The 1,153,433-nt window shown below is 36.2% G+C and overlaps 3 protein-coding genes, 5 long non-coding RNA genes and 1 pseudogene across 27 annotated transcripts; 4 read left to right on the forward strand and 5 right to left on the reverse strand.

Annotated features, from left to right (window-relative positions):
• Positions 1 to 424: 424 nt before the first annotated feature.
• On the reverse strand, positions 425 to 128,165 carry LIN7A (lin-7 cell polarity scaffold A). 2 transcript variants are annotated; one of them, XM_077845636.1, is made up of 9 exons: positions 128,045 to 128,165; positions 127,730 to 127,889; positions 126,994 to 127,084; positions 85,259 to 85,377; positions 41,587 to 41,658; positions 39,043 to 39,252; positions 12,314 to 12,532; positions 4,551 to 5,719; positions 425 to 4,501 (listed from the first exon to the last, which is right to left on the reverse strand). In XM_077845636.1, exons 3-7 carry the CDS (start codon positions 127,073 to 127,075, stop codon positions 12,314 to 12,316), a joined length of 702 nt encoding a protein of 233 aa, XP_077701762.1. In that variant the 5' UTR covers positions 127,076 to 127,084; positions 127,730 to 127,889; positions 128,045 to 128,165; the 3' UTR covers positions 425 to 4,501; positions 4,551 to 5,719. The 2 variants fall into 2 exon arrangements, with proteins under 2 accessions (XP_077701762.1, XP_077701761.1); XM_077845635.1 differs by having other exon boundaries at positions 126,994 to 127,087.
• A 109,134-nt stretch (positions 128,166 to 237,299) lies between these two features.
• Positions 237,300 to 380,071, forward strand: ACSS3 (acyl-CoA synthetase short chain family member 3). Its single transcript, XM_077845657.1, has 16 exons — positions 237,300 to 237,641; positions 268,192 to 268,336; positions 282,978 to 283,166; positions 287,879 to 288,013; positions 291,569 to 291,709; positions 301,609 to 301,689; positions 301,770 to 301,865; positions 322,141 to 322,292; positions 334,508 to 334,611; positions 348,835 to 348,930; positions 351,667 to 351,730; positions 361,377 to 361,458; positions 363,634 to 363,756; positions 376,531 to 376,630; positions 376,715 to 376,890; positions 377,882 to 380,071. The coding sequence occupies exons 1-16, from the start codon at positions 237,334 to 237,336 to the stop codon at positions 377,948 to 377,950; spliced, it is 2,061 nt and encodes a 686-aa protein (XP_077701783.1). The 5' UTR covers positions 237,300 to 237,333; the 3' UTR covers positions 377,951 to 380,071.
• LOC144282251 (uncharacterized) lies at positions 286,798 to 305,466 on the reverse strand. Its single transcript, XR_013350590.1, has 3 exons — positions 305,310 to 305,466; positions 297,673 to 297,826; positions 286,798 to 287,119 (listed from the first exon to the last, which is right to left on the reverse strand). It is a non-coding gene; the product is annotated as an uncharacterized LOC144282251 (long non-coding RNA).
• Positions 380,072 to 380,824: 753 nt separating the features above from the next.
• On the reverse strand, positions 380,825 to 856,662 carry PPFIA2 (PPFI scaffold protein A2). Of its 18 annotated transcripts, XM_077845638.1 has the most exons (34): positions 856,621 to 856,662; positions 855,822 to 855,927; positions 851,168 to 851,418; positions 772,734 to 772,787; positions 578,463 to 578,564; positions 567,476 to 567,640; positions 561,528 to 561,602; positions 521,976 to 522,092; positions 498,944 to 499,165; positions 488,387 to 488,533; positions 487,268 to 487,402; positions 481,929 to 482,015; positions 481,418 to 481,501; positions 481,035 to 481,166; positions 479,337 to 479,399; positions 475,183 to 475,274; positions 469,655 to 469,790; positions 467,592 to 467,812; positions 457,274 to 457,511; positions 453,618 to 453,647; positions 450,380 to 450,510; positions 448,303 to 448,457; positions 438,648 to 438,741; positions 413,201 to 413,282; positions 409,261 to 409,461; positions 404,747 to 404,809; positions 403,211 to 403,240; positions 401,454 to 401,647; positions 396,200 to 396,297; positions 390,366 to 390,541; positions 389,061 to 389,129; positions 385,571 to 385,730; positions 384,260 to 384,351; positions 380,825 to 382,215 (listed from the first exon to the last, which is right to left on the reverse strand). In XM_077845638.1, exons 3-33 carry the CDS (start codon positions 851,414 to 851,416, stop codon positions 384,293 to 384,295), a joined length of 3,861 nt encoding a protein of 1,286 aa, XP_077701764.1. In that variant the 5' UTR covers positions 851,417 to 851,418; positions 855,822 to 855,927; positions 856,621 to 856,662; the 3' UTR covers positions 380,825 to 382,215; positions 384,260 to 384,292. The 18 variants fall into 18 exon arrangements, with proteins under 18 accessions (XP_077701764.1, XP_077701765.1, XP_077701763.1 ...); XM_077845639.1 differs by lacking the exon at positions 856,621 to 856,662 and having other exon boundaries at positions 401,454 to 401,629; positions 855,822 to 855,976; XM_077845637.1 differs by lacking the exon at positions 856,621 to 856,662 and having other exon boundaries at positions 855,822 to 855,976.
• Positions 382,378 to 387,013, forward strand: LOC144282250 (uncharacterized). The gene is made up of 2 exons (XR_013350589.1): positions 382,378 to 384,475; positions 385,552 to 387,013. It is a non-coding gene; the product is annotated as an uncharacterized LOC144282250 (long non-coding RNA).
• LOC144282248 (uncharacterized) lies at positions 592,942 to 603,111 on the forward strand. Its single transcript, XR_013350586.1, has 3 exons — positions 592,942 to 593,381; positions 595,566 to 595,745; positions 603,009 to 603,111. It is a non-coding gene; the product is annotated as an uncharacterized LOC144282248 (long non-coding RNA).
• Positions 710,001 to 714,416, reverse strand: LOC144282698 (small ribosomal subunit protein eS10 pseudogene; annotated as a pseudogene).
• LOC144282249 (uncharacterized) lies at positions 855,470 to 868,637 on the forward strand. Of its 2 annotated transcripts, none has more exons than XR_013350587.1 (3): positions 855,470 to 855,595; positions 860,316 to 860,403; positions 867,988 to 868,637. It is a non-coding gene; the product is annotated as an uncharacterized LOC144282249 (long non-coding RNA). The 2 variants fall into 2 exon arrangements; XR_013350588.1 differs by having other exon boundaries at positions 868,091 to 868,637.
• Positions 868,638 to 1,073,309: 204,672 nt separating this feature from the next.
• Positions 1,073,310 to 1,076,177, reverse strand: LOC144281604 (uncharacterized). The gene is made up of 2 exons (XR_013350042.1): positions 1,075,975 to 1,076,177; positions 1,073,310 to 1,073,547 (listed from the first exon to the last, which is right to left on the reverse strand). It is a non-coding gene; the product is annotated as an uncharacterized LOC144281604 (long non-coding RNA).
• Positions 1,076,178 to 1,153,433: the final 77,256 nt, after the last annotated feature.

Here is a 1,153,433-nt window from a genome sequence, read left to right on the forward strand (position 1 = left end):
ATGAGAGACACAGAAAGAGACAGAGGCTGAGATAGGCAGAGGGAGAAGCAGGCTCCCTGTGGGGAGCCTGATGTGGGACTCGATCCGAGACTCTGGGATCACGCCCTGAGCTGAAGGCAGATGCTCAACCACTGAGCCACCCAGGCGTCCCTCCATGTTTTATTTTTTTAAAGACCTATTTATCTATTTGAGAGAGAGAAAAGGAGAGAGAGGGTGGGGGTTGGGGAAGGGCAGGAGGACAGAGGGAGAGGATCTCAAGCAGATGCCACACTGGACGCTGGGCTCCATCTCATGACCCTGAGGTCATGATCTGAGCAGAAACCAAGAGTCGGACACTAACCCCACTGTGCCACCCAGGCGCGCCTATATCCATGTTTTAAATGAATTTAAGAGTCATTTGATAATGAAGACAATACTTCCAGTCTTGTGTCTAATACTTTTACTTCCCAGCAGCATAATACCACTTTGGTCAGGTTGAACCACTGCACAATTTTGCAGCTCTTTCAGAAACGTAAAGAAAACAATTGGAAAGACGCGATCACATGCAATGGTGAGAAAATAGTACTATTGCCTGATCTTTCCCCAGAAACGTGAAGTATCCTTGGTTCAGCTCCACACTGTGTTATTTATTATAAGCCCTTACAGCAAGGGAGTTTGTTTCTTGTAGCACCAAATAGACACAGTGGCTAACAAATAATTCTGAAAAGTCATTGACATATTTATCAGATGTCAAAAATTTTCTGAATCTGTACTTTATCCATGTCCCTGGCTTGAAGTGTTCTTTCCAAGAGTAAGCTGTGACATAAAATTGAGTTTTCAGTCCGCTTCTGCCACTGAGGTGGTCTGTTGACCTTAATACTTCACCGCTAGCTTTTCGTATACTACAAAGGACTTTTATATACAGTGACTCATGTATTTTAATGACTCATTTGAATGTAATGGTGTCCCCCAGACCACAGATAATGGTTAGACATATGAACTCTTGTGTTACACTGCTTGGGTTCAAATCCCCATGTCATCTGCTGTGTGACCCAGACAAGTCACATATCTGTGCTTCAGTTGTCTTGTCTATAAAATGAAACCTACTAGAGTTGTTGAAGGGATTTCATGAATAGTCTATGGAAAGTACCAAGCACAGTAGAACCTAGTAAGAGCTAAATAAGTGTTAGTTATGAATAAATTATTACTCCCCTATCTTGCTGGGGTCTAACTACGGTGTATGGATAACTGAGCAGTATTTTTGAGTGGTGCATTTAGAAAAGCAAGCTCATATAAATAGGTGCAGGGGGTCTTTCATGATTTCCATGGAGTTAGGGATTTCAGTTCTTCTGTCAGCTGTGAAGAGGGACCCGATGGACAGTAAACTCTACCTATTGCCAAAGCAAGTGTTGAGGAGCTCCTCACAGTAAGCCTCAGGAGGGCACTATGTCTGTCTTATTGGCCTCTGTCTTTCTAGAACCTAGCGTATAGTAGATGCACAATATATATTTGCTAAATGAATAAACGCATGGAAAAGGGCCGGTAGCTATGTGATTAATATCTTTAGCTCAGGTACATTCTCGAAATCAAATAGGAAAGAAGTGATCTTTCGAAAGCAGAAGATTTAGAGCTGTGTCCCCAATTACCGTGAACTCCTCAGAGAGAAGATACTAGTAAATATTGAAAGAGATATTCATAATATGCTTGATGACATGACTTTTCTTCTTTTATAAAAATTAACACATAATATTTTATAATACTCATAAATGAAGCTCTATGTTTCATTAGCCCTTGCAAAATAACTCAGGGAGCTTTCACAAAAAACTAGAAAGGCTGAGCTTTCTTCATTGTTAAAAACTCCTAATCTCCAAACACTGTCCCTTATCTACATGTCCTCAAATCCTTGAAGCCTGTAAAGTAATTGATTCCAAATTCATATACCTGAGAATTTATTTACGAAAAAAGAGTCAATTCTGGTTCTATGAAATTCAGAAATTACAGAGCCAATTACCATAAATTGGTGAAATTTTTCAGGTCATCTGAAGGCAAAATTCATTTATTTATCTATCCACCTATCCAATTGTTCATTCACTCAACAAATACCAACTGAGCTCTTATAGTGTGGTCAACACCATACCAGGTGTTGGAGACCTGGCAGTCCACAAAGCAGTCACGGACTTTTTTCTCGTGGAGTTCAAAATCCAGAAAGGGGTGCAGTGGGTAGGACTGCCCCACGTTTTGGGAGACATTGCCTAATGTTGGCTTCCCTTGATCTTCAGAGTATGGATTTCTACTTCACGCTATCGAAAGCTGGTCTTAGTAACAGGCTGTCCGTATAATAAGCACAAACTAGCCAAAAGGTGAGAAATTCAGGCATGATTCACACATTCACAAATATCTATAGATGTTTCAGAAAACGTAGACAAAACATCCCAACGTCTTGGAGTCCTATAGGCACAGCTGAGTAAAATGAACTGAGATCACATCGGTTTGACTTGTCTCGGTTGAGAACCGCATTTGTAAATTGTGTAATCCATCTCTAGTCAAGTTCTTCCGAGACAGCCTTGAATTCTTAAAAAGCCCCTGAAAGCTAGATTTTACATTTAGATTTTTAGCATTGTCTTAAAAGACAGTGGTAGTTCACAGAAGGAGAGAATTCCCTATTGATTATATGATTGAGGAAGCACAAAAGTCTGTTATTCTTTCCAAAGTCAATTGTAATTTAAGCTCCTTATCTCCCTGCGGATGTTCTATTTCAAATGGCCACAAAATGTAAATGCCCCAAATGGAAAGGTTCAGGTATTCTTTTACCAAGCTATGCTCCACGTGCTGGCCTTCAAAATCACAGCAGGAAAGAGTTTAGAAAAATCTGGCCACCAAAGTGACCAAGGGAAAGAACTCACACTCACCAGGATCATGGAGGAATGGTCATTCCAGATTTTCCCCTAACTTTGAATATCTAATTTATTTGTGACATTCAAGATGGACGTTCACATAAGAGCAGCCTGGTATGTTTTTAATATGATTTTGGACAATTCAGTGGCTCTATCGTGATCATTGATAATAAAGAACTTTAGTACCAGTTGTGGTGATTTCTTTTCCCTTTCCTTCTGGCTTCGGTGAAACTCAGAGAAACACAAAAGGGCCTCTCTAAGTCTTAGGGACAGAAACCTTTGATTAAAACTTTAGGGGAAGGCTTATATTTCAATAATGAGATTTCACTGAAAACAAAAAACAAAAAACAAACCAAACTGGCCATTTGGTCATTTGTATGTAGGACCAGTGCGACATGGAATCTGTCTTTAGATGCCTTGGGTGTGATGGATTGCCCCTTTACTTTGACAGAGAGCTTGGCATCCATTTATTAGCATTTAACATTATGCAAATGAAGCATAACAAAGACATCTAGAAAACACAAATGTAAGGTATCTGCTCATTTGCTAGCTGCTTCCGTTAACACCATGACAATATTTATATTGTTGTGAAAAAAATCGATAATTTCATATCAACTGTACACTTATGGCTAAATGAAAACATACCCTAAGCTCCAAATTTATACAAGGCATTGAAATGTGTGGAAATGAGCGTTTTCTCATCACAAGGGTGCAATGATTTCCCTTTATGAGAATCTGTGGCATCGCCTGAATAGCTTTAATATTTCTTTGTTAAATGATAACTAAAATATATGTTTTATTAAATTTTTCTTATAAAAATGAGAACTACCTCTTTCAAACTGAGTAATACTCACATAGTCTCCATTCACTCCCTTTAGTCATGCTTATCTCTTTTGTAAACCTATTTTACATAACATTCGGTCCTCCCCCTTGGCCTCCCCTTTTCCCTCCCCCCCCCCTCAGTTTTCTCCAATAAAAAAATGATATGTTTTCAGGATGGTCATAGAAATCGGCATACCTCCTAGTTTCCTCGCTCTTTGTTCTCTGTTGGGTGATATACTATGAAGAGTAAGCGGAACTTGGTATTGACAATAATACCCCCTTGACAGGGCAAAATGAAATGTGCTGGGCAGGTCTGACTGGTTTTATTTTGTTTTCAAGAAATAGCTCTTGAACCGAGCTTCATCAATTTCTAATTTAGGAGACTATCTGACATGTAAACTTTATTTATGTTGGGGAATCAATTTCTGCATTTGAGAAAAGGGAACATTCAAATATTTGCCTCAGTTTTAATGATCTATGTAGAATGTTTCAACCAGGCATTTATTCTTTTTTGGGGGACATTTTTGTGCCTAAGCCATGTAAGTAAGTGCTCAAATGATTATTGCTTCCTAATTCATTCCCGTGAATAAAATCAGACTGAGGTACTTAGATTTTCGGTGAGTCAAAAGTGATGATCTGCATAGGTGGCTCTTAACAGGTCATTTTCCAGCCACTGATACTTCCTGAAAGATGGTATGTCCCTTGTCTGTTTTCCTGCATGAATATGTGTAATGAATTAGGCAGCTTTCCCTTTTGAAGGAATAGCTTCTTTTCATTCACAATATTATATCCTGGTTTATATCTGCCTGATTTTATTTTATTTTATTTTATTTTATTTTATTTTTTTTTTTCTGCCTGATTTTAAAAGGAAAAATATTTTTGATCTTAAATTTCCAACAATATCCAGTTTATCTTTGGGGAAACTGATCTAGATTTTGTGTGTGACATATATATTTGTGTGTGTGTATGTGTGTATATATATATGAGCACATATCATAATTGAGCTTTGTAAAGCCCTAAGCTTTAAAATATTAAATAAATTCCTGTAACAACATATCCATGTAGGTAGAAAGAGTTTAGATTTCTCCAGAGTTTATCAATTGAAAAATATAAAACTTAACCAGAAATTATTGAGAGCAGGGTTATATATAAACATCATAGGAGGATCAGTTCATGAAGTTGGGTCCTTGGCTAGTGTTCTCTTACCAGATTCATAACCTTTGGTAAGAAAAGACCTCAATGTGTAGCAAATACACTCTGATAATATATAATTCGTGGAATAAATATACGTTATATTCTGTTAGAATTAATAGCCATAGATACAAGCAATACTTAAATTAAAAAAAAAAACAGTACTAGAGTTCTCTATCCTTGCCTCTAGCAAACCAAAAGTTGAACTAAATGTGTCCCACTGCATTAATGCATAATTAAATTCATGGAAACAGAAAATAAAAAAGCCAATTGCTTCTAGAACCTGAACAGAGTATAATATGGTATAGCTTGCCATTTTCAAGAGGGGGATAAAGGTTGCATTTGCAATTAACTGGAATTCTAATTTAGATGATTCAGCAATATGGATGTGGAAGAGGTCAGGGTGCGGGGGCAACGCATAGGTTGGTTTCTTTTAAGTGGTAGCAACCTTGAACTGATGCAGTTTGAACTCTAGCCTAATGAGGGACTGGCTAATCTCTGGAAAAGCTATAGACCAGAGTCATGATTTATCTGAGAGTCATGGACTTGATCCTTCTGGTCCTATTTCAGTCTGCAGACTGGAAAAGCTCTCCCTTCACACACCGAGAATTCCCACTGCAGTGAATGTAAGGTCTGTGTGTGTAAGGAGCACGCGAGCAGCGGGGGTTCAGCCCCAAGAGAAAGAAGGTGTCGAGTCGCCTTGGTAAAGAATTTACACACCACGTGTTCACAGCTCTTGACAGGTATAATTATCAATGTCGTCTCTTCCGTTTACTATGTGCTGGGATTCTGAAGCACGGTTTCAGATTTGTGACTATCTTCTCTTTAAGGACCTGCAAGAGGGGGAAAGAGTGAAGGGGAAACCAGTGATTAGTATTCCTTTTGTCAACTGCAAGATGCTAAAAATATCGAAAGAGCATGTGCTATGTGAGAACAGCAGGGATTATTTTAGGCCCTATCACTCAGGCACCATCTTCCACATATGAACAAAAATTGTTTGATGTTTGCAAAGGAAGTAATTATCAAATGAGGATGGAAAAGACACAGTTATTCCCTAAAATGAAATACAGAGCACCAGTTTGGAAACATTTCAAATGTAAAACCTTCCTTCTTCCCAGTTCCAGATGACTCTGTTTTTCTTCGTGAAGGCAAAGGATGGCTAACCTCTCCAGTGGGATTCTCGGGGCGCTGGGTACTGCTTCTGCTGCGGTACGGCCAGTGGGGCCTCTCTCTGCTGGGGGTGTGGGGAGCCCCAACATCCCTTCTCTGAAGCACATCCTCAGACCCCTTTCTTCTCCTGCAAGGTCAGCCTGACACCGAGCAGACCAGGGTGGGCAGCTGCCCATATGGTCAGATTCGGGGACAGCAACCTCCCCGAACACCCCCCCAAGACCCGTCACTCTTCCTCCCCATTCTGGAATCGTGGCTCTCAGAGAGAACAGTGGTTTCCGATCTTTGTTTTTAAAGCTGCGGATATTTTTATGCCAATGAGTGCGAAGCATCATATACAAAACAGATTTTTAGAAATTGTGGCAGGCCTTGCAATCTGCCTACTTGCATCAACACCCTCCAGCTGGCATGCCTTCTACAGATGTGCCTAAAGGCCCCTGGGGCCCACAGAGTGGCTGGAAAGCCAAGCGCCAGGCCACTGTGCTGCTCCAGGACTCACCCAACAAGCCTGACCTAGTGCTGACACTTGCACCACTACAATCCTAGTAGCTACGCGACTGCTGCTGAGTGCTCACTAACTGCCACATGCTTTGTTAAAAGTTTTACATCTTTTTTTCTTAATCCCCGTAACAGACCATTTTACCGAGTGTCCTATTGAATAACTAACTTCCTACAGGTGCCGGAGTTTAGCAAATGACAGAGAGCTAGAGACTGAGTTTTTGAGTTTTTAACAAATTGATGTATTGTATAGTCCATGGCCCAAGGGACTGGGACTCAGAACAGGTGAATTTTAGTAACAGTCTTGGATCTTTTCACCTACCCAGAAGCTGGGGAGGGAGGAGGCCTGAGGGATATGCCAGCAGCTGAGAGATCCCTGGGTGTCCAAAATATGGGTCACTGAAGCAACCCCTTGGGAAGAGCCATCTGCATCCAACGTTCTCATTGTTTCTCTCATCCCCTTGATTTGTAATTCAACAAATCAGTGATTTTTTTCACTTGTTTAAATAAAAGATTTCTTTCCGTATTAGTGTAAATTTTATCACTCAGGTTGCTTTGCTGACTTTTAAATGAGCCACTGTGGTAGTCAGAACAAGGGACCCTAAATCTCTCCACATCCTAGTCCCCAGAATCAGTGGATTCATGTTAAAGGGGGATTAAAGCCATAGATGGATTTAAGGTTGCTAAAGGGCTGACTGTTAAAATAGGCAGCTGATCCTGGATTGTCCAGGTGGGATATACAATGAATGTGGTTAGAAGTGGGAGATGGAGAGGGGAGGAGCCAGGGAAGGGGGCGTGATGAGGAGGAAGCAGAGGCCAGGACTCGGGCGCCCTTGCCGGTTTGGAAGATGGAAAAGGAACCACGAGGCAATGTGGAGAGCCTCTAGAAGCCAGGAAAGGCAAGGAAATGGCTCTTTCTCCTCGGAGCCTCCTAAAGCCCAGAAAGGCTGTGCCCGACTTCAGTCTGTCGGAACTACAAGAAATTTACATTTTTTTAAGCCACCAAATTCGTGGTGACTTTTTAAAGGCAGCAGTAGGAAATGACTACAGCTGAAGTGATGGAGGACTTAGAGGTAGGGGGTAAATGGTAAGGGTGAGTTGGATACCTCCAACTCTAAGTAGCATGACAATGAATCCCTAGGAAGCTCAGGTGAGCATGTCTGTGAGGAGGGACAGGGGATGTAAGGGCAGGTGCCATCGAAGAAAGAAGTAGAATGGCACAGTGGTGGAGACAAAGAGGCTTTGAAGCCCATGTTTCTGGGTTTGAGTCATGGCTTTATCACTTACGAGCTGTGAACTGTGGCACAGGTTTTATTTTTTAAATCTTTTTAATTAATTTTTTTGCATATATTTTTTTTAATTGGAGTTCAATTTGCCAACATACAGCATAACACCCAGTGCTCATCTCATCAAGTGCCCCCCTCAGTGCCTGTCACCTAGTCACCTCCACCCCCCTGGTACAGGTTTTATTTTTTTATTTTTTAATTTTTAAAGATTTTATTTATTTATTCATGACAGACACAGAGAGAGAGAGGCAGAGACACAGGCAGAGGGAGAAGCAGGCTCCATGCAGGGAACCCGACGTGGGACTCGATCCCGGGCCTCCAGGATCATACCTCGGGTTGAAGGTGGCACTAAACCGCTGGGCCCCCAGGGCTGCCTAGGTACAGGTTTTTTTTAAAAAAAAATCCTACACACTTCAGTTTCTTCCTTTACAATGGGATTAAAAATAGTACCTACTATACCCCTAGGACTGTCATGAAGACTAACTACCTGAACACATATGAAGCACTCGGAAGAGTTCTTGGCACACTCTCACTACTTAATAAATGTTATCCAGCTTTACCATGATTATTTCTATTACGCCGGTTTTCTGCGTGGTGACTCTGGGTTCCTTGGATTCATTTTTATCAGGGTTGTCCTTTGAGGCTGGTTTTCTCAGCTCTGCAGTGGCTCCCTGGATTGGATCATCAGGACAGCGGCTGTGGCAGTGGCGGTGGGAAGTTCGGGCAGTCCACAGTGGACAAAGGAAGGGAAGCGGGGGCCTGATGATTGGTGAGGTCCCTGGGAAACTCCAGCGACCCTGGACATCTGTTAAGATCCAGCCTGGTTTCAAATGCAAGGACTTCTCTCTCCACCGTCAATCCAGCAACAGGAGGTCAGAGAAATCTGACAATCTTTAGTCTTGACTTGCTCAGAATGTTGACAACTCAAGGAGGATTTCTTTTCCTTTCTCCTTTTATTCTTTGAGAATCTGGGCGAAATGTGGATGTATGTAAAATCATGCTTTAAAAAATGAGATGCTTAAAGCTGAATAAATGTAATGCTCTCTGTCAAGAAAGTGAGGATAGCATAAAAATATCTAGATTCCTATTCTCGGCTTAGGTTTCTATAATTCCATTGCGTAGTGATCATCTCTCTTACCTTCTAGAAAATGTAATCTATTCCTGATTATCAAACATGGAAGTTAGGGAAAAATACAAATGAGTTTTATTTCAGGCAAGTTTAAAATTAAAAGTGGGCCTGAGAGATACTCTCCACACATCACTTACATTCAACCTATTTTCCATTTGTAAACATCAGTAGCCATTAGTAGTTACTTAATAACTTACACCATTTTAGGTAAAAAAAAAAAAAATTCCTGATTTTGAGAATGGAGATTGTGTTTCACGTGATAAACGGTGAAGACAGTATCTGACAAGTATGTTGCTTTACCTGGTCTTGGCATAACTTGTTAAACTCCAAAACAAAACAAAAAAAAAAAAAAAAGAAAGAAAAAAAGAAAAAAATCTGAGATCATTTCAAAGTAAATTGGTCAAATGAGCTTCAAATTTCTAACCAAAAGCAACCATAGTATGAGTTAGGAAGTGTAACAAATCCCATTTAATCCTTAAAAATTTAATTAATTAACAGTCGAACAAGAGCTAATGTAGGTCTCTTTGACTGAATTCACCATAAAATCCACGGATGACAGGACTTGGTTGTACTTCACTTGTACTTGAAATGGCCACTGGAGTTTCATCTCAAGGGGCCACGATCATGTGTGGAGCAAGTGCTGTCTTGGCAGGCAGAAATATAAATTTCATGTTCACTTAAATAGAACGTTACTGTATCCATTACAAGAAAATTCAGTTCGTAAATGTCTTTTATTAAAAATGTCAGCCTTTGGGACGCCTACGTGGCTCAGTGGTTGAGGGTCTGCCTTCTGCTTAGGTTGTGATCCTGGAGTCCCGGGATCGAGTCCCACGTCCGGATCCCTGCATGGAGCCTACTTCTCCCTCTGCCTGTCTCTGCCTCTCTCTCTCTCTCTGTCTCTCATGAATAAATAAATAAAATCTTAAAAAAAATAAAAGTCAGCCTTTGGTCATGAGACAATAGGAAATTCTGAAGAGGTTTAACGAAGGCTGCTGGAGCAGACCAGTGACATGGAGTGCGCAGCCCAGAAAATACTCAGGCCAAGTTGTACACTTTCAAAGATGACTGAAAGGATATAACAGTGGAAGCTTTTAGTGAGACCTCAGAAGTCTGAATGGCAACATATTTCTTTCAAAACACTTCAGAATAATTTTACTCCAGGCCAGTGTGGCAAATCAATCAGGAAAACGGTACAAGTCGTCATTCTTGAGGATGGAAGAAACAAATGAGTTAGTGGAAAGAGTGTCCAAGTCTGACGAAAGGATTGTGGCTTGGTGTTAGAAAAAAGACCTAGGAAAGGACTCCGACAATACTGAGGTAAAGCACCTTTATATTTGGAATAGATTAGAGAGGAGAAGGATGTGGGCAAAATGACTTGTCCGGTGATGCGACCCCATCACTACATCTCAACCCTGTCATCCCAGTTGAGTCAGCATCTCTTGCCTAGACTACTATACAACAGCCTTCTAATTAGTCTCTGTTCTCACTCTTATCTTGCAGTAATCTATTTTCCCCAGAACAGCCAGAGTGATCTTTGTTAATACATAAATCAGACCATGTCACTCCCTTGCTTAAAACCCTTAGTGGCTTCCACTGCAATAAAATCTAACGTCCCTCAGTGATTTAAAAAGCTTTCTGTGACCTGGCCCCCATCTACCTCTCTGTCCTTACTCATTATTTCCTAACTAACTACCCCAGCTTTCCTTCTATTCCAAAAACATCAAATAGCTCTCAGAGCTCTGCACCGGCTAGCTCTCCTTCTGCTTATGCTCATCTCTGGCTTCTCCTATGCATTCAATCTCAGCTTAAATGTCATCTCCTTTGAGACGTCTCCCTTGATCATCTAATCGAAGGCTGTCACCTAGCCAGGGTGTATCAAAGCACTCCATTTTAACTCTGCGAAGTATGGGTCCCAATAAGCTAATTTTATTTACCTATTAGTAGTTCTCTCCTCCAACCAGAATGTAAGCACCATGAGGGCAAAGACTTTGCTTTGTTCAAGCTGTTTCTACAGCCCACGGCAGTACCAAATAGATACTCATTGTTGAATAAAGGTAGTTTTTAGAATGAATGGAAGGTGATTTTGGATGAAATCACCAAGCTATGGTATATACTGTATAACTTACAAGCTATAAAAGATAAGACTGTTGAATTCTCAGCACAGGACAAACCCTGGAGTCCTTATACTTCCCCAAGTAGCTTCTCCTTTTTTGTGAGTGTCACAAACCATTGAAAGTCTCATGTCATATCCAGTGTTTCTTTCAGGTTGTGCAAACAGTAATCTGATGTTGAATGACTTAAAACCACTATTACCCATTGTCACCTTCCCAAGAACATTCGAACCTCACTTCAAAATCACATTTGCAGACATCATCGCGTAGAGGTGTGTAATGCTATTAACTGTCTCTCCCAAAGGGGAGCAAGGACAATTTATAGAGCTCCAGAATATCTGATGTTGGCAGGTGAAATGCCCGTGAGAGCAAAAAGGACGATAATTCTATGCTCCTTGAAGGTGTGCTTGTGAGGGCTCCACGAAGCCACTGCAACTTCATATCATTCATCTAAGAAACGGAGGTTTAGTGATACTTACTTGAAGGGTTTTTCTGAGGATAAGAACTAAGATGGGAAAAGAGCCCAGCACACAGGAGGGCACTTCAAAGATGGTGATTCTCACTCTTCACATTTTTTTCTTGGATTTTCTTAAAAACATATAGTAAGACCTGACTTAGCATTTTTGTCACAAGATGGAATTTAGAAAAAGGCAAGAGCGTCACTTTTTAAGTGAGCACCCACAGAGAGTCTGGAATCTTTCAGAATATGCACACTGGCAGGTCTCCACTTCATTCTTCACAGTGGAGTGATTTTCCAATAATTTGTATTGGTATTCTAGAGGGATCCTCCCAGGATCAGCATTATACGGTCGTTTAGTTTGTACACAGTGCAAAGGCAACTGGCCAAGAGGGTGAATGAGGGCTTGTTATCTAGTTCTGTGCCCGGGGAATCTGTGTCGCACAGACGCTGCATTTTCCTAATTTATATAAAGGCATATAAAGGCATCCTATAGTCTGTACCTGGCCCTCTCAAAGATATTATTTTCCAAAATATCTTACATTTGCAGGAAATACAGCTGAATGGCATATAAAGTAAGCAATGGTCTTGTCTTGTTTATATTTTCTGAGTTCCTTTTTTTTTTTTTTTTTTGCTTGCTTGATTTCTGGGGAGGTGGGGTTGTTAAATCTTAAATCTAATGATGATATTCCAGCTGTCTAAGAAACCCTATTAAAAACCGAAACAAACTTGTCTGTGTCAGGGACTTCCGTTGTGCAGAAGAAGACGCTCCTCACCTATGACATGTGGTTCTGCTGTGTTTGTTGCTGCTGCTGCTGTTGCTGCTGCTGAATTAACAACTGCTGCTGCTGTCGACGCCGGGCAGTCCGGAGCTTTTCAAAGCGAGCCTCCATCTCTTCCAGGACTTTGGGGGTGTATCGGACCACCAGCTTGACACTGTCTTTAGCAGCCTTGAGCAGTTCCACAGCTTTCTCATGGTGCTCCCCTTCCACGCTCTGAAAAGACAGGGACATCTCTTAAAGGGGAGAACTGTCATGTTCTTCTCCCTGAGGGACCCATCTGCGATTAGTATCCTACAAAAATCTCGGTTTGAAATTTCAAGAAGGGGATTGCAGATGGGATGCACTGCCATCCTCGTTATTACTTATTGTTCGTAGGTGAAGTAGCGGCTGGTTAGGATGCACTAGGGTACAGAATGGATTGAGTGGGGGTTCAGGTTTGAAGGGTGAGAAGCAACCAAAGCCTAAGATTTACACGCTACTGTTTAGAGTGGGATTTCCAAAATTCATCGGGAAGACTAAATGCACTGGCCAAGAAAATTCTGAAAAAAATGGTAATAAAGGGGGACTTTTCCTATCAGATATTAATGTCATTAAATATCTACCATGATTACAGCAGTGTCTCATCGTAGCAAGAGATAGAACACAGCGTCCAGAAGCGGATCCATCATGTGTAAAGCTTTGTTATATGATAAATGTGGGATTTAGACCAAAGGGGGAAAGAACTGTTAAATGACGCTGAAACAAATAATAATTAAATGAGAGAAGATAATGTAGAGCCCAATCTCCTAGTCTGTGCTAAATATAACTGATTAAAAATTTAAATGTAAAAATAAAACCATTAAACAACTAAAATGAAGCAGGGCTTCTTCATCTTGCAATGGAGAAAGAATTCTTAAGTATACATGCCAAGGGAAAAAATTACAAAATCAGATTCATAAATTGTAAGTTTCTGTATCTCATATACCATAGAAAGGCCAAATAACAAATGGGAAAAATATTCTTGATATATGACATATTGAGACATCTCAATATTTGTTCATATTCTTACCATGAAGAACATTTAAGAGTCTATAAAGTCCTAAGCAAAATGGTCACATGAACTCAGGGACAAAAAGTAATTTAAAAAACCCTATGAATGGACAGCTAAGCTCCCTTGCAATGAAAGAAGTACAGATGAACACAAAATATTTCATTTATAATTCAAAAATGGTAAATATGTGTTTTTAAAAATATGATGTATTTTCAAGGATGTAGGGAAATGGGGACTCTCATACACTGCTAGTAACTTAACACAAACTGACACAGTTTTTCCAGAGAGCATTATTGTTATGCATTGGATAAACCCTTTACAAAGAATAGTTTATTTTCAGAGAAATTTACTAAGGATATCATCAGATGTGCACACATACCTAGAAGGTAGGAATGATAAAGCAGAAAGCAAAAAATACATCACTTCCTGGCTTTTGAGTACCAAATCTTTTAAACATGATGATATAGATAAGAGTTGGGAAACTATGTTTTTACTACAAGTAAATACAAAGAGGTTTCTTTCCCCAAACCTTCTAAAGATTCTCCAGGTTGGGATTAGGGAGAAGCAAAACAGAAGCAATCTGTAATCAGACATCACAGGGCCCTTAAAAAAAAAAAAAAAAAAAAAAAGGAGATGATTTTCCTTGCAGCTGCCCCTCAGGGCAGATGACCTAACTCCTATTTTTTAGGATCAAAGTGCAAAGGCCTTTTTCATCTGCTTCCTGGATAAAGCTCCCAGAAGAAAACATCTGCGTGAGGACACAGGCTGAGAGACTGCCAGGACACCTAAGAGTGGATTGGAGTGGCGGGGAGGGCCACCCCACGTTGGCTGAGATCACATTTTACAACTCAAGCAGAAAGGGGTCTCAAAATGGGTATTACACCGAGTTCCAAAAAAACAAAGTAAGTTGCATTTTGAGTGCAATTCCATTATAGCTAGAGATTCGTAATTGCTCCATCATATGGATTTGGAGACAAGAGAATTTTAGCACTTGCTTCAGTAAGGTGGATGTGGACCAAGAAAAAGAAAATGCTTTGAGTTTAGCAACGAGGCAGTCACCGTGGTGTGTAAGAATGCTGCGTCACATGTTGGGGTACCAAGCAGATACCAAGGGTTTAAGAAACTACCGTGATGAGACCCAGAGGCAACTTTCAGAAGCACTCACTCCCTCACCAAGTCTGGGGCACATGGAGAGCAAGGGGTTATATACAGAGCAGAGTGAATTTTTGCCTGTGGCTAAAGCCTGGGAAAACTGGCTCGTTTATTGATCAACTCATTCTTTTCATCATCATTCATTCAGTCATTGACCTGGACACTCAACAAATGCTTATTTAGCCTTTATCCTATGAATTATATTCTACTAAGTTCTTTGGAAGAGCATAAAGGATAGGGGGAAGCTTTGGCAACTTGGTACAATATCATCCCTGTTTTCAGTGTGCTCAAAATTTCTTTCCAATTTGCCCCGAGATGAATTGTTAATGTGGGAAACTCTGCTTCCAAGAGGAAATCTGGGCGATCTGGTTGTTCATGTCCTTCTCTAACGTCCTTTTTGATATTAAAATGTATGCGTTTATAGGTTTCAGTAACACTGGTTTGTCTGTTTTCTAGGCTCCTAAATTCCTTTTTGGCTTTTGTTCTATCTGCTTTCATTTAATAGGGTTGGAGATTCTAGGCCAGACCTTTAGAGGCCCATTATCCCAGCGTAAGCACTGTGCCTGCAATCCAGAGTTGCCACAAGAGAGTTGTGGTACTAATTTGTGAGGCCATCAAACTCTCACCAGAGGGACAAACAGCTGAGAGAAATATGACTGGTGAGCCATACCCAGCCCCACTGAGCCATCAAAGTCACCCTCTCCCACACCGAGCTCTGTTCTCCCCCATATAGTTAGCAATTTATTAAAAGGCAGGCCCCATGGTCTTTGAATCCAGAATTTTTGCTCAGGCTCCTGCAGGCTCATCAGAGTTAACAGGTCTGCTGGTTGACTCTACCTTTCGCTTTGCTGTTTGCACCAGGGCACAGAAGCTTCTGATGGGATCTGGGCAGAGTGCCACACTTCTGCTTCCAAAACTGCTTTGTTAAAATAATACAAATTATAGGACTGAACGGTACAACAGAAATTAAGAGATAACTCAGAAAGAGTTGAAGAAATATGTTTGTAGAATGTAGTATTTCAAAAACTCTATTTTTTAATTGTTTTCAGAAAAATGTCTCAGTGACTGATCTGGATGGCTTCTTCCACTGGCTGTGCCTACCTTATGAATACTTTTGAGTGTGTATGCTTGCCTCGGTAACCTACAATTTATTTCCTGAGTGCTTTTAGTTCCTCAGCACAACTTTTTGAAAGAATAAGGCTGTTTTCTGACTTTTTTTAAAGATAAGAACGAAAAAGCAGCTCATCTTCCCATAGAGGTTTTATTCTACACATAAAAAGAAGCCAAGCTATCTGCTCAGTTAGGGCACATGTGTTGATGTGCAAACACTTGTTAATAGGTATTCCTTGTGCCCAAAAGTTTTATCACCTACCCCTAATTGTGGCTTGTCCTATTTCTCACTCTTAATGAAAGTATGCCTTATTTCACGCTAACTATGTAAAACATGTTTTAGAAATGTAATAGTGTATTTGTCAACAATTAAACTTTTTTTAACAATTAAACTCTTGCTATGAAAGCTGTGTATATAAAAGCCGCCCTGATTCAGAAATGGTCCTCAGTCACAGCCAGCCCAGCCTGAGCCGTCACTAAAAACCTGTAGCATCAGCTTTTCACGTAGCAGGAGAATGCGGCCCTTCTGTAATTTGAAGAAACCCGGCAAGGCTCCCAATTTTAAAGCAACATCCCCTTTTGCATTTAAAGTTGGAAATTTTTATGGTTAGATTTCATTCTCTTGCTTTAAGAGTATGTGTACGTATTGCAATTTTAGGACCTCATACGCAAGGATCCATCTAATAAAGACATCTGGTAAAAGATAGATTTTTATTAAGAAGGCAAGGGGTGGTAAAGAAGGCATAGGAGTATAGTAGGTACACCTAGGAAACATGTAGACCAAAGAGAAGTATGGTCCTGAAAGAGAAAAGGCCCTAAGAGAAATATTATGTACCCCACAGTTATGCCTACTTTGGCCATGATCATCCACTGAATTGAATTAAAATGTACTAAGGAGAATGGACATCTCCATCCTGAAAATATTTATTTCTCCTGCTAAATCTCTTAAAAATACACATAGAAATCGATATGGGGAGAATTCAAATCATTTTTTGCCATTTCCAAATGCATAAATACAAGCTAGTAAGATACTAAATTGACATAAAACCGTAAGAATTGCATTGCCTGTAACGTTAATACATAAGAGAAGATGTTTTCATTCAGGAAGCCGGGGGAAAAATCGCTCAGGAAAAACCAGATGTGTACTTGCTTCATCAGCAATCTCACGCAGTAGTTAAGTTCTAGGAAGCTTTCAAGTTAGTTAACGTGATGAAAGTTTAATAAATCAGTGGCTGGTAAATGAACCAACTTCACAACATGGCTGCATTCTGATCTTCCAAGAGCTTTTCCATTTCCACAGGTTGTGAGGTAGCAAAATGGTTGCTATTTCATGGTATGCTCAATTTCCTAGCTGATTAAGAATTCTTTCTAATATAAAGGAACTTTGGATCACACTGCAGACACTAATTTGCTCATGACTTGTGTTTTTTTTCCCCACTGCAATAGAGAAACTAGTTGTTAAGTTTTGACCCTGGCTAGCCCTGGGATAGAAGAGATGCTTGTCCTAGGAAGGAAGCTTGTTATCTGTGCATAATTAGCTGTCAAATGGTCCATGCCCAGGTCTTTATGCAGGTCTTACTCTGTGGGGATCACATGAACATAATCCTGACAGAGTTTGCTGATAAGTTGAACATTTTTTCAGATAACCAAGAATTGGCTATATCTCGCAGATATTCTGAGCATATCTAGAGCCCAGCTTATGCATGGGCTCCTAAAATGACATCAGTCATTCCTTCAGATGCAGGGCCAAATCATGTTACCAGGGGTTATAATATCTAGGTAGATCAGAAACTCAGAGTGTTATAGCCGTAGAGACCCTTAGAAATAATCTTAGTTATCTCCTTGTACTTTATTTCTTGTCTAGGTAGGTAACATCCATCACCGTTGATAGTCACAAAAATGTCTTTCTTGAGATGAGAACTTTTAAGATCTACTTTGTTCGCGACTTTCAAATATACAATACAGAATTATTAACTACGGTCTGCATGCTATGTATCACACCTCCGTGACTTATTTATGTTATAGCCGTACCTTTTGTAAAGAGACTGGCTTTTTGGGTGATGTGAAAGGAGAGGAACTAATGAGAAGACTAAGATCTGCCATCTCATGGGTCTAAAGTGTCAGGAGTTGGCTGGTAAAGGAGCAATGTGGGGCTCCATGAAGGGCTCACTATTAGTGGGTTATGATTCTCAAGCTTGAAATGGTCCAAAATATTTTTTAAAGATTTTATTCATTTATTCATGAGAGACACACAGAGAAAGAGAGAGAGAGAAGCAGAGACATAGGCAGAGGGAGAAGCAGGCTCCCTGTGGGAAGCCCGATGTGGGACTCGATCTCAGGACCTCGGGATCACATCCTGAGCCCAAGGCAGATGCTCAAGCACTGAGCCACCAGGCGTCCCTGAAATGGTCCAAAATAGCCAAAGACAAACTATTCCTTTTCCACAAAGGTCATAGTGATTGATCATTTTGTTCTTATGACAGTTTTTCTTTCAGTCTATCAAGGTGTTTTATTATTTTAAGAGTGCACATGTCTGTGTATAAAAACCTGTGTCTGCGTGTGTATATACTCTAACATTTGTTGAGCATTTACTAGGTGCAAAGCACTGCAAGCTACTTTCTCTGCTCTACATCTAATCCTCAGAACTGTAAAAATGTGAATGGAGAGTTTAAGAAATTCATCCTAGGTCCCCAAGTAGTACGTGGAACAGATTAGAACGAACTGAGATGTACCTGTTTCCAGATTAGGCTCTTATACTTACCAAATCCATAGCCCTAACCAAGACAATAAAGAGTAAGTAAATATCCTATGGGTGGCTATTCCCTGCTTGTGCTTTTCAGACCAGTAGTTTTTAAGCCTGGGTGTATACTGGAATCAACTGAGGCATTTTTAAAATATTAGGGGCCTAGGCTAGATCTCAAACTTGCAACATCCTCTGCGATACGACCTAGGAATGTGTGACTTTAGAAAGTTGGGACACAGCCAGCCAACCAGGCACTGGCATGTACATTAGTGTCTGGAGACAGTACTCTAGACTATAATAAACTCAACTAGTAAATGGTCAAAGTTCCTCTACTTTGTTATTCTAGGAAAGACAGCTGGGTAGCCTAGAAAATCTTATAATTTTGCTTTGGTGTAGCTCTAGAATCATCATTTCTGGTCACTGAGAAAACCCTATACATACTGATCGGGTGTTTAATTAAGAATGGAATATCTCTGCACAAGCTTATAGGACATATTCAGAAAAAACTTTTATGACTTTTTGATCCATTCCTTCCCTCAAATATGTTAATTTCCTGTTCTAAATGTATTCTCTTTTGCTGAAGAAAAATGGCAAGTGTATAAAAAGTATCACATTTATCCCTTGGAAAAAAATATGCTAATATTCTCCCATAGTACTCTGTTCCTGCCTGAATGCTAATATCTATTTCAGTGCACTGTAATTTATCAGTTTACAATCATTCTGCTGTCACTAGGCTGTCCAAGGGCAAGATGAGTCTTATTTATCTCTGGGCCCAGCATCTATTGTGTGCTCAATTAATAGTCAATGAATAGACCATCTTTCTCCCTCCCGCCTCCCTCTTTCCTTCCCGACCCTTCTCCTTCATATATATATGAGTATATATGAGTCATATTTATATAAAACCTTTTTTTTTTCTCTCTCTCTTAGGCTAAGGAGCCAGTACTGCTTTGGTTTGAATTTGAGCTTCTTCACTTATCAGCTTTATGAGCTCAAACAAGTTGCTTAGGATCTTCAATTTTTTCACCTGTAAAATTGGTATCACAGAATATCTCCTTCTAAGGATCATTATGGGCACGAAACTGGAACACAAAGCACCTGGAAAAGTGTGAGACATTTAAAGAAGGTCCAAGAAAATGCTAGCTAGCTCTTTGTGATAATCTTACTGTAGGGCTTCAGGTGCTTAAGGACAAAAGAAGAATAAGATCTAATTTGGGGGGACCCCTGGGTGGGCCGGTGGTTGAGCATCTGCCTTTGGCTCAGGGCGTGACCCCCAGGGTCCTGGGATGGAGTCCCACATCGGGCTCCCCACAAGGAGCCTTGCTTCTCCCTCTGCCTGTGTCTATAACCTCTCTGTGTGTCTCATGAATAAATAAATCTTTTAAAAAATCTAATTTTGGAGTACGTAGAAGTTTCCTTTATACCATCTAGGGGCAAAGTTTACTAAATAAATTAACAATGTATGGAGTTTGTTGGAAGAATGTTTCAAACTACTTAGGTAAGTCAACTGCTTCTAATCACTGTCAAGTAATTTAGAAGCATCATTTCCATACATACAATTGATATGTTAATTACAAGCAATCATTATTTATTCATGAAAAACTATTCTTCTCAGTCCCTCCGCTGTGTCACAGTTTGTTAAGGAGAGGAGCAGTGTGCAGGAGATTTGCTCGATAGTGGCATATGCATAATGTGAGCGGACTTGAGGGGAAAATCATCAACTAAGCAAACACTACAAAAGAGTGGAGAGGATGACAAGAAAAAAATGAGTCTATATAATTACACATATTTTCAACCTGTGAGAATAGTTATAAATATAAAAATGTCTGAACCGTGAAAGCAGAGAGTGCAGAGCATTGCCAGCAGGCCCAAGGGGCAGAAACCCTAGAGGGAGCAAAAGCTTTAGAAAATAAAAAAAATCTGCGCCAGAAATCCACAAATCTAGCATCTGGCTGAACTCAGCCCACCTTTCAGATCTGGAAGCTAAAATTGGAAACAAATGCAGCTACTACATTTCAGTTGTAAGGCTTTCTAGTAGCTGCTCGACCCATGATGTTCTGGAACCAAGTGGAGGAAAAAAAATTCCTGATGGTTGTTGGGATCGAGATTAAACACACACACACACACACACACACACACACACACAAATGGACACAAATATGCAACACACACATTCAATAAACATGTACACACATACGCACGGTCAACATCCACACACACACACACACACACACACACACACACACAACCATCCTCGGGAGTACAAACATGAGCACTAGAGATTTGCAAACAGAAGCTCCTAGAAAAACGAGATCTTCCAATCAGTCTGCTAATGTTTGAGCAGTAAGTCTCCCCAAGACGTGCAGGTACAAGGAGCCTTCCCAGTCATGATTCACCTGGTCTGCGCCACTGAATCAATACATGCTCTGTCCAGCCATGGCTTCCCAAGCCGTGACACTCGGTGACCTGGAACCCCTGGGGAGCAGGGACTCTTGCAGATGGTCAGAAACAGGTAGAAACTGCCAGTTCTCAATATTTGCTTCTAGGTGTGGTCTGGCAAATGGGAGGGGGTGTGGAGGTGTGATGACCACCATCCCGCATACCCCCCCCATCCTCACCAATGCACCAATACACTCCACCAAACATGCAAATGTATCTCCGCCTTGACTGGGTCAGCAAATCATCCCAACGACCCTTGGGCCAGCCCTGTGATAGCTCTACAGTAGTGCCTGGGACACCCTCTTTCTTCAGTAAATATGCTGATTATTTTTTTTCAGATCAGCAGCCCTTGTGGAGTTTGAATTTTCAGTGGACAGGAGGGGAAGCAAAATTATCAACGGACAGGTGCACTGAACCCCAAAGGGCAGCACGAGGCAGGGGAAGGGGAGATCCAACTTCAAAGTCTGAAAGAGCAGGTTTCCTGGACCCAGGGTCGGGCTTGCTCTCTCTGCAATTCTGGCAAGACTCTAAATGCAGACCTACATCATCATCTCCTGCGTCATCTCCTGCTCTGCAGAACCCCAAGATGGGTGGAGCCTGGCTTAAAACGTCAGGCTGGTTTAGGAGGAGTACCTAGGGTCACAATGCAAACCTGCACACTGGCTGAGACCTCTGAGGACAAAGACCAAAGCCCACCGTCCAAACAGTCCCCACTGTATTTCAGGACGGGTGGGCTGTTTTGGTGATGGGGACAAAGCTAACACTGGAAGGTTCTAGGAAAGATTTTGCAATTTAGAAAAAAGGCTTAGTCTATAGGAAGTCTAGGGAATTTTATTTTTTTAAGAATTTTATTTATGTATTTGAGGGAGAGAGAGCATGAGCGAGGAGAGGGGCTACATGAGGGGGGTAGGAGCAAAGGAGGGGGTGCAGAAAGAGACAGACTCCCCACTGAGCAGGAAGCCCAATGTGGGACTTGATTCCAGAACCCTGGGATCATGACCCAAGCCAAAGGCAGACGCTTAACCGACTGAGCCACCCAGGCGCCCCGCTTTGGGGGAATCTTACTTAACTAAGCACGGTACACATCATCCTATCTTCTCCCCCTGCAATAACAACTGGGATCTGTCAACCAGAATAGTGTTGGGTTTCTTTTTTTTTTTTTTCCCCTTCAGTATCTTACTCCATTGTTTTCTAAGAGGTGTCAGAGAGGTTCCAGAAATTGTTCAATCAAACCTTTCAAAGGATACACTTTATTATTTAACCTGTTTTAGAATCCGAGATGCCCAGGCAATTCATATAAAACAAAAGGGGAGAAACACAACCAATCTGGTCAGGAGTTGTCCGAGTCCAGAGCTCTCAAATGTGCTTCTTGTGACGTGTAAAAAGCAGCAGGGACATTTATGTTGCTGGGTACCGTGAATAATGAACATTAATAATAGCTGTAACATTTAAGTTAATTGCAGAAACTCAACATTACAGATGCCTTCCTGCAGGAGAAGTGAATATTTAAAGGGTATTTCAGGTTTACTGTCCAACATCTCCCTGGTTCTGCAGATAAATGTCTCTTCCAATTAAAAACACGCCCACAGGATATTCTTGGATTTGTCACCAGTGATTTACACTAAGATTTTTCAGGTAGGTCCACAAAATAAAACTTATTTCAAATGCTCTAACTGGCTCTAACCTCCAAAGATTCTTTTCACCCCTCCTCTCTGGCTCTTGCTGTCACTGGCCATGCACCCCATGCACCCCGAACAAGACACTTTGGGGACATCCTTAATACTCTCTTCGACCCATATCCAATTAACCACCAGACTGATATTCATTCCCCATATACCACCTCATCTTTCCGTCCTCTTATTTCTCATGATTTCTTGCCTGGATTTTAAAATATCCTCTCTCTTATCATCAGAACTCTTCTCCAGATTCTTGTCTGAGTCCCTTGGTCTTTCCATGCTCTTGTTTAGAGCCTGTGAAGAGTCCAACAAGCAGGTAAACACTGTTCTAGAGGGCAGAGACCGTGCCACGTCAACGGTTCCTCCCTAGTACCCAGCACAGGCCCTAGCACTTACCCAGCATTTACCTAACTTATCCGGGGAGGGCTGGCTTCAAAGCTTAGGCCCAAAGATCACCAGCTGTGTGATTTAGGGCAGGTTATTCCATTTCCCTGAGCTTCAGCTCCTACCCATGCAAAATGGGATAACATTTCCTTCTGAGGTATCATTTAAGATTTAATGAACTACCCATGTGAAGTACCACATAGTAAATCTGGCCCACAGAATGCACCCAATAAATGCAGGTTCCTCTGCCCCATGAATATGTCATTTTCTAGAAATAAAAAATAAAAAGTTTGTATAGCATGCAAAATACTTCCCTCAGACACGTGGGCCCAATTTTGTTTCTTTATATTCATTTTCAAAACATGAGCAACATGTATTTTGGTTGTACCACGTATTTTTGTTTCCATCTCTGTTTTCTTCCCTTAGCCTAGAATGCCCTTTCTTCATTCTCCTGTGGTCGTAAACCACCACCCATCATTCAAAGTCCATTCCAGATAGCATTTGTTCTTTATTATGTCATTTTCTTGCTCCAAATAAAGTTCAAACATCTTACAATGACCTTCAAAGGACCTTCCCTCTGTACTCCCAGCAGATCTCCTCAACTTTACCTTCTAAGACTCTCCCCCACCCCATTCATATCCCAAATCATGCTGGAGTTCTGTTCTGTGTTGATTATGCCTTGTTCATTTCTGTCAGAATTTAGTATGACTAGTTCCCTCCCATAAAGTGTCCAAGTAAAAAAGGCTCGGTTTTACTGTTATATAGGGGGATACAGAATAAATCCAGAGTGGGATAAAAATTACCCAGTTGCTTAAAAAAATGGATAATGTATTGGCAAAGATTTGGTGAAATTTATGTTCTCATACAATGTAGAAGTATAAATTGGAGGTCAGTTTGTCAGTGTCCATTACGAATAAGGTACGCCCACATCTCCCTAACTTTAGCCCCATATTAGTAGTCACCCTAGAAAAACAGTCACCGGCATACACAAAGATTTTCATTGAAGCTGCGTTCACAATAACGAATAAAACAAAAAGCCAATTGGGCAATGAGCTAAATGTCCATCAATGGGGGAATGCTTGGATTCACTGTGGTACTCACATATCACAGACTACTGCACAGTAGATTAAACATCTAAGTAGGTACTGACAAGACAAGCTATCCAAGACAAACTTCTTTTTAAAAACCTTACTTATTTGAGGGACAGAGTGAGAGCGAGTGTGGGGGGAGGGCAGGAAGGGACAGAAGGGGAAGGAGAGAGAAACCCAAGCAGACTCCCCACTGAGTGTGGAGCCCGATGTGGGGCTTGATCTCATGACCCTGAGATCATGACCTGAACTAAAACCAAAGTCTGGATGCTCAACTGATCGTGACTCCCAGAGACCACCCCCCCAAGACATACCTCTAACTGAGAAAGCAAGTCACAGAATAATAAGCACATATGAAAATATCAATGCAGTTTTAAAACTTACTTATAAAAATAATAATATCTAACATTCACTGCATGTTTACTATTAGGTATTGTTCTAAGTGCTTTAAATGTATCAAAATAGTTACTCTTCCTAAGAACCTAGAGAGGTATGTAATGTTATCATCCCAATTATGTATGAGGAAACTGAGGCACAGTAAGTTTCCAAGGGCACACCATTAATGGGTAATGACTCTGTCTCCATGCTTGTAATCACTGCTCTGTATTATCGTACTTGTTTAGGTCTAAAAATGAATAAGTAATTAGGGCGCCTGGGTGGTTCAGTGGTTGAGCGTCTGTCTTCCACTGAGGTCGTGATCCCGGAGTCCCGGGATCGAGGTCCGCATCAGCCTCTCTGTGGGGAGCCTGATTCTCCCTCTGCCTGTGTCTCTGCCTCTCTCTGTCTCTCATGAATAAATAAAGTCTTTAAAAAAATAAAAATAAGTAAATAAATGTAAATATATGTATGTAAGTGTAAAGAAAAATGTCAGCACAAATACCCACTATCAAAGTGTTTCTTCATGGGGGCGGGTGAAAGGAGGAACTAGAATCAAGTGAAAAAAGAGAAATGGATAAAGGGACTTTTAAAAAAATTAACTAGAGTCTTTTCACACTGAATCATTTGGAAATTTTATAAGGATGCATTCATGTATTTTTTGTATGATTTGTTTTAATACATTAGCCCGGTATCATCACAAGGAAAATAAAAGGGAAAATCATTCTAGAACAAAGTGAAGGAGGTGGGACAAAAGGTAATTCTGCTTAAAAAGTGCTTTGAGGCAAAGCTTTGAAGTATTTGAGCAAAAATACATTATAACTGTAATTGCCTGGATAATTTAGGTGAAATGAAGGGATTTTAGCTGCATTACTGCAGAAATTACAGAAGTAGAAGTGGGGTCTGTGTGAGCCACCGACATTCCATTTGACCAGCCATGACTGAATGGCTTTTCTGCTGGCACCATTAATTTGCTGAAATCTGCCTGAGTTTTCCTTTCTCCCACATCCTCTCGGTTGTTTACTGGTCTGTGCTGGCACTTCAGTTATATGGCCTGGTAGATTATTCACGCTGAAGTGAGAATGCTATCCGTTCAGGTTTTCAGGGAATGATGTTTGATTGAGAAATGGTGGGGAAGAATTATAAAATACTGCAGGTTTAAATTTTTCCTTTTCACCTAATGGCTCCTGAGATGAAAAATGGCAGTGATTTTAAAGCTTGATGGATGTGAGATCCGGAGAGACAGGGACAAATCAGTCCACCCAGGAAATTTTTTTGAAAATGCAATGAGTCGGCTTTATATGCCTACTTTCAAATGATTATAATTGACTCTCTGCCCCCTGTCCCCCAAATGACAACGTGGTGTGGAAACAAAGCAACAGAGCTATTCCCTACAGAACAGAGTCATAATAAGATCTGTTTCTCCTCTTACTACACATCATGTCCACGCCTGGTTGCCCTGCCTCTCATTGTGGCCCTTTCTAAACCACTTTTCATGCTGCAATCACAGCAGTGATTCTAAAATGCACATCTGATCTTGTCATTCTCTTGCTTAAAATCCTTCCGAGTTCCTGGATTGCTTGGACACGGCCTGCAGTCTTCAGGCCCGTGTACCTCATTACGGCCTGGCCCCTGCTGGTATTTTCAGGCTCCAAAGAGAAGGATGGCAATTCTGTCTCATGTCTGGACTCTGTTATTGTGCCCTGTGAGGTGGCTCTTTCATATTCCTCGCTGCCTCCATTCACCCACGGTGTCTACCTGCCTATGACTCTCGTCTACAGACACCCCATGCCCCCTGTCCCATGCCTGTTCGTGATCTCCTACAGAACCCCACACTTATGCCTATCTCTTCCCTAAGCCTATAAATAAGAAATAAGAGGCATTTACTTTTTGTGTCACCAATGACTAAGACATCAGACCCAATATTTGGCTGAATGAATGAATGAATGAATGAATGAATGAATGAACGAACGAATACCTGAATTTCACAAATTGGTTAGTGTTCATCAACAAAGTTGTAACTAAGCTATGTGGTCACTTCTCTGAGAAAGCAATGGTTTCTTGAATTAACAGCTGCTGCTATAATTCTAAAATGGTAACAAGGGTCACAACTGACATTGATTCGGGTCTTACTTTGTGTCAGGGACCGTGTTATGCTATTTTAACACCAAAACATTTAAAACCACGTAGCTGCTGTTATCAGCTTCTGCAATGAGGAAAGTAGGGGGTCAGAAAAGTTAGCAAATCACTCCTCAAACCTCCACTGAGTTAGTCTGTGAGAGTTCAGCTGCCCAGGTCATCCGGAGTGCTTAGCAAAAGCCTGGGCTGCAAGCTCTCCAAGGAAGCCTTTCCGGGCACTTTTGTTCCTGATGTGGTGACTTATGCTGGTGCCTTTGTCTGTTCTATTTCTAAGCCTAATATCTGGGGATTTTTAAATTGCCATTTTAATGTAGTGGCATATATATTGAGTAGAAGATATATTTTTTTAAAGTTACATTCTTTAAATAGCAAAAACTTTTTAAAAAAGTATAGGAGGGAACTAGTCCTTTGTTGCTACTACCACTGACCTCACCTGTAGCTCCCTCATTGCTTCTCTAAAATGTCAGCTGCTCTTCTGTCTTAGGGACCTTGCATTGACTCTTTCCTCTGGATGGACTGTTCTTGCCTACATACTCATGGGGATGACCCCCAAATCTCCTTCCATCCTCTCCTCAAACATCACCTCACCGAGGCTCTTCTGACCACCTAGCACCACACCACTCCTTCCTGTACCCTGGCACTCCCTAGCCTTCTGATGCTGTACTGATTTCTTTTTTCCCCCCCCTAATACTTGCCATCATCTAACATTATGGATGTTTATTTATTTATTTCATGTATTGTTTATCTGCGCTACTGGAATTTAAATTCCATGAAAGAATTTCTCTCTCTCTCTCTCTCTTTCACCAGAGACCCCCTGATTGCCTCAAATAGTGCCTGGCACATGACAGATGGTTAAAAAATAGTAGAAGATATATTTTTTTTAAAGTTACATTCTTTAAATAGCAAAAACTTTAAAAATAAAAAAAAAAAGTATAGGAAGGAACTACTCCCTTGTTGCTACTACCACTGACCTCACCTGTAGCTCCCTCATTGCTTCTCTAACATGTGATCAATGGCAGGGTTCCTTCTCATGGGTCCCATAATTCTGAATGAATGAATGAATGAATGAATATCAAGACTATTACCAGGCAATGTCATATAACCTTGTTTGGCTACATGTGTGCTCTAGAAACAGGGAATATAACTATCTCTCATCAATTTTTATTTTTATCTCTCAAACTAAAATTTCAGTGGAATAACTGTGCAGCTAATGTATTAGAGAAAGCAGATGACTGTGGATAGATTGAGAGAGAGAGTGACACGGAAAAGATAAAGTTTAAAGTCTGACTCAGGTCTCCCATTTCTAGAAATAATTGAAGGTGCATCAGAGGGAATTTTAATGAGTATATTTGATTTTATTCACAGGATAATCAAATATGCCTAATAATTTGCACATAATTAACTTCTTGATATTTTTCCTAATAAATTTTTTTAGAGGTCAAGAGGGTTAAAAGTGATTGGGCTTCTTTATGGAACACTCCAAATATGTGCAATATACATTCAATACAACTGGAGGAAATATTTTTAATATCTACAAATACTGATGCCACAAAATGATGCGTGATCTGATAACTAGCATCATATGGCTTTGCATTATCCCTCCTGCGAATTTCATTTAATAAAATAAGACCCATGTGAAACGGTGTGTGCAGTGGGTTCCTGTGGTAATTAGCTCTAAGTTGCTGCACCATGGGCAGTGATATTTAAAGTTGCTTCCTACATTGCCTAAGAATGAATAACAACAGAATAATCATTTAAATTTTCTAAAAATTTAAACAGATCACGAACACACACACAAAAAAAGAAGTTTAGGATTAGCAGCCTGGTGGTCAGCCTCATTCTAGACCCACTGTAAAACTCAGGGAGCTCTCAGGGTCTCAGGTTCCCTGCAGACTTCAGTTCCAGACTTTATGGAGTGGTCAAATAGATAACAGTACCATCTCGATTCAGGCAGAAAAGTGGAGAGGCCTTAGCATATTCCAGTTCATGACATACTGGTACACTATTTCTACAAACTACTCAAAGCTAAATCTAAGGCCAATTATGAGTGATGTAGCCATTTTCTATTTATGAAAAAAACTTGACTTGATGTTTCCAGAATTAGATAAAAGTAAGCCCCTTTAGGGTATGATCTATGTATGATCTATGCAGCTTAAACTGCTCCTTTCCCAGTGCCAAGCATAAGGGCACATGGTTAACAATTCTTTTTTGGCAGTCTGATCAAATCCTTCAAAGTGATTTCTTAAAATACTGCTTGCCTGTAGAGACGGATTCACTCATGGTGAGCTGTCAATCTCTTTGCCTTTGTCACCCAGGGTAATTAAGATCAATGGCAGGGTTCCTTCTCACGGGTCCCATAATTCTGAGACAAGCCTTGGATGAAGTCTCCTTTCCAGAACGGTTGTCATTTGTGAAACTCCCTGCATGTTATGATTTGGAAGAAGTCTATGGCTCAATATGACACTCTCTGCAAATTCATTAAAAGTGGTCATACCCGATGGCTAACTTTAGAAAGGTGTGGTTCTGGCACCACAACTGCCAAGATTCCTTCCCTCCATTTCCCACAGCTGAGGCTCAGCAACGAACATCTAAGTTTGGGCATCTGACATGGATCATCATGGACACAGAGCTCCTGATGTGTTAAATGACTGCCATCTGTATCAGTGTCTTCTGTCTTTGTAAATGTAATCAAGGACGAGACAAGATCAAAATCCATTGTGGAAAATTGCACAAACTTGACTTACGTTGGCCTGCATTTCGTTAGGTATACCTGTAGAGCCAAGGTATATTGGCGGATTAACGACATCCTAACTGTGCCTTAGGCTGGTGCGAGCGGCCTGTAGACCAACATTTAATAACCTGAAAGAATGCTCTTTCTCAAGCCAGTTAAACTTAAACTGAATCATCAAACATAGCTCTTAGGCAACAGAAATTGGCTTCTCTGCTAATGGTTAAAACAGTAACCGGTAATCGGGTTTAGTGAATTCCTCAAAGCCAAAACGAGGCCAGAACTTGCTGTAGCACAGAAATCTAAGACAAATGCTGTATACCTTTGAGATAAACCACACAGTTCTCAGCCCCCAGAAGGACGAAGATTACTTCCATTTTCTGCATTTGCAAATTAAGACTTTGTAGCAAGAGGAAATACAGACAGACCCATCTGGGAGTTGAAGGAAAAAGGCAGTTAGATAATAATATACAGCAATAATGGTGGTTTTTTTTTTTTTTTTTTGTGGAAAGATAAAGTCGTATTTTTGCCAGTGCCACCTATATTAATTATCTCTTTTACCATCGTTTCTATTAGGCAAGGCAGATGGGATAGGTGCCATTATATCCATTTTGCAGTTGGAAGAACACGAAAAAAAATCCAATGACTTGTCAATACCAGCCAATGAATAGCATCCAACTGCCTCTGGACTTAGAATGGTCAATGGGGGATTTTACTGTCTCTTGAAGATACACAGAAAATAAAGGAAATAGTCTGAGCTGGAAGTTTAAATGCATATGCAGGCAAAACTGTTAAGGCAGGAAGGAGACTCTTACCAGTCTTAAAGGAAAAGAATTTAAAGTCAGTGTAAGTAATAGTTAATAAGAATTAATAGCTAGTGGCAAGTACCTTCACATACTTTCTCTTAGTGAATCCCATCCGCCCTGCGAGAAAGGTGGTGTTATTTCTGGATTACACATGATGAAATTGAGTTTCAAAGAATAAATGATCATTTTATGGTTAGAATATCCTTACACTCCCCAGAAACTGTAAGAACTTGAATTCTAATATCTTCTTTGAGATGTTGAAAGTATCAATCGGCAATAAAGTATAAGTTTTCTAATCTCCATTAAAAGCAACAATAGAAAGCCAGAGAATGGCTTCTGAAGCTGTCATCGGGTGCCAGATCTCAGTCAAAGTGGTTTAAGGGTATGGAAAGAAAATGTCAATACAGGAAAAAAAAAAAAAAAAAAACAATACTATTCTTAGACGGTGAAAAAATATAATACATTTCATTTCGTAAAGAAGAGCCAGAGAAGGAATCAGAAATCCTTAGGCCATCACCAGATTTCAGAAATGATGGACATCAAGATTCCACTATTGCACTTAGAAGGAAGTAAAACCTCTCTGGTAGCACCTGGGAGAACCTGCCCCAACTGGCTCCCAGTGAACTCTTGGGCTCACCTAATCGGACTCCCCATGACCCAATCACCCTCTTCTTTCAGCCACTCCTCCCATGGTAAGTCACGGACTTCTTAGTTATAAGTATAAATTTGTGTTTTCTGTGTAAATTTCCCCCCACTCCTCTCGGCTTCCTTCAGTCCACACCACGGTGGCAAAAACAAAACAAAACAAAACAAAACAAAACAAACAAACAAACAAAAAACAGACTCAGAAGTAGCTGAAAACCTTTGGCTGAAAAGCAGAGACGGCTGCATTGTTTTCCATCATCCAAAGACAACACAAGATCGGGGGCGGGGGGGAGTATAGGGCAGATAGGATGCAGAAAGGCTTCACTAACCACATAGACCAAAACTACAAGGAGCAAAGTACCTGAGGTGGGAGGGGAAGAACAGGAGGAGAAGGGTGGCCAAGATGCGGCACATGCCATCCTGAGAATGGAAAACCAATTTGCCCACGGCCTGTGGACAGCCGGTCCTGTTCTGTAGTCCTGGACATGAGTAAGCCCTCTGGGTTTAGGATATCAGCACACTCTAGAAGGCTGGATAATGGCCCTCAATGGTCTCATTCCCTGGAACCTGTAAATGGTGCCTTACCTGGAAAAAGGGTCTTTGCTCTTATAATTAAGAATCTTGAGATGAGGAGATTATCCTGCATAATCTTGGTGGGCCCTGAATGCAACCACAAGTGTCCTTATAAGAGAGAAATGGAGGAAGATTTGACAGAGAAGAGAGAAAGGTGATGTTACCATGGAGGCAGAGATTTGAGTAAGGTAGCCCCACAGGTCAAGGAACCCAGGCAGCCACGAGAGCTGGAAGAAACGAAAAAAGGATTGTCCTCTAGAGTCTCAGGAGGTGCAGAGCCCTGCTCACACCCTGGTTCTGGGTCATTTAACGGATTTCAGACTTCTGGCCTCTAGACCTATGAGAGAATACATTTCTGTTGTTTACGCCGTCAAGTTTGTGAGAATTTGTTGGAGCAGCCAAGGGAAACTAATCCAGACCTGGAGTGAAAACCTCATTACTCTGGCCAGTGTAGAACTGAACTGAATCAACAGCATCATTTCCTTTAGGTTGGGATAAGTGATAGAGACAGCACCAGTCACACAGACATTTACCCGTATACTTATTATTATTATCAGCATCGTTTTCTTACTCTCCACCAGGCAGAAAGTTCCATGAGAGTCATAACCCTTTTTTTTATTTTGTTCACCATCTATACCCAGGGCTTACGGGCTCAGCAGCTGTCACATAATAATTGCTCTGCAAATAATTGTTGAATAGATGAAAAAAAAAAAACCCCTGCTGAAATAGCTGCACAAAATGGGGAAGACACAAACAACGAATGGTAAAAATAACTCTGAGAGCGATGCCTACACCAGCAACTACATTGAACAGTCAAGTATCCATCATCAGCAAGCTAAATAGAGATGTAGGGCAGCCTGACCTCCTGCATAGGAACGCTTTCTAGCACCTAGAGATCCGTACTTCATTACCAGCTACATGTGAGTGTGTCCTGGCATGGAGGTGGCTTCGGTGAGTTTTACCAGCACAGTCTCAGTGGATGCTCAGGGCTCCAGTTGCTCTGGTAATGTCTGAGAGCCATTGCTCGCAGTGCCCATTCCTGCCAGCTGAGATCACAGGGCAGGAAGGCAGCAGTTCTAGTGGGGTGACACAGCTTTTTCCTGTTCCACTTTTTTTTTTTTTTAAGATTTAATTTATTTGAGAGAGAAAGAAAGAAAGAGAGAGCAAGCGAACAAACAAGAGATAGCACAAGCAATGGGGAGGGAGAAGCTGACTCACCGCTGAGCAGGGAGCCCAATGCGGGACTCGATCCCAGGACCCTGAGATCGTGACCCAAGCCGAAGGCAGATGCTTAACCGACGGGGCCACGCAGGCACCCTCTGTTCTGCTTTTTAAGTGAAAAGATCTCTGATCAGGAGCCAACTCCGAATGAAGGGGCCAGGCCGCCACCAGCTCGGTGTTGCACGGCATTGGATTATGTGGTTGCCCTGCGCGTGTCATTCCGAAGGGGCTGGGATAAAACAGCACAATTGCGTTTCTCGTGGCTCCTTCACAGTTGTGAGTGGGGTGTCACATGATGTCATCCAGAGAACAAAACATTTTCAGTACGTAACTGAAATTCCACCTTGCACTCCCGTTTAATTCTAGCCCAGACAATCTCCCACTTGGCTGCTGAGAAAGGTAAAGAACCTGGAAGGGATTCCTAGGCAGGGAGGGTGTGAGGAGACTAGCTTGAGGCCCCGTAGCCTTGAACGGAGTTGAGGATCCTCACACTAGCCTCTACAGAAGGGAAGACTAAGGCTCGGCCTCCCTGCCTCCCTCCACCACAGTGCTCAGGTCTACACCTGTTCCCCTCCCGCCACCAAGCGGACCACCACAGGGGCTGTGGATCCATCAGGGCTGTAACTGGCTCTCCAGGCCACACTGTGTGTGGTCTCTCAGATTTCTATCCCTGGCATGGAGCTGAGGAGAGGGTTCATATACGGCACAACTCAGATATATTCAGGCCAAACTCTTCAGGCCCCTTCGGTATTCTGAGCCACCCGAGTTCAAGGAAACACATCCTTTTCCAAAACATTACTATTTTTAGGAATGGTTCTTAACTTTTGAAAGGTCAGAGCCCCTCGTGGGAATCTGAGAAAAAAAGAGACGCTGTCCCCACCAACAATGCACTTAGGTAAACCTGTAACAGTTCAGAAACCTTGATCTTTTCTACAGACAGATAAAAATACTAATTTATTAGTGGCTGAGATAGATATTTAGCATTAAATTACAATGAATAAGGCCAGATGGCCTGAGTTAGAATTCCCAGCTCTTCGGGAGCTGTGTGACCTTGGGCAAGGTTTCTTGATTCCTCTCTTTCTCCCCATTTGTAAAATGAGAGTACTCAAGGTAGCACCCACCGCAGAAGATCATTACAGAGAAATAACAAATTCATTGTGTAAAGTGCTTACAGTGGTGTCTGGAGCTCAACAATTCTATACGGAGCCTCGATCATGCACACAGCTCCGTTTGAAGACTGAAGATGAGGCAATGAGCAAAAATTACTGCTGCCAATGGTCACACGTTCTGATGCAGAGCTTAAATTTTCAGAGAAATCTTGGTGCATTTCATAGCAACTTTAAAAAAAAATCACCTTATTTGTGTTTTCTCTTTGTTCAGATAACAGGTAAATAATATTTTCATACAGATTTCCCTTCTGGGATGCTGTAGCTCCACAGGGCTCAAATCTAAGGAATTCTAATTTTTGTTTCGTCCTCATTCCACACCTGACAGCATTTCTGCATAAATAATTTAGACTGTGAGTACTCACCCTTAACTTGGCATAGGTATTTATAAAATGGGAAAAAGGCCAAATTCCAGGAAAATCATTTATTCTGCTTCATCCCTAAACTTTTACTCATTCATCTGTTATGCTTAAAAATCAATTAGCACTGTGCATACACTGTATCAACAGCTTTATTTAGGATTAACTACAGAGCTGGGCAAATTTAACTGCAATTTTCCTACCAATGATGCTCTAAAAACATGCATGGATTTCAGAGGCTAATGAAGGCCTCTTCTCACTGCCACATATTTTTAAAGTGCTCATGCTTCTATTATCTTTCTGTCTTCTGCCTTCTGCTTCCCACCTGGCCTCTCTCCTATCAGTACCAGGAGGATATCGTATTTCAGGTTGATTCTTGTGGACTTCCTCAGTTTAAAAATGATTATTAGGGAATGATTATAAATTCATAGGAAGCTGAACAGAAACAGAGAAGGAAGTCCCTCGTACCCTTTCCTCAATTTCTCCCAATATTAACAACTTGTAAAACTATTGCTTAATGTTAAAAATAGGAAATTGATGTTGGCTCAATCCATGGAACTTATTCAGATTTCACTGGGATTGATTTTTTACATAACCAATAATCACATTTGGTAAGGATCAGTTATGACCATAATAAAGGCTGAAATTCCGTTCATGTGTGTATTTCAGTATGGGTTTCTGCGTATCCATTTGTGTGTGTGTCCGTGTGTGTGTATTTGTGCACACGAGAGCGAGCGAGCGAGCAAGCGAGAGAGAGCAACAAACTCTATCCCTACCCATTTCATGCGACTGTTCTGAGGAACGAATTGGGAACCTCATATAAATGCTGTTTATAAACTATAAAGCACTAAATAAAGAGGAAGTATTATATTGTAGTAGGTTTCTAATCTTTGTGTTCAGGAAAAAAAATCTCAAAAAAAAAGGAAAAAAAGTCTCTCATTAGCAGTGTACACAGAGAGGAGAAGGTGGAGCCCACTTACCTGTACAAGGAGGGGTGTGTGTGGGGGTGTGTATAGCAGTCTCAGCAAAATCCCATCTAAGGATACAGAATCACAGTTACAGAGTTAGAAGGGACCTTGGGGCCAACTGCCCCAGCTCTCTACACAACACACATCCTCTAAACGGCTCCTTCAAGGTGGTCTTCTAAACTCTGATTAAAAGTTCAAATGATGGACACATACTGTTTTATGATTCGGTCTTTCCCTATTTATAGAGTCTGTATGTTTAAAAGCTCTTTATTATAATAAGCTGAAATAGCCCTCCTGATGCCGTTTACCCCAAGGTGCTGCTGGTTCTCCTCTATCAGGCACCTCACACGATGCAGGACAACTGAAGGCAGCCATCATTCCCCTAAATCTTCTCTCCTCCATCCGAAACAACTCACTTCCTTCTTTAACATGCTCATTGTCTACAAGACTGCTCATCTCTGGAAGAACTGCATTGTTCTCCATAAGGACGGAACCAGGTCTGGAGCACAATGGGGTCCAGCACATTCCAGAGCTGGATCAAGTCTCCTTCCGTGTCTGTACACTAAATTTGTAATAACGCCCCCTATACTCACATTAATATGTTTTTTGTGGGTTTTCTTTTTTTTTTTTGTGGGTTTTCCCCCCAACTTCACTCATATTCCTCTCGAAATCTATCGAAATCCCCAGGCTTTTTTGTTCTTTCAGGTTTTGAGGTTTAGCCATTCCCCCATTGCCGATTTTGCACATGGGTGGTTAGTTTTCTAGGCACAAGAGCAAGACTTCATGTAGATTCTCATTAAATTAGGCCTATTCCACCATTTCTGAGATTTTTTTTTTTTTTTTTTTTTATCTGGACTCTGTCACTAAATTTATTTACTGTCTCTGCTGGTTCCACATTGGCTGCACCCTTTATAAATGGTCCTTTAGTCCTTTCTCAAAATTGCTGATGAAATACTTGGGCAGAGAAGGGTGAAAAGGAGATCATTAGAAAGCTATAAATTTGAACAGTAACATTTTGACCTTCTGTTAATGTTAAATTTTAATTGAGCATTCAGCCCTGTTTTTACTGAAGGTTGACATAAGAAGTAGCCCCACACAAAAGGCCTCTGTATTTTCTATAAAATTGTATTAGGTGATTCAATGTCTCGTTTGTATGAATCCCATGGGAAATTTCTCTGGAGCTCAGGAATAGAAAAAAAATTCCCTCCAATGATAGCTGAGCTGGTATGAGTTTCCTTCTGTTTTTATCTTCTAAGACACTAAGAGAGAAACTGAAAATCACTTGCTCAATTGCTGTACCTTTTATTTCTATTTATTTATTTTTTCCCTCTTTCCATCATCCTACTTTATTTCCTAACATGTCATGTTAATAGTTCTGTATATACATGTTTTATTTTTTACCAGACTCTGTGACCTATCCTTTTTAAAAGGAGGGAAGGAATAAAAACAAACATACATAATCAAGACATCCTATCAAATGTCTTTTCAGATGCTTAAAGATCCATGGAATAATTTCTTCACTTTCCAAGTAGGACTTTAGGAAATTTTCCCCAGAGTACTTGCACTGAAGTAGTTCAGGTTTGCTTCAGCCCTTCACATCATTCTCTTCTAAAATTTGTTCTTGGTTAGTAATGACATGGTCTCAGTATCTTCCATGTTGAGTTCCCCAAATGGTACTTTAAAGTGTAAAGAGAAATCATTTGATTATTTGCTAATCTTTTCTCTCTCTCTCTCTCTCTCTCTCTTTTTTTTTTTTTTTGGCTCTTCCGTTACAGGGTGTTTGTTTGTTTTAAGTATTTCCATCTGACTGAAATTTATACTGAAAAGACTTCTAGATTGGGTGTTAGAAGAACCGGGGTTCTTGCCTGGGATTAACTACTCTGCATGGCTATGAAAAACTCATGAAGTTTCTCAGTTGCAGAATGAAAACTATCTCCTGATGAACATCTGGTCAACATCAGGGACTGTTAGAATATATTTAGAATAGAATATTTAGAAATAGAATATTTACTTTTAAATACTTTAAAATGGGTAGTTGATAATACATAGTTGAATTATATGGATGTGTAATATTTGAAATCCTGACTTTAGGAGCTTAAACCAGTCCAAGGTGGTCAGCAAGCATTATATTAGAAAGGCAATACTCTGGAACTTGGCCACCATAAAAGAATCTGAACAAATGATGCTTTGCTTATTAGCAAAAATATGTCAAAAATGGATTCAAAATTGGCAAATTAGTGACTCGTTAACTTACCATGATAAATGAGACTTAATTGGTAAAATTAAAAGTTTTAAATATGTGGAATATTAAAGAACATTGAATGGTAGAGCCTGATGGGTCTGACTCCATTCTCCTATACCCCCTGCAGCTGCCCAGATAAAGTCACATGGTCACTGCAAGGAATGCATGAGAGATTATAAAATGCCTACAGATGTTGCCTTAGAAATATTTGGGTTTAACAAAGGCTCTTTAGCTCCTTTGACAGATAGAAGTCAACCAACCACCTATTAAATTGATTTCATTGACATTTATTGTTGCCATATATAATCGCAATTTCTATTAGTGTACTTTTGGTTCTTTTTTTTGTTTTTTTTTTTGTATTTTTCATTTTTAAAAAATCTATACTTTCTTTTGACCTTCCCAATATATTCAGATAAACTGTAGTAAATTCATACACTGTGGCATAGATTACTTTGTGACATGATTGCATGGCCTAGTCTACAGCCTCTATTAGAAAGCTGGACTCTGAAACTATCGGTTGAAATGTGCTTTGAAAAAGTCATAGTTAACTAAAAGTCTACAAGAAAGCTCATCTCAAAGCATTGTTACATGCAAAAAAGTGAATGAAATGCCAATTTTAGAATTGGAATGCTGAAGTGATCTAGAATATTCATGGATTGATGATTTTGATGGCCATCAGCAGAGCTGAATGAATAGTGTGGGGTTCTACAAAGCTATTAGGCTAAAAATGAAAAAAGAAATAAACAAAATACAAGATATAAATACACAAGAATCTACCCCCTAGATACCAAAATCACATTCTGGATGTATTTTATTTTGGATATTGTCTTCTAAGCAGAGATCAACATGGCCACAAATAACCCAGACCTAGCTGATGTGTTAAAATCTTAAGATCTCAGGAAAAAGATCTTAGGTTAATATACAGGTAAACGGTGATTTGTTTGTTTTTTTAATATTTTATTTATTTATTCATGAGAGACAGAGAGAGAGAGAGAGAGAGAGGCAGAGACACAGACAGAGGGAGAAGCAGGCTCCGTGCAGGGAGCCCGACGTGGGACTCGATCCTGGGTCTCCAGGATCAGGCTCTGAAATGAAGGCGGCGGCGCTAAACCGCTGAGCTACCCGGGCTGCCCTGATTTGTTTTTATTTAAACTTCTGAAATGTATGCTTTTTAGATTATTTCTGATGTAAGTAGAAGTTTTGGAGAGAAAATGATTCATTTCAGATAAAGTTATTTCTTTAGCAAGTCCTTATTACATATGGAGGTAATGCTATCCAAAGAATATGAAGGTTAAAAAATACTTTAAAATGTTTTATGTTTTAATCTGCCTTAATAACTCTGTGTCAAAATTAAAATATATACGATGAATACATAACATAATCAAACTTATTGGGGGAAGAGGCTAATGTATTTTTATTGTTAAAGCTGTACATTAAGGAATTATCTGTGCGTTATCTTTTTCCATTAAAATTATCCTTCCTCTTTAACTTAAAATAAAAAATACAGGGCGAGAAGTTTTATCTTTACGTTTTAAATGTGTGTACTTTTATAGTAATTTGAATAAAAAAGTACCTCGGAATTATTATGTTCTTCTAAATATTAATTCGATCAGAGCATCATGTTGGGGAAGATTCTACTCATTGGTATAATTTCTTGGGATGGTTTTCTAACCAGCTCATACTTCTCATACCCAAACAGATGAAATGAGACATAAGAACTATAAAATGACTGCTTGTGTAGGTGTAATGTCCATCAATGCGGAGGGAGTCATTTGAACACAAAATGATGATTTGTTCTAGGATTTCAACATTTGACTTTAGTAACAGCAGGGGGTGGAAATATGCTTAGGGGAGAAAACCTCTGGTTATTTTATGAACATACCACTCCGTTCACTGATAGCAGCTGGTCTCCCCTTTTGAGGCCTCCGTGTCTTTCGGCCACGCCTCCAGGAATGATGCGAGAGATGTAAATGGGGGAATTTTGCTCCTTTCCTCCCATCACGTTAAAACCAAGGCCTTCATCAGTCTTTGGCAGTTCGACTACCCGAGGGTGGGAGTGGCCTTCACTAGCTGCAAAAGCTGCAACTGTTGCCTGAAAGAAAAGATGGTCATTTGGTAATAAAACGAGGGGAAATAAGGCTGATCATATGCTTTGCAGTGGGTGGGCTCAGGCAACTCCTCTTATTTTTATAGCATTCTCCTGTGGAAAAAAGAATACAACGGGGAGGGAGCTTGCTTCATTTCAATGTCATCTAGAACTCTCTTCTTTGGGAAAGCCCTGCCTGGTCATTTCCAGCTTTCTAGAACTTATCCATTCTGACACAGATTTCCCTTCTTTATAAAAATCTTCCCCAGTTACCTTAGTGAGATGCAATTCCTCCTTTCCTTGGAGGTTTGCTCCCCATACTATCTCCATATGGTACACATGCTGTAACTATTATGTATACGTGTCGACTGTGAGCACCTGAAGGGCAACAAGCATGTAATCTGCTTCTTCGTATGACACACAGTCTACCCCGGTGCTGGCACATAAATGTTCATGAATATTTACTCAATGTACTTAGAAGCACTTATATGTATATACTTGGATCAATATATATATATAATCTTGCTATTGCCAGACCACTGGCTTGGCAAACTTAGATTTTGGGTGTTTTTTTTTTTTTTTTCTGATTGAGGATACCTAAAAGAAAACAAAAGCTAAAACAAATAATGGGTTCAAACAGACTGTTATTATTTCACATCAATATTTTGCATTACTATGAAAGGTCCTCTTATCTGGTAAGGATGTTTTCTCCTCTATTTTACATTAATATTTTAACAACTACGGCAACATGGGCAAAATGAGCAGCCTATGGTTTTATACCTAGATGTACAAAATATCATTTAACATGGACACCGTTTTATTTTAAAATACATGTATTAATTGTTAAAAATAAGTTGAAAACATAACTTACCATTAGTTCCCACCCCTCACGGAAAGAAAATAACAGCACTGAAGTTGTTTCTGTCAAGAAAAGATTCTCTGCCTGCTTCTTATTTTCCACTTCCATTAACCTGCCTTAACCACAGTTGATTAGATGCCTACTATAAAGTGATTTACTCAACACTATGAAAATATTGATTGCCAACTACTGTACATTCTTTTCCACACACAGCATTATCACATCAATTGAGCATTATGCTACTGTCTGCATTTAGTGAAATTTAGTGAATGATATGGAAATAATGGCTTGTTTTTAGCTACATGCATTCGCTCATGCAAACCTTGTCGTCATGCATAGATTTTAATGGCTGACATGGATGCAATGCAGACAGCCCAGAAACAACCAGAAAATATTGTGCTATTGCAACATTATGCTGCTATCCTGCTGTTCTACATGAATAAGAAATGAGAATGGTAAAACACTACATAATTCACTTTCCCCTTAATTAAACCATGTAGGGATCATTTTTCTGTGTGTGTTCCACTTCAGAACAAGCAAAGCATGATGTAATGATAATAATACCCTCCTTTTGCCTGGGTTAAAAAAACAAAACAAAACAACTTACAAATCTACAGTGTTCAGTTACAGAATGAAAACTAAAAAATCAGGAGAGAAATCAAGCAAGAGGTGATATAACACAAAAGAATTAAATGGAAAATGCTGATTATTTTCGCCAGTTCTTATTTCTTATACATTGTTAGAAAGATAAGAGCTTTTAAAAAGCAAGTCATTGTACATCCATTATAACACTTCTGTGTTTGTAAAATAAGAACTACATTAGTGATCTTGGTTTAAAACTATTGTTTCCTAATGGTCTATTTTCCAGATAATTTCATGATCCTATCGTTATACAATTTCCATTAGTTTAAGATTTCCATTAGCTTTCTCTGCAATCCCTGGCTTTGAGTTTTTAAAGAGCGAATGTGGTCACTACCACAAAAGGTGACAGGCTTTCGCTTTAGGTCAATGTCACATTCTTTCAGCAAGCTACCCACTGCTCCGCTGAATACATGCAGGAACCCTATGTCAGTGGGTCTCAGGTGAATTCTCTTTGTGTCTGACTCAAGTCAAATCTTTCAACTTGTACAAATAAATCTCCATGCACTGAATAGGAAACAGATTTCTTTTGGATCAGAGAAATGTGTCAGAAAACCATGTATTATTTCATACAATGAACCAGTAGATTTGCTTGTGCCAAATGGACATTTAGTGAGTTTAATGAAATCATTCTCCTTTCTTAAGCTACAGAAGCAGCAGAAACGTTCAATTTTCCATTAGGATTTTTACCTGGGAAGTAGTACTGGTTCTAGACTCTGGGCTGCCACTGATGTCTAAATTCTCTTACAGTGTACACACGAGAATACCTGAAACACACACGCGCACAATCAATTACTAGATCACTGGGGTCAAGTATATTTTTAAAGTTACTCAAGCCTTACCTTTGCTGTGGCCCTGGCACGGAATTCAGGACAGCCATTAACAGTTATCGTTTCATGCATATACTGATACACCTAAAACATTCACAAAAAAAAAAAAAAAAGAAGAAGAAGAAGAAAAAGAAGAAGAATGGGTAAGAACAGAAAGAATATCAATTCTTTCATTGCAGATAGGACAATAAATTTTCATTGTAAAACACAAGTTCTCTGTCACAAAATGAAATAGGTCTGAATTCATTATCCTGGTGATTAGGACCAAAATGCCTCCTATATTTTTGGTGGGGGAGGGTTGCAACAGAGAAGGCAAACACTTTTATTATTCGGCTATCTATGTTTTATCAAACATAAAAACTCTAATATTTGGTTTTATAAAAGCCATTTTATCAGTGAGAATTTTTACCATTACCATATCGTTCTGTCTCTCAAATATGTAATAAAAATATATATAAAACAACTTCCTGAATCTAAGGAACTCTCTAAAAATTCGTTTTCAGGGCGCTGGGGTGGCTCAGTTTGGTTGAGAACCCAACTCGTGGTTTGGGCTCAAGTCATGATCTCAGGGTCATGAGACTGAGCCCTGTGTCCTCGGGCTCCATGCTCAGCATAGAATCTGCTTGTCCCTCTCTCTCTGCTCCTCCCTGCTGCTCCCGCTCTCTCTTTCTCTCTCTAAAATAAATAAAATCTTTAAAAAAGTTTCTTAAATTAATATTCCACAAAGCTAGGATAACAATTATCTTTTCCTTGCATGTTGGGATTTATGTTACCATTCATGATATGTATTCCTAATTCACAAATATAGAAGATAAAATGATATTCAGGGGAAGGGACAAGTAAAGTAAGAGATTTTTAGAACTAGTAACACAGAGCAGCAGATCAGCTATGGATTCATGTTAACATTTAAATGAAGTAAGAAGAATAGGGGACGCCTGGGTGGCTCAGTGGTTTAGCATCTGCCTTTGGCTCAGGGCATGATCCCGGGGTCCTGGAATCGAGTCCTGAATCAGGCTCGTCTCTGCCTCTCTCTATGTCTCTCATGAATAAATAAATAAAATCTTTTTTAAAAAAGAAAAAGAATAGAAGTAAAACTGGACTCAGAATGATACTGTACAAAGAACATTTTTTTTTTTTTTTTACTAATGGACCTAAGTTTCAGCTTTACAGTGTTAATTGGGGGACTACAAGGTCCTGGTTGAACCATTTCACCACTTTGATCCTCTGTTTGCCCATCTGAAAACTGGGTAAAAGAATATTTACTTAGTATGGTTTTTACTTGAAATAATACTTTCAAGACACCTGGCACTTAATGAGTACTCCTTAAATAGCAGGTATTATTATTAATTACGATTTTAGGCACAGCTATGAAAATTATCAGTGAGAATTTTTACCTTACCTTTACCTTTCCTACTGCCTTAGAACGTAGTAGGAAAAATGTTTTCTTTCTAAATTGTCAAGGATGGGATTATAAAAATCTGTATATCAAAGGCAAAATAAATTGCTTCAACATAAATAAACTTGAGTATAGAGAATGACTCTTAAAAATACAGTTTGAAGAAGATAGCCCATTAGCTATTTCAGTTAAACATAAAATAGAAAATTATAATCAAAGATTTTTTCCCCTCTCTATTAATCTTATTTTCTACACTTAAGTACAAAGTATTAAAGTGAATTCAGAATGTGATTCATGCATCCATTTAACAGTTCTTTGAGTATCTCAGACTGATCTCTTCCCGACATTTCTTAGCTGGCTCACCATTTCTCAAGTACATTTGGTTGAATCTCCGTTAATGCGGACTTATCTTTCCCAAGTGACATGTTCAGAAGGAAAAAGACAAAGTGGCCTGGATTAGAAAGGTAGGGGCTGAATCTGCCATTCAGCCTTATACTTCACTAAATAACTGGGGTATACAATTTTGGTGAGAAATCTGAATGGGATCGGAATAGTTTTCCAGGAAAAAGGAGTCCAGGAGCCTGGGATTTGTTAACGCAAATCCTCTAAGTCACCAGCATAGCTGCTTAACATGTTTCCACGTTATTTCCTTGAGAGGGCATCACTTTGTTTTGTAGAGATAGATCTTCCACAAATTAATTCTACTTATTTGATCTTGTAGCCCATTTACGAGCAAGATTCTCCATACTCGGTTTTTCTTGTTAATAATCTCTCTCAAATCTGATCCCTTCGCTCGATCTGAGCTCATTATCTCTTGCTCAAGGCTCTGCATGTCTTCACTGGGTCTCCCACCACCAAATACTACTGACTTTGGTTATCATTGTCAAGGACCTACCTGACTACGTCGTCACCGTGCTTTTGGCTGTAAAGATTGCAAAGTCAAACATGCCTACAGGAGTCAAACTTGCAACGATAACGCAGAACCCAGCCTTTCCTCTGATTTCATTGTCCTTTTTGTTTTCCTCCACCCTCACTGTTCCCCAAACACATCATGCCTTCCCAGCTACCCAGGCCTTTGCGTATGCAAATTGCTCTGTTCCGAATGCCCTTTCACCTGGAGACTCTTGTTTTTCCCTGTTTAATGTAATGGTAAAAGACCTCATTTTCATTTTTTCTGTTCCTTGTTCCTGGCCACCTTCCAAGCCGAGAAATTCCTCCCTCTTGGGTTTTGGTCCATTTGAATTTGTCTGGGGTTATTTTGGTGATCTTTCCCAGGGAAAGGATGTTTAGAGGGCAATCATTAGCAAACGATTAGGAGGTTGTCATCAATCGATGAAAGCAAAAATGAATTTAAGTTCCTAAAGTAAATAAAAATTTAAGAATAATTATCTTTAACATTCAATTTTGAATCGTGAATTAAAAAGTGGAGGATGCGAGAGGCCGCACTATGTATAGGTAATGCACAGGTTCTGCAGACGTCACGTATTTATGGAATGTGCTCGGTCAGTTACTTGATTTCACTGGGGTTCAATTTTCTCAAGTGAATAATAAACCTTAAAGCTGTAACTAACTTCTAGGTCTGTTAAGAGGATTAAATAAGACCAGAACAGTTTGCAGCATGTAGTAAGTTTACTAAAAATTAGCTACTATTATTATTATTATTAACATTCAATGTTTCCTAAATTATTTGACTTGGATCTTTTGGGAAGAATCTTCTAGGACTAGTAGTCCATGAATATATTTTACAGAGAGTTGATAGAAGACTGTAGTTCTCAACCAGGGAAGTTTTTGCATCCTAGGAGACGTTTATTTGTCAATGTCTGGAGACTTTTTGGGTTGCTACAAATGGGAAAGTGGATGGTGCTATTGACATCTACTATTAGAAGACTGAGATGCTGCTAAATATCCTACAATGCTCACAGTAGCTCTCCATAACAAAGAATCATCTTCCAAAACGTCAATGGTCTTGAGATTGAAAAACCCGGAACAAAGAAGTTATGCTATATCATTTCTTCTTATACATAGTAATTAGCAGGCCATAAAAAGACACTTGCATAGCACTGGGTAAAGGATCTTGTAAATAAATAAAAGAGTCTTGTTCAACAAATTTTCTTTTGGAGTAAATAATAATTCTGGTGAGCATCTAATGAGAACTTGCTCTAAGCCAAGTGCAATCCTAAGCATTTTATATCAGTGATTTCATTCGGTGCTCACAATTTATGATTCAGGCACTCTACACAGAAGGAAACAGCCCACAGAGATGATAACATGCCTATGACCACACAGGGAATGGCAGATTTGGTACAGGGAGTCATATCTAATTGCCTCCAAAATCTTCCTTTTTTCAACCACATGAGGCTTTTGTACTAAGACAGCATCAGACTGCTATTATTTTGCCAGCACTGGGGAAACAAAAACTTGGAGAGGTCACCAGTATTTATTTATATTTTGAATAAAACTATGTAGGTTTAATATGATGCCCACCATTATACAAGTGCACTTGTACATTTTCTGAATCAATGGACTGCAACCCCCTCACCTTAATTGAATTGATCTGTATTTGTAAATTTTCGATAGCTTGGAATAAGTTCCAAATATTCAAAATGCTGTTGAATCTGTGAGATTTACTCAAGGTAAGTCAATTACTGATACAAAAATGTAAGCTAAAACCCTATACAAGAGTTTCTATAAATTATTTGACTTTCAGTAATAATTAAGCCCATCTTACCCGATGGAATGTGTTGTAGAAATGCTGTAGCTGACGTTGTCCAGAAATTTGGAGACTGAATTGATTCTGGAAACTCTAAGCCCCACAGTTCCCTATTGAAGCTCATGCATGCATTTTCTGTTTTCCCTTTAAGAATTCTCTCAGAGCATCTTGCAAAATATTTTAGCTTTCTATAACAACCTCCTTATAAATTTCTACAAATATCTGTACAATTGTCTTTGAAAAGTAAGATAGGTAGGGATACATTTTGTCCCTAGAAAACGATGAGCTAAGTAACTTTCGTAAGGCAACTTAGCTAATGGAAATAGAATCAATATCTCCCAGTTTTGACTTGCCTCTCTAACTAAACCATGTCAGCTAGTGTTTAAAAACCAACTGATCAGAGTCTGTTGTGCTTTATAGGAGAAAAGACTAACAATAATATTTGACTTATTTTCTTTGAATCTTAGTATATTATAATCATAAAAGACAATTAAAAGTGCTATTTCACTTTCATTTGGAGTGATGAATTTGTTGGTTTCCAAACTGTATTAAACATTTGCAGCTAACAACCATGTAAGAGTTATTCTAGTCAGTGTGTTAGGCACCTGGGCCAAATATGAAGGATGAAAAAAATTAATAGCTCCTTCTAAAACTCTGAATGAATGTAAGCTTTCATTTAGAAGGGCTATTTTTATTTTTTTATTTTATTTTTTTAAAATATTTCATTTATTTAGTTATTCATGAGAGACACACACACACAGAGAGAGAGAGAGAGGCAGAGGAAGCAGGCTCCACGCAGGGAGCTTGATGTGGGACTCGATCCTGGGACCCCAGGATCATGCTCTGAGCTGAAGGTAGATGCTCAACCGCTGAGCCACCCAGGCGTCCCTAGAAGGGCTTTTTAAATTTTTTTTCAAATAAATCATTTACTTTTATTTTTCTTTACACTAACAAGTAAATAGACTACTTTTTCTGGAAATTTTATCACAGAGAGAATAGCAAGCACAAATGAAGTAAAAGTTTTTCTTTTACTACAATTTATTTACCAAGTTTACAACAGAATTCCCATTTAGATATGTTAAGCTGAATAGCTAAAATTCTAACGTGATTAGAATTTTTGCTTTTGAGCTTACATTTATACACAGATTATGTGGACGATACCAAAATATAAGCTTTACATTGAACCATTCTTCTTGGTCTTGAAAACTCTGATTGGTACAGAGAGGTGGGCAAGGGCTGACAAATCTCTATCAAGAGTTTCCTTTCTTGGATCTTGGATCTCTTTTCTATGTGACTTTAAGTGACCTACTATCTATGCGTCTACATAAAACCCTATCTTCAAGAGGCAGTCAAAGAGGGTAAAATATGTGGCTTCATAAACCATAGCCTATTATTCTTATTAAAGTCTTATAGTAATAGCTACTATATTTCTGTTATGACTGTTATGTGCATGCCTAGGATCCAATTGAAACTATGCCTTTAGACATTAGCTGCTTGGCCAGTGTGGAAAACACCCTGAATTCAAAATTAGATTTTGATTGTTCTGTTTTCTGCCCTTATAGTTTTACTGTCTTTTGTATTTTGGTATTATTTTAAAATGGTTGTGTGAGGCAGATACTGGGTAGGCTCACCATACCTAAGCTCCCATTTTCAACCTCCTCCTCCCAACACATATAGACCCAGTTCTGTCCAATAAGATTTTTTTTTAAGATTTATTTATTCATGAGAGACACACACAGAGAGAGGCAGAGACACAGGCAGAGGGAGAAGCAGGCTCCTCGCAGGGAGCCCTATGTGGGACTTGATCCCGGGACTCCAGGATCACGGCCTGAACCAAAGGCAGATGCTCAACTGCTGAGCCATCCAGGCACCCCCGACTAATAAGAATTTAATTTTAAGTAGGTGACAGGCTTCTGGGAAAGTGTTGTTCTCTTGGTACAATGCTTTCCTTTTTTCTTCTCTACTTCTTGTCCTGATTGTGAATATAATCAGGTGTAGTACCAACCTTCAACTGCAAGAGAAAGGCCATTGAAAGGTATAGATACCACCTCTGATTACATGGAGCTCCTAAAACACTGTAAGCAGCTGCCTTTATCTCTCAACTTGTAACAAAGAGAAATAGTCTTATTTAAGCCACTGAAGTTGGATTTTCTGATACTTTCTGCCAGAAGAACTCCTGATTGCTATGTTATTTGAGTAAATATTATACAGAACTGTGCTATGTTTAGAGTCTGTTTCTTTGCGTCCCCACTAATTCCAGAGCTATATAATTTATTCATTAAAAATTAATGCAAATTTGTTAACACCAGGGTTTAGAAACTGAGAGAGCATAGATTAAGATGTGGTTAAGAAAAGCAGACACTAACTCTTAGGAAAATTTAGCTAAGAAAATGAAAAAACAATTGGGAGAAAATGTTTGCAAAACACATATCTGAAAAAGGCTTCATATCCAGAATATATAAAGAACTTTCAAAAGTCAATAGTAAGAAAACCATCCAGTTAAATATTGGATCAATTATTTGAATAGACATGTCACCAAGGTAAAAATGAAAAGATACTCATCATCAAAGATACTCAATATCATTACTCATTAGGAAAATTCAAATTAAAACCATAATTAGATACATCTACACTCTTTTAACATGTCCAGATTTTTAAAAAAATTGACAACACCGAGTGTGGGCAAGAATGTTGAACAATCAGAACTCTTGTACGTTGCTGACAGAAATGCCAAATGGCACAGCCACGTGGGAAAACAGGATAACAGTTTTCTATAAAGTTAAACCTACACTTATCTTAAGATTCTCTTATCTACTTCCAGCTATTTGTCCAAGATAAACAAAAACGTATATCCATACAAAAATGGTATGTAAATACTTATAGCAGCTCTATTCATAATCATCCCAAACCAGAAACAATTCAAACAGCCTTCAGCTGTGAATGAATAACTATTTTTTTAAAAAAAGACTTATTTATTTATTCATGAAAGAGAGAGAGAGAGGCAGAGACATAGGCAAAGGGAGAAGCAGGCTCCCTGCTAGGAGCCTGATGCGGGACTCGATCCCAAGACTCGGGGATCACGACCTGAGCCAAAGGCAAATGCTCAACCACTGAGCCACCCAGGTGCCCCTGAATGAATAATTAAATGGAAGTACATCTATACAATGGAATACTGTTTTGCAATAAAAAGGAACAAATTACGCATACACACACCAATGTGGGTGAATCTCAAATGGGTATTGCTTAAGTGAAAGAAGACAGATTCCATGATTATTTCATTTATATGACACACTGGAAAAGGCAAAAAAAATAGGAACAGAAAATAGATCAAAGGTTGCCAGAAGCTAGGGGTGGGGAGAAATTGACTACTGGGCACAAAGAAAATCTGGGGGTGTGGGAACTCCTATATCTTGAAAATGGTGATGATCACATGATTGCAATGTGCCCATTAAAACGCTTAGAATTGTGCACTGAAAAGAGGAAATATTATTACTCTATATAAATTATACTTCCATAAACCCACATTTAAAAAAAAACAGAAAATATTTTGAGCTGAAAATATTCTGAAACTTCGTAATGATTTTGGAAATTAAAAACAAGGGCTTTGAAATACAAAGACCTACATCTATTTAAACTTTCTGATACAATAAAAAGATAACATTAGTTCCCAGGCCTTAAAGTTTATAAATGTGGAAAACAACATATACTTTAATGGATGGTAACATTTCTTTCAAGCATAAGATGCTCCAGAGATTTTGCAGACCTCATTATGAACAGGCTGGCTCCTAAAATGTCAATAGAATTACAATTAGGATTAAATACACTCCTCTTTATCAGTGACTGGAAGAAAGAAATAAACCTTTCAGCAACATTGTGAAAAATTAAAATTACATTAGACCAAGGTACCTCAAGAGGGAAAAAAAGTGGAAAGACAAATAAATGATCAGAATTATTAGAGGAAATTAATGAGAAACAAAATCCAAATGTGAAAATGATATGGTACAAATCCCACATTATAGTGTTCATTAGGGCTTGTTAAATGCATAGTTTTTATTTAAAAAGCAAGTAGGAATGTGTATTTTGAAAATAAGAAAAAGCCAATAAAAGTGCTAAGACTGACACTTGTATCTGTATTTATATAGTTTTTAGTGGTTTTCTTGATTTTTCAGATTTGGAAACTCCGGTAAGAGTGGAATAAAAGAAAAGTTACTTGATGTGGTATCTGACTTAAAAATATTTAAATATTCTTACAACGTTAAAAGTAAAGATTGATCACTTTCTGTATCCTTTTATAATTATACGCCATTTGGATAGTTGGACATTTATAATATTAAGTCACAATATATTTATCATAATGTACTAAAAACATGGAAAGTTTACTGAAATTTTCTCAGATTTTAGGCAGGGAGGGTATCTAAAGTGAATTTGTGGGGGTACCTGGGTGGCTCAGTTGGTTGAGCATCTGCCTTTGGTTCATATCATGACCCCAGGGTCCTGGGACTGAGCCCTGCAATGGGCTCTCTGATCAGCAGGGAGTAAGCTACTCCCTCTCACTGTTCCTCTGTGTTTTTGTCGTGCACTCTCTCTGTCTCAAACAAATAAAATCTTTAAAAAAAATGAATTTGTAGCTCTAAATTTAACTGCATGTAGTGGAGTGGAGTCCATGCATACAAAATTCAAATGCCCTGATGTGAATGGGTATACTATACTTCATATGGGTAAAATAAAATAGATATAGAGCTTAAGTCACTGAAAACATAATCTGCTTATTTTAAGAGGTTTTGTAGAAATAATCCTAGGTCAACTGAAAATTGGTTCATTTATTAAGGAAGAAAGTTCAAAGATAACTAATTTTTGCCTTGAGTTTTTCTTCCATTTTAGAAAAATGGCAACCATAAATAAATGCTATATATTTAAAACTATAGCTATCTATGTATGTATCATATATAGTTTCCATATGCTTTTGTAGCTGTGAAACATTTTGTTTAAAATTGCCGTGTTAGGATTCCTACAAACTAAGGAATTTAAGATATGAAACTTAATGTCTAAAACCAACAACCTCTTTTTTTTTTTTTTTCAAAAATAAAAGAAAATATTGCATACTGGTTACAAGTCATGTCTGCTACAATTAGACCATCAAAGCTCAAACCCTGTGAAAAGTCCAAGAAGGATAAAATTTCCAGAGTAATGTCTTTTTCTACAGCTTTCTATGGCCATCAACTTTGATGAAAATATGCCACCCACTGGACAAGAAAAATACTGACAGGTATCAGGAAGCAAAGGACAGTACATCTCTATTACATTGAAATGATTTGCAAAAGAGGATTCAGTCATTAAGGCAGACATTTGATGGCATTACTGCTATAATCAATATGGCGACTGATGCAGCTTCCAGAAATGGTCCTTGAAGAAGAAGCATTCCTCCTTATTCGGTGGCAACTGTGCCATTGCAAAATACTCTTTATGTTCTCAAAACAGGAAGGGCACCATAAATGGACTCTGCAGTGTTTAGTCATAAAAGGACACAAAATACCTTTTTGGGGGGCAGTATGCCTCATAACTTCATTACTGTTTTTTTAATCCATGCTGATGCAGTATATAGAAAATACCTTTGACAAGAGAGCGCTTCCTTTTAGCGTTGAAGATAAAACCTCAGTTAACGCTGGCCAGTACAACTATTGTTTTCAAGACATAAACCAGCCTTACTACAGAGCCTCCTATTTCACTTGTAACCTGACAAGATATATCTGACAACTAAGTCCTCAACGGGATGGCATTACCTATAGTTAAAAACAAAAACAAATACTGAATTTGAAGACTGAAAACAAATACATTTGGGACTAAAATCTTCTGCACCCTCCCTCCATTAGCCTCCACATACCTGTTCAACTTTTTGTCCCAATACCCCCAGGGAAGGAGGACCTCTTGCTCATGTGACTGGTCAGCAACCAGGAAGGAACTGGATTAGACTATGGTTTTACTAGTGGTACTGATAGTGTTTCTAAAAGCTTAGCAGTCAGGAGACACACCTTCATCCCTTTCTGTATGCATGTCACAAGAAATCAGGCAGGAGTTGGATCCACTGGCTAGGAAAGCATCTTAACAGCATCGAAACTTAGTTCTATCTCTCACAATCCACCTTTGTATTTCCAAGCTCAACTACATGACTCAGACTTTCTGCTGCAATGTGATACATGCCATTTATGACTTTCTTCAAAGGACACTAAGTAGACTACCGTAGTAGAAGAGCTGAATTGAAAGGGTCCATAATTTGTGACCAATCCTGTGTCTTAGAGAATTTATGTGAAAATAGTATTACTACACTGAAGGAAAATATAGCCTCAAATTGCAGTGATCTCCCATACTTAGAGTTAGATGAAGATGAAAAATATTTTGGACAAAATGATGCCTTTAAATACCTACCCATCTGTCCAGCCAAGTTACAATGGAACTAGGAAGTTTTTCTGAAATGCTGTTTATAGGTTAATTCTAATGAGAAGAACACATTAAGAAAGTTCTCTAGCACTCTACCTCCTAACTGATGTGGGAGGGATGAGAGGACCTTTCAGGAGGGTATTCTGGGATCACTTAACAAGGATTAAACATCCCCTCATGCATAACAGTAAATGGCACATCTTTCACTTTGGTTTTGGTTTTGTAGAGACTCAGTAGGAAAGCATCAAAACTACTGGTATGTTACATAACACAGTCCTCAAATCTCTAACAATTTTGAAATTTCCAGAGGTTATTTACAGCACTTATTTTAAATGAATTAAAATGACTATCCTTCTGCTTAATTTTCCAGAGACAAGCAAATACTTTGTTCACATTTATAGTTTTGCAACTAATTATTCTGTTATATAAAAGTACAATAATTAGTTGTGAAGCTATAAAACTGAAGAATGGCTATAATTTTTTTTAAAAAACTGTGTCATTAACTATTAATTTCTCTACTCATTTTTATGATTGGTTTATATTTCCTAGTAGGTTCTTTACACATATAACTTTCATAAGTAAGACAAATTAAATGCTTTGTACAAATCATTTAATAACTGCAGGGGAAAAGTGAGATCATAAATAACAGCATTTCCACAGGGTCCACATGGCAGGTGGCCAAGCCACCAGGGAGAAATCTCTTTCCTTATGGTTGTCTAAAAAAGAATTCCCTTAAGGCAGCTGTTCCCATCCTGTCCTTGTTACACAGCCAGAGTCCTCTGCGACAGGAAATGCCTGAGCAAAATGTTGGGAAGATGTCATATCCAATTAGTATAACACCATTCAAGGGGACTGGATTATCTCTATTTGCTTATTTGGAGTAAAATTCAAATGAGTTTTGGAGCTTAAACATTTGTCTCCTTTTACTGATTGGATTAAGATGATGTGAAAGCTCAATGAAAGATCCCAAAACACTAGAAAATTGCTCACTGGGAGCAATTTTAAAATTTAAAATTTACCAATGTACTTAAAAATTTGCAAGTGTTGTAAAATTCATTTCTACTTCTTAAAATAGGTCTTTATGTGGTAAATGAACCAATCGCTTTGGGTTAATTTGGTGTATACTGTTACTGTCACAGGAGCCATATGAGCTAATAAGTAAACACTAAAGAAAAAATTTAGCTCAGTTGTTAAAAACCAATCTGATTATTCAGTTGATTGAATTAAAATTATTATAGCTAATAATAGGTTTCCTGAGGTAACAGTAAAAATATAGGACGCCCAATTAAACTGGGATTTCAGACAGTAGAGTTTTAGTTTAAACGTGTCCTACCCAATATTTGGGACATCATAAAAAGACTGGTTGAAAAAGAGACTATTATAGCTTGGCACACAAGAAATATTAGATATAATTCAGAGCCAAATAGTGAATACCATTCAGGGGTAGACTGAATGGAACCTGGTGTTGGTAGGCTCTGGGTGAGAAAAGATGGAAAGAGGTGCAGTTTGGAGGTGTGGGAAGGGATGCAGGATAATGTGTTTGACTTCGGATGATATTGTTTGAGTTGTCTTGTGATCTCTGAGAGATGCTCAGTAGATAGCTGGCTATGTAGATCTGAAGATCAGAGGAGGAATACAGACTGTAAGATCTAATTTGTGAGCTATCTACTTAGTTGGCAGATGAAGCCCTTTGTGTATATGTTATCCTCTCGGAGAAATTTAGAGTGAGGAGATGAGGGGGTCTTGAGGGGCTCTAACATCTACTTAATTTATATGCTAAGTCTTAGTCTTATATTTAACCAATGGAGCCAAGGCATCTTTTTTGAACTTAAATAACTCATTATATGACTTTTCCAATGAAATATATTCCAGAGAAAAAGAATACAAAGAAATACATTTTTTTGAAAGTGAGTGAACAGGAAAAGTAATTTATATACATTATAGAAAATTTCTATAATATAGAATTGTACAAGCAAAAAATTAAAATAATTTATAATTCCATATTAGGATTCAACAACTGCTAACATTTGGGGGGATTTATTTCTAGTCTGTTTTATTTGTTCAATTTTAAAAATCAATCTCAACTCAGTCACTATATACTTTTTATAATCTGATGTTTTACTTAAAATATTGGTCATGTGTTAAATATGTGGAATATAATGTGGAAGAGCCACATTATTTCAATGGTGCCATCATATTAAATATTATAATGTCTATATTTATAAAAAAGATGATAGAAAAAGGCACTTTCTATCCTCTGTATAGATCTTATCATCTGTCCATGTGAAAGAGTTTATCAATTATCATTTTTCCTATAGTTTATATACTTGATACTTATTCATTCCTACCTTTTCTCTCTTATATTCAGACAGACTCAAAAAAATACAGGCTCATTTACTTGTAACTAGAAGTCTGTTAAAAATGGAAGAAATGGGATAGGGTCGATAGAAAAGAAAAATGGACTATAATTATTTCCTGATCAATTACAGTATGTTCACTGCCAAATATACATTAGTCTTGCCCTGATTTTCTTTAAATCTTAAGCATAAAAATATAGCATATAAAATTAAACTCAGCATTTTACCGATTAGATTATAGTCCACTCATTAAAACACAAAAGCAGATTATATACATGCTCATTACTCATCAGAATCCTAGCGACAAAACCATGTTAGGTACTAAGTGTGTCCTGATTTTCGTAAGAAAGTGCGAATTAAAAAAAGTCCTACTGGGGATCCCTGGGTGGCGCAGTGGTTTAGCGCCTGCCTTTGGCCCAGGGCGCGATCCTGGAGACCGGGGATCGAGTCCCACGTCAGGCTCCCGGTGCATGGAGCCTGCTTCTCCCTCTGCCTGTGTCTCTGCCTCTCTCTCTCTCTCTCTCTCTCTCTCTGTGACTATCATAAATAAATAAAATTTTTTAAAAAATAAAAATAAAAAAAAATCCTATTGGAGATCAGAAGAACTGTAGAACAGATCAACAAAACCAGGAGTTGGTTCTTTGAAAGAATTAATAAAATAGATAAACCATTAGCCTTATTAAAAAGAAAAAAGACTCAAATTAATAAAATCATGAGTGAAAAGAGGAGAGATCACATCCAATACCAAGGAAATACAAATGATTTTAAAAACGTATTATGAGCAGCTATATGCCAACAAATTAGGCAATCTAGAAGAAATGGAAGCATTTCTGGAAAACCACAAACTACCAAAACTGGAGCAGGAAGAAATAGAAAACCTGAACAGGCCAATAACCTGCAAGGAAATTGAAGCAGTCACCAAAAACCTCCCAAGTCACAAAAGTTCAGGGCCAGATGGCTTCTGAGGGGAATTCTATCAAATGTTTAAAGAAGAAATAATACCTATTCTACTAAAGCTGTCCCACAGGATAGAAAGGGACGGAATACTTCCAAACTTGTTTTATGAGGCGAGCATCACCTTGATTCTAAAACCACACAAAGACCCCACCAAAAAGGAGAATTATAGACCAATATCCCTGATGAACACAGATACAAAAATTCTCAGTAAGATATTAGCCAATAGGATCCAATAGTACATTAGGAAGATTATTCACCATGACCAAGTGGGATTTATCCCCAGGATGCAATGTTGGTTCGACACTCATAAAACAATCAACATGATAGATCATATCAACAAGAGAAAAAACAAGAACCATATGATCCTCTCAACAGATGCGGAGAAAGCATTTGACAAAATACAGCATCCATTCCTGATCAAAACTCTTGAGGGTGTAGGGATAGGGGGAACATTCCTCAGCATCTTAAAAGCCATCTATGAAAAGCAAGTATCATTTTTAATAGGGAAAAACTGAGAGCCTTTCCCCTAAGATCAGGAACACGACAGGGATGTCCACTCACCACTGCTATTCAACATAGTACTAGAAGTCCTAGCCTCAGCAATCAGGAAACAAAAAGAAATAAAAGGCATTCAAATTGGCACAGAAAAAGTCAAACTCTCCCTTTTTGCAGATGACATGATACTGTACATAGAAAACCCAAAAGACTCCACCCCAAGATTGCTAGAACTCATACAGCAATTCGGCAGTGTGGCAGGATACAAAATCAATGCCCAGAAATCAGTGGCATTTCTATATAGTAACAATGAGACTGAAGAAAGAGAGATTAAGGAATTAATCCCATTTACAACTGCACCCAAAAGCATAAGATACCTAGGAATAAACCTAACCAAAGAGGTAAAGGATCTATACTCTAAAAACTACAGAACACTTCTGAAAGAAATTGAGGGAGACACAAAGAGATGGAAAAATAGTCCATGCTCATGGATTGAAAGAATAAATATTGTGAAAATGCGTATGCTACCCAGGGCAATTTACACATTTAATGCAATACCAAATACCATGGACTTTCTTCAGAGAGTTGGAACAAATAATCTTAAGATTTGTGTGGAATCAGAAAAGACCACAAATAGCCAGGGGAATATTGAAAAAGAAAACCAATGCTGGGGGCATCACAATGCCGCATTTCAAGTAGTACTACAAAGCTGTGGTCATCAAGACAGTGTGGTACTGGCACAGAAACAGACACATAGGTCAATGGAACAGAATAGAGAACCCAGAAATGGGCCCTCAACTCTATGGCCAACTAATATTCGACAAAGGAGAAAAGACTATCCACTGGAGAAAGGACAGTCTCTTCAATAAGAAAATTGGACAGCCACTTGCAGAAGAATGAAACTAGACCACTCTCTTACACCAAACACAAAGATAAACTCAAAATGGATGAAAGATCTAAATGTGAGACAAGAATCAATCAACATCTTAGAGGAGAACACAGGCAACACCTTTTTTGAACTTGGCCACAGTAACTTCTTCCAAGATACATCTATGAAGGCACGGGAAACAAAAGCAAAAATGAATTATTGGGACTTAATCAAGATAAAAAGCTTCTGCACAACAAAAGAAACAGTCAACAAAACTAAAAGACAACCTACAGAATGGGAGAAGATATCTGCAAATGACATATCAGATAAAAGGCTCGTATCCAAGATCTAAAAAGAACTTACTAAACTCAACACCCACGAAACAAACAATCCAATCATAAAATGGGCAAAAGACATGAAGAGAAATTTCACCAAAGAAGACATACACATGGCGAACAAGCACAGGAGAAAATGCTCCGCATCACTTGCTGTCAGGGAAATACAAATCCAAACCACAATGAGATCCCACTTCACACCAGAGAGAATGGGGAAAATTAACAAGACAAGAAAGAACAAATGTTGGAGAGGATGCGGAGAAAGGGGAACCCTCTTGCACTGTTGGTGGGAACGTGAACTGGTGCAGCCACTCTGGAAAACTGTGGAGGCTCCTCAGAGTTAAAAACAGACCGCCCTACGACCCAGCAATTGCACTGCTGGGGATTTACCCCAAAGATACAGATGCAGTGAAACGCCAGGACACCTGCACCCCAATGTTTATATCAGCGTGTTCCACAATAGCCAAACTGTGGTCGGAGCCATGATGTCCTTCGACAGATGATGGATAAAGAAGATGTGGTCTATATATACAATGGAATATTACTCAGCCATTAGGAACAATGAATACCTACCATTTGTTTTGACGTGGATGGAACTGGAGGGTATTATGCTGAGTGAAGTAAGTCAATCGGAGAAGGACAATCATCACATGGTTTCACTCATATGAAGAATATAAGAAATAGTGAAAAGGATTATAAGGGAAAGGAGGGAAAATGAGTGGAAAACATCAGAGAGGGTGACAAAATATTAGAGACTCCTAACTCTGGGAAATGGACAAAGGGCAGTGGAACAGGAGGCGGTTGGGGGGATGGTGTAACTGGTCGATGGGCACGGAGGGGGGCACTTGATGGGACGAGCACTGGGTGTTATACTATATGTTGGCAAACTGAACTTCAATAAAAAAAATCAAAAAAAGAAAAAACCCTTTTGGTGACACACATATGATTTTTAAATCATAAAAGTTTGTCACTAATTCTAAAAAGAAATTGAGATCAGATTGTGTGACTTATTTTTATAATCTACTAATTACTTTTGTTTTGTTTTCCTTTTTTCTATTTGTTTACTTGAAAGTTTTATGATGTTAAAACTAGGTTACACACAGTTCAATAAAAAAGAGAAGATATTAACAAATTATTTCTAGTAATTCCCTATCTGTACCTCCTGCCAAATTTAAATGGTATACAGAAATGTTTTCTTATACTTCCTACAAGAAGCAATTCTTGTTATAGATAAAATTTCCCATAACAAGTAAGAAAATTTCTAAAGCAGGTATTTCTGAAATTAGGTTATTACCAAAAAAGATTGTTTAATGAATGAAGTTTTGGAACAGGAGACATTATAGACACATGTTGAAAAATGAACAAAAAAGAGTTTTTGTGTGTTTTAATATGAAATTATTGCATAATCATTGATTTTCCAAATGTTCCATGGCCCCTCCTAATATTCAGAGAACAGCTTTAAAGTGTGTGTACTAGTTCACCATTTAAAGACTTTTAGATAGGAGTTGTACAGTCCTTGAAATAAATCTTCAAAGTAGAGAAGTAGATTTGATTCTTTTCCAAAAAAGTTATCAGAGGGCAGATGTCATAACTGTCGAAGCTCTGACCAAGTCCTTCAGTTTACACTCACCTTACAGTGAGGCACATTTTGGTGATCTCTGTGAATCTTATAAAAATAGTTTCATCATAATTTCTAAGTATATTGGAAAATGATAAATCATAAATCTTTATATTACAATTATATACTTATATATATTAATCGCATTCCTAGGCCTGATCTCAACTCTTGAATGATTACTTTGAAAACAAGCACTACAAGTGATTTGTCACTTGCAGTAGTTGTGGTCTCTAAAGTCTCTGGCAGGTGTGAATTAGCCAATACTGAGCCATTGTTCCTAGGGAAACATAGGGTTAGGTTCCTACAAGCCTCTGATCACAACAGTCCCATCATCCATCAATTTATTAACCTGTGTTATGTGTGTTTTTGTTGAAAGACACTTTATGCAATAAAACCTTTTGATCATTAACATTGAACTCAAGGCCAATAGCACTAGGACTTATGCCTGAATGAAGTTAATCCAGTAAGAGCTTTCCCCTGTAAGGCACAGCACAGCCTTCTCACACATAGGAACACTGGCCACCATTTGAGCACTATGCTTGGGGGCCAATCCAAGAGCAACATCACCAACAAAAAATACAAAAATGAGATAAACATGACACTAAATAGATTACAAAAATAATACTTGTTTATAGCAAAGGAACTGAAACAAGAAGGTGGAGCACCAAAAAAAAAAAAAAAAAAAAAGAGGGTGGAGCACCGCCTGGTTTATATTCAGCCAGGAACATGCGGGTGCTCACTGCATAACTCACATTTTTCACAACTCTGTGCATATTAGAGGATGACCACAAAATAAGTTTTAGCAAATAAGTGAATTCACAAATACAGCATCTCCAAGTAATGAAGATTAATTCTATGAGGATAATTGATTTAATAAGCTACGAAACGAACAATATCAGAACAGGCTTGCCTTCCCTGACGCTGTCCCAGCTCCCCATTACCAAAACACCAGGCTACACTCTGCATGGACAGGAGTTTTCCATTTCCTCTTCTCTGATGTGCTCTATTAAATTCAACTTCTGTTCAAGGCACCAGGCTTGGCTCTGTTCAATTAATCCCATAAAGTGCATAAAACAATCACTAAGTTCTAATTTGTCATCAAAGACAACCCCTAGCTCCCAAACATGTGCAGGTTTGATAAAAAGAGAGGGAGGAAATGAAGGGGATTTTAAAACTGCTGGCTTAAGGCAGACTTCCGTTAGAGTTCTGTTTGAAGCTCACTCATTCAAGGGCTAAATAGACACAGAAATGATTTTGTTCTCCATTTTCGTGTTAGATTAAAAAGGTAATTGAAGTTGAGCAAGTAGAGAAACATGATTAAACATACTTTGTTTATGAAGGTAGACCCTAAAAATGTTCTAAGGTTGGTCATACAAAAGGACAGTTGATGTGTCTGCTCAAAGATAAGAGAAAGAGAGAACAAAATCACTTATCCATGGCTGCACACAAACTTAACCAAGTTTCTACTAATGACAGCATTTGGCTTGAATTACTCAGACTGTTCAGGTCCCTTCCATTTCTATTCTGATGAGTTGTTTACTTATATGTCTTATGACCATGATGGCTCATTCATGAAAGGAGAGAAAGGAGGCTCAAAATAACCCCTCTGGTGGTAAATAAGTTTTGAATGAGAATGTTTTGATGTAGCCAATCAGATGTGGCATTTTGACATAGTTCTCTTAACACAGACAAGTAAATATAAAATGCTATCTTGTTTAATGACCAAGCAATGGGTACACCAGATATCTCTGGTCTTTACTCCATTCTGTATCCCATCTACTTGTATGAGTCAGCCTTGCAGTGATGCTTAGGAATAAGCTATCGTGACTTTCAGGGCGTGCATACTTTTTCAAGATCTTGATTTCAATTCTTTTGGATAAATACTCAGAAGTGTGATGGCTGGATTATATGGTAGTTCTATTTCTAACTTTTTGAGGAACCTGAATACTCTTTTCCATAACAACTGCACCATCTTGCTTTCCCACCAACCATGCATTAGGGCTCTAATTTCTCCACATCCTAACCAACATGTGTTGTCCTTTGTTTAAGCTAAGTGAAATAAACTAGTCACAGGAAGACAAATACTACATGATTCCACTTATGTAAGGGCTGTAAAACAATCAAATTAACAGCATCAAAGAGTGGCATAATGGTTGCTGGAGGCTGGGGGAATGGAGAAACGGGGATTACCAAACAATGGGCATAAAGTTTCAATTAAGCAAGAGAAGTTCTAGAGTTCCATTGTACAACATTGTACCCATGGTCAACAATACTGCATTGTGCACTTAACAATTTGTTAAGAGGCTATATCTCATGTTAAGTGTTCCTACAACAATAAATAACATTTTAAAAAATGAATAGTGTGAGGACATCTTTTGTGCATATCAACTTGAGATCCTTTTTTAAAAGCTAACTGACTAAAGGCTTGGTTTTTGGAGCATATTAAAATGTTCCTTTGAGGAAAGAGCAGTAGCAAACGTTCACTTAACCCCAAAATACATCTAGAGTTTAGTTTTCTGAAAAATGTCAGCTGCATTTTTGCAAAATTTCACATTTTTTTCAATGTTAAAAGATTTGTTCAATTATATATCAGCTAGACCTACAAAAAGGTTTGCTAAAGATTATTTACACAGATCTTTCATTAGTTTTATCACTATAAATTTCAAAAGGCAAAGTTACATTCCTAAGTTTAAGGACATAACATTGATAGCAACTATATTTCTTCCTTTCTTGAAACCAGATCAGCTCACCTGGACCTAACGTTCAAGACGACATGGAAAATCAATTTTAAGAGTCAATTCACAAGGCTTGAGACCTCTGCTCTAATTACACCTACACTGCTTTAAATGCCTCCACTCCACTTGGAATCTGCACAAGATTTTGTAAAAGTTGGTTCCATCTCAGGGCCAGAAAAAAAAGTGAAAGAGAAGAATTACTTCATTGCTGCAACAGAAAACAGCACAAATGATGTCGAGAAAATAATGGACTGTTTACATTGGCCATCTTAGGATGAAGGCATTTGAATTTTCTTGCTTTCAAAAATGATTGTTTTTATTTGCCAGGAAGTAGGCATGTGTTTTCATTAGGGATATTGTTGGAAGATCCCTACAAAGAAAAACATCTGCATCATTATCACTACTGTCAGAAAAATTCTCTGGCAGGCAAAGCAGCAAATGCCACTTGTCTCAAGCAGCAGAGATGCTAACTCATTACATAGCCCAGACCTGAAAATGAACTAAACTTCATTTAACTTTTGGAAGTGATATGCCAGGTTTAATTATAGAATGTAAAAAGAAAGACACCAAAACATTTTTTATGTGAAAATATTTCATAAGACATTTTCTCTCTTGAAGAAAAAGTAGGTCAGTTTTATCAACATGGAAGATGATGTGAATCTGAATGCATTATTAACCTGTCCTTAGGCATGATAAAAATCTGCCTTTGTATTTCCATATCCTTCAAATTAAAACATATATATATATATATATATATATATATATATATATATATATAACTAAGTTTCAAAAGGGAGGAGAAAAGCTCAGAAAGTTTAATCAGGTTGAAGTGCCTACCCTCAATCAGGTAAATGCTCTCAATTCAGATTGATGCAACCAACTTTCTCTCAGCTACTGATTATTCCTGTCACATTGCTCATTCATTTTTATTGAAGATAATTGTCAGCATAACTCAACATTAAAGGAAAACAACTTTAGGATCTCATGCACTTTTTAAAAAGATTTTATTTATTTATTTGGGGGAGAGAGAGAGAGGGCATTGGCGGGGTGGGGGGAAGGAGGGGTAGAGGCAGAGAAACAAGCAGACTCTCCACTGTGCAGGGAGCCTGACTCAGGGTTCATCCCAGGACCTTGAGATCATGACCTGAGCTGAAGTTGGGTGCTTAACCAACTGAGCCACCCAGGCACCTCTCATCCCTGCTTCTAAATCTATAGTGTCGTCTTCATGTTCTTGCTGCCTATGTAAATGAAGTTTTATTTTTTTTTTTAAACTTTTTTTTTTTTTTTTTATGATAGTCACACAGAGAGAGAGAGAGAGAGAGAGAGGCAGAGACACAGGCAGGCTCCATGCACCGGGAGCCCAACGTGGGATTCAATCCCAGGTCTCCAGGATCACGCCCTGGGCCAAAGGCAGGCACTAAACCGCTGCACCACCCAGGGATCCCGTAAATGAAGTTTTTAAAAGTCTTTTATTTAAAGAAAAAGATAAGGTACTCATTTTTCTTATCTGCTGAGGAAATGACATCTCTGTATTGTGAAGTTAAAGAAATTCAACGCTGATAAGACCAATGAAAGGCACTGCTCATTTACCTGCCAATTTGCTACACTTATTTTTTAAACTGAGTGGCCTGTCCCACTATCTAATGAGACTAGAGATACCTCCTTATATGGTACCTATTCGGTTTGCATGATCTTACTCAAAGACAAGTAGGAAACCAAGGCCCCGGTCCAATAACTGAGCAGTGGAGAAGAATGGGATCGATGATAGCTAGCGGAGATCAAGAACATTTTCACAAAAATGGAAAGTTTTTTTTCTGGAAGCCATCATGTTAGATTATGATGTAGTGTGACTGCAAACAAGGTTAAAATTTAGGGTACCAAAAATATCCTCCCTTGGACGGGGTGGGCAATGGGAAGGCGGTGACCCTGAGATTCTCAGCAAGATCCTGAGTCCCAGCAGAGTGTTTTAAAAGTGCAGGAAGACACAGAGGCTGCTGCCCTTTGGCTCTTAGATAAGGAAACAGCTGATGGGTTATTGCTCTGTAATCTCTACCCTGAAGAAGTAGAAGACAGGAAGTTCCCCTCCTCAAAATAAGAAAAAGTATAGCCTTCTGGGGAGTAGAAAATGTTACTTCCTGTTTGAGTCCTAGAATTATTACCTTGACTTAGGTGAGCTGCTAGATTTGTTGCCTGTATCTCCCCATGTGGTGTGTAAGTCACCATGGACCACTTCTTAGACAGTTTCCTAAATTCCTAAATTCTAACAATTATGGACTACACAACAAGATACAATATTAGAGGGACTTAATCTAGGATTCACCAGGGGTTAAAAAATGATGTGTGTGTGTGTGTGTGTGTGTGTGTGTGAGAGTGTGTGTGGTGTTTATGCATGTGGTTAGGGAAATCTGTAACAGCTGACAAGGATAATGAATCTTCCTTTTTGAAATTATATATAACAGAAGCCAATATTTGTTTCTGTTATGTGGACATTCTTCAAAGGCCAAATCTAATAAAGATGGAAGGATTCTCTCACTTTTAATTATTTTACATAAATTAAACTTCAGGTTATTAAATAGATAAGAAGCTTTATCAAGGGAAATAATCAGTAGGACTACTCTATCAAGAGTAGTAGGTACTTGATTACATTTGAATATGGTTCAATTAAAGTGCTAAGTAACTGACTTAGAGTTCCTTTTGAAAACTATCAAAGCATTTTTGACTCTTGATTATACCCTCCTTAATATTGTTTCTGTTTTCTCAGTGTAGCTACTCATACAAATAATATTTTTAGTTTCTTTTTTCCTTTTTTTTTTTAGTTCGAAATCTGTCATTTCAGTTAGGAAGCACTTGGATGGAAATAACAAAAGATATACTTCAAAATGGCTCAAACCAGATGGTTTCCAAATGTTTCTACATAATGGAATCACCTGGAGATACTTGAAATATATGGGTATCTGGCTCCCACCCAACATTCAGAGGATACTGCAGTAGGGTGGGGGCCGGGCATTGGGATTTTTAAATGTTCTCTGGATGATTCTCATGTACAGCCAGTAGTTGGGGAAATACTGCCTCAAAGGCTGAGAAAAGCTAGCAATAAGAAAGTTCAAGATAAGAGGGAATCTAGAGAATTAGTTCAGGGACTTAACCTTTTCATCAAGGACCCAGGCTCTTACTCCTCTGGAATGCTTCAAATGTCAGTTTTGTCTTTGGAGGCTTATTCTTGCAGCCCTCAAAAGGACATCAGAGTTCCAAAAATCACATCCAGACAGGATAGTATCCAGTAAAAAAGAGGTATTTATCTGTTTCTATGTCTCTTTTTAAGAGCTGTGATATATCCCTCAGAAACTTTGTCATTGGATTTCCACTCATGCCACGTTAGCTGCATCAGGGTCACTTCTCAACCATTGGCTAAACCAACCATTCACAGTGGCACCCACTTTACTTTTAAGCCAATTCGATGGACTCTCCTAACTGAGGGAGTAAAATCACCTTTCCTTGAATTATTCTGGGGGAGGGATGAAGAGGTAGGAGGTGTAAGCACCTAAATAAAATCATATTTCTGGCAGCTGGAGAGAAGCAAGGGAAGCTGTTTAGTAGGAAACACGGTGTGTCTGCTCTATTCCTCTCTTCCATATCCTACCCCATCACCTGGATAGGTTTCCTCTTATGTAAGACTTCTACCCATCTTTCCTTCTACTTTTATTTGATCCATAAAAATGAGAAATCATGAAGATAGCAGGGCTCAGAGGAATATCAACTGAAGACAATTCCATTCTCAAACCATGCTTCCTTACTGGTATGGTCTTATTATAGTAAATTCCCATTCTTTTCGATTTGCATTTTGTTAGCATTTGTAAGCCATCCCCTGCAGACCCAGAAATGTATATATAAAAAAAAAATGTCTGCTGCACGTGTCTTATATCGCCAATTTAACATATTAGTAGAATTCCAATTTTCATTTAAGTATACATCAGATATAGAGACCACACAAAAACACTTATCCCAGATGTGTTACTACACTGAAAGCAGAACAAAGGAAAAGCTGGGAGCAGCTATTCTGGGCCTTCCATAGTGAAAAAAATGGATGGCTGGCCACTTGACTGCACCATGGTAGCATTTCTTCTCTTTGGTAATGCTGAAGTTGCCTTCCACAAGAGTGTAACAGTAACTATGGGAGGCCATCTGCCTTGGAGAAGGCAACCACTCACAGAGCTCTTCCAACATGTCAGAATTTACCCACTCAAGGACCCAAAGATGTCAGCCCTTCTGGTAAGACAGGAAAGAAACTGGCAGGAATTATGCCTTTCTCCACAGCTGGGTGTTGTCTTCTGGGTCAAATTTGCCAGGAATGAATTAATTCTGAAACCAGAATGGCTAGGATCTCATTTGTCTCCTGACAAGACAGATCAGAAATGCTACCTGACAAACTGCTCAGCACACTTATAGCTCAGTTTTAATTAACTAAGTGACCATATACAACCTATTGGATAAGATCACTGGAGACTGGAACTTGCCTCTTGGCTAGTTTCACAAGCGGGTTCCTATCGGATATAATCACTATCAGGTAGCGGGACTGGCTTCCCCTTGAGGAAATCCTAGAGCAGAGACTGTTCTCTGGTGTCCAAAAACAGACGGTGTTGCAACTGCTCTGCATCTGACACTTAAGTAAGGTTGATTAGGATGTGATACTCTATCGAAACAATGACATAGCTGCCATCAAGAAGCTGCAGGGTGAAGCACAAGGTGAAGCAGCTCAGATGAACTGAGTTTTGAATTAGGTGGAGAAAAGTCATTGGCATTTAACAACTTAAAGCATCTTGAACTTTATTTGAACACTCCATGTGGTGTATGAGACAAATGAAGAGAAGCCTATGAAGCTCAACTGAAGGCTTCATGGGAATTCACCTTGGTGTTTAAGATGCATATGGTTTCTGATCCCACATAAATAAAGTGTTTCAGTATGAACTAGAGAATTCCTCAGTGAGGAGATTCTAGGGACATGTCCCTTCTACTCAACTCAAACTGCTTGGGTAGATTGTTGAGTTGGCTGGCTGTGGAGTCACTCAGGCAGAAGGCATCGCACTCCATCACAGCACTGTGGGATGAGCTTGGCAAAGAGCCCCAGGTTTGGGCTGAAAACCATGTCTGTTGGAACCCTGTATTTTTAAAAATCACATCTCATGTGTCCTTAGAATAGACATATTCTTTTTTTTTAAGATTTTATTTATTTATTCATGAGAGACACAGAGATACAGAGAGAGAGAGAGGCAGAGAGAGAAGCAGGCTCCATGTAGGGAGCCTGACGTGGGACTCGATCCCGGGTCTCCAGGATCACACCCTGGGCTGAAGGCGACGCTAAACCACTGGGCCACCAGGGCTGCCCAGAATAGATACATTCTTAATGTTAAAACTTCTGGAGATCGTTTCACTGAATAGCATGCATTTTGAAAGATTCTAAGAAGTAGATGGCCATACAATAGTATATGTATTGCTAGAAATTTAGATACATATGCACACACACACACATACACACCCATATACATACATATATATATATATATATATATATATATATATATATATATATATGTTTTCTTTTCAGTCTAAGAGAAGGCCACCCTTGAATGCTCTCAAATTAAGCCCATGGGGCACTGAATGGGCATGAATAATTTACATAACTGTGTTGCATGTAAACCAATCAAGCAAAACTTAAAGAATCAAATATTTTCAATAAGAATTTCTCATGAACTCTGGAGTTTATTAGAGAGGTAGCTAGATGATTGAAACTATGGGAAATCACACTGTATGAGGAAAGTTAAAGGATATAAGAATGCTTAAATCAAGGAGAGGAAGCTTTCTGGTTGTAGGGCTCTGGGGATTTCTGCTAACTCCTAATAGATTTGGGTTCTCTCTTAGAATCTCAATGTACAAAGTATTGCTTTTCTAATACAAATGTGCAAAATGACAAAGAGTATGTTATGGGAAATCCAGTCTTGTACTTAGCATAATCAGTGCCACTGGGCATGTTAGAAAAAGCTGGCCCTTCTTCAAGGCACAGCCATCTGCCAGGAAATTGTAATAATAAATATTCAAATCCAGGATGACCACAAAAATGAATGATGTCCCTAAAGCGGGCAGTGCCAAATCTTGCTCGTTACCCTTGAGAAGTTCCAGAGGAATAACTAGAGTAAGTATACTCTCCTCTTCAATAGGAAGGAAGGGAAATCCTGCCAGTCCAGGTGATCACCCTGATGCTACATAAAAATACTGGACAAATCCTGGGCACAGAGTGGAGAAGCAGCAGCCGATGTGAGGTGATAAGAAGTTGGGGGTGAGGGGGGGAAACAAGTATGGAGGACTGAAGAAATGTTCCACAGATGCATTAAATTAAAACTAGCATCACAATCACCTCCTACGTGTCTGCTGGCATCATCTCTGGCTTGTGCCATCATCTCTGGCTTCCTGAGAGAGACCACAAAGGAAGAGAAAATCTGTTGTGACTAGAGATTATAAACAGGAGAAAACTTGCTGAGCCAGGACGCTGGCCAGACTATGTATAGCAGAGTCATTCCTTTCACCAGGAGCTCCTCTGGGTGCTAGCTACAAACCAAAAATTAGCATTTCTTTGCAAAGGGAACATTTTTGTTGCACTGTCATAAGTACCTCCGGATTCACTGATCCGGGGCCTAATTTACCATTGTACATGAACACCGTAAATGTAATATGTTTGCATTATTTTTAGCAGCAAACGGGGATTTCTAAGAAATTATTTGTACTTAGGAAAGGTCAATGGAAAATTCGGCTATAAATGGAAAAAGCACTCACATAGAAATGATCTAAGCCCCGAGGTCATAAGACTAATAATTGCTACATTGTTAAAAGAACCAAAATCACAGTCAGAATTTAAAAATCTTCAGCTAAAAACAGCGATGGGGGTGGGGTGGGAGGGGGGAATGAACCCATCTCATTCAGCTTCTTTCCCTTTTCCAGACACATTAGAGGATAAAAGCAGTGGGATGAGAGGAGGTAAAGAGAATGTAGCAGTGGTTACTTGATTTTTAGAGGCTCAGTGAAAGGGAAGGTAATGGAGAAGAGTGGGAAACAGTAAAAGTCCCTGAGAGTTCATGCACAACACATAATGAATTTATTTCCTAAATAACCTGCTACATTAAAATAAAATTATGTATATTGAATTGCAGTGTCTGGAACAAGATCTCTAAAAAATTATTTCTATATTAGCAAAGCAAGTCAACAAGCTTAATTACAATGCATCTGCTTTTATTTTTTTAATTTTTTTAAGATTTTACTTATTTAATCATAAATAAATAGGGAGAGGGAGAAGCAGACTCCCTGTGGGGAGCCCAATGTGGGACTCGATCCCAGGACTCCAGGATCATTCCCTGAGCCAAAGGCAGATGCTCAACCACTGAGCCACCCAGGTGCCCCACAATGCATCTGCTTTTAAAGCCGATTAAATAGTTATATATATTTAAATTAGCCATCGAGGAAAACTCTCCTTTTACCCTTTTTTAACTGCCAATATGTACAACAATACCAAATACACTGAGATACATGGTTCAATAATAAATTAACACAGGTTAAGTCTCTTTATCATTGGGAATTCAATGAAAAAATATTTTATCTCACATAGAATGGAAATATTTTATGGAAATAGAAATATTTTATGAAATATGAAATAGGCAATATTTCTTTTTCTCACTAGATTGTTATAACTGGATTAAAGATAAATAAATGAGATTTTTTTTTTTACTAAGCTATAGCTTAACAGAGTCCAATTTTCATTATATAGAAATTCAAGTTAGGGAAAATTCATTTACATAGTCACACGTTCAAATGTGTGGCTACTTCAATCTGTTTTTATAATTGGCAATGCAAATATTATAAAGCCATAATTATAATAATAAGCAATTTCATTAAAAACAATTTTAATGTTTTAAAACACAATGAGTAAATCAACATTTTATTTTTTTATTATTTTTTTAAATTAACATTTTAAATGGACCCTTTATTACCCAAGTTTATCCTTTCTAAGATGAAAATATGAGTATCGAGTATGATTCAGTGGCTCTATTACTTTCTGTCAGTAAGTCATGGAGATCTTTAAAAATTCCTCCCTCGGCTGTAGTAATGTGCCAAAATTAATTAAGGCAAATGAACATTTTAAATGAATCTCTTCCTCTTAACTATTGTTTGAGTAATTGCCTATGCTTGACAAGGTATTTTGCATGAAATATCAACAATGTGATTGAATCATATAATTACAAACTCTTCAACCATAGTAACTAATAAATTATTGTCCTCTCATGGGAATATCTTCAGACATTTAAAATATTTATTATTGAGAAGTTCTATTGAACAATTATGGTGTCTTTATAATTTCCTAAGACCTCAAATTTCTTCTAACTTTATGATTTGGCTATCTTAATTTTCATTGAAATATAATTGACATAGATCTTTGTTATATCTGGAGAAAGGACATATTTATACCTATATTGCTATATCTATATCTATAACTATATCTATACATGTATTTTTTTTACCTTGTTTAGGAAAGTCTCATTTACTTAGCTATAAAGTCTAGCAATTCCAAACCTTGCTAGTCTCTATCCTGGACATAGAAGCAATTACTCTCCTATCTGTGGGGAAATGGAATGATTTTCAAAGATATTTTAATAGAATCCAGCTGTAATTCACTTTCTGAAATAAAGAGTAAAAAAATATCTGGTAGCCATGCAGGTGGTCATAAAACAAACTTAACAGAATATCCTTTCAATTAGAAACACAAGGTAGCATTCTTTAATTCTGCTACACTGCCAAAAACCTTTCTCACATTCACTCCATATGGGCTCATATTCCATAAGCAGTCTTTAGAAGGATGCATGTGTCACTGTCATCCTTGTTCTGGCCACATGCCTATATTGATATCCCCACGTGTTTAGGACCTGAAATTGTTCTGAAATTACGCCTACAAAATCAATGAGAGAGAAATGATTTTGTCCTATGGATGTTTCAGAAAGACTAAGTTCCCTCTCCTTTCTTCACCTTAAGAGGGACATTATTGCGCTTGACATGGAAAATACACATTGTCCACTGTCATCTAGGTAATTAATGCTTCTGGTTGGCTATTCGAACCTCCATGAATTTCCTGTCACTGGTGTCCCTTGTCACTGGCCTCACCCTTCCAGAAGCAAGACGGGAAAAGATGTATCTCTGTTGGCCTCTTGTTGCTTGGTTTGCTCCTTGTTAATTTTTTAAATTTGCTCATATCTTTGCATGACCCCTGAAAAACCTGAAAAGGTGCCTTTCAAAATTACTACCGTCTCTTATCTATCAACCGTGACAATACCTCCAGGTACTAGCAAAAATGGAGAATGGACAGCAAAGTAACTTTAGGCAGGACTTAAGGCAGTAGGAGAAGTCTGAGATGCACTACTGCTGACAAGAAACAGAGTGGAGAAAATGCAGTGCAAAAGGTTTCCAAGTATTAGGCTTAATAAATATTTAGCATCTCTTATCTAATCAACAGGTAGACACAAGGAAAACAAAGTAGTTTGGAAGACAAGATTATCTGTAATAGATGTCTTTTCTTTAAATAGGAAAGCAGGCATTCTCCCTAATATAGCTATTTGTTGAAAATGGCTTTGCTGCCTCTGGTACTAATTTACTAAAAAAAGGACTAAAGGCATACCTGAATAGACATGCATATTTGTGATAGATCCTGAAACACATTTGCTAAAGTTTGTTCTTAAAAATACTAAATTATTCTAGTAGAGGCCGAAATTTTCTGGAAATATCGTAACACTTTTGGTGATATCATGCCAATTATGAAATGATTAGTAACTAAAATTTTTACATCGCCTCCTGGGAATTTGGATTACAAATATATGAGAGGATATATTACCAAACAATAATGCATTGTCTTGTGTTAAATGAGGCGAAGAAAAAAACTAGAAGGCAAAAATTTTAAATAATGTTGTTGGTATACATGGAACACTGATATGAATAGGAATTATGGAAATGGGAACCATGATGCAATTTTCCAATTATTTTGGCTCATTACTGATAAGTAGTGAAATAATGTTTCATTGTTCCACATTTCAGAATGTTCTGAAATACTGTCCATAGCAAGTGAAATTAGAACTGGACTAGCATTCAGGAAACTTTGCTGTATTACTAATTCAGGCACTAACTAACTTGAAAGACAACTTAAACTTTCCAGATCTTATTTTCTCATCTGTACAATTTAAGTTATAATGATTAAGACTCCAAATGGGTCCGTTTTAGAGAATTTACCAACCCTCTGCATTTAAAAAAGTTTGCAATGCATATTCCTTGAAAAATGATCCATTTTTTTATGAGTTGGAATCACAAGATTGACAAAGAAGTGTAGGACTCCTCTAAGTCTAACAACTACAGGACTAGGAGCTTGCTAAATTTCCTTTTTCATCTTATATACATTACTAAATTTTACATCAAATATAATAGTTATGTATTCACCACATGAAAACCAATGTGTAACATATTTGCACATCCATAGCAATGTATACATTTATATGAAAGCATAAAAAACTTCGAAATTTTAATTTTAATTGCAGGTCAGTTTTCACAGTTGAAATAATTTTTAAATGCAAAAATAATTTTCGTTATAATCACTGATTACCTATCAAGGTTGGAAGCCATTTTAGTGTAAGTAAGATCTTATTCTGAACTAGAGGTGCAATCAATTTTTGTCTGGGATCTGTATGACTCGGAGTCCCATTTGAAAATCAAGACCTATGGAAATCAAATATATGTATGTCTACCAATAAAAAGGTCATCTTAATGAATTTCTCCAACAAATATTAATTAAATGCTCATTATTTGGCAGACACTGTGGTAGGCGCTAATTTTGCTGTGATAACTGAAACATTCTCTGCCTTCAGCTGAGTAAGATAAATGACTTCACTTAAAACCTTAATTAACCTGATGAAAGAAATTGAAAGAGACCCACAAATCATGAATATGAAACTATTCTGTATGAAAATATTAAGCCATGTTATTTACCCCCCCCCCATTGGACCTCCAGTGCAAAAAGTAGAATTGGAGTTATCATAATAATCTTTAAGTTATGGCACATACTCATCATTGTTCATTAATGCATGAATGGCTTGATTTCATTAATTTACTTTCACATATACACACATATAATAAGCACTCATAAATCTCCTATTAAAAAAAAGCTAGGATTGAAACATACCTCCTACTCTGTACTCATTGCCTTGACATGCCCAAATGAAAGAAGTAGACATTAATGAAAAGTTAGATAAACTGACCAGTACTCAGAGACCCAGAAACAGGTCCATGTGTGTAGTCTGGTGTGTATTAATATGGCAAGTCATAGGGAAATTTTTGAATTATTCAATAAATAGAGCAGGGAATAGCTGCCCTTATAGATAAAAAGGAAAATCAGATCCCTACTTCACACTACATACAAAGACAATCAACTCTAGCTGGATTAAGAACATAAATTTCAAAATTAAAATTCTTACTCTTAGTAGAAAATATAGATGAATATCTTTTAGACATCGGAGTAGGAAATACTTCTTAAGTAAGATACCCCCCAAAAGATTTATTTAAAAGATGATTAATGTGAATATTTAAAATTAAGAATTGTACTTATGAAAGACATCTTGAAGACAAGTTATAACATAGGAGATGCAACGTAGGAAAACTATATACACCACCAGCAAAAAATTTAAAAGCAAGAATATATAAAGGGCGCATGGGTGGTTCAGTCGGTTAAGCATCTGACTCTTGATCTCAGCTCAGATCTCAATCATAAGATTGTGAGTTCAAGCCCATGTTGGGCTCCATGCTCAGCAGGAGACTACCTTAAAAAAATATATATATAAAAAATTTTAAATTTAAGCACAAATCAGTAAAACATGCATGAACAGATTTTTTTTTACAGAAAAAAACCCATAATGGCCAATAATTACAAGAAGGAATATTAAACAACTTAGTGATCAATTAAATTCAAATGATGACTACAATGAGATACTATTTTGGCATATTCGATTGGTGTAAGTTTAAATATCTCCTATGTCAAGTTGGAGGTATTAGAAGTTGTAGATACACAACTTCTGTATTGTTTGTTGGGATACAAACTGGAGCAACCAAGTTTTAAAATCATTTGGCATTCTCTCCTAAAGTTGAAAATGTTTTATACTTTATGATCCAGAAATTCCAGATCTAGCTATGAACCCAAAAGAAGTCTTGGTCATGTGACAAGAAATGCAAGTATATTAATAGCACCTGGAAACAATTTAAATGTTCATCAATAAGAGAGTGAATTAATAAATGGTAGTATATTTACATAATGGAATATCATGCAACAGTCAAAATAAATGAACTACAGTAACACAATAAAGTACTATTGAATCTTAGGAGTATCCTAGTAAGAGGGTTCCCCTTTCTCCACATCTTCGCCAACATTTGTTGTTTCCTGACTTGTTAATTTTAGCCATTCTGACATGGATGGAACTGGAGGGTATTATGCTGAGTGAAATAAGTCAATCAGAGAAAGACAATTATTGTATGGTTTCACTCATATGTGGAATATAAGAAACAGTTCAGAGGATCATAGGGGAAGGGAGGGAAAACTTAATGGGAAGAAATCAGAGAGGGAGAAAAACCAGGAGAGATTCTTAGCTATAAGAAAACAAACAAAATTCTTAGCTATAAGGAAACAAACTGAGGATTCCTGGATTGGGAGATGAACATTAAGGAGGGGATATGTGATGTGATGAGCACTGGGTGTTACATGCAACTGATGAATTCTTGAACTCTACATCTGAAACTAACGGTGTACTATATGTTGGATAATTGACTTTAAACTAAATATTTTTTTAATTTTAAAATTTTTTAAAAAGGGATCATCATATTCAGGGAAAAAAGAACATTCCCCAAAGGTTTCAGGTGCACGATATCTTTTTATAACATTTTAAACAAATACAATTAAAATAAATATATTTGAGGGGCACCTAGATGGCTCAGTCGCTTAAGTGTCTGCCTTCAGCTTAGGTCATGATCTCAGGGTCCTGGGATGGAGCCCAGCAGCGTGGGCTCCCTGATCAGTGGGGAGTCTACTTCTGCCTCTCCCTCTGCTTCTCTCCTGCCTCCCGCTTATGCTCTCTCTCTCTCTCTCAAATAAATAAAATCTTAAATAAAAATAAAATAAATATATTTGAGGAAAATACACAGGCACTCAGACTATTTAAAAAGCAAGGAAATGATGAATACAAAATATAGTGGTCAGTAGTCAACCCTAAATCTTGTGTGAAAGAAAAAAGGAAAGAAAGAGAGAAGGAATGGAGGGAGAAAGTTAATCATTACCTTGCATATATTCGAATTATAGGTGATACTAATTTTCATGTTCTTTTCTATGTGCAAATCACACTCTAGGATAATAGCAAACTACTTAAAAATGACAATTTATAACAACATCCACTTTCAATGGCTTGTACAAATTAACTTTTCTACACATATGTTGGCAATACTGAAGCAAGAAAAGGTTCAATGACTTGTTCACTAAAAAAAAGTTGTCATCCATGGTGCCAAAAATAGAAATTCCCATTTCCAGTTCCATGATCTCAACAGAAGACAGGATGTTCACTTTATCTAACTGATCTATAATACAACTTCTCTGAGGACTCTATTATTTTGAACTACTATGTAAGTACATGTAATTACAAGCTTCTGGAAATATGAGCTGTTTATTTTATCATTTGTTACAGCAAATAGAAAGCCTGAGCTGAGTATTTACCCAACAGTGATGCTAACAGCCTTCAGCGTCATTAGGGACTATTTGTGAGGGTCTGTTTAGATATCTTTAAGATCAACGATCCATTAAAGTCTAAGACGGTTCCTGCCACACAGACCCCATTCCTTGCTACCAGAAAGTGACATGTTGATGTTATAGAAACTCCTCACATTGTTAAAAATGTCTTTCCTGAGAAAGCTGCAGAAGTATAACTTAAGTTTAAAAATTCTGTGTCCCGTGAGTTAGTCATTCTGTTTTTGCAATTTCCTATAAAATTATAGATTATATTCTTCAAAAAACTCAATAAAATGAGTCCATTTATTTTTCTCATTATTTTTATCACTTTAAAAATCTTCATAGAATCTGTCTTCCCTACCCCAACAATACAGTCTCGCATAGTCAACATATTCCCAGCATCCACACATGCTCAGCCTTACATAAATTCCTTTTCTTTTATTCGAAGAAAAACATGGGTTACTTGCTATGTAGCTATAGATTCATAGAATTGGAAGGCTCTTAGAGATGGAGACCAACTAGTCAAGTAGTGTATTTCAGCTGATACCAGAATCCTTTACTAGGGAGTAGTCTTCATCTTCTGAGAAGTGGGGTGGGAGCAATATACCATGGGCCCTTTTGGGAGTCTGATTAAGTTATGGTGGTATCCCAAAAAAAATACGGTCATATGTATAAGTGCACATACTACTTTTTGCCTTGTACACTGCATTATTTTATTAAGATTATGTGACTCTTTTTTTTTTGTAAAAATTAAGAAGAAAAGTTTCCTGGAAAAAAAAAATAACTCCAAATTACCCAAATCATATAAAAAGAAGAAAACTCTGTGCCTGCTTAAAATATATTTCAACGAGAAGCCTGTTTGATTTGGAAGAAGTCAAAATTTGGAGTGATCTTACACATGGAAATATTTATGTCATTTTTAGTATTCAATAAATTTTGAGTCTGTTTTAATACCAGCAAGGGCTCAAAGTTGCAGCTCATATCACTTTCAAGAGCAAACAGAATCAAACTCTCTTACAGCAGAATAAACTTGTGTCATGACACCTGAGCTTTCTTTAAGACACTCCAAGTTGAATTTAGGTCCCACCAAATCTTTTGTCCTTAAGGCAAATGAAGTTATTTTTGGAAAGGTTGGCATCAATGATGCTGATGCTGCCTCTGTCAGCAAAGAAAGACATTTGAAATCCTTTTTCAATTTAAATCATCTAAGCAGAAATAACCTTTAAAAGAGTTTTGCAGTCTTTCCAGTTGCTATTGTTCTTTCCCATGGTTAAACTGACAAGGCGTTCTCATTTTCAACTCGCTTTCCCCTCACATATATCCTTCCTTCAGCCCTAGAAAGGTCACAAGTTTTCAGCTCTAATTTCTCCTTCCAAAATGGCAGGCATTTCTAGCAGCGATCATACATACATCTGGAATCTGATGACCAGCCTCCTTCTTACAGACATTTTAGACTTCACTACAAGAAAGTCTAGCCACAAATGAACCTCTCTTGTCAAACTGTTCTAAGATACAACAGAAAATAAATCAGATACTTAAAAATATGAATAGATAAAGTGAAATTTCTGACACAAGTTCAACCAACTGCATTAACAACGTATCCTCTGGAAAGCCAAAAAAACTTTTGACAGGAAAAAGAACACAGTTTGCTCCATTTCTAAATAAAAACTTGAAAACATAGGTTTTAGGCTATGGCTCTGAAATGATTGGGCCACTTTTCACAAAGCAGGGAGAGCATCTTTTAGGATAATTGTTGGAGTCTTTGACACTAATGCATGCTGATGTTAAAAGTAATAAATCTCCCTAAAAAGTCAAAAGCTCTGTCTTCTTCACCAGAGTAATCAGGCTGAATGTTGGACCCAGAAACTCCATATGTATTCCACATGGATACTGAAGAAGAAGAGTTTTCTTCTATTAGGAGTTTTGCAGAACAAAGAAACTTTTTACCTTTGGAACAACTTGGTCTTTAAAATATCCATGGGGTCTCTCTCTCTCTCTCTCTCTCTCTCACACACACACACACACACACAACAATAGGACCATCAGCACTCATATGATATATAAAAATAGAGCTTTCCTGAACAATCATAGTTTTCACCAACTTCATGCCAAGGAGGAATAGCACAACTGCTATATTCACCATAACAGGCTTCAAAATATTAGCAAAATGTCACAGTTCAGGAGTGGGTTATATCAAATGAACAGAGGCACTCTTAAATTTTTGCTGTTCTTGTATTTCTGAGCAACCCACCAGTTCAAAACGTTTCTAGAGTAAATGATTTGATCAAGCTTTTCTCCAATTATTTATGGTTCCTTATGCTTGGAGACGTGTCAAGACACGCTGGGACAAATATAAAGCTCTGGTAAAGAAAATAAAAATTCTATATTGTGCGAATGTATTTTCAGGATGCTCAGAAATAAGCTTTACTGACTTCAGGCTCTTCTTGGCAGGAGACTTATCACACAAGAAACAATCTGGCTTTTGTGTCCTATCACATTTGGCAGTGCAAATAAAATCAAGAGAAATGTAAGAGCCATCAAGCTTGCTTTCTTTTGTCATCTGCCAACTTAAGCTAAATTCAATATGAACAGAAAGAGATACGTGTAAACATATGTCAGATACATTTTTGTTAATTCCCATGAATGTAATACTATTCTAGATGCCATTATGTAACAGATTGATAATTTTACATAATGAATCCATGCAATTCTATCCATGTTTAAAGTAAAACATTAAAAACATAATTTTCCATAAAAATTTTGCACATAAATGGAAGGGAACAAAAATAGACCATATAAATATAAATTTTACCATTTATATATACTTCTATATAAGTATATGCATTATCAAAGCATATAAACATATTTGCCTTTACTTCACCTACAACATGAAGTTCATATATGACATAAAGTTAAAAACTCTTGTGCAAAAATGATCAAGTACGACCACCTAACCTCTGCTATTGTTACAGGAAGCTTCTTATGTTTTAAGTGAGCTCACTCAGTGCTGGTTATTGCTAGTTATTTGTATTCTTCCTACTTTTCACCCAATGGTCTACATTGGTTACCTCCCTTTTGCTTCCTCCTACCAAATAATAAATGACAAATACATTACACACTATTTTTTTCTTTTGTGGTTAACTATCACCAAGTCCTTAACTTCCTGTAGAATGACAAGGTTTCCAGAGTCCTTATTACACTGGTTTATTCTAAATCCACTTGAGAGTGTCAGCATCTTTTTTTTTTTTAATGTGAGCCTCCTATTGAGAAAAAAATTCTACATTTCTCTGGATGATTGATCACTAAAAACTATTATTCCTCGTATTTATAACTAATATTTCTATTAGAACACAGTAACATTTTCTTGTATTGTCGCTAAAACCACTGACATTTTCACCAGAGTAGCCACCATTTCTTACCTACCTACTCTTTTACCTAGGCATTGTGTTAGTCAAGGTATCTTACACTTTTTCATCTCATCTGATTGAATCTTCCCAACAGTCCCATAAAGTTGTTATTGTCGCATTTTATGTTGAAAGAAAGGTATATAAAACCAAGAGCACAGAAGTTAAGTAAAGAGCACAAGATCATATAATTAAATGGCTAAGCAAGGATTCAAGCGCAGGTTGTCAGAATTCATTGTCAGTGTTCTTTATGACTCCACGTTCCTGCCATTTTTCCATTTCACAATGCAAGGCCTGCTGTCCTTCATTCTTTCCTTCCCATCACTTTCTTTCTTCCTTTCTTGTCTGATTCCTTCCCTCTACCTCTCCCCTTTCCACCTCTTTTCTTTCCACACTCCTTTCCTCCCAACTCTCTTTTCACCTTCTATGGATCCTCACACTTCATCTCATCTTGTCAGTATTGATCCACATATATGTGGATCATTGTACCCACCATTAGATTCCTCATAAAGCTGATTACACTTGCTGTCCATACTTTGATCCACACAGTAGAACAGCACTGAAAACAAACACATCTGCCCATAACGGTATGGCCCATATGATTGTGGCATTAGGGTACAATGGCTCCATTTATTTTGTTTTCATGATTAATGTTGGGGAAATGAATATGTCTATTAGTCTTATGGGCATTTTTAGATCTCGTCTATAGAAACTAACATTTCTCTTATCCATTTCCTGACTTACCAACACCTCTACCTAGCGATAATTTGGGAGTCTAGTCTTTAATTACAATAGCATCCGTTCATTGTGTAACCATTGGATGCTGTATACTCACTCTGTGACTTTACATACATGATCTCTATCAGAATCACTTCAACATTGATGGTATCATTCCTTCAGTAAAAACTGACAAACTATTAGAGATGTCTGAAGTAAGTAGAAAAGTTGGGATTTAAACACTGGTGGACTTGACTACAACACTGCTCTAATAATGCTGCTGCTCCCCTTGATCTGAAAAAAAGGCCTCACGGTGACATTTAACATATTACTGGTGGGAGGCATTGTGATGATAATTTCCTAATCTATAGATCCCTCCAGGGAAAGAATATCACCAGTGTCTAAGAGCAGCTGAATAGTAGACTCATACATTCTAAATATTTCTTCTGAGTGGCTTACAGCTTTACATATATAAAACAAAGAAATCCTTTTATAAAGCAACAGTGTAAGACTTAGATGGGGTGGGAGGTGCTGCTGCTGGAGGGTTAATGAGCTCCATCTTCAGGGAGGAAAAATAAATGAGAATAGGAGCAAATGGAAAATAACCTAGAAGCAAAATCTATGACCTGAGTCTCTCAATTTTTAAAATGTATGAGCCACCCAATGGGCATGGGTATGTATATTGGTTATCAATTTCATATAGTTTTAAGAAGATTTACCATAGCTTACTGAAAATAACAACATAGACTTTAAAAATTAATTTTGTTTTACAGGAGTTAAAGGGTTGCTTGCTACTGCTTATGACCTTTCCTCAAGCTAAATTTGGCTTGATGGCTGTGTATTATCAGCCAGGATTGCCTGAATTATGTTTTGGCACTATAACCCCAATATCCTAGAGGCTTAGAGTCACAAAGGTGTATTTCTTGCTCAGGCTACATGTTCCTAAAAGGTTGGCTAAAGCCTGTATTTCTCATTTTCTCACTCTGCAGCCCAGGCTGATTGAGCCTTTATCAGATAAAACATCAGCAGTCACATGGCAAAGGGGAAGGAACACAACGTATAGTGCACTGATTCAAAGGCTTCACCAAGGCAATGGCACACATCACTTCCACTCATATTTTCTTAGCCAAAGCAGTTGTCATAACCACATCATGCTTGAAGGAGGATGGGGAAATCCAACTGTAACATGTGCTAAGGAGGAGAGCAGAACTGGAACGTTTTCCAACAATCCTACTGACTATCACAGAATGATTCCATATGGAGTTGGGTTCTTTTCTTAATCTACAGTTCTACTACGTTAGGGCATACTAACACACACATCTGGTGATTGGCCAAGGAAGGCAGTTTTTGGTGACTATGTCACTCAGTTCTGCATTTTTGGTTCTAACATGGGAGCAAGTCCTCACCACAGACCACTCTCAGCAGCATATCAAACACCAGATCAATGAGCATATCCACCCTGGAAAGCAGGAAGCCTGAATGTTGTAAAACTTAGACGATGATGGTGGTAAATAAATAAACTCTGTTTTTTATTACTTTAGTTTCAGAAAGTTCTTTGAATTTTGTTGCAGAAATTGGATGTCCTCTTAAAATATGACCACTCATACACTATTGATTTCTTTCTCCGAGGCACAAAGGATATGAAGTGTCAGGAAAAAGTTCATCTCTTGGCAACAGAGCTATTTGAATTCAACTGAAGTTCACCAGTCACTTCTCATAGGAAATTCTCTTTTCCAAAGTCAATGTTGTATCCTCTCCATTTCAACCTATAGATTTCCTTATATTTCCATTTATAAACTTTGGTTATTCAACCCAAATAATAGACCGAGGAACTAAAACTTGAAGATGTCACTTAAAATCCCAGAAATGGTCCTTACTGGGAATACTGGGATCATAGTATTTTTTTATTTCATCTCTCATCCAAAAACTTCTGTGAACTTTCTCCTGTCAGCTGGTACCTCTCTGTATGGGAAAGCAGACTCACGTGTCAGTCCATTTATCTGCCACGTACTTCAAACTTACTTGCACAGAATATGTGCAATTTAATTATGGATCAGGTCCTTTTGAGATTCTTCAGCAAGACAACACAACATCAAGGTAAGGGTTGCCAAGTACTATCTGTATTCTGTGGTTAAAGCTGTGTGTGCATTGGCATTCAAGTGAAACTCATTTATGAATAAATCAATGCCTTTTTTCGTTGTATACATAAGTGGTCTTGCTTCAGTACTGAGCTCATCATGATTTTTTGTCTATCTTTATTGCAGATTATGGAAGAATAGTTAAGAAGGGGAAACATCTAATTTCTTTCAGTCATTCATTTTCAATAAAAAACAAAATAAAATTTCATAGACCATTCTTCCCATCTTAGTGCAGCCCATAGGCCAGGAGCTGAGTCAGTAGTTGCATCCAAATGTAAGGCAAAACATGGGATTGTAACAATAACTACCATTACACTTGTGTAAGGCAATTTGGTAACTGTCCTGCTTTTTTTTTTTCTTTTTTTTTTTTTTGAGCGTAACTTGGGTTTTTCAGTCTTGCTGACAATGACCTTTACCTGCTTCTGCTCTGCCAAAATGCAACTAAGAATGACACCCCTGTAGTCCTTCGTCTTTTCTCTACCTGTCATGACAAATTCATAGCTTTCACATATTCCTGAAAACACAAACAATTTAACCAGAGATTCCAAGCATAATTTGAATAAGAAACCACAAGTTCAAAGTTTTATGCCAGCATAATAGCCAGAACCCAAGAGACCAGGAGGGAAAGGATCTTTAACTCAAAAAAAACTTTAATTTTCAGGTATTTGTTGTTGTACATCGTCACACTTCTAGCTGCACCTTTCTTTACTGGCTTGTGAATTCACCTGTCTGGCAACATGGATTCATATTTTATTGAAGAACTTTTCACTAGATGGAGATAGATACTATTCTCTGATTCAGAACTGAATACATACTGCTATTTTTACCATTACTTCCCAGTTAATGAAGAGGGACATAATGAGAATAACGAACATTCCACATGTAAATATGAACAATACCATAAAACTAGTGTGAAATAAGAGTCAAGATGAAGTGGTGAAAACAATCTCTATATAACATGCATTGTCCTTAAGGACAAAATTATTATAAGGACGTTACTATGAACCTAAACTTTATTAAAAGTTTATAAAATCTATAAAAATTTATGAAATGTAAGGTGGATAAATTATATCATCTTTTTCCCTCTGAAATTGTTGGACTGCCATAGTTCAGTTATAGATTTCCATGGATCAAGAATGATACATACAATATACTTTACCACAGACAGGGTTTGGAAAATACATTTATAATGCCAACACAATGTCTTCATATTTATTTTCTTTTTTTACTTTTATTCTCTTTTTGCTTAGCCAACTGCTTAAAGAAAAAGGTCTGTGCATTTATTTGAACAGATATCTACACCACATTTACATCTCCAAACCCAATCTCTCCGCCAAAATCTAGACTCAGGGACCTGCTAGACTCTCTCCTTGGATGTCTGAAAAACACCATCAACTTACTCTTGTGTACAACAGAGCTCTTGGACAGTCTAAATTCGGTCCAACTGCAAAGATTCCTATCTCATTATATGACCATTCATCTAGTTGTTCAAGCCAAAATCTAAAAGGTGATTCAGTTGTCTCTCTCATCCATGTATCCAATGCATCAACAACTCCTGTTTACTTGACCGTTTACTTGACTCTCAAATACACACACTGAATCTGACGACTTCTCACAACTTACACTGTTATCATGCAAGCTGCCACCAGCAAGTCTCTCTCTTGACCTGCTCATTACTTTTTTAAATGAACTCTCTTGTTCCTTCTTTTGCCCATACACTTGTATTCTCATAGCAGTCCGAAGGACCTTCTAAAAATCTAATCAGGTCAGGGCAAAACTCTCCAACAGCTTTCTCCCATGCTTAGAATGAAATTCAATGTCCCAACCATGGCACGTAAGGCCTTACGTGATCTGCTCTCTGGCTGCCTCTGGGAAGTCTACCTTGCTTTACTTCACTGCAGACATTCTGGCTTTTGGGATATTCCTTCCTTGTACTAAGATCCATCTTGGTTTTTGCACTTGTGATTTCTTCTGCCTGGAAAGCTATACCCCCACTTATTATATTTGTGGCATGTTTGATTACTTCAACTAGGTTATTTTCTTATCACTCCAACTTAATAGAGCTTTACTCCTACTTCCCCTAATCCTGCTTTATTTATTTCCACAGTTTTGTCACCCTTTGACATTGTATTGCATATTTATTTAATAACTTTCTCACTGGAATGTAAATTCAATGAAGGTAGAGACTTTGCGTTGATCACATGCACATTCCCAGTGAGCAGCATTATAATGTGGCCTATCTTTCAGTTCTGTGGAAAGTGAAAGAGATGATAGATTATCTAAAAATGAAAAATCGGCCATTGAATCTCGGAGGAGTAGCACTCTGTGAAGGAAGAAAAGAGTGTGGAGGGGATTTAACCTTGATCTACAGAATTACTACAGGAATTTAACTGAGAGTGGCCCGTGGGGGTTCAACATATCTACACTTTTCCCACTGAGCAGCCGGTGGCCAAGAATTCATACACTTTGAGAAATTTCTTTCAGCCTTTGGTTAAATTCAGTTTGGTTTAGAACTTGGAGACACAATTAGGGTTATTTACTTAAGTTGTGTTTATTATAAACAAAAATTAAACAGCAAACTTCATCTGATAAATATTTAGCACAAGCACAAAGTCAAATCTTAGTAAAATTCAAATCATACCCACACTGGATAGGCTACAGTTTAAATCTGCTGTGAAAGACGTTTTGTATGTTCCTATCTTAGTCATTTAGGTCTTTCCCACATGTGACTACTCACATATTAGCATTGTTGAGGTAAAAATTTGTGCACTGGCTACTGGTAGAATTGCAAAGAGGAAGGAAAGTCGGTAACAAGTATTGCTTGTCAAGTGTATGTCCTCTACTACAAAACTTTCCAGGGAGTCACTGGGTTCAACTGGCTTTGGAGAGGAGGACAGTAGATACTTTATTACTGCAGACTTCAAGCAGAGCAAATATGCTGGATTTATGGATTTTAGGTCCTAAATATGAATTCTTACTTAGTAACTGACGGGGAAGAAATGATGGGCTTACTTAGTATTATGTTATTCAAAAGACAATACAGTATATACCTCCCAAATGAACTCTTATGTAACCAGTTAAATTCATTAGTGGACTAGTCAATTCCACCACCAGTCAACACAACATTCAGTCATTTCTACACATTTGCTTTACAGTAGGCTTCTTGCAACCACTAGTGAGGAAAGCATTACAAAGAGTTGTTAGAAGGGCATATCAGTCTGTTCAGAAATTTTCCATTATAGCCCTAGACAGTAATGTTTGGATAACTATGACATTAGTTCATAGGAGGGTTCTCTTCCAGATTGATTTAAGATTCAGTTGAGTGTTCTTTTAGAGAAAGCTCAACCATCACTAATTATGACTATTTTGAATTTCCATATGACTTCATGCAGCCACTAAATAACTCAGACTACAAGTAAGTAAGAGTTACCTGCTGAGGTACTGACCTCACTGGTACCATAAGGTCAACTTTTGGTTTTATACGAATGTATAAATCCTGACTGGATCTAATTTAAGAATTTAGCAGGCTAAATTATATTTTATCGTCTGTCCAAGGAGCTAAAAACAGAAAGCTTAGATATAGCTCCCATCTTAACTATTTCAACTGTTTGTGTGGAAAAGGCATGTTTTCTCTTCAGAAGACGTATGACTAAATATAGTTATTAAAATTTTAGTCTCATACCTCTCGAATAGCAGTACAAAACTCACTCTGAAGCACTTTTTTGAGGGATTGTAGCTTGTGCACTGGTACTTCTCCAGATTCCTGTAGCTTTTCCAGTAATTCAATTGCTCTGGCAACATCTGGGGAAAAAAAAATCCAAATAGAGAGATCTAGAGTCAACCATATCTCATCAGTGGAGTACCATCCTGCCAGGTGAATGGTGCAATGAAAAATAAGTGGAATGAATTGCAATATCACAACTTAAAATTCATAGCTTATTGATCTAATCTTTTGGTAAAAAGTAATTTCAATTTGTCCTACACAATTCACCACTGAATATGCTTTCTTTGATAACATTTCATGTATGTCACACAATCAGTTTGAATGTTCTTTCAGGAAAGAAGAGTAGGAAACCTACCTTTTATTGATACCCCAATAACCAAGTAAGTCTTGTCCATTTTATCTCTGAAATGTATTTTTTAGTCTGTTTCTTTCCCATACTACATTTATCACATCTGCAATTTTATACTAATTAATGTCATGATTTGATCAACATTCATTTCTTCCACTTATTGATAAACTCTCAAAGAGTAGGAACTTATCCAAGTTTGCCCACATTTGCATCCCCAGAGCTCGGTATAATACAGTGAATAATATTCAATGAATGCATGAATGAATGGGCTCTATCCATTTAACTGCTATTCTATTACTCTAAGCCCTCATTATCATCTCTCCTTTGTTCAAATAGAGTCATTTCTTCTCCTCTAGTTTTTTCATATGGTCCATGAGGTTATCTTCCTAAGGAATCTGGTCTTGTACCCAACTACCAGCTTCTAGGACAGTATTAAGCAAAAGAATTTTCAGTAACAATTAAGTTAAATGCTCCTCCTTTACTTGACAACATTTAAGGTTAATGTATCAGGAAACACTGTCTTTTATACCCATAGCTTTAAAATTCCCAGGGTGGTTTTGCAATGCCAAGAAAAAAATGTTATGAGGAAAGGCCATTTTAAAAATACTTATGGTGACCTCTTCTACCTGTTGTTGTAGTCAACAGCTCAGTGAAAAGTTACTTAGGTATTTATATATAAGATAAAGGTTTTCAGTTCCTAAGCGATTAGCTCCAGAAAGTATCCCTATCCTGTCACCAGATTATAAATTCATCTATCCATCCATCCATTCATCCATCTATCCATCCACTAATTTGTGTTCCTCTTAGACCAGGCACTAAGTCTAACAAAAAGAACAAGACACACTTCCTTTCTGAACTCACAATCAAATATATAAAGAATATAACTGCATTATATATTATATAATATATTATATTATATAACTGCATTATATTATATTATAATCACTATCCCCTCAGAATTTAGGTGGGTTTGGCATACATGTATGTATATAATCAAAGAAAGTAACTAGTAAGTGTCTTTAATGGAGAGTCTCCCTTGAAGTATTGCCAACTGATTGCCAATCATGGCCCAACAAAACAAAAATCATGAAATCAACACAACACTGCCAGTTTGAAAAGTTGATCTCTTTGTACATACACTGGAAGTCACAGTAGTCAATTGGACAATACCAGCTATATCCACAATCAATAAGTCACCCATCTGAGAATTGTATGCATTTCCAACTGCACAGAAGACTCTACCTAAGATGCCCACAGGTATATGGAACTCTCAACATGTTAAAAACTGAGCTCATTATTTTTTTCTCTTCCCATATTCCATACTTCCATTAATAGCATCCCACCCAGCCTGTTTTCCAAGATAGACAATGGCATCATCCTTCACATTCACCCCCACATGCAGTTAGTCAGTGAGGGTTACATATTCTATCTCAAAAATGTCTTCTGAATGGAGCCCTTTTGCTTGATTATTTCAAAAAAGCCTTTATTATTTTTCACTCATAGTACTGGAACATCTCCCAACTATTCTTTTTTTAAAATATTTATTTATTCGTGTGGGGGGGGGGGCGGGGGGTGGACAGAGACACAGGCAGAGGGAGAAGCAGGCTCCACGCAGGGAGCCAGATGTGGGACTTGATCTCAGGACCCCGGGACCATGCCCTGAGCCAAAGGCAGATGCTCAACTGCTGAGCCACCCAGCCCCCCCACCCCAACTGTTCTTTAAATTAGCCTTTTCTTGCTCATTCCATCCTCCACCTTGCTTCCAGGGTGACTATCCCGAATGATAAACCTCATTATTATACTGCCCCACATAACCCTTTAACCCTTTCTCTGGCTTCCCACTGCCTACAAGATGAAGTTCAGACCATGTAGGGCTACACACAAGGCCCTTAACAATCGACCTTTTCTAAATAATCTCTAAAAACTCTTTTCTGCCCATTTTTACTTTGGACATTCAAAATTTTATGCGGCACAGAATTCCAACCTCAGTATGGCTTTGCATAGATCATCCCCTGTTCCTGGTACACAATTCAGTCCTTCACCCAGTAATGCCAGGCACTGTGCTATGCACAGGACACAGTGGTAAAGAAGACAGCTAGTTGTTGTCACTTTCATAACATGTATATAGGTTCAAGAAGTCACAGACATGCAATAAAGTGGGCATGTCCTGTAAAGGAATCACTACAGGTTATTGCATGGATGTATGAAAAAGGCATTTATCATCATTCAGGAGGCCAGGAAGGGCCTCTTCATGGAATTAACAGCTAAGCAGAGTCTTAGGTAAGGAGGTGCAGGTGGGGAAAAAGGGGAAGAATGCTCCAGCTAAATAAATTGCAAATTGAAGTCTTGTCAAGACAGTGTTAGGCATTCAGAGACCTGAAAGGAGTTCAGTATGGCTCAAGCTGAAACCAAGGCAAGAGTAGCAAGAAATGAAGTAGAGAGAAATCACATCATGGAAGGTGTTTTAAACCATGTGGGAAGACTTTGCTTAAATAGCATCTCCTTAGACATGTCTTTCTGGATTCTCCAAGGCAGATTAAGTCACTATCTGTGTTCCCACAGTTCTCTTTTCACTCATCTACTGTAATTACTACTCTTTGCTCTGCCTCTGTCTGCAGCTATATCTTTCTCCTTTACCCTTGCAAATCTATAAGCTTCCTGAGGTGTCCAGAATGATACCTCATTTGCCATCGTATCCATTGTTCAATGTGGAGTACATGACAAGTACTAGACGTTTAATACAAACTTACCAAATGAGTATAGATTAATTAATGCAACTAACTCAGAAGGGCAGGAATTAGAGGTTAATATCTAGATGGACATGTAACTGCTGATGAGACTAGGCCTCCTTGGTCAAGACTGGCATGGATCTGGTATGGGGGAAGGAGGCAAGCCTGCATCTGTAGGTTAAAGGCCACTAAATAACCACACTGAGGAAGTTCAGAAAAGCTGAAAATGACCCCAACCTGAATATTCAGGAATTCTCAGCCTTAGCTGCACATTAGAATTACCTGGGGGTATATTTTAAAATTATTAATGCCTGAGACTCCCCTCCCTCACCCCCCAAATTAAACCAGAATATTCAGAACAGTGGTTCTCAACCTTGGCTGTAGATTAGTATCACCTAGGGAGCTGTAAAAACCATACATACTTGGGTCCCACCCCAGAGACTGTGATATGAGTGGCACAGTGTGGGGCCTGAGCATGGGACTCTCAAAAACCCTCCAGGTGATGCTAAAGTGCAGCCAAGGTTAAGAACCACTGGTCTATTTGGCATGGATATTTTTATGGCCCCTATGTGATTCTAATGTGCAGCCAGGGTTGAAACACTCTGATACAGTTAATGGTTCTAAACCGTGAATGTGCTTAAGAATCACCTGGGGGAAGTTATTAAAATGTATATTCTGACCCCCCCACCCCCACTTTAGAGAGGCTGATTCAGAAGGTGTGAATAGAAGGCCGCGGAACTGGCCTTTTAAACCAACATTTCAAGTGATTCCAAAGTTGTTGGTCCACAGACCTCGTTTGTCGAGAAAGTAAAGAAAATGATCTTTCAGGTTCTTTTTCGTCCCAGCATTCCAGGAATCCTCACATTTCCATTATTCTTTAATACCCTGTGGAACACCGAATGGGGTTTTTCCGGGAGTCTCAGAATGATTGGTAAAAGCCCATGGATGAAAGTAATTAGTGTTAAGTACCACCCCATTCTAAAACAGTGTTCCTTAGTAAAGGTCGTCATTAGAACCTGCAGAGTTTTTAAACTGGCCTGCTACCCCACACTAATTAAATCAAAATCTATAAGACTAGAATCCAGTCATCAGGATTTTTGTTTGTTCATTTAAACTTTCAGACGATTCCTATGACCATCCAAGGCTAAGAAATATTATTCCAAAAAAAGCCATCAAGGAAACCAGGCACATCCCATTAAAAGCTGGGCCGGCCCTATTACATTACACCATAGGCCTTCTCCAGTCCTTATTGAGAGGTAACTGTGAGAGGAAAGAAAATTCATGGAGAACACCAAGTTTTATCCACTGAGTAGTATTCCCAGTAGAACCAATGGTAGCCACTGAGGGTACCTGCAAAAGGAGAGACTTGAATCTTTCCTGGTTGCACAGGCGACAGGCTCGGTCTCTACCCTCTATGTCTATCTGGCTGCCCCCTATGTCTATCTGATCAAAGGGAGAGAATGGGGAAGCAGAGCCCACTGGAGCCTGAACCATCTTGCTGGTAGCCACCCAAGAGAATCTAGCAGGATGAACGCATGGGATATACAGCAGTTGGTAAAAGCCAAAAGAAGTCTAAAGGACCAACAGTGGGAGAAATCAGGTCCCGCCAGCCCAGACCTGGCCAGTGCTGCAAAGAGTTGGTGAGTGATAAACTGGATAGGAGACTGGAGTTTTCAATGGAATCCTGGTTCCCTTTAGCTCTGTAAAAGTAGCAGAAACCTGCAAGGCCAGGTTCTGGAAGGGAGCAAAAGAAGACTTTGAGTCAGCAAAATACTTGTTCTTGAAACCACTGCAATAGTGTGCATGCTTTATTTATGAGTCCCCTCAAGGTTCCTATTCAGAATCTCCTTGCACTTATTTTATGAACCATCCTACCAAATTTGGTTACTAATATAGAAGTTCGGATTTAGCTCAGACTAGAAGGAATATTAGATAAGAACTGGGGAGGCTGCCAGACAAACAATGAAAACAAGAAGATCTCAGAATATTTTCTTGAAACCGACTCCTCCTCTGGCCTGCCAACTCTCAGGTTCATCCCTCTACCATGTATCCCGTTACCTGAGCAAACGCTGGGGTATTACCTTGCCCCCTCACTCTTTCTCACATCCTGGATTTCATTAATCCTCCCTTCTTTATTTTTGCCACTAATATAATTTTTCTTGAAATGTAATTAACATACAGTGTGATGTTAGCTTCAGGCATATAAAATCCTGATTGAAGAGTTCTATATGCTACTCAGGGCTCATCACAGTGAGTGTAGTTTACAACTGTCACCAAACAATGCTAACTATCATCTTTTTTTCCAGGTATAGAATTTAGTGATTCATCACCTACATACAACCCCCTTGTGTTCAAGTGCCCTCCTTAATGCCCATCACTTATTTAACCCATCCCCCCTGCCACTTCCCCTCTGGTACCCATTAGTTTGTTCTCTGTTGCGCATGCTGCGGCAACAGGATCAGGGTCCTGAGGATAAGGGGATGAGGAAAATAAAAGAGAAGTAAAGAGATGGGGACAGGAGGGACACAGTGGATGATGTCCAAGCAGTGCCAGCTTTATTCAAGGTTTTACAACATTTTATAGCATGAGTGAAACAAAGCCAAGAAGGTGTTTATTTTTAGCAGGTTTGTGAAACCCTCCAAAGTTCCCCTTTCTCAGCATGTAAGACAGACTCACGGGTGCCAGAAGACCTTGGTAAATAGATAAGCTTGTTCCTCCAGATGTGCATACTTCAAAGGAATATTAGGTATGGTAAACAGACCAGCAAGGACAGAGAGACCCTTATTTACATTTATGACCAGGTCAGAATAAGTTTTATCTATTGTGTTATGTGGGTGATCACGTACAACCGAGCCCCTGAGAACCATTGCTCAAGCCCTTTTTCAAACGTCTACCAACTATTCACCCTTTAGGCTCCTGAGCCTTTTGAGTGAATGAGGGACGCAAGTCCGGGCCTGGTTTGGTTCAGTTACTCCAGCTAGTTCGTGGTCGCCCACAGTTTTCTAAAGATAAGCGTCTGTTTCTTGGTTTGCCTCTCTTCCCTCCACCCCATGTTCATTTGTTTTCTTAAATTCCACACACGAGGGAAATCATATGATATTTGTCTTTCTCTGACTTGTATCACTTAGCATTATACTCTTGAGCTCCATCCCCATTGTTGCAAATGACAAGATTTCATTCCTTTTTATAGCTCAGTAATATTCCAGCATGTGTGTGTGTGTAAGACAGAGAGAGAGAGAGAAAAAGAGAGAAAGAGCACATCTTCTACATCCATTAATTAGCTGATGGCCGTTTGGGCTCTTTCCATAATGTGGCTATTGCAGATAATGCTACTATAAATATAAGGATGCATGTATCTCTTTGAATTTGTAATTTTTGTATCCTTTGGGTAAAAACCTAGCAGTATAGCTCCTGGATTGTAGGATAGCTCTATTTTTAACTTTTTGAAGAACCTCCATACTGTTTTCCACAGTGGCTGCACCATTTTGCATTCCCACCCACAGTGTAAGAGGTTCCCCTTTATCCACATCTTCACCAACATCTACTGTTTCCTGTGTTGTGAATTTTAGCCATTCATTAAGCCTCACTTCTAAAAGCAACAATAACAATAAACATTTAATATCTATAAAGTAGGAGGCACTGTATGCTAAGAACTTTACATCTTTAACCCACTTTAGCCTTACAACAACCTTTATGTGATAGTAAATATCCACACTTCACAATGAGAAAACAGAGGCTTCTGGAGAGTTTTAAGTACCTCATTAACAAACAGATCTGGGTCTGGAGTCCAGATCTAAGTGATTCTAAGCCCCGTGCCTTTTATTTTTATTCCATTCACAGCTTTTCTTTTAGCAGCTTTTGCCTTCAACATTCAGGACTTTTACAATAGCTCTATGCTCTGCAGGCTTTCCTGGTCGGAGGCTGAGCTCTTAATCTTTCCTCCCTCAATAAAGATTAACCTCTATTCCATTTACCAGTATACCTCTCTCAGGTAGTATTCTCTGATCATCAGAATCACCTGGAAAGCCTTTAAATGGCAGGGAGGAGTGGTTCTCAGTCTTGGCTACCCACTATCATCACCTGGGAGCACTGGGGGGAGGGGGGGAAGACCCACACATACCTAGATTCTACCTACATATATTTCTGATTTCATTGCTCTGGGGTGTGGCCTTGACATCAGGATCTTCAGAGCTCCTCGAGGATTATAATGTGTGGCCATATTGAGGATTACTGACATAGAATCTCAACGCAAACCCCAGGGATTTTAAATAGCAATGCTACTTATAATATTAATAGCTATTACATATGGTATTTAGTATGGCACTGATTTAAACATTTTACTCCTCTTAATAGCACTATGAGGTAGGTACTATTATTACTCCCATTTTACAGAAAACGAAATTGTGATCAACAGAGTTAAAATTACTTCCTCAGGGAAACAGTTAAGTTGTAGAGTTAAGATTTGAATTTCAGCCATATGGCTGTAGAATCTGGGCTACATTGAGATGTGACTCAGGAATCCATATTCTTAAAATCATTCCCAGCACTTGTCCAAGCTTGTTAACAAAGATGAAGCTAATCTCATCAACAAATCCTTGCTTGAAGGTTGAAAGCACTGGTTCTCAAATTTTAGTCAACATAAAAATTTAACCCTGGACCATTTATCACTAAAAACTGAGATTTAAAAAAAAATGATGTTGAGGGTTGAACCTTGAAGTCTGTTAAGTAATCTTTTCAAATGAGGCTGATGCAGGAAGCAGACCACAGATACACTCTTCAGGTTATTGCTAACAGATAGTTGAATATGTGATCCAGAATAAAGTGAGGTCATCATTTATTCAGTGCTTTTTTTGCCCTATTTATATCATAAATAAAACACTCACCAATATATAAAAGGATTACTATTGTTTCCACTGTGTAGTTAAAGAAAAATAACAAATAACTAAGGCTCAGAAAGATGAACTATCTGGTTCAAGGCAATACAACTAGTAAATGATAGGGGCCAGGATCCAAAACCACGTGTGTTTGACTCCAGGGGCCATGCTCTCATTTATTTCTCTATCCTTCCAAAGAAAAGGGATTAGAAGTAAAACAATAAAGGTATGGCAAAAAAAAAAAAAATTTAATATAGCATCATGGACCATGGCAAGCCGGGGCAAACAATCATAACACTGCCCAAAGTCCCAGGAGGTAATCCCTCAATACGTTATGGTATAATCAATGTGTTCATATTGATAACATTTTTAAAAGATTTTATTTATTGATTTATTTGAGAGAAAAGGAGAGAGAATCTGAAGCAGACTCCACACTGAGCACAGAGCCCGACACAGGGCTTAATCCCACATGTGAAAACACTACCTGAACTGAAACCAAGAGTTGAACGCTTAAATGACGGAGTCACCTAAGTGCCCCTGATAACATATTTTGACCACTGAAAAGAGATTTCCTTTAAGATAGATTCAACATTATAACCCCAAACAAGAAAATACTGAAACACAAGTGGCATGAGCTTCCAGTGATCGGGAATAATCTAATTATCATTTTATTTTTCCTTAATGATGACTTTTTATTAACTTGACTACATTTAGACTGCACAGTTCGACTTATGACTCATCTCAACCTGGGAGTTGGATGAAGACGGAGCTGGGTCATTTAAAGCATACTGTTCACTAATCTCATCAACATATATTGGTACTGTGGCAAACAATATGAATTATCTACTCTAAAACCATCTAAAACCCTCATATCCCTTGCCTTCTACTATAAAAGCTGGAAAGCAAATATACTTCTCTTTCCAGACTCTTGTCATTTGGCCAATTGTTTTAAGTGTGAAGTCACTGCTTATAGCTTCTAGGAAGGTTTTTTAAATGGACAAACTGCTGGCATATGCCTTCAACAATTAGGTCTTTGCACCCTTCCTCCTTCCCCATTTTGTGATCATGCAAAGAACCCTCGCATGTTAAGGAAGGTGGAGCAGGTAAAAGAAAGGAGCCCTCACTGAGCTGTTGTACTAGCCTTAAACTGTGCAACTTCATGATTCTTGCCTATGAGACAAATACAGGCTTTACTGTTTGGTCTTCTGTGCTTGCAACCAGATTCAAGCTAACTGATACAAGATCACATCACTTTAAAGATACTCTTCTAGGTTGTAGAGCTAAGGCTGATGATATTGAGTCACGTATGGAGGTCCTTTGATTAAGAGAGTCTTAGAAAGCCTCTCTGGAAAGGTGACATTTGGAGTGAAACCTGAATGTAAGAAGGAGCCAGCTTCATGAAAATCCAAAGGAGGGGGATCCAGACAGAGAATAGCAAGGGCAAAGACCCTAAACTGAGAGAAGCAAGTCTACATGTTAGAACAGGCAAAACCAGAGCCAATGGGATATGGTGACTGAGGTGCAGAGCAATAGCAACAGTGGTGACTTGGTAAATAATTAACAACCAGCTCTTCAAAACAAATAGACAAAAAAAAAAAAAAAAAAAAAATCCTGATTGGTAGCATTTGCTGATTTCTGTTGTGTAAATACTCCTACCCTGTCCAGTTTCAAACTACCAATAGGATATCACCGGCTTGCAAAATTCCTCACTACTTAATAATCAGCTCCCATTAAGCAGATAGATGGTCAGTTTAAAAATTTAATGGTGTACAGCAGAGCAGATGTACCAATAAAATAAAAGAGATGGTCAATAATGCTTTGCACTTCCGCTGCTGTTTATGAAATGCTCTCACTTTACAGGTTACTAATGAGACATGATAATCAGTGTGTCCTTCTCATCTGCCAATCATCTCTGCTTTGATCCACCAACACCTGGCCGTGTTCCTCAAAGGCAAACTAACTGGTAAACTCGAAAAAAGGAGCCCAATTAAATTAATTTTTTTTTTAATTAAACCCTTCACTCACTATGCTGTTAAAAATAGCCTACTTTATGATATTTATCAAATACAGAGTGACTTTTCGTCATGGGATTCGGGATGACAAAAATGTTTGACAATACTAAAATTTTTAAATCATGAATTTATCGAATGACAAATTCCTGGCCCAGACTCTCCTTAAAGTGTTTGCCAAACCTACCACAACCAATGGAACAATCTATGCTACAAAACGAAAAGCTGTAGTTGCTAAGAGATTCTCTGAAACGGAAGGTACCTATTTCATTTGAAAGTGATTACTTACCCAATAAACAAATCTTTAGGTATACAAAGCTTAAGATACAGTTTTCTTTGTTAAACAATCCATTATGTGGTCAGAATGAGTAATGCTTCCCAGTTTTTCTAGGAACTATAATCAGCATTTCGTTCTTTTTTTTCTTTTCTGCTTCCTCCACATGAATTTGCTTTTCAAATTCATCTAATTTTCCCAAGCAGGGAAAACTGAATCTTGATTTGTCTACCATTACCTGAGACCTCAGGAAATCAAAAGCCTCACGTTCCTTTTTCTTTGGGGGGGGGGGGCTTTCTTTTATCTCTATTATATTTGATGTCTTCCCTTTCCTTCTATATTTTCACCTCACTTTTCTATTTAATTTTGTATCCATGTCTGTACATCATGACAGCCAACTCTAACCTTATTCCTAGTAACAGTGAAATTAGCTCAGTTTGTTTTTTCTTATTTCCAACCTTCATGGCATCCATGCAAATGAACAGCTGATTTGATTGTCTTTTGGGAACCTATGAGGGATTAGCCCTGAATAAAAAGTAATCTGTCTTTGCATGTGTGAAAGAAGTTGAACAATCTACCATCCTCTTCTATGCTAAATACTAGAACATCTGTGCCCTACTAATTTTTGTAGATGCCATTGTATCCAATACAGAATCATGACAATTGTGGTCATTTAAAAAGTATTTGTTGAATGGAACTGATTGTATGGAATTGAATTTTCTTGTTATATTTACATAGTATTGGTATTCACTAGTCAACAGTGATACTTGTGTCACATCTTACTGACAAGATTTAGATATCTCACAAAATGTGATTTCTGAGAAAATGAGAATTAAAGGGACCGGACTCTATCTTTCCATAATGATCAAATAATAATCATCCTTCTGTGAATGAAAGGAGTAAGAACCATGACTTAAAAGTACATCAAAGTTCATTTTAGCACTTGTGAAAAAAGTTAGAGACATCTTATTTTAAGCTCTCTAGGGAGGTATTTTAAAATATGTTGTCCAAACTACAACATTTTGTATGCAGATACGCTGTTTCTGAAGTTCCTTAGAAAATGAATATAATGAACACTTATTCATTAGTCAATTAAGTGTACTGGATATATGACTATAGGAATACAATCAAACCACCGCATACGGATTAGCAATAGGATACCTCAACACTGCAGCTCAGCTACCCAGCCTGTTGATCCATTCTATTGCCTATTTATGCTTCATTTACGACCTCAACTGACCTTAGATGCAGCTGGATAAAAGAGTATCATTCACAGAACTTTAAGTTTACCTTAAAATTAAAGTATATGTATTGTAGCTTTCTTTCCACAACTCCTTAATCTGATGATTTCTCAATGAAAGTTATTATTTAACATCTCAAAATACTAGACACAAACGATGTGGACACTCAGGCTCTATAATATTTCCCTAGCTTAATATATAAAATAACAACCAAGCTTTTATATTGGTAGTGATTCCACCTGTGCGTATCATAAAATTGGAAGGCTTTTTTTTTGTAATTATCATTAGTAAATCCCAATTCCCTTTTTCATAGTGCTCAGGAAATTGGAAGGGAAAAGACTTTATCAAGAAATGGCTGGAGAGACACCCGACCAAATTGGGTGTTTTCAGAGAGCTTGTTATAAAGAAACCTTACAAATTTAACTTCTCATGTCCTCAAGTATCTCCTATACTAGAAAATGGATGAATGTTTTTATCCAAACTGACACTTTGATATATTATTCTGCTATCAAGCTACTTAACAATATGTTTCCTCTTTTATGTTCTCGCTACTATATCATACTGTCATCCAGTTTCTTAGTTACTTCGGGAATTGTGTGGTGAGGTTGGTGTGGTACTATCTACATCTGTAAAAGATGTTCATGGGACAGGGGAAGCTTTGACTTTGCAGAAATTGTTATGGTGAACAGTTTATGTATTTTCTTGAGAACATGACTGCTATTAAGATGATTTTTTTTTTTTAGATGATTTAAACTTCCAAGTGAAATACATGAAATAATGAATTTCTCCTCATTACGTTCCATTGCCTGGGGCTGCTTTCTCAGACTTTCTATTGATGTTTCTTTTATAAACTAAATCTTGGGAATAGAGACGGAGGAAAAATAATTGTTTAGTAACTTACCGCATTTGCATAACAAACTACCAGTAACTAATGAAGTGCTATTTAGTTGTAAGTACAGCTATATGAAGTAATGAATAAAATTAAATATTATCAAAAATAACTTGAGTACTTTTTTTCCTAATTATAAAATAAAGTCACATCTTGTTGGTTTATAGGGTAAGTCTGAATCACAGTCCTGTGTTTTAGACACTTTTACTTTTGTTTAAAAATCTTTTAAGATTTTCTATCACTAATCATTCTTTCCTGGAATTAAATGAAAAATTTCAAAGATGACTCAAAATAATTTAACTAAGTGAATAACTTTAGATTAAAATTGAAGCAGCTCTTTTATTTAATTTTCTAAGTCCTAAAATTCATTATTTTACCAAGAATTGCAATCATGGGTATATAGTGATTCCATTCTACAAAATTTTGGTTTTTTGATAATCATTTATTCTGTCATCAGATCATTCTTTATATTAGAATTAATAGAATCCTTGGAGTGCCTGGGTGGCTCAGTCCGTTAAGCATCTGACTCTTTGATTTTAACTCAGTTCATGACCTCAGGGTCATGGGATCCAGCCCTGCAAGGGGTTCTGTGCGGAGTGTGGAGTCTGCTTAAGATTCCCTCTCCCCCTTCCCTGCCCTCCCCCCACTCATGCTTGCACGTGCTCTCTCTCTTGCTCCTTCTAAAAAATAAAAATAAAAAATAAAAGAATCCTAATATCTTATTTACTGAGTCACCAAATATTTTCCCATTAATTTTAACATATACTCTGGAATAGTTAAAATACTTTAGAAGTACTTGTTCTTTGACGGACAGATCTTTGTAAATTCATTTGGAACTGGGGCTTCAGGGTAGGTTGTAGCTTTTCAGTTTCTTCTGTTATAGGGCTACTCCAATTTGCTATCACTTCATTGTCAGTTTTAATACTTTCTATGGTCCTAGAATGTACATTTCATCTGATTTTCTCTTTTTAAAATGTGTACCAGTACTCTTTTTCTCGTTCAAACATGAAAACATTTCATTTGTGGTACTGGTCTTTTAAAAAATTCAGCATTTGGTTCTATGAAATATATTTTGTTTCATTATTAGTTACTTCCTAATATCCTTATTACTTCCTTCTTCATAGTTTACTTAGGTTTATGGGTGTGTTCGTGACCCTACATGTTTCCAAGAATCCCACTGTAGTTATATCTTTCTTCTTTTAACACAGTGGGTCATTTCTTTCTTGTCTAATTTTGATTTCTTAAAGTAAATCCTCTTTAAAAAAAAAAAAGATTTTATTTATCTGAGAGAGAGAGACAAGCACATGCACACGAGTCAGTAGGGAGGAAAGGTAGAGGGGGAGGGAAAGAATCTCAAGCAGACTCCCCACTGAGCAGGGAGCCCAATTTCAAAACCCTGAAATTATGACCTGAGCCAAAACCAAAAGTCAGTCACTCAACCAACTGGGTCACCCAGGCACCCCTAAAGTAAATTTTATTTAAAGCAAAAAAAAAAAAAAAAAAAAAAAAAAAAAAAAGTTCTCAAGGGAATGGTTTTAAAAGGAGTATACTTTTATGCTTTTCTTTGTGATTTTGTCATATATTGATCAGAGAAAATTACTTACTACTTATGTCATTGCATTTTGGATTTTAATAACATTTTGGAGTCATACAAGGTAAATATTCCACAGATGCTTGAAAACAATAGATAATACCTATACAAACCTATATAATACGATTAATATTATAGTATTAGTATATACTACACATAGTACACTGTAGTGTATTAGTATAATTAATGTAATTAGTATATTAGTGTATATAGTATAATATAGTGATTTATTGAAATCTCAAATAGTCTTACATTTTTGTCTATTTGAGCTGTTAACCTCTAAGAGAGTTGTGTGAATTGCTCATTTTTCCCACTATCAGTTTTGCCTCACACACATGTACTTCAAAACTCTGATGCAGGTATGTAAGGGTTTAGGATACAAATAGATTCTTAGAAATTTTTCCCTAAATTATCATCTTCATCACATTTAATTTTGGCTTGAATTCTATTTTGACTGTTATTTTACTATAATTTTGCCATATTTTTCTAACATTTCCCTAGTATTTCCTCTTTCTAATGTTTTTGCCATTTTCATTATTATGTTCCATAATTCAACTCTAAGTTCCGTATATCTTTCATCTCTCGTTTTCAAACTTTTTCTCTATGATTGTCTCTTCTTCACCTCAGCCTATTATTTTCTTGATTTTCTCTGATATTTTTTAAAGAATGACAATTTGTTTGCTCTATCAATTCTATTTCATCTAGAATAATTATATATAATTATATACATATACCTTCACAGAGATGGTCATTCTCAAAGTCAGTGATTTTATTTTTGCTTTATTTAATAGGTATACTTAAGGACTTAAACTTTATGCTTCCATAATCAAATAGGCATTCCCATCCATCTGTGAGTGGACACCGTTTCTAATAATAAAAGCCTATTTCCACGAGAAGATATACAAGTGGCTGAGGAGTGGCCACTTCAACAAGAGGAAATAAAGAGATGGTTTGTCACTAGGTATGATGGCTCAGTTGCTCCAGGCCTTTGAATGGCGCCTGGGGATATTGCTATGCCCCTTTTCTCATCTCAGCTCCTACTCCAAAATTCAAATATCTTTCTTTAGAGAGCAATGCTGGAGGTTTTAACCTAAGAACTGCTACTGTTTTGAAGTCTAAAGAAGTAAGAAAAGAGAATGGATTCATCCCATCAATTTAGTTCTTTAATCAGTTACCAAATGTTTGTACCAGGAATCTCTTCTTCCCTCGGTAGGTTGAGTTTATGGTTCTTCTCTGGTCTTTACTGGGAGAATTTGCACATACACATGCACTGCTTTCTTAGGTTCATGCTTTTGAATTTTAGTCTTCTCTTTTCTGCTAGAATATCACAGTGATTAGAAAGGAAACAGAAACCACAGAGTCAGGGAAGCTGAGGGGTTTGGGCACAGGGTATCAGATGGGGGTCTTTGCCTAGCTGAGTTTCCTTTTCAGTAAAACAAAGATCATAATAAAACCTACCTTAGTGCGTGTTTGTGTGTGTGTATGTGTGTATTCTGAAGATTAAATAACATAAGTGAAAATGCTCAGCACTGTGCCTGTACATAGTAAGTGCTTAATAAATGTTAATACTGATTATTATTATCATTTCATTCATTAATCTGATCCCATCTGCTTGCTATCTTCCAGGAATTCTTCAAAACTTTGTCTTTTAGTAACATCTTTTGTCACCTATCACTTTTTAAAATTGTTTAACATCTTTTTGACATCTATGATGTTCGAGGTGGAGGGAAATAAAGGCACTCATGCGTAACCTAACACCTTGATACAAATCCTCTTTTTATCATTCATTATCCACTTGCTCTAGAAATGTGTTGTGATATTATGGAAAACACAAAGGACTAGGAAGTCAAGAGCCCTGGTTTGTAGTCCTGAAATGGTTGCTATAACTTAAATTTGGAAATTTTGCTTCATTTCTGTCAGCTTCAGCATCTTTATGAAACCAATGGTTTGGACTCATGGATCTTTTTTAGCCTTAAAAAATAAGTGTTCTGCCTAACAGAATGGTTCATTTATCAAGAGTGCCATTTAATTAATGAGACATAAAAGAAGAGTGGTGGGAGAGGGCAGTTTGAGTTCCAGGAAGAATGGGCCCAATATAGAATTATACTAAGATGACTTCATACAGAAGAGTTCAAAAGGAAGAATGCTCAAATAGTAGGAAGTAATAAAAAGCCTTACCACCGGGTAAATGAACAGTAAATATAAGACAGTAAAAGAAAATGAGTTATTTAAAAGTGTTCTCGATAGACAGCCTAATTTAAATTTTTGTATGTGCCTGAAATAAATCTGAGTAGAAGCAATAAACTATTCAAACAGAAGGCTCCCTAGTGATAATCAGATAAGATTCCATAAATTTAAAGATGAGGAAATCAAAACCAAGTAAGATAAAATCAATGACTATAATCTAAAGGTTGAGTACTGGGGCACCTGGGTGGCTCAGACAGTTAAATGCCAGGCTTTTAATTTTGGCTCAGATCATGATCTCAGGATGAGCTTGAGCCCTGTGTCAGGCTCCATGCTGGGTGTGGAGCCTGCGTAAAATTCTCTGTCTCCTTTTCCCTCTGCCCTCCTGCCTTTGCGTACACATGCTCTCTCAATAGATGGATGGATAGATAGATAGATAGATAGATAGATAGATAGATAGATAGATAGACAGATAGATATTGAGTACACCTAAGTAGTCTGAAATGTTAGTGATAAAGCCAGAACTAAAACTAAGATACTCTGAATCCTAGGGCAGATTTTTTTCCACTATACTATCCAACAGTTACTGAAATTGTTCAAAATTGCTTTTGTCCTTGAGTCTTAGCCAAAAATAGCTTAATGTATACTTAAATGTATACCAATTATGAGTCCAACATTTCCTAAATCAATACTCACATATCTACCATATCAAGGTTCATTTTTTTTTAGTTAAATTCAAATATATCAGTCATGAGAGTTACAGTAAAAAATTTGACTCAGGGGAAAAGGTTAAAAAAAGAATCAATATAAAGGCTGAAGATTTAACATGCACAACTGTACAAGGAGTATGTCTTACCAAAATTTGGTTTCTACAAGCATCTATTCATAGTATAGATAGGTCAACGATAGGTGAAGGAGGCAATTTTGCTTGATTTTTATTAAAAAGTTATTGCAATTTTAGGACAGTACTATCACAGAGTTGGAAGGGACTTTGTGTTCCAAACTCTACATTTTACATATGAAGAAACTGAGGTCAAAGACACAATATGATTTGTCTGAGGTTTTGGACAGCGATAATTTGGGGAAGATGAGAGTTTATTATCAAATGAAAGCTAATTACTGGGGAAAGAAGACTGACAGCTTGAGCCTAGATAAGAGACCTTGTCTGAGGAAAGAGCCATTTCTATAGTGGTCTGTAATTGAGACAATAATCATACAGAGTAAAGTTTACTTTTTTAGAAATCATACGCAGAAATGAGGCCTCTAAGAAAAAAAAATACCTTAAAGAGTCTTAGTGTAGCTTTGATTTGGTTTTCCCTAAATACTAGTGGTATTGAACGTCTTTTAATATGCTTACTTGCTACTTATGTATCTTCTTTGGTGGACTGTCAATTCAAATATTTTATTTTCTTTTTAATTGGGTCATTTATTTTCTTTTAGTGTTGAGTTTTAAGAGCTTTGTACATATTCTAGATAAAAATCCTTTATCAGATATGTTTTGCAAATATTTTCTTTTTCCTTGGCTTTTTAAAAATTTTCTTAAAGTAAATTGATTTCTCTTGAAAACCAATAATTTTAAATTTGGCACTATTTTCTATAATACCTTATGCTTTTTACCGTTCATATAAGAAATCTTGGATTAATCCAAAGTCTTAAAGACTTTCTTCTATACTTTCTTTTTTTAAATTATTTTTTTAAATGATTGATTCATTGACTGATTTGAGCTGAGGGCTGGGGGAGAGAGAGAATCTCAGGCAGACTCCCCACTGAGTGAGGAGCCCAGCTTGGGGCTCCATCTCAGGACCCTGAGATGCTAACCTGAGCAGAAATCAAGAGTCAGACATTTAACTGACTGAGCCACCCAGGGGCTACTTCTACAGATTCTTTTAAAATAATGTAGTTTCAGATCTTACATTTATATTTATAGCCCATTTTAATTTTTGATTATAGCATATGGGTATCCAATTTTGTAGTACCATTTATTGAAAGGACTAGCCTTTCTTCACCAAGCTTCCCAGCAGAAGTACTGAATATCAATTGGCTATGTAGCTGGGAGCCTATTTCTGAGCTCTATTCCATTTCACTGATCTGTATATACAATACTTACACTAATATCACACTTTATTGATTTCTATATCTTAATAGTAAGTTTTGGAATGAAGTAGTGGTATAAATCCTCCAACTTTGTTCTTGCTTTTCAATTTTGCTACTCTGTATCCTCTGCATTTTCGTATAACTTTTAGAATTACCTTGTCAGTTTTTATTTAAAAGAAAAATAGGGGATCCCTGGGTGGCGCAGCAGTTTGGCGCCTGCCTTTGGCCCAGGGCGCGATCCTGGAGACCCAGGATAGAATCCCACATCAGGCTCCCAGTGCATGGAGCCTGCTTCTCCCTCTGCCTGTGTCTCTGCCTCTCTCTCTCTCTCTCTGTGTGACTATCATAAATAAATAAAAATTAAAAAAAAAAAAAAAAGAAAAGAAAAATAGACTGACTGCTGACATTTTAACTCAAATTGCGTCAAATCTATGCAACATAGAAACTACCATTTCTACAATTTGGGTCTTCCAATACCATAAACATAGTATGCCATTCCATTTACATAAATCTTTAATTTCTTTCAGCAGCAATTTATAGTTTTTTGTATATAATTCTTGCACATATTTTGTTACATTTGATTCTAAGTATTTCATGATTATGATACTATGTTTGATCCTACAAATATTATTTTTAAAATTTTAGTTTCTAATTCCTCATTAGAAATACAATTGATATTTTAACGTTAACTTTATATTTTCTCACCTTAAGAAAGTTAGTTTTAGTAGCTTTTTTGGTAGATTCTGTAGGATTTTCTATATAGACAATTATGTTGTCTGTAAATAAAGACCAACCACTCTAGCTTCTAATAGCACCATGTTCTATTTTGAACTTTCATTACAGGCTCACTCTTCTTTATCTGTCATATTCTCTATCTTGCCACCAAGCTTGTTTTTGTTTTTGTTTTAGATCTTTTTTCCTATACTCTTTACCAAATGAATGCCTATTCATGCTTCAGATCCCCGGTCACACATACCTTCCTCAGGGAAGCTTTCTCTAAGACAAGTCTCCACATTATCCCTTCCATTCAGTTATTCTTTCATTAATCCAGCCAACAAAGATTAAGTGCCTACTCCACATGTACCATCATTCTTTCATAGTATCACCTATCCTTGCTTCCTAGTATTTATCATTATTGTAACTTTACATTTATCTCCATGATTATTTGGCTACTCCTTCTCTCCTGTAGACTGTAAGCATCATAAGAACAAGAACCATGATTGCGTTTTGTTTTCCTTTGATGTCCACGCCTAGCTTAAGGCCTCTAACATGACAAGTACTCATTAAATATTTATGGAATAAATAAATGAGCCAAAAGAAAATACCCGTCCAGAAGGTAGAGGAAATATTTGGGGGGTAGGGTTGAATTGCTCAATGCTATTTAACACACTCTGTCCAAAAGACTGTATAATTATTTTTCAATCTCTGTATACATGAAAATATATCAGAAACTTTTTTTTAAAGAGATTTTGTTTATTTAGTCATGAGAGACAGAAAGGCAGAGAGAGAGAGGCAGAGGGAGAAGCAGGCTCCCTGCGGGGAGCCCGATGCAGAACTCGATCCCAGGACCCTAGAATCATGACCTGAGCCAAAGGCAGATGCTCAACCACTTGCCACCCAGGCGCCCTGGAAACACTTTTTAGTATAATTTTAAGGAAGTTCAGGACGAAGTTGGAGGTTGGGTTGTAGACTCTAAGCATGAGGAGTTAAGTTTTAAATTCACAAGTCAAACATTTAATTGGTTAAAAACAGATGCTACAAACTCATATTAGATTAAATAATAATTTAATATTTTGTCTGATGAAAAAATTTAATCCCATAGACCACTAGATGTCCTTAAAATTATACTCAGACCTTTTCTAGTTCATGAGTCACGAGGATCTAATTAACTCAAAATAAACAAGCAAATGCAATAAACTTGAAATGACTTACTCAACAAGGTCTTGAATACACAGTAAACAATTTGGTTTTGTTCCATTTGAGAGCTTATTATATAAAATAAGCTTAGCTTTGTTTTATCTTTTGAATGAGGTAAGATTCTAATCTTTAAATCTGACCATGAATTCTCATTTTTTTCTTTCACTCACTGCAAGACAAATTACTCATACATAAACAAGTGTAGTTTGAAAGGCATTGTTTAACAAGTGGTATTAATATGAACCACTCCTGCCATGATTTACTGAGCAGTAGTACTTTATCTTTAATTGTACATACACTGAGCACCTTAACTTAGGTACAAATACTTCAACTTATTTTATTAATGCTTTAAACACATTTATTTTTCTGCTATACCTCTCAAGGCTTTCAAAGGTATCTCTAACAGAGAGAGAAAAAATATATATCTCTTAGGAAGCATTTTTCTTTTACATGCATCTCAACATTAACACTTAATGCATAGAAGCAATGCAAAAGAAAGGAAATTATTTTGTTGGTTTATCCAGCACTAATAGTGGTAGCCTTACTATCTTTACCTGATTTTCAAACCTAGAATGCCAGTTCAAATGCCATAGAAGTTTGAAAGCAGAGGGGATCCCTGCTCAGTGGTTTAGCACCTGCCTTCGGCCAAGGCAGGGCATGATCCTGGAGTCCCAGAATCGAGTCCCACATCAGGGTCCCTGCATGGAGCCTGCTTCTCCCTCTGCCTGTGTCTCTGCCTCTCTCTGTGTGTCTCTCATGAATAAACAAGTAAAATCTTTAAAAAAAAAAAAAAAAAAAAAAAGCAGAGAATGAGAAAAGTACATTACTTACTTGAATATCGTTATTTACTTAAAGGCAGGCATACTTCTCGTGTATGGGGGTGGGTGATGTACTTAACATGTGACTATCACATTCATGTGGCTATTCTTATCATGAATCATAGATTTACTTTGAAAATGCATACTAAGAGAAAAAGTAATATATTTTGAAGTTGAACAGATCTTAAAAATTTCTCAAGCCAGTCTCCTGAAAAGTGCAAGAAGAAATCCTTTATGTGTGTCAAACCACTATATTTGCATTTCTATAATCATAACGTATCATACAATTTGAATTGTAAAATTCAAATAAGCATTTTAGGAATCCCCAAATATGAAGTGTTATTTAATTCCAAGAAAAAAAACAAAAGGAAAAAAACACAGGGTTTTTTTTTGGTAGGAAAAAAAATCACGATTTGCTGTTTTTATTTGCAATTAAAATGTCAAATGCAAGAATTCACATGGCAGGGAGTGAGTTGAAGAAAACACAGGTGCCTAATTCATGAGCTACAAAAACAGTATAAAGGTGACCATCTGGGGAGAGCTGGCTGACTTAATTTTCCTATGAGCTTACCGTCTGCTCCATATTTTTCTTCCAAACTCCATATTCTGACCTTGAAAATGTATTCACAGGTTTTGCTACATCCATTTGCCTCTAAACATAAATGCAGGTAGACCTAATTATGTAAAGGATATTAATACAAGAAAGGATATAGTGTGTGGTATTTTATTTAATCCCAGTTTTTGGATTTTTTTAAAAAGGTTTTGTTTCTGGTGATGGCACCTTGTCAGCGTTTAAGCCATTCATTAAATTCCTACACATTCCATGATGCACCTGCAAGTGCTGACAAGCACAGATCTAAGAATAAATACTTCTTTGAGAACTGGTGGTTCTCAAGAAAGCCCAGAAGGTAGACCTCTGAGCATGTTAGGGAGAGGAGATGGGAACCTAACACCATAACCCTGATGTGGATACAATGCCTCACCACGAATACTCACAGGAAGGATGACAAAGCTAAAAGAGTGAGGAATTCCTGACTTGTCACAAAACACTGATTGCCCAAGTATCCTGAGTATGGCAGGATTTCTGAAGGAGGCATCACACTTTTCTGCCATGGTGAATTAATATGCTGAGCAGAAAAACATTTTTTACCCTGGTTTTCTTTTTATATCTCAGTCTGAATACTGGAAATGATGATAGTCACACTGAAAAAAAAAAAAGTACTTACTTTCAAGTACTTGTTGCCATATCCTTTCTAAAAGTAGTCTTTTTCTCTATCCTGTATTTTTCCTCCCCTAAAAATCAGTAGCTACTATTTCTTCAATATCCCTAATTCATGCTCTAATCATTCCCATTATTCTCTGGCACTAGGCTCTACATGGTATCTGTGTTTCTGAAACTTTTTTGCAGTCTTAAACACTTTCCCAGGTCAAGACCCTAACTTACACGTGGTTGTCCCCACAGCATCTCAAAGCTCACTATGTGCTAAGCTAAAATCATCAGCTTTGTGGACCAACATGTTTTTTTCCTTTTGGCTTTTCCCTTTGCCTGTTTTCAGCACCTATTAATCAATAAGGCATGCCCATTATAATCTCTTCCTTTCCTTCTGTTCCCGTAATTCCTCCTCAGGTTAGGGTCTGGTCATCCAGATCACATGGAAAATACAGACCAAAACTGTCAAACTGTTCCAAAGAATAAGAGAGTTCCTGGAACAGATTGTTTCATGATGTGCCTAGTCCACAGGACATGGAGATTCACAACGTGTGTCATGGGCTACGTTAAAGAGACATCTCTAAATTTGTTTAATCCAGTATTTTGGAAAGCTGATATTTCCTCATTCATTTTACCTTGGAACTTTTCTCAAGGAGCATCCAATAAAATCTTGCAGAGTCATGTTTGTCAAACACTGATCTTCTCCATATATTTCAATCTTGCAACCAATTTTCTTATTAGTGAATAAATATACAGCTCAGATCATTTCACTTCCTGGCTTAAAATTTTCAAACACTCTTGATTATCCATCAAGCAAAGCTAAGCACCCCCATCTATCTGCAATCTATGTGTTTCATCGTATCTTTCACGACTTCATTCATCTGTGTAGTAGTTTCCTAGATGTCAGGTAGGACAACTGATCGTCCCCCAATCGAATAAGTGTTTCACCAAATAAATGTGTACCAGCCCTTGGCAACGAATCAACCTTTCACACACAACTATGATACTCCTTAAAGACTTCATGGTTTCCTGATACTCTCCAAACTTAAACCAAATTCTACTTTGTTGAAGAAAAATAGATTTAGTTTCTTTTCTCCATAATTTGAAAAACTCTGCTACAGATAATTAAAGCTACCTGTGCTGAATATTTTTAGCAAATTAATTTGTCACATTGCATGGTTTTTCTGAAATAAAGGTGGTATGTGGTGCTTTGCATAATTGAGTCAGTTGGGGAATTGGGGAGTAGATGTTGAATAATCATATTATCTGTGATCGCTTCATTTTTTCACCAGTGTCAAAATACATTTTTTCTTGTCCAATTTAAAAGAAAAGGCAATGTCAATTGAAAATATTTCTGAATAACAAATTTGGGGTTATAATTTTAACTGAAATGGTACTTGTTCAAGAAATACTTCACCGTGCTTCTGCTTTGGGTCAAGTATTATAGTAGGCAAAGGAAGTCAACAAGACAAACAGAGCTGTTATCACAATGTATAGTTCTTACCATTCTTATAGACACAGGAGTTTTAAGTATGTTGAATATTATATCTTCCTCCAGCTGCTCTATGATTTCTCTGCTACCTTTGAAAGCAAAAGTTCTCCAAAATCTCATACATTCTGTCTCTAAAATATCTGTTCCCACCCCCTGTTGTACCTATTCCAATGAAGCTTTCATCTGCTATTTCAATGAGTTGTCAGAACCACCAATGACCTCCACACTGCTGGACACCATGGTCCAATTCCCAAATGACATCTTAACCTCACCTGTTAGCATTTCACACAGATAATCCTTGCAATCTCCTTAAAAGGCATTTACTTGGCTTCTGATGACCACTGTCTTGGTTTTCCTCACTAGCTGGTGCTTCCTCATCTTCTCAACCTTTAAATGTTGGAATTGCCCAGAGCTGAGTCAACAACCTTCATCTTTTCATCCTCCACGTGCCTTACATGCCATCTTATATGTTCACAATTCCCCTATTTATATCTCCTCTTGGACTCTTCCCTTGACCTCCAGAACTTTATATACAGCTGCCAACTCAAACTCTTCATTTGTGTGGCCAAAAGATACCTCAAGACGTCCAAATTTATATTCCTCTCTCTGCCCCTCTGTACTCTTCCCGGTTGGCAGTAAACTGAAGGCTCACTGTTTCCAGATTCTCAAGCCAGAGGCCTAATCATCATCCCTGCTTGTTTCTCTCATACGCTATAGTCAATTTTTCATCAAATCCTGCTTGTTAAATGTTCCAAATGTACCGGGAAGTTGACCACCTTACACTGCTTTCCCTGTCACTACCCAGATCTCAAACACCATCATGTCTGATCTGGGTTTTTTTAATCACTTTCCAACTAATCTCCCTATCTACTCTTTACGCCCCATGGCCAACATAGCAGAAAGCCTATTCAAACTAAAATCCTTCCTGCAGCTTTAATATCTTAGGAGTAAAAAACTAAAGCCCTCAAAATAGCCAGCCTCGGCCTCAGCCAGTCCGTGGGCTCAGTGGCCTCCCTGCAGCGCTCGGCTCATGTCCACAAGAACTTCCTCGCCCTCTTCCAGCAGGCAGCCAGCGCGGCCCCCAGCAGCCCTCCAGCAGCCCCAGTAGCCACGGTGGTGGGGACTGTGCTGTGCAGGCCCTCCTGGCTGGCCCTGCAGTGCGGAAAGGGGCTGGATGCTGGATGACCTTCCCTTGAGTCATTGGGGCTGGACCCCGTCCCCAGGCTGTGACCACCTCCCAGCAGGTGGGCACTGTCACGGCCACGCCCAGACCCTGGGACTGGGACCTCTACGTGGAACGAGCCCCCTTGGAGTCTTGAGGAAAGGAGTTCCTGGGCCCCTCAACTTTGTGGAGGGCTGGCCCTGGGGTCCCCCAGGATCACTGGCGGACTCCCAGCTCCCAGCCCCCAGCCCCTGGCACATACCCTGAACTGGCCTGTGCAGTCCGGTGCCACCTCGAGGCTGGACCCGGGGCTGCACCTTCATCGCGGGCCTCCTTTCAACCTTCCACAAGGCTGAAGCTGCAGCCTGCCCAGTTCCCCCGTGCCAAGCCCATCCCGGTGGTCACTGAAACATCACTTATTCATAAATAAATAAATAAATAAAGTAATAAAGTAATAAATAAATAAGCGAATAAATAAATAAATGAATAAAGTCCCTCTCTGACCTTATCTCCTACTACCCTTTCCCTTTGTTGACTCTGCTCCAACCATACTGGGATCACTGCCATCCTACAATACTTATAGGGTGTTATCGCCTCAAGGCATTTACCCTGATCCTTCCCCCCCACTGGTCCACTCTTCCCTACTTATCCTCAAGGCCAGTGCCTCATTCACCCACAGATTCTCTTTAAAAACATCCAAGGTACAGGGCACCTGGGTGGCTCGGGGGTGGCGCCTGGCTCAGGACGGCACCCTGGCATCCTGGGATCAAGTCCCACATGGGGCTCCACGCTCTGCCTGTGTCTCTGACTCTCTCTCTCTCTCTCTCTCTCTCATGAATAAAGAAAGAAAATCTTTTTAAAAAACCAACCATCTAAGGTGTGAGGACCTCCCTGCCTCTCCCCATGTAAATGAGCCATGTCCCCTTCCTTGGCTCTCTCGCTCCCCCCCCAACCATGCTTTTTCCCTCACTACTCAAAATTGAGTGAAATACTATGTATGTACGAGTTCAGTTGCTTCTTGCCTGCCCTTTCCACCCCAACCACCCTGGAATATAAACTTCCCAAGGGTTCAGAAGGTCTGTCGTGTTTGCTACTGCATTCCCAGGGCCTAGAACAGAGGCGGGGACTATTACATTCCCAGGGCCTAGAACAGAGGTGGGGACATAGCAGGAATGCAAAAACCACCTGCTGAGTGAATGACTGAGTCCTGTTACCAAAGGGCATCCTAAGGTGCTGTGGAAATATATAATGGGGATCTAAAGTATAAAGGAGGCTGAGAGGACAAGAAAAGACTTCTTGCAGAATCTGACACCTGAACGCTGACAAATAGGAGTTTGCCAGGAAAAGGAAAGAAGACAGGGGGAAGAGCTTTCTCACAAAGAAACAACATGGCCAAGACCTTGAATTTATGTGTTCATTCAACCACTGTTTATTAGACACCTGCAATGTACCAGACTATGCTCCCGGCATTTGGGACATAAGGAGTAAAAGGGCAAAGTCATATACAAGTAAATACTGGGCATATGCTCAATTGAAATTAAGAACATATAAAACAAGAAGTTTGGACAATGGGAAGCTGCTAAAGCGTTCAATGCCAGGGATGACATGACCAGATTAATATCTCAGAAAAATTAAAGCCAAACATATGCCTCACCCCCAGTTCATGGCTCATTTAATATTTAAGCCACAAAAGCTTCCTTTCAGGTTCCCCAGTAATTTCTAAGATAAGCCTGTAACATTAGATAAAGTGAAAATGTTGCTATGTGATTTTTTTTCCCGTATGTGAATACACAAAAATGGTCTCATAAATTGAAGTTTTCAGATTTTTCAGAACTTTAATATAATTTAATGTCATTTTACTAAAAAAAGAAAAAAACAAAAAACTTTCTTTTCTCATGTTTTTCAAATGTACCTATTGCTTTCTCAGTGTCAGGTTATCTCCTTACAGTTTCCATTCTTTCAAAATACATCTTAAAAATAATTATGAATATGCTGATTTTATAGTCTCTCATTTTTTCTGCATCAAAATGTTTTCGTTTTTCAGACGTGCCTTCTCTCGGAATTTGTTCCCTCTTTGGGAAATGCAGGGTTCACTCACTCACTGATTGGTTGTGAATACTGACTGAGTCGGTCCAAGGTCTAGCTCGTTCTCATGTGTTTCTAATGTTCAATTGTGAGCACACCTTTGGGAGCGATGATCTGTTCTATGAGAAACCAGTGTAGCTAGAGCTCTCTTAAGAGTACTGTCTTTCATATACTTCCTCTAGTTTGTTCTAGCCTAGGAATCATTTTTGTAAATTTCTTGGGGGCACATTTCCTGAACCAACTCTTGCGGCATCCATTTAGAATCCAAGCTAAGTAATGAAGTTTAAGGTATGGGTATAGTGCACATCTAACACCTCCCCACCCAGTTCCTGCTTTGCCCCCAGCCATGGGGCTGATTTCTAAGCCTGGAACCACTGGACATGTTTTTCATTTCCCTCCCTCAACTTCTACCAAGATGTCATTCCAGCCTTCACTTCCCTTTTCATTTCTGGCACGTGGAGATTATGCTCTCCCACTTGCGATCTAAGCTATAGATAGTTCTTCTAATTGTTAGATTTTATCTGGCACATCTTGATGTTTGTAATGGGAGAGGTTCTGTGTTAGCTCAGTCTGCCATATTAGAGATTCACTCAAATTAGTCTCTAAATTGGATTTTAATTTGAAATATGAATAACAACATAAAGACAGTCTGCCTAACCAAATAGTTGCTCAGATGTGCAAATCAGTACTGAAAATTAACTAAGCTGCAAAAATGCTTTCAAAGCCTGTCTTCCGAACTGTGAACACAATTCCGTGCTCAGCTAGGTTAGTGTGAATTATGGCTGACACAGAATGAGTTAACCTGACGAAACAGTAGTAGTAGTAAAAGGTATAGAAACTCCTCCAAGCAGAGTAGGGGAATGAGCACAGGCAAATACTCTTGGGCTTTTTTCCACAAACTTTTGCTGGGAGCTCATGGGAAAGAATGGATTAAGAGAGGGACCACAAGTGAAGACCCACCCAATTACAACAGGAAGAAGGTAAAAGAAAAAAAAAACCTCTACCACAAAGAGGAGGGAGAAGGAGGCAGGAAACAGTCCTAGTTCCAGAATCCTATGCCAATACTATTAGAAATCCTCTACCACTAGGGAAGGGGTGGGAAACTCTCCTACTAAGACACTCCAGCGGGGATCCCTGGGTGGCGCAGCGGTTTGGCGCCTGCCTTTGGCCTAGGACGCGATCCTGGAGACTCGGGATCAAATCCCACATCGGGCTCCCGGTATATGGAGCCTGCTTCTCCCTCTGCCTGTGTCTCTGCCTCTCTCTCTCTCTCCCTCTCTCTGTGTGACTGTCAGAAAGAAAGAAAGAAAGAAAGAAAGAAAGAAAGAAAGAAAGAAAGAAAGAAAGAAAGAAAGACACTCCAGCGATGAAGGTGCGTTTTTAGTCTGTAGACCAAAGAGAGGAGGATCACTGAGGAAGGCCCCTCCTGGGGATCAGGCACAGGGCCTTCATCCTTCGTGAGACTGGGGCTGGGCCAGGACAATAGAAAAACCCCTTTGCCTGCCCCACCACCCCCCAACCAGGCTAGGATCAAGTAACAAGCAACAGCAGTCTACCCTGGGGGAAGGCAGAGAGCAAGGAGAGAGCACCATCTGAGACACAGGAACACAAGAAAGATTGAAACCTCAGGGTAAAGACCCTCAGATGGTTAAACTGAAGGCAAATATAAAAAGACATGTTCTCCAGGCACCTGGTGACTCAGTCGGTTAAGCATCTGCCTTCAGCTCAGGTCATGACCCTGGGGTCCTGGAATCGAGTGCAGCATCGGGCTCCCTGCTCAGCATGGAACCCGCTTCTCCTTCTCCCTCTGTCCCTCCCCCTGCTTGTGCTCTCTTGCGTCTGCACGTGCACTCTCTCGCTCTTAAATAAATAAATTAAATATTTTTAAGAAGAAAAGAAGTTTTCTCTATTTTTTTAATGCTCTAAAAGCAGAGGTCAGCAAGCATTTTCTGTAAAGAGTCAGGCAGCAAATAGTGTGAGCTTTCCCGACCAAATGGTCTGTTCCAGCTCCTGGACTCTCAAGGCCTTTGTAGCTGGAGAACAGCCACCGATAATATGTAAATGAATGATCATGGCTGTGTTCCAATAAAACTTTACTTATGGACAGTGAGATTTCAATTTAATAGAATTTTCATCTGTCAAAATACTCTTCTTTTGAGTTTTCTAACCCATTTAAAAACGTAAAAGACACCACCTTAGCACACAGGCTGAATTTGGCTGGGAGGGGGGCCTATAGCTCGTGACCCCTGGTTTAGTAGCAATGAATTACACGTTTCTAGCACAGGTACAACAATAGCATAAAAGATAGGAAAAAGCAATTTGAAGTACGCTGTTTGAAGGACATCTGTGCTAAATTAAAGCTGTATAGTGTCAACCCTAGGGCTACTGCCACAAACAGCAGAAGGAAGACAACAGCAAGCTAAGCCAAGGCCTACATCAATAATATAGATCAGTAAAGTATTATTTGAATATAAGACAATCGATTAGTTAGACCTCCTCTACATTTGGAAAGCATATAATTCACAAACAGAAGAACCTCCTCTTGGAAAATATTGCAGGGAAACTTTTAAGAAAAGAATAATTAAATGTATTTTCTTTAAAAGCTCTGAAAGTAACGGAGAGCAACACAGGAGAAAAGCTTTGAAAACTTGTTAGTACATGTAAAGCAGAGATTTTTAAACCCAGAGAGGGGAGAAAATGAAAGTGAGCAGGAAATTAGGCATACCTTAATGTGTATCTAGGTACAACAAATCTTGCCTGTGGCTAATTTGTTCTACTACTTAGGCCAGAGAATGGCTGAGGCCGAGATCATGTGATGACTGCCACACTGTCTCACTTTATTTTTTTTTAATTTTTTTTAAATTTTTTTATTGTTTTATTTTTTTTGTCTCAGTCACTTTAGATTGCTGTTACAAAATCCCACAGACTGGGTGGCTTAAGAAACAGGCAGTTATGGCTCACAGTTCTAGAGGCTGGGAAGTTCAAGAGTGAGGTGCCAACAGACTTTTCCTTCAACTCACAGCCTGGCTTGGCAGCCTCTGCCTCCCGGATGCAGGGAGGGCTTAGGGCATTAATCTCAACATGGAGTTCCACCCTCATGACCTCACTTGAATCTAATTACCTCCCAAAAGTCCAAATACTACCATTTTGGGGGTTAGGGCTTCAACATACAAGCAGGAAGGGGAGAGACATAGCCCCTGTGCCCGTCTTAATATTTTGCTATTCCACAGTCATCACTTGGATGCCAACCTGGCAATACTTGGAAGGTGTGTGTCATCAGAAATGAGTGTCTACACGATCCAGAATGCTTCATTTATCCAGAGGCATATGTCTGTCAACCTCCACTGACTCAGATGGGTCTGAGAAGCTGACGTGACACAGGATGTCCCTTTGGGCCATCCAAATAAGTCTCTCATCATTCCTTCAGGAATGCACATGACGTTTTTCTGCCTTGTTTTATCTTCCACAATTCCTTTAGAAGAATCCTCTTTGCTAGAGAACATACCCTATATCAGAGAAAGAAAGTGAACGGATCCTGTACCTTTAGGTTAAAATTTAGTTAAGTTGGGGGCCCAAAGGGCTAAACTTCACTTCTCTGTAGGTTTTACTTAGGTGGAACATCTCCTCCACATTTCACGCTAGACAAGCAAGGCGTTACTTGGGGCCACCAAAATCCATCTTAAAACTGCAATGCATGCATTTTAATAATAATGGGTAAGCAGAGTGTGTTTATAATTTTCAAGACATTTGAAGCTAATTTTTTAAAAAAAATATTTATTCATGAGAGGCAGAGGGAGAAGCAGGCTCTCTGCAGGGGAGCCTGATGTGGGACTTGATCCCAGGACCCCAGGATCACGCCCTGAGCTAAAGGCAGATGCTCAACCGCTGAGGCACCCGGGTGCCCCTAAAGCCCCAAATTTTGGAAGAGAAAAAGAAGTCACAATCTTCTCTTTGCACCTCAAATTTGAGTTCTGTCCCATTCCCAAATCCCTCTCATTAATCCCATTGAGAGGCAAAGTCGGTAAGGAAAGGAGCTTTGGGGCACTATTATTGCCCCCTATGAGAGCCTATGAAAATCCTGGGTCTAGAAGGAAGTTTGGGCTGTGCAGTACAGATCCTGGAAGGTAATCTGAATGCCACAGTCCTCATCTTCTGGTTCTTCAGCACAGCACGGGAAGGAATAGGTTATTGCTTGTATTTTCTTGTAATTCTATCTAGGGAGATTCTCTCTTCAGTACTAAGAAATTAATAATAAGCCCAATCATTTATTAAAAACCTGCTGTTTTACAATAATTGTGGTAGACTCTTAAAATACATCACTTAGGTCAATCCTGACCAACACTGGTACACATTCCTTTTATAAGCATCGGACAAAGTCATTTCTTTTTTGCCCAGGACAACATGCATTTCTGCTATGCCTTCTGTCTACCTGTCTGTCTGTCTTTGGAAGACTCTGCACCCACCTCTGCATCTTTTGTCCCCTACAAGTTCAAATTCCTTAAAGCTTGATACCGACCCTGTTATGGACCTATGTACTTGCTCTCTAGCGTCACATGGTGATTAAGCTAAAGGCCTCAGGAATCAACTAGCCTGAGCCTCGATCACTTTATTTAGCCTCTTTACACCTCATTTCCCACATCTTCAAAATACAAATAGCATCTGTCTCCAAGTCTTGTTTTGAGGACTAATCACAATGAAATAAGAAAAGATCTAAGCACAACACCTGTCTGAACAGTAGTACGTGTAATGTAATGCAGTGTGATGTAGTGAGTGCTCAGCGTGTGAGCTACAGCTGTAAGAAATGCTTAAACTATCTTATCACAAGTTATCTGCTCAATGCCTATTTTCCCTAGACTGCAAGCTCTACCTCTAGCTCTTGACTTGACTTGGTACCAGGCACAAAGTAGACTCATTCGCTTTTCCTTGAATGGCTAAGTGAAAGAAGAATAAAAGGAATGTATCACCCTACAGAGTGAGTGTCATTATTCCTGTATTAAGAATGAAAGAAATAAAATGTGGAGAGAATCAGTAATATTTTAAGCTTCCACAGATAGTAAGTGGCGGAACTGCAATTCGAATCCCCATCTATCTAAATCTGAAGCTTGTATACCTTTCATTTATTGCACTGGGAAAAAAATGCGTGCCCTGGGGAGAAGAGGTGGGGAATAATCAATCAGTATTGAGCACTTCTATGGACCTGGCAGTGTTCTGAGCACTTGCATACGTTTTCCCAGTTCATTTTTATAGCAATATCAAGAGGTAGAGACATATTATTTTCAGTTTTACAGGTGGAAACTAAAATACAGAAAAGGTAGCAACAGGCCAAGTTTACAAGGAAGAGGGAGGAAGTGGTAGGATTTGAACCCAGGCATCTGGATCCAGAGCGCTTACCCCTGACTGGCATTTATATGCCTCTCCCCATTATGTGATGCTTAACAATTATGAAACACTGAAAAGGAGTTAAAAAAAAAAAAAAAAAGTCACCCTTGGTTGCATTTTCCCCAGTCAACCGCTTCTGATATCTACATACAAATAGGATAAAACAAAAACAATGAACATCTCCATAAACTCTTATCCCTGTCCTAAACTTTTATTGAATCTTAAAGTCACTCTGTAGCTTTTCCAATCTGTCATTCACCTTTTGCCTATGAATTTCTAGTAATCCAGTAGTAGGATGCTCCTTAATTCCTGGAAGGCACCCATTTGAATTTTGTGCAGAATAAATATAGGCAATTTCTCTCAAATAGATATCTGTCATCTTGTGTCATCTGCTCACTTACCTAGTCTTACCCCCTTCACATGCAACATGTAGAGACCAATCAGTAATTTATTTCAGCACATTTCTGAGCTCTTATTTTTCAGGCACTGTGATAAGGAATGGTTAGACAAAGATGGATGTAAATGACTTCATTTTGGTAGGGTGACAGCAGGGTAAAAGAAAAAAAGTCAATCTTGTGTGCTAAGTATTCCAACAGAATTATGGGGGGAAAAGTGTTATTCAACCATCAAGAAAGAAGTGATTTGGGGATAGTGGGTTGGTTAATGAAGTATGTATACAGGAAACTTTTGGGTTTGACCTCCAGGCATCTCCACATCTCCAAATGCATCTTGCTTCTAGAGAACACCAAAAGAAACAGTCCCTACCTCTTAGTGTAGCCCGAAGACAAGAAGTATTATCTGTCTCTGCCCCTGGGTAGGGTGGGAGTACAAAACCTTCAGGACCCAAGGAGAAAGTAATTATAATTGTTGAGTGGTTACTAGGATGACCTGTTCTAAGTACTTCACACATATTAGCTCATATAAAGCCAACATGTTATAAAGTCAAAGCTATTTTTGTCATTTGCCATTTTACAGATAAGAAGAAATAAGTAACTTTGAAAGTTGCAGAGCTAGTAAATGGAAAAGCTGAGATTCAAAACCAGGCAGGCTGACTCTGGAATGCATCTTTGCCATTTGAAACCACCCCAACTCCAGCCGAGGACTGAATCATGATGACAGGGCCTGTCTGAGGTTTTCGAGGTGGTTACGTGGAGTCTAGTGGGGCAGTACTCATTGAGTGATATGACCAAGAGCAGTAAATAACCAGAGCTGGCTCCTTTTTTCTGGTAAATGAATGATTGAATGAATGAATGACTATATTCATTGCCCCTAAATTTGATCTCTGATATTGTAACCTGCCATCAAAGCCAGGTATAATTTTAGAATATTGATATGGTTTCCTAAATCATTTGCTATTTCTCCTACTTCTGTGTCATCTCTACAAATCTTCTATGACTCTCATCCAAAATATCGGTAATGACGTTGAATAGGACAGAGAACCAAACTGCCTTGGAGTATTGTTTCAACCACTAGAAATCCAAGAGTATAATCATCCACTTCACCTAGTTCTACATTCCCACAAGGCTTCTATAAAAGTTATGAGGTCATGAGTATAGTATGACCATAGCCCATACTTGAAATTTGATGAGATCTATTTTTAGTGATCTCATGTAGGCTCTGGGGGATCACCATTTTCTTTTATAAGTGCCATTATCCCATTCTTCTCTTAATATCCTTAGACTTTTCTGGAACCAAGCAAAAACAAGTAGACTGAACTGCAGTTTCCTCAAATGCTTTTCTCAGCTTTTTGAAATCGAAGACATTTGTCTATCAGCAATTACTGCTCTTCTCCAATTTCCCCACAAAAGATCACGTTCAGGAGTCTCTTAACCATTTTTCCCAGTTCTCTTATTACTATTAAATAGGTTCAGCTGGGATTCGATGGTTTTCTCCCCAGTCTAAACTGGGAGCTTGACATATATTGACATTTTGGGATTCCCTTTATTCTCGCTTTTTTTAGGTTAAAGATAATTCTTTGATAGCAAAAAAAAAAAAAAAAAAAAAAAAAAAAAAACAAAAAACAAAAAACAAAAAACAAAAAAAACAGATTTTATACTGAAATATCATAACTACCACCACCTGGCCAAGTAAACAAAAACAGCAGAACTAGTTGGATTCTAAATAGTTTTTCTAGGGGAAATTGCCATCAGTTCAGAGAAGAAGCTATAGTTTTCTGTTCAAGACAACTGAATATAACTTCAAAATAAGTCTTAATATAATTTTTTCGAGTAGTCTTTGAGCATATTTATTTATTAGACCAATCTTCAAATTCAGCTAGCACATGTTAGTAAAACTCAATCATAAAACAACTTGTCTACCACCTAACCCAGAAGTAAATCACTGATGTAATCAATATGACTTTTAAAATGTGTTCCTATTTGCCAACACAGAGTGATTTCATATTAAATCTATTTTAACTTGCTTATCAGGACTCAGCTTTATCTTTAATCCATCTGTGGTTTAAAAAAATAGAAGGGATGAGGCAGTGTAGCTTATTTGTGTGTGTGTGTGTGTGGGGGTGCGCGCACACGCGCGTAGGAAATCCTGCTAGACCCCTCTACACAAGTGTACATGTAGCTACACGCAACTTTTTTTTTTTTTTTAAACCTCTTCAGTTGTATTTGGGATTAACTTGTTTGGTTCAAATAACAAGTTAAAATAGCAGGTGGGTGTGAACAATGGAAGTAGGCCATGACATCGACACCAGCGCTTCACATCCATTCTTGGCCCTGGAAAACATGCCACTTTTAGGAGTCTGCTATACATACACATACACACAGCAGCAAAGTGATCAAATTAGGTAGCCCCCTGTCTCATATTATTATAGGTTGGAAGGCTCTTTTTTTTTAAGTGCTGAAAATGTGTCCATGATAGGTAGTCCAGCTAAGTCAATTTCATTCATTCAATCAACAAATATTAAGAGTGTGCCAACTGTGTGCCAGACAATGCACTGAGCTCTACACAAACAAGTCCAGCCCTCTGATCTGATGAAGGCTGTAGCCTAATAGACTAAAAAACAAATTCTCTCCAAGAGGAATTAGCTTGGCACCTAATGATAGCATCCTTAATACCTAGTATAAATCTCCCCATCTGATAATACTCAATGTTTCCTTTTCCTTACGAGCCCTGGTTAGGCCCTAGTTGTGATCCCTGAGAAAGCACTCCAATAACAAAAATATTAATTTCATAAATGACAAAGGCACACCAAATACATCTCAGGGCTTGAATGGCTAGCATACCAATCTAGAAAGTATACATCAGATTTATTTTTCTTTTTCTGGAAGCTCTATCATTAATTTCTTGATTTCTTTTCCATTTTAAAACTGTACATAAAACTCCCACTGAAGGCAAAATACTTTTTTGATAATCAAAAGTTTTCTAAAATTTGGGTCTTTGTGCAACTTTTCATGATCAAAGAAGAAGAAACAATGGATATGTCATAATTCTGGCTCCTAGAAAATGTTCTGTAATATATAGTGCAGAATAAAAGACTCAAATATTGATTTGTCAGGAAAAAAGTTCAATAAAAATATATATTTTTTTAAGGTGCAGTGAATTACACAGAAAACATGAGAAATCAAGCAAGCACTTAATGTTTGAGTACGAAAACATATCCGGCTGCCGACGTGAGAACGTTTTAGGACAAAAGCCATAAGACATGGTCAACCCCTCTTCTCTTTCCTCCCCCATCATGACCATCAGAGCATACATGTGTGAAACAACAGAAGAACTAACTTAATTTTTGTTTTCCTTCTTCCTCAATCACTACTCATGTTAAAAAGAATAGCAAGGAGAGAAAGGAGGGGCAAGCCCCTTTGGACTTTGAGCAAAAGCAATTTTCAGGCAAATACAGATTTTATAAAAACTGGTGAATACAGTTGATTAAAAAGCTATAGACTGCCCAAGGCTTGAATTCAGAGATACATAAAGTAATAAGCTCTGCATGCCTTGAAAAGTGAAAAGAGAAGAAAGAAAAAATTTAGTGTATCACAAATTCCATGAAAAGTGTGGCACCCATGGGATTTTCATTTGCATTCAATTTTGTGCTCGTGTGGTTTTTTTTTTTTTTTTCCATAAAGTTGAAATCCACAATTGAAAGCTCTTGGTTCTATGTTAGAATTTTTAAAGGGCTGAAAGTTTTATTTTTTAAAAAAGGGAAAACACAGTAATATTTGTTTAATCAATATCTTGGATTATGACTCTTTTTAGAAATCAAGATTTCCATTTATACTTTTGAGACTTATCCAAGTTGCATTTAACTCACAGAAAAGTTAGATGACTGATGCCAATGTTTTATTTTATATAGGCACCGGATACAGATTGTAAATTATTGATCATGCCATCAATAAAGTCTCAAATGTTTAAAATGATACAATTTCAATTGCTCCTAGAAACTGTTTTATTTACCCATATTTCTCCAACACCTGGTTTTGTATTATTTGTTTATAAGCAAAACAAATTGTTTTTTAAAGGGAATTCTGATGAAAGAGGAGGTAAGTACAGAGAAGTGAAATTTTGGAGCAGCCCCAGTGGCGCAGCAATTTAGCGCCGCCTGCAGCCTAGGGCGTAATCCTGGAGACCCTGGATCAAGTCCCACGTCAGGCTTTCTGCATGGAGCCTGCTTCTCCCTCTGCCTGTGTCTCTGCCCCCCTCTCTCTCTGTCTCTATGAATAAGTAAATAAATAAAAATCTTTTTTAAAAAATGAAGCTTTTTTTAAAAAAAAGAAGTGAAATTTTGAAGAATTCTGTTGTATTATCTTTTCTGACCTTGAGACATGAAGTGAAGGAGAGCTGGAGCTACCGTATTTAAGAAAGTGCCTAAATCCATGAAGCCTTGATTGTAGTGATGTATTCCTATGTCCTTTGTTATGAAAGTGTTAAGTATCATGGATTGCATCTTGCTTTGTTCTTTTGAGTTTGGCTGAAAGTCATTCCTAGTTTTAAAGATTATAATCGGGGCAAACTAACCTCTGGTGTAGGGAAGAATTACTACAAACATTTAAATTCTGGCAGAGAAGACTCCACACTAATCTCTTTATCAGTCTCTTCTCTTTGCCACAAGGGTAAATCACAGGTACTACTTTCTACATCAATGTCTAATATAAAATATTAGACTAAAAATGATTGTATCTCATATTATGACCACTTGGGTTCAACATGTAGATTTATGCATAGTGACATGTAAATTACAGTGCTCAGTACGCCTTTGAAAATCTAATTATATGATATTTTAGCCTAGCAATAATAAGCGAAAAGCTGATCTATAGATTTTCTTGATATACTTAAAACCAAATTTCTACCCTAGGATGCATACTTGGAGTGTTGCTACTTCTTGGTAATTTTTCTTTTCAATCATTTGTTTGGTTATAGATGTACTAGCGGGACGGTAGCCAAAGTGCAGATGTACAGGTTGCTTTTATGTGTATTCTTCCCTTTATCCAGAATGCTGTTGCTAAAAACTGTATTAATACATCAGAAGTCAGTTTAAATTTTGCTTTCCTCACGGAGCTTTCCTTGACCAACACAATCTAAGTAGGTCCTTCCCCATTATTCTCCATCCTTACGTCATTTTTATTGTCTTCATTGTACTTCGTACTTTCCACCAATCTAAAATCCTAACCATAAATTGCATCATCTGGTACCCGGCCACCACCTTCACACATTCACTTTCCACCACACTTCCCTAGGCTCCCATTTTCACGTTGACTTCCTCTATGTTCCCAGGATGCACTACTAGAGTACATCCCCACCACCGCCACCCCGTCATGATATCTGCAAAATTTGCTTCCTCATTTCCTTTGGATCTTTTCTCAAATGTCATCAATTCAGGAGAGAGGACCTTTCTTGACTATCACATCAACAACAGCAGGCCTTGCCACTCTCCTTGATCCAGGCTTACTTTTTCTCACGGGTACTTACAATTGCCTGGGTATGTGATCCGTGTCTCACTCATTAGCATATAAACTCCATTAGACTTTATCTGTTTTGTTCATTAGCTACAAAGCTGAAGATAGTGCTTTCCATAAGGCTGCCACTCGATACTTATTTGTTGAATTAATTAATCAATCTCTTACTTGTTATCTGTTTCCCCTACTACACTGTTAAGGACCAGAAAAGCAGAAACTTTCTTAGGAGATTTTATTCTTTTTAGAGATTTTATCCATTTATTCATGAGAAGCAGAAACATAGGCAGAGGGAGAAGCAGGCTCCCCACGGAGAGCCTGATGCAGGACTTGATCCCAGGACCAGAGGATCATGACCTGAGCCAAAGGCAGATGCTCAGCCACTGAGCCACTCAGGTGACCCTGTTTCTTAAGTTTATATATTAAATATTATAGATACAGCACAGAAACAGTATATACAGTATATAAGATGTGTGTGTGTGTATATATATATATATCTATATGCACATTCAATGAATATTTGTTGAATGAGTGAATTTTTTGTGTATATGTGTGTGTGCATGTGTCTTAATGTCTCTCCCGCCACAGGCTCTAATTGCCACAGAGACTTGAATTATGTCTGTTTAGTTCACCACTGTATTAGCCAATTAACCCTTCCATAGTTGGGTCTGGCTTATACCAGGCACTCAGTAAGTGAAGAATCCAAATGACTGGGGACCAGAGTAAACAGGAGCCCCCTCCAGCCATAGCCATCCTGAGGCCCACACAGGGTCAGTATGAGGTCTTACTGGCAGATGGAAAAGAGCCCGGTGAAAACCTTAAGTCCCTTGGTTCATCCTTTCAGCGCTCAGGCTGATCCTGGTAAAGACTTGCTTCCCAAACAAGATCCAAGAAGCTAGCGCAGACTTCTAGCTGCTTACTCTCCCACAACATCTTCTGAATTCTGAGAGGAGTAAATCTTAATTTCAATCCACATGTTTGATTTCTTTGCTTAAAACCCTCACCCTGAAGATTCCAGATAAATCAGTTTATGGTGCCAAAGGGCCTCAAACAAGAAGATTTAAATTTTAGCATGAAATTTCCCACTAACTAGTAGAGTAACCTTGAAAAGACTTCTTGCTTCTTCAATGTTTTTCACTTGAAAAGAAAGACGCTAGGAAGAAAAAAAAAATCAAATTATGGATTTATGCGTTCAAGTTTGCTGAGGTGCCTTTGGGAGGCTTTGTCCAGCATCATCTTTCCTTCTCCTTTGCCTACCTGCCCCAGCCCCTCTTGGCTATTAATCATCACAGCTTCGGTGAGCTGTGGTTACTGATGGGAATCTGTCAAGTACACGGGGGAAATGAAAGGTTAAGAACCACTGGCCTGTGTTCTTCCTGCCATCTTTCCCAGGGCCAACACATCATGAGTCTATGAACTGTATCTCAGCTTCACTACTAAACCCCTACCTTTTTAATTTTTGCTTAAATTACTGCAGTCCTTAGTTCACGTTAATTTTTTATCTTCTACTGTGAGTCAGGAAGTACAGCAGGCACTGAGACTAGGAAAGTGAATTTAGAAATGGTCCCTTCCGTCCAGGAGCACCATTCAATAAGGAGACAGATGAAACAGCATGCGAGAAATGCTTTGATGGGGCCAAATCAGTGGGTGACCTCTGAGCACATCAAAAGGCACCAAAACAGCCAGGGAGAAGGACTAATCTGGAAAAACTGCCAGCAGATGATCAGAAACTGACTTCTAATTTCACCTAGTTGAATTATAGACTGTTAAAGCTGCCCAGTGTCAAAGGCATCTACTCCAAATTTCTCGCGGAGCACAGAGGAAAGCTGGTGCCCAAGGATGCTAATCCAGCCATCCGGGGTGAGCATCACAGTTCTACCCAGATAGGACCCAGATAAGTGTTGGTGAGCTGCCTTTTTAGACAGATTTTTTTTTTTTTTTTTTTTGGTAGGAACAGTTTTCAGAACCTTTTCTTTCACTGGTTTAAATGATGCCATCAACTCATTAATCACAGTTTAATAATGTAGAGGGGAAAATATGTACATGCATTGACTTCATGTACAGCAATGATGCCAATAACTCATCATCCATCAATCACAGACCTTGCAGCTAGCTGCTGGTTCATTTATTCAGTTGCATCCAGTCTCATTCTGCCTCTTGAGCTACTTATTACGTGAACCCAATCACACTGGGAAAGGACAGGTACAGTCTGGCTGCAAACAAGAACAAAGTTTAAGGGCAGATCTAGGTCTGACTGCGCTTCCTCTGCACCACCCAGTCAGGAAATCTAAGGTCTGAGGCAGAAACCCAAAGAGCAAAACGTTTTTAGTAGTCCTGATACATCAGCTTGCTCAGGGAAGGCAATTTTCTTGGGAGTTTGTTTTTTTCTTTTTTTTTTTTTTCCTTTCTCCCAGTGTAGTCGTTTTACTGGGGATATATATGTACAAGCTGATTCAGTCAATGGGGCAATATAAGAGCTCGTTACGTTAAAACAGAAATTCGTAGGAAATCCATAATTCCTAATGGCTTGCCATCTGTTTGGGTCGTGGCGGCAATGGATTTACGCTGCTGTAGGGTCGGTGACGATCCCGGGCTGGAATCCTGGGTTTCTGAGCTCTGTAACCACCGCTCTTAATTTGCAGGCTTGCACATCAGCATTCGGCAGCAGACAATCAACTATTACCTTTCTTTTTCTTTCTTTTCTTTGTTTCTTTTTTTTTTTTTTTTTTTTAGATTCTGCACTCTCACCCCCCAAGGAAGGCGGCTGCGGGCTCCGTGCGGAACCTGCTCGGGCGCCTTGCAGTCCGGCGGCCCGGCCAGTGCGGGGCCCGCGGAGCGCGCCGGAGGCCGGGCTGCAGCTGCGGGATGCGCTCCCGCCCCGCGCCCCCCGCGCCCCGGAGCCCCCGAGCGCTGCGCTCCCCGCGTCGGGCGGCGGCCTCGGGGGGGGGGGGCGCGGGCGGCGCAGCGCCGGGGGGCACCCGGGCCCCGGGGACCCCAGCCTCCGCCAAGAGTTGCGCCGCAAGCCCGCCTTCCGCGGCCCCGGGGCTGGGGGACGGCGAGGCCGGGGCGCCGGGCAGGGGGCTCCCGGGACAGCCGCTCCCCGCCGCCGCCGCCCGGACCCCCGCGGGCGCACCCCCGCCCCGGCCCCGCCGCCCGGACAAACTTGCTCCCGCCGGCTCCCCCCGCAGCCGCGGTCTCCGCCCCCCCCCCGGAGCCTGCGCCGCCCGGACAAGCCGGCGCCCAGGGGGTACGGGGGGCGCGGGGGGCACGGAGGGCACGGGGGGCACGGGGGGCGCGGGGGGCGCGGGGGGCACGGGGGTCACGGAGGGCGCGGGGGGCGCGGGGGACGCGGAAGGGGGCAAAGTGTCCCGCTCTGCGCGCCCGCCCCCGCCGCCCCTGCCGGAGCGCGCGCGGCCGCCGCGGGATGCGGGATGCGGGGCGCGGGGCGCAGGGCGCGGGGTGCAGGGCGCGGGGCGCGCCGCCGCCGCCTTACCTCTGTCCAGGGTGAGCGGCTGGACCACTGTCAGTGTCGCCATGTCTGCCGCGGGAGCCGAAGCGACGCTCCGCTTCAGCATCAGCCGCCGCTGCTAGTGAGAAAAAGAGGAGGAGACTGGGGCGGGGGCGGGGGCGGGGGCGCCGTGGGGGCGGGGGCGGGGGCGGGGCGGCGCGGGGGGGCCGGCGGGGGGCCCGGGGGGCGGCGGCGCAGGTAGCGGAGCGCGGAGGGCGGCTGGCCGGCAACTTGGCGCGGCCGCCGAGCGCGAACCGGGCAGCCCGCGGGCCGCCCCTGCAACTTCGCACGCAGATGAAATGGGCGGGGAGTGCGTGCGCCTCCCGGGAGGGGCGGGGGAGGGGGCGCGGGGGGGACGGGGGGATGGGGAGGGGGCACGGAGGAGGGGGCGTGGGAGGGGGCGGGGCGATGGGGCGCGGGGGGGGCACAGGAGGGGGCGGGGGATGGGAGCACGGGAGGGGGGCGCACGGGAGGGGGCGTGAGGGGGACGGGGAATGGGGCACAGGAGGGGAGGCACGAGAGGAGGGCGGGGGATGGGGCGCGGGGGGGCACAGGAGGGGTTGCGGGGGGAGGGGCGGGGGGAGGCGTGGGGGGTGAGCGGAGGGACGGGGCACGGGGGAGGTGGGGGGGTGCAGGGGGGAGGCACGGGGTGGGGGGGAGGAGGAGGATGGATTTTTTTTTTTTTCCGGATTAAGAGCAATTGTCCAGCCAGGAAGCCTACCCCTTAGAACATGCTTCTGGTCCAGAAATGCTGGGGTTCCGTGAGCAGCGGCAGCTACTTTGTGTTCGAGTTCCTTTGGAACGCCCGGCCCAACGGGGTGCCCGGTAACTGACTCAGGGCTCCATCACTCCAGGAGGGGGTGGCCGAGGACCTAACGGACCTTAAGCACAAACTTCTTAAAAATGGTTTTAAATTAAACCACAGAGAGAGAGAGAGAGAGATTTGTGTCCCTCGGTGTGAAAAATGCGGAGGCAGCCCTTTTTCGGGTTGATCCGCACCCAGGGTTACCAGAGTGGCCACTGATGATTGACTCACCTGCGTGGCAGGCGGGAAGCCAGGAGCGCTGCTTGCCTCCCTGGTCACAGGCCGCCTGGGAGCTGGGGACAGGCCCTGCCTTCATGCAGCCTGTGGTCGTGTGGGACAGGATGTCGTTAAAAGGGTCGTTTAAGAGTCGATTGGTCAGGCGTCAGTGACTAGAACCTTCAAATGCTGCCTGTGACCCCTTCACTCCATTCGATGGCTTTCACTCTGCTGCCACTGTAGGGACTTTCATTCCCTGATCAAGAAAATAAGCACATAGAAATCTTAGAGAAGCAGAATGGTGATGCCTGTGGGTTCAGGAGTGGAAGTGGCAGAGCTGCCTCCAGCCCCTTCCCCGTGACAAAGCAAAATGGTTTTGGCTAGCAATGCACCCTTGAAGGCAGACACGATTTTACAGCAAAATATTGGCATATCATCCATTTCATTGTCTTCCGGATACAATATGGGTGGTTTCTGGAGATCTTTTCCATCCCATGTTTTACATTTGGGAAAAAAAAAAAAAAAAAAAGATTTCCCCAGTGATTTGAGCAACTCAAAGATGACTGTCCATACACCACATTGATCCTAAAGACCTACTTAAAATAGTAGTTCAACATGCCTGTATTTCATTTGGTTTTTAAGAAAGAACTCTGATCTTGAAATTCAAGTCTTAGCTATGTGCTCTTCAGAAATCACAGGATCTCTCACCGATCCCCTTTACTCATCTGTCAAACAAAGGAATTAATAACCTTCAATTTCACTGAGATTCTGTAAAATGAAGAACTAATTCTACCCTACAATCTGAGTTTTGTGAGGGCCTGATGATATTGTGCATGTGAACTGCTTTGAAAACAGGAAAGTATGTACGCGCTTACTCACACCAGAAACCTACACCCCACCTGAACCAGGTGGCAAGCAGTGTGCTAGGTGCTTGGCCCACAAAGATTAGAGACGTGGCCCTTTCCCTGGACAATGGCCCAGTCCAGGTGGGGAGACACCTGGACAATGGCCCAGTCCAGGTCGGGAGACAAGAAATGAGCAAGCAAGCTGTGAGAATTCCATGCGGTAAGTGCTCTAAGCAGCATGGAAAGGACAGGAGGAAGCAAGCTTCTGGCTGATGATCATCATTCTCATCCCCTAAACCAAACAACAGAAAAAAAGTTACACTGTGCGTAATAAACAGCAGAGTCTGTTCCCTGGATTTGCACGAAATATCAAACCTCATTCAATAATTGAGGATGAAAGGAACACACAAATCCGCTGGTCACTAATGTAGTTCTTTTAACAATCTACTTTATTATGAATATGTATTTGAGCGGCTTGATTCATAAGTCTAAAAGCCATAAGTGTACCTATTTCAGCACAAATCCTAGGTTGTGAGGTCTAGGAAATTGGGCTTTTTGTCGTTTTGTTTTCTGATGTATCCCCAGTACCAAACATTTTATAGCCTGCTTCTAGACTTGTACTTTGAGCTCCCCAATTGAAAATTTGCTCTTTCATAATCTCTCCATGTTGACTCTGTAGAGTTTTGGTAAGGATTAAAAGAAAAAGTAAAAGAAGGCACAAATCACCATATATTCATTAGTTTTTGTTTCTAGTAGGGGCAAGTTCAATGCCTTTAGCTTAGGTCTATACAGGTGTAGAAAATCAATAATGAACACTGTGTATCTGTTAGAATTTGGGGTTTTTTTTGTGGAAGATGAATAACTCTCTCCGATAGTATTTGTGAGTCTCTACTTCAGACATGCAGAGACATAAGAAAGTTCCTTACCCTCTTCTTTTGCTTCAGGAGATGTGATCCTACTTAGGTCTCATGAATAATTGCCTGGACCGCTACTTTACTAACCATAGTATTCCATCGAGGTCAATGTATTTGATCTATTTGTATGTGTTTTGCTCTGTTGACTGTGTATTAATGAAGGAATTGTTAAGAAACACCTGTAATTATACTTGTAGCTGTTTGGATACATGAACACTGCCCTTTTTTCATTAAATGATCTATAGTACTTTAGTTCAGTGGTAACTATATTTTCAATGGATTTCATTCACTCAGTATATACTTATTGAGCACTTGATATATGCTAGGCTTGGTGCTAGGTTGGTCTCTCTCCTCTTTGTAGCCCAGAAGAGCAGATATTGGTATCCCATTTTATAGATAAGAAAACTGAGGCTTATAAAGGTTAAGCAACTTGCTTAAGGGTAGAAGCACTCAGGTTCAAGAGCCCCTGTGTTTTCTGCTAAGAAATACTACACTTCATTTTCTATTACTGAAGATTTAGGGATTCCAGCATTTTATATATCTATTTATCTTCTCTCTCTCTTTCTCTCTCTCTCTCTCTCTCTCTCTCTCGTTATGCTGGACTTATCTTCAAAGAGAGGTATGCATAAAGGGAATTTGGGTCAAAGGAGAAAAGAATTACAATACTGGATCCATCCTGTAGCCATATAGGTTAATATTAAAATGACTACCTACTTTGAAATATAAAATCTGTTCTTGCTAAAAATTTCATTCAAAGCTACGTTAAGGTCTGTTTCACTTAATTGAATCTTTTTGAATTATATGACAAAATCAAGAGAAAGTTTGCATAAAAAAATTAGTATACCAAGAAAATGAGTTAGATTATAAGTGGAGTGTAATAAGCGCAGGGTCATATGAAGAAAATAGCACCTGCACACTGGAATCCTTTCAACCCTAGATGTTAGAAATTATTTTTGACTGATTCAAGATATCACATTATCTTCCTTAGTTCTCACCACTTTGTCAAAATAACATTAGATTAAGATGTATATACCTTGTAATAGAAATGTTTGTTATCTTTGTAAATTATCATAAATAATCTTACTATATTTAATCCTTAGACCTGTTCTGATAAATTACTAATTTGTTCCTTTAACAAATGCTTAATGCACTTACTATATGCTAGGCAGTGTTCTAGGCCCTGGGATTTAGCAGTAAACAAGAAAAAGCCCTGTTCTCACTTGGCTTATATTCTGCATGAGAAAGAAAGACAATAAACAAAGTAATAAACAAAAAACAGATCAATTAGTGACTAAGTATTGCGCCAAGAATGAATGATTTGATGACTGAACTGGGTCTAGAAAAATGTCAGGTATACAAAAATATAGTGACAGGAGAAGGGCATTCTGAGAAGCAAAAGAGCAGAGCCAGAGATGGGAGAGCATGCATAGGTGTGTGTTTGGGTTTAAAAAAAAGAAAAGAAAAAAGGCTGTTTCATTTAGAGGATAAGAAAAACAAGCCAAAGAGGGCCTTTGAGAGTCAGGTTGTGAAAGATAATATAATTAACAGGAATGTAATGAACCTTTTCATGAATTATTTTGTGCCCATCATATATGAAATGTACCAATAAAGTCCAGGCCAGGAAAAAATTTTGTGTTGTAGCATCTACATTAAAAATTATTCACATCAGAATGAAATGAAGAGTTACTAATTCAGAGCTGGATGTTAGAAAATTAAAGATGAAATAAAGATATAAAAAGTCAATTCTAATTATTTTTTATTTCTTTCAAAAGAAATAAAAAAAAAGAACTTTGAGAGACAGAAATCTGAAATGTGAATAATTATCCCTCAGTATAGGGTCTTATTGGCATTATTTTGCATTATCAGTTATCCTATAAATCATAAGTATAATAATTTTACTCTGATTTAGCCACGGGCAATGGCACGTAAAATAAGTAGTAGGATATTTTATTTATGCCTGTTTAACTCGTTGAATATAAAATGATATCTTTGTTTCATTTTGAAATGAACATTTTTCTATTTTCACAGTTGGAAATTATGATTGATCTTTTTTATAATGAAATTTAAATCTTACACTTTTCTTTTTTTTTTTCTTTATGCATCCCAACCTCATAATCCTTGAGAAAGCCTAATTGATTTAAGAGAGGCAAGATAAAATGATGTTTAGAAGTGATATGGGACTCCTCTCTTTCTCACATCTACTCAGGAAATATTTCCAAATGTTTACAACCTATACCTTGTAGTAAAGTTTTAATAACAAGAACGATTGCCGTAACATTTTTAAAAATTTAAGATGTTCAATCTTGAGTGGAAAATTATGTGTTTTTACCAACAAATGTTTTCTTTGTCCTTGCTATATGCTGGGCACTGTTCTTTGGCTGGAGAGATTCAGTGGAAATCATAGAAGTCCCTTTCTTCATGAATCTTAGTTTTTATGAAGGGTAACAGATAAAATACAAAGAAACGACAAACCAGATAACCTTAGGCAGTGGTAATGGTCACAAAGACTTGTATGCTGAAACCTGTTGACACTGTTCACAAGACCCAATTACTTGCATGTTGTCCTGACATCACCTGCAGTGACAACTCGTTAGATCAGCCATGGTGGGAGCATTGACGGCCGGTATATTGGCAAGAACTATATATTGAAGTATTCTTTTTCCTTTTTCTCTGAAAAGTCGGTGTTAAACATTTACCAACACACCACACAGTTCACAAAGAAAATAAAATAGGAAGTTGTGATGAAATATGCAGCAGGGGGAAAGGCTACTTGAGAAGGGTCAGAAAATAGGTCACATTGTACTTGATAGAATTTTTTTCTTTTTTTTTAGTTTTTTTTTAGTTTTTTTTTTTTTTTTTTAAACGACAGATCTACCCTGTAGTTGATGGAGTGCTGGCCTCGGAGGCTGGGCCTCGGATAGAGTTAGAAGGAGAACTTCATGTTATTTTTGAAGAGTTTATAAAATATCCGGACAGGAAAGAGGAGCATCAATGAAACAGCATAGCATTAATTACAAAATGATGCATCAACAAGAATAAATGATATTACAAATTAATATGTGTTAAAAGTATACAGAAAGAAAGGAAAATCTGCATTCTGTGAAGGCTTCCTGGAGGCGGTCTACCTACATTGACTTTCAGAAGAAACTTGGAGATATTTTCTTTTCTTGCATGTAGAAAATAAAACGTTCTATCCTGAAGCGGGATGATACTCATGGCAATTTTGAATCGCAGGATTGCTAACCAAGTGGGCCATGATCGTCTATGAAAAAGCAAAGATAAAGGAAAGATATGATCATTAAAGCTGAGCATCTATGTCCTTAGAGAGTCTTACCATGGTGAAAAGATAACACTGTTACCTTGATCCTTGAAAAGGACATTAACCATGGTCAGGACTTGTTTGTTTCTTTGGAGCTTCAGCTTTATTTAAAATATGGTTTAAAAAATAATAAAAATAATAAAATAAAATATGGTTTAAATAGGTTTTTTTTAAAAGCATTTCAGTCCTGACTTTTAAAAAAAAAATCCAGCTCAACTTAACTTACTTTTCTCTAATTCTGGTGCTATGGAATTAATTAATGAAATTAGGGAGAAACATATGAAAAGGGCATCTTTGAATTATTCCCGGGTTATGAGAAAGTACAGTAATTGAGGCTAGTAGCAGAATTTATCGTAGGTGTGCTGAGGGACATATATGTCAGTAATTAGCGAGCCGAAGAGCAAAATGCAACATTAGCAGGGACGGTGCATTCGGAAGAGAGTTCAATACTCTCATTTTCATCTTCCAATGCTGGCTCTAATTTAAAGCAAAAATTAAAATTTTAATTGGTTTGCATTTAAATTTCTGGGCCCAACCCAAAGCATCAAGTTTTTTGCTTTTGTTTTGTAACTTATCAGTGGGATCAAATTATGCTCTTTTAAAGTTCCTCTCTCTCAGCTTCTCGGTCTTCCCTGCTTTTCTGGTCTTGGATGAACTCTTACCCACTCGTCCATGTTGGTGGACCTTTGTGATACTTATTTTGCCTTTTCTTGAGTCTGAGGTTATAAGTTAGATCTGCCTCCTGAAATAGTGTCTTTGAGAGATTTCCTCTTTCCTCTTAATTTTTGTACTTGCTGAAAGCATTTAGTCACATAATAAATCCAATTATGACTTCTATTTTGGCTTCTTGAGGATATAACTAGAATGAGGGAAAAAATGAGGTAAATAAAGATGGTTTTAACTCTGAATATCTTCAAATTCCTGTCACCTGTACATTTGCATTAATCAGTAGTGGCAAATCAAGCCATATAAATATTTTTGGTAGATAAATGGAGAAAGGAAACAAATCACCACTTTTGTCTAGGACAAATAGGTGAACTAGTCTACTAAGTAATTTATATAGTTTATATATTCTCTTTTTAACAAATATTTTTGTTTTGATATCTTAAGTATAAGACGATGAATATGGAAAACCACTCTTAAAAGGTATTACAAAAGGTCACTCACTCATGGCAAGTAATAAATGTTAACAGAGATTTTTGGTGCATTCTTCCAGAAATTACATTTATATTATATACAATATGTATCTTACATGTATTTTAATTTATATAGATACATACATACATATACATGTGTGCTCACATATCTTTTTTAGAAGCTCGAATAGCTTTATATTATACATAATATTTACACCTTGATTATTTTATATAGTGATATTTTCATATCAATACATAGAGATATATATATAACATTTCTTAAGTACTTCATAAAATCCTATTGAAATAATCTCTTACAGGTGTCCTTTCAGGTCATTTCTAGGTCTTTGCAATGTCAAAGAGTGCTGCAATTGATGATCTTTCTTGTTTATATCTTCATTATGAATGTAAATTCTACTCAGTCATCGCCTTGTACTTTTGTATAATCCAGTACTAATATGGCCATTTTCAATGATATGCTTCCAGAGTATAACACCTGTGGGCATTTTATTCCTGCTCCGTTGTAAACACCCTGTCATACACCAGTTGGTACGTCTTATCTATAGAAATGTGCTATTTAATTCCATTTCTGAAACCTAAAATGCCAAAGTGCTTTTACAAAAATAGTTGCCATAGACTGATGACCATTATGCTATTTAAAATATGTGGTATGAGGGCGCCTGGGTGGCTCAGTGGGCAAAGCCTCTGCCTTCAGCTCAGGCCACAATCCTGGTCCTGAGATTGAATCCCTCTTCGGGCTCCCTACTCAGCCTGCCCCTCCCTCTGCCTCTGCCTGCCGCTCCTCCTGCTTGTGTGCTTTCTCTTTCTGTCAAATAAATAAAATCTTTTTAAAATAAAATAAAATGATATGATGCACCATCCAGCAATTCAGTAACTCAATGATGATTACCAAAATTTTCAACTAAGAAGCTAACAGTACATATGTCTACAGCAAGTTAAAAATTAAAAGCCTATATATATCCACTTTTAGATTCTTTTTAATTGAATTTTGCATTCGCACCAAATGAGGTAGGAACACAATGAAAACACAAGGAGACGTTTAAGTACCTTATTTTTCAAATAAAATAACACATTGATTACAAAATGGAGAAAAATCTAAGTAAGGTTAAAAATGAAAAGTGATATTGTTTCATTAAATGCTGTTACTAGTTGGGATTCGAAGGAGTATTTTAAAAGTTAGTGCATGTAGTGCTCTCTACTGGTCTCATATTTATTGCAACTACAATCAGTGTCAAATGTGCATTTGTACAGGGTTACAAAAATCATCATCTCTATCCCAAAAGACTACTAGTATTTTTATTTTCATCTCTATTTGGTTTCTACTTTAAATGTGTGTGTGCCTGTGTACATGTATGTATGTGTGTACATAAATATTCATTCTTGGATTTCTCTACTGATGTTAGTTTTGAACTTTGCAAATTAATTGCTGACATACATGATCACAAACAATTATATAATAAAAGTCTACTACAAAAAAATGGATGTGGAGCTCTAATGTAAGGCATAATGTTTTTTAGCTCCATTAATAAACAGTGGCAATATCTAAAGCACTTGTTTTTCTCTGATCCCTGAAGAACACAGGGGAAGGCCTCTCAGGAGAAGAGGTGGCTGCATATCTGGGCAATTCATAGTAAACACTGACCACCCCCATGGGCTCAGGGCTCTTTCCTCTTTTCTCTCTCTACCACTCCTTCCTATACCACTTTGCAAATAGAAAAAAAAAAAATCAGCATATTAGAGTTTCTTTTAAAGCTTAGGAAAAAAATTTATTACAAGTACTACTGCAAGCCATTTATTTCAAAAGAGTTTGTATATGTGTGTGTGAGAGAGAGCAAGAGAAGGAAAATACATTCATTCATTCTGTTGTTTCATGGCAAGTGATTACTATGTGCTAAGCACTGATGATAAAGCAGTTTTCTTTTTTCTCTCTTTTTTTTAAAAGATTTTTATTTATTCATGAGAGACACAGAAAGAGAGGCAGAGACACAGGCAGAGGGAGAAGCAGGCTCCATGCAGGGAGCCTGATGAGGGACTGGATCCCAGGACTCCAGGATCATGTCCTGAGCCAAAGGCAATGTGCTTGACCGCTGAGCCACCCAGGCATCCCAATAAAGCAGTTTTCAAGACCACCAATACCCTACTGGAGTTATTTGTATTTGTCAAATTTTTCTCAATTTAAAAAGTTATAGGGGCACCTGGGTGGCTCAGTTGGTTGGGCATCTGCCTTCAGCTCAGGTCATGATCCCAAGATCCTGACACCAGGGTCAAGCTCCCTGCTCAGTGGGGAGCCTGCTTCTCCCTCTTCCTCTGCCACACTCCCCGCTTGTGCTCTCACACATACTCTATCAAATAAATTTTTAAAGTCTTTAAATTTGTTTTTGAAAAGTTATAAATGCTATTAAGGAAAGCACATGGGCAATGGGAATTTATAATCTAAACCAATCTGGGGATTCAGAATTAAACTTCTCCAAAAAAGAGACATTTATAGTGTGCTTAGGGAAAACCTTGAGCATATTTCAATACTTCCAAGGGAGAAGTAGTTCTCAGGGATGGAAGGTTGAAGATAAAGGAGAAATAGTACTAGATGGCATATGGTTACCAAGAAGACGAGAGAGGATAAGAGGGACCCAGAACAAAGGTGGCAACACAGGCCTTGGTAAGAGGAGTAGAATTCCTTCCTCAGAGCCAGACGATAAAAGAATAGACACTGTCTCAGGTAAGTTTGTAGAATCTGTGAAGTGATTGGCAAAGTTCCCCCAGAAAGCTTTTGGCATTTCAGTGATGTTGGTAACAAGCCCATGTACTGAGATAAAAGTGAGTCTGCGAAGAGTAGAGACGATCTGAAACAACTATTGTATAGAGTTGATCAAGGTCCAGATTTATTCAGTCTTGGATTTTTCTACTCCCGAGTTCACTGATAATTCCTGGATCACGTAAGGTCTTCGGATCTCAAATCCCTTAAATGCCAAACTGTGGACTCTGTGAATGGCTTTGAGAATTACTCTCTTTAGTGTTCCTCAAAGTAGATCATAACACTCTATAGTTTAGCCATTGTTTAGTGTCCTTATTTCCTTCCTAAGCACTGAACCGGTCTGGGGAAAGTCATCTTTTCCATCATGGCTGTCTGACTGAAGAAACAGTGCTAGAGGGAACACTCTCAACTCTGGTGAACTTCCTGGCCAAGGTTTTCCCATAGGGCCATCATTTGTCTACAGCAATACATACTAATCCTAAATTTTCTATAGTAACATTTTGTAAATTATATAAGCCTACTAAAATATTTGTTTGAAGCTGATTTATTTTTCTTTATGGTTATTTTATTTTGTTTAGTAAATACATGTGCTGTTACTATATTTGGTCTGTACAGAGATAAAGCTATTTATTTTTTTAAAAGATAGCATTGAACAAGTTGCATCCACTGAAATGTGTTTCTCTAGAGCCAAAACAATATATAATATTTTTGAGCCGTAAAAGATGGTGAAGAACTTCAAATCTAACAAGCAGTGGTAAATGAGCTCCAGAGAAATTACATCAACTGCCCAAACTTTCCTAGCTAGTGGGGAACACAGCTCAGACCCAAATCCAAGTGACAAGAAATCCTGCGCTTTTTATATTGTGCTGTGTTGTAATGCTACATTATAAATTCCATGAGCCAAAGGCCAATATTTGGTTTGCCACTATATACTCATTGCTTGGCATATAAGCAATGCTCAATAAACATTAGCGAATAAAAGAATAAGTAAAAGAACCAAACTTCCTAGCAGATAGACTTCATTTTAAATACAATGGAAATTTAGTTCAACTATATTTATTGATTGCTTACTTTGCACAAGATATTTGCTCTATGTTCTACAGAGATTTACATGAATAGGATAAATATAGTATGGAGCCTGTCCTACCAGACCTTAAAGCCATCATAATTATTTGCAAAACAGTGGAGGGTATGGTAAATGCAATGTACAAGACATATGAACAAGCATTATATGGAAAATGGAAGGCTTTATAAAAGAGTTTGCATGTGTGCTGAGTCTCTAAAAATAGGAAAATTTTTTAGTTGGAGATAGAATTGGAAGACATTTTAGTTGAACTGAATGGAGCATGTAAATGTGTGGAGTCAGGAAACAATGGCATTATGTTATTATTGGAACAGTCCACGTTACTGGAACATGGAAGAAGTGAATGAAGTAACACAATGTTAAGACCAGGAAAAAACATAGGGAAGGGGAATGGCAGGCACCATAAGAGGCTTTGGAAGTCACTCTAAGGACTTTAGATTTTATTCAGAAGGGCTTTAGAGCTTTTTGAGCAGAAAGGTTCTATGTGGTTCTTCTTGAAATAGTATATTAAAAATTATTACAGAAAAATGATTACAAGTCCTAACTGGATATAACAGTCAAAATTATCCATATCAACTAATGAATGTTCTAGTCACATCTGAAGAGAACAGACCCATTCTGAGGCTATAGATCTAGCTATCTATAGCTCCATTCCTCTGTTAGATGGCACTCATCACTATGAATATTGATCATCATGGCAGACAGGAAGAAAAATATTTATTTCTTGAATGTTTTTTACTTCGGCTGCAGAAGAATTGTTAGTTTACGAAATAAAAGTATGCAGTGACCTATGTTTGAAATTCAGAGGAGTCGGGGCACCTGGGTGGCTCAGTGGTTAAGCATCTGCCTTTGGCTCAGGTCGGGGTCCTGAGGTCCTAGGATCAAGGCCCACATCGGGACTTCTGCTTCCCCCTCTGCCTATGTCTTTGTCTCTCTCTCTCTCTATGTCTCTCATGAATAAATAAGTAAAATCTTAAAAAAAAAGAAATTCCAAGGAGTCAAGATTTCTTAATGCCTCACATTAAGATGTCACTGTATATGATCCCTCTAACTCTGCTTCTTTTTAAGTTTCTATTAGTTATAGTAGCTTGGAGTCTAAGCTCCAAGTAGTATGCAAAGAGCAACAATGAAATAGTGGGGGAAAAGATGAAAAATTTTAATGTGAATAGGATATAAACAAAGTAGGGTATAACACCAAGGATAAGTCGTTCATTAGGGAAGGCTTTTGGAAATTATTGAGGAAACCTCTTCATTCCAAGATGAGTTTTGGAATGATGATATGTTCATTCATTCGAAATGTTTTGAGGAAAATGAACTAGGTGAGGAGAGAGAGTAGTTATAGAGATTTAAATAGCAGTGCATAGACGGAGTCATTTATGTCAGTTCTGTTATAATTATTATTAACACCAATTTTTAAATTAAAGTGAAGCCCAGGGAAAAAATGGAACATGTCAGTGTGCCTGTAAAAATTATATTATCAGTTAGGGGAAATCTTCCTCTCCTTACTCCAGGCCTTTATGTGAGCAACATTCCTACCATAGGTTTTCAGCATCATAATGTGTTAGCACATAGTGATTGCCACTTGTGTTGAGACTAGTGGTTGTATAAGACAAAGGTTCATATGTGTGTAAGACATATTTTAGGCAAAGACATGAGATTTATCTTTCATTTCATATAGGAGGTATATAGATGTTATAGCTCTTAAAGATATAAAATATCTGCTTTTCACGTCAGTGGAGTTTTCATATTAATAGATGAGATAAAATATTTAGAGAATAGGAGAGATGGTAAATGAGCAAGTTAACAGCTTTGCATTATACACAGCTCATAATTGTAGCTCTGTGAAGAGCTCCCATTGAGTCAATGGGAAGTGTGGGTGGAGGTTAGTGCCAGGTTAATTGTTGCATTCAACATCATTCAGGAGAAAAAGTGGAGATAAAATTGCAGCATTTATATTTCTGCCCTTCAATTTTCCTCCATCTCGATACTCGTTAGATTTCCTTCAATTGTTATTATTTACATCCCATATCTGATTTTTTTTCCTCCTTTAACTCCTTGGGTTATTGAAGAAATACATTGCATAAAGTTGACTTTCAAGGGATTTGTAAAATAAAGCAAATGCCATTCATCTATTCATTTTCAATACAGACTTGGAAATACAGTTCCATGGAAAATATTATCAAGTAACCTTTCGAAAAATAGATTTTGTGAAGAAAGAGGTATTTTACTAGATGTCTCCATGGCATTCTCAAGATTGTGGTATAGCACCACCGCTAAGCCTGCAGGTAATTTTAATTATCATCTGACAGGTCATTTTTCTTTTTTTAGTAGTTTTCTAGTCCTCTGGGATCCACCTACTCAATGACTATAGAAATTTCTTCCATGTTAGGAAGGAACTTTTGATTTCAAATATGCAGCTTCAATAATTTGGCCTTCATATTCTCTGAGTCCTCATCTTCCCAATGTGATTTAAATCTGGATTATACTATAATAGTGAATAGTGTATTAAGGATACTACTACCTAATTATCATCAATTTCAGGTTGACATTGTCTTTAAATTTGAGACTTCAGATTACTATCAACATTGTTTAATTACTTTGCTAAATCAGAAAGTTAATATTTATGTAAATTAAAGAATGTATTTTTCTTCTCATCTACTAATGCATTCTTTTCTTCATGTTCCCACTATTCAAATTTTCCTCTTCTATGTTCGCTTTTATCTTTATCCTTTTTATTGATATTAATATTTCCTTTCCGAATGTTTATCTTTTGAGACATTTCATTGTTCAGTTCGGAAAGCATTTAACACAAATCTTGAAGAAGTGAAGGTAGCAAAAAAAAAAAAAACAAACAGAAGACAACCTTTTGTGAACTGTAAGTGGCCATGCTCATTAAATGCAAAAATTACTAAAAGAGGAATAAGCGAAACTTTTCCTTTGTGTCTTCACCTTTCAAAGGGAGCTCTGGAAAACAACATTCCATTGGATTCTAAATTTTATGGGTAGTTTAGTGAAACATTCAAGTTAAATTTGTGGACCTTTGTCATCGTGTGTCTGCTTAAAATTGTCAGGGTCACTTTGGCACCTCATTTGGTTAAGTGTCTGCCTTCAGCTCACACCATGATCCCGGGGTCTTGAGATCTAGCCCCACGTTGGGCTCCCTACTTAACAGAGAGTCTATTTCTCCCTCTGCCCCACTCCATAATTCATGCTCTCTCTTTCTCAAATAAATAAAATCTTTATTAAAAATTGTCATTACCTTGTTTATCTCTCAATTTACATTTTATGTCAGAAAATGCCCATTTTGACAAAAAATAACCACTTAAAATTGCCTTTTAATTTTTACAAAACTGAGTGCATTCTATGGTAGAAAAGTTGATATATTTGTTCATAGGCTTATCAGTGATTTTGATTTTTCTTTATCTATGTAGAAACCATGAGTCATACATTTATTTTCCTGGATTTCCAAACCACAAATTCATTAGAAAATGTAAACTAATTAAATACATTAGGATATCTTTGTACAATTTGACAATATCCTTAACCAAGGAGATCTGCTCAGATGGGCATTACTTTATTGCATTGAGGAAATATCAATGTGTTTCCTTCAGAATGAGATGTAGGTTGAGCTTCCTCATCTTTCGGCCTGGGTGCTCCACTTCCTTAGGATTCCTTTCATCATATTCTGATATTATTCATGATTTACAAGTTTTCATTTGGACAGGATAGCATTTGGGCATCAAACTGTCTAATTCTGTTTGTGTTTTTGGAACATTTAGAAATTAAAATCCAGAAATTCTCACTAAGAAAATTTTAAATGTGGAAACATAAAAATAGAATACAGACAACTGATCTTCTAGCTTGATAGCAGATGGACATTTTTAAGAGCTAAACACATTATTTCTATTATCTAGCAATAAAAGAAAGTATCATGATGACAAGCAAATGCACTTATTCAAAAGGGATTCTTTTAATCATCTTCTCTCTCTCTCTCTCTTTTTTAAAATATTTTATTTATTTATTCATGAGACATGGGGAGCGGGTAGAGACACAGGCTGAGGGAGAAGCAGGCTCCACGCAGGGAGCCCGACGTGGGACTCGATCCCGGGTCTCCAGGATCATACCCTGGGCCGAAGGTGGCGCTAAATTGCTGAGCCACCCAGGCTGCCCTAATCCTCTTCTTTTTTTTTTTTTTTTTTTTTTGGAATTATTTTTTTTAATTTTTTTTAATTATTTTATTTTATTTTATTTATTTATGATAGTCACAGAGAGAGAGAGAGAGAGAGAGAGAGGCAGAGACACAGGCAGAGGGAGAAGCAGGCTCCATATACTGGGAGCCCGACGTGGGATTCGATCCCAGGTCTCCAGGATCGCGCCCTGGGCCAAAGGCAGGCGACAAACCGCTGTGCCACCCAGGGTTCCCTAATCCTCTTTTTTTACAAGAATTTTATCCGTTAGAGTTCTAAACTGTAAATATCAGGACATGGTTCTACACATCTTAGATTTTTCTATGGTTTTAGGCAAAAGACCTGATTCCATTGATTAATATTTGACATAGTTCTAAGGATTAAATCACTTTGAGAAATGCAATTGCTCCTTACTTGTTTAAAGGGCATAAACTGAACATGTTTGGGTTATGTTTTATTTCATTTGGCCCACACACCTAATACGTAGCACTGAATGAATTATGAATAGATGGAGAGAAGGGAGAGAGAGAGAGAGAGAGAGGAATGGAACAAATGAATGAATAAATGGAGAATGATTAAGGCTTGCCTGAAAAGGCAATACTAATAACTATACATTCCAGGTACTTCTTTTATATTTTACATTTAATATACTAACTGCAATGCAGCAGGCAAACTAATGGTACCTAAACAACATCTGAGCCAAAATGAATAGATAAGCTATCTGTAGTTGGCATATCCAAGCACCCTATTGCGGAAAGCTGGCTTCTACTTACAACACATTTGCTTCACAGGCTGGCTGAGATTTTTTGTAGAGTACAGTGAGATTGCTTCTTCCAAGGGTTAAGTTTTAAAGTCAGCCAGTAAGGCAAAACTTGTTCATGAATTCCCTTATATTATCTACACAACTTGTTTTGGAATCTCTACCCTTATACAGTAATTCTTAAATGCATTACAATCTGAGGAGCACTATTCTAAACTTAGAACAAAAGTTGAAACCTTCGGTTGTGAGTGACCTGCTTAGTGCACGGTGACGGTGAGTGTGGCCCGGAGTTGGAGTCCCTGCTTTGAAATCAGCTCAGACTCTAAATCCCAGAGCCACTGCTTAGTACCTGTGTGACCTTGGCTAAATGACAGTATCTCTTGCTCTGTTCCCACATCTGTAAAATTTGGATTATAATTGCACTTATAGAATAGGTTGCAAAGGAGATCAAAGGAGATAATCTGCAGAAACTGTTGGCATGCAGTAAGTGTGTTCGCTATTCCTCCTGACTTGATAACTATAAAAATCCTAATAGAGAACAAACGATGGATGAGAATTATAAAATGTTTCTATTTGCCTGAAGGATTTACTCCATTCTGTTTTAATAAATCAGCCTCTGCAAACCTAATGAATATAAATAAATAGTTTCCTGGGAGGAGGTAACAAGATAAAATGTCACCTGGCACACAGTAGGTAATGCATACTGGATTTTAATCTAAATCTTGTGTGAGCAGATGGACATGCATAGTATTCTTGGAAAAAATATGGGCTGACCTTGACTGCCTGCATCTATCTTTCCAGGCTGTCAGTATCCTTTGAGGCCCCACTGAACAGGAATCAGGCTCATGCTCTTGAGAACTACATGCCATTAAATAAGGGTTAGGTTCTAAATCCACCTCAAAAGTACCTATAATATAACTCCATTCCCCCTAGACCTGCCTGTTCACCCTGTCTACATAAAATGTTCTCAGCTTCTTGGCCCCAAAGCCTCCCATATTATTGTATCTCACCAAGTTTCAAATGCATGTCCAACCCCAGCTGGAATCCCCAAAGGAATGGTTTCCCTAGGTACTCTATCCTAAAACCCTGGGCTCCATATCCGTACTGTGTGTGAGCTCCCCCCCTCCCCAACACGCACCTCCTGTAACTCTAGTTACTTAAACTTGTACCCCTTTGTCACCATTACCTTCCTGGAGCTTTCACCTGGGAGAGGAACCGGGAGAGTCCTTGCCTCTGCTGGAGTAAGGGCAACCTGTTATCCTTTCCTACCGAAATGTGGTGGCAGGTGTGTTTCCAGCATACCCAGTCTGAGTATCTCATTCATTGGGCCAGTATTTATTGAGTATTGTAACATGCCAGAGATGCATAGTGCACTTAGGAGACCAACAGGTGGACAAGACACGCGCATCTCATGACACCTATGAGCTGTAATGAAAATTACACTAATGACAATTTGCTGTAATATATGCCACCAATGCAGCTCTGTAGCTAACTTTCCTTGGTAGGATAGCAAGGCCGGGTTACATCCTACATAAATATGAAATACTTGTCAGCATTCAGGTGCTATTCATATTTGAGTGGCAAATATAGTCATTTGAAAAATCATCATTTTCTCCCATTCTACTTTTCATCCATGAAAGAGAGAAGGTTCCAAAGAGTTTGACATTTTCTGTTCATTTTTCTCATTATACCAGTTGTTATATGATTTGATTCCAGGTGAATTTTGTCTTTTTTTTTTTTTTAGTTGCAAAAGGAAGAAAACACTGTTTCCTAAACCCTATACCTCTGTGCCATATTTAAGTAGAAATTATTATTATGTTTTCATCAGCTTTTCTCATGTGAACATGAACCAAGTTCCTAGGATACAGAACTGTGTTGGCCAAAACTTACTAAATTATTTATGAATCTTTGGACACTTTGTAATGTCACAACAGTGTCGCTTTTTTCTGATGCTTTTATTGTTTATAATGTAAAATAAGATACAATAATAACTGATATAATGGTAGCTACAGTGATTGAGAGCTTATTTTGTTCCAGGTACACACAAACTATTTACTAACATCATTTTATTTAATCTTTCCTGTATCTCTATGAAGAAGATATTATTCTCTTTTTAAGATAAGACACTCAGTACATGAGCTGAGGAATTTAACCACTCTCTTTCACAAGCTTGATTTCAAAGGCCACCTCTCTTTCTCTCCACCCTACCTCACCTCTCAAAAAACTTCTTTTAAAGACCTGCCTTGGACCATATCAGCTTTTCATCCATTTTTCAAAAGCCAATTTATCTATCACCTCCCAAGTCTTCCTTACTGATGGTTCTAATATTAATACTCAAAGATGACAGTAGTCTAAATGCCAGCAGGTTAGCTGGCAAGAGGAACTGTATTGATGGGTATACTACTTTGAACAAAACTGTAAGGCGGACAAAGCAAATAGAAACGCTATAATTATATAAGACAGTGATGCTCAATGGTGAGATTGATTGGTAGCTATGATGTGTATCCCTTTTCTTTTAGCTTCTCTTATAGGTTTTGTTTTAGCTTCCCTTATGTATATCTGTAATTGGCCCTCAGCACTGAGTAGTGGTTTGAATGTACCACGTACATGGAAAGGGATGTTGTTTCTTTTTCAATTAAATCTCTTTTCTTTATCCATATACAGCACGCCCATCTCCAGCTTCTCTTGAAAAGCCTTGAAGCGTTCTTAAAGCACAGAATCAGTGCCTTAAAAACAATTTGCATTTTACATTTGGCTATTTCAATTACTGTGGATGGCTCCTTTTAGTTTTTGCTCTGTTTTTATGCTTTGTTCTATCATCCAAACGCCTTTGAAAAGTTTGGAAGTTTAAGAAACAGCAAAGGACCATATGCTTTAATCTCCTTAGTGAGCTCCCTTTATCTTAATACTATTTCTTGCCTGGTTTCAAAGTAACTTTTGACATATTTATGTTCTCTAACATGATAGCATTAAGACAATGTAAGCCAGAGACATATATGTAATGTCTCCAAGATGTTTTCTGCAACTCCTTCCTTGTCAAGTCGCTTGGCCCCTTATCTCCTCTACTTTACTTTTTATATTCTTTAAAAAAAATTAATTCTGTAACTTCATTATTGCTTAGGCTAAACGTATCTCCTCAAAATTCCCATGTTTAAATCCGAACCCCCAGTGTGATGGCATTTGGGAGGTAGGTGATTGTGTCATGAATGTGGAATTCTCATGAATGGGATTAGTGCCCTTATAAAAGAGACCCCAGAGAACTCCTTTGCCCCTTCCACCTTATGAGGACACAGGCAGAAGAACCAGAAGGTAGACCTTCCTACAATCTGCTGGTTTCTTGATCTTGAACTTCCCAGATTCCAGAACAGTGAGAAATATATTTTGTCTATAGGATTTTGTGATAGCAGCTTAAATGGACCAAGATGATTATGAAACTTTTCACTTAACAACATACTAAAATTTTAAAGAAAATTTTATAATTTGCATCCAAAGTTATTCTTTTTTATAAACACCAAACATTGAAATTTATCATTCCATCCTTTTTATTTTTTGTAACAACTTTATGGGGTTATAATGTACATGTCATAAAATTCATCCATTTAAAGTGCGCAATTAAATATATTCACAAATTTGTATAGCCATCTCCTCTATATGATTTTAGAATATTTTCATCACCCTAAAAGAAAACACCACATCCCTATTCCTACCTCCCCCCAGCCCCGAGCAACTACCAATTTTTCCTTTCTCTAGATTTAGCTATTCTGGAAATTTCATATAAATGGAATTATACGGCATATGACCTTTGGTTTCTGGTTTTGTACACTCACCATAATGTCTCAAGTTTTATCTATGTTGTACTGTGTATCAATATTTCATTCCCTTTTATGTACAAATAATTTTCCCTTATTTAGATACACCATATTTTTTATCCATTCTTCAGTTGATGGGTATTTATGTTGTTTCCACTTTTTTGCTATTATAAATAATGTTGCTTTGAACATTATGTATGAACTGTGGCATAAACAGATTTTCAATTCTCTTGGACAGATATCTAGGAGTAGAATTGCTGGATCCTATTCTAACTCTATGTTTAAGAGAATTTTAGGAACTGCCAAGCTCTTTTCCAAAATGGCTGCACCACTTTACAATTCCACCAACGTTTGTTTAGTGACTTACTTGAACTAGTTCAACCTGTGCTCTTTGTTGTATGCAGCCAATGAGGGTTCTTATCAATTAACTTAGTGAGCAGCTAATAATTAGACAGATAGTTCCTTAAAGGTCTTGGACCAATGAGTCATCCAGTCTTTACTGATGGGCTCTGTATATTAAACTATGCCTTCAATGCCCCATCACACAGTTAACCCTCTGCCTTCGTCTTTATTACTTTCTTGGTCAGAGCATCAGTATCAGTCAAAGGTGAGAAATAAGAGCCTTCTTAAGTCATTCCTGGGCAAATGTCAGCCTTGCACATGAGCGAGTCCTTCTGGATTTCCAGGACATGTTGGACCTTTTCAAATCCCTCAATGGACGTCTCATTTTCCATTTCCCCTATTAAGATTTTTGGTCAACCTCTTCTTAGCTACAACTGGTATTAGTGGTTACCACTAACCATTTTTCACGGATACCCTGGGTATAAGACACACGCACAAGGAGTTCTGAGTTAGGTCAATTAAAGGCAAACCCTAAGAAGGAAGCTATACCTAGTTGCTACGGGAAAGGTCAAATAGCAACATGTGTCTGGGGAAGGGGCTTTAGGAAGCTCCAAACCCACTCTGCTCCCTCCAGCGGCTGATAGATACTGGTTGTTAGCCTGTAGGCTTTCAATGCTACTATGGAGCTGGGAACAGGTGATGAGAGTAAGGGAAGTTAACATGCCATAGAGCTCATTGTTCTCGTTGTGATTCATAAAATAAAACCTTCGTAATTGTTGTAAGCCTTTGGTTAATTTCCAGAATTTTTAAAAAGTTGATTCTGAAAATTATTGCCAGTGTTCTCATTGTCTTTATGGGGACTGGATTTTCAGAGATCCTTGTTCTGTCATTCAGGGAGTGCCACTGTGGTCATCCCTTCTCATATCCCCCAGCAGTATCTTAGAGTCAACATCCCAAAATGAACTCACTGTATGCAGCATCATCTTCCCTCTTTAATAATCTTCTCCTATAGTCTATCTCAATGAGCAGCTCCAATGCCCATCAAACTGCACTAGCCAGAAATCTAGAGGCTACTCTTTCCACTTGTTTCTCTTTCCTTCTTTTCTCTCCCAACACATATTCCTCCCATCACCAAGTCCTGTGCGTATTATTTCCTAAGTGGTACTCAAATCTATTCACTTTTTACAATCTCCAGGAAAAACATCATTGGCTCAGTTTCTCAGAAACGGATTCTCAGACTATATACCATACTATAGTACTCTAGTATAGTATAGTATATTTTAAGATCTCTTTAATGAATGTACCTGAATCTGAGTCAACTCCGTCGCATCATCTATCCACATCTATCCACACTGCATGGCATTTTTTTAAGCACAAAAGTAGTTTTGATATTTTGGTTGAAAAGTAATGCTTTCTTACTCTCTTAAGGTAAAGGCAGGGGCACCTGGATGGCTCAGATGGTTTAATGTTTGCCTTCAGCTCTGGTCGTGATCTCTGGGCCCTGGGACCGAGCCCCATGCAGAGCTTTCTGCTTCTCCCTCCCCCCTCCCTCTCTCTCCTGCTGCTTCCCCCACTCATGCTCCCTCTTTCAAATGAATTAAAAAAAAAAAAAAAAAAAGATAAAGGTGAGCATTCTTAAAGTTCCTTCATGGCCACACTAAGTTTCACCAGAATATAGTAGCATATATTCTTCCTCTACCCGGGAAATTTCCCCTCTTCTCTTGTTCTAGTGAACTCTTATTTACTCTTTACATCTGATCTCAAGTGTGACTCTCCAAGAAAATTCTTCCAATTCTCTGACAATATATCGCGCAGCACTGTGTACTTGTCCTTCCTATCAATTATTACAAGAGTAATTTCACATTTGCCTCTGTGATTATTTAATTAATACCTGTCTCTTCTATTGGATTATAGGCTCCACAAAGACAGAGAGTCCTTTTTTAATGTTGCTTACAATCGTATCCCCAGAGTTTTAGCCCAATACCTGATGCAAATTTTGTGATCAGTAAACATTTGTTAAATAACTGAAACTTAATTTATGCTGAGGCTATACTGGAACAAAGAAAATTAATTCTTACTCTTCAGTCAAGAAGTTAAATAACAGTCAGAGGGATCAGTCTGTCTGTTTCACCTTTCTTGTTTTACTCTTCATTGAAATATTAGTTGCTTTAAGACAATAACAACAACAACAACAAACTATGAACATCAGGCTAAAGCAAATATGTATAGAATTTATATGCTCAATTTGGAGTTAATCAGTATAATCAGATTTTGAAAATTATTTTGATAATTAAGTTCCTAACAGCACATTGCATGATTTTCTATATTTAAGTATTAATATAGAATACCAATAGCCAATAAATATATTCAATTTAACAGATATTGTCTGAACTAGTATCATGGAATTGGTAAGTTTGTTTTGTTTTGTTTTAAGATTTTATTTATTTATTCATAAGAGACATTCATGAGAGAGAAGCAGAGACATAGGCAGAGGGAGAAACAGGCGCCCTGAGGGGACCCCCATGTGGAACTCGATCCCAGGACCCCAGGATCACAACCTGAGCCAAAGGCAGATGCTCAGCTGCTGAGCCACCCAAGTACCCCTAGAATTGATAAGTTAAATTGCTTTATTACCTTGACTTGTTTGAGGACTATCTGTTTTTAAAAATTATTTTCTAGATAAAGGTGGTATAATTCTAAATGTTGTTTCTGTGTTATCGGGGAAAGCCACTGAAATCATTGATTTGTGTTTAACTGTATTCACAATAGGATGTCTTTTGAAGGGAATATCATAGTCTTCTAAAAGATTACTTTACTACCCTACATTTGAATAGGTTGAAAAAGATATTGCCTGAGGATTGACTCAGGGTCTGTCCCTTTGCTTCTAGCATTAGAGGCCCAGGATATCCATATCCTTATTCCAAAATGACCTGACAACAGCCCCTGTGAAAGTTTCTCTTTCAGAAAGGTTGCTAGTATGGCTTAATTTGGCTTAGAATCATCATTTTAAAACTAAGCATGTTGTCATCGATTTAAAATGCTTCAGATGACAGTTTTGGATTTTTTTTTTTTTTTTTTTTGCTTACCTTTCTAAGGCATTCAAACCTTAGTAATCTCTAGAATGAACTGTCAATTTTAGATTTATTCCTGGCAAAAAAAAAATGTCTTTACATTATAAGCTGCACATAGTAAACTGCACATTTTTTTACCTGAAGATAGTTATTTCTTTGGGAAATATGTTTATGACTTACAGTATTTTTTCTTTTAAATGTGGCAAAACTTGTTTTATTTCTTACCATGGTGATTTCTTTCCTCCAATGTATGAATGAACTGCCATTCTATTGTACTGCTCTCTCTAATTTTCCAGACATTGTGCTAAGTCTCTTACTGCTTTTGGGTAGTTTCCAAAATACAATGCTTGAATTAAACATGTCCCCAGCAGATTTTACCCTTTAACTGTATCTTTTTCTCATTTTTGTCCTGTGATGACATAGAACCTCTGAATGACTTTATTATATTTCAGAGCATGACTGTTATTTTCGGCTATTTTGGGCTTTTCTGCTTGAAATAGTTTCTTATTTCTCTAATATTTTTGAGATCTGAACCCATTAGTTACAAATGCAAAAGCCACAAACATTTTCAAGTAAACATTTTAGTACAGTAAATTACTATATGAGAATGAAAATATTTGGAATATTTTTGTTCATTTTATTCTGCTTTATTAGATCCCATATGGTGAAATAATTTCTATATCTAAATGTGTAAGATATGGGCATCAAAATACAGTAACTTTTCTAGTGTTTCCTCCCAGATCTTTAAATAAATTTTTTTCTTTAGAATAATTTTAGAAGTACAGAAAAAAATATAAAAATAGAACACAGGGGACGCCTGGGTGGTCAGCAGTTGGGCATCTGCCTTTGGCTCAGGGCATGATCCTGGGACCTGGGATCGAGTCCTGCATCTGGCTCCCTGCATGGAGCCTGCTTCTCCCTCTGCCTGTGTCTCTGTTTCTGTCTCTGTCTCTCTCTCTCTCCCTGTGTGTCTCTCATAAATAAATACATCTTTTTTTTTTAAAAAAAGAACAGCATTCTATTTACCCTAAACCTAGTGTCCTCTATTATCTTATACTAGTATGATGTATTGTTACAATTGATGTGACAATAATATTGATACATTATCATTAACTGAATTCCATAGTTTATTCAAATTTCCTTAGTTTTTACCTATGTTCTTTTTTTGATCCAGAATTCGATCCAAGGAACAACATTACATTTGGTAGTTATGTTTTTTAGCCTCCTCTTGGCTGTGACAATTTTCAAATCTCCCCTTGTTTTTGATGACCTCGAGGATTTTGAGGAGTACTGGTCAGATACTTTTGGAATGCCCTTCACCTGGGATTTTTCTGGTGTTTTTCTCATGATTAGATCTGGGCTATATATTTTGTAGAGGAAGACCACTGAGGCAAGTACCATCTCATCATATCAAGGGTACATACTATCAATCTGACTTATCACTCTTGATGTTGACCTTAATCACCTGGCTGCAGTAGTATTTGTCAGGATTCCCTACTACAAAGTTACTCTTTTTTCCCCCTTTTTCTATATTGTACTCTTGGAAGGTAGTCACTAGCACAGCCACACTTACAGAATGGACAGTTATGTTACACCTTCTTGAGGACAGAGTATCTACATAAAGTAAATCATTTAAAATTCTTCTGTACTGGAGATTTCCCCCCCATTATTTATGTATTCAGTTGGCTATTTATATCAGTATGGACTCATGAAGATTTATTTTAGATCTCGAGTTATAACACAATACCATTTTTATTTATTTATTTATTTATTTATTTATTTATTTACTCAAATGTTTCAGCTTTCATCATTGGGAGTACCTTTACTTGTCTATTGTGCTCCATTGACATACCCCTAGTATTGTTTATTTTTCTTTTTTTTTAAATAACTTCTTTATTTTGGCACTACAAGATGCTCCAGGCTCACCCTGTATATTTCTTGCCCCAGCCCTAGAATCAACCATTTCTCCAAGGAGCCTTGGTTCTTTTTACTGGAGAATGATTTAGTAACCAAGACCTAGCACTAGATGTTCTGTTATATTTTTTCAACCTAAAAGTGACGAGACTAATATTTTTTGGTATTCTGCTATAATCTAAGCCAGAGAAGAGATCAGCAAAATGTTTTCTGTAAAGAATCAGATAATATATTTTAGACTCTGCAAACATATGGTCTCTGTCACAACTACTAAATTGCTTTTGAAGTGAAAAGGCAGCCATAGATAAAATGTAAACAAATGGCTATGGCTGTTTACCAATAAAACTTTATTTACAAAAATAGATGATACGCTGAATTTGGCCTGCAAGTCAGAGCTGACTGGTCCCTGATATAAACCATACGTGTGGCATGTGCATGCGAGTCTATATTTGTGTGTGTGTGTGTCTGTGTGTGTCTGTGTGTGTGTATGTGAGGGAGAGAGAGACAGAAAGACACAGAGAAAGAGAGAGAGAGAGGAATTAAATGAATTAATCCTTAGAATAAAGGAGTCAGGGATTGAGTTCAAGTGGTCTCATTGTAAATCCAGTGTTAATTTTATTTCACCCTACTGTCTTCTAGTCAACAACTCTTCAAATTACATTCCTGTAGTTCTTTGTATTTTTCTATTTTCAGCTTTCAGAAAGTAGTAGACTGTTTCATGTATAGAATTATCAGATGTCACAGTGATATAACTGTAACAATGCTGGTTCTACATGTTGTGCCTGGGTATCAGTCTTATTTATTTTCAGCCACAGGTTTATGGCTATATACTCCAGATTATTAACAAAGGTCTCAACCTAGCCAAAAAAAAAAAAAAAACTGTTTTTTGCTGAAATATGCTGTTGGAAGGAGTCATTCAAAGTAAAGACATTTTTTTTTCTGCTAACATGGTTAGTGTGTAATAAGGAGCTTCTTTCTTGCCAGCAAGAAGAAGCCTATAGAAGTGACAAATTGAATGACAGTCTTTTCCAGACACTAACAGAGGAAGACAGTGAGGAAAGACAGATATGTTCATTTTAAGATAGAATTAAGTCTTTGAAGAAAGAGAATGAGAAGCAAAGAAAAATAAAGAGACCTTAAACTGATCTCTTAGAACATTTTATTTTATTTTATTTTTCTTAGAACATTTTAAGTGCATTGCTGAACCAGATACTTTCCCTCCACATCTGTTTATGTGTTTTACCCTTTCCCGGATAATTAAAAGAAAAAATTATTCCTTAGTTTTAAGCCCTCATGTTCACATATTTTTCAATGAATGTATAATTCTGGATGCTAAATCCATGGATCAAAGTTCCTCTTACCAAGGCAATCCAGCTATTGAAATAAACTCCACTTGTTTCAGCCGTGAAACAAGGTTACCTGTGTGGTGTATATTTTCTCCTTCAAACTGTTGTAAGTCACAGGTAATCGATACAGAGCTGGAGAAAGATAATGTATTAAAGGTAAATCACACAATATTTCTTGACACATTTGCTTTATGTAGAACATAAGAACTCTCCTATTATTGATTACACATATTTATAATTGTTCAAAATCTGTTCTCCAAAATACTAATGATTTTTCTTAGACTGATGTCAAACGAAATAAATCTCTCCACCCATTAGGCCATTGATCAATGATAGATATAAACCCATAGCGGTATATTTAAATGAGACACCAGTTTATATAATTATTGATCATTTGTTATATATGCTTCTGGATCGAGGATGAAGTCTGTGGGGAAAAGGACTAGAGTGGTGGATTGGAAGAGTCAGGTAGGACTGTTACATTGTTAAAACTTGTGGTTCCTAGATACTGTTTCAGAGGACATTAATAACAATACTAATAATATTACTGACATTAATAATAGAAATAATGTAAAATAATGACTATGTCCATCAGTCAAAAACAGAAACCACTTGCTATTTCAAGTGCAAAGGGATTTAATGCAGAGTATTAGTTATGAAGTTTTTGGTGGAGCTGGGTGAACCAGAGTACTATAAGGTTTATTGACTGGTCCTGAGTTGGTTTCATTCCTAGGCTAAAGCCCTGCCATGCCACTACCCTGAGGGAGGCTCTGTCTCTGCTGTTTTTGCAGCAGACTGGGAATTGGGAGCCACATTCTCACTGAAGGGTCTATACGATGCTGCTGCTACTACTTCTACTGAAGGCATCTCCAAGAGCAAGGAGAATGGCATCTCTCTTCCTCTTGCTTTCCAAAATTTGGAGCCAAACTAACAAGGGAAATACAGTTCGCAGGCTCCAGTGACTATAATCCACAAGTGAGTGTAGAAAGGCAAGAACAGAGTTATGGCAAGAGAAAATTATTAAAAGACATGGAATATGGTAGGCACCATTTTGAGTATTTTAAGATGATACATAGATGATAGATAGATAGTAGAAGACAGAAAGATAGGTATACATTTAGTTCTTATAACAACCCTGTGTGGTGGGTATGCTTTATACATATTTTGCTATGAGGAATTAGAAGCATAAAGTAGCTAGGTTGTATCAAATTCATATAGCTATCAAGAGATGGAATTAAAATTTGAACCAGGCAATATGATTCCAGAGTTCTTAGCTACAATTATACAATAATTCAACAGGCATGGGTGCTCACCACCTTCATTCATTTGTTTAAAAGAAAAAGCTAGTCTTTTCCAAGACCCCCTTCCAAGCATTTCTCCTACACACCAATCTAAGTTATTCATATGACCTGATCTTTTCTTGCCACTGATATTGGCCACGTTCAATCTACGTAGCTCTTCCTCTTTGTATAACCAATAATTTCAATCATATGTAATTCATATAGGTTCTCTTGCCTGGGCACCTAACCTTGAACCACTGCTGCTATCACTATACTGGCCTCACTAGGAAAAACATTGCCTCTCTCTTTTTCTTCCATGCTTAATGTAAATAATTTGCCCAGCCATGGAGCAGACCCACTGTTTGATCTACAACACAGCTAAAGATGAGGCTACCACTTGACTGGATTTTACTGAAGGCTGGAGATACAGCCTTAATACATTACAATTAAAATAAATTACAATTAAAATAAAGCTATAATACATTACAATTATAATACATAATACATTACATAATACATTACAATTAAAATAAAGCTATTTTTGTAGTGCACCAGTCTAGGCCCATCCATGAAGAGTTCCAGTCACAGGATACCTCCTGGCCTTGTTTCTGTCCTGCCTCTAAATGGCCAAGGCCAAGGTACTCTTACCACAGGATGTGTTTTTGAGTCTACTTCTATTCATCAGAGTCCTGGCCCACTGCCCAAGCTCCAGTAAAAAAAAGAAGAAGAATAAAAAATAAAAAAAACAAAAAACAAAAAAAATCCCTCTTTCACCCCAATTTAAGACCAAATTTCCCAGATTTTTTTTCCTTTCCCTAAGAAAAATTATCTAAAACTTGGAATACAAAAGATGACTGCATGTCCTGTCCATGGCATACTAGAACATTAATGGGTCTACTCAAAGCTTATCTGATTCTCTAAGAGGATTCAGTTTTGTTTGATTCAGTAGTTCCTATTGATAATGTTCCAGACTCTGTGCAGTTAGATGTAACCTTTAAAAGACTGTTAAATTACAAATGGTTTTTGTTCTGTTGAAATACAAATGATTTCCATCTGATAGAAAAGATAACCCCAAAGGTTATGTTTTATGGTCCTGGAAGATATTAAGCAGTTTTGTATTTAATTTAGCAATGCCATTTCAGCATTTTTTTCTTTCTGTGACTGCACATACTTTGATCTTTACTAGACTTCATTGAACTAGTTTAACCCTTGGCTTAGTCTCTCATGGATGTTTTTGACATGAGCTTACTTTATGTTTTTATGAGTTATATTTTTAGCTTGTAGAACATTATACTTTGATACTCTGACTTCTTTGCAAGATCAGTGGAAATAGAAATATCCACTTTCTTCAGAGCAAGACTCACCATCTCATATTTGTGAGAGCTGGAAAACATTATAAATGTAGATCCATATACAATAAGATTAAATATTTAAAAGTTACAAATTGGAGTTACAGGTATTAAATGAAATGCAATCTTCTTTTTCACCTTGACAAGCATCCTTTCATGATGAATACATTGAAAAATATGCACTAAGCTTTGACAATTTTTATTACTGAAGGTCAGCAATATATCAAAAATGAGAAAATTTAGATATGACACATGCTTGATTATTGTATTGAAAAGAGGAAAGTGTTTGGATGAGTAATAAAGCAAAACAAATCATAAATTATTATATGTTTATTTCATATAACAATTTTCTAGCTTCCATGTCAGCAGAATTATTCATTATATTGTTATAATCAAGGTTTTCAAATAATTGGTATTCTATTGCCAATAATGCCAAATTAGACCTTTGTCTAATCACCACAGTGCTTAAATAGAATTTATTTGCTTTAATAACTTCAATTTGGAAAAAAATTATCTGGAATTGTTTATAAATTTATAATACATTTGTTGGAATTAATCTATGTTCAAACATTGTATTGGGGGTAATATTTGAACAATGAACACTTCACAGAAGCCATTAAAAATATTTAATTTAGTTATATAATCTTATATCAAATTTTTACCATTTCATAACACTACATCTAGCACTATACATTTTTTTTCCTTTCAATGCTAAGGTATTATATAGAAAATTTAAAGTAGTAATATATGCCTCAGTTTGCACAACCTTATTCCATCAAGACCATACTTTGAATTTATAATAGCTAGGCAATAATATCTGTAGACATTAGTTTCAGTATTATTTGTGCATGGATCTTCTCCTTTACAGTTATTCAAATATTTTCATTTTCTTAATTTCCTCATATCTTACTAAGATTCACTTTTGTTACGTATCTTATATACAGTTTTTTCAACTAAAAATTTACTTTCTCTGAATTTTGAAATGGTGTATTTTATTTTGTCTTATTTAAAGATTTTATGTATTTGTTCATGAGAGGCAGAGACATAGGCAGAGGGAGAAACAGGCTCCCTGCGGAGAGCATGATGTGGGACTGGATCCCAGGATCCTCGGATAATGCCTTGAGCCAAAGGCAGATGCTCAACCACTGAGCCACCCAGGTGCCCCAAAATGATACATTTTAAACTGTCTAAAATTTAAGTATTCAACCTTAGGTTTGTTTACCTCTTTAAGTATTTTCTAATATTATCAATGTCAAGCAAAAATTCATACCACACAATTGTAGATAGCACAAAATTAAAACTGTTCTCATTTTGAGTCAAAGATCATAATTCACTCTTTTATTATTGTTAGTATTTAAAAGAGTATTGTAATATTTTAATACCTTATTCAATTACTTACATTAATTCCAGTGGGGATTTTTAAAAAATGATGAACATTTTCTGAAATTTGTGCAACATGTATACAACAATTTTGAACATCACCTGTAAAAAATTGTAGACAGATTCTAAAACTATTGAAATCTCAAATTACCATCACAATCTGAAAACTTGATACTATTTCAAAGATGCAACTCCAAATTTATACACATCCCATGAGATTCTTAGACCTATTAAAGAATTGACCAAAGAAGATAGAAGAGTGCTTTGCTTAAGACAAATTCTTAGTAACTTGGGTTTTCTGGGGGGCAATGTATAAACTAATTCACTTCATTTAACAAGATAATAAATGTAATTTTGGTGTACTATTTGGATAACATATGAAGTAGAAAAGCTTTATTTATATAAATCTTTCCCCAAACAGAGCAAGACCTTCAAGCATCCTCCTTTCTTAGCACCCCTAGAGTTGAGAGTCTGGTTTCAACAATCATTCCTAATTTGAAAACCTTGTTGTTTTCCTTTACTTCCCTAGTGTGTACCACCTTTTGTCTGGTGTTAACACCTTTGCATAGTGAGTCTGAGAATGGTTATTGGGTGGGATTCGGTATTTATTTCACCAAATATATCAAAAAATATTTACATTATTGACCTAGTTGAAGTCACTTTTTTTTTTTGTTGTGTTTGTTTGCTTGTTTTTTTGCCATAATTTCAAGTAGGCTCATACACGGCACAGAAAAGGATTCTGGGTGTTTGACTATACTTCTTGAATTTAGTACGTGAGCTTGCCCTTGACATTTTTAACTTTAATCATGTATTTTATTAGTCTTTTAACTCACTTAAATAAAATAAAATAAAATAAAACATTTTAAGTACTTTTTAGAATTTCAATTAAATCCTACTACACATTTTTACACTATCAATTGCAGCAAATACAAACCTATACTCACATTTAAGAGAACTATGAATTGTTTTATATTGTAAAATGTTTTTCAGCCTCCATTAGCAACTGGCATAAATATTGCGCAATCTGAAACTGCCTCTGAAACTAAGAATTGGATCAGGAAGCAAGAAAATGGACACTCAATACAATACACTCAAGAATGAGATCTTGTTAGGCAACACTGCTGCCTAGCTAAGAGAAGGAATTTGAGAAGTTGGTTAATTTGCCTTTTCTCTCACCTTTCACCATTCTTCACCACTTAAATAATCCCTATCTTTGGAAGTACTATATGGTCTGTCTCCAACTTCAGCAGCAGCACAGCCCTTAAACCTGGACACCTACTAACAGCGGTTGTCTTTGTTTCAAAGACACTAACACGCCCGGCAAGAGATGGGGAGCCTTTCCCAACCAGGGTTTGTGATATGTGAGCTCACTCTGAAGTGCTGGGTGCATCATTTAATTCTTGGTTAAAGATCAGATACTCTTTACCTCAAGTAACTGAGACTCACCTCTTTTCATCTTATGAGTAACTTGCTGAAGAAGAATATATAATCTTTATAAAGGCAACTACTTTGCCATTGCAGGGCATCCTGCTTTAACCATATTCACAACAAAATAAAACGGGGGGTGGGGGTGGTGGAGAGAGATTTTGGGCAAAGGAAAGAACAAGTATTCAGAAATGGAGCTCCGATGAAAAAGGTCCAAATAATTGCCCCAGTTTCCCTTAGGAACAAAGAACAGGAGGCAGAGAACTTGCTTTGTTTATATGTAACTGAAGAGCCTAATAAAGTGTCTCCCTTCTCCCGCAAAGCATCTGTGCCTTAGAGGACTATTTGAATTCCCCTATTTTCGCCCAAGTTTCTTTTCAGGTCTCTTTTTCTAATTTTATTGGACCTCAAAATATAAGAATGATATTTTTCACAATTGAGATCTAAAATTGGTTAACGAGTATTTTCGTCAAGACATCCATTCATTCTCATGAACATATTGTATACTGCATCTATTTCATTCTAGCCACTGTTCTAGTTGCTGGATGCAAAAACGCACAGCCGATGCTTTTGGTCGTTTGAAGGATACATGCCATTGCTTGGCTTATTTATTTATTTATCCGAGTGAAAATATTTCTGTAGGCAAGGTGCCTTAAGAGCACAGGAGGGATCTATTAGCCAAGCAGGCATAGCATCCATTCCCAGTGGTATTTCTCCAGAGTAATGAGAATTAAATTCAATTCCCCATATTAATCTGCATTCATTTTATGATTGTTGATGACCTTGAACCCATGAATAACCACAATTCAACTGAGGGATTGGAGAGCTCAGCTGAGACTCCTCTCCAATAATATATTGAAGCCAAGAAAAAAATAAATCCAACCCAGTTACAGCCACATTTTTACAAATCCCCACAACTGGCCCCATTGCATACAACTGGTTATTCTGCTGGAGGGATCAATAGATTACCTGTTGTTTCTGATAAGCTACATCACTACTCATCTCTATTTATGGGTAAAAGGGTGGATTGAAAATAGCACAATTAAGATTGAAGTTAACAACACGATGGCTTTTAGAAATTAATGAGAAAAATATAATTTGTTACCTCTATATAACCATTGACTTAACTGTTTATGGTTGTAATACAGGCAAAAATGTCTAGGCATATTTCTGAGTTTAGGCTCAACAGCTCAGAAAAGAAGGCTGTGAAAGCTGGCCCATGAGGACCTACTAGAGTGATCAAAAATAATGAACTCAAGAGGAAAAAATCAATAGCATTTATTTTGAAACATCTGAATCAGAGGATGCGGTAAATCACTGATTCCTTTTTCTGAAAATACATTGAATGTATCTCTGAAATTTTATTTACATGAAAGAATAAAAATCTTATTAACTTTCATTCTATAGTTCCTCAGTAGTAATTAATATTAACCACACTTGACCATTTAATCTACACGTTGTTAGTTTTTCTAAATGACTCTTTCAAGTCAGTCCCTCTATATACCTCTTCAAGTAGCCCAAAACATGTTCACGTATATTATGCCATTTATCTTCATAATAGCCCCTGTGAGATACAGGGGGGTTATTATTATCACCTTCTTGGAAATAGGGAGGTGAGGGAACAATAGGTTAAATGAATAGAAGCAAGCATAAATTGATTTATAGCTTCAAAATCCTGCAAAATAAAATCATGCTTAGTTTACAATTTATTTTCAGAAATAATAGTTTCCCAGGTGTTTTAAAGACAGTATTTATCGCCTTAGACTTTATCTGATAATTGTAAAATGTAGTGGTTTTTCAATTACCCTGGAGGCTCATGTTTTATTTCCGGAGGTATACCCCACATAAGAAAAAAAAAATGCCTGAATGATTTGCATCTAAATATTAATAAGATTTTGGTCAATAACTAACATATGAAGAAAATGTAACAATTCCCACTTCTGTGAATACTTGACTCATTAACGTACGGATAAATGTCAAAAATGCAATTCACATATCCCATTATGGCTTTACTATTCTAAACATACCTCGAATAATCATTCACTTTCAAATTTGTCATCTTGGAAGATTTCATGAGGATGTAAATGGCCAATATATAATTCAAATCACTTTTATAACCTTGGTACAAATGAAAATACAGGGAGGAAAAGTCCAATATGCATTAGATACAAAAAGAAACAACAAAAACCCAGACAATAAATAAGGCAATCTCTAAACCTCGCCGTAATAGACTATCTGCTCTTGGGAGGCAACCCTTGGGAATGGTTTAATTTATGTCCTAGCCTAAGGGGGTATGCCACAGAGGCTCTCAACCTGCGTTCCAGTATTTGACTCTTCCCTTCATCTCTTCGCAGTATTGACATTATTTTTTTCTTTGCTGATCTTTCCATATAAAAAGCTTAAAAATAAGTCAGAGGCAAGATGACAAAATTTTTGTTTACTTTCTTTCTTTGTTCTTTCTTTGCTTTCTTTTAAGTGAATGAGGTTATGTACATATATTTTGAATATGGTTACATTATAGGATTATCCATCTCCTAAGTACAGTTTCTAGAAGGGGATTCTGGAAATAGGCACCTTTAACCCCTTATGAGCTTCCATTTACTTTTGTGGGGGTGTGCACACTGCCCTTCTGTGCTGATAAACTGTAAGTACAACCATGGAGCCTCTGTGTCTATATCCCCATAAAAGCTGCGGAAGACTTGAACATAACTGAAGAGTGTTCATCGAAGGCAGGTTGATGCCCTGGTGAAGTAGTCTACCTGGAAATGGAAGCGCATCTGGAATGAGGAAATATGTACAGAGCACCTAGCACACTGCCTGGGCAGCACATTGAAAGCACTAAGCAAACCTTGGTTACCTTTTTCTTCCTTCAGATTGTGGGCATCAGCTAAACCATCATCCTGCCTATGAAATATCATCTGCAATCAGCCTGAGTGAAAAGCTCAGAGGGACACATTTTAACTCTCTGCACATTGAGGCTTAACAACCACCCTCCTAGATGCCAATGACTCAAATTCACTGGGAGCATCAAGTTTTGTTGACCACTTAATTCACATGCCGTTAGTTTTTCTAAATGACTATTTTGTTTGTTGTCAACACAGAACAAAATATCTTTGGTACTATAAGGCACTTGAACTTCTTCTCATTGACTCTTTTTAAAATCTGGTTGTGATAAGAATAATTCTCCTTTTCCTATCTGTCAATAAGAACACTGTGATAAAAATGAGAGTGTTTAGTGAATATATTACTGATGGTATTTTCAAATCTGAATTGCACTGGCTTCACATGTCTCCATGCCTGGAGCATTGCTCAGAGCCAAATGCAGAGAGTCAGATGGCAGCGTGAATCACCACATTCAGAAACGAATCTTGTGATGGAAACTGTTTTGGCTGGATTCGGACCAGGCCTCAACACTGGAAGGGGGGGTGGTGTGGTAAGAAAACAGAGGAAGCTGATCAGGTTCTCTGGGGCCAAATTGGTCAGAGTTCTTCCCAAACTCACTAATATTTTTGAGAGCAATTGCCTTTGGCTACTTTTGTTTTTGTTTTGCACAGCACATGGCGCAGTGTGAGCTCACCCAGAAAAGCACACTAATAGGTGTTAAGTCCCACTAGTAAGGTAAGGCATCTCCCCTGACCACCTGATCTAATGTGCCCCGTTCCCCAGGCACTGCGTAGCCCACCACCCTGTTTACTTTTATATGTAGCTCTTGTCACTATCTGATATCTTCTAGATCATTTGGTTTTCCTGCTTATTATCTGGTGTCCCCGTGAGGGCAGGGCCCCCAGCACATAATAAGCTGTCCAAACTACTATTGCCATAAAGTAAATATTTGTTCCATGAATACATACATGAAGAATGGCAAAGCTTTTAAGGATTTCCTCTTCTGGAAAGGGATTGCCGTCAGGCTTCCTTCCTTCCCACCATTTCTTCATTCTGTGTGTATGTGTCCCTCTTTTTTTTTTTTTTTCTTTCTTTTCTTTCATCTTTACCCAATGTCTAATATGGGACAAGAATATTGCTAAGAATTTGTAGTTTTAAATATAAAATGGTAGAGCATTAACAATGCCTGAGCATGTTACGCAGGTCATAGATCATGGGTTCTTTTATATTTGAAGATGGCCATAACAAGACACAGACCCACTCACTTTTAGTTTAAGAACATGAGGCTACTTTATTGTTAGTTTTCACTGGCTGAGGACACACCGCATGAGCTTTCCTAACAGAAGGAACAGGAATTATTGTGTATCTGGACAGACTGTGAATCACCATTGTACTGTCCCCTGCTTGCTAGCGACATGCCCCAGCAGTCAATAGAGAGGCAAAGATTTTATGTGGCTCCATCAAGCTATCCCCAAAAGATGGCCTGCCCCCTCCACTTTTTAAGTAGTCTAGCAATTGAAATTATGGCTGTTCATCATCACCAGGTATCTTAGCTGGTCCACTTCTGTTCTTCCCAGTCAATGACACTATTGAAATACAAATCAACATGTACATCATCATTACAAATTATTTTCACTTTAGGACCTAAAAACTTCTCAAATTTGGTCTGGTGACCAACTAGAGAGTCTCAGCAACAGGTAGATATTAGCGAACAAGCCATGCCTAGAATATTCTTTTCTAGTCATAAGCATAAACTCTGTGTAAAAGAATTTACAATATCAATGGTAGAACTGTAAAAAATGGGAAGTTATAATAAAAATACATAAGATTACAAAGTGCTGATTTCATATATTTGGATAAAGCTAAATTGTAAAAGCATAGATTTGAGTCTTTTCCAAGGACAATTTTATTTAATCTTCACAACACACTTATGACAGAAGCACACTTAACTAATACAAGCGTGCACGACGCAATGCCAGTAGAGATAACATTCTATCCAAGTCTTCCTGAAAAAATCAAATCAACAGAGAAGGTGATGGTTGGAGGTAAAACCTAAAGGATGATTTGGAGTTTGCTGGTAAATAAGCATCCCAGTCAGATGGAAAAACATGAAGTTAGGAAAAGATATATTTTGGAGGAAATGGACAAAACAAAGACTTAGTAGGTTAAAAGAGTCAACGTACAAAGTACCTTTTGAATCATGCTAAAAAATATGGATTTTATAGTGTAGATGATAGGGAACAATTGAAGAATTATGAGCAAGTCCCCAGGACAACTTGGCACTCAGTGTGGAGTCTGCTTGAGATTTTCTCACCCCCCTACTTCTCCTTCCTGCTCTGCCACTCCTCCAACTCATGTGCATGTGTGCTTTTTGTCTGTCTCTAAAATAGAAAGAGAAAGAAAGAAAGAAAGAAAGAAAGAAAGAAAGAAAGAAAGAAAAGAAAGAAAGATCTTTAAAAAGGAAAAGAAAACAAAACACATTTTTGTAACGGAAGGCAGGCTGGAATAATAAAGAAGAGGACCATAGATTTTCTTATTAGAAATTGGACAACTGGGGATTCCTGGGTGACTCAGTGGTTTAGCATCTGTCTTCGGCCCAGGGCATGATCCTGGAGTCCATGATCAAGTCCCACATCAGGCTCCCTGCATGGAGCCTGCTTCTCCCTCTGCCTGTGTCTCTGCCTCTCTCTCTCTCTGTGTCTCTCATGAATAAATAAATACAATCTTAAAAAAAAAAAAAGTTGTACAACTGGCTGAAAACAAAATGAACAGAAAAATAACACTCCAAGGACTCTTTTTCAAAAGTAAAAGACAAAAATGAAGACTAGCTCTCTCCACATTCCTGTAAAGTCTCATAAATAACCAGAGCCCTTCCATAACAAATCAGAGACAGTCCCACATGTCCATGAAGACACATCTGATGAAAGCAGGAAGAAAAAAAAAAAAAAAGAAAGCAGGAAGGAAATTCTACAGGCTGTAATATTTCAAGAGCCAGGCAGTGGAGCCTAGTATGCCACAGGCAGGCACTGATGTGGTGACCTCAGCATAAGGTACTAGTAGAAAACTCTCTCTTTTGTAGACCATCTGGATGAAGCTAAAGCAACACTAAGTCAAGGAAGATGGCACCATGAGAAAGCTCCTTATAAGAGTTAAGGTTTAACATAAAATGTCTTAGGGGCACCTGGGTGGCTCAGTCAGTTAAGTATTTGACTCTTGACTTTGACTCCGGTCATGATCTCAGGGTCCTGAAATCAAGCCCTGCCTTGGGTTCCACACTTAGCTTAAAGATGCCCTCCTCCTGCCCCTCCTCCTGCTCTCTCTCTTTCTCCTATTATTTCTCTCTATATATAAAATAAATAAATAAACCTTAAAAAATAAAATAAGGTCTCTTAAATGTGTGGATAGAATTTTTATTCTGTAGGACTTAAAAATATGCGTGTGGCAAAGCCTCCAACATAAGTCTATCAGGTTTCAATTAAAAAAAAAAAAATCACTCCAAGTAATCCAAGAAGGAAGAGATTTAATACCAGGAGTTCAGAACTTGGAAAACCAGTGGGTATGTTGGAAAAGTTCAGGAAAAGCCTCGAAGTCTCAGGTTCATTGCTAGCTTTCTGAGGAAACATAGGGATTCACTATGTATGTTTATAGCTGTCTACAGCCTCAAAGCAGATAATTTGCAGGAGAATTCACAGACTGTATTGTCAAACTTCACATCTGCTGAAGCTTACATCTATCCTACGTTGATCAAGGAGCAATGGTTTGTATTTCTCAAAATACAATACGAAAGAAGGGCTTTTCATCGGTAATTCTAGGCCACAATCCAATTGGCCTACTCAGAGAATAAAATGATTCAGTAATGTTGCTAAATTGCCAACAATCAGAGATAATAATGAACAATAACTTTTATACCAATCCAGCTTAGTGTGACAAAGACATTCATAAAGTTTTTAACCTCTGTATGTGTATGTTTTATTTTGTTAAAGAAGGATGGAATTTATTTATACAAGTATGTGTTACCATGTGGCACAGCAACTCCACTGATGGGTATGTAGCCAGGACAATCGAAAACGTGTGTCCACACAAAAATTTGTATATGAGTGTTTATGGCAGCATTATGCATAATAGCCAAACTATGGAAATAATCTAAATTATCAGTCAGCTGATGAATGAATAAACAAATATGGTATATCCAAACAGTCCTATTTGTCCATAAAGAGTAAAATATTGATAAATGATACAATATGGATGAATCTGGAAAATATCATTGTAGGGATCCCTGGGTGGCGCAGCGGTTTGGCGCCTGCCTTTGGCCCAGGGCGCGATCCTGGAGACCCGGGATCGAATCCCACATCAGGCTCCCTGCATGGAGCCTGCTTCTCCCTCTGCCTATGTCTCTGCCTCTCTCTCTCTCTCTGTGTGACTATCATAAATAAATTAAAAAAAAACAAAAAAACAAAGGTTTATGTCTATCATGAATAAATATTTAAAAAAAAAAAAAGAAAATATCATTGTAAGTGAATGAAACTAGGTGAAACTGACATATGCTAAAATGTACAGAACAAGCAAATCCATAGAGATAGAAAATAGATGGTGAGTCCTAAGGACTGAGATAAAGGAGGAATGAGTAATGATTGCAACAGGGTTTCTTAGGCGGTGATGAAATTTTCTAAAATTAGGAGCAAATATACTAAAAACCACTGAATTGTATGCTTTAATTGGTCGAATTTTATGGTATGTGAATTATAACTCAATAAAACTAATTTGTGAAATAACAGAGCTGAAATCTGGAAAACAAAAGCAAAAAACACCTAATAATAAAATGCATGCCCCTCAACTCTTATGTGGACAGATACTTAGAAGTATAATATTTGAAGATGCAAACTATAAAACAATGAAATGAGATTTTTAAAAAAAATCATAGACGTATAAAATGAGGGGGTATTTAGAGTGGTTTAGGAATTAGATCGTAAATTACCAGAAGGCAATGAGCATGCATGCTTTGTACTGTAGTTAATTAACATGGTGCCAATCCTACTACATGGCAAATCCTTATTACATACTTTTAATGGTGCCTCTCTCCATTCCTCTCCAGTATTGCAATATTAAGAAAATGTAATTCTGGGTGCCTGGGTGGCTCAGTCGTTTAAGCATCTAATACTTTAGACTCAATAAAATTAAAGGATCTGAAAATATATTCTGAGTTTTAAAAACCTGTTAGATGTACATTGCCATAAAATAAAAATAATAAAACATGAAATTTAAAATGCCACAAAATATTAAATAATGTAAAATTGGGAGGAAATTTGGGGGAAAATATAAGCTTTTGTATATATATTGTGTTTCAGCTGAAACAAAGAAGACTATTTCTAGAGCCAGTAATATTGTTCTAATCTATAACAGCAGCATGAAGATGACTAATTTTACTAGGAGAGAATGATATTAAATTATTCAAGAAAGTGCTTAAAGTTTTTTTTGACAACAATGGCAACCATGAAAATGAAAATAATTAATCAGCATATGTGAGTTTTAAATAAATACCCAAAGATGAACATTAGGCACATTTAAAATTCAAATAAAATCTATGATATTCCTGGCATTGGACTGTAGCAAAATGTTATTTTTCTTCTATACTAGTCGTAAATGCTTTTTAGCACTGGGGATGTTTTCCCTTTCATGGTTGTTAATTGAAAAAGAAAAGTAATTACAGTAGATAGAATAACTCACGAATGGATTATCCTAGCATTCTATATAATCGTTGCTTCTTTTTAGTTTGCTTTATCTGTACTCATGCCTCATCTTTATTATCTAAAATTCATTTTTAAGTTCTTACTTCTGTCTTATGATCCTATCTTGCTTCCTTTCATTCTTTTACATGATTACCTATTCCTTTTACATAATACTCCTACTCCTAGACACCACTTTTATTCATCTGCTTTGTTTTATAAATCTTATTAGACATGAAAACATATATTTTCCTTTTCTCCCAATTTTCAGTTTTTCTAAAGCACCAATTCACACAAATGGAAAACCCACAGCCAGTCTTTAAAGTCAAAGCCATTAAAGAGATTACTAGTAGCAGTTTTGGTTTGGGTTTTTTTTTTGTTTTTTTTTTCCGCTTTGTTTTCTTACCAGGATTATTTTAATTTTCTACCTCTCCACAGGAATCTTAATTATCTTTACAACCCATAGGTTTTTTCCAATTTACTACACTGATGACATCCTCTTTGCATCTGGTTGATAAGAATCAACAAGTATCCTAGATGCTCTGGGAGGACACATAATGTGCCAGAAGCTGGTAAGTCATCTCCATGAAAATTCTGGGGCCTGTTACCTCAGTGAAGTTTCTAAAGTGCCAGTGGCCTCTGTCACCTTAACATATTCCTTCCAAAGTAAAAGATAAGTTGCTACTCCTTGCGGTACCCATCGAGAAAAAAATCCCCTTTAGATTTTGCAGCTAGCAAGCATTTCCACCTCTCCCTCAGCCTGTACCTGTGACTTCATAGAGGCTTTCCTTTTTTTCCCTTTATTCCTTTCCTTTTCTTTTTTTCTTTTTAGTGAGGGAGAGAGAGCACAAGCAGGGGGTGGGTGGGTGGGGGAAGAGGCAGAGGGAGAGACCATCTCAAGCAGGCTCCATCCTCAGCAGGGAGCCCAATGCAGGGCTCCATTTCATGACCCAGATGCCCCATGGAGAGTTCAGTTCTTATAATTAATTTTATAAGAAAGAAAAATGTCAAGGCTGGTTTACACATAAAACGAAATTTGCAACCTGTCAACCACACGCCTATAGCACAATGACTCCACTCAATAAGGGTCCTAGAAGGCTGGGAAAGAGACCTCTTCCTAGAAGACAGAACTATGAGCAGTGCATTTAGTGTTTCACGTTGCTGGTAATGGATATGATCAGATATATGGATATATATCAAAGAGTAGATTATTTTAATGGGTTTATTAAGCAGTGATGAATATGGAAGGGACATGACCGGAACATTGATGGTAAGGAAGTTGGAGGAGGAGGTAAATGAACAATCAGCAGAAGAGGACCTTTTAGGTCATAACTTAGTGTAAGGATATTTGTATCCTCTATATACACAGCCTTACCGAAGGCCGTACATTGCAGAGGAAACTCCCTAATCCCATAGACAAAATGATTTTCATCTGTGAGTGTTAATCACTATCTTTCAAAAGTCACCTCACTGTGTGCTCAGTGACTTAAAAAACAAAGTATTCAAAGTAGTTCAAATGGAATTCATGCAAAAATTAAGCCATATGAGTGGGCTTTCTCTAAGGCCAACCCAGCCAGTGAGTACTGAGTACCCAGTCTGTCAAGGGCTGAGATGAAAGCTGAGTCCCCAGGACTGTATCTTTCCCTACCATCAGCCAGTCACGTGGGAGCAAATCGATATATTGAATTTTTATATCTCATTAAGGGTAGCAATTTGAGCTCTGTGGAATAGACATTGTGGATATAGATTCTCCTTCCTAGTCCCATAAACTTCGCTAACAGCATCAACCTTGGACTTCCTGTCATAGGTTCCATTGTTTCTGTCATAGGAAATGTTGTTTCTGACCAAGGAGTTGATTTACTGTGCTATAAGTGAGGTAATAAACTAATACCTATAGGATTCACCCGTCTTACCAGGTACCCAATCACCTAGAAGTATAATGAAAGTACAAGGGTCTGGAACTAAGGAACTAAGTGGACTGGCTCATTTCATTCCTAGTGTCCCAATTCCTGTCCTAACATCTTTGGTTCTCAGTCCTAAGGGAGGAATGTTTTTACCATAGGACAAGTGAAATTGCTATAAACTGGAAGATGGGATGCCAGGGAACCAACAGGCTAAGAAGAGGTTCACTAAACAGTTTGGAATGAATGGTCTTGATTATTAAGGAAAAATAAGATCTCTGCTACACAGTGGGGTGGCATGCAAAACAGAAGGGATTTCCTGGGACATTCTTACTGCTTTCAGTAAGAATTGATGGAGGACTGTAGCAACCTTAATGCAGGTGGGACCAGGTTTAAGGTGACTCACCAGGTAAAGAACAATAAGCAGTTGAAGTGTCAACTGAACACAATGGTGGCAAAATAATTATCCAAAAAAAAGTTAAATCAATTATTGGTTCCTATCTAGGTGCAGAAAGTCACTAGAGTGCCCATAGTTTCTTGCCTGATTCACTATGAATATACTTGTGTACATTTACCTACATTAGTTTCTCCTTCCCCTTCCTACTGTTTCATATTAAGTTTGGTGGATAACTTTAAAATTTATTCTTTAGGTTAAGGTTTATCAAAAAATGGTCATGATCAAGCTAGAAGGATAGGAAACATCACTCTTCTTTGGATAAAGTAACTGACGGAATTTGGTATCTTTCCTTTATAAGAAGAGAGGGAGCACACTCACCTATATTTGAATAAGAACTAATTGCAATAGGTTAGATTTAAGAACTTTGTTATTTTTATCGTTGTTCTTAAACTTAAATATAGGTAGAAGGGTCCAAATAGATGCTGACTGGTCAAAGGAATAACTTGCATATTATTTTTTCAAGAACAACCAGCATGTACTTTTTTTCTTGCTGCCCTCACATCACAGTAACTGAGAGTCTAGGAGATGCATTTCCCAGAATCCCTTGCCAGCAGCCTTCTGGTTTAGAGCCCACTAAGCAGAGGCCACAACGTTTGAAAGAAGCAGAAACCATTATTCTTTGTCCAGGAAGGAGATCTCCTGGGCTTCAACACATGTGATTCTTTGCAACTCCTTGGGATCCCTGGAAATTGTTCATCTGGTGCTGTGGTGAGCTGAGATCATTTGAAAGTCTCTTTCAACTCCTGGAACTTTCTAACGCTCTCATGGCTGATGATAAAAGTAACACTGAGTGGTAGTGAGTGCTTTCCACAATCACTCCTTCTCCAGCCCTTCTTACATATTTTTAAGTCACTAGTTCACTGTATTAAATTTCTTCCTGCTTGAAACACCGGAGTAGTTTCTTTATTTCTCTGACTGAACCCTGACTGATATCATAAAGTTGCCCAAATCAATCCTGAAAATTTGAGATTTGGCAACACTGCTTGTTTCTGCTTGTTTCAGCCTAAACTTTTTCAATGAAAATTTTATCAACTCTTAGCACACTGAGTAAAATCCTTAAACCGGCTTTACAGGATAAGAAGTGAGAACACTATTGATTTTGGGAGAAGAACATGACAAATCTAGGAAACTCTATAATTATATTGAACTAACATTTCTTGAGTGTTTAGCTTGTCGTAGGCTCCATTCTGAAAACTTTACATATCTTATTTCATTTAATCCTCACAACAACTCTATGGGGTAGACACTATTGGTACCCCGATTTTAAAGACGTAAAAACAGAAGCTCAGGGAGGCAACTGGCCTGGCAGGGCATAGCTCAAAAATGGTAAAGACTGCATTTGTATCCAGGCATTCTGATGTCAGGGACTTTACTCAAACATTTTAATGTGCTGCTTTGTAATGCAATAAATAAAGGTTAACCCAAAGAGACATAGTCCATAAAAATGGTGAAAATGAGTAATGTAGATGAACATAAGTTGTATCTAAATTAAAATGTTTTTAGAGGCTGCCTATATGACATGAATGTGCTCCTTTCTCTATCTTTCTGTGGCCTAAAACTTCCACTGCTATTTTTGTATTGACTTTTTATTAAAAAATAATGATGATGGCTATGTTGATAGCTAACATCTAGAGTACAGATATTGACCGGGCACCGTACCAGACACTTCACAAATGTATTTCATTCAATCCCCACCAGAATCTTATTATTGCCCACATTTTACAGACTGGAAAATTGAGGCTTAGATGAGCAAAGTATTATCCCACGAAGGTGACAGCCTAAATAACAACCTCATCTACTTCCTGTGGAGCCTGGCTCTTAGCCATCAGGCTATCTTGTTTAGGAAGCTGCCACCATAAAGAAAATACATTCATGTTCCTTGGAGAGAGCCCTGATATCTTAAAGACATTGGAGAAATTCAAATTTAAATTTCTCTCTCTTCTTCTCTCTATAAATACCTCTGTGAAAATAAACTCATGCCCAGGACCTAAATTAAGCAAAAGTGGCAAAGAAAATGAGAACACTAGCCTAAAAGAAAATCTATTTTCTGCTTTGTGGATAGTGGATTTTTATGGGACTCTGCTTCTCAAGGAGAATTCTGAATTTACTTCCTGCAGGTGGAAACTTTTATTCCCTAAGTTTAAAAGAAAGTAGAACGAACCAGGACAAAGAACGGCTGCATCCATGTGAGGCAGAGCTTTGCAGATATCTTGATGTCTGAGGCAACCAGAAGACCTTTATTTGTCTTTTCATTACTCTCTCAAGTGATGTGAACATCTGATTTTGGGTTGGCGAGGGAAGAAAACCTTTGAGTTTTCTCCAGAATCCAAGGCTTTTGAGATCTCCAGAACTCCAAGAGGAAAAGAGGGTTAATAAAGTATGTCATCAGACTGATGCACCATACATTCCCCTGCTTCAGTTTGATCTTCATCAAACACATCAGCTGAACAGCCCTGTACCCATCAGCTGCCAGCCTTAATATGATTCAGATTCCACCTTTATCATAGCTCTGAAAAACACATTGCTTCTCTCAGAGGCAGTTACCTGCCAGGTGCCTTGTTACATGTTCTCACAGCATCCTATTATAAACTTTGTGGCACTAACCACAGTTGTGATATATTTGTAAAATTATTCCTTGTATAATTATCTTCCACTTTGTCCCAGAGATTATGTTATATTGTAATCTAAGGAAGTTGGCTTAGTTGTAATTATTGTAAATTAACAATCGATATCTATAGCCACAAGGTCAAAAAATAATAAGGAGCACTTTTTCAGGAGATAAATTAGTGAATGTAGTTTTATATTTTAGAACTTTGTTGGATATATCATTTGGCAGGAAAATAACCTCAGGTTTAGAGCAGGCTTTGCCAATAATTCTAATTCTGTTGACACATGAATATTTGCGGTAGCAGCTGTCAAATCACTGGGTTAAACATAAATTAGTTTGCAGACATATACTGCATGTAAATTCTGTTACGGTTAAAGTATCAAGAATTTTAGGCTTGCAGGCAACTCAGAATATAGTAAGATACCCTAATTTTACAAGTGAAGGTGGTATGTACTCAAAGTCATAGTTACCCAGTTGCAAAACTAGACTTAAAATGTATAGTCTTATCAATATCTGTACTCTTCCCAATAAATGGAAGACATTCTTAAGTTCCATAAATCTATTGTCAGCCAGTGAGTGTCCTCTGGTGTGAGCTATAGAAATGGACTCTGGTTAACCTTAGTAGAAATAGAATTTACAGAATCATTTCAGGAATTGCTAAATAAAAGCTCTGTGGATTAGGAGTCAGTTGGTTCAACCAAGAGGCCGACTTTGGTCAGAACTCCATCAACTTTCTGACTAGAATGAACTCCTAACTGACTGACTGCAGTGGTGATTTGGGACACTGGGAGCTAACTGGACTCAGTGTACCAATTCCCTGAAATATTTGGGCAAGTTACGTGGATGACTAGTCATGAGTCACTTTAGGGAAGCAAACATTTAGGCCCATGTCTGCTGACTGAGCTAACATACTGAATCAGTAATCTCTGGGAGATGTGCTCATATTGATACCTTCAGCCCAATTTCAAATTATATTACTCCCTTTTGTTGAGCATTGTTAGAATCTATTTTCACTCATGTTTCCACACATTTACAGAAATAAATATCAATGTTCTGAAAATCTTTGAACCTGTAGGAACCATGTTGATATATGATTCTAACTGGAAGCCTAGCTACCATGAAGGGTGGACCATTGGATATGAAGGAAATTGGCTTAATTTTCTGTTGTAATACTCTTATGCAAGGGAATTACAATGTTTTAGGCAAATGAGAAAGGGTATCGTTATCTATCAAGAGGAGTTTAGCAGAATTGGAGAATGAGGATATTTCAAGTTCTCCAGAATCTCACCCATCTAACCATCCCTATTGTGTTCTCACTTTCTCAACCAACGCCAAAACCTATGAGCCAGAAATGTGAGTCTTATGTAATTTTAAATTTCCTGGGATCCCTGGGTGGCGCAGCGGTTTGGCGCCTGCCTTTGGCCCAGGGCGCTATCCTGGAGACCCGGGATCGAATCCCACGTCGGGCTCCCGGTGCATGGAGCCTGCTTCTCCCTTTGCCTGTGTCTCTGCCTCTCATTCTCTCTCTGTGACTATCATAAATAAATAAAAAAAAAAATTAAAAAAAAATAAATTTCCTGATAGCCATATTTTAAAAAGTAAAAATTAAACAGATAAAATTATCTTTATATTGTATTTAACCCAATATACCCCAAATATTATCATTTCAACATAAAAACACTTAAAAATTAATAATAAGGTATTTCACATTCCTTTTTTTTTCTAAGTACTAAGTCTTTACTATCTAGGGTTTAGCCATATGGGGCTAGTGGCTACCATAATGGACAACACAAGCTTTATTCTCTTTCCATATAATTATAAGTAGCCACCCTACCCTATAGTCTTGAATTCTGCATGCCTTGTGTACCTTCATTGCCAGATTTACACCTGTCATAATTACAGGAGATTTTCACTCCCCTTCCACACTCTCTAGTCCATAACCAATTCAAAAAATCTTATTTCTCTAAGCATCTGCTGTCAACAATCCATTCCCAAATAGCAATTTCTTCACCAGAGCTCTTGTCGGAAGCAACACCACTAATTCTGGAGAACTTCAGAAAAAATATTTTTTGAATAAAAAATAATTAGTTCAAGAGTGTATAGGAAAGCTGGAGAATCAGTCCCAGGAAATAAGCATACACTAAAAGGTTAAGAATCAGAGAATACAGTCTAGTCCATGTGAAGGATGCCACTCTTAGCACTTCTGCAAGACTCAATATAACTAAACTAACATCTCTAACAGTATCTGCATCTTTGCAGATTCAAAGTCAAAGCTGAAGAATTTCGTTAGTTCAGTGTCATGGCACTCTAGGGAATCAGGGAGATGTGATGTGACATCTGGGTATTTGGACTTTTGTATTAGAAGATAGAACCTTGATCACTTGAATTAAGGGAATCCTTCCCAAATGAGAAGGGGAGAGGATAATGGATGGTGGGATAATGGGCAGTAGGATAAAGAAGGCAACTGTCTACCACAAAAACACCCAAGAAATAAATATAGTATAATAAGTGTATTTTCTTATTTCTGGCAATGAATATATGGAGTGTCATAAATATGCTCAATAAAAACTATGGACTTACCATCTTCTTTGAAGTGAGCATTTATTATGTTTTGTGATCAAATTTATGTTGTTAAGTATTTTAAATTTCAAAAATAATATTTCTGGTTTTAACCAGTCCAAAAAATCATAATCCTTCCTGCGGTAGCCAGGAGTGTTAACTGTGTTAACAGTTTGGAATGTTTTTTCTGTGCCAAGAGTGGAGTTTTAGAGACTTCTCTGACCAAATTATTTTTAAGTGATAAAGAAAAGCCTACATCAACTCTATAATTTTGATGCTGTCAGAGGCCTTAAAGGCTTAAAGAAAAGGAATCATTTAGTTCTGAGAGCAACTTTTAAAAAGGCATAAAAAAATCTTTGGTACAGAATCCAAGCAGTAGTATTCAGCTTTTATTTTAAATAAAAAAGGAAGACGGTCACAGAACTCACCATTTACATTAATTTCAATGTCATAATACTAGGATTTAAAATGCATTTTTATTTTCATTTGTCATGTCATCAGTTTCAAAAGGTAGAAAAATGATATATACTATCCCCCAATCTTTCCCATGTTTCATTTTCTCTATGTAATGAAATGTGAAAATGGCAAGACAGTGAACTCTGTGGATCAAGGGACTGTGTAAAACCTCATCACAGCCACCCAATAAAGCCTTTTAATCAAGAAGAATTTTTACAGGACACACCACGGCTGAATTGTGATCCAGGAGCTGGCAGACACATAGTAATGAAGAACTAGGAAAATTTTAAAAGGAGTTGCAGTCAAATTTTGATGGACTCTAAATAGAGAATGACACAAGGAAATTCAGGTGCTGAATATTGTAGGGTGCAGTCTATTTTTCCCAATTTTCTCTGCTGATGCTTCAGTACATGTTTCAGGTTAATCGAAAGCATTCATTGATAACTAACAGAGTTTATAATTAAGATAATATTCCAGACTCATAATGTAAAGTCTAACATTACCAAAAAAAAATCAGTTGTAATTTTACTCTATTTTTCCTTCCATACGTAATAATTAGCATTTTTAAGTGCCTACTAACGGCACATACTGAGCATATAATATTAAGCTATATAACTAGGTAATTAATTCAACTTCCTTATAATGATTTGAAATGCCAATTTGGTAAATGTGTCCCGGCTGATTATTTTGGAAGCAATTTGATGTAATCAGCCAGCTAAGTGATTTATCTCCACCTGGCATATTGCTACTTCCTTCATCCTGCATCAGGCACGGGTGCCAAAATGAACTATGATCCAGTATTGGCCGTTTGGTATCGATGCCCCTACCTACTTGGTTATAATAGAACACTTTGCTCGTTAGACATCGAAGAGCAACTTAAGCCATAGAGGAGCCAATTATACTGGGAGTCTTGATTTATCTGGTACTAAGCATACCAGAAGATAGGGGGGAAATCAGTAGAGACAGAGCCGTCTTATATTTTTCAAGCTCTTATGTTGTTCTTGGCAGGAAGAAGCAGTTACAGTGAAGATGACTGAATGAGACACAGCGTCTGGAAATGGAGAAGCAAACTGTCACTAGCATATCTCATTCAGTTTTCTAGCTTCTACTATATCCCTACTCTACCCTTCAAAGCACATACTCAGCTCATCATTTAACATCTATATTGTCAATATGAATCCAGAGTACTGAGAACTTCATTCTTATTTTCTTAAGATTCCATCAAATATTATGTCTCTATACAACTCTACATATCATGTGGGAATACAGAAACTTATATAGACCATCTTTTGTTGGCACACCTTACCAAGACATTAAAATGCTATATTGCGTAATATAATAAAAAATGTTTTACTTAAAAATATTCTCCATTACTTCCTGTAATACCCTTGACATTATATATAGTCTATTTCATCCTGGATTTTTTTTTTGTTTGTTTATTTAACAAATATTTGTTGAGAACTACTACATTCCAGAAACTATTCTAGTAGCAGTGATTAGAGCATGGACAAAGGCTTATAATATCTCTGACAGCCTAAAACTTGAATTCTAGAAAGGGGAGGCAAACCATAAACAAATACATAAGTAAAATAAAAAATATCAGAAGGAGGTAAATGTTATGGAGTGAAATAAATCAGGGTAGGGAATATTGGAGGTATATTTTTTAAATAGGATGGCCAGGGAAAGTCTTACCAAGAAGATAACATTTGAAGTAAGACCTAAAAGAAAAGAAAGATCAAATTTTGTGTATATCAGGATTAAGTTATTAAGGAAATTGGGCTGTGTGGCTGGCGGCGAACTATATAAAAATACATTAATATAGGTATCATAGAAATTATTAACACAATAACCACAATGTTGTTACTTTTGACAGAAGTATTTAGTTTACTCTCAGAAGCAGATTCCACTCAAACCTGTAAACTATGAATCATATAACAATGGAAAGATTGAATTATAACTGTGAAATAAGAGTATAAAGAACACAACATGCTGTGTTCAAAATTGTGTCCAAACTATAGTGTTAGAAATTAACCAAGCAGAATGCAGCAACTTTTAAAGGTAATGATATATGAGAGTTTGAAAACTGCATGCAATGTAATATTATGAGACAGGTTAGTCTTCTTTAATATAAATCTACCACTAGAATTTTTAGAGACAATTTTGTTAGCAGGAGGAGAGACTATACTGTGATGAATAATAAGCTTCTATGTAGAAGGCTTATGTGTAACTTGGATGAGTATATCTTGTGTATTGATTATTATATGGAGCCTATTACTAAAAGTATGAAAATTAGGAACTTGATAATACTTCTTTTAAAGAATATTTTAAAATTTACACTAATAGATAGTAATTTCCTTCCCTAATTTTTAAAAATTTGGATAGCCTTTCATTTTATATGCAAAAGCTAAAGGAGTGCAAAATACCAATTAGTTTGATCATGTCAAAACGACAAAACGACATACAAAAGAACCAGATCAAACTCATAAAAGAAGTCACAGAATAGTTCACTTGGTCATATGAATACTTAGTAAGTCCACCAAAAAAATAAATAAATAAATAAATAAATAAATAAAAGACTATTCTAGTGATTTACTTAGTTTTCTAAATATTGGAGACATTCGAATACAGAATTCACTGTTTTTCTTTGGATTCATTTTATTTTTATTATTATCCTGCGAAATATCTTCTAATCCAGCTACCACTCTTCCTACAATTCCCTAGGTATAAATTCAATTTAGCTTCTAAAATGTTAATCATACATTCTTTGAATAGACACAGGATGCCTGAACATTAATTAACTTAAAGTTAGATTAGTTGCTGAAAAAGTTTAATTTAAAATTAACTTCAGTAGTGATGAGATGCTATAAAAAGTATATTCATATATTCAGTGAGCAGACACTGTGGCAGAGAGATCCTTTCTGCCATAGCAGAGTTATTAAGTCACTATAAATATTTTACAAATTCAATCTAAAAAAAAAAAGTAGAAATGACTTCGTTACTTATCTTTCCATTGCTCTCCTAGAAATCCTGCAAAGCATCAAGGAGAAGAGACAGGGAAAAAAAACAGGAGGAAGTTACAAATTATATTTTCTCCAAAACTATGCAGGATGGAAATTTTACATATGTTTAGCAAAAGCATGTGCAACTTGTAGAATCACCAGGGAAACTGCTGGGCACAGGGTGTCAGGGATGAATGGGGAGCTGATTGGCAAGTACCAGACATTAATGCAATATAATATTTCACAGAGGGAGAGAGCCCTACACAGAGTAAGAATTTAAACCTTAATTCAAAAAGATTCCCAAAGAAATGATTTGTTCAGATAGAAAATACAATCTTCATTAATAAAATTCTTAGATATAAAGAAAAGAAAAATGGGAACTTGTGGGACAGACAGCCAAATGTATGCTCAGAGATAAAGTGATATGCTTTAAAGGAGGCTTTATGGGAGCACCTGGTGGGCTCAGTGGTTGCATGTCTGCCTTTGGCTCAGGTCATGATCCCAGGGTCCTGGGATGGAGAGGCAAGGAGCCTGTTTCTCCTCCTGCCTGTGTCTCTGCTCCTTTCTCGGTGTCTTTCATGAATAAATAAATAAAATCTTTGAAAAAAATCTTATGTGATTAAGAAAGAAGAAGAAATTAATATAGATAATTCAAATAAAGAACACAGAAGGGACAAAAATAGTTAATAGAGAGTACTGGAATGGAAATAAATGGGATCAAGGTAGAAAATGATCATTTATAAATTTTTTGGTCAGAAACAGTTCATAAAATTAAAAACCGTGTTTTCTATTGTACATGTTTTTGCTTTTGCATGTGTATGGAGAGTGGGAATGAGGAGGAGGTGTGGTAAGATACAATATAAACTCTCTGACAAATGCAATAAAGGAAAAATAATTTTAGAGATAAAACAGGAGAAAAAGAAGAAATATGAATTAGTTTTAAGAGACTGCTTGTCATAGACCTACTGATAAACTTGAAAACATTAATGAAATAGATATTTTTCTGAAAAGGTTGGAACCTGACTCCAGAAGAAAAAAAAAATTCTGAGTAAGTAACTATGATAACAATTAAAATGTGTCATTAAATGTATTAAAGAACTTATTAAACTTATTTAAGAATTCTTCCCTTAGCAGTTTACTGCAGATGTAGCTGGTGCTATATACACTAGTGAAGCTTAGAAAAATGGGAAGCGTTTTTCTATCATTTTCAAAGCTAACATATGTACTTCTGAGATCAAAATACATGAAAGAGCTCCCCTTTCCTTCTGCACTTAATGCAAACCTGTTTATGAATATGAAGAATAGAAAAACCTTTGGAAGTGATTAAAAATGGCCATAAGCTAGTAACCCTCAGAGAGCTATTCATAGGAATTCAAGGATATATTAATATTAGGAAATATATTGATTGTCATCAATGTATTGGGAAGAAATTACAACAATTTCAACAAATGACCAAAATAATATACAATAAAATTATATACCTAAGAAGCTTGTGAACTAGAAGGAAAACAAAGCAAAGGTGGTATAGAAATCAGAAGAAAAAGAGTCTCAATGTGAGGGTGGGTGTTATTGGTTCCAAGATTTGGAATATGATGAGGATGGAAAAAAAGCCCCTGCATTCAGGAAAATGAAAATCATTGTGACCCTGACAAAGACAATTTCAGTGGAATGCAGGGAGCCAAAATGAGAATAGAGAATAGAACTCCAAAATGAGGAGTTCTAGATATACTTAGGGTGTTTGCCTAGAAGGTCAACAACATTTAAATAATTAGATTGTGTGGCAAACCATCCAGCTTCTTCAATATCAACCTACGAATAACTAGAACTTAGAAAATTGTGTACCCATATCAGATAAAGGGCTAGTTTCCAAGATCTATAAAGAACTTATTAAACTCAACACCAAAGAAACAAACAATCCAATCATGAAATGGGCAAAAGACATGAAGAGAAATCTCACAGAGGAAGACATAGACATGGCCAACACGCACATGAGAAAATGCTCTGCATCACTTGCCATCAGGGAAATACAAATCCAAACCACAATGAGATACCACCTCACACCAGTGAGAATGGGGAACATTAACAAGGCAGGAAACAACAAATGTTGGAGAGGATGCGGAGAAAAGGGAACCCTCTTACACTGTTGGTGGGAATGTGAACTGGTGCAGCCACTCTGGAAAACTGTGTGGAGGTTCCTCAAAGAGTTAAAAATAGACCTGCCCTACGACCCAGCAATTGCACTGCTGGGGATTTACCCCAAAGATACAAATGCAATGAAACGCCGGGACACCTGCACCCCGATGTTTCTAGCAGCAATGGCCACGATAGCCAAACCGTGGAAGGAGCCTCGGTGTCCAACGAAAGATGAATGGATAAAGAAGATGTGGTCTATGTATACAATGGAATATTCCTCAGCTATTAGAAATGACAAATACCCACCATTTGCTTCAACATGGATGGAACTGGAGGGTATTATGCTGAGGGAAGTAAGTCAGTCGGTGAAGGACAAACATTATATGTTCTCATTCATTTGGGGAATATAAATAATAGTGAAAGGGAATATAAGGGAAGGGAGAAGAAATGTGTGGGAAATATCAGAAAGGGAGACAAAACATAAAGACTCCTAACTCTGGTAATCGAACTAGGGGTGGTAGAAGGGGAGGAGGGCAGGGTGGGAGTGAATGGGTGACAGGCACTGGGGGTTATTCTGTATGTTGGTAAATTGAACACCAATAAAAAATAAATAAATAAATAAATAAATAAATAAATAAATAAATAAATAAATAAGAAAATTGTGTACCCAACCACTCAGTTGATTATTTAGGAAATTCATTTATTTATTTTTTCTTTTATTCACCAGTAGCAGCTACTAAGTAGACAGCACTGCACCAAAGGATTTCAAGACCCAAGTTCTATTCTATTCATGAGGAGTTTTTATTCAAGTTTTGGAAATTAAGAAAATTAAGATACAGAAGGGAAGGTTTGGTGCTGTAATAAATTTTTCTCCTGGAAAGAAAACACACAGCCACAGAATATTTCTCATAATTCTTTTTTTACAGGCCATAGCTTAAAGCCTATCCCAACAAAATGCATGCTAATACTTTTTAAATTGCACTGTGTCTAAAGGTAGATATTTAAATATGCTACACCGTGATAATGTGGAATTCCCCGGAACAAAAGGCAATTACTTGGGTGCTTCAGGCAGTAATAAAATAAAATCATAAATCTTTCAAGGAAAATTGTTGGTTAATCAGAATTTCTGTTTGGATACCACAAATCTCATTCCCTCTCCCTATATTGAGCTGGTTTTAGTAAAATTTTTGGAGAGTACAGGTGAATCAAAATCCTCAAATGCCAGGGAAAACAACTAAGCTAAGAACACAAAAATTGCAGAAGTTGGAAAATGAGCCATTGATCACTCAGATAATTGGTCCAAAACTACTCCTTATTTCTTAATTACTTACAAACATGGATTGCAAGAAATTGTTTACTAAGCACCTACCTTGTATAAGTCCACGACATGCAATGGGACAAATACAAAAAGTAGCAAAAGCCTTCTGCCAGATTACATTTCAGCATCTAAAATCTTCAGCATTTCTAGTAGTGTAGACGTCTAGGATGAATGATCTCAGTTTTGGCTTTATTGAAAAAGATCTTTTTAAATCCTCATCGTTAAAGAATATTTTTGCTGGACATAGAATTTTGATTTCTTTTAGCACGTTGAAGATGTCATTCCATGGTCTTCATCTTTTTTTTTCTTTTTGAAGATTTTATTTATTTATTCATGAGAGACACAGAAAGAGAGACAGAGACACAGGCAGAGGGAGAAGCAGGCTCCATGCAGGGAGCCCAATGTGGGACTCGATCCCGGGACCCCAGGATCATGCCCTGAGCCAAAGGCAGATGCTCAACCACTGAGCCACCCGGGCATCACACTGCAAGTCATTTTTTTTTTCTAATGAACAATCAGATCATTTAATTCATATTGCTATCCCCCTGAATATATCTTTTTTCCCCTCTTGCTGCTTAAGACTCTTACTCTTTGATATTCATTTGTAGTTTAATTATGGTGTTTTTCATCTACTTTCTTTCAACTATAGTTAGCTGAGTTTCTGACTTGTCACCAAATTTGTGAAAAATTTCTCCAAATGTTTTATGCCCTATTCTCTCTTTTCCTTCTAGAACTCCACTTGCAGACCACTTCATGTTTATCACAGGTCAGTGAGACTCTGTGCATTTTTTTTGTTTACATTTTTTCCCTCTACCTCCAGACTGAATAACTTTCATTGTTTATGTTCAAGTTCACTGACACTTTCTTCTGTTGTCTCCAATCTCACATTAAGCCCATTGGACATGGTTCCTTTAAAGCCCTTGTCTGTTATTTCTAATATCTAAACCCTAATATTTCAGGGTTTTTTCTATTGAACATTTTCTAAGAAACTTTTGACAATTACATATTTTCCTGTTTCTTTGAAGTCTAGTAGTTTTTATTCCATGTTAGAGGGGGAGGGAAGTTACAGAAACTGTGTGTTCTGTTATCTTTTTCTGAAATGTTTATTTTTGTTCTAATAGTTAAACTACTACTCATTCTCCTGGACCTTGTGGAGGTTTGGTTTAATACATTGTTTTTTTTTTTATAAAATCTGAAATCTATTGCTTTGATAACTGACATTTCACTAAATTTAGCTGAGATACAGTTGGGAGCAACTCTAACAACAAGAAAACCCACTACTTAACAGGAAAAAAAAGTGTAGACTTATTTATTTATTTGACAGAGAGAGTGAGGAATAGGGGGAGAGAGAGGGAGAATCTTAAGCAGACTCCTTGGTGAGCGTGGAGCCTGACTAGGGGCTTGATCCCACAGTCATGACATCATGACCTGAGCTAAAATCAAGATTCAGACACTTACCTGATTGAGCCACCCAGGTGGCTCTGAACTGAAAAACTTTAAAGTGTAGACTCAAACAGAAAGAGAGTAAAGAAAACAGAAAACAAGCCTGCCATCTTTCCTATTGCTTATAGGATTAAATGCAATCTCCTGAGACTGAGATACTTCATCCTTCCTAGTCCCACCCCAGAGGAACTTCCCAGCTTTCTCATCTCCACTATATTCTAACCCCCAGTAGTAGAATCCACCTCAGTTCAAGAGTCAGAGCTTTGCAAATGCTGTTTTCCTACACTAAAAATACTCTTATGATTGATATCTTCCAAATGCAGCTCAGAAGAGGGGAACACCTTCGATCAGGATGACCAAACAAAACTCCAGGAAAGGAGGCAGTTGCAATAGATGTGAAGAAAAGGTAGAGTAGGGTCAAAAGGTTCAAAGCAGTGATTCTCAAAACGTGGTCCCACAGTTTTAGATGAGCATAGGAAGTAGTGACCAAAATACACCTAACCTGGAAGAACAGTGATTAGGTAATTTTTATTTATTTTTTATTTTATTTTTTTATTTTTATTTTTTAGGTAATTTTTAATAGTTATTTCACTTCATATTTTTTATTTTTTTCCATGGTATTCCACTTTCTGAAGTCAGAAGAAGGGGGAGAGAAAATTGCTCAAGACAGAATATCTCTAACCAGTAAATATTCTTAGTTAGTTGAATTTTACAGATCTGATAATTGTATTGTTTGAATAGCTTCAAACATCTATGTACCATATGGTAACACTTCTCCCAGGTAACTTCTACTTCATACAACTTCTAACATTCCGAGTGACTAAGTAACTGAAAGCTGGCTTTCAGTTCTCTATTGTGTAGCACTAAAATATTCTCTGTTAAGTCAGAAAAAATTTAAATTTAACTTCTTGATCTACTTAGGCATTCATTCAGTGAAATGCCACAGTATGCATTCCAAGAAGTCTGCTCTTTGTTCAAAATAAGTCATTTAACAGAAGGATCCAGAGCTACTGGACACTCAATACTCAAAGCACTGCATAAAATTTAAAACACTGTGAATTTGTTTTTTTAAAAAAAGGATTTCTAGTGAAGTTCCATGCTTTAAAGTGTAAGTAATTTGAACTCTAATTAAAGATGAACTGTTTGTTAGTATTTCTCACTTGAAGGCTTTATGCTTTTTTAAAATGGAAATTTCAAAGGATGTGTGTGCTATTTATGATAAGTCTGCTTAGCTAAGGGAGAGTTTTGACTATATTTCATATTCATTTGTAAGGTTTTCATGCTAATAGTGTTATTTCAATATCTTTACATAACATGAAAATAAGCAAAATGGCTGCTCAGTTTTTGAACAAAATATCATAGTGCTACTAAAACAAGGTGTTTTGTCTAAAGTACTTATTCAAAAATTATTTCAATATGCTGACTAATCTGGAAATTATTCTCTTACAGTTATCAGTTCCATTCCTGAAACAATTATAGATAAAAATGCATATGTAAGGAGACAATGACATTTTGATATTGTGAAATCTATTCTGAACTGGGATTTAGGAGAATTTTGTTCATCACCTGGGAAATGAAGGCTGTAAATTAGATTGTCTTTATCAGCTGTAAAGTTCCATGATACTAATATTAGGCTCACAAAGAATTCCAAAACTACTGTAACAATGGCTTAATGGAAAATGCAGAGTTTGCCATAAGATAAGCTCTGTGTCTTGTCTTTTTTTTCCCATAGTTTAATCTCAGTCTGTACACATCTCCTGTATTTAGAAAAGAAAAATCTTTAATACACATAGATATTTGTTTAACTGAAAGCCCTTCCAAATACAGCAGAAGGGAGATATCATTCTTCTCTACATTAAAATAATTCATATGAATGGATTAAAAATATAGTCACCAACTTCTATTAAATTATATTTTACAATTAATCTCACTTACAAAATAAATATATTTTTATAGAATTAAACATAGGCAAATCTTTGAAGAATCTATAAGAAGACATCTTCTTGCATCTCAAATATTTAACCTTTATACTAGGCTTCACTTTCCATTATCCCAATTATCTTTTCTAACCCGGGCAGTACTTTTTCCCTCCTTACTAGTACTGAGACTAATTTTCAACTGTTTCTTCCCTATAGGGCAAGCAGTCAGTAGTTTAAGGATGACTCTACCCAGTGAAAGATCCATGGACTTTAATACTGAGGATACAAAAGACTGAATAGTTAAGTGATGAAATCTCAATATTATAGTATATTTAAACAGAATTGTCATCCATAAGATCACCAAATAATTACCTACAGAGAAAGCTGGTCATATATTTGTATTTGTGTATTAAATTCTAACAAATCAATTTCCTTGGGCACAAAATCACACTCACATTGGCATAGAGAGTAAGTGGTTTACAAGTTTAAATTATGGATAATGAGGAACTGAGTTCTAGAGAGAGGTCTTAAAAGGGATATTTGGCAGTAGGAACCAAGTGTTTATTTGTCATCCCAATTAAGCATCAATAGGAACCTACCCAGGTAGTGGGAGAAGGAAAGCATCAAAATGCTCAAGAAGGGCAGCCACTGCTGGGTTTCAGAGTACTTTACATCTGGTGTGTGAAACACTGATGATGTTTATCGAGATGTAACAGAATTCTCAGAATATTCAATTTATACTTGTGGAAGACTGTCCTCTGAGCATGCATGCCCTCCATTTTGATCCCTCACTAAACTTGCACCCTTCCAAGAATATCCAGCAAAGCAAGAGAACAAAAACATCAATCAACTCACAAACAAAATCAGGCAGACAGTTCTTATTGCCTGATTTTTTAAATCATTTTATAGAATGGTGTAAAGTGAAAACTCTCTTCCTTTATGGTTGGTAAAAATAAATATCTCTTTGGTTGATTAGACAGGATGAAGCATATTCTTAAGTCTAGTTTGATACAATATTCTTAAGTCTAGTTTCAAATAAGTAAAATTTTGTACTTTGTGTTGGGAATAGCTAAAAGCTTTCTAAGATATAATGAAGAAATAAGCCAAAATTCCCAAATGTCTAGTATTGCCATTTCACAAATTAATGAATTAGTCTTAATATTTTTATTTATTTATTATTAATGAAACTAAATATTTAAATAGCATACATATATTGCATAAGTATAGTTTAGCTATATTATAACAAATTCTATATTTCCCCAAATTCAGGTATATTGGTTAATATCTTAGTTCCCATATATTAAAGTGCCTTCGGAATTACTTAAGATTAAATAAAGGATATAATAGTCAAAAAAATATCTATTTTAGGTGCAAGCTAACAAAATCCTAATGGTTAATTGGCTTTTTCACATTATTAGGATGTTTTAACATTATCAAGACATGCAAAAGTCCTTCTTAGTTTTATTATGAAACATATCCACATTATGCCACATTGATGGCTTATCAGGGGGATGTTTAGATGATCAACTGGTGACTGACTATATGGCAGTGGATGGAGAAACATGCACAAAAGAGTCTTCAATCCTTTCAAACTTTTTACTAGTTTTCTCACTTCAGTTACTAAAAATTCATTTACAAAAGTTATAAAAACAAAAACTTATAGAAAAAATTACTTAAGTGATACAAAATACAAACAAAAAGTTCTTTACTTAATTATTGGTTATGGTTGATTGTTATTAGAAAGATATGGAAAATTACCCAATATATATCCAATATATCATTCATTTATAGCTAGTAAACTTACCTAATAGCTTGAAAATAATTTTTGTCCATAATTAACTTAATCTCTTATTGGTAGTTGAGCAGAGATGGGAATTCTGGAAGCCTGGACTGAGAATACTCTGCAACAACACAGAAAGAAGATGGGTAAATGAGAGGAAAATTTCCTCATGAAAGACAATTTACCAAAAGTGACATAATAAAAAATAGTGTCTGAACAGCCCTATATGTTTCGGGGAAATTGAATCTGTAACTTAAAGTCTTCGCAAAAAAATGAAACTCAAGCCTTACTGGTGAGTTCTTGTAAACACATAAGGAGGAAATAATATCAAACAACAACAACAACAACAACAAAAACCTTGTTTGGCATATGGAAAGAGGGAATACTTCCCAAAGCATTTTATGCAGCCAGAATAAATCTGATACTAAAACCTCACAAGAACAATATAACCAAGAGAAGTTACAGGACAGTATCTTTCATGGCATATAAGTAAAAGTTTTAAATAAGAATTTGCAAGTCAAATAAAGTGATAGACAAAACAGATGATGTGTTACCATAATGAAGAGTGTTTTCTTTCAGGAAATCAGTGTTGGTTTAATATTAGAAAAGTTATCAATATAATTAATCATGTGCAGAGGATAAAGAATAGAAATAATATAGTTCTATCAATACATGCAGAAAAATCATCTGATAATATTCAAGACTCATTAGTGACTAAAAAAAAAATTCACAAACTGTAATGGAAGGAAGCTGAAGCTTCCTCAATTGGGTAAAGGATATTTTTAAAAACCCATAATTAACATCATAATTAATGGTGAAATATTTAACTTTTTTTTTTTTTTTTTTAGGTTGGGAACAAGACAAGAATGTCGCTGTCACCACTCCATTAAATTTTGTACTATAGATTCTGTTGAATGCAAAAAGCATAAAAAAGTATAAAATTGAGGGGGAAAAAGGAAATAGATGACATAATTGTGTGCATATAAAATCTAGTAATATTTACAGATAAACTAGTAGAAATTATTATGTATATTTAGCTACATTGTTAGATTCAAAGCTAATATACAAAAGTAAATTTTATTTCTATATGCTGAAAATAGAAATTAGAAACAACACTAACATATTATTTATAACAGCACAAAGAAATCTAATTTTTAGGAATAAATCTTCCAATAGATGTGATATAATGCAAACTACAAAATATGTTTGAGAGAAGTTTAAAAGTGGCTTAAATAAATAGAATATCATGTCTCTTGATTGGAAGACTTACTGCTTTGTGCTATGCAGAACTGTAAAATGAACTCAAATGATTCACATCCTTGTATAATCTCCTCCTTTTGACTACGGGCAGGGCCCTTAGCTTGCTTCTAACCAAGGAATATGGCAAAAGTGAAGGGATTTTGCAGACATAATTAAAGTCCCTAATTAGTTGACACTAAGGAAAAGTGCCATTATTATGGATGGGCCAGACTGATCACATGAGCCTTTTAGAGAGGGTTTGGACAGCGAACAAGGAAGAAGTAAGAGACTCTCTTGATCTTAAAGGAGTGAACTTCCAAGTTCTACACAGTAAGAAACAAATACTGATTCCTGACCTTTGAGTGCCCCTGAGGCAGTCCTAGGCTTAATGGAGGGAAAACCGTATAACCAATGAGCTGGTGAGGATCACCATGGCACTCATCATATTAAATTCAGAGGCCAATTGCTGGGTCAGCTCTGTTTTTAACTTCTTGAGGAACCGCCATACTGTTTTTCCAAAGTGGCTGCACTAGCTTCCATTCCCACCAAAAGGGTAAGAGGGTTTCCCTTTCTCTGCATCCTTGCCAGCATTTGTTGTTTTCTGTCCTGTTAATTTTAACCATTGTGACTGGTGTGATATGTTATGTCATTGTGATTTTGATTTGTCTTTCCCTGAAACCAAATGATATGAAACATTTTTTCAGTGTTTGTTACCCATTTATATGTCTTTGGAGAAATGTCTGTTCATGTCTTCTGCCCATTTATTGACTGGGCTATTTGTTTTTTGGGTGTTGAGCTTTATAGATCTTGGATATTAGCCCTTTATCTGATATGTCATAATATGTCAGCAATTATACTACTAAGTATTTACCCCAAAGATACAAATGTAGTGATCAGAAGGGGCACCTACACCCCAGGGTTCATAGCAGCAATGTCCACAATAGCCAAGGTGTGGAAAGAGTTGAGATATTCATCAAGAGATGAATGGATAAAGAGGATATGGTATATACATAAAATGGAATATTACTCAGCTATCAGAAAGGATGAATATTTACCATTTACATCAACATGGATGGAACTGGATGGTATTACACTGAGTGAAGTAAGTCAATCAGAGAAAGACAATTATCATATTGTTTCACTCATATGTGGAATATAAGAAATGATACCAAGGCTGATAGGGAAAGGGTGGGAAAATTTAATGGAAAATCATCAGAGAGGGAGAAAAACTATGAAAGACTCTACTATAGGAAACAAACTGAGAGTTGCTGGACGGAAGGTGGGTATGGGGTTGGGATAATTGGGTAATGGGCATTAAGGGAGCATGCAATGTGATGAGCACTGGGTGTTATATGCAACTGATAAATTACTGAACTCTACATCTGAAACTAATGATGTACTATATGTTGGCCAATCAAATTTAAATAAAAGAAAACAAATTCAGAGGTCAAGGTAAATGTCATTCTCCAGTGATCCAGGCCACAATCAACTTCCAGATTCACCCTGCACAGACACACAAGAGCTCATCAAGAACATTATCGGTGATGACTGTCCAGTTGAACCTCTCTGATGACTGAGCCTTGGCTATCAGCTGCCTCACCCAATCATGCAGTTCATCTTCCTGATAGTATTTTCCCCAAATACTTGTATTCATAACATAGACATCTAACACCATATGAATTTTACTACTGGAATCTACTGGTTGAAACTCATTAACCTTTAGCTTCCAGACTTTAGTAGTACCCTATGGGTTCAAAGAGAAAATCTTACACCAAGCTTATGAGACCTAGGTGAAATTACTCTTTGAGTTGATGCAGAATGCTGACATAGACCCTGTCTGTCACCTGTGCGAACTGTGGCATTAAGGAGCTAGCTAGATTAGGGGTGCCTGACCATGCATCAGGACTAACTCAAGGGAGAAAGCCAACTTTTGACCAAACCTACATTGTAGTACATTGCCCACTTACCTTGCTTTTAAACTCACCATCTAAGGGTGGTAAGGGAAGATTAGTAGGAGTCTAGTTCTCCCTTCGTCCTGCCATCACAATCCCTCTGACCAACTGACTTGTGTTTATTATGCCTTTGCCTCTCTTATCTTAGAAGGCATCTGGTTTGTCTGTCTTATGCTGATTATTCAGTAGCTCCACCCTCCAGGCTTGACTTACCAATTGCAGATCTGAAAAATCTAAACCAGATTTTACCAGCTAGAAGTATTTAATTTAGGACACTCTTGCAGGGCTGTCCCCTCTAGGGTTTATATTTTTCTACCTCTGGTAACTTCCTTTCCCTTCCCTCCAATTCCCTCTTGGATTATTTAGCCATCTCTTCGTCTCCTGTCTTGCCCCACATCCTTTTCCCTCCAATTTATTTTGCATAAGGAGGAGGACTTATTCAAACTGTGATGTTTCTATAATTGTCACAACAAGTAATCAAAAAAGTGATCTATATAGCAAATTATTTTAAAAAGTGGCATAGTGATGCCTGGCTGGCTCAGTGGTTGAGCATCTTGCCTCTGGCTCAGGGTGAGATCCTGGGGTCTGGGGATGGAGTCCTGCATCAGGCTCCCAGGAGGGAGGCCTGCTTCTCCCTCTGCCAATCTCTTGCTCTCTCTCCGTGTCTCCCATGAATAAATAAATAAAATCGTTAAAAAATAATAAAAAATTAAATTAAAATTTTAAAATGGATAAATAACTCTGGGAAACCAACTAGGGGTGGGTGGTGGAAGGGGAGGTGGGCGGGGGGGTGACTGGGTGACGAACACTGAGGGGGGCACTTGATGGGATGAGCACTTGGTGTTATTCTATATATTGGGAAATTGAACACCAATAAAAAATAAATTTATATTAAAAAAAAGAAAAAAAAAAGAATAAATAAAATCGTTAAAAAATTAAAAAAATAAATTAAAAATTTAAAAAGTGGCGCAAGTACTTGGAAAAGGACCCTGAGCCTCATTTCAGACCCAAGACCCCACCAACAGTTTGACTGTAGTCCAACAGCTTTGTGAGCATTACCCTGGGCAGAGAACCCAGATAAACCATGCCCAGACCTCGGATTATACAAAATGAGATAATTAATGATTGCTGTTTTAATTCCCCAAATTTGTGGTAATCTGTTATGCAGCAATAGAAAATTCAAACGCTAAAGATTTTAGACCCCATCCAAATTAGTCTATATATTAAATAAAATCCCAATTAAATTCCCAGCAGCTTTTTAAAAATGAAAATTAAGCTAATTCTAAAATTTAGAAGAAAATGAAAAGGATTTATATGATTCAAGGAAATCTTGATGAAGAATGAAGCTATATATTACTATTATTAGAAAATATCAATTAGTAAATATTTACTTATATTAGTAAATATCAATATCAAGTACAAAGCTACAGGAATTGTGAATGTATAGTATAGGCACAAGTACAGGTATAGAGATTTAGGAATCACAATAAGGAGTTTAGAGACAGACTTATACTATATCAGTTTTATGATAAGATCACTCCTGGAATTTCTTAGACAAAGATCATCATTTCAATAAGTGCTGCTGGGTCAGTTGGATATTCATAAATAATAACGTTAAATTTGACCCATAAAAACTAGTTTGAGATAGATCACAGACTTAAATATAAAAGGAAACCTAATGAAGCTTCCAGAATAAAACAGAGGAGAAAGTTTTCATGTGCTCAAAGTATGCGAAGATCTCTGAAACAGTTAACAAAAAGCAAATCACAAAAGATTAATAAATTGTTTTTTATGAAATTAAGACTATTCGCAAAGGATATTGTTATAAGACTGGAAAGATAAGCCTTTGTCTCACACACGTGCTTCAGAGAACTTATCTCCATACTATCCTATTCAAAAAATAATAAAATTAAGATTAAGGAAATCAGTCAATTAGAAGAATGTAAATCTCAGTTTTATAAATGGGAAAAAGACAAAGGCATGCAAAAGACAGAAGAGTCAGGTGGCCAAAAAACACAAAATGTGCAGTATCATTATTCACTGGGGAAGTGCAAATTAAAATTGTTATGAGGGGATCCCTGGATGGCTCAGAGGTTTAGCGCGCCTGCCTTTGGCCCAAGATGTGATCCTGGATCCTGGTCTGGGATCAAGTCCCATATTAGGGTCCCTATGGGGATCCTGCTTCTCTGCCTGTGTCTCTGCCTCTCCTTCTCTCTCTCTCTCTCCCTCTCTCTCTCTCTCTCTGTCTCTAATGAATAAATAAAAATAAATAAATAAAATAAATAAAAAAAATAAAATAAATAAAATAAAATAAAATAAAATAAAATAAAATAAAATAAAATTGTAATGAGGTGTCATTGCATAGCAACTGAAATTGTTAATATTAAAAGACTGGTAATACAAAATGTTGTCTTCTTACATAACTTTCCTTGTTAAAAGATCCTGGATACAAAAAATATCCTGGATTCAAACTCAATTTCAAATCAAGATCTGAATCATACAGATCTTGATTTGAAACTGATTCAGATCTTGATTTGAAATTGAGTTTGAATTGATAATGCAGAGTCCTATTCTTTCTTTTACTTGTTATGTTAATATTCACAATGAACATTACAGGTATTAGTTAGCTTCTTGAAAGAAAATCTGCGGCTCCTCATGGTAACAGACGAAACTATGGTATTCTTCAGTAGAGTGGAGAGAAGAGTCCAACAGGCCAATAAGAAAGGAAGTTCTTGGACAACTTCAGACCAGAGAAGTCAGTAATGGTGTAGGTCGCTCTCTGTGTAAGAGTGTGAAGAGACATCTATAGACATCATGTCCGGGAAGTGATTATTGCACATCTGAGTATGAGTTCTTAGTTGGCTGTGATGTATTTTGTTTTGATATGCTCTTTCACTAATTCATTGCTTCTAGAAAGAACATTTTAAAAAAATGGGTATAATGGCATAATATTTCCAGACTGCAATGTCTTATTACTGCAACATTCTGTAAGGCTTGCTGTTTATGTGGTCTGCCCTCACTGGTATAAGAATCTTAACTACAAATCTGCTGAAACTCCCTATTTGGAAATAACTTTATAAAACCATCAGGAAGGTTTCTTGACTCAAATTATGAGAAGTTGGATAAGAATTATTCAACTCACACTACAGAGAAAACCAGATATGCTCCGAAGTTAAATACAATTAAATAACTATAAATAATTTATAAATTCTCCATGCTCATTACTAAAGCACTTCCTTAGAGCCTTAGACGTAAAGCTAAGGAATTGTGTCTCTGCAAGGTCTCTTTCCTGTCCCTTTGTCCAGCCTCTTCTGACTTCTGTATGTCCCATTTTCCTCCAATCTAACTAAGCACTCGCATAACATAGCATCCTTTTATCAGAGACGTTCGTACAAATAGCAGAAACTAATGGGTCTATTTTCTCCCCCTCCTTCTCCTCCTCCTCTTTTTTTTCCTACAGCTAAAAGATTCTTCCTGGTAGAGATAGCTGAGTGATTCATTCATGGACATTTAATCTTAGCTGGACCAACCAGATTCTTTCTTCCAGGAATTTGAAACAATGATTTAGAAATAGGTAGGCAGTCTGTGTGTGTGCGTGCATATGGAGCTGTAAACTCAGAGACTGGGCATGGATTCTCCTGTTGGTGAAGAGCTCTAGACTTATCACATAGCAGATGTGTGTGTGTGTGTGTGTGTGTGTGTGTGTGTGTGTGTGTGTTAGGAGATAACAATACAAACATCCTTTCTTGTTAGTGACTTATTCACACTGTAAAAATAACCCCTTAAAGCCTAGAGTGCTATAAAAGGTAGACTTCATCCAGAGTTCCCAATTATGTCTGCTAAAAGGACCAAAACATCTCTCACAAGGAATGTCACCATTTAGAGGATTAGAAGAGTTAAGGTGTATAAAAAATGTAACACAGCCTCTGGAAAATGATAGGCACTTGATGAATTTTAGCTGTTATTATCATTATGAAAAGTTGGGTTTGGTGAAGTGATATGGAATTTCTTATGACAAAAAAAAAAGAGGTGCAGAGAAAAGGAAGGTGGAAAAAAAAAGGAGAGATGACATGCTTATCAAAATAGGTGAAAACATCTTGTCAGTTCACAAGAATATGGCCAAAGTAGTAAATAAAACTACTCAGTGGCTCAGTTCTGCAAAGGATAGTTGAGTAACTTCAATGAGAGGATTTCTTCCCTTCCATTTTCTGAAATGTGCTTTTAAAAAAATTACCCATTTTCTATTAATCTTTTTAAATGTTCTGCTTAAATTGGTGCATTTGAAAGTGTATCACGAACACATACAGCCTGAGAACCAATGAGCTAGTTAATAAAATTACTCTACTGTAGTGTTTTATTACCAAATCAACCATTGCTGAATGATTAATTTAATTTATAAATATTTTTATGGAAAAAAAGAAGGAGGATGAGAGCAAAGAATTTTTTGAATCAAGATGTATGATTTGGCTCTCTGTTTAAGCCAAATTCAGCATGTAAAATAACAACAGGTTAATTCAGTTATATAGAGTAACTATCCTGGAAAAATTACAAGATACTTTATATAATCTTGCCTTCTATATTTTAGATCATCTGCTAATAAAATCATCAAATAAAATGAAAATAAAGTAAAAGCATTAGTAGAATAACATCTAGTGTTTATGTTTTTTTTTTGTGTGTGTTTATGTATTTTTTACATAAAAATGTGTCAGAAGCTCTGCTTTGCATAGATTATTTCTTTCACTCTACAACCACCAGATAATGCAGGCTGCAGGGGACAATGATTTTGGTATTTTTTGCTGCCATTTCTGTCTCTTCCTCCCTGTGAGCTTGCTATGTGGTCTGTTTACTACTGAGCCTACCCAGTTCAATACTTTGGCTTAAGCCACTAAGAGTACTCATTCTTGATTCTCTAGAAACAATTTTTAAAGGACTTCTAGATAGATAGGTAAATCCCTCTGAAGTCTGAAGGGCCTGCATTTGATGATTGTGAGTAGGGTATGGCTCCCTTACTCTGGAGGGAACATTGTGAGATTGGAATCTCAGAACTATCGCAGGCATTTGGCTACCCTGAAGTAAGTCAACATTGTCACAAAACTTTAGAAAAAATGAAGCCAGAGCTGTGATCAAAGACTTCTGGAGAATTCTGAGCTCTTAATTTACATAGGTCACTGAATTTTGGTTATTGAAGTTTATTTTGAGTAGTTTTGTGAAACTTATACTTAAGTATCATGAATGATTCATAGGCATGTTATTATGCCCATTTCATGCATGGAAAAGATTAGATTCAGAAATGTTATACCATCATCTAGAAAATAAGTTCTAGAACTAGGATTTGGATTCTGAAAGTCAGAACCCCAGAGCCACAGGGTTTAACCAATAAGATAAATGGCCTTCCTAGATGATGGTTGAAAACATCGTAGCATTTGCTGTCAGCAAATTCAAGAAATTTTAGAGTATTCCTTTAATATTTCTTCATCTAATTCAAAAAATTTTGATAGAGAAGAATTTTTTCACTTAATTTATTTGATAAAGTGAAAAAATATTGAGAGAATTATTTGGATGTTTTAGAATCCAAAAATTTGGGTTACTCTGTATAAAAAAGGTATTTTGGAAGTATGAATAATTGCAATAATTGTCTCATTTTCTCTTTTTCTTTAATATTTTATTTATTTGAGAGAGAGATTGAGAGAGGGAAAGAGAGCATGAGCAGGGGAAGGAGTAGAGGGAGAGGAAGCAGCAGACTCCCTGCTGTGTAGGGAGATGGCTGGGCTTGATCAGCCAGGCCAGGACCCTGAGACCATGACCTGAGCTGAAAGCAGACACTTAACCTATGGAGCCACCCAGGTGCCCCACTGTCTCATTTTCTTAGCTTGAAGTCATTGTTGGGCTCTTGACTGTCCTCCATCTCTGAAGTATTGAACAGTCGCCTTGGGGTAGTGGGAAGAGCAGGAGTTTAGAGGACTAGACATTTGGAGACTTCTGAATTCTGATAAATCTCTTAATAGCTTTGTGATCTTTGAACCTCAATATCTTCATCTATTGAATCTGGTTAATAATACTTTGCTCACCGGCTTGTTGAATAGATAAAATGTAATAGAATCAAATTAGAAAGAAAAATAAGCCCTCAAGAAGTAATTTCTAAATCACACAAAATATTTGTTAATTTTAGGCACTATATGGCCCTGTTAGTAGTAGTATCTCATATCTTTGAATTCTCCAGGAAATTGTATTCCTTAGATAAATATTCTTTTTTTAAAAAGATTTATTTATTCATGAGAGATGCAGAGAGAGAGGCAGAGACACAGGCAGAGGGAGAAGCAGGCTCCAAGCAAGGAGCCTGATGCGAAATTCGATCCCAGGTCTCCAGGATCACACCCTGAGCCAGAGGCAGACGCTCAACCCCTGAGCCAGGCGTCCCCAGACAAATGCTCTTAACAATATATGCATTCCTCCTCTACAACACTGAAGAACATAAAGAACAAATCTGAGGCTTTATCAGACACATCTGCACATCTCATCACCCTTTGCCAAAACTCCCTGTGTACTTGTTGTTGCATGGTTAAATTGGACAGGATACTGATTTTTGTAGCCATAAAGTTGAAATCCTGACTCTGACACTTATTAACCATGCAAACTGATCAAGTTGCTAGCTTCTCTTGGGTCATTTGCCAAAAGGAAAACAAAAAAAGAATATTTTTTAAGAAAGAAAGAAAAGAAGGAAGGAAGGAAAGAACGAAAGAAAGCGGTGGATTACAAGGCATAGCATCAACTACAATAATAATATAAATAATACATAAAGTGCCTTACATGAATTAGTCATTATATTACTGTTTATTCCCATTTGTCTCTCTTGCCTATCTCCTTCCTCATTGTTACCCAAGCACCACATCAGAGTACTCTTTTATGTGTGGAGGAATCAGCATCTTTCTGCTTTAATGAATGAAAATTATTCTCTTTGAAATCTGAGAAAATTGGGAAATTTAGAGAATATCTATCTGAAAGTGCTGAATATACTTCAAAACAAGGTTTAAAACTAAATCAAACCATATTTTTCCCTATGTTTCAGATGAGTTAATGAAATCCTTCTGAATGCCATTTGAAAATGTTGCTCCAAAAACTTCACCTGGCTTAAGAAATGTAGGATACTTTGGAACTCTTTTGTTTGATTTTTGTAAAATATAAGACCAAATTATAATTCCATGTATGTTCCCACATGCACACACATAGACACACACAGAAACCATACACAAAATAATGTATCTAAATTATACAGATCCAAAATCTTTTTCTTTTTTATTTATACATATATTGGAATTTTTAATCTGAAAAACATAAATAATTGCCTTGGTTCTCCATTTTTCATGCACTTCTTAGATCAACTTTGAATTTCACTCTTTTAAATTAACTTTGCATGCTGTCCCAACAGATTAGCACTACATAGCATATATTAAATATGTAAAAAAGGTGCTTTATAATGCATTATCTTCACCAAAGTAAATTAAGGATCTTTTTCAAAGAAAAAGAATATCTGTGTAGAATGCTAATAAGCTAAATGTTTATTCTTATGGCATCCATTTCTATTACAAACAACAATGGTTCTTAAAAAAAAAAAAGTGAAGGAAAGAGCAGTGGAACAAAGCAATAGTCTAAAATAAAACCTGAGCAGGTGCAGGGTGATGCAGTATTCACAGTACAGTAGTGGTAACCTCTCCCTTTGGGTATTTGTCGTTTATATATTTAGCATTAGCACAGTGTCTGTAGGAGATTAACTTATAAAAAGAAAACCAAATAGGAACTAAAGTCGTCTCTAAAGGAGATGTATATTGTGTAGAGACTATCTATCATCTTGTGCTCCTGAGATCAGCTCTAACAATGGGCCATATTAGTATGCAGGCACTTGTGCTTTATTCCTTTTCCAGTTTTTGTTCTTGGAATGAGGTATCCCCATGAAACTCATTAAATCTCCTATTTCTGCAGCTGACACTCCACTCAGGCATGAATAATCTAAGGGGTAAACAGAAAGTTGATATAAATATGCAAGCATTTTTGATTAAACATAACATAATAGAAAACTAAGAAACTGAAAGTGACTCATCCACACAAAAAAGAACACTTCACTACTTTTATTTTGCTTAGTTATGAGAAACTTTAATCTGAGTTTAAATGCTTGTCAAATGCACTTAGAACTCTTTAAAATTGTCAAGTGCTCATAAGATATAAGATATTATTAGTATGAATATTCAAAGCATGAGCATGAGAAAATGCAAGTAAATAACTGTAAATTCCTTTTCCTTGATCACCTTTAAGAGTCTTATGTATGAGGTAACAATGAGGAAGGATACATTATTTAATACATTCTTTGGGGATATTTGCTTATTAGTGAAAGAGATAAACTGGGATTAGCCAGTCAGCAAACTCAGGAAACAGACCATCCACTTTGAATTAGTAATTGTGTAATATATCTCAAGTAAACAAATTGAAAGAAATAAATAACTTTGTAAAAAGATTACTGGTAGAACAATTAAGACTCCTCAGATTGATGCAAACTAATGTTTGATGACATTTGTGAGGAAGTCATACTCCTCTGGGATACTTCATACTTTACTGGTGATAGAACCAATTTAACAATTCCCTTAGGATAATAATTTGGCAGTAGCTAGTGAATATGAAAACAAGCATATGCTTCACCTTGGTACCTCCACTTCTAGGGGCTACCACAGAGAACCATGTGCTCATGTACATAAGGATGCCAGTTGCAGCATAGTGAAATGAATTAGTGAAAAATTGATTTCAATGTGGTTATTGATGCAGCAAAAATAAATAAACTTGTGGAGCCATGTGATAACTAAAATGTATAGATTAAAGATTCACAGGATAAGTCAAATTTTATAAAATTGTTAAATATTAAAGAATGTATAAGGCAATTATTTTTCTTACCGGGTTGGGGTGGGAAAAAGCACAAAAACTTAACACTATAAGCCATACATGAAAGTTTGTTGAGGGCGCCTGGGTGGCTCAGTGGTTGAGCATCTGTCTTTGGCTTACATCATGATTCTAGGGTCCTGGGATCAAGTTCATTAGTAACCACAGAGATAAAGATTTAAATAATTTTTTGATACCATTTCACACCCAAGGGATTGGCAAAATTGGAACAGTTTGACAATCAATATATGTAGAATTGTTGAGTATTCTAAAATATTGATGTAAATATAAACTAACAAAACCATTTTATTAAAAAAAACATTTTCAATAGCAATTTGCCAATATTTAGTGAATTTGAAGATGTACACATACTTTGCTAAAGTAATTCCACATCTAGACATTTGGTTCAGTGAAACTCTAGCATTTGTGTTCCAACTTATAGGCACAAAATATTCATCAAAGCATTTAAAAAATAAAACTGATTATTTTTTGCATTCTATCATCTCTTATTTTCAGATTTGCTAAGTTTAATTTTATGCAATCTTTTTATGCGTTTATTTCCTATTTAATTTTCTTGATACCTTTTCACTCATTTTAAAATAATAGGTATAGTTTTAATATGTGTTTATCCTAAATAAAATGTCTCTAAGGAACTGAATCTTGACAACAGTCATGCGAGTGAGCTTGAAAGCAGATCCTCCCCCAATCAAGCCTTCAGATACAGACACAGACCAATTCGCAATTACAGCCTCACAAGATTTACTGAGGCAGAAGAATCTAGCTAAATAGTGTACCTGGATTGTACCTGAAATCTCTGGCCACAAAAAATGTCAGATAATAAATATTTGTTCATTTAAGCTGCTAGTTGGTTATGCTGGAACAGATAACTAATATAGCTCATATGTGCAAGATTATTACATGTAGTTGCTAAAAAAAAGATAACCTAAATGTACATTAATAGAATAGGAAATATGTGAAGGTCCAATCATGGAATGAAACAGCATGCTACACTAAGAAGGGATAAAGGATGTTCTTTGTGCACCGATATGAAAAGATAATATATTATTAAATAAAAGCAATGTACAGAACAGTGCATAGCATGCTATCATTTATTTCTGCATTTAAAACATTTCTGGATGGCTACACAAGGAACTAGTAACCATGGGTACCTATTTTGGGGAACTAAGGTGGGTGGAAACTGAGTGGCTAAAGTACAGAAGTGGGAGGAAGACTTAACTCTATAGTGATTTATACTTATTGACTTTGGAGCCATATAAATGGATTAGCACTAATAATTGTTTAAATGCTTAAGGGAAAAATAAGTAGAACATTTAACAGGAATGCATTTACTCAAAAAAAACCACAAAAAACAAAAAAAAACCCAAACCCTATAATGTTGAATAAAAGCAAATTACATTCTGTGAGGTGCATATGTAGCTGACCCTTAAACAACATGGGTTTAAACCACACAGGTGGGATCCCTGGGTGGCGCAGCGGTTTGGCGCCTGCCTTTGGCCCAGGGCACGATCCTGGAGACCCGGGATCGAATCCCACGTCGGGCTCCCGGTGCATGGAGCCTGCTTCTCTCTCTGCCTCTCTCTCTCTCTCTCTCTCCCCTCTGTGCATTCTCATGGATGAATAAATAGAATCTTTAAAAAAAAAAAAAAAAAAAAATAAACCACACAGGTCCACTTATACATTGTTTTTTTTTTTTTTTAAATACAGTACGTTACTATAAATTTATTTTCCCTTCCTTATGATTTTCTTAATGACACTTTCTTGTATCTGTCTTATTGTATTATAAGAATATAGTATACCACACATATAACCTATGAAATATGTGTTAATCAATTGCTTATGTCATCACTAAGGCTTCCAATCAACTGCATACTATTAGTTAAATTTTGGGGACCTTAAAAATTATACATGGATTTTTTTTACTGTGTGGGGGTTGATACTCCCATTTTTCAAGAGTCAATTGCATGTGTTTTAATAGCAGGAAAATCAATAATATATAATTTATTAATAATTGCTTATGTAGCATGGCACCTAGGTGATTCAGTTGGTTTAGCATTTAACTCTTGATTTAGACTCAGGTCATGATCTCAGATCATGAGACAGACCCCTGTGTCAGGCTCCAGGCTCAGAGGGAAATCTGCTTGAGATTCTCTCTCTCTCCCTCTGCCCTACCCCCTTCTCTCTCTCTCTCAAATGACAAATAAATTTTAAAAATACTTGCTTATGTAGTAATAATTCAAAAATACGTATGGGAATAATAAATTCCAAATTTAGGCTGATGGCTATTTCTAGAAAGATAAAGAAGTGAATAGGATTGGGGAAGGGAAAGTCAAGTGACTTGGACAGTAACTGTCATATTTTTATTTCAGTTTAGGTCATATAGATTGAAAAAGTCCAGAGAAGGGCAGAAATGTAGAAATATTTTTCTTCAGATAAGGGAATTATTTTAGAAAAGTCCTTTTAATATGTTTTATATTTTATTTTATATCATATTTTAATGATATTAACATTAACTAGGATTCTGCAAAAACTCATGAAATTTCAAGATGGTTATAAATGGAAGAGTCACTAGAACTATTTAAGAGAGTTAATGTAAAAAGACATAAAAGCACATCTATCTTCAATATTAGGAACTATGAAAGTAAAAATGCTAGCACCATTAAGACTTATTGACTACTAATGACTTTACCAAGGCAATTTCTTTTTGTATTCATAATAAATAAATCAATTTGTAACACAATTGAAGCTCACTTTGTAAAAACAGAGCATTACAAGTTCATCATAATAATAAAAACAACCAAACCAAAACAAAACAAAAATTATAATATTCCAAGGAAAGCAGAACTAATGATAAGTATATACACTCACATATAAGATGAATAAATTTTTTATCACCAACTTCATAAAATCTAAGAATTTTTCTGGAATTCAGTGGTCTTATAGTTTAACCTATTAATCCAGTATAAGAATAGTGTCTATTGTGCTGTGTAAGGAGGTATTTTAGTTTTATTTTTATCCATTTGGTTCTAATTATGCCCTCCAGAGATATGAGGAGCAAGCTCAAATCCTCACTGCATAACTTTTTCAAATATTGGGAGATTGTTTAAAATACTTTCTAAATTTGCAAGCTATACATTCATAATTCCTTCAACTGTTCTTTTTATGGCAAGTAATCCGGGCCTTGGTAAACTAATGTTTAAATGCTTCCGTTTGCCAAATTCCTTTTAGACTTTATCCTCAAAATTTACTCTATGACTGCTCTAGGTGCATAATTTAAGTCAAAAATTCAACTCCTTATCAGGGTCAGGAAGGTAAATTGGGATTGGTGTAGATCCTGGTGAACTATAGACAGTCTGCCATTGTCTACAGAGGGTATAATAGGGGCGCCTGATAGGCTCGGTTGGTAGAGAATGTGACTTTTGATCTTGGGGCCATGAATTTGAGCCCCATGTTGGGTGTGAAGATTACTTTTTTTTTTTTTTTTGAAGATTACTTTTTTAAAAAGTGGTTTAGGTTAACTGCTGTAACAATCCTCAAATTCCAATGGATTAATATAATAAAAGTTTATTTATTGCTTATGTTACGGCAAAGATTAACATGGGAACTCTGTTCCACATAATGGTTCAGGGATTCAGACTCCTTCCATGCAGTGCCCCCATTGTCTCTCATGACTTTGAAGTCTTCCAGTTGTATCATCTGCACAAAACTGACATACAGGCTAAGAAAGGGAGCAGTGAGTATCATATGGGCAATTTTTTTTTAGCATCCATTCACTTTTAACTATACTGGGATTGATTGAACTCAAACAGTGACACCTGATTTATTGCAAAATGTAATTAAGTCGGATGCTCAGAAAAAAAAAAAAAAGAAAAAAGAAAGAAGAAAAAGAAATGGGATTTAGTGAACACATGGCATTATATCTTCTGAGTAATAGCTACTCAGCTGAAGCCTGTTAATAGCATGTAGGCATGTTGGCCCAATGTTGCTAGATCTTTGAATTTTTCAAGAGCACCTAGGAATTCTGTTTTTAACAAGACATCTGATTTTTAAATGTTAGCAACTAAATTACTCTTTCAGTGACTTTATATGAGCCAAACAAAATCTGTCTATAAACCAGATCCGGTCTGTAGGTCAATAGGGTGCAAACTTTGACTACATTAAAATATCCTACAAGTGAGCACTGCCTGGGAGTCAAAGTTCAAGATCTCTTCTACTGAGAATTGTGGGAACACAGTGTTATAACACTAACATGTTAGTTGGAACTCACGAGAAGTGTTGGTGGGTGGTGCCACAAGCTAAGGGGCGGGATGAATTTTTATAAACAAGAGAGGTCAACAAGGTTATAGTCAAAAAACTAGGATGAGGACTCAAAGGTCATTGGATCCCCAAAATAAAAAAAAACTAGGGCCAGTCACAATCCTGTAGCAGCATTACACTCTTAGGCCTCTTGAAACTTGAGATGCAGTTAGAAAAAATCTGCATACAAACAGAAGTGTCTAAAATACAATGCCACCCAGACTTGTGGTGTAGACTGAATACATGAAAATTCAGAGTCAAAAATCATCATACTGAGGTTTGGTAGTAAGAAAAAGCTTTAAGAAGGAGGGGGGATTCAAAGTAAGGTTTAAAGAGTTTAATAATGCAGAACCCGTGTATATTTACAAGTGCAATATATGGACAAAGAATAAAGAGGAATTCTAAGAAGCTGAATTAACTTTCAAGCTCTGCTTTAACTAGCTTCCTGAGTGGCAGAGGCTGTTAATTATCCCCTAAACACTATTTTCACTTTATTCTCAATTTTTAGCTGGACACATGGCTTCCTTGCCTTTAGGTTTGACCATATGTCTAAATTCTAATGAGGGATAGAAGGAAAACAGGGTGTGCAGCTTTCAGAGAATGCTCTTAAAGAGAATCCTTTCATCCTCCTCTCCTAGGTTCTTAGAGCAAATGACTAAATGCTGAAATTCCAGCAGCTAACAGGGACCATGAGGTGGTCTTGGGAATGGAAGCCCTTTACAGCATGTCACCAAGAGCGGAGCCAAGGCTGGAAACCTTTGGACTCCTTGAAGAGAAGAAAGGGGGAAAAATAAAAGTTTTTTATTTATGCCACAAGGATCCTGTTTATTACGTTTTCTTCTTAGTTTTTGCCATTTTTTTTTTCTTCCAACACTTAGACTTGAACATTTTACTTTATCTCCTTGAACTTGGAATTTCCTTAAAGCAAGGGGGGTAAATTTATTAAATAGTTCCATTAACATCTTCATACTTTAACATTCTGTATGATTCAGAGAAAATTTTTCAAGAAATCTACTTGAACAATCCATGCCATGTCATAGTTTACATCAACACGTCTCATATAGAAATGTGAAAAATTCAGTGACTTGCTCATGTTTTTCACATAAACAGACATTTTTCTTTGAGAAAATATATGATCATACATATCACTATATCCCAATAGAAATTCAAGTAGAAAAATATTCCAAATCTGCTCATTCAATAATATCACACTTAAAGAAAAAAATAACATTAATGATAGTATTAACACTTTCATAATTAATTGTCTAAAACAAGAGATTAACATTAGCTTCTACAAGACCAACATTCCCCAAAGTACATTCATTTGAAATCAAATCTTCATAAAAAAAATCAACAGAATATGTGCATTGAGGTGAAATGTACCACTTTTCTCCAATATTTCTTTTTGAGAAATTCACCAAACACATTAGAATACAAAAAGCCCTGAGTGATCTCAAAAAAACAGATAAACTAAAACATTTATTTCTGTTGAATCAGTTATTTTTACATCGTATTTGACCACAGCAAAGATCTTGGGAAACACTTCTAGATGGTATACTTTTCCAGAATTCTTTCTTTATATCCTGCTGCTTCTCCATTTAGGAAAGTAAACAAAGCCCCAAGGTAACAGATAAATTAAAATCAGTTTGCTATTTCACAGCACATTCTGCAAGAAAACTGTTTGTAAACCACAGCTTGAGGTTCTCAGAGGAAAACAAGAATGATCAGTGAACGCAGTTTAGACATTGCACATTTAATTTTGCCTTCTGGGTTGCGCCTCCTGTAACAGAAGTCAGCATTGAGTCAGAAGTACCAGTGTCGTATTATGAGCATCCATCAGACACTTGACACACACCCTGGACTTTATATTCTTGGAGAGATTTTTAAGAAAAGAATTTTAGTGGTTTCTTCTAGGCACTTCTTTGGTAATAAAATTTATAGTTTGTTCTTTTTGTTAATATCAGTAACAATGGAAGCAAGAAGCTAACAAGGGAGGAAAGGATGATACAAAAATAAAGTTAGTACTTGGAAACAGCTCCTTTTCCGTACAGAATAATTTATCTTGTTCTTTTAAATGTTTTGTCTACCAAGAGAAGAGAAATCGTCTATAGGGACTGGGAGATGCCATCTGGTGATTTTATACAATATTACTATTTAAAAGCTCTGTTTTTCCCAATTGTAATACATCTAAAGTCACATTCTTTTGAGATTTCAGTGATTATGCCTAAGGAAGAGATTTTTAAAGAATTTCCTTTGAGCATTCAAGAAAATGGGGTAAAAGTTATTTTCATTATTTAAAATACCTCCATAGATTTGTAATATAAAAGTAGGAATGGAAAGAAACATTGATACGTATCAAGAATCATGAAGTTGCTGACAGTCCACAATATTTTGAAACAGGCTATTAAAAAAAAAAAAAGAAACATGCCATGAAAAATGAGCTTAATATATTTCCTCTGGAAATCACAATAACCTCAAAAGACTACCACAGACCATGTTAGAAATACGTGGATTTTGAATACATAGAGCAGATGGCAGGTTTTTGTTTTATTTGATTGCTTTACAAATGGATGAACCAAACATTGGTCAAATTTTTAGTTTCATTTCATTTGCACTTATAACTCTAATTACATGTAATGGAACGCTAAGAACAGTTAACAGAATGCTTTTATAGAAGCATAACAATAATAATGTAGGATTATTGATTCAAAACTGCCATTCCTGAAAAAAGCCTAGAAATCAGTAAGTTGCCAGTAAAATATAAAACATTTGCTCAGAAATAATTGTCAACTTTACAACTCAAAACATGTGGATGGTCATGGATAGCTGTTTTGGTAATGACTAGTATTGAGGTATGTTGTTAGGCTAAAATAATGAATATATGGTACAAAAAAGAAAGAACTCCTTTAGGAGATTAGATATGAAACTGCCAATTTTGGTTTTTAGCCAAACTGAACCTCACTGGGATGTTAATAATTCGATGGGTGGTGACCATTTGTGTTTATTTTTGAAAACTGTGCATTTTTTATGAGCACAAAATGTGATAATGCATATGCAACTTAGACCAGAAAATACATAAGCTATAAGACCTGAGGCTTGTATTTTCAATTTTGATTTAAATATTTACTTGCCTACAGCAGTATTTTTATGAAGCCCTAGACCTTATGAACTCAGGCAATTCTATATGGCTAGTTTAGCATGTGCAATGTTTGGTTACTTTTCTGGATAACCACTAATATTAACTTGTGTACATATTTCAGAATATTCTATTTTGAAATCCAGCATAACATTTCATTTCAATCCACTGATTGAGTCCTCTAGGGAGGACAGAGGCTATTAAATTTTTCAAAGCTTCTTGGTGCTATCCTGTATCTAATAGAAATAGCCAATTGGAAATTACCACTGTGGTTTCTCCAGGGAATCTAGCTGTACCTTATTACACAATGTCCATTTTCTGGGACATAATGTAATCATAATTAATCTCAAGCTTATTAAATTTCTCTACTGGCCTTTGGAAATGATTATTCTTATGAGAATAAATTCTAAAAGTTTCTAAAGAAATAGTGTGGCACAGCCTGTTAATATTGTCATACACCTGCTGGTGTTGTGAAATCCATTGCTTCAATAAATGAATTTTATATAATGAATTAAATATTAAAGATCACATTTTCAACTATATTTAAATTACAATCCTATAAAATGAATATAAAATTTAAAGTATCCTCCTAAAATAAACACACTTTCTACTTGCTTTCACCAAAAAAAAAAAAAAATCATAAGCACAATTTAGCTTTTATTTTAACAATTTAGAGTCATTTTCACAGCCACCAGTCTCATGCTTGGCTTGAGTATGTTTGTTTTTCAATCTCCTCTCTTGCTGTTATTTAACTATTATATAACATTTTAGTTTGTCAGTGCAAGGCTGGGCACAGGGAAAATTCTTTTAAAAAATGTTTATGGAATGAATGTATAAATTCTTAAAGCTTTCAGTTCTTCTACTTTGATGTGGACAGAGAAATAAAATACCCAAGCTTGTTGAAAATGTCCATTCATTATATAAAATATTGAACTGATGGTCTAGCCAGTAGACAAGATGAATGAATCTTAAAATACCAGGTATTTCAGTGGGTTAGAACTTTCCCACTTGCTATCAGTTTCTCAGATCGTTACAGATGTTGAAATTGCCAGAAGATTGACCACTGAGTAAATCAGATATTATTATCCAACAGAAAATGACATGTGGAAAATAACAAACACATTGTACTCCTGGACAACACTATTATGTTAATAAATATATGCATTGCCTTGAATGTTTGTAATATTTAGTCATTGGTTTAGATATTGAGGAAAAGGCGCACATAAACCTTAGAGTCCGTTGACTTTCTACATGTGCGACCAGAATCAATTCTAAATTATAGTACTCTGAGAGGATAATGTGCTATAAGTTGCAAACTGCAAGATTAGTGAACATTCTGATGAGAACTCTCTAGGTTCCTTTACATGTTCCCAAACTGTTCTCTGCGACTTTATTCAGCCCATTGCTTGGGCTGAACGTCTTAACACTTGGCCTCTGTTATCTCTACATTGTAGAAGACTGAGATGTGTTTCTAAGCTCACTGTTTTCATGTGCTTGGAGACTATTCCCAGCCCCCAGTGATGTCTACTTGATTAGGTTAGAGATAAACTGGTGGCCAAAAACGAACAGAAGAAGCAGTGTTGCTAGATAATCATTTTTAGAAAATATTTGGATACTGGAAAATAGTCTTTTCATCCAGATTGCTGGACTTGCTTATAAAAATACACTATCAATGGGATGATTGTGCCTTTTCTTCTCTTCCAGTTTGGTACATTTATTCTGTAACAGTTTTAAAGAATTGATTAATAGTAAAACACTAAAAATTTTTCTTAATTTTACCCTACAAGGCTGATTGTAAAATCAAAATTTTATTTCATACTTTTCCAGAAATTTCGAGATAAAGTAACAGATAACTTACTAATGGGCTTATCTATTTTGATTTTTTTAAATGAATCTCCATGAAATTTGTCTTATAAATAGTAGTATAGACATTTTGTGGTTCTGATGGAATGTCTAGTTCACAGGCTGCCTAGGATTTAAATGACACTTGTCTAAATTCTAGAAAGTGTACTGCTTACAGAACTTCAAGTTGGGGTTTGTGGCTCCTTGGATCTGAGGATGCATTCTAAGGTTTTTACAATAACTTCACTAAATAATTTTTAAAATCTGTGCTTCATTCTGTTTGAGTTGAGTAGGTTATTGATAGAGCCGAATAGCTTGTTGATAGACTTCAGTTCAACAACTAAAAACCCAAGACTGAGAAAAAGGAGGCATCAGTTCTCTGCATTCTAAAGAATTCTAAAAATAATTAAGAGGCCATAATCTCTCTGATGGCTGATTACAAATAAATAGCTCAGCTGTTATCTATCATTGCCCTATTCTCTATCCCCACCCTGTTTATCTAAGCAGAACCTCAGGGAATAAGGAGAGCTGAACTTTATTCACATTGTAAATTATTAACCTAGGGTTTTCATCTCTTTGCTTTAACAGTGGAGAAATGGTGTTTACCAAATCCAAGAAAGAAAGCCTGGAGAAGGGCCACTTCCTTGGGGCGCCTGGGTTGCTCAGTCTGTTTAGTGTCCAACTCTTGATTTTGGCTCAGGTCATGATATCAGGGTCCTGCAAGCCCCAGGTTGGGCTCTGTGTCCAGCGTGGAGTCTTCTTGAGATTATCTCCGCCTCCCTTTGCCCCTCCCCCCACTCATGTGTTCTCTCTCAATGAATAAAATCTTAAAAAAAAAAAAAATGCCACTCCCAGATATTAGCGTCATCACTGATATCTTATTCCCCAGTCGAACATTTTCTCATGCAACATAGTGTTGATTTATGCCTATCTGTTCAGATGGAAGAGAATTATAGATATAAATTAAGCTTAATTTCTTAATTTCTTAAAAATGTCCTATAGGTTTAATATTTATTTTTCTGGATCAAGTTATTTTAATATGATACGCAATTCATAAAAACAATATATTATATAAATGTCATCCAAAATAATAAAAGGTAAAATATTATTACAAATATAAAATAATTAGAAATGAATCGGCTGAGGTTAAATTATTTTTAAATTTAAATTTTAAAATACTAGTTACTATATGCAAAGATTAATATAACTTAATGTTAGAATGCAACAAATTTAGGATCAATTCCATATCTATTGATGTCTATCAATACATTGATGTTCTATCTTATTGTTGTATAGAACAAAAAAATATGCTTTCATAAATTTGTTGATAGGAATGACATTTTTAATAGAAGCATCACTCAATTATTTGAGTTCTTTATGTTATAAGAAAAAATAGCACAGTAATGTATCACCAAAAATAATGTTATTAATCTATTTACCCATAGCTTATTTAGATCCTCCTTCAATTTTGTCAAAAGCAAATAATTTGAAAACCACTGACTTGCAAAAAGATTGGTTACCTAGAGGTGAAAGTCACTTACTTACTCCACTTCTGGGAACCATTCTGAAATGGCTTTTACCAAAACTGACCAAACAATTATTATCTGTAACTGTTACTCTAATGGCATTTAACTTAACTGACTCATTGCTAAGACTCATGCTGTATAGTCTTCACCATGTATCAAGCACTGTTTGCTCCAAGAACTTTTTATATTGGGTTGAACCATATGAAACTGAGATCATAGGTCAAAAACGGTTGAACACAGAAATTTCATACAGCTTAACCTATCAACAATTCAATCCTCATTACAACCTTATGGATAGGCCCTAGGATACCTCATTTTAAAGATGAAAATTGAAGTGGATGGATTGTCACCTGCCTTATGTCTCCTGGCTAGAAAGTGATGAAGTCAGGATTTCAATTCAGGTCATCTTGCTTTGGTTTGTTCTCTTATCCACTAAATTAAAACTTCCCTCAATCTACTCAGAAAGGTTTGGAGAATTAATTAGTTTAAATTTTAATATATATTTGCCAATATAATATATTTATAATATGTTTTTCTCTTGTCATGTGCTTTAAACAAACTGCATAAAAACCATGGTGCTGCAGATTTAGCTAACTTTGGTTACTATGCAATTTAAATGGTAAAACCATTTCTCATTGCCAAACCAAAAAACCACTCTCAAAAATACTTTCTGGAGTGCCTGGCTGGCCAGTCAGGAGAGCATACGACTCTTGATCTCAGGGTTGGAAATCTGAGTCCTGCATAGGGGTAGAGATTACTTAAAAATAAAATCTTAAAAAAAAAAAAAATTCTGAGGAAGGTCTAACATCAGATATTATAATTTCCAGAAAAAGAACAAAGGTGATCAAGGGGGAAATTCTAAAGAAATATCAGAAGAGAATTTCCAGAGCTTTTAATGAGCCAGGAGTTTTAGGATTGAAAGAACCCACCCAATACCTAGTATAAAAAAAAATGGGGGGAAAATACCCCAAACCTTCAGTGAGGCACTTTGAATATTTCAGTATTCCAGGGATAAAGAGAAGATCTTAAAAAGTTTTCAGGCAGAAAAACAGTTCTTACAAAAGAGTAAGAATTATACCAACCTCAACATGCTGCCAGTAACACTGATTGCTAGAATCTAATGAAATAGCAGCTTCAAATTCTGTTGGGATGGATTGCTAGCCAGAATTTAATAAACAACCAAAATATCTAATTAAGCATAAGGGCCAACTAAAGCCATTTTAAAGTGTTCACGGATGCAGAAGTTACCTCTGATGACCTCGTTGTTAGGAAGGGACTTAGGAATGTGATCTTGCAAAAGTGAAAGTAAATCAGGAAAAAGGAAACACAGAGTCTAATAGAATCCAACCCAGAGTGGTGTTCTTCATCAGTAGAAAAGAAAAAAGTGTATTTCTAAGTTGGCTGGCTGTGGCCATTTGAAGTGACAGCGTGTCCTGTTTACTTGTTTCATTAAATTACACCCTCTCTTGACTGTTCATAGAGTTGTTTGGCACATACCAGACTCCTTGGGTGATATAACAGGCATTGAGGTGTAACAGAACAGGCAGGGTTCTCTAAATCTAACTCTGGATAATAAAAATTTTAACTAACTAATTAACTAACTAAATATTTTAGCAAAATACTGTGTAGCTTACAGCATAGTTACTGAACCTGTCTCCTCATCCCCAAACAATACTACGTTATAAAATGGTGATCATTGCATTTATTTAATGAGTCAACAATACTAAAAATTGCAAACATGACATTACTACACGCCAAGCAATCTGGTGCACTTGCACTGATGACATTCACGGTTGGGCAAATCATCATGCTGCTTGTTTAACTGCGATTATGTATCTCGGTAAATGAAGAAGAGACATATCCTAGAAATATCAGTACTTCTTTATAATAAAACTTGGAAAGCAGAAAAAATGCTTTGTGATAAGGAAAGTCTAGCTTCGTTTTTCTATTCAAGTAAGCATGTTAATACTCATTTTCAAAAGTATTATAAAAAACACTGAGAAATGTGGTATAGAACATGTCTTGTAAAATAGAGTCCTCTCAATCAAGGCAAGATTAACTCATACAATTTTGTAATAATTTCTAAAACAAAATTATAAATCAGTATGCTATTTTTATTACTTATTTTTTGAATAATGTATGTAATACATAGCCTGGATCATAAATTATTTACTCAGAAATATTTTCTTGTAAAATACGTGTACATTTATGCATCAGACTCTGTTAGTCGGTCACTGGAAATAATTAAATTATTCTATATGAAATCAGAATGAACTCTTATCAATGTAACTAGCCAACATGATTAAACTTCCCACATATCTACATAAAGAGAAACTTCTCCATTCCCCCAAACCAACCAATCTAGAAGCTAGCATATACCTTTATTTTTTAAATAAAAAGTAGAAAGTACAGTCATTTTATAAGATGAAATAAGAAGAGGATTGAATAATTAGAATAAGTATTTCATGATATGACTTGATAAAACAGGTTTTAACTCCTTTGTTGAATTATACATACCAAATCTGGAAGAAATCATAAAAATTTTATCTGTGGGTTTTATTCAATGCATCTTGAAAATTTTGGTGGTCTCAAAACATATTCCAATTATATTGAAAGGATTTACTTCATTAACCTATACTGCTTCAACACTTCAAAGTTTTTCTTTTCAGCTACTAACAGGTCCCAAGGTTGAGAAGAGCTGAAATGAACTGCTTATCTTTAAATACATGAAAAAACTTGTTTTCAATATTTGATATTTCTTACTCATATGCTATTTGCTTTGCTTTTGTGGAAGTCCCTCAAAATCGATGCATTCTTTGACAATGATGGGAAGATGGAAGAGGTGAGGTCTCTAAACAACAATTAACAATACTAATCTATATTAAGTGCCAGTTTTTCAACTTTAATGGAAATGTCTAGAAGATAGGGAAAGACACAAGTCCTAAGGGGGTTTATATTACTTTGCTTACCCGTTGACAGTGATATACTTTCTTACACCAATATTTTGAAGTCACTTTGTTTGATGTCCAGAGAGATTTTTGAAGTGTGTGCCTTCCTTCTGTGAAGAAATTGAGTATATGGAAATTAATACTCTTTCAACTCTCCTTGCTCCTTTATTGCTTTTAAATTCTGGGTGCTACAGCCATTTGCAGACCTCGATTGAAAGAATGCTTCATGAGCACTGCAAAAGCAGTGATCACAGAAAACTAACCTCTCTATTTGTACACAACCAAGTCCAGACTCTTCAATAACTGGATGAATAAATGGGTGGATAGACAAATATGCATGTATACATACACATGTTTTAGGTCATCCGATAGCTTCTTTTACCATCACGTAACTGCCTTGTAATTGCTACGTAAATTTGTGTTTATGGTTTTATTAGACGAAGATATAACATAAGACTATGTTTAGTAGTTAATTGTTGTATTTTTCAGTCTAGCGTCTATAGAGCTTTAGTGAGCCATAGATAAAATCTCAACAATCTGTAGGCTCTCACATCTGAAGAATTTTGGTTAATGGATTTAGTCATTAAGAGGTCAGGCTATCTGAGCCAATCTCATTAGGGTCAAATGTAGCTCTCCCATTTATTAGCTGGGGTTCCTTCAGCAAGTTACCTTCCTGCCCTGAATCTCCATTTTCTTATCTGTAAAATGTGGAATAAAATGCTTACTTCCTTTCAGGTTTAATTAATTAAGGGGAACATTGCATCTACCCATAAAAATCAGTCAGCCAAAAATACTATTTTGGAGTAATAGAGACTCCTTATTGTTCTGATATGGATTCTGGGTCTAATCAAATAGAACTTCAGAAATAATTGTACTACTTTTGTTAGCCAACATGATCAAAAACTTTTTCTATGCATTTAAAGAATGAGGAAGTTTATATTGCTAGCAACTAATCAGTCTGGTAGCTAGCATACTATTTTGTTTTTTTAAATAGAAAGAAAGTATATTCATTTTGCAAGATGAAATAAAATGAGAATTAACTAATTTGAATGAGTATTTCATGGATATAATTTGATAAGATGAGTTTTAACTGCTAATATGGATTTTCATTAAATCAGACTCCCTGCAAGCCCCCAAATTACTCTTTTTCTACTCATAAGAAATTGTCCAGCAGAAAGATCTTAGCAGAAAATATGGAGCATGTGGAAGAAGAAAATATTACTAAGCACTAACAAGGCATTTTTGTGTTTTGTGGACAAAGGGAGAATATTTTGGTACTATTGTAAGTGCTATATAATTCTAATTTAGACTCACATTTTTAATTGTAAAAATGCAGGAAACAATCGATAAATAGATTTTCTAGCAATATCCAGATCAATGCTATGTTTATTTAGGCCAATTTGCACACAATTAATGATAATTTAATATATAGCGAGGTTGAGCACGTTCAGTGGTATTTAAGAGAGGAAGCCATGAGATGAATTTAGAATATTCCTCATATCCTCTGTAGTATTCAGATTAGACTATCTACTGTAACAAACTACCCCTAAGTTTTTTAAAAAAGCTTTTATTCATTTATTCATGAGATGCACAGAGAGAGAGAGAGAGAGGCAGAGACAAGGGCAGAGGGAGAAGCAGGCTCCATGCAGGGAGCCCGATGTGGGACTTGATCCCAGGACCTGAGGTTACGCCCTGGGCCAAAGTCAGGTACTCAACCACTGAGCCACCCAGGCTTCCCCTATTCCTAAATCTTGATGGCTTACTACAGTAGGGACTTATTTCTCACTCCTACCACTCAAGCCAGGAAGTGGTGGATTCTACTCTTTACTGTTTCTCAGGGACCTAGGCTCCTGTCATGTATCTCCACCATATACTAAGGTCTTAGAGACTTCCATAGGATTTTGTGCAGCTCGTTAGCAGAGAGGTAGGAAAAAGGATCTGGAGTATCTTGTTCAAAGGGACCAGGCTTGGAGAACACACATCGTTGACGCCCACAGTAGGCCCCGAACTTGGGCCTCTTGGCTCCACCTCATAAGGAGCTGGAATGTAGTCTAGTAGTGAGCCAAAGGAGAAGTGAACATAGATATTGATATCAACCAGATGGGCTTTGCCAATCTTCTATAGACATTCAGGAGGCTTGGTTTAAATTCAAAGATTCTTGCCGATATGGTAATGACATTATTTTTAGAAATGTCTCTGTTACATTCACACACTATCTTTTTAAATCATAATTGATATAATTTATTGATTCCCAATTCCATGAAAACCCGACCAATCTTTTATACGTACTGACTTAATTCTATTGTAAAGAAATTGAGTTAATGAAAACAAAAGCAATTAAACAACTGCCAGCAGGTTAAATTTGAATGCTTTTAAATCCAATTTACTAAAACAAACTCTACAGAGATTAAGTACAGTTTTCTGTAACACCCAAGTAAACAAGCAACAAGCATCTTGAGGTTAGTAATAAAAATAATGATTGTGAAACTAAAATCTCACATACAATCTTCTTGCAAACAAACCGCCACATCTACAGGTGATAAGTTATAAGTTTTATGATAACAAGATCTAACAAAAAAGGAACATTACTCAAACTTTGTTCTATATCTTGGTGTCTTCAAAGGTATCTGACTTGTAAATATTCTTCAGCTTTCTAGTCTGTTATTTACCAGATGTTAAAATCTGGTCTATTGTTTTATATTTTCAAAACACTCATATCAAGAACTTTAAGTTTCTTATTCTCTCAAAATTCTAGTTACTCAAGTTTGGGGACAGGTGTCACTTTATTTTAAGTGAGGTGGCATTAAAGACATTTGAGATTTAAATTTAAAAGAGAGAGGGCTCAAATAAACAAAATCTAAATGAAAGAGAAGAGTAACAACTGGCACCATACAAATACAAAGGTTTATAAAAGAATATTATGAAAAATTATATGCCAACAAATTGGACCCCCTACAAGAAATAAATTCCTAGAAACATATAACTTACCGAAACTGAACTTAGAAGAAATAGAAAATTTGAACAGACTAATTCCCAGCAATGAAATTGTATCAGTAATAAATAAAATTCTCAACAAACACAAGTCCCAAGACCAGATGGCTTCACAGGTGAATTCTACCAAACATTTAAAGAATAGTTAAGGGGATCCCTGGGTGGTGCAGCGGTTGGGCTCCTGCCTTTGGCCCAGGGCACGATCCTGGAGACCCAGGATCGAATCCCACGTCAGGCTCCCGTGCATGGAGCCTGCTTCTCTCTTTGCCTCTCTCTCCCTCTCTCTGTGTGACTATCATAAATAAAAAAAAATAAAAAATAAAAAAAAGAATAGTTAATACCTGCTCTTCTCAAACTATTCCAAAAGATAGAAAAGAAAGAAAAACTTCCAAATTCATTCTATAAGGCCTGCATTACCTTGATGCCAAAACTAGATAAAGACACTACAAAAAAAAAAGGGGGGGGGACTATAGGCCAATATATCTGATGAACATAGATGCAAAAATCCTCAATGAGATAAAGACACTACAAAAAAAAAAAAAAAGAGGGGGGGGAACTATAGGCCAATATATCTGATGAACATAGATGCAAAAATCCTCAATGAAATACTAGCAAATTAAATCCAACAATACCTTAAAAAAATCATTCACTGAGATCAAGTGAGATTTACTCATGGGATACAAGAATGGTTCAATAGTCACATTATCAATCAATGTCATATATCATATCAATAAGAGGATAAAAACCAAATGACCATTTTAGTAGATACATTTGACAAGTACAACATCCATTCATGATAAAAATCTTCAACAAAGTAGGTTTAGAAGAAACCTATTTCAACACAATGAAGGCCATGCATGAAAAACCCATAGCCAATATCCTACTCAGTGGTGAAAAACAGAGCTTTTCCTCTCTAGTAGGAACAAGGCAGGGATGCCCACTCTCACCACTTGTATTTAACATAGTACTGGGAGTTCTAGCCATAGCAAACAGACAACAAAACAAATAAAAAGAATCCAAATAGGTAAAGAAATAAAACTTCTCTTTGCAAATGACGTGATACTCTATATGGAAACTCCAAAAGATTCCATCAAAAACTATTAGAGCTGATAAATGAATTCAGTAAGGTGACAGGATACAAAATCAATATACAGAAATCCTTTGCATTTCTATTCACTAATAATCACGCAGCAGAGATATGAGTAGTAAACTCTTTTATTTTAAAGATTTTATTTTTTTATTTGAGAGAAGGAGAGAGAGAGCATGAGCAGAGGGAGCGGCAGAGGGAGAGGGACAAGACAACTCCCCTCTGAGCAGGGATCCTGAAGCAGGGCTCAATCCCAGGACCCTGAGATCATGGCCTGAGTTGAAGTCAGACACTTAACTTAGTTGAAGTCAGACACTTAGCTGAGCCACCCAGGTGCCCCAAGCAGTAAACTCTTTACAAACACTTACTAAACACCCACTAATGTAATCCTGCTATCGTAGATTCATGATTCCTCTGTAAATTAGCTCCTTTCTCTCACAAGTTATAGTTCAGGACATGCTCTGACAGGGGAAGGACAGGACGTGCTCTGACAGGGGAAGAACATAGCCAGAGGTAGCTACTGTATTTAGAAAGACTTTCTGGAAGAAAGGACATATGAGGACAGAGCTGAAGGCTGGGGAGAAATTAAGCAAGTGGTTGTGAAGAGAATGATCTTGTAAAATGAAACCATGTGTATAAGTGGAGGGGGGTGAGAAGCAGGCATAAAGAAACTGAAAATCCAGGGACAAGTTGGGGATGTGGTAAGAGATAAGGAAAGGGAAGTAAGGAATGGATAAATATTGGAGGTCCATCTAAGTTAAATTGAGGAATTTGGAGTTTATTTCGAGTGCAAAAGGCAAATCAAATGCTTTTCCCAATTTCTTTTCTGTTTCTGATCCACATGGTCCATTTCTTGCATCATAATCTGTCGTAAAGGCCTCTTGTGAGTTTTTCCAGCACACAGTCATGCTTCTGTTGTCATCATAGCTGTCACTTTCTTTTGAGCCATACATTCTGAACATTTATGCCTTTATGCTCTGCTGGGTTCAGTTTCTCTTCTTGTTGCACATATCAGTTTAGTATCACAGCACATACTGTTTTCACACTGACTATGGGGCTGTATAAACCTTATGTTAATGCTATAACTTTCAGTTTCTGGACCATTCCATCTGTGGAATTCCATCTTTTTTTTCTCCAGGATCCAGGAAGTTCTATTTTTCCTTTTCTCAAGGTAAGTTGATGCTGTTTAAGTGGAGTACAATGAAGAATATTACCCACCAGGAAACACCGTCATGCATCCTATGCACACACACACACACACACACACACACACACATTTGAAAAACTTTAATGACTTTGCGTGGCCCTAAAGATAAATTTCATATTACCTTATGACTTTAAAGGTACTAATATGACCTTCTATGTCCAGATAAAATCTTTAATCATTAGTAACCACGGTGTATGGGTGAGGTGGAATGGCACAGGGATCTGCAAAAAGGCAGAAAAGCATTCTAGACAGAGGTCACGGTAAGTGAAAATAACTAGGGATGAAGATGAGAAAAGTATATGCTCATCCGAATCTCTGGGGAAAAAAAAAAAACAACTATTTGTATATACTGTTTCTTCTGCTTGAACATTTTTTTCTTTGACCTTGTTTCTTATTCAACCCCTGTCTATTCCTGCTTTTCTAAGCTTAAAAATGATCTCCTCCAAGCAGTCTTCTCTTGCCCTATTGACTTCAAGAATGATCTTGGGCTTCCTACTTCCGCAGTACTTTCGTATAATGGATTTTTTAATCTTCTTTCCTTCTCATCAAGTTCCATAATAAGAATGTTGTTCCTGTTATATCCTATTAACCAGCAGAATGTCTTGCATATACCTGACACCTAATAAATACATGTTGAATGGATGAATAGAAATAACCATTATTTAGTGTCAACAATGAATTAACGTTGTACGAAGCACTTTGTATGCATTATCTCACTTAAGCTTCCCAGTACTATTCTCATTTTATACAGGAGGCAACTCAGTTTTGAAATAAGAGGCTTGCCTCAAATCCTACAGCTACTAAGAGACAGAACAGAGACTGAAGAGCCTGAGCTCTTAACCTCTGTATCATAATAATTTCTCTCTGGTTCTCCCTATGATAATTACTCCTTTGTTTTTGATGGCCTGGAATTTACAGTTTTTTGTCCACATCAAAGGTTATTGTGGTGAGTGGGAAAAAAATCATACAATTTTTAAGTGTTAAGTTCCCTTTCTCCATTTTTCTCTTCTTTGGATAAATGTTTGCTACACATGTTTATTAGCAATGTTTCCACATGTATTTTGAACCAATATATCTTCAAATTGCACACCTCAGATTTCATTAATTTACCTGTACAGAATGAATAAAAGGCCACTCGGTTGCTTTTTTTTTTTTTTTAATAAAGGGGGAGGTTACAGATAAGTTCAAGGTAGAATTTAAATAGCTGTGCTCTCTGGGTGTTATGCTATATGTTGGCAAATTGAACTCCAATAAAAAAATAAAATAAATAAAAATTTAAAAATTTAAAAAACATTTATGCTCTTTAGTTCTTAATAAATCTGTTTTGATTGCATGACAATTGAATCATTGTTACTTTTTAATGTTATTTTTTTAAACCCCTGTTCCATCTCTGAAGAGAAATTTGAAGTGGGTTGAGTCTTTCCTTTGCAAGCTTACTGTCGTTTTTTTCTAACCTAAGCTGATTAAGGTATTATGCTAAGCAAAATAAGTCAGTCAGAGAAAGACAAATACCATAGATTTCACTTATATATGGAATCTAAGAAATGAAACAGATGAACATAGGGAGAGGGAAGAAAAAATAAAAAAAAACAAAGAAGGAGGCAAACCATAAGAGACTCTTAATTACAGGAAACAAACTGAGGGTTGCTGGTGGGGAGGTGGGTGGGGGACGGGGTAACTGGGTGATGGACATTAAGGAGGGCACGTGATGTGAAGCGCACTGGGTAGTCTATGCAACTGGTGAATCACTAAATTCTATCTCGAAACTAATAGTGCACTATATGTTAACTAAATTGAATTTTAAAAAAATTTTAAACTTTATTTTTGGGAGGCAGAGGAAGAGTATTGCCTACAAAACCCAAGTCCCCTGGATTTACATCTTGCACACAATCTTGATCAAATTACCAAAGTGAAATTGCAACAGTGCAGTTTAACATTCACATCAGTCTCTATTTTGAATTAATTTATATTATAGTAAATAGGTTCAGTGTTATTTTCTAATAATATTTGTGGAGAAACAAGTCAATATTAAGGTTATAACAACAAATAAAATTTGATATCATTCAATTACATACAACATAACCAAATCCCTAGGATATATTTACTTTTTGCTGTAGAAGTCTTTGCTTTCTTGTACATAATTGTTTTGACTTTCACCGAAATTTAAGAATTTTGTTACATATCTTAATTAGAACATAATTTTAACAGCTTGGACTTTTTAATTACCACAAATGCATGTACAGTATTGAGGCTCAAATTTATTTTCCTTTTATAGAGTCTTACAGAGCACTGCTACAAGTAGCTGCTTCATGTAGCACTGTCAAAATCAGTGGGCATTACACATACGGTAGTTAATAAAGGATAGAGAAGCACAAGTTAGTCACTTTTCTATTATTGCTTATCTAATCCTGAAAGCACAAGCACTCAGGTTTAATGAAGTTTGTGTTTTTTAATCTAAATTTTCAATTCAACTATTGTTTGTGGTCTAAGAGTTATTTGAAACAGTATTACTCAAAGGCAGAAGTAAAGGTTGAGATTAGTTCCTAAAGCACCTGATCCCAAGAAGACAAAGTATAAAGGGGGCGTCCCTTTACAAGAACTGAACTTCTGCTATACTTGTTTACACAAATAAACACAAGTTTGTTTTTATTGTTTTTCCTTACAGAAAACCTACATGAAAAAAGCATGGTCTTGATAATATTGAGGAGGAGGGTTATTGAGGAAAGGGATAAGAAATATCTTAAGGTAAGTGACCTAGTATCTAAGATTAGTAGGCTAAGAACTTTCTTGGGGCACCTGGGTGGCTCAGTCAGTTAAGCGTTCGACTATTGATTTTTAGCTCAGGTCATGATCCCAGCCCATGATCAGGGCTCCATTCTGGGCACAGAGAATGTTTAAGAGTCTCTCTTTCCCTCTCCTTCTATCCTTCCCACCCCACCCCACCCCCCATGCTCTCTTTCTCTTTCTCTCTCTCTCAAAACAAACAAACAACAACAACAACAAACCACTTTCTTAAGCAGGTTGAATGTCTTGGGTCTAGAAGACCCATTGAATGTACTCCAGTTTGTAAAACAATGATTAGTTATGACACCGAATACCTAAGAAATATTTGGCATTGTTTGGCTGTGTTAAAATCACATTGTTTTTTAAGGGCCTAAGCCACTAAACTATTCTTAGGCCCAGAATGGGGCTTGAAATATTTAAGTTTTTCGGGATTGTTTGTTTTGGTGGGGTTCAGGAGGGCTAAGTTTCCTTATGGTTCTCTAATATGGACCTGACAAGGGAGATAAAAAGGCTGAGAATGACTGAATTAAGTGCCTGTCTAACCCAGAGGTAAACTAGAATATAGCGTCTAGGAGAAAGGACTTTCTGGACTTGAGTCAAGGTGGGACTCGGTACTGAAGATCCATGAAATGTAAACCTGGTAGAAAGAAGAGACAATGCACCATCAGCAAACCCAAGCCACTTCTACTGTTGGATGTTCTGAAGACTTTTTGTCACAGATAGATTCAGGAGCTAATGATTATGTTAACAGACTAGGAGGGTCAAAACATCACTTCTGGTTTTGAAGTTCATCCAATGGCTCTCAACTTTCTAAAATAAAATCTAAGCTCCTCTCCATAGTTTATACGTCTTTCACCTAGTACCTCCTGTCTCTAATACTGCATCTCTCAACCTTTCGACATATTCCAGCATCACTTGTTAACTTTCTGACTCTCATATATGCAGGCCTGTTCCAACCATGGAAATCCTTATACTTCTTGGTCCCTTTGTGTCTCTATCTAAAGTTCTCTATCCCCAGATAGTCACATGTCAATTCTTTCCTGTAATTCAAGACTTAGTTTAAATATCATCTCTTACGGGAAGTCACTTACTCACCTTTTACTTTGCTTTATTTTCACCATGGCCCATATCCTTATCTAAAATATTTATTTATTGTATTATTACATGCTAGATTATTATTTCCTATATCTGTCCACTATCAAGTAAATATCATGAGATCTAGCACAAAGTGTATTTCTTTTTGACCTCTACTATCTGTATGCCTGACATATAGTTGACGTTAAATAGCTCTTTGCTAAAAAGGATATCTGAATGAATGAGTATACATTGAACTAGTCATATTTCCAAGAGCATCAGAGGAGTTTGGAAGCAGGTGAAGGTCTAGGAAGCCATTCAACACCTGGAAGATTTGTGGAAGTCAGTCAAGACATGGTCATAACTGGCAAGCTGAATCTTTCATAAATAGAAATACACAGAAACAGATAATTCTGGTATCAAACACTAGAAGTAAAGATCAAAGCCCTAAAAGGCTACTAAATTATTCCCAAATAGCACAGGTGCTTCAGTTAATAAGTTATTCCTTCGGTTAATGCAATTCAGATATTGCATTAACTTGTATAGAATAGTAAGCTTCAGTTTTCATAGCTTCAGATTACTGCTGTTCATAACTTAGCCCATTTCTTATTCTTTTTAGATAGTAGCTTTTCATCCTATTATTGCAGACCCAGTTTAATGAATTTTAGTTGCTATAACATAGAACTTGTGTTAACTCTTGGAATTCAACAGGTAAACAGCATTAAATGCACTGAGGCAGGATTATTCTTTCTAATTTGTATGGTATTCTAAACTTTAACATGAACGTTTTCTGAAAGATAAGTATATTAATCAAATAGTGTCTCCTAAAATTAATCAACATGATCTACAAAATACAACTTTCAGTTATCCTTTTGTCAAAGATAAACAAAATGTTTATTTAAAAAGTATATTATAAAGTGTGAATGGGGCATTCGTTGAACAAACTTGCATTACGAAGTATTTTGCTCTGTGCAGGGACAATATAAGGTGTGGGGACACTGAGATTAAACTAAGATTATACAACATATTCCTACTGGGGCTCATAGTCTTCTAGGGGAGAAGAGTTGGTAAAAGTAATTACGGCAGTGTAATAAGTACTGTAACAAAGATATAAACAGGGCAGAGAAAAGCAAGGGCTCATCTGCTTAATGTGATCAGGGAATGCATCCAGGAGATGAAGGCATTTGTGCTAAATCCTAAAGACGGAGTTTGAAAGGTTGCCAGAGTGAAGAAGGCACTGCAGCCAGAGGGAATATTTGTGGAGATTGGAAGAAATAGTATTTTATAGAGAATTGCTAGAAGCCAAGAACAGATAAGGCCAGGTGTGCACATATGGGAATAGGTAGTGTACACCAAGTGCAGAAGAGCTATTTGGCAATACTGCTGACAGTCTGGAGAGTGGATACAACTCTTTCTTGAACAAGACTTAAAATCCTTGGTCTTTGCCCATGACAATCGCAGTCTCCAGTCATCGTGACAAACCAAAAGTGTCCTTATTTTTGGTAGCCAGCCTCCAAGATGGTCCCAAGTCATCGACTCTTGCTATTCACACTCTTGTGAAGTCTCCTCTCATTTTGCACCAGAGCTTGTCTGTGTGACCAACAGCATAAAAGCAGAAGTGAGTCTCATTGCCTCATTGTCTCAGAAGAGTCTCATTGCCTCTCTGAGATTAGGTCATAAAGGATTAATGAGTTTGTCTTGGTTTCTCTCTGTTGTCTCGGTCTCTGTCTTCCTTTCTTTGTGTCTGTATCTGTCACACACACACACACACACACACACACACACACACACACACACCTAAACCATTCAGTTGGGGAAAAGCAGCCACGATACCCTCAAAACAGCTCAATGAACTGAGCCTTCTGCCAACAACCACATAAGTGAGCGTGGATCAGATTCTCCTGCCCATTGAAAGATGACCAGAGTTCTGACCAGCAACCTGACCACCACCTCATTAGAACCGGAACTACCTAGCTAAGCCATCCCAATTCCTGATCCATAGAATCTCAAATGAGAATAAACATTTGCTGTTTTAAGTTGCTAAATTAGGGGATAAGGTGCTAGTCAGCAATAGATAGTGTAGTCTTATCTATGATAAGATAGATATATATATATATTTTTTGAGTTTTCAGAACTTTAATTATGAAAAAGGGATGTATAGATGAAGATGGAGGAGTCAGCCTCAAAACAGCTGGGGCAGAGAGAGACTAGACCCCAGCCATAAATAGCAGCAAGAGGAGACTCCCAGGCCCCACTGTACAAGTGCCCCAACTGAAGCCCTTTCCACAGAGACCTCAAAAAATTTAAATAGCAGGGAGGGTGCGGGAAGGTGGGAAGTTGCTCGTGTCTGCAGGGAGCAGGTGAGAGCCAAGGTGGAGTGCAAGGATGAGACGCACAGGCCCAGCCTCCAGGAGGTCAGGCTGGCCTTAGGGGTTGCGGCAGGGGGGTGAGTAAGACTACCCTACTCACTTCCAAATGCCCTCTGGGGTGCAGTACAGATACCAAATGAAAACCACAGGTCTGTGTTAGGGGCTTTGACTTTTCCCCATAGGCAGTGGGGAGATATTCACAGATTTAAGGTAAGAGTGGAACAATTAAATTATGTTCTAGAATGACTGTTTTTACTCTGAAGAGACCTTTCCAGTCCCTTCATGAATCTTCCACTATTGCTTTTTCACCTACCTCCAAAGGGAGAGACAGAGACACAAGGAAGACTCCTCCAGTCTATTCTGCTAAAATGTCTGGCAAAAGCCAAATAAGTGTCTGAAGTTTGTGGCTATAAAACAACAATCTAAAAAGAAGGACAAAAAAATAAAATAAAAAAAATAGCCATTTTCTTGCTGTTTTAAATGTGATGAGTTGGTTTATACTGAGCTGATACAAATTTCAATGGGCATAAATAATAAAATGTTATAAAATATGGACTTTATGTACACATAATTGTAAGTATATAGATACAAAGAAATACATTTTATAGTCACATCAAGGTATAGGAGTATCTGAATTAAAAAATGCAAGTGTAAGCAAATAACAAAGACTTTTTTTCAAGATTTTATCGATTTATTTGAGAAAGAGAGCGAGCAGGGAGGAGAGACAGAGGGAGAGCAAGAAGCAGACTCCCTGCTGAGCAAGGGGCCCCACTCCGTGCTCAATCCTAGGACCCTGGGATCATGACCTGAGCAGAAGGCAGACGCTAAATTGACTGAGCCACCCCTAAGCCACCCCTGAGCCACCCAGGTGCCCCAACAAAGACATGTTAATTGAAATACTTTTTATACACAAAACATCTTCACTGTATGTAAATTCTGAATGTACTCTGGAGCTTTTAAAATTTACAAAAACCTCTTTTTAAACAAATGTCCTAAGCAAGCCATAAATATTTATTGGTTCAACTCTAAAAACAGAAAATTGTATCAACAAATAAAACATAAAGGTACCACAAGAGTCATTGAAGCATCTCATCATTCAGAATAATGGATGAAAAAGGGTGCCCACATACCTCACCCGTATTTCATACTTTTTAGCTTTTCTTACCTATACTGTTTCCAACAGATAAATACTTGATTTCATGATCTCCCTAAAGTAAGTCATTTATTTGACCCTATATTTCCTTTAATATTAAAACAGTACTTCAATTGAGATCCTTGTGTTATTTTGGAAACCAAAAAAAATTATTGCTCACCTTCTGGTTATATAAGAACAGCTCTTGTTGTGGTAAACTGACTTTAAGTTTCACTTCCTAGTTTTTTTGTTTTTTTTTTTAATTTTTATTTATTTATGATAGTCACAGAGAGAGAAGGAGAGAGAGGCAGAGGGAGAAGCAGGCTCCATGCACTGGGAGCCCGATGTGGGATTCGATCCCAGGTCTCCAGGATCACGCCCTGGGCCAAAGGCAGGCGCCAAACCGCTGCACCACCCAGGGATCCCCACTTCCTAGTTTAATTTCATACATTCCCTGCATGAGCATGTTAACAGAAACATTAAAAAAAAAAAAAAAAAAAGGGCAGCCTAAAATACCATTAGGTAATTGGCTACACTTTATGAAAAAATGTTAGTTCAGAAGATATTTATTTTCCTTTGCATCATGTGTTCCTTGATAGTAAGATAATTTCTAATATATTCAAAGTTTTATTACAAATATTTGAGTACAGTAGAGTGGCTTTACTGGTGGAATATGAAACAGACACAGGGTAATTTCTTAGGGATGGTCTGTACAGAAGAATTAAAATGATCTCTCAAGGATTTTGATGATCTGAATTAAGTATTAATGATTCGTATTGGATTTTCCATCACAACTGCATTATCAGAAAGGGCCATTTTTTTATTTTTTATTTTTATTTTTTTTCATTTTTTAAAGTTTTTATTTAAATTCCAGTCAGCTAACATACAGTGTAATAATTAGTTTCAAGTGTACAATATTGTGATTCAGCTCTTGTATGAATCGCCCAGTGCTCATCACAATAGGTGCACTTCCTAACCCCCATCATCCGTTTAGCCCATCCCCCCCCCACCTCTCCCCTCTGGAAACTACCAGTTTGTTCTCCATAGCCAAGAGTCTATTTCTTGGTTTGGCTCTCTCTTTTTCTTTTTTCCCTTTGCTCTTTCATTTTGTTTCTTAAATTCCACATGTAAGCTAAGTCACATGGTACTTGTATTTCTCTGACTGACTTATTTCATTCAGCGTAATGCCATCTAGCTCCATCCATGTAGTTGCAAATGGCAAGCTTTCATTCTTTTTTTTCTGGCTGAGTAATATTCCATTGTAGAAATATACCACATTTTCTTTATTCATTCATCAATCAATGGATGCTTGGGCTATTTTCATAATTTGGCTATTGTAGTTAATGCTGCTATAATATTGGAGTGTATGTGTCCCATTGAATTAGTATTTTTCTGTTCTTTGGGTAAATACCTAGGATTCCAATTCCTGGCTCATAGGGTAGTTCCATTTTTTAACTTTTTGAGGAGCCTCTTTGTTTTCCACAGTCGCTGCACCCCCACCAACACTGAGAGAGGATTCCCGTTTCTCCAGATCCTTTTCAACACCTGTCACTTCTTGTGTTGTTGATTTTAGTCATTCTGACAGGTGTCAGATGATATCTCATTGTAGTTTGATTTGATATTCCCTGATAATCAGTGATGTTGAGCATCTTTCCATGTGTTGATTGGCCGTTTTATGATTTCTTTAGAAAAATGTCTGTTCATATCTTTTGTCCATTTTTAAATTGGATTATTCATTTTCTGTGTTGTTGAGTTGTATAAGTTCCTTATATATTTTGGTCACTAATCCTTTGTCAGATTTGTCATTTGCAAATATCTTTTCCCACTTGGTAGGTCACTTTTTAGTTTTGTTGATTGTTTTCTTTGTTGTGCAGAAACTTTTTATTTTGATGATTTTGATGTAGTCCCAATAGTCCATTTTTGCTTTTGTTTTCCTTGCCTCAGGAGAATCTAGAAAGAAGTTGCTATGGCCAATGTCAAAGACATTACTGCCTGTGGTCTCTTCTAGAATTTTTATGGTTTCAGGTCTTACATTTAGGTCTTTAATCCTTTTTAAATATATATTTCTGATTGGTGTAAAAATGTGTTCCAGTTTCATTCTTTTGCATGTTGCTGTCCAGTTTCCCCAACATCATTGTTAAAGAGACCTTTTCCCATTGGATAGTCTTTGCTGCTTTGTTGAAAATTAATTGACCATATATAATTGCGGTTTTATTTCTGGATTTTTCTATTCTATTCTATTGATCTTTGTATCTATTTTTGTGCCAGTACTATATTGTTTTGTTTACTACAGCTTTGTAGTAATAACTGGAAGTCAAATTGTGATGCTCCCAGCTTTGTTTTTCTTTTTTCAAGGTTGCTTTGGCTATTCGTGGTACAAATTTTAGGATTGTTTGTTCTAGCTCTGTGAAAAATGCTTTTGGCATTTTGATAGGGATTTCAGTAAATGGGTAGATTGCTTTGCGAGGTATAAACATTTTAACAATACTTGTTCTTCCAATCCATGAGCATGGAATGTCTTTCCATTTCTTTGTGTCATCTTCAATTTTCATAAGATATTTTTTCATCAATGGTAAATTGCTATGCAGAGAAAAACAAAACAAGAACTAGAAAAAAATGATTAGAAATATTTGCCTAAGTTATTCCTCTCTAGTTTGTCTCAAATAGAAGCAACTAAATACTTTCCTTAACTTAGAAATAATTTTAAGTGTTTTTTTGTTTATTTATTTACAGAAGTAAAGATAAGGCTATTGGATAAATCCCATGTCTTATTTTACTTGGTTACTAGAAGGACTGGAGTTATAGTCTTCTCATCCATTAGAATATTATTTGAAATATTTGGAATATATATATTGTAACAATTATTTCACCCTTTTCTCTTGCCTTTATTGCAATTGCTATGTGCACAAAAGGAAGAAAGGTTAAAAATAGGAGTTTGGGGTATATCACCTTAGAAGTTTTAAAAGTACTCTTACACCATGAAAATCAGCATGTTTTCCATAAATCTTTACTAAGTCCGAAAGAATCTGGAGTGTTTCTTGAGGCTCCCACTGCAGAGATAAGGCACTTTATGCAAACGCTTCTACATGTATTTGCCAAATTTTCATAATATCCAGGAAATTAGATAAATGGGGACATTTTTTGTTGTTGTTATAAGCAAAAAATCTTAGTACCGCTAATACTTAGCCAAAGTTTAACATTTGACTCTTAACAAATTCAGGTGAAAATACGAATTGTGTGGCCGGCAGAGTACATGACCAGGGTAATCTACTACTACATTTAAACTGTATACTCTTTCATCACTTTTACTCTTTCTGATGAAAAATGTTAGTTTCTGCTTAAGGATGACCACTCCAGGGCAAAAATTATAAGGTGGGATTATGTTGCAGGATTCTTGTATCCTTTTTCTCTTTTAATTCTAATTCCACTCTGCTTTCTTCCTATTTTTCAGCATCTTTTCCTAAGGCATTACATATTCTGGCTTCAGGTTCTTCCCTTCCCTTCATTCTTTCTGGAGAAGTCTTTCACACTTTTTCATTTTCTTTTTTTTTTTTTTTAAGATTTTATTTATTTATTCATGAAAGACAGAGAGAGGCAGAGACACAGGCAGAGGGAGAAACAGGCTCCATGCTGGGAGCCCGATGTGGGACTCCAGGATCATGCCCTGGGCTGAAGGCGGCACTAAACCACTGAGCCACCTAGGGATCCCCACTTTTTTCATTTTCTATACTCTTTCTTTGCACCTCTCTCCATCATTATGCTTTTTCTATTTACTAGAAAGCTTTTCTCAGATAATGTGATCAATTAACTTTTACCTACAGTGTTTAAAATATCATCTGGAATAGCATATGACTATATCCAATTTATTATTGGTTGGCTGGGAAGCTGGCAGGGTGGGAGGACCATAAGCTCACAGTGTTATCTAGTTGTATCCCTAAGATACAACTGTGAGATATAACTAGATAACACTCACATCAGTGTAAATAACCCAGAAAATGACCTGAAGCCTGGGAGAACAAACTCCACAGCTAAAGTTAGGAAAGAGACCACATTGAAAAAGGTAGGAGAGCAAAGATGTGGTCTAGGAGTGTAAAGGACCCGGCTGTCCACAGTAGGAGGGAGCTGGTGATGTGGAGAAGGAAATAAAACAGTCTTTCACATCTGGAGCCCATGGCGAAGATAAATCTCCATAATATTTGCCTTTGAAAGTGAGAGGGGCTACTTATCATGAGTTCTTAAAAGCAGCAAGGACTGGAATTTTAAAAATTGGTAGGCTCAGTTCTTGGAGAGCCTGGAAAGTTTAAGGAAGCATAGGCACCATGCATAAAGAGACAGCATAACAACCTGTGCATAGAGAGCACAGAACCATGAGTTTGAAAATATGCCAAGGGCAGATGAGGGGAGAGTGATTTGCTTATCTCAGAGCACTGCCTGGCCCCAAGAGATAGAGATCACAGAGAGATTCCTCCAAGAACAAAGGAGCTGGCAGGTGCCATTTCCCTCCCCCACCCTCCAGCACAAACAACAGTCATCTGCAGGAATCAGTGCTGTGCCAATGCTCCTTATCTAACTTGCTTGCACCAAGTCCTCTTTCCACTCCTTCCCAGCTACATTTTCCTGATTCCCTGTGCTGTACGTCCCTCCCTGAGAAGGCCTGTGCAAACCCTGCCAATACCTCATCTCCCGAACTGCTTGTTTGGCAAGACCTCACTTCCAGCAGTGTTGGGCACAGATCTTGTTTGCAAGAGTAGACCATCACACACCTCACTACCCTGCTGCCCACAATAGGCAAAAGCCCCAGCAGACACCGGGACTGAAGGAAAAAGAGGCCACGTCTCAACAGTACAGGCAACATGCATAGGAGATACTTCCTGAAGCTCCAAGTCCTGGGGTACAGGACACACTGCATTGCAGGGCACTATAGCACCTTTTCTTCATAACGCTATTACCGTTAAGAGCAAGAGAAGTAGCTGATTTTACTAACATACAAAAATAGACACAGAAAGTCAGACAAGATGAGGAGCCAGAGAAACATCTCCCAAATGAAAGAATGGGAGCAAACCACAGCAAGCGACCAAAGTCAAACAGGTATAAGTAATATGCCTGATAGAGAATTTAAAGTAATGATCATAAAAATACTCAGTGGACTAGAGAAAAGAATGGAGGACATCAGTGAGATCCTTAACACAGAGATTTAAAAAAGAACCAGAGATCAAGAGCACAAGAAATGAAATTAAAAATATACTTAATGAAATGAATAGTGGGCTAGACAAAGCAGAGGGATAAATTAATGACCTGAAAGATAAAGTACAGGAAAGTAATCAAGCTGAGGAAAGGAGAGGAAAGAAAATTATGAAAATTGAAAATAGTCTTAGAGTTTAAACTTAAGTGATCATCAATTTAATATAGACTGCTATATGCAGAAAAGGTTATATACAAACCTAATGGTAACCACAAATCAAAAACCAGTAATAGATACGCAAAGAATAAAGAGAAGAGGATCCAAGTATATCACTAAAGAAAGGCAACAAATCAGGGTGCCTGGCTAGCTCAGTCAGAAGAGCGTGAGATTCTTGATCTTGGGGTCACAAGTTCAAGCCAGGTTGGGTGTAGAGTTTACATAAAGAAAGGAAGAAAGAAAGAAAGAAAGAAAGAAAGAAAGAAAGCCAGCAAGCCAAGAAAGAGCAACAGAAGAAAGCAGAGAAAATCTATAGAAACAACCACAAAACATGTAAAAAAAATGGCAATAAATACATATCTATCAATAATTATTTTAAATATAAATGGGACTACATGCTCCAATCAAAAGACGTAGGGTGCTAGAGTGGATAAAAGAAGGGGTGTCTGGGTGGCTCAGTTGGTTAAACATCAGCCTTTGGCTCAGGTCACGATCCTGTGATCAAGCCCCACATCAGGCTCCCTGCCCAGTGGGTAGGTTGTTTCTTCGTCTCCCTGTGCTCCTCCCCCTTGCTTGTGCACACACTCTCTCTCAAATAAATAAAATCTTAAAAAAAAAAAACCAAAAACAATAAAATTCATCCATATGTTACCTTTAAGAGACTCATTTCAGACCAAAAGTCATCTGCAGATTGAAAGTAAGGGAGTAGAGAAATATTTATCATGTAAATGGATGCCTAAAGGAAGCTGGGGTAGCAATACTTGTATCAGATCAAACAGGCTTTTTTTTTTTTTTCTTCAAACAGGCTTTAAAACACACTGTAACAAGAGACAAGGAAGGACACTATATAATAAAAAAGGGGACATACAACAAGAGGATATATCAATTGTAGAAATTTATGTACCCAACATAGAAGTAAACAAATACATAAAACCGTTACATAAAAGAAATAATCCATGGTAATATGATAATAGTAGGGGACATTTAATACCCCACTTACATCAATGAATGAACAGATCCTCCAAACAGAAAATCAGTAAAGTAAGAGTGGCTTTGAAAGACATACCGAACCAAATTGATTTGACAGATACATTCAGAACATTTCTTCCTAAAATAACAGAATACACATTCTTTTCAAGTGCACATGGAACATTTTCCAGAAGAGATCATATATTAGGCTACAAACAAGTCTTAAAGTCAAGATAATCAAAGTTATACTGTGTATCTTTTCTGACCTCAATGCTATGAAGCAAAAATCAACCACAAGAAAACATCCGGAAAGAGCACAAATACATGGAGGTTAAATAACATGCTATTAGGGACATCTGGGTGCCTCAACAGTTGAGTATCTGCCTTTGGCTCAGGGTATGATCCTGGAGTCCTGGGATCCGGATTGAATCCCACATCGGGCTCCCTGCAGGGAGCCTGCTTCTCCCTCTGCCTGTCTCTCTCTCTCTCTCTCTGTTTCTCATGATTAAATAAAGAAAATCTTTAAAAAAAAAAAAAAAAACTCATGCTATTAAACAATGAATGAGTCAACCAAGAAATCAAAAAAGAAATGAAAAATTAGGTGGAAACAAATGAAAATGAAAACACAATGGTCCAAAATCTTTGGGATGCAGCAAAAGCAATTCTAAGAGGAAAGTTTATAGCAATGCAAGCCTACCTCAAGAAGCAAGAAAAATCTCAAATAAACCAGCTGACCTTACACCTAAAGGAGCTCGAAAAGGAGGAACAAAACCCAAACCTAGTAAGAGGAAAGAAATAATAAGAATTAGAGCAGAAATAAATGACATAGAAACTAAAGAAATCAATAGAAAAGATCAATGAAACCAGGAACTGGTTCTTTGAAAATATCAACAAAATTGATAAACCTCTAGCAAGACCCAAAAAGAAGAGTGAGAGAGAGAAAAATGGAGGAGAAAGGACCCAAATAAGCAAAATTACTAATGAAAGAGGAGAAATAATAACCAGCGCCACAAAAATACAAGTAATTGTAATAGAATATCATGAAAATCTATTTTCCAACAAATTGGACAACTAGAAAGAAATGAATGAATTCCTAGAAACATATAAGTTATGAAAACTAAAGCAGAAGGAAATAGAAACTTTGAACAGACCAATTATCAGCAATGAAAAATGAATCAGTTATAATAATAATAATAAAAAATCCCAGCAAACAAAAGCTCAGGACCAGATGACCTCACAGGTGAATTCCACCAAACATTTGAGGAAGAGTTAATACCCATTTTTTTCTTGAACTATTCCAAAAAAATACAAGAGGAAGGAAAACTGGAAAATTCATCCTATGAAGGCCAGCATCACCCTGATACCAAAACCAGAGAAGACACTCCAAAAAAAAAAAAAAAAAAGAGAGAGAGAGAGAGAACTCTAAGCTAATATCTCTCATACATATAGATGCAAAAATCCTCAAAAAATATTAACAAACCAAATCCAACAATATATTTTTAAAAATCAGATACCACAGTCACGTGAAATTTATTCCCAGGATGCAAGGATGGGTTTAATAATATTTGCAAAGCAATCAACATGATATGTTATATCAGTAAGAGAAAGGATAAAAACCATATGGCCACTTCAGTAGATGCAGAATGAAAGTGATGAGAGTGGATATCTAGTAATCACACTACTAGGTATTTACCCAAAGAACACAAAAACACTAATTCGAAAGGATATATGCTCTTATATCTATTGCAGAATTATTTATAATGTCATAGCTTATAACATTAGAATATTATTTATAATAGCCAAACTATGGAAGCAGCCCAAGAGTCCATCAATAGATAAATGGATAAAGAAGATGTGGTGTATATACACAACAAAATGTTGGTCAGCCATAAAAATGAATGAAATCTTTCCATTTGCAACAGTATGAATAGGGATAGAGAGTATACTGCTGAGCGACATAAGTCAGTCAGAGAAAGACAAATACCACATGATCTTACTCATATATGGAATTTAAGAAACAAAACCAATGGCAAAGAGAAAGAGAGAGAGAGAGAGAGAGACAAATCAAGAAACAGACTTTTAACTATAGAGAACAAAATGATGGTTATCAAAGGGGAGATGAGTGGGTGGATGGGGGAAATGGGAGATAGGGATTAAAGAGTGCACATATTATGATGAAAAATAAAAGAAAAGAAAAGAAAGAAAGAAAAATAGATATATATATATAATTTATTGGCACACAAGAAAAATATTTTGTATGAAAAAGCTGGAGTTTTAGAGGTGCAAACATCTAAAAGTTTGCAATTATCGAGTCAAAGATACATGTGTATTTAAATCATAATGATTTCTTTCAAAATTTTCTGATTGTAAACTTTTAGGTATATTGGTAAAGTTGGAGGTTTTTGAAGTTGACATTTAGGATTGGTTGGATGTTCATAAGCTTTGCTGCTGCCCTAAATGAGCTTAGTCTGCTACTGCCCTGGTGTGAATCAATGTGTACATATTTACACCTTTGAGCGTCTTAATTCAAAGGCCAATGGTGCAGTGTCAGGCTCTGTCCTGCATCTGACATTATTTTGCACTTCTCTACTGAGTGCCAATAAAGACCTCTGGTCTCCTTGGTCACTCATGCTCTATTTGTACTCTCTGCTCCTTGTCTTTGCTGGACTGTGCCTTCACTCGTGCTCTTCCAGTGGCTTAGTTTGGAAATTACATTAACGATCTATTTTGTACAACCACTTAAAATAACATGGTGTCCTTCCAGGTCCAGAGAAAATGGTTTCACCCAGCGAGGTGAGGGTCTAACTTCATCTCACACTATCTTTTTCTTTTTTTTTCTTAAGATTTTATTTATTTATTCATGAGAGACACAGGCAGAGACATAGGCAGAGGTAGAAGCAGGCTCCCTGCTTTGATCTCAGGACCTGGGGATCATGCCCTGAGCCAAAGGCAGATGCTCCATGGCTGAGCTGCCCAGGTGTCCCTGTCTCATACAATCTTTTAATCAATGCTTTGGTTTTTAAGCCCTTAACCTTCATTCTGAGCCTGCAGAGGAAGCCAGGGCCTGGAAATCCGGACACATTCCAGGTTTCTGAAGAGGAAATCCTTTTCCTCCACCAAAAGCAGTTAAATTAAGAACCCTCCCCACCCTAAAGTGACCCTGTAAGTCATAAAACCATGAATCCATCTTCTTTCCATTCTCTCATTTGGTTTCTTTGCTCCTATTCTTTTCATCCTTGTGGGTTTTTACCACCACTGTCACTGTCACTCTGATTCTCTTTCAGTAGGGTTCTAGGAATGGATGTGAGTATTCAATTTGTCATAGTTTATTGGAAGTCTAAAATCTGTCTTCCTTCCTTCCCTTCCTTTTCTTCTGTCTCTGTTTCTCCCTAAATAGGAAGATGATCCACTTGGTGCAAAAACCATGCATTTCAGAGTCAGATTCCCTACTTCATTCAAGTCTTGACACAGAGAGAAAATGATACTATTTGTAGAGTATGCTGGGGTGAGGGACAGGAATGGGGTGAACTGACCCGGAGAGAGCCCTCTGCCTTGAGACCCTGATAATCAGTGTCATTGGCACACAGGTATTTAAAGGTGCCCGGGACTGCCAAGCTCTGAGCATTAACAAGGTCTGAATCCTGTTTTGGGTTGGGCATCATTGCAATACAATAGGGGATACTTTGGAATCAAGGGAGCTTACATACCAGGGAGCGGCATTAAGCAACTGGGCAGAAGAGAGGAGGGAACTGGGGGGTTCAATGGCTTGATTTCTGGGTTCAAGGGGTGATGAATGTCTTTTGCTATTGGAAACCCTTCGACTGGAAGCCATGGGAAGGAATCAAGTCGGCGGCAGGTGTCAGGAGAAAGTGTAGGGCCTTGTTTCTCAGTTGAAAGGAAATAACTGAAGTGATTATTTAAATTTTCTTTGGTTTGCATTAGATTTATCTCTGCTCGGTTTAACCTTTATCTCCACGGTATTCTTTTCCTGCAGAGTAATCTGGTTCCAGCTTCTCAAGTTTACAATCCTTCCTGGGGGTCGGGGCCTTCCACTATTTGTCACCTCAGATTTGAGAATACACGTCTCTCGGCTCTCAACCCCAAGTGCTCGGGCAAACAGGGTCGCGTCCGGATTTCCCTAGGGTGGAGGACGCAGTGAAGGAGCTTTTAGAAGGTTAAGCCCAGGCAGTCATTTACCCTGCCTTTCTCTTCTGCTTTTCCCCACCTTCCTCTTTCTCTTTTGTTTGATTCACTTGATCGCTACTTGGGTCCTCCTTTCCGCTTTGTTTTTTTTAACAGCATCCAGAAAAGGGCCCCCCCAAGCTCCCAAGAGGCACCTTGGGAGATGCACCAAGGCCTGTGGGGGAGTCCGGGCCGCAGGGGAGGGGCCCTGGGGGGAGGGGCCCTGGGGGGAGGGGCCCGGGTGGGAGGGGCTCCCCAGCGCAGAGGCCGCCGCCCCCCGGCGCTGCCCCTGCGAGCAGCCGGCCGCACCCTCGCCTGCAGCCGTCCCGGCTCCTGGAGCCGCTCCAGGTGTTCCGAGCAGGCTGTGGGCTCGGGGAGTAGAGCAGTCGCGGGGCCCCGGGCCGTCCGGTCGCGCCGCAGGCCGGAGAGGCCTCCCCGCCCGCCCCTCTGGGCAGGGGACGCCCGCGAGCCGCGCCCCGACCCGCGCCCCGGGGCCCTGCGAGGTCGGGGACCAGCGCCGCCCGCCCCCGCCCCCGCCCCCGGGCTGCCCCCGCCCCCGCCCCCGCCCCGCCGCTCCGCGCTGCTTCTTCCCGCAACTCCGGCCACACTGCCAGCGCCCCCCTCCCGGCGCCCAGGACCCCGGGAGCCGACCCCCCGCCTCCTCCCTGCCCCCCGGGAGCCGCCCCCCGCCCCCCCGCGGGCGGCCCCCGCCCCCCCTGGAAGCCGCCCCCCGCCCCCTCCCTGCCCCCCGGGAGCCGCCCCCCGCCCCTTCCGGCCCCTCCGCCCACTCCGCCCCCTCCCTGGCCCCCCAGAGACCGCCTCGCCCCCCAGCCCCTCCCTGCCCCCGCGGGAGCCGCCTCCCCAGCCGCCCCGCCCCCCACGGGAGCCTCCCCCGGGAACCGCCCCCCTCCCCGAACCCCGCCCGGGTCCTGGCCCCCCCCCCCCGGCCCCGGGAGCTGCCCCCGCCCGCCCCGCCCAGCCGCCCCGCCCCCCCGGAGGCCGCCCCGCCCCCTGCACCCCGCCCCGGCCCCCCCCCAGCGGTCCCCCCCCCCTCCCCCGCCGCCCGGGAAGCGCGGTCGGGAGCGCGGGCGGCGCACCTGCGGGGCCGGGGCGCGGGCGATGAAGCCGTCCTGGCTGCAGTGCCGCCAAGTCGCGGGCGCCGGCGGCCTCGGGGGGCCCCTGCCCGGGTCCCGCCCGTCCGCGCGGGGAGCCGGCCCGGCCCGCAGGGCTCGCGTGGGGCCCGGCGCGCGGGGCGGCCTCGGGGGCGCGGGCTGCCGGGCGCTGGCGGCGGGCGGCGAGTACCGGAGCCACTTCGCGGCGGCGGCGGCGGACCCCGAGCGGTTCTGGGGCGCGGCGGCCGAGCAGATCAGCTGGTACCGGCCCTGGACCAGGACGCTGGACGACCGACACCCGCCGGCCGCCAGCTGGTGAGTGCCCCGGGCGCCCCCCCGCCGCCCCCCCCCGGGGCCGGGCCTGTGTTGGGGAAACCGAGGCCCGAGGTGCGCGGCCCCTTGCATCTGCGTGTCACTTCAGCTTTATAGGGACGCGGGGGGCTCCGCGGTGGGGCGTCCCCCAGCCCAGGCCGTGACCCGGGGCCGCGGGATCGAGTCCCCGTCGGGCTCCCTCTGCCTGTGGCTCTGCCTCTCTCTCTGTCTCTGTGTCTCATGAATAAATTCTTTTTTTAAAAAAAGTTAAACTTTACAGTCAACTCTCCTGCCTTCTCTTGAGGGACTGGGTTACCCACTGTGAGCCCCATTTCCCTTAGACCAGAGGTCGCGCGGCGTGGCAGGGCTCCCCCGGGCACCCTGGACGTCGCATGGACTCAAACCAGGGCCTGTCCCCAGGGTCGCCACGGGCCGGCATGGGACACAGCCACGGACCCCAAGGCAAGCAGCGTGGGACAAAGGAGGGAAGTGTGACCGGGTGTCCACACTGCAGACGGGGAGAGAATGGAGGAAAGGCTTCGGTGAAACCGCACCGCAGTGGGGCTTGGAAGGGTGCACAGGGAGCCCACTCCCAAAGACTCGGGGTGGAAAACAGGCTGCGGTGTCACTGTCACTCTGGTTGCAAGTAGCTGTGTGGCTGGAAAGGTGGGAGAGGGGGTGGTGTGGACCAGGGGTTGAGCTGGGAAGGGCTTGGAGTTGATCCATCGCCCTGTTGTGGGTATGAAACCGTAATAGGAGGTACTGCAAAAGTATGCACAGATAGGCCAGGAAATCACAGTAAGAATACTTTTTTTTTTTTTGTCTACAGTTGCAATTATAAGTAGCTATAAACAGTATTTTTACATTACAACACAATAGAGATACACTGTGGAGTAAATGCCAGCCTTGTCAGGGTACTGAGGGTGAGGGTTAGTTGTGGGTTCTCCTTAGGCCGTGTGGCTAGTCCTTAAGAATGTGGTTGCCATCTGCCAGCCGTTAGGGAAAGAGGTTTCCTGTAAAAGTTTGAGAAACACAGTGGGGATTCCCAGATTTCCAAATTCCCATCAGGGAGATGGGGCGGGGGGGCGGGGGGCTAGGGGATGACACAGGTTTGCTTTTGACAAATACTTCCTGGTTGAGAGCAGGAGACATGGATGGGAGAAAGGCAAGCCAACCAGGACCCGTCCTGGATGGTCACCGTGACCTCTCTCTGTTGTTTGGGACTATTTACATAGTTTACCTTTTAGAATCTGAGCTCCTTTTCTCTTCTGGTTCCATGTTTTCAGTCGTGTTCGACTGGCAGTGACCCAAGCACTCTGTGGATGTGGAGGTCCCCGTACCCGAATGTGCCTGTGAGCTAAGAGTGTGGTGGACGAAGCCGGAGACTGGGTTTGAGACCTGGCTCTCCCACTTACTGGCTGTGTGTGCACAGCTAAGTCACTTAATCTCTCTGCTCCAGTGTTCTCGTACATAAATGCAGAAGTGGTCCGAGGATCAAATGGGTAAAGAATTAAGACCATGGTTCGGATGAAACCGACTTGCTGTCCTTGCGCTCTGAGAACACAATCATTTCAGGAGCAGGAAACCCTCCTTGTGTTTTTCAGATCAAAGCAGAGATTTGGTCTTTTCTAAGGGTGGGTTCTCAAAGTTCTTTCTGTGTCTGCATATCTGTCATGAAGGGTGGTACTGAAAATTATCTGTGTGACCATGTCCACCTTAAAACCATGTGCAGAGAGAAGTTCATTAAAAAGCCATGGGGAGAGAAAAAAAAAAGCCATGGGGATGTTCCAAGTAAAAACCAGTGAGGACCAGATGTAAGGCAGTGGCAGTGGCAATGGAAGGGAAGCACAGGTTTCTAGAGGGTTGGTTGGGGCTGGGGTTGGTAGGGGCCCCGTGAGTGCAGCGAACATGGAAGTCAAAGGCCCATCAAATAGGTATTTTAGACCTGGAGTTTTTTGTTTGTTTGTTTTTAATATTTTTTGACTTATTTGAGAGAAAGAGACAGCACAAGTGGTGGGGAGGGGCAGAGGGAGAGGAAAAGCAGACTCCCTGGTGAGCAGAGAGCTGAATGTGGGCCTGGGTTCCAGGATCTCCTGACCTGGGCAGAAGGCAGATGCTTGACCGACTTGATCTACCCCTGTGCTCCTAGACCTGGAGATTTTTTTTCTAACTTGTTTTTTTTTCTGGTTTTTTTTTTTTTTGTTTGTTTGTTTGTTTTTTATCTCTAATTGCTTGCGTAAATTTTCTAAAATTGTGTGCATTCAATGCTTTCAATGAGGATTTTTGCCAAAGGGTCTTTGTATTTTCAAAAATCCAGTACGTTGTAGATCACTGACATTTGATAAACACTGTATCTGAACTCTTCATCTTTGTCCTCTTGGAATCACTTGGCCGTACCTGTTTTATAGCGGCCCGAAAGATCAAAGTGAATAAAGGTGAATCTTTGAGTCTGTATTTACTTCAGCAGCTGTGATTCAGTCTTGCTAAGAATTTTGGTTTGCAGAGCAGAGTTGGGCAGGGAACTGGAGGTAGGTCTTAAACTTCATCAATAAGCATTTTCAATTTCAAGTAGAATCCATTAGTGTGTTGGACACCTATTTGCAGATACCCCTCACAGGTCAACAGTATTCTATAAAGTTAAATTCAAGGGCAGGACGAAGGTCTCTCTCTTTTTTTTTTTTTTTGTCTTTATATCCCTAGGGTCTGAGGCAGAGCTGACGTATGAGTTTAAAAAATGATAGCAAAATAACAATATGTAGATTTGATTATTTTTGCTTTTATACATCTTTGGGAGGTGGTAAGGGGATATATAGGCACAATTTACTGTGAGAGACACTTGCTTATTTTCTTCGTAGCTGGGATCTGGGCAGTGGAGATGTGGAGAGCCAAATCTTCAAGTAAACTGAGGAGGAGTTGCTGCAGCTAGCTCTCTTCTCCTAGATGGGGCTGACTTACATGGGATGGAGATCTCTGATGCCCTTTGACTTCTTCTTCATTATAATCCTGCCTGTTTTTCATGAAAGTACACTCACCTCAGGATCTGTAGGCCTATCAAAAGCTCCAGCACATACATGGTAATGCACCTGCGCTTTCACGTGGCATAACTACCCAACTATCCCTGTGTTGTTTACATATGCAGGAGGAGGAACATGGAATAGAAATCTTTAAGGGTGATAAACTGAAGGGACTTGGTCTCGAAAGTGAATAGCCCTGAAAATATATTTCTGGTACCGTAATCTCTGGGATCTTTGAAAAAATAAATCCCAGTTACATGTCGGTGCTTTAGGAAGTTGTGAAGAACCACCTTTTCTCACAGTTTGATGGTTAATTCACATGGTTGACACCTTGTTTTGGGGGTACTAAGGTCTCTATTTTGGAGACTTCGGTGGCAAACTGCAGTCAAAGGTGAAGCAATTAGAATTTCTAGTAATTTCTCCAATCCTGGAACAACAAAATGGATGTTTTCGTTATTCTCATGAATTAGACATCCTGCTGCCTATTCTGAAATTGAAATCCAGCTGCGATTCTCTGAAGTAAAGATTGGGCAATCCACTTTTGCAATAAGCACTGTGGTTGACTCTTTTGTCTAGGTCATCAGTTTGTTCCTTTCTATGGAAGCATTGCAATCCATTTTTGTTTATTTTTATTTGAATAACATTCCATGAGGAGACTGTTATATACTATTTGATTTAGAATTTAACATGTAATAACAGTGACTATAAGCTGAAAAGGAAAGACTCCAACTAAATGTCGGTTCTTAGGAAATGATTTCAGGTTGGTTAATATTTCTTTTTTTTTTTTAATAAGACAAACATTTTTAAAATTTATTTATTTATTTATTTATTTATTTATTTATTTATTTATTTATTTATTTATGATAGACAGAGAGAGAGAGAGAGGCAGAGACACAGGAGGAGGGAGAAGCAGGCTCCATGCCAGGAGCCCGATGCGGGCCTCGATCCCGGGACTCCAGGATCATGCCCTGGCCCAAAGGCAGATGCTAAACCGCTGAGCCACCCAGGGATCCCCTGGTTAATATTTCTATAATGAAAAGTGTATAGGTTTTTCGACATATGAGATCTCAGTTACTTACTAGCTATGAGATAAAGGTTGTTTAATCCCTCCAACTCTTAAAATGGTCCCTAAGAGTTAGACATCAGTCATTCACTTACTGTGTGGATGCTACAGAGAAAATGAGGGAAGAGACAGTGAAGGAAGTCACCACATGGCAGCAGGGAAGACATACATTAAGCAAATGATCACAAAGCTATTTATTTAGAATTGCAATAGATACTCTGAAATACAATGGGTACTGGTGGATGTATCAAAGCCTCCTCTAGAAGGATCATGGGAGGAGTCTTGAGGAAATGATGCTTAAACTGAGATCCCAATGAGTAGAGATTAGACATGAAACATGGGGAGGAAGATCCCAGGCAAAGAGCACAGCATATGCAAAGGCCATGGGGTATGAAGTAGCCAGTAGTCTGTCTCCCTTATGAATGTATGGGGGATACATTCAAACATCCCCAGCAGATGCCTGAAACCGTGGATAGTACTGAATGCTCATGTACGGTTTTTTTCTATATATACATACCTATGATAAAATTTAATTTATAAAAGAGGCACAATAAGAGATTAACAGGAACTAATGAAATAGAACAATCATAACAATATACTGTAATAAACATCATGTGAACGTGGTCTCTTTCTCTCCGAATAGCTTATTGTACTGTACTCACCTCTCTTCTTCTTGTGATGGTGTGAGATGATAAAATGCCTACATGATGAGATCAAGTGAAATGAATGATGTAGGCCCTGTGACAAACTGTTAGGCCTGAGATTGACCTCAGGTTACTGAAACAGTCGTTATGTGAAACCACGGTTAAGGGCGGGGGCGGGGGGACACTACTGTACTCAAATTCAGAAGGTAGTTTCAGGATTGTTTTAGAAATCTGTGACATAGGAATGAAGGGAATTTTGCTTATTTTGATACCTGTTCCTCATTAACAGGTCTTCCTGTTTTTGCAGGTTGAACTTTGGCTTCTTATCTATTTTTTGTTTGTTTGTTTGTTTAGATACTAGAAATTCGTGGAAGAAACTCGGTGGAAAAGTCTGAACGATAAAATAAAGAGCCACTCGGCCAATCTGTATGTTCTTGTTATATACTGTAACGATTCTGTTTCTCTAGGTATCTACACATTTGATTATTAGTTTACAGAGACGATAAGGAGACGGTTGAAAAGGAATGAAGTAATTAATATTTGTTGATTCACTAAATTGAATTATTCTTGGGTTATTAGGCATTGTGTAAGTAAGCGGTTCAGAGGGAGAAAGAGTTCTTTATCTTATATTTGTAAGTTTTCTGGGAGTTTGACTTTGTTTCAAAAGAAAACAAGGAAAATATAATGGGGATTTTATGTAACTGGAAAGTAATTTAATTGCCCTACTGAATTTTGGTACTTTGGCAATCATTTAGTCAGCCACATTAAACTATTTGGGAAGATTAGTCTTTTTTTTTTTTTTAACTTATTAAGATTCTGTGTATTTTCCTTCATATTTATCAGATTTTGTTAAAATGCTATTTAATTCTGGTTTGAAGGTGAAAAGCTTACCTCAAGATGAAAAATTTGTCCCCTTTTGACAAACTCTAAATGAAATGAATTTATTCATAATATTGTGCACAGTGCAGGCATATTTAAAATTTAAATGATCATTTTTTTAGAAATACAAAAAACATTTTAAGAAGGTACGTGGTCAGCATGAAAAATGGCCTGTTAGAAATCGAGTCCCACAGAACAACCTCATTGAGAAAGACCAATTTTAAAAGATGGGCCTTATTTTATATTCTGAAGGTCAGCAGCTTGACCCTGTGCCATATCTAATTTTCTCAGTCCGTCATGCTGCTGAACTTTCAGGACAGAACAGAGTGAACTACAGGAATGCTGCGATTACATAAGCAAGGATGGATTGCCTGACAAATGGCACAATCAATGAACAATGGAAATTCAATCAGCTGTGACCGGATCAACTACCAGGTGCAGGGGAAAATCCAAACTCTTAGCACCTCCTGGAAGGTGGCTTACTTTTCCTTCCTTCATGCCACATGCTATTAGTTGAGGAAAAAAATCCAGTGGTTGAAGTTAATTTGCTTCTGCTACCACTGCTACTGCTGCTGCTTTTTTCTTTCTTTTTCTCTTTTTTTTTTTTTTTTTTTTAGGAATTTTACTTTCATAAGCAACAAGCAGCGACTCATTGCTTTCCATTGTGGTGTGACATTTATAAGAGAAATATGTAGGAGGCTAATGAATCTCTGTGACAATATATGAATCTAATAAGCTCTTTATCTTACAATTTTAGAAGCACATCTGAATGTGGAACTCAAATCTTTTATCTAAACCATGTTGATAGAGAACGTATAATAAGAGAGATTAATTATGTTTGCTTTTGCTGGAATTATGGCCAAATGAGGTAAAAGTGCATAGAAAGGAGGAGTACTATTCTTATGATATCTAGGAAAGCTGAAGTTTAAGAATTTTGAGTTTCGGGGCACCTGGGTGGCCCAGTCTTTTAAGCATCGGCCTTTGGCTCAGGTCATGATCCTGGAGTCCTGGGATCAAGCCCAGAGTCTGCTTCTCCGTCTCCCTCTGCTCCTCCCCCAGCTCGTACTCTCTCTTGCTTATTCTCAAATAAATAAGATCTTTTTTGAAAAAAAAAAAAAAAAGGAATTTTTAGTTTGAAGTTGTCCAGTTGAAAGTCTTGGAATGGCTAAATAACTAAATAAATAAGCCCTTCCATATTCTAAGTTAGAGAGTGGTACAATTTAATTTATGGCTTTTAGGTGACTAGTGAATTTACTGATTTAAAATATAAATGTTTCTAAGTGGGAAAACAGCAATTAAGTTCTGTAGGTCTTTAACTTAAGAGCTAACTCTGAGAAATAGGAATACCTTCTCTTTAGATTTTGATATTAGAATAAAAGTATTTTCTGAGTATAATCGCTTCAAGACATCTCTCCCAAGTAGATATATCAGGTAAGTTAAAGAACTTTGGGAAGATTTTAGAAAGAATGAATTCTTAGTATCTACAGTAGACATGACCAATGTAGATGTTTGTAAAAAAAAAAAAAAAATTAGTAAGGCAGGTAGTAGTCAAAGGGACATATAATCCTCATTATTGACTATTTGCTAAATAACTGTAAGCAAAGCATTGGAGCTTAGAAAGGTCTACTTTTGTACTAATCTAACTTTGCTTCCATGCCACAGTTTTTCTTATTTTCATAGAGTTTTCATTGATTCTCAATTGAGAGTTAAGTGCTTTTCTAAACCACAAATACCCTGACTTTAACTTCCTCCAAACTCCCTTCCTTAATCAAGGCCAAATGAAGTTTGCCGGTTACCAATGGGGGTTTGTTAGATATGTTATTTTGGCGGGTAGGAGAAAAAAAAGTCAAGGATCATCATTATTAGTGGAGAAAACACATTGATTCCTGGGTTAGAATTCTGGCTCTACTCTTTGAACAGTGCTTTCCGCCCAAATAATTGTAAAATGGGGGAATTTATAAAATTGGTCTGGGATGGGTATTATTGTTCAGCGGTATCTGTTCTCTATGTCAGAGATGCAAAAGGATTGGATTTCCCCATATACACAGAGTTATGTGGTCAGCTTTGGCTAATGCAGTGAGAGGAGGGTTTGTTACTTCAGGGTGAAGCTTTTATTTGCAAATGCTTCAATCCTAAGTCCTCTGGGCAGCCACAGCCATTGTGTAGCACATCTGGAATAGTAGTCTGGACTGGTGAGCAAAAATGCATTGATAACAAACTGAAAACTGCATTGGTAACACCTTGAACCCACAGGGAAGTTGCACGAGTAAGAAATTACCATTGATTTTTGCAAGTTACAGAGAGTTTGCGATTGTTACTGTAGTATAATCCATCTCATCCTTATTTATTGAGAGGGAAATAATAATAACTTTATTGAATTGTTGGGATGATTGGGTACTAGAGTACATAGTGTCCAGCATATAGTAAAAGCACCTAAGCTTTGTGTGTGTGTGTGTGTGTGTGTGCGCCCATGCTATGAGAAGCCAGGTACAATACTGAGTGTTTTCATTATTTAATATTTATAACCACCCTGTGAGATAGGGTCATTTTTTGTTCTGATTTAATACGTGTGGAAATGGAGATATGGAGAGTTTAAGAAACTTGCCTGAACTTACAAAACTAGTAGGTAGCAGATCTAGGATTTGAACCCAGGCAGTCTGAATTTAGCTTCTATACTTCCTCTAACTACGACATTACAGGGATGCCTGGGTAGCTCAGTCAGCTCAGCATCAGACTCTTGATTTCAGCTGAAGTCATGATCTCAGGGTTGTGAGACTGAGCTCCAGGTCGGGCTCCACTCTGGGCACAGAGCCTGCTTAAGATTCTCTCTTTGCCTTTTCCTCGGCCCCTCCAACACCCCTCGCCCCTCACACATGCTCTCTCTCTCAAGTAAGTAAGTAAGTAAGTTAGTAAATAAATAAATAAATACTACATTATAGTGTTTCTATAATAAGAGCCTCAGTTAATTTAATTTACTTTAATTTTTTTAAAGATTTCATTTATTTATTTATTCATAGAGACACACACACACACACACACACAGAGAGAGGCAGAGACACAGGCATAGGGAGAAGCAGGCTCTGTGCAGGGAGCCTGACGTGGAACTCGATCCCAGGACTCCAGGATCACACCCCGGGCTGCAGGTGGCGCTAAGCCGCTGCACCACCAGGGCTGCCTGCCTCATTTAATTTTAGCTTTTCTTTCTTTTCTTATCCCTTCTCCACTGAAGGCACTAAAAGTAATTTAAAACATCTAGACCCAATTCTTAGAAATATTTGGAAAATATCCATATTATATATGGAGTACTAGATTGATATTCTTTGAAAAAATGAACTATATATTATATGTAAATATTTAATTTATGGTCCGAAAGTTGGGGAGAGGGAGGCTTTATATTAATTGTTACCTACTTTAAAAATATTTCCTGCACACTAGAAAACAGTATTAACCTTCTCTCTAAAAATGTTCTGTTGGTTTTTGGCTTAAGGAAAATCTACAATGGCCACATTATTCTTTGCTTACAATATGCTTTAATATTACTTTTATTAGGACATGGTGATAAATAGCCTAATTAATTCATCCAAGTATGAATATTTAAAAATTTTCCTGTCTTCCAGACTCGCAGTAAAAGAAAATATTGGACTTCTTGTATGTTTATAATTATGGAGCTTGTTGATTTTATTTACTGCATTTATTACTGATTTACACATTCATATACAGTATTCTTTCCTGTTTTTCTTTCATTGCTTTTCATCTTAATCCTGGGGCTGGGTGGACAAACTTTGATAAATGGCTTATGTTAAGTACAGGGATGAGTTTCTCAGAAATCATATTGCATACATATATATGCAATATATATCTGCAATATATATCTTATTTTTTGAAATTCAGTACAAGGACAATGAGTTGTGGGCTTTCTCGCTTACCTGTGTTATTCCATAGATGTTGCCAGACTTTGGGAATAAAAATGATCTAAAACCGTTAAATGCTTCCTTTGAGTGTTTAGCAGGTGTGTCATAATAAAACTTGGGGTATCTGTAGAGTCTATAATAGAATGAGAAGGGGACTCATGTGTGATTATTCTCTAGCTCATGCCTGAGCTATTCCTTTCTTTTGTGCTGATGTATTATTTCTCAGTAACGGCAATGATAATAGTAACAACTATGGCAATACAAAGGCAGGTAACTAATTACTGAACGCTTACCTGCCTCAGGCCCTGCGCTAAAACTATATTCTTCGAATCTCGCCAACACCTTATGAAATAGGTATAGTCATAATGCACTTCTATAGCTGTATAAACAAAAGAACAGAGTGATTAAGTGACTCGGTATCTAGTGGTGGACTTAATTTTTCAACCAAGTTGGGTCACTCTGTGGAGCATAATTTCTTTTTTTTTTAATTTATTTTATTTCATTTTTTGGAGCACAGTTTCTATAATGAGTTGTAACTACACTCTTTAACTTCTGTCTCGTCATCATGTGACTGTTTAGATGTCCAGACCTAAGAGGTAGAAAAGAATGAGAACTTTGTTAAAATGCTAAAAACTTTTAATGAGAGATGTAGCTTCCTTTGTCTTCATTTGTCATCTGTGTTTCGTCCACTCTCTCATTTTAGAGGAACTGTAAATCTTCTCTGGTTTCCCAGATTCCACTTTTACACATGTTCTTAACTAATTTTTTTTTCCCTAAAAAGCATATCACCTTGAATCGTGTTTCCCTTTAAATTAGTTGGCAAAGAATACTCAGTGCTCATCTCCATCCACCATGCGTCTAACTACATAAGCTCACACTCCATTGATACTTTCACCAATAATTTAACAAATCATGACTAGGTAATGGAAAGGCAGGGATCAGGTCTCAGACATCTTTGTATCCACAGTGGAATGCACATAACCTGGTGTATTATCAGTTGCCCTGATTTTGAAACATCACCATGTGCAGATTTATCTTTTCAATCTACTATCTGGGTTCCTATATAAATTATAGGTAGTTATACCTGAATTATCCATCCTACCAGACCCCAAAATGGCTCATGAATCTTCTTTATATCAAGGCATCAAAGGGTTTGAAATTTTCTTTTTTTTCTGCAAATTTTTATTTAAATTCCAGTTAGTTGGCATGCAGTGCAATATTAGTTTTAGGCATAGAATTTAGCAATTCATCACTTACATTCAACATCCAGTGCTCATCCCCAGTGAAGTGCCCTCCTTAGCACCCATCACCCATTTAACCCATCCTCCCACCACCTCCCCTCCAGTAACCCTAAATTTGATCTCTGTAGTTAAGACTGTTTCTTGGTTTCTTTTCTCCCCCTCGCCCCCTCCCATGTTTGGTTGTTTTGTTTCTTAAATTCCACATATGAGTGAAATCCTGTGGTATTTTGTCTTTCTCTGACTTACTTCACTTAGGGTAATACTGGCTAGATCCATCCACGTTGTTGCAAATGGCAAGATTTCATTTTTTTTTTTATGGCTGAGTAATATTCTCTTGTATATCTATACCACATTATCCATTCATCAGTTGATGGACATTTGGGCTCTTTCCATTATTTGGGTATTGTTGATAATGCTGCTATAAACATGGAGGTGCATATATCCCTTTGAATCAATATTTTTTAATCATTTATGTAAATACATAATAATGCAATTGCTGGGTCATAGGATAGTTCTATTTTTAACTTTTTGAGGAATCTCTGTACAATTTTCCAGAGTGGCTGCACTAGTTTGTGTTCTATATGGGTCTAAGTTTCATAATGAGGCAGTTGGCTCCCTTTGCTTCTCTTTAGCTCACTTATCTTGAAGTTGTAGTAGAGACTAATTTACAGTCAGCATGAGTTTTTAATCATCAAGCCAAAGACACACACATTAATTACGAGGAGGTAAATATCCTACTTACATGGTATAGACCAAGTATCCATGTGAGTATGGACTGAAAAAGTTGTCTCTCTGGCACATATCAGATTCCAAGCATTTCAGATTTAAGAGTTGGACCAATTTAAGAGTTACCAGATTATCATTTATTAGTCATTTCGTAGTCAATAAGTTAACCAAATAAACCGAATTTTATTGACCAAATGAAAATAATTGGTAAAAAGTGATAAAAGATGAATGGTGAACGATCTTACTTATATGTGGAATCTAAAAAATGAAACAAATGAACAAAACAAAACAAAAACCCAAGTTCATAGATGCAGAGAACAGATTTGTGGTTGCCAAAGTGGGGATCAAAAGGGTGTTGATGAAAAAAAAAAAGGGTGTTGATGAAATGGGTACAAACTTCTGGTTATAAAATATGTGCCATGGGGTGTAATGTACAGCATGGTGACTATACTTGATAAATAATACTGTATTGCATATTTGGGAATTGCTGAGAGTAAATCTTAAAAGTCCCCATCACAAGAAAAAAGAAAAAAAATTATAACTCTGTGTGGTGATGGATGATAACTAGACTTACTGTGGTAATTATTTTATAGTGTATACAAATGTCAAATCATTATATTTTATATCTGAAACCTATATAATGTTATATGTCAATTATGCCTTAATTTAAAAAGAATTTTAAAAAGTGATGGCAATGAGATAATACAAAAATATTATTTTTCTAGGACACACTTATGATTTCGCTATGATGATATATATCTTACTATTGTTATTTGAAGTAAAAGTTGATCATATTCTGTTAAGAGATTGAATTTTAGAAAATATGAAATTAGTTTTATTATTGTTTTAAAATGTTGGATCCTGACTGTTCAAGATCTTCTACTATTTACTATAAACATTTCATTATTTCACCTGAATACTTCAAGAGCTGTTTGAAATGGGATTACAGGCGTAGTAGATCTAATTTGATAAAATTTTCTCTGCTTTAGGTTTAATTAACTTATAAAATAATTAATTTTTAAATTTATAGTTGAAAAAAATAAATTTATAATTGATTAAAAAAACCTTTAATTAGAAAGATTTTTTTCTTATTAAAAATCTAGTTATTTCAAAGTCTATATCTGATAGAAATAATAGTGTTCTTTAGTCAAAATCTCTGGTCCTAGAATATAATTTTACTCTATTGTGTGTTTGTATGAGTGAGTGTGCACACATGTGTATGTGTTAGTGTGTGTTAAAGTGTTAGAGAATATAAAATGTATTACCACAGTAATAATGATACTCCTTACCATAGTTTTTTAACTTCTCAAGCACATACATTCTTTTTTTTATAAATTTATTTTTTATTGGTGTTCAATTAAGCACATTCATTCTTCAAGAAGAATTTAGGGAAGATTAAGCAACTTGCTCACGTTTACTTGGCATGCAGGTGGCAGATCTGGGATGAAAAACTAGATCTGTTTAAAGCTTTAAAGTGTATCAGCTTAGCACTGTATCATATTCCTCTCCAATTAGTCCCATCTTATTATTATAAAACCAGTGTTATAGATTTAAAAACAAGCCTGGTGCATATAAACATTTATATACACACATCCATGTTGGTTGGCCTGTTATATTTATAAAAGTGGAGTTTGTTGGCTCTAGAATTTATTCATTCATGAACTTAACTTTTTCCTGCATCCTTTCCTTCTGTCTCTTGTTCACTCATCAAACATTTATCAACTATGCCTTCTACAAGCCAGGAACTATTCCAGGTGCTGAATGAGATTCCAGATAAGAGTGTAACTTTGAAGAACAACTTCATACATCAAAGGAAAAAAAAAAGTGTTTTTGCTTGCAATAAGATCGCTTTCATTTTCCTGTTTAAAAAAGAGTAATTACGAGTGATGTGGACTATCTAGTTACAATTTTCTGAAAATATGGGTGTTAAAATGTGTTTTACTTTAGAGTCAGCTCTACTCTGAATTGCCTTTGATTGCTGAGGTGTTAATAACTAGAGGATACATCCTCACATTTTGATCAACAGTAGCCACTTTCTAACTAATGAATCTTTCTTTCATAGTTAAAAGAATCATCCAGTTTTGATTTTATCCATTTGTACAACATCTCATTTTCTGCTAGAGGTGCTAACACAAAGAAGGTGAAGAAAAGTCAACTAACAGCAAAGAGAATAAAGGGAAATAGTGGGCTTAGCAGGAAATGGAGGCAGCACTGTATTCAAGTTTCAAATTATGGAAATGTTAATGGAAAATGTTTTATTTGTGAATGTAATATGTATGTTAGATATTGGGGGGATCGGCAAGGATAAAGCAAAGATAGAGTTTTTTATACTGTTCTAAGATTATTTTGAGGATAGGGCTAGGGAAAAAGAGAATAATAAAGTTTTTAAGTTATCCTCAATGGTATTGAGACAGTCAAATTAGATTTATCTTTGTAGATATGTCTATAGCATGGTTGTGTCTATAAAGTTGTTTTGGTGAGAGGTGAAGGTGGAAAGCTGGATGAGATATAGTGTGCTTTTTAAATAAACAAGCAGAGATTTTATAATCACAAGGCCTAGATTTGAGACCTAGGTTTGAGTTGATGTTGTCTCTTTATTGACACTGCTTTATTCCAAAATAATTTTGATCAAAATTAAGGTTTGAAGGCCATCAAGGAGGGCACTTGATGTAATGAGCATTGGGTATTATATGCAACTGATGAATCACTAAGTTCTTCCTCTGAATTAATTTAAAAAATTAGATTTATACTTTTTTTTTTCCATAAAGAAGCAGTACTTCTTTAAATTCTACTTGGTAAAGCTGAAATAGGTGGAAATCAACTGTAGTTCAATATCTCAATACATTGTCAGTGCATATCTTGGTATATTTTGCATTCTTCCCTTCATTCTTTTTATCTTATTTAAAAATTTTCATTTTATAATAATTAGAGTTACAAAAATAGTACAAAGAGATTGTTTGTACCCATCAGTAAGCTTTCCCCAATGGTAGCATCTTACACAACTAGTACGTTATCAAAACCAAAGTTGACATTGGTACAGTACAATTAACTAGACTATAAACCTTATTCAGATTTGCAGTTTGGGCACACACATTTTTTTGTGTATGTATTTTGCCTTTTAAAAATCTATAGATCGGTCAGTCTGTTCGATTCTTTAGGTCTCTATTTTTGTTCTTATAGGAAAACAATTATATCATCCATACTTCCACTTGTAATAAGGTGTGATTTTTCCATTCCCTATTCTTCTATTCCATGATTTTTAATGTTTGCAGAATGTTTAAATATATTGGGTGAATGTAAAGTTTTTAATTTCACAATCCTTCATAGTGATTTCTCCTTACTTGCTACTACAAACAGGGCAGATACATCTTTGGACACAGCATTTCAAAGATTTCTCTTTCTGTCTCTTTCTTTCCTTTCTTCCTGCTGAGAATTCTTAGAAGATTTCCAGATCAAAGAAAAATTACATACTTTCTAATGTATATTGTCAATTTTTATCTCCAAAAATTCATATTTTGCATAAAGTCTCACAACCTTCTTCCTTATGAAATATTTAGAGAATAAATAAAGAAGATAATTTATTGGACACTGAACACTGGGCTGTTTAAAACCTTAATGTTGTGGGGCATCTGGGCGGCTCAGTGATGGAGTATCCTCTGCCTTTGGCTCAGGTCGTGATCCAGGGTCCTGGGATCGAGTCCTGCATGAGGCTTCCTGCAGGGAGCCTTCTTCTCCCTCTGCCTATGTCTCTGCCTATCTCTTTTTATCTTTCATGAATAAATGAATAAAATCTTTAAAAGCAGATCTTAGTGTTGCGTCACATTTGCCTCAAATATTTTTCTTTGAAGCAGTAAAACAAAATTGATGCCCTCTTTGTGTCTCTCCCAATTACAGTCTTTGTAGAAACAATCTCAGAATAATTCAGTGGCTCAATGGGAAGAAAAAGTTCTCAGACATTCTAGAGTGACTGATTGTATTCCTCCTCTTTAATAAGAGCTTGTATTAAACGTCTCTCTGTGGACGTGAGCTAAGTATTGTGCAGAATGAGTTAATGAATGTGGTGTCTGCCTTCTGGGAGCCTCAGCTGTAGAGGAGAGTGTCATCAGAACATTGTAGTGTGTCATTCTGTGTGAGTTATAGCCTTAAAGAGAAAGGAATGGATAGCTAAGATGAATATGAAAATAGGAAAAAAATAAGTCTTGAAGTCCTCAGATTTTGAGCACATTAGTTTTAATCCTTACCTGTTTCTCCCCTCTCTTCACATTTCACCCTAACCAGAGTGAAGGACCATCGTGTTAACAAATTGACTTCCTTCTCCTCTGCATGGTGCTTGGGCTGCTCTCTCTTCTCTTTTCTCCCTCTTCTTAATTTTTTTTTCATTTTTTCTTCATCACTGTTATAAGGATTAAATACTGAGAGGCATCTTCTCTTCCCTCCAACAAATACTGGTTGGCATTGGAGTGTGGCGCCACCTCTTAAGCTTCTTGGTTCTCTAGATAGTTTTGAGGTGTCATGATTACCTGCTTGGAGATCCCGTGGGCCCTGGTCTATGGGTCTGGTTTTCTAGGAACCTGCTCTGGTTTGGAGTCTAATTCCTTACATGCTTATCATGACTTATTTCTGAGTTGGTTGATTGAGGACCTCTGCTCCTAAGAGTATCCTAAATGCTCTCTTGGAAAGGGCAAGATGAAATTTGCTTCCCTTTAAAATGTACTTTTAAATTTATATTTATTTATGATTATATGTCAATCTTAACGAACTCATGCTTTGAAATTTAAACATGTTTTGATTGGATCTTTAGCATTTGACCTTTAATATTCAATTAATTGTAATTTTATCTTTTAGTTTTACGAATTCTATTTCTCTTTGCTTAAAATTCTGTTTTTTACTTGCATTTCCTCTAGCATAAAAATGAAACCCACAAGATAAAACGGTGACTTCACTCTCGGCTTTGACTTTAACTGTCAGGCATGACGCACAACCCATGAATCTTTAAGATCATTCATTCATGCCTCTTCTCTTCATTGACAGTGGGTCCAGTTCAGATAACAGGTATTGATTTCTTGAGAGCCATTCTTTCTATTCTTTTTCGTGTTGGCTGTGTTTCTCACCATTGGCAATTCACTCCGTTTTAATCCGAGATGATCTGGCGGTGGTGCAGACGCCTAGGCTGTCCTTTCATGTTGAAATGGGACAGTCAGTGTCTAGGGCTGGTGGCTGGGGCCAGGTTCTGGGTGTATGTACTCATGTATAAAGGATCAGTGGGGCTAAAGAATGTCTCTCTCTTTGTGTTAGGTTTCTCTGTTAAAATAATTGTCCTATAGAGAGATGTGCTTTCCAAGTACTTTTACAGAAACAATATCCCTAGTGGTTAAATTAACATAAGGTTATTATGCTGCCCCAAGTAAGCAATTACCCAATTTGGAGGGTTTCCTGGAACAGTCAGTTGATACCGCTCAAGGCCAAGTATCTGTAATTTAGATGAGATGTCCCTGTGTGAATAAAGCAATATGATGCCCTCTTAAAAATGCTTAAAGCCTTCTCTGTTTGTGTGCAATAGTAGTCTTTTGAGCTAGTCACTGTTTTTACTGAGCTTTTACCTCATGAGACTTTTTCTTATTTGTGTTAATGTGTCAGAAGAGTACTACTTCAGTTCACATTCATTCACACTGGCAGGCATTTATTTAAAAATAATTATTGAGCATTTGCTGTGTGCCATTAATGAGCTAGCTCGTGGTCTCTGCCTACAGGAAATAGCCTTTAGTAAAGGTATAAGAATTACTCCAATAAGCACGCAGACATGTATAATTGGAGATTCATCACATTTGCCTTTGAGTCAGAAAGCCTGGGTTGCAGTCGGCCACATGTTAGTTTTGTAATTCTGGGGAGTCATTTGACTTCTCTGAGGCTCATTTCTCATCTATAACATGAGAATAACAGTGTTATTAAGGGATAGTGTGTGGATTAAATGATTTGATATATATAAATTACCAGACGCAGAACCTGGCATATTGGTGATTAACAAAATATTCTTTTTCCTATTTCACAACCTCTTTTTCTTCTTATTTCAGGTTTTCCTTAAAGACAACATAAACTTGACATCCAGAGATGAAAAAAACCCTGTTTTCTTTGATACCATCCTTCCTCCTACTTCCAGTTCCTTTTTGATTTGTTTCTACAATAGTTCCTCTTCCGCCGTATTTTCATTACTTACTTTGCTCTTCTTGGCTAGTCAGTAGATGCTAACTGATTCCATTTCCTCATTTGCCTCTCAGGTCTGACCTGGAATCCATTTCTAAGCAGGGCATTCTCCAGCTCTAGACCTTGAAATGGCCTGCCCTTCCCTAACAAGGCATTCCAGGATTTTGGATGAGGCTTGCATTGGTCTCTGTTGTCTTGGCTCCTGTTCCGCTCCACCCCAACCTCTCCTGCTTCAGCAGCATGAATGCACTTGTACTTCTAAAACAGAAACTGAGCTTTGCCCAATTTTTGTATTCATCTCACTTGCCATTGCCACTAAAAACTAATATCTCCATTAATTTTCATTGCCTCCCCGCTTAGCTACCTTCACTTTCCATCCTTTTAATAAAAGCCAGTGGAAAGATTGGCACAAGCTAAAGAAAAGCCAGAGCATCCCCGCATCTTTATAACCTCACTTCTCAGCCATGTTGTCTGAACTCCAGGTTCTCTTCTTCCTTATACACCTGCATCCACTGCAGTGGCCCCAGTGCTCCTCTCTGTACCTGAATTGCTCTCCCCAAAGATCACCAATACCTACTTGTTCCTTAATTCAATGGAATGACCTGAAGTCCTTACCCCATTTGATCTCTCTTCGGTATTTGATGCCGGGGACCACCTCTGCCTCCTTGCAGTTCCCTACCGCTGCATTGTCCAATATGGTAGTTTGTAGCCTCGTGTGGCTATTTAAATTTAAGTCTAATTAGAATTAAGTAAAATTTAAAATTTATTTCTGCAGTGACATTTGGCAAATGTGGCTATTGAGCGCCTGAAAGGTGACTAGTATGATTGAAGAATTAAATTTTGAATTATACTTATTTTTAATTAATTAAAATTTAAATTTAGCCTGCTACCTGTGGCTATACTGTTGATCAGTGAAGAGACAGACTATTTCCATCACCACAGAAATTTCTATTGTACAAGGCCTCCCTAGAGACGGGATTGGCACAGTTTTTCTTTAAGAGGCCAACTAGTGAATATTTTTGGTTGTGTGGGCCAGCTGGGCTACATTGCAAGCACCAGTTCTGCTGTTATCAAGCAAAAGCAGCCACAGAGAATACATAAACAATTGAGTGTGGCTGCGTTTCAATAAAACTTTATTTACACAGATTGTGGCCCACATTTGGCATGTGACTATAGTTTGCTGATTCCTCTTGAGCCCTGGTTGCTTTGATATGCATTCTTTTCATCCTCTTCCTCTTTTTTCTCTAAAAGTCTCTTTTTCCAGTCTTTCATATTTCTCAGACCCCTCCCTGCCTTCCCTCTCTATCGCCACGACACTGTTATTACAAGTAACCTTGCTACAGTCACCCTCCCCTTGTGTTCTATTTCACCCCATCATACCCATTGCCACAAAACTGTGCTTTCATAACTTATCTAAGCCAGTTTCCCCATTTGTAAGTGTGTATAATAGTAATTGTGTGAAAGGGTTATTGAAAGGAGTCAATGTGTATAAAATTGTGCTTGTGGAGGATACAGAGTACTTTCATATTAACTCCTCAACACAGAATAAATGGTTGTGACTTGGAGCCTGTTTGACGTCCAGTCCACAAGTGTGGACCTTGAGTAAGCTGCTTAACCTCTCTGTGCCTCAGTTTCCTCATCTGTAAGATGAGGATGATATTAGTGTATATACAGAGTCAATATGACAATTGAATGGATTTGTGTTTACTACTCGCAGTATTGTCATGGAACAGAGTAAATGCTATGTTGTTGGTTTTTGTTTTGTTTTTGTGGTTTTATAGATGGAGGAAGGAAAACCTAGGCATGCTAATTTGCCTGCAGTCCTACAACTAGTACTTGTCATGCCTGAAATTTGAACTCTGGTTTTTTGACCTCAAAGTTCAGACCTTTACAACAACTATACTATAGTCTTTTCAACATCCACCAGTTCCTAACCACATTCCCCTTGCTGGAATTCTCTCTTTAATGTACTTTCATCCTACTTAGTTTCTACATCTGCTAGGAAATTTGCCACATTTTGCTTCCTATTATAGTTATTGCAAATCATTCTGGCTTTTAGAGTGGTGGACATGTTCGCAATTATATTTTTCCCCTTTTCTTTACAGTCTCAGGTCTAGCCAATAACAAATTATTGTTAAATTTGTTGGATAAGGGATGCCTGGGTGGCTCAGCAGTTGAGTGTCTTCCGCTCAGGACTTGATTCCAGAGTCCTGGGATCAAGTCCCGTGTCAGGCTACCCTGTGTGGAGCCTGCTTCTCCCTCTGCCTCTGTCTCTGCCTCTCTCTGTGTGTCTCTCATGAATAAATAAATACAATATTTAAATAAAATAAAATAAATTTGCTGAATAAAAACCTTTTGAAGAGAAAATAATTATTGATAGCTAACATTGGTGGTTATAATCTGCCAAAGTCTGCCTATAAGATAATGAATTATTTCCTATCATGGTTTTACATTCCTCATTATTTTAGTTATACATTTAGTATTTTAGTATGTAGATAGCCAAATATAACCATCATCTTTGAATTTTTTTCAATATGTTATACTTGAGTTTATTTAACTTTTGAAAAAGAGCTTGAACTTTTTTCTGAAATTGTGCCAAAATAAAGACACAAATAGGTGGTCATCAAGGAAGGAAAATGTAGTATGACAAATCCAAGGAAGGGAGCTCCTAGGTAAATTATAAGTTAGGCTTTCCAGTTATTTAATGGCAAATGTCCATCCAGTACAGAAATCAAAAGCTGGGACTACAGAGAGGTTTGCAGCATTGTGACTACCAAATATAGTTGTGCTAGAGGAAGCTTTCACAGTGATTTCTTATAGATTGAAATATGGTAGTTTGTGGAAGAATTTCATAGGTGACACTATTGAAAATACAGTGAATTTTATTCTTGAAATAGGAAGGAGTGGCGAAATTGAAAAGAACATTTTAAACTTTACCAATTCCACTTTCTGTACCTGGGTAATCAAAATCACAGAGTAAATGCTATCAATTTCTTCCTCTGAAAGAAGTCTTTTTTTTTTATTTTTTTTTTAGTGCCTGAGTTTTATTTCCTTTTATTATTTTGAAAACCAACTTAATAAATACGTGCCCAAATAACAAAATTTTAGCTCTCAACAAAGAGAAGGTTGGTAATCCTGAGAATTGATGGGAAAGAAGAATCTTGTGAACGTTTGGCACTAGTTTCTCTTGGTACCTAGAGATCAAGACTGTGGAACTTGTCAACCTTTTAAAAATCCTTCAGATATCTACCTGCGTTCATCCACTCAGCCCAGTGTGTGAGCCAAGCACACACCCCAGTTTAACTCATTTGATAAACAAGGTCAATGTGAAATACAGGGTGGGCCAATGTCAGATATTAGAAAGACAGGATTCAGGGGAGGCTAAGTGGAAGAAGAGAAGTCAGATTCAAAGAAGTTTCTCTCTGAAGAGCTGAGGCCAAGTTTTTATGCTGATGCAAACTAGCAGAGGTTAATGAGGGGAAGAAATGACACATAAGGAAGTCTAGAAAGAATTTCAAGAGCTTTCTTTCTTTTTTTTTTTTTTAAGATTTTATTTATTTATTCATGAGAGACACACAGAGAGAGGCAGAGACACAGGCAGAGGGAGAAGCAGACTCCATGCAGGGAGCCCGATGTGGGACTCGATCCCAGGACCCCGGGATCACTCCTTGACCTGAAGTCAGATGCTCAACAGCTGAGCCACCCAGGCATCCCCAAGAGCTTTCTTCTTAATGGAGCTCCTTCTGAAGACTCTCAGCTCCACCTCTGTGAGCTCAGACACTGATGATGGTACATGGTGACTTCTTTTCAGGGACATCGAACATTCCTATAGTGGCTACATAATTATACCAGCTGACATTACCCTGGTTTTGTTTGCCCTGGAATGTATTCCTCTGCCTCTTAAACTGTGAAATATGGCAATTTTAAATTTTGTTTGAATTTGCTAAAAGTGATGGGTCTGAGAACTTTTCTATCAGTCAGGATAGACCAGGTTGTGCTGCAGGAATAAACAGCCCTCAAATATCCCTAGTTTAAAATAGTCCAAGTGGATCTCATTCATGTAATTTTATCTTTTGTTACCCAGGAGATTTGTTCATGTCATCTGTCCTCACTCAAGAATACAGGTTGATAGTGCAGTCACCATTTGGAATGTCACTGGTCCAAAAATTTGGTGGCCCAAGTTTTAGTTTCTTAAAACCAAGTTTAGATGTTGTCACAAATATACGAAATATTCCTTTTCACCAGAAGAAAATTGAAAAGAGATATTTTTATTTAATTATTTTTTTAAATCAGCGGTAGGTAGGATGATATGGAGTTAATGATTCAGTCAAACCAAGAGCCAAGCAATCTTCTGTTAAAATTATACTTTTATTTAAACATATTTAAATCATCTATTTACTACATAAATGCATGTTAGTAAAAAATCAAACCACACAGTATTTATTATAGAAAAATATAGACTATCCCTTTCATACTGCCCCATTTTACCACTATTAAGATTTTCTAGAATACTGCTCTAGACTCTTTCTTGTGCTTTTGTGCAGCACGGAGATAAACCTACAAGCACCTTGCTCTGACAAAATGAAAAGTACTGTATATCTTTATATCAATCCAGTGGGAGAAAAATGACATCTCATATTTTAATGTTCATTTTCCTCATCATCAGTGAGGCTGAGCATCACATCTTTTTGTTCATTGGCCATTATCATTTTTTTCCCTTTATGGATAGTGTGCTGTGAGTGAGATTCTTTACCTACTAGATTTTACATTTTTTTCATATTGATTTTCAGGTATACTTTATATATTGTTGAAGTTAGAAATATGTTTTCCCGTTGTTATTTATGTTTGAAGTATGCCTTTCCCACTTCTCAGCTTTATACTGTCCTCTATTTTATATATATGTATATATTCATACACACATACATGAACACCTACATGCACACACATACACACATACATTCATCTGAGTGTCCAGGTTCAGGTAGCTAACTGGAGTGCATTTCAGAATCCAGATCTTAGCTTATGTGTCAGTGAATACCAATTTTTAGTACTAGAGTCCTGTGATTGAGAGAAAAGAGAGGATTTCCAGGTGGCAATCGTATGTAGGGTTTCTAGGCCTTCTGGAAGTTATATGGGATGTGGTTCTGTTCTACAAGTCTTAAATATTTTAGAGGTTCATCCATGTAGAAACTCTCCCTATTTCAGAAAGTTAGACTGGGCTGGTGAAAGCTTGTGTGATGTGTATATAAGTGTGAGTATATGTGTCTGGCTTATGTCTTAATTATTCATCCAAACACCAATGGCCCATTTTTTATTCCTACCTGCCTCTGATAGTGAAGCTATTTCAGAGTTGTTGAGAGCCTTTTGGTGAGCTTTTTAATTATCTGATTAGGATGTATAGTTCCCCATAAATGTATTCTATGGTATGGTTGTATGCTTTTTTTCTACACATGGTTTTCTTTCTTTTATTCTAATTTGACAGTATATAAGATGTCATGGAAATCTTTCTGTATCGGTACACTTGGATCTACCATGGTTTTCATGACTTCTGGGTTTAGCAGCCATTCTGTTTCTCTTTGCTTTATATTGTCCAAAATTTGCTACTGCCCTGATCTGGTGCTAGCACCATTTCTAGTGGTTCTGCTATTACTGTCAATTTAATTTCAGGCTTATGTATTTTTCTGTTATTCAAGTGAGGTGTAGGGTACATTCAGATTTTTAAAAAATTTTCTACAGAAAGAATCCCGGGCTGAGATGGGTAGAGTACAGAATATGAAGTTTTCTCCTTTCTTTTTTCAACAGAACTAAAAGCTGACTGAGTTCTTTTTGTTTTCGTTTTTTAAGATTTTATTTGTTTATCCATGAAAGACACAGTGAGGCAAGGACATAGGCAGAGGGAGAAGCAGGCTTCTCACAGGGAGCCTGATATGGGACTTGATCCCAGGACCCCAGGGTCACGACCTGAGGCAAAGGTAGATGCTCAACCACTGAGCCACCCAAGCGCCCCAAAAGTTGACTGACCTTAAAGAGAGAATTATTTGCAAGACTCTACCAACAGAACATTGTAGTAGTTGTATCCAGAAACTACATAGCCCTGGCAAAGATTCTGATATATATGTGGGAATATGTATGCACAATATATATGGGAAGAATGGAGCATCACGAAAGAATGACACTAAGCATTGTCAAAAATCTATAGTTGTACAAAAATTGATGCTTGTAAAATGGACTATGGCTAAATAAACTAATATAATTGTACCATCACATCGTTATGTGTGTGTATCTACCTATATATTTATACACACACACGTATATCATGCAAAATGTATATGTAGTATATACTATATAACATATACGTATTTTATACACATATGAATAAGTTATTGGCATATGTCAAGGATCAGTCTAAAAAATAAAACCAGAAGAGAGTATTACGAATTTTCTTAAGGAAAAAATTGCAAAGGAAAATGATGAGTGAGTTTATTTGACTACATGCAAATTTCAGATATTTCTATGTCAGGAAACACCATGAATTTAAATTAGTGAATAACTTGAGAGAATAATTTGTAAAATGTCAGATTTAAGTTCAACATTCAACATAAAGAACTTTTAAGACTTGCTAAGACATTGTACTTAATACCAGTAGTCAAACCAAAATTAAAACTATTTTTCACTTCTCAAACCGAAGAAGATTGAAAATAATCTGTATTTGGAGGATTCTGATAAAGTGGAATTTCAGGTATTGCTGATTGTAATATAAATTGATTCAATATTTCCAGAAGGAATTTAATTATTTGATGTATGTATTTGATTGTGGGCATCTTGCCTGCAAATGTAATAAAAACAATTTAACCAATATTTCTCTATAAGAAACATCATTCCAGGATCATTTAAAATAATGACAGTATGAAAGGCAATTTGCAACAGTACAGGGTTAACTTTATTATTGAATAGCCATTGAATGGAATATTATGCCATCATTAGATGTGTTTTTTTTTAAATTTTTTGAGCACTTGGATAAAAGCTAATACTGGAATCTTAAACATAGAGGCAAAATATTTACATATATAAAAAATAAAATACTCAGGGTATATTTTCTCAGTTGTCTACAGTGGGCATTAGTTATTTAATAATCTGGGGAGACAACCCATTTAAAACCTGCTCATGAATTTAGAAGGGACAGTGACGAGACAGCACATAGAAGGCATTCAATTGACCTTTACTGAAATGATTTGATTTAGAATGAAATAAGAATCTTGTCATAGTAGAATAATCAAATCTTTGGGCCAGGAGGCTGTTTGTGGGTCACCTGGTCCAGTCAGCCACAGTAAACCCATCTTTAAGTTTAGCCCATTTATATCGGTATATTCATTAACTTACCACCTCTGGAGCCATGCCAATTTGTTATCTCCTGCAACAGTTCTTGTTTGACACTGCTTTCAGGCCTTGCCATTTATTTCCTTTCTGTCTGGCCTAAAGGGTACCCTGAAAATTCTTTAAATATCTTTTAAGGGTATCCTTAAAAAAGAAAACCCTAGGATAACTTAAATATGAAACTACTATATATTTTCAAATGATTGAAAAATAATCTAAAGTTCTTTGAAAAAAAATAAAGTTCTTTGAATATTGACTGTAGAGTTCGTGACGTTTAAGGGTTTGGTTCTCTAATTAGGCTGCCTTGAGCAAGTTACTGTCTGATAAATTTCCTCGCAGGTAAAATGGGGTTTATAATAGTACCTACTTCATGAGGCGGGGTTGTTGTTTGATTAAATGAACTAATACACATGAAATGTTGGCTTAGAATAAGGGATCAATAAATGTTATATATAAAAATTAGTGAAAGGGAATAAAGGGAAAGGAGAGAAAATGAATGAAAATATCAGTGAGGGTGACAAAACATGAGAGACACCTAACTCTGGGAAATGAACAAGGGGTAGTGGAAGGGGAGGTGGGCGGGGGGTTGGGGTGACTGGGTGATGGGCAATGAGGGGGGCACTTGGTGGGATGAGCACTGGGTGTTATGCTATATGTTGGCAAATTGAACTTCAATAAAAAAAATTAAAAAAAATTAAAATGAAAATGTCTGGATTCAGGACAAGATGGAGAAATGTACTTTCCCCTATTCATCCTGTTAAAAACAGAGGAAAACCTAGGTCATTATATATAAAACCCACATAAGAAGACTCTGAAAGGTAGAGAGAACAAACCAAATCATCTAGGAACTTTGAGACATGAGAAATGACGTGGTAATGAGTTCCTTGGGTTTACTTTTTGTCCTATATATCCTAGATTGAGTGCTGGAGAAGCAGGCACCCAGAAATGCCAATAGGTACAGGAAAAAAAAAAAGAACAAGCCCCCCAAAAAGCCTGTCTCTGGATTTTAGATAGTAACCACCCTAACCCAGCTAAACACTAGAGAAAAAGCTATAACCCCGATCGCATCCTTACCCGTGAAAACCTGGTGCAGAGTGTAGACTTGTGCTCTAGCCAGCCACCACAAGCACTGCCACCTGCCCTGGTGACGTCAGAGGTTATATTGAGAGTCAGACCTTTCATTCTGGCTGAGGTAGAGAGGTTAGGAGGCTCTTCCACTGGCAGTGTCAGGGGAGACCACATGGGGACAGTAAAACGATGCCTCCTCTCAGCCAGGATAGTGTCATAGAAGCCTAGGGGGATCCTGAACTTTCACCCTAATCCAGCAGTAATGAGATACCCCTCACCCCCACCTGTGTCAAAGGAGGCCATTAGGGAACCTGGGACTAATGCCTGCACCTGGTTGTAATGAGGCCTCCCTGTCCTCCACTGACACAGTGTTGGGGGAGGTCTGGAATACAAATAGGATCTTTAGATAAGCTCTCAGAGTCTCATAATAAAATACCCACAATGTCCAGGAGACAACCTCAGATTGCTTGCTATTCCGAAAGCCAGGAAAATCTTAACATGAGTGATAAAAACAATCAATAGATGCCAGCACTGGGATGACACAGAGATTGCAGCTTTGTGATGAGGTCTGTAACACAGCCATCATGAAAGTGCTTCAACAGACCCTTATAAGCATTGTTAACACGATGTGATGAGGACTGTGGTGGAGACCTGTGCAGAGGCCTTTGGAACTGCTTAGGGAAGGGTGGGGGTAGAGGTAGAGGACAGCCAGGGAAAGAGCAGCTGACTGGATGCAAGAATTACACATTCTGTGATTCACTAAAGCTGGAACGTAGGAAGCTGGATGGGGAGAAATAAAGCTGAGATGAACGGGCTCTGCAAGCCATTGGAAGATGCACAGTGTTTATTTTTTTATTTTTATTTTTTATTTTTTTATTTTTTATTTTTTTTAGATACACAGTTTTTATTCCGAACTTCATGGAACCGTATTAAATAACTTGGAGCACTATTTGGTATGAGAAGATTTACATGGAGGGAAAACATTCTTTAAAAACTCCTTTTTTAAAAAAAAAATTTGAGTATTGCTGATGCCCAGTATTGCATTCGAATCAGGTGTACAGCCTAGTGATTGAACTTCTCTATACATTATGCTGTGCTCACTGCCAGCGCAGTGCCATCTGTTACTGTAAAATGCCATTATAGCATCATTAACTCTATTCCCTATGCTGTGCCTTTCATCTTCGTGACTTATTCATTACAAAACTGGGAGCCTGTATCTCCTACTCCCCTTCACCCATTCCCCCACCTCCTTCCCTCTGGTAACCATCAGTTTGTTCTCTGTTTTTATGGTCCTGGTTCTCCTTTTTTTGTTCATTTATTAATTTGTTTTCTTTTTTTTTTAGGTTACACATATGAATTGTCTTTCTCAGTCTGACTTATTGAGGAAAAACAATCTAATAGCATGGAGAAATGACTTGAGGGGATGGGCTGAGGCCTGGGGCAGGGAGATTAATTAGGAGGCAGTAATTAAAAAAAAAAAAGGCAGTAATTCTGAACCAGGTTATCAAAGAGACAACTGAACACTTACAGAGCTTAATGTGATGTTACATATGGCCGATTGGATGTGGAAAATGAAGGATCAAATTGAACTCTGGGGTTTCTAATTCAGGTCCCTGTGTGCAAGGTTGTTCCTTGAAATATGGAAAACAGGAGAAGGGGAGGATTTGCATTTGGCATGGGGCAATGGGTTGAGGTGGGGTGAACTGACTATACGTGTTACTCTTTCCAAATAGAGATGTTGTTGGGGAGGAAATTTTTTTTACTCTATCCTTCTAGGTTCCTTTGGCTGATCTGTTAATTAAATTGACATAAAGTGAAATTAACAAGAGGAAAAACTAATTTTGAATGTATGAGAGCCTCACACAGACACGAGAGATTCAAAGATAGATCTATGGAGGCTGAGGTGAAGGGAGTAGGGGCCTAGAGCTTCACAAGGAAGGAAGACAACTCACAGGAAGATGGAAAGGCAAATATTTGTTTGCCACACAGAGACCATGGGACACAGAGAGGAATTTAAACAAATGTGCCCTGCGGAGCCCTCCCCACAGCCTACCATGCCTCGCCCATATTCTTTGTAGTTATCTTTGGTAATAGATCTTTTCCTAGACCAGGCCTTCTAACTAAATTCTTAGAGGCAGTTAAGGAGGGGAGGTTAAAGGTCTTCCTGAGTCTTTTGGGTGTTGATTGTCTTCTGCTCAAAATAAGCCACATGTCAAAGTAGCATGTTTGGGGAGGCTCATTCTGAAACCCTTCAATGTCCGGCAGACTGTTGGCTATAAGGGTATGGAGCTCAGAAAGGAGGTCAGGGCTGGAGCCGAAGATGGAAGTTGAAGCCATATGAGTATAAAGATTACCCAGGGAGTGTACGCTGCGTGAGCCAAGGAATGGATATAGGACCTTAGGAGTCATGGTCAAAGATTTGACAGAGGAAGAAGATCCCAGGAAAGATGTTGAGAAGGAATAAGTAAAGAGGTAGGAGAACAGTCAGCGAATGATAAAGTGAATTCCTCATGTTCTTTAGTATTGAGAGGCTCCTTCTTTTTGCAATGTCATGAGCATAATTAATTATTGGGCACAAAGTGTGGTAGAGTAGAAGTTGTAGATAAAAAGAAAGAGAATAATGACAGCTTCGAGAAGTGTTCCCGCAAGCCAGTATTCCAATATTCTGTTTCAGAAGCAGAAATAAAAGCCAAAAAAATATAAATAAATATTTTTGTGGGAAAATCCTATAAAACATCTTTCCTTATTTCTGCCACAAAATGTTGAGCAAACTATCTTTGTTTCTTGGCATATTAGCTAATTATGACCACAATGCTGCATATTAAGTAATCCTAAAAATGTCCAAATCCTAACATATTCAGCTGTTACTTCCGTGTAGCTCTAGGTTGTCATGGGGTCAGATGACCTAGGATGGGCATGACTGGAAGCATGGCTCCAAGACATATATCTGACTGGGTTAGGTTCCCCTCTTCTTTTGGGCTCTACTGCCACCTGCAAATGTCTGGTTTGGGTACCAGGCTGCGGAGGAGCTGTAGTATCCAGGAAGCTCTTCTGGAGGAAGTAGAGGTGAAGGAGAGCAAGCCCAGTTGTGCAAGTGCTTGAAAAAGCCTCTGCTTGAATCATGTCTGCTGATTTACCAAAGCACAGTCCCATGGATGAGCCCAAATCAAGGGAAGTATTCTCTACTCATGGAGGGGGAGCAAGGGGAAGAGACAATACTTTTGCACAAACATTGAATTTGTCACACTTGGCGATTAAGAATCTTTACATCAGTTACTTTTTGTGCTGTGCTGTCAGGTAGTCATATACAGATTATTGAAGTGTATAGGGTCATGACCCTGATTAAGTGATCCCTCCTCCTGCCGAGTCCTGTGTGTGTAATTTCTTGATGCTGCCACTAAATCTATAGCTGCTTTTAATTCACTGCCTCATTTCCCAACAGGGCTTTTTGAGGGAAGACCTGAAGGTGATACTCAGCTCTCTGACATGACTTTTTCTTCTTGCGTCAATGTTTTTTCCCTGTTACTTTGCATTGTTATAATATTTGCTAGCCTGACACTGGGACAAATAGACCGTTACTGTACTTGAATACTTTATTTTAATCCCTTCCTCCTAAAAATGTGACAAGTGCAAAGCTTTTTCTTTTGGAAAAATAAGATATATTTTCCTTAAAAGGTATCTACATCTATCTACATGATGTCTGCATTTTCAAAGGAAGGCATTGATCAGTTAGAAGATGAAAAGCACTAAATTGGGAAGGTCTTTGAAAAAAATCTATTAAAATTTTATATGCATGCCCATTCTTTACTCAAATTATGAAACATCTTAAAGATGCAGAACAGAGCTTATTCTTTGTACAACTGGAAACATCACACTTACTTAAAACAAAAATTATATATATAATGTCTTTAAAAAAAGAATTAAATTTTCCAATAAGTTTGTCTTTTCATGGCAGATACCCAGACTGAGTCATACATCTACCATTTGTTCTCTCAGCCTAATGCTTGCTTGGCCTGCACTGCTATTATATACAATTCATTTCATCCATGTAACATAGATGATTTTGGTGCTCTATACTTTAGTTTCGTCCTAAGCAATAAAATCCACAAAGTTGTCACCTTGAGCTGTGAGGTCTATTTTCCTAGTGCACACCAAAATAAATACATATTTATTAAGATAAAGATGTCCCTCCTGTACCATCTTAAATATCTACTTTGTAGACATCATTACCTGCCATAGCATGCAAAGGGAAACTCTATTTTAAGGGCCGCGATGCCAAACTAGAAATATAGAAACTAGTTACACTAATTTATAGTTAAATATAGTTAACTAGTATAAGTATAGTTAAATATGGAAACAAATATGGAAACTAGTTAAGAAACTAGTTAATATTTTGGAAAGAATTATTAACCTATACCTTTCAATTTTTCAGGTTTGTGGAAGGAATGCTTAACATTTGTTACAATGCCATCGATCGCCATATTGAAAATGGTCAAGGAGATAAGATTGCTATCATCTATGACAGTCCTGTTACAAATACTAAAGCAACTATTACCTACAAAGACGTTCTGGAGCAGGTAATATCATAAACTTTCTATATGTGGTATTTGGGAATCATTCAGAAGTTACTTAAATAATATGCATTTGCATTGTGTAACCTTTATTTCACTTAATTCATTGACATACATTACTGTGGTTTCCTTTTGATGCACAATGGAAGAACTAGAGGCATGTTAACTCATGTAGATAGTTTTTTTCCCTTATATTTGTATGCTACACTACTGAAAGATACTCATTTTACGGGGAGAGGTTAGCAAGCCTCTAAAAATATGTTTAAATCCTCTCCAGGCCTGTGCTCCCACCCATGCTGCCATCACGTTAGTCCAGCTACTTTTTGGCTCTTGTACTAGCAAAGCAGCCTCCCAGCTTCCCCATTACTGGCCTGCCCTCCCATAGGTCACCACCTAACGTGGCATCAGAGTTTTCTCCTTAAGAAACAACTAGTTAAAAACCTTTTCTTTAAAAATTACTGTTACTTAGAGGGTAAAATCTGGACCCCTGCGGTGTAGAAGCTATTTGGAATGAAGCGTTTTCCCCAACCTCATTTCTAGACATTCTTGGACATGCACACAACTGTTTTTCACCCTGTCATGCCCTCAGGCACATCTGACTCTACGGGTCTTCTTACAGACGGTGCCTTTCTCTTATTTGCTCTTTTTGTTTTGTTTGTTTGTTCTTTCCCATCTGTATAGTTCTCGAGTGAATCACAATATTGGCAGATGATTTATGAGATTTTCTTTTAACATTAGGGTAGAAATGAGGTTTCAGAAGTAATTATAAAAGTATTTGGGTATTGGGGACTGTGGAACACCTATTCTAGCTCCATTGGGGGCATTTATTTACATATGATTTAAAGAGAGATAATAATGTAGGGAAGGGTTTCTACCTTGGTACTATGGACATTTTATTATTTTATTTTATTTATTTTATTTTTTAATATTTATTTTATTTTATTTATTTATTTTAGAGAGAGAGAGTATGAGCAATGGGAGAGGAGAGAGGGAGAGAAGCAGACTCCCCACTGAGCACAGAGTCCAACACGGTGCTTGATCTCAGACCCTGAAATCATTACCTGAGCAAAAATCTAGAGTTGGATGCTTAACTGACTCAGCATGCTGGACACTATTGACATTTTAAGCCAGATAATTCTTGTTATGGCATACCGTTATGTACGTTGTAGGATGTTTAGCAGCATTCCTGGTCTTTACCCATTAGATGCCAGTAGCTCCCCTCCCACAGTTGTGATGACCAAAAATGTCTCCAAACATTGCTGAATATCCCCGGGTGGCAAACTAGTTACTAGTTGAGAACTACTGGTTGAGCAGAGTCAGTCATACTAGGGTTTGCAAGCATTTGCTTTTAAATTAAGGCTTTTGGAAGCACATTCTCTTCTTTCTTTTGGTTAAAATACCTACTTAGGGTTGCTACCTGATTTTTAGAAAATTTGGTCAACTTTCCTTGACTCCCTAAAATTATATCCTTTTGCATCAAAAATGTTCCTGTTCAGACTTCCAAGAGATTTCAAAAAAAGGCAACTGGGACCATCCAGTGTCTCAATCCTGAGTTTTTGGGAACAATCAAGAGAGAAATTTACACCAGTTTCATTCAAGCTGGGTATCAGCAGGTGGTATCAATGAATGCCAGCTTCAGCTGATTTAAACATAAGAGGAATTCATGAAAAGGGAAGACTGAAGAACCAGGTTCAGAATAACAATACACCTCCAGGGAGAAAGGGCAGAGGTAAAAATTTAAGGAGAGCCCACAAATTGTCTGGTAATTAGACTTGCTGACTCACATTAACCTCGTAGGCTGACATAGGAGGAATACCTAGTTGGCCAGTTTTAGGTTACATGCCTGAAGTACCAGGTGGCGGAAGAAGAAATGTCTTCTCTTCTTTTGATTTCATAGTAGGAACTGGAGCCCTGGCTCCCGGTAGGACCCATAGTGGGGGAATTCCAATCTAGTAAGAAGGGAGTTCAAATGCTAGGCAGCCCAAGACAGAACAAAACAAAATAATGCCACAATTACACAGTTGGGTACTTTGTATAGATCTGTAAGTGTGAACTCTATTTTCAGAATGAATTATACAGAAACAGAGCTCACCCTGAGGCTGCGGAGAGAAGGAATTCCATTAGCGAATGACCTTGGTATTCATCTGAGGCCACGTTTTATTATAAGAGATAATGTAAATTTCCTATAACCTGTTGTACCCTGTGTTTTATTTCAGGTTTGCAGTTTTGGCTTTTAGATGAGGTTTTGTTTGATTAAAAGCTTACTCCTATGATTTGGGCGTATTGTCACTGTTTCATTTTATTAATATCAAGGCCTAAGACACTGGTGACTCTTAATTAGCATACAGAGTGGAAAGCTTATTTTATATATTTCCAAATATTCTCTATATACCCATTTTGAATTTGATATACCATCATCAGAGTCAAAGAGAAAGCTTTAGGGAAACGTAAGATAAGGACAGTTAAATAATTTACTCACTTGTTATTTTTTTTTTTTAGAATCAATTGCATAAGTGTATATAATAAACACACACACATTTTGCTTAGAAGCATTTCTGCTAACTCATCTTGATTTTCTAATATTGAGTCTAGACTCTCAGACCCTTTTGAGGTTTGTACTTGTTCATTGGTTTCGGTTTAGCCTGACATCAAAGTACTTTAAAGGCCTGTTTCTCTCACCTGCTGACAGCTTCTGATTCCCTGGGCTTTTCTTCTCTAAAAGTACTAAAGGGAGAAGTGTTAGGAAAGAGGGAGGCATTGTGCTCCACTTTGATTATCTGCTCCTGGTTCCCTGTGGCCTTTATTTTATTAAGTAGAGAAGACAGAGAGAGAAAGATTTAATGGTAATGCCATTGAGAACAAACAAAGAGAAGCGGCTTTGTACTTTACTTGTTTTCATCTCCCTTGTCTCATTTATTGGGAGTTTCTGGCTAAGTAGAACTTGATTAAGGTAGTTAGCATTTCTTGTTTAATTAGGGAGCAGACAAATTTTAGGCTAAATTGTTTCAGTGACATGAAGGATCTGAAGATTTTACAGAATGATTCAGAAATAGAGCTTTTCCCAAACTGTCACCTTTTATGTAGATCTGATCATTTACACAAGCCTTTATTAAGATTTTTTGTAGAGAGATTTGAGCCTGGTTCAAGATCCATTTTTCATTCATTCAACAAATATTTGTTTTGTATGCCAGACCCTGTTGGGAACAAGTGATACAAGGTGAATGCACCTATTCCCTCACTTTAAGGAACTAAGAGCCCCAAGTGAATGTAGTAAAGGTTACGTTAGAGGGAAGTATTGGGTTCTCTAGAAACCCATGGGAAGGCATGCAGCTCAGCCAACTGTTAAGACAGCAGAGAAAGGCTTTCTGGAATAGTCAATGCCTAAAATTAGCCCAAACAAACAAAAGTGGGAAGGGAGATCGTGGGAAGGAGAGTCCTGCAGACAGAAGGAATAGCACATACAGATATTCCGGGAAGGGAGAACCTGGTGCCTCCGCCGTAGCTTTGGCACAAGATACAATCACGAGTGGTTAGGGAGGTAGGGCTCCAGGGAAGCAGGCTCAGGGAACTCCGAGTGCCACACTACAGATTTGTGCTTTCTTCTGAGACCATGGAAAGAAGAAAACAAAAGCCACTCCTCCCTGGGACCTGTGGTTCTACACGATCAACTCCTGTGACCTTCGCCCCAGCCCCACTGCACACCCCAGGCCCACTGTACTGCGCACCCCAGGCCCACTCACTACACAGCCCGACCCCACTATACTGCACACCCCAACCCTACTAAACTGCACACCTCAGGCTCGCTGCACTGCACTGCACACCCCAGGCCTACCTCACTACATACCCCAGGCCCACTGCACTGCACACCCCAGGCCCACTGCAGACCCCAGGCCCACTGCACTGCACACCCCAGGCCTACTTCACTGCACACCCTAGGCCCACTGCACTGCACACCCCAGCCCCACTGCACTGCACACCCCAGGCCTACTTCACTACACACCCCAGCCCCACTGCACTGCACACCCAGGCCCATTGCATACCCCAGACCCACTGCATACCCCAGGCCCACTGCACTGCACACCCCAGGCCTACTTCACTGCACACCCCAGGCCCACTGCACTGCACACCCCAGGCCTACTTCACTGCACACCCCAGGCCCATTGCATACCCCAGCCCCACTGCACTGCACACCCCAAGCCCACTACACTGCATACCCCAGGCCCACTGCACTGCACACCTCAAGCCCACTGCACTGCATACCTCAGGCCTACTTCACTGCACACCCAGGCCCACTGCACTGTACACCCCAACCTCACTGCGTCCTGCAGCTAACTTTCAGCTCGCTCCACTCCCAACTTAGAGCCTTTGTACTTACCCAACTTCTGGTTGAAATAGTTTTTCTTCCAGATATCTTATGGTTCGTGGTTCCTAAATGTTATTTTCCATGATACCTGGATAAAATTTTCCCTGGCCATATTAAATACAAATGTTCCCACATCCACATCACTTTGGACCTCCCTTTTCTGTTTTTTTCTTTAGTTTTGCCACTTGTTAATCAGTCCCATTATTTATATTTTACTTAGCTGTCCTCTTTAGGGTTTCCTCTTCTAGAATGTACTTTCCATGAGGGAAGGTTTTCTTATTCTGCTCGCAGAGCAGCGACTGGTACATGTTGAACATGTGTTGAATGAATGAGTGAATGAATGAATTAAATACTATTTGAAATTTCTAAATGTCTCTAGCTTCCTCTATTGTGAGAATGTCTCACCTGTGAATTGTATCAGTAATATAACTGGAGCTTCCTTCTAAGTAAATTCTGACCTGTGAAGGATTGTAGCTTATTTACATTTGGCTTGAAAGTTCAAGATGAATATTTCCACCATGAATTTTCTACACTTAAAACTGAAATCTGCATTCCAGGAGAAATGTTTATGCTCATCACATCCTTCTCTTGGTAGCTCTTTTCAAGGTAGCGCTTATATCAAACCTCAGTGAAATAAAGGGGCGTGTGTGAGCATTTATGTTTGTATTTGGATGTGTTGATCATATACAGACAGTATTCATCATGTTTAGAAATTCCTACTTTGAATTTCTTTTCTGTATCTCTATTTTCTAATTGTTTTTTTTTTTTTTGGTATTTAAACAATTTTGATTCTTTTAAATTTATTTATTATTTATTTATTTATTTTAAAGATTTTATTTGTTTATTTGAGAGGGAGAGAGAGGTAGCGAGAGAGAGCATGAGCAGCGGAAAGAGGGAGAAGTAAACTCCCCACTGAGCAGGGACCCTGACCTGGTCCTTGATCCCAGGAACCCAAGATCATGACCTGAGCCGAAGGCAGACACTTAACCAACTGAGCCACCGAGGTGCCCTCAACTGTGAATTTTTATTTATTTATTTGCTAAATAAAAACGTGATCACTAAAAGGCATTTGAGAAATTTTCACAAATATATGGTACCAGAAAAACTGATAAAACCCAGTGTGTGCTAAATTTTCTTGATTTAATTCAAACTGAAAGTGTCTATTATCTCCACTGAAGGCAATTCTTTGAAATATAATTATGGTAGCAGTTGTAATTATGAAAGTTGCATAATTTGGAGGAGAGAATTATTCTAAAGTCAAGGGCCATGTCCCATGAGAAGTCCTCCCTCCAACTCTGCCCTTTAGGATGCTCTTTTCAAAGTATGAATTCCATCTTCTCAGAAATACGTCAGGGTAAGATAATCTGATATTTCTTTGTCACATCATCAGCATTTCCTTAAGCAAGAACCTAAAATGCAAAAACCAGAACATGCAGACTCAGCCCTGCCGGTGATTGCCTTGTTGAGGGGAAGGAGTACAACAGTGCATGGCTTAGTTGTCTTTGTTTAATCTTCTTAAATCAGCAGTAAAAACTTCAGCTGTACTACAGTCAGCTCTGCTAAAAGGTGTATCTCTGTAAGGCGAATTCCCTTTTCCATGCTGTGTGAGTAGGTGAATGATGCTGGTATGAGATTGAATTTACAGTGGTTTGTGTAGGTTTTTTCCTAGCATGCCTTTTTTTTTTTTTTTTTAAGCATGCCATTTTTTAAACTTAGAATGAAATGTCATATACATTCAGATTAGCACACAGAACATAAGCATAAAGCTTGTTAGATTCTTCACAAACAGAACATGCCCACGTAACTGGATCAGGAGACAAAATATTCCAGGCCCCAGAAGCACGTATTATGCTTCATTTTAGTCATTTCTTTATGGGGTTATTGTTCAGACATCCCCACACCATCCATGATGACATTTACTTGCTTTTGAACTTTGTATAAATTGAATAATAGAATGTACTCGTTTGAGTCTGACTTTTTTATTCAACTTTTTGTGCATGAGGCTCTTTCATTTAAGTTTTCCAAACTGGTTGTATCTATTCGTATTCCCATTTGCAGTATATGAGAGGGCCAGTTGTCAACAGTTGGTATTGAGAATCCCAAGTCGTCTTTACTTTGGGCCTTTTAGGTGAATGTGTGGGGTTATTGCATTGTGGTTTGAATTTGCTTTTCCCTAATGACTCCTGAAATTGAGCTCCTTTTTCCTGTGCTTATTGGCCATTTGTTTCACTTTTCTAAAGTGTCCACTCAAATCTTTTGCCCATTCATTCTCCTGTTGGATTATTACCTGGTTAGGAAGTCAAGGAGAGACTTTCTCACAACTTAAAGAGACCACCTTATCCGTATCTGAAAACCTTAAGAAAAAAAAAATGATGAAGATCCTTTAGGGCAAGTTTTGATGAGTTAAGTGGTTTTAAGGATCCAAAGCTAAGATACTCTCCATTTTAAAAACAATTAATGATGGGGATCCCTGGGTGGCGCAGCGGTTTGGCGCCTGCCTTTGGTCCAGGGCGCGATCCTGGAGACCCGGGATCGGATCCCATGTCGGGCTCTCGGTGCGTGGAGCCTGCTTCTCCCTCTGCCTGTGTCCCTGCCTCTCTCTCTCTCTCTGTGACTGTCATAAATAAATAAAAATGTTTAAAAAAAAAAAATAAAAATAAAAACAATTAATGATGCTGCTACACAATCTACACTGCTGTTTTAACTAGTCCTTCTTTGCAAGGAAATTTAGAAGCAGATGCCCTCCAGTAGAATATCTTAAAATGGGAAGCATTGAGTCAGTCTCATGTTTAGGGCTGTAAATGATCCATCGAACAGGATGCTGTGATAGTACTAATGTTAAAGAGCTCTAGTTATGTTGATTTTTGAGTCTAGCTCAACCTTCGTTTCCCATAAGCCTTATTATTTTTATGAACTCTTTTGTATAATGCCATGTGGTAAAATATGTTTTAGCAGACATATTTGTACTTCATTTTAAATTGTAGGTAAGTAGGCACCAACTACTGATTTAAATTTTTACCAGAATTGTAGCTAGAACTCTGTTTTGAATAACTTCTCATCTTAGTAAAATGTAAGTTAGATTAGATTCTGAGAATACTGCCTATAAAGAAAACAAGTATCAGACCAATTTAATAGATATTATAGGAAGGAATAAACTAAATGAGAAAAATAACATTTTCGTGTTTCCTTATATCCTTTTCTCAATGTTTAGAGTCATTCAAAATGTCTAAGCATCAACTCTCAATAACAACAATCCTGAGCCTGATTTTTTCAGGTTGTTTGAAGTATAAACTCACTTCTTTTCACTTCCCTCTATGCCAGAAGCTATTTCTCCATGATTTGAAGTCCAGGACACTGTCTCTGTACCCAGGTTTATTTTTGCTTTTTGCATTATTTATTAATATATCTATTTATTAGTGTATTTCTTGACCAGAGTAATATTCCTTGAGGATAAAGGTGATATTTTATTTAAATATTTGGATTTTTTTGCCAACATAGTATCTAATACAGGCCTTATAGCATAAGCTCATATTATATACTGAATGGATTCATGAAAAAGAACAGCTACTCGTCCATTAGAAAGTAAAAGAAAATCTAATCCTTGTCTGAGAGAAATAATTATTTCCAAGAATATCACTGTCCGCTCTATGTTGTGCTTTTCTTTTTACATCGGGAACCTTTTATTATTTATTTATTAAAGATTTATTTATTTATTTTAGAGAAAGAGAGAAAGAGCAGGGGGGAAGGGCAGAAAGAGTCTTAAGCAGACTCCCCTTTGAGCGTGGAGCCTGACACAGGGTTAGGTCTCAGCACCCTGAGATCACTACTAGAGCTGAAACCAAGAGTCAGACACTTAAGCGACTGCACCACTCAGGGAAATTTTATTTTTGAATACAGTGAGAATCTTGTTTTAATGCATTGCCTGACTGTGAAGGTTTATATCCTGCCTCACCTACTTGGCTTTCTTGGAAACCTGAAATTCTGGTCCATGGCTTTGATTCTTAGATTTGCTTAATTAATTTATTTTTATCATTAGTTGATAGGTTCTTAGTGGATAATTCATCTTTTCTTCAAGGTGTAACCCCTGACCTCTTAGAAGGTTAACAGCATCAATAGACCATCTTTTTTTTTTTTTTTTTTAAGATTTTATTTATTTTTTCATGAGAGACACAGAGAGAAAGGCAGAGACACAGGCAGAGGGAGAAGCAGGCTCCATGCAGGGAGCCTGGTGTGGGACTCGATTCCGGGTCTCCACGATCACGCCCTGGGCCGAAGGCGGCGCTAAACTGGTGAGCCACCTGGGCTGCCCCTGGACCATCTGTTTTGAATTCATTTTTCTGGACTAGAATGATGATGGAATCTATTTATTTATTTATAAAACATACTTTGGGATGCCTGATATATATCTGGCACTACTGTGGATATTATAGACTACAGTAGTGATTGATATAATCTTTCCTTACGGGAATATTGCATTCTAGTTAGGGAGATACATTATGAATAAAAAGATAATACAACATAAGTGAAAAATTATACAATACAGGTGAAGAACAATATAACTCTATAGACTGACCTGGGCTGCCATTTTAGATATGTCTGTCAGAGAAAACTACTTGTCACCAAGAAAATGACCCAGTGACACAGACCCAAATACAGATGAAAGAACCATGTGCCCATTTGAGTGAAAATCAAGTCAGGCAGAGGCCCTGGAATAAGAACAAATGTGGGCCATCAGAGGGCGCCAGGAGGCCAGCAATGAGAAGAAAGTGGAAGAAGGTGAGGTTGGGGAATATCCAGGAGACATCCCATAGGACCTTGTACAACATCCTGAGGACTATATATTTTCTAATAGACTTATTTATTTATTAGAGAGAGAGAGAGAGAGAGAGAGAGAGAAAACATAAGCAGGAGGAGGGGCAGAGGGAGAGGGAAAAGCAGGTTCCCCTACATGGGGCTTGATCCCAGGAACCTGAGATCACAACCTGAGCTGAAGGCAGACGTTGAACCAACCTGGGCGCTCCAAGACTATATTTTATTCTAAGTATGATGGGAAGCTCCATCACTTTGGTTTCTCTGAAGAAGAAACTTTTAGTGGGCAAGATTGGAAACCAAGAGATGACAGATGGTCCAGAAAAGAAATAAATAGGCACCATTTAGCTTAAATCTCCTTAATAATAGCAACATGTGCTTGCATGTGCGCAGGTAAAGGATGCCAACACCTTGTACCTTGTGGAAGCTAGTCCACATTTATATCTTTATGTAGGATCTCTGGCTCTACTTACGAGATTTTTAGAAAGTCTGATTCAACCTTTTATAGAGCAGCCACCTGTAAGTTCCCTGGTTACTCCCCATCTTTCAAGATGTTTTTATGTAGCACACCGTGGAAAGGTTTCTGAATATTCTTCAAGTAGAATCCTAGGAAAAAAAGACTGCTTCCTCAGATATTATAATTGATTTTTAAATTAGTTAACTTTTCTGTGATTGATTAGACCAGTGTTTGCAGTGTGACATCATTGCAGCTTAAAAATATACTTCCTCTTGTCTTCTCATTCATATAATTTTCTTTGACATGGCCCTGAAATTGCCCATAATTATTATCTTTTTACTATAATTTGGACACCAATACTATCTTTCTCATACAAAGATGATTTTCTGTAGATGGGCACGCTTGCTGTTTGTAAAGCAAGTGCTAATTTACTCTACAGGACATAGTCTTTGGTCAATTTCGCCCAATGTTTATATTTGTGTCATGGGCATTGGATCATGAAGTTATACTAACCCACAGACTTCTTTTGAATGAAGATTTTGCAGAATGAATACATATGAAATTTGTTAAATTCATTTTTGTTGTTTATACTAATGTTTTCATTTTATAATTTTAAAATTTAAAGTTCTCGCTTGTATCCAAAATAAGCACATGTGTTCTATGTAAACCAGCTATATGTGTATGCCATTTCACGTAACATAAATATCTGTTGTTACATTTTCTTATTTTGTCATTACTATTTATTTATGTTCTTTTTCCCTGGACTCTGCATTTCTTTGCTTTAAGGACTATGTCTTCCTATGTTTGCATCTGCAACCTTGACTTCCGTATAGTTACGTATAGTAGATACTGTATAAGTTGAATCAATGACAGGATACTGATATAGTTGAATGTCTTTAAATTAGTACCAAAATAATGATTAATTCATATAGTCTCTTGTGGGAAGAAACAAATAGTGCTGTGTCTAAATGTATATGTACATTCATTTTGTTTCTTCAGGTTTCCTTCTTAGTTCAGTTACCCTCATGCTAGAGAGGGGTGTGGCCTGACCATGATTGCATAGCATGTGTACCGTCCTTGCCATCAGACTGAAAACTAAATTTGGTGGTATGTGAGTGATATAAAAAGATTAAATTGTTGATAAATTAAAACACAATTTTAAGATGCAAAAATGAATATGGATTGGGTGAAAGACACATGATTCAACTTTTCCTTTATTGAAAAACTATATATACAAGATATATGTTAAATGTTTTCCCTTTGGATAGCAATAGAAATGATAAATTTGCATTCTGATATCTATGGTAGGATGAGAATATTAACATTGGACAAAAATAATATCGAATTTCCTTCTCCTTGATAATTTTCCTTCTGAAAGTCAGTAAAACAAGATGAGCCCTGAAATAGCAATAATCAAATTGCCCTTTGTGTTGAAGTTTCATAGCACTTTCTTTGAGGGATTACAGACTCTCAGGTGACTGGGGTTTTTCCTTGTATTGTTTGCTGTTGCTTACACTTATTTTCAAAATGATTTTATCTGTGTAGGAAACAAGACTTCTGCATTCTGTTCTAAGACTCCCATATTTACTCTCTCTAGGTACAATGTTAGTATGAAATATTTTTTTATTTCACATTTTCATTGTTTTTTTAAGGATTTATTTATTTATTCACGAGAGACACGTAGAGAGAGACGCAGAGACATAGGCAGAGGAAGAAACAGGCTCCCTGCAGGAAACTCCATGTGGGACTCGATTCCGGATCTTGGGATCATGACCTGAGCAAAGGCAGATGCTCAACCGCTGAGCCACCCAGGCGTCCCTCACATTTGCATTTTAAACCAATGTCCATTTATTTTTCTTGCTATGAGCTAGCATTTGCTTTTCATATGCCTATTTTTTAGAAGTCTCACCAGAAATGTTTTCCCATGTGTTTTTATTCATATATATACACGCATACATACATATAATTCCATAAAGGTATACAATCTACATATATACATATATGAAATGTATGCATTTAGCCCTGGACACTACTGAAAAAGAAATTCTAGCTATTGATAATGTATAACTTTTCTCTAGATCAACTCTGATGTGGTTAGCACCGTATCAAAACATTGAGTGGCTGCAGGAAGCAAGGTTAACAAGGCCAGAGGGACGCCATCTAGCGCTGATACAGCTCTGCTGCAGCCTAATTTGCTGAAAGTTGTCTTCAGGGAAGTGTTTCACAATTCAGATGCCTGACCAAGCAGATAATGAGAAGTGGGTGGGGGGAAAAATTCATTATCCGTATATATCACACCTTTATGGTTATAGAACTATGGTGTAAGCATATAACATAAGATTTAAAAGAATATATTTCAAACTCAGGATGGGAAGTAAAATTCATGCTCTGTGATTAATGGCGCCAAGGAATGGTGAGTTCAACGTAGTAGCTTATCATCAGGTTCAGGTGCTTGGTATCATTCAGGAACAGAAGCCCAGTGTTGCTAGACTTTACAAGTTTTCAGGAGAATTTAGAAATCTGGGTTTGTATATGAAACCTCCTCATTTAAATATGTTGGCTCTTTTTAAAAATTTTTATTTGTATTATCTTTTTAAGATTTTATTTATTCATGAGAGACACAGAGAGAGGCAGAGGCACAGGCAGAGGGAGAAGCAGGCTCCCCATGGGGAGCCAGATGTGGGACTCGATCCCCGAACTGGGATCATGCCCTGAGCCAAAGGTAGACTCAATCACTGAGCCACTCAGGTGTCCCCTTTTTTTTTTTTTTTTTTTTTTAAAGATGTGACTTAACTCCAACTTAAATACATTGTGGGGTCACATTTGGTCATTTTGAGTTTTTTTTTTTTTTTTCAAAAAAGTTCTTAAATTCATTGATTTCATTTCTTTCAGAGGACAGAGGTTTGGGGCATCTTACAGCAACATTGTGAAGTGAGGTTGGAATACACAGTTACTGCCAGATTGGGTCTTGGTTGAAGATCATTTTTATTCAACAATAGACGCTATTCAAGATACTGAAGTTATAGTTGTAAATAGGACAAACTCTTCTCAATGGTCTCTCCTAGTGCTGTACCTTAAATGGGATACCCAGTATCCTATTTCTATGGGGATTGCACCCTGAGGGTGTGGATATAATTTTCCAGTGTTTTTCTTGATCTTGAGCTCCATATAGAATTTAAGTTCATGATTTATATCCCTGTGGTATATCTTTCTCATAACTTTTTGCTGGGTAGCTTTGAGTTCTTAAAAAATAGCACTAAATTCTAGCGTGCAAATGGGGAGAACAAAACACTAAGAGAGTTGTTTGTTACTTTCTTTCACCAGAGCCCTTAACTTTGACCACATCTCTCCCCCTCTGCAGAGGGGAAGTGAATAAACAGAAAAAGCAAGAATGATCAGGATTCCAAATCCTTTGAACTTGCTGAACAAGTAGGAGAGGCAGGATGAAATCAAAGGATATAAATAGCACTGTGGCCCAATTCCTTGGCTCAGGCCTCCTCTGTTCAGTATCTTGAGCACTCCCATCCAAAGGCAAGCCATAGTCCTTCCCATTGCCCATTGGACCCCTACAGGCCCTTTCTTTAGCTCTCTGACCTGATCTACGACCATTCCTCACTTGTTCTTTCTGTTCCACCCTGGTCTCCTTGCTGTTACTCCGTCACATCACAAATAATCCCCTTGGACCTTTGTACTAGTCTTCTCTCTGCTTAGGGATATCCAACTTATTCTTAACTTGTTTGTGTCCTTTTTAGGGAGGTCTGCCCTCGCTGTCCCCTTGAGAATTATATCCCCTGCATTCTCAGTCGCTCTATTTTGTTCTACTCCACCTCCCCCACCCATAGTACTGATTACCTTTTAACATGATACGTAACTTACTCATGTTTACTGTAAGGGTTTACTCTGCTAAAACATAAGTTCTCTGAGGATAGGGATCTTTGTCTTGTTTTGTTTACAGATGTATCAGAAAACAGTGTCTTCCATATAACAGGCACCCAATATACATTTGTTAAATGAAAGATTATTGAGGGATACCTGGGTGGCTCAGGGGTTGAGCGTCTGCCTTCAGATCAGGGAGTGATCCTGGGGTCCTGGGATCGAATCCCGCATTGGGATCCCTGCATGGAGCCTGCTTCTCCCTCTGCCTGTGTCTCTGCTTCTCTCTCTCTCTCTCATGAATAAATAAATAAAATCTTCAAAAAAAAAAAAAAAAAAAAGAATGTTGAATCTCTTATTCACTTAGGCCTGAGCATATTTTACACAGTTTTGGTCCCCAAAACATATATTGAAGGTAAAAGAACTTTGTATGTTTGATCTCAATATAGAGGGCAGTCACTTTGTATAGGTAATTAGTAGGAAAAAAAACTGTAAAGAAAAGGTAATTGGTTTCAGGCAGTAGAAAGGACAAAGAATATGAGTTTGAAAGACTTGTGATGGTAATGTGGCTGCATCATATATTACCTCTCTGGTCCAGGTTTAACTATTTGTTATATCTGAATCTCAGTTATGTTTATTTAAATAGTTATAATAATAACAGAATCCATCCTATTTACCTTCTAAATGTATGATATGGTTTCTTTCCTTACACATACTTACCTCTTTTAACAGTTAACCCAATGTATATCAAAATTTCCATTACGTTACTTTTCTGTTCACTCGACAGATTTGCCCTTTAGAATAAAAGCTTGTGTTTGTTTCTCATTGTTTTGTTCTCAACTTGAAACACAATGTCTGGCATATCACAGTTGCTCAGTAAATATGTTGCTGAATGAATAATTAAGCAAATTTAAGCCACAGAGTTTATACGGCATAATAATAGTAAGTTGGTTTATAGCCAAATATTGTAATACAGGTGTCTGTTATTACTGTGACTAAGCTTCCATCATCACCAAATATGTCTATCTCAGCCTTCTTTAAACCGCTACCAAGAGGGTGACCATCTTCCTGTGTTACTGTCTTAATTTACAAGTTGAGTGAAATAACACAGAAAACACTTGGCTGATGTAATGATTTTGTTACAGGTCTCTAAGCTGGCTGGTGTTTTGGTCAAACATGGTGTCAAGAAAGGTGACACTGTGGTTATCTACATGCCCATGATCCCACAGGCGATGTATACCATGCTGGCATGTGCAAGGATAGGAGCCATCCACAGTCTCATATTTGGGGGATTTGCATCCAAAGAACTAAGTAGTCGTATTGATCATGCAAAGGTAAGTGGTTTATTTGGAGAAATCAAGTAGTAGCTACATAGAGGACAGCCACATTTATCTGTGAATGGACCATCTAAGAGTGATTTGTACTTAAGAGATCCTCCTTTCAAATGGAAAACAAAATTTGTGTTTTCTTTGGCATACATATATTAACCAAAATTTTACTTTGGGGTTAGTCTAATATGAAAAACATCTTGCTAGGTGCTGTAAAGCATGTAAAATATAGGAACGCCTGAGTGGCTCAGTGGTTGAGTGTCTGCCTTTGACTCAGGGCGTGATCCCTGGGTCCTGGGATCGAGTCCCACATCAGGCTCCCTGCAGGGAGTCTGCTTCTCCCTCTGCCTGTGTCTCTGCCTCTCTATCTCTGTGTCTCTCATGAGTAAATAAATAAAATCTTTAAGAAAAAGAATATAAAATATAAGATTAGGTGCATACCATTCAAGTTAGCTTGCCATATTTGGGTATATAAGACATACAAGGAAAATAATGAATAACCAATGTATTCATTAACACGTACTTACTAATTTCCTCCTGTATGCCAGGTACTATCCCTTGAACTGGATAGTGAGTGATACTTATTAAATGGATAGGACACATAGTAGTTTTATAATGTACATACTTCCAGGAATGGTGGTATAAGCACAATGGTTAAGAGGGATACCAGGGAAGAGTAGAGTTACATGGTTAAATGGGGGTGCTAGAATAACAAACTTGATAAGGCTGCTGTGAAAACCTCATTGAAATATTGAATTGAAAATATTAAAAAAAAGAAAATATTTAACACAGTGCTCAGGATATAGTACTTACTTATTTTAAAAAGGTTAGCTATCATCTATGAATTTAGAGTAGGAATCAGCCAACTTTTTTCTGGTAAGTTACCAATCTAGTAAATATTTTAGACATTGTGGATTACAGATGGTTATAGCAACTCCTCAGCTGTGCTGTTACAGCACACAAGCAGCCTTACACCCTGCATAAGCGGAAGATATGACAATGTCCCAATAAAACTCGATAGAAAGATGCTGTGGGCAGGGTTTGGCTCTCCGCCATCGTCCACAAACCCCTGAGTTAGAAAAAGGAGTGATTTCTTTTAGTTGGGATGGCCGAAGAAGACTTCCCTGAGTTGAGATTTAAGTTAGATCTTGGCTTAAGATTCAGCTTGTTGAATGATTGATATCGTGAGGATCCAAAAGGAGAGAAAAAGAATAGAAGTCTGGCTGTAGACAATAAGTATTGAATTTATTTTATTTGGAAGACAATGAGGAGACAGAGGTGGCTGAAGAGGGAGGGGTGGGGAGCTTGCAAAGGGAATTTTTGTCTGAACCGTGTCCTGTAGACCTTGACCAGTGCAAGTTTTTGAGCAGGTGGGTGTCTTGTTTTAAGCAATGCTCAGAGGAGGCAAGTCTTGCAATATGATGGGAGCGGGAGAGAGGCAAGGGGTTGGAATCAGACCCTTTGGCAGGTGGTCCCTTTGTGAAGTAATGGACAATGTGCAACAGAGTATTAGCAGCGGGAAGATTGAGGAAGGAGGTCATTATGGGAATAATAGATGGTTGACTTTTACGAGTTTCACAAGCCCGAGATGAGACATTTTTAATGTAGGAACTAATATGTGTTGAGGGTCCCTTGGATGCAAGGCAGAGAATATTTGCATATCTGACTTCATTTGCTAATAGATCAGTTATTAGAACTAGAAAGCTGGTTTGTGGACTAACTGGATAGAATTTTTCCTCTCTTTTTCAAACACATAGAGCTAGTGCTTGTGAAGGTAAATCTAGGGGAAAATAGTAGTCAGCACTAACCTGCAAACCAGTGGGCAGTTGGGGGGCTTCTTTGAGGAAGCTATAGACTCCAGCAGTTTAGCTATAGAAATCCTAAACACCATTTGGGTAACAGTATGAGATGCACTACATGTATTTTTTACATTTTAAGGAAATTATATGATGTGGGGAAATTGAGATACGTAAAAATGAAGATTTATAAAATATAGACAATATCACTGGCTAAGTTTTCATTCATCATACATGATGTAGGAAAGATGGTAGGGTTCAAAGCCAATGGCCAAGAAAGAATTCTTGAGGCATTTTTGGTGCAAAGAGATGGTTTTATTAACACACAGGGACAGGACTCTTGGGCAAAAAGCTGCCCTGGGGTCATGAGGAGTGGCCCAGTATATACTTTCAAGCTGGCAAGGGGTTAGGGATAGCTGAAGCCTCCCAGGTATTTTGGAAACAAAGTTTCCAGGATCTTGAGGGGGCTAACTATTGTTAGGAAAAGATAATTTATTACTGTTTAGTAAAAACTCAGTCATGAGACCCTTTAGATGCATATTGGTGGGTCATATGCTTGGAGGATGATTGCCAACATGTATCTTGGGGTGTAGAGATAAAGAAGGTTTCTAACAGAATTTTTATATGTTAAAGTAGACTCAGGATCCTGGGGGTTGAGCTAAGATGGCCTTTTGGCCTTAGCAAAGTATTAACATCGAGGCAGCAGAGTTTCTAGAGGAAGGTCCCTCAGCCTGTTTCAAGGACTTATTAATATGCCTATGACTAAATGTCAATGGGCTGTAGGTAGTAAAGAAATTTGCTAATTTTTCTTCTGCCTTTGTTTCCCACATGAACACACACACACACACACACACACACACAGTTAAGGAGTTTAGGCAATCGGTGTATATTCTTATGGATATGACCATTGAGCAGGTCAAGTTAAAGGTGAGAAGGTAGAGATATATATAGATATATGTATATCTGAGATACTTGGATAGAATTAATATTTGAAATCAGGAATGATTTTGAGGTCATGATTTTCAAATAAATTGGCTCAAGAAAAAGCTTTATTTTAACAGATGAAGATGGAAAGACTATACAGTATCCTAACAAGTCCGTCTAGACTAAATAAAATCTCCAATAAAAGGCTCTTAATAGAAATGTAGAAGGGATTCTTTTTTGAGAGAAAGAGTCTAATTTTGACTTTATTAAATTATTCAGGTTTTAATATATTCTCTATATATTTTTAATTTGATATGGAACTTACTTTCATTTATTCTGAATTCTAATCTTAGGGAATGTTGTCTAGAGTTATTTTCGTATTATAGATATTAAAATGTGAATTCTATTCAAATGTTGGATCTTTAAAAATATAATAAAAGGAAACAAGGCTTATTTTTCTTTTCTTTCCTTCCCCCACCCTTTTCTTCTGTATATGTGCTGCCGAAGCGAGCACCCCCCCCCCCTTCTTTTGAAAGGCAGCTTGATAATAGCAGGAGGAGAAGGTTCTGTAATCAGTCAGAACTGGCCCTCTTTCTGATTCCACCGCTTGTAACCTGGGGCAAGCTACGTAATAAACTGAGCCTCAGCTCCATGAATATTAAATGATATTCAAAAAGCAGACAGTATGATATATGCATATACTTGGTATAATATAAACCTTTCCTAGATGAAATGCATTATAACTAGAAATCAGAATTCAGGAATAGATGCACTATCTTGGATTGATTACCTGTCTCCCGAATAATTTATTATGGGCCTCTTTTGCTTTGGATTTCTTGGTGAAGAAACATTGTGCTTTGAAGGATAAAGACATTTGTTTCTGCAAATTAATGAGAATTTTGGTTCAGTTCCAAAAACGTTTATTGAGAGCTTATGGTATGGCAAGCACTGTGCCAGGTATAGAAGACACAGAGATAAGTGGGATCCAAATTTGGCCTTGGGGAGCTTGCTGTGCAGTCTGGGGAAGAAGGAACATTTTGACTATTGTTAGGCACCTGAGGCCTGCCACAGTGGAGATTAACCCTGACTTCTTCAGCTCCCTCCGGGGATCCCTTTTGGCTACATCTCTGTATATCTTGAAGAATGACCAACAAGTTGTCAGGTAAAGGGAAGTGCCAGGTGTTACTTAGTGACAGATTCAGGCTTTGTGAGGCTTAAAACTCCAATCATTTGGGGTCCCTGTTAAGAAAAATACAATGAAATTACAAATATAATATTTGGCAAAAATGGATGTATTTAGAATGAGAAAAGAATCAATAAAAAAGTCAGGATTTGGGTCCCTTTTTTGCGGTCACATTTAAGCAGAGATGCTGACATATAAAATGTAGGGCAGCCCGGTGGCTCAGCGGTTTAGCGCTGCCTTCAACCCGGGATGTGATCCTGGAGACCCGGGATCGAGTCCTGCGTCGGGCCCCTTGCTTGGAGCCTGTTTCTCTCTCTGCCTGTGTCTCTGCCTCTCTCTTTCTGTGTCTCTCATGAATGAATAAATAAATGAAATCTTAAAAAAAAAAAATGTAATAAAGCTTCCTGATAGCAACAGGCTGACCCTCCCCACCTATGAAACACTATGACTCCAGCAACAACCAGCTGGTATACCAGCCGCGGAAAGGGCTGGGCCCCTAGGCTTGCATGTCATTGGTTCAAAGCAATTCTATCTGGATTCATGAACTCTTTGGAAAGTTTTTTTTTAAACAGCTCCTACTCATTGGCCTGAAGCATCCTAAACATGAAGTTCGGAACAGGTAAGTGAGATCTATGTGGAAGTGGTTAGGTCTACAATATTTACAAAGGGTTTATTGTCTTCAGGCCATTTATTCAATAGAGAACAGAATCATTAAAACATTTCTTTAAAAATGTTAAATTGTCAACCTGCGCCCAAAATATTGTGCTCAATTAGTATTGTTCAACTTTCTCAATGATGCTATTTTTCCATTGTAGCCCAAGGTGGTTGTTACAGCATCATTTGGTATTGAACCTGGAAGGAGAGTAGAATACATCCCACTTCTAGAAGAAGCACTGAAATTAGGACAGCATAAACCAGATAACGTTCTCATTTATAATCGTCCGAATATGGTAATCTGAATTTTGAATTTGGTTCTTGCTTATGATGATGTGCTAAGGATGATTCTAGTTTTGGCCACGTGAAAGAAACACTTGATTTATATAAACCACTAAAAATACTTCCTGAATGTCACCATTTTTGGAAAAAAAGAAGAGTAAGAATGATGTTTTCTGTCTTTATGAAAAAACTAGTTTAAAACTAAAAGATTGAAACACATATAATATGCAATGATAATGAATTGGATTCTATGCATAGTCTATTGTGGTGGTCTATATTAATTTAAATTATAATAATGATAGTACCAAACACTGTTTACCATATGATTTTTGATACTCTACTAATGAATAGTTTAAAAAATCTTCCTGATAACATTATGAGCCAGAGGATAGCATTATTCCTATGTTACATAAGAGGAATCCAATGAACAGAATTAAAACGACTTGCCCAGCTAGTAAACATCAGGGTCATGATCGGAACACACACACTCTGAGTATATGCTTGATCCCTCAGCTCTCCTGCCTTGTGGAGTGGTATGATTAATTTCATATAAAATTTGTCTTTTAAAAACTTTAGAGAAAGCATTTAGTCTGGAAATAAAACTATATTCATGAAAGCAAAATATAAATATTCTAAACAGAGAAATTATTTTGTGATCCATGAAGGAAGAAAAAGCAATATAAGACAACAATGAATACATTTTACAGTGCTTTTTCTAGTAAATTTGATCTAATGACCACCTTATTTTACATCTATGCAAGTGTCAGCTATTTATAGTGGAACCAGCTTAGGTTCCTAGCAGATTAAAATTTTTTGCAGAAGGAAAATTAAAAGACTGCAAAGAATTGTGTAATTTTATGGGACTCTTGAGAGGTTATCTGCAGAAAATGCTTAAATGACAAGATATAAGAATAGAAAGCATTAAAACTATGTCATTTTGATTACCACCTAGCAATTCCCATTACCACATTAAATTCCTGTGTAAAGTTTTAGTAGTCTGTGGTTCATGAACTGCTGCACTCAATGATTTTAATATTCTTACTGTTTCAAAGAATTTTGAGTTTCTTTCAGATGCCCTCAAGCATATTTTTTAAAAAAGCTTATTGCTTTTAAGTCAAGGAATACAAAGTCAGCAATAAAAGAGATTTTGGGTATGAGGAGGTTGGAGAAAAGGTAGGAACACATACACACACACACATATGAAGTATTTCTGTGAGTATGTGTGTAGCAATTGCACATATATAAACTCATGAATTTGTAAAGAATTTATGCTAGGCCCAAAGCTAAGTACTTTCCTATACTTCTTATTTAATTCTCACAAAGCAATGAAGTAGATGTTATTACTGGTCCCATTTTACAGATGAAGAAACTCAGCTATGGAGAGGTCATAGCCCAAGGTCACAGCTAATAAGTGGTTCCAGGATTTGAATGTTGATTCAGTGACTTTAACCAACAAGATATATGCTCTTTCTTTTACTTTATCAACACATTTGATATAGATATGCAAGTTTCCTCTTCATATTTTTTTTAATGCAAATCTCTTGTCTTTCCTCTTTATAGGCAGAGATCCCCTCCTCTGTCCCTCCTTCTCATAATGGCTCACTTCCTCTCATTTTCCTTTTTTCTTGAGACTCTTCCTTATATTTTGAGTTATCTTTATTTTAGATGAGGGCTTTGGATGCCCTTTATAGTAGGCCTGCTGTTTAGTTAGTAATTAAGCCCAGTGGACTGGCTTTGCTTTCAGTTTAAAGACACAAACTATGAGGCTCGGTGGTGTGTCTCATTAACCAGAATTACATTTTTGCCAAAGGAGGTAAAAACCTGGCTGCTACTCCTAAGCCTCAAGCAAACAACAACAGAATCAAAGGAATATCATATCAGTTAGCTCTGGTGCTCTACCAATATTGCCTTTAGGAATGATAACAGGACATGTCTATAGAAGTGAATGTATATATGTAAAAGCTATTGCTGATTTTTCCCTCTCTTCCTTTTGCCAAGTCTTCTTTACGTATGCCTGTAAAGGGTTTTCTTAGCCTGAAGAATAACCATTCATTCATGTCCTTTATTTCATTTGATCTGTGATATTTTTTTGTGATCATTCAATTGACAATTTTCATTATGCAGTGTGATAATTTTCTTATAAGCCTGTTATTGTAATGTTAAAGACTTGGTAATTTGAAATTAGTTGTGTTTATCTGATCCTTAAAAACAAGTGGAAATGTACAATTTGGTTACACTTAACTATTTTTATTTATCTCAGTGGCACATTCAGTATCTATCAGAGCAAGGGTGGAGAAGTCAATTGGGCCTTACACTTCACCTTCATGAAGTTCAATTTTGATTGTTACCTAAATGTGATTATTCACAGAGGCACTGTATTTATGATATTAGATTGAAGTGTTTTTTTGTAAATGTACTCACTTAAATATATGAACATTTTTACAACCCTGATTAATATGTTAAGGATTCTGAGAAATGGAAATGGCTTGGCTATTCTAAATCCCTCAGAGTCTCTGCACTTCACTCGGGGATCACCTTGATAAAATGAATGGTTACATATGCTCTGTAGGTGGTGGATCTTACTAATTTTCACTGAGGAATGTATAGCCTTGCCTCTGTGCCTGTACTAATAAATTCACCAAATATAAACTTCCTGATGTGTCATCTGGGGCTTAGTTAACATTTCAGAAAATAATCAGACATGTACTGAATCTTAATTCTACTTAAATAGCTGTCTCCTCATTAGAATAATTTTCCCATAAGCCACTTCCCTGCTCTTTATCTGTCTGGCTTGTTTTGTTGGCAGTATTTTAAATAAAGAGGTCTCATCTCTTCTAATTTGTCTCTGACTAACTCATGACTCTATTATCATAAAGTTTACAGCGCAGAGCTTGGTTCTAGGAACAAAAAGAAAATAAACATTTCTACTATATTAATCAGTGACTTTGATGGAGGAAAAATTGGATAGCATTTTAGATATGTCACATATGCTCATTAATTTTCAAAACTAATTTTTGTTTTTGGAAAAGCAAAAATTTATTTCTCCCCCACCCCTGAAAATGATATAATATTTTCTCATTTGGAAAGACAGACACAATATTAGTTCTAAATTGCCCTTGTATGAAGAAACATTTTAATGGGTGAGTTGACGTTTCATTGTGAAGACTTTAGCTCCAAAATAAAAGAAAAAAATTTAAAAAAATAGAAATTGGCTTATAATGTTAGTAGTGTATATATGTTTATGGAAAACATGAACCTCTGTTAGCTAAGTTCTGACTGTTGATGAAAACATGACTGCATCACATTGGATTTCTTAAGGATATCCTTTGATTTGAAAAAACATGTTCTTTTGTCAGTTCGTTTGAAGCCAATATCAAATTGTTGGACTTTTTAGGAATATTTTTAACTCGTGACCCTGAAATACATAGTCATAAATCTGATATTTAGTGCTGTCTAGGCCTAGATTTTCAGGCAGATGCTCAGACGAATATATATAGATTAAGTCAGTTTCCACTGTTCTGATTTAACCTCCTTTGTTCAGTGCATATTTTTGTATACTTCCTGTGTAGGAGACCGTTCCTTTGGTTCCAGGTCGTGACCTTGATTGGGATGAAGAGATGGCCAAAGCACAGTCACATGACTGTGTTCCTGTTCTTTCGGAACACCCGCTGTATATTCTTTACACATCCGGAACAACGGGGCTGCCCAAGGTACTTGCTCTCTGAGGGATAAGTATCTGTACCAGCAGATTTTTTTGTGCCCTGAGAATGTTTAATTATTGAGTAAAAATGCAGATTGTACCTAGAGATTTAGACTTGGGTAGTTTATATCTTAAAGGAATGTTGTGTTTAAATCCTGAAAAATATTAATCATATTTCATGTCAGATGCTTTCCCTCGATTTCTTTCAAAATCTTCACATACATCAGCAAGTTGCAATTGCTCTAGTAAGCCATTAAGATGAATGGATATTGGTTTAATCAAATTTTAATGATTAAAACATCAGTTGGTTTAATAAAATTCTACAAAACTGTTTTAAATGAAATATTTTTATTCTCTAAACCGATATATAACTTTTGTGGAGTATGGAATTGATTTTTGATCTAAGGGAATTTGATTCTTTATTATAAACGCAAGTTTGAGAATTGATGTAGACGGTTTGAACAATGGGCAGTGTATCCAGAGTATTGAACTATGTGATTTGCAGCACTGAAGACACTCAAGGATTTTTAAATCTGCTACCATGAAAGGTGTCTTCACAAAACAAAGTTAGAAGCATCAGTATGTTGAAGGTGTCAGATAACAAATAAATACCACTTTTGTCTGTGTCTTTAAATAATACTGTTTCTTGGGATCCCTGGGTGGCGCAGCGGTTTGGCGCCTGCCTTTGGCCCAGGGCGCGATCCTGGAGACCCGGGATCGAGTCCCACGTCGGGCTCCCGGTGCATGGAGCCTGCTTCTCCCTCTGCCTCTCTCTCTCTCTCTCTCTCTCTGTGTGTGTGACTATCATAAATAAATAAAGAAAAAATATTTAAAAAAAAATAATAATACTGTTTCTTCATACAACTTCACAAAGGCTTATAGTGTCATTTTCCTATTCATTTTTATTAAGGAGTTCAACATTCACTGAATCATAAAATTTTACTAGGGGAAGGGACTTTCACGATCACTTGCATCCCATGAGAGCAGTGGCCTCTTTATTAATATTAGATTTCTGTAGCATCAGAGTTCTGAGATATAATTTGTCATATTTTTAAAATAGTGGTTCCACTTGATTAGTCTTAAAAAAAGAAAAATTAGGATGTCCCATATAAAACGCATTTGCCTGTATAAAATGAAACATTTGATAAGGAATGTATTCTCTCCGAGGACAGAGACCATGCTTTATTACATTTTAGTCTACAATCGTGCTTGGTATGTAGCTTGGTACTTAATAAATTTTTGTTGAGTGAATAAAATAAATAAATAAATGCATATAGATAAATATATTTGTGTCATTGTAGAATCATGTCTTAGGATTTCTTTAACAACTCTGGTCATCTGAAAAATATTCCTTCATTTTGATGACTATGTCTTGTTCAAGCAGTCCAAATGATCTTTTGGACCCAAATCATAACCCCCTACCTTTTGCAGTTTTGCATTATACATCAGTCACATAGAGTCTAACTGAATGTTTGGCTATAAAATAAAAGGGGATTCAGAAAATTATAATCTCATAGAAAAGTATGAACATGAGAGAGGAAACTCCTGACCCTGAAAACAAACCTAACCAAATAAAAAAGAACCCTTCAAAAATCACTTTAGCTCCTATAAGCCTGAAGGATTCTTATAAAAACATTTGTGCCACTTCAGGATTTTAAATTACCCTGAATTTCACTGTGGCCTGGATGGAGATCTTTACAACAGGAACAGAAGAGCTTGTCAGTGACTCAAAACTGACTCAGCCTATGTGGTAGAAATGACAGTAACATATAGGGCATCAAATCTGAAAAGTGGTGGTTCCAAATAAGGAGGCTTGCTTTTTCCAGGTTTTGTCTGGGTCAAGAACTTCTCTTTTGGAGTCCTACATGCCCAAACTGAAGATCATTTGAAGATTCATTCATTCTCATTTTCTTCCTAATGTACCATCTTGAAGATAATCTGTTTCAGTAGATTGGAGAAGGCTTTCATTGTGTGGAGATCTCTGTGTTGAATTCAGCTCCATTCAATATATGTGTATTGACTGTTCATTCTGTGCTAAAAGATATGAGTGAACCACAGTCCCTTCAGTCTAGTGGGTTGAAGTATATATGAATGCAGACTGGATGGAGGTTTTTTGTTCTGTGTGTGTGTGTGTGTGTGTCTCCAGCTGGCCAAAACACTGATCTCAGAAGGACAGAGGGGAATGAGAAGATGAGGCCTCGCCGGAAGACAGGCACTCAACACTTGAGACGTTGTGACCAAGCTCAGTGGACAAAGGCATCTGGATGTTAGCGCCTCCTCTGGCCTGTCAAGATCAAGGTCCGTCTTTGGTGCTCAGAGGCCAGTCCTGAGTCAGTCTTGCTCTCTGAATTGTTCCTTTGGTCTTTATTTTTTGCACAGGAACATCTCCCTGATAGGGAGGCTGTGTTATTGTTCCGTACCCAGGAGACAACACCCTCTCTTTTTCTCTCTCTCTTGGAAAAGATGACATTGGTCTCTTACAGTCATTAAGTTCCACAGATATCACTGAGCACCCATATATGTGTCTGGCTCTCTTTTTAGAAGTTTATATTCTATAGCCAGGACACAGACATTAAACAAAAAGCTATGTAATGTATGAAAAGTGTTATGAGGAGAAATAAAGGGTAATGGGACCAAATAGTGGGAAGAATGGGAGAGCTGTTCCACCAAAGGATGGTCAAAGAAAGCTCTTATAAGATGACATATGAAGGATGAATAAAAGTTCTTCATAGAGTGGCATCACAGAGAGGAGGGCATATAGGCAGAAAGGGTTAGCATAAGCAAGGGAAGGAGTGTGCAAGGAAGTTTCCAGGATGGCTAGTGCATATGGTACAAGTGCAGAGGAGAAATGACTAGATATATAGGCAGGAGCCAGACTCAAAATTTAGCCAAGAAGTTTAGGTTATATTCTGTATATAAGGGATGGGGAACACTAATGCTACTTAAGCGAGAGAGAAGAATATGAAGGAAGGTAAACCCTAGCAACATTTTGGTGTGAAGATAGACAAGTACATACAATGGAGGCAAGGAGATTCATTTTCAGGCTTTTAGGACTTCATTTGGGAGAGCATCTAATTAACAGAAATCAGAATTCGTTCAAAGATAAGAGTGAGGCAGAGGAGGGGTCCAAGATTTGAAACTGAGAGCACAGGAGAATGATGGTTTTGGATATTTACTAAACACAGGGGGTGGGTTGGGGCAGGAGAAACTCGGAATTTTGGAACATATTGAGTGTGACGCATCTCTGGGCCATTAACGTGGAGACGCCTAGCCAGAAGTTGGAGGTGAAGGTCTGGGTCTCAGAAGTGCATGTGGGTTGGGAGATAGACCTTGAGACCCTTTGTGGGTCCTCAGTACAGAGCTCTGGTGTTTAAGCATGGGAGTGAGTAGGTTTTGCAAAGTAGGGCATGTAGAAGGGCAAGAAAAAGTAGTCGTGTCTCAAGGTCCCTCAGGACTACTTCCTTCATCCCGTCACTTTGGAATTTCAGTTGAATCAAAATTATACATTGTCAGCAAACCTTTATGCCATTTATTTTATTCTGTCTTATGCCTACTAGTTTTTGTTTACTTATCTGCATAACATTGCACGTTCTCAGAGGTCCTAGAATATATTTCAGACGTCTTTGGCTGCAGTATGTCACTGTCCTAAAAATTGGGCCATGGTAAATCCTCAGAAGATTCTTTAAATGATCTTTTGCTTCTCCAGTTAGTTCCCGGATTCCTCTTTATTCATAAGATTCTCATTTCACTTTTGGCAGGTACAATCAGGATTAATGGGATCTGAAATTGTAATATTTGGATTCCCAGAATAGAAGTACAGGAAAGATGAGCACACATACATTTATGAAGCATTTAAATATAAATTTCATGTCATCCTATAATTTGTTCTCTCAATCTTTGATCTTCATGAAGAAAAATAATGTTGTGAGCCCATAAAAATAATTCTGCTTAAAAATACTCATTTCTCATAGGCACATATAAGACACACGTAAGGCAATCTGTTCTTTGGTTAGAAGTTGCAGATATATTTAGGGCATATTTGCATCTCTGCGTCTGCCAGCCCTGGATTTGTCAGGTCGCTGTGTGATAGGTTAATCTGTCAGCTGCTGTAAATATTCCTGCAACCACACTGAGCTGCTTTGCATACATTTCTGCAGTGTTGTGGGCTTCTATCCTGGTTAGTTTGGGTGCTTGTATTCAGGATACTTCAAAGAATCCCTCATCTGGATGGGGTGTCGTTTTTGCAAGGGGGAGATTTAGTGATGTATCTTCTTCCACCTTGATATCACGAAGGGACAGTGATAATCACACACACACACACACACACACACACACAAACACACACAAGAAGCTAACAAACAAAAAAAGCCAGCCCAGTGCCAAAGCAGAAAAGGAGGGTAGGATAAAGAGGGAAAGAAAGCAAAGTATTGAAAGGAAACCATGAGAGGATATCATGTTAAGTGAAAGAAGTCAGAGAAAGACAAATACCATATGAACTCACTTATATATGAAATTGAAAAAAATGAAACAAAACAGAAACAGACCTCTGGATACAGAGGACAATCTGATGGTTGCCAGAGGAGAGGGGCTGATGAGATGGCAAAATAGAGGAAGGGGGAAAAGAGGTAACTGTCTTCCAGTTAAGAAATAAATAAGACACGGGGATAATGTGTGCAAACTATAAGGAATAGAGTTAATCATATGTAACATATGGTGATGGACAGTAGCTGGATTGGTCATGGTGATCACTTCCCAATGTACATAAATATTGAATCACTATGTTGTATCTGAAACTGACATAATATTGTATGTCAAGCACACTTGAAGAAAAGAAAGAAAAAAAAGAAGCAAATGAACAAAAAAAAAAAAAGAAAAAGAAAAAGAAAGAAAGGCATGATGAGAAAGTGGTGGGCCTTTGGTCCTGATGCACATTAACACAATTTATGTCACTTCTACTCCTACATATGTTAGGTGACATTCATATTTCTTACCCTAGAGCAAAAAATAGGAGAAAGTCAAATAAAAAAGCAGTGAACTTTTTTTTTTTTTAATCTGTGGTACAATTCTTGCAGTTAAAATGCTGAACTTGCTATACTTTTGCCTCTTATCTCACAGTTGTTCAGATCAATAAAAAATTATATTGCTGCTAAAGTACCATCTGTAGAGGCAGCTTCAGAGTTATCCGAAAGCCTGTAGCAAGAGATTTTATGTTTGATGCTCTATCCCAAATGGAACCATTCCATTTCAACTAATATGATTCACTAGGTTCTATAAGTTTCAAAGCTTTCTCCCAACATAGAAGACTACTCAAAAAAAAAAAAAAAAAAAAGGAATTGTATTTTTCTTACATGTACATTATTCACTCAACTGTTCACAGTATTGAATCAGTCAACAAATGTATTACATGCCTGTTCCATGGCAGTTACCGTGCTGGAGATGAAGAGGCATTCTCAGTGTGTGTGTGTGGGGGGGTGGGCGGGGCGGGGCAGGGACACAGCCCTAGGTCAGGCTGGTTACTCCAAAGACGTTTGCTGGCCCAGGAGCCAAGGAAGAAACAGGAAAGACACTTAACACAAACTGTGGGGTTGGAGATGGCTTTGAGATGACGTGGTATTTTCATGATGTCTTTGAGTACTTGTGTGATGAAGTAGGAGCTAACGGGGATCAGGGAAGAGGTGGGAGCGGTGGTTCATTCTAGAAAGAAGAGATATCATCTGTAAAGCCATTATAAGGACAAGATTATTGTTGATCTGTTGGATTTTTTTTTTTTTTAAGTAATCAGAACTGTATCTTTTATTTCTTGACTCACGGACCCCAGCCATGGGGGTGATGGATTTCTTTTAGTTAGGTAAAATATTTATTTACCCTTTCTTCTTTTGTTCTTCACCTCAACTTTTCAGGCCAAATTATAACACGTGTGCACACACACGTAAGCATCTATATTTACACATGCATGCGTGAATAAATACATACCTCATGGATGGAAATATGCATATTATGTTTTGTACAAGCACGGTGCAGAGTCGGATGACAGAGGAGCTCAACTTAGTATGACGTTCTCTGGAGTACTCCACACTTCCCTTCCCTGAGTATTGTGAGATCTGCTTTCCAGATTTTTATAGATCCACTAAAAAAGAAAAAACTTTTGGGATGAAGAATCCCAAACTCTTAATCTAACCATACTCAGTCTTTCATCTTCTTCTGATAAAACCCATATTGTTCTGTATTTTTCTTACATTGTGGCAACGAACACTGCATACCGCACTCGGTGCTGACATGTCTTATGTTTTCATATTTTATGTCTTAATAGCCCCATTTATGAAATTTTGTGGTTTTCCTTGTTTTCAAAGGCAGCTCATTAAGCTGGAAGTCATAAAGAACCATCTGGGATGATTTTGTGGTCCCGTTCGTGGGTGACTAATAACCAGCCTTTAACTTTACCTGTGTGGATTGAAGTTCTTAAATGCCCATATACATTAAAAATGTGTTGTTGTTTCGTATTAAAGAGCAAAACATTGTCTTCTCTTGCATTTTTGAGCTAGAATTCACTTTCGTGTCTTTATTTGGAGTATAGAGTGTTACTCCCACCCAGAAAATTTTCAAGTTCCCCAGAAGACTTTAAAGTGTTATAGCTAATGCTCCAAAAACCAGAACAGTATATTGGCAGGTTGCAGGGCTTTTCTTTTTTCTTTTCTTTCCTTTCTTTCTTTTTTTTTTTTTTTTTTACAGGGCTTTTCTGACAATGTATTAGTACATCCAGTGTTTTTACTTTTAAGGTAGTTGGAGTATTAAGTACATAAGGAAAGTAATAACAGACATTCAAAAGAGTAAAATGCAGCATGCTTGGACTTTAGGGGTAAGCACTGATATTAAATGTTTTTACCTTATACTTAAGATTTCAAATATGTTTTATTTTTTTTTAATTTTTTTTACATTTTTATTTATTTATGATAGTCACACACAGAGAGAGAGAGAGAGAGAGAGAGGCAGAGGGAGAAGCAGGCTCCATGCACCGGGAGCCCGACGTGGGATTCGATCCCGGGTCTCCAGGATCGCGCCCTGGGCCAAAGGCAGACACCAAACCGCTGCGCCACCCAGGGATCCCTCAAATATGTTTTATTTATTTATTTATTTTTTCTTTTTTTTTTTTTTTTTTAATTTATTTATGATAGTCACAGAGAGAGAGAGAGAGAGGCAGAGACACAGGCAGAGGGAGAAGCAGGCTCCATGCACCGGGAGCCCGACGTGGGATTCGATCCCGGGTCTCCAGGATCGCGCCCTGGGCCAAAGGCAGGCGCCAAAACGCTGCGCCACCCAGGGACCCCCCCCTCAAATATGTTTTAAAAGAGTTTTTAGTTTCAGATTTATTTGGACTATTAGAGTATAATGATTTCGTTTTTGAGAATTGTTTATGTGTTTTCAGAGGCTGAACAAAGTTTCTCTTTCGCTTTTTAATTATCGTTACTTGGAAAATATGATTATGAATAAGAAACCAAAAAAATACTTTATCGTCTTATTTTTTAGTCACATATTAATATTATAACAAAGAAATTATCTTTGTAAACCTAATCTTTCAATTTTTATTTTACTTAAAACTTTTTATGAAAGATCTACATGAAGAACATGAAATTATGCAGTTTTTTTCTCTACACCATATCAAATACACAGAAAATTGAAAACTATTACCCAAATATTTTAGAGAAAAAGACTAAATTTCAGATCTATTATCTAGATTAATGAATGGTAAAATGTTACTTTATAGAAATTTTTATACTCATCGATAAAAAATAAAAATTGTTATCAAAGACCAATGAAAAACAAACATCACAGCTTTTCTCTCTCCAGTAGCTCCATTTCAGTTGTTTTTAATGAGAACTTTTTATGGAAACCTTTAATTGCTTTAACAGTTTCTGTCTTTTGAATGATATCAGCACAAGGGAAAATAAAAAGCAATGATTGCTAGAACTAAGGAAATAATTTTGTTAATAAGATACTAAATTAAATTAAAAATACCGTATAATTTTAAATATTTTTTCATTCATGATCTCATTTTTAAGTCCCACTTTTTTTGCCCAAATGGACTTAAGCCTCCACCATTTTATGGGGAACACAGCATTGGTTAATATCCTTTAAAGAAGGGTAAAGGATAAAGTCCACTTGAGAGGTAAAAAGAAATTTAATCGCTTATTCCTTTCAATAATATTTTTAGTTTTACAAATGAATTACTACTCATTTATGTTTTTTCTAGCCTTTTCTTCCTTTTTATCATTCCTAGTTGACTCATCTTCTCTTCTGTACCATATAATCTAAAAATTTACCCTTCTATCCTAGTTAGTTTGGGTGCTTGTATTCAGGATACTTCAAACAATCCCTCATCTGGATGGGGTGTCTTTTTGCAAGGGGGAGATTTAGTGACGTTGCAAATTGCAATGATTAATATCAAATTCCTCAAAGTATTGAATCATAAGAAAAGATCTCAAAAAAACAAACTAATGAGTGAGTGAAGTTCAAGAAAAATAGTACAGAATATAAGAGGAAAGAGCTGCTCAGTTTACATGGGAGAAATGCACGTGTGAAATCTTCTGGCAGGGGGCTAAGGATTTCTAATACTCCGATGATGATCCAGAGAGCCAGCTGCATGCTAACCATGTCATGCATCGCAGAGAGTAGCTGTCAAATGCCAACGAAGCTGCATGTGACATTTGCCAAGGGGCCAGGTGTTTCTGCTGGGATATAAAGTGTGTTCCACAGCTTGATACCTATGTTTTATTAGTGGTACCTAAGGAGAACAGCTACTTTAGTCACTAATGGAAAGTCGGTATGTTTTTCATTTCTCTGATTCACGCATGTACGTTAAAGCTGGTGAGTTATGCCGAAAGGTTCCAACTAGTAGTACATTTATTAATTAGGGCCCTGTTTACCTTTAGGTAAAATAATTATTTTCTGCATAAAGTAATAATAGTTGCTGTACTAGAAGATGCTTCCAAATGCATGTGAATGAAATATAGCTTGTTTTTAAGCAAGCATTCACTTGATCATTTTGAATATTCACGCAGTTAAGCCTTTTTAAGTCACTGATGATTAATGTTTATAGTGAAGCAATAAATGCAATTATTAAATTTATCATCAGCTTTTATTTATGGTGACTCTTGTGCCAGTTTTCAAATATTAATCTTGTATTAGAGTTGAATATGTTCAATATTGTGGATAGCTGCTAGAAACTGGTTCGTGAAAGCTGTAATACTGTGATGTAGCAATCCCTACTTTTGCCCCAAATGTAATATAAGGCAAATCTGTCAGCCTTAGATCCAACCCAGGAGGATTTCTTTGTCAGAATTCCAGAATTCATCATGAAAGAATCATTTAGCTCTCATACTATGACAGCAGGAACCCCAGTATAGCATTGTAATGAGGCTCCGGTTAGAATATGACTTTGTTTCCTCTAAGCATCCTACTGTTATTTAATAATATCAAGGAATAGCCATCCTTATATTATGCTCTATTTGAAGAACACAATTACGTTTGACTTTGCACTTAATTTTGAGAGTTCCCATTGTGTTCTGGAAAAAGTGTCTGCAAATGTAATGTTGTTAATTTATGCCACCCCTGGAAAAAGAAATGTCATTGCATGTGATTCTATGAGGTCATGAGTTTTCTTTAGAAAGTCAAGAATGGTCTGTGAGAATGGACTCTACAAGTGAGATGATCTAGACAAAATTTTCTCTGTTTATTATTGGGGGAGCCAAATAAATATTGATGTGAATACAATTATATGAAAGCCAAAGTCATATGTAGTTTATAGAATATAAAATACTTAAAACAGGAACTTTTAAAGATGGATAGTATGAAGGCAAAGAATCTCTTCACACATTGGTTATTGATGTTAACTTCATGTTTTCTTTCCTTTAGGGTGTTGTTAGACCCACTGGGGGATACGCTGTAATGCTAAACTGGACAATGTCTTCGATCTATGGACTTAAACCTGGAGAGGTAATCGTGGTTTTAAATTCATGATACTTGACATTTCCCTGATGAACGTTTATGTAGTTTACTATCTTCTTATTTTTTAGGTGTGGTGGGCAGCCTCTGATTTAGGCTGGGTTGTTGGGCATTCCTATATCTGTTATGGACCTCTTCTACATGGGAACACAACAGTTCTATATGAGGTAATTGAATGAAATTAATACCACCTAAAGAGATCTATATCTATTTTTATATATTATGAAATTTTTTTATGTTGTGAAATTAATACCACCACCTAAAGAAATCTATCATCTATATCTCTATCTATCTATCTATCTATCTATCTTTTATTTTATTTTATTTTTTAATGAAAATTTTAAAGGAGTAGTTTCCAAGAGGGAACAGAAAAAATTTGGATTAGAGGCAGAGACATTTTCATATCTTCTTCCAGTTAAAGATATGATTTCAAAGAGAAAGGAAATACAGAAAAATAATAGCCAGCTAATTAAATTGTGCTGAACAAAGCCGGTAAATATTATTTTACGAAAAACATATACTAATGAACTTGTTGTCTATTCCTTTTTTTTTTTTTTAAGATTTTATTTATTTATTCATAGAGACACAGAGAGAGAGGCAGAGGGACAGGCAGAGGGAGAAGCAGGCTCCATGCAGAGACCCTGACGTGGGACTCGATCCATGGTCTCCGGGATCACGCCCTGGGCTGCAGGCGGCGCTAAACCGCTGCACCACCGGGGCTGCCCTTGTTGTCTATTCCTAAAGGATTTCTAGAAAGTATTGTCCCAAAGTTATTGCAATAGAATAAAAAAAAAATTAAATGATCATTCCCAGGGCACCTTGGTGACTCAGTTGGTTAAGTGTCTGCCTTTTGTTCAAGTCATGATCACAGGGTCCTGGGATCCAGTTTTGCATCGGGGGATCCCTAACCAGCAGAGAGCCTGCTTCTACCTCTCCCTTGGCCCCTCCCCTGGCTTGTGCTCTCTCTCTCTCTCTCTCTCTTTCTCTCTCTCGGAAAAATAGAATTCTTAAAAAAAAAAATCATTCCCTTTGAAGTAAAAATAAATCTCCACACTGAATACCTCTAGTGAATGGTAGTATTAGTACATAAATGTAACGGAGCTGCAGCTGCCCTATAAGTATTAAGCTGCCTTTTATTGTTGAACAACATACAGTTCTTGTGCATTTACCATTGGCCTTTTATTATTTCTTGGGTTTATTTGAAGCATGATTTGAACACCATGAAAGGGACTCAAGTGTTTGTCTTTATCCTGGAATGATGTGCTCAAGAAGGGTGTAGATGCTTTACGGGATATTTTTATGTAAAAGATTAAATATAATAGGTACATTCGAAAACCTTTTATCTGCACCCTGGTTTCTTTTGTATGATGGATAAGCATCCTCCATTCCTTCTGATAGCAAAACAAAGCTTTTTAGACCTTTGCCCACTTCTAGCTATCCCATCTTAACTTTCTTCTCCACTAAACTCCTTGAAAAAAGTTCCAAACCTACACTGTGTGGATTTCATATTCTTTTAGAAGCTCTTTATCCCATGATGGTGCAATTTCTGTACACATCACTTCCTAGAATCTACCACAGCAGAGGTCAACAGTGACTTCATACGTGACCAAATCAAAGGATCTTCAATCTGATTTTCTTTTCACTCTCTCTGTGCATCAACCTTGCTGTTTCCTGCAGGTAATTACTTGTTTCCTGCAAGTAATTCTCTCTCCTCCTGAACTCCACACCCTTTTGCTATTGTTCTGGCTGTTTCTTCTGCCTAGCGTGACTTTCCCTTTGTCCTTCCTTACCTGGTTAATTCCTCCTATGCTTGAAGACTCTGCTTAGATGTTCTTATCTTTTCAGTTTCCTCTTAACAGCCTTTGGTTTTGTTTAGTGTCCCTTTCCATGGTTCCATTGCCCCCGCGGATATGTCTATCACTGATCACTGAGCTGAGCACACTGTCTTGATACTATCTGTTTATATCTAGTAGAGTGTGAGATCCTCAAAATCCAGTCTTCCAGCACAATGCATAGCACACACTAAACACTCAGCAAATGCTCAGGGAACTAAATTGACCTCTACTCCTCTGTTCTCCTATCTCTCAGACAGCTTGTCCTCCTTCCCTCTCTTGGTTTCTCTTACTTTGATCCTAAACATTGAGGTTTATAAGAGTCTTATTCTTAGCCTTTTCTTCTGCTTATATTTTGGGGATAAACCTCATGCAGTTGGATTTGGGTTGTGCTAATTAAACTGAGGCTTCTAACTACTCCTATGTATATATCAGATCTTCCTGCTGAGCACCAATTTATGGTTAGACCAACTTTGGATGGTGCATACACATCTTATGCTCAAGATGACATGAACTGATCTCACCTCTCCATTCTTCCTTGCAAAACTCATTTCTCTCCATGTACTCTGTAGTTTTGTTAATTTTACCTGAATCTACCCAGTCATCCAAACTAAGAATCAAGGAGTGATTCTAATGTCATGATCTTTACATATCACACCCCATCAGCCATTACATTTTGCTGAGTCTATATTTTAGTACCTGTCAAAAGTGTCCTTCTCTCCCATACCTCCTGCCATATATTCAAAGCTGATATCCAGCTGGCATGCATAAGTATGTTGTTGGCTGGTGTGTATTCTGTGTTTGACTTCTGATCTGATTTGTGCCTATTCTCTCCAGCTGTATATTTCAGACTATCATCAGATAACCAATCTAGAGCATGTTCTAACAGGTGCTTCTGCTTTAAATGTCCTTCCAGATGACCTCTACCCTACCTCCAATTTCTGAGCTCTCCCCATTTATAGTTATCATTCTAAAATGTAAAAAGCCAACATAGAACTTTGTTGCTTAGAATTCTTCAAAGGGTTGAGTTCTGCTTTTGTGAAGATGAAGATGACATACTTTTCTCTATTCCTCCCTCTAAATACAACTAAAAGTCATAAGGATGTCTACAACAAACATTAAAAGACTGAAAGGTGGGCAGAAGAAGGGAAACTGGCTTTAGGGACCTTGAGACCCAAGGAACAACATGGTGATAAGACCCTGGGTTTTATTTTTCTTACATTCTAGATTTGCTGCTGAAAAAAGCTGGCAACTCAGAAATGCCAATGATAACAACAACAACAACAAAAACTAAATTAAAAAAAAACTAAAACTAAAAAAAGAAAAAGAAGCATGATCTCTTAAGCCAAAGGAGTATGAAAGTGACAGCCTAAATAAAACATAAAACTTTAGATGGCTCTATGCTAGGCAAACACCATAGAAAAATCCACGCTGTCTCTTCCCACCCAACAGCAAAAGCTGAGTTTATACTTCCACATTTATCAGGTGGTAAATAGGAGCTGTAACCCACCATCATCCCATAGGGATGTCAGAGAAATTCAACTAGGGAGCCAAGACTTTTATCCCTGCTCAGTAGTAATGAGGACTCCACAAACTTGCAGTGACAGTGAAAACCAAAGGAGTCTGGACTTATACCTCCTCCCATCAGTAATGAGGTACTCTTCTCACTTTTGATTGGGATGGTGTCAGAGGAAGGCATGCTGGAGGCAGTAACAGGGCACTCTTACCTTCCAGCCAGGGAGTTATCAGTGGAAGCCCACTGTTGGAAGTGGAACTCACCCAGCATCAATGAGAAGCATTCTTCAGTTTGGTTATCAGTGGAAGCCAAATGAAGAATCTGGATTTCTAGCCCCTCCTGTCCCTTTCTTGATGGAGTGAAATTAAAGTTAAGCATCTGTAACAAAAGACATCAATATGAGCCAGTCTCAGAATATAATACACACAATATCCAAGCTTTGATGAAAAAAAAAACAATCACTCCTCATATCAAGAACTAGAATGATATCAAGATACCTGAAAAAAAATTGATGGAGATGTTAGAATTATCTGACAAAGATTTTAAAGGAGTCATGATAAATGTGCTTCCATAAGTGATTATGAACATTCTTGAAAGAAATGGAAAAATAGAAAGTCACAATGAAGGTATAGAAGTTGTAAAGGAAAACCATGTGGAAATCTTAGAACTGAAAATTACAGTAGCCAAAATAAAAACTCAATGGGGATATGGATAAAATAGGTGAAGGAGATTAAGAGGTACAAACTTTCAGTTATCAAATAAGTCACAGTAGATGAAAAGTACAGCATAAGGAATATAATCAATAATTATATAATAATGTATGGTGACAGATGGTAAGGACACTTCTCATGGTGAGGATCATATAATGTGTGAACTCATCAGATCACTGTGTTGTACACCTGAAACTAGTATAATATTGTAGGTCAACCATAATTCAATAATAAATTTTAAAAAGAAAGCTCAATGGATGGGCTCCATAATGGAAAGGGCAGAGGAAAGAATCAGTGAACTAGAAAAAGGAACAATAGAAATTACCCAATCTAAACAAGAGAAATAAAATAGACTGAAAAAAAAAAATGAGCAGAGCCTCAGGGAAATGTGGAATAATAACAAGATCTAGCATTTTTGACATCAGTGTCATGAAAAGAGAGGAGGAAGTTGGGGGGCAGAGAAAGTACTGAAAAAAATAATGAAAATTCTCAACTTCTCAAACTTGCAAAAATTATACATCTATAGATTCATTCAAGAAACTGAGTAGACTTCCAAACGGTTAATCCACAGAAACACACTGTGTTTCACACACATCATAAACTTCTTTTTTTTTTTTTTTAAGATTTTATTTATTTATTCACAAGAGACACAGGCAGAGGGAGGAGCAGGCTCCATGCAGGGAGCCCAACATGGGACTTGATCCCGGGTCTCCAGGATCACACCCTAGGCCAAAGGTGGCGCTAAACCGCTGAGCCACCGGGGCTGCCCCAAATCATAAACTTCTGAAAGCTAAAGACAAAGAGTAATATTGAGACTTGGGAGAAAGCAAGGATACCTTAGCTATGGGGGAAAGCCATTGTTTTTGTTTTTGATTTTTTTACAGTTTACTTACTTCAGAGAGAGAGCGAGAGCATGAGAGTGCTTGAGGAGGCAGGCAGGGACAGAGAGGGATAGAGAGATAGAGATAGAAGGAGAGAGAGAGAGAGAGAATTCTCAAGCAGACTCCCCACAGAGCCTGACTCGGGGCTCCCTCCCAGGACCCTGAGATCATGACCTGAACCAAAATCAAGTCAGTCACTTAACCCACTGAGCCACCCAGGCATCCCAGGAAAGCCATTTGAATGACAGGATTTTCCTTCAGAAGTCAGAGGAAAGTGACACATTTTTCAAGTGTGGAAAGAAAGGAATTGTCAATCTAGGATCTTATATCCATCAAAATATACTTTGGGAATAAAGAAGAAATAAGGATATTCTCAAGATGAAGAAAAACTTCAGAGAAATTGTCACTATTCCCCTAAAGGAATGGCCAATGGTCAGTATTGATGATAAATGGTTTAATGCTCCTTCCTGTGATTTGACCAAAGCAAAGATACTCACTGTCACCCTCTATTCAACGTAGTCTTGGAAACAAAAGCAAAAACATTTAGAAAGGAAGAAATAAAATTGTGTCTCTTTGAGGCTGCATGATTATCTATGTAGGAAATTATAGAACATATAAAAAAACATAAAAAGTGAGTTCAATGAGGTCTCAGGATACAAGATGAACACCCAAATATCAAGTGTATTTCTATATACTAGCAATGGACACCTGTGACTAGGAAGGCAACATGAGGTATCCTTATGGAGGTGGAACTGTTCTGTGCCTTGACTATATCAGTATTACAGTTGTGATATTCAACTGTATTTACCCAGAATACATGGTATATTTGCATGAATCTACAATTATCTTATGTAAAAAGTTTAATTCAAAAATGAAAAAAAATTAAGCCTTCAAAGAACTCTTGTCTATTACAAAAGGAGTTCAGACTCCTTTGCCTCATACAAGTGAGTGATAGTCATCTGCCTTTGGCCTATGTTTAAAGTCTTATCGATGGTTCCTGGCCTCTGACTCAGCTTCCCACTTAAAAACCCTGTCATACTGGCACTTACGTGAACAGAACTGCCAGTGATTGAGTTGTTCCTGCTGGTAAAGTTCCACTTTTGTTCTCATTATGTAGCAGAGTGGTCCTTTCCTTAAGGGATCAAGTTAAATATCATCTCCTCTCTGATATCTCCTTTGCTTTCCTTTGGCTGATTGAGGTGTTCTCTGTACTTCAATAATATTATCTAGATTCCTCTAATCTTGCAGATTCAGTGCTGTGATACTGTAAACCCTGAGGGCAAGGGATATTGTCATTTCTGTACCCCTGCCCTGTGCCTGGCATGGTGCTTTCCATGTGGTAGGTAAAGTTTGTTGTGTAAATGAACCATTTCTTTTTTTTTTAATTTTTATTTTATTTATTTATGATAGGCACACAGTTAGAGAGAGATAGAGGCAGAGACATAGGCAGAGGGAGAAGCAGGCTCCATGCACTGGGAGCCCGACGTGGGACTCGATCCCGGGGCTCCAGGATCGCGCCCTGGGCCAAAGGCAGGCGCTAAACCGCTGCGCCACCCAGGGATCCCCAAATGAACCATTTCTAAGGGGATTAATTAACAACTTGAGTGTGCAGAAAGCAGGGAAAAAAACTTGTTTGCTCGATTAATTAAAATAAAACCAAAATAAACTGATAATGAGTTCTGACTTGTCATCAGGCCAGCAAGTGAAAAAATATTTATTAACCTCCACAAATGATCATCCCATTTGTGCCCCAATTTTAAGTGGATTACCAAGTTAATATTATTTTATTTTAGTCTGACTAGTTTATTTTTATTTAGGAAGCTAATATCTCTCATTAGGAAATTAAAAATATATTCTTTTTACAGTGAATAGAATAATATAACAAGTCCTTCATGTACTTCTCATAGGGTTACCTTTCTAAAGAGAAATATAATCGTACAGCTCAGTATGTTCAAAGCTTTATATTCATTTTTAATGAATTATAGCATTTAAAAGCTATATGGCAGTGGATTGGTGAGTGTGATGATATTTTTACATAATGATGAATTTTGATTTGATAAAAATTGATGTTCTGAAATACTGGTTCATTATGTGACCAAATCATCTAGAGTTCATAAAACATATCTCTTACTGAATGTAAATGGTTCATGATAATTTATGAATGAATAATGTATGAATCCTTTTTCTTAGCAAAGATAATTTTTTTAATATTCAGGAATTGAATACATATCTACATCAGCTGAAAAAACTCAAAAATGGTTATAACTAAGTTGGAAAATCAGTTCAGCTTCTAGATATGTTTAGTCACCCACTTGAAACACTGTTGAATTCGTGTTTCAACATGAATACATAAAGCAGAAAATAGGATTTTCTTTTCTGCCACAGAGGGCATATAGCTCTGCATCTGTAGGATGAAAACATATTGGAAATCCTGGTTGTCTGCTTTGGCTTTAGCTTTCTGATAATTACCAAATTTTTAACACATTTCTATTTCTTTCATTAAAACAAACAACCCCCTCCAAAAAAAAAAAAAATCACGCATAAGTTCTCAGTTCCTTATCCCTTTGCAGTTAGAACACTCTCTTCCTCGTTGAAGGCTTACCTGCGCCTGATAGCTGGACGTCACTCTACAGTCCTCTCCCATTGGCATCTGTCACCATCATTCCATAATAACAGCTTTTGGTAATTTCCCTGGATCTCTCTATTTTTCCAAACGCTAATGGACATTTTCTGTCCTAATCATTCTTGGCTTCTCAACCCTTGAATGTTGCTCACTCTCTTCCCTTCCAAGGCACAGCCTGCTCCTGTTTTCCTCAAGTTGTTCAAATGCTCATTCCTGCTACAGGAATTTGTCCACTTGTTGCCTGAAATATATTTCCTCTCATCCTTTAGATCATAGCTCAAGTATCTCCTCCTCATGAAGCCCTCCTTGACCTTTCTGACTGGGTCAAATCTTGTTCTCTCTCATAAGCACCTAAGGTTTTTCCTTTTTGTGTTCCAAACCCAGTTCCCTTTAGTTTATAGGCCACTTTGGTTTGCTTATTTGGCCCCATCTGCTATAACCTCCGAGAGGCAGGAGATCATCTTAGTGTTCGCTCACCATCAATTCTCAGCTACTAACCATTAAAAATATGCAGTCATTTATAACGTAAGCATTGTTTCTTTTGAATTTTGTTCCCATGCCAATTGAGAAATACACAAAAGCCTGAAATGTGTGTGTGTATGTGCTCTTGACATGTATTTAGTTCCCAATAAATATTTGTTAAATACCTGGATGAAGATATCAAGAGAAACAAACAAACAAACCTTGATTTTGTAAGTAAAGACTTTTTTCCCCTTATGAAGGAATATGTAATTCTAGTATCTTTACCAGAGAATTTTATGAACAACATAAGTAATAGTTTATATTTTTTTAAATAAGCGAAGATTTGGTATTATTCATTGAACTGGACATATTTAAGGTATGCAATTCTAAAAATCAGACTAGCGCAACCAGTTAAAGTATGCAAACCAATTCTGAATAATTCAGTCCTTCTTTTTTGAGAGGAAGAGAATAAACGGTGCCTTTTTGGAAATTTACTTTCTTAATGGAGCACTGATTCTGACGGACCTAACCCCAACGACATATAGACAAAGATATATTGTGATAGTAGTGTTGTCAGAGGAGAAATGAAGCAAACAATACTTTCATACAGGAACTTTCAGGTATAAACAAATTTAGCAGCCTGGTGTGTATGTGCAGACACGTGTATGTGTTGGTAAATGATGGATATACTCAGATAAGCTTTTTGGCTTCTTTCTTCTGTTTTGTCCCCTTTTACAAAAACCCTGTCATCTGCAGAATCAAAACCCGACACTTCTTCTCAAGGTAAAGGAATCTGGCTGAGTACTTATCTTCACTTGGGTACTAATGTACAAATGTGTATCCTGTACACACATCTCAATCATATAATACAGTGGAACCCAGGCTTTTATAATGGCAACGGTGTGGCTAAGCAAGAAATTAACTTACTTGATATTACTTTTTGTTATTGTCCTTCATGATCCTTTTAATTTCTGAAGCATCTGGTACATTCTCTGCTCTTTCTGTTTTTTTTTTTTTTGTTTTGAGTCTTCTCTCTTCCTAGTTAGTCCACCTAAAGGTTTATCGATTTTATCTTCTCAAACAACTCTTAGTTTTCATTTTTTCTATTGTTTTTTTATTCTCTCTATGATTTATTTCTACTCTAGTCTTTATTATTTTCTTGTTTCTGCTAACTTAGGTTCTTAGCTGTTCTTCTTAATATGGTTCCTTGAGATGTAAACTTAGTATGCTTATTTGAGATCTTTCTCTCTCTTTTGGGGATCTCTCTCTTTTTTTAAATGTCAGAATTTATTGCTATAAACTTAACCTCTTAGTATCAGCTTTGTTGCATCTGTAAGTTTTGGTGTGTCATGTTTTCATTTTCGTCTGTCTTGAGATGCTTTTAAAATTCTCTTTTGATTTCCTTATTGACCCAATGGTTGTTCAAGAGTCTGTTGTTTCTACATATCTGTGAATTTCACTGTTTTCTTACTATTATTGATTTCTAGTTTCATTCCATTGTGGTCAGGAAAGATACTTGGAATGATATATCTATTTTCTTAAATTTGCTTGTTTTGTGACCTAACATGTGATCTATGTTGGAGAATGTTTTAAATGCCCTTGAGAAGGATGTGTATTTCTTTGCTGTTGGGTGGAAAGATGTTGGCCAAGGTGTACAAAGTTTCAGTTATTCAAGATGAATTAGTTCTGGAGATCTAATGTACAACAACAGGATTACAGTTTAAAAGACTGTATTATATGTTTCAAATTTGATAAAAGGATAGATTGCCAGTGTTCTCACCAAACACAAACACCAAAAAGAAAAAAAGAAAAGAAAATCCTAACTATGTGAGATAATGAATATATTAACTAGCTTGATTATTGTGATTATTTCAGAATGTATATACATTCATAAACACACCAAGTTGTACATTTTAAATACATACAATTTTTATTTGTCAGTTACACCTCAGTAAATCTGAGGAAAATTATGTAAAACTACTTGTGTAAAAAAATACAAAATATACCAAAATATACTCAAATAGGTTTTACTTTAAATTAAAAAAAAAAAAAGAAGAAGAAGAAAGTAGCTTACTGTTCTTTGGCTAAGTTATTACCTAGAATGGAATGTTGATTACTGGTCACCTTCAATTTAGTTTGGCATTAAGTCGTAAACTAGTTGGTGTACTTGATCTTGATATGGCAGTTGCCATTTTTATGTAGTAACAGTCTCTTTGGAAGTCCTCACGGAATGAAAGCTTGCACTCCTTTTACATTTGTTTGCATTTCACAAATTGTATACCTTATAGCAGCAAGCCATTTCAGTAATGTATGCTCACTAGATTTACCAGGACAGTTGGCTATCTGTTAAAAATTCAACAATTAGCTTTGAAGATATGTACTACATTCCGCCTTCTCAGACAATAAGAGGAAATAGAGGATTTTTTAAAGATTCTGAATTGTGATATATGAACATGGTCACTGGACTGGAAATATGAGTATCTGTGGTATTTATTTTGCTCTGCTTTTATCTGTCTGCTTTTGCCCTCAACCTCAGTTTTGTTATCTATAAATATCAATATTAATAGCATTTTTCTTATATTTTATTAAATTGGTCAATCCATGAAAAGCCTGTAGAATAGTTGCCAAGATATAATAAGCTAGTGCTATTATCCAAACACGGATTTATTCTCTCCCAGAATAAAATTCTACAATATAAAAACCAACTGTTCATTCCCATGAAATCCAGTCATTGAAATGGTTGAATTTGCAGATACTCCACATTTCTTCCTTCAAAGTCTACCTTTGTAACTTGGCAGCAGTCATCAAATCACTAAAATCACTAAAGGCAGCTCCCTTTAGAGCCTGTTAATTCTCTTCTAAGAGCCAGGCAAAGGAATCCGCACCCAAGGATGTTGTTGATCCTCTTAGTATCAACTTTGAAGAATGAGTAGCATAAATGGAAAATAACCCAGTGATCTGTCCCCTCAACGATCTGGCCTTTCAGAGCTGAACTTGTGAGTGAAATGAGAGAGGCCATGAAGCCTTTCATCTGTGAATAAACTGGTACATTTCATGGCTTATATTGTCTAAACATGTATAATCTTTCGCTTCTTTTTTTTGCTGGGCTTCATCGTACTGGTTTATAATCTGTATATATCTTCGAAGAGTTCAGAATATTCAGATTGATATTCTCTTACTGATTGCTCTTTTCTCGAATTCATAGGAGGAAGGAAGAGTTTAGGTACCCCTATCTATTCTTTCTTCTTTAAGATGATTAGTGTGAAAATGAGCTCTATGCTTTCCTTTATTTGCTCAGGAATCAGGTTAAGATAATGTAGTTTGAAAGCCTCAAAGAAATATCACAAGATATATGCATACATAGTAAAATAGCAAAATATGATTACATACACATATTTTAGACATAATTACTATCACTTTCTATACATGGATCAAAACATTTTCCAGTTTGAAAATCTTATGTTTAAGAATATTGATACTACTTTAATTACTTTCAAATTATTTTTGTATTGAACACTCTTCAAATCATCCACAGTATCTCTTCAATGCACGTGTCACCTACTTCTAACTGCTCTGGACTTATAATCTCCATTTGCATTTCACAAATTGTATACCTTATAGCAGCAAGCCATTTCAGTAATGTATGCTCACTAGATTTACCAGGACAGTTGGCTATCTGTTAAAAATTCAACAATTAGCTTTGAAGATATGTACTACATTCCGCCTTCTCAGACAATAAGAGGAAATAGAGGATTTTTGCCTCTATTGCCTATGATGCCTATGATGCATTTTCCACACATGGACCTTCTGAATTTTTATCTCTTCCAGGGCTTCATTTGTAAAATGTAATCATTGCTTGCATGTATAGAGTTATCTTCTTTTTGCAAAAATTTTGCATTTTCCATGTTAACCTGTTTTCTCTAATTTGATGATTTTTTTTTTTTTTTTTTTTTTTTTTTTTTAGGACAGGGATTTGCTTCCTTCAAGCATAGGGATATGCTACTTCCTTTTAAGACTGGTACCCCTGATGTTGCTAACTAGTACACTCAAAGGCACACATCAGAGTCTTCTTCTCCTCTTATCTAATAGGAAATGATTTCCTTCTTTCTTGTTCTTTTTAAATCTAGTATAACAGCAATGTACTTTTATGTATGTACCGAAGGAGAAAAATGATGACAGTTATTACTCTGATTCAGGCTATATAATTTGATCTCCTCAATCGGAAAAGATTGCAAAGCTGATGCCAGCATCTTTTAGATTTCTCACATGACTAGTTGTTCAAAGATATTTATTTCTGAGTTTATTTTTCTCTATGTGTGCCTGTGTTTTATGTTGGAGCAAGCAACTGCAGCTATTGTCATGGGTCCATCAACGATATTTATTGGTGCCTCTTGTGAGCTCAGTATTTTCTAGAGGTTGATAGGGAAACAGAATAAGTATCAGACACACTCCTTGCCCTGAACACACTGACAATATAGTCAAAGAATTAAGATTAATGTAAAGGACAGAAAGGAAGCAGACCCAAACATTGCCTAAGAAATTTCTTACACTGTGTAGAAGATATAATTTTTTTTCAGAGATGACATTAAGCCATTGCCTCTGTAAATACTCTACATTTAATTCTTGCACTTGTTTTGATGCAATTTTCTGATGATGGAACTAAATAAAGATCAAAGGGCTTAAAGAAATTGATTTAGGTTGCATCGCTTGTAAATGGCAGTTTGGAGTTCACCCTGGCTCAAAATCTGTCTACCAGTGTCTTGAGGGAAGTTTAGGATTAGAGTAGACAAGGAAAGCTTTGTGGATGCAGCCATGCCAGTAATAATAATAGCTACTGTTGATTGGGTGTTGAGTGACTGGAACTCTACTAAACATGGTCTTAACTATTTCTATCCATACACCCATGGGATAAATGTTTTGAATCCCTATTTACACCTATAGAAACTGAAGATCAGGGACATTAAGTAACTTTACCAGTGGCCCATGAGTGACAGAGTTGGGATTTGAAACAATGTTCTCTGGCTCCAAAAGCAGTGCTCTCTACCTGTAATGTAGAGATGAATAATTGGGAAATTATTGAGTAGTTTTAGCTAGTGGCCAGAAGCAGGGTATCAGTGATCTTTAAGGAGAGGGCAGGATGTCAGGATATCAGGGTGCATATTGTAAGATAGAGCTCAATAGGAAGTTGAGTTGGTGGTTACCAACTGAACTGCTGTATGAGGAACAACAGAAATTGTGAAGGGGCAAAGATCATTTTTAGTTTTAGTAATGTCAATTTTAAAGCTGCTACTTAAATATTTGTAGGACATTGGGAAGTCAAGGTTTGAAGCCCAGAGAAACTTTCAGAATTAGAGAAGAGTAGAAAAGTTAGTAATTTAAGTCATGTGAGGTGATTAAGACACTCAGAGAAGTAAAGATTAAGAAAGGGAAGCTATAAAAACTGAGAATGAAAAATTGGAGAGGCAGTAGGAGAATCAGAAAAATGGTATCCTGAAGCAGAAGGGGATTTTCTAGAAGATGGGCATCAGCAGTGCCAAGTACTTCAGAAAGAGGTCTGATAGAACAATAACTGAAGAGGGTTTTTGCAATAAGGTGTGGTATTAGCGATTCCATGGGAAGGTTTGTGTGTTTTGTACATGGGGGAACTATGAGCATTTTGAAGCTTATTTTAGATAAATTATTGGACTGAATGGAGTAGCCAGGCTCTGCACAACCCTAGGTCGAATTGCAATGTACATACGGGATAGCCACACTTGACTTCCTGGGCAGAAATCTGTTAGTGTAATAAAAGCAAGAAGCCATTTAATTTCTCTGCTTACAGCAAAGTCTACTCATACTACTCACCATGAGTAAAGAAACCCTTAATTTGTCCCTCTAGTGCAGAGAGCAGTGATTGCTCATCAGCGTGGAGGCATTCAGGGGTGAAAGCCATCCTGCTAGAAGCCATGAGCTACCAGCTATCCTAGTGATAAATGCTCCCTGTGACTGCTGAGAGTGGTAAATATGTCAGAGTCCCTAATTAGCTCAGCACTGGGTCTGCAGAATTACCAATTCCAGGGCTCTGCTTCATTTACTTGGCATTAATACTTTCAGAGGTAAGCATCTTTTTAGTGGGACAGATGGACTCTTATGACCTGGGTGGAAGCAGTGGCTTATTCATTGGAGGGTATCCTCATCACAAGGCCCAATATGGTCAACTCTCTCAGGGATCTGGGTGAAAATAGGGGAAGAACCAACCAGAAGGGATCTCTCTCTCTCTCTCTCTCTTTAAAATTCAGCTTTACTGAGGAATAATGGACACAATTTGTAGGATATTTAAAGTGTCTATCATGTCATCTTCAGTTGCTTTCACCAGTGGTTTGTGGTTTCCGGGGTACAGGTCTTTCACCTCTTTGGTTAAGTTCATCCCTAGGTATTTTATTCTTTGCCGTGCAGTTGTAAAATGGAGTTGTTTTCTTAATTACTTTTTCTGCTACTTTGTTATTAATGTATAGAAATGCCACTGATGGGAATCCTTGGTGGCTCAGTGGTTTAGCACCATCTTCAGCCCAGGGCGGCATGATCCTGGAGTCCTGGGATCGAGTTCCATGTCAGGCTCCCCTGCATGGAGCCTGCTTCTCCCTCTGCCTGTGTCCCTGCCTCTCTCTCTCTGTCTTTCATGAATAAATAAATAAAATCTTTAAAAATAAAAAAAGAATGCCACTGATTTCTGGGTATTAATTTTGTAACCTGCAACTTTACTAAATTCCTTTAATACTTCTAATAGTTTTGGGGTGGAATCTGTGCATGGGTGTATAGTAGCATGTCATCTGCAAATAGTGACCATTTGACTTCTTCCTTACCAATGTGGATGCCGAGCCATTTCCCAGAGCTAGGCAGGAAATCTTTGAAGAGATTCCTATGTTGGGGAGGCTCTCATCTGCCTAGAGACCTTGGTTATGGACTCCTTTTCAGAATCCAATCATATTGACTTATCTCCCTAGGAAAATGAACATTTACACATTAAAAAAATCAGAATACTCCTGAACTTACCTTCAAGTCTGGTCAGAAACCTTTCATCTAAAAGATTAAGATATAATCCTTTCAAGTAGTGATATAACCAAACAAAACCTTTAAACTGAAACTTAGCTTTCAGAAGTCTCTGGCAACACAGAAAAAGCGGCTGACCTGGGGCTGTTCTTCCTGTCTTTGGAGAAAGGATAATTGTATTCAGAATGCTAGGTCCTATAAATCATAGTATGTATGTAGAGTCTCGAGTCTAGACAAGTTATAGAGCAAGATATAAAGAATGAGGCAATTCTCCCCAATTATTTTCCCAATATTTGGCTCCCAATAGTCAGATTTCAATTATCAGTATATTTTTTATTGATACTTGGATTGACTCATTTATTTATAGCAGGTGGAAAAAGGCTAATGTTGAGTTCTAGGCTCATTTCCCAGGGTAATGAGGCAGCTGGTATTGGATAATGGCCTAGCCTCAGGTAATGCCTGATATCTAAGGACTATGCCTTGGTTCTCAACGTTGGCTGCACATTAGAATTACTTATTACATGAAACATAACAATACCAGGCCAAATTTAAGGCCAATCAGATCATAGTCTCTGGGAGTGAGGAACAGATATTGGTATCTTTCAAAAGCATCCCAAGCATGTCTAATCTACATTTAGGGTTGACAGTCACTGGATCGAGCCAAATTAGATGGCGGTATGAATAAGATCAAGGAAGGCAAAGTGGTAGGATATCCCCACCGGTGAGCCCCATGGAATTATGGGAAATCTCTAGCAAATAATCAATGAAGCCAGTTGATTTAAAGTCTTGGTTATCAATTGTTTTTATAAGCAAGTTTTTACTCCTTAAGAGGGAATCTGCTATAGTAACACAAAATCCTAGATCTGAGGGTCTTAAGGCATAGAGTGGTTGTCTCATAGGGCTTTAACGCAGTAGTAATGTTTTCAAGATTGGGATAACTAATAGGAGTTATTGAGAGAGGGACTTTAGGGAAGAAAAAGCCCATTTTTAAAAGCGGTTGTACACTCATTTGGTTCATATCTCAAAACTCACAAAAGGGTAAAGAATGCAAACCTCACTGTCCTCTGTTCCTAGCAGTTCAATTTCTCTGACTTGGAAGTGGTCAGTCTTCTGTGTCTATTAGTTCACTCTTACATAAAGAGTGTCCCCTTCCTCATTTTCATACATACGGCGTCGTCTAAATGATATGCACACCATCCTGCATTTTACTTTTCTCTCACTAAATATTATATCCTGAGGAACTGCTTATGTTTTAACAAGTCTCAAGTTTAGATGTTGCATGCCCAAACTTTCATTCCTTAGTAAAGGAACAAGGCATGTAGTAGGAACTTAACAAATGCTATTGCCAATCTCATCATGCTTCCAGAATAAACCAGCCAGCACTGCTGCACCTGTCTGCTGAAATTAAATTCAGAACTAGTCTGTAAGGGATGTTGCTGTCTTCACCTTAGAACTGCAGTACAAACATGCCTTCGGTGATGTTCTCAGAAGTAGTGTTCAAAAAGAGACCAGATGTATTTCTAATCCTGCCACAAAAAGAGGCAAAAACTTCAGTTGACTCAGAAATTTGTATGTCAATGTCCGAGAAATGACAAGTAGCTTTGACACCAAGCCTTTGGATAAACCAAAATCAGAGGATTAATAAAGCAAATGATTTCTTGCTCAAAGATCTAACTCTAATGCGTAAGCTTGTCTTAGTCTTGGTAAATTGCTGTCTTTCATTATTTTCCATTGAACCTCAGGATGGATTATGTGAGAAGTTGAGACATCACCTGGTTTTCTAACTCACTATCTATTGTCTCTGGTTGCTTCAAACTAACACACTGAATCATAAGTGGTAGAAAATTGTGTATGCAACTTAATCTTCAGGTATTTGTCTGTCTCAGTTTCTATGCTTTGCACCATCGCTAAGTACATTATAAACATTAGCAGTTGCTGTCTTACAAGTCTCTGATATTAAAAATTCACGATCTATAACAGCTGAGCGCTTAGAATCCCTGCTTCACCATTGTAAGGATTGCTTTTTGCTTCTATTTTCTGGGCAGCAGTGGACACTTTAGCCTTAGTTTGGGGAAAGGGAATGAGAACACAGGTCAATTTGGTAATAAATAAATAAACAAACCAATTTAAGTTTTTGTTATTGTTACCTTTTAGCCGCATTACTGCTTTCGGTGTGTATGTTTGTTAAAAATCCCTACAATTTTAGAATCTTCCTACTTTTCAGTTGAATAGTGTTTGGGCTGTTGCTCCTCACTGAATATGCAAGTTCTGGAATCAAAGTCATTTTCTCCAAGCAACTCAGCGTGGTTAGTGTGCTATTGGTAATTTTTAAACAGTATTGTAAAATAATAATGCCTGTGCATGCATGCATGTGTGTGTGTACACAAGCTTGTATATGTATGGGAGAGCAGAGGAGAAGAATGTTTAATAAAATCAATAAGCCTTTGAGTCACTAAATTCTAAAATAGTGAAGCACAGCATCGAATGATCCTGTGGGAATGGACAATAAGATGCAAAAATCTGAACCTTTCTGAGCTCAACGAATTTACAAAGGAATATGGTGCAATTATATACATCACTTCCATTAGTGTCTTAATAGAAATGCTATGTTATCTTGATTTTTATGCTAAAAAATATTGATGAAAATGTATTTGCTGTGGGTCAGAATTGCAACAGTAATAATCATATTATTTATAAAAAGGTTTTTATTATTTCTAATATTTAAGCCGTCATTATCATTAGACATAATTAATTGAAGGCATTATAAGATCCATTAATTTTTTCCTCCATATAGGTAGTCATTATGGTATAGCATTCTGTTATGACACTAATATCACCCTTTATTGAGTGTATTATCTTTGTCCCATGACACCGGAACTGTAGTGAACTCAATTCCAATTGCCTATAAAATATCTTTCTTCAGTAGAGGTCAAACTACTTTAAAATATTATCTCAGTGCTTTTAGCTTATCGAGGAAATATTGGAAAAGTGATTTATTCTTATTTAGCAGGCATGAAAATGGCAGCACAGACAGGGAAAGTCAATTGCATAAGGTCAGTTAATAAATCATCTTTATGTGGGTGAGATCAAGTTTCTGAAGTCACAATCTAGTACACCAGGGACTGAACAGTGCCTAAGACAGATCGAAAAAGTAAAAGTCAAATGTTTACCTCACTTGGTTCAAAAGAACAAAAGTACTCGTTCATTTTAGACTGATGTGCTCAAGGCTTCAAAATTTGTAAGTCAAGGATCCCTGGGTGGCGCAGTGGTTTAGCGCCTGCCTTTGGCCCAGGGCGCGATCCTGGAGACCCAGGATCGAATCCCATGTCGGGCTCCCGGTGCATGGAGCCTGCTTCTCCCTCTGCCTATGTCTCTGCCTCTCTCTCTCCCTCTCTCTGTGTGACTATCATAAAAAAAAAAAAAATTAAAAAAAAATTGTAAGTCAAGTTATGTACATGAGTTGCCAGATTATATCTGGCAGCTTTTTATACTATATCAACATGTTGATTATTCTATTACCATGTGATAATGGAATTAAATTGAAATCAAGTATTTTGGGATACTTGTGATAATAAAAATGAATTTCTAGTTGCAATAAATTCCTTGGTTTTAAAAATAGTAAGAGAAAAAGAAGCAGGATATAAGAAAGAGGTTATATTTTAAAAAAACATAATTACATGAAAGAATATTAAAGGTAGTCATTAAAAGAAAAGAAAGTACAAACTAATAATGACCTATCAAAGATCCAAGTAGAAGTAGATAGTGAATCTAAATTAATGAACAACCTCTTTTTATCCTTTCATTTATTCTTCTCTGTTTGGAGAGACATCTCAGTTTGCCACTAGCAACAACTTTTCTCTTTTTAACTTATTTATCAGTGTTTCCCGGGTGTGTTTTCCAGAATATAAGATCCATGAGATGTTCATATAGGGAATGTGGACAGAGAAGTTTAGGAAACACTACATATATAGTAACTCATCTTTTGGGAATGCCTGATGTTCTTTAACACTTTTAAGTATTCAAGAAATGGTCCAAAATCAGAGATCTGTTTTCCTTTATTATCTCAACCCCTTCCAAAAGGATTTGATTGTTTTTATATAACATATATTAACATTCCAGGCACTTTGCTTTAGAATCAAAGGAAAAAGTAGCGGTAATGAGATTGGATTAAGGAATGAGGGGATATGGCTGGGCGACCATAGATTTTATGGAACACTCAGAATTTTTGCAGAATCACTGATTTATTTATGCTATGCTCATTTTCTACTTCACAGAAACATCAATTGAAAAATGCTTTGGGGGAGCTTGGTGGCTCTGTTGGTTAAGCCACTGCCTCTTGATTTCCGCTCAGGTCATGATCTCTGAGGGTTGTGAGATCCAGCCCTCTGTCCGGAATTAAATTGGGCATGAGCATGGAGGCTGCTTGGGATTCTCTTTCTCCCTCTGCCTCTGCCTCTGCCCCTTCCCACAGTGCGCTCTCTCTCTCTCTCTCTCTCTCAAAAAAAAAAAAAAAAAAAAAAAAAAAAAGTTTGGGTCTTTTTGATTATAAAGTTGCTAGATTTTTATTCATGAATTTTTTATTGAATATGTAAAATGTTGCTTTGAGGTTATAGGAAACATACATTTGGAAATATCTTACTGAATTTTTTTAAGTCATAAGAGTTGTTTTCCTTGGAATGAGGCATTTAATTGAAAAAGTTATTGTTCAGAAATTACTGTGATCCCATATATTTCTGTCTTCTCAAATACTTTGAGAATTGTTACTGTCACTTCTTTTTTTAAAGATTTTATTTATTTATTTTGAGAGAGTGAGTGAGCTGGGGGAGGGGCAAGGAAAGAGGAGGGGAGAGACAATCTCGTGCAGACTATGCACTGAGCAGGGAGCCCAATGCAGGGATCGATTTCAGGACCCTGAGATCATGACTTGGGCCGAAGTCAAGAGTCCACCACCTAACAGACTGAGCCCCATTCTTGTCACTTTTAAAAATAATTAGGAAGAAAAGTGTTAGTTAGAAATGCATAACAATCATACTTCTCACTTATCTATCACCCAAAACAATGTATTTCATTTCTTGGCTAACAGAAGACTGTTTTATGTTATTAATTTGATTGTGATATATAGTTCCTGTCCTTTATCTTTGAGAAAACTTAAGAAGGGAAAAATGGCAAATTGAAAAGCTTTTAGGATGATGTAATGGAGCAAATGGCCTCTCTGGAGCCTGGGCATTTGGTGTGTTTTATTTATGATAGCACATAGGGCTATTTTAAAACTAAGATTTGTTGAGAACCCCACTTTATTAATATTGCTGTGTTAAATGTATAAGTATTGAACTGTCAATGAAATATGAGACATTTTACCCAGTGACATTTTAAATGAATCTCATTGTAGGGGAAGCCTGTGGGAACACCAGATGCTGGCGCTTATTTCCGTGTGCTCGCGGAGCATGGAGTAGCTGCCTTGTTTACAGCGCCGACTGCAATTAGAGCCATCCGTCAACAGGACCCTGGGGCAGCCTTGGGGAGGCAGTACTCTCTGACAAGGTGAACTTGGGATGCACAGGGCAAATTACATTAAAAACTGCAATCAGAATGAACAACTGAACATTGTACTTTTTTTGGCACTGCCATACCCCTATGGAAAGAGCCAAAAGATTCTGAATGTTATTAGGAATGACTGTTCTAAACATAGCTTTGAATTAGTTAGAATTTTAACTCTACTGTGAATATGTTTTAATACCATACTGTGTTTATTTCAGTTCAAATCTTACCAAAATATTTCCCTTTTTTAAACCACCAGGCTTATATTTTCCTTAAAGTAAAATCCTGACTACGACTTCAGATGCATTTGCACACACACACTCATATATATATATACGTATATATATATATATATATATACGTATGTATATATATATATATATGACAACATCTGATGATCTTTTGAAAACAGAATAGTAGTGTAAATAGCAGGAAAATATTATGTGATTTCATGTATACAGATAAAATGTGAAAATTATCGTCCAAACTACTGTTGTTGAAAGAAGAGGGGAGGTTATTTTTCTCTTGTTTTGTAATAATATGCACTGAATAGCTTAAATATTTTTTGCTGCTTTATTGACATCCATTTTAGTTTAATGATAGGTGTATTCAAAGATAATTATAGCAATTTGTATCTTCAAGGCAGTCAATTCATATTGAACCTCTTTGAAATTGGTCACTGCTATCATAAACTAAAAGAAGGAATTTGAAGTGTCTTCAGGTCAAAAAATGGGTTTGTATTATTGTTTTGAATTTTTTAAGTTAAATGCCAAGTATTATGAATTTTATGTTCAAAGAAGGAGTTAAAATAGATTTCATACTTCGATTGCAGGTGTAAAGCAAGAAGCTTTCAGTTTGGATAGTCAGTGGGTTTGTTTTTGGTCCTTGCCCTATATTTTTATTTTATGAAAAATTAGGTCTGGATTTACATAAAATTTTACCTATAATCTAGAGAGTACAGTCATTAAAATAAAAGCGCTCATAAAATGAACCTCCCATTACAATATTTCTACTCACCCCCATTTTGTTCCTTCATTTACTACATTTCAATTTTATTTTCCCCATTTCAGCCAAAAGAATGGAAAAGTAGATTTTGGTACCAGCATCTTAGGCTCCATGTCTTGGACAGTCCCAGGGAATTTGAAGAAGCTGTGATTGTAGTTCCTCGCACTGTCTCTTTACTAACAAATGCTTTCTGATAACACTGTGTGAAGTTGTGTGACTGGCAAGCTAAGGTCTCTCTCTTTGCTACATCTTTTTTCCCCATTTGTGCATGGGTTTTAGATGTTATCCATTACTGTGAAGGCAGGAACCTTTTCTAATTGTCCTAATATATAAAGCGTCTGATAGTACTAAATGCGCATTAAACCATCAATTTTTTTCAAACTAATACTAAATGAGATTTTAGTGTAAGAGAAATTGCAGGGGATTCCCAGGTAGCTCAGCGGTTTAGCACCACCTTCGGCCCCGGGGTGTGATCCTGGAGACCTGGGATCAGGTCCCACATCGGGTTCCCTGCATGGAGCCTGCTTCTCCCTTGGCCTGTGTCTCTGCCTCTCTCTCTCTCTCTCTCTCGTGAATAAATAAATAAAATCTTTAAAAAAAAAAGAGAGAGAAATTGCAGTAAGTTCCCCCTGGTTATGCCCTTCTGTCTTTAGGCACCTAAGTTATTCATGATGGTGGGCACATATGTTTTTAATAGATATTTAATGATGTAGACTCTGCAGATACCCTCAATTATTCAAGTTACTACTGTTAATAGATGCACAATTTTCCTGATAACCTACTATGTGCCAGGTATAAGCAGTTTCTCTTATTCAGTCATCACAATAAGTAGGAACTGTGATTATCCTCATTTTCCAAATGTGTAATATTAGGACCAGAAAGTTTACAAAACTCTTTAGAAAGAAACTAAGGCAATCTGACAAGGGCTCACTTTTTTTTTTTTTTTTTAAAGATTTATTTATTCATGAGAGACAGAGAGAGAGAGAGGCAGAGACACAGGCAGAGGGAGAAGCAGGCTCCCTGTGGGGAGCCTGATGCGGGACTCAATCTCAGAACCCTGGGATCATGCCCTGAGCCAAAGGCTCACTTAGCCACCCAGACGCCCCAGGGCCCACATTCTTAACACAGACATTCTTCTTACAAGAGGTAAATTGAGAAACTAACTTGATCAGGGATTTTTGTTATTCGTGGGATAAAAGTTTTTACTTCTTATATATTTGCTGCCTATTCAAATAATACTTTCACTGAACTTCTGTAACAGATTCTCACCAGTGAACTAAGGGAATATTAGAAAGAGAAGGGATCTCAAAAATCCAACTATCCGATTTTAAATACAAGATAACCAAAGTCCAGAAGAGTTAAGTTTGGGTTAGAAACAGAATAAAGACCAGGAGTCAAGTCGTTTCACACAACTATACCCTTCGTTTCATATCTACATTCAGGACTTTTCATACTTACTTAGTGATAGGACATTGACTAGGTATTATGATAGCGGACTCATGATTTATCCGTAGAGCTTGCTTCTCTCTTCTCTTATAGGATGTTTCAAATCATGAAATGGTGTTTTTCAAATGCGTTACATATCTCATCAAAGATTGTTTTGAAATAAATTCGGAGATTTGCCAAAGATTTTCGCTCCCAAAGCAAATTTCAAAAGGTCTTCTGAAATAAGGAGCGAAGCAGAACTAGAAATTCATTTTATTATAGACGATTAGAAGTCAGGAAAAGAGATGAGAGGTCATCCGGGGTAATCCTCTCATCTCACAATTGAGAAAATGTTGCCACGAAGAGGTGAAGTGCCATTCCCAGGATGACAGAGCTAACCTCTGCAAAGCTGAGACGAGGCCATATGGTGTGGTATAGTTAAGATTCTCGCTTTGGAGTTAGACACACTGGGTTCAAGTCTACCCCTTACCGGTTGTGTGACCTCAAGAAAATTACACAGCCTCTCTGTTCTTTTTGCTGTTTTTCTTCTTTTTGCATTCCTCCCTCTCCACTCTCCCTCCTCCTCCTTCCAGAATAGAAGTACAGCGATAGTACAAGAATATAATGAAACTAAAAGGCATATAATGCAGGTAAAACACTTGGAACAGCTCTTAACATAGACTGTCATGGCTGTTATTATTATTTTTTTGCTTCCTAATGTCCTGCTCTTCTTCATCGCATCATGGTGATTTATTTTCCCGTGATCTTCTAGTTCAATCATAATCAAGTTAGAAAAATTCAGTTCTGCTGCTTCCATTCAATGTATCACAGTACCTAATACTCTGATGCAACCCTTCTTTTTCAGTTGCATCATAATGAGTGATAATACAAAAAAAGAAAAAGCAGAGCGCCAGAGATGAGCTAAAAAATAAACATATCAGGGATTGGAAATAGACTAGATCTGAAAAATAATAAGCTTGGCTGAAGGCTTGCTAGGTGTACAAGCAGGCGTTGGCAGCATAGTGGAGACTCTGTTCCCCTGTTTTGATTGTGGAGTCAGAGCCAGCTCAGTGCTTGAACATGCAGTGAGTTGTTACAACTCACACATGAAAGGAGATTGATGATAATGGTGAGAGGGTGTTTTCTGGGACTTACAGCAAGCTTTGGTCTAGAGATCTGAATGAGACAGAGAACAGCCCAGCGACTGGAGACTAAATTAAAGTGCCCACCTGCTGTTCTAGAATAGGATCTGTGATATCCTGAGTATCACTGTGTGTTAATAATTCTGGACCATCACTGTGGCATTGGATCACTGGGGGATAGCTACATCGCCCACAAACCTATTGGACAGAGAAGGTGAACACAGGACAGGGAGCGAGAGATACAAATAACAATGAAGGACTTCTTTTTCTTCTACTTAAGAGACTAGTATAGGAGCAGGGATCAACAAACACACTAATGAAGATAAATAAAGGACCACATTGCTATGGAAACCTGATTTACAGGGGAGGTGACTTAACAAGTGGAAGAAGGATAGACCCTTAAATAAATTGGTGCTGCAACAACTAGCTATATATATAGAAAAAAAAAAGTTCTCTACCATATACACTACACAGAAATAAATTTCAGCTGGATTCAAGGCCCTATAATTGTAAAACAAAGAATTAATTCCTTCAAAAGAAAATGGATAAGTATTGTAATATATTTTAGTAGGGAATGACCATTTAAAGCATAAATCACAAATCATTAAGGAAAATATTGATGAAATTTCCTACATTAAAAGGAACAATCGCCGACCAAAAGAATAAACAAACTTAAATGATGAATTATTCACCCAGAGAAGATATTTGCAACATGTATAACCATTAAACAATTAGTTTACAGAAGATATAAAAAACTCCTACAAATCAATAAGAAAACACACAATCCAATAGACAAATGGGCAAAGGATATGGACAGTCAGTTCATGGAGAAGACTAGGGTAGTCTAAAACATTAAAAGATCCTCAATCTTATCAATAAACAGAGAAATAACATTTTATTCCCATCATATAGGCAAAAGTTAAAATATCTAATGGTGATACTTGCAGGTTAGAAAACAGCAGAATGGTTTTTACACTACTATGGAGACTGTAAAGTGGAAATATCTAGCAATATTAGATGCTCCACATACTCTATATGCCCCATGACAAACCTGTATTAATATGGAGGGATGAAAATGAGAAACTCACAAATGTGACCAACAAACCATGTACTTTGAAGGTTCTTAACAGGTTTGTTTCAAAATGAAACAAACTATAAGCAATTACTTGTATAGTAAAAATGTATTGGAAAATAAATTGTGTACTACGGTATATTAATTCAACAGGATAGTTAGAAGTGGAAATCAACCAGAACTTCAGTTATTAGCATGGATAAATGCCAAAAGCATAATGCTGAGTTTAAAAAGAAATTGAAAATTGATGGTTTCTCTTACATACAGTAAGAGAACTTTGAAAAATTACAAAAGCCATATTGTCTATACAAATAGTAAAAAAAAAAAAATGAATGGGACTGAAAACCTCTGACTAATTCTGGTTACCTCTGGGGCTGGGATGGTGAAGAGAAATGAGATTTAAGTAGAGGTTGGAGAGAACTCAGTTGAATCAATAATATTTTATTTTCGGGATCCCTGGGTGGCGCAGCGGTTTGGCGCCTGCCTTTGGCCCAGGGCGTGATCCTGGAGACCCGGGATCGAATCCCACGTCGGGCTCCCGGTGCATGGAGCCTGCTTCTCGCTCTGCCTCTCTCTCTCTCTCTCTCTCTCTCTCTGTGACTATCATGAATAAATAAATAAAATCTTTAAAAAAAAAAAAAATAATATTTTATTTTCTAAGTGACATAAATATGACAGAATGATAAAACTAGGAATTATGCATAAAACTGGGCAGTTTGCACGTAATAAGTCCACTGTATTATCATCTACTCCTGTCCTGTTTTTCAGGGAAGTTAGAAATCTCATAATGAAAACTACTTCTCATTTTGTTTATGCTCTCGTTTGACATGAAATCTGTGAACCACTTTGGCAAATCAAGGATGTCATACTATGGGTGTGTATTCGTGAGTGGGAGAGGAGGGCGAGGGTATCAGGTGCACATGGTGTGCTCCTCTCTTCCTTTGGTCCAACAGCTGCACAAACCTAAACAAATAACTTTCCTACTTCAGTGACCACCAATACTAAAATTTAAATGAATAAGAAAACCCACTCACAGAAACAAAATTTCCTCAGAAAATTATCAACCCTTCTTTTTCAAAAGCTTTCAGAGATATCCTACATCTGATTCACTGCTCCAAGTATGTGGTCTTCTGAGTCTCAAGTGACAATGACCATATGTCAACTATCTTTGGGTTTGTGATGGGTTGCAGACGAGCAATTCAAATATCCAGCTTTTGTTATTGTTTTTTTTTAAAGACTTAGTTGCCAGTTATCACCATGGTAGTCAAATCAGAAAAGGAAATAATTTAAAGCCATTATTGAAGTGAAGAAGTAAAATTGTAATAATTTATGCAAGATAGAAAAAATACTACATCTCTCACTTATTGTATTTTAGTTTTTTTTTAAGATTTATTTATTTATTTATTCATGATAAACAGAGAGAGAGAGAGGTAGAAACACAGGCAGAGGGAGAAGCAGGCTCCATGCAGGGAGCCCGATGTGGGACCCCATCCCGGGACTCCAGGATCGCGCCTTGGGCCAAAGGCAGGCGCTAAACCGCGGAGCCACCCAGGGATCCCCTCACTTACTGTATTTTAAAGCTTACTGCTTTTTCTTTTTCTTTTTTTTTTTAAGATTATTTATTTGAGAGTGAGGGGGGGAAAGAGAACATGAGCAGGGAGGAGGGGCAGAGGGAGAGGGAGGAGCAGACTCCCACTGAGCAGGAAGCCCGATGCAGACTCGATTCCAGGACCCCAGGATCATGGCCTGAGACGAAGGCAGATGTTTAACCAACTGAGCCACCCAGTCACCCAGTTTATTTAGTCTTTTCATATTTCATTGGCCATTTGAAGATTCTCTTTTGTGAAATGTTTATCCAAATCTTTGGCACATTTTAATTTTCTTTTTCTTGTTGATTTGTAAGACTTTTCATAGCCTTTTGGTCTAAGTTCTTCATTAACTATATGTATTACAAATAATATTCATCTTATGATTTGATTTTATGTTTCACTTAATATTGACTTTTGCTAAAGAGATACGTCTTTTCATCAATATTTTTTCTGTATGGTTCATGCTTTTTAAAGTCCCACTTAAGACATTTTACCTATTCGAATATCAGAAGTTATTCCTCTGTGTCATTTTCTAGAAGCTTTATTGTTTTACCTTTCATATAATCTACATGATTTGATTTTTGTGCATAGCATGAGGTAAGAGGTCAAGATTCATTTTTTTACTCTGTGTTATCCAACAAGTTTTATTCATTTAAATGTCCATCCTTTCCTACTGTTCTGTATGCCACTTTTGTCATAAAAGTATCCGTAAATCCTTCTTTGTTTCTTGCTTCAATTCTGTTTCATTGATTGGCTAATTGCCTATATTTGTGCAACTCTCACATTGTCACTAACAGGTCTTAATATCCAGTAGTAATAGTAACAGCAATACATCCATCTGTTCTTTGCTCTTTAATCTTGACCCACTGCATTTCCACACATGTCTTAGTGTCAGCCTATCAGTTTATACACACACATGCACACACAGAGACAAAACTAGAATTTTGAGATTACCTTGAATTTATAGATATGATAAAAACAGGTATCTTAATATTGGGACTTCCAAATCATAATCATAGTATATCTCTTAATTTATTAAGGTATTTAATTTATCTAATTAGCTCTTTTGTTTATTGTATAAAAGATATATGTTGGGATCCCTGGGTGGCGCAGCGGTTTGGCGCCTGCCTTTGGCCCAGGGCGCGATCCTGGAGACCCGGGATCGAATCCCACTTCGGGCTCCTGGCATGGAGCCTGCTTCTCCCTCTGCCTGTGTCTCTGCCTCTCTCTCTCTCTGTGTGACTATCGTAAATAAATAAAAATTAAAAAAAAAGATATATGTTTTCTTAAATTTATTTTAAGAAATTTTTTTTAATTTTTACTATCAATTACAATTAATATCCAATGTTATATTAGTTTCAGGTATACAATATAGTGATTTAAGAATTCTGTACATTTCTCAGTGCTTATAAGTGTACTTTTGATCCTCTTTATCTATTTTACCCAGCCCCCCATAAATAATGGATTCAATTTCATTTGATTCAAATTGCTTCTTAAATTTGTGACTTGATGGCTTTCATTATTTTTATAAACTTTTATCCATTATCCTTTCAAATATTGCTTCTATCTAATTTTTCCCTTCTTAAACATTGAAACTGTAAGGACACATGTTAGAACTTCTTAGGATATTACTTATATCTCATAGACTATGTTTTTTCTCTATCTTTTTCAGTTGCAGTTTGGTTATTCTCCTTTAATGTATATTTTGGGTTTTCAATCTTCTCTTCAGTTGTATGTAAGCTTTCAGTTTCTAAGTTTATATTTTTGCATCTTTTAGTTCAAAGATATTTATTTCATTCTTCATTATAATTTCCAGTTCTTGGCTGATATTATACAAATATTTCATTGTCACATTTAGTTACTGTAAAGTCTCTAATAACAAGAATATCTGATTTTCTCTGTGATTTTTTTTTCTGATGTCTATTTTTTCCTTTGCACGTTGGTCATATGGCCTTCTATCTTCATAGACCATTGTGTGTTACTTTGATACTCTAGAGTTGTTAAGGTCCCATGGAGTAATTCCTATTTTGGCAGGCAGTTAGCATGAGGGAAGATCACTTTGACCCAATTAGGGATTTGGCTGACTTGAAGCTAGACTTCAGTATTTAAGAAGGCTAGTTTCATCCCAGTTTCTCCGTATTGTTAGGATATAAATCTTCAGGCATTTCAACTGAGACCTTGAGTGTTTCACACAAACCTCTTTTCCATTGTGGGTCTTGCACTCCAGTTTTCCCTTCCCAAGAAATTGTGATGGCAGGAAATGCTGTTCATTTCCTAAGCCTCTCAGACACAAGTTTTTCTTCCATTTCTCTGCTTTTCAACCACTACTTGCTTTGGCATATATAAAGGGGGCAAGCAGCAAGTCTATGTCAGATATCTCTACATTTTTTTCTTTGGGATCTTAATGCTTCCAGTGCTCATTACCCTTGTAGTTTTCTGATACCTTAAAGAGATGTTTCTTTTCTTTTCTTTTCTTTTCTTTTCTTTTCTTTTCTTTTCTTTTTTCTTTTTTTTTTTTTTTTTTTTTACATTGTCTAGCTTTTCTGGTTGTGTTTGAGAGAGAGATTGCTGGACAAATGCTGGTAGGTCCTTGTCAGAGTGACAAATGCATATGTAATACTACCACTAGTGTCTTTACATTTTAAAAGTGAATTCTAGTGGGGAGCAAGTGGAGGAAAATAGAATGAAGGAAGGATAGAGATAACCTCAGGGACACTGATGGCAAAAAGTAATGATGTTCCGTGAACTAGGAGTTGATGAGGCATTGCTGAAAAATCTATTTTTATTTAACTTCTTTTGGCACAAGTGAAGAGTAATTTTAACTTGTTTGGTAGTTTATGGAGCTTGAAAGAAATATTCATTTTGGTTTTATTCTGTTCCTAATTTATTACCTAAAAATTCTTCATCAGAATTTAGCTTTTTATCCATTTCTATGCAGCTTCCTTTTTATTTGGGACTAAAATTAATTTGACAATATTACCATTTTTCTGTTTCTCTTGGCTTAATTTTCAGCTTCATTTGAGTCTTGAATTCTACTCAATTTTTTATAGAATTGAGGAAAGGAATACAGGCTTCATTCCTATTAATCCCCTCAACTTTTTTTCTACTCTGGATATTGTATATTATAATTTTGTTTAAGTTTTTAGTATTATGGGTTTGGAAGTAAATTCATCTTCCCATGTGTTACTATCATCAGGACATTATCCACATATTTGTCCATTATAATCTAGGACAGCACTATCCAAATAAAACTCAGTTCTGCAATATGGTAGGGACTAGGCATATGTGACTATTGAACTCTTGACAAGAGGATAATCCTACGATGACGTTGATATTTTTACTTCTTAAAATTTTAACTAATTTAAAATTTAAATATCCATATAGAACTAGTAGCTACCATATTATACAGTGCAGATAGAAGACTTATGTAATTAACTTAGGTAAATTTATCTCCAGAATCCAAATTACTGCACAAGAATGGCTAATTTTAACATTTATAATTTTTTTAAGGATTTTATTTATTCATTTAGAGAGAGATAGAGAGTGTGAGTGGGGAGAAGGGCAGTGGGTATAGAGAATCTCAAGCAGACTCAGTGCATTGAGTGCAGAGCTGACATAGGGCTCAATCCCATGTCTCTGAGATCATGATCTGAGCTGAAATCAAGAGTCAGTCACTTAACTGACTGAGCCACCCAGGCATGCCTTTATAAAATGTATTTTTAAAGAAAAATTGTTTAAAAATATTTTAATATGGGGCATTTCTCTCTTCATATTAATAAAATGGCAGTCAATGAGAAATTTGTTAAGTGATTTTACTATTCTTTTTTTGCAAGCTGTAAAATGTCTTTTAAGAAATAAGACCTCTTATGCCCCTATGTATGAGTTTATCTTTAATTTATCTTATAATTTATCTTTAAGTTATAGATTTATACTAATTTTTTTTTCTTTCAGTAATCATCTCAGTTATAAAAATATCACTTCCCACAGAATAGTTTTGCTTACTATAAGGAATTGGGAGTCAAATAATATTTGATTAAGTATTTATTACAACACTTAACTTTTTCATTAGTCATATTCAATTCCTAAATCCTTGTATACAGTGTGTTAATGTCCATTTATGTTATACAATTGAGAATCTGTAACTGATAAAAGTAATAACTTAGGGTTTGAGGAAATTTAATAAAAAATAGATTAGTAGTTTCTAGTGTATTTAGGGAAAGGAATTATCTATACTACTTTGACATTTTTCTAACTTACCAATGATCTCAATTTTTCATTTGCTTTTAGTAAAGAGTAAATGATTTTAATGGAAATGGAAGACATTGACATTCAGAAAAACCAGATATCACTTTTACTATGCATTGTGGAATATCATCTCTTTCTATATTGCTTATTAGTGCCAGTGTGAAGATTGCTACCATAATGATACAAATGCAATTAAAATCTAGGAAAAATAAGTAATAGATTTGTACTGCAAAACCATAATAATAAATACTAAGTTTTAACATATATAACGTGGAAATTTGTCATTAGATTAAAAACTCAGTGCTAATTAATAGTTTATCATTATAACTAATTCGGTTTATTGTAATTTACTTGGCTAGGAATAAAAGCCATTCCTCATTTTTGTACTACACCCAGTTTGCGTTATCTCTGTTTAGCCTCCTAGACTACTAATTGCATCTTTGAAAGCCAAGTGGTTGCTCTTCAGGTCTTTCACTTTTATGTTATTCATTAAAAATTTCCTAAAATATTCAGAACTTTTCTCTCTTCAAGTCACTGTTCCATTGTCTATTTCCACCCTAACAAAACAACATGCTTCCTCTTTTACTTAGAAGAATGAGTCAAGTTAACAGAAGTTTTATCAACTCCCCACCTGTGTACTTCATCTTTCTAAGCTTCTAGAAATGTTTGAATACCTAAAAATCCCAGATATTTTTATTGGTATTGAGGTCATGAAGATGAATGGTCTTAAGGAGCTCATGGTCCTCTGTAGGAAATGAACAAGAGACAAGTATAGAATGAGATGTATGTTATAGCAGAGGATGGAAATGTATATTGTTGGGGTGAGAATAGCTGAATCTCCATGGATTTTCATGCAATGGTAAGAAAATGGTAAGAAATCTTCTGTGGCTATATCACATTGTTTAGGATGAGTAGGCAAGTTTTTATTTGTTTTTTACTTTGAGGACAATGACTTAACTCTTCAAACATGCATTCCTTTTTTGACAGACCATGGAGACCTTGAGACATTGATAATGAAAGAAAACAATCATTCTATCAATGAACCACCAATTCCATTTGTCTATTTCATCCTTTCTATTCTGTGGCATGGTGCTCCATGCCAAATAGTCTTCATCTCTTAGTAACTTTATATTCCTTTTGATATGAGTCTTTTTGAACTGGAAGGCCACATTTATTTACATTTAAATAACCTGGTTTTCCTGTGTATGTCCTTGGGATAGGGTAAATATGTGCTTGAAAGCAGAGTAAACTTTACCAAAGAAACGCACCAAAATGAACAAAAAACATCATATTTATGAGCTTATTTGTTACCTTAGCAACTCAAGAGTATATTTTTGTGTATAGACTTTAGTAGAATATAGCAATCAAATGTGGAACTAAAATTAGCAGAGGTGATGTCAAAAAGGAAAAAGTTTTTTATCTTTGATCATTAGATCAATATGACAGTTGTATTACAAAGATCATCTCAATTGCTCTTTGCAAAACTGAGAAACTCTAGCTGTGAATTCTACTTTTTAAGCACTTTTCTTCAATGCTGTGATGTTACAGCATTGAACTTGGTTACATTTGGGTCAACACAAATAATCCTTCTCACCATTATGTAGCATGATATTGTGATAATATAGCTATTGTCCTTTGACAGAATTAATGTGGTTAGATTCTAGAATGTTTAGAGGGTGAGGATGAAATTATATTTGTTTTCAAGGAATAATTTCAATTTATTCTTCCTCTCATATTCAGGTTCAAAACATTATTTGTGGCTGGAGAACGATGTGATGTGGAGACCCTGGAATGGTCCAAAAAGGCCTTCAGAGTACCTGTCCTAGACCACTGGTGGCAAACTGGTGAGCATTCTCCAAGCATGTACATAAATATTGTGGAAGTGTTCAGCAACACTGCAAGGACTAGAGAAAATTCTGAACTATGACCATCAGGCACAAACTCAGGACTTAGGTAGTTTGGTTTCAGTAGAAATAAGCAATTCTTTGGTTAACCTTTTGTTGAAAATGTCTCTGTACATGACATTGATGACACCATTCTCCTAGTCCCTGGGTATAAAGTACTGAAGACCTTTGTTGGTTCTCCTCCTCTTTGCTTTGCCTCTACCCAGTAAGTCACTAAATCTCAGATTTTGCTTTGAAGTGTCTGTTGAATTCATACCACCCCAGTACTCTCATTGTCTTTGAGCTGTGGCAGCTGTATTATTATGTGCCCTGCTTTAAATTCTACTCATCGGTCACCTCTGTTCTCTCCACTCTCCTGTACACCCTGCACACTGTTCCCAGAGTACTTTCTTGTAAAGCACCATTTCTCTCCTAAGATTTTGTGTGGTTTTATGACTCCCTTGTTGTCTTCCATCAAATCAAATCTCTTCTGCCTAGCATTGAAGACAGAGAAGTGTATCTTCTTTCCAAAACATTTATCATTATATATATATGATTTATTTATTTAATTATTTTGTTTATTCTCTATTTTCTTCCCACTAAGTGATCCTTGGGAAACAAATTGTCCTGTTAAGTGGATGTAACATAAAATCTGTTACAAATTTTTTTAAAAAATGCCTCTGTGCTTCTTTTGAGGCATAATTGTGTATATATGTGAAAGGAAGTAGATTATCTAGATTATCTGTTTTCCCCATCACTAAGTGTAGAGATTTTGTTGGGTTTTCCATTTGACCTACTAAAAGTAACTGTGAGCTATGAGAACCTTGTGGCCTTCCTATGTACATATTTTAGTTCAATTCCACTTGGTTCAAAAAATTCGATCAACCTTTTTAATGTTTTCAGAATTGTCATCTTCTGAGTAACTGGGGTGGAGTATCAAATTTGAATAAAAACATTAATAAAGTTCCTTCTCAAAAAGTCAGCTTGATTTTAAAAATAATTAGAGTGTAAAAGATCAAGTGAGTGACTAAAACTGAAGTTCAGTGTTTGGTATTTTAGAATTTTTTGATGCTAATAAATTCTGCTTTTACATCATCTTCTTGCATATTGCTCCTTGGAGGAACATGGTTTCCATATCCACTATAACACAAAATGTAAAATGAATGAGTGATAGAGTGAAATACAGGTTCCTCTGAATACAATGCAAATCAGAAAGAGTTTCTAGCCTCTCTAGTTTATTTGCCAGGGGAGACATTTCTTATCTAAATTCAGATCTGTAACTATTTAGGAAATAAAAAAGAGAAGACCGAATTCAGAGAAAGAGCAGTGCCATATGTAAAAACACTTAAAAACAAGTGAAGAATCATTGCCTCTGCAAAGAAAAATATTTATAGATTTGGGGCCTATTCACTAGAAAATTCCTAACACTTATTCTCTTAGGCAGGAAGAGAAAGCTATCTTGTCACTTTTTTTTTTTTTTTTTTTTTTTTTTTAATTATCTTGTCACTTTTAAGATGGTTTTCCTTTCCTGGTCAAGGCGAGGGGTTGTTTCCAACACAGTGACCTTGCACAAGTGCTTGCAGAGGGATTTTGTTTTCCCTCCATTAAAGATGACTATGCCACAGCTTACTGAAAGAAACCAGCACATTAATAAATGAGATTATGATTCTCCCCCTTTTTCTTAATATTATTGTACGTAATGGCCTGTGCCGACGGATGTAGTTAGTGCGTCCAGGCTTACAGAAAAGCTTACTGACGCCTGAGAAGCAAGCGTATGAGGTCCCTGGTGGGTATGGAGTTTCATGTGAATTTGCAGTTTTTCTTTAATGTTTCGTTCAGGGAAAATTAATAACCACATCATGTCAGGGTGCTGTCAGTTTAATCAGGTTTGAATGGCTGCTCAATACTGTGGAAAACACTCTGGATTTCTACTAATAGTGACTGACTCTTTCCACCCCCTCCCATCTGACTTTACAGAATTTGATATTGTGTCCAATTAAAGTACACAAATACCTACATGTGGAGAGGTAGGTAGTAGCCCGCTAGGTAGGTGGCTTTATACTTTATAAAAGAAATCCATCCTAGATGATGCAGATTTGTCATCTACTAACAAAATCTCGTTCGAATTTTTATTCAGTTGTCTAGAAGAAACCAATTCATTGTTTTCAAAGTTGTAGGTTGTGATAAGTACTGCAAAGCGATACCAAAGTTTAATATTTTCAGCCAAACACCTTTCTTGAGGGGATATCACATTAATGTTAAATCACCAGGGCGGGGAAAGGCAAGTACTTTGTGGGTTATTATTGACTCTTAGGAAAAAGAAAGGAAAATTTGATATTACTGGTACAGTCATGAACTTCCTAATGTTTTATATATCAAACAGATGAGGGTCATTTCCACATGAGGTATGCCAACCAAAACCTCATAACATTTGAAGGAATGTTAAGCTTTGGCCAAAGGAATGAATACTCTTCATTTCAACAGGTTTTCTACAAGATCTTTTTTCTTTTTACTGACTTAGAAATTGATTTTTTAACATGATCGTACACTTTTATGAGCCTTCCATACAATGTATAATTTATGAATTCGCTCTCTGATTACATTAATATATGTGCACAAATGAGCTGTTTCAAAATGGTGATGTATGATTTGGAATTAATTAGGGATATGTTAAGTAACTAAAATGTATGAATAAAAATTGATTAATTCCTGTGACCTGAGTTATAAGTAGGCACTCTGCAGTCAATCCAGTTCATTACCATGTTGTTTTTGTTACATAAGTGAAATTTGTATTAGTGACAACAGATTTCTAGTGACTGACATCCTCTTTTGGCCTCTTAATATCAAAACTCTTTAATATCTGATTTATATACTATCTAAGATTCTAAATTGAGAACTAATCTGTGGAAAATTTGAGAACTGATCAACTCCTTGTGGGAGCATTTCCATAAAGACTACTGTTCAGCATGACTGGAATATTAAGTGCTTGTTTTGGATTGTCATAATGCAAACATTATGTGCTTTCAGAAAGAAAATTTGTCTTGCTAAATTTAGATAGGAGGGGCTGTATCCACTTAGTTTATCAATCTGGATAAAAGATAAATTGTCACTTATCCAGATGTTTTATCTTCCCAGCAACTTCTCCATAAAATGACTGAAAACATCTGGATTATTGACTGAAGTTTTCATTTCCTTTACTTAGTGAAATACTTTTACTTAGTGAAATAATTTTAAAAGGGGAAATTAAGAGAATAGATAATTGTCCCATTAAGATATGATAATTCATGTGCAAAAAGAAAATAATAAACAGCCAGAACTTCATTATCATCAGGTGTACAATCACCAGATAAAACCCTGTACTGTTATTAATCATTTTTAGCTTTTCCAGAAATCAGACACAAAACAATTTTAGGAAGAAAGAACTGTGCAGTGCATGGAGTCCTTCGCTGTAAGGTTTTTGGGGGGCTTTTTTGGTCTTTTCTGGTTGAAAACTATAAAGGGTTTTCCTTATGAATGAATGACCAAGTTAAAAAAAAAAAAAAAGCTTCCTTAAATTTCAGAGACTAACTTTTAAAACCCAAAACATAGTAGACCTTATTCTTTTCTGAGCTTTTCTACATTTCCTCTTCTCTCCACTCCTTACTGTTTACTGCTAAGCTATGATACTGGTTTAGAAATGATTGTAACCAAGCAGCTTGGCATCCCACTTTTTAATGTTATTTAGGTAGAAACACTAGTTCTTCACATGCCATGAGTCAGTTAATTAAAGACACCGACTGTGAGATTAGAATCCTCCAGTTCAATGAAAGCTTTTATGAAGAACAACTTGATAAAGGGTTGAGATGAAAGGAATCCATGATTCTTCCCACCTGCCACTAGAATATTGTCTGTGTGGTTCCCCTCAGAAGATACAGAGTTGACGTTGAAAGTGTTCCCAGTACCTTCTGCCCAAGTAGAGATGAAGTAACAGAAATGACAGAAGAGCTGCCGACTTGAGCAGCAACAGGGTGATTTTGTTTGCCTGTCTGTTTTGTTCCTGTCACTTTAATGGGGGAGTAAGATCCCTCATAGAATTGCAAAAACCCTAAGGAGGGATTTCAATGAGAAAACAGTATTCACCTAATGGATTGAGACATTGGTGACAACTTAAGTTATTGATCTTATTTTATCTGCCTTGAGCCATCTTTGCTGAGTTCTTATGTCTTAGAGTAATCACAGTATTTCTGTCTCTATTTGATTGAACTACTGCAGTTTTAATTGCAGTTGCCAGTTCTGAAGTCCCTATATTCTATAGATAGCCTAAATCCTCCTTCTCTGGGAAGGAATCTGATAATTCTAGATTTGATTAAAGTGGCCCCAGATCCTCCAGCAAACTTCATTCATGACAGTTCAAAATCATTGATCTTAAGAGTACACACACCCTAATACCATATTATTAAAATGTGTCAAGGCTACTTGACATGATAATCCTTGTTTTTGGACAATTTGGTAGGATGTACTTCCTAAGAACAGACAACTTGTACAATAGTTTTAACCACAAAAATTGGTTAAGCTAACGCAATTGAGTCTGTATCCTCAGGTTTATCCAGATGAGATCCTCTAGCCCAGGATTTTTTAAAGACGGCAATATATTTTCTTTACAAAAACAAAATTGAAAAATTAATTACAGTTTAATAGCAATTATCCTGAGTAGGGATCTCTGTGGGAATGGTAGAGGTTCAAATGGGGTAGCTTCTCATTCCTCCTACGTAGACTGATTGTGAAACACTTAGCCAACATTTGAGGATTTGATAGGTAGGGTATCAAAATTTAAGCCACTTGTTTTTCTGGATCATCCTCTTCCTTTTTCTACCCTTGCTTTCTCAGACATTCCACTTTTGTGCATAAGTTGCTACACCTTTTGCCGAGAGCTTCCAATCTGTCGGTCTAGAGTCTGAAATTTAGCCTATAGGAGGGAATTTTCTTCCTCTTTTGCAATTCGACATTGGGAACTTTATGATTCTTGTTATTTCTCCTTTTAGAAAAACATTTTACAACTATGTGCGAAACGTGTGACTTTCTTCTCATTTAAATGTACGTTGCCCCATGCAAAATCCTGTATATTTTGCTACAAAATGCTTTTCTAGGACTAAAGCCTAGGGGGCTCTCTACAGGTGACCTGACAGTGGGGAAAGCATCTTGTTGGGGACTTACCTTGAAGATTCTATCTTTAATTATTTATAAGCTACTCTCTGTAGCGTGGGTGCCAAGATTTACTAGCAGACACTCCCCTGGCTGCATATCTCAGAGTGAAATATGCCTGTGCACAACCAAACGCTGCCTTCCCATGTTTGCTTTCTAACTCTTTGTCATTCCTTGCTTTGGGGTTTTACTTAATGTCTGAGTCCATCAAATTTTGGGGGCTATGGTGGTATGGCTTCATTGAAGTACAGGCCTGTATTTTCAAAGACAACAGATTGCACTAAACCCTCGAAATGCACACTGTGGAATCCAAAGTGCCAGGCCAAAGTGGCCTGCAGTGGCAGTGCCCTCACCCTGTGACCTGGGCTATGTGACCCTATGCTACTTTCAAACAATAGAATGAGGAGTCTTGAGTGATGCAAGTGAATCACTACTGTCTGCTGCCTTTTTGTTTTTTTTCAATGTAATGGTCAAAAATAAGCTCATCTCTTTTTTTTCATTCATGGGGAGGAGAGTTTATGTAGTTTATCATGAGAAGTTGTGATTGGGGAAAAAACAATTTTATGGACGCAGTGGCATCTCAGCGACGTTGGGCTAGCAATGCCGATAGTATCCATCTGCCAATAGGGAAAAAAAGTCCTGATGTCATCTTTGTTGCCTGGCAACAACATTTTTTTTTCTCATTTAGAGCAATCTTCATTAGTTTAAGGTGGGTAATTTTTACTGATCATTTGAGAAGCAGGGGCTTAGAGGTAAGCTACATGAATTTGATTTGTGGAAGGAATAATCTCGTGTCAAATATAAGGCAGGCTTGATGAGGCTTTCCTCTTGAAAGTGAATAACTGTTTACAAATTGTTAATCCACCTGAAAATGAATCTTCCAAGTCAAATAGGAGCTATCGAATCAGACATTACCTCTTTATAGCATGACAATGTAGAAAGGACATATAGTTGTTTTTTTTTCAAATATGATTACATGAAGTAGTTTGGACATGTGTAACTGCTTTTTAGAATATTTATTTGTTCCCATTATTGTATTAGTGATAATGTTTTCACAGGAGACTAAACACTGGGAAATCGATTAATAATATGAAGTTGGTTTGGTCTTTGAAATGTCATCTATTCTAATCCTCCTACCTTTGGCAAGAATCACATTTAATCCACTCTTGAAAGGTGAAAATATGTTATGTTTTTGTAGATATTTATAAGAAAAAAGGAGTTCCCAAACCGTTCCTTGACAAACGTTACTGTCTGGAAATTTCACTTTCCTGCTGTTGCATGTAAACCCTACACTGTGTGGATCCATCGAGCCCCCAAATAGTTCCCAATTCCTCTTTTGCTGTCAGTTCTAATTTCGAAAACCACAGGTGACCATTGTCCTTAGAAAAGCAATGTAGGTCCTGGAAAGTGTTGCTGAATCGTAACAGATTTGCCTTTAAATCCTGGTCCCCCCCACTTACCCTGTAGCCATGGGCAAGTCCTTGATCTTCTGCTTGCACTTTATCTCATGGGTTTGTAGAAAGCTTGAAATGAAGTGAAATATGAACAAACAGTGCAGCAGAGTTCCTGGCCTGTAGTAACATTCAATAAATATGTTGCTTTTCTCTCTCCTTTCTATGGATCTCCCTTCAAAAAGTAAAGATCATCTTTAGCCTCCTGGCCTGTAGATAGATAATCCAGACTCAAGAAAAGTTGGAACTTAAGAGCTCAATTTATACATGAGAAAAAGGAATCATAGAGAGTTTAGTTTCCCAGAGGCAACTAGCTTAGTCAAGATTAGAATGGGAATGCTCACGTGTTGTCCAGAGTCCTCCCTTCCTATGTCTTATCTTATGACATTAATTCAACATGTCTTACCTAACTCATTAATTCAACATTTCTTACCTAACTCAACTGCAGGTTACTTATGAGTTTCCCCACAGTTAGAGGCAGTAAGGGGCTGGTAAGGGAGAAGGGTAAGACGTCCGCTTCCAGTACAGAAAGTTAGGCTGCTTTGAATTAAGTATTTTAAATGGTAATCGTACCATCTCATGAACACTGAGATTAAATTGATTTTCTTTCACCAGTGTACATCTCACTGTTCTGCTTTCTTTCTGCTACCGCCATTCAAGTTATTTATAGCACACTGTATAGATTCGGAAGTGGGGAGAATGGTTTCTTTACAAATTGCTTCAGGACGCTGTGATTAATATGACTCAGCGGTACCAGGCTGCTAATTGATTGATTTCGAGGACTTGAGCTCTCTGCACGGGCCACCAACTTCTAAATCCATATTGCTTAATGTAGTGTTTCTAGAACCACAGTGTGTACAAAATAGCAGATTTTTCAGATGCGACTCTGTCTCTCTTATTGACAGAGTCAGGCTCTGTGAACCTGCCCCTGTTTTCTTCCTCTCTCACGCTCACTCACTACTCTTCTTTCCACGTTGCCTTTCATTTCTGAGCCAAAACCCTGGGGTGGTCCTGGGCCTCTCCCTCTTGCTCTGTGTCCATAGCCAAACAATCACTAAGACTCTCTGACTCTAACTCAGATACGGTCGCATCTTCCCCTCCTGCTCCCCTCATCAGATCACCAACATCTGACTGACTTCTTGCTCTGGATTGGGATCCAGTTTAAAACTCCAGTTTGCAACTGAAGAGATTTTTCTACAATGAAATTCTGAGCAAATCACTTCTGCAAAAAAACCCATGTCTCTGATTGTTCCCGGAATGATAGGCATATTTCTTACCATGGCACAGAAGACACTTCATGATCTGCCTCTGCTTATCTCCCTCCCTTTGTCTCTTGTTCTCTCTTAGCCTCCCGGTTCCCCTGAGCTTTGCTGTGCTGAATAACTTGCAGTCAGTCCCTTGATGGTCTAACTTCTCAACCTTTGAACATGCTGCTATTTCTGTTTGGCATGTCTTTCCACCCTTAACTCTGTCTTCCCATTAAAAGAAATGCCTTTCAGAGAATTCCATAAATATGTATTGGAGGACTGACCTTTGAATATCATTCTTGGGATAAGAAAGTGTTGGGACAGAATTATAATGGTAACATACAGCTTTTTCTCTTCCGAGTCCTCCATTCTCCCTCTCCCTGATTCATTTTAGGATTCCATTATTCTGTGATTTGCTGTTTATTTTTTAAGAACCCTGACCTTAATAATGGGAACTGGAGCCTAAACCCATGTAAGAAGTATGTATTTACTAGTCAGCAAACATTTCCTGAGCACAAAATGTCAGAGACTAGACTGTGTTTGGGCTTGCTGATTCAAATGATTCTCAAGCAGGAAGAAACTGATTTCAAATACTGGCTAGGAGAGAGTTTTCAGATAATTATATGCACAATGTTTTGGAAGATTGCACTATTTCTTTTTTGAAAGATTTTATAGTATTTTTGGTGGTGAATGTTCCGAGTGTCTATTGCTATGCAAAAAACAAAGAAAGAGAGAGAGAGAGAGAGAGAGAGAAAGAAAGAAAGAAAGAAAGAAAGAAAGAAAGAAAGAAAGAAAGAAAGAAAAAAAGAAAGAAAGAAAAGAAAAGAAAAAGAAAATTATTCCAAAACCTAGCAGCTTAAAACAGCAACCATATATCGTGGTTTCGTGGGTGTGTGTTATGTGCAGCGGATCAGCAAGGCTTTTATGCTCCATCTACTGGTTTATTTGTTTCCAGGTACTGTTGATTGAGGCAACTCGGACAGGATTTAGTGGTGAATGAGCTGGTCTGGTGGGTGCAAGGTGGCTTCACTCTCATGCCTGGGAATGGCTCAGAGACTGGAGTTGGTCAGGACAGTTGATAGGAATGCTTGCAAATGGCATTTTTAGTGTGGAGGATTCAGAATAATGGGCCATCTTACATGGTGGCTCAGAGGTTCCAGAGATCGTGATCTACAACTTTCCAAACATGTGCCTGGAAACTAAGAATCACTTGCACTCTTTTTGCTTAGTCAGAGCCATCAAAAAGTGGCCCAGATTCAAATAGACAGGACATAGTTCCCACCTCTCAATAGAATGAGGCTCAAACCAATTGCAGCCACCCTTTATCTCCATAGTGGGTAAATCGCAAAGTCGTGGTTGTAGCCTTCTGAATTCAACATAATTTCCCTTTTGCTTGCCATTCATAAATAATTTCTGTCAATATTTTCATGTGCATCTTGCCGAGATACGTATTTTTGTTCAACACATTATTTACAAAAAGAGAATCATTTATGCATTCTGTTTTACAGATTTTCTAAATAATATTTTGTAAGAATTATTTCCTATCAGGCATTTTTCTGTGATGTCTGAATAGCTTTACATTAATTCTTGATATGGAATAATCTCTATTTTTGGACAGTCTTCCAAACATTAATGTAAACAATCTTCTATACATTAACATAAATATCCTTGATGCTTACTTAATATTTGTGAATGCCTACAAATATCTCCTTTATATATCCCTTAAAGTGGAATAACTGGATTAAAGAGTATGTGCATTTTTAAGGGCTTTTTATAATTGCCAAATTGCCTTTCAGAAATATGTCGATCTATACACACACTAACACTTATGTAACAAAAAATCTTCACATTAAGATTATGTTTGGTTTATATGGGTCAAGTGTCTCCCTTGCACCACCTGACCAGGCCCTGGTCTTTCTGCTAGCCTAGTGACTTCTCCTGTGAATTGGTTCCTGATGTTTAGGAAGCCACAGAAATCTCTATATTAAACAACTATCTTAATACAGCCTCTGCCGGTCCATGCATTTTCTCACACACATCTCTCTCAAAACCCCAACTAAAATAAACCTGGTCACAGCATTTGAATGCTGTGCACATATTTACGTAAATTTTATTTGCATTGTTGTGATTCATTAAATTCTTGTTCAAAAGCCCTCATCAGCTTGCAGGATCACATGCTGAAGGCTTATGGTCTTAGGAGGTCTTCAAGATAGTTTTAAATGGTCTGTCTCTTCACTACAGATGATAATCTGAGCTTATTTCCTGTTACTACTTTCCTCGTTTATTCTTCTTCAGTAACACCAGCTGCCTAACTATTCCTGAAACACTCTAAGAATAAGCTTGCCTCAGGACCTTTGCACCTGTGGTTCCTTTCTCCTGGATACCTTGTCCTTAGATGTCATGTGACACAGGTCCTCGCTTGTTTCAGGTCTTTGCCTAAATGTCCACTTCTCAGGGATGTTTCTCCCGGCCACCAACCTGGAATTGCAGTTCCTTCCCATCACGTCTCATGCCCTGTCTATGCTTTTTAAAAATGTCTTTAGTGCTTATCACTCTTTAACATGTCATAGGTTTTATTTATGTTTTTTGTTGTTGGTCTCTCCAACCAGGATGTGAGCTCCTTGACGATAGGAACTGTGGTCACTTTAGTTTCTTGTTCTCTCTCTAGTTCTACTAAGAGCACCTAACACGTTATAGGTCTTCAATAAATATTTGCTAGTGGGAGATAGGTCCCACCGTTATGTCCATTTGCAATTAGTAGAGACCAGGCTCATCTCTGATGCAAGGATTTTTTTTTTCCTCTGGGACACAGTCTGAGTGATTTCTCTTCAGCTCTCTGTGACCTACCTAAGAACCTCACAAATGGTGCACTTATCTGTTCAATTCTTCTCCTCGTTGGTAAGAACTATGCAAACCGGGGCAGACGGTTTAAATTTTCTAGGTTAGTCCTCAGTATTTTTCATTTGTAAAAAGAATTCCCTTTTCCCCCGTCTCTTTATGGAGTTTGATTTAATGCAATAACATAAACAAAAAGCACTTAGCATAGTACACAGCGCCATTCATATTTGAAAAATATATATATATGTTTATAATATAGATAAACATATTAGTTCTCATTCCTTTTCTTCTTTTAGAGTTTGATTTTGGGAAAATTCCTGTAGGTAACAGCTCACTAATGCCATAAGGCAGAGAGGCAGTAAAGTGAAGTGTCTGCATTAGCTGTTAACACGGTATGAATATAAATGTACCAAAATAACATCTTCTTCACCACCTTGGGTTCCCTGCCACCTTCTTCCTGGGTGTCTCTTTCTAAGATTGGGTGTCTCTGGAAAGATTTCTCCCAATGTGGCATCCAGTTCTGCTCTCCAAGGAGAAAGTTCTGGTTTGTTTAAATGCAGCTATTTCCCGGTCACAGTGTGACATCTGGATTTCCTGTCTCCTTCCATAACCGGTTAATTACAGCCTGGACAGTGTGAAGTAGCTGTTTTTAGAACATCTTTGCAATGGAGCTTCGGGAGTCCTTAGAAGTTTGGGGAAGGCCAGGTGCATGCTGGAGGGCTTTCCCCAGCCAGGAGCTGATTTTGCACGTGCGCCAGCCTGAGAGTCGGGGGGTTAGGGTCTGTGTGCATCAGTGTGTGAGCACACGGGTATGTGCTTGACATTCAGGTGCATCGGTACGTTCTTTGCACGTCAGGGCATTCAGAGATACAGAGAAGACCAAAGTTTCTCCAACAACCCTTATGGCCTTTCTCATTCCACTTCCGTCCTAACCATAGCTCCCTGGGTGGAACCAGCCAACTGCCATTCCGTCCGCGTGTATCTTTTACGTGTCACTACCCACAGTTCTTTTTCCAAACCCCCAAATGAATATCAGACTAAAGACCATGAGCTACTCAAGTTACTCATGTTCAAAGCACCAACTAATATTGTCCACTGTGAGTGCCTGAATGGACAATCCTTTTCATTGCCCTTAAAATTGAGTCCCAGTAATCTTAGAGAAGAGGGTGCTGTTCATGTCTTCCCATCCTGAATTACAACCAAACAGCTGAAGCTTAAAGGAGGGTAAGTGTGTGATCACTGTACAAAGATGCCAAGAATCCCAGGCAGGATGTGTAGCGTCAGCTTAGTCATTCCTGGGCCTCTGTTGAAGACTAGGTTTTATTTTCACCCCCTCTTCCCATGTCTCCTTTGGCCCCATGGTAGAGGGAGAAGAACAGAGTGCTGCCATCTCTTCTCGGAGTCCACACAGGCGTGAGATGAAGCAGAGTGCCGTCAGGGTTCTGTTGTGGGTTTGTGCTTGTTCCCCCTCCAGACAGCAGGCCCTGCAGCCATTGGAAGGTCCATTGGTAGGCTCTCAAGCCATCTGCTGACAAGGTGCTGAGAGGCTCTTCGGTGTTAAAAAATGTAGAGAGTTTGAACTTGAAATGATTGGAGTGCCTCTGGTGATAAACTCAACTTGATGGGCCACACTTTTAACACAGAAGATGAACTTCGGCGACTGCTTCCTCCGCCACGTGGGTGAGGGGAACAGAAGCGCCATCAAGAGGACATCTCTCTTCCTCCTGTGTCCTGGTAGCTTCTGTTGCTGTTGTCACCTTGCTCTGTCTGGCTCCTCACTTGACAGGTTGCTTCCTGCTGTCACACTGCTCTTGTCTCTCTGTCAGTCTGGAGGACAGCTGAGGTCAGTACTGAGACATTTTTAAAAAGGCAACAGGAAAAATGCGGCCGACCTTTCCCAACACGGGGGTCTCCTTCCCTGCCTGGCTGGTGCTGTGGGGAGTAGAGGCAGAGGTGTCACACGACTGATGGAATGCCATTTTGTAAAATTCTTGCCCATTTTTTGTCACGGGATGAAAACATCTGAGTCGTTTGTCATGGTATGAAACATTGGTGACGGTATGAAACCATTTGAAAATCCTTTGTTAAACATCGGAAATGTCTGCTCTGGTGACTTGCTGCCTCTTCTCAGCAGTGACCATATGGCTTAGCATCTTAAGCACTGGACTGTGACTTAGGAACTGTGTGCCAATGTTCCAGAGTCCATCTTCTGTTATTGATGCCAGCTGAACCACCATCCATAAAATGCAAATAATAAACCTAACTACTCTGGAAAGTAAAGATCAGTAATAAATTCTTTCCACCATTCTAAAGTGATATAAATGTATAATAAATTATGGCAGAAACCATAGTGGAAAGAATACATTCTGAGTCCTTAGGAAGATAGATGTTTTTTAATATTTTGGATTACTTTGGATCCAGTTGGCTTGGCAATTAGTCCCTTGGTATACATACGGTATGTTTGTGTGCATAATACTGAGCCACTAGTTCTGAAACTTCCCACAGTCGATGCCTCTTATCTTTCTCCTCCACTCATGCAAGTCTCATACTTAAAAGATTCTGCTAAGACCAAACTTGTGTTTACCAATAATGACAAAGGCATTTGTCCATGAAATCATCATTTTCAGAACGATGGCTATCGTTTAATAGCTGCTATTATTCTATTAACAACTTGAGACAGAGAAATTGAATTTATCATTTTTGTTCATCAATGTAAGTTAATCGTGGCTAAGTCTCTGGTCTTGATGAAATAATCAGCATAAAAAATAAAAAAAAAGAAATAATCAGCGTAGCATACATGTCCCTTCTTCCTTCCTTCGTGCCTTCCTCCCCACCTGCTTGCCCTTGTTTGCCTGCCTTTTAGAAGCCCAGGAACAGCAGATTGAGAGCAATTTGATTCAGCATTGGTAAGGTCAGCTTTGGATACAAGGTCTCTAGGCAGGTGTAGTTCTTTAAAAATTAGAGTTGATATTGTTCATATATTCTCAAAAATCTCTGGGTCACTTATTTCAGAGATTAAGCCACAAATAAGAGAAATTTCTGGCATGTAGCTATTGTTTTCCATGATAAAATGGAAATGTGTGTGAAGAGAAGGCATCTTTTCTAGAGATCATTGAGTTTTTAGCATGTGTTGTAAAATTCTCATAGCCATGTAATTCTGCATTCTGCTTGCCGGCTGATTCATAACCAAGAACATTAGAGAGAACTCTCTTTTCTTTAGAAGGAGCATCACTATATACATTATTCTGAATTTGTGTCCTTAAGTTTTAAAACTGTTGATCTGATATCAATTACTAGATTTGTTTTCATTTTTAAATAATGCATTTCCACCCTTCATCTATCCCTCGTGCAAGTTAAATTCTATTACAAACTGAGGGGGGAGCGGGCAGGTAAGGGGCAGTGCACACAGTGAAGAAACATCATGATCTCAAGTTTAAATATTAAACGATAAATATTTATTTCTCCAGAGACTGGATCCCCAATTACAGCATCCTGCATTGGATTAGGTAATTCTAAAACACCTCCTCCAGGACAAGCAGGAAAAAGTGTTCCAGGATACAATGGTGAGAAGTGACCCTGATTATTTGGAATGTGTAAGGTTAATAAATTTGGTATTTTTTCCATGTCTAATGTGAATCAAACTGCACAGTCAGTGCTTAAAAGTATTTGATTGAATGAATACATTGTACTAAAAATAAATGCCTTAATTTTGTTATTAGTCAATTGGATCAAAAATAAGATTGTTGACTTCCAAGGACATGTTCTAAATGACTGTAATAACCAAGAAAATAATATTTATAAGGCACGTTAAGAATATGGCTGTAAAATTAATATGTATGAAACACTTGCTAGGTACAGAGTACTTTGCATATATCATTTCACTTAATGATGAATTATATTTAATTCAGAGGTATCGTTATCACTCTAAAGATGAGTTAACTGGTGCCTGAAGAGACTGAATTACTTTTCTTAGATAATATGGCTGGTTAGGTCCTATAGACAGTGCAGACCATCATGTTTTATTTTGTTGGTTTGTTTGCTTTGCATGTTTTTGCTACAAAAGCTGCAGTTTTTTCCCATTAATATGCTACCTTTTAACTTAGGAGTGACGGTAAAGTTTCTGAACCATGTTGGCTAAAAATAAATATAAAAAACTAAGGATTCTAAATAGAAAAATCACTTCATCCATACTGGTAGTATGTGACAATGAGATACAATGTATTTTAAATATTTGCTTTAAATTGTTGGTAAGGCTACAGTGGTTCAATAATTTCCCTTGGGCTCCACTTGCTAGTTATATAAGTTACACAAGTCACCTAACTTTTAAGAAATTCAATTTCCTTATTTCTAAATGGGAATAATAATTCCACATGCTTCATAGGGTCACGATGTAACACAGTGAAGCATTAACACAAGCACTTGCCAGTGAACAGACTGAACTAAGTCTTAGCTAGTAGCGTGCTGATATTTCCTAGAAGCCAGACAGGCTGACCTAATTTAGACTTATACATTCATTTCACAGACAAGGAATATGAAGAACAGAATTTATTTTATTTGCATAAGGTCACAATTTAGCTTAACAGATTTACGAGGAAAATCCATCTTTGGTGGACAGAATATGGATCCTACATATAGTTTCTATTAGCATGTAAATCATAAAATGTAGAGACTTATCCCTTGCCTCTCTGACATAAAAATATATTTTCTTTCTAGGACAATGATTAGTTAAGGAAACGTGGATCATTTGACTTAGCCTAGTAGGTGTATTTATAAAAAGACACTTTGGAATTTTTCTTTTAAGAGCAGAAAGAGATATTCTGTGAAGTCAGTGACTTTTCCAGGCATGGGAAGGTGAACCCAGCTCCAGTGAAACCCACACTTTGAACAGTCCTGTCATCCTTGCTCCTTTTATCAGAAAAAAATTGCTTTGTGTTGAGCCATTTTTAGGGGCTGATGTTTGTGGGAGATGTTAAATACATTTCCCTTTCAGTATTTTTATATCCAGCTATAAGAAAGAGTTAAGCTTTGATGCCTCATGAAATTTCAGTACAGAAGTTTCTCATTGTCTGAAAGCCATTGGCTTACAGACAGCATAGGTTAAACATTAGAGTTTAAGTATCTATAACCAAGGAGGTAGTGACTTTATGACTCATAATTTTCATGTTTTGTGGTTAGGCAGAGATTCAGAAGCATAATGTAGTATTCAGTATGAGGATAAAAAAGTGATATCCACCTGGAAAAGCAAAGAAAACCGTTTTTTTTGTGTGTGAAAACTTTGATGTAGTGTAACAGTCGCACATTCATTGAGTACCTTACACAAGCTTGTCACTTACTCTCTTCAAGTAAGTCTTACAAGAACACTGAGCAAAGAATCACTCCCACTTTTTATATAGAGAAACCAAAGACAGAATATTTATACAGGGGCACAGAGTAAATTGGCCACGGCATTGAGATTTGGGGGACACAAAGGTTAGTTAGGCATGACCTCCACCCTTAATGACCACCCAGTCTTGTGAGAGGAATATGCATACCACTACTAATTGTCAGAATAGAATTCTAAAGTAAAGTGCTCTGAAAACACAAAGAAGGGAATGATTAATTTTTTCTGGGGACAATGTCCTTCTTTTCTCATAGCTTCGCTTAGTAGAATAATCTGGATGGATGACGCCACATAAAGGATCAATTAGAGCTTAGAACATGATGATATATCCTCATTTCCAGTTTGCACTAGGGGTTGTAGGATGTGGATACAGGCTTCGACCTCCTAAAATCTTTCAGGACTGGAATAGTGTGGCCCAGAAAGCACCACTGGGATGATATTTGGGGAGGCTTAAATGGATCTTTAAGGCTTAGAAGTGGATATTAAGCCTTGAATCACAAAAAGGGGTTTCCCACACTTTTAAAAACTTTATTTTTATTGCTTGAAATACTTTTTGGCCTATTTTAGAACTTTATTTGTTTCCTTTTGCGTCTATTTTTAATGTTTTTGATAGAATAGGAGGCTACATTGAAGTGGATATAAACATGGATTATGAAATTAACAGCATGTTTGAAATACAATGTCTTAGGGAGTTTCTGAGGGAAAATTCATGATCTTGTTAAGAATCAAAGCATGTGCCCTTTGAATTTTTTGTGAGACATGTTAGCATAGTTATATGTTCATTGTCTCATAGGAATTAAAAAAAGCCTGTGAAGCTACAGTTTTGGGGGTTGGATATAGGAAACATGGAAAAGTTCAAGCTTTAAGGCTACACATTTTTATTCAAATTTATGTTATTTGTTTCTATTCTACTTTGCAGTTATGATTTTGGATGACAACATGCAAAAACTGAAGGCTCGATGTTTAGGAAATATTGTGGTAAAGTAAGAAAAATTTACAATGCTTCTATTTAAGAGCACAAGAATTGGTATATAATAGTAAGAAAAACGTGCAATGGATAGCACTAAGTAGGAGGTTGCAAAATAAGCTCACGCATGGCTAGACAATACCCAGTGCCAACCTCTTGTCATTTAAACATGGAAGCCCCATAAAGTAGGATAAATTTAAATATGATTTTTTATAAAGATAAATCTAGCATTTTAAATAGTTTTTTGATGATACAAATAATGCATGGGTGATCTATTTAACTGAAATACCAAAAATATAAAGATGTATTTAAAGTTTCTATACTCCCACCCTTTAGCGATACAACATGAATTTTATAGTATGTATGTGCCTTTCCTTTTTTTTTAAATTTTTTTTATTTATTTATGATAGTCACACAGAGAGACAGAGGCAGAGACACAGGCAGAGGGAGAAGCAGGCTCCATGCACCGGGAGCCCGACGTGGGATTTGATCCTAGGTCTCCAGGATCGCGCCCTGGGCCAAAGGCAGGCGCTAAACCGCTGTGCCACCCAGGGATCCCCTGTGCCTTTCCTTTTGATCAGCATTTTAGATGCTTATTCTTGTATTTCCATTTTTCCTTAACCCTGTCTCATGAGCATGTTTCGCTTCAACTCTGCCTCTAAAAGTGTTTATTCCCATTCTAGAAATCTTGGTCTTTTTTCTTTAATATTTATGATTTATTTATGATGGTAAATAATACCATATTGAACATCGTTTTTTTATGTTGTCTTCTCTCCTTTTCTGATAATCGCTATCGTATTGAATGATTTCTAAAAGTGTAAGTATCAGGTCAAATAGTAGCATAATATAAAATCCCCAACTCAGCAAATACCACAATTCCTGGCTAACATTTTCATCCTTGTTCATTTGTAAACAACAGTTGTCAAAAGCGTCAAAATTGGAAGTGCAAATACTGAAATTTGCTTTGAATAAATCCATATTTTAAAATTGTCATGCTAAAGGAAGCTGAAATGCAAGTTGATTAAATCGGGGGACAAACAAGGTGTGACTATTTTAATAATTGATACAGGTTGCTTTAGTGCCTCTGATTGGGAACATTGGCATCTTTACTGATATGGTTTAAGTAGTAGAATTTGGCAGAAGGAGCCACTGTAAATAAAGAACATTGTATGTCAAACTTTGAAAAAAATTTGTTTTCCTACTTATTTAAAAGAATTCTTGGGACGCCTGAGTGACTCAGTCAGTTGAGTGTCCAACTCTTGGTCTCACCTCAGATCTTGATCTCAGGATCATAAGTTCAAGCCCCGCAGTGAGCTACACACTGGGCATGGAGATTTCTTTAAAAAATAAGATAATAAAAGAAAATAATTTTCATGACTCGGCATCCTGTCTCAGGTTAGAGACCTAACCTCAGGTATGAAATTTCTCAGATTAGGTCTCTGAACTGCAGAATATTGGACACATAACCTCACCCTTTCCCTAAACTAAACCTAACCTGAACCCAAACCTGAACCCTAGACCTGAGAGACGAAAAAAAAAAAAAAAGAAAGAAACAAAAAACAAAAAAAGATGTGGTATATTTATATAATGGACTCTTACTCGGCAGTGAAAAAGTACAAGATCTTAGCATTTACATGGATGGAGCTAGAGAAAAAAAATCTCAGGTTAATAAAACATTTAAAATTCTGTGAAAATTAAATGAAAAACAGTAACTTTAAAAAGAATGGATTTCTTCAGATCAGGATACATTAACCTTACAAAAAGCTAGTGGAGCAGATATACTTTATGATACAATTCTCAGATTCTCGTGGTATCCCTAGATAGGTAAGTACTATATTATTTTTTTCAAGTTTAAATTTTAAGACATCTTTTTAAAAAACTGATTATTTATTTATTCATTCATGAGAGACACACAAAGAGAGGCAGAGATATAGGCAGAGGGAGATGGAGGCTCCCTGCAGGGAGCCCCAGGTGGGACTTGATCCCAGGACCCCGGAATCACAACAGGAGCCGAAGGCAGATGCTCAACCACTGAGCCACGCAGGCGTCCCAAATTTTAAGACACTTGTTGTCAAGATGGAAAAGTTAAAAACTGAATATACCATTTATATTCATATTATTGTGAGCTAGAATGCATGTTCACATAGAGCTGGTTGAAATCTGACTTCTTAGGGGGAAATGGAGAATTGGGGGAAAGCGTTCTAAGAAATTAATAATCTGAGCAAAATTATAGGTGGATGTTTAGCTTACTTAGGGAAGCACTTGGTTTTTGAAAGCCCTCTAGCAGCACACATTTTTATATAACCTTCTCAATATAAGTGAGCCTATTTCATAAAGCAACTCTGTAAGATCCTAAAGGTGTATTTGATGCCAACTGTTTTATACCCTCTGTGTGTTTTGCCATTCTAATTATTGGTTGTTTTGCCCTACTTCCATTCAAAAACAATATAGCAGTCGCCCATATAAACTATATTTTTTCTTAAAGCCATTAATGTTACTGGTACTTAAAAAGTAACACAACCATTGCCTTAAAACATTTTATGGTTTAGATTGTCACCAATTCAGAATTATTTTCTACTCTCTGCATTCCTAAACAGGGAATTTTATTGCACTGATCTGAGATTCTGAAATTTCTATGTGAATTCTTGGAAGATACAATATATTATGATATGCAGTGGAGTTTGTATCCTGCCTTAAGAGTGAGACGAGATGTTTGAAAATGTTATATATATATTCAAAAGGTAAAGAAGAAAAAACAGGAAAAAAAAATAGTTCCCATCAAGATCTCACTCTTTTTTTCGTAAGAGTAGTTGAAACCTTATTATAGGAACTCATTTGTAATATCTGGGAGGATATTCCAAAGGATTTCCTTTGTAAACCCACTTCTCTAGTGGCCATTCCACCCTAACCTGTCAACCTCAAAATTACTCGTGCATCTCAGTGGCTGCCTGCAGAATGGGTAGGATGTTTTCATGTTTAACATCTATCGGTAAGGTTTCTTTGTGTTAGTCCATAACTGTTCTCTGTGCCTTGAGGGGATACATCATTCACCCAGAATGGGACTAGCCAATGAATGCTTTATAGAAGCTCATAAAAAATATATGTTTAATTGAATTAAGGGAAAGAAAAAAAAAAAAACAAAGCTTCTTGACTTAATAAAAATTGTTGCGGTTCTAAAAAAAAAAAAAAGTATGTAATTTGAGAGAGAAGGATTTTTTTTTCATATAGACCACATTCTAAAGAAAGTTTGTGATCTGAAAGCAGACTCCTTTTCAGAGATTAGCCACATGAGCCCCAAGAAAACTTAGGTGGATATTGTAAAAGGGAGTATATATGGTGAGTGGGGTCCACCAGGGACTTAAAACTGAGATGGTGTCAAAAGCTACCTCTGGGAGTGATCCCTGGCCAGAAATAGATGTCCATTCATAATTATTCATATCTAAGCTTCTCTTTATTATTTTATTATTTTATATAATAATTATATAGTAGCAGTGTAGGTTCACTAATTATACTTGTAGTATAATTACAAGAATACAGGGAAAATCAGCATGGAATATTTGAAATGTATGGGGCTCCAACTATATTAAAGTTAGCCAATAAAAAAAATGACTCATTGTTTTAATTCCAAATTTGTTTGCTTTTGTAAGTACTGCTGTAGCTGCTTCTTCCACTATAAAATCTGTTATGAACAAGATAAATCACATTGGAAACTATCTTTCTGTGGCAGTTTCTTTAAAATCTGAGGCTATAATCATATTTCCACCCTTTCAAGATATTAAATGTAATGATTCATTTTATCATATTAAGACGATTCACCCTAAAATGAGAAATAGTGGTATGTGGAAATGTTGAACAGAAAACTCTTGTTCCACTTAATTTTTTCCACTTCTCTGTTAACACTTTTTAGAAATCGCACCGTTTTGCTTTCTTGGGAATCCCTTCACTGGAAGATAGACGTTTAAATGATTCCTCAACTACTGTAGACCGTAAGATGTAATAAGCATGAATCCTACAGCTTTTCTAGATTCTCTGCATTCATAGGATTTGCCTTTCTAGTAGAGAAGAAACTACATGTCTTTGTGGATGTTAGCAAATTCCTTTGATTCTGAAACCTACTCCAGGCAGTTAATCTAGTGGGAAAGTTATGGTATCTGAATTGCTATGAATACAGAATGTTCATGAATTTTGGGAGGTATTCCTGCAATTGCATCCAGAGCCCTAAAGTGCAGAAATAAAACTGAGTCTGTAATTTCCAAGCAACACAGAACAGGCCATGAAAGAAAATTTTAACTGCAATTGCCTTCCTCAGTACCCTAGAGCTCACCGTTATTAAAGCCATAGGTCTCTGGCTACTGTAACAAGCAGGCAATAGTTGATCAAAACCAACTTGTGCTGGGTAATACATCTTTTCCACAGTATGCAGGTTTTTTTTTTTTTTTTTAAAGGGGAAAAATAAGTCCTCCTTTATGGGCCTACGTTTTCCATGGATCGGATCCAGTTGTTGCTACTGGAAGTGCAGCTTTCCACTTCCTGCTATGTGCCCTGGTCTGTGCCCCGCAGGCCTGGGCGCAGGAGGAGGGCGCTGTACCTGGAAGGCATCGTCCACGTGGCTTCCACTCTGCTACCTGCCGGTTTCTCAGCCTCCAGATGTTGACTCCTGTCCCCTGTTGACTCCTGTCACATCGTTATAGCTTCGCAGGAGTGACTTAGTCACTGTGCTGCTGTCTTGGGAAAGGGTCAGGACAGCTTTCTTTTCATCAGTGTATCCCTTTGAGTAAAACTAAGGGTGACACATAATTGTAATCACGTTCCTTTCTAAATGTCATACACAGATTTTATAGTAAGATCATTTATTAGCCTTACACCATCACGGTGAGATAGTGGAGCAGGTATTATCCTCATTTTAGACATGGGCATCTAAACATCTTTAGTAGTTGTGCAGCTACAGCTCACATTTATAACCTAGTCATTTTGTCCCGAGAGAAAGAAATGATGGCTTAATCATTCTCTTTGTGGGGAGACAAAAGGCAGCCTCATAAGAAAATCTCAGGTAAAGCTACAGACTCCAGTGGAAACGCCAGGAGTGCAAAGTTGGGATCTACCCCCAGAATTCTCTAGGGAACAGGAGTTAGGTCTTCAATTTAACTTCTGTTACCATGGGGATTGCTGATGGAACAGTAAATACAGATCATCCTGTATCTGGGAATGGAGGCGTGTATGCGTTATATTCCAGAGTGGTCGGGAATGTCACCTTCTACAGCGATGACCAGTCCCTTCTTTTCTTATCTGTTTAAGGATTTCTCAGCGCGCGTGCACACACACACACACACACACACACACACACAGAGGATCACTTGAGTTATTTCTCTTTCCCTTTAGGAATGGGTTCTTAGGAAAGACATTCTCTAAGGGTAACTCTTGGTCTACCCTTGGACAGGTTGCAACAAAACTTCCCTTTTCACTCTGCTTGAAAGAGTTGGGAAAGGTATCACAGAGTGGCAACAGCCTTATCTTGGATTTGAAGGAGGAGCGTAGGCACCATCCAGAGTGGGTCCCAGTATTTTCAAACCTTCCCCTCCTCCTGCCAGTCTAATGTATCTTCATGTTATTGTAACTACAGATGAAAATTTTCTTTTTCTGCAACTTCAGAAGAAGGCCCCAGGGCATCCATTATTCCAGGAGCAATAGGATAATCATTAGGATATTCAACAAGAAAAATGTTAATTTGCAATTCTGTTTTAAAAAAAATCTACTCTAGCTCATATATACACCGAACATCTCTCTGGAGCTTATTGCTTCTCTTCTCACGTGTTTTATTTCATATATATATATATATATTAGTCATGGTTACCCCCAATTCTGGAAACCTCTCTTCCTGTATTTCTTTAGGACCATTATATGCCATCTTTTAAGGTTCTTTTTTTAGACTCCGTTTCTAATGTTGAAATTGCAACATCCGAATTTTTAAAACACATCAGACTCTATTAGTGAAGAACAGATAGCTTCCCCTCATTGTATCCTGCTAATTACTAATTGCAATCTCTTATCTTGCTCTCCAGCCTGTTCCTCAATTCAATTTGGGGATAATGAAGTAGTTTTCTGGGGACATGTCAGAAATGATCAGGAGACTCAGATGTCATTTCCAGCAGATCCACACCTTGGCTTTTAGGTGTGGCTTCGTTTCAGTGATAAAACTTTCCCTTCCAAGAGCTCCTGCCAGTACAGAGTCCAAGGACCTGGTGTAAAACTTGCCTGACGAACATCTTTACCTTATTTCATTAACTTAAGGGAATAGACATCATTCATGACAGTCTTTCTCCCTAACTGTATTGTAAAAACACTAGACTTTCACGTCTTCATCTTGTCTTCACTGGCTGATTCTATTCACACCTTCCCCGTCTTAGAATCAGCCTGCCTCTCTGCACTCCATCAATGACATATCTTTCCTTCCAGTCACCCACAGACTCTTAAAAAATATAGTCTAAAAAAAAAAAATATATATATATATAGTCTAGCTTCCTGCCTCCTCTTACTTTGTTTACTTTTTAGTCACTCCCATTATTGTCTGCTCTGTGCCCCTGAAATGGCAATCCTGAGAATACTCAGCATATCTTCATTGTTGAGTTGCCTGACCTCTGTTGAATCACTCTCAAACAAAATCTGTGCTTCTATGACCTTGTTGAACACTCAATCATTATTAAAACTCTACAGTAGTGGCTCTTAAGATACTCTTTTTTCCTAGTTCTCATGCATCTGATTTATTTTTTGTTGAATGATCCCCTTTCTTTGGTCCTTAAAGAACAATAGCATTTGGCCTTGGATTTCTCCTTCCATTTCATTCACTGTCCCTGGATCATATCCTTGGTATGTTATTCTTAATTCTCAAGGTCTCTAGGTAGATACAAATTTATACAGACCTTTCTCACAGGAGTGAGAAAAAAAAATGGTATAAAAATCACTACCGGGGATCCCTGGGTGGCGCAGCGGTTTAGCGCCTGCCTTTGGCCCAGGGCGCGATCCTGGAGACCCGGGATCGAATCCCACGTCGGGCTCCCGGTGCATGGAGCCTGCTTCTCCCTCTGCCTGTGTCTCTGCCTCTCTCTCTCTCTCTCTCTGTGACTATCATAAATAAAAAATAAAAAAAATTAAAAAAAAATCACTACCATCTCTGTTCTTTAAAAAAATTAAGCAGGTATTTGAAATTTTGTGCAACAGCTAAAAAAGTCCAGGTCCTTAAAATCTGTTAACTTTTTTCCCATGGAGGATGGCTACCTATATTTTAATCCTCTACGCTTTTATTAATTATAAGAATCTACTCTATCTGTTACTGATTATTGGTGCCATAGTTCGCCCAGGCACTAAGAGAAAACCCAGATTATCAGAGCATCTTCTTTTAAAGATAGAGGCTGCAGACGTAACCAGCTTCTGGGAAGTATAAAATGTTCTCTTTCTCTCTAGTAACACTCTTACCAGAAAATGCTGCACGCTCTGTCCCATGTACACATGCTAAATCAGGTACGTCCCAGGCCACTAGGAAACTCAGATTGCACTCGGTGCCTGAGGGGCTAATTCATTTGGATTATTATTGCAAATACTTAGGAGTCTCTACTGTGAGGAGGCAGTCTGGATGCTGGGGGATCAAAATCTGTGTCTAGGGGAGATAAAATGAAAGAGAAGCTGCTTGAACAGTAGTATGTCCTTCTTTCTGCATAGTTTTCACTACAGGCAATGTTAAGTTGGATCAGCATTTCTGTACACCAACAATCAGATGGTGCTAAGAAACAGCTGCTTCTGTTAGACCCGGCATCCGCATTCTAATTTGCCTCAGACCCCAGCCCTCTCTGATGTCCCCAAAGCAGCCTTAGTATCAGTTGCCAATTATTATCACAGTTACCTTTTATTTTTCTTAGAGTATAGTGAATAAATATCACCATGAAAAGCAGAAAGGATGTAGATCATCATATACTGGAGAGGAGGAAAATAGGAAAATTATTTATTTACTATTAAGGAGAATCCATCTCCATTGAGATTATTGTCGAGATTGTTTCTTTTACATGTAGTCAGCTTCACTCATGAATGTTATCTTTTCCATCCTTGATTGGTTTTCGGTTTATTATCTACCAAACCTTCTTGGCATCCTTATTGACCTCTTTATCCTCGGCATCCCGAAAATGATGCTGAATTGAATGTGTTTTGGTGGCTGCTATATTCATATTTTATTCCCATGTTTAATAACCAATGATTTACACCTGCTTATAAGATAGTAACAATAAAAACAAACTAAGGAAGTGAAATTATGTGATACGGAGTTAAGATTGGCATAGCCGACTCCACTACAAGAGCCCACAGGCATCACCTGCTTCAGCCCACGGCCTTCGCGCGAGCTTAGCGAGGAACAGCAAGAGCAGCAACAGCAGAGTGTCTGTAGTTTACAGATTACAGACCGCTTCCATGTGCATTTTATGCAATTGCATGAAGTCCAGAAATGCAGATGTTGCATTTTTTTTTCTCCATCTTAAATTAATACAAAGTGAGGGCTTCTCAAGGGAAGACCCACCAGGAGGCTGAAGATGGGCAATCACAGCTGGGCCAGTGATGCCACTTGTAACACCACTCGTCGGACAGAATGTGAGAATACAACTCAGCGCCTCGAGGTCTAACGTTGGGGTGGAGGATGTGTGACACTGCCTCATGGGAAGCAGTAGCCAATGTCTACTTTGTTTTCAGTTTTCTCAATATGAACACTGTGAAGTCACTGCTTCGCTTTGTATTTTTATTGCATGAGCCTGGAGAGGGAAGGTGTTGGAAAACCCTTAAATTCTACAGTATCGAAATTCCCAAACTTTAAAGCATTTTCTAAAAGGTTCTTGTGTCCAGGAAACAATTTGAGTGATTATTTTCATTGAGTGGTACTTCCTACAGGGAACCAATGTGAGAATTTGTTCATTTACCTGTATAAAGATAGACCAAGATTAAGCCCTGACCATGCGTATAATACCTATTTGATACTATGGGGGAAAGAAATAGAAGGACAAATTGGTTGGAAAGAAGAGGTATATCCGATCTTCTGTTTTATATTCTCAAGTATCTCCATGTGTTCATAGGATGGGAAATCACCTGGGTTGGGATGGTCATGAAAAGGGAGACTGCAAGTGGGTGCAGTGAGAGGGACTTCCCTGAGGCAGATTGATTGTGAGGATAAGATTGTTCATGGTATGTTGAATTGGAGCATTTCATCACAGAGATAGCCAGATGTGGCAGTTGGGATCTTGGTACTTCAACAGCAACAACAAAAAGGATTTATTTACCTATGGTAGAAGGATATTTGTCCTAAAAAAGTAATTCAGTCATGCATCTCTGGTTCCTTTGTGCAGATGTTATGCTTCCTATTGAAACAGTGATTGCTGCTAATAATACCTATTTGAACGCCAGCCTCAATGTGCCTTTTGTGCCCTTTCCTGAGACTATGGTCATCCCTCAATGCTGCTGCCAGGTCATCGCCAGCTGCTCAGCCTCAATTAGGATCCGTCCAGTAGATTTAGGGGTCATGCTTCAATGTGGGATTTGACTTGCAATTATCCATCACACAAGGAAATTGTTCTAATCAATCTATCTTTATTACCACTTTGATCATAATTCTAACTGCTCTGTTTTTATATAAGGTTGCCATTACCACCTGGGGCTTTTTCAGGACTCTGGAAGAATCAGGAAGCATTCAAGCATTTATACTTTGAAAAATTTCCTGTAAGAACTTTATAATACTTGTTTTTAAACCTTCCAAAGTACCTCTCTGTAGTTCTTGCCTATTAAATCGAGCACTTAGTCCTGGACTCATAGATAACAACTTCTAAAGTCTATCTGGACCAAGTTCTGGATCTCAGAAATACGAATGCCCAAATCACAATTAGCTAACTAAGTCATTTTTATATTTATGGTCTCTGGACATAGAAATTTCTCAGTTTCTCTTTAGCACATTTTCCTGAAATTGAGCAGCCCTGAATATCGGGAACGTTTTTGTTAAATTAAAGACTTTGGGGGGCTATCTCTATTCTTTCCTGATTGGATCTGTCTGAGAGCACCTGATCAGAATTGTACACTGTCACTGGGACCCCTTCACCTCCTCTATAGCTGGTTATGTGAGCAAAGTTCATTTGGATTGCCCACAGTTGTATTTTTCCACTCCTTTACCTATTTTTGACATTCATTCCTGAATGTTCTCTTAGCTTTTTATTTTAAGTTCCCATTTTAAAATAAAGATACACGCTAGGCACAGGGTTCCTGCAGCACAACCTCCAGTAACCTGGATGGCCAAAAGCGTTGGCCTTACTTACTGTGTCCTTCTTTTTGTTTTGTCATTTACCTGCTTCTCTATATCGCCGTAATATGTTTTGTGTTTATAACAGCACTTTATTGTTAATACACATCAGGTCCCACCATCATATTGCTGCTGCACTTTGGTTTCTATTTCTTTCCGAGAGGTTCTTGGTTCTTATTATGCAGTAGGTGAAAAAAAAAAAAAAAAAGGTCAGAATTCTATTAAAACAAACAAGTCTCAGTGTTTAGCATTTTATCTTTATTATTTGTGAGTGAAAGACAGGTAACCTAATCAAGTAAGCAAATGACAGGATTTAAAATAGCTTCCTTTAGAAAAGAGATCTTGGAGTTAAATGATCTCAGTAGCTGAGATAAAACATGCCCCCGATGGACCGTGGCAGCGAAGATTTGTCAGTAGAGTTGACTCTCGTCAGCCCAATCTATCGGCCTGATGGGCTGCCATTAAATCATCAGAGTACAGATATGATTAAGTACACCCGATAGTGGCAAATGAGATGTGCATGTGGTTTTAACATGATCACTTTTAACACTGACAGCGCCCAGGGTCTCAGTTTATGGTTAAACTATGTGGGGTGACTGTACTCTTGCTATCCTGACCTCAAACTCTCATAGAAGGGTTAATCACAGCACAAAAGGTAGAGTAACTTGCCTGTAGTCTACAAGTGATGGAGCTGGAAAGGGAGAAAAGGGAAAGCCTTTATGAGTAAAGGCTGGAGTCCATGCTCTTGAACTGTACTCTAGGTTTTTCTCACCGAAAGAAATGACGGTGAGAGCTGCCAATTACTGAGGCCTTTGGCTGTGCCAGGATCGGCCCTCTTTACATGCACCATCTCATCTATGCTTCACTGAAACCTTACAGGGTATATATAGTTCACTACCTTGTTTAGCAGATGAACATCCTGAGACTCAGGAGAATAAGAAGCACATATAGTGACTCATCTGGACTGTTTCTAAAGCCTATGCTCATTAACATAAGTATCAAGATAACTGAAAAGCATTAGAATTAATATTTCTTTCTACTTTGTATTCTTCTTGATTCTCCATTCTATTGTGATTTCTGGACCAGTGAAGATGTGCTGCTACTTTGAGTTGATTAAAAATTAATTTTCATCCCTATTATTATATTTCACAGAAGCTCGAGTCTAATCCAAATTCATGTTAACAAACTAGCACTCTATTTTGTAATTATTCATAGAGAGCTTTAGAGCTTTTAAAAATTAATATTAATTAAAGAGGAAATCTATGAAAGAATTACTTTGCAATACCAAAGTATATTGGAAATGCTGAACTATTAATTCTCCATTAAAAAAAAGTGAGTTCATAAAGTTTACAATTCTACATTCAAACATTTAACTTGAATATATATAAGAACATTTGAATTTATTCCTGGCTATTAGAGGAGCAAAGAGATTCTAGTAAGTTTTCAAAATCAAGAAGAGTTTAATTCCATAGCCTAGTTATGAAAAAAAAAGTCAAATGCGTGCAGTAAATCCATTTCTATCACATTTTATATTATACCACTCTTAAATGATTGCATTACCTAGCAATACATGCTAATGAGACATTATTGATTCTCATTTTCAGGGATACTATGACACCATGGATGCTGGTTACATGGATGAAGAAGGCTATTTGTATGTTATGTCTCGAGTTGATGACGTGATAAATGTTGCAGGTCACAGGATTTCTGCAGGTGCTATTGAAGAGGTATTGATGAATATGAATTTTCTGTTCCAGGTAGTATTTAGAGACAGAGGTGAACTGAAGTTAAGTCAGTGTATCTGGAAAATTACTGTTCCCTTCGTTTGAAGCAGAGGCTGGGTTACTTGTACCTCTCTCACCTCACTTCCTCTTGTATAAATCGTCCTATTCTCCACACTCCCCAGTCTCTGGGTGGTAGGGGGCGGAATTTGAAGAAGCTACATATTTGTGCTATTTATAGGAGAGCTTATCTACTTTTGCTTCTTGATACTACTTGCATTGCCTCTAGCTTCTTGATTTTCTCTTGCTTGATAACCAGGTTTGTGTATAGTCTTTAACTGGTGGGAGATTTAAATATTTTATTGTACTCTTAAATCCTGAGAATTTTTTCTAATGTAAATACATTGTCACCAAGTCCCCAGAAGAACTTTTTTTTAATGTTTTTAATTTGTACATTTACATAGAGTAAAATCTACTTTATTGCTGTTCGGTACTATGAGTACCGAACCGAATACAAATATACTATACTTGTATAGATTCTTGGAACCTTTACCACAGAGAGAATACAGAAAAATGTCAGCACTGCCAAAGAATTCTCTCGTAACATTACCTTTGTATTCTGGTGCTCCCCATCCCTAACCCCTGGTGACTACTGATTTTTCCATTTCTATGTTTTTGCTTCTCTAGGATGTCATAGAAATGTAATAATATAGCATGTAACATTTGAGACTGGGTTATATCATTTAGGAAAATACATTCGAGATCCATCCAAATTGTTGTATATCAATAATTTGTCCTTTTATATTGCTATATGGTATTCCATTAGTGGATGTATTAACCAGGCTCTGTATCCATTCACTCACTGAAGGATATTTGGATTGTTTCTAGTTTGAAGTAATTTTAAATAACTCTGTTATATGCATTCATGTACAAGTTTTTGGGCAAAATTAGTTTTTATTTTTCTATGATAAGTAACCATAGTGAGTTGGCTGGGTCACGTGGTAAATATATATGTTTAAGTTTATAAGAAACTGTCAAACTGTTTTCCAGAGTGGCTTCACAATTTTACATTCCTACCGGCAGTGTTTGAGGGTTTCTGTTTCTTCCTGTCTTTATTAAAACTTGGAGTTGTGTCATTATCCTTATTTTAACCATTCTAATGGATATGTAGTGGCATCTCATTGCTTTCAATTTGGTTTGCCATAATGACTTAATGATGTTGGGCATCTTTTGACATGCTTATTTCTCATCCAGATAACTTCTTTGGTAAATACCTGTGGGAATCTTCTGCCCATTTTTTTTTTTTTTAATTGAGTTGTTTTTTGTTGTTCAGTTTTGAGAGTCTTTTATCTGATACATGATTTGCAAATATCATCTTCCAGTCTGTGACTAGTCTTTTTATTTTCTTAAAGATGTCCTTCACAGGGGCGCCAGGGTGGCTCAGCGGTTGAGCATATGCTTTGGCTCGGGGCGTGATCCTGGAGACCCGGCATCGAGTCCCACATTGGGCTCCCTGCGTGGAGCCTGCTTCTCCTTCTGCCTGTGTCTCTGCCTCTCTCTCTCTCTCTCTCTCTCATGAATAAATAAGTAAAATCTTTAACAACAACAACAAAAAAGATGTACTTCACAGAAGTATTTTTCATATTGATGAGGTCAAGTGACATACTTTTTTTTTTTTTTTTTTTTTTTTTTTAACAAATCATGATTCTGGTATTGTATCTTAGAACTCTTTCCTAACCCAAGGTCATAACAGTTCTTTGTTTTGACCTAAGAATTTTCTAGTTTCATGTTTTGCATTTACTTTATTATTTTAAATTTACTTTATTTTACATTTCAGATCAGTTTACATTTACATTTTGAGTTTTCGTGTGTGTATGGTGCAAGTTGTAGAGTGAGGATTATTATTTTTTTGAAATATGGATGTCAGGTGTTCGAAGCATCGATTATTGCAAAGACTGCTTTTCTTCCTTGAATTTCCTTTTTACTTTTGTCCAAATCAGCTGACAGTATTTGAGTGGATCTATTTCTAGAGTATCTCTTCCGTTTCATTATTCTATGTGTTATCCTTTTACCAGTACCATTCTGTCTTGATATTGTAGTTTCATAGAATGCCTTAAGTTGAATAGTGTCCACATTTGCTCTTCTTTTTCAAAATTGTTGTTGGATGTTCCAGTTTATTTACTTTTCCATATATATTTTAGAATGAACTTTTTATAGTTATAATGAATTTTGATTGTGACTGCATTAAATCTATAGATACTTTTGGGAAAAATTGTTATTTGACTTATACTGAATCTTCCAATCCAAGAGTCTTATATTATGTCTTCATTTCTTTAGGTCTTTTTTGATATGTTTCATCAACATTTTTTATTTTTTAATATACAGATTCTGATCTTATTTTGTTAGAGTTATACCTAAGTATTTAATTTTTTAGCTACTGTAAACAGAATCTTTTTTAAAATCTAAGTTTACAAATTTTCACTGCTAGTGGATAGAAATACTGTTGACTTCTTTGAACTGCTATGTATCTTTTATTGATTCCTTGAGATTTCCTATATAGATAATCATGTTGTCTGTGAATAGAGATAATTTTATTGCTTTCTTTTCAGTCTGAATGCCTTTTATTCCTTTATCTTGCCTTCTTGAACTGGTTAAAATTTCCAGTATGATATTGAATAACAGTGGTGAGAACAGATACCCTTGTCTTATTTCCGAACTTAGGGTAAAAACATTCAGTGCCTTACCATTAAGAATCATGTTCCTTGTAGGTGTTTCTGAAGATAAACTTTATCAAATCACGATGTTCATTCTATTCCTAATTTGATGAGATTTAAAAAAAATCTTGAATGAATGCTGAATTTTTGCCTAATGCTTTTTCTGCTTTTATTGATATGATCCATGTGGCTTCTTAAAAGCCTTTTAATACATGGATTGCATTAATTAATTTTCAAGTGTTCAGCCTTGCATTACTGGGATAAACCTTACTTGTTGCAATGTCTTTATATATTGATTTTTTTTAAACATCTATAGTCATTTTCTTTGTTCTGAAGTTGGTTATGTGTGGTAATCACATAGCCATTCCATCTTTTATTGAATAGTGTTTGAATCATATATCTTTTGTCATCCTTTCATTTGGATCATTGTGGGTTATTATGGATCTATGCAGATCCATCATCTGGGTCATTATTCTTTTTATGGACTTTTTGTAGATAGCATACAGTTAGGTCTTACTTTTATTTTTATCCAATCTGACAATATCTATTTTTTAAGTGGTGTTTTCAGACCACTTAACATTTAAATAAATTATTCATATATTTATATTATGCCTATCAGTTTATTCGTTTTCTTTTTGCCTTTTCTTCATTTTTCTCTTATACATTTTTCTCTCTTCCTTCAAGTCATTTCATTTTCTTTTGTAGCTTCTGTTTCTTTACTGAGAACTTCTCTGATTCCTTTCCCTCCAAGAATGTTTGCCCATTCTTATTGGACCATGGCTATTGTTGTTTTTTTTAATATTCATCTCTGTTAATTTTATTCTGAATATGTAAATGAGGTGTTATGGGTCAAAGACAGATTTCTTGATAATAAATATGTCATTCTCTCTTACGCAAGGCCATAGCCTTAGGTCCTATATAAGTGTCAGACACTTCATAGATGAGAGATGAGTAAGATAATATTTGTCTGCTTATAAGGGAGAAGAAAGCATTGATCTTCCATCCCTCATCAGAAAGTCTCCTTCAAAACATAAGGGCCTTAATCCAAACTCCAACTCTTTGATATGTAAATAAAATCTCTCTAGGAGCCAGATAGCCCTGTGTGTCTCAACTCTTACAACTTAGAGATGTTTCCAAGTTCTGAGGCTTCATCTTTGTTTGACATGTAAATACCTAGGAAGTTAATGAGCCACTCTCCCCAGCACGTTGTGAGTTTAACCCTAGGGAACTAGTCTAGTCTAGACTTTGATAATTTTGCCATCCCAGGGAAATTAGAAAAGTTTTATTATCCTTTCAGACCAGAGTAATTAACCCAACAATCAGCTATACATCAAATTCTCATAAATAAATGAATAAAAATAATAAAAAGAATAAAGATTCTTGGGAGGCTAGGGCTTTATATAACAGCAATGAGGAATTTAGGAAAGTTTTTAATCCCCCTGCCACCATTATAATAGCTGCATTAAAATGTTTGTCTGATAATTCTAAAATTTGGGTCATCTTGGTGTTTGTGTGTATTAATTAATAGTCTTTTATCTTAAGAGATGTTTAGGTTTTCTTGATTCCTTTTACGTCCAGTAACTTTTGATTCTATCCTAGATATTTTGAATATTACATTGTGAAGTGCTGAATCCTGTTAAAATCACCTGGATTTGTGTTCTTGTGATTACCTATTTTAGTTAAGGTCAGATCACCTGTCCTTACAAACTTCCTATGGACTGTGGTTCCAATGTTAATTTAATTTTCAGTCTCTGAAGCGCTATTTTGGTTCATCTCACTTGTGTCTCTCCTAGAGGCCAATGTGAAACTCGAGTTAAATGTTCAGGATCTTCACTGTGCTGGTTCTGATTGGACTCATGCATGCACATATCTGGGGTAGGCTCAGGACTTCATACACAGATTTGAAGTATCCCTTTGTCCAGCTCCTTCTTCTCCATAATCTACTCTTCACTTTCTGATTTCCAGGGTTGCCCATTGCTGCTCTCTTGGGTAAAAAGTCAGGACTTTGCACTCCCTCTGTTTTTATTAGGGTTCAATACTGCATGTCCTACATGCACTGCATGCCTGGGCAGAGGATGAGACAGTCTCTTTGATAGCACTCTCTTAGTGGAGAGCAGAGCAGGTCAACAGTGATCTAATTCGGAACTGTATGACTGCTCTTGCCGGGGAGGGGGGCCAAATGGCACTGAATCTTTCTAGGCTCCCATAGTCTGTGTGTGTTTGGGACAGGGGTCCCTCGGGACTCCATCCCACAGGATGCACACCAGCAGTGGAGAAGAAAGGACATTGCTCTTTTGCCAGCACTCACTTGGAGTAGGGCGTGGAGAGTCAACAAGATCGCTACAGCTCTGTAGGAAGGGAGAAGGGCACTGAGTCTTTGTTGGTGTTCACCTACAGTAGGGAGGTAAGAGGAAAAGGATTGTTTCCCAGATCCTCTGCTCCTTTCCCTGGGCTTCTGTAAAGGTCAACATTTCTTAGGGCTTTTCTGTCTGCACTTATTGGCAGTTCCACCTTTTGGGCTACTCAAGCACCCAGGTCAGAATATATAGGAGGCAAAACAAACACACAAACAAACAAACCATAATGACAACAAAACTCAAAATCTCCAAAGAAACAAGCAAAAAAGAGGGTTGTGTCTCAAGCTCTTATAATTCTAATAGAGTCATCTGATCTGTTTTTTTAGCCCAGGGTTTTTCATTACAATTATTAACATTATTAATCATTAACAATAGTTAAAGAGATAAGATAGAACATATTTATTCCATCGTTTTCAGAACCAAAAACCCAGAATTATTTTTAAATGGAATAGAGCAAACTGAAATTTAAATGAAAGAAAATGCTTAAAAATAATTCAGAGATGAGAGCATGCAGAATCAAAGTTGAGTTCTCCTTCTTATAACTTAAAGATGGTCACCTTCTTTAAAAGTCATACTTATTTATCATCAGGGAAAACCAAATAGCTTAACACCTCTTGTTATGTTGGCTTTGTGTGTGCGACAATGTAATATTATTTGAGTAAAAGGAAAATATTTTATATAATATTTTGGAATATGTGGCTTTGTATGCTATTATAATATTACCTTATTTTTAGCCTACTCTGAATTTTGCAATAACCTAAAATTGAAATTCAAGCTTCAAGTGTTTTGGCGTGTGGGCAAAAGGTGGTTCTGGTTGCATGAACTTTTAATTTCTTGCCTTCAGGAGATTACCTCTAATATTCACCTGCATTTCTGGCAGACTCAGCTAATCAAAATATGGAGATTACATATGCAAGGCTTTTATTATCAGTCAAAGTTCTTGGTTCTGTTTTATTTTTAGAACAAAAAAAGAGAAGTATCAACCTATTTAAATATATGCTTTAATACGTTTCTACTGACATCCTTCTCAGTGTATATAATCAGAGAATGAAACAGGCAGAAGGTAGACAGTAAAATGATAAAGTTGAAAAAAAAAAGCGTAATAGAATCATTGGTTTCCAACAGGAATTTTGTCACACACAGCACATAATAGGACACCCATCAGCCCTCAAGCCTACTTGAAGTGAATGTCTCCCTTTATGTGAATTAAATGATTAACTCTATTGTATATTTATGTCTAATAAGAAAGTTAATACCTCAGTTCTTATCAGGTTTGTCTTCTTTATATTGGCATCTGTGAGAGAGTTTTAAACTAATATTCTTTCCTGTTTTTTTTCCCCATCTCTAGCAAAATTGCTTAATGTTGATAACTAATATGTATGTGAAACGTTCTCATTGATGACATAACCAACTTTTATTAAAATGTCCAAACCTTACTTTCTATGTAAATGCTTTCCAGGACTCTGACTAAGATTCTTAATTGTCAATTCTAATGCTGGATTTCTACTTTGAGTTTCTGAAATAGGACTTCAGGGTCTTAATTCATGGGACCCTCATTTGTAATAATTAGACTGGATGTTGTTTTCATAGATAGTGAAAATATGTGTCTATCCAGTTTCTTAAATTAAAATATGAAAAAATAAATTGATTAAAACATGACAAGTGCTTTACCTTACATATGACTGAATCCAACAGAAATTCTATTAAAATTACAACATTAAAAACATTTCGGGAAACTGTATGTTCTTTTTTGTTCTCATCATAAGAAAATAGAGTTCTGGAATAGCTTTCTTGAATTGAGAGGATCTTATCCTTGCAGATCTCAACACATATAAGGGCCTTCTGTAACTATTAAGTAATAATCATCTCTTTTTGAAAGGTTGATTAATGTTTGAAGGCTTGACATCTAGCTAGACACTCGGGACACTTGGTGGAAGTTCAAAGTGTCCTTTCCTTAAGGAAAATTGGGTCTGAAATCTGCTAGTTCAGATCTTATGAGCCAAAATTCCTAGGAGCTAATGTGGTCCTTCATGCTTGGGTCTCTTTCACTGTTGTGGGCAGGCTGCAAAGACACTTCCAGGGAACAAATTAGGCTCTCTGTTTTCATTCTTTCACCTGTAACTTAAGTTTCATTTTGTTAAGTAATCCTACTGGTATCCTTGGGAACTTGGAAGTCTGGAGTTTAAAAACGGAACTTAAAGCCTAGGGCAGTGTTCATTGCAATTTGCCCTTTGGAAAGTTATTTGAACCAAAGTTTCTCTGTTTGTTTTCCAAGTTAGCTATTTTGTTTGCTATTTTTAGGAGTGAGTTCTTCAGGATTGAATATATTTCCATAAAATGTGTATTCAACAAAGATGCTATGTAATTTCAGTTCTGCCCAGCAATAAATGACTACTGAATTTAAATAGTTGTACAATTGCTGAATATTTTCCTGAGTACAAATATGAATATTGATGATAATGCAGAATCTGACAGTTTCCTAGATGACTCCAATATCAGAGGCAATGAAAAAGCATTCTTCTTCTTCCCACTGCAGAGACAATCTCTTGCCAAAGACTGGCTCATTGCATCTTATGTAGGTTCTTGATTTAAACTAATACTTCTAATATTAAAATACTTAAAAATATAATTCAGCCACTAAAGGCAAAGAACCTTTGAAATCCATTAAAATTTACACAAAAATGACAGTACCCCAGAAACAACAAATGACAGGCACTTACCAGGCCCATTTACCCTGTAATCTGTATTACCCTATCATCTGTATTTATACAGATATTCCTCAACTTGTTAAAGAGATCACGTCTTGGTAAACCTATCATACATTGAAAATATCATAAATTGATAATGCATTTAATATACCTAACCTGCCAAACATCATAACTTAGCCTAACCTACCTTAAACATGCTCAGAACACCATTAGCCTACAGTTGGGCAAAATCACCTAACTCAAAGGACACTTTATCATAAGATGTTGAATACCTCATGTAGTTTCTTGATACGTACTGAAAATGAAAGCAGAATGGTTGTATGGGTACAGAGTGGTTGTGAGTGTTTCAGTTGTTTACACAGTGATCACTGACTGGGAGCTAAGGCTTCCTGCCACTGCCCAGTATCACAAGAAAGGATTGTGTGCTGCATACTGCTGGCCTGGGAAAAGACCAAAATTCAAAATGTGAAGTACAGTTTCTACTGCACATGTATCACTTTCACACAACCCTAAAGACGAAAAGTTGTAAGTTGGAACTATTGCACACGTTTGTGGTTTTTACCCCTCAAGTTGTATCATTTTTTTCAGATCTTAACTTTCAGTTAATCACAGATGCTTATGGATTTTATGTGGAGGAAATATATAAAAGTGGCTTTTGATATTTTTGCCCCCATAGGACATTTGTTTGGCTCCTGTCCCTTACATGTTGCCAAGACATACTTTGATGCTTTTCTTTTTAACGATTCAGTTGTTGAAATCATAATTTGGCATGTAGATATTATTTGTGGAGCCAACATAGAAAGCTGTCTCCTTCCCTTTATGGCATCTTTTTAACATTGATAGATTAATATAGTATTTTATCCATTATAATAATGAACCTCATTTACAGATGATATACAATTCTGGTAAATGATTATGTTGTTCACAGATTTTTAAGAATTTGGCCACAAATGAGGCAAAAAAAAAAATGTGAAGCTTTGATACTGAAGAAAACTGTGTTATGTATTACTTCTGATTTTAAAATACCCTTCCCAGAGCACCTGGGTGGCTCAGTGGCCTTTGGCTCATGTCTTGATCCCGGGGTCCTGGGATCAAGTCCTGAATCGTGTTCCCCAAGGGGAGCCTGCTTCTACCTCTGCTTATGTCTCTGCTTCTCTGTGTTTCTCATGAATAAATAAATATGTAAAATAAAATAAAATAAAATAAAATAAAATAAAATACCCTACCTGTATGGAAAACTTGGCAGCGTTTTCCCATCCACTTCTAAACATACTAACACTGAGGGTGGAAACATGGCGAAATGAAAACAATAAGGTGAAATAAGGACAAACTAGAAGGTTTGGTGTTTTGATTTAGTTAAAATTATAGTTATACTGGTTAGGTGACAAAATATCTGGATAATCGATTTTTTTAAATAGTAATTTGAATAGTTACATTGTCATTTTAAAAACCAAGGAAGTAGAGGCTTCTGACACCAGTGAAAAACTTAATATATATATTTTTCTTTTTGACAGTCAAAACTCTGGGTAGGCAGGTAAAAGTTTTTCCTCCACTCATTAAGGAACTCCTCAACCGGAATTACAGCATTGGGCCCACCAAGTCTATATCCTATCTGCTATGGACAAAATATTCTCTTCCAAAGACTGTGACTCACTATACTAACTACCAGTACAAATCTCTGGCAATAAAATTTGTCTCGAAGCATATGGACCTGAAACATAAATAAAATCTTAGCAAATGGGAAAGCTGTTGGAAGCACGTTGAAAGTTCAGATTGCAGCACTAGGAGAAGGTTGTGTTGTATGGTCTGGATAGTCAGTGTTTTACAGAAGCTTTTTAGTTAAGCCCAACTGATGGAAGATGAGGTGCACATCTCTGTCTCAGCAATGAAATTAATAAAATGTATAGCCCAAAAATCATTTATCTAATACATACTATCCTCAGCAGCGTAAGAGTCAAAAACTATGTGGATGGCAACTCTTACAACTCAGTATTTCAAAGTGGATGGTAACAATAGGATACAGGAGATGTTGATTTCTATGTTTAATTAGGGCCAGTGCGAGGTAGGGCATGGAGCTTGCACCAGTTTAGTAGTTCACTGAGTCTTCCAGGAACTCAGAGAAGAGACAGCTCATTCTCAACTTGGCATAATTAAAAGAAGACTTCATGGAAACTTGGGACTTGAAAGTGGCATGTCCCAGATTCCATTGGTTTTTCTCCTCTCTCTGGCTGTGCCTTTTTAGTCTAGTTGGGCAGCTTCTCCTTTTTCATGTAGCCATTAGATGTTCCCATTCCTTAGGACTTTCACTCTTCTCACTGCTTTCTCCCTAAATAATCAAATCTATGTCTAGTTTTTATCATCTATGCATTAATGACATTTAAATGTGCATCTCTAAATTAAGACTCCCATCAGATTCAACTGCCTCAACTTGGATATGTCAAAGGTGCTTCAGTGGAATATCTCCAAGACTTAATACATGATCATGCCTTCCAAATCTAGCCTTTACTAGAATTTTCTGGCTTAGAAAATGGTACCACTATCCAATCAGCTATTCAAGCCAAAAAAAAAAAAAAAAAACAGAATCATTCTTAATTTCTCTTCTCTTTCTTCTTGCACCATACCCAATTTATCATAAAATTGTGTTTTTTTTTTGTTTGTTTGTTTTTTTTTTTACCTCTGAAGAAGGAAGCTATAGAGTCTTCATTACCCCCTGTCATAGCCTTAGACTACTGTGGTAGTCTCATGGGCAATTTCAATAAACTGTAATATACTCACCCATAACAATCCTCTCTTTGTTCTCCATGATGAACCCAAAGTACGTTTGTTTTTCAAAATACACTCTGAAGTAAAAGAAGCCAATCTGAAAAGAATACATACTTTATGATTCCAGCATTCTGAAAAAGGACTTTGGAGGCTCTGAAAAGATCAATGTTTTCCCAGGGCTGGCAAGAAGTAAGAACAAATAAGCAGAGCACAGGAGATTTTTTTAGGACAGTGAAACTATTCTGAAAAATGCAATATAATGGTGGATATATGTCATAAAACCCATAGAGTATATAACACCAAGCGTGAACTCTAATGTAAACGATGAACTAAGGTGGGAATGATGTGTTGGTTCATCAGTTCTAACAAATATACCACTCTGGTGAGGGGTTTTGAGAGGGGGGGAGGCTGTGCATATATGGTGGCAGGACATATATAGCAATTCTTTGTGCTTTCTACTCCATTTTTGCTGTAATCTAAAACTACTCTTAAAAATAAAGTCTCTTAAAAAAATCCACAAAGATCTTGTATCTCCTCCTCAACTCCTGAAAGTGTTTTATTGCCTTTCCAATGCTACTAAAATAAATTGGAAGTCCCTAGCACAGCCCCTTTCTACCTCTGCAGCCTCATTTCCTCTTGCACTTTTCTCAGTCTTGCTCTCTGCTTTCCAGCAATGTTAGCTTCTCTCAGGTTTGAATGGTTTGTGCCAAGTCCTTCCTCAGGGTTTTGCTCTGCCCCTCCACCTTGCCTAACCCATGTCTACTCATCCTGTAGGCCTGAGCTCATTGTCGTTTCCCGAAGGTTTCTCTGAGACTGGTAGGCTTCTGCTCTTGCCATATATTTTATATAAAAGCCCAGGTTTTTCTGGCTGCTTTTGCTGTAGTTCTCATATAAAAACCAAGGTATTTCCCCAGAGCCCTTGTCACTTTTATATTAAATATTCTTAATAATAAGTAGTCATGTTTATTAGCAAACAGTCTCATCCATTAGACTGTAAGCACTGTGAGACAGTGCTCTACCTCTTTTTGCTCACATTGAGCCTAGTGAAGTGGTTGGAACACAGAAGGATTTAGTAAATATTTGTTGAAAGAATTAATAGAAGAAAGAATGAGAAGTACCAAATGAGGGACTCCTGGGTGGCTCAGCATTTGAGCGCCTAACTTCAGCTCAGGTTGTGATCCCGGAGTCCTGGGATCGAGTCTCGAGTCTCTCATTGGGCTCCCAGCAGGGAGCCTGCTTCTCCCTCTGCCTATGTCTTTGCCTCTCTCTCTCTCTCTCTCTCTCTCTCTGTCTCTCATGAACAAATAAATACAATCTTAAAAAAAAAAAAAAGAGAGAGAGAGAGAGAGAAGTGCCAAATGACCTGTCAGTATATTGGGCACTGTTTTCTCTAGGTATTAGAGATTTGCAGTCACTGAGATACCTATTACTCTCTCAGAATAGAACAATCATTTTTAAAAGTACCATCATAGCAGAAATGTGTTTTTGTTTTTGTTTTTTAACCCTAAGCTTCTGTATTTCATGTGGTTACTCTGCAGGTTCTTGTGATTCCAGATAGATAGCTGCTTTGTTCTTTAAGATATGTAGAGCTTAGGGTAAGCAGTATGAAAACGATTCCTCCACAGGGGTGATTATCTGATGTCAGGGCTTCATGCCATGCCCAGCTTTTACTTTCAAGTCAGAAAATCCTCTCTGGATGGGTGGTCACTCAATAAAACAAATGCTCTGCTCATGGCTCAGTAGCAGATACAGAAATAAAATCACTGTTTAGTCATGGGGCTGCCTTGGATTTCTCTGGAAAGTGCACTTATGGTAGCCAGCACTAAAGCCACATCACCATGAGGTCATCTGTTTTCGGATGCAATTTGTTCCCATGTGGTACCCACTGCCTAGTTGCCCTGACTTCGTTAATGAGCAAGTGAGATGAAGAAACAATTCCCTTACATTCCAGGTAAACAAGGCAATTTGTCTTAATTACTGCTAGCCTCTAGTGAGTGACTACCAAGGGGGACCTAACCATTCATTCACCCCAGTTGTAATGATCAGAATTGTGAATCAGTAGTAATTTCCACGCAGGCAGCTATAGGTTTTGAGTTCTCGGACATGTACTTTTTTCCCAATTGAAATACATACCTACATGCGTGTGTGTGTGTATGAATATATATATGTTTGCGTGTCTATACACAATATATGTACACACACACATCTTTTCTAAATGAATGCTTTTCCTTATTACAGTCAGTCCTTTCCCATGGCACTGTGGCCGACTGTGCTGTTGTTGGCAAGGAAGATCCTCTGAAAGGTCACGTCCCCTTAGCACTCTGCGTGTTGAGAAAAGGTAAGAAGTCTTTGTCCTCCCTGGTGTTTGACCCTGAATGATTCACTAAAGTTAATTGGCTTATCATCTGAACTCTCTCCCTAGATATAAATACAACAGAGGAACAAGTTTTGGAAGAAATTGTAAAACACGTTCGACAGAGCATTGGCCCTGTGGCTGCTTTTCGAAATGCAGTGTTTGTCAAACAGTTACCCAAGACGAGGTCCGGCAAAATTCCCAGGTCGGCCCTGTCCGCCCTTGTCAATGGCAAGCCATATAAGGTGAATTATCAAGAATGTTCGGACACGTTTCTCCCCACTTCTTTGGCAGTAATGTATATTTTTTAATGTTAAGGAAACTACATAGCTGCTCTCTAGGAATGCGGGTTGTGGAAACACAGATTAATTAAAAGCATATGCTTTATGCTTTGAGATGATAGTAGCCAGTGTGTGGAAATTCTTTCACTATTAGTAAGTATATCGGTTAAATTTAAACAACTTGTGGAAACGCAGTCTTACTGAATTAAAGACACAACTTCCTTCATTGTAGTCATTTATGTCTATTACTGAATGAGAAAGCAAACAATTGAGGCTGGGCTTATATACGCTTAACAGTTCTAATTGATGCATTTGCTAATTATTCCTCCTGTTTTGAGTGAAAATTATTATGGAAAACATTAGGCTGATTCAAGTATATATATTCTTTTAATTTCTGTGGGCTTTAGACATGCATAGATATGCATGTTTTTAATCCTCAAGATCTAATAGAAGGTGATGCAGCAGTAAATAGTAGTTGAATGAACAAATGCAAAAAATATATTTCTATAAAGGCACATAGAAAGGCTTATTAGAGGGATTCTAGAGAAAATACCACTTAGGACCTATAGTTCTGCTAACAGAACAGTTTATTACTCTGGAAGACTACATATACATTTTATTTTTTTAAAGATTTATTTATTTGACAGTGAGAGCACAAGCAGGGGGAGGGGCAGAGGGAAAGGGAGAAGCAGGCTTCCCATGGAGCGGGAAGCCCAACACCAGTTCATCCCCAGTCCTGGGATCATGACCTGAGCCCAAGGCAGACGCTCAACTGACTGAGCTACCCAGGTGCCCCTATATATACATTTTAAAATATTAAATTTGGAGTTCCTTTCTTTTTTTAACATTTCCATATGCATTTTATCAGATGATGGGGAATGCGGTAATTGCTGATTATTGAGAGATGGAAGGGGTTCAAAGAAGAGCATTCATCTGACTCCTATTTTCTTTCCAGATAACACCTACAATTGAAGACCCCAGCATTTTTCGGCACATAGAAGAAGTGCTGAAGCAATCATCATGACTTTTTCCTATTTTGAGTCAAATTGAGTCACTTTTCTAATCGGAGTCAAATTTTTGGATTTTTCATAAATAAATATTTAAATAGAAATTCCTTGCAAACTGAAATATGAATTGTAAAGCTTGGTTTAAAAAAAGTACTTGAAGACTAGTGAAAGACCTAGGCCTTCTGTTTGAGTAGACCCAATTAGCATCTTTTTCAGTTGCCTATAACATGGGTTGCATAGCACTTGATTTAAGAAAAGATTAACTAATGTATGATTTTTAAAAAACTTACCCCATTTGAATATTTTAATTGAAATAGACACGTTAATATAGAAATACTTCCTGAAATGAAGAATCTGTAACTTTGACCCAAAACCTAAAACTCAAGTTGAAACTAGAAAGTAATTGTAATTTTTCTTATAGAAATTCTGAATATTTGCTAATATTCTTGAGATGTCCCCATGCATGGATATTTTAAGTGAAATAGACAAAATGGGACGTTTTAGGTCATCATCTAGACAGATGATTTTCTAGATAGGACGATAAGTCTAGTCCTACATTTCCTGGGGGAAGGTTATATACCAGAGTACAGCTGTGACTTCAGGTCATTTTTACTTAGTCAGGGGAAATCACATGCCTGACAGATCCTAGAGGTCATTTAATCCAATCTCTTTGTAATGGAGATGAGAGCTGTTTGGAGTTCCTCCTCCTGTCTCAGGGTCTTAGTTGACTGTATACTTAATGATTGCAGCTTCCTATAAAAACAAGGATGTGACACAGAAATGTGGTAAACTAACAAGGAAGGTTCTTAAAGAAGAAATATAAAGGTTTTTACATTATGCTAAAGACCAGGAGTTTTTAAGAGACCCCGATTTTTATGTGAAATCTCTAATTTTTAAATAATAACTCGCTAGAAAACAAGCGACATCCAAACACATCTCTTCATTTAAACTTATATAAAAGTATTGAGAACTTAAGAAAAATGATTGAAAATTAGTCTTTGTTAATAAGCTTATGGTAATGTGCCAATTAGCCAGAGTAGATAGATATAGATAGATATATGATTTACTTTGGATTCTACATGATAGCAGTTATCGAATACATTTAAAGTAAAAAAAGCATACCATGCCCATTGAGTCTTTGATGGTGCTCAAAGTATTTCTCAATCTTTCAGTTCATCAGGACCATTATTTTTAAGAGCAGCTGTCCTATCATAATAGTCTAGGCTTATGAAATATATATGAGAAATAACACATAAGAGCTTAATTACTTGTTTGCTTCATATAAATGACTTACAACCTATGTAAGACATCCTGAAAATGATAGGGTTTTTTGTTTTGTTTTTTTGGACCGTAGGCTATATAAATAAATGGCTTCTCAAAGGCAAGTCCCATTCGCTTAAATTGGCCTCTTGATTGTTACACTAGAAAAAACATATTCAGCTGTTCTCTTTAATTATTTTAGTATCTGGAATTAAACCAACTAAATAGACATTCAACTTGTAATTTGAAGCTGTCGGGTTCCTTATAGTGTCTCTTCTATCGGGTATATTGGGTACATTTTGCCCATCATCACAGCTGTAAACTTAACTTTTAATGTTAAAACATTAAAAATTACCTTATTTTTTCATATAAGATTCAGTTAATTTGAAATGGCAAATTCTTCAGTTGAATGAATTATCATTGTTCATTTGCAAGGTATAAACAAAGGCAGATCTGAGAATTGTGTGTAGGGTACATCTGTGGACCTCTTGCACATTTTTCCTGGCAATCAATTCTGAAGGGACATGTTAGCAATCAGGCTTGAGTTATTTTCCAGTTGAATGAGATTGGAAAACAGTGCATGAGCCTGGGGAGGAAGTACTGTTCTTGCATTTGGTTGAAGAAATTTATCTCCTTTGAAGAATCAGAACTACTGTTACTTTCACTAAAAGTGGGGCAAGAAAGATACAGTTCAATTGTAGATTGCCTAAAATTTGGGAGGAAAAAGAAAAGCAATTTTCTATTTCATACTTACAGAAAGTGCCTTCACAAGATGGTACCTAAAATATTCTGGAATAAATGTGTCTTTAAATATAATATAATGTCACTAAAAATGCAATCATATTTAAATGTGCTGAAATAAAGTCCTCGTGACCGTCTTTTGATATCTTCATAGAATTTTTTTACTGTAAGATATTGGAAAGATTTAAAGACTTTCTTTTAAAACCTATGGAAAAGTTGTTTTCCAATTGAGTTATTTTGCTCAAGATAATACATTGAATATATGCAAATTAGACCCACTTTACATTTAAGGAGCATTTTTATTTACATAAAATTGTATTTGAGAAGTCTCTCATCATTACAAATGTGAAAATTTATAAAGTCGATAGATGGTCAGAAGGAAAAATACTGAGATTTTGTGCTTAACTCATTAAATGGACTTTAGATGCTGGAAGAAATTATCGTTGAAGAGTATTTTATGCTTTTTTGAGGGAACTGGTTGATCTTTTTACTTCGATACAGGAGAGTCTATTATAAATTATTTCATATTTCTTACCAGATGATCTCTAAAGAGGAGAAACTGATTATGCAATTAAGTCAGGTATTGAGAGTAGATACAAATCTAGTTTGTTGTTATAGTATCATAGTTTCTATATTACATTTCATTTCCTTAAGTCAAGATCCCCATGACCAGAGGAGCTTAGAAAGCTCTTTCCCATTGTTTCTGCTCAGGCAACATTTCTAGAACATTTAAAATCACCTCCATAAGCAAGTTTAGTGCTCCCTCTTGTGGCAGACTCACTTTTGATGCTAAATACTAGACTGAGAGTCACTAAAAGGACAATTTGCATTATGGTCTAAGTGAGTTGTTAAACATTATGTGACTAGAAAACAAAGATTAAACAGAGAACTGGAAGTATTTTTTTTATTGACAATGGAGAGGGTTTCTGTTACCATTACCTTTTGACTGAATCTGTTAAACAAAAATAGACATCAAAACAAATGTAATGTACGTGCAAACATAGCAAATTAAATACAAAAAGGAAATTACTAATGACAGGTCTTGCGCTTCATAAGATCAAGCAGCAGAAAATCAGCAGTTAGATAAATGGTATTATTAAATAGGTTTTACTTTGAAATCTCCCATATAAACAAAGAATAAACAACAGTAACACCACCAAATAAAGCCACAGGGAAGAGATTACTCTTCTATACTTTTATACACTATATATGTTAATCATTCTGTCTTTCATTTATTTCCTCTGATAAGACTGACTTCAGGGAAGTCGCAGCAAGGCCATCTTGGCTAGAAGCTTATAACATTAGACATGAGTCTGGCTAATGCCCTGTTACATTGACAAAAGGGAAAGGTTTCTGAGTTTTGTTGGTTTTTTTGTTGTTGTTGTCGTTGTTGTTTTTTCAATGGAAATGAGCCTCAGACTCTGCAGTGGTTGACATGCACTGAACAGTGCTGGCTGGCGGTTCAAGGTATCTGATGAACATGTGGTTCTTAGTAAAGAAGTTTTTTCTTTTTTCTTTTTTTCTTGATCCACAGGTAACAAGAGAAGATAATGTTTATTCCTTAGAAATTTTTTTTTAAATAATTGCTTTTGACTCTTGTAAACAGTTTAGCTCTGTTTTGTATTGAAAAGGAGATCGAGCCATCACAGTGCTATTTCTAAAGATATAGGACATCCCTGATTGCCTTTAAAGGACTATTTTTGGCTCCAGTTCCAGGTTAAATCATTCTTTTTTACATGATCAGAGGCAGGTTTTCAGCTTTAGGTATTGACAGACTTGAAGGAGAAACATATCAATTTGACTGTTACAATTCAAAAACTGTAAAAATGGTGGAATGGTAAAATACAAACAGTACTTGGAATTGTCAAATGTTTGCACTCGAGACTCCATGAACCATATATTTTATTTTTTTAAAAATCATATTTATATCCATTTACATAAGACTTACACATTTAAAAAGAAATACATACACAGTAATACATAAATGCCTAGTATATTACAATAAAACATGAAAAAACAAGTGGCTCCATTTCATAAAAGCATCTGTTGTACAGAATTTATGATGTGGATGATGTTTATTATTCAAATGACTTAAGCACTGTCTTACAATTGTAGTAAACTAATCAAACTTAATATCTGACTCCCCCCAAACCACATTTTCAGCTTAATAAACCATTACTTGTGGTTGTTTCCTTAGAATTCAGTCTTCACAAAGGTTTTTCGCTGTTTGTCTTCTGAGATGGTAGTGCACTTTAGGTAGAGTAGACGGAAAAGACGACATCTAAAATATTGAATGCACATCATTAGTCTCCCAGCAGCTCCCCGACTGGAAGACCCCCCTGTGCCACTGCTGGCACCAGCTCCTCCATGCAGCCTGCCTATGTCTGCCCTGAGTCAGTGAACACAACGTCGGCTGGGAACTGACCCAGAGCTCTAGGTAATTACCATTTGCTCCTCTCCAATTTTGTGCAGGCCAACTTAATGAATAACGAGATCTGCTCAAGTTTGTGGAAAACATGGCAGTGAAGAGAAACAAAGGTCTTCCCAGAAAATGTGAGCAGTCCTCTTGAAAATTTTCGAGTGTGCTCATCAGTAAGTTCGGTTGAGTTGACCCCTTTCATGGAAGAGAGTCTTATTCTAGTTCACAGAGCCAGAGCCAGAGTTTTAGAGCTCTTGAAAAGACACCTCTGTTTAATGGTGATGAAAACATAATGCCAAGAAAGAACATACTCTACAGGATCTGGATCAGTTTTGTGGCATCACTGATTCCTTCCTGCCATAACATACTTAGGAGAAGCTCACAATTTCTTTTCCTGACACAAGTGAATCAATAAATAATATGTTCTGAGTTATTTTAATAACAAAAGTGCTAGTAGAAATTGGTTGTCCGAGATTAGGTTACTGTCCATAAAGACCTTCGTCCCACTTAATGGTAAAAACTGGGAAATGTGACCCAGAATGCCATGCACAAAATACAGACTGCAAATAGTTACAGAGCAATTCTAGCCATCAGTCAAGAACTAAGCAGCAAGCACTACTCAACATATTAAATAGTCATTTGTAAATTAGTGAAGTATTCAGTTCCTGGGGAAATTATCATGTTATGTGTAGAAGCTATTACAAACAGTATTTTGGAAAGCCTCTTATTTAGCCAAATCATTATATCCTTTAGATCATGCCTAATTAGATGCCAAATTGTATACCGTAATTAAATTTTTAATGTTAGGTTTTACATTCTGAAATTAAATCTCTTATCAGAAAGCTTTTTGTTTTATCAGCAGCTTCAAAGAGTGACCCAAATAAGGCAGCGTACCAGCTCCCACTTGAGGCCCCGAAGACCAACAATAAATTGCACGGAGCTTTTAGTTCAAGGCAATGAATAAACAGCACAAGATGAGCTGTTCCTCTGCCTACAACTGTTTCCTCTCCCCATCCCTGTGCACACACTGGACTCTAAATATTATTTTTCCAAAATATTAACTCATCCTAAGTGGTAAATATTGTGCTAAAACTGAGTTGTAGGTTAAAAAAAAAGTTTCATGAGCATTTGACATGAATAACCTAAGGAAACCACAGTCTTACTATGACTGGTTTTCAGTAAAACTCCATTTTTTATATGGGCTTGGAAGTAGATTCCATCAGCTAGTATTTCTCTTAATACAAATGCCTAATATCTTATGATTATGTATCAAGGTTTTAGTCCTATTCGCCATTCTTATAATTTCATTTTGTTCCTATGCTGTAAGCCCCAGATACTTAACACTCATATCTGTTTTCAACAAATATAATAAATCACAGTGATGTGAGACGACATACCGAAAGTTCAAAATTTTCAGTTATACTTTTGTTTTTAATAATAAACCACCTCTAACTCCTCTTCCTGTCTCTGCTACTCTCTGACTCTGGGTACCTACTAGAATCACCCTCAGCTTACTTCAGCTTCCCCTATAGAAAATACTCACTTAAAAGTGTGTTATTCTGAGAGTGCCAAACCGTCCTCAGTAAAATGCTATGTGCGTCAATATTAAATGCTACTCAAAAGTAGGGGACAGCGGCCTGGGCTGCAGCCTGCTGAGGTGTAATAAGACAGTGGCAGGCCTGTCACAGAGGGACATTAATTCAGAGCAGACAGATGGTGATGGGAAAGACTAGATCAAGAGCTACAATATTAAGACTTGTCTTCTAGAAGCCCTCTAGCCATCCAAAGGGGTTATCTCCCTTCTGGACTGCTAGGCCATCCCAAAGCGTTTCGTGTATATTTACTACTCTATGTAGGTTCCGTTTTGGGGTGGTTTGTTCTTTGTCCGCCAAGGAAAGCTACTCACAGCAAGTCAGTGCTGCCTCCTTTGAGTGGCTTGTCAACATGAGTATGTGCGAACAGTGGAGTTGTCTAACCTCTGCAGTCTTGATGAAGCAACTGCAAACGGAGAAAAGTGCTTTAGAGGAACTTGGATGACTGAGTACAAACATCTCAGATGAGAAAGATCATCCCCTGCGTAAAGGGATCCTGAGCATATCAGTAGACCTCCTTTCTCTCAGACGTAAGCCACTCATATCCCTTCCCTCTAGACCAAGTTACTAATGAAAATTTATTCCAGGGTGATTCGGCTGTACTTTCGAGTTGTTGTGTATCCCTCCTTAGATGAAGCCTGTAACAAAAGCAGCTCCCCATGGTGCTTCTGTTTTTGAAGCAAAGAGTGCTCCTAGAGAACTCAGTCTGGTGGATTTTTTTTCTTCCCTCCAAGTATTGAAGAGCTTCTTCACTTATTTTAATCACATTAAATTCCTCATGAATTTTGGTAACATGTTTCGTAATATTAACAGGTTAGAAGACATGTAGGTCAGAGATCACGGTTTATATTGGCACTAATCTTACGGGCCATGATAGCTATAACCTTGAAAAGAAATAATGATTCTAGGCAATTGTCTTAATAAAGAGAGGGGGACTATAATTTTTTTTTTTAATCCCTACCAAATAGAAATGACTTTGGGACTACTTTTTCAAAGTGGTCTCTCCTTCAGAATCGCTGTCTCCCTTTGTGACGTATGTAATACAAGTCTAATGTCCACAGAAGGAAATAATACTAATTGGGAAATTACTGGTGGCTTTGTGTTTGTTTAATTCTCTTCTCATAGTTGTGCTTGTTTATTTAAGGCCTTCTGCCTCAGAGGTGAAAATATCTGATGAGTCTGGATTTCTAAGACAAAATATAAAATTCATAATATTCAGACACGTAGGCTGACCAGGGAGTTAATTTCCATTTACGAAGGACCGTTAGTCCAAATCCAACCTCTAACAAAACACATTGTTGACTTTGAGAATAGAAGAGTAAAGAAACACAAATCATGCAGATGAGTATTGTTCTTCCTAGATGTGGACATTAGCCAAAATTGTCCTTTTTAGGATTTTATAAGTTATTTTGAAAAATGTGAACGAGGTGCCATGGGTTCATGCATTAGCAGTTTCTAAGAGTCTGGGTTTTGATGAAAGCAAAGTAAACTTCAAAGCAGAGCAAACCAACTTAAGAAAAGAATTCCAGAAAGCTATGCAAGGTCAGAAAATGATACTAGCATTTGCTAAACAGTTTTTAAAAATTTTTTTTTACTTTATGAGCAGAAATGCAAAACTACTGTACCATCCGTTGTCATTTTCCTCGACTGCCCAGATGTCGTGGTTAACCTGAATCCAGCCGGTAATGTTTCTGAGGACCCAGGCATCATGCTGATTCCGTGTACTTCACGGGGAGGAAACTGTCTTCTCCACGTTGACCCCCGCCTGAAATTCTTGTCATCACTCTGCCAAGACAGAAATATAATTTGAAAAATATATATATAATTTGATGTGATAACAACAGGTACTTAAAACTGTTTGCTTAGAAACATGTACTGTTGATTATTTATATTCTTTCTGTAAAGCATACATATGGAATATATTATGCTTTATTTTGAGAGTTCTACTGACGCCAAAACGATAACACAGGGGATCTGCAATGGATATGTCTTCATAAAAATGTTACTGTGACTTCGAACGTTTGCTATCAACAGAGGTATAGAGTTTTGAAAACTTAAAGTAAAACCCCCAAAATTTCTCTGACAAGAATATTAGCTATTCTTTGTTACCCTTCAAGCCAACTGATTTCACTGTATGGGATGAAGTGTTGAGCAAACTGCATTTGACTCACAAACTTGAGCAACTATTTCCTGAATTTTATTTTTATGTAAACGAGAGAAAGGGAAAAGCTATATTTTATATAGCCTGGATCATATGAGATAGCATAGCCTATAGTCTGTGGAAGAAACTCTGAATTTGTTATTCGTTAGATTTCAGCTGATACTGAACTAACTTGTAATTTATTGAAAAACGTGTGCAGCCCAGGAAACCATCCTGTTAAGAATATGCGTGCTCCTCAGATGCCACTAAACGTATAACATAATTCTCGTTGCTCTTTTACAAATGTAATGCCGGTTGCTGATTTTGTTATATCATGATGTGCTCTCCGCCCTGTGTGCACACAAAGTATCTGCTCAGATGCAGTGATCTTCCTCTAAATTCATAAGGAGTGATATGTAATCTAGTATTTAACTAGTATTGTTCTGTATTAAACAAATCATTATTTGTGCTGATTTCTAAGGAAAATATTAATCATTCTGCATAGAACTTATCTTCTTATATGATTAAGTCTCTCACTTAGGGACCAGCTGTCTATCCCCTAAAGTTACAGCCCAGTAGGTGGGACTGACGCTACTAGCTCAGGACTTCACGTTGAGATCGATATTTAGCTCAAAGTATCATTGCTAGAAATGAGTAAAACTGTAAGGGATTCTTCACCATAGTCTGCTAATTTCATTGACATTTCAGAGTCATTTTGGAAAAATAAAATTATTTGTGAAATGATTTATACATATATCCATTGTTCTACGCGAATCGTTATTATCCAAATCTACATTTTGTTTAGATTACAGTTTTTTACAGTTTTTACAGTTTAAGAGACATCTGCTATTCCTTTTCTCAGCTGCCAGGTTCTACATGGTCCTAGGCCTCCAAATGTTTATAAATAAAGAAAAGAAGCAGAATTTCACAGTTGTGCCCTCTCTGATTTCTTGAATTTTGAAAGAGCTGCTGCAGAAAGATAAATATTGTTCAGTTTTACAAAACATTACATTACATTATAGGGATATACAACTCTTATAATGGATGGGTTAAGGACTCAAAAATATGCAACTTGAGGATTTAAATAATGATTCCTGCTGCTATTTTAACATAGCGTTACTGCAGAAAGCTAATGGGACCTACAAGCGACAACATCAGAGAGAGTTTCCATGACCTGAGGTTAAAAGATACCCACTTAATTGTCGTCAAAGACTATAGAAGCACATGAGCACTTCTCAAATTCTTTTAGTGGAATCTGAATGTAATCAGCCCCAGAAACAAGTATACTCTGGTTCTGGGTAAGTTGTTTAGTTATTTTTGCTCACACTCAAAAAATAAAAATAAAAATGCACACAAAAAAAATCCCCAAAACAAACAACTACGACAAAAGAGTCTATAGAGTTTTCTTGTTTGTTTGTTTTTATTTATTTGTGAGAGGCACAGAGAGGCAGAGACACAGGCAGAGGGAGAAGCAGGCTCCCTGCAGGGAGCCTAATGTGGGACTCGATCCCAGGACCCCGTGATCACTCCCTGAGCCGAAGGCAGGTGCCCAACCACTGAGCCACCCAGGCGTCCTGAGACTAGAGTTTCAGAATTAAAAGCCATGCTTTTAACAATAAGAAAAAGATGCAGCATATTTTAAAGGCAGATAGTCACATTCCATTTAGACCTTTCTGCTTATTTATTACTTTCAGAAAGCAACACCACCTCGTATAGGCTTGTGTCTCTGCCTGGCTCCTTGGGGTCAATCCATATTTTAAAATATAGCAATAGGACAGATCTTTAATAGCTCTTATTAAAATTCCTTTTGCAACTTTTAAGCAAGGAGAATAACTCTATTCAGAAGTATGTAGGGTTTATGTAGACTGTCTTTTTGATTCGACAATTAAGAATAAGGACTAAAAAATATTATCAAACTATTTATAAAATTAAAATCACTTAAATATTAACTGGGTTTTAAAAATATTAATCACTAGATCCTGATTGGACAGGAGTAAGAATTTATAGGAAGTTAAGTGAGGTCAAGACTATAAAGCTAGCCTGTCTATAACCTCCTCTGCAAAGGAAAGCTTGGGTTTTATAAATCCAAAAGCATCTCCCCAACTCATTTGTATGTGGAATAATTGCCCATTTTAGGATTTGCTGGGTTCATTCACAAAATTATTTTAATCAGCTTTTCTTTAGCTAAGAAACACCTGGATTTTGCAACACAGAATTGTGCATCTCTGCATTTTCCCCTTCATACACAGGTTTGCTTTCTACTTCTTCTAGAAAGACCCTGTAACAAACTCAGAAGGACTATGAAAGCCCACAGCGTCTACCAATGCACAGAGTTTGCCAATGTCCCTTGTGTTTCCTTCCTCTCAGGAGGCTACTTACCTGCTTATTATTTTCCAAATAATTTAAACATGCATATATTATGTTCGGGATTCTTACATTCTACATAGCTTTCAGATCCTATCACTCAGCGTGTTTTTCCTATGTTCTTAAGGAAGACTCAGTAATGCTATCTGAGATCAGGAAAAGCTTCTCATTTACTGAAAGCAAGTTTTCTTTTCATTTTAATATCCTAAAATTTCCTGCGAAGACCTACTGATATTTAAGAAATAAGCACATTCCTTAATAAAAAGCTGAATTTATCAGGATGACTGTTATCTCTGCTTTTTTTTATTTGTTTGTTTTAAATGTCACTCAACATCATTTTGCAGTCACAGCTCATAAAAGAGCCTGTTTGTTTGTTTTTTTTTCTGAATTACTTCTTAGTGTTTCTAACTGCTGACATGATAATACTTATGAATTCATAAAGGTGCTTCTCAAATCAAATGAGTAATACAATTCAATATGTAAGAACAATACTGGGGAAAATTCTAGATTCCCTCCAGCATCAAGCATCTGATGAACTTTGAGCACTATCCCTTGAGAGCCTTAGACTTGGACTGTCTTAGATCCTTTGCCAATGACACAGAAGGACTTACTTCATCCAGCCGCCGCTCAGTTCCCAGAGCCAGGAGGTTGTTGTACTCCCTTTCAAGAATCTGCCTTGCCTGTTGATGTCAAAGTACAGTTACCGTCGCTGAAGTCACATCTTATTTTCAAAATCACAGAGATTATATTCATCTGAGTCAACATTACCCATCCTGTTTCATTTATGGGGGCTTAAAATTTTAGACCTCATGTCTTTAAGTCATTGTAACTTTTATTTTTTTTTTTATTTTTTTTTTAATTTTATTTATTTATGATAGTCACAGAGAGAGAGAGAGAGAGAGAGGCAGAGACACAGGCAGAGGGAGAAGCAGGCTCCATGCACCGGGAGCCTGACGTGGGATTCGATCCTGGGTCTCCAGGATCACGCCCTGGGCCAAAGGCAGACGCCAAATCGCTGCGCCACCCAGGGATCCCCATTGTAACTTTTAGATTTAAATACAAGGCAGGTCAATGTTCTGTATTTAGTCTCTGGACAGCGGAGAGAGAGCCTCTCAGAGATGTCTGAGGTCAAGGGCCAGGGACCTAACTGAAAATATTCATCCAACTGAATATTTCATATAAGCTTAGCAATATATAAAAACAAAATAAAAAGTCCAGGCTGCCAATTTTTTTATCATGTTTATGTTTGATATTTATCACGTTTCTGTGTGATATTTATCATGTCTATTCTCAAACCTGGCCAGTGATCATTATTTAGGGGAAACTTTTTTTTAAATAAATTTATTTTTTATTGGTGTTCAATTTGCCAACATATAGAATAACACCCAGTGCTCATCAATTTGGGGGAAACTTTAGATAATTGGGATTCCTACACCGTATCTATCTCTGGATATCTGATTTCTTAGGCCTGTGATGAAGCTCACAGGCTTTATTTTACATTTTTTAAGGAACTCTGGAGATTTCAAATAATTACCCAGGTTGGGGAATCAGTGGCACAGTCACTGCTAAGTGTCTGTCTAATTCAGACATGTGAATAGGAATGAACGCCTCTCAGAGAGGCAGAGACTGAAAGCCATCTGCCAGGGATATTGTTTTGGGAAATCTGGCATTCAGGTGGAAGGTTGGACTACATAACCCCTAAATCCCTTTTTCTGCTTAATTTTATGATTTTGTTTTGGCTAGAAATCCAGTAAGCTTGAAATTAAAGCCCCACTGACCTATTTCAAAGGCTGAGCTGAGCTAACTCTCATTAGGCATCATGAATATGCAGCCAACTTGTACTTTTTTTCCCTAAAAGTTTAGTTTATTGTCATATAAACTAGGACACAGCGCAATTACGGCATAAAGGGGCTTGCCTGGGTGTTCTGTGTTGGAATCTGTAGTAATAAAGCTAAGCTGCTGTAGTCAAAGTTCTCATCCAGGGCGATAAGTGAGCCATGCACACCACTTTCAAGAATATTATTTGCATATTCTCGAAGTCCAATTGCTTGTATCCAGCGAATAACTCGATCATTGCTCCACACCAACACATCTAGGGAAAGAGGTGCATCATTTTAGGCTGCAGTATTTTGCATCACAAACAAACCTGCTGGCTTCAGTGAGCCACAAGTGTCTGGCCAAGTAGCATTTATGCCTATCTTTTTATTCGGTCCCTGATGCTCCTGGCCCCCTTGGGTTGCATGTCTTCACCATTCTTGTAACTAACCTATGCTACTTTTGGCCTAGAAAAAAAAAAAGTTGTCCTTTGAAGAATGTTTGTTATCACTGAAGAGCACTTCTATCACACAGAACGCAGTGTCTCAAAGTGCTTCCTGTTTTCATTTTAGAGCTCTAGGGGTCTGTCTGAAATTCAGTGGTTTTATCACCAGATGGGGGACATTTCTTATTTGTGTCTTGATACATAGCTCTTCAGTAAAGAGAGCAAGATGAGAGGTTAACATGGTTCTTCATCATTGCTTTTTAACCACTACTTAAATATTGAATATAGAAGAGATATATTTTTTTACCTGAAGCATAAATCAAAGAACAGAACAGTAAGCTAGAAGAGGGATTCCATAGTTTGCTACTTACCCCACTACCTTGAAATTCATTATTTTTCAATCACATACTCATGCAAAAATCAAGCACTCAGTCAAGTCACAGGTTGTTTTCCCTTTAGGTTGAAAAGTAGCATTTTATTGAGGGATACAACGCTTTGGATTTTATTTTCTCAAACTAAAATCTTTAGAGAAAAATGTCATGTATGCCTTTCCTTAGACCAAAACATACCAAAGTATTATTTCATCTTCGATTTGTTCCCATTTCTTCTTATGAGTTGATAGCATTCTCCATAAAAACCAGTATAATAACTAGAAGAACCAGAATGTTTCACAGAAAAGAAAGAATGTTAAGGAACTTAAAAGGGAATGTAAAAAACTGAAAACGGTTTTTTCCTAATCTTGTATAAAGGGAAATGAAACCCATAATTTACTAGAGCAGTAAAAGTTAAGTTTTCCTGTTAATTTTTTTCTATATGAATGAAATGTATAGCTTTTCCCAAAAAAAATATAAAGAATACTTTGGGAAGTATTCTTAATCTTAACTAAGTTTATGTTCCCTCATCCTCCTCCATTTATGTTATAAAAGTCTATTAAAATCAGGGTAATATTCGAGGGTTTTTTTGGGGGGGGGGACAGAGAGTGTTTATATATTGTTTAAGTTTTCCAAAAGCATTACTAATTTGTCCTCATGCATTCACTTATAGTCAAGTTAGATTTGTATATACCATCAAAGCAATAAAGTGGTACTTCGGCCCCATAGAGACCTCTCCTTTCATGTTCTCAATCCCTGTCCTCATGTCAACAGTTACCAATATATTAACTATTCTTAGCATAGGTTAGTTTTGCTTTTTAGATTTGCTTTCCTTAGCTGTTATCAATGAAATTGTACAAAACTACTTCTGTGTCTGTGTCTTTCACTCAATGTGGGATTCATCCGTGCTATGGAAAACAGAAGTATCTTGTTTATTTCCATTATTTAGTATCCCATTGTAGGATTATGCCATAATTGATCCATTCTACTGGTGATGGACTGGATGTTTGGCTAGATTCCATTGTGGGTTATTAAGGAGAGTGCTGCTTTGAATATCCATAATACAGATGCTAAATAAATTCCACTCTCACAGTTTAAACCCCCACAAGCAATGGATAAAAATCTGCATCTTTACCAATACTTTGTATTTTTCATATGTTTTTGTTTTATTTGCTTATTTTTGGGCCATTCTGGTAAATTTGTTGTTGTTATGGGTTGAATTGTGTCCTAATTAAAGTCCTAATCCCCACTACCTCAGAATGTAACCTGAGAGGTAGGTTCTTTAGTGAAGTAATCTAGTCAAAATAAGATTATTAGGGTGGGCCCCCAATCCAGTATGATGATTTCCTTCTAAAAAGGGGAAATTTGGAAATAACATATGCATATGAGGAAAGCAACATGAAAATCAAGGCAGAGATCCAGGCAATGTGTCTAAAAGCTACAGAACATGACGATTGACAGAAGGCCACCAGAAAGTAGGGGAGAGGCATGGAATTCATTCTTCCTCACAGCCCTGAAAAGGAGGCAACCCTGTTGACACCTTAATCTAGCCTCCAGAACTGTGAGACAATACATTTTTCTGTTGTTTTCCAGACAAAGTATAAAGAATGCTTTGGGAAATACAGTAGCTTTTTCTATTGAAATTTTAAAGTAGCCTTTATTTTTAAAGAGTATTTTTAAGTTTGTAGCAAAATTGAGCAGAAGTAGTGTTCCCATATACCTCCTGCCCCCATAGGTGCTCAGCCTCCCTGACTATAAAATCCTCACCTTGGTTGACATGAGGGTTCACTCTTGGTGGTTGTACAGGTTTGGGCAAATGTATAATGACATGTACTCATCATTACAGTATCATACAGAATAGTTTCATTGTCCTAAAAATCCCCTGTGCAACATTTATTCACCCCTCCCTCTCCACTAACTGTAGGGAACCACTGATCTTTTTCCTGTGTCCATAGTTTTACCCCTTTCAGAATGCCATATAGTTAGAATCATATGCTATGTTTTTTGCAATGTAATCATATAGTACTTTTATTTCAGTTAGTAGTATGCATTTAAGGTCCCTCCATGTTTTTCTTCACAGTTTGGTAGTTCATTTTTTTTTTTTAGCCATATTTAATTTTTATATACAGACCCTACTAAGTTCACATGTTAATTTGAATTATATGGCATATCATGAGATTACCTGGGTTTTCTATTTCTCTTTTCTAATCCTTATGTATATTTTTTAGTTAATGAGGAACATGTGAAGAAAGACTCATAATGCCCACTTCCCACAGTCTTATTACCATTTCTGGCTCCAGTCAAAGGAGAAGGAATTTCTTCAGGGAATAGGACAATTATTGTCTCCCTCACACTTAATGGGTCTTTCTCCCCCCATGTCTTCAACAAAACAAAAGACTTTCTCAATGATCTTTACTACATAGAGAAATTTTACAGTATATATATTCACTGGGTCTCCCGGGTCATTCCTAAAGTGTATATTTTCCTCTGAGTTTTCACTAGCTTGTTCTATTGAAGTGTTAAATCTCAGGAAATGGGATATAAGTTGGTTAGTATCATATTTTGATTACTTTGTTCAACTGCTGATCACAACTGATTAGTTCTAACTATTGGTTGCACTAAACTTACACTTCAAGAGTTGGGCAGGTGTGGATGGTGACAGCATCAGTTCTCCAATTGCTTTCACTAAGTACAACATTTTTAAAAACTAATGTGACAATAGTTTCCTCAAAAGGTAACAAAACTGTCCAGTTTTCTTTGCATCAAGTGGATCTGTAAATAAGAAGTGTTTGTTTTTTTCTAGAAATGGGTTTATATTTTGATAGTTTAAGAAATTTATATTTATCATATTTCTGAATATATCTTCATTAAAAATTCCTGTGGTTAAGAGTCCTCAAATTTATAAAATAATAAATAGAAACTAATCCATTTACTTATAGGGTGAAGGTAAATAAGGCACTAATCTAAACTGTATTCCTTCAGAACAGCAACATACCTTTTTTTTCATCTTGTAAATCAGATCCCTTTCTATAAATCTGTTTTCAAGCAAAATTTATTGCCTGACTTTAAAGCTCCATAAGGATCCTCTTGACCTCAACAGTAAATGGCTAGATATCAGTGTTGACTGTTTCCTAGCAACAAATTAAATGTTTAGTACATCCTTGATGTTCACACAGTCCCCTCACTTCAGAAAGCTGTTTATTAAGGTCAAGGTTAATTAACACTTCAGGTAATAACAGAGACCCCTCGTCAGCATCAAGAGTTATTCCTGCAAATGTCATTGGATCAGTTACAGGAAATAGGGGCTATTTATGACCTCACTCAGTCACCTATCATATGGAGCTGTCTGTGTATAATCATAGTGAATCACAACAGTTTTTCTCAGGGCTATGCTCCAACCAGCAACTGCCAAATACTAATATAATATCTGGTGTAGGGCCAAATGGGTCATTTCTCCTCTTTTACATCTACCTTATATATGAAGCATTCCATGTGGTGAGACCAAGCATAATAAAATCTAATTGGAAAAAATACTTCAGAAAGAAAACTAGAAAGTGGTATCCCCTGGGTAAAATCAATTTGTATGCTAAAACATCTTTTGTTCCGTCAAGCACAGACTCCTTTCTAGGGTCTTTCTTTGATCAATTAGTTCCCAAATTTCAATTCAACTGAATGACAATGTGCTGAAAACAACATGCAATTTCCTGGGGGCCCCAAAGTAAAGTGAAATCAAACAACTCAATTTTGATAATGGAAAAACACTTTCTTGCTCCTAAGTAATGAGTCAAATGAACTGTTACAAGAAATCTATTGTGTGATGATCTACTTTCCAATGAACCATATATGGAAAAATATATTAACCAATCGCCTTCACATGCATTCAAGTCCATTCTACTAGAACTAATGTGCTGTCCCCAAACTGCCAAAGATAAAAGTAATTTCTGACATTGTTTATCACAAATGAAAATGATAGAACTTTAAGATAATCCTAAAGAATAAAACAGCACTAAACTTGAATAGGAAGGGAAGGGTAATATAAAATGCCATACGTACTATTTTCATATCTAAAGTGAGCCCCAAAGAAGTGAAGATGAAAACAGAGACTCATGCCTAACTGTGAACAATTAATGTACAAACACCTATTGAATTTGATGAAATGCTTCCACATATCAACTCCTGGGTAACAGTAAATGGAAACATTGCTTGTATCCAAAAGCTTCCACAAAAAAATGTGGTTCTAATGAGAATTTTTTCCTTAAAAAAATATAAATGGACATAAGTGGACTGATGACTTTTACTGAAAAAGACCCATAGATAGTTATACCTAACAATTAAATTTTCTGTCAACAACAATAATAAAAGCAAAGTGGTGTCTAATAAGTATATGATCTAACACGTTCTTTTAAACAATTCTTTCCCCTGTGTATTAAGGTACTTCTCAACATTTAGAGGCTTAATTATTAAATAACCATACTTTTCTAATCCATAAGAGTGTCTTCTCTTATTCAAATCAAACATTTTTGGACACACAATAGTTGTCCAACTAGCAATGCCTCTAAATCATTTCTTTGACTTAATAATTATAGCTGAAATTATTAATGGATTAATCTCACTTATTGCGGTGAATTCTCTATGTAACTTCTATGTAAAACCTCTATATAATTTCTATAACTATACTACAAAAATAAAATTTGTAAACACTGGAATAAAATTCAAATGACATAAATTAAAGTGAACTGCTACAAATAAGTTAGATATCATGTTTCTCTGAATCATAGAGGAGACTGTTCTATTAAAAGTTTAACAAAAATATCTACATGGAGGCATCTTTAAGACCAACAGAATGTATAATTAATAGGTTCAGAGGAATAAATCTCAATTTTTAAAAAATCAAGATTATGTCCTAGATGGGATATTCACCTTACAAAGTGATGATATCCTTTTTATGTTTTAAACATAAAAGCAATGGAAGAGAAACAAATGACGCTATTCTAAATAGTGGCATAAATAGTTATGCTACCTAGTGACCATTGTAACACACAGAGCATTTGGGGTTCATAAAAGTGAAAGCTAAAAACCCAGAACAAAAGGTATTTGATATGAAAGAAAGACATATTACCTTTTATTTCATGTTGGCTTGCTTCTCGTCTTCTTTCTAGTTCTTTTCTGTCATAATTCAACCTCTTTAAGCACATAATTCCATATTGTAAACTTGTTCTGTCATTTTTTTTAAAGAAGAAGAAAAGACATTGTATTTACTCAGCAGATAATGAATGTTCTTTTATTAAGCATAGTCAACACTATGCACCACTTCTTAGAGCAAAGAAATAATAAATTACATTTGTAATTAAATCTTTTAGTGCTGGTGGGAAATAAACTACAGTTCTTTGAAGCACACAATGTTTCTAAAGGGTAAAAATATTAATTTCAAAATAAGAAAACCACAGTCTTGAAAATAACCATGGGTTATGTTGTTCACCCATATGTCTTTGTCTTCCATCAGGCTATTTTGACATTATTTGCAGACAGATGAACATTTTACTCATTTGGAAAAAAATAAAATAAAGTCACTGTTATGATGAAAGGAAGGAATTTATTTTAAAAAATGAATGCTTTCTTCTGAAGCTGATGAGAAAAATAATATAAAAACATTAATAAGTTAAAACAAGATAGAGAACCGCATTATCAACATGAACCACCCCTCAGTGATACAGAGTATGTGAAAGAAATCAGCAGATACGAAATTTGAGTGAAAGGATATTGTGGAAGAGTAGAAAACTGATTGATCCTTAAAGGTCAAATAGCAGAGAAAGGGTTGTTAAAGAAAAGGTAGCACCATGAACACAGGGTTGCCAATGAAATTTTAAATGTGTGGTGATAGTGAGACATACTATACAGAGTTGGAAATCCACGCCAGGAAGGAGGAATAGGATTACATATGGAGAATGGGGTAACATTCAGGAAAGCTTGCATTCAGTGTAAGCTTGGAATACATCCCGGCTTTAGAGAACTATTTGGATGGTTTTCACAGGGGAAAGAATTGATCATAAGAGGTTTTGATGTAAGAAGACTAACCTGGCAGCAAAATCGGAGATAGGGAGACTAGGTGAAGCTAGGGTTAGGGGAATCAATGAAGGGGTCAATGCTGCAAAAATAAAGGGCACAAATGAACAACTGCCATGAGCATAGAAAGAACATCCAGAAACCAGAGATGTTCAGAGGGAAGAAACAAGAAGACTTGGTGATATTAGACAGAAAGGATGTGAAAGAGTATAATAGGAAAAAAAGAATTTCTAGGCTTCAAGAGTAAAGAGCATTGTCATTCGTGATTTCTTGTTTAGAAACACACGCAAGTTTAGACATACACACTGGCCAGGTGACACCCAAGAACTGAATGCATTTCTAAGCTTTGCCTTTTAGTAAGAACAATGCTGAGTTAACATAGTTCAGAATCAGAGGAAATCAGAAAACAAATCCAAGTTCATGGGCTGAATTATATTCTCTCAAATTCAAATATTGAAGCCTTGACCCTCAGTATTTCAGAATATGACTATATTTGAAGATAGTGTTTTTTAAAAGATAACTAAATTAAAAAAATAAAAATAAATAAAAGATAAATTAAAATATAGCCCTTAGGGTAGGTATTATTCCAGTCTCACTGGTCGGTGTCCTCATGAGAAGAGGAAATTTGGGGGGTGTCTGGTGGACTCAGAGGAGTGTGTGACCCTTGATCTCGGGGGTTGAGTTTGAGCCCCATGTTCAGTGTAAAAATTACTTAAATATTTTTTTTTTAAAGGAAGAGAAGAAAAAAAAAGAAAGAGAAGAGGAGATTTGGACATTCAGAGAAACAGGGAAGCACACACGCAGAAGAAAGATGACGTAAGGACACAATAAGAAGGCAGCCATCTGCAAGCCAAGAAGAAACTGATCATGCTGACACCTTGATTGTGGACGTCTAGCCTCCAGAACTGTGAGAAAATCAATTTTTGTTGTTGAAGCCATCCAATCTGTGGTATTTTGCTATGGCACCTTGGCAAACTAATTTAGTGTAAAAACCAGATAATACTGATGTAATAATAGTCGTAGACATTAGGCAGCTGGAGGCTCAACCAATGGCTTCTGCCAAGTTTTATAGGTCATATGAAATCGTACTGTAAGGAGGATATATATTACGTTACATCGCTGTCTGTCAGATGGAAAACTGGGTCATAAAGACAGTGGGATGCACTCTGCAAGTCAGTACTACCTGCTTTAAGTCAGAACCAAGAAGAGCATAAAGATGAAGCTTGTGTATTTCCCAGAACCCAAAGCACCCCATTGTTTCAGGAATTCTTATTAAAAAAACAAAACAAAACAAAACTGAGTCATTATAATAATCATTTTTACCATAATTAAAAGTATACATATGAATAATATATAAACATAAGTATATATAAAGCAATTAAAACTCAGTTTAGTGAAGAATGGGAAACAGGCACAAATATGTCATCAAAGATTCTAATATTCAAATATCTAATACAACCACACAAGATTTGAGTTCAGGGACAGGGAACTCACTAACAATCTGTATACTATAGGGCAACTGAGAGTCATACAAAGCTGTTCCTTATATTGAACAGAAATCCTTCACCCTACTATCTGCATTTATCTGAACCAGAAAAGCACATGTTCAACAGAGCAAATATTATTCTTCCATCATGTAATAATATCAAACGATAGGAAAATGGGAGAAGATATTTGCAAATGACATATCAGATAAAGGGCTAGTTTCCAAGATCTATAAAGAACTTATTTAAACTCAACACCAAAGAAACAAACAATCCAATCATGAAATGGGCAAAAGATATGAAGAGAAATCTCACAGAGGAAGACATAGACATGGCCAACATGCATATGAGAAAATGCTCTGCATCACTTGTCATCAGGGAAATACAAATCAAAACCACAATGAGATACCACCTCACACCAGTGAGAATGGGGCAAATTAACAAGGCAGGAAACCACAAATGTTGGAGAGGATGCGGAGAAAAGGGAACCCTCTTACACTGTTGGTGGGAATGTGAACTGTGCAGCCACTCTGGAAAACTGTGTGGAGGTTCCTCAAACAGTTAAAAATAGACCTGCCCTACGACCCAGCAATTGCACTGTTGGGGATTTACCCCAAAGATACAGATGCAATGAAACGCCGGGACACCTGCACCCCGATGTTTCTAGCAGCAATGTCCACAATAGCCAAACTGTGGAAGGAGCCTCGGTGTCCATCGAAAGATGAATGGATAAAGAAGATGTGGTTTATGTATACAATGGAATATTCCTCAGCCATTAGAAATGACAAATACCCACGATTTGCTTCAATGTGGATGGAACTGGAGGGTATTATGCTGAGGGAAGTAAGTCAATCGGAGAAGGACAAACATTATATGTTCTCATTCATTTGGGGAATATAAATAATAGTGAAAGAGAATAGAAGGGAAGGGAGAAGAAATGTGTGGGAAATATCAGAAAGGGAGACGGAACGTAAAGACTGCTAACTCTGGGAAACGAACTAGGGGTGGTAGAAGGGGAGGAGGGCGGGGGGTGGGAGTGAATGGGTGACGGGCACTGGGGGTTATTCTGTATGTTAATAAATTGAACACCAATAAAAAATAAATTAAAAAAAATAAAAAAGGAAAATATCTTAAGTCTACCCTTATCCAAGCTAAATGTCTTTAATTAATTCTCAGGGTGCCTGGGTAGCTCAGTTAGTTGGGCACCTGACTCTTGGTTTCAGCTAGGGTCATGGTCTTAGGATCATGGGATCAAGCCCCACATCCTGCTCCATGCTGGGAGTCAAGCCTGCTTAAGATTCTCTCTCTCCCTTTCCCTGGGTCCCTCTTCCCAGCTTGCACAGGTGCTTACTTGCTCTCTCTCTCAAAATAAATAAAATAAATTTTTAAAATTAATTCAACTTTTCCACCAGGCTCTTACTATTTTATTAATAACAATTTAATGCCCATAAATTAACACAGTTTCTTATTGTCACCTCAGCATATAGCAGAGCTTCTATTGTACCTGCCAATAACCACAATCTAAATATGGCCTGTGAGGCCATTAATCAAAACTGAGATTTTTGTGCCAAGTATAAATCATATCGTTTTCACTTAATCTAGATTAGTTTTAAATCATAGATTCCCCATTCAGCATTTTAATAGTTTTTAAAGACTGTATCATCTTTACTTCTACTAAATTTAATCCAACAGTGTCATCAACTGTATTAAGATTCAAAATATTTCTATAAGTTTAATCGAAGATTTCCAATTATTGTGTCTTCATCATAACTTTTGTCATCAACATATCTGATTTTTTACACCATTTTCATTTCACTAGCTAATCAAGTGTTGTACAGGATGTGAACAAATAGAGTTTTGCAAGCCAAAACCATCTAGATTTATATTTATTATCATCATAATAAACTATATATAAAACCATAAAACAGACTATTAACTATAGAGAACAAACTGAGGGTTGCTGGAGGCGGGGGAAGTGAGCAGGGGAGTGGGGTAAATGAGTGATAGGTATGAAGGAAGGTACTTGCTGTGATGAGCACTGGGTGTTGTATATAAGTGATGAATCACTAAATTCTCCTGAATGTTAACTAAGTAGAATTTAAATAAAAACCCGAAACAAACAAACAAAAAAGAATCATAATCCAACTGACCATTTCTCACATAACCTAGGAAGATATCAGTGTGACATTTATGACATAGTATTACAACAAGCTTCTGTACCCGCTAGATGGTAAACAACTTGAAAAAAGAGGTTGCATTTTATTCTTGTGTCCTTATAGCTGCTTCACAATCCATTCAGTACTTTTTTCTGAAAATTAATGCATGAATAAGCTAAAATACTAAAAGATTTATATGAAAACAAAGGCATTTTCTTTGGAGAAGAATTCCTTCTCACATTTTTTTCTTGTATCTAGGTTATACAATTTGTAACCACTTTTAGAGTAACTTTTTAGAGAGTAACTGTAGAGACTTGAAACTGACCTAATTTTATTTTCAATAAATAATATCCTAACATAAAAACATACACAGATATAAATCACAAAAATGGAATTTCCCAAAGATACAGAAAAATAAAAAGATTTACACTGCATGAGAATTATATACATGTGTAGTTCTGGAAACTCTGAGCTTGTGATGTGTAACAGCTCTACGCTAAATAGGCCCTGCAATTTGCTGCATGAAAATATTTGCCAAGTGTATGTCCACTTGGCAAATAGCACAATTCTCTATTTCCTAGGCATCTCTTTTTGTTCTAGTAATATACACATTATTTATTGTTTAATTTTAATTACTGTTAGAACAAAACAAAACAAAACAAAAACCTACCGATGGAAACTATCCACCATTTTTAAATGGACACGGAGATCTTTTTTTGTTAAGTGATCTAACATTCTTGCATCTACCAAGCATTCCATAAAATAACTTCTGTATTGAGGTAACCCCAGGCTGGGAAGCCATTCGTTTCCAATCCACTCGTGGTTCATATCTCCGTAAGCCAGAGTCTGTAGAAAAACCGGACACTAGAATTGTTTTATAGCAGTCAAGTTTCTTAGCCAACAAGATGAGATGGTAATAGAAGTATATTACATATTATTATAACTAACATTTAATTACTCTGCTATATGGGGAAAAAAGCAGAAATAACATTTACCCTTTAAGTATTTAATTTGACAAAATGGAACTCTGGGTACATGTACCATGGTATCTGCTTATAGAAAGTGATCGTGTTCACTTTGTATTCTTGGAAGAAATCACATCCTACACAAATATGCATTTTAATTTAAAATGGAATTAATGGCCTAATATAAATGCTGAGCTTAAAGATCTTTTGTATAGGTAAGTTTATTTAATCTAATTGATTTTTATCTGTCAGCTAATACTCCACCATTTCGTTCTCTTCTGTGCTACCACTACCCTCCCTATGGTATAATGGCAAAGCTCAGTGTGAAAAATAGAAACCTTGGTAAACAGAGGAAGGAGCTACAAGGCTAGAGAGACAGAATGCTGCAGTCTGTGTGGACACTATTGTTATCTAATGAAGCACGCAGCCGGTGGTCCATAGAGGTCATTGGAAAGACTCAGTCTCTTTTAGAAATCGGTCAGTATAGACTCTATATCTAGGAAGCAGGGTATGATCAAAAGCAAAGACAAATAATCTAGTTATTTAATATAACGATGTGAATGAACTCATCCCACCACACATTGTTCGTCCAGCCAAAATGAAAACCATCAACCCTCACCTCTAGACTAATTTTTAAAAAGGACTATTACTATCTACTAGTTTCACAGTATCTTTTATTCAGTTCTTTATGATACAACAAATTCACAATTGTAATTATAACTTGTATTTCTAATGAAAGTCTTAGGTGCTCCCTTTCTTCCATGTGTTCTTAAAAATGATGCAGTTCTTGCCAAAATCAAAACCAAATACCACTCTAATTTACTGAATGGTTAAATATAGGTCCTAGTAATGTCTACCAAAATTTTCTTATAGTCAAAGGTTTGAATCACATGCGCAATTGCACGCATTAATTTTTTCAGGCTTATGTCGTGTGGAAATGTAGAAACATGTGCATGTACTTGCAAATGCACATGGTTGTTCAAAGTACAGATACTTGTCTCATATCACCATCTCAGTTCATGGAAGTGACTTCTGACCTGCACTCCCAATGTGGACACACGTCCTTTGACCCCAGCCTGCCCACACTTCCCATTATACTTTAGAGTATATGTTTCATAAGGTTATTTTTTTTAACACCTCCTATTATAGCCAACTTGAATGACTCCTGATTATATATATTCAGAGGTGATTTCAGAGCAATTTAAGTTACACTTCATTGTTTTATAAAAGAAAGAAAATTTCCCTTTCGAAAGAGGCCAGATATGAAATGATATTCATTTTCTTTGCAAAATATCATTGATTTAAAAAGACATAGTATTAAACATAACAAATTCAAATATACATATTAGCTGAATCCTAAGCAAAGTAGAAGATTTATAATATTATGATATACTACAGTTTCTTACTTTATATCCTCAGAGCGTACTCAATGATACTGTTTTAGAGTGTATGAATTTCCTACCTGGGCCCAGCTTCCTTCCTCAGATTCTTTCTGTGTTAGCAGCAGGGAATGATTAATAAAGCAGATAAACATAAATTAATCTCAAATGAAGACAGTAAAATTATTCTAGCAGAAGCAAAATTGTTTGTTATTGAAAATGTTAATTATGACATAAGTAGATAAACACATGGATCCTTATTCAACCCACAGTAATCAATTTAGCAGTTTAAGGTCAATCACATAATTTCTAGTTAATTCCGACTAAACATACACACATATGACAAATGGGCTTTTTATGATACATTGGATCTGGTCATTTCAAACTTTTTTTAATTCTTAAAAGTATGTGGTTTTTCAAATGTAATGAACTACAATAAAAATTTCTGATTATGTATATACAAATATACAGTACATATAAACGTATACATATATACACACATATTTATATATAATAAATAAGTGTAACATAAAGTAAATTGATGAAGTACAAAAAGTAACTGTTTGCCTCTACTAACAAAGCTTTGTGATAATCAAATAGATTTTAGCAATGGGCAAAAACAAACAAAAGTAAACAAGAATAAAAGCAAAGCCAAAGCACTGAACTAGAAATATAATTAGAAAATGACTGGCATTTTTATCTTTCATAAACTACGTAGTCAATTTTTCACATCTGGAAAAAACCAAAAGGACATTAAATTAGAAGAAACTGCTAAGAATAAAATGTCTGACCTACCCAATTTGGTTACTTTACATTAAAAATGACTATATATAATTGGTTTAAAAGCTGACAATTATAATCAGAGTCACTAAAAATTTCTTTAAGCCTGTGCTTTGAATATCAAATGAATAGCTATTTGGGGCGGGGAGGGGGGAGTTGAGTTTTAAGTTCTGTACTGGTAAAGTATAAGAAACTAAATGATTATATTACAATGAGTGTTTGGGGTGCCTGGGTGGCTCAGTCAGTTAGGCATCCTCTTGATCTCAGCTCAGGTCATTGATCTCAGGGTGGTGAGACAGAGGAGGCCCTCTTCAGGCTCCATGGTCAGCAGGGAGTCTGCTTGGGATTCTCTCTCTCTCTCCCTTTCCCCCTCCCTCTGCCCCTTCACTTTCTAGCTCTCTCTCTTGACTAAACAAATAAATCTTAAAAAAAAAAAAAAAAGAAGAAGAAGAAAAAAGGTGTGTTCAAACTGAACTTTTCTATTACAAGTTTAATTGGGTTTGATAACATGTATTATCTGTGAATATGCCCAATACGGAGTGATATCTGCTACTAAAAATTCCCAACGTTGCAGAATGATAAATGATGAATATAATTAAAATTCTTGATTATTATAAGCATGTTACAAACTCTTGCGATACTAACCATGTTATAACTACCTAGCACTGCTTCATTAGAAACGTCCAAGTAAAATAAAACCTTAACGAGAAAAGTTAGTTTTCATGCATATCATGATGTAAACATACCCATTACTCAGATCTGTCATAAATAAAATAGGTTTCCATCGAAATAGCAGCAAAATAATTTTTCTTCACGTTCAACAAAGCCGTAAGACTAACCGTTTTTGCTGGAGCTGCAAGATTTTCCATTTCTTCATGGGTCACCCAAACGTTGCCTGAAGGCTAGTGAGGAGGCCCAGGGGAGGCAGTAGGATCCACCAGAGGGAAGCAGTGGTAAAGAAGAAAGGCAGCAGTACTGTAAGTTAACAGCACCACAGCAACACGACAGTACTCTTGCCTCTACAGCATGCACAGGAGAGACAGCATTGCTGGTTTGCTCAGAGCTCCCTTTTTCTTCTACTTAAAAAAATTAAATAGAAAGAGGCATGCTGTGAAGCTCATGTGGGATAGATTTAAAATGATGCTCCTGTGATTACTAATCAGGACAAAGGCTAAATCAAGATTTGCATTTCAAAGGTATGTAGCTATCGGATCCATTTTTTTTTGTAATCATGAAGAACTGATTAGGTTTGATCTGTAGAGGTAGGTATTTATTGTTCTTCAGAAAACAAAGGCATGGGTACTTTGTTGTGCAATTACCAATATTTCATTCACAAAGTTTTGATTCTTCAATGTCCTTGAAAAGAGAAAATTGGTGGTCAGTACAAAGCTGAAAGCACTATCACACCCTGTCTGGAAACCACTATCAGTTTTTCCCAAATGATTTCTTCCTTTTATAATTACACAAGTGTGTTGTTTTGCTATATTCTTATAGAGGAGAAAGAAGTAAAATGTTATTTTTAATATAATAAAGGGCATTTTTCAACCTTACTAACTATTATCAGAAAGTACAAAACCTAGCTTCCCAATTTCTCGGCAAGGCCCTACACCATTACAGAGACTGTGATGTAAGAGGGACATTTTCCTTTTAGCAGGCACTATTCTTTTTATGAAATCTCATTTGCTTTCTAAATAAGATAACCCATGATATTTGTTCTATACACTGAATAATGCACAATTTCTAAACTTAAGTCCAGTTAGTAATGTCCAGATCAGGCATATTGTGGATGATAATGGCCACTGGGAACCACTTCCTATTAAATTCCACCATTTCACTGGGAAATCCTTATGTACATTGCAAGGTGGTCCAGGTACATCCATCCTAGAGCCACAATGGAATTTATATCCTATGCATTGCTTATTATTTGTTTTGGAAGCGGTCTAGAATCATAAATAGCAAAACTGATGTCCCGACATTAGCCTCCACCATGACTCTCTCTGGCCTTTTATACCAACACATAGTAGTACCATTTTAATTTGCCTTCTGTTATAAATTGTGTAATTTAGTATAATTTGAAAAATAACTACATATAAACTAAACTGATGAATAGAATCCAATATAAAAGAAAGCATATTTATCAGAGAATTATAAATAGTGAGGAATAAGTAATGAGGAAATATATATACTCATATACATATGGTTGAGTAACAAAGAGGAGTTCAGTAGTGCCCCACACTGGGCATAGAGCTTACTTAAAAAAAAAAACCCAGAGGATAGGCATCATATATGTAAAATTTATATGTGTAAAATTCTCATTTTCCTACCATTTTGGAATTTAGAGTATATCTGAATTTTTCCCTGTAAGATAAAACTATGCACACCTATAAATTGTGTTTCACATACTGGAGTCTCCCATGTTAAGAGCCCTTCCCCTCTACTCCCAGCTTTTGGGAGTGAGGATCAACGTAAACAGAGGCATATGAATGTATGAATTGTTAAATCACTTCGAATAAATTGCTCTTATTAACTTTGTAAAGAGTGCACTATACCCAGAAGAACCTAACACTCATGTGTTACACACCCTTTACACTGCGTGACCGCAGTGCTTTGCCTGAGTGGCTGCACTGTTTGTTCAAAGTGAGCCGCAGTGAAGGTTACTTGAAATTCAGTTAAGCTGGTCTCATTCTTACAATGATTTCTGTAGCTTCTATGTTAACTGTGAATCCAAATAGTTAAGATCTTCCTTCCTTCTATAAGAAACAATCTGTTTATGCAACAATGTGACTATGTGTGTATCCACTGTGGTATTGTGAATACAATGAAAATCGTTAAATAAACAAAATGCCCAAAATTAGGGATTTGGTTAAATATATTATGGTATTTCCATGAAGGAGTTACGCAGCAATTAAACATGATATGACAATCGTATATTTAATAAAATGAGGAAAATGTTCATGCTATGTGACTAAGTTTCAAAAGAAAAATATATGATATGAAATAATTCATCTTTATAAAAAGATAAGGAAAATAGGCTGAAAAGGTCACTTATCCAAAAGTTAATACTGAACAAAAGTAATAATTTTTAGTCCTTAATTAATAACATACTATCTGTCTTTGAGACGTTAATTTCTCTTTGAAGCCTTATTCCACTACAAAGGGTTTTTCCCTTCTTTGGAATTCCACAGCTCTTTGCTTCTGCCTAACACTGAGGAATTAAACTAGATCATCTACTAAACCTAGTGGTGAGCAAGTCCTACTGCTCCTACCCTGGTTGTCCTCTCTGAAGTCAGGGCCATACGTATCTTCTGGCTTGGCAGAGTGACTTGTACAATCACCATTCTTAGGATGAATGTTTACTGACTACTCTCTACAATTTGCCTGGCACTGAATTAAGGCCTGGGGACCATGGAAAACTGGTAATATCCTTGCTCAGCTTAGCGGAAGATAAATTAAGAGAAAATTAGAAGATAGTTTTTATAAGTATACACAGTGGTAACAATGTGAGCCACAATGAAATTGTGGAAGGGAAGCAAACTAGATTTTGGCTTTTTCAAGGAAAAACATTCAAGAATCATTCGATGAAGGAGGAGTTGGGGAAGGATGGTGACCCTGGAGTCAGAAGAATGTTCCAGGAGGAGTGAAGAGCAATTGCAAAAGCTCATAATCACTCGCAAGCAAGAGGGTTTAGCAAACTGAAAGTAGTTAGTTCTGTGTTTTTGGGATCCTGACGCGGGGGGTGGAGGGGGGAGATAAAGCCTTTGTGGTGAACTGAGGCTAGTGTCCTGAGCTTGCTTGCTTGCTTTCTTTCTTTCTTTCTTTCTTTCTTTCTTTCTTTCTTTTTCTTTCTTCTTTCTTTCTTTCCTTTCTTTCTTTCTTTTCTTTTATTTATTTTTTCTGACTCTTCTTTAAACAACTGAGTATGCACTTTTAATAGTTTGTGACTTAAATTTCTTAAGTTCACATAGACAGTTTTAGAAAAATAGTGTTTTGTTATTCTACTTTCCATTAAGAAACGGACTCAGATGCTAAAGAAAAATAATAAAGCATATTCTACTTTTCATCTTGAAATTAGGACTTCAGACGTTCCAATTTTGCATTTTCCATAATTGTGTGTACATTGACTCTTAGGAAAAGAGTGTTGATATAAGCCAGCTGTGATGCTTCTCTCTCCTTTGGAAATTAAACTCTATCAGATCTGAATTCGGTTTTTAATACCTGTTTTAGTGGCCTACTCAGCTTTTATGTTAAACATATTCTGTATTATTCTTTTGGCCAAGTGATAATTCAGCTATAGTCTACAACATGATAGACATTTAAAAATAATGTCATACATAAGAGTTTGTTAAATTATATCTTTTTCTACACCTTATTTAGAAAGAAGTTAAAATGGAATTATCCAAGCATGACAAACAAAACCTTTTTAAATAATTTGATCTGGTATTTCTGGCATTAGAATCCAGTATACTGGGAAGAAGTGTAAAAATAGAAACGATACGCATTACGCCAATTCCTGCAGACTGTTGAAGACCCAGGAGAAAAGGTTATTCTCCAGTTTAATTTTGTGTCTGAAAACTGCAATAAAGCAATACCACTTTTCTTTTACCCACAACTCAAATTTGCCTTATTCCTCCACATTTTGTTATTCTGCATAAGACATGGAACCAGAGAAATTGAGTTGACATCCGAAATCATATCCCTTACCAGAAGAAGATGGAACTCAGGGATGGACTAAAGAAAGAGTGACTATTATCTGGAGTTGTTCTTAGTATATGAGTTGGTCATCTGGCATGCATTTTTTTAAAGACATTTTGTTCCTTCCTAGCATTAGGACAGGGATAAAATTATGAGAAGAATAGGGACTTACAAATGAGAAGCAAATGGATTTTGAAGGAAGGTCTTCCACCGGGTATTTATAAAATACCAAATATCTGCGTACTTTCATAATTATGAAAACTGCATAAGAAGTAGTGAATTCAGCACTGATCTTCAGAAAGCACTACTACCCCCAGCGCATTTCCTTTTATTTTATTTTTGTTTTGTTTTGCTCTGAAAGGGAACATCCTTAAGCGTTAACGTGGGGTCACTCTGCATGGGGGGAAAAACCTGGACTTGAGTTAGAGATTAGCTCAAAAGTCTGTCTTGGTCGCAGCCTTCCAGTTGGATGGGCATCACGGCTCCTCACTTGCCAACCTATTAAAAGTGGCAGCGAGGTTAATGAAGAGCCAGCTAAATCTCTTCAGAATAATTCACACTGACATTGAAATGTGTGCTGCCACTGTCTCGCTCTGTGGACTTAACGGAGGCTACTAGTTGCCCAGCCAGGGGGAGAGGGAAGGAGCACAAGCTGACTCACAGTTCGGGACGTCGGGGGAGCTGAAGGACTCGTCAGGGAAACCATCTCTTGGATGGCTAGTCGCAGCTTTAGGCGGTGCAGGGGATTGCTGATTCCGATTTCTCTCTGGATCTCAGTGTCTGATAAAGCAGACATGATGGCACCACTTTTCACGTTGGCCCGACAGGCTGCTACATACCAAGCAGGCATTCCCAGCCAGAGCTGTTGGGCGGGGGAGAAGCAAACACAGACACAGGTCATACTGATGGGGAACGTGTTCACGTCTCATACGTGCTAGGCACTAGTCTAAGTAGCTTACCCATATGAACTCTTGGAGTGACCAGGCCCCCAAAAAGATAGATGCTATTATTATTTTCCTGAGATAACACAGAGGCATAAAGGCCTTAAGCGACTTATTAAAACATGTCAGGAAAAAAAAAAAAGAAAAAGGAAGTCAGCTAGGCCACAATGGAAATAAAAATCTGCAATCGAGTCTCTAGGGTGTGCAGTTTGCCAACTAATTTATATTATTAGGTTAACCATGATAGCTGCATATCACCAAATCCACCTCTGCCCCCGTGGATTTAAGGACAAGAAGACCAGCCACAAGCTGAGTTTGGTAAAGGCTCATTTGACTTTGTTTAACGCGTGAATTCAGCTTATAAATCTTTAGGATTCTGAGTACAACGCAGTTCTGTCGTAGAGACAGCTCTACAGTCTCCAGCTGTGTGATTTTGGTCAAAGGCTGTAGCGTAGTTAAGGCCCATTTCTCACATACCTACCGATAGCATGTGATGGTTGCGTGAACTTAAGCTGATGTTCTGCATGAACAAAGTTTTGGAGGATAGAATGAAGTGCTAAAGGAAAAGACTAAAGTTATAAACATTTGGAAAACCTGAGGTAAAGAGAGTAAGGAAATGAAAACTGCATTAGATGGAAATTAGAAATTCCAATTTTTCAACTCTGCTATGATGCTGTTGAAAAACCACCGAATCAGCAGTGCAAGGAGCATAGCCCGGTGTCCGCACACATCTTCAGCACTGGGGGAATGCCGACTCACACGGATTGGGTTGCAGCGTTTGAATCACACACATTTGAAAAAAGGAATATTGTCTCCATTCTCTCTGCACCCCCATCATTAGCTATGAGTAAGAAGCAGGGCCCATGCAAGTGAGTGGTTTAAATCTTGGTCTTTAAATGTCCAAAATATTGATTTTTGGGGACTATCTTGCTGATATGAACAGATTGAGCAAAAGGAGAGAGAGAACATGAGTGAGAGCAGTGACAGTAAGAAAAGAAGAAAAGCTATCAATTAGCAAAAATCAGTGCCATGAGCTCTGGACTAGAAGGTTGGGCTCTAATTGCTTCAGTCACTGGTGAGTCCCGTAACTTCTCTAAACCTTGGCCTTAGTGTCTTCATTTGTAAGACAAAGAGATTCAGCTTTATTAGTTCTAAGGCTTTGCAGCAGGCAGCTTCTAAACTGGGTCCCAGGGATTTCCTCCTCCTGACAGAGCTGCCTTGCCTCTGTGTAATCTACCCTCTGCCCTTGAGTTGGCGCTGAAACCAGTGACTAATGAACAGACTATTGGGAAAGTGATGAGATGCCACTTTCCAGATTATGTAACAAAAAGAAGGTAGCTTCATTCCTGGTGGTCCTCTGTCCCTCTCTCCTCTCAGTGTTCTGGCTCTGGGGGGAATTCAGCTGCCATGTTGTGTGCAGCCTTGTGGAGATGCCCACTTGGCAAGGAATGGATGTTCCTGGCCGGCCACTGGCAAGGAACTGGATCATTGCTGTGAAAACAAGAGTCAGGTTGGAAGTGGATTCTCCCCATATCAGGCCTTGAGATGCCTGCCAATCCGGCTGACCCCTTGGTTGTAGCCTTGGGAGATACTTTCATCAGGGACCCAAGCTAAGTCACGTCCAGATTCCTGGCCCATTGGAGCCATGAGAAAAATAATTGCTAAATTTGGGGATAGTCTGTTAACATGGTAATAGACAACTAATCTAGATATCCTTTTATTTAAAAAATTCAATTGTACGAGGAGGCTACTTGTCTCTATAGGAAGACAAATGAACAAAACTGGAAGCCAAATCTTTGAGTCAGTATGGCCTGGGCTGTGACTGGAGATGAAAGACAGGAAGAAGGGATATAAGAACAGCCATGACTGAATAGTTCATACTATCTTCCAGCAGGCGAGGAACAAGGAATTGACTTTACCTCGTTGGGCACCATTAGATATGATGGAAGACGGGACTTGACTTCTTAGTTTATAAACTCAAATTGTTCAAAATAAGTAAACATCTAAATATACCTTCAAGGGACACTAATGATTTTTCACTCCCTCTTTTTAAAGATATTTAGATTTCTATACTGAATAATATTACCCAAATGCTTGCCAATACACTGTAACCAGTATCATCCCGAAGTAGACTTTCAAAAAGTTTTTGGTGTTGATGAGTGGTGTGTGAAGCCTCAGACTTAACTTTTGCACATCATTCTTAAATAAGGCTGTGCACACGAGGGGGTGTGAAAGGAGGTGAAAGTTAAGAGCTCTCATTCATAGGATCACCCGGCTCACTCATCTTGTTTATTCCATTTTATAATTTGAGTCACTTTAGGAGGCATATTATGAGCAATTTCTGTGTGCTCAGGATAGGTTTAATTAGCACAAAACTTCACTGCCTGTCATTTCCTAGCTCCTTAATGTCGGTAAATCTTTTTATATATATATCTAAGGGTTTGTTCATCACTTGCCAAAATAGCAGCTAGTCTCGGTCAAACTGCAGCTCATTTTACTGGAGTGACACTGAACAAAAAACTGCTATCAATTCTGAGGTGTGCTTTCTTAAGCATTTTGAATTATAATTGATTTTTAAAGTATAGTAATTTTAAAGGCACTCCTGGAAGAAGCAGCTCTGATCACTGATATGCTAAAAATTCCCTGACTGATATGAGAGAATAAAATAAAGCAAGACACAGGCTTCTTTCACTCAGTCCAAGAAAAAAATGCCAAGTATGTTTTCACATCTATCGATAGAAGACTATTTTTTAAACTAAAATGGGTTTTAATTTTTCCTCATTAATTTGTTAGCTCTGGATATGATAGGATAAAGGAAGTAAGTGATCTTATAATCTCTAGCCACTTAGAAAAACCCATTTTCTTCTTTGCCCTGACATTGGCATAACCTGGCAGCTGCTAGCAGCCCCCATTAGAGAACTGAATGGAATAGGCAGTGAACACTACTAATAAGTAGTATGAAGGGGTCTTTTATGGTCAAATATGTGCTCCCTTCACTGTCCCAGCCCACTTCTGCTGCCCTCTACCCTGCTCGGGTGTTGTTTTCTTTTTCCCGGTCCCCGTGTTCTGTAGAAAATGCTGAATGTAGTTCCTGTTTCAATATAACATTCACTTTAGACCCAGAAGAGAGCAAGGGGATACGCATTCTCTTGCTTTATGCCAGCCGTCTAAACCTAGCTGGCCTCTAGGCTTTAGAGAATTAGGTTCAGGAATTAATGTATAAGCAAAGGAATGGTTCTCTATGCATTCAGGTGACAGTGAGATCTTGGATAACACAGCAGGATGGAACACAGAGGTGGTTCTTCTCTGTAACCTGCCGATGAAGAAGAACCCTGGACTGATGGACTGGGTCAGAGGTTTTCTTGCAACAACGGATATGTGGTTTAATAACTGTCTTCTCTTTCTCTAGACATGAAGATGGTGAAATTCAGAGAAACTTTTTTATCCTACTAGGTGTTTCCTTCCACCCCAATCACAAGAATGTATCAGATTAAGACCACAACAATGCCCACAGCCCCCTGGAGAAAGCAAATATTCCCTTTATAAGCTACTCCAGGCTATTGGAAAACTGTGACTTCAGAAACCCATCCTTACCCATATCTAGAAAAACTGTCAAACTGGAGTGATTAATTTAAGAACTTTCTGGTTTAATTTTCTTACCTCCAGCCACGCAACCACAGTGGGCCCATCCCATTGAGCAAAAGGTAATCCCTTCCTCCGAGCTTCTTCTAGAAGTTCATGCCTGAAGTACACAGCAAAGATTATTAGTTAGGTAGCATGGAAAAAGACAGTGGTGATTATTTGTAATGACAATAGTTTCTTTTAAAAAAAATAATACTTTACAAGCTTTTCTGAGGTAATATAGAATAAAAAAAGCCTTTCCTCCTTTTAGTAATACATAGAAATCACTCATTGATTTTATGAGTGAAACACCAACATCTAAAAATAATTTCTCCCAACATTTATTCACAAAATTCAAACGTTAAATGTTAATGGACTAAAGTTGAATTATATTATCAGCAAATATCTTATCTCTTTAACAAGAAAATGGCCCCATATAGATATTGAAGCATACATTATGGGATCTGAATTAAATGAGGCTTCATCCATCTGCCTTGCTCACTTCTCCTTACTATTGCAATGGTAGAGAAAATGTCTGTATATAAAGGTAGTAGATAAATTTGGTTAGTTTAGCCCCATTCAAAGATGTGCTTCATCTTAGTATGCTCCCCAGGTCCAGGTAGCTACATGAAGAGGTGTTTTTTTTTTTTTTTTTCATCTAGACTATGAAATTACCTCTCATTCAAAGAGAACTTGGAAGGAAATTAACTCCTATCACTAGAAAGCAATGTAAGGTGTGAAATTCAATAGTACATTCATTTTCATCTATAATCATCCCCGTTTTTAATGAAAGTGAAACACCTCAGTGAAAACAAATGGTTGATCCTGATAGCAGAATGTTGTAAAAAGCCGTGGCAACTGCATTATTAATCACTGTCTCTGCTACTGAGCTTTATAACTGACATCCATTTATAAAACTAATTTGTGTCATTCATTGTTGAGATAGCAGATATGTGTTTTCACCTAAACTCAAGCTGATATATACCTGAGCAGGACGATATTGGAAAATATATTCTCTTTTCCTTAGTGTGCTCTGATCTTACACATAGATGATAAAAATGTAGTATATTACCTGCTCTTTTGAATGTGTGTCTTTCATTGCTTAGGAATCGATCAATAATATCATATATGAACTCCAAAAGGAAGCATTTGATTACTTCCTACCATCAAATAATCAATTACTTATTATAATATGTTAACATACAGTTGACCCTTGGACAACATGGGGGCGAGGGGCACCAACCCCCTGCACAGGGATCTGCATTTAACTTTTGACTCTCTGAAAACTGAACTACTAATAGCTTCCTGCTGACTGGAAACCTTATGACCACATAAACAGCTGATTAACACATATTATGTATTTTATGCTGTATTATAATAAGCATAGAGGAAAGAAAATCTTAAGAAGATCACAAGGAAGAGAAAATACATCATAAAACTGTAGTGTATCTATCCAAGAAAATTCTCATATAAGTGGGCCCGAGCAGTTTAAAACCCACAGTGTTCAATGGTCAACTGTATATAATTGAAAGTGCTTTTCAGTGAGAACTTCCCATATTTGCAGGGGATACTGCCAACAGAAATTCAGCGGGAAAAAGAAACAGAGGCAATACAAATACTGAAGTTATAGCAGCTGAAGAGACACATAGATCAACTGCTGTTTCAATTGAGGAAATAGCAAAGAAGGCATAGGTTAGTTCTACGTGTAAGTTATTCAGCCCCTGTGACAGGGAAGAGTGACACCAGTGCCCCGAATCCAAAGTGAAAACTAGAGGGGCTTCCTCACCTTGGATTGTGGTACCAGCCCCCACTCCCGTGGGCATCCCGACATTCCTTCACTGAAATACAGACTCAAGTAGCCTACTCTTACTGTTGCTGGATTGATAGAAAGGGATTAAAGGGTCAACCAACCGACCACTAGGTACTCATTGTAAGCACCTGTAGTGAGTTTAGACCTGTGCTCAATGTGAAAAACACAGGCACAGACCCAGTTGTTTTTAAGAAGATCCCTGGTTAGAGGGAAAAGCAAACACACGAGCTGTCCAAAAGCACAATGTATTACACAAATAGATGCTAAAACTCGGTGATGCACAATCCGAGTGTGAGGATTTTAGAAAATGGGTTAATAGCAATGGAAACAATTGGTGAAGGCATCATGGCAACCAAGCTGGCTTTGAAGGGCATGTGGGAAGGCGTTCCAAGCAGCATGAGCAGTAAGAGGGGGAAGGTCGGGGGAAGGACTCGGCATGGACTACACGCAAGCCAATGGCAGAGCCGGGAGCGTTATTCAGAGTTGTGAGGTTACAGCTAATAGGGGAAGCAGCACTTCCAGTTATGGAGCAGCCGAGTGGCAGTCAAGGGGAAGACACCAACATACATTTGCAGCTGTTTTTTTGCTACATTTAGTAAAAAGGCAAGTAAATATGCACTCCACACCTGGGAAGCACATAGCATTGTCACAAGTGAATTATATGAGTTGTACAGAAACCATTTTATTTTATTTATTATTATTATTATTATTATTATTTTTACAAAAGCCATTTTAAAAGCAGAACACTTTTATTGTGAAACTTCTAATTCTCTAAAATATTGCATCACACAAGCCAGAGTGAACCTGTTAAAACTTAAGTCCGATAATGTAACTTCGCTGCTCATCACCCTCCAATCACTCCTGGTCTCTCTGAGAAGAAAAGGCAAAGCAGCAGTTAGGACCCCTCCCCCCCCCCGCCCCCTGACCCTCTTCAGCTCTCTGATTCAGCTGCTACCTCGCACAGTGACACTGCCTCCATGCCTCCACTTCCCTGCAAGCAGCTCAGGCCTTGTTGTGCCTCAAGATCTTCATGCCCACTCTTCTCTCTGTAAGGAATGCTTGGCCCTCTATCTCCGTATGGTCTACTCCCTCTCTGACTTCTACTATTTACTCACATGTCACCTTCTCTGACTGTCTCCTTCCCTCCCTCCTTTAACCCCCACCAGACATTTTGACCCCTGTTCCTTGATTTATTTCTCTCCATGGCACTTATCTTCTAACACAGAGTATCATTCACACCTCAGTCCATTATATCCCCCATCAAATATGAGCTCAAGAAGGACCAATGTTTTCACATATTCTGTTTAGAGATAATTAGAAGCATCTAGAACAAGGTCAGGCACAGACAAGGTGCTCAATAAACAGCTGTGAACGTTGAACATGTCTGTCATCGTTCACATTTAGGGGGTCCTTGTGTCAGCAAATTGAGCCCCATGATGTTTCTCTTTTTTGTAGTCCAAATATCTTTTTCTATTTTGGCTTACAAGGCCATTCAGGGTTTTAGGTTTCAAAACACAATAATAATAATAATAAAAAAAGTCCTTAAGGTCTGTCTCCCCTTGAGCTGGTGTGTGGGGAATAACACCCATTCCAGCTGATCCCAAGTCTGATCTGGCTTGGGATCCCTGACAGGAGGCAATCCAGTGTGCTCAGATAGTTCTATTTTCTGTCGGAACAGAAATTTAATTGCACGATTGTGAATTATTTGGGCAATCTGGCCCTTGGAAAAGTCAGTAAGAATATGCTAAGATAATAAGAAAAGGGAGGTGGAGTCCAACGGCTTCTGTCCTTTGGTTCCCAGCTGGCAGGGCTGGATCCCACGTAAAGGCCTTGGGGGTGACACACTTGAAACTGAGAAAAACCTGCTAGAATGGGGTGGGGCGGGGAGAAGCTGGGTTTTGCAGCAGGACTGCATGCAGCAGAACGTTTTTTTTTGTCCAGAAAATCTAATATTCAACCATCTTTTCCCAAAGGATAACATATATCTCACTATCGTTATGGGTATGCAGTTTTGTTTTAAGATTTAGACTAGAATTTAGAGGATATCAGTAGCACTTCCTTTTAGAAAATCTATGTGGCTCGGGCTAGTCATCACCTGCGCCAAAACTCAAAGAAAAGCACTAATTGTAAAGGAAGGTCGTTTTGAATAAGAAAAACTTGTGAATTATTGAGTATTTTCAAGAAACACATTATCATCCACAATAAAGAATGACGTTAGGGTTCCCCCAAAGTCTCTCTTGAGACAGGTGTCAGGGAGTTACTGGGCCTGGAAAGTGATACCTTAGGAAGAAGGCCAACAGGTGGGGAACACTTCGGTGTGTGTCCTTTCATTTGCCAGCCCATATATAACCGCACAGAGGGGGCGCTGTGCAAGCTCTGCAGGTCTGAGGACAGGAACAAGGTGTGGGTACCCTAGGAACAACCACACCCAAGGATTTCTGGATACATGATCAAGAGAGTCTAAAAAATGTGCATGAATCAAGGGCATTTGCCGGGCTTGTAGCTTCTAACTCCTAATCCACACTAATTTGCCTCAATGACTCCATCCAAATGGAAATGTCTGGCTTCTCCTTTTTTGGTTTTATGTCTCTCCTCGGCTATTGCAGTTTTGACCTAATTGGTGGAATATGTTCGCATATTTGTGAGCTATGTTTCTATCACACTAAACAATGTCCTCATGCCTCCCTGCCTTGTCTCCCCACTCACTTTGTCTTGATTTTCAAGACCAACAAAGATGCTTCTTGTCTGAAAATCATCCTTTCCTTGCCCCTGAGGCAAAATTTACTACTTATTTTTATAAGCACCCTAGTACACTAAGTATTCCTACCTAGGGTACCTTTAAGCTTTTAGTGACTCAATTGGTTTTATTCTTTGCTGAACATGAAACTCAGCCCACAGTAGGTCTATAAAAAAATCAGATGACTGACTACCTAACAAATTTGGTTGATCCTGGGGCATGCAAAGTTCCCTGTACTCATGCCCTTACAGTAGGGAAACACAACTTATAAATCAACAAGTTCAATAAAGTGTTAAGCTCTGAGAAATAAAGTTCATTAATTACTCAAAAAAGTCACAGACCACAGGGCCAGTAAAGCCTTTCTCATATTCTTCTCAACATGGATTGTTCATCACTGTCAGTGAAAAGAGACTTTATTCTCAGACCACTTAGCCTACGGTGCTATTTTAGGATTGCCAATTTGTGATATGACTGTCTGAATAACATACAGCACCCCTTCCTCTGTCACTCAGGATGGCCGAGTCAGTCGCCTTCCATTTAATGCCTGACAATTTCCCCTTCATGTTTTCTATTTCATCTTTCTTTCCTTTCTATTCTTGTTGCCACCATCCATCCCCCCCGCCCCAACCCTTTAATTGGTTCCTATCTCCAGTTCTCAAACCCTTCTAATACACTGACATAAAAAAAAATCTGCCATGATACCAGACCAGGTAAACTTCTAAAGTCTGATTGCTTAGGCTTCATTCTTGGTGCCTCCTCTTAGCTGTGCATCCACAGACAAAGTCACTTTACCTCTTTCTGCCTCAGTTTCCTCATCTGTAAAATAAAGCTGGTAACAGTACCTCCCTCAGAGGGCTGCAATGAAAGTGACCTGACAAAATACATGTAATGTGACGACACCAGTGCCTTCCACAAAGGAAGCAGCTAATGAGTGTGAGCCGTTACTTTTGCAATAGTGCTGTCCTCTGAAAACCCTCCGATGGTTCCTTAAATGTCTAAAGTATAACCCTCAACTTGAATTACAAATTCTAAATAGGTTTAATTTTTATTTACTTTTCTAATCATCTTTACTTACTTTTAACCAGAACTGAGAACCTACTTTTACAAATAACTTGTGTAAAAAGTAATCCCATCACTGCAACTATCATTTTCCAGAGTGGATAAGTTCTTTCCCTTCTTCAACTATCAAAATCTTAACTGTTTGCCTAAATCATGACTCTTCCTTTCATTTTGTGATAATCCCATTCCACAAGGACTCTTTATCCTTCAAAATCTGGAAACTTACAGTGTCAAACATCCCCCATAGGGATTGTTGATGAGCACCACATGCATGCATCTCATCTCTCACCCAAGACTCTAAAGTCCCAAAGATGACTCTTTGCTCTTCCACCGCATCTTGCTTTTCTCCCCACACTCTAGACAAGAGTCTCTCTTGAACAGTTATTATATTGTGATCCATAAAACTCTCAATGTTGACAACCACCCGGGATCTTTGATCATATGGTGAATTCTAAGTGTTCTGTTTTTATTAACATCAAACTATGCATTGCACCTTAAAGAGAAGAATTTTGTTTAGTAGTTACTTATATTGGTTGTTCAGAAAGAGAAAAAATGTACTCTAACATTAAATAAGATACTTTGCAAATTGACTGACCACCACCAAAGCTTATTCAAATTCTCATCATTTGTGGATCATGGAAGTGGACTCCCAGAGTCTCTCATTCTCTTGTTTGGTACCCCTCCTTCCTACCCTTTTTCCAACTCCCAATGAGACCCTCCTAAACACAATTTTTTTGTTAAGACTTGCTTACTTAAAAAACTCCCCATTGTCCTGAAAGTAAAGGTCAACTATCTTAGCATTATGAGAAACACTCTTAGTAATCTGGCCCTGGCTTTCTCTCCAGGCTCTTGTGCTCAACCAGTACTGAAACACTTGCCATTCTCCCAATATCTCATTCTATTTGACCTTCCATACTTTTGCTGTCTTTTTCTTCTAACTGAAACATCCTTCTTCACATCATAATCATGGCAAACTCATCCTTGTCCTTCAGACACAGCTAATGCTTTATCCTTCTTGGTAAGATTCCAAGACCTCTCCCAGGCAGAATTAAATTTCTCTTCTATACAAATATTTTAACTTGTGTATACTCCAGTTATTGCACTTCTCATATCTCTCATTTAAAATGTACTGTAATAGAGATTTATCTAATGTGCTCTCTTGTTTCACCTAAACCACTTCTATTCTTCAGAAATAGGATATCATGGTGTGAAAGAATAGAGGTTCTGGATGTAGACAAATTAGAGTTTGGATCCCATATATTAATAGCTAGCATGCATTTATCACAAAGTCTGTATCCTAAGTGTATATGTATAGGAATAATTTCTTTAACATTTACAATGATAAGATATGTACCGATACTCATTTGGAGATGAAGACACTAAAGGGCAAAAGTCACTTGGAGCATAGAACCAGTGAGTGGTGGAGCCAGAATCTGAGCCCCCAAAACTTGGCCAGAGAGTTAACTTTCTTAATCCCCATATGATCTGTTAGCTAATTACCCTTTGAATTTTTCATAACTGAGAAAGGAGGATAAACTGATTGTAATAATTTTATTACGTTATAGCATCCACTTCATTTTTAGTATTAAATAAAATGTTAGTCTCCCACTTCTCTTTCTTTTCTTGTGGTTCACTTATATTTAGAAGTGGCACATCTTCATTTGGCTTCCTGGCTAAGATGTATAGTCTTTACCCCCTTACTATCATGCCTTTTAATCTTCAACACTATAAGAGAAAAAAGAAGCTGTTCCTTTTCTTTTCCTGTTCCTCCTTAATATCAGGTTCTGTACCTCTGTCAGAGGAAGGAGGCTGATCATGTTTACCTAACTGGGATGTAAAATCTGAATTTCTTGTGACTTGTTTCAGTTCGACTGACTTTGTGTAATTGTAATACAAAGTAGTGCGCTGATTGAGAAATTCATCTCAAGGGCTTATTTATTTACTGTAGCACATGACAAGTAATCAGTTATTGATATAACCAGAAGAAATAAATATGTGGTTCAATAGGAACCAAAAATAAAATATAAGTCAAAATAATTTGACAGTTGAATCTACTTCTTAACAGTGTAGGCTTGAGAATAACCTTCCTTACATAATGCTAGCAGTAAATCTACTTTCATTTCACACCATTATTAATTGTTACATTAAAATTCAGTAGTCAGGAGGGTAAAGTAGGAAATGATCTCCTCAAATTTCAAACAGATGATAGACTATAACTCTATCATTCAGAAATCTAGACTTGTCGATCAATTCTATGGAAATCAACATTACATATTTGAGGAACTGTTTGAAATTCTGGTCAGCAAATATGAACAAAATGTGGTGCCACCCACATTTTTTTCTAACATGTGCAAGCTGAAAATGTATATCTTAATTAACATAATTATTCTAAACAGAAATGTCAAAATCCCAATCAGCTGCTTCAGAACTTTGATTGCCTAAATATACATATTTAACTCCATAAATTAAGAGTTTTGAATTCAACATTAACAAGGTTGACTTGATTTTAAAAGCACAGCATACTGTGATTTTGTGTGTGTGCAAGGGTATGTGTGTTTGTATATCATAATATGGCACATTTTCACATGCAGTGCATATAAAAGTCCATTATGCATCTAAGTAGTGTTTTATTTAGATTCCAAGAACACATGCTAGGTTGTTTGGAGTTGAAATAGTTTGACTACATTAAAACTGAAGCTTATTCATATTGAAGCTTTTTTTCTTCAAGCTGCTCTGAAATGGAGGGCATAGTCTCAGAAATTTACTTTATTTGTGAATTTGAATTGGGATTTACATAATTTCTTTCCTCACTTTATTTTGAATTTAATCAGTTTCGAAACCATTAAAAAGATATAAACGCACGCACACATGCATGCACACCCAACATGTGATGGGGCAATACAATTACTCACCCTATTATTGAAAACTAAAGGAACTTGTATTACTTTTCATGAAACAATTTCACTTTTGAAAGACTCTGTGGTCTGTTTTCTCTAGTCACTTTCTGATAGTAAATTGGGGACTTACTGGAGGAACACTGGTAATTTTCAGGTTATTTGGATACCATTTAGACTAGATTACCTTAGTGCCTCATCTAATTTTCAGCCCTCTTTAACTCAGATTTTTTTTTTTTTTAAGATTTTATTTATTTATTCATGAGTGACACAGAGAGGCAGAGACACAGGCAGAGGGAGAAGCAGGCTCCATGCAGGGAGCCCTACATGGGACTCCACCCCGGGTCTCCAGGATCAGGCCCTAGACTGAAGGTGGCGCTAAACCACTGAGCCGCCGGGGCTGCCCAAGATTTTGAAGTTTATAGTTTCATGTTTCTGAAGTTAGACATATTTCCTCATACTCTTATGAGGTGCAGGAAGTTGACAGTAGTATCAGTAAATACGGAGAACATGTCAGTCCCTCAAGGGTATGCAACAAATGGGAAAATTGGTGCTTAAATTCTTATCTTCTGTTTCTTTATTCAATGATTGATCTTTCCATCTCAAATCTTCTGTTTTCACTATATTTGTACTCTCCTCCTGACACTTTAACTTCCAAAGCTTGCCTTTATCAATTCTACTAGAGAAATGATTTTGAGGTCCTAAAATGTTAAGTTCTAGTAGCACGTATGTACAAGATGACAAGAATCTGAATTTTAGAATGAAGACAATTACATCAGTTTCTTGAAGCCCATAAATGACAATGCATCATCCATTTATTGCTTTCAGTATTTCATTCAAAAAGTGATAGGGAAATGAAGTTTTATTTATTGGGATTATTTTCCTCATGAAATTTAAAAGTCATTAGAAAATAGAAGACCGGTATTACATGATGACACAAAAAACACTGTCTTAAATCTAATGTCTAGAATATTCATTATTTTCCAAAGTAAGAGCTTGAAACTTTGGCTAGCATAGTTGAACAGTACCCTAACCTCAGCTTGCCTTGCATTTTAAAGAACACTTACTAGAGCTTTCCTTAATATCATAAATTTCCTAACAGAAGTAAAATCTTCATTGTTAAATAATTAGTAGTAGTAACTATAACTTAAAATTAGAGTGGGAAAGTAAGACAAATATAAGCCATAGTAATGAACTAAGCAATATTACAAAGTTCATGACCTTGTATTGATATATGAAATATCCATATAGCAAATTAGGGGCACTCGCCGTAGTTTCCTGTATAACAGCATCTCAATGGAACCCATTTATTTACCCATTATGTGTGTGTGTGTGTATATATATATACACACACACACACACACATTGCTTTAAGTTTAAAAGGAGTAACTCTCAAACTAATGTGTTTTTTAAAGCTCGCCATGTTACTCGTGCAAAAGTTTACACCAATGTAAATGTTTTATAAATGTTGTAAATAATTTGTTTTGCTTTACAGCCCAAGTTGTCTTAGGAATAGATTAATAACATGTTTTAATTTTCGTTCAAAGAGCAGGATTGAGTAGTTTGGATTTTTAAAGCTCTGAAAATTAACCAATAGTATAGGAAATAATGCAAAGAACACGCAAAACTAAAGGAATCAACCAAAACCAAGGATTTCTTTGGAATCTAATCTGGGTACAAAAGTCCCAGTAGGGAAGTTCCAGCATTTAAGTCTCTTTGTTTAAGGACAGTTCTAGTAGTTAACATAGAAGTTTGTGTCTGGAAGAGAATGCAGGTGGAGCACCATGAAGCATGAGGGAACACACAGGAGGACCCAATCATGCAGGAGAGTCCAAAGTACAGAAGTGGCCTATGACTTAAGCCTCCCTGAGTGCCACACTAACTCCTAGAGAATGACTTGAGAAGTAAGGAAATGATGTCTGGAATGCCTTTTGACATGCGCCTGACAGAACTGAAGAAGTGGAAGTGCCTGCAAGGCCACCATCATTCATTGGAGTATGAACATTTCTCTGAACCAATGATTCCTTTACGGTGTAGAAATGAATACACTTCACAATTTTCATTTGAGGTCAGAGGCAGTGCAGCTTGTGTTAAAACTGAAAAGAGAAATACTAAAGATAAAAGAAAAAAAGGATGGTGCTGAAAATAAACATGTTCAGCAGCCATTGTCATTCAACTTACCCAGATGTGCTTTTCATGAGATGGAGAAGGATGGATGGAAAAGAAAAGCACACAAATGTTAATGGATACATTTCAGTCCAAAGAAAGCCATGGAATAAAACAAGAGCATCATTTCAGATGTGCAAAAGCTCAGATATGAGAAAGACATGGAACCTTTTTTTTTTTTTTTTTTTTTTTTAATTTCACCGTGACATACATACTCACTGCGTCCAAAAGCATGATCAGGTTAGGGCAGCTCTAATTGTTGACTAGTAAGTCTGTCTCTTGAAAATGAGCCACTCTGAAACATGCATGACCACATTTTTCCCAGCCTCTAGTATACCCCAGGAAGAAGCCAGGCACTTTATTAAAGAACATTCTTTGCCTCAGGCCACTCCTGTTGTTTCACAAATGAAAGCGATAACTTACAAAATAGTGCTCAGATTCTCATACAGCCTTACACGCTTACTGTTGAGCTGAAGAAAAAGTTCAGTAGACCCCTGGAAATACAGCAGCTGAAGAGAGCACTAGTTAGAGGGTGAGAATATCTGGGTGCTAGTTCTCAGACGTGACTTGGACATAATTACTAGCAGGTTCTAATTTTCGATCTCCTTACCTTAAACTGGGCCAAGAAGAAATTTTACATTCCGGGCCCATAATTTTAATATTCTAACAAATGTCACAATAATAACTATTATTGTTTTTATAAAGATGGATTTGCCAGCTTTCAGAACACGAGAAAGTCTAAACGAATTCTATCACTCTACTCCCCTTGCTACATTACTTCTTCTTCCTCTGTCTGAACTGGCAAAAGAAATGTCATTTGTGCCAATTGAGTCTCTTTCAATAGGAACATTTATTTAGACAGATGTTTATAAATGTTGCTTTCCTTGAGGAAAAAAGCAAACTAGATTGGTTCACCAATACTATCACAATCATCATAAAACAACATCGATTTAAATGTAGCTTTTGAGGTAGCCCACTTGCTCCCTGGATATAGTAGTGGCACTGGGAAAATATGGAATTTAAATAATTCAACAAAAAGCCATGAGAATATTATTTTAAAATTTCTATACAAGCATAATAGACTAGTTTTTAGAAAAAAGAAAACTTTTACTACAACTCATAAAATATATTAAATACAACAAAGTATGAAGCAGAAATTCACATCTCCGAAATTAGGCAACTTATAGAGTTTCTTTTTTATTGCTCAATCATTATAAAGAAAAGGTTGACGTGCAATGGAACACCCTGTACGTGCCTCATCTAAACGCATTCATTCAGAGAAACCATGTGTTATTTTATTAGATAGGCCTTTCAGAGAATGCATATTCTTTGACCTTAACTCCAGAGCAGCTGTGGGGAAGCTATTTAAATTTTCACAAGAACAAAAACATAAATGTCCATTCACATTGGCACTACAATGTTCTAAGAAATTTGAGGCATATTTTTTACATCACACATGCAACAGAAAGAAAATTAAAACCCAAAGAGACTCCTTCTAAGTGGTTAAAATGACTTTCCTGTCAACATACCTGTGAACTCTGATGAGCTCTTAAGAAAAGGCAATTTCTGAGCTTTCCAGGAAAATTGCCAGAAGTACTTGGGACCAGTTACTCCCATGGACAAAATCATCTTTCGCAGCCTACCAGCTATCTAGGAAATGCCCTCCACTAAAACAAGTTGATTAAATCTGCACAGAGTGGAATATTAATAGTCCTCACATCCTCATTTGTCATTTTCAAAAACCGAAAGCTTATACCAAGAAAAATACCTTAAATAAAAATGTAAGAGAAATTATGAAAATAAACAGGAAACACAGATATAAAGGAGACATTCAAAAAGTACTGCTTAAAGTTCTAATGTAGGTTATCGGTTTTTATAAGCTGTCTGATTTCTCAGTTTTTATGCATTTTCTTGTTCTCCATAGTCAATTAATTTAAAGCAATAGTGAGCAGTTATGTCACTTTATAATATTAAATATTTCAGCTCATGACTTAAAAAAAGTTCTGCAAAGGACAAAGAGCTAGAGTCATAAATGACTCTGATATATGATGTGGGATTATACTACAAATTTATGTCAGAGGGAATATATATTTGCAGAGTTTTTCATCTAGATACAGTATTTAATTTTTCTTCTTCCTATATTCTTTCCTACGAGCAGTTATTTATAAAACACATAACACCTTTATCCTTTTTTTCTCTTCACTCCAGATTGTCAAGGTTACAATAATACCAAGACAGACTCTGTGAAAAAATAAATGTTCTTCAGTTAAAGACCACTATGAGTAACAGGCAAATAACAAGTTTCAATTGACATAGAGAAAGAACAGGTTTTAAGTTACCATTTAATGAATAAGATCCAATCCAATTATTGGCATGTTTTCCTTGGGAACATCAGCATACATCCAGACACAAGGAGACATTACCAGCTAGTATATGTCATATTCCAAAATGGGTGCCTGAAACTTTTCAACGGTCTCCCTTCAATCTTCTAGATCTCTTATTAAATGAATGGGCCTTTGCCTGTTTACAAACTAGTCAACTTTGAATGTTAAAACTTCACAGGATAAGTAACTCACAACACGAGCTTCAATGTGCTTGCCTCTTGCTTCTTAAAGTTCAAGTTGGTGACTCAGATTTTAGAATCAGTTATTGACACCAGATTGGGAAGTGGATGGGTAGTAACGTGGAAAAGGGGAATAAAGTAAGGATTCTTCTTAACAGGTGAAACCTGAGAATGTGTAAGTGCTGGCAGCCAAAACACAGAAGAGGGAAGAATTGAAGGAAGTCAGCACAACTTGACTGAGAAACTGGGAAGAGGTGGGCTCAGGTAAGAAGAGTTTCCTAGTTTCCTCTAGTGAAATAGGAGAGGGACTACTGTTAGGGCATATTTGGCAGCAAATAATTCAGGGCACCTTGATGGTTCCTTTTTTCTCTCCCTCCCAGGCAGACTGAGCTCATCTGCAGAAGATGCGGGCTTGAGGACAGTGGGGGTCTCTAATGAAAGCTGCAGAGTAGAAACAAGATCTGTAAGACAAACATACTGCAGTTACTGGGCACTGCTGAGTTCCCAATTGAAGCTGGCTCAACTTGTGCTATGATGTTCTCCAGGAGCACAGAAGTGTTCAAACGCAGACATGAAGAAAGAAAATTCATTGGGGGCTGCGAGTATGACACGTGGATACAATCAAATGAAAGAGGAGCAAAAGCGTTTAGAAATTTTTGAGTGTGTTGAAATTATGCACATGGAATCTAAGCTAAATAGGAAGCAAGGAGGGAAGAGAAAGGGGCTAGTGTGCTGAGAAAGGATAGAAGTGTAAAAAAATTGATAGCAGAAGAAGTCGATAAAGCAAAGCTGAAAGAAGACTGTTTAGGAAAGAATAATATGCTTGAATTGGTAATAAATAGAAATTTTGGAGTAGGAGTGATTTGGAGGTGATGAGAAGATACAGACTATGACCATGGAAGGTATCTGACCTGGAGTAGAGAATGGCATTGGAAGTGATGAAGCCATGACATGGACAAGTTAAGTTGTGGACAGGTGATCTATGTGGATATAAGAGCACCCCGAAGGTGACGGAAAGGCTCACTTTACATATAAAGACATGAGATACAGGTAAAAAAAAATGGCCACACACATATCTAGTGATCTTTACAAATGAAAGGAAATGTTTTCAGTATGGTTTCAGAAGTTTTCAGTATGGTTCATCATCACAGTACTTCAGAATTAAATGTTTGTTAAAGTTAATACTGATTTCCAATAGTTTAAGTTTGAGATTCTTGAGACTCTTACACAGAGGTTAGGAAATCTTTATTCTTCTAATTTGCCCAGCAAAACTAACCCAGTCAGGCCCATGATTAAAGTTTTGATTATGTAAAATATGAAACAAAGACATTTAATTGTAGTTTTGTATACACATGTGCATAAAGTATACATATACGCATACATAATTTTTAGTGGAAATCTTTTGGCATAAACTATTTTTTGAATAAAACTCTAGCAATAAGATATGGATAACCACTGTCCTCCTTAGGAATGTAGAAGCAAGGAAGAGAATCTTGCTTGATGGGTGGCTAATTTTTAAATAACTGCAGGAAGGGAGGGCATCTTCAAAGACCTTATGAAAAACCTATGGAGAGCCAATATAAGATCTTATATTTGTGGGAAAAAAATGGAGAGAATTCTTTCCAGATTAAGACACCAGCATCATATTTAAATGCAGTCTAATTAGTGACTTTTTTTTTCTTTTAGAAAAGGGAGTTAATTATCCTTGCTCTTTGATACCGACTTTGTAAGTTTTATTGGAATGAATAGCCTAAGATTGATTTAAGCACGTTTAAATTTCTTACATAGCTTATTTATAAGAGATAATCACTATTCTTATATCAAACTTTGAGATATGTGCTGCTAATTATATATAAAAAAGAAATCTTATAACACAGCTACATCTTATGCTTTGAAACTATATTCCCCTCCCAGTCTTTAAAAAAAAAAAAAAAGGTGTTTGGTTTGAATATATTTGTTGCTCATGTTGAAAGATGGGATAGGGTCAGATGAGAAACTATTCTCTAGAAAAAAATATGCTACTCTTTTTAGAGTATACAGAGAGTGAGGAGTTCTTTTTTGACTCCTTATATAAAGCATCCAAGATTATATAGGATATTCAAGGTCCAGCTGACAACTACATGCTTTAAATTGCAGCTTTACCCTGAGATCCCAAATAATTTAGAGGAAAGCTGAGCCAGTAGGTCCAGCCTCTTGTATAGCACAGGGCCTGGAAAGCTAGGCTTCCTCACAGGCAGAGGAAAACAGCAGCAGCTACCTCGAAGGCTTTGTGAAAATTGAAAGAGATAAAAAAAAAAGAAAAAAAAGAAAAGAAAATTGAAAGAGATAATGCATCTAAAACGTGTAGAATGGCACCTAGAATATTGTAACTGCTCAATGTGATTATCAGTTACTGCATAGATAATAGATAATTATTATCATTACTATATGAAGACTGAGGAGGAAAATGGAACAGAATATATGCACATGGGGAGAGAGGAGTAATTATCAACAAGAAATAGATATTTAGTATATTAAGACTATACATGCAACATGGGAAGTAGAGAGAGATAAAGCTGGTCAGATAAATAGGGACCAGGGGATGCAGGGATTTATGAGCCATCTAAAGGCATCTGGAATTTATCCTAAGGAAGCTAAGTAGTAACTGAGGGATTGTAGGCAGGTTCAGAAACATAATTTAGAGCGATCTCTTTAGCTGAAGGGTGAAGAATGGATTACAGGAAGGCGAGAATGGGACATGGTTTAACTATGATGGTCTGAAAGGGAAAGAAGAAAACCAATCCAGCTGAGAGATTTCAAAGACCTATTGTATGGATAGTAGAGAGAGGTGCATAGAGAAAGGAATAAGGAGAAGGAAGCCCAAGGGCAAAGAGGAAGCCCAGGTTCCTCGTTTAGTCATCTGGATAGAAGTCACTGCCCTAATTCCTGTTCTTTTCTCAGATTTTCACGTTTAGAGTTCTTTCCCCACGCAGCTTCTATCCGTGCATTCAGTTATTTGGAAAACATGTTTTGAGTACCTGCGATATGCCAGGCACTGCGATGTTAAAAAATAAATGAATAGAATTTGAAAAGCTTAGGTTCTCCTGAGTCCTGTTCTCTGAATTACATAGAGAATCACAGAATTCCAGGGTAGAGACAATTTGAAGAGCATGATTCAATCTGTCGTATAATTTGAATCCCCCGTATAGTACTTCTGCATCATACACATACTTGGCAGGTCTATATTGGACATAATCATGAGGAACAACTCTCCTTCCAGGTGGTCAATTCTTTCTTCTCGGATATGTGATTGCTAACAGTTCTCACTTAGACGTGGCTCAAATTTATCTGTAATCACCTCTGACTTTTGGCCCAAGGTCTTATCACAAGGATACTGGTCGTATTCCTCGGAAGAGACGCTGGTTTGAATATAACCCTTTAAGTGTATTTCCCAGGAATTAACACAATATCCAGCTATGATCTGTGCAGTGTGTAGAATTTGGGCCCTATCAATTTTTTTGATGGATATTGGAAATATCATTGCCTTCCTTGCTAACTTGTCTTTTCTTACAGAAACAGCTTTCTTAGGAGTTGCAGTTAAGATCTCCCGATACATACACACACACACCATATCCTCCTATACACAAGTAACAAGTAAGTTTAGTCATGAAATTGGATGTAGAATTACATAAACACCCTTATTAAATTTTATCTTATTAGATCTGGATCTCTATGTAAAGGTCTTCCTTAAATAAAATAATTTATCTGAAACCATAACTATGTCTTCTAGCTTCAGTCCTCCACAAATCTGATGCTCTTACTTAAATCACTTGTCAAAGTGCTGAGTCGGCCACCTTCTAGTTCACTCAGCCATCACCAGGTCTTTTGTTCAGCCCCTTTGATTACAATAGTTCTATCAGACATAAATCCATTTTGTTAGTTTCAACCCAATTTTATGTTTAGAAGTATCATTTAAAAAGTAAATGAAATACCTTGCTGAACTCAATAAATGGTGTTTTTATAGCATTTTTCCTCCTCTACATATCTAGAAAATGTTTGAAAAGTTTAAGGGCACGGCTTGCTTATTTATTTATTTATTTATTTATTTATTTATTTATTTATAAATATTTTATTTTTAAGTAATCTCTAGACCTAATGTGGGGCTCGAACTCAAAACCCTGAGATCAAGTTGCATGCTCTACCGACTGAGCCAGCCAGGTGCCCCTCACAGTTTATTTTTAAAGGACTCCATTTCCTCTTGGTCATTCATAATCTCCTTTCTTATTGATCAAAAATAATCTATATTGGGCAGCCAGGTGGCTCAGGAGTTTAGTGCCGCCTTCGGCCCAGGGTGTGATCCTGGAGACGTGGGGATTGAGTCCCACGTCAGGCTTCCTGTATGGAGCCTGCTTCTCCCTCTGCCTGTGTCTCTGCCTCTCTGTGTCTCTCATGAATAAACAAATAAAATCTTTAAAAAAAAAGACCTATGTTATGCATTTATTTTGGAAACTAACAATGAAGTAACCACTTTAGCTTGGAGAACAACTTTTAAATAAGAATATTAGGTGGTTTTAAGTTTGTAGCACTTTTTTTTATTGTGTTCAAAACCTAGTAATTTAGAGAAGTGATCATGATCTTGATATACTTACATGCAATAATTTGTTTTCATGTTTGTCTGTTTATAAACACTTTAAAAAATGGAACTGTGTAATTTGAAAATCAGTAGTTTCTAACAGTCTTTGTGACATAATAGGCATTAAGTGAATGAATTAAAAATTACCATTTGCATATTCCATTAATCCAGGATATACTTCAATCAAGACAAATGATATGGACTTATTTAGAAAAAGCCATTCCTCTAGTACATGTAACTATCTTAAGTTTTAATCTCCTATTACTAATTCTTATTTTATCTTTCCATATAAAAAATGTTTCTCCTGCGCAGAAAATATGGAGACTATACAGGCTTCTGTTCTACTTAGTCTAATCGTTAACATTGCACTGTAAGCTCAAAACAGCAGCCCTATTCATCCTGAATTCTTTTCCTTCCTCCAAAAGGATAAAGTATATCTAAATATAGATATTTTTAAAACACTCTGATTTTCCCTAGTTTTTTTTTTCCTAAAAATCTTCAATGCATTTTTGTCTTTACCTTTGGATATTATCATTTCTTTAGGTTTAGAGAATTTTTACAATTGTCCACAGTTGGAGCTAGACAGGGCTACTACATATGATTGATTGGATGGCAAGGCAGTGATAGTTCTAGCTCAGTGCAGGCACAGAAGACATGCTTGCGAAGTTTCAGGTAGGATATTGGGACATTCTCCCAGAGAAATACTGAGAACATTAGGATTGGGTTCTGAAATATTCTGCTTTATTAGATCCTTTTGAGTTGAGTCCCCAGCGTGTTCTCCTGTAATCAGGTCTGTATTAAATGAACCTTTGACTATAACTGATTGATCCAAGTACAAATATCTGTTTCACACTGAGCCAGTCATGCTTTCCCTTAGGAATTTAACATTTGGAATGGAATGAAACAGAAAATATGAGCTCTTGACAACACTCTAGAGAAATATTTCATAATCTCTTATTGTTGAAATTGTGGAGTTGTCCTGCCTCTGTTGTTTCTGAAATCTCTGAGATACTCTAATATCCTACCCATGAATTCCCCCTTTTGCTTTATCTAGTCAGATTCAATTCTTACAGCACGCTTACAAAATAGATTTTTGTGGAGGAAGCAAAGACATTTACCTTCCGTATGTATAGCATTACTTAGATGGGCAAATGTATTCAAAGCTTCTAACACACGTCTTACAAATTAACCCCTGGAATACAACTCATTTATAAGTTTAACTTGCCACACAGACACTTAATAAATATTTATTAAATGAATGAATGTTGTGGAATTTCTGTGCTACCTTTCATAATGAATATTTTCAGTGATATTTATTTTATTTAGAGATATGCAAACTCTGAACCTTCCAAATGCCAAAGATTAAAAGTGCAGAGTCTCAAAACACATTAAAGATTATGCACTGAGGAAGACCCTTAGGATTGCAATGGAAATAAATTAGCTAAATCTATAGAGCTTCACTTTCATGTCTTTGAAGTTCTAACATAAAGATTCATTGGTAGTGATTAACTACGACTACCATGTTCCAAGGATAAAACCACTTCTCTGGAGGATGTTGCTGATAGCTGAGTTGGAATGTTAATTTTGTTTTAATGATGTTGAAAAATTGATTTCAAATCCATATTCATTTAGCAGTGCTATCCATTTGGAAGAATATAGTATAACTAACATGATAATAATAACACATTACAGATATTATAACTAAAGATTGAAAATGATAGATTAGTATGTTAATATTTATATGGTATTTTTCAATTTAAGTCTCAAGATACAAAAGATTTTGTATGCATACATGTTTCTTTTCTTTTTTTTAGATTTCACTTATTTATTTGAGAGAGAGAGAGTGGAGAGAGCACAAGTAGGGGGACAGGCGGAGGGAGAAGCAGACTGCCCACTGAATGGGGAACCTGATGCGGGCTCTATCCCAGAACCCTGGGGTCCGGACCTGAGCCAAAGGCAGACACTTAACCGACTGAGCTACCCATGCTCAGTTTCAATAAAAAATTATATAGTGTAAAAATGCAGTAGGAAAATTAGCAGATAAAAATTAAGATGCAGATTTCAGAATTTATATTTCTGGAGATACGTGACCATTCACAGGATTTTGTCAATTTTAATATGGTCACTACCAATCAAGGACTGTCATGAGAGACCTGTGTATTACTATGAAACAACAATTTCATCTTTAATCATAAAAGTAAGCTTCTTGGAATTAAAGTTGAGCATAGAAATGGAAAAAATTTTAAGTCAATACATATAAACAGTCAGACTAGCAAGTCAGATTGCAAGTATAAAGTAGAAAAATGAAACAAAAAATACTTGAAGAGAAATAGTTATGATATTTCTGAACTCCAAAGATAAAGAGAAAAATCTTAAACTTTCAGAGAGAGAGAGAGAAGGAATCTTACATGTTATATACAAAAGAATGACAATTGATATTGGATATAACTAGAAGCAAGAAGAATAGTACCTTTAAGGTTTTGAGGGAAAATTACTTTGAACCAATAGTTTTATGCTTTTAGCAATTATAAACTAATTTAGATGTAAAATATATTTCCAGATCTTTAAAAACTCAGAGAGATGGCCACACACCCTAGCATTTCATTTCTGGAGATGGTGATATGGGAAATTGTTAGCTTTGTGTATTCCAGGTAAATAAAGGCAAGAAATATGATGAGATATTAATACATTTAACATTGATACTTTGAAAGTTCTTTTAGATGCTTAAGACAAAATTTCGGGATCCCTGGGTGGCACAGCGGTTTAGCGCCTGCCTTTGGCCCGGGGCATGATCCTGGAGACCCAGTATCAAATCCCACGTCGGGCTCCCGGTGCATGGAGCCTGCTTCTCCCTCTGCCTGTGTCTCTGCCTCTCTCTCTCTCTCTCTCTTTGTGACTATCATAAATAAAAATTAAAAAAAATTTAAAAAAAGACAAAATTTCATTTCCTCCCTTGTGAGCTATTTTTTAAACAAATTAATTAATTAATTTATTTATTTATTTATTTATTTATCAGTGAGTGAGTGACTGAGTGAGAGATTGGAAGAGAAAGTGAGAGCAGTGAGAGAGCATGAGCAGGGGGAGAGACAGAGGGGAAGGGGGATGAAAAGGGAAAGAATCTCAGCACTGACCCTAAGCAGGGCTTGATCTCATGACCTTGAGTCATAGTCCTTGATTCTAGAGAGACACATTTACAGAATCATAATATTGTAGATGCTATTTTTAAGGAGAGGTGGGGATTATACTTATACTTGTGCACTTTGGAAGCCTGTGACAATCTAGCTCTTTCTATGTCATATAAATATTTCTAGTTCTGGGCTTCAGCTTTAGGAAACCTCCTCTTTTTTTTTTTTTTTTTTACCACATTTGTAAGTCATATTCTAACAGCTTGATTGGTAATAAAGTTGACATTTTGATCTCTAATTGCTAGACTCCTTTGTCTATCATCAAATAGGTTTTAAACTAAAGCAAAGAACAGAGTTTCTATTATTGGGTCCTAAGAGACCCACATCTAAACCCTAAGGAAAATTTGGGGAATTAAAGAACATTTAGAAATTCAGCACTGAATAATCTATATAATTGGTGAAGCAATATGTTGTATACCTGAAATTAATATAATACTGTATGTTAATTATACTTTAATAAAAATATACAAAACAAGAAGAAATTGACATTTTTGATGGGCCAGACCATGTAAGTTTGTGGCCTTGCAATAGTTTCTATCATGCCACACAGTTACCTTTTGTAGTTGTGTGGTTGGCTTTAGTTGGCCATCTTGAGCAAGTAGTTATAGATCTTAGATTAAAACATTGGCTAGAAGGCAGCCCGGGTGGCTCAGTGGTTTAGTGTCACCTTTAGCCCAAGGCGTGAGCCTGGAGACCCAGGATCAAGTCCCATGTTGGGCTCCCTGCATGGAGCTTGCTTCTCCCTCTGCCTGTGTCTCTGCCCCTCTGTGTGTGTGTGTGTGTGTGTCTCACGAATAAGTAAATAAATTAATTTAAAAAAAAAACATTGGCTAGAGAGCTAAGAAGGAGGAATGAGTTCTTCAAGATCAGGGTGACCAGTATAAAAGGGGGGAGGTGAAATTCTCAGGCCCCATTCCTTATAATGTGAATGTTAGAAATGCAGATGCCTTCTACTATGTGTTAAGTCAGAGAAGGTGCCTGGAGTCCAGTGCAATCAAACAAAGGATGATGGACAAGATCTCAAAGAGCTGTGACACTCCAGAAGGAGCCCACATCAAGAAAGCTAGGAGAATCACAGTTTTAATGTGGAGAGAACGTACTGAGAATAATAAGTGACTCAGTCTTTAGGATTAGGAGAGCTATACCATGAGGCTACAGAAAAACTATTCAAATTTTAATGGGGGAAGACGAGAAGTTAATGTGAAGTACTTGAAGAATTATTAGAGGAGTTTCAATTTGACACAATATTTGTAGGTATGAACTATACACTATATAAACCTGTTGAGGCAATTAATGTAGTTAAAGGTTTAAAAGAAGGAAGAGCAAATATATGGCATAGTAAAAATAAACCAGGCAGGACAACTGTAGATTGACTTCAGGCCTAGGTAAGATGGTGCTCCGATGGAATAGCACCTGTGTGATAATATCCAACTCAGGAAGGGAAAGGTTGACAAGATCCTCTTGAACAGTGAGTGCTTTAGAAGATCCAGTATTGTACTATTCCTATGCCTTATCATAGGAAAATAACCAGAAATAGAAGAAAAAAACAAATGCCTACCTCACAAAGCAAAGTAAAAGTAGAATGAGGTAGGGACACAGATGCAGTAAGCTGTTCTAACCTATGTGTGTTTGATTTGCTGGATGGTAAATGCACCTCAAATTAGACCTTAGCTGGGGACTGCCAACATTACAAATTTCTGAACTTTGCAAGAATTTGGAATATCTTGAAAGCTGTTCTCTGAAAGTATCTCCCACATATGGTTTTTTAAAAAATGTGTCATAACTAACTTCTTGAGATAAGATTTCTCTCAATTAAATTTAAATTCACAGATTGTTAACTGTAGATACCTGATATGCTAGTAAGTTGAAAATAGGGTTTTTCCTTAGCTCTGCTTTCCCCACGGAGACTAATGAAGCTCTGGTATAAATTTTGGGATAGTGAACATAGGTCTAACCTAAGTACTTTGTCCTGGAAACATCATTTGGCTTAGACAATGGATAGAACATAAAGAAATAACTATTAGGAAGCCATAGTCATTGCAATTATGCACATAAACCTATAGTGTTCAATATTTTGAAAGAAATTGCTCCATTTTGCTATGTTGAAAATGTACTTGAATTTTTTTCTCCATCTTGAAAGACCAATAAACATGAAATAATTTATCTTGTCTATCTTATAAAACTCATTACATGAAGACACTTCCCTCTGGTAATCCAGAAACCAAGGCATAGTGTCATCCAAGCCCTGAGTAAGTGTTAGCACTTATATATGTCTCATAAATACTGGTTACATATTTATACTCATGAGGTTCTTGCCATGGAATAATCAATAATAAGAGAAATACTTCTGTCCTTCCATTAATCAACCCTGACTTGCTTTGTTGGATCATTTTTAACCCAAATACCACTATCCCTAGGAAGTAATTGTACTGAGAAATATTACCTTTTATCATATCCTAGAATGTTCTTAATAACTTTTTTAACATTAAGACAAGTATTTTATTTAGTGCATTTTAAAATTATATTTCGCCAAAACGTATTACAAAATAAAACTGAAAGGTTAAGTATAGTAAAATCTTCAAACTAAGTCTAGAACTAAAATAGGTTTCTGACTATGAGGGTAGTTAGGATTGAGAAACAATTCCATAAAATTAACATTAAGTCAATCCAACAGTGTTTAAAATAATTATAGATAAGTTTTAAATATATTAGTCTTAAAATCACTACATGATTTGAATATTTAACTTTAGTAACTGTTGACAAAGACATTTAACTTGGATCCATTAACAACCAATGAAATACGTTGTCTGCCTCGTTATCACCCTTATAAGCAATGTAAAAACTGGTTAAATTGCCATTATATGTAAATATTTCATTGTAGGAAAAATAAAAATTAATTTTAAGTGAAATAAATCAAGTTCATTAGCTAGACTGGGTTTTAATTACTCTTATTCCTCTAGACATATTTTAAATAAATAAAATTGGAAGTTCTTTAGACTTGAAATAAGTTTTAAAAAACCTATCTAAAGAGAAGATTTCTTAGAGGAATTTTTTCTCAAAAAATAGCCACAAAATTGAATAAAGTATTTCTTGATAGTAATAAATAAAATTAAGAGAGTTTGAACAGATTGTGAAAATATTTGATTATATTTTTGAGTGATCAGTAATATAAGAAGAAATATTCACCACTATTGAATACAACTATTTGGTTGTATTCAAGAAATAATGCTCTCAAGGTCACTTCTTTATTTCTGCACAGTGTTTCTATTAAATTTGATGCATATATAATACATATATATAATTGTAATAAGTAGAAAATTAATGAAATAATGAAGGTAGTGAGCTCCTCTACAACTTGCAAGTCTGTATATATATATAATTTTAATAAGTAGAAAATTAATGAAATAATGAGGGTAGTGAGCTCCTCTACAACTTGCAAGTCTGTATTTTCTCATTACTAGTAAACATCTATAAAGCAAATGAGAAGGCAAAAATATGAAGTCAATTGATTATGCCAAACACTATAATCATATAAGCATACCTGTTACAATAATGGTGACTAGAGCAATGAATGTTATTTCATAGGAAAAAAGGTAAACATGAAGACTACAAACACGATGTAATACATATCTGAGTGGGGGAGGGAGAGGAAAAGGAGTAAACAACCAAAAGATTCTGGAATAGAAGAAATCCTTTGGCTTTTAGAGAACATGTTCTATAGGTACTATTTCATCACTGAAAATGCTACTTTGTATTTTAAAAATATGTTATTTATGGACCCACTAGCTTTCTAACAGCTGCTGAGACTCAAAATTTGCCAATTTTGCAAGTCATTTAAATGTTCCATATTACATGTGAATGAAAAGATACACTATCAGTTTCCTGACAGATGCAAAACAATCTGCTCTGGGTCTAAAATAAGTTTATGTTCAATCAGTCAAAGAAATATTCTCCTTTTAAATACTCCAAGTAGAGAGGAGGTTCTTTAATTGCTGTGAGAGGAAACACAAAGTTGGATGGTATATGTTCTCATTTTATCAGACCAGTTCAGTCCTGGATTCAGCATCAAATAGATTATTATATTACTTATGAGGCTACATTTAAATATTTTAAATATTTACGAGTTTTGCAATAAATGTGTCAGTCTCTTAGAAGAAACCATCTATTTCTATTACAGGCCAAAGACGTGTCTACCTATCTCACGCAGCCCCTCAAGAGAATTAGGAAATGCCAGGGCTTGGACTAGGTTATGGTTTCTCTAGTGAAATGATCTTATTAAGGCACCAGTGACAAATTTTGTTACTGTTTTCATAATTGAGTTTAGCAAGTCGTTTTAAGGACTACAAGGACAATGGTGGCCTTAGTCTGTTGTTTCCAACTACTGCCTTTTCAGTTCCCCACAAGTAATAAAGAGCAAGTCAAAGCTAGAAAAAAAGGAAGAAGAAAATCTCCAAACCTACTTTTTCTTCAGTCTTCTGTCCTTCTCAGCTTGAGTTCCAAGTTTGCCTAACCCCAGGGACTCCTGAGCTGCAGCTTCTGTCTCCATGAAGCCTCCTGTGAAGAAGCAACTATTGGCATTAGGTTGCATATATTGGGTCAATGCTGAAAAGAAATTTTTAAAAGTTATTTGCTCAATCCTTCAGTATCAGATATTCCTTTGCTTTTTTAGATTGTCTTTATATTTCCAACTCAATGCCCATAAAATGGGATGGGGACATAAATGAACCCACAGTGGTAGAATGAAAAGAAAGAGTACGTATTAGCCTACTACTCAATTGCACCCAGCAGCAACATAATACATCATAAATACATGGACAAATAGAGTCTGCAGGCTGTCCACTTCTCTTCTTACAAAAAAACAAGAGCAAATATGGGTATAGTGCGTGAGAGTTTTCTTTCAACATTTGAAAAATTTGCCATATTTTATATATAATGGGATAAATGATAGCCCAATGAACCCAATAAGGTGCATGTCAATTCCAAGTCAAGGGAATGCAGAGGCATTTGCTGACTTCTAAAGATTTTTTCCTATCTTGCTTCTGGAATCCTCTCTTCCTCACCTGGCTAACTTCTATACTCTTTAATGTAATATTTACTTCCAGAACTTCACATGTTCTGGGAGCTTTTCTTTTGTCTTGTAAACTTTATAATTATATCTGGAAAAAACTATGTGTTCAAAACATCTTGGGAAGAATTGCTTTTACTCGGCAAGTCACAGATTATTTAGTGTAGTGTCATTTTAGAGAAGTATGTTGGGCATCAAACACAGAACTACACATTTTACAATGCAATTATTTCATTCAGGATCCATAAGCACATAATTAATTCATAAATTCTTGTGACAATTGAAAAATGAGAACTTAATACTGGGCTCTGTTTTCTCTTTGCTATTTCCTATATGTAAAAAAAAAACCATGAAGTCAAGGTAAAACAAAAAAATGTTCACTATTTTTAAGTGGATTAAGGTATACATATTTTTTTAAATGGAAGGGATTTAAAGTCCAAGATAAGCTCAAGATAAGGTAGAAAGATTTAGGCTAATACTACCTCTTACAAAGGCTACACACACACACGCCACCAATATATCAATAAATACAATTATTAAACACAATTTTTGCTATTCTGTTATTTTAATTTTCCAACCTCACATTTGCAGGGCTTGGACTAGGTTATGGTTTCTCTAGTGAAATGATCTTATTAGGCACCATGACAAATTTTGTTACTGTTTTCATAATTTAGTGAACAATTTATAATACTTGATGCTATTAATTCTGGAGCATTGGTATAAATGTTAATCTCATAGCCTAGTAACTCTGTTACTGAACTGTAAAATTGTAACAAAGTCCTCCTCTTTAATTGAAAACACATTGATTGCTGTCTGGATCTAATCAATAATTTTGAGTTTGGGGACCAACATTTATTTTATTTAATTATGCACATGTGGAATCAACACTTAAATAACTTTTTGTATTATGAAAGAATTTCGTTGTTGGTACCATTAGGAGAACCATCCACTAGTTGACTAAAGGAGTCTTGGGGGTCGTTTTTAAATGTGAGATTTTCCATTTATGCACAGTGAGTGAATATTTTCATTTTATGTCTCTCTTCAGTGTACTTGCCTTACTGTATATCCATAAATTACTATTCACAGTCTGAAAATAACAATAAAATTGTTCTCTTGAAATGGAAATAGAAATGAATGACTCACTCAAAAATTACAAAATTCTTGATTAGTCCAGATGGGGACATAGAGATTGATGAAGTAGACCCATTAAATAAACAAGACATTTCAACCACCAAGTGGTTGTATGAATCAGGGTTTTTATTTTTTCTGAGCAAACAAGAACATGTAAATTATGATTTAAAATTTTTTCTAAGAATCCAACATTTTAATTAGCAAAAACAACATTTTTTTTTAAATGAAAGCTGTAGGAGAGAAATAAAGAAATCTCTACAAGAATATTGTGAGTCAAATCTAAAGCAGATATTAGATTTTGCTTGTCATAAATAAAGCTATAAAAAATAAAAAGCATGAGGAGCTTGGAAATACTTTCAATACTTCAAAATCTAATATCCTTTGGACAGAGCACTTAATAGAGAATTACAGCTACATCTGTTTCAAAATGCCAATAGAAAAGAACACTTCTGGCCATAGGAGATAAAATTAAAGTATCACATGTAGGACAATGGCCTTAAACAGAAGCAAAAGTCTAAACATGTGCATGTTTTTAGACCAATTAAAACATTTCTGGAGGAGAACCTTCTTTCATTGAACTGATCCAGCAAAGTTCAGGTTCCAGCTCTTGGTAAGAATAGTTCCAGCCAAACCAGCTTATGAACTCTTACTCTATGGATGATCATCTAACTCTGGGAAGAGCCTGCCAGTTGATGGTGGGTTCATATAGCTGTGTGGACTTTAGGAATATCCATCTGTCTGCCTATACCAATGTTTTATTCACTAGTCATACAAAGCTATGAAGCACTTGATATGTGGCTGGTCCAAATTAAATGTTGCAGTATAAAACACACATATGATTTTTAACACATAATGCAAAAAAAAAAAAAGAATATAAGGTATCTAATAATTTTATATTGATTGCATGTTGAAATGTTCTAATATATTAACTTAAATAAAATAATTATTGAAATTTATCTCACTGGTCTCTTTTTACTTTTCTGATGTAGCAACTAGAAAATTAAAAATTATATGTGACTCACATTTGTGGCTTGAATTATATTTCTGTTGGACAGCTCTCTATATACTGATGGTTTAAACTGGAGACAGTACCAATCTCCAGAAGGAATATGAATATATGCGTATGTTGTAATGGGGAGGGAGGCATATTTTCAGATGTCGACGTGACTGCAAAAGGCAACTGATACATATTGTGCAGAAAATCCTTTAGTGTGTCCTTAAAGTGGCAAGAGTGCCCCTAATATGAAACACTAGCCTGTGGAAGTTAGGGGTTATTCACTTTCTGAGAGGTTCATTAGGAATATGAAGAAAGCATCATTAATTCCCCACCCTCTCAGAGCATAATGTACTCAGGTATCGAAGATGTGAATTTCATGATTCGATGGATTACTCACATAATAAGTTGCTTATCACTTTGTCAGTGACCACCCAGTAGTTGTGCGGGCAAATGCCCAAGTCAAAATCCTTGCCTCATTGAAGTTCTCCGGGGTAGCCCTAAGTGCACTTACTTTGGCAAGGTCTTTGAGGAGTTGGAATTGTTGGGCACAGGACCACTTCTAGGACGTGAGGGTCCCACTCAAGTATTTTTTTTTTACTAGATCATTTTCTACATAAACATTTTGAGTAACTCCAAGTTAGTCGAACAATAATCTAGTGGTCCCAAATCATACAATATCATTCCACACAGTGGGAATGAATGATTCACTTGTCAGATCACCCTCCTGAACCAGAGTTGGGCCACTGGCCCAGAACAACCTCATGGGTGTGAGTCTCTAGGCACCCTGGGATCTATCTGGTTGACTGCAAGCATGGGGAAGAGAGTCAGGGTATACTCTGAAGAGGAGAAACAGGGACTCAAATCCAGATAGCACTGCCTCCCTGATTTGTCCCAGAGTCTGAAAGGTTAAAAAAAAAAAATCAGTGCTTCTGGTGATTGGACACACACTGCTTCAAATCTTGGCTAGGACGTCCTGCACAGAGAGCATTGCCAGCCGCAGCCTCTCCTAGGCACCAGAGAGGGATAATAGAAAATTCCAAGGAAGGTGCTGCAAAGCATAGACCCAAGCCAAGGAATTCAGTAAAGGACCCTCATATACTTGGATCTATGAATGGTGCTGGTTGGAGCTATCTTCTCATCTGGGCTGTGAGGGCAAATATATCTATGTAGCTTGGACCTCAGATTCCTTTCAAAATAATTTCATGTTGGCCCTTGAGGTACAGTCTGTAGGAATTTCTAGCTGAAACCCACATTGCAAGGTCTGTACCTCTCTCCCCCTTTGTCCAACAGAGGTCCCTGCTCTTGTATTAAAGAAGGGAGCTCCAGCTCCAGAGAGATTAAGACTGCAAACTGTTGCCCAGTGCTGGCTTCATCTTTTCTTTCATCGGACCTCTCTTTAGTATTGATCCATAGCATTCACTTGGATTTGAATAAATGGTTACTTATTTCTCTATATCTCTTTATCTGTGAGATAAAATGCAGCAGACACAAGGCCCGGCTCATAAAGGGTATAAACGAGGGCATAAATGCACTTATAATTGAAGCCAATTAGTGCTTTCTTCAAAGAAAGGCCCTTTCACTATCCAGAGTATGAGTCATCTGTAATTGACACTTTGTGGAACTCATATTGTATCTGTTGGCTCCAGAGCATCTAAGAACAATGTGAATTTTGGGGCAAAGGCCCACAATTTCAGGCCATCCAAATTTCATGTGTAGATAGGTGCTTTTGCTAAATAATCTTGGTGTGATATCGATGCTATGTTGTTCATTACGAAGATATTTTCCTCATTATGCTAATTACAGTAAATCAATGAGTTTGGGCAACTGTAAGGCAACCTGGCAGATGACCATAGAGGAAAGAGAACTGCAATTTAGCAGGCAAAGAAATCGCTTGGAAATATACTGCTTTTCATGTGCATTTCAAGGAAATTCATAAGAGTAGCTTTTATTTATTTATATATTTACATATTTTTTCCTCAATGATACATGCATTTTATACATCCAAAATTGGGGACAGTGTTCAAATTCAATATATTTTTCTGCTTTTATGTTTTTTTTTTTTTTTTCCATAGCTTTGTCACATTTGTTCTATTGGATCAATTTTCCATTCTTGGAAATCTCTTCTTTGATTTCTGGTCACCTCTCTTACAATATCTGTCAATGGCCTCTTTTCTTTATCCTTTTCATTCAGTGTTAACATCAGCTAGGATAGTCATGTGTGTTCTGTTCTTTTCTTTGTAGTTTCTTTATTATGACTGGGGTTCTCTAAAGACCTGGGAGAGCTGGTGTTTCCCAGGTAGTAAACCAAAGAATGTGTAAAGATCATATGGAAAGATATTTTGGACTGTCCATAACTCAGTTTTTGGGATAGTTTTTAGGGATAACTCTATTTTTTTTCTCCTTTGTGTTTCTGATTCACATCAGTAATCCATAAATCAGATACCTGTGCTACTGAAATATTCATGTCAAGTGACTGGGGATGTACTGACCAAAGACAGAGTGAGTCCTAATTATGCCACCAGAAACCTTGATCCAAGGTGGCATCACTCCACTCATTAGCACTATAATAGGATTATTCAACCAGTGATAAGCCCCACTGAATTTTTCCATCACCCAGACCCCATTTTGACATCTTGTCCACAGGGATTCCATGAGTCACAGCTCACCCACTGCCTTTCCTGTTCTGTAACTGAGTAACTTTGTCAAAAAAACAAACGAGTGTCATCTGACATGGCTATTTTTAACAGAGTTTAATTTGCTTTGCTTCAAAATAGGTTAATGCCTTCAGAAAGAATTAAAAGGCAAGCCAGTCAGGATTCCATCAGTTGATGTACAATCTTAAATCGTAGGGTTCAAAACCCCTGTCCCTAGTTATCCTGGTAGGACAGACAATGTAGCACGTAAAATTTTTCTGGGTCAGGAACGTACTGAAGGCTTTGTTATGTTTTGTTTAAAATAAAAGGTTACATGTGTTTATGTATTTTATCTTACTAAACTGAAAGTTTCCTGATGCCAACAGTTATGCTTTAGACATTGTACTAAAGTCCATGGTTGGTACTCTACACTTAAGAGTAGCTCAACATAAGCTTATTCACTCAAAGTAGGAAGACAAATGATTTTGGAGTATCTGTGTGTTCTTCTTTCCCCTCAAAATCTCAACCCTGCTGGGTTTCAATTCCCTTTTGTTAATGCTTCTTTTCTGGGTAAAATCTTTGTCTTTGACAGGCAAAAGCAGAAACGAATTTTTGAATAGTTCCACTTATTTGCATATTCTGTTCGCATAAGGCAAACCTTACTTTTATCATTTTCTTTAAATTTTAGAATTTCTAAACAAAAATAGTAAGAGGATTTTATAAGTTGCCTTTTGGTCTGGGTAGTTTTTCCAATCAACAGTTTATTTGGGACTAGCAGCCTTCCTGACATCGATCCTATCTATCATTTGTTATACATACAGCTTTGGCACCAAAGTCTTTCAAAATACGTTTTTAGGAAGAGGTCTCTTATCTCAGATATCCTGTTTCTTCCTTAAGTTTACATCATAATAAATACTACTGTGAGTGTGTTACCATCCTCTTGAACTGTTTGTATAGCATCTATCCTTCATTGTCCTAACTGATCTTCTATGTTGGTTAGGACTAAAATTATTTCTAGAATTTTAGCAGTAGTTGTGTGGAAGTCAGGCTGTGTAGGTCATAAAGTGACTGCAGATGAGAATGTGAAAATAATAATTGTGGACAATTCACTTAAGCTTGGATATTAGGGGTAGGGGAAAGATAAGTCAACATCTAAGGAAGATGGTTAGGCTTAAGACTCTCTCTCCCTTTGTCCCTCTCCCTTGCTTATTTTCTATAAATAAATAAACAAACAAACTTCTAGAATAAACCAATTTTGTTTGGTTTCTGTTAGCTTTGTTCAAATGTTTTTTTGATGTGTCGCTTCCTTTGCGCTTTGGGGTTTCCATGTTTATATAGCTTCTGCTACTAACACATTTGAAAAAATGATTACTTGAATATTCAGTTTGATTCACCATGGTTAGCAGCTTTTAATGCAGTCACACTGACTGATCCATCATATCTGAAGTTTATGTTATAATCCTAGCTTTCCAGACTGTTATATAATGCAAACAACACTCCCTTTACCAATATTCTCCTCTGTGAATTACTAAGAATTTCTCCTTTGTTCTGATGGAACTAAGTGAACATGTTCATACTTTTGTTTAGACAGCTTTCTTCCTACATACCATATTTCATTTAGAGGCCTCTAGCATAGCTACATGCCGATTACTTTTCTTTCTTTGAGCTTATGAGCTAAATCTTTAAGATTTCAGAATCTTAGGACGTGGTCCAAAATTTCAAATTTGGTTCTTTGACACCATCATCACTCTACCATTGCTCCCAGTGGCATCTTTCTTCCTTTCTTTCTTTCTTTCTTTCTTTCTTTCTTTCTTTCTTTCTTTCTTTCTTTCTTCTTTCTTTCTTTCTTTCTTTCTTTCTTTCTTCTTTTTTTCTATTTCTATTCTCATTGGTAGAAGATAGAACATTGCCAGTGCCTATGTCTGAATTTTCCAGATCAAGATACTAAAATCATAACCATGAGAGGTGCTTCCTTAGTTTCTTCTGATGCATAAATCAGCATGATGAGGTAGTAGCCCCTGGATTTGATAAGTTTTCACAGTCTTCCCTTTATAACCAGGGATACACCTTCCAAGACAAAGATAGACCTGAGTCCATAGCTCTCAACCAAAGTACCAGTGTTACCATGTATCATATTCTTTTGGTAAATATATGGTTTCTTTCAACCTACTTGTTCTGTATTTTCTTCTTACTTACTCAACTCTTATTTCCAATAAAGATTTTCTATTTTTGGCTTCTCCAGGAGCTTTGATTCACCTTCAGCACAGCTTCTATATAGCACCAGACGTACAGATTTTTATCATTGTCCTCCTCATCAGTATTGTAGTCCCTAGCACGCTGCTGACTCTGGCTTTGTCTATACTGTATCTCTGTTGTTCTTTAGAGCAAAACAAAATTGCTCAGAGCTCAGAATTCTTCCTGGGGTGATGCCATGATCCCCAACAACTATTGTTAGTTTTCAACTTGGATGGAGTTGATCAGAAAGTAATTGTCATTGATTCCCTTTGTATCTGGTCTGACATAGAGCCACGCAGTCACTGAAAATGGGTAATAAGGTTTCTAGAAGAATCTATAGTTTCCCAGACTATAAATTATATCTTGGATACCTTGATTTTTAAAGAATATTGTTTGCAAAATTTCTGATTCAGTTACTGCCCATCAAAGTTAAATACAAAAGAAAAATAGAAAAAAATCCATGAGAGAAAGGCAATTAAACATATTTTAAAAGGGGAAAGTAAATTATAGATTCTAAAATGAACGTCTACATTGAAATAGGAAATAAATAAAATTACTACATTAGCAAAATAAATATTTTAAAATAACTATCCTATTGTGAATTATACTGTAATTTATTGGAAATGACAATTTGGTAAGATTATAAACAGCTGTCAAATAAAAAAACAACAACAATGCCTTGGCATGTATACTTGATATTCAAAAAAGAATCCTCTTTTATATTCTTTCCTTATGCAGTAATTTTTTTACAGGTTAAGGAGTTTGTCTCCTGAGAAACAGAAATTCAAAGAGGATTTAATTCACCTGCTGAGTAACATTTAATCACACAGCTGGTTGGACAGCAATTTCCCACGGCTTCTTATGCTTTGTATTTACATTATGGAAGTTGGGAGAGTTTTTTTTGAATATAATACATTTGTAAAATAAATATTCTCAGAAATTCTTTTGGTGCCAAGACAGGACAGTAAGGCTGGGAGTTGAAGCATTACTTGTTAAGCAATTATTCCTTTATTTGGAAACCTAAAGAAAGTATAAGAAATTCATATCATTCTGTTCAGCATTTACTGTTAGAGGTAGAAGCTAAATATTTTCCCAATAATTTAAATATAGTTCTAAGTTAAAGAGTAAAAGATGGAAAAAAGAAGATGCAATCACAAATAACCAATATGATGAAAAAAGATTTCAGAAGAAAAAATAAATATATAGGAAGACACACACAAGGCAGGTTTATATATCATCATTTTAGGAATTTTACAAATACTTTTTCTTTCAGACAATTATAAATATGTGTGTCTGTCCATACATCCATCTATCCCTCTATCCATCCCTCACCTATCTATGTACATATGTGAATATATTTATCTAGGGTCATTTCAAATGTACTTATCTATATTTTTATTCAATTGGTGACTGACGATAACTAACTAACACAATCCCTATTGCCCTATTCCATCCTGTCTCCTCACCTACATACTGTAGAGTTTGTTTGTGGAAAGCCATGTTAGCTCTAACCAAAGAAATCCTGTACTTTTTTTCCCCTGCACACCATAATTCTTCATTTTGACTGAAAAAATTTATTTTGAATTTTTTTATAGGTATCTCAATTTTTTCAGGAGAAAAGCCTTTATAGATATCAGTCCCTTAAGTGGCAGTAGGCTCAGTGGCTTTAAAATGATTCTGAAACACTGACACTAGAATAAATTTCTCAGTTCTGCAAATTATGAAGACATTGTTTACTCATCAATAAATAAGAATAACAGTAATAACACTTGCCTCATAGGACTTTGTGTCTATCACAGAGTCAGCATTAAATAAATTCTAGCTATTGTTATTCAGGGAAATTTAAAGGACTGTACGTTTTTCAATATTCTTCCCTTGTAGGTTTTGTCAAACATTATTCGGTTAAATTGAATTTACAGAGCTGACTGCAAAAGAAAGTTTGTCAGGTAGAAAAAAGAAGAAATGCCAAGATGAGAAATGAAATGAAAACCAGATGGACCGTCAGAAGTGACCAAAATGAGTGGCAGCGGAAAGTGAAACACATGCACACTTACGGAGCTGCCCAAGTCGGGCTTTTTCTTTTTTACCAAACAGACGTCCTATTGAAGACTTGATTCCCTTCTTCTTGGGGGCTTTGTGAAGAGAGTCTTGGCTGCTATTGGCACTGCCAAGCCCAAGGCTTTCTGGCTCAAGGGAGGCAGACAAACTACTGCAAAACACAAAAGAGAGCAGACTGCTCGTCCCACAAGGTACACAAGACTTGTTCCTTTATAAAGGGACAAACGGAAGAACACTTATTTTCTCCCTTTCTTCCCACATTTGCTCTTAAGCATATTGAAGTTTGGTTTCCTTGAGCCTCCAAATTTTCTCTAGAAAAGATTATTTTTGTTCTAAGTGTTTTTCCCTCTAGTTTTCATACAACCTCAAATGAATCAATGGACATAGGTTGGATTCTTAATTGGATGTTGAATGACCTTCTGTTATTTAGCATGGGACCCTCTCTCTATTTCCTTCTCAGTTTATTTATTTTTTTTTTTTGTCATAAACATAATGACCTCTGACAAGACATTTAAATTTAACTAACAATGACATTTAGGTGCTATTTCAGCCCACATCTTTACTGGGTTTTCTTCTACCTGTCTTTCTTTCAGTTGTGGAATCTAATTCATTTAATTTTAAATCATCTAGGTAGGAATTAAAAGCAAATTATCTTATACTCTCATGATCACTTCATGTTTTTTTCTTATAGCTCTCAGGTATTCTGTTAGGTACATGATAAACTGAAATGAAACCAAGCAGTTACTTGGGGTTCCATTTCTGGTCGATGTGGCCGACAATGTATTAATAGAAGAGGTTCAACATATATTGCTATCTATTCCATAGCTGTTAATTTGACAACACCATGATGAATTGCTTGACTTATTTATCCTAATTAAAGAGTTCACATTCTCTAAACTCTAAACCTCCAAACCGATAGCTTTCACATATTAAAATATAATTCACTCTTTTCTTGGAGGGTGAAAGCATATATTTTGAAACTGGAATGACTGTTTTTTTCCACATTAGAAATTAAAAATAAATAAGACAGAAAGAAAAAAATGCCTGCCAGCACAGAAAGCTCTATTTTCAGATATATTTGCTATAAAACACATACTATTTAGAAGATAGATTCTTACATAAAATATTAACGCTGAGTCATGTTCACTTATATCAATTACGTGTCTAGAGATGCTGCAATTGATAAGACTGTAAAAGACCATATATTTAAGATGTGAAAGGCACACTTAGATTTCTTTATACTATTAATAATTATAGAGATCTGCTTGTGATTTTGTAGGCAGACAGAAAGGACCATAGGATGAGTTATTATGAAAAATGAGTATTGGGCAGCCCCTGTAGTGCAGCGGTTTAGCGCCGCCTGCAGCCCGGGGCGTGGTCCTGGAGACCCGGGATCAAGTCCCACATCAGGCTCTCTGTGTGGTGCCTGCTTCTTCCTCTGCCTGTGTCTCTGCCTCTCTCTCTCTCTCTCTGTCTCTATGAATAAATAAAATAAAATCTTAAAAAAAAAAAAAGAGTATTATCCCTTACTTTTTCTTTTAATATTTTGGCAAATATACTCTTTTTTTTCCCTTAAAAACTTCTGCCTGAGTAGCTGTTATAGCTGGCAGCACCAGCATCTGGAGGATGGTATACATACCTGTCTTGTAAAAGCAAATGAAATGCAATTATGGACTCTTCAGACTTCAATTATTCTTACCCTTAAACCAAATTTATAGTCCTTTCCTAGAATCCCTTATGCTTTTTGTTATTCTTCCTAATAAGTCCTTCCATTAGCCTGACTTGAATAGGAAATACCCACTAAATACAGGAAAGTTAATCTCATCTAAATTGGTTAGTAATCATAGCACAAATACACAGTTAGTTTTAAAACTAAAAGTTTGATCTCAGAATGCAAACTATTTTTTCACAACTGATGTTGAGCAGAGGGAGCTGGGCAATACTCTATTGGATAGTTAGAGCTCAAGTCAAATTTCTCATATAAATTTTAAGCAGTCTATTTGACAACCCTGAAGATAAAGAGGAATGGTTTCAGGAGAGCATGCCTTGTGCTGTGTGCTGGGAGATTCATACCTTCGGGCATCATTGTGGTAGGAGGAGGGAAGGGTGTGAGTCATCCTGACGGCTCTAGGGGTAGGGGGAGGAGAAGTTTCACATTTAATTGTTGCTTTATCCTCCCGACCATCTTCTTCCACCACTGCAATCTAGAAGCAAAAACAATACAATCAGATGAACTCTTTCTAGATCTCAAGTGAAATTGGCGAAAATGGAGAATCATTAAACAAGACTATATGGGTAATTATAATACAAAAACAAAACCAAAAACTTGGTACAGATTGGTCTTACACATCTAAATCACATTATTGAAGAGTGTAGGTTTCGTAACTGTTTAAATGTGAAGACACTCTACGTAGAAAAAAAAAAAAAACAAGGACACATTGCACAAAAACATATTTCAGAGTAAATAAACACGATAGATCAATACCCAGGGACTATGAAAACCTATCCTGGAATCCATTTCAATATATCAGGAATGTAAATGCTTTACAAAAATTACTGAATTTGAGCTAATTCACTAAAAAGAAGCATGCAAAGTCAGGTTACCATTACATGGATATCTTTTAAGTAGATTTTGAAGTGAGATGAGAAGGTGGCAAAAATACAAATTTACCAGATAAACTGCATTAAATCAGGCTAATGCAATGTGTTCCAGACGTATAAAAAAATGAGTGGCAGTTTATTTGAAAAAAAAATCTTTCTAAAGTAAGGATTACAAAAGGTAAGAATATAATTCTTACAAATTGTTTCATTTCACTCTCTCTCATGGGAAGGGAAGGGATTTCTTTAAAGAATTTAGTTCAGAATCCAGAACAATTCAGGATACTATAGATTTTGTCAGAAAGAGACATCTAAAACTGCATTACAGTAAGACTTTTCAACAATCGAGTTGATTGTAAAGAGGTATTTTTTTACAACAACCCTGCATTTTTTTTTTTCATGGCATCACTGCATTAAAATACATACACATAGAGAGAAGGATTGAGGAAAGCATAGTTAGAAGATACAGTTCTGGAAGTTCTGGGGACAAAAAAGTTAGCGATACGGCTATAGCAAAAATTTTACAGCTGTGTTCTCATCCTATGGCCACATAATGTCTTGCTTTGTTTCTATGTTAAGCTCTTCCGCATAAATGTGTTTATACATGATATACGATGAAGACTTCATGCACTGGAGAAAGTTAATGAAATTGTTTGACTGGGCTTTTGTCATCCAAGCCTGGATAGCTTGTAAGAGTTTATGTAGGCACGTTTATAGGATTTCCTCTCTCCATTTCAATGAGCATAGTGCCACCAGAAGAATCTTTTTTTCAAGAACTACTTTCAGCATGATGTTAATACTATGGAATACTCTTTCTAAACCCACAACTCATCTAAATTCATAAAATGCATTTCTGAAGTCTTCCTAATATGTGCTTATGTCTTCACAGTCCCAGGATTTAGCCATAATTGTTTCCTACGATTATTTCCGCTAAGCCTGACCTTTCTGCTTCCAGATTTTTTTCCCCGGCAACACCTACAATGCCTTATTCTCTCCACACTGCCAAACTAAACCAACTTCCCAAATACCAGATTTTAAAAACATCATACACAAACTGTCTGAATCATGCTTAGAGCTTACACTGTATAAATAAAGTAGAGGAAAAAGGATTTCAATTCTGGTTTCTCTTATTTGTTAAATGACATGTGCTAATTGCTTACCTTCTCTAGGACAAAATTTCCTCATCAATAAAATGGATGTGATAATACTTATCTTAATGTGTTCTTTTGAAGGCAAGTGGAATCATACCAAGTAACTCCTTAGCCTGATATACAACAATTTTTAGTTTGTGGTCTTCTTTCCATGGCCTACCTTTCTTAACCATTTCTTCTGAATTCCCTGAGCCTGCATTTCTGTATGGGACCTTCCTTTGTAACTTTTTTTTCTTATATCCACTAAACTTCTTTTACATTCATCATCTACTCAGGTCTTTCTATATTCCCAATATAATTGTTTCAAGTGGTAGAGGAAGTCAAAGAGACAAATAATAAGAACTTTATGCAGGGTAAATTTGACAGTTGAGAACCAACTGGTGGTATCAAGGAGAAGATGCTCTAGGAAGATAGATGATAACTCAAGAAAAAAAATTCTATCAATCTAAACCACACAACTATAATATAGATTTCTTTAATTTAAAAAAGACAAAAGAAAAACAAATAGTTTCCTGGTTCCTGACGTGTCTGGACATAGTCTGACTATCACATCTTGATGATGCTAAAAATAGATCTATGCACTGGATAGTGGGTTGAATCTCTGAAATCTTTCCCATCTGATATTTCATGAGTCTGAGCTCTGCTGTTCTCAATTATCTAACAAGATATCATATTGTGAATCAGAACTGGAGTCAATTTTGTTTCTCATTTCCAATATTTATTCCACTTATGTCACACCAAACAGGAAAGCAGTGTATTAATTATATTTTTAAATTTCTGTACTCTTGATGCTCTGGCATCTGGTGTCTTGCAGATCCAGAACAGAATGCTCCTCCCAGGGCCAGCTAATTGCTAGAGATAGCAAACTACTTCCCTGGAGTGTGCCTTGCATGTGCACATCAATCAGTCTGGACCCGTACACCAAGTCATATTCTCTATGGCTGTTACACTTCAGGAGGTAATATTCCTCTGCCTTAACCATTCCAGGCCAGGAAGCAGACAACCAGAGATGGCCTCTCTACCTACAGCCTCCCGACATGACTAAAACTAGTCAATCCTAAGCCTGCTCACCCTGCCTTGCCTTTCCAACAGAAACCACAATGAAACTTCTACTCATCTTCTCTTCTAGCTCTTTCTTCCTCAGGAGGACCTACGCTGGTACCTCCCTTTGCCTCTGCATAGCATGGCATGCCCCCTCCTCTTGGGAAGTGTAACAAGCTATCTTTTCATTGGCAGTGGTCTTCTCTTCTATTGGTCTCACATACCTGAATTCCAAAAGCCTACATTTAAAAATAAGCAACATTGTTCTAACATTGACAATAAACAATCTAATTCTAGGATATTTACACCAAATAATCTAATCATTACTCTAGAAAGCATAAACAATTTTATTTTGAGGTATTTGCTCTTATAATCATATTTATACAGTTCGATAATACTTAAATGCTTTTAATATTTTTTAAGGTTAATAAAATAGTTCAACTAAAGGGAATATCATTTTAAAGTTTTCATAGAAAAAAACAATATTCAACTAGTAATCATATAAAAGATATTTACAGTACCTTTCTCCGATGTTTCCTTAGATCACTTGGCTGTGATTGGCAATAATAAAAGCAACATAAAACAGAACTAATTAATGAGTACCATTTGACCATGTTAAAATTTAAATAGTATTCTATAACTTGACTGCTTTGTTTTTTCATTCTACTGTTTTCTAAATAAATGTCCTTAACCCTTATAAAAGGAACCCTCCTGAGAGTGACTACAGAGAGGGAACTTCTTAGATGGAATGGGTGGGGAGCATGTCTACATGATGAGGTCAAGCATATGTGCATGATATCTGACACATGGAACCCTAGGGAATATGAAGCATATATGGGGTGATCTAGCCAGAAATAAATATGGGATTATATCCTCCTAAGAAAACATAAGTGGGAATGAAGGAGATTATACATGAATGAAGAACTGATGCCCATATATGGAGTTTATAAACATTCTCTTTTGCCCTATCTATGCAGAGTCTTGGTCCTTGATGCTGTTCCTCACATATCTCATGTTTCCTGGCATCCTAACAAATCTCTCATTCCCAAATGCCAAAAGCTCTGGCTTCAGTATAACATGTTTTTAAGGCTGCTGTTTTCTTGTCAATGTGCTTTTACAGAATTTTTTAAAAAGTTAATTCTTTCTGATTTCAGATGAACCTTATTTACATATTATCTTTGTTAATTTTGCTTGTGTAAGTAAAATAATTTTATTCCATTTTAGTTACATTTACATTTATATATTTTTTATGTTATTGAAAAATTGTATGATTTATTCCACTCGATATTCTAACTAGATATTGGTAGTTTTGTTCTTTATGCTTACAGATTTGTGGTGAACTGAAAGTAAATAAAAGCACATTCTATAATCAGGACAAATAACAATTCTTGCAAAACATATAAACAAACACAATATGAAGGAATATAATATCTTTTCAGTCTCTGCTTTTCTGTCCCTAAAATTTTTCACTTTTCTCTGAATATGCAAACACAGATTACATCCAACAAAATTATGCCCACCAATATTTTCTCCAGGTAAAAGAAAATCTGCTTGTCTTTCACTGTAGCAGTGGTGAATTTAACGATAAAGTTTTATTATGTGATAAGGACTTCTTGGATTTCATTTCTTGTTTTTCTGAGTCAGATATGGGACATTTTAAGTACTTTTTTTTACCTTCAGGAAATGCTTTAAATATGTTTAAGTACTCTAATTACAATACAATAATCTTCATTTACCACTGATTTATTTATGACTAACTGCTCAAAAATGCATGAAAGCTGTGGCATCTTTTTCATATATATACAAACATCATGTCTAAATGATTAGAAATACATTATTTTATTAGTATAAAATAATAACACTACTAAGGGTTATGATACTAATGTTTACGGAAATACTTTTAAAAGAGCAAAACACTATGTTGCAAAAATGTAAGGAAGAACAGCAGGACAGAAATAATAATAATAATAATAATAATAATAATAATAATAATAAAGCTTCCTTGCCTTGAATGCTAAATTAATTGCTCTGTGCTACAAGATTCTTACTGTAGCTTTGATAATAAGCAAGTCATCAATACATGTAGCAAATATCAACAGAAACTAAGCCAGAGACAATACCCTGTTTAGTTAATAAAGTCAGATTGATGGTTCCTAGATTTCTATAATAAGCAAATTATAATGTAGCTCAGTATACTGGGTACATCTTAGTACATTGGCTAAAAGTTGGTGCTGTGTCTAGGTGGGGTCAGTTCTGATTAGATGTCCTTTCTCCTGACTGGGCATTGTCTATGATGTCTATTTTAAAAATATTTTAATATCAAGTCTGGAAATGAGCACAGAATAGAGGACTCAATGACTTAAGAAAGTAAATGTTTCCTTTTTTTTTTTTTAATTTTGTCATTTCTCTTTTATATAAGTTGACTTTATTGTATGGAAGTCCATAATCGTAAAGAGTTTAAATATGAAAAATGCTGCCACACCATAAAAATAGTTTTCTGTTTCAATTCTCAATTGTAAAATTGAAGAAAAAACATATTTAATTTACATGCATAACAAATTTTGTGAAAATAAAATTTAAAAAAGAATCCATAAGGTACTTTTCCCTAGAAGTGAGAGTATTTTATATACATATAAAATGTCTTGGGCAGCCCAGGTGGCTCAGCGGTTTAGCGCCTGCCTTCCGCCCAAGGCATGATCCTGGAGACCTGGGATCGAGTCCCACATCGGGCTCCCTGCATGGAGCCTGCTTCTCCCTCTACCTGTGTCTCTGCCTCTCTCTCTGTGTCTCTCATGAATAAATAAATAAAATCTTTTTAAAAAATAAAATGTCTTTATAAATATGTGCATATATGTGCATTTATATAAATCAATTCCAATGAAAAGAATTTTTACAATTTATTAGCTATAATACACATTATTGCAACATATTTATGCAAGATATCATTTAGAAAATGAATTAAGTTTTTTGTTCAGATGTTCTACATACATACAGAAAAACACAGATATAGATATTGTGACACATTTATAGTAGCTTCACAGCCTTTAGGCTATATTTAGAAACACTATATACACTTCATATTCTTCCGTAGTATCATTAATTTCTCCTCCATTTGTTATATTTTTGCTAGTTTTACAGTGTATAATATAAACTATTATTTCATTGATTTGTTTTTAGTTAATTTCTATCCTCAAACTCATTTTTAGTTAAAATTTTATTGTTTTAATAGTATAGTTTTAATATTCACTATAAAAATAGAATTTTGCCTCCAAAAATAGTTCAGAATATTTAAGTCTTCATTACTGTCATTTAAATATATACCCAGGTAATTACAAAAAAGGGACAGAATAGTACATGCTTTTGTGTCAGTAAATTTGAAGAAAAATCTGGTTCCACTTATTGTGTTGAACATGAGCTATTCACTCACGCTCTCAGATCCTAGGTACCTCTACTCGTTGTTGCAGTGATACCCTCAGACTTATAGATGTTATCATCAGAATTAAGTGACTAAACATTATACCATTTAGTAGTCATTCCCATCATTTTTTCTAAAGGTTTCTCTATATTATTTCTAGCAAAGGGCACTATGATTTTCTCTCAGTTAGGTTCAGGGTACCTCCTAATTTAGGTTTCCAACTTTTAATCCCAAATATAAAAATAAATGACATAAAGAATTAAAGAATAAAGAAGGGTAAACATGTCGACATGAAATTCTAAAACAAAATTAGGAAATTGCACTATTATTTTTGATGGTTTTTCTTATTAAAATTATATTATCTATATTTAAAATGTTAACTTTACATGTTGTTCTATTGAACCAAATATACTAATTTTTTTGTGATTTATTGCATTAAAAATAAAATACCCAGTCACAATTTATTTCATCAAGATATCATCAGTAAAAATTTACTTAATACTTTAAGTCATTCTGCTGTGATATTTAGATTGCTGCTCTTCTATTTACTTATCATGTGACCTTAGAAAAGGACACCTTTGTAGGCTACATTTGCTCATCTCATAATGGGATTAATAGTTGCACCTACTACATATGGATGCTGTGAAAAAAAAGAAAAAAACATAAAAACCAAAGAAGGTCCTTAGAATAAACACCCAGTAAGTATCAGCTAATGAACCATTAAACCTAATGGGGGCAAATATTCTGTGTACATCATCATACCAGTGTCATGACTCCCATCCGATCCATTTCCCTGGCAGGACTCCGAGGGGTGAGCTTTGGCGTTGAGTGTCCACTCGGAGGAGATGAACTGGCCAGCGAAGAAGCTGTAACCGAGGCAGTGATGGTGGTACCTGGGTGGACCCTTGCTAAATTCAGGCCTTCCAGGCTCACACTAGCCACTCTATTCTCAATTTCTTCAGCGCGTAACTCCGTAGATTCTTTTTCTTCCTGAATTAGCCTGAAAGATACAGCTTAATTTGGATCCATTTCATGCTGCTAAGATAGTAATTGGAATTCACATAAATAAATGAATAAATAACCCTGTGAACATTTTACATCCTTTTCTTGAAGGCAGTATAACTTTCAATAAATTCTGGAGACTTTCTGGCTGAAATTTAGAAAATCCTTTGTTTTTTCAAATGATGTACAATTACTCCCCACTTTTAGTTTAACTCTTTCTGTACTACCTCTTGCTAAAACTTTTTTTTTTTCCCACCTGCTAACCCTTTTAAAACCTTGCCTGCCTAGATCATTTCTTTTTTTTTTTATTTTTATTTTTATTTTTATTTTTTTTAACTTTTATTTATTTATGATAGTCACAGAGAGAGAGAGAGAGAGAGAGGCAGAGACACAGGCAGAGGGAGAAGCAGGCTCCATGCACCGGGAGCCCGATGTGGGATTCGATCCTGGGTCTCCAGGATCGTGCCCTGGGCCAAAGGCAGGCGCCAAACCGCTGCGCCACCCAGGGATCCCCTGCCTAGATCATTTCTGCTGCTAATCCTTTTTTTTTTCTGCCACTCATCCTAATCTTACAGCTGAAATGAGGTGTCATTGAATGAAAATTTTAGAAACTCAGGTCCCAACAAAGATTTTGAATTTTACCTCCTACCTGACGAAAAAGTACAGTTGACAGAACCTTCAATGAATGGTCATTCATAATTATCATTTGGTCAAATAAAACTTTGAGACTTTTTTTTTAATGCTACCTACTTAGTCAAGTCAACTAAAAAATAAGCAGCAGGCAATGTAATACTATGGAGATGATCTATCCATAGGTAGATAGACACATGCATACATAATTAAAGAAATTGTTTTAACTGTTGCTATTAATCCTTTTTGAGACGACAAAGCACTAATTACTCTTCTTTAAGGAGACGCTTCAAGAATATATATAAATTAGCTATTACAAAGATGCAAAGAACAAAGAGCTTCAGTTGGGTTGCAATATGTTATTTTTTTAATAATATCTTATTTAAGTTGAGTGTATACACATTTTGTATATGGTTATAATGAAACTATGTACCAGTAGTTGATTTAAGAAATCGAGATTAGTAACCTCCTCTTAGTTTCCTCTTAACCACAAATGGCTTATTGTGATCTCCTATGATATATAGTCCTTAATTCTAAGGTTATGATCATGGCAAAGTTTTCTTTCTGCATATTCACTTTGGAAACCAGTCTTGTAGTTTCTTATAAAACTAAATATACTCTTACCATATCATCCAGTAATTATGTTCCTTGGTATTTACCTAAAGGAGCTGAAAACTTATATCCACACAAAAAGCAGCATACAGATGTTTATAGCAATTTTATACGTAATTGACAAAACGTGAGAGCAATCAAGACCTCCTTTAGTAGGTGAAGGGATAAACTGTGGTTTATACCGACAATGGAATATTATTCAGGGCTAAAAAGAAGTGAGCTATCAAGCCATGAAAAGAGAGAAAAACATTAAATGCATAAGACTGAGCAAAAGAAGCCGATCTAAACAGGCCACATACTATATGATTCCAGGTCTATGATACTCTGGGAAAGGCAAAATTATGGGTGCAGTAAAAAGATCAGTGGTTGTCAGTGATCAGGGTGGGGGAAGGGATGAATATGCAGAGCACAGACGGTTTTTATGGCAGTGAAAATGCTCTGTATGACACCATAATGTTGGAATCTTGTCACGCATTTTCCACACCCGCAGTATGTACACCATCAAGAGTTAACTGTAATGTAAACAATGGAATTTGGGTAATTATTATGTGTCAGTAAAGGTGCACCACTTTTAATAAACTACTGTGGTTAAAGGTGTTAACAGTAAGAGATGCTTTGCATGTGTGAGGTCAGAGCATAGATGGGAAATCTCTCTACTTTGCATGAACTCTCAACTTTGCATGAACCTTAAACTGCTCGAAAACTTGAGTCAAAAAATACTGAGGCACATTTATTCTAAATTATAAGTTCAGTTTCACAGAGAATGTGAACTGTAGGGTGCCTGGGTGGTTCAGTGGGTTAAGTGTCTGCCTTTGGCTCAGGTCATGATCCTGGGGTCCTGGGATGGAGCCTTGCGCTGGGCTCCTTGCTCAGTGGGGAGTCTGCTAGTCCCTCTTCCTCTGCCCCCAACCCCCACTCCTGCTCTCTCTCTTGCTCTCCCTCTCTCTCTCAAATAAATAAAATATTTTTAAAAAGAATATGAATTCTCTTACTTTGAAGTTTATTTTCATGGATGCACTTTAAGTTCACCCAAAGATCAGAATCCCAAGGGAAGGCTTAATCAGGTAACATAGCACATTATTAATGCTTTAAACACATTCCAATGGAAAAACCACCTCCTCTTAAAATAAAAGAAAATAAACTTTGTATTTTAAGATGATTGGTGGGAAATGACTTTCAGAAGAAATGTTTTTTCTATAAATAAATTGTAGTTATGAACTCTAGGCATTGTATTAATCATAAAGGAGAGTCAAATCTAGAGAGATAAGCTGAGTAAGAAGTAGACTGAAGTTTAATTAAACAGGAAATCCAATGCTACCTATATGTTCAGTTTATTTAGAAAAATAAATGACAATCCATTGATCTTTAGAGTTCTGATGTAGAGAAAGAAAGAAAGAGAAAGAAGAAAGAAAGAAAGAAAGAAAGAAAGAAAGAAAGAAAGAAAGAAAGAAAGAAAAAGAAAGAGAGAAAGAAAGAGAAAGAAAGAAAGAAAGAAAGAAAGAAAGAAAGAAAGAAAAAGAAAGAAAGAAAAAGAAAGAAGAAAAAGAAAGAAAGAAATTAGATTTCCTCTGAAATATCCTAATGTGTTGGGAAGAGAGTCCCATATAAATCCTACAAAAGGATGAAATAATAAATAAGACCACAAAAGTAAGGCACCCCAAATAGTAGCTATCTATAGACGCACAGATTAACAAGCAGGGCAGTGGCAGATGAAGTAATTTGATCCCTTTCTTTAAGGGAGAATTAGTAAATTAGGAAACCAGCTAGGAGGATTTTTTTTTTTTTTAATGGTTAAAATAGTTCGTGAAAGAAGAAAAATCTTAACCAGAAATAAATTCTAGTTAGTGTTAGTAGTTTTCATGAAAATACTGTCACGGTTTTTACGAAGATGCTTATTTCTTTTTCTATATTAAGTTTTTAAATTTTAATTCCAGTATAGTTAACATATAGTGTTCTATTAGTTTCAGATGTACAACATAGTGATTCACCAGCTCTACACCGTACTCAGTGCGCATCATGAGGAGCGTGCTCTTCTAACCCATCATGTAGTTCACTCATCACTCCACCCACTTCCCCTCTGATAATCATCAGTTTGTTCTCTACAGTTAAGCCTCTGTTTCTTGGTTTGCCTCCCATTTTCCCCTCTGCTCCTTTGTTTTGCTTAGTTTCCCTTTGCCCATTGTTTTTTTTTTCCCATAAATTCCACATATGACTGAAATCATACAGTATTTGTCCTTCTCTGATTGACTTATTTCACTTAGCTTATACACTCTAGCTCCATCCACGTTGTTGCAAATGGCAAGATTTTGTTCATTTTTTTTTTTTTTTGAGAGAGAGAAAGACCGTGCACGCAGGTGCACATACAAATGAGGGAGGGTGAGGGTCAGAAGGAGAGGGAAAATATTTTTATGTTGTACACCTGCAACATATTTCTTTCTTTTAAAAAAAATTTAATTTAAATTCGATTTAATTAACATATAGTGTATTATTAGTTCCAGAGGCAGAATTTAGTGATTCATCAGTTGCATACAACACTCAGAGCTCATTATTTCAAGTGCCCTCCTTAATGCCCAGTTACCTCATCCCACCCCCATTCCCCCAGGCCCTCAGCCCCCCCCCCCCCCCCAGCAAGAAAATGTTAAGCAGGCTCCATGCAGAGCCTGAGGCAGGGCTCAATCTCCCCACACTGAGATTATGACCTGAGCCAAAATCAAGAGTGAGATGCTTAACAGACTGAGCCACCCAAGTGCCCCAAGATTTCATTCTTTTTATGGCCGAATAATTCTCCATTGTATGTATACATCACTTCTTTATCCATTCATCTATTGATGGACCCTTGGGGTCTTTCCATCGTCTGGTCACTATACATAATGCTGAAATAAACAGAGGGGTGCATGTATCCCTTTGCATTAGTATTTTGGTAATTTGGGGTAAATAGCGTTGTGATAATGGATCTTAGGGTAGTTCTATTTTTAACTTTTTGAGGAACCTCCATAATGTTTTCCACAGGGGCATCACCAGTTTGCATCCCCACCAATTCACAAGGCTTCCTTTTACTCCACATCCTCACCAACACTTGCTATTCCTTGTGTTTTTGTTTTTAGCCATTCTGACAGGTATGAAGTGGTACCTCATTGTGCTTTTGATTTGCATTTCCCAGATTAGTGAAGTTGGGCATCTTTTCATGTGCCTACTGCCCATCTGTATGTCTTCTTTGGAAAAATATCTGTTCAGGTCTTCTGCCCATTTTTAAAAATTGAATTACTTATTTTTGGGGTGTTGAGTTATATAAATTTTTAACGTATTTTGGATACTAACTCTTTATTGGATATGTCATTTGCAAATATCTTCTCCCATTCTGTAGGTTGTCTTTTAGCTCTGTTGATTGTTTCCTTCACTGTGCAGAAATTTTTTCTTTTGATGTAGTCCCAATAGTTCATTTTTGCTTTTGCTTCCCTTGCCTCAGGAGACCTATCTAGAAAAATGTTGCTATGTTTGATGTCAGAAATCACTGCCTATGCTCTCTAGTAGGAGTTTTAGGTTTTCAGGTCTCACATTTAGATCTTTAATCTATTTTGAATTTATTTTTATGTATGGTGTAAAAAAGTGGTCCCGTTTCATTCTTTTTTTTTTTTTTTAATTTATTTATGATAGTCACACAGAGAGAGAGAGACAGAGAGACAGAGACACAGGCAGAGGGAGAAGCTGGCTCCATGCACCGGGAGCCCGACGTGGGATTCGATCCCGGGTCTCCAGGATCGTGCCCTGGGCCAAAGGCAGGCACTATACCGCTGCGCCACCTAGGGATCCCCCGTTTCATTCTTTTGCAGGTAGCTGTCCAGTTTTCCCAACTCCATTCGTTGAAGAGACTTTCTCATTGGATATTCTTTCCTCCTCGGTTGAAGATTAACTGACCATATACTTGTGAGTTTAGTTCTGTGTTTTCTATTCTGTTCCATTGAAAATGTGCCTATTTTTATGCCAGAACCATACTGTTTCAATTACTAAAGCCTTGTAATATAACTGTGATACTTCCAGTTTTGATTTTCTTTTTTCAAGACTGCTTTGGCTATTCGGGGTCTATCAGGGTTCCATACAAATTTTAAGACAGTTTTTTCTGGTTTTGTGAAAAATATTGTTGGTATTTTGACAGGGATTGCATTAAATCTATAGATTGCTTTGAGTAGTATAGACATTTTAACAATATTTGTTCTTCTAATCCATGAACATGGAATGTCTTTGTATTTCTTGCATTGTCTTTAATTTCTTCCATCAACATTTGATAGTTTTCAGAGTAGAGGTCTTTTACCTCCTTAAGTTTATCCCTACCTATTTTATTATTTTTTAGTGCAGTTACAAATGGGATTTTTTTCTCAGTGTCTCTTTCTGCTGCTTCATTATTAGTGTATAGGAATTCAACAGATTTATGTACATTGATTTTGTATTTTGTCACCTTAATTCATTTATCAGTTCTAGCAGTTTTTTTTTTTTTTTTTGCTTATTTATTTATTTATTTATTTATTTATTTATTTATTGGTGGAGTATTAGCGTTTTCTATGTATGGTATCATGTCATCTGCAATTAATGAAAGTTTTAGTTCTTCCTTGCCAATTTGGATGTTTTCCCTTTCTTTTTGTTGTCTAATTGCTATGGCTAGCACTTCCAGTGCTATGTTGAATAAAAGTGGTGAGGGTGGACATCCTTGTGTTTTTCCTGATCTTAAGGGAAAAGCTCTCAGTTTTTCATGACTGAGTATGATGTTTGTTGTGGATTTTTCATGTAAAGGTTTTAGAGGTATGTTCCCTCTAAATCTACTTTGTTGAGGGCATTTATCATGAATGGATATTATACCTTGTCAAATGCTTTTTCTTCATACATTGAAATGACCATATGGTTTTTATCCTTTTTTTTAAATTGATGTGATATATTATATTGATTGATTTCTAAATATAGAACCACTTTAGCATTCTAGGAATAAATCCCGCTTGATTGCATGGTATGATTTTTTTAATGTATCGTTGGATTTGGTTTGCTAGTATTTTGTTGAGGATGTTTGCATCTGTATTCATTAGAGATATTGGCCTACAGTTCTCTCTCTCTGTTGTGATATCTGTATGTGGTTATGGTATCAGGGTGGTACTAGCCTCAGAATGGATTTGGGGGTGCCTGGGAAGATCAGTGGTTGAGCATCTGCCTTTGGCTCAGGTCATGATCCCAGAGTACAGGGATTCAGTCCTACATCAGACTCCCTGCTGGGAGCCTGCTTCTCCTTCTGCCTGTGTCTCTGTCTGTGTCTCTCATGAATAAAATAAAATCTTAAACAAATAAAAACGAATGGATTTGGAAATTTTCCTTTCTTATGTATTTTTTTGGAATAGTTTGTAAAGAATAGGTATTATCTTTTCTTTAAATGTTTGGTAGAATTCACCCATGAAGCCATCTGGTCCTGGACTTTTGTTTTTTGGGAGTTTTTTAATTACTGATTCAATTGCATTGCTGATTATCGGTCTGTTCAAATTTTTCTATTTCTTCCTGCTTCAGTTTTGGTAGGTTATATGTTTCTAGGAATTTATCCATTTCTTCAAGGTTGTCCAATTTGTTGACATACAATTTTTCATACATATAATATTCTCTTACAATTGTTTGTATTTCTATGGTGTTGAATGTTATTTCTTCTCTTTCATTTGTGATTTTGTTTATTTGGGCCTTTTTTTTATGAGTCTGGCTAGAGGTTTATCAATTTTGTTGATCTTTGAAAAAAAACAACTCTTGGTTACATTGATCTGTTCTATTGGTTTTTGTTTGTCTGTTTTTATATTCTATATCACTTATTTCTGCTCTAATTTTTATTATTTCATTCCTTCTACTGGTTTTGAATTTTGTTTGTTCTTTTCCTAGATCCTTTAGGTGTAAAGTTAGATTTTTGAGATTTTCTCTTGCTTCTTGAGGTAGGACTGCATTAGTATAAACTTTCCTCTTAGAATTGCTTTTGCTGCATCCCAAAGATTTTGGACCATGTGTTTTCATTTTGATTTGTTTCTGTGTAATTTTTTATTTCTTCTTTAATTTCTCCACTAATTTTTAATTTAGTAGCATGTTATTTAACTGCCATGTATTTGTGCTCTTTCTAGGTTTTTCTTTTGGCTGATTTCTACTTTCATAGTGTTGTGGTAAAAAAAGATGCATCGTATGGCTTTGATCTTTTTGAATTTGTTGATTTGTTTTGTGGTTTAATATGTGATCTCCTCTGGAGAATGTTCCATATGCACCAAAAAAAAATGTGTATTCTGTTGTTTTAGGATGGAATGTTCTGAATATATCTGTTAAATCCAGCTGGTCCAGTGTGTCATTCAAAGCTACTGTTTCCTTCTTGATTTTCTGTTTGGATGATCCATCCATTGAGTTAAGTTCAAGTCCCCTCTATTATCATATTACTATAGTTTAGTTTCTTTATGTTTATTATTAACTGTTTTACATATCTGGGTGCTCCTGTCTTGGGTGCATATTTATAATTGTTATATCTTCTTGTAGGATTTTCTCCTTTATTTATTATATAGTGTCTTTGTCTCTTGTTAATAGTCTTTGCCTTAAAGTCAAGTCAATTTTTCTGATGTAAGTATTGCTACCCTGGTTTCCCTTGACATCCAGTTGCAAGATAAATATTCCTCCATTTCTTCACTTTCTTCGGTGATACACTTGGATTCCTCTCTCTTTATTCTTTGCATACCCATTACTGATTTCTGATTTGTGGTTACCATTAGAAGTCTATATTAAGTTGATAGTTACTTATGTTTGAACCCATTCTTAATTCACTTCACACCACATTTTAGGTATATGGTGTCATATTTTACATCCTTTTATTTTGTGAGTCCCACAACTAATTTTTACAGATATATTCTACCTTTATTTGTGGAATTTTTTCTTCCAGTCTTCAGATCATTTTCTGGATTATTTACACTGGTAGGAGTCTTACCTTGTTGTATCCATGGGATGAGGTGAGTTTATGGTCCTCCTACTCCACCATCTTCCCCTGCTGTCCAAGGTGCCTATTTCTTTTGAATATTTCTATATACTTGAATTGTATGTACTTCTTAATTTCTTACAAATTAAAAACTATATTAAATACATTATTAGGGTCAGCAAGGAAACATATAAAAGGGTATGAACTTAATTAGTCAAGGCCAAGATTATAACTGGGCTTTACTATCCTAATCTAAGAAAGTTGAGTTCGGAGGGACATACATTGTTACTGAAGGTGTGTGTATATATTTTCAGTGAAAACAAAATCACAGAGATACATACTTGATTTCAAAACTATCCAGTGTGTCAAATCAGCTCCATAGCATTAAAAAGTGTGATTCAGTTTGAATTTATGTTCTGTATTATTTTTTCTATTTATACTAATCAAATATTCAGGAAACACTTATTATTTATCAAGAAAAGTATCATGATGTGGATATAAAACGTGAGAAAAACAAGATACAATTCTTGTTTTTACATAATTTAAAATCTAATGAAGGTAAGGGACTGACGGACAGTAAAATGAACTGAAGGACAAAACATGGGATGGCGGTTATGTTCATGGTAGGAGTAAAGAGGGTGAAAAATTAGGGCATGATGGTGTGGAATGAGGAGAATGTTCCAGAAAAAAGGGACAGTAACCACAAAGGAGAGAGCAAGGAACATTTAAAGAATTGGAAGTCATGTATAATGGAACATGGAATCAGGTAGGTGGTAATGCTGAGGAAGGTGGGGCATTGTAGACAATATGGAATATTTTGTTCTTTGTCTTAAGAGCAACTGAAGCGTCTGTAAAAAGGTAACTTTACATAAGCACATTTGTAAAAAGTCTTCTCTTGCTGCAGTGTTACTCAGCATTAGATGGGAATCCAGACACCATGAGGAAACCAGGAAGAAAGTACTGTCATCTACATGAGAACCTATTATAATTTGCAATAGGCTAATGATAGTAGAGAACTGTATAGATGTGAATCATATTAGGACGCCAGCAGATTTAGCTAGAGTCAGAAAAACAAACCATGGCTCAAAATAGTGAAAACTATTCATCCTTTGAGAAAAAACTAGTTAGGATTAGTTTCCCAATACTTGGAAGACTGTAAATCCACCAGACACAGTTAGGTTCTTCACTGGGATTAGTAAAGTCAATGATAAAAAAAAAAAAAAAAAAAAAGAGACTACTAATGTCATTAGGATTTAAGAAAGTATATATTAAGTTAAAATTGGAAATTATCAACATTTCTCAATGTTTGAATTGTTTACTTGTACAACTTCAACTTGATAATGTAATAATCTACTCTTTGGAAACCATCTGTTATCCAGTGTGGTGATAAGTGTATTTTTTCGCATCTAGTATGAAATAATTCAGTCCTAGTTAATTTCACTCTGATGTCTAAATACTTTTAAAGAGCTACCCGCACATTAATCACATGTTATTTAGTACCTTTATGACAGTGTTAAATGTACCTTAGGAAGGTACCTTATTATCATAAATATCATTTAAATAATAAATTTTAATGTAAAAAGTGCCTTCAAATTCATCAGAGAATATTTTATCTTTATTCTTTTACATTGCTCTAATATCATTAGTTGGCATATGTTTCATGTATGTTCCTTATAAAAACTGTCCTAATTTTATACAGGACATGTACAGATAACCTGGGAATATTATGAAAATGCATTTTGATTCAGTAGGTACAGTGTGAGTATGAGATTCTGCAGTTCCAATAAGTTCTCAGATGATGCCAGTGCCTCTGGTCTAATTATGACATTTTTAGTATCAAGGTCTTCTAACCCCTTAAAAAAAAATTGAACTCACCGGATTTCTTTGTTGATGGCATCTAATTGTTCCTGAAGCATCATGGCTAGAGTCTGGGCATCAGAATGACCACTTGGGGAGAGAAGATCCATTGAACTAAAAATAGTTTCTCTGTCATCATCATCAATATCAGACATTTCTGTGTCACTTTCAAAAGGGTGGCTGCTTAGCACTCCAATTTGCTGAGTTCTATTCCACTCATGATCTCCAAGAGATTTCACCTGTGTGGTAAATATAAGAGTAATTATCCTATGTATCATACTGCTCATTATCAAAGCACTATTCTGAAAAATATCAACAAAAGGCACACATGCCTTTATAATTAACCTAGGAAAAAAGTTGATTATTACCATTTTAATGTATTATTTTTATAAAATATTTCATTGGCATCTGAAGTAATTGGCAGAAATTGTTAGCATGAACATCAAGAATTTTCACAGGAATGATGATGATAACCTTAAGTATGATTTCCAGTTCAACCCCAACTCAACATTTAAAGCATCTATGTCTGAAACATTTTTCCTTCTTTCCAAATATAACAATCTGTATTCACTTGTATTGAGGCATTTCCATCTCTTTTACTAATTAGTCTTACTTACACGTTCTTATTATAGGCTGATACTACAAATATTATCACACAAGTCATATAATAATTCTCTTCCCAACCCTCATTTACATAGATTCTTACAAAGTATAATTAAAATAATATTGAAAAGTGATTTAATTTCATCTCCACTGCTCTGATCACTTAAATGGTTCACTGATTTTTTTTTAAGCCCAAGGCACACTAATTTATAGGACTATGGTTTTTTATTTGATATAATAAATCCCTCATGTGAATGAAAATCTTTTTTTTTTTTTTTTTTTTTTTTGTAAGTAATCTCTACACTCCATGTGGGGCTAAAAGTTATGACCCAGAGATCAAGAGTTGCATGTTCTACTGACTGAGCCAGCCAGGTGCCCCGATACAAATCCTCAGTAACCTATCTGCCAGTGTCTTTCAAAGCTGGGATCTGAGGATAGGGGCGGAAGGGATGTGAGAGAGGACCTAGAGTTTTTTGCATTTTAAAAAATTGGTTTTTATTTTTGTGGTGATGTAAAATGATTTTTGGTGGGGGACCACATGATATTTCCCAGAGTACTTATTTAATATTTAAGGACCTGAATTAGCATTTGTTACAAATTGTTTTGGTACCAAGCAGCACTAATTTATTTATCATCTAAAAATGAGAAAAGAACTAAGATGGACTTCATTTATTCTTCATTTTTTCACTTCTTATTCATTCATTTAAGAGATATTGAATGCCTGCTATGAGGGATGACACAGGTACCAATTAAAAAACATAGGGTATCAAGAACCTGTGTACAAATAAGGACAAGTAGGTTATATAGTATTCAACAGATAAAGGTGGTTGGGAAGAACAAACAATACTTAAGTCACAAAGGAACTAAATTACTTCTCTGTAAAATTCAACTATAAATTGACAATATACATAGCTTACAAACTGAATAAAGACTCGCACCTGAGTTTATCATGAAGAGTTCTCTATAACACTTTCAATAGTTTATGTACAGTTTCTTCAAAGTTTTATTAAAATAGTAATTATAATTAAAATATTTAATCCATTTTAATTGACAATATGAAAATCACTGTGTAAGTCAAGCCAAGCAAAAGTCCATTTGTTTAGCAATACAGCATAAGGGATTAAAAAAAACCGTGGAATTTGAAACCACATAAATAGAGGTTCAAGTTTTGACTCTATCACTTTGCTGGCTGTATAATGTTGAACACTTAAAATTTCTGAGCTTCATTTTTTTCTATGTCTGAAGCTAGTATAAAAATAGCGCCAAATTCATAAGGTTATGTGGACACACCTGGGAAGGCTTAGTTCAACTTCTGGCACCTAGCAGCGGTTTTACATAAGTTATAAAAATATGTCATGTGTCACACTTGAAACTAAAATTTCTAGCGTTTTGAATTCTCTCATATTAAAATTCTATCCAAGATGGAGCAGTATATTTACTTAGAATCATCAAAGACTTGAAATAAAAAAAAAAATAACCTTTGCCTCATCTCTTCGTACACCCATGCGGCCTCTCCTGGGTCTTCTTATTACTTTAGTTGTCCTGTAATCAGACTGGCTGTCCACAAGGGAACCAACGGAATACCGCAACTCAGCTGAGGTGTCTAGATGAGTTCTAGAAAAAGGAAAAAAAAAAAAAAGGCAATATGCAATGTAACTAATCTCAAAACTTAAACTTCCCAGAAAATCACTATCATTTGCTTAACTGTCAGTAAAGAATAAAGCATAAACTCTCAAGAAAAAAGAAAAAAAATTCAAGGAATTGTCATGACTCTTTAAGATCTCTTCTGAGGCTTGTGTCAGAAATTCTGGTCCCAGGTCCATTCTTGAAAGTTAAGTGGATTTTCTGTTTAGAATATAAAAAAGAAAACCCTGCCTATTCATTAATTATCATTTTCAACTGTGGTAGTAAAATGAGATGTGTTAAGACTGACAACTAAGATCCATTGGCTTCAATTCTGGCAATACTCTTTAGTTCAACTACTTAGTGTACAGATCAATATATGTTGTTTATTGTTGTACCTGTTGTAAATATTCCCTACTAATCTAACAGTAAAATGTGTATACTTTAGGGGTTCTAGAATTCTCTATTTTTCAGAGTTCTACTATGGAAATTAATAAAATACTTAAAATCAGATTGACTCAAGGTTAATAAACTTATTTTTAAATAAAATAGGATTTCAGCTTTTGATAAGACATTGTTTCAAAAAGATAACGAAAAATCTTTTGATAAGCACATTTGAGTCTGAAATCTGCTCAGAGATGAAGTAGTTGGAAAATTCCAACTGAAAAATACTATCACACTGATTTTCAATAACCATGATAATAAAGTATACTGTAATCAAAGTGTAATAAAGGTTTCCCTAGACAAATTATTTCTATATAGATTTACAACAAATTCAGTTTATTGCTATAATAATGATGATAACAGTGACAGCTTGATGTCCTATAAAATGATCAATTGTCAGTAGAAAATATGCTTAATGCTGTATTTTCTCTGGAACTGGGGCTCCTGATGATCTACGCTCTTTCTATTAGTTCTCTGTGGAAAAAGTAAAGGAAAAAAACCAAACAATTCCAAATGATTGGCAAGATTAGAAAAGGGTAGGTAGAAGGGAGAAAAAATAAGGGGAAATATCAGAAAGGGAGACAGAATATGAAAGATTCCTAACTCTGAGAAACAAACTAGGGGTGGTGGAAGGGGAGGTGGGCGGGGTTGGGGGTGACTGGGTGGTGGGCACTTGACGGGATGAGCACTGGGTGTTATTCTGTATGTTGACAAATTGAACACCAATAAAAAATAAATTTATTAACACCCCCCTCCAAAAAAAAGAAGAGAAAAGGGTAGGTAAAGTCTAGTTTCTGCAACAGTAGAAGACATTGACTTAACTGATGGAAATCCTTGTTTTGTCAAATAGAACTTTAAAGCAAATGAACTAAGAAATCATCCACTAAGCAGAGGACAGATATTGTTTTTTTTTTATAGAGGTGAACTTGAAATTTAATCAAGCAAACTGGTTTTATTATGGATTAGTCATATATAAAAACTAACGAACCAGGTCATACTCATAAATAGGCCTCTATAACAGAGCCTATGTTTTATGAAGACAAAGGCCAGACTTTTAGTCACCACTGTATGCTTAAGGGGGTATTCCTAGCATAAATAAACACTTGATAAATACTGGTAAGATAATGAATCAATGAAATTAATTATAATACAGTCTAAACTATCTACTTCAGAATATTCTGGGTACCTTTTGCCTGTCACTGTTTGGGTAGTGTCTTTATGGTCATCAGAGTGGAGATTCTAAAATTATAACTCATCATCCTAGGAGTATCATTTTCTTGTTTTCTCTCTCAACTCCAGGCCATTTATAAAAACATGAACCAAAATGCAAATCTGCTCCTATTGAGACAGCACTTAAAACTCTTCAAGGGCCTTTTACAAGGCCCTCCACAATCTAGAACTCTCCTACTTTCTAGCTTCACTTCTAGTTACTGCCTCCTGTCTCTCTCCATCTAGCCATATTGATTTCTTTTCAATTTCTCAAACAACTCACACTTTCCTCTGATCCCGAGCCTTTGAACATACTGTCCTTTCTGCTGCAAATAGTCTTCACGAATTTAAGTGTTTAACATTTTTAATGTCTCAGATTAAAATTCCCGTTGTCTTATACTACTGTAGCCCCTGGTATTCCCTTTACTGTAATAGTCCTCATAGTATCCCTGTATTTCCCATTTGAAACATGTATTCATCATCACTATTACCACTATATCCCCATTGCACAGTTTCTTGCAAGTAGAAAGTGCTTAATTGATCTTGAAAGAACAAAGACCTGAACCAACATCAACTGTAGAGGAGCTCATTGCTTATACTTCATCTAAAGCCATTACTTCTCACCTGTCTCCTTTTATTCAGCTCTGTGAGCCACTTTACTAACAGAAATCAGAGGCAATATTTCCATATATTTCAACTTTTAAATAATTTTCGGTGTACAATATTTAGTCACTTGGAGGTCAAAGTTACAATATAGTCACTGGTTCTTTTAGACAAGAACCTGTGCAGTTTCCTCACCTGAATCTTCTGTTACTCTTGCATATAACCTCACCAAAGAACTTCCATAGACAAATCAAGTCTGAATTTTCTTAAAGAACATCTTTTATCCATCTCTCTGCTTCCTGCTATATCTTCCATTGTCCCTTCCAATGACCCAGATCCTACCTTTTTCAGAGTTGAGCCAAATCAGACTTTCTCCAGCCATTCTGGAACTCAATTTATTATTCTCAGATGAGGTACTAGTAGAGAATATGTTACTGATATTCACTAACTTTAGCTCCTCTCTTCCTACCGTATCTGCCTGTAAGATCAATGACATTCTCATGCATCTTCTCTCCTTTATTATGTCTTTTTAAAAAGATTTTATTTATTTATTTATTTATTTATTTATTTATTTATTTATTTATTTATGAGAGACACAGAGAGAGAGGCAGAGACACAGGCAGAGGGAGAAGCAGGCTCCATGCAGGGAGCCCGATGCGGGACTTGATGGCGGGACTCCAGGATCACACCCTGAGCCGAAGGCAGGCGCTAAACTGCTGAGCCACCCAGGCATCCCCTTATTATGACCTTTTAAATTGTGTACTCAGAAGCATGAATGTTTGATAAGTAATTGCTGTTCAATAAATACTGTTATCCTATAACATACTATAAATTCCATCCTGTCCGTTTATCTATCAATAGTTCCTATAATATTGTATATTTGTGATTTACTGTTTATAAAACCCTTTGCTCACCTCGCAAAGCAAGCTTGTGAGATAGTCATATTATTTTATACACAATTCATATAAAATACATATAAAATTTGAACTTATTAAGGAAAACGGGCTTTCCAAAATCAAACAGCTAGTAATTAATTTGTCTCAGATCTAGGAATGTTGGTCTTCTTATTCTTGGTCTAGTTTTGTTTCTACTACAGGTGTTGTATCAAAGAAATTTGTTCGTATGTTGTTTCCAAGTTTCCACGATGATCCTTCATTGTGGATAAAAGTCACATTATTAGGCTGTCCATGATGACTCATTGCAGTGATGAACCTTGAGACAATACTTCTACAACTCTTGTTTTTTCTTTTTTCCCCAAGGATACATATGTATATATTTAATTCCAGTATAATTAATGTACAGTGTTATACTAATTTCAGGTGTACAATATAATGATTCAACAATTTTATACATTACTCAGTACTCATCATGATAAGTTTACTCTTAATCTTCTTCACCTGTTTCACCCTTCTACTAACCCTCCTTTCCTTTGGTAACCACCAGTTTGTTCTCTATTTTTAACAGTCTTGTTTTTTGTTTGGCTCTTCCCCTCCCTCACTCACCCTTTTATTATACAACCCTGTATTTCTAAGACCAAAGCTCAAAAATCCAACAAAACGGCCATTTGGTTCCATTAAAAAACACTAAATTTGTTGACTTGTTGATGCTCATTCTATGTATTTACTCTGTTGATATTTTATCAGCTCTTCTCTTCATCAACACCATCATCATCATCATCTCTGTCACCATGTGAATATGTATCATTAAATTGATAGTTTTAGTTCAGATACATAAATCATAACAGAGCATTTAGAAAAATAAACATGATTTTCTAAATTAAAGACTTACATTTTGAAAAGTTATTTGGGTGTTTTTATGCCTGCAGAACTGTGTTTCTTATATTAAATTGAAGGTAGAAATACTCAAAATACTGAACCTTATTTTTATTAATACTTTACATTAAAGAGAATATAAGCACCTTTATTTTTATTAATACTTAAATCATTACTTTTATTAATACTTACATTAAAGAGAATATAAGCACCTTTAGAATTTTTTAAATTTTGATCTTTCCTGAGTATCTGAAAAATGCTTTATTAGGTATTCATTCATTCAATGATACCTATTGAGAGTATAATATACTAATGCTTGTTTGTTTATTTGTTTTAGGTACTGAGATTATAGCAACCAAAAAACCCCCAAAATTCCAGCCCCTGTGGAGCTAACATTCTTAGGATAAACATGAGACCAAGAAAAATGGACTTCTAGAAGTCTTCAGTGGTCAAAAGTTTCAATTAGCTGATGTGATTGTCTTGTCTAATAAATAAATGATCAAATGAGTAAATCCTTGTAGGATTTCTTATTCACTTTAAATAAAAGGCCCTAAGCACCAAAAAAATTTATATGTGAATCATCAAGATTGATCCATCTATCTAGAGAGTAAATAATTATGTCACTGCTTCTTTCTTTCAACATGAGGAATTGAGTCAAAGAAGATGAGTATGGCTAAATTTATTTGTTTTTAAAACATGTATAATTTCTCCTTCACTCTGTATTTGCAACTGACTAAACAAAACAGGCAGGTGCTCAAGGACCATAGTCAACGATATTTCTTTCGTAACATTAAGCATTGAAAACATTTCTGGGGATCCCTGGTGGCGCAGCGGTTTGGCGCCTGCTTTTGGCCCAGGGTGCGATCCTGGAGACCCGGGATCGAGTCCCACATCGGGCTCCCGGTGCATGGAGCCTGCTTCTCCCTCTGCCTGTGTCTCTGCCTCTCTCTCTCTCTCTGTGACTATCATAAATAAATAAATTAAAAAAAAAAAAAGAAAACATTTCTGTGTGTAGAGAAAAGAGGTGTTGCCTCTTTCTGGAATAAGATGTGATTGCCTTATATACAGTTTCATTTCACCAATTTAGATTTTTTTATGTATTTGTAGCTATATAACTAAATGAATAATACAAAAGGTAATAATTTAAATTATTATTATGTATTTGAAGGACAGATTACTAAATTAGAGAATTATTTCTGAATATAGAAACAGTAAATCAGTAATGGAGTAAACATAGGGCAAGACCTGCTGAGCAATAAGAGGTACTTATTTATTTTATTTGAGGCAATAGGAAATCATAAGGATTTCATATTTATTTTTGATGAGCTATAGATAGCATTTTAGTTTAATGTTACCTTGATATTGTGGGTTCAATTAAAGAGCCAGTTCTCATTTTCAATTGGTCAAGTTCGGATCTCAGCTTTTCAATTTCTTCTGCTAATCTTTCCTAAAAACCAAAGAAATTTTACTGAGAAGATATGTAAATGCCAATAATACCAACATTCAATTATGATAAACCAAGCTAACAAGCTTAATGGCTTTTTTAAAATATAAAACTGATGGATATATTTTTATTAAAGATTATTAGACATGACAGTAAAATATGTCTAAATTTTTCCTTATAATGAAAATGTGAATATCAGAAATCAGTAATAAATTATCTATAATATCTGACCTTCATTAATCCTAAATTTTTGCAAACATACAGGAATACTAAGATCATGACTAGCTATGTATACATTACTTCAAAATGCAGTCATAATGAGAGCCAGTTCAAAAAATACAGAAAAGGTCTTATTTATGTAGTAAGTGAAGGACTTTGATTATTTTATAAGCAGAGTAGTGCACATGGATAAAGGAGAAAGAAAAATGGATTAAAAAGATGTGGAAAAAATCATTACCTGATACAAATTAAAATTATCAGCTTGCCATTAGTAGTATTATTTGTACATCTGAAAATTTTCTCAGATTGGTATTACAGTTTCAGTCTGTAAATTTTTTGAGTGGTCTTATAGTCCTTAATTAAATGCTTATGTAAGCATTTAATTCTGTCTGCATGATTATAACTTTTATAATGTTATAAAAATTTAAATGTATCCTTCTGGACTTTCTATTGCTCTTTATTTTTCCCATTTCAGCAGCCAATGCTTGACATTTTACTTGACTCATATTTCATTTCTCACTGTACTTTTTTGTTAATGTGGCTTTACCAATATTTCTCTCATCTTTTCTTCTTACTATCATCATTTTACTTTACATATTTTTTACTTTTTTTCTCTGCATTATTTCACCAGCTTCCACAGAGGTGGTGCTGACTTCATTCTCTTCTCTATACACTCTTCTGTAGTTGTGTCATTTTAATTTTTTTAAAAAATGTATTTATTTTAGAGAGAGAGAGAGAACATAAGCAGGAGGGGCAGAGGGAGAGAGAGAAAGAGAAAGAGAGAGAGAGAGAGAATCTTAAGTAGACTCTGTGCTGATTGTGGAGCCCAATGTGGGGCCCAATCTCAGGACCCTGAGATCATGACTTGAGCTGAAACCAAGAGTTGGTTGCTTAACTGACTGTGCCACCCAGGCACCCCTAGTTGTGTCATTAAAAAATACATATGATCAAATAAATCATTTGCCTAAGATATTCAATGGTTTCTTATTCCATTTATTAATTCATTTGTTAGCTATTTCCACAAATTATACATAAAGCACCTCTGTTGTGCTAAGCACTATGTTAAAATGGCAAAATAAAAAATTCCCTGTCCTCATATAATTTATAATCTAGTAAAAAAGACAATAAACAAATAGTATCTATAGGATGTTGTTAGGAAAAAGAAGATAAGAGAGTCATTCATGGAAGGGCTCTCCAATAAAGTGTTATTTGAGCAAAGATCTAAAGAAAGGGAGGGAGTTAAAAATAAATGAGAACGTCTTAGGAAAAGGCATAACAGGGCAAATGTGCCTTATTGGGAGGAGTATATTTGTTGAAGGAGTGGGCAAGGAAGTCACTCTGGCTGAATTGGACAGGTTAAAGAGAAAGACAGATAGGGAATAGATTTAGAAAAGTGTGTTTGCAGGACTGGGAAAGGGTAGTCTGGAAAGGCCTTGTCAACCATTTAAAAATCTTTAGCTTTTACTCTGATTGAGATTGGAAATGACTGAAGGATTTTTGAGCAGAGAGATGATATGATCACTCTAAGAGCAGTGAAATTGACTGTTGATTAAGATTGGGAGGAAGGGAAGAAATAAAATTATTACCGTTCATCCAAAAACATGGGCAAGACGATTGTGGCTTGGACACTAATGGTGTCAGAAAGAGAATGGCTGTATTTCAGTTATATCTTGAAGACATAACTAACAGAAGTTGCTATTGGACTGAATGTGGGGTATGAGATAATGAAAGGGGTCACGAATAACTCCAAGGTTAACCTGAGTAAGAGAAGGAGTTGTGATTTACTGAGAAGGCAGCTGCTGGTGTTCAGGGTGGAGGGACCGACTTGTGATGTCTGAGGTGCCAAAGTGTCCAAAAAAAGATACTACGTTGGCTTACATGAGCTCTCTCAGCAGAGAGGACCCAGTAGGTGATCTAAATTTGGAAATGTTCAGTATATAGATGGCATTTAAATCCGTGAGATCAGATGAGACTGAACTCAGGGACTGAACATGGAGAAGAAATTCGAAACCAGTCCTAGGAGTTTCAAATTTTGGAGATCAACATGATGCAGAGAAACAGTAAGAAGAGGTTGAACAGACAGGAGTTTTTGCTAATGATGTACAGTCAGTTATAGATTATGGAGTGGAAATTTGAGAAATTCTAGGCGATGTAGTTAGATGAGGAACAATGTTCAGCTGTATGGGATGATATTCAGAAATGAGATATGACCTGGGATTTGTTTCCTCTAGTTACTAGCATGAACAAGGGTGCAAAGCTTGGAATGTTTAGTTCTGCTGGTTGCTTCGGCAGATTGTTGAAGCTACAAGGCTTGGGTAGGTGGTGGGGGAGTGGGTTCTGGGGATCCTGCCAGGAGCACACAGAGCTTTGGATAACATAACATTGCATAACAGGACCAAATCCAAAATCCACAATCTGGCCACAACCTAGTTCTTTAACCACATACAAGTCACAGCAAACTTCCGGTGATTCAGCAAATCAATCATCTTTGTTTTTTCTCTGTGCTATTGCATGGGTTCCGTCCTCTGCCCAACCCTCTCTATTTGATTTTATATGCCTTCAAGGGCATATATGCCTGATGAAATGGCATCTCCCCTGTGTAGATTTTCTTAACAACCTCAGAAAGAATTAGATACTATCTTTCAGGCACCATCTTGTATTACGATAGCAGATCTATCTTTCAGGAGATGGTATATACTCTGACTGTGGGACCAAATAGTTTTAAATTAATAACATAATATGTATCATTCAGTGGGGCTAAATATACAATTGTTCTTTTTTTTAATCTTCATTCTCTCATCTTTTCCAATACTTTGCCTATGCCACACTATTGCCAGATCTTCCCTCCTTCCCTCCTTTGCTCCCTCTCTCTCTTCCTTCTCTTTTGTTCAGCACACATTTGTAGGTTACTTCTTAAATTAATGATTAGATGTTATTTGCCTATGCTAAACAAAATGAAGTCAGACACAACTGCTAACAGGAATGTATAGGCTAATGAAGGAGGAGAAGACATATTAGCAATTACAGCCTTTAGCATTTCATTATTTGGTCCTTATCTGCCTCTTCTATCCTACAATAAGAATAACTGACTCCAGCCAGACTGTTATGCTCATTATTATTTAAGATATCAAACTCCCTACTTACCCCCTCCCCACACAAAGCACCTGCAATCATGCCACATGCACTGTATTTGAAAAGCTTGCAGCCTAGTCCTACCTTTCTTTAAAGTTTTGTTGATTCACACCTTCCTGAGGCCTTATTTACAGCAGCCATGCATGGTGAGCTCCCCTACCTGTAGCTCTTACTGTTTCACTCATTTGACACTTGGCATCTGCTACTCTGCAACTCGCTGTTTTGTCAAAGGTATGTTCTCTCTCCTCAATTAGATTTTTCAGCTACTTTGGAGTTAGGATCTTGTTTACAAATATATAACTTAGCATAATTTATCATACAGAATAGATATTTAATACTTTTCTGCCAAAATGATACCTCAAACTAAAGACAAATTAGTGCATACATTTTTATTCCATTTGTATAAAACACAAAAAAATCAAAAGCATTTTTTTTTTCCTGTTAGAAGTCAAGACAGTGATTATCGTTTAAGGTAACATAATTGTACGTTAACATGAGGGGGGCTACCATAGTGTTGGTTTTTAGTGTGTTTAGTTTATAAAAATTCCTCACGCTTTTTCTATATGTGCACACTCTTCTGTATGCATAATATAAAAGTTAAAAATTTTCTAAACAGATAACATCCTAAACTTCTTTCTTATCAAATTTATTTTACAACAAAACATTCATCAGTGTAAAATAGAAAAATGGGTAAAATGTAAGTTTCCATTTTACCTTATCATGTAAAGATTCTTCTAGATTCTTTCTGAAAGTTTCTGATTCTTGAATTAAAACATTCTAAAGAAAAGAAAAAATAAAGAATTAACTAAACAGAAAATAATTAAATATGTAGATTAATTTTTTATTGCTCAAGAATCTTCTTTGATTCCTTCTCTTTGATTCCTTCTTTGGTGCAACTATTTCTTGGTTTCCGTGGAAACCAAATTTAAATAGAATCTTTAAACACGATACTTTAACATTTAGAAAAATACATAATTTAAGTGGGAAATGTTATTTTGTTCACTTGGATTGACGAGTGGAATAAATATTATCTTTTAAGCTATTTTTATTTTCCTCATCTCAGTCTTTTAAAATTTGAAATAATTAGGTTAATCTTAAAATGAGCATAAGTGAGTAATAGTGAAAAATATTAGCCAAAGTTGTATAGATAAAGAATTCAGATGAACTCATTTTTATTACTTAAAGAAAAAATAAATTATCAGATCATATTTTTGGAAAGTTTAATTTCTGGACTTCTATTTCAAAAACAGAATAATTAATTTCTAATGGTTAAATTATTAGAGAAATAAGAATCGAAATTTTAACTATTTACAAAACTGTTATATCTCATGATGTGGGAGTACGTTGTTTCATAGATATTTTTTTAAAATGTTGGCATGAAAATATTACTATTGTAAAAGCTTTAAACTTTTTAATATTTACTACAAAGCATGATTTAAAATAATGTATTATTATCTAATTTAATTTTAGTAAAATTAAACTAAGTGTGTAGCAATTGGCAAAGTGGCCATGCATTTGCAGTTGAATGGGAAGAAGGCATGCCTTGTCACTTTATAATGAGTAAATTAATCAGTCTACTTTAACAATTCCACAAATATTTTTTCCTATTTTAGTTTATTGTATGGATAAGGGGAAACCTGTAGCATAAGTAACGACTGGCATTCCTCTAAATTTCCAAGATGATTTGTCCACCTGGGTTTTAGCCCCTACCTTCATTTATACTCTGGAATTGGCAACCAGCTCACATAACTCGTGCTGGTCTGGTAGCTGCTATCAATGAGATGTATATAATTGTGAATGATATTATTGCACATTGTCAAGAAGAGCTTTTATTTATTTATTTTTTGAAACAATGCAGCTGAAACTATTGCATTACTTAACTCCGTACTGGGATTAATACTAGTTCTACTGGTAATATAAATTCACTCTTTCGGTTTTAAAACTTTTAGATTAGTAGTAGATTCAGTTACTCGAAACATTTGAATAGTTCAATGCAAGATGAATCCCCACATACTCCAAAATATTGGTTTTTGTCTTATCATTCTTTTTTTTGCACCCCAGGTGAAGGATAACTACAATATTTTATTCACAAAACACATTTTAATGCATTTATCTAGATGATCATGCTGATATGCAAGATTTACATACCATGCAGCATTTGTTATTCGTTTAAAAATTTATCTTATACATTTTTACAGAAACTACTTGTTCAATTTATTATTTATTTATTTATTTGTTTGTTTATTTATTTATTTATTTATTTCTTGTTCACTTCTAAGAATAAACCATATATACTTGAGGAAAATAAATGGATCTTCTGACCAGTACAATTAACGCAGCAGGGTATAAAACAACCATGATCATAAGAGCATTGCTAAACATTGATGTGATTCTACTCTCCTGTCATTTTACCTTCTCTTCTAGAGCGGCCATTCTTTCCTTTAAATGTAGTTGTAAGCGTTCATTGGATTCAGTCAGAAGTCTGTCCACAGTATCAGATAATCTTTTGTTGTGTTCCTCATTCATTTTCTCTCTTTGCCTAGCCTTACGTTCAGGAAAAAATAAATACATTTGACATAAAAGTCATTTACAAAAGTATTTTAAATTTTTCTAGTTTTAAAATGGGATTTCATTTTATGTCTGGTGTGATTACATTGGCAGAAACTTTTTTTTTCCTTTTAAATGCAGAGAGAATATTCATAAGATTTTAAATATAACCCATAATATAGAAAAACATTCATTTCTTACATGCCCATAAACTGATGATTGAGGGGAGAGGTTCTTGATATACATACTCTTTGAAGTTCTTGATTTTTCTCTTCAAGTTGACCTTCTAGATGTCTCATACGTTCCTCAATGTTTCCATGTCTCTCTTCAGCCTGTTAAGAAATATGAAAAACGTACCTGACCTGTAAGATTTGATTAACACTTTCCCTCTAAATAAATTGAAATAAAATGTAAAGCAAGCTACTACCAACTGCAAATGTAATTTTCAAAAAATAAACTTTCTTTAAACAGGCAGCTGAACAGCATTGCTTGAAATGTGTCAGCTACAAAGGCCTGTTACATCCAAGCATCAGCAAAACATTGGACTTATTTATGAGCAATGAAATCAGCCAAATGTAACATGCAGACTGTGCATGGTTTGAACACAAACCTGCCATTGTCCAATCTTAAGCTCCTGAAGCACTGAACTGCACAGATGGTTGATTATCAATAAATAAAAGTAACATAATTTTTATAAATGAAAAGAAAAACTTAGATGGATTCTATTTAGCAATAGAAAGTAAAGTCCAGTAGGACTACCTTCCTACGTATGGAGATCATTTCTTGTAGTTTAGCTTCCATAACATATTGATAATCATCAGATGAGGTAGAAGAGGTTGGATCAGACTAACAAGTCAAGGAAAAGGAGAGGGACAAAATTGAAAAATCAGAACTAAAGACACTGACACTGAACAGAACATAGCACAGAATGCTTAAAAGAAAAATGTGACAGCAAATTTAATACTTTAATAGACAAAATTTTATATGGAAAGAACTACACTGATATCTCGTGAACACGATGCAGTCAATGGTTATAAATGAAAAACAATGATATGCCCAAATAAAAAGCTACCAATCTAAGGTATGGAAGGTTAGTGATGACTGGCAATGAAAGACTACTACAGAATGAATTAAAGCAACTCTGAAAAGAGTCATGTAATAATTGGAATTATGGGAAACCAAACACTAGAATATGTCTCTGATAGATTGTTAGAAGTTTTATATTTTGGTTTGTTTGTTTATCATATTACTTAAAAATAATGGAAACAATGTATCTCAATGTTGAGGTGTATGCTAAGGCAATGACCCAGGTGAAATAAATTTGGAACGAAATTTATTACAAACCTAACACTCTAGAAATCAAGAAAAAGCTAAGCCACGGGATTAATTATTATGGCTATTCTCCAATTCAAGCAGGATTGAGTTTCCTCAGCAACAGTGACAAGCTTACAAAATCACTTCTGGTCTCTGAATACAAATCATGACCATAGGTCTAGAACCTTAGCAACCTATCCTCAGATACAGTCTTAATTTGAAGTTTTAAATCCAAGTGGTTCAAAGTCCTCAGATTATCAATATTTGACAATATGCTCTGAGAACAAGGAGATTTATCTATGAACTCCCCTGAATGACACTATGAACTACCCCAAAACTGCTTCTGTGTTGATTTGTTGCTATGGAAACAAAATGGTGCCCTAAGTGAATAGGCGGCTTGGTGTCTTTGTGAGCTCATATTTGCCCAGTGCTGGGGTTAGTTACATGTCTTGGAGGTGATTGTCAGGTTACCACAGACACAGAGTGTTAACACATGTGACATTGCTGATAGCCGAGTTGTATTAGTATGTTATGCACAGATTACATGTAAAGTTAAATCAACATTTTAATCATAAATACAAGTAATTATAACATCAAAATTATCCTATGTCAGATCTATAAGATTGAACTCCAGAGCATATTCTATTATATTTTATAAGTTTATTCTAAAACAGTGAAACTTACTTTATGCAAATATAGGACTATATTTAAATATGTCATGCAGTACCTGAAAAGAAATAGTAGCCTATTCATGTATTGGCTCATATGCATATATACTATTTTATGCGACAAATTCCAACTAATCTATAAGATACATATTTGACATTTAACTGGTGTACTTATACAAATTATGACTTTATATTTACATTTTGTTAAGATTTTCCTTTTGATATTGTTTAATAAATAGGAAAATAATGAAGAAATAACAAATAAGCAATTTCTCTCCCCAAACATCCAAGCAAAAGAAACACAGAAAGCTACCATAGTTTCCAAATGCCACAAAATGGTTTCCTAATATCACTTAAAAACCTAGAATTCAAATAAGAATACCGTAAATGGGTCAAACTTTTGTTGAAATTAAATAATCTAAATTCATTAAGGTATCTGTATCTTTTAAAAGTACATTTTAACAGGTAGTTGGTGTTATAAAAATTAACCAGGTGACTGATTAATTTTAATCAGTGATTAAGGTAGTCAAGGCATGAACACTTCAATTTCCAAAACTGTCTCTTCAAAAACACTAACCCAGTGGATCTTCTAAAGGTCCTTAAGACTTCTACCTCTTTCCATCTTAAGTATTGAAAACATCAAACATTGTGAAAACTCACTTCAGATGTTGAACAAGAATTCTGTCAAATTTAAATTACTTTGTTATTATGGATAGTTTTTATTGGTACTAAAAATGAATGAAATACCTTATGGAATTCAAGATGAATTATGTCCTTGCTGAGGAATATGCATTTTAATTAAAGAAGTAAACATTATAAATCATAAAACTGGGAGCCCAAAGTCTTTATTGTTTAATTTTGTATATACTTGCCAAAGTCAAATAATAACTTTTATCCATAATCAATCCTTCTGACTTTCTAAAGTCTTAAATGAGCTTTACTTACCTATCTACACGTACACACACACACACACACACACACACACACACAGCTTACCAACCAAAGAATATATCCAGACATCATTTCTATACAAAAAACTGGGATCAACTTTCAACTACTATTGATTCATATTCATCTTAGCTTTGTGGAGACTGCAGTTTAAGCAATTCATGTATCTCTTGATGGGATATAGGGCTTATCTTGGTTTCACTCTGATGTGACACAGGAAAATTTCAAATGAGCTACAGTTTTAGAGGAAATTATACATTGAAATGGCTTTGAGAAAAGCATGAATATATTTGGAAATGGAGAAGAAATAAAAGCTAAAGAGAAGAGGATCAAGGAGAAAAAAACTATAGGTAGCTGATAACTAAAGCAGAAAAAAAATAAAAAGGCCAAATTAAATGTCTGAAGCATTATTTAGAATGCCATTCATAATATAGGAGAGGGAAGCCTAGATTTAAGCTAAGCAGAAATCTTTTTAGTTTAGTGTCAAAAATACTAAAAAGTAGAAAAAAATTATGATGATCAATAATAGTGATATACTGAAAATGAAAATGACAATGAAAAAATAGATAAAGCAGGTTCTAGAGATAGTCCCTACATTTCTGTGAACTGAAAAGAAAAAGTACAAGATCATTATAGCCATGAAACTTGGAAAAACAAATGAAAAAGTACCTTCAAATGTTATAAAAATATTATCAGCAGAGAGAGTGTGTTGAGGATAAAACCTCATCACTGACAAATCAAATGTGTATTAAATATAGCAATAATTTAGAAACTCTGTACTTGAAATAATGGTGTTGATATTAAGTCAGCCTGAAAAAGAGTGGTTAAAAAAGAGAAGCAGAGTGAATTCCAGTATTTTAAATACTTCTTAAGAAGGATAAAACTACTGAAAAGAGAAATCAAAAGGATTCAGATGAAGTAAAATTTTAGCAACATACTATTAAGTAGAAGTAAACCAGGGAAATAATTGTGGGTACATGAATGAATACATGTAACAAAATAAATAAATACGTAAGACCCCCCGAGAAAAATGAAGTATAAAAATGGTAAGGCACCTATTTCAAGTTTTTTAAAAATATTTTAAGTTTAGGATTCTTAGGAATATATAATCTGAAGCCTTGTAAGTCAAGTATTATGCTTTAAAGTCTGTTTCATCCATATTCTATCAGAGGCTAGTTTGGAGCTATTATTTGGTGAATTGTGTTACTTTGAGAGATTCCAGATTTTCTTGCTATTTTACTCAGAATAATATTGGTGATTATTTTACAAAAGTTATTTTTATTATTAGCTACTCACCTCAAGCCCCCTAAAATAGTTGAATAACTTTATATTATTAAGTTCATGTTCCTCAAATGAAAAGCCTAAGTGTGTGTGTGTATATATATGTATCTCCATACTTGAGTAATTTAAAATGTACTTTCAAGAAAAAATAGAATAGTACTACTATGTTTGCACATTTTTATAAAATTTGGAGAAAATTTCTCAAATGAAATGATAAATTTATCTTTATCTTAGAAATCACACATTTCTGAATTGCCAGAAGGGTTTATGGTATGTCTATGACTATAGAAGGATCCAGATTGTAACATTACCCTAATCACACTAATGTTTTATTCAGGTAGTTATTCCGATACTCTGTAGACAACCAACTATTCCAATACTTTCTAAACCTTGCTGTACTTTGCAAATGTTTGGCTTTTCACTACCTGATTAATTACCCTATTTTACCAGCAGGCATCAGTCTACTGTTCCTCTTCAATCATTTGCTTTTTTAGGAAAGTAAATGTGTGTGCCTGCTTTTATATTGCTGCATCAATTGTTTTGGATAGCCCCTACTGTCAGAATTTGTGTAACTTGCACGTATCTATCTTACCCATTTATTATAGTGGCACTGAAAACTTAGCACAGAGCAAAAATTGCATGAATATCTAAAATTTGTGCACATTTTTGGGGTGCCTGGGTGGCTCAGTCAGTTGAGCATCTAACTCATGGCTTTAGCTCAGGTCACGATTTTATGGTTCTGAGATTGAGCCCCAAATCAGGCTCTGTGCTAAACACAGAGACTCCTGGTGAGGAGTCTCTCCCTAACCCTCATCCCTGCTCCCATTCTCTCTCTCACTCTCTCCCAAAATAGATAAATAAAGAGACAAATAAAATTTTTTAAAATATACATTTTTTAACTGATATTAAAAGTAACACATGGTTTTACTGAGCAAATCTAAACTTTTATTGTAGTGACATAGATAAACACTTTGAAGCAATATCATTTCCATTTGACTGTTAAAGGTTAGAATAGTCATTTTAACATTATAATGGTTGCAAAATTCTAAAATATGCAGACAGTTGCAGAATCTAATAGCCATAGCATGGCAGATAGTTTTGAACATCCCTCAGATCACTATTGAATTTAATTGGTTCAGAAGAAATTGTAACTATTAAAATCACTTTCTGACTTTTAATGGTTTTAGAATCTAGACTTCCACAGGGCCCTAGGTGGCTCATTTGGTTAAGCATCTGTCTTTGGCTCAGGTCATGATCCCAAAATCCCAGAATCAAATCCTGCATTGGGCTCCGTGCTCAGCTGGGGCCTTTTTTCCCTCTACTCCTCCCTTGTCACTCTTCTTTTCCTCTACTCCTCCCTTGTCACTCATGCTCTCTCCCTCTCTCTATAATAAATAAATAAATTCTGAAAAAATAAATAATTTAGACTTCTACAAATCTAACTTCTAATTTCAAACAAATTTTTCATAGTACAGTCAGAAAACAATCAACTGCTTATGGTATTTTCTACATTTTTAATACCAATTTATGTTAAGTCTATTAAATTATTATGACTTATCAATGCACGTATTAAATATCATCATTTGTCTATAGTTGGTGATTATTCTAATGTGCAAATATTATCATGGAAGATTAACCATAAGGATGTGAAATTTTGTATTTCCTACTGAAATAGGAAGAGGTATCATCACATTCATATGCAAATCATTCATGGCAGTGTAAATAAGATATATAACATGAAAAATTCATCTTACCAAGAAACCAATATAGTAAAGATTAAATAAATTTAGATTTCATAAAACCTAAAGAAAAATCTACAGATTTTATTTGGATTATTAATCATTTCTGTCAGTATATCTAGGTTGACTAAATGTGTTATTGCAATACCTTTGTCAGGGCTGCAATTCTCTGAGCCAGTTCAGCCTCTACTTCAGGTAAGGTCTCAGCTTTTCTCATAGTCTGCTGCAGCTTTTGCTCAGCCAGCTCAAGACGCTCTTGTAACTGTCTGTTCTTCTCTTCCATCTGAAATAGGGATGGAAAAAGAGACACTTAAGGAGTCACTGTGAAGATAACAATCGCCAGTCACTAGGGGTTCTGAGCTTCAGCCGTTATTCTAGACTTAAAAATCAGCTGCTTCTATCACATCTAGTATACAAAGAGATGACTATGTTCATACTTTCATATCTTACTTACATTCCTTAATAAAATTCAGCACATTAAAAAATAGAAAGATCTTACCAATGGCAGCAGAAAGAAAAAAAGTTACTAGTGAGTATAAACCTGGACAAATAGATTATAACTCAATACTAAGGCTTCAGCTGTACCATGATAGCATGATATTGAAAATTATAGTATTAACTGGAGTGAGAGATGGAATGTAGCACAATGGTTAAGAGTCCGGGCTCTAGAGATGGTGTTGACAAAACCTTCTTTCTGAAAGGCCAGAAAATAAATATTTTAGGCTTTGTTTATCATTTAGTCTCTGTCCCAACTATTCAATTCTACTATTGTAGCATAAAAACAGTCATAGACAATGATTAAATAAATGGGTATGGCTATGTTTCAACAAAATTTTATTTAAAAAACAGCGCCAGAGTTTTGACAGATGGGCCACAGTTTGTCTCCTCTTGCTCTAGAGCCAAATAGACTTGGGCCTCCGCTAAAAACTCTAGCAATTACCAGATCTGTGACCTTGGAAGAGTTTTCATGTCTCTGAACCTTAGTGCCTCAATATAATAATTACACTTACTTCACAGGAGATGGTTAGATTTAAGTGAGGTAATACACGTTAACTGTTTAGCAGTTTCTGGTTCATGTTTAGATCCAAAGTAAATATTAGTCATTGTTTTTATTATCATTGAGACAAATTTATAAATTACATACTAAAAACCCACATCTGTTTAGTCTATTCTAAATTTTAGGGAATGACTGATTGCAAGAAATACGGAATTTTATTTACTCCAGGTTTTGTGAGACTGGAACATAACCAAGACCGAGATACTCAACCTGCCGTAGGATGGCCTCTTTATTTGCTAACTCATTTTCTAGTTTATCATTCATGTCATGTATGGAGGTAGATTCTCTCTGAGCACTGAGGTAACGCTTCTCAAGAGTTGTGATTCTTTCTTCCATGTCTTCCTTCTGTGCCATGGCCTACAATTAAAATAAGAAAGTAATTAAAATCAGATTTCAGATAGTTTAATGTATTGTCTTGTTATTCAAATAAACTAATAAGATTTAAAAGCTATTGTTTTCTTGAAGTAATATTCATGCCTTTCTTTTCAAGGAAGGTATGCAAGGTATCATGTGCATTTTCCCAATTTATCTGTCAGAACTCTTACATGTTGGGTTAATGAAAAGTTTCCCTCTCTGACAATGCAGTGGAGTACATGAAACTGCCTATTTTAGACCTGGCATTCTTAGAAAAGTGACAAATAAATTAGCTCATTCTACAGTAGAGATAAGTACAATTTGGGTAGAGTTGTAAACCAGAAAATTGGTAGAATGGTGGCTACTGTTCCAAACTGCAAAGCCATCTTCCATGAGAACAACTAATATCATCAGTATTCTCATCTTCAGATAGAAATAAGAGTAACTCAATAGTTAAAAAAGGAGGCAAAAAAAGTAAATTTGAGTCATATTTACAAATGAATTGACAAATTGAAACTTAACCATTTCCCTTCTTATATATATGCTAAATAAAAATAAACACACAACTCTAGGGAAAAATCAACTATGAGTGCAAATAGAGTAAACCATGGCATCAATGATATTCTAAACAATAGTTTTTTAAACTATCTAATTCATAGATAATATGGAGATAATTTTATCTTCCTAACAGCTTATATGGAAATTTACTAGGAGGTGTATAAACTACTTTTTAAAGAAGATATTAAGAAAAGTCAGCTGCAGATGTGAGTGTCATGGAAAAACTGAGAGCTTTTCCCCTAGTCAGGAACATGACAGCAATGCCCACTCTCACCACTGTTGTTCAACGTAGTGCTGGAAGACCTAGCCTCAGCAATCAGACAATAAAAAGAAATAAAAGGCATTCAAACTGGTAAAGAAGAAGCTCTCACTCTTCACAGATGACACAATACTTTATGTGGAAAACCCAAAAGACTCTACCCTAAAATTGCTAGAACTCATACAGAAATTCAGCAATGTGGCAGGATATAAAATCAAGACATAGAAACCAGTGGTATTTCTATACATTAACAATGAGACAGAAGAAAGAGAAATTAAGGAATCGATCCCATTTACAATTGCACCAAAAAGCATATGAGATACCTAGGAATAAACCTAACCAAACAGGTAAAGGTTCTGTGCTCTAACAACTACAGAACACTTAGGAAAGAAATTGAAGAAGATACAAAGAGATGAAAAAACATTCCATGCTCATGGATTGGATGAATAAATATTGTTAAAATGTCTATGCTACCCAGAGCAATCTACATATTCAATCCAATCCCTCTCAAAATACCATCAACATTTTTCACAGAGCTGGAACAAATAATCCTAAAATTCATATGGAACCAGGAAAGACCACGAATAGCCAGAGGAATGTTGGAAAAAACCAGTGCTGATGGCATTACAATGCTGGACTTCAAGCTCTATTCCAAAGCTGTAATCAGCAAGACAGTATAATACTGGCATAAAAACAGACACATAGGTCAATGGAATTGAACAGAGAACTGAGAAATGAACCCTCAACTCCATGATCAACTAATCTTTGACAAAGTAGGAAAGAATATCCAATGGAAAAAGACAGTCTTTTCAACAAATGATGTTGGGAATATTGGACAGCCACATGTGAAGAGTGAAACTGGACCATTTTCTTGTACCACACATAAAGATAAACTCAAAATGGATGGAAGACCTAAATGTGAGACAGGAATCCATCAGAATCCTAGAGGAGAACATAGGCAGCAACCTCTTTGACCTTGGCCATGCAACTTCTTGCTAGACACATCTCCAAATGCAAGGGAAACAAAAGCTAAAATAAACTTTTGGAATTTCATCAAGATGAAAAGCTTTTGCACAGCAAAGGAAACAGTCAACAAAACTAAAAGGCGATCTGTGGAATGAAGAAGATATTTGCAAATGACCTACCAGATAAAGGGCTATCATCTAAGATCTATAAAGAACTTATCAAACTCAACACCCAAAAATCAAACAATCCAGAAAAGAAATAGGCAAGAGACATGAACAGACATTTCTCCAAAAAAGACATACAAATGGCCAACACATGAAAAAATGCTCACCTTTATTCAGCACCAGGGAAAAACAAATTAAAACCACAATGAGATACAACTTCACACCAGTCAGAATGGCTAAAATTAATGAGTCAGGAAATGACAAATGTTGGCAAGGATGTAGAGAAAGGGGAGTCGTCTTACACTGTTGGTGGCAATGCAAGCAGTATAGCCACTCTGGAAAACAGTGTGGAGGTTCCTCAAGAAGCTAAAAATAGAGCCACCCTATGACCCAGCAACTGCACTACTAAGTATTTACCCTAAAGATACAAATGTAGTGATCTGAAGGAGCACCTGCACCCCAATGTTTCTAGCAGCAATGTCCACAATAGCCAACCTGTGGAAGGAGCCTCAGTGTCCATTGAAAGATGAATGGATAAAGAAGATGTGGTCTATGTATACAATGGAATATTACTCAGCCATCAGAAAGGATGAAACCTTACCATTTACATTGACGTGGGTGGAACTAGAGGGTATAATCCTGATTGACATAAGTCCATCAGAGAAAGACAATTATCATATGGCTTCACTCATATGTGGAATTTAAGAAACAAAACAAGATCATAGGGGAAGGGAGGGGAAAATGGAATGGAAATAAATCAGAGAAGGAGACAAACCATGAGAGACTCTTAACTATCAAAAAAAAAAACAGAGTTGCTGGAAATGAGGCAGGGGTTGGGGTAACTGGGTGATGTGCATTAAGGCGGCCACGTGATGTGATGAGTACTGGGTGTTACATGCAACCGATGAATTACTGAACTCTACATTTGAAACTAATAATGTTCTATACGTTGACTAATTGAATTTAATTTTTTTTAAAAAGTAAGCCTCATGAGACTGATCTGGTTTCCTGATACTGTGGGAGAGCTTCCTTGCATAAGGAGTCTAAAATTGAGATGATGGTGGTGGTTTCCATGCATTACCATCCAATTCTTTTGATCAGTCTTCCTAATCCGTCCTTTGGCTCCTCTCCTTCAGGACCCAGAGCCAGTCCTGCCACATGCACAGAGCAAATAAATTTTCTTCCATTTTCCCCCAAAGAAATAGAAGCCCTTAAATAGATAGTTCTCCTGTGTCCTAGTCTTCCCTCACCACCAACTGGAAATAACCACATGCACAAATCATGAACTTCCAGCTTGCACTTAGGAACAGGTGTACTACTTTTTCTCAAAGTTTAATCAGTATCTGTGCTCTAGATTTTATATCTTTTCTGCTTTCGGGATCCCGATCACTTTTTTGTCCTGGATTTTCAAGATGATAGTGGGAGCAAATCCCACAACTACAGTTGAAACAATGAGGCAGGAGGAAAAGGAATGATTCAAAGAAAACAAAAAAGAATGATACATTATCTGCTTGACCGTTGATCTTAACTGCATTGAAATTATGGAATTTACTAATCAGGTCTGGTTAGTGGGAAGATATGCCATGGTTTTAAAGACAAGTAAGCAAATTAATGTATCAAGTAACTAGTCAAATCCTAGAAAAACAAAAAGCTGTACAAGAGGAAATACCATCATAGGAAACCACCACTTGGATCAGCCGTGAGAATGACTGACACAGCCGTAGTAACAGTGACACTAAATGCGATTTTGAGGTAATTGCAGTAGGAGGATGGGTGGAGGAGAAAGGAAGGGAGAGAATAAAAGAGCTAAAATCCTCATATAATAGCAAGGCATAGATTAAGTTTAAATAAGATAGAAAATAGCACAAGTAACCGCCAATTAAGAATCTCAGACAAGTAAGATGGGAAGTGGATGGGCACTCTTCATGATTGTGTATGTTTGTGTGTATGTATTGAGATTCGTACCCTCTTACTATTATTTGACTTTGAAAAATTGTATATATATAAAAATTAAAAGCAATTACAAAACAATATTTCTACCATGAAATCCATCAGGTCCTTGGTCTCCCTGCCTCCCCACAAAACATCTTTTCTTGTTAGAATCATCCTTGGAGGAGCACCTGGGTGGCTCAGTGGTTGAGCATCTGCCTTTGGCCCAGGGCGTGATCCTGGGATCCTGGAGTCAAGTCCCACATCAGACTCCCTGTGGGGAGCCTGCTTCTCCCTCTGCCTGTGTCTCTGCCATTCTCTCTCTGTACCTCTCGTGCTGCCATTCTCTCTCTGTATCTCTCAGGAATGAATGAATGAATGAATGAATGAATGAATGAATAAATAAATAAATAAATAAATCTTTCTTTTTTTTTTTTTAAAGAATCATCTTTGTAATCTTCACCCAAACTCTTCACAAAATAGCCTAACCTGTATCTTGCTATTGGTTTTTTTTCCTGCTTCCTCATTCTCTAACCCGCTGACCAAGAAAGAATACTAAATGCCAGTCTGATCATACTCCTTTTTGACTTAAATACTGTTATACGTCCACCCCTCCCCCTGTCCCCCCATCTTCAGTGAAAATCAGAGCTACAATGCCTGGTAAATAAGTGGATTCATGACCTGACATATCTATCTCTGTGTATTGGGATGAATAGCATACTCCTCAACCCCCTATCCACAAATTCATGTCCACCTAGCATCTGTGATTGTGATCATATTTGCAAATAGGGTTTTACAGATGCAATCAAGTTAAGATGACATTATATAAGATTAGGATGGACCATAAATCCAGTGACTGTTCTTATAAGGGGAGGCAGATTTGGAGACACAGAGAAAAATGCACTGTGAAGAGGGAAGCAGAGACTGTAGTTACACTGCCGTCAGCCAAGAGCACAAGGATTGCCAGCAACCACCAGAGGCTAGAAGTGGCAAAGAAGGATTCTTCACTAGAGTCTTTAGAGGATGTATGTCCCTGCTGACACCTTGACTTCACACTTGGAGCTTCCAGAACTGTGAAAGAATAAATTACTGTTGTTTTAAGTCACCCAGTTTTTGGTAATTTGTTACAGGAACCCCAAGAAACTAATGCACTCTGTGACTTCATTTCTGCCTGGAATGCACTTTTCTTACCTTCTTTGTCTACCTCAATCCTACTGACCTTCAAGATCCAATAAAGACTACTTTGCTATTATATTAATATTAAAGTTCAGATGTCTAAGTTTGGCAAAAATTACCCAGACTAATTTTTTTCAACATTATCTACACATCTCTAGATTAGCTGATATGAACAAAAGCTATTACTTGAAAATATTTTATTTTAAATTTTGACTCTTTCAAGTTTATAATATTATTTTTTGGTTCACAGAGGGTAGAGTTTATCATCTTAGAGGATTCTTTTTGAGTACTGTATCCTGTTAATTTCATTCTCATAAAGAACTCTGGGAATATTATATCGATTTTGAATCTAGCCTACATATATAAACTTCTAACTACATTATAATAGCAATAAATACAGTTAAAGACATAAACAGGCTTCTTGAAAACATGAGCAGTGGAGTAGCACAGACTCACTCCAAATCCCAGTTATTGTTATTTATTAACGCAGTTATCACAGATTAACTTTTCTATAACTCAGTTTTTTTATTTTCAATTTTTTTGGTTTATTTTCTTGTTTGGTTTCCTGTTTTTGGTTGAGATGTTAATCCCTACCTTATAGCATTGCTGTGATATAATATTTTAGGTGCCTCGTGTGGTCTTATGCATAATACACACTCCATAAGAAATAGCTTCTTTTTTGATTATTAATTATTATTGTGCTTCCAATTAGCTGATATGACTCTAGGCAACACTGCATGCAAAAGTCATTGTATAGACTTTGCTACTGCATTTTTGATTCAGTGATTCATGTGGGAGATTCAATTTTTAACTGCAAGCTGTGTTGCCAAAAATAAATTTTGAATTTACAAGTCGGAGAAATATCTTTTCCCTATGTGTCACTTGGAAATTCTAAAAAAGGAAGATTTTTCTAGTCTCTAAAAACTGCTGCCTAAAAAAGGAGAAAAACAGTGTAAAGATTCAATTATCCCTTGACCTGAAGTTTGTGCAAAATGGATTTTATTGTATCAAATAAATATAACTCTATAGTATCTTAGATCTAGTAAATAAAAAATATAACTCCATGTTTCAGAGAATAGAAAAGATAAAATATATGTATTCATTTAATCACTTAGGAATTTTTGAAGAACTATTAATAGGAAGTTGGAAAGATAAGATGGTTTTACTCACAAAATAGTATTATCATAGAAAATTCTAATTCTTTGCATATCTATATATTTAATAAAATATTATTATCCAATAACCAACTAGTAGCCATCTTGATCAAAAAGTAGAAAGCCAAGCCTGCTATAAGATTGTTTATGTCTTCTAATATATGGACTATGTTTAGCTTTAATCCAACCCTCTACTCTTCTTGTCATAAGACAAAACATCAAACAAATTTTAAATAGATTTATTTCTTGACAAAGAATAATGATGAAAATATATTCTAAAGCCATTAACAAAATCTACTTCCACAATTCATGTTAGATATATTGGTCAGTCCTCACATGTAAAGCAAAATGAATTCAGTTTTTAATTCTATTGTCAGTTTTTCCTATTCCCTATTTTTCCTTAATTAATTCAACCAATATTCATTGCTTATACAATATATACATACTGTGTTAGCAATGCTATGTGGATAGCAAGAATAATCACTTTTTTTTCCTACTAAAAAGCTTGCGATCTAAAAGACTTTGTGTGTCAATAGCCCACAAGCACATTATCAGTCAGGAAAATAAAAGCAATGGTTGGAGTTTTGAGTGTAAGTGATACCTTTTTATTATTTATTTATTTATTTATTTATTTATTTATTTATTTATTTATTTTAGTGATACCTTTTTAAAGCACATGATTTTCACATCTTATTGGAAAGAAAGAGCAAAAAAAAAAAAGATTAGTTAGGGGGCAGTTATAGTGCAGCTGCATTTTTTATGCTAGTGTTATCACTGATAAATGATTCTGTTTTGTTGATTTTGGAAGCTGCTCATGCTGGAGGAAGCACAAGTTTTGAAGCTAGGCTGGTCCTGTGTCTTCTTGGTGCCAAGGGGTAGGAAGTAGTAGGGTGCTGGGGAAGGCAGTGCAAATGCTTTTGACAAGTCCCTTTACCCCACCTGAGAGAAATGGAGATAATGACAAGTACCTTCTGGGCAGGACCGATGTAAGAAATTAGAGAAAATAAATGTAATGCACCCATAATAGTTTTCATAGTTGATCCTCAAGAAATTCCTTGCAGTAAACCAGGGCCCATGGTCTGTGACCCAAACCTTTTTGGAAATATTTTATTTGGACTTCACAATGTCCTTAACATACATACACACACACACACACACACACACACACACACACATCCCACACATGATGTATCTAGAAAGGCAGGCAGAGTATAGCTTCTTTGTCCAGGTGTCATTAACTCTATCACTTCCTATGTTGCTTCCTGTTTAATGTGCACATGTTTATATCACCAGCTTGGCTCTTAAAACATTTGTGCTTACAACCTTTCTTTAGAAGTGAATGATGAGAGATATTCTTTTCTTGTGAATTTCTTCTAAAATATAACTACATAAAAATTTAAGAGCTCATAAGATTATTTATATTTTAAAAGAATCCCATGTGAAAGCAGAACACCTCACCAACTAGAAAAGGTTCCTAATAGAACACCTGGCATCAGATAATTGATTATTTTCCATCTAACTGAGGTTTTTGTCACCTACATCCGAAAACTATTAGAATTAAGGGGTTATTTTTACAAAGGCAATAAAAAATGGGGAGCTGAAGATACTGGGCTTGATCTGTAACACTGGTTTAGATAAACATGAGGAGAGGAAGTAGGAAAGGAGTGATAAATGAAAGAAAGGAGCTCAAGAAATAGCCTTGCTATTTCACTAGCCAGAAATCTTAATGTTTCTAAATGGATTTGAAGAATAGCAAACCTTCAGGTATTTTATAAATTCTCTGACTTTGGGTTGTGGCAAAGTGTAAAAATGAGAGACATATCTTTGAACGATCAATTCATATAAAGTTGTAGAGAGCACAGTACCATCATTTGTGTGGTAGTCGCCCAGTCTGTCACTTCATGGTTCATCTATCTTTTTCTGGGACTGTAGATATTGGTTTCATATACATTCTAATCTCATCTGTGTCTTTTGATATTTACATCAAACACTTATAAATATCCATTCTTTCAACACAGATTTTTTTGAATGCCTATTATATGTTCAATGATTGTACAGATTAGAATAGAGCAGTGAACAAAACAAGACAAAATAAAAAATCCCAGCCCATGTGAATCTTTCTGTACAATGGAGAGGGAGGTATGTGACAAACAAGTAAATTAATAAAGGACTAACTGTGTCAGATGGCGGTAAATGGTGTGAGATAAAACAAAGAAAATGAAAGAAGAGGGAGAGTGTATATGTGCAAATAACAAGGTTAGGGAATACGTCCATGAGAAGAAAACATTTGAGCAAAAGGAAGAGGGAAAAGAAAATGCAACAGATTAGGTCTGGCTGGTTTAAGAGGCCATTTTACCTGAACAGAATGGGCTGAAATGAAAGAGTAGGAGATGATTTCCAAGAGGTCAGGAAGGTGGTAGTGGAGATTGCACATGGCTTGTAGGCCACTGAGACTTTGATTTTATTGTAAGTAGGGTGCATAGCCATTGAAGTAGAATATTAACTTGAGCTGATTACATTGTAACAGGTCACTCAGGCTGCCATGTTGAGTATAGACTGAAGTGGATCGAAGGCAGGAAGAGGATCAGTCACAAGACTATTGTAACAGTCCAGTGAGAGATGATGGTTGTGTGAATAAGGAAGAGCCATGAAGATTGTGAGAGGAGGTCACATTATTGATGTATTTTGAAGTTGGAAATCATAGGTTTATAGCTGATTCGAATGCCGTGTGAGTGTAATGGAGGTACCAAGGACAGCTCCAAGGCTTTTGATATAAATAACAATAATGGCCTTGGGGAGAGCTGGGATGTGTAAGACTACAAGAAAGTCTGGTTTCTTGGGGGTGGGAGGATAACAGGAAAACAGTCTTGAACATGTTAATTTTGAAAATATGCTAATTTTCCAGGCATCTGGCAATCAGGACATAGGATATGCTGGATATATAAATTGGGAGTCATAAGGCAGTGGGTGGATTTTGGAGCCATGAGACTGCATGAACCTAGCAGGGGGAGTGAAGGCAGATTGAAAAGGGAAGGCACTACAAGTCTGGGGAGAAGTAGAGCCAATGAAGGAGCTTGAGATGAGGGTAGAAAGTAGAAATGAATGAAAATCAGAAGAGTAAAGGGTGCTTTTAGCCAAGTGAAGAATTACTCCAGGGAATAATTGTATCCAGTGCTGGGTTCAACAACATGGAAGTCGGCAATGACTTCGGTAAGAACAGGTTTGATGGGATGTTACAGATAAAGTATGTAAAATGGCTCAAGAGGGAATGGGAAGAAAAGAACTGAATACATGGAGTAGAGTCAACTCCAATAACAACTAGTTAATTATATATAAAAATATTTAAAAAGATAAAAATGCATAATTTAAAATAGGTAAAAATGAAAAAGTCGCCAATACAGATAATTTTATTTTATTTTTTTAAGATTTTATTTATTTATTCATGAGAGACACAGAAAGAGGCAGAGACACAGGCAGAGGGAGAAGCAGGCTTCCTGTGGGGAGCCAATGTGGGACTCGATCCCAGGACCCTGGGATCATAACCCAAGCCGAAGGCAGACGCTCAACCACTGAGCCACCCAGGTGCCCTGGATAATTTCACTTTTATTGCAATAGAGTGGAAAGTGAAAGATTCTAAATATTTCACCTTCGCTGGTAAGATGATTAGGCAATGTTACAAATAAAACATCTCCTTGTATCTTTTGCAGTAACTTTCAAGCCCTCTACTAAATAGATGAAGTGATGTCACGTCTAGGAAGAACTGAACATACAGAGAAAGAAAGATTCCCACATTCACATAGATACATTCACACTCACAGACACAACACCAAAATAAGATGGGGAAAATTTAAAGTAATGATTTTGAGTATTCCCATATGCTAAGAGTGTAGCAATTCATTATTCATACCCACGTCTAAAGCTATTTAAAGTTAGCAGCCTAAAAGTTTTAAAAATTCATTAAAAACTATAGAAAGTTTTTACTCTATCTGTGACTTGATACCAAATTTTCTTTTCATACATATTTAAAGGGTTGATGAAGTAAACTATTTTTGCCTTAGTGGACATGTTTCATAACTAATGTAATGCATCCCAAATTGTGGTCTTCTGAAAAGATGTAAAGATTAGATGCCATTAGAGGAGATTTGGAGAAAGCCTCTCAGAAGCAGCATCCAGAAAGCAAAGACTGAAAGCGCTATGAATCACTTACCTCCCTAATGTCCCTTTGATATTTAGTGTTCATTTCTTCTGTTTTAATGAGATCCTTTCTTGCTGTCTCTGCTTCCTGCTCCACCTCGCCCACTCGGGAAGAAAGGGCCGCTAAACGTTCTTTCATTTGAGCCATTTCATAGTTTTGCTTTTCAAGCAATTCTTGTAGTTCGACTATTTGACTCGTTTCATCAGTTGAGTCTATAGAGCCATTGGACAAACGCTGCAGGAAACAAAAAAGAAATGGCACTCAGGATTTTTTTTTCATCTTTAATTTAAAATCCATGTACTTAAATGAAACTGATACACCTTTCACACTGAGAAAGAAGAACTCTTAACTAGTTTTGAAGAAAAGCTAACTTTTTAGGAAAACTCTTTTTTTTTAGGAAAACTCTTAATTGATATTAAAATATAAAGGTAGATCAGTAATTCTCAAATAGGTTGCCAGATGCATTTGAACCAGAAGTTTTATATATATATAAATATAAATATATAAATATATATATATATACATATATATATGCACACACACATTAATTTAGAACAAAACACTGGTGTATCCTCAACATTTAGTAAGTGGCAGCTATATTTTCTCAATTATATTCAAAATTTATTGTGAACAATATATTTATATAAACAGCATATTAGTACTAAGTAATAAGAAAGAACACAGAACCTGTAAGATTTTCTATTTTTATTCAAGATCCTGTGTGCATTTGCAGGTTTTATTTTCAATGACACTCAGAAAAAGAACTTACACACATTTTTCTTTCAAAGAAGGTTATTCCCGGTGTGAATCTGACCTAGCTGGAACAAAGGTATAATGTAAAAAAGCCTTGATTTCTATAATGCTAAGAACATAAAAGTCATGAGTGCACACAACCCACAGGAAGGAGGCTTAAAAGGACTACATACTTTGAGACTGGTTTGTCCCCTTGCTGCCTAGAAACCAGGGTGACCCATGTCTTCAGAAGCACATCCTTCTAGCTAGCTGCTAGCTGCATGGGAGAAGTTTTATGGTGAAGACAGTGAAACAACTGGGGAGAAACAGCCCTAAAAGCAAAATGGCACAACTTAAGTTGAAATAAGAAAATGATGATGCACTTTGCTTTAATATAAATGCGAATAACAAATGCCAAATTAAAAAAAGATAAACAAGAAAAAAAAAAAAGAAATAGGAAGATGAGAGAGAGCAAAGAAAGAACAGTGGAGTTGCTAGAGTGCTTCTTTGGAAAACATGAATCTGTTTTGATACAATAGATACACCAAGAAACAATTTGAACATCCTATAAGTTTTATGTTTTCTTGTTTTCAATATATGCAAGGAGAGTTGACAAGCCATGTTACATTAGTCTCAGAGATGCGACATCGACATCATGATTCCACAGCTCGATATGTCATGCTGTGCTCTAAATTTTTTTCTTATGCCCTGTCCATTCCTGAGAATCCCTAGCTGAACTGAGGTGTATAGGAATAGACAAAACGGACATGTGCATGTTTCTCAAACATCTAACATCACCTCAGTTTACCACATGCTTTGACACAAACCACCCCCTTCTGTGTTATAATTTTCTGATTCTCAGAGGCCCCTCCTACCACTTCACATCATGCACAAACCCTAAACCCCACCTGACACCCACTACTTGTCAACAAACTTCAGATCTTATCAAGTAACCGGTCGTAGCATTTACGCAATTCATGACTAACCTATAAAACTGGCCTACATTTTTTCTTAGTTTTCTCTTTGTTTTAGGCCATTAATAAAGTTGTGACCTAAACCCCTATTCTTCTACAAGCCCTGTGTTTTTTATTGTGTGATTTTTGCATAGCTCGTTACTTTTCAGAATGCAAATGATACATTAGAACAAAATTGACTTCAGGTGAAGAAGAAAGAGAACAGAAAGCAGCATAAAAGCAGTGAGAATGACAAAACAGAGAGAAAGGGAATGTGGACAAATGGCAAGAAGTGTTTAAAACGTTCAATAACCAACACCTGGAGAAATAGCCTGGAAAATCTAACTTAAAACAGCAGAAGAGATGGAGATAGTCTTAAGATGGTATCTAAAGAAGCCAGGTCTACAGACCTAATACCTTGAAGATACTTCTGAGCTCTTACACTGCACACAGTGAACGTCTAATCATCTAGTAGCAGAGGTAGGAGGTGTTGCAAATATGTAAAAACATCAGAGATGTTGCTGAGGTCCAGATACTTCTTCAAGCGTCTCTATTCCCCTCAGGGCTGCAATGGCTGCTTGCTGAGGGATCAGAGGTAAGAACTCTTTCCAAAGTTATGTCTGTCCCTGAGGCGATGTCACATACAATGTAGAGGTACCAGAAAGCTAAAGAAAAACCAACTTTCTAGACAGCTTTTATGGGCATGAAATGCAAAACAATGCAAAAACATTGATAATGACCATTATACAGACACAAATATCTGTACATGGAACTGAGAAAAGCCAGTTTATGATCATTAGGCAGCGACTGAGAATTGATTTAGGGAAGAAGGCTAGGGCCAATTGCCAGTCACTTATGTCCAAATTTGGTATAACGGAGGTGTGATTTGACAGGGTTTTGTGTTTTTTTTTTAAATATATATAATAGCAAATATTTTTGGACTCTGTATACGACTCGCAAGTAATGAAGCAAGCTTAAGCTTTAATAGAACTTCTCCTTCCTCATATTAAGGACTTTCTCTAGTCAACTTAAAAAAAGACAATATTTGGAAACTAAAAAATCACTAGAAAACAAGTGTTTGCTTTTAAGAAATGTTATATATAACTAAAAAAAAAAAATACACTTAGGATTCTAGAGCCCTAAAGAACTTGGGAGGAATTGAGACTCAGGGAATCACACAGAGCCGATTTGAATTAAAATGTAGAACTTTGAATTCCCAGTTCAGTTCATCTAACCTTTACCATATTGCCTTTACTCAGAACATGTAAATCAACAGAATATAATTATACATGCTATACAGTAAGACAAGTACCAAGAATGTAGTGTGTGTGTGTGTGTGTGTGTACACAGTATATTCAGTATAAACACACACATTCAACAAACACTTGTTCAGTCAACTGAATCATGCTAATTTTCTAATTAGAAAAATGATTATTCCAATTCTGTGCACCTGAGGTCCATTAAAATCTTGTTTAAAAATTGCATATTTTTAATGGGCTCAAGGTAAGAAAAATTTAATTAAATATAAACAGTAATCAGGCAACTAAAATAAAACACTTAAAATGTTAACCTTTTTCATTTCTTTAGCAACAGATGTACACTGCGATGTCTTCACACTACATTGATATTTGGGACTATCCATGGGAAAATGTCTGAAACCCCAGTTTTTTTCTGAAGTGTTTATAAGTCATTTATGCTTAAAAATATGTAACATTTCATCTATTCAACCCTCCTGAAATATATTTTATGATGAGCTTAATATATGTTTTCATAATTTTACAGTAAATGTTCCTATAAAAACTATGGTTTATATCCTAGAAAAATAATACGACTTTTGTTCCAAATCTTTGTTATGTAGACTTATCTTTCAAATAAATTGTGGATTTTAACTGAAATGACAAATTACTGAATTAAAAGAAAACTCAGTGGTTATTTTAAATAGCTTTATTGGATATAATTTGTATTCGTAAAATTCAATCATTTAATATTGTCAATATTATATTAGTATCATGTCAATAGTGTTTGGTATACGGAAAGAGTTGTACTATCAACATAATCTAACTTGGAGAACATTTTCATCACCTCAAATAGAAACCCTTCACCCATTAGCAGTCACTTGCAGCTGACCCCACCTCCAGCCATAGGTACCACTTACCTACTTTCTGCCACTATAAATCTACCCTTTTGGTACCTTTCACATAAATTGAATCAGAATAGATAGTCTTTTGTGACAGACTTTATTCACTGAGCGTAACATTTTTGAGATTTATTCATGCTGTAACATGTTATCAGATTTTTTTATTGCTGAATAGTATTCCATCATGTGGATATACTATATGAAATATACTAAATGAAATATTTTCATTTCCTTGATGGTGCTGTTTGAAATGTAAGTGTTTTTAATTTCAATAAAGTACAATTTATCATTTTTCCCATTTATGCCTTGTACTCTTGGTGTTGTTTCAAGAAATTATTTCCTAACACAGGGTTATGAAGTCTTTCAAATGTTTTATTTTAAACTGTAGAATAATATACTTAAATTATTAAATTATTAAATTTCAAATGCAATAAAAGCTCAAATGTAAGAATTTTATACATATATACACATATATACATTCATTCAAAAAATATGTATTGAGCACTGAGCAAAAATATTATAATAAGCAATAACCATAGCCCTCCACTTCCTATTCCCTTGTCCTTCCCACCAAGACCTGCCCTCGATGACCTCTCTCCTTCTATTCTCTAACTTGCTATCTTGCTTCAGCCACATTGGCTACCTCACTGTTCCTTTAATAAGTCAATCACTCTTCCACGTTGCAGGCTTGGCTTTAGTTTTTCCTACTGACTGAAAGGTTCTTCACAAGTACTCCACATGGCTAACAACCTCAACTATTTCAATGAAGCTGACCCTGATAACCTTATTTAAAAGGGCAGATTGTCCCTACCTCCATGTCTCCCAAGACTCCTAATTTTGTGTGTGTGTGTTTCTCTACTTTTTCTTTTCTTCAGCATCACCTTCTAACATACTAGATGATTTACTTAAGTATATTTATTGTTTATTGTCTGCTAACTTCCTCCAACTTGCTAGGTCATAAGCTTCAGCAAGGAAAGTGCCTTTCTGTTATCTTTTTGTGTATCCCAAGTACCTAGAATGATGACTGGCACATGATGGTTATGAGATAGACTTTTGTTGACTGAATAAATATTGATAATTTGTGACTCTAGTGACTTAGAACAGCATCTTCCACAAAAACATATTTGTTAAATGAATGAATGAATGAATGTTTCCATTAATGAGTAAGATGAGTTTTAGGAAAAACAGTAAGGATTCAAAAAGAAAGAAAATATGGAAACAATATTTTCAGCCATCATTGCACAAAGTTTATGAAAAAATGTTTTCATAAAAGGCAAATATAAAATAAAACTTAGCCTTTTTTGCCCTGTTTTAAAGCATAATACAGATGAATTATCTTTATGGTAGACAAAGCTGATATAAATTAAGGAAACCATTATTATAAATGCATATTAAGATAAATAAATGACAGAAATATACAGTTTACAAAACAAAACAAATGAAGTGAATGAAGTCCCAGAATCCTACCATGTCATAGTCATAGTGCTTTTAAAGATAATCTTGAAATAAAGCCAAGAATTTAGACATGTTCTTCCATTTTCTATCAAGGAAATACTGGAAATATGGCTCTCTTTGTATATGATAATCATCTACAAAATAACCTTACCATTAATATTTTTTCCATCCTACTTCTAGCTTCAGTATTTATTTTAAAAATACTGTAACATCTTTTTAAAAAAAGTAGTAGTCTAGTTAGTTAAATCACTAATGTACTCATTTTCATTGTGCATTTTATGATGTCTTAATGGTTATTGCTGATTTTGAGCATATTTTAGTGGTCATACATTGCTCTTCTACTCCACCAAAGAAGAGCAGTTTATGAAACATAACAAAGAATAATCTGCACATTTATTTAAAGTGGTAAAATAATGCCTGTTGAATGTACAGAACAGAGTGCATTTAAAGTACTATTTTATATTGGCTTAATAATTAAGTTCCCCTTGGACATCTACTTTTTGTAGAATGAATAAGTGGTTGACCTCCCCGTACCCCAAGAAGCTTTTATATTTGACAGATGATATTTTTTCCAGTTTTATTGAGATATACTTGATATGTGATATTGTTTAAGCTTAAGATATACAACATGCTAATTTGATTCATGTATATATTGTGAGATGATTGCCAAATAAGATTTGTTAACATACATCCATTACCTCACATAATTACCATTTCTTTTTTTATAGTGACAATATTTAAGATCTGCTCTCTTAACAACTTTCAAATATACAATAAAGTCTTCCTAACTATAGCCACCACTGAAGCAGATAATTTAATCTTCATTATGAACATAGTTCCATACTTGATTCATCCATTTGACACCTCCTTTCCCATGTTTTTCATGTCTAAACCACAAGGGCTTGATTCTCTCCTAAAGAATTTCAAGTAGATCTCTTTTTCTCTGATGCATTTTACTTCACATGGTTTATTAATCTCTCCAGAAAAAATAAGAAAACGTGAGGCCAAAAAGTAGAAAGTAAGAATTTATCTTAACATTAATTAAATCCAGAAGTTAAAGGCACAGATACACCTAAAACTTATACAACTTAACACTAAAAACACATAATCCAATAATTAAATGGGCAGAGTACTTGAATAGGTTTTTTCCAAAGAAGATATACAGATGGTTTCCAGACACATGGAAAGATGCCCAGCATCACTAATAATCAGAGAAATGCAACTCAAAACTCCAATGAGAAATCACTTTACACTGTCAAAATGGCTAAAATTTAAAAAAAAAGAAAAATAACAAGTGTTGGTGAGAATGTGGAAAAGAAGGAACCCTCATGCACTATTGGTGAAAACATGAACTGGTGCAGCCACTGTGGAAAACAGTAGGGAAGTTTCTCAAAAAAATTAAAAATAGATTACCATATAATCCACTAATTCTACTACTGGATATTTATTCAAAGAAAATAAAAACACTATTCCAAAAAGATATATGTATCCCTTTGTTTATTGGAGTGTTATTTACAATAGCCAACATATGGAAAAAAACGCAAGTGTCCATCCATAGATGAATAAATAAAGAAGATGTGGTATAGGGGTGTTTGGATGGCTCAGTCGGTTAAGGAATCTGCCTTGATTTCTGCTCAGGTTATGATCTGAGGGTTTTAAGATCAAGCCCCACATCAGGCTTCACACTGGGCATGGAGCCAGCTTAGGATTCTTTCTCTCCCTCTGACCCTCGCTGGGCCCTGACTGTCCCCACCTCTCTCTCTCTCTCTCTCTCTCTCTCTCAAAAAAAAAAAAAAAAAAAAAAGAAATATATATATATATATATATCTATATCTATATCTATATATCTCCCATTGTGTATACACATAACCACATAACTATATATATATATATATATATATATATATATATATATATATGCCACACAGACACACACATACTGGGCCATTACTCAAGCATAAAAAAAGAATGATATCTTGCCATTTGCAACAACATGGCTGGACCTAAGTGAAACAGAGCCAGTAGAATGCTAAGTGAAATAAGTCAGGAGGAGAAAGACAAATACCACATGACTTCATTCATATGTGGAATTTAAGAAACAAATGAACAAAGGAAGAAAAAAAAAGACAAAAAAACCTCAGAATTTTAAATACAGAAAACATACTGGTGTTTGCCAGAGGTGTGTGGGGGGAAGGGTGAAATAGATAAAGGAGATCAAAAGTACAAAGTACACTTATCTTTTTTTTTTTAAGATTTTATTTTATTTATGAGAGAGAAAGAGCCCGAATGGGGGGAGGGGTGCAGAGACGGGGGGAAGCAGACTCCCCCTGAGCAGGGAAACCAACATGGGGCTCCATCCAGGGATCCTGGGATCATGACCTGAGCCAAAGGCAGAGACTTAACTGACTGAGCCACCCAAGTGCCTCTATCTTGATAAGCACTGAGTTATGTATAAAATTGTTGAGTCATTATATTATACACCTGAAACTAATATAACACTATGTATTTCATTATACTTTAATAAAAAAAATGGATCCCACTCCAAACCATATCCAATGGTGCGGTCCAGATGTGTAATTGTTTTTAACCTCCCTGAGTAATTGTATATTTAGTTGAGGTTAAGAACTACAGATAAGTATTGGCCAGGTATTTTACTAGTTACTGTAAACAATTTAGTCAGCAAACCTAAAAAACTGTCTGGCATAAAGAGGGAAAGAATTTTTTATGTATTGTTTATTTATTTCTTTCTTTATTTAAAGATTTTATTTATTTATTCATGAGAGACACACAGAGAGAGACAGAGAAAGAGAGAGAGAGAGGCAGAGACACAGGCAGAGGGAAAAGCAGGCTCCATGCAGGGAGCACGATGTGAGACTCGATCCCAGGTCTCCAGGATCAGGCCCTGGGCTGAAGGCGGCCCTAAATCGCCAAGCCACCCGGGCTGCCCAGAGGGAGAGAATTTAAAATAATAAAGTAATAAAATGATTGGTGAAATGAATGTAATAAAAGATATGATAATATATCTCAAAAATTAGTATTCTTTATTCTAGTGCCAGCTAATTATTTTAAAATATATTAGTGTTTCAGATGGAAAGACAACTATCTCTTATTTTTGAAAGATGGTAAGAAATAAGTTTCTATAACAGAGTTGACTGAATATTGCCCTACTTAGAAAATTTCTAGACCAAATGACCTCTTATAGTTACTTCCTCATTAATCATTTTATTATTCAACATTGAGATTTCCAAAGTCATTATGACACAAAAATACCTAGAAATTTTATTTAATTAAAATATCTGGCTGATGAGCCTTCACTTGTCAGTTCTTTAGTATAATGTGATCAATTATGTTTCATTAATAATTATAAAATATACATTCCTGTACATTCTAAGCCATTTTTAACTTCCATCAAATTCGAAAGCAAGAATATTTTAACCTGAGGAATAACTGTTACTCTGAAGTTCTAATATTCTCATAATTTTTAAACTAGAATATTCATTTGCTATATCTGGTATATGTGGCTTGATAGAAATACATTTCATTTTGTAGTGTCTTGAATCTAGATGAAATATGAGGAATTTCTATTCAATATTCTCATGACTGATATTCATAACACTCGGAAATGTAAGAAGTAGCTATTACCCATATTATATGGGTATGAATATATGAATAGATATGATTCATCTATAAAATTCTTAAATAATCTAGTTAGAAGATATAAAGATATATGTGTACAGTGGGGATTTTTGTTTTTTGTTTTTCATTTTTGTTTATAACTGAAAATTTTGAATTCCTTCTTTGTTTAGCTATAGAATTTGGAAGTAACATTAGAAAGGATCTTTTATTCTTCCACAGGAATCACTCAGCACTCCTTTTAGATATGTAAATGTAAGGCAAGTAGGTACCCCTCTGCCCTCAAAAAAGAATATTTAATGAAACCTTGACAAACTGTCTCTTCCAGTGACTCTTGATATAAAAGAGGATAGCAGGAGGGTAATTTGCGTAATTACCAGGAAACCTCAGGGCAGAAAGGAAAAACAAAACTGCTTTCCTTTCAATTTTAAAGTTCAGTGTTATTCTGAGTTATCCTATAAACTAAGACAATTGACTGGATCAGAAAGATTTCCAAGAGTTCGTGAGAAGAACCTACATGTGGGAAGTGGGAGTGTACACAGGGATCTGAGTCCAATGCCGAATATTACACATGGTTCTAGCTCAGTGTCTGGCTGAGTCTGGAAGACCTTCCTGGCTCAGTCATCTTGATGAGTTTGGGAAACTAGGTGTAAAACTAGGCCTCAAAGTGGTGTCACCTGTAGAAGGAGGAATTATCCCTGAAAAAGCACTCTGACATGGGATGTCACTACTCTACTGTTGGTGGAACTCAAAAACGGGCCAATGACTGGTATAGAAGATTTCATTTAGCCTGTATGTCAGTGGGCTATTTCAATGGTACATAGAAACCAATGGCATCTGGTTCTGAGGGGCCATCTATTTTCAAAAATGATACTTTGAAAAAAAAAAATGCTTACTTGCAACTTTATGACATTTTCTAGTTCTCTTTTCACAAAACAATGTTAAATGTTAAATGAACATTTAATGTTCATTGTTAAATGTTAAATGAACAAAACAAAAGCAAATAAAACAAACTGGTGCTTCTGACCTGATTAAGTTTTAGGGGTTCTTGGATAATTGAGGCAGAGCAATGGTGCTACCAGATTTACTGTTCATTGGGTCACTTGAGTCCTTTTGCAGTCAAGTTAGTCAAAAGAGGGCTCAACTTATCTGTAGATGAGCTCATTGGATCTTATCTAATCAGATCATAACTTAAATATGTAAAGAATTAGTAACCAGTGTAAATATAATAAATGTAAACCAAGATTTTTTTTTGTTTTTAAATTTAAATTAAAAAAATTAGGGATCCCTGGGTGGCGCAGCGGTTTGGCGCCTACCTTTGGCCCAGGGCGCGATCCTGGAGACCCAGGATCGAATCCCACGTCGGGCTCCCGGTGCATGGAGCCTGCTTCTCCCTCTGCCTGTGTCTCTGCCTCTCTCTCTCTGTGTGTGTGACTATCATAAAAAAAAAAAAAAAAAAAAAATCTTTAAAAAAAATTAAAAGATTTATTTATTTATTTTAAAGAGAGAGAGGAGCATGGGGAGGGGCAGAGGCAGAGAATCTCAAGCAGACTATGTGCTGAGCACAGACCACGAGATGGGGCTCCATCTCCCGACCCTGAGATCATGATCTAAGCCCAAACCAAGAGTTGGATGCTTAACTGACTGAGCCACGCAGGTGTCCCTAAAATTTTTAAAATTTAAAATTTGATTTTTGTTGGAGAAGTATGCAGATGGTTAAAACACAAAAATTTAAGCCCTAGGTAAAGAAAAATAGTTCATCATCAGAATATCTATCAATGAAATTATCATTCTAAGAGATAAATAGGTTGTATTCTTGATAATAATTCTTAGAAAACTTATAATAGGCAGTTCCAAATCTGAGAAATGGTTACTATGGAAAGCACCACAATACTATGGAGCAGCATTATCATTAAAGTCTAGATCATTATAATTCATAAAGCTTGACTTTACAAAGTCAAGGATGCCACTTTCACCCATGCTACTCCATAGTGTACTGAAGTCCTGAATATTGTATTGAACATTGAAGTCTTGGGCAATATATAAGAAATAAAGAAATAAAAATTGGTTGCAGGGGGAGATAAAATAGAATAAAAACGTTCTAAATTCTTTTTAATTGTTAGAAAAGTCTAAGATGACAACAAACTCTTGAAACCAATAGTTAGCAGGTTTGATAGATGCCATATCAATACCGAAAAATCAACAGCATTTTCTATGCCATTATTAATCAGAAAAACTATGAAAACAATTAAAATAGCAACAAAATGGCTAGGAATAAATAATCTTCAAGATCTCTATGTGAAAAATTAACAATTTTATTGAAGAACAGTAAATAATACATAAAGAAATGGAGACAGAAGCCATGTTACAGATGGTAAGACGGTATACCATAGAGGTGACTATTCTCCCCTAAATTAATATATTAACTAAATAATTCCAATAAGATCTTAATAGAGTCTTTAAATGGGATCTGAGAAGTAAATATTATAATTAAGCTCTAAGAATTAAGATGTATAAAGTAATAGTAGTTAAAATAGTGTGGTACTCATTTATTTATGTATTGAACATACACTTATTAAGAGCTCACCATGTGTCAGGAGGTGTTCTAGAAATTTGAGCCTCATCAGGAATAAAACAAAGATCCTAACCCTCGTGAAGTTTATTCTTTAGCTGGAGTGATAGACAATAAATTATGGACAATATAAATAAACAAATTATATGCCATGTTAGAATATGTTATGGCATTTCAACAAAGGCTTGGTGGAGGTGAGGGAGATAGCCATATAGATAACTGGGAGAAGGGCATTGTAGGCAGAAAGAAGAACAATTTAACAGGAAGCCTGTGCTGCTGGAGTGGAGTCAGAGGTGAAGTCGGGAGACAAAAAAGGGCAAATCACAATGTAAAGCCTTGAATAAATGGGAAACATCTGCAGAATTTTGAGCAGACTGACCTGTTCAGACTTAGGTTTTAAAACATCAGTCTGAGTCAATGCTATGTTGAAAATAGACTGTAGGGATCCCTGGGTGGCACAGCGGTTTGGCGCCTGCCTTTGGCCCGGGGCGCGATCCTGGAGACCCGGGATCGAATCCCACGTCGGGCTCCCAGTATGAAGCCTGCTTCTCCCTCTGCCTCTCTGTCTCTGCCTCTCTGTCTCTCTCTGTGTGACTATCATGAATAAATAAAATCTTAAAAAAAAAATAGACTGTAGAGGGCATACTGGAGAAGCAGAGAGCATGGCCAGAAAATAATTACAATAATCCAGGTGAGAGACAGTTGATAGTGGTTCAGAATGGAGTGATCAAATGGAGATGGTAAGAAGTGGCTAGATTCTAGATATGTTTTGAAGGTAAGGCAAATCCGATTTCTTTACAGTTTGATGTGGGGTGTGAGACATAGGGAGGACGTGAGGATGACTTGATATTCTTCACCTTGAGCAACTGGAAAGGCAAAGTTTCCATCACCCGAGATGTGGAAGATGCAGCTAATTTTTGGGGGTGGGGGATACAAGAGATAAGTTTTTGACATCTTAGGTTTGCAATATATTTTAGATGTACAATTGGAGATGTTCAATACGTGGTTGGATAAATGTGTTTGGTTGTAGAGTCTAAAGTAGAGGTAAGGGTCTGTAAATCATTAGCATACAGATACTAGTTAAGATTATGAGACTGATGGCAATCAAGAGAAGAAATGGAGAACTGAGCCCTGGGTCACTCTGACATTAAGAAGTTGGGAAGAAGAATATGGTCGAAGAAAGGAAGGAGACTGAGACAGAGCCACTGGTAAAGTCAGAAAAAACAAAGGGAGTGTACTTTCCTGCAGTGTCAGTTAAAAAAAAAAAAAAAAAGGTGGAGAGGAACCGAGGAGGAAAGAGTGATCTACTAGGACATCCACCACAACAAAAGATCAGAACTGGTCATTGTATTTACCAACATAAAACTAGTGATGAGAGTAACAGGAATGGTTTCCATGGAGTGGTGGGACAAAGACCTTATTGGAATAGATTTATAAGCAGACAACCCCTTCAAAGAGTTTTGTGGCAAAAGGGAGCCAAAAATAGAGCAATAGCTGATGGTGGAAGTAAGGTCAGGAGAGACTTTTTATTTTTTAGTTGGAAGAATTGTGTATGTTATAGGAATGGGATAAAGGAAAAAAATGACAAGGAGAGCACACTAAGAATTGCTGGGGGGAGCACAATTGACTAGATGATTGCTGGAGACATCAACACAGGGAACAACAAAGTTGTCTTTGTCTAAGTTTCAGTTTTGAATTTTTTAAACGTTCATGCTCAGTCTTATAAGTTCTTTCATGCTTTTAGGCACACGGACACATTTAAGACTTTGCTTAAAGCGAATACTCTTCTATCTTGAAATCCATGAAATCAGGTAGCTGATAACGCTGCCTTTCTTCACCCACATTCACTTTAATATTTGGGTACTTACGCTATTTACGTCAGCTCCTCCTGTTCACAAGCTCTAAGACGCTGAGCCAGTAATCTTTGCTCTACAAACCTCACAGAGTTATTACAGGGATCCAATAAAACAGCTGTGTAAAAGCACTTTTGGAAAGCTGTTAAGGGCTTTATATCAGTTATTTATCTTGTTCTTATTGGTGTGTAGCCTTTGTTAATAAGATTTCCACACAAACTTGAAGAAGGGTTTGCCTATCTATAAAAGGCCAGAGCCAGCACTTAGGAATATTCTTCAGAATACTCGTCCTGGCATATGCAATTTCCCTGCAGATAAAGGGGATTTCTGGTCATACAAGTATTCAGGAAAAGCTGAATACCACTTGCCTTGGAGCTTGACAATATAAAAAATAAATAAATAAAATAAAAATAAAAATTCTAATGAATACTACAGTAAAGATGTTAGTTCAAAAAATATCTAGCACAATATTTCCTAATATTCTTGTCCTAGGAATTCTCTTTTTGGGCGAGTGTATTGTGTAAAACACACCAAATTCCTGGCAAACTAGTGTTTCATGAGAAATGATAAGATGGATAAACTCTATAAAAGTGAAAAATAGAAATAGGTCAACTGGAGAGCATCTGAATAATAGACTTTAAAACTTTCCTGCATTGGCTCAGCAGATGAGACAATACATAGGGAAGGAAAAGTTCTCGTTCTGTTTTATACCACTTTAAGGGAGCAAATCCCTGGTATAAATAAACACTCAAATTATGACAATAGGTTGGAAATAAACGAACATAGTTTCTGTCAAATTCTGTGAATCAGTATTTTAAAGTCTGAAATATCCTACTTCAGCAAAGGTGTGTTTTTTTTTCTTCTGCCCTCATATCTGGGCTGATAATATAAATGATACCGAATCTGGTCTCTAAGATAGACAAGTCCATTCCCCTTTCTCTTCCCATCTAGTAAGGCCATAGTTAAAGCATAAAAACGCAGTCACTGCATTCAGAGAGAGATTTATTTTGAGCTTAATGAGTTCTCACACAACACTGGAAGATTTTTATTTCTCATTTTTGCCATCTCATACAGAAGATGCCTGACTTTTGGTCACAAGCCTTTTCTCCAACTCAGCTACTTTAAAACGGATATGGCAAGCTTCATGTCCATATGAATGAACCATGGCATGTCCTAAACTTGGGCCCTCTCCTAGCTAATCATAGACCTCTAAGCCACTCCAGCCATATGTATCTAGGGCTATACTTGGCCGAAGATGGCAAATTCATTAATCCCATCCCTTCATTAATGCCATCCCTTCAGTTGGCTTCACTGCTTGAAAATTCAAATGAAGAATAAAAGAGAAGTGTACACATTATTACAAGTTACTATGAGAAATTAGATTACAATATATATGGGATTGATGCCCCTAAGAAAATATTCTGTTAGGGCTATTCGGATGCAAATAAATCCAAATGATAATTATCTTTGATACAGAGAAGAAATTGGGGCTTAAACAATAATGCATAAAATAAGCCACAGTTGACAACAACTAAATTTCTGGAAGAACAGTTGTTGGCAGTAGTTGACACATTGTGAGGAAGGAATATAAAAATGGCCAAAACGCAGTTAATACATGGAAGTCATCCCATGGATGACAGCTTTCAACCAGAACTTAGCAAAGGATTCTAAAAGAATGTCATTTGTGACAAATTATGTTTATTAGTATTTTTAAATAGAAATATGGGGGGATCCCTGGGTGGCTCAGTGGTTGAGTGCCTGCCTTTGGCCCAAGGCGTGACCCTGGGGTCCCAGGATTGAGTCTCACGTCGGGCTCCCTGTATGGAGCCTGCTTCTCTCTCTGCCTGTGCCTGTGCCTCTCTCTCTGTGTGTCTCTCATGAATAAATAAAATCTTTAGAAAAAAAGAAATGTGGCATATCCATAAGCCAAATCCTTAAATGTACATCTTTCAGCTTTGTGTGAGACTCTAAGAATTTTCATATTATGATGTTTCATTATAGACCATAAAGCATGATGAAATAAAATCCTTTTGTCATCATTGAGGATCATATTGCCTATTTTTTTGCAAGTGCCTATTTTTACCATTGGCTGTTCATCTAAAACATAGCAGTGTATTGCTAGAAATCCACAAGACTCTTAATTTTGGTAAAGGCAAATGTCATATTTCATTTTTTGTAACACTTCAGTTCAATGTCCTTCATGACCAAAGTTCTATATTGCAAACATTACACACTTAGTTCCTAGAGTTTCTGATCTGAGGATTATTCTTGCCACTTATTCTTCATTTTGTTTTGTGGATTTTTTTTTTTTTTGGCCATAGTTTTTCTGCCTATCAGAACTAAAAATGTAAATAAAAATCCATTTCTGATTTTGTATTTCTTTAGCTTTTGCGTTTACATATTACTGTTGCTTCAGTTGTTATGATACATTTTGATCTAAAAACAGTCATGAATGACTGTTTGATGACATCTGTTAATGTCAGATTCTAAGAGAAGAGAATAACAAGAACAATGGGGAACAAGCAGCTCATTTGGAGTACTTAGGTTCAAAGTGAGGATGACAAGCCAAGGAAGCTTGAGAGGGGAGCTGAATGTATTGCACGTGGTAACATATGCCTCACAGGTTGTGGGGTCACTGACAAATCAGCTGCCTCCTTCACTCTTAGCTCTGTGAAGAATTAATGTTCCAGTCACTGATGAATAAGAAATATCAAAATGTACTGCACATGGCAGGATGTAACTATTGTTTTGTGAGACTTCTGTTTCAGTTTTACACATCCATGCAAATAGATGTAATACGCTGTTGAGGAAAAAGCTGAAATTAAATGTATTTCTTACAGTGGATAGCAGACAGGTGTGTCCCTAGCATCTGGGGTGGGGGAAGGGCATGGCAAAACAGCAAAGAGAGGTCCACATACCATAAATCTAAATATTGAATGATTATAAATCAAGTCAGCAAACTGTCCAGTAAAAATACAACCTACTGTATTCCTTGAAAATACACCTTCACATTGACTTTTAGACCAGATTCTAAATAATAATTCTCCGTCTCCTTGAAGTTCTACGCCAGGACTCTCTTTGTCAGATAAGGCCCCTCACCTGTAGTCTGTTCCCCTTCTCTTTCTAGTCTCAGCTCTTCCAGAATACTGATCTGGGTTTGCTTGAATAGACACCTCAGCCAACACTTTCAAATTTTGCAGAACCCCAGCAAACAAGCATCCTTTGGCCACTGCTTCAACTAGGAAGGGGTGCATGAGATGGCACGCAGACTGTGGACATGGGTCCTGGGAAGAAGTCAAGAAAGGCCCTGGAGGCAAGTGAAGGGCCGTCTGGTTGGAAAGTCTGGGCTTCCAGGTACCTGGCATGTGGTCAAGAAACAGTGGTAGTGTGGTTCATGGGTTTACCGTGCTCTCTGGTCTCCCAAACATCTCACCCTGTAGAGAGGCACAGAGGGCCACAGCAAGGCCCACCCAATCACGGTCCCCTCTTGCCCAGACTGAAGAGCCCTACTTGTACTGATCAAAATTTTGGAATTCCATTGCCTTGGAAAATCTGTTCAGAGTGAAAAAAATCACTGGGAGAAGTCGGGGGAAAAATTTAAAGGAAAACAATTTTTAAGCACACTCTTGAATAGAATGAAATAATCACCTCTAAAGAACAAATGAATATATGTAATAATAAAAGAAGAAAAGATAAGAAAATCTAAGAATGAGTTAGAATGAATTTTTAAAAAATCAACAGTAACACCTATAGAAATTATGCAGGCGTGTGACAAGGAATGTGAAAATATATATTGTCTGGAGGTGAGAAGACCAGGGTGTGGTTCTGCTCTGGACAAATGAGTCATTTAATCTTTCAAAGTAAGCCTCAATTTCATTATCAGTAAAAATAAGAAAGGAAACATCTCTACTTCAGAAGTCTGATGTGTGAAATAATGACAAATGGAGACATAATTGTAGTGCGAATGACTTTTTTTTTTAAAGGTATCTAATCAAGATGCTCCCAAGTTAAAACACTCCTCTATCTTCCCATTGCTTTGAGTATACCATTAGACTCCTTTTCTTTTTTTTTTTTAAGATTGTATTTATTTATTCATGAAAGACACACACACACACAGAGAGAGAGAGAGAGAGAGAGAGAGAGGCAGAGACATAGGTGGAGAAAGAAGCAGGCTCCATGCAGGGAGCCCAATGTGGGACTCGATCCCGGGACTTGATCCCGGGACTCCAGGATCACGCCCTGGGCTGATGGTAGGTGCTAACCCACTGAGCCATCCAGGGATCCCCTACTATTAGACTCCTTACCACAGCCTACAAGTACTTCGATGATCTGGCCTGTTCACTGCTGTGCCCTGTCTCCTCCTGCACTCTCCCTTGACCACTTGGCTTCCATGACTCTATCATCCTTCCTTCCCAAGAATGTGCCAAAGTAGCTCTTTTCCTCCCGTGGTGCATTTGCACTGAGTCTTTCTTCCCTTTGCCTCAAAAACTCTAAGCTTTTCCATGTGCTTGAATCCGTGTCCTCTTTCAGGCTTCAGTTCAAACCCTACCCAATAAGAAAGTGCTTCCTTGCCATGTCTATTTAACATACTTCACATCTGCCCTTGATCACATTCATGCCTCTTATATGCACTTGTTTATTGCCTGGGCCCTTACCCGCCTTGTTCATGACTACATCCCAGCCACCTAGACCAGAACCTATATCCTAGCATCATCTATAAGGTTGCCACTAAATATTTATTGAAAAACACATGACTATGAAAACATAGTATTAATAAATATTCTAACCACCCTATTTATTGCTTGTAATCAAGTTTTGCTATTCCTAGTCAGCATCTCTACCCTTTACAACAAAGCTGTAAGTTGCGTAGGACTATTTACCAGTAACTGAAGATCAGGGAGGTTAAGGTGCAAGGCCACACAGCTAGTAACCGGCAGAGATGGAATTAGAATTCAGGTGGACAGACATCAAACAAATTCCATGCTGCCTCTCTGACACCTCTCATCACACTTAATTTATTTCTTCTTTAAACTCCAGTATCCTTTTTTATAAGATTTTATTTATTTATTCATGAGAGACACAGAGAGAGGCAGAGACACAGGCAGAGGGAGAAGCAGGTCCATGCAGGGAGCCTGATGTGGGACTCGATCCCAGGACCCCAGGATCACGACCTGAACCAAAGGCAGATAGATACTCAACCACTGAGCTGCCCAGGCATCCCTAATATCATTTTTGACACTGCTTATTTATCGTGTTTTGTAATATTAATGGGGGCATGATTATTTTTCACCCTAGTTTCTCAACAAATTTATTACAGAGACGATGTCTTCTGAACATCCTACTTATCCACATCACTTAGCAAATATTTGCAGCTGCAAAAAATAATTGGAAGTGGAGAATATATGAGTCAGGAGCATTATTATCTCCATTACAAGAGCAGTGTGTTTATTGCAAAATTTCACAAATTAATTCCCCTCTAGAAAGCAACAGGAAGACAGTTATTGAGCCCAGTTCTGAACTTTTAGTAAGGCAAAATTTAGCGTTCTGAAAATTTTTATTATCCTATGAGTATTTATGTTCTTCTAGAGCAACTGATTAAATTCATGTCCCACAGAAACATTTAAACTAGTTTCAGTTAAGATTATTTTTTCTTTTAATTTTTTGTTTTTAAAATGTTGATAATAATTACACAGATTTTCTATGAGTAATAAGGCCTGTTTCAGAGTGTGCTTTTCTTGAGACTATTTTTATCAACTATTTTGTCAACAGAATTCTCAAGCCACCGACATAAAACATCTGTTGGCTAATAACCCACCCTGACTATGTAATTTAAGCAACTTTACTACTCTAAGTAAAGGGTAATCCTTGTGACTAGGATTTAAAAGTCACTTTCTGGCAGTTCCATAGTATCTAACAATAGTTTTGTATATTTCTCCCCAACAACCACTTCACAATTTATGCATTAATACTACATTCTTCACTGAATATTCAATGCAAAGACACTCCCCAAACTAATATTTCCTTTTTTTTTGTTTGAATATCCATTTAAACAATTCCCAATACCCACCATTTGCTTCAACGTGGATGGAACTGGAGGGTATTATGCTGAGTGAAGTAAGTCAGTCGGAGAAGGACAAACATTATATGTTCTCATTCATTTGGGGAATATAAATAATAGTGAAAGGGAAAATAAGGGAAGGGAGAAGAAATGTGTGGGAAATATCAGAAAGGGAGACAGAACATAAAGACTGCTAACTCTGGGAAACGAACTAGGGGTGGTAGAAGGGGAGGAGGGCGGGGGGTGGGAGTGAATGGGTGACGGGCACTGGGTGTTATTCTGTATGTTAGTAAATTGAACACCAATAAAAAAAATAAAAAAAAAAAAAACAATTCCCAATAAAAAATTAAGTGGTAGGATTTATTTAATTTATTTTTTAAAAGATTATTTATTTATTCATAGAGACACACACAGAAAGAGAGAGAGAGAGAGAGAGAGAGAGAGGCAGAGACACAGGCAGAGGGAGAAGCAGGCACCATGCAGGTAGCCTGACATGGGACTCGATCCAGGGTTTCCAGGATCACACCCTAGGCTGCAGGCGGCGCTAAACCACTGTGCCACTGGGACTGCCCAAGTGGTAGTATTTAAATTACAATCCTGTAACACTTGCTATTCAATGGTATTGATATTCTTTATTTTTTTATTGTTTTTTATTTTTTATTGATATTCTTTAAATGATCATGAGACAGAGAATAATTTTGAAAAGGAAAGACAAAAAAAAAAGAAAAGGAAAGACACTTATAATGTTTATATGTGTAAATTAGAAGTATTTATATAAGGAAGATTAATATAGTAATTGGGATATTATTAGAAGATTAATATGGTAATTATTTACTATATAATATAGTAATAATATAGATATCATTTCATGTTTTGTCTATAATGTCAGCAGTTAGAATATTGTGGGGATCTAACATACAGCATGGTGACTATTATCAGCAGTATTGTATTATATATTTGAAAGTTGCTGAAAGTGAATCTAAAATGTTCTTAGCACATGCACACACATACACATAAAAGGTAATTAGGTGAGGTAATTAATGTATTTATTAACCTTATTGTGGTAATTTCTTCACAATACATACATGTGCTAAATCATTGTGTCATATACCTTAAACTTACACAATGCTGTGTGTCAATTATATCTCAATAAAACTGAAAAAAAAAGAATGGCAGGCAAAGAAATGTGATATGAATGAATGAATGAATAAATAAATACAAGAAAATAAAGCTGATGGTAGCCATTGGGAAATGGATGAAGTAAATGAAGAATAGTAAGAAGTACAATCTTCCAGTTATAAAATAAATAAGACACAGGGATGTGATACAGAACATAAAGAATATAGTCAATAATATTGTAAATATTTTGTATGGAGACAGATGGTCACTAGACATTGTGGATCATTTTGTAGGGTATATAAATATCAAAATCACTGTGTTGTACACCTAAAACAAATAATATTGTATATCAATTATGTTTCAATAAAAAAAACCCTTAAACTTTCAAAATACTTTCTTGAATGACATCTCAGGAGTAATATGAATTGAAACAGGTCATTTACTTTAAATTAGAAAAAATATATATATGTATAATATGTATTTCAGGCTTACATTGGAGGCTAGGGGCATACTATTTTGATAATACTAGTGTATGATTGTTTCAAAGCATTTGGAAATCATTCTTCTTAAAATTACGGGAAATTGGGGAAAAATAATATAAATAATTACAATGTTTAAAAATCTTTAGTTACATCCATAAGGAAGAGTAAGTTAGCAATGGCACAGAATTTCTCTTCTATACTGGCTGAAATGCCTTCTCTGAGAACTAAAAGGCAAAGAACGTTAGGGACTGAGTATTTATGTCACCAACTACTCAGAATCCTCAGAATCTGTAGAAACAAACATCTATTATACATAGGTCCTCCCTGATACTATAACCAGTTTCTGAAAGTTAATCTGACATGAATTGTCTTACATTTTATAATGCCTGGATATTTAGGGGTTATATGTTTAAAAAACATTTGAAAAAAAATGTGTGTGAGAGTACTCTCCTCTCCTTTAAAGTACTAGAAGAACACTTTGAATATCAAATAGTTTGTTAGGAAATAGACAAGATCTCAACTTCTTTATGACCTTTCAAAGACATATTTCTTTAATTCTTTTCTGGATTAGCATAAATACAGCACTGTTAAAAAAAAAACCTACAGTATTTTGTAGACTTCTAAGAAAAAGACTTTATGACCACAAAGCCCATTTTTATACCCAAACGAGTATGATTCTATAATTCTCTGTTAAAACGCATAGCCCTGTATTACTGATGACATAATTAAAATGAAATAATAATAGAAAACTACATGCTAGTTTCCTAAACTGAGTTTTGTGTGCAAACACTTTATTCTAAAGAGCTTGGTGGTTTATTTACTGAATTAATGTCAATTTATTTATCTGAAGGGATGAGAAATACTTTTATCCAAATTTGAAATACACCTCATGAAATCTAGCTGTCAGACTAGTTTATTTTTAAAATTCAGTTTGAGATTTCTATAAAAATACATGGGTAAAGGCTGAAATGGTGAAGCCTTAAATTAAGAGCTATTTGCTTCTCAGCCAGCAGAATCGATGGCAGTCTCAGGAAATTAGTCTGGTTGCCTTGGCTTCCTTTGTTTCTATACTTGAAGGAGAAAACTTAAGAAGCCCCTCCATTTGTTTCAACTGGATATATCAGGAAGTGTTCAGTGTATGTGCAGCTAAGAAGTCTGGGGTGTTGTTTTGTGGTCCAGTCACTTGCTTCTTAATCCGTATGTTCTAAAACCTCTTGGCATTCACGATGACATCATTTTAGCTACCTAATTCATGCAGTCTTGATGATTAAAGAATTCAACCATCCAAAGATGTGACTGGCAAATATCCCTGCAGATTGTCTAAGTCTCAGGCACAGAATATGCAAAACCTATGTAATCTTTATCTGCTTCCAGACCAACCCGCAACTGACCTTCCTTTTGTGCTGGAACCAAATGGGTTAGCCCAGAAAAGGGGCCAAATAGACTGCTGGTTTCTAGCCTGGGTGGAAGCTGCAACCAAAGGAAAATTGTTCCCTTCTAAAAAATAGTAAAAGTCTCAAGACTTCAGCTATCCTTATATGTAATTTCCCATCAACAGGAGTACTGTTAGGACCTTAAACACACGGAAAATACTAGATCAAATAGGAGATTACCAGAAAATTTTGCAGTGATAAACCATACATTAGTCACCAATTGTACATAATAACTATTTATAAATCACAGTTATTGTTATTGTACTTAAAAAGTCCTGGATAAAAAAAAAAGTCCTGGATATATACTACTGGCATACCTATCTGTACAGATATATTTTCAATTACTTATGTTCAATTAAATATGGAATTGGACTATTTCAGAAAATCAAACTGACACCAAGGATTGAGAAGTTCAATTACTTATCTAATAATACACAATACATATTATTTTTAAGAAAAGCAAATTAAAAGCAATAAATGAAAAGAAAAATCATCAAGTTTTGACCAACAAATAAAAAAATAAGAATGTTTATTACATGGACATCATATTTCATATTTCTATCAAATGATATAGCAAGTAAATATTTCCCTGTAGGACTATGTCCTACTTGTCCTACCTTTTCATGGACTTTCTGACCAGGATCCATCCCTTCAAGATGTTCCGATTCTGTGGACCCCTCACTTGATGCAATTTTTCTTTGTATATGAACATTTTGTTCACGCAAGGCAACAATCTGCAAAATAAAAGCACTATGCCTTAAAAATCTAAAATAAAGCATAATGTATAGAAAACCTGAATTTATTCAAATGTGGTAAAGAAGTAATGAATACAAACAAATAATCAGAAAATAAACATTACATTTTACTTATTACTTAAAAATATTTTTAACATTTAGGTTAGCATTTTGAACGATATTTATAGTACTTACAGGAATATGAAATTTACTGAAGAAAATATTTTCTAGTTGAAAAAATGTATCTATATGGTTGGAAATGTGTCTAAATTAATGCCATGGTCCATGTGTTATTAATTAAGAAACTACTTTTAAATTAATTTATGAAATGTGTTAAAATTCATATTGGTTTGTACTTTTAATGTATAAAAGAAAGATAAGTGAAAACATTACAGGCAGAAGGCTAGTTATTAGCACATTCATTCACCCTAAGAGGCAGCATAACTGTAATTTTAAAATAAGCAAATACATAAACTGGACTTAATTTTGTGGCACTATCATGAGTACTTAGAATTAAATTGGTCTCATTTTCATTATTTTAATGGCCCTTATCTTCGTGCTGCTAGTTCAGCTATAGTCCATTTGCAAAAGACTTCTCAGAAAGCAATTAATTCTTGAAAATTTTCAGCTCAATTTTACATAGTATTTTCAACTAAGAAAGATTCTCAGAGAGTTTTAGTTTAAGTGATCTTAGTAATAAAGGGGAAAAATAGCATTCCAGCATTTTTAAATGGTATTTTAAAATATAGTTGCTATTCATACATATTTTTAAAGTATTTTACATTAATATCATAACTTATTTATTTCATGGCAAATCTTATTATCTTATCAACTCCGATACTGAGTTGGTATTGGTTCTTGAGGAAATCAATTCCCATTGTATTTAAAACACAGTAAATAGTCAATCATATATGAGACCAGTCTGTCATGTAGACCAATAACCACCAAATAAATATAAAACAACAAGAGGTTGGGTGTTTGTCCCCATCCCTGCCACTGCTTCAAGGCCCAGATAGACAATGACGTGTTCATGAGATCAGGTTATCTTGTTTATGACCTCCAGCATTTGAACATACAGCATATCCTTTAGTAAGGGCATATCACCAATAATGTAGACCAACTCTGTAAATGCTCTTCTTCTTGTAGAATTGAAAGCGGCAAACCATTGGTTCCTTTGCTCCCATCCTTGCCCATCTACAATCTATCATCCACAAAGCATCCAGATTCTTTATTTATTTATTTATTTATTTATTTATTTATTTACTTTCAGATTCACCTTTTAAACTTAAGTGGTATTGTGCCACTCCTTGCTTTCCAAAGAACCTTAATGTTTTCCCAACTTATTTAGCATGAATTTAAACTTCTTAACAAATTCTAGAATATCCTATATGATCTCTTCAGTCACAATGGCCTCCTTTCTGTCTCTCAAATCCACTGGGCGTTTTCTCACCCATATTTTATGAACTTGATCTTACTGCCTGCGTGAAACATTCTATCCCAGCTCAGACCACAGTTAACACAATCCCAGCTTTCAAAATTCAGATGAGATGCCATTCCTCAGAGAAAACGAACCTTGCCATCAACCACTTGTTACAGTTTCCCTGTTAACCATTGTGTATACTTCATTGATTAAAATCTAACATTCTATTCCTTTATTTACATAATACCTTTGCTTGTTTATTTAGCTATCAGAAGTCCTAATAATATCCCAGGGGAAAATAATTTTCAAAGGAATATCTTATTGAAAACAATATTTTCATATGAAGGGGCACATCATATTATATGCAAAGTTTATTTTATTCAATAAAAATGTGATTTAAATAATGAATGGATAAGGATAAACAAAGAATATAAACCTGATTCATCCAGAAATAATACAAGATAAAGATTTACGGTGTGTGGGAACCTTTAGAGACATTTCTCTGATGTTACCATAGAAATGGATTACATCAAAGGAACAATAAGAATAAAATAGTCCCTTGGTATATCATTTTTATATTATATTCTTAACACATTGTCTATTGAATAAAAAAGTAATATTATATTATCATTAATACATAATGAAATTTTATTTTGAGTTTTTAAAAATTCAAGCATTGTATACTGTCATTCCACTAAGATAACATCCATGACTTAACAAATATGTTGACAAAGGTAATAATAAATTTTAAAATCCTATGTATTTTGTCCCATTATTTAATTCACTTAGAAGTGAAGAAAGACCTTTTAAAAATATTTAATACCATATTTAATTCTGTTTTCAGAATAATTTCTATTGGTCTAGTAATTCAGATAAATTTTAAACATGGCCTAATGCCTAAAATAAAGCAGGCTCTCTACAAAGTTTTACTGAGTGACTCAGTGAACTAATGCCCCAAATAGTAAAAAAAAAAAAAAAAAGAAAAAAAAAGAAAAGAAAAAGAAAAAAAAGTCAAAACACCAAATTCATATGGAAAACTGTATGCAAATATAATTGTGCAGCTGTGTTAAAAAATGACAAATTTCAAATGTTTTACGACGAATACAAACATGACAGTTCTAAGAAAGACATAATTTCAACTACTAACATGCAAATTCTTTTTTTGCTTTTACTCAGGCCTCAGTAAATCAGGTTTTTGAAACAGGAAAGTAGATGTAGAATCCTCTATATTTTTTATCATTGTTAAATTGTTTTATTCTGTTCTATTTTTGCCCAATAACAAATTACCTACAGTAGTTATGAAGCAAATCTTCAGCATCTGATTTAATTGTAGGTGTTAATAATCTTGATTCTTTCTTCCACATTGGAATAAGTGAGAGTTTCTCTCCTGGGAATACAACTTTGGGGGTTGGGCCTCCTTTTAAATGTGTTCAAAGGGGCAGAGAAGTTCACCTAGAAATCATTGGGGCTCCAGGCAGCAGAGGCCTCTTCAGGAAATTCTCCCAGAAGGCTTAAGAAGCAAAATCAGAAGATGGCTTGGAACTAGTTTGCAAGCACAAGCAGAATGAGAAAAAGGTGATGGTCCCAAAACATTCTTTGAGCCCTCACTAACTGGGAATGGGAAGAGGCAATGACTTGTCTAGGATACCTAAGTAGGCCCGGATCCCTTATTTCTAAATAGCATGACCTACCACAAATGAGATGGCAAAGGCCGGTAGGAGGAATCGCTTCTGGGTAGTCTCTGTGGCTTACCCAGTTGTTACAAAACTGCAAGAAAGTACTGGAAACTCACCATGTACCAAGGACTGTGCTAAACTATTTTAATCTACAAAATAGATTTTATGATCCACACTTAACAAGTCATTAAACTGAGATAAACAGATTGATGAGAACTAAGTAGGAATCAAATAAAATTTAACTCCTTATCGTGATACCTTCTACTCTGTCAATTGTCTCACATGGCTTAAGACAGACAAAATGAAAAAAAAAAAAAAAGACAGACAAAATGGGGATGGGGAGAAAGCATTTCCTTTCCAAGTACGTCTACCTTCCCACCCTCAAATCCTTTGTAAAGCATTAAGGTATGTATCCTCCCCCCATCTCCCCACCGGAGAGATTCACATCCAGGCATAGTTGTGCCTACATTTTCAGTGTATCAATCCACTGAAGGCCCATGAATATCTGGTCAAGAGGAAATGTCTACAATCATTTTAATTGATCTGCCATGATGTGGCAACTGTTGACATTTGCTTTTAAACGTCCAGCATCCTTTCAATATTACTTTTGGTAACAGCATTGTACATTTTCACTGTGGGATTCTCCTTTCCTGCTCTAAACCTAGAGACTGTAAATCAGGGAGCCAGAGCTCAGGGCAAATGGATGGGTACATGATCCAAGCCAGGGAAATCAGAATATTCCTTAAGATCTTTCTGGCAGAGGTACAGGGAAGATTAGTTTGCTACTATGGGGGTTAAGCTGATAGGATATGATCAGGATGGCTGTTTACCATCGGTTCTGGCTCACGAGAAAAGCACATGGAAACGAGCCGTGATGAATCACATCTGCTCCTAAATCTAGCCATTCTTAGATCACCTCTACCCCTGGCATTTCATTAATATGTGCGCCAAATTTCTCTTTTTTTGCTCAAACTTGGTTTTCTGTCACTTAAAACTAAAAGCGTTCTTGCAAATATAACAAGGGGCATGGAAGGCAACACAGAGTGCAGAGTCTCTAAGTGGAGATTCTGAAGAATGACTAAGAATTTACCAGTGGGAGACAATGGGAGAAAATTGGTCAAGTGGATAGAACACCAGCTCGTTGTGTTCCTAGTACTATAGGTTGTTTAATATTCCTATGGCAAACATCATCTGGATAAGAAAAGAACAACAGGAGGGGATCCCTGGGTGGCTCAGCAATTGGGCATCTGCCTTCAGCCCAGGGTGTGATCCTGGAGACCTAGGATCGAGTCCCACATCGGGCTCTCTGCACGGAGCCTGCTTCTCCCTCTGCCTGTGTCTCTGCCTCTCTCTCTCTCTCTCTGTCTCAAATAAATAAATAAATAAATAAATAAATAAATAAATAAATAAATAAAAAAAATCTTAAAAAAAAACAAAACAGGAGACTAAGAAAACTAATGTGTCTCAACTGAAACTCTAGCATCTGTGTGCTTCCTGCTTTCCGCCTTGTTGCTTTGCCTCGCCCCTTATCTGTGTTTTCTGATTGCTCACCTAGCTTCTGACAGCATGGCTCATTGTTTCTAGGCATTTCCAAACCCAGGATATTTCCAAGCCAATCTTCCAAGTTTTGCTCTTGCCTTGCCTCTGTTTTTGGCTCTTCAATCTCTGACAAACTGTGACCCCATAGAGTGGACTACTGCTGGCCAGTCTTCTCTAAGTGTGGAAAGTTTCCCAGCCCTCATCTTTTCTACCAGATTATCTCTGGGATCCCACCTTGTCTTCGGGTAGACCCTTTCCTATCCCTTTTCCTTTGGACAACTGTTTTCCTTAATGGCCTGGAGAAATTTATTCACTTTAATTAGGAATTAGGTGATTTCTACATATAGACCTGAAGATGAGAGGGAGAAAGCAATGTAGATATCTGGGAGAAGAACTCTGAAGGCAAAGAGTGAGGGAGATGGAAATCATTATTAAAAACAAAAGTTTGAGATTTATGAAAACAGTTTCAGTGAGTTTTTCAAATGATATAAAATGTCCTCTTCCAAAAAAGAGCTAAAATATAAGTAAGATGATAACTTAGATACTTAAGGTATCAGGAAATGCACAGAAACATGTGATTTTTTAAAAAAGATTTATTTATCTATTTATCTATCATTTATTTATTTGAGTGAGAGAGAGAGAGCAAGAGGGGCAGAAGGAGAGGTAGAGAGAATCTCAAGCAGAATCCACACTGAGTGCAGCGCCCTATGTGGGCTCCATCCCAGGACCCTGACATCACGAAGTTTATCCAAGAGTTAGACACTTAACCAACCGTACCACCCAGCCTCCCCAGAAACATGAGATTCTTAAGAGAAATGTGATTTGGGAGAAGATAGCAGTCTATTTAATATATTTATATTTCCATTCGGGGATTTCTCTAGTGGTTAAGATGTATTAATCCATTTATTCAACAAACTTTCACTGATCACTGTTCTAAGTGATCAGACTCCACATGGGAAAAATGCAGATAAAACCCTTCTCTCCAGGAGACTACATTCCAGTAAAGGAAGGGAAAAAAAAAAGGAAGCAATAAAAAAACAAAACAAAATAAAAGTCAATCATTGAATTCTTACAATGTGCCAAAAAGTGTGCTAACACATTATATAAATTTCCTTCTTTGGATCAACTTTTCATCTGTATCATCCTTTTTTCCCCGTTTGGGATTTCTTGAAAGTAGACCCTGAGACAAGTAATTGCACACAGATAGCTTGTTTGGGAGATGATTCCCAGAAGTATAGCATTCATTAAAAGGCTAGATTAAAAAAAAATTAAAAAGCTAGGTTGAGGGCAGCCCGGGTGGCTCAGCGGTTTAGCACCGCCTCCAGCCCAGGGTGTGATCCTGGAGACCCGGGATCGCGTCCCATATTGGGGACCCTGCATGGAGCCTGCTTCTCCCTCCTCCTGTGCCTCTGCCTTTGTCTCTCTCTCTTTCTGTGTGTGTGTGTGTGTGTGTGTGTGTGTGTGTGTCTCATGAATAAATAAATAAAATCTTTAAAAAAATAAAATAAAAAAATAAAAAGCTAGGTTGAGTCCCTGTAGGTATTATTGGTTGTATGATTTTGTACAAGGTATTTAATCTCAAGTTTATATTCCTCTGCTATAAAATGAAGGATAATAATACCTACCTTTTAGTGTGTTTGTACTAAGTCAAATATGATTTATATTAAACATTATGTAGTGACAATAATGAAGACTCCATTCATCTGTGCAACTTTATCCTATTATTCATACTTCATGAGACTAAAGGGCTTGCAGTCACACATAAACAAAACGGCATCATAGCTGTGAGTTTTTTCATTTATGTAGGTTGCCTTTGTGAGATTATATATATATATATATATATATATATATATATATATATATATATTATCTGCCCCCAGTTTCTGGCATGGAGCTCCTAAAACCCTTGTAAATTCCTCATTGAGAAAAACACTAGAAGCATCTTTTGTTCTAATGAGGGGACTTTGGATGGGTTCTTGGATGCCTCCTGGATGGGGGCTGGTGGCCAGAAGGATCAAGCCAGATTAGAAGCTTAGAATTTTCAACTCTACTCCAGATTTTCCAGGAAGAGGAGAGGGCTTGGAGTTAATGATTGATCACACTTATCTGATGAAACTTTCATAAAGATCCCAAAGCTTCCAGGTTGGTGGAATATAACATATCCATGTGCTGGGAGAGTGACACACCCCACCTCCACAGGGACAGAACTTCCTGGGCTTGAAACCCTCCCAGACCTTGCTCTATGATTCTCTTCATCTGGCTGTTCATCTGTATCCTTTAATAAAATGGCAAATGTAATGCTACCCTGAGTTCTTTGAGCTGCTCTAGCAAATTAACAGAATCCAAAGAGGGGGGTTATGGGAACCTCTGACTTACAGGTAATGAGTCAGGAACACAGGTGACAACTTTTATTTACAATTGACTTCTGAAGTGGGGGACATGTCACATGACATGTCTAGTTATGTGAGACTGAGCCTTTAACCTGTGGGATCTGATACTATATCCAGGGAGTGTCAGAATTAAGCTAAATTGTAGGATACTTAATGGTGTCTCAGTGAATGCTCAGTGGAAGAAGGCTCACACATGCGCACACACATCCGGTGTCGGAAGGTAGTCATCTGAGAGTAAAGGAGAAACACAGGAAGTGGACTGAAGTTTTCTTTGACACATGCTTCCTCCTTTTTGACTGCTTCTGAAACACCTTTTAGGTCTTTGCTTATATGTCACCCACTTTGGGATGGGTTCTGGGACCATACTCCTCCCAGGGATTTAAAAATTACACAATTTCTTACCATTCTTCAATAACTCACGTTATACAAATGATCACTATCACATTAGCTGAGTTTTCTGACTGCCCATTTTGCCACTGAGTGCCTTGAGACCAGAAACTATATCTGATTCTTTATTCCCAGTGCTTAAGACACTGGTTAACGAGTAAGAGGCACTCTAGAAATACTGAATGAAAGCAGACTATATGAAAGGAAAAGACGAATAGGGAGTAAAATTGGATGGAAAATTTCTCGAAAATGAATACATGGAGAAGAAAATTAGTCATTCACATGGAAGACTATGTGAACTTGAAATCTTCCCAATGTTCATACATGATTCAAGATTAGAAAGGAGCCCTGAGAATGGAAGAACTCATTGAGAAAATAAAGGAAAAGAATGAGAAGCACTGACCTAGTCTTGTAGGATATTCACAGGCTGTAATATAAGGAGGCACACAGGGTGGAAGGCACAGGCAACTATAAAGGAGGCTAAGAAGGGGTTAATGAAAGTTAACCAGACCTTTGTGTCTCATTGTGTCTTAAAATATTACAAAATAGGGCAGCCCGGGTGGCTCAGTGGTTTAGCGCCACCTTCAGCCCAGGGCCTGATCCTGGAGACCAGGGATCGAGTCCCACATCGGGCTCCTTGCATGGAGCCTGCTTCTCCCTCTGCTTGTGTCTCTGCCTCTCTCTCTGTCTCTGTGTCTCCCATGAATAAATAAATAAAATCTTAAAAAAAATATTACAAAATATAAGTATATTGCAGCCTAGGTAACACGATTTGAGTGTATTGCAGTAGATGCTGTGTTTATATGCTTTAGATTTAGAATAGATTGACGTTAGATGGAAAAATGGAATTCCAAGGGAGTCTAGAAATTCATTTCTGTCAACAGAATTCTAAAAGTGAAAAAAGAAAAACAGTGTAATTTAATTTTCACTTGATTTTTCTCTCCTTTTTTTTTTTTTTTTGAAAATATTAATCTACAGGAGATTCCATGAAGTTAGGTAAGGAAGGCTAAGAAATAAGAAAAAAAATTAGAAATTAAGTTTCTAATTAAGAACTACTGGCAGTAATAATAGTTGCTTAAATGTTGAACATCTATTACATGCCACAAATTGCAAAGCAATTTATCAGCATAATCTCTTAAATCCTCCCAAAAGCATTATAAGTTGGATATTATTATTTTGATTTTACAGATGAGGAATCTAGCACAGAGGGAATAAATAATGTACTTAGGATCACAGAGAAAAAGCTGTGACACAGATAGGTTTCCCATCCAGGTCCAATACCGCCAGAACTTATTGTTTTAAGTATTATGCTATAATGCCTTTTGAAAATTACTGAAGTGATTCACTGCATACACAATCCAAACATTTATCTAGGTCAGGACTACAGTTTTGTGGTGTGATAGCAGGGGAATTTACCTGTCCTGTTTTGGCAGAACAATTCAGATACAGTTAGAATATAACATCAATTATTCCTAGGAATAAAAATCATGTTGTTTACATTTTTTATCATTTTTATTTATAACTCCTACGTGGCAGAGACATTTCAATTTACTTTGAAAATTGCCCAACTACTTTTTAAAATAAATCATGTCTACTCTTCATGCTAATTCTCCAGGGATTGTCATTCTGATATTTGTGAATTCATAGTTTGCCCTTACCTCCTTAACAACAACTTCCAGACAGTGCCCGTATCTAATTAACAAAGATTCTTTTCATCTATTTTTACCCCAAACTCAATTAACAATTCCAAGAGTGAGACTTACAGAAGTCTCACTACACTAACACATAATTTGCTTCTACACATATACTTATTCTAATTTAGCTGAATTCCACGCTTAGATTCCACTGACGTTGCAACATGAAAAAGCAAAGAAAAGTTACTAGTAGAGCAGTACAGATTTACGATTTACACTTAAGCAACTCTCCAGCCTCAATAGTTTGGATTTGTGTTGTTCTATGGATTTCTGTCAATTGGGAAATTATAAATATTGAGATACTTATTCAGATAGAATTAAGGACCCCGAGCCAATAGTATTTCACCTTCCAGCTCTAGATCTTGGCCATTGATTTGTAAGCACCACTGAAGCATACTAAAGCCAGTATGAAACAACTTCATATAGCTAATGCAGTTTGATGAGCTCATATGTAATATTCATTTTCAGTGTTTTTCAGTGAGTATAGAAAGATTGAAAACTGTGAAACTGAGCAGATTCTATGAATGACCAAATTATTTTGAGAAGAGAATCAGAGGTTTGCAGAGTGAGATTTTTGCCCCTTGTCAGGTTCAGAAAATAGTTGTTTAATCAATGGTTTAATGAATGAATCCATTTATCCTAATGAATGACCAAATAGCTTGGAGGTAGAAAATATAGATTCACTTAGTGGCTGTTTCGAATTTTTACCATTATACTATCTCTGTTAAGTCGACAAATATTTATTGGGTAAATGAGAACACACTATATACCTTTACTTTTAACCTGTTCCACTTTGGATGACCAGCCTTCCCAATTACCATTAGATGAATGGACTGGGTACTCAAATTTAAATGCACATCACCAGTAAGTTTCTGGTGATTCTTTGATGGAAAACACAGTGCATGAACAGCACAAGAATTTTGGCTATTTCTAATATTTTTTTTTAAATTTTTATTTATTTATGATAGTCACAGAGAGAGAGAGAGGGAGAGGAAGAGACACAGGCAGAGGGAAAAGCAGGCTCCATGCACCGGGAGCCCGATGTGGGATTCAATCCCGGGTCTCCAGGATCGCGCCCTGGGCCAAAGGCAGGCGCCAAACCGCTGCGCCACCCAGGGATCCCTGAATTTTGGCTATTTCTAAATCATACACATGAACTGATTTTGCTTATACCAAAAAAATAAGGACTCCTTGTATAGCTTTTAATGGTGAAAAAAAAATCCTTTTAACAGTAATATTGAAGGGGCATCTGGGTGCCTCAGTTGGCTAATTTTGGCTCAGATCAAGATCTCAGGGTTGTGGGATTGAGCCCCTCTTCTGGCTCTGTGCTGAGCAGAGTCCGCTTGAGAAACTCTTTTTCTCTTCCTCTCCCTTCCTCTCATTCACATTCTCTATCTCCCTTTAAAATAAATAAATACAGGGATCCCTGGGTGGCGCAGCGGTTTGGCGCCTCCCTTTGGCCCAGGGCGCGATCCTGGAGACACAGGATCGAATCCCACATCGGGCTCCTGGTGCATGGAGCCTGCTTCTCCCTCTGCCTATGTCTCTGCCCCTCTCTCTTTCTCTCTCTGTGACTATCATAAATAAATAAAAATTTAAAAAAAAATTATAAATAAATAAATAAAATAAATAAATAAATAAATACAATCTTTAAAAAATTCCAATAATATTAAAAAATTTAAAGCCCATTTTTAAAACAATAACTGGCTTGTAAAACTCTTACCGTTAGTTTTTAGTTTAAGACAATGGTTGCAATAACAATAGAATTTCAAATGTTTGTTTATGTTGGTTCAACATCAAGAATGGGATGGGAAGGAAAGCACAATAACAAGAAAGTTGGAAGATGGGAAATTGGTGGTGGAATGCGTCATGAGCAATGTCACCTGTACGCGGATCTATGAAACAGTAGAGCAAAAATTCCATCATCATTTTGGACAGGAATTAGCTGTGAGGATGAACAAGCTCAGTTCAATGAGCAAATCTCCATACTGCTTTTCTTTTCATTACTGTGTTCAATTATCTTTACCACAAACATTTTACATGCAACTATTTCAAAGTGTTGATTTAATTAGGATCATTCCTTTGGTTAGTAAATAAATGTGTTTGTCCAAAAAAAAAAAAATCACAGAATGCTTGTGGTATTCATTTTCAACATTAACTATAATATTCAATAATATTAATTTCAATAGCTCCATTTTTAATATAACTATTGATATTTAATTCTAATATTATTTATAATTCTCTATGAAACTATCTCTAGTCTGTATTTCAGTCATTCTACTTTTTGATACTTGGTTACTCTTTATTTTAATTTATTTCCATTATGAAGATATTTCTCTAATATTTAAAATGATAATAACATCAGGGATGCCTGGATGACTCAGAAGTTGAAAGTCTGCCTTTGGCTCAGGGTGTGATTCCCGGAGACCCAGGATCGAGCCCCAGGATGAGTCCCATATTGGGCTCCCTGCATGGAGCCTGCTTCTCCCTCTGCCTGTATCTCTGTCTCTCTCTGTGTATCTCTCATTAAATAAATATTTTAAAAATAAATAAATAAAAATTAAAAAATAAAATGATAATAACATCAAATGTTAGCATTTTCATTAGGGAAATACAGGAAATACAAAATAACTTAAAACGGAGAGAATTAGTGGACCTTGTGAAGGCACAAGACTGCTGTTTTGGTGGTTTAGCAGCTAAGAGTGGCACAAAATGGAAGAATGGTAATAAAATGCCCAAGGAGGGGGGGAGGAGCAAGATGGCGGAGGAGTAGGGTCTCCAAATCACCTGTCTCCACCAAACTACCTAGAAAACCTTCAAATTATCCTGAAAATCTATGAATTCGGCCTGAGATTCAAAGAGAGACCAGCTGGAATGCTACAGTGAGAAGAGTTCGCGCATCTATCAAGGTAGGAAGACGGGGAAAAAGAAATAAAGGAACAAAGGCCTCCAAGGGGGAGGGGCCCCGCGAGGAGCCGGGCTGAGGCCGGGGCGAGTGTCCCCAGGACAGGAGAGCCCCGTCCCGGAGACGCAGGAGCTGCACCGACCTTCCCGGGCGGAAAGGGGCTCGTGGGGAGTTGGAGCAGGACCAGGAGGGCGAGGATGCCCTCGGGCTCCCCGGGACAGTAACAGCAACTGCGCGCCCAGGAGAGTGCGCCGAGCTCCCTAAGGGCTGCAGCGCGCACGGCGGGACCCGGCGGGACCCGGAGCAGCTGAAGGGGCTCGGGCGGCGGCTCCGCGGAGGGGGCTGCGCGGCCCCGGGAGCAGCTCGGAGGGGCTCGGGCAGAGGAAGAGGCTCCGTGCGGAGGGGGCTGCGCGGTTCCAGGAGCAGCTCGGAGGGGCTCGGGCGGCGGCTCCGCGGAGGGGGTTGCGCGGCCCGGGAGCGCGAATCCACCAGCGCAGGCTTCGGAGCACAGGGCGCCGGGACACAGCCCAGGATCCCGCCTCCCCCGGGACAGGCAGAGGCCGGGAGGGCCCAGGACAGCAAGGACGCTCCTGCCCCAGCTGAGCAGAGCAGCGGCCCCGCCCCGGAGCCTCCAGGCCCTGCAGACGGAGTTCCTGCCGGAGCTGAATCCAGGTTTCCAGAGCTGCCCCGCCACTGGGGCTGTTCCCCCTGCGGCCTCACGGGGTAAACAACCCCCACTGAGCCCTGCACCAGGCAGGGGCACAGCAGCTCCCCCAACTGCTAACACCTGAGAATCAGCACAACAGGCCCCTCCCCCAGAACACCAGCTAGACTGACAACTTCCAGGAGAAGCCAAGGGACTTAAAGTACACAGAATCAGAAGATACTCCCCTGTGGTTCTTTTTTTGTTTGTTTGTTTTTGTTTTTGTTTTTGTTTTTGTTTTGTTTTGCTTTTTGATTTGTTTCCTTCCCCCACCCCCTTTTTTTCTCCTTTCTTTTTCTTTCTCTTTTTCTTCTTTTTTTTTTTCGTTTTTTTTTTCTTTTTCTTCCCTTTTTTTTTTCTCTTTCTCTTTTCTTTCCTTCTTTCTCTCCTCTCTTTTTCTCTTTTTCCCAATACAACTTGCTTTTGGCCACTCTGCACTGAGCAAAATGACTAGAAGGAAAACCTCACCTCAAAAGAAAGAATCAGAAACAGTCCTCTCTCCCACAGAGTTACAAAATCTGGATTACAATTCAATGTCAGAAAGCCAATTCAGAAGCACTATTATACAGCTACTGGTGGCTCTAGAAAAAAGTATAAAGGAGTCAAGAGACTTCATGACTGCAGAATTTAGAGCTAATCAGGCAGAAATTAAAAACCAATTGAATGAGATGCAATCCAAACTAGAAGTCCTAACGACGAGGGTTAACGAGGTGGAAGAACGAGTGAGTGACCTAGAAGACAAGTTGACAGCAAAGAGGGAAACTGAGGAAAAAAGAGACAAACAATTAAAAGACCATGAAGATAGATTAAGGGAAATAAACGACAGCCTGAGGAAGAAAAACCTACGTTTAATTGGGGTTCCCGAGGGCGCCGAAAGGGACAGAGGGCCAGAATATGTATTTGAACAAATTCTAGCTGAAAACTTTCCTAATCTGGGAAGGGAAACAGGCATTCAGATTCAGGAAATAGAGAGATCCCCCCCTAAAATCAATAAAAACCGTTCAACACCTCGACATTTAATTGTGAAGCTTGCAAATTCCAAAGATAAGGAGAAGATCCTTAAAGCAGCAAGAGACAAGAAATCCCTGACTTTTATGGGGAGGAGTATTAGGGTAACAGCAGACCTCTCCACAGAGACCTGGCAGGCCAGAAAGGGCTGGCAGGATATATTCAGGGTCCTAAATGAGAAGAACATGCAACCAAGAATACTTTATCCAGCAAGGCTCTCATTCAAAATGGAAGGAGAGATAAAGAGCTTCCAAGACAGGCAGCAACTAAAAGAATATGTGACCTCCAAACCAGCTCTGCAAGAAATTTTAAGGGGGCCTCTTAAAATTCCCCTTTAAGAAGAAGTTCAGTGGAACAGTCCACAAAAACAAAGACTGAATAGATATCATGATGACACTAAACTCATATCTCTCAATAGTAACTCTGAATGTGAACGGGCTTAATGACCCCATCAAAAGGCACAGGGTTTCAGACTGGATAAAAAAGCAGGACCCATCTATTTGCTGTCTACAAGAGACTCATTTTAGACAGAAGGACACCTACAGCCTGAAAATAAAAGGTTGGAGAACCATTTACCATTCGAATGGTCCTCAAAAGAAAGCAGGGGTAGCCATCCTTATATCAGATAAACTAAAATTTACCCCAAAGACTGTAGTGAGAGATGAAGAGGGACACTATATCATACTTAAAGGATCTATTCAACAAGAGGACTTAACAATCCTCAATATATATGCTCCGAATGTGGGAGCTGCCAAATATATAAATCAATTATTAACCAAAGTGAAGAAATACTTAGATAATAATACACTTATACTTGGTGACTTCAATCTAGCTCTTTCTATACTCGATAGGTCTTCTAAGCAAAACATCTCCAAAGAAACGAGAGCTTTAAATGATACACTGGACCAGATGGATTTCACAGATATCTACAGAACTTTACATCCAAACTCAACTGAATACACATTCTTCTCAAGCGCACATGGAACTTTCTCCAGAATAGACCACATATTGGGTCACAAATCGGGTCTGAACCGATACCAAAAGATTGGGATTGTCCCCTGCATATTCTCGGACCATAATGCCTTGAAATTAGAACTAAATCACAACAAGAAGTTTGGAAGGACCTCAAACACATGGAGGTTAAGGACCATCCTGCTAAAAGATAAAAGGGTCAACCAGGAAATTAAGGAAGAATTAAAAAGATTCATGGAAACTAATGAGAATGAAGATACAACCGTTCAAAATCTTTGGGATGCAGCAAAAGCAGTCCTAAGGGGGAAATACATCGCAATACAAGCATCCATTCAAAAACTGGAAAGAACTCAAATACAAAAGCTAACCTTACACATAAAGGAGCTAGAGAAAAAACAGCAAATAGATCCTACACCCAAGAGAAGAAGGGAGCTAATAAAGATTCGAGCAGAACTCAACGAAATCGAGACCAGAAGAACTGTGGAACAGATCAACAGAACCAGGAGTTGGTTCTTTGAAAGAATTAATAAGATAGATAAACCATTAGCCAACCTTATTAAAAAGAAGAGAGAGAAGACTCAAATTAATAAAATCATGAATGAGAAAGGAGAGATCACTACCAACACCAAGGAAATACAAACGATTTTAAAAACATATTATGAACAGCTATACACCAATAAATTAGGCAATCTAGAAGAAATGGACGCATTCCTGGAAAGCCACAAAATACCAAAACTGGAACAGGAAGAAATAGAAAACCTGAACAGGCCAATAACCAGGGAGGAAATTGAAGCAGTCATCAAAAACCTCCCAAGACACAAGAGTCCAGGGCCAGATGGCTTCCCAGGAGAATTTTATCAAACGTTTAAAGAAGAAATCATACCTATTCTCCTAAAGCTGTTTGGAAAGATAGAAAGAGATGGAGTACTTCCAAATTCGTTCTATGAAGCCAGCATCACCTTAATTCCAAAGCCAGACAAAGACCCCGCCAAAAAGGAGAATTACAGACCAATATCCCTGATGAACATGGATGCAAAAATTCTCAACAAGATACTGGCCAATAGGATCCAACAGTACATTAAGAAAATTATTCACCATGACCAAGTAGGATTTATCCCTGGGACACAAGGCTGGTTCAACACCCGTAAAACAATCAATGTGATTCATCATATCAGCAAGAGAAAAACCAAGAACCATATGATCCTCTCATTGGATGCAGAGAAAGCATTTGACAAAATACAGCATCCATTCCTGATCAAAACTCTTCAGAGTGTAGGGATAGAGGGAACATTCCTCGACATCTTAAAAGCCATCTATGAAAAGCCCACAGCAAATATCATTCTCAATGGGGAAGCACTGGGAGCCTTTCCCCTAAGATCAGGAACAAGACAGGGATGTCCACTCTCACCACTGCTATTCAACATAGTACTGGAAGTCCTAGCCTCAGCAATCAGACAACAAAAAGACATTAAAGGCATTCAAATTGGCAAAGAAGAAGTCAAACTCTCCCTCTTCGCCGATGACATGATACTCTACATAGAAAACCCAAAAGTCTCCACCCCAAGATTGCTAGAACTCATACAGCAATTCGGTAGCGTGGCAGGATACAAAATCAATGCCCAGAAGTCAGTGGCATTTCTATACACTAACAATGAGACTGAAGAAAGAGAAATTAAGGAGTCAATCCCATTTACAATTGCACCCAAAAGCATAAGATACCTAGGAATAAACCTCACCAAAGATGTAAAGGATCTATACCCTCAAAACTATAGAACACTTCTGAAAGAAATTGAGGAAGACACAAAGAGATGGAAAAATATTCCATGCTCATGGATTGGCAGAATTAATATTGTGAAAATGTCAATGTTATCCAGGGCAATATACACGTTTAATGCAATCCCTATCAAAATACCATGGACTTTCTTCAGAGAGTTAGAACAAATTATTTTAAGATTTGTGTGGAATCAGAAAAGACCCCGAATAGCCAGGGGAATTTTAAAAAAGAAAACCATATCTGGGGGCATCACAATGCCAGATTTCAGGTTGTACTACAAAGCTGTGGTCATCAAGACAGTGTGGTACTGGCACAAAAACAGACACATAGATCAGTGGAACAGAATAGAGAATCCAGAAGTGGACCCTGAACTTTATGGGCAACTAATATTCGATAAAGGAGGAAAGACTATCCATTGGAAGAAAGACAGTCTCTTCAATAAATGGTGCTGGGAAAATTGGACATCCACATGCAGAAGAATGAAACTAGACCACTCTCTTTCACCATACACAAAGATAAACTCAAAATGGATGAAAGATCTAAATGTGAGACAAGATTCCATCAAAATCCTAGAGAAGAACACAGGCAACACCCTTTTTGAACTCGGCCATAGTAACTTCTTGCAAGATACATCCACGAAGGCAAAAGAAACAAAAGCAAAAATGAACTATTGGGACTTCATCAAGATAAGAAGCTTTTGCACAGCAAAGGATACAGTCAACAAAACTCAAAGACAACCTACAGAATGGGAGAAGATATTTGCAAATGACATATCAGATAAAGGGCTAGTTTCCAAGATCTATAAAGAACTTATTAAACTCAACACCAAAGAAACAAACAATCCAATCATGAAATGGGCAAAAGACATGAACAGAAATCTCACAGAAGAAGACATAGACATGGCCAACATGCACATGAGAAAACGCTCTGCATCACTTGCCATCAGGGAAATACAAATCAAAACCACAATGAGATACCACCTCACACCAGTGAGAATGGGGAAAATTAACAAGGCAGGAAACAACAAATGTTGGAGAGGATGTGGAGAAAAGGGAACCCTCTTACACTGTTGGTGGGAATGTGAACTGGTGCAGCCACTGTGGAAAACTGTGTAGAGGTTCCTCAAACAGTTAAAAATATACCTGCCCTACGACCCAGCAATTGCACTGTTGGGGATTTACCCCAAAGATACAAATGCAATGAAACGCTGGGACACCTGCACCCCGATGTTTCTAGCAGCAATGGCCACGATAGCCAAACTGTGGAAGGAGCCTCGGTGTCCAACGAAAGATGAATGGATAAAGAAGATGTGGTTTATGTATACAATGGAATATTACTCAGCTATTAGAAATGACAAATACCCACCATTTGCTTCAACGTGGATGGAACTGGAGGGTATTATGCTGAGTGAAGTAAGTCAGTCGGAGAAGGACAAACATTATATGTTCTCATTCATTTGGGGAATATAAATAATAGTGAAAGGGAAAATAAGGGAAGGGAGAAGAAATGTGTGGGAAATATCAGAAAGGGAGACAGAACATAAAGACTGCTAACTCTGGGAAACGAACTAGGGGTGGTAGAAGGGGAGGAGGGCGGGGGGTGGGAGTGAATGGGTGACGGGCACTGGGTGTTATTCTGTATGTTAGTAAATTGAACACCAATAAAAAAAAAAATAAAATAAAAAAAAAAAAAAAAAAAAAAAAAATAAAATGCCCAAGGAGGCTGCTAATGTGGTAAAGCAGAAGAATTAATCAAGAGAATAAAATCAAAAGCAAAGTCCTAAGGAGTTTTCCAAAAGCATCAGTAATAGGAAAACATATTCTGAACAAATTATATTTATCACTGCAGGAAAGCAAGCCTCAATTTATTTTATAAATTTATATTTATAAAATATAAATATAAGCAAAAAAATAAAAAATAAAAAAATAAAAAAGAGGAATAGTGAAGAATATTCCCTGAGGTAAACAAATGACACAGAGAAGGATAACACCATGTGTAAACAATTGCAATAATTCAGCATTGAATGCTGAGAATGTTGGCAGTAATTTAGTTAAAAGTTTTTTTTTTTTTTTTAATATTGTATTTATTTATTCATGAGAGACACAGAGAGAAGGAGAGAGAGAGAGGCAGAGACCCAGGAAGAAGAAGAAGCAGACTCCATGCAGGGAGCCGGATGTGGGACTGGATCCTGGGACTAACGCTAACCGCTGAGCCACCCAAGGATCCCCTAGTTAAAAATTTTGAATGTCATGAAAAAAAATACATTATAAGGAAGATGCCAGGGATCCCTGGGTGGCGCAGCGGTTTGGCGCCTGCCTTTGGCCCAGGGCGCGATCCTGGAGACCCGGGATCGAATCCCACGTCGGGCTCCCGGTGCATGGAGTCTGCTTCTCCCTCTGCCTGTGTCTGCCTCTCTCTCTCTCTGTGTGACTATCATAAATAAATAAAAATTTAAAAAAATAAATAAAGATTTAAAAAAAAAAAAAAAGGAAGATGCCAGTTGCTAAAAACTCCTCCCCTCCCTGAAGACTGAAGAATTCTATTTAAAAAATAAACTTAAATTAATTAAACAAGGAGGCCATTAGACTGAAGTGTCTCTAATGCCATGGCACCCTACATAAGCAAACCAAAATGTGACCCTATAAAATGCCAGAGGGTTAAGCAACCAAAATGCCAAGGACAGCCAATCACAAACAGCCCCCTAGGCTTCACAGGAACCAATCCAATAATAGCCTTTCTTTGCAAGGCACTCTCTCTACATAGTCTGTCTCCAGCCCCTCTACTCCCACTTGGGTCCTGTCCGGGGAGGGGGAGGCTTCTAACCATTTCTGGTTTGACACTGCTGCTCAATTTGAATGGATCTTGCATAAAGAATAAAGAAACTTATAATTTGTAACATGCCCCACAACAACAACAAACAAATAGGAGTTACCAAAGGCATTGCTTATCATAAAGGACATGTTGGCATAGAACAGAGATTTCCTTCAACATATTTCCCACAATCATTAGGCCCCTTATCTTCCCTAAAGTCAGAAGTGAAAAAAAAAAAAAAAAGCTAATTTGGCATAGTCTTCAGCGAGGGGAGAAGGACAACTGAATGTAGTAATTATCCCACACCCTCGAAATTAAAAAAAAAAAAAAAGAAAGAAAAGCAAAAATGAGGAGACAAAGTCACGCTGAGAAGAGTCACAGCAAAGTAAATGGTCCAATGGGTCCAGACATGATTAGTTTATAAAGTGGCCAGTAAGCTCTGTAAGAGTCTGTCTTTAAAAGTCTCAATAAATGTTTATTTTTTATAAAATATGTTAAGACATGAATAAAAGTTTCTAACTTTAGTTATGTATACTGGGGTCTATTAAACTGCTTTGAGCAAATGTTGATAATTAATAGAGGTGAGTCTACCTAATACTGAACATGTTTCTGTCACTTGTTTATTCAAGAGTGAATCATCTGCTCTCAGGAATTTTTAGATGTTTTAGGATGAAATTTCCACTTTAATAATCCAAATAGTACTTCCGTCAACAAATATTTGAATCTTTTAAAATATCATGTTAAAATTAATCTCTGATCTGAGTAGTGACCAGGCCCCCACCCTGCTTAGCTTCTGAGATCAGACAAGAGATTTAGCACTTTTGGGGGTTGAGGTGTGGGGCGGGGGGGAAGGGGAGTTGTTGCTCAGTGGATATGAAGTGTCTGGAATGTAAGGTGAATGAATTCTAGAGACAGCTTATAATATTGTGCCTTTAGTTAACAATATGGCATTGTGCACTTTATGCTGAGAAGACAGATCTCTTATTAAGTATTCTTTTTTTTTTAATTTTTATTTATTTACGATAGTCACACACACAGAGAGAGAGAGAGAGAGGCAGAGACATAGGCAGAGGGAGAAGCAGGCTCCATGCACCGGGAGCCCGACGTGGGATTCGATCCCAGGTCTCCAGGATCGCGCCCTGAGCCAAAGGCAGGCGCTAAACCGCTGCGCCACCCAGGGATCCCTCTTTTTTTTTTTTTTTTTTTTTAAGATTTTATTTATTCGTTTACTCAGAGACACAGAGAAGCACATAGGCAGAGGGAGAAGCAGGCTCCCTGCAGGGAGCCTGATGTTGGACTTGATCTCAGGACCCAGGGATCATGACCTGAGCCAAAGGCAGATGCTCAACCGCTGAGCCACCCAAGTGCCCCTCTTATTAAGGATTCTTACCACAAAGACAAAAGCAAAAACACACCAACAAAAGAACACGAGAACATTTTTGGAGATGATGGATAAGTGTTGCACCTTGATTGTATATCAAGTGTATGCTTAAGTCCAAAAGCATCAAAATGTATACATTAAACGTGCAATTTTTGTATATCAATTATACCTCAATAACACTTAAAAATAGAGTTGGCCAATCAAGATATAAAACGTAAAAAAAATAAAAGTAACCTTTTTGAAGATGGACTTCATTCCCTTTCAGCACCATTAGGCTTGATCTCCTCAATCAGGCAACTAACACTGTGAATACACCCCTCCACCTTTTGTTTTTCCCAATCAGGGCAAAAGTGACAAAATTACAGGCTATGTACTGGAACAATTCTTTTTAGCTCTGATATTGTAAGGGAAAAAGTCTTAAGGAAAAGAAAAGCATTTCAAAGTGCTTGAAAAGTACTTGAGAGAATGTAAAAGGCAGAAACAATATCCATTAGTCATTCTTGCATATAAAAAGGGAAGCCAGGGCAATACAAAGAGTTTATCCATTTAGTTCTTCCTTAGAAATGACAAAAGAAGCACACTAAACCCATTATTTTGAACAATTCCTATTAAAGTAACCTATTTGCTTGGGTTCTAATGGCAACAATCGCGTGCTACAGCTCTTTGGCACTCATTCAAATTTTATTTTTATGTGATTTTTAAATGGGTATACATTACAAAATGTCAGAATGGAAAGGGGCCACAACTTACATGCTCTTTACGCTTTATTTCAATGGATAAAGAAAAGAAAGTCTACAAAGAATGAGGAATAAACCTTTTTTGTCTCCCCCCGCCCCCCCGCCCCAAACTTCACACACTTCATCTCTCTGGACCTCAGTTCAAGCATCTTTCAAAGGAGTCAGACAGTCTCATGGCAAAACAAACAAACAAACAAACAAACAAACAATTATCAACATCAAAAAAATATTTACTGAAAGATACTCGGTGCCAATCACAGTTTTAAGCTCTTTACATTAACTTAAACTTCACAATACCCTTGTGAGTTCATAAGCAGGTCCGAGCTAATTGAGGCAAAAAGGATACAGGGAATTGCCTCTGTCTACAAATGGTAGTACCACTTAGGGAGAAGGGAACTTTCCCCTGCGGGGAAGTTGCACAGCTCCCATCTGCAAGTGTGTTTGTGCCTTTCCTCTCTTGTCCTTATGTGCAGCACCCAGTTAAGTGTTCCATAGAGGAGAGCGTTTTAAACTTGCGACATTCCTCCCCCTTGTCCATACTAACTTCTAACTACACCCTAGTATCCGTTTTTCACAGAATATCTGGTACCCTTTGTCCCATTCTTTCTTATTTCTATTGTGCTACTTTCCTCACTGTTTTGTAATCTCCAGTTTATGGGTTCTATGTTCGATGTTCAGGTTATATTTAGGTCCAGGTTCTTGCTGGCAGTTCAAAATCACATGCATCAAAATCTCCTATGATGCCTGTTAAAAATGTGGACTTCATTTTCAAGAATCTGTATTTGAATAGACTGCCAGGTGACCATCACGCATCCTTCAGTTTGAGGACCAGTGCATATAGTCTTCAATTCAGGGGTTTCCTCTTACTAACTGTGTAGGTTGAGGCAGCAGCCCAGTGAAAAGCTGAGGCCAGGGACAGTGAGTCTCCAAGACAGGCCCTAAGTGGTCACCTAGTGCAAGGATAATCGACGAGAGCCCTAAGGCTGCCCATTTTTGTCAGGCCTGCAAGCTAAAAATGGTTTGGATGTGTTTGATTGGTTGGAAAAAAAAAATCAAAAGAAGGATAACACTTTGTGACAGATAGAAATTTTAAGAAGTTCAATTTAGGGTCCCTAAATCCATTTTTTATGGGAACATGGCCAAGCTCATTTATTCACATGATTGTCTATGATTGTTTTCACTGTACAACAGTAGAGTAGTTATGACAGAGACCATCTGTCCCACGAAGCCTAAAATATGTACTAGATGGGTCTTTACAGAAAAGTTTGCTGATCCCTGATGTAGCTGCTCACACTGATCTCTTTTTTTAAAAAAACAGCATAGGGAATATAGTCAATGATATTGTAATAGGGATGTGTGGGGGCAGATGGCAGCTGTACTTGCAGTGAGCGGAGCATGATGTATAAAGTCGTCCCATCACTACGCTGTACACCTGAAACTAATGTACCACTGTGTGTCAGCCATGCTCAAATAACAAATAAAATAAACAATTTCAAAACTGTTTAAACAGCTCCAGTGAAAATCAGAAATGTAACTCCATTTCCTGAGTGTTAGACTTACATCCTCTAATAACTTTCACACATTGTTTCTCATGTCATTTAAATCAGTAGAAACACGGGCTAAATTATCCCTGACAACGAAATTACTTAATGAAGTAAATGCATTTCTTTCCTGTATCCTCTTTGGTATCCTCTGGTCAAAAGAGGAATGTTTTAGATGACATGATGACATTGACTGATGATATTGCAAAATAAGAACTGAGAGAACAGAGAAAAATCTTAAGAATAATTGTGGGTTCTATTTGCAATACTCTCTATCCATCGCCCTGTGTAATTTGTTTCATAGAATTGATCCTTTTTAAATGTATGTGTTTCTCATACAAGCTCTTTGAGGCAAGGGTAACTTCTGATTTGGTCACTGGTATGTTCTCAAGGCCCAAGATAGTGCCTGGTACCTGTCCAGGGGATAACACAAAGTGCTGATTGAGACTACGAGATATGAAGTAAAATTCTGCGTCTGCCACATTCTGTCGGAGTAACCTTAAACAAGTTATTTATCTTTTTGAGATTCAGTTTTCCTTTTTTGCTAATAATGATGTTTGTAATACCAGCCTCAAAGATACTAACGTGAAGATAAAACTAGCTAAACTGCATAGAACACTTCGAAGAGGGCCTCCTTAGTACTCTATAATTGCTAATTACAATTGCTTTAATCAATGTTTGTTGAGTGAATGTCGTTTCTACTAAATGTAATAAGATCTTAAATTATTATTTCTGCATACATTTTTGATCAATCATTTATCATGGTCTTCAACTTTTCTTATTTTGATTTTGCTACTTTTTATTTCTATTTATTTACTGCTATTTTACATTTACTGGGAATGCCACCAATATTTGTGTACATATTTTTATATGGCTTTATGTAATTTTTTAATGAATCTCAAGGATTCTTTATATGCCTTGTGCTCTAGATGCTCCTTGTTGCACATTAATATCCATTCCCCGATTCTTTAGCCATAGAACTCCTGCATAGGGCCACCTGACTAGAGAGTGCACTTGTTGGACATTGTGAATCCAAGTTTTGTTCAATGAGATATAAGCAAAAATCATGTGTATTGCTTCCTTATCACACCCCTAAAATTTTATCTTTATATACATTTGAGCTCCTTCCATAGGAGCTGGCTAGAAGTGGTGGCAACTGTGGCACACACTTCAACCTAAAGACAGAAGTCATTGAGTGTGTGTGTGTGTGTGTGTGTTTGTGTGTGTGCGTGTCAGTTGAGCCAATAAAAGTTGTGATAAACTGTATCAGTGAGGGGGGATCCTTGGGTCGCTCAGTGGTTTAGAGCCTGCCTTTGGCCCAGAGCGTGATCCTGGGGTCCCAGAATCGGATCCCACATCAGGCTCCCTGAATGGGGCCTGCTTCTCCCTCTGCCTGTGTCTTGGCCTCTCTCTCTCTTTCTCTGTGTCTCTCATGAATAAATAAAATCTTAAAAAAAAAAAAAAAAACTATCAGTGAGAAAGGAGAAAAGTAACTTGTACAAATGGATGTTATGTTTTAGAGCTAGCTGTATATTTTAGAAGCACTAAATTGAGTTTACATACAGATGAAATTGTTTGTGAACTGGTTGTTATAGGAAGTATGTCTTCGGCACTCTCCTTTTGATGAGAGTAATCCTGACATAAATGAAAGGAATGTCTTTAAATATCAAGGGAGCATGGCCCTCAGCAAGAAATTCAATGACCACTAGGGTTTCCGCCATCATGGTCAGAAGTGTGCAAGAATAGTAACACGTTGGACTAGGGGCTTTGCCATGACATGGTCATGACGGATAGATGGAGCGTAATATTGTACTACAAATACCCAGGAAGGCAAGGTGACTCAGGGTTGGATGCTAGTGCAGGCAAACATGTCAATCAGAGTGCATATTAGAACTGGGTTACGTTCTGAATGGCTAGAGCTAGGAAATAGGACCTGAGCATAAGTTGATTCAAACACTTATTTTATCAGTGTCCTCTTGCAGCAAATCAGGACTTAGTCCTGCACCAATAAATACTCCCATGTTGAGCCTATTATGTGTCATCCTCTGAACCCTGTATTTGAAATCTGAAATAGTATTTTGAGCATGTTAATTTCATTTATAAAGAAAAGTTTCTGGTGAACTCAATTATACTTCCCAAATCATATCCCTGGAGTTCTAACTAGCTTTGGGAAGCGTGGTTCTAAGCATTTGCACAGCATTTTAATCATCCTTTCATGGGACAAGTTCTATGTGTTTCCCCAATTTTTCTCATTAGAGAAGTAAGAATCATCATTATTTTGATTATCAGCATGATATTTATCATTTATTGAGTAATGTAACAGCTGTTATATTAATTGTGCTACATTTCTTTCTTTCCTGTTATTTCATTATTAAATAGGCTTATAGGTAGTTATCGATCTCATTCTTATTTTACCGATAGACAATCACTGGTTTAAAAATGTTAACAGACTTGGGGGCGCCAGGGTGGTTCAGTCAGTGAAATGTCTAACTCTTGATTTCAGCTCAGATCATGATCTCTGGGTCATGGGATTGAGCCCCACAATGGAGCTCCGTGCTGAGCATGGAGCCTGCTTGAAATTCTCTCTCCCTCTCCCTTGGCCCCTCCCCCCTCCCCCTCACATACTCTCCATCTCTAAAAATTAAATAATAAATAAATAAATAAATTAATTAATTAATTAATTAATTAACTGACTTATGTCAAATCGCATAGCTTATAGATGGCAGGATAAGAAGTTAAACCTATGTATGTCTGCTTGAAAGCCCATGAATTTTCTCTATTATATCCTCATTCTAGTCCTCTAAATCAATTCTTGAATCTGATAGTGGGTTTTCAAACCCCTGGAACTTGCAGTTGGTGTCAGAAGGGAGACTAGTCTTGTGGATGATTGTGCCTTCAAACTTTGCAGTTTGGCTATTCTTAATGTTTGCATCCCCTCAAAATTCATATGCTGAAACCCTAACCCCCAGTGTGATGGTATTAGGGGCTGAGGCCTTTGTGGGTGATGAGTTCATGAGGACTCACCCTTTATGATTGAGAGTAGTGCCCTTATAAAAGAGAACCCAGAGAACCCCCTTGCCCATTCAGCATGTGAGCACACTGTGAGAAGACAGCCATCTTTGAATCAAAAATGAGCTCTTACCAGACACCAAACTTGCCAGCACCTTGGCTTTGGCTTACTTAGCCCCCAGAACTGTGAGAAATGCATATTTGTTGTTTAAGCCATCCAGTCTATGTCATGGCAGCCCGAATAGACTGAGACAAACAACATATGCTCATCAAATTTGTGATGTTTTTTTGCCGTCAAGTTTTTTAAAAGTAAAATCATGAGCAAATTACTAACTATAAAAAAAGGCAATATGTGCATCCTTTTTGTCCATCCATTTCCGCTTAGTGTCCCAAAAGTTTGCCTATTTGAAATTTCCAAATTTCCTAACATTTAAGATCCTTTGTTCTTCCTTGACAAAAATGAAATGAGAATAAAGAAGTACTGATCTTCTTTAATATAATCTGAGATCTCATAATTTCTATATTGAAAACACAGGGATCAATACAATGCTGTCATGCTATTTACTTGAGCACACTAATCAGAGCCACTGATACTGAAGTTTACACCAAAAAAGAAAACTTAGATGCAAAATTTAAAATCCCGTAATCTTATTTACCCAAGCAACTGCAAATATCTAGATGTTTTAGTCTTTTCCATAGAGTTAAAGGTTGAATTTCAATCCAATATTTGACAGTTTGACGATTGGTTGATTTAACATATGTTTGACTTAGCTAACACTTATTTTTCTCTCTCTGCCATATAAGAAGCTACGAATCTTGAAATCATCCATAGGAATAGAACACATATGAAGAATTTATTCATCATGAATTTAAGTAACTGGTAAAAGGCAAACTGTTTATTTAGAAACACAGTTTTCATATATAAATACTTTTGCTATTAAGAGAAAGGCCAGGCAGCCTAGAAGCTACTATTGAACACTCAAATTTTAAGTCAGATATCCTGGTTCTGAATTCCTACTTCTTTCTCATAAGTTAATTGTGACGATTAACTAAACAATGTGTGTGCCTTGGGGTGCATGTACAGTGCTTAGCATAGTGCCAGGCACACAATCATCTCTCAAAAAAAAAAACAAAAAACAAAAAACTGTAGATTGCTATTATTTTCAACAACTATGTAAATAAGTGAATTGCAAAGTTATTTATAAAATGTGTGTTGTGCTACAGAATCATCTTGTGAATAAATGTTTATTTATCCAAGAAAAGAGATTTAGTCCTAGGTACAAAAGTACTGTTACTTTGTTTGTCATCAAGTTCAAAGTGTCAATAGAAAAGATTTTTCTGCTATTCAACTAATAACTAGCTGACATTGGCCTTTTGAGACTTGTAATAGCAATATGAGTTTAGTACTTCAAATTTCCCAAGTACTTCCCTATACACAATCCCATTCAAATATCATGTCTGCTCTAAAGATAGGCTGATCCAAAATGTATTAGTATTCCATTTCACAGAGAAAGAAAGCTGAGCTGCAGAGAGAGTAAATACGTTGCCAGGAGCTACAGAATTAGAAAGTGATCAGTTTAAGACTCAGCTGGGATCTTTAGCTTCAAGTTAAATATCCTTTTTTTTTTTTCTTTTTCCTTTCTACCCTGTCTCTCACTAAGTTTCAGTATTCCATTTAACTTTTTATTTTTTTTCCTTTTTTTCCATTTAACTTTTGTAAAAGTTAAGTAATCTTTTTCAAATTGTTAGCTTTAAAATTAATAAGATTGCTTTAGTAAACATATGGGTAAAATAAAATGGGTCAATTTACGATGCTTATGATCCAAGTATTAATATCAAGCGTGATCTTGCAATTAACAGTAAGAGAAAAAAATCAGTTCGTAATCTCCATGTGTAAGAATAAAACAACAAATCCTGTTATTGCAAGAAAAATGAATCTTATGCTTTCATCAGGGAAAACAAAAAACAGGAAAAAGAGTCAAAAAGATTGGCAAACAGACTTCAAATGTCTCATAAACAACAGGAGACAACTTTAACCTATACTTGACACAATTGCTTCACACAGGTCTTGGGGATAGTAAAAACAGTGGGAGTAGCAAACAGTAATTTCTTTAGCTCTTTTCATTGTTGCATTTTAACATATGTTGTTATAAGACACCTCGATTTCCTTTTATTTGGAAAGATTCTTTGTGTTGGAACAATACAATTATCAACAGCAAAGAAGACATTTTCTATTGACGATAATAATGTGGGCAATTTACTGTATCTATACTTATCTTTACAATACAGTATCATCATAAAGGATAATAAGAGGTATAATAAGCAATTGTAGGCCTTTGTGAATAACTGCCAGTTTGACAATGCTGAAGCTTTGAGCTTACCAATATATAGAAAAAAAAAGGACATTGTTCAACTATTATTAAACTCTTCCATGAAATAAAATCAATTAAGAGTTACACAATTTTCTAACCCAAAATGATACAATTTCAACAGGAAGTATAGGTTTCCAATAAATGGGTCTATCAGAAGGTCAGAATAGTTTGCAGGCAAGCTAAAAATGTCACATCAGAGAGTTTTACATTGGGATATAAGTTGGGAGCTGCAAGATGTCATTACCTTATGCAAACACTGTTGTCATTAAACAAATTATATTTTCAGGTACGTTTAGCAATGGTGACCAGCTTCAATGCTAATAAAACACAGAAAAACTTGTATTTGACGTTCTGTTAGGATGGTAACTCAGAGTCAGTCATGAAATTTGCAAAATTAGTTTCATACACTTACTAATGATGAAAATAAGTTCATCAAGGTGAATTAGGCTGCGGTGTACATAAATAAACATGCAGTAAGTTAGAAAGTTGTAAGATTGATCATTTTTATAAAGGCGATGACAGACTCATGGAACTGGGAAAGAGAATTAAAAGGAGCAAAAAATGAGTAATTGGCAGAATTGATCAAGATAAATAATTATCAAAAAAAAAAAAAAAGATAAATAATTATCAATTTTAGGATTCTGAAATAATTTAACTCAAGAACTTTTGCAGCAGTCTCTCTTTTCCACATCAGGAGCTCTCTACTCACAGAAATGGCAGCTTTAATTTGAAGAGGAAAATGACTTGGTCATTTCATTAAGTCTGCAAATAAATGATCACATAACTTCAGATGAGTATTGCTATCTGTTCCCCAAAAGTAAATTTCTTTACTAAGTGCCGCTTTCCAGCTTTCCCACTTGCCACATTTTCCCTTCAGCTACAAAATTTCTCTCACACTATTTAAATATAGGTGAGTTGCTCATGGGTTTCAAAAGCTTTCTGACTTTTACTCTTATCCAATCTTAGAAAAACATTTCACCTATGGATTCTTTCAAAGGGGCCAAAGTCATCTGAAATAACTTCAATTTCATATTCATATTTCTTCCTTGGAAATTATGATGAATAATAGTACCTCATATATTGAGATAAGGACACATCATGGCAAAATCCATGTTGTTTCAGTTGGTAAGTGGAAACTTTCAATGTTTAATTTGCTGGGGAAACTCAATGAGACTCTCCTCTGAGTCCATAATCTCAAAATAAAATTTCCTTGGTTAGTCTTATTGGCTCCTTGCCATATTCTACATTGCCTTATTTTCAGTTTCCTTAAGCTCATAAAAAGTACCTCTGCTCCCACCTCCTTTAGCTGAGAACCCATATTCCCTTGAGAAGAATATCTCTGATAAAATGTCTACGTCTTCTTCTTCCACCAAATCAAACTTTTCATTCATCTCTACATTACACATTTCATTCTCCTTTCTCCGTTTTTCAGAGGAAAGAGTTCTACTAACCTGCAATTAATCTTGAAACCATGCCCGTCCTTTACTGTGGTTGCCCAGCAAAAATTGCTTCCCCTTTGTTTCTTCCTTGGCTGAAAGCATTTTCAATAGGCTCTCTCCAATATTGCCTAGTTTCTCAACTTTTAACCACCTCTCTTCTTCTTTGCCAAACTTCTCAAAGGAGTATTACTCATCGTCTCCATTTCTAAACTTCTAATTGACTCATAAATTCTTTTCATCATAGCTATTCTCCTTCCATTCTATTTTATTGAAACTGTCTTTGCAAACATTTCCAGTGACCTAATTGTAAATCTAATCACCTCATATTAGACAAAATCTTTTATGTCTTCATGGAACATTTGATACTGCTGGTCACCTCCAATCTCCACACTTAAAACTCTCTCTTTCTTTATTGCTTTTTTGTTTCATTAACTATTGACTCAGTTGATTTTTACATCTCTCATTGTTTCTTCCCAGACTTGTATTTGCTTTTTAGGGTAGGTTCTATCTTTGCCTTTATCTATTCATTTTTTCCATATTTCCATTCATTTCCATGGACTTCATAAAGTACTGGTTCTTATCCCAACTCAAGAAATCTTTGTGATGATTTAATGGTGAAATGTATTTAATGCAATGGCCAAAGTCCATAGTCCTATAAGTCCCCCAAACATGAGCTTGGTACCTCTAGCTCTTCTCACCATTATCCTTCTGAATGCAAATGATACTTGATTTGCCCATGTAAATTCTTTAATTTTCCTTATGAAATTGGACTTCAGGGATAAGGCTGGTTATAGATGCAATAAAATGAAATGCTAATTTCCCTAAGAAAATTCCCATTGAAAGTTGGTAAATTCATTGCTTGGAATAAACAAACATTGAATAAAAGCAATATAAAATTATATAGTTCAAAAAATATATAGTTCAGCCTACAATTCAATGTACCAGTATTTTTATGTATAATGCAATCATGTAGAAAAGCTTTTAAAATAAGTACACCTTTATAGTCAGTGAAAATTAGTCTGTCAATTGAGTTTTTACTGTAACTTGTAAATAATCCATTTTGTCTCATTTAATGAAATAATTTTAAAAGTATGTGGGTTTCTGCTAAAGGAGAACACATTGTTAGGAAGTAATCTATTCTTCCTTGCATTTCACTTTATTGTACATTTGTGTGTATGTGTGTGTGTGTGTGTATGTATGTGTGGTTTCCCAATTTTAAGCAGTAACAAAAATACTCTGCAAGAAAGAGAGGCTTTATTGTATTTTCTGTGTCTAAATAACCTGAACTCACCTTTTTACAACAATTGCCTGGAAAATGTATTCAACATTACCAATACAATCTACCTCCATGAAGCTATTTGAAGAGGCATAAAATGACAGCAAATTTTTATTGTGTGTGTGTGTGTATAAAATACTGTTTTATTCTTTCATTTGTATTATTTCCCATTACTAAAATAACAGAAGAAATGCTGGTCATGGTAATACCTCTCTTCTACACAGTTTAATATTTTCTGACACTAGTCCCTTGTTTCTTTCAAAAAAATCATTTTATTTTTCAAAAAAAACTTTTCAAAAAAAACATTTTATTATGTTTATAGTTCAGAACTATAAACATAATACTTTGGTTATCATATACATATTTTACCTTTAACTTTTGGAGGTACCACTTGTCTGCAAAATTGAAAGTGTGGTCACATTTCTTCTCTTCTTAAAAACTCTTATTTGGTTCACTGTTGCCTATAGGAAGAAGCCCAGGCTTCCCTAACTCTGATCTCCCTATCTCTGCAGTCTACTCCCCATCCCTCCTCATGCCTGCTTCCATTCTTATTCTCCAAGTCCATCTGGTAAGCTCTTTAAAGTCACCCTTCAAATTCTAGCTAATTTTTTTTCTCTAGAAATATTCTGAAATTTACAATTGACAAATAATATTGTGTAAGTTTAAGGTATGCAATGCAGCGATTTGATATGTGTACATGTTTTTGAATGTTTGCCATAATCAGGTTAGTTAATACATCCATCACCTCACATAATTATCATTTTTTAGTTGTTGGTAGTGAAAAAATTTAATATCTACTGTCTTAGCAAATATTAAGTATACAATACAATATCATTAACTATAGTTACCATGTGTACATAAGATCCCCAATCTTATTTCTTTCTTTTTTTTTAATTTTTATTTATTTATGATAGTCACAGAGAGAGAGAGAGAGAGAGAGAGAGAGAGAGGCAGAGACACAGGCAGAGGGAGAAGCAGGCTCCATGCACTGGGAGCCCGACATGGGATTCGATCCCGGGTCTCCAGGATCACGCCCTGGGCCAAAGGCAGGCGCTAAACCACTGCGCCACCCAGGGATCCCCCCAATCTTATTTCTTATAACTGAGTTTCTATCCTTTGACAAGCTTCTCTGCATTTCTCCCATACCTCCGGCCCGGAAAACCACCAATCTATTCCATTTCTATAAGTTCAACATTTTTAGGTTCTACATATAAGTAAGGTCATACGGTATTTCTTTGCCTTACTTATTTCCTTTAGTGTAATGTCTCAAAATTCACCTAGGCTGTTGCAAATGACAAAATTTCTCTAGAAGAATTTTTATTATACCATCTGCTTTTCCTCTATGCCCATACAATTAATTACTCTTTTTTTGTAATATTAAAAAACCTTGGGGTGCCTGGGTGACTCAGTTGGTTAAGTGCCTGCCTTCAGCTCAGGTCATGATCCCAGGAGCCTGCTTCTCCTTCTCCCTCTGCCCCTTCTCCTGCTCGTGCTCTCTCTTGCTCACTCTATCTCAAATAAATAAATAAAATCTTTAAAAAAAAAAAAACCTTGTACTTACTTTTATTTTCACATTAGTCATATTGTATTCAAATTAATTTCTTATAGTGATAAACTGTACATAACATAAAATTTACCATTTTAATCAATTTTATATGTAGAGTTTTGACATTAAATATGTTTCCTATATTTGAGAAAACTACTATTCATTAAATATCTGAATTTGTTAATATACTTATACCTAGTGCTTTAACTCAATGCCTGGCAAATGGATGATGCCCAATAAATGTTTGCTGAATTGAGGTATCATGATCAAAATCACACATCAGCTAATTATGTCAATTAATAGTTCTACTCCACTCTAACCTAAGACTTTACAAAAGAAAGAAAAAAATATATATATACTTTCAGTAGTTTTCACTTTACCAAAACAAAACAAAACAAAAATAAACCAAAATAAAACCTTCAATGCTTTCTCATTTCATAAAGTATGGATTCCACACCTTAGTCATGGCATTCAGGGCCCTCTGAAATCTGAGTCTGTCTGCCCCATCTCTCCACCTTCCACTCCCATACCTCTTCATATCCAAATCCTTACTGACACAACACCATCTTTTACTCTTGAAACAGCCAATTTCAGGTTTTTGTTTTTGACCATACTGTCTCCTCAGTCTGAAATGTTTTCCCCCAGTTTTAAAGCCAGATCGATGGGGGAACAGAGGACTAGGTGAGGACAGAGCACATTGACAAGTCCTTGAAACAGGGAGAGTGATCGTGTTCTACAGACTCAACTGCCTCAATGTTCATACTTTGCTAAGGGCAGAAGGCAATCCTAGCCCGACCCCCGGAGGAGCCTGTGAGTCAATTTAACATATAAAAATTCCTTTAGAAATTTCCTTTATCTCTAAATCCCCAAGACATGTTTTGGCAATCATCCTTCAAGCACATGGCCCACCGATACACATCTGAAGGGTCTCATGACTCAGGTTTTATTAGATGGTAATAAATGACCTTTTCCCAATACTAGCTGTTTCCTCAAGGTCCTGGAAACCTTCCAAAGTTCCTTAGAGAGTACACTATCTTCAATCCCCTCCCAACTCCCAGGTATATAATCAGCCACCTCTGACAGGCCCAGGGCAGCAGCTCTCCCTGCCCATGGGTCCTGTCACCAGGCTTTAATAAAACCACCATTTTGCACCAAAGACGTCTCAAGAATTCTTTCTTGGTCGTCAGCTCCGGACCTCACCTATATGCCAAAACTTCATCAAACCCATGATGAAGGGAAAACTAGGGAAAACTCAAATTGTCCTTCTAGGGTGAGCCTTCTCTGACCCTTTAGTTGAGAGTAAATACCCTTCTCCTCTCTGTATTTTGGGCTTCTATTTTTCATTTATTTAGTTTTTGCACTAAGTTGTATCTTACATTTATATATTCATCTTCATCACTTGAGGGCAAATTACATGAATTTGCATAATATTTCATTTATCATTTTATTTTGTCCTATTCTTCCTCTCAGAGACTCCGAATTCTCTGCACTTCGTGGTTACTCAATAATTTTATTTGGAAAGAACAAACATCTTGTTCATCTGATCCATATAATCAGTGCATTGTTGTTTATCGAGCATACTAAGGTTATTTAAACTTGAATACTAAGGAAAGAACAAAGGAACGATGTGAAAACACTGGTTAGAATAAACGCTAAACAATGAAATTTGATAAATACATGTTAATCATGAGGTTCATATCATTGTAGTGAATACAATAAATACAAATGAACAAGATGCAGTCCATTTTCTCAGGGAACTAACAACCTAGACCTAGACAGATATATAATTAACCCTGATAGTTGTTGAACAGTCCTAATAAATGCTGAAGCAATGAGCTCTAGCAATTTGAACTAAGGAATGCTGACTGTTGGCAAGGAATCATAAAATATTTTATCAAAAAGGTAATGTCTGAACTTCAGTTTAAATGGGAAAATATGATTTCAATGGGCAAATTAGGATTGTGGAAGCATTCCAAGAGAGACATTTGCATAAGTAAGATGCAGGAAAAATGTTGGCTGATTTCAAAAACAATAAAAATAGTTATGTTAATAAGACTTTAGAATGACTCAGTCGGGGCAGTAGGGGTAGTAGTACTTAGAGCTAGATTTGTAGGTTAGGACCAATGAAGAGGTTCTTTTTTTTTTTTTAATTTTTATTTATTTATGATAGTCACACACACAGAGAGAGAGAGAGGCAGAGACACAGGCAGAGGGAGAAGCAGGCTCCATGCACCGGGAGCCCGACATGGGACTCGATCCCGAGTCTCCAGGATCGCGCCCTGGGCCAAAGGCAGGCGCTAAACCGCTGCGCCACCCAGGGATCCCCCCGAAGAGGTTCTTGTTATATGATAATATTATTAACACATGTTAATACAATATATTATTATGTTGTTAATATATTAATATGGTATTCATCACATATAGGTATATACTACATGTTGGAATCCATTATGAGAAATAATCACTATGATTAGAGCTTTGTTTAGCAGGTTTAACCTTGGAGAATTATATAGCAGGGAGGTATCGGAAACAAAAATAAACAAAAACCTACTGTAATATTCCAAGTGAGAATTAATGAAGACCTGAACTATAGTGGCTTTAATGTATGCACACACAAAAAAGAGAGTAAATGGATGGGGGGCGGGTGATTACAGACACGGTTAAATGTAAATATTAGAACTGCCTAAATACAGAGAGTTAACACAAATTCAGAGATAAGAACATTTTGTAGTAGGAGAGAATGGCACATTAGGAGAAATGACCTTTTTGGGCTCGCCTGTAAAATAATAGTAGTATCAAACTACCGGGATCATTCTGCTGATATATATATGTATTTAACACAGTGCCTTGGAATTTAAAGCACTCAGTAAATATTACCTATTGTTAATGTTAACTCATCAACAGAATCATCTAGTAATGGAAAATGTCATCTAACTCTAAAATATCTTTATAATTTTGTTTATGATATAATGAAGAGTTATTAAAAACACAAATACAACAGAAATATATAGTACATATACTTACAAACAGCAGAGACAACCAATAATGACAGTTTGGTATTTATATGCAAAATTTTTTCTAGTCCTACAATAATGTATTATTATTACTTGTATCTTTTAAATATTTTATTTATTTATTTATTCATGGGAGACACAGAGAGAGAGGCAGAGACAAAGGCAGAGGGAGAAGCCGACTCCATGCAGGGAGCCGGATCTGGGACTTGATCCTTGGACTCCGGGATCACGCAGTGAGCTGAAGGTGGAGGCTCAACCGCTGAGCCACCCAGGCATCCCTTATTACTTGTATTTGTACAACACTGGGATCACCCTATGGAATTGTTTTCTTTTTGTAAAAGAATGTTTTGGAGCTCTTTCCAAATTAGAACATAGAGCTGCCTCATATTCTTTCGAATAAGGTTACTTCTTTCATTGTGTTAATGGGTCATAGGGAATCCATGGGGCTACCTGGAAAAACTAGGTGGAGTTCAGGCCCACCAGTGCATATGGTGCCTTTGTGTAAATGAGAAAACTTGCTCCCTGTAGGCGATGACAGACACACAAGTGCATATCTTGATTAGTGACCCCTAAGCAAGATTTCATTCTCTCCGCTTTGCCCTGTGCTAGATACCCGTGGCAGAGAACAGTCTCTACAACCATTAGCAAAGCTGTGGGGAAATGCCAAACCAACGTTTAAAATCTTTTGTGAAGCTCAGAAGAAAGCATGAACTTTGAGTTACAGATTTTGCCATTTTTTTTCTCCCACAGAAGTCATGGTTGTAGCCTTGGGTGTATGAGAAATAGATGAAGCCTCCTCGGAAGACTTTACATAAAGGAAAGGTATTAAAGGGTGATAACTCCAAAACGTGTGAGAATGGGACAAGATGAGACAGAGAGAGACAGAAATAGGGAGAAATACACAAACAAACACAGAAAGAGAATAATGATATATAGACGATAAAATAAAGTCTATTAACGTAATACAATGATAGAATAAACTATCTTCTCAGACTCTACCCATGCATATATATGTATGAATATATTGGCATCACTTGCAGTCTAAACCTCTGCTCTCTGATTTCTTCATTCGGAATTTTGGAACTGAAATAATTCAGGAATATGTTTGGATAAATTCCTTGCTATCTCAACAGTTATTACCACTACCAGAAATTCGTGGATCAAATAGATTCTGATAATATAGTATAATCGCTTGTCAAGCTTGCTATTTGAACTCAGGGAATGCAGAGTTTGAATTATAAGGGACATTTGTAAGTACATTTTCATTTTAATTTAAAATTAAAATCTGAAGCATCAAATGAAAATTTCCCCAAACCCTGCTCATTCAGCCATCTGCAGAATTTTGTTCTAGTACCTGATTGTGTTTGTCTATTACATATTTTTGTTTGATTATGAAGAATGTGTTCTTAATTAGTTCTTTTTTTCTATTAAAAGGGCCCTTTATTTTCTAAAACATTTGCTTCAATTACTCCCTCTAATATTCAAATTTTATCTAGTTCCCCTTTCTAAATTTGACAAGAGTTTAAATTTTTCTAAACGTTTTTGTCAGATTTTTAAATATATTTTATCAACAATACACAATGCCTTGTTTATAGATTTTTTTGTACCAATTGTTATCTAAGAATTCAAATTGCAAGTGTCTTCTGATTTCTCTCTTTTTTTTTTTTTTTGATTTTTATAATGAAATGTGAGTTTCATTATGAACTAAGAGTTGGCCTTTCTCCATGCACTGTCTCTCAAGATCATTAATTATTTATAAACAATCTATTGTTAGGAAACTAAGGGAACTTCCCTACCCCCTTCCTCAACCTTGGATATGTGACTTCCTAAATAGGGATTCTGGTTAAGCCACCTGGAATTTGATAAAAATCAAAAACAAAAAGAAAAAAATATTAGAGTTAATAATGAGCACACAATTAGTTTCTTCTTATGCAAATGATGTAAAACAAAACAAAAAGCATTCAAAGGGCTGCAGTAATTGTAGAATAATGTTCATGACTTAAAATATATTTAATCTACCACAAGCAATCAAGTGGACAGTGCTGCCTACAATAGACTACAATAAAATTTGAGGCTAAAATATTTAAGATGATTGTCAAAAGTCGTTCCTCCACTTTAGTTCTCTCAACCATTGTTCTTCCATATCTAATTGACTATTCCGTTGCCATTAATGAAGCAAATTCTCAGAGCCTTACTTGAACTTGAAGTATCTTTTTATTTCGGGGTACATAATTTTGCCAAGGGGTCTCACCACACCTTTGTCTATGATAAATAGAAGCTTTATCACTGCATGGTAAGCAAGGCTTCTACAGTAGTAGTTGCCAAAGTTTCTTTACTCTTATCAATAAAATATTTTGAGGGATGTACCCAAAATAAGTGTACTTTTAAACATACATGAGAATCAAAATTAACAATGATAAAACAAAAAATAATTAAGCATTTAGTATTTTCCTTTTGGACATTCCAGGAATGTATATACTTACTTTATTGGTAAAATCTATTCTTTTTTTTAAAAAAAGACTGAGTCCTTCCTGTCATTATCTATTATTTGAGAAGTTTTCTTCTACTATAATGATTAAGATGTATAAATATTTTATTTCCTTTTGGTTTATTTATTTTATCTATCTATCTATCTATCTATCTATCTATCTATCATCTATCTATCTATAGTCATCAAGTTTGCTAAGATGATCTGGTCACCAAAAATCTTTGTCTATTTATTTTTAAACTGTTGTGCCACCATTTATGCTTTTAACACTGCTAGCATTTAGCTCACATGGAATTCATTTTTCTTGTATTTAAAAGACCACTTTTTCTAAGGTTTAAATTGTTAAACCTAGAACAAAGGGAAACTTTAAACTTGTTTAATTGGTCTAGCTTATTTTAAATAACAAGGTAATTTATACTAGACAAGATTTTTATCATGGTTTAAAAATGTGTATTTGTGTGTAAAATGTAAATTCAAATATTATTTTAATAAGAATGCCTTGATAGTATTTACAATTAATAGCATTAGCTTCTCACATATTTAATTATCTAAAACTAAGATTTTGTAGGATTATTTTAGTATGTCTACTACTAGCAATAGCAATATTTATATCACTGAAATAAATTTCTGGAGAAAAGGGTAGCCTTATAAGTAAATGGGAGAGAAAGAGAGAGAGAGAGAGAGAGGGAGAGATCGGGCTATTTTGGTGGCCTACACAAATTATTTTTCATGTATTTTATATCTTTTTAATGTATTATTTTATCTATCTATGTATCTCTATATATCTGATCTAATGGCCCTAGTTCATTTGTGTACTAATAACCAAAAGGTAAATTTTTCTAAAGAAAAAAAATAACTCTTTAAATCTGGTAATAAAGATGGTTACTATACTTTAGTCAGGAATGAGAGCAAGAGAAGTAGATTAATGATGCCACTAAACATGGGCATGATGCTTTTAGAAGATAAGAATAATAACCTTAAGGGAAGTATATTTATATCTCCAAGGAGTTAACTTCATTTGTGACATTTTCTAAGTTTACCAGATATTTGACATGTTTTCCAATTTTGAAGCTGTGTTGTACTTTTTGAAAGGACAAGTATTCTGACTGCAATCTTTCTAAGCCCCTTTGTTGCTAGTTCTTGGTAATTTTCTTTTCATCTCTTAGTGACAGATCTGAATCACCAGAAATCAGAAATATGACTCTGGCAACTAGTTTCAACAGAGCTTGTTCAGTGGCATATACAGAATGTCATTTATTTTTTGTGACAGTTTTAATAAAAGTGATGTGAAACACAAGGGCTATAATGTTAGTGATATTGCACCTCAAAAGAGGAGAAAGTTTGGTATGTTACCTCCTGATTAGCAGCAGCTAGTTCTTCTTCCAGTGCAGAGACTCTTTCTAAAGAAACCCTCAGTCGCTCCCTTACCTAGAAGAAAAACCAAAATATGTGCAGTAATGTACATCCCATACATGTTAAACTGTGCTGAATCCATCAACATCATTATCAGAGACAGTCACATTTGGCAAATTATTAAAGTCTTTAGAGCCCGAAGTGCTCATTAATACTATGAATACATTGTCACCTTATAGCATCACTATATCAAGGGATTTCCTTATAAGCAAGTCATTTTAGTGTTCCAAAGGCAGGATTTCCAATGGGGTTGGAGATAGACCTGCTTGTTCTTAATTCTCACTCATAGTAAGTGGAGGCAAGTTCAAAAGCAGATTATGAATTCATCTGTAAAATAGACTTACTGATGAGACATAGGCAAAAAAAGTTCTACTTTTAAAAAAATAATACATGAGCTTCATTTGGCATGAATAACTTCGTAAAGGATTCTCAGAACCCGAAAAATGTTGTCCATTGCTCATACATTTTGTATTAGTAAGAGGTCTATATTGTTACTGAGGGATTGGAAAGTATTGCTTACTCTGGAATTCCTAACTAGCTTCCTCATACCAAAGGTTAAGCCAATATATTTGTAAAACCAAAAACTCTGCACATTGTTTGAAGGTAATTATGATCTGAAAATAATTGTGATTTGCAAATGTTTCATACATAAATGAAATTCAAAGTAGTTTTTTAATTCTTGCTTTCTTAGAACTTCTAAAATTAAAAAAAAGAAGTTCTAAAATTGATTTAGTTATTATATGTTCAAATCTTTAGATATGTTGCATATTACACATATTTAAAAAGACATATTTTTTTATCATGTAAGAAATTTAAGAAATTCAGAAGAAATTTGACTGAATTAAAATGAATGTCTACTGCAGCTTAATTCTCCTTAGAAAAGAATCAACAAAATTCATAGCTTCAAACTGAGATGCAATCCCTGGTGATTTTTTGATTATAAGTTAATAATGATTTTTTTTCACATGGGAATGTTACATTATTTGTACAGTTAACATGTATTTTAATACAATATTGTATTTTTATAAATTCTAATTGTATTAATTCATTGATAGTATAGTTTAATGAATCACAGTTTCCTTTTAAAAAATATGATTTAACTGAAAATATAATATATAGGTTAAGTAATATAGTTTAATTAATTATTACTAAATAATATAGGTTAAATATATAAAATATATTTAAAAAACTTACATAACAATTTTAATGTTGTATTATAACATTATTTTCCAATTAGTAAACAGACAATAAAGCCAAAAATACATATTATTAATTAATTAAAAATTAATATCATATTAATCTAGAATTTAATTAGAAAATTTATTAAAAATCTCAATCATATTCTTTTGCTGTACAATGAAAACTGATACATATTCAGGTGGCTGGGTGTACTTAATTGCTGAAATATATCTTGAAGAAGAAAGAATAACTGTCCAAGAGGAGTTTAATATTAATTATACTTAGTTATGCCTAAATTCTCTGGAAATTAGTAACATATTAATTGATATTTGATATCAAAGATAATTACACAGGATCTTTTCTGATATTTAGGCGTGCTAGATGGACTGCCAGGTACCAGTGCTGTTAGACAAATAATTGTTCATTAAAATGGATGAAACTAATGCTCATTAATAACTGAACAAGAGCTACTTGAAAGGAAATCTTTGATGATTTGACCTGGGGAATACTTTTTTAGGAGCAGCTGGAATAGATGCAAAAGCAGTAAATATCCTGAAGGCTGAAAATAAGGATTGCTGATATGTGGAATGCAGGTATCAATAAAAAATCTTAGTAGATATGCTTGATATTTAACAGGGATGTTGTAAAGTTTTATGCCCACTTCCTAAAATACCAACTAAAAAATATGGGTGTTTTGAGTGAGAAAGGTCTAAGAATCCTAGTGGATGAGAAGAGCACTATGAACCACTCTAACTTAACGATCTCACCGTATGCGACATTGATCAGATCACATTTAGGTTGCTGTGAAGAGGTAAAGGTGTCCTATTTTAAGATATACTGATACATTGGAATGTTTCTAAAAGAGTCATTCAAATCATATAAAAAATGGTTGAAACCAGGCTATTTGTAGGTTAAAATATCTTTCTGACTCTGCTATACTGATAATCATAGAAATTGTTCTAAACTGGTTCCTATTTACCACAAGTTAAGTATTTTTATTCTCATGATATTGAGCCTCCGATGAGTAAAAATCATTAAGCTCATAAAGCAATTTGAAAATAGAATCACTCTTCAATAAATTTAGAGTGGTATCTACAGCCTGAGATTATATTACCCACAAAGTGATGAACCTAAAGCTGTCTTTACAAGAAAATAATTTCTGAATATATTTTGAACTAACTATAAATGTAAAAACTGGTGCTGTAATTATCAATACCATATGATACCAGTGCTTTATTTATATGAGGATAAATTATAATTAGTATAAATAATAATTATTATTTAGTGGTCTTGTGGAGCTATCTAGATATGATTGATATGCCATGACAAATTATAATTTTAATTTTTTCCTAAATATAAGAACACAATTGATAGCTTTAGCTTTCTACCTTTTCTGATTTTTTTACTATTTAACCACGTTCAATTAATCTATTGTCTGTGCAGTCTTTAAGTTAATATATATCGCTATTTACAGAGCTATAGTATAAGCTCCAAAATATTTATGTACACCTGGAATTTTTTATTTCTAATTTCATCTGTTACATCAGTTTTCTTCATAATGTATATTTCTTCAAAATAATTCAAGAATCTTTTCCCCTAAAACTGTTCCAAGGCTACTTACATTTTATCCCTGAGGATTTAAAACAAAATAAGTCCCTAAAAATAACAAATGCATCTCAGGATAAAGAGGAACTCTGGTGGAAGAAGCATACATTCCAAATTAAAAGTAAGGTGGTTTCATTTTGGAATGATCATTCCCATAATAGAAAGCATTGTAAAGAAATCTCCTTAGACCAGAAGTTCAAATCCAGTTTTGGCAGTGTGATAGCCAATCATACAAATATATAATATATGTGGAGTGCATATATATTTACTGGGCTGTTTTCTGTCTTTTTTTTTTTTTTTTTTTTTTGCTTATATTCCCCAGGCATATCCATATGTCTTTTAAAGAAAAAAAAATAGTCAATGAAATCTGAATGATTGCAAAACACATGTATATCTCTCATTTCCTCCAGCCCATGAAATTGATAAACCTATTGGAGAGTGATATCAAAATTGCTGTTGGTCTTAGCTAATTGTGGAAATTTGATCCTCCATTTCAGTGGATATATGAATAAGGACATTAATAATGAAGATTGCTAGTCATTGTGATTGTCCACATCTATGCTCAATTTTTTACACTTTATTACTTCTTCATGTGTAACTTTACCCTCTGTGGTAAAGTTGGTAGTGTCTTGTCCTCAAGACATGGTTAATTGCATCTTATTCTAATCATCTCTATATATTATAACATGATATCCATAGTAGTTAAATTCGAATGTTGTGATTTGTCCCCCACCTTCCCTATCCTCTTGAGTGGCTGTGAGCTCTTCTTAGGGAAACTGTCTATGAAGGCACAGATTAATCCCTCAATAACTAAATAAAATGTTATTTAAAACAAAAATGTGGATCAAAACTGATTCCAACAACTATCCTTAGTTTGAAAGCTTTATCAAATGCTGAAATTTACTCACATTAATAGTACTATTCATTAACATTTAATGAGCCCTTGACATATGCTAAGTACTGGCTAGGAGTTTTGATGTCAGATTTCACTTAATCCTCATGACAATTCTCTGAGGTATGTACTATTACTCTATTCATTCAAAAGAAGAGGAAACAGATGCATAGAGAAGTTAAGTCACTTGTCCATATCTGTCCAACTACAGAATCCAAGCTCATAATACTTTTTCTTTAGATTGTCTGCACTACTTAGCTGATAAACAGTTCAGTTGCCCTGAACTCACCAATGTCCATGGCACTTCTAGTGAGCTAGTAAATACGATTATACCCTAGAGTCAAGAGTGTAAAATGCTTCATTTAGTTATGCTAAACTCACTCAATGTCTACAGTAAATTATTTCTAGATTCTCAGTTAAACAACAACTATTTTCTTCTTAAATGTACTCACATTCATCAGGTTATTTGTCTTGAATGTTGTTTATTGACTTACAACCATTCTTTCATAAAAGCATCACTCAAGTGATGTGGGAATGTTTATAGGGAAATCTAAAATCATACATCCTCAAGTATTTTCATTCAAGCCATTTAAAACTATTACCTTTTTTCTGGAAAAGCCATGCTCTTTTACATATTGATCTTGGTGCTCAGAGTTATCTTTACGAGTATGCTTTAAAATCTCTTACACATTCTTTAATATTCAGACCAAATGTCATTCCCTCTGTGAAGACATTCTTGAATTTTTTCATCACTCTCTCAAGCGGACTTAGTCACAACCTTTTCTGCTATTCCATATTGCATTGTACATATTGTTTCTTAATACTACCTGTTATTAACATATGAATCTCTAGCACTAACTTTGAACTCCTTGGTTGTAAGGAGAATATCATCTATTTTTGTGTGGCCAAGTAACTGTTCTACAGATAATAGATATTCCATAAATATAAAGTCTTCCAAATTCTTAGCAATGTACTTTTGTAATAAGAAAGGGAATATGAAGCTAAGTGTTAAATATATTGATTTGATGTTATATTTATCAAGGATCTTTATATGATATCAATTTCTGTTTTATTCAATATTATTCATAAACTACTTGCCTCTTCCAGCTAAAATGGAAAAATAAGCTACAATTTCTACTCAATAATCTGGAATATAGAATTATAGTTATCCTTTTGCACATACTTCCCATAATCCCCTGCTTTAAGAACATCTGAAAGACCAATGATAAAAGTATATATGTACATAAATATTAACTAGAGTGCAAGTGTCTGCATGCTCAAAACCTAGATATAACTGAGTACTAAGCCCTCATTTGGAGTTTAATACTCAGAACTTGTCAGGTATTTCTAATAAAGTGCCCCAATTCCCGCTCTACAAAATCTTAAAGCTTTATTAATTTTTAAAAAGTTAATTCTTTAACATTTCACAAAATTAAAATCATGTCATAAGCCTTACTAATCTCAAGAGGATTTATCATCATATTGGCTTATTTATGTCAGTAGAAGTTATTTGAGTTACAGCTAAGAGAAGCTTACCGCTACTTTTAAAAAGACCTACGGCAGGTTTTCCACTAATACCTTACGCTGTTCTATGTGGAGACTCTTCAAAATGTATATTCACAGCTAAGATATTAGAGATCTAAAAAAAATGTATGCTTCTAATATAAATCTCCAAAGGTTAGAGTACATCCAATGTATACCTAAGATACGTTAAATTGTCAGTTAGTGGTCCTGTGTTGGCACCTAGACATGCATTTCACAGAGGGGGTGGGAGTACAGAAAGAGAGAGGAAGAGAGCGGGAGACTGAATGACAACATTAAATTTCAAATGGCCATCTGGACTGGGACCATAAAGCACCATAATAAAAGCATAACTTGATAAGCCATAGATTCAGTGGCAATAAAAAAACATGGTTATGACTATTACCAACATACACACAATAATCCAGTTGCATTTAAAAAATGATATTCTTAGAATTCGAATGTGTTTCTCTGTACTGATTTACGTCAGGAATCAGCTGAGTCATTGGATGAAGACAAGGAGCTTGATGCTGATGACAAAAGCACAGTGAAGTCTGAAACCCTTTGTCAATACTAGAACTTTTTTAAATCAGTAGATAAAGTTTATTTTATTTTATTTTATTTTTACGTTTCAGCTTGACTGAGGTATAATTGACACATAAGATTGGAAAATCCTTTATCAATACTATACCTTTTCATCCAAGGCCTTGTGGTGTTCAAACAAAGATTTCAGTGCCTTGAGAACCTCAACTTCACTGGATACCCCTGAGGGGGACTGGGCTTGCCGTTTTACCACTGTCATTCTGAGTGACCTTTCATGTCGTGACACGAGGCATTCCAAGTGCTCCAGTAACAGCTATTGGGTTTAAGAGAAAATGTAATTATACCAAATGTAATTACCTTATGAATACAAGTTACTAATACTCATGACTTCTACCTTAAAAGATTGCAGAATTGCAAAGTAGCTAATGATAACCTCAGATTTTTATCACAGGTAGCAGCAAAGAAGCACAGATCTGATTCTAAATCAGGGTTCATAAATTACATTAAAGTAAGTCGCATTTCTATCATATAACAAATTACTCATTTAAGCAATGTAAATTATTCATTCTTTTAGAAAATTTAATAATTTCAGCATGAATTCAGTAAAATAGAACACAAAATAGGCACAAATAGAATAATTATTAAAGAACATTGCACAATGCATGATGATTTTGTTAAGAAAAAGGTATTAAAAGTCAAAACCATTTTAATTTACATTTGGTCATTTATAATTGTTGCATTAAGGATGTCTGGGTGGCTCAGCGGTTGAGCATCTGCCTTTGGCTCAGGGTGTGGTTCCAGAGTCCCGGGATCGAGTCCCACATCAGCCTCCCCTCCAGGAGCCTGCTTCTCCCTCTGCAGGAGGGAGATAGATATATCTCTGCCTTGGTCTCTGTGTCTCTCATAAATAAATAAATAAAGTCTTTTAAAAAACCTGTTACATTAAAGGAAATGAGTGTCATTATCATGTGGCTTTGAATGCGATTATAGTGATAATCACATTTGTGTAGTGATTATAGTGATAGTTGTAATCACATGCTCTAACGATTATAGTGAAAATCACTAATGATTTTATTCACAATTAATTCTTAGGTTACATAATAGAAAAATATATGCAGCCAACTGGAATGCAGCAACTGAGATTTGCAATAATCATTTGGGGAAGAGGTCAAAGGGCATGCTTTTTAAACTATTTACTCTTGAACCTACATTCACCCAGAGTAGCCTCTGAAGCCATAACAGAGATCAGGGCAAAGTCCAATGAACAGTTTTTCAGTCTGTTCCAACATTTCCTAAGGAAATTTTACTTTTAAATGTTTTACGAATTGAGGCTTCACATTTGTTTTGTTTAATAAGAGAGTTTTGCTGCTAAAAACAAAGATATATGAAAAAAAAACCCTGCTGGTTTAATGTCTCCGTTATTGAAATTTTGCCAGTAAACAACAATACATGACCAGGAAGTTTTGTAGGAGAGATTTTCAAAAGGATAGTGAAAAACATAGGCTTACAAATGGTGTCTATATAAAATAAAGCAGAAGTTACTCAAACAAAAAAGAAAAAAGCAGATATAAGGTACTGAGATGGAAAGAAGAAAAAAAAATTGCAGCATTTTTCCTAAAGCTTACATTTCCAAAACAGTGAACATTTTTGGTTTTCACAATGTCATTGTTAGAATCAGTGTCACAGGGGCGCCTGGGTGGCTTATAATCCGTTAAGCATCTGCCTTCAGGTCAGGTCAAGATCTCAGTCCCCTGGTGGGCTCCCTGCTCAGTGGGGAGTCTGTTTTTCCCTCTCCCTCTGCCCCTGCCCTTGCGTGTGTGCTTCTCTCTCTCTCTCTCTCTCTCTCTCTCTCTCAAATGAATAAATAAAAGATTCAGTGTTACATATTAGTATCACCTTTCTTAGCCCTTAATAAATTAATCTCTCTCTATTCACCATCACCAATTACGGTTCAAAGTATTAGAAAACTGCCATGCGTTGGCACAAAAGGACACAAATATCTGAAATCCTACATGTATATAGATCAGTAGGTAGGGATCATATTTAAGGGTGAAAACGATACTAATAGTTCTTCAGTATGAAGATGACGCAGTATTTTCAGAGAACCTTCCTCTTATCAATTTCTGATTATATTCCTGGTGTTCTACTGTCTTGAATTCTACAGATACACACATGCATTAGTTAAATTCAAGCTGTTTCAGATAGGTACATAGGTAATGGGATTCTGTGTGAACTTAACCCTGAAATAAAGAGTTACGGGAGGTGAAAAGAGGAGAGACCTACTCTGCACAGAGCCAGTAAGCACATGTTTCATTGAGAGCGTGATAATTAAAATGAAACTTAAAGAATGAGAAAAAGCTGGCCAAATGAGGAGCCAGATGAAGGACTCTGGGCAGAGGGTACAGCAAAGGCAAAGGGTTGGCATATTGAGGAACCAGAAGCAGAGTCATATGCTTAGAGCAAAGTTTGTCAAAGAAAGACCAACATCAGACAAACAGGGTTAAGTTCATACAAAGCCTTATAATTTATGTGAAACAGACTGCTCCCAAGTAGACCTTTCGGAGTCCAGATATTCGAGTTATCCCTGCGAATGGTATGCTAAAGCTGGCTCATACAAACTTGTTAAGAGTGGATGGTTCATGTTCAGGATTTTTGTGAGTCACGGACTAAAACAGTTTTCTTTAAAGCTGAAGTTATATAAAAATATTTTAAAAAGATAATACTTAAAATGTACTGCTTCCTAATTATTTTTACTAAATTCCAAGTTTATAATAAAATTCCTAAATATCCTATGTTCCTTGGGCTGTTTACTTCTATTGTATTTGAATGGTAGAAGTAATATAAACTGCTTCCCAACCGTGCGTCGTTTCCCAGCTCTGCATTTAGTGACATCATGATGGGAGCTTGAAATCAGCTACAATGGGAGTATTTACACCATAGAAATTCCAAACACTAGATAGATTACTACTTTTGAAAAATTTTTTTTTGGTAAAAAAAAAAAAAAATCACTGACCAGCACATCAGTGTCACTAGCCATCAAGTCGTCAGAGCTGGGAGCCCAAATGTTATGCCCTTTTTGAATCTCTGACCCACAGAATCTGTGAGTACAGCAAAATGTCATTTGTGACATTAAATTTGGGGGTGGTTTGCTAGGAAGCAGTAGGTAATCAGAAGACCTTTTTAAAAAGCATCTGCAACCATTTAGCCTGTCAACGTACTGAGGGAAAGAGAATACCGAATTTTCTTGGATGCTGCCTCTGAAGTGGGACTAACTCTTTGGGACCCACTGTTGCAGAGGTTTTTTGATAATCTCACAGACAAAAATGATTCACCTTTTTGATATCAACCTTTTTTTCTCTGGCCCCCACAATATTTGTTCAATGGGCACAAAAAAGTGACCAGGGCTTCAGGGATGGAAGTTATTTATTGATCTCGCAAAATGGGCTTCTCGCCATTAAGGCTGATGAATGGCCAAGCAACTAGCTGCAGTCATCAAACTTGAACTTCTTTCATGATACACTATACCTAAAGACCAGTCAGTCACTGTGAGGCGAGTAGATTATATCAAATCCCTTCCATCAGGGGGGGGTGGGGTTGCTGTCGTTTCTTAATGTAGTAAATGCTTTTTTTATGGATATGATTTGCCTTCTCTAATGGCTCTGCTTCTACTAACAATACCATCTTATCAGATTTTTGCTTATAGTCTTATTATCATGTATAACACTACTCCTGACCAAGTAAATAAATAAATAAACCCAAACAAAACAAAACAAAAACAAAAAAACCCACCCAAAAAACAAAAAACACATTTTACAGTGAAAAGAGTAATGCAATTCATGGATGTTCCCAGCCCTGCTTTCACCATGCTATCACATCAGTCAGAAGCAGGTGAGCCTATGGAATGGTTAAGTGATCCACAGAAGAGTCTATCTTAATTCTTGCTTGGAGATAACACATTGCTAGGTTGAAATGCTATCCTCCTGAAGTTAGCATACACTTAGAGTTAGTGATGAATGAACACATATTGGTCCAGATACAAAAGTCCAGGAATCAAGGGTCAGAATTGGAATTTATAATCGCCAGTCAGACTTTTTGACCACTTGGAGAAGAGGGGATCTTTATTTTTTGCTATATACATAATGTATATTCAATTATTCCCCCCCTTTACTATATTTTATATTGGGAGTTTGATTCTAATCAACATTTAAAGTAGTCCATGGCTTACAGAATACTAAGAGATGATTGAGATTTAATAAGAGTAAGAATATACATATGGAAGAACCCTGGTCATGTAACTGGATACATTCACCTTCTTTTTTGAGAAAAGGTGATTTTGTTTTTGTGTAAGAAGTATAGTTGTATTGTTGGGTAGATACATGTTAGTATTGCTGCTGTTTAGAATTGTAATATGAAAAGAGTGTATAGGGTTGCCTGGGTGGCTCAGTTGGTTAAGTGTCTGCCTTCAGCTCAGGTCATGACCCTGGAGTCTGGGGATTGAGGCCCATATCGGGCTCCCTGCTCAGTGGAGAGTCAGCCTCTCCCTCAGCCCCTCACCTTACTTGTGCTCTCTCTCTCCTAAATAAATAAATAAATAAATAAATAAATAAATAAATAAATAAATAAAATCTTTTTTTTAAAGAAAAGAGTATAATAAAATTTAGGTTGCAGTGGAGACTTGGTATTTGTGGTTATCCAAAATCTTTTGAACATATGCTCCATCTTTGTAGCTCGGGCTCCAGCTCCAAGCTGCATACTGAATGTCATCTTCTCGATATTGGAAACAAACAAACAAAATTTCTCTGGTATGGTTAACCACTAGGTGGCAGACATGTGACTTAAGAGTCAGCCAACCAGAGCCACTCACACTAGACAGACTGTAAAGGGAGCCAAGTGAGGAAACGTGCAAGACATGGGATCCATTTCCTTGTCACAGGTAGTAGCAGAGACTGCACATTTCTGGAACTGTGAATGTAAGGAAAACTCACAAGGCTAAGAAATATGGTCCTATCCATTGTGACTGGAAGCTAGGTTTGGAGATTTCTTCTATTCCTTAATTAATGACTTCTTGATTAAAACAGTTAAGCTGTCCTGTTTTATGCAATTAGGATAGTATATATTAAATATGTATATAATATAAAACATATATGTAAAATAACAACCAAATAACGTGTTCTTATAATAATATAACGCCGACTTCTTAAGGGCTCAACAATTTAACTTATCCTGAATACGCCTCAGTACTTAGGAAAATATTCAATAGAATATATGCTTAATACTCACTTGTCAAATCGAAGTAAGATAAATGTAAGTTATCTAACCTAGAGAATGTGGCCAAATTACTCAGATCTAGCATCTATCTCTGGCTTCTAAGCTTATAAATTAAAATAAATGAAGAATAAAGAGGAACTCACGAAGATAACACTGACAATCTACTAATTTTACACCTTTGCCAGGAGCTGCACTTTTGTCTAATATTTACTAAGTCTTGCAGAAGGCACTCTCTTTGGTGTTTTCAAAGGATTGCAGGGACTACATAAATGGCCACTAATAATCCTATGTTAGAATTCATTTTAAGTGACTACAGCCTATATATATGTATGTGTACATATATATTCACATATATATATAAATGTATCATATATGCATATGTACATATTGCATCATTAGAAATTTTTGAACTAAATTTTGAAAATTATACAACTTCTATTTAAATTTGAATTCAACATAACCCGTGTGCAATTATTTTCAACCACAAATGGCATTCAAGCAGACACATATTCTGGTCTGTACACGAATTCGGCTGCTGTAATATGGCCACACAACACAGCCATACTCTCAAATGCTGTTTACAATCCCCTATGGTCCTATGTAAATGTTTGAATCCCAGGATGCAATAACTGTTGGGAGGGCATGTGTCCTTAGGCCCCCTTCTCTTTATCATACCCTCTCAGAGCACTTTCAGATACACGTACACTTGCATCTAAACATACGTGCACATTTATCTTCACCTGCCTTCAGCTGCAAGGGTCTTTCTTTCTCAGTTGAACTGTGCTTTCCACTCACTGAGAAAATATGTTTGGAGGGATTTTATTAACTAGTGTAGACAGAGGTTTGTCAAGAATGGGAAACTTCCCTTTAGTAATGACAAGTGTTTGATTGTATTTAAAAGTCCATATAATTTCTTGGCTGAAAACATAAGTAAAGGCATGATAAAGAATGCTTCAAATTAAATCTTTAGCTTAAATTAAGGACCATTAAGTCTTTTAGTTGATGACCTCTAAGGGGAAATTATAGCTTTATTATTTAAAATAGATATTAAGACTGGCTCTTGAAGTCTAACTTTTTTTTCTTTCCTTTAAAGATTTTATTTATATATTTAGAGAGGGACACAGTGTGAGCAGGGGGAATGTGTAGAGAGAGAGAGAGTGACAGAGAGTCTCAAGCAGACTCCACACTGACTGCAGAGCCTGATGCCGGGCTCACTGCAGGGCTCTTCGTAGATATCATGACTCTGAGATCATGACCTGAGCCAGAATCAAAGGTCGGATGCTTAACCAACTAAGCCACCCAGGGGCGCCTTATAACTTCTTCAAAGTCACACAATAGCTACTTTCTAAAATACAACCAATAATATAAAGCATTCTTTGAGATCTATAGCCACAAAAATAGTTAAAACAGTTCCAAAACAATAAAAATTCTCCACTCTTATATTAAGAAACAAGAACTAGTTTAATATTCTGGTTTCCTTTCTCCTCTTCATTAATTAATCTGGCCAAAACATGGTAAGGTTTAGCAGATGATTTGAGTATGCTGAAAAAAATGGAAGGAATAAATTATTTTCTATACACAAATTTGCCTAAGTATTGTGAGAGAAGTTTTAGAAATAACAAATTTTGTTTAATCATTTTTGTCTACACTTTTATCAGTGTGAAAATATTAAACAATAAAGCTTTTTGAATATTTTTGAAATTTCTATTTTTGTACAATCATTAATAATAGGGCAGCCTGGGTAGCTCAGGGGTTTAGCGCCACCTTCAGCCCAAGGCCTGATCCTGAAGATCCAGGATTGAGTCCTGCATCGGGCTCCCTGCATGGAGCCTGTTTCTCCCTCTGCCTGTGTCTCTGCCTCTCTCTTTGTGTCTCTCATGAATAAATAAAATCTTTTAAAAATCATTAATAATATCATTATTATTTTATTATGATTTTATTTAGATGTCCTCGATTTAATTATTTGAGGCAGCTGAATTTAGTGATACTTTCATTTCTCTCATTCATTCATATTTTTGAGCTGGGGATCCCGTGTTACTATAGTAACACTATAGTGGCAAAATGATAAATGACCACAACTTTCAGCTCTGACATCAGAATAAATACCTCAAAATACTTTGCACACAATGATATAAAATCAATTACTGAACATTAGAATTGAACTACAAAATAATAAAGAAACTCTGCTCTTCCCTATACACAATCCTTTGTATCACTTACAGTTTGCAAGTGACTTTAAGCATATGATCTCTTAAATACATGGCCTGTGGTTAGGCTGAGGAGTAGATTCCCTAGGAATGTTACTTATAAGCTGCATGGCCTGAGACAAACTATTTATATGCTAGTTTTCCCATCAGTTAAATGGGGATAATGTGATTGCTGTAAGGATAAAGTGGGTTAAACATACAAAACATTAAGAGAAACATTTCACATGTAAATTAATGTTAGCTATTATCGTTTTATCATTATTAACTTATAGATAAACTGCATTCATTGAACTCTCTCTGAAACTTCTATTTTTTATTTGGAGAAGATATAATTCATTCAAATATTATTCAGTAGAGTCCTGTCTCATCTATTGTTTTTGATGATGCTCAAAATTATCACAAATACTTTAATCTCTTATGTTCTCTTTGTGGACTGTCTTGTATTTATCTCAACTCATGAGCATATGTTAACTCGTCAACATGGAAAGTCACAGGTATAAGAAACCTGGAAATTAAGACACTCACTTCTACTTTAAACTTCCTCACAATATAACACCAATCAAATTTTCTTTAGGTGTGAGAAGGAAATACTACCTTGTTGCTCTTTCTCTATGGCTAATAAGTAGGTGTTTATAGCAAGAAAAAAACCCAGAACATGGAGAAGGAGAAACTATTATATAAATCTATAAAAAGTATTATATTTAGCAAAGTTAAGAGGGCACTATGGGATAGGAGAGAACGTATGTCTGATTTTTAGCCCTAGATATTTTTTTTGTGTGATGGAGAGGGTGACAGGTGGTTATGAAATTTAGGAAGTTATTGTATAATTGAAAATTTGTACAAAGACGTTTTCATAAATCTATTTCCCTATTTTTCCCTAATCAACAACAAAAATCCTCCACAGAACTACTTTAAGAAGGGTGGAAAAATGTTTTCCGCTCTTATTCATGTTTTCAAAGTACCTATTATTCATGTTTTTTATTATTATTTTTTAAAATTTTATTTATTTATTCATGAGAGACACACACACACAGAGAAAGAGAGAGAGAGAGAGAGGCACAGACAAAGGCAGAGGGAGAAGCAGGCTCCATTCCAGGCAGGGAACCCGACACGGGACTCGATCCTGGGTCTCCAGGACCACACCCTGGACCAAAGGTGGCGCCAAACTGCTGAGCCACTTGGGCTGCCCTATTATTCATGTTTAAAGTCATGTTTAAAATCAATGGCTTCACTTTCCATTACCCTAATGGAACTTAATATCTGTATCTTTCTCACTTTGACCCTGAAGAGGTATTGCAAGTACAGCTTGCCTCACTGCTTCTAACCCCCCAAGGATTGTCTGCAGGTGCAACAGCCACAGGTACTTCTGGGCCCTATGGAGTGTAATATGATGAAGATTGTTGGATGCTGCTGCCAAATCTCCTAGTTCTCTGAAATTAGTCATGGTCAGGAAGGAATGATGCACTCCATACTGCAATGGTTTACTTTTAGGGTAAAGTCTTCCCTGAACTGTTGTAAATCTTGGAGTTTTCCATGGATCTAACTTTTTTTTTTTTAAGATTTATTTATTTATTTGAGAGAGAACACATACAAATGAGGTGGGGGGCCAGAGGGAGAGAGAGAACCTCAAGCAGACACTGAGTGGGGACCCTGATGTGGGGCTCAATCCCATGACCCTGAGATCATGAGCTCAGCCAAAATCAAGAGTTGGACACTTAAGTGATTGGGCTACCCGGGTACCCCTCCATGGATCTAATTTGAGTAATTGTGCTAATGGCCTCATGACTAAGAGCACACACAAGCTCTGGACTTAGACTGCCTTAGCTTTCAAATCCCTTTTCTCTTCTAATTATTTACTATGTAACTTCAAGCAAGTTATCTTCCTTTTTCTGAGCAGTTACCTCATCTGTAAAATGGGAATAATTATAACATGTTCCTCATAGGGCATTAGAAAGGAGTAAAGGGCTATAAAAAAATTTTAAAAAGTTGTATAAAAGAGAAATACACGGTTAGAGTTTCTGCTGCATTTTAAATATGAGAATTAGTTGAAAGTCTACCAAGAAGTTTACATTTCCTTCCATGTTCAGCTTCCTGATCCTACTTTTACATTTGGCTGTACTGTGCTACATCAGGGAATGTAGCCTAAAGCATTAAAATGGAAAATATAGTGAAATGGAGCAGAATAAATCTCATGGCAGAAATAAACTTTAAATTTGCATGAAAAATGTGTAAGTTAAAAACTCAAGGGTGGGAAAATATCAAAGTGAGAAAGAAATAGAAAAAAAAATTCATCTGACACCTGATAACATGATCTAAACTGTCCTTGTTATGTTCTATTTGAGGCAGTCCATATGACTGGCTCATCAAAGTCTCAATGAAAACCAATTCCTTGTGTGTATACTGTGTGAATTCTCTCTCTCTCTCTTTTTTTAAGGTTTTATTTATTTATTCATGAGAGACAGAGAGAGAGAGAGAGAGAGAGAGAGAGGCAGAGACACAGGCAGAGGGAGAAGCAGGCTCCATGCAGGGAGTCTGACATGGGACTCGATCCTGGGTCTCCAGGATCACCCCCTGGGCTGAAGGCAGGCACTAAACTGCTGAGCTACCCGGCTGCCCTGTGTGAATTCTCTTTACCATAAAATAAGACTGATGAATAAAGAGATAAATTGATTTCAATCATAAAACCATTATGCATACAATGGTACTTTTCCTTAAAGGCATAAGCTCATTGTTTTTGGAGCTATTGTTTTTTTATTACTCTACAAGATCAAGCATAAAATGAATACACTATTAATTATACCTCACTTTCTCACTTTTTAGCATTAATCTGCACAATACACTGAAATTACTTTTCATCCACTTCATGTTGAAATGGAAATATATTTCCACGTGAGAGTGGATATATAGTTTTCTCCTCCACATTCTTTTAGGAGAGAAACTATTCTCAGTTATAGGTGATCTGGTGATTTATACATTTTATGAAATTTAGGGACTTTTTCTTCTGAATGAGAAAATACAGGATCTTTGATCAAATTCTGGACTTGAATATCACAGGGCATGAGACTGAAAGAATATAGGGGTTTTCCAAGAGCAGAAGATAGTAAACCATCAAAATCATGAAATCAGAACATCAGAAATAGAAATCTCCTCAATCTTCTGAAATAAAAAAGCTGGCCTTGTTTAATTAGGAGAGTTCTGCTTCAGTGGTTTTATACGTTTGAAATAGGTGAGAACCAGTGCCAAACCCTCATATCACCCCATCACAGAAACTCATACCCTCTCGAGCCTCTCCTCCTCTGCCCACATCCAGCCTCTGAAATATGGGCATTCTATTCCAATACAACATTTTGAGAGTTTGAAACTAACAATTGAGATCCAGTCCTTCTTTCCAAGTCAAGGGAAGCAAAGGCCAGAAGGAATAAAAACATTTTCTAAGGCAACATAATGATTTAGAAGCTGAGACTGTAATTTAGGTCTCTGGACTTCCTGTTTTGAGTTTTATAGAATATTCTCCATGACTTTAAGTAACAGACCATGAGTTGGTGTACGCCTGAGGTCTTCCTCAAGTTTTTAAATGTTTGTGTTTTTATAAGTGTACAAGAGATAAGGCATTGAACTGTATATGGAATCGATTCCAAGCAGAGGCACTTTTATACTCACTCTAGTGTTGTTTCTTTCAGCTTTAAGTTCAGAAATTTCTTCTTCCTTTTCTAGAAGTTGCTCCCTACAGGCGTTTAATTCTTTTGTCAGTGCAGCAAATTCCTGAAAAAGGAATAAATATATTTTAAGATATATTTCAGTTATTTATTTATTTATTTATTTATTTATTTATTTATTTATTTATTTATGATTGTCACAGAGAGAGAGAGAGAGGTGCAGAGACACAGGCAGAGGGAGAAGCAGGCTCCATGCACCAGGAGCCTGAGGTGGGACTCGATCCCGGGTCTCCAGGATCGCGCCCTGGGCCAAAGGCAGGCGCCAAACCGCTGCACCACCCAGGGATACCTATTTCAGATATTTAAAATAAAATGTTTTCCACAGGAATAAAAAAAAGTAAAAATATAAACTTGAATGTAAAAAAAATGGGAATAATAACTTCAATGACTGGCTTACATATATATTTCTGTTATTAAATCAATTTGATTCCAATAGTCAGAAAATACTAAACCATGATGTTCAACATTCACATTTTATTATAATATGTTATTTAGGTAAGTGAATATAATATGTTTCAAAATGTATCAGATACATCACATTGAAATTAAGATTGACAATATACTAATAATACAGAATTATTGAAATGTGGCTAATTTTGTGAACAACAAAAATCTTATACTTTCATTCCTATTCAACAATGTTCAGACTGAGCATACTAAATCATCAAAAAAAAAAAAAAAGAACGCTCAAAACCAAACCAAACCACTACTAACAACAACCACAAAAAAATCCTACTAAATGTGCTATTTAGAGATTAAGAAGTTCATTTATATGTTAACAAGATGAGAGAAGAGAATCTTCCTCTTAGATTTATTATTTATTACTAAATAATAAATATCTAAGAGTTAATAACATCATCCAGCAAATTTATGCCTTGCTCAGCCTTTCCCTCTGAAACATAAGTTCCATGTGAACTAGGACTTTATTTGACTTCACTGCTACAATCTCAATGTCTAAGACATCCATAGTATTTATTTTCAGTAAATGAAAATGGATCATGGTGCTATAAAAAATATTGATGGTTCTGGAGTAATCTTCTCTCTGTGTGACAAATGACAATTTGGAGGACTCTTCAATAGCTTCCTCAAAATAGGATCAGAAATTGTGTGATCTCAGTATTTTTACCATGAAGCAGAGTTTAGACACAGTAAAGATTACATAAAAGAAAATCAAGAAACTCACTTAATTATTTGGCTACTCCAATTTATAAGAAAATACCATTTTAAAATGATTTTGAAAAGTAGTAAAGAGGTCTTTGTTATCATTATGATTATCTTTAAATCATTTAAGTGATTTTCAGTAGTAAAACTGATGCTTGTCAAATATTTAAATATTTGGGAAAACAGCTCCATGCTGAGAAAGTACTGTCAGAAGATCAAAAATAAAAATGAAAATCAGTGAGACAGTTTTGGTTAACCTAACCTCTATAAAGGCAAATATAGTCAAAAGTAAATCAATATGATGATTATGCAAAGCTGGGAAAGGTTTAGGGTTTATATTTTTGTTTGCTTCAAACCACTTATTTTGCTGAGTTTCTTTCTCAGTGGCTTTAGCCCAAATGGGTACTTCAAAGACCTCAGAGTAGACTTAGTGCTTAGAATGAAGATGAAAGAGTTCATTGTTACATTTAGGCTGGCATTATACAGAAAAATGTTTTCTCTCCTGATTGCTGCCTGCTTAAATGTTGTTGATAGTCTCTGAGCATATTACTTAGCGGAGAATGGAAATAAGCAACAAGTAGAAAACAATAAACATTTTCATAAAAAGCAAAACTTTATAAAAACAGCAGAATTTTGCTGGAGAAAGGAAGAAAATGATGATGCTGTATTATATATTGTTAACATATAAGCATTTAAAAGTAATCCTATACTTATGAATATTATAGACAAAATCAAATCAAATCTATATTTGACATCAGAACAGTTTTTAAAAACTTATATTTAGGCCTATCTTTCTAGAGATTTAGCTTACTATCTACAGAAAGATAAAATATCCAAAGGAAATATTTCAGATAAAATATCAGAGGAAATATTTCAGAATTATAACATGAGGTATTTCCAGGTATTAAAATAATAGGTGAGCTTTGGTGCTTTTTTTTTCTTCCTCCTATGTATTTTTATCATCAAAACTCTCTACAATCAAGAAATATTCTTTAATGCTTAGAACACAGAGAATATAAGCGCACTGAAATAATCATAGATTCAAAACCAAGGACAGAAATTGGTCATGATGTTATGGGTGATAGATGACTTTGGATTTTTTATTTGTTATCATGGAACTGAATATGAGCAAGCTTTTTGGTGTCTCCATCTATTAAGATTAACTTTAAATTTATTAACTTCCTAGAAAATTTCAGGCACTACGCTGACATTTTTTATCTCCTCTTTCTCTCTAAATAACCCATGGGGGTGTCTCACTCCCATTTGATGGCTGAGGAAACTGAAATACTAAGACTCAAGTCCAAGTTCATGAAGTTCACAACCCATACACAGTGAGTTAGACTGTGAATATGGTTTTCCAGAACGCTTGTCCAGTAGTGTCTTTGCTTTCTACCATTTGATTGATCCTACCTATTCATCACATTTGTATGATTCAGATTTGGAGTGTACTCAGCAGTACTTTTTTTTCTTATCTGAAGCATTGGATAACCATTACTTACATTCACCTGTGTTATCCTTAATTAGTCCAAAGGAAGTATGGGGAACTAGGAGGCCGAAGGCAAAGTGTGTCTTCCACGCAGAGCAACAAGAATTAGACAAGCACATTCTGTGTATCTGGTACTGCCATAGAGGCAGATACCTCATACAGAGTTACTCATCAAATGTTTGTACACTTTCCTTTGATATTTCTCTTTCTGTATCTACTTCTCCATCCTTACTGTTAAAATGACCTGAGTTTTATATATCTTTTATGAGATGTTAATAACACCAAATATAATTAACACTGATTCAGCCCTTACAATATGGCAGGCATTCTGCCTGGCAATTTATTTATTTTTTTAAAAGATTTTATTTATTTATTCATGAGAGACAGAGAGAGAGAGACAGAGAGAGAGAGAGAGAGAGAGAAAGAGGCAGAGACACAGGCAGAGGGAGAAGCAGGCTCCATGCAGGGAGCCTGACATGGGACTCGATCCTGTGATGCTGGGATCATACCATCAACTGAAGGCAGATGCCCAACTGCTGAGCCACCCAGGTGTCCCGCTGCCAGGCAATTTATATTGATTATCTCATTAATCATAATAAAACTCTATAACAAATACTAGAATAACACTAAATAAAACTATATACTCTTATCATATAATCTAGCAATTCCATTCCTTGGCATTTGCCCAAAGGAATGAAAAACTATGTCCGCACATAAACATGCACACGGACCTTTATAAGGGCTTTATTCATAATTGCCAAAACCTGAAAGAAACCAGATGACTTTCAATAGGTGAATGGATAAACTTTGGTACACCCAGACTATAGTATATTATTCAATGTTGAAAAGAAACGAGCCAGCAAGACAGGAAAAGACATGAAGGAAACCTAAATGCATACTACTAAGTGAAAGAAGCTATTCTGGAAGGTTCTATATGGCATGATTCCAGCCACATGACAAAGGCCAAACTATGGATTTCAGTGAGTAACAAGGGTTAGGTTGGGGGAGAGCGATGAATAGGTGGAGTGCAGGGGATTTTGAGGGCAGTGAAAATGCTCTGCATGGAAAAATGTTGGATAACGGTCATTACATATTTGTCTAAACCCACAGAATGTGTAACATCAAGAGTGGAATAATCACCAAGGGTAATGCAAGCTGCCAACTTTGGGTGGTAAAGTGGTGGCAGTGTAGGCTCCTCAACTGTAATGGATGCATCACTTTGATGGGGGGTGTTTATAATAGGGGAGGCTGTACATATGGGGAGGCGGAGGGCATATGGGCAATCTCTGTATCTTCTCCTCAATTTTGGTAGAAACCTAAAACTGCTCTAAGAATATAAAGTCTTAAAAAAAATCGTACTGAGGCCTAGAGAAGGTAAGAGATTTGCCCAATGTTAGGTAGTCAGTCAATGGTACAGGTGATAACAATTTGTTGTTTTTCCCTTCCGACCACAGACTTTCCTTTTCCAATTTGTTCCTCTTTCAGTCTGTAAAAATCGTATCTTTCTCAAGCTCACAAAACTTTTCAGAGCTTCTTACTTTCAAACATACCAAATATAACAGACTTTAACTTTCAAAATTCAAACTATCTAAAACATGGCCCTTTTATAATTAGTTCACTCTATTTCTCATCAAACAATGGCAATTACCCTTTTGAGGAGGAGCCACTTTGCTCTGCCCTGAGCTTGGCATTTTATGTGAATTACCTAATCTTTTCCCTATTTCTCAGATGAGGATGTTGAAGCTTATCAGGGATAATAACTTGCTCAAGGTCAGTCACATAGCTAAAAATAATCCACCCTGATTTCAAAACTCTGTAATTTCTACAACATTGCCTCCTTTTGTCTGAAAAAGCAAAATCATCAAATTTCTTAACAGTATCAATTGATACAATCTTATCATCCTTTCTATCCATCCATCCATACAACATTTATTGGGCGCCTACGACATTTCAGAGCCACTGCTAGGTGTTGAAGACCTAAAGATAACATAGTTGCTACACTTGATCTCATAGATCTTTCAGAAATCACATTTGAGGCACATTAGGGATTTTCGTCACTCAAAACCCATCGCTAAAGTGACACATTTAACTTTTTAGTCTACCCACTTAGAGACATTGCTAATTTACAGGTGACTCTGACCCTGTAAAGCTTCCTTCTCAGAAGATGTCTTTTGCAACTACCACAGATTTTCCTTTCCTGTTTCAATTTCCATCTTTCCATTTCCTCATCTCTCTTCTATTTCTTTCATTCACATACTATCTCTTATTCCTTCCACATTCTCTCTGCCTAACTAAATTTACTTATTTATTTTTAAAAGTTTTACTTTTTTATCTAGAGAGAAATAGAGTGAGCAGAGGGAGGGGCAGAGAGAGAAGGAGAGAGAGAGAATCTTAAACAGACGATGTGCAGAGCCGGAGCCTGACAACGGGCTTGATCTCATGACCCCGAGATCATGATCTGAGCTGAGATCAAGAATCGGATATTTAACCGACTGAGACACCCCCTAATTTATATTTACATTACCAGTTTGCATTATTAATGTTCTACAGTACCTTGTCCAAAATCTATTCATGCATTTACTGAATTGTTTTTAAAATAATTGAATTATGTTTTCATCTCCTCCAAGTAGCAGTATGATCCTTTAATGCAAGGTTGTTATCTTGTTTATTTTTATATCCTTAGGATTTAGCATAGTTCCTGACAAATTATACGCAATGAATCTTTGTTATAACAATAAATGAATAGTTCATTTTCCCTAAGCTTTTAAATTTTAATACCAAAACAATAATTGGGTAGTTATTTCTTTTTCTGAGTGAGATTTTTAGAATTTGCTCCACATACAGTATGTCTGATATCCTTTTTACTTTGTAGCAGTTATTTTTGTCTACATCTAAAATATTATCCTGTGCCATATTCTACATAGCAACGGCATTATTGTCTATTATGTTTTGTTGCATATATATAAAGTGGTACTATTGTTCCCAATGATTCATGTACTTAGATTTATCATTTGTTCATTGGTTATATTGTCTTATTCAGTGTCAAAAATATATATTTAATCTATGTTATTTCTCTAGTTTCCCAAACTATAGTCTATAGAACTGTATCTCTATAAGATTCTCAGAAAAAAAATCTATAGCCAAATGAATTTAGGAAAATTCATGTATGCTATATATTTTGCCCTTGGCAAAAAGGCATGTTTGGAAAAATATATGCCTTTGGAACTGTACTATAGGCATCAGAATATCAGAGATTGTGAGGAAAGTTGGGGTTGTGGCCAAGAATTGGGAACAACCTGGGTTTCCATCTATAGAAAATGGGGGAATTAAATATAGCACATGCACATAATAGAATATTGCGCAAAGGGCAGAACAAATAGGCTAGATCTTCTTATAGCAACATGGAAAGATTTCAAAAGTATAATTTTGAGTGAAGAAGGTAAGAAAGAGAGAACACAATATGGAACACAGAGTATTTTCAGAAGCTGAGACAGCAAAGATAAATGTTAGAAGAAAACTTCATTCATACTCCACCATTTCTGAATTCAAAGGAGTCTATAGGAAGAGCTGAGTTTGCTTTGAGTCACTGACACAGGAGTAGTAGATCAGTTACCAGCCGCAAGCCAGATTCAATAACTTTTCAGACCAATCATTTTCTTTCCCAACCATAGTCTGCCCAAATTCCTACTTTTCCCCAGGACCAAAATGACTTTCCCTACTCTATTTTTTTCTTGGAATTTTAAAGAGTGGTCAGGAAACAGAGTGCCATGTAAGTATTCTCAGACCAAAGAGAACATACTGCTCTTTCCTAATAAGTACTCATGCACCCAACACACACACACATGCACACACACATGTGCACACACACACACACACACATTCCTATGAGCACTCCCTGTATATTGACGCTATTCTAAGTGCTAGATAGATGATAAAAAAGGAAGCAAGTCAAAGTTTTTGCTCTCAATAGGTTATAAGCATTTAAGCATTCATCATTCAAGCAACTTATACTCAAGAGTGAATCATTTTGGGATGCCTGGGTGGCTCAGTGGTTGAGTGTCTGCCTATGGCTCAGATCATGATCCTCGGGTCCTGAGATTGAGTCCCACATCAGGCTCCCCACAGGAGGCCTGCTTCTCCCTCTGCCTGTGTCTCTGCCTCTTTCTCTGTGTCTCTCATGAATGAAGAAATAAAATCTTTTAAAAAAAGAGTGAATCATTTCTAGCTATATCAATCAGTCTCAAAACTAATTCAACTCACCATGTAGATTAATTCCTTTAAGATATAAAGCAAAAATAAACTATTGCTACTATATCAAAATAAAAAAAGCCTCTGCACAGCAAAAGAAACAACCAACAAAATTAAAAGACAACTTACCAAATGGGAGAAGATATTTGCAAATGACATATCCAATAAAGGATGAGCGTCCAAAATATATAAAGAACATACACAACTCAATACCCCCCAAATCAAATAATCCAATTTAAAAATGGGCAGAAGATATGAATAGACATTTCTCCAAAGAAGACCATACAGATGGCCAGCAGACACATAAAAAGGTGTTCAACAGCATTTATCATCAGGGGAACACAAATCAAAACCACAATGAGATATCATCTTAGACCTGTCAGAATGGCTAAAGTAAAAAACTCAAGAAACAACAAGTCATTGGTAAGGATGTAGAGGAAAAAAAGGAACCCTTTTGTGCACTGTTGGTGCAAATGCAAACTGGTGTGGCCACTGTGGAAGACAGTATAGAAAAAATTAAAAATAGAACTGCCCTAGGAACCAGGATCACACTACTATGTATTCACACTAAGAATACAAAAACACTAATTTAAAGGGATATATGCACCCCCATGGTTACTGCAGAATTATTTACAGGAGCCAAACTATGGAAGGAGCCCAAGTGTTCATCAATAGATGAATGGATAGAGAATGTATGGTATATATACACAATGGAATTTTATTCAGACGTAAAAAAGAATGAAATCTTGCCATTTGCAACAATATGGCTGGAGCCAGAGTATAATGCTAAGCAAGATAAGCCAATCAGAGAAAGACAAATACCATATGATTTCATTCATATGTGGAATTTAAGAAACAAAACAGTGAACAAAGGGGGGGAGAAAGAGAAAACAACCAAAACACAGACTCTTGACTATAAAGAACAAATCGATGGTTATCAGAGGGGAGATGGGTGGGGGACAGGTGAAAACAGATGAAGGGGATTAAGAGTATATACATCCTGATGAGCACTGAATAATATAAGCTGTTGAATCACTATATTGTACACTTGAAACTAATGTCACATGTATAACTACACTGGAGTTTAAATAAATAAATAAATAAATAAATAAATAAATAAATAAAGCCAAACAAAAAATATTTTTTCTTTTATATATGTGTGTATATATATAAATGTGTGTATATATATATCTGTATATATATGAATTGTGAATTCATATGTATTAATTTCCCAAATTCATTTGGCTATCTATCTATATATATAGAGAGAAATATTTTTCTTGTTAGTATCTTAAAAAAACTGAAAGCATCATTTCTTACACCAAACACAAGTCATCTAATTTCTTTGCACCCCTAATTTCAATTTATAAGTCTTATAAAAGAAACTTGATTAAAAGATAATCTTAACTATATGGGGCGCCTCGGTGGCTTAAAGGTCTGACTCGGTTTTGCCTCAGGTTATGATCTCATAGATCATGAGCTCTTTCTCTCTCTCTCAAATCAATCAATCAATCAATCAATCAATTAATCTAAAAAAAGAGAGAGATTAATTCCAGCAAAGCCAGTACGGGTTCCCATCTGCCCCAGGTCTGTTAGATCCCAGAGCAGAGGTAACTTGCCTTTGTATCTGGGCCTACTGGCATCAGAGCTAAGGATGAACTTGTGTAATTCAAGTGTCTGAGCTGCTAATATTTCAAATAAAAGCCCTTAGGTCAGTGAATTGTTCTCACTGGTTTCGTGCAAAGAAGCTCCTCTTGTTTTGCTTCCTGTAGGGGCTAAAAATGAAAGCTATATGGGCAAGACCAGGATTCCCTGGGTTCCTGCACCTAATCACGTTCTATAGAAGTAACTTGGGCAGGAGGAGAGCGTTGAGATTCAGAGCTTCCTCTGGCCGTTGTTTCTCTTCCCTTCTCATGCCTCTTTTCACTCGGGAAATCACCGCAGCCTCCTAGGCTGTCCCTCCTTGGACAGATGCAGAACATTCTACTCTTATATATGTTCACCTTTAAATGCATTTTCTGATGTTTAATATTAAATATAGGACTAAAATAGACCAATAACTTCTCTCTTTTCAGGATGGTGTGCTTACTGGAGGGGGCTGATTTGGGAGGAAAAAAAAAGAGGACATATTTTCTCATTAACTAAATGTTTGAAAGGCCTTGATTTAATAGGTGAATCCTCACCTCAGAAAAGCAGGGCAGGAGAAGCTGCATGACAAGAGGGAAATTCAACCTTTTAATTGCAAGTCATTGACACCAGGCAGCAGTCTCCAGAGTAATCTCTGACAATCCATTCATCATAATTACAATTTTAACACTCTTTACCCTCCAATTAAACCTGCATTCTCTGATCTTGTGGGCCACTTTATTAATTAGCCGGCAATGGCCTTATTTCTGCAGTATATCTGAGTATGTACTGGCTAAAAAATCATAAGTTCAAATCAGCCTGAGAAAGAAGAGAAAAAATAAAGGGTGAACTGGAATTCAGCTTCACTAAGCACCACCAACAACCTCACCAACCACAAAAAAAGCATCTTTTAAGTTTATTCTCCAACCATCTAACATTTGTGCAAATCAAAAATAGCTCTGAGGAAAGCATATGGCATGGAAGCATGCTGACTTGACCATCTAGCATTTAAATTAGACAAAATTAACAACTTCAAAATGTTTTTATAATGACTTCGTTAGGCTGTACCCCCAATTTACTATATTTTGGTGTCTCCTCTTTTGAAAATTGAAAATTCCTCTAGCAATTCTATTTGTAGTGGAAAGCTTTGGATTTTAAATCTACATTTCTTTGGATATAACTGCACATAAATTTGCATGTATAATGATACATATCTCCTGCCCTACACCCTAGAACATATTTTTCTAGAACAAATTAATAACAGAAATATTATATTGAAGAGATGAAAGCAAAAAACAAAATGTCTTAATATATTCATTAAATTACATATATATGCACATCTCAGAATATAAGTTATAAATTCGCAAGAGGCTGTAGAAACTCAGCTTGGAAATTAAAAAACATGTGTTTTACAGAAATTAATACCCCATCCATCGCTCCCTCTTTCTCTGTATGTACATATATACATATATATATATTTATTTTTATTATTCTTATTGCTACATTATGTTATGTAATCAAATGCAGTGTTAATGACCTCTGGTCTCGTAATTGCCTCCTAGCCTTGCATGAGCTCAGGAAAAGCTGTCATCCAAAATTAGTGTGTGAAACAGCCATGTCTCATGGTCAGCCCTGGGCTAGATAGCTTGAAGGTAGATCGCCTACACAACTAATACAACTTGACAGGCACAACTGGACTCTCAGAGTTTTCACAGAAATTGTTGACTAAGACTGCCCAATTTAGAGGGAAAATGAGATTTAAACTCCATGCAAATAGTATTTTGTGCCCCCTTGATTTTTTATGTATCCGTATTCCCACAAGACACTGGTGTTGTCTTTTCCCTATAACTGCATGATAGAAAATTATGTTAATGTGTTAAGGTGACCTGAAAGATGTGGGTCTGTTTAAAATCAATTATGCAACAAGAACCGTTTTACAGGGGCACCTGAGTGGCTCGGTGGTTGAGCATCTGCCTTTGGCTCAGGGCATGATCCCCGGGTCCTGGGATCGAGTCCCACATCAGGCTCGCCGCTGGGAGCCTGCTTCTCCCTCTGCCTGTGTCTCTGCCTCTCTCTGTGTGTCTTTCATGAGTAAATAAATAAACCTTTTTTTTTTTTTTTTAAGAACCATTTTACATAGATAGACATAGGTACTGGGTAGCTTTTGTTTTCAAAAACCTTCCAATCAAGCAAACTGGCATCATCTAAAAAGTGGATGTTTGTTGAAATCAAACACAAGTGCTGTCAGGCAGGCTCAGGCTGTATAGCCATGAAGCCATGTTTTTTACCATGCCTCACTTATTATATTCCCACTGAAATGATCCTATCTTATATCACACCTCTGCTCTGCTTTCTAGTCTTTAATTTGTCTATCTGTGTACAGCACTGCCCTGAGTATCAGATGCTTTTTAAAGGCAGCTGTTAGAAATGATTCAGCTTTGTTGCTGAATACTAAATTATGGGCAATGCTATCATAGATTGGTTGGGGACACATTTGGAGGGAAGTACATTTTTCAGTATCCCAAAATTGACTACTCTGTCTACATTATGACCTCTGTGGGCCTTACATACTTTTGCCTTTGTGGGCCCCTTCAATTCATATAAAGTACTAAGATTTGTATTTTATGATTGTGTTGATATAAAGATTAACATAATCCAGACTGATTAATATTCTTTTTTTTTCTTTAATTTTAAAGTAATTGGAACATGTGCATGGGCCCTTAAGAATACTGTGAGCCCTAACCAGTGCTTTCACTGTGCCTCACGGGCAAACTGGCCTTATACTCTCCCTCCTCATAGAAGCCATAGTGGCTTGGTCCAAATAGTACCAATTTCAGGGAAAACAGAGCTAGGTTCATATCTAGGCCAATCGTAGTGAACTTTTGAAGCCACAGTTGTCTGTCCAGGCAATGTAGGTAGCAGTGCCTTCTTATGCGATTGCTGTGAGTAAAAATGAGATCATTAGTCCATACGATCTAACAATTGTGTTCCTTCATATTTATCTGAAGGAACTGAAAGCTTGTGGAACAAAAATCCCTGCATATGGATGTTTATACTGGTTTAATTCACAATTGCCAAAACTTGGAAGCAACCAAAATGTCCTTTGATGGGTGAATGGTTAAATAAATTGTGGTACATCCAGACAATAGAATATTACACAGCGCTAGAAAGAGATGAGCTATCAAGCCATGAAATGTCATAGAGGACCCTGAAATACATACTACTAAGTGAAAGAAGCTGTTCTGAATAGGCTACATAGTGCATGATTCCAATTATATGATATTCTGGAAAAGTTAAAACTATGGAGACAGTAAAAAAACAACAAAACAAAACAAAACAAAACAGCAGTTGTCATGGGTTGAGATGGAAAGGGCTGGGATAGACAGAGTACAGAGAGTTTTGGGGGTATAAAAATACCCTGTATTATACTATAATAATAGGTACATGTTATTACACATTTTTCTAAATCTGTAGATCATACAACACCAAGAGTGAACTGTAATGTAAACTATGGACTTGGATGACATTGATGTGTCAATGTAGATTCACCAATTGTAGAAACCGTACCACCTGATAGGGAATGTTGACAATGGGGGTCTATGCATGTTGATAATGAGGGAATCTATGTAAACCTAAGTACCTCCCTCTCAATTTGGCTATGAATCCAAAACTTCTCTACAAAAATAAAATCTTAAAGGAAAAAAAATAATAATGAGATAATCAATGCAAATTTGACTAGTGTAGGTCCTGGTTACAACAGATGTCCAAAAAATGACATACACTCTGTAATGTTTGAGCCATGTGTATTCTACATACAATTTTGTTTTCTTCTAAGACCAGGTTTTCCATATTAGAGTAGTACATTTCAGTAGATGCTTTAGGAAATCATGCACTTTTCTCTCCCCCACTCATGGCAACTGAAATGCAACTGGAGAGTCATATAAGCGACCTAAATAAATCAGTTAAATAAATGTCATTGAGATCTCTACTCCCTGGCGCGTGCGTGCGCACACACACACACACATACACACATACACACATTTTTCTTTTGGAAGATCCTAATAATAAATAGGGACAGCAGGATTGCTCTCTAGAAGAGAGGATCCTACTGTATCATTAATGGAACAGCATGATAAAAATGACTGACATTAATGTGACACAGTAAAAATACTCAGCACATTTTTACAAGAGAAAATGGCTTATTGTACCAGTTTGTTCCTTTGCATTGAGGATATTCTTACTCTTCCATTAATTTGGTTAATATTACCTAAAACACATCAAATAACATTCTCTGTTCTCTAAGCATAATGTTAATGTTTATAAAGATAGAAACTATGAAGAAATTACCTGGAAATCATAAAACTGTTCTTAAAAGCCCCTACAATGCATGTGACCTCAATCTGCTATAATTCCCTCCACACCTCTCTCACTGCATCTATTTCCACTACCCTGGGGCTTACACAACTCTCAAGATATTGTCAGGAGTCCAAAGTGAAATTATAGGATAAAACATATTTGAGGAGGTTGCAGTGAACCCTTCTATTGGTTGCTATGAGATGCTGTTTGAGAGCAGCCCAGCTGCCTACAAGTCTGGCCAGAACCCAGGGTTATAGCCTAAGCCTTTTATAGATTTCTTGACTCAGGTGAGTAGGATGGACCATTGTTGAGTTAAGATCTCTCCCTCTTGGGTTCTGGCTCTAAGTTTGAGTAGCTTTCCAGATCCTAACTTTGAATAGCTTATCTAACTCCCAACTGCTGTCTGTCCCTCTGCATATTATTACTGAAATGACAAAGACAGACAAACTCAATGGCCTAGAACCAAGACTGAAGTTACACAGTTCAGGTATCCTTTCCATTTAACCTGCTCCAGCTTTTCCTCAAACAGGAAAAGCCCTCAGGCCTGGTCTTACTGTGATATATGAAAATAAGATATAATAAAAAAGAGAGAGGAAGCTCATCAGAGAGAAATCCTAATGCAGGAACCAAGCCTTTTAGTTCTCTAACCCAATTAATAAGCTTGTCCTTGAGCTTGACTCATTTTTACAGAAAGAGACGGAATGAATCTTTTATTCTTACCAAAGTCCAAAAATACTTTTTGCTTATTTGGTGCTTGAAAATAATTTGGAGACTTATTAAAACTCAACATTCTAAGCACATTAGTAAAGTCACCTGGCCCAGTAAACATTGTAGCTAAAGCATGTCAGGGCTGAGTCATTGCCAACCGACAACTCTCTTGGCAGGAAAAGCCAATTTTCAACAGCTCTGACGGTGTAAAGCAGGAGGCATGTTTGACAAGATGCTGCGTATTAATTTAAAAGGCTTTAGCATCTGGTTAGGTAACACCTGCTGTGGCAAACACTCCCAGGCACACAAAATAGCATTCAGGCTGAATATTTAAATCTCCCTACATAGCCCAACAAAGCTCTAACTCTAAGCAAAACAAAACTAAATCATGTCTCTGATCAACAGAGTTATAATTATATAGCCAAAAATATTTGGGCTATGACATTGTTTGCTATTCACTGAGTTAAAATGCTCCAGTGGGTGCCCTAGAAGTTATAAAGGATATTAAAACATATTGTCCTGCCATGGGTTTGCGGCATTTAGAAGAGGAACATCGCTCAGAGAATAACAGTTTGTGTCCTATTATGTTGTATTAATATAAAAATAAAGCAGAATTTGTCAGTGAGAAAGGGGAGGGAATGGCAGCAAATAACAGAAAAAAACCAATCCACAGAAAAGAAAGAGCTGGTCAGGGTCTTCTAAGCTCTCCCTCTCTCTCTTTCTGAAAGGGAGTCAAGTCTTAAGGATCACAGTCATGTGAGAATAGGGGTAGAGACAAGTATATGTGTTCTGGAATTGTCAGCACACACTATTATGACATGGTGCCATTAAATGTTCCAATAACGTAACACGCTCTGAGCCCATGGATACCAAGAAATATTTTTAGAATAACTGAATTTTCTATGTTTTTCCTGCAGAGAAGAGACTTGCCTTTGTCAGCTCAGTTTAGATAGCAGGTCTGCTTGACAATTCTATTTCTCACCATAAATTAAAAATTGACATTTTGATCATTTCTTTATTGACCTCATAAAATATTACTGAATGCCTAATATGTAGGAGCTCCTGTAATTTTTTCAGACCTTATAATGTGTCCAATGGTGAAACAGACATGGTAAATAAAGCAATTACAGAACAGTGTGATAAATGCTGTGATGGGGGATATTTCCAGGGTCCTTGGCATACACAGGCACAATTCAACTATAACCCCTGCAGGAAGTATGTGTATGGAGGGAGCACCTAAGACATGTGAAAAATGACTAAGAATGAGCCAGGCAAAAGGTATGTTGAGTAAAATATTTTCCAGATTAAGGAAACAGCACAAAGAACTTCCTAAAGTCAAAGAAAGCAAACAAACAAAACACTTAAGTACAATAACGCTGTAATGCTCAGAAAAAAATTATCAGAAAAAAATCATTGGGGTAAGCCATGATGTTGGATTATGCACTGGTTTCTCAGACACAACACTAAAAGCTCAAGCAACAAAAGAAAAATAGATAAAATGGACACTATTGCTATGGTCTGAATTGTGTTCCCCCAAATTGCTATGTTTAAGCCTGAATCCCCAGTGTGATGGTATTTGGAAATAGGGCCTTTGGGAGATCATTAAATTTAGATGAGGTCAGGGACACCTGGGTGGCTCAGCAGTTGAGCATCTGCCTTTGGCCCAGGGCGTGATCCTGGAGACCCGGGATCAAGTCCCGCATTGGGCTCCCTGCTTGGAGCCTGCTTCTCCTTCTGCCTATGTCTCTGCCTCTCTCTCTCTCTCTCTCTCTCTCTGTGTGTGTGTGTGTGTTTCTCATGAATAAATAAATAAAATCTTTAAAAAAAATTCAGATGAGGGGTGAAGCTCTCAGGATGAGATTTTTGCCCTTATTAGAAGAGGAAGAAACACTGGAGCTCGCTCTCTAGGATGTGAGGACACATCCAGAAAGCAGCCATGTGCAAGTCAGGAAGAGAACTTGGCTATGCTGGTACCCTGAGCTCAGATTTCCAGCTTCCAGAATGGTAAGATAATACTTTAGTGTGAGCCATCCTGTCCATGGCAACCCAAGCTGACACCATCAAAATTTTGACACCATCAAAATTAACTTCAAATCAGGTCATCCAGAAAGTGAAAAGACAACCCACAGAATGAGAGGGAATTTTTGCAACTCATTTAGGTTATAATGAGAACTTGTTTCTGGAATATATAGATAATTGTTACAACTCAATAATAAAAAGACAAATAACTCAAAGAATGAACAAAAAGTCTGAATAGACAGTTCTCCAAAGATATACGAATGGTCAGTGAGCAAATGAAAAGATATCTGAGAACATTTATCATCAGAGGAATACAAATTAAAACCACAATGGGATACCACTTCACACCCACTGGGATGGCTGGAATCAAAGATAAATAATAACATGTGCTGGCAAGAATGTGGCCAAGCGTCATATACTGCTAGTTGAAATGTAAAATGGTACAGCTGCTTTGAAGAAACAGTCTGGCAGTGTCTCAAATGGTAAAACATAGTTATCTTATGATTCAGCAATTTCACTACTAGGAATATACTTAAGAAACTGAAAAACATAAGTCTACATGGATGTTTATAGTAGCATCATTCATTACAGCTAAAAAGTAGAAACAACCCGAACAAACAATTGAAGGATGGAAGAAAAAGTGCAATATATACAGAATATGGAATATTATGCAGAGATAAATAAAATCCTGATACATGCTATAACATGGATAAACCTTGAAAATATTATGCTAAGTTAAAGAAGCCAGCCCCAAGGGGCCATGTATTGTATAATTTGATTAATGTGAAATGTCCAAAGTAGGCAAATATATAGAAACGGCAAATAAATTAGTAGTTCCTAAAGCTAGGGGAAATGAGGAGATTGGAGGAGGTGACAGTTAAGAGATGTGGAATTTCATTGGTGGATAATGGAAATGTTCTAAAATTGATTGTGGTGATGGATGCTTAACTCTGTGAATCTAATAAAAGCCAATGAATTAACTTTAAATGGGTTAACTATAATGCATACTACGTTTTATTGTACTTTCCTTTATTGCACTTAGCAGATAATTGTGTTTTTTTACAAATCGAAGGCTGTGCTAACCCTGAGTGGGACAAGTCTGTCAGCACCATTTTTTCACGGCATTTGCTCACTTTGTGTCTCTGTGTCACATTTGGTAATTCTCCCAATATTTCAAACTTTTTCATTACTATTATGTTAGTTATGGTGATCTGTGATCAGTGATTATGACTCCCTGAAAGCACAGATGACGGTTAGCATTTTTTAGCCATAAAGTGTTTTTAAATTAAGGTATGTGCACTGTTTTCTTCAGACTGTCGCACACTTTAAGTTAAACTAGGCTGTTGCACACTTAACAGGTTATAGTATAGTGCAAATAGGACTTTTATATGCATGGGGAAACTAAAAAAATCATTTCACTATGTGATATTCGCTTTATTGCAGGGGTCTGGATCCAAACCCACAAAATCTCCAAGATATGCATATAAATGGTGTGTGAATGATGTTTCAATAAAACATTAAAAAAAAACTATTAGTTCTGTATAGCTGCAGTGGAGTAAAAACTATGCTATTTGTTCTGGTCTTTGATAAAAGGAATGGAAGCCATGGAAGGGATTTAAGCAGGTAAGTGACATTAACTTCCTCTTCCTTCATACGCATTTAACTACCACTCAAAGACATTGAAAAAAACGAATCTCTGGACTTGCCCCACAGAGGGCTAGATTTGGACCCAGCTAAATTTATTAAGGTAACAATACCGCAGCATACTCCTTTTTTTTTTCCATACTCCTTTTTAATAACCATTCAGTCTTCTTGTGAACATCTAATTTTTCAATTTCAATGACACTTGTTTATTGTTGCTACTGGAAATTTCTTCATTCCTATCTTCTTGATTTTCTTAGTGTCCCCTCCCCAGCAACAGAAGATAATAAAAACACTTTACATAAGAAATATGCCATTGTTCCTTCTTCTCCCAGGGGACTTCCTCTAACATCTGAATCTTTCTGGTCTGTAGAAGCAAAAAGAACCTTAGAATGCTGCTTTCTTGGGAAGTGCTTCACAAGACATATTTTTCAAGAAGACTGTAAATGGAAAACTACTTATTTATATTCTTAACCTTTTCAACTGCTCATAAGAAATATTTGGCAAAGACTTAGCCGTGGTCCATGAATGGGTCAGTCCTATTAAGGGTCTGATTCTTGATTTTGCCTTAGGTCATGATGTTGAGGTCATGAGATTGAGCCCCATGTCAGGCTCCTCTCTGATCATGCAGCCTGCTTAAGATTCTCTCTCCTTCTGCCCATCCTGCCTCCCCACTCTGTGTGCTCGCTCGCTCGCTCTCTCTCTCTCTCAAAAAAAAAAAAAAAGAACAATAACAAAAACAAAAACAACTAAAGTTAGGAAAATTTTTTGACTCATCTGTATTGTATAGATATTTACTCATTTATTAAATAAGCCCATCAATATTGAATTGCTACCTAAACATACAGTGCATAAAATTGCATATGGAAAGTGAAGTGTATAATCACTAAATAATGATTGAATTTTATTGACACCAGCTTTCTATAGCTGTATCAAAAAACCACATGTGTATTGACCCTCTATCCTCCCTTGCCTGAGACAACTTGAAATAATCACTTGTTTCTTGAAACAGTCTCATAATATCCGTCTTGTTGCAACTTCATGCAGCAGCTGTTTACTACCCCAGACTGGTACCCAAGATTAATCCTATTTGTCATTCTGCTCTGGAATTATATATATTTTTTAGACCTTAAAAAATTAAAGTGTTTCAAATAGCTCAAGTTAAAAACTTCTACTATAGTAAGTTCTTCAACTGCACAACTATGACTTAGATTACCATCTTGTGTTTACAGGCATAAATTAGGCAGAGAAATCAACATGGAAACGCTACTTCATTTGACAGAGGGTCCATATTACTCCTTCCTTTTTTTTTTTTAAGCTAATGTTGCTTGAGAAAATTAAAAATAGCTGGGAGTCAAAGTATACATTCAGATGTTCTTTCTTCCCAATTTTATCTTTTGGTGTTAAACTAGTTTATTTGATAATATATTTCAAGAGAAAGAACACATTCTTTGAGTGAGAATTTTATTCAGGAAAAAGTAAAAGGAGGTTATAACTCTCAGAGAAGAAAACATTTTTAACACAGTCTTTATGTTGAGTTTTTATATTTTTTAAACAATTCCACACTTGTAAATATGTACTAGCATCTAGTTCCATTCTGTAATAACTTAATTGCTCTGAAATGTAGTTATTGTCTTCATTGTGTTCTTTAAAAACCCTGTATCTATTCTTCACCAGTAGTGAAAATCTAATTAGTGTTTTAAATCTATGTTCCCAATATATTAAAGAGGGGTTAGTCTTCTAATTAGCTATAAGCTTGTTGATTTTGCTCTATGCTTTGACTAGATCACTCTTAGAACCATTCGTGTGGTGATGTCAATGGTACATACAGAAGGTGGATCCTGATTGAAGAATCTTGACAGATGTGAAATGTGAATTGTTCAGAACACAGTGATATTAAAACATTAATAGTCGTTTAAAATTAATGAGAATTTTAGGATAGTTAGCTCTCATTTTAAATTATTTATGCCACTCTTCCTTTGACTTTTATTAATCTAGGATAGTAAATCTTCAGTTCCCAGTAAGACAGAAGACTAGAAGCTTTAATTCTAATCCAGTATAAAAAAAATCTCTGCATCTAGATGGTAAACTATAGGCCCAGAACTAAGACTTTCTGGCCTCTGCTATATTGCCAGTTTTTCACACTGGGCCAGTCATAGAAATTGCATTTGTTAAACAGAAACAAGGTTAAACTGTTCATATTTAGTAATGACAACTTTAATGCATGTTAATAAGCCTTTTTAAGAAAAAACTAGTACAATTTTTTTTCTCATAAAGTTATTGATGAATAAATTTTAAGACATGGCATACTAGTTTCATTCTTTATAAAGTGTTATTCTTTAAATATTTTACCCTTATATGCTGTGTATTGTAATTCTAATAGTCAATATCCTTGAGAATAGAATTTGCTATTTATTGTTTCTTCTGATTCCAGCACAAGGCAGCTTAGTTCTCATGATTTAAAAATGTGATTTTAAGCTCATATTTGGTTTACCTTAATCTGTGGGAATTCTTTAAGGTCTGGCTGAAAGAAATTCCTTCAGTGAGAATTTATTTTTCCTTCTGCTAAGCACTATGAAGCAGGGACTACTTAAAGTTTAAATAATTAATAAAAATAGAACTCCTACCCTTTTCAAGGGCAACATTGTGTTAATCATTGTTATTTTTTCTAAACCTAGTTTTCTAACTTGGATTTATACTGATAGTCTTCCTGACATCTGTTTGCTGATGCTGGATTTCTTCTAGGTTGCCCAGTCTCTGAGGGGGTGGCCCTTTATTGGTTCTGGATTTATTTAGGGGTTTCAGTTCCAATTCCCTTTCTTCCTCTTCTGTTCCCAGTTTACCCCAATGACATCAAATCCAAGTTTCTAATTCTTCAAATCAGCAAATATCTTCAGGTTGCGCCAGTCATCCGAAAACACCATACTGCTGTTTCAGTGGCCTATTTGGTGTGTTTATGTAGGCTTTTGTACTGGGAAGGTTTCATACTTCATATTTCTGCCACATTGAAAGAAAGTAGAAATCAAACACAATAATATATTTATTGATATTTGTATTAAATGATAAATCTAAATGATCATTTATTCAACATTTTGAAAAAAAAATGACTGTCACATGTCAAAATTGTGATGGCATCACAAAGATGAATAAATTCTGCTTATGGCCTAAGGAGGTAACAGACTTGTTCCAGATATATTGTGATATTTATTATATTGTGATAAATATTAGAAGTTATTTTATAAAAGTGGAGATAGAGTTTTTCTTTAATTCAACTATGCATCATAAAAAGTCATATAGAACCTTCATTCATCCTTGCTGGCAGGATTACAAAATGGTGCAGTCGCTTTGGAAAACAGTTTGGTACTTCCTCAAAATGTTAAACATAGAGTTACTATACAACTCAGAGATTCCGTTTGTACTTATGTAACCAAGAAATATAAAAACATATGTCTATATGAAGAAATTACATGTGATTGTTCATAGCAGTATTATTCATAATTGCCAGAAAATGAAAACAACCCAAATGCCCATCAATTAATGAATGGATAAACAAAATTTTATCCATTGAATGATAGATCTATACAATGGAATATTATTTACCAATAAAAAGAATTTAAGTATACTGAAATATACTACAACATGGATGAGTCTTAAAAATATGATAAGTGAAATAAATCAGTCACAAAACACCACCTGCTGTGTGATTCCAATTAAGTGAAATGTCCAGAATAGACAAGTAGTAGACCAAGAAAATAGTTTAGTAGTTGGCAGTGGCCAACTACTGGTTGGCAGAGGGAGTGGAGAATGATCATTAATGAATACAAGCTTTTTGGAGGAAAGGGTTATAAAAATGTTCTAAAATTAGACTGGCAGCCTGGGTGGCTCAGGGGTTTAGCACCACCTTCAGCCCAGGGTGTGATGCTAGAGACCTGGGATCGAGTCCCACGTCAGGCTCCCTACATGGAGCCTGCTTCTCCCTCTGTCTCTGTCTCTCTCTCTCTCTCTCTGTGTGTCTCTTAAGAATCTATAAAATTAGACAGTTATGAAGGTGTATAATTTTGTGAATATGTTAATGAACACTGAGATGTACACTTTTAAAAATCAAATTTTATGGTACATAAATTATATTTTAGTAAAGTTCTAAAAACTATAAGGGAAATAAAGTTATACAAAGTATTTAAAAGTCAATATGGAGAAGGACTTTCATAGAAGATAGTTTTCTAATTTCTGAAGTCTAGTATTTTCAGTTCTATAGAATATAGATTTCAAGTTGAATTAAATTCCTTGTTGCACACTTGGGAATTTATAACATTATAAATGCAATCATTTCAAAGCACTTTATAGAATCACCCCTCGCTTTTTTTTTTTTAATTTGGTGAATATATAAAAGTAAATTAGTTCTTGCCCTTGTGCGGAAAATAGAAGTATCTCTAAGGGAGGAATCATGTTTAAAATGCCCTACTATTAAATTTGTGGTACTATATTCCAGAAGACACTATGAAAGAAATGTGGTACTGCCTGAGTAAAGGTCATTTCCTTACTAATAATTCCATTATAGTCTAGGAATTTTAGTATCTAAATAAGCCCGGGATCCCTGGGTGGTGCAGCGGTTTGGCACCTGCCTTTGGCCCATGGCGTGATCCTGGAGACCCGGGATCGAATCCCACGTCGGGCTCCCGGTGCATGGAGCCTGCTTCTCCCTCTGCCTGTGTCTCTGCCTCTCTCTCTCTCTCTCTCTCTCTCTGACTATCATAAATAAATAAAAATTTTAAAAAAATAAGCCCAAATAAAAGGCCTGAAATATCATCAGGTTAAAAGTCAAAAGCTCTTCAGATAGGTATAATGGATAAATTTTAAATATTAGTTCACACTGTGTTAAGCCCAGTTCTATAGCAGACATGTTTAAATAAGGTGTTGTTTCAAGTGATGCTGATTATCTCATAGAGTAAACAAAGCAGATGAATAGTTATGGGATAGCCTTCATGGTCAAAACGTGTACAACGTGCTACAGAAACACTCTGGAGGAAGTGGGATTTATGGTGAATACGGAGCCAAGAAATGGTTTCAGAAATACTGTTTTCATATTGACCAATATATTCCAACACTCACGAGCTTTATTTGTTGTCATGCTTCTACACTATTCAAATGCATATATTCTAGTTTAGTTATACTTCAGTAAGTTGAATTAATAGCAACATTCCTTACGGTACCTTGAAAATAAATAAGCATTAGAACTGCGAGTACACATTTCATAATAGGTCAGACCCTTATTTTAGCAAGAAATACATTAGACCATATTGGATCTTCTCAGCTTTTAAATGTCCACTATAGGTTTCTGTTTGGTTGTCATTTAATGCTTTTCTCCATTAAATATCTCCCATTAAAACTACAAATAACATTGCTAATTTTAAGTGCTAGTAGTTTTATTACAGGAATAAGATTTACTAATCACCTAATGCTTGAAGATTCCATTTAAAATGTCACTATTTCGATGGGTCATCAATTCTTTTTGAGTTTAGGTTTGTTTTGCTTGGGTGAAACTTGCTGCACTGGATTGAAGTAGTTGAGACATCGACCAAAGTTCTTCATTTATGGCCACTATGAGTTTTGTGTTCAGAAAGTAGTTAATGTATTAAACTAATTAAAATGTTATCCATTAAAGTATGATAATGGACTTAACAGTGAATTGTTATCTTTCAACCTCAAGATTTCCTAGAGAAAAAGTTACCTTTCAATACCAAGCTTTTACTGAATAAAATTGAACCTTCGGAAAACCATTTCCTCTCTTGACTTCACATTTCACTTAGCTCATTGCTCATGATATACTGCCATATATTTTCAGGGTTAGAAATTAAATTAATTTTTAAGTACAGCATAACTGATAAGATCAATAATAATAACATCATATATATTTTTCAGTATATTTTAAGCACTTAGGCACCTTGTGTTGACTTACTTAGTATTCATAATACCATATGATGTTGCAACTCTATCCCATTTTTGTATGAGGGGAAATGGAGGCACAGAGAGTTTAAGTAATTTTCCCAATGTCTGATATGTTTTAGTGTTTGTTTTTTTTTAATATTTGTTCATGACAGACACAGAGAGAGAGGCAGAGACACAGGTGGAGGGAGAAGCAGGCTCCATGCAGGGAGCCTGATGCAGGACTCGATCCCAGGACTCCAGGATCAGGCCCTGGGCTGATGGAAGATGCTCAACCACTGAGCCACACAGGCATTCCTGTTTTAATGTCTTACACGCAGAAGTTAGTACCTGAACCTAGGTACTTGGTGTCAAAGTTTTTAAGCACCACACTGTATGGCACTCTCATTTATTATAACATGAACAATATAAGACAATCTCATATACAAGGCAGAGAACTTTAGGATATAAGCTCAGAGAAATGGTAAATAACCATGGTAGTTCTAGAAGTGATGTTATCAATGCACTTTCAGGCACAAATTGCTTTAGGATAAAAAATCTATTTACTATAAATACATGCCAATATTTTTAAACTGCATAACTCTGTTAAATAAATATACACAAATATTTTCAACCTTGGTTGCTGACTTCCCAAATCAGCTAGTGATTACTTCTTAAAAGGTATGCCATATTTAACTCACATAACTCATACTAGCAATAAAGGAAATTAACTATACATCTTTAGCTTAGAAGAGTCATACTCATATCCACTCTTGGCTGATAGTAATCATTATAATAATAGACAACATTTTTAGTCCAACTAAATATATTATTTTTACATAATTGTCAGCTCCAATCTGTTGATGATGTAATGCAGTGAAACTAAAAGAGAAATATGTCATCTTTTAGTGAAATACTAATTTTTATTTTTAAGTAAACCTGAAAACATATGCCAGTCACTCCATGTACTTTTTTTTTTTTAAACATTTTTTTAAAGTAATCTCTACACCCAACTTGGGGCTTGAACTCATGACCCTGAGATCAAGAGTCAATGCTCTATGGACTGAGCCAGCCAGGCACCCCTACCTCATGTCCTTATAGTCAAATAATGAATCATGTGAAATCCTGAGAACTTTTTAAAATTTCTTTAAAAGCCTGTGTGTATTACATATATTATTATATATGTATATATACATATATATACATACATATACATATATTATACATACATATACATATATTATTATATATGTATATATATATATAATTTTATCCAATAGATATTCCTGTCTTGCAAAACATAATGTGATCTCTGCTTTTAAGGATGAAAACATCTGAACATGCACAAGACTGTGTGTCAAGTTTGAAGTATCTGGAACATCAACTGGCCATGACTGGACTTAACTAGAATGTCTGTGGGGGTGAGTTCATCATTGACCTGTTGACATGAGGGAGAAAAGTGACTTCTGGGAAGGTAGAGTAGCAAAGTGGTTAAAATTTTCAGCTCAAGAAGCAACTGTTCGTATTAGACTCCTAGCTCCATCCTTTAGTAGCTAGGGATGGGGATAAATCACAGAACCAAACACTTGTCTCATTGGGTTTCTGAGACAAGTACAAATACTTGATAAGTATTAACTATTATTATTGGAACAAACTCGTAGCTTATGTCTTTAAGGACAGGAAGTTCATGTTACAGGTGATTCTAGGAGTAAGCTGTATGCCCTGAAGCCCCACCCATCCATAGGGACTGAGGGTGTCATGTTAATCATCAACTTCCATGGCTGATATTTCACATCCACACTCTCAGATTCACCCTCAGAATGTTATCTTAGTCAATTCTAATTATTTCTGTTATGGCAAGAGAAAAAACAGTAACATTGGGAACTATTATCATGATAAAGACAGCTATTGAGGGCCAGCCCGATGATTAAAGGATCTGGACAGAAAGGATAATTAATATAAATGGCCACAGAAGACAAAATATAAAAATTGTATTTTACAAATAATTTGTAACATCTGTGAGGATAATGAGTCTCAAAATATGATTAACATTTGCACTTCCATTCAAATTTTTTTATTTCAAGTTTTTATTTAAATTCTAGTTAGTTAACATATATGGTAAAATTGGTTTCAGATGGAGAATTTAGTGATTCATCACTTAAAAATAACACCCAGTGCTCATCACAGGTGCCCTCCTTAATACTCATCACCCATTTCATTTAATTTTTCATATTTAAATTAGAAATTGAAATTGATTTAGAAGGCATGTAAATAGTTAAATATCTTATGAAAATATTAATCATTCCTAAGAATTCCAGCATTTATTCAAAGAAAAGTTCTTACCTATCTATTCCTATCATTTTATTATTGCAGGTTTCTTTGTAAGATTTTATTTATTTATTCATGAGAGACAGAGAGAGAGAGAGAGGCAGAGACATGGGCAGAGGGAGAAGCAGGCTCCACGCAGGGAGCCCGACGTGGGACTCGATCCTGGGACTCCAGGATCACGCCCTGGGCCTGAAGGCGGGCACTCAACTGCTGAGCCACTCAGGGGTCCCTATTATTGCAGGTTTTAAAGAAATATTTGCATTTGGAGAATAGAATCAGACAATCGCATACAGAGGGTATGATCAAAATGAAGCCAGAATTGATTCCAATTTCTACTAGCAAATTCATAAAATACGTAACATGCACTGGTTTGTCATACGCTTCCTCCCACCACCCCTATTTAAAATTTCATGACCTGTCATTTTGCCACTTATTTTTTAATTGAGGCATAATTGACATTATATTAGTTTCCGATGTACATGATAATTCAGTATCTGTACATATCACGAAATCAGTGCTGCAGCAAGTCTAATCTACTGTCATAGCAACTTTCAAAAATGCAATATAGTATTACTAACTGTAGGATCCATGCTGTATGTCCCCATGATCTACTTATTCTATAACTGGAAGTTTGTATCTTTTCAGCCCCTTCACCCGTTCTCCCACTCTCTACCCCACCCTTAGCAACCACCACCAATCTCTTTTCTGCATGTGAGCTTTTTTTTTTTTCAGTTATTATTCCATATTTAATTAATTTAGATTCTTCATTTAATGAGATCATAAGGTATTTGCCTTTATCTGTCTGATTTATTTCACTTGATATAATGCCCTCAAGATCCATTTCTGTTATCAGATGGCAAGATTTCCTTTACTATGGATGAATGATATTCTATTTTATACACATGTACACACACAAACAGACACACACACACACATCACATTTTCTTTATATATTCATCCATCGATGACAGTTTGCTTCTGTATCTCGGCTATTATAAATAATGCTGAGTGAACACAGTGGGTGCATATGTCTTTTTGCAGGGTTGGTTCCTAAAGACTGTGTGCAATACCTCCCTGCTCCATCATAACTGGAGATTTCACGGGGATTACTACCAACACACACATGCAAACACACAAATTAAAAGGAACAGAAATAAATTACACGAAGATTTCTCCCCATCTTTCTGTCATAATATCCAATCATTCTCATGTTCATTCTACTTTTTTACTCTCTTGTATGTACCCACCCTCTCCTTCTCTACTATTATTGTCTTAGTTAACATCAAGATTATTTTTTTTTGCCCAGACTCCCATCAACTCTTCCTGCATCCAGTGCCTCTTCTCTTCACATCACCACCAAAGAGGTCTTTCAAAAACACAATTATTCTGTGGCTCCTCTGCTTAAAATCTGTGTGCAGTCTGGCTCCTGCCAGCATTTGAGTCTGGTCACTAAGAAGCCCTTGACCTTGAGCATCTACCGAAGGCACTGGATCTCACTTATTTTGTACCACCTGTTTCCTTTGCTCACGTTTCCTCTTGCTTGCCTTGTTTACCTGGCCAACTCCTCTTCATTCTCCGAGACTTAGATGGCATATCCTTTATTTTAAGAAGCCTGTCTTCAACAAAAAGAATTTGGAAGTCTGTCCTGAGGTTTCCCATAGACCAGGAGATCTATTTATGGGGCTGTAATTATGTGTACAGATGTCTAACTCCCACACGGGACCACATGACTCTGCAGGGCAGAAACTGTGGTCTCTTTATTGTTGTAACCTTCTCACATGAGGTGTTTGAGCAAAGCAGGATCCTAATATGTTTGAATGACTAATAAATAATGGAATGGAGGGAAACTGAGCACAGTACAATGATTTTAAGTTCACAGAGATCAGCCACATAAACAAGACCCTATTTTATTTTAACAAATTAGTTAGGCCACATCACCAATGTCCAGTTTTTCTTAGATCAGATATACTGTTTTACCATTCTCAACATATTTTAACTTGGTAACACCAAGAGTTATAAAAATGATAAACTGTACTAATAGGCATTGTTAATTAATCAGGTAGTTTATGACTTTTCAGGTATCCAAAGTGTCAAAGTTTAGAGAAAGCTCAAAAATGGCCCTCTAGTAGCTCAATAGTCCAGGAATAATATATAAAGATATTATTAACAGATTGAAATATTTATATTATAAAGTATTTTACCAAATACTCTGTGGGGAACAAAAGTTCAAGATATTTCTGATTTTCTATTTATTTAGATGTGTCCATGTATATATGTTTCAAAGCACCACTTTCAAGCAATCAAAATAACAAAAAAATAATTAGTTTTGATTATGAATCAGGTAGTCAAAAAAAAAAAACACTTAAAAGAACATCTTTGTCTTACTTTTCTGTTATAATTACTATACCCCACTATCACACAATCCTGAAAAAAAAAAACAATCCACAGACTTGTCTTTGATTAAAATTTTAATTTTCACATAATTTCAAATAATTCAACTGTTAGTTGCTCCCCATAAAGTGTTTTGTGTGAAATAAAGTTTCTATCAAGTATAATCTTACTTAAGACCTTACAGTACTTAAGCTATAGATGAGCTGAAAGGGTCCTGTATCATTTGAAATTTGCCTATGCACCATTTTAAAAAATTCAAAACATTGCACAAGTCGAAGTTAACAAGAATGTCTAACTCTTGCTGCATAGTGTTCAACTGATATGCTCCCTATTTATTTTGTATTCCATCAGTAAGAGAAGGCTACTCAGATACTCCCTCAGTGAGAAATAAATGATCTCTCTCTCTCCTTATCTCTCTATCCATCCATCTATCTCATGTCCCCCTCATTTTTTTTTTTTTTTACTTATTGTCATAGTCTTCTTTTGTATATATATCCAGGTTCCCCATGACCAGATCATCCTCGTTATAAGACCTAACATTTTTCTTGGTATTATGAAGAAACATCTTAGCAATTTTGAGCACGTGGTAGATGCTTAATAAATTCATACTGAATAAACTAATTATGTAGTTTGGAAATATAAAACTCAAACTTACAACACCCGCTGTTTCACAGATCAGTTCCCTGGGAATTTTAGGAGTTACTGGGTCACCCTTCAGAAAATTCTGATTTTACTGTTGTTGTTGATGATTCATTTAGAGGCATATTCCTTTTTAGTGTATTTCTGGAAATGCAATCCACTGAAAATCACAAATGGAAACAGCAGAAACTCAACATAAATGTAAACACCTCTTCAGTGGAGGGGCATTATTGCCAAGTAGAGAGAAATGCATCCAGGCCATTAGCATCATTCTTTTCTATGGTTGTCCCTATCACCATTTTGCCATTAGTAATATTTTTAAATAAGGAACATACTATTTCCTCTAAACTGGATGTTTAGGTTTGAGAACATGTAGCGCTAAATACAATTAGACCTTTGCTGAAGTTTGTATATTTAAATCCTATAGAAATTCTGGGCGTCAGATTCACATTCACCAGATAAAAACAAATGCTGTTAAACAGTTTTGACTGACATTGCAGGAGAAAAAGGCAACAGCAAAATCTTCTTCCATCCAACCTTCAAAGGCTTCCATCCCATCACAGTCTCTGTTAGAGCATCTCCCACCTCCAACCTTCCAATGCCTTTTTTCCCCTCAGTATTATCGGTCATTTCCTGGTTTGTTCTCATGTTATCCTGCTGTTTATGGCATGTAGACATTTGCTTAAACGTGTTCTGTTGATCCTCCCTCATGTTTAACATTCTCAATTCATTCAGCTTTCTTCAAAGCATAATTGCTCTACTAAATATCTTTTGATGAAGGGAAATGGCACCGTAGTTTGTCAACTGTAAGCCATTATCTGACTTCAGAAGAGAAGGCTTCTGACTTTATTTCTGGCCTCATCTCCAGCCATTTCCTACCTGACCATAATGCTACTGTCACCCATTCCCTTTTACACCAAACTCTCACTGGCGAATGGACTTTGCTTTTGCTGTTCATTATGCCCGGAATGCTCTCCCCTCTTCAACTTTTGAGAAGGGTCTTCTTTTGAGAAGGGTCTTCTTTTCCCACCCACTCTAAGTTAGACTTCTGAAACCCTTTCTTAAAAGTCACTATCTCTTTCCATTCTACTATGCTTCGGGAAAATTACTCTGCTATTTTCCCAGAATTCAGCATTACCTTTTTTTTTTTTCTTCATCCTCACTCTATTCAAATAATTGCCAATCTAGGATCTCTACTTTCAGTCTGTCTCATATTTAATGAATTTTATAGCCAGAACATCATCTATTCTCACACTGTGTCTAGCATTTCATTCCCGCATTCCCCTCTCAAAATATGTTACCTAACATCTGATGAATACCCCAACTCTTGAGGATAAAGGGGCAAGTTCTCAGCTCTTCATTCAAGGTCACTACGTATTAGCTTCTCCCTGCAGCCCTAAACCATAGCTTCTTCTCCTTTAACTGGAATGCTCTGCTCAGGAAGAAAAGCATGTTTACACACATTCTTGCCTATTCAGTGTAGTTTCACATCATTTCTTTTGCCTGGATCATCCCGTTATTCAACTTTCTCCATTTCTAAATCCGGTGTTCTAAAGCCTAGCTCGTGTCCTACTACTTCAATGAATACTTCTCCAACTGTCTCAGAATGTAATGATCAATTATTTTTTCTTCATAATTCCTCAAATCTAAGCAGAAACAGTTTTGTTTTTAAAATTATCCTAGAAATTGTTTTCAGAAACTAAGTATTGGGGCACCTGGGTGGCTCAGTCAGTTAAGCATCTGCCTTTGGCTCAGATCATGATCCCAGAGTCCTAGGATCAAGCCCCACATCTGGCTCCCTGCTCAGGAGGGAGCCTGCTTCTCCCTTTCCCTCTGCCTGCTGCTCCCCCTGCTTGTGTACGTCTGTGCCTTTTTTTTTCTCTCTCTCTTCCCTTCTTCCCCTCTCTCTGTCAAATAGATAGATGAATTCTTAAAAAAAAAAAAAAAGGAAAAGAAGTATCAGTAGGTATTATGCTACTTATGTTCAATACACTAAAATCTGAAAAAAAAAGCCAGAATATCTCTCAATTATTTTTTTCAAAATTTCATTACATTCATTCACTCAAAAATATTGATAGACTTTCTAGAAGAGGACTGGGTACTCTGCCAAAGAATGGAAATATAGTAGCAGACTGTATTCACGCAAACCAGACAAAAATCTTTACCCTTAGGGTGCTTGCATGGGATAGCAGTAGGGATCTGCAGGGATAGTGGGAGGAGATGGGAAGACAGGCAATAAAGATGACAAATAGGCACATAGGGAGAATAGTAGATGGTGGTGGTGTTAAGGAGTAAAACAAAACCCCTTAAAAGGGGAATGGTGGAGGTGTGCAATTTAGATAGGGAGGAAGAAAGCACTCAGGGATCATGTGACATTTGAGGAAAGGTGTCAAGATGATCACGGAGTAAGTCATATGGATACCTAAGGGGTAGGATATCATATCACATCTGATATAGCGAGGGCAAGTATAAAGGACAGTGTATTTTGAGCGGAGTGAGCAAGAAAGAAAAGGAGACCAGTTCCCAGAGGTAACTTAGGACTCTACAGGCCATTGTAAGGACTTGACTTTTGGGAGGCCACTGGAAGACTTTGAGCAGGAAAGTGACATGATCCAATTTCAGTGTTAATATAATCCTTTGGGCAGCTGCTTAAGAGATACATTTTAGTAGGGCAAGAGAGGAAAACCAATGAGAGGGCAATTTTAAGAATCTAGAGAGAAGTAATGATGACTTGAACCAGAGTGTTAGCCATGGAAGTGACTGAAGTAGCTGGATTAAGTAGCCAGTATATAAAAATATATACTGTGAAGACAAAGCCAACTGGATATGTTGAAAATTATTTGTGGGTGTGAGATAAAGAGATGAGTCAGTGAATTTTGGCCAAAGCAACTAGAAGAACAGAAGAGAGATGAAGAAAATTTTGAGAAGAGTAGGTGTGAAGCAAGGGGTAGGAAGTCAGTAGCTCAGTTTTGATATGTTAAATTGAGATGCCATTTAGAAAACTAAGCTGTATTTTTTTTTTTTTTAAATCTGAAGTTTAGGTCCAAGCTGGAGACATTAATTTGGGAATAATTATTTATAAAATGGTAGTTAAGTCTATAATTCAGCCAATAATTACCAAGGTATATAATATAATGCACAAAAAAAAAAAGAGGTCCAAAGACTGCATTCGGCGTATTCCTCAATATCTAAATATTGGGAAGATAAAGTGGGGGATAATAAAAGAAACTTAGTGAGAGTGGCCAGAGAGGGAGGAGAAAAAACATAGAATGTTATTACTGGAAGGTTGGAACATGTTGCGAGAAGAGAGTAATCAGCTCTGCCAAACACCCCTGAAGACTAAAATTTAATCACTGGATTTGGTAACATGGAAATCTCTGATGTTCTTGACATTATCAGTTTTGCTGGAGAGGTGGGGCAAGAGCTTGAGAGAATTTGAGGAAGGAAATTAGAGACAATGAGCATTTACAACTTTCTGAGTCATTTTGCTGTAAAGGAAAAGAGAGAAATTCGGGTGGGGGTGTAACTAGAACCCCAAGCCCAGTCAAAAGGGTTTTTAAAAATGGAATTTGCATTGAAAAAGAACAGAATTGTGAACACTGATGGAAATGACAAGGAGAAAGAGGAGAAGGTCATTGGAAACGTAGACAAGAGGGGAGCCAAAGAAGAAATTGGCCTTTGCCAGGAGCAGGTGCAGGTTTCCCACAGTAACAACAAGGGTAGAACACAGGCATAAAGCATAAATACATGAGATGTGATGATGGGAACAGCAGTTTCCTCAGAAAAGAAGCAGAGCCAACAACTGAGAATGAGAATGGGAAAAGCACTGTTGCAAACATGAGAGAAAGTCATGGTGTGAAAATATTTAGGACACTAGTCTTCAAACATATTTGTTTAATTATCCCCTAGGAAATGTAGGGATTGCAACTCCTCCCACATCTTTAAAGTGGGATATATAAAAATTGTTACTCTATGTTTATTCGGAAACAAACTGCAATTTCTGATATATTACGGTGATTTATGTATATAATTGGCATATTAAAATAAAACTATTACATCATCCTTTTAAATACATCAAACCGAATCATAATACTTTTGCAATTTTATATCACCATTATCTTCCAGACAACAAAAAAATACATTCCTCTCTAAAACTGAAATTTCACATTTTTCTTCTGCCTAAATTGTATTTCCATTTCAATTCTCACCACTTGGGATATACTTTTAAGCTTAGAGTCACTCGTTTAATCACCTAACATAATTGCCTGCGGTAAATATATTTAAATATATTGTAGTAAAAATGTGTAATATCATAAGGCTCAATTTTTAAATTTTCTTCTGGTTTGAATTCTCATAAACTATTATTAGTCAAAATTATTAAATTGTTATTAGTCAAAATTATTGGCTAATTATTAGTCAAAATATCATTAAAAAGTTTACATATATTACAAAGTTTGATGTTTATAAGATATAGGAAGTAAATTTTATTGGCAATGCATAGCATAATGAAAAAGGGAGGAATATTGTAAGTTGATTAAACAATACTTTACTGATATTAATGCTATGCTTTTTTTTATTGCTTGGTGTCTCAGGAGGGAGTTTTTATAAATTAGAACTATGTACCATGAAAAATGCAAAATGGATGAAAGTGATGTACTGCATCCCTCTCTTCCTTCTCTCCCTTCTTTCATTTCTTCTATCCTTTTCTTTCTCCTCTTATCTTTCTTTCTTTTAAATAAAGGGAGATGGGCTTTTGTGAAATGGGATACGAGAAAGGAGAATCAGCTTGATTCTTCAATAGGCAAATCAATTTTAGGAAATGGAGCACATGGAAGATCCAGTTATGGATCCATGTGATCCTTGATTAAATTATTGACTGAATAAAAGAGCTATAAATAATAAGAGTATTTTGGGGAGAACGGGAGAAGAATGACTATGGACGGTTAGAGAATACTATTGCATGAAATACTTGGGTATACATACATACATGTATGTAATGTATGTACAATATATACAATAATATTGTATATTATTATAATACAATAATTTAATAGTATTGTATTATAATAGGAAAAAATCTTCACTGTTGCAAGAGACATGCTAAGTCTTCAGGGATGAGGCACCATGTCATCTGCTACTTACTTTCAAGCATCCCAGATAAAAAGTTGGAAAAGGAATACAGAACGTAAATGTGGCAAAATAATCATAAATCTACGTGAAGGGAAAAAAATTGTATCAGTAAATTTTGACGCTATGTATTTTGTTAGCTTTAATACATATGATCAGAGTCCAGGGTTTCTAGCAGCCACCCCTCTGGGATGGTATGAGATAATTCAGCATTCAGAAATAAAACAGAAGGGATATTCTGAGTATATGTGTATTATGGGATGTTGATGATGCTATGTTTATGTGAGTAAGACTAGAAGGAGGGTTTAGTATGATAGAAAAGGAGGCAGCTTTGGGTCATAAAAATAAATCTGAGAAAGTGGGTATCTTATGCAATGTACCACATCTTGCTCTTCCTGACTATGACATGCCTCCAAGCAAATAGGGCTGACTTAACAGATTTTAAAGCGGCTCTAGCCATACTAGAACATCATTTCCCTTGAGAGTGGAGTTGCAGTTTTGTTTTGTTTTTAATTCAACAATCACTAACAAAAATTTGTCATAATTAATAGTCCTGAATCATAAAGGTCAAAATATATGTCCTAACCCATGCTTAGTTCCTCATGCATATGAGCTGTTTGGCAGCATTCCCACTTCCCTAGAGACAACCAAATGCTTTATTCACCAATGACAGTTGTGACTACAGAAATAATCCTCTTAGAGACTGTTCTCTGTGATTAATAAAATCACAGGAGCAACTGCACTGAGGCCACATTTTAAGGTCATTTCATTATTATTTATTTGTTGGCTCAACAATATTGAAAATTAAAGATTAAAAAAATGAGATGCTTTTGAATTCCTGGATGAGACTAGTGACTCCATATCTTTTCTTCCCAAGATTATTTGTAAATTAATTTTCTTTTTATTAGAGCACAGGGTTTCAGAAAAAAAAACACAGGGTTTCCTTTATGCTTTTAGTATATGAGTTATATAAGAAAACATAATAGGGATGAACTGTAAAAAGAACCTTTTCTCTTTCCTCATGACATTTTTGCATCTAAATAAGTCCCTTATGTCTCATGTCTTTTTTGGTTACTTTTAAGCACTACTTAAGTTCTAGTTCTTTTTTTTTTCTTTTTTTTAAATTTATTTATTTATGATAGTCACAGAGAGAGAGAAAGAGAGAGGCAGAGACACAGGCAGAGGGAGAAGCAGGCTCCATGCACCGGGAGCCCGACGTGGGATTCGATCCCAGGTCTCCAGGATCATGCCCTGGACCAAAGGCAGGCGCTAAACCACTGAACCACCCAAGGATCCCCTTAAGTTCTAGTTCTAAAGAGTTCCTTTCACTTTACATGGGGAGGGCTTTACTTTTTCCCCCCATATTCTTCCCTTCTCTGGCTCTTCAATAAAATTGGTTGGGAAAGAGGTAAAGGAGAAGAAGGGCACCTTATCCCAAATGATAAAATGAACAAACATGCTAACAGCCCTCATTCTCAGAAATTTATGTAAAGCTGACATGGCTCAGGAGAGCACACTGTGGTATGTGCCATAGAATATTTTTTTTAATTTAGTTTGAAGCAATTTTAAATCTACAGAAGAGTTACAAAGATATCAGAGTTCCCATATACTCTTTACCCAGCTTCAACTACTGTTAGCATCTTATCTAATCATGAACATTTATCAAAGCTAAGAAATGAACAGTGGTACAAAACTATAAACTATTGAGATTTCCTAAGTTTTTCCGCTAATATTTTTATTCTGTTCCAGAATCCAATCCAAGACATCAAGATGCCATGCTGTATATAGTCATCATGCCTTCTTAGTCTACTTTGACCTGTAACAGTTTCTTAGCCTTTCTGTGTCTTCCATGACCTTGACCTTTTTGAGGAGTACTGGTTTCATATTTTGTAGAAATTCTCTGAATCTGGGTTTATCTGATATTTTCTCATGATTACACTGAGGTTATTAATTTTTTTTTGTAAAAAAAAATCACAAACATGATGTCCCCTTCTTACTGTATCCTCTCAGGGGATCTAGTCATAGAGACTTAAAAATGCATGATTCCCTTTAGGAAAGTGACATAAGGAAAAGCAGTGTGCATCAAGCAATGGAAAAAGAAAATTGTTATGACACTCTCTCTGCTGGCCTATTGGCCTACTGGCCAATTGGCCTATTGGCCATCAGCTAGCAGATATGGTGCTATAAGAACTTCAGTACTTTTGCTACATTAATCTTTGCAGATTTTGCCACTCCTGCAAAAGTGAACTCATGGGAACATCCTCTCTCTGCTAGGACATACATTCTATCTCCGTACAATGCCTCTGTAATGCCTCTAAGAAGGATACACCATTCCACATCTGGTCTCCACGTTCTATTATCAACCACAATAACAACTAGAGGGAGTCAGTGAATAGTTTTTTTCTTTTGTTCCAGCTACAGAAATTTTGATAAACTAAAAAAAAGAAAAAAGAAAAAAGGTCTATCACTCCCATTTTCTCTTTCCTTTTATCTTTCTTCTCTCTTTGATTCTACTTCTGAGCTGAGAGGCACAGTCAAAAGCAATGCCTCAGGGGAGTCCATCCTCTTTCCCCAGTTAATTCTCTCCTTGGAGGTGGTGGCTCAGCTAATAATAATTATATTATTGAGGAACAGAGAAAGGGGGAGAAGGGAAGAAGATGAATCATCATGTTTGTACCATGCTGAGAACATTCCATTAGATCCCATTTATATTTGAGAAGCCTCTGAGGTGAATATTATTTTCCCTATTTTACAGATGAGGAGAATAGAGTTCAGTGGGATTAAAAAATTCTTAAAAGTAAGCCAGTTAGTAAAGGGCAAAGACCAAAGATCCCTCTGCTTCCCTCACCTAAAGGTGTAAGTGATGAATACCCTCTCAGTCCATGGTTGAAATGCACATATCTTCCTGATATCACCAGTCAAATGCAATCCTGATCCCATTCTCTGGGAGGGTAGATGCCCCAATAATTGCCCTGAGATAACTGGCAATGGCTATTTCTGTGCTTCTGATCCCTTTTGAAAGGCGGTAATGATACGAACAATAATACCTGTGGCACCCAAGGGTTTCACAAAGTTCTGTTTAATACTATTCAATTGTACATAGAAAGAACCCTGTTAAAGTTCTGAGGTTTTTGTCTCACTTCAAGGGGCTTAGGGCTTCTGCTTTTCACATGGCTAGTCCTACTCTACTACAAATGAGTAGTCAGAGATCATGTAATCTAAAGTGCAAGTAAAAGTTATGTTTTTCTGTGTTTCTGATGGCTCCCTGAGTTCCTCTCAACAGCAAATAACAATAACAATTTCTTATAGGAAATGTAGTAAAATGAGAAACTAAACACAAAGATTCTTACTCTTTGGAAGGATTTATTCTTGGCTTTAACATTATTCGTCTGCAAAGATCCTGAGCTTATAGAACAAATTTCCTCATGCCCAATGCTTTAGGGCTCCCTTCCCCATTAAAAATGGCAAGTCCAGTCGATCACATAACTCTACTCAAGCATGGACAGTCCAGTGCTTCTCCTAAGAACTCTTCATTTCATGTGAGATTGTGTGTCTGGTTCCTGATCATTTTCCATGCCTAAGTGTCTACTATGCAATCTCTCCAGAACACTACTCTTCCAATATTCTGCATTGCTATTTCCAGCCCTTACCAGGAACCCTAAAACCAAAGGACATGATTCTCCGGCACTGACTTACTTCAGCCCACACGCTTTGACCAGTTCCTCAATGCAGGGAGCCATCTATGGTTGTCACAAGAGATGGTGAAAATTATTCCAGATCTTCTTTCCTTTTGGGTACACAGCAACATGTGCTTCCCTTTCCCCTGAAATCAGCTGTGGCCATGTTCAAATCCCAATTCTTCCTTTTGCTGGTTAAATGATCTAGACAAGATAATTAACATCCCTGCCTCTAGGCTTCCTCCTCTGTAATATGAGGAAAATATACTTATAAAGCACCTAGAATGGATACTTACAGAATTTTCTTTTCATTTTCCTTCCCTTGTTACTTCAAACAGAATAAACCTTTACCTTCTTTTCATTCCCCTTTCAGGGTATATAACCTACAGGAAGCATCAGGGAACAGAGATTCACATAGTGTAACAGTTGATTCGCCCTAGTTGTTCTTTCCCATCATGGTGGAAAATGGTGGGAAAGATTATTTCTTATAAAGATTTGTATTTTCAGTTCTTAGCACAGTTCCGGAATACAGCATACACGAAATAAAATTAAATGACTAATCATAAATGAATGAATGAATGAATGATGACCTCTATCTTGAAGATTTTTCAAAATCCAGCTTACATTTTCCCTTACCTACCCATGTGATGTTTTTCTTGATTCTTACACATAGCTTTAGAAATTTCTTCCTTGAAATCACATTGAACTATCTATCTGTATATTACATCAATTTTATAACACATAACATTGTGAAATGTATATTTATTGTCCTAACTTGTAAACTCTTATGCTTTGACAAAAACAGCAGCAGAGCAACTGTCACCATTAACTGGGTCATTACGTGCTTGGTTCTCTGCCAAGCACTTCATATAATTATTTAATTTAATCTTCCATCAGCTCTCTGAAGCAGAAATTGAGATCACCATTTACACTTGAAGAAACTGAGGTTTAGAAGAATTAAATTATTTATTCAATCTTACAAAGCTAGCAAGTATCAGGACTAGAATTCTCATTTCTCCGACCCAAAGCTTGGCCTTATAACCACTGAAGTAATCACCCTCCCGGTCCTAGGCACTCCTATACCACTCATCCCTTCTAAGCCTCCGTTTGCAGTAAAATGCTTGGAACACAATAAGCAGTCCATAAATGTTGTTGACTTAAATAATTTCTATGACCTTTTGAATTTTGAGGTCATTTGCACATTCTATCCAAATTGTTAGCTCCTTTGTATTGGAAAGCTTCCAGACCAAAGAGCACACTCTACAGACAAGACTGTTTTTGGCACCCAGCATCCAATATCTTGTCAATCTAGCAGCATGCTTCCAGTGATGCACAATAGGAACTGTTCAATTTCCATTTCTAAAATGCACAACTAAGTTATTTGTTTTTAGAATATAATTTAAATTAACATAATCAGATTTAATCTTTCTTGGGTATTATATTAAATAGCATTTAGGGTGTCAAGTGGTCATTCATTCATTCGCACTAACGATGTGCATATCCTGACCTGCTATATGACCCTTATCTTTGAGCTGTGAGCTTTTCTGAATTTTAGCTGTTATTTTGACTCTGATTTCTCAACTGCTATTTCTGTTTGTCCATGGGCTTGATTCTTGTAGTCTTGACCTCTGCTCCTCATAATCAGATTAACTCAGATAAAGCTGCCTCAGGGAAGAGGTCAAAACCATTGCCAATAATAGTAGTTGCCCTACTTTGGTCTACCTTCAATACAGTAGCCAGGAGATCCTAGTTACACCAAAGACAGACGAGCACTACCACCCCTTGCTCACAATTCTCGGATGACTTCCTATCTCACTCTTGGTGGAAGTCCACATCATAGCTATTACCTACAATGTCCTACACTATCTGCATCCCTCTCCTCTGATTTCACCACTGAATATTTTCATCCTAATCCATTTGTAGTGGAATCACCCTCCCTCTGTTCAAACATGCCAGGAATATTTCTACCTCAGAGCCTCTGCACTTGCCATTTCCTTTGCCTTTGCCCAGATTGTTTCTTATTTGCTTCAGTCAACTGTTTATTTGCATTTTGTCAGGGAGTTATCTATTTCACCACCTTACTTAAATTTGCAACATTCTTTTTGCTTTGTTTTCAATCAGGATAATTATTACTACTTAACTTTCTACATATTTGCTCAAATGGGCTTGTTGTCTCCTCTGAACACTGTGGAAGCTCCATGACACAGGCACATGTCTCTGTTTTGACCATTGTTAGATTATGAAGCCTAAAGAAGTACCTGGCACTAAATAGTTCCTCAAAATGTAATTATCAAGTGCTTGAATAAATAAATGAGTAGATACTCATTGAGGCATGGGTTATTATTACTAAATAATACTAGCCAGTTTATAAAAGAAGATAATATTATGTGATCATATTTCGTTGAATCTTTACATATTTTGTTAGGAGTTTATTTATTAATATTAATCTTTTTTAAAATAAAAAATTTAAAAGTATATGCTAAAGGCAGTGGTATTTCCAAGGTGAAGATTGGCTCTTAAGTATAAATAGTGCTCCTAATACTGCTATTGTCAATATGCTCCTAAGGTAGATCAAAGAACAAGAAACTGAAAACCAAAGATGCATAGACCTAGAGACACTAATGTGGCTTTGAAGAGGAACAGATCTGAGCCCTGGTATTGAAAGTTACATAATAAGGAATTTTCCCTCTCAAAAAAATGGGATGTGCATTTTTGGAGCATTTTTGTTTGTTTGTTTTGCTTTTCAGTGGAAGATCATATTTTCATGGAAGTCATGCCCTGACCTAATTAATAATTTTAATAAAGGAGATCAAGCGAGCTTTTCACATTATGAGCAAACCTTTCAATCTTTCTTTTTTAGCCTCACTCTTAGAGAATTTGATTTAAATTAACCTAAATTTATTTTTATTATTTATCTAATGAATAATGAATATTGAAGATATAGTTAAAACTAGGCCAACATTTATTAACTAATACAACTTAAACTGCTCCCTTTACCTGGAACATCTCTAGAAGAAACCATAGCCTTCATCAAAAGCCATCTGCCCACAGAAATTGTAAGAGAGAAAGAGAAAGTGAGACAGAGAGACAGAATTTAATTTCACTTGAGACCGAACATAAGATCTTCAGTTATTTAGAAACCCTGTGTGTACTTTTTGTTCTCCCATAAGAAACCTCTCTTTGATTAGTCCTTTTCTCTCATTCTCTCCCTCCCTGCCACTGCCAGGGTCCACTTCTAGCAAGGGCTATGGTACTAGCCTTCTAACTACTTTCCTGTTTGTTAGAATCTTTACTTTGCAAACAGCCATTCAGAGCCCTAAGAAATATCCCTGAAACTCAGATATGCTCTTCTCACTGGCAAAAAAATAAAATAAAAATAATAAATAAAATAAAATAAAATAAAATAAAATAAAATAAAATAAAATAATAAATAAAATAGCCATACAAATTCCCAATGTTCAAAGATCAAGTTTAGAATGGCATACCCAGTATTCTAAAACCTGACTCTGATCAAATTTTCTGGTGCACCTCTAGCTAGCCAGGTCTAGGTACATAGGACTATTCATTCTTTTATTGTTTTATAAAAAGAATAAGCTTTACTAAGTGAAGGGATAACACACAAAAAAGATGAAATATTTGTCATTTATGCAGTTTTTGAAAACTTTATAGGTAAAGTATGAACTGAAAACTGCAGCCTTTGTACAGAAACTAATTTTCTTGGGTCCCTAATAAATTGAGTAGATTGCTCATTTCTCCCTATTTATAAATCCTACATTTTTTTTAAATCCTACATTTTTAAGTGCACCTCACAGCCTAAATAGTCATGCAAATTCCTAAGTACAAATATACTAAAAAGGTTATTTCAAGCAGAATCTATAATGTATAGAAAACTGGGGTAGACTGTTAAGTAATGCTGGGTTTAAAACTCATTAAAAATAAAATCTTTTGGATTGTTTTTGTTTGTGAAAGAGATACAAACAAGGCAATTTGAGCAAAATAATACTATATTTAAAATAATATGATTAAAGAGTGACATTCTGGAGGCAGATTACAATTAGTTCCGAGATATTTTTATATGCCGTTTCATAGTAAATAATAAACCAATTATAAATAAATTAGTTATTGCCCAATTACTTACAACCCTTAATCCTCTTTTTCATAAATTTTTGAGGCTCAGAGGCAAGTGGACTATGGAAAGGAATGGGAAGAAAGAGCCAAACTATTAAAATCTAAAAAGAAGGTGCACCTGAATGTATTGAGAGTGACGGTAGAGTAGCTATTATGGTTTATCATTGTCAACAGACTGAAAATCTTGGCAATTAACCACAAGGCCAGGATCTGACATTCTGTTCTCTTTAGCCAAGTGTTTTTCCCATGACGATTTTTATTTGGTGTCTTTGTTGAGTTCTGGTTCCTTCTGCAAGTGGGTCTGATCTATACCCAGATCTACAGTGATGTGATGGCCAGCAGCTGGGACTTGTTTTCTGGCCTCTGGCTGCAGGCTTGCCCATAACATTTGCAGGGCCTATAACAACAGGGGATTTAATGCTGTTCCCCTTCCTTTCCCACCACCACCAGCTCTGGTCCACACAGAGAGGGGACTCAGACACATGTATATACATTGTGGCCCGTAGGTCCAAACTCTTTTACCACAAGCTGCCTCCCTTTGGTTCAATTGTCCTAGGGAAGCGCGTGTCAGAGATGAAGTCTGTAGACAAAGGAAAATCCACTTGGGCTTTGGAAGCAGGGTTAGGTTATCGGGTTAGGGAATTTCAGAGTTTCTGGTACACAGAAATGATCTAGAAGAGGTAATGGAGGATCTACCTGGGTGTATCTTCTTGGCCTCAAGAACATCCATTCTGGTGGGAGGAACAAGACCAAAGGAGCAGGGCTCAGTAAAGCACAGAACCCAGAACAGAACTAGTCTAATGCTGTCCAGATTCTGATACAGAGTAAGCATGGAATCCCAGTAAGTTGCATAGCCACTGCCAGTATCATGAGAATGCTGCCATTCTCGTGGAAGGAACCAGGGCAAGGAAATTCAAAGTCATATGCTCAGTGAAACTGGGCTTATAAATTATTTTTTTGTGCTTACTTTTCAACAGAGACCCTGTTACAGATTGAATGTCTGTGTCCGCCCCTCCAGCCCCTCAACTTTATGTGTTCAACGTATCTTCAGTGTGACAGTATTTGGAGCTGGGGTCTTTGGCAGGTGATTAGTTCATGAGGATAAAATCCTCATGAATTAGATCACTGCCCTTATATATTTTTTCTTTTTTTAAATTTTTATTTATTTATGATAGTCACACAGAGAGAGAGAGAGAGAGAGGCAGAGACACAGGCAGAGGGAGAAGCAGGCTCCATGCACCGGGAGCCCGACGTGGGATTCGATCCCGGGTCTCCAGGATCGCGCCCTGGGCCAAAGGCAGGCGCTAAACCGCTGCGCCACCCAGGGATCCCGATCACTGCCCTTATAAAAGAGACCCCAGAGAGCTCCCTTCTCTTCTACCACCTGAGGACACAGAAAGAGGTTTGTCTCTGAAGCAAAAAGCAGGTCCTTACCAGACACTGAATCTGCTGGTTATTATCTTGGACTTCTCTGCCTCCAGAACTGTGAGAAATAAATTCCTGGTGTTTATAAGCCACTCAGTCTATGGTATTTTTGTTATAGCAGTATGAAAGAACTAAGACCACATATTTTCATAAGAGTTCAAGCAGGAGAGGCAGAGAAAGAGGGAGAGAAATTCTCAAGCAGATTCCCCACTGAGTGTGGAGCTCCATGCAGGGCTTGATCCCACAATCCATGAGATCATGACTTGAGCCGAAATCACCAGTTGGATGCTTAATTGACTGAATGACCCTAGTGCGCCAGAATGCTTCTTCTTTCTTGTCTTTTTTTTTTTTTTTTTGAGATTTTATTTATTTATTCATGAGAGACATGGAGAGAGAGAGAGAGGCAGAGACGCAGGCAGAGGGAGAAGCAGGCTCCATGCAGGGAGCCCGATGTGGGACTCGATCCTGGGACTCCAAGATCAGCCCTGGGCTGAAGGCAGCGCTAACCACTGAGCAACCCAAGGATCCCCCTTTCTTGTCTTTCCATTACATTTCCAAGGTTCTCTAAAGCCCAGGTCACATGCCTACTCTTCATGGAATCTTCCCCAAAACTGAGCAGAATTATCTTAATTTCAAATACGACTCTGCATGTAACTCTAACTTAACTTTGCCACATACCATTTCATTATATTTCTTTACGTATATTTTCTCTATTAGACTGTAAGTTCATCAAGCTCATGGATTGTGGCTCATGCTCTCTTAACTCCAAATCAAACACAGCATGTGATCTTCGCTAAGGAACTATTACTTGATGAGTTGAATTAAACACATATATCAAGTTTTCTATTCCTACACTATTTCATTGATTTCTATCTTGAAACTATGCTTATCGATGCATTTTGTGGTAAATGTGACATGATATTCAGATATTATATAACCAGAAAGGTTTAGAGTAGGTATATTATTTCTATTGAGCAAGATTACGAGTCCGCAAACTTTTTATACAACCTCTTTCCTGCCACCCAACGCTACTGCTGCAACAAAAAAGGGCATAGTTTGTAAACAATTGAGTGTGGCTATGTTGCAATAAAACTTTATTTACAAAAACAGGTGACCAGCTAGATATGGCCCTTATCTAGAATAATCTTTCTCAACCATGATTACATAAAAGAACAAGCCCTAATGTCTCAGGGATCCATTTATATGCTGAAGTAACTTCTCACTTTTGCATCTAGAGTAGTAGTAGTCCTCTCATGGACTGTGACAGGTTTGAGACTAGCACAGAAAAATCTGGCATTTGAGGCTCTGTTCTATGACCAGAGGTTCCTCAAATTAGATCTACATGCTGATGACATAAATAGTGTTAGGTATTTTAAAAATAATACCATAGAGCCTTTACTCCTGCTTCTGAAATAAATAAGTCCTTAAGACCCTTAGCTCTGGATTCTAGTCCATTCTATTAAACTTTGCAGTATGGCATTAGCCTTATTATCTGTGTATATTTGCTTTTCATCTTTGAAATAAAGTTCATGATACAAATTCTATGTCTTCTTGTATCATCTACAAGCAACAAATGAGAAAATGTTTATGGTAGGAACATTTTAAAATTTACAGAATTACACGTAACAAGAGCACATTTTATAGGCATTTAAAAGTATAGAAACAGGGGCAGCCCGGTGGCTCAGCGGTTTAGCGCTGCCTTTAGCCCAGGGCCTGAACCTGGAGACCAGGATCAAGTCCCACGTCGGGCTCCCTGCATGGAGCCTGCTTCTCCCTCTGCCTGTGTCTCTGCCTGTGTCTCTCTCTGTCTCTCGTGAATAAATAAAATTTTTATTTTAAAAAATAAAATTATAGAAATAATACTTCATTGGGGTCCATAGCAAAGTGGAACCATTTGCCCATGAACTCCTGGTGAGGTATCTGGGTATGTGGATGGCTATATTCATAGTTCTGAATGAGCCCTCCACAAGGGCTCATAGGCTCCAGATATTTTCTAGGACTTAGAAAATGATAAGGGAAAAAAGGCTTTTAACCCTAGCCTTCCTGTTGAGGAGGATGGACCTTCAAATTGTATTACAAAGGGTGTCTTATCCTTCCTCCTCTTCTCTCCTTTGGTCTGAGATTCTGTATCAGGGTCAAATACCAGGTTTAGAGCTGAGATGAACAAGCTTTTAATGCAGGCTTATGTATAGAGTCCTCTGTGTTCTGAGGATCTCAGGGCTCTTAACAGCTCCCCCGTCTTCCCCATGTCCTCTTGCTTCAGGGAATACTCCCAGGTCTTGCCATCTGAATCTTCCCACTCCACCTCACCCCTTCTGAGGACTCTTCATTTCAATGTTAGCTCTTGATTTCAAACTTTCTTTTTAAACTTAAAATTATATAAAGACTTCCTGTGTGAAATGCAGTCTTTGGTTTCTCGGTGCCCTGAGCTCAAAGCTGTGGATCACCTCTACCTACTTGCACAATCAAATGTGGCTTTTGTGCACCCAGGCAGGTCAGAGTTCTGAAAGCCCAGCCTGAACAAGAGAGGAAGTCGGACACCACTTTAAAAAAAAAAATTCTCTCTTTTCCCTGATAACAAAGGACTCAAGATGCTTCCTCTGAGAACTCAACCTTGTCTTTCTTCATCAGAAGTAATGTGAACATTTGTAAAAGTTCAGAACCATTATATTCTGTTAGTTGTTAAAGGAGAATAGAAGAGGAATAAAGAAAGACACATATACCACGCATAAACTGCAGCCTGACTCCCCCAATCACCTAATTGCCTATGTCTTAAAGCTTGGCTTGTTCAACGGGCAGATTCCAAAAGTTATCTTCACATACAATTCTAAATCTCAATTGAATCTCCAAAAATTGATTATTTTTCAAAAAAGTTATTCTGTACATTTCCTTAGTAAAATACACAAATAAACACACAAGGCAGATGCATATATAATAACTTCCTAGAGAAATATACGTTTCTCTTGAGATCCAGGTAATTTGAACTTCACACCTGTCTGCATGTTAGTTTTTTAAATTATTACAGATAAAATCAAATTTGGGGATCCCTGGGTGGCGCAGCGGTTTAACGCCTGCCTTTGGCCCCGGGCGCCATCCTGGAGACCTGGGATCGAACCCCACGTCGGGCTCCCAGTGCATGGAGCCTGCTTCTCCCTCTGCCTGTGTCTCTGCCTCTCTCTCTCTCTCTGTGACTATCATAAGTAAAAAATTTAAAAAAAAATCAAATCAAATCAAATCAAATTTGTTTCACATTTGAATTTGATATTTGTGGAACAAAGTTTCAGCACAGCAACATGAAATCATTGATTACTGAAGTGAATTTCCAAATAAAAATATATAATGTTATATCTAGCATCTATTAATCACTTACTTGGTGCCAGATATTATTCAAAGCTCTGCAGATTTTTTGTCTTTAATTCTAAAGACAGCACCATGAAACTTATTTCATGGTTATGCCCATTTTAGTGATAACAAAGGAGGTACAGGAAGTCACAAATGTGTGTGGCCGAGCAGGGATTTAACCAGAGAATATAACTCCAGAGTCTTTGCTCACAATTATTTCTGTTTTTTTAATTAATGTCATGATGTACTAATTCTATGTAGTCATCATAAAAGGAAAGCCTTCAAAGAAATTGCAACTGCAAAAAAAATATTCATGACTGGAAATAATAAAAAGAAGGCCAAGTCTGAAAACATAACCACCCCCACAAAACTAATTCAGCTTCAGCCAGGAAAGCTGATGTCCCTATTAAAACATTCTAATTAGCTGTCTATTATTTTTTCTTGTTTCCATCTTCATCTCTTCCATAATCTTCAAACAGAAGTAGACATGTAGTTGTTAAACTCACAACAATAATTTAGTAGAAAAAGGAAAAGCCACAAACTGTAAGATTTTCATTGCCAAATAAATGGCAGATTTCCTAAAAATAGCCCTTGTTAGCAATAAAAAATTTGAGAATTTTTCAAGCAAAACAATGGAAGTTGAAAGCTACTTGGCATTCAAACAGAACTTTGAAAAATGCTAGGTCGACCTTGTAACCATTTTGACCCATCTTTGCACATTTTCCAACAATATGCCAACAGATAACATTTACATTTACAAAACATTTAAAAAATTCCTCTCACACTGTTATTGGGCACTTTGCTGGTGGGAGTGTTAATCACTAAAATTTTTTGCAAGGTTATTTGTTAAGCAACTAATACCTCCTCCAGTAAATCATTATGAGGAAATAATCAGAAATGATTAAGATTTATATACAATGATATTCATAATTAAAACTGATTAATATATCATTTAAAATTATGGAAACTTGGAAGGCATAAGACTGTATTCCTAAATAATATTGTTTTATAAAGCACTAGGCAAGTGTGAGTGTGTATGTTTGTGTGCGTGTGTATAATTTGATTTCCAATACATAAAAATACACCCACTGCTTCATTAGGCTCTCCTTTATATTGGAGGGTGCATTAGTGAGAAAATTATTCACTTTCATGTCTCCAGCACCTAGTTCAATATCAGGAACAGGATTATTGCTCAGGGCAAAACAACAACAGCAACACCACCACCACCCCGGAAAATTAACAAGTGAATGAATATTTATTGTTGGGCTCCTAATAAGGAGTTCTTTAATAACCAACCATTTCCAACTCCTGAACTGACTGTCCTCCTTGATAGACCAAACACATCTACAGAAGCAGATATTCTCTATTCAAAGGAAGGGTAGTTTGCATCCCTTCTAATCTTGTGAAATTAGGAGAGTGTTTCTATTTGTTCATTTAAAAAGAGAGAACAGCCTAAGAACAACCTCAGAGTGTTCATGTGCAGCTGAAATGGCACCAAGGCATGAATAGCATTTAGCACGCAAGCATAAAGCTCTAAGTAAGTAAGATCTACAATTGCCATAGTAAACTGAATCTCTTAGGATCTATTGAGATTCACTATGCAACTTTTTTCTGGCCTGATTTTAGTTCTTTTTTCTGTAGTGTCCATCAATGTCAGCATGTTAGCTAACAACGTGTCTAATACTTAGGAGATGTTGCCTTATTATTCCTTACTTAAAATCCCATAATGGCTCCCCAATGTCTTCATAACAAAATCTAAACTCCTCAAACTGACACAAAAGACATCTGATGGCTGGGCACATTTCTACCTCTCCTGCTCCATCCCCCACTAGTGCCTTGTACACACCCTCAGCCAAACTAAATTACACTCCCTGAACTTTCTACTTAGACTGTGTGCTCTGTATCCTGGTTTGCAATATGATCTTGCCTTGATCTAAGTTCTAATCTTTCTTTAAAATTCACCGCAACTGTCACCATCCTCAGGAAACTTTCTCTGTCCTCCATCTGACAGCTGGACTGGGGTTCCTCTTTTACACAGGTCTGATGTCATTGCAGCTTTCCTTGACTGACTTTCTCCTAGACTGGCACCTGTTCAAGGTCAGGTTCTGAGTCTTAGTCATCTTTTCTGCTGCCCAGCACAAAGTTTGGCCCAATGCAGTGGCTCAATACATAGTTATGGGGTGAATAAATTATCTAGCGCAGTGCTTTCAGATGGATTAGTACAGACACAGAAGTGAACTAAGCTTGTGAAATCATTTTATTGATGTGCTACACTAAATTAGTTAGAAATTATAGTACTCAGGTTCTAAATCCAAAATGGCTTAAAGTTTCAAAGAACATTTTAATTATTTAGGGCAGTTTTACCAAAGAGGCCAATTAAGCATAAAAGCACATTTCACATGGACCTAGCTTTCCAAGGTTACCTTGCAAATTAGAAATGAACCACTTTATGTTCATAGGCATTTCATAGGCACACCTCTTTTTCTAAAATAGTGCTTTATTGTCATAGGCTTTGATCATCTGCTTTTTTCTTCATCATTAGCATATGTGTGATCTTGTGTTTGATGAAGGCATTTCATATTTCAAATACCACCAAGACTCCTTTCCTAAAATAATCTAACAGCTAATGGGAATGCCTTGATACTATTTTTTCCAAAAACATAAAAATTATATTTGACACCATATTTACCTTACTCCTTAATGTCTTCAAAGTGGAGATTTAGGGGAAAAAAAAATAGAATACAGGAACCAAAAAGTCAGTAGTATGGTTTTATTTCTTGTTGAGATATGTGGGTCACGTTACTGATATTTAGGTAGACTCATAAAATCCATTGTATAGTTATTGACGAACAGTGTCAGTGTCTACCAATGAAAAATACGGCTTGGATAGATTAAACTGAAGTTGATGAAAATTTACAAAGAAATTTTTAAAAACTAAGCCAAATCTGTTTTGTAAATATGAATTTGAATAAAGGGCAGAAAAAGAGAATTACCAAGTGACTCAAAAGGTCAGTAAATATAGAGATAAATATCCCACATGCTTAGAAATACACTTTCTTCATTTATAAAAGGAAGTCAGTGTTTCCTTATAGAGTCATAGGTGTCATATATAAGGTCATAAATGTTACAGATGTCATTTATAAGGTAACAGGAAGAGTAGGCATATATTCCACTAGGGAAATATAAAATTATATATATATGTATATCTCTGGAAAGTAACTTAGTCATATTTATTAAAATTGAAAATGCAGGTACTCTTTGACTTAATCTTGCTTCTAGGAACTTATCCTACCATATTTTCAAAATTATTTAAAACTTATGTAAATGTATGTTCATTGTACCACGTTTTGTGTCAGCAAAAAAATAGCAACAGCTTAATTCCCATTAATTTATGTATGATTACATACATTACTCTATATTCACATAATGGAATACTATATACTCATGAAAAGAAATACGTATTTTATTTTAACCTTTGTAGAAGTAAATTTTTATTATTTTTATTATTTTTGTATTGGAGTTCAATTTGCCAACATATAGCATAACACCCAGTGGCCATCCCATCAATGTAGAAGTAAATTTTTAAAAGACTATCTTCATCTAGTCAAAGTTCGGATCTTTTTGGAGTTATGTATTCTCTTATAATTTAATACACATGTAAGGAAATTCTCCATTAAGAATATTCAGTTAGAAAAAAAAGATTTTTTTTATTTTAAAGATTTTATTTTATTATTTATTTGAGAGAGAGAGAGAGAGGGAAAGCACACAGAGAAAGAGAGTAAGAGGCAGAAGAAGACTCCTCCATAAGCAGGGAGTCTTTTGCAGGGCTTGATCCCAGGACTGCAAGATCATGACCTGAGCCAAAGGCAGATGCTTAACTGAGCCACTCAGGTGCCCCTATGTTATTTTAAACAAGATGAAATCAGAAAGAAAGATAAACCATAAGAAACTCTCAATCATAGGAAACAAACTGAGGGTTGCTAGAGGGGAGAAGGGTGGAGGATGGGGTACCTGGGTGATGGACATTAGGGGGGTACTTGATATAATGACCACTGAATATTATGTAAGACTGATGAATCACTGGACACTACCTCTGAAAGCAATAATACACTATATGTTAATTATTCAAATTTAAATTTAAAAAATTAAAAAATTAAAAGTACAGCATAGGGAATATAACCAATTATATTATAATAACACCACATTGTGACAAAGGGTAACTATATCTATCACGGTATTTTGTATTGTACATAATTGTGGGATCACTATATTGTACACCTGAAATCAATATAATAATGTATGCCAACCATACTTCAATAAAAAATGCAAAGAAAATATTTAGGGAGATATCATAGTATTCTGAACAACTAAATGACACATTTATGAGAAAACTGGAAATTCAAAATAATTACTTACATACTATAAAACATTTGATTTCTATTTCTCAAAGTAAATACACTAAACTATCCTACATGATTTAGTCTTTTTCTTTGCTTCAATCCACTGTCCTTTCCTTGATAACAGATTGTAGAAATAAATTAACTCATTTGTTATTCTATGACATTTTACTACTTAAGCTGTCACTTATTTTAAAGAAGAATCACTTGTAGATGCTTCTTGCCTTTCTTCTTGTGCATTTTTTGCGTTCCTTCAGTGTTTTTCCCTGCTATTTACTTTAATCTGTAAGATCATGTGTGAGAAAACTAAAATGAATTTAATGAGAGAGAAAATATAACATGCTCCTATTACTGACACCTCATGAATTTTACAATGCTTGTTTGCTTTTAGATATTTTAAAATCACTATAAAAATGAGCTGACAATTAAAATTATACTTTTTTTTTGTAATGAACAATATTTGGCAGCTGAAAAACAGCAGATAATGCTAACTCAACAGTGATGGAATCTACAGTAAGGCTACAGCCCTCTTTCCTATTAGCTTAGTGCTCTGAATGGTTGGTAAAAATTAAATTCAAAGGAACTTTGCATGTAGGTTAAAACCTACTGTTTCTCAGAAATCTTGAAGATTAACCAGTATGTATACAATCACATTCTGATGAATATAAATAATACACAAATCCAAATGTGTAATATTGATATTAATCAACATACTGTGCTTATATATTTAAACAAATAAAAATGTGTATTGCAAAAAATTCTAAATATCATGCCACAGTTATTTCAGCTTTATTATCCATTTTTCTGATTTCTGACTCATGTTTCAATTTGACTACTCTTTCACATTTACTTTGATGTTCAGTCCTAGCTTCTGAAGACTATCAGTGGCTTTTTCCATCAGTTCAGATTTTCATATTCAAACTTCTTAGTGCTCATCATCTGGATGTTTCAAAGTCACCTCTAATCTCACGCCCTCAAAACTTATTTTTCCCGTATCTTTTCTTTGTGAATATGGTTCTATATACACATCGATGCTTTTATGACTGACTTCCTTTTTTCAAAACAGAATTCTTGGAGTCATTCTAAACTCCCTTTCTTCTCATTACTACACACCTAACAAATAATCAAAACTTACAAATTCTACCCAGATATATTTCTGGGACCTCACTCCCCCTCTCCTTTTCCATAGTCCTCATCATCTCTTACCAAAAGTCTTACCAAAGTTTCCACCATATCAGGATCACACACCTGGAAGGAACTTAAATTCCCAACATACACATCTTCTGTTCCTCATGATTGAAATAGTTCTTGCAATATTATATTTTTCCGTGAGGATTGTGAGCATCAAGGAAAAGATGCTTTCTAGATATTTGATTCTTATGTAGCTTTTCTATTTTGGGAAAACAGCATAGAAGAGTGAAAAAGTGTATTGGATTCGTTTCAACTAGATCAGTTCTAGAATTTCAGAGTTCAAATACTGTCTTTATGCTTAAACTCAGCCAAATTATGCAAATACCCACAGATACAGGGTACTCATTGGCAAAGTGAAGATGATATTTCATAATATGTGTGCCTTTCTTATTGAGATGAAGTCAGTAAATTAGTTATACAATCTTCCAGTCCATTTATCAACTCTACTATACATTTTCCTCACCTTATACATACCATTTATATTTTTATTTGGTGGTTGTTATGGGTTAAATTGTGCTTTCCTACAAAGTGTTAAAAGTCTTAACCCCCAGTACCTGTGAATGTGACCTTATTTGGAAATAAGATCTTTGATGTCCACATTAATATGAGGTCACTTGGTTGGGGCTAAATTATGCTGGGAATTTAAGTTCCTTCCTGGTGTGTGCCCTTATAAATCAAGGAAATTTGAACAGAGAGACAGTTACAGAGGGAAGACCACGTGAAGACATGCAAAGAACACTATCTACAAGTCAAGGCAACCACCAGCTATGTGAGAGGTATAGAACAAATTCTACCTCGCAGCTCTCAGAAGGAATTAACCCTGCCAATGGCTAGATTTCAGATCTTGAGCATTCAGAACTGTGAGACATAAATAAATGTGTGGTTCTTTGAGCCACTCAGTTTGTAATGCTGTTACAGCAGCCTCAGCAAACTAGTAAAGTTGTTTTACTGTATTTTATACAAATGTGCCCATTCTTTTAACCATTTTAGAAAGTGAATTATGAAAAGATATGCACCTGGAATCGGTAGATCATTTGTCATATTGCTTAGTAAAATATCCACAGTCAACTAGATAATTTTTAATGAAAAATGCTGATAATGCCAGACATGAAATTCTATAAAATCTACATGAAATCATGTTGAATAAATAGCTTTTATGTTCTACAGAGCCAAAAGGAAGGCTTCATGATCAAAAGAGAAAATTAAATGAAGTCATTAATTTAACATTTTTCCTTAACTCCTCCCTGTATGTCTACCATATGGAATTCTATGTAGCTCTTTCTGACTAACTGTTCTATACTGCTCAAGAGACCAGAAGCGCTTTAGGTGTGGTGAAATTTGTCACAGCATAGTAAATGACTGAATTACTGGGACGGCTGAAGAAATAGACTGTAGGTTAAACATTTACTAACTAACCTTAAAGATATCCCACAGAACAAGGATCCAGGGGAATTGCTATCTCTTCCACAAATCAAGAAGTCTCTGGCATCACTCCAGTGAGCAGAAAAAATGACAAAAGCAGTGGCAGCTCCAGAGCCACAGTATATCTGCTGTAACCTGTACCAGTGAGATCTGTGTCAGGATCATGCCCTGCCTCTCAACATCCACAAAGTACCTGACAAGATGCTGAGATTGCTGCTCATTCTGCATCAGAGGCCCCACATACGTCTCTAGTGTGCTTGTCAGCCAATTGAGCAGAAGCTATAGAATGAGAGCTTTCTGAGCAGGCATGAGATTAAACATACATCACATCTGAAACTCTAACTGTAACAGAACTTGAAAATGTACCTTGTTGTAGCTTTCCATGCTCTGCCATTCATCAAGGCCCATTAGAACAACAGTGGGATGGTGTCAAGCACCAACACCATAGCCACCAGATAAACTAGCAATGTTGGTTTGTCATGGAAGCACCTAGATATCAAACGAAATGCCTAGTATTAGGAGTCCTTACCTTTCGTTGCCTCTTCTAGACTACTTCCTTCCTGAAAACTCCTTATTTGGAAACCCAAGATTACACTGCCTGCTACTTTTCTTTACTGAAGTAATTTTTAAATGTAATTTAATTACTTTTAATTAAATTACTCATTTCTTAAAGATTTTAGCATGTGGCTCACTGCCACTTTGTTTTTCCAGTCAGAATTTCCAGTGGTCCCATATCCATGGAGAAGAATCTTGACTTCCTCTTTTTCAATGATTTAATCCTCTGAATTACCTCAGCCACCCACTTTCAAGGTTATGCTCTGTCCCACTAATAACAATAACTATACCCCAGTTACCATAATTTCAATTATAAACATCTCATTTTCTGTAAATCATCCTCTACCATCTTACATACCCAAAACTCAGCAATTCTTTAAAGCTAGAAGGAGCATAGTCACTGCATATCATCTCTTTATTCTGATGTCCTCACATGCCTAGCTGCCTATCTTAGATTCTACAACTCTTCATTATAATCTTGTACACTGTCATCTTTTTCAAGTTATCTAATGCTCTCTAAATTACTTTTCCTGCCGTATAGTTTCCCGTGACATCTATCTATCTATCTATCTATCTATCTATCTATCTATCATCTATCTTCCTCTTTTCCTATTTAAGTATAATCTCCATGAGGCCAAGGACTCTGTCCTTTACTGTTGTTGACTCAGAATGTACAATAGTGTCTGGCATAAAGTGGGAGCTCAATAAATATTTACTGAGGAAATTAACAACATAATTACGTAGTAATAACTAGAACACTATATATGTTCAAATATTTTGTTCAATAAGTGAGCTATACAGAATTGCAATTCTAAGATGAAGCAAACTATTAAAATTCTATTTGGTCTGCCCATTAAAGGTAAATGGAAAAGTCCACTGTAAAAGTCAATGGCACATGAAAATACAAAGATCATCTTTTTGCACTTACTGTGAAATTTGAATACATATCTTTGAAATTTTTCCATTTCTATTTCCTCTTATAAAATTTCCCACCTTTTTAAATGATAATTACTTGAAATAAAGCAATGATAAAATTTTCAAAGATTAAAAATATGAGATAACTAGTTGAATAAATTCTTAAATTGTTCAATTAAAATAGCTATAAGCTATATTAGAGTTGTACTGAAACTCTTATTGTCTTCTAATTGATTCGATTCTTCAATCTGTTTTTAAGGAAGGAAATTAAATAGCTTAAAAATATTTAAAGGTTCATTTTTAGCAATGCTTTCAGCAGTCATAATGTAGTTCCCAAGTTATTAATTACATCAGGTAAATCAACCATGACAATCTATTAATAGGAAATGGAAAAGAAAATTAAATTAGCAAAAACTATTAAACTGATTAGCTAATTATGGAGCCCAGCACCACATTACATAAGCTTGCAATAGGAGAGCCTATATCCGTACACTTACATGCATGTTACTTTGATTGTTTACAGCAATGTCGCTTTCATTACTATAATGAACCATCCAAAGATCTACAGTATGTCAAATTGCATGAAATAGTATTCTTAAAGAAATGTTTCAGGTCCTTGCTTTAATTAACATGCTCCTAAAGTCTGTATGGTTTTAGAGGTAGAAGCATATCACACAAAATGCTATTTAGAGCTTATCATAATAATATTCATAATGAGTTAGTTTAAAATGGAATTATCTGGGTTTATGTACTTGTAATTCCACACAGTATGCAAGAAGCAATGCAAAAAGGCAATTGTTATTCCTTGTCCTTTATCCTTTTTTTCCTCCCTTTACCTACTTTTTGGTCATCTACTATGTGCCAGCCACTCTGACAGGTTTGACAGAATGACACGTAACAAATCACACAAATAAACTGAGATCTGAAGGATAGAGAGCAAGCCAGTAGGTCAAGAGAATGGCTATGAGGGAGGGGGTCAGAAATGGTTACTGTTTTTCCTGAAAGCTCTCACACAACTTTCCTCTGGTAGGAGAGGCTGAATATATTCTAAGAGCCAGCATGCTAGGAAGAGTTTGTGACAGTAAATGTGTTAAGAGAAGAGGCATAGTAGGTAGGCAGGGTTAATACCATGCAGTGCCTAGTAGTCAGGGAGGGAGTTTGGAATCTACTGGAAGTCTGGGAGGGAGGGAAGGTGGAGGAGTGACAAATTACCAATGCTTGTAAAAGAAACTTCTTTTTACATGATACCTTATTTTTTATGTAATGTTAGAGAATCACATAATCCAAAAATTACGGTATATTTAAAAAGGAGTGGTACTAAATATTCATAAAAGAATTACTCGACTGTAACTAAATGATTAGTGGCAATGGAAAACAATGCGTTCCCGACACTTAGAAATTTCGGAAGTCACATGAAAGTAATGATCACTAACAAAAGACCAAAGTGCGTTTTCAGCCTCCTTTCAGCCTAGATAACAGCCACTGATAAAAATGCTGCTTATACAGTCACTCTGGTGAGTGGTAATTTGACATATTAATCATAGAATTGAGTGGATGGAGGTTTATTCTGCTCTTTACTAATCACTAATTCTTTGGATAAGAGCCCATATATAATAAGACCTGCAATTTATGAGCCACAATAGTAAGTGTGGTCTATATATGCAATGAGTGCTTAATAAGATTATTTTCTTAATTGAAGTATGATTTTGAACAGGAATAGATCTTCATAATTGAGAGATTCTGAAATTTTAATAGACTTTTGTTAAAATCACTGCACATTTATATATATGAATCCATTTTATGATATTATGAAGATGTTAAATTATATCCAGGACTGCCTGATTCTCTATTATAAAATTTACATCATAGATTATCATGTAAAGATAAGAAGGATCAATATTTATCATGATTTTTATTCCAACCAAGCATAATCAGATAATACACTTATCTAAGGGATGAATAAAGGAAAATATTTAAAACAGAACTATTCAAAAACAAAATGTATTTGTTCCATAATAGCTTTTTGAAAATATTAAATCTGTAGATATAAAAGAAGGAGAGAATATAAGAAATGTGAATTGGACTGAAAACAGTCATTATTTAAGATATTTAAAGGTAGCTATTTCGTTGCTTTGAAGTAATTTGTTGCAGACTCTATTTATCTCTTGGTTCCACTGTCCACATATTCCTAGGGAATGAATAAATCCTCTCATATGTACACAAATACCCTCTTTTTAGAAATACATGTTGACTATCTAGTGTGAATTACATATATGCAATTTAATGTAACTCTACAAGACTTCTGTGTTAGGAAAGATATAATACATTAAAAAATAGAGTATTGTACCTATCTAAAGATTAGCTCTGGGCAGTCCAGGTGGCTCAGCGGTTTAGCCTGCCTTCAGCCCAGGGCCTGATCCTGGAGACCCGGGATCAAGTCCCACGTTGGGCTCTCTGCATGGAGCCTGATTCTCCCTCTGCCTGTGTCTCTGTCTCTCTCTCTGTGTCTCTCATGAATAAATAAATAAAAATCTTTAAAAAAAATAAAGATTAGCTCTATGAAAAAATGTTTTAAAAGTTCTTATACAGAATGCTTTAGACATAGAAACACTTGAATCAATCAGTACTACATCTCTTTATACAACAGAAATATTTCTGAATAGGAAATCACACAAGCTTTCTGCCCTCGGGCTCCTGCTGGGTCAGTACTACACTTCACCCTACATATTGTTGCAAGACTTATCTTTATAAAAGTCCCATCACTTCTTCACTTCACTCCATTCTGTTTCCCTCCTACCCAAATTTTTCCTCAGAAGCCCTTTTCCATAATAAATCACTCTCTTATTTACTTGCATTCTTCACAGAATGCTTTCCCATCTGCCAGTTTTGACTGAAATGGAGCTTTATTTAGAATGCATTGCTTTCCTATGCTCTTATCCATGGATACAGTGTCTCTTATTAGTTAAGCATGATGGTAGCTTCTGCAACAGAAACCCTTCCATCTCAATAGAAGTTTTTCTAATTAGTGGCCTGGGAAACTCTGCTCCACACACTCACTCCAGGACCCAAGCAGACAGGAGGTTCTGTGGTCTTTAACACTGTTGCTTCTATTTGACGAGAGCAGATGAGGGTGAAGAAAAGGGAAGGTTTAGAAAATATTATTGCCAACTTTGTGTTACCTTCCCAGTTTCAAGAAACATAAGTAAAGGAACTGAATTATTTTGAAATAATTTTGGTTGCTGAACTGGGTTCTTTGGACGGCAGAGTGTCTCTGGGACTGAACCAAGTAAAGCTACAGACTTATAATTGTCTCATATACAAATCGCTAAATAATTCCCACTGATTACTCACTAGACTGCAAATGCTGGGTGGCAAGGAAAGGGTAATCTTTACCTGCATATCTTTATCATCAAACAGGTGCTTTGCACAAAGTACCATTCTGTAAATTTTGATGGATGAATGAATAGGTGGACATAAGTGGACAAGAGTAAAAAATGCCTGTGATCATTCTTCATTGTCTAAAGAGGAAAATCTAAGCTTTTTTTTTTTTTTTAGATTTTATTTATTTATTCATTGTAAGAGACACAAAGAGAGAGAAGCAGAGACATAGACAGAGGGAGAAGCAGGCTCCCCATAGGGAGCCCGATGAGGGACTCCATCCCCTGACCTGAGATCACACCCTGAGCCAAAAGCAGACACCTAACTGCTGAACCCTCCAGGCATCCCAGGAAGGTCTCATTTTTTCTAAAGTCTCAATTTTTTATGACATATTATGATATGGCCATACATAGTCAAAGCTAAAGCCCTTTTTTTTTTCTTATTAACATTTTGGTTGAACCAGACTGGACCTGTTTCTCTATTCCACATTTAATCACTTTTAAAACTCCATATACACTTCTACACTTTTGCTCATTTTAGTTCAGTACCTACATGCTCTTTTCTCTCTTACCTAAAAATACCATGGGGAACCTGGGTGGCCTAGTCAGTTAAGCATCCAACTATTGATTTTGGCCCAGGTTGTAATCTCAGGGTTGTGAGATCATGCCCCAGCTTGGGTTCCACACTCAGCATGGAGTCTGCTTAAGACTTTCCCTATCACTCTGCCCCTTTGCTTTGCTCTCATGTGTACTTTCTCTCTCTAGTAAATTAATTTTAAAAATTAGATAAAGTAAAAATATCTTATTTTCCATGACCAAATTCACATTTTACCCATTGTTTGAAGCCTTCCTTAATCCTCTGCTCCTTTAGATAGTGTCAATTTGGCTCCTATGGTGAATGGACCCTAGGGCCAGGGTCATGACACTGATTTTTTTTTTTCCTCTGCTGTTCATTTTCTTTATATCCTTTCTCTTTTTTTCTTTTTAAATATTTTATGTATTTATTTGAGACACAGTGAGAGAGAGCATGGGGGGCTCAGTTGGAGGGAGAGGAAGTAGACTCCCCACTGAGGAGGGAGCACAACACCTGCCCAATCCCAGGATCCCAGGATCATGACCTGAGCAGAAATCAAGAGTCAGACATTTAACTGACTGAGCCACTCAGGCACCCCTATAATATCCCTTCTGTCGAGTATGGACAGGACCTGTGACTTGCTCCTAGACAGCATATTATGGCAAAGTTAAAAAGATTTTCCATATGTAATTAATGTTTCAAATTCACTGATTTTTGAGTTAATCAAAAGTATTATTATTTTGGGTGGGATTGGGGGTGGAAAGCTTAAAAGAAAAACTGACCCCCATTGCAATGAAAAACTCTCCTGTTGGGGAACCTGGGTGGCTCAGTGGTTGTGCATCTGCCTTTGGCTCAGGGTGTGATCCTGGGATTCTGGGATCAAGTCTCACATCGGGCTCCCTGCAAGGAGCCTGCTTCTCTCTCTGTCTATGTCTCTGCCTCTCTCTGTGTCTCTCATGAATAAATGAATAAAATCTTTAAAACAAAAACAACAACAATAACAAAAAACTCTCCTGTTGACCTTGAAGGGGGATGTAGCTAGCTGACCTCTGGGAGTGGAGGGTCTCCACCCTGCAATGACGAGGGCCCAAATTCTGCCAACAACCCTGGCTCCTTTTATCCTAAGTATCCAGATTTTATTTTATTTTATTTTTAATTTTTTTATTTATTTACTATAGTCACACACACACAGAGAGAGAGAGAGAGAGAGAGAGGCAGAGACACAGGCAGAGGGAGAAGCAGGCTCCATTCACCAGGAGCCCGACGTGGGACTCGATCCCAGGTCTCCAGGATCACGCCCTGAGCCAAAGGCAGGCGCTAAACCGCTGCGCCACCCAGGGATCCCAGTATCCAGATTTTAGAACAGTTATTTATCCCTCCTCCATGTGTCCCAGGCAGTCTGCAAAAAGCCAATTAATCTCCTAACTTCAGAGAACCTTTTTGATTTGAGATAGTATTTTTTATTTTCTTGTCCTCAGACACTGTCCTAGGGATGTACCCTGTATGAATATTTCACTTGGAATTCTGGAATCATGAAGTGTTTGTCTCCTCCTAGATGGAAATAAGGACGTATATGAGCCTGGTTGCTAATGAAAGCCAATTTGTGGCTTTGTTTTGCCTATTTGATAATGGAGAAAACATTTCTGGAGGGCAGAACAGAAAAACAAAAGAAATTATGGTTTTGATGACATTAATTGAAGTATTATACCACCAAATGCTAAATCCTACCACATTTGGGGATTTTCCATTACCAGTAAATCATGACATAGTTTAAAACCAGCTTTAGTTGGGATTCTGTTATTTTAATGTAAAATTAGAACTGATAGTTTCTAAAACTGTATTCTCAAGGAATTACTAGGATTTAGTATAAATATTAATCATTCAATTAGTTACTTGTTTATAAACTATTAAGTAATTGAATTGATAATTTTGACATTTTGTTACTAATGTCGAATACACAAGTATACAAAATATACTTTCCTCAATTGATAATGTAAAACAAAAATAATGCATTTCTTACCTTAATATTGAGTTACAAAGATAAAAGTAACAAATGTCAGATATTTTAAAATATTTAACACATTTGATTTCTTAGTGATTTTATCTCTAACTACCCACACCTTGATGGTTCTGATCTAGCCTACATTGATTTATATTTGTTTTAATTGATAGATATAGTTCCTCATATTTTGGAATTCCCATAACAGAATTGTACCTATGCTTGCTTCTAGATGGGAGTGAGACCTAATGGTTAAAATAAAGGATTTCTCTCCGTGAGGATTTAAATTAACTTTTATTAGAACTAAGGCTATAGCATAGTAGCACAACTGGTGGGAAATTCGGCTAATTCTATTAAATGATGATGGCAAGAAGGCTTAATTCTGGAAAATCCATGCCGATTACATGATCAAGAGGCTTGTGTCTTGATGTATTTTTTTGAACCAAAATATTTTCTTTGCTTGTAGGAATTGGGCTTATCAATATTTTATTTTAATAGATGTCGGTGCTGTATGAACAAACTAAGGAAACAGACCAAGAAACTACATTTGAGCATCTGATGGATTATTTTCTCTTTCCACTGGACCATTTCCAATCAGCATAAAAACATGCAATTTCAACTATCTGGAATGCATATCATTAATCCCCTTTCCTACTTGCTACCATCCCATTTTTTTCTGCTTCTTTTCAGAAAAAAAAAGTTGTCTCTACTCATGGTATTTACTTCCACCCTTTCTATTCTCTCTCAAACTCTCCTAACTAAAATTATCTTGAAAAGGTTCACAATGACCTCCCCACCCTCTCTCAAATATCTGCATAGTCCCTTTCTCACCTTCTTTGACTTGTTGTCCAAATATAATCTCAGATAAGCCCTCCCTAATACCTCCAATGTCCCCATGCTTTACTTTTATCTTCAGTGCTTAGTGATCATCTGATAGACATATTATATAATATTATATTAATTTATTATATTAATCACCATCACCATTTACTCCCATTAGAATGTAAGCTCCACAAAAGAGAGTCTTTTTTTTTTTTTTTTTTTTTTTTTAATTCACTTCAGTATCCCAGTTCCTAGAATAGTGCCTGGCCCTTAGAGTGCTCAAAAATTTTGTTGAATGAATGACAAAGCACCATTTATCAAGTGAGCAAAAATTAGGGAAGCCATCATCAGTAGACAGAGGATGTCAGGATACAGTCTTAAAACAGACACTTTGATTAGAAGAAATTAAGAATCAGACAGTGATATAGGTAATAGGAATTCAGAGATTCTACAAAAAGACTGGATAAAATGCATAGGGCTCTATCTTCCAGAATAGAATTAGATGGAAAGCAACTGCTTTCTACTGAATAAAATACCCATACATATCTCATATATTGTAGAAGCAGCACTTGTTTTTTAAAAAAGCTGATTTATACGTGTAAGTAGGCAAACATAACTTCTAGGTATGAGGTAAAATAAAAGAAGTTCCTGACAATGAGAAGGGATTTACATTCCATTAGAATTACTGAGTACTTATGTTTTCAGCTCTAAGCAAGTGCTTTATAATTGTCTATGCCCAGAAAATGTAATTTAAGTTTGCCAATTGATAAATAACTAAGTAAATAAACAGAAATATTACACCAGCAACACAATCCACAAAAAATGCTATTAAAAGTACTTCCACAACAACATCAGAATAATTACCTCTATAATGAGCAAAGGAAATATGCTAAAGCCAAGCTTTATTTTTCTCAAAATCATGGGACTACAGTGCTCACCCACACAACAGAATCAGAAGCATGAACAACAGAAAATTATATTTTATATTTAAAACATTGTGTGCTCTACAATTTAAGTAAACCAAAGAGTAAGAAAATATATATTTTTATAATAATAACTATCAAAGAGACGTGGTATTTTTCAGTATACCAGTAAAATGTATTATATTCTAACTTTGGATTATTTTTCCTAAAATTAAAGCACTGCAGCTAGAGTTCCAATTTTAGAAAAATAAATTTAAAAAATCAGATATACTAACTTATATCTCATTAATGAAACTTATTTTCTTCTCAATGCTAAGAAGAGCTCACCTGGAACCAAGAAAGGAATAGCCTATCAAAGTCAATGTGTTAGAAGAAGAAAAGATCAAATTGACAGCCAAAATGAAAATCATTTTTATTTTATTGGACCACATTAAACAAAGAAATACCACCAAAGTAAACACTTCTCTGTGTTAAATAAAAATCTAAGTCCAATATATAAAAATGAGGTAATTCTAGATATCTCTAGCCAATCAAAAAAAGATATCTGAGCCTAATGCTAATATTTCATCTACCTTTCCAGCATCAAGTGATGAGGTAATGTCATATTTTTTTACTTATATTTTTCTGTTTCAATATGCTAGTAACCTTTTTATTTAATATTGCATAATTCTAGAATTATGAGTATTACATTAAAAAAAAAGAAGAAGGATCCCTGGGTAGCGCAGCGGTTTGGCGCCTGCCTTTGGCCCAGGGCGCGATCCTGGAAACCCGGATCGAATCCCACGTCGGGCTCCCGGTGCATGGAGCCTGCTTCTCCCTCTGCCTGTGTCTCTGCCTCTCTCTCTCTCTGTGGCTATCATAAATAAATAAAAATTAGAAAAAAAGAAAATATTCTAAAAAAAAAGAAGAAAAAGTTTGCAGGGAAGGGAGGAAAAAAATTGGAGAAAGTCAAATGTGAGAACTAAAATCAAATCCAACATGAAGAAATAACCTCCAAGCAGATCATAAGCTTTATATTCTTGTTCTAGTCACTAAGAATACATTGGTGAGCAAGGCTATTTTTCGTTTAGTGTCATTTGATTTAGAGCTATGATTTTGAGAAAAAAAACATATTAGGTTTGCAGTATTGAAATATTTAAGGGAAACTAGTCTTGAAAATATATTTATTAAGGTTTGAGAGTAATTTAAGTAATTTAAAATGATGTTATCTGAGAAACCATTCAAGCCATTAAAAAGGAAATCAAATTTATTAACTATATGATGCAGACCAAAACATAGAAAAATATATTAAGTCTATAAATGACAAAGTATAGATTTAACAAAAGCCTTGTAAAGGTTAAAATTTGCTAAAATTATGAGTAGAAAAGTGTGATTCACAATTTAACATTTAAAGCTTATAAATGAGTGAATTAAGTTTATGGCTTATAATTTCAAACCACTGAATGTTAATTCTGAAAATGGCAGTCATCATCAAATAAGTACTTTCTATGTATTAAAATAGAACTCATGGTTGTGTGTAAAGAGTAGGAATGGATAGCAAAAATAAATAAGCATATGAATGCACATAATATATATTAAAATATAATAAATGTAACATATAAAATAAGACAAAATAAAAGATTCAAATATTTGGGGTCAGAGCACCTAGGCAGGCCTGAGTATAACACTTCAGGCTATGAAGGCCAGAATTAGGATTTGAAGGATTCCTCTGCCCCCCAAGTACTACACTGGAAGGCACTGGAAAGTTTTAACTGTGGAAGGCATGAGATCTGATATGCATTTTTCAGTGATTGTTTCGGTTGCTATAGTAGGGAGACAAAAATGGAAGCACAGGGGCCCAATAAGACTATGTTATATTTCAGTTAAGAGTGGATAGTGCTTTACTCTGAAAGAAAATTGGGATGTTTGGATGCGTGAAATCAGGGAAAGCTGATTTCCACTGGGAATTGGTGGATGCCAGACATATAAGAAAAAGGAAGCAATTAAAAACAAATCCTAGAATTTTGGGTTGAGAATCTGAAAAGATGGTGGTATTATTTATTGGTATTATTTATTGAGGCTAAAGAAAAACAAGTTCTGAAGGTGGAAAATTAAGATGTCTCTTGAAGATGTCTGAGGTATCTATGAGATGTCCCAGTGTAGATGTGAAGTAGGCAGCTGGATATATACACTAGGGCTCTGTGGATGTCAGGGATGAAGAAACATATTTGAAACTTGTACCTATTTATCTCGTTCCTTATTTTGTATTAATATACTTCAAATTCATTTATATTAATTAGGTGGCAAACCCAGATTGAAATTATCAACAGATAATTCTGATTTACCGTAGGAATATTTGTGATGAAAAAACTGATGTTACTAACTCTAAAATATCAATATTTCCTATAATACTGTGTTATAGTGTTGAGGACTGATTAGAGATCATTTATTCCTCATTCCTTATTTTACAGGTGAGAAATATAAGGTGCAAAACATATAAATTTTTGTGATCAAAGATACAAAAATAATTTCAAAGAAATAACTTGAATTCTTTTCCTAACATAACATTCACCTTTCTCAAGGTAAGTTTTCCAAGTTTTCATATATCCAGTGAATGGAAACCATGCCAGCAAATCAAACTGGCATAAATAGTATATATAGTATTTATTCATTAAAAAGTGCCTATTGATTAATTAGCTATAATGTACCTGAAATTTGACTAGGCATTGCATGTATTCAGAGGAAAGATAATGCCCCTGACCTTCAGAAAACCATAAGTATAGCAGAAGAGACAGGTAATTAAATAACAACACTGGAGAAGAAATATGATGAGAGTGTAAGTGGAGTATACCATGAATCCTCAGAAAAGGGAAACAAAACACCACATCAAAGGATCATAGAAGACTTAATTGGATAGAATTTTGAATAATGAAGAAGTTTTAATCAAACTGCAGGAAAAGACAAACCAATGAAGAAGAAGATACTAATAATTGGCAACCAGCAAGTGGTCAGGATGACTGACAGATTAGCATGTGATGATATGGCAAAATATGAGGTAGAAAGGAAAAGGGCCTACATTCCCAGGACATGTGAAGGAAAAACTTTTTGCTAATGGTTCTGGGGAGGATTTGAAGACTTTTTTTTTTTTTTCTTTTTGCCCCAAAAGAACAACACAGGAGGGTACACTGAAATGGATGGAGTGAGACTGCAGACTAGAAGATTGAATTTAGGGGCTATAATAATAATAGAATTGGTAACAACGGAATCTGAAAATTTGAAAGAAATTCAAAGATCAACTCTGAAATTTCCAGAAATAATTTCTGGAAATAACTGAGAATTCATTAAGTAGATATTAATTAAGAAAATAAATGTGATGGACACATTTCCTGATAACAGAGCTGCTTATGCAATCCTGTCCCTCCAACTTAATCCTCTGGCCATACTTAAGTGGATCAAAGATTGGAATAAGTGCAGCTATGACATTTTGCTTAGAGAAACTTATGATTTTTGGTGGTCTGGCTTTAAGAGATGTGCTAATGCAATCCGTTGAGAGATGTAGAGATTGTTACTAGTGAGCTTATACTTTACAGCTAGAAGATCATATGCTGTTAGGTTCTGGAGTGGCTATTTGTTAAGCTTCTGCAAACATATGACTAAGTCAATTTATAGAGAAAGGAGGAAAGAACAGACATAAAAAGGGAAAATGAGATAAGAATCATGTAGTCCCTGAAAGACTCAGAGCAGCTCAGCTCCCAAGGTCCTGCCAGTTCTCATGAAGCCAAAGTAGTCTTTCTTGCTCATTCTTGGATTTTGTGAGGCTCTTCAAATCATAATCAATACCCCTTGTTCTTGATCTGGTTTGCATGACTGTGTAGTTGTTTGCAACCAAAGGAATACTGAATGGAAAATGTAGTAAATCAACAAACAAACAAATAAGATCCTATATAGTTAGGAATTTCTTTTACTTATTTATTTAGCTTTTCTATGAATACCTAGGTATCTGAAGCATCCCTCTTTTGGATAGTCTATTCCACTTGCAGACTTTTAGGCATCCATTATGAGTAAGTTCTTGATATTATAATGGAATCTATCTTGATCCTCATCTTAATTATTGAAGCAAGAACTATGCCTATTGTTTGTTTTCCCCATCCCGTAACCTCCTTCTCTTTAGCAGGGTGGCTAGAAATGTTTTTAAATATTTATTTGTTCCTTTCTCTCAACATATTAATTAAAGTAACTTTTCACCAACGAAAGCAAAAGCCCTCCCCCCTTTTTAAATCTCAATCAAGAATCTGTCTCCATTTGTCAAATGTCACTTAAGAGTTTTCTATTAATAGTATGTTTCTCATGTATCTGGTTTTTGGTCAAAATCTAGCTGACACTCCAACTTTGTATTAGAACATTGATGTGAAATTCTGTGAAGGGGTACTTAGCTTTCTGAACAAAGTAGGTTTCAGTTTCATATCCAATATCACCCAGCTGAAGAAAGAGATTAATAAAGTGCAGTGTGTAAGCATGATGAAAAGGGTACTGTTAAAATGTTCAAAATGCTTATAGGCATTCAGGTATGGTATAGTTATAAACAATGCTGCAATATTTTAATACAAAAGGATACTTATACATTTTCTTCAAAGATCATTTATGGTTCTAGGGTCTATCAAATTTATGTATATAAAATATAGATATATATATATTCTTTAAATGTCGTATGTCTCCTATATTCTTTTTATTCTATTCTATAGACCCACATTATTAAAAAAAAAACAAACCTGCAACTGAACAGACTCCAAGATCTATAGCAAATAAGTTCTGGTACAATATACTCAGTTGAAGGCTTTCCGTAGTGAGTTTCTATTACTTATGAGCTTTAAAACTTATAAAGTTTCTGGGTGGGAATAAAATTGGGTACAAAAATTACTTCTAATTAGAAATATCCCTATATTAATAAATGTGTGAAATATAAATCAGAGCTTTTCAATGGTAGGGCAAAGATCCTCTTCAGTTATAATGGTTTCTAAATTTAAATTTCCTTGCTTTAGCCATTGTCCTATCCCAGTGACCCTGCTTACTAACATCATATTTCTCTTTCGTTTATCACTGCCTTGCTGGACTTTTTACCAAGTGGAAGAATTGATACAATGAAAGGGGCCTGTATTTTGAAATATTGCCTTTACATTTTCTCTTCTTGGAAGTTAATTATTTTCTTGTTACTTTTCATTATTTTGGAATTTTTTAGAGAAGGCTATGACAGGACCTCAAAGACTAACAACTCATTAGTGAACTTTAAGTTTCAAAATTAACTCAAGAATGCACTGGAAAAATGTCCATTCATACCTTCTACATTTTTTTTTTTTTTTATTCATAGAGACAGAGAGAGAGAGAGAGAGGGAGGCAGAGACACAGGAAGAGGGAGAAGCAGGCATCATACAGAGATCCTGATGTGGGACTCGATCCAGGGTCTCCAGGATCACGCCCTGGGCTGCAGGCGGCGCTAAACCGCTGCACCACTGGGGCTGCCCTTCTACATATTTTTTAATTGGATTATTCATTTTAGGGGTGTTGAGTTTTATAAATTCTTTATGTATTTTGGATACTAACCCTTATCAGATATGTCATTTGCAAATATTTTCTCCCATTCTTTAGGTTGCCTTTTAGTTTTGTTGACTGTTATCTTCACTATGAAGATATTTTTCATTTTGATGAAAATAGTTTACTATTTTGTCCCAATAGTTTACTTTTGCTTTTGTTTCCCTTGCCTCAGGAGACATATCTAGTAAGAAGTTGCTGTGGCCAAAGGCAAAGAGGTTACTGCCTGTGTTCTTCTCCAGGAATTTAATGGTTTCCTTCATCATGTTTAGGTCTTTAATCCATTTTGAATTTATTTTTGTGTATGGTGTAAGAAAGTGGTCCAGTTTCATTCTTCTGAATGTTGCTGTCCAGTTTTCCCAACATCATTTGTTGAAGATGTCTGTCTTTCCCCATTGGATACTCTTTCCTGCTTTGTCAAAGATTAATTGGACATATAGTTGTGGGTACATTTCTGGGTTTTCTATTCTGTTCTGTTGATCTATTTGACTGTTATTATGCTGGTATCATACTCTTTTGATCACTACAGCTTCATAATATAGCTTGAGGTCTGGAACTGTGATGCTTCCTCCTTTGCTTTTCTTTTTAAAGGCTGCTTTGACTAATTGGAGTCTTTTGTGGTTCTATCAAACTTTAGGATTGTTTGTTCTAGCTGTTGGTGGGAAACTGCTGTGGCCACTCTGGAAAACAGTATGGAGGTTCCTCAAAAAGCTAGAAGTAGAACTAGCCTGCCATCCAGCAATTGCACTACTAGATATCTGCATAAGAAATAAATACAAAAATACTAATTCAAAGGGATACATGCGCCCCGATGTTTACTGCAGCATTATTTACAATAGCAAAATTATGGAAATAGCCCAACTGTTTGGGTTGATAAGTGTATAAAGAACATGTGGTATATATTTATCAACTGATAAGTGGATAAAGAACATGTGGTATATATTTATCGACTGATAAGTGGATAAAGAACATGTGGTATATATTTATATATAATATATAAAAAATATATAAGATATATAAGTAATGGGATATTACTTAGCCATGAAAAAGAATGAAATGTTGCCATTTGCAATGATGTGGATGGAGCAAGAGAGGATTATGCCAAGTGTAATAAGTCAGTCAGAGAAAGACAAATACCATATGATTTCACTTAGATGTGGAATTTAAGAAACAAAATAAACAAGCATAGAGGGGAAAAAGGGAGAGAAGGGCAATTCAAGAAACAGACTCTTAACAACAGAAAACAAACTGATGGTTACCAGAGGGGAGTTGGGTGCAGGGATGGGTTAAACAGGTGATGGGGATTAAGGAGGGCACTTGTGATGAGCACCAGCTCTTGTATGTAAGTGTTGAATCACTAACTTGTACACCTAAAACAATATTACAGTGTACGTTAACTAACAGAAATTTAAATAAAAACGAACACTGGTAGGAAAAAAAAAGTTGTATGCAAAATAAAAAAAAACGAATTCATAAAACTTTTACTCAAAAGCTTTTATGAAACAACCAAAGCAGAATTTATGTCTGTCAAGAACCAAACCTGAGATAATGGACCACGAAGTTGGAAGGAAGTCCAGATAAAGTAACTGACATACAAATAGATTTAGATATCTTAAATCAATTCAGGTAGACTGAAGAAACTGATCTTGAGAAGTTTCTCACTCCTCAGAAGCCCCAAAATCCTCAGAGAAGCCCTAGTTTTATCGGGTGCTGTGCCCACCATAATACAATTGCTGAAGAAGTTGTCTAGATGAAAAAACATCAGAGCATCCTCCACATATGTGGCAGATCTGGTACACAGCAGCCTGCATAATAAAATATATAGTTGACCTCTTCAGGGCAATGGGCACCAAAGGATTTACAGAATTTCTAAGAGTGCTGGTGAATTCCAAGAGGACTGACTTCAGGGTAAGAGGGTCCCAGATTTTGGGAACTCTTGACTCCAGACAAAGGATAGGTCTATACTCATTGGCACTGGGTTCCAGAACACTAGTTGGAAGATCAGAGCGCCACACTTCAGTGGACACCAGGTCCTGATGTCCAGCTTCTTGGAAGATAAGATTTCACTGTAGCTGATTCCATGAGATGATGGTAAGACACCTAAAATAAAGAAAATCTAACTCAAAATCACAAAACACCCAAGCTTCCTTTTCTATGTGGATATTACCTGGGTAAGGAGGGAAAGAAGAAAATTCATGAGCATGGACAGATTCCTCACCACCACCATCATCAAAAGAAACCAACCAACCAAACAAACAAACAAACAAAAAAAAACAACCTGAGTAACATTAAACTATTTTTCTTCTTAATTTTTTTTAATTTTTTTTTTATTTATGTATGATAGTCACAGAGAGAGAGAGAGAGAGAGAGAGGCAGAGACACAGGCAGAGGGAGAAGCAGGCTCCATGCACCGGGAGCCCGATGTGGGATTCGATCCCGGGTCTCCAGGATCGCGCCCTGGGCCAAAGGCAGGCGCCAAACCGCTGCGCCACCCAGGGATCCCTAAACTATTTGTAACTAAAAGAGAAGTGAGGTTTCTTTTATGACACTATCAAAGTTTCTTCATGTGAGGGAAAAAAAAGGCTAAAGAATAAGAAGATATTCATTACAGAAAATAATGAATTTTGTAGGACTTTTATTTTCTTTCATATTTAGGCATTGTTTGAAAATTTCAGTTCTATTATATACTTATAACTTGAAAAATGTTTTCACATTGTCTGTTGTAGCTGAGTACAAATCTATCTTTTATATGTGAAACCAGAATAAAATACAAGGTAACCACTGGGGAAAAAAATCATTTCACTAAATTGGGCAAGTCATAAAAGATGAACAAAGGCAGATTTTCAAATCCGTTCCTCAAATTCCTTTTTTCACATCATCACAGCTAAGTCTTCAGTGAAAATATGATTGTCATAAATATAGTCAGCATCTCAGCATGTATAGAATACAGTATAAGAATCAATTACCAAAGCACTTAATATTCATCTAAAATCACAACAAAACTGACAACTATTATTTACTTCCATATCAGATTGGTTAAGATAAACATGAAACAAGATAAATGTATCATATATTCTGAACTATCAACACAGTAATTCTTACTAGCTCAGCATAGTTTCCACATTTTTCTCTACACTTTTATATACTCATGAATATTTAATATTACATATAAACTGTAATTTTTATCTAAGACTTTTATTGTGTGCCTTACAAATAAAGCTTTTAATTATATTTTCCAAACTACTCAAGTACCATACTAAAAACCATCAACCACCTTATTTTAGATGCCTGGTAAAGATGTGACTTTACTATAGAAGATCAAAAATAGAAACTGTTTCTTAAAGTTCCAAATTTTTTTATTGAGAATAAAATTCTTCGAAGGAATAAAAAGTATGACAAATTAGCTACTGTAGATTACCAAATTAATAATATATATTTATCAATATATATTAAATGTGAAAATTAAATATACATTTTTAAAAATCGTTAACGGTTTCCTGCCAGTGCCTGACAAGTTTGTGATTTTACATAAGTAAATATTAATTTATCAGGCACACACTGTACCACATAGCCCTAAAACCTAAATAGGAAGGAAGTAGAAGGAAAATGAATCAAAACTGAGTATCTTCCAATAAAGCACTTAAATACATATGTATTTTATACATGACACAAAAAAAAACTTAACCTGAAACAGTGACAGGGTAACTAGGGAAAAGAGAATAATTATTTAATGTAATATGAGGTTAAAAAAGTAATCTCTGCTGGGATTATTACGTAGTAGATGAAATCCAACATTTAAGCATTTGATTCACTTTTCCCATTTTTTTTTTTTTTTTCACAAATCCTCCCCACTGGCAATCCAGACATTGCCCTCAGGCCCCTTACTCCCTAATTAATAGGAAAAAAGAGATAAATAAAGGAAGGAAAAGAGGTAAGCGAGAGAGAGAAAAACAGATGGTGGCCTGAACTAGAATCAAAGATACCCAAGACATCTAACTCTTTCTTGTCTCTATGCCTTCGTCCATGCAATGTCCTGTCGTTGGATTCCCTTTCCTGCTCTCCACTAATGTTCTGGAAATAATTTATTCATCTAACTCAGATCCCTGAGACGCCTCTCTACCCTTCCTGGTAAACTTAGGTGCTCTTGATAGACCATTTATTCTATCACTAACACACCTCTGGGAGACTGCAGATCACAAAGTATTTTGAGAATCCTTCCTTCCCATTGGTCTGAAAGTGAGTTCCTTATTTCACCAGTCTTCCAGGGCCTGGCACACTGCCTGACCTGGGCAGATACTCAATCATAACAGGACACTTGAGCTCTGAGGGACAAGAGAGCTGGCTGGCCATGAGGGATCTCAAGGAGTGACATTTCCTTACTGAATCTTCCTCGGTATCTTTCCTATAATCTTGTATGGTTGAACGTTTGATTTGGGCAGCATGCTGAGACTGGACCCATGTCTTAAATTTATGCTCACATTACCCGTGTTCATAACATATATGATAAGCACAAGCTCCAAAAGTTAATAGCAGGCATCACAGCATAGTTGTTCAGGTTACAACCACTGGATCATATTTTATTAAATAAATGTTGTCATCCCCACCACTTGCTAATGTTAGAAAGTTACTATATCCCAATAAGCTTGTTTCCTCTTTTCTAAAATAAACATGGCAATAGATCTCAAAAGTTGGTTTTGAATATTAAAAAAAGATAAGGTAAGATAAAAACATAGCACCATACATAGCAAATGTTGATATTACCATGACAATAACAAGGGTAAAGATGATAAAGTTTTTCATCTTGATGATTAATTAATTCCCTTATTAAACATATTCTGATTGAATGTTAGTCACTATTCTAGATGTTTGGATATATCCATCTACAAAACATCATGGAGTTTATATTCTAGGTGGGATGAAGATGAATCCAATAAGTACATATATATTTTATACAGCATGTATTTTATATAATAAGAAAGATGAAAAGTGCTTTGGGGGAAGTTATAGAGAAGGTACAGGGAGACTGGAAATGCTGAGGATGAGGAGTGGGAAAAGGAGTTTAAATTTTAAATTGGGAAGTCCCTGTCAGTCTCATTAAGAAGATGCTAATTGAATAAAAACTTGAAGGAGGTGAACATGCAGATTTTAGGCATAAAATTATTTTGATATAGTTAACAGCAAATGCAAAGTCCTTAATGTATAAAGCATTGACTTATTTCATGGAACAGGATGGGGGCCAGTATAGCCTGAATGGAGTGAACCAGAAGACAGTATGAGGTGAAGCCAGAGCATGAATTTCATTCTGTAGGTCATTTTATGAATTTGGGGTTTTATTTGGAAGGAGATGAGGAGCCTTTGGAGAGTTCTGAGCACAAAAATAACAAGAACTGACAGTTTTAACATCACTCTGACTTCTGTGATGAGGCTAGACTGTAATGAGACAAGAGTAAAAACAAGATTTAGAGTGTACAATTAAACACTCCTATAATAATCCAGAAAAGAGGTGACTGCTCAGAGCAGGGTAGTAGCAACATAAATGGTAAGATCTGGTCAGATTTCTGGATATGTAGTATTATGTAAAAGAGAGAAATCAAGAATGATTTAAAAATTTTTATAATAATTCATTAGAAGAACTGAAGTCACTAAATAAAATGGGCAAGTGTCTGATGGGAGCAGTTTCCAGGCAAAGTTCAAGATTTCTAGGTTTATACATGTCAGGCTTAAGACTGGATGATATCTAATGAGATCAAGGGCCCAAGGACTAGGCTCCGTGGTAGTCCAGTGTTAGGAGGTCTGGGAAGGAGAAATACCAGCAAAGGAAATTGAGGAGGAACAATCAGTAAAGTAGGAGAAAAACTTGGTAAGATTTTCCCCCACTATCATCAACAGCATCACAGGGGAAATTGTTAGAAATGCAATTCTTTGGCCTACTGATGCCTTAAGGAATCAGTAGCTTCAGGGTGGTGCCAGCAATTCATTTTTTTGGTAACTATTCTAGATGGATGATTCGATGCATGCTTAAGTTTATGGAGCACTGCCTTAGAGGTACAGTTGGATTTGAGCTAAAATGGAAGGACTTGCATTGATTCTCTTAAATGTTAATAAACTGTCATTGGGCCTGAGTGAAGAACCAGACACTACACTGGACACAGTATCAAGCAGTCACTCAGTGAGCTAATACTCTAAGCTGTTATTACACATAGGCTAATGCTTTTACATACTTTTATATTTCTTATTTCCTCATTTTCCATTTTCTTTTCGGCATGATTGCTTGGAGAAAATTTTATCCTCCCAAGTTAATTTCATTAACTTCAATTCCTTTCCATTGAAGCTGATTAAAGCAACAAAAATGTAACTAAGGTTTTTACCATCTAGGGCTAATCAGTATTCCAAAAGAGAGCTTGTTTACCCAAATGAATTCCCTTAGTGGAGAGAGGGGGTGGGGAGGGAAAGATGTTTGTATTAATTGCCTATTTCAGGAAGATTCTATACTATACTTCTTGCCAACTCCCACTTCTGCCTTCACCAAAGCAAACAAACCAAATAAAATGACAAACAGCAAGGGAATAAACAACATAACTCAGGGAGTAAACTCATGACATATCTTTTGAAATTTTCTTTTAATATTTTAAGAAAGGTAAAAAGATGGGCAGCCCTGTGGCTTAATGGTTTAGCGCCGCCTTCAGCCCAGGGTGTGATCCTGGAGACCTGGGATCGAGTCCCATGTCAGGCTCCCTGCATGTAGCCTGCTTCTCCCTCTGCCTGTGTCTCTGTCTCTCTCTCTCTGTGTCTTTCATGAATAAATAAATAAAATCTTAAAAAAACAAAGAAAGGTAAAAAGATTTATCATAAGAGTTAGTAGTAAGAAAGGAAAGAACTCTGCTTGATATTAGCGAACAATGGATTCAGGGAAAATGATTTAATCTTTCAGAACCTCCTCATGTACAACAATAAATATGTATACAAATGGAAAAACTTTCCTGTAAACTCACCATGAGGACTGAGATTCATCTCTCATGCGCGACAATATGTCACACCAAGAACGAACCAAAGATTATGTTGCTATTAAGAGAGATGGAAGAGGGGCACCTGGGTCGCTCAGTCAGTTGTGTCTGACTCTTGGTTTCAAATCAGGTCATGATCTCAGGGGAGTGAGACAGAGCCCCACGTTAGGCTCCATGCTCAGTGCAGGAGTCTGCTTGAGGGCCTCTCCCTCTCCATCTGCCCCTCCCCCTGCTCTCTCTTTCTCAGATAAATAAATAAAATCTTAAAAAAATAGATGGAAGAAATTATCTCTCATTAAAGGAAGGAACTTTGGTAAAGGAGGAATTTATCAACTATTTTATTTTAAATAAATATAGGTATTTAACTGGGGCTTTAAAAATATTTTTAAGGGCAAATTGTAGAACCACATATTTTTTTATTAGTATTGACAAAAACAAGGGGTATTCAAAATAAAAATTTACATACTCAAATAATAATATTATATTCATATATTATCACAATTTAGAATTCTAAGGCATTTTTGTATATTTCAGTAAAAATAAGACATAAAAAGTACAGAAATAATATGACATACAAGCTGTATCTATCAAGATTTTAGAGATCTTTAATATTTCCACATTTTCTTAGGATCTCTCTTTAGGAAAAAAAAAATCATATGTCCTAGATACCATCAAAGCCTGTATCTCCTCGTCTAGTCCTTTTTTAATCCCTTTCTCCTAGGAGATGCACTACGTTGAAGCTGGAGGACAGTACTCCCATCCAGATTCCTGCATATCATACATATATCCATTAAAAATATAGTATCATTCTGTGTTTAAATGTTTATACAAATAACTTGGTTTTTTTACTTAATTTTTTTAAAAAATTTATCAGTATGGATATATATACAACTATCCATTTGTTTTAATTGCTGAATAGTCTTCTATCATAAAAGCAAAACCATTTATTCTCTTACAGAGAATCAGGTTACTTCCACGTTTCCTTTCCTTGCATTACAAACAAATCATTGGCAGGCGTTTTCATTTTTTAATAGTGCTATTCAAATGAATTCAGCTGTAGGAAATTGTCCACGGCATAGTCAAATCTGACAACCCTATCCATGAGCCCCTCCTTAACAACTGTCCAAACTAATGCAAGATAATTTTGTGCAAAATTAGTGTTTCTATAAGAAGTTCCCATGAGAACAGTTGTCTTTCGTGGTAGAAAATCCAGAGCTAAAGGAAAATCATAAACTCCAAGAAGAATACGTAACAAAGTACATCTGTTTTCATGCACCCCCGTGCGAGCTTGATAGAATCTATGATAATGTAGAAGGGGCTTTATTTTCTTTGTAAAAAATAAAATGGACTTGTGGAAAAATTGTCATTGATCAACATAGTTCCCTTTTTATAGTAATATATTAATCAGATAGACTGTGTATTTATAGTAATCAATAAACAAAAGACTAAGAGTTTGAGTGTTTCAGCTACCTGTGATCAGGCTTCCAAGTAAAAACACTTTTTATTCAGCTGGTTTGCTCTGGGCTCCCAGTTAACAATTTGACACCACTATAGACATGTGATGGGATTGAACTATTGAATGGATAGCTTCACATATATCCTTAAAAGGGACTGGGAGAGGAAGTTTCGAGACAGAAGAGAAGGAGGCAGTGAGGCCATTGACACAGAGATCAGACTGATGTGATTAGAAGCCAAGAAATGCCTACAACCATCGAAAGCCAGAAGAAGCAAGAAATGGGTTCTTCACTGGAGGCATAGAAGAGAGAGTGGTTCTGCTAGCACCTCAGTTTTGGATTGTAGCTTCTCGATTGTGAGGGAATGCATTTCTGTTTTTTTGTTTGTTTGTTTTTTATAACACCCAGCTTGTGGCGATTTCTTACAACAACCACAGGCAACCAATACAGATCTATCTATTTTAGATCAATTGATCGATCGATCATCTATCATCTATGTGTATGTACATATATACATATGAGTTAGTATATCCTTATAATTGTTTTGTCAACGGAGAGGACCTAGAAGTCATGACACCGCAGTAGCAAACGGGATGTTGACCAGATTCAATTTTATTTGAAAACATTTTGGAAAGCCCTACTGCCAATGACTCAAGTCACCATTATAGCATATTTCTGCCACATTTACAGAGATCCTACATATAAATAAAAACATCTAGCAAATTAATTATGTCTGGAAATGCCTGAACATTTACATATTAAAGTTCACACTATTTACTATGCATTAACTTTATTTTATACTTCTTTTATAATTCAGAGAATTATGTTGATTTTTAAAAAAATATATATATTTAGATGAATTATATTTCTTTTTTATTTATTCATAAGAGACACAGACAGGGAGGCAGAGACATAGGCAGAGGGAGAAGCAGGCACCCTGCAGGGAACCCCAATGTGGGACTCAATCCCAAGACCCCGGGATCACACCCTGAGCCAAAGGCAGAACACTCATCCTCTAAGCCACCCAGGTGCCCCATGAATTATATTTCTTGTGAATGTCACCTTAGGAAGTAAGAAAGAGCACTGCATTAGAAAATACTGGATTCATTACAAGTCAGGGTTTAGGGCCTGGGAGGTTTGAACACCACTGGTCCAGGAAGCTCCTGATCCTGTTTGTCTTCTTCTCCAGTATGGAAAGAGTTAGCAGGTTGTGACTTCTCGATTCCTAATCATGCTCTAACCTGGCAATGAGAAGTGTAGCAGATGCTGGGGGTGGGTGTGCTGGAAGAGAAGAGGAAATAATATTTTCCAGCACCTAGATTTTGGTGTTGGCAGCAAAATTATTTGTCCATGACAATCTGCATTTATCTTTTATAGAAATTGTGCTCACTTTATGGAATTATGCTCACTTTAAATTAACTACAAACCTACGTTGTATAAGTTTTATTTGTTTTCTTATCTCATTACCAAAAAAAAAATTTTTGATCAATTACACATCTTGAACGATATCAAATCCAGGTATCAACAGTCAACCTTTGAGTCTAAGTTGAAACAAAATTCTATACTCTTCACTTTGTGGGAGCTATTACTTGTTGATTAACTTGTAAGTAGCTCAGTGACATATTTAATTGAAGAAGCAACAGACAATTTGAGAAAGAACAAAGAAAATTGTGGATTTGAGTTCAATTCCAGAATAATTTTCTATATGGTTCTTTGATAACCTCAGTGAATTCCATATGACTATTATTTCAATCAGGAAAAAATAAGAATAATAACTCTAATTATAATAATAGTAAGTACCTAGGAAAAATTTAATAAGGAAATGAAACAAAACTTTGTGTTTTTCTCACAAAGGACTATTCTCACTTAATGAAGTAAGAGGGAATTAGAATATTTACTTTCCTTTAAACAAGGACAGCATTAATTCATGACTCCTATAGCCGTAGTTAGGAATTATGAGGGTAGTCATTAAACCAATGCTACAATAGATACTATGAGTTTACACAAAGACACTATGGGTGCTTATTATAGAACTATGACACTAAATTTGCAGAGGAAATATTTGTGTTATTTCAAAGCTTTAGTTAGTAAGGAAAAATATAAGGAAGCTTAGTTTCCCATGATAGAAATAAATAGTAGAAATCATGTCTTTGAGCCATAGCTTGCCTCCAAACAAATAGAGAATCACACTGTCCCATCTGTCCTCACCAGTCGTATCCTTTAGAAACACATGCCTCCTTAGAAAGAGCATTGGCACATATATTATTATTGCCTTTATTTATATATACTTCTCGTTTGCCCCTATTTTCCTAGAAATGTCTGCCCTTTACTAATGTTGAGTAAGAGTTACTGGTTACCAGAATTACCAGTGGCTCTCATTCAAAAATGGAAATAATACCTGAGTTGACAAGTGGAGAGTTAACATATATTCTAAGAAAAAAAAATCTACTTTTAAGATATCTAATGATGCATATCAGAAACACTACAGGAACTGACAGAAATTTTAGCTTCTATAAAAATATGACCTCAATGTCCATTGAGGTCTCCTTCATTTTGAAATCTAAATAATATTGATTGCTACATCCATGTCATATCCTATGGGAAGTCCAATGCACTCCCTTTTGATATTTTTAAAAATACAGGAGTGTTCACTCTCACAACAATCTCATCACTCTCAAGTTCTTGTCTTAATGAATTTTTGAATATGGCTTTTTTCCCTAAATATTCTCAAAACATCATTCACATAAGGCATTTAATAGACAACAAATACAATAATCTCAGAATAGATAACAGTAATGTATAATAGCATAAGGATAAATAATAGCAATCTGAGTATAAGGCATTCTTTTTTTTTAAGATTTTATTTATTTGAAAGAGAGCAAGAGTGGGAGAAAGAGAGAATATGCACAGAAGGAGAGGAAGAGGGAGAAGCAGACTCCCTAGTGGGCAGGGAGCCTCAACTCGGGGCTGGATCCCAGGACCCTGAGACCATGACCTGAACCTAAGGCAAGAGCTTGATCCACTGAGCCATCCAGGGGCCCCACGGCATTCTTATTCTTTTTTTTTTTTTTCTTTTTCTTTTTTTTTTTAATTTTTATTTATTTATGATAGTCACAGAGAGAGAGAGAGAGGCAGAGACATAGGCAGAGGGAGAAGCAGGCTCCATGCACCGGGAGCCCGATGTGGGATTTGATCCCGGGTCTCCAGGATCGCGCCCTAGGCCAAAGGCAGGCGCCAAACCGCTGCGCCACCCAGGGACCCCCGGCATTCTTATTCTAAAAAGTTGTTTGAACCACTACTTCTCCACATCACTAAGAAATTGTTGCTGTACAGCTGATCATTTTTCTTTGGGGGTCCCTACTATTTTCTCTCCACATTTGCAGAGCCCAATTAGCTTATTATATAAAGTAATTTATTTGTCTCTGTATTCTCTCAAAGCAGCCCCAGACCATTTTATCTTAGTAAGAAACCAAGCTCATTAAGGTACATTTCAACACAAATACAGTCTTCTTCCTGAAAAAAGTTTGTGAACTTTGTGGTAAAAATAAATAAATAAAAAATAATTTAGTCCAAATTTTTTAATCTTTATTCTTGAGTAAGTTGACCAATTAATTAACACTAGACATAGAAGATATAGGATAAATGACAAAATTGTTCCTCTTTCAAAATGCTGTCTAGCTAGGAAGATAGACAAGTGAAAAGATTGCAGGCAATGCACTAAGTACTATAATGGATCTGTATGAGATGTTTGAGAATCAGAGAAAATCCAAATGTTTTAGAGCTCATGGCCTGAGGCAGAATGCACTAGAAGGAAACATCTGATTTGAGCTAAGTCTTCATGAGTGCATAAGAATTTGCTAGGCACTTGGGAAGTTAAGGCACTCCAAACCCAGGGAATATCATTTGTAAAAGCACTGATGAATTTTATTTGGGAAAATAGCAATGGGATATCTTTTACAGGATATACACAGAATGATGCAATGCAATTAGCCAGAACGTTAGGGGATTAAAGTGATGTTTTGAGGATCGCAATGCAAGCAGTGGAAGTAAACAGTACTTTGAGGATTTTGAACAGGCACAAGTTTCCTGTTAAGAATTTGGTTTCAATCAACTCAGGATTCTGGCTAAGGAAGCTGTGCAGAGCAGTGTTAGAGTATTTAATGATGGTTTTTAATTTGGCATTTGAATTGAGCTGATCTTGCATATGGGACATCTGGGAGTAGAAATAAAGTCAAGATGTCTTTGCTATATTATTATAAAGTAGGGAACAAAGGCAAATATGTGAATAAGAATGTGAAGAAAGAAGATATAAGTGAAAAGACCAGCAAACCAGAAACTGCACCCTAGGGAAAAGTCAATATTTAATGGCTAAGGAGAGGAAGAATCTGAGATAGGAAGATGTTCGAGAAGGAAATCGGAAGAATCAGATGATTGAGCTATTTTATAATCCCAAAAAGAGTATTTAAGAAGAAAGGAGTTATCAAGAGTAATAAATAATACAGAGAAAAAAATAAATAATGCAGAATTATTAAATAAATAAAATAAATAAAATGAAAAATATTCACTGAATTTGGCAAATAGGACAGAAAACACGGCAAAAGCAATTTAATTTGCATGGTTAGGGGGAACACAGATCATAGTTAGTGGAAAAATGATCAGAATACAGAATTTGATAACAGTCAGAATTTGGTAGCAATGTTAACACATCAAGGCCAAGACAAATAAGACTTATCATTTAGCAAATGCTCAATAAAAGATTGTGGAGTAACTGAATGAAAAGATGAAAGATAAATGAAATTCCAGGTTTACCACATGCAAAATGGAATACTGATATTGTACCTTATTAGTGGATGTTGCATTATTATATTTAGTTAACTTCATTACATTACAATACTGTGATACCAGAAGATGTTTTGTTATAAGAAAGGAACCTTCTTGTGGATGACTGTATTTTTATAGTTACTTAAAATTTTTTTATTATTGAAGTACAGTTGACATACAATGTTATATTAGTTTCAAGTTTACAACATAGTGATTCAACAATTCTCTACGGAACTCATTGCCCACCACAATAAGTACAGCTACCATTTTTCACCATATCATGTTATTATGATATATTGACTATATTCCTTTTCATCTCTATGATTTATTTCTTTTATACCTGGAAAGTTTATACCTCCTAATCCCCTTCATCTATTTCACTCACCCTCCTCCCCATCTCCCTTCTGGCAACCACCAGTTTGTTCTCTATATTTGTGGGTTTATTTCTGTTTTTTGTCTGTTTGTTCACTTGTTTTGTTTTTTACAATAGCCAAGATACAGAAACAATCCAAGTGTCCATCAATAGATGAATGGATAAAGAAAATATGGTATACATATATACAATGGCATATTAGCTATAAAACAAAATAAAATCTTATCATTTGTGACAAAATGAATGGACCAAGAGGATATTATTGTTGTTTTAAGCCACTATGTTTTGAAGTTTTGAAGTTGTTTTAAGCCACTATGTTTTGAAGTTTTGAAGTCCAACAGTGGACAACTGAAATATGGAGTGTGTATTTTGACAATGATGATGGGATAGATGGCAGGAGACAGAGCTGGATAAGTGTCTGGGAATCAGAGTAAGAATGGCCTTCATAGGATTTTTAAGATTTTGGCTTTATAACAAAACAAAATGATTTGATATATATTTCTGTTTTGCTAGACACTGATCTGATACAGTTTACATGTTAGATATTGCAACTTAAATTGAAAGAGGTTACCACTAGAATCGGGAAACCAGGTAAAAGAGTGCTTGATAACTGAAATACCAATAATGAGCCTAAAATAAAATGGCAACAGTGAGAATGGTTGCATACGAGTGGTTTAAAGATCTGTAAAGAAGAAAGAATTTGGGTGTGATCGGTTGGATGGAGAAATAATTTAGGGTGTTCAAATAGTCAAAAATGACAGGAAATTAAATTTTATTAAGGTAATGTGGGACATATTTTGAGGATAATGGGGCTTCTCCTAGAAAAAGATTAAGATGTGTCTGAGTGTCTGGGACAACTGGAATGAGGAACCCAATGTCCCCAGATCTCTTTTTCATTTTTCTTCCCTCCAAAATTTTCTTACTTTCTTTTCTTTCTCTGTACAATGGTTTCTTCAGTTTTCTCATTAAGAAAATTTTGGATTTGATGATGGAAACTGGATGGAAGAAAATATGGCCTCTTAAATCAGCTAAGATTTACATTTAATAGTCCAAAATCTAATAGAAAGCCTACTTTGTCTTTCTCAGATCCAGAAACAAACTGTTTCAAAAGTAACTGGGCAAATATTTGAGAAATAATTGATTTCTTAGTGTTCATATTCTCATAAGCAGCAAAGGGAAGTTTTGTCTGATATATGGTGAAGAGTCTTATAGAAGAAAATGATTATGTCCAAATGGCAGGGCAACAAATCAAGTGGAAGTTATTAGTTCTTATATTTGAAATTGAAATGTTTTTCTGAACTAAAAAGCTACACACTTTTTTCCAGCACAATAATTGAAGCCTGTTTGAAATGTATTTCAGAGTTTTTCTCATTCAGTACCATGTGAGTTCATTTCACCCTCAGTGGCAAGGCTGGGTGGATACTCTAATAGCTAAGATTCTTTCTTTTAAAGTAGATGTTTTTTGGGGGAATAGGGGTGCAAAGTATGGTTTGTGAGCAAATCTTAGGAAAGTTCATTGGCTTAAGAAGAGCATTTCCCAAACGCTATTCTTCTAAATACTTCAAAAACACAGGGTTTTATGGTCATGTGAATTCTGGAAGTGATACATTCTAATGTTTGCCTCTTAGGCACTCACGATATAGATGAGAAGATTGAAAGCTCTGAAAAATTCTCTCTCTCTCTCTCTCTCTCTCTTTGTACCCATAGTTTTCTCTAATTTTATAAAAATAACCTTCTAATATCCTGAATTACATGTTTTGGAAAGTGCATTTAAGATAATATTGATTTAAAAATCTATTTCCATGATTTCAAACTGGAAGTACTTAAACTATAATTCTTATTTAGAGGATATGGTGTGTGTGTGTGTGTGTGTGCGTGTATTATATTAATGCACATAAAATCATTACCACATATATTATTTGTTGAATAAAATCTCACTAAATATGACAGCTGTAAATAAGGGATAACACTGGCATTAATTCTTTTCCTATTTTTCTCAAAAGGGGTTGTGCCTCATTAATCTGAGATCCTTTGAATTGACAATCTACAAATCTTAATAGGCATAATTTTTAGACAATGAAAGACTTCCATTAGGAGAAAATAAATAGTTACTTAGCCATTTGTTTCTGTTATTTAATCTTTTCACTGGTATTTTGAATGGCAAAACATGAAACATTAAAAATTAATTTCATAAAAGACAAGAATAAGATTAGAACACAAGTTAGTAAATTGATAGAGTTGAGATATTTTTTAGAATAAATAATAGCATTTTAATTGCATATGAAGAGAAGAAAATATCCAGAATCCCAACTCATGTCTGCAGAACAAAAGCTTAAAGATTAGGGGTAGCAGGCTGGCTCAGTCAGTAGAGCATGTGAGTCTTGACCTTGGAGTTATAAGTTTGAGCCCTACATTAAGTATGGAGATTACTTCAAAATAAAATATCTTTAAAAAGCTTAAAGATTACAGATATACATGCTATAATTATACTTCTGAGTGTTTAAATATGGCCCTAATTAAACATAATGGGACAAAACTCAGTGGCTCCAGTACCTTGCTACTCATCAGAATAATTCAAATAGTTTTTTTAGTAATAGCAACTCCTGTGGCTTAACTCTAAGTAAACTGAGTAAGAAATTGTTGGAAATTCTTATTGTATTCAAGAAATCTTTATGTTCAAAAGCACCTTTGGTGACTCTGATACCACTAGTCCATGACTAGTCATGATATGTGAAAATCATTGACTAGGTGTTCCCAGTTCACTTGGCAACTATTCCCAAATACTCCAGGTGATGTACATTATATTTATTTATATAAAAAAATATTTATTTATATTTGTACACTTTGGGGTTATCATTACTCATTCAGCATAATGAAAACTTACTAATTAGACCAGATACTTAGAGATAGTGAATAGTCCAATGATTGTACATTGATATATGTGTGGTGGTGATTTTATCAAAATTAACCCAATGAATAAACAAGAGTCTATGACTATCAAATAAATAACACATATTGTCATGAATAATAGAATGGGCTCGGGATCCCTGGGTGGCGCAGCGGTTTGGCACCTGCCTTTGGCCCAGGGCGCGATCCTGGAGACCCCGGATCGAATCCCACATCGGGCTGCCGGTGCATGGAGCCTGCTTCTCCCTCTGCCTGTGTCTCTGCCTCTCTCTCTCTCTCTCTCTCTGTGACTATCATAAAATAAAAATAAATTTAAAAAAAAGGAAAAAATAATAGAATGGGCTCATTGAGATTCTAATATTTTAAACTAGTTCATTGTTAAATCTGATTGATTTTGGTTTGATGATCACTTGAGGAATATTTCTTACAATTTTCCACGCATATTAAAAGTTGCAAAATTCTGAATTGTTTTTTTTTTAACAAATTATATGTAGAATGTGTTGATTGGATTTAATAGGTGATCCTATGAGCAAAAGCTTATTGCTGAAGGTGAGATTAAGTAAGCAATGAAGTGGGAACACAAGTAGAGAAATTTGAGCTAGCTTTTGGTAAATGCTTCATTAGGTTGTTTTGGCTTAATTTATCTTCCCTCCTACACTACTTTTGTGGCTGTAAGACAACATGCAAAATGTTATCAGTGATATCAAATTTAAGAGAGAAATCCACATATAGCATGAAACTTAGTAATTACACATTTCTGAGGTCCTTGTTACTGAAATTAATGATAGATCTAAGAAAAGGTAAAACATAAGGTACATCAGGATGGTGCATCTGGTGCTTCTCAACTTACTTGTATTTTTGATTTATTAGAATATGGCAGGTTGTCTAATTTTTGAATTTAATATAAATTTAAACTAGCAGCTCTTACTTTCTTAAAATGCTGAAAACATTTTTTTACATTTATATTGATGTTACAAGAAAAAGAAAAAAGAAGGGGTTAAATAAGAAGTGGCTTAACAGGTCTCTGATTCCAAAACCTACAGGCACACACGCACACACTGGTAGTCTTTTTCACAAAATGAAGTTAAGATTATCTAACCAATCCCATGTAAATCCTACCAATAATTCTTACAATTTCGGTTACTCTGATTGATATAGTTTCCATCTCTATTCACATTTGGATATGAGTCATTGTAAAACCAATTCAATTTACCAATAAATTGTGGTTACAGAGACTGCTAGAGAATTTATGAGATACAGTATTTGTGATCAAGAGGAATATAATTATATTCATCTATGGAAGCCCTTTGTATCTTCTTCCCAAACTGAAAGTCATTCTAAAATGCTTTTATAGAACTGTATATCTTTCCTTATCTATAGCTGTACATTACTTAGAGTGATTACTTGATTCATACTAATCTGCAAATTGGACTAAAAGCTCCATGAGTGGAGGGATTAGATCTACTTTCATTCATCACGATATTCCCAAATCAACATAATTTCCTGCAACAGATAAACTCTCAAAATCCCCAAATCCCAAAATCTTAAAGGAATATATAAAATCCTTTCTGTTACTCACATACAATGTCAAACTCACTTTAGTTAGAATTCTTGCATATTTTCCTTTCTGCTTCCCAGACTAGAGAAGTGTCTTTAAAATTGATCAACCTAGGAATGCCTGAGTGGCTCAGTGGTTGAGCAACTTTTTAGCTCAAGTTCCGATCCCAGGGTCCTGTGATCAAGTCTCGCATCAGGCTCCCTGCAGGGAGCCTGCTTCTTCCTCTGCCTATGTCTCTGCCTCTCTCTGTCTCTTATGAATAAATAAATAAAATCTTAAAAAATAAAATAAAATTTATCAACCTTATGAAGTTATATCATTGTTAGACTTAATGTTTTCTTACTCAAAATCTTATGATAAAGGTCATCAATCGTTCTGGATAACAGACTTATTTTAGCAATTTCCATAAGCTACCATTAAAGTTAGTCTTTGCATAGATGCATGACTATAATAATTTCCTTTTTCTATTATTCAAGCTAATTCTTGGAAATACACTAAGTCTAGGTCATTACACAGACTTAAATACTATCAGACTATAACTAAGCCTTCTCAAATTAAATAGCATTTAGCTCACTAAATGGGTAATTTACTTAAAAGTATTAATGGTCTGAGAGAATTAATGCTTATGCAATAATGTACTTACAAATTCTCTGGCCATAAATTACTTCCCTAATATCATCTGCGACCTGGGAAAGGTTTCTATAGAAAAGCTATGGCCTAATTTGCATGAACAAATTATTAATGTTCTAAGCCGTACACATTGAGATCTGTATGTTCACAAAAGACAAGTGAATTATTATAGGAAAAAGGATCAACAAGCTCCTTGAAGGACGGTGACTTTCCAGTTACAAGTATGTGCTTGGGAATCAATGGCCCTAGGTCATAATTTTAAAATTACATCACAATTTACTCGTAATTTCATTTATTTGGTCCACATAATATGGTTAGGTGTGCAATATGATACTTTTTTTTACTTCATCAGAAATGAAACATTTTAATGACAGTCTTAAAAATATGTTGAGAGAAGCAAACCAAGAAACAGATTCTTAACTATGGAGAACAAACTGATAGTTACCAGCGGGAGGTGGGGGGATGGGTCAAACAGGTGATGGGGATCAGGAAGTGCATTTGCAGTGATGAACACAGGAGTTGTATGGAAGTGTTGAATCACTATATTTTACACCTCAAATATCACACTGTATGTTAACTAACTGGAATTTAAATAAAATGTAAAAAAATGTTAAAATGTTTCATATATGTTTTAAAGAATTCTACATAGCTAATAGAAACAAAATATAATATATATCCTGTTTTTCTATCTGACACAGAAATTTTCTGCTCTCGTTCTTTAAAATCTGAGAGATAGGAATATGGAATTGTACCTGGGTCAAATTTCATAGTAGTCATTAATATAGCTCTCCCTTAATTGAAAAAAATATTGTATTAATATGTTCACAATTCAATTTTGTTATCATTAGTATGTAGAAGTGTGATACCACAACATTTTATTTCTTTTTATTTTTTTCACCACAACATTTTAATTTATTTTGAATACTAAAACAAATGGTCTCTATTTTAAAGACTATTTAAGGAGTAAGGAAATATATCACTTGTCTGACATTTACCTAGATTTGAAAATGACATTGTAAAAATTATATTGCACACTGAATTGTTGCTATTTGACATAACATGCAGATCAACAAAATTTTAATATAAAACTACAGTGTATTAAGTAGTCATAATAGAATGTTATAAATTTTAAATATATATATATATATATATATATATATATATATATATATACACCAAAGATGTACATTATGCAATGGAGAAAAAGTTGTAGAAGCTAACTTACTCGTGCTGACAAGAAATGTATACATTTTGGTAAAGAAATTCTTTTTTTAAGATTTTATTTATTAATTCATGAGAGACAGAGAGACAGAGAGAGAGAGAGAGAGAGAGAGAGAGGCAGAGACACAGGCAGAGGGAGAAGCAGGCTCTGTGCAGGGAGCCTGAAGTGGGACTTGATCCCGGGACTCCAGGATCAGGCCCTGGGCTCAACGTGGCGCTAAACTGCTGAACCACCCAGGCTGCCCCAAGAAATAAATTCTTAAGTCAGAGCCACAAGATGGAACAACCTACATAGGGTCCCTTCAAGTTGGTCTTGCCTGAAACAATGGCATGCTTAAAAAGTAATTATGTGCTTAAAAATAGTAATGCTTAAAAAGTTTTTGAGATATTATGTTATTCTTTTTTTTTTTTGATATTATGTTATTCTAATCTTGATTTGCACACAAATCATCATAACACATGAGACTCTACCACATTTATCAAATAAAGCTTCTTAGGATCCCCGGATTGTGGTTCATTTCTCAAAGAATATATAGATGACTAATTTTGCCTTGTATGTAAGAAATATTATTGTATGATAACTGATTCTTCTCTTATGATTAAATCAAAATATAGAAAAAAAAACAACAAAATATAGAAAGAATTATATTCATGGTTTTCCAAATGTTCTCTATTCTTCTCAATTGGTGGAGCTTGGACCTTATATCAGTATTTAGAACAAATGGAGGGCTGGTGCATACTCACTGTGATCTACTATATTTACTTACGTTGATGCAAATATATTTTAATATAAATTACAATTTGATATGAGTTCACGGAGAATAGTTAGGAAATCCAGAGAAGCAAAACACAAATAAATCCCTGATAACTGCACCACCCAGGGAGGGCATTCTCACACATCCACCTGAAACACGGCCTGGCCCTGGCACATTGGTGGTAGTGAAGATAAACCCACCTTAGTGAGACCACAGAGCTACAGAATAATGTACATGAGGGAGGTGGGGAGTCAAAGAAGCCACGACCACTGACGAAGATCACAGGAGCTCAATGAGTTTGTTTAGGAGGACTCTTGAGACATCTCTGAAGACTTGTAAAATACTTGAAGTTGTAGCTGGCCCCTTGCTAGTTAGTTAAAGTCCTGTAATGGCAAGTGTGGGTAGAGCTCATGAAGAATGGGTTGTGACCTGTGGATTTACCCTCTAGTGGCAGTGGCCTGGGTGTAATGCACATTATGAATATGTGCGTATTTCATTCAATAGTAGTGTTAGTGCCATTTTTAGAGGAGTATGTTGAAATATATAGTCCTTTCTGCACTAGAGAAGGCGTGAAACTTGTTTTTATAGGTGTTTGAATTGCAACATAGGGCTATTTAGACAACTTAAACTCTTTTCTTAAATCCACCCCAGAGTTAATGTAATGGTCCTGAAATTTTTTTTTAAATTGAATCTTTTTAAAATGTTGTACTTCATGCAATAGCTAAAACAATTTTAAAACAGAAAATGCCATCCTTCACTTCTTTAAAAGAGTCAAGCTTGATTCAGAATGCTCTAACTGGTACAAAACTCTGGTAAACAGCTAACTACACTTCAAATATAAATGTTAAATGGCCCTGTTCCAATTTTTTAAAAAAGGAATGTGGATGTGGTGGCAGCAGTGTGTGTGTGTGTGTGTGTGTGTGTGTGCGTGTGTGTGCGTGTGTGTGTGTGTATTTTAAATGGTAAGGAAATTAGAGGGCAAGAAAAGATGACATAAGACTGGAATTCTGTGGAGTTGTGTGTTACAGGTTCTCCAAAGTTTTATTCATTTGGGAGGAAAATATTAGTGTTTTTCTGCTGCATAATGAAAATCATGACTTCAAACTAAGGGAACTTTATAAATATAATGAAAATTATACCCAAGATATCATTATAAAACTTTTTTGTCTTATGGCTCAGTAATTCTAGACTTAAGAATAGGTTCAAGTGCTGCTGTATCTAAAAGTTCACAGAAACACCAAAAGAAAAACACCTTCATACATGGGTGTGACGTTGTAAACCTCTAAAACAGCAAAGTAATAATATTTCTTAAATTAACTTCACATTTCATTTCTTTCTCTTATCCAGTGTTTATTCTATGATGTTAAGTCCTTTTGCAGTCTTCTGGCTCATATTTTCCGCAGACCAATGTTGACATACATCTACTGAAATTAATTATCATCCTACTTCGGTAGATTCATTTGGCTTGAGTAAGAAGTTGAAATGTTAATTTATGAGTTGACCTATGTGGTCTCCTCCATTGAAAACACAACACATGGTATTATGCTTCACACTAACAGAGGCAGAAGAGCTGTGCACCTTCTTTCTTGTTCTTGTCTTTTTAATTGACATTTATTGGGCTCTACTGGGTCTTGGGGAATACAGGTAGAAGAGACTGGGATGCAGGAAAGGTAAAATATGGTTGAAATAGCAGAGATGCCAGAGATCTTACAGTTAAGGAGTTTAAAAGACTGTTAAAAGTACCAGTATCTCTTTTTGAAAGGACAAAACTCTGTGTGTGTGTGTGTGTGTGTGTGTGTGTGTGTGTGTGTGTGTGAGACGGGGGTGGGGGGGAGGAGAGAAACAGACAGAGACAGAAAGAGAGAAAAAAAGACAGGAAAAGAGAGAAAATAAATCCTTTAGCATTGGACATGGAATTATATGTGCAAAGCAATAGATAATCATATATTAGTTATAAGTATTAAAGTGTTCTTACCATTTGACTGTTCTTTTAAAATATTAGCAGAGGATTATATATGTTTTGAAAAGAACTAGGAGATTTATCAAGGTGTCTTACTTCTTTGTTAAATAAAAAATGGATCGACTTATTTAATAAATGTTCATAAATGTCGACTACAAGCCTACTCTTTGTCAGGCATAAGGAGACTCTCTCTCACAGAAGGCTTTTTCAGATCTTAAATTTATAGTTCTAAATATTTAAATGTAGCTTAAATGTGTCAACAATTTGCCTGTACTATTTTTCAGCATCATGTAACCTTATACTTGCAGGCCAGTGAAAGCACAGGAGAAGAGCAAGAGGACCTAAGTTTAAGTTTCAGCTCTAGTGTCTCAGATTTGATTTTTAGGAGAATGATTTCTTGGTGAACATAGAAGCTTCAGTTCAGAAAATTGAACAAAATGTACTATCTGAAAACAGCTGATAAATTTAATCTATTGAGACTTCAGATCAGGGAGGAACAGATATCAGCTAACCACCTTTTAACCACAGCTAACCACATTCTGCACAAATTTTAATGAGCTTTTATTCTAAATGAAAAGTTAATTGCTTACTTCTGTATATACCTTAGCTATTTTAGTGCAATAGTTTACTTAATTCACTAATAAATTTAAAAGTGTAATAACATGCCAAAATTATTCCTATGATTCACTTAAAATGACAGCATCTAATTTCTACTGTGACTTACACAGGAGAAAAGACAGATACAGATTTTTGAGATGGCAAAAAGCAAAATGCATGAACATAATATGCTGACTCCTATGTCCCACTTTTTCCTTATAATATTGGAACTGATTTAATCTCATTAGTCTGAGGCATAACATTTCAATTAGGGTATAAGCTAATAATTCATAAAATGGTTTTGGGTGCCTTCTATGTGACAGGCAACTATGATAGAATAAGCGAAAATAAATTAGACACAGTCCACGGTCCAAAAATCCTACAATCTCTTTGGTGAAGTAGAAATAAATTAATGAGATAAGTGCCAAGACTGAGATGTGCATACGGTGATACAGGCATACCACGAAAAGTCCTTACTTGACTCTTGCTATGACAGAAAATCTTTTGTCCAGGGGCTAGTTCACCATCCCACTCTGTGTCCTTCCTCTGAACTAGGTAGGGCCAAGTTCTGCACTGAGGAAGTTCTGGACTTCCCCAGGGAGGTTTTCTCTGAACTTCCTTCCTTTTCTTCATAGGTCTTACTAATTTTTATATCTATATTTCTTTGAGTATTTGATAAATATTTGCTTCTCCTTTAGACAGGAGGCTCTAAGACAGCTGCACTGTTTCTGCTTTTTCTCACCATAAAATTAGGAGCTACTCAATAAAAACATTTGGTGGATTAAACAAATAAACAGGTGAATTTTGAAGAAGGTTTAAAGGTTAAATAGAGTCATCCTGGTGAAAGTGGATGAATTCAGCAAAAACACAAAATAAGAAACAGGCTTTAATGTGGAGGGCAACTAAGCCTAAATATAAGGTATACCACAGCAAGAAATGATGCCAAAAACACCCCCAGGAGCTGCCTCTAGGGTTTTTTAAAGAAGAATGGCAGTCTTCTTTCAGCAAAATTAGGAGCCACTGTGGGTTTTTAATCTGAGAAGTGTGAAAGGGAAAGTTTTATTTTGCAGACAGACAATACTGGCAGCTTCTAGAAGATCAGTTTCAGATTTGCCTCCAGTAATGACAGCATGAGAGATGGAAAAGACAGCTCTTAAAGGAAAAGAAAAAAATCACTCAAAATGCTGTAACCCAAAGTGATAATATTTAGTTTTGAGTAGATTATGAGGACTCATACTAAGCTTTCTAAGAATTGCCAAATTGACAAATATACTGTATCATGGACATTGCCACAGAAAACAGGTTTATTATATGTGAAAATGGCACCTGTGGACACCTGACAATTTTACAAATATACAGCTACACTCAGATTTTAGTAAGAGTTTGATAGGTTTACTTGTGGTATGAGGATGCCATAAGGAGAGGTACGACTTTATAAAGTGTGGTTCAGGAGAAAACCACGGGTGTGTAGAGACATTACTGAAGGTACTTCAGGGGTTCCTAAATCTATGTAGATGCAACGTTTGTCTTCTCCTGATGAATAATTTTTATTCCTGATGAATAATTTTTATGTTCTCTGGAGCACTGACTGAGACAGTTTAAGGGGATCTCTTTGTGTCTGTTACAACAGAGTTCTGATGGAATTAGTAACAGATGCAAGCTACCAAGTTCTGCTTTCTGTGTAAAACCATCCCTTTCTGGGGCACCTGGGTGGCTCAGTAAGTTAAGTGCTCGACTCTTGATTTTGGCTCAGATCATGATGTCAGGGTTGGGATCCAGTCCCACATCAGACTCTGTGCTCAGCGTGGAGTCTGCTTGTCCCTCTCCCTACACTCCTCCCCCTGCTCATGTGCTCTCTCTTCTCTCTCTCAAAATAAATCTTCGAAAAAAAAATCACTTTCCAAAGCTTCTCTACTTTTTTTCTAAAAAAAAAAAAATTATTATGAAACATCATGAAACATAACCCATTTCGTGCATGGTTTGATTAACATCAAGTCAAACCTTCTGCCTTTAGATATTTACATATTTCATCAGAGTGAAAGTTTGTATCTACTGAGCACCTAAGAGATGTCAATCATTGTACATATGCTGTGTAATTTCTTGTTTGCCTTAACCCTTTTGAGGTAGATACTAGAAGATTATATATGGAGTTCAAGGAAAGGAGAGCATGTATGGAGGATATTCAAGAGTAATTCATGAAAAAGTAGAGGAAAAAGATGTAAAATTCAGATCAGTGGGGTGAGGTGAGAGGAAGCCAGGAGTTTAAGGTAAAAAGAAGTAACCCAGAGTTTGGAATAGGTACTACGCACTGTGTTGGTAAGTGTAAATATCACAAGTCTGATGGGGACTTTTCAAAAATTAAAAATTAATAAATATGACCAAACATTACAGTTTAAAGAAAAGCAATTTAAAATATATCTACTCTTCTGATCACATATATAAATTAAAAATTATTTGCTAATAATAACTATTGTGATAATAATTCGGAAATCATGAGTATAATTCCGAATTACAATTATGGAAATATTGGAGTCTTCTGTAGAGACTAGCTGCTATACATCTAGAATTAAGAAGAGAAAATATGCACACATGTTAATACCAACAATTATCCAATTTAAAACCTCTGCTATCAGCACCATTCTTAATACTTAAAAGCTAAGAGAGATGTTTTGAAAAGCTCTCAAGGAGAGGACTCCTAAAAATTCAGAAAACGTTCCAGTGTGACTTTAATTCAAAATTCAAGTATGCTGCAAAGGAAAACTCTACTTAAACCCTCGGATATTTTTTTTTTCTTCCAAGTTTTCATTTAAATTCCAGTTAATTAACATAGTGTGTAATATTAGTTTCAAATATAGGATTTAGTGCTTCATCACTTCCATACAATACCCAGTGCTTATCACACGTGCTCATTAATCCCCATCACCCATTTAGCCCATCTGCTCTGCCCATCTCCCCTCCAGCAATCCTTAGTTTGTTCTCTACAGTTAGTTAAGAGTCTGTTTCATGGTTTGCCTCCCTCTTGTCTTCCCCCATTCATCTGCTACATTTCTTAAATTCCACTTGAGTGAAATCATACGGTATTTGTCTTTCTCTAACTGACTTATTACTTAGCATAATACTCTCTAGCTCCAACCACATCATTGCAAATGGCAAGATTTCATTCTTTTGACTGAATAATATTCCGTGTGTGTGTGTGTGTGTTTGTGTATGTATATCTGTATATACATACCACATTTTCTTGACCCATTCATCACTTAATGGACATTTGGGCTTTTTCCATAATCTGGCTATCATTTATAACACTGCTATAAGCATTGGGGTGCATGTATCCCTTCAAATAACTATTTTTAAAAGATTTATTTATTTGAGGAAGAAAGTGAGCAAGTGGGGGAAGGAACAGAGGGAGAGGGAGGAGAATCCTGAAGCAGATTCCCCATTGAGCACAAAGCCCAACACGGGCCTTGATCCCAGGGCCCTGAGATACCTGAGCAAAAATCAAGAGTCAATGCTTAACGATCTAAGCCACCCAGGTACCTCTCAAATCAGTATTTTTATATCCTTTGGTAAATACCTAGTGGAGCAATTCCTAGATTATAGGGTAGCTCTATTTTTAACTTTTTGAGAACCTCCATACTGTTTTCCAGAGTGGCTACACCAGCATTAACCCTGGAGAATTTTAGATCCTTTGTACTTTGAATGTAGGTACATCAGGCTGAAAGTATTTTCAGAAGAGATATACTCAGATAAGCAAGTAATTTGCTAAAATAGAATAACCTGTTATTTATAAGTTACTTAAAAAAAATAATTCTTCAAAGCAAAACAACTGGGTTTTTGGGGGGGTACAATTTCTATTTTCTCTCCTTTTTAATAGGCTGTGTGTAGTAAACATTCCTATATGGCATTATTTATGATAGTATTTATTTCACAACTTTAAAAGTTTATAAATGTCAAACACTATATAAATATTTCCCTATCTCATCTACATCAAATCTCGCCATATTTTATTTCATTTTATTTGACCTATAAATGAAGAATATATTTACAGCAACCAGAGTTAACAGACAACTTAAGCTTACTTGGCTAAGAAGGATAAATTATTATTAGAATAACGAGCATCTCACAAAATTCAGGAATGGGAAAAGAACTGAGTCTCAGTAAATAAGAAAAGAAAGACCATGTGGATGTCTATAGGCTCACTCTTCTTATCTGTACCTCTTTCTTATTCTTCTGTGAAGAGTTCTGAACCCTCTAAAGTTCTGATTTTTCTCCCTTAGATCCCCAATTTTTTTAAAAGGTGGGGGATTTCATACTGCTCCCAAACTTTATGGGTATAAGGCTTCCTCTTTTCTATTTCTCCTAAGATTCCCTAGCAAGATTGTATTGGCAAGTTTAGATAAGATGGTCACTACTCGACTTAAAGTAACTGAGTTAAGGGAGAGAGTGCTAGAGGGATGGATGGGTGAGTCTCAGGGAAGGGGATATCTTCCCTTCACTGCAAAGAAGTCAGATGCCTACCCTGATCCTTACTGACTGGAGCACCCATACATTCAGCCATTTGGATGCTTCTACTTGAGTTTATAATCTGAGACTTGTGATAAACAGCAAATATGGAAAGAGCCAATTCACTCCACCAGAGTGAAGGCAAGAATACCCGACATCCAGTGACTGCCTTTGTGTCCAATGAATGCTGGCTAGGCTTTCTTTTAACTGTAGCAAATACTCCATGTTCACATTTTTTTTTTCTGCTAGTGACAGAAAACAGAGATAGCATCAAAGATAAAAATCATTTAATAAGTTAATATTGACACAACTTCTTTAATTCTAAAGTTTTCTTATCTCTTAAGAAGAGGATGGGCCTGCATGTGTTTCAGACCCAGCTCTGTAGCAGTTGTCTGGTGCCAAGCATTACAGAAAAATAAATATAACTTAGAGGACACAAAGTGAAAATTCTGAAAATGCAGTAGAACATAAAAATTGAATGAATCTAAAAGTTATAAATTATTAAGAAGAATAAAGTATGCTAATATAAACTAAAGGTTAATTGCATAGATGCTCTGATCCCAAAGTTGTAACAAGTAAAAAATGATTAATCTATCATGTAAAATAAAAATAATTCAGAGAATGCCAGTATATTATTTTATTGCCAAGCCATAATTTGCTTTTATTATACAGGTAATTACAGGTGATATATTATCAGAAAAAAAAGACATTGCAAACTTTTGTGTAATTAGGACTAAATGTGATAGCTGAATAAAATTCACTGAGGAATATCTCAGAGTATATGGGCATTTTTTAAGAGAGCAACTGTGCATAACCACTTGCTGTGGAGAATTCCAATATGGTAGTATCACCATTTCTTCAGGTTATTAGGCAACAAGAGATATTTTTGCAAGTCATTATGCATGAGAATGGACAATAAACATTGTCTTCACAAAGAAGTCATGGCCTCCATTATTAGTCTTTCTTATTTAGGAATAAATTTTTTCATTTTGCCCTCTTTTACCTGCATTCATTTTCTTTTTATTTCTTTTTATTTTTAAATAATTTTTAAAGATTTATTTATTTATTTGAGAGAGACAGAGAGCATGTAACTGGGGGAGGGGCAGAGGGAGACAATCTTCAAGCAGACTCCCCTCTGAGCACAGAGCCCAGAGATCCCACAACCCATGAGATCATGACCTGAGCAGAAACCCAAGAGTCAGATGCTCAACCGACTGACCCAGGCACTCCTCATTTTCTTTTTAAATTATCTTTTCCAAAGAACTCAACCATCTATTCCTTCCCAGAAATATCAATTTTTTTATGCCATTACTTTTATCTTCTCCCTCCTATGACATGTCACTCCACTACTTAACCTGGGTACCTTCCTCCTCCAGCATGACTTTCAAACTGGATCCTTCAGCATGACCTTCCAACATTATATACTAGTAACATATTTAAAGGTTTAAAAACAACACCTTTAATATATATACAACCTTTATTCTTCTGCCTTAGGTTTCTCCTTTACATAACTATGCTTCTTAAGTAGTCTAACTTCACCGCTTCCATTTGGTTTTAATCTGTTCAGTACAATTTATGTTCACTTTTAATGGATTAAATCCAATGGTCTTTTAAGTCAACATCTAATAATCTGTCTAATATTTGACACAATTTACAACTCTTTTCTTTAAAACCGTCTCCCTTCTTGGCTTCTATGACACACTCTTCAGTCACTACTCATTAATTGTTCACTTAGCAGATATTAAATCAGTATCATTGGGCAGGTATCATTGTAGATGCTGAAGTATAAACTTCAGTAAGTAAGATATGGTCCCTAAACTTTTGAGAGAAATAAGTACACATATAGTTGTTATAAAATGCAATAAATGCTATAGTAGATATATTTACATTGCAGAATGGTATCATGGAAGAGGTCTCATTTCAAAAATCTTTAATACAAATCACTGTTCCCATTCAAGTATGTAAAACAAACAAAAATTATATAAATATCTTTATTTTAATGCATATAAATAAACAGAAATAGCCTGTAATGAATTCTGTGTGAATGACATAAAACATTACTCATTTTGTAAAGTAGACTTAAGTATGAAAAGCAGCTATTTTAAATATTATTAGTTCTGATTAACATTACAGATAGAAAATATTCATCTTCATTAAATACTTACGAAAATAATTATTAATCAAATGGCACTTCAAAAGTGGTGTAGCTGAACTGAGAAAGTTTATAGAACCACAGATTTTTAAAGCTGAAAGGAACTCAGAGATTATTTGGTCCAAACTCATTGTTTTATGAAGAAGGAATTGACTTTGGAAGACATTTGTCACAAATCACACGGATGCATAGGGCATAGCAGAACCAGAACCCATGATGCTCTGTCCCAAATAACCTTTCACCAAACAGGCAAAAGGAGCACAAAAGTAAGATGATATGGTGAAGTGCATAACTTTCTGAAAATATTTATACTAGTCAAAAGAAAAACATTTTAATGAGCATATTAGTATTACATGTTTTTCCCACCCCTCATTTACTCCAATTATAAAATGATAGATCAATTCCTAATCACAGGAATCCTCAAATGGATGATATTTAATATAGTTGAGACTGTGTTGCCCTAAGAAACAAGAATAAGAAAATCAGAGTCCTAGCAATATCTTCCATGTCTTATAAAAACTTACAAGCTGTTTCTTCAAAAATGTCATAGATCATGCAACAAATATTTCCTTTATCTGTCATCTAATCACTTCATTTTAGTTCAAATCTACAACTATTCATTTCCTTTTGAAAAAAATTAGCTGCCAAAGGCAGACTTGAAACTGATGCTCTCAAACCTATTATATATACACATTTACATGGAAATCACATCTTCTCTGTGGGGAAGGCTTGGTGTTAAAAGTCAGCTCACAAGGAAAAATCAATGTACTCAAAACCATTCTAGACAATTCCTCAGTGAGACATCACACTGGAGACCAACATACTATGTCCCACTAAGTCCGCTCCAGGAAGTTTTCCTCCCAAGCCAGAGCATATCACTCGTAGAGGGGAAAAGCACCAGATGGATGACTTGCCCTGCCATAAGGGCTTTGTTTTTTGAAAAGTGCAATGTGTAGTTTCTAATGTATGAGAAGTAGCTTTAAAATCTGAGATTAATTCAGCATCATGAGGTGCTCACACCGTGAGAATCACAGGAGCAACTTCAGAAATTGTTCAGGTTTCTCATCTCACATTCACTTGGAGAGAATATGCTCATTGCATGTAATTCTCTGTAATTTTGAATGATTATTTGTCTCCCCCTTGTTTGATGTTGCAGTATATGAATAGTTGAATTTATATAAGATACATATGTTAATAGTGATGCCATTCCACTTACTACTTTTTCATACATATGAGACATATTTGTATATATACTGATACATACATATATAGTATGTACATATGTATGTCAGTATTCAACTATTATATGTAGTATAAAAATGTTTTGATACAAAATTTTATCTCTGAAATCTACTGAATTCTGTTAGAATATTCTAACAAAACTCTATTCTAACAACAAAAATTCTAACAACACAATTTCTAAAGTATGTAAACTATTGTATAATAAATATATATATGTGTGTGTGTGTGTGTGTGTGTGTGTGTGTGTGTGTGTGGTTTCTGTCCCAGGTTTCTAAGAGGGAGCTTTTAAATCCACATACCCCCAGTAATGAGGGGTTTTTTACCTATGGTGGGTCCCTAAGACAACATCTGAGTTTATGCTAATGAAGGGACTCATGGTAGTCCCTCAGATACTTTCAGGATAAGGTCTGGGCAAGCCAGAAAGATCAACAATGTGATCAGAGAATTGAGGCTTTCAGCCATGTGATGTCAACATAACTTCCTGACCTCTATCCGATGAGGGGAGGGAACTGGAGACTGACATCAATCATTAGGCCAATGAGTCAATGAACCATACCTGAATATCTGAAGACTGATAAGCTTCCCTATTGGTGATACACATCAATGTGCCAGGAGGATGGCACATTCTGGGAACATGGAGCCTTTACATTTGGGCTCCTCCAAGACCTCATCCTATGGGTCTCTACATTTGGCAGGTCCTGATTTGTATCATTTATAATAAAACTCTGATTGTAAGTATACCATCTTCCTCAGTCCTGAGTTGTTCTAGTGAGTCATCTGACCTGACAGGGTAGTGGGGACCCTCAAATTTGTAGCCGGTTGGTTAGAAGCATGGGTGACTTGGGAAGCCTAGAGCTTACAACTGGTGTCTAAATTGTAGGGAGTCTTGTGGAAGACTATACTTCAACCTGTGAAGTCCGTGCTAACTCTAGGTAGTCAGTGTCAGAACCACATTGCAGTGGTCATACCATAAATGTAACTAATGCTATGTTTGAAGCTACAGAGAGTGATTGGTATATGCTTGTTTAACATGTAATTCATCTAGTCTTCCTCCTGATTACAGTGAGCAATAGATGAAAAACGAACTTAATCTAGTCTGATACTTTGAACAATCCCTTTAGATAAAGCTCTGATTCCCCAGAGTGTGCCCTGGCTACACTCTGAGAGGACAGTTCAGGATGATGGTACTTAGATAAAGTCACAAAAAAAGACAAGAGTCAAGGGCCATAAAGGATGCTGTCCTCTACCTCCTCCATCCCTTGTCTGTCTGGTAGTGATCCTCCCTTTTAATCACAAACCGCCTATGGTAAATGCTACTTGTGGTCTCTGTTGGAGCCTGGTCACCATTGCCAGTCAGTGTATACTTGCCTACATACTGCACCTCCCACCTCTACTGCTGGGTCAGATTGCTTTTTCCCAGGGCTAGCCCAATTGCAAACCCACAAATATTCAAACTAACTGCCTCCTGCATGTTCTATCAGGGAGATTTGATCTGAGAACCCACAGGTTCATCCTATAGGGAAAACAGGCATGCCTAGGGAACCAAGTTCCCTTATACCTGTAGTTGAGTGAGTCTCAACTCAGAGTGAAGAACAGGACTCCATCATGGTCAAATCTTCCTTCTGCCTTACATGCCTCTCTTTTATCTAATATACCATTAGATCTGTAACCTGTTCAGTGTCTGTCCCTCCTTTCTTCTGTTTTCCCTCTTGCTGGAAAGGGTCAAGCCTTATCCCTTCTCTAAATCACTACTCAGGCTCAGAGGTCAGAAGCTACAAATGAAATTTTGGCTTAATGAGGAAATTAAACAAAGTAGTTTATTTTGTTTCAAAATACTATCCTTTGTGGATTCTTTTATTTCTTTTTAAAGTTTTATTTTTTTTTTTTATTTGAAAGAGAGAGAGAAAGCACAGTGGGGAGGGACAGAAAGAGAAGGAGAGAGAGAGAGAATATCAAGCAGATTCCCCTTTGAGTGTGAAGTCTGACACAGGACTCAATCTCACAACCCTGAGATCATGACCTGAGTCAAGATCAAAAGTCAGAAGTCTAACTTACTGAGCCACCCAGGTGCCCCATCCTTTGTTAAATAAGGACATAAACTTATAATTTTTAAAAAGATTTTATTTATTTTAGAGAGAGTGAGCAAGAGAAGGAGCATGAGCAGGGGCAGAGGGAGAGGAAGAAGTAGACTCCCCGCTGTGCAGGGCTCGATCCCAGGTCCCTGGGATCATGATCTGAGCAGAAGGCAGATACTTAACTTACTGAGCCACCCAGGTGCCCTAATTATTTATTTAAAATAATAATAAAACATGTATTTGGCCAAAACCAAAAACCATTGTTTAAGTAAATCTAAATTAGGTATTTTTCTACTTTCTTCAAAATGATATTCAAACTGTAATTTGGTCCATGGTATATTTACATAGGAAAAAGACAGATTTATTTGGAACTGTAAAAGAAGCTTTTAAAAGTATTTATGTTATTAATACATGCAATAACTTGGATGAATCTCAAAAGGTATTAGGTTGAATGAAAGCAGTTAGTCTGCAGAGGTTAAATTATGTATGATTCCATTTATATGACACTTGAAAAGATAAAAGCAAAACTAGGTGGATCATAGATCAAATTGCCAGAGGATGGTTGGGTGCAGGGGAGAGTATGATAAAATAGTGATAAAATAGTGATAGGAAATTTGGGGGGAGATGATGGAACTATTCTATATTTGGATTTGGTGGTGGTTACATGACTATATATATATAACATATATATGACTATATATATATAACATATATATAATATCTATATATAACTATATATAACTATATAATATATATATATATGTATACTGTGTTACAATTCATATAACTGTATACCAAAAGAAGTCAATTTTACTCTAATTTATAAAACAGAATAAAATAACAGCTTTCTTACAATTATAACCATAAAAAAGGACAATGCTCAATAAAGCTGTTTTGCTAGAAATGTCTACTTTTCATTGTTAATTAATAAATGTGAATTATTAACGTATCATATGTAAATAAAAAGTAATAAAAATTCATAACCTAAATTTAAAAGTACTTCTACAATATATGATAGGAACAAGTATTGCTTATTAGTTGATATAAGAAAGGCAATGACTAATTAAGCTAATAACAAGTTTAATTAAACATCATGCTATCTTCAGATTTTTAATTTTTTAAAAGATGTATTTATTTATTCATGAGAGAGAGAGAATGGCAGAGACATAGGCAGAGGGAGAAGCAGGCTCCATGCAGGGAGTCCAATGCAGGACTCAATCCTGGAACCTGGGATCACAACTTGAGCTGAAGGCAGCCGCTCAACCACTGAGCCACCCAGACACTGAACAGGATACAGATCTAATGGTATATTAGATAAAAGAGATAGGCATCCCTATCTTCAGATTTTTATATTTTTATATTTCTTTTTGTTGTTGTTGCAGATTGGTGGGAAGGAACAGCACAGAGATACATGCTATAAGTTCCCAATTTACGTGGTGATAGTCACAGACCTTAAGAAAAGAGGGGCCACCACACTAAAGCAGTAGCATATCTTGATTTGTCTTTTCCTTAACCACTGATACCCTACAGGGTAGGTACACAACTGCTATCACATTTTTTGTAGTGAGAAAATAGCCAGTTCGTTGGTATTGACAACAGGTAGTGTGTTATACCTAGAATTTATATCACCACTCTGGAATGCTAACAATCTATACATGTCCATTTAAAAGATACTTAGAGACAACCATTCTGATTCTCGAACCACATTAGACATTAGCAAGACTGGACCCTCAAAGGAGAAATGGCAGAGTCAACACTTAGGTTCCCCAGGCAGTTTCTATTTCTAGGTCTTCTCTGATAAACCTGAAGCCCCACATTCCTCTCTCTGCCTCTGATTTCAGAGCTTTCGCCTGGTGATTCTAATCTTGCCTGTGGTCTGACAATCACAATCACTACTCTTTCTTCACAACTAAGAATGTATAACCCCCTTAAGGAAGACAGAAAAAGAGCAGCATGGTTTCAATCACTGAAGCTAAGAGCTTCAACACTGTTAATTAAAATGCTTCCATAGAATAGCAATTACTACAATCTTTAACTATATTATTTTAAAAATATCTATGGCTGCTAAAGATTTGGTTGACCCCAATATCTCAAAATGGTCAATATTTCTACCTTAAAAGCACTCTAATATCATAACAAAAGAAAAAAATCCCATCTGTACTTTGTTCTAAGCTATAAACTTTCTCAGTAGGAACCGTACCTCTGACTTTCACTCTCTCATTAGAGCCTTACTTAATATGTCAGATCTGTGATCATGATTCTGGCTTGCAACTAGACAGATGGTATTCAATTGCACATTTAATGTTACATTTTCTAATATCACAATACAGAAATAGTTATCATGGGCTGCATATCCATTTTCTGTAGACACTCAGGAAAAATAACTCAGATTTTCTCTTTTATCATCTACTTCTGTTCAGCCAGAAGGTTCCATGCCACGCCTTACCATCTGCTGATGGATTGCTTGCTAATATATTTTTGTTTTAATCAGGAAATTAATGGAGAATTCTAGATAACATAATATTCTGTGTAATAGTGATGGATGATCAGTTTTTAAGGAGTTTTAATATATCTAAGACTAACATTAAGTGAACCATTTATTGACTTTTCTCTTGAAGTTTCAGAAGCCCCGTTAGAATTTAGAAATTCCTTGCATAAAAAAAAAAAGAAAGAAAGAAAGAAAGAAAGAAAGAAAGAAAGAAAGAAAGGAGAAAGAAAGAAAGAAAGAAAGAAAGAAAGAAAGAAAGAAAGAAAGAAAGAAAGAAAGAAAAAGCTTACAGGAATTCTATTAAAGAAAAAATGGTCAGGATTAGAACAAGTGATTCTTATTTCTATGCCACTGTGTTCAGCTTCCCAGGCATAAAAGTCTGCATTCTTCTATTAAGACTAAATGTATGCAATGATAACATGTTACATAACCCACCAATTACCTTTTTAGTAATATGATCTGTAGAATAAATACCCTTTGACTTTCAAGTTCCCATGAACATAGTATGTGTATGTTTCTACCTGCAGTTACCATGGTGTCCTTACAGATTTTCTGTTTTTCTTCAAAAAAACCTTCCACTCTCCTGAGGGGGCTTTCATTAAGAGTCACATGTCCATTTATAGAAATAAAGGCTTAATTTAATTGATCCTTTTATGTTTTAGACTGATCTCACATTTACCAAGCTTAATTGCTGCTGTGGTAAGGCTTTGTGTTACTTGAGATTGGATGATATGTAAACAAAAAGATTTTGATATGTTCTACTATTTTCATGGAATTATATTAAAAGTAATTTGAATGCTAAGTAAATTGATGTTATTCTTCTGAAACTAGCAGAATATTTTATTATGAAGCAAAAAATCATATGTGTACATATATAAACAATAGTTATTTATACACTTTATTATATGAAAATGCATTATTTATAAGATCACTGATTTTTACATATATAGTTACAGTTATTTATTTTAAAATGCATTATTTATGAGATCACTGATTTTAAATTGTTATATTTCTGTCTTGGGACATACACAATTTATGTAATTTGTGAACATACATTTAATAATTACTTCTTAAAATCTCCACCTCCACAATGGAAACAGTTCTTAAAAGTAAAGACAAATGTAATTAAGATAACTGGAAACTGTGAATTTCATCATAGTGTGATGGGGACAGTGAACTTCATCCACCAAAACAGTATGTCTCATATCACTCCTTTTACAAATTAAGTTTTATGACAAATTAAGTTTTATGACAAAGTAGATGTTTACAAATCCATTACTACTGCTGGACATACAACCAGTACAAACATGGACCTGAAACATCATCATCCACAGTATTTCATGAGAAATTTAAAGTCCCACTTAGGCTTATCAATCTCAGCTTATATATATTGACCTTGTGATCATTCTTATTAAGCAGATATTTATGAAATACTGACTTTGTGGTCAGCACCATGATAGGCTTCAGTTAATAAAAGTGAGCACAAATATACATAGGTCTTGCTATCTGGAGTCTCCACTAAAAAAGAAAGAAGGCCAGGCGCCTAAGTGGTTCATTTGGTTAAGCATCTGACTCTTGGTTTTGGCTCAGGTCATGATCTTAGGGTTATAAGATCAAGCCCTGAGTTGAGCTCCATACTCAGTGAGGAGTCTCTACCTCTCCCTCTGCTCCTACTCATCCCTCTAAAAATAAATAAATCTTAAAACAAAATTTTTTTTAAAAATGTATAGTTATACACTGAGATAACTAGTGTGAAAGAAAAAAATATGGTGCTATAAACCTATAAGACAGAGAGATTTTACCTTATCTAGTATGTCATCATACTATCCTATTAATTAGGATAAAGTTCAGTTACATATAAAAATGACAGAAATGAGAAAGAAGTTTACTGATCTCTCATATAAAATACTGTAGATGTATGGTCCAAGGCTATTCATGGAAAGTCCAAGCAGCCAGAAGCCTAGACTCCTTTTTTGGTTTCTGTCAATTTAAGTATGTGCTTCTATTGCATCATCAAAGATGGTTGCTTGAGCTCCAGCAAACAGTTTTACATTCCAATTAACAGGAAGGATTAAAGTGGGAAATGGTGCTTTCCATCTTTTTAAAAGAGCTTCTAGAAGTTTCACACAACCTGTTCCCTTATATTAGTGGGTGAAAACTTAGTCATACAGCCATACCTAGCTATAAGAGAGAATGGTGTACCTACATGAAATGTGCCTAATTAAGAATTAGGAGTTTTTTAATAAAGAGGAAGAAAGGGGCACCTGGGTGGCTCAGTGTTTGAGCACCTGCCTTCAGCTCAGGTCATGATCCCAGGATCAAGTCCCATTCCCTTTAGGGAGGCTGCTTCCCCCTCTGCCTATGTCTCTGCCTCTTTCTCTCTCTCTCTGTCTGTCTCTCATTAATAAATAAACAAAATCTTTTTTAAAAAAGAAAATTTTTAGGTGATCAAATCTCATTTTAGGAAATATTTCTGTGAAAACATGTTTGAAAGCCAATTTAACATAGCAATGCTTTCATCTAATATATATTCTCTGAAAACATCCCTGCCCACTTATTTTTTGAAGAGAGGGGATTGCAATTTATCTAAAACAATTTAAAAAAACTTTTAGACCAGTCGTCTGTTTTGTTGTTGTTGTTGTTGTTGTTGTTGTTGTTTTTTAAAACCAGACATGGTAGAAACAGCTTTGAAGTATAGCTGAAGATACTAGAATTTCATATTTACATAAATCAAATATAAGAATACCATTATTTTGAATTTTGTTAGTCCAGATAATAAAATAAATTACTACACAGGCTATTATGATTTACTTATTTGCTTAATAGGTATTCAAGGAGCACAGTGGTGGTGCAGTTGGTTAAGTGTCTGACTCTTGGTTTTGGCTCAGATTGTCATCTCAGGGTCTTGAGATGGAGCTCCACATCAGGCTCCATGCTCACCATGGAGTCTGCTTAGCATTTTCTCTCTCCCCTTGCCCATCCCACCATGCTCACTCACATTATTTCTCAAATAAATAAGTAAATAAATAAATAATATTTTTAAAAACAGAGATTCAGATTCTTTCAATACAAAATTATATTTTACCTAAGGAAGTTAAACAGTGATTATTTATTATTTCTCATTTTTATGAGTCAGAAATTTGGAAATAGCTCAGTTGGATAGTTCTACCCAGGAGCCTCTCATGAGGTTGCAGTCAGGGGTTGTTTGGGGCAACGATCATCTAAAGTCTTGACTACTACTAAAGGATCTACTTCCAAAATGTTTTGCTCACATGATTGGCAAATTAGTGTTAGCTATTGGCTAGGAGGCCTTACCCACTCTCCATGTGAGCATTTCCACAGGGCTGCTGGAGCACCCTCCCAGATTGGCAGCTGGCTTGTGAACAATTCTAAGACAGAGAAGTAGAAGCCGCAGTGCCTTATGATATTCCAAAAGGCACCCACTGTCACTTGAATCATGTTATTCACACAGTGTCAGTTCTAATTTAATGTAGGAGAGGTCTACACAAGGGCATGCATTACAGATGGTAAAAATCATTGGAGGTTATCATGGAAGTTAGAAAACAATCAGATATTTTAATATTAGTATGATCATTATCATCATCATTTTTTATTATAAAAAAAAGCCTACCATAGGAGCCACCCAGGTGGCTCAGTCAGTTAAGCATCTGACTCTTGATTTTGACTCAGGTCACGATCTGAGGATTGTGAAATCAAGCCCCACATCAGGCTACATGGACAGCATGGAGCCTGCTTAAGATTCTCTCTCTCTCTCCCTCTGCCCTTCTACCACAACCCCCTCCCCTGTCCACATACACACTCTCTCTCTCAAAAAAAAAAAAAAAAAAAAAAAGCCTACCATGTACTTAAGAATTTATTCATCTCTTAATCTTCATAATATCCCTTTATATCATTTCTTATGTTCATAAGATTCTCATGAGCTAGGTTTAATTATTTTCATTTTATAGTGTGAGGGCTACAATAGAGTAATTAAATAAGTGGCCCAAAGTCACATAGGCATTAAGTGGCAGGATATGTGTCGATCTGATTCCAAATCTTAACACTCCTTCAACCATAATGATGCTTCTCAGAAAATATTGTCAGCTCTGGGCTGACCCTGCTAGATTAAAAATGTCTGCATAGTGACCACTGTCCTTCCTAAATATAGGACAATGAGCAGGAGATGAGGACACTGATCAACACTAATAATTCAAGAACTTTAAAGCATTTTTTTCTATAATAGGTAAAATATATTTATTAACTGCTCATTTTACAAAATTAGAGTAAGATTGCCAATTTTCTTCTCATTGAAGCTAAATTCAAAAAAATCTGGAGACAAGAAATTAGTGAATTTACTACTAGCCATGTAGTTAACCTTATTCGGGAAGGTTTTAACACCACAATTTTCTTATGAATGTGGGATTCTGAAGTTGCAAACAGAACTTGGCATGAGGGCAGATATTTTATGAAAGCTAAGTGACACTCTGTAGGCCTTAATATTGAGATTTAGCTGAAGGCATAAAGATAATGAATGACTAAGCACACGAGGAGGGATTATTCTTGATAGCTAAGAATTGAGTAGTACAGGAAGAGCAAGCACCTAACACCCCTCTTCTAATGAACACTTATTATTTTAATCAAGTTCTAATTTGAAATCAGAATTTTCAAAAAGGAACTGGTTATTTACCGCAGTGAATAATTCAAAGATTTTGTTTGATTTTACACAGTTTCCAGGGGACTGATAAATCATTAATTAAAAACAAATGAATATTTCTTGACGTGGCAATATATTAAATCTGAATTTGGAAATTCTGTGACAAACATCTGCCCCAAAGGAAGAATAAGCTGAAGTTCATCATTCCTGTGTGTCCTCAACGTAATCAGCTCCTCTTAGCAGCAGTTTGGAATCCTCACAATTCATTCAGCAACTGGTTAAAAATTGCCCATGAAGGAAATAACTAAGTGACTTCATCACAACAAATCGAAAGCATGTCTTTCTAAAACAGAATAATTACAGTTGACCTTCGAACAACATGAATTTGAACTGCAAGGGTCCAGTTATATGCAAACTTTTTTGTAGTATAGAAGCATAAATGTGTTCTCCTTGTGATTTTCTTAATACCATTTTCTTTTCTCTAGTTTACTTTATTGGAAGAATACAGTGTACAATACACAGAACATATAAAATACATGTCAATCCATTTACTGGTAAGGCTTCCAATCCACAGTAGGCTATTAGTAGTTAAGTTTTGAGGGAATTGAATGCTGTGCATAAATTTTCTACCGTGCAGGGGGTCAGTGCCTCAAGTTCCACATTATTCAGGGGTCAGCTGTATTGAAACCCTGAGCAAGGCCGTGTGGGCATTTCACCTATTCATCAGTTGTCTTTCAAACAGAAAGTACCTTTCATAGTGCTAAAAATTCTCCATCTCCGGTCCACTGTTTCCTAATTCGTGACATTTCTGCACAGACATCATTTGGAATTCTATTTAAAATGAAAATTCTTTGGCCCTTACCAGATTTTCTGAATCATCTCTGGGGGTGGCACTTGGTAGCCTGCATTTTGGATAATTACATATTCTGAAACTTGAGAGTCCCTGGAACAACTCTAAGGATCTTTTACTCTGATCCACAAGAGAGGAAGGATAACATAAACTGTAGTCAATAACATAATCTCTGAAAGCCCAATTTTAATTCCCAGAAAGGATTTGCATTGACAACAGGAAGCAATTATATTCTTGAGAAACAAAGTCTTTCAAATATTTGATACTTTGATAATATTAATAAAAAGAATGCTGTACTTACACCTGTTTTGCATTTATTCATGTTGAGCCCCATGGTGAGCACCTCTACTGACCCCAATACTATTTTTAAATTCATTCTTTCAGGGACGCCTGGGTGGCTCAGTGGTTGAGCATCTGCCTTCAGCTCAGGGCGTGATCCCGAGATCCTGGGATCAAGTCCTGCATCAGGCTCCCCAAGGAGCCTGCCTCTCCCTCTGCCTGTGTTCTGCCTCTCTCTCTCTCTCTCTCTCTCTCTCTCTCTCTGTCTCTCATGAATAAATAAATAAAATCTTTTGAAAAAATTTATTCTTCTTTGGGGCACCTGGGTGGCTCAGCAGTTGAGTGTCTGCCTTCGGCCCAGGGCGTGATCCTGGGGTCCTGGGATCAAGTCTCACAACCGGCTCCCTACATGGAGCCTGCTTCTCCCTCTGCCTGTGTCTCTGCCTCTCTGTGTGTGTGTCTTTCAAGAATAAATAAATAAAAATCTTTAAAAATTTATTTTAAAATTCATACAAAAATACATTATTCCTTAATTATAAATTCTCTCCACCAAATAAAGAACACATCAACAACCATATACACACCCACATGCACATGCAAGGTAATCAACTATCTTCTGTCAGGTAATTCATATATTATAGTCACAATGGCAACTTTAACCAACATATTCTCAACATAAAATGTGATACATTTATAAATGTAAAAATGTATAATTTAGGTGATACAATGCAAAATGTGCAATTTATGTGATATAATGCAAAAGTGCATTTTGTGATCTTTGGGATAATTACAGGTATCCTTTGCATATGTAGATATTTTGGGGGCACTCAAAATTCATTCAAATTTTGACAAATATATATATTGTGTCCTTAAGGAACTTATGGGGAATAATGAGGAAATGGATATGCATACTTAAATTAGGTCTGTGCCAATTATTGTGATAGAGTTCAGCACCACACCTTATGATATCTTAACAAGGGGTGAACCTAACTGGGGTATGTGATGTATTCATGAAAGACACATACTGCATCAAACTCTAAAGGATGACTGAGATTTGGGTGTAAAAAAAAGGTAGAAAATAGGGAAAGGATGGTACAGAAAGAAAAGTTCTGGGAGTAGAGAGGAATATCCAGATGGAATGGACATTTATTTATGTCTTAAAGGAAATCTAAAACCTGTTGTGCACCACAGTCTGTCTATGGTTTACCTTACTAGGTAAGTGGGAAAGCTTTGGGACAGAGATTGGACCAGCCAGGCTAAAGGCAAGCAAATGTCAGCACATCTAGGATTCAGTGAAGTGCAGTCTGGGCCAGCCAAACTTCCTCTCCCTTGAATTTAAATTCTGAATACAGTGAGGTAGGTCGAGGTAACCTATTTGGTGAGGACACTGTGAAGAGACTATCCTTCAGTTCATTCTAGTATATCTCCATTCTGTGCTCTGTATTTCTCCTTAGCATTTATCACCACTTAACTGTCCTATTTATTTTACTATATCTTTCATCCCGATAAAATACAAGCTTCTTATTTCACTTGCTCACCCTTTATCAAGCCTGGCACACAGTAGGCTGCATGAGTCAATAAAATCCTGATTCTTCTGTTTTTCCTTCAGCATGTCCCATTGCATTCTCACATAATCTTTCAATGAATGAACCTGGAATCTGTTTCTGTTGTTTGCAAAAGAGCCTTAACTGAACTATGTTTTTTAAATGTATAGATTGTTTTCAAATGTGGTTTCTCATATTGACCCCGAGAAACATATGAACTATACTCATTACTTAAAACGAGAAGGAAATTGAATCACAGTAAAATTCATACATTTTTGCCTTTTCATATGTTTCAAGTTGCAAATATGAAACACAAATCTGTTTCTTCAGCTACTTGCATTTTGGACTCATCCTTCTCTTGAAAATCCCCGATGTAGGGAGTTCCCAGACTTATCTTCGATGACTGCTCACTGCAGTATTTTATCACTGCAATAGGTATAGACTCATTTTCTTTTTTTTTTCATTTTCTATATTCAACTGAAACTGCTCCTGTTTTCACTTAGACTCATGTATTTCTGCAGTTTTCTCACCCCATATTGTGAACAACCAGAGTGTATGCAAATCAAAAGACTTTTAAGTGGAAGAGATTGGGTCCCTCTTCCTTATTCTTTACCCCAAGCTACACAACATAGGTGATTTTCTCTATCTTTTCTTCTCGAGATCTACTTTTCATATCGTAAGTTATTTGGCAGCATTCCATATTATAGATTTCTCTCTCTATTTTTTGAAAATGTGGTACCCTAACTGACTATATTAAATGAAATTAGACTAATGTAACATGGAAAGTAAGGATAATTTTCTAAATCTAGTCTGTGGCATTTTATATGTACAAAAAAAAAAAAGAAAAACAAACTCTTCTACTTTTTGTTTAGCTTATAGTAAGCATGACTGCCCCATCATTATCCACAATGTTTGATTTGCTCATCTTCCCCTAAATACATGTTTTGTTCTGTGATTTAATCCTTCCATTACATATAGGCAAAACATTAAAATAAATTTGAGAATTACCTCATACTGCAAAATATTTTAATTTTATTCATTTATAATATTTCATGAGGTTAAAAATCTTCAAACCTATTAAAGAACATCTACTCATCCCACACACATATATATATATATACATATATATATATTTGGTTTTTTTTTTTTTTTTTGAGAACTTACTATGTAGCAGGCATGATGAAATATTTTAAATAAAATACATTTTCTTGGAATTTGTGTTTTATAGTATGATACTGTAGAAGCACTAATCAAAGCATAATTTCTCATTTAATTTCTTTTTAAAAAAGTAAATTAATTATAATTTTAATTAAATATATTACTTCTTATGTTCATTACCTGAAGACTCAACTGTGTTCAGTCAGGTCGGCATTAATCTCAAAGCACTTAGGATTCCTGCTCCCTTGATATTTTGCCATTTAAGACAATATTTCTTTCCATTGTAATTTCCATTGAGAAAACTAACATAAGAATTCACCTATTAATATTGTTACAAACTTATGTTCCAATCTCACCTTGACTCTCCTTGTTGCTTGACAGCTATTATCCCCAACACAGCAATTATTTAATTATTTCCAACTTTTCCTGTTGTCCTAAAGCATGTAACCTACTTATCTCCTCTATTTTAGGTAAAGCCATTACGATGGAGCCATTGGATATGAACTGCCCCAACTTTCTTCCTCTCTTTCAAGTTTTTGTTGTATCTCCTTACCCATCTTCAGTTTTTCTTTCTTAGAAAATGAAGCACCTTCCTTTCAATGCTAACTGTTTGAGTTCTTCCTTTAACCTCACCTTTCTTGGTTTCTTAGCTTTCTCTCTCTTCTATCAACAAACATATTTTCTTTTTTTAAAGATTTATTATTTATTTATTTATTTATTTATTTATTTATTTATTTGAGAGACAGAGAGAAAGAGAGAAAGAGAGAAAGGCAGAGACACAGGCAGAGGGAGAAGCAGGTTCCATGCAGGGAGCCTGATGTGGGACTTGATCCCCGGTCTCCAGGATCACGTCCTGGGCTGAAGGTGGTCCTAAACCGCTGAGTCACCCGGGCTGCCCAACAAACATGTTTAACATCAAAGAAAATATGTAGTTTCTTTCCTGTAATGCAATTTTTAAGAAAAGTAAATATTAGACATTTAAGATTTAGTAAAACAAACCAGTCATTGCTGTTTTCAAAATGCCAACCTAGCTCAGGATTCAAACTGTTTGTGCAGGCCCCTTAGCTGATCCTCTTCAGGATCACCCTCACCAAAATGTACTAAATGACTGTGTCTACATGTGCATCATCCAACATGGGTACAGGAGCAGCATAACCAAAGATATGGAGGCCTGGGGTTTGTAGTATGTTTGGGAACTACAAGAGATACAAGACACTGAAAATCTAGGCAAAGTCTAGATTTCTAGGGAAAACATGGTCTAGGCTAGCATGGTGTCACAGTTCATAGATGCCAGGCTGGTCACAGAACACGGCTGGCATACATAAATTGAAAAAAATGATTTTTTTCACCTATGTTTGTGTAATAGAATTATTTTTTAATTCCTTACTATTTTCTAAAGCAAAGTTCTTTGTTGAAGTCTTTCTCAATGACACATCTGGAATTAACTGACTCTTTTAGTACAAAGTCATTGTATTTTGAGAGATGATCTTTGATATTTATTTTGACCCGTTATGTCCTGCAACAATTGCTCCTGAGAATATTGACCACATCTAAAGTAAGTTATTGATAAGTGAAAAGAATGAATGAAAGAAATGCATATCAGCCATTTGGACTGTATTATATTACTGTTAAAACTTGTGATTCTTTATGCATTAAATATTTTGACATCTAAACAAAATGGTATTAAAACAACATATTTAGGGACTCCTGGGTGGCTCAGCAATTGAGCGTCTGCCGTTGGCTCAAGATGTAATCCCAGGGTCCAGGATTGAGTCCCGCATCAGGTTTTCTGTGGGGAGCCTGCTTCTCCCTCTGCCTATGTCTCTGCCTCTCTCTGTGTCTCTCATGAATAAATAAATAAAATCTAATTAATTAGTTAATCATAGTTAAATAATGGCAATGTATGTATGTACAATGTATATTCTTCAAATATAATAAATTTATACTATTTATGACAACATATAATATATTTTAGGATTTCAAACAAAGTTTCCTCTTTTAGTTTCTTTGTGACATGAATCAAAATACACCTGCAGCTTTCTATAGGCCTATCATAACTTCAAAGGTAGATCATCCTAGAAAGCACTGATTAATACTGTGCTAAATAAGAAAAATGAAAATTTGGGATAAAATGAAACTATACTATATAACTGTAAAATTACACTGTAGTTCAGAACTGTCACTTCTGCACTGATTTTATCTGGTAGAGAACAACTAATTAAGTATAATGCTGTTTTCTATGAATCTTCTGTATTTTTTTACCAATATAATTGAAATTGTGAATATTTAAGCTACAGGAACTAGGTAGATTACATTCATTTATTTTTAATGACAGTATTCAGTTTTTAAATTTTACTTTGCCAACTCTGCTTTGTAATAAAACATAGCATTTTGTGAAATTCTTTAAAAACATTGTACACTTTTTAGTATTGTTAAAATGTCTAATTATTTTTTAGATGCTCAGCAATTCTCAGACAGTTCTGCTGCCAATAATAGCATTGAATCTTGCTGGTTCCCTGTGATATAACTACTTTAGATCTTTACATATTGTATGGAGCATCCAGCAAACAAAGTAAGGTACTTTCTTTTAAGTTTTAGATATTTTGAATGTTACACTAAATTAGCCAATTTCACAAACTGATGATTTTAGGTTTGCATTTGTATAGGTGCAAAACTTTAGATGATAATAAGTCATTAAGAATATACAAGGTAAGCTTCAAAGTAAATTTACATAACACAATTTAGAAATACAAAAATATATTTACAAAAGGAATGCAAATATATTTTCAGAAGGATACTTAGTTTCAATGTTCCAAAAGCTTACATTCTATAAGCATAAAAATATTATATATAAAATTAAGATCTTGAAAAATTAATTAAGTATACTTTAATAAGCTCCCTTAAGTATTTAAAGTGGTAAATATGCTCTCTTAAGTGGTAAAAAATACACTCTCTTAGCATTAAATTTTTCTAAATTTAAAATAAGCCAAAAGCAAAAAGATTATTTGTAAAATAAATTATGCTATTATTTGGAAAGTTCATTAATAATTAAAACAATAATATCTAATCTTGATTGAGGGCCATCTTTATCAGAAGGAAATATTTTACACATGATTTAATAATCTACCTAGCATTCATAATGACCTCATGAGTTATTCTTATTCTTTTACAACAGTCAAGGGGAGTGAAAATACAGAAATGATTCGATTTACTTTCAATCACACTCCCAGAAATAGTGGGACTTGGTTTTGAATCCTGTGTTTAATTCCAAAGGACGTGATCTTAACTCTTATCCAATTTTATTGCTAGGAATACAGTAACAGTGGAAAAGCTAATGGTGAACTATAACTAAAAGTAGATTTGGAGATAAAATTATTTAATTGAAATTTACAAGTCACAATAGTGCTATCTATATGTACCTTTAAAGTCAAAGCATTTTTGTCGGTCTACTCTAAAGAACCAAATAATGTACTACCGTGACTTTTGGAGAACTTTCCTTGAGGCAACTCCAAGATTGCCTCAAGTGCAGAAACTGGGTGTTTTGCTCACCATTATCCAAGTCTGGCACAATGCGGATTCTCAACAAGGTGTGTTGAATGATTTCATGAATTAATACAGGAGAATTAATTTTGGGCAGTCTGCAATTTAAACATGAATTCATTTATTCATTCAAAATGTACGGACTACCTCTGTTTGACAGACATTAGGCTAAGCGTCAATAAACCAATAGAAGTAGTTAAGTAAAATATACCTTAGGCTCTCCAGGAGTTCACAGACTAGTCTTAGAGAGAAGTGAAAAAGTGCATGCAGTACAGTAAATGATACAACAGACCTACATTAATTACTTTATGGAAGATTAAGAAGAGGAGGATTTAACTCGAATTAAGGTTCAGGGATGACATTGAAGGAGGAGGTTGAAAGGGAATGTTAGCTTCCAAAATGCATTTACAAAAGAAAGCAAAGACATACATAAAGAGGCAGGAAGATCTAACTTAAATTAGGTTTGGGGTAATATTCAAGGACGGGTGATAAGGAAAAAGCTTCCAAAACGTGTTTATGAAATAAACCAAGCACACATAACTCGAAATGATCATACTTCTGGGTAGGTGACTGTGTCCAAGGACCTTGTGCCCTGCTCCATCTGCCCCATTCTCCTCATTCTCTGCAAAGGTCATTTCATCCATTTCCATAGCTTCCCCTCCTCTGTAAGCAGATTCCTCTCACATTTACATCTACCTGTCAGACCTCTCTCCTGAGAGCCAAACTTGTGTTTCTAACTGCTCTATTTAATTTGGCCAACACTGAAATACATATATTGGATTTTTTTAAAAGATTTTATTTATTTATTTATGAAAGACGGGGGGGGGGGGGCGGGGGAGGGACACAGGTAGAGGGAGAAGCAGGCTCCATGCAGGGAGACTGATGTGGGACTCGATCCCGGGACTCCAGGATCACACCCTGGGCCCAAGGCAGGCGCTAAACTGCTGAGCCACCCAGGGATCCCCAATATATTGTTTTTCAAAGCTGTTCCTCCTCCATTTCCCTCTCTCCCTCATTAGAAACTTTGGAGGTAATCTTGCCTTGTCCTCTTTTGTGTCCTATATTTGGCAAGTTAATAAAGTCTTTTAAATGTTATCTCTTAATAGCTTTTCCCTCATGCTTGACTTCTCTTGGCTCATCCTTGCCACCTCCAGTGTGGTCCACAGATCCCATCTCTACTGCTTCTGATGTTACAGCTGATGGTTATGGGGCCCTTACTAACTAACTGACACTGTGCTTGGTGCATGAAATGCTTATCTCAGGAACATCTTTCATGATTTCCCTACTTCCAAATGCTCTCCCCTTCAGACTACTTGAAAAACATAGCTATTTTAACGAGATATTAGTGAAATATATTTGTGGACCTCAGCCTGGGAAATTTAGAACCATTTATGCGTTCCTACCAGGAGGCCATTCTGTATTAGAGTATCAGTAATGCCTCTGTGATGAAGAGCAAAATATTCTTCCTTTCAATTTGCAAATCACTTCAGTATCTATTTGCTAATCATGGCTGTATGCCAGGCACTTTGCTTGGTGCTAGTGACTTAACAGTGAAAAGAAGGACTCGGTCCCTGTGCTCACAGAACATAAAGTCCACTGCATTTCCATTAAGCAGAAACCTCTGCAGGTGGAAGATTTATGATTTCCTACCCGAATCAACAAGAGCTATTCATTGATTCTCTTGGTTGGTCTCACTGATGTACAGAGCATTTTAAACCTAACATAAGTATGTAGTTAGGAGAGCTTTCCCCCTCAATTTCTCTTTTTGTCTTTCAGTGGAATTCCAAGATACAAGTTTATTGACAATTCAGTTACTATAAAAATGTCTTTCCAATTAGGAGGATTTTGCATCAGTAAAGATAAAATGAGGAGGTGTAACCAAATGAAAGCCTTAAGTTAAAAAACCAAGGAGGCAGTAGTATAATGTTTTGAAGTGGCGGAGCAAATTTCTATATGTTTATAAATAAATAGATCACTGAGGTTGAAAATTATGTAGCTTGGAATACTTTTGCTAATATATTTAATCATCAACACTACAGGCAGCAGAAAATAGGGGAAAGAGCATGAAATTTTGGCTTCCACAATCTTGAATTCAGACAGAAACTTCATTATTTACTTTCTGCATTATTAACAACTACTTGAAAACTTTTTGTGAGCACCAGGTTTTTGTTAGAGTACCACTTTTTTGTTTTGTTTGTTTTCATCTGTAATACAGGGAAATCATAAAAATTCATCTGAATTTTTTCGAAAGCTACTGAATCGTTCTCTCTGCTCTAGTCCTACCACCAAGCCAAGTCACAGTACAATATTCTAACTAAGCAAATCCAAGCCTGTCAATCCTTGTTGAAAATCCTTAAATACCAAGTCCAAGATCCCAGAGGATGACATTCACATTTATCTTGAATTCTGGAGTTTGCACACTTCACTTTTAACCGTTTCTTATTTTCAGTTCATGTTCCAGTTATTCTAAGCTCCTCCTTTCCTACACACCAGCAAATACCTCTGAATCTGTTGGTCCACCTGTTTGAACCATTTCTTGTGTATCTCCACCACTCATAATCATGACTACACACTAGTGGATGCAGAGAAAAACCTCAATTCTCTCATTAAGCTGGGAACCCCAGCTAATACTGTTTGTCTATATTACCATGTAATCCCAGAGCCACAGGATCTGTCTTTTCTTTATAGCGCTAATTTGCCTTCATTTCTTTTTTTTTTAAATTTTTTAAACACATAAATGTGCCAAGAATTTGCTAGATACTTTCGATGCATTTCAAACTTATCAACAGTAATAAGTTATAATGTGCTCCAAGTAATAGAAGAACAACAGTGGACTCCTAGATATACTGAAAGGATAGAATATTTTTAAAAATCTGGTTCTTTGCTAAAAGGTCAGCATTACCTCACCTTCATGTGATAAAAGATATGGTGTCTCACCTAAATACCAGTAATACTGCTTTGGATGAAATTCTTCATACAATTGAGATTTTCAGCTTGCCTTTCAGTTTCTATATATTCCACGTGCTATTCCTGTCTGCTGAATGGAAAATATATTTATATTAATTAAATTTTAAATTTCTCCTGATAAAATATGAAAAATGCTAAGTCATAAGGAATACAAGATTATACAAGAATTATAAATCTCTATGAGATTATAAAGAAAAAAATGTCAGAGATTTTGTCTAGCTGCCATAACAATATATTTTAAGAATAATAAAATTAAGTTTTTCCTTGATTACTCATGTACCCATTACCTATTCTGAAGAATCCAACAGTAGTACACAAAAGCTTAGTCTTAAATGTACCTTTATATATCTTTAGATGTTTTCTTTAATAATATGTAGTTTGTCTTATCAGCTGCCAACATAGTTTCAAAAAAAAAAAAAAAAGAATTTGTTGCTGATGGTTTTAAATTTCCATACTTTAATCATTTACCTATCTAATGTATTTCCCCAGCTTATTAAACGGAGATAATGGCAGTATCCATGTGCTAGGGTCACAGATTGATGAAATGTTCTTGGGGATTAAAACCAAGCATGATAAGGGCTTCAGGAGTGGTACGGACAGGCAAAGGAGCAAAGGGAAGGCACTTAATACACCTGCAGAAATGAGGTGAATGAGTAAAGGCTTCATGGGGGAGGTACCATTTGAGATGAGTCTTCAAGTCAAAAAAAAAAAAAAAAAATTACCAGGCCCAGTTCAGTGAAGAGGCAAAGACAACAGACACGTACAGACAACATTCTGAGAAAGCAAAACAAGTAAAGCAGTGTGTCGCATGTGCTCCAGACCATGAAGAGCTTTCTGTGTCAAGCTTGAGATATGAACTTTATTATCCTTTAAGGACAGGGGAGACCTGAAGTATTATAAACATAAAAACCGTGATTATTATGTTGCCATATTTTGTTTTCTGGGGGGCCCCAGGAGGCAAGAGAGTCAGCCATTCATACACAGTCTTGGCAGTTAACATTATTAATTCTCAGATTAAATGGCAAAGAAATGTATTCTGAACAGAAATAACTCCTCTGTGGACTCAACAGATAAAGTTGCTCCCATCACAAATAAGTTCCTTTGGTTTGAGGCAGTAGTTTGCAACCTTTATTTTGTTCTTTGTTCTGCTAATACCATACTGTTTGTTATTTTTGTTCATAAAACTTGCATAGAGTGCCATTGAATAAGACTGGTAAATATAGAATAAAGAAACATTAAGATCCTCCGAGTGTATTCTTCTTCCCTACTGTCTCTAACAACTACTGACAAACTCTCATGAAACCTTAGGTCTGTGCAGATACAGTTTGAAAACCATGAGGTGAAGACAGTTAATCTTTAGGAAATGAGAGGTAGTGTGTTGGACATGAATTCTGGGGGGATTCACACATGAAGTCATGATTAGCCAATCTAGAGATTTAATAGAGCAGATAGATGGTTTTATTTGCGAATATCCAGCTAAACGTGAAATCACATTGGGGCATCATTTTTATGGACATAAAATTAAGGAGAATTCATACATGTAGTATACGTATATCCATATCACTTTGTTTTAAAGAAGACTGTCCATTTATAAACATTTGAGCTCCATAAATTGGCAGTCCTGATGCATAAAAACATTATAATCAAATTTTTTCTCTTATAGCATCATTTAATCTTAATTTCTGTCCATCAAAAGGTATTCTAAGCAACTCCATTCTAGAACTTGACTTTTGGTGATAAACAATTCACTTAACATCTAGTGCAAATTGAGTTTTGGCACCATCCAGGATCCAGGCACCTCTTAATTAAAAAAAAAAAAAAAAAAGGCAGATACACATATATTCATAGTAATCTAGAAGTGAGATTTCACATATAAGGAGATTAATTTAAATTAAGTGTTAGATAGTCTATATGAAAACAGTATTTGCATGTATATGTACAAGTATGAATATATTTGGCTAAATTAAAATGCAAAGATAAAAAAAGTCTTGTAATTAAAATATCCTTTAGCTTATTTGTTGCCTTGTTACCTTTGAACCATCCAGGTCAAATACATTTTAAATCTTACTCTTAAAATTTGGCAATGTACAATTTCAGCAAAATGACAGGATAGTTTGAACATTTAATGAGAAGATGGAACTGAAACAATATTATTCATCCTAAGCTATCTAAAACGTTTTTGCATATGTTAACTCTTGCGCTAAAATAATTTTAAGTAAGCATTAAAATCTCAACTCCTTGACACAGAATCATTTCTGAAATGCATTGATGTCATTCCATAATAAGAACCACTTTTCAAAATTAAACTAATCATTTTCAAAGTTACGTTTTTTTTTGAGAAATGTTGTTGCTTCTATAGCCTCTCATTTCTTATAACAGTATTTCAACCAAAGAAAATATATTGCCTTAAAATAGGTTAATACATATAAAGAATAAAAACAATCATGTTTAATTATGCCTTTTGAAAATAAAAGTAGGGTCAACTTTTATAAATCTTTGTCTTCATGCCTTAAAACCTATATTTTTTTTCTTCCTTCTCTTCTACCCAACACAAAAACAAACAATAACAACAAAAAGTTAAACACAGAAATTCCCTGTTATCATAAATGTCAAGATCAAAAATCACTTTATGAATTAAAAATGTGGAACAGAGTTCATATTTGTCAACATTTCTATTTTATCCAAATTCCTAGAGTTTTTACACAGACCGTTATAATATCAACAACAAAAAAATGAGTGTTTAAAAATCATTCCAGTGTGTTTTCAAAGAAAATCACCTGCCAAGAAAGGTGTCAGCAAGATCTTTACTGAGGAATTGTAGAAAGCCTATGTCATGACTGAGCATATGGAATTTACTGACCCTTAAACTTTAAGAGACTGAACTAGAATACTTAATGTCAAAAGCTGCCCCAAAGAGCCAGACTACAGGATATTGTAAAGGGTGTTTATATCTCAGTGTACGGAGAAGAAAAAAAAAAAAAGTAATAATTCTGTAGACAGCCCCAGGGCACTTGCATTTTGAGTCACTGCCACAATAAGCAGATCGCCACTGGAAGTGAATATATTCTGTAACAGCACAGACTTGCACCATCACTAGACATCAGTGTAAAGCAAGAGAGGCAACAGGATTAAAAATAGAAGTATAAAAAAGGGAGAGAGATAGAGTAATTATTTTTGCTGCTTATAGTTTGCAAAGGTAAGAGGCGTTAATAAATAGGATGTGCATCTATTCAGAGCCCTCTTTTAAAATAATTCTATCTCGACTACATTAATCCTCTAGGTCTTTATATTTTTTTTTTCCAGAACATTACAACTATATACCTAAAATGATTAAATGCCAAGCTGTTTATTTTCCCATAAAGTAAAATACACAGACAGAAGAGGTTCATTTTCATTTTCCCTTTTCATGTAATGATGATATGACTAAATTACAAAGTAAACCTTAGTACTAGAAGATACAGTTTGAGGATAAAAATGAGGAAGAATCTGATTTAGTTTAGACTTAACCATTTTCTAGATTGATGACTGATTTATTCACAGGCAATTGAAATACAGTTTAGTAGGTAACAGCTTTGTAACTCTTATTCATATTTATATTATAAATCATTTTGACTTTCTGATAACACAGAAAATCTTCCATCTTAATGAGTTTCTACTTTATCTCAAATACTAAAGCATACTAAACGTGGTACTTAAACCTCTTATATTACTGTTGCTCATATATTGCACATGTAAAAAATTAAATAACAGAAATTTTGTTATGCTATGTATATAAAATATAAAATGTTTTTCTAAGCCCAGAGGAGACAGTGTTCAAAGTTCCATAATATGTCTCTTAGTTCTATTCCCTCTGTAATATATAAGAGAAGTTAACTCTGTAATGTTCACCATATGAGAGCCATAAATAACAATATCAGGAGACACATCTCATAAACCCTCAAGGATGATACAGTAGCAATTTTTAAAAACCCTGTGAAAAAATAAATAAATAAAAACCCTGTGAAAATTAAGTGTTCATTATTATTTTGCTTGAATTCACAGAGAATCCTAGTGCCATACTATTTCCATATTTAAAAAAAATAGATTACACTGACATGCACATTATCCACTTCTTACATCCTCTTTAACACTTTCACACTCTGCAGTTTTCCTTTGCTTTTATGCCCTTTTATTAAAAGTTTGACTATACATTAACTTCCTAAGTAGTGAAGCCATTTAAAACACACTTACTTGGAAAGTATAAAACCGGGTCCCATTAGGAGGATGCACTTTGGGGGAGCCAGAAACGGTGTTCATATCCGAGAAAATCATTTCTGATCACAGAGACAATATAATCCACAAGGAGCTACAGATGCAGAGCAGAGAGCTTAGCGTACAGATAAATCCGTGCATGCATTGAGGGAGGCTAGAGGGTAAAATGAAATCTGTCCCATCCTTCATAGATACACAGTGATAGCATTTTGAATCTTTCTCCTACGTTTGCAATCTAAGCTGAAAGGTTATCAGCCACCGACCTTTTGTGCAGCGAGTTCTTTAAAACATAAAATGGTTTTTTTGAAAAATTAAAACACAGAAGCGAAAAAGCAAGAAGCAACAATAAATGGATCTTGTGCAGAATCTGGCAGTGCTGTGGACCTGCCCATCTGTTCTCAATGATAATCACCTCCCTCCACCACAGTCTAGCAGAGTGATTATGCTAAATATCCTGGTTAACCAATAACATACAGTTTCATTTCAGGGAAGCATGCACAGTGTAATTCAGAGGACCTCTTCTGACTAACCTGAAGCATGTTCATAAGCTGTTTAAAGCCGTATTTAGGAACAAATTATTGTTCTATCACTCTCATTTCTGTATGTTTCTCTTTGTTACTCCCAGTCTGTTCAGCAAGATTTTAGACTTTTGTACAGATCCTTTTCTTTCAACATGAAGAGTTCTTTTTAAATTTATAGATCAAAACATATTATAACCTGGCTAGAACATTAAGGCTCAAGGCATACGATTCAGTAAAGCCATACAATACTAGGAACATTATCAAATAAAATGCACAAAATATTTCTACTTTTCCAAACTCTTAAAGAACATCACAATATGGGCATAATCGAGACTCTCCTTCCCCCAGTTTAACTCAAAAATTCACTAAGTTTCACAATTAATGACTTAGGAAGCACAATACACTTGTTTTAAAAAGTCAAAACTTTATCTCTCGTATATAGAAAACAAATTTAAAAAAATCTTTTGTATACATGAAGATTTTTTTCACTCAATATCCAAAAACATTAACTGCAAAGATCTAGACTACACTGCAAATCATGTTCATTTTTTATGTCTTTTAACACAAATTATTCAGTCTGTAAAAAAGATCATATTCAGATGACTTTACACTTTTTAGAGGTAAAAATAAATGCTCCATTTACACATGGTTCAAAGGTGGAGACTTCAGGAGAACAGAGATGAGAATGAGCCAAAAGTGGTGTCTTTGTAAATGTATCTAAGATGGCAGTTATACATAATTAAGAACCAGGAACCACCTGCTTTGAACCTGAAGACTATAATAAAGAATATGATTATGATGGGCTCTCAAAACTTAAATTATTATTCATTTATATCTTTTATTCTCCAATTATGATTCAAATTTACAATATCAATGAGGAAGAAGCAGAAAGAGGATTCTTAATTCCTTAGATAGTCCCACACTCTGGTAAATTCAGCAAGTAGGTAGTTATTTACCCAGCAAGCTGCTAAATAAACAAGAAGGTGATTTTTTTTAAGAAGATGATTTTTAAACAAATGTTTAACTTGAGAATAATTTTAAATTTATGGAAAAGTTGTAGAGATGGAACAGAGAATTCCCATATACCACTCACCCGATTTCCCTAATTGTTAACATCTTACATTACTACGGCATATTTTTCAAAACTAAGTAACTGATATTGGCAAATTATCATCAAATAAACCCCAGGCTTCACTTGGATTTCACTAGTCTTTCTGTTAATGTCTCTTTTCTGTTCTAGGTTCCAATCCAGGGTATCACATTTATTTAGTTTCCATGTCTCCCCAGTTTCCTCTGGTCTGTGACACCTCAACTTTTCCTTGTTTTTCATGATCTTTAGAAGACTAACAAGTACTGGCCAAGAATCCCACAGGCTATCGTGCTCTGATGCCTATATTAATTTTATTTGATGTTTCCCTCATGATTTGACTTGAGCTGTGGGCTTGTGGGAAGAATACCACAGAGGCAAAGTGTCCTTCTCATCATATACTATCAATGAAGTGAGCTCATCCCATCATTATGGGAGTCCATGATATCCACATGTATTCCTAGTGATATTAACCATGGCTTGGCAAGGTGGTATTTGCCAGATTTCTCTACTGTAAAGTTACTATTTTTCTCCTCTCCATACTCTACTCTTTGGAGTTGGCCACTACGTCTAGTATATCCTCAAAGAAGTGACAGAAAGTGGTGAAATTAACCTTTACTTCCTGAGGAGGGTGGTGTTTATACACATTAAACAGAATTCATCTATAGAGAAGATTTGCCTTGTGTATAATTATTTTTTCAAGCTTTTACTTGTATCAGTATGGATTCAGATATATTAATTTTATACTTGGGGTTATGATAAAAAATATAATTTTATTTTGATGCTCAAATGGTCCCAGCTTTGGCCACAGAGAGCTCCTTGAGGTTGGCTCCTATTTCCCTTTGATGTGCTCCCGTCCTTTTGTTTTTTGAGCACTCAAATGACTATTTTTAAAACATTTGGGGGGGATCCCTGGGTGGCTTAGTGGTTTAGCGCCTACCTTTGGCCCAGAGTGCGATCCTGGAGTCCCGGGATCGAGTCCCGCATCAGGCTCCCTGCATGAAGCCTGCTTTTCCCTCTGCCTGTGTCTCTGCCTCTCTCTCTCTCTCTCTAGGTCTATCATGAATAAATAAATAAAGTATAATTTTTTTTTTCTCCTGCAGGAATTACCCTGTTGCTAAAACTATTAACTATATCTCTACCACTGCAATTTAAGTTGAAAAAAACATGTTTTCTTTTTTCATGATTATTTAAGCAGCCATAGTACTATATTTTTCAAAATAATCCTTTTTTCCCTTCTGGTTTTTTAACCACATGGGATTCGTTGATTCTCAAATAAGTATATAAGCATACTAGTTTTGGTAATCCGTGATCTATGTGAACAATTTTGATTCTTCATACTCAAGGATACATGTTGGGATATTTCGTCCTGTGAGTGGTACCATGTAAGTCGTGCTCCTAAAAAAACTATTAGTGGAAATAAATCTCAAAAACAACTGTGAAGTTTCTTCAGAACCCAGGTTTTTAAGGATTTTTTTTTCCAAATAGATTATGGTTCAAAAAAAAATCTCCATGTGTTTTATGCTTATCTGTTAATTAGTTCTGATATAATATAGACCAGACGATTCACTAGATTTCTTATTAAAGGGGCCAATAAATCAAATATTTCTGGTGTAATATTATATATTCCTGATATAATCTCATATATTTGCTGAATTTGCATCAACCAACAAACTATTTTAGCAATTCTGAAACTTTCTGGCCAAGAAGAGTACAAGTTTTTCTTTTCCATAGTTTTTGTGTGGGGAGGGGAAAGAAGGCAGTATGAATTAATGTTGAAAGAAGCTGGAAGGATAAATAGTATTAACATATAACTATTTTAAATACAGTGTTTTACTCTAAATGTTGTGGAAATTATCAAAGCATACATTCCTTTCCAAACTTTTGTTTTCTAAGTGGGCTATTTATGATGACAGTAGATCATTGTTCTGAAGGTTTATTTGAAGACAACTCAACTTTCTTTCTCTGCCTGCTTAGCAAAAGTGAAAGTGGTGTCTATGTTTGAAAATTAAAAGGATGCAGAATCTCGCCCTGTCCATTGTGGTTGTAGAAGTCTGGTACTGTTTCCAGGCTCTAGAAGAATAATTATAAAAGATAGTCTCTGTCCTCATGGAACTTTAAATTTGGTGGGAAGGACATCAACTAGTAAGAGGTTATTAACTAGCAAGCAACTGAAATGCAGTTTAATAAGTGCTAATGACTGACTTCACGTAAAGGAGATTGAGTTTAATCTGAAAAGCACCTAATTCACAGGATATATCAAAGTGACCCTAGCAAGAGCAGGAGGTTAAAGACTTTCCAAAGCGAAGGGTCAATGCATGAAAAGATACAGGTTGTCACAGAATGTTTTGGGAAATATGGCTGAAAACATTTCAGGGCATATGAGGTAACTCCGTTAGATGTGTTTTTCATAATAAGCGTTTTCTCAAGTGAAATTAGTAAAGAGATTTAGTCTGGTTAACACCCTATTTCTATGAACTCAAGTAAAGTCGGAACATTCTTGTCTCAAAAATATATGAAATGTAGAGACATATTTTCATACTTTTGGTTAGTATATTTTGACATCTTTCTTAAGTTTTCCAAATAGCTTTCCAAGATTTTTTGGCTTGTCAAGAAACTTCATTCTTAGTTTGATTGAGTTTAATTTATAATAAGACTATTTTAAGTATTAACTTGAAAGTAAAAAGTATAGAGTATAATATTACTATGTGAAACAAAATTTAATGTGCTTATGGCAGCAGACATTAGTTTCTGGGCAATGTCTACCAACCATATAAAGGATAAATAACACGTCCATTTTAATTACTACACATAGACGACCCCCCCAAAATCTCTCAAGATACATCTTTTCTCCAGAGAGGTAAATTAAGAATATTAACTCTAGAAAGTTTAATTTCAGCTATTTCAACCACTTGAATTTTTACAGAAAGAAATTGAAGATGAAAAAGTAAAAGGATAACTCAATTACACTTTCTTAAAAATGAGTAAAATAAAAGTCCTGAAGCCAGACGCTTGTTCTTAATAGACTTACGGAGAAGATTCCCAGAAGTCATCTAATATATCCTTCAGCCTCTGAGAATAATTACTCTTAAGCCTTCTGAAATGTATGTTATCAGCTTGGTTTTATAAAAAGTTCCAAAAAAAATATTTTAGAGCCTACTATGTCATATACTGCCAGGAAGATTCAGCTAACACATTTTTTATAGCCTTTCAATAGAACTTTTTAAATAAATAACTGTTAGATATATTCCACTTCAAGACAACCAATTCAATACATCTTTTCTTTTGTTCATTTATGGGTATTGGATAAGTAGCTCAAAACTTTGTTAGAGTGATAAGAATTTGGAGAATTAAAGAAATACACTGAAAGGACTGTTCATTTGCTGTTAGTTCCTGATAAATGCTCAGAGGAAAAAATGCCATACTGGACAAAGAACAGGAAGAGCAAAAGAGAGGAAGAGAGAGGGAGGGAAGGAAAAAGGGAAGGAGCGAGGGAACAGAGGAGAAGGAGGAGGAGGACAAGAAGGAGAGATATCACTACAATTTACACCATCACACTATAGGATAACAAAGAATTTTCTAGCCAAGCATTCAGTTAGAAGTCATGCCAGATGGAGTGAAATTTGCAGTCCAGATGGGCAATACATCCTAGTGATCCATATGGATGGCATGTGGAAGCTAGTTAGGTACATATTGCCAGCTAGATTATCTATCTTATCTATCTACTAAATATATATTCATATTTATGCACCTCTAACTATATTTGCTTCGTTCTCTTCATGATTTCTATAAGATTCAGCAAAGATGACCCTATCTAGATAGCCAACACTCTAAGTTTACACCCAGCCTCTGAGTCTTCTTCTTGACAGTCACAGCTGGTTGTATACAAGTCTGTAGGGTTTGTACATTCACTCATTTATTCATTCATTTATTCAACAAGTTTTTATTGAGAAGCAATGCAGTGCCAGACACCTGTTATAGTTAGAATAGAAATGAAAGGCAGGTGAAGTGAGAGGAAACACTGCATTTGTAGCAAGCCAATGAGATACTCCATCCAACAGTATAATCAATTCTCACAGTGAGATCTTGCATTGGAGGATCCCAATTAAAAAACAACAACCAACAAAACTTCTAAACCTCAGACTTTCTTCCAAGTTCAAGAGATTCATTTTAGCTACCTAACCATTCATTGAGAGTGTCTCAAATAAAGACAGTACTTAGAATCCTTTGTGATCCCTCAAGATTTGTAGTCACACAGGCTAAATACATTAATACAAATCAAGCATATTGAAATTCATCAGCTTCCACTTATAACAAGATGAAATTATTAAATTTGCCTTCAATCCACATCTTGATGATAATGTTTTTTAACATCATAAAATATTTATGTGTATGCATGTTTTGTGTGTGCATTATACATACATATGTATATATACATACATATACATATGTGCATATACATGCACAAGCATACCTACATATATATTGTCTTCAAAACTCAAATTAGAACATTTTAAAATGGTACCTTCTGTCCATACTCCTTCTTCTTCACACTTTGGTTTCTCTTCACTTGATTGACATTTTTTCACAAATATTTACATGTATTATAATAGCTCATAAACACCCTCATGCTTAAATTAAAAATACTATACTGTATGAAATTCAGGATTGAGTATTGCTTTGTTTTGGTCCTTCAACAGAAAAATACTGATTGATTGGAACTCTATAATTCTATGACACAATAATTTTACTATATTTCGTTAAGTTTATCTCCCATCCTAAAATATACGTCACTAGCTTAGTTTTACAAAAATCACAGTAAAGTTCTATGACAGGATGTTATTCTTCATCTATCACTGTGAATACCAGATGCCTACATAGTTTAAGTTTTTATAACACCTGAAGGGATTTCTGAGTTCTGACTTTTATAAACATAAATAGAGTGAGTTGAGAAATATTGGGTCCATTCTATGGCATAAGAACTACATATGGACTAAACTTGGATGTGCCCTTCATGTTCTTTTTTTATTTTTTTTAAACATTTTATTTACTTATTCATGAAGGACACAGAGGAGAGAGACAGAGGCAGAGACATAGGCAGAGGAAGAAGCAGGCTCTATGCAGGGAGCCTGATGTGGGACTCAATCCTCGGTCTCCAGGATCGCGCCCTGGGCCTAAGACAGGCGCTAAAGCGCTGAGACACCCAGGGATTCCCCCATGTTCTATTCTATAGTATGGTTCAGATATTAAGTTCACTTTTCCCTAGAAATTGGCGAAATTTTTAGTCATTTTTGGACAAGATTGCTACTCTGGATAAATCTATATTTTCATACTTTATTTACTGTCCAGTTTCCATATATGTCCTCTGTTACTATACTATACACTATAATCATTGCATGAGGACACAAAAAATTCTTGGTCACTAATAAAGAATTTTGAATTTGTTTTTTATATCAGGAAACATAATTTCTAAAGTTTGAAATGAAATAAGATACCTTAGTATGCAAAAGTTGTCTTATATAGAACTTCTTGTCTATACTAATAAGAACCAACACAATGCACAGCATAGAGTATACATCCAATAAATATTTGGGAAATGCTTGAAACAAATCATCCTCTGGCTGTTTTGCTTCTCTCTTTTTATGGGTTGTATTTTAATGGTAGTTATCTCATTTGACTTTCTGACTAGCCCTGAGAACTAAAAAATGCTTATTTTTATTCCCAGATTCTTACAGTTAATTTGTGGTATATTTAATATTCAAAGTGTGGGCTGAAGGCACTGCTTCCTACATAATAATAGTCAATTCGTTGGTGAAGGATGCCTGGGTGGCTCAGTCAGTTAAGCATCTGACTCTTGATTTCGGTTCAGGTCATGAACTCAGGTTCGGGCGATTGAGTCGCACGTTGGGCTCCCTGCTCAGCACAGAGTCTGCTGGTCCCTCTCCCCGTGCTCTTCCCCCTGTTCATGCTCTCATTCTCTCAAATAAAAAATAAATAAATAAATAAATAAATAAATAAATAAATAAATAAATAAGATTTTTAAAAAATTAGTCAAGTTGTTGGCAAATAAATGAGTAAAAAAAGAGAATGTACAACTCCAGATATTTTAACTACCAACCCATATTGTTTGTATTAAATAATCCTGCCTAGTAGTTTAGAAAACAGATTTTTAAAAATAGCAGTTTAGGGATCCCTGGGTGGCGCATGGGATCCCTGGGTGGCGCAGCAGTTTGGCACCTGCCTTTGGCCAGGGTGTGATCCTGGAGACCCGGGATCGAATCCCACGTCGGGCTCCCAGTGCATGGAGACTGCTTCTCCCTCTGCCTATGTCTGCCTCTCTCTCTCTCTCTCTCTCTCTCTGTGACTATCTTAAATAAATAAAAATTAAAAATAAAAATAGCAGTTTCAAAAATATACTTTAAAAATATAAAATAGATTGGAAAATAACTTTGCAAACTTACATGTATCCACTCACTCAAATGTACATACAGATAAACTCATCTCCATCACCCATTCAGAGAGTATTGGGGGAAAATCACATTAAAGACAAAGAAGAAAGGTATGTTTTTAGCAGGCCGAGCAGATATCCTAATGCTCTTCTTATAGTTCACTTCATGTTAAATACTTTGTTTATACCATCTCAGAAGATATAGGTTTAACTGATAGGGTAAGAGGAAGAGAAGAGTCATGATAGTGACCAATTCTATGCAAAGGCTTTTAGGAAAAGGTTAACATAGCTATCTTGGAATAATAGAACATTTAAAAAATGTTAATTTATATGGATGGACACTCCGCTCACAATCCCAAATTTAAGATTAGAAAGATTACAAAATTACAGAAACAAAGGCAATATTAGTCAAAACTGAGTAGTAGACTGAAGCAATCTTCAGACTATCATTTCTTAATCTTTAAGCTCTCTATTACCTCAGTTGCCATGGTAGCAAGCACTTTATTTTCTCCTTAATTTTACTTTTTCCAAGAATTGCATTTGAAAGACAAAGCCAATCACTATCCTGTTTTATTTTCATTAAAAGCAAGAATAATAGCTCAATAGTTGCCATTTATTGAATAATATTACAGGGAAGCCAGACTTGGTTTTTATAAAACCCTCTGAAGGAGGTATTTATTCCTCAGTTATATATAAGGAAACAAAGTCTTAGAGAAATAGAAGTTGTCCAAGATCACACTTAGACAATTGGGAAAGTCCCATCATTTGAAACCAGGTCTAGCTGATGACAAAACCACAGAAGCAGGTTTGGGAAAAATTCAGTTGCTCAATTTTGCACATGTTGAGTTTGAAGTTTCTATTAGTCATCTAAATAGAGATGTCACGTTGGCAGTTGAATATACAAATCTGGAGACCACATTAGCATGCAGACAGAAAACCAAAAAACTGGAATGAAGTCATCAGGAAGTAAATGCAAATAGACAAGAGCAGTGGCCCAAACCCAAGCCCTAGGGCACTCCAACAATAAGAGTCCTGAGCCAACAGAGGAGAATGAGTAGGAACAAATCAATGAAGTGGGGTACAGGGAGACGAAGAGAGGGATGTATCCTAGAAGTCCAGAGATTAACATGAATCAAGTAGGCAAGAGTGATCATCTCTGTCAAATGCTGCTGCGAGAGCAATTAAGACAAGGAACACTGGCCACTAGATTTAGCACTGTGGAGGCTGGCGTTAGCAGGTGGTTGGGAGAAAAGCCTCTTCTTTGGCTCTGGCTATGGATTCATTCAACATAAAAACAATCTCCTCCAACTTTACTGAGGTGGCTGACACATCTATGACCAAATTCTCCTCTGAAGTGGAATTCAGTGGCTGACACAGCCTCAGCTTTCTTGTTGGCACCAGGGCTTGGTCTGGAGGTGTAGCTGTCAGCTTCCCCTTGCGTGAGTCTTGCCCATTGCTCTCCCTCTGGACTTTTGGGCTGTGGCCTGCCAGTATCAGGATGGTGTGGTGCAGAGTGGCAGGCCCAGTCCCAGGTGGCATGTGGAGGTCATCGCAGAGACACTGCAGACCTTTCCCAGCAGAAATGTTTCTAGGCAAATTGTTCCTTTATATAGCTTCATGATTTGAGAGACTGCGTGACCCTCATGATGTGAAGATTGGGCACATTCTTGTCTTCCAGCTCAGGGTTTTTAGGCATGTGGACGTCCCTCTCGGCCACCATCGTTCCCTCCTTGAAAAGGAGTTCATACATGGCAATACGGTTCTTTTTGGGCATCAACACCTTGGTGGCTGCTACGTCCCCAGGGCCGGGGCTGGAAAGAAAGGGGCATGCATGGCACTCGAAAAGCCTCACTGATATAAATTTAAAATGAAATGGGAGGAGAGGAATTGAAGACAGTGTGTTTATACCATACTTTTAAAGCATATTTTTGTAAAAGGAACCAAATAAATGGGACACTAGCTGACAAAGGAAGGAAGGAGAGAAATTACAAAAAGTTGTGCTTAAGGGAAAGGGTCCAGGATAAGGTAAAAAATTATGAGGTGGGATAGAAAGGGATGAATTTCTGAAGCAGTGTCCTTCAGTCTGTGACAGGAGATAGAATCTATGCAAGAAAGACTGACTTCAGAGGGAAGATAAAAGGTGGGAAGACAGAGCATGTGGGTTCCCTGGCTGGTAATTATAGTGCGGGGAGTTTGTGTAAGTGCTCAGGAACTTAGGAAGCTGAGACATTCACTGACAGTCAGGTTAGGGAAGGGAGTATTGAATGTTTGAAGTGAGAGAATGGTAAGAAAGTGTCATGTAAATGAGAGAGAGAGAATATTAAAATATGCCTGTATTAAAGAACACAGCTTAGATATACAAACAAATCCATTGATTTTCACTCCCTCAATTAAGGGCTGTGGCTATGAATGGGTGTGTTGCTAGAAGCTAGAGTTTTTTCCAGCAAGGCAGAAAGCACTTTAGAATGCATGCTCTGGGGAGGAGGCCATTCCACAGACTGATAACAGAAGGGCCAAAGGGGATGAGTCACTCATGCCCAGTTCAGTCTATGAGACTCATCTATCAGGGAAGCCATTTCTTCCTGGAGGAGTACAAATTAGGCCAGAAATACTACTCTAATGGGAGTCCTGCCACCTGGAGTGGAAGAGAAGGTGTTCCCCAGAACATGACTTCCCTTTCTCCCATTCACATGTTCTCTTATTCTCACCACATTTTTTCTTAGACATCATGAAAATAAATATCGCTGGACCAAGGTTTGTCCCAATCTATCAGCCAATTCCTATTTTCAGTCTCTCCAAACCTAACCAAGAATCCACAGTCTACTGTATCTTTCATTCTCTTGCCAATACCTTCAGCCTATTTTCTTAAGATACTTTTGTTTGACCCACTCAGTAAATAGTTGTCTTAATCCGATTCCCCAGCTTCTCTGAGCCGATGTGTGTTGTTGGAGCACATCAGACCATCGATGTGCCGACAAGCTCGCCATCCTCAACCTCAACTGGTACTGCCTGGGCCCCACCACCCCAGCAGTCCAATAAACCTTTCTCCAGTCTGGCAAGGCCTCTCTTCACTGCTTCCTCACTTATTCGCTGTGGAGTCACAGCTGGTTGCTTCAAACTGAAATTCTTTGCCTTACAATCTCACATGTATTTGTCCCTCTCCTTCTCTCTTTTTCTCTCATCTCAAAGTCTGAGACTGATGCTTCCACTTGAATTTTGTCTCAAGGAGAAAGGGAGGCTTCCTGGCAACTTTAAGTCTAGGAGGATGTTCTTAGGCATCATTAGCAGTGTCTTGCAATCTCTTTTCTGAGAGACAGTCTCTTTTGTGGGTTTTCCATAATTCTCCCCATATATAGCACCCATATAGTTACTGGCTTCTCCAAACTTAGGTTGCTATAGACTATCTTCTAACATCACTTAAAATCCTAGATGATTAGAGATATAGAAGGCACTAGTGATCATTCAGTACAGTGGAATATTCTTAGTACCCTCTATGGTGCTTTAAAAAATACCAATGTTTGGGCCTCACCACTAGTGATTTTTGATTTAATTAGTTTAAGGATGCCAAAACAGTATTTTTCTAAATCTCCCCAGGACTTTTTTTTTTTTTTTCAATGTGCAAACAGGATTAAGGGATAGCTGATGTAGTGAATTCTTTTTTTTTTTTTTTTTTTTATAGTCCAACTGAACATAAGAAAGATAAAAATGTCCTGCTTTTCTTGGTCATGCCATGAATCATTCTGAGCTAACTAGGACAGAGCTTCCCAGCAAGTGTGTTGCAAATAGATTACAGGTGTACTGAAGCAGCAGTCTCTCAGCTTCAGGGTGACTCGTTACATCCTGGGACTCCCAGAGCTCCCGCAATACTCAATACTAGGCCTGAGCACCCTGCTCCATCTACACTAATATAATGTAAAAATATGATCTCCTATTTGTGCTATAATGTGAATGAGATCGAGAAGCACTGATGTGGTATATGCTTATCCTCAAAGCCATTGGCTAATATTTCTTCTTTGAGAAGTCCATCTTTCACCTTTTCTCCACTAAATTCCATTTTTAATGTTTCTTCTCTTGTCTAAGACCAGGTCATGTGACCAGTTGTGTGTTATCAGTATATCCTTCAGTCCAATAGCTACATAAGGAATGAAAAGTTTAAACGCCACTTAGGGAAATAACCTCAGCAGAAATTCTTTCTAAATGAATGTGAATAAAAAATAAATAAATAAATAAAAATAAATGAATGTGAATATTAGTGAATTATTAAAAGTTGTTATTATGTCCTGGAACACAACCTCCTAAATGGAACTGTAGATATCTAAATGACTACGGTCAAGTCGCAGTTTTTCAGCTTGTTGATTACAAGGCCAAGGAGACACAGAATTAAGAGTTTATTATGTCATGATAAATTATGAGCAAGCATTAATTTCTTCAATTTATCTGCCTCATGCTTGACATTAACCATACATAAATAAATGAAAGGAACATAAATATTAACATTTCATAACAAAGACAGAAATTCTTATTATAAATGCTTTGCTTTAATATAAAAAGGACCATAACCAGTAACATGACTATGGTGCCTTGGACAACATTATACACATTAGCAGCCCCAGTCATGCAAAATAAATATTAATTGGATTGAATTGATTAGAAGCAAGGAATTGAATAATTTTTTGAATTTTGATTATATTATTATTCAAGCACCAACTCAGTACATGGGATTGAGCATCAAACAGATCCAAGCTCAAATCTCCATGCTTCTTCTTTCTTGTTGAATAAAGCTTTGACTTAGCTTCTCTGGGCCTCAGTTTTCTGAGAAGAGGGGATTAAAATAGGTTTTAACTCATTGGGGTTTTGTAAAAATTAAGTGAAAATGTATTTAAAGCACTTACTGTCATTATCACCTTCTCAGTACTCAGAATCCAAACCTATTTTCCAAATTTCTTTATTCTACCCATAGATTGTGTTGCATCTATTCTTTGCCCAATTATTTTCTGCTGCCTGAAATTTTCTTTTTACTCATACTCAAGATCCAACTCCAGTGCCCCTCACCTATGAAGTCTTACCAGTCCAGAATCCTTCTATCCTCATAAATTAGTCTGTCCTTCGTTGTGGCCCTTACTAAGGTCAGCAATAGGTGAGTTATTAGCATATTGGTGTGCTTGTCCACACACTTGGAACTGCTGGAGAGTGTGGACTATTCTCCACACAGCAGCCTATTGGTATTTATAAATATGTGAATCAGGCCATTCCATTCTTTTGCTCTCCACCCTCCAGAAGCTTCCTATCACACTTTGAAGAAAATACAAAGTCTCTTCTGTGACTTATAAAGCCATACGATTATTGATCCTGGCATTCTCTCCTCATGCCATCGCAGCACTATATACTGTTCACTGCCACACGATCTCCTTGCAGTTTCCAAAATAAATGCCAATTAATACCATGAAGATCTACTGAGTACAAGCTATGAGTTGAATGCTATTCTAGGCATTTAGGATACACTGGTGAACACAAGAGACAGAACTCTTCTCTGCAGAGCTTTAACTGCAGTGAGAGAAAGAAACCACCAACACAATAAGTAAATTATATTGTATGTCAGAAGGGGATAAGTGCAATGGAAAGAAGTAGAGCAGTAGGGGTGGGACAGGAACTAGAGCAAGGGAAGAAGGATTAGATAGCTGTGACTTCAAATCCCATATTAAGCATGTTGTCTTCTTGGTATTGGCAACTGTTATTTCTTTTGCCTGGCTTTCTCCCCAGCCCACCCAATATTCAAATGGTTTCCTCCATCCATTACTTAAGGGTTTGCTTAAATGTTAGCACTTAAGAAAGTCCTTATCTACAGAGAAGGTAAAAAGTATGACTGGCTCTTACACTGCAACTCTATTCCCTTAGTCAGCTTTATTTTCTCCATTGCCCTATTTGTGAAAAATCATACTTATCCATTTTATATGAGAATATTTTTTTTTGTTTTATTAACTCTTACATTCATTCCCAGTGCTTAAGGGGTCAGTGCAGTAGATTTGTAAACTGAGGTTAATCATGCATATTAGATATATAACTTTTTAACCTAAGTGGTCACAGAAGTTATAAAAGCAGTTCACAAAAAAATAAAAAATAAAAAAAATAAAATAAAATAAAAGCAGTTCACCCAAGGGATGCCTGGGCTAAGCATCTGCCTTCAGTTCAGATCATGATTCCACGCTGAGTCCTGCACTGAGCTGCTTGCTCCCCACCCCCAACCAGCACCTGGAGCCCCATCAAGCCCCACCCACCTTGAGCCTGGCCTGGAGCCCCCTCCCCAAAATCTGTCTATCTGCTCAAGTGAGGTCTGAGAGTCTGCACCTCTTCTGCCCCTCCCCCCCCCTTTTCTCTCTCCCTCTCTCAAATAAATATATAAAATATAAAAAAAAAAAAAAAAAAAAGCAGTTCACCCTAATGCCACAACAAACAATAATCAGTTGTTTTTTTTTTCTCACCCTTTGATTTTCTACCTGGATATGGCCTGATTTGTAGATATTTATATATTTCTTAATATATATGCCACATTTATATATACATACATATGCATATGTGTACATACATATGGCATATATATATGTGTATATATATACACATATATGCATTGAACAGTGAATGGAACTAGTTAATATCTCTGATATATATACTTCAAGATATTTTAAAAATCTGTTATTTCCTTTTTGAGAATGTCATAAAAGTTTCTATTACAAGAAATTTGAGTATGATCTTCATTACTTTTGCAATTCAAATGTTAAAATGTTTTTCTGGCAACTTTAGTGTTTCTACCAAAGGAATAACAGGTAAATGCATGGTGAGATCCATATTATTTTAAAAGATTTCATTTATTTATTCATGAGAGACAAAGAGAGAGAGACAGATATACAGGTAGAGGGAGAAGCAGACCCCCCTGCAAGAGGCCCAATCTGGGACTCGATCCTGGACCCCAGGATCATGCCTTGAGCCAAAGGCAGACACTCAGCCGCTGAGCCACTCAGGCATCCCGGTGAGATCCATATTTTAATTAAGTACTCATTAAAGCTTAATATTCACAATACAAAGTATAATTTTCATTATGACAATGAACAAAATAAAATAAACCATTTAAAAAGAAAACTGGTAAAGATAACTTCATTAGAGAAATGGAAAAAGAAAAACTTTATTGAAAGAGGATAAAGCAGAAACATATCAAAGATTAAATATCTCACAACTAAATCTATAACTTATATATCAAAGAAAAAGATTATGAGAGCTCTAAACAAGAAGTTTATATGGTTCAAATTTTTCCTCTTGATCCAAAATGGAGCAGTAATGGGTCTCAACTACTGATTAGTTTTTATGATCCATAAGTTTTATTAATGTCACCAACTTTTGTACTTTGATAATTAGGCTATAACTAAAATCTAGAACTATAAAGATATAAACAAATGCCCAAAATTTCACATGAGAGCAAGAAAGATATAATCTGAGGCAGAGAATGGCTAATAAGCTTTATGAACTATTTTGCCTATTATTGATTTTAAACTGTTTTCTGTTTGGTGATGTAATGCTTTTTAGTCTCCAAAAATTATTCATAAAAGGCTGCATCCATGAAAGTGTAGGGAAGGAAGATGATGGGGATGCTTCCATGCATGAGTTAAGCAGGTTCAAGCAAGCAGAGGGCAGATTCTGGTAGGAGTGGAAACAAGAGTATGTAATGGAGCCCAGGGCATGAATCAGAAGCAACAAGTCTGTTGCAAAATGGTAGGCAAATTTAAAATCTCCTTTTACATCTTTAGAAATGTTAAGGGCACCAAGTTACTCATAGTAAAGTAGATATATTATTTAGATATTAAATGGAAGAACTTAAGGACCGGTCATTTATTTGTTTGAAAAAATATATACATATATATCTGTGGGTGTGTGTGTGTTTGTATTGAGTTCTTAAAGCTGTATAAACTGCTGAGGATTCTACCGCGAACAAAACAGAAGAAAAAATCGTCTTTTCCTCATGGAGCTCTTCATGAGAAAGCAACATTTGAACAGAGATAGACTTGAGGTGAGAAATTAGCCCCGGAAGCATCAAAGAAAGAGGGTTTTGGGTAGAACAAAGAAGAAATACAAAGGTGATAAAGTGGTAGCATGCTCAGAGTAGAACTCCAGAACAAGCAGAGTGGTGTCCTCAAGCTGGGTACAAGAGCAAGAAAGCTCTAGATGATGAAGTCACAGTGAGAGCAGTAAACCAGATTATGGTGAATGTTACAGGGCATTAACTGGGCATTGGATTTTATTCTGAGTAAGAAGGGAAGCAGGGTGGAAGTAAGACTTTGGAAGGCCTTCACTGGAGAAGAGACATGATTAAGTGATTGATTAACATTTTAAAAGAATCATTCTGGCTTCTGAGTTAAAAATAAAGCATGGATAAATACCCAATAGTGGAATTACTAAATCATAGGGTAGCTCTATTTTCAATTTTTTGAGGAACCTTCATTCTGTTTTCCATAGTGGCTGCATCAGTTTGCCTTCCCACCAACTATGCATGAGGCTTCCTTCTTCTCTACACCCTCACAAACACTTATTGTTTAAAGAGTCCTGGGAAATGAAGAAGGGCTAGAAAAACCCAAAAGGAGGGACCAATAAGCATTACACTAGGATTGGTGTTTGACCAGTAGAGCAGCCCACTCAGGCTCCTATCTAGCAACAGCAGCCTCTTTGTCCAAGCTGAGAACCTGGACAGCAAACCAGGTAGACTGAAAAAAGAGGTGGAATTTTCCTGGCCAACTAGATCAACCAAATCCACTTTGATGACCAATGAAGTCACTGGATGATATTCATGATGATGATGTTCAATCACATGAGTATCTTCCCATTCTGAGTTTAATGGAGGGCCAGAGCAGAATTATATATGTGCCTGTAATTCGATACAGGGCTCAATGCCAATATCCCAAATAATCTGGGAGTGCTAGATGTCAATGGGGTACAGTATAGGTCCTTTGAGTAAATGTTGCTATAATTCAGGGATTGGTACTTTCTTTTTCTAAACAGAATATATTTTATTTTGTTTTTAATTTTAATCCTAGTGTAATTAACCTACAGTGTTATATTAGGTTCATGTGTAAATTAGAATGACTTAACAATTCAATACATTACTCAGTGCTCATTATGGTTAAGTGTACTCTTTAATTCCCATCACCTACTTCACCCATCCCTCCACCCACCTCCCCTCTGGTAAGCACAAACAGAATATATTTTAAGTGAAATTATATAGGGGAGCCCAAGATAAAAGACATATAGAAGTGGAATTTCTTGATCTGTGTCAGAGATAACAGAATCAGAGTACTTGTTTAGAGTCTGCTGAAGTTACCCTTGAGACATCTAAACAGAGTCCTGGGGCCTTGGTAAACATGACTTAAAAACACAGATTAATCTTAAAAAAAAAAAAAACAAAACTTAAAAACAACCAGTTCAGAGGTAAAAATAATTGGCATTTGCAGAAGTCAAGGAAGGTTTGGGGAAAATGGACCTCAAAAAAAGTGTGCCCAGGTTGTCAATGCATTGTTTCCCTCTAGATATGCAAAATCTCCAAAACTAGTGACAGCATATTGAGGGTAACCAGGGATATCTAGCAATATGATTAAGTAAATTATAATTAAAAGGATGTGAAAAAGTTTATAGTTTAGAAGAAAACTAAACCTGATGTAAATAAGAATACACATATTCAGTGAGGTTTATCCATTTCAGAAACACATTAAGGTAAGGGGGTAAAAAAGATGCATTTAAGAGTTTAAAATTAAAAAAAGAAAAACAAGAGGGTGAGTATGCTCTTCCACAAGCACCTTGGGAAAGACAGAAGTTACAATGAAGAGGAGGCATGGTAATGAGCTTACAGTTGCAAAATTAATCTATTTTAATCAAATAGGAGATAAGCCTTCCCGCCAGCACTAAATGGAACTGTGAATAGGAAAGCAATCTTGTGGGGTCCCTCAAGAGAAATATTCTAGCTTATTTAGGGATGTGAGACTTTCAGGAGATATTCAAAATAGCGAAAACAGAGATGCTCAAAATGTATAGCACTAATTTAAAAGAGTAGACAAAAAGGAATCAGTGTCATGAGAAATACAAACTGGTTATTTATAAATGCTCATTAAATTAATGACTATCTTGCGCAATTTTAATAACCTAAAATGATATGCCATTAACTTCATCATCGACCACACAGAATTGGGACATTAATTTTTCTAAGGCCAAAAGATGTTTACAAATGTGAGCAGTTAAGTGATCTGCAAAGATGTCAGAGTAACTTACATTTGCAAAGTAAGACTCCCACTACAATCTGTTTCCAGACCGGGTATGCAGTATACCCACAATTGCATCCTATGGGCATGTGGATTCAGTTTCTAAAACCAGACATTCAAAAGAAGAACAAATGTCCTGATGATCTAGATATGTATCTGGATCTTTTCTTATATAAATTTGTTACCAAAAAACCTGACATAATGTGAAACTAACTCATTCTTTCCTTCTACTGGAATTACATAAATTATGTAATGGCAGGGAATTTTGTTTTGCTCACTGTTGTAACCTCAGCGCTTAGAACAGAGCCTCACATAAGTCACAGCTCAATGAATGTTTGTTGAATGAATGAACACTGGTTAACATACACAAGCTACACTGACAATACCATTCCCTGGAAGTCAGTGAAAAGGCTCACCTGAAACAAGTTACTTTGCATAATAGAATTATAGACTTGCATAGGTAAGAGGCCCTAAAATGTATATGCACTTTTTACTCCCAAATTATAGACAATACACTGCATTTTGGGTGACGATAGAAACATAAAAACATTTGGTAATCAAAACAAATTGCAGGAGCTAAGGAACTGATTTTTCTAATTTTACCTAAGCCAATAATCATCAGCAGTGATTAGGGAAGGAGGAAAACCTTAAAATATGGAAGGGTGGCATTAGGTTTTGCTACTTAAATTAGAAGTAGGCCAAAGCAGGTTAAATCAAAACAAAACAAAACAAAAGTATATAATCAACAAGGAACCATGGGTAGTTAAAACTCAGTTTGCAGGTCATCCAAAAGAGAAACAAATATACCATTTTGAATTTTTAAAAGGCCATGTGTGTGTGTGTGTGTGTGTGTGTGCAAAATGGAAGAGAGAAAAGGAAAATTCTGCATCCTAAATAACTCTGTTTATCATAGCTGCAACCAATCCCTGTATGAATTAGTATAATTATTCATTCAATATAAAATATAAACATAATAATTATTCATTCTTATATTCAAACAGTGGTATAATTTCTCCTTCTCATCAGTCCCAGATCTTTCTGTCCATAGTTTTATTACAAGGCTTATATCTATATTTCTTACATGACAAATTATTTGTATATTCATTTCCCTCGATTCACCATCAGTCCTCTTAAGAGCATGGATAATGGCTTATTCACCTCCAGCACTAATATTGATGGTTGGATCATAAAATGTGACAGAAAAATCTATATTTTTTTCTTTAGCTATAAATTGAGACTGTAAGCCTTAAAGACCCTTATTCCTAACTGTGTATTCTATGCTAAGAAAGTGTTGAAACAATATTTCTTTAATGGTTAACTGGAAAAATTCCTGATTGGAATAGTTATGGTTGTGAAGAACTACAGACATGAGGATACAGAGCATGTGTTACTATGATACGTGTTAGTTAAAAGCACTTATACAAAGATTTTTAAACAGTTAAAGTTAGATAAATCACAATACCAGAAACATTTTTGTGGAAATGAAATTATTATGTGTTAGCTACAAATATCATGTTTTTGAGTTTGGAGTCTATTTTGAATAGAGAAGTGTTAACCACATCCTTTTCCACCTAAGATGTGATGAAACTAAGACTGTGATATTGGGGGTAAAAAGGGCAAATTTTACTTAGTACTCTTTTATCTTCTGTAAACAAGGAAGCTACATCTGGGGCATTACTCAAATAACTGCATTTAACACACACACACACACACACACACACACACCCCACAAAGAAACAGTTTTCATTATTTTCTTGATCAGAACATTATGCCATCAATCCTTATAGTGAATCACTTGTCATATTATTTTGTACTAATTGGTCCACAATTAATATATCTTCTCCTTTCCAAGGGAAAAGATTCCATGTAAAATGTTGAATAGGAAGGAACAGGTGAAATGCAAGAGACAGGTGGTTTGGAAAAAATGGATCTTATTATCTATAAGTACTAAATATCAAAATACAGTCTTCCTAGATTCGTTGAAAACCATATGACAATCATAAGCAAACTTACAGATCCAGAAAAATACAGAATAGTTACATGCTCATTTCTTTCTTTATACCTCATATCTTAATTATTAATTTCTTAGGTTCAGAGCCAGACCAAATCCTATAATCTACACATTGTTTTAGCATTTGTCCCAGGTCATAATTTTATATACAATATCTAATTATGATAAGGGTGATGACAAAATGTTTTAAGGAATTTCCTCTCCACATTTTACTATAGACAGCAATCAGAATTAAGACAATGACATAGCCCTTTACTAATTCTGGGCTTTCTCAGAATTTTGATAGAAGTAAAAACTTCCAAGTCATATGTTATATGAAAAAAATCTTCATTTAAAAAATCATTAAAAAATCTGGAAGAAGTTTGGCCACATGCAATTAACTATGCTATTAAAAAATTTCAGAATAATTTAGTCTGTTAAAATGTTAATAATCGGGCAAATTTCATGTAGAATGAAATTAAGCCAGTTTGTTAAAGCTTGGAGGTAATAATGTTATGAAGTAATGCTATGACATAATAAATTAATCAGTTTGACTCTCTGAAATAATACTAGAATTTACTAGAATTCATAAATGCTCACCATCACCTTGCAAAGAGTGTCCTGAGCCACTGGAGGACTTACATAGCTAAAAAATACGGTTGTTTAAATAAAAATTAATGACAGTATAGGATATGTCTCTACTATCACTAAAATAAATAAAACTGAATATTTTAGTTTTCTAAGAAAAAACCCTACAGATTACATATATGCAATATATGTCTGTATGAACATACATATTGTATATATATGAATATATTTGTGCAAGTATGTTCTACATAAAGAATAGGAGGTTCTGGGATATCAGAAATGCATCTGTTCAGCTCATGAGAATTGTGTATAATCTGCAGAGAAAATCAGGCTCAGGTTAGTGCCTAACGGCTAAATCAGTGCACTTACACATTTTAATCCAGGTCATGGTTGGGTTCTAACCTTATCAATCTCAGTAATTCTGATGTGTCAAGGTTGTGTATGATACATTCAATTTGCATGGACATGTCCTAAGCCCTGGAAAAAAAGCTGTGAATGGGTAATTCAAAGCTTACATTTACATCTCAAAACATGAAATTTAGAAGAATCATGTGTGACTTCAGACACAGTGCTCAGATTCATTATCAAAATTTGAAATCTCTTTGGAAGGCACTCCAAGACGGCGGGAAAACTCAGGGTGATGGGAAGGATCTGGAGGCTATGTATCAAAACTCAACACTGCTGTCATCAGTACAGGGTGTCAGGACTTGATCTTCCTTAGTTCCTTTGCCAGGGTTAGCAAAAATCTCTCTGTTTAAAAGGAAGGAGGAGGGAGGGAAAAAGAAAGAAGTGAGCCTGAAAAGAAGCCTGAAAAAGCTTTAGAAATTTGGCCAAAGTTGACTAAGGTAGTGGTAGCAGCTGAGAGGGAGCCCTGAATCACCTCTGTGCCTGGGTGAAACCCAGCTTGTGCACTGACCACAAGAAGTGACAGTGCAAGGGTAGAGCAGGCTTTACAGGAAAAGGCGGATGAGTAAGGGCCTATGTGTGGAAACGTGGCTTCTACTTCTTGATTATGCTTTGGTGCCTCTCAGACACCAAATCAAAATTTCTCCATCTCCAATCCGGGCAGTTTGTATCTTTCTTGCTTTTTCACTCTATTTTTCTTTTCTTTACATCCTTTCTCCTTCTGTCTCTTCTTTCTATTTAGCAGTATGAATAATCCAGAAATTTGTTGATCTCCAGTATTCTGGTGGTTTAGTGATTTCCTTTAGGAACTTTGGCAAGAGCAAAACAAGCAAACAAACCGCAACAAAATACACACACACACACACACACAAACTGGACTTGGACTTGGATGGTATGAGTTAAATCCTGGCTCTGCTACACTGCCTAATGGCTATTATGTGTCCCTGGGCAAGATACCTAACTTTTAAAGTCATGGTTTCTAATGCTGTAAACTAGCTGTAATAAAACAAACCTGAGAACATTGTATTTAGACATTTTATTTGAAAATAACTGCATTAGGGTCATCTGGGTGGCTCAGCGGTTGGGTGTCTGCTTGGGGTGTGATCCTGGGGTCCCGGGATCGAGTCCTGCATTGGGCTCCCTGCATGGAGCCTGCTTCTCCCTGTGCCTGTGTCTCTGCCTCTCTTTCCCTGTGTCTCATGAAAAAAAATAAATAAATAAACCTTTAAAAAAATTAAAATAACTAACATTGTAAGTACTTTAAAAAAGATTCCTTGATTTCATTTATATGTTATTTCTATCATTCTCTAGGGATTTTTCTTTTCTTTTTATTCCCCCTAGGGATTTTTCTAAGCATTATTGCTATTCCCTGATTTTTCCCTCTCTTCTATTTTTATACTCCATAATTGTTTTTGCACCACCACTTCAGTATGTGTGACAGAAACATGATGCAAAAGTCACAGAAAGAGGAAGAAACCATTCTCACTAGCAATCATTATCAGATTTCATTAAAAAACCCAATCTCAGAACCTTATTTAGTTGACAGAAATGTCTGGTTTCCAGAGCAGAATATGTGGATCTAGTTTTAGTTACTCCTTTTCTATGTTTGATCACCACCTCTTGCTGCTATCATTCATACCAAGTTTGTCAATGTAATTTATAAACCCTACCTATTATAGGAACCTCAAAGGTAGTAGAGAGGATGTCTCATAGGTCAAAAAGAACTTTAAAGCTATCTGAAAGAATTATTCTCAAATAGTTTGAAAAAAAAAAACTATTTTCAAGTTTTCTCCATTCAACTCAGAGGGATGTTTTCTACTTATGTAGCACATTTCAACTTACAAAATCTCCATGTAAATTTATTATTACATAGTCTGAGATACCACCGAAAGTATAATTCTGTAACAAATTTGTTATTATTCCATGCTTATTAAATTCCAAAATTATATGATATTAACAATTAAGGGATGTAACCAAATAAACACAATGTTGGATATAAATAGAAATTCTCTTTTGAGCTGTTTGAGTCACCCTGCAGTATGTCTTGGTGGAATGGGAAGAGTACTGCACATAATAATAAATTTAATAAAACTGGAATTGCGTGCTGAACATTATGTTCTTGGCAGGAATTAAGGTGATGCTATCATAAAGAACACCTGCTTCCAGAAATTCAATTGGAAGACTCTATTGCGTTATTTTCCTAAGAACAAAAGTGAATGTACATTTTTGATGCTATGTATTATTTGGGGGATTGTTGGGGTGGGAAGGTAGTGTGGGCAGACATTTTTGAAGAATTCAGTATGCTAAACCAGTCTTTATCCTCTAATCACCTTTTCCTTTTTGATCCTGTGAAGAGTAATCATTCTTATGGAACATTACCGTGAGACATAGGGATAGAGATAAAATTAATAATCAATCTACTTCTACTTATCGAAATAGCTTTAATACATAAGGGATCTTTTTTTTTTTTTCATTAAGTCTTATATGATGTGCTTCAAAGCAGGAAATGGCCTTATCAGTGATTATGCAAGGGTCATCAAAATCTGCGAAAATCTCTACAAATGAGAGCTATTTTGATCATTGCCACTCTCCTAGGACGGTATTGATAGTTGACTACAATTGTTTTCTAAGATATCATTACTATAAGAATGCAATCTTATTCCAGTGTCACACGCAGGATGTATCTACTGCATAGCTATAAACATCACAACCGAAAGGAAACTGTAGTACTTATTTTGTCTCGATTAAAATTAAATACTGTGTGGTTAAAATGGAACCTCTTTATATAGCCTGACAATCATGCTAAATTCATGATCAGAGGTAGCTGACAACATCCACTTAAATGCTGCGGTCCTTGCAATTTCAATTATTTTCATAGATTGCCCTCTTGTGGCCATATATGATGCTACTAACAACATTTTTTTATATATGTATACAAGAAATGATTTGAGGATTTATTAATACCATAAAATTCACTTTATAATATTTCAAGATGAAATATCCATGAATATTCTTCAATGTGAATTGTTAGCAAATCTTGATTTCTGAAAATTCAATATTGGCTACAATAAAATTATTCAAGAAATATAGTAAATAAGTGGAGATTTGCCATGGTTATTTATTAATTTTAGACTATGGACATTCAATGATCCATAAAATTAATATAATAATTTCATAAAATGAAATTCTCCTGTGATCTTTTTTTTTTTAAGATTTTTATTTATTTGAGAGAGAGAGTACAAGCAGGAACCTATCATGGGGGTCAATCTTAGGATCTCGGATCATGCCCTGAGCAGAAGGCAGACACTTAACTGACAGCCACCCAGGTGCCCCTCTAAATATTATCTTAAATATAATTTTTAAGAGAAAGACATTTTAATATATAATATTAATATCTAAGACTACTATTAGAAAAGTACTACTATTAGAAAAGGATTTCATTTTGGTTACCTAACGTATTTATAAGCTGAGCACTTTTATTCTCAAGGACAGCTTAAGAAATCATACAAATACAATCAGATAATGAAGCTGTATTAAAAATGTAGTGATAAAAAAATAAAAAATAAAAATAAAAATGTATTGATCCTGAGCTATTTACGCTTTCTAAGCCTCAGTTTCCTCATTTGTAAACCCAGACCTTTGAGCCAGGTGATCTTGATCTACATCCATTTTCATTGTGTCCTATTCCCATTAGCAAGAGCTAACTAGCAATGAACAGTTCTGCTGTTTTTCATTTTTGGATTTTTTTTTCATCTGATTTCTAGAATGCAATTCAAAATTCTATTAATGCCTCTTTTTTTTTTTTTTTTTTTTTTGAAGCTGCCTTCTGGTTACATTTGCAAGCTGTAGAGGTAGTTCTTTTTAGAGCAAAAGGACACAGTGACACATGATATTTATAGTCTCCTGTTGTTTTTAGTGCTGGAATAACAAGGAGTGGCTCAGAGCAATAAAAGGGAGGAAAAAGACCACAGGCAGAGAGATGCTAAGCAGGCTTCCTGGGTAAACTAAATTATTTGACCTTTCTACCTCTTCCAGAAGGGATATATGCCAAAAAGAAAGGTAAAACAAGCTCTTGGGTGACCACTACAATAAGAAAGGGACACAAATTGAATCATTAAGTTTTATAAATGTTTATGTAACACAGATCTGAGTGTGTGTGTGTATATACACACACATATATAGACACATATATATGAAGAGAGAGATTGATTGAATTATAATGTATTGATTACTTTAATACAATGTATATTACATTTAATGAACTTTGATAGTTTGATTTAACTAGATAGCAACTTAAAATCTAGGAGTCATTTAAAATATTTATTTTTAGACAAAAACCCTTTAAGATTAAAAACAATCAGGAGTGCCTGAGTGGCTTAGTCAGTTAAGCATGGGACTCTTGATTTCGGCTCAGGCCATGATTTCAATGTCCTGAGATCAAGCCTGTTAGTCTCCCTAGTCAGCAGGGAGTCTGCTCTTCCCCTCTGGCCTCTGCACTGCCCCCAGCTCATGCTCTCCCTCTCTCTCTGTCTCTCTAAAAATAAAATAAAAATAAATCTTTAAAAATAACAGATTAATCTCTACTACACTTTTTAAAAGAATTTATTTGTCACCAAGAGAGAGAACACAAGCAGGGGGAGTAGGAGCAGCAGGCAGACAGAGAGGGAGAAACCGACTCCCTACCAAGCAGGGAACCTGTTGTGGGTTTGATCCCAGGACCCTGGGATCATGACCTGAGCCCAAGGTCGACAATCTACTGAGCCACCCAGTCACCCCTTAATCTCTACTACATTTATTCAATAAATCAATGATTAGAGTTTCTAACAGCTGGAAGCTGGAAACTCTCTTAGTTGTTTTTTGTTTGTTGTTTTGGGAGGCCTGTTTTGTCCTGTGATTGTTTTGCATGGACTGGACTTTCCATCTTTAAATATCATGTAGCTCACTCACTCTCTATGCGGTCTCTCTCTCATACAGTCAGAGATCTAATTAATGTAAACAGACCAGGAATGTATATAAAGAGTACACAAGAGCTCATAGCACCACCAAAACAAAACAAAACAAAACAAAACAAAACAAACAAACAAAAACCCTGAGGCAGTTGGCTTGGAAAAAAAAAAAAAAAAAAACCCAGAGACTTTGGAGTAACTGGGACCACATGAAACATTAAATTTCACCCAAGACCGGGCAGCCCGGGTGGCTCAGTGGTTTAGCGCCTTCGAGTCCCACGTCAGGCTCCCTGCATGGAGCCTGCTTCTTCCTCTGCCTATGTCTCTGCCTCTCTCTTTCTCTCTCTCTCTCTCTGTATGTGTGTGTCTCTCATGAATAAATAAATAAAATCTTTAAAATTTTTCACCCAAGACCCATCAAATAAACACGGTATTGTCACAGAGCAGTGAATCCCATTGACTTTACAGCTTCCACTGGACTCCAGATGTCCCCACTAGGATCTAGATCACTGAAGCCCCAGGAAATAAATGCTGTTTTTGGTGAGCCACAGAAAGGATTTTTGTAGTAAGCAGAATAAAGGTTTCTCAAAGACATCTACTTCCAAACCTCTGAAATCTGTGAATTTGTTGCAAAAGGCTTTAAAGATGGGATTAACTTAAGGATCTTAAGATGGAAAGATTATCCTGGATCACTTGGTGGCCCCAACGGTAACCACAACTGTCCTTAAAGAGGGAAGCAGAATGAAAGGGAGATAAAGTGATTTGAACACGATACACACGACTGGTGTGGAGATGGACGAGGGGGCCATGAGCCACCGAATGCAGGGGACTCTAGAAGCTGGAAGAGACAAGGAGACAGTTTCTCCCTTAGAACTAACTGGTCAGAAGGAATAGAACCGACTTGGCTGACACTTGAATTTTAGCTTAATAAAACCAATTTCCAATTTCTGACTTCTAGAAAAGATGATAAATTTGTGTTGGTTTAACTTATTGAATTTGTGCTCATTTCTAACAGTAGCAGCAGGAAACACAATCCCCCTGATAGGGATGCTTCTTTGATCACTAATGCTCATTTACAAAGCTAGTTGGGTACATCTGACTTGCCAGGTCTAGAGAATGCAGTTATTGCCTGACCACCTGAAAGCCTTAAAAAAAGCCAATATTTTTGTAGCTTCTGTAGGGCACTTAGGCTCTGCTTTCCCCTGAGATACTTGGTAAGAGACAAAGTGCAAAAGCAAAAATCAACAAGTGGAAATAAATTAATCTAAAAAGCTTCTGTACAGCAAACAAAACAGCCAGCAAAATGGAAAGGGCAAACTATGGAATGGGAAAAAAATATTTGTAAATCACCTATCTGATGAGAGGTTGATATTCAAAAAATAGAAGAAACTCTTATAACTCAAGAGCAAAAAGAAACCCCAAATAATCCAATGTAAAAATGGGCAAAGAACTCAAACTGACATTTTTCTAAAGAAAATATTCAAATGGTCAACAGATAAATGAAAAGGTACTCAACATTACTAAGCATCAGGGAAACTCAAATCCACAAAGAGAAATCAACCGAGACCTGTTAGAACGACTATTATCAAAAAGACAAGAGATAACAAGTGTCAGTGAGGATGTGGAACAAAGGGGACCTTTGTGCACTGAATGCAAACTGGTACAACCACTATGGAAAACAGTGCAGAACTTGGTCAAAAAATTAAAAATAGAAACTACTAAAAAAAAAAAAAAATAGAACTACTATATGATCAAGCAATTTAACTTTCTGTATCCGCCAGAAGGGAAATCACTATCTCGAGGAGCCAGCTCCACCCTCATCAAACATCAGATTGTTGTTGTACACCTTAAACTTACATGATGCCATATGTCAAGTTTATCTTAATAAAACTAGGTGGTGGGGAAAAAATACACGGTGACGAATTCTCTAGGCATACAAGAGAGTTTCAAGTGCTAGGCAACCCAAAGAAAGTACAAATATCTCCTATTATCATCCTTCATATTATCGTTATTCTTTAGACTACATCATCATCAAATCGTTTGTGGAAGCCTGATGTTCTAGGCCTGATAACTTTTTGACCCATTATCTCCATTCTTTCCTACATCGCTACCTCTAAGAGCTCAAAGCAAAATCATAAAATTTCAGAAATTAAAACTTCTGCTTTAGCTATCAGGGATCAAAGCCAATTCCTACCGTAGCCATAACTATTTTAGATATACATGATTTAAAAAAAAATAAGTATTTTCTATATAAGTCCACCTTTTCTACATAATACTTTCACTTAAAAAATGCTAAAAAAATTTTTAAAAAATAATGCTGCTGTTTGTCACATTGATGAGGGAAAAAAAAGGCCAGCTGAGGACAAAGCAGGAGGTGATACCCCGCAAATGCCCCCCCACCGGTGGGGTATGTGTCCTAAGCATGTTTATCAATAACTTGCTTCTAGAAGGAAACGTAGATACAGTGAAATGTCCTTATTAACCTGCAGCCCAACAACAGATACGTGAAATGGGAAGACTGTACTGTTCCTCCACGAAGCTCCCAACTATCTTAATGTTAATGGTTTATTAGAGGGAAAAACAACCTTAACTTGACAATGGCAAGGCCTCCAGTAACTTGTAGGACCTCCTTAGTAAGTGAAAATCCTTTTGAAAATTCCCTTACCTTTACTTCCTTCAACCCCGAAGTATATAATCAGTTGCTCCTCACAATTCCAGGGTAGCAGGCAGCTCTTCCTGCCCACAGGCCCTGTCCTCATGCCTTACTAAAACCACCATTTTGCACCAAAGACGTCTCAAGAATGTTTTCTTGGTCGTAGGCTCCAGACCTCACTCCAGCAAACCTCACCTATATTCCAAAACTACAGCAATATTCTTACAAAAAACATTGCTATGGAAGGGCTGTAGAACTTTTTTTTAACCTGATCTGTACAATTAGACATTGATTTCAACGCTACTAGAAATGTTTACACTAAAATACACATTTCTAGTTATTGTAATGAATATAAATTTGGATTATACTACTGAATTTCAGTGTTGTTTGGCGGAAAAGAAAATGCTCGTTTAAGAGTCAGGATAAACTCTGGACCCTACATTCACAAGAAAGTTCTCTCTGAGCCCAGTTCCTTTGGCTAAACCTCTACCTCACCTAACTGAAAGGTCTAGTAGTGTGAAAATGAAGGGAAAACAAGTGATAATGTTGCATAAAATTATAGTTTATAATAATATGGAGACATAAGGCAAATTTTGAAATTAAGTTTTTCGTTCTTTTTCAAGATTTCTTCTGGTGATAAATACAGAAGATCAAATTCATGAATTGTTGAACCTTAAATTTGGAGGATACCATCTCAACCAGGTTGCAACATGATTAGCACGTCTACTATCTAGAGTTTATGCTTCTGGAAATGCTTTCATCCCAATTTCGTTTTACAATGACTCCAAAATATCTAAGCAGTGTAGAGGTGTGTTCAAGGACAAATGGATAGGATTTCCGGTTCTGGCTCTGCCCTGGTCTAACTACAATCTCCAAATAACCTTCTTCATGTGTAAAATTGTAGTAATCATAGTACTTATTGTACAAGTTCATAACAAGATGCAGTGGCATGACATATATCTTCCTGACATGGCACATTATCCAGCACAGGAAAGCTACTCAGCTCACCTTAGTTTTTTTTTGTTTTTTTTGTTTTAGATTTTATTTATTTATTTATTTATTTATTTATTTTTTTTTTTTTTTTTTTTTAATTTTTTATTTATGATAGTTACAGAGAGAGAGAGGGAGGCAGAGACACAGGCAGAGGGAGAAGCAGGCTCCATGCACCAGGAGCCCGATGTGGGATTCGATCCCGGGTCTCCGGGATCACGCCCTGGGCCAAAGGCAGGCGCCAAACCGCTGCGCCACCCAGGGATCCCTATTTATTTATTTATGATAAACAGAGAGAGAGAGAGAGGCAGAGACACAAGCAGGCTCCATGCAGGGAGCCCAACACGGGACTCGATCCCAGGACTCCAGGATCATGCCCTGGGCCAAAGGCAGGCGCCAAACCGCTGAGCTACCCAGGGATCCCGGCTCACCTTAGTTCTTAATGTTAGTACTGTTGAGCATAACAAGTCAAGCATGTATTGAATATATATTTGTGTCCATTATTAGGGACACATACTGTTTTTATTCCATACTTTTCTACTTCTGTAAACCATTAAATGTACAAAAAATAGGTATTTAAAAACATATTTCTTTTATTCTCCTAGTTATATCTTTTATACATGTGTCTTTATATAATGTATTCCATGCTACACAATGTGAACATATTTTTTATGAAATTATATATTCTAATATACATTATATATATTCTAATTATACATATTTCTAATTTATATATATTTATATACATTATATATTCTAGTAATATATATTCTAATTCTATATATTTCTTCACAATAAATGGCATGCATTCTTATAATCATCTTTTGTAATGTGCTTTTATTTTTTTTTTAAGTTTTTATTTATTTATTCATGAGAGACACAGAGAGTGAGGCAGAGACACAGGCAGAGGGAGAAGCAGGCTCCATGCAGGCAGCCCAATGTGGGACTGGATCCTGGAACTCCAGGATCATGCCCCAAGCCAAAGGCAGATATTCAACCACTGAACCACCCAGGTGTCCCGTAATGTGTTTCTACATAGTGCTAAAGTAGATTTTTTTTGTCAAAATACAACTCTCTAAAGTATTCATTAACAGGAAATACAGAAGTGGGAAACTGATTTGTATTTTCTAATTCCAAGTAATTTGCATCCCATGAAATGCTCTCAATATAAAAGCAAAGTAATCAACTACTCCATAAACTGCAGTCGTCTACTTTTTTTGTCTTCATTGCAAAAATCACAAATAACCTACAAAGTCATTCTACAATATCTTTGGCAATGCAAACTTTTTACCCTACCAGATAAAATTATCTCATTCCTCTTAAAAATCACCCTTACATCATTTGAAAAACATATAATGAATCCCACTATGTATATGCATGTGTATAAATATATGTGTCTATACACACACACACACACACACACAAAAAAAAAAAAAAAAAAAAAAAAAAGAAAACCTGGATATATATTGTACTAAAACTGTTAGAAATACAAAGGTAGTGGGGCACCTGAGTGGCTCAGTCAGTTAAGCTCCCAACTCTTGATTTCGGCTCAGATTATGTTCTCAGGGTCATTAGATTGAGCCCTGAGTTGGCTCCGCACTGGACATGAGTCTGCTTAAGATTCTCTCTTTCCCTCTCCCTCTGTAGACATCCTCCTCCCTCCCCTACCTCACTTGTGTTCTCTCTCTCTCTAAAAACAAAACAAAACAAAACAAAAACCAAAGGTAGTTAACAAAGAGATCCAGGCAATAAAAAAATAATATAGTCTGATGGCAACACCACATCTTTGCTACTTCATTCTTGCTCTCTTTGCATTTCCGATTTCCTCGTTTTACCATTAGCTTTCTTTAACTGGTGATAGAAATTACATAAATTTACATTTTCAGCTGCTCTAGGAATAAGAAAGGAAGTGTGCGAGTTGCAAATACAGTCCTTTTTAGTCTCTGAGCCAAAGGAAAGTTAGCCAGGATGTGTATGAATAGTCCCATCTTTACAGCAGAGGCTAGGAGGGCCTGTGTCCTGAGGCTTCAATGGCCCTCGCTTGCTCTGAACTACTACCCTTCTTGGGCCCTGGGCCCTGGGTTCTGGCCAAGTGACAGGGTCTCTAATAAGGCTGTTGGCACTGTGATTTTCAGTGGCACTGGAGACCTAACTGGACTCTCAGCTTCTGCCTGAGTAGGAAACATAATGATGGCTCACACTGCGCAGAATACTCTGTAAGTACCAAATTTACTGGCTTTATTACATTTCATATTCATGGCAGCTCTTTGGAGGTAGCAATGATATTAATGAGAAAAACTGCATCTTGCAGAGGTTAAAAAATGTGATCATTTTCAGATATCTAGTAAGTGATGAATGTGGTAATTGTTGGGCTCCAAAAACAGCGTTGCTATTGATATTACAATGCTCTTCTGCCTTAATGGAACTATAGGGTTTTGTGCTCTTGAAGCACACCTGTGATTTCTTGTTTGTTTGTTTTTTAAAGACTTTATTTATTCATGGGAGACACGGAGAGAGAGAGAGAGAGGCAGAGACACAGGCAGCGGGAGAAGCAGGCTTGATGTGGGACTCGATCCCAGGACCCTGGGATCATGACCTGAGCCAAAGGCAGATGCCCAACCACTGAGCCACCCAAGCGCCCCGTCATTTCTCTTTCTTGTGGAAAATATAAGAGAATAATCTGTAGAAAGGCTTGGGATAATTAGAAAGAAAAAAAGTTTATTTTTGCTTAGGAAATATTTAATAAGCCAGACCTTGGAGTTCTGTACTCGGTCCTGCATTAGATACTGGAGATTTAGGGATAAATTTCTCATTGCCACCACTTAGTTTCTGACAACCTTGTGGAGAAGAGATCTGCAAACAACTCTAATATAATGCTGTTGTGGGAAACAAAGGCAGAAGGAAATGTAGATAAAATTAAAGGTCCTTATGACCTGCAGCCCATTGACAAAAACTGAGGCAAGTAGAGTATAACTAATTCCTCTCAGGAAGCTCCCAATGGTCTTTTTTTCTTAAATAATAAATTTATTTTTTATTGGTGTTCAATTTGCCAACATACAGAATAACACCCAGTGCTCATCCCATCAAGTGCCCCCCTCAGTGCTGGTCACCCAGTCACCCCCACCCCCCACCCTCCTCCCCTTCCACCACCCCTAGTTCATTTCCCAGAGTTAGGAGTCTTCATGTTCTGTCTCCCTTTCTGCTATTTCCTACCCATTTCTTCTCCCTTCCTTTCTATTCCCTTTCACTATTATTTGTATTTCCTAAATGAATGAGAACATATAATGTTTGTCCTTCTCCGATTGACTTACTTCCCTCAGCATAATACCCTCCAGTTCCATCCACGTTGAAGCAAATGATGGGTATTTGTCGTTTCTAATGGCTGAGGAATATTCATTGTATACATAGACCACATCTTCTTTATCCATCATCTTTCGATAGACACCGAGGCTCCTTCCACAGTTTGGCTATTGTGGCCACTGCTGCTATAAACATCGGGGTGCAGGTGTCCCGGCGTTTCATTGCATCTGTATCTTTGGGGTAAATCCCCAGCAGTGCAATTGCTGGGTCGTAGGGCAGGTCTATTTTTAACTCTTTGAGGAACCTCCACACAGTTTTCCAGAGTGACTTAATATCTCGTTAGAGGGAAAACAACCTTGATTTGACAATAGCCAGGCCTCAAGTTTCTCTTCTTTAGCATATGAAAATCTTGTGAAACTTCCCTTACCTTAACTTCCCTCAACCCCAAAGTGTATACTCAGATGCTCCTCACAACCCCGGGGCAGCAGCTCTTTCTGCCCATGGGTCCTGTCCCTTTGCTTTAATAAAATGACATCAGTGTGACGCAGGATCTTCTGGAGATCACCTGGGAACTCAGATAAGAGAACTAGTGAAGTAGTCATGGTTAGGTTGTTGTAGTTGCCTTTTTTTCTTTTTTTTTTTTTTTTTTTGCTGGACAGTGAAACAATAACAAAACTAGAGAGATTTCCTAGAGGAAGTGGCTTTTAAATTATTTCTTGAAAGCTAAAAAGTAGCCTGCTAGTAGAGGAGGATACTGTACATATGGGAATAGAACATTTGAGGCAAGAGGAATTTCATGAGCAAAGGAAAACTATCTTAATAAACTGAGGTTCAAATACTTACATGGATAAAAACTGTAAAATTAGACATATGAAGATAATGAGACAATAGAAACAAACAAACAAAAAAAAACCCAATATAGAAAAGTATCAAAGTAGCCATAATTCCTCATTAAGATAATATCTAAGGTAATTTGACTTTTGTTGGGAGGGCTGAGGGGTATAATAGAAAGGCTCTTTACATTTTTATTAGGAGCTCGGGAATATATGCCAAAAATGAGAAGACCAGGTACTTAAAACACTGCCAGACTCTTTGGCGAAGCTAGGAGGTCAAAAAATTAAAAATTTAAAATATTAAAAAATCTATTTAAGGGTACTCTCTGTGATCAGATGGTTTTCACTTTGGAATGGCTTGGAATATAAGGAAAATGTGCCCATTTTCTTCCAGTAAAGCAGTTTTTGCGCCTTGCCACACCAAATATGGTTTCCAAATAAAAGTTGAAGCTTCTTTCATTTCTACAAATGTCTCTAACCTTTACAATAGTGGGTTTTGTTCTCATAAGCTGCTCCGTATAAATTGTTGGTTCCAAGGTTGGCATCTTTTTGTGGCATGCACTATGAATTTTATAGCTATGGGTTAAAAACTGTGGACAAGGCAAGAAGTCTCCATTCTTTCTTTAAATGTTCCTGCTGTAACAATGAATCCCATTTTTCATAAAACCAGAATGACTTCCGTAAGCTTGTTTTATGGAATGAATAAAGTGCTTAAGTTTTTTGTTTTGTATTCTTTAAACAGCATATTTCTGGCCTTCAGATGAATTGATGAAGTGACCCAATCCAATTATAACTTTGTTGTTCCCAGTTCTGTTACTAACTTCCTGAAATTGAGTCATTTTCTTGTCTTACACATTAATTCTCTGTGGTTAAAACCAATCCTTCCCCCAGAGGATTTTGCGTTGCCCTCTTGTGGTGAAAAGGGGAGTGTTTTTCCTTGAAGGAATACACTGCACATTATGATTTTCAGACACATTACTTGTCATCATAATTGCTTTTGAGAACCACACTAGACAGTGTAATAATTTTTGTTTCAACCATGAAACAGATTTTGAAAATTTAAGAGGAGAAGGAAAATATTTCTGCCCCTTTCATGTTTCTTCTTCTTTCCTGATGTTCTAAGTATCCCACTGTTATTTTCTTCCTCTTTAAAGAACAGCCTTTTAGAGTCGGTCTGTGGATGTCAAATTCTCTTTTCTGCTCTCATCTGAGAATGTCCTGACTGTTCTCTACATTTTTAAGGGATACTTTCACTGGATAGGGACAAGATTCTGGGTTCACAGTTTTCTTTCAGCTCTTAAAAAATACTGTATCACTTTCTTCTTATATAGCCAAGGTTTATGAAATTCTACTCTCATTCATATTGGTTTTCTCTACCACGTAATGTGCCATTTCTGTCTGCTTGCTTTCTAGATTTTTTTCTTTGTCCTTTTTTTCAAAAATTTAGCATGATGCGTCCTGGTGTAGATGTTTGTAACTATCTTATTTGGGGTTTACTCAAAAATGATAATTTTTCATTATTTCTTAGAATATTTTTCAGCTCCCCTTTTTTCTCCTTTCCTTCTTGGACTCTGTTGACATGAATGGAGATTTTGTTTTAGTTCTACACGTCTGTGAGACTGTTTCTCAGTTAGTTTGCTGTTTTTCAGAACAGATCATCCTTTTTGTATTTTTCTTGAAATTGAGTGATATTTTTCCCTCTGCCTTCTTCATTCTACTGTTGAGCTCAGCCACTGTACTTTTATTTTTGGTATTGTACTTTTTGGTTTAAAATTTCCATTTGATTCCCTTTATATCTTCCATCATTTTACCAATACTTTGTATTCCTTAGCCAGGACTGTATTTTTTGTTTCACGCATGTTTATCATTACTCACTAAAGCATTTTAATGAAGGCTGTTTTAAAAATCCTCATCATGATGTTCATTGCAGCAATGTCCACAATAGCCAAACTGTGGAAGGAGCAGAGATGCTCTTCAACAGATAAAGGGATAAAGAAGATGTGGTATGTGTGTATGCGCGCGCGCGCGCGCACACACACACACACACACACACACAGGAATATTACTCAGCCATCAGAAAGGATGAATACCCACCATTTACAGTGACATGAATGGAAATAGAAGGTGTTATGCTAAGTGAAATAAGTCAATCAGAGAAAGACAATTATCATATGGTTTCACTCATATGTGGAATATAAGAAATAGTGCAAGGGGCCATATGGGAAGGAAGAGAAACTGAATGGGGAAAAATTAGAGAGAAAGATTGAGAGACTCTTAAATCTGGGTGACGGTCATTAAGGAGGGCACGTGATGTATGAGCACTGGGTGTTATACTACATGTTGACAAATTGAATTTAAATTTAAAAAAATTCCTCATCACATAATTCTAACTGTTGTGCCCTCTCAGGATTAACATCTGTTGAAACCTGGACATTTTGGGTATTACATTATGATTCTTGGATCTTATATAAAAATTATGTTTTGGCATGCTTCCACTGACTACCCCAATACTTGTGTAAGGGGGGTGCTGTCTCGTTACTTCCATAGAACAGTAAAAGTCCAGGTCCTCCATCAATTTCTATTGCCATTCTTAATGGCTTAAAGAATCATAGGAAATTCATTCAGCAACCTGTTTTTCCAGGTTTTCAGTCTCCTCCCCTCCAGTAGTTCATCGCTGACATGCATGCAGATAGCTATATCTGATCTTGTCCTCACCATCAATGACAATGTGATCTTCTAAAGCTCCGCTTCAGGATTACAGTCATTTGGCTAGTATCTCCCATGTTCCAACTTCCTTCCTCTGATACTCCTTTGCAGCTATGCTGCAATCAGATTTTCATAATACAGAAAAATGTGGTGTCAAATTTATAGAATAATTTGAGAGAGTGAAACAGCGTATAAGGAATCTAAGAAAGAGGCGGTTGCAGAGGTCCATTTGTGAGGCAGCAGTGATTTAGACCAGGGCTGTGACACCATAATGAAAGAGAAATGTTTGGTTTGAGATGTATTTTGAAGATGAAATTAATGGAAACTGCCAATGAAAGAGTTGTTCAGAAAAAAAGAAAGATTCAAAAGAATGATATCCAAGTTCTGAACTGGAGCGTCTGACTTGGTAAAAGAACTATTTGGTAAAATATAGAATACAGGAGAAAAAAATGAAGGTAAAACTGGATTTGTACTTGAGGTGCTTATCTGACATTCAAGTTATAATGTGGATCTAGAGCTCAGGAAAAACCTAATAAATAAAAGAAGTACCTATGCGATAGAAGATAAATTTATCCTTACAATGGTGACTAATTTTTATAGCTATACTTGGAATCATGAGTTTAGATTTAGATAGCCATGATTTTATGGAGAGAAGGGAAATCCTGAGGATGGATCTTGAAGCAATGTTTGTTCAACTGATTGTATCCACGTAAGAGGATTTGTAGGATGATAATAATTTTATAAATTTGGAGTCTCTATACAAGAATTTCTTACAGCTCCATTTTTAATATAGTAAAAGGGAGACAGCAATCCTAGCTTTTCCTTTTTTTCTTTTAAATTTTCTTCCTAACTTCTATATACTTAGGACTCTCCTGTATTTCTTCTTTAATTTTTTGTCACTTTTCTCTTCTTTGAGGGAAGTACTTATAATTAAGGGATTTGTCAAAGCCCTTAGTGTGTCAAATATGAAAGCCAACAATTTGTTCATCATTCACTGTCTTACCAAAAATAAATAAATAAATAAATAAATAAATAAATAAATAAATAAATAAATAAAATAAAACTACAAAAGCAATAACAACTACCAGATGAGTAGTGTAGGAGTATGCTTGACTGGTATTGATTTCCCCCCACTTTTTTTCTCTTAAAACATGTTCCTCTGGATCAAATTTCCAAATACCACCTACGACAAAAACAACATTCAGCATATCTCTGACAAAAGAAAATAGAAAATACAATAGAATGTTCACTCCTAAGCCTTGAAATATCCCCAAAATATCAAAATACCACCTACAGCCTAGAAAAATAAACTACAACCACCCACATCCCCTCCCACCTCCAGCATGACTCAAACACACACGTTCCCCTTAACCACATTTACAAAGAATATCTACTCAGTTGAAAAAATTAGTTTTCCTAAAGTCAGCAATAAAATATATTATGCAGTCATAATAGGTTCTATCAGTGCTGAAATGTCTTATTTTATTTTATTTGGGGTGGGGGGATTTAAACTAAGGTAAAATATATGTGGTTTCACGCAAAGGCTATAAAAGTTTTATTAATTAATAAAGAAAAACATCCATCCTATGATATATTTTAATTAAATGTCTATTGAATAGGACTGAACAATGCTACAGTATTTCACGGAAGAGTTCACACTAAGATTATAATACTAAATTATACAATGGACACCAAAATTGTTGGTCTGGACAATGATCCGCCCTGTGGTGAGCCATTAATAAAATAAATACACGATTACTTTTGAAGAAACCAAAGGTTCCGTTTTTCCTATACCAGAGACAGTTAGTTATTACCACTTGTATCTGGCAGTGCTAAATTTATACTTCACTATCAGGAAGAACTATCAGGGATTTTTGTTTTATTTTGTTTAATTTGAGTCTGGGGAAACTTACTTATGATTGGTCATACTCAAATCTGAACATGATTATATATAAACACATATGATTAGATATGTTTAATGTTTATCATCTATGAAGTATTATAAAATTTTGGAATCTCATTATATTATGCATTTTGCATTTCTTTTTATTCAATTAAAATGTTTCCTGAGCTGTTATTATTTGCCTACAATAGAGGCTGAGGTCATTAAGCATGGAAAGCAGACTTCTATGAATAAGTCTTTGCAGAGGAACAGGATCTAACAGTTGGTAACAATGGTACATGACTGAAAACAGGATGAGCAAAACATTAGAGCCAGAAAGTAAACAACAACGAAACACCATCTTATATATTCGATCAAATAGGTCAAACTAATCATAATCTAATCTTCTAAATTCCTAAATACTTAGTTTTGGCTGCATGCTCTTTTCTTTGCACAGATTTTTGCTCCAGATTTCCTCCATTCCCTGGTTTCAACTACCATCTCTATGTGGGTATCTCTATCTCTGATTTCTATCTGAAGCTCCAGTTCAAAATGTTCAGGGCCCCAGCATCTTCCATTGACAATGCAGTCAAACTTTGTTCCAAACAGAAATACGTTCGACTGTGATTTCCTCCTGAAATGTGTTTTTGTTGTAATCAGGATACCACTACCAAGAAAATATGAATTCTATAATCATTAAATCAGTGACATTTTTGAGCCCATACTATATCAAGTATACAATCTTGTACTTTACTTGCATGATTTAATTTAATCCTCCCAATCACCTGAGGTAGCTATTATCATATTCAGTTTTCTACAAATGAAGAAAGAGATGAGAGCTTAAAGAGATTAAATGATATGCCTAAGGCCAGGTTTTAGGTAAGGGAGGGAGTTGGTGGTAAAATTGAATGGACTTTTAATCTAGGTGAACCTTACTACAAATCTTTAACCACAATAATTATATTGCTTCTCATTAACTGAGTCACTTAGTTCAAATAATTTAACTTGACTTTTCTACTTTCTACATTTCTTTGTCTGATTCCAAAACCCATTGATTATCTCACAGTGTGTACCATTTTCATTTCCATGGCTACAATTCTGGTTGTGGTAGGTTACAAAAGTGACCACAATTATTTGCAGATCTACCTATTAATAAGAGGAGTCCAGTTACTACTCCTTGAATCTGGACTAGCTTGTAATTTACTGTGGAGGATAGAATGCTCTAGAAATGAAGTTGTGTTGAGTTCTGAATCAGAGCCTCAAGAGACTTTTCATGCTGCTGCCTTCCTTCTTGAGACATCCGTCACTGCTACCTACTAAACATATCTGGCCCAGCAGGAGGATGAGAGAACACACAAGATGAGCCATACCAGCAGCCATCTTAAACTAGCCAGCTTCCTTAATCTGACAACTGACTATAGTCATGTGAACAGGCCCGCCAAGCTCGCCTGAGCATAACCCACACCCCGAACTGCCACGCCATAGATTTGTAGGCTAAATAAATGACTACTGTTTTAAACCACCATCAGGGAGTCTGGGATGCATCAAAATGTAGCCTGTTCACTTATGAAAACTCTGCTCTAGTCAAGCTGGCCTACTTACTATTTATTCCCCTACTTTTATACTTGCATACGGTATTTCCCATCATGTTCATATCATTTTCTTGTAATGATGTCTTACTGATTAAATTCATTGGCATATTTTACCCTCTTATTATATTATTGCAGTCACCTCAGGCTTGCTATTTCATACACACACACACACACACACACACACACACAATTTTATGACAAACCTGTTATAAGACTAACATAAAAATTGCTTATATAGCTAAGTTAAAGAAATACCAGAAAAAGGTGAAAAGTAGAATATTAGCTCTAGTTATAGAACAATTTCTATACAGAATTCTATAAGATTTTAAGTAAGTTATTTTATTTTTCTGGCCTTAGTTTTCATATTCATACAATACTTATAGCCCTCTAATCCTTCTATTTGCTCCAAGATTTTCCTGGGGATGTAATAATGATAATGCTAATAAAAACTGCAAACATATTCAGAAACATCTATGTGCCAGACATTGTACTAAGGATTTTATATACATTCATTTAATTCTTGCAACATACATATCCAAATTATTTAAATTATCATTATACAAATACAATAAGCTATCATTCAAATACTCTACTCAGGTTGGCTTAAAGAGCAAAAGGATTATTATTTGAAACTTACTTAACATAATTTATTGTCACATATCATCTCTCTGAAGGATTGGTTTCCAATAAATATGCCATAAAGAAGAATTTTGAAAACTGAAATGTAAACATCGAAGACCCTGAAACCAATATATACTTTCAAAGACTCTTGTTCTAAAGCTTCTGTAAATTATCCTATACAGTGACTTCTGGAAATCATGCATAGTTCAATAAATGTATGCAATCTGATTCTTCAGATTAATGCTTTGTTATACGCAACAAATTAAGAATGAAAATAGTTACAAATAGATTTGAATTGCATTTGATTATAAGGAATAGAGAGACAAATATTGCTAAAGCCCAACATTCCAGGCAAGGCTCTTGGAGAAAAGATGAGGACAAGTTGGATGATGTGGTAAGATGGGTTCTGAGAATGAATAACTGTATTGGGAGTCGTCTGAATTTAGATTACCAGAAGCAAGACTCAAGTCTAACTAACCCTTTCTGTTCGTATACAATAACTGTTGTTATTGTATACGAAAAATATATTTACAAATAAATTATATTTATCACCCAAAATTAGAGAAATAAGAACCAAAGAATAGAATCAGGATTCATTAAGATTCCAACAAACTGGAAGAATCAAAGACAGATTGCTTAACCTCATTAGAAATATTTGCCTAACTCACTCAAGTTACAAGAGGGCAAAACCTGGCTTAACAAAATTGTTTCAATAATAACAATTAAACAATATCAAAAACAATTATAACAATTAAACAATAACAAAAAACTCCCCATTTTATTCTTCTGCAATTTCAACATGAAAGAATGATTATGATTATGACTTGATATCAAAAAGTAGTAAGGTAATTTGAAGTTCTAAAGAATAAGACCACCCTTTGAGTTTGTTAAGATGGAAATCTATGTTTGCTTTTTATACTTGTGGGAAGAACTAATTTCTAATTCTGGGTTCCTCTTTGTAAGAATATCAGTACGCTTTAGTCCAACCTTTGAAAGTAAGCTGAGATGAAGCAATGTCAAAAGTAGAAATTTTAAAAGAACCCTCAATACTTTAATCCATAAAAATGTTCAGTTTTTTTCAAATTAAGTTTCATAAAACAATAGATGCACTATATACTGTTAAAAAGAAATATGCACCACAGAAAGGTTCTAGAAAAATTATAATTATTTTTAAGCAATGATAATATATTATATATTATGCATGGTTTTATTATGACAAATTCAGTCATGTTAAATAAACCATTCTCAATAGAGATCAACGAAGCATTACTATATTCTAATTTCTGCTAATTGACCAAAACCATTCAGGCAAACAGCAATGATGCTTCCATGAACATATCTATCACACCACTTGTTATAGCTAGTGCACACCCTAAATACATTCCCTCAATTTTGGTTTCCTTATTTTTAAAGCAAGGCTTTTTTGGATTAGATCATTTGTAATAGACTTTTATAACAATATTTATTATTTTATGCTAAAAATTAGTTCCAGAAGAACATTTATATGAAAAGAATAGTTAGCAGTTACAATTTTGCAGATTTTTATTGATTCAGAATATGAAAAAAAACTGACATATGACTACACAATAAAAATATGGGGATCCCTGGGTAGCTCAGGGGGTTAGCATCTATCTTCGGGCCCAGGGCGTGATACCAGACTCCCGGGATGGAGTCCCACGTCAGGCTCCCTGAGAGGAGCCTGCTTCTCCCTCTGCCCGTGTCTCTGCCTCTCTCTCCCTGTGTCTCTCATGAATAAATAAATAAAATCTTTAAAATAAATAAATAAATAAATAAATAAATAAATAAATAAATATTAATATTCTATTCTCTCTTGCTATCTTTCAATCTTCCTTAGGAAAAAGTATGATGTTTTCTTTTTTACACTAATAATTTAGTATAGTATAAATTACAGGTATTTTAAAAATGAGTTATTATTCCTTTGCTATTTCTGTCTTCCATTTCATATAAATATATATTTCCACAAGGTGGTGCTCTTTATTTAAAAATTTCAATAGAAGGCAGTTTTTTTTATTTGCATACTGCTCAAAGACATGATTCAGGCTTCAGTATATTATGAATGATCAAATGAGCTATGAAAATGCATGCATTACTTAAAATTTATGTTCACTGATCATACCATTTCATTTATTGGATTAAAGTTAGATTTTTATTTTAAAAAATGCTAAGTATACAAGTAAGTTTCAGTAGCAATTCACTTACTGAAAATGTAGAGGTCTTAAAAATTCAGAGTTAGAATCTGAATAGGAAAATGCAGTCTATTTAAAAGCAAAAACATGAAAGGACAGAACGAAGAAGATAAGTTTGTTTGGAATTGATGTACTTCTCTGGAAATAGAGGAAAACTAGAATATAGCATGGAAACACTATCTAGAAAGACTTTAATATTAAGCTAAGTATGAAGTAGTCACATACTAAGCCATTATTTATATTAGCTTGAATTTAGGTAGTGGGGAAGGAGAGAAAAAAGCCAGAGAGAGAGAGAGAGAGAATATATGTAGAAAAAAGAAGAAAAACTTAATAATGATAGTGATTTATTCACCATTTCTTTCAGAGATTGTATTTGTTAAGTATGAGGCAGAAAGTTTGAATCTGTTATTTCTTCAGTGCCCTTGGTTCCCTCAATTCTCTTAGAGTACTACATCTCACCTTCCTGAGGACCATTCTAGTGTTCAAATGTTATATTATTTGTTCATATTACTCCTCAAGGAAACCAGAGTTTATCTAGTAACCAGTCAAAAGGAGAATAATAGATTTCAATACTGGAAAAAAAATTAATTATATGAGAAGTTCTACTTCCATTTAGGATACAGAAAGTTATTAAGAGAACATTGCTCCCATGTAAACAATGAGGAATAACCAGGTGATCCGAAAATTTTAATATTTTTTTTCTTTAATAATCAGAAAGGTGAGGACACCAGGCATCCAGATGAGCCAAATTTCCAAGGTTGACAAGCCCGTCTAAAGAAAACAGGATACACAAAATGTCTAATTATTGGCAGAACATGGGAGACAAATAAAAGTAGCTATAAAAGTAAGTGAGAAGAAGTAAACTCACATTTTAACAAATTCTTAAAAGCCTAGTATGGGCTCTCATGAGAGATCAGAATCCTGGGAGCTCCATGCCCAAGGGGAGTCAGCACCTGTCAACTACCAGCCCTTTAACAAGATGAGCTCAGCTGCTGCTTGGGGACAGGCATGAAAAAAGAAAAAGATATCTGCCCCTGGGAGTAAAGCGAGAACCTTTGTAACATCCAATGACTGATCTTGTTTTAATTTTTTTTTAAAAAAAGGCATCTGTCTATAGGAGATAGAAAGTCCCAAGCAAAGGTTGACTCTCACTAGGGAAAGAACATGAAACCCTCACTCACTGTTCACAGGCCAAAGGCAACTGCTACTGGGAGAGGTATAGAAATCCCCCCCCCCCCCCACCCCGCCAACCAGCATTGACACTAAGGAAAAGCTTCAATCCCAGGAATGTGCAATGATGTAAAGAAGAAGGCTATAGCTGTGGGAAAGGCAAGAAACTGGCTTGTGGAAACACCTACTGAATCAAGGAAGTCAGCGACCTTGGAGGTGGTATGAAAAATTCCCAGTCAGGAAGGGGCAGGAAAATGGAGAAAATGGAACCCAGTTCTCAGGCTTGGTGTACAGAGTCGGCTTCAGACCAAGATTTGAGGAGAACTGTGAAATTCCAGTCCCCTCTTCAATGGTTCCTACCATGAGCCTACAATGAGTAATGGGCAACTGCAATCTTTTGCTAAAGAAGATGCTAGAATGCAGAGCTTTCTCTCATCTACCTTGTAGGACAGGCATATAGTGTTTTCCAGAGGTTGAGGGTAGAACAGAAACACTTTAACAGATCATTTGACATTCCAAAACTTGGATAAAATATAATATAGGTTCAGTTCAAAAACAGGAGACTTTTAAGCCTGTGTTGCAATGAAACAAATGAAGTTTGACTACCTATTGACTCAAATCCCACATCAATGGCTTGATAAGGAAGCATAACAATTTATGGACATAAATATATTTACCTCAGCTTGTTTTCATTTTCACATGTTTGTTATTCAATCAGTAATTAATTGCAAGGCATACAAAAGGGGGGAAAAAAGTTTGATGGAACCAGACACAGAAATCCAAGTTGTTCAAACACTGGAACTTTCAGTTAGAAACTTTAAAATAACAATGATTGATATATTGTTAAATCCAGTTTTTAAAAAGTGGATATTATATACAAAGTAAGAAATTTCAGCATAAACATAGAAGTCATAATAAAAGAAACCAATGGAAATGCCAGCATTAGACAGTATGCTCAATATCATTACTTATCAAGAAATGAAAACTAAAACTCTAATAAGACACCATGATATATTCATTAGAGTGACAAAAATAAAAAGGATTGACAATACCAAGTGTTGGTGAGAAGGTTGGAACAATTAGAATTCTCATACATTGTGTTGATGTTGCAAAATGATAAGCTACTTTGGCAAACAGCTTGCCAGTTTCTTATAAAATTAAAGATCACTTATTAGACAATCTAGAAATCCCACTTGTAGGTATCTTCTCAAAAGAGATTAATACGCATTTGAATATTCATAGCAGGTTTCTTCATAATAGCGGGAAACTAGAGAAGTCCCTAACATATATCAATTGACAACTGTATAAACAAACTGTGATGTAACTATACAGTGGGATACTACTTAGTAATAACAATGAATATACTATTGATACAGGCAAAATTATGTAGTAATTTCAAAGCTGTCATGCTAACTGAAAGTAGCCATACTATATGATTCCATTTATCTGAAATTCCAGAAATATCAAAATTATCCTCACAGACAGCAGATCAATGTCTGCCACAGTGCGTGTATTAGGGTTTTGACTACCAAGGGACATAGGGAAAATTTTAGGGTAACAAGAATTTTCTGTATCTTGATTGTGGTCATGATTAAAAATTGATCACACTGTATACTTTGAAAATGTGAATTTTATTATTTAAATATTACACCCAAATAATTTTTAAATAAATGTATTGGATGCGTTGGCTGTAGTGTGTTATCAGTCTTTACCAAGGCTTCTTCCCAAGGAATTTTCAAAACTAATTTTACATTTTTTTCTTTTCTTTCTTTCTCTTTCTTTCTTTCTTTCTTTCTTTCTTTCTTTCTTTCTTTCTTTCTTCTTTCTTTCTTTCTTCTTTCTTTCTTTCTTTCTTTTTCTTTCTTTCTTTCTTTCTTTCTTTCTTTCTTTCTTTCTTTCTTTCTTTCTTTCTTTCTTTCCCTTCCTTCTGTCCTTCCTTCCTTTGTTTTTCTTTCTTTCTCCTCCCCTCCTTCCCTCCCTCTTTACCTTCCTTCCTTTTCTTTCTCCCCTTCCTTTCTTCCTTCCTTCTTTTCTTGTCTTCTGGATCTTAGAACTCCCAATGCATAAGAAGAAAAATCCACCTAAGTACAGGATTATAATCTATAGTCAACAGGAATTAGTAAAAGTTCTTGAACAGGAGAAGGAAATCAAATATACAATTTAGAAAGGTAAAACTAGACTTCATAATCAAGAATGATTGGTAAGGAGAAGGGAAGGGCACAAGTTAAGAAAACCCTATAATATTCCTTACATAACTTTTTTTTCTATTTAATTGCAAGGGGTAGATTAGAGATCAAAAGAGAATTTAAGTCTGGGGTCAGAGATTTTAGATTTAGCTGTCTATAGTGAAAGCTATGATATTTCTTAACCACTGTAAAAATGTAATTATATACAGAGAGACGCATATGATCAAGGACTGAATTTTAGGGCATGCTCACTTGGTTGCAGTGTGAGAAAGAAGAGGAGTCTTTCAAGGCAGGGCCAGAGCAGTATCAGATGCTACAGAGAGAGCAAGGGAAATGAAGAATGAAATTAGATCAGTAGATTCAATTACTACAGCTCCAAATATAATTTTCAAACATTCTGTTATAGTTTGGGAATAGAAATAATTTCATAGAAAATGAAAGAGAGAATGTGTTTGAGAAATTATAGCAGGAGGTATAATTTTGTAGTTTGAATCTGGTTGTATAGAAGAGATATAGACCCAAATTAGAGAGGACAGTATCATCTTATAGAAGAGTTTTAAGCACAGGTGCTATTTGAAAGTAGAGAAAGAGGAGTCAGCAGAAAGGAAGAGATTCCTGGAAGAAAAAGAACTATCTGAAGGTCAAATGTCTCTAGGGTACTGAAAGAGAAAGGAGAGGGATACTATAGGTGAAAAATATGAGAGATGGGAAAAAAGTGGATGGAAAGTAGAAAAGATTTATTCTTGCTTCAGGGGAAGTCTATAACATTTTTTCAAAAAACTTTACTGTTAAAAGAGTTCAATACCAATATATTGGTGTTACACATACATGACCAGAACTTTAAAATGCTGTTGCTTTTTTTTTCTTCCTTTTCGTTACTACCTCTCTCCTTCCTGTCAAGACCAGCTTCCAAGGTGAGTCAAAACTGTGTTGCTTTAATGGTGTTATGACTGAAGGCTACAAAAACTCAGAATCTTAATTACATTTACTAAAGGATTATCACAAGTCTTCACATAACAGTGCATCTGTGAAATGCAGGTTTGATTTTACATATGAGAAAACTGATGCTCTGTGAGAATATGTAGCTTGAGAAAAATCAAAGTGCTTATTAAAGTGATAAAATTGGGATTAAACCTTAGGGTCCTTTATTACAACTTATTTAACTGTGGTATAATAAATATTTTCTTTTGTTCTTTCCCTCAGTGAAACTAGAATCTATTATTGCCTTCTGAATGATAGTATTCCCTTGTGATTAATTCTAAAGAGGAGTTACCACAGTACAGTTTTGACATCCACCAAAAAAAGCCAGTTCCATTTCTGCCAAGATAGGATCATGGACAAGTTTGTTTTTTTTGCTTTATTTTGTTTGTTTTTGTCTTTCTGAGATTCCCTTATTTTTAAGTAAAGGTATACTTCTAGACAGTTTGTAAGGCCCATTTCAGGTATACATCCCTAAGAGTCCAAAACTGGATTAATTGTTCAGCCATAGATGTGAACAAAGCTTTGGATTGGCTTTGGGTTTATATCCTCCTTTATGCATCACTTGGCTTTCATATATAGACACTTTTTTTTCCAAGTCATATCATTTGATCTGGTTATGAAATTAAGAAGAGAATGTATTGAGGTTTATTGCTCACAGAACCTCTCAAGAGCAAAGTGAACTAGATTTGTGGTCTTACAAAACTGTCATTGGCAATTTGCTTCAGAATTCCATTTCTATAATGTATTCCTGGGGAAAATTTTTCTCAAGATGTTGGACAAAACGTCTTGAACTCTAAATCATTTGACTCGTAAATCCCTAATTTATATAAAAATAAATGTTATATATACTCTACTATAGTGAGGCAATAGAACTTGGCTCTCCATGTACATCTCTCTTCTTCTATAACATAACACTCCTGAGTTTTTGATCAGGAAGTTCCTTATATAATGTCCTATATTGCATACTTTTCCTCTAAATTGCTTCAATATTGTCTTGGACTTCTCTCTCCTCTCTACACTCCTTGTCTAAATGATCTTAACTATTCTCATACCTTTAAATAATATTTACAAACTCTCATCCCTGAAATTTAAATCTCAATCCATATAAATAACACACCTGTCAAGCTAAATAACATTCTCCTCCTTTCCTCCCCACAAATTTTTCTCTTCTTTCTGCTTCTTGTTTTGGTAAATGTCATGATCATCTATCTAGTAGCTCAGGCCAAAACTTAAAGAGGCATTTTTAATTTTTCTGTCAAGACATATACTCAATTTATCAACAAGTCATCAACTGGAACTTCAAATTATACCTCAGCTCAGTTCACTTCTCTGTCACCACCAACTTAAATCAGACTCCCACCATCTCTTACCTGGACTCATACAGTTGTGCTTCCTGCTTCAATTCTTGTCTTATTCCACTCATTTTTTAAGAGCATCCAGCATAATATTTTTAACACATAAATGTTATCATGTTATTCCCCCACAGAAAACTTTCCTATGAGTTCTCATAGCACTTGAAAAAAAAAAAAAAAAAAAACCCTATAAGACCCAATGTGATTTGGCTGCACGGAAAATTTCATATCACTTTCCTGTAGCTCATTAAACTTTAGTCATGTATGTTTAGGTCCTGTGCACTTTGACTTAGTTTCTTAAGGGTGCTGTAATGATTGACCACAACTTGGTAGCCTAAAATAATAGAAATTAAAAAAAATAATAGAAATTTATTCTCTTCTAGTTATGGATGCCGATTCTGAAATCAAATTGTTGGGAAGTTTTGCTATTTTTGTATGAACTCTGAGAGAGAACCTGTGCTATGCTTTTCTCTAGCTTCTGGTAGTTCTCAGGAATCCTTGGCATTCACTGGTACGTAGGTACTTGACTCCGATCTGTCTCTAGCTTCTCTGTGTGCTTCTCTGTGTCCTCTCATCTTCTTATAAAGATACTCGTCTCTGGATTTAAAGCACATCTTAAATACAGGATGATTTAATATTAAAATGTGTTTTTTAAATAAGGTCACATTCTAAGGTTCTGGGTAGACATGAATTTGGGGGGACAACTTGAATCCACTATACTCTTCTAATTATGTCATCCAGACCATTCATCATCTACTCTTTAGATGATTTATCTTTTTGCAGTCACTTTCTCAGAGAGACCTTCCTTATCTCTCATTCTTAATAATAGGTCCCTATTGCTGCCTTCACACTAGCCAAAAATGTCTAATCTCAGTGATATATTTTACATGACAAACACTTATATAGTATATATATGCATACTATATATAAATACATTCTAAATATAAATATTTAAATATAAAAGAAAACATAAATATAGTAACATGTTTGTGTGCATTGCCCATGTGCACACCCTGTGACCAGTTAAGAATATGAGAACATTTCTTTTTTTCTTTTTTTAATTTTATTTATTTGAGAGAGAGAGAAGGAGCAGAGAGAAAGGCAGAGGGAGAGGAAGAAGCAGACTCCCCACTAAGAAGGGAGCCCGACGGACGTGGGACTGGATCCCAGAACTTCAGGATCATGACCCGAGCTAAAAGCAAATGCCCAACCGACTGAGCCACCCAGCCACCCTGAACATGAGAACATTTTTTAATTCAACTTTGTCATCGTACTCAAAGAAAGCTATCAAGAAACAAACAAGATATTTAAGGAATGAAAAATAATAATTTAAAAAACCACCTGAGGAATAAAGAATACAAGGAAGAAGGAAAAGCAAATGAGCAGAAACATTTGTAAGTCGAAACAAGTGTCAAAGAGGGGTGCCTGAACTGGCTTACTGATAGAGTATGTGACTCTTCATTTTGGGGTCTTGATTTTGAGCTCCACATTTGGGCTAGAGATTACTTAAAAAATAAAATTTAAAAAAATAAACAAGATCAAAGATAAAATGTGAGAATGGGAAGTAAAAGGAAAGACACAGGGCAAAAGCACTTTGTATTACATAAGTTGTTAAAAAAAAAAAAAAACCTAAAGTTCTAAAAAATTAGACTTTACACTGTGTATATACACCACATCCTCTTATCCATTCCTCCTCCATCAATGGACATCTGAGCTTTTTTCATATTTTGGCTATATATTAGAATATTACTCAGCCATCAAAAAGAATGAAATCTTGCCATTTGCAATGATGTGGATGGAACTAAAGGGTACGTTAAGCAAAAGAAGTCATAGAACGACAAATACCATATGACTTCACTCATGTGTGGAATTAAAGAAACAAAGCAGATGAACACAGGGGAAGGGGAGGGAAGGAAAAAATAAGATAAAAATACAGTAAGACAAACTATTAGAGATTCTTAACCATAGGAAACAAACAGTTGCTAGAAGGGAGGTGGTTAGGGGAATGGCATAATTAGGTGATGGGCATTGAGAAGGGCACTTGTAATGAGCACTGGGTATTATATGCATCTGATGAATCACTAAATTCTACCCCTAAAACTAATACACTCTGTTAACTAAAATGGATTTAAATATTTTTTATTTTTTATTTTTATTTTATTTATTTATTTATTTTTTGTTTTTGTTTTTTTTTTTTATTGGTGTTCAATTTACTAACATACAGAATAACACCCAGTGCCCGTCACCCATTCACTCCCACCCCCCGCCCTCCTCCCCTTCTACCACCCCTAGTTCGTTTCCCAGAGTTAGCAGTCTTTACGTTCTGTCTTTCTCATAGACATGGCCAACATGCATATGAGAAAATGCTCTAAATATTTTTTAAATTAGACTTTCCAGTCTATTAATTTCAGAGTTAATACTATAGAGTCCTCTGATAGGATCAGCAAAAAATAACTTTCTTTTTTTGGCTTCAAAAAAAAAAAAAAAAAACGAGCTTTCCACAGACAACAGCATCATAGAATCATAGAAAGGGAAAAAGGAAGGAAAGTAGGCTTTCCTATTAAATCCAACCTTTACAGAAGATAACAAGAGTTAGATGTGTGACAATGGATACTTTGATTGATGTATATATCTAATATCTAAATAAAACCCTCATACACTTTAGCAAAACCTGCATTTTTATAGTTATACTTTGGCAATACATTTGAATTCTTGTCACATCTTCAATATTAAATAAATGAAACTTCCTTTCAAGTATTTGAAGCAATCGTTCTTACTATAATATTCTGAAAATGGAATTTCTTCATGTCCAAATAAATATTTAAAACTGTTTGAATAGCATTCAAATATGTGAACTTAAGTTAATGTCTTGATGATTTTAGAATTACATTTCTTAAAGGCAAGAACATTGCATTCTTCCTGTGTTCCTTATGGCATCCAACCTCATCTAGTTTAGATTAGCAAATCAAGACTGCCATATAATCAAAAGAGCTGATTAGTGGTCCCAAAGAAACTGATCCATAACTAGAACTTTAAAGAGGGGAGGAAGGAAGGGAGTCTTAACTATACTCTTTTGCTTGGTACTAGCAATGTCCTCTAAAAACAATACCAGGTAAAGGCTATTTTATACTTGAACATTTTTGCATGTATTTTGTTTGGCTGAGAGAGATTAATTTCCAATATTAACAAACATAAAATAAACAAAACATAATTACAAGTAACAAGTTAAATATTTTAAAAGAATACTAATATAAGTCCTTCCCGAATTATTGTTAGTGATGTATGCATTTTGGTGATTTGTTTGTAGAATTAAAGTTCTGCAGAGAGTAGCAAAACAAAGAGGATATTACTTTTCAAATCTTCATTCTGGAGCAGCTTATCTTTTTACTTAATGAGTGCAAAGCTATTTTTGTACTTTTTTGTTTATCCATTTTAAGTATATATAAATACATTCATGTTTGCAAAATTTTTCATACTACTAGTTACCTGGGAAATATAATATTTTACAGTCTACTTATAATAATCCATCTTCTTTCTACTTTTAAAAAAACCAAATTAAGTCACACTTCCTTGAAAATTTTCATTTCATTCATTTCAGTGTTAGCCAAAAAATATCTGTGTAATTTAGCTATCAAAAAGGAATAATTATATTAAGTGAATCTTGAAAATTGGACACAACTCCAGCTGTTAAATATGGAGAGATGTGGAAAGCTATTATGTTTGGTTAAATAATAAGGAAGGAAATACAGAAGGAAGGATATGAGAAAAAATATTTATTATTAAATAGAAATAAAATAGAAATAAATTCAGATATAAATTTTGATAAGTATAAAGTAATTTGCATGTACTTCTGATGTGTAATTGGTCAGTATAATCTCTGTATAATGAATGCATATGGTGACCTGCCAATATTTTATTTATTTTTAAAGATTTTATTTATTTATATTTTTGAGAGAAAGCAAGGGGAGAGACAGAGAGGGAGGAAGAGGGACAAGTAGACTCCACACTGAGCCCCAACACGGGGCTCAGTCTGACCCTGAGATCATGACCCTGACCATGACCTGAGCCAAAATCAAGAGTCAGATGCTTAACTGGCTGCACCACCCAAGTGCCCCAAGAGCTGCCAGTATTTTAAAGGGAGTGATCTTTATGTGTGCACATGGACAGGGAAAAGAGTTGAGTTCCTAGTGAATATTAGTTCCTAAATAAATATTTGAATAAAATAATGACAGAGTAATTAATAAATAAGAAAGTTCACTTTAATTCTTAGAATGCTGAAAGTTTATCATATAAATCATTATGTAGTTAACATATTGATATTAAACCATTATGATATTAAATCATATGATCATTATATAAGAATATATTACAAATAAGTACTCAATTTTTATCTATATTTTGTCTATACCTATGTATATGATTATATGATTTTTCCTATTTAATTAACATGATGAATTACATTCATTGAATTGTGAAAGTTAAAATAACCTTGCGTTTCTGGAATAAACACAACTAGTTTCTGATGTCTTTATGTGTTGCTTCATGTAATTAGCTAATTTTAAGTTAATTTTTCAGGCTTTGCTTTAAGATTTTTCTCTCTGGCCTCACATGGCAGACAGACTCTAGGATGGCCCCATGTTCATCCCTTCCCTAATTTCCTCCCTTTGAGATGGGCAAAGTCTGTAATTTACTTCTAACTAAGAGAACGTGGCAAAGGTAATAGGATGTCATTCTCATCACTGTATATGTATGTGTATACCTGCACACAAGGTGTGTATATATATTACAAGCATACATATCAATAATTACATGACCTGGGAAAGGGAGCTTGACTCCATATCAAAATGCAGCCTAGCCCTCATCTTCATCACAGCCAGTTAAACCCTGACCAGAAGGCCCAGTTAAGCTATTCCCAAACTGAGATAATAAGTGTGTTGCTTTAAGCCTCTAAGGTTGTGGTAATTTGTTACATAGCAATATAAAACAAATACACCTCATAAAACAACTTGGGAAGTGTTTTTGTTTGTCTTTAAAACTTTTAGTAGTTGGTATAATACCTTCATTAATAGGTTATAGAATCCATTAATGAAGCAATCTGGTCCTGTAGTGTTCTTTGTGGAGATTTTTATTTGAAAATTTGTTTCATAGTAAAATTATTACTTGTATTTCTTATTTCTTGTATTAAAATTGGCCATGGTATATTGTCCAGGAATGTCCTCATCTACAATTTAAAATTCATAAACATAAACTGTGTTCAAAAACCTTTCATTATATTTATTTGCACCTTCTCACTTATTATAGCAGCCTACCAGAGAGTTACCAGTGTTAAAAATTTTTTTCAACAAATCAACTTTAGCTTTATTTATTTATTTATTTATTTATACTCTTTTAAATATTTCTACCCTATTTTATTAATTTCTGCTACTTCTTTTCTTCTTATATTTTAGGTTTTATTTGCTTCTTGTCACTTAGCTTCATAAGATAAATACTTACATCATCAATTTCTAAACTTTACTTTTTCTAATATATATATAAATATTGTAAATTTTTCTCTAAATGAGGCTTTAATTGCCTCCTATATGTTTCAATATGTAGTATTCAATATCACTGATATTTTTTTAAAGATTTTATTTATTTATTTGAGAGAGAGAAAAGATGAGCAGTAGGGAGGGGCAGAGAAAGAGAGGGAAGCAGACTCCCCACTGAGCAGGAAGCCTGCCATGGGGCTCAGATCCCAGACCTAGAGGTCATGACCTGAGCCAAAGGCAGACCACTTAAAGGACTGAGCCACCCAGGTGCCCTGTCAATATCACTGAATTAAAATTTTTTTTTTAATTTTCAAATTCTTCTCTGACAAGCAAACTATTTAGAAGTATCTGTTTTACCTTTCAAAAAGTATTTTCTATTTATCATTTTAAAATTTTATCTGTTTACTAATTTCTAGTTGAATTCTGCTATTGTAAGAAAATTTCAGCCTGATTCAATTCTTTAGAATTTGTTGAGTCTTCCTGTGTGACACACATTTGGTTATTTTGGAGAAATCAAGTATAGGGTTCTCTATAGATCACTAGACCATGCTTGTTTTTCCTATTGTTCAACTTATCATTATCTTTACAAATTTTATCTCCTTGTTCAATAAGATACTAAGACAAGTATTAAGATATTCCACTATGTGGGTGCCTAGGTGGCTCAGTAAGCTAAGGATCTGCCTTTGGTTCAAGTCATGATCCCAGGGTCTTGGGATCAAGTCTACAGTTGAGAATCCCTGCTCCGTGGGGTGTCTGCTTCTTCCTCTGTTTCTCTCCCCTAGACTCATGCTTGCTCATATATTCATGCTCTTTCTCTCTCTTGCAAAAATAAACAAATAAAATCTTAAAAATTAAAATGTTACACCATGATCAAAGGCTTTTTTTATCTTTTTATTTCTGTTAATTTTTGTTTTCTATATTTTAAGTGTGTTATTAGATACACAAACTTAAAATTTTTTCAGTCTTCCTGGTATATCAATTTTTATGTTGAAGTATTTCTTTTTATATTTAATAATTTTTCTCTTAGACTATTTTCTGATATTATATAGCTGCATAGGCATTTTTTCTTAGTATTATACAACATATATTTTCTATCATTTTACTTTTGATCTTTCTTTATTCTTATATTTGCAATATCTTTTATAAACAACCATATATTTTTTAATTGATTCAGGCAATCTTTATCTCAAAATGACCCATTTTTCCCACTTAACTTTAATTCAATTACTTAAATGTCTTTATTTAAAAGTTAGAATAATGATGTTGGTTGTAATGTAAAATTGTAGTTAAGTTCTTGCTCTTTTAGAGAATGGTGAAGTAAAAGAAACGAAATCCAGTGCTTCTAAGTAAGCATAGCAGGAAGATTTTTCTCTAAGTTTGAAGAGAGAGCTGTCTACAGAGGGATAAAGTCATTGGATTGCCAGTTTTAATCTGTGATAAAAGAAAGGCAGAACAGAGAAAATGGCCAGGATTTTCCATAAAACTTCTCACCATACTCCAATAAAAATATAAATGATTACTATGAGTAAAATATAAGAATATCTGCAGAATTTGTTATGTAGCCAGAACAAAACTTAGAAATTTTCAGAAAACCTTGGTGGACTCTTTTGGTCAAATATTCGATTTCTGGTACTTTACCTTCCCAATTTCCCTAATACTTCTAGTTTTCTAAATATACTTCAACTGCTTCAAAAACCTTTTTGAAAAGTAATTTAATAGCCTATCATAAAATCTTTAGGACATATTTCTTATTATACTGTGTTCTTGAACCAACATAGACTTTAACTGAAAGTAAGAACTCTGCAGAATCTCAACTTTAATTTATTATGAATATATAATCATATTCCTTTTTAAAGTGCCTGCCACGGCTATAATTAATGTTAAGTGGGAAAAAAAGAATATACATGCAATTTCAAGCATTTACATTTTGCTGGTTCATGTTTCTCTGACTGTATGCATTGGAAAAAGAATATCTAGTTATAGAGGGGTAGCTAGAGCAAGTTGTTTTCCCTCCCATTAAGTGTTCCTTTACACAAGTTCCCCAGGTAGGGCTAGAAGGCAAGCAAACCTTAATGTTGCCTCCTATCCTCTGGAGGCCAAGGAGCGAAATGGGGAGGCTCTTAGCCAAAGACGTCTGCGATTTCTTACCCAGCCAAACTTTAATGAGTATCACAAATGGAAAAATTCTTAGAAAACTAGCTCTTTTCCATGTTGCCAAAGGAGACAGAGCATCACCTTCTTGGGATCCTCAGAAAAACAAAAGCAGCAGCCCTGGAGCTGAGCAAGTCCTGTCACCTGAGGATATCTAAAAACTAGTCTTCATTTCATATTCTTAATAACTTTGGGAATTAAATATACTTATGCACTGTAAACAGGTTGCAGCAGCCAGCTTTATTAGTTGCTAAAGGCTATATATAGAATTGAACTACTTTTAGATACCAGGAAAAGAAAGACCCTTGATTTCCTTCCTTCCAGAATAAAAGTTTTAATTTAATGCAAATTAGCTCTTTAAGACCTGGTTCAACATTTACCTTTCAAAACAATCTTCTAAAAAAATAAAAATTAAATACCCAAAATACACACTTACTACAATTATTGCCTATAACACAAAATTATGTATCTCTATACCTCTTCTTATACTTATTAATCATGTTTTTAAAAGAAGCAATTGGAAGCCAGTTAGAGTGCAAAAATCTATTGCACTGAGTTGATATTGTTTCTAAAGTGCCTAGAATAGCACTAAATACACAACAGGCATTACAAATATGCTTTCTAAATAAACCTTTATTTTTACTTTATATTTCTCACATTTTAATGAGCAATTATATGTATAAAGCTGTATTCATCCATCTGTCTTTTCAGATAAACATTCTAAATTATAAGCATCTTTGATCAAGAATAAAAATAGTTACACTTTATTGTGTTAGATAAGAACAATCTAATTAGAAACCAGCCTCTTGTTTAGTCAAGAACTCAAGAGACCAAAAAAATCTGTTCTGTCTTTTGTAGGAAGAAATATATATATAAATATATACGAATATATGTGTTACATATGTTTTACGCTTATTAGATATGTTTATATGTTATATGTAAATATATATATACTTATATACAAATAAACACATTTACATATAACAGTAATAGAGAAAAGAAGGCAAGCACAAAGGAACAAATTATAAATGTGGTTGAAATTATTTTACTCTTTTGGGCAAAGTTATGATAGATATTTTGGAGAGCAAAGATAAAGTAAATTAATTCATACTGAACTTTATATAATCAGAAAACAGTATATCAATATATATTTCGATGTTTTATATCATTAACAAAATAATTAACAAAAATAATGTATCTTTGCAATAATGTACGTTCAATGTAAGTTTTTTTCACACATTAGTTCCCCCTCAAAATTTTTTCAAGTAACTTTTTTCTTATAATTAGAAATAAACAGTAAGTACCAAGACTATTTCTAACAAGGAATTGTTTCATTACTTTGAGCTTCTCAAATAATGACCTCTACTGGAAAAATCATTTCGAAAATGTTTCTTACCACATTAATCATTAATAAAACAATATGCCAAAAGATCTCATAAATGTTTCCCATATTCAGTATTGTTTTAAACCCAACTTTCAGATGTTAGCCTATAATTCATCTCTTTCCTCACTTTCACACTTAACACAAACCTTTGAATGTAGGAAACCACTTTCTAATGTCCGTTCTAATTAAATAATCTGATTGTGTTGAAATATAAATGCTTAAGTAGTTCTATTCAGTAATGTATTAATGAATAGGAAATAACGTAACATGGGAATCATGTTGCCATATATGCCACTGTCACATTACTTTCACGATAAAACTCCTCTATATGGACTAACTTTCAGTATTTTGGCTACACAATCATGCCATCAACATTTTAACTAACCATTCTGACAAGATAAAAATATTAATTGATTACAATGAAATCAATTCCTTTCTTTCCTATTCCCCATCCACTCTGGTATATACCAACCTCCCAAAGAGAATGTCCTTTGCGGTTCATCAAATGACTGGGTTAAACTGATTTTAAAATAATTTACACAGACTATTGCTTTTCCTTCTCTAGTTAACATATGGCATACAACCTAAGCCAGTTCTTTGCAATGATCCACATTATTTAATGAAGACTTTCATTTATACAAAACAATTATAGTGGTGAACACTAACACAAGCTTTGCACATACCAATGATTACCTGAAGTATTCTCTGTGTAGTAACTGACTAAATATGACCACCCTGTGAAAGAGATTCTATTTTTACCCTCATCATACAGTTTAGGAAACTGAGGCACAAAGAAGTAAATAACTTGATCAAGATTGCATATACTTAGCAAAAGGCAGAGCCAAAAATTATATTGAGCCCACTTTCCAGAGCCCATAATCTAAATTACTACATCTTATGCTATTTTCCATGGATTACAAAACAATTCAAATATAGATTTACATAAAATATAATTTCTATATTACATTGTGTATTTATCTAAGTTTTGTTTATTTTTGGTAAATTACAGTCTGAGTGGCATCTATATGTACACTTAGTATGAATCTTTATGGAAACTTACCTACCAGTTAACCTTTCTCATCTTTGTGGGACACACAAAATGTTAATCCTTCTAAGTCACCAAGTTTCTCTAGCACCTTTATCCTATAGTGTTTTCTGTGTTTGCTCGTCTGTACCCTACTTTTCACTCTTATCTTCCCCTCAAATTTTTCACTGAGACTTCTGGAACCTCTATTTTACAGTAAACAATCTTTCCGGGACACCTGGGTGGCTCAACGGTTTAGGGCCTGCCTTCAGCCCAGGGCCTGATCCTGGAGTTCCGGGATCGAGTCCCACATCGGGCTCCCTGCATGGAGTTGCTTCTCCCTCTGCCTGTGTCTCTACCTCTCTCTCTTTCTGTGTTTCTCATTAATAAATAAAATCTTTAAAAAAAAATCTTTCCTGTCTATTTTATCACGTTTTTGAAGGAGGCCACCATCACTTTATCTTAACTGAATTTATATGGCTTCATGGGTAGCACCAAGATGATTTTGCCCATAATTTCTTAGCTCATTTCCGAAAGTAAAGTTGGCACCTTTCTTGAAAACCATTAGAATTTCCAATCCATTACACCTCCAGTCTCAAGTAAAACCATCTCTACTTGGAGACTCACACCATCTCACTAGTTCTTCCCTGCTTTACCCTTCCTTGCCATTAATAACTATAAATGACATTCTCTTTCCACAATATAAATGACTTTATTTAATGAGCTGAATTCAATTTAAATGAGTAACTGCATACAAGCAACAAATCTAAACAAATACAAACTTCAATTTTCATCCATCCTTGCTACTAAATATGCTTTGTCATATATTTCCTCCCCATATCCGACTGCTTGAGCTTGAGCATGTTCAGAGCTTTCTGATCACTTAGAGTTGTTAAGAATAAGGTTTTTTTAGGATTTTAAGACTGTTTCAAGTTAATTTATATCCTAATACAGCCCTGTATCAAAACTGTAATTTCTTATTCAGCTCAAAGATTCCCTGATCACTCCAACTTAGGACTGAGGAACTTGTACTGAAAAGAGAAAAATGATTCTTTTTTTTTTTTTCACTTGTCTTCTGTCTTCCTCATAGGTCTTCCTTCTAGATTAGGGCAGGGATATGAAAAGAAATTATAGAAAAAAATAGGCCAAGTCTTATATGACTGGTGACTTATATGCGCCAGGTGCCTAAATATTAGATTTTTAAATTGGGGTTCATTAATGAATTATTTGGACTATGGGGACACCCCATACTACACAGCTTATTGACAAAAGCATTTTGTTATTTGCACTCTGACTACTTACCTCTCTTCACATCTTTTTCTGTCTTTGGTGGAACATTTGAATTTTTTTTTGGTCTTAATACCAGGTCCTATTGTGGTAGAAAGTAGCCATCTTATGAAGGATCCCATTATCCTTCTACCCCATCAACCTGTTCCATGGGAAGCTCATGCAGCTTTCACAAATCAAACTAGATGTATCAGCCACTCCTACCTAGACCCCTTTCCACTGCCCTGACTTAGGGTAAGTCTAACCATGCTTCTGCCATCCAAATTTATTAGACAGGAAGCAAATATCTAATTCATTGATTATGCAGTCTTCATATTTCAAGAGATACACATTAATTTCTCTCTCTTTCCTTGCTTTACATCTGTTCTATGGGACCACCTTCTGATTTAGATGCTGAATAAATATCTAAACATGGACATACCATTGGCTCCTTCTTTGAGTCATTGCTTTGGGTTCACCTTCATTTAGAAGGTGATTTAGAAGAGACACACCCTTCCCTCTTTCAGAGAGTAAAAACCTACATATAGCACTCCCTACAGCTGAAGTTCTGTTGATGCCTTTCTGGCCATGTCTTACACTCAAAGTGATGATTCACTGTGGCAAAACTGATAGTACCTCAATTTTCACTTAGTAAGTCTGTGGTGAGTATGTCTAGCACTTCCCCATAGAATGTGGGGATATTTATCACCAATGGTACTATGGTTTGGGGCTTTAAGTAGTACTTTGAATCAAGAATGCAAATTTCATTTCTTATCTTTTATATTCCCCCTTTTTTGGCCTCCCTTATTTACTGAAGTTTTCAATACCTGATTCACAGTTCTACCTTCTGAAGACCTGTTAACATTATCATTCTTGGTGCATTCATTTATTAAATACTTACTGAAGGCCCATTGTGTTCAAAGCATTACAAATGCAGTGGTAAACCAGACTGAAATATCCTTAAAGGGGCTTATATAGAGTGATATTAAGCAAGATAAATAAATGAGATATACAGCATCCAAAATATATCCTTCTGGTTTTCTATTGCTGTTATTTTTCTCAGTGGCCAATAACTGAATTTATCCTTGAGTCCTATTTCTTTCCCCCACCATAAGGTTCTGTTAATACTGCTTTTGTATGGTTTTTATTCTCTGTTATTTTAATTCTTGCTACCATTACCACAGTCTGAAGTACACCCTTGTAATCTCATTACAGAATTATTATAACATTCTTAATCTCTTTTTCCATGCAGTATTCTTCTAGTTATCACTTGAAGCACACAAATATAATCATATAAATCATGTGCTTAAAATGTGTTTGTTCTCATTCATTCATTCAAGAAATATATATTGAGGAACTCATATAACAGGTATTTATTTGTAGATCTTTGGCTGTAATGTGAACAAAAGAGGCAAAGTCTCTCACCATACAGAGTTTTTATTCCAGTAGAAGAACACAAACAATAAACACATAGGGGCAAGAAAAGAATACTGGGGGCTCATGGATGACTTGTTAAAACAGCATTTTAAGAGAAACCCAAAGAAAATGAGGGAGTAAACCATGGAGATATATGAGGAGGGAGCATGGCAAGCAGAAGGAATAACAGCAAGTCCTTGCCTGGGTAAAATGTAGCAAATTGTTGGTACAACTGAAATGGAAGGAGCTATGGAAAAATTAAAAAGTAGAGGAGTTCCTAAAAGTACCTGGAACCTAAGAGAAGGGCCTTAGAAACTACTCCATTGGCTTTGGGGATTTTATCCTGATGGGAAACCAACAGTGATTTAAGCCTAGATAAATTTAAGCCTAAATTTATCCTGTTTGGTTCACTGAGCATGTGCATGTGAGAAAGGATAGCGGCTTTGACCAGACTGGTAGTTTTGTAGGATATGTGAGAACTGGTTGGATTCTAGATAAATTATGAAGGTGGAACCTACAAAATGACTTTGGATCTTGATTTTTTTGAAATAGTAGCCATGAACTGATACGGGGAAAACTGCAAGAAATCTATAGAGTAACAAAGAAAATCAGAAGCTCGGTTTTTAACTTGTTATGTTTTAAATTCCTTTTTTAATGTATACAAGGATATGTTGGGATACACAAGTCTGAAGTTCAGGGAAGTGCCAGTCTACAGATGTAAAAACATTCCATTATTAGAGTCTAAATGGCATTTGAACTGTAAAATAGGTTAGGATTACCAAGGGAGTAAATGTAGTAGGAAACACTGCAAGACCCACAGAAATGATCCATCCAACAGTGGCCTCTCAGTTTCCTGGTTTCACCAGTTCCCAGCTTCATTCCCTTGGTACTTAACCCATTTCCATGACCACAATCTGGGTCTTATTATCACTTGGAAATATTTTGGTCCTGAAATGCTTATTAAATTAAGCATCTTAGTCTCTCACCATAATCTCCTACTCCTTTTCCTACACCCACTGTACCTGTTTTTCAAGTTTATTGAGAACTTTGAATCCTCTGTTTTATCAATCTCTTCCTATTTTCACTGCAATTCTTATTCAGCTTAGACTCTTAGATTCAGCTAATATTCTCAATTATCTTGTCCCACGGGGCCTTCTATAGCAATGGTCGGTCAGAATAACTCGAAACTAAAATGGTTGTAGGCATTTTCCTTTCCAATGCCTGAGCTACAGGGCACCGCTGGAAGTAAAAGAAAACACACCTTTGAGTCACATAACCACTACAAACTCACTGCCTACAACCACAAGTGGACTCCTAACACTTTCCAGTATTCCACCTGTGGTTTACATAGTTCTCCCATAACCCATAATGGCTAGATAAATCTTCTCTATTCTTGAGATACCTTATCCCATGATTCTGCTACTATCAGCTAATTAGCTCCTTTACACTTTGTGAGGAAAATAGAAACCATTAAATGGAAATTTTCAACTTCTTAAGATCTCCACCTATGAATGTTTTTAGAAACATATTTTTAAAAAGAATCTTTTCTTTCTCACTCATTTCACATTTGAGGACACACTGCTCTTTCTCTATAACAAACCCTGGAGTCCATCTTTTTTTTAAAGATTTTATTTATTTATTCATGAGAAACACACAGAGAGACAGAGAGAAGCAGAGGGAGAAGCAGTCTCCAGGCAGGGAGCCCGACATGGGACTCGATCCCAGGTCTCCAGGATCACTCCTTGGGCTGAAGGTGGCACTAAACCGCCAAGTCATCAGGGCCACCCGAGTCCATCCTTTTTTCCTCACTTTGTGCTCTAGCAATTAATTTCTCTTTTCTCAGTAAATTCTTCTCCCTTTTTATGTGCTTTCCATATGTTTCAACACACTCAGCCTCATATCCTATATTAGCTATTGCTCCCTCCCACTTCTTTCATAATTGAGCTGTTGGAGATTATTTTCTATAGCCACAGAATCCAATTCTTTTCTATTTCATCTTTCAGGTCACCGGAAATTTGATTCTAACTAAATTAACTCCACTAAAATTACTCACTATCCTCTTGTCGCTAAATAAAAATGGGCACTCTGTTCTTCTTGAACTCCCAACATCATGAAACTGATAGAAATTCTTTAACCACCTTCTCTTGACCTTAGTAATTTGGATTCCACATCCTCCTGGTATTCCTTCCTTGTACTCATCTCTTATTTTGTCTTTTTCGAGGCATACTCTCCCATGATGTTTCCCTTTCCTCTGATCTTTATTTAAATGTTTTTCTTCCTCTGAACTTTATTACGTACTCTCTTATTTTCTCACTTGGACTACACTTCTTGGAGGGGACATCATCAACTCCAATGGCTTCAATTACTAACCATTCTACATGTCCAAAACAATGGCTATAAATGAGATCTTACCTTTAAATTCCAAAATCACTCATATATTCCCAACTTAGCTCAATTTAATGTGTTAAAAACTGACCTCATCATCCCCATTTCAAAAGTGTTCTACCTCACAGAATTCTTGCCTCTACATATGGAACTTTATTCCACTCAATGGCCAAACCAGAAAGTTCAAAGGTCAGCCTTGACTTCTCAGTAAGTCTCACACTCTTCCCTCTAAACAATCCCTTATTCTTAAGTATTCACTAGGTCCTTATTATCTCATCAATCAGTCCATTCTTCTCCATTCTCACTGTCACTCTATAGGTTCATATCAATCATTCAGTGTGTTATTCAAAATGTTGATGTTCTCTTTTGGTATACCGCCCTCGGTTAGTTTTATAATTCAGTGGGGGTAGACACACATACACACACATTGAAATTACCATTTTTATTATCTTTCTTTTGGATGACTACAAGAGCCTTTCACTTGTCTCTTTCCTTTAGATTATTATCTAAATCACTCTAGTAGAGTCGAAAGAAAGAAAGAAGAACGAAAGAAAGAAAGAAAGAAAGAAAGAAAGAAAGAAAGAAAGAAAGAAAGAAAGAAAAAGAAAGGAAGAAAGAAAGAAGAAAGAAGAAAAGAAAGAAAGAAAGAAAGAAAGAAAGAAAGAAAGAAAGAAAGAAAGAAAGAAAGAAAGAGAAAGGGCTTTTAAAGGAGAGAGCTGATTAAGACTCTAATGGTTCCTCATTCTTAGTATAGAGAATAAATTCCATGAAATTTCTCATGTCCTTGCCCCAGCCTAAACTAGCCTTCTGTTTTCACCACTAGCTCCCACACTCCAGCTTATTTCATACTCTAGCCACAGTAATTTATATTTTCTTTTTTGACCTATGTATACACTCTTTCCTCTGCTTGAAATGCTATGCCCCACTTTCCTCAGTTAGCAAAGTTCCACTTAGCCTATAATTACCAAGTTAGACAGCATTTCCTTCTATTCATCTTCTTTGAGTTCACTCCCCAAAACTGGATTATATGGATTCTCTTTCTTATTTTCATTTTATCCTGTGTTTACATTGTAATTATTTTACCAACCTGTCTACTATATTGCAAGATTCTGAAAGGAGAAACTATGTATTTTATATCCCTCTATTTCCAAATCCTAAACAAATGTCTAGCACATAGTGTACCCTCAAATACACACTAAATTTTAAATAAACAGAGGAATGAAAGTAAGTAATATAGCAACATAAGGTCTAGGTTGAGAGAAATTATATCAGATCGCAATTCAGATTTGCATTTTTTATTACCTTACCTTTTGCAGCAAATAAGTAAAACATTGGGGTTTTTTGAATAATCAATTAAAATTGGTTTTGGAGACTTTTTTTAATTTGAAGACCATTTACAATTTGAAAAATGTATAATCTGGTCTAAACAGCACCCTCGGGAAAATAAATTTGTTTCAAATTCTGTGGAGTGTTTACCCAAATTGCTAAGAATCATCAGGAAGACATTAAAATGAGAACAGAAAGTACAAAAATATGGAATGTACAATTCTGGTTCCTCAACGGGAAAAAAAATAATAGAGCTAGAGAATGTTCAGGACAGTATACATATCAAACCCAAGGATGGGAATTAGATGAGTATTCACTTATTCACCACATTTTAGAAATAAAAAGAACCATTTGGATAAAGGAAAAAGAACATTTATAAGCACTAAGTTCTATAAGAAGCAAATTTATAGATCTTATTATTCCAAAGTAACAAACAGAAAAACAAATAGAGAAGGAGCTGCATAGCTCCAATGGCATTATTGCTATTGGTTCTGGATGAGGCAATGAGGTAAACATCCAAACACTGATAATAGCACTCTGAACTAATATGACACTTCCACATTGAACCAATGTGTATGTTATAGTGAGAAATATTCAGAAATGTGTTTCATATGGTCTAGGGTTGTCCACATTACTCTTTCTTAAATTTTGTCCAAGTTGACTCTTACAAAGAATCAGAAATGATAAGAAAGTATATAGCTGACTAATACTTAGACATTTCTTACACCAAATTACAAAGAAAAATCTTCCTCATTGCATCTTTTAGTCTTTATGGGCCTGTTGTCATTAAACTTAAGTTCTGTGGCCAAGCTGAGCTACTAAATTCCAGTTGTAGATTGAGAACCAGCCCGCAGTCTGGGACAAATCCTGGCTCCTGATGGATGGATCAACATTTCTGAGTCTCTGGTTCTTGGGCAAAAGACTTGACAGTGATCTATCACAGTACTCTTTCCACATGGACCTACAAACCCACAGCTCTCCAGTACCAAGTACAGCTAGTATATCTGACTAGGATGTTTATGTCTTGTGCCCCAGATTTCAGTATTCAAAATCCTCTTGACTATCTGAAGCTGTGTTGTTTATACCTTATCCTGGCCTTCTTAACTGTTGGCTGAAAACTGATCACCCTGATACCTTATAGTTCACCAGTTTTTCAGACATTTTAATGTTATTATTTAAAATTCAAAACACCATGCATGGATGTTGTACTTTGACAAATGGTTTATCTGCAACTATAGAAATGATCATATGGTTCTTATTTTTTCTTTTATTAATGTGGTAGGTCATGTTGATTGATTTGCAAATGTTAAATCACCTTTACAACCCAGGAATAAATCTCACTTCATTGTGGTGAATGATTTTTTAATGTATTCTTGGATTTGGTTTGCTAATATTTTGTTGAAATTATTTGCATTCATGTTCATCAGGGATATTGGCCTATAGTTCTCTTTTTACTTAAAATGTTTTAAGAGTTTTTATCTGGTTTGGTATCAGTGTAATGCTGGCCTTATAGAAAGAGTTTGGAAGTTTTCCTTCTCTATTTTTTGGAATAGTTTGAGAATAGATATTAACTCTCTTTAAATGTTTGGTAGAATTTGTCTGTGAAGCCATCTGGCCCTGGACTTTTGCCTTTTGGTAGATCTTTTATTACTGATTCAATTTCTTTGCTAGTTATTGGTCTGTTAAGGTTTTCTATTTCTTCCATTTCACTTTTAGTAGTCTATAGTTTTCTAGGAATTTACCTATTTCTTCTGGGTTTCCCAATTTGTTGACATTTAGTTTTTTATAGTATTCTCTTATGACTATTTTTATTTCTATGGTACTGGTTGTTATTTCTACTCTCTTATAAGTGATTTTCTTTATTTGGGGTATTTTTCTTTTTAATAAATCTGGGTAGAGGTTTATCAATTTTATTAATATTTTCAAAGAACCAGTTCCTAGTTTCATTGATCTGTTCTATTTTTTTCTAGATCATTTATTTCTGCTCTAATTGTTATTAATTTCTTCCTTCTTCTAGCTTTGGGTTTCATTTGTTGTCCCTTTTCTAGCTTCCTTTTTTTTTAAGATTATTTATTTTTATTCATGACAGACTCAGAGAGAGAGAGAGAGAGGCAGAGACACAGGCAGAAGGAGAAGTAAGCTCCATGTGGGGCACCTGACGTGGGACTCGATCCCGGGTCTCCAGGATCAGGCCCTGGGTTGAAGGTGGTGCCAAACCTCTGGGCCACCGGGGCTGCCCCCTTTTCTAGCTTCTTTAGGTGTAATGTGAAATTGTTTGAGATATTTCTTGCTTCTTAAGGTAGGCTTGTATTGCAATATATTTCCTGATGCACCCCAATGTTTACAGCAGTATTATCTATAATAGCCAAAGGAAATATGGGATATATACACACATGACACACAGAGATACACACACACTCTGGAATTATTACTCAGCCATAAAGAATAATGAAATCTTACCATTTCCAACAACATGGATGGAGTTAGAAAGTATTATGCTAAGCAATATAAGTCAGTTGGAGAAAGACAAATGCCATATGATTTCACCTATACGTGGACTTAAGAAACAAAACAAATGAGCAAAGAAAAAAAAAAGAGAAGCAAACCAGGAAACACACTCTTAACTATAGAGAACAAACTGATGATTACTAGAGGGGAAGTGGGCGAGGGATGAGTTAAATAGGTGATGGGGGGGATCCTTGGTGGCTCAGCGGTTTAGCACCTGACTTTGGCCTAGGAAATGATCCCAGAGTCCCAGGATCGAGTCCCACATCGGGCTCCCTGCATGGAGCCTGCTTCTCCCTCTGCCTGTGTCTCTACCTCTCTCACTCTCTCTTTTTCTCTGTCTCTCATTAATAAGTAAATAAAATCTTTAAGAAAAAAAATAGGTGATGGGGGTTAAGGAGGGCACTTGTGAGCATCAGGTGTTGTATGAAAGTGTGGAATCACTTTATTGTACACTTGACACTAATATAACACTGTATGTTAACTGGAATTTGAATAAAAACTTAAGAAAATTTAAAACACTATGGCAAATGGTATATAGAAAAGCACTAATTTAACTCAGTGATATTCTTTCTCTTTAGATTTTAATTAATTATTTTCTTTCACTTTATTTTTATATGTAAAGGTATGCTATGTTTTTACACTGGAGATTAACTTATCCAATTTTTGCAAATGAAAAATCATATGCTAAATGTAGACTATGTCTGATACAATTTTTCAAAGGCAGTTTTAAGGTAATATTAAACGTAATATTTTTCTAATATTTTTCTATTTTTCTGTCATCCAAATGATGACAGAAGGGTTTTTTCTTAAGATAACTGTGCTTTAGAAAAATCTGTAAATTCTATTTACTGAACCAATTAATTTTCAGTTTCTGAAGATAAAAATCCTTCTTGAAATCCTTTTCAGAGGAAGAAAGACATCATAAAACCTGAATTGCCCCTGAAAAATCATAAATGAATGATTCTCCCATTCATTATCAGTACATTATTAGTACATCATTGAGACTACTTGAGTTTTCAAAAAAAAAGTTAACTAACATTTATTGTTAAAAATATTAATGTAAGCTATATTCTTGGAGATCCTCAAATTTATTCTTACCAGGCATGCAAATTTACTTATAATGAATTTGCAAATGTACACGTTTTGTACATATATACTACTTAAAATAATACAAACTTCACTTCCTTTTCATGCTTCAGAAATAATATGTACCCACAGAAAATAATCCATTATTTAAATATGCCATTTATATTACTGAGATTTCTGTTAAACTGGTCAAGAAATTATTTCACAGCTATGCACCATTGTGGTGGCATTGTGAGGTGCCATTCCTTCAGCACTTTATATATTCTGTATAATGAGAGGAAAAATATAGGACCCTAAATTTCTTACCAATAAAAATTTCATCATAGGATGGTTTTAATAATATATTACAAATACTTATACAAAAAACATAACTGTAGAAATGGACAATAGTATTTAGATGATCTATCATATAGATATTTTTTAAATAAAGGAAAATTATTCAAATGGATTTAGGTTATAATTAATGTAATCGCACTTTCAGTTTTCTAGGTTGGGGGAAATCAATAGCTTCATTCAAAGTCTTATTCTTAAAAAAATAAAAGTTTTATTCTTGAATGTCTGAAGTAACACTAGATCCTACTACCATTTCACCTCTACTTAGACGGCTTTATATAAGTTTTATACTGGACTAAAAAATGATTTTATTACATAGCTTTTCAAGTAATACGTTTTAGATATCTCTTTAACAATGGGCAGTGCTAAATTTATGTGTACTGTTAACCCCCTAATTAGATTGCCTAAGGTCACATATCCTGAAATTTGCATGATGTTTCTCACTCTGCAAAAAGGTAAAAAATAAGCACAGTCTGAATTTCAGAAATGTAGGCAATAGTATAAAAATATCCAACATCATGGTAGGACATGGCCAAGAAAGAATCTTTATTTCACAATATTATAAACTACACACACACACACACACACACACACACACACTTCACTTTTACCTATTGGGAATAAAGTTGATGAAGCTTGCCTTCTGTACACCAACTTTCCTTTCTGTGATCTTTTTTCCTTTCAAGAAGTTTCTTCAACAACTAGATTTTATACCCATTTAATCTTTCATATTTGGAAAATGTTTTCTTGAAAGGATATGATTAACTTATTTTAATACATAAATAATGAATAAGATTTTATCACCCCTTGTGGAAGAAAGGTATTTAATTTTTTATTTGAACCAGGGACAAATCCTTTTAAAACCAATTGATCTCTAATTGTGGAATTCTTTTAGGAATCTGTGGACACGTGAAGGTGGAATTTTGAAGGAAATGGATTTACTCTTCTAATAAAAGTTGAATGCTATGCACAAACACCATCCCAGGCAGGTGAGTGAAATTACATCACATAAGCAGTCACCTACAGTACTTAAATAGAGGGCTGGCCATAAATCTTGTCACAATATACTGGCTGGTTGACTTAACATTTCATCTTGCTTTATGCTGTAACGTAATAGGTTCAGGGTCTAAATATAAGCAGCTATCTGAAGACAATACCTTTTTTTCCCTACATAAATTCAGAGAATGAAAATAAAAGGAAGGCAAAAGACTAAATATATGCTGTTTAGCCTATTTTAGAAGCAACTTGATGATTAGACAACATCATGAGACACAGGAAGGAGACAGGAGAGAAAGAGATCCCATTGAAAGTTATCTTTTTAACATCTCACTGGTGTTTTAATGTGATTATGAACTTCACCTAGTTACCCAGCTAAAATTGACAACATTGGGTTCTGTGTGTTCACCATTAAACCTCACTCACAGTGCTAAGTGAAAAGCAAACAGTGATACAAATTTATGCATTGACTCTCTGTTGAAATAGATTAAATCTTACTACTTTAGATATACACCATGAACTCATGTTTATATTTCAATGTTATCTTAATATTTTCTGAAAGCAGATAATCACAGAGAGAACTAAGATGTTCCAATACTAGACTATCAATCTCTTTTTATTGCTTAAAAATAACAAACCTTTAAAATTTTAGAATACTTTCTCTTATTTTCCAGAAGATCCCTGGATAAAGTAGAAAAGAATAGTAATATCAAGAATAAACACTGTTGATAAAATGGGCCAATAAAATCATTTTTCTCAGTAACTAGAAAATATATTGCAACCCAAATCACACATTCATATGTAAAATGCTAAACCCTCAAGTTCCAAAAGTTATGGTGTAGCCCATAGGACATAGAGTATTTACATATTCTAATGAAGATTTTATTCTTATTCTTAGAGTCAATACATGGAGACAAATTTTGTACGAGGTATTAAAACTTTTTAAAACACCAAACAACACCTCAAATCAAGTTTATACTTTTGTATTAATTACTGCAATATCTATTTATTTCAAAAAGATATCTATATGACAAACTATATAAGTAAGTGTCTCTAATGATCTGGTGTATACATCATTCAATTAGTCAATAGTTAAATTAATGAAGAATCTAACTTACCGGCGGATCAGCCCCCTTAGAACCAGTCAGCCCTCCTGTTAGGGATTCGATATCCTGAAAAGGGGAGAGGTGTTGATTGTAAAATGCCACTCAACAGCATGGAGAATTTCCCAGTCCCATAGTGTCATAATTTCTTTAGCTACAAAGTTAGGGCACACAGCTACATTTGTTATGTTTTGTTTTGTTTTCTGACAACCTTACACACTGCAACACTATCTAAATACCTTGTATCTAAAAATCTAGATATTTTCCCTAATCCTGCCAATCTGTAAAAAGAAAAAAAATGTAAACAGACTAATGATTCTTGAAATATGCAAAAAAAAAAAATGGCTCTAGATAGGAAAGCAGATGTTTTGTTCTCCAAGAAGTTGAAGTGAGGACACAACAGAAGAAAAAAAATTTTTTTAAATTGCAATTTAACATATTATTTGCGAAACTATAAATCCCACAGAAAATGTTTACTCTACAAAAATTTGAATTATCTATAGTCCACTCTATTACTATACATGAAAGATAAAACTATAAACAAATGTGGATAGACAAGGTACTCTTTTACAAGGATTGATTTCTAATCTTGAATCAGTACCTACAGAAGATCATGCCTGAGTATGAAATTGTGAAAGGTATCAGAGATGGAGAAATGGGTGGTGAGTGACAGATTAGAGAGCACATGCCCAACTTACAGGTACACATACAGCTTGACAAAAGCTGTCTGCTCAAAGGCTGCTGGAGGAGTTTGGGGGCTACGCTGAAGAGTTATACTAACTGATATGAAGTTTCTTTCTTGTGACTCTAGTCACTTATTTGTTTGCATCTTTTTGAAAGGATAGGGATGAGGAATCTGGGAAATACAACTGAAGTAAGAAATCAGAGATGAAAGATATCCCAGTCAAGATTGAAGGAAGAGAAAATTAAATGCCTGTGATCAAAGAAACAGCCAATACCTTTCTAACATCAAGATCTATGCTACAAATTCATTTGGGACGATTAAGTTTCATTGTTTCCCTGGTATCTCAAAAGTGGGGAATCTTAACAAAAAACACAGGGCTGAAATGAGCATGTGAAGGCAACATTAGAGGGAGGACAGTAGAGAAGGAAGGAATGATGTGATGAAAGTTTCCATGGGAAGAAGCTGACTTTGAACAAGTACTCAATGGGTGATGAATTTCTATATGCATATTTTACCAAGGACCATAAATGATAAGGCAACCACAAGGAATGCTTGCCAAGAAAATTGTTAAGTTGTCTTCACTGGCACATATCATACATAACAATTTCCCCTATTCAGCATCCCTTTGAGGAACTTCTTCCTCTCCCTCATTCTGTCTCCAGAGGAGGCTTATAAAAATTGCTTCAAATGAGACAGAAGTCTTATGGAAAATTAAGGTAATACGGATTTGAAAAGATAGAATGGTAGAGTCCAAGTCCTTGATTCTATCATCTGAACAACATCTGAAATCGACCTTCTCCCCACCTGCAACTAACTTTAAGATACATTTTTGTTCTCAAAAACAGAAATATTCTAATTAATATGACTGCATTGTTAAGTTTATTTGTAAAAGGCTCTGCTTCTCCATCTTGTTGAGATTCTTTATTTTAGCACTATTCACACCATCAACAATAAAATCACCTAAATTGTTGATCTAACATGTTCTTTAGCATTCCTATTAAATCATCTAAGCAAGCTTATGTCCTTATATAATAAAAATAAAGCATGAAACATTTATAAACTGACAAACTTTTTTTAATCCAAAGATAAAGTATAATTTTTAAACCTGTTTTAGAATTTCATGGAATGAACTGACAAAATTAGGTAGTAAAGTGGCTTAAAATACTAGATCAACAGAAAATATAGTCATTGCACTGTTTGAAAATACACCCGTTATAATCATGACAAAAAACAAATTTCTATTTACATGAAGTGATTTCCAAGTACATTTAAATTGAAAGGAAATGATATTAAACACATTTTGAGTTAATACTTGCTTTTCTAAATAGAAAGACATATAAAATACATTAGAGAAACAATTCTGATGTCATTATCAGAGAGATAACTGATAAGTTGATTCAGATTAAAAGCACATTAGCCATTTTTTAAATGCATTGTCGTATTTTTAAAAGTTGTATCATGAAGATTTCTTACTATCATAGATACGAAGATTTCTTGCTAATTTAGATAAATTGAACCAATTCTCAAATTCTTAAAATTTTAAGCCTTTCATGAGTTATCATCTTGAGAAAAATAAAACAAGCAGAATTTAGAAGATGAATGCAAAAGGCATTGATATTCATGATTTTTAAATGTTGAATTACAGTAAACTAGCAACTACAGCTCTAAACAGAATACAGATATACTTTTTTTAAGATTTTTATTTATTTATTCATGAGAGACAGAGAGAGAGAGAGAGAGAGGCAGGGACACAGGCAGAGGGAGAAGCAGACTCCATGCAGGAAGCCCAACGTGGGACTCGATCCCGGGTCTCCAGGATCATGCCCTGGGCCGAAGGTGGCGCTAAACTGCTGAGCCACCCAGGCTGCCCCAGATTTACATTCTTATCTTGATTATTAATTTAAATGAAAAATGATTTTTGAGCTTATGTGCTATTTTAAGTTGAAAAAAAGTGTCCTACTTGGACACATGCCCAAATTAAACATGGCTTATCTATCACTTGATGCAAAAATAAACTTTTCAGGTATGACTAATGAGCATAAATGTGCATGAATGCATTTATGTTGTAAAATTTATAGGTGAAATAAATAAATCTTTTGAGGAACACTGAACATTAAAAGTCAGTCGATTTTTTGATAGAGTATGTTGTCTGCAAAATATAACTGAAATCCTTAACAAATCCATCTATCTTGTTATTGAGATATCTTTTCATGTAGATAACAAAATATACCAAAATGCAAAAACATTGATTTCCTAGAGAGTTTTTTAGCTTACTATTACAATACCGTTTGACTAAGACATTTAAAACAGATTATTTATTATTTATTTATTTATTTATTTATTTATTTATTTATTTATTTATTTTAATCATTCATGAGAGACACAGAGAGAGAGGCAGAGACATAGGCAGAGGGAGGAGAAGCAGGCCCGGGAGCCCGATGCGGACCCGATCCTGGGACCAGATCCCAGGACCCCAGGACCACACCCGGAGGCAAAGACAGACTCTCAACCACTAACCCACCCTGGCATCCCCAGCCTAACTCTTGATGGAATGTTCCATCTGCCTCTTGAGAACAGAACAAGACAGGCAGTCTTAGAAAGAGCTTCCATATAGCTGCTTCTCACTTACCTCTCTGGTGCACCAATGAGGCATGGAACTTTCCACCTTACTCTTTCCCACCATAGATCCATCTGCAGGCAGTAAAACTGCTTAGGTGCACTGAGGAGGAATTGGCTTCTTCCCAGTTGCCTCCCCCTTCTTTTGTCTGTCATCTGGTCCATCCAACTTAATGGTGTCTGTGGGACTTAGGGACCTGGCCGGGACTAGAGTGAGGCAACTGGTGATACATCTAGGGTATACAATATAAGGAGGCGTTCATTCTGAGGGTCATACAAGTGCTGACCCTGCATGGGCTGGATCCTGACAATGAGTGCCCCCTTAAATTTTGTCCCTTAGACACCATATTTTTAGAGCCCTATCAGAACAGGATTGGCATTTGTACGATCCTAGGAATGAGTGACTTCAAACTGTGTGCCCTAAGCACCCTGCTGGTCTCTCCTAGTCCTAACCTACCTAGGAACATGGAAGGCTGACACAATGGTGATTTTATTTATGCTGTGTATGTAATACATTCTTTAAATCCATCTGACTCATTTCCCAGTTGAATTTGTAAAAGTATGCCAAGCCAACTTAGTACCTGAGCATTAGAATGTGGGCTTGCTGCTGCTCAGGTACTACTGCTCCTTGCCACTAGCATTACATAGGCTCCATTATATGTGTTGCCATCATCTACACAGAACAAAATTAACTAGGGTCCTTTAAAAAAAAAAAAAAAAGATTTTATCCATTTATTTGAGAGAAAGAGAGTGAGTGAGAGAGCCCGAGCAGGGTGAGAGGCAGGAGAGGGAGAAGCAGACTCCCCATTGAGCAGGGAGCCCAACGCAGGGCCTGATCCCAGGACCCCAGGATCGTGACCTGAGCCAAAGGCCGGTGCTTAACTGACTGAGCCACCCAGGCTCCAGGATTCTTAACTATATTAACAACTTTATTTCTTCAAAAAAAAAAAAAAAATTCAGGTAATGAAAGTTTCACTTGTTCTCCAAGGTGTCAAATACCTAGGTGAGGTTAGCCAGTCCTTGACACAAGCTGTGCAAAGGCAGCCTCTTCTAATGTAGGAAAGCTCTGCTCCTTGGTAAGGCCACGGCTGGCTCATGAATCAGAAGTCTCCAGTCTTGGGACGGTTGAGCTGCAGGTGCAGCGATTAGTGTCAGAGCTCTAAGTAGGGTGAGATTTGAGGGCAGCCAGGACCTTGGGTATTACATTAGGAGAGATTTAAAATAAACTCCACATTTTTGTAGCACTGGTGCTGTTGGTTGACCATCTGTACCCTCTCCCCATGATCCCCTGCTCTAAGAGTTGACACAATTTTTCCCTTGACAGACACTTCCAGGATTGGAGATTAGGGATTAATCATGTGGTTTTCAATGCAAGTCACAAGTTTGAGGTTTAAGTCCTGCTTCCCCCACATGGAAGTGGGGAAGAAAAAGAGGATATTGGCATTGAAGTCTCCCTCGGAGCTATTGCCGTATCCTTATTTTTATACCTAAAGAGTAGGATCATCCAGTTGATGATCAAGGAAAAGATGTTAAAATAGCTTGGATATCAAATACATTAAAAAATGAAGAAAATAAAATTCTAAGTAGTCCATTGAATCTAACATTGCACATGCCATAATACCCAGAACATCCTAAAACCTGATAGTTACATTTAAAGTTAATATCAAGTTTCAAGTTTTACACTTCCAAAAAGTCACTTTATACTATAAAAATACTTAAAATATTACAGTGTTGTTATTAGCTACCGATATTTTAAAATTTAGTTTATACATATTTAAAGTTTGGGAATATTTTAGAAATTCTTTGGGAGAAAGTGATTCAATTTTAATATAGAGTACATTTTAGTATATTAATCTATCAAAAATGGATCAGTATAGTGAAATCAACCAAAAATAGATATCAACCATTTTGACTGGATGATTATATTTAAAATTTGCTCCACAGTATTTAAAAACATTTGAGGGATGCCTGGGTGGCTCAGTGCTTAAGCTCTGCTTTTGGCTCAGGGCGTGATCCTGGAGTTCAGGGATTGAGTCCCACGTCGGGCTCCCTGCATGAAGCCTGTTTCTCCCTCTGCCTGTGTCTCTGCCTCTCTTTCTCTCTCTCTCTCTCTTTGTGTCTCTCATGAATAAATAAATAAAATTTTAAAAAATAAAATAAAAACATTTGATAAGGTATTTTATGTTTGTGGAGTTTATAAAATTCATATATTCAAAATACTAATATTAAGCATTTCTCTCCCATCCTTTTACAGTATGGGTCAAATTCCTCAAATTGTCTCTCATCTCCTACTCTCTCTTTTGCAGAGAGAGAGCTCACATGCAGCTTTTGTCCCCACTGTGTCACTACAATCTTCTTATCAAAGTTGCCAATGATACCCAATTGGCTGAATCAATTGTCAATGTTCCATCATCATTGTCCTTGATCTCTAAGACACATTTGACAAAGTTGACCACTCCATCTTCCTTCCAATACTTTTTCTTATGGTTCCCATTTAGTTTCACCTTCTATATCATTTTATTTGGTACCATGGCTTTAAATATCACATATGCTGATGAATTCTGAAATTTAATCTTCAAGTTCAATTTCTCCTCTGAGCTCCACACTGCCCACTCTGATCTCCACTTGGATGTATTATGGCCATCTAAAATTTCATAATGCGAAATCAAACTTGATTTCCACCTCAATCCCTCCCACAAATTAAGTTCCTGTCCCACTACTCTCCATCTTGACATCACCATTCACCCAGCTTCTCAGGTCTAAATGCATCAGCAAATCTTGCCAATTCTATCTTTAAAATATGGCTTGAATTTGACTATTCCTTACTGCATACATACCTAAAATCCTAATCCCTTAGACCATATCAATGAAATCTCTCCCTTGGACTAAAAAAAAATAGCCCATGTCCCTCCATCTGTCATTGTCTCCCCTTCCCCCAAATCTTCTCTACATAGCAGATGGAACTATAGATTCTTGCCCAGATCCAAGCCACCTGGTGCTTTAATCTTAAAATAAAACACAAACTTATTATCATGTCTTGCAATGCCTTCTAGTGATCTGGCTTTGGTCATCCCTCTGATATCATCCTTTTTCCATCATCCCACTCTCTCACGCCACTCAGGCAAGTTGATCCCATTGCTGTTACAGAACCAGTTCAAATATGATTCCTATTGCAGGGTCCGCTTTGCATATGTTTTTCATGCTGCTTAGAATGCTCAATCCCTAGATATCCTCACTTCCTCAGTTTCCTAAGATACTTCTTAGTTTAAGTATCAAAATCTCAGACATACTTCCCCTGTCTCAATCAGTGAAAAGTTCCACCGAGAAACAAATGGCAAACTCAAACACATAAAAGAGTAGTTAATAAAAGGATACTTTATAGAGGTATGGATGGTTCAGGGGATCCAGAGGAAATGGTGAAGCCCTGGGACTAGTAACAGCTGGAAGTCTTAACCAACCCTAAATCCAAAGAAGTAAGATAAAAGAACAATGCTGCCAAGAGTCAAAGGATGAACACCTCCCATCAACCTCTAGAACAGCTTGCCACACAGTAGGAACTCAATAAATACTTTCTGAATGGATGAATGACTCAATAAAGCACATAATATCATTTCTATACATAAAAGCTGAGGCTCAGAGTACATAAACAATGAAGAAGTTCTCATTTTTTATATGACTATATCACTTTGAAAGGAGGCTCAAGGTAATAGTGTTTGCACAACCCATCTTTACAGAATGCCTGAATGAACAAATTAATGAATGATTTGCCCAAGATCAAACAGCTGGTAAATTCTGGAAAGAAGCTTTGAATCCCAAGTGTTATAACCCCAAGCACCACGTACATTTTTTTCCATTATCCATCACTGATGAGATGTCCTCCTAAAGGAGAAGGCACTCAATTCTGTATTATCCTATCTTAGAGCAATAAATTTCTATATTCTCAGGGTTTCTAGTTCATAAGAAGGAAAATATACAAAATGACTTAATAGGCAATAAACAATACATTAAATTTATCTTCTGGTTAAATACTGTCAATACTTCAAATTAAAGACCTGATGCCTTAATCATTATACAGTGAATGCCTGAAAACTTTATCTATCCTATGTGCTTAGCAATAATAAATAGTTCAAATACAATGAACTACGAGTCAATAATGTTTTTATGTAGCATCTCATAATGTGTGGGTTCACAGCACTGGGAACGAGAAGAAGAAATTTCCTCAAAAAATCATTCAGTTTTTCACACAATGCTTAATAGAAAGAATCTTCCATCACAGAACAGCATCTCCTTGAGGCAAGCATCCAAATAATAAAGCTGAGTTTGTTAATGAGGTATCTTTCTCCTCTACCAGACTTAAGCTGTTAGTGTTTCCTTGGCAACTTTACAAGGTATATTTCCTGGGAGGCAGAGAAGAAGCAGGGAACACACACAACCAATTTTATAAATCTTTCCTATGGAAGCCAGAAAGAGTCCTATTTAGTCATTCTTTAAATTTTTTTTCAAATGGAAAATATCTACACTTTTACTTTGAGCACAGTCCAGTCCAAATCTGAATTTTCCGTGAGCCACACAATTAATTCTTTCATGAAACAATAACTGACTTTAGGCACTGTGCTGAACATGAAGAGCATGATGATGAATAAGTCAAGGTCACAGCTTTCAAAGAGTCCAGAGTATAGTATGAAGTCAGAATGACAAAGACAATTTAGTCAGTATATGTATACTGTGCACATAATAAGCACAAGGCATCATACAGAATCAGGTGAATGGAATCCACAGGCTATGACATGCTCTCTGATGTCAAGAATCTTTTCAGTCTAAGAATATGTCAATCTAAGGGTAAAAGGAGACCTTTCAATCTAGCAACATGAGGAAGAATTCTGAGAAACAAGGTGTTAAAATTATACTTTATAGGTATTGTAGGAATAGATTTTACAGGGTTACAATAAGTTTGAGTATTTAATGTTGCCAGATTTGTTTTTTGGTTTTGAATGCATGCTGGGTTAAGTGTGTCCCGAGGCCTGGGCTGGGTAAAAATATAATTAACACTAATTTAAGCATTAAGTATATCAGACACAGTATAAAGAGCCTTATTGCCTTAAACAGCATCCTAACTCTTTTAGCTGTTGTTTCCATTATTTTTAAGATGGAAGAGAGTCTTTTGTAGTTTATACGATTGAACAAAGTCATACACCTAATAAGTGTTCAAATCTAGAAAAGCTGACTCCAAAGGCAATCATTTCTCCTAATTATGTACTCTTAAATAAGTGGAGGTGTGGGAAAAAATGGGGACAACTTCTTGGCATGACACAGGGTGACTTGGGAGAAAACATATTTTATTCAACATTTGTTGAAAGAATGAATGGCATTGTAAGCAGAGTTTTCCTGAGTGAAGTGGACTGTTTCTTATGGGAAAAAGAATACCCTTGTTTGCCCTACAAATATGAAAGTGAATGTCATTGAACTTAGCAAAAAAAGTAAAATTCCAAAGACTTTTGCCATATATTTTTAATTTCAAAATACTATCCTCAAACTCACACCTAAACAGGAATTATACTATGTTTCAAAGACACAGCTGTGCCAGTGTTGCATGGAACAGGGCTTTCTGAAGAAGGTATCAGAGAGATTTAAGGGTCCGCCTTTTCCATGAAGTGCCTTCTTTGAAACGCTTTCCTTTATGAATTTTTTGTGTGTGTTGCTTCTTCCTTGTCTATTCCCTTCCATATGGCTGAGGTGATAAAGTCAACCTCTTGCTGAATTCTGACTCAGTCTCTTTTGGCCCCTCTTTGCCAACTTTTACACATTAATGTATCCTTGTTATCTCAAACTCAGTATGTCCAAATCAGACATCATCATCTCCTCTCCTGCTCTCCCATGACTATAGCCAGCTGCCTCCCATCCAGTTTTTTCCTCCTATGCTTATCTTGTTGGTACTTCCAATAAACAGTCCGGTGCCCAATCTGGATTTCTGGAGGTCAGTAAAGTCCTCCTTCACCCTGGTAACCATATACCAAGCCAGTTAATTTTTCCTTATAATCTATCTGTTCAGTTCAACCTATTACCTACCTTTAATAACTACTGCATTCAATACCTTAGTTCAAAATCTCATTTTAGGGGATCCCTGGGTGACTCAGTAGTTTAGCGCCTGCCTTTGGTTCAGGGCGTGATCCTGGAGTCCTGGGATCGAGTCCCGTGTCGGGCTCCCGGCATGGATCCTGCTTGTCCCTCTGCCTGTGTCTCTGCCTTTCTCTCTCTACGTCTCTCATGAATAAATAAATAAAAATCTTAAAAAAAAATCTCATTTTACCCAACCCCACCCCCGCCACTCATGCTGGCTTTTTCCAAAACAGTGTTTTTTTCAGCTTTTTCTACTCTCACACTTCTTATATAATCTTGTCTCCTGAAAAGTGTTTCTCAAAGAGTGGTCTGGGGACCAACAGCATCAGAGTATCACCTGGGAACTTAAAAATGCATTTTCTCAGGGCTCCTGGATGGCTAAGTCAGTTAAATGTCTGACTCTTGATTTTGGCTCATGTCATAATCTCAGGGTCATGAGATTGAACCCTGCCTCGGGCTCTATGTCCAGCATGCCAAGATTCTCTCTCTCCCTCTCCCCCACCCCCACACGGGTAGGTTCCTCTCTACAAAAGAGAGAGAGAGAGAGAGAGAAATGCATTTTCTTACACTTTACTGCAGTTTTGCCAAATCAGAAACTCTGTTTAACAAGCCCCCCAAGTGAGTCTGATGCAAACTAAAGTTTGGGAAACACTACTCTAGAATGATGTGTTTCAAATGCAGATGTGTATAGGTTATTCCCATACTCAAATTCTTAATAAAATCTCTTCTTAGGAAAAAATATATTAAATGTATTTATGCATGAGGTCTTTCATTATATCATTCTGGACTACTTCTTTTTTTCATTTTACCTTTCAACACTTCCTCAAAAGAACTCTTATACTCTTGTCATAATGAACCTCATACTTCCTTTTTTGGGTCAAGTATTTCTTGCTTCTGCACCACAGATCCTTCTGCCTAGAAAGCCATCTTCCCCCTGGATAAATTTTACCCTTTGGGGTCCACCACAGACATCACCTCCTCTCAGAAGACTTTACTGAGTCCTTCAAGCTACACTATTGGTTCAGCTGTTATTCCCAGCATCTTGCACTCTATCTCAACTTTACTATATCATTTTATAATTGTCACTTTACTCATGTGAAAAATAAATGAAGGTTAAGTCAGCTCAGTACTGTACTTATTATTATCTCCGCATCCTCAGAAGCTACCACAAAGAAAACCAATAAATGTTGAAGGAAGCAGATAAATTTATGTTGAATTTAGCTTCCTATGAACTCCTCCTGTAAAGAGAGGATGAGCTGATTTTCCTGAGTGTGCTTGGAACCACTTTGAAATGTGCATTATCCTATACTAACAGATTTTCATTTTCATTATCTATTGGTTTCACTAGTGTAAAGCAACCATTGAGAAGCTGATTATCTTTGAGTTTACTAAAGAAATGGAACTTCTGGATGGCACGACTGATGATCGGATATTTTTGTTAACACAAGAGAGATACTATTCCAGACCTTGCTTGAGAGATGGTCAACAGCCCTTCAATTCTACCTCAAGTCTGCAAAATCCAACACACGTGGCAGAAATGCCTTAGTGATCAAGAGAACAGGCTTAAGCCTATGTTCACTGCTTACCAGCTGTGTGAACTTGGGCAAATTGCCTGATCTTTCTCATGTAAAATAATTCAATCTATGTCCTAGTACCTATTTTAGGAGGATTTTGGAAAACTAGTTATGATAGTTCATGGAAAGTTACTTATTGATAATAATACTAGTTACTACTATACATGAAATAATGCATTCACACAGATTAGATTATAAATGACTAAAATAAAAATAGGCTATTGATACAGACTACATAATGATATATGTTGAAACATGGATTAGAATACACGTGGATAAGACCCAGATATAGATTAATTGTAGATATAAATCTCCATTAAATTTCTAGAATGTATTCCCTGAAATGCAAAAGATCCTAAATTCTATATTTTACCTCTTCAATCCACCCTATAATTTTCCATGCATTTTTACAGTTTGGGTTATTAGAAATTTTTCACATTATTTTTAAATATATAATTTTTATTCTTCCTACTAAAATTTGAGCAATCTTTTTGCTAGAGAATTATTTACTGCATAACATCGATACCATGAACCTATGCACATTTTATTCCTCTTTCAGGGTGTGCTATCCGACGCATATTTATGCACCATGGTGGGCAGCTTTTAGCCTGTTCAAAATGTGCTATTATAACTGAGAGAAAAGATCCAACAGTTAAAAGAGGATATCAACGTTATATGCCAAGTACTCATAATTTATGGGAGATTTATCAATCAGCCAATGTTGGTTAAGAGTCAGACACTCAACTACTGTGATCTTAGTTAACAATTAAACCTCCACTCATACTTACTCTTCCCCTATCTGACACAAAACATAAGTAAATAGCTAGGGAAAAAAATACAGTATCTTACCCTTTTTAAGTATCAGGTTTAATTTTTAACTCCATAAATAATAGCTTAAAACATTTATGGAGTCAAAAAATAACTGGAGATTATCCTATCTGAGGTGATTTTTTAGAGGAAAAAATAAAATACATCTGTCCTTCCAACTAATATTATCTGCAATTCTGTTGACTACACTAAAGTACCTTAAGGCCATTTATCATTTTGATTTATAAATAACCATAAGAAAGAATTGCTTATAAACTGAAAACAAAACCAGAGCAAATAATTTATTAAAAATATATGTATATTAAATGGATATTCCTAATAAATATTTATCTAACTATATCTCTCTGTTACTAGAGTCTAGGCATTAAGTCAATTAGGACTAATAATTTTCAAGGTAATCCTGAGAAACTGACAAGAGAGCAGATAAAATATTTTCAAATTAAGTTTATAGTTTCAGAGAATTATGGCATGGGATTTTCAGCTAAATATTATGTATTTAGTCCCCATACATTAACTTTGGAAATAACAGCCATGGAGGAATCAGATAGATAAGGAAAGATGAGAACTTGAAAAAACAGATAACAGTAGCACTACCTAAAATCAGATATGCAAAATTTTCAGAACAAAGTGTAATCTGATTCTAACGAATATGCAGACAAATTCTCTTTTTACATTGCTACTTACTTTGGGAAAAAATATTCATTCACCAATTTCTAAATCACAAGAAAATTTCAAATTCATTTCCCATTTCTTCTATTTTTGAAGTAATGAATGATGACTAGACTGGTAACCCAAAATAGCAATAGGACATACAACTTCTCTATTTTTCTTCTGGCCAGCTCCATTTCAATTGATGCTACCAAAATTCTGACATGAATCAATGTTTACAATATCAATATCACATTCTTAAAATACTATTAGGTAAAAAGAAATGAAACTGAAATGAGAGCATGAAATGCACTGATGTTATGTTACTAAATTGAGATTATAAAATAATGCAAGAGTCTTCTAATCTGGAGATTTAGAATCAATAACAGAATGCTCTATAGACAGTATATGCTCTATAGACAGACTTGTTTTCTTCTATTCATTTGATCATTCATTCATTCATTCAAAAAAAAAAAAAAAACCCAAAGCCAAGCCTTAAGTTTGTAATATGCTTTGATTTACAATGATTAATTCAGAATATTTTATATTCATATCTTTCTTTTCCTTCATATTTCTGGAACATATTTTTCATTATTAATATTCTTCCAAAATGTAACTGAGAGCGTTCAACTGAGCCACACAGGCAGGTAAGAATTCTACCTTGAGATCAGTGCAGTAACAAAGTATGAATATTTCTCTTGCTTAAAGCTACCCAGACAGAAAACTCAGACAGAAAGCTACCCATTAAAAAAAAAATAAAAAAAAAAAAGAAAGCTACCCATTCAGAAAACTCAGAAAAATGAGACAGTCCTCATTTGCATGACAGTGTTAACCGAAACTGGTGAATTTAAGAACCACATCCCAACTTTGCATGGCTCTGTAGTAACTCAGCTATCACGTAAAGCAAGGACAGAGCTCCCTGGTTCTGACATGTACTGGTTTCAGTACAATCCAATACATGTAGACTAAGGACAGCCTACAGCTACATTTTAATGGTAGATCAGTCTTTATTTCTTTGCCTCCAGCATCCCCAAAACTGGACTGAATCCTGAATGCATCGTACAGTAGCTATATATAACCCAATATTAAAATTGGAAATTTTATCAATTTTAGCTTGGCCCAAAGGCCAAGAACAATGTTATGGTGACAAGTATCCCCACATCCTCAGTCAAGGAGCTATACCAAGTCATGATAAAATACTGTAAAAATAAAAAGTTTCTGCCAAAATTGATGGGCATCTTCTCTTAATAGGGACATAATTGGAGTATATATGGAAAAAATCTTTCTATATATATTTTATTAAAATAAGAACATTTAACATAGGATCTATCCTCCAAAATTCTTAAGTACATAATGCAGTATGATTAACTTATAGGCACGGGTTGTACAAGTCCTTATTTATTTTGCATGACTGAAACTTTATACCTATTGATTAGCAACTCCCCATTTCCCCCTCTCCACAGCCCCTGGAAACCACTACTCTCTGCTTCTATGACTTTATGACAGATACCTCATATAAGTGGAATTATGCAGAATTTGTCCTTCTGTGACTAGCTTATTTCACTAATCATAATATTCTCAAGTTTCATCCATATTGTTGCATTTGGGAGGATTTCCTTATTTTTTAGTTGTGTAACATTCCAGATATATATGGAATATATATATATATGCACATGCATAAACATATGTCATATTTTAGTTTTTCAAAGATTTATTTACTTGAGAGAGAGAGTACACATGTGGTAGGGAGGGGCAGAGGGAAACAGAGTCTCAAGCAGCCTCCCCACTGAGCGGAGAGCCCCTTGCAGCGCTGAATCTCATAACCTGAGATCATGATGTGAGCTGAAACCAAGTCAATGCTTAACCAACTGTGCCACCCAGGTGCCTTTTATGTCATATTTTCTTTATCAATTTATCTATTTAAGATTTTTCTACATCTTGGGATGCCTGGGTGGCTCAGCGGTTGAGCATCTGCCTTTGGCTCAGGGTGGATCCCGGGGTCCTGGGATGGAATCCCACATCCAGATGCCCTGCAAGGAGCTGCTTCTCTCTCTGCCTGTGTTTCTGCCTCTCTCTGTGCATCTCTCATGAATAAATAAATAAAATCTTAAAAAAAAAAATTTCTACATCTCAGCTACTGTGAATTGAACATGGGATCTTCTCAAGATCCTAATTTTAAATCTTATGTATAAATACCCAGAAGTGAGACTCCTGGATCATATGATAGTTCTGTTTTTAATTTTTTGAGGAACTTCTGTACTGTTTTCCATAGTAATTGAACCATGTTGCATTCCTATCACTTGTGTACAAGGGTTTCAATTTTTCCACATCTTTATCAACATTTGTTATCTTCTTCATATATAGAGCATGTCTTTGCTTTTCAGGATGTCCAGCAACTTCAGACATGGGCACCAAAGCTCATCCTTATTTCTTACTTCCTAGCCCCAAAACATATACACACATAACCCCAAAGACCATATTTGGCCTATCCAGGAGAGCATACATCCTGAAAGGTAGTTGACCCAAGAGGACTTCCTAGAAGGGTTAAGCAAACAGGCCTGGGGATGGCTCAGTGGAATTTCAGAGAATAAGAAGTATATTAATTTCTTAATGGTTGTAACAAATTAGTACAATTTAGTGGCTTAAAACACACTTATTCTCTTACAATTCTGGAGGTCAGAAGTCTAAAACTCAAGGTGTTGGCAGGGCTGCGTTTCTTCTGGAGACTTCAGGAGAGAACTAGTTCCTTGCTTTTTCCAGTGTCTAGAGGCCATCTGCATTCCTTGCCCCCTTTCCAACTTCAAAGAGCATCATTCCAACATCTCCTTTTCTGACTTTCTTGCCTCCCTCTTATAACGCCCTTTATGATTACATTGAACTCATCCAAATATTTCAGAACGTTCTCCCCAACTCAAGATCATAAACATATCAGCAAAGTCCTTTTTACCATATAAGGTAACATATTCACAGGCTTTGGGGAATGAAGATGTGGATATCTTTGGGGGATTGTTATTCACCCTACCTTAAGGTGATATTAAAAATATAGGCCAGAGTAGGCTTGACCTCAATTGTAGGAACTGTTAAGGATATCTCACATTCAAAACAAATAGAACTTTCTTGACCAGCCCAGCCAGGAATGACCTCTTCATCCACTGAACTTCTATTATACCTACTTTCATGTATAAATTGTCATACATACTACCATTTCTTTCCATATAAATTCTAATTCCCTTAGCAGAGATTTATCTACACTTTTTTGTGTTATATAAGCTCTTGATAAATACGTCAATTCAAAAATCCCAAAGCAGTGGAAGGATGCTCAGAGTAGGCAGTTGCCTGTACAGCGGAAACAAGGCCTTCTCACAGCCTCTAACAGGAAGGATTTCCTTTTAGATCCTATTATACGTTATTTTTCTATTCTAAGGCATTGAAATAAGGCATGATTATAAGATAACTCATGATTGGAATTAGTCACGAACACTAAATGAATCATTCCAACATATTCTAACCCATCTTAAGCAGCAGTACAAACCCACTGGGCAGAGGTACATTAAGTTACTCATTCTTCTATTGTTCACATTGCATTTGCTAAATGTGTTGCACACAAAATAAGATTACATCAACAATTACCTATTGATGGATAATGGCTCAAAGCAAATTTTAATCTGTCATGGGGAAGAGACAAATCATTTGAGGCCAGGAGAGAGAATTCTGTAAGGAAGAAAGTGATCACAAAGGGAAAGAGAAGAAAAGATACATTTTCCTTCTTTTACAATATGGCTTAATAGTCTTTGGGAACTGTAATAGGAGGACTCTAAAATGGCTTTCAGTGATTTCATGTTCTGGAATCCATGCCCTGTGTAATCCCCTCCCCTTGAATGGGAGCTAGACCTAGTGAAAATACGGTAGAAGTGATCACTTCTGAGATTAGGTTTTGAAAAAACTGTGACAACCCTCTCTCTTTCTCTCTCAGAACTCTCTAGAGGAAGTTGCCACATTGTGAGCATCCCTATGGGGAGGTCCATGTGACAAGAAACAAACACCTCAGGCCAACAACCAGCTGGGAAGTGAAGCTTGCCAGGTTCCTGTAAGTGAACTTAGGAGCGGTTCCTCTCTTACTGGAGCCTGAAATATCTGCAGGCCGGGCTAATGCTTTGATTCCAGCTTTAGGGAAGACCTGGGGTCAGAGGACCCAGCTACTCTGAACCAAACCCCTACCCACAGACACTGTGAGGTAATAAATGCTGTTGTTTTAAGCCAGTAAGTTTTGAGGTTTACAAAACTGTGTAACTGTTTACACAGTTGAGAGCTAACATAGCAATTAAACTCAAAATTCATACATTTCTAATCTATCACTCAGTTTTGTACATTCACCATGTAAAGGCTCATTCTAAAATAAAAAATATTTCACAGGATTAAGCTTTTTATATCAATAAATTCATAAAAGTTGTTTTTCTTCTTCTATTTTTTATGCATCTGTACAACTCGATTTCTAAAAGCAAAGCAATATTCAGGAGAAAAAAAAACATTAAGTGATCAATTGATTGCCTGCATTATTGATAATTAGGAGTATGAATCATAAAGAAGTATGCATAACTCACAATATGCCTTCTTCCCTACACATTTCCATTATCTTGGCCACTTCTGAATACTTAAGGATCCTTAAATTTCTAAGAAAAGCATTTTTTGTGTTGATTACTACAAGGTTGAATTTTGATACCTCAAAGCTTTATAACTATCAGTTATGATATGAAATCTTATAAAGAAAAAGCTGTATCTTTTCAATTATGTATGAATGACTTAGTCAAATTGATATAGCAGAATGTTTTAAAAGCACTGTGATTTTTAGCTACTGAATATACCATCATAGCAGATGACTCATACTTTATTTTTAACCTGAGATATTTTACAACAGAGATTAAAAATACTCCTCATTCAATGTCTGACCACATAATAAAAATATGAACATATCCATCCAATTCATTTCTACCTAGAGCTTTAGTAATAAATTAGGCACTTTAAAAACATCCTTTTGAAGAAGCACGATAAAGTATAAAAGACATTAAAATTCCATGTAAAGAATTCTCCTTTATGTGAGCATTTAGAAATGATCCAGCCTCACTCGCGTGCACACACACACACCAGCTAAAACATTTTTAAAAATGTTTTCCTAAAAAAACCTTATCTTTCTGCTCAAATGATCACCATACACGTCAATTGATTTCTGCTTCTTCTAAATGGTTTTGCATTTTATATTCCCAACTCTAGTTTCCTTAGGCAACTCCTTGACCTCATTCCTAATTCCCAGGGTTGTTATATAATTGCCTGAACAAGCAGGATCCCCCAAAATGAGAGACAAATTTATCCAGAATTTTGCAATCAGAAAATAGACTGAGAAGCTCATTTAATTTCAACATATTGTGGTTCTGTGTCATGTGGTTGGGTGTTAGTGTTAACATGTAGGGCTGGATAATGTAGTTAGGGATATGAGCTTTAGAGCCACAATATCTGGGTTTGAATCTGATCAGATGTGTACCCTTGGGTTAGTTACTTAACATCCTGTGCTTCTGTGTCTCACATATAAAACTTATATAATAATAGTACCTGTCCTACATGGCTGTTGAGAGGGTAAATGACTGCACATAGCTAATGAAAATAAGGGTTAGCTGGTAGTAGCAGAAGTAGCAAAAGTACCTGCAATAGTAGTTGTTGCAATATTGTTTTTACCTGTTTTGTTTCAAGTTTTGAACTAAAACAGTCTGGCCCTTCAATTTTACCAGGTATGTGGCCTATAGGTTCTCCATCTCATCCAATCATGAAGGTGTGGTGACATAATTTCATCAGGAAACATTGTGTCTGAATGAAGAATAAGGAAAAAAGACTGAAATATTTGAATATTTATATATTTAAGCCTTGAATATTGACTTATAATATCATGAAACAACCAGGCTTCTTTTATCTCACAATATTTTTACAGGTTTAATGAGACCTATAATTAAGCACGTTCTCTTCAAGTTTCCTTGTATATCATGGCTTCAGCTAAACTTTTTGTTCAAAAACACATATCACTGCATTTTCATTTCTTTAAAGTTTACTTTTGAACGAGCAATTTCTCAAGCCATATCATGAATTCTTTTCTCAGAAAAGGAACTAAAAATGTTTTGGACACTTTTTTGAAAATAGGCAATATAAAGTTACCTATTAAAATAGGATCCAATTAGTCTTGACCTATTTGATATCCTGCTATGTTTTTCTTCACTAGATGAAAAGACATTCTTTTATCCTTAAACCATATATACTTAAAAGGAAGTAAAGTTCTACCTTTTAATTTGATTTTTTCCTTCGAGAAGCAAGATAACTTTTGCATGTAAATTTTAATCTTAAATCTGGGCTTATTGTGAATCTAGAATATTTTTTGTTGTTGTTGAAATGAATCAGACAGATATTACCTAATGAGAAAAGTGGCAAGCTTACACAGAAAATGTAGACTGTCCCTTGAATTTCTAAATTTTATTTAATCAATATGTTTTAATTGTGTGATTAATTAAATATAGAAAGGAAGACAATCTTTGCTTTCATTTGGGAGGTTTTATCAGAAAGTGACATTCAGAGTAAGATAATTTCTCAGTAAATCATTTTTAAAACCTTAAGTTTAACTTAACCTTAACCTTAACTTAGTCTGAGTCACTAAATGCTATGCCATATGATAGGTTAAAAAAATTATGCTAAAATATTTAAAAACTGATTTATAAAATACAATTATTTACACTAGTTACAATTCCTTTCTCTTGCAACAATTCTCAGCTCAGACTAGGGAGATATATTTAATTGGTTTAAAGAAGGAAGGGAAAAGAAAAGCAGATAAATAAGTTGCACTTATAATTATGAAGAGTTTTAAGGCCATTTCAACTGAAAAATCTATACATAATTACATCACTCTACTGGATTTAGATATACGTTATTCAGAAGAAGATAATTTACACTTTTAGGTAATAACATTAACCTAGAAGCTGCAAAAGAACATGGAAATGAAAAATGAAAATCAATCAGTAGAAAAACTTACAAAATGTTACAAATGCTCTTACATTGATTGTCTCCCTTGCTATTCAGCACATTTTCCCAAGGTTTTGTTTTGTTCACTGCTCAATTTACAGGTATCTGGATCAGTGTCTACATATGATAGGCACTCAATAAATACAACTGAAAGAATGGATGAATATACTATTTTAACTCAAGTCAGGCTGGAATGATCAATCAAGGTAGTCTTTGAAATTTTTTTTTATCTTTTTAAAAATTTTTTATTTATTTATGATAGTCACACAGAGAGAGAGAGAGGCAGAGACATAGGCAGAGGGAGAAGCAGTCTCCATGCACCCAGAGCCCGATGTGGGATCCAATCCCAGGTCTCCAGGATCGCACCCTGGGCCAAAGGCAGGCGCCAAACCGCTGCGCCACCCAGGGATCCCTGAAATTACTTTTTAAGCAAAGTTATATATAGTGTTTAGGATTTGAAATATACAATACTGTAACCAATGTGATAAGAATAATCCTATTCAGGTAAATTTGTTTAGCAACATTTTTAAATAAGCCATATTTATAGATATATATGTATATACACATATTTTCACATATACATGTACACTTATACATACCCACATATATATATAGAAACTCTTTTACATGCACATACATACACACATTTATATATATACAGACATATATAAATACTTTTACACAAACACACACACACATACACTGTTAGTGGAAGCGGACTCATTCCTTTTCTTCTTTAGAGTAGTGGCTTTGATGTAAGACTGGATGTAAGCTATCTGTTGCCTGTTCTGTGATAATTACCATATACTATAATAAATGCATTTGAGCACAAGGTACTTTATTATAAATATTGAGAAAGCTAAGATATTTGCTAAGCATGAATAACTTTGAAAACAGATTTATTTCCTCTAACTCAGAAAAGCCTTAGATCAAATATTCTACTACTAAAAGATATACAGAATCAGACGATAGTTCTACTATAAAACACAGAAATAAAAAAACAACAAAAGAAATACTTCAAAAATAAAATATCATAGGATTTAAGAAATTAGAAGAAATCACTAAGGATGATATATAGAATATAAACCTTTTCTAATGGGCAAATTATCCATATCCTCAAATATTAATATAGCAGGATCAATTTCATTTGTATTTGATTTGTGTCAATAGTAGCTTAAACATTTGATAAAGTTGAACAACCCCTACTCTAGTATACATTATATTAAAAAAATTTAAATATAATACATAAAATTATTTAAATTTGAAAAAATAATAAATAAATTTTTAATGATTTTAAGATTATGTAAACACTACTTTTTAAAGAAATATTTCCTTCTTGTTTTAGAGTTTTTTTCCACAATGTTTATCATAAATATTTTATATATCAAAAACTGTGTAGTGGTGAAATTACTTTGTTCATACTAGTCATGTAAGCACTTGTTCAGAATATCTACACTTAAAAATTATGAAAAACTCCCTAAAACAAAAGTTAGCTTCTCCCTTGATCATGTAATCAAAATGAGAGAAGAAGCAAATTATTGGATTCTAAGATGATTCCATAATGATAAAAGTTTACCTTTGGTGTATTTTACAAAATAAAGTAAATTAGTTACTGTATCTTTTTTATTAAAAAAAATTAAAAAATATATTTATTTGGGGGGTTGCAGAAAAAAAGGAAGAGAGAGTCCCAAGCAGACTCTAACCTGAGCAACAGAGCCTAACACGGGGCTCCATTGCACCACCGTGAGATCTTGACCTGAGGTGAAACCAAGAGTCAGATGCTCAATCAACTGCACCACCCAGGCTCCCCAATTATTTTATCTTAATATATATTTCTTAGCTCTGAATCATCTCCAGGTATCTCTGTCTCTCCTTCCTGTTTAGTACATCTTCTAGGAGAAGCAGTATACCTTCCCCTCTCTTTATCTTCACTTATCATTCAATTCCAACTTGTTTCTGCTTCCACAATTCTATTGAATCTTATCTTGCCAAAGGCACAATGATCTTTATGCATAGCCAAATAAAATTCTTATTAGGTGTCCATACTACCATAACATGGTTGAACCTTTACCACTTGAAATTTTAACCCAGGAAACTTGCTTCCCATGAAAATCCTGAACTTTCTCCTAGTTCTAACCCCAATGGCCACCTCTCAGGCTTGTTCATGCATGTCTCTTTATCTGAAACTGGTATGCCTCAAAGTTAAACCCTTGACCCATCTGTCTTCTTACTCTGTGATTCCCCTGGAGGATCTCATCCATTTATAGGGTACTCACTACTGTGTGGACTGATGATTCTGAATCTTTATCTGTCCTGTTGTTTTTTGTCACAGAGAAACCCCAAATATAATGCATCCAAAATGACATCTTCATCTTTTCTTCTCAACTGACCCTCATACCTTCATTAATAATGCTACCATTCATTACTCAGATCAGACTTTTTAGAATCCCTGGATGATTCTTTTCTCTATCATATTAACCAGACCTTCTAATTTTAGGTCTTAAGAAGTCTCAAATTCTGTACACATGTGGAAAGATGATAAAAATGCAGATTCCACACCTCATCCAAAAGTTTCTGATTCAGTGGATTTAGGGATGAAAATCTGCATTTCTAGCAAAGGATGTTTGTTTTTGTAGTATATTTGTTTTTGCAGTATGGATAGACTATGGGTAAGGAGTCAACAAAGAATAAATTAGGGAATATTGGTATTAGGCATGTGGACATCCCCTTTGTTGTGAAATTAGTCCTATAACATTTGGAAATACATTGGTTTGAAAAATAGTGGGGGGGGGGGCAAGAATGTACAAACTTAGAGATCCCATTATTTTCATTCTATCTAGTCTTTTCTTAAGCTAAAAAACATATCTTTCTTCTGCTTTTTTTTTTCAAGTTTTTTTGTTATATTTTATGCTTAAAGATTTTATCCTTTATTAAAAAACACGACAACATGTCCAAAATGGAGTTGTTTATGCTACCCCCCATGTCACCAAACCAAGACTTCTCCCAGAAATGGAATCTTACTTAAACCAATCACAAATCTCCTAATTAGCACTAGTTAGGTAATCTTCATGATAAACTCCTAGAATCCCCTAGAAGGAAAGTAACTTTGAAATAATGAACTCACTTTTTCTTTTGTCTAGTATAACTTCTTTATTGCTACTCTCTTCTGCCTATAAAAGTCTTTTTAAATTCGTGTAGCTGCCTCAGAGCTGCTTCCTACCTGCTATATTGGATATTGCCCAATTTGACTCAATGTTTGATCAAGTAAACTCTTAAAAAATAATTTTGAAGATTTTTTATTTATTTTTAGAAAGAGAGGGAGAAGGAGAAAAATAACCTGAAGCAAACTCCACACTGAGCGTGGGCCGTGTCCCAGGGCTCGATCTCACCACCCCAAGATCATGACGTGAGCTGAAATCAAGTCAGAAACAACTGACCCCACCAACTGAGCCATTGGGTTGCCCCAACTCTTAAAACTTTTTGTATGCCTCAGTTTTTCTCTTAACAGGTCTTAGTGTCAAAAGAGACAATCAAAGGTGACCTCAATGCCCCTCTCCCCACCCCTGGAGCAAGGAGCAACCATAGATGGTAACTGTTGAGCACTTGAGCCTCTGCTCTCTCGCTGCCTCTAAGTCCTTCTCAGATCCTCTGCAGCTTTGGGTCATGAACTTTCAGACTGAGAATTTCTTTTTATAGACTGGATCCTGAAACCCACTAGAACTAGATTGAGTCTGACTTAGAAACAGACTGGGTTCAGGGTCAGACAGGGTCTAGGGTTAGGCAGGGTCTGGCTTAAAAACTGGACCAGGTCCAAGGGTCTGATGAAGAAACTGGACCCCATCCAGGGGTCCACTTTGACTTTGAAACTAGATCTGGTCCAGGGTCAAAGTAGGTCCCTCTCAGAAACCAGACCTGGTCCAGAGTTGTTCTGGGTCTGATAGAAACCAGACTAGGTCCAGAATCATTCTAGGTCCAACTTAGTCTGCATGGATCCAGGATGAGGCCTCCAGTGAATAAAATTTTGTTTTAAGGCTGAACAAGCAGGTTAAACTTTACTAAAGATAATCTTGAATTACAGTGGCCACTTATTTTAATCTAAATAAGTTTCTCTATTTATGATCTGCCCTAGAGAAAAAAAGAGTCTCAGACAAAAACTTACCATCAGGGATAGAGGGAAATTACTTTTCATATTCTACAGTTTCTCATTAGGTGGGTGAGACCCACTACTCCAGAGCCTGAATACTAGATCCTGGGAAAACTGGTAGCAAAAGTTGGCAAAGGATAAGAATTCTTACAAAAGTCAGCTCTCCTTGATCTCTATCTGCGGTGCTTGGTTGAGAGAGGAAAGTAAAATTTTGTCGTCTTTTCCTTTCCAAATTCAGATTGTCAGACATGCATGTTTGTTAAACAAACAAACAAATAAATACAAGACTTTAAATTGTGACTCCTGAATTTGCTTTCAGATATCCATTGATTGATCCTTTCTCTTTCTCAGACAGCTTTGACCCATTGTTTCGCTAGTTTTGTGTCCTGAGAACTTTTCTGGCAACTGTCAGCTTGGGGGACCCCCAAAATATGGCTGGGCGGAAATGTGGGTTCTTTTCCATTTGCATCCAGCATCCTATTGACTGTTGTAACTTTCAGAAGAATTGTCTAGATCTTTCTTTCTTTCCTTTGGTTATCTTCGGGCTTGTATCTCAGGAGAGTAATCTTTTGTACCCTCTCTGGGAACACCTCTTACGTTTAAGGGGTTGTTCAATGCTGTCAGTGAAATCCCAAAGTAAGGGCCAAAATGACCAAAAAAAAAAAAAGGATTTTCTTTCTTTGCCATATGTGTTAATTCTGACCTTGCTATGTAAAATTATTGGGTTTTCTGAGGCTATTCTCTGGAGACCACAGTTAACTCATTTGGAAAGCAAAATGAACCTATCTAACCACAAGGGTAACTACAAAGATTACACTTGATATATAAATGAAAATAGTTTTGAAAAATTATAGTTGTTAATGAAAGACAAAGTTCTACTCACTACGTCTATTGCTTTCAAATTTAAAAAAAAAACTTAAAATTCCTGTTCTTATGCTTTTAAAGATGTTTTCTTTTGCTAAATGTAAAATTTGTCATAGCTTGTGAAAAAAACAAATGATGAGTTTATAAGAATAAAACATGGAACCTGAAAACTTTCTCTGCCCAGAGGGTTTTCTTTTTTCCCCTCTGGCATATTCCAAAACATATGGTTCTTGAACATGTGTTTCAAAACAATTTTATGTCACCATGTAAAAGATTACTAGTTTCACTTCTGGCATTGTGCATTATGCTGAATTTACACTTCAACTTCATTCAGTGTTCAGAATAATATAAAAAGTAAGTGATGGCTAAAATTTACCACAGAAGTATTTCAGAGAAAAATTACCAATAAAGACAACAGGGAAGGGAAAGAGAAAGAAGAAAGAAAAAGAAGAAAAAAAAAGAAAGAAAGAAAGAAAGAAAGAAAGAAAGAAAGAAAGAAAGAAAGAAAGAAGAAAGAAAGAAAGATCGATCTAAAGTAGTTGGGTATGAAAGTTGATTGAAAAAAATCTGAATGGAAATAAACCACTGAAAATGCTCAAAGTATGAACTTCCTATATTCTATGTTCTCTAGAAATCAATAAAATGTCTTCTACAAATTGTAGCCAAACTGGGATGAAGAAAGCTCTGGAAAATAAAGCAGAGACAGACTATGGAGAATTGGTTAACTCATCAAGAATTTTGAACAAATAAAAGCGTCTAAGATTTTGAGATCTATAGCCTAGGTTCTGGGCTAATATTGCCTCCTCTTATACTTATGAGCAAGGTGGCAAATTACTCAGCCACTCTGAACCTCATTTCCCTCAACTGTGAGATGAAGACCATCGTGGGACCCCTGAACAGGGCTGTGGGACGATGAAATGAAATGCTCCAGCTAAAATGGTTGGCACAGTACCTGGCATTTAGTCACCTAAATGACCATTCAGCAAAGGACACCTCTTATCAAGTGTGGCCGTAGCTGCTGCTATTACTACCACTTATACGGGTGAGTAGAGACACAGTGCCCTGCTTTCAGGACATGAATCGAACTGATCTATGCATTTTGAGGGGATTCAGAAGGACACCGTCTCAAAAAAGCCACATGGCTCTGGCATTGTGTTACGGTATCCATTCACACCATGCTCTGGTACCCCAGGCAGCAGGATTTCGAGGCTTTGGAGCCTAGGCTCTGTGTCAGACTACCTGAGTTCAACTCTTAGCTCTAAAACTTCTGAAATGCATGATCTTCATTTAGTTACTTCACTTTTTTTATATACACAATGAGGATAAAAATAACAGGTGACTAAATGTTGCAAAGCATAAACGGGACGTTGCCCACAATGCACTTAACGCAGTGTATGAAACACAGTCAGTGCTCAATAAATAAATATCAGTCACTGCCTAATATCCTATCATTCTCTTGTTTTTTCTTTTTTTGCAAAAAAAAAAAGAGCTAGCATCTTTCTTCATTAAAACTAAATAGAGGCTTATTACTTATGCTTCACTTCCTCAGTCACATAACTGCTCTGATGAACCTTGAACCTTGAACTGCACTCTTTTTCTGTTTCCGTTAACCTCACCAGAATAGGCTGTAGTTTTTATGGGAAGGTAAAAAGAATAAAAAAAGAAAGTGGCTAGAAGCTTAGGTTAACCAGACTTGGATAAGTAAGGAAAGAAAGAAAGAACAGCAGACTGGAAACTTGAGAAAGTGAGAGAAAACGTAGGATGTGAGCAGGCATTTCCTATCACTTGCTTGTAGCAGCTGGTTGCTGGCTAGGAATAAGAAAAATAGGGCAGCTGGCAAACACTCGGAGTGTAGCTTCTCTTTCTGAGACCCACCTCCACCACAAATGGCACTGTGACTACTCTTGTCTGGTGCCATACTCTAGCCTAGATTTTTGCAAGTTGATGTAATCCTGCACTCACACACCTTCAATATGCAAATGTGCTAGAGCATGTCCCAGCCCAAATGTATTTTTTCTCGGCCCATTTGCCTTCCCAGCTACTACTCACTTTCTTGCCATGGATAGCCAATTTTTTAACGCTGTCTCCACTTCACTGTAGAGCCCAGGCAATTCCAATCTGCCTTCAAATACCACCACTCCTGGAAAGCCAATCTTGGTGATATCACCAAATTACTTAAATACACTTTGCTGCAGGTCAGTGGCATTTCCTGGAGTTGTTGACATCCTTTTTCAAAACACTGAGATTTACAAAACACGCTAAAAATCTTGGGTTTTATCCAAAGTGCCACAGGAAGCCACAAAAAGATTTTTTGGGGAAGGGCAAGGCTCCAATGACACTACACTCTCTGGGTTTTAATTCCACTTCCCTGTTGTATCCTCAAACAAAACTCTAAAGGCCAGTTCTTATGGACTAAATGTTTGCATCTCCCCAGTATTCATGGTGAAGCCCTACCCCCAAGTGTGATAGTATTAGGAGGAGGAACTTTGGGGACAAGATTAGGTCTTACATCGGGTCACATAGGGTGAAATTCTCATGATAGGATTAGTGCCTTTATAAAAAGAAGACACCAGAGTTCTATTTCCTCCAGGTAAGGATATAGCAAAAAAGGCCAGGAAGAGGGTCTTCACCAAGCCAAAATCTGCTGGCACCATAATCTTGAACTTCCCAGCTTCCAGAACTGTAAGAAGTAGATGGCATGTCCCTGTGCTATAATAAAAGCACCTTTTTTTGCTTTTATTATAATATTATATTTTGCACTAAAAAAATAAAGAATAAACACAAAAATAAACCACCCTCCTCTGGTATTTCTTTTGGCAGCCTGAGCTCAGCCAAGTATTCCCCCAAGTTCAGTTTGAAGAACTCATCTCTTTCCCTAGACTTTTTCCCCAGGGTTTTTCATCCAGCTCCATAACTTTAAAGGCTGCCTACAGGTGCATTTCACCCTCAACATTTCCTCTGAGCTCCAGATTTTTGAGACAAAATGCCTGTTTGACATTTTATTGGACATGTACCAGATACCTCAAACTTAGGTCTATTTTTTTTCTTTTTTGTTATTTTAAGTTTTTATTTTAATTTCACTTAGTTAATATACAGTGTTGTTAAAAAAAATATACAGTGTTGTATTAATTTCAGGTGTACAAAACAGTGATTCAACGCTTTCTGACATCACCCTGTGCTCATCACAAGTGCAATTCTTAAGCCCTATCACCTATTCACCCCTCCTTCACCCTTCTCCCCTCTGGTAACCATTTGTTTGTTCTCTATAATTAAGAATCTGTTTCTTGATCTTTCTCTCTCTGTCTCCCTATTTTTTCCCTTTGCTTGTTTGTTTTGTTTCTTAAACCCACATATGAGTGAAATCATATGGTATTTGTCATTCTCTAATGGACTTATTTTGCTTAGCATTATACTCTCTGGCTCACCTATTTACTGCAAACAGCAAGATTTCATTCTTTTTATGGCTGAACTATATTCCATAATATATACAATATATATATCATATACATGATTATATATTATAGATTATATTATGTTATATATTAATATAATATATAATTACTAATATTATATATTAATATACCATTATATTAGGTGGTAATATTATATATGTATTATGTATGTATTATATACATATAATATTATATAAGTATTATATTCCATCATACATATATGATGGTATATTATATATTATATAATATTACCACCTACCTAATCTATTATATATAATATTACCACCTTTTCATTATCCATTCATCAATCAATGGAACTTGGGCTCCTTCCATATCTTGGCTAAGGTAAATAATGTTGCTATAAACAAAGGGGTGCATTGATCCCTTTGGATTAGTATTCTTGTATTCCTTGGGTAAATACCCAGTAGGGCAATTGCTATATCATAGCATAGTTCAATTTTTAACTTTTTGAGGAACCTCCATTCTGTTTTCCATAGTGGCTGCACCAGTTTGCATTCCTACCAACAGCACATGAGGGTTCCATTTTCCCCACATCCTCACTAACACTTATCACTTCTTATATGTTGTTGATTTTAGCCATTCTGACAGGCATGAGGTGACATCTCATTGTAGTTTTGATTTGCATTTCCCTAATGAGGAGTGATGATGAACATCTGTTCCTGTGTCTATTAGCCATCTGTATATCTTTTTTGGAGAATTGTCTATTCATGTCTTTCACCCATTTTTTTAATTTTTTTTTTAATTTTTTTAATTTATTTTTTATTGGTGTTCAATTTACTAACATACAGAATAACCCCCAGTGCCTGTCACCCATTCACCCCCACCCCCCGCCCTCCTCCCCCTCCACCACCCCTAGTTCGCTTCCCAGAGTTAGCAGTCTTTACGTTATGTCTCCCCTTCTGATATTTCCCACACATTTCTTCTCCCTTCCCTTATGTTCCCTTTCACTATTATTTATAATTGGTTTATTTGTTTTTTGGGTGTTGAGTTTGATAAGTTCTTTATGTATTTCAAATCCTAACCCTTTATTGGATATGTCATTTGCAAATATCTTTTCCCATTCCATAGGTTTCCTGTTAGTTTTGTGGATTGCTTCCTATTCTGTGCAGAGCTTTTTATTTTGATGTAGTCCCAATAGCTTACTTTTATTTATTTTGTTCCAGGATTTTTATGGTTTCAGGTCTCACACTTAGGACTTTAATCAATTTTGAATTTATTTTTCTGTATGGTGTAAGAAAGTGGTCCAGTTTCATTTTTTGCATGTAGTTGTCTGATTTTCCCAACACTGTTTGGGGAAGAGACTATCGTTTTATGATTGGATATTCTTTCTTGCTTTGTTAAAGATTAATTTACCATATAATGGTAGGTGTATTTCTGGTTTCTATTCTGTTCTATTGATCTATGTGTCTATTTGGGGGCCAGTATTGTACTGTGCTGACTACTACAGCTTTGTAATGTAACTTGAAGTCCAAAATTGTGATGCCTCCCACTGTGCTTTTCTTTTTCAAGATTGCTTTGGCTATTCATGGTCTTTTGTGGTTCCATACAAATTTCAGGACTGTTTGTTCTAGCTCTGTGAAAAATGTTGTTCTTTTGATAGGGATTGTATTAAATGTGTAGATTTTGGGGTGGTATAGACATGTTAACAATGTTTGTTCTTCCAATTCAGAAGTACAGAATATCGTTTCATTTCTTTCTGCCATTTTCCATTTCCTTCATCAGTGTCATAGTTTTCAGAGTACAGGTTTTTCATCTGTTGGTTAGGGTTATTCTGAGGTTTCTTATTATTTGGGGGGTTCAGTTATAAACCGAATTGTTTTCTTAAATTCTCTTCATGCTACTCCATTATTGTAACAGATTTCTGTGCATGGATTTTGTATCCTAAGAATTTACTGAATTTATTTATCAGTTCTGGCAGTTTTTTGGTGGAGACTTTTGGGTTTTCTATATACAATATTGTGTCTTTTGCAAATAGTGAAGTTTTTTCTTTTCCCTTACTAATTTGTACTCCTTTTATTTCCTTTGTCATCTGATTTCTGTGGCTAGGACTTCCAGTACGATGTTGAATAAACGTAGTAAGAGTAGAAATCCTTGTCCTATTCCTGACCTTAGGTAGAAAGCTCTCAGTTTTTCACCACTGAGTATGATGTTTGCTTTGGGTTTTTCATATATGGCCTTTCTTTTGTATGGTTCCTCTAAACGTACTTTGTTGAGGATTTTCATCATGAATGGATGCTGTACTCTGTCAAATGCTTTTTCTGAATCTATTGAAATGATCATATATTCATATCCTTTCTCTCATTGATGCGATGTATCCCATTGATTGATTTGTGAATATTAAACCACATTTGAAACGCAGGAATAAATACCACTTGATCGTGATGGATAATTTTTTTAATCTATTGTTTGATTCTGTTTGCTCTTATTTTGTTGAGAATTTTTGCAACCACATTCATCAGGGATTTTGGCCTGTGGTTCTCTTTTTTTGTGGAGTCTTTCTCTGGTTCTAGGATCAAGGTAATGCTCGCCTCACATAATGAATTTAGACGTTTATCTTACTTTTCTATTTGTTGGAATAGCTTGAAAAAAAATAGGTAGTAACTCTTCTTTAAATGTCTGGTAGAATTTGCCTGTGAAGCAATCTGGTTCTAGACTTTTGTGTATTGGGAGTTTGATTACTGAATCAATTTCTTTTCTAGTTATTGGTCTGTTCAAGTTTTCTATCTCTTCTTGATTCAGTTTTGGTAGTTTTTATATTTCTAGGAATTTATCCAGATCTTTAGGTGGTCCAATTTGTTGGCATATAGATTTTCATAATATTCTGTTACGATTGTTTGCTGTTGGTTGTTATTTCTCCTCATTTGTGATTTTATTTATTTGAATCCTTTCTCCTTTTTCTTTGATAAGTTTGGCCAGAGGTTTATCAATTTCACTGATTTTTTTTTTTTTTTCCAAAGAACCAGCTCCTGGTTTCATTGATCTGTTCTATAGTTTGTTTTTTTTTGGTCTGTTTTGCTTTCTGAATTTTTTTTTTTTTTTTAGTTTCTATATCATTTATTTCTGCTCTAATCTTTATTTTTCCTTTCTTCTGATGTCTTTAGGTTTTCTTTGTTGTTCTTTTTCTAGCTCCTTTGGATGTAAGGATAGATTATTTATTTGAGATTTTTCTTCCTTCTTGAGATAGGCCTATATTGCCATAAACTTCCCTCTTAGAACTGCTTTTACTTCATCCCAGAGATTGTGGACATTTTTTCCTTGTACTTTTTAATTTCTTCTTTTATTTCCTGGTTGACTCATTCATTATTTAGTAAGTTATTTGACCTCCATGGATTTATCATCTTTGCAGATTTTTTCTTGTGGTTGACTTCTAGTTACATAATGTTGTGGTCAGAAAAGATGCATGGGATGGCTTCAATCTTCTTAAATTTCTTGAGGCTGGTTTTGTGGACTAATATGTGATTTATTTTGGAAAATGTTCTATGTACACTTGAAAAGAATGTATATTCTGCTCTTTTGGGGTGGAACTTTCTGAATATGTCTGTTAAATCCATCTGGCCCAGTATATCATTCAAAGTTATTGTTTCCCTGTTGATTTTGGGTTTAGATGATCTGCCCATGGATGTAAATCGGGTGTTAAAGACCCCTACTATTATTGTGTTATTATCAATTATTTTCTCTATGTTTATTATTAACTGTTTTATATGTTTGGGGGCTCCTATGTTGGGTATATGAGTATTTACGATTGTTATATTTTCTTGTTGGATTGTTCCCTTTATTATCATATAGTGTTCTCCTTTCTCTCTCATTAAATGTCTGTTTTGTCCAATGTAAGTATTGCTACTCAAGCTTTCTTTTGACATCCATTTACATGAGAGATATTTCTCTATCTCCTCACTTTCAATCTGCAGGTGTCTTTAGGTTTAAAATGAGTCTCTTATAGGTATAGATCTTGTTGTTGTTGTTGTTGTTGTTGTTGTTGTTGTTGTTGTTGTTTTGGTCACTATATGTCTTTTGATGGAGTGTTTAATCCATTTACATTCAAAGTAATTATTGATAGATATATATTTATTGTCATTTTATTATGTTTTGTGATTGTTTCTGAAGATTTTCTCTGATTCTTTCTTGTTTGTCTATTTTTCATGGTTTGCTGATTTTTGTTAGTGATATATTTAGTTAGTGATATATTTCAATTTCTATTTATTCCTTTTATGTTTAGAAGTAGGTTTTGATAAATGGTTACCATTAAGTTTGTGTATAAAATAGCCTCTTCTGCATATAGCAGTCTATAATAAGTTTATGGTCACTTAAGTTTGAACCCATTCTTTACTCCTCTCCTTCTCATGTTTTACATATATGTCATTATATTTTATATTCTTTTTTGTGAGTTCCTTGAATTTTTTACAGAAATATTCATTTTTATTTTTTTGTGTTTCCTACTTCTATATTGTCATTTTCTGTCTCTCCTTTTTGTCTCAGAAAGTCTCCTTTAATATTTCTTGAAGAGCTGTTTTGGTCATGAACTCTCAGTTTTATTAGTCTAGGAAACTCTTCACTTCTTCTATTCTGAATGATAGTCTTGCTGGATAGAATATTCTTGGCTGCAGAATTTTCCCACTCATCACTTCGAGTGTATCATGCCACTCCCTTTTGGCTTCCAAAATTTTGGTTGAAAATCTTGTAGGAAAAAAAAAAAAAAGAAAATCTTGTAGGTTTATGCATTTCCCCTTCTAAGTCACTGTTTTCTTTGGTCTTACTGCTTTGAAAATTTTTCATTACTAAATTGTACAAATTTAATTATAATATGCCTTGGTGTGGGTTTGCTTTTGATGGTAGTTCTCTGTGCCTCCTGGATCTGGATATCTCTTTTCTTCCCCAAATTTGGGAAGTTTTAATCCTTTATTTCTTCAAATACATTTTCTGCCCCGTTTCCCCTCTTCTTCTTCTTCTGGGACTACTATAATGCAAATATTATTATGCTTGATAGAGTCACTGATTTCCCTTAGTCTATTCTCATTTTGCATAATTCTCTTCTCTTTCTTTTGTTCAGTTTGATTACTTTCCATTACTCTGTCTTTCAGGTCACTAATTCATGCATCTGCTTCTTCCAGACTGTAGTTCATTACATCAGGTGTATTTTTCATTTTACTTATTGAGAACTTTATTTCTGCTATGTTATACCTTATATCTGGTTAAAGGTCTCATTCACATCTTTCATTCTTTTCTCAAGTCCAGTGAGTATCCTTAGGATCATTGCTTTAAATTCCGTATCAAGCATATTACCCATATCTGTTTCACTTAGGTGTCAAGTTCAGTGAGTATCCTTAGGATCATTGCTTTAAATTCCTTATCAAGCATATTACCCATATCTGTTTCACTTAGGTCTCAGGCTATGGCCTTGTCTTGTTTTTTCATTTGGAATAATTGTTCTGTATCCTCACTTTGTCTTCTTCTCTGTGTCTATCTTTCTTAATACACAGAAAGTTAGCTATGTCTTCTTGAAAGTAGTCACTGTATGAAGAAAAGGTCCTGGAGTGCCCTGCAGTGCAGTGTCTCCTGTTCACCAGAACCTGGCACTTCAGGAGAGTATCCTTTGTGTGTTGCTTACATCCTGCTGTTGTGTCTATGCCATGTTTACTTTCTTCCTCTAGTGAACTCCCTGTGGTGTTAGAGGGACCCAGGCAGGCCAACTTTGAGTGGGGCAACAGTGCTAGTAAAAGTTGCACTGGCCACTGGTCCTTTTCTAGATCCCCAAAACACTGTGGTGGCTTGGGGCTGTGCAGCAGGGTGGCTAGGGTGGGAGCCGGAGTGCAGTGCACAATGTTGGCTGGGCACAGTTGAGTCCAGTGCCTGAGGATGGCTTGGTATGCACAGCTCAGTGCGACAAGTTAGACAGGTGTGGTGCACAGTGACAGGAAGCTTGAAGTATGCGAGTCCTCATGCTTGGAGGCTTGGAGTATGCAAGTCCTCATGAAAACTTGTGTGTATCTCTGTGTTTATACTGGGGGGCAGTGGAGTAAAATGGCTCCTATCAGGTCCCTTGTTTTGGGAAAAGTCCCCCAATATGCTCTGAATTCAGCCTATGTAATTTTCAAAGCTAGTATGGGGCTTAAGCTTCCCTGTGTGAGCTCCTTGGGGTCTTGGAAGGCCTGTTTCTATGCCTACTCCATGTGCAAAGTTGCCCCCCTCCCGCAGACAGCCTTCCTCTGCTGCCATTCTGATCATCCTAACCTTTCAGCTGCAATTTCTTCTATTTAGTTGTGGAGTTTATTCTGCCAGACTTTAGATCACTCTCCACTTCATTCAGTTGGATATGGATGATATTTAATTGTAGACATGGAATGGGGTGAGCTCAGGGTCCTTCTACTCTGCCATCTTCTTCCCATTCCTAAAACTTATTTTTACTGGCCTTCTTTTTTTTTTTTTTTTTTTTTTTTATTCATGATAGTCACACAGAGAGAGAGAGAGGCAGAGACACAGGCAGAGGGAGAAGCAGGGTCCACACAGGGAGCCCGACGTGGGATTCGATCCCGGGTCTCCAGGATCGCGCCCTGGGCCAAAGGCAGGTGCTAAATCGCTGCGCCACCCAGGGATCCCTTTACTGGCCGTCTAATTGTATTTTCCTTTGGCCCAGCTTAAAACAAACAAAATCCTAACATCTACAATTTGTAAAGCAGAAAAACTGTTAGCTACCCTTGATCCTTCACCCTTCTCAATCCACATCTACAATCTCTTAATAAATCTTAATGAATTTTTGCTTCATCACTACTCTGACAACTCTGGCCCAAGCCACCATCTTCTATCATAAGAATTCCTACAATGTGCCCCTAATCTTATTCCATCTGCTCTCTTGCTCTCCTCCACTCAATGCTGTATATTCTGTTCAATATGAATCAAGTCCTTTGTTACTCAAAATCTTTTGAGTAAAAACCAATTCCTTCTCATAACCTACAAGTCTCTGCTTAAACCTATCTCTTGCCCACTTGCCTCCCCCTCCACCTTCATCCCATGCCACTCCCACTGGCTCACTGGGTTCTAGCTGCAAAGGTCAGCTTTTAAATCTCAATAAGCACTGTGCTCTTTACAAGGCTTTTCCCTCTCCCCGGAATGTTCTCTCTCCCACTCTTCACACAGCAATGATTATTAATCACTCAAGTCCCAGTTTAAAGTCCCTGCTCATAGAGTCCCTATCCACTTCATCTATGTGTTTTCCCCTTATTAATCTATATTCCTCAACTTTTCTTTCCTTCATTGAATTAAGATCATTTTATATATATTTGCTTACTTGTCATTATACTATAAAATACACAATATACTGTAAAATATACAATGGTAGGATATTGTCCCTTGTGTTCATTAATGCATGCTCAGTATCTAATACATTTGCTGGATTTGTAGCTCTCAATATCCTGAATGTAAACTCAAGTATGAAATATGTATTTGACATAAACTTAAATACTTAAGTAGGGTTTACTATAAATCATACAAATGTGAAAAAAGGTTAACTCTATTTCTAATAGTAACCCTTCCCTATTACATATAATTGTTATACAGAAATATTGTGGATTTATCAACAAGCTTTTATTGAACCCAGGATATACTCTTATCCAGAATACTGTTTGGTGTTATGGGGATAGTTGAATAAAAATAAAAATAGTCTGGGCAGCCTGGGTGGCCCAGTGGTTTAGCACCACCTTTGGCCCAGGGCATGATCCTGGAGATCCAGAGTCGAGTCCCACATCGGGCTCCCCGCATGGAGCCCGCTTCTCCCTCTGCCTGTGTCTCTGCCTCTCTCTCTCTGCCTCTGTCTCTCATGAATAAATAAATAAAATCTTTAAAAAAAAATAGGGGGCTCAGTTGGTTAAGCATCTGCCTTTGGCTCAGGTCATGATCACAGGATCCTGGAATCAAGCCCCAAACTGGGCTCCCTGCTCAGTGGGGAGTCTGTTTCTCCCTCTCCCTCTGCCCCACCACTCATTTGTGCTCCCCCCTTCAAATAAATAAATAAATAAAATCTTTAATAAATAAATAGATAAAAATAAAAATAGTCATTACTTTCTAGAAACATTTATATTCTTGAGGAGCTAAAATTCAAAAGGATACATGAGGATACATGAAATGATTTCATGATGTGTCAAATAGCTGTAAAATATTTAATAAAACTTAATGATAACAAATGGATCTCTTTGATGAGAACAACCTTGAACATCCATGGCCCTCCAAAAACTGAGTACCAATGAGATGAGATGAAATTAAGGACAAGAGCAGATCCCACTAAGTAGCAAAATCAAATTACACATATATGTGTAGATACAAGTTTCGTGAGCCTTGGGAAATTTTAATAACCACAGATAACTTATAAGAAAAATTTGAAATTGTGGTGAATAATACTTTGGGATAGCAATTTAAGTATAAACATTTATTAAGGACCTATCTTTTTTTTTTTAATTTATTTATTTACAATAGTCACACTCAGAGAGAGAGAGAGAGAGAGGCAGAGAGAGAAGCAGGCTCCATGCACCGGGAGCCCGACATGGGATTCGATCCCGGGTCTCCAGGATCGCACCCTGAGCCAAAGGCAGGCGCCAAACCGCTGCGCCACCCAGGGATCCCAGGACCTATCTTGTACCTATCCTCTAGCTGGAGTCAAGTTCCCAAAAATGAGTAACAGACAGTACCTATTCAGAGTATCTATAATCCAATTGGAGGGAGAGGGAAGGAAGATTATGAGATAAACAACAAATCAATATACTTTGCAATCAGCAGTATAGAAGACATAACACAATGCTGAGGCCTCACTATTGAGAAGTGAACTAACTCTACCTGGTGCATTCTAAGATGGACTTACAAAGGGTATACCATTGGTGCCAGGCATCAAGTGTAAGTAGAGTTTTGGTTTCCCATAAAATGAGAGAAGCTTATTCCAGATAGAAGGAATGAATTACCTGTTCAAAGTCACATGTCTAAGGGAAAATGGGGCGTCTGTGGAATATGAAGTGCAAAGCAGTATAGGTAAAGGGTGAGAAGACTTCAGTGAATTAATTAATAGGGACTCCACTTCAGTGAATTAACAAGCTCTTGCAGCATAGAAGACTTTTGTTCACTCAGAGCTAAAACATCCCACTAAAAAAAATGCAAAAATCTAAAGTGATACAATTGGTTGTTTTGTCATGATACAAAACTATCTAACCAATCATAAATCTTTCTTGCACTATAACCATCATTGCTAAATGAAACACAGCTTCCTTTTTGGAGAAACTACAGTCTATAGGGACTCTTTTAGATCATAGATTAATGAATGTACTAGAGCTTCTTTGACCAAATTTGGAGTTGTGAGACACCAGAGGCAACTGAGCACTTGAAATATGGCTACTGTCACGTGTTGAAATGAAAAATGTTTTGGATATATTGATTTAAATAAAAAATATTATTAATATTATTTCATCTATTTTTGCCTGTTTTTAAATATGTCTTCTAGGGACATCTGGGTAGCTTAGCAGTTGAGCATCTGTCTTTGGCTCCAGGCATGATCCCAGAGTCCCAGGATCAAGAGCCGCATGGGGCTCCCTGTGGGGAGCCTGCTTCTCCCTCTGCCTGTGTCTCTGCCTCTGTGTGTGTGTGTGTCTATCATGAATAAATGAATAAAATCTTTAAAAAATAAATAATACATAAATATGTCTTCTAGAAAATGTTAAGTTGGGCATTTTTTTTTTATTGGACTGTGCTGTTAAAAAGGGTTTATAAAGCAGGTTGATATTATTCTTCAGGAATGGATAACACCAATTTATTCAATACCAAGCACACAAAATTCTCTCTACATAATATGTGCTTCAAATGAAAACCATAAAAGTTTAGCATTATATAACACAGTAGTAACTTCTTACACATATGAGAAAAAAATGAGTATTTTTTAGTGTAGTTTTATCTATGGAAGATATATTTTATAATTTTAATTAAACCTAAAAGTCTCTAAGGAATTGTCTTGGGTCAGTGAGAAATTTCATAACCACCTTTTTTTTTTTTTCAATGAGGCTATTTGTTGTGTTATTTTTGTTATTTCCACAACCCTAGAAAACTACTATACAAAATATTTAATTTTTCTGATTCATGCATACTACCATTCCTTTGACTCTATTGATTTCGAATAGCACTTTGTACATGGTAAAACTAAAGATAAAATTAACATGAGGTAGAAATATATAATGATTATATATTTATCATGATTATCTTTATTTTTCATTTTAAAGAAATGTCAAAAGTACAGAATATAACATAATTTAAGAATTTAAAGTGGCTTAAAATTGTCAATGTTTGTTAAAATTAGAAATTTTGAGATACATTCATCAATCACTGTAAAATTAAGGAAAATACATTCAGAAATTACTTATAAGTCAATGACCCTCTTATAAAAAGTTTCCTGAAGTTATTTTGATAAAAGTATTACTTGTACAAACATTACGACTTATAAATATTTAACTGGGTTAACATAAAGCAACAGTGACATTCAATAACATTAAACTAATTACATAGTCCCCCCAATTTCTGTGAAGTGCCTTAAAATAAAATAGATTGTTACCATCCACCGTGTTTAGGGAATCTCTGTGAATATAAGAGACTCAGTTTACAGCTTTCCTGGAATGATTAGGAGTAACACAGCTGTTAAAATGCATGAGATTACACTGTAATAGCATTCTTTACCTAATAACAAATCAGGCCACAAATACTAATAAACATAATCACCGGGCCCTTAATGGAAGATTTCTGCTAATTTTGAAAGCTTTACAATTAGCTGTGATTCAATGAACCTGATTCACTGTTAAATTAAACTTAGGGACGGGGAAAGCAGAAGCTCTGCAATGCTAAAGATTCTATCGGAATTTTTGCTTTTCAAGGTAAGGGAACTCTTAAAAATAAAATTATCTCATTATTTTTTGTAACTGTAAAATTTAGTCCTGCTTCATTCATATGTTGCACTAAAATGAAAATAACTATTTTCTTTAAAAAGACTGATTTTTTTTTCACACCCTTTTCCTCAGACCCCTCCATTACTTTGGACTTCTTTTTCTTTTTTCTTTTTCTTTTTTGATTTTATTTATTTATTCCTGAGAGACATACAGGGAGAGGCAGAGACACAGGCAGAGGGAGAAGCAGGCTCCACATGGGGAGCCCTATGCAGAACTAGATCCCAGGACCCCAGGATCATGCCCTGAGCTGAAGGCAGATGCTCAACCACCGAGCCGTCCAGGCATCCCCACTTAGGGCTTCTTTCTGTTCCAGCCTCGCAAAACTCTAAGAATCCTTGTCCTTGCTGTTTCCTCTTCCTAGAAGGCTATATTCCCCAATGCTCTCCAAGGAGGCTCCTTTCCATTGAGGTCTCAGTTCAAACGTTACTACTTCAAGACAGCTTTCCAGAGTTCCCTGTTGAAGTACTCATCATTTCCCCTAACCAGAAATTATCCCTTTCTTTTCCTCAGAACAACCATCAACTCTGAGTGTATCTTGTTAATTTGTATGCTTAGCTGTTTACAGTCAAACTTCTCTCTGTATGGCACTCCACGGCAACTAAAACCTTCTTTGGTTTTTCCACTGTCATGAACAAACTACCATTAGCAAATTGATGTTATACATACAAATGCAAACCACACATACACAAGCACACAGAGTCACATATATATTTTTTGAGTCACATATATATTTAACAAAATTAATGTCATTTTGCTCCTGATATCTGGTAACCAGTTTTGTTTTTTTTTTTTTTTTTTAGTAAAAATCTATGGTGAGAGCATATCTCTGCAGTATGTATTTTTTTTAAGTTTACAGGGCATTCCATTATTTGAATACACTAAACATTGTTATTAAATTCCCTATTGTTGGTTATTTAGAATAGTATCTTTTTTACTGGTAACAATACTTTGATTTACATCCTTGTACATAGATATTTAAGCACATGCCTGATTATTTCTGCTAGATAATCCCCCTAAGTTAATCTAAGTAAATGAAAATATTCACATTTTTAATTCTGACTCATATTGCTCTACTCGCCTCCAAAAATGTTTTATCAGTTTCTAATTATATTAACATTGCTTAAAAGTGACTATTTCTCCATATTCTTAACAATACTGAAATTATCGATACTTGCTTATCATATATTGAGTATGTAATATACGTACTCAACTAACTTGCAAATACTTTTTCCAACTTTTATATATACTTTCTTTTTTTTGTATGGTCAGCTGTTTTGTAGTCAAATCAGTTTTCCCTTCAGTATTTTTATATCAAGTTTAATTTTTATACCGAGTTTTTTATATCAAGATTTATAGTATCAACTTTTAAAAGGACCTACTTTATCCCAAGACTATGAAAATTAAACACATACACATACGCAATGTACATATAATACATATCAGATATGTTGCTCTTACTTTCATCTTTAATATTCAGCAAAAATCTAAACATAATATCAGAGTTTGCAAGTTTGAATGTGTTGAGGCTTATATCAATGTGCCATTGTAATAGTTTGATTAAAGTACTTAATACTTTCTATTGATTGCAAAGAAAACCTCACTGATAATATTGTTCCTGCATTGGACAAAAACTAAAACGCTTATTTGCAAATGTGTCCCTCCAACTGACTTTAATTTTGGTTTATAAGGATATGCATTAAAAGCAAGGCTACCTGAACTTCTAAACAGATTTAGAAACTTACAGTAAGAGTTTAGTAATAAGTATCAGTTATAGAGACTATATCTCTAGCTTGCATTTCAGTACCACATATTTTTAGTTATGACTAACGAACAGCCCACTCTCAAATATATTCTGAAGGTAGATAGAGTTTGAAACATTGTGATTTAACAGGTGGCTTACTGGGTGACTCAGCCCCTTCACTCTGGCTCTAACAATAACACCAAAGGATTTTTTAGTGGGACATCACTGTTCTTTTTTTTTTTTTTAACATTAACCACAAAAAGACACGAGGTTATACTTCCAATTATGCTGTCTTTAACTTGGATCCTAGACCTGCCATCCTGTCCATGCCTAAAATTTCCTTAAATGTTCTGATATTTTTAACCACATCTCTAAGAGATGGTGTGGCTAGAGTCCCACTGAGTAAGTAAAGTTTGATTGTATCATAAGCTCATTATTCTCAAGGCAAGGGCTGGAATCTATTTCTGGAAGTATGAAATACCATGATTAACTTTTTTTTCATTCTTAACTCTCTTGCTTAATAATAAGTCAAATTTACACCTCTGTGATACATGGTCATAATTAATATTTTTATGATTCCCTTTAATATTTAGTATGAATTTACTAGAAAGTAAAATAATAATAGAACTGTTTTGAGGGCTGACTATAAGCTAGGAGCTTTAAGTGTATTGATTCAGTTAAACTTCATAGCAAACTTATGAGGTTAGTATTATTTGTATTCCTATTTGACAGATAAAAATATTGACACAGCAGAAAATTAGGATACTTGCCCAAGATCACATATCTAGGACTAGTAGAGTAAGACAAAAGCAGAACAGACAGAGTCTATCTCCCACTCTCGAAGAGTATACTCTCTAGGGCTTCATATAACTTAAAGTTTTTCTCTAGTTACCACAAGTCTGAAGTTATAACAAGGTCATAATGAAAGTTATAGAGACAGCATTTCCTTGATTCTGCAATGCCAATTTCTGTGGTTCCACAGCAACCCAATTTAAATTACTCCCAACAAGTTCTGGAAATCCTAATGTGCTAGCGATGTATCATGGGCTTGCCAATGTACCCATCTTCTAGCATTTTCCCCATGTCATTATCATAACATTTTCTGCTGTCTAATTTAACTCCCAGGTCAGTTTGATTCATTTATTTGTCAAAATTTGTTTAATATCTAATGCATCCATTACTGTTGCAGCCATTGGAAAAACAGAGAAAATAAAATTGCTGTTTTAATGAAGCTTATATTCTAAATAAGGGTGATGAGTGATAATTAGTCAATCAGCAGTAAGTACTGTGAAAGAAAAAGTCAAAGATGGGGAAAGTAATTTTATATAGAATGGTGGGATAGTCCTCAACAATACGACATTTGAGTGAAGATCTAAATGAAATGAAGAAATTAGGGTGTCTGGGTGGCTCAGTGGTTGAGTGTCTGTCTTTGGCTCAAGTGATCCCGGGTTCCTGGGATCGAGTCCTGAACAGGCTCCCCACAGCAAGCCTGCTTCTCCCTCTGCCTATATCTCTACCTCTTTCTCTCTGTCTCTCATGAATGGATAGATAAAATCTTAAAAAAAGAAATGAAGAAGTGATCCATCTATATCTCTGGGAAAAGAGATATAGAGAGTTCATTCTAAGAAGAACTCTCTTTTTTTGTTGTTTTTAAGATTTAATTTATTTATTGATGAGAGACACGGAGACACTCTAAGAAGAATTCTGAAGAACAGTCAGAGTTTTAGAGGGGAGAGTAGTATGTATTAAAGAGACACAAGGGACAGATGAAATGGGCAATATGTGTATAAGTATGGGTATGTGTACATACATATATACATAAATGCATACATTTGTGCATTGAAAGCAGAGCCAAGAAAATTAAGTGTTAGTTTGGATGTGTGTGAAAGAAAAAAAGAAATAAGTATAGAATGACTTCAAATTTTTGGCCTCAGCAACTGGAAGAATGCAATTTATTACAAAAATGTGGAAAGCAGTTAGATGAGCAATTTTTCTGAAGGGCTGGGGTGTAAATCAAGTGTTCAAGTTATAAATATGTTAAATTTCAGAATCTTATTCAATGTCAAAATGGAACTACTCAATAACCAGCTGCAGATATGAGTCTCTTAGAGGAAGAGTTACTAGCTGGAGATGAAATCTAGAGGTTGTCACATTATGCATCGTACTTAATGCCATGAAACTGGCTAAGCTCACCCTCAGAGTCAAGGTAGAAAGAAAAAATAGAGAACCAACTGTAGTGCATGGTGACATTTAGAGATGAGGAATGAAAAATAAATTATATTGTATGAATAAAGAAAGAACTAGAATATTGAATATGAAGGAATAGAGAAGGTCTGAATATCCCTTAGATAATATTATATAAGAAAACTATGTTTTGCAACTATACCTTTTATAAAAGTACACTGCAAATTCTATGGGGATATTGTACTTGGATAAGGGAAGATGTTTTGGCTTTAACAATGAACCAAGAGGAATATAAAGTTAATATTATTTTATAAAATAATGGCAATGAACAAGAATACATATGTTAATTCTTGGTATGAAATCAGGCCAAGAGCACAGGCCAACACTTATCATTTCCAAAAGGTAATAATGGAGCATTTGTTATAAACATCTGTAAATGGTCAATGGAAGTTAATGAAGAGGAAAGTCTACAAATTTCCCTGAATATAATTAATATTATTCATATTACCAACCAGAGTATTATTTGTATTATTAATTTGTTCAGCAATAGAAGTTCTAATTGTCAAAGATATAAAAGTATTCCTTGGCCCTAATCTCATAAAATTTCACAAGAACCCTGGGCACATATATGCAGATAATTTCCTAATGTTAACAGAAGACCACAAAAATGCAATATTCATTTTGGGGTCTAGTCCTGGGAACAATTTCTGTACATTTGTAAGACTGAGAATTCTTCTTTACTTTCACTAAACTATCTCTCTTTTACTAATATTAAAAGAATTTAATTAGATTATAGCTGAATATACTACTACATGTTAATAGCTATATACTAACTGATGAATTTGGTACACATTTAAGCTACTAGGTATGAGCAGATTAGATGATCAAATATGATGTGCTTTCGCTCAGCTTTTTTTTTTCTTTTTTCCCCTAGAACATTAAGGTGAAGGCCATAATATTAAAGAGAGGAATGTAACATTTGCTATTAGACTTTATGAACATAGCCTTCAGTGCTAGGGTAAATAATGAGAAACACATTTGTAATTTAAGTATAGTGCTTTGCCAGCTAGATGTACAAAATTTAGGCAAGGAAATCTAAATTATATAAAACAGATGAACAATTACTAACAAAAATACATAATTCACATGAATTTAAGAGAAGGTAATGGCCTATATTCCTCTGATCTCATTTTACCTTTATATTTTACTATTTGGTAATAATAGTGTAAACTTTTATTTATAAAAAAATAAGTCAAATCATGGAGATGTAACATACAACATGGTGACTATAGTTAATAAAACTGCTTTGTGTATTTGAAAGTTTCTAAGAAAATAGATCTTAAAAGTTCTCGTTGCAAGAATAAAAAATTTGTAATTATGTATGGTGATGGATTTTAGGGCAGCCCGGGTGGCTCAGAGGTTTAGCACTGCCTTCCACCCAGGGCCTGATCCTGGAGACCTGGGATCGAGTCCCATGTCGGGCTTCCTGCATGGAGCCCGCTTCTCCCTCTGCCTGTGTCTGTCTGTCTCTGTCTCTCATGAATAAATAAATAAAATCTTCAAAAAACATTTTTGTAATTATGTATGGTGATGGATTTTAACTAGACTTACTGTGGTGATCGTTTTACAATATACACAAATAACAAATTATTATGTTGTACACCTGAAAGGAATATAATAATATAATGTTATATATCATTCATAGCTCTACAAAAATAATTTATTTTTTTCTACAAAAATAATGTAGAACAAACTTTAGTGTATTATTATCAACACATCAGCTTATTATATATGATTGACCTTGGAATATAGACAAGTTCTACTATAAAACTCCTAAAAGAAAACATAGGGGAAAATGTAGGGGAAAACATAGGGGAAAATATAGGGGAAAATTCCCTGTAAAGCAATTTATTATATATATATTATATATATATGGTGCGGCTGTGTGTGTGTGTGTGTGTAAAGTGTACGGTAGCTCCCCATCCCCCAAAATCAGCTGTTTTCCTTAATCATCTGTATTAGTCTCAACAAATGGCTATGGATACATATTACTTTGAGAATTAAATACATAATTGTGAAATTTAAACAAGCCAAAGGGCAAGAGGGCTCCCAGTTCTGTTCTACTGGGATATGTGTCTGTTTTTAGTACCAGAACAATATTGTTTTGATTACCATAGCTTTGTAATATAGCTTGAAATCATAAAGCCTGATGCCTCCAAACATTGTTTTCTTTCCCAAGATTGCTTTCAGCATATGGCTTCACTGGTAAATTCTATCAAGTATAAAGAAAAATTAAAACCAATCGTTCTCAAACTCTTCCAGAAAATTAAAGAGGAGGTACTACTCCTACGCTTATTTTATGAGGCAAGAATTATGCTGATATCATAGCCAGATAAGAACTCCACAAGAAAAGAAAACTATAGGCTAACATCTCTGATAAATACAGATGCAAAAATTCTCAACAAATTTCCAGTAGACAAAATTCTAAAGCACATTATAAGAATCATATGCAGTAACCAAGTGAGATTTATCCTTGGGATGAAAGGGTGGTGCAACATGTATAAATCAATAAATGTTATATACCACATTAATCGATTAAAGAATAAAAATCATAGAATCATCTCAATAGATGTAGAAAAAACACTGACAAAATTCAACATCCTTTCATGAGAAATACTCCCAATAAATTGGGTATAGAGGAAACATACCTTAGCATAATGAAGGGCATATATGACAAGCTAACAGCTAACATCATACTTAATGGTGAAATGTAGAAAGCTTTTCTCTAAGGTCAGGAATAAGAAAAAAATGCCTACTCTCACCCCTCCTGTTCAATATAGTACTGGAAATTCTAGGCAGACCAATTAGGTAGGAAAAACAAATAAAAGGGATCCAAAATAGGAAAGGAAGAAGTAATATCATCTTGCAAATGACATGATCTTGAATATAGAAAACTATATCTATATAGTTATATATCTATATCTATATACTTATAGTTATATATCTATAAACTATATCTATATCTATATCAGTATAGAATATAGATCTTATATAGAAAAAAAGAAAGAAAGAAAGAAGAAGAAGAAGAAGAAGAAAGAAAGAAAGTAAGAAAGAAAGAAAGAAAGAAAAAAAGAAAGACCCTAAAGACATCTAAAAACTATTAGAACTAAGAAACATATTCAGTAAAGTTGCAGGATACAAAATCAACATACAGAAATCAATTTTCTATACACTAACAATGGACTACATGAAAATGAAATAAAGAAACAAAACCCATGTACAATGGCATAAAAAACAAAGAAAAATACTTAGAAATAAATTTAGCCAGGGAGTTGAAAGATCTCTATACTGGGATCCCTGGGTGGCGCAGCGGTTTGGCGCCTGCCTTTGGCCCAGGGCACGATCCTGGAGACCCGGGATCGAATCCCACATCGGCCTACCGGTGCATGGAGCCTGCTTCTCCCTCTGCCTATGTCTCTGCCTCTCTCTCTCTCTCTGTGACTATCATAAATAAATTAAAAAAAATTAAAAAAAAAAAGAAAGATCTCTATACTAAAAAGTATAAGATACTGATTAAATAAAGTGAAGACACAAATAAATGGAAAGATACCCTGTGTTCATGTGGATCTGTGGAATTAACACTGTTAGAATGTCCATATTCCCTAAAATGATCTACAGATTCAATATACTTTTTATCAAAATTTCAGTGGCATTTTTCACAGAAAGAGGAAAAAAATCTTAACATTTGTACGAAACCACAAATTTCAAATTTTAATTCATAGTTCAGAGACATTTCTGGCAGAACTGGAGTAAATTTCTCTAATAAATTTTATTTAATAAGTCTTTAATAGATTTGTTGAATAAGTCAATTTAATAACATTTAACATTGAATAGTTAACATTGATACAGTAAAAAAATTTTTGATTCTAATATTGGTTGCCATGGCTTCAACTAGTCATAATGGGTAATTTTTCACTTTTACCTTTGAGTTTATATTTATCTATGTGCCATCTAGAATAATAAGTTTTAAAAATATTCAAATGTAATCTAAATATCTTAAATGAAATGAGGTTTCTTCTCAAATGTGAATGTAAACTATATAATTAAAGTTTACTGATTTCATCCACACTCTTGCCTTAATATATATGTCAATAAAGAGCGGACCAGCAAAATATCTCACTAAATTGACATTTATATGGTCAAAGGAGAGCATAAACCTAATTAGCCTATAGGAAATAAGTTCATCCTTTTCAACTCATTAGCACTATTTTCTAACGCTGAGATAGTTAAATCATAAAGCAATTCATAAAACTGCCAAGGCATTCATTTTTAATATCAAGTGTAATCCATGGTTATTGTTCAATATTCTATTTGTCACCTTACAGTTCTTCAACTGGATAATAAACTATTTCTTAGTTAGAAAGCATCAACACATACACATACACACACGTGCACACACACACACACACAAACACACACAAAAGCTTTGTCTCTATACTGTTTATAGAAAGAAAAAAAGACCTCTTATCTAAGAAATGCAAGTTAGAAATAGTGATAACATTAGTCTCATCTGGAATAAAAGACTGTGGGACTCATATCTAATAAGTACTAAAAACTTCTTAGAAGAAAATTGCCACAAATGGAAATCTTTTTTTGTTGTGTTTTCATGTATTCTATTTTTTTTTTTTTTCTTGTTTCTACTAGTAAGACTTGTGCCAGGAATGTTTTTCTGGGTAAGACAGCAAACATACTCAGAGAGCTGTGAATGCTTTGGATGACTAAGAAAGGTTACCAGCTAGACACATAGCAGCTGCTAACCAGGAAAAGAATGGAGTTCCCAAAAGAAAGAACAAAGTTTGTTTTTTGAATGAAAGAGGTCATAAAATAATTACAGGGAAAAGTATGGTGTCACACTCATTGTTGGACTAAAGACATTTCATGATGAAGTATAATAAAATTGTGTATAAGAATCCAAGATGTAGGGATGCCTGGATGGCTCAGTTCAGTTAAGTGTCTGCCTTCAGCACAGGTCCTGATCCAGGAGTCCTGGAATGGAGGCCCACATGAGGCTCCCTGCTTAATGGGGAGCCTGCTTCTCCCTCTCCCCCCAGCCCCCTACTTGTGCTTCTTCTCCTTATCTCTCTCTCAAATAAGTAAATTAATTTTTAAAAGAAAAAGAAAAGAATCCAAGAGGTAGTGAGACAACTTGAGAGTCTACACCTACAAAAAATGATTAGCAAACATTTTCCTGCAGTGGCCAGAGAGTAAAATTTTAGGCTTTGTGGGAAGTATAGTCTCTTACAATTACTAAAAATTTCTTCCTTTGTAGCATGAAATAGCCATAGATAATACATGAATAAATGATCATGGCTCTATTCCAATACAACTTTATTTATGGACATTGAAATTATAATTTCATGCAATTTCCACAGGTCATGAAATAGCATAATTCTTTAAATCTTTTTTCAACCATTTAAAAATGTAAAAAACATTCTTATCTTATGGGTAATACAAAACAGGGCTGGATTTGACCCACAAGTCATAGTTTGGCTTAAATGATCACACAGAACTTCAAAAAATCCAATGTTGGTTGAAAATAATAGTAAAGATATACATTGATGAAATCCATTTTAATTGAACATTAAGAAGTTTGCAAATTGAGAAGATAAAGCTGATAGACTTACTTGTTTGTGTGCTTGTCTTTACCCAATACAGAAGGAGTATCAAATCACCTAAAATAACTAGGGCCTTCAAGACTAAGATAGTCATTCTAAATCACTTAAATATTTACAGATGCCAGGCTGGGTGCTGAGAATGTGTCAGTGAATAAAGGAGACAAATTGTCTAACCTCAGACAGCTTACACTCCAAAGTAGTGTATTGGGTCAAGTTCTGTAGAAACAGAGGCCGAAAAAAGAAGGGGATGGAGGTCTTGATTCAGAAAATCTAAGCAAGAAATATTCTTAGCTGGGGACTGGCTTCTCACTGATCCAACAGAGAAAATATGCAGTAAGAATGCACCACCACCGGCTGCCCCTTGAGGGAAGGAGGTGGACTTTTTGCACTCACTGGAGAGATAGCTGCTGTTCGGCCTGAGGGCAAGTCTGTCAAGACAAAGAAACAGGAGTATCTGGGAATGGTTAGTAGGAGGATCTGTCCAGGGAACTAACAGTATGCACTACAGGAGGGAGATGAATACTAAACATATTAACATTTAATATGCCAGGTCATGACATGGTTGTGTGGGTGAAGGGGGACAGAGAATGATGTGGATAGAGATTGCCTTTTTAGATAGAGTGATTAAGGAAGTCCAAATTAATTTTGATTATTACAAAATTTGAGAAGAGACCTGAGGAAATTAAGAGTGTTGGTCATGTGGTTATCTGAAAGAAAAAAAGACTTTAACTTACGATAGAACTAGCCTTGGGATCCATACCCTAAAAACTACAGAACACTTCTGAAAGAAATTGAGGAAGACACAAAGAGATGGAAAAATATTCCATGCTCATGGATTGGAAGAATTAATATTGTGAAAATGTCTATGCTACCCAGGGCAATGTACACATTCAATGCAATCCCTATCAAAATACCACGGACTTTCTTCAGAGAGTTGGAACAAATTATTTTAAGATTTGTGTGGAATCAGAAAAGACCCCCAATAGCCAGGGGAATTTTAAAAAAGAAAACCATAGCTGGGGGCATCACAATGCCAGATTTCAGGTTGTACTACAAAGCTGTGGTCATCAAGACAGTGTGGAACTGGCACAAAAACAGACACATAGATCAATGGAACAGAATAGAGAATCCAGAAGTGGACCCTCAACTTTATGGTCAACTAATATTCGACAAAGCAGGAAAGACTATCCATTGGAAGAAAGACAGTCTCTTCAATAAATGGTGCTGGGAAAATTGGACATCCACATACAGAAGAATGAAACTAGACCACTCTCTTTCACCATACACAAAGATAAACTCAAAATGGATGAAAAATCTAAATGTGAGACAAGATTCCATCAAAATCCTAGAGAAGAACACAGGCAACACCCTTTTTGAACTCGGCCACAGTAACTTCTTGCAAGATACATCCACGAAGGCAAAAGAAACAAAAGCAAAAATGAACTATTGGGACTTCATCAAGATAAGAAGCTTTTGCACAGCAAAGGATACAGTCAACAAAACTAAAAGACAACCTACAGAATGGGAGAAGATATTTGCAAATGACGTATCAGATAAAGGGCTAGTTTCCAAGATCTATAAAGAACTTCTTAAACTCAACACCAAAGAAACAAACAATCCAATCATGAAATGGGCAAAAGACATGAAGAGAAAACTCACAGAGGAAGACACAGACATGGCCAACATGCACATGAGAAAATGCTCTGCATCACTTGCCATCAGGGAATTACAAATCAAAACCACAATGAGATACCACCTCACACCAGTGAGAATGGGGAAAATTAACAAGGCAGGAAACCACAAATGTTGGAGAGGATGCGGAGAAAAGGGAACCCTCTTACACTGTTGGTGGGAATGTAAACTGGTGCAGCCACTCTGGAAAACTGTGTGGAGGTTCCTCAAACAGTTAAAAATAGACCTGCCCTACGACCCAGCAATTGCACTGTTGGGGATTTACCCCAAAGATTCAGATGCAATGAAATGCCGGGACACCTGCACCCCGATGTTTCTAGCAGCAAAGTCCACAATAGCCAAACTGTGGAAGGAGCCTCGGTGTCCATCGAAAGATGAATGGATAAAGAAGATGTGGTTTATGTATACAATGGAATATTACTCAGCCATTAGAAATGACAAATACCCACCATTTGCTTCAACGTCGATGGAACTGGAGGGTATTATGCTGAGTGAAGCAAGTCAATCGGAGAAGGACAAACAGTGTATGTTCTCATTCATTTGGAGAATATAAATAATAGTGAAAAGGAGTATAAGGGAAGGGAGAAGAAATGTGTGGGAAATATCAGAAAGGGAGACAGAACATAAAGACTCCTAACTCTGGGAAACGAACTAGGGGTGGTGGAAGGGGAGGAGGGCGGGAGGTGCGGGTGAATGGGTGACAGGCACTGGGGGGGGGCACTTGACGGGATGAGCACTGGGTGTTATTCTGTATGTTGGTAAATTGAACACCAATAAAAAATTAATTTATTAAAAAAAAAGAAAGAAAAAAGCACTAAGCTCCACAAGGTATCTTTTAGAACCTGAAGGTCTCTCAAAAGCTATCTGGTCGAACTCCCAAATTTCAGAGAATTTCTACAGTGGAAAAATCCCACAAGCTAAAAGACAAGGATGTAGTTCTAAAAATGTATGGCAAGCAGCCTCCCATTTAATACATTTGAAGAGAATTCTGCTATAAATATTTGAACAGTTTCTGTATATTAGGTTTCATTTGTTTAAGTCCTGAATCTTTACAATGGCAAAACTTGTGAGGACAAGAGCTAGCTGGCTGATGTACACAGAATGCATGCTCATGGTCCAGCATTAGCCTAGCATTTACTCTCTAGCTATAATTCCATCACCATGGGGAAGAGAAATGGTGATACGGTTCCAAACAAGTGAGCCATATTTTCCTTACATGCAATGGTCAGCTACTTCCAGGATGACTACAGCTCCATAAATTGTCAGTTCTACTAGGTCCAATGCAAAGTATTTTATGTTCAAGTTGATGAATGGAGAATAGCAGACCATCCTTGAAGGATAATCTGTAAGTAGTTATAAAGCAATTTAAAAATGACACTGCACATGAATACCCAATAACACTAATGATATCCTGTTGCTTCTATTAGTTTGAAAGAAATATTCCATTTCATATTAGTAGTGGCCTTCATAGAAATATTTATTGGTTGTTTCAGCCCTCTGTTGTTGTTGTTTAATGTAGAGTAACTATATCCTGTAATTCTACTAATTCAAAATTCTTTTATATTCTCCAATGCATAGCCATACCTTGTTTGTCTTCTTAAAATATAATATCTAAAGTTTCGGCTTTGCCTTAAAAAGTCCACATAGCATTCTGATGTCAATCTCTTATATATAAGTTTCTGATCCTAATGGTGCTTCTTGATTATTTGTTATTAAAAACTTCTTAGTGTGGTGATTAGCTCTTACTGAGGACATGTCCTTGAAATAGAAGCCTAATTTTCATCTCTATGTCATGCTTCTTTTTTTAAGTATGCTGAGATACCATTGACAATAAAGAGAAATTTATGTCAAACTGATCCATTTGGTGGAGTTATAGTTTTTAATTATACATCTTTATCTTAGTTTAATTAAAACAATATTTAAAACAGCATTTAACCATAGATCTTTAAAGGATAAATGAATAAAAACTCAATTCTTTCCTGCAATTATATATACTTTAATATTCTGCTGGGACAAAGTCATTTCAAAATAATGTATATGTCCTCTGACTTTTAAAAAAGTATATTCCTGGGCCTTGTGGGTGGCTCAGTCAGTTAAGTGTCTGATTCTTGATTTCAGCTTAGGCCATGATCTCAGGGTTGGGAGATTGAGCCCCACATCAGGCTGTCACCACACTTGCAACCTATTTAAGAGTCACTCTCCCTCTCCTCCTCCTCTCCCATTCTCTCTTTCTAAAAAACAAAATAAAACAAAAACAAAAACAATAAATAGATAAAATAGTATATATTTCTGATATATTGCACACATAATTTATTTATGTATTCTTGTTTTAACTATATAGAATATTTAGGTATAAAAGAGCATTTACTTCCTTTGCTTACAGTTTAAGTGTGATGTTTGTTTTACTATCAGATTTGTATCATATATATATATATATATATAATATATTATATTCAAAGTTGGCAAACCTCAAGAATACTTAATGGAATTTAAGTATTCTTAAATTCTCTACTTTAAGAGGTCAAATACAAGTCCTGTGAAATAACCTGTGATATAATTGGTGAGGAAGCATGGCCTACATATGCCTAAGTCTTAAGTTTCAAATAGAATCCCCTAATTGTTACTTACTTCTCTGCAGACAGTTGCTCTCAACAGGATTCTTTAATTAGGAAGATAAATGGTTCTAGAAAAAGCTCTAACTGATTATAAAATATGTTTCTTAGGGGAAAAATTGGTTGAAATTACTGGCACTAAATACATTTGTGTCTGCATGTCAAATGCATGTATTAACTTCATTCTTGCAAAGCCAAGAGCTACACACGTATAAGAGAACTAAAATTGATTGAATTTAAGATTCCAGCAGGAATGTCATCTATCAGTTTCCCTGCACAGCACTTAACCCACCCTTCTATTAATGAGACCTCAGATTCTTTGGAACCCTACTCTTCTCCAGTGCATACACTAGAACTATTGATGAAAGTCTTCCCCCCTTATAGCCAAGGTGTGAGCTTGTCACTCAACGTGGGCTGCTTCAATTCTTTTACATGGGAATGTGAATATTGAACAGAGTCAGAAAAGCTGAAAATAACTGGAAGGGATTCAACTCAAATGCAAATAACCCATCAACTGTCCCTTCCTTCTTGCTCACATCTCTGGATTTTATTTGGTCCCTATTCTTTCTAAGAACTAACTTCTGGGTCTCCTTTCTGTGACTGCACTGCTTTGTATACATCTCAAATTCTTTTTTTCACTTTATCTAGTTAGAATCAACTTCCATTACTTACAAGATCTCTGACCAATCAAAGCTCCTAGAAATGATAAAATGCTATACACTCAGAAGGAAAATTAAATATTTCTGTTTGGTAGTAATAACAAACAAATTAGAATTGGCACATAAAATGTCCCTTTAATCTCAAATTGGAAACTTCAATAAACAAGTGATTATAAAATAGATAAATGGTCACACCTTAGCAAGACAAAAATATTGACAGTTTGTAATGCCTAGCTGCAGCTATTATAAGTGACATTAGTACTACAATAAAGGAGGAAATGGTAAGATAACTAGTAAAATGGGGAAACCTTTAGATAAGACCAAGTCTGAATATTCTTTCATGCTGACCCAATATTTTCCTAGAAAAACACCCCTGATCAATTTTGCTTAACCATGGTTTATTCTACAGGACTATATATTTTGCTTTGTATGTATTCTAAACTCTTTCATGTTCCTCAGTGCATTTTAAGCTTCAACTGGGCAGGGGTTATGGTTACTATGCTTTCTATATTTGGTAGAGTGAATCGCGCAGAATTTTTATTCTATTAACACATATTAACTTCATTCCACCTAATAAGTGTGTGCACATGCACACACACACACACACACACACACACACACAAAGGCCATTTGAACTCTAAGATTGCCCGCAGTGATTAGGTAGCTGTAATCAGGGGTCTCAAAAAGCATATCCCCCAATTTTGCCATTAGGAAAATATTATTTTACAACTATTGTCAAAAAGCAATTGTACCCTTTCTTCATAATTTCATGATATAGCATCAATATTATATCATCTATTTTTTTTTAGTTAAATAAATTTCACATACTTAAGGAGAATACAGCTCAACAATAGAAGCTCTAATATTCTTCCATGGCAATCATTTTAAATTATTTATGACAAAATTTATGTCTATTTAAAACCCACGTTCTTTATACAATTACAGAAGGGATTTTAGCACAATAGTCGAATAAAGCATCCTACAAAGACTTTGGCATGCCTAAAAAGAAATGCACACAACAAATTATGCTCATTAGAGAGCTATGAACATTAAAAATCAATACCAGAAGGAAGAAGAAAATTACTACTCAGTCACAAATGTTCTGAATATCCTGATAATCAAAATAAAAAGAACATAATCACTTTTATCATTCAGAGTCTCAGCTTCCATGAGTACAATTGTGATAGCCTTGCTGAAATGTGTCTAAAGGGTGAACTGCTGCTCAGCTTAAAGCCATTGTTTCCATGAATAAATACAAATCTAGTCACCAGATTATCCAAACTTTAAGAGAAATTAGAACTGCCGATATAAAAATTTCCCAAATTTGGAACCTGGAATTTAATTCATAGTTGGTAGGCTAAAAAAAGTTAACTCTGAGATCAGACTGCCTGAGCTTATGCCTTGGCTTTACCATTTACTGAGGTTTTACCTTGGACATGACAGTAAGTCTCTCTACACCTCATCTGGAAAACAAAATAATACAGTTAACCCTTGAACACGATCCACTTAAATGCAGATATTTTTCAATAAATATGCACACAGCACTGTAAATGTATTTCCTCTTATGATTTTACTAATAACATTTTTTCTCTAGCTTACTTTATTGTAAGATTGCAGTATATAATACATGTAACATACAAATACATGTTAGTTGATTATTTATATTATCAGTAAGGCTTCTCATCAACAGTAGGTTATTACTAAAGTTTTGGGGGAGTCAAAAGTTACACATAGATTTTTGACCGCATGGGGTTTTGGTGCCCCAACTCCTATGTTGTTCAAGCAATGGTAATTATCAACCCCAAAGGGGATTTGTAAAGATTTATATGAGATAACTGTGTGTTTGATGTATTTTAAATGCTTAATAAAGATTAGCTATTTTTACTATTTAAAAGAATATGTTATAAAACCAAAAAAATATCTGTAGTGATAGGTATAGGTCATTAGTTAAGACCTGTGATTTAGGGATCCCTGGGTGGCGCAGCGGTTTGGCGCCTGCCTTTGGCCCAGGGCGCGGTCCTGGAGACTCGGGATCGAATCCCACGTCAGGCTCCCAGTGCGTGGAGCCTGCTTCTCCCTCTGCCTGTGTCTCTGCCTCTCTCTCCCTCTCTCTGTGACTATCATAAATAAAATAAAAATTAAAAAAAAAAAAAAAAGACCTGTGATTTATAATTATTCCTACTCTTCAGAAGGGAAAATGCATCAGGTTTTCAAGGAAAATGTTTTCTACAGCATTCACCTCTAAAATAATATTGTTTTCATGCAAAACTTCATACAGATGATGCAATATAGAGAGTAGGTGTAACTCAATGAGTTCTGCAATGTGACACACCCCTCACGATCTCCCTCCAATCCCACTTTCCAGGCATATTTAATCTTATTTAATCTTAACCAAAAGTCAAGTGGTTTGAAACCTTGCAATAATGTCAGAATACACTATACAATAAGAACCTGATTTCATGTGTATCAACCTGCTTTAGAGATAGATTTTTCTCTAAACAAGATTTACTGTCCATCAAGTCATTATTTATGAGGATTCTCTTAAGGTGCATATAATATATACCTTATTCCAAATCTAAATTGGCTAAATCTATATTAACATATTTAGTGTATTTATGTGATAAAAGGTAACAAAGCTTCTGTGATTTCCTTCAAAAATTAAAATCTTTCCTCATGCATCAACAAAGTATTATCTACCATCACAAAACCCCACGAGAGAAAGAACATCTATCTCACTTCCTATATTAAACTTCAGCTTCCCATAGCAAAATCCCTTGAGGAAGAGTTACTTCTCAAATGCAAATCAGAACACCAATTCAGGCAAGCCCCAGTTTCTACACAGGGAGTTCTTTATTAACCAAAATTCAAGTCTTAATATTGATTGTCTCATTCCAATCCTCCTAAGGAAGATTCCTGTTCTGAAAAACCTGCCCACTTGATGCTTATCTAAGCTGGTCTTGCTGCTTTGCCAAAATATGATTTATTTTCAAATTTCTCTTCTGAGAGTTCACAGATGCAGTGCAACAAGCATAAGGGAAACTAATTACCTCTTCAGCTTGTCAGGTTTCTGAAAGACATGAATTACGTATCAATTGGCAATATATAACAGCAAACAACAGAACCTAGCCTGAGGATATAACCTTCTATCATCTGTGCCTAGCCTCAATTAAAAGTTTAGTTGCACATGTGTACAGTTACAGTATGTAGGCAAACCTGTTCAGAAAAATAAGATTTTGAATACATCGTGTCTTTCCTTTGCTGCCTCATATTTCACTGCTCCACTAATTCCATGCATCCCCTCTGAAACCTGTAACTGACATCTCAAAATACTAACCAGTTCATAGCATCCTTGCTGCTTGCAATCGAATATAAAACATGAAGAGAACATATTTGGTCGATCTAAAAAAATGCAACTGCAAGACTGCACAAGCTGCCTCATAGGTTATAGCGATGATTAAATGAGATGATATGTGAACATACCTACATTTAGTTTTAAATACATAAAGCTAAAAAAAGTAGAAAGCTAATATTTTTTTAAGTTTCATAAAAATAATGAGTAAGGGAAATCACTCTGTGGAAAACTGTCCATATTATTGATGTACTGGGGGGGGGGGGAGTGGAAATCAATGAAATATAATTTTAATTATCATTATTGCCAACTTAAATCCTTAGTATTTCAACTGTAGTACATTCCCCAGGTATCCGAGAAAATACTTTCCTTTATAAAAAAATCATGTCATCGCTTAGTAGAATACAATTCCCTGTACACACTGAAAAGCTTCCAGTTGAGCGCATTAAGTTCTTGCAAAAACATCTATTATAATGCAAATTCTGAAATATAAAGACACTCTAGAATTTCTGTCTATAAAGCAAGCTCATTGAGAAAATTCTGCATATTACAATGGGATAATTTCCCCCCACTTAAGGTGCTTTATATCTGAAAGCACAAATTAGAGGGTAAAATTAAGAGACATTTCTCCTTCAAGACTGAAAATGAGATAAATTATAAATGATATTTGCTGTTAATTTTATCTAAATTGTCAACTAAAATGTCTGAGATTGAAGCACATTTTAGGCAATTTCAAACTATTATTCCTTTGCTTATTTTAAATAATGGAGCTATCTGCAAATATAAGAAAAATAAAATGAAAAATATCACTGTTTCTTATGAGAGTATTTCCAGTCATCTTTTGGCTTGGTTTCAACTGCTTATCTTAAATTTGAATAATCTTAAAAATAATACTAAAAGATTTATAGAATATCCCCTTCTAAAAGGTTGTATTTGACATTGTTAATAGTGATCATTAATTATTCTACTTATTATAAGTTTCAGAATGACATTATGTTATGCCTGGCTGATAACTTGAAAGCTCTGTAATTATAAAGAATGACAAAATGTTACTAAATTGCCAATATAATTAATTCAGGTTTTTCTCAGTTCATGTGAGATCAAGTGAGCAAAAATTAAATAACAATTTAGAAGAATTTAATAACAAATAAGACAGATCTACATGATATATACATTGAATTCCATACCTTGAAAAGCAATGAAGTTTTATTCCCAAATTCCCTTAGTTCATAAATTTTGCCATATTAGAACACAAAAAAATCAAAAATTTAAAAGACAGTACCAGTAGAGACCATATTTTCTGATCACTATGCACTATAGATAGAAATAGCAATTAGAAAATAATCTAACAATATCTAACATCTGAAAATCAAATTATTTGGTCAATACTTTAATTTTGTAAAATTACAGAATATTTTAGGGGCACCTAGCTAGCTCAGTCAGTAAAGTGACTGACTTCAGCTTCAGCTCAGGTCATGATTCTGATCATGAGATTTCAGGGATCTCTTGGGATCTTGGGATGGACCTGTGTCAGGCTCCCCACTCAACAAGGAGTCTGTTTGTCTCACTTCCTCTGTCCCTCCCCCAGATTATGCTTTCTCTCTCTCTCTCTCTCAAATAAATAAATAAAATCTTAAAAAAAAAAACCTATAGAATATTTTATATACTACATATTGGAACCTAATTGACAGAAACCAAACAGTTCTCAAATAGCCTTAATACTCATATTAATGAAGAAGAAACAGTGAAAATATGTGAATTAAACATCCAACTCACAGTTAGAAAAAGAACAACATAGCCTAAAAAAGTAAAACATTTTAAAATGATATATGAATAAGGAAAAAATTATACAGATGATAAGCGAAATAATAGTTAATTGAAAAGAAACAGATAACCTTTCAATATTCTAATCAAGAAAAGTAAAGAGAAGAAAGCATATACACAAACCCCCATATGGGACTCTATGTCACAACCCTAAGATCATGACCTGAGCCAAAAACAAGAGTCAGATCCTTAACCATCTGAGCCACCCAGGCGCCCCAGTGCCTAACAAAGTACTCCTTAATGATAACAAAAAGGAGTCAACAATCTTTGCTTAAGCTGTTATATCTCTAGGGCTTCTGCCATCCTGGTATTGCTACTCGGATTACAACTACTAACACTTCCATAAGCTAACGCCACTGCCATCACTGCTACAAAGGTCAGCTCAGTCTTTGCCTTCAGAAGTCAGTCTTTGGATGCTGCTCTGGTGGCCTGGTGCTAGCCGCTCAAAAAAGGCTTTCTTCTCTTTTATCTCCCTCTCTTCTTTTCCTATCTGATCCTAGCAGTTGAAAGAAGGCTATCTCTGGTCTGTCTGGAAGGATTACAACTGGAACTTGAGCTTTCCAGAGCCCCTTTCCATTTTCCCTAATGACAATGTGAAATACTTAAATCTGAAGGTTCAGTCCTTCTTTGCTGATTTTTCTTGGCTATGGATATGAACCTCACTAACTCTTCAAAAACAGACTGTGAGGCCCAAAGTGGTTCAAGACATTTACATCACTTGAAATCCCAACTTCACATTTCACAGGCAATGCTTTTCTTTGCACATCAAGGCCTAGAGTCTTATAGAGTTAAGTGTATCAAGTTTCACAAAAGGGCTTTATTTTGCCAGTATCTTACCTTCTTAACCTTTCCTTTTAGGATATATTGGTTAGTTTAAAAATATGTAAGTTTGAAATGGTATTAAAAGTTGCATATAAGTATATATCAGCATAGAGTGGTGCTCGCTGTGAGAGCTCAGAAATGAAAATATCATTGGTAGTATTGGAACTCTACCACATACTATATTTGCAGCTGGGGAAAGTGACTGAACCCTGCTCCATGTCAATTTCCTTAGCTATAAAAGGGATATAATTATAGAACCTGTAGTCCATATTATGGTGGTTCAAAAATAAGTCTGTTATATAACATATATAACATATGTACATAGATATGTAAAGACCTCAGAACTATATCTGGAACACAAACTCTCAGAGGATATCATTTCTCTTTCTTATTCTAGTCACTACTCTGAAGAGTTAGTGGTGCAGGGGTGCATAAAGAGCAGTTCTAAAAACTTTTAGAAAGAAATACAATTATAAATTATTATAACAATCATAATTGTAATGAGAAGATGGAAGCCAATTATTTAACTTATGCCACAGCATGATGAAAGCAAAATGAAAAACAAAAATGGATAAATGATGAATACAGGAATTATACATTCAAATACATTAAGCATAAATGGCATTTAAATAGTTGCTGAACACTTAACTGCAACCCTGAATGCAATTATAAACAACATCTTGAGTAAAAATATTGCGTATAGGTTTCTAACAACAAATATTGATTTATGTTATTAACACAGATGGGCAAGTTCAATATGGAAAAAGAGCAAGAATAGAGTACAATAATAGTGATTAATCAAAAGACAGCTTAACCCAATTTTATAGTTTGGGCAAAAATTATACAATTATTTTCCTAAATAAAGAAATAAGATTTTTTCCTAAAAAACAATCTTTGACTGTAAAATCTTAAGTGCTCTAGGAGAAGTTGCATTTTAGACGTGTAATGATATAAAGTTTTAGGTATGCAAGATGAATAAATTCTAGAGATTTGCCACAACATTGTGCCTTTGGTTAATAATACTGTACTATGCAGTTAAAAAAAAAAAACAAAAACAAATTAAGAAGCGGTGTGCCTGGGGGCTCAGTCCGTTAATCATCAGACTCTTGATCTCAGCTCAGGTCTTAATTATTCGGTTGTGAGTTTAGGTCCCACCTTGGGTTCCCAGTGCGGAGCCCACTTAAAAAAAAATAAGAAGGTAAAACAAAATTTTTAATTTAAAAAATTTAAAAAAAAAAAGGTAAACCTCATGTTTAGTGCCCTTACTTACCACAAAAAAATAAAATAAGATAAAATGAAATGAAATTCAATCAGAAAAACTTTAATTTAAATCCTACTTTGACATTTATATGTATATAAGTAATATGAGAGTAGGAATCACATAACAATTTCTGAGATTTTTATTTTATTATGTATAAAATAAAATTAAAGAGATTGATTTCAGGACTCTAATGAGGATAAAATAAAATATTTAAGGTGGCAACTTATGTAGTAATACTTGGAAATATAATGCGTGTTCAAACGATTCTTCTCTCCCCCATTCCATTATTCTGATCTCTCACTTTTATTCATTATGTATATACTTCTATCATTGTCATACATCTATCACATATCATCTTTAATATCAGCTTAATCATCAGTCACCTCAATCAATTTCTGTGTAGTCATCTTTTATCCTGTGACCCTGCTAAATTAGTTTATTTGTTCTAATAGTGTTTTTGTTGTTTTGCTTCACTTTTTGTGGACATGAAGCATTTTAGGAAAAGAGTGGCAAAGTCAGATTTGCATTTTAAATAGATAATTTTGCAGCTGTGAGGAGGATGTATTTGAAAGAGGAAATGCTGGAGGAAAGGAGATTATTTTTCAACACTATTGAAACAGTTACTGACATCCAGAAGTCTAGCAGGAATATATAACGAGACTAGGAGTATACTAGAAAATGAATTAAGTAAGATAATTGCTTAATTTTTTTCACAGAAATTAGCATGTTTATTTTAAGAAAATTGCTTTCAGTTCTCTTTTCAATTAATTACATTTATTGTACTCATTATAGCTCATGGACTTCTGCTTCTGGTAATGTCAGACCGTGCAATTTGGACTAGTTCTCTTGATAAGGAAAACTGAGAACATCAGACACCATATGTGTGTGTGTATAGTGTCCACCGCCCCCCCCCCCCCCCCACACACACACACCGTACTCATCTATGACCTAATATAGTAAGAAAGTAGTGAAGAATTGGGATCAAGTTAGGTTTTGGACATTTAGGTCTGATAATTTTCCCTAGTTTTATTTTTTTATTTTTAATTTTCCCCCCAAGTTTTAAAGGGACTAGCCTAAGCATATTTGACAGCTTCATAGGGCTCTAGAGGGGCAGGTGTAGTCAAGTTTTGATAAGATGGTGTGGCTCTAGGGAATCCTCTTCATTTGAAATTCAGACTCTGAAAGGCCATACTCAAGAAGAAATACACCTGAATGATAGATATCCCCAGGAATTATTTGAATAAAGGTAAATGAGGATTGCTATTTTCCTAGGCCATAATAAATACATGCTCCCCCTGTAGGAAGATAAGATCTAGAACTAAAATGATTTCAACTAACAATTTTACAAATCAAATGTCTGCCACATAGTCAAAAATAACCATATACATGAGATGACAAGACATTAAGAATAAACAATAACATAAATAGTAAACAGAAACAGATTATAGGAGTCCCAGATATTGAAATTATCTAGAAGACTTATTATAACTTATGCTTATAGTGTTCAAGGTGGTAAGATTGTAAAATTTCACAGGAAATGAGATTTAAAAACAAAACAGATGAAATTGTACTGTCAGAAAAGACAATAAACACAACAAAGAACCAAATAAATAGATTTGACAACAAATTGGATACAGTAGAGAAAATTACTGAACCAAAAAATGGATATAAAATGTTCCTAGTAAATCATAGAGAGATAAAACAATAGAAAATAAGAAAAAAAAGTGTAAGAAGGCATAAAAGACAAAATGAGAAGAATAAACATATGGAAAGTGGAATGCTAGAATGAGAGAAAAATGGAATGTAAATGAATTTTAAAAAGAGCAAAAATGGGGATCCCTGGGTGGCTGGGATCCCTGGGTGGCACAGCAGTTTAGCGCCTGCCTTTGGCCCAGGGTGCGATCCTGGAGACCTGGGATCGAATCCCACGTCGGGCTCCCGGTGCATGGAGCCTGCTTCTCCCTCTGCCTGTGTCTCTGCCTCTCTCTTTCTCTCTCTCTCTGTGTGTGACTATCATAAATAAATATAAAAATTTTTAAAAAAAGAACAAAAATGTTCCCAAACTAATACAGGGCATTGTTCCCAAACTAATACAGGGCATTCAGAATAAAATGACATGTTAAAAATGCCAAAGGAAAATAACCACTACTTTAATATTCTATACCCAGTGAAAACACCCATGAGGAATAAAGGTGAAATAAAAACATTTTCAAAAAGTCCTAACCTGAGAAATTACTCATCTGTAGACTACACTACAGGAAATATTGAAGGCTGTTCTTCAGAAAGAAGAAAAATGAATCAAATGGAAGAGTCAAGTCCCAGAAAGAGTAATCAGTAACACAAATGGTAAATGTGTGAATAAATCTAAGGGAATATTGCCTGTATAAATCTACAAAATAATATCTTTTGCATCACAGACATGGGATTAGAAGGCAGGTAAATACACATTAACATTACACTTTAGCATACTGAGTTTGCACATCACAGTTTATACATTAACTATTATAAGAATAGCAAAATAGTATAAAACTGTCAGAGTAATAGAGAAGGAAATTGAATAATTAAAAATAGTATTCAATTCAAAAGGAAACATGAAAGATTAATAAAAGGAGCACCAGACAGACAAGGAAATAGAAAGCCCTTACTAAGACAGTATATTAAGCACAAATGTTCAAGTAATCACAGTAAATATAAAGAGACCAAATAATTAAAAGAGAAAGATTGTCAGTTGGCATACAAATAAAATCAAGAACCATTTGCTATCTTTGCATAATACACATAGAAACACAGACACATTGGAAGTAAAAGGATAGATAAATGTGTACCATACAGACTAAGAAAAAAGAAATCCTCTATTGTACAATTAAAATCAGATGAAGCACTATTTCTGAGAAAATGCCTGTCTAGGAAAAGCAGTCACTTCATGATAGTAAAGGTTCAACTGGCCATGAAAATAAAACAATGATATAGTAGAATGCAGCTAATAACAGTTTCAAACACATACAAAAATTAATAGAATTGTAAAGAAAAATAGAAATTCTATAATCATAGGGGGAGACATTATACCAACATAGAATTTTAGGCGTGGAGCTCTAAAATGAAGTTACATTTTTAGAAGACAAATTAAATTTACCTAACAACGTTACCAAAATAAGTGATTTCAGAGATATTAACTGATTAAGTTTCTTCTAACTCAAGCAATGCCAACTGCCATAGATTCTTTTGCACAGATTGAATATAGTCCATATGACCATATTCTGATGACAGAACAGATTAGGCAATTAACTTACAGAATTTTTTAAATGACACTTTGTATAAATATCGTTAAATGATGTTTCCCATATACACAATTAACAAAGATATAATAATCTTGCTATCATTTGGAGCTGATTTATCTCCTTTATCTTAGAAATATATCATTAGGTAAGATTTTATCATGAAAAACTTTTAAATTAATAACCACTATTTTTTAAGCTCATCAATTAATGATCTTTTGGTAAGTCACCAAAACATAAATGTACATTCTAAACTCTCATATAAATACGTAATACATTTTGAGCCAAAATATTGCATATTTTAATTGAAGCAGATTATCCTAAAAGTAGACATAAGAGACCCATAAGTAAAAATAATCCAGGAATATTAGTTTAATATAAAACAATGCAGTGACAAATTCTAATCACATCCATTTTTGAACAATTACCTCTAATTAACACCAAAATGAACATGGGATTGCAGGAAAAACAATGTTTCAAAGCAGAAATCTTCATCTTATGTTGAATACTGTCTTTGCAGGCAGTCTGAGACCTCTTGACCTTCTGGGAGAGAGAGTCAAGAGGAATATTTAATATTTACCTTTTTCCCGCAGCACCTTTCCCAAGTTTCAGTATCAAGGATCTCACTTCTTGGGAGGCAAAAAAGGATTTAAAATTTTCATTTTGGGAGAAATTTGTTATAATTCAAGACCCAAGAGAGAAATTACCAATCATTCAGAATATCACTCAAAAAATGCTGTTATATGTGGGAGACATTAGTAGATCTGTATTTTAAAAAAATTAAGAGTCATAAATCAAATTGCAATGCAAAGAATAATTTAAAATTCAGGCACTATGTTCCTTTGATCTACTAATCTTCACTAAGAATTATTCACATAATCTTTATGACTGTTAAGTAATCAGACAATACCTTTTAGGTGCTTACTAAGGTCTGTGATATATAAGCTAATAGAGAGCTACTATTTTGTAAACTAAATAGCAGAGATCGATGTAAAGATGTGTGATATAATTAGCTAAAGTGTGACAGTCATGTTTGTAAAGCATTCTGCATCTATAGTTCTAAACTTTTTCTCTCTTCCAAACTAGAACATTGTGGTAGTTGCTACCTAGCCTTGAGCCATAAGGTCCTGAATAGAAAGATCCAGAAAAAGCAAACAGTGTAAATTTCAATGTCTCTGTTATTGAATCTAGATTTTTTCTTCAGAGTTTAATAAAAACAAATGTCATATGCATGCTAATATGAAGTACACCAAGTTAGACTATAATATTTCGTGGAATACCCAAGTTAGAAATTCATCTTACAAATACTAATGGCTATTTTTCTGTTAATATCATTGATCATAAGAGCAGCAAAAAAAGAAAAAAAGAAAAAAGAATGAAAAAGAAAAGAATCAATAATTAAAAGATAAGATATTCAAAAATTAAAAAATAACCAAAATATTCTACTTTCATTTTTGTCCTTCCATGAAATGAAAGTCAGATATAGATTTCAAATAGTGGTAGCAGTATCATAACGTTTCATAGCTATCTATCCACACCATTTCTTTCATAAAAGCTGGCTTAATTTAGGAAATAAACTCTTTAATAAAAGAAGATGAAAGTATGAAGAGAAATGGAGTTTGAAGTAAAAATGGACTACTATCTCTTATTCATACCTTCAAAGCAAGCCATTTACCTTCTGATCTGCCTTGTTCTGATTTATAAAATATCAAAAATGCCACAATCTCTCGATACAAAACCCACAACTTTCTAAAAGGACCTTGGAGGTGTAATTTCAACACCAGCCTCATATATACTAGGACTTTAGTGTTTTAAACACTTTAGCCATAATACACTATAAACTGTATTTGTTTTCTCATTTTATCAAGATGTTTAATATATGATGTCTAATTTTTATGACTATATGAGATTTGCCAAATAAGCACAAAGTAGATACCACAGAGAATATGTTCAACAAACAAAAGAATGACTTTTATTTTCATTTCATTATTTAGTACTTTTGAACAATAGCTACAACATGCCAGATACTGCTGCAGGCACAAAATACAGCTGTAAACCATTAGAAAAGAATCCCCTGGCTTCATGGAACAGAGTCTAGTGGAGGGAAAAACACACAATAAATGAGCAAGGAAATAAAGTATACACTGTTTTGGATGGTTATAAGTGCCATGGAGAAAAAGCAGAGCAGATGAATTGGAAATATTAAGGAGCGAGCTGTTTTAATTTTGAAAACATTGATCACGCATGGCCTCACTGAAAAGGTGGTATCTGAGTAAAGCCCTGAAGAGCTGAGAGAGCCAGGCACATGGTTGTTTGGGGGATAACTTTCCAGGCCTAGAGACCAGCCAGTGCAAAGTCCCTAAGGCAGTTGAATGCTTGACATGTTGATCAGCAAATACACCAGGGTAGTGGGAGTAGAATGGATGAGCTAGAAAACTGCAGGAGATGCTATCAGATGGAAAAAGGGAAGGGGACAGCCGTTAGATCTTTAGGTCAATTTAAACACCTGGGCTCTTACACTGAGAAGGGGAGGCATTTCAGAGATTTGAGCAGATGTGAAACAAAATTTGACTTACCTTTTATCAGAATTAGGAGCTTTCTTGTTATTTTCGGAGCAGACTGATGAGGTACAAGAACATAAGCAAGCCATCAGTTAGGAAAAGCCTGTCTGATCCAGGTAAGAGATGGTGACTCTAACTAGGATGGAGCTATAGATGTGATTAGCGTAGTTCAAGTCTACGTATATTTTGAAGATAAAATGGAGAGATTTTACTGCCAGATGGAACACAGAACGTGTGAAAGAAATAAAACACTGAGGTTTTGGCCTAAGCCAACAGAAGATTGACATCGCTATTAATTCGAGATGCAGAAGAGTAAGTGAAGATCATGAACTCAATTTGGGACGTGTTAAATTTCTGTTTTTGACAGTAGGAGTCTGAAGGTCATAGGAAATGTCTAGATTAGAAATGTTAATTCCAGAGTCATCCACATTTAGATGCTATGGTAAGCCAGGAGATAGAAGAGATCATCAATCGTGTCAGCCCAGATGGAAAGAAGCAAGGTACAGGTACCAAGTTCTGGAATAATCAGGCATTAATGGGTCTGGAGTGACCAACAACAAACACTGAGGAGTGACCAATGAAGTAGGAGGAAAAGTAGGCAAGTGTGCTGCCCTAGAGCCAAATGAAGAATGTGTTTCAGAAGAGATCAAGAGCGGGTAATGCTGCTGATTAACAGGAATGAGTCTGAGAACTGACCAATGCACTTAGCAATATGAAGATTAGAGATAATGTTCACAAAGCAGAGTAAGTGACGTTTACAGGGTAAATGCCCAGCTGGAGTAAGTTCAAGAGAAAATGAAGAAATTGTGGAGAGAAGTGGGAAATAATGAGTGTATAATTTTTTTTTAACTTTTGCTGTAAAAGGGAAAGAAATGGAGTGGTGACTTGGTAAGGCGAAGTTATTAATAGAATTCCTTTAAGATGGGAGAAATAAAGAATACTTAATACTGTTGGTTATAAAAAAAAAAATACTGTTGGTTATAACCCATTAAAGATGGAATCATTGATGATGTAGGAAAAGAAGAGGAAAAGTTTTGTCCTGAAATAGCAAGAGGGGATGACGTATGGGCACACGAAAGGGAACTGCCTTTTTCCAGAAACATGGACGGTTTGTTACATTAGAGGATAAAAAGCAATGGAATAATTAGAAATAACCCTCAGTTGCAAAGAATTTACAAATACACTTGATATCCAGCTGGATTATAGGCCTTGTCTTCTTATTACTACAATATATTCCTAGGAACCATAATTAGCCAAGGTTTAAAAATAAAGCACAGATATCAGCAACGCTACACTGTAAGCATAGAATCTGACTCAGAGTAGGTCCTAAAATATTTATTGTATAAATCATAATTGTTGATTAAATGGTTGTGATTAAATCAGTAAAGCTAAAGTGTATATGCTTTGTAATCATTTGAAATTAGCAAAAGTATTCAACATATTAGAGGGAACTAGAATTACTCTTTTAGGGCAGCCTGGGTAGCTCAGCGGGTTAGCCCTGCATTCGGCCCAGGGCGTGATCCTGGGGACCCGAGATCAAGTCCCACATCGGTTTCCCTGCATGGAGCCTGCTTTTCGCTCTGCCTGTGTCTCTGTCTCTCTCTCTCTCTCTCTCTGTGTATCTCTCATGAATAAATAAATAAAATCTTTAAAAAAATAAAGAATTACTCTTTTATATGTGAGTAAACAGAAGTCTCGGAAGTTCAATAGTTTTCTGTGGCATGGGGTTTAGCAAAGTTGAAACTGAAATCCAGGTATTACTTTTCTTGTTAAATACTTTTCCATGCAATCCATATTTTCTTGCTTGTAAAAAGTATCTGATGGACAATAAAGTATGCTTTATTAAAGTACATTAAAAGGTAAAGTCATGGTATTATAAATACAATGATTTGAGATCCTTAAATAACTGTGTTTGTATAATTATATGAACTCTAATCATCTTTTCATATTTCATTCATAATAACGTTGTTTGCCTTATTAAAACTCAGGAGCAGTCATGAGAAATAATTTCAATGGCCCATGTCTCATAAAGAAGGTTTCCAGAGAAGTTTAATACTTCTTCATATTCAATGAGCATAATGAAATGAAGGAGATGGCTCAGAGAAAACAAAAGTAAGCCATGAATAAAATCCTGGTGAGTACCACTTACCAACTGTGTGGTGTTGAACAAGTTACTTAACCTCTCTGTGCCTCGGTTGTATCATCTGTAAAATGGGAATAATAACAACCTCATTGGAATGTTTTGAGGATTAATTGAGATGATACATCTAACCAGTTTAATGAAGGACCTGGATTCAGAAATCAATACTATTATGTCTTCTGATTCCCTCAGGTAAAGAAATGAACCCCAAATAAAATTTCAGGGAGGTGTCTTAGCTTTTCTGCTCAGCTTAGAAAATAAACTATCTTTCCTTTTGTTTGGGAATTAAGTAGTCTAACAATTTCATAGTTCTAGTTCCATACAGGACTATGTAATATACAAAGCCTTAAGCGCCTATCCCACCTAGGGCTCACCCCTTTCACTCAGCTCGGGCTTGTTTCAAGCTTGAAGTCTGCAATGGAGGATGTGGACACAGTGATCTCCCTTTATGTTGATGTCCTACACTCATAGCAAAAGTTTCTGACCCTTCCAGAGTCTGAGCCTCGGAAGGTGAAACTGGGGGGAACCTGGGTGACTCAACGGTTGAGCATCTGCCTTCGGCTCAGGTCGTGATCTTGGAGACCCAGGATCAAGTCCCACTTTGGGCTCCCTGCGTGGAGCCTGCTTCTCCCTCTGCCTGTGTCTCTGCCACTCTCTGTGTGGCTCTCATAAATAAATAAATAAAGTCTTAAAAAAAAGGAAGGTGAAACTGGATTGAAAGATCACAGTGGAATGTGGCTGACACAGTTGTCATCTATGGTCGGGGCATTCTGAATGACAAATACACAATTGATGACCATTCTTCTGGAGTAGGTCCATGGCTTTCTCAAAGAATCTGTCTTTCTTAGTTTTACTTGGTTCTCATTCAGTTTCTTATTGGGAATCAATCCTCCAATTTCTCTCATTATTCACCACCTGGGGACCTGGGATTCAAAAAATTATCAACTTTTTTTTCTTTTCTTTTTTTTTTTTTTTTTTTTTTTGAAAGACTTGAAGCTTGCCTACCATGAGATCCTTTAATCTGTGCACAGGCATCTTTAGCCACAGTTGTCTTTTAGACTTTACATTCTACATCCTTCAGTTTCTGGAGGAAATAAATCAAGCTCTCTTAAGTGTTTGCCCTGAAGTTCCTCTCACCTGGCTCAACTGAACGGCAATCATCCCATCCCTTATACATATAATGGTAGGTAATGCACAACAAACCAACAGCTCCCCCCAAAAAAATCCAGTCTCTCTTCTAGCTTTACCACCTCAACCTTTGTAGAGTCTTAAAATGGAGTTTGAACTAACAGTGGACTTATTAGTTGGATTATGTCTTTGTGAATAAAGTCTTACACCTCACTTATTTAGTCTCTCTTTAAAGAGAAAGATAGAAAGACTCCCATTTTAATATCTGGATCTTAAAATAAAGCACTGCCTAGTGGGAGTGTTCACAAAAATTAGCTCTTGCTATTATTCATCATCTTTGTTATTTAACATTTAAGGAGTGGATAGATGAGGAGCTCATCACAGAAAAAGAAATAGGGAGGAAAAAGTCAAAAAAGACTTAAAAACCAAGTCATGTAAGTTAAGAGAGTAAGATGTTTGGCTTTTTTTGTTTTGTTTTGCCCTTTGAGAAGGGAGCAGTCACAGTGTCAAACTTTGCAGTTAATTTTAATAAAACAGACCTATTGCATTCATCAACTGCCTACTGGTGACATCATTTTGAGCAGCGAGTCTGAGGAAAAGCCAGACTTCAGCTGCTCAAAGGTGAATAGAAAATGAAGAAACTGAGACAGTGAGAACAGACAAGTTGGGAAATAAAGTGTCCGGAAAAGAAAAGATAGACTGATGGCTAAGCAGAGACAAGGTGTTAATTAAGTGACTCTTTTGTTGATCTTGTGCTTTCCCTTTTAAGAAATAGATTTGAATATATTACCAAAAAAGTCATTTGATAGAGCAAGAACAATTGAAGATAGATACAAAAAAAATAATCAAAAGGACAGGAGAAGAGGGCATCAAAGATTTAGAGGAAGATCTGAATCAGAGAGGGCAGCGTATAACACTGGCAAACAGAAGTAAAGGAAGATGAGTATGGGAATAAATAAGTGTATGGGGGTTATGGGGGAAAGAATCAGTACTGAAGGACAACATAACACGTAGCCTAGAAAAAGAATGGTTACAAAGAATTAAGGACATGGGAATTACAAGATGAAATAATTAATAGCATTGCTTGGCACAGAGAAGCCAAGGGGCATGAGGAATAAAAGAGGATCACTAGATTTTGCAAAATATGTATCCGTGGGTGGCATATGGGAGTGTATTTTTAAGAGAATGGTGATGATAGAAGCCTGGTCATAAAGGTTAGAAAAGAGATACAAATAAAAAGTTATAAATCATGAGAAACAAAGGCTGCTTGTTTTTCCCAAATGAAATGAACAACTAACAACTGGGGAAAACAACTAACTGGGGGAAAGAAAAGCACATTAAGAAAAGAGAATAACTATAAGAGGTAGCAAAAGATGCAGCATCTTTGATGGGAGCAAGGGAAAAAATGGTTAGTGCAGCGGCATTAGGTTTCATTGAAAAGGAACGAGCTCGATCCAGATGTTATCTTCTTAGCACAATATGGCGGGATGTTGTCTAACTTAATCAAGGGACATGTGAGACTGGCCACTGAGGAAATGGAAAATTTGGGGAAAACATTTAGAAGAGTGTAGCTAAGAATTTTTTTAAAAAAGGTAAATCAAAGGATTTGCAAAATTTGATAAAGATTGCAAAGAGTAAGGATTTTTAGTGCTTTCAATTTGTGCTAGTGTTCATTATTGCCCAGTAAAATTGTGCAGTTAAGGTTGGCTAAGAATAATGATGATAATATCTAAAGATCTACAGTAATAATAACAGTATCGGTAGGTGCATTTCACATTTATTGAGCATGTACTAGCTGTGAGGCGCTGAATTGATCATTTGACTTGTTCCAGCCCATTTATTTCTCATAATGATCCTATAAGGCAGGTTCCATCACTGTTTGAATTAACTACTTTAACCAAAATCACTGAGCTAGTAGGTTACAGGCCAAAGAAAATACTTAGGTAGTCTGCCTCCAGAATTAAAGTGACTCTCTGCAAGTATCACTGAAATATTTTGTGTTTAAAGGGTCAAAATATAAACATATTCCTGCTCTCCACAAGTACCCTCTTTCAACTTAATTCCTCTTCAGGGTATACTACTAGCACACACAATTTATGAAAAATGCCTCCTGACATTTTTAAATGTTCAGGGTTTCTGAAGCATACACACACACACACACACACACTTCCTATCAGCCACTCCCAAGAGAAGACATCATTCCTCCATCCAGTTAAGGAAATAGTTTCAGAGAAGTCACGTTACTTACCAGTGGCCCCTCAGCTAATAAGTGAAAGAACCTCAATTCAAATCCAGATCTTCCGACTCAACTTCAAAGCCTTGGCCATTGAGTTCATTATCAGTCCTTGTCCATCCTTTCTCCCCAATATTCTTCCCATTTCTATGGTCTGTCTTAGATTCGAGGTTCACAATCTTATTTCAGATTCTCACAGCTCACTAGGACTATTACATTATCACAATAAGCTTTCCCTAATACAATAATGACCCGAATGACTTTATAGTTGTGGTAGACCAATTGCAGTGGTGGTCCTCGTGCTTTAACTCTCCCTGTAATTTTGCCATGTAATTTTGTATTGCTTTCCACTCTGCCTCTAGGCTTGGCCAAAAAATATTACCAAGAGAAGACTCAAGCAGAAGCTTAAAAAGCACTTGCTTATTTCTGCTTTGTACTTACTCTTCTTCCATGACCATGAGAACCTGCCAAGGCTGGCCTATCACAGGATGACAGACATGTATAGAACTGAGTGGCCCCAGTTGGTCCAGAGAAGGCCATTCTGGATCAGACAATAGCTAGTTAATATACAGATAATTGAGCCAACCTTCAGCTAACCAATGGCATAAGTGAACTAGCCAAGATCAACCAACCCAAGTCAAGATCAGCTGAATTCCATTAACCCAAAATTTTGCATGAGATTTTACACTGCAGTTTTATGTTGTTTGTTACATAATTTTACTTTTTTAAAGTTTTTTTTTATTCCAGCTAGTTAACATACAGTGTTATATTAGTTTCAGATGTAGAGTATAGTGATTCAACACTTCCATACATCACCCAGTGCTCATGAAAGTGCACTGCTTGATACCCATCACCTATTTAACCCATCCTCTCACCTACCTCCCTCTAGTAACTATCAATTTGTTCATTAAAGTTAAGAATCTGTTTCTCACTTTTCCTCTTTCTCTTTTCTCCCCTTTGCTCATTTGTTTTGTTTCTTAAATTCCACAAGTGAAAATCATATGGTATTTGTCTTTCTACGTAGTAGAAGTTTAGCAATATCTTAGCTGATGAGTATATTATGTAATCTATCCTAAATCAAAATGGCAGAATTATACTCCTTCATTATTACCTCATCATGTCACCAGTTCACTCAAAATTCTGACCATCCTACATACTAACTCCTATTGTTAACTGTCACTATATATATAAACAGGTAATATTCCTCCAGTGCCTCTATATAAAATTTCATTCCTACTCTACAACGCTTCAACAAACAAATATGTCAGTTAGTCTCCTTATTTGATTCCTATTTATTCTTCTTCTAAAAAATATATTTTATTTATTTATTCATGAGACACAGAGAGAGAGAGAGACAGGGACAGAGACAGAGACAGAGACAGAGACACAGGTAGAGAGAGAAGCAGGGACTCGATCCTGGAACTCCGGGATCATACCCTGGGCCAAAGACAGACACTCAACCACTGAGCCACCCAGGTGTCTCGCTATTTAGTCTTCTTAAAAAAAAAAAAAAATCCAGGGATGCTGCTAGATTATCTCTCTCCTTTGTACAAATCAGGAATCTCAAGGCTAGCCTATAAAGAAGAGCATAGGCTGAACTTCAATCCGCTAGAAGTCTATAAACTTCTGGAACTATATTAATTTGGCTCCATTTACACATTTTTTTCTAAGCAACTCTATTTCCTGAGTTCTCTGGAAGCCCAATTATGTTCCTTTTATTCCTTATCCCTTTTACAAATATATGTAACTATTTAATAATACACAGAAGACCTTCAATATATGCTAAAGTGCTAAAAAGAAATTGTAAATTTTTATAAATAATGAGTTTTTAAAAAAGATTTTATTTATTTTTATTCATGACAGACACAGAGAGAGAGAGGCAGAGACACAGGTAGAAGGAGAAGCAGGCCCCATGCAGGAAGCCCGACACGGGACTTGATCCCGTATCTCCAGGATCACACCCAGGGCTGAAGGCGGTGCTAAACCGCTGGGCCGCTAGGGCTGCCCAAATAAGGACTTTTATATAATGGAAAACTCACTTCCCTTACTTTTCCTTTAAATGTTCTTACTAAAGAAATAAATAAATAAAAATAAAAAAACTAAAAAAATAAATAAATAAATGTTCTTACTAAGCATATTGGTAATTGACAAATATTCATCCTGTTTTCAAAAAATTGAAAACTTTTTGATCAATATTCCTAGTATATTATTCTAGTGCTCACTGACATACATATATAGAAATTAATTTATCTTTTGACATTCTGGATAAAACAGACACATAAGTTTTCATATTTATTGGATTACAAATTAATTAGTTTTTGCTTATATTATTTTCTTTAATCATCACAAACTACCCTGTGAGGTAACTGCTTTTTGTATCATGGAAATCCAAAGTCCTGACTCAAGTTGAAGATGGATGAAAGATTCACAATACAAACTAGATCTTCCTATTTCAAGTTTGGTGCTCCTTCTCCATCCAAATGAATATGCATTTACTTGTGATTTTATTTTAAAAGCCCTCACCATGGACCTGGTACTCCAGTGGCTGGGTCAGAGTATTGAAGATGATTATGATATGTTACTGTTCTTAAGGAGCATATAGTCTAAGCCAGGCAACAGGCACATAAATAGATAATTTAATGATAATATGGGAAATGATAAGGCTAAGAAACACAGAGGAAATGTACCTAGTGGTTCAGAGAAGGCTCCCTGGAAAAGATTAAGTTTTGGCCAAGATGAGAAGTGAGACAAAGACACTGAGGAAGAACATTATGAGCATAAAGATGAATATGCATGAAAAAGATATTGGAAAATCATCAAGTTTCATGGGCTGGAAAAGCATGACGTTTGTGTATTACTCAAACACGTGCCATGACACATTTGCTAAAGTAGAAATATTAGGATATGGGAAAAGAATGAAGTTTGGGACCAGGTGCAAAAAAACCCAGAAAAGAATAGATATTTGAGAATTATTCAAGAGATTAAAAATAATATGGCCCAATGATGATGGAATTTAGGATTCTTGGTATCTGAGTGAGAAGGCATAGCAACCATATTTGGATGAGGGATGAAAGGCAGAGGATAGCGGAGTTTGGGGCACACTGAATCTAAGATTCTATGGAACATTAAAATGCATCTGTGCGTAAGAAAGGTAGAAAATTGAGTGTGTAGCTTAGAAACATCAGGACTGCCAATACAGAATTAGTACTCTTTAAACACTGAATCACATATGAAAAACTAAACTACTACGAAATACTTTACATGGTTAGGATTGTTAAAATCATTGCTACTACATTTGTTCATAAAGGAATGTTCAGAGAGAAAGTGACTAAAGCAAAGCACCAGATCACCAACGCCTAAAAGTATTCTATGACACATACATACATAATATGTCAAAAAGTTTGACGCTGCTTTGAATTCTATCCCACGTTTATTAAAATAATTTCATTTTTATGTTATTGTGGTAGTTTTCAATTTCACATGCTTTATTTCTGCCTCAAGACTCACATTTATAGTTATTTCCTCCTTCCGGGTAAGTATCCAATGCAATGCTACCAAACAGAATAGGTACATTGCTTACAAAATAGTCTAAAAGATTCAAAGATATAAATTTAAGAAGAATGTTCCTCTATTGCTTGCAGAAAACCTACAGCCCTTAAGGTGCAGACTAGATTATTAAAAACTTGCTTTAAAAATATAATAGGACCATCACTGTGTTTAAGGACCTGTGGATTGCTAGAGTTACTCAAATATTTACAACAGTAAGATGCAAATCAACATTGAAAATAAGTACTAGGGGATCCCTGGGTGGCGCAGCAGTTTGGCGCCTGCCTTTGGACCAGGGCACGGTCCTGGAGACCCGGGATCGAATCCCATGTCGGGCTCCCGGTGCATGGAGCCTGCTTCTCCCTCTGCCTATGTCTCTGCCTCTCTCTCTCTCTCTCTGTGTGACTATCATAAATAAACAAATTAAAAAAAGAAAATAAGTACTAAAGTATTTGTAAAAGACTCTGGAATTAAATCCATCTAAATGTACAGGTTATGTACATTCATGATACATAACCTATAATTCCAAAACCCATATACTTTGAAAACTGATATTTTATTTGTAAGTGTATTGCAAACTTGATTGGTACAAAACTAGACTTGTACTAACATGAGAGATTTATGGTCTTTATTTTTCCCATGTAATAGGAATATTCATAGAGTTCTCTTCAGATATGAAAATGTATAATTATGAGGTGCTCCCAGAATCCATCTGGAGAAGTGTTCCATAATTTACATCATACAAATACCAAAAAAAAAAAAAAAAAAAAAAAAAAAAACCAAGAAAATTCTGAACTCTAAAACACAACTGACCCCAGGGCTTTTGAACAAGAGATTGCAGACCAGTATAATTAAAATTCAGAACTTAAAATTTCAGATGTTACTATAATCAAGATGTTCAATACAACTGCCTTGCTAGAATTTTTTTTATTATTGTACCTTTAAGAAGAGATTTATCTACACAATATAGTATTTATGAAATATTTCCAGTTTTCTCTTCTCCCCCAAAATATCTGGTTCATTCATTTTTTTATAGGTAGAGAAAGAACTCAAACACTTAAATTATTCTTAGAATCACTTTGATAGGGTTAGGATCCACAGTGACAGAATCAGGCATGAATAAGATACACAAAAATAATGCAGGAGGGATACGCATAGTCCTACACCTAGGACCAAAGAGTCAACTTCCAACAAGAGTTTAGGGAAAATGGAAACACATGCCACATTTATGCAACTCAATTATAAACTTCAGGTGACTACTGTCCCAGGACATACTGAAAGTATGTTGAACTTGTCCCCAAGTATAATATAATCATAGGCTCTTTAATAAAACACTCTATCCATAAAGAAAAATGATTGCCCATTCTATGCTTGTCACAGAAGATAAAGAATAGTGGTAAAGGGTTCGGGAGCCAATTTAACACCATTAAGCATCTCAAATAATCTTAAAGGAGAGTAAGCGTGAGGGTGATCTTTCAAAAATCACCTTATGAAAAACACTTGTAAAGACTGAAATGTCGACCTTGAAAAATATAATAACTGGTGAAGATTATGACAGTTGTCTTTTGACATGAATCAACCCTTTCTGCATATTTAAACAAACCAGCGTACCAACAGGCGAGAGTTATTGAAAACAGTATTGACTCTTAACACAAGACAAACTGACTGATAATGAAAAGGGCTGGAACAGGGGTTTTTCATATACGGTTATAGGGTTACTTGATAGGGATGATAGAGGGTTCTAGGTGATTCTTTCCGTTCTGAGAGTCTTTAAAATCTCAACATCACACTTCAAGTTCATAGCACAGCTGGATTCAGAATTTTATCAATTTTGACCATATAATTTTTAATGCTCATGAAAAGATATTTGCCAGAAGACAACTTCACGGAAAGAGGTCAACTCTTCAACATTTCTATACTCTCCTTAGAATAGAGGGTCAATCAAATTTGTATTCAAAAGAAAAACATAGTGTAGTGGAGGTGACTATTAAAAATCTCATTCATATTCTATAATCTTTCTAATACCTAAAACAAACACAACTATTGTATATTAAATGAGAATATTGAGTCTCAATATTAATTTTGTATGTTAATAAGCTTAAAATCCTTAAAATGATGTATTTTTCTATAAAATGAGATGCTTGACCAGCATATATTTTAAAACACCTAATCTAACAATTTTCAGTTTGTGAAAATAAAACTGAACTCCTGCTTTTTCTCTAACTTCTAAAATAGTTTCTAAAGAAACTGGTTGAAATGTTTTTTGAGAAGAGAGGATGATACATCGATAATTCCAAGAATTTTTGAGCAGGTGTTAGGCATTTTTAAAGAAAGACAGATAAAATATAATTAGACAGTAGATTCCAAACTACAATCATTTCCAAAGACAGACCACATAGCTAAAGATGGAAAATGCATATGTCCAAATGTCATGATACTGTTTAAAGAGTGAGAAAGAGAAAACTGACTATTCCCATATTTGGGTGGTTGAATGCTGATCAACAGGTGATTTTTCTACGCCCATCAAAAAATACAAATAAAATTTTCAAAAGAGAGACCAGATAGGAATGCAGCCTTCATACCCATCATCACCAATGTACCACAAATTTGAGGCAAGATTTTATGTAAACTAACAATCAATTTTTATATTTTCTCACCAAACCATGCATATCACATAACTTAAGGGAAAAGATAGTCCTAAGAATAGAAATAAAGCAAAGCTTATTCAAGTCTGATCACATCTGCAATTGCAATAGGAAGGACAAATCCTACCAGGAAGCATACCTGTGGCAGGGCTGAATTGAGCTGTCGCTGGAGCGAATCTCTGTCGTAGATGACATCCTGCAGTCTTTGCTGGGCAAGCGAGAGGCTTTCTTGGGTCTCCCGAAGGGTGTCTAGAAGACGGTCCCTTTCATCTAGCATATTCACCATCAGCTGCTCAAAATGGGAGTCTGAGTCCGAGCCACTGCTTTGGGACCCCCTTTGGCTCATTGGGGTGTCCTCATTAATCGTGGGCATCACTTCACACATCATTGCTTAAAGGAAGTAAAGGGGAGGGAAGTCTTAGTAAAGAAACCACCTGACCCTCAACTCACCAAACCCTGCAGCTCATTAGCCTAATTGTTTTTTCCTCTATCCACTGCCCCAGCTCCAACCACCCTAAATATTTTGACCTCAGTGAAATAGGATTCATTGTGACTTCTTCCAACCTACATACTTTCTCTTTTATTGACAGTGTATAAAGTTCCTACCTACAAAATACAGCTTGGTTTCACCTACTTCTCAAAGATTTGGTTTTTTTTTTTCATGATTTATTCCTCCAATTCAATTTATAGTAATATGTTATTCAAATTACTAGTTGATCACCTTTCTTCCCCTGTAAGTTTACAAATCTCTCACAGTTAGAACCACCATCTTACCCTTATTTGTTATATCGTTAAAAGCGAGCACAATGTCTGGCATTTCATGGGTAAGAAGTAAGTGATTTTTCAAGGACTTAAATAATGGAACTAATGTTCATTCTTTCAGTTAGGGAATCTACAAATAATTGGGTATTCATTTTATATGATAATAAGTTCCTACTTTTTTTTCAGATTTTATCAACAGCTTTTTATCATACCAACCAGTTTAAAGTTTGCTGATTTTATAACTCCCATTTTATCGCTTTTGTATGCTCTCTGCCTAAACTGTTAAGGTAGTCTACACAGAGTAGATAAAGTGATGATGACTAAATATAAGCTTTATGAAGGTGACTAAGGTGTGTAAGTTTGTTTAGGTTATTATACTAATTACTCTTAATATTCTTTTTTTTTTACTACTCTTAATATTCTTTTGTTCCTGTGAACTGCATTGTCTGTTTTCCATACAAACAATACCAACTAACACTCTCAAAATATTTCACAAAACAGAAACCATAAATTACATTAGCTAATGTAGTAACTTCACATCTCAGCTGTTAATCACAAGCCTCCAGTCATGAAAAATGAACTATTCAGAATTTTTTTTAATCATTTGCAAATCTGATTTATAGTAAACAACAGACTTTAAGATGCAACGCTGGCCTACTGTATGGCATTTTAAAAGGCAGAAATCGTCTCATTTTCTCTTTTATCTTCTATCTTATGTTCAAAAAAGAATCAAGCCCATCTCAATTTCAGTTGTTGTACTAAGGCCAGAAGCTATTAATTAGAGGGCTTGGTTTTGCAGAAGGCTGATGTGGAGAAACGCTGGTTTGGCTGTTGATCCTGGAGCAATTCTTTGGTTTTATAATGCAAGGTCAATTCATTTTTCTGCCTATATATTCCTGTCCTTAGGGAAAATATATCTGGTGATATAGTCAAATAAAATGTCAATACTTAACAGCCCAGTAGTTCATTACTTTTATGTGACTCTTCATATACATTGGGTTCTTGAAGAGATAAACTCAATTATCTGAATGATTTGGTCAGGGCCCACTGACAAGTAGGAGAAACTTCTAAAACAATAAAAGGAAAGTATTTTGTGACTGATATTCTATGCAAAAAAATTAAGAGGGGTATGAATTTTAGGATAATTTAAGGTAGCACTTTGAATTATTGCTCATCACTCAAAAAACTGGGCTACCTGAAGGCAAAAATTTAACTTGTTCAATTTCTTATTCACCCTAAGATAGGTAACAATACATAAGATGTATTTAAACGCACATGTGAGCGCACCCACATGCGCATACGCACGCATGTGTACATTCTTACATTCTTACTATCGCTAACACCTAATAGATGAAAAGATAGTGTATTTTTTTGTATTTTTCTCAATTTGAATTTTATTTATACATTATCACAAAGCTGGGAAAAAAGAGACTGTTTTCTAACTGTTATACATTTTCTTTACATTAATTGAAAAGAACTGGGGTGGGGGGGAATGTTCCAACATGTTTGAATATTAAAAACAATTAGTTCACATGCCATGCATGAAATCCACACACTGAACAGCTGTGTCATTCTGAAAAAATCATTACCAGGAGCCAATGTGTTTCTTTTTGACATTTAAGGTTAAAGCAAAATGACAGCACTGTGACAATTTGTGCCAAAACACTTGCAAGGTTTACATTTTAGGGTTACTTAAACAATCTTAAATCTGTATTTTAAACCATATCCTTCTTGGGAAAAAAGCCAGTAGCACATCTTCACTCTGAATTACTTACAAAAAACTTTAAATTCCAAGGAAAAGCAAAACTGCAGTGATTACCTCAGCTACAATTTCCTTCTGAATACCTGACCCTAATTCTAACAAAGAATTATTGTCACCATGAGATATTAGACATTCACAAACTTTAGACTCTTATATCAGCATAAAAGCTAGTCTTTGATTTTAGGTTAGTCCAAAGATGCTATGAGGAGGAGCAGCTTAGGGACTTAGGGTCCTAGTCTATTAATTCTACACTCAACTTGATTCGATTCCACTCCTGCAGCATTGCAACCGGAACAAGTCACATCACCTCTCAAAAACTTCTCAAAAACATTTTCTCTTCTGTAAGGTAGGGATAAGAATCCATGATTTTTTTTCTTTTTTAAATAAGCCCATGGTAAGGCTCCAATAGCATACCTGACTGCGATCAAACAGTATAATTTTAAAGGACAATTACAAATTCAAGAATTTATTTTTTAATAAAGTGCCCAACATTCACCTTTGCAGAAAGAATATTGTGCCTTTATGATTCATTCTGATTCCACGCCTAAAGTTTAATTCTGGTGGGTATGCTGAAGTCTTCAAATGCAATTGGGAAAAATCAAGCTATACAAAAGTCACTTAGGAAATAAAATGAATTCATCTGTTTTTTCTTCACCAGTGGTCAACCCAAATGAGTAAATCTTAAGTCATCAAAACGAGAGGAAAAATAAATTTCTACCAAAAATAAAGGCCACCTGCATGAACCAGCTCAGTTTTTTGCACTAGCACTCGGATTCGCATATAAATCACAAAACAGTTGTACAATCCTGAAAACACAGTTAACCTACTTCTTAAATGCAGATTTAGATATTAAAATCAATCAAAAATCTTATATTCAAAGTAAGAGTTTAAACACCGGTGCTCTTAGAGAACAAACAGCATCTAAGGCAACTTCCAGAAGCTATTCCCCCGCTAGCGTACTTCAGTCTCAAATGCCACTTGCAACCTCCACAGTCATTTTCAGTATTAAAAATTGTATAGCACCACACAATTCCTGAAAAACCAGGAAGGACATCCTAACAGCTCTCTTTGATATCTGCCTTTTCGGCACCCCTCCCCGAAGTCAATTGGAATTACGTTATCTCTTCCTAAATGTTGATGCCCTGTTCAATATATTACGGAAGGTTTTAAGACCTAGGGAGAGACATTGTTTATTTTTGTTGGGGAAGGAAAAAAGAAGAAGAAGAAGAAGAAAATACCTGGTTGGTTTCATTGATCCTGGTGCTTCAATTGAGCTTGAAGCCTTTGACACCAGGAAAACCAACTCCCTTACTCTTATCTAGTCCATAACCTTGACTGTCTTCCAAATCTCTCAGATTTCAAAATAAAAGTTTTGGATGCCCACTAGAGTCATCCCCCCCAAGGGCTCTCAAGATCCAATGGGTTTCTTAGCGATAGAGGTCTCTGGAGCAGCACCGAGTGAGATGCGAGCGGGCTGCAAAAAAAGGCTCGTTCTCCTGCCCATGAATCCCTTCTTAGAAGCACACCCCTGGGCTCTCGACCCTACTCCAGGCAGAGATGCAATTATCCCCGGGAGTTAGTTTCCCTCTTCAAAGGACCCAGTCTGGAGCAGCACCCCAGCTCCACCTCCGTGAACCCGCAAGGAGTAATTCGGGGAAGAGGCATCCTAGCCATTGTCTGATTACATTACATGAATATTCCTCCTCCTATTTAACTCTTCGAAGTCCCCGTGGCCCCAGGGAATGCGCTCATCCCCTCTCCCGGGGAGCATCGGGCACTTCCTTCACCCCGATGCTCTTACAGAGGGCCCGGAGCCAGCTCTCGCCCCCCGGCTGGACAGTCCTCTCGCAGCCACACCCCCTCCCAGCTCCCAGCACCCCCCCAGCACCCCCCCACCCCCAGCACCACCAGCACCACCCTGAAGTTGACTCCGTAATTTGCACGCTAAGATTCTCTCTCTCCTGCCCGCCCGGGGAGAGCCGAGCAGGCAGGAGGTGGAGAAAGAATAGGAGAAGGGAGAGGATGGGGGTGGAAGGCGGAAAGGTAGGGACCGGTGATTGGCAAGGAGGAATTTGCATCTCCTCTTCCCTGGGGGCGGGGTGGGGCCGGGGAGGGGGCTGGTAAAAACAACAGCAGTAATAATAATGATGGTGATGGTGATGGTGGTGGTGGTGGTGGTGGTGGTGGTGGTGGTGGTGGTGATGGTGATGGAGATAGTGGGATGACCCAGCGGAAGGGAAGCCTGGGAACTCGGACACAGTGTCTGTACCTAGTGTCTGGAACCTGGGGTCCTGCCTCCTGGTGGGTCAACGGCAGCCGCAGTCTCCGGCCCGACGCCGGGGGCAGCTCACGCCCCGCGCTCCCGGCCCGTCGCCCTGGCAACCGGGGAGAAGGGCTCAGCGGCGCGCGCCCCACGGCGCCCGCATCCCCCCGCGGGCCGGCATCCCCCCGCCGCGCCGTCAGCAGCCGCAAGCAGGAGCGCCCATCGGAAAAATGGCATATTACAAATTTTGCTTTGGGAAGCAGAGCTCGGCTCAGACCATTGTCGGAGGGAGGAGAGGGGGAGGCGGCTCTTAAAGCAGTAGCGGCCCCTTTGCGGAGCCGCCTCGACTCCCCGCGCGCGAGCGGCCGCGGCCCCGGGGCGGGGGGGCGGGGGGGGCTCGGGGACCGGGTCGCGCTCGGTCTTGGAGAGACTTAACCGGGCGGCGCTGCTCCCCCCTCCGGGGTGTTCACACCCCCCCCCCGAGGGCGGCCCTCCAGCCGCGGGCATGGGGGGGGAGGAGGAGCGAGGAGGGCCGAGGAGGGGCGAGGAGGGGCGAGCTGCCGAGAAGTTCCGCGCGCGGCCGCCCTCCCCGAGGGCGCGGTAACGTCGGGAGCCGGAGACCTCAAGGGGCGTGGGGGGCCCCACAGGTCCCCTCGGGGACCCGGACCGTTTCTGCGCGGGGGGGTGGGGGGCGTCCCGTGCACCTGGGGGAGAAGGGCGAGCGCTCGCCCCCACGCCCAGGGCCTCCTCCCAGCCCCCGGGGAGCCCGGCGCCCCGTGCCCGCCCCCGCCGGCGGGGGACCCACCTGCGGGGCCCGGAGCGCGGCCGCAGCATCTTCCCTCCTCGCCGCCGCGGGCCGGGGCCGCCGCCGCTGCACCCCCTCCTCCCCCTCCTCCTCCCCCTCCTCTCTCTCCCCCTCCCCTTCCTCCCCCACCTCTTCACACTCCTCCTCCTCCCCTTCCTCCTCCTCCCCTCCTCCTCCTCCCCCACCTCTTCCCCCTCCTCCTCTTCCTCCTCCTTCCCCTCCTCCCCCCCTCCCCCTCTTTCTCCTCCCCCTCCTCCCCCCCTCCTCCTCCCTCCTCCTTGGCAGCCGCCACCACCTCTTCCCCTGGAACCAGGGCTTCCCCTGGAAGCCGCTGCAGTGGTTTCCACCGGCCCTTAAATAAATTCTGAAGTAATCACGTCCCCGCTGTCCTCACGCACACGCGCCCGCCGGGACCCTCGGGGCCGGGCGGCAGGTGCGGGCAGGGCGCGCCCGCGGGTACCGGGGCTGCGCGGGGGGCGGACGCGCGGGCACCTGCTGGGCCTCGGGCCTGGCGCGCTCCCGGCCTCCCGAAGCCGCTTCCGTGCTGCCGGGCCCGGGGCGGGGTGGTGGCGCCTGTGGCTGTCGCCCCCTCCCCGGCTCTCGTCCCCGCGCTGCCGGGGCGCGGAGCGTTGTGTGCCCAGGAGCCCCGGCCCTAGCACATGGCAGCTGCGGGCGACGGGTGCCCCCTAGAAGGCGCCCCCGGCCCCGGGCCCCCTGCACCTGCGCGTCCCTTCACCTGTCCCTCCCCCCTCCGCCGCCGCTGCCCGTGCACACGGAGCCATCCCGCCCGGCGCGGGGAGGACGCAGGACACAAAACCCGGAGCTACTCTCAACAAAAAGGGGACCTTGCAGTGGGGGGAAGGAGCGATTCCCAGTTTCGGGGAGCTGGTGGTAGAGGGCACGGACGGGGGGAACCGGGAGGAGGATTGAAGGTTGGGTTTAAGGGGAGGGTTAGGGCCAGTACCTTGCAGGTGCGGTGCAAGAAATCCCAAAGGCGTGTTTCGTGTTTGGTGTGACACAAAGAGCCCGGAGCTAACTGAAGAAATAGGACTCAAACACCAGCTCACTCAAGTTAAGTACAACATTCAGGAAAGAATCTTTTCTTCTGGAGTAGCGTTTAATGCCGTTAGCGACCCCACAGTGGGATACGAGGCCAAGCTCATGCATTTCCACCCGCTTCTCTTCTAGACTGTTTTTCAAATTCTGCATCACCACCTAATCCTATAAGAATAATTAGGTGATTTGTTAGGTGTCCCCTAAAGCACCAGTTCTTAAACATCGGGTGCATACACATTACCGATGGATTCTGTGAAGTCATAGATTCTGATCCACTGGGACCGGGGTAAACCCTGAGATTCTGTACCTCTAAAAACTTCCAGATGGGACCACACTTTCAGCAACAAGGGTCCAAACCTACCCTCTGATGTGGCTTAACTACTCTTAACTACAGAAAGCTCATCAACTCATGACACAGCCCAGTCCATACTCAGATAGACCTAATTTAATGATAGCTTTTGCATATTAATCAGATATCAGTCCTCTTTTAACTATCACTCTCTGGAATTGCCCAGAAGTCATAAAATGTCCTCTATACACGAGGAAACTTCGTGTGTTTGAAGACAGTTAATATGTTTCCTCATAAAAGAACTTCCTTATCAAACCTTGGTCCTAATTCCCTTAGTGATCAACGTTTGCCAACTACAGCTTCCGATGTGGTGACCATTTCCAAGAAGACTGTTGATTTGCCTGACTCCCATTCACACCTCAAATAAAAGTTTTGATTCTAAGGATAAGCCCCACAGGTGGCTGACACACAGTTAAAGGATACCTGGTAGCTGAGATCGTAGAAAGGAAAAATTTGATAATGGAAGGCAGGAAATAGTCATGAGTAAAAAAATATTTTAGTAAGAAGAGATAGATAGTCTTCATGGTTACTCTCAGCTTCGACACTATGCATTCTCATATTCTCACCACTCACAGCACTTCAAAGGAAAATAACATTTTCTATCAAAACTGAGGGACACCTTTAAGCAGCAGTTTTGCCAAAGGCATTACATCAACCAATTCACACGAGTAAGGAGGAGTCATCCCTTTCACCAATTCTTCTGGCTTACTGGCCCTCAGATTTAACATGTAAGAGAATCTCCAGAAGGCTTGTTACAACACAGATTTCTCAAATCCATCCCAAGAGTTTCAGATTCAGTAGGTCTGTGGTGTGACCAGAGAACTTCTATTTCTGATCAGATCCCGTGTAATGGAATACCACGGAGTCAAGCATCCCACCTTGAGAACCACTGCTTAAGTAAATCCGAAGAAATTTGGGAACAAAAAAAGTACAGACCCAGATTCATTCAAGGCAAAATGTCTCTCCAACAAATATAAAACCAATTAATCTGCTAAGTTGTCATCTGTTCCTTCTGGTTTTTAATAGCCAAGGACCAATGATTAAGATGAGATAAGTCTTAGTGCCTTACATCAATGAAGGGATTCAGTCCACAGAGGCATACAGTGTTACTAATTTACTAATGCTCCTTCTGCACATTTTATTTTGAATATGACCTTTTGTCTGTATGCTGTCTCAAGTTTGGGGTGCCATACAACTACTCTTTAGTAATAATAATTAAAAATGCTTTTTTATTAAAATCAAGGATGGCTTTGTAAAGATTAAGTTACTGAGATGGAGCACAAAAGAAGCATGGGCCATGGCAACAACAAAGATTTAGTACGTGACGGTAATTTATCTTTTAAGTGCAAGGATAATTTGGATGAAAAAAGAAAACGTAATATTAGTTGTAATAGATGAGTCGACCTCAGTATCACCTCATTTCAACTATATAGTTATTCACGAGGAAAATATTTTGCCTGTATTCACAAAAGTTTAACATTGTTAAAACAATTAAATGACATTTTCTGCACTTATGCTTATTGTTGAATTTAAATTTTAAGATGGATTTGGGTAGAAAATGACTCCCCTCATACACTCTACCTGTAGTTTTGTGGGAATGTGAATTTTATTTTATTTCATTCAAGAAGACCACACAATACTACTACATTGTACTACTTAGAATAAGCAACAAACCAACTCAAATGCAAAATGACTCAAACCCAATTGAAGTCTTTCTTCACTTTCTCGATATTTCAGGGTGAGAATTGATCAGTGGAATACTTTCTTTCACGCGGTAATTTAGGCACCGTTTTTTTTATCTGGGCCCTGCTGTCTCCTTGGATATTACAACCAGACGGCAAAAGGAAAAAGATAGGGTGGAGGAACCATACCCACTTCTAAAATCCTTGGTCCAAGAGTAACACACACTTTCCTCCAAATTCTACTGCTGAGAACAACTCACATGGCAATATCCAATTACAAGAAAAGCTGGGAAAATAGTCTAGGTTTAAAGCTGGAAGAAGAATAGAGGCTTTTGGAAAAACTTAACCAGTTCTTCCACATATTGTTTGTGAACCTAGTGGAAAGAGAAGGCATGCAGAGGAAAAAAAAAAAAAAAAAGGCAAGCAGACAATATGCTATATTTAAATTTTCTGTTATGCATACATTAAAAAATATATGGAATGCCATAAAATGTCATAAAATTAATACCCAATATGATCACAAAGAGTAAGCATTGTTTATTATGTATGTTTCATGTTTCTTGTTATGTTAATGCTACACATTATTCTTCTTACCTGTCTAAAAATAGCAAACTACAGAAGAGGAGAGCTGTACTAAGCACATTGCTGCTGACTCTTGTGCCTCCACACAAATGTAAAAGCACCAATTCTCACAAGGTAAGTTGTTGTGTAAAGACTACATTAATCAGCCTTTATGCATTTACATGGGATTACTGTAAAATGTAGCAATTTGACAAATAGTCACTGAGATTTCAGCTCATAAGTAAGAGTATCTTAGTGTTCAAGAAGAGCAAAAACTACTAGTTAATGTGTGAAGTCAAAATATAATGAGAAGACAAGTTCCAGGGAACTTTATTTTCCATCAGTCAGTGCTGACATCAAATCTAAGAGCAATAAACTAAAATAGTAATGACTTCAGAAATATTTTTCTCCTTTTAAATGGAAAACTAACATTTTATAGGAAAACATCTTTCATGTTCCTCTTTAGACCCCATAGAGGTAAAATATCAAGAGCGAAGAAACATCCTAAATATATTCAGCAGTTGTTCTCACCTAGAGAAGAGATTGATTCTAACATAAAACCTCATAGTGAAGGTTTTCATTTTTGCCTCTGCTCAAATTCAAGGAGCCTCGCTTTATCATTGAAGAATCATAGAATAGTATACTGGGAATACTATTCTAACACCAGTCTTTTTTTCTTTTTTTTTTTTACAATTAGCCAACATATAGTACATCATTAGTTTCAGATGTAGAGTTCAATAATTCATCAGTTGTGTATAACACCCAGTGTTCATCTAACAACAATCTCACAGGTAAGTAAAATAAAACTCATTAGGAGTAAGTCCTGGATTTTCCAACCCAAGCACCTGAAGAAGCAAGGCATCTACTGTTTGACTTGTGATACCTACTTTTCAACTTCTATAAAATATAAACCCTTCAGCATTTGACTCAAACTTATTTCTAATTACCTAACTACCTTGATTATTGACATCACTAATACCGATCTAATATTTCTTTGAATTAATTGGCAAACAAAAAAAAAAAACTGGATGAAGTGAGCTCAGTGATTGCTCTTTTGCTGAGAAATCCTTGGGAAATAAATCACCAGTGTGAAAGCCTTTTCTTAGTGTTTTATTCAGAGACATGGGCAAACAATCACGGATAGTAAATTAAACAATGAAAATAAATGATATGGGTAATCCTCATTTTGGATATAGCTTAAAGATTCATAGAATAATGAAGAATACAAATGTCTGATTTTAGAAGGACTATGTATAGAAAACAGCATCTTCAATATTAAATTAATAAGAAAAATCTAATAACAATAAGCCCTAGATAAGCTAAGCCTGTATAAAACTCTCTTCGAAATGGCAGTTCTGTATGATGTCTTTGGCAGTTGGCCCTTGTCTTCTGTTCAATCTGAAATGGGGTGGAATCAGGTTCGTATCTCATGAATGTGGAGAGGTGAGATGTGGAAGGGAGGTCAAGATAAGGTAGGGAAATGGCAAGTGTTCTGGCATGTGACAGTGAGTAAAAAATCATGCCCAAACATAGTAACTTAAAACAACAATCATTTTCTTATTTATCATGGTATCAATGGGTCAGGAATTTGGGAAGTTCTTGTCTAGATAGTTCCGGCTTAGGATCTCTCATGTGGTTGAAATGTGACAGTGGCTGGACCTAGAAGAGTAGAGCTGTTAAAGCAGCTGGGCTGACCTGGGAGGTATCTCTCGCTCTCTACTTCATCCCCTTTCCTTCACCCCCTTCCTGTTTTGTGGTCTTATGGTTTCTACATGTGGCATTGTGAAACAGGATAGCTTGGGCTTCCTCACAGCATGGCAGCCCCAGAGCCATCAGCTATCACAGCAGAAGTCAAAAGCAAGTAGTGAACAAGACAGAAGAAGAAGCCACTTCACTTCTTATTTTATTTTATTATTTTTAATTATTAATTATTTTTTAAAGGATTTTATTTATTTATTCATGAGAGACAGAGAGAGAGAGAGAGGCAGAGACAAGGCAGAGGGAGAAGCAGGCCCCACGCAGGGAGTCTGATGTGAGACTCGACCCCGGACCCCGGGATCACACCCTGAGCCAAAGACAGATGCTCAACCACTGAGCCACCCAAGTGTCCCTGCTTCACTTTTTATAACCCAGCTTTGAAAGTCAAAAAGTCAAATAGTGTCACTCTCACCATATTTTATCATTGGATACCAGTCACAAGCCCACTTGATTTCAAAGGAAAGAAAGATATAGACCCTCACTTCTCGATGGGAGGAGCATCAAAATCACATGGTAAGAAAAATATTATTGAAGCAGTTTTTAGCAAATATAATCAGCCAGAGCAGGGTACTTTTGTGAAATGCACATTTGCTATTGAAAATATTCTATTTGTTAGATGAATACGTTTTTGGTTTGTAAAATGTAGGCAAAGCATCTTAGAATATTTTAAAAAATAGATGAGGAGCTGGTAAGTAAACTGTTTGTTGGATCTGGGTGCAATTCATGGGCATTGCTAGATAGAAGGCAAGTAGTTAGAAAACAGACTATACTTGTGTTAAACATAGAAAGGGATGGAAAGATCCGGATACCTATTATTTATGAGACACCAGGAAACTATATACTTATAGTATGTAAATATATGTAAGAATAAAGATACAAGGGCCTGTAAGTATTCAGGATACAATAGATAGACATGAAAAATTATCATCCGCAAAGTCTTTATTTGGCTATCCGCTGGTGACTTCAATTATGGCCCTATATGTTCTCTGCTTAAGTAACACAAATAAAACCCATGGCTGTTCATTAGGCTAATTGGAGTGGTACCTCTATCAGGCAGGTGCATTTGTCCCCACATCTCTGTAGCTCAACGAGTATGTATCATTGAACCAGAGTGTATTTTGCCTGTTGAACTCTAGCTCAGACTTCAAGTCTGGCCTCTGTAACCACACCATCGGTGTGGAAGGTTGATGCAGCAGAGAGAGGAACAACAACAACAAAACCTCATCCTGACCGACCAGGTGCCAGCCAATTGGCTGTTCCCTGAAATCTCTGGTCTCACTCTGCTGTAGAACCCAAAATTATGCTATGGGTATGTAAGTTGTGGCAGACAACTATCACTGAATGGTGCCAAACTGCAACGGGGTCGAGGTTAAATTTGTATAGAGGAACCAGAATCTGGACTCCAGGCAAGCTGGCAGTAGAGGCTCATTATCATCTTGAAATTATGCAAGTGTGCATATTTATTTTATTTTAGCAATCATTTACCATACCAAACATTTGTTACAATATACATCTGTGTTTTATTTTCTTTTCATTTTCTCTCCCGATCGATTTTACTTTGGGGATTATAAAATGAGTCTTTGGGTTTCCGATATTATACATTTATAAACAGAGTTTGTATTCATAATTCTAGGTGTCCATGCATCATTTTGTAACTGGCTGCGTAGGGAGTCAGGAGTCACACAATGTGATAAGAGAGAAAATGGAGGTGATATGGGAACACAGGAAAGAACCATCTAATCTGTTTCTGTGAGATCAGAGCTGAGGAAGAGAAGGGTTTACTAAATAAATCATAAATGGATGGTGTGAAAGTGTTAACAGCAATGGCAAATAACCAGAGGCAGGTAAACTATAGCTGGCATACGGAACAGGGCACAGTGTCAGTTTGGCCTCTCTGTGAGGCTGAGGCAGGCTGAGAGAAGAGAATGAACCATACACGAAAGAACATGTGACTCTTGTTTAAGAGCTTAAATTTATCGTGAAGGAGCCTAGGAAAGTTTAAAATCAAGGAAAAGGGGGCTCCTGGGTGGCTCATTCATTAAGCAGCTGCCTTGATTTGGGCTCAGGTCATGATCTCAGGGTAGTGAAAATGAGGCCCATGTGGGATCCGCCCTGGGCATGGAGCCTGCTGCAGATTCTTCCCCTCTCCCCAACTCCCTCTGCCGCTCCCACACCTTGCTCAGGCACAGGTGCACTCTCTCTTTCTCTCTTTCTCTCTTCCTGTCTCTCTCTCTCTCTCTCAGAAAGAAAGAAAGAAAGAAAGAAAGAAAGAAAGAAAGAAGAAAGCAAGCAAAAGAAGAAAGAAAGAAAGAAAGAAAGAAAGAAAGAAAGAAAGAAAGAAAGAAAGAAAGAGAAGAAAAGAAAGAAAGAAAGAAAGAAGAAAGAAAGAAAGAAAGAAAGAAAGAAAGAAAGAAAGAAAGAAAGAAAGAAAGAAAGAAAGAAAAAAGAAAATCAAAAAGAAGTAAAACATATTTTGGAAGGGACAGGTTAAAATTTGGGAAGGAAGAAGGAAAGAAAGCTCTTTTAGGTTAAAATATGAAGATTGAATCACTCTTCAGTGAGATATAAAATGGAAGAGTATTTGGTTTAAAACGGAATGAATTTAGTTTCTTTCATGTTGACATTTATTATCTGACTGTGAGCCATCCGATCAGAGATATTCAAAATACATTGGGAAAGCTAATCTATCAGATGAGAAATCTGGACTGATGATGAATGTTTGGAAATCATTAGTTGTATTTGAAACCATGGAAGTGAACAACTCTGATGATGAAAAGTGTACAATTAGATAAAATAAGGGCTGAATTCCAGAATCTCAGTGAACAGTAATATTTACAAAATGGTTCTAGCAAGAAATAGGCATATAGGGGGAGAAATTTGGAGGGTATATGTTACGGATACAAGTTTAAAAAAATTGCAAGAAATAGGGAGTAGTGACCAGTGTTAGATATTCCTGAAAAATCAAGTAAGATTTAAAAATGGAAAACAACCCGTGTATTTAGAAACAAGATATTGCTAGACTATTGAGTAAGGGAACTTTCACTGAAGTAATAATTATAGAATACGAATCACAATGGCTTAAGGAGGTTACAGGTTGAAATAATGGCTTTCCAAGGACTATGGCTGCTGACAGTGGGAAAGAGACAGAACAAGCTAAAAAGAGAACATGAGTTCTTGTTTTGGAAGTCCGAGCTCTCTATGTGGTCCTAGAGGAGCTTTAGAAAGTTCTAGAATGAGGGGTAGCCCCGGTGGCTCAGCAGTTTAGCACCACCTTCAGCCCAGGGCATGACCTGGAGTCCAGGGATCGAGTCCCACATCAGGCTCCCTGCATGGAGCCAGCTTCTCCCTCTGCCTGTGCCTCTCTCTCTCTCTCTTTCTCTCTCTCTGTGTGTCTCTCAGGAATAAATAAATAAATAAATAAATAATCTAAAAAAAGGAAGTTCTAGAATCTCCTGAAATTATATGCAAAATTTGCATATATATATATATATATATATATATATATATGCACAAGTGCACTTTTTAGATGAATATTGATAGTTCGAGATCCTTAAGGGGAGTCAGAGATCAAAATATTAGTAACCAGGGCTATATGTAACACATTAGATACCCATTAGTATCATATACTCTGTGTATAATTTTTATAACTTGCAGAGACCTAAATTTACATATGATTACAATACATTATTGCAACTAGTTTTGTCTGGGACAGGAAAACAAATCTATTTAGTTTATTATAATGCATATTATTACATATTTTATAACTATTTATATTATATTACTATTTGCTATTCCAATATTCCCTGAAGAAGATAGAAATGCCCACCTGCTGCCGTGCTCATTGCACTGCCTTCTGTAGGAGGAGCATGCATCCCTTCTGTATGGACATAGGCCTGGTCCTGTAATTTGACAGTATTCATGGAAAAAGTGCCATGCCAGAAACTCACAGAAATGTCATCACCGTTTTGCCCTGGCTCCTTTCCCTCTGCCACAGATCCAGAATAGATGCTATTCTTTTAGCCTAATACATTAGTATACTTCTCAAAATCCTATCTTTGGCTAATGTGTTCACGTATCAATCTTCTTTGGATTTTGTTACCATTGTCAAATTTTTCTCTTTCTCCATTCTATATAACCGGTGCAAAGGAAGGATTATATCAAGAATTTTATTTTATTCACAGAACAAGTATATATTAAGTAATGACACAATGTTATTCAATATGAACCTGGAAAAAAAACTGGCCACAGCGCTTGGGGCCCCAAGAAAGAAATAAGACAAAATCACAAAGGACTTTAGTGTAAAAAAGTAAAGGTATAATCCAGTGACATTTTATGCAAATTAAAGCAATAATGTTCTTTTTTTTAAAGATTGTATTTATTTATTCATGGGATATACAGAGAGAGAGGCAGAGACACAGGCAGAGGGAGAAGTAGGCTCCATGCAGAGAGCCCGATGTGGGACTCTATCCCAGGACCCCGGGGTCATGCCCTGGGCTGAGGGCAGGCACTTAACCGCTAAGCCACCCACATGTCCCAACAGTAATGTTCTCAAAGAAGATAGACAGTAATTTGTTTTTAAATGTTTTTATGAGTTACGTTAGGAAGTAAAAGTATGAGTAAACAGCTTGAACAACTATACAGAATTTATTTGGAGGGATGGGGGAAATGGAGAAAAGGTTATAAGGACAATCTGACTAGAGAGATGTCCTAGGACAGTGGTAAGACACCTAGATTGTTGGATTATTAATTTGCTCAAATAAATGACGCTAAAATTTTAGTGAAAGAAGGAATCAGGGCGCCTCGGTGGCTCAGTGGTTGAGCGTCTGCCTTAGTCTCAGGTTGTGATCCCGGGGTCCTGGGATTGAGTCCCACATCAGTCTCCCCTTGGGGAGCCTGTGAGCCTGCTTCTCCTTCTGCCTATGTTTCTGCCTCTTTCTGTGTGTTTCTCATGAAAAAAATAAATAAAATCTTTAAAACAAAAGAAGAAGGAATCAAAAGATCTTTGGAGTAAAAACCAGAAACAACATTACATCAATTATATAAGGAAATAAATAACAGAGGAGGAGGAACAAGGAGTTAAATGGGAAATGCGAGATGGTTGTTTCCTACTAGGTTGGGAACGGAGCATATAGGGCTTGGAAGGAACCGTGTCAAAGAAAAAGAAAAAAGAAAAAGGAACAGTATTTATCCAAGTAGGTAGAAATACATTTTTATATGCAGATAATTTCCTCCCTGCTCTAATTCATTCCTACTTTATGAATTTCATTTCTTTCATTCCATATATGTCTTATTAAGCATCTTGTGTTCATATTAAGGAAGCGGCAGTAAATTTCAAGAACAAACAAATCTATGCTCATGAAGTTCACATTCTAGTATTCATCTATTTCAAAACATTTATTACAGACTTTCTTTTTATCACACAATTTATCAGTACTTTGTGACCCCAGTTACAAATATCAGTTATTGTGCAGTACCTTGCAAACCATGGACCCATGATCTGTGTGTGTGTGTGTGTATGTGTGTGTGTGTATAGAAAAAGAAACTTTGACCCAGAAGCATGTCATAAACATCCTACTTTAAAATGCACTTTACTGGGGGGGTTGGGGGGGCTCAGTCGGTTTTTCTGCCTTTGGCTCAGGTCATGATCCTGGGGTCCTGAGATATAGCCCCGCATCCAGCATTGGGCTCACTGCTCAGTGAAGAGTCTGCTTCTCCCTCCCCTTCTGCCTCTCCCCCCAGCTTGTGCTCTCTCTTGCTCATTTTCTCAAATAAATAAATAAAACCTTTAAAAAAATAAAATAAAATGCACTTTACTTCTATATCTGTTTCTACTAAGGTACAGGAAAGCTTATAAATAAAATGTACTTCTTTACAAAACTGTTCTTTATTTCTTCATTATATTTGTTTATTATCATGTGTGGCTTTTATGACTATTAATGATGTTTTCACATTTTAATACAGTTGACAAGAAGAAAACAATTTGGCATAATTATTTTTGAAATAAAAAAGCACAAAACTATATGTCTGATAAGGAGTTAACACACCTGCACCCCGATGTTTATAGCAGCAATGTCCACAATAGCCAAGCTGTGGAAGGAGCCTCGGTGTCCATCGAAAGATGAATGGATAAAGAAGATGTGGTCTATGGATACAATGGGATATTACTCAGCCATTAGAAATGACAAATACCCACCATTTGCTTCAACGTGGATGGAACTGGAGGATATTACGTTGAGTGAAATAAGTCAATCAGAGAAGGACAAACATTGTATGGTCTCATTCATTTGGGGAATATAAATAATAGTGAAAGGGAATAGAAGGGAAGGGAGAAGAAATGGGTAGGAAATATCAGAAAGACAGAACATGAAGACTCCTAACTCTGGGGAACGAACTAGGGGTGGTGGAAGGGGAGGGGTGAATGGGTGACGGGCACTGAGGGGGGCACTTGACGGGATGAGCACTGGGTGTTATTCTGTATGTTGGCAAATTGAACACCAATAAAAAATAAATTTATTTAAAAAATAAATTTAAAAAATTTAAAAAAGAATGTCAGAGGCAGAACTTTGGAGAAGAAATGTTTGAAAAGTTTAATTTGGCAAAGTCTCTGCAAATCTGTATTAAAACCACTACTTTAAAAAAAATAAAAAATAAATTTAAAAAAAGGAGTTAACATCCAAATTGTATAAAGACCTTATACAACTCAACATACAAAAAACAAGTAATCCAATTTAAAAATGGGCCGAAGAACTGAATGGACATTTTTCCAAAGAAGGCTTACAGACACATGAAAAGATGCTCAGTGTCACTAATCATCAGGGAAATGTAAATCAAAAACTACAATAAGATTTCACCTCACTCATGTCTGAATACCTAAAATCAAAAACACAGGAAACAAGTGTTGGTGAGGATGTAGAGGAAAAGGAATCCTCATGCCCTATTTTGGAAATGCAAATTGGTACAGCCATTGTGAAAAACAGTATGGAGTTTCCTTAAAAAATTAAAAATAGAACTACCATATTATCCAGTAATCACAGTTCTGGGTATTTCCCAAAAGTAGAAAAACACTAATTCAAAAAGATATATGCATCCCTATGTTTATTGCAGCATTATTTACAACAGCCAAGATAATTAAACAGCCTAAGTGTTCATCCACAGATGGATAAAGAAGATGTGATATGTGGCCACAATGGGATATTAGCCATAAAAAGGAATGAAATCTTGCCATTTGCAGCAACATGGATGGACCTAAAGAACCTATAATAGTGTTAAGTGAAGTAAGTCAGTCAGAGAAAGACAAATACCACATGATTTTAGTCACATGTGGAATTAAAGAAACAGAACAAACAATGAGAAAAAACAAACAAAAGAGACTTAAATACAGAGAACAAACTGGTGGTTACCAGAGGGGAGGTGGATAGGAGGAAGGGTGAATAGATAAAGGGATAAAAAAAAAAATGTATTAGTGATTACGAACCTAAGGACAATCAATTTAAAAGATACACCAAAGAATATAATTCTCTTTTAAATTAATTTCTGTCCAATTAGGTTTTAGTATCCTATTTAGAAACTCAAAATAAATAAATAAGAAGTGGAAGGAAGCAATGATTCTTTGTTCTCTAAAAATAGAAATCCATTAATTTGTTAAATACCTTAACTGTTATAACAAATAACTACATGAAATTTCCTAAGCAAATTATCAGGAACAAATCTCATAATCTCTTTCTTGAAACCTATTTCCTTATGAAATAGAATTCTATACTAAGATTAAAACATCCTAAAAATGGTCTAGCAATTAAAACTTTAGCATTATTAATCAAAAACTTTTGGTCTGATTTTGCATTTCATTTTGAAGTTATTAAGGGCAAAAATAAAAATTCTTGGAGTACTTTTAAATTTAATACTGGATTTTTTTTTTTTTTTAGATTTTATTTGTTTTTGAAAGACACAGAGAGAGAAAGGCAGAGACATAGGTAGAGGGAGAAGCAAGCTCCAGGCAGGGAGCCTGATGTAGGACTCGATCCTAAGACCGCGGACCACACCCTGAGCCAGGGGCAGGTGCTCAACTGCTGAGCCACCCAGGTGTCCCAATACTAGATGTTTTTATGATGAACTGAATATACCTATAAGGCAGATTCTGCTTTAGTAACAGCATTTGATGTATTTTTCCATTTATTAACGATTAAGTGTAGCACACTCAATTTGAAATGAATTTGCCTTGAAACTGTCAATATTACGGGGCACCTGGGTGGTTCAGTGGGATTCAGCCCCACCTTGGGCTCCCTGCTCAGCAGGGAGCCTGCTTCTCCCTCTCCTTTCATCTCATCCTCTCTCTCAAATGAATAAATAAAATATATATAAAAAAAGAAATTGTCAAAATGAGATATCAATCTATTTCTTAGTCTGATAATTATAATGAATTTCCTGAACACCTATTACGTATTTCTTTTTTTTTTTTTTAATGAAAGGCTTCTTCTTTTTTTTTTTTTTAATTTTATTTATTTATTTACGATAGTCACAGAGAGAGAGAGAGAGGCAGAGACACAGGCAGAGAGAGAAGCAGGCTCCATGCACCGGGAGCCCGACGTGGGATTCGATCCCGGGTCTCCAGGATCGCGCCCTGAGCCAAAGGCAGGCGCCAAACCGCTGCGCCACCCAGGGATCCCCTATTACGTATTTCTTAATGCAACTTCCTGAGCTGCTGCTATTTCACCATTTCAAATTTAAATATTTAAAAGATATTTTAAAAGTTTTAAAAAATGATATCACACATGGTGAAAAATAAACATGAGGACATGGTGTATCAAGATATCTCTGTATGTTTCCCCTTTGCTTCAAACTCGGTGTAGCCAAACCACATTTATTTCTTTTCTTTTTATCCCTACCTCCTCTCAGTTTCTCTTCATTCTGAATGATGCATCCAACCTTCCCATAAGTAACATTCATAATTTTGAAATTGCCATTTAATTGGTTCTAAATTTAGGCCTGGTATCCAGTGTGATACTAAGATTTGTTGAGCTTTAACTACAAAATATTTGTTTTTTCTCTTTTTTTTTCTTTCACTGTGATGCAGTACCCCTCATGCCATTTTATTGTAGAAGTCATTTAACTGATCTTCTTTAATAATCTTGAAGGTGTGGGGCACCTGAGTGGCCCAGTGGCTGAGTGTCTGCCTTTGGCTCAGGTTGTGATCTGGGGGTCCTGGGATCGAGTCCCACATCAGGCTCCTTTAGGGAGCCTGCTTCTCCCTCTGCCTTTGTCTCTGCCTCTATGTCTCTCATGAATAAATAAATAAAATCTTAAAAAAAAAATAATAGTCTTAAAGGTGTTTAGCAAGTATAGGAGGAAGTCATACTCTAAAGGGCCTTGGGGCAAGCAACAGACAGGAGAGGTATAGTGATAATGAGGTATAGTGATAAATCATACACCAATATTTCAGTGGGCAGAGCATCTGGATTATCATGTCCACACATAAGGGGTGAGACTCCAGCAGTCAAGCAGGAGCAAGTGGGATGTCTGGCAGCATGTGAAGCACAATTCCTGCTCACAAGAGGTTGCAAGAGAAAGGCAGGATACTTTCCCTAAGTAAGGAAATAAAATGTAGTACCGAAAGCATCATTTGAACAGACTGCCTGGTTTCAAATCCTATCATATGCCAGCCTACTGTAGGCAAATTGTTTAAACTTTCTGTATTTCCCATTTCACGATGTGAAAAATAAGTACAAAATAGTACCTACATCATAGGATTAAAGAAGATCATTTATATACAGAGCTAAATAAATGCCAGCTATTATTAGCACCAGTAATTCCAGACCTGAGAAACCAGGTAAAACCTAGTATTTGCAGCGGAGATAAAAATTAGAGGTCACGGTAGAGCAAATTTGTACAAGCAGATGAAAGTCAGGGATGGTCTTGGTAGATCAACACACCTTGCTCTACCCTCTCAATTCTGAACTTTCAATAATTTTTTTATGTATTTTCAGAAAATACATAACTAAATTATATAGAATTTATGTTAACATTTAAGGCGCCAACATACCATTTAGTTTATTAATGATTTTTTAAAATGCTTCCTGATACAGTTATCTTCACTGACTATCAGAATATAAACATATGGTTAGGTTAGATGGTTAAAGTATGAAGATCCTTTATATCTTATTTGGGGAAAACATGCATTTAAATTATCCTTTTTTGGACTTCAGCTTGTATTCCTAAATCACATGGTACGGAGTTAAAAACAATGTATGAGGAGGCAGCGCTAGACATCACATTGTTTCCTCAAATAATACTGGTTGCCTACAAGACTATATGAGAGCTTTTTAAAAAAGTATAAAAAGACATGCCAAAATATTATTAATACGACTATTCTTGGATTATATGTTTTTGATCTATAGAAAATATCCCTGTGTCTAAAATAATAAATTATTAATACATCCAATGAATATTTATTATGTCACGTACAATAGATACAACATTGAATACGGCACACTTTCTCTGTGCAATTACAATAACAATTATTAAATTCAGATGAGCAACTTATCAAAACAAGCAGTATCTACTTAAACTGCTTGAAGGTATTATTTTTACTTTTAAAAAGGTAAGTATGTGTTTACATAGCATTCAAACATGCACAGAGTAGGCTCACAAAATGGGCTTACTCAAGAAAAAATGATTTTTATATTAGCTGAAAAGTGTAAAGAAAGATACATTGGTCACATGAATAATTTTTCATGACTGCTTTACTCTATATCAAACTCAGTTTTATTTGTTTATCACTCCTACTTCACCAGGATGTCATTTATTTTATTTTAATGCCAATAGTATAAGTTTCAGGCTACCTTCTGACATCACCAAGAATAGCAGTTATGAGAAAATATCTTAATATTCAAGTACTGGGATTTTGCATTCTCTTAGAATGGACCATTTGCTTTTGCTTTTTCTTCTTTTTTTTTTTTTTTTTTTTAAGAGGAGAGACAATTTTGAAAATCTTAAAATGTGGACCTAAAAATAATTACCTCACAGTTACTATTTTTATGCTAAAATGTGATGAAATTTCCAAACAGAAGGCATACTACAGGCAACTCTGTTAAGTAATCTAAGATAATTTGTATATTTGGGTTCATATTATCAAAAAAACTGAATATTAAAATTGTGTTGGTATTAAAACTGGGAGTTTATTTTTCTAAGATGGGAAAACACAATTTATTTTTTTTCCATTTTACTGCAAGAATAAAAACAATATTCTTGTCAGTGTTTAAAAATATCATTATATCCTATTATGTTTATTGCCATAAACACTACATTTTAAGAATTTAAATGTGTAATTTATATTCTTGGTTCATTTTAGAAAAGACATTACATTATATTTACATCAAACAGTCCAATTTTAACAAATAAATTATAATATTTCACATGAATGTACTCTAAATATAAACTCAAATGGTGCATAAAGGATTATGCACATTTAAAATTAGCTAAATAATTGAAGATATGACTAATAAAATAGGTACTGCCACAACATTATAAAATAGGTATACCACTACAGATTGATATCTTTCATTTATCAATTACCAACTCCATAAAATATTTTATATTGCATATTCACTGCATATTTACATAATCGTTTTAATACAATATCTTTCTATCTACATCTATGCCTCTCCATCCATCATCTATCTATCATTTATGTCTATTATTGGCATTTATACGGAGAGGAAATATTATTTCCCACATGCATATTTATATTGGGCATTTTAATTTAAATCTTGCTTCCTATTATCTTAGAAACCCACACTTCTTGAAAAGTTTCTTTAGTAATATTGTATGTATTTATTTTCTTATCTTTTACTGTAATAATGTACTTACCATATAAATTGAAGGCTGCCTCTCTGCCTAAAAGTCTTTCAAATGATTCAATTAATTGTTTTTACATGACCCAAAAATGTGTTGAACTTATTGAAGTGGGAAAACTATTCAAGGCTCTAGGGTTGCAATGATATAATGTATTTGAAAAAATTTAGGAAAACCTAACTTGTGAAGGAAGAGCACATTTTAGAAAGAACTAACTACATTGGCCAATCTGGCTGAGATTAATAAAACACCACTGGCTTAACGGGCCGTATATGTTTACGTGTCAGGCACCACGTGCCATCAGCAAGAGTAACCTAATATTCTCTTTGTCACTTATCTGTCAAAGAACAAAAGAATTATATGGATAGACAAGGTGATTTAGTTTAGACTAATTTACAATGATTATTTGGTGATCACTTAGCGGGTGTTAGATGAAGTAGTTTGTCCTTTAGAAATTAGATTACGATATTGAAGATAACCTTCAGATGGTGACCTTTGTTCCTTGTCAACTTTGGCTAATTATAAGTCCTGGTTTCAAGGTTAATGTTGTTTTATCCATTATGTTGTCAATTTTCTAAGATAAATCAATTCTTAAATGATATCACTCTAGTGCAAATTTTTCACATCAGGAGCCATTCTGGCCATCAACTTCACAATTTAATTATTGTGAAAGGAAAATGCATTAAAATGTAGTCATGTTAAATAATGCCTTTAAACTGAAACCATTTAGATCTTTGAAAATAAGGAGTAAATCACTTTAGAAAACTTTAACTTAAAACTTCAAAAAAAAAACCTGACAAAATAAATCATCTTTTATCTTTGTATCATAAACTGAAAAATTGTTCTACATATTTATCTAGATGGTATATATGTAATATATATGTATGTGTATATATTATATGTTTTTGTGGAGGACAGAAGATAATAGAACTAATAAATTGCCTTTCTTTAAAGAATTTCCAGTATGATAAGATAAACTGGTAAGTAGAAGTAAGAAGTAAGTATGATGAGTGAGGCCCGAAATATGCCAGTACACTTCTCATTCCTTCATATGCAAATAATTTACTCACTTGTATAAGAAACTTGAGAATAATATATGATCTCCATACTAAGACTAATTTTTGCCTGCAGTAATATATGACACCACTCCATGATACTATGAACTAAAAGAAAAAAAAAAAGAATCCATCCTTAATAATAATATTAATACAAATAAAATAGTCTTTTTTGTAAAGAAAATAAGATCGTTAAGTATTAAATCACTTTTTTGCTGTTTAGAATCAAAGCTAGAGCTAAAATAAAATATTCATTCTTGTAATCTGCATCTCTGATTAGTTAAGAAACATCTTCCATCACTAGACAATAAAACATAAATATGGGAAGTCCGTAGTAGCTCCGAATAAGTCACGGAAATTAAAAATGCCGCTCCGAGTTCTAGTTTGAGGAGTTATTTGTCTGAGTGGGTCATTAGATCATCATTATGATATTTCAGTTTAAAAAATGGGGTTTCCCTGGGTGGCGCAGCGGTTTAGCGCCTGCCTTTGGCCCAGGGCGCGATCCTGGAGACCCGGGATCGAGTCCCACGTCGGGCTCCGTGCATGGAGCCTGCTTCTCCCTCTGCCTGTGTCTCTGCCTCTCTCTCTCTCTCTCTCTCTCTCTCTCTGTGACTATCATAAATAAATAAATAAATAAATAAATAAATAAAAATAAAAATAAAAAATGTATGCAAGCTGTAAAAAATCTGCCAAAATCTAACTAGGAACTCTGATAATAGCATTCTAAGAGATAAAGTAGGAGGTTTTTGTGTACTTGAACATAGTTTGAGGAGCTAAGGGAAAAATTACAAAAAAAAGTTATCTCCTTCTGTGTCCATCAGTGTTTGGCTGACAAGTCAAAGGAAAGCTAATTAATTATCTTTGAATATTTTGCTCTGGGAGCTTTTACGTTTAAACTTCACACTATAACTATTAATTTAATCAATTATGTCACAGATCTATTCATCAATATAAATGATGTATAATTTAACTTCACCATCGCATCCCATTGTTCAGTATCATTTACCAAAGGAGCTAACGTTTCTTCTTATTTTACACTTTCTTTAAAACATTTATTGTCTTCCAATTACAAGAAAGGAAAAAAATAAGACGGTGAAGGTGGTATATGCCTTGAAGTTTCCCTGCCACTGAAAGAATTAAGAGCATAGTCTATAATTTGCATCTTCAACATTTTCCCCACTGATTTGCCCTCTTTATTACACAGAAACCTGACAATGAAAATATATCTACAATAAATAAACCATAAATCCATTGATCATAGCTATCCATTTTATACGACATTTCAAGGACCATATTATTTGAACAATAAATTTACCAGCAAGGAATTCAAGCAAAATGATCTCTGCCCTCAAATAGCAACTGTAATCACAACATTTAAACATCAGTGTTGACAGTTTGCCTGAACGTTCCATCATGCTCTTAATTCTTCACAATAAATTGTAGCTTAAATTAGAGTCATTGTTTTGGCATAGGAATCCATATTACCTTTTGGAAATTAAAATATATATTTAAATCCATACTCACATAAAACTCAGCTATCTTCCTCTTGTATTATATGCTGTCATTTTATGTTCAAATTATTCAGATATCAAAAAGTCCTGCTGTTTTGCCTCTCTCCAGTAGAATAGGGAACTAACAATAGAAATGTTCAATGATGAAACCATGGTTACATTAGAAGAAGTTCTGCATTAGTCAGAGATTCTATTAATTTGTGCGATGTCCATCATTTGAGGCATATTTCAGTATTTTAAGGCAGCTTCTACTCTTGAGGGAGATAAAATAAGAGGAAGAGTTTTAAAAGATCAACTACTTATATTAAATAATATTGGAGGCTCCTAAAAAACCTAGAAATGAACAAAGTATACCCTTTCATTTAACACATTTCTCAGACAAAAATCATCATCATATGTTTGGTGGTAGCACCAAACAGCAGATATATCCTTCTTCATATCCATAAGCAAACAAACACTCTTTTCTCTAAAATATCATAACTACACATATTCAAAACATAAGATATAGTGATTTTGTCTGATGAAACAAGTTTCAAACATTTGAGTATTGTTCAAGAAAAAAGCTATATTTTTTTAAATTAAGAAATGCAAGCAAAAACAAACTCAAATGCATGGGCTGATTTTTGTCATACATGTAGAAATAAAGAGGATGTTACAAATTAATGTGCTATATATGTACACATTTATAGATAGAGACTTAAATCTGTATGTATACAGATAGTACATAGATATACAGGTAGATAGATATACATACACTTACATAATTTATTTTTAATTCCTGAGTCTGTAATTTTTAAAATAATGACTTGATATAGAGTCTTCCTTGACATAGTCTGTGAACACACAAATATTCATATGGTGTGTATATATACCATAAACATATATATACCATAAATATAAACTATATATTTATTAAATATTTACACAAATAGAATAATTTAAACAATCATAAGTAATATTTATTTGATAAATGCACATAAAATATGATGTTCTAAAGCCACTCTTCCCAAATTCAAATCCAAACTAAATTTCTTGTTTCTTAAACCAACCTTCAATATTTAACCTCTCAATTTCCTTATCTTTAATATTTGGAAATTAGGATGACAATTATAACACAAACATTTATATATTGGCTATGGTGGTGGCTGGGTGGCTCAGTTGGTTAAGCGTCTACTGGCTCAGGTCACCATCTCAGGGCCCTGGTGATCAAGCCCCACGTGAGGTTCCAGCTCTACGGGGGAATCTATATTTTCCTCTCCCTCTGCTCCTCCCCCTGCTTATGCTCTCTCCCTCTCTCTCTCTCTCAAATAAATAAATAAAATATTTTAAAAAATAATATTTGCTATGTTCCAGATACTACTATATATATATATATATATATATATATATATATATATATATATATATGTAAGCTATTGAAAAAACTAAAATATTTCATTTAGAACGGCCTGGAATATGTGGTGCATTGTAAGAGATCAGTACGCGTTGCCTTTCATTACTAATGACCAGTCTTTGGGGTCAGTATATTACATTCACATTCTCAGTTAACTTTCATGATAGACCCTGTAGCAGAGAGTGCCTGCTTGTTTTCAGAGATGGGAAAATTAAGGTTTAAAGAAGTGAAGCAATTTTACCAGAGCCACTCTAGCCACTCTAGTCAGTGTGGTATAGCTGGGACTCAGGACCAGACTCCAGAATCTCTAAGCTCAACCTCCGTGATTTACTACCTGACATACTTGGCTTGCTTTTGTGGTACCAAACAATATATATTGCCTAGAAGCGATTAATAATGGGACTCTATAAAGTTTTGGTTGAGGTGAAGGAAAACCACAAGGATAGCACAGTATCTGGAAGCCAGTAACTGTGGGCATCTTCCCATTTCCCTAGACTTGAAACGACCCCAAAATACAGAGAAAAGAAAGGACTGGATAGATAGGATTGCCTTCTAGGAACCACCAGCCCACTCTAATCTTAGTCACCCAGCAGGGAGTGGGGTCACTTTCTTTCTCTTCCAACCTGACTGGAAACCACAGGTCAAGGAAGCTATTGGTGACCTTCCTACAAGCCTAGGTAGCAAAATCTTAGTGGATGTGGAGGGGCATATTGACAAAATCCAAAACTTTTTATCCAATTTATGGCACATCCTTTCAAAAACTTGCAGAATATGAATAGTACTTTAAAACCTTAATTTTTTTTAAGCAGCCCTTATGAATGATCACTAAGTTGTTTTTGGTTGAGACCATTACAAAAAAAATGACTGTCTTCATACACATATGCTCCCACATTTATAGAAGTAGGATACGTTTCTAGAAGCTGAACGTCTAGTTTTCAAATAGATCATTTCAATATCCATTTCCTTATCTGTTATTGGAAGTGTTAAGTTCTATTAATAACAACTATTTGAATTTGTTTTATGTAGCAGGTGTCAACACTTCCACATTGATGTTTATCAGCTGTTTACAGTTTTACAAGTCTGGTAGTGCTTTTATGAATATCTCCACATGATCATAGATTTATTGGTCTGTGGTATGTGATTTTCTTGTATTTATTCATTATTGGTATATGTTTTCATAGACTTTTTCGATTTTATTTTCTTTTTGAATTACATACACATATAATTTATTTATTTTAATTTTTACAAAAACGAGATCATACTACATTGATATTCCACAATTTTGCTTTCTTTCCAAAATAATTTGTCCTGTGCTTCTCTCTATATATTAGGTCACAGAGATTTCCCTTGTTCTTTCTAATTCCTGAACAATATTTCATTTTATGAGTGTAACAAAATATATTCAACCACCTTATTTCTTGATAGAATATGAAAAAATTTTTTTTACAAATAACCCTGTAATAATCATCCCTACATATATCTCTCTCTGCAACGTTACAGCATTTTTATTTTCTAAGGGACTATTAACCTTTTCTCTAATTGTGAATTTTTTACACATTAAAGAAACAGATTCTCGTCTGTTTTGTATAATGCATATGTTTTTAGCTGTTCATTGTCTTTGGATCTTTTTGACATAGAGTATTCTGAGCTACTATGCAAACCAATCCATCAACCTATTACTTCAGGGGTTTTGTATTTGACGTCATGCTTATGAACAACATCCCCATCCCTTAGAATGGTTCTTTTCAGAACGGCAGGTAATTTCTCCCATAGTCACGCACTGTTCATTATTCTCTTGAATACTCAAGGGGAATGCACTACAGATCTTTCCCTGTGCAGAGATGTTTCTTTTCAGGTATTTTGGTCTGCAGAACTCTATCCATGTTGGTTTCCCTAGATCTCAGCTCCAACTCCTTAACTCGGGGAGCATGCCAGTCTCCACCTAGGTGCCTCCTCCCTGGATTACATAGCATCAAAGCTCTCTCAAGGCAAAAAGCTGGGGAAAGGCTCACTTCGACTCACCCTCTTAGGGACCACTGTACCTCCTTGCTTGATGTCCAATGTTTTAAATACTGTTTTTTTTTTTTTATCAATTTTGCTCATTTTTTTTTAGTTGTTTTTAGGTGGTAGGGTAAACTAAGTATCACCTCGCCTTGGTCAGTAGCAGAGGTCCACACACAGGTTTTCGACTTTTATTATTATTTCCTAGAGATTCAGCAATCGATTTCCTTTCTAAAGAAGCAGATCCCAACTATTCATCTTGTTGGTTATTTTGTATATCTCTTTTTAAATGATTATATTTTAATAGTTTACTTATATTATTATTTCTTTTAATACACACACACAATCTGTCCAAGAACATGCTCTGTAAAATTTCTAGTATACCAGTATTTCGAAGGTTACTGAGAACTTTTCATGGCTCAACAACAGTTGCTGATGCCTTCATTTTGTTTTACTTATTCCAGAAAAATATGTGGAAGTCAGCAGCACAATTTTAGAATCAGTTTTATGAAGACATGTTCTAGAGCTATTGCTTTGATGAGATTTCTGAGTATGTTAGAGCTCCCCAAGCTGCTTCTTTCCCCTACTCCTGTCATATTTGCATAGTCTGAAAGTTCCTACTCTAGTTCCCTGGTTCTCTCCAAGTCCTTTTATGGGGCCGGGGTTCTGATCCTGGAACTGTTCTCTCGCTGCTAATGACAAACACTGTCTAGCTCTTCCGATTGCTACCCTCTGGAGCCTGGATTCTGCTCCCTGACACCAGCTACTTTTCATGTGCTGCAGGGGGCTAGGTGACCTCTCGGAACCAGAAGATGACTCTTGCCTGACATGAACCCACAGCCTGAGCGCTGCTGTGGGTTAGGAGCTGGTGTTGACTGGCTCTGTCCTTCCCATGCCATCATCATTCTCACTCACTTCCTGCTCACAAGCAGCCTTCATTCCTCAGCCCCATTTTAGGATAGATGCCCTCCTCTGCACAAATTAATTTCCCTGCATTTCTCATACCCATTCACCTGAGATAGGATATTTCCCTTAATATGATGTAGAGTGGCAGAATTAATCATTCCACCTCTCATGCCATAGTGAAATAGCTTTCTAAGTCCCCCCCTTTATCATTACATAATATGACTGTAGTCAACAGTAATAAACAAAAAGTACTTTAAGAGAAGCTTCCATAAATTATGGGAAAAATTTATTTAATTCTATGCTAAGTCACTGAAAGAATCATTTTGTAATGACAATTATAAAACCAAATTAAATTCATTTGACTTAAGAAGTGATGAGCTACAATTCATATTTTTATAACATCTAGTCTGTAATAAGAATAATTAAAATATAAATTTAGTTCATTAACAATTTCATTAAAGATAATTGATATGTAGAATATGCTACTTCAATTCAAAATGGTTTGGCACCAGGTTGTATGGTTATATTACCAAACCTTGTGGCGAATGAAAATAAAATGTCACCGTTTCATAAAAGCCATCTTGTATATTTAATCTCCCAATATCACAAGTTTTGAGGGGAAAAAAATCACTCTAATAACCAGAATACGAAGATATTTAGTAAGAACATTTTTTTGTGTAGACCTTTACAGTTTACAAAGAACTTTCACATGTGAATAATCACTATAATAAAAAAGAAAGACTGAAATTAGGCAAAACTTATGCTTATTTTTTTTTATTTTTTTCATGATTTTATTTAAATTCAAGTTAGTTCACATATAGTATAGTATTAGTTTCAGAGATCGAATTTAGGGATTCATCAGCTGCCTATAACACCCAGTGCTCATCACATCAAGTACCCTCCTTAACTCCCATCACCCAGTTACCTCATCCCCCCACCCACTCTCTCTTAAATAATATAGGACAACCACTCTCTCTCCCTATATTATTTAAATCTCTTATGTCAAGGATAGAGAAGAAAGCAAACGATAACAAAATAAGATGCTTCTTTAATTTACATCATTCTACCTTTCCTTGGAATTATTTTTAATGACTACACTGAAATTACATATTAAGTATTTGAGTCCAACTAAAGATACATTTCATTTTGAAAACTATCTCACTCTCAATATGTATTCCCATATGGTGTCTGTCAGATGCATTCTTTTCCTGAATGAGAACAATATTAGTTTCTGACCCACATTGGATATTTTTTAGCACTACAAATAAAAATCAGTTAAATTGCTTTGACTCACTCTGATGGCAAATGAAAACTTTTATTAAAAATATATGAAGGGTTCATGACCAGCTCAGTTGGTGGAGCATAAGATTCTTGATCTCAGGGTCATGAATTTGAGCCCCACATTGTTCATAGAGCTTACTTAACAGCAACAAAAAATATCTGAATACACTGGATGAAATAATAAGTAATATTAAATATTAGAATACATCATTAATAGTCATAGTAATTTTGGGCAGCCTGGGTGGCTCAGCGGTTTAGCACCATCTTTGGTCCAGGGCGTGATCCTGGAGTCTTGGGATTGAGTCCCATGTTGGGCTCCTTGCATGGAGCCTGCTTCTCCCTCTGCCTGTGTCTCTGCCTCTCTCTCTCTCTCTCTCTCTCTCTCTCTCTCTGTCTCTCATGAATAAACCAATAAAAAATCTTTTAAAAAGATAGTCATAGTAATTTTAAATGCTATAACGGATAGGATGGCTAAGTCTATGGTATCTGTTCTCTTGTGAATATGTAGAAAGTTGTTATCTTATTCAGTTTTACTTGCAGCAGTGAAAAATGAACAGATAGGGGTGTTTGTATTGTCAAACCACAATGAGAAGTCACATTCCTTTAATAGAATACAGGGTTTCTCATTTTTAGGCTTTTACTAAGAGTCACCACTATATCATACGCCTTAATAATGAAGAAACCTTATTTTTATCAGGCATAGCATATAAACAGATATTGGTTTCTTTCCAATAGTGACATAAATAATGGAAGGATGGAATGACACAGCTAAATGTAGGCAATAAACTAAACCTTTATCAAGTTACATTGCTATATGAGAAGTGAAGTAATGACTGTACCAAACCAAAGTTTTTAAACATATAAATTCTTTAATTATATCTATATATAGTAGTTTCACTGGTTTCAACTCTTAAAAAAATTGTTTTTCAACCCTAGAAAGGGTTTCAGAAATTCTCATTTCAGAAACTGTAAGAACTGTTATGAGGAATTTTAGTTTCCATAAAAACATTTGGAGCCAAATTTTATTGAGATTCAGGATGATAAATGACAGCTTATTATTTTCAGCCAGAATTATATTTATCTGAACACTTCAGTAGCATTCTTGTTATAGGTTCCATGAATATTTTGCATTTCTAAGGATGATCAGGTTCCATGAATATTTTGCATTTCTAAGGATGATCATTCAATTTCCACTTGAAAACTCTGACCTAATTATCACAATATTTCATAAAACTTAAAACCCATTACTGTTATGACCAACCTTCTTAATACTTTCTCATTTATTTAATGTATTTTATAATGAAGCTCATTTCAAACTGCTGAAAGCTTGTCTTCATAACTTACTGGTTTATCAACTCTTAAAAAGTGAAAAGTGTATTTTCTTTTCTGAGAGAAAGACAACGTACGTCCATGTGGCTGAGGGACAGAGAAAGAATCCTAATCAGGCACCAGGTCCACTGTGGAGCCCATCAGGAGGCTTGATCTCAAGATCCTGAGATCGTGACCCAAACGTGAGCCAAAATCAAGTCAGACACTTAACCAACTGAGCCACCTAGGCACTCCTATTAAAAAATATATTCTTATATTATCTCCATTGGTTCTAATTCACACAAGCACAAATGTACTTTTTAGAGAGTTTCCAAACTTTATTTAAATTGGTTTCAAATATACTCCTGCCCCTAGAGCTCTATCCACATTTTGTTCTGTACATTTTTTTCTCTTTATTATCAACTTTTCCCCTTCTCTTGACTCCCTATCATCACAAATATATAAACTTACTCAAGTCTCATCCATCTTTTAAATCCCCCTTAGAAGCCATCCACTTTACTAATTACTACTCTAGATCCTTATTTTCAACCATTCTTCTTGACACTTGTAATCTCTCCATTTCATTAGTCTGCACTCACTACACACCTACACCAATAATCTCTAACTAGGGTCAACTTTGAGCTCCATGTTGTCAAGCCAAAAGAATGCTGGACAAGCTTTATCTAATCTGAGCTCACGAAATGGTAGGCAATGTCAACAAACCCAGTTTACCAGAACTCTCTCTTCCTTGACTTTCTTAAAATCATAGTCCCTGATTTTACTCCTGACCAGAATGATGACATATCTTTGTTTGCTCGGGAGAGCCTTGGATTATGCTCACTGTCATGGCATCACATCCAGTTTTATATTTGTCCACAATTAAAAAAATTTTTTGATTAATGTTAACTCTTACATTAAGTGTGGCAAGACATGTTGATAAACTACTACTTTGAAATTTTCAGCTTCAGCCAGGATCTTGTCTAACAGGCAATACAAGGAATCTTCATTTTAATATTACTTTACACATTATTATTATGATATTGCCATATTAAAATATACTTGGACATAGTATTATAGAGACTTAGATTAAATTTATGCTCACAACATATTTGAACAGAGCAAAAGATAGAGATAGAATTATTAGTCCCTAATTATTATTTCTGTGCCCTCCCCAAACAGATGTTTAAACTCTTAGAAAGTATATTAACGGAATCCTCAGAATCACTGTTTTGAAATATACAATCTTTTACCACATTTTTAAAAATTCATTTTCGATTTCTTTAATCTGAATTTTGTATCCATACTAGATGCTTTTCTTTCTCTTACACACACACACACACACACACATGCACACACACATCCCACTCACAGAAAAAGGCTCTCCAGCTATTTGATTTGCTTTTGGCTTATTACATTTCACCACGGATTTCCTACAGTTGAAGAGCTGAATCATCCACTCAGGGCACGCACTTTTAAAAAATATTCATTTCCTTGTCAGGAACAATGGTAGATAGATTGTGACTTGCACAGCTCATATTTATTAGAGTTGATGATGAGAAATACGTGTTTGCCGACTTGGGCATTTGTCCTTGAGCACACTGTGTTGTAAGAGTCACTTTTAATATAAAGAGAATACTTGCCATTCTCAATATCTGAGTTTAGAGTTCTGGAAATTCTATTCTCTTTCTCTAAAGACTTATATAAAACCATATTAATACTAACTTGATGCATTCAAGAAGCTGGGCTGGGCTATAGGGGAAAAGGTTATTGTTTTTCTATTGGCCAGAGTCTTCAAGACTCTATCTCAAACATTTCATTTTGGTTCCTTAAACAAAATCTAGATTCTCCACACTTCTATTTTCTCTCCCTACCAAGAGACACACTTATTCTGGTCAAACGTCTTACATTTCTATTCATCCAGTATCACTAAAGTGATTTGAAAATAAGGATTTTTTCTAAGCTTTTTAAAAAATTTAATTCACAAAAAGTACTTCAACAGTGTGAATATGATGTAACTCCTGAAAAAAGTGAAATATATTTTTAGGAATATATTTAGAAATTCAGAGATTATGATCGATAAAAAACTACTGAAAATATATGAATTACACTTTGACAGCTAAAGAGTACTAAGCAAATGTAGAATAATAAAGTTATTATTATTACTCTACTGGACACTAGAATTCATATCTTTTCTCTGTGTAGGTGGCCTAGAATGAAGGGAGGACTAGGAGCTTGGGAGCAAGCAGATCCTGAGCTGCTTCTCTGTGGCTGTTACATATCCCTATGAAACAGTCTAGAGAAAGCCCTGTGTGCTCTCCCTCAGCTCTGTAGCTAAGCTACATGCTTCAATTGCCACAGCTTCTTTGGCCCTGTTTTATTAAATTCAACGCCAGCACCAGGGTGTGAAGTTGCTAGGGAAATAATTTGTAAAGATACTTCTTCATAACCCCAATTGGTTTCTCTGCATTAATAAGCAGCTCAATGCAATTTAATTCATTTCAAATCAATGATGCTACCAATCTATCTGTGGAAGAAATTATGCTTATCTCTGTTTAACATTTGGTGAACAAATTACCTATTTGTGCTGCTTGCTCCCCTCAGTCCTTAAATGCTTTTAATTCCAACGTGAACAGAACTATCCGTCTATACACCTCTAGCCTTTGAGACACTGTTAAATTTTTGCAATGGCCTTCTAACCTCCCATAGCCACTTCTGGTGTCTTGCATCAACTGGTTGTCAACAGCACCTGCCTGGAACAGTGATCCCACTGTGCCACTTTGGGCTCAGAAAAGGTCACTAACTTATGAACGTCACAGAACCTTTCACTTTGGGCTTCTTGAATTCTCTAATAATGTCTATCCTGATCAATCATTTGGCAAAATCATATTCTGTATTGTGATACTGATTGCATGAGTGTGTGTCATGTATCTCTAATCATAGTCCAAGCTGCCTACTTAGAGAAAATGCAGATTTTAATTTTTGACTTCTAGCTATCATTTAAGTCATGCCTGCTATGTTCTACGAATGTGCTCTCTCTCCTATGTCTAATTACACAGCACTTCCTGTTAGGTACTCTACCACTTATATTAGGGAAACTAAGTAACAGAGAGATGTGGATTTCTACAAGCTCACAATCCTGTAAGTGACAGAATCACAATTCAAACTGAAGAGCCTTGGCTCCAAAGCCCTCTGTCTTCACACCACAACATGCTGCCTTACAGTAAATTGTGTTCATTTTTTGTGACATTTGGCCTCAAGAAAACAAAACTCTCAACAAGAGGATACATGCTGGATGAACGAAAAACCAGTGAGATCACTGCTACCTTCTCTGTTTGCTTGATTATTGGAGCCAGGTAGGAGAAGCAGAGTGAAAATCATAAAGCAGATGGTAGGAAAAACATTCAGCAGGTCTGAGGACACGCACATTGCTCTTGTATGACACATTTTCCAAGATTCAGTAAAGTGTACAGAAATAGTAATAGTAATAAGCCTGCTTTATTTAGACACCAATTTGTAAGGTAATTGAGGAGAAAAAAAGCACAAAGAGAATTGGCACCTGATGATTAACATTCTCTCCAAGCTAATAAAAGAAGCAAAAGAATCTTTAGGCCACCTTCCTTGAGTGTTAAAACTCACTCAGAGTGACTTTTCCAACAGGAAATGCCACTGGCTGCCGGGAATTTTTAGTGGTCTTTGTTCATAGACATGTAGAACGCAGTACATGTAGACTACAGGACTTTTCTGAAATCCTACATCCATACCAGACAAGGGAAGCACTCAGTAAATATTTCCTACATGTCTATTGAACACTTTTCCTGATTTCACGTGTAATCCATTTGAAAAAAAAAATCCCTTCATCCCACTGGCAAGAGAGTAAGAATCTTCTTTGTTCTGGAAACTTGTAGACATGAATTCCTTCATTTAAAAAGGGAGTCTTTCAGTATTCATTTTATGGGCTACCAAATCAGCCATTGACAGTCAGACAAAGATGAAAATTAATTATTTTTTTGTAGAAGATAGCACACAAAATGAGTTCTCAGTCATTTTATAAAATGTCGGAATTAACAACATCTATAGTTTATGACTTTGAATATCTCTCTTGAAAGCCTAACAAAGTATACCATCAGGCTCTAGTTTTGACATTCAGGGTCCCTATTGAAATCATCTTGTGCCTTTTCCCCTTGCAGGGGCATTGGCATTCCTCCCCAGTAATCAGTTCTCCAAGTAATAGTTTTAGCCATATGGAGGGACTTTGTGAATGCACATGTTACATGAATTTTACACACTTATACAAAATAGTATAAATTTTAAAAGACTTTGATGGAAATTTTATGTGACAGTTTTTCTTTTGTAGGAAGGAAAGCAGGAGTTGTCTGTCAGTGATAGTATTCAGTGAATTTTATCAATTTCTAATACTATAGACGAGAAAATATTATAGAACCAGCCGGAATAGGAAAGATAGTGGTATACCATAACAAAATATGGTTTTTAAACATAATAATACCCTCTGAGGGTACAGCTTTCATTTTTTTTGGAAAGAAATATTAATATAAAAGCAGGCAATTGTTATTATTACTATTCTTTCTTGCTACTATTCTTTTTTTGCTAGACAAAATAAAACTACATTTCTCCCCAAACTATGTAACTGAGAGGAAAAAACAAGGACATGGCTGAAATATGTCAAATAAGACAAAGCCTAAAAAGATGGTGAATGAATCTATATTACCAATGTCAATTTGCTTAACCATGTAAATATAATGTAGCAAGAAAAAAAAAGCTAATTTTCAAAGAAAAGCCCACTTCAGATGTATTATGGTACAAGTCTCACATGTCCACCATTTAGAGAACTGTAGTAGATCGGAAACACGATATAATCGTATCTGTTGTAATAAATATGTTGCTATAGGACTGCAGATCATTTTTTCTATTGTTGACTACAAACACAACTTAAAACACTGTGCAGATGTGAATTAGAGCTGCAAGGAACCCACCTGTAATGGAGCCTCCCTGATCAGCATCCCAATCTCCCGTGCCTATCCTGAATCACCCTAAGTTTTTGTACACCCTACCTCAAAGTGGATACAATTCTAGAAAGCAACAGTTTGCAATGTAGATTTTACTGAAAATGGAGATTCATTGCAACCAGGTACCAGAATTTAAGAATATTCATAAGCACCTCCTGTTCCCTTTCCCTTTGCTGGCTCTCTTTCCACACAGGCCTCTCCACCCTTGGGGGCTACGACTTTCTTTCAACCCTTAGAATCTGCTCACAGGGTCTCCTTATTTCATGAGTTTCTTCCTCAACAGAATTCACTTCTCTCTCAGCCTCCCAAATTTTGCAAATTGCGTCATTCGTATCACCCAGCTTAGCAAGCAATGCTTTGGGTCAAATAAGACAAAGCACTTGAAATATCAAATAGTTCTTTCCTGTTATGAATAATGTGTTCTATTCACAAGCAAAATAGGTATCTGAAGATAAATGATGTTTAAGGTAGGGAATGTGACGGTAAAAAAAAATGTTATAAGACAAATTTATAGGAATTTATGGACATAAATTGGGTTAAACAGGCCACCAAAAAATGGGGGGAAGGTACTGATGAATGAGAGAGAAAGGGTCTTAAAGAAATTTGTATTAAGTTCTACCATATTGTTGTAATGTCTCTCCATTTGCAATAAATTTTTGTTAAAATTTATTTATCAGAAGACACTATGCATGGGACACCTGGGTGGATCAGTGATTGAACATCTGTCTTCGGCTCAGGTCGTGATCCCGGGGTACTGGGATCAAGTCCTGCATCAGGCTCCCTTCAGGAAGCCTGCTTCTCTCTCTTCCTGTGTCTCTGCCTCTCTCTCTCCCTCTCTCTCTCTCTCTTTCTCTCTCTCTTTGTGCCTCTCATGAATAAATAAATAAATCCAAAAAAAGAAGAAGAAGAAGACACTATGCAAAGCCAAGCTTCAGATGTCATTTGTAATATTCATGTCTAAAGAAAGATTTCATTTGAAATATTTTAAATTAAAAAAATCCAACAAGACACAGATCAATGATCCTTTTAAAGAAAATAAATGAATTGAACAAGCTCTTCACAAAAGAGGAAATCCAAATGGCCTTTACAGATCCAAAGCGGTGTTGCACGTCCTTAGTCATCAGGGAAAAACAAATTGAAAATCAGCAATGAGACACTACTCCTGGCAGCAAGAAATAGCTGACAATGCCAAGTGTTGGTGAGGACAAGGAGCAATCGGAACGCTCATGCACTGCGGTGGGGGCATGAACTGGGACAATCCCCTTGGAAAACCATTTGGCAGCATCTAACAAAATTAACTGTGATCATTTCCACAATTCTACTCCCAGGTATCTATTCAGTAGAAATACTCTTAGAAAGTGAGGTTGAGCACAATGCTAAATTTATAGCAGCATTCTTCATAACTCTAAACTGGAAGCAACTCAAATAACCATCAGTGGTAATAAGTGAATAGTGTTATATTCTTAAAATGGGATATTGTGCAGCAATGAAAAAACATCAGTGCTACACACAAAATGGATAAATCTCAAATGCACTGTGTTGGGTAAAAGAACCTGGGCAAAATACCATATACTATAAGATCGAAAGACCTAAAGATCTAAATTTTTTTTAACGATTTATTTTTGTTTATTTATGATAGACATAGAGAGAGAGAGAGAGGCAGAGACACAGGCAGAGGGAGAAGCAGGCTCCATGTAAGGAGCCCGACGTGGGACTCGATCCCGGGACTCCGGGATCACACCCTGGGCCAAAGGCAGGTGCGAAACTGCTGAGCCACCCAGGGATCCCCAAGACCTAAAGATCTAAAAAGATCTTATACAATCCTACTTGCATAAAACACAAAAAGGACAATAGAACTAGTGTACAGGTGATGAAAGTCAGAATAGTGGGGCCATCTGCCAGGGACAGCACTGGGGGCAGGCATGAGGGAGGCTTCTCAAGGTGCAAGGTATCTAATACATATTGATATAAATAGTGATTACCTAGATAGATATATATTTCAATACCTAATCCAGCACTACAGGTGTTATTTGTGAACTTTTATGTGTGGACAATGTAGTTCGGTTCCAAGTTTAAAAAAAAAAATTCAGTGACATTTTGAATTTCCTTCCAGTCTTGTCATTCCAACAAAAGCAAACATAAAATGACTACCGCTTTCAGTTTCCTGTGTTCAAGATATAGATGCTTCAGTTCATTCACATGTTGTCGTTGGCTGTGTTTATCTATGCAGTAGCAACCATTTGAAATTATACATAATTGGGAGGGAGAGAACAGACTGCCTATCAAATTTGCAAAGATTAAAGGATGATGGTGTTGGTAAAAGTGCATGCATCAGGCACTCTTCCTCCTACCAGGAAGAAGGCCCGGAACAACCTTTTGGGAGGCAATCTCATCTCATGTATTTAAAATAAAATCTTAAAAATATTACATGCACTTTGACCTAGTGTGCTACTTCCTACTATTCTAGCTAGAGGCAATAAAATTTCTGACAAAGATTAATGCACAGATTTATTCATTGTGGCATTACTTTTAAATAGCAAGATATTGGAAACAACCTACATGTTCCACATTCAGAAAATGATTAAAAGAATATTGGCACATCCATCTGCTTTTGAGAGACTAGGTAGGCAGAGATTTTAAATACTGATGCTCTCTTCTCTGTGTTGACTGTTTCTAAGTTATCTTAGACTTCATTTCCTCAAATGCAGAATGGGGCTGATAATACCTTCCTGAGGGAATTGTGGCCAAGAGTAAATATGATGATAGAGCTATGGTGCCTGCCTGCATATATGGGACATTGAAATGTGGTGCTTAAGAAAAGTTATCCAAATAAATGTTTGTGGGAATCAAATTATGTGAATTGGTTTGAATATTTTTTTATTTTTATTTTTATTTTTTTTGGTTTTAATATTTTTAAGGAAAATGTAAATAGACATTCAGGGTATTACTGTGTTTGTTCCTCGTGGCCTTGAATCTGGCCTGCTCGGGCAGGGTGCTTTGCTCCCTCTTCATACCTGACCTGAATTTGGAGCCTGTATTCTGTAAACTGAGCTTCATTAGGTAAATAAGGCTCCTTTCCCAAAAGTAGAAACAAATTTGCACACAAGCGACAGGTCCTGGGGATGTTGCCCTCAGGGAAGCTTTCAGAATTGCAGGAGCCTCTTTATCCCCAAGCACTGTGTGAGTGGATTGATTAAATAGGCCACTTAATAGGTGATTTTTTCCCCCCACTGGTTCACGAGATCTAGGCAGCAGTGTTTGGTGTGAACAGTGTCGTGACAGGGTGGAAGACACAGGACACAATGTCGGTTTACTCTACCCACTTATAAGCAAATAGAGACTTGAAAAGGCAAGACCTCCCAATGTGCTAAGTTAGTGGATTTAAAGCAACTCTTCAATAAATCATATTCAAATTATTGAGCCTCCAGGTGCTAGGCATGGCTCTTTTTTTTCATTCACGAACTCAGGCAACAGTTGCAGTATCGCTGTGAGTTAGTTCTATTATTCAAACCATTTTATAGGAGAAAATAGACACAGAGATGATAAATGACTTATCCAGGGTCATACACCTAATATACGTCTGAGCTGGGACCCAAATCTAGGAAGTCTGATTTCAGAATCTGAGCTCTTCATCAAAATGTGACTCTTGCTCATTGATAGCTAAACTAGTAATATTTGAAAACAATTAAAGGGCACTTTTGAAAGTTGACTAGTACTAAGTACTCTACAAAACTTACCTCCTGCACTCCTCACGTAATAAACTCTAATATACATGCATTCTATTTTCCAGCACAATTTATGATTAACCGATACCAAAGCCTGAGTTTGCAAACAATTTGGCTATACTTCCTTCTAGTCGAGACACAGAAAAGTCAAGGTCATTCTCCAAAGTGATTAGAGATTTTTTGGTAAAGAATAGAAAATTAAGGATAAATATGAATTCATGCCTACACATTGAATTTATAGAAAACAGACTTTATTACCTGAAATCCTAACCACTATTTATACAATGGTTAAAGACTTTTGTGTACTTTTCCAATTACACAGATTTAAATATAAGGTACCTTATAGGATGTATAATTTTATGGGGTATAAAAAGCTTATTTAGTCCCAAATATCTCCTTTGATTACTTTCTGCATATATGAAATTGCCATCAGAATAATTCACATGAGGTAAGGCACGGTAGCTCCCCTCAAAATCTTATCAAAATGCAAATGTATTACCTGATATAGTAATTTCCTATGGCTGCTGTAACAAGATACCACGAATAACACACACTTACTCTCTTACAGTTCTGGAGGTCGACAGTGTTAAATCAGTCTCATTTAGGTCAAAATTAAGGTGTAAGCAATGCTGTGCTTCCTCCAGAAGCTCTAAGAAAGAAACCATTTCTTTAACATTTCCAGCTTCTAGAGCTGCATTCCTTGGCTCATGGCCCCTTCTTATCTCCAAAACCAGCAGTGTAGGTTCTTGCTTGAGTGGTCACATTGCTTTCTTTGTGTCAAATCTCCCTTTGCCTCTCAATTTGGGATTTCATTCAGAGCCCACCTGGTCAATGTAGGATAACTTCTCTACCTCAAGATCCCTAACTAATTGCATCCTCAAAATCCATTTTGCTGCACAAGGTTACAAAGATCCCAAAGATTAATTGGTTATATTTGGGGCCACTGTTCAGCCTATCATATCTGAGAAATGTCATTACTTTCAGGTAGAGCAGATGGTGAAATATGAATCTAAAAGAATGAGAGGCCAAATCAATGTATCATATTTAGTAGTTATAACAGGTGATAAACCTGCATAGATTATCTCAGAGTGTCACAATTAAATAAGCGTTTCAGGCTTACTAAGTACAAGTTTGGGGGGTGGGGAGCTATGAACTGCTAGTCTATTCCTAAGATTACCTTTTGAATTTGAAAAGCTTACCTTTAAATGTTTACCTTGTGGAAAATTGGAACCCTCATATACTGCCTGTAGAATGTAAGATGTTACAGCAGCTTTGGCAAACAGCCTGGCAATTCCTCAAAAGGTTAAATATACAGTTGCCATCGGACCCAGTAATTCCACTCCTACGTATATGCCTTGGGTAGCTAAACATGTATACAAACGTGCATAGCATCATCTGATTGATAATAGGCAAGAATGAGAACAAGTCAAATGTCAATCAATTTGATGAATGGATACATTAAATTTGGTATATCCATTCAGTGGAATACTCTGTGGCAATGCATGAAATGAACTACTGATAAATGTCCCGATGTGGATGAACCTTGACAATAGTATGCTAAGTGAAAAAAGCCAGTCACAAAGATCACATATTGCAGGATTTCATTTCTAGTAAATGTCCAGAATAGTCAAATCCATGGAGATAGGAAGTTGATTCGCAGTTGCCCAGCACCGGAAGCGGAGATATTTTGTAGGGAGAGGAAGTGAAGAAAGACTGCTAATGGGTACAGAGTTTCTTTTGGGGGTGATGAAAATGTTCTAAAATAGATTGTGGTGATAGTTGTATGACTGTAAATATACTAGAAATGACTGAATTGTACATCTGTAAATGGGTGAATCATAGAAGTTGTATGAATTATATCACAATAAAGCTCTTATAAAAAAAGTTTGCTTTGACTTTCATTTATATCAAAGCCCAGAATGTCATCTAATGCTAGAAATATTCAGAAAAAGAATCACTTAAAGTTTATTTATTTTTTTTTTTTTTCACTTAAAGTTTAGAATCAATTAGATATTTTCTATTCCAACTCAGTTTATATCATAAAAGACAAAACAGTCACTATCTTTCCTCAGGCCACAGAAAATATGAGGACTGACTACCCCAGACTGTGCATTCTTTTTTTTTTTTTTTAAGATTTTTAAAAATTTATTCACGAGAGACACACAGAGAGAGGTAGAGACACAGGCAGAGGGAGAAGCAGGCTCCCTGCAGGGAGCTCAATGAGGGAGGGACTCATTCCCAGGACCCTGCGATCACAACCTGAGCTGCAGACAAACCCTCAACCACTGAGCTACCCAGGTTTCCCTAGACTGTGCATTCTGGTTTACAGTAGCTAACAGCCCTGAGTTATTGGCCCTCAAACCAAATTTGCATAATGATATCATCCTTTTTAGGCAGAGCTATTTAAGTATGGTTCAAACATCATAAAAATCTTTTATTTGCTACTATATTCTCATCATCTACAACTGTGCCTTAGCGTAGTATAGATGCTCTATAAATATTTCCTGAATGAATAATTTCTGCATGTATAGGTAAAAGTCCTCAAAGCTGTCCATCATGAGTCATAGTTTAGGATATGTATTTTCTTATAAGAAGTTGGTTTTAGGCTTTTTCTACCATAGAAACTATATGAATTACATATATCCCCTTCATTTATATGAATTAATTTCCTCACTTACTAAAAATATACTGGTTGTTTGTCATTGTATATTAAAGTACTTAACAAAAACTCAAGATAATTCCAACTAACTCTTATACTCAAACTTCTCAAAATGCCATAGTTATAGTATATAATCTGATCTATTATAATACCTTAAACTGCAGCCATGATAACTTTACCTAAAGAAAATTAAAAAGGTAAATGTAATGTTCCCCTGAATCAAGTTCATTCTTATTCATGAGTTTTGCCTTATTCTTATTCTTTTTCTTTTTTGTATTCTTTTCTATGTGCTGACCAAAGGATTTTTACACTGGGACTCAAGAAGAATTTCAATTGAAAATCAATTGCTTTTGTTTCCTGAGGAAAAATTAATATTGCACACCACGGTTTTTTACTATAATTGAAAATACTGTCATCTTACTACGATTTGACTAAGAATTATTGTTTCAATCCTGAAAAAACTTCTGTCATGATAGATCAGAATTAGTGTTTAATTACACTGCATGCTGCATGTACGTAAAGTTATAGTCAATAGTTAATGTATATATTACCTAAAATCATAAATATTTACTATAGCTAAAGTTTTATCATTATAATGTAATTTACAATTATAAATGGAAATAGGTAATGATATTTTAAAATTGAATTCATGCCAAAATTTAGCCTCATGTCAGTGTGGCAGATGCTGGCTGTTGGCTCACTCGTGACTCACTGAAATCTCTCTGCCTTCCTCTGCTGTAAAGGGTGGGAAACAAAACACTCATTAATTACTCCAGTGGCCTTTATAATCTCCTTATAGGGCTGGGCAGAAGATAGAGTTTTGACAGCAGAATGTAGAAGGACAATCCAGGCTTTAGATCCTGAACAAAATGTCATTTTTTTTTTTTAAATAAGGCTTTGCCTTTGACATCCCCCTTTCTCCTCTGTAGACTGTAGAGATGATCACAAGTCCAGCAACTTAACACCAGAGAATGAAAGGGTATATGCTAAGGATGATTCCATGAGAAAACACTTGAATAGCCTTGCTAGCCTTGACTAGCTACCACAGAAAATTATGATAAACTGAAAGATGCTGTGATGCTTTTACTTTTAGGCATAAAATTGACAGAATTTTTCTATGAGATAAATTTGGACTCCATGTTACCACGTGGTAGTATAACCTACATAATTTTATAACTTGTTTCTGTTAAATATGTAGTAAGGATAAAATAAATCAGAGGTGTAATTTAAGAGTTGTGCTGTAAGCTATGACAAGAGTGCTGACCTCCTATTGTTTTTAATTCACATACATAGAAGGTTCAATATTCTGTGGCACCCGGGTGGCTCCGTTGCTTAAGCATCTGACTCCTGATTTCAGCTCAGGTCACGATCTCAAGGTCATGAGACTGAGCCCCGTGTCAGGCTCTATGCTGGGCATGGAGCCTGCTTAAGATCCTCTCCCTTTGCCTCTGCCCTCCCCCCTGCTTGCACGCTGTCTCTCTCTAGTTCTCTCTCTCTCAAAATAATAAATGAAAGTTTCACAATTTAAAAAAAGCTTCAATATTCTTACATAGACATCACTTCTATTCCTTGAAAATAATATCCATAGTTTCAAGGGTACTGACAATGTATAGGGCAGAGTTTTTAATTATTTTTAGTTAAAAATATAAATTTTCTATACTTTGGAGGTGTCTCAAATTATTCATTCTTCTGTGTTCCATTCTGAAAGCAAATGTGAACAAGGTAAGCGTAAGAGAAGAACTGCTGAAAGATATGTTTGTGTATCGTGACTGATATTTTGCAAATGGTGACCCAAATGTGTTTTAGTTTCCCCTTTAAGTCATGGGTAATTCTTTCACTACCTACCTCCAGAGCCAAACCAGGAGTTTACAGTTCCGGAAATAGTAGAGATATTGCTCTCTTTAACAAGACATTAGACATGAAGGACCAGCAATATGGAAAAAAAATTACCAGACTATTTCAGCTCCCATTCAACATTTTTAGGGGCAGTAAGAAAGAACACAAGCATAGCAGAGAGGAGATGCTTCTTCCTCCTATGACAGTTAGGCTTTAAGGCTTTTTGGTTTTAGTAGGAGGAAGCTGGGACACAGAGGAGGGGAAGAAGCCAGCCCTTTCATTGTCCCATGGAAGCAGGGAAGAGAGAAGAGGGTGAAATTGGTAAAATTGGTGTGAATTTTCTTTTCTAAGCCTTGACACTGAAGAGTCAGATAAATGAGGGAAAGAAGCTGTCTGGTCCTCTTTGGATTATGGATAAAACTGTCCCCCAAGTGTTATCTTTCTCCTTATCAATCTTGGGGTGTCCATATCAGAGTAAATGGTCATATGACATATTTAATATATGAAGTTAGAGTTTGATTCCCTAAAGTTTTTGCACGAATTGAGATGAGACCCAGAAGGTAGTTGACAGCACTGGCTGCTGAGCTTTCCAAGACTGGCTGGAAGGTCACTTGAACCACACAAATGGGGAGCACAAAAACTGCTGAGAGGAAGGGTGACTTGGTGGCTCAGTCAACTAAGCAACTGCCTTTGGCTCAGGTCATGAGCCCAGGGTCCTGGGATCAAGCCCCTATGCAGGGAGTTTGCTTCTCCCTCTCTCCTCTGCTTACGTATTTTTTTCTCTCTTTCTCCCCTCTCCCTCTTTCACATAAATAAATAAATTATTTTTTAAAAAGGTGCTAAGAAGAGACTAAGTCTGTATGGCAACATAATCATGATTTAACCAGACCTGAAGGAAATAGTTTATATATATATTTACTGGTTCCTGATTTCAGACCACACTCTTGATAGTATTGCTACAGGTTTGTGCCCTATAAAGCAAGAAGTCTCATCAATTCTATATTGAGTAATCCCATCACACATATTGAGAGAGACAGATAGGCAGACAGGGAGACAGGGAGGACATGGAGACAGAGTGAAGGAGATACAGACAGAGAGACAAACAGGTAAAAAGACAGACACAGAGAGGGATAAAGGGAGAGACAGAGAGACATAGGAAGAGAAACTACCTGAACATTTTACACATTTAAGAAATGGTAGCATGCTTTCAAAGATTAGCTTGTGGCTCTATATATTTTATACATTTTAGGCCTTTTTTTCCTTCATTGCTACCCATATACTTCTGGTCTCAGATGCCATAAAATGTGACCATATGATATTAAATACTCTTGCCCTGCATCATCATGTAATGAAAGTAGGGTGAGTTTTGATAGTAGGCAGTGGAAATAGTTCTGGGAAGCCATTCCTACACTGGGATGCTAGCAATACAGAATTCTACATGGGGGTAGGGTAACCTTAAAAAAAAGTACCATGCTTTACACAAACTAAACATAGTCCTAACTTAAATTCGCTTTTCTTCAATGGAACCCCAAATACCAACAGCCACTCTTATTTCACTCAAAATAAGGAAAAGCACAATAGAAGTATTGTTGGAGTAGAAAAACACTGGTCTTAGCTAATCAGAGTTAAATGCAGAACTCTTGATTAAAGAGGGGAAGATGGTGGCAAAGTAGAAGAACCCTAGGCTGGTCTCATCCTACGAGGGCAACTAGATAGCTATCAAATCATCCTCAATATGTCCTGCAGTTGACCTGAAAACTGGCAGGATAAACTTCACAACTAAAGGTAGAGAAGAGCCACATTAAAAAAGATTGTAAGTGTGAAGACGTGGTTTGGGAGAGAAATGGATCATGGCTGCTGCAGTTGGGAGGGAGCCATGGTGGTGGAGAAGGGTGAGAGACAGACAAGCATGCAGGGGAGCACATGAGGAAGAAGATTCTCCATAATGATTGGCTCGGAAAGTGAAAGTGGCTGAGTTTTGTGAGTTCTTACAATCAGTGGGGCTGAAAGCCTGGAATTTTAAAGGTTAGTGGGTTTAGCTCAGGGAAAGCCCACAGGCATTGGGGCTGCTCTTAAAGAGAAGGCAAGGTGAATAGCCCTTGTACATACAGCATGGTAGCAGTGACCCGAGGAGTACCTAGGGCACTCATTGTGGTTAGTTGCTCATCTTGGGAGCATGTCCCAGAGATGCAGCATTCATGAAGAACTATAGGAACAAAAGAGCTGGCAATCACCATTTCCCTCCTCTCCTCCTCAGAATAAGGTCAGGGCCATCTGCAGGAAGCAGCACAGCATCTACATTAACTACTCAATTTGCTTACATCAAGCCCTACCCCTTCATGTTTTAGTGGAACTGCTCGTTCCTGCCACATTTGTCCCATTCCCAGCACAGGGGACCCCCTCCCCCAGAAAACTTGCCCAGATCCTTTCCAACACTGTATCTCCAGACACAGGAGTTTTCAGGGCTTCAGTTCCAGCAGCCACGGGAAGAGGTCTGATTTCACAAGCAGACCATATATCTAGTTAAAACACTGGGGACCAAACACTGCCCAAAACAGGCAAAGAGAGCCTCTGCAGGCAAGTGGCCTGAAGATAAAGCAGTCAAGACAAAACAGCAGAGTGCATGCAAACACTCCCTAAAGTTCCAGACCCTGGGGAAGACGGGACACTATACAGCAGGCCTTATAGGACCTCTTCTTCATAAGGCTATTATCTTCAAGAATAGTAGATGTACCTGACTTTGCTAACAGAAGCAGGCACAGAGACTTAGACAAAATAAGAAAACAGAAGAATTTATCCCAAACGAAAGATCAATAAGACATGGCCAGAGATCTAAGTGCAACAGATGTAAGTAACATGCCTGATAGAGAATTTAAAGCAATGATCATAAGGATACTGACTGGACTTGAGAAAAGAGTGGAAGACATCAATGAGACCTTTAACACAAAGATAAGAAATAACATAGGAGAGATAAAGGGCTCAATAAATGAAACAAGAAACATGCATGATGGAACAAAATTGCAGGCTGGAAGAAGCAGAAGAACAAATTAATGATCTAGAAGACACAGTAATGGAAAGTAATCAAGCTGAAGAAAAGAGAGTGAGAAAAAAGAAAGCATTACATAAAACTAGAATAGACTTAGGGAACTCAGTGACTCCATCAAATGTTATAACATTCACATTATAGGAGTCCCAGATGGAGAAGAGAGAGAAAAGGCAGAAACTTATTTGAAGACATAATTCCTGAAAAGTTCCCTAATCTGGGGAAGGAAACAGATATCATATCCAGGAGGTACAGAGAACTCCCAACAAAATCAACAAAAGCAGATCTACACTTAGACATAAAACTAAAATAGCAAAACAAAAATGGCAAAATATAATGATAAAGAAAAAAATTAAAAATAGCAAGACAAAAGAAGACAGTTGCAAACAAGGGAAGCCCCATATTGCTAGCAGGGGATTTTTCAGCAGAAACTTCGAAATCCAGGATGGAGGGGGATGATATATTCAAAGTGCTGAATGGGAAAAATCTGCACCCAAGAATATTCTATCCCTCAAGGTGATCATTCAGAATAGGAGAGATAGTTTCCCAGACAAACAAAAGCCAAAAGAGTTAATGACCACTAAAGAAGTTCTCCAAGAAATATTAAAGAGAACTCTTCGAGTGGAAAGAAGAGAACAAAAGTGACAGGTAGGAAACGTAAAAGCAGTAAAAATGACTATCAGTCAAGGAACTTGCAAGATAAAAGGATGTAGAATATAACATATACCTAAAACATGGGGAAGAGAGGAGTAAAGAATAGATTCAAACTTAAATGATGATTAACTTAATATAGAATATTATATACAGAAGAGGTACAAACCTAATAGTAACTATATATCAAAAACCACTACTAAACATGCAAAGAATACAGAAAAAGAAATCAAAACATATTACTAAAGAATATCAACACATCATGAAAAAGAAAAAGACAAGAAAGGATCAGAGAAAATATTCAGAAATAATCACAAAACAAGTTATAAAATAACAATAGATACATATATATCAATAATTACTTTGAATGTAAATGGACTAAATACTCCAATCAAAAGATATATGGTGGTAATTTTTTTTTAAAAGACTCATCAATATGCTGCCTATGAGAAACTCATTTTAAATCTAAAGACACCTAGAGATTGAAAGTGGGGGGATGGAGAAATATCTGTCATGTAAATGGATGTCAAAAGAAAGCATGAGTAGCAATACTTACATTGGACAAAATAGACTTTAAAACAAAGATTGTAATGAGAGACAAAGAAGGACACTATATGATAATAAAGGAAACAATCCAACAAGAAGATATAACAATTGTAAATATTCATATGCCTAACATAGGAGCACCCAAATACATAAAATAATTAATAACAAACATAGAGAAAAATAATTGATAATAATACAATCATACTGGGGGACTTTAACACCCCACTTACATCAGTGGACAAAGTATCTAAACTAAAAACCAGTAAGAAAACAGTGGCTTTGAAAGACACACTGGACCAGATAGATTTAACAGGCATATTCAGAAAATTCACTTATAAAACAGAAGAATACACATTCTTTTCAAATGCACATGAAACATTTTCCAGAACACATAGTAGTTCACAAAACAATCCTCAACAATTCATGAAGATTAAAGTCATCCCATGCATCTTTTTTGACCACAATACTCTAAGACTAAAAGTCAACCACAAGAAAAAAATTTGGAAAGACCACAAATGCATTGAGGTCAAATAACATGCTATTAAACAACAAATGGGTCAACCTGGAAATAGAGAAAAATTGGAAAATACATTGAAACAAATGAAAATGAAAACACAATGATCCACAACCTTTGGGATTCAGCAAAAGTGATTCTAAGAGGTAAGTTTATAGCAATACAGACCTACCTCATGAAGGAACAACCTCTCAAATAAACCCAATCTTTCACCTAAAGAAGCTAGAAAAAGAACAACAAACAGAATGTAAAACCAGCAATAGAAAGGAAATAATAAAGATTAGAGCAGAAATAAATGATATAGAAACTAAAACAAACAAAACAAAACAAAACAAAAACACAAAAACAAAAAACAAAAACAATAGAACAGATGATTGTAACCAGAAGCTGGTTCTTTGAAAAAAAAATTAATAAAGTTGATAAACTTCTGAGAAGACTTATCAAAAAAAAAAAGACAGGATTCAAATAAAATCACAAATGAGAGAGATGAAGTAACAACCAATATCATAGAAATACAAATAATTATAATAGAATATTATGAAAAACTATATGCCAACAAATTGGCCAACCTAGGAGAAATGAATAAATTCCTAGAAACATATAAACTACCAAAACTGAAATGGGAAGAATAGAAAATTTGGACAGACCAATTACCAGAAAAGATATTGATTAAGCAATCAAAACTCCCAACAAACAAAAGTCCAGGATCAGATGGTTTCATGAATGAATTCTACCAAACATTTAAATAAGAGTTAATACTTATTCTTGTCAAATCATTCCAAAAAAATAGAAAAGGAATGAAAACTCAAATTCATTCTATGAGGCCAGCATTACCTTGATAACCAAAGTCAGAAAAAGACACCACTAAAAAAGAGAACTACATGTCAAAACTTCTGAAGAATATAGATGCAAAAATTCCTCAATAAAATACGAGCAAACCAAATCCAACAATACATCTGAAAAAATCATTTACCACAATCAAGTGGAATTTATTCCTGGGTTGCAAGATGGTTCAATATTCACAAATCAACCAATGTGATATATCACACCAATAAGAGAAAGGATAAAAACCCTATGATTATTTCAATAAACTTAGAAAAAGCATTTCACAAAGTACAATGTCCATTCATGACAAAAAAAAAAAAAAAAAACTCAACAAAGTGGGTTTGGAGGGAACATACTTCAACATAATAAATGCCATATATGGAAAAACCCAAAGCAAACATCATACTCAGTGGTGAAAAACAGAGCTTTTCCCCTGAGGTCAGGAACAAAACAAAGATGTCCACTCTCACTACTTTTATTTAACACAGTACTGAAATTTCTCCCCACAAAAGTCGGACAGCTAAAAGAAATAAAAGGCATCCAAATTGGTAAGAAAGAAGAAAAACTTTCACTATTTTCAGATGACATTATTATATATAGAAAACCCAAAAGTCTCCATCAAAAACTGGCTAGAACTGATTTACAAATTCAGTAAATTCTCAGAATAAAAAAATCAATGTTTGGAAATCTGTTACATCCCTATGCACCATAATAATGGTGCATAATAATGAAGCAGCAGGAAGAGAAATTAAGAAAATAATCCTTTTTACAATTGAACCAAAAATAATAAAATAGCTAGGAATAAATCTAACCAAAGAAATGAAAGACCTATACTTTGAAAACTGACGAATAGAAATGAAGACAATGCAAGGAATTGGAAAGACATTTTACCTAGATCTAGAATAAACAATCCTAAAATTTTTATGGAACTACAAAAGACCCCCAAATAGTTAAAGAAATCTTGAAAAAGGAAAGCAAAGCTGTAGGTATCACAATTCCAGACTTGAAGTTATATTACAATGCTGTAGTAATCAAAACAGTATGGTACAGGCACAAGATACATAGATCAATGGTACAGAAGAGAAAACCCAGAAATACACTCAGGGTTATGTGTCAGTTAATCTTTGATAAAGCAGGAAAGAATATCTGACAGGGAAAAGACAGTATCTGAAACAAATTGTCAGGACACCTGGGTGGCTCAGTGGTTGAGAGTCTGCCTTCAGCTCAGGTCGTGATCCCAGGTTCTTGGGATCGAGTCCCCCATCAAGCTCCCCATGGGGAGCCCACTTGTCTCTCTGTCTATGTCTCTGCCTCTCTCTGTGTGTCTCTCATGAATATATAAATAAATAAAATCTTAAAAAAATAAATAAAATAAATGTTGTTGGGAAAACTGGACAGCTACATGCAAAAGAATGAAACTGGACCACTTTCTTACACCATACACAAAATTAAATTCAAAATGGATTAAAGACCTAAATGTGAGACCTGAAACCATCAAAATCCCAAAAGATGATATAGGCATTAACTTCTTTGACATCAGCCATAGCTACTTTCTACATATGCCTCCTGAAGCAAGGGAAACAAAAGCAAAGATAGACTATTGGGACTGAGTTAAAATAAAAAGCTTCTGCATAGCAAAGGAAATAATCCACAAAATTAAAAGGCAACCTACAGAGGAAGAAGATCTTTGCAAATGACATATCCAATAAAGGGTAGTATCCAAAATACATAAAGAACTTCTCAAACTTGACACCCAAAACCCAAACAATCCAATTTAAAAATGGGCAAAGACATGAACAGATATTTCTCCAAATATGGAGATGCTCATCGTCGCTTATCAAGAAGGAAATGCAAATCAAAGCTGCCATTCAATATCCCCTCACACCTGTCAGAATGGCTATACTCATCAGCACAAGAAATGACAAGTGTTGGTGAGGATGTGGAGAAAAAGTAAACATCTTGCACTGTTGGTGCAAAGGCAAACTGGAGCAGCCACTCTGGAAATAGTATGGAGGGTCCTCAAAAAGTTAAAAATAGAACTATCTTATGAACCAGCAACTGCACTACTAGATATTTACCCCCTAAAATACAAAAATACCAAGTCAAAGGGATACATACACTCCTGTGTTTATAAGCAGAATTATTTATTAAAGCGACAATATGAAAGTAGCTCAAGTGTCAATTAACGAATGGATAAAGAAAATGTATATATATCCAGTGGAATATTACTCAGCCATAAAAAGAATGAAATCTTACCATTTACAGTGACATAGATGGAGCTAGACAGTATAATGCTAAGTGAAATAAGTCTGAGAAAGATGAATATGGTATGATTTCACACATACATGGAATTTAAGAAGCAAAGCAAACCACCAATGGGGGAAAAGAGAGAGAGAGAGAGAGAGAGAGAGAGATAAACCAAGAAACATACACTTAACTTTAGAGAACAAACTGATGGTTACCAGAGGGGAGGTGGGTGAGTGGATGGGTTAAATAGGTAATGGGAATCAAGGAGTGCACTTGTCATGGTCAGCGTTTAGTAATGTATAGAATTGTTGAATCACTATATCATACACCTGAAATTAATATAACACTGCATGTTAACTAACTGGAATTCAAATAAAAACTTGGAAAAAATCTATTACTCTTAAAAGTCTTATAAAAATCAACCATGTGGGATCCCTGGGTGGCGCAGCGGTTTGGCGCCTGCCTTTGGCCCAGGGCGCGATCCTGGAGACCCGGGATCGAATCCCACGTCAGGCTCCCGGTGCATGGAGCCTGCTTCTCCCTCTGCCTGTGTCTCTGCCTCTCTCTCTCTCTCTCTCTCTCACTGTGTGCCTATCATAAATAAAAAAATAAATAAATAAATTAAAAAAAATCAACCATGTTAAAACATACTCTTTTGAAAGGAAAACTGAATATATGAGACTGAGCATTTTTTTTTTCTATAGTGTACCAGTCTCTTGATTAAATTATCTTAATAGGGGAGGGTTAAAGTTGGATACAAATAAAATGTAAAAATTTCCCCCCTGAGCAGTGAATACAGCCTTAGTAAGAAAACCAGATACGTGACAGGAAAGAAGATCTACGTTTTTAATCTACATTCCAACTTTAATGTGAAAATTTTTTCACATTATATATAAATATTTTGAATAAACTGTCTGTCCTTCGTTTTATCTCGATTAAATTGTCCTCTTTCTTTAAGACTGCCACCTCTGTTTTGAAGTCTTCCCCTCACCAGAGAGAATGGAACTCACCCAATCATGAATTCCAATGGTAATTGCTTTGTACTTATCTTATTTCCTAAAACTAATTACTTGCCATTCTATATTTTAGTTATTTGTTTGTATGCATTACCTCTAGGGTGATAATTATATGATTTATTGACCTAACATGACCACCTTGAGAATAAAAGGAGCATCTAACAATTAAGCTAGGGACACAGGTATAAACTCAGACTGCCCTGCGTAAACTGCAAAGGATGGCTATTTTTTATCTCCCTTATTTGAATAAAAGCTTTTGAAGCACATGGATCAGAGCTTTGTTTCTGTTCCTCTATGATATTTAGTAATGCTCATTAAAATCAAAATAGAGGAGCTTAATAGAATTTGTTAGATGATTGCTTTACTTGTTAACTTTGGAAACTTCCTTTCATTAGTTCTAAAGAGTTCATCTTTTTGGTTTGCAGACAATCAAGTCATTATATGGACACAGTTCATATAAACAAGAATTTCATAGACTCTAAAATAAAAATTGTTTAGTGGCTGGTTCAATAAATACACACATACACACAAATATAGGTGGGTAGACACATTGCTATGAACAAAAGTCAGTCTCTATCATGAAACATAATATTTCCTTTTTTAAAATTAAAATTTAAAATTTTAATTTAAATTCAATTAATTAACATATAGTGTATTATTAGTTTCAGAGGTAGGGTTTAGTGATTCATCAGTTGCATATAACAAGTGCTCATTACGTCAAGTGCCCTCCTTAGAATGCTCATCTCCCGATTACCCCGTCTCCCCACCCAGTTTGCCTCCAGCAACCCTCAGTTTGTTTCCTAGAGTTAAGACATAACATTTACTTTTTAATTTCATGGGCCACAGGCCAAATTTGGAAGATTTGTGTCTCAAAAAAGCATTAAACATTCAAAATTAGTTAGACTAAGGGAGATTGAGGAAAATCAGTGTTTTACCTCATTCCAGAAATTTGTGATTGTTAATTTTAATACTGGATTATTCTTCATTCTAATTGTTATACTTAGCTGGAATATATTTCATATTTTTTCATTAAAAACAATGGCAACATTTTTCTATATTTTATATCTATGAAAGATTATATAAAAGAAATTGAAAGGTTGTCAACAATTTCACATTTAATATAGTTTCCTATTGTTTTGAATTCAGCAGATTTTGAATAAGATTGTGATACAAACTCTTGGATGCTTATGTGATATTTTTGGTAGTTTCTCTAAAATTAATTTTTCATTCATTCAATAAATACTGATAATTTATTGTAATTCATTAAAAGTAGGTCATTCACTGTGCTATAACCTGGGGACAAAACACTGAAGATGACATATTTAATCAGAAAGGAACATCATCTTAATTATATTTTTAAAGTATTTTAATTGGAATCTAGTTTCATGTTTGGGGAATGTAAAATGTATAAGCAGAAGTGTTAGTCTAAAAAATAACATACTAAACTAAATACAGTTAAGACACTTTAGGTGTATACATGATTTTTCCTTGTGTATCATTAGATAACAAGTCAAATATAGAGAAGCATTTACTTAAGTTTCTTTCCCCTCATTAGGATATTATGTAAATTACCATTCAGGCTTTTGATTTTGAAAACAAACTGGGTTTTTGGTAGAATGATGTTCTACTCTATTACAGCTGACCTTACCAGGTCAGATTGTATTCAAATTCTTTCTAAGCTAGTAATTAATTTCAAAGCTATCAAGATTCAGATTGCTTTTTTTTTTTGGCAAAATTATTCCTTCAGTCAATTTCATACTGAATATCATGCTATAGGGAATATGGCTAACATAGATACATAATCTTGAAATTAGGCTCATATAAACAAAAATATATTATAGTTAATGCATAAGTCAAGGTCCCAGCAAGACACAGATAATATATTCAATTAAGACAAAAAGAGGAGGGTTAACTAAAGAGATTATTTTAAAAGCTAGTAGTGTGACAACCTTCGTTTAAAGGACTCTATTGGGAAAGGCTTAGTGCACTGAATACCCAAATGTGTCTGCCTTCCTTCCTTCTGATCATCTGCCAGGGATTCTTCATTGGCCCATTTCAACTGGAAGGGGATAAGAGAACCTGCTGAGATAGTCACTACAGGTGCACTTTCCAGGAAGGAGAGCAGGGTGGGGAGTGAACCTAAAAGGACAAATAGAAGATATATGCCACACTTCATCCTTTTGTTTCTCTGCATTCACTGTTATTTTTGGCCTGAGTGACAGGTATATTCCAAGTATAGGAGACTCATAAAGTCACACACAAAATCATTCAATTATATGTCTATCTGAAACCTAAAATATTAACCACAACCAGTGTTCATATAAGAAAATGGGAGAAAAAGAGTGAAGAAAAAAATGTTAATGCAAAAAATGGCTGTTAAGTCTCCACATCTTTAGTCCAAAGACCTAGGTTGGTGAACATAACTGCCTTAATCCATAATATATTTCATATTCTCCTTACCCTCGCCAGAGCTTTTCTGGACAAGGTTGTTTAATGTGGTAATCTAACCTATCTTTCCTATAGAACTTGACACCTTGCTTTGCCATGATCACAGCTATTATTAAGCACAAAGAAGTACCAAGAGGCACCACAGTGAACCTCCTGGATTCCAATAATAGACCTGTTTTTGTCCATTGTTCTAATACCTACTTGATAAGGGAATTGATAGCTTCTGTAAGTTCTCTTCTTGTTGATGAAGAGGCATGAGGAGCCCAAAGTGGCCAGAAGTAGATTTAGCCTCCAAATCATTAGAATCATGATTTTTTTTTTTTTTGAGAAAACATTTCTGCTTTGGGCACTGGTATTCTCACAGCTACTGAGTTCAAGGTTGCAATGAAAAAAAGAGAAATTTGTCAAAGTGTTGCTAATTGTAATAATGAGAGAGATCACCTTCACTGTTATCTCTTGGTTCCCAGATCTCTGCATTCTAAGCATGTATGAGCTGCTGGTTCAAGGTACATATCACATCCTGTAAGCTACCATGTCCTGTCTTAGTCCTTGATGATATATGTCTGTCCACACAATCCTTAAATTTCACTGGGCTACTTCTGTTATCTCAACAGTGGCTCTATCACCCCCAAGTGGTGGAAATTGGGTCTTGAGTGTGAAAAGATCTGGGATATGATAATGGTATTTAATGTAAGAGACTGGAGGGTGATTAAGAAAATAATGTCTAAAAATACTCCTTAGGGGACTGATGATGAAAAAATGTTGAAAAACAATGAATCATTGTATCCTTTAGAATCCTGGAATTCAATTCAAAGACTATTTACAAAGGTATGGGGAAGGTGTTGGAAACCACAAAAGATAGTGTAATACCCTGGGGCTAGAATCAATGAACTTAGGTATTGTCACCTGTATGCCAGAAGAGAAAAAAAAAAAAGAAGAAGAAGAAGAGGAAGTGCAATTAAGAGACCTGGAAGCAAATAATCATATTTAAATGACCAATTTGAGAAGAACTGGGACCTTTGAGGAAAACAACCAATTTAAAATACTCCTTTAGGAAAGACTTCAGGATAAAAGATTGCCTAACCTTGTTTTCTTACCTTTTCCTGATCTCCTGCCAGTTCCCAAATTGCTGATCCTAACTAGAAGCTGTAGGGAAAGGGAACTCACTGAGTCTATCCAGGTCAGCTGCCAATGTCAGAGAGCAGAGTAGAAAAAGGTAATGGGGTAAACAGATGATAGTTGCAACACAATAACATTTAAGAATAACCAAAAAAAGAAAGACTATATTTTGAAATTTGCCTGTTGCTTTAAGGGAAAACACAGATTAACCGTTATCTTTGAGATATATATCTAAATAAGATCTTTTTGCAAAAAAACTCAATCTAAATTAAGATGGGAAGCAAATGAAAATATACCGAGACAATGGTATGATAGTGGATAAAATTGTCATAATTCCTAACAAAAGTATTGTTAGGTATCCATTATCATTTTTACCTAGGAAGTTCTATACAGAAGATTCTAATTTTATCTAAAAATAAGTAAAGCTAGTGTGTTTTTAAAAAATAAGTAAAGCTAGTTAATTTTATCTAAAAATAAGTAAAGCTAGATAGATGAAGCATGTCAAGAGTTAATTAATTTACACTAAGAAAAGAAATTCATTTCCAAAGACCACCTCTATACAGTCTGACAATTGACCGTCACACACCTCTCAGTTTCTGCACACATCTGTCCATGGTTACAGCTGGTGGACCAGTCAATACCAGGAGGCATTGAATGTGGATCACCAGCGTCTCACGTACATTACTTCCTGTGCTCATCACATAATACTGCTCTCCAGCCTTCAGCTGATCAGGGTCGACACCTGATCTCAAAGAGTGGCCTCACTTTGGGGGCTCAGAGTTGACTTCTATTACTGATAGTTGCACATTCAGAGGCAGCAGAGGCTAGGTACACACTGGCAAGAGACTTCATATAAATGAGCCTGTAAATAGCCCCCATCTCTGCCACTCGAGCCACTTGGTTTTTTAATTGCGCTTATTATCTTAATTACGGGACAGTCACTGAAGAAAGCTGGCTAAGTAATTTTGTCTCCTTCACTGTGCACTGCCTCTTCCATAATGGATGATTTCCAGTATAAATACAAAAATCTTCACTTTGTGCTCTGTGATATATCTGAGTAAGGGACAGTCAGGGCTAAGTAGGGGGCCACGGAATCAGGCTTACAAAAATCCTGAAGATGTGGAGATGAAAAGAAACCAGGGATAAACAAACCAGACCATCCTGTCCTAGGCTTCAGAGTTGGGGTCTTGTTATATAACAGCTACAAGTGACCGAGAAAGAATTACTGGACTCCAAAAAGGAAGTAAGCCATTGAAGGTGTTACCACTAGTCCTTACTCAATGGTGATATCAATAGATACGTTGAAAGAATTTAGTTTCCCTAGCTGGTTTTCAGTGAAAGGCCAACCCTACAAGCCCTCAGTGGCAACCCTGTTGGGACCACTTCACCTCTGAGAGCTTTCTCTGTATCCTTGCTTAATAAACTTCTATCACTTTACTCCCTCTCCTTTGTTGGAGAGACTCATTCTTTGACTCCGTGAGACAAGAACCTAGATCTCTCACTTCATTTCCATCCCCATAACTCTACCAAAGACCTTGTCTCAGATCTCTCAGTCCTTTTCCATCCAGGCCAATGGTCACTAACATAGATTTATATATATTTTTAATTCAGGTCATTTTTGTTCACTGTGTCACATTGGCATTATCTCCATCTCTATAATGGTTCACTATGGTATTTTATGGGATTTCTCTTTGGTCCAAATCTCTTTGACTTTAGTATGAGAAAGCTTGGCAAAGTTGACACTGTCCTGAGATAAAACTGAATTAATATAGTCCATCTAATATGAATGCAAATTGTTTCTGACTTCTTTTAGAAGTGAAATATAAAAATAATCCATTTGTGAAATAAATGACCATATACCATTTGCCTGAGGTATTATTAATCGGTTCTAGCAGTGACATCATGCCTGACATAGCGGGTGATATTGGGGCTATTACTTGCGCCAATACTAGAGTATTGCTGCTTTATAGCAATTAATGCTTTAGAGTCTGCAGGGGTCACAATGATAAATTAAATAGATATGGATTGGGGCCCACATTGTCTTCCTGGATTGACTGGGGCGGGGGGAGCCATTTCAAAGTATTCTACTTGGTTTCCCCCACTACATTAGCTTTTATTTTTTATTTTTATTTTTTTTAATTTTTATTTATTTATGATAGTCACAGAGAGAGAGAGAGGCGCAGAGACACAGGCAGAGGGAGAAGCAGGCTCCATGCACCGGGAGCCCGACGTGGGATTCGATCCCGGGTCTCCAGGATCGCGCCCTGGGCCAAAGGCAGGCGCCAAACCGCTGCACCACCCAGGGATCCCAACATTAGCTTTTATTCCACAAACCAGGGACTCCATGTGGAGTCACTCCTACTGTCAGGTATACCAATCCCATTTAGGTGCTCAGGAATCAAGAAAAGGACCACAGAATGAGTGTGCAGACCCAGTGGACTCACCGTGGCCCAGACTTCCACCAAATCTTTTTTTATTTTTATTTTTTACCCAGCCACTATAGGTTTTCATTTGAACAAAGGAGAGAGAAGGAGAGCATGATAATGCTTTGAATCTCCAGGTATTGATGACAACTCAGAATCTGTTTGCAATTGTCTTTGAAATATTTGTGCAAAAAGAAATAGAGAAGAGACTAGGGAAGGGGGGGAACGTTATCAGACTATGAAGTAAGTGAAGATGGAGAGAGTTGGACGGAGTCTAAGGTAGGTTCAACAAAGCTGTTTGTGAGCCTTGAACCAAAGTTGATCAAGAGTCCTGTGTCTCCTAGGAGGGATTTGCCTTATTATCCCTATCACATTTAGTCACTGGAAGAGGTTAGGAGGGCAGGCTGTGGAAGGCATGTCCTCAGTGCAAACATGGAAATGGACTTCAAGGAGCAACATCTTTGTCTAGACAATTATCCTCCCTTAGGAGGAGATCTGCTGGGTATATTCTCATGCCTATCACATTACCATAATCTGGAGAGGAAAGAACTATTAATGGGATGAAAAATGGGATTACAAATAAAACTAAATTGGGGTAGCCCCAGAAATCTGTCATATTTCTTTAGATTCCTTTGTTTTAAATGCATGTGTTAAGCTAGGACCTAGAGGTGGATCTTATTTGAGAGACCAAGAAAGAAGAAGATAGGGAACTGGGTGAAGGGGCAGAAAGTAAGGAGTTTAATTCTACTCTATTCTAAGCCTTAGACAGAACTGTTTGGTTGTCTCAGTTCACTCCATTCTCCATCCCATCCCCATCCTCACAGCCCATGTGGTGTAAAAATGTGAGACCAGAACCAGAGTGTGTCCTTAAAACTGAGGGTTTTTTTTTTTTTAATGTTTTTGAGATCATGATTCTCATTGATCTTCTGCTTAAAAGATGTGTCTTCTACATTCTCAAAAACTAAAATACTTGGTGGCAGGCACCCTGGAAGAGATAGCATAGCTGTCATAGTTATCAATCTAACATATGCATTTCTCTGCTCCCTTTTATAACAACAACAACAACAACAAAATGAAAATAAAAACAAATCAAAATGATGTTTACTTAAGCTCCTTTCTTATTCTCTCTTCAAGCCATGAATTGGGCTTCCAGCAACATCAAAACTTCTATTTCAAAGTCACCAGTTGCTTAATCTCATGGTCAACTCTCATTGTTCATCTTACTTGATTTTTCAGGCCCAGTTACACAGTTGATCACTTCTACTTTGATTCATTATACTCACTTGGCTTCCAGCATACCATACATTCTGGGTTTCTTCCTTTCATAGTGGTTATTTTTTAGTCTCTTGTGCTGACTCTCCGTTTTCAGGATTTGGGTCACTTTCCTCTGTGTCCAGTCTTCCTTTGCAGATCTCATTCATAATGTATCTGCAGCAATGACTCCTGAATGTAAACTCCATACTCAGTCCTCTTCCTTGAACTCCATTCTCACAGGTTCCATTGCATTCTCAACATCTCCATTTGAATGTGTAATGGACATTTCAAAATTGGCATGGCTCTCACCATCTCTGCACTGAGCCCCCCATACCCTTCATCCTGCATCACTCCTTTGTCAGTTAAAGGCAATTTGTTCTTTCTAGCTACTCATGTAATAAAATAGTTGGAGTTATCCTTAACATCTTTCTCTGACACACCATATCCAACCCATACATATATACTTTTGATCATAACCAACCACTACTATATCTCTTGCCTAGATTATTGCAATGACCTTATTATCTGCCTGCTTGCACATCTGCCCCCTTAAAATTTATTCTCAACACAATAACAAGAGTGATTCTTTAAAAGTGTAACAGATCAAGCCGCTTCTCTGCACAAAATCCTCCAATAAATAAATGTCTTTCTTATAATGTGAAAATTAAAAACTAGCATTTTTAGTTTGCCTGTAAAGCCCAACATGAACCTGTTACTTAATCTATGTTTCATTTCTTTCTACTCTTCTCGCTCATTTTTCTCAAGATACACTGGACTTCTTGTTTTTCAAACATATTATGCATGTCTTACCGCAGGCCCTTTGCACTATTTTTTCCCTCTGCTTAGAATACACTTCACCTCAATATTATCTGCATGGTTTACTACATTTTTTCCTTTAACAATATGCCTAAAATGCTTGATTTTCAAAGAGGTCCTCCCAGACCATCATTTAAAAAACTGCAACCCCACTGAGGCATTCAGTTTCCCCTGTCCTTATTTATTTTTCTCTATAGCACTTTTTATTTTACAGTACACTATATATTTATTTCTTTTCTTTTTTGTCTCTGTCTCTTCACAGTATAATGTAGAATCCATACTTGCAGGATTTTTTTTCAATTTCGTTCTCTGCTGTATCTCTAATTTGTGAAATAGAACCTGTCATATATAAGAGACATTTAAGCAATATTTACTAATGAATGAGTTTACATTTGTTTTTAATATTATATTGCTGCTTTAAAAAAGAATCATTGGGTTGACTGTGCTCCTACATATTCACTAGAAAAGTTTCTTTGCATGTCAAATAAGGAAGCAGTGATTTTTATAAAGCTATGAAAGCAAAAATAATATCCAAGTTACATCACTTTAATAGCATTCTCTTAGTTCCCAAAAAAGCTACTTTAAAACACTCCTTCTAGTAAGTCATATGTGAAATTCATAGCTAAAGAAATTAATTCTTATTTGGTCTCTATATGAGTAAGGGTAATGCTGATTTCTTTTTCTTGTTACATAAATTTTGTCATTAATTAACAAAAAGAAGTTGTGTGCTTCTAAAGTATAGATAGGGAAGAGATGTAGATAAAGGAAAGAAGCAAGGAGAGAGGGCATAGAATCTAAGTAGTCCAACAGCGAGAAATTTGGAAAAAAAAAAGAGATTCAGCAAAGGTGAGGGGGGATAGTCAGTGAAGTAGGAGGAAACCTGCAAAATCTGGTATTAAGAAAATATGCAAAGACAGTATTTCCAGGAGGTCAAATGTGTCAAATGATACCGACTTGTCAAATGTAACCTTTTTCTCAGGCAAAGGAAAAACAAAGCCCATTGCTCACACCTGACCTTTAATCAAAGCTATGTGTTACAAAGGCAAGACAATTTCATAAGGCCCTCATATGTACCTGTTGAATAAATTAGAGCTGAAGGTCACACAAGGATTTTGGACCCAAGTCTTGGTACATGAAATAACATTTGGCTGATTGCATATTATGCCACTTGGCATACGGGTCTCAACTTGCTCTTCAGATAGATGAAATGATCAGGAAGCAACAATGTTGACAGGCAGACTGTTCTGGCTGACAATGTAGGGAGTATAAAAGAAGAGAAAAACAGATGCTCAACAAACACTAAGTTGTACCTGGAGTCAGGTGATGAGAACCATGTAAATTTTAAGAAGCAAAGACAGGTATCTTAGAGACAAAATTGCAACTCATCATAATTGCATGCTTTTCATTCCTTCTTACAGTAATTTGGTAAAGTAGTGCTGGTAGGTAGGACAGCATGCCTCATAATTGTACAAGCGCCTATTTTTGTAAAGAATATTAAAGAGAAATAATTAACCAAATTACCAATTTAAAGTGTACAGGTCAATGGTTTTCAATATATCCACAGAAGTGGCCAACAGTTAACCATAATCAAATCCAGAGTATTTCCTCCAAAAGCTTTGTACCCATTAGCAATCACTCTTGTTCTTGTCTAGCTCCTCTTCTAATCCTAGGTGGCTGAGATGGCCTTCGCTTCAGCTTGACTAAGCTTTAGACATTTTTTCCTGACCATAGACCCTTGACCCCACTTTCCCTAGAGCACTTATCTTAGAAACTTGTAATTGCACCTTCTTTCTCTGCAATTTTGAGAAATCGATAAATCTTCTCCCAGCCTCTTGAGTTTCACAACCTAGGAATATCTTTCACAAGGATCTGCAAGTCACCCTTTTGAAATATAATCATCAAAAGACAGAGTGGCATTATCTCCCAGTCTCTATGGAAGGGTAGGAGTCCAACTACGTTAGCAAACTTAGATGGCTTCATCACCCTGACTTACCTCACCCTAATATCCTCTAGGATTTTTCCTTTAGCTCAAGCCAATACTTAATCTTCTCACCTTCTGTTTCAGAGAAGCGAAGTTCAATTCTCTGCCGCAGTAGTCTTTTTTCTTTCTTTTCAAAAATTTTACTTACATTCAAATTACTAAACATAGAGTATAATATTGGTTTCAGAAGTAGAGTTCAGTGATTCATCACTTACAAATGACACCCAGTGCTCATCATTACAAGTGCCCTCCATTTTTAAAAAGATATTTATTTATTTATTTATTCATGATTGCCACACAGAGAGAGGCAGAGACACAGGCAGAGGGAGAAGCAGGCTCCATGCAGGAAGCCCCATGTGGGACTTGATCCCGGGACTCCAAGATCACATCCTGGGCCTAAGGCAGACACTCAACCGCGGAGCACCCCCAGGCGTCCCACAAGTGCCCTCCATAATACCCATCTCCCATCTATCCCACCTTCCTCCATCAACCCTGTTTGTTCTTTATCATTAAAAGTCTCTTATGGTTTGCTTCCCCCGCTCCTTTTTTGTCCTTTCTGTATGCTCATCTGTTTTGTTTCTTAAATTCCACACATGAATGAAACCAAATACTATTTATCTTTCTCCGAATGATTTATTTTGATCAGCATGATACTCTCTAGTTACATCCATATCATTGCAAATGGCAAGATTTTATTCCTTTTGATGGCTGAGTAACATTCCATTGGGGATATACTTATATTATATTATATATATAACTTCTTATACATTCATCACTCAGTTAACATTTGGACTCTTTCTATAGTTTGGCTATTGTTGATAATGCTGCTATGAATATCGGGATACATGTACCCCTTCAAATATGTATTTTTGTACCTTTTGGGTAAATACCTAGTAGTGCAATTGCTGGGTCCAAGGGTAGTTCTAATTTTAACTTTTTGAGGAAACTCCATACTGTCCTCCAGAGTGGCTACATATTTGCATTCCCAACAACAACATTGCAAGAGGGTTCCCTCTTTTCCACACTCTTGCCAACACCTGTTACTTCTCGTGTTCTTAATTTTAGCCATTCTGACAGATATGAGGTGGTATCTCATCATGGTTTTGATTTATATTTCCCTGAAGATGAGAGATGTTGAGCATCTTTTCATGTGTGTTAATCATCTGGATGTCTTCTCTGGAAAAATGTATATTCTAGTCTTCTGCCCATTTCATAACTGGATTCCTTGGTTTTTAGGTGTAGACTCTGATAAGCTGTTTATAGATTTTGGATACTAATCCTTTATGGCATATGTAATTTGCAAATATCTTCTCCCATTCCATAGGTTGTCTTTAATTTTGTTGATTATTTTCTTTACTGTGCAGAAGCTTTTTATTCTAATATAGTACCAATAGTTCATTTTTGCTTTTGTTTCCCTTGCCTTTGGAGACATGTCTAGTAAGAGGTTGCTAAGGCTGAGGCAAAGAGGTTACTGTCTGTGTTCTTCTCTAGGATTTTGATGATTTCCATCTCACATTTAGGTCTTTCATCCATCTTGAATTTATTTTTGTGTATGGTGCAAGAAAGCAGTCCAGTTTCATTATTCTGCATGTTGCTGTCCAGTTTTCCTAACACCATTTGTTAAAGAGACTGCTTTTTTTTTCCCATTGGATATTCTTTCCTGCTCTGCCAAGATTAGTTGACCATAAGGTTGTGGGTACATTTCTGTTCCATTGATCTATGTGCCTGTTTTTGTGCCAGTACCATGCTATCTTCATGACCACAAGATAATATGTAATTTGTAATTACATATTTTGTAGTAATATTATGTAAAGTCCAGAATCATGATGCCTCCAGCTTTGCCTTTCTTTTTCAGGATTGCTTTGTTTATTGAGGGTCTTTTGTGGGATTGCTTGTTTTAGCTCTGAGAAAAATGCTGGTGATATTTTGATAGGGGTTGCATTAAATTTGCAGATTGCTTTGAGTAGTATAGATATTTCAACATGTTTTCTCTTCCAATCCATGAGCATGGAATGTTTTTCCATTTCTTTGTGTCCTCTTCAATTTCTTTTGTAAATGTTCCATAGTGTTTTCAAGTATACATCTTTTACTTCATTTGTTAGGTTTATTCCCAGGCAACTTATTGTTTTTGGTACAATCCAAATGGGATCGATTCCTTGATTTGTTTTTTCTGTTGCTTAATTATTGGTGCATAGAAATGCAACACATTTCTGTATATTGATTTTATATCCTGCAACTCTGCTGAATTCATATTTCCACTATAGCAATTTTTTTGATGGAGTCTTTTGGGTTTTCTCCATAGAGTATTGTGGCATCCGCAAATATTGAAAGTTTGACTTCTTCCTTGCTGATCTGGGTGCTTTTATTCTTTTTGTTGTCTGATTGCTGAGGCTAAGACTTCCAGGACTATGTTAAATAGTAATGGTGAGAGTGGACATCCCTGTCTTGTTCCTGATTGTAGAGGAATAGCTCTAGATTTTCCCTTATCGAAGATGATATTAGTTGTGGGTCTTTTGTACATGGCCTTTGTGATGTTGTGTTTTGTTCCATCTATCCTTATTTTGTTGAGGTGTTTTTATGAAGAATGGATTCTATATTTTGTTAAATGCTTTTCCTGCTCTCTTTAGAGGCTTATATGGTTCTTATCCCTTCTTTTATTGATGTGGTATATCACATTAATTGGTTTGTGAATACTAAACAACTCCTACAGCCTAGGTGAATAATTCTTTTAATGTACTGTTGGATTCAATTTACTAGTAGCTTGCTGAGAATTTTTGTGTCCATGTTCATCAGGGATATTGGTCTACCATTCTCCTTTTTAGTGAGGTCTTTGTCTGGTTTTGGAATCAAGGTAATGGTGGCCTTGTGGAATGAGTTTGGAAGTTTTCCCTCTATTTCTATTTTTTGGAACAGTTTGAGAATAGGTATTAACTCCTTTAAATGTCCAGTAGAATTTCTCTTGGAGGCCATATGGCTCTGGACTTTTATTTGTTGGGAGATTTTTGATTACTGATTCAATTTCTTTGCTGATAGTATTCAAATTTTCTATTTATTCCTGTTTCATTTTGATACTTTCTAGGGTTCCAGGAATTTGTCCATTTTTTCCAGATTTCCCAGCTTGTTGGCATATAATTTTCATAATATTCTTATAATTGTTTATATTTTTGTGGTGTTAGTTGTGATCTCTCCTCTTTCATTTGTAATTTTATTTATTTTGTCTGTTCTCTTTTTTCTGATAGGTCTGGCTAGGGGTTTATCAATTTTATTAATTCTTTAAAAGAACCAGTTCTTAGTTTTATTGATCTGTTCTAGTGATTTTTTGTTTGTTTGTTTGTTTCTATATCATTTATTTCTGCTCTATCTTTATTATTTCCTTTCTTCTGCTGGCTTTTAAGTTTTATTTGCTGTTTCTTCTCTAGCTTCTTTAGGTGTAAGGTTAGCTTGTATATTTGACACTTTTCTTGCTTCTTGTGGTAGGCCTGTATTGCAATATACTTCCCTCTTAGAACAGCCTTTGCTGCATTCCAAAGGGTTTGGACTGCCATGTTTTTCATTTTCATTTGCTTCCATGTATATTTTTATTTCTTCTTTAATTTCCTAGTTAACCCATTCATTCTTAGTAGGATTTTAATCTCCATGTATTTGTGGTCTTTCCAAATTTTTTCTGTGATTGACTTCAAGTTTCATAGTGTTGTGGTCTGAGAATATGCATGGTACAATCTTAATCTTTTTGTACTTGTTGAGAGCTGATTTGTGACCTAGCAGATGATCTATTCTAGGTAATGTTCTATGTGCACTACAAAAGAATGTGTGTTCTGCTGCTTTAGGATGAAATGTTCTGAATGTATCTGTTAAGTCCATTTGGTCCAGTCAGTCAATTAAAACTATTGTTTCTGGGGGTCCCTGGGTGGCTCAGTGGTTGGGCACCTGCCTTCGGCCCAGGGCACAGTCCTGGAGTCCAGGGATCGAGTCCCACGTCAGGCTCCCTGCATGGAGCCTGCTTATCCCTCTGCCTGTGTCTCTGCCTCTCTCTCTCTCTCTCTGTGTCTCATGAATAAATAAATAAATAAATAAATAAATAAATAAATAAATAAATAAAAATAAAATATTTTTAAAAAAATGATTCTTTCTTCATTGGTTTTCTGCTTCAATGATCTGTAAGTGGGGTGTCAAAGTCCTCTACTATTATTATATTATTATCAATGAGGTTTTTTTATGTTTGTTATTAATTGATTTATATATTTGGGTGCTCCAAAGTTGGAGACATAAATATTTACAATTGTTTGATCCTCTTGATGGATGGACCCCTTAATTATGATATAGTGCCCTTCTTCATCTCTTGTTATAGTCTTGGCTTTATCTGCTCTAAGTATGGCTATTCTGGGTCTCTTTTGATGTCTATTAGCATGATAAACGGTTCTCCATTCCTCACTTTCAATTTGCAGGTGTCTTTAGGTCTAAAATGAGTATCTTGTAGGCAGCATATACATGGGATCTGTTTTTGCTTTTTTTTCAATATTTTATTTATTTATTTATGAGATACACAGAGAGAAAGAGAGGCAGAGACACAGGCAGGAGGAGAAGCAGGGGAGAAACAGGCTCCATGCAGGGAGCCTGACGTGGGACTGGATCCTGGAACTCCAGGATCATGCCCAGGGCCAAAGGCAGGTGCTAAACTGCTGAGCCACCCAGGGATCCCTGTTTTTGCTTTGTTTTAATCCAGTTTTATATCCTATATCTTTCAGTTGGAGTATTTAGTACATTTACATACAGAGTGATTATTGATAGATGCAAATTTAGTACCATTATGTTACCTGTAGATGTGATGTTCTCTGTTCCTTTCTAGCCTTTGCTGCTTTTGGTCTTTTCCTCTCTCAAGGAGTCCCCTTTACTATTTTTTGCAGGGCTGGCTTAATGGTCATCAACTCCTTTACTTTCTGTTTGTCTGGAACACTCTTTTTTCTCTCCTATCCTGAACAACAGCCTTGCTGGATAAAGTATTCTTGGCTGCATATTGTTCCCATTCAGCAAGTTGAATATATCCTGCAACTTTCTTCTGTCCTGCTGGATAATATTTTTCAGGCAGACGCCTAACTGCTAAGCCACCCAGGTGTCCCCGTCATCCTGGTTTTGATTTGCATTTCCTAATGAAAAATGAAATTGGACATCTTTCAATATGCCTATAATCTTTGGAGAAATAAGTGTTTGAATTCTTTCCAGGAATCTAAATTTAAAACGATCTTGTCTTGATTTTTCAGATTTTGAGGAGATTTTCAAAGGGATCTTTCAGTTGTCATTGTAAGTGTTGTTAGAGTGTAGCAAAAACAAAATATTTAATGAAGTTCACAAAGAAATAGAAACGATCTTTCTTTATAAGTTGTGCTGTTTATTTTTGGATATAAGCCATTGCTGGTCTATATAAAACATTAAACCATGAACCATGTCTTCAAAGCTTAAAATTGTTCCCTACAATACATGTAGATTTGAAATACAGATGTGTAATTTCTTGGTTATCTAACACTATATGTTTAGTTCGTCTTATAATTTCAAGTACGTCTCACTCTAAAAAAATAGAATAAAAATATGTATTTCCAAGACAAATAAGTTAGTGTAAGATCATATATAAATTATAAAGTATTGGGATCCCTGGGTGGCGCAGCGGTTTGGCGCCTGCCTTTGGCCCAGGGCGCGATCCTGGAGACCCAGGATCAAATCCCACGTTGGGCTCCCAGTGCATGGAGCCTGCTTCTCCCTCTGCCTGTGTCTCTGCCTCTCTCTCTCTCTGTGTGACTATCATAAATAAATAAAAATTTAAAAAAATTATAAAGTATTATTCTCATTTGCCAAAAACATAAGAAATAAATGAGTAAAGAATTCTTTTAAAGCATTCACCCATTGGATTTAATTATCTGACTAATTAATATTGAGTTTATACAAAATATTTATGAAACATAAGTGGAAAAAGTCTTATATCTCTATATTCATGTTCAAATAACAACATATGAGAAATAAATATAAGTCAAGTCTCCTAGTATTATTAAATCAGTCTGACTAAAAGTGTATTACTGTTTCCACTCTGGTATAGAAGAAATGGCACTAGAATTAGAAATAGAAGAATTAACATTATGGCCTAGGTAGGCAGCATAATAGTTGCATGAACGTTGACAAGAGAGATGAAAATACTTGGTAACTTCTAAAACCTTATGAAAACATAAGGTATTAATAGTTCTAAATGAAATGAAAAAGAATACAAGGAACAGAAGTTGGCAGGGAAACTCATCTAAGGGTTATATAATAGAATATATTATATAGATTATATAATAGGCTATATATTTATAGTTAACCCTTGAACAGTGTTAACCCCCCTGAACAGTCAAAAATCAGCGTGTAAACTTTGACTCTTTAAAGATTTATTTTATTTTAGAAAGAGAGAGAGAGTGCAAGTGGGGGAGGGACAGAGGGAGAAGGAGAGAATCTCAAGCAGACTCCCACTGAGCTTGGAACCCAACTCAGGACTTGATTCCAAGACCCTGAGATCATGACCTGAGCTGAAATCAAGAGTCGGACTCTCAACCAACTGAGCCATTCAGTCACCTCAAACTTTGAGTCTTTAAAAACTGAAACTACTGGGACGCCTGGGTGGCTCAGCAGTTGAGCATCTGCCTTTGGCTCAGGACGTGAGCTACCTGCGGGGAGCCTGCTTCTCCCTCTGCTATGTCTCTGCTTTTCTCTCTCTGTCTTTCATGAATAAATAAAATCTTAAAAAAAAAACTTAAATTACTAATAGTTCACTATTGACTGGAAGTCTTACCAACAGCATAAACAGTCAGTTAACACATATCTTATATGTTATATGTGTTATATACTGCATTCTTACGATAAAGTAACCTGGAGAAAACAAAATGTTATTAAGAAAATTTTAAGTGAGAGAAAATATATTTATAGTACTGTACTGAATTTATTTAATTTTTTAATATTTTATTTAAATTCAATTTGCCAACATATAGTATAACACCCAGGGCTCATCCTGTACTGAATTTATTGGAAAAAAAAATCCATGTGTAAGTAAACCTGCACAGTGCACAGTCAAACCCATGTTGTTCAAGGGTCAAATACACAGACACAGACACACACACACACACACAGAGTTCAGGGTACCCTATTGCATATATATATATATATATATATATATATATATATATATATATATATAATTTATACATATATATCATCACAACCTGAATTGACTTCATAATGACTTTTAAGTAGCTGATGATCAATCACACAGATAATAATTAGCAATTATTTTCTTTCTTCACCACAGATAGAATAAGAGTTTTTATAAGCTAAGAAAATCAAGACTTTTCTTAAAATTTCTAAGCATAATAATATTCCATATCAAAGGATGTTTTTATATGAAGTAAGTATGTTGACACATATTGAAAAAAATCTGTGAGGGAGCATATTTTGAAGAGATTTTTTTTTAAAATATAATTACTTATGGCGATACCTACAGTATGACAACTTGCACACTTGCTTCTAGAGAGAATTCCACTATAAGGAAATTTATGATAACAAAACTAACATTAACTTTCAACCCCTCCCAACAGCTATCCTGCTAAGTTCCTCTGGTTAAAATGCTTTCTTAGTCTATTAATTATTTAAAAACTTCTCCTTTTTACAGCCTATGCTCTGCCTTCCTCCTTGTCAGCAAGTAGTCTCGCTTGTTATTTCACAGAAGAAAAGGATTCAACTTCCTGTCACTTATCTTGCAAACCATATATCTATACTCATTCTCTCCTCTGTCCTTCCCTTTTCAAAAGAGTTGTTCCTCATCCTATCCAAGACCAATCCTTTTTTTTTTTATATAGATTTAATTTATTTATTCATGAGAGACACAGAGAGAGGCAGAGAGAGAGGCAGAGACAGAAGTAGAAGGAAGAGAAGCTGGCTCCCCGCAGGGAGCCCAATGTGGAACTCAATCCCAGGATCCCAGGATCATACTGTGAGCCAAAGGCAGATGCTCAATCACTGAGTCACCCAGGTGTCCCGGTTCTGAATATTTCCAATGACACATTACAAAATCCATAATTGTCCATAATAAAAATTGCATCTTACTGGAACTTTCTCCAGTTTTACTAGGAAAAATATTCCTCCTAATGAAAATACACTGAAGTTATATTATAATAAAGTAAAAACTCCTTGCAGACTACTTAAATACTTACAGACTAATTAAAATATGAACTGAACTTTCTCTAACCCAATAGGGCTCTGAAAATCCAAGGGACTTTGAACAGAAAAAAAAAATAAGGGAAACTTTATAGAACTTAGCAATAACAGATTACAAAGTTTACTATAAAGCTACAGTAATAAAGACAGTGTAATACTGAAATACAGATATTCAAATAAACCAATGACTAGAAGTGGAAGCAAGAAACAGATTTATACACACTAAGTCATTTTATTAAAAAATAAATATGCCAATGCCAGTCAGTGGAGAATGTGTGGCATTTTCAATTAATGGTATTAGAAAACTAAATATAAGTGAGAAAAAATATATCTCTACTCTTATGCTTTTCATAATAAAGAAGAAATTCAATTCTGACTCTTGATGTAAATGAGAAAGGTAAAACAATAATACTTATATAGGGAACATAGTGGTATATCTTCATGACCTTAGAGTAAGCAGAGATTTCTTTTGTCTTTCTTCCTTTTTTTTCTCTTCCTTCCTTTTTTTTTTTTTTTTTTTTTTAAGATTTTACTTATTTATTCATGACAGACACACAGAGAGAGAGAGGCAGAGACACAGGGAGAGGGAGAAGCAGGCTCCATGCAGGGAGCCCAACGTGGGACTTGATCCTGGGTCTCCAGGATCACACCCAGGGCCGAAGGTGGCACCAAACTGCTGGGCCACTGGGGCTGCTCCCTTCCTTTCTTTTAAAAGAGCCCACTGCAGGGCTCAAAGTCAGGACTCTGAGATTAAGATCTAAGCTGAGATTAAGAGTTCAGACACTTAACTGATTGAGTGATTTCTTAAGCAGAGCATAAAGAAGAAATTCACCAAAAATTGCTAACTGTACAACATTAAATTAAGAACATTGTTCAAAAAAAAAATCTGTTCATGAAAACTTATCAAGAGACTAAGTAGGACATACTAGAAGAAAACATTCACAATGAACACATCTGACAAAGGACTCATCCAGAATATATAAAGAACTCTTGTTAAATAATAATTAAAAAGATAACTCAATTTAAAAAAAAGGTCAGAAGTCTGGCCAACCACTTAACAAAAAGGTTGTTGAAATGGTCAATAAGCACATGAAAAGTTTCACATAGCTTATTATCAAAGAAATGAAAAATAAACCATAAAACAGTTACTTAATTTAAGAGAATATTCCAATGTTAGAACAGAGATGGAGCAAGGAAAAGCTTCATACACTGCTGTGGGTAGTGTACATTGGTACAGCCACTTAGGCAAACTTTGGTAGTATTTATGAAAGTCAAAACTACAACTTACGAAAAAAAAAACTACAACTTATGCTAGACTTCTACACTTAGACCCTATGAATACATAAGCATACCAAATAATTTGCACATAGCACTTTTATTTATAATACTCAAATACTTGAACAAAATTAAATGGCCAAAAAACATTTGGATATTTAGATTGCATTTGTGCATACATAGAGGAATAGTATACAGCAATAAAAAGAACAAATTAGTGATAATAATAATAGTGTAAATGGATCTCACATATGTAATTTTGATTGAAAGAAGCCATACATACTGTATGATTCAATTTATATTAGATTCAAGGATAGGCGAAACAAACCTAACACAATAGATACCAGAATATCAGTTCTTTCTGAAGAAAAGTACCCTGGGATGGAGCACAGATTGAGAGAATATTCTGGAGTTGAATACCTTGATCTGGGTAGTAGTTAAGATAGGTATATTCATATGTCAAATCATATGTTAAAATTCTTCCAGCTACATACTTAAAATTAACTGTATAGATGTGGGCTTTAATTTTAAAACACACAAACACACACACACACACACACACATACACACACACACACACAAATAGGTATGATCAAATAGTTCAAAAATATAGAGGAGAAAGCCACTACTTTCAGCTATGGAAACTTAGGTGAGATCAGCTAAAAAGGTGCCCCACTAAATTTTCCATCCTACTATATTCTTCATGCTTAGACTGAGTATTATAAGCAAATCTGGAAAACACTTAGTCTGGTTAAATTTTTTATGTTGATACGTAATGACCCCCTTCTATTTTCTTCATGCTTTGGTGAGGCTTTGCTGACAAGATCATGAATCTTTTTAAATTAATATCCTGACATGATAAATTACTTAAATGGAAGAATTTTCAAGGAAAATGTTTCTCTCTTATAATAATAGATAATTTTATCCATAAGACTAGTATTCTTTAAGTATTCTTAAAGCTACATCCTTTTTCCTTCGAAGGCACATTGTTGTTAACGTGGACGTGGTTTTCAAATAGGAATTTAGTGCAGAACTCGTCTCTTCAGTTACTTATGCTTTGCAGGATGCCTATCATTCTTCTATCTTTTCCCATATTATTGCTATATCTCTTGAAAAATGCTTATATTAGTTTATTTTGGTGCACATTTAATTTTGTGGTACTAAGACGCTCCTAATTAAATGATAAAAGTGAATGAATTAAACATTTTACATAATACTTATGTTAAAATTATAATCTATGTACAAAAATGAAAATAAAAGATGAAAGATGATTTATTAATTTAATAATGCTGAAGGGGAGCAAAATATACCACCCCAAAATATATCACCCCAAAATACCAGCATGTTGATTTTTTTTAATGGTTATTTTTAAGAAACCGTGGGCACAGGTGAAGCTCTGAAAACCTGAAGAAAAGTTAGTTACCCTTTTGTAAGAAACATTTACGATTTAGAAGGGAAGTCTCCATTTATAAGGGGATCTCCCTTGCTACTAGGAAGAGGATACACGTAAATCTTTAGAAACTGCTAACAAAAAAGGCAAAGACTTAAGTCTGCGTTATAACCTCTCTTTTATCTACTGTGCTTTTCCTGGTAACCTACCATAACTGTCCTTCTCATCCACAAGCACTACCCACTGCCCCCAATATGTTCTTTTGTCTTTTGCTGAAGATGATATTTAAATTAATTGCTTAGGCTCCTTTAGAGAGTTACTCAGTTTTTCTGGGTCTCTCCCATTGATACAGGAGGTATACATGTTATTAAACTACTTTTTTCTCCTGTTAGTCTTTTATCAATTTAATCATTAGAACAGCCAAAGAACCTTGAAGGAAAGAAGGGAAAAGTTCTCTGCTCTTATAAAGCTTATACTTATTTTTCAAAATAAAGCTGTGTAAGAAAAACTTCAGGACCATGAATGTCAATTATCAAGCGAAATACATTGAATTTCTTAGATATATATAAAATCTGTATCTTCTATCTCATATAAAATGTATAGCTTAGTAAATCTCTTCTTCTTTGAGACAATCAAAGCAAAAGAGTTTGCATAATAAAACAATTTTAAGAAAATAATTAAAATCATAAATACAGGGACGCCTGGGTGGCTCAGTGGTTGAGCGCCTGCCTTCGGCCCAGGACCTGACCCTGGAGACCAGGGATTGAGTCCCACATGGGTCTCTCTGCTTGGAACCTGCTTCTCCCTCTGCCTGTGTCTCTGCCTCTCTCTCTCTCTCTCTGTGTCTCTCATGAATAAATAAATAAAAATCTTTAAAAATAAATAAATGAAATCATAAATACAATTTAAGTATAATTATTCTTTTCTTCTAAAACATTTGTTCTATTTGGTCATGATGTACATGAGATGACTAAAAGAGTAAGCAATAAATTTGTAATTTGCAATTTACTTCAAAAGTGATAAGTTCCATTTGAATACTAAAAATATTCTGATTGAGTTTAGCAAAAAAAATTAATCCACTGGACTATAATTTATCTTCAGCTATGTGAGCCAATATAAAAATCTACATATCAAAAATATCATTCAGGATTAAATAGTATCACTTAAAAATAATTTTTCTTACTATTTGTCCTATTTGTCTCCTTACCTTTTCAAACTGTTTTCTCTCCCAGTCAAAAATTTAAAATATGATATTAATATAGTATTACTTCCTAAATTTAATTTATTACTTCCTAAATCCTCACCTATGATTAAGTTAACGATCTTCACAAGAAATAGAAATTAGGTGAAACTGACGTGAGCAGTGATTTTTAAAAATCTAGGCTTTGAAACATTCATTGTCTACCACTACTGCACTCATATTCTCCGCCCCCTTTGTCGATGGCCCCTGACTATACGTAACTGCTGTCTCCCAATACTGAAAGTCTGCTTGTTTCTTATTTGATGCTCTTCTACATTTTAGTATTGACAAATTGTAGCTTTCATGAGAAGTGGAGAAGTGATTGAAAATTTTCTGCTAAAATAAGAAACGAGGCAGGGAAGAGCTATATCCAAAATGAGAGGAAAATAGGCTGAACCTTCATACTGACCTTCAACTTGCTATTTTTCCCTCATTCAATCCTATCTATTCCCCCCAAAATTATTTTTAAATGCAAATGTGATATATCACTATATGTAAATTGACAACATCTTTTTTCTGATCTTTGGATTGAATTTGAAATCCTCAACATAGCCTCCATCATTTGGTTCATGCCTAACAAAGCCCCTGTTCTATAGGCTCTATAGTATTGGGGAGGGAAAAAATTTCTGTATATTTTGAAGCTTCTTCTGGTTGGTCTAAGAATTAAATTGACATGGGATAGATTAACAAGGAAAAAATCAAATTTAATTTCATATGTACTGGAACTCCACATTCATGAGAGGTTCCAAGCAAAAAGATAAAGTGAGGTATATATATATACATCTTATCCTAAGCTAAGGAATAAGATAGAAACCTGGGGCTTCAAAAAGAAGGAGGGTAATTCACAAGACAGTAAGAAGAGCAGATGTTTGGTAATTAGATGTTTGTCCTGCCATACAGATGAATCACCCAGGTAAAATTTATCTCTGGTAATAACTTTAATTCTGGGAAAGATCCACAGTTTAGATTGTTGTAATAGTAATGGAGGGACAAAACTTTCATGTGAGCCCGAAGAGTTTCAATTGTCTTCAACTCAAAATAGTCCACATGCCAACATGGCACATTTTGGGAAGACTTGTTTGGAGCTTTTTAAATCATTTTTTCAGAAATAAAGTTTTAGCTGATTACTCGAGTGAAGCAAACTAATTGGAACAAAATAACAGATGCTGCACATTTTCCAAACAATACCAAATAAAGAGCTTTGGAATGGAATATTGGCCTTAACTCTCTCTTTCTTATGCGAACTTTAACTATGACCAATCCTGCAGGGCTCCAGAATTAAAGCATATTTAGCATAGGAAGGGTATTATGGCCATGCAAACCTTTCATAAACAAATGCTAAACAAATAAAGAAACTCCTTAAACTAATTTTATACATTATATTTTAAAGGAACTAGTAAGTCCTTACTATTCTTTGCCATAATACATTCCATTTTCAACTCATAATTTATTTGAATAAAAAGCTGAGTAAATATATATGAATATATATGTTTATTATATATTATTCATTAAATATATGTATGAATATTTAATAAAAAATAACTGCTTCTCAAGTCACATTTACTTGCTGGTGGAGGTAGAACTGCTCAAGACACAATAGTTAAACATAGAACTAAATGATGGCTCAATGATATCTGTCCATGTCACATGTCACCTCTCAGTAAATATCAATGACTTAAGTCCAATTCCTTCAAAATCCATTCAAGATTAAACAATCTTTTTTTTTTTCCTCTTAGATATAGTCTGAAATGTACCTTTAGCTATTCTGCTGTGACCAAAATTTTTCTAATCTTTCAGTGTTGGTGATATGGACACATTTCCAACATGTCCCAAAATGTGTCTCATAGACCGCGGGTTTCCTATGGATTTTAATGGTGTTTTATTTAAAAAAAAATAAAAAGATCAAGTACAGTTGAAAATTATGGTTTAAATAACATTTATTAGGTTTCCTTACTGCAAGCCTTCTTAGATATCTAATAGTCTAATATGCATTAAGATTCAATAATGGTAAAATAAAGTATGCTATAATTCTCAAAATTATTTAGTAAGTGCATAGTTAAAGAGAGAACTACTTATAAAATTCTGCAAGGGCTGGTGGAAGCATGTTGATGGGTAATTTGCTTATAGTATTCTAATTTACATTACCAAAACTAAACATAGTTTCTCCTGCTGATTATTTATTATCAGAATATGATGATCCTATAACATTTTTTCTCTTCTCATTAAAATAACCTAAGAAACTGAAAGCATCCCTAGCTTTATTTTATTTTTTTTTCTTTTTTTTTTTTATTGGTGTTCAATTTACTAACATACAGAATAACCCCCAGTGCCCATCGCCCATTCACTCCCACCCCCCGCCCTCCTCCCCTTCCAACACCCCTAGTTCGTTTCCCAGAGTTAGCAGTCTTTACGTTCTGTCTCCCTTTCTGATATTTCCCACACATTTCTTCCCCCTTCCCTTATATTCCCTTTCACTATTATTTATATTCCCCAAATGAATGAGAACATATAATGTTTGTCCTTCTCCGACTGGCTTACTTCACTCAGCATAATACCCTCCAGTTCCATCCACGTTGAAGCAAATGGTGGGTATTTGTCATTTCTAATAGCTGAGTAATATTCCATTGTATACATAAACCACATCTTCTTTATCCACTCATCTTTCGTTGGACACCGAGGTTCCTTCCACAGTTTGGCTATCGTGGCCATTGCTGCTATAAACATCGGGTGCAGGTGTCCCGGCGTTTCATTGCATCTGTATCTTTGGTGTAAATCCCCAGCAGTGCAATTGCTGGGTCGTAGGGCAGGTCTATTTTTAACTCTTTGAGGAACCTCCACACAGTTTTCCAGAGTGGCTGCACCAGTTCACATTCCCACCAACAGTGTATGAGGGTTCCCTTTTCTCCACATCCTCTCCAACATTTGTTGTTTCCTGCCTTGTTAATTTTCCCCATTCTCACTGGTGTGAGGTGGTATCTCATTGTGGTTTTGATTTGTATTTCCCTGATGGCAAGTGATGCAGAGCATTTTCTCATGTGCATGTTGGCCATGTCTATGTCTTCCTCTGTGAGATTTCTGTTCATGTCTTTTGCCCATTTCATGATTGGATTGTTTGTTTCTTTGGTGTTGAGTTTAAGAAGTTCTTTATAGATCTTGGAAACTAGCCCTTTATCTGATAAGTCATTTGCAAATATCTTCTCCCATTCTGTAGGTTGTCTTTGAGTTTTGTTGACTGTATCCTTTGCTGTGCAAAAGCTTCTTATCTTGATGAAGTCCCAATAGTTCATTTTTGCTTTTGTTTCTTTTGCCTTCGTGGATGTATCTTGTAAGAAGTTACTATGGCCGAGTTCAAAAAGGGTGTTGCCTATGTTCTTCTCTAGGATTTTGATGGAATCTTGTCTCCCATTTAGATATTTCATCCATTTTGAGTTTATCTTTGTGTATGGTGCAAGAGAGTGGTCTAGTTTCATTCTTCTGCATGTGGATGTCCAATTTTCCCAGCACCATTTATTGAAGAGACTGTCTTTCTTCCAATGGATAGTCTTTCCTCCTTTATCGAATATTAGTTGACCATAAAGTTCAGGGTCCACTTCCGGATTCTCTATTCTGTTCCACTGATCTATGTGTCTGTTTTTGTGCCAGTACCACACTGTCTTGATGACCACAGCTTTGTAGTACAACCTGAAATCTGGCATTGTGATGCCCCCAGCTATGGTTTTCTTTTTTAAAATTCCCCTGGCTATTCGGGGTCTTTTCTGATTCCACACAAATCTTAAAATAATTTGTTCTAATTCTCTGAAGAAAGTCCATGGTATTTTGATAGGGATTGCATTAAACGTGTATATTGCCCTGGGTAACATTGACATTTTCACAATATTAATTCTGCCAATCCATGAGCATGGAATATTTTTCCATCTCTTTGTGTCTTCCTCAATTTCTTTCAGAAGTGTTCTATAGTTTTGAGGGTATAGATCCTTTACATCTTTGGTTAGGTTTATTCCTAGGTATCTTATGCTTTTGGGTGTAATTGTAAATGGGATTGACTCCTTAATTTCTCTTTCTTCAGTCACATTGTTAGTATATAGAAATGCCACTGATTTCTGGGCATTGACTTTGTATCCTGCCACGCTACCGAATTGCTGTATGAGTTCTAGCAATCTTGGGGTGTAGACTTTTAGGTTTTCTACGTAGAGTATCATGTCATCGGTGAAGAGGGAGAATTTGACTTCTTCTTTGCCAATTTGAATGCCTTTTATTTCTTTTTGTTACCTGATTGCTGAGGCTAGGACTTCCAGTACTATGTTGAATAGCAGTGGTGAGAGTGGACATCCCTGTCTTGTTCCTGATCTTAGGGGAAAGGCTCCCAGTGCTTCCCCATTGAGAATGAAATTTGCTGTGGGCTTTTCATAGATGGCTTTTAAGATGTTGAAGAATGTTCCCTCTATCCCTACACTCTGAAGAGTTTTGATCAGAAATGGATGCTATATTTTGTCAAATGCTTTCTCTGCATCTAATGAGAGGATCATATGGTTCTTGGTTTTTCTCTTGCTGATATGATGAATCACATTGATTGTTTTACGGGTGTTGAACCAGCCTTGTGTCCCGGGGATAAATCCTACTTGGTCATGGTGAATAATTTTCATAATGTACTGTTGGATCTTATTGGCCAGTATCTTGTTGAGAATTTTTGCATCCATGTTCATCAGGGATATTGGTCTGTAATTCTCCTTTTTGGTGGGGTCTTTGTCTGGTTTTGGAATTAAGGTGATGCTGGCCTCATAGAACGAATTTGGAAGTACTCCATCTCTTTCCAAACAGCTTTAGGAGAATAGGTATGGTTTCTTCTTTAAACGTTTGATAGAATTCCCCTGGGAAGCCATGTGGCCCTGGACTCTTGTGTCTTGGGAGGTTTTTGATGACTGCTTCAATTTCCTCCCTGGTTATTGGCCTGTTCAGGTGTTCTATTTCTTCCTGTTCCAGTTTTGGTAGTTTGTGGCTTTCCAGGAATGTGTCCATTTCTTCTAGATTGCCTAATTTATTGGCGTATAGCTGTTCATAATATGTTTTTAAAATCGTTTGTATTTCCTTGGTGTTGGTAGTGATCTCTCCTTTTTCATTCATGATTTTATTAATTTGAGTCTTCTCTCTCTTCTTTTTAATAAGGCTGGCTAATGGTTTATCTATCTTATTAATTCTTTCAAAGAGCCAACTCCTGGTTCTTTGATCTGTTCCACAGTTTTTCTGGTATCGATTTCGTTGAGTTCTGCTCGAATCTTTAACAACTCTCTTCTTCTCCTGGGTGTAGGATCTATTTGCTGTTTTTTCTCTAGCTCCTTTATGTGTAAGGTTAGCTTTTGTATTTGAGTTCTTTCCAGTTTTTGAATGGATGCTTGTATTGCGATGTATTTCCCCCTTAGGACTGCTTTTGCTGCATCCCAAAGATTTTGAACGGTTGTATCTTCATTCTCATTAGTTTCCATGAATCTTTTTAATTCTTCCTTAATTTCCTGGTTGACCCTTTCATCTTTAGCAGGATGGTCCTTAACCTCCACGTGTTTGAGGTCCTTCCAAACTTCTTGTTGTGATTTAGTTCTAATTTCAAGGCATTATGGTCTGAGAATATGCAGGGGACAATCCCAATCTTTTGGTATCGGTTCAGACCCGATTTGTGACCCAGTATGTGGTCTATTCTGGAGAAAGTTCCATGTGCACTTGAGAAGAATGTGTATTCAGTTGAGTTTGGATGTAAAGTTCTGTAGATATCTGTGAAATCCATCTGGTCCAGTGTATCATTTAAAGCTCTCGTTTCTTTGGAGATATTGTGCTTAGAAGACCTACCGAGGGTAGAAAGAGCTAGATTGAAGTCACCAAGTATAAGTGTTATTATCTAAGTATTTCTTCACTTTGGTTAATAATTGATTATATATTTGGCAGCTCCCACATTCGGGGCATATATATTGAGGATTGTTAAGTCCTCTTGTTGGATAGATCCTTTAAGTATGATATAGTGTCCCTCTTCATCTCTCACTACAGTCTTTGGGGTAAATTTTAGTTTATCTGATATAAGGATGGCTACCCCTGCTTTCTTTTGAGGACCATTCGAATGGTAAATGGTTCTCCAACCTTTTATTTTCAGGCTGTAGGTGTCCTTCTGTCTAAAATGAGTCTCTTGTAGACAGCAAATAGATGGGTCCTGCTTTTTTATCCAGTCTGAAACCCTGCGCCTTTTGATGGGGTCATTAAGCCCGTTCACGTTCAGAGTCACTATTGAGAGATATGAGTTTAGTGTCATCACGATATCTATTCAGTCCTTGTTTTTGTGGATTGTTCCACGGAACTTCTTCTTAAAGGGGAATTTTAAGAGTCCCCCTTAAAATTTCTTGCAGAGCTGGTTTGGAGGTCACATATTCTTTCAGTTGCTGCCTGTCTTGGAAGCTCTTTATCTCTCCTTCCATTTTGAATGAGAGCCTTGCTGGATAAAGTATTCTTGGTTGCATGTTTTTCTCATTGAGGACCCTGAGTATATCCTGCCAGCCCTTTCTGGCCTGCCAGGTATCTGTGGAGAGGTCTGCTGTTATCCTAATACTCCTCCCCATAGAAGTCAGGTATTTCTTGTCTCTTGCTGCTTTAAGGATCTTCTCTTTATCTTTGGAATTTGCAAGCTTAACTATTAGATGTCGAGGTGTTGAACGGTTTTTATTGATTTTAGGGGGGGATCTCTCTATTTCCTGGATCTGAATGCCTGTTTCCCTTCCCAGATTAGGAAAGTTTTCAGCTAGAATTTGTTCAAATACATATTCTGGTCCTCTGTCCCTTTCGGCGCCCTGGGGAACACCAATTAAACGTAAGTTTTTTTCCTCAGGCTGTCATTTATTTCCCTTAATCTATCTTCATGGTCTTTTAATTGTTTGTCTCTTTTTTCCTCAGTTTCCCTCTTTGCCATCAACTTGTCTTCTATGTCACTCACTCATTCTTCCACCTCGTTAACCCTTGTCGTTAGGACTTCTAGTTTGGATTGCATCTCATTCAATTGATTTTTAATTTCTGCCTGATTAGCTCTAAATTCTGCAGTCATGAAGTCTCTTGAGTCCTTTATGCTTTTTTCTAGAGCCACCAGTAGCTGTATAATAGTGCTTCTGAATTGGCTTTCTGACATTGAATTGTAATCCAGATTTTGGGAGAGAGGACTGTTTCTGATTCTTTCTTTTGAGGTGAGGTTTTCCTTCTAGTCATTTTGCTCAGTGCAGAGTGGCCAAAAACAAGTTGTATTGGGAAAAGGAGAAAAAGAGGAGAGAAAGAAGGAAAGAAAAGAGAAAAAGAAAAAAGGAAGAAAAAAAGGAAAAAAAGAGAAGAAAAAGAGAAAGAAAAAGAAAGAAAGGGGAAGAAAGGGTGGGGGAAGCAATCAGAAATCAAAAAAACAAAAACAAACAAACAGACAAAAAAACACGGGGGAGTATCTGTGTACTTTAAGTCCCTTGGCTTCCCCTGGAACTGGTCCGTCCAGCTGGTCTTCTGGGTGGGGGGGGCTGCTGTGCTGATTTTCAGGTGTTAGCACTTGGGGGAGCTGCTCAGCCCCTGCCTGGTGCAGGGCTCAGTGGGGGTTGTTTACCCCGTGAGGCCGCAGGAGGAACAACCGCAGTGGCGGGGCCAGCTCTGGAGCCCTGGAGTCAGCCCCCGCAGTAGCTCCAGAGCTCTCGGTCTGCAGGGCCTGGAGGCTCCGGGCAGGGCCGCTGATCTGCTCAGCTGGGGCAGGAGCGTCCTCGCTGTCCTGGGCCCTCCCGGCCTCTGCCTGTCCCGGGGGAGGCCGGATCCTGGGCTGTGTCCCGGCGCCCTGTGCTCCGGAGCCTGCGCTGTTGGATTCGGTTCCGGCCCCGCAGCCCCTCCGCGGAGCCGCCCCCGAGCCCCCTCCGAGCTGCCTCCGCCCACAGCCCCCTCCGCGGAGCCGCCCCCGAGCCCCCCGAGCTGCTCCCCCCCGCAGCCCCCTCCGCGGAGCCGCCCCCGAGCCCCCCGAGCTGCTCCCCCCCGCAGCCCCCTCCGCGGAGCCGCCCCCGAGCCCCCCGAGCTGCTCCGGGTCCCGCCGTGCGCGCTGCAGCCCTTAGGGAGCTCGGCGCACTCTCCCGGGGCGCAGGTCCCTGTTACTGTCCCCGGGAGCCCGAGGGCATCCCCGCCCTCCTGGGTCCTGCTCCAACTCCCTGCGAGCCCCTTTCCCCCGGGAAGGTCGGTGCAGCTCCTGCGTCTCCGGGACGGGGCTCTCCTGTCCTGGGGACACTCGTCCCGGCCTCAGCCCGGCTCCTCGCGGGGCCCCTCCCCCTGGAGGCCTTTTGTTTCTTTACTTCTTTTTCCCCGTCTTCCTACCTTGAGAGAAGCGCGAACTCTTCTCACTGTTGCATTCCAGCTGGTGTCTCTTTAAATCTCAGGCCGAATTCATAGATTTTCAGGATGATTGGAAGGTTTTCTAGGTAATTTGGTGGAGACAGGTGATTTGGGGACCCTACTCTTCCCCCATCTTGCCTGAGAACTAATCCATCCCTAGCTTTAACTGCTATGATTTGGAAGATCTCAAATGTTATTTCCTTTGTAATCCTCTCACATGCAAGTAATTATGTAGTCCATTCTCTCTCACATCACCATTTCTTTTTCTTCATAACATATGTAGGCTCTCATATACCTCCTCCCTCTAGAATTGTTGTCCATTTCCTTCCTATAGTCCCAATGTCTCAGTGGTGCTTTACACATAGTAAATGTTCAATTAATATTGGTTAAAGGAAAGAACAGATTCATTAGGGTTTTATGGCTTGCAGCAATTCAAAGAAAAACAATTTAGAATTATATACATAAAAGTAGTCTAACTCAAGATTAAAAGCCATGTGCCCTTCTAAAGGACAATATCAATTCAGTTAAAGTTTTGCCAATATTTTAGTAAAAGATATGAAACCCATATGTACAGCATCAAAAGTTGTGCTGGTTGTTGTGTGGGAACCTGATGTTCAAATGGGATGGATTCACTCTCTCTTTTTTTTTTTTTTTTCTTTTTGAGATTTTACTTACTTATTCATGAGAGACAGAGAGAGAGAGAGAGAGGGAGGGAGGGAGGGAGGGACAGAGGCAGAGACCTAGGCCGAGGGACAAGCAGTCTAACTGAAGGGAGCCTGATGTGGGACTCGATCCCAGGACCCTGGGATCACACCCTGAACCAAAGGCAGGTGCTCAACCACTGAGCCACCTAGGGGTCCCTAGTTCACTCTCCTTTAAACAGTTCACCATTCCCCTCAAAGTAAGAACCTCCACGTCAATTAACACTGAAAACTATGGAGTGACTGAAGAATCACATTTGCCATTTGGAACCTCTTGAGAATCAAAATATAAAACACACTAAAATATACAACCCTTTGACTTCCAAGTACTTCACTTCCTAGAAAGAAGCTTGCAACTTGGATATTTCCAGTATACTTAGCTAAATAATTATCGTCTCAAAAGATTTCTACTTATTTACTAAGGAGAAAAAAAAGCTTTTAAAAATATTAAAAAATTAATTATAAAAGTTTATAAGAATACTTAGCAAAAAATCTTCCTAATAGGAAGTACTTTCATTAAAAGCATTTTGAATGCTATACAGAACAATGATACGATGTTAAATTATACTTGCTACAATATTTTAAACTAAAGTTTCAAATATGGAAAATCTACAAATTCAAAATGTTGAAGTATGTTATTTCTTTTTCAATATTGTCATCTGTCCATTAAATAAAATGAATTTTAAAGGTGAATCATTTCAGTTTTACGTAATTTTTGTATTACTTTTGTGCTTTGATTCATTTTCTTGAAATTGGATTTAACCACTATTTGAAAAAGTAGTGTAGCAATGGCAAAGAATGTTATATTTTCTGCTTTTTCCCCATATTGACGTGTACTCAACTTGCGTTACTTTAAAAGAAAATTTCAAATTGCATATATATTTTATTAATAGTAAAAGATGTGTCCTTTTATTTGGGAAACAAAAAGTACACTTGACAAAATATTTTCTTCAATTGCAGACTGATAAAGTGAAACGTGTTATCATTAATGTGATCATTTATTTTCTTCTTCAAATTGAGATGATTTTGAGAGGGCAAAGGGACCTTAAAATTAAGTCACAAAAATCTAAAATACTTGTATATTGGCTTACAAAATTGTTTTATTATTTGTGGTGGATGCAATCCTAACTATAATCATATGAACAATAGTTCTTTTTATATACTCAGCAAAATGCATATATATCTTTTCAAAATCATACACTAAAATTGTCATAATAGCAGTATTCCTAATAGCCCAAACTGAAAACTACCAAGATGTCCATTGAAATTAGAATGTGTAAATAAATTTTGGTATCCACATGTGGAAATCTACAGAGCACTGAGAATGAATTAACTGTAAGCATACATATGGATGACGCTCAAAACACTATATTAAGATAAGAAGCCAGATAATAAAACTACATGCTGTATGAGTCTATTTATATAAAGTTCCAAAACTGGCAAAACAAATCTACTTCATTCTAAGTAGAGGGGGCCAAAGAGGTCTTCTGTGGTTCTGGTAACATTCTGTTTGTGTGCGTGTGTGCGTGTGTGTGTTTCCTGGTTACATCAGTGAGTTCAATCAGGGAAACTCTATGGAACTGTACACATATTATTTGTGTATTTGTACACATATACTTCAACCAATAGTTTTTAAAACTCACTAATAAATTCCATAAACAAAATAATTATTCTTTTTAAGTATTCATAAGCTTTAATGAGTTTCAAAACTGTATTATCCTAATGTCATATTTGCTACTTTTCTGAAGAATGAATGGTCTCATTATTTTTATTTTTCAAAAATTGGCCTTCAGTTGTCTTCAAAATTGCACTTGTGGCTGATAATTTTAAAATGGTTGACTTATTTAATTAAATCTTTTCTAGGGACGCCTGGGTGGCTCAGCAGTTGAGAACCTGCCTTCGGCTCAGGGCATGATCCTGGAGACCTGGGATCGAGTCCCACATCGGGCTCCCTGCATGGAGCCTCCTTCTCCCTCTGACTGTGTCTCTGCCCCTCTCTCTCTCTCTCTGTCCCTCATGAGTAAATAAATAAAATCTCTTTTTTTTTAAAGAATCTTTTCTAAAGATCATAACCTTATTTAGAAAATAATCTCTCGGGATCCCTGGGTGGCGCAGCGGTTTAGCGCCTGCCTTTGGCCCAGGGCGCGATCCTGGAGACCCGGGATCGAATCCCACGTCGGGCTCCCGGTGCATGGAGCCTGCTTCTCCCTCTGCCTGTGTCTCTGCCTCTCTCTCTCTCTCTCTCTGTGACTATCATAAATAAATTAAAAAAAAAAAATAGAAAATAATCTCTCTACAGAACTTGAGGTAACAGAAACCCAGATAAGACTGTAGTCAATGGAGGGTATTCTCACTTTTTTTTTTTTATGTTGAAATAGATACCTATTTCAACCTACACATTTTCAAAGGTACCTATATTTTTGCCTTCACTCAGAGAAACTTTTAATTGCATTGCATAAGCAACTAGACAATAAATTAATCCAATATTTACTATTTAAAATTTCACAAAATTTAGATGCTGTAAAATCATACGGCCTCTCAAGTTAATTCAATATTGGCATAGAATATAAATCTAATCAATTAAGCTTATGAGTTCCTTCAAAAGAGTCTTAAGACAGATCAATATGTAATAATAATTGCTCTATTTCTAAACTACATCTTATATATGTGTTTCCATCATTTAATTTGCTTACTTTAGGTGCACCTAAGTGGCTCAGTTGGCTAAGCATCTGCCTTTGGCTCAGGTCATTGAGCTCCCTGCTCAGCAGAGAGTCTGTTTCGCCCTCTCCATGGTTTGTGCTCTCTCAAATGCTCTCTCTCTCTCTGATAAATAAATAAATAAAATCTTTTAAAAAAAGAGTTTATCTGTTTATTCATGAGAGCCACAGAGAGAGAGGCAGGCTCCAAGCAGGGAACCTGATGTGGGGCTTGATCCTCAGGCCCCAGGATCACGCTCTGAGATGAAGGCAGATGCTCAACCACTGAGCCACCCAGGCTTCCCAAATAAATAAAATCTTAAAAGAAAAATAATATGCTCATTTTAGTAGATATCACATAAATTCCTGTTTTCAAGTATCATTTGCAGTAATTGTAACTTACTAAAAGCTCTAAAAGCTGAAGATTGTTAGTGCATCATATATTGGTTATAGGTTTCCAAATGATTTTTTGCATTTAGCCAAATGCAAACAAATCTAGAACACTAATCCATAAAAATAAGTTTAATATTATTTTAAGACACTTGGATTTTTTTAACAGTTCATCAAAGGATCAGTATTTTTAAAACCCAGTTGGTAATGAGCAGTAAAGATAGTAATCACATATTGCTATTGTCAACTAATCTCTGACAAAGCAGAAGAGAATATTCAATGGAAAAAAGAAAGTCTCTTTAACAAATGGTGTTGAGAAACCTTGACAGCAACATGCAGAAGAATGAAACTAGATCACTTTCTTACATCATACACAAAAGTAAATTCAAATGGATGAAAGACCTAAATGTGAGACAGGAAACCATCAAAATCCTAGAGGAGAATACAGGCAGCAACCTCTTTGACCTGGGCCATAGCAACTTTTTACTAGGTATGTCTCTTAAGGCAAGGGAAACAAAAGCAAAAATGAGCTACTGGGACTCATCAAGATAAAAAGCTACTGCACAGCAAAGGAAACAATCAAGAAAACTAAAAGTCAGCCTACAGAATGGGAGAAGATATTTGCAAATAACATATCTGATAAAGGCTTAGTATCCTAAATCTATAAAGAATTTACCAGGGGCACCTCGGTGTCTCGGTGGTTGACGATCTGCCTTTGGCTCAGGTTATGATACCCGGGTCCTGGGATCAAGTCCCACATCTGGCTCCCTGCAGGGAGCCTGCTTCTCCCTCTGCTTATGTTTCTCTCTCTGTGTGTCTCTCATGAGTAAATAAATAAAATCTTTTAAAAAAAGACATTATCAAAGTCCACACCCCAAAACCAAATAATCCAGTTATAAGAAATGGGCAGAAGACATGGATAGAGATTTTTCCAAAGAAGACATCCAGATATCCAGAAGACTAACAGACACATGAAAAGATGTTTCACATCACTCATCATCAGGGAAATACAAATCAAAACCACAATGAGATACCTGTCAGAATGTCACACCTGTCAGAATGGCTAAAATTAAGAACACAAGAAACAGCAGATATTGGTGAGTATGTAGAAAAAAATGAACCCTCTTGCAACATTTTTGGGAATGCAAACTGGTGTAGCCACTCTGGAGAACAGTATGGAAGTTCCTCAAAAAGTTAAAGCTAGAACTATCCTATGACCCAACAATTGCACTATAAGATACTTACCTAAAAGATACCAAAATACAGATTTGAAGGAGTATATGTACCCCGATATTTATAGAAGCATTATCAACAATAGCCAAACTGTGGAAAGAACCCAAGTGTCCACTGACTGATGAATGGATAAAGAAGTGGTATATTAATTCATTGGAATATTACTCAGCCATCAAAAGAATGAAATATTGCCATTTGCAATGACATAGATGGAGCTAGAGTGTATTACACTAAGCAAAATAAGTCACTCAGAGAAAGACAAATAGCCTATGGATGTGTGGAATTTAAGAAACAAGATAGAAGAACATATGGGAAGTGGGAAAAAAGAGAGAGGGAAGCAAACCGAAGGGGATTCTTAATGATAGAGAACAAATGGAGGGTTGATGGAGGGCATTGGGTGGGGGCTGGGCTAGATGGGTGCTGGGTATTACATAGGGCACTTGTGACGATGAGCACTGGGTGTTGTATGTAAGTGATGAATCACTGAATTCTACTCCTGAAACCAGTATTGCACTGGATGTTAATTAACTAGAATTTAACAAGTTAACTAACTAGAATTTAAATAAAAATTTGAAAAGAAAAAAAAATCATGTATTGCTATGCTGAAGTAATTTTTTAGTATTTAATATCAGCTTCATTGTAAAATCTTTTAGTTCAATTAGTTAAGAGTATATACTAAAAAGAGTCTTACAATTATTGATAATCCTATTTTGATTGGTGAAATATCACATCTTGTTTCTACACAATTATAAATCTGTATGAGAACCATACTCAAAATCAAATCACATTACTACTGTTCCAAGAGTTCTGAATTTGATAAGAACACAGATTTTCCATGACATTGTGCTCCATCGAAATTTGCATTTAAATTTTCACCACAAAACCACTAATTTTATGTTCAACATTGAAATTTCTAAACTGAATTTACAGTAGCATTCATAATAATGTCAGATATTTCACCTTGTATAGAATGAACTTCCAAAAGCTTTACTTTGATTTCATGAAATGAATGAAAACAGTGAATTAAATCAAATGATTTTCTCTCTGGTATTACTTGACAAAAAAGTCATCGTTGATGTTAAACATTATCCTTTACCTGTTTCTAACGTTCTTCTGCTAATAAACCAACAGGTTAAAAGTGACTGTTTTGCTCTTTGTACACGTGGAAGAAAACTAGGAAAAAATTAGTGAAATTATTTTAGAAGAATAGTTATTTGCGCTAAATAAAAAGTCATGGTTTAGAGAGAGCTCCATAAATACATCTTCTACAGCAACATGAGTTAATTATCCATCTTCTGAGACAACATCTTCTTAAAATGAATACTTACATTTGAAGTAAATGCTGATGCCTTTTCAGCAGATTTGTGACTTTTTATTTTCATGGGCCATTGATATCACCATAAGCCTCATGGCAGATGTTAAATGTAAGCAAACATTTTGAGCAAGCTACATGTTCATCAGTTTTCTTGTGTAGTGGGTCTTTGGTATTTAATATCTTATTAAACAAGCAATTGTATTTTTGACTTGTCAGAATTTAAAAATATTAATAAGCATAAAATAAATGCATATATTAATAGTCATGTAGTTATGTCAAACAATAAATGGCAAAACTATTGCAGCAAGAACTTTGAGAATCTCTATCCTTTCTAAAACAAGGGGTGCAACCTCTATTTCTTGCTCAAATTCCCTACATCTAACCTAGAATTTCCTGCTGAGGCTGATGCTTCCATGAAGTTTCCTGTATTGTGCACGTTGTGAAATGGGCCGTGACATGACGGACTGTCACATCTGTGTCCAGCAAGGGCCTAGGAGGTCTTCTTACTGTCCTTTGTGCTGCTCCAAACAGTATTTGTTATCTTGTGCTTGGAAACAGCAGGGGAAAAGACACGAATTGTTACCAGTCATCTTCCAGTTTTACACTTACTTTGAAGTGAAAACCGTGCACCACGTGTCTCTCCAATACTACTAGGAAACAGTGAGGCAGAAATGGGGCAGAGTGGGGTCAATCAGTTGCATGTCAGCTCATTTTAATGCATTATTAGTAATAATAATTAATATGAGAAAACTCTGGGACATAACACTAAATAAGATGAGATTCCAGGACAACAGTCACAAATCAAGAAGAGATGTTTCACTGACTGTGATCCTGAAAGGACTCTTAGAAGAGGTGGCACTAAATTTGAGGATTAAAATATAAAGGTGTGTTTGGGGCACCTGGGGGGCACAGTCAGTTGAGCCTCCAACTCTTGGTTTCTGCTCAGGTTGTGACCTCAGGGTCCGGGCTGGGAGCCCTGCCTGGAGCCCTGGGTGGGGCTCTGCACTCAGAGTCAGCTTGAGACTCTCTTCCTCTTTCTCTGCCCCCCTCCCTTCTGTGTGTGCTTGCGCTCTGTCTCTAAAATAAATTTAAAAAATAAATCTTTTTACAAAAATGAAGAACTGTTTAACAGGGAGAAATGGGAATAAAGATACTTCAAGTGTAGAGAACGGCTGTAGGAAAAATCCATGACCTATTTTACTGTTGGTAAGTAAACCAACTTTCTTGTTCTCTGTGGCAATAATACAAAAACTTAAGATGTAGTCAAATTCCCTAAGAAATACCAATGTTTTCCGTACCAATAAAATCATTCCAATACTCCCTACATTCCAATATGTGGGATCACGCTGCTTGTGGTAAAAGATGATTTTATATATATGAACACAATGTTAAAAATTAAATCAAATAGTGAGACAAGTATTTTCTTCAATATCTCTAACTATTTCAGAAAGAAAATCTCGCTTCATTGCCTATTTATCTTTAATACCTTTCTAGACTTAATAATACGTTTTTCAGGTAATATTTATCTGGAAAGAATTTAATAATTGTTAAATAAATTTAACAATTTAACAAATTTAAATTTAATACATAAATTTAAATAAATTTGAATTTGACAAATCTATTTAACAAATAAAATTTATTTATACACATAAATAAATTTAAAATTGTTTTAGTTTTATTATTATTAACTTTTACATTTGATTTGTGGAAATTAATTTTTTTATTTAAAGGCATAATATAAAGTTTAATTGTAAATAAATCTCTTTAGGGACACCTGGTGGCTCAGCAGTTGAGTGTTTGTCTTTGGATCAGGACGTGATCCAGGGGTCCCTGGATCTAGTCCCACGTCAGGCTCCCTGCATGGAGCCCGCTTCTCCCTCTGCCTGTGTCTCTGCCTCTCTCTCTCTCTCTGTGTCTCTCATGAATAAATAAATAAATTCTTAAAAAAAAAAGCATTTAAAGAAATCTCTTTAAGTGAAAAAAGAAAGTTGATTTAAAAACAGTATTTAGCAAATAATAGCTAATGCAGTTTGCAAAATGATAAAAATTTCTTTTTTTTTTAAATGGTAAAAATTTCGAAGGATATATGTAAGTGCTTAAATTTGAGGAAATAGTATGTTCAAGATTTGGAAGCAATCTACAAAGAAAATTCTAAATTCACCAAAATAGTGAAGAGACATTTTAATGTGTTAAAATAAATTTAGACTTAGATTTGTCTTTTATAAAGACTTTTCCAGATGTCCTATATAGAATGCAACATTTATTTAATTCTAAGGTTTACTTCTGTATCTTTTCAAGATGTAGTCAACCTGGAAAATTTTAGAGTGGTTCATCTATTTTTTCTTGAATATTTCCCATAAATTCTACAAATGGGATATGATCTTGTCTGTTATCTGACCTCTCCATTCCAAAAAACACATTTGACACATTTCCCCATTTGGAGCTACATTCGTAATATTCTACAGGAGTTGGAGGGGAAATGTTACACGAAGTATTTTTATGCAATATCCAGTAAGACAACCACTATATCTGGTTATCAGAACACTTTTTAAAAAATATATATTTTATTTATTCATGAGAGACACAGAGAGACAGGCAGAGACACAGGCAGAGGGAGGAGTAGGCTCCCTGCAGGGAGCCTGATGTGGGACTCTATCCCAGGACTCCAGGATCACCAACTGAGCCAAAGGCAGACGCTCAACCGCTGAGCCACCTGGGGATCCCTCACAGCACTTTAAACTATGGTGTGTTTTTATTACTATCTGCATAATAAATTTAGTTCCTTTGGGTTGGAAAAATATTTCTATTGTTTTTGAAAGTAGATGACATTAAAGTATAACTGTTACTCATTTACTTCAGACGCTGATGCTCCTAAAAATAAGCTTAAACACTCTGCAGCAACCATTCCTCCTACATCACACAATACTAACAGCTTTTACAGAAAGGAACTTTTCAAATGATATCAAAAGAAAAAAAGCTCAGTTATATTTTACATCACATGCATCATTTTTTTTTTTTTCACATGCATCATTTCCTTGGTTACATCAGAGATTGTGGTCATAGTTTAACTTGTTGCATTGTAATTCATCTCTGAAAATTTGCTAAGACACTGATCTCAGCCTTTATTTCTATCCCTTTCTTATATCAATTCCTATATATGCCTTATGTTTCTAAATTAGGTCCAACATTAACCTGTAATCAGACATTCAGATAAGATTTATTGAACATTAATTATGAGTTGAAATTATCTCAGAGCCACAAAAAATATTAGTATTACAGAAATGGAAAAAAGGCAGAGTCTCTTAAATGCTAGTTAGGGAAACACAAGTGGAAAGAATTTAAGGGAATATAAGAAGTAACTTGCAAGTGGATATATATTCATTAAAATTGTAGTTGGCAATTAAAAAAAAAATGAAAGGGCAGTGCATTGTCAGTGAAAGTCTTAAATATATCATTTATTAGCTGGATAATCCTAAGCAAGTTTCCTAAGAATTCAATAACTCACTTTCTTCATCAGTAAAATGTCCATCATGTTAACAGATACTAGGCAGGTAGGTTGGCTGTTCCACTCTCTCCCCGTCTATGTTAGTCAGGTTTTGCTGGGAAATGTTGCCCATCTATAGACTCCATTTCTCAGTTCCCATTGCAACCAGGTATGCCTATGTTACTAGTTCTTACTGATAGACTCTGAATGAAAGTAATGTTTGTCTCTTCTGAGTCAAGGTTATTAAGGATATTTTTCTTCTCTGCTCTCTTTCTCCTTCCACTAGCTGATAGCAGATGAATCATGCATGGAGAACGGCTGCCCACCTACTGGCAGTAATATCCTTTGACTAGTCAACTGAGCTTTTCGGTTGGAGCCATTTGGTAGTTTACCCTACTCTGATTAATAAAGCCTACCTAGGGTTGTAGTGAAGAACAGTTTAACATATCACCTCACCCACAGTAAATGCTTTTTTTTTTTTTTTTTTTGAAAATATTCTTTTTTTTTTTTTTTTTTATTTATGATAGTCACGGAGAGAGAGAGAGAGGCAGAGACACAGGCAGAGGGAGAGGCAGGCTCCATGCACCGGGAGCCTGACGTGGGATTCGATCCCGGGTCTCCAGGACCGTGCCCTGGGCCAAAGGCAGGCGCTAAACCGCTGCGCCACCTAGGGATCCCTAAATGCTTAACAGTATTTATCGGTAATGCTTTTACCAAGAAATATCTTTTGACATTTGCCTTATCAATCAATTCTTCCTATAAGAGAGCTGAAAAAAAGTCAATTATAATTCAAGAGGATTTAGACAATAAAACCCAATTTTTAAGGCCATACTTTTAGTATGCTGTTTGATCCAGGAAGGATTCCATGTGATCTGAAGAAAATAAGTTATTGTCATACTGGATCTCCAGAATTTTGTACAGTAAATGCCTGCTGTTTTTATATTTATTACTGTAATTATTTGATAAATGAACAAGTGAATAATCCAAATTGATAATCATTTCTAAAACTAGACTCTAGTAACTTTATGTGTTGGCTTCAGATTATGCATAAAGGTTCAAGCAATTGTTTTTCAGTCTTCTTTTATGTTGAAGAGAGTTTGTTTCTTAAATACCCACTGATTTTTATAAAGTGGTAAACACTACATTTTTCTGGTTCCCTTTTCAATGGAGTCCAACTCTTCGGTAGTCCATTCAATAAACAACAAGCTATTGATTTTGTTGGATGCATAAACCCAATCTTGTGTAGAACTTTCTATTTGACAACCTATATCACACACAATGTTATTTCTTAGGAGTCTCTTTGCTTTGGCTGCCATTTTATCAGTCACTTTCAGAATATCTGACACTAGTTTTTCCGTAATACCTTTTGATGACAAACCACCATCTTCCAACTCCTTAAAATCATATAGGATTTCTGTCATTCACAAATCAGGTATCGTGGTTCAGAGTATTTCACAACCAACTAAATGGCAAATGATCTCCACTTTCTGTTTTACTCTATAGAAAGTATTATAAATCCAAGACTGAGAAATTGAGTTGATTGTGAATTCAACTTAAGGATCTATTTTTGCACAGTAATGCACAATTTAAGTATAGCATATTTACACTCTGCCACTTTTATAAATTAAAAAAAATTAAACTGAAATCTTTAATACACTCATGACAGAAACTAGTCTGAGGAAATGTAGACTAAAAATAAGCATTGAAAATTTTGTCTACTGAGACAAAATTTGAGAATTAAGGAACTACCATGTTCTCAAACTATCAAGATAGTTCTATAGATTCCCCATGGCCTCGCCAAAGAAATACTTACATAAAGAAGAACATATCTAGAACTGGGTAACTAAAGAATATGAAAAGATAAATATAAATCTTCAATATTCTCCAAAATCCTTTTGCCAGTTATTTATAAATGAAGAAAAGGTTATAATACCTTTAGCATTCTGAAATAAATAATAAACTTTCATACAGACATATTCAAGAGTGAGGATCTTTTGACTGATTATGTTTCTACTGCTAAGGACATTTCCAGTGAAACAAGCAAATTGCTTCGAATTTAACGATTGAAATCTCCATGTATAAACTGAAAGGCATAAAGTTGTATTTCCCTTAAAGAAAAACAAGAGTTGTTTTCTTAAGTATTGCTTGATATCTTGAAGATCACAAAGATAGGAACCCCCAAAATCTTTTTTATCATAAAACACAATGTTCCTAAACATATGAATAGTACAGCCCTTTGGTGTTGGTTGGGGATATAACACATGCACTTTCATTTCAGTTGTGCCTATTACGTCTGAAACAGATTCACCTAACAAACAAATTCCATTCTAAAACGAGAGGCGTAACGCACAACACCTCTAATCAAACACATGATCTCTGTCTTCCGGTTCTCACACCTTTCAAAATCCAATTCCCTCCCCACATGAAAAGAAAATTGCAGTCCTATATTCCTAACCAAGTAATGTCTGAATGTTATATTTTTTTTCAAAGAACTTTGTTCAGCATAACCTGTTTCTAGTAAAGTAGAATGCCAGAAAAATCTGCCTACAAGGGAAGCAATCATTTTAAAGGACTACTGGTGGTCTGGGTAGTTGTTTGGCTCCCATTTACAAATTAAAACCAGGGAAATTGGAAACATCAGATAAAAATTGAATACAGCTAAATAGTAAAAGATATCTATGATGGGGAAGAGTTCTGGATTCACTGAATGCTATTATTCTACCTAATCGGCCAATGTTTACTGGTCTATCCTTTTCATTAGAACTGGATGATGGCTAACATTTATTTAACACGCATTAGATGCCAAACACCTTACTGAGTACATTAGCTCCACTAAATCATTTAATCTTTTCAGCAACCTATAAAAGTAGATCTATCATTGTCCTTTCTTACTATTTGATAAATAATGCTTCCAAAGTTAATATTGCCCATACTTATAGTTAGTACATAATTTGCTATCTTGGGATACTTTGAGAGTGAAACTATGAATGTTTAAGATAAAACAACAGAAAAACTATCCCAGGAAAAACAAAACATATTGTCACCCTACACATATTTTAAAGGTTATTTATTTATTTATTTATTTATTCATTCATTCATTCATTCATTCATTCATTTGAGAGAGACAGAGCATGAGTGGCAGGCAGAGGGAGAGGGAAAAGCAGACTCCCCACTGCCCAGGGAGCCTGATGCGGGGCTTGATCCCAGGACTCTGAGATCATGACCTGAGCTGAAGGCACTGACTTAACCAACTGAGCCGCCCAGGTACCCTTCATCCTACCCATATTTTAAAATGGGCTTAAGAAAATAGAAGTATGCTATATATATTAATCATTGTTTTTCTAGCACTTAAAAATCAATATGATTATATATTTTTTTTTACTTGTTCCAAATACTTGAGACTGATTGTATAGTACCTAAGTAGCCATACTAAACCATGTTCAGCAATGTTTGTTTTATATTTCACATGAGCAGAAAAAAAAAATTAGCAAGAGGAGCTAGCTAAGAAAAGCATGTTCTCTTTAGATATATAGAAATTTCAAGCTTTTAAGTAAAATTACTGGAGTCATTTCTTTAAAAGCGGTAATTATAAAACAGATTACTGTATGTAAACCTAAATCCATTTGTAAAGGTTAGTTGTTCATCTCAGAAATGTCAACATGAAACAAGGTACCATCCATTCATTTAGCACATTTGTTCAGGACACACATAAAAGCTAATAGTCTAGACTCAGTCTAAATACTGCATGATACATAGTCTCAATTAGTTAAAGAAATGGACTAAGTGACGTTTATTGACTGCCTACTACATGCCAGGCAGGCAGGGATGGTGGGAAGAAAAACAGTCAAATTCTACGTAGGGGTGTGTGTGCGGAAAGAGAGGAAAAGATACACAATGGAAATAATCGTAAACAAGCACAATTTATCAGATATTAATGATTGCTATAAAATATATTATTGAAATAGTGACCGGAGGATAGCAGGGTACTTTTGATTTTGTTATTAAGGAATTTCTTTCTCAGGAGTAAATATTTCAGCTAAGATTTTAGTTATAGGAATGAATTGATCGTGAGAAGGTTGAAGAAGTACCTCATGCCGGAGAAAAGAGCAGATTCAGAGGCCTGAGATGTGAACAAAGTTGGCAGATAGAGAGGAAGAAGAATCCAGTGGGATAGAGCTTGGACACAATAGGAGGAGAGCAGGGTGTCAGGTGAGGTTGGGGAAGTCAGCATGAGCCAGAGCACCAGTTGGGTGTATTTTAATTCAGTAAAACACCTGGAGAGTCTTAATGAGTGGGTAATACCATTTGGGATACATTGTAGACACATCACTCTGGCTAAAGTGGGAACAGGTTATAGGAAGGCAGAATGGAAACACCGAGACCAAATGAGTTGTCTTCTAGGTGGCCAAACAGTTGCTACCCCCTGAGACTGGGCGTCAGTAGCAGGAAGAGGCTGATTGATTTGGTAGGCCAAGAGTTACTGACAGACTTCCTGGTAGATTAAGAAATCACAGATCCTTTTTTTCTGCCTTAATTTTGGCTTAATTAATGAGCTCAGTTTTTATTGTTTTGTTTTGGTTTCTGGCCTTTCAGTTCAGGGAGTCAATGAACAGATTTCAGGTGCTCAGAGAACTCTCTAGAATTGTATGCAAAACAATTGAAGGCAATTATATATATATATATATATATATATATATATATATATATATATATATATACAATTTTGAGGGGAAGTGAGTTCATTACCTCCATCACCTAATCAGAGATCTGTGACCCAAAGCAAGAGGAGAAACTATTTTAACTTATTTACAAGATACTTTTAGTGATGTCTTCTGGATTATTGGGATCGTAAATATTCATGGCACTGGGTTGTGGCTGCCAGGCTGTATGCAGACATAAACAATTGCTTTCAGGGGCACCTGGGTGGCTCAATTGGTTAAGCATCTGCCTTTGGCTCAGGTCATGATACCAGGGTCCTGGGATGGAGTCCCGCATTGGGCTGCCTGTTCAGCGGGGAGTCTACTTCTCCCTCTTCCTCTACCCCTCCCCCTGCTCATGCTATTTCCCTCTTTCTCTCTCTCTCCTTCTCTTCCTCAAAAAATAAATAAAATCTCAAAAAAAAAATTTCTTTGTTTTTCTTGAAAACATTTCTTGAATCAAATATGCAATCTACATATTAATTCCACAATGCAAATAGTGGATTTAAAAATGAGCCCATTCAAAGTTACTATCATAGAGGTAAAAACAATCTTGGAAAAAAAAAAAGAAACTTGGGCTCTGGAATCAGAAAGACTATAGAAATCTAAGATCTGTCACTAACTGTGTGACCTTGGGCAAGTGAATATATTTCAGTTTCCTTACATTTAATACAGGGATAATGATAGCACCAACCTCCTGGGTACATTTTGGGGATTAAATGTGATATTTAATGTAACAGAAAAGCAAGTTGGAGATTAAGTATTTAGTAATGTCAGCTATTAATATAAAATAAAGTCAGAAAGGTGCTGAGAAACTACTCAGTAATTGCAAAACAATGTCTTTAAGTAATATCTGGTGACTGTGAATATAGAGCTTTTTGAGTTTTATTGCTGGGTCTCTGTATTAAGCCCTTGGAGATCTTCCTCACTTCAGTGGATATGCATACCAATAAATTAGGCCATTGTAAAAAATGCACACTTGACCTGGTTGTCAGTGAACTACAGCTTTTTTCAGTTGGGAGAATGTTTGCTCCCTCCCATTAACTGTTTTTCAGTTAAATCAAAACTGAAAACATAATTATTTCAGTTTATTTTCCAGATTGCTGAAAGTGATGACTTCATTTATTATTAAGAGCAGCAGCTGGTAACATCTCAGAGCATGCAAATTCATTAACTCAGTATGATTTGGTTTTCTTCTCCTTTTTTGAGTGGACTTAGGGTTTTTTTATTGATCCAAAATGGAATTACATTTAATGCAAGAAAGAATCAGCGGGTTGTTTATCAATATCAAATGGATTATGGACTGCAAAGATATAGAAGGTTTTGAGCTGATGGAATAAGAGTTCCTAGTATATTACAAGAACGTGATTATTATTTACTTAATTTAATCACGAAAAAGACTCTTTTAATGTGATAAGTGATTTTAATGTTGACTTGCTTAACTGTGTCAACCGAATTAATCATATTATAATAATGATCAAAATGATCAAGGCCAATTTTGGCTCACACCTCTAGGAAAGAACAAAAAAACCTATTTTTAAAATAGATTTTTTTTTTTTTATTATTTGAGAGAAAGGGCACACAAGCGGAGGAGGGGCAAAAGGATAGGGAAAAGTAGACTCCCAACTGAGCAGGGAGCCCCATGCAGAGCTTGATCCCAAGAAGAGCTGAGCCAAAGGCAGATACATAACCAACTGAGCCATCCAGGCACCCAATACCTATTTCATTTTTGATAAGCTATTGGAATCAGCTCCTGTGTGAAACGTAAGATTGTTTTATTAAAATTAATATGAATCCACTTTAATTTACCTAGTGGTCTAAAACTAACATGGAAATTCTTGCATAAAATTAACATGTTTAATAAAATCATAAGCCATATCCTCATTAGAAATTTTACTAAATCTTGATGATCTTTATGTTATCACAAGAGACAATTGTTTCGTGTTCATTTTTAGTCCTTTGACAAGGTAAAAAAAAAAACAAGGAAAGTGGTAAATTTTCTATCCATATAGAAAGAATAAATGTTTCTTAGCTAAAAAAAAAAAAGGTTTTCCCATTTATCATCTACCCTTTGATTATAAAATAGTTGTAACTGTTATTATACAATTTGCAGCATTATATTATTCATGTATTGCTAAGTATGTTTGGAAATGCAAACTCCTACTATTCTCATGGGGCTATTATGAATATTAGATGTATATTTCATAACTGTCTTCAACTAAGAAAAATATGACTAATAATAAAGACTAAAATGGTAGGCTTTTTCCTAGATCATGCCAATGATTTGATCTATATTCCACTTTCATTAGTTTTCTAGTACACACATTCATGACAGTATTATTTTTAATAATCTTATATTCAGAAAGAATCATAGCCAAATAGCATATTACCTTCATCATCACCATCACATTTATTTTATTGTGCCTCTAAAGTAAAATAAATTTCAGAAACAAAGATACTGCTGAATTTTAAAATGCACATCAATATTTTAAAAGCAAGAAAACAAACATTTCCATTTGGAACGCCAAATGAAAATTCTTAGTGGCCAAAATATCATAACTGAAACTTGACAAAATTTCAAAGAAACCAATTTTGATGTTTAAATATATTTCATTATGTTGCTTGCTATTTTCATTTTAATTTACTGATGTAGTTGATTACCCATTCTGCATTCTAACTTTTCTAAGTTTTTTTCAAAAACTAGAGAATCTGTTATCATTAAAATTAAACTACTTTTGTATTTGACTTAAAAAATAAAAAGTTTAAAGACACTTAAGGAGATCACATGATATCATGAGACTGGGTGTTATATGCAACAGATGAATAACTGAACTCTACATTTGTTTTTTTTTTTTAATTTTTATTTATTTATGATAGTCACAGAGAGAGAGAGAGAGAGAGGCAGAGACGTAGGCAGAGGGAGAAACAGGCTCCATGCACCAGGAGCCCGATGTGGGATTCGATCCCGGGTCTCCAGGATCGTGCCCTGGGCCAAAGGCAGGCGCCAAACCGCTGCGCCACCCAGGGATCCCCTGAACTCTACATTTGAAACTAATAATATACTATATGTTAACTACTTAAAGGTAAATAAGAAGAAAAAATAAAGACAGTTATTTGCTGAATCTACTTTTCTTACTGTGATATCTACATGCTAAGAACTAATTTCTACTTTGGAGGTTTCATAAATAGAACAGTGCTTTGGTCTTTGTGTATTTTGGATCACACCTGGAGATTTGTTGATTCTCTACCACAGATATAACCAGACTGAAGTAGGTTATTGAGCATTCTTCTGTAAGACCTGAGACACCCAGGACAAGGAAGGAGAAGATAATTTCCCTGAGCAACCTGAGGCCTTCCACTGAAAAGATAGTTGAAACGCAAGCAATGAGAACATAGACAATTTCTTACCAAATCTGAAATATTATTTTTTTTTCCTTTTGGAACCTAAGTGGGAAGGATTAGATAAATAGCTTATTATAATAGCTTATAGTTCATGAAACATTATTCACATTGGTTCATACATGGCCTTCTTTCTGTCTTGCTTTCTTCATAAAAACAAGATGTTCCATAAAGCAGACTTCCCACTAAAAACTACATTAATCTACTGTATATTTATTATGGATACTTCCTCCAATCCAATCTGTAATTTATTGTATCTATTTTAACTATTGGGACTTCATCAAAATCAAAAGCTTCTGCAGAGCAAAGGAAATAATCAACAAAACTAAAGGCAATCTATGGAATGGGAGAAGATATTTGCAAATGACATGTGTGATAAAGGGTTAGTATCCAAAATCTATAAAGAATTTATCAAACTCCACATCCCAAAGCCAAGTAGTCCAGTTAAGAAATGGGCAGAAGACATGAATAGACAGTTTTTCCAAAGAAGACACCCAGATAGCTAACAGACACATAAAAAGATGCTTAACATCACTCATCACCAGGGAAATGCAAATCAAAACTACAATGAGATATCATCTCACACCAGTCAGAATGGCTACAATTAACAACACAGGAAACAACAGATGTTGGTGAGGATGCAGAAAAGGGGAATTCTCTAACTTAGTCAGTGGGAATGGGTGCAGCCACTTTGGAAAACTGTATAGAGTTTCCTCAAAAATTTAAAAATAGAACTACCCTACAACCCAGCAAATGCACTACTCAGTGTTTACCTAAAGGATACAAAATACTGACTCGAAGGGGTGCATGAATCCCAGTGTTTATAGCAACATTATCAACAATAGCCAAATTATGGAATGAGCCCAAATATCCATTAACTGATGAACAGATAAAGAAGTGGTGTGTGTATATATATATATATATATATATATATATATATATATATATATGTCAAATGGAATATTATTCAGCCATCAAAAGGAATGAAACCTTGCCATTTGCAATGACATGGATGGAGCTAGAATGTATTATGCCAAGTGAAATAAGTCAGAGAAAGACAAATACCATGATTTCACTCATATGTGGAATTTAAGAAACAAAACAAATGGACATGGCAGGGGGAATAAAAAAAGAAGGCAAACCAGGAAACAGAGTCTTACCTATAGAGAACAACATAAGGTTAGTGGAGGGAAAGGTGGGTGGGGAAATGGGTTAAATAGGTGATGAGTATTAAGGAGTGCATTTGTTGTGATGAGCACTAAGTACTATATATAAATGGTGAATCACTAAATTCAATACCTGAAACAAAGATTACACTGTATGTTATCTAACTGGAATTTAAATAAAAACTTAAAAAAGGAAGACTCCCTTCATTTTTGACACTGAATAATATTCCATTGTGTGTATATATACCATATTTTCTCTTTTTTCTTATGTATTCTTTTATTTATTCATTAACGTATCTGGTCACCCATTTATGTTTTTAATGAGATATAACTGACATATAACATTGTATTAGTTTTGGGTGAATAGCACATTTGCTTTATCCATTCATCTATTTATGGATATTTGGTTTGTTTTCACATCTTAGTTATTATAAACATGGGAGTGCATATATACCTTTGAGATCTTGATTTCAAATCTCTTGGATATATACACAAGAGTAGTACTGCTGAATTATGGGGTAGTTCTATTATAATTTTTTGAGGAACATTTATACTATTTCCACAGTGGCTGCACCATTTTGCATCCCACAAACAGGACAGGAAGATTTCATTTTTTCCAGTTTCAGTGACACTTATTATCTTTTGTGGGTTTTTTTTCATCATCATTATTCTAACATGTATGAAGTGATATTTCAGTGTAGTTTTATTTTTCATGTCCCTGACGATTAGCTATATTGAGAATCTTTTCATATACTTGTTGGTCATTCAGATGTTTTCTTTAAAGAAATGTCTATTCAGGTCCTTTGCCAATTTTAAAAATTTGGTGTTGTTTTTGTCTTTGCTATAAAGTTGTAGGAGTTCCCTAAATATTCTGGATTGTATATACTGCATAGTACAAGTGTGCTGAAGTTTCTTTTGGGTATATGTACCTTGAAGTGGAATTACTTGGAAGCATGTGGGTGTTCAATGCCACAGTACAATATCAAATTAATTTGTGAAATGATAGTTATTTAAGCAAGTATCTATTTAAAAACATTGTGCTAAGCATCATTTTGTATTCATGGAATATATCAATAAATGAAAGCAAAGAACAGTTTTAATGGGGTTTACATTTAGGAAGAGAATATAGACAATACAAAAAGTAAGTAAATTACAAAATATGTTCAAAAGTGAAAAGCATTATGGGAAAAAGTACAATAGGTTTAGAGGAATTGGGAAATTGTTGTGCAGGAGCAAGTTGCAAATAAATTCCATTGAAAAGTAATTTGAGCAAGAATTAAAGGAGGTGAGGGGGTTGACCACACATATATCTAGTGGAAGATATGTCAAGTAGAGAGACCAGTACAAAATGTTTTTTTTTTGTTGTTTTTTTTTTGTTTTTTTTTGTTTTTTACAAAATGTGTTGTGTAAGAATGCCATTGTAACTAAAAGAATGAGTAAGAGATGAAATCAGAAAGACAATGGAATATGTGGTGGCACAGATCAGTCAGGAACTTGTAGGCCATCATAAGGACTTTGGGTTTTATTCTGAATGAAATGACATTTTGAGCAGATGAAAAACATGATCTCAGTAATGTTTTAAAGGGACCATCCCTGATCTTGTGTTGAGGATATACCAAAGAGGGGCAAGGATAGCAACAAGGAGATCAATAAGAAGGCCATTAAAATAAACCAAATGAGAGTTAATGGCAGTTTGAATCAAGGTTGCAGCCTTGAATTTTGTAAGTGATTGGATTTTACAATATTTGAAAGTTAGACACAAGAGGATTTTCTAAAAGAATGCATGTGGTATATAAACAGAAGTCTAAGAGAACCCCATGACTTTTGGTATGAACAACCAGAATTTGAGTTGTCATCACCTGAAGTGACAAGTCTAGCAAGAAAACAGTTTGTTGAAGGATCAGGAGCAAACTTTTGGATGTGTTCATCCAAGTTTAAAATATCTATTTGGCATTCAAGCAAAGGTGTCAGATATGTAGCTTTATATTCATATCTAGAGTTATAGAGGTCTTAGCTGGAAATATAAATCTGGGAAAAGTTAGGGTCTCCTGGATAAGTCTATAAAGAAGTGAAGGTAGGTAGATTAAGAAAATAGAACCGAGGTCTGAGTCTTAGGATATTAACACTAAAGGGTCAAGGAGAAGATGACAGAGAAATAAAAAGAAAAAATAAAGAGTGATTAGGGAGGAAAGAAAAATACTTACCCAAAGAATAAGAAAATACTAATTTGAAAAGATACATGTACTATATATCTATATCTATATCTATATCTATATCTTAGATATAATGACAGGAGATTATATTAGATATAATATAATTATAAGATTATATTATATCTTAGATATAGATATAGATATAGATATAGATATAGATATAGATATAATCTCCTGTCATTTGCAACAACATGGATGGATCTCGAGGGTATAATGCTAAATGAAATAAGTCAGAGAAAGACAAATACTAGATGATTTCCCTCATAGATGGAATTTAAGAAATGACACAAATGAAAAAGATACAAGCAAAAACCAAAGAAACTCTTAAATATGCAGAACAAACTGATGGTCACCAGAGAGGAGGTGGGGAGAGGGGAATGGGTGAAATAAGTGAAGGGCATCCCTTACATTAACTATACTGGAATTAAAGTACATTTTTTTAAAAGATGGGGAAAGAAAAAGTATCCAAAGGACAGTGTCCAGTAAACTAGGGACAAAAGTATATGAAAGTACGCAGTGGTTAACTTTGTCAAATGCTGCTGGGAGATCACATAAAATGAGAACAGAATTGACCATTAGGGTTTAGCAGCATACGAGTCATCGATGACCTACATAAGAACAATTTCACTGGGACAGAAGAAATGAAGGCCTAGTTGGATGATACGAGAATAGAAATACCAGTTTATAATCCCACCAACAATATATAATAAGATCCTGCAACCCTGGGATCCCTGGGTGGCTGAGCGGTTTGGTGCCTGCCTTCAGCCCAGAGTGTGACCCTGGAGACCTGGAATCAAGTCCCACATCAGGCTCCCTGCATGGAGCCTGCTCCTCCTCTGCCTGTGTCTCTGCCTCTCTCTCTCTCTCTCTCTCAATCTCTCCCTCTCTGTGTATGTCTGTCATAAATAAATAAAAATCTTAAAAAAAAAAAAGATCCTGCAAGCCTTACTTCAGTTGTAATCATCCTCAACTCTTCTATTAACTAGTCATCCACACTTTATTTTATTTATTTATTTATTTATTTATTTATTTATTTATTTATTTATTTATTTATTTATTTTTAAATATTTTATTTATTTGACAGAGACAGAGGGCATGCACAAGCAGGGGGAGCGGGAGAGGGAGAAGCAGGCTCCTCACTGAGGAGGGAGCCTGATTTGGGGCTGGATCCCAGCATCCTGGGATCATGACCTGAGCCAAACAAAGATGTTTAATTGACTGAGGCATCCAGGTGCCCCTTCATCATCCACATTTAGAAAGCAAGTTCATTTTGAGGGACTAATTTTTAGATCTCTTCCCTATGCTTTATTTTCACTCATTTGTCTTCTCTTACTTTTACTAGTAAACTTTCATCATCTCTGGTCTTCTCACCTCTCTTCTCTCTCCAACCACCACAAAACCACTACGCTGTTTCCAAAATAAATCTGTTAATAGATTCTCTAGTCTTCCACATACCACAGATATACATTTTTAAACGGAGATCTTTGTCCCCTCTCATTCAACTTGCTTAAGATTTGAGCAACTTTAAGTTCTGTGGAAAGTTGCCAGCAGCCTTGAAAAGAATAGATAATGAGGATATTTCTAGGAATAAGTTGTGGAAGTCTCAGACTTTGACAAAAGGGAATAAGAAAAATTGCTTAACAAATTATAGAGGACTGAAAATTCCTGAGACTTCTCAGAAATGAGAATAGTACACAATTCCTGTCATGGCAAGATGTCAAAAACATATCAGTCAGTACTTTTGATTTAGTAGGACAAGGAGAAGATGATAATGATGGTGGTGACAAAATGGTCTACGAATGGAGGTCCTCGAATATTTGTGTGAGGAGTTTGAAGGTGTTTTTGAGAAAAGACTAACATTGATAAGCCTCCTTTTCTGTATTTTGCCCCACCTGGATTAAACATACCTTAACAGTCAATAAACTAGTGTAGACAAGCTGTTTGTTCATTTAGTTTTTATTAAACCACTGAATCTAAATAGGCTCAATTCTGAAATTTAAGACTCTCTTAATGTATTCAATTATCATAATTGCTACTAGGATAAGCATGGACATTTGAAAATACTATTCTTCTATTTAAAAATCTTTAGTGGCCCTTACGATTCTAAGATAAAGTTATTACTCTTTTAATGAAATGAAAATCCTTTATATCCAGTAGCTTCTCTTCCTTGTAACTACTGTCCTTACTAGTTTGTATCAGGGGGTCCATCAGGAAATAGATAGTATATTCACACTGGGGAAATTTTTTTTAAAAGTCAAATACATATTGGGTATTAGAGTAAACATAAGTCAGACGAATAATTGTCAGAAATTAGCATCATAGGAACACTGATAAAAGTCTGTAGTTGGCTTATGAGGTTTCTTATGTTTAAAAAAAAAGTAAATTGCCAGGGGCACCTGGGTGGCTCAGTGGTTGAGCATCTGCTTTTGGCTCAGGTCGTGATCTCGGGGTCTTGGGATCGAGTCCCACATCAGGCTCCCCACAGGGAGCCTGCTTCTCCCTTTGCCTGTGTCTCTGCCTCCAATTCAAATGCAGTGATCATAGTTGATAAAGCACAAGACAAATTAAAGATGCATAACAATTAACAAAAGTGTCTAGATATAAATTATGCTCCAAGCATCAATGAACATAATCATACTTATGCTCTTGGCAACCTTTCTCCTCCCTGATTTTATTGGATAATTGGTTCTCTAGGAGGAATATCAGCTAATTATTTTTGGACATACATTTATTTTGTTTTCAATGAGAAAAGAAGTAGAACAAAGACTGTTTATTTTGCGACCAAAGGTTGGCTTTGTAAAACCTGGGCCCTATGATTTAGTATCAGCTGCTAAAAAGAGCTCCTGACTGACTGGAGAAAGGAAACAAGGCATTTATGGAACTAACGTGTTTTCATTCATATTATTGCACTAAATAGACCTTTGAAGTCAGCAAGTCAGAGCAAGTTATGATCCCTTTTTGACAGCTGAGGAGTCAGAGGTTTAAAGTATTTGCAACAAGTGGCCATAGACTATTAAAAGGAGAGCTAGAATATGAAAGTCTCCTAAAATCAGACTCCAGGAGTCTCATGCAATTCAATTTAATCCAATCAAGCAGCCAACAGTACAAGATATTGATTGATACTCGTCTAAAGTTGATGAAAAGGAGCTCTATCCTTTAGGAACTTTTAATCTAGTTTGAGAAAAGAAACCTACAAAATTGATAACATAACTCAGAAACCCATTCTGAGACTTATAAAAATTTTAGAAATATAGAGCACTGTATATAGAAACATTGGAAAACCACTGTGATAGAGTAAACAATGTGAGGTAAACCCTTTCTCAAATGTTTTTCTCTGATTTCATATAAAGCTTTGCCCCAAATATTATAAAAGAGTCATTAAAATATCCTGCATTTTGTAAGCATCCTCTCTGATATGTTAAAGTCATATAATTGCATAAATGAAAATGGTTATTACATAGGTCTAGAGAAGGAGCATATAATTATTCATATTACTTGGTGTCAGTACTTAATTGCAAATTACATGGAATTTGGAAATATCTCTATAGTGCATTAAAAATAGACCTGCCCTACAACCCAGCAATTGCACTGCTGGGGATTTACCCCGAAGATACAGATGCAATGAAACACCAGGACACCTGCACCCCGATGTTTATAGCAGCAATGTCCACAATAGCCAAACTGTGGAAGGAGCCTCGGTGTCCACCAAAAGATGAATGGATAAAGAAGATGTGGTCTATGGATACAATGGAATATTCCTCAGCCATTAGAAATGACAAATACCCACCATTTGCTTCAACGTGGATGGAACTGGAGGGTAATTATGCTGAGTGAAATAAGTCAATCGGAGAAAGACAAACATTATATGGGCTCATTCATTTGGGGAATATAAATAATAGTGAAAGGGAATAGAAGGAAAGGGAGAAGAAATGGGTAGGAAATATCAGAAAGGGAGACAGAATAGGAAGACTCCTAATTCTGGGAAATGAACTAGGGGTGGTGGAAGGGGAGGAGGGCGGGGGGTGGGGGTGAATGGGTGACAGGCACTGAAGGGGGAACTTGACAGGATGAGCACTGGGTGTTATTCTGTATGTTGGCAAATTGAACACCAATAAAAAATAAATTTATTATTAAAAAAATAATAAAATAAAATAAAATATAAAATAAAATAAAATTACCTTTGATATTTTAAGCCTTAAATATAGTTATTACGATCTTCTGAACATGGATGGCTTAAATGTACAGTACTATGTCTTAAATATATATGCACTCAGGGTATGCAAATATTTTAAAAACTAAGATACTCAGTTAAGGAAATAATAATCATTTTGTTCCCTCCTGTACTTTTCAAAAAAAGATCAGTGTTTTATTAGGGCAAAGTTGATTATTTGGTATGCTACAATATTATTTGGAAAAAGCACAAGTACATATTTCTATCTTTTTCTAATCATTATCAAAATTTCAGGATTGCTAAGGGTATACATACATTATCTAACTTATTACATACAACTGTTAGCTACTTTCTGCATTTTACAGTTAGGAAATTGGGGTTTATAGAAGTTAAGTAATATGCCTAATATATACTGTAGATATAGGATGGAAATTCAAAATTTTCTGATCTTGGCATCTGATTTTTATGCTCTGTATTTCATTGCTTCATAATATCAGTGATTACCTTCAAACATTGCAAAAAATATATAATTTTTAAGAAAAGAGATTTTCTTAATGCTCAATTTTCTTTTTTTTTTCTTAATGCTCAATTTTCTAGAATGCTAGAACTAACATGGATTTATTGATGATACACAAAATAATTTTTTTCTTGCCATCTGTTTCTTGGATCATTTTTGGCTAATAGATAGAGATCATTTTATTTCATTTTACTCTTTTAAAAACAATAATAACATTCCCAGTCATAGTTTATTCATTTTTATATAAATGCATAGCAATTATTTTCTGTTTAGTAGGATTTATCTTTTGATCATAACTTTTAAGTCTATCATCTTCAAAAACTACATGCTATCCATCGTGTATTGCTAAAACTAATGAGGAAAATAGTTAATTCAGGAACTTTATATTTAAAAATTTTGTTTCTATTCCAAATTATCATATAAAATATTTTTACATAGGCATTTAATATGAAAGGCATACATCCGTGCCATTACCCCATAAGAAAATTCTAGGAACCCTCTAGATAAGTAGGCTAGACCAGAAAGACAGTAAGATGAGAGGAGGATTTTCAGCTGAATTTTTCAAATCCCTTAAACATGAAAATAAAACATTATAAAGGAAGAAAAATACAATTTTTCTTACTATTCTAGTAAGTATAAAAGAGATAAAACAATATGATGGAATTCTTAAATGTATATTTTGAATAATCTCAGCACTAATGACAAAGGATCTCAGAATCTTTTTGCATTTTTTTTTTAATCGATGAAACCAATTACTTTGCTTTGCCATGCATGGACTGCTACCTTAAAAAAAAAAAAAAAAAAAAAAAAACTTTTTAACTCTTCCTTCACTTCAAAGTTGTACCTTCAGTGAAAGCATTCTTCTGTACATTTCTATGGCAGTGTAGGATTTATTAAATCTTATGAAAATTGAAAAGGGTAGGCAAGATAATGGAACCAAGGTTTTAGAGAGCACTGTGCTAGAATATTTAAAATCACTTCCTCATTTACAGTAGGCATTATTTCCCCCTTTTTGTAACATGAGGAAACTAAGTCCAGAGAAAGACCAACTAGAAACATAGCAATTATGCTGCTTCTTCCAAAAGAAGAAAGAGCATCATGGTGCCTATTAGTACCATGTACCCCTTGTAATTTTTGTAATTTGCTCTCAAGCCTTGAAAGTCCTGGAAGTCTTCGGCTGGCATTCTTCTTAACTTCCAAACTTGAATTCTTGACCACAACTTCTGACTTTACTACTTACAAGCTCTAGTGGTCTCTGCCATTGTCAGGTAAATAGGGACATGATTATATATTAATTATACTGTACTAAGTTTCAAAACATATCAGGATGTCTGAGATTCTAGATTGCATTCATTATATGGTGCAAATCACTTTTTAAAAATATTTAAACTATTTTGCAGTTGGCATATTGTTTCCAACGTCAGTAAGTCTGCAACAGGCAAGTATTCCTGCAGAAGCATGACCACGAGAGCTCCATGGTTCCAGGATACATTTCTCCCTTATGTCACTTGCTGTTCCCCTCACTTAACTACCGTTATGCTTCAGTGGCTGGCATACTTTCAAGAGAACAACAACAAAATAATTTTATTAGATCATTTGAATTTAACAGATGATCTGATCAGTAAAGAGAAATTATCTCCTCTTCTGTACAAGGTGCATTAAACATTTGTTTCCATCTAACTCATAAGCGTTAGAAAGATTTCTCTATTTTTCTATACCCATTTTCTGCAGTTTCCCACATACGGACCATCCCACTAGTTGTTAATACAATTCAATTTAATACCAGTAACTAACGGTCAGGATATCTTGAAAATGATTTACCATCTTTAAAGATGCTTTTTATGTTATTTAGAATAAATAGTGACAGTTTTATTAGTTACTATAGCAACCTGAAATTCTATTTAAAAATGTGACATTCCATTTCCTCAGAAGGCATTTTAATTAAAACATACTCAAGTGTTTACTGAAATGAATATCTAATCACACCATCATAGCAGGAGAACATATGATATAGCTGTGTCTGGTAATATAAGGAGTACATATCACTGAAAATGAATTGAATTTGGGAAAATGTGTTTTTTTAGCTGCTTAGTATTTTTGCCAATTATGCTTAGTTACTTATACCGCTACTACCAAAAATTTAATACTCCTACACTCTTGACTTACGGAATCTATTGAAGTTGCTATTACTTTAATACCACGTACTGTTTCATATTTCTTCTCCCTCATCCTTAGTCTTACAAGTTCACAAGTAAACAAACATCTTTTCATCTTAAACATTCAACTCAGATACTCTTTTTTAAGGTTTTTATACTATTTTCTTCTTAGGAAGAATTGCCCACTCCTCTAAGCACCCCTCGTGTTTTCTATATAGGCCACTGATATGCTTTATATGCCTTTAATTATGTTTCCTCTTCACTGAGTTGGTATGTCTCAAGGGCAGAGCTGCATTTGTTTGCCTGCATCTAGTTCTAGCACTCAATGGGCTCTCAGTAGTAGAATTAATGCCAAATGTATACATGCATGCAAGAATGAATGAGAACAAACCAAATCAAAGGAGGTAAAAATTTATAAAGACACATAATTGAAAGATCTCATGAAAAGATAAGAATGAATGTGCCTTTGGCTTGTCATGATCTCAGGGTCCTGGGATCAAGCCCTGCATCAGGGGTCCCTGCTCAGTGGAGCTTGCTTCTCCCTCTCCTCTGCACCTCCTCCATGCTCATGTTCTTTCTCTCAAACAAATAAATAAAATCTTAAAAAAATAAAGTATTCGTAGTGGCTACATCATGGTATAAAATGTTATGTCTTTTTTTCTTATTTTAATTTTTAAATTTATTTTAATGTCTATGTTAATCATAATCTTAGTGTACATAATCTTAAATGTACTTTAAGATTCTATTCTCTAAATGAAAATATATTAGCATATATTCATATTAAATGAAAATATAGTAGCAAAATGCACATAAATACTGGGATTGAATGATTCAAAATGAGAATTATATTTTCCTAGGTGAGGAGATTACAGTGGTCTTTTTTCCTCTTTTTAAAATATATGAATTTTGTAAGTAATTATTCAAGTATAAGAGTTTTTCACAGTGGAAAAAAAAGGTAAACTTTAAAATTAACAACAGAAAAAAAAAGCAGAAATAAAATGACTTGCCATGTTTGAAAAGTGTCTAACTGGTGACTTCCAAGATTTTTTAAAAAGACCACGTATAATGTCAGGTAAAACAGGAAGCATGGCACACCAATAGTCCAAATGATTTTATAGATTCTAACAACAAAGACTCTAGCAGATAATGATGACAAACATCTATCTATAGTTAATGTGACTTCTGTTCCACACCTAAGTGACTAAGTGTATTGATAAACCATTCTCACCATAGTCCAGCGATACCCTAAATAGAATACTTTGCATGAGGCATAGCTGGTTTCACAAGAGCAAGAGACCTTTGATTATTCTCCTTATAATGGAAAAAAAAGTGTGATCTGATGCTCGAACAGTACATACCCCAATAAAATGGATTGCTCTGAGGGTTTTCCAACAATAACTGCTGTGAGGATATTCAGGCTTAGATGGCATGAAGTGGAAAAGCAGTCTGTGATATTTGCCCATCGATGATGGTCATCAGGAGGGTGAAATACTCTAGGTCGGATGCTAGAAAATGCAAAATTGAATCTTCTCTGGAAGAAAGGTCTCCCAATTTGTATTGTGTTAGCTTTTCGATGGATAAGTTGAATAAGTGAAGTCAACCAGTGATCAACAAATGTGAAAGAAGTCAAGCCACATAAGTCAGTCAGATGAAACAATTAGTGAAAAGATTTAAACATTCACATATGCAGACATGGAATTACAGATTAGAATAGTTATATGTGAATTATTTTAAACATTTAGTCTGCATCATATAAATGAGCAACAAAACAATTAGAAATAAACTTCTAGGAATAGCCATACATGATTTTGAGATAAAAGGAATTATTAGTAGGTTAAATAGTGGATGAGAAAGAGACAAAAAGGGAATTTGTAAAATGGAATATATATATCCCAGAGAGTGGCTAAAATGCATCATAGAGTTAAAGAGATGAATATATTTTCAAAATATTAAGAAGCATTTTCAAAATATTAAGAAGTATGTAAGGCAGAATGAGAGATATCTGATTGGAATCTCACAAGCAGAGGGAAAAAAGTGAAACTAAAACAAAAAATCTAAAAGATCTATCCAACATACACTAATCAAAGCATTTAAAAAGATAATGGTGGTGAGTTTTCTGAACCGAAACAAAAATAACAGCACATCTATCCAGAAAGCACATTTTATCCCAAGCAAGAAAATATAACCTAAAAAAGAATAATAGTAAAAATCAAAGAAATTTCCTCAATAAGATTAATAATGTAAGCTAGAAGGCAATGAAATGAGATTTGCAAAGTGTACAGAGAAAATTATTGTCAATTTAGAAATATATAAACAGCAACACTACTTTTAAAAATATGAAGTTAGGATGACTTTATACATAAAGCGGAAGTTAAAGATAGGAAAATTTAAAAAAAATATTAAATATAAAATAAACGATCTAAAAAAGAAAAAAACTTTATTTAGTAAAATAAATGTAACTTGGTTAAATCCTCTACTAAGAGACAAAGCCTCAAAAGTGAATATTTTTGTTTGCTTTTTTTGTTTTAGTACTCAGTAATTTATGAATATGAGATAATTCCTTAACCTGAAGCACTACATAAAAATATTATCTCCCTTGGGGCACCTGGGTGGCTCAATTGGTTAAGCTTCTGCCTTCTGCTCAGGTCATGATTCCAGAGTTCTGGGATCCAGCGTCGAATCATCAGGCACCCTGCTCAGCGGCCTGTCGGCTTTTCCCTCTCCCTCTGCTCCTCCCCACTGTTTATGCTCGCTCTCACTTTCTCTCTCAAATGGACAGATAAAAAATCTTTAAAGAAAATTCTCTTCCTCTATACCATCTGTTATTAAGATCAAATCCTTAGGCACCATCCCTTCCTATTTATGTAACTGATAATTAAGCAAATTATTCTGCTACCTTTATTTTTAGAGAATGACTTCAGGACCACAAGACCTGCCTTTACCCTTCCCCCAATCTCCATTTATTTACCCTTCCCCCAATCTCCATTTATTTCTGGAGGTCATCAATGTGTGTTTTATATATTCTCAAAGATTTTCTCTCAATTTCTTCTACTCATTTCCACCTAGATGTGAAGCTCTCATACACATTAATGATGTGCCCGTTCTCATGGTGTCAGAACTACAGTATGGTCTTCACAGAAATTGAAATAAAACCACTGATGCTCAAGATCACACTTTATCTACTAAACCCTGAGACAGAACTATATATTCCTTGTATTTTCCAAATCCCTTTGAAAATGTTTCCCTTCACTTTTTGATTATGGTACTCTTTCTAGAGATTTCAAAACTAGCAAATGGAAGCAAGTTTGAGCATAATCCATCTTGTGCTTTCTTTCCCCCACCTAATCTATCACTGCCTCCAGGTACTTCACACAAAAATCTTTCTCTCCCCCGCATTAAATGGTATCTGATTTCTAGCCATATATCACTTAAAAACAAGTTTTAAACAATAATAAGGTTGAATATGTTCAGCAATTTGTATGTCATGACAACTGCTTAAATAATCAAGACAGCCAGCTGGTATGACATAATCGGTATATGCATGCTGAGTCATATAAAAGCAATACTGATAGGGTTAGCAAAGTTATATTTCATCTCATAGTGGTCTCAGCAGGTTCAAATGTCTTACTCTGCATAGTTTTCTTCTTTCATTGTGATGGTTCAATAACTATCCTCCAATGTGCCATCAAAAATGAGAACTCAGAAGTTTTTGATACTTTGATGGTAAAGTGATTTATAATCCCAGTAAAAAAGTTACAGTTTAATAGTATCTGCAGAAGTCAAAGCCTTTACTAGTTGAGTCAATTTTATGTTTTTTTTTTTTTTTTAATTTTCTGTAGAAACAAAAGTCTAATACTCAAAATGGCCACCGGCCCTTCTTTCAATGTCACCCCAATGTACGATAAGTAATTTTTTTGATATCTAGTGTCATGAAGGATGATAAAGTTATACAATGTCTGGACATCAGCTGGCATATAAAGTCTGACATGGACTACTGCCATAGCATTGATTTGTGTCATAAGCAATTGTGGAAAGTAGGCATTTAAGATTCAAATATCACCTTAAAGACAGAAGTAGAGGAACAATACATTCACGTTGTTATACCTCTAAGACAATTTTCTCATATCTCTTTGGGCTAAAACCATATCTCTGTTACAAAGGCAAAATTGTTATATATAACAATATATAAATTATATATATATATAACAGAATATTACTCAGCCATAAAAAAAAGAATAAAATCTTGCCATTTGCACAATGTGGATAGAGTTACAGAGTACTATGCTAAGTGAAATGAGTCAGAGAAAGACAAATGCCATATGATTTCACTCACATATGGAACTTAAGAAACAAAACATATAAACATAGAGGGAAAAAAGAGACAGGTAAACCAAAACACAGACTCTTAACTTATACAGAACAAACTGAGGGTTACTGGAGAGTAGGTGGGTAGGGGGCTGGATAAAGGGGTGATGGGCATTAAGGAAGGCACTTGTAACCATGAGCACTAGGTATATGGAAGTGATGAATCATTAAATTATACTCCTGAAGCCAATATTATACTGTATGTCAACCAACTGGAATTTAAATAAAAACTTGAAACTACAATACACATATTATATATGTATATAATATATATGTAAAGAACCCTTGTCAATCAGTTAAAAAAAGGTCACATATTCCAGTAGAAAATGGGTAAAAGCACAGGAACACAAGTGGCCTATGAATATAAAAATATTTGTGTACCACTAGTAATTGGGGAATTGCATATTTAAACTCTAAGGATACATTATTTCGTACCTATCAGACTGGTAAATTGTATTTGACTATGTCAAGTATTGATGAAGATAAAGTTCAAATAACATTCTAATATTCTGGTACAATCTCTGTGGAGAAAAATTTGAAAATATTTATTCATTTTAAAACATGAATAATCAATGCTCCAGCAATTTTACCACTGGAAATTTATTCTATAGAAACTCTTGTTCATTTGCAAAAGAAGACAGGATTGTACTAGAACATAAGCTCCAGGAGAATGGGTAATTCATTTTCCTTTTGTATTCTTGATGGTTGATAAATATTTCTTGAATGAATGAATGAATGAATGAATGAATGAAATCAGATACCAACTACATGTCCACCAATAGGACAACGGATTCATCTTAGTATAGTCATGGTAAAAATTTATATAAGAGGGAAAATAAATGAACTAGAGCTACATGAATCAACGTGATGAGTCCTAATGGTATGATATTGAGTAAAAAACAATTGCAGAAATACACATACAGCATAAATAGAAAATACTAAATGTTAAAATAGTACAAAACATTATTCAGAGATGGAAACATAGTACAACTATAAAGACATTAATGGATCTGGTTTTCTTTGAAGTTTAAGAGCAGGGGAAAGGATGATAGGGAAGGAGAACATTATAAACTTCCTTTAAGAACTTAAAGTTCTTAAATGCTTTATATTTTATTCTGGGTAATGAGTACCTGAATATTCATCATATTATTTTATAAACTTTTTCATGAGTCTAATATAGTGGTTAAAATATTTTTAAAACAGTAGTGAAGTATTCTGGAAACAAGGAGTTCAGGTTTTGGGAAAATGAAATGTGTTATCTGTTTGGTACAAGGTAAAATGCAAAAACAGAGGGTTTTGCTTATTTTTTTGTTTGTTGTCATTGTTTTGTTTTTGTATAAATCCCTTTCTGAAAACATCGCCTCTTTTCTAGCAATGAGATGATGTGCTCAAATGAGCATTTCAGGATGATGTGTTGAGCACCGGTGTGTAAAATATATAGGGAAAACTATATGGAGACCATTAAGATAGCTTAATGTTATTTTATGAAAATCTGAACATCTACCAAAAAAATAAGATGTTACAACCAATCATGAAGGAAATGGAAAAGCTAAGGATAAGTTGAAATTTTTGCGTTAAATTAAACTAGGGAAAAAAGATAGCATCCCCTGGATAAGGGGCAGCCTGAGAGTATTAACAATGGCATTTAAAAAATGAGTTGGGTATGGAAGTGTTGAGTTTGAATTTACCTAACTTACAGACAGCAAAACAAACCTAGGTCTGTATGATAATTCAGGAGGACCACAAAGGACCACGGTACCTACCCCTTTATTTTTTAGTGAATGGCTGAAAATGTTAACATATTCTGTGAGAAGAACCAACCAAAAAGGCTTTATATTTTTAAGATTCTTAGGGCTGCCTTAACAAAGGACCACAAACTGGGTGGTTTAAACAACAGAAATGAATTGTCTTAGAGTTCTGGGAGCTAGAAGTCTGAGATAAAAATGCGATAGGTTTGGTTCCTTCTGAGGGCTGTGAGGGAGGATCTGTTCCATGTCTCTCTCTCCAGTTTCTGGTGTTTGTTAGCACTGGTTGGCATGCCTTGGCTTGCAGATCCCTGCCTTCATCTTTACACAGTGGTCTTTCTGTGCACATGTTTGTCTGTGTCCACATTTCCCTGCCTTATAAGGACACCAATCATATGTGATTAGGGCCCCACCTCATTCCAGTATGACATCATTGAACTAATTACATCTGCAGTGACCCTATATCCAAATAAGGTAATATTCTCAAGTACTTGAGGTTAGAATTTAAGAGTATGAATATTTGAGGGAAACAATTCAAGCCAGAACCAGTAGGTATGATTTTGTAATCCTAATTTTTACAGATGAGGAAACAGAAAGAGAATGGAACAGAAAGAGTCAATTCCAAAGGCCACCCAAGTAGAAAGTGATGTAGTCAAAACGTGAATTTAAGCAGTCAGGCTTCATGGGCCATTGTCTAATTTAGAGGTTAGAGTGATTTAAAAAAAGTAGCCTTTGGTGGGAGCATGTCTTACTCAGTGTGTACAGGATATACTAAAAATGTTCCACTTTGGGGAGAATGATAAATTTGGCTTTAAAAAGTATGAACAAAGAATGGAATAGTAGGTATCAAGGGATAAGAATGAAGAGATGGTTACAAATGCAGAAACCCAGCTCTCTAGCAGACTAACACTGCCATTAGCCAGGCCTTTCCTTGGATCCTTTACCTTTTCCCCAGTCATTCCTGGAATCTACTAGTTTCTTCATAAATTATCAAAGTCAACAGCAAGAGGGACGCCTGGGTTGCTCAGCGGTTGAGCGTCTGCCTTTGGCTCAGGTTGTGATCCCAGGGTCCTAGGACTGAGTCCTGCCTTGGAGTCCCCACAGGGAGCCTGCTTCGCCCTCTGCCTATGTCTCTGCCTCTCTCTGTGTGTCTCTCAGGAATAAATAAAAAGAAAAGCTTATAAAAAAAGGTATAATTAAAGTTAAACCTGTCCCTATTCTATCCCTCACCTCAGGCAAGAACTAGTTTAAGTAACATGATCAGATTTGGGTAAATGTTTTTGAATGAGTAAAAGGAGCATATATTCTATTTTCCCAAGATGGACCTAAATTCTCTGCCCCAGTTTTTGTTATCCCCTTAGGCAGCAAACCATTCTGATAACTGCTGACTCTGGTAAACCCTAATTCCAAATAACTTGAGACAAAATTCAAAAAGTTGAATAGATTTCTAGAAAGAGCCATGTGGGGGGAGAGGTTAAGTGTGGATTCAATTCACATTTTATTAATGGCTGTATAAATGGTTTCATTACAATTTTAATCATGTTTACTCTTAGAGCAATGTCAAAAAGAGACTAATTGCATGTGTCTTGAAAAGAAAACAACAGATTTCAAAATTGTTTCCCATGGAAAAGATGGAAATTAAAAAGCAAACTTCTGAGATCAAACTACCATAGAATATTAAACATATTAGAGGTTGGTCTTTTTCTTTAAAAGACACATATACTTAGGCACATATTTAAGAAGTCCGCCACTGACTCAGACTGTTCAAAAGCCAATGTGAGCGGCTTTTAAATCTGAGAATATTTGTATTCATCACAGGCCAGGGAATTTTTACACATTAACCTCAAAAGTAACTTTGCTGCTTTCTGTGGCTGTTTCAACTTTCTTAGCCTGATCACAATGTTTGGGACCCATTGCTTCTGAGAACATCCCCATGAACACTTACACATCCTTTCTATCACCTTCACTGGGAACTTTACTCCCTGCACGGGTATTAACAGTCCAATCTTCGCTAATGTGAGACTGAAATTACCTATGTCTCCCATGATACACATCTGCTCTCTGCCTGGAAATTTTGTAGAGTTCCATAAACCAAAGAATGTCTTTATTTATAGGAATTTGATAGAAGAGCAAGCATGGTGGGAATCATTTTCTGACAGCAAGATTTTGGCCATAACCTAAAGAAGTGATCATAAATTCAAATGCTATGAAAGAGTAAGCCAAGTAGTATACATGAACAATGCAGGTCTTGAGTGTCAAAGCCCCATCGAGGGGAGTCCTGCAACTTCTCTATTCCAGAAGATTTTTGCCATACAGGATAGAAAGAATAAAGCTCAGGATCCCACATTTCAGTTTGCTATGAAATCAAATATTTCCAAATTGCTGTTAATATAATTCAATATTTTTTAAACCTTCAATGGGCCAAAAAACCAAACCGAAACATAACAAAAACCACAAACGTACCTCCAGGCAAGACGTGACAAGTGAGCATCCAGTCTGCAGCCTCTGTGGCATAAACTGTGTCAAAAATTCTGCTTCTAGGAGTACAGGCTCAAATTCCTAATGCAATGTGCCATCAGAGTTTAGAAGAGTTCCAAGTGAGGTATTCGAGTTAGCAACCTGGTCTATTACCAGATCAGATTATTCATAGCTACCTGGATATAGGAAGTGTAAATCTGCCATAAGAATCTTTTGGAAATGTTTTGGAAATGGAAATTTCAAGAGAAGGGGATTTTTTGCTACAGAAATTTTAACATGGTAGATGAGAAACATTGACGAAAAATCAATGAGGCATATTCAACATGATCTAAATTGTTAATTTTACCAGCCCATGCTTAACTTGTTATAGCTTGTGTTCACCTTTTCCAAATTATGTGGCTATGCTTTAATTGGAAAAGAGAAAAATGAATGTGTTATGAAATATTCTTATGAGTTCCCACCAGTTTAATCATCAGTGACATTGTTTCTTGACACTAATAAGTATAGTCTTTACAAATTAAACTTTCTCTTTCAGTATTTTTAAATACCATTTTTGGTCATAATAATGAATGAATTCTCAATGCATAAAATAAAGAAATTAATAAAATAAATTATTATTCTTTCCACCCATATTTTCTTGCTAATCTTAGCCCTATATTTGTCCAAAATAAATTAAGGGTCACTGACATTAAGTTACACTGTTAATGTTTCCTCGGGTTTTCCATTATATATCTTCCACTGGGTGCATTGAGATAACTTACAATTCTCCAGAAAATTATCCATTACATAAAGTATTTTTAATTCATAAAAATTCTATTGGACATTGTAAACTCTTAGAACTTAAAAATATTTCATATGATTATATTTTTTTCTAATTCAGAATTTTGTGCATCTGTGTTTTCTCTAATATACATATAATATATATATATTTCTTCGTTCAATATTCTGAGCATATTTAAAGCCTAGATTTTATAATTTACTTAATAACAATAAAATTATTTATTTTATTATTTTAACATGATTTTGTACACTAATTAATTACTGCGGGCAATTTCGATAGTGTGAAAGTAACAGTGGGTGAAATTACAGGTGCCTTAGTTTGAATCAAGGCAGTGCCACCAAATTGTACTACCAATTACTGCGTTATTCCATGTACTTGCAGAAAAAAGTCAGTTTCGCTTAAAGCTAAAACAGTAAAAATTATTAATTTTTAAATGTTGACTTTATAATGTACTATGTGATGAAGTGGAAAGTATGCATAAGGCACTTTTGCTCTATACCTAAGTTGTGCTTGAATCAAAAAAAAAAGGAATTCGTACAATGGTTGAGTTGAGAGCTGAAACTAGCTGCCTTTTTCATGAAGCAACATTTTTACTTGAAAGAACAACTGGCAGATAAACTATGGTTAATCAGATTTGTGTAATTGGCAGACATTTACTTGAAAATGAACAGAGTGAGCCTGTCACTTCAAGAAAACAACTGACAGTACTTGTTGCCAAAGATTAAATTTGATCCTCTAAGTAAAACTTAGAACTTTGGAAAACTGCTATTTTGGATGTCATGGTCAACAAGGTCCCCTTGCAAGAGTGATGCTTGAGCAAATACTCGAATGAAGCAAAAATATAAGTTACGTTACTCTCTGGGAGGAGAGCTTTCCAGCTAGATGAGTAGTCAAATAAATAAAACATTCAGAATATGTATTCTCAGTTGTAGGAAATACCAATTCTACACATCTCTTGAAGATTACCACATCTGTGCATGTTTGTGGTACCCCAGTGAATCACAACACTATCTGAAAACCCTTTTTGATATGATAAAAACTATTTTCTCTTTTGCATTTATGATGGCCACACCTAATTCTGCATTGATGGGTCTCAGAATAGTGGTGAGTACATGAGTATTAGGTCTGCTTCCACTTGATTACTAGGTGTTCACTTCCATTCTGCTGTTGCTACACTCAGGACCTGTTACTGGGTGATAAGTTATTATCGGATCTCAAACTGCTTGTACTTCCCATCAATCAAGCCATGTAAAAAAAAAAAAAAATCAAGCCACCTAAAAATCATCTTGAACTATGGGATCAAGAATATTATATACTTGCAGAATTTTCCTTTCATATCTTCTGTTGTTGCCATATAAACAGGTGTGTTTAAGGAAAGGACTATGGACTAACAAATTATAAAATTCCTATTAAATGCCAAGCATTCAGTAGATATCATATCTTATCCCATCTACTTATCTTAACAGCTCATGAAGTATTATTAGTTTCCTGTTGCAAATGAGAAATTGAGACTAAAATTAAAGAATTTGTATAAGACAATTCAGACTGTGGCAGATGGAAAAATAATATGAATCCAGATAAGATTGACTGGAAATCCTATCCTCTTTCTAGCTTGTTCTCTTCATAAAACTGAGAGCTGCATTTAAGGAAAATAATCTGCTTCTGCTATCTCCATGTTTAAAAAGTTTAGATGTCTTGTCTACCGTTTTGGGACTAAAACTAAACTTTTCAACATGTTTCACATACATCTTAAGAATCCAACCCCCACCAATCCCTGATGGGTTAGCACTTTCCCTTCACGTGCCACATTCCCAAATATAAATCCTATCCCTCTTCCTCTAATGTGCCATGTTCTCTCTCACGTCTTGACCTTCCTTATCAATTGAATGGGTTGAGTTCTAGAAACCAAGAAGTCCTAATGGAATGTTTTAAAGGTAATATTTCTTCTAAGGCTTACTTTTAAAGTCCAAACAGCTCTTAGTAATAGAAAAGAGAATCAGGCAACTTTTGTAAGACAAGCGCGTGCTTCAATCCTCTCACAAGACAGGAACACTATATTTGATTATAATTACTAATTCTATATTATTTGTCTAGGGTAGTGCTATTCAGTAGAACATTCTGTAATGCTATGAATGCTCTACACCTGCTCTGTGCAGTAGAGTAACATGTGGCTTTTGGACACTTGAAGTGAAGCTAGTGTGATCAAGAAAAGGAATTTTGAATAGTATGTAATTTTAATTGATTTAAATGTAAAGAGCCACATGGGGTTAGTCACTTTCACATTGCACAGTGCAAGTTTAAGGAAAAATAAGCTACACTTTTTTTTTAAGAACACTGATGAGAGGCAGCAGCATAAGAAAAAATAAATACAGTTTATTCCTTACCCCCCTACTTCTATTCTTTTCACTGAGAGCTCATGTTCTCTCTTTATTTGACCTTTAATAACCCCTGGTGAAAAGCAAGCGATACTGAGTTTAAAGCAGCTTGTTAGCAAAGTTAATTACTATTTCAAATAAATAAGGATGTAGAAAAGAGACCGTTTTTTTCTCAAAAATTTTCTAATATTTTCATATTGGTGAAAAATCCAGTCAGGTTGGAATGTAATTTAAAATATAGCACTGTAAAACATGCTTAATTATAAAAAACTTTAAAAACCACTGTGCTTTACAAAATCATGGGTGTGATGGTTAATTTTATGTATCAACTTGAGGATGTTATGGGGTGAGACTAACTTTAAATCTGTAACTATGAGTAATACTTTACCTTCCATACCGTGGGTGGGCCTTACCCAATCAGTTTAAGGCCTGAATAGAACAAAAACTTGGCCTCCCTGAGCCGAAGGGAATTCTTCAGCAGACGACCTTTGGACTTCATCTGCACCTGGACTTTCCTGGGTCTCTGACTATTGGCCTTTAGACTGTAACTGCACTGTTGGCTCTCCTGGGTCTTGAGCCTACCAGCCCACACTGAAGCTTTGGACTTGTCTCTATAATTGTGTGAGCCAATTCCTTATATAAATCCCTGCCTTGATAGATAGATGATGATAGAAAGATTGATAGATTGATAGATAGATTGATAGATACACATACACATCCTATTGGAGCTGTTTCTCTGGAGAAACCTGACTAAATACTAAATACAACAGATTTTTTTCAACACTTGAAGTTTTCATTGGTGTGCCTTCTTCAATATTACCCTTCATTATTTTCCTATCACCTGTGTGATTGTAGGCTTTCACCAGAGAAGTTAACAAAAACAAAATTATGGAAAAAGAAAAAGGTTTTAAATTCATGAAAAGGTATTTAAGAAAAGAAATATAAATCACCGTACATTCATCAATGGATAATATTTACATAGTCATGATAAGATAAACATTGATAACTGATTTAACTAAAAGTTATAATTTCTATATTGGGTGGAAGAAAGAGAACAGCAAGAACACAAGGAAGCTAAAACTTTATCTGCCATAAAAGGAAGTCAATAGATACTATACAAAGACACAAATTAAGAAATAATGACATTAATATATTACCTGAGAGTGTGTAGCTAAGTATCACAAGAGACAACTGAAAGAGTAAGAGGTGTTTTCCCCTGAGGATTAGCAGTCGAGAGTCTGATTTTCAGTATTATGCATCTTTAAACTGTATGTCGATATTACTTTGATAAATATTTTTTCTATGAAAGCAAAGTGAAGGGAGGGTAATCAATGGAGAGAAAAGTGCAACAGTGCATGGAACTAGTAAAAATCCCTGGAATGAAATGTTACAATATGCCTGATGCAGTAATTATCCCCAAACCCAATTTTATTATAATTGCTGAATATACATAGAGAGAATGGTGGTGATGTCGAAATGGAATTAAATGAGTCATTTAGTTTGTAATCTCAAGCCTCAGACTCTTCAAACCAGAAAGCACCATGGGATCATCTATCCATTTCTCATCGCTCTTTCCAGTCCATCTACCATTCCCTTTATATCACAAAGAAGCAGAGGCATGGAAATGTTTATAGCCCAGAGAAGGGATGTGTCACAGCTTCTGTCTCACTGACCCGCCTGCAATTTGTCAGGTGGGACTAGCCAGGATAGAGAATCTTAATTCTATGAGGAAAATCAAATGATTTGATTAATAAAGTATTATTAAAGTAAAAACAAGGGTTAGATCTTCTTAGTAACGACATTTCGAGCTCACTATTTTAAATAGCAACAAATTTGAATTATCTTCATTTAAAAATCTTCCATAAATTTTCATTGAATTTAGACTTTTAGGTCTTCAAAAATATAGCTAGATTAGATGAATTAAGATGAACAGCCACAACAGTTAGCATAGCAGTCTCTACTCTACTCTAGAGTAGGAAATGTCCACAATTGGACTCTCTGGAGCATGATGAGGCATTTCCTTATCCTAAGTGATCTGTGATGGACTGTGCTTCTGGTTACTTTTATCATTAGACGAGGGAAATAATAGTCTTTCTTTCACAGAAGCATTTGTCCGTGTATGTGTGTTGTGGTGTGATATTCTGGGTACTCATTTGTCCATCTTCTTAGCTGTAGTCATATATATGAATTTTATGATGATGTTAGAGATACACTAATAAATCTTTTGGTAAGGTTTTAAGCTTATTTCTCTTGCCTTTCTCCAGGGCAATCCTACCTCCTGCTCTACCCAACTATAGAGGAATACTACATAGCTCTGCAACACAACTGTGCAATGTGGATAATGGGTCTGCCCACATTCTCTAACAGCATTTGGGTGGAAATGAAGTATTGAGGGGATGTTGGTTAAGGACACTCTCTACTCTGGAGCTGAGGAATCAGTGACAATTAGAAAGAATGAGTGCCAACACATCACCTGGTCCCAGATACAGGGATAAAGAGAACAAAGTCCCAGAGAGGGTGGAGATAAAGATGTGCCATTGTTGAAGATGCAAATCAATCTAGAGAGTTAGATGAATAAAATATTATTTTTTACAATTTATATAGAGAAAAAATATTGAAATTTCCAAAGAAATCTCTTATTCATTATCTCATCTTCTCTCAAAACATCAATGAATCTTTTGAGGTGAGATATTGTCACTGATCCAAAAGGCTTGGAAGGGATAAAAATTGACAACAGCTGGTTATGTTGTGTGCGCCAGGAGTGAAGAGATGCCTGACAAATTGCTTAAATATAAATCTGGAAGACAAATGTCATAAGTTGACACAGAAGAAATTGAATTTAAAAAATTATGGAAAGTAGAAGAATATGAAGTTTTTGCCTTTCGTGGCCACAGTGGATCTGAGTGATAGAAATAGAGATCCCTCGTGGATTCATTAGATATGTTCCAAAGGATGTTCGGCCTCTACCAATATTAGATTTATTTTGTATCATGTATTTGTATTATTGATAAAGTACATTACTAGACTAAATTACTAAAAGTAAAATGACTAATTATGTAGTTTAAAATTACAATTACAGTATGAAGTAAATTACATATGTGGCTATAGAAATAGAAATTCTTCAGTTTCTTTTTGAGTTTATATCTCGACCAAAGGCTGTGGTCCTCCTTCTTTTGAATTTTATCTTTTTTGGCAATGAAGAGCTTACAGGACTTCCTGCAGACATACTTCTCATCCCAGTGATTCTGTACCAGCTCATTAAAGATCTTCTGGAATCCCATGTGGTGTCATAGAGACTACATTAAGTAAGCTCTGGGGTGAGCTTAAGAGGAATTCTAAACAGAAGCTTGTGATGTTGATTTCTTCACCAGCAGAGAATTTTAAAAAGTCATTAATAGCATCATGTAGATTACCTTCCTAGAAAAATTTATGGACAAACATTAATTAGAGGGGCACAGAATTTTAAAACCTAGCATTAAATTCATTGTTAAACACCCTACAGCTTTATATGTGGCCAACTGGATATTGTGGCTATTGTCTGAATGAAGTGGAAATGAGCCACTTTACTAAAGCAGTGTGATACTCAGGGACCTGACAGGTAATCACCGGTTATTTTTAGAATCTTTGTTCTATGATTTATCTTCTTCTTGCTTGCATTGTAAATTGGGCTGTATTTGGACTACACTGTTGTACACAGAAGAGTCACCTAGTTGACATAAAACAAGGTAAATATATTTCTGCTACTGCAGCACTTTTGGAGTATGTACTTGTATTTTTACAAAATGACAATAAATTAACCATGAAGATAAATATCTTGAAGTTATTACTATGCTATTTTCTTATTGATAAATGAGCTATTTATAACTTATAAGTTATTGATAAAATATTTTAACCTAAAAAAAAAAAAATATTTTAACCTGAGATAAAGCAGATCGACTTAGTGAAATGTTATATTATGTGTTATATATGCTAAACAGCTAGACCATACACAAAATGCTGTATGGAATACTATTAAGATGTGAACCAGGGGCACCTGGGTGGCTCAGTCCATTAAGAATCTGCCTTCAGCTCAGGTCATGATCCCAGGGTCCTGGGATTGAGTCCTGCATCGGGGTCCCTGCTCAGCAAGGAGTCTGCTAGTCCCTCTCCCTCTGCTGCTCCCCCCACCTTGTGTGCACGAGCCCTCTCTCTCTCTCTCAAATAATAAAATCTTAAAAAAAAAAAAAAAGATGTGAAGAGATGCCTAGATGGCTCAGAGGTTGAGTGTCTGCCTTCAACTCAGGGCATGATCCTAGGATCCAGGATCAAGTCCCACACTGGGCTCCTCCCAAGGAGCCTGCTTATCCCTCTGCCTCTCTGTGTCTCTCATGAATAAATAAAATCTTAAAAAAAAAAATGTGAACAATGAGTCTAAGTCTTGGCCCAATAATAATAATTACCACTAATTGAGAAGTTACAATGCACTCAGAAATACATTGTGTTTTACACACTCAGTTTTCCTAAAAGATAATTTTATTAGCATTAAGTGTATATAATCTTTGGTCTTACTATTGAATGCCTACTTTATCAGTTAGGGTACCTGCAGAAATAGATGGCACACTCAAATAGGTAAGTGAGGAGATTTTAGTGAAGGGCAGGACTTAGCAAGGGTTGAGGAAACTAAAGGAAGAGTCTGAGAGCCTAGCCATTAAAACAAAAGACTTGTCCCCTAAAAAGCAAAGACAGGAAGTAGTTACCAAAACCTGGAGATCCTACAACCTTTAGAAAGGAATTATGAGACATCTTTGGCCCTAACTGGATAGACACAGCCACTACTGGTGTGCTGCAAGGGAAATAAATATCCAATCTAGATGCCCTTTCTCCTCTGGTCCTCTGAAAGCATTTCCCAGTTGGCAAACTACTGAGTGTAAGCCAGAGGGCAAGAGTCCAAGTATACAATCTGTAGAGGCCAGCCTTCCATACCACAGAACAGGCAAGGAGAAAGCTTGGAGTAGATCTGCTGCTGCAAATGGGGAATATGTAGTGCTGTGTCTCTGGTATTCTTCTAGGCTCAGTGATACTACCTGTACACACAAAAAATACCTGCAAGCAAGCTTACAATCCAACTGATGGTGCATTAAAATTAATAAAATAAGTGAAATACATAGTACGTATCAAGATGATAAGGGCTATGGAGACAAATAAGGCACCAAAGGAACAGAGCAAAGAAGAGAAAGTACAGAAGTTGGGGAGAGGGATGCTAAATTTTAAATAGGGTGGTCGGGAAAGGTCTTACTGTGCAAGTGATATATATTATTTTGAGCCAAGACCCAAAGAAGAGGCTACATGGCAATCTAGGGAGAAAACATTTCAAGCAGAGGGATGAGCAAGCATAAATCTCTAGATGGGAACATGATAGTATGTCAGTAAAGTGGTTAAAGGAGCGAAAGAAAGCCAGAGTGGTTGTTGAGATACACAAAGGGGGAACACAGAGTGAGGTAGGGATGGCAAAGTAGTATAAGCCTTGAAGGTCATATAAAGAAATCCTTTTTTATCCTCAAAGCAACGAGTAGTCCTTGAAAAGTTGAAAGAGGAGGTTGATGATGTGATCTCAAGATCTACGTTCCAGAAAGATCACTCCAGTGGTAATAAGGAGACATGACAGAGGTGTGTAGGTCAGGAAGGTAGGAAAAGCGCAGGAGGAAACATGGAAGTGGTCCAGGCTGCTGCGGTCATGCAGATGTCAAACGATGGCACCTTGGATGAAGGTGTTGGCATGACAGATGGACAGAAGCAGAAGAGTTCAAAAGACATTTAAGATGTAAAAGTAACAAGTCATGGTAAAGCATCAGATACGGAGGGTTGTGTCGGGGAGAGAGGTGAGCTCAGTGCTGCCTATCAAAGACAGCTACCATTGGGAAAGGATTGTGTTCAGCTTCAGTTGTGCTGAGGTTTTTTTCAGATACCCAGGAAAGGATGCCAGGTAAACTGTTATTTGCTTTGGAACTTAGAGAACAGGCCTGCATCAGATACACAAATCTGCGACTCACTTAGCAACCATCCTTCCTGTGGGAAAACACACACACACACACACCACATGGAGGGTGGGGCACAGATGAAATTATATGGAATGGGCAGAGAGAGTGGTATAGGACCAAGCTTTGCTTGAATAGCTTCAAATTTTGTAACAGATAGAGAAGAAAGAGCTTGAAAAGGAAGGGGGGGGGGGCGGGTGGCATATATGCATAAAGCCCTGAAATACATGTAAGTGAAATTTAAAAATGCATGACCTCATTCTAGAACGAACCATAATTAATGTCCCAATTATCAACCCAAGCATGGGTAGCTACAAAACTACTACTACTATAAGGTTATATCCATTGACAAGTTCAAATATTACTGTTTGGGTTCTCCTCATTGAGGTATAGACCAGATCTCAGTATCCTCAGAAAATTATCTCTATTCTTCACTTCTACAAATTTCATCATAATTCTTGGTTGACTTTCTTTTTTTTTCCAGACATTTCCATATATCTGTTCTGATCCTAACTAGCCATTCTTTAGTTTTGTAGAAATACTATATTGCACACCTGAAACCAATATTACACTGTATGCTAACTAACTGGAATTTAAATAAAAACTTAAAAACCACACCCTCACTCCAAATGTCTTCCATTCCAGCATTTTGGTCATATCTAAGAAAAGATAAGCTTAGATTTTGTCCTTTCCTTGCTCAAAAATATCACTCATTTTTCTCTTCTTACTTTTTTCAAGGGATCTTACAGACTTATTCTCCTTTAAATACTCTACTGACAAATTCTCCCTTGTACTTTCACCCAGCTTTAAAAAACAAGACAGCTCAAGAAGCAGCAAGTATAAAATTTTAAGCTAAGATGGACTAGAGCCTTTTGGAACATAAATTGCATATCAATCAGAAAAGAAAGAAAAGAACAATTCACTGGTAGATTTTCTTCACTGAATGGCCTGAAATAATTTTTTGTCATGCAATGGTTCCTTATGCTCTGATTTACAATTTATGGTTATGCCAACCCTCCCACAAGGGAGCCCTGGAATATAGACTTCCTTTCTACTTAACAGAAATGTTTATTACTCTTTTTCAATAGTTGGGCTGCTTCTTGTCCCTCATCATCTATGACAGCATATTGGCTGCTTATTCACCCTGGGATAAAGAGTCCTCAAATCCCTTTGCCTGTTTATGTGGAAACCTTAGTTTTATAGAAGCATAATTCTTTGAAGGAAAACAAAATGTACAGTGAACCAAATTCCCTGGAGATTAAACATAAGATTGACTTTGAAATAGTAATATGTTACTTGTCCCTAAATGCCTTGAGAGCACTAAGTATAGGGTGCTTTATTGTTCTATGAAATCTTCAAGTCCAATAATTAGAATATTGATATAGTTGACCAAGATGGCCTTTTCTTAATGTCCCCTTCAGCTTGACTAAGCTTTTGACAGGTTTCTTCCTACCTATAGTCCCCTGACCTCCCTTCTTAGAACATTTACTTTAGAAAACTTGGAATTGCAAATTCTTTCTCTGATCCTTTGAGGTATAAATCTTTTATAATCACTAAATGTCTTTCTCAAGGACCTGGAAGTCATTGCTTTGAAACATAATCATTAAGAATGATAGGACCTCTACCTACCAGTTTCTGTGGGAGGATGGGAATATAATTTCTATAAATGCCAATCAGCAAACACAAGATGCCCAATTCATTGACTGAACCCCCCTCCCTGCAGTGTCTTTCAATACCTTTCCACCTCCCATCTTTGTTCTGGGGGGATGGAGTTCATTCTTTTTCTTTTATTACAGTGATCTCGCTCTTCTATTGCAATAGTCTTGAATAAAATTGTCCTCATCTGTTTAACTGGTCTGGCACAATTTCTCTTTCTATGAAAACTATGCATACATTTGGCTTGAATAGACAGAGATTCAACCCTGACTTGTAATGTAGCTTTCATTCACTTGGTTAAGTAGCCCAAATACAAAATTACATGAGAATATGATGCTCAAAATTTCTTGAATGAATTCATTGGTTTCTCACCATCTCAGTATAGTTTGAAATTAAAAGAAATAGCATGACCTTAGTCCATACTGTTTTTCCAAATATAGTTTCCAACCCATGTCTTTTCTTTAAGCTCTTGTATCTAAATTCTTGCCACATCCACGATCTAGTATTAAAAATCATTCAATATCATTTTCTCATAGATACCTTGATTATAGAACTCTATAAGTTATCATTTAAATTAAAAATTAAGTCATTTTAACCTCATGTGGTTTGTCTCTAAAATGGCTGTATCTATTAAAAACAGATAAAAATGTTATGAAAAAGTTTAACAAATAAAAAAGAAAGCACAACATGTTGGGGAAAAGGACACATTTTAGCTTACTCTTAAATACAAGTAGAGTGATCAAATACATCAAAAATGTAACATAATAGTAATTCCACTTAGGGCAATGGACAATATTTTCAACTTCATTGAGACACAATTGACATAAAATTGTAAGTTATGTGACCTGTACATCAGGATTTGATATATGTGTACATTGAGATGAGGCATGTGTTATTCATCCCTCTATATAAGTAACACATGTGTCATCTCACATATTTATCTTTGTGTTGTGCTTGTGAACATTTAAGTTATACTCTCTAAAAATTTTCAATTACATAATACTGTGTTACCAACTATTAGTCACCATGTTATACATTGGATCCTCAACCTTATTCATCTTATAACTGAAAGTTTGTACCTTTTACCAACCTCTCCCTCTCTTTCTCCTCAACCCTCTACCCCCTGGCAACCACTTTTCTACTGTTTCTATGAATTTGGCTTTTTATTCACTTTCCACATATAAGTGACATACTGTCATATTAGTCTTTGTCTGGTTTATTTCACTTAGCATGATACCCTCAAGTTTCATCCATGCTGTTGTGTTATTCACAATAGCCAAAATATGGAACCAATAGCTAATTTATTAATCATACAAGTTATTTACTTTAAGAAAAAGTAAAGTGTTATGGTAAACTCATGGCCTTTAATACTCATTATGTTTTAATCAAAATTAGGGATTTTTGAGACTCACACTGTCCCATCTTTAGTCAATGACAGTACCTGCAAAGTTTTTATATCACCTTATTAGTTTTTTTTTTTCTAGCACAACATGATCTCCTAGGCTCCTCTCACACATTTTCTGACCTACACTTAAAATCACCCATGTTTTCAAAGAGTCCTCCTTTCTTTTGGTGGGAAATTGTTACAGACTGATACTTAGAAGAGTTCACTGTTACTATGTTGTCATTGCCTATAGGACTTTTTTCAATTGATAGAGCTGGGGAATACATAAAGTTCTTAAAGGAAAATTTGCTATATCCCATTAACTGTAAAATTGTAGGGCTTTTCCTTAGATACTTTGCTTTTAATCCCTGCATCATTTTACTTTATGCTGAAAATCTTGGTTACCAACAAATAATATAAGTTACAAAAGGTAACATTTATTTACTTTCTTCTACAATATTCAAATCATGCTTCTAATTTTAAGGACAAATTCAATACAAATACAAAGTAGAGTGAAAAGAGAATTCTTAGGGAAAAAAATAACTCTGATTCCATTTTGGTTAATAATTTATCTACAGAACTTGCACTTCCAGCTATGATGTAATGATTGGTGGTGGACCTATCCTGTACCATAAATAATTATAAAACTAGACAATATCCAGTCTTGGTTTTACTGAACTAAGCATCATAGATTGGAGTTAGGGCTGCTGACATGGCTGCTAATTTCAAGGCTGATGGTGATTCAGAAATCTGTGTGTGGGTTCCTTGGCTGGGCTACAAAGGCAAAGGACAAGACCTAGAGCTGCCGGGCTCAAAGATGATACCAGAGGTCTCATCATGATATTCCAGCTTGGCCGAAGAGAATTTCCTTGGAAGGCCATCAATCAAGTGAGACCTCCAAAAGCCCAAATCTTAAGAGTAGGGACTGTACATAGAATAAGACCACACTTTAGGAGTAAAAATAAAACTGAAATAAATGCCCAAAGAAAAACAATGGAATCAAAGGGATCCACCTGCAAGCCAGAACAAAGCTCTGTACTCTTTTTTCAAAAAAGCTAATTCAATCCAGACTCTTTAATTTTGTACCATCCATAGAATTCAACACAAAACAATTTACCTAAGTATTTCTAATTGTTATAACTTGTGTTTTTAAAAAAACAGTCTATCTCTTATATATCCCTATGGATTGTATAATAACACTTTAAACAAAACTTTCCTTTGAGCAAGCATAACCTTTAAACATTTTCAAAAAAATAAATAAATAAACATTTTCAAAGACATATTCTTTGTTACTTGTTTCTATTGTTGAAAAGGATAAGAGGAGTGGAGTTATATATAATATTAGTATGCTTTCTTGTATTTTTGTTTTGACGTCCAAAGAAATTACACTATATTATATTAACTTTATATATGACAGTCTGTTTTGATGATGTACTGAGTTTTGATTTTTTTGGCTGAGATTTATTATTAGTAATAATTAGACAAAGAAAAATACAAGTTTCTTTTCTCTAATTTACAAAGATTTCTCAAGTGTTCTTGAATTGCCCATATATGGATAGCATAAAATATGTATCCCCTAAGACTGCAGAAAAGGGCAGAGAGGCTTAATATATTATGTACTTAACAGGAAGAAAAGGAAAATATCAATCACTCACAATCAGTAATTTTGCTCAAGTTAAGCTGTGGATTTATAAATGATCATATATATATTAATAGAATGGGAAAATACACAATTGATTTTCTTATTGTAGACAAAGAAAAAAATAATTGTTGATATTCAGCACCCATCTGGGTGGTTACTTTCGACACTTGACTGGTTTTAAAATGAAGATATATCACCTGAAATTTGAAATTTTGTGACAATAGTGCTAAGTTTTTGACATTAAACATATGTGCATTGTCAATTTCAAAAATTACAAGGACTTGTTGGACATCAGAATTATACAGTAAAATGGAGGAGTTAGTAAGTTAAGACAAATTTCAATGATGAAGAAAGGAGAAACTGCTAAAGAAGAAGTACATAGGTATCTGGAAGCAATGATAGGTCTGAAAACAATGGTCAGCCCAGGTAATGGTGATTACGAGGATGTTTTCCATGATGGAGGCCAGGTGTGCCAGCAGACGCATCAAGAAGAGAACCTTCCCAAGGTGCTAGACAGCAAAAAAACCCCTTGAGGGTGAATTCCTCAACTTCTGTCCTGTTTCTTGTATCCCCCATCACTGACTTTTCTATTTCTTCAATCAACTCTCTGAGCTATTTTATAGACTACCATGACTGAAGAGTGAAGAATTTTCTTTTATTAAATGTATAAAACGGTTGTAGGCAAATGGGTGAAGGGGAACACAGAGTGCAGGCTTCCAGTTATGGAATGAATAAGTCAGGGGGATGAAAGGCACAGCACAGGGAATGTAGCCAACAGCATTGTAATAGTATATGGTGACAGATGATAGCTACATTGGTAGTGAATATAGCATAATACGTAGAATTGTTGAATCACTATATTATATACCTGAGCCTAATGGAACCTTATGTGTCAACTATACTTCAATTTTAAAAATTGCTTTTCAAATGGAAAAAATAAAAAAAAAACAGTGAAAAAATATTGGCTTCTAAGTGCACACACTCTCTTAGGGATTATCTGTTAAGTACTCCCGGAATATCATATGGTCTTAAATCCTTGAAAACTAAAAATAAAGCAAGTTTGTAATAATTGCTTCAAACCACTACCATAAAATTCTCAGCCTAGGAAAGATTTTAAGGACATTGTATTATCATTTTTTTATCAAAATGAAAAGATATTTCTTGCATGTGGTTTTCAATTATTTAGGCAATAATGAGTTATGGAAAAAAACACGGGATCTAGTCAGTCATATTTCCATCCTAAATTTTGACCTTTGTCACGTTGCAGGTTGTCATTTAAACAAATGACACTGTTAATCACTCTGTTTCTTAGTTTACTTACCTATGAAATAATCACACTGATGCCTTTATTTTAGGAGTACTGTGAGGTTAAAATGTGATAACATAAGTAAAATTTCTCGAGAGTGCCTGGAATGTAGTACATATTCTCTAAGTGTTGGCATCCTTTCTGTTCTTTTTCATTCCTCTCTCATGAAATAAGAAAACTTCAGAAAATCAGACTTTTTTTAGAATTTTCAGAGGACAGAACTTGAGAGAGATAGTCAGATCTTATTACAAATCTTTTCATTCTATCACCGTAATAAACCTCAATCTACTACACTATAGTCATATTCTCTGACTCACCTCCCATTATAAGAAATGAACAACTTGCATTTCTACCAATGCCACTTGTGCCCTGCATCCATATGCTTTTTCAGAGTCTAGAATTTTTCTTCCCAAATATCCCTTTCTCTCCTTCTCCTGTCTCCCTTGTCTCATGGATTATCTTTCTTAACATATAATCGTGCTGTGGTTTTCTTCCTGTCTTAAGAAACAAAAACAAATCTCTCTTGCTTCACATTCTCATTTGGTACCATTTTTTTTTCCTGAAGCAGAACTAAAAATTTGCTATTCTTGCTATACTCTAACTCCAGAGTTTACCCAATTCAGGTATTTTTCATCTAACACCTTCAGATATCCAGCATCCCATAAATTATTCATTTTTATTTCAATGTGGTTGTTTAAAAGATTTTCTAAAAGTAACCTAAATTTGTCTTCTCAATCCATACTAATTTCTCTTTCAAAAGATAATTCTATTTGAAAAGTTCTTGAAGCTTTGATGACAGTCATTATGTTTACTTTTATCAGTTTCTTCTCTAGGCTAAACAGCTTTACTTCTTTCCAAACATTTTTCTTACAAAATATAGTCTCCAAAATTGTTCTTATACTAACATTACTTTTCTGCAACTGTTCAGTGACATTTGTCAAGGCCTCTAACCATTTATATTTTAGCTAAATCTACTTAAGAAATAATATATTTTAATTCAATTAAAAATTAAGCATTTTATGATCACCTCTTAAAATAAGAATAAATCACATAGAATCATCATTTTAAAAAATGCTAGGCTAAGCCTAAAGTAGGAAAAAAAATCCACTTAAAATTTTTATGGGTAGAATTCATCTTGTCTATGCTCCCCCAAACTAATTTTGAAGTATGTAAGGAAGATCAGACAAGCACTGAAGAATTCATGTTCTAAATTTTTCAAAGAAAGGAAAACAGGGGAGCCTGGCTGGCTTATTTGGGTGAGCATGTGACTTTTAATCTCAGGGTCATGAGTTCGAGCCTCATATTGGGTATATAGATTACTTAAATAACTAAAACTTAAAAAAAAAGAAAGGAAGGAAAACAAACATGAAATCAGTAAAATGGTTTTACATTCATCAGATAACTTTCATATAAAATTTTATTCAAATGTTGGTCAGAAACTGTCATAAAATACACATGATTAATCTTTTTTAAAAAAAATAGTTTATCATGAACTAAATGAAGCAATGGGATAAGAAGACAACTAAAGGTTGTTCATAGTGTCCATCAGAACTGATTCTGTGGGATGAATCAGTCCAATTGCCAGTTGACCAATGGGTCAAAGACAGTAGACACCGAAAGGTTTCTGGGAGGTGTTAGGAATTCAATTAGTCCTAATTCCTTTGAAATAATAAATACATCTTTTCTAGCCAATAACATCAGATAGCTTTTGTACTTCCAAAAGGTGATCTAAGAGTTTGATGAAAGAGATGAACTATTTTTTTTTAATTCCTTTTGCATCTCATTTAATCTTTCTATTCAAAATACAGTTGACTCAACATGGGTTGTTGAACTGTGCAGGCTTACTTATATACAGATTTTTTAAATAAATGCAATACAGTACTGTAAATATATACTCCTTATGCTTTTTTTTTTTAGTTTTTTTTTTTTTTTAATTTATTTATTACAGTCACACAGAGAGAGAGAGAAAGGCAGAGACACAGGCAGAGGGAGAAGCAGGCTCCATGCACCGGGAGCCCGACGTGGGGTTTGATCCCGGGTCTCCAGGATCACGCCCTGGGCCAAAGGCAGGCGCTAAACCGCTGCGCCACCCAGGGATCCCTCCTTATGCTTTTCTTAATAACATTTTCTTTTCTCTAGCTTATTCTAATGTAAAAATAAAATATGTAATGCATATAAAATACAAAATATGTGTTAATTGTCTATGTTATTGGTTAAAGCCTCCAGTCAACAGTAGTCTATTATCATGGAGTTTGGGGGGAAACAAAATCATATGTAATTTTTTTAATTGTGTAGGCAGTCATCATCCCAAACCCCCACATTGTTCAAGGGTCAACTGTGTGATTATATAGTGGTAACTTTTATGACTTCCATAGCAAAATATAAAAAGTTTACAGAAGATTTGAAATCATACTTACTTTTACTTTCTGAATCAGATCCCTAGTTTCATGTATGTATATATTAAATATATATTACATATATACATACATATATATTTTGTAAAAGAGAATCCAAAAAATAAGCCAGCTTATTTAAAAAAAGATGAAATAACCTTTATTTAAAATATAAATCCTACCCTAGGTTTAGTGTAACATGAAATGATAATCACATATAATTCATTTCAATTAAAAAAATATCAAATGCTTAGTTTTTTGTTTTTGTTTTTTTTTTCATTTGTTTTTATTGAAGTTTGATTTGCTAACATATAGTATAAAATCCATTGCTCATCCCCTGAAGTGCCCTCCTCATTGCCTGTCACTCAGTTACCCCATCCCCCCACCCATCTCCCCTTCCACAAATACTCTGTTCGTTTCCCAGAGTTAAGAGTCTTTCATGGTTTGTTTCCCTCTTTGATTTTTCCCACTCAGTTCCCCTCCTTTCCCTTATAATCACTTTCACTTTCTTATATTCCCTGTATGAGTGAAACCATATAATGTTTGTCCTCTGATTGACTTCCTTTACTCAGCATAATACCCTCCAGTTCCATCCACATCGAAGCAAATGGTGGGTATTTTTCCTTTCTGATGGCTGAGGAATATTCCATTATTTACATAGACCACATCTTCTTTATCCATTCTTGTGTCGAAGGACATTGTAGCTCCTTCCACAGTTTGGCTATTGTGGACATCGCTGCTATGAACATTGGGGTAAATGCTTAGCTTTTAATTCAAATTAAAATTACTATTTCTTAAGTAGGGTTAGCTAAAATACATATATATGACTAGCATATAGTTTTAAATTATATCATCTAGAAGATATTCCAAAAAAAGAGATATTGTTCAACTGTATTGAGAATCCCATTAGTTATATAGACAAGATTGTTGACAAATTAATATTAGTTTTCTTCTGTTTCTCCTGCTTCATTTATAGTCCTATGTTTGCCTTTGGTGTTCTGAATTTTCATTCTCATGAGTCTGTAAATGTGTTGCTTTTTGTTTTCCCTAATTATGTTGAGTTTTTGAAATCTGAGCTAGTCTTTTATCCATTCAGTAAAATTTTTAGCAAATATCATGGAGATTACATTCATTTCTTACCCTGGGAATTTCCTTTGCAATTTAGTGGCCCAGACTTGAAGACGCCAGTGATTTAACAGCTTGTACTTGCAAAGCAATGTAAGCTGTCTCCTGCAAACTACTGAATAGACTTTCAAGTGGATAGTGTTTCTCTATATATATTTAAGCTAATTATTATACACTCTTTTCGACTTTTGATTTTAAGAATAAAAGTCTACTGGTAAAAAAGTGGCCACTCATCTGTACCTGTTCTGACTTTTTCCTTTGGCCAATTTTAAGATCTGTTTCTGGTGCTCTCCATTTTTACTATAATGTGCCAAGGGGGCTTTATTTTTTGTTTATTTTCCTCAGGAACCCCTTGTGTTTCTTGAACCTGAGGATTTATGTTTTTTTCAATACTAGAAAATTTTAAGACTTTATATCTTCAAATACTGCTGCTTCTCATTTCATTTAGTTTCTATTTAGGTAATTCCTATTTGATACTGAATCTTCCCTCTATATTAATTTCTCAAATTCTTTCTCTTTAGTTCTCATGGCTGCATTTTAGGCAATTTCCTTCAATCTATTTTTCATTTTACTAATTCTATCTTATGTTGTGACTAAGTGGAGATTGAACTTGTTTCCGGCTAATGTCTATCACTCCCCCGCAACCCAAGGCTGTAGCTATTTTCCTTACATGAAATATGAAATGCCCATTTCCAATGGAAGGTTAGTTACCCAGACTTTGTTAACCAATCAGCATGTTCTGTCTTTTTCGCTCATAGTAATTGGTTTAGGGTTAGTATTATCACCTAAGTCTAAGAAATAAGAAATCAGAATGCTTCATGTGCATTTTTTTCTTTATTTGCATTGGGTTTACTAGAATGAGTCTTATGAAGTCCTGAGCAGTGAAGAAGATAAATGGTAAAAATTCTATTAATCCAAACGAAAGCAGAAGTGAAACATAAAGAATGGGAATCCAAGAATTTATCATTTTATTTGGACCTCTGAGTTCAGCAGCACCTGAAGTTAGCATTGCCCCCAAATTTTCATTTTACATGTGCTAGAGACTGCTTGGATTGGATTTCTGCATCTTGAATATGAGTCATCTCTAGTAAAATAGCATAATAGTTATCCCCAGTCTTCTTTCATCTTTCTCTGCATGGCAAGTGGTAGTAAGTATAAATTTGAATGCAAAAGAGAGAAATAATTTATTCCACGGTGAACACTGTGATGCCTAGCTCAGACACTCCTTCTGGACTGAAGGATTAATTGACCTGCTACTAGGCATTCTGTTTATAGACAGTCCTCAGCTTTCAGCCTACATCAGTAGAAGTTCAACCAAAGGAACAGAACCAGTAGGAGATGGACGTGAAGAAATTTATTGAAAGGAATTGACTTACACAATTATAGGGACTGGCAAGGTAAGGCTGAAATCTGTAGGGCAGGCTAACAGGAAGGGCAGGCTGGACCTCTGGGCACCAGCTGAAGCTGCTGTTTACAGGTAGAATTTCTTCTTTCTCAAGAAAGTTCTTCACTTAAGCCTCTCAAATTATCAGGCCCAACAAGATTATCGAAGATAATCTCCCTTAATTAAAGTCAACTGAAATTACCTTCATAGCAAAATCTATATTAGTGTCTGATTGCATAAATAGGGACTATCACCTAGTCAAGCTGATACATAAAATACACCATCATGGAATGTTCTTTGAGAACATAGTCAAATAGTCTACTCACCCAAGGTCATGACTCTTCCCAGAGTACATGCATTTAATGACAGTCTAATACTCTTAAAGCCTGTTAAACTTGCTCCAACTTAAGAAAATTCTGTACAGTCATATCACCTTCTGAATCTCTTTCTGGATTGGCTGAAGCCTTTGTTGTGTCTGCATCACAATCCAACTTCTTCTTTTGGCCGGTCTGCTTTTTTGCCTTCCTTCCATGACTGTGAAAATACTCCTTAATGCACTTTACATGCAAATCTCTTCTCAGAATCTCCCTCAACCCGCTCCAACATTCCCTTTAGTTGGAGGGATGCATGAACAATACTTCATATATTTCCTTTTAAAACATATAAGGTAGAAAGACTATAACTCTCCAGGATATTAAAATCCTGAGAGTATATCCAAGTAGTTTACCACTTCATTTTAAATACATACAGCATCTGGAAAATAATGTGCCTGCACTCAATAAACGAATATACAGCATTACAGTTGGTTTTCACTGATAGTTAAAATCACTGTTCATTAACTTAAAATGAGAGATTGTTCTGATCAACATCTAAATTTATTAGAATTGTACTATTGTTCTATAAAACATAAAGCATGGTGTTTATCTCAGTTTCCAGTTTTTATTTAAATTCCAGTTAGTTAACACAGTGTAATATTAGTTTCAGGAGTAGAATTTAGTGATTCATCACTCACATACAACATCCAAGGCTCATGACAAAAAATGCCCTCCTTAATGCCCCTCATCCATTTAAACCATCCCCTCCAGCAACCCTCATTTCTTAAATTCCACACATGAGTGAAATCATATGGTATTTATCTTTCTCTGGGTGACTTATGAATATGTTGTCAAAGAAGAACTGATCCTTTTAATAACTGGAAAATTTAACCATTTCTTGGAGGAAAATCTAAATGAAATTAATACACATTAAAATAGATTGAGATAAATATAGACAAAAAATTTAAAGAAGCTTATACATGGAATACTGTAGCTTAGATAATCAGTATAGTAGAAAATTACTAATATTTATCAAGTACTTATGAGTTGCCTGATATTTTTTTTCACTCATAACATTCCCCAGTGTGATCAGCCATCACATAGTGGCAACTCAATAGGTGATTTCATATACAAATAAGCTAACTGAGATAAGCTAACAGAGACTTTAAGTTTTTGAGAAACCTCCACACTAGTTTCCATAGAGGCTGCACCAGTTTACATTTGCATCAACAGTGTAGAAAGGCTTCAATTTCTCTACAAACTTCCCAACACTTGTCTGTCTTTCTTTCTTTCCTTTTTTGATAATAGTCATCCTAATAGGTGTGAGATGATATTGTGATTTTGATTTGCATTTCCCTGATGAGTAGTTATATTCAGCACTTTTTTTTTCAAAGATTTTATTTATTCATGAGAGACACGGTGTGGGCGGGGGGGGGGGAGAGAAAGAGAGAGAGAGAGAGAGGCAGAGACACAGGCAGAGGGAGAGGCAGGTTCCATGTAGGGAGCCTGATGTAGGACTCGATCCTGGGTCTCCAGGATCACGCCCTGGGCCCTTTGGCTGCCCCTATTCAGCACCTTTTCACATACCTGTTGACCATTGTTATGTTTGGAGAAATGTGTGTCTGGATGCAACTTCACCAAGAAAATTAAATCTCCTGGTATAATTTTTGCATCTATGTATTTATTTTATCTCTCTCTCTCAGAATACATCTAAAGGTTAATGGTTGTTATCCCTGGGTAATAGAATTATGGGTAACAGTTTCTTCTTTATGTGTGCCTATATTAAAAATATGATATACAGTGAATACGTTTTATATTATTTACACAAAACACCAAAGGATAGTAAATATTATGACTAGTTCAAAATTTTAAAACACATGACATAAGATAGTTGGCCAACTGCTAAGAAAATCTAAGAAACAGAGGCTCCCCGGGTGGCTCAGCGGTTGAGCACCTGCCTTGGGCCCAGGGCCTGATCCTGGAGACCAGGGATTGAGTCCCACGTCGGGCTCCCTGCATGGAGCCTGCTTCTCCCTCTGCCTGTGTCTCTGCCTCTCTCTCTTTCTCTCTGTGTCTCTCGTGAATAAATAAATAAAATCTTAAAAGAAAAAGAAAATCTAAGAAACAGATAAATTTTAACCAGAAACTTAAATAGCAAAGTAATAACCTCATATAAAAATTAAATGCTAACTGATTAGAGAAAAATCCAGTGATGATCTAAGCAAACTTTACATAAGTCTTGTGTGAGACACTGAATATGTCACACAGTACTTTGTGGAAAATTAATTTGACTGTCAAAAAAGCTCTTTATTGAGAGAAAGCAAAGGAAGCTCCAATACAATTTTACAGCAATATTGATAGGTGGTGTTAAGTGACTCTGTAGAAGCAAACCACGTATGTAAAACTGATAAAATAACGTGCTTTAGAAAATCAGTAACGATTTTCTCAATCCATTTATACTCAATTACCTTTTAAAGATGTCTCATTAAAGAATGTAGAAATAAATGCGATGAATAATGTATGTGTTCAAGTATTATAAGAATAAATTTTGAGGATTCCTTTTACTGACCTTTGTAATATTCCAATAAATACCAGGCAAAACCAATATTACCCATTATTTATGATTCTACACAACCTAGCATATCTCAAAATTACATAGTAAAAATGATAAAATTGTGTTAAAAATGCTATATAACTCTTATGAGACCCAGAACAAAAAAGAAAATCCTTACAATTTAAACAAGCTTAAATTTATGGAAATAAAAAAAAATTACCAGACTACATTTTGGATAATGCAAGACGATCAAATTCTATGACCCTGCTCGTAGAAGACAACCTGTGACTTTTGAACATAATATCTACCCAGAAAATACTTATGAAGATGTGAGAAATTCCCAATGGATGAAAATTATATACAAACAAATGTCATAAAAGAAAAGAGATACTAGTGATCTCAAAAATTCATTTCCGAACTTGGTAAAAATGCAAATAAAAAACCGGGTTACTATTCTATAAGATTTACATTTCTTTAACTTCCTCTCTATCTCCACCCTGAAGCCCCAGCCTTTCTCTTGATCTATACAGAAGTGTTTGTGAATTGGGGAAAGCAGAAATTTTATACGTAAATAATTTGACTTTAACCTCTCTAACCTATATTTCATTACCTCTCTCCAAAAAATATTTTGCTATCCAAGAAGTGCTATATTAGAAAGAACCCATAGTGTGGGTCAGACACAGGCTGGTAAACTCATTTCTCTACCTGCTAGCTATAAGAAATGGAATAATTTTCAATTTTTTCATCTGCAAGACTGAATTAATAATAGCTACTTTTAAGAGTTGAAATGAAGATATGTATCCATCCATGTCTATCTTTAGATCTTTCTCTCTCCCTGTCTCTCTCTCTGTCTCCATCTGTCTGTTTGTATGCAAACACTATATCAGGCTCAATCTATATATTTTGATAATTTGTAGATAGCGGTTGAAACATAGTAGACACTCAACATCAGTCATCTAATCCTCTCCCATGTTGTCATTCCATAGATTCATTTATTTAAGCCATTTTCCTGTTTTAAACCCAAATAAAATGCTTCATTTTCCACTTGATTTTTGCTGCCATTCCCACATCATAGCAATTTGGGCTCACTTGCCAATTAACTTTCACTTTTTAACACTATTTGCTGTTTGTTCTGCTGGCTATATAAATAACTGTTCTCTGAACTCCCTTCCAAGCATCTTGAAGAAAAGCATTATGCATTTCTAAATGCATATACCTTAGTCTAATACAGGACTTGGATATTTAATAATTAAGACCTAATACAAAGGAAATGTTATTCATTTGTGCCAAAGAATCTATATAGAGCTTGAACCAAGATCTATATGGTATTCTGACCAAAGTTGTGTCTTCCTATATTTACTTTCTCACCCGACCTACTATTTATTCAAATGAAACTAGTTAACATTTATTGAGCTTCTGTGGTGAGCCACACCCTTTGCATTTATCATCTTAATCATCACAGTAATTCTATGAGCAATAAATTATTAATCCCACTTTGCAGATAAGTAAATCAAAACTCACAGAGGTTAACAAAACTACAGAGGCTCATGGAACTAAAACCTGAATTAGACCCACATCTGCCTGACTTCAAAATCCAGGTTCCTCCCAGCAAACTACAATATTTACTGATACCTAGGTAATCCAAGTCTGTTTTTCCTCCAAGTCTCTCACCTCTGAGATTTGCACAGATTTCTTACTTTTACAATTGTGCAGTTCTGGATCAAATACACATCAGCACACACACACTCTCACACACTCACATACATGCTTCAAAAGATAACCATTTGATCTCAAAAATGATAAAGTAATTTATCATTTAGGAAAAATATTGACCTAAAGATCCCCAAAGTTTACATGGAATTAGTACTCTAATACTACTGCAAATTATTTGTACCATAGTGTAGATTCTTGGTTGAACTAGTGTCTCCTTGGTCTTGCTGAAAATAAGAAACTAGTTAACTGCTGAGCCTCATCCTTCTTCAACACTAAACAAGTAACAGAAATTTCTAGTCAGAACTGAAATGATCATACTGGTTCAAAAATCTTAGTTTCTGACATACTGTCAAGTGAATGTGCTTGTGTGTAGGGGAGGGTTAATAAACTCCTGGCAACCATTGATATTTCTACTATTTCCATAGTTTTGCCTCTTCCAGAATGTCATATAATTGGAATTATAAAATATATAACATTTAAAAAAATATGTAACATTTTTAAATTGACTTCTTTCACTTAAGAAAATACATCTGAAGTTTTTCCATGTCTTTTCCTGGCTTCATAGCTTACTTATAAAATTATATAATAATATCCCATTGTATGGATGTACCACAGTTTATTTATCCATTCACTTATTGAAGGACATCTTGGTTGTTTCCACTTTGATAATTATTATAAAACTGCCAAAAACATTCATGTCCTAAATTTTGTGTAGATGTAAGTGTTCAACTCCCTTGGTTAAATAGATAAAAGTAGGATTGCTGGATCACATGGTAAGACTATATTTACCTTTGTAAAAAAACATCAAACTGTCTTCCAAAATGGCTGTACCATTTTGCATTCCCACCAGCCGTGAGTGAGAGTTCTTGTTGCTCCACATAATCACCAGTATTTGGAATTAACAGTAGTTTGGATTTTAGCCGTTTTGGTAGATGCAGTAAGATGCAGTCTTTGTTGTCATATACATCAACCTTGGTTACTCAAAGTGTTTCTCAATGTTATCTTCACTGTTCAAGTTCTAAAAATAGTTGTCTCTGCTAACAGTTTAGTCCTTGAGTTTCTGACGTATCTGGTCTTATTATTGTTTGTACATTCAGGAAATTCTTTTTTGAGCTCATCTTTCTCTGAAATTCCTGGGCAAGCAACAACAATCAACAGATACATTGCCATTCTATGTCCCAACTTTTCCCCTAAAACTAAGAGATCATGTGTACATGATCTGTCCCCCAAAGTTAGCTCAGGAGACAGATTTACCAAATATTTTGCTACAGCATAACATAGACTTATCATATAACATGGATTGCCTTCTACCCAGCCACCTGTTCCTAAGCTAACGTCATATATTACTTTTTAATTTTCTTTTTTTAAAGATCTTATTTATTTATTCATGAGAGATGCAGAGAGGGAGAGGCAGAGACACAGACAGTGGAGAAGCAGGCTCCATGCAGGGAGCCCAATGTGGGACTTGATCCCAGGACTCCAGGATCATGCCCTGAGCTGAAGGCAGGCGCTTAACCGCTAAGCCACCCAGGCGTCCCGCTTTTTAATTTTTCTAAGAGACTCTTCCTTCTGATTGTCAGCTCCTGTATTAGTGAAAATAAGCTAGTTTATTTTTTACAAAGGCCTAAATCAGAATGTTTTAAAGCAAAATTTTATTTTTCACTCATTAAATATTATTTTTTAATTGCAAGCTTCTTTATCTCATTTTTTTCTCTAAGAAAGATAAAGGCAAATGTATTAATCAATGTTTTCCACAGAAGCAAAACCAATATGACAGATTGCTAGATAGATAGATAGATAGATAGATAGATAGATAGATAGATAGAAGAGTTGGCTCCTTGGCTCATGCTGTTTTGTAGGCCAAGAAGGCTCACAATCTGCTGTCCACAACCTGGAGAACCAGGAAAGCCAGTATTATAATTCAGTTTAAATCTAAAAGGCTGAGAACAAGTGCAGTCAAGAGTGTAACTCTCAGTCTGAAGCCACAAACCTGATAATGTGGAGCTCAGATATCTGCAGGTAGAAGAATTCACCCTTCCTCTGTCTTTTTGTTTTATTCAGTCATCAACAGAATCGATGATGCCTGACAACATGGGTAAAGGCAGATCTTTACTCAGTGTCACTGATTCAGATGCTAATCTCTTCTAGAAACACTTTAACAGACACACTGAAAAATAATGTTTTATAAGATCTTTGGACATTCCTTAGCACAGTCAAGTTGACACAAAATTAACCATCATAATAAATTACTGGTGACAGGTGCCCTACAAAAACTATGTTACCTAGGCTAACTTTAGTTTGGGCTCTACGCATGGAGGTCAACTGCAATTAAAGTACAAAATTACAGTTATTTTTATCTACTTCCTTATATCCTAAAGTGTCTCCAACCCTTTGTAATCTGAAAAGAGATTTCTAAGGATTGTCCTTCCTTCCTTCCCTCTTTTCGCTCTTTCTTTCATTCTCTGTCTCTCTTTTATTCATCAGAAAGGACCTATCAAATACAAACAGTGTCTCATGATGGTTTAGAAACAACAAGAGATAAAACCAGACAATATGAAAAAAGTTCAGGACAGGGTAACCTATTAAGTATAAAATAAAACAAAGCCGATTTGAGAGAGTTGCTCTGCCTGTCTTAAATTAATTTTCCAAGAGTATTAGGGAATAGGAATTATCCTCTGCAAATAGCAAACAACTAACAATTTTAAAACATGTGTAAACATCTTTTTTCTTTAAAAAAACAAGGTTTTGATCAAACTGCCACATTTTAATAGTTGCAATGTAATAAAGCATAACCAAGTTTAGTTTTCAAACCCAAGATACATTGCTTTAATAGCCATGCTTAGTTTAAAACTAGCAGCTATTAGATTCATGATAACTTACTTTAATAATGCTTGTTGTTCCAAAATAAGAAAATTGTATCAAACTGCTTCAATTAACTCACTTGGAAATGAAAATTAGAAGTAAATATTTAAACATGTTCCCAATTATAATTCCTTATTCACATAGGACACTATTCTGAGAATTTAAAAGAACATTAAGTATCTATTATCTAATTTTCTTTTTTTCTGTGTCGTGTATGAAACAGCATCTGTATTATTCCCTTCCTTGCAGAACGATGAGGATAAAATAAAAAATTAAATAAAAAATATTTTATTTTGATAAGATAAAAAAGTCTTCCTCTGCCCTAACATTTATCCTTTCTCTTGTACTCTGGATTCAGGTCTCTCCCAGCTTGCATAATTATCTATCCATTCATACACCTTCCATTCATAGATTCTACAATATTGCACTGAGATCCTACCATGTACTGAGCACCATGCTAGGCATCAAAGATACAGTGATCTTGGAAAATATGTTTGAGAGAACAGGAGAAACCTGACATTCAGTAAACCTGGCAATCAGCTCCTATTCTCTCTCCATCCAGCTCCTATTCTAAACTGGAACAAATCAAAGCTTTTATTTTATGAGAGGAAGGGAATGTAGGGGAGGGGTTGGAGTCATATGGGAAAATATTTTTCTTTTCTGCAGGTAGTGGAAGACATTTTTATCAGTATTTTTCAGTCCCAATTTCCCAAAGGCAAAATAACTAGGAATATTCCTGGAATTTCAAGTGCTGTCCTGGAAGTCACAGCCAGCTTTAGGTCCTACAATCATCTTCATGTATATTTTAACCAGAGCAGAGAGCAGCTATCAGGTGATGCCAAACAGCAGCCAGGACGAATTGGATTTGGATTTTGCAGACAGGCCCCTGGAACTCAGGATGGATACTGTGTAGACACAGACTTCATTTCATTAATTTTGCAATAGTGGTCCCTCATAGTAGGTATTTAATTTGGGGATCTTATTTACAATGTTATGGTGGGGTAACTTACCAGAGAGAGACAGCTTTTTCCATTGTGACATAAAGAAGGATAGTGAGATAAACACCATTGTTGATTGTTTTCAGCTTTGGTGGCATGGAATTGAGAGATTTTCTACCTATTGACTTCTATATCCTCTGTGATTTAGGAAGCAAGCTTATCTGATGAGAATGAGGAAGCAAATATAACTATTAAAAGATAGTCTTTAACAACTTAAAGAACAAAGCAAAAATCTCTCCAGTCCCTATGCTTCCACCAGCAACCCTCCCCCTAACTTCCTTTCCTTCTGCTGCTGAGACCCTTTAAACTCTCCTACTTCTGATATGTCCATGGCTGTATTTTATTTAATTGGCTTTACTTGTTTGCTTCAACTCAGAGTGCCATATGGGGTTTCCACATCTCTCATTTCTGAAGTTTAGTTTCTTAGAAACAAGAATCTGATGAGCCAGGTTGGCTCAATTGGACCCATCTGAAACATCTGACTGTAGCCAAGAGTCACAGCCATGCAATCCCAGTGGCCATTCCTTCATAGAGAGATTTTTTTGGAAAAAGGGAAAATTGTAATAGCCAAATAACATGTATCTATGACACACAAAACCTGGCCCATGGCCTCTGTGTCCCTGGTAGTCTTCATTTTCAGAAGGTATCCCTATTGGGCTTTTTTTCCTACACCTTAAAAACTCAGTGTTTGTCAAGATTTTCTTCACAGTCTTCTTCCCTTCTGATTCTAGCACCCGATTTTGGGTGATTTTATTCTTTTCCAAGGATACAATTAACAGTTAAGGGGTGGTGACCCTGAACCTCTTTTTACAGATTTCACTCTAACCTCCCACTCTAACCTCTTACACACCTCACTCCTAAGTGTCAGGCTAATAAACCACCAGCAAGAACAGAATTGAGCATAAGAAAGAGAAAAAGTCTTGATGACACAAAAGTGTCAAAACCCTGGACTGAGCTGGACTAAAATTACATCAATTTCTTGGATGTTTTGCAGTAAGAATTCTTCTTCAGTAAGCCAGATTGAGCTAGGTTTCTGTACATCTGAAAGCATATTTGACTGATCCAGGGATTTTTCTCTTAGGCTGGTTTCTTCCTCAGTGCTTCCTCTTGCCATTTGTTCACAGTTCTCTTCTTGGTCACTTCTTTCCTTTTCTCCCAAAGTCAGGCTAATAACAACCACACAAATATTTTCATGCTCCTCCAGAACATTCATATCTTTCCATTGTCATCAATCTCCTTTCCTAAGTGAACACACACACATGCATGCACACACACTGAACAAACTCAGAATGCTAGCTATCATTTAGCTCTCAGATAATAAAGCTAATTTGAAAATGTGTAGTTATCAAAGTTAATCCAAGTGATATTCTCCATGAAAAGGAGGTAAGGTTTCAGCATGACTTGTAGTAACAAGAACTCAAGAAACCTGAGAACTAGTCCCATCTACTTTGACAACAAAACTACCTGAGAAAACACACTTTTAGAAGAATATTTCTGCCTTTTTATTTCTTTCCTAATAAGAATTATAATGTCTCTTCCTCATAATGTTACAAAAGTCTTATTAGTAAGAACTGTGAAATGCTTTGAAAAAATGGGAAACTGCTCTTTGATAATGAGCTTTTAAAAGAGGCAGATATACATGAGAAAGTGAAAGAAAATTAGGTGATATTAAGGGAATGGGATTTTTTTTAAGATTTTATTTATTTAGGCATGAGAGACACGGAGAGAGAGGCAGAGACACAGGCAGAGGGAGAAGCAGGCTCCGTGCAGGGAGCCCGATGTGGGACTCGATCCGGGGACCCCAGGATCGTGCCCTGAGCCAAAGACAGTCGCTCAACCACCGAGCCACCCAGGTGTCCCAAGTGAAAGAGATCTTTAAAAAATACATATGTAAGTACTTATAGACCATTTTTTATCTTGACATATATAATAGTTATTATATTTTTGTTTATCTAAACCATACTTTTGTGAATAAAGCTTTGCAGGTTCTTTTCATATATTCACAAATATAGCAACTATATGGAATTCATATACATTACAGCACCTTGATATGTGTACAAAGGATTCAATTTAAAGGGAAAAAGACATTACTTCAATAAAGGGAAGAATGAAAACCATACGATCATTTCAATAGATGCAGAAAAAGCATTTGATAAAGTACAGCATCCACTCATAATAAAAACTCTCAACAAAGTAAATCTAGAGGGAACACATATCAACATAATAAAGGCCTATTATGAAAAATCCACAACTAACATCATACTTAATAGGGAAAAACTGAGCACTTTTCCCCTAAGGTCAGGAACAAGACAAAAATGTTCATTCTCACCACTTTTATTCAACACAGTACTAGAAGTCCTAGCCACAGAAATCAGACAACAAAGGGAAATAAAAGGCATCCAAATTGGTAAGAAAGACGTAAAACTTTCACTGCTTATAGATGGCATGATACTATTTAGAGATAACCCAAAAGACTCCACCAAGAAAACTACTAGAACTGATAAATGAATTCAGTAAAGTCACAGGATACAAAATTGATGTACAGAAATCTGTTGCACTAATAATGAAGCAGCAGAAAGAGAAATTAAGAAAACAATCCTATTTACAACTGCACCAAAAATAATAAAATACCTAGAAATAAACCTAACCAAAGAGGTGAACTATACTCTGAAAACCATAAAACAGTGATGTAAGAAATTGAAGATGACACAAAGAAATGGAAAGACATTCCATGCTCATGGGTTGAAAGGACAAATATTGTTAAAATGTCCATACTACGCAGAGTAATGTACAGATTTAACACAATCTCTATCACCAACAGCATTTTTCACATAACTAGAACAAACAATCATAAAATTTGTATGGGACCACAAAACATACCAAATAGCCAAAAAAATCTTCTAAAAGAAAAACAAAACTGGTGGTGTCACAATTTCAGACTTCAAGTTATATTGCAAAGCCATAGTAATCAAAACAGTGTGGTACTGGCACAAAAAGTAGACACACAGGTCAATGGAACAGAATAGAAAGCTCAGAAATAAACCTGTGATGTTTTGGTCAATTAATCTTCAGTAAAGGAGGCAAGAATATGCAATGACAAAAAGTCTCCCCAATAATGATTGGGAAAATTGGATGACTGCATGCAAAAAAATAAAACTAGAAAACTTTTTTACACTATCCAACAAAATAAACTCAAAATGGATTAAGGATCTAACTGTGAACCTGAAATCACAAAAATCCTAGAAGACAGGACAGGCAGTAATTTCTCTGACATTGGCTGTAACAATACTTTTCTAGATATGTCTCCTGAGGCAAGATAAACAAAAGCAAAAATAAACTATTGGGATCGCATCAAAATAAAAAGCACTTGATGTGATAAGTGAGGGTGGTATATGAAATTGTTGAATCAAAACATGGTACAGCTGAAATTGTTATAAGACTATATGTTAACTATACTAGAATTAAAAATTTTTAAAGCTATAAAAAAGGGAAAAGCTGCATAGCAAAGGACACAATCAATAAAACTAAAAGAACCTACTGAATGGGAGAAGATATTTGCAAATGGCATATTCAATCAAGAGTGAGTATCTAAAATATATAAAGAACTTATACACCTCAATGCCAGAAAACCCCCCAAATAATCCAATTAAAAATAGGTAGAAGAAATGAACAGACATTTCTCCAAGGAAGACATCCAGAGGCCAATAGATAGATGAAAAGATGCTGAACATCACTCATCATCAGGGAAATGCAAATCAAAGCCATAATGAGATATAGCCTTACATCTGTCGGAATGTCTTAAAAAATTCCTCAAGAAACAACAAGCATTGCTGAGGATGTGGAGAAAAAAGAATAATACTTGTGCACTGTTGGTACAAATGCAAACTGGTTCAGCCACCTCAACACCATGGAAGACAGTATGGAGGGTCCTCAAAAAATTAAAAATAGAGCTACCCTGCCATTCAGTAATCTCACTACTGGGCATTCACCAAAAGAATACGAAAACAGGGCACCTGTGTGACTCAGTGAGTTGAGCTTCAGACTGGTTTTTTTTTTGTTTTGTTTTTTTTGTTTTTTTTTTTTTAGCTTCAGACTCTTGATTTTGGCTTGGGTCATGATTTTGGGGTCTTGAGATGGAGCCCTGCAAGCCCTGTGTTGGGTTCTGTGCTCAGCAGGGGGTCTGCTTCCCCTCTCTGTCTCCCCCTCATTCATGATCTCTCTCTGATAGAGAGATAGATGTTAGATGATAGATAGATGATAGATAGATAGATAGATAGATAGATAGATAGATAGATAGATAGATGATAGATACAGATAGATAGATGATAGATAAAATACAAAACACTAATTTGAAGGGACACAGACACACCTATGTTTATCGCAGCATTACTTACAATGGCCAAACTTTGGAAGCAGCCCAAGTGCCCACGGATAGAAGAATCAATAAAGAAGATGTAGTATATCTATTATTATTCTGCAAGAAAGAATGAAACCTTGCCATTTGCAACAATATGGATGGATCTAGAGAGTATAATGTTAAGTGAAATAAGACAGAGAAAGACAAATACCATATCATATCACTCACATGTGGAATCTAAGAAACAAAAAGTGAATAAAGGAAAAAAAGAGAAACCAACCAAAACACAGACTCTTAACTATTTAGAACTATTTAGAACTTAACTATTTAGATGGTTTTCAGAGGGAAGGTGGGGTGGTGGGAGGAAGGTAAAATAGATGAGGGGGATTAAGAGTATACTTATTTTGATGAGCACTGAGTAATATAAGGAAGTATTGAATCACTATATTGTGCCCCTGAAATGAATATAACACTGTAAGCTAACTATACTGGAACTAACACAAAATTTGAAAAATAAAGGGAAAAGGAACTCAACCATTATTTAATACCATACAGACATATTTATATCTTGATTGCATGAATATTGATCTACCCATATATGCAACATTGAACTGATCACAAATATACCTGCGTTTCTGCATAGGAGATTTATGTAATAGACTGAGTGCAACATGATAAGATGTTGTAAGCAGATCCAGAGCAATGCTTTAGAATACTCCCGAACAATTCCTAGGATATCAAGTAAAATTAATTTCAATACAAATTAAATATAGATCATGCATTTTACTTCTAAAATATATCTTGCTTACAGCATATATCCCAAAATAACGTGAATAAGACTTGCATTCTTCATAGCAATATTAATTAAATATTAATTGCTTCCTTGTTTATGTAAAATATTGTTCAAAAAGAGAGCTTATGAAATTAGGACTGGATAATAATTGTCTTGCATCTCTAAGCAAATCCTTAAAACCAATTCCCTAATGCTAAAGATCTCACTTCTTTTTAACTGTATAGGTACCTCTGAAACAACTTGTTATAAATAAGCATTCAAAAGGATAACACCAAAAGAATAAGCAGAATAAAAAATATGTGGTGATGTAGTAGAAAGAATAGAAAGGGAAAAAAGAATGAAGTCTTAGTACCTAGTTTAGTTCTTGTAATAGAGAGCTAGCGTAACCTTGTCCTAGTCACCTGCCTTCTTTGGGCTTCAGTTTTTTCACCTGAATAAAGAGAATGTTGGTGTCCATTAAGAAGACTCCTATTCAACTTAAGTTGCATCTTAAGTATGTTATTATTTAGTGCAGTAAGGAGAGGAATTAATAGGTACATAATGGAAGTACCCTTTCAATCTTAAGTAACATTACACAGGAAAATGGAGGGTAAAATTCTTCCAAAAAGAAGTCCATACATTTTCTGAAATAACCAAATGTATTTATGGAAGGGTTAGCTCCAGTTTACCCTTAAGAAATTGGAAAATGTGGTTTGTTTGTGAATTATTTGTGTTTTTTTGCTGTATCTTCCTCTGCTTTACTAAATTGTGTGCCTCTTTTGTCACTCTTTGATCTGAATAGTTAAGAATCTGGAGAATTTGGCTATAGTTGGGAAATAAAGAAAAGCACTAGTTGACCTAAAATTGTTTTAGTATGTATTTGTGCTCCAATTTAAGACAGACAGTAAATCAAAGAAGAGTAAGTAAAAAGTTGCCTAGGGCTACTTTAACTTATGCACCAATAGCACACACATGATTCACATGGTGCTTTGAATAACTATCATTTTTCTCTTCCTATTGAAAAGCAATGGCAGCAGGATCCACTTAAACATTAGTCATGTCAAACTGATGCTAGATTTCTCTTCTTTCTTGAAGGCAGTTATACTAACACAATATCATTATTATTATGGAAGAAGCTGAGACTAGCTCCGCACTCAAGATGCCAAAATAATTTAGTCATTACCAAATGTTATAGTTTAGCATTATATAAACATTGCTTTACTTGGACTAGTATGTCTTTTGAGAATGTTCAGAAATAAAACATAAGCCACCTGCTCAATCAGCTAAAGCAATCAAAGAGAAATGAAGTCAGGCTTCAGTGCAAATAATGGTTAGGACAATAGTCATCTGGGGATAGAGTAACACCAAGTTCACTACTGAGAATTATTTTAAGAACAAAGAAAGCTAATTCAGTCCATTTAGTGGGGGGGAGGGGGAACTCTAATGAGACTTTAATGAGGGAAGAAAATACACATCCCCAGGCTTAAGTGGGATATTCGGTGAAACTCCTGGCAATGAATTTTAAAGCTACCCTTGCTTTGCACGTGCTACCCTGCTTTTATTCATTCTCATAATAATTTTGAAGCATCTACTATATACCAGACACTTGCTGGGCATATGGTGGAGAAAGATAGGCACCTGTTTGTGGGTTGATAACTGCTGTAACAGGGCTTGGGGACAGTATAGTAAATATTTGTGGAGCATCTACTGTGCTCAGAGTACTACATCAGAAAAAAGAAAATACAACTATAAATCAGGAAGTCAGGGTCTCTGCCCTTCATGGAGTTTATGGCTCCTCAGTAGAGACTAATAGCCACTTGTTTATTACTCGAGATTATTTCAATATTCATGGCAAGAAATAATGCACACAATAGCAATAGAGGTAGAAAAGAAGGAATACAAGATAGGAGTAGAAGTAAATAATTTGGTTTCCTGGTGACCTAAAACACAGGTAACGTTTCTAATAATAACTGTATAGCTGATAAAACGTTATATATTGACTGGCTGCCCTTTGCTAGGCACTGAAAAAAGCACTGTATTTTACTCAGTGCTCATGAACATTCTGCAAAGGATATACTATTTGTCAAATTTATCAGAAACTCAGGACGAATAGATTTCAAAAATGACCTCAACACTTTGTAGCTTTTTCTATCAGGAAGTGGAGCCTATTTTCCCACAAGACTTGATAGTCTGTGGCTTGCGTTTACCCACACAACACAGCATGAGTGACATTATGCCAATTCAGGGCCTAGGCTTCTGTCTTGTGAGCCCTCCTTCTTCCATATACTCATAACTCAAAGCTAACAAAAAGGAAAACAAAACCAATGAACAAAACTGGGAATGGACCCCAGCCATATAGAAGCTTTCCTAAATTTAAGGGTGGGAGAGACTTATCTTCGGATTTCTCAAAAAAGGATCCTATTCACTCATTTTCTCTCCTTTCCCTTTATTCCCCTTCACTAATTTTTATATTCCCCAAATGAATGAGACCATATGTTTGTCCTTTTCCAATTGACTTATTTCATTCAGCCATTGTGAGGACCCATTCATTACAGTAATGCCCTCCAAGTCCATCCACATGGAAGCAAATGGTGGGTATTTGTTGTTTCTAATGAGTGAAAATATCAGTGAGGGTGACAAAACTTGAGAGACACCTAACTCTGGGAAATGAACAAGGGGTAGTGAAAGAGGAGGTGGGTGGGGGGTTGGGGTGACTGGGTGACGGGCACTGAGGGGGGACACTTGGCGGGATGAGCACTGGGTGTTATGCTATATGTTGGAAAAATAAATAAATAAAGTGGAGACACCCAACCAAAAAAAAAAGATCCTCTTTTTTGCACAAGTTTCAAATTTCATATCCTTTATTTTGGGGCATATATGTCACTTGATACTTTTACCATCATAGAATTCTTTTTTTTTTTTCATCATAGAATTCTAATTATTATTTTTTTAAATAGCCCGGTGAAGAAGTGGGATCAAGCTTTTTTAATACTTTGTTTTATTCTTGTTCTAGGAGTTTTATTTTATTTTATTTTTAAATTTTATTTAAATTCAATTTGCCAACATATAGATAATACCCAGTGTTTTAATTTTTCAGGCAAACTCAGAGACCATTTTGATCAGGAGCAAATGCTCATTATGTGAATAAACCAAGATATACTAACACCTACTAGGATTCTCTGTCAAGTTCTTGTGGTTTAAGATTCTCATACTGGCAGTGAATCTCTGATGGTTTTTCAGAGTCGTTTTAAAATATAATTTTCTGGTCATATAGTTGTTTACTATAATAACTTTGAACTGAGAATCATGCCACAGAGCCATTCACAAAAAAAAAAAATGTATCAGAGCTACAATGGAAATTAAGCAAAATATATCCTAACTCCCTCCTTTCACAAATGAGAAACCTGAGATTCAAAAATACCATCACCAGCCTAATGTCATACATTGCATTAGATACAGAGAAGTGGGATCAAAACAGGTCTTCCAAAATTCTGTCCAATGGCATCTCAATTTTAAAAAACACTGCTTCCGGGGTGCCTGATTGGCTTGGTTGGGGGAGCATGTGGCTCTTGATCTCAGGGCTGAGTATTCGAGCCCCACAATGGATGTAGAGACTACTTAAATAAATAAATAAACTTAAAAAAAAAAAAAAGCACTGCTTCCATTCAATGGAGGCAAAACCAAAACAGGCACTCTGGTCTCCTTAGGAAATGTTGGAAGTCCTACAACATTAAAGTACAACTAAAAGAAAGGAATCTAAGCAAAGGGAACAAGGGGGAGAAAACATGATAAAACAGTCTTCCCTTAAGCTACATTTTCAACGCTTTTCTTGAAAAGCAAAAATCAATTTTTATAGAGTTCACTTGAGAGGTAAAATTCAGTGGAGACTACTTTTAAACAAAATTAAATATTCAAGAGTGCGGTTAAACACACTTTAAAGAATTTTAAAAAATAAATGTTGTAGAGCAATAATTAGTACCTAAAAAGGAATCATTATAGAAATAAAATGATTGTGATCATTATCTTTCCCAAGGTAATAGAAGTTCCCATAATCATGTTTAAAAAAAATAGTAACGATGTTTGAAGTTTAAATAACTACTCCTATTTCACCTGAATTACAATACATACAATTGAACTATCTAAAAATACGATGAAGTAGGCTTTTTCTAAAATTCTCAGTGCATGTAATTATTTATTCTCACAATGAGAATTTTGGTAATTTTAATTATGGGATGAAAGCTTTCAATGACTTGTTGAAGGTTACATAGGACGTCTGGCATAAATGTAACAACAGAAGAAATATGGCAATTCTGATATACAGTGGGATGCCTGCCCCCCCAGCCCTTCTCTGAGAAGCGTCTTCAGACCCAGACTCTGATAAAGGGGCGGGCTACCCTTTTCTGTGCCTGTGACCTCACTGCAAGCACAAGTGACAGGAATAAAAGTGGGCATATATTCCAAGATAACCTAATCTTATTCTCTCTCTTGGGAATTTGTTTTCTGATTCAGGGAGTTCGTTTTTTGGCATTATTTCTCAAAGTTATAAGGCGTTGTCCTGTTGGTGTTTGAACCACTGACACAGGAACCGATACTCACCATGAGTTACAACAGTCATCCTCAGGCCTTTCTGAAGAGAAAGACCATGAAGCCAGTATGCAGCATACAGTCTCAGACAAATAGGGTAAGAAAGAGCTAGAGTGTAAGAGAGAGAGGACGAGAGAATGGGACCAGAGGCTGCTTATTAAAGTTCCGATATATATGAAATCAGTTGTGTTTCCTACCACTGGGTTCCTTGAGATTTATTCCTATGTAGCTCCATTTCTCCCTACATTTTTGGGCTAATAACCCATTTATACTACATCTGTTTTGAAAACTGAGCAATATATGGCTATAGTCATGATTTTATATAATCTTTTATCTTTTAAAGAAGCTAGATAAATGAAAGCATGCATATATGTATAGTTTGTTATATGCACTTTATAATTCACTTTTTCTGGTTCTCTTGTCTTCTTTCTAGTGTCATTTCTGTATTCCAACATAGCTTTCTTCCTGTCCACCTTCTTCATGCCATTATTGTCAAATATGTTACTTTTCCCCGTGTCATATACCCAATAATATCATAAGCGTTAGGTTACACAATTGCTTTTTAAATCAGTCAAGAGAAGAAAGAGAAAGAACTATGCAATTATGCTATATTGTGTAATTACCTGCATAATTACCTTTACTAGCACTCTGTTTTTTCTTGTGGCTTTGAATTCCTCTCTATGTCAGTTGCTTCCAGTCATAAGAACTTCTTCTAATATATCTTTCAAGACTGATCTGATAGCAACAAATTCTCTCATATTTGTTTATCATGGAATGTCTTTATCTCACCCACTTATCTCACACTCATTTTTGAAAGGTAATTTTGCTAGATATATTTTTAACAGTTGTTGCTTTTGGCACTTTTTGTCATCCGTCCCGATGCCTTCTGAACTCTAGTTTGATGTTATGGTTCCTTTTTTTCTTGCTTTCAAGATTTTCTCTTTATCTTTCAACATTTTGACTATGATTGGAACGGGTGTTTTGCTCTTTGTGCTTATCTTGTAATCTGTGGAAGTTCTTGGTTCTGTGCATGAAGGTGTTTTCATTAAATTTGAGAAGTTTTCAGCCTTTATTTCCCTACTTATTTATCCTCTCCCTTGCTTTTATTTCCTTCTGGTAGTCCTTTTATATGTGTGCTGGTGTGTTTAATGATATTCCACATATTTCTAAGACTGTTAATGTTTCTTCAGTCTGTATTCTGTTTCAGATTGTATAATCTCTATTGATCTATCTTCAAGCTCATTCATTTTCTTCATTAATCAGCTCAAGTCTACTGTTGAATCATCCTAGTGAATTTTTATTTCAGTTATTGTATTTCAACCACAGAATTTAAAGTGTTTCTTTTTAATAATTTCTATCTCATCATTGGTATTCAATATTTTATGGGATGATCGTCATACCTTCTTTTAATTCTTCAAGTATGGTTTTCTTTAGTTCTTTGAACATATTTGCAAGAACTGCTTTAAAGCCTTTGTCTGCTAAGTCCACCATCTGGACCACTTCAAATATCTATTCTATTGCCAGTTTTTTCCCTATGTATGAGTCACACTCTCTCGTTTTTTGTCATGTACCATTATCTTTGTTGAAACTTGGACATTTATAAAAATATGTGGTATGAATTCTGGATACTGATTATACCTAGCTGTTGTTACTTGCTTGGTCATTGGTTTATTTACTTAGAGCTTGGCTGAAATAATTCTATATGGTGTATTTTTCCTGCAGTGTGCAGCCTCTGATGTTATTACTCACATATTCCTCCCCTTATTGTTGTTGTTTAATCTTGGTCACTCTTGGGTCAGCATAAGCCACTTATTGGTCAAAGGTCACACAAAAGCCTTCTTAGTTATGTTTTTACTGTTTACTGTAAACATGTTTACTTTACTTTGGACATGTGTGTGTGGTTTGGAGACTACCACAGTTCAGGGATTTTATATATTTTCCCTATGTTCAGCCAGGAATAGTAGTTTGGATATTCTCTTTCTGATCATTCCGAGAGAATGCAGCCTTGGGTATTCATATAGTTTTTGAGGCTTCCAGGGATGATCGTTAACATTATTTTAAAACTTGCCTTCTTAAGAAATCACCTCTGGGGGTGTCTGTGTGGCTCAGTGAGTTAAGCATCCAACTCTTGGTTTTGGCTCAGGTCAAATTCTATGGGTCATAGAATTGAGCCCTATGTCAGGTTCTGTGTTCAGTGGGGTGTCTGCTTGTAAGATTCTCTCCCTCTGCTCCTCCCTTCTGCTTGCTATCTCTCTCTCAAATAAATAAATCTGAAAAGGAAAGAGGAAAGAAAGAAAGAAAGAAGAAGGAAAGAAAGAAAGAAAGAAAGAAAGAAAGAAAGAAAGAAAGAAAGAAAAAGAAAGAAAGAAAGAAAGAAAGAAAGAAAGAAAGAAAGAAAGAAAGAAAGAAAGAAAGAAAGTTACCTCTCCTTAGAGTAGCTTATTGTTATGCCAATATCCAGTTGGAGGTTGTGTTTAAGCCCCTTTGCTGTGAAGCTTCAGACATTGCTGATCTGTTTGAGGCTTGGGAAGTGCTTTCAAGTCTTGCTTTGACTGCTCCTGAGCCAGCTCAGCCAAGAAATATATGTGCACTGGCTTTCCATACCCTAGACTTGTCTGTGATCCCAGGAGGACTTTTATTGATTGTCTCTTTCCCTGGTTCTCTTTACTAAGCTTCTAGCTACCTGCCATTTTATTTGTATGAGAGATATTGGCATTTTAGCCTTGAGGATTACAATAATGTGTTTTTTCTACTATCATAACCTTGAAAGGATTATTCTTTTTATGAGAAGGAAATTGTTTCCTTTTATTTATTTACTTGTAATATCTACCCCTTCTTTGTGAATGAAATGACACATTGAAGCTCAGCTATCTGAAGCTACATTCAGAATTTTGTAATTAATAATTCCAGAGCAGGATAGTGGAAGGTTTTCTTGACTGTGAGGCAGTCTGTCTACCATGGTATGCCTGGCATGTACAATTTTAATCTAAAACAAAACTTGGGTTCTATAGCACCTTGTGGAACTCAACTCTCTTTGTGGATAAAAGCTTATAGATTTAGCTAAGAAAGACAATTTAAGCAGCTGAAAAATTATTTCTTACTTTAATATCTAAAGACCTATTTAGGAATGATTCCCTTTGGTAGGCAGAATTGATGAGAATAAGACATCCCTTCCCCTACTTCAAGATTTCCAGTCCCTGCTGTAAAACCTCCTTGTTATTCAAACACTAATGTATTACTATGAATGGATTTAGCAGTTGTAATTAAAATCCCTAATCAACTGGCTTTAAATTGGGGATATTACCCTAGGTGAGTTTGATCTAATCAAGCAAGTCTTTTAAAATAAAGTGAAGTGGCAGGATTTCCTTTCCTTTTTCTTTAAAGGCTAAATGATATTCCATTATAGGTATATATCAGATTTTCTTTATCCATTCACCTGTTGACAGATATTTAGGTTGTTTCCATGTGTTGGCTATTGTGAATAATGCTGCAGTGAGCCTGAGAATGCAGATGTCTCTTCAAGACATTGATTTCAATTTTTTGGACATATATCCAGAAATGGGATTGCTGATCATATGAGAATACTATTCTTCATCTTTTGAGGAACTTTCACATCGTTTCCATAGTGGCTGCACCATTTTACATTTCCACTAATTTAAGTATTTCAATTTCTCCACAAACATACCAACATCTGTTATCCTTGTATCTGTTTATGATAACCATCCTAACAGATGTGAAGTGATATCTCACTATAGTTTTGATTTGCATTTACCTGAAGATTAGTAAGGTGGAGCACCTTTTCATAAACAGATGTTGGCCATCTGTATGTGCTCTTTGGAAAAATGTCTATCAAGTCCTTTCCCTATTTTTTAATTGATTTTTTTTTTTTTTTTTTTGCTACTAAGTTGTTGGGAGTTTCTTATATGTTTTGGAAATTAATCCCTTTTCAGATATTAGGTGTGCAAATATTTTCAGATATATGGTGTGCAAATAGTTTCTCCCTTTTGAGGTTGCTTTCTCATTCTGTTGACTTTATCAACAATACAAATTTTTGCAGTTATCTTTGCAGTGCAGAAGCTTGATAGTTTAATGTAGTCTTATGTGTTTATTTTTGCTTTTGTTGCCTTTGCTTTTGATGCCATATCCAAGAAGCCACTGCTTAGACCAATGCCATGGAGCCTTTTCTCTTGTTTTCTTCTAGGAGTTTTATAGTTTCAGATCTTATGTTTAAGTCTCCTTTTCATGTGGATATCCAGTTTTCTCACCATCATTCAACAATGTGGATGAGCCCCAAGGACATTATGCTAAGTAAAATAAGGCAGTCACAGAAGGATAGATACAGCATGATGCCACTTAGATGAGTATCTCAAACAGTCAAACTCAGAGAAACAGAGAATAGAATTTGTAGGGACTGGAGGGAGTGAGAGAAATAGTGAGTTACTGTTCAACAGATGTAAAGTTTCAGCTACTCAAGGTGAATAACTTACAGAGATATGCTGTCAACATTATGCCTGTAGTCAACAAAACTGTATTATGCCCTTCAAAATTTGTCAATAGGGTAGCTCTCTTGCTAAATGTTCTTACCACAATAATAGATGATAGCTAGCTAGATAGCTAGCTAGATAGACCGATAGATAGATAGATAGATAGATAGATAGATAGATAGATGATAGATAGATAGACTGATAGAATAAGGTGAAGTGTGAGAGACAGTCTCCTATTGGCCTAGAAGAAAATGGAAGCCATGAGTCCCACAGCTGCAGAGAAATGAATTCTGCCAACAGATTGAATGAGTTTGGAAGAGGTTCTCAAACTTCAGATAAGAATGCAGCCCCAGCTAACACCTTGACTGCCAACCACGAGAGACTCGAGCATAATCTACTAGACTCCTGACCATGGAAACTGTGAAATAGTAAATTTGTATTGTTTTAAGCTACTAAGTTTGTGGGCATGTGTTACACAGCCATTGAAAACTAATCCAAAAAAAAAAAAAAAAAGAAAAGAAAACTAATCCATGTTTTCTCTATAATTTTTTTTAAAGATTTTATTGATTTATTCACGAGAGACACAGAGAGACGGGCGGGGGGCAGAGACACAGGCAGAGGGAGAAGCAGGCTCCATGCAGGGAACCTGATGTGGGACACTCGATCCCTGTTCTCCAGGATCACACCCTGAGCTGACGGCAGACGCTCAACTGCTGAGCCACCCAGGTGTCCCTTTTTCTCTATAATTGAATCCTTGCCTCTGCTGTGCCTGATTGCTAAGGGCAGCACTGTCTACCTGCATTTGCTAATGTTGCTGCTGTAGTCCTAATGATTTAAAAATAGCCACTTGTCTGAATAAAAGTCACTCACCTAAATAAAAATTGCCACAAGTCTGAGAATAAAGCCTTCATAAAGTGTGGTAACCTGGCAAGTTCATAAACTCAGGTAGCCAGCCTTTACAAGAGGCTAAGTTCAAAGCAATCTCTCCAGGCTATCTGGTAAAAAAAAGTCCAGCACAAAACAGGACGCACGAACTCAAGAAACACGTAGGCTACTGAATATAATAAGGTCAAAATCTACCACAGCTCCCATTTGCTAACCTAAGGCTTAAAACCACCATCAACCTCAATCAGAAGATTTCCAGATTTTAGGAAATATACAAATCTTGGGCCTCATAATACAATAAAACAACAACAAACAAACAAAAAATCTGTACAATTCCTAAAGACTGAGTTACCAGTTTTAAACATGATTACTGTCATGTGTATGAATATGAATGTATATGTGCATGTATGTGTATATATATATGTGTGTGTGTGTGTGTATATATATATATATATATCAGTAAATTCATTGAGAAGGAAGTAACTGCTGTATGTGTAATTTGGCAATAGTTTCTAATCTTGAGATCAGATACCTTATTAACCATTCCAGTAGAGTATCCATTAGATTTAAATTGGCCTCTGAAGAAACCCATTTTATACAGTTTATGTATAAAAAATAATTTGGCAGATGAATTCTTTGAACATCCCTATAAAATAAAAATGTATACAGTTTTAAAGAAATAGTCCAATTTTTGTATACAGAGAACACTATCTATACACTATCAAACTTCAGGAAAGTAAAAATGTATGAAACTTTTTTTTTTTAAATTTTTATTTATTTATGATAGTCACACAGAGAGAGAGAGAGAGGCAGAGACACAGGCAGAGGGAGAAGCAGGCTCCATGCACCACCTGGAGCCCGACATGGGATTTGATCCCGGGTCTCCAGGATGGCGCCCTGGGTCAAAGGCAGGCGCCAAACTGCTGCACCACCCAGGGATCCTGTATGAAACATTTAAACATCTTTCTAATTTAGAAATTTGTGATATCTTCTCTTAATTGATAATCCTGACATTATTAACTGGAGCACGAGCTAAGTTGCTATAACAAAGAAATAAAAAAATACAGAAACTTAAAGGGAATAGATGTTTATTATCTCTTTCATAAATTATTACTCTCTAGAGGTAAGGACCCTAGGATTAGAAGGCACGTCTATAGTTCTGAACACATGACTTTCATCTTCTGGTCCACAGGTGCTATTCTTATCAGGTACTTGTCACCTGCTAAGCAAGGAATAAGAAGAAGGCAAGTGAGCACAAATACATTTCTTTTTATGGGCATGACTACAAATTGCAGTCTTTATTTTCAATTATGTCCAATTTCCAGAACTTAGTCATATGAGTACACCAACTACAAAGAAAGTGAGAATATAGCCTGTAACCTTGGGAGCTTTTTTTTTTTTTTTTTTTTTTTATTTATGATAGTCTCACAGAGAGAGAGAGAGAGAGAGAGGCAGAGACACAGGCAGAGGGAGAAGCAGGCTCCATGCACCGGGAGCCCGACGTGGGATTCGATCCCGGGTCTCCAGGATCGCGCCCCGGGCCAAAGGCAGGCGCCAAACCGCTGCGCCACCCAGGGATCCCCCTTGGGAGCTTTAATATTTAAGAATAAGACAATGGGATGCCTGGGTGGCTTAGTCAGTTAAACATCTAATTCTTGATTTCAGCTCAGGTCATGATCTCAGAGTCATGAGATTGAGCCCTGCATCAGGCTCTCCACTCAGTGGGGAGTCTGCTTGAGATGCTCTCCCTCTTCCTCTGATCCTTCCCCTGCTTGTTCTCTCTCTCTAAACAAAGTATTAAAATAAATAATGCATGGATATTGTTGGACTTCTATTTGTCCTTAGTTCTTTACCACATCTTACCAACCAATAACCTATTGTGTTTATTACCTTCACCTATTTTCAATGACTGTATTCCAAAAGTACTTTTCATTCCTTTCTCACACCAAACCAAATTTACCATTACCTTAATGGTCAGGTCTGGTGTAAGTATTAGAAAATATTTTTATTAAGTTCAATTATAAAATTTGAAGATTTAATATCATATTATACTTTCCAGGATATTTTCATTTTAAACAAGAGGATACTCATTACCTTTATTTTATTGGAGCATACTGAAGATCTTAAACCAGATTTTGATCAAAACAAAGTTTGATAGTGCACAGACAACATTTTTGCCTACAAAAATTGGGGGCAGTAAATAGGAAGATATGAATCAACCATAAGAGAACTGAATCGAGTTTCCCAGCCATGCTTCCCATTAACATGATTAGGGACATCACTTCTATGAATGTACAGATTCCATTTGTAATGAATCTTGTGATTTCTCGGTCTTTAGCAGCCTGGAACTGGATGTTCTTTTGGCATAAAACGTCCTGTCTTGGAGACTAGCATCTACTCTTCGTGAGTAATAGAGTTAAGGGCAAAAAACATAATTGCTATATAAAAGGCATTGTATAAAAAGTAATTGCTTTGGACTGTTACGAACAAATTAGTATTTTTCCAACAACGCAGTTCCACTTCAAGGATATAAACTTAATATTCCAATACTGAAAATATAACAACGAATCCACCAAGTTATAAAGATAGAGAACTATTTATATATTCATTCCTTTGACTTACATGCAAATGATGCTTATCCAACCTGGAGCTTACATCTACAACAATCTTTACCCTAAGTTATTTTTAAATAGCCTAAAAATGAAGTGACTGGGTAGTAGCAATTACTATGTGACAAAAAATTTTAATACTGCAAATGGCTGCACTGATCATGACCTCACCACCAATAAGGACTCCATTAGCTCAGCATTGTCTTCCATAGCATCAGAATACATTTGTGTATCATGGCTTGTTGTGAAGTAAGTAATAAATTATTTGCTAATTAATAAAGTGCCAGAATAATATCCAAGCCATTTATTATTTTAAAAATAAACTAGAGCGTAAAGTTTAAAACTTCTGTTCTTTAAAAAAAACTATAAACAGAATGAAAATACAAGCCACACATTGTGAAAATACTTATAAGTAATATATCTGATAAAGAATTTATATCCATATTATACAGAGAAATCTCAGGATTTAGAATTATGAAAACAAAACTCCCAAATTAAAAAAAATAGGCAAAATATTTTAACAGACATCTTACCAAAGATACACAGATCTATCTCTAGCATACACATACACAGATGCTCAGCATCATGAATCATTAAGGAAATGCAAGTTAAACTCAATGGCATACCACTATACCTATTAGAATGGCTAATGTTAAAATGATTGACTATAATGCTGACGAAGATATAGAGGACCTGAAACCCTTATATGCTAGGAGTCAGAATGTAAAATAGTATAACTATTTTGGAAAAGAGTTTAACATTTTCTTAAAAGGTTAAATAGATAACAACCATATGATCCCATCATTCCTAGGTATTTATCCCAAGTAATTGAAAGTACATGTCCATACAAGTTATATATACAAATGTTCACAGGAGCTTTATTTTGTAATAGCTAAATACTTGAAACAAATAAATGTCCACCAACAGAGAAATGGATGAGAAGCTGTGGTATATTTATACAGTGAAATAGGACCCAACAATAAAAAGTAATGACCCTTTTATACCTACAAGACAAATGAACCAAATAATTATGCAGTACAAAAAGCCAAGTCCTCACTTTCCCCTAAATAGTATCTTCTCATTCCCTGATTTCATTTGTTTAAACTTTTAGAAAATTCAAACTTATCTCTAGTAATAGTAATGAGATCAGTATTAGCTTGAGGATAGAAATATATGGTGAAGTAGTAGAAGGGAAGAATTACAGAGAAGCATGAGGAAATCACTGGAATTGTTAAATATATTCATTATATCATGATCATTTTTTCAGGTGTATACATATGCCAATACATTAAATTGTGCACTTTATATATGTGCAGTTTATTGTGTATTATACCTGAATAAAGATGTTTAAATAAATGAACAAGAACAGATTCAATAGTTTCAATGAATTTTAAAATATGACAGAGAAGGGGTGAAAGTTACCATTTGAACACGGAAAAGCTCATAATCACATGTGTTTCTTTAAGTGTGTTATATATATATATATATATATTTTTTTTAAGTGTGTGTTATAAATGTGACTGTCATCTGTTATCTGTGGCTCAGTAGGAAAAACTAGAACCTCTATTTCAGGCTATGTTTGGACTCAAGACCATTGAAAGGATAAAACACGGTCCCTGTACTATAGAATGCTTATTAGGAATTGCAGACGATGCAACTTTTCTCATTCTACATTTCAATTAAATTGTAAATTCCTTCAAGGAACACAGTATTCTAGACTCATAAAATATTGGAGAAAAAAGCAATTTACATTCATGTGATCAAACCTATTTTCAGAAGATGGAACTGAAATAACACATTAGCACACAGAAATGTATTGGTCTAGTTGGGACTAATATCCATCTCTTCAACTGTCTGCCCAGAGTCTTCTCCATTACATCATTACATCATTTCCCTTTCACTGAACGCTATACCCTGAGTATTGCCAATCATCGATAAATTTGTTTACCAACTGATGATCCCAACTTTGTCAATTAGGAAAAGGTTTCTTCACAATCTTATTGTATTCAGAAGGTTGAGTGACAAATAGTTCACAAGAATAAGAAATAATAGAAAAAAAGAAGAATCTTCCTGTTGATTCCTCTTTTTCCTCTTTCTTTAAGATAAACTACATTCACAAATAAGTGCTCCAAAACTGTTAAGAGCCAATTTTCTACAAACAATAAAAATATTAATTGGGACTGGGTGGGAAAAATCCAGAAGAATTGATAAAATGTCAATTTATGAATTAAGACTATTAGTAGAGATTAAATCAGTCTGGTGAACATCAGTGGGAAACCTTTGAGAAACTCCATGCTATTTATAGTAAAGGCTCTGAAGTCTTGCTGTTCATTTATATTAGGTAACAAAATTACTACTGCAACAGAAGCACTTTGTAGGATCTATGGCACTTGGCAGGAAAAGAGAATTGATTCCAAGCCAAGGAAATGACAGCACAGTATAGCTGCTGCTGACTTGAAGGAATTAAAAAAAGAAGAAGAATGGATAATAATAGATGCATATGGGCAGTGAGGAGAAGTGCAATCAACTCAGATTAATTATAAGCCCAATACATGTGCAAGAGACAAATTTTGAAGGAGACCAAGATAAAAGGGAATAGGCATTTAAGGTGGCTGTAGGGAATTGATACATCAGGCAAAAAAGAAGACTTTACATTCACATCAGCTAGGACAAAAGACCCGTCACAAAAGGGATGTCATGAACAACTCTGTAAGCAGGAAGAAGTAATCATAGGCCCTGGCACATGGAGACGCATTTAATCTGCCCAAGGGAGTTATTCATAGTTCTCCTTGTCATTATGTGATGTTCATTTTTCTTAGGCCATTTTGGGAAATATATCATGGTGAGCAGGAGCACTGATGACTTCTTAAGAAAACAAATGCTGGAAAATATTAATAAAAACATAAGCTACAAACTTTAACTTCTAATTTAGTTACACTATCATATCCCAAGGTCACACATTCAATACATTCACCCACATAGATCATAGTCCATAGTTACATATATGAAGAAAATAAAACAAACAAAAATTTCTTGTCCAGATATCCCCAAATCCATGAACTTTGATCATATAAGAGGTAATTATAGTATTCCCTCATTTACAAATAACTCTTGATTTATTTTTTTAAAGATTTATTTATTTATTCATGAGAAACACAGAGAGAGAGAGAGAATGAGGCAGAGACATAGGTAGAGGGAGAAGCAGGCTCCTCTCAGGAGCCCGATGCAGGACTCAATCCCGAGATCCTGGGATCACTACCTGAGCTGAAGGCAGACGCCCAACCACTGAGCCACACAGGCATCCCTGACTCTTGATTTAGATTTGATTTCAGTAAGAGTGTGTTCTCCAACAGCAGATATATAACAGTGAGTTGGGGGCGGGGGGGGGGGACTTGTAAAATAGGTAAATAGCAGGAAAATGTATGTAAAACCATATAAGTTGAGTAGAATTCATAAATTATAAGAATAGACAAATAAATTTTAACAATCAGAGGCCAATTAATGTATAAACACACCCCCCATTTCTATACTTCAATCACGATGCCAACACTTTCTGTGACAGATGATTTATATTCATAATGGTAACTGAAAATCACTGAAAGAATGAAAAATCATATTTAGTATACTCCACTACAAAGATATGAAAGTGAAAAGTACAGTACAGGAATGCCTCCATGCAAAATTATTAAAATGAAAAAAATTATTGCCTTGTACAAAAAGTATTGGGAAAATTCCCTTATGTGAAACACTTTTAGTCACGAGACGTTTTCTAGACAGACCACAGTATACTCACTGTCAAAGAAGAGAAATTGATATTTGTCATATCTCTTTTGCTTGGAAGTGAGAGAAATCTAATTAAAACGATTAAAGAATTTTCAACTCACAACCTGAAAGCCTAGTGGTATGTCTATGTTCAAATATAGCTGGAGAGAGGCCTATAAAGTTGCCAGGAATCTATTGTTATTAATTTCCTGACTCAATTTCTTTTTGTGTGTTTTTTCAACTTTTGAGTTTGAAATAGTCTTAGACATATAGAAAATTTCGAAGAATATCACAATGAGTTCACATATACTCTTTATTCAGTTTCTCCTAATTTTAATAATTTAGGTAGACATAATACAATTTTCAAAACCAGGAAATTAGCATTAGAACAATATTATTAAACTACAGACCTTATTTAAATTTTATGAGATTTTTTTTTTCTCCTTAAAATCTTTTTTTCTTTTCCAAGATCTAACCCAGGCTGCAACATGCCATTAGTTGTTCTGTCTCTCCAGTCACTTCCTATTTGTGACAGTTCCACAGTCTTTCCTTGTCTTTCATTATCTTGAAAATTTGATGAGTCCTGGTCACTTATTTTGTAGATGAGCCTCAATCTGAATTTGTCTGACATTTCTTCTTGATTGATGATTAGGGTAAGTTTATGCCATTTGGGCAAGAATACCAGAAAATGTTGATTTTTTTCCTCTTTAAAGTGTATAATATTGAGGGAACACAGTGCCAACATATCTTACTTATGATGATGTTGACCTTGATTGCTTGGTTACATTTCCTCTACCAGATTTCTTTATTGTAAAGTTAGCATTTCTCCCTTTATAATTGATAACTTAGAGACATTTTGAGATTATGCTAATATCCTGTTTCTTTTTTTTTTTTTTTTTGTTAAGCATCCTATTCTTTTTTTTTTTTTTTTTATTGGTGTTCAATTTACTAACATACAGAATAACAGCGTGGCAGGATACAAAATCAATGCCCAGAAGTCAGTGGCATTTCTATACAATAACAATGAGACTGAAGAAAGAGAAATTAAGGAGTCAATCCCATTTACAATTGCACCCAAAAGCATAAGATACCTAGGAATAAACCTCACCAAAGATGTAAAGGATCTATACCCTCAAAACTATAGAACACTTCTGAAAGAAATTGAGGAAGACACAAAGAGATGGAAAAATATTCCATGCTCATGGATTGGCAGAATTAATATTGTGAAAATGTCAATGTTACCCAGGGCAATATACACGTTTAATGCAATCCCTATCAAAATACCATGGACTTTCTTCAGAGAGTTAGAACAAATTATTTTAAGATTTGTGTGGAATCAGAAAAGACCCCGAATGGCCAGGGGAATTTTAAAAAAGAAAACCATATCTGGGGGCATCACAATGCCAGATTTCAGGTTGTACTACAAAGCTGTGGTCATCAAGACAGTGTGGTACTGGCACAAAAACAGACACATAGATCAGTGGAACAGAATAGAGAATCCAGAAGTGGACCCTGAACTTTATGGGCAACTAATATTCGATAAAGGAGGAAAGACTATCCATTGGAAGAAAGACAGTCTCTTCAATAAATGGTGCTGGGAAAATTGGACATCCACATGCAGAAGAATGAAACTAGACCACTCTCTTTCACCATACACAAAGATAAACTCAAAATGGATGAAAGATCTAAATGTGAGACAAGATTCCATCAAAATCCTAGAGAAGAACACAGGCAACACCCTTTTTGAACTCGGCCATAGTAACTTCTTGTAATATCCTGTTTCTCCTCAAACTTTTACTCAATGATTTTAGCATTCATCAGTGGACATTGGTTGGAATAATCATTCTGTGATGTTTGCCTTGACATTGTTACTTATTCATTAGTTTCAACCTCAAAGGGATGCTAGTAACGAAATTCAAATTGTGACTACAAGTGGCTCTAGTCTTAAATCCAACCAGCCCAGCAATCTCAAAAAAAAGAGCACAGCTCTTTCCCCATTTGCAACAGAACACCTAGTGCTGCTAATTGTTTCCTTTGTTTGTGTCCTGTATTAATTGGTGAATTGGTTACCACAGGGATAGCCAAAGGGGAAGGCCACTGTCAGAGGTAAGGCATGGATTATGTGCCCACTTCTGGAGTTGGAGGATGGCTCCTCCCACTGTAACCACATGAACTGAGAATGGGGGAGAGGAGATTTCCCAAGACAAAAAATAGGAAGCTCTTACCCGATGAGACAATAGATGTTGCATAGGCTAAATCAACAGCTATCCATTACACTAAGATATAACAAATTATTCCTGGTGTGTTTTGAGATCTAAGTTTGAAAAAAAAAAAACAGTTGTTAAACCTATCAATACTTAAAAATACAAGCATTTCAATTTACCTTATTTATCACAATGTGGAAGACTGCAAGTTCTTGATTATGTATTGCAGTGTTTCCCAGATTTTACAGTGCTATAATTTAAGATTTCCTTCTCTGTCTTTGATGTAAACAGAAAAAAAAAACCATAATTGCCTCTACAATTAAAATAGAGTACTTGATATAGTACATGACACATAGTCAACTGCTCAAAAATATTGTCGTAGTTATTATGATAATTACTATTATTAAAATATTCCACTTGATGCATATTTATGGAAAGCCTGTTTCATATAAGATACAACTAGAGTATAGGAATTCAGTGACAAGTAAGAAAAGGTTCTGCTTTTAAGAAGCACAGAGATTAGTGTGGAGGATAAAATATATGCAAAACTTTAATACCTTAGGCAGAATGTAACAAGTTTTTATAATAGATGTGTAAGTGCTATATAATACATATTTATGTGTTTTATATATTAAGTCCCTACTTAATTTCTTCTTCAGACAACACAAAAACAGAGAACAAAGAACCACATTTTCATCCAGCCTTTTCCTAAAAGATTAGGCTCTCCATATATACTTAACCTTTTGGACGTAAATTGGATGTCAAATTAACCAGCACTGAACAGAGTGAAGAACAATTGACTTCAATGTTATTTATGCCTTAGATAAAAAGACTTAAAATAAAGATCACAACAAATAATTTAGTCAGAATGTCATTTTTCAGCATTTAATACTATAGTCCCTTTATGCACAATAGGCCTTTTCTCCACATATTTTTTCATACATGAAAAAAAAAATCAGATTATTGGATTTCTTTTTCACAAAAGGCTTTGTAATTTAGAAGTCGCTTTTGAATTAAATGACCAGAATGTTGCTAAGCAACGGTGCAAAAACAATTCTTGAATATGAAGACATGTCTAAAATATGAGGATATAAAGTCTATGGCAATGTGTCTAACAGTTTTGTATATTCAGCCCATATTATTTTCAAAATAGACATTTTCAGTGTTCTCTTTCAAAAATGAATTATATGTATGTGTGTATATTAAAAAAAAAGTAGATGGATTGAGTGTGAAATAGAAAGGCAAATTTCAACCAAATTGGGTTAATTTTAAACAATAATTTTTCAGTTCTGAATTGGCCCTGTTAGTCTGCAGAGTCTAACAGAAATTTCTCTAAATACTTTTATGTTTTTTGTTGTAACTCTTGAAGTACTTCTAAACAGACGGTTCAGATGTTCTGGATCAATGCTCTGCACTCTGAAAATAGAGCATTTTATAGATATTATTTCTGGGGAAATACCAAGACAAGAAGGTATTACCTTACTTGATGACATATATTCCAATTTAGAAATTATTTCACAATTAATGTAATTTTATTATGAGAGTACGACACTGAAAATCCAGCAATTTATTACTTAATAAATATAGGTTTTCACTGATACTACAAAGGCCGGTAGTACACTTGTTACTTCTTAACCAAAAAGATAAGAATCACTTTCCGTATAAAGTTACGAGTGGCAAGTTTGGCCCTTTGAAGCCAGAAGAGGCCCTTCAATTATTTTCCTATGAAAATACAGCTTTACTTTTACGGAGATTGCTTTACCACAGGAGGGATTCTATGACTGTCGAAGTCAATACTCTGAGACGCATTGTTGCCCACCAACCTCAAGACTCCCCCTATGGTCTTAACTACAGAAGGGCAAACCTCAGCTGTTACAAGTGAGCCATTTCTGCCTCAGTCACTAAGAACATTTCATTCCTAAAAAGTCACTGGACAAGGCAAAAACAGGAACTTCCCTTAGAAAGGAAATGCCTCTAGCTAACTTCTGCTAAGCTACTTTCTTTAGAGGTTAAATCCTATGAAGGCTAGTATCAGAAAAAAAACAAGATACAACGAATTGTGATATACTTTACTGTAAGAGACAAAGACAGGATTTTTTTTTTTTTTCCTCATAAGAAGAAAGGGTGTGGAGACAAAAGAACTGCAGAGGTTCAGAACCAGAGGGACGGTGTATAGCAGGAACATCTATCTGTAAGAAGTATCCAGGAGAAACTATCTACTTTCTAATTATTTCTGTTGCTTCAATGTACGGCCTCTCTTCTCTCAACTCCAGCACCTGTCATCATATGCTTCCCAATTGGTATTTAATGGAACTACTTTAGTTATGACTGATTTTTTTGTAGAATAGTTTTCCTGATATGTTATGAATAGGGATAAAATATTTTTGAGCTTTTTGGGGGGTGAGAGTGAAACAGTATGCACAAGAGCGTAAGCCCAAATGCAGAGGAACCATAATCATAGAAGCTCCAGTAAATTCACACAATGTTAAAGAAAGGGCTTAGGTTTCCACGGACTAAGTTTGGAAGTTTGAGCCTGTCTTAAGTTAGTTCAAAGGAACAGGAGACTCCATCCAGAAAATATATTGCTTATTGATATAATAATATAAATGAGTTTGGTGTCTTGGATTATTTCATCTATTGAGTTGGCTGAATGGCCACTCTAGAAAACTACGTCTAACAAATATACTTGTCACCTATAAAACTCAGGCAGTATTATGTTTGCTTCCTGCATCTTTGGGATGTGGATCACTGCTGTTCAAATCAAATAAAACCAATCAGAACTCTAATTTCATAATTACATAATTCTCTAATTATGTTAAGGTCACATATACATTGCATTTTACAGCACCAATCTCAGTACTAGTTAATAGGGTACTTTATACAAAATATAAACCAATTGAAGCTGTGTTTAGTGACTAACATAAAATAATAAGATTAGACCCATGGCAAAAAAAAATCAATAACCAAGAAAGAATAGGACACTTGTTTATATTATTCAAAAAGACAGAAGCAGGACAGCCCAGGTGGCTCAGCAGTTTAGCGCTGCCTTCAGCCCAGGGCCTGATCCTAGAGACCTGGGGTCAAGTCCCACCTAGGGCTCCCTGCATGGAGCCTGCTTCTCCCTCTGCCTGTGTCTCTGCCCCCCTCTCTCTCTCTCTCTCTCTGTGTCTCTCATGAATAAATAAATAAAATCTTAAAAAAAAAAGACAGAAGCAGCACACTTTTGAATAGAATAGCTTATCCTACTCATACATTTCCTAACCCTGGGCATTCGTTTGCCTTTACACTTTCCAGACCCAGATATTTCCTCACCCAGAAAGCAAAATGATATAGCAAAGACTGGTTTTATTCATAAAGCTTTTGCCACTGGAATCACATTCAAAATTGAAGACAAATTATATGGAGAAATAATTAACTGAAATATCTTGTCAGAGTACTGAGGGAGTACTCACACCTTCATAGATTACGCATCATTAACTATGTAGTCTAGCAACCAAATCATGTGAGGAACGATGTGGCAATTTTTAGTATTCCAGCAAATATGTCTAATTATGAGGTAGACTTTTTAAATTTAATTTAGAAGTCAATTTACCACCACATCTCAGGGTATATTTTTTAAATGAGTTTAGTGTAAACTATATTCATAAAGCAATATCTTCTACTTGGCTGAATTCTGCAAATTTACGGTGACTCTTGGAAACATTTTCAGATACAATGTATTCTGAGGTAACTGTAACAAAAGAGTTATGCACATTTAATTTTATAGAGAGCTGTAAAGTTGCTCCAGTGATACTGTCCTTGAGTTTGATGATATGAAAAATAATGCATGTTCTTACTTGGACATATTTATTGGATATAGCTAAAGGTCTTGGGAATAAACTTTTGTATGGCTATATTAAATCTATTTAAGGAAAGAAAAGACATTTCCCCATGAGGTTTAGCAATTTAATACAGAACAGTAGTTTAGCAGAAACCCTAGAATGTGTATAGTATAAAACAAGGAACTGGATGATGTAGGGAGAAATATAAGAGGTATATCCAACAATGCCCACATAGACACACAAATATGTGCATGCACATGTACACGTACACATGTACACACACCCTACACACTTAGTGTAGCACATGGCAGTGCAAAAATAGTAGCAATAACTTAAAAGATCAAAATATCTTTGGTAAGTGATGAACAAAAGAATTTCATCACTGGGAATTATGGATTATTTTATAAATATCTTCTCATTAGAATGCATTGTAGAAATGGTCTATAACATAGAACTGAAAAGAATAATAATAGAAAATGTTACCCAGGTCCCATTTCTTTAGGCCACAAATTTGGTTTGAACTAGATTTGCTGCAGGAACTGAGTTTCCTTTGTTTGCTTTTAATGTTTGTACTCCCAGTTCACTATTTACAGTATACAGTATGATAATGCTCATTCTAGCTTACCCTATTAGTAAGATTTATCTTTTACCATGTGTATCAACTGAAAAAAAAATGAGAGATATTCTGGGCAGTATTTACTCTCATTATGCTATTCTTCTTGACTGTAGATGCTAATGGAATTAGTAGACACACAGGCCTCAAAACCTGCATGGAGAGATGTATTTGACCTCGACATCTTCAGTGAAACTGTGGCGAAGTACCATTATCCTATAATCTCTGTAAGGGTGGAACTAACACCTGTGTTTTTCATTGTTTTATCCCCACTACATAATAAAATAAATGCATAGTAAGTGCAAAATAAAATTTACTGAGTTATTTAGGAATTTGTCTACAGGTGAAAAGATGTCAACTCCAAAAGAGAAAATCATTTTCTTATATATCTATTTTGATATTTAAAAAACCATCAGATTCACATTTATTGATACTGAATGTTCAAAAAATGAACCATGAGAGATATTCAAGACAATTCTACTCTCTAATGTTGGCAATCTCAACAAAATGCCTTTTTAAACTGAAGGCAAAAGATACCTTCTTGCAGAAATACCTTATCAATTGAGTTTTACTCTTTACTGGAAGCTCTAATGGCTGAGATATCATATTAACCATCTCTTCCCTAGAACTGTTAACTTAAATATTCAGATGCTCAAGAAGAATTTGAATGGAGAATGCTTTTTATTAGAATTTTATACTTCACTCATATTTAAGACAATTCCAATCTCCTCAGAGTTGTCTGACTAATGAATAAGAGAATATGTGTGGAAGCCTTGAAAATGTTCCTCTGTCTCAAATCTGCTGAGAAGATAATGGACTCACAAACCCAGATGCTACATCGCTAAATTTCCATCCTATCTACAACCTATTATTCTGCTCAGCTGCATAACACAATACTGATGACTGAATGGCTTAAACAACATAAATTTATTTCCTCACGATTCTGGAGGCTGGAAGTCCAAGATCAAGGTGCCAAAATGATTGGTTTCTGGTGAGGCCTCACTGATTGGCTTGCAGATGTCACCTACTTGCTGTGTCCTCACATAGCCTTTTTTTCTAGATTTGCATGGAGAGAGAAAGAGAGCACGTGAGCTCTGGTGTCTCTTCTGCTCATAAGGACACCAGTTCTATTGAATTAAGGTCTTAAAACCCTTATGAACTCACTTAAACTTAATTATCTCTTTACAGGCCCTATCTCCAAATACAACCACCATAAATATTAAGGCTTTAACATAGAAATTCTGAGTGTACACAATTCAGTCCATAACAGCACAAGACCTCCCAGTGTGCACTTCGCCTCAAGAGACCAATTGGTCACTCGGAAGACCAACTACTTGGGCTGCTACCCTGCTGATAATGGGCTGTGGTTCATCCTTACGGGGGTAGATACCTACTCAGGGTATGAGTTTCTTTCCTGCCTCCTAAGACTTCATTACCAACCACTATCCTGAGGCTTATAGAATGCCTGAACTGTAGTCATTGAATCTCAACATTCTAGCACCCAATCAGTAGACCCACTTCATAGCAAGGAGGTAAGGGAGTGGGCCCAGGACTATGGGATTCACTAGTTGTATCAGACATCTCATCATCTAGAAATAGCCAGCCTTATAGAATAATAGAATAGTTTTCTAAAGGCACAGCTGAAGCTCTAGCTTTGGAGCAATATTCAGAAAAGATGGGATGATATTTTTCCCAATATTATTGATGTATAAGACCAGAGAACTCTATTATGATGCTGCATCTCTAGTGGGAACATTACATGGCCCTGGAAACTCAGAGATGGAAGCATTGAATGTCCTTACCATCACTCTTACCATTATTCCTAAAGACCTAGTGAATTTTCATTTTTGTCTAAATCAACTCTGGGATCTCTAATGTTGGATGTTGTGGTCCACAAAAGGGGCATATCCTTGCCAGGGGAGACAGCTGGAGTCTCATTGAACTACAAGTTAAGTCTTCCACCAGAAAATTTTGGATTTCTTATATTTAGAACCCAGCAGGTAAGAAGAGAAGTCACTGTGGTGGCAGATACACTTAAATATGATCAGCAGGAGGAAGTAGGGATGCTTTTACACAATGAAGAAGCACTTATGGAACCCAGATGATTCATTTGGTGCCTCTGGTATTCCCTGACCCAACTATGACTGTGAAGAAGCACATACAGTGATTCTTGCCTGAGGAGTATATAATTATCAAGGGCTCAGACTCCTCAGAAACACAGGTTTCAGTCACAAAATTAGGCAAGCCCCTAAGACCTGATGAAGTGATAACTAAAGGTGAATGGATGGGGGCAGGGGGGGAAGGAAGAAAATCAGACGTGGCCCTAGGACAACAGCAGGGACATGTTCATACTACTAACCTCACCCTTTTTTATTTCTCCACAGGTTGAGAGACCCACAAGAACCATGAGGAGCTGCTCCTGGAATGTGCATGGAGACACAGATGTGTACTGCATAATGGGTAAATCTTGGTGACATTGAAAATGAGCAGAACATAATTGATGGACAGCTCACTGGCTATGTCTCTGATCTTCCATTGCAATGAAACTTTTAGAATTGCCCAGTACCTTGAAATTCTTCATATCCAATTCCTTTTTATTCCTTGTGCTCCTTTACTAGCACCATGATAAGAAGATTCTCTCAATCCTCTCTGGCTTTCTCCCTTTATTCCAGAACAGGCATTTCCCTCAATAAATCTCTTGCATGTCTAGCCTCATCTTAGGAGAACCGAAACAACAAGTAAGGATATGTAGACACAAAATATCTAACTGTAAAGGGAAGACATCATAAAAGACTGGAAGAAATGGAATAAATATTCATAATTGAGAGATTGTGGGGATTTTTATATTTTTATAAATACATGTTTACTTTTTTACAAAATTGTCTAGAGCGAGCAAATATTCTTTTATAATCAAAAAAAAGCAAGCAAAATAGAAATGCTCAGAGAAGGATTGAATGGCATGTCCAAAGCCCCTGTGGCCAGGAGATTCCTGGGTAGAGGGGAAGGAAGATCCTAGGAGACACCTTCACAGCAAAAGATTTCACAATCTGCCTAACCTGTGATCCAGGCAAATAGCAAGTAGAGTGGTGTCCACTGGCTCCTATGCTGAACGTCACAAAGGCCATTTATCAGATTACCTGGATTCAAAGCCTAGCTCCACACTATCTCTGAGTTCTTGGCCTCAGTCTCCTCATTTGTAAAATGAAACTGATAATAGCACTGCCACAAAAGTTTGTCTTATGATTAAATGAGATAATCTATCAGTATGCTTAGAAAAGTGCCTACCACACGATATGAACTCAATATTATTTTTATCATGGTTTTTCACAACTATCTTTTATGTACTTTGAATAAAATGTGAGGTTAAGTCATAAAATCAGACCTGTAGTAAAACAGAAAAAAAAAAATGGAGTTTGGAATGCAATTTCATCCTAATGATTTTCTGATTTGTATGACCATATTGTGCAACTCTGGGCTTCAGGGTTTTGAAACTAACCCTAAAATAATGCAGGTAAGCAAAATATATATAATTGTCAATTAAGAGGTTCAAGCAGAACGTACATAGTGTTTTCAAGTGAAACCATTGAGATACACCAAATTAAAAAGTAAATCTTACAGAATGCCCTATTGGCCATTTGAGCCTACTGAAACTAATGGATATATTTCACAGATACCAATTTTTGCATAGAAAACAGAACAAAACACTGTCACTGAGTGAAGAAAACTTCAATATTCCCAGTTTTCCTCTGGAGAGTAGAGGAAGAAGACATTCCTAGGAAGTCTGTTCACCAACTCAGTAAAGCAAGAATGAGGTTAATACCCAGCATTCTTTATATAAGCTGTTGTACTTCATTTTTATTACATTTATTAAAATAACAAGAAAAATATCTTGATTGAGAACCTACTGGGCACCAAGTTCTGTCACAAATACAGGAGATAAGGCATTCAACATAACAAACTGGCTTATCCCTTCAGTGAGCTCACATCTAACCAATGGAAACCAAACAGCAAATAAGGAAACTTATAAATAAACTAATTAATATAATCTGTATAAAATAAATAAAAGAATGACATGATGAGATAATTGGGTGGGGACATAGGGAAATAGCATGTTATAGACATTATGGACTACTGTTTATGAAGGGCCTCTCTCTTAAGAAGTATACTGAAGGCAAATTTGAATAAAGAGAAAGAGACATTTGAAGATTCTAGGGGAAATTTTCATGAAAAAGGAGGAGGAAGTGCAACTTGAGAGGGAACTAATACTGGTTATTAAAAGAATTAAAAAAAAAAAAAAAGGGCCCTGAGAATGAAAGGGAAAATGGTAGAAGACAAAGGAGTTAGTCAGACATCAGACTAAGGGAGAATTATATCATAATACAAAGTTTGGATTCATTCTGAATTCTGTGGAAAGTTTTTGGAGGCTCTTGGGCAATAGACATGCAGCATCTACCATTTTGAAAAAAGTGAATTTCCTGGGACGCCTGGGTGGCTCAGCCGTTGAGCGTCTGTCTGCCTTCAGCTCAGGGCGTGATCCCAGGATCGGGGATCGAGTTCCGTGTGGGGCTCCCTGCATGGAGCCTGCTTCTCCCTCTCCCTGTGTCTCTGCCTCTCTCTCTCTGTCTTACATGAATAAGTAAAAATATTTTCAAAAAAGAAAAAGAAAAAAGTGAATTTCCCCCATGACAATTTAACCTGTAAGCAGTCTGTTTAAATGTAAGTTCCATGAATGGTACTTTAAATTATAATACATGAAATAGCAAGAAAAAACTCATCCACATTGCAATGAAATAACATACAGGTTTCAGAGAAAACATTGGAGAACTCATCAATTACTGTATTATACGCAAAAAAAAAAAAAACCTAATGGTAAAGACAATGTCAGCTAAAGTAGATGTCTGAATTTCTTATGAGAAGTGATTGATCTAAGAAAGAGTTTAAGCCTCAAAAGTTTAGTGAAACCTGGACTTGTTCATGTTGTTCTTCTCTTTTCCCCTACCTGTGTGGAAGAACAGTAAATTGTTCTCTACTTTAGAAATGTCTGTGTTTAGAAGGTCAAATTATTTCTTTGGGAAGTCACATCTCACGGGACTATTCTGAATCTGCTAAGAAGCAGAGATTGAAGAATGTCAGCATCTGTGGCCACGGCCACACTTAACAAGTTTTCTGCTGGTAGACACAGCCTAATTCCACTCTCTGCATTTGTACTGCAATGTGCTTTCAATAAATGTCACCATGTACTCAGGAAACAACTCTAAAATTAATCCCATCTGTGGTAATATGTCTTTGAATTGCACAGGATAAAGACTCCCATGAAATTTTACATGATATTTGAGTATCAGATGTGACCATTCAATGTAATTAGGAACTTGTTAGTTGGAGGAGTGTTGACTTATGTGTGATTTATTTATATGTTTTGGTCCATAAGGTAGTTTTAAGAAGATATATGATGAAAGACATATGCCATATACCTAGGTAAGATTAAATTCTAAAACGTGAAGAAAAATGAGACAAAGAGAAAAAGGATGGGGAAATAAAATGGAGTCAGCATGGGCTTGACACAAAATAAATACCATTAACCTTTCTTGGGGGTGGGGGCGGTGCACAGATTGGCTCCAAGCTTTGCAGAAGAATGGCACTATTCAGGTATATTCTCAGTGCCTTATGATAAAAACAAGTAGTTTCTCAAGGAAAGCTATAACTTTCTGGTTCTGAGATCGGAGCAAAATGTATCTTGCACACTATCATAAAAGACCCTTTTTAATGACTGAATGACCTCCTCAATAACATTTTTACAGAAAATGTAAACTTCATGGCATTGTTTCTATAAAGAAATGGATAAATAAGTCTTCCATATCTACACAGGGAACACCAAATTTTCTTATTTTAAACTGCTTTACCACTGAGAACAAATAATTAAGTAGCTTAGACTGGGGTAGCAAGAGGTTGAAAGTTAGATCCATGAACAGGCCCCAAGATCTCTAAATGCTCTTTGCTCAGATGGACACTTAAGCAAAGAAAAGTGGGATGGTGTAATCACATTTATTGAATCTGACTAATTCTAAGAGAAGGACAGTTGGGAAATGATGAAGTGTGCAAGGGAAAAAAAATTACCTCCTTTAATTTCTATTATTGGTGGATGAGAAAGTCCTGGCTCTGAAACAGCACTGAAAATGCCCTAAAGGTGCTTGGGACCAAGTACATTTCTCTTATATAAGAGGCTCTAAATGAGAAAAGAAAAAAAAAAAAAAACAGACACAAAAAACATAAACTTTCATTTATATTTTCTGGACTCCTTTAAGATTAAGATGAAACTATGTACCCTCTCACTGGGAAAAAGCACTCACATTCTAATGTAGCAAACAGCTATCTGCTCACCCTAATTTTAGAAAAATTTTGATACTAGCATTCTATACCAAGGGGAAAAAAATTCCCAAGAATTTTTCTTTTCTTTTTTTTTTTAAGATTTTATTTATTTATCCATGAGAGACACACGGAGAGGCAGAGACATAGGCAGAGGGAGAAGCAGGCTCCCTGCAGGGAGCCTGATGTGGGGCTCGATCCCAGGACCCTGGAATCATGATCTGAGCTGAAAGCAGACACCCAACCACTGAGCCACCCATGCACTCATATTTTCTTGGTTTGTCAATCTTCAAAATAAGAATTGAGCTTCCAACTTATGGGTACATACATATGGAACATATTTTGTCTAAAGATAAAAGAAGAATGGTTAAGATAGTTAAATGGGGGAACATAAACTCCAAGTCTTTAAGCTGAAATCAGTATGGTGATGCCTTCTATTATGCTAGCCCAATAGGTTTTTTATAAAATTAGTTTTCAGCACATAAAATTCATATATAAATATCTACATTTCTGGCTTCTCAAAACAAAACAAAATAAAATAAACCCAGAAGATCTGGCAATACTAGACTCCAATTCTTGCATGCAACAGTCATTCTTTCACAGCACCAAATCCTGTTGTTTTTCCAACACTGAGATCAAACTATTTTCAAGATTGAGCAGTGTTTCTTTCTAGAATCCAGGCTGTCTACTTTGTTCATTTATATTGCCTATAGTTAATTTATATCCCTATAGTTATTTGAGTTTGTAACCTACCTCCCTCTATCCCCTGAACTAATGTGTTATATTTCATTAATCTAATATGGCAGCATGAGGATGCAGAACCTTGCAGACCTCCAGTCCTAGGGAGCTAAACTGACCAAAGGCATTGGCTGCTACACTCTGAACCTACCACCACATTTTTCACCAAGGCTGTACTTCTCACTGGCTGCTCCCTGAACACACGTGGATCCTAAAATAGGCTCCAAGACTCTCTGATGATTTTGTGGAAACTTTTAAGATTGCAGGGCAGACTAGTGTGTTTCCATCCAAACTTTCTTTAGTAAAGACTTGCCCCCCACCTTCTGTAGCTCCTTCACATTTTGTCACAGAGGCATCTTCTCTAATAAAATCCTTACCTAATTAAGCCTATCTTAATATTTACTTGTTGTTAGATCTTGACTAATAGAAGTGGTAGCAGAAGTAATCTGAGAAAGTAGGCAGTAAAATGTGGATTTGAGACTGGCTCACCACCACCCCAAAGGTAAAGAGACTGACATTCAGGTTGATAAATGAGGCATGGATAGTCCCTGGTACAAAGTGGTAGTGTAATTACTGACAATTTTATCTGAAGTGACTTGAAAAAATAAAAGGGAAGAGGAAATCAGTCCCAGTGGAGAAGAGTGCCACGGCAGATGACACAATGCAAGCATTGAAAAATTTAACAGGGTTGGGGGATGCTTACAAAGGCAGTGGAGTTGATTAGTTACTGCTATATTGTACTGAGGCCCTGCAGAAAGATAAAAACAGACTAAAGACTATTAACAAGCAGTTAATGGCCAAGTTCTAGAGCCACAGGGCCTCTGTGATAGAAGACCTTATTACCTGCAGCAGAAAGACAGACACAGTCAAGCACTGGTTTGAAGATTGTGGGGTTATAAAGCCCCAGAGATATCTGAATGTTCAATTAAGACAAGTCTGTTGTATAAAGTTCAGGGCCAGGTAGAGAAAACCTAAGATGCTAGAATTATGGTCATTCAGGGATATCTGAATGCAGGTGCCTGACTCACTCGGATTCTCTGACCTAGCAGAGAGGTGGCCCATGCTTCTCTGGCAAGGGCTAGCACTTCACTGTCCTAAAATACACTGCAGGAGCCCCTCTGTCATGAAGCATCAGGTGTCCTTTCACTTCTCCTGGCTTCCAAGCTGATAACTAGAGTTAAATCCAATGTAGCCCAGCTGGGGATGCGCTTGGTCTAAACAAGAATTAAGATTATATACAATAAGGAATTGTAAGAATTAGCTGGCATTTATCAGCAGGAACCTGAAAAGCCCTCTTTGAATTAGATTTTAAGTGTGCTTGGTCAAGAGGGCTAGAATATAAGATTGAATAAATAAGAATTCATTGACTTGAAGAGCTAGGGCATTTTCTTGGGACATGGGATTAATACTCTATCACGGACATCACCAGATGGAGGAAAGTTGTTGGTGGAGTGGTTCTTAGATGCCTGGTTCTTAGATGATAGCCAACTCTAAGTGAAGTAGAAATGCCTGAGTTACTCGGGCAGATGATAGAGAAAGGAATTAACAGTCGAAGAGAAGTAGGATTACTGGAATAGATATATTGTATAAGGACATAAGACCCACCAAATAATTGTGATCCATGAGAGGATCCAGAGAATACATAATTCATCAAATCTTTCAGGAATGTGTGGTGATAGGGGATAGCTCATTTATCAGTGAGCTGCTGTCGTTAACATTCTTGGGATTATAGGGGCCTCAAAGTAATAGATGTTATAGGTAGTACTTAATTGCCAGAAACCAAGACAGTAATTACTGTAACCACCAGTAAGTTCAGGGGAACAGAAAAGAGGACTTGCCCTGTAAAAGGTTGTGAAGATGATTAATAGACTATGATGCCCCTAGAAGAATAGATGAGCAATTAACAAAGGTGAAAAAAAAAAGTGCAAGCTGAACAAGAATGGAAAAGCAGGATGAGTCACATTAAAAATTACAATTCCTTGCTCAGTTTCCCAGATCTCAGCCCATTTTCACATTTGGAGCCTAGTAACTGAAGAGATGTTCGAATCTCTGGGAAAAATAACAGGGCAACACCATGGCAAGTGGATAACATGGTTACTCTCCAAAGGGACTTACATATGAACATTTAGTCAGATAACTGTAGTCTAGTAAAAGGAAAATAAACTGTTCAATGACTATTAGACAAAGATTCTGAGATGACTCTGATACCCAAAGACCCATGGTTTTATCATAGTCCTTTTAGGTAGAGTGGGAATCTATAGGAAACAGGTAATTATTGGAGTCCTGGCTAAATTCTAACACACTGTGCGCCCTCTGGGCCAAGAAACCCAACTCGGTGTTTGTTTTCTCAGTCCTCGAAGAAATGTATGGAATTAGTATCGAGTCCATAAGAGTCCCTAGTCTAGAATAAGAGCTGTAATATTAGGAAAAGGCCAAAGGGAAACCTCTGAAACTTTGCACCCTCCAATCATTCACTTCCAGCCAAAATAGAAAATCAAAATCAATGTCATGTCCCAGGGGTTATAGCAGAGATAAGTGCTATCATTAAACACCAAAGATGAAGGGTGGTGCTCCATATTATATCTTAATTTAATTCATGGTCTAGTCCCTGAAGAAATGGAATAGATACTGAGAAAGGTTATAGACTATTTCTGATCTAATAAAGCAGTAGCCCTGATAACAGCAGCTGTTCTGTTCACGGTGTCATTGTTGGAATGGATTATTAAAGCCACAAGTATATGACTGGTGGTTGTTAATTTGGTAAATGTGTTTTTACCATTCTAATTAGAAAAGAGGATAAGAAATCACTGCCATTCTCACGGAATGGACAATTTTCACTTGTATATTTCCTGCGGGCTGTGTTAACTATGTTATCCACTGTCATAACACAGTCTGAAGAGACCTGTATCATCTAGACATTCGACAGAGCATCTCACTTGTCCCTTACATTAATGAACATCATGTCGACGAACAGGATGAGCAAAAGGCTGTTAGTATTCTAGAGGCTGTGTTAGGACACATGTGTCCCATAGGATGGGGAGATTTCAGAAACCAGACACTCCAGCAAAATTTTCAGGAATCCAGTGGTCAGAGGTATGCTATGTTTTCCCACAAATTGAAATACAAAATGCTGTGTTTTGAATTTCCTATAGAATGAAAGAAGCATGGAGCCCTAGGCCTCTTTATGTTCTGGAGCCAAATACATTCCACAGCTAAGACTTTTGCTCTGGGCCATATACTGGGTGAAACATCAGGCTACCCACACCAAGTAGTGCCAGGAGCATAAAAGGATGCTGTAGTAGGTCCAGACCTTCGTGCAGTCGGCTCTGCTGCTTGCATCATGTGATCTGGAGACATTATAGGGTTGGAGATGTCAGCAACAGGAAAGGATAAAATGTGGCACTAATAGTAAGCTCTGGTGGGGAATCAGATGTAAACCACAGGGACTCTAAAGCAATTCATGTATCCAGAGGAGATAGTCATAGGCCTTTTGAGAAAAAAGTCTTAAGACCTAATAGAAAGGAAATATTTGTTCAAGGGCACTCCAAGTGAATGTGTGTCCAGAACTAATGATGAGTTGGCTTCTTTCAGATCTGCCAAGTCATAAAGTTAAACATGTATGGCAGCGTCCATCAAAAAAATAAAAATAACACAGCTAGGATCAAGCCCAAGCTGGTCTAGAGTGATCACAGTGACAGACATGAAGGGTACATAGGGACACCAAAATTATGGACTCCACATCTCAAGGCAAATTTACCTATTAGTGCCTCTAAGTGTCTAACTTGTCAACAACAGACATTACCACTGAGCTCTCAAGATGGCATTATTCCCCGTGAAGGCTAACCAGCCAATGAGTGTCAAATTGGCTTTATCGGTCTCCTTCCCAGTCCTAAAAGGACCAGTTCGTCCCCTCAGAAGGAGATCCTCATTGTGTGTTGGGTTTGCTTTCCTTTCCTGTAGAGAGTCAGCCAATACCACTATCAAGGGGCTTACAGAATGTCTAGTTCTTAGGCATGGAATCCCACATGGTATAGCCTCTAGCCAGGGCAGTCACTTCACAGTAAAGACTTATGAGAGTGAGCACATGACCATAGAATCCACTGGTCAAATCCTGAACCTCACCATCCATAAGCTGCTAATCTCATACAACGCCGCAACAGTCTTCCAAAATTGTAACTGGAAGAAGCACTCTGAAAAGGCAGTGCATTACTCTTAGGATACTGTAGTCTTTCCAATAGAAAAGATGCATAGGTCCTTCCAGGAAGCAGGAGCTATCCCACTTATTATCCCTTCCAGAGACACGCTAGAGAATTTTGCGCTTCCTTGGCCCCATCACTCTGAGTTTGTCAGTGCTGGAAACCTCAGCACCCAAAGGAGTCACACTCTAGTCAGGAGATACCACAAGGGGCCTACTGAATTATAAGTTGCGGCTGCTGTCAGAGCGTTAGACTTCCTCTCTCAAGGAATCAATGACAAGAAGAGGAGTTCGCCATCCCCCTGGGATACTGACTCCCATCAGCAGGAGGGAGGGCTGCTTTTACACAGTGGGGACAGGCAAGAATCTGTGTGGAAAATAAGTGACCTTCTTGGGGGCCTTCTAGTGCTCGGTGTCTCACTGTTACTGTGAACAGACACGTGCAGCGATTCTAAACTGAAAAGGGTGTGATTACAAGGGCTCCAGATCTCCACTGACTTGAAGAAAAGCAACATATGGTAAATGGCCTATATGACAGCAGAACCAATTTCTAGCCACTGATCCTTTTAATTCTCTGACCTTATTCTGATCTCACACTTGGTAAGCATTTGCCCTCTACCTGAATTGCTCTTGCCTAGGAAATTGGCACAAGGGTCTTCTCACCTCTTTTTGTCTTTGTTCAAGTATCACCTTCTTAGTGGGAGCTCTGTGACTGCCCTACTTAAAACTTCACCATTGCTTCCCAGTTATCTGTACTCCATTCTGGCTTCCTCTCTCTGGCACTTATCATCACTTGAAATACAACAGAATTTGCTTTTTCTTTGTGTATTAGATGTTGCCGCTCAACTCAAATGTAAGCTTTCAAAAGATTGGGACTTGTGTCTGTTCATATACTGCTGTCTCTCCATCCACAAGAACAGGACCTAGTACACCACGTAGATCTTACTGAATGATGCGACAAAAGGTTATCATTATAGGCAGCGAGTGTTATAGTGTGAGGTGATATAGGGCGAAGCTGGATTGTAATGGTGTTGCACTGTAAATGGACACTGATAAAATAGGATCATCATCATCATATCCCAACAACTGACATTTGATTAATGCTTATTATCTGCTAGATATTTCACAATCTGTTCTACATGCATTAGCTTATTTAATCTTCCAAACTCTAGGACATGGGTTTCAGTGTTATTCCCATTTTCTGTACGGTTGAGAAAGGTTAAGCATGTTAATCAAGATAGAGATAATTAGTAGAGGTGTTATTCAAACTGTATCTGACACTAATGCTTTAAGGCCTAACCTGAACTCCCTGGTGAACTCAGAAATCACAGAGAGCAGTTTCAGAACTTGTAGTACACCCAAGAAATGGAAAGGACAGAGAAACTATGGAAGCAACTTAGCAATAACAAATGCAAACATTTCTTTTTGTAAAAGTATGATTTAATAAAAATGTGAATAATATTTTTGGAAACATCAGAAAAAAATCAATTTTAACGGAGATTTAGGTAAAAGATCTTATAATAATAGAACAGAATCATCACAAAGACAGGCAATAGCAATATCCTAAACCCAGTAAGGAAAAACAGAGATTTTTTTTTTGGAAGTATAGGTAAAAATATGTTTTAGAACTCCAGATCACTAGCGTTAGCCCATACTACTTACACACACACACACACACACACACACACACATACATTCATGCACCAAATGGCAGTTTATTGTGCTTTTTCACATTTATCTTTTAAGGTCTAATTGAGACCCAAGTGCAGGGTATCATAGAAAAGTCTGTTATCTTGTAAGCATACAGCTAAAGAGTTACTTTAAAACATTTACTTTTAAAACATTTAAATTCCAAGGACAATTCTGTTGCTCGAATGAAAAGCAGGTGAAAACTCTACAGAAAAGTAGAAAATCATAAAAGAGTCACAGATATGGAAGGTACTTAGGCCAAGGGTAACAATAGTAGATAGATGGATTTGTGTACAGACGAATCTCTTACTATGAGAGGAGAGGACATATTTCCTTTGACAATTCTCATTACATTTGGGTTTTTTTTTGTCTATATTTTCACACTTGTCAAAACCAATCTTCACTACATGAAAAATCAAAAGAAACATTTATCATGCTTTGATGTGCACATAGAATTTTAATTTTACTATACTGCTAGTTTATGTGTTTATACACTTATGTGCATGCACGTGTGCACACATACATTACTTAATTAAAAACCTTTCAGGTACTAGATATTGTTAGGTTTTTGCTCCACACATAAACAAGAATTTTCCCTTGCCCTGAAGAGCAGGTAGCAGAAAATAGACACAAACACTGAAAATGGCAATACAACACGAGAAGCAGTATGGGTATAGGTTGAACCAGTATCCTGGATGAAAAACAGCTGATTTTAAAGCGATGATTCACAGACTACATAAATTTTCAGGAGTGAGAGATATTAAAGGATAAGTGTTGGTGAGGATATTAAAGGATAAGTGTTGGTTTCATCCTGAGGGACGGACACTCAATGTGGCAAGAGCCTGGGCTGTGGCAGTGAGATGAGGTGCAGAAGATGGTATTAGAAAGTGAAATCTTTGCATCAGCAACAAAGAGAAGGAAGAGCACATTTTTCTTAAAGATTTTATTTATTTATTCATGAGAGACACAGAGAGAGGCAGAGACATAGGCAGAGGGAGAAGCAGGCTGCCTCCGGGGGAGTCCAAAGTGGGAATCGACCCCAGAACCTTGGGGTCATGCCCTGAGCCAAAGACAGATGCTCAACCACCGGCCACCCAGGTGTCCCAGGAGAGCACATTTTAAACAGGGAAACTATGTAATCAGTTTGGTTATATAGAAGACCAGTACATTATATGCAGAGTGTACTTGAGTTATTAGAGATGGAAGGTGAGCCAGTACGTGTTACAGACTAGACAAAATGAGGATATGGTCTAAACCAATTGTGAACACTAGTCTAAACCAAGATGTGACCTGTTCGGGTTTGTATAAATGCAGTGAAATTAGGCAAATGCTATGCATGGGGTTCATAAACACATTTATTACCTGATATTCTTCTTTCTTTACCCATATGAAAGAAATGTTAGCAGCAAAATTCCCTCAGGCATTTAAGTTTATGAGATCTGGTCTAAACTTAGGAGTAGCAGAAGAGTTGCAGAGAAAGAAAAGTTTTTATTGTTGCAGGTAAAGCTGATTTTCTAACAGGATGTCTGTGGTACTCTCCCCCTTGATAATAGCACATTAATGCTTTTCATAGTTTGAATAACAATTTTGAGCAATATTAGAATTATGAATGTCTGTGACTAAAAGTCCATTTTTAATTATAAGAGTTTCTATGAAAACCACTAGTCACAGCTTTATGTGTTCAAGATTATCAATATTTCATTATATACCATACATTTTCTTCGTGGGTTCACTATTGATGTCTCCTGATCCTACACAAACCATCATTTAACGTGTAAGTCACATTCTCTGGCAAACAATTACCAGAAGAAGCAAAGAGAGACGTATCACAATCAATGAACCAATTTCAGGTCAGGCAATGAAATCCAAATATGAGAAATCAAGCTCACAGTTTGAGGAAAACAACGGAAAGCCTGATGCAAATTCACTTTATGACAACTACAGTGAGAAATAGTTGAGAACCTCGGAGGTCATCATTAACGTGACAAAATTTCATTAATCATGTACATGTTTTTAGAGATATTGATTTGATGTAAAAATTCCACAGCATATTTTGAAACCAAAGTCTTCGCCCAAACAGCTTATCCTATCCATTCAAGACACAGAGTGAAATGAAGCAAATGCTATTATTCTGTGTGTGATCTCTAAACTGACAAAACAATTACCCAGCTATTTTCTGTAAGACCTTCTGTAATTGCAAATGCCAAAAAACCATTTTTTAATCTTTTAATCTTTGCAACAGAAAATGCACCTATATTTCCATTAATATTTCTGCCCTTAACAATTAGTTACTTTGACAGTCAATACTGTCAAATGAACGAGAGAATTAAGGTATTTTAGAAAAAGTTGTCTTTTCACCAAACACAAGATGAAAACATTATTTCAACCTAAACTAAATCGCTAAGTGTACACCTTATTTGTTCTAATTGAAAAATCCCTTTTGTGAGGGAGATATAAAAATATACAATTTGGAAGAAAAGGATGAAGTAGCTAGGAGTAAGACAATTTAGCGTAGAGTAACTAGATCTGTGACATAATTAACTGCTTTTGAAAGGCAGTTTAATGAAACTGACTTCTTACAGTTAAAAAACATGAGTAAGATTCAGTGGGTCACCGCTATACATCCAGTCCTTACAATTTGTTCATAAACCTTGCTTATATAGTGGTTCTTTTCTCTAGTCACTGAATAGCTGACTAAATCCTCACTTCACTTTACATAGATGTGACCTGAAATAACAGACATCTACCTTATTTAAGTCTTCAAAGCGTTGTTATTTTACAATTAAAGAAGCTGACATGTAGTCTACTGAAAATCAACACTTAATATTTGTTGAAGTCTTTCTCTATGGCCAACACTTCGCATGTCCTGTCTCCTGTATGCCTCATGTCAACCTCTGATCTAGTACCATCATTATCCCTACTTTACATGCGAGAAAATTAAAATTTCAGAGAACTGAAATAACCTACAAAAGCCACAAGAACTTAAAAATGGTACAGTGTGGGCACTTGGGTGGCTCAGTCAGTTAAGCGTCTGCCTGACCTTGGCTCAGGTCATGATCTGCGGGTCCTGGCTCAGCCCTGTGACAAGCTCCCTGCTCAGTGGGAGTCTGCTTCTCCCTCTTCCTCTGCACCCCATCCCACCCGCCCCCGCTCATGCACACAAGCTCACTCTCTCTTTATCTCAAATAATCAAATCTTTTTTAAAAAAATAGCATGGTTAATATTTGAATATATAGTATAACTAAAAAAGCCTAAATTCTTAAATGCTCTATCATATACTACTTTCCAGTTCACAATGAAAATTATAACAAAAAAGAGTTCAATATCATGAGAAAAGTATAAAAATGCAGCTGGTATTTGAAATCCCTGTCACAAAAAAAATTTTCAACTCTCTATCAACATGTACTGCTGTAAAGATTTGTGAATGACAGTTGTTACATAAAATTAACATTCACTCATTTGTTTGGTAATCCTATGGGCTAATTAACTAATTGGAAATAACGATTTTTATTCATGGGTCTGTTTCATGCATCATATAACAAGTTCATTTTATAAAAAGGAAAGCAAATCCATTTCTAGTTTTATTCTTTTTATGCTATGCTCATCTAACGGTTTGGCTGTTTATGCCTTTTTAAAAATTTAAGTTAACTTACATAGTTACACAAATGCAAGAGACAAAAATTTTATAAATGAGGCAATATCTACCAAAGACATGCAATTTTTTGTTAATAATTAAGGACAACTATGCACCTGTTCCATGAGCCAGATAGTGGACACCGCAACATACACTTTCTGCAGAGCCTTCTCTGGTTGGGTCCCACTCAGAGCTTATGGGTTACGCAGTGAGTGGGTCAGAGCAGCATACCGAAATGTGGCCTCTATTGCCACCAAAATCCAGAGAGGCCCTGCAGGTGTTGTGCCTCTTCATTCATGGGTGAACTGTGTAAGGTATAGAAATGTGCCTTTTTTTTTTTTTTTTTTTTTTAAGAGAAGACCCGACATGCTCTGCAGGCTTCTCAACCTCCAGCATCAACACAGATGCGACAGGCTTCTAAGCTTCATGGAGCTTATCTCTCATTCTCTGGCACTCATATGCTTCTAATCACTTGAGTACTCCCTACTGCTTGCTTACCAGATACAGTGAATCTAGGGATGGAGAGAAAATACAGAAAAGCCAGCAGACTCCATAGGACTATTCTCATGGAGACAAACTAAAAATATGAAACAATATGAAAGGGGGAGGAATGTCATAGTACTGACTTTACTACAACAGAAGTATCAGCAATTGCTTTGATATCTTACTTTAATTGGTTTTCAATTGGTTTAAACAAACCAGGATGAATATTGTCCAGTTATCAGAAAAACAGTTTCAATATTGGTGCACTGGCTCAAATGAAACATTCTACTTTCTTTCTAGGCAGTGGAAATCAATAAAAATGCCCGTAGCTAATTCGTGCCTTGTAGACCAATGGTAGGTTGAAAAGAACCACTGATATGGTACCAATGATGAGTGGATTATAATTTGAGCTACATTTATATTTTTAACATCAGGTAATTTTAACATGTGTGGCAAGGTTCTCTTTTAAGTTTTCGCCATTATTCCCCAAAGGTAATTAATGTGTAGCACAAATTAGTAGGAAATGAAACATTTTTCTTTTTCTTTTTCTTTGCTGTTTGGAGTTTTCTTCATTCCAAATTGAGTGCAGCCTAAGTTTGCCAGACTAATATTTCATAGTGCTTTGTTAACTCTTCAAATACAGGTATGGCTGCAACTACACTTCCAGTATATACTAAGCCTAACAATAAGCAACTTATATTATTATTCATAAGCTTGACTCAAAAAGTTTCTAAAGTTGCTCTAAAATATTTAATATGATATTAAGTACATAGTCACCAATGGTGATTCTTTTTGATTCACTAACTATAGCTTTTTTACTTCGGTTTAAAACCCTTATGACTTCACTTCTCACCTGCCTACTTCTCCAGGGAAGAAAAAACCCAGGATCATAAAATCATAAATGATTATTGAAAAAGGCTAATGATGTTTATAATGAGTTGAATCATAAGGGTTTGCAAGATGACTGGCTATATATACATATATATATAGTCATATATAGTCATAGTCATATGAATATATATATATATTCTATACATGGTTTTCCTGATATAAAAATGTAATAACCAATGTAAAAGAAAAAAATCACAGTTCAGTTTCATTAGGTTTAATGCTCTTATTATGAAACTTGATTCTAAAAACAGCTTTTAAAAAAGCTGTGGTCATCAAGACAGTGTGGTACTGGCACAAAAACAGACACATAGATCAGTGGAACAGAATAGAGAATCCAGAAGTGGACCCTGAACTTTATGGGCAACTAATATTCGATAAAGGAGGAAAGACTATCCATTGGAAGAAAGACAGTCTCTTCAATAAATGGGGCTGGGAAAATTGGACATCCACATGCAGAAGAATGAAACTAGACCACTCTCTTTCACCATACACAAAGATAAACTCAAAATGGATGAAAGATCTAAATGTGAGACAAGATTCCATCAAAATCCTAGAGAAGAACACAGGCAACACCCTTTTTGAACTCGGCCACAGTAACTTCTTGCAAGATACATCCACGAAGGCAAAAGAAACAAAAGCAAAAATGAACTATTGGGACTTCATCAAGATAAGAAGCTTTTGCACAGCAAAGGATACAGTCAACAAAACTCAAAGACAACCTACAGAATGGGAGAAGATATTTGCAAATGACATATCAGATAAAGGGCTAGTTTCCAAGATCTATAAAGAACTTATTAAACTCAACACCAAAGAAACAAACAATCCAATTATGAAATGGGCAAAAGACATGAACAGAAATCGCACAGAGGAAGACACAGACATGACCAACATGCATATGAGAAAATGCTCCCCATCACTTGCCATCAGGGAAATACAAATCAAAACCACAATGAGATACCACCTCACACCAGTGAGAATGGGAAAAATTAACAAGGCAGGAAACAACAAATGTTGGAGAGGATGTGGAGAAAAGGGAACCCTCATACACTGTTGGTGGGATTGTGAACTGGTGCAGCTACTCTGGAAAACTGTGTGGAGGTTCCTCAAACAGTTAAAAATAGACCTGCCCTACGACCCAGCAATTGCACTGCTGGGGATTTACCCCAAAGATACAGATGCAATGAAACGCCGGGACACCTGCACCCCGATGTTTCTAGCAGCAATGGCCACGATAGCCAAACTGTGGAAGGAGCCTCGGTGTCCAACGAAAGATGAATGGATAAAGAAGATGTGGTTTATGTATACAATGAAATATTACTCAGCTATTAGAAATGACAAATACCCACCATTTGCTTCAACGTGGATGGAACTGGAGGGTATTATGCTGAGTGAAGTAAGCCAGTCGGAGAAGGACAAACATTATATGTTCTCATTCATTTGGGGAATATAAATAATAGCGAAAGGGAATATAAGGGAAGGGGGAAGAAATGTGTGGGAAATATCAGAAAGGGAGACAGAACGTAAAGACTGCTAACTCTGGGAAACGAACTAGGGGTGTTGGAAGGGGAGGAGGGCAGGGGGTGGGAGTGAATGGGTGACGGGCACTGGGGGTTATTCTGTATGTTAGTAAATTGAACACCAATAAAAAATAAATAAATAAATAAATAAATAAATAAATAAATAAAAATAAAAAAATAAAAAGTGCTCAAAATTTTTTAAATTATGCCATTATTTATGTAAATATATAGGATGTAATTTATAATTTATAAAGTGTAACCTCATAAAATCTAGGATTCTTAGAACATTTTCCAGGTAAATAAAGATACCGTTAGTAACTAGTAAAAGGATTACTGTTAAGTGTGGTATCATTTTTGTAAATTAAATGTTGTAAAAAAATCACATCCAAAATATGTAAAATATCATCCACAAAAAAAAAGTCAGGCAAAACATTCAAATAAACTTTGCAGTACTCTACCATTAATATTTTGCAACAAGAGTTGCTCATTCCGTTATTTTCTTTCAACTTCCACTTTGAGTTTGGGAGCTAGCAGGACTCTATTTTGAGCTGGCCAAAGATATCTTTGAATTATATATAGAATAAGCAGGCATATGACTTAAACGAGATATTTCCTTCCTATGGAATAATATGGAATAATGTGTACCATTTATAGTACTTTTTAAGGTCAACTTAGGTTTCATATTTAACAATACTATAGAATCTGGAACACATTATAGCATTCTGTCCTTTTTATATAAAGGACATGTGAGGACAGAAATAGTAGTTTGAATAAAATCTGTTTACAGTGTCTTGACAAATAAATTATTGGAAAAGATCATTTTTATTGGGTAAAAATAAAATCAGGTTGGCCAATTATTTTGTGGTATAGTAATTAGTTTTTCAACATGAAATTAAGGTATACAAATAGATTTTTTCATAAGAAAACTGTATATAACTTAAGAAATAAAATTAGAAGCTAAAATATGTAAATGTGTGGCTCGATCTTGGAGCCATACCATATTCTACTATGAAATTTTAATTTGAAATAGTTATTTTTTTCTCCAACTTTATTGGTAACTGTATTTCCCAACTACAGTCAACAAATAAAGTTGTATATTTTTAAATTGTTCAAAAAATAAAAATAAATAAAAATAAAATAAATAAATTGTTCAATGTGATGATTGATATACATATACATTGTAAAATGATTACCATAATTGAATTCATTAACACATGCATCACTTCATGTGTTTAGTGTGTTTGTGTGTGTGTGAGAGATGAGAGCATTTAAGATCTAATCTCAGCAAATTTCAAGTATACAATATACTAGTATTAATTATAGTCACCATATTGTACATGAGATCCTCAAAACTAATTCATCTTATAACTAAAAATTTGTACCCTCTAATATCTGCCTATCCATCTTCTAACTTGGTAACTGTCATTCTGTTATTTCTATGAGTTCAACTTTTTTCTAGATACTAAATGTAAATGATACTATACAATATTTGTCCTTTGGTATCTAGGTTTTTTATGCCACGCACAACATAATGCCCTCCAATTTCATCCATGTTGTCACAAGTGGCAAGATTCCTTATGGCTGAATAATATTCCATTGTGCAAATTTATCACATTTTATTTATCCATTGTCAACAGACACTTAGGTTGTTTCCATATCTTGGCCATTGTGAATAATGCTGCGTTGAATATGGGAGTACAGATATCTCTTCAAGATAGTGATTTTGTTTCCTTGGAATATATACCCAGATGTGTGACTGTTGGATCATATGACAATTCTATTTTTTAAATTTTTGAGAGAACTCCATACTGTTTTCCATAATGGCTCTACCAACTTACATTCCCACCAACAGTTTGCAAGTGTTCCCTTTCCTCTATAATCTCCCCGGCACCAGTTGTCTCTTGTCTTTTTGAAAATAACCATCCTAACAAGTATGAGGTAATATTTTACTGTGGTTTTGAATTTCATTTCCCTGATGATTAATTAGTGATGTTGAGCACCTCTTCATGTACCTATTGGCTACTTGCAGATCTTTGGGGAAACGGCATTGGAGCTAATGGGGAAAGAGATATTTTCAGACATAGAAATAATATAATACATTTATATACTGATCCAGTAGCAAGTAAAAAAGAAACAAACATATTGGAGAGGAGAGCGTTTCTGGAACAATGATATTGAGTAGGTGACAGGAGATGGGATCTAGAGTATGAGTGAAGGTGTTATCTTTAAATGAAAACAGTATGAACCCATATATGGCAACAAGTAGGAAGACTGGAATATGAATGTGTTAATATTGGTAGCTGGTTAGATATAGTCGTGGATTTCTGTGAAAGTTCACTGATGACTGCTACAATTTTCTCAGTGAAGTAGGAAGTAAGGTGAGGATAAAGAGACTTGAATTTGAGAAGGAAAGAAGAGATAGTCATTTAGAAGAGAGGAAATACGAAATGATTAGGGATGCATAATATGATTGCTGGGCAAAATGAAGGATTTATTTGTGATTCAAAATCATGAATTTAAAATGAGATGTTAGCATAGTTGTGCTTTTTTCCTTGCACAGGTGGAGCTTAGTATAGGAGAATAGTTTAATTAAACAAGATTTGTGCTTTGCTAAGGGGGTAAAATAAAGCAAGGGCAACATAAAGAAAAGGCTGTATGTTGATTAGATTGAAGAAGACTAGAGGTCTGGGTCTTGAGGTAAAATAAGAAAAAAGAGGAGGATGTGGTTAGAGAGTGGGATACATAAAATAGAAATCTGAAGTGGTTGTAATTGTAAAGGACATGGTCTTTAGGGTATCTCCATGAAAATGTATGGCTGAGACAGGATGGAGGACAAGATCATGGAGGAGAAGAGGTCAAAGCCAGAGAGTGTAGGGTGATGGAAAGTTTATCTACACGAATATTTTTAAATCCCTAAAAATAAGTCACAAGGGAGTGACTGCAAAAGAGGAGATAAATTCTTGAGAAATGGATACCATTTATAATATATATTTTAATGAAGAAAATGATTGATGTAAAATTTGTGTTCCCCCAATAATCATCATAATTTAAAGCCTTGTTGCCGAATGAAAGGCTGACCTAGTAACAATATTTCTGGACCTCATCTTTAATGGTATTAAATAAAACTCTATGATTTTGTGGAATCGGCCCCCAAAAGAATATATAATATTTATAGAGCCAGGGTTGCCAATTAAAATAGGAATGCTCTCCCATGCTATAAATGGAGGGAAAGGAAAACTTCTTTACCTAGTGATATCAGGGCAAATTCTCAAAAGATTGATAGATCCTTTTATTAAAAGCACTGATGTGAGTAGGTGTCAGGTGTACCAATATAGGGAAGCTGCTTTTTAATTTTAAGAGTCAAATCTATGGTCAGTGGTGGCTCCCCTTAATGTTGGTTGCTAAGGTTATATGACAATACGATAATTCTGACAAAAATCAGGAAGGACATGAATGTGATTTGAAAGAGAAAAGTGACAGCAAGGAAAACAAGGTCAATCTCTCTTAGGAATAGAAAAAAAAGGATGAGAATTATGGGGAATGCCATGTAATGACACAACAATATATGACAATTGGAATAACAAAGCTAATGTGCTCTAGTAATGTATCTCAACAGAATTTTTAACAAACTATAAATCACTCAGGATCCATAGCGGTATATTCAGAAGAAAAAATAATGTGTGTTAGCACAGGCATGGCTGGCTGTTATGCTGCAGTAACAATCCTCAAATCTCCGGGCATTAACACAATAAAGGTTTATTTCTCCCTCACACTATATGTCCAAAGCAGATGAGCAGAGAGGCTGTTCAAGGAGGTCACTCAAGGTCCCAAGCTAATAGTCTCAATCTCATACTGTCATAATAACGCCTGGAAGTTATACATATTACATCTACTCACAATTTGTCAGTCAAAGCAACAAAGGCAGAGAAATGGAATATTTGTAACCAGCCCTGATGGCCACCACAAAATTATAAGAAAATAAATCAGCTGAATAAACAACAAATAAATAGCAAAATCCACCCCCAACCCCCCCTCCCCGACACACCCAATGCATGTATAAATGGTGGTGAAGAGGGAAGACTTAATTTAACTAAGCAGTTAAAACCTCCAGTTCCCAACCAATCTGTAACATTATATTATGACTTGCACCCTTTAAAAAAATCCAGAAATTAGTTAGTCCATCCCACTAGCTCACCATTCTCTAGAGAAGAAGGTTGCCCCTTTCATAAAACTGAATGTAAAATGCAATATAGAGGATCTTCCCAGTCAGGCAAGAAGAATTAAACAAGGCTTCTAGGCCAATATTCTTAGAATAATTTTAGGAACATCTCCCTTACCCTGCAGTATCCCTCCTCCCCCCCTCCTTTTTTTCTTCCTCTCAAGTGACTCTCAATTCTTTATTGGATATATAATTTGATGGTTTCATAATATGAGATATAAAACTTAAAATAAACAACTAATTACATTGGTAAGAACTGGATGGGATTTCACAAAGAAGCTGAGATCTTCCTCCAAAACTTTTAACATCCTAGCTGTTTTTACTTTCAGCAACACGCTTTATCTTCTGCTCTGTGAGGACGGATGGAAACTGTATATGGAAGTATTTTGGTCATGCACAGCTGCACTTAGACACTGTTAGCAGAATGTGGCTACTGAGGAAGATAATATGGGTCAACATTTCTACACTAATGATGACTTTTTTGTAAAATCATGATTACTTCTTTTAAAGAAGGGTTTGGTCCTAAAAGAGTTAATATATCACAGAAGAATTCTTTGTTTTGATGGAAGTAAAAGGGAAGGTAGGAAAGAAGCCAAGAAGAGCCCAATAGCTGTCCAACTGTCACACAGCTGAGGAGCCCAATGCTGAGAGAGACAGGAAGTCAATTTCCAAATGGATCGCATACGACCAAAAGTTTGATGCAATACCTTCAGATACACATAAGATGTATCCAGCACACTCCGTGTGATTGTCAAGACAGTCTGATAGAAACGACTTTTGAGAGTTCTTTGGAAAGAGTTGGGAATAACAGCAATTTAGGTTGTGGAGAGTAATTCAGAGAAAGTATATTATGATGGACAAAAAAAAAAAAAGAAAAGAAAAGAAACTTCTCTGTGATTTATATTTGGAACACACAGAATGGAAAATAAAATGCATATGATATCACAATATACATTTTCTTTAAACACTATATGATATATTGAAAGATAGTATTTTCAAATTAAGAACAAAGTAGTTTTTATTAAATATTAATAGCTAACATAGCAGAATACATAGGAACATAGGAACGAACATAAGTGGATCCAAACTCAGCCTTTGCTATTCATAGGCTGTGGGAATTTTCACAGGTTACTTATCTTCCTCTGATTCAGTTTCTTTATCTATAAAATGGGGTAAAATTAGTAGGCTTTAATTGCAATGATTAAATAAGTTAATACAGGTAAATCACTTAGAAGAGAGTCTGGTACATAGTGAGCATTCAATTAACTTTATTCATTGCTGTTATTAGTCAAGCTAATAATATCGTATGTGAATAATATGTCCCCTATAAGAATCTGACAAAGTACTAAAATAATTTGTAGATAATATTGAATTATTCTCAATAAACTGACTCCAGGGAGAAATAGTTACTGACAGTAAAATATTTTAAATATACCCATTGGAAACATGTCCACTTGTACTACTTATATGAATACTTATATATAGTATATTAATGAAAAATATTTCTCCAGGTACGCTCTTATTTTGCTTTAAAAATATATATTGCAGTGGGGCACCCGGGTGGCTCAGGCAGTTGAGCGCCTGACTCTTGATTTCAGCTCAGGTCATGATCTCAGGTTCATAAGATTTAGCCCTGAATGAGGCTCTGTGATGACCATGGGGCCTGATTAAGATTCTCTCTCTATCCCTCTGCTCCTCTCCCCTGCTCGTGCTCTCTCTCTCTCTAAAATAAATAAATAAATAAGTAAATATTTAAATATGCATATTTATTCCTATTTGCAAACACGAAGAATATTATTTCAGTAAAAATACAAAAATCTGTTCATGGTGATTACCTCTGAAGAAGGAGATGTGGATATGTAATGGAAAGACATTTAATTTTTATTGTATTATCCTTTGTGCTAGGAGATTTAAATCTAATAGCATTTCAATAAAAACGACATAAAAATATTTCCTTTCTCCATACAGAACAATTTATTTTGCCTCATCACATGTATTTTCTGTTTCAGGGAAATATTTTTCTTTCTACGATAGGCACAGTGCTCAGAAATCAGAAGGCACGTGTTGAATTATGCATGAATGTTAAGGGAGCTTAACTCTGGCATTAGCAGGACTTCCTATCGGGGTAGGACAGGAAAATACCCTGTTCATTGATGACCTGCCAGAGCAAGATTAACACCAGTGCACCTTGCCAAAAGTCATATTCTCTATTCTAGATTATTTTAAAGTATGTAGTCTTCCAAACCAGAAAGCTATATTGGGATCTCATTGCCATTTTTATCTTTGACATCAAAGAGTCAAAGAATGTTTGGTACAGATTTAATTGACATATCACAACGTTATATTGGGAGGCTGTGGTTCGAGAAGACAAGGGACCCCTAAATGAAGAGTATAATTTTATTCTGAAGAGAAAGAAAACAAAAAAATTGCAGAATTTTCCCAGTAATATAATTTCTAGGAAAATGGTGAAATAACTTTTTTTTTATACAGTGTTCAAACTGTTGACTACGTATATTAAAGGAAGACACATTTTCCTTCTTTTATTTTTAACATCTTTGCAACAACTTTTATCTAATTTTAAACTTGTCATGCAAAGTTTCCTCAAGGATAGCTATTTTAAATCATTAGAGTTAGCACTAATATTGGGGGATATTTTTACTTTTTCCTATAGCTTATAAAAAGTAATTTAGCAGACATAAATTACTATTTTGATAAATTCATTAGCTGAAATATTTTGCAGAACCTGTGTGCAGAACTGATTGCTTTGCCTCTTTCAGAATAATCAGGCCATGTCTGTTCATAAAAACATAATGAAATTATTGCAGTAATTTTATAAACATGCCATGCTGGGTAAAGATATTGTTTTCTAATCATATAGAAAATTTAACCATCTAATTAATATTTTTCTCTACTTATAAGAAAATGAAAGGTTTTTTTTTGAAACAAACTACTTTTTAGTTAAGTACAACTTAATAGTTGAGCTGTAATAAACTTTTTGCCTTTTTTTAAAGACTTAAGTTAAATTTTTTAAAATTTATCATTTTTAAAGATTTTATTTATTTGTGAAAGAGAGAGAGAGCAAGCACCAGCAGGAGGCAGAGGGAGAGGGAGAAGCAGGCTCCTCACTGAGTAGGAAGCTTGAGATGGGGCTTGATCCCAGAATCCTGATATCAGGATCTGAGCCAAAGGCAGAAGAAGCTTAACCAACTGAGCCACTCAGGCACCCGAGACTTTATTTTTTAAGAGAAGTTTTAGGTTTATAGCAAAATCAAGAGGAAGGTATAGAGATTTCCTATGTACTTCTGCACGTGCATAGGTTCTCCACCATCAACATCCACTACTACAGGGGCACATTTGCTACAGCTGGTGAACCTATACTGATACATCATATTACCCAATTTCATAGTTTGCCTTAGGGTTCATTCTTGATTTTGCAGAATTTCAGGGACTGGACAAATGTATAATGGCATATATCTATCATTATTGTATTACACAGAGTATTTTCACTGTCCTAGTGTAATATTTCATTCTGAAAAGTTTGGTCATGAACAACTCTCATCCAAAAACACTATTTGAAATGCAAACTCCAAACTATTATTTACTTAATTATCTTTCCTCTAGCATAGTAATGATGAAATAATAATATCAAATGAAATGATTAAACGCTAAAATCTCTGAACAATTGCTTCTGGACAAGAGTTATTGGCCTTAAACAAGAAACCCCATAGCACTGAGCAATCTAATTCCATATTTAACTCAGATTTCAAGCAGAAAATTACTCTTCTTTCCAGAAGAGGTTTAAGCAACCATTTAATCACCAGGGTCTGCGTAATACTAATCACTGAGAAGAAAATAAGTATTAGTGCACTTATAAGAAAGATGCTAATATACGTATTGGGCAGCCACTGAGATAACAAATAATGTAGGTCAAAACTACTTTTGTATAGACAATTAGAGACATGTTGTACTTCATAAAGTCTGTGATCTTACACCTTTTACTGCAACAAAAACAGATAGCGTGTTAACTATAGATAATAACTCTCCCATGGCGCCCTAGTTTCCTTGCACATATCCATACAGGCAGAGGTTTGAATCACATCTTATCTGAGTCTTGGCAGGATGCCTTACAATTCTCTTGGAACAGGAGAGGATGGGCAGCCTGTACGGAGCTGTCCCAAGGCCCTGTCCTACTCACTCTTTTTTTTTTTTTTTTTTTCCTCTGAGAGGCTGTCATGAAACAGTCTTTCATAGTCCCTAAGGTCTGATGAGTTGTAGGAATTTCTAGCCCATCCCCCTCAGCATAGCGTCAGAATATAAATCTACTTAGCTACATTCTGTACTTGGTTCCTCAGTCAACGGCATGTCCAACAGATCTCATTGTAAAACTCCAGTCCTTTTCATTTCAATATCATCCTTTTTATGTGTGGAACAAAAATAGCAGGGAACTGGCACCTTTGACTTAAAATTCTTTTCATTGTCTATATAAGTAACAAACTGTCTGAATCTATCAATGGCTCATTGTATCCTCACCAGCTCAATCAGTCAGGCCTTGGGCTTGGCCTTGCCAATCTGTGCGCTTGCTTGACAATAACAGGAGCTCTACATTGAGTATGTAAGCCTTAAGGTCAGAACATGAGATTTCATGAGGTATACAGAAAGAGTCCAGAACTGAAACAATAAAATGGTAAAAGTATTTTGGATGGAGAGCCATTAGTTGCCTTATAATTTATTCCAGTTGATTATAATCATCTTTTTTTAAAAAAGATGTATTTATTTACCCGAGAGACAGAAAGCACAAGTGGGAGAGGGGCAGAGAGAGATGGAGAGAATCCCAAGCAGACTCCCCACTGAGCCCAATGTGGGGCTCAATCTCACAACTTTGAGATCACGATCTGAGCTGAAATCAAGAGTTGGATGCTTAACTGGCTGAGCCCCTCTGGTGCCGTATAGCCATCATTTTTTAAATAATGAAGTAGAAACAAAAAAGAGAGAGAAAAGTGAAAATAGAATAGTATAATTATAGGATAAAATCAGAGTTCATAGTATTTGATAATGTTGTTAGCATGTAAGAGCATTATTTTGAGAAACTTATATTTCAGTTATTTATATAAGTATTCTCTGTATCAGTTCATCATGGCCACAATAATTTTGCTTTTAAAAAAAAAGCGAAAATGAAAACTTGGTAGCATATAGTAAGATTTTATGTAGCTCATAAATTGGTGGGTGGGTAGCTAGTGTGTCTAAGTCTAGGCTTCACTGAATGCCTCTGCTAGTCTCAACTGGGCTCATTCACTGAAAAGGATGGGGGTCGATGGATCTATGGTCAACCTGACTCAGGCTGGCTCTGCTCCATTATCTGTCATCTTCCTTCTGGGACCAGAGTGCTGGCCCAGCATATTCTTCCCATGGCAGTAGTTGAGGCACACGAAAGGATACACAATCACACATATGCTTTTCATGTCTCTATTTGCATTATATCAGCTAATATCTGGCCATGGCAAGGCACTTACTGAACCCAGGGCCAAGGGATCCAGGACAGTCTTCCTACAGTGGAGGGGCACTGCAGAATCACATAGTAAAAGGTGTGGATGCATCATCCCTCTACTGAAGAGTTGGAACAATAATCCAGTTAGCCACATTCTCCCTAGCTGAAGTTTCTCTATCTGAACATGTGCTTCAATAGAGAGCAATTATGTGTATTTAAAATTCCATGTCCAAATCTAAAAGGCATTATAATAAATCCATATGTGTATGCTAACAAAAATATTTTAGTTACCTGGGAGTCTGAGAAGAAAATGTAAGATCATCTTGTCATCATAGTTTGGATTTCCTTCAAACAGGAACATATTTCACAGTTCTGTCATTTAAATGTATTCTCTATTATGGTTACAAACCACTCCTTACTATGAACTTAAAAATGTCCTAAAAAATGGTTAAATGTGGTGAATAAGGTAATTGAATTCAGAGACCTAGAATGGCTCATGTAGGAAGTTGGAAGTTATAAACTATAGAGAAGAGGAAAGCACATAAAGGCTGTAAACCTGGACATGAATATGAAAAGAAACAAAAATGATAGAAAAAGTTCAATTCTAGAAAGTTTTACCACATTACCAGAGTAAAATTTAATCATTTTTGCAGTAACTAGGGAATATTTAGTGTGATGGACTAATGGCCACAATTAGCATATAATGTCATCAAGTATCACATTCATACTACAAAATATGTTGTACATATTTAAAAATCTGAGGAAGGAGGAAATGGAGAAAGGAATTGGTTTGGTGAAAGAGCTGGGTTTCCATAAATACAGGACGGATCAAATGACCTAAGAAAAATGTGCAAATCTATATAATAATTTGAGGATCATGGATGAAGTGTTTTCCACGGATAGTGAGGAAGAAACAATTTTTCCCAATGGATTGCAGTAAACCTTTGATAAAGTGATTACACTACAAAGCAAATTTGCATGCTTATTATTGAGACACAGTCAACTTAATTTTCACTGTCGATCTAAAGATCCAGGAATACTTGACATCAAATCTTAAAGGAAAAATAAAATAGTATAAAAATAGTCATTTAAATTGCAGTGAGAATGAGCATGACATAAGCAGAAAACTTATTTTTAAAAATGCAATTACAAAAGAAAATTTTGGTTTCCCAGGCCCAGTTTAAGCTGGCAAAGGGTCTCAAAAAGACTTTTTTGCTTTTCATTTCATTTCTTTGTCTAAAGCTTCAGATGATAAATAATGAATAGTCATTTCCTTAAAGAATCTTGGGATCCCAAAAGAAAAGACTGTCCACCACATCTTTGAATTTGGTCACAATAGAACTTGGGCATTTATTCTTTTACTTGCTCCTTCACTGGCTCAACTCTTGCCCATCCCTCAAACAGCAATGACTACCGTATCTGTCTCCACCTCTCACCACCAAATCCTACCTCCCTTCAACTGATAAGTAGTCACCATTTTGAAAGTTTTTATTATTTATTGTTTTAAAAGATTTTATTTATTTATTCATGGGAGACACAGAGAGAGAGAGAGAGGCAGAGACACAGGCAGAGGGAGAAGTAGGCTTCATGCACGGAGCCCGACGTGGGGCTCAATCCTAGAACTCTAGCATCAAGCCCTGGGCTGAAGGCAGGCGCTAAACCACTGAGCCACCCGGGCTGCCCATTTTGAAAGTTTTAAATTTTTTTATTTTGCCAAAAGTATTTGGTTTCATTATGAATATTTAAAATATCATGTCATTAATTGTTTGCATCATATTACATTACAGGTCCCTTGCAGTGAAAAACAATAATGTAATTTGTATCTAATACTGCATAGTATCATTGAGTTCTTCTCCAAAAACTCAATGCCTACAAATGAGTTCATTAAGTGTTACATTATCACTTAATTGGATTTATAAGTGCTTTATATTATACATAAACTCCTAATAGATTTTTATATATTCATTTGAGTTATTTGTTTTAATAACATCTGGCAAAATTTGAGAGGACTTTTGTATGGGCTGCAAAATCACTGTATTTTTTTTTAAATGCTAGACATTAAGGATTGTCCTATAATTAAACTTTTTTATTAAACAAGTTTACAGAAATGGGCTAAATTTCAGCAATAAGAGATGCCTGTAGTGTGTGTGTGTGTGTGTGTGTGTACTTGATCATGTTGGTCACTATCAAAAAACATGGGAAGCCCCTAGCTTTTACTCAAGCTTCCCAGAAGTGTTAATGCAGGTCTCTAACATATAGGGGAGGGGACAATCCACACTGAATTCCATGATCTCCAAAGTTACAAATCCTTTTCTTCAGATGATTCAAAAGCAGAGACTATGAATTCTAAAATCCATGCATTGCTCACTGCAAAGCATTTAAATCAGCTTTAGGTATATTAGAGTATTTGATAATCATAAATTTTGTTCATTTGGTAAACATCTTTTTTTTTCATTGTTGTAGCTATACTTTGCAGCTTCAAATGATCAATGATAAAACAGTTGCATTGAGACACCATGTTTTGTAAAGCAAAAGCATAATCAATTCAAATGATATTCTTTTTCTTACCATAAGGATAATAACAACTTGTATTCAAAATCAATTTTTGGTCCAATGATAAGCATTATAAATTTCTATTATCTATTTCAAAATGTGAAGATAACAAAGTTATCTTCTCATCAGACTCAAGGAATAGTGGAACAGAAACTTTTCCTCAATATATCTTTCATATGCTTTAATATCACATTTCCACTAAAAATTTTGTTAATCTAGGGGATCTCTGAGTGGCTCAGGGGTTGAGCATCTTCCTTCAGTTCAGGGCATGATCCTGGAGACCCAGGATCTAGTCCCACATCGGGCTCCGCACAGGGAGCCTGCTTCTCCCTCTGCCTGTGTCTCTGCTTCTCTCTCTGTGTGTCTCTCATGAATAAATAAATAAAATATTTACAAAATAAAAATTTTGTTAATCTACATAAATCTTTAGTTTTCCTCCCCTGTACCTAGGCATTAGATGACACATAAATAGAATAGAAAAATTTTTCAGCTGTTTTTCTGAAATGCCTCCATGATGTCAGGGGATGCTGAGGCCTCAAAGTTCTATAGCTTTACAGAACTGTACAAAATTCATAACAAAATTGCACTAGTAAATTTGCATCATAGTCACTTTATTTTTGTGGAAATTTTTTTCACAAAAGTAATAAAGATGATTAAGATTCATCTATTAATATTCCTTCAAACACAGCCCTTTAGGAACAAAACTCAGGCAGTCTACTCAGCTACCATCTACAGCACAAGATGACTTTTTCCCTACTCACTGTTACTTCCAAATCTTCCACCGGCCTAATACAGGGCATTATTGGTATCTAGAGTAAATATAGTGTTCTTACCAAGACTAAATTCTTTTAAAATTTCTTATAAACCACAGAGAATCTGCTCAGGAATAAAGGAGGAGTTCCCTGCCTTCATTCACTATTTCAGAATTTGTATGGTAGTTTCTAGCAGCCTATTTATGCTTCATAGACCTCATGATCATATAGAAAGAAAAGTTTTTAGTATTTTTTAAACAGATGTTGTTTAAGAAGAGATGTTTAAGGGTACAAACTTGCAAGTGGCCCATAAATAAGTCCTGGGGATCTAATGCATGGCATAATGAATAGAGAAAACAACATTGTATTATAATAATCACACTTGCTAAGAGACTAGATCTTAATTATTTCACCACAAAACAGAAATGATAATTATATAACATGACAGAGGCTAACCTCTATAATGGCAAACATATCACAATATATAAATATATCAAATCAACATGTGGTAAACTTTAAATTTACATATTATATGTCGAATATATTTCAATTTTTAAAAAAAAAAGCTGTAAATGGGTTCTAGCAGAATCTCAGCAGCAAGAAGCAATAACTAAGAACTAAGGGCCAGAGATCAACAAGCACATTTTTTTCTCTCTCTGGCTATGAGCAGAAGTAATCCAAAAAAACAAAACTGCTATGAATAAAAATTTCAAGCGCATTAAAATGCTCACATTAATTTCATTCAGAGCATTATAATTTGTATTTGACCATTTATCTCTGAGGATTTCTACCTAAAGTCTATTAACCTAATAATCAACTTGCTAAAAACTGAGAGCATTGTTTGCTGTACTGGCAATCATTCCATCCCTAATAAATCCCTAATAAATTATTTTCTGTAATTGAAAATTTATCTAAACTCACCTGAGACTCAAGCTTGAATAACAGGAAGAAATTTAGAATTTTTAATGTTGATCTCTAATTAAAAAAAAAGTAGTTCTAAGATCATTATTACTTTTAAGACTACTTTTGGAGGACAAAACAGTAAGTCCCATTCCTAGTTGAAAAGATGTTCCCCAAATTCTATAAGAAGCCAGTGAGAAAAATGTATTTGTTTCTCCTTATTTATAAAAAGCTTCTCAGAGATGAGCTCTCACACCACTCAAAAAGTTATTTCCTCTTCTCTTAAAGAGAGGTAACGTTAAATGTAGTACTTGGAATACTCCACTATTTCCCGGGATATATGGCAACTAAGCATACTATGTTGTTTGTCTAGCTGAGTAAAGCTATGTAACATCAGACAAATGGCAGATGGTTGTACATGGGTTTTAATGGGTTTGGGACTCACTGGACTGTTTAGGACCAAAACTGAAACAAACAAGCAAGAACACCTGTGTTCCCAGGCTAGTTACCAGTAGAGACTATCATCCCCTATCCCATCACCAGTATCTAATGAAAACAATCTGGATTGAAATTGGATTCTTCACACAGGAAGTGTGAAGAAAAGTGGATGACTTTTCTTTTGCTTTCATGAACATAATGATAAGAGAAAATTCTTTACTGAAAAATATACTAACTCAACAAAAATGTAAATGAAGTAGTATATCCTATGATGTATTGAAGTTATTCATATCTAAGAAGAGATCCTGCTGTTAGCCTCAGAACCTTGATCAATGCTGCACATAATTGGCATTCAGCACTTAATTAGCATTCGATGGATGTTAGTGGAATTGGAAATGAGCCACTACAACTCGTCATTGTTATCTTTTTAGCATGATGATGATGATACAGGAAAAAGGATAGGTTTTAGAGTCAGAATATCTAAGTTTGAAGGCCAACTTTGATATTTACAAGTTTGGTTTTGTCAAAAAGTCACTGAATCTCACAAAGTCTCAATTTTCTTTTATATAAAATGAGAATAAAAATGACCTTCTAAAATAACTATTGGGAAGTTTAAAAAAGATAAAGAATATGAAAATGTCTTATAAAATGAAATATCCAAATACTCTTGAGACTCTTGAGTGAAGGTAGGATATAAATAAAACATCAAAAACAAATTTAACCCACTAATATTTAGATACAAAAATTTTAATTAGTGTTACTGTACCACTGGTGTTTGCCTTCTATTATGTCCTGGAATAAAAATTACTTCAAATAACAGTAACTTGGATTAAATAGCTGAGTAATATTGATACCACAAGAGTGCACTGCAATTAAACAACAAAGAAATATTCACAGATCAATCACTTGTCCTCTCATTACAATTAGTTTATTCATTTCATTTTTTTCTTTATTGGCAGTTTTTCTGTGTAATTTACTTTCATTCTTGACACATTAGTGTATAACAAGACAAAAGATTTCCATTCATTAGAGAATATGTACCGAGTTATGATGAAATCATGTTTTGATTATGTCTAATTTTAGTTTAATTTTCATCTTGTGCACTTCACCTACAGGGATAACAGAAGAATCTGAGAGAAAAAAGGTGTTAATGCAACAATTTGGAAAGATTCAAGGTTTGGTAGCAGTAAGGAAATTAATAATAAGTAAGATAAAGGGATTTCTGAGCAGTACTAATATATTATGGCAGCAAGAACAGACAATTGAAATAAAATACATGCATTTAAAAATATTACAACGCATTTTACATTGTCAAGTAAGGATTAATATAAGCAGTTAATTAGGTTTGAGCTAGCCAAACCCACTGTGCATCATGGAAGACTGCTGTTTTCCTGAAAATCTTTAGCTAAGTAAATATTGTTTATAAATAAGCCAAGAATAGAGTAAATTGTGGCTTCAACAATCTACAATCAGCCTTTAATGTTGATCATATCTGAAGGCCACTTTAACATTAGATGTGCTTAAAAATTATTTTAAAATTCTGTTTATAAAATATTTCATTTGTACTATACAACTTATCAGGAAACAACTCCTATAATTATAATCATCTTTGCATTTATTATTCCTTAGTATTTTCTTCAAAATACCATAGCTTCAGATTCCACATGGCTGGTCCACTGTTTTTAGCTGGCTGTACTCCTGAATCTCTGCATTCGCTCAGTCACAAAGTCCTGCCAGTTCCACCACAGGATCTTTCTGTTTGTTCACTGAACTGAGAAATCTGCTTGTAATTTTATCACTTTCCCCAACCCAACGTCTCCTCTAAAGTGCAACTAGAAGAATTTCACAACCCAGTCCTGAGTATCGCACTCCACTTTGAAGTCTCCTAGCTATTGTTCACTGACTTCCAGCCGGTTCAAACTTTCCAAAAGCTGTACAACCCTTGCCAGACATTAGGCTCAGCTCTTTTCTCTCTCCATTACCTATCACACAGTCTCAAGTCCCAGCCATACCTACACATATATTCTCTGCTTCAGCAATCCTCCATGCTCTTCCTAATCTCAGGCTTTTACATGTACTTTTCCCATTTGTTTAAAATGCTCTCCCCCTATTTTGTCTAGCTAATGCTCATCCATCAGATCTCAGTGTAGGAGTCACATTCTCCAGGAATACTAAAAGATACAGTGGGTTTCCGGCCCGTGTGCCCTCATCTACACCCTTCTTATTTACCATAGAATCCCTGGGATAGCGGAGAGATAGTAAAATGGGCAGTTAATAGACAATGAATCAACAATAAAGAAGATGAATATTTTAGACAAAACTAAGTGTCATATATAGCCAGTTAAAATGTGATTTTCACTACATTTTAAACTACAACATCTATAAATCACTTTATAAACTCACTACTCTATAGGATCACCTAGTGATAAACTGCAAAGGTATGTGGTTGAAAAATTCTCAAGGCAAAAGGGGAGATTTTCTTGTAAGGAAGACATGAGCCACAAAATTTGTTAAATATGTAGAAAAATTGTTTATGATGCTGAATAAATGCAGCTAACACATTGACAGAATTTTAGTGTCAAATGGGCATTGAGGAAATGAAATAATATACATGGTTCAAAGAGAAACTAAGATAATATGGCATATAGATTAGTGCTAATCCTAATGAAGAGGAAATATGATGGAAAAATTTTGAAAATTGAAGACAAAGAAATCTAGATCAAAATCTAATTCCATCAGTTATTTAATGCATGATTTTGGAGGAAGGAAATTATTGGAGCCTTTGCTTCCTCATCAATAAATAAGAGTGGTCATAATACAACCTTCTTTATAAAACTTGAGGAGTAAACTTTTTAAAGCACATAATGCAATATCTAATACAAAGTGGAAACTCAATAAATGTTAGTGATGTGGTTAATATTAATAGTGGAATAAAGAGGTCACTATGAATTATCACCATGAGAGAAGACATCACACAGAAGATGATTTTGATCTGGGCTTTGAAAAAGTAAAAATTAGCAAAGTGGTAGAAAGAGGATGGGCAGGCTGGATTTATACCTCATTCACATCTTTATTATGGAGTATTTATGAAAGACTAGCTTGTGCCATTGTTATTTGTAAATTAACACATTTCCTCTACTAAGAAGTGGAGCATTTTTTTCACCAATTCACTATATGGCAACCAGCACACAGTAAGTCCCCAATATTTTATTGCTGTTATTCATCTAAATGGCTGTTGGGGTAACTCTAAGGAAAGAAATTTGATCATTAAGGCAAAGCTAAATAGTTTGAGTGAGGTCCTGATATTATGGAAGGCCTTCAAAATCAGGATATATATATATATATATATATATATATATATATATATATATATATATCAATTTTATTAAAAAGTCTTATTAAATTTTATTAAAAGTCTTAAAATAAGCCTTAAGTAACTGATGGGTTCTACAATAAACCTATATTGTCTCCTAAATTAACATAAAAATCACATAGAAAAAGAAATATGTGAGGATCAGCAATTATATTTTTAAAGAAAAATGCTGAGAGGAAGTACATATTATTAGCCATTAAAACTTGTATGAAAGTAAATATAATCAAAACCATATGACATAGATGGGATAGTCTAATATCCTAATAGTTTAACAGTAACAAAGACACAGATTCAAAAGTGGGCTATTTTAACCATATTCTAAAAGACTCTGAAGGTCAGGGACTAAAGGAAATCCTTTCAGCAGCAGATATTAGCCATATATCTCATCATCACTTTGCCTGCAAAGATAGAGAGCCTAAAATAAGGACCTGTACCAATTATTGGTCTGTGGCTACTGAATACTTGGTTAATGATCAGCGGCTTGTAAGAAGCAAGGATAAAGACTTGTGACTAAGAACATTAGGGAAGAAAACTCAACAAAACCTCTCACAGTGAAGTAGACTAGACCATTAACAATCGGATGCATATGTTCATCTACTCTGAATGTAGGCGAGCCTTCTTCTTAGCAACCTAGTGCTTGTTCAGTGGGCTCATAAACAAGATGGGTGGCCATGGTGGCATAGGCATAGGTTATGTATGAGCATAATGCTGTTCATGAAGACTGATCTTCCTATTACCACTGTCCTCCAGCTTTTCAGAAGTGGTGACTAATTCCAGTCCCTCAGCATGTTATCAAGCTTCAGTGAAATCAGCCATCTAGACAATGCAGACCAGATTACTACATTGGATCTCTTCCATCATGAAAAAGGCAGTAAAACATCCTCATGGAAATAAACATTCATTCTGCTTTTGAATTTGCTTTCCTTACTCATCATGCTTTTATCAGAACCATCTGCGACCTTACTAAATGTCTAATGCATCAACATTTTGTCCCACACATGATTACTTCTAATCATTAGACAAATGGCAAAAAACATAGACAAAGGGCTAGTGTCCATGGGATTCATTGGTCTACTCATAACATGGTAGAAAGCCTAGTGCAGACTCAATGATGTCCCTATCTAGAGGACAAAATATCAAGATATTGCTCTCTTACCAACTTTTAGTAAGTTCTTACTCTGTATCTCTAACAGAATTAGATTCTGGATAGAGATTCCTTAGATAGGAGGTTTATTCAGGCCCATTTCAGACACTGAATTTATATTCCTCAATGTCGATCTAACCCTAATAATGATGAGAGTAAAGGAATATAGCATTTATTGAGTACCTAATATGCATTGTGCATAGTGTTAACTCTATTTTACAGGTAAGGAAGCAGGTTTATGGAACAAGAATTTTATCTGCCTGTATACTGTTATAGCTCCAGTGCTTTAAATAGTACATGACACTTGACAAATAGTCTCTACGTATCTATTAGGTTAGTGAATGAATGAAGCAAAACTCTAATGATTTCCAGTCAACTATCTCTCATCCTTCCACAGATTCCATCCTTCTGTAAATTGAGGTCCAAAGAGTAACTGCCTAAGGGGCTCTTTGGTCCATAGTAGACCAATCTCATCAATCTGATGTTAAGTTACAATTGAAACACTTCCTGGCTTGAGCAATGACTCTATCTAGATATTTGGGAAAATGAATTTGGAATCATTAGAAAATGCTGAATATTATTAGTAACCTATGATCAAACTACTGACTGTCCCTACTGAGCTGTGAGATCTTAAATAGGCAATTTAATGATGTGGGTTTTGTATTTCCTTGTCTCAAAAAAAGGAGGTTAAAGGAGTTGATCCCTCAAACCATGGCTGTAATCTAAAATTCAAAGAATCTAAGAATTACATTGTTAATTGTTTTGTTCATTTTCCAGACAAGTGGGAAATTTTCATCTAGCCTATAATTTAACATGTAAAAACAGTATAGAATAGGACATATTTATTTACATCTTAGTATTCATTTATAGCACATAACAGTAAAAATATATGATATATAAATATAAAATATGAAAATAGAAAACATAATAGTAGAAAATATGGCATAAATTTAATTCAGCTGGATAAGATAGTTAACTTTTCTTTTTTCTGATTATGTATTTTAGGTGCATATTTTGTAGCTTCCATCCAAAAAATTACCACACAACAAAACTGCTTAAGACATTCAATTTTCCCTTAAAGATAAATTAAGTAGTATTTATTGCACAGGAAACAAGGGCTTTTCTATACATGTTAGGGAAATAGAAAAATACCTTCACTTCAATAGACAAAGACCTTGATTACTGTTATTCAATTGCTAAACTGATAACATTTAAGGTCCATGGTATTTAACTTTCTTAAACAAATTAGGAATACAGGGGAGATATTTCGTTTTCACTGACTTTACAAAAATCCCTGATTAACGTGCCAGATGTCAAAGCTCTTCAAGCCTGATGAAGGCTCCCTGGAGTTAATGTCCTTTTGGCAGTTAACTGCCGCCGGACTTGAAGCACATTGTGCAAGGCTGCATAATCATATGATTTTACTCCTATGGAGGAACTACCGCTACACGAAAAATCAACTGCCTTGATGAAAAAAGTTTAAAATCATAAAACATCTAGATACTCAAAAAATGTAAATGCAAGTCAGTGTGGTGTGGTATCCTTTGGCATTCTAGTTCTAACGTCGATATTTCAATTTCTTCTAATTGAAATGAAAATCATACATTTTATCACCATGGAACAAAAAAGCTCTACCGCAGCCTGGCTAAAGAGAGAGATGCTTTGGTGGCTGTAGTATTTTTGTGTGTGGCTGCTATAAATTAAAATAGAAGATAAGGAAAATTAAATTGCTTGAGAAGCTTTATTTTTTAATTGAATTTGCCCATTCCTTTAGGTTACATACTCACTAATCAGAGCTATCATAAACAATCATGGACATGAATCAGTCAATGAAGCAGCACATTTACACCCAAGCACAGAGAGCCACAGCAACCTATTCCACTGTGCCACTTGAGTCAAAATAGCTAACTGCGGAAGATGCTGGTAATTCTCTTGCCAGTATCCATTCTCCCCTTCTCCTTCTCACAGAATCATGATGTTTTAGGGAAACTATATAGCACCCCAATGATGGATCATGATAATCAATCATGAGGATATTTTCCCCAGATTTCCCAATCTCCCTTGAAGCCAGAACGGCTATGGGATCTGTCTCTGGATTAAAGACTTAAAAGAAAGTTGGCTGAAGAAGTTTCTGGGAAAGCTTTCCCCTTCATGATAAAACAGAACAAATGTACCTAGCACATCTCTGCTCCTTTCAGCCATTATCCTGAATCTTTTTTTTTCTTTCTTTCTTTCTTTTTTTTTTTTTTTGTATTCAAAAGGAAACAAGCATGAAATTTCCCAAAGAATCACAAAAACACCAGTCCTTACATCACTGAGTTCCTGAACCAACATTGGCCACCATCTACTTCCAAGTATCTGTTTGTGAAAAAAAAAAATTAACTAGACATTTATCACTCTAAGCTGGGTTTTCTATTAGTTGGAGTCAAATGCCTTTCTAATTAATATGTTCAGAATTGCATCACATTCTAACCATTCTTATTAACAAACCAGCATCTCTTGCCTGGATCCTCCATCTAGTTAGTCTTATTGCCTTCAGTTTAATCCTTTTTTTGCCATCAAATAATCTTTCTATGATCCAAAATTTTAAGATCCTTCAGTGGTTCCCCCATTCTGTCAGGATAAAATTCAAAAGCTTTGTCATAACCCAAATGACTGACACACAATGCCTCTCCAGTTTCATTAATTCATTTATAAATATAACAATTATTTGTTGGTTCTTCATTTATGTACTAAGGGTCTAACAAACATGTGACCAACACAATCTTACCTCTGTACAGTTTCCTTTCTACCACCCTTTGCCATTCTTTGAATGACCACAAGTGTGAACACTGCCCTGAATCCCATGTTAGAAACCTCAGCAAGCCAACTGTTCATGCTCTAGTCTCAACTCATTATGTGAAAAAAATAATACAAAATACATTCCTGGTCTTTTATGTCATGGAACTCAAAACGATTGCCAAAATAATTTTTTTAACTATTTCTAGAATATATAAAGATACTGAAATCTAATCTATAACTCATCAAAATTACAGAAGTGAGCACTGAGGGCCAGCCAAACCTCCATTCCCAGAGTATTCACTTGGCTCTTCATTTCCTTATAAGACGCCAATGTGTTGCATGTAAAATTATTCAGTTGTTCACTTAATTAGTTAGAAACATAAGTTACTAAACTTTGTCAGTAGGTATGACTGCTTTCAGAATTGGCATTGGTAAAGCAACGGGACTAAAGTACAAACATGCCACCAACAATACATTCAGTTGAAAGGAACAGTGGCGAATCTATCTTGGTATTAATTGAAGCAAACCATTCACAGAAATGCATATCGGTAATGCCTCAGTAATATCAAGCAGTCAAAAATGATATACATGCACATCTAAATCAACTTGGTATGATAAAGTAATCAAAATTGACATTAATAAATATATTTTCAGTAATTTAAAACTGTTTCACCTACATACATGTATTTCAGACAACGTACAGTTCAGCTAATATTCTCATACTGTATCTTAAAGATTATTTTTCTCTCATAAATTTTATATAGAAAGAAATCTTTCAAAAATAGATTTTATATGCCAGAGATAAGTGTATATCGGAAACATGATAGAAATCCATGCTGTTGTAGAAATGTATGGACTAGGAAGCCAAAGTGTATTAAAACTCATTTTGTTTTGTCTATGAACAAATATATATTGACCATCCATCCCAAGACTTATAAAAATCATATCAGGTCTTATATTTCATGTTTCTTTGCAGTTGCGAAAGCTTTGTTTGCACTTGCTTTCTCACTTTATCCTTACAACAAATCTGTCAATGTAGATATTTTTCTCCCTTTAGAATAGACTCCCCAAACATTGTAACAGAGGTTCCAACTGAACTGGAAAAAAATAGCATCCTTACATTATGGACTTAAGTTTTTTATGTTTGCATTTGGTACTTTAGTATAATGTAAAATCAGTCATTGGAGTTTAGCATATTCATATTTGAATTCTGGTTGTGAACATTTTTTTCAGTTATTATTTTACTTCCAATTAGCTATCATACAGTATTATATTAGTTTCAGGTGTACAATAAAGTGATTCAACACTTCCATACATCACCTGGTGCTCATCACAAGTGCTTTCCTTAATCCCCATTATATATTTCACCCACCCTCCTCTGGTAACCATCTGTTTGTTCTTTATAATGAAGAGTCTGTTTCTTGGTATGTCTCTCTCTCTTTCCCTTTGCTCATTTGTTTTGTGTCTTAAATTCCCCAAGTGAGTGAAATCATATGGCATTTGTCTTTCTCTGACTGACTTATTTCACTTAGCACTATGCTCTCTAGCTCCATCCATGTCATTGCAAATGGCAAGATTTCACTCTTTTTATGGATGAATAATATTCTACTGTAAACATACACCATTTCTTCTTTATTCATTAATTGATGTACACTCATAATTTGGCTATTACAAATAATGCTGCTATATACATAGGGGTGCATGTATCCCTTTGAATTAGTGTTTTTGTATTCTTTGGGTAAATTCTCAGTAGTGTAATGGCTAGATCATGGGGTAGTTCTGTTTTTTTATTTTGTGAGGAACCTCCATACTGTTCTCCACAGTGGGTGCACAAGTTTGCATTCCCACCAACAGTCCACAAGTGTTTCCTTTTCTCCACATCCAGCACTTTTCTCCAAGCCAACGCTTGTTGATTCTTGTGTTGTTGAGTTTAGCCATCCAGATAGGTGTTGGATGATAGCTTATTGTAGTTTTAATTTACATTTCCCTGATGGTAAGTAATGATAAATATCTTTTCATGTGTCTATTGACCATGTGTATATCTTCTTTTGAGAAATGGCTTTTATCTTCTGTCCATTTTTTAATTGGTTTATTTGGGTTTTTTTGGATGTTGAGCTTTATAAGTTCTTTATATATTTTGGATACTAACCCTTTATTGGATATGTCATTTGCAAATGTCTTCTCCCATTCCATGTTGCCTCTTAGTTTTATGAATTGTTTCCTTCACTCTGCAGAAGCTTATTATTTTGAGGGAGTTCCAACAATTTTTCTTTTGTTTCCCTTGCCTCAGGAAACAAATCTAGAAAAATACTGCTCTGACCAATGTCAGAGAAATTACTGTTTGTCCTCTCTTCTAGGATTTATATGGTTTCAGGTCTTGCATTTAGGTCTTTAATACATGTTGAGTTCATTTTTGTGTATGGTGTAAGAAAGTAGTCCAGTTTAATTCTTTTGAAGTTGTGAAATGTTTTAGCTACATGATATCTAACTTCTCTAAGTAAAAACGGGGTTGGCAAGCTTAATGACACTGTGGACAAGAGTAAATGGGTTATCTAGCACAAGCCTGAAAAATATCTAGCACTCACTATGCTCCTTCCAATTCTTCATTTACTCTCTTCTTCCCTCTCTTCTTTGAAGATATGTCCATAAAATTAAGAGAAAGGAAGACTGAAAATATAAGGTGACAAGTATTTTCTGCATCATGGAAAAGCAACAAGTCTGTAAGTTTTCCTGACTTCACTCCAAGAATAGTTTTCAGTTATCGAAAATTCATTGTACTGAACTCCCGACCTAGTTTATGAAACCAAAAGACAAAATTTAATAATTTAAAGGTGTTTAAGTTCTCTATTACTATGTAACAAAATACTCCTCAAATTAGTAACAAGTTAAAAACATGTATTATCTTAATAGTTTATGAGGGTCAGCTATTAGGGTAGGGCTTAGGTAGGTGGTTCAGCATCTCCTATGACTGCAGTGAAGTCAGCCAGGGCTGCAGTTCTAGAGGCTGAGAACTCACTTCTAAGTTCACGCATGTGACTTCTGATGGAGGCTTCAATTTGTTTTACCATATAGTCCTCTCCATAAGGCTGTTCACACAACATCATGACTTTCCCTAAAGCAAGTGGCACAAGAGAAAGAGAGCTCTCAAAACAGAAGCTTCAGTCGTTTATACCTTATTTTGGAAGTGACATGCATCACTTCCACTAACTTCTATTGATCACACAGACAACCCTGGTACAGTATAGCAGAGGGCTACACAAAGATGTGAATACAAAGAGGTGGGAATCATTGGGTGTCATCTTGGAGGCTGGCTACCAAACACTTACTGCCATTATCCACTGAGTGGAACTGAGCCCTATGCATTCCAGTGGTGTACTTGGAACTCAGTACACCAGAAAAGGTGTACTGAGAAAGCAGGACATTCTAGACACATGGGTTTTATTCTAACCTGAGATTACAATGTAAAAACAACGGAGATACCTGAAAGCTTCACTGTTCACAGCTGAAAATAGAAGAATGTGAAATGTCAGCTTAGCACCATGCTTCTCACATGTCACCAACTGACTAAATACTTTAGCAAACAAATCCTGTTAAGTGTAGATACTTTGGGATGGGGTCTCCAGTTTATTTGTATTTACCCTTTAGAAGAAATATCTTTTTCCTCCCTAATAGAAGAAATATCTTTTTCCTCCCTAACCTTTAAGGCCTCTGAGCTACAGAATTCACCTTAGTTATACAGAAAGATTTCCAAAAACCCAAGAGATTTTTATTTCAATGATATACTTTGATGGAACTCTAGTTGATATTTTTCAATAAAGATTTATTGTGATTCAAATAATTGAGAATAATGAACACAGTGCTTGGCACATAAGAAGCAGTCTAACTATGTACTGATTAAATAAGTACATCTTTTTCTACCATTTTTTATGTAAAATGACAAAAGAAAATGTAGTAGGTTAGATTTTTGTGTTAATATTATAAAGAAAAGTGGACTTTCTAAAGGAAACTAGAAATCCATAAATATATACATAAATTTCAAAAGAAACACATATAGGAGAAGCAAAATGTTACTGCCAGGTTAGAAACTTGTATTTCCAAACAACTATAATTTAAACAAGAAATGAAATTTTTTGGAATCTTTTTTAAAAAGTCCATTAGTACTCATAAAAATAACAAAAATCTCTTTCCTTTATTATAGTATTTGTATCTAGTTTCAAAAAAATGTATCAGGACTCAAAAGCTGAAATTAAGGTAATTTAAAACCACTTCAAAGATGTTATGAACTCCTTATTAAATCTTATCTCATAGGTACTTCTATACTATAATTTATAATTCATGATTTTGGAAAGAAAACGAAAAATTGACTTTGAGCAATCATTTTAAAGACAATTTTAAACTGACAACTTGCACAAAGATATGATTGAGGAATTTAAATATTCATAAGTTTTCTCTAGGTTTTATTATTTTAGGTTATCATAACCTATAATAATAATCTGAATGATTCCAACACAATGAAAAAAGGCTAAGCAGGTGGTTAACAGATTCTTAGAAACATTACTTGTTAAAATTATTGCACTAAAAATGTAGAGTGAGGGGAGGTTTAAGGTGTTTCTAGGTGATGATTAAACAATGATCTTTCAACTGCTGGTCACTTATTTCATAGCAAATCATCCTCTATAAAAAAAATTGCTAGGAACAGTTTAAATGGCCAGAAAAAATTAAGTTTCTTGAATTTTATAACGTTGTCAACATAAAACAAAAGCCCAACTTCAAGTTTATTCACTCATTTACTCTGCTTTTCCCCTGATTTGTTCATCTTCAGAGCAGTACTACATTCCAACCTATTCTATATGTAGTGTTTTAGTGGTGTACTCTCCCTGCCTACCCTCTAGAATATGAACTCCACAAGAGGAGGGTTCTCTCTGTAATATATTCTATTTTATATCCAGGTCTTAGAGATGTCTCAGGTTCATACAAGGTGTTTTATAAATGTTTACTGAGTAAATGAATGAACCAATTGTTATCATGCACCATACACTGAACTGAGGACCAAAGATGTAGTAATTAACAATGTGGACATGGTCCCTATCATGGCAAAGCTTATAGTTTACTGAAGGTACAGACAAGTAGACAATTACAGGAACCAATATTATGAGTGCTGTAAAAGAGGAAAACACAAGAGTGGTACCAAACCTGAAACTGGAGGAAGGCTTTCTGAAATCAAAACTCAGACCTAAAAGATATTTGGAAATTAGCCAAGTTTTTCAGAGGTGAACAGAAAAGAGAGAAAACTGCTTAATATGGAGAAGCTGTAAGTGCAATGACCCAGAGATAAGAGAAAGAATGACCCAAAAGAAATTCTGTACAATTCCATCATAGAGATTAAATTGAAGCAGGAGAAGTAGAAGTTCAGATGTTTTCAGCAGATGCTTTCAGTACCAAGTAACAGGAAAACCTCTCTAGGTCCTGAGATGACTGTGCAAACAATTAGATTAGAACTCAGCTTATTTTTTTTCTTTTCCCAGGTCCAATTCCTCACCAAGATTTCATTCTTGGCACCCCAACATTTGCACTGGTCATCTCAAAGACTATCAATACCTCCCAGACCTGTTCACTTCCTCTTTACATCCAGAACAGAAACAAAAAAGGAAGGTGAGTCCTATTTCCAGAAAAATCCTCAGTTTCACTTCAGTTGGTCAATATGGTTCACATGAAAGCTAGGTACTGGAATGGACTGACTGGGCTCACCCAAGCCCCCTGCTGAATTCTTGGAACTTAGATGGAATCCATATCCTGACATCACAGTAAGCCAATAGAAACCAGGGGTACTTGGTAATGCAATAAAGGAAAATTGAATGCACAGGCAGCTGGCCTGTTGTATTTGCCTGGTAACTTTAGACTGTATCATAAAAGCAACTAAGATCCACTGAATTGAGCAAAGGAAGAGTCCACTCAGACAGCCATGTTAGAAATATCACTCTTTATGCAATGTGAAGAAAAGAGTGAACAGAATCAAGATTAGAAATGGAGACAGTAGTTAGCAGATTGGTGCAAGGTGCTGTCAGTATGGATAGACTGAGAATAAAAGATTCAGGAGATATTCACATTAGAATAGACAGACATTGGAGAATCTTTAAATTTAAGAAGTGGAGGAGACAGCAATGTCAAGGACAATTCCATGTGTAACGACTGGCCCAGTGGACATGGGCAGAAGTCCCATAGAAACCAAGAAGGAAAAACAACTTGTAGTGAGGAATGATGAGTTGATTTCTAGATATGAGTTTGATATGTCTACAGGTTATAACCTTAAAGTTGTTTCAGTTCTCAGAGTCATGCCATTTCAGATGTTAAAGAAGTTGTATAATTTTATAATAGAAGTAAAAACTAGAGGGCAGCCCGGGTGGCTCAGTAGTTTAGCGCCACCTTCAGCCCAGGGTGTGACCATGGAGACCTGGGGTTGAGTCCCACGTGAGGCTCCCTGCATGGAGCCTGCTTCTCCCTCTGCCTGTGTCTCTGTCTCTGTCTCTGTCTCTTTCTCTCTCTCTCTCTCTCATGAATAAATGTGTGTCTCTCATGAATAAATAAATAAAGAAGTAAAAAATAGGTATAATATTTACTAGTTATTAGCCAAGGACCCATTTCCTTTTTGTGCTTAAGTTTTTGTTCCATAGTTTCTAAACACTGATGCTATTTTCCAAAGCTAAAAGTTAGGAGGAAAAATGAAGAGACTAGAAGCATATAATAAATCATCTGTGTTTTCCTCTAACAAGAAACATAAATGCATATTAAATACCACCTGCTACAATGACATGGAAATAGAATAAGAACTAGAAATATCCTGATTCCCTATACAGAGGAGCAAACACTGGATTAGATAATATCAAGGTCACATAGTGACACATGCAGAGAGAAAAGTGGAGGAAGAATTTTTTAAGTCTACCACAATAAAAAGAGATGATCGTTACAACATAGATAACCTAGTTGCTTGTCAAAAGGGGAGCATCTTTGTGTGGGACAGTATCTACCTGAAACATCAGTTGGGGGAAGAGAGCTAGGCAGTAAGATGAGCAGCTGCAGTATATAACTGATTCAGCAGCAGATGTGAGGCAAAATTCCTTGTTTCCAAATTTGCTAGAGGGATGTAGCCTTATTAGGGAGGAAGCTGAATCTAGGTTATACAATAATGAAGCAGACGAAAAAAAACCATATCTAAAATGTATTTCATAATAAATCATTGAGGATTTCAGGATAGAAGAGAGCAGAGAAGAACAGAGAGAAGGGAGGAAGGGAGAGGGAGGAGGAGAAGGAGAGAGGGAGGAGGAGAAGGAAGAAGGTAAAAAGAAGCTGGGGAAGAAGAACAGAGTGAGATGGAGGGTTGGTATAGCGGGAAGCAGTGCAGAGAGGAAGAAGAGAGAGAGACAACACAACAAAGTAATCAGAGGAGAACTTTCCGTGGCAAAGGGGAATATTTTGGAAGAGAGAGTACTTAATATTCAATTCTAAGCTATTTTCATTGATATAATATTAAACCCACATTTCTGACACACAGATATGTCCACGTGGGGTGATATTGAGGAGAAAAGGAGGAGTAACAGGAAATGTGGTCATCCCTACCATTACCCCTAACTACCAACTCTTGATAGGGTATAACCAACTTCTCAAGGTGAAAGACAGGATTTCCAGGTCCCATGTGTCATGGCAGGTTCCCTTGTGTTTCGGCTTAAGTTTCATTCTAATGAATTCTAAATGAAATTATGTGTACATAACATAATCCATTCATATATTCAATGAATACAGCCCAGAGCAAATGAATGGCTGCATGTGGCATAAATGAGAGTGCTTCAGAGTAGAAGTGACCCAAGAGTGACTGTATTCCAAATAGACAAATCATAGATGAACTTAATCACATGAGTGGCAATGAACTTAAATGAGGCAAGTCTGATATCTTTGAGGTACTAACAAATCTGTACAACACACATGAAGTTTTAAGAGCCATTTTTCTTAACATCTATCAATATTATACGTTTTTAAGGATGTAGGGCCAAGGTTCTAATCATAGCTCTGATGCTATATGCCTTTTTCTAAAGTGTGGCATGCCTACTATATTTGCTTTTCTTTAAGGGGATTTCCACTAAGTCATTTTTGAAAATAATTCAAAATTGAATATAAAATGTGCCCACCATTAATGACCTTTTTTTTTAAAGTTATGCAACTTTTATCCAGAAAAGAAAGATAGTAAAAAAAAAAAAGAAAGAAAGATAGAAAGATAGTCCAAATATGACCCATTGGAAACAATGATCTCTTGCAGTGAGTATCTTTTGTCATTACGCTTCTTTTTTTTTTTAAGATTTTATTTATTTATTCATGAGCGACACAGAGAGAGAGACAGAGACACAGAGACACAGAGACACAGAGACACAGAGACACAGGTATAGGGAGAAGCAGGCTCCATGCAGGGAGCCCAACATGGGACTCGATCCTGGGATTCCAGGATCACGCTCTGGGCCAAAGGCAGGCGCCAAACCGCTGAGCCACCCAGGGATCTCCAATCATGCTTCTTATTTATGAGATTTTTATAACTTTCCCACTTTGCTCCATTAGAAAAAGTGAAAAAATATAATAATTTCTAATGCCATGACAGATTCATTATAAAATTGCTTTCAGGAAAGTTATTAATTTACTTATTCAAAAAATATATATATTGTAATCACCAGGAATAAGAACTGGTTTTTAGCATGACACAAAACATAATATAATCTCCCTGTCCAGGAAGCTCATAAATATCTGAGCATCCAAATAATAGAAGATATTTTAAAAGAAAACAACAAAAAAGTATAGAAAGAATGGCAGGGTCTATTCTGGTTGAATCATGACATGAGACCTGATATACCTAACATAGAGAGTGGTGAGCAACAAATAAGATGTTTGTAGAGCACTTGGGGCATGTAATTATTTAGTAAATTATTTTACTGAATCGTCCTCACAGGTCCAAATATCCCAGTTTTACAGGGCAGGAAACAGAGGCCAAAATCATCCAGCTAGCAAATGGTGGGCTGATATTCAGACCAATCACTATGACTCCAGATGCAGTAGTCTTAACTCTTCTATTATAACAGTTTCCAAATGTATGACTATGATGCCCACAACTTCTTGCATAAGGCAACAGAGATTTTCTGAAAGGCTCACTATTGAATGACACATTCAGAGGCAGTACAGTCTGCTTCTCTCCAATAAACATGGTCATCTATGAGTTATTTGGGTTTATACACCGATAGCAAAATGATGATGAAACAAGGACTCACATTTTATTCTAGGTAGGGGATACAGGCACCAGATGACCAAGCCAACTGAGAAACAACACATATTCAATATAGGCAGCAGTCAGAAGCACAGTAAGGCAGGCCTAGTATTCAAATTGTGAGTTCGATGTCAAGTCAGGCCCACAGTAAGGCAGGCCTAGGATTCAAATAGTGAGGCAGATGTCAAGTCAGACTCACACCGAAGGTAACAACAGATGTTACCAAAAAGTACAGAAACAGAAACAGGAGTCCCATGGCAAGAAAAAGGAAATAGTATTGAGTCGAAATACAGCAAAACAGTGAAACTCCACCATAATACCATATTTGAGGTCCCCCCCAAATCACCTGTGCAATATGAAGCTACACTATAGGAAGCTAAAGGAATAACTGGCGTAAGGCTGCTGTGGAGGATAAGGGCTGATGGAGAATTACAGTCAATCCAAAACTGCATGATCTTTTTTTTTTTTCAAATCTGCATGATTGCAGAGTGCATTATCTCAGGGTTTCATTGAGCCAGTCACACACCCAGCAAAACTTTAGTGCTTTACGCCCAGCTATGCATTCCTCTTGCTGTAACTCATCTATTTTTATGTTTTTCATAGAGAAGGAAAAAAGTAGACTCTGATCAATATTAGCTATACAATGCCAATTAGCATGATATTAATATGTAGGTTGAATCACTGTGATACTTTAAAGAAAATCATGACATCCTCTGGTGAGGACCACTTTCTACTTCTTATTGAAGATGACAATATCTTCTTGGATAACTAAGACGACAGGGGAAATTATCAAACTCCCAATTTTATGCTGGAAGATCATACTGACAGCTGTCATCCTAATGCAGTCATTTGTAAAGTGAGAAATGTGGCCAGCATTTTAAGGTACCAGTTATGTGACTTTACATATTAATGACATTTTAAATGCAAAAAAATTAAGAGTACACATTTTGAATATTTTAGCCATACATTCAAATAAGATTATTTAGACTTCCTCTTATTCTCCTCCAGAATATGCTAAACCTCTGCAGAGATATTTCTAGCTTTTTAGCTACCGAGGAATTATACATTTTCCTTGAACGGTAGTTGTTATTTTAAGATAAAATATGTCAGAGTCTGAGGGTTTTGTATATGTATAAAAGAATAATCTAAAAAAAAAAAAGAATAATCTTAGCCCTCAAAGATTTTCCAAGGAAAGCTGCAATATGAATAAATCTCAGCATATTTTTTATTAATATGAATTAGACAGTCCAACAGATGAATTAAATATCCAATATATTTTTGGTTGTTATACAATGCTTAAAACTCAAGAATAAAAGAAAAAGCTAGCATTTTCCTACATGCTTCAAAATATTTAAGTTATACTTTCTGCAATCCTTTGAGCCTTTTGAGTGCTATTTTTAAATTTAAATAAATGAAAAACTGGAAATAACCATAAGGAAATTAACCCCTCTAAAATCACTCTTTTAGAACTTTTACTGGGAAATCTCTAAAACTGAACTTAAACCCAGATTTTTGTCAGAATCTTCAAGGCCTCTACAAACTTAGGACAGATAAGAAACTATACAGATAAAAAAAAAAAAGAAAAAAGAAAGAAACTATACAGATACTGGCAACCTCTAAGGCAAGAGCATCACCAATACAATCAATTAGTTTTATTTCCATAAAGTCAGCTGAGTCCTTCTAAAATTTACTAAGCACTTACTGTGTGTTGACATGAAGGTAAATATTGGTTCCTGGAACCCAGAAGTTCCATTCTTTAAAAAAGAAAAAAATAAAGAGGACAGGAGTTAAGATATATATCTATATTCTCTTAATTACCAGCCAGGGTAAACCGGGGCCAGACTAACCTTTCTGAGATTAATTTTTTAAGTCATTATAGAATCAGAAATCATGAATTAAATGATGAATTAAAGCTCTACAAACAGAAAACCTAAAAAAAACTTTTCTTTCGTACACGGATTCATTAATTATTCATTCATTTGTTCAACAAATATGTTTTAAGTATATCTGTGCCGGATACTCTTCTAAGCATTTATATAGCTTAGTACACTAAGGTTTTAAAAATCTTATGAGAAAGGCATAATATAAAATTTATGTTTAAGGAACTAGAAACTTTAGTTAAAATTTTGCAACAATCAACTAATCTTTCATGCTTTTGGCAATCAAGTTCTAATTTACTCATCCTTCAAAAAATGTATTAAGTGTTTGGTATTGATAAAACCATGAGGTAAACAGACCCAATCCTGTCCTCTTAGAGCTCAGAATAGAGACCAGTAACTCCCTTAGATCCAGGCTCTGCTCTTCAAGAGGCCTTCCTCAAAATTGTCAAAGTTTCCCTCTTATGCCTGGAGCCAGTAGAGGCTACTAGTTATGTCCAGGCAGAGAGTCTCAGGCTCAGACTAGGATCCATGTGGAGTCCCCTTGGTCTTTATGTTTCTCTCTCACTTTTCAAATTTCAACCCTATGTCATGAGATCAACCAGAGGCCCCAAGGTGCTCCATTACTCAGGTCTGTGAGGTTGTTCCAAGGCCCCTGGGCTGGGTCTTATGGCCTGGGGGGTAGCCTGAAGACAGTATTGCTCTCTGCAAGCCAGTGAATTATTTCTTTCACAGGATTAAGCTCACTTAAGATTGAGCTTCCAGAATATTCCTGACAAGGTGATTGTGTGTGATGCTCACTGACTTCGGGCATAAGAGGAGTTCAGAACTCTAGGATATTAACAGTGCACTGCCGACCCTTTGACTTGACCTCATGTGTTGGATCTTATGTTGCAATCATGTGTTAGACCTCATATATCTGGTCAGTTGTAAACGTACTGGGCAAAGACAACAAACAACCATTCTTTGCTCAAATAGGACCACTCTTCTCATTCCACTCATTTGGGAAAGCTGGTATTCACTACAATCTACTGCCTTTGGAGGGTCTAGCTTAGTGACATATATTAGATATATAGATATCATTAGGTATATAATGAGAGTCACCACTGTATTCATTGATCTTTGAAGATGGCACTAAACTCTGTCATTTATGTGTCTACAAACAGTATAGTTTCTGATTTATTACCTTGGCCTAGGTGTTTTAGGGGTATCTGGCTTTTTTATCACATGGAAACAGTTATGATGGCTCTTCCAGATACTAAATACATTCTTACCAGATACTCAGGAAATTTTCAGATAAGTACATGGTTAGCCCTGGACTCCTTAAAGTTGCAGTGAGAGACATTTGAGCTATCAACTGGCCTCCAAGAGCCCTAATCTAATAGGGGTTTCTTGATGGCATTTTTGAACTCCCAATATCAGTATAAGCTTGAACACTTATCCAACAGCTTCCAAAAGTTTTGGAAATTTCCTTTCTTCAGAGTGCAGTTACTCTGAGAACTGGCAGCAGTATTTGGGGGTTAATGACTGAGGGAGTCACCACTATATATATCTGGGTTGTTGTGGGGTTCTTCAAGAGACCATGGCCTATCCTTAAACTGATGGGCTCTAGGTCTGAGGAATGTCTCACATCTAGAAATTGAATAATGATGACAATTTTCCTTTGGAATAAGTGGCATCAGCCACTTGCTTATCCACTTTTAATTTACCTTGCCTGCAAGAACACCCAGCTTGATACCTGCAGGTTGATATCCCCTTGGGGCAATTTGATCTACTGCCCATGATATTAACATCACCCACTTTGTCCCTAATGTTTAGGTGCTACCCCTGGCTCCTCTTCTAAGAAGGTACAATTTTAATGACACGAAAGAACTTACTTTTCAACAGTATTTCCTACAACCAATGCTGCTTAACATAGGATAGCCACCACTGAGCTTCTTGCTAATATCCCTCTATATAGCACATTTCTTGATCTGTTAAGGAGATATCCTCTTAGTGACCTTAGGACACACGTTACCTGTTGGGTACTGAGATCCTATAGTACCTACCTCTCTGAGCTTTCCTTAATACTCTAATAAGGCATAGTTGGCATCTTCACCTCATTTCATATACACCATTATCTTTTCCAAGCTTCCAAAATTCCCCCTGAGCATGCTAATAAGACAGATGATAGGTTATTTTCCTAAGAACTTGAATGCCAAGTAATAAAATAGTGCCCTTCCATCCATGAACCTTCTTTCATCTAGTCTAACAATATGCTATATAACATAATCTGTGTAATACAGTATAATCTATCATTATATGCATATATATATAAATAAATTCTATGATCCACATTCCCAAGGGAGATGGTGCCTTTTTAGAATAGTTTTAGATTTACAGAAAAATTGCCAAAATAGTGCAGAGTCCCCATATACCTCAAGCCCAGTTTCCCCTTATCATAAACATTAGAATGATTGGTTCATTTGTTACACCTAAATAACCAATACTGAAACATTATTATTAACTAAAGTCTATAGTTTAGTTAGATTTCCTTAGTTTTCTGTTTCAAAGCCTTATCCAGTACACTACATTCCCTTTATCCATCAGGTCTCCTTATCTTCCTCTTGACTGTGACAGTTTCTCAGACTTTCTTTCTTTTTTATGACCATGATAGGTTTGAAGCCTGCTGGTCTTCAATGCAGTTTGCACTTTCTTCATTCTGACCCAGAAAGACGCTACATGTAGGCTCATCGTATATATTCCTTGCCAGTTTCATAAGGAGCCCTGGTTTCTTTTACTGGTAGATGTCATTGGAAAACAAGATCTGGGTTTCAAGTGTGCTCACTACTACGAAATGCCATTGCTCCTAGGCTCTCTAGCTGACAAAGAAAGAAAATATATGTGTGTATACTAACCCCCACACAAATGTGTGTGTATACACATGCACATTATGTACACTCACACTTATGCACATACACTTTTGTATGTGACCATACTTTTGTATGTATCTATATTAAGATAAAATGAGTTCATATTGATATCTCCAACTCTAATCCATGCCATGTGGAATATTTTGATCTCTTTCCCAGGCTTATCTGTCAACTCACACTCTGAGCAGTAAGAGACTTGGTTCTCAGAGACGGTGCTTTACAATTCATCCCTGTGAAGGCAAATAACCTACATAGCTGCAAACTCTGCATTACAACCTATGCATACCTGCATTGTATGCACTGGCATACAACCTACACAGGTTTCAGCTCCAAGCTCTTAATTTCATACATCTTTCTCTGTTGGTAGTGTGGACACTATGCAAATTACATTTTTCAGACTCTCTTGTCAGCTGGATTACTGTTAGGTTCTGCTTTGGGGAGTAATAAAGAGAAATTGGAAAGTCTGTGGAAGGAAGGGCCTTGAACCACATTTTACTCAGTTTCCATTAGTATTGCTCCAACAGCAGCAAATTGTTGACTCTAGCCTATACTTTCTTCTTTGACTTTGAGCGTTAGCTTTACAACACACACACACTCAGGTTTGGATATAAACCTGAATCTGTTCCTTTTATAGAGTGGAAATAACTGCTTTGCTCCCCTCACTTACCCTTTGAGCTACATGCTCTTTAGGCTGTCCAAGTATGCAACAGTATCCTTGGTGATCTGAGCCCCTGACAAGTGATGACACTTCCACAGGGATCAAACACCAGCTGAGCAGAGCTTCCCCAAGGAAGTCCAACCTTGAGCCCTGCAGAGTGCCTCTTTTAATCTCCTATGATCTCTTTTCTTTTCTTAGCTCTAGGAATGATAGCTGCTACCAACCATTATTAATCTTTGGATGTTGTCCACATCCCCTTTTTGCTCTCTTCCATCATTATTTTATTTGCCTTTCATCATTATTTGATCCAACATCCACATTAAATACACTCCATTGGAAATAACTTGGTATTTTGTTTTCCTCAATGAATTCTAATACTCTCTCACCCTCATTTTCTCTGCAAATTACATATATTAATGGTGTCCACCTCGATATGTTTTTGTGAAGATTAACTTAGTTTTTACATGCAACTTATTTAGCACAAAGCCTCACACTTAAGAAGTGCTCAGTAATATTGGTTATTGTTTTTCTCAACAACTACACTAGTGGAATGAGATTTAAAGGCAATATCCCCATCAGAAGAATAATGTTCCAATATGGAATTGTGAGCCTGGCTAGTTTTGTAGACACTAGTTACTCTCATCAAACTTTTTTTTCCCGTATACTCAGGGCTATATCAAACTCGTACATACTAGTTTGGCTATATCATCTGTTGTTGATAAAAAATGCTTATGGAGCATCTGGGTGGCTCAGTCAGTTAAGCATCCAACTATTGATCTCAGCTCAGGTCTTGATTTCAGGGTTGTGCGTTCAAGCCTCTGTTGAGCTCTGTGCTGGGAGCTCAAATGGCTCAGCGGTTGAGTGTCTGCCTTCAGCTCAGGGAGTGATCCTGGGGTCCTGGGATCAAGTCCCACATCGGACTCTCTGCAGGAAGCCTGCTTCTCCCTCTACCTATGTCTCTACCTTTTTCTCTGTCTCTCATGAATAAATAAAATCTTTAAAAAAAAAAAACCAGAATATTCATATACTAACTGGCAAATAGCCCTAGTGCTTTGTCTTTTGAGTACCTTCTCACCACCCTCAGCTAATTTTGCTTTTTTCCAGGACCTGTGGGACTTTGACACACTATATAGCAATAAAAATCTAAATGCTTCAAGAATTCTGCTTCAGTGGTAGCACCAGTAACTTTTCTAATTGGTTTACATGTATGCCAAACACAAATATTTTGTATGTCACCCTACACATATGTATTGTCCCTCCCCCAATCAAGAATATTGCTGAAATTAGCATTTTGGAAGTGCTTACTATGTATCACGTGGAGAAATTCACTATTATTATTTTTCCTTCTGGTTTTTAGCTGAGAAGCTCAGACACAGAGAAATTTCAAAACTTGCCCAAGGTCACACGGATTTTAAGTGGTGGAGCCAGGATTCCTACTAGGCAGTTTGATTCTAGATCCTGGGTTCTTGACCAAGACTTTATATCTGTCTGGGAACATGAGATGAGTTTAGTTGAGGCAGGCCAGAGACAGATGTAAGAAATTAAAGTTTTATTCAGATGTGGATTCAGGAGAAGAGACTAAATAAAGGATAAAAATTAATCATAGTAGATGAGGGATTGAAACCAAGTCTGTGCTCTCCTCATGGTATGGCCTTGCATAAACAAGTGTACTCTTAGGATGACCTTTGGACTCAGACCTGGATTCAAATGCCAGTTCTACTTTTTATTAACTGTATGATGTTAGGTCAACCAAAACATTAAGGTCTCCATTTTCTAAACCAGTAAAGCATAGACTACATCTCCCCTACAACTACTTGTAGGATTAAATGATAGTATTAATTTACATTACCTGGCCTTTGTAATGCCTTTATGATTGTAAATCCTCCATTCTTCTCTACATTTCATGTTTCTCTCCATTCCTGTCTTAGGTTTCATAATTTAGATTTTTCGTAATATTTTTGCTCTCTAACTTTCACGTTCACTGGGTAGGTCTGTTTGTGTGCTGATAACATCATTTACTATATGACTTTTTAAATAAGCCTAGTATTTGAGAATTGAATCCTGTTAGCTTAGAAGACACCAAAAATAGTTCTCTCAAATATTAAAATTATATCTTCCTTAATTTTCTACCTATCCAAAAAGCAGGTCCTCTAGATTCCATCTTGCATGGTATGAATAAGCTCCCAGATCCTATGAATTAAGAGCATGTGCCTTTTTCCAATAATTTTTAAAGAGGGAGGGAGGGAAAGAGGAAGGGAGGAATGGAGAGAGGGAGAGAATAAGGGAGAGAGGGGGAGAGAGGGAGGGAGGGAGGGAGAAAGATGGGCTTGGTATAATCTAACTGCCAGTATCTGATTGCATGACCTGTAACCCATCTTTCTGGTTTTCAATGAAACAGCACTGCATTCTGTCACTAAACCTAACTTTTCTGTATTAGCTACCTTGCGTTATTACATTCACATTAGAAAGATTACTAAATTCCTAACATATGAAAATTTGATCCCAGTCTAGAATCATGATAGAAATAAAAACAAAAGCCTCCTCCTAAAAATCCACAAAGTCTTGCCATCATATAAGTTTAGACTCTGAACTTCTACTTTATATATGTATTTATATTTAGTTTATATGTATTTATATAGGTACCTGACAGAAGAAAATATATTTAATTAAGGCCCCATAGGATCTCCACAGATAAATTTCTCATGAAAATAAATATAATACACAAATTTCCATATTAGGGGAAGAAAACAATATTGTGAAAGTCAATAAAAGCAACACATATGGTAATTAGACTCCTGGGAATTGCAGTAAAAAATGATCAAGTGGATATTCAAAATAATTATACAGACAAAAATTGAAGATATGAGAAAAAAATCTATAAAAAATAAGACAAGGAGGGGGATCCCTGTGTGGCTCAGTGGTTTAGCGCCTGCCTTCGGCCCAGGGCGTGATCCTGGAGACCCAGGATTGAGTCCCAAATCAGGCTCCCTTCATGGAGCCTGCTTCTCCCTCTGCCTGTGTCTCTGCCTCTCTCTCTCTCTCTCTCTCTCTCTCTCTCTCTGTGTGTTTCTCATGAATAAATAAATAAGATCTTAAAAAAAAAAAAAAAAGACAAGGCAACTTTGGAAAAGAAGCCAAAAAACTTAAAGATATTGAAAATCTTCTCATTGAAATAAAAACAAACTTCAACGTCTTGGTCCAGACCAGACATTGTTCAAGGGATAATTAACAAAATGCAGGTTAGTACTGAAGAAATTATCTGAATTGTAGCAGACAGAGATAAAGAGAGAAAAATTTTGTAAAAGGAGATTAAGGACTCCAAAGGAGTGTAAAGATATAAATTTTAACAAGTAGAAAGGACAAAGGAGAGGCAAATTTTCAAGGAAAAAATGGTTAACAAATGTATAGAATTGATAAAGGACAATCAAGTATTAGCAATCAGAAGTATAAAAACAATTCAGGAGAAATGACAGAAAAACAAATCTCTACTCTGACACATCAAAATGAAACTGCAGAATGCTAAAGATAAGGAGAAGTAACCAATGAGAAAAGATAGATAACTAACAAAATAATAACAATTAGTAGATTACAGAACCCAACAACAACAACAAAAATTGTAAAACAAATGACCTATACTTTTCAATACCTAAAATAAAGTAACAGTTAACCTAAAATTTTATATCTACCAATACTATCACCTAACAGTGAATGTGAAATAGAGATATTTTCAGACATGAAAATATCTTCAACAGACCCTCAATGAAGGAAATTATCTTTAAGAATACATTTCAGGAAGAAGAAAACTGATCCCATAAAACAAACAGAGATGCACGAAAGAATACAATTTTGTCTAGACGCAGCTCTGACCTATAATATGTATTCTTTTTGAAAAAAGGAATACATTACTTTTATTTATAATTTAAAAAGTAGTTATCAAAGTAAAAATTGTTCAGGACGAGAAGAACATGGCAAGATTTTAAAAGAATTACCAAATTCTAAAATAAAGACTACAGGTCAGACCACAGAAAAAAAATTTTTTTCTTCTATATTGGTTAAGGGTTTTCAGTTTCTTAATATAGAGAAACTAGAGATTAATATCAGATCTTACTATATAGCTTCTTTGTATTTTTGTTTATCTCAAACAAAAATAGTCTTCAGGCACTGTCAATTCTCCTTTATCTTTTTAAGAATATTATCTGGTCCGTTTGGGTCGACATCAATTTATGACATCTGAATGAGTATTCATGGTTAATAGCCCTTCATAAACACTGAAATAAAATTCTGAGAAGTTTGAATGTATCTTAATTCTTTTTTTTTTTTTACACTCTCCTTCTTAATTATAGACCAGATACTTCTGAGCAACTCTTTCTATATCCTTATGTAAGTCAGTGTCTAAACTACTAAACAGAACAGGACAGAGTTAATGCTTTACTTTGTGTTTCTTCACTCTCTATCATTTAATATTATTCTTTAAAAATCATGTTTGATGCTTTCTTCCTTAAATCCTTTCACTGCCCTAGCACATAATTCAGCTAAAGTAGGCTAAGACACTGCCCATTTGAGCATCTAAAACAATTAGTTCTTACATTTCTTGTGTGAATTTTTTTTCCACCAAGACTATTTATCTTAAGGGAAAAGTTCCCTTATCTCTTGGATATTCATTAATACTCTTATCCTGGCCAGCTCTAGGCCTAAAACTTTATCTTCTTACTGAAAACATAAATGTAATGGTTCTTTCAGTATTTTTTTAATGTTTTTGAATGCATCAACTCATTCGAGGTATTAGTCTTCCTTGTGCTATTCTTACAATTTAAGTATTTAAAATTTTTTTTATAAAGAATCCTTTAAAATGTGAGCTCAGGATAATTTCATCTGCCTTTTTCATACCTTACTCTGATTCTTTGCATAGTTCAAATCTGAAAAAGATCCTCACTTTGGTGTGCAAAATGATCTTCCAAAGATATCCATGTATTGATCTCTGCCCTTTAACATACGAGAGAGGAAAAAAAAAAGGACTCTGCACGCATAATTGAAGTTACAGTCCTTAGGACAGGGCAAGGACTCTGAATGATCCATGTGTATCCAATCTAATCACAAGAGTCCTTAAAAGCAGAGAATGTTGTACCTATGGGGTCAAAGATATACAGGAGACAGAAAAGTCAGAGATATTTAACATGTGAGAGGGACCTGATATGCTGTTACTGAAAAGAGTGACATGAAAAGCATGAGAAGGAACAGATGCAACCTCTAAGAACAAAGACTAGCCCCAGCCCATGACCAGCAAGGAAATAAGGATGTTAGTCCAATAACTTTAAGGAAATGAATATGATCAACAACCTGCATGAACTTAGAAGTGGACTTCTCCCCAGAGCCTCCAATAAGATTCTAGCCCAAACAACACATTAATTTTGAACATATGTCCTTAAGCTGAGACTCCACCTTAGGCACACTGTGTCCAGACTTCTGAGCTATGAACCTGTGAGAAAACAAACTGGGACTGTTTTTAGTCATGAATTATGTAGTGACTTGTTATAGCAGCAATAGAAAACTAATACACTCACAACTCTTCCTTTATGAAGAGTTCTAGCCCATGGAAGGCAGACTATAAACCCTTACATTCATAAAGCTGGCTTTCACAATATGTAGATTACTCATCAGTACACACCCAGGCTTTCCTTCATGGCTATACCAACTTCCAAAACAGCACTGTTTTTTTTTTTTTTTTTCCCCTCGAGGCTTTCTATCTCTTTTACTCTACTAATTCTTTAAAGAAGAGGGTCAAAATCAGGGTAGCAGTTTCTGTTCTTGCTTTCTTTGCCTTTTGGGAGATGAAGTCATCAGCAAGGCAAATCAAGAACATGTCAGATACTCTGATTTTAGCCAACTGAGACTTCCAGCAGATGTCCAGAAAGTCCCTCATTTTGCCTCTGTGCCAGTTCTGTAATTTGTGTCAGGAACACATCATCCACTCCCTCCATCTGTTAGTCTGTCACCTTCAAATGTAAGAATTCTGAAGAAGCAGCATTTATGTATTTGGCTCTGAGATAATAATGATGTTACTTGAGCACTTCCCTACTTTTACCTTCTCACGAATGCTCTCTTTTGAGGTTGTTTTATCATTAAGTCACAGAGATTTAGATTTTGCTAGTTCATTAATCTCTCATGTCTGGCTGTAGGATCTCAGGTCATCTGTAGTTCAAGTAATAGTTACTACCCTCCTCCTCCAAAGGGCTCAATCCTCAATCAGGATTACACAAAGTGTCTTACCTGGCATCAAGCTTTACTACTAATTCACAAAGGACACAATCAAGAAAGGCGACACAATCAGTGCCAAATCAAAATCTGGGATGTCCTAACCCTACAAGACTCACCTTCCTAAAATGAAGGTGGAATTCCATAGTGGAATGTATTTTAAGTTAGAATGACCAGCACTAACAATATCTATTATAAACATTAAAAGGAATCTGGTTAATCTGGCATTCTCTCAGCTTTTATACCTTACTAGCCAGGTAGCTACAAAAAAATCCATGACCAACTGCTAATCTCTAGTTCAGCTGTGTCTCATAAATCCATAAATTATAGGTTTATTTACAGTAACATCCCTAGCAACCAGAAGTCCTCTGCTAAAAGGATATGTGGTCAGTATACAGCAGCTTCTGGAAGACATTTATTTATCTTCCAGCTAGTAAATTTCACCAGCAATTCATAAGGAGATCTAGTCCAGTCAAAATTGCCTGCCCTGAGGAAAATGTGAGGAACTGAGTTACAGACCCACTTTTCTTCCAACTCCCAATTATAGTCAAGGCCACTAATCTCCTGTGATGCTCAAAATTTTTCTTTCCTTTAAAAGAATTATTTCTCAGGTGCAAAAGAGTCCACTCCCACCCCCACCCCATTATAATTTGGCCTCTGATTGCTCCTTATTGCTTCAATTCACAGCAAAGCCTAATCTAGCCTAGATCTATACCCTAAGTATTGAGCAAGTCAGGGTTTATCTTGCTTTGATTTGTTTCATTTTTGTTTTGTTGACATCATCGACTGTAAGAGGCCCCTAATTCCATGAAGATGAATGGACATAAAATATATGTATACTGGCATTAGGAGGACAGTGTACTCACATCTATGTTGCCCGTTACAGCCCCAGTGCATTTGGAAGTTCAGGATATATTAGTATGTATCTTCCTGATGCTGGTTACTGCTTGTCCTCCTCTCTTGACTTCTGTGTGTATTTTTACAATTTGCAATTGCTTACTTCCATTGTGAATCCATTCCAACAACTCTTTAGGACATTAATGAGGTTAAACTTTACCACTTATAATCTCATGTTTAGTTTATTTAGTAGTTATGCCCTGGAAATTGGTATATGATAGACATCTGAGACTGTAAATTTTATTTTTAATGTCTTAAATTGTATTTACTAATAGTCAATAATCCCATTATCCATATAATTCTTGGTACATTCAACCTCATTCTGTTATCTTAGATTTTGGATCTCTCCTCCATATTCAGTTTAGTATATTCTTGGACAAAGCACATAGTCTTCAAGCAAAAAGCAAACACTTTCTTCCAGGGAAGATGGTGGAGTAGGAGGATCCTAAGCTCATCTTGTCCCACAGATACAACTAGATAACACCCACATCAGTGTAAAGAACCCAGAAAACAACCCAAAGATTGGCAAAACAAACTCTTTTCAGCTAAGTGTAGAGAAGAAACCATATCAAAGAGGATAGGAGAGGCAGAAATGCAGTCAGAAGTCAAATGGGCCTCCAGAACTGTCCATGGGAGGGAGGGATATGGCAGGCACAGAGAGGCAAGGGGAGCATATCCCCAGGCCAGACACCCCAGGCACCAGAAAGATGAATTCCTGTAGCATTTGGTTTTGAAAACCAGAGGGGCCCAACAATCCCTGAGACTTAACACCTGGAACTTTAAAAGTCAGCAAACTTGGCTCCGGGAACACCAAGAGGGCAGAGCTCCCACCCTTAAAGAGACAACACACAAATAATCCCACTGAGATACAGCATAGAAGAGGTAGTTTGACAACTGCCTAGGGTATACAGGAAGGAGATTTATTTACCAAGATCACACTGTGTGCTAGAGGAGCAGGAATCTTTGGGAGACTTCTCCAAGAACAAAAGAGCTGGCAGGTGCCATTTACCTTCCCCACCCTTGAGACTAGAAACACAGACACCCATGGGCATCAGCATAGCATGAACACTCCATCTAGCTTGCTAACAACATTCCCCCACTCCCATATTCTCTTGAAGACATGCCCCTTCCATCCAATCTTGGGCAAGAGTTTTCCTAGGCTACTACATGTACTTCCTACAGAAGACTGGTGTAAACTTTGCTGGCACCACAGGTCATTCCTGTGTTCTTCTGTGCACCTTCCCCCTCTAATATGCCCTTGGCTGGAACCAATTCAAAACAGTTCCACAAGCCTGGCAGTGTGCAAGTAACTCTGACAGGGGCCAGCACTACTCCAAAGTGACTCCTGTCCCAGGGGAAGAGGAAGATGCACAAATAACAGTCCAACTGTGGCCCCATCAGTAGGTTGGAGACAGACGTGGGTATGACTATAGGCTCCACCACCAACAGAAGTGTCTTGGGGGGATAACATAGGGAAAGTGTCCTGCAGTTTGGTACTACTGCATCTCTGGCAAATGCTTGTTCTGATTCAGCTCAAGCCCAAGCTGGCCCCAAACTGGCCCATTGACAACAGAAGGACCAAACCCTACCCACAACAGGCAAAGACAGACATTGCAGATGACTGGACTGAAGACAAATATGGATAAGCCACAAAAATAGGGCACTGTGGCATACATAGGAGACCCCTCAGAACTACCAGATTCTGGTGAAGGGAACATTACCCTGCAGAGCACTACAAGACATCTTTATAAGGCCACTATTTTCAAGACCAGGAGATATAACTGACTTTCCTAACACATAGAAAAAAGACACAGAGAGTTAGACAAAATGATGAGACAGATGAATATGGCTCCAATGAAAAAAATAAGACAAAATCACAGCAAGCAACCTAAACAAAATGGAGATAAGTAATATGCCTGATAGAGAATTGAAAGTAATTATCATAAAGATACTCACTGGCCTTGAGAAACCTCAGGGAGACCCTCAACAAAGAGATAGAAAACATAAAAAAACAACAACAATCAGAACTGAACAACTCAATAACTGAAATCAAAAATATAATAGATGGAATAAATAGTAGACTAGAGGAAGCAGAATGGATCAATGACCTGGAGGACAGAGTAATGGAAAGTAATCAAGGTAAACAGAGGAGAGAGAAAAAAAATATTAAAAAGTGAAGGTCACCTAAGGGGATTCCATCAAGTGTAATTAAAATGACAAAAAAAATAGTGATAAAAAGAGAATTTTAAAAGCATCTAGAGAAAAGAAAACAGTTACATAGAAGGGAAACCTATAAGGCTATCAGGTTATTTTTCAGCAGAAACTTTGCAAGCCAGAAAACAGTGGCATAATATATTCAGAGTGCCGAGGGAAAGATCTACAGCCAAGAACACTCTTTTCAGCAAGGTTATCATTCAGCATAGGAAACTTAAAGAATTTCCGAAACAGAAGTTAAAGAAACTCATTACCACTAAACCAGCTTCACAAGAAATGTTAAAGGGGACTCTCTGCGTGGAAAGGAAAGACCACAAGTAAAGTAATAAAAGCAGGAAGCACTAAGGCAGTAAAAGTAAGTATATCCATAAAAGTCAGTGACGAGATTCACAAAATAAAAGGATGTAAAGTGTGACTCGATTAACCTAGAATAGGGCAGGGGGAGGAGTAAAGAATGGATTCAAACCTAAGTGACGGGACGCCTGGGTGGCTCAGTGGTGGGGCGCCTGCCTTCAGCTCAGGGCATGATCCTAGAGTGCCCGGATCGAGCCCCACATTGGGCTCCCTGCATGGAGCCTGCTTCTCCCTTTGCCTGTGTCTCTGCCTCTCTGTTGTGTCTCTCATGAATAGATAAATATAATCTTAAAAAAAAAACCCTAAGTGGGGGAGGAGCAAGATGGCGGAAGAGCAGGGTCCCCAAATCACCTGTCTCCACCAAATTACCTAGAAAACCTTCCAATCATCCTGAAAATCTATGAATTCGGCCTGAGAATTAAAGAGAGAACACCTGGAATGCAACAGTGAGAAGAGTTCGCGCTTCTATCAAGGTAGGAAGACGGGGAAAAAGAAGTAAAGAAACAAAAGGCCTCCAAGGGGGAGGGGCCCCGCGAGGAGCCGGGCTGAGGCCGGGGCGAGTGTCCCCAGGACAGGAGAGCCCCGTCCCGGAGGAGCAGGAGCTGCACCGACCTTCCCGGGGGAAAGGGGCTCGCGGGGAGGTGGAGCAGGACCCAGGAGGGCGGGGATGCCCTCAGGCTCCCGGGGACACTAACAGGGACCTGCGCCCCGGGAGATGCGCCGAGCTCCCTAAGGGCTGCAGCGCGCACGGCGGGACCCGGCGGGACCCAGAGCAGCTCGGGGGGGCTCGGGCGGCGGCTCCGCGGAGGGGGCTGCGCGGCCCCGGGAGCAGCTTGGAGGGGCTCGGGCAGAGGAAGAGGCTCCGTGCGGAGGGGGCTGCGCGGTTCCAGGAGCAGCTCGGAGGGGCTCGGGCGGCAGCTCCGCGGAGGGGGTTGTGCGGCCCGGGAGCGCGAATCCACCAGCGCAGGCCCCGGAGCACAGGGCGCCGGGACACAGCCCAGGATCCGGCCTCCCCCGGGACAGGCAGAGGCCGGGAGGGCCCAGGACAGCGAGGACGCTCCTGCCCCAGCTGAGCAGATCAGCGGCCCCGCCCGGAGCCTCCAGGCCCTGCAGACGGAGTTCCTGCCGGAGCTGAATCCAGGTTTCCAGAGCTGGCCCCGCCACTGGGGTTGTTCCTCCTGCGGCCTCACGGGGCAAACAACCCCCACTGAGCCCTGCACCAGGCAGGGGCACAGCAGCTCCCCCAACTGCTAACACCTGAAAATCAGCACAACAGGCCCCTCCCCCAGAAGACCAGCTGGACGGACAACTTCCAGGAGAAGCCAAGGGACTTAAAGTACACAGAATCAGAAGATACTCCCCGGTTGTTCTTTTTTTTTTTTTTTTTTTTTTTTGTTTTGTTTTGTTTTGTTTTGTTTTGCTTTTTGATTTGTTTCCTTCCCCCACCCCTCTTTTTTTTCTCCTTTTTCTTTCTTTTTCTTCTCTTTTTTTTTTCGTTTTTTTCTTCCCTTTTTTTTCTCTTTCTCTTTTCTTTCCTTCTTTCTCTCCTCTCTTTTTCTCTTTTTCCAAATACAACTTGCTATTGGCCACTCTGCACTGAGCAAAATGACTAGAAGGAAAACCTCACCTCAAAAGAAAGAATCAGAAACAGTCCTCTCTCCCACAGAGTTACAAAATCTGGATTAAAATACAATGTCAGAAAGCCAATTCAGAAGCACTATTATACAGCTACTGGTGGCTCTAGAAAAAAGTATAAAGGACTCAAGAGACTTCATGACTGCAGAATTTAGAGCTAATCAGGCAGAAATTAAAAATCAATTGAATGAGATGCAATCCAAACTAGAAGTCCTAACGACGAGGGTTAACGAGGTGGAAGAACGAGTGAGTGACCTAGAAGACAAGTTGATAGCAAAGAGGGAAACTGAGGAAAAAAGAGACAATTAAAAGACCATGAGGATAGATTAAGGGAAATAAACGACAACCTAAGAAAGAAAAACCTACATTTAATTGGGGTTCCCGAGGGCGCCGAAAGGGACAGAGGGCCAGAATATGTATTTGAACAAATTCTAGCTGAAAACTTTCCTAATCTGGGAAGGGAAACAGGCATTCAGATCCAGGAAATAGAGAGATCCCCCCCGCTAAAATCAATAAAAACCGTTCAACACCTCGACATTTAATAGTGAAGCTTGCAAATTCCAAAGATAAAGAGAAGATCCTTAAAGCAGCAAGAGACAAGAAATCCCTGACTTTTATGGGGAGGAGTATTAGGGTAACAGAAGACCTCTCCACAGAGACCTGGCAGGCCAGAAAGGGCTGGCAGGATATATTCAGGGTCCTCAATGAGAAGAACATGCAACCAAGAATACTTTATCCAGCAAGGCTCTCATTCAAAATGGAAGGAGAGATAAAGAGCTTCCAAGACAGGCAGCAACTAAAAGAATATGTGACCTCCAAACCAGCTCTGCAAGAAATTTTAAGGGGGACTCTTAAAATTCCCCTTTAAGAAGAAGTTCAGTGGAACAGTCCACAAAAACAAGGACTGAATAGATATCATGATGACACTAAACTCATATCTCTCAATAGTAACTCTGAACGTGAACAGGCTTAATGACCCCATCAAAAGGCGCAGGGTTTCAGACTGGATAAAAAAGCAGGACCCATCTATTTGCTGTCTACAAGAGACTCATTTTAGACAGAAGGACACCTACAGCCTGAAAATAAAAGGTTGGAGAACCATTTACCATTCGAATGGTCCTCAAAAGAAAGCAGGGGTAGCCATCCTTATATCAGATAAACTAAAATTTACCCCAAAGACTGTAGTGAGAGATGAAGAGGGACACTATATCATACTTAAAGGATCTATTCAACAAGAGGACTTAACAATCCTCAATATATATGCCCCGAATGTGGGAGCTGCCAAATATATCAATCAATTATTAACCAAAGTGAAGAAATACTTAGATAATAATACACTTATACTTGGTGACTTCAATCTAGCGCTTTCTATACTCGATAGGTCTTCTAAGCACAACATCTCCAAAGAAACGAGAGCTTTAAATGATACACTGGACCAGATGGATTTCACAGATATCTACAGAACTTTACATCCAAACTCAACTGAATACACATTCTTCTCAAGCGCACATGGAACTTTCTCCAGAATAGACCACATATTGGGTCACAAAGCGGGTCTGAACCGATACCAAAAGATTGGGATTGTCCCCTGCATATTCTCAGACCATAATGCCTTGAAATTAGAACTAAATCACAACAAGAAGTTTGGAAGGACCTCAAACACATGGAGGTTAAGGACCAACCTGCTAAAAGATAAAAGGGTCAACCAGGAAATTAAGGAAGAATTAAAAAGATTCATGGAAACTAATGAGAATGAAGATACAACTGTTCAAAATCTTTGGGATGCAGCAAAAGCAGTCCTAAGGGGGAAATACATCGCAATACAAGCATCCATTCAAAAACTGGAAAAAACCCAAATACAAAAGCTAACCTTACACATAAAGGAGCTAGAGAAAAAACAGCAAATAGATCCTACACCCAAGAGAAGAAGGGAGTTAATAAAGATTCTAGCAGAACTCAACGAAATCGAGACCAGAAGAACTGTGGAACAGATCAACAAAACCAGGAGTTGGTTCTTTGAAAGAATTAATAAGATAGATAAACCATTAGCCAGCCTTATTAAAAAGAAGAGAGAGAAGACTCAAATTAATAAAATCATGAATGAGAAAGGAGAGATCACTACCAACACCAAGGAAATACAAACGATTTTAAAAACATATTATGAACAGCTATACGCCAATAAATTAGGCAATCTAGAAGAAATGGACGCATTCCTGGAAAGCCACAAACTACCAAAACTGGAACAGGAAGAAATAGAAAACCTGAACAGGCCAATAACCAGGGAGGAAATTGAAGCAGTCATCAAAAACCTCCCAAGGCACAAGAGTCCCGGGCCAGATGGCTTCCCAGGGGAATTTTATCAAACGTTTAAAGAAGAAACCATACCTATTCTCCTAAAGCTGTTTGGAAAGATAGAAAGAGATGGAGTACTTCCAAATTCGTTCTATGAGGCCAGCATCACCTTAATTCCAAAACCAGACAAAGACCCCACCAAAAAGGAGAATTACAGACCAATATCCCTGATGAACATGGATGCAAAAATTCTCAACAAGATACTGGCCAATAGGATCCAACAATACATTAAGAAAATTATTCACCATGACCAAGTAGGATTTATCCCTGGGACACAAGGCTGGTTCAACACCCGTAAAACAATCAATGTGATTCATCATATCAGCAAGAGAAAAACCAAGAACCATATGATCCTCTCATTAGATGCAGAGAAAGCATTTGACAAAATACAGCATCCATTCCTGATCAAAACTCTTCAGAGTGTAGGGATAGAGGGAACATTCCTCGACATCTTAAAAGCCATCTATGAAAAGCCCACAGCAAATATCATTCTCAATGGGGAAGCACTGGGAGCCTTTCCCCTAAGATCAGGAACAAGACAGGGATGTCCACTCTCACCACTGCTGTTCAACATAGTACTGGAAGTCCTAGCCTCAGCAATCAGACAACAAAAAGACATTAAAGGCATTCAAATTGGCAAAGAAGAAGTCAAACTCTCCCTCTTCGCCGATGACATGATACTCTACATAGAAAACCCAAAAGTCTCCACCCCAAGATTGCTAGAACTCATACAGCAATTCGGTAGTGTGGCAGGATACAAAATCAATGCCCAGAAATCAGTGGCATTTCTATACACTAACAATGAGACTGAAGAAAGAGAAATTAAGGAGTCAATCCCATTTACAATTGCACCCAAAAGCATAAGATACCTAGGAATAAACCTAACCAAAGATGTAAAGGATCTATACCCTCAAAACTATAGAACACTTCTGAAAGAAATTGAGGAAGACACAAAGAGATGGAAAAATATTCCATGCTCATGGATTGGCAGAATTAATATTGTGAAAATGTCAATGTTACCCAGGGCAATATACACGTTTAATGCAATCCCTATCAAAATACCATGGACTTTCTTCAGAGAGTTAGAACAAATAATTTTAAGATTTGTGTGGAATCAGAAAAGACCCCGAATAGCCAGGGGAATTTTAAAAAAGAAAACCATAGCTGGGGGCATCACAATGCCAGATTTCAGGTTGTACTACAAAGCTGTGGTCATCAAGACAGTGTGGTACTGGCACAAAAACAGACACATAGATCAGTGGAACAGAATAGAGAATCCAGAAGTGGACCCTGAACTTTATGGGCAACTAATATTCGATAAAGGAGGAAAGACTATCCATTGGAAGAAAGACAGTCTCTTCAATAAATGGTGCTGGGAAAATTGGACATCCACATGCAGAAGAATGAAACTAGACCACTCTCTTTCACCATACACAAAGATAAACTCAAAATGGATGAAAGATCTAAATGTGAGACAAGATTCCATCAAAATCCTAGAGAAGAACACAGGCAACACCCTTTTTGAACTCGGCCACAGTAACTTCTTGCAAGATACATCCACGAAGGCAAAAGAAACAAAAGCAAAAATGAACTATTGGGACTTCATCAAGATAAGAAGCTTTTGCACAGCAAAGGATACAGTCAACAAAACTCAAAGACAACCTACAGAATGGGAGAAGATATTTGCAAATGACATATCAGATAAAGGGCTAGTTTCCAAGATCTATAAAGAACTTATCAAACTCAACACCAAAGAAACAAACAATCCAATCATGAAATGGGCAAAAGACATGAAGAGAAATCTCACAGAGGAAGACATAGACATGGCCAACATGCACATGAGAAAATGCTCTGCATCACTTGCCATCAGGGAAATACAAATCAAAACCACAATGAGATACCACCTCACACCAGTGAGAATGGGGAAAATTAACAAGGCAGGAAACAACAAATGTTGGAGAGGATGCGGAGAAAAGGGAACCCTCTTACACTGTTGGTGGGAATGTGAACTGGTGCAGCCACTCTGGAAAACTGTGTGGAGGGTCCTCAAACAGTTAAAAATATACCTGCCCTACAACCCAGCAATTGCACTGTTGGGGATCTACCCCAAAGATACAAATGCAATGAAACGCCGGGACACCTGCACCCCGATGTTTCTAGCAGCAATGGCCACGATAGCCAAACTGTGGAAGGAGCCTCGGTGTCCAACGAAAGATGAGTGGATAAAGAAGATGTGGTTTATGTATACAATGGAATATTACTCAGCTATTAGAAATGACAAATACCCACCATTTGCTTCAACGTGGATGGAACTGGAGGGTATTATGCTGAGTGAAGTAAGCCAGTCGGAGAAGGACAAACATTATATGTTCTCATTCATTTGGGGAATATAAATAATAGTGAAAAGGAATATAAGGGAAGGGGGAAGAAATGTGTGGGAAATATCAGAAAGGGAGACAGAACGTAAAGACTGCTAACTCTGGGAAACGAACTAGGGGTGGTAGAAGGGGAGGAGGGCGGGGGGTGGGAGTGAATGGGTGACGGGCACTGGGGGTTATTCTGTATGTTAGTAAATTGAACACCAATAAAAAATAAATTAAAAAAAAAACCCTAAGTGACCATCAACTTACCATATAGATTGTTATATGCATAAGATATTATATATAAACCTAATGGTAACCACAAATCAAAAATCAGTAATAGATGCAAAAAATAAAGGTAAAGGAATCCAAGTATATCACTGAAGAAAACCAGAAAAGCCAGAGAAGAAAACAAGAAAAGAAACAGACAGAAGAATTACCCAGAAACAATCATACAACAGGCAACAAAATGGCAATAAGTAACTATCTTTCAATAATTACTTTGAATGTAAATGGACTAAATGCTCCAATCAAAAGATGTAGGGTGATGGAATGGATAAAAAGCAAGACTCTTTGCTGCTGCCAAGAGACTCATTTCAGACCTAAGGACATATGCAGATTGAAAGTGAAGGGATAAGAAAGCATATATCATGTAAATAGAAGTGAAAAGAAAGGTGGAGTAGCATATTTATGTTAGACAAAACAGACTTTAAAACAAAGACTGTAATAAGAGACAAAGAAGGATACTATATAATTATTAAGGGAATAATCCAACAAGAAGATACAACAATGGTAAATATTTAAGCACCCAAATACATAAAGCAGCTAATAGCAAACATAAAAGAAGTAATAGATAGTAATACAATAATAGTAGGAGACTTTACACAAATGGATGTGTCATTTAAACTGAAAATCAACAAGGAAACAATGATTTTGAGTGACACATTGGGCTAGAAGGATCTAACAAATATATCCAGAACATTACAGTACAAAACAGCAGAATACACATTCTTTTCAAGTGTGCATGAAACTTCTCCAGGATAGATCACATATTAGGCAACAAAACAAGTCTCAACAAATTCAAAAAGATCATATCATACATCTCTTCTGACAACTCTATGAAACTAGAAATCAACCACAAGAAAACAATTTGAAAAGAACAAAAATACATGAAGGTTAAAAAACATGCTACTAAACAATAAATGATTTGACCAGAAAGTCAAACAGGAAATTAAAAAAAAAAAAAAAAACATGGATACAAATAGAAACACAATGGTACAAAATTTTTGGAACACTTGAGAATAGTTGTTCTAAGAGCAATACAGGCAATACAGGCCTACTTCAAAAAGCAAGAAAATTTCCAAATAAATAACTTAACCTTACCTAAAGAAGCTAGAAAAAGAACAACAAACAAAACCCAACACCAGAAGAAGGAAGAAAATAATAAAGATTAGATCAGAAACAGATGAAATAGAAACTTTTTTAAAAACCCAATAGAACAGATCAATGAAGTCAGGAGCTGGTTCTTTGAAAAGACCAACAAAATTGACAAACCTTTAGCCAGATTCATCAAAGAGATAGAGAGAGAGAGAAAAATCAAATAAATAAAACCAGAAATGAAATGGAACAATAAAAACCAACACCACACATAGATATTTGTAAGATAATTATAAGATTATAAGAGAATTTTATGAAAAATTATATGCCTAAAAATAGAAAAATGTAGAAGGAATTGATAAATTCCTAAAAATATATAATTTCTCCAAACTGAATCAGGAAGAAACAGAAAATTTGAACAGACCAATTAACCAGGAATAAAATTGAAACAGTAAACAGAAAACTCCCAACAAAAAGGACCAAACAGCTTCATAGGTGAATTCCACCAAACATTTAAAGGGTTAGTACCTATTCTTCTCAGACTATTCCCAGACATAGAAGGGGAAGGAAGGCTTCCAAATTCATCCAAATACTAAAACCAGACCTATTCTTCTCAGACTATTCCCAAACATAGAAGGGGAAGGAAGGCTTCCAAATTCATCCTAATACTAAAATCAGAGAAAGATACCACACACACACACACACACACACACACACACACAAAAGGAGAACTGCAGACCAGTATCTCTGATGAACTCAGATGTAAAAATCTCCAAACAAAATATTAGCAAACTGAATCCAACAATACATTTTAAAAAATTATTCACCATGATCAACTGGGATTTATTCCTGGGATGCAAAGGTGATTCAATATTTACAAATCAAACAACATGATATATCACATCAACAAGAAAAAGGATAAAAAAAAATCTGATAATTTCAATAGATGGAGTAAAAGCATTTGACAAAGTACAATGTCTATTCATGATAAAAAAAAACCCTCAGCAAAGTAGGCTTAGAGGGCCTTAATATAATAAAGGCCATAAATACAAAACCTACAGCTAACACCATACTCAGTGAGGATAAACTGAGAGCTTTTCCCCTGAAGTCAGGAAAGACAAGGATCTCCAATCTCATCATTTTTATTCAATGTAGTATTGAAAATCCTATTCATAGAATTCAGACAAGAAGAAGAATAGAAGGCATCCAAACTGGTAAGGAAGTAAAATATTCACTATCTGCAGATGCCACCATACTGTATACAGAAAACCTGAAAGACCATCAGAAAGCTACTATAACTGATAAATGGATTCAGTAAGTTCATAGGATACAAAATCAGTATACAGAACTCTATTGCTTTTCTATACACTAATAATGAAATAGCACCTTACAATTTCACCAAAAGTAATAAAATTCCTAGGAATAAACTTAACTGAAGAGATGAAAGACTTGTTCTCTGAAACTACAAAACATTGATCAAAGAAACTGAAGTTGACACAAAGAAATGGAAAGATATTCCATGATCATTGATTGGAAGAACAAATATTGTTAAAACGCCCATGCTACCCACAGTAATCTACACACTTAACGTAATCCCTACCAAAATACAACATTTTCACACAACTAGAAGAAATAATATTGAAGTTTGTATGGAACTACAAAGGACCCCAAATAGCCAAAGCAATCTTGAAAAAGAACAAAACTAGAGATATCACAATTCCAGATTTCAAGTTATATGACAAAGCTGTAGTAATTAAAACAGTATGGTACTAACATAAAAACAGACACATAGAACAATAAAAAAGAATACAGAACCCAGAAATAAACCCATGATCATAGAGTCAATTAATTTCTGACAAAAGAGGCAATATACAATAGAAAAAGACAATCTCTTTAACAAATGGGTTTGGAAAAACTGAACAGCTACATGCAAAAGAATGAAACCGGACCACTTTCTCACACCATACACAAAAATGAACTCAAAATGTATTAAAGACTTAAGTGCAAGACCTGAAACCATAAAAATCCTAGAAGAGAGGACAAACAGTAATTAGAGAGGACAAACAGTAATTTCTCTGACATTGGTCATAGCAATATTTTTCTAGATATGTCTCCTGAGGCAAGGGAAGCAAAAGTTTAAAAAAAAAAAAAACTATGAGGATTACATCAAAATAAAGAGCTTCTGCAGTGAAAGAAACAATCAACAAAACTGAAAGGCAACTATGGAATAGGAAGAGATATTTGTAAATCACATATCCAATAGAAGGTTAGTATCCAAAATTTATAAAGAATTTATAATGCTCAACATCCAAAAAATGAATAATCCAATTTAAAAATAGAAGGGGTGCCTGGTTGAGCATCCAACTCATGATTTTGGCTCAGATGGTAATCTAATGGATTGTAGGATTGAGCCCCACATTGGGCTCCACATGCAGCAGACAGTCTACTTGAGATTCTCTTCCTCTGCCCCTCCCCCCACTCACACACCTTTGCACATTCTGTCTTAAAATAAATCTTAAAAAAAAATCATAACTACAATGAGATATCACCTCATACCTGTCAAAATGGCTAAAATCAAATGTTCAAGAAATAACTGTTGCCAAGGCTGTGAAAGAAAATGATCCCTTATGTACTGCTGGTGGAATGCAAACTGGTACAACCACTGTGGAAAGCAATATGGAGTTTCCTTAAAAGATTAAAGATAGAATTATAATATGATACAGTAATTCCATACTAAGTATTTACCCAGGGAATACAAAAACACTAATCCAAAAAGATACATGCACGTCCATGTTTATTGCAGCATTATTTACAAGAGCCAAAATGTGGAAAGAACCCCACTGTCCATTGAAAGATGAATGCAGAAAGAAGAAGATATATATTATATTATATTATATTATATTATATTATATTATATTATATTATATTATATTAGATTATTACTTGCCCACAAAAATGAATGAAACCCTGCCATAAAATGGATAGATCCAGAGAGTAAAATGCTAAGCAAAATAAGTCAGTTAGAGAAAGATAAAACTATATTATCTCAAAAAAAGGAGACAAACCAAAAACACACCCTTAACTATAGAGACAAACTGATAATTATCAGAGAGGAAGTGGGCAAATGATGGGTGAGATCAGTGAAGGGGGTTAAGAGTACACTTATCATTATAAGCACTGAGTCATATATAGAATTGTTGAATCAGGGGGTGCCTGGGTGGCTCAGTCAGGTAAGCATCTGACTTGTGATTTCAGCTCAGGTCATGATCTCGTGGGTGGTGAGACTGAGCCCCACACTGGCTCTGTGCTCAATGGGGAGTCGCCTGAAAGTTTCTTCCTCTGCCCTTCTCTCCATACAGTCTCTCTCAAATGAATAAATCTTAAAAAAAGAGAATTTTTGAATCACATTATACACCTGAAACTAATATAACATTGTATGTTCATTATATTACAGTTAAAATAAAATAGAATAAATAATATAAAATTAATTTTAAAAAAGCAAACATTCTCTTCTTGGTTTGTGTGAATATTAATTTCTTAGTCAAGGATCCAAGCTTCTGTTGTTATAATTCATATTCTAGATGCTCTTTTTTAGTACCACGTATAATATCTGAATTCACCTGAAAATATCACTACTCCTCGAAGTACCTCAATTTTCTGTTAAAAACCACATTACACAGTTCTCTAAGATTTTGGCAAGCCCTTTTCTGTAAATATCATTTACCTCTCTATAACTCAGTAGCCACAATTAGCATCCAGCAGATTAGACTGAATAGGGGCAGGCTGTCCATTGCATTCCTTACTTAAGGAGCACATCTTCCAGTGGATTCCATTCTGTCTACAGCCCTCAGTAGGGAGTAAACAACCAATCATTGGTTCTTTCCAGGAACAAAACTGGATTATTGGAATCATTGAAACTCAGAGGATTTATTACACTGTTAAATTGCTTTTGCAAGAAATCTACATTTCCTATGATAGAACATGCATATTGACTTCAGAGCTCCAAGAGAGCAGTTTATTCCTCTACTCTCCTAGTTACATCACTTTTCTAAATTCTCTGAATGGCTCTGTTTTCATTTCTAAATATTTTCTCATCCTTAGTTCACATAGCCCATTTTCTCCCGAGTGTGATCCTTGATGCAACAAGTCTCATATGTATTAGTTAGGAAGCTATAGAATTGTTCTCTCCTTTCCTGAATGATCAATTTCCATTTCCCTGACTACTCAATATAGATTTTTTATATATTCAATTTTATTAGGCTCTTGTACTACTTCTCCTTTCTCTAGTGGTGACTCCATCCTAAGAGAGGAGTTGTGTTTGGCAAAATAAACACTTACCTTAGAATCAAAACTAGATGGAGCTGGTATTTCCTGCAATGTTGCCCTGGGCAATTCAAAACTATTTTTAGCATCTATTTCTCCGTAAAAATATGGGAATAATGATTTTTACCTCAGAGTTGTGAGGTAAAACAAGACAAAATATGTGATTTTTGCATCATAAGCGCACTATGAAAATACTTGCTATTTATAATTTAGAAGCCCTTCACTCATTTATTCATCCATTCATGTATTCAAAAAAATATATTAAACTCTATATGATAATTCCTTTTTCACTCCAGATGAATCAGGTATTCAGGACCGTGACACTTCCTTCTCTTAAAAATTTTTGTTCATCAAAACAGGAACTATTGGAAGACAGTGGGTTTTTTTCCTATCTTAATTAATAGCCTATTTCATTAAAATATGTTTTCGACGTGTATAAAAATAAAAAATGTTTTCCACAGACTAAAATACATTTGAAGGAGAGAGGGTGAATTTCATCCCTATGTACTTTAAGTCAGTAGCTAGGAGGCTGGTAAAAACTGAAGAAAGACTGGTGTTATGTACCTTAAAAAATCAGTATCTAATGAATAGCCAATGAGTACTCCTCAAGGAGTACTGTGATGGTTTATCTTATGTGTCAACTTTACTATTTCAAGGGGTCCCCAGAGAGATGGTAAACCATTGTTTCTAGGTGTATTTGCAAGGGCATTTCCAAAAGAGATTAACATTTAATTCAGTAAATTGAGTGAAGATTTACCTTCACCAATATGAGTAACATCATCCATAGTCTGTTGGAGGCCTAAATGGAAAAAAGGCAAAAGCAGGGCAAATTCTCTCTCTTCTCGAGTTGGGATTTTCATTATCTTTGCCTTCAGACGTGGGAACTCCTGGTTCTCAGGCCTTTGGACACAGACTGAATTATATCTTTGGTTTTACTGATTCTCCAGCCTGCAGATGATAAATTTTGTGATTTAGCTTCCATAACCCTGTGAGTCTATTCCTATAATAAATCCCCTCTTAGATAAATGATAGATAGATGATAGATAGATGCCAGATAGATGCCAAATGATAGATGATATAAATAGATAGATGATAGATAGATAGATAGATAGATAGATGATAGATAGATGATAGATAGATATAGATCCTATTGACTTTGCTCTCAAAAACCCTGACTAATACAAGTACCAATCTTTAAGACTAATTTTAAAGCATCAGAACAGCCCCTGTAGACTAGGTCAGTGAGCATTGTGCCTAATTAGCATTTACAGACAGGAAATATCTTGATGTTGCATTGAACTATGGAAACATTTCATACCTGGGAGAATGAGGAGTCCTACTAATGACTAAATTTGTCCATAATCAAGAAAGATAAATTTAGGTTAGATTTGGATTCAGTTATTAAGAAATAATGTTTGTCTGTTGAAAACAAATAAATAGGAGAGAAATATCCCCTCACACCAAAAAAAATGTTCATTTCCTTATATCTATGTTTTTTTACTCATTAATATATCCAATAAACACAGCATATTGGCCTACAACCCTGGACTTGTTTCTTTGGCTGCCTAGGCCCTCATTAGGCTAGGGTTAGCAAATGAAATTACAATATCTGACTGCTTTTGAGATTATTCCTCCTGGATTCAAAAATAAATTTTAAATAAATTGCCAGTTTGATGGATTTTTTTGGTCTCGTTATTTCTTAAACCAATATATTCCACAACCATACAAAAGCATATTGCAGTGCCATCAAAAGTCACACTTCTGAAAACTAAAGAGGGGAAATGCTGAAGATATATCCTTAAGTACAAAAAAGTAAAATCCAGAGCTAGAAAAATAGAATGATGCAAAATTTTTGTTACTAGAAATGGTGGTGGTGGTGGTTTGAATGAATCTGTCAGAATATATAAAGATAGATGGCAGGTAGAGCTGAAATTTACAAAATTATGAAAATGATTTCCTCTGTAGAAGGGTTATGTTTAAACTCTTACTTTTTTCTTTATATTTTCCATATTTTTTAAACTTTCAACAGGAAGAATGTACCATTTTTATAATCAAGCAAAAACAATCAACGTTATTTTTGCAATTCCCTCTGACACTTATGTTGTCTCCCTCCAGTTGTCAAGGAACAATTGGTTGCCAAATACCAGGAAATTAACAGCAATTATCACCAGCTGGCTAGCTGCTAGGAGTAGTCACTGGACTGTAATCCACTCAGCATGAGATAGAAAACCTTGAAGGAATAAAGTCGATGATAAATTAAACTTGAAAAATTAACTTCCCAGGAAATCACATATCAAGACGGCCCACTCACTGAGCCCTGGACATCATTCTTGAAAGTCTCATTTTAATGAATTCAGCAGCATCAGACCTTAGAAACAGATTGCTGAATTTCATGTGTTTGAAATTTCATGTTTGAATTTCGTATGTTTGAGATAACTTTTATAATTCCCACACTGAAATATCTCCTTGTCCAGGAGGTGACAGCAATATTTATATATATAAACTATATTTTCTTTAATAAGCACTTGGTTCAGGACGCCTGGATGGCTTAGGGATTGAGCTTCTGCTTCCACTCAGGGCGTGATCCTAGAATCCTGGGATCAAATCCCACATCAGGCTCCCTCATGGAGCCTGCTTCTCCCTCAGCCTATGTCTCTGCCTCTCTCTCTCTTTCTCTCTCTGTCTCTCATGAATAAATAAATAAAATCTTTAAAAAATAATAATAGTAAGTACTGGGTTCAAATGCACAACAAATAGTGGTGGATTGCATACTGAGTTTACAAAGATAGAGAAGATACAGTCATTTCTAAATTCCCTATAATCGAGGCAATTAGGATGACTACATGAGAATGTATATGCTCATTTTGAGATTTTCAGGAGATGCAGTAGTAGCACCCTGCTTCCCCATTCAACTTCTGATCATGTTAAAAGACATGTAAGATGTGAAAACAGATAGAAGACCAAATTTAGGGAAAGCACTTCTATTTATTGCAAAGTAGACTTACTTATACTGACTCAAAATTGGACGGACGTACCAATCTTATTAGAGGTGACTCTACTGCTGGCCCTACCAGGGGGGCAGAAGCTGCCGCTGCATAACTGTTACTGGGAAGAGCAGAGCAGAATGCATGGTCTCTCAGGCCAGGGGCGAACTACAGAAGTGGTTCTCAAAGTGTGGTTCCTGGACTAGCAGCATCACATCACCTCGGAATGTGTTAAAAATGCAAAGTTATGGGTCCATCCTAGACCTTCTGAATCAAATCTCTGAAGGGGGGTGGCCAGAAAATTCTTAAAGAGCCTCTCTAGGGAATTTGGACTCACACTAAAGTTTAAAAATCACCTGTCTGAGAGAAAGAGAGATATTGAGAAAGAGAAGAGAGACAAACTATGCATGGACATTGTCTCTTTCTAAGCTCTCCAATAACATAACTAACTCCTCATTTGTGCAGAGAAGTTGAGGCAGGAGGGAGGGGGCAGGAATAGGAGAGAGGTTAAGGGGGTTATACCAGTGGAACTCCCTCAAAGAGAAGGAAGTATCAAGAGTAAGGAAGAAGTACATTCCTCACTAATCTTTAGCTCTTGTTTCTCTTACCCATTGACTTTAAACATTAAGCTTATGATTACATAGGGGTTTGTTTGTCCCCTTTGACAGAAATTACAAGAAAATCATGACAGTTTGGTTTTCTCTTTCATGAAGCCACTACACCCCTGGTAATCTTAGCTTCATATATTACCTTTTTGGGATCATCAGAAAATTTTATTTCTCAAAGTTTCAAAAATAATTTAAAATTCATATTAATTAAATGTTGAGGAAAATTTTAGAACTGATTGACCCCTCCAGAAGGGAAACTTCAGGGCTAATACTAATCATTATGAAATGCACAGGGCTATTTACAGATTGCATTTGATGACAAGGAAGAAAAATCTTTATTCTTAGCTCCAGAAATTTTTAAAAATTTAACTCAGAGGATTTATCTAAAAGTCTCACAGCCAAACTTGGCAAATCAAGCTAAAAGAATCTACTTCCAGAATTTCAGCTAATAACCTACTTAGCCAGGCAAATTTTCTTTTTCTTTATTTAATCAGAGAAATGAAAAAGTACAAGATACTTTTAACAGTCCAATAATTCATGTGATGAGTAAAACTGAAAACCTAGAATTGTTTATATAGCTGCATAAAACTGCACACTGTTGAAATTAAAGGCATAGGACCATCACAAGTTGAACCTGATGATTTTGTGATTGTGAACAAACTAATCACCATGGAGGACTGGTCACTTCCTGTTCCACTTAGGAATTAAATCCAAGTCCATTTGGTACCTAAAGTCAACAGCACACTCTCACTTCTATTTGCCATCTCAAATTATATCCACTGATATTGTCCAACATAAGCAAAGATTTTGCAAATCAGTTAAATGTTAAATTAGGATAGTCCAATAATAGGAACAGAGATTCACAAATCTAAAATAAATGTTTTGTTGTTCTATGCTCCTAGGAAGAAGTTAAAATACCAAAATTAAATCTTGGTATAAATTAAAAACATCAAGATCCATGTGAACTAAAACCTCAACTGAACTATCTTGTTCTTAAGTAAAGCCTAAAGGAATAAAATTCTTCCCAAACTTCTTATCATGTCAGGTCTTAGGGTTCTTGATGCTCCTATGAACTCGGGATTTCTTCAGAGCCACAGATGGGAGATCGTCCAAGGAATTTGGTATAGCTCCTTTAGGATCTCAGTACATTAATTTGTCTCTCCTATAAGCCATTTTAAAATTTCTGAAGAAATAACATGGAAATTGTGCAATAAAGCAGGTATCTAAGAAGCTCTCTACTAAAAAACAAAGACTTTTAAATAAAAGTTGTAAATAAAAGATACTTTTTTAAGACATTAAATTTAAAGTAACAGAGAGAGGAGTGCTTGGGTGGCACAGTCAGTAAGCATCTGCCTTTGGCTCAGGTTGTGTTCCAGGGGGCCTGGGATTGAGCCCCACATCAGGCTCCCTGCTCAATAGGGAGCCTGCTTCTTACTCTCCCTCTGCCACTCGCCCAGCTTGTGCTCGCTCTCTCTCTCTCTCTCTCTCGATTTCCCTCTGTTAGATAAAAATATAAAATCCTTAAAAAATAACAGAAAGAAATTGTCCAAATCACCACTGCTCTGTCCAAAATAAGAAAAAAAAACCCCAAAACAATAGCCCATGAGCTGAAACTTGAATAGGAATGGATAATGGTCAGTGAAGATGAAAGGTATGGTTGTCCATATAATTGTTCAGACAAGAATACTAAACTTTAGGGTCTCTGGTGAGATGAGGAGCTAAAATGGAGACACCTGCATTAAATCTGGGACCTGGTCCCAGCAGAACAAAATGTTATTTCCTTTTCCCTTCAGGAGAATAACTTAAATTCTGGTACTTAGAATTCTTACCTATTAAATGCAATCAGTTATGAGTTCATCCACAAAGATGACTGAAACCAAAGAAATTCATCAGGAATAATAACAACAGCAAATTTAGACCTACAAAGACATTGGTATTTGTTTGTTTTCTTGCTGGTTTGTTTCAAAGAGAGATCTATTTTAGTTCTAAATTGTTGCATAACAAATCATTCCAAAAATCTTTGGCTTGAAATATACCATTTTATTTTGTTCACAACTTTTGTATGTCAGGAATTTGGGCAAGTCTAAGCTAGTTGGCTTATATCTGATCCACTTGGAATCAGTGGGACTCACTAGGGCTAGAGGAGCTATTTCCAAGATGTCTTCTTTAATCATATGGCTGATGCCTCGATGCTCCTTGGCTTCTCTCTCTCTCTACATGGTGTCTCATACTACAAAGCCTGGTCACTCAGCTTGAGCTTCTCAAGCACAGTAGTTTCAGGTTAATCACACCTCTGGTATGTTTGTTTGCTTCCAAGTAGGGTTGTCATATTTAGCAAATACAAATACAGGACATCCACTTCAATTTGAATTAACGATACAATTTTTTTTCTTAGTATAAATTATCCTAAATATTGCCTGGGACACGCTTACACTATAAAAAAAAAAAGTTATTAACAGTCTTAATTCTAAGAAGTAACAAGTGGAAGTTTTCCAGGCCATGTAAGGACCCTGCTCAGAATTGAAAGTGTCATTTTTACTATAAAATATGGATTAAAGCAGTCACAGTGCCCACCTAGATTTCAGGGGTAGAGAGATAGACTCATAAGGTGAACTTGCATAAGGGCACGTGAGATGGGATATATTGTGGTGGCCATCTTTAGAAAACACAGCCTGCTAAAAGAAAAAAAACACATATAAAAAAAAAGCTTCAAAAAATAAAATATGGTAATACTGGCTTTGTATGATAAGTTTGGAAATGTTCTCTCCTCCACAATTTTTTGGAAGAATTTGAGAGAGATTGGTATTAACTCTTTTTTAAATGTTTTGTTCATGGGTGAAGCCACCTGGTCCTGGATTTTTCCTTATTGGATTTGATTATTTGTTGAATCTTCTTTAACTTATCATTGATCTGCTCAGATTCTCTTTCTTTATGATTCAGTCTTGGTAGGTTGTATGTTTCTAGGAACTTATCCATTTCTTCTAGGTTATCCAATTTGTTGGCATATAATTATAGTAGTCTCCTATATTTCTTTGTATTTCTGTTATCAGTTGTAATGTCTCATCTTTTATTTCTGATTTTATCTACTTGAGTCTTATTTATATATTTTTAAAAAGATTTTATTTATTTATATCAGAGAGAGTAGGGAGAGGGACCGAGGGAGAGGCAGAGAATCTCAAGTAGGCTCCATGCTAAGCATGGAACCCGATGAGGGCTCAATCTCACGACCCTGAGATCATGACCTGAGCCTAAATGAAGAGTTGGGCACTTAGCTGAATGAGCCACTCAGATGTCCGAAGTCTTCTTTCTTTCTTAGTCTAGCTAAGTGTTTGTCTTTTTTGTTCATATTTTCTAAAATTCAACTCTTCGTTTCATTGATCTTTTTTCCTTTTTTCTATTTCATTTATTTCTGCTCTGATCTTCATTACTTCCTTCCTTCCACTAACTTTAAGATTAGGTTGTTCTTCTTTTTCTAATTCCTTGAGGTGTGAGTTAGATTGTTTCCTTGAGATCTAACTTTTTTCTTAATTTATCACAATAAATTTCCTTTTTAGAGCTATTTTTGTCACATTCCATAGTATTGGTATGTTATCATTTCATTTCCATTTGTTTCTAGATACCACTTTGTCTTTTGATTTCTTCTTTGACCCATTGGTTGTTCAAGGATATGTTGTTTAATTTCTACTAAACTCAAAACTGGATCAATATATCACTTTAAAGACTATATTACAATACTATTTGAAAAAAGTAAGAGTGGAAAAATTAGAAAAAATAAAGCTTTTAGAAAAGGTGAGAGGTAAGAAAAAAAATACAAACCTGACAAAATAGAAAAAAGTAATATGATGAAGACAAGTCCAAAATTATCAACAATCACAATAAAATTAAGTGGACTAAACTTGCAAAAAAATCTCAGATGTGAAGGGGGGGAAAGAGCTAACTGTATGCTCTTCATAAGAGACACACCCAAAATATGATAAAATGCAAAGTTTGGTATAAGAGGCTGGAAAAGGATATACCAGGAAAATACTTAAAAAACAAAAACAAAACTGGCGTGATTCTCTCACTACTAGATCAAGTTGACTTCAGCCAATGAACTTGGTTTGGCTAAGCCTAAACTGCGGTAACAAATGAGACACCAAACACACCTGCTCTATCATATGACAATCCAGAGGCAAGAGATGAGACAGATATGGGAAGGTAGAGGCAATGGACCAGAAAGTCATGAAGAGACTCACAGTCCTTCAACCTTGATGGGGTCCACCACCACCTGGAGTACTGCTCTCTCTCTCTCTCTCTCTTTTATTTTTTTTTTACTGCATAAAACTGGCTTAATAACATGTCTCAGCTGACAGAAAGAGGAAAAGGGGAGAGAAAACAATTACCTTCCTCCTAATACACATAATGAGAAGTTATTTCACTCTGCTCCCACCCCATTAATCAGAACTGAGAACTCTTGATTAGTTAGGTATATGGATATAGCTTGTTACAAAAGAGACCAGGACACGAAGTTTCTAGCTGGGAAGCTTTGGGCCATCTAATTCATTGGAACAGGAAGATATAACAATTACAAAACTGAAAAACCTTAATAAAATAGCTTTTAACATATATATAATGCAAATATAGAGTTATAGGATGAATCTAGTAAGTTGAGTATTACAATGAAATATTTCAATATACCCTTCTCAATGGCTGATGAGCCATGAAGAAAAAAATTAATAAAGATGTGGTACATTTGAAAAGTACACCTAATAATCTTTATGTAATGGATACATATAAAGCTCTGTGCCCACATATTAGAGATGTCCATTATGCTCAAACATACATATTTCTTTACACGATCCACCACACATCAATCTGTAAGACTATTCTCAAAAAATTTCAAAATTCACTATCTGAATTATACATCTTGTGAATACAGTGCTATTAAATTACAAGTTACTATCAAACAGACATATTTAGAATATTAAAAACATCCCTTTCAATATTACATGAATCAAAGAATTTATAATAAAAATTCCTAGGAGACTAGTTTATTTGGGGCCTAAGCAAATATATACAAGAGAGATTGAAAAATGTGTGAAAATACCTTCTCACAAGAGATTTTTGATGCCACAACACAAGAGCATTCTCACATTTCATTGAATACTGGGGAGCCTGAAGTATGGGGCTCAGAGAGAAAATGGAAAGTAAGATACCTTTAGTATAATGGATGAGAAAGACCTGCAATTGGATGACATCTTTATAATATTCTAAATTTTGCAAGGAGGAAATAGTAACTTATAATAGCTTGTATTGTTCTCAAATATTTACTCCCATTTCCTATAAGCAAATTATGAGTCTCTTCAGTGCCATAAGACATGTGCTGCCTCCAGTGCAGGAGTATACATATCCATCATGTTAATGTTGGGGTTGGCTTCATTACTCACTCTGACCAAGTGTATATGGACAAATAGGACATTCACCATGTCCACACAACAGCTTTAATAGCCAATGAATTTACCATTATTATTATTATTATTTTCCATCTCTTACTCTTCCCTCTGCTATGAAAGCAGCATGTTACAAGTAAGCAAAGATTCTTCAGCCTGGATTCTGGAATAAAAAGAGATATGGAACAGTCTCACGGTGATGTAAGGTGAGCAGGAGTTAGTTAACATGTTTAAAAAAAATTTTTTTTTTAACCACTGAGATCATAGGATAGTTTGTTACAGCAGCAGACTAATCGAGACACTATGCCTGATACATCTCTCATCATGCATGAACAGGAAGCATGAGCATATTTCCCATAGGTCTGATAATAAGATGATGCCAAAATTCACCTTTTATTTTTTTAAGGATCCTATTTATTTATTCATGAGAGAGAGAGAGAGAGAGAGAGAGAGGCAGAGACATGGGCAGAGGGAGAAGCAGGCTCCTTGCAAATAGCCCGAAGTGGGACTCGATCCTGGGGCCTGGGATCACACCCAGAGCGAAAGGCAGATGCTCAACCTCTGAGCCACCCAGGCATCCCCAAAATTCACCTTTTAATGTGGGAATTCAACTTATAGTGTTTAGATTCAGAGTCATGAATTCCAGACATCTGGTATAAACTACTCTCCTAGAGACTAAACCTTGAGGGTAGGAGCTTTCTATACTTTCCTCCCCTTCACTGAAATGACTCTTTCCTAATAGCTTTTGGCAATAAAATTTGGCCAGGAATAACTTCTGTTAAATGGGGAATGCTCAGTATTCTAAATTCAATAGGTTTGGGATTAGAGTTATACTTTTAATGCATGCTCTACCAAGTATTTGGGCTCTTAAAAAGTGAGCCACTTAGAAACTTGGCATTTAATTAATTAACCTCTGAGTTCCCTCAGGGTAAGACTGTTGAAGAAGTCCTAAATCACCCTAAACACAAGAAATCCCTCTAGTTGAGATAGAAAAAAGAGAAGGACAAACTTTGGACTTTAATTTCTTTGAAATTTAATAGCCAAGAACTAGATCATTTGATTTTCAATTTCTTTGCATTTCGGTGTTTGGTAATCTAACCTGCAAGAGGGCTTGATTTCCTTGAATGTTCATTTCTCCTCAGTGATTGAGAATATGAAGGGGTTCATTTTGCAAACTTGAGGCATGTCTATATTGACAGCTCATTATTTGCATATCTTCATGTCATGTAATGTAGTTATAAATTACAGATAGGATATTTTGGAACAAAATAATAAGAGAAATAGATATGGAAATAAATTTTTCAGTGTCTATACAAGTCTGGCCTAAATGTTAATTTAATATTGAATTTTTTTGGTCCAATTTCAGAGCCTTCAGGCAACAAAATTATACTATCCATCAGTGGTCCAGAAAAGTACCCAAAGGAATAGTGGTTTATATAGAGGAATTGACCTCATGAAGGTGGAAAGAGGACTATCTTTGCAGGCTGATGATATCTTCCCCCCAAGGGAACAACCACAACACTGGCAATCCACAGGTAATTAAATTCGGTGGGCTGAGAGAACAGGAACAGCAAGAATGTTAGAGGACTTGAACTCTTCATACTCTTGATATTTATTTGTATGTGGCAAGAGCTCCACTCTCATTGCACCTTTTCGCTTGTTCCACCCCCACACAACATCCATGAGTTGGTGAAGAGAAAGTGGACACATTTAGCCCAGCCACTTGCTGTCCTCTCTCCTATGGGAGAGAAAATATGCTTTGCATAGAGAGAACGCTTTCCACTCTGCTGTCCCATTCTAGGGAGGAATTTCTGCCACTGCTGAAGGACTAGGAGGGAATGTGTTTTAGATATATTAAGCTAGGCAATGCTGAGATAACAAAAATTTGGTGGCTTTCCATAACAAAGTCAGCTTAGATCAATAGCTCTACAGGGCCACTCATTTCTAAGCAATGACTCCGGGATCCAGTTGGCTTACATCTTGCCACCATTTGTACCATTTGAACATGTAAACTTCTGGTAATGTGGCTAAGGTGGGAAAAATAGATGGCACCGTAGAGTTTAAATCCTATCCCCTGGAATAATATATGGATATGTCTAGAACTAGTGACATTACTCAGTTTGACTGCAAAGGGGCCAGGTAATATTGAAGAGCATGTGGAGATGTGGTAAGCAGCCAGTATCTCTTCTAAAGTAGATTTATAATATTCTGGTGAATACTATTAGCAAACCCATTTGCCAGTAAGATATGAGTTTTATCAAGGTTTTAACTAATGAAGGTGATGTTTGTTTATCCCCTGTCTCCTCCTTTTGTCTTATTTCGTAATTGCTTCAGAATCTGGGGTTAGAGTAGTGGTGTAATTTTTATTGCCACTCACACTGGCTTCAATGGTCAGAACTAAATGACTAGTAAATGTAAAATAGAATCTCAGAACAAAGAAAAAGTCAGACAAAGATTTGGGAAGTAGGGAGAACCTAAACTTGGATTTGAAACAAAAGTGAGATTCAGAGTTTTAAAGTAGAATTATAAACATTTTTTAGTGTCTTTCTCTTCCACTAAGTATAATCAGAAAAAAAAATTCTGCAAGTATATCTTCTTGATCAAATAAAGACAAAGGAGACATTGAAAAGTCAATTAATTAATACAGAGGTTGTGATAGTCTTGAAAGGTAGGTCCTAAAATGTATGGTACATCTGAGTCCCAAACTTGCTTCCCCGTAATACAAAACCATTATTTTTCTTAGTGGCTTTGCAAGGATGTGTTAAATATGTGCTAGGTCCATACAAATGCAGATATATTCCATTGGACAAAATGACAGTGAAGAGGCAGGCCTTCAATGAGATCCAATATGTCATTAATTGAATTTCAGTAAATTACAGCTCTTGCTTAGGTGAGAATCAATCACTGAAGAACAAAGTCATTGACTTTCCTCCATAAACATCAAAATAATGCTTACAGGGATAAAGAATACCAAGTTTGGAATCCTGTAGGCTTGGACTTATGAATTAAAGTACTTGGCATACTTATAGGCTCACAACAGTCAAATGGAGTGAGGCGATTCATTGTCTGAAAACAGTTTTCAGAGAAGAAATCCTAGCATTTACCAAGTTTCATGGAAAATCTACTAGAATGATTACTACCATGGCAATGAATGCAGAACATGACGTTCAAAGTAATTGGCAAAATTCAGTTTTGTTTTGTTTTGTTTTTAGATTTTTATTTATTCATTTAAGTGAGGTAGAGAGAGAGAGAGAGAGAGAGACATACACAGAGGGAGAAGCAGGCTCCTCACAGGGAGCCCAACGTGGGACTCAATCCCTGGACCAGGGATCATGCTCTGAGCTGCAGGCAGATGCTCAATCACTGAGCCACCCAAGCATCCCGTAATTCAGTTTTCTTTGTATGCTTACAAGAGAAAGTAGTAAGAGGAAGAAGTCTTATAGTGAATCAGATCGGGTATCTTAAAATGTTGTTAGCAAATAATGACATTAAACTTCAATACACCTACTACACAAAAGATGAATCCCTTGATTAAATGTTTATCATATAATGTCCTTAATAACAAGCAGAAGAAAGTTCAAGAAGCAAGATAAATTTTGTTGTATAAACAGGTAATGTTTAGGGTGATTTTATCATATAAATAATTTATACTAAGGTGGAATATACCCAATATGTGTTACTGTTTCAAATGACTCAATATTACATAATGAAGCAATTACCTCAGATCCTAGTACTGTGTCTGCTCTGTATTATACCCCATTCAACTCCTTTAAATCTATGTTAAAATTATTATTATTTTAACTTCTTCATTAGACAAAACCTACGCATTGGTCAAAAGGCAAGTGACAGAAAATCAATTCAAACTAATATAAAGGAAAGAGAGAAAAAAAAGAAAGAAAAATGAAGGAAAGAAAGATGAGAGACAATGGAAGGAAGACAAAAAAATTGGAGACAAAAAAATTAATGGCCCACTAAGTGGTCTAGGAGTAGATTTTGTTTCCTTCAGGCATAAATGGATTCATATGTCAAATACTATCCAGGTTTCTCTCTCTCTCTCTCTCTCTCTCTCTCTCTCTTTCCCTCCACTCCTAGTTTTTCTTGAAAGATGGAATCTTGTCTCACATTTAGATCTTTCATCCATTTTGAGTTTATCTTTGTGTATGGTGCAAGAGAATGGTCTAGTTTCATTCTTCTGCATGTGGATGTCCAATTTTCCCAGCACCATTTATTGAAGAGACTGTCTTTCTTCCAATGGATAGTCTTTCCTCCTTTATCGAATATTAGTTGACCATAAAGTTCAGGGTCCACTTCTGGGTTCTCTATTCTGTTCCACTGATCTATGTTTCTGTTTTTGTGCCAGTACCACACTGTCTTGATGACCACAGCTTTGTAGTACAACCTGAAATCTGGCATTGTGATGCCCCCAGATATGATTTTCTTTTTTAAAATTCCCCTGGCTATTCGGGGTCTTTTCTGATTCCACACAAATCTTAAAATAATTTTTTCTAACTCTCTGAAGAAAGTCCATGGTATTTTGATAGGGATTGCATTAAACGTGTATATTGCCCTGGGTAACATTGACATTTTCACAATATTAATTCTGCCAATCCATGAGCATGGAATATTTTTCCATCTCTTTGTGTTTTCCTCAATTTCTTTCAGAAGTGTTCTATAGTTTTGAGGGTATAGATCCTTTACATCTTTGGTTAGGTTTATTCCTAGGTATCTTATGCTTTTGGGTGCAATTGTAAATGGGATTGACTCCTTAATTTCTCTTTCTTCATCAAGATAAGAAGCTTTTGCACAGCAAAGGATACAGTCAACAAAACTTAAAGACAACCTACAGAATGGGAGAAGATATTTGCAAATGACATATCAGATAAAGGGCTAGTTTCCAAGATCTATAAAGAACTTATTAAACTCAACACCAAAGAAACAAACAATCCAATCATGAAATGGGCAAAAGACATGAAGAGAAATCTCACAGAGGAAGACATAGACATGGCCAACATGCATATGAGAAAATGCTCCACATCACTCGCCATCAGGGAAATACAAATCAAAACCACAATGAGATACCACCTCACACCAGTGAGAATGGGGAACATTAACAAGGCAGGAAACCACAAATGTTGGAGAGGATGTGGAGAAAAGGGAACCCTCTTACACTGTTGGTGGGAATGTGAGCTGGTGCAGCCACTCTGGAAAACTGTGTGGAGGTTCCTCAAAGAGTTAAAAATAGACCTGCCCTATGACCCCGCAATTGCACTGTTGGGGATTTACCCCAAAGATACAGATGCCATGAAACGCCGGGACACCTGCACCCCGATGTTTATAGCAGCAATAGCCACAATAGCCAAACTGTGGAAGGAGCCTCAGTGTCCATCGAAAGATGAGTGGATAAAGAAGATGTGGTCTATGTATACAATAGAATATTACTCAGCCATTAGAAATGACAAATACCCACCATTTGCTTCAACGTGGATGGAACTGGAGGGTATTATGCTGAGTGAAGTAAGTCAGTCGGAGAAGGACAAACATTATATGTTCTCAGTCATGTGGGGAATATAAATAATAGTGAAAGGGAATATAAGGGAAGGGAGAAGAAATGTGTGGGAAATATCAGAAAGGGAGACGGAACGTAAAGACTGCTAATTCTGGGAAATGAACTAGGGGTGGTAGAAGGGGAGGAGGGCAGGGGGTGGGAGTGAATGGGTGACGGGCACTGGGGGTTATTCTGTATGTTGGTAAATTGAACACCAATAAAAAATAAATTAAAAAAATGAAATGAAAAAAAACACACAAAATACAAAAAAAAAAGAAAAGAAAAAAAAAAGAAAGATGTACACTACTGGTACAACCCCAACTTTATTTTTAAAGCTTGAATTTGGCTTAATATAATTAAAGTACAAAAATAAAATAAGTCCACAAGAGACTCTGGTCCGTTTGACACTGTGTGTTCAAACAAACCTATTGTTGCAACGAGAGGGATAGAGCACTGTGAATGGCCGGAGACAGCATCCCAGAGCCACTTCTGTTACCAGATTTAACAGAGAAGTGGGATTACAGAAAACATGGCTAATAATCTAAAATAACACAGTGAATCTGACACATCATTACTATACCTATCTGCTATTATTCCCTTTTACAGGTGAGGAAACCATGGGAAAGAAGGACTGAGAAAGTGACAGGGCAATGAGGAGCAAATAATTCAGATATTCTGACCTTATAATACTATCATTTAACAAACATGGTAGATAAATAAAAATGTACAATTTTCACAGCCTTCCATAACATGGCTTGTCCAAAAATAATAAGATTCCTGCAAAATCTAACACTCTAAACCTTGGAGTTCCTACTATCTCACCTGTATTCCTTCTTTCTAAGAGCATATATTATCTTCATTCTTTTCCAATATATCTATGTCAGGAAAAACTTCATATTAATCTCCTGATTTTAACCACAAAAACTACATGGGAAAAAATCCAATACCCAAAGAATACAAAATATTATTTTGAACATTTCAAAAAGGAAAGGGATTCTCTAATGCATGCACCGTTGGGTTAGCAGCATCCATACCCAGCAGTGTTCTAACCATATCTAGCAGCTCAGCTAGACAACACTGGCACTCCTTTGGCTTTTCATCAGATGTGAAACAGAAGGTGTCAGGACAATTCTGAAAATCATTTTGAAAGAAACTACTTCATTTGATCCCAAATCCACATTCTGGGTGATTATGTACTTTTAGCCTCGAATACCACCTCTTCTATTTTCTTTTTCCCCAACCCTCACCAAGAGGAGAATGATATCTCTTTGCGATTACATTTGAAGCTAGAAGTATGTGCTCATGTATTTCTTTATGGAAAAATTAAGTGTATAGAAGAGCAATTCTTCATGAATATGCTGTCACAGCAATACGATTTGATGAAAAAAGTGGGGGGAAAGGAGAAAAAATAAGAGGAGGAAACCTCTAAATTGTGTGTGTATGAGTCATCTGGTCTTGGCGTATAAGCATCATAGGAATTCCAATGGCATCTTTTGTGCCATATTTAAAAATCACAGTCACTGTGGATAAATAGATGCAAACAATCTAGTTTTCATTGCTTTTTAAATTTAAATTCCAGTTAGCTAACATAAAGTATAAAATTGCTGTCAGGTGTACAATATAGTGATTCAACACTTCCATATATCCCCTGGTTCTCACCACAACAAGTACACTCCTGAATTCCCATCACCACCTCTCTGGTAACCATCAGTTTGTTCTCTATAGTATTTTTTAAAAAGATTTTATTTATTTATTCAAGGTTTAGAGTGCTTACTCTCTCTCTCACAGAGAGAGAAGCAGAGACACAGGCAGAGGGAGAAGCAGGCTCCGTGCAGGGAGCTCAATGTGGGACTCGATCCCAGGACCCCGGGATCATACCCTGAGCCAAAGGCAGACATTCAACCACTGAGCCACCCAGGCATCACAGTTTGTTCTCTGTAGTTAAGAATCTGTTTTCTTCTCTTTCTCTCTTTCCCCTTTGTTCATTTGTTTTGTCCTTAAATTCCACATATGAGTGAAATCATATGGTATTTTCATTGTATAAATATATTTCTATAAGAAACATTTATGTATATTATATTATATATTAAATATAAATAAAGCTATAAATGTATATTATATATTTCTATAAGACACATCGATGTATTTATATACATACATACATATTTATAAATCCTTCAGTACATATAAATCCTTCCATAAAATAAATAAAATTGACAGATATTTTATAAACACAGTACTGTGAACTCAACTGTGTTCTCTCCAAATTCCCATGTCACAGCCCTAACCCCCAAAGTGACTGAACCTGGAAGCAGAGTTTTTAGGAGGTAATTAAGGTTAAATCAACTCATAAGGGCAGGGTGGTTATCAGATAGGACTGTGGCCTTAAAAGAAGACTTAAGAGAGCTCTCTCCCTCTCTCCCTCTCACAGTCTCCCTCTCTCTCCCTCTTTCTCCCCCCCCCCATTCCTCTTTCCCCCTCTGTCCCTCTTTCCTCCCACTCCCTCCCTCTCCCTCTCTCTCCCACCTCCCCCTCCCCTTTGTGAGAGCACTGGAAAGAGGCAGCCATCTGTAGGCCAGAAAGAATGCTCTCCCCAAAAACCCAATATGCTGGCAACTTGACCTTGGACATTCCTGGTTCTAGAGCTGTGAGAAATAAATTTCAATTTTTTAAACCACCGAGTCTATAGTAGTTTGTTATGACAGCTCAGATAGACTAAGACATATATGTACGCACATCTAATACTAGTAACAATGATCAACATTTACTTAATGCTTACCAAATGCTCCAGGTGTTATTTTAAACCGGTTACATGCATAATTTTATTTACTTTTCACAATTTTGTTATGTATTATTAATATATTGATGTCATATATTAAGTGTTCATGTTCCCCTAGTGTAGCCAGGATTTAAACTCACACAACAGAGATCAGTTTGAGATTAACTAATGATGGGGGGAAAAAAAGCAGAAAAAAAAAATAGGTGCAGGCTGTTTACCATTAAAAAATATTCTTTTAAATCCTAAAAGAAATGCATCGCAGAAATTGAGACATAGAGAAAAGATATCTCCAGTATATTTTTTAAATCTGCCATAAATGTCACCTTGCAAATTAATTAAAAACAATAAAATTGGTGGTTAGATATATTTTTAAAGGATACAAGTACAAATGTTTCCTTTTAAAATCTATTTTACTAACTTATTACCAACCTACTTCAGTGCATTACTTAGGAGCAGCTTAGTGTTTTTACAAGTATTGAATATTAAATCAATGGCAAACATTATCCTGCTAAGTATCATGGCTTCTATTTTTAGCATGTAAACAGATTTCTTCTGCATAATCTTAAACTGACTACAACTTTCTTGTCACTTAATTTTCTTAAAGAATATACTTTTATACTGAGCTCCAATACTTTTATTTTATTTTTTTAAATTTTTATTTATTTATGATAGTCACACAGAGAGAGAGAGAGAGGCAGAGACATAGGCAGAGGGAGAAGCAGGCTCCATGCACCGGGAGCCGACGTGGGATTTGATCCCGGGTCTCCAGGATCGCGCCCTGGGCCAAAGGCAGGCTCCAAACTTCTGCGCCACCCAGGGATCCCCCACTCCAATACTTTTAGACTGAACTCTCTTTTGCATTGTATAAAAATATTATATTTGTTATTTCAAAAGCTCTTTTCTGGTGAATTTTTCCATTCAAATACACACACATAAGCAATTAACATTATCAGAAAACATAATGTTGAAAACCTATTTGGCATTTATATTATAAGGAAAGACTAATAATATGAGTATATCACACATAAAAATTTCCAAAACCTTAACTGATTAGTTCTCAAATATTTACAGTAATATTGGAATACATTGTTCAGTTAATTAAATATGCTGAACAAATTTTATGAGGTTTAGAAATCTGGTTTTTTATGTTATGGAATACACTTAAAACTTACATTTAAATATATATTTATATATTTAAATATATATATATAGAGAGAGAGAGAGCGAAAAGGAGGAAGAGGGGAAAGTATATATATATATATATTTTTCCCCTTTTAAAAATAAGTATAAGAGCTCTGCAATAACATGGGTTCCCTGATCTAATGCAATGTTATGTGGGGATCCTATGTCAGAAATCAAATACTCTATAAACTCTCAGATGGTGGTACTGGTGCAGACTCTGCAGGTAGGAAAGGCACATCATACTGAGAAAAGGTATTAATTTCTGCCAATGCAAATTGCTGGCCTTTCCGGGAGACAGAGGTCTAAGGCCGAATGGTGCCATATTGGAGGCTCAATGTTGGTTCTGCTGCTACAGGTTGGATACTTGGCAGCTGCATTAGCTGAATCATCTCTGGGATGTGGGACCTCATCTTCCAGCTCAAAATTAGTTTCTGATATTGTCAAAGTGGCTTTTTCATTCATATACCTATGGTGTAGCACTAGAGTTAGCCAATAGCAAAGGCTAGCTCATGCTGAACCATTCTGCCAACTTGGTTTGATCTAATTTGATCTAATTTGTTCGGTGCCTCCTTCACGGTAGATGCTCTTATAGAGATGACATGTAACACAAAAATCTTCACACTTTTTTCTCACTTCTATATATCCATGAATATACCTCTACCCCAGTCTTTCCTTGACTCTGATGTCTCTGTCGGTCTCCTTTCTGACTGCTGACCAACAGGCAAGTCACTGCCCATGACTTAACACATATTCTTAGCATGGGCCACATATATGTACATACACGCACATGTAAAGCTCTACTTATTGGAAGGATTTTCCCTTGCAATAGTCTTTCAAAGCCATCTGCTGAATGAGACTGTTACTCAGCTCTCCATTTTTAACTTGCACCCAGAAACCAAGCCAACCCATACGCAAAGCTCAGGAATTTTTCTTCCCTATCAGCTGCTTGCAAGGATTCCTCCAATGGCTGTGGGTGTGAGCTGAGGAAGGGGATCAGATAACAGTAGTAGGTGGGGCGGGTGTCTGGGCTACCTGTTCATGCAGCTTGCTTGTATCATTGAGCCTTCCTCATGTTCGAAGTGGATTTAGCACTTCGATCCCTAGTAGACTGGAACTAGTCTTGCCTGACCTTATGATTTTGTAGATCTCACATGTCTCATGATGGACAATTCCGCAAGAACAGTCACTTATATCTCATGATCTGATACAGACACTATCAGTGCTCAAGCGCATTTCAGAAACTATCTTTCAAAAGGTATATAATTGTCCAGTGTATAAGGCATGACCTCCTTCTAGAACTCTAGGAAGATTTTGTGATTCTCTAGCTGGAGCTTCCCACAGACTCAACAGAACTTCTTTTCCCACCACCATCCCTTCAATATCATAAGGCCTGTTACATACAGTATTTTTACTATTTTTTTTCCTCATTGGTTCTTCTTGTATAGGTTTTTAGTGTCAGGCATTATATTTGAAAAATTGTTGGCAGAAATGATTTGGATCCTAAAGTTAGTTATCTTCCTCCAGAAGGGATTAAAGTGTACTACTTTTAGTCTCCTATGGGCACAGGCCCACTGGGATCATATTAACCCAATTTCAGAGATTAAGATCACTCAAAGCTAAGCTGAAATTCCTTGCAAGGACTCTCTGCTTCTACTTTATCTTTACAACTAGAGTGCAGCTCTAGTTGTAGAGATGCTCTAATGTGTATATAAATGGGCCCATGACTCTAACATCAGTCTTCATATCTGTGTATGGCTATTGAAAGCTCCACTAAGCACCTCTAGTACCTGATACACAGAATTCACTCAATATATGTGTATTAAATGAGTGAATGTATGAATGACTGAATGATGAACACTTAATTACCAAGACTGATAACTGTAATTCATAAGCATTACTGACCAAAAAGGCAACTGTTTCAAAATGTGTTTGTGTGTGCTTGTATGTGCAAGTATATTCAATTTTCACAATACATCACAATTCTGTAGTTAACACTGACACATTTTACAATGAGGCAACTTCAACAAAGCAAGTATGTGAGTGAACTGCCATAACTGCAACAATTTTCTCTGGGAATATTTATTTTTTTAATAACTCCTGCTTTAGCCCTTACTACATCCAAAGATGCAAGCCTCTCCCACCATAAAATACATGCACATTTCACTAAGAGATCTTAATAGTACTAGAATAAAAATAATACTCATTGGAATATTTCTATAATTATCTATAAATATTGATTTGATCCATTTTATACACTCACTACAAACACAATACCTCAAAAAACTAAATGTGACATATTTTAATCTCTGAATAGTACAGGAAAGAATAGAGGGCAAGCTTAATGTGCTTCAATAAGAATATTAACACTTTTTAATCTCATTGCCCTTAAGTTTAGTGATGACACATGAGAATTATAGTATGAACATCCCATTTATCACATGCAGTGACTTAAATATAAATCAATAATCAAAATAATAAAATTATTAACCATCAAAAAGACACTATTTTAAGACAAATTCTGTTTTTCTAGAAAATGACATCCTTTGTCATTTTGTATGTCTGGATAGACCTGAAATCAATCAGGGCTATTTGATAAAATGAAAGTATAAATAACCTTTCTCTTAACATAGTTCTATCAAGCATTAAGGTTAATGCTTTGAGATGTTTTCACATACTTCTCATTAAAATAGAAATCATATAAATTGTCCTATCTTTCATTTGAATTCTATATGGTTGACAGGCAGTTACTTGAGGAGGCCTCAGAACAGCATATTCGACAAAATATCAGGCCACCCCTGCCTTCTGGAAATGTATGCTGAACCTATTAGAACCTCTTCATCTATCAGAGTCTCGATTTTCCCACCTTTAAATGTTGGTATTTAGACTAAATGGTTTCCAAGGGCATGTTTACAAACCTGATACTCACTAGCTGGAATTTTTTATTACAAATTCAGACTCAAAGACCTATCCTAGAATGCTGAATCAGAATCTCAAAGCCTGGAGTTTAGGGAATTCTCTGGTTGATTTCTGTTGTGCAGTCAAGTTTGAAAATCACTGAACTGAATGAGTTTTAAGGCCTCTCTCACAGCTCTAACATTCAGTGATTCTGTATTTTATGTTAGATAGAGAATATTATGTCAAAATCAATTTTCACGTTTTTTGCAAGATAAGATATTTGGTCTATCCCCACATATACAATATGGTGTGAGCAAGTTCAGTTATGTTTGAAAAGATTGAATTAACACAAGCAATGAGTTTGGGGTTTCAAGGAAGGTAGTGTTAATTATTATTTCTCCCTCTCTTTCCCTCTCCTTCTATTTCTCTCTCCCTCCCTTAGTTTATTGACTTCACATCAGCACAGTAATCTAGTAACTTAATCATAGCTGCTCATTAAATATTTGCTGACTAGATATAATTAACTCCCAGGTAAATTCTATACAGCATGCAAACACAGCTTTACATATGCACAACACAAATATCTCGTAGCTTATGAAAAATCCACAAAAATGAAACTTGATGGGAGAATCAGCCTTTTTTTCACAGCTTCTTTTTATGCATCCTTATCCTTCTAATCTGCTTTTTTTTTCTAATTTTTTTTAATCTGCTTTCAACCATTTACTTTTGTGGAAGTAAGATAAAATAGAAGGACTAGAAGGAAAGACACAGGGTTCCAATCCAAGATCTATCACCTATTAGTCATAAGGCCTATAGTGAGCTATTTCCCTCTCTGAGACCCATTTTCTGCACTTAGAAAATGAAAAAAAAATAGTATTTCCTCATTTATTAAATAAGGAAAATAGTGTTTCTTCACCGAATTGTTATGATCACTAAATGAGACAATACATAAAAAATATCATAATAATGCCTGGCACATATAAAGGACTCGATACTAGCTGTCTTATTTTCTTCACTAATTTTAATGAAGATCAAATAAGATTGTACATTAAACTTATTTTAAACAATGGACCATTATTATGTGAAAGATAGGTAATATTTATAATTTCAAGCTATAATCCCCATTTGTTTTACTAAAATACAAGATGTTGTGTGGTCATTAGTCATTTTAGGCTACATCAAAACACCCCTCTATTTTGAAGAATCCTAAAATAAGAGAAAGACTGTGTGATTTTCCATGGCCAATGATGGGAATCAAAGGTGTTCCTATTGTTGGAATCGTGGCTACACCTTTGGTTCTGGCCATCAGTGTCCTGTATATCCTATTGGTAAGACTCTGAATCCAGATTTCTTGAGTTGGAATCCACACTTTGGCACTTAGTAGCTATACTAACTTGAGCAAGGTAACTAAATTGTTAGTTCAACATGGGAATACCAACATCTATGCCAAGAGAGCTACTGTCATTTCTTGAAAAGTCATGATCATGCTATATCCAATGCAGAATTGAGGGAAAGGGAAATGACACCCTCCTTAACTTACTGATTTTATTTTCATGAGTTACAAAGTAGCACTGCTTGTGCCCAGAGTCCCATAAATTATCTCAAGAAATCAGTTACCTAATCTCTCCTGCCATAGAATCTCAAAACCAATCTATTAGGTGATAAAAAGGAATGAATAAAAAGGAATACAAAATGGATAAACCTCAAAAACATTATGTTCAGTGAAAAAAGTCAGATACAAAAGACTCACATATGGTACAGTTCACTTACACAAAATGTCTAGAAACGAGGAGTTAGTGGTTGCTTATGCCTGGGGGTTGGAATGCGGAGTGACTACCAAGGGGCACAAGGTTTCTTTTTTAAGGTGAGGGATACATTCTAAAATTAGATTGTGATGATGGTTGTGCAATTCTGAAAACATAAATAAACCATTGAATGATACACTTAAAATGAGTGAATGTCATGGGATATAAGCTATATCTCAACAAAGTTGCTACACATAGTAGGAAAAAAATCCAAGGAGCTCATTTTGTCATGCACCCATGAAAAAATATTACAATGGTAACAATGGTAAGCAAGGCCATTTTGCTCTTTCAAACAACAGAATTGCTTTTCATCTACTTTCCCAGAGAGCTGGAAGTAAGACTAGACCATTGAATGTCTTTGCAAAGTCTGAACAATGAACTGGCATATTTCCTAGGAATTCGTAAAAGAATTCACGATATCAAATAAAGCATACAGCTGAAATAATTTTTAAAATATTTTCGTTTGTATTTACAGTTAATTTTATAAGGTGCATTATCCAGTGTTTTTATAATGAGACCTCACTGACAAAAAGAATTAAATTTCGTAAGAGCTCACCAAGCCCTTAGCGTTTTCTAAATGTAAGTATGGCAGACTTGTTCCAAATATCTAAAAGGAAAATCTAGAATATTGTTAGGGTTTTGCAAAGATTAAGTACCAACTCACATTGTATTTCACTGTAATGGGCTATTCAGAACAAAGTACTCAAAACAATGTTAAGCTTTTCATTGCTAATATTACAAAAAGGAGATTTGTAAGTGCAATGAACACAAAACAAGCAAGGACTTTTTAACAAGGTTTTTCTCTGAATTTCAGAAACTGAGTTCCATAAAGAACTTTATTTAGTTTCTTTTAAATTAAAAGAGAAGATACAAAATGCCCTTAGTAAAAGCAAAGGGGATTGCCTGTATCTTACTAGGTTCTTCTTTTCTTTAACATCAGTTCATTTAAGTATCTCCATACGTTATAGAGCATTTTGACTCCGCTCTAAACCTTGAAGCCTCTTTCTACCCATGTCTTAAATAAATTTTGAAAAGTCTTTCCGAGAAAAGATTTCTAGAGGAATTCAGAATTATAATTCTAGATAGTTTTTATGTAGCAATAGCACATATCTCTTTCCTAATCTTACAGCACATTTTTAAAAGATTTTATTTATTTATTTGAGAGAGAAAGAGAGCATGTGCATGTGCACACAACACCAGCAAGGGGGAAGGGGAGGAGCAGAGAGAGGGAGAAGCGGACTCCCTGCTGAGCAGGGAGCCTAATGTGGGACTCTATCCCAGGACCCTGGGATCATGACTTGAGCCAAAGGCAGATGCTTGACCCACTGAACCACCCTGCCACCCTTTGCAACACATTTTAAGACTGGACTCCCTACTAACTTATTCACCATCTTTGTGCAAATTTTAAAAAAATAAAAAAAATAAAAAAAACATACTTCTTCCTTCAGCACCAACTTATCTGCTCATTTCGGTGAATAAATACCCTGAATAACTGTATGCTATGGGTTTGTGTGTGTGTGCGTGTGTGTGAAGGATTCATTTTTTTCTTTGTTTGCTTATACTTAATACTAATCTTAAGTAGGCCACCTTACTTGCTTAATAACAAAAAATACAGTGTAGTACTAAATTAAAACTATTTTTCCATATTAATTATAAAGTAATGAGTTAAATTTTGATGACTTGTTTTGAAATGAAAATCCATTAAATCGGGGATGCCAGAGTGGCTCAGTGGTTGAGCATCTGCCTTTGGCTCAAGGCCTGATCCCAGGATCTGAGATCGAGTCCCACATCAGGCTCCCTGCAAGGAGCCTGCTTCTCCCTCTGCCTGTTTCTGCTTCTCTCTCTTTGTCTCTCATGAATAAATAAAATCTATTTTAAAAATCCATTCAATCAATATGAAATAAGTGTTTGATAGAATTTAGAACAGAAAAGAAAGTACACATATATTGAGGAAGACACTCTTACTATATGCTTGATAGGAGGATTTTACATGTACTGAGTTATATATATTATAGTTACATATATTTCTTATATATTTTCTAGTTCTCAGATTCTTTAATTTTTATAAAATTATATATTTTAACTCTGGAAATATTTTTCATTGTAACAGTTAAATCAACAGAGTATAAGCAACAACTAGCAAGTTTATTTTTAATCCCACTTATTTTGCAACTTGAGGACAAAATGACACTTAACATAAATCAGGTCAGAAAGGTAACTATTTTCTGAAATGGTACAGTATCATGAGGGAAAGACATACATAATACTTCCAGGAAAAAATGGAAAATTTTCTTAGATATTTAAGATAGGAACTTCCTGTTTTCATATGACTTAAAAAAGTGATTACTTACGCAATGATATTTTGTTACAGAGGTATAAAAGAAACTTCATTTGAACATAAAATTTCTTTGATGTAACAAAGATTAAACTTACAGCGAACTTTTAAAACTAAAAAGATTAAAGTATACAAGTATTACGTTCAGAGGTTTATTTTAAAAATATAACCCTCAGGGACGCCTGGGTGGCTCAGCGGTTTAGCACCTGCCTTTGGCCGAGGATATGATCCTGGAATCCCGGGACTCGATCCCTGCATGGAGCCTGCTTCTCCCTCTGCCTATGTCTCTGCATCTCTCTCTCTCTCTGTCTCTCATGAATAAATAAATTAAATATTTAAAAAAATATATATATAACTCTCTAACAAAAGATTAACAACCTGTGAGCATTTAAATGACAAAACTGTATTCACACAGATTGTCATATACAACTTTACTCATTCAGTTTATAACTACAATTCAACTTTTTATTCTGGTTATAAGGAATTCTATACAATAAATAATCAAGCCCAAGTTCAAACTTGTATATAATGAAGAAAAATCACCCCAGCACATTAATTTTGCATTGATTATATTACGGGTAGGAGAAAAGAGGCAAAATAAAAGTGCTTAATATTATTTGTCTATTGTCAATAGGTAATTGCTCTTGAACTTTCTCCATTCTTTATAATTCAAATATTTCAACTAACTAAACTCTCAAAACCCCATCAAACTTCACTCCAGGAAAATACTAACTCTCCTTAGAAAAAAGAGGTTATATTCTTAGATCTGTTTCTTCCTCTAGGAATGCTCCTCTCCATTGATCTATTACTTAGCATACAGTTTCAATTACTGTAACAAAAACCCAGAATTAACAATGTCTTAAGCAAAATAAGTATTAAATTTCCTCTCCTTTAAATGTCCAGGTCAAGAGTTGAAGATTGGTATACAACTCTAAAAGCAATAGGGACCTATGCTCCTTCTATTACATCGTCCATCCTAAAATAGTTTCATCTACCTGTTCAAAGTGATGCTTCACTTTACACCATAAGGTATGCCTTCACCAGTGGAAATGGAAGTAGAGCATAGGGAAGGTACACACTTCCATTTTAGCACCTGATGCAATAATTGAATAAATTATTTCCATCCGCAACCCATTGATCAGCCCTTTGTCACACAGTACAGTTGGCAACAAGGAGGCCATCAAATGAAATCTTAATCTGGAGTAATGAAGCTAAAAATTCTATAACTGTGCAGTTAGGAGGGAAAAATATTGGGAGCCAATTAGTAATCTCTTTCATAGTCCATTCCTCTCATAATACACATCCAACTTTCTGCAGATAAAACACACTTGTCTTATTCCAAGGAAGGTAACTCCTCAAAACCAACACATTTAGTGTATCCATTATGAAGCCCAGGCTCTCTGGTTTATGATCATTTTTTCCACCATGTCTGGAGGTGTCTGGTCATGGCTTAATGGGGAATCTTAAATATTATCTACCTACATTTCTCACTCAGATAACATACAATGAATGATAGAGTTGGAACTAGATAACATTAATGAAAGTTTCCATTTGGAAACAGGAAGGAAAATACCAAAAATCACTGGTCCACACTAGGGATCAATTCTTGCTCTTCAAAAATCACACTCCATACCTAGTTATAGAGGTATTTCTTGGCTAGCTCATTTTTTGGCACCCCCTGAATCTATTCTCTGTGAGAAATTTCTTTGTCATTGTCCTCTATGGCCTCTAACATCACATCAGGAAGTTCTTACATGGTCAACCTTATAATGGAATAGGAGAGTGTGCCCATTATTTATTCAAAGAAAAATCTGTAGATATCAATGAATAAATTACTAAGAATAAAGTATGGAGTAGTGAAACTACTAATTTTTTTTTCATTTTGAAAAATTAGGAGGAATTTCAAAGAAAGTATATAGAGATAATAATGATGGAGCTGAAATTAGGAAAACAACAACAAAAAATATAGAAAGGATGAATAAAAATCAAGATTTTTTTTGTTTTTCTTTTTCAGGAAACCAGTAAAATAAACCAATCATGTTAAAATGAGAAAGAGCAAAAATAGGCAATTATAGGAATCATTAAAAAAAAAATAAGAATCATAAAGGACACTCATAATCACAGATAAAGAAGAGATAGAATTTTAAGCAAATAGCACATATAAAAAATGGCAACAAATTTCAAATTCAGATGGAGCATTTCTTTATAATAAATTAAACAATAATACATATATGTATATGTCTACATACATACACAAGCTGCTAAGCTTGCTGAGAGTGTTCCATCTAAAATAGCACTCAATTCTCTGTTGTTTTCCTATTTCATTTTCCTTCATTATACTTGTCATTACCAGATATCATGCTATATATGTTTATTTTTTGTCTTCCAGTGCACCCAAATATAAGCTGCCTGAGGATGGTACACCACCTGTCTTGCTCACCAGTTATTCTACTGATTAGACCAGTGCCTACAAGAGTCAGCATACAAGGAAATACTTATTAAATCAATAAAAACATATCCTTTGTGTTTTCTCATGCATTTTTTTAAAAATCTATGTTCTTTCCCACCAACTCACACATCGTATAAAATACTTCGTGCATAATTTAAAAGCCTAGATTTTGCAAAGGCAACCTCCAGAATGAGATATGAAGGAAAGTTAGGAATCAATTTCTTCAGTTTCCATAAAAAGTTAAAATCATATTTTACTTGAATTATTTTTCCCTTATATAAGTGGACTTTTCTATAAAGGCTAAACAAGCTGTTCCTCACCCCAGATTAGAGGATTGGGCTTATTTAAGGGAGGAAAATCCATTAAGTGAGAAAATTAGTATTGTGAGGTTCATTTCTTCCCAGATAAAAATAGAACTACTATTAAAGTCTCATAGAAAGCATAACCCTAATAAAAATCTTACCAACGTTGCCTTCCAAAAGAATTTAAGGAATCTGCAAGACATGGCCTTCACTATAAATAACCATTAATCCCCACCATTCAACATTCAAATGAGTTGTTTGTAATATCTTCTTTTAAAGAATTGTAGCACTTAACTTTCTGAAAAAGACATTACTTGAAAATAGGTTTTATTCCTCCATTAGTGTGTAAAATTTACTTTCAGAACATCTGAAAATAGAAAAAAGCAGATAGACAACTTAATAGAGAATATTCATTATTTATACAAAAAAAAAAAAAAAAACAACCCTGAAAACAATTACTGTTCTTTCTAAATGAAAGACGAGTAAGATGGCTGTTTCAGATCTCATCCACCCACTATATTCCTTCTTTCTACCTCTCTTGACCAAGCAAGTCCTGGTGTCTGGAGGAGGTGACTAAGAACTTGGGTACAGGAAATTCTGAAGTAAGAGCAATAGAGAACTAAACTGAGAATTAAAACCCACTCTTGAATCTAAAGAGAGCCTGAAAAAATAAAATTAAATTAAAAAATAAAAAGTAAATAAAGAGAGCCTGGCTTATATCTAGTCATAGTAATGTTTGTTCCTTGGAGGATTTCCGCCAGAGAATAAGAAGCGAGATGGACAGGTTGAATTCTCTTTGTTGTTGTCACTGAAGTAGTACCAGCTTTTGAGAAGATGAGACAGAGAGGGAAGAAGGATATTACTTCCTGGTGAATCACTAATCCATAAAAATAGCAACCTCTATGCCTCTATTCACCAGTGAAGTTAAGGCACTCTGGCCATTAGACTGAAGACTGGAAGACTGAAATGTAACCCCATATCCATAGAGTAACAAACAGATTCTTACATAAATCAAATTGCTAGAGTAGCAATGCACTATCTTAATGCCTTCCCCTCAAAATTTGTTAAAACAAGTTCAGCTCACATAAAAAATAAATAAATAAAGCTTATCATAATTGCTATTCAGCATTGTACTAACAGACATAGCCAGGGTACTTTTCTTTGAAGTAAGAAAAGTAAATCCATGGTATTAAGAATGTAAGAAATAAAAAAAAACCTGAAAAATGAAAAAAAAAAGGAACCTAAAATTATTTACAGATACTGTGACAGTGTTTTAGAAAATCAGTAAGAACCTACAGAAAAAAATTTCAAATTCACAAGTGAATTTAGCAAGGTTGATGGACACAGATCACTTAAAAAGTAATTGTGTTTCTATGTACCATCAGCAAATATTACAAAATAATTTTTTAAAAGATTTTATTCATTTATTTGAGAGAGGAGAGAGAGGAGCACGAGTGAGGGGGCGGGATGGACAGAGGGAGAGGGAGCAGGCTTCCCCCAGAGCAGGGTTCCAGACACTGGGCTCCATCCGAGGACCCTGGGATTATGAACTGAGCCAAAGGCAGATGCTTAACTGACTGAGCCACCCAGGCGCCCCCCAAAATAAATGTTTTAAATTATACCACTTATATCAGCATCAAAAATCACATATGTCCATACAACACCAAAATGAACCCTAAAGTAAATTATGGATTTTAGAAACACCACTCTGAAGAATAAATGTACCACTCTGGTGCAGCATATTGATAAATGGGAGGCTGTATATGGGGGTGGGAGGGCAAGATACATATGAGAATTCTCTATGCTTTCTGCTCAACTTTGCCATAAACCTAAAACTTCTATAAAAAAATACTGCTTTTAAAAATCAAATATGTAGAATGGTATTTGTTCAACTGACTATTCATATAAAAGATAATACTTGATCCTTAACCTACTCTCACATATACAAAAACTGGTTTCAAGTGCAGTGTACTTGTAAAAGGTCAATAGGAGGAAATAATAACTCCTCTAGAAGAAAATGTAAGAGACTATCTTTTGAAATAGGAGTAGGGAAATGCTTTTTAAATAGGGGGGAACAGCATTTACAATGAAGGAAAGATAAGTGTGCTTTGTAAATAACAAAGGACTTAGCATCTAAAATATATCATAAACTTTACAAATCAATAAAAATAAAACCCAATAGGAAAATGAGCAAGAAACTTGAAATACAATATACAAGAGGCAATAAATACATGAGATTACATATCAGGGAAATTCAGATTAAGACCTACATGAGTTACAACTGCACAAATGCTAGTAGGAGTAATATTGAAAAGTTTGACTACCAAGTATTAGCAAGGTTATTAAGCAGTAGGAACTTTCACATTCTACTGGTAGGAATATAAATTGGTATAAATCACATTATACAACTGTTTGGCAGTATGTATTAAAGTTGAACACAGGCATGCCCTATGACACTGGTATTCCACTACTAAATTTATACCCAGAATAAACTCACACATATGTGCATCAAGAGACATATATTAGTACACACATAACAGTGTTATTTGTAAGACCCAAAAACTACAAACAGCTCAAATATCTATCAACAATAGATAAATAAATTTTACATTTGTCCAGTGGAATACTAGAGAGCAATAAAAATAAACTAATGGAGGAATTTATTAAGAAAAAATTTAAGGAAGTTAAGAACAATAGAATATGTATCATATTATATGTGAATATATTATCTAATTACATACACATACTATATAATATATACTATCTACACATTGTATATAGTATATAGGATAACACAATAGGATATGTTTACAATGATTCCAATTATATGCATTTCAAAGGCAGGCAAGAGTAATATAAAATATAAGAAGTTAGGATAATGGTTCCATTTCAAGATAAGTAGGAAGTTATGGAGTGGCAAAGACCAAATAGATGGGCTCTGGGATTCCGGTAATGTTGCACTTCTTGACTTTGATGAAGAAAAAGGAGTGTGTTCACTCTGTGGTAATTCACCAAGATGTACACACATTTTATTTGTACATCTTTCTCACTGTTATGTTTTCAAGAAATGTTTATTTCACAAGACCATTATAATGCAGGATTTTGAAATTTTTAAGAATCAGAGAGATCATGTAAATAAAAAAATATAGGATATAAAAGAACTAAATAATATAATAAAATAAAATTTAAAGCATATATACGTAGAATGTTTCAAAATTTGATCACAGACTTCTCCTGATGTCATTTTAATGTTATAAAAGAACTAAATAATATAATAAAATAAAATTTAAAGCATATATACGTAGAATGTTTCAAAATTTGATCACAGACTTCTCCTGATGTCATTTTAATGTTATTATATATTTTTAATATTTAATGTTTTATATTAGACTTTTTGTTTATGTGTGTGTGTGTATGTGTGTATGTAAGAGAGTACACAATGAAATATATAGAATTTATAACCAGAATCTATGGGGCATAGCTATAATCATATTCAAGCAAAATGTATAGACTTAAAAAAAGTTTGTAGACATAAATGCATTTGTTATTTAGAAGAAAATCTAAAGTTAAGCAACTCAATACCCATTTTAAGAAATGAAAACAAAACAAAAAAGTAAGCAGAAATTAATTATAAAATACATAATTAACATATAATTAATAGCTATAAAGGGTGAAATTGAATGCTCAATGATTTTTTTCAAAATTGGACAAAATCACTTTAAGGATCATATAAATAATAAATGTTTAAAAAGTAAATGAGGATTATTAAATAGTAAAAATAGTAGGATTAACTTGACCATAAATCAAAATGATTACGATACCTTACCAGATGTTAAATCAATATAATCAATAATCAAAATTATGTGCTACTGGCATGAAGATATGCAAATAAGTCAGTGAAACAAAATAGAGATTCCAAAACATTACCCCAGCAATTGTAGATTAATTCAATGAGAAAGAAGAAAGGTTATTTAATCAGTGGTGCTGGAAATTGGCTTTTTCCCCTAGGACTCTAAATCATACCATTTGAAAAAAAAATTAAAAATTTATAGGTGTAAAACAAATAAAAATATTAGAAGGAAACTTAAGAGGTTGTATTTAAAATCTAGTGTTTGAAAAGACTTATAAAATCAAGACAGCAAATAGATTTTTTTGAAACTTGATACTAAAAACTCAAAAAGGAAAGAGGTGAGAAAGTTTATGATTAGGGAGGGTTCTTCAAGGTCAGCACTAGAGGAAACTCCTTGGTGAGTTAGACACAGAGAATGTATTAGTGTAGTTGTCACAAAGTCAACTTTCTTGCAATAGATAAGGAGATCACAGAGAATAACTTCCAAAACTGTGACTCTTCGAGCAGAGGTAAGCACGTTTTTATTTTTTATTTTTTATTTAGGGTTTAGGATGAATATTCAGAAAGGGGAACTTTGTCACCACATGTAAAGATGGGCATAAGATTGTGCAGGTGTCCTTAGAAAACCAACCTATACTTGCATCCTACATTATGTTAATGAGGCTTACGCTCCTCCTAGGGTGGACACGTGAACATTATGATGTACTTATCATAACTGTGGGACAAGGGCACGAAGCTCTGGACATGCTCAGAGACTCCTATAAACTGGATGGAGTCTCAGGTTCCTTTATGTGGGGTGAGGAATGCAGGGTCTTACTTTTGAAAGAGCACTGAGGAGTTTTACCACTAATTTATTGTCTCTGATATGGTTAGACTCTTTCCTTGACTGGTAGAGGCTTAGTTTTTGTATTCCCTTCTTATTCCCTTAAAATCCTTAACTAATGAGGTTCTCGGATTTCTTTGTAATTCTGACACCACCTAGGAACATCTGTAAGAAGTGTCCTTGGTCCAATAGAGTAGGTAACACTGCCTACATAGAGACTACAGAAATTAGCTGGGAGCCTAAAATGACTTCTCTTGTATAAGAAAAGCTGTGTCTGTCTTTTGGGGGGGGGACCCCCTAGAAAAAGGTTTTTTTTTTCTGCCTATATATTGACATTACCGACTAGGTCTATCTTTGTTAGGGAACCCAGTCTTTTGCAGGATTTTCAAAAAAGCACCCCTGCCCTCTACCCACTAGATGCCGGTAATGCTTTCTACTCCTGTGAGTCATAATAATTAAAAATGTCTCTAATCATTGCCAAATGTGTATCACTGTGGTAACTTCATGTCATGGGATCTTATCTAATCCCCAAAAGAATGCATTCATTTACCTGATCATTTTCAGCTGGCTCAGGTGGATTACTAAGATATAAAAGTACAGTAACATGAGAAAAGATGCAGAAATATGTATATAATATATTATTTTTGTACCCCAAAGAAAAAATTTATTGAGCATGTATGCATGCTGTTTCTCAGATAGATAGATAGATAGAAAGATAATGTGTTAGCTAGATATGTATTAAATACATATAGTAACTACTGAGTTCTCAGTTTTGTTAAAACATAAAGTATAATATAAGATGTCAAGTTGGAGTTTGGGGGAACTTTTTGAAGCTCAGTTTTGAATAAGTAAATTGAGAAGCAATTCAATAATAAAATGCTAGCTAGATTCTTTAATCAGTTTTTGCCACTGAACTACCACCTAAATTTTGCAATAAGTATGTTATATCCTCAGGTGTCTGCAGTGGTCCCAATTCCATTAAATTGTGTTCCTTTAAAACAAAGCATATTTAACTAGTAGGTGTTTTAATACTTTAAAACTAGTTTTATAAATAAATTCACTATTCAGGGAAAACATATCCTCTATCAACTCATGATCCCCATTCTGAACCAGAAATAATGATTACCTGACATTATTTTAAATATTTGTCAAAGTTCTATAGGAAGACATCAAAGCATTTACTAATATTACCTGTAAACAATTTCTTCAGTTGAATGATTTGTTATAATGGCCAATATTTTTTAAATGCCCACAATATATCTTGATTTTCTCTGATCATCTCCAATTTCCAAATGAAAGAACTGAAATTAATAAAGTTTAAATAAATTGCCCAAGAACACATTCTGAGTAAACACTGTGATTTCAACCTAGTTCTTCTATCTGACTAATGTACAAAACACTTATTAAGTCAAACCTCAGGGCAACAAGTCAGATTCTCTGTTCTTATCTTGTAGGGATGAAGCAAGACCCAATAAAAAGAAAACTTTAAGAAAAGCAGAGGTCCCAAAATTCTCAGGAGTCACTCACTGAAGTATTTATAGACTTCCTCCCCAATGTCCATTCTTCAATTATACTTTCTCAAAACCTACTAATTTATTTTTGGAAAGTGTATTAGTTTCCATTTGCTACATCAAAAAATAACCACAGGAGAAGCTCTTCTGGAATGTCAGAGAAGGAACCTTCCAAAATTCACTACTCCAGAAAGGCAAGAGAACAGCATCAAAACAATCAGAATCTAATTTTTCTTCAGAACTCTGGAAATTATACAAAGACATGCTATACCCCACAGAACACGTATTCAAGAAAAATAGCTGAATCTCAGTAAAAACAGAAAGTCTTATGGACTCTTAACTTGCCCAATCCCCATGACTGTCTCCTCCGTTCCGTGACAGCCTAGAAAATCAGCAGATTCACATCATGGTAGGTTTGAAAACCAGAAGACTGGTGGAGGAAGTACTTGAAGCATCCCTAAAAGTCTAATTCCCAGAGAATTGTTGCTATCTGACCTATCTGGCATCTCTGGAGAAAAATCCCCCATCCATGAGACTAGTCTTCAGTTGATGTGATAAAGCTTGCTCAGTGTAAAGAGCCCTGTCCCCAGGGAGTTTGTCAAAAACCACTAATGACAATAGATAGTAAACTCAAAACCATGTAAGGAAAGAACTCCAGTAAAGGTAAAGGCTTAGAAAAAAAAAAAAAAAAAGGTAAAGGCTTAAGTACTTGTGCATGTAACTTCCCCTCTTGGAAGCTGCCCTACCATGTGTGGTGTGAGACAGGACGAGGCTCCTATCAATCCTCAAGGTGAATGAATGTACCCACGCAAGTAAGCCACAGGAGATCAGCAGAACCACCCAACCAAGCCACAGAATCATGGAAATCGGTTAAACTGTTGTATTAACTACCTAGTTATGGAGTTATTTGTTTGCAGCAATAGATAACTGACACAGAGTTTGGTACTGGAAGTAGGGGACTAATGAACCTGGGACATTAGTATTAAGACTGGGAAACAGGCAAGAGAGACAGTGGTCGCTGAATGCAGTGTGAGAACAACATAAGATGAAAGTATGGTGACCTGTAGTTTTTAGTAGCAAAGCAATTGGCAAATCCATTGTCCACAGTCACCTAAGATAGTAAAAGTTCCTAATGAACTTGAGGATTTAGGCTGATGGATTTCCAAGCCTAAATGTTGGAATTATCCGCAAGCTCCTTTTAGCTGCATACGATAAGGGAAGAAAGAGAAGAGCCTCAGGAGAAAACTGCTCGGTGTGCAAGCAGAATTTGGTGAACCACTAAGTTGTAAGCATGAGGCTAGATGACTGAATTTCATAATTCTGGCCTCAAGCCCTCCTGAGGCCAGGCTTGTGGTCAGGAATTCTTTAAAAGTACCCCCACACACACACTCCACACACCCCGCTCTAAGAGAATAAATCCACAACAGGCAACTATCATCAATGCACCTTTTGGTGGCAAGTTTTGTTTTTTCCAGTTTATCCATAAAGGTATCACCTTTAGGGATCCTGACTTTACGGGCTTTTCCTGTCTAACTCCCATCCAAAGTGTCCCTGTGCCTCTCTCCCCACCAAGCCCACGGAGGATGGATAGATGTTTCCAAGATAATTTGTTGCAGTTATTTACCTTTCTGGATTAATAGTTTACCCCTATGTGGTAACTCTGAGATTTTTCACTCACTTTCTCATTCACTCATCTGTAACCTGATAACAGGAAAGGGTCAATTTTGAAGGACCTGAACATTATATAATCTGGGGGGAGACTCATTCATTAAGAAAAAAAATACAAAAGAATAAATACAAATTTGCTTAGGAACGTAGAAAGTGACCTAAGCTTTACTAAGCTTCTTGCTAAATCTCTAGTTTACATTTTTAAATATTTTATTAATAAATTTTAGATTATGTATGAAGAGGATTTTTCTCCTCATCTGACATATCATATCACTAGAAATGGAAGTGCAGTTGCTGTTCCCGATGTACCTTCCAGGGTTGACTGTAGGTCCCTGAGCACAGCAGTGGGACTGTCTAGATCACTCCTTTGTCCTTGACACTCGATGATCAGTAAATGTTTGATGAATTAATGGTTGAATGGACAATAATTTGAACTTATCTTATTGATATGATATCTCTATACAAAGAAAAGAAAAGAAGGAAGGAAGGAAGGAAGGAAGGAAGGAAGGAAGGAAGGAAGGAAGGAAGGAAAAGAGAGAGAGGGAGAGAGGACAGAAGGAAGGAAGGAAAGGGTAAGAGAAAGAAGGAGGGTGGAAAGAAGGAAGAAAGGGAGGAAAGAGAAAAGAAAAGGAAATTAAGGGAGGAAATATTTTAACCAGTAGAGGATTGACAACTTTGCCCCTTGACATCTGATAGCTAAAGCTGTCAAATGCACTTGCTAAAGACTACATCAAAATATGAATGTGTGAGAGTGACAGTCTCATGAGATGGTAAGTATCCATTCATCTAGATTCGGTAAATTCGATCTTTGAAAATTACACATGAGTCACATGGACGTGAACCATAATAGCTGAATCGTAATAGCTCAGAGTCCCACAGAAATGCCTTGACTGAGTTATTTGTTGTTCCCTTTGATTTAATGCTCTGCCCTCAAACTTTAAAAGAGGTCAAATAAAAACTATTTCAACAGTGGTTTTATGCCTATGGTACAAACAAAAGTGAAGGTATTATCAAATGTAAAGGTTGTACTTTATATATAGATCTCCCATGATATATGTCTCACTAAATATATTTCCAAGAAATAATTTGCCCCTGTAGAGAAATGTTTATGTCTTTTATATCAGACATGGATATTACTTAGCTTGGTATGTTTCTTTTCTTTTCTTTTTTTTTTTTTTTTTTTTTGCCTTAGCTGCCAGGAAACTAAGCCAAATTGTGGCCCAGCAGTAGTAATGAGGTCATCTGAGAAATCTGGTGACATAAACTCCTTATGCTTCTCTAAGCTTGTCTCTATTCCTTTTTATTCTGTTATTGAAGTTGAAATAATTTAAAACTCTGTATGTCATGCCTAAATCATTTGAAAACAAGTGAGACTGAAATAAAAAAATAAACATACATTTTAAAGAACATTTAATTTGACATTATATCTTTCCATAAATATAAACTACAGATGGAATGTGATCTATCATTTAAAATTTTCCTAATGTACTTCAGCTGTACATCTCAGATCTTTATATCAATATTGGTCATCTATCCATTCTTTCAAAAATACTTAATGATTACCAACAACAGGCCTATTTTAAAAAGACTGGCCTATACTGTGGTGAGAAAATAAAATGTAGAGATACTATTTAATCCCTTCACTTGAAAATCTGGTTGGAGAAATGGCAATCCAAAATGTAAGTAACACCAAAGTATACACTACCAGCCAGGAGTCCAACGCATTCCAGGAAATGAGAGCATTAATTCAATTTCTCCATATGAGATCATTATTGCCTAGTCCCCATGGAAATGTATATCTAAGTAACTTACCCTGTACTCAACAAATTATGGTTCTACTGGCTTTTTGCTTGATCTTTTCTGTATATTTTAGATCTATTCTAATGATACAGCCATTCAGTTTTCTTTTTAGAGCACTAGCCTTAGTAACCTGACTTGAATTAAAAGCTTGTCTGGAAAAAAAATAAGATACTAATTGTTAAAAAGAATGACCAGAGCAGAATAAACAAACCAAATGGATTGGCAAGTGGCCATTCAAAGTGAGGAAAGCATAATATGGGTCACTGACTCTCAGTGAGGGAGAATTCAGATTGAATAGTGTTTACTCTACCTTGCAGCGCTTTGATGAGTGTTATAGCAAGTCAGATAAATACCAGGGAGCATATAACACAATATTCCATGTATGACGATATATGATGATATTTTAAATGATATTTTACTATAGTTTATTAGTTTCAATCTCTGTCTTCTGCCATTGGAAGACATAAGGGCAGCAGAATTTTTCCCAGTCTCACTCGCCGTTTAGTAGTTATAAGAAAAGTCTGAGGAGCCTGGCTAGAATGGTGTGATTAAGGTAAGAAACAACAAAAAGGCCAATGGACATAATGGGTTATATGGACGGAATGAAGGAGGAGCCTGAGATTGCCAGGGCTTAAATCAGTAGGTCACAGCACATTTGTGTTTTCTTAAATTAGTCCTAAATTTTAGGACTAATTAAAACCTAACTTTCACTTTGGAATTTTTTTAGAGAGATTTTATTTATTTTTTTAAAGATTTTATTTATTTATTCATGAGAGACCCAGAGAGAGGCAGAGACATAGGCAGAGGGAGAAGCAAGCTCCATGCAGGGAGCCTGATGTGGGACTCTATCCTGGGACTCCAGGATAATGCTCTGTGCCAAAGGCAGGCACCAAACTGCTGAGCCACCCAGGCACCCCTAGAGAGATTTTATTAAACATGTGAAAATTACCTGGTTCTGATATCATTTTAAAAAGTTAGTGTGATTTTTAAGAATCTAACAGTAGGACTCTGACTATTCACAATAATGACATAATGATTTAAAAAGTTGGTTATGAAATATTTTTATATATTTATATCTTCTTCTGTACTTTTTTTTACTCTTCTGTACTTTTAATCTATATACTCCTACTAAGATTTCTTAAGATGTGTCTTATTTTCAGTCAAATTACCTTGGAATTATTGAATAAGATTATAAAACTCCTTATATTGAACTTTTTTTTTTAATGAGAGATCTTTGTCTCTCCCTGCTATTATAGCAAAAACATTGAATGCCTACACTGTGGCAAGCTTTATGCTAAGCTGTAGGGTCATCAATATGAGGAAGAAGTGGTCCCTGATAACCATTTAAAATAATGGGGGGGGATAGCAAGTGTTCTAGATACCTGGTGATAAATAAAAAGTCCACTCCCAAACTTATTGGCCACAAAACAAGGATATTTGCTTGATTCATGAATCTGCAGGATTTGGCAAAGTCTGACTCCACGTGATGCCAGCCAGGCAGCTCAAAGATTAGAAGCTAAAACATCTGAAGGCTCCATCCCTCAATGACGACAGTTAATGTTCAGTTCCACACCATCACATTGGTGATTTGGATTGGCCATAGTGGCAGTATGGAAATAAGCAAATCCCACCAATCAGGGTTAGCTATTGGTTGCTTGATTGGTTGATTGACTGTTAGGTTGGAGAGCTTGTTGTTAAACATCTCAACACCCCACTGAATAACTGGAACCAATTATTTAGAAATAGCAACTAAAAATTTTCGGATGCAATGCTATTTAGAATTGAGCAAAGTAAGTTGTTCTGGCTTTCCAAAATGTTCTTTAAAAACCACTTTTTAATAATACAAGTGTTATTGTATGTGTATATCTGTACATTTTATATGTAAATAAATACATAAAAAATACACATTTATACAAAGTACATATTGTCCTTTTTCATCTTTTTCCTAGGTATGCCAAGAAGTGAAACTAATAATTTTTGCTGAACTTACTTCATCTACCTCTAGATAACTAGAAATTGTCATTTGGCTATGGTTTCTGTTTCTAGCATTACTTTACATTTTTATTTTTTATTTCTGTCTGCAGAGTTTTTTATTGAGAAGTGGGGAAAAGTTGCACTGGGAGCTTCTAGTTAGATGCCATTTCGAATGCAAGTCCCTTTGCATCTCTTTTAAATCAAGGGGAAAATTTTTAATAAAGCAAGTATATTAAATTTTAATTTAGGTTTATATTTGCATTAGTGAGTTTAGTCTGTGTGTGCACAGAATTATTTGGTGCCAATCTATCCTATCATAAAATGAATATTTTAAGGCCAATAAAGGATTATGCTGTTAAACTCCTTTGCATGGTGAAGGTGAGTGATTGATCCTACTACACTGTATTATTACATTAGGCCAGCAGCTCAAACCATAACACGGAGGTATATACTGTTTGTCAGCATGCCGCATACAGAGCTAACGCATTCGGACCTCCCCTTGACTCTTCTACTGAGTCTTGCAGGTAGTGACAGTATGTCCTAAGGAGGCACTCATCTATACTTTATACGTAGTAACACATTTAATCTTCAATATAATTCTATAAGGGAGGTGCTATTATTCTCATTTTGTAGATAAGAAAGTTGAGGCAAAGAAATGAAAATAGGTTTGCCCAAGGTCACACAAAGAGAAAATGGCAGTATTAAATGTAGATCACAGACAGTCTCTCTCCAGAGCTGCTTTCTCAACCCTTCTTTCCCTCTGCCTGAGCAAATGAGGTCTAACCCAGAGGGTGGTAATTGTGAAACTCATTTTGGATGTCCTAATATGGCTGACTTCTCCATTTACAATGGGGGAAAAAACATTGAAATTTGTGCATTCCATAAGTTTATTATTGAGGGAGAAGCAAACAATCCCTCCTTTCTTATGTAAATAATTTTGAGCTTTGGTAGGTTTAAATAGTGCCAGGATTTGTTTCATTTTCATCGTTCCTCTTTGGATTTTCTAAAAGATAGTCACATGTTTGATAAATGCAAGATTTTGGTATCTAAGAGCTAGTCACAATTGTCCTCTGGTTCATAGATTTTGAAATCTCCATATTAACATGCAGAAATCTTGTCCCATTCTCTGAGATCTACAGGGATAAGCACGTTGAACCTGGAAGACTGACAAAGGAGAAGATCCTTAAAGGCCACAGCAAGTAACTTTTAAATATAAAATCTATTTCCTTAATCACTTTTTCTCCTCTTTAAAGGTTAGGAAATTGCTTCTGTTGGATTACCTATTTAGTAGTTATAATATCCTAAGAATATATTGATTTTATTTCTAAAATGATATATTATGGAATACTTCCCATAATTTGTAACATTTAATTTGTACTCACCTATTTTACAAATCTAATTTTTTTTTAAAAAAAAAAAAAGGGAGCTCAAATGAAACTAGGATAAGGTCACACTTGTTACAAGATTACATATACCTGACACCTCCCTTGGCAAGTCTTGTGCTACTCTTTACTTATCTAAGTCTTTGTTTTTCTTTACAAGGAAACATTTCATGTTACTCAACAACCATTCACTAAAAAATACCATGTGCCTGGTACTGTGCTTGGGGCTGAAATGAGAGGATGAATAGAACCCAGGCCCTACTTGAAAGCCTTCATATTTTCACAGAAGATACAGAAAAGCAAATATATACAATACCCAATTGTGGGTATTGTAATCATGCCCAGAATAATGGCTCCCAAAGACATCCATGTCCTAATCCCAGAAATTGTGACTATGTTAGGTCACAGGGAAAAGAAAAATCAAATATTCCAATGGATGAAGGTGGCAAATAAACTTGACCTGAAAATTGAGAGATGATCCTGGATTGTGCAGGTGGGACCAATGTAATCACAAAGGCCCTTAAAGGTGGAAAGAAGAAAGCAAAAGATCAGAGTCACTCAGAAGAAGTAACTACAGGAAAAAAAGTATGAAGAGATTCAAAGGTAGAAGAAAGAGGCCACAATCCAAAGAATGTGGGAAGCCTCTGGAAGCTGCAAAGGTCCAGGAAACAGATTTTTCCCTTAGAGTTTATGGAAAGGGACACAGTCTTGCTAACACCTTGATTTTAGTCCATTGAGATCAGTGTTGAACTTCTATCCTACAGCACTATTAAATAATAAATTGTGTTAAGTCACTAAATTTGTGATGATTTGTTGTACCAGCAATAGGAAGCTAATCTATCAATAAAAACTATTGAAATAGAGAAAAGTCATATAATGCTAAAGGAGACAGGTGAGAGATCTTAGCCTGGAATGAAAAAATAAAAGCCCCCTAAAAAAGAAATGTGACAAAGGTCACAGCTTCACATGTTCCTTTCCCTTGTCTTCAAAATGTCTACATGGTCAGGGACAGAGGAGGAAATGCATGATACTTTCACGAAGATACCTGTTGGATTTCTACACATTTAAGAACAAACAGTAAAACCAAAGCCAGATGGCTTAAGAAATCATACTTTCTTTTGGATCCCTTTTTTGAGAGATAAAGGTAAAGTATGTCAGGAAATAGAGTCCAATGGTATAAAGTGGTTTCAGTAGTAAAAGAACAAAAAAGGTGTTTTTCTTTCCATTCAGTTAAACAGTTTGATATTTTCATGTTCTATACAGTATAGATATTTGACTTTGTGTAATTTTTGAGTATACATTCTTTGAGCCTTGGAAATACACTAAATTTCACAGAGTTGCCAATTCAAAGTACATAGGCAGAAGTATACATGTCAAAATTTAATCAAAGTCTTCAAAAAATTGAAGATAGGAGATGTGGCTTTGTGACAGCTAGCCTATAGCCATATGTGCACTCAGTGAGTTAAAGATTATGTGTGAATACTACTGAGAAAGTGAAATGCAGTCATGCAGAAATGTCTACTGTTGGTGCACACCACAGTCATGCAGCAACATTTTTTGTACTAGAAAAAGTTGCATCTATGGGAGATCAGGTATAGTTAAGTTTTTTATAACTCGATGATAATGGTGAAGCGAAGGGAGCTCTCTCTCTCTCTCTCTCTTTCTCTCTCTCTCTCTCTCTCTCCTCAAAGTACTTAAATAAAAGACACTATTAGAAAGAACAAAAGGAGTAATTCCTATGGCTTGGCCCTCTCAGCAACTCAAAGAAAACACCCCAGAATGAGCTATAAAAGAGACTGTAAAATGGCTTCCAGATGTTAGTCTATAAAATTCAAACAGGCTAGGATCCAGGTGTCTACTATAGGAAAAGCAGGAGAGGCTTAGTGTGAATAAAAAGAAAAGAGGAAGCTAAGAGACTGCTAAAGAATTAATGGTGACAGCTACATTTTTATAAGCATCTATGGTCACCTCTCATGAAGAGCTATTTAAGGCATCCTGAGACTAAAGATCTAAAGATTTCCCCCACTAATTGCCAGTGGGATTCCCATCCCTTCCACTAGGTGAATATGCTTTTGAAGACAGTGACCTCAGATACTCTTCACCAATGGATCTTCAGCAACAAGCACATAATACTTGGCACAGAACAGACACCTAGTCAATGTTTGTTGAATAAATCAAATAATTATTTTTGAAATTTTGAAAAAGTATTTGAAGACATAGTAAATTCCTTTCCATAAAGTAATAGGTGAAAAAAATAAGGGTTGCGACACTCTATGATCCTGAATGGGTTAGCACACATAGATGGCAAAGCGGTTAGAAGAAAGAAGCTCAAGAAATTGACTACAAATATTTCTGAGTGGTGGACTAGTGAGTTCTTTGTGGGTTTTTTGTTTTGTTTTGTTTTGTTTGTTTTTAAGGATTTTATTTATTTATTCATGAGAGACAGAGAGAGAGAGAGAGAGAGAAAGAGAGAGAGAGAGGCATAGGGAAAAGCAGGCTCCATGCAGGGAGCCTGACGTGGGACTTGATCCCAGGACTCCAGGATCATGCCCTGGGTCAAAGGCAGGTGCCAAACCACTGAGCCACCCAGGGATCCCCCTAGTGAGTTCTTTGTATTCTTTCTTTTATACTTTTTCTTTCTTTCTCAAAATCCTGAAAATAAGCATGCATTACTTTTAGAACTAGAATTTTTAAAGCCATATGTTTTTACCTCAAAAGAAACATATGCCTTAGCCTTACAACTTCATATTATTACTTTGGATTTTCCACCCTATGTGATTTCGAGCACATTTTCTGTATGTGAACTGGAAACCACTCGATTTTATAGGCTGAGATAAGCAATCTCTTTCTTATATTATTTTCCTTTTTGCTATCCAGTTCTGAACTGATACCAAAACACAGATTCCTATGGACTCAAGTCATTCTTTATAATGGTTCTACCATCAAGCAAGAAACCTTCTCCCCTGTGGTTTAAAGTAATTTAAAGAGCAATAGTCCTGAGCAGGCATTCATTCAGCCATTCACTCATTCATTCAGTCATGGATTTATGGGCATAAAATAATACACTTTCAGTTCTCAGTGTGATAATTCTATGGTTGAAACGCTGTTCCATTCCATCACTAGTGTAGGTTCCCATGAATATCTGGTCCTGGATTTCAACATGTCTGGCCTAAATAATTCCCTTTGTTTCCCAACTGATTTCCCTGTATCCTGACTCTCATTCTAATCTATCCTTCATTATGCTTCTTGAACCTTTTTAAACAACAGAAATCCACTATATGGCATGTCATAGGGAAATTATGACTTTGGGCATCAGTGAAATCTGGATTGGAGGCTGATTCTTCTGCTTGCTATGTTGGTCATGAGCATTATCTTTGGAGTTATACAATCTCTGGTTTTCAGTTCCTGTGTCTGATTCTTGCTAGCTCTGTGCCCTTGGGAAAGTAATTCAGTCATGCTTAAAGCTCGCTTCCTTTCTCTATAAAATGAGGCTAATCCACTTACCTCATTGCATTAAGTAACATAATTCATGAAAAATCCTTAGCTCATAGCTTAATGCCTGTATTTCCCATTGCTGCTGTAGTAAACCTCCACAAATTTGGTAGCTTAAAAAAACAGAAATTTATTCTCTCATAAATCTGGAGGCCAGGATTTCAAAAACCAGTTTTAGGGGGCCGAAATTCAGGTGTTGGCAGGACTATGTTCCCTCAGGACTCTAAGAGAGAATATGTTCCTTTCCTTTTCCAGATTCCAGTGGCCCCTGCATTCCTTGCCTTGTGGCTGTCTCATTCCAATCTCTACCTCTTTGGTCATACTACCTTCTCCTCATCTGTCTTAAAATATCCCTCTGCCTGTCTTTTATAAGGACAATTGGGATTGATTGCATTTACTCCCCACCCAAAACAATGCAAGATAATCTTCTCTCAATTTAATTGTATCTGCAAAGTTTTTGCCAGATAAGGTAACATTCACAGGTTCCAGGGATTAGGACATGTATGTTTTAAGGAGCATAATCATTACTCAGCCCACTATAGGGCCCTAGGTCATAATTAGTTTCAATAAATTAGAGTTATTATTATCTACATTATGAGATTTTGGATTACCTTCTCAGTTTTCATGAGTTTCCTTAAGAGTAGCATGAGAAAAACTACATAATTGGACCTACCCCAATAACGGTATAAAAGATCATAATAATTGCTTAATAAATGTATTTTCTTTTCTCCTCTCTTATACAGTTTTAGTGCATGTTATTTATGATGCAGAGCAACAGTAGAGTCTAAACTGGTACAACCACTTTCAAACACTGTGTGCCAATGTTTACAAATAACAACCATTCCACTACACACCCAGGAAAAATGTGTATATTTCTCAAGTACTAGAATGCTCAGAGCAATACTTTCAAAACAGCCTCAAACTGAAAATGAGCTAAATATCCATCAAGTGTTCATCAGTAGAATTGACAAAGTAAGGTATATTCATACAATAGAATACAGAGATGGAAATAAACAATCTACAACCACACACACCAATATGAATGAGTTTTTCAAACATTAGCATTAACAAATGAAACCAAACACACAAAAAGTACTCACAGTGATTCCATATCTAAAACACATAATCAGGGCAGCCTGGGTGGCTCAGTGGTTTAGTGTCGCCTTCAGCCCAGGGCCTCGTCCTGGAGACCTGGGATCGAGTCCCACATCGGGCTCCCTGCATGGAGCCTGCTTCTCCCTCTGCCTGTGTCTCTGCCTCTCTCTCTGTGTCTCTTGTAAATAAATAAATAAAATATTTTTAAAAAATAAATAATAAATAAATAAAACAATAATCAGAGGTGCCTGGGTGGCTCAGTTGGTCAAGGATCTCTCTCTCTCTCTCTCTTTTTTTTTTTTCAAAGATCTCATATATATATTCATGAGAGAGATCGAGAGAGGCAGAGAAATAGGAAGAGGAAGAAGAAGGTTTCATGCTGGGAGCCCAATGTGGGACTCCATCCTGGAATTCAGGGATCACCCCTCACCCCACCCCAACACCACACTCAGCGGAAGGCAGATGCTCAACCGCTGAGCCATCCAGCGTCCCATAAGGATCTGACTCTTAATTTCACCTCAGGTTGGAGATAGAGCCTCAGGTCAGGCTCCCAGGTGTAGAGCCTACTTAGGATTTTCTAT

The sequence above is a fragment of the Canis aureus genome, chromosome 13 (assembly GCF_053574225.1).
Source record: "Canis aureus isolate CA01 chromosome 13, VMU_Caureus_v.1.0, whole genome shotgun sequence".
Classification (NCBI taxonomy): Eukaryota; Metazoa; Chordata; class Mammalia; order Carnivora; family Canidae; genus Canis; species Canis aureus.

Excerpts from the sequence above, each read along its gene's own strand:
- PPFIA2 (XM_077845638.1), bottom strand. The coding sequence starts at position 851,416 with ATGATGTGTGAAGTGATGCCCACGATTAATGAGGACACCCCAATGAGC. Across the intron at positions 479,400-481,034 it reads TGGCCGCTCTAGAAGAGAAG|AATGTTTTAATTCAAGAATC; the intron begins GTAAAATGACAG and ends TCTTTTCTTTAG. Across the intron at positions 450,511-453,617 it reads TAAGGAAACATCGGAGAAAG|ATTGCAGTGGTGGAAGAAGA; the intron begins GTACTGTAAATA and ends TTTTGCTTCTAG.
- LIN7A (XM_077845636.1), bottom strand. The coding sequence starts at position 127,075 with ATGCTGAAGCGGAGCGTCGCTTCGGCTCCCGCGGCAGACATGGCGACA. Across the intron at positions 85,378-126,993 it reads GCCGCTCACCCTGGACAGAG|ATGTTGCCAGAGCAATTGAA; the intron begins GTAAGGCGGCGG and ends TTTTTTCCCCAG. Across the intron at positions 39,253-41,586 it reads GTGCCAGGGCCACAGCAAAG|GCAACAGTTGCAGCTTTTGC; the intron begins GTAAGGCTTGAG and ends CTTTTCTTTCAG.
- ACSS3 (XM_077845657.1), top strand. The coding sequence starts at position 237,334 with ATGAAGCCGTCCTGGCTGCAGTGCCGCCAAGTCGCGGGCGCCGGCGGC. Across the intron at positions 283,167-287,878 it reads GTCGTATTGATCATGCAAAG|CCCAAGGTGGTTGTTACAGC; the intron begins GTAAGTGGTTTA and ends TTTCCATTGTAG. Across the intron at positions 301,690-301,769 it reads ATGGACTTAAACCTGGAGAG|GTGTGGTGGGCAGCCTCTGA; the intron begins GTAATCGTGGTT and ends CTTATTTTTTAG.